Source organism: Colletotrichum lupini, chromosome 3 (genome assembly GCF_023278565.1).
Source record: "Colletotrichum lupini chromosome 3, complete sequence".
NCBI lineage: Eukaryota > Fungi > Ascomycota > Sordariomycetes > Glomerellales > Glomerellaceae > Colletotrichum > Colletotrichum lupini.
In genome coordinates, this window is record NC_064676.1 from 2906981 (window position 1) to 3997893 (window position 1090913).

General features: G+C 48.0%; 324 protein-coding genes and 6 non-coding genes across 330 annotated transcripts; 151 read left to right on the plus strand and 179 right to left on the minus strand.

The window, feature by feature from the left end:
* Nucleotides 1–402: 402 nt before the first annotated feature.
* On the plus strand, nt 403–5192 carry CLUP02_05639 (carboxylesterase; the record flags this gene model as incomplete). Its single annotated transcript, XM_049284645.1, has 14 exons — nt 403–503; nt 675–799; nt 996–1347; nt 1628–1721; nt 1869–2087; nt 2177–2353; nt 2410–2551; nt 2664–2737; nt 2924–3341; nt 3397–3994; nt 4532–4574; nt 4736–4859; nt 4946–5082; nt 5154–5192. The coding sequence occupies 14 exons, from the start codon at nt 403–405 to the stop codon at nt 5190–5192; spliced, it is 2643 nt and encodes an 880-aa protein (XP_049141788.1).
* Nucleotides 5193–5403: 211 nt separating this feature from the next.
* Nucleotides 5404–7107, minus strand: CLUP02_05640 (uncharacterized protein; the record flags this gene model as incomplete). Its single annotated transcript, XM_049284646.1, has 8 exons — nt 5404–5551; nt 5643–6062; nt 6140–6277; nt 6405–6621; nt 6682–6723; nt 6779–6869; nt 6959–7003; nt 7060–7107. The coding sequence occupies 8 exons, from the start codon at nt 7105–7107 to the stop codon at nt 5404–5406; spliced, it is 1149 nt and encodes a 382-aa protein (XP_049141789.1).
* A 1256-nt stretch (nt 7108–8363) lies between these two features.
* On the minus strand, nt 8364–9971 carry CLUP02_05641 (uncharacterized protein; the record flags this gene model as incomplete). The annotated part of the gene is made up of 8 exons (XM_049284647.1): nt 8364–8501; nt 8548–8861; nt 9046–9149; nt 9216–9253; nt 9355–9509; nt 9568–9757; nt 9839–9859; nt 9930–9971. The coding sequence occupies 8 exons, from the start codon at nt 9969–9971 to the stop codon at nt 8364–8366; spliced, it is 1002 nt and encodes a 333-aa protein (XP_049141790.1).
* Nucleotides 9972–11055: 1084 nt separating this feature from the next.
* CLUP02_05642 (uncharacterized protein) lies at nt 11056–11376 on the minus strand (the record flags this gene model as incomplete). Its single annotated transcript, XM_049284648.1, has 3 exons — nt 11056–11190; nt 11238–11264; nt 11335–11376. The coding sequence occupies 3 exons, from the start codon at nt 11374–11376 to the stop codon at nt 11056–11058; spliced, it is 204 nt and encodes a 67-aa protein (XP_049141791.1).
* Nucleotides 11377–12308: 932 nt separating this feature from the next.
* On the minus strand, nt 12309–13926 carry CLUP02_05643 (methyltransferase domain-containing protein; the record flags this gene model as incomplete). The annotated part of the gene is made up of 9 exons (XM_049284649.1): nt 12309–12462; nt 12515–12934; nt 13008–13145; nt 13232–13269; nt 13340–13494; nt 13548–13589; nt 13640–13730; nt 13795–13824; nt 13876–13926. 9 exons carry the CDS (start codon nt 13924–13926, stop codon nt 12309–12311), a joined length of 1119 nt encoding a protein of 372 aa, XP_049141792.1.
* A 672-nt stretch (nt 13927–14598) lies between these two features.
* CLUP02_05644 (UMTA) lies at nt 14599–16126 on the minus strand (the record flags this gene model as incomplete). Its single annotated transcript, XM_049284650.1, has 8 exons — nt 14599–14692; nt 14764–15183; nt 15285–15422; nt 15476–15513; nt 15579–15733; nt 15796–15837; nt 15897–16014; nt 16076–16126. The coding sequence occupies 8 exons, from the start codon at nt 16124–16126 to the stop codon at nt 14599–14601; spliced, it is 1056 nt and encodes a 351-aa protein (XP_049141793.1).
* Nucleotides 16127–16195: 69 nt separating this feature from the next.
* On the minus strand, nt 16196–16819 carry CLUP02_05645 (uncharacterized protein; the record flags this gene model as incomplete). Its single annotated transcript, XM_049284651.1, has 5 exons — nt 16196–16277; nt 16302–16478; nt 16543–16589; nt 16647–16684; nt 16756–16819. The coding sequence occupies 5 exons, from the start codon at nt 16817–16819 to the stop codon at nt 16196–16198; spliced, it is 408 nt and encodes a 135-aa protein (XP_049141794.1).
* Nucleotides 16820–16924: 105 nt separating this feature from the next.
* On the minus strand, nt 16925–18492 carry CLUP02_05646 (UMTA; the record flags this gene model as incomplete). Its single annotated transcript, XM_049284652.1, has 9 exons — nt 16925–17018; nt 17079–17498; nt 17562–17699; nt 17774–17811; nt 17892–18046; nt 18100–18141; nt 18195–18285; nt 18356–18388; nt 18445–18492. The coding sequence occupies 9 exons, from the start codon at nt 18490–18492 to the stop codon at nt 16925–16927; spliced, it is 1059 nt and encodes a 352-aa protein (XP_049141795.1).
* A 712-nt stretch (nt 18493–19204) lies between these two features.
* Nucleotides 19205–20100, minus strand: CLUP02_05647 (TAM domain methyltransferase; the record flags this gene model as incomplete). Its single annotated transcript, XM_049284653.1, has 3 exons — nt 19205–19628; nt 19687–19819; nt 19884–20100. The coding sequence occupies 3 exons, from the start codon at nt 20098–20100 to the stop codon at nt 19205–19207; spliced, it is 774 nt and encodes a 257-aa protein (XP_049141796.1).
* Nucleotides 20101–22209: 2109 nt separating this feature from the next.
* CLUP02_05648 (uncharacterized protein) lies at nt 22210–25221 on the minus strand (the record flags this gene model as incomplete). Its single annotated transcript, XM_049284654.1, has 4 exons — nt 22210–22842; nt 22916–23294; nt 24345–24367; nt 25201–25221. The coding sequence occupies 4 exons, from the start codon at nt 25219–25221 to the stop codon at nt 22210–22212; spliced, it is 1056 nt and encodes a 351-aa protein (XP_049141797.1).
* On the plus strand, nt 24982–26103 carry CLUP02_05649 (uncharacterized protein; the record flags this gene model as incomplete). Its single annotated transcript, XM_049284655.1, has 5 exons — nt 24982–25072; nt 25123–25187; nt 25574–25661; nt 25735–25960; nt 26013–26103. 5 exons carry the CDS (start codon nt 24982–24984, stop codon nt 26101–26103), a joined length of 561 nt encoding a protein of 186 aa, XP_049141798.1.
* Nucleotides 26104–26188: 85 nt separating this feature from the next.
* CLUP02_05650 (uncharacterized protein) lies at nt 26189–27674 on the minus strand (the record flags this gene model as incomplete). Its single annotated transcript, XM_049284656.1, has 2 exons — nt 26189–27552; nt 27605–27674. The coding sequence occupies 2 exons, from the start codon at nt 27672–27674 to the stop codon at nt 26189–26191; spliced, it is 1434 nt and encodes a 477-aa protein (XP_049141799.1).
* Nucleotides 27675–29711: 2037 nt separating this feature from the next.
* CLUP02_05651 (BOP1NT domain-containing protein) lies at nt 29712–32073 on the plus strand (the record flags this gene model as incomplete). The annotated part of the gene is made up of 2 exons (XM_049284657.1): nt 29712–30395; nt 30448–32073. 2 exons carry the CDS (start codon nt 29712–29714, stop codon nt 32071–32073), a joined length of 2310 nt encoding a protein of 769 aa, XP_049141800.1.
* A 5640-nt stretch (nt 32074–37713) lies between these two features.
* On the minus strand, nt 37714–38236 carry CLUP02_05652 (uncharacterized protein; the record flags this gene model as incomplete). The annotated part of the gene is made up of 2 exons (XM_049284658.1): nt 37714–37874; nt 38191–38236. The coding sequence occupies 2 exons, from the start codon at nt 38234–38236 to the stop codon at nt 37714–37716; spliced, it is 207 nt and encodes a 68-aa protein (XP_049141801.1).
* An 11358-nt stretch (nt 38237–49594) lies between these two features.
* Nucleotides 49595–50582, plus strand: CLUP02_05653 (uncharacterized protein; the record flags this gene model as incomplete). The annotated part of the gene is made up of 3 exons (XM_049284659.1): nt 49595–49748; nt 49865–50157; nt 50217–50582. The coding sequence occupies 3 exons, from the start codon at nt 49595–49597 to the stop codon at nt 50580–50582; spliced, it is 813 nt and encodes a 270-aa protein (XP_049141802.1).
* A 1384-nt stretch (nt 50583–51966) lies between these two features.
* Nucleotides 51967–53283, plus strand: CLUP02_05654 (short-chain dehydrogenase; the record flags this gene model as incomplete). Its single annotated transcript, XM_049284660.1, has 3 exons — nt 51967–52360; nt 52444–52739; nt 52804–53283. The coding sequence occupies 3 exons, from the start codon at nt 51967–51969 to the stop codon at nt 53281–53283; spliced, it is 1170 nt and encodes a 389-aa protein (XP_049141803.1).
* Nucleotides 53284–53402: 119 nt separating this feature from the next.
* On the plus strand, nt 53403–54227 carry CLUP02_05655 (uncharacterized protein; the record flags this gene model as incomplete). Its single annotated transcript, XM_049284661.1, has 4 exons — nt 53403–53504; nt 53570–53639; nt 53930–53997; nt 54063–54227. The coding sequence occupies 4 exons, from the start codon at nt 53403–53405 to the stop codon at nt 54225–54227; spliced, it is 405 nt and encodes a 134-aa protein (XP_049141804.1).
* Nucleotides 54228–54560: 333 nt separating this feature from the next.
* CLUP02_05656 (methyltransferase domain-containing protein) lies at nt 54561–56179 on the plus strand (the record flags this gene model as incomplete). Its single annotated transcript, XM_049284662.1, has 7 exons — nt 54561–54638; nt 54718–54805; nt 54888–54929; nt 54995–55155; nt 55390–55556; nt 55645–56079; nt 56113–56179. 7 exons carry the CDS (start codon nt 54561–54563, stop codon nt 56177–56179), a joined length of 1038 nt encoding a protein of 345 aa, XP_049141805.1.
* A 1045-nt stretch (nt 56180–57224) lies between these two features.
* CLUP02_05657 (uncharacterized protein) lies at nt 57225–59018 on the minus strand (the record flags this gene model as incomplete). Its single annotated transcript, XM_049284663.1, has 5 exons — nt 57225–57672; nt 57763–57890; nt 58068–58225; nt 58520–58610; nt 58761–59018. 5 exons carry the CDS (start codon nt 59016–59018, stop codon nt 57225–57227), a joined length of 1083 nt encoding a protein of 360 aa, XP_049141806.1.
* A 1513-nt stretch (nt 59019–60531) lies between these two features.
* Nucleotides 60532–62293, minus strand: CLUP02_05658 (uncharacterized protein; the record flags this gene model as incomplete). Its single annotated transcript, XM_049284664.1, has 3 exons — nt 60532–60579; nt 60641–62051; nt 62121–62293. The coding sequence occupies 3 exons, from the start codon at nt 62291–62293 to the stop codon at nt 60532–60534; spliced, it is 1632 nt and encodes a 543-aa protein (XP_049141807.1).
* A 140-nt stretch (nt 62294–62433) lies between these two features.
* Nucleotides 62434–63761, minus strand: CLUP02_05659 (uncharacterized protein; the record flags this gene model as incomplete). The annotated part of the gene is made up of 5 exons (XM_049284665.1): nt 62434–62851; nt 62890–62959; nt 63025–63166; nt 63247–63583; nt 63658–63761. The coding sequence occupies 5 exons, from the start codon at nt 63759–63761 to the stop codon at nt 62434–62436; spliced, it is 1071 nt and encodes a 356-aa protein (XP_049141808.1).
* Nucleotides 63762–64888: 1127 nt separating this feature from the next.
* CLUP02_05660 (uncharacterized protein) lies at nt 64889–65363 on the minus strand (the record flags this gene model as incomplete). Its single annotated transcript, XM_049284666.1, has 2 exons — nt 64889–65148; nt 65234–65363. 2 exons carry the CDS (start codon nt 65361–65363, stop codon nt 64889–64891), a joined length of 390 nt encoding a protein of 129 aa, XP_049141809.1.
* Nucleotides 65364–65601: 238 nt separating this feature from the next.
* Nucleotides 65602–66352, minus strand: CLUP02_05661 (uncharacterized protein; the record flags this gene model as incomplete). The annotated part of the gene is made up of 3 exons (XM_049284667.1): nt 65602–65950; nt 66038–66172; nt 66291–66352. 3 exons carry the CDS (start codon nt 66350–66352, stop codon nt 65602–65604), a joined length of 546 nt encoding a protein of 181 aa, XP_049141810.1.
* Nucleotides 66353–70008: 3656 nt separating this feature from the next.
* CLUP02_05662 (uncharacterized protein) lies at nt 70009–70844 on the minus strand (the record flags this gene model as incomplete). The annotated part of the gene is made up of 2 exons (XM_049284668.1): nt 70009–70581; nt 70788–70844. The coding sequence occupies 2 exons, from the start codon at nt 70842–70844 to the stop codon at nt 70009–70011; spliced, it is 630 nt and encodes a 209-aa protein (XP_049141811.1).
* Nucleotides 70845–72334: 1490 nt separating this feature from the next.
* Nucleotides 72335–73217, plus strand: CLUP02_05663 (fumarylacetoacetate hydrolase; the record flags this gene model as incomplete). The annotated part of the gene is made up of 3 exons (XM_049284669.1): nt 72335–72420; nt 72510–72721; nt 72790–73217. 3 exons carry the CDS (start codon nt 72335–72337, stop codon nt 73215–73217), a joined length of 726 nt encoding a protein of 241 aa, XP_049141812.1.
* Nucleotides 73218–73295: 78 nt separating this feature from the next.
* CLUP02_05664 (3-hydroxyanthranilate 3,4-dioxygenase) lies at nt 73296–74266 on the minus strand (the record flags this gene model as incomplete). Its single annotated transcript, XM_049284670.1, has 5 exons — nt 73296–73364; nt 73428–73455; nt 73532–73962; nt 74053–74128; nt 74235–74266. 5 exons carry the CDS (start codon nt 74264–74266, stop codon nt 73296–73298), a joined length of 636 nt encoding a protein of 211 aa, XP_049141813.1.
* A 1846-nt stretch (nt 74267–76112) lies between these two features.
* Nucleotides 76113–77328, plus strand: CLUP02_05665 (ctr copper transporter; the record flags this gene model as incomplete). Its single annotated transcript, XM_049284671.1, has 4 exons — nt 76113–76223; nt 76426–76609; nt 76947–77034; nt 77211–77328. 4 exons carry the CDS (start codon nt 76113–76115, stop codon nt 77326–77328), a joined length of 501 nt encoding a protein of 166 aa, XP_049141814.1.
* Nucleotides 77329–77894: 566 nt separating this feature from the next.
* On the minus strand, nt 77895–79826 carry CLUP02_05666 (NUDIX domain-containing protein; the record flags this gene model as incomplete). The annotated part of the gene is made up of 3 exons (XM_049284672.1): nt 77895–78640; nt 78719–78935; nt 79401–79826. The coding sequence occupies 3 exons, from the start codon at nt 79824–79826 to the stop codon at nt 77895–77897; spliced, it is 1389 nt and encodes a 462-aa protein (XP_049141815.1).
* Nucleotides 79827–80656: 830 nt separating this feature from the next.
* Nucleotides 80657–81442, plus strand: CLUP02_05667 (uncharacterized protein; the record flags this gene model as incomplete). The annotated part of the gene is made up of 3 exons (XM_049284673.1): nt 80657–80770; nt 80862–80914; nt 81187–81442. 3 exons carry the CDS (start codon nt 80657–80659, stop codon nt 81440–81442), a joined length of 423 nt encoding a protein of 140 aa, XP_049141816.1.
* Nucleotides 81334–82917, minus strand: CLUP02_05668 (uncharacterized protein; the record flags this gene model as incomplete). Its single annotated transcript, XM_049284674.1, has 1 exon — nt 81334–82917. One exon carries the CDS (start codon nt 82915–82917, stop codon nt 81334–81336), a length of 1584 nt encoding a protein of 527 aa, XP_049141817.1.
* An 868-nt stretch (nt 82918–83785) lies between these two features.
* Nucleotides 83786–87316, plus strand: CLUP02_05669 (glycolipid 2-alpha-mannosyltransferase; the record flags this gene model as incomplete). The annotated part of the gene is made up of 14 exons (XM_049284675.1): nt 83786–83983; nt 84039–84107; nt 84192–84273; nt 84314–84406; nt 84455–84501; nt 84577–84697; nt 84859–84971; nt 85063–85193; nt 85251–85342; nt 85383–85491; nt 85551–85714; nt 86012–86552; nt 86621–87059; nt 87182–87316. 14 exons carry the CDS (start codon nt 83786–83788, stop codon nt 87314–87316), a joined length of 2334 nt encoding a protein of 777 aa, XP_049141818.1.
* Nucleotides 87317–87869: 553 nt separating this feature from the next.
* On the minus strand, nt 87870–89140 carry CLUP02_05670 (EXS family protein; the record flags this gene model as incomplete). Its single annotated transcript, XM_049284676.1, has 2 exons — nt 87870–88999; nt 89050–89140. 2 exons carry the CDS (start codon nt 89138–89140, stop codon nt 87870–87872), a joined length of 1221 nt encoding a protein of 406 aa, XP_049141819.1.
* A 2411-nt stretch (nt 89141–91551) lies between these two features.
* Nucleotides 91552–94665, minus strand: CLUP02_05671 (uncharacterized protein; the record flags this gene model as incomplete). The annotated part of the gene is made up of 7 exons (XM_049284677.1): nt 91552–93228; nt 93283–93603; nt 93769–93946; nt 94002–94087; nt 94158–94226; nt 94311–94598; nt 94627–94665. The coding sequence occupies 7 exons, from the start codon at nt 94663–94665 to the stop codon at nt 91552–91554; spliced, it is 2658 nt and encodes an 885-aa protein (XP_049141820.1).
* A 135-nt stretch (nt 94666–94800) lies between these two features.
* CLUP02_05672 (calcium-transporting P-type ATPase) lies at nt 94801–104369 on the plus strand (the record flags this gene model as incomplete). Its single annotated transcript, XM_049284678.1, has 22 exons — nt 94801–94978; nt 95023–95151; nt 95274–95476; nt 95535–96708; nt 96766–98064; nt 98117–98651; nt 98824–98842; nt 98916–98999; nt 99023–100276; nt 100330–101536; nt 101595–101619; nt 101680–101716; nt 101804–101899; nt 102040–102422; nt 102478–102526; nt 102648–102690; nt 102792–103017; nt 103237–103414; nt 103463–103487; nt 103547–104003; nt 104056–104210; nt 104275–104369. The coding sequence occupies 22 exons, from the start codon at nt 94801–94803 to the stop codon at nt 104367–104369; spliced, it is 7851 nt and encodes a 2616-aa protein (XP_049141821.1).
* A 1533-nt stretch (nt 104370–105902) lies between these two features.
* CLUP02_05673 (uncharacterized protein) lies at nt 105903–106079 on the minus strand (the record flags this gene model as incomplete). The annotated part of the gene is made up of 1 exon (XM_049284679.1): nt 105903–106079. One exon carries the CDS (start codon nt 106077–106079, stop codon nt 105903–105905), a length of 177 nt encoding a protein of 58 aa, XP_049141822.1.
* A 405-nt stretch (nt 106080–106484) lies between these two features.
* On the plus strand, nt 106485–110198 carry CLUP02_05674 (uncharacterized protein; the record flags this gene model as incomplete). The annotated part of the gene is made up of 1 exon (XM_049284680.1): nt 106485–110198. One exon carries the CDS (start codon nt 106485–106487, stop codon nt 110196–110198), a length of 3714 nt encoding a protein of 1237 aa, XP_049141823.1.
* A 309-nt stretch (nt 110199–110507) lies between these two features.
* On the minus strand, nt 110508–111502 carry CLUP02_05675 (uncharacterized protein; the record flags this gene model as incomplete). Its single annotated transcript, XM_049284681.1, has 5 exons — nt 110508–110561; nt 110591–110665; nt 110736–110811; nt 111054–111177; nt 111382–111502. The coding sequence occupies 5 exons, from the start codon at nt 111500–111502 to the stop codon at nt 110508–110510; spliced, it is 450 nt and encodes a 149-aa protein (XP_049141824.1).
* Nucleotides 111503–111602: 100 nt separating this feature from the next.
* Nucleotides 111603–112388, plus strand: CLUP02_05676 (uncharacterized protein; the record flags this gene model as incomplete). Its single annotated transcript, XM_049284682.1, has 2 exons — nt 111603–112139; nt 112209–112388. 2 exons carry the CDS (start codon nt 111603–111605, stop codon nt 112386–112388), a joined length of 717 nt encoding a protein of 238 aa, XP_049141825.1.
* Nucleotides 112389–112570: 182 nt separating this feature from the next.
* Nucleotides 112571–114364, minus strand: CLUP02_05677 (U3 small nucleolar RNA-associated protein; the record flags this gene model as incomplete). The annotated part of the gene is made up of 1 exon (XM_049284683.1): nt 112571–114364. The coding sequence occupies one exon, from the start codon at nt 114362–114364 to the stop codon at nt 112571–112573; it is 1794 nt and encodes a 597-aa protein (XP_049141826.1).
* Nucleotides 114365–115079: 715 nt separating this feature from the next.
* Nucleotides 115080–115999, minus strand: CLUP02_05678 (uncharacterized protein; the record flags this gene model as incomplete). The annotated part of the gene is made up of 2 exons (XM_049284684.1): nt 115080–115585; nt 115831–115999. 2 exons carry the CDS (start codon nt 115997–115999, stop codon nt 115080–115082), a joined length of 675 nt encoding a protein of 224 aa, XP_049141827.1.
* An 831-nt stretch (nt 116000–116830) lies between these two features.
* CLUP02_tRNA082 lies at nt 116831–116919 on the plus strand. Its single transcript has one exon. It is a non-coding gene; the product is annotated as a tRNA-Asp (tRNA).
* A 479-nt stretch (nt 116920–117398) lies between these two features.
* On the plus strand, nt 117399–119955 carry CLUP02_05679 (indigoidine synthase A like protein; the record flags this gene model as incomplete). Its single annotated transcript, XM_049284685.1, has 4 exons — nt 117399–117806; nt 117902–118569; nt 118633–118926; nt 118980–119955. 4 exons carry the CDS (start codon nt 117399–117401, stop codon nt 119953–119955), a joined length of 2346 nt encoding a protein of 781 aa, XP_049141828.1.
* Nucleotides 119956–121723: 1768 nt separating this feature from the next.
* CLUP02_05680 (arsenite resistance protein Ars2) lies at nt 121724–124537 on the minus strand (the record flags this gene model as incomplete). Its single annotated transcript, XM_049284686.1, has 3 exons — nt 121724–122248; nt 122273–124290; nt 124414–124537. 3 exons carry the CDS (start codon nt 124535–124537, stop codon nt 121724–121726), a joined length of 2667 nt encoding a protein of 888 aa, XP_049141829.1.
* Nucleotides 124538–124617: 80 nt separating this feature from the next.
* Nucleotides 124618–126042, minus strand: CLUP02_05681 (uncharacterized protein; the record flags this gene model as incomplete). The annotated part of the gene is made up of 6 exons (XM_049284687.1): nt 124618–124707; nt 124767–125220; nt 125275–125415; nt 125524–125593; nt 125658–125952; nt 126034–126042. The coding sequence occupies 6 exons, from the start codon at nt 126040–126042 to the stop codon at nt 124618–124620; spliced, it is 1059 nt and encodes a 352-aa protein (XP_049141830.1).
* Nucleotides 126043–126165: 123 nt separating this feature from the next.
* On the plus strand, nt 126166–126906 carry CLUP02_05682 (TspO/MBR family protein; the record flags this gene model as incomplete). Its single annotated transcript, XM_049284688.1, has 3 exons — nt 126166–126277; nt 126342–126435; nt 126516–126906. The coding sequence occupies 3 exons, from the start codon at nt 126166–126168 to the stop codon at nt 126904–126906; spliced, it is 597 nt and encodes a 198-aa protein (XP_049141831.1).
* A 782-nt stretch (nt 126907–127688) lies between these two features.
* On the minus strand, nt 127689–128756 carry CLUP02_05683 (uncharacterized protein; the record flags this gene model as incomplete). The annotated part of the gene is made up of 2 exons (XM_049284689.1): nt 127689–128582; nt 128646–128756. The coding sequence occupies 2 exons, from the start codon at nt 128754–128756 to the stop codon at nt 127689–127691; spliced, it is 1005 nt and encodes a 334-aa protein (XP_049141832.1).
* A 1749-nt stretch (nt 128757–130505) lies between these two features.
* CLUP02_05684 (pre-mRNA-splicing ATP-dependent RNA helicase PRP28) lies at nt 130506–132698 on the minus strand (the record flags this gene model as incomplete). Its single annotated transcript, XM_049284690.1, has 1 exon — nt 130506–132698. One exon carries the CDS (start codon nt 132696–132698, stop codon nt 130506–130508), a length of 2193 nt encoding a protein of 730 aa, XP_049141833.1.
* A 32-nt stretch (nt 132699–132730) lies between these two features.
* CLUP02_05685 (uncharacterized protein) lies at nt 132731–133264 on the plus strand (the record flags this gene model as incomplete). Its single annotated transcript, XM_049284691.1, has 3 exons — nt 132731–132772; nt 132832–133090; nt 133155–133264. The coding sequence occupies 3 exons, from the start codon at nt 132731–132733 to the stop codon at nt 133262–133264; spliced, it is 411 nt and encodes a 136-aa protein (XP_049141834.1).
* Nucleotides 133265–133309: 45 nt separating this feature from the next.
* CLUP02_05686 (uncharacterized protein) lies at nt 133310–135009 on the plus strand (the record flags this gene model as incomplete). The annotated part of the gene is made up of 4 exons (XM_049284692.1): nt 133310–133695; nt 133793–133882; nt 133917–134088; nt 134182–135009. The coding sequence occupies 4 exons, from the start codon at nt 133310–133312 to the stop codon at nt 135007–135009; spliced, it is 1476 nt and encodes a 491-aa protein (XP_049141835.1).
* Nucleotides 135010–135925: 916 nt separating this feature from the next.
* Nucleotides 135926–136951, minus strand: CLUP02_05687 (14-3-3 family protein; the record flags this gene model as incomplete). Its single annotated transcript, XM_049284693.1, has 5 exons — nt 135926–136057; nt 136111–136181; nt 136232–136473; nt 136528–136834; nt 136891–136951. 5 exons carry the CDS (start codon nt 136949–136951, stop codon nt 135926–135928), a joined length of 813 nt encoding a protein of 270 aa, XP_049141836.1.
* A 45-nt stretch (nt 136952–136996) lies between these two features.
* Nucleotides 136997–138222, minus strand: CLUP02_05688 (uncharacterized protein; the record flags this gene model as incomplete). The annotated part of the gene is made up of 3 exons (XM_049284694.1): nt 136997–137624; nt 137758–138092; nt 138136–138222. The coding sequence occupies 3 exons, from the start codon at nt 138220–138222 to the stop codon at nt 136997–136999; spliced, it is 1050 nt and encodes a 349-aa protein (XP_049141837.1).
* A 211-nt stretch (nt 138223–138433) lies between these two features.
* Nucleotides 138434–139989, plus strand: CLUP02_05689 (uncharacterized protein; the record flags this gene model as incomplete). Its single annotated transcript, XM_049284695.1, has 8 exons — nt 138434–138714; nt 138740–138762; nt 138893–139079; nt 139149–139360; nt 139443–139512; nt 139571–139697; nt 139755–139778; nt 139852–139989. The coding sequence occupies 8 exons, from the start codon at nt 138434–138436 to the stop codon at nt 139987–139989; spliced, it is 1062 nt and encodes a 353-aa protein (XP_049141838.1).
* A 58-nt stretch (nt 139990–140047) lies between these two features.
* Nucleotides 140048–140637, plus strand: CLUP02_05690 (uncharacterized protein; the record flags this gene model as incomplete). Its single annotated transcript, XM_049284696.1, has 3 exons — nt 140048–140175; nt 140347–140478; nt 140598–140637. The coding sequence occupies 3 exons, from the start codon at nt 140048–140050 to the stop codon at nt 140635–140637; spliced, it is 300 nt and encodes a 99-aa protein (XP_049141839.1).
* Nucleotides 140638–141137: 500 nt separating this feature from the next.
* On the minus strand, nt 141138–143454 carry CLUP02_05691 (uncharacterized protein; the record flags this gene model as incomplete). The annotated part of the gene is made up of 2 exons (XM_049284697.1): nt 141138–141326; nt 141388–143454. The coding sequence occupies 2 exons, from the start codon at nt 143452–143454 to the stop codon at nt 141138–141140; spliced, it is 2256 nt and encodes a 751-aa protein (XP_049141840.1).
* An 820-nt stretch (nt 143455–144274) lies between these two features.
* Nucleotides 144275–145941, plus strand: CLUP02_05692 (uncharacterized protein; the record flags this gene model as incomplete). Its single annotated transcript, XM_049284698.1, has 4 exons — nt 144275–144344; nt 144417–144800; nt 144867–144877; nt 145249–145941. The coding sequence occupies 4 exons, from the start codon at nt 144275–144277 to the stop codon at nt 145939–145941; spliced, it is 1158 nt and encodes a 385-aa protein (XP_049141841.1).
* A 393-nt stretch (nt 145942–146334) lies between these two features.
* CLUP02_05693 (eukaryotic translation initiation factor 2 subunit gamma) lies at nt 146335–148481 on the minus strand (the record flags this gene model as incomplete). Its single annotated transcript, XM_049284699.1, has 5 exons — nt 146335–146365; nt 146428–147414; nt 147499–148091; nt 148158–148275; nt 148471–148481. The coding sequence occupies 5 exons, from the start codon at nt 148479–148481 to the stop codon at nt 146335–146337; spliced, it is 1740 nt and encodes a 579-aa protein (XP_049141842.1).
* Nucleotides 148482–151697: 3216 nt separating this feature from the next.
* Nucleotides 151698–153392, plus strand: CLUP02_05694 (uncharacterized protein; the record flags this gene model as incomplete). The annotated part of the gene is made up of 4 exons (XM_049284700.1): nt 151698–151710; nt 151774–152186; nt 152241–152433; nt 152488–153392. 4 exons carry the CDS (start codon nt 151698–151700, stop codon nt 153390–153392), a joined length of 1524 nt encoding a protein of 507 aa, XP_049141843.1.
* Nucleotides 153393–154048: 656 nt separating this feature from the next.
* CLUP02_tRNA083 lies at nt 154049–154115 on the plus strand. Its single transcript has one exon. It is a non-coding gene; the product is annotated as a tRNA-Lys (tRNA).
* Nucleotides 154116–154741: 626 nt separating this feature from the next.
* Nucleotides 154742–160468, minus strand: CLUP02_05695 (cyclophilin type peptidyl-prolyl cis-trans isomerase/CLD; the record flags this gene model as incomplete). Its single annotated transcript, XM_049284701.1, has 17 exons — nt 154742–154793; nt 154941–155023; nt 155116–156110; nt 156158–156262; nt 156312–156339; nt 156396–156401; nt 156464–156491; nt 156538–157551; nt 157627–157674; nt 157711–157729; nt 157819–157901; nt 157977–158069; nt 158128–158179; nt 158327–158435; nt 158509–158640; nt 158699–160384; nt 160442–160468. The coding sequence occupies 17 exons, from the start codon at nt 160466–160468 to the stop codon at nt 154742–154744; spliced, it is 4560 nt and encodes a 1519-aa protein (XP_049141844.1).
* Nucleotides 160469–160503: 35 nt separating this feature from the next.
* Nucleotides 160504–161999, plus strand: CLUP02_05696 (uncharacterized protein; the record flags this gene model as incomplete). The annotated part of the gene is made up of 5 exons (XM_049284702.1): nt 160504–160578; nt 160649–160711; nt 160836–160959; nt 161018–161768; nt 161825–161999. 5 exons carry the CDS (start codon nt 160504–160506, stop codon nt 161997–161999), a joined length of 1188 nt encoding a protein of 395 aa, XP_049141845.1.
* Nucleotides 162000–162845: 846 nt separating this feature from the next.
* CLUP02_05697 (3-deoxy-7-phosphoheptulonate synthase) lies at nt 162846–164152 on the plus strand (the record flags this gene model as incomplete). Its single annotated transcript, XM_049284703.1, has 4 exons — nt 162846–162890; nt 162924–162981; nt 163038–163940; nt 163995–164152. 4 exons carry the CDS (start codon nt 162846–162848, stop codon nt 164150–164152), a joined length of 1164 nt encoding a protein of 387 aa, XP_049141846.1.
* A 776-nt stretch (nt 164153–164928) lies between these two features.
* CLUP02_05698 (cytochrome c1) lies at nt 164929–166245 on the plus strand (the record flags this gene model as incomplete). Its single annotated transcript, XM_049284704.1, has 4 exons — nt 164929–164994; nt 165146–165300; nt 165443–165505; nt 165573–166245. 4 exons carry the CDS (start codon nt 164929–164931, stop codon nt 166243–166245), a joined length of 957 nt encoding a protein of 318 aa, XP_049141847.1.
* A 1550-nt stretch (nt 166246–167795) lies between these two features.
* Nucleotides 167796–168779, plus strand: CLUP02_05699 (uncharacterized protein; the record flags this gene model as incomplete). The annotated part of the gene is made up of 1 exon (XM_049284705.1): nt 167796–168779. One exon carries the CDS (start codon nt 167796–167798, stop codon nt 168777–168779), a length of 984 nt encoding a protein of 327 aa, XP_049141848.1.
* A 773-nt stretch (nt 168780–169552) lies between these two features.
* Nucleotides 169553–171037, minus strand: CLUP02_05700 (26S protease regulatory subunit 7; the record flags this gene model as incomplete). Its single annotated transcript, XM_049284706.1, has 4 exons — nt 169553–170662; nt 170715–170829; nt 170886–170977; nt 171035–171037. The coding sequence occupies 4 exons, from the start codon at nt 171035–171037 to the stop codon at nt 169553–169555; spliced, it is 1320 nt and encodes a 439-aa protein (XP_049141849.1).
* A 24-nt stretch (nt 171038–171061) lies between these two features.
* On the minus strand, nt 171062–171347 carry CLUP02_05701 (uncharacterized protein; the record flags this gene model as incomplete). Its single annotated transcript, XM_049284707.1, has 2 exons — nt 171062–171240; nt 171323–171347. The coding sequence occupies 2 exons, from the start codon at nt 171345–171347 to the stop codon at nt 171062–171064; spliced, it is 204 nt and encodes a 67-aa protein (XP_049141850.1).
* Nucleotides 171348–171569: 222 nt separating this feature from the next.
* CLUP02_05702 (T-complex protein 1 subunit delta) lies at nt 171570–173356 on the plus strand (the record flags this gene model as incomplete). The annotated part of the gene is made up of 4 exons (XM_049284708.1): nt 171570–171626; nt 171692–171743; nt 171807–172462; nt 172514–173356. The coding sequence occupies 4 exons, from the start codon at nt 171570–171572 to the stop codon at nt 173354–173356; spliced, it is 1608 nt and encodes a 535-aa protein (XP_049141851.1).
* An 846-nt stretch (nt 173357–174202) lies between these two features.
* On the minus strand, nt 174203–174939 carry CLUP02_05703 (uncharacterized protein; the record flags this gene model as incomplete). The annotated part of the gene is made up of 2 exons (XM_049284709.1): nt 174203–174278; nt 174503–174939. The coding sequence occupies 2 exons, from the start codon at nt 174937–174939 to the stop codon at nt 174203–174205; spliced, it is 513 nt and encodes a 170-aa protein (XP_049141852.1).
* Nucleotides 174940–175249: 310 nt separating this feature from the next.
* CLUP02_05704 (uncharacterized protein) lies at nt 175250–176607 on the plus strand (the record flags this gene model as incomplete). The annotated part of the gene is made up of 8 exons (XM_049284710.1): nt 175250–175260; nt 175318–175390; nt 175540–175572; nt 175639–175702; nt 175755–175856; nt 175916–176060; nt 176260–176457; nt 176523–176607. 8 exons carry the CDS (start codon nt 175250–175252, stop codon nt 176605–176607), a joined length of 711 nt encoding a protein of 236 aa, XP_049141853.1.
* A 152-nt stretch (nt 176608–176759) lies between these two features.
* Nucleotides 176760–189656, minus strand: CLUP02_05705 (uncharacterized protein; the record flags this gene model as incomplete). Its single annotated transcript, XM_049284711.1, has 1 exon — nt 176760–189656. The coding sequence occupies one exon, from the start codon at nt 189654–189656 to the stop codon at nt 176760–176762; it is 12897 nt and encodes a 4298-aa protein (XP_049141854.1).
* A 1294-nt stretch (nt 189657–190950) lies between these two features.
* Nucleotides 190951–192789, plus strand: CLUP02_05706 (uncharacterized protein; the record flags this gene model as incomplete). Its single annotated transcript, XM_049284712.1, has 4 exons — nt 190951–191710; nt 191776–192192; nt 192259–192347; nt 192442–192789. 4 exons carry the CDS (start codon nt 190951–190953, stop codon nt 192787–192789), a joined length of 1614 nt encoding a protein of 537 aa, XP_049141855.1.
* Nucleotides 192790–193557: 768 nt separating this feature from the next.
* On the minus strand, nt 193558–194697 carry CLUP02_05707 (alcohol dehydrogenase GroES-like domain-containing protein; the record flags this gene model as incomplete). Its single annotated transcript, XM_049284713.1, has 1 exon — nt 193558–194697. One exon carries the CDS (start codon nt 194695–194697, stop codon nt 193558–193560), a length of 1140 nt encoding a protein of 379 aa, XP_049141856.1.
* A 466-nt stretch (nt 194698–195163) lies between these two features.
* On the minus strand, nt 195164–195940 carry CLUP02_05708 (hard-surface induced protein 5; the record flags this gene model as incomplete). The annotated part of the gene is made up of 1 exon (XM_049284714.1): nt 195164–195940. One exon carries the CDS (start codon nt 195938–195940, stop codon nt 195164–195166), a length of 777 nt encoding a protein of 258 aa, XP_049141857.1.
* A 6258-nt stretch (nt 195941–202198) lies between these two features.
* Nucleotides 202199–211683, plus strand: CLUP02_05709 (uncharacterized protein; the record flags this gene model as incomplete). Its single annotated transcript, XM_049284715.1, has 2 exons — nt 202199–202215; nt 211242–211683. 2 exons carry the CDS (start codon nt 202199–202201, stop codon nt 211681–211683), a joined length of 459 nt encoding a protein of 152 aa, XP_049141858.1.
* Nucleotides 211684–211970: 287 nt separating this feature from the next.
* CLUP02_05710 (cytochrome P450) lies at nt 211971–214684 on the plus strand (the record flags this gene model as incomplete). Its single annotated transcript, XM_049284716.1, has 10 exons — nt 211971–212063; nt 212128–212193; nt 212281–212343; nt 212454–212510; nt 212546–212683; nt 212768–212981; nt 213048–213189; nt 213273–213475; nt 213540–213790; nt 213881–214684. 10 exons carry the CDS (start codon nt 211971–211973, stop codon nt 214682–214684), a joined length of 2031 nt encoding a protein of 676 aa, XP_049141859.1.
* Nucleotides 214685–215160: 476 nt separating this feature from the next.
* CLUP02_05711 (sphingolipid long chain base-responsive protein LSP1) lies at nt 215161–219038 on the minus strand (the record flags this gene model as incomplete). The annotated part of the gene is made up of 13 exons (XM_049284717.1): nt 215161–215939; nt 216090–216498; nt 216564–216600; nt 216649–216714; nt 216928–216995; nt 217051–217416; nt 217472–218000; nt 218056–218170; nt 218216–218306; nt 218436–218533; nt 218595–218648; nt 218717–218832; nt 218923–219038. 13 exons carry the CDS (start codon nt 219036–219038, stop codon nt 215161–215163), a joined length of 2844 nt encoding a protein of 947 aa, XP_049141860.1.
* An 845-nt stretch (nt 219039–219883) lies between these two features.
* CLUP02_05712 (uncharacterized protein) lies at nt 219884–220111 on the minus strand (the record flags this gene model as incomplete). The annotated part of the gene is made up of 1 exon (XM_049284718.1): nt 219884–220111. One exon carries the CDS (start codon nt 220109–220111, stop codon nt 219884–219886), a length of 228 nt encoding a protein of 75 aa, XP_049141861.1.
* Nucleotides 220112–222119: 2008 nt separating this feature from the next.
* CLUP02_05713 (ribophorin I) lies at nt 222120–223734 on the minus strand (the record flags this gene model as incomplete). The annotated part of the gene is made up of 3 exons (XM_049284719.1): nt 222120–222399; nt 222459–223319; nt 223379–223734. 3 exons carry the CDS (start codon nt 223732–223734, stop codon nt 222120–222122), a joined length of 1497 nt encoding a protein of 498 aa, XP_049141862.1.
* A 1392-nt stretch (nt 223735–225126) lies between these two features.
* On the plus strand, nt 225127–227728 carry CLUP02_05714 (hexokinase; the record flags this gene model as incomplete). The annotated part of the gene is made up of 9 exons (XM_049284720.1): nt 225127–225277; nt 225331–225632; nt 225744–225841; nt 225903–226038; nt 226089–226188; nt 226245–226270; nt 226330–226740; nt 226796–227250; nt 227305–227728. 9 exons carry the CDS (start codon nt 225127–225129, stop codon nt 227726–227728), a joined length of 2103 nt encoding a protein of 700 aa, XP_049141863.1.
* Nucleotides 227729–227914: 186 nt separating this feature from the next.
* Nucleotides 227915–229403, minus strand: CLUP02_05715 (arginine N-methyltransferase 2; the record flags this gene model as incomplete). Its single annotated transcript, XM_049284721.1, has 2 exons — nt 227915–227949; nt 228005–229403. 2 exons carry the CDS (start codon nt 229401–229403, stop codon nt 227915–227917), a joined length of 1434 nt encoding a protein of 477 aa, XP_049141864.1.
* A 1218-nt stretch (nt 229404–230621) lies between these two features.
* On the plus strand, nt 230622–233194 carry CLUP02_05716 (VTC domain-containing protein; the record flags this gene model as incomplete). The annotated part of the gene is made up of 3 exons (XM_049284722.1): nt 230622–231176; nt 231231–232847; nt 232913–233194. 3 exons carry the CDS (start codon nt 230622–230624, stop codon nt 233192–233194), a joined length of 2454 nt encoding a protein of 817 aa, XP_049141865.1.
* A 1873-nt stretch (nt 233195–235067) lies between these two features.
* CLUP02_05717 (uncharacterized protein) lies at nt 235068–236342 on the minus strand (the record flags this gene model as incomplete). Its single annotated transcript, XM_049284723.1, has 1 exon — nt 235068–236342. The coding sequence occupies one exon, from the start codon at nt 236340–236342 to the stop codon at nt 235068–235070; it is 1275 nt and encodes a 424-aa protein (XP_049141866.1).
* Nucleotides 236343–237231: 889 nt separating this feature from the next.
* CLUP02_05718 (uncharacterized protein) lies at nt 237232–237348 on the minus strand (the record flags this gene model as incomplete). The annotated part of the gene is made up of 1 exon (XM_049284724.1): nt 237232–237348. One exon carries the CDS (start codon nt 237346–237348, stop codon nt 237232–237234), a length of 117 nt encoding a protein of 38 aa, XP_049141867.1.
* Nucleotides 237349–237561: 213 nt separating this feature from the next.
* CLUP02_05719 (WW domain-containing protein) lies at nt 237562–243333 on the plus strand (the record flags this gene model as incomplete). The annotated part of the gene is made up of 11 exons (XM_049284725.1): nt 237562–237620; nt 237722–237746; nt 237822–237997; nt 238051–238581; nt 238635–238738; nt 239020–241597; nt 241649–242337; nt 242410–242911; nt 243060–243075; nt 243139–243182; nt 243231–243333. The coding sequence occupies 11 exons, from the start codon at nt 237562–237564 to the stop codon at nt 243331–243333; spliced, it is 4827 nt and encodes a 1608-aa protein (XP_049141868.1).
* Nucleotides 243334–243448: 115 nt separating this feature from the next.
* Nucleotides 243449–244394, minus strand: CLUP02_05720 (phosphomannomutase; the record flags this gene model as incomplete). The annotated part of the gene is made up of 2 exons (XM_049284726.1): nt 243449–244156; nt 244293–244394. 2 exons carry the CDS (start codon nt 244392–244394, stop codon nt 243449–243451), a joined length of 810 nt encoding a protein of 269 aa, XP_049141869.1.
* A 42-nt stretch (nt 244395–244436) lies between these two features.
* Nucleotides 244437–251230, minus strand: CLUP02_05721 (sodium/calcium exchanger protein; the record flags this gene model as incomplete). Its single annotated transcript, XM_049284727.1, has 19 exons — nt 244437–244755; nt 244862–244981; nt 245140–245268; nt 245331–245490; nt 245546–245570; nt 245636–245677; nt 245762–245795; nt 245819–245906; nt 245978–246700; nt 246759–246863; nt 246939–247015; nt 247056–247081; nt 247153–247359; nt 247594–247648; nt 247722–248033; nt 248094–250732; nt 250758–250915; nt 250971–251129; nt 251185–251230. The coding sequence occupies 19 exons, from the start codon at nt 251228–251230 to the stop codon at nt 244437–244439; spliced, it is 5424 nt and encodes a 1807-aa protein (XP_049141870.1).
* Nucleotides 251231–251454: 224 nt separating this feature from the next.
* CLUP02_05722 (barren protein) lies at nt 251455–254281 on the plus strand (the record flags this gene model as incomplete). The annotated part of the gene is made up of 4 exons (XM_049284728.1): nt 251455–251618; nt 251684–252302; nt 252353–253951; nt 254015–254281. The coding sequence occupies 4 exons, from the start codon at nt 251455–251457 to the stop codon at nt 254279–254281; spliced, it is 2649 nt and encodes an 882-aa protein (XP_049141871.1).
* Nucleotides 254282–255103: 822 nt separating this feature from the next.
* Nucleotides 255104–256364, plus strand: CLUP02_05723 (uncharacterized protein; the record flags this gene model as incomplete). Its single annotated transcript, XM_049284729.1, has 7 exons — nt 255104–255137; nt 255224–255422; nt 255630–255726; nt 255786–255798; nt 255875–255957; nt 256017–256197; nt 256288–256364. The coding sequence occupies 7 exons, from the start codon at nt 255104–255106 to the stop codon at nt 256362–256364; spliced, it is 684 nt and encodes a 227-aa protein (XP_049141872.1).
* A 363-nt stretch (nt 256365–256727) lies between these two features.
* CLUP02_05724 (uncharacterized protein) lies at nt 256728–257024 on the plus strand (the record flags this gene model as incomplete). Its single annotated transcript, XM_049284730.1, has 2 exons — nt 256728–256844; nt 256899–257024. The coding sequence occupies 2 exons, from the start codon at nt 256728–256730 to the stop codon at nt 257022–257024; spliced, it is 243 nt and encodes an 80-aa protein (XP_049141873.1).
* A 161-nt stretch (nt 257025–257185) lies between these two features.
* Nucleotides 257186–260888, minus strand: CLUP02_05725 (HMG box protein; the record flags this gene model as incomplete). The annotated part of the gene is made up of 16 exons (XM_049284731.1): nt 257186–257361; nt 257415–257501; nt 257560–258516; nt 258568–258801; nt 258861–258915; nt 258972–259148; nt 259200–259233; nt 259295–259382; nt 259450–259579; nt 259643–260030; nt 260080–260208; nt 260304–260349; nt 260414–260474; nt 260613–260693; nt 260728–260799; nt 260853–260888. 16 exons carry the CDS (start codon nt 260886–260888, stop codon nt 257186–257188), a joined length of 2751 nt encoding a protein of 916 aa, XP_049141874.1.
* Nucleotides 260889–261150: 262 nt separating this feature from the next.
* On the plus strand, nt 261151–262129 carry CLUP02_05726 (uncharacterized protein; the record flags this gene model as incomplete). Its single annotated transcript, XM_049284732.1, has 4 exons — nt 261151–261205; nt 261346–261518; nt 261573–261758; nt 261824–262129. 4 exons carry the CDS (start codon nt 261151–261153, stop codon nt 262127–262129), a joined length of 720 nt encoding a protein of 239 aa, XP_049141875.1.
* A 2127-nt stretch (nt 262130–264256) lies between these two features.
* Nucleotides 264257–265689, plus strand: CLUP02_05727 (uncharacterized protein; the record flags this gene model as incomplete). Its single annotated transcript, XM_049284733.1, has 8 exons — nt 264257–264287; nt 264315–264428; nt 264505–264632; nt 264699–264778; nt 264838–264914; nt 264979–265176; nt 265247–265352; nt 265410–265689. The coding sequence occupies 8 exons, from the start codon at nt 264257–264259 to the stop codon at nt 265687–265689; spliced, it is 1014 nt and encodes a 337-aa protein (XP_049141876.1).
* Nucleotides 265690–265923: 234 nt separating this feature from the next.
* CLUP02_tRNA100 lies at nt 265924–266013 on the minus strand. The gene has a single exon. It is a non-coding gene; the product is annotated as a tRNA-His (tRNA).
* Nucleotides 266014–266752: 739 nt separating this feature from the next.
* Nucleotides 266753–267243, plus strand: CLUP02_05728 (uncharacterized protein; the record flags this gene model as incomplete). Its single annotated transcript, XM_049284734.1, has 2 exons — nt 266753–266839; nt 267103–267243. The coding sequence occupies 2 exons, from the start codon at nt 266753–266755 to the stop codon at nt 267241–267243; spliced, it is 228 nt and encodes a 75-aa protein (XP_049141877.1).
* A 175-nt stretch (nt 267244–267418) lies between these two features.
* On the minus strand, nt 267419–268214 carry CLUP02_05729 (uncharacterized protein; the record flags this gene model as incomplete). Its single annotated transcript, XM_049284735.1, has 5 exons — nt 267419–267444; nt 267527–267694; nt 267746–267818; nt 267892–267976; nt 268045–268214. 5 exons carry the CDS (start codon nt 268212–268214, stop codon nt 267419–267421), a joined length of 522 nt encoding a protein of 173 aa, XP_049141878.1.
* Nucleotides 268215–268255: 41 nt separating this feature from the next.
* CLUP02_05730 (uncharacterized protein) lies at nt 268256–268721 on the plus strand (the record flags this gene model as incomplete). The annotated part of the gene is made up of 2 exons (XM_049284736.1): nt 268256–268284; nt 268490–268721. The coding sequence occupies 2 exons, from the start codon at nt 268256–268258 to the stop codon at nt 268719–268721; spliced, it is 261 nt and encodes an 86-aa protein (XP_049141879.1).
* Nucleotides 268722–268858: 137 nt separating this feature from the next.
* On the minus strand, nt 268859–269146 carry CLUP02_05731 (uncharacterized protein; the record flags this gene model as incomplete). The annotated part of the gene is made up of 3 exons (XM_049284737.1): nt 268859–268895; nt 268970–269044; nt 269112–269146. The coding sequence occupies 3 exons, from the start codon at nt 269144–269146 to the stop codon at nt 268859–268861; spliced, it is 147 nt and encodes a 48-aa protein (XP_049141880.1).
* Nucleotides 269147–269752: 606 nt separating this feature from the next.
* On the minus strand, nt 269753–270106 carry CLUP02_05732 (uncharacterized protein; the record flags this gene model as incomplete). The annotated part of the gene is made up of 2 exons (XM_049284738.1): nt 269753–270008; nt 270072–270106. The coding sequence occupies 2 exons, from the start codon at nt 270104–270106 to the stop codon at nt 269753–269755; spliced, it is 291 nt and encodes a 96-aa protein (XP_049141881.1).
* A 1500-nt stretch (nt 270107–271606) lies between these two features.
* Nucleotides 271607–271830, minus strand: CLUP02_05733 (uncharacterized protein; the record flags this gene model as incomplete). Its single annotated transcript, XM_049284739.1, has 2 exons — nt 271607–271639; nt 271696–271830. The coding sequence occupies 2 exons, from the start codon at nt 271828–271830 to the stop codon at nt 271607–271609; spliced, it is 168 nt and encodes a 55-aa protein (XP_049141882.1).
* A 26-nt stretch (nt 271831–271856) lies between these two features.
* Nucleotides 271857–276120, minus strand: CLUP02_05734 (hsp90-like protein; the record flags this gene model as incomplete). Its single annotated transcript, XM_049284740.1, has 5 exons — nt 271857–271915; nt 271999–272401; nt 272468–273970; nt 274039–275132; nt 275277–276120. The coding sequence occupies 5 exons, from the start codon at nt 276118–276120 to the stop codon at nt 271857–271859; spliced, it is 3903 nt and encodes a 1300-aa protein (XP_049141883.1).
* Nucleotides 276121–276295: 175 nt separating this feature from the next.
* Nucleotides 276296–277512, minus strand: CLUP02_05735 (uncharacterized protein; the record flags this gene model as incomplete). The annotated part of the gene is made up of 6 exons (XM_049284741.1): nt 276296–276343; nt 276393–276625; nt 276685–276737; nt 276785–277137; nt 277212–277280; nt 277372–277512. The coding sequence occupies 6 exons, from the start codon at nt 277510–277512 to the stop codon at nt 276296–276298; spliced, it is 897 nt and encodes a 298-aa protein (XP_049141884.1).
* Nucleotides 277513–277618: 106 nt separating this feature from the next.
* On the plus strand, nt 277619–281158 carry CLUP02_05736 (uncharacterized protein; the record flags this gene model as incomplete). Its single annotated transcript, XM_049284742.1, has 15 exons — nt 277619–277714; nt 277941–278002; nt 278081–278177; nt 278234–278313; nt 278441–278557; nt 278660–279002; nt 279047–279217; nt 279293–279364; nt 279433–279594; nt 279698–279744; nt 279916–280116; nt 280201–280267; nt 280340–280821; nt 280879–281029; nt 281072–281158. 15 exons carry the CDS (start codon nt 277619–277621, stop codon nt 281156–281158), a joined length of 2235 nt encoding a protein of 744 aa, XP_049141885.1.
* Nucleotides 281159–281212: 54 nt separating this feature from the next.
* CLUP02_05737 (uncharacterized protein) lies at nt 281213–284136 on the plus strand (the record flags this gene model as incomplete). Its single annotated transcript, XM_049284743.1, has 11 exons — nt 281213–281412; nt 281462–281517; nt 281626–281781; nt 281842–282269; nt 282407–282591; nt 282653–282766; nt 282837–282930; nt 283001–283183; nt 283386–283543; nt 283632–283808; nt 283863–284136. 11 exons carry the CDS (start codon nt 281213–281215, stop codon nt 284134–284136), a joined length of 2025 nt encoding a protein of 674 aa, XP_049141886.1.
* A 1988-nt stretch (nt 284137–286124) lies between these two features.
* CLUP02_05738 (uncharacterized protein) lies at nt 286125–290347 on the minus strand (the record flags this gene model as incomplete). Its single annotated transcript, XM_049284744.1, has 3 exons — nt 286125–287054; nt 287104–287688; nt 287741–290347. The coding sequence occupies 3 exons, from the start codon at nt 290345–290347 to the stop codon at nt 286125–286127; spliced, it is 4122 nt and encodes a 1373-aa protein (XP_049141887.1).
* Nucleotides 290348–294862: 4515 nt separating this feature from the next.
* Nucleotides 294863–298513, plus strand: CLUP02_05739 (PH domain-containing protein; the record flags this gene model as incomplete). Its single annotated transcript, XM_049284745.1, has 6 exons — nt 294863–294926; nt 295028–295161; nt 295244–295627; nt 295678–295744; nt 295797–297165; nt 297214–298513. 6 exons carry the CDS (start codon nt 294863–294865, stop codon nt 298511–298513), a joined length of 3318 nt encoding a protein of 1105 aa, XP_049141888.1.
* A 1607-nt stretch (nt 298514–300120) lies between these two features.
* CLUP02_05740 (uncharacterized protein) lies at nt 300121–300756 on the minus strand (the record flags this gene model as incomplete). The annotated part of the gene is made up of 1 exon (XM_049284746.1): nt 300121–300756. The coding sequence occupies one exon, from the start codon at nt 300754–300756 to the stop codon at nt 300121–300123; it is 636 nt and encodes a 211-aa protein (XP_049141889.1).
* Nucleotides 300757–301159: 403 nt separating this feature from the next.
* Nucleotides 301160–303380, plus strand: CLUP02_05741 (uncharacterized protein; the record flags this gene model as incomplete). Its single annotated transcript, XM_049284747.1, has 3 exons — nt 301160–301204; nt 301271–301829; nt 302950–303380. The coding sequence occupies 3 exons, from the start codon at nt 301160–301162 to the stop codon at nt 303378–303380; spliced, it is 1035 nt and encodes a 344-aa protein (XP_049141890.1).
* A 1108-nt stretch (nt 303381–304488) lies between these two features.
* CLUP02_05742 (PCI domain-containing protein) lies at nt 304489–305962 on the plus strand (the record flags this gene model as incomplete). The annotated part of the gene is made up of 2 exons (XM_049284748.1): nt 304489–305057; nt 305137–305962. 2 exons carry the CDS (start codon nt 304489–304491, stop codon nt 305960–305962), a joined length of 1395 nt encoding a protein of 464 aa, XP_049141891.1.
* A 1191-nt stretch (nt 305963–307153) lies between these two features.
* Nucleotides 307154–308231, minus strand: CLUP02_05743 (UMP-CMP kinase; the record flags this gene model as incomplete). Its single annotated transcript, XM_049284749.1, has 2 exons — nt 307154–307821; nt 307997–308231. 2 exons carry the CDS (start codon nt 308229–308231, stop codon nt 307154–307156), a joined length of 903 nt encoding a protein of 300 aa, XP_049141892.1.
* Nucleotides 308232–310831: 2600 nt separating this feature from the next.
* On the plus strand, nt 310832–312711 carry CLUP02_05744 (cystathionine gamma-synthase; the record flags this gene model as incomplete). Its single annotated transcript, XM_049284750.1, has 3 exons — nt 310832–311014; nt 311123–311872; nt 311932–312711. The coding sequence occupies 3 exons, from the start codon at nt 310832–310834 to the stop codon at nt 312709–312711; spliced, it is 1713 nt and encodes a 570-aa protein (XP_049141893.1).
* A 114-nt stretch (nt 312712–312825) lies between these two features.
* On the plus strand, nt 312826–313811 carry CLUP02_05745 (uncharacterized protein; the record flags this gene model as incomplete). Its single annotated transcript, XM_049284751.1, has 3 exons — nt 312826–312932; nt 313005–313429; nt 313747–313811. The coding sequence occupies 3 exons, from the start codon at nt 312826–312828 to the stop codon at nt 313809–313811; spliced, it is 597 nt and encodes a 198-aa protein (XP_049141894.1).
* A 287-nt stretch (nt 313812–314098) lies between these two features.
* Nucleotides 314099–315845, minus strand: CLUP02_05746 (uncharacterized protein; the record flags this gene model as incomplete). Its single annotated transcript, XM_049284752.1, has 10 exons — nt 314099–314153; nt 314237–314407; nt 314520–314768; nt 314835–314972; nt 315042–315079; nt 315168–315322; nt 315404–315445; nt 315517–315607; nt 315691–315720; nt 315801–315845. The coding sequence occupies 10 exons, from the start codon at nt 315843–315845 to the stop codon at nt 314099–314101; spliced, it is 1014 nt and encodes a 337-aa protein (XP_049141895.1).
* A 636-nt stretch (nt 315846–316481) lies between these two features.
* CLUP02_05747 (MCM2/3/5 family protein) lies at nt 316482–319683 on the minus strand (the record flags this gene model as incomplete). Its single annotated transcript, XM_049284753.1, has 3 exons — nt 316482–317063; nt 317115–319243; nt 319296–319683. 3 exons carry the CDS (start codon nt 319681–319683, stop codon nt 316482–316484), a joined length of 3099 nt encoding a protein of 1032 aa, XP_049141896.1.
* A 504-nt stretch (nt 319684–320187) lies between these two features.
* CLUP02_05748 (clathrin adaptor complex small chain) lies at nt 320188–320913 on the plus strand (the record flags this gene model as incomplete). The annotated part of the gene is made up of 3 exons (XM_049284754.1): nt 320188–320305; nt 320378–320606; nt 320673–320913. 3 exons carry the CDS (start codon nt 320188–320190, stop codon nt 320911–320913), a joined length of 588 nt encoding a protein of 195 aa, XP_049141897.1.
* A 186-nt stretch (nt 320914–321099) lies between these two features.
* On the minus strand, nt 321100–332467 carry CLUP02_05749 (yrdC protein; the record flags this gene model as incomplete). The annotated part of the gene is made up of 11 exons (XM_049284755.1): nt 321100–322640; nt 322832–322941; nt 323260–323392; nt 323454–323647; nt 323725–323773; nt 323836–324124; nt 324212–324392; nt 324472–324608; nt 324656–324746; nt 324817–324863; nt 332462–332467. The coding sequence occupies 11 exons, from the start codon at nt 332465–332467 to the stop codon at nt 321100–321102; spliced, it is 2778 nt and encodes a 925-aa protein (XP_049141898.1).
* A 5151-nt stretch (nt 332468–337618) lies between these two features.
* CLUP02_05750 (FMN-dependent dehydrogenase) lies at nt 337619–339096 on the plus strand (the record flags this gene model as incomplete). Its single annotated transcript, XM_049284756.1, has 3 exons — nt 337619–337650; nt 337782–338098; nt 338159–339096. The coding sequence occupies 3 exons, from the start codon at nt 337619–337621 to the stop codon at nt 339094–339096; spliced, it is 1287 nt and encodes a 428-aa protein (XP_049141899.1).
* Nucleotides 339097–340240: 1144 nt separating this feature from the next.
* On the plus strand, nt 340241–341419 carry CLUP02_05751 (uncharacterized protein; the record flags this gene model as incomplete). Its single annotated transcript, XM_049284757.1, has 4 exons — nt 340241–340356; nt 340410–340554; nt 340680–341207; nt 341276–341419. 4 exons carry the CDS (start codon nt 340241–340243, stop codon nt 341417–341419), a joined length of 933 nt encoding a protein of 310 aa, XP_049141900.1.
* A 1101-nt stretch (nt 341420–342520) lies between these two features.
* Nucleotides 342521–343914, minus strand: CLUP02_05752 (GDSL-like Lipase/Acylhydrolase; the record flags this gene model as incomplete). Its single annotated transcript, XM_049284758.1, has 2 exons — nt 342521–343672; nt 343747–343914. The coding sequence occupies 2 exons, from the start codon at nt 343912–343914 to the stop codon at nt 342521–342523; spliced, it is 1320 nt and encodes a 439-aa protein (XP_049141901.1).
* A 948-nt stretch (nt 343915–344862) lies between these two features.
* CLUP02_05753 (uncharacterized protein) lies at nt 344863–345501 on the minus strand (the record flags this gene model as incomplete). The annotated part of the gene is made up of 1 exon (XM_049284759.1): nt 344863–345501. One exon carries the CDS (start codon nt 345499–345501, stop codon nt 344863–344865), a length of 639 nt encoding a protein of 212 aa, XP_049141902.1.
* Nucleotides 345502–346131: 630 nt separating this feature from the next.
* Nucleotides 346132–346969, minus strand: CLUP02_05754 (uncharacterized protein; the record flags this gene model as incomplete). The annotated part of the gene is made up of 6 exons (XM_049284760.1): nt 346132–346264; nt 346315–346405; nt 346554–346566; nt 346701–346733; nt 346802–346843; nt 346907–346969. 6 exons carry the CDS (start codon nt 346967–346969, stop codon nt 346132–346134), a joined length of 375 nt encoding a protein of 124 aa, XP_049141903.1.
* Nucleotides 346970–350262: 3293 nt separating this feature from the next.
* CLUP02_05755 (patatin-like phospholipase) lies at nt 350263–355694 on the minus strand (the record flags this gene model as incomplete). The annotated part of the gene is made up of 16 exons (XM_049284761.1): nt 350263–350985; nt 351041–351857; nt 351927–352057; nt 352193–352268; nt 352337–352404; nt 352462–352780; nt 352843–353097; nt 353155–353185; nt 353244–353281; nt 353347–353513; nt 353584–353744; nt 353888–353907; nt 353952–354901; nt 354951–355298; nt 355371–355491; nt 355606–355694. The coding sequence occupies 16 exons, from the start codon at nt 355692–355694 to the stop codon at nt 350263–350265; spliced, it is 4314 nt and encodes a 1437-aa protein (XP_049141904.1).
* Nucleotides 355695–357074: 1380 nt separating this feature from the next.
* CLUP02_05756 (Mob1/phocein family protein) lies at nt 357075–359081 on the plus strand (the record flags this gene model as incomplete). Its single annotated transcript, XM_049284762.1, has 7 exons — nt 357075–357237; nt 357308–357820; nt 357870–357981; nt 358056–358563; nt 358627–358644; nt 358722–358937; nt 359043–359081. The coding sequence occupies 7 exons, from the start codon at nt 357075–357077 to the stop codon at nt 359079–359081; spliced, it is 1569 nt and encodes a 522-aa protein (XP_049141905.1).
* A 3138-nt stretch (nt 359082–362219) lies between these two features.
* Nucleotides 362220–366691, minus strand: CLUP02_05757 (uncharacterized protein; the record flags this gene model as incomplete). The annotated part of the gene is made up of 20 exons (XM_049284763.1): nt 362220–362536; nt 362599–362873; nt 362904–362998; nt 363062–363137; nt 363222–363330; nt 363361–363462; nt 363534–363780; nt 363838–363931; nt 364002–364095; nt 364140–364706; nt 364789–364931; nt 365002–365077; nt 365107–365159; nt 365228–365594; nt 365698–365833; nt 365873–365910; nt 365962–366144; nt 366230–366355; nt 366406–366461; nt 366516–366691. 20 exons carry the CDS (start codon nt 366689–366691, stop codon nt 362220–362222), a joined length of 3330 nt encoding a protein of 1109 aa, XP_049141906.1.
* Nucleotides 366692–367155: 464 nt separating this feature from the next.
* Nucleotides 367156–368179, plus strand: CLUP02_05758 (uncharacterized protein; the record flags this gene model as incomplete). The annotated part of the gene is made up of 2 exons (XM_049284764.1): nt 367156–367419; nt 367955–368179. 2 exons carry the CDS (start codon nt 367156–367158, stop codon nt 368177–368179), a joined length of 489 nt encoding a protein of 162 aa, XP_049141907.1.
* A 2489-nt stretch (nt 368180–370668) lies between these two features.
* CLUP02_05759 (bZIP transcription factor) lies at nt 370669–372551 on the plus strand (the record flags this gene model as incomplete). The annotated part of the gene is made up of 2 exons (XM_049284765.1): nt 370669–371456; nt 371507–372551. 2 exons carry the CDS (start codon nt 370669–370671, stop codon nt 372549–372551), a joined length of 1833 nt encoding a protein of 610 aa, XP_049141908.1.
* A 6571-nt stretch (nt 372552–379122) lies between these two features.
* CLUP02_05760 (uncharacterized protein) lies at nt 379123–381516 on the minus strand (the record flags this gene model as incomplete). Its single annotated transcript, XM_049284766.1, has 9 exons — nt 379123–379239; nt 379337–379526; nt 379683–379747; nt 379778–379864; nt 379959–380003; nt 380077–380135; nt 380220–380253; nt 380366–380630; nt 380792–381516. The coding sequence occupies 9 exons, from the start codon at nt 381514–381516 to the stop codon at nt 379123–379125; spliced, it is 1587 nt and encodes a 528-aa protein (XP_049141909.1).
* Nucleotides 381517–382751: 1235 nt separating this feature from the next.
* CLUP02_05761 (uncharacterized protein) lies at nt 382752–384398 on the minus strand (the record flags this gene model as incomplete). The annotated part of the gene is made up of 4 exons (XM_049284767.1): nt 382752–383284; nt 383407–383459; nt 383513–384275; nt 384347–384398. The coding sequence occupies 4 exons, from the start codon at nt 384396–384398 to the stop codon at nt 382752–382754; spliced, it is 1401 nt and encodes a 466-aa protein (XP_049141910.1).
* A 574-nt stretch (nt 384399–384972) lies between these two features.
* On the plus strand, nt 384973–386037 carry CLUP02_05762 (tho complex subunit 7; the record flags this gene model as incomplete). The annotated part of the gene is made up of 1 exon (XM_049284768.1): nt 384973–386037. The coding sequence occupies one exon, from the start codon at nt 384973–384975 to the stop codon at nt 386035–386037; it is 1065 nt and encodes a 354-aa protein (XP_049141911.1).
* Nucleotides 386038–386204: 167 nt separating this feature from the next.
* CLUP02_05764 (tubulin-specific chaperone Rbl2) lies at nt 386205–386695 on the minus strand (the record flags this gene model as incomplete). Its single annotated transcript, XM_049284769.1, has 2 exons — nt 386205–386402; nt 386516–386695. The coding sequence occupies 2 exons, from the start codon at nt 386693–386695 to the stop codon at nt 386205–386207; spliced, it is 378 nt and encodes a 125-aa protein (XP_049141912.1).
* Nucleotides 386696–386879: 184 nt separating this feature from the next.
* CLUP02_05765 (uncharacterized protein) lies at nt 386880–387209 on the plus strand (the record flags this gene model as incomplete). The annotated part of the gene is made up of 1 exon (XM_049284770.1): nt 386880–387209. One exon carries the CDS (start codon nt 386880–386882, stop codon nt 387207–387209), a length of 330 nt encoding a protein of 109 aa, XP_049141913.1.
* A 465-nt stretch (nt 387210–387674) lies between these two features.
* Nucleotides 387675–388733, minus strand: CLUP02_05766 (uncharacterized protein; the record flags this gene model as incomplete). The annotated part of the gene is made up of 3 exons (XM_049284771.1): nt 387675–388019; nt 388080–388502; nt 388722–388733. 3 exons carry the CDS (start codon nt 388731–388733, stop codon nt 387675–387677), a joined length of 780 nt encoding a protein of 259 aa, XP_049141914.1.
* Nucleotides 388734–389441: 708 nt separating this feature from the next.
* CLUP02_05767 (sphingoid long-chain base transporter RSB1) lies at nt 389442–390563 on the minus strand (the record flags this gene model as incomplete). The annotated part of the gene is made up of 2 exons (XM_049284772.1): nt 389442–390171; nt 390250–390563. 2 exons carry the CDS (start codon nt 390561–390563, stop codon nt 389442–389444), a joined length of 1044 nt encoding a protein of 347 aa, XP_049141915.1.
* Nucleotides 390564–391889: 1326 nt separating this feature from the next.
* On the minus strand, nt 391890–393690 carry CLUP02_05768 (TAM domain methyltransferase; the record flags this gene model as incomplete). Its single annotated transcript, XM_049284773.1, has 10 exons — nt 391890–391974; nt 392041–392211; nt 392428–392676; nt 392735–392872; nt 392929–392966; nt 393042–393196; nt 393260–393301; nt 393367–393493; nt 393572–393601; nt 393652–393690. 10 exons carry the CDS (start codon nt 393688–393690, stop codon nt 391890–391892), a joined length of 1074 nt encoding a protein of 357 aa, XP_049141916.1.
* A 1063-nt stretch (nt 393691–394753) lies between these two features.
* On the minus strand, nt 394754–399508 carry CLUP02_05769 (TAM domain methyltransferase; the record flags this gene model as incomplete). Its single annotated transcript, XM_049284774.1, has 27 exons — nt 394754–394829; nt 394884–394935; nt 395032–395221; nt 395340–395402; nt 395455–395629; nt 395707–395955; nt 396016–396186; nt 396238–396275; nt 396340–396494; nt 396560–396601; nt 396686–396824; nt 396892–396930; nt 396987–397093; nt 397227–397274; nt 397335–397390; nt 397447–397515; nt 397598–397688; nt 397810–397982; nt 398055–398225; nt 398289–398537; nt 398601–398738; nt 398812–398849; nt 398908–399062; nt 399130–399159; nt 399239–399329; nt 399383–399412; nt 399470–399508. 27 exons carry the CDS (start codon nt 399506–399508, stop codon nt 394754–394756), a joined length of 2874 nt encoding a protein of 957 aa, XP_049141917.1.
* A 1055-nt stretch (nt 399509–400563) lies between these two features.
* Nucleotides 400564–401107, minus strand: CLUP02_05770 (uncharacterized protein; the record flags this gene model as incomplete). Its single annotated transcript, XM_049284775.1, has 3 exons — nt 400564–400803; nt 400885–400921; nt 401007–401107. The coding sequence occupies 3 exons, from the start codon at nt 401105–401107 to the stop codon at nt 400564–400566; spliced, it is 378 nt and encodes a 125-aa protein (XP_049141918.1).
* CLUP02_tRNA099 lies at nt 400686–400766 on the minus strand. The gene has a single exon. It is a non-coding gene; the product is annotated as a tRNA-Gly (tRNA).
* Nucleotides 401108–401147: 40 nt separating the features above from the next.
* CLUP02_05771 (uncharacterized protein) lies at nt 401148–401361 on the minus strand (the record flags this gene model as incomplete). Its single annotated transcript, XM_049284776.1, has 2 exons — nt 401148–401252; nt 401305–401361. 2 exons carry the CDS (start codon nt 401359–401361, stop codon nt 401148–401150), a joined length of 162 nt encoding a protein of 53 aa, XP_049141919.1.
* Nucleotides 401362–401441: 80 nt separating this feature from the next.
* On the plus strand, nt 401442–405093 carry CLUP02_05772 (NF-X1 type zinc finger; the record flags this gene model as incomplete). Its single annotated transcript, XM_049284777.1, has 3 exons — nt 401442–402106; nt 402158–403816; nt 403887–405093. Coding segments are annotated over 3 exons (3531 nt in total), but the record flags the coding sequence as incomplete, so codon positions are not given.
* A 334-nt stretch (nt 405094–405427) lies between these two features.
* CLUP02_05773 (uncharacterized protein) lies at nt 405428–406589 on the plus strand (the record flags this gene model as incomplete). The annotated part of the gene is made up of 4 exons (XM_049284778.1): nt 405428–405641; nt 405673–406070; nt 406157–406362; nt 406478–406589. The coding sequence occupies 4 exons, from the start codon at nt 405428–405430 to the stop codon at nt 406587–406589; spliced, it is 930 nt and encodes a 309-aa protein (XP_049141921.1).
* Nucleotides 406590–406633: 44 nt separating this feature from the next.
* On the minus strand, nt 406634–408059 carry CLUP02_05774 (uncharacterized protein; the record flags this gene model as incomplete). Its single annotated transcript, XM_049284779.1, has 4 exons — nt 406634–406811; nt 407010–407648; nt 407742–407785; nt 407949–408059. The coding sequence occupies 4 exons, from the start codon at nt 408057–408059 to the stop codon at nt 406634–406636; spliced, it is 972 nt and encodes a 323-aa protein (XP_049141922.1).
* Nucleotides 408060–408147: 88 nt separating this feature from the next.
* CLUP02_05775 (uncharacterized protein) lies at nt 408148–409961 on the minus strand (the record flags this gene model as incomplete). The annotated part of the gene is made up of 9 exons (XM_049284780.1): nt 408148–408309; nt 408377–408420; nt 408473–408639; nt 408677–408790; nt 408887–409133; nt 409185–409265; nt 409338–409540; nt 409624–409708; nt 409880–409961. The coding sequence occupies 9 exons, from the start codon at nt 409959–409961 to the stop codon at nt 408148–408150; spliced, it is 1185 nt and encodes a 394-aa protein (XP_049141923.1).
* A 46-nt stretch (nt 409962–410007) lies between these two features.
* CLUP02_05776 (uncharacterized protein) lies at nt 410008–410755 on the plus strand (the record flags this gene model as incomplete). The annotated part of the gene is made up of 2 exons (XM_049284781.1): nt 410008–410019; nt 410096–410755. The coding sequence occupies 2 exons, from the start codon at nt 410008–410010 to the stop codon at nt 410753–410755; spliced, it is 672 nt and encodes a 223-aa protein (XP_049141924.1).
* Nucleotides 410756–413086: 2331 nt separating this feature from the next.
* On the minus strand, nt 413087–413299 carry CLUP02_05777 (uncharacterized protein; the record flags this gene model as incomplete). Its single annotated transcript, XM_049284782.1, has 1 exon — nt 413087–413299. The coding sequence occupies one exon, from the start codon at nt 413297–413299 to the stop codon at nt 413087–413089; it is 213 nt and encodes a 70-aa protein (XP_049141925.1).
* Nucleotides 413300–414019: 720 nt separating this feature from the next.
* CLUP02_05778 (LYAR-type C2HC zinc finger) lies at nt 414020–415832 on the plus strand (the record flags this gene model as incomplete). Its single annotated transcript, XM_049284783.1, has 3 exons — nt 414020–414040; nt 414493–414615; nt 414690–415832. The coding sequence occupies 3 exons, from the start codon at nt 414020–414022 to the stop codon at nt 415830–415832; spliced, it is 1287 nt and encodes a 428-aa protein (XP_049141926.1).
* Nucleotides 415833–416743: 911 nt separating this feature from the next.
* CLUP02_05779 (Pex2/Pex12 amino terminal region) lies at nt 416744–417946 on the minus strand (the record flags this gene model as incomplete). The annotated part of the gene is made up of 1 exon (XM_049284784.1): nt 416744–417946. One exon carries the CDS (start codon nt 417944–417946, stop codon nt 416744–416746), a length of 1203 nt encoding a protein of 400 aa, XP_049141927.1.
* A 1030-nt stretch (nt 417947–418976) lies between these two features.
* On the plus strand, nt 418977–422142 carry CLUP02_05780 (carbon-nitrogen hydrolase; the record flags this gene model as incomplete). Its single annotated transcript, XM_049284785.1, has 14 exons — nt 418977–419030; nt 419123–419200; nt 419270–419662; nt 419737–420246; nt 420306–420378; nt 420444–420919; nt 420986–421008; nt 421062–421075; nt 421135–421215; nt 421308–421435; nt 421487–421522; nt 421590–421833; nt 421894–421941; nt 422015–422142. The coding sequence occupies 14 exons, from the start codon at nt 418977–418979 to the stop codon at nt 422140–422142; spliced, it is 2286 nt and encodes a 761-aa protein (XP_049141928.1).
* A 243-nt stretch (nt 422143–422385) lies between these two features.
* CLUP02_05781 (uncharacterized protein) lies at nt 422386–422728 on the plus strand (the record flags this gene model as incomplete). Its single annotated transcript, XM_049284786.1, has 2 exons — nt 422386–422448; nt 422525–422728. The coding sequence occupies 2 exons, from the start codon at nt 422386–422388 to the stop codon at nt 422726–422728; spliced, it is 267 nt and encodes an 88-aa protein (XP_049141929.1).
* Nucleotides 422729–422955: 227 nt separating this feature from the next.
* Nucleotides 422956–423416, plus strand: CLUP02_05782 (uncharacterized protein; the record flags this gene model as incomplete). The annotated part of the gene is made up of 2 exons (XM_049284787.1): nt 422956–423021; nt 423204–423416. 2 exons carry the CDS (start codon nt 422956–422958, stop codon nt 423414–423416), a joined length of 279 nt encoding a protein of 92 aa, XP_049141930.1.
* A 143-nt stretch (nt 423417–423559) lies between these two features.
* On the plus strand, nt 423560–424791 carry CLUP02_05783 (uncharacterized protein; the record flags this gene model as incomplete). Its single annotated transcript, XM_049284788.1, has 2 exons — nt 423560–424237; nt 424321–424791. The coding sequence occupies 2 exons, from the start codon at nt 423560–423562 to the stop codon at nt 424789–424791; spliced, it is 1149 nt and encodes a 382-aa protein (XP_049141931.1).
* A 207-nt stretch (nt 424792–424998) lies between these two features.
* Nucleotides 424999–425425, plus strand: CLUP02_05784 (uncharacterized protein; the record flags this gene model as incomplete). The annotated part of the gene is made up of 3 exons (XM_049284789.1): nt 424999–425030; nt 425179–425227; nt 425330–425425. The coding sequence occupies 3 exons, from the start codon at nt 424999–425001 to the stop codon at nt 425423–425425; spliced, it is 177 nt and encodes a 58-aa protein (XP_049141932.1).
* A 2186-nt stretch (nt 425426–427611) lies between these two features.
* Nucleotides 427612–427808, plus strand: CLUP02_05785 (uncharacterized protein; the record flags this gene model as incomplete). Its single annotated transcript, XM_049284790.1, has 2 exons — nt 427612–427689; nt 427746–427808. 2 exons carry the CDS (start codon nt 427612–427614, stop codon nt 427806–427808), a joined length of 141 nt encoding a protein of 46 aa, XP_049141933.1.
* A 2601-nt stretch (nt 427809–430409) lies between these two features.
* CLUP02_05786 (uncharacterized protein) lies at nt 430410–430870 on the plus strand (the record flags this gene model as incomplete). The annotated part of the gene is made up of 2 exons (XM_049284791.1): nt 430410–430681; nt 430759–430870. Coding segments are annotated over 2 exons (384 nt in total), but the record flags the coding sequence as incomplete, so codon positions are not given.
* A 2611-nt stretch (nt 430871–433481) lies between these two features.
* Nucleotides 433482–437380, plus strand: CLUP02_05787 (WSC domain-containing protein; the record flags this gene model as incomplete). The annotated part of the gene is made up of 4 exons (XM_049284792.1): nt 433482–433621; nt 433681–433992; nt 434049–434185; nt 434244–437380. The coding sequence occupies 4 exons, from the start codon at nt 433482–433484 to the stop codon at nt 437378–437380; spliced, it is 3726 nt and encodes a 1241-aa protein (XP_049141935.1).
* Nucleotides 437381–439280: 1900 nt separating this feature from the next.
* Nucleotides 439281–440461, minus strand: CLUP02_05788 (uncharacterized protein; the record flags this gene model as incomplete). The annotated part of the gene is made up of 2 exons (XM_049284793.1): nt 439281–439821; nt 439905–440461. The coding sequence occupies 2 exons, from the start codon at nt 440459–440461 to the stop codon at nt 439281–439283; spliced, it is 1098 nt and encodes a 365-aa protein (XP_049141936.1).
* Nucleotides 440462–441735: 1274 nt separating this feature from the next.
* Nucleotides 441736–442156, minus strand: CLUP02_05789 (uncharacterized protein; the record flags this gene model as incomplete). The annotated part of the gene is made up of 2 exons (XM_049284794.1): nt 441736–441770; nt 441859–442156. The coding sequence occupies 2 exons, from the start codon at nt 442154–442156 to the stop codon at nt 441736–441738; spliced, it is 333 nt and encodes a 110-aa protein (XP_049141937.1).
* Nucleotides 442157–443503: 1347 nt separating this feature from the next.
* Nucleotides 443504–445564, minus strand: CLUP02_05790 (RNA polymerase I specific transcription initiation factor RRN3; the record flags this gene model as incomplete). The annotated part of the gene is made up of 1 exon (XM_049284795.1): nt 443504–445564. One exon carries the CDS (start codon nt 445562–445564, stop codon nt 443504–443506), a length of 2061 nt encoding a protein of 686 aa, XP_049141938.1.
* A 1266-nt stretch (nt 445565–446830) lies between these two features.
* CLUP02_05791 (histone-like transcription factor and archaeal histone) lies at nt 446831–447935 on the minus strand (the record flags this gene model as incomplete). Its single annotated transcript, XM_049284796.1, has 4 exons — nt 446831–447043; nt 447130–447257; nt 447334–447444; nt 447779–447935. 4 exons carry the CDS (start codon nt 447933–447935, stop codon nt 446831–446833), a joined length of 609 nt encoding a protein of 202 aa, XP_049141939.1.
* Nucleotides 447936–452386: 4451 nt separating this feature from the next.
* CLUP02_05792 (prefoldin subunit) lies at nt 452387–453375 on the minus strand (the record flags this gene model as incomplete). The annotated part of the gene is made up of 4 exons (XM_049284797.1): nt 452387–452451; nt 452544–452740; nt 453143–453233; nt 453342–453375. The coding sequence occupies 4 exons, from the start codon at nt 453373–453375 to the stop codon at nt 452387–452389; spliced, it is 387 nt and encodes a 128-aa protein (XP_049141940.1).
* Nucleotides 453376–453888: 513 nt separating this feature from the next.
* On the plus strand, nt 453889–454314 carry CLUP02_05793 (uncharacterized protein; the record flags this gene model as incomplete). Its single annotated transcript, XM_049284798.1, has 2 exons — nt 453889–453922; nt 454097–454314. 2 exons carry the CDS (start codon nt 453889–453891, stop codon nt 454312–454314), a joined length of 252 nt encoding a protein of 83 aa, XP_049141941.1.
* A 388-nt stretch (nt 454315–454702) lies between these two features.
* Nucleotides 454703–455237, minus strand: CLUP02_05794 (uncharacterized protein; the record flags this gene model as incomplete). Its single annotated transcript, XM_049284799.1, has 3 exons — nt 454703–454896; nt 455051–455174; nt 455235–455237. 3 exons carry the CDS (start codon nt 455235–455237, stop codon nt 454703–454705), a joined length of 321 nt encoding a protein of 106 aa, XP_049141942.1.
* A 601-nt stretch (nt 455238–455838) lies between these two features.
* On the plus strand, nt 455839–456677 carry CLUP02_05795 (DAD family protein; the record flags this gene model as incomplete). Its single annotated transcript, XM_049284800.1, has 4 exons — nt 455839–456180; nt 456349–456406; nt 456460–456523; nt 456611–456677. The coding sequence occupies 4 exons, from the start codon at nt 455839–455841 to the stop codon at nt 456675–456677; spliced, it is 531 nt and encodes a 176-aa protein (XP_049141943.1).
* A 342-nt stretch (nt 456678–457019) lies between these two features.
* CLUP02_05796 (GRASP55/65 family protein) lies at nt 457020–458188 on the minus strand (the record flags this gene model as incomplete). The annotated part of the gene is made up of 2 exons (XM_049284801.1): nt 457020–457949; nt 458024–458188. 2 exons carry the CDS (start codon nt 458186–458188, stop codon nt 457020–457022), a joined length of 1095 nt encoding a protein of 364 aa, XP_049141944.1.
* A 436-nt stretch (nt 458189–458624) lies between these two features.
* CLUP02_05797 (RNA cap guanine-N2 methyltransferase) lies at nt 458625–459444 on the plus strand (the record flags this gene model as incomplete). Its single annotated transcript, XM_049284802.1, has 2 exons — nt 458625–458707; nt 458772–459444. The coding sequence occupies 2 exons, from the start codon at nt 458625–458627 to the stop codon at nt 459442–459444; spliced, it is 756 nt and encodes a 251-aa protein (XP_049141945.1).
* Nucleotides 459445–459510: 66 nt separating this feature from the next.
* CLUP02_05798 (uncharacterized protein) lies at nt 459511–465430 on the minus strand (the record flags this gene model as incomplete). Its single annotated transcript, XM_049284803.1, has 6 exons — nt 459511–460827; nt 460883–462345; nt 462394–462638; nt 462694–465080; nt 465147–465274; nt 465331–465430. 6 exons carry the CDS (start codon nt 465428–465430, stop codon nt 459511–459513), a joined length of 5640 nt encoding a protein of 1879 aa, XP_049141946.1.
* A 1208-nt stretch (nt 465431–466638) lies between these two features.
* CLUP02_05799 (vacuolar fusion protein MON1) lies at nt 466639–468432 on the plus strand (the record flags this gene model as incomplete). The annotated part of the gene is made up of 1 exon (XM_049284804.1): nt 466639–468432. One exon carries the CDS (start codon nt 466639–466641, stop codon nt 468430–468432), a length of 1794 nt encoding a protein of 597 aa, XP_049141947.1.
* Nucleotides 468433–468616: 184 nt separating this feature from the next.
* On the minus strand, nt 468617–469888 carry CLUP02_05800 (uncharacterized protein; the record flags this gene model as incomplete). Its single annotated transcript, XM_049284805.1, has 1 exon — nt 468617–469888. One exon carries the CDS (start codon nt 469886–469888, stop codon nt 468617–468619), a length of 1272 nt encoding a protein of 423 aa, XP_049141948.1.
* Nucleotides 469889–470839: 951 nt separating this feature from the next.
* On the minus strand, nt 470840–474298 carry CLUP02_05801 (uncharacterized protein; the record flags this gene model as incomplete). The annotated part of the gene is made up of 4 exons (XM_049284806.1): nt 470840–473278; nt 473336–473823; nt 473907–474022; nt 474081–474298. 4 exons carry the CDS (start codon nt 474296–474298, stop codon nt 470840–470842), a joined length of 3261 nt encoding a protein of 1086 aa, XP_049141949.1.
* A 132-nt stretch (nt 474299–474430) lies between these two features.
* On the minus strand, nt 474431–476241 carry CLUP02_05802 (uncharacterized protein; the record flags this gene model as incomplete). The annotated part of the gene is made up of 8 exons (XM_049284807.1): nt 474431–474569; nt 474650–474721; nt 474780–474892; nt 474965–475043; nt 475114–475151; nt 475215–475800; nt 475878–475946; nt 475988–476241. The coding sequence occupies 8 exons, from the start codon at nt 476239–476241 to the stop codon at nt 474431–474433; spliced, it is 1350 nt and encodes a 449-aa protein (XP_049141950.1).
* Nucleotides 476242–477359: 1118 nt separating this feature from the next.
* On the plus strand, nt 477360–478953 carry CLUP02_05803 (protein disulfide-isomerase; the record flags this gene model as incomplete). The annotated part of the gene is made up of 2 exons (XM_049284808.1): nt 477360–477489; nt 477560–478953. 2 exons carry the CDS (start codon nt 477360–477362, stop codon nt 478951–478953), a joined length of 1524 nt encoding a protein of 507 aa, XP_049141951.1.
* A 2093-nt stretch (nt 478954–481046) lies between these two features.
* On the minus strand, nt 481047–481823 carry CLUP02_05804 (uncharacterized protein; the record flags this gene model as incomplete). Its single annotated transcript, XM_049284809.1, has 3 exons — nt 481047–481133; nt 481413–481518; nt 481675–481823. The coding sequence occupies 3 exons, from the start codon at nt 481821–481823 to the stop codon at nt 481047–481049; spliced, it is 342 nt and encodes a 113-aa protein (XP_049141952.1).
* A 35-nt stretch (nt 481824–481858) lies between these two features.
* On the minus strand, nt 481859–482251 carry CLUP02_05805 (uncharacterized protein; the record flags this gene model as incomplete). Its single annotated transcript, XM_049284810.1, has 1 exon — nt 481859–482251. One exon carries the CDS (start codon nt 482249–482251, stop codon nt 481859–481861), a length of 393 nt encoding a protein of 130 aa, XP_049141953.1.
* A 485-nt stretch (nt 482252–482736) lies between these two features.
* On the plus strand, nt 482737–483717 carry CLUP02_05806 (HIT zinc finger; the record flags this gene model as incomplete). Its single annotated transcript, XM_049284811.1, has 2 exons — nt 482737–483001; nt 483107–483717. 2 exons carry the CDS (start codon nt 482737–482739, stop codon nt 483715–483717), a joined length of 876 nt encoding a protein of 291 aa, XP_049141954.1.
* A 547-nt stretch (nt 483718–484264) lies between these two features.
* On the minus strand, nt 484265–484903 carry CLUP02_05807 (uncharacterized protein; the record flags this gene model as incomplete). The annotated part of the gene is made up of 2 exons (XM_049284812.1): nt 484265–484571; nt 484713–484903. 2 exons carry the CDS (start codon nt 484901–484903, stop codon nt 484265–484267), a joined length of 498 nt encoding a protein of 165 aa, XP_049141955.1.
* Nucleotides 484904–484989: 86 nt separating this feature from the next.
* On the minus strand, nt 484990–488137 carry CLUP02_05808 (uncharacterized protein; the record flags this gene model as incomplete). Its single annotated transcript, XM_049284813.1, has 13 exons — nt 484990–485205; nt 485281–485465; nt 485540–485942; nt 486000–486181; nt 486351–486457; nt 486584–486682; nt 486745–486962; nt 487093–487336; nt 487453–487520; nt 487583–487712; nt 487778–487824; nt 487907–488066; nt 488097–488137. The coding sequence occupies 13 exons, from the start codon at nt 488135–488137 to the stop codon at nt 484990–484992; spliced, it is 2100 nt and encodes a 699-aa protein (XP_049141956.1).
* Nucleotides 488138–488479: 342 nt separating this feature from the next.
* Nucleotides 488480–493226, minus strand: CLUP02_05809 (kelch domain-containing protein; the record flags this gene model as incomplete). The annotated part of the gene is made up of 10 exons (XM_049284814.1): nt 488480–488526; nt 488609–489873; nt 489922–490093; nt 490143–490433; nt 490501–490563; nt 490688–490943; nt 491002–491271; nt 491323–492819; nt 492977–493057; nt 493134–493226. 10 exons carry the CDS (start codon nt 493224–493226, stop codon nt 488480–488482), a joined length of 4035 nt encoding a protein of 1344 aa, XP_049141957.1.
* A 1372-nt stretch (nt 493227–494598) lies between these two features.
* Nucleotides 494599–496217, plus strand: CLUP02_05810 (diacylglycerol acyltransferase; the record flags this gene model as incomplete). The annotated part of the gene is made up of 2 exons (XM_049284815.1): nt 494599–494844; nt 494907–496217. 2 exons carry the CDS (start codon nt 494599–494601, stop codon nt 496215–496217), a joined length of 1557 nt encoding a protein of 518 aa, XP_049141958.1.
* A 639-nt stretch (nt 496218–496856) lies between these two features.
* Nucleotides 496857–498391, plus strand: CLUP02_05811 (apurinic endonuclease; the record flags this gene model as incomplete). The annotated part of the gene is made up of 3 exons (XM_049284816.1): nt 496857–497214; nt 497273–497884; nt 497952–498391. The coding sequence occupies 3 exons, from the start codon at nt 496857–496859 to the stop codon at nt 498389–498391; spliced, it is 1410 nt and encodes a 469-aa protein (XP_049141959.1).
* Nucleotides 498392–498523: 132 nt separating this feature from the next.
* CLUP02_05812 (uncharacterized protein) lies at nt 498524–498821 on the plus strand (the record flags this gene model as incomplete). The annotated part of the gene is made up of 2 exons (XM_049284817.1): nt 498524–498557; nt 498658–498821. 2 exons carry the CDS (start codon nt 498524–498526, stop codon nt 498819–498821), a joined length of 198 nt encoding a protein of 65 aa, XP_049141960.1.
* A 361-nt stretch (nt 498822–499182) lies between these two features.
* Nucleotides 499183–502936, minus strand: CLUP02_05813 (uncharacterized protein; the record flags this gene model as incomplete). The annotated part of the gene is made up of 2 exons (XM_049284818.1): nt 499183–501341; nt 501397–502936. The coding sequence occupies 2 exons, from the start codon at nt 502934–502936 to the stop codon at nt 499183–499185; spliced, it is 3699 nt and encodes a 1232-aa protein (XP_049141961.1).
* Nucleotides 502937–503491: 555 nt separating this feature from the next.
* Nucleotides 503492–504934, plus strand: CLUP02_05814 (uncharacterized protein; the record flags this gene model as incomplete). The annotated part of the gene is made up of 2 exons (XM_049284819.1): nt 503492–503587; nt 503645–504934. The coding sequence occupies 2 exons, from the start codon at nt 503492–503494 to the stop codon at nt 504932–504934; spliced, it is 1386 nt and encodes a 461-aa protein (XP_049141962.1).
* Nucleotides 504935–505664: 730 nt separating this feature from the next.
* CLUP02_05815 (uncharacterized protein) lies at nt 505665–506624 on the plus strand (the record flags this gene model as incomplete). The annotated part of the gene is made up of 1 exon (XM_049284820.1): nt 505665–506624. One exon carries the CDS (start codon nt 505665–505667, stop codon nt 506622–506624), a length of 960 nt encoding a protein of 319 aa, XP_049141963.1.
* A 40-nt stretch (nt 506625–506664) lies between these two features.
* Nucleotides 506665–507486, minus strand: CLUP02_05816 (uncharacterized protein; the record flags this gene model as incomplete). The annotated part of the gene is made up of 2 exons (XM_049284821.1): nt 506665–507287; nt 507351–507486. 2 exons carry the CDS (start codon nt 507484–507486, stop codon nt 506665–506667), a joined length of 759 nt encoding a protein of 252 aa, XP_049141964.1.
* A 68-nt stretch (nt 507487–507554) lies between these two features.
* Nucleotides 507555–508454, plus strand: CLUP02_05817 (uncharacterized protein; the record flags this gene model as incomplete). The annotated part of the gene is made up of 4 exons (XM_049284822.1): nt 507555–507567; nt 507645–507815; nt 507952–508375; nt 508442–508454. The coding sequence occupies 4 exons, from the start codon at nt 507555–507557 to the stop codon at nt 508452–508454; spliced, it is 621 nt and encodes a 206-aa protein (XP_049141965.1).
* Nucleotides 508455–529626: 21172 nt separating this feature from the next.
* CLUP02_05818 (TPR domain-containing protein) lies at nt 529627–530511 on the plus strand (the record flags this gene model as incomplete). Its single annotated transcript, XM_049284823.1, has 1 exon — nt 529627–530511. The coding sequence occupies one exon, from the start codon at nt 529627–529629 to the stop codon at nt 530509–530511; it is 885 nt and encodes a 294-aa protein (XP_049141966.1).
* Nucleotides 530512–530683: 172 nt separating this feature from the next.
* On the minus strand, nt 530684–531688 carry CLUP02_05819 (uncharacterized protein; the record flags this gene model as incomplete). The annotated part of the gene is made up of 5 exons (XM_049284824.1): nt 530684–530768; nt 530825–530862; nt 530901–531132; nt 531249–531552; nt 531631–531688. 5 exons carry the CDS (start codon nt 531686–531688, stop codon nt 530684–530686), a joined length of 717 nt encoding a protein of 238 aa, XP_049141967.1.
* Nucleotides 531689–532495: 807 nt separating this feature from the next.
* CLUP02_05820 (short chain dehydrogenase) lies at nt 532496–533357 on the plus strand (the record flags this gene model as incomplete). The annotated part of the gene is made up of 2 exons (XM_049284825.1): nt 532496–532526; nt 532633–533357. The coding sequence occupies 2 exons, from the start codon at nt 532496–532498 to the stop codon at nt 533355–533357; spliced, it is 756 nt and encodes a 251-aa protein (XP_049141968.1).
* Nucleotides 533358–533420: 63 nt separating this feature from the next.
* On the minus strand, nt 533421–534141 carry CLUP02_05821 (uncharacterized protein; the record flags this gene model as incomplete). The annotated part of the gene is made up of 4 exons (XM_049284826.1): nt 533421–533787; nt 533842–533868; nt 533923–533991; nt 534119–534141. The coding sequence occupies 4 exons, from the start codon at nt 534139–534141 to the stop codon at nt 533421–533423; spliced, it is 486 nt and encodes a 161-aa protein (XP_049141969.1).
* A 15692-nt stretch (nt 534142–549833) lies between these two features.
* Nucleotides 549834–550058, minus strand: CLUP02_05822 (uncharacterized protein; the record flags this gene model as incomplete). Its single annotated transcript, XM_049284827.1, has 1 exon — nt 549834–550058. The coding sequence occupies one exon, from the start codon at nt 550056–550058 to the stop codon at nt 549834–549836; it is 225 nt and encodes a 74-aa protein (XP_049141970.1).
* A 17790-nt stretch (nt 550059–567848) lies between these two features.
* On the plus strand, nt 567849–569223 carry CLUP02_05823 (uncharacterized protein; the record flags this gene model as incomplete). Its single annotated transcript, XM_049284828.1, has 4 exons — nt 567849–568057; nt 568149–568561; nt 568659–568865; nt 568922–569223. The coding sequence occupies 4 exons, from the start codon at nt 567849–567851 to the stop codon at nt 569221–569223; spliced, it is 1131 nt and encodes a 376-aa protein (XP_049141971.1).
* A 690-nt stretch (nt 569224–569913) lies between these two features.
* On the plus strand, nt 569914–571663 carry CLUP02_05824 (uncharacterized protein; the record flags this gene model as incomplete). The annotated part of the gene is made up of 6 exons (XM_049284829.1): nt 569914–570046; nt 570107–570170; nt 570242–570416; nt 570468–570540; nt 570626–571244; nt 571309–571663. 6 exons carry the CDS (start codon nt 569914–569916, stop codon nt 571661–571663), a joined length of 1419 nt encoding a protein of 472 aa, XP_049141972.1.
* A 270-nt stretch (nt 571664–571933) lies between these two features.
* On the minus strand, nt 571934–573379 carry CLUP02_05825 (flavin-containing superfamily Amine oxidase; the record flags this gene model as incomplete). Its single annotated transcript, XM_049284830.1, has 1 exon — nt 571934–573379. One exon carries the CDS (start codon nt 573377–573379, stop codon nt 571934–571936), a length of 1446 nt encoding a protein of 481 aa, XP_049141973.1.
* Nucleotides 573380–573466: 87 nt separating this feature from the next.
* On the plus strand, nt 573467–576977 carry CLUP02_05826 (uncharacterized protein; the record flags this gene model as incomplete). Its single annotated transcript, XM_049284831.1, has 14 exons — nt 573467–573783; nt 574171–574271; nt 574323–574383; nt 574523–574549; nt 574611–574733; nt 574939–574983; nt 575055–575079; nt 575136–575422; nt 575483–575609; nt 575777–576181; nt 576253–576361; nt 576453–576541; nt 576597–576683; nt 576765–576977. 14 exons carry the CDS (start codon nt 573467–573469, stop codon nt 576975–576977), a joined length of 2016 nt encoding a protein of 671 aa, XP_049141974.1.
* CLUP02_tRNA084 lies at nt 575251–575337 on the plus strand. The gene has a single exon. It is a non-coding gene; the product is annotated as a tRNA-Glu (tRNA).
* A 219-nt stretch (nt 576978–577196) lies between the features above and the next one.
* CLUP02_05827 (uncharacterized protein) lies at nt 577197–580256 on the minus strand (the record flags this gene model as incomplete). Its single annotated transcript, XM_049284832.1, has 12 exons — nt 577197–577293; nt 577366–577801; nt 577951–578027; nt 578061–578287; nt 578360–578548; nt 578610–578933; nt 579050–579101; nt 579174–579442; nt 579532–579757; nt 579833–579886; nt 579999–580168; nt 580245–580256. The coding sequence occupies 12 exons, from the start codon at nt 580254–580256 to the stop codon at nt 577197–577199; spliced, it is 2133 nt and encodes a 710-aa protein (XP_049141975.1).
* A 2675-nt stretch (nt 580257–582931) lies between these two features.
* CLUP02_05828 (uncharacterized protein) lies at nt 582932–583557 on the plus strand (the record flags this gene model as incomplete). Its single annotated transcript, XM_049284833.1, has 3 exons — nt 582932–583004; nt 583250–583400; nt 583446–583557. Coding segments are annotated over 3 exons (336 nt in total), but the record flags the coding sequence as incomplete, so codon positions are not given.
* A 916-nt stretch (nt 583558–584473) lies between these two features.
* Nucleotides 584474–585382, plus strand: CLUP02_05829 (CCAAT-binding transcription factor subunit B; the record flags this gene model as incomplete). Its single annotated transcript, XM_049284834.1, has 1 exon — nt 584474–585382. One exon carries the CDS (start codon nt 584474–584476, stop codon nt 585380–585382), a length of 909 nt encoding a protein of 302 aa, XP_049141977.1.
* A 164-nt stretch (nt 585383–585546) lies between these two features.
* CLUP02_05830 (uncharacterized protein) lies at nt 585547–585828 on the plus strand (the record flags this gene model as incomplete). Its single annotated transcript, XM_049284835.1, has 1 exon — nt 585547–585828. One exon carries the CDS (start codon nt 585547–585549, stop codon nt 585826–585828), a length of 282 nt encoding a protein of 93 aa, XP_049141978.1.
* Nucleotides 585829–586366: 538 nt separating this feature from the next.
* Nucleotides 586367–588493, plus strand: CLUP02_05831 (phosphotransferase enzyme family protein; the record flags this gene model as incomplete). Its single annotated transcript, XM_049284836.1, has 5 exons — nt 586367–586419; nt 586657–586747; nt 586868–587236; nt 587361–587980; nt 588070–588493. 5 exons carry the CDS (start codon nt 586367–586369, stop codon nt 588491–588493), a joined length of 1557 nt encoding a protein of 518 aa, XP_049141979.1.
* Nucleotides 588494–589203: 710 nt separating this feature from the next.
* CLUP02_05832 (uncharacterized protein) lies at nt 589204–590985 on the minus strand (the record flags this gene model as incomplete). Its single annotated transcript, XM_049284837.1, has 1 exon — nt 589204–590985. One exon carries the CDS (start codon nt 590983–590985, stop codon nt 589204–589206), a length of 1782 nt encoding a protein of 593 aa, XP_049141980.1.
* Nucleotides 590986–591422: 437 nt separating this feature from the next.
* On the plus strand, nt 591423–592148 carry CLUP02_05833 (uncharacterized protein; the record flags this gene model as incomplete). The annotated part of the gene is made up of 1 exon (XM_049284838.1): nt 591423–592148. One exon carries the CDS (start codon nt 591423–591425, stop codon nt 592146–592148), a length of 726 nt encoding a protein of 241 aa, XP_049141981.1.
* A 3170-nt stretch (nt 592149–595318) lies between these two features.
* Nucleotides 595319–595552, minus strand: CLUP02_05834 (uncharacterized protein; the record flags this gene model as incomplete). Its single annotated transcript, XM_049284839.1, has 1 exon — nt 595319–595552. A coding segment is annotated over one exon (234 nt), but the record flags the coding sequence as incomplete, so codon positions are not given.
* Nucleotides 595553–599612: 4060 nt separating this feature from the next.
* On the plus strand, nt 599613–600458 carry CLUP02_05835 (streptomycin biosynthesis protein StrI; the record flags this gene model as incomplete). The annotated part of the gene is made up of 1 exon (XM_049284840.1): nt 599613–600458. The coding sequence occupies one exon, from the start codon at nt 599613–599615 to the stop codon at nt 600456–600458; it is 846 nt and encodes a 281-aa protein (XP_049141983.1).
* Nucleotides 600459–602914: 2456 nt separating this feature from the next.
* CLUP02_05836 (GEgh16 protein) lies at nt 602915–605675 on the plus strand (the record flags this gene model as incomplete). Its single annotated transcript, XM_049284841.1, has 9 exons — nt 602915–602965; nt 603009–603131; nt 603185–603333; nt 603412–603517; nt 603582–603774; nt 603916–604020; nt 604183–604302; nt 604366–604716; nt 604807–605675. The coding sequence occupies 9 exons, from the start codon at nt 602915–602917 to the stop codon at nt 605673–605675; spliced, it is 2067 nt and encodes a 688-aa protein (XP_049141984.1).
* Nucleotides 605676–622696: 17021 nt separating this feature from the next.
* CLUP02_05837 (beta-lactamase) lies at nt 622697–623881 on the minus strand (the record flags this gene model as incomplete). The annotated part of the gene is made up of 1 exon (XM_049284842.1): nt 622697–623881. The coding sequence occupies one exon, from the start codon at nt 623879–623881 to the stop codon at nt 622697–622699; it is 1185 nt and encodes a 394-aa protein (XP_049141985.1).
* A 2141-nt stretch (nt 623882–626022) lies between these two features.
* Nucleotides 626023–628681, plus strand: CLUP02_05838 (multicopper oxidase; the record flags this gene model as incomplete). The annotated part of the gene is made up of 6 exons (XM_049284843.1): nt 626023–626853; nt 626948–627037; nt 627089–627886; nt 627946–628122; nt 628249–628441; nt 628497–628681. 6 exons carry the CDS (start codon nt 626023–626025, stop codon nt 628679–628681), a joined length of 2274 nt encoding a protein of 757 aa, XP_049141986.1.
* A 1201-nt stretch (nt 628682–629882) lies between these two features.
* Nucleotides 629883–632402, plus strand: CLUP02_05839 (PA domain-containing protein; the record flags this gene model as incomplete). Its single annotated transcript, XM_049284844.1, has 3 exons — nt 629883–630896; nt 630968–631534; nt 631608–632402. 3 exons carry the CDS (start codon nt 629883–629885, stop codon nt 632400–632402), a joined length of 2376 nt encoding a protein of 791 aa, XP_049141987.1.
* A 1171-nt stretch (nt 632403–633573) lies between these two features.
* On the plus strand, nt 633574–634446 carry CLUP02_05840 (uncharacterized protein; the record flags this gene model as incomplete). The annotated part of the gene is made up of 1 exon (XM_049284845.1): nt 633574–634446. One exon carries the CDS (start codon nt 633574–633576, stop codon nt 634444–634446), a length of 873 nt encoding a protein of 290 aa, XP_049141988.1.
* A 1082-nt stretch (nt 634447–635528) lies between these two features.
* On the minus strand, nt 635529–636772 carry CLUP02_05841 (uncharacterized protein; the record flags this gene model as incomplete). The annotated part of the gene is made up of 4 exons (XM_049284846.1): nt 635529–635843; nt 635915–636064; nt 636268–636498; nt 636686–636772. 4 exons carry the CDS (start codon nt 636770–636772, stop codon nt 635529–635531), a joined length of 783 nt encoding a protein of 260 aa, XP_049141989.1.
* A 4396-nt stretch (nt 636773–641168) lies between these two features.
* CLUP02_05842 (uncharacterized protein) lies at nt 641169–641381 on the plus strand (the record flags this gene model as incomplete). Its single annotated transcript, XM_049284847.1, has 1 exon — nt 641169–641381. A coding segment is annotated over one exon (213 nt), but the record flags the coding sequence as incomplete, so codon positions are not given.
* A 2656-nt stretch (nt 641382–644037) lies between these two features.
* On the minus strand, nt 644038–647013 carry CLUP02_05843 (uncharacterized protein; the record flags this gene model as incomplete). Its single annotated transcript, XM_049284848.1, has 9 exons — nt 644038–644374; nt 644435–644556; nt 644912–645150; nt 645488–645778; nt 645856–645986; nt 646051–646298; nt 646378–646601; nt 646696–646735; nt 646834–647013. 9 exons carry the CDS (start codon nt 647011–647013, stop codon nt 644038–644040), a joined length of 1812 nt encoding a protein of 603 aa, XP_049141991.1.
* Nucleotides 647014–647854: 841 nt separating this feature from the next.
* CLUP02_05844 (uncharacterized protein) lies at nt 647855–648686 on the plus strand (the record flags this gene model as incomplete). The annotated part of the gene is made up of 2 exons (XM_049284849.1): nt 647855–648265; nt 648333–648686. 2 exons carry the CDS (start codon nt 647855–647857, stop codon nt 648684–648686), a joined length of 765 nt encoding a protein of 254 aa, XP_049141992.1.
* Nucleotides 648687–648887: 201 nt separating this feature from the next.
* CLUP02_05845 (uncharacterized protein) lies at nt 648888–650570 on the minus strand (the record flags this gene model as incomplete). The annotated part of the gene is made up of 1 exon (XM_049284850.1): nt 648888–650570. One exon carries the CDS (start codon nt 650568–650570, stop codon nt 648888–648890), a length of 1683 nt encoding a protein of 560 aa, XP_049141993.1.
* A 9859-nt stretch (nt 650571–660429) lies between these two features.
* On the minus strand, nt 660430–662267 carry CLUP02_05846 (sugar transporter; the record flags this gene model as incomplete). The annotated part of the gene is made up of 4 exons (XM_049284851.1): nt 660430–660805; nt 660901–661177; nt 661307–662098; nt 662156–662267. 4 exons carry the CDS (start codon nt 662265–662267, stop codon nt 660430–660432), a joined length of 1557 nt encoding a protein of 518 aa, XP_049141994.1.
* Nucleotides 662268–663406: 1139 nt separating this feature from the next.
* CLUP02_05847 (beta-glucosidase) lies at nt 663407–666108 on the plus strand (the record flags this gene model as incomplete). Its single annotated transcript, XM_049284852.1, has 3 exons — nt 663407–663467; nt 663516–665410; nt 665473–666108. 3 exons carry the CDS (start codon nt 663407–663409, stop codon nt 666106–666108), a joined length of 2592 nt encoding a protein of 863 aa, XP_049141995.1.
* A 659-nt stretch (nt 666109–666767) lies between these two features.
* On the plus strand, nt 666768–669040 carry CLUP02_05848 (uncharacterized protein; the record flags this gene model as incomplete). Its single annotated transcript, XM_049284853.1, has 5 exons — nt 666768–667063; nt 667144–667706; nt 667800–667950; nt 668020–668788; nt 668849–669040. 5 exons carry the CDS (start codon nt 666768–666770, stop codon nt 669038–669040), a joined length of 1971 nt encoding a protein of 656 aa, XP_049141996.1.
* A 356-nt stretch (nt 669041–669396) lies between these two features.
* Nucleotides 669397–669496, minus strand: CLUP02_tRNA098. Its single transcript has one exon. It is a non-coding gene; the product is annotated as a tRNA-Ile (tRNA).
* A 719-nt stretch (nt 669497–670215) lies between these two features.
* On the minus strand, nt 670216–671645 carry CLUP02_05849 (extracellular serine-rich protein; the record flags this gene model as incomplete). Its single annotated transcript, XM_049284854.1, has 5 exons — nt 670216–670429; nt 670489–670994; nt 671050–671154; nt 671207–671398; nt 671457–671645. The coding sequence occupies 5 exons, from the start codon at nt 671643–671645 to the stop codon at nt 670216–670218; spliced, it is 1206 nt and encodes a 401-aa protein (XP_049141997.1).
* A 2084-nt stretch (nt 671646–673729) lies between these two features.
* On the plus strand, nt 673730–674301 carry CLUP02_05850 (uncharacterized protein; the record flags this gene model as incomplete). The annotated part of the gene is made up of 3 exons (XM_049284855.1): nt 673730–673870; nt 673992–674037; nt 674093–674301. The coding sequence occupies 3 exons, from the start codon at nt 673730–673732 to the stop codon at nt 674299–674301; spliced, it is 396 nt and encodes a 131-aa protein (XP_049141998.1).
* A 93-nt stretch (nt 674302–674394) lies between these two features.
* Nucleotides 674395–676434, plus strand: CLUP02_05851 (U2 snRNP auxilliary factor; the record flags this gene model as incomplete). Its single annotated transcript, XM_049284856.1, has 6 exons — nt 674395–674486; nt 674546–675647; nt 675701–675962; nt 676016–676227; nt 676280–676302; nt 676356–676434. 6 exons carry the CDS (start codon nt 674395–674397, stop codon nt 676432–676434), a joined length of 1770 nt encoding a protein of 589 aa, XP_049141999.1.
* A 1115-nt stretch (nt 676435–677549) lies between these two features.
* CLUP02_05852 (ribosomal S13/S15 domain-containing protein) lies at nt 677550–678319 on the plus strand (the record flags this gene model as incomplete). The annotated part of the gene is made up of 4 exons (XM_049284857.1): nt 677550–677751; nt 677841–677873; nt 678016–678062; nt 678146–678319. The coding sequence occupies 4 exons, from the start codon at nt 677550–677552 to the stop codon at nt 678317–678319; spliced, it is 456 nt and encodes a 151-aa protein (XP_049142000.1).
* A 481-nt stretch (nt 678320–678800) lies between these two features.
* Nucleotides 678801–679377, minus strand: CLUP02_05853 (dpy-30 domain-containing protein; the record flags this gene model as incomplete). The annotated part of the gene is made up of 3 exons (XM_049284858.1): nt 678801–678876; nt 678940–679181; nt 679240–679377. 3 exons carry the CDS (start codon nt 679375–679377, stop codon nt 678801–678803), a joined length of 456 nt encoding a protein of 151 aa, XP_049142001.1.
* Nucleotides 679378–679944: 567 nt separating this feature from the next.
* On the plus strand, nt 679945–685359 carry CLUP02_05854 (uncharacterized protein; the record flags this gene model as incomplete). Its single annotated transcript, XM_049284859.1, has 15 exons — nt 679945–680453; nt 680508–682471; nt 682530–682695; nt 682724–682820; nt 682894–683018; nt 683080–683132; nt 683220–683452; nt 683501–683544; nt 683615–683955; nt 684014–684047; nt 684109–684418; nt 684611–684682; nt 684766–684966; nt 685007–685109; nt 685166–685359. The coding sequence occupies 15 exons, from the start codon at nt 679945–679947 to the stop codon at nt 685357–685359; spliced, it is 4446 nt and encodes a 1481-aa protein (XP_049142002.1).
* Nucleotides 685360–685384: 25 nt separating this feature from the next.
* Nucleotides 685385–685926, plus strand: CLUP02_05855 (uncharacterized protein; the record flags this gene model as incomplete). The annotated part of the gene is made up of 4 exons (XM_049284860.1): nt 685385–685430; nt 685602–685672; nt 685719–685762; nt 685839–685926. The coding sequence occupies 4 exons, from the start codon at nt 685385–685387 to the stop codon at nt 685924–685926; spliced, it is 249 nt and encodes an 82-aa protein (XP_049142003.1).
* A 226-nt stretch (nt 685927–686152) lies between these two features.
* On the minus strand, nt 686153–686806 carry CLUP02_05856 (uncharacterized protein; the record flags this gene model as incomplete). Its single annotated transcript, XM_049284861.1, has 1 exon — nt 686153–686806. One exon carries the CDS (start codon nt 686804–686806, stop codon nt 686153–686155), a length of 654 nt encoding a protein of 217 aa, XP_049142004.1.
* Nucleotides 686807–691354: 4548 nt separating this feature from the next.
* On the minus strand, nt 691355–692425 carry CLUP02_05857 (uncharacterized protein; the record flags this gene model as incomplete). The annotated part of the gene is made up of 2 exons (XM_049284862.1): nt 691355–691724; nt 691791–692425. Coding segments are annotated over 2 exons (1005 nt in total), but the record flags the coding sequence as incomplete, so codon positions are not given.
* A 414-nt stretch (nt 692426–692839) lies between these two features.
* On the plus strand, nt 692840–694017 carry CLUP02_05858 (uncharacterized protein; the record flags this gene model as incomplete). Its single annotated transcript, XM_049284863.1, has 6 exons — nt 692840–692947; nt 693016–693222; nt 693267–693387; nt 693456–693572; nt 693647–693675; nt 693730–694017. 6 exons carry the CDS (start codon nt 692840–692842, stop codon nt 694015–694017), a joined length of 870 nt encoding a protein of 289 aa, XP_049142006.1.
* Nucleotides 694018–694048: 31 nt separating this feature from the next.
* CLUP02_05859 (uncharacterized protein) lies at nt 694049–695225 on the minus strand (the record flags this gene model as incomplete). Its single annotated transcript, XM_049284864.1, has 8 exons — nt 694049–694120; nt 694217–694309; nt 694425–694516; nt 694573–694639; nt 694720–694747; nt 694862–694936; nt 695051–695137; nt 695197–695225. 8 exons carry the CDS (start codon nt 695223–695225, stop codon nt 694049–694051), a joined length of 543 nt encoding a protein of 180 aa, XP_049142007.1.
* Nucleotides 695226–698656: 3431 nt separating this feature from the next.
* CLUP02_05860 (methyl-CpG binding domain-containing protein 4) lies at nt 698657–702611 on the minus strand (the record flags this gene model as incomplete). The annotated part of the gene is made up of 6 exons (XM_049284865.1): nt 698657–698938; nt 699022–699498; nt 699699–699772; nt 700839–701242; nt 701294–701663; nt 701735–702611. 6 exons carry the CDS (start codon nt 702609–702611, stop codon nt 698657–698659), a joined length of 2484 nt encoding a protein of 827 aa, XP_049142008.1.
* Nucleotides 702612–704800: 2189 nt separating this feature from the next.
* On the plus strand, nt 704801–706021 carry CLUP02_05861 (RNA recognition domain-containing protein; the record flags this gene model as incomplete). Its single annotated transcript, XM_049284866.1, has 8 exons — nt 704801–704880; nt 704944–705032; nt 705101–705233; nt 705316–705339; nt 705408–705464; nt 705529–705656; nt 705714–705803; nt 705864–706021. 8 exons carry the CDS (start codon nt 704801–704803, stop codon nt 706019–706021), a joined length of 759 nt encoding a protein of 252 aa, XP_049142009.1.
* A 495-nt stretch (nt 706022–706516) lies between these two features.
* CLUP02_05862 (uncharacterized protein) lies at nt 706517–708563 on the minus strand (the record flags this gene model as incomplete). The annotated part of the gene is made up of 3 exons (XM_049284867.1): nt 706517–707937; nt 708002–708040; nt 708110–708563. The coding sequence occupies 3 exons, from the start codon at nt 708561–708563 to the stop codon at nt 706517–706519; spliced, it is 1914 nt and encodes a 637-aa protein (XP_049142010.1).
* A 305-nt stretch (nt 708564–708868) lies between these two features.
* CLUP02_05863 (SURF4 family protein) lies at nt 708869–716844 on the minus strand (the record flags this gene model as incomplete). The annotated part of the gene is made up of 33 exons (XM_049284868.1): nt 708869–708926; nt 708987–709136; nt 709218–709295; nt 709327–709424; nt 709481–709642; nt 709730–709858; nt 709918–710411; nt 710471–710583; nt 710669–710890; nt 710914–710986; nt 711039–711361; nt 711418–711484; nt 711613–711676; nt 711764–711850; nt 711915–712003; nt 712061–712129; nt 712176–712228; nt 712417–712527; nt 712663–713082; nt 713141–713278; nt 713339–713376; nt 713425–713579; nt 713630–713671; nt 713731–713821; nt 713882–713911; nt 713968–714076; nt 714289–714390; nt 714461–714497; nt 714571–714734; nt 714808–714929; nt 714995–715331; nt 715388–716115; nt 716176–716844. 33 exons carry the CDS (start codon nt 716842–716844, stop codon nt 708869–708871), a joined length of 5622 nt encoding a protein of 1873 aa, XP_049142011.1.
* A 2155-nt stretch (nt 716845–718999) lies between these two features.
* Nucleotides 719000–721350, minus strand: CLUP02_05864 (cytochrome P450; the record flags this gene model as incomplete). The annotated part of the gene is made up of 5 exons (XM_049284869.1): nt 719000–719332; nt 719402–719716; nt 719821–720600; nt 720690–720869; nt 721282–721350. The coding sequence occupies 5 exons, from the start codon at nt 721348–721350 to the stop codon at nt 719000–719002; spliced, it is 1677 nt and encodes a 558-aa protein (XP_049142012.1).
* A 588-nt stretch (nt 721351–721938) lies between these two features.
* CLUP02_05865 (uncharacterized protein) lies at nt 721939–722469 on the minus strand (the record flags this gene model as incomplete). The annotated part of the gene is made up of 1 exon (XM_049284870.1): nt 721939–722469. The coding sequence occupies one exon, from the start codon at nt 722467–722469 to the stop codon at nt 721939–721941; it is 531 nt and encodes a 176-aa protein (XP_049142013.1).
* Nucleotides 722470–722824: 355 nt separating this feature from the next.
* Nucleotides 722825–723343, minus strand: CLUP02_05866 (uncharacterized protein; the record flags this gene model as incomplete). The annotated part of the gene is made up of 1 exon (XM_049284871.1): nt 722825–723343. The coding sequence occupies one exon, from the start codon at nt 723341–723343 to the stop codon at nt 722825–722827; it is 519 nt and encodes a 172-aa protein (XP_049142014.1).
* A 451-nt stretch (nt 723344–723794) lies between these two features.
* Nucleotides 723795–724931, plus strand: CLUP02_05867 (shikimate/quinate 5-dehydrogenase; the record flags this gene model as incomplete). Its single annotated transcript, XM_049284872.1, has 1 exon — nt 723795–724931. The coding sequence occupies one exon, from the start codon at nt 723795–723797 to the stop codon at nt 724929–724931; it is 1137 nt and encodes a 378-aa protein (XP_049142015.1).
* A 1288-nt stretch (nt 724932–726219) lies between these two features.
* On the minus strand, nt 726220–727964 carry CLUP02_05868 (NADH:flavin oxidoreductase/NADH oxidase; the record flags this gene model as incomplete). The annotated part of the gene is made up of 3 exons (XM_049284873.1): nt 726220–726837; nt 726910–727791; nt 727875–727964. 3 exons carry the CDS (start codon nt 727962–727964, stop codon nt 726220–726222), a joined length of 1590 nt encoding a protein of 529 aa, XP_049142016.1.
* Nucleotides 727965–729171: 1207 nt separating this feature from the next.
* CLUP02_05869 (5-methyltetrahydropteroyltriglutamate- homocysteine S-methyltransferase) lies at nt 729172–731659 on the minus strand (the record flags this gene model as incomplete). Its single annotated transcript, XM_049284874.1, has 3 exons — nt 729172–731145; nt 731254–731355; nt 731429–731659. 3 exons carry the CDS (start codon nt 731657–731659, stop codon nt 729172–729174), a joined length of 2307 nt encoding a protein of 768 aa, XP_049142017.1.
* A 2241-nt stretch (nt 731660–733900) lies between these two features.
* CLUP02_05870 (uncharacterized protein) lies at nt 733901–735566 on the plus strand (the record flags this gene model as incomplete). Its single annotated transcript, XM_049284875.1, has 8 exons — nt 733901–733956; nt 734050–734533; nt 734600–734746; nt 734804–734947; nt 735020–735092; nt 735162–735224; nt 735282–735314; nt 735391–735566. 8 exons carry the CDS (start codon nt 733901–733903, stop codon nt 735564–735566), a joined length of 1176 nt encoding a protein of 391 aa, XP_049142018.1.
* A 48-nt stretch (nt 735567–735614) lies between these two features.
* On the minus strand, nt 735615–736005 carry CLUP02_05871 (uncharacterized protein; the record flags this gene model as incomplete). The annotated part of the gene is made up of 2 exons (XM_049284876.1): nt 735615–735774; nt 735866–736005. The coding sequence occupies 2 exons, from the start codon at nt 736003–736005 to the stop codon at nt 735615–735617; spliced, it is 300 nt and encodes a 99-aa protein (XP_049142019.1).
* Nucleotides 736006–736206: 201 nt separating this feature from the next.
* Nucleotides 736207–737284, plus strand: CLUP02_05872 (uncharacterized protein; the record flags this gene model as incomplete). Its single annotated transcript, XM_049284877.1, has 2 exons — nt 736207–736262; nt 736321–737284. 2 exons carry the CDS (start codon nt 736207–736209, stop codon nt 737282–737284), a joined length of 1020 nt encoding a protein of 339 aa, XP_049142020.1.
* Nucleotides 737285–737414: 130 nt separating this feature from the next.
* CLUP02_05873 (uncharacterized protein) lies at nt 737415–738189 on the minus strand (the record flags this gene model as incomplete). Its single annotated transcript, XM_049284878.1, has 2 exons — nt 737415–737824; nt 737967–738189. 2 exons carry the CDS (start codon nt 738187–738189, stop codon nt 737415–737417), a joined length of 633 nt encoding a protein of 210 aa, XP_049142021.1.
* Nucleotides 738190–744484: 6295 nt separating this feature from the next.
* Nucleotides 744485–744803, minus strand: CLUP02_05874 (uncharacterized protein; the record flags this gene model as incomplete). The annotated part of the gene is made up of 2 exons (XM_049284879.1): nt 744485–744510; nt 744584–744803. 2 exons carry the CDS (start codon nt 744801–744803, stop codon nt 744485–744487), a joined length of 246 nt encoding a protein of 81 aa, XP_049142022.1.
* Nucleotides 744804–744846: 43 nt separating this feature from the next.
* Nucleotides 744847–745398, plus strand: CLUP02_05875 (uncharacterized protein; the record flags this gene model as incomplete). Its single annotated transcript, XM_049284880.1, has 2 exons — nt 744847–745282; nt 745346–745398. 2 exons carry the CDS (start codon nt 744847–744849, stop codon nt 745396–745398), a joined length of 489 nt encoding a protein of 162 aa, XP_049142023.1.
* An 85-nt stretch (nt 745399–745483) lies between these two features.
* Nucleotides 745484–745927, minus strand: CLUP02_05876 (uncharacterized protein; the record flags this gene model as incomplete). Its single annotated transcript, XM_049284881.1, has 2 exons — nt 745484–745576; nt 745655–745927. 2 exons carry the CDS (start codon nt 745925–745927, stop codon nt 745484–745486), a joined length of 366 nt encoding a protein of 121 aa, XP_049142024.1.
* A 111-nt stretch (nt 745928–746038) lies between these two features.
* On the plus strand, nt 746039–747056 carry CLUP02_05877 (uncharacterized protein; the record flags this gene model as incomplete). The annotated part of the gene is made up of 5 exons (XM_049284882.1): nt 746039–746121; nt 746187–746305; nt 746429–746532; nt 746585–746741; nt 746794–747056. The coding sequence occupies 5 exons, from the start codon at nt 746039–746041 to the stop codon at nt 747054–747056; spliced, it is 726 nt and encodes a 241-aa protein (XP_049142025.1).
* Nucleotides 747057–747983: 927 nt separating this feature from the next.
* CLUP02_05878 (uncharacterized protein) lies at nt 747984–749939 on the minus strand (the record flags this gene model as incomplete). Its single annotated transcript, XM_049284883.1, has 1 exon — nt 747984–749939. The coding sequence occupies one exon, from the start codon at nt 749937–749939 to the stop codon at nt 747984–747986; it is 1956 nt and encodes a 651-aa protein (XP_049142026.1).
* Nucleotides 749940–750274: 335 nt separating this feature from the next.
* Nucleotides 750275–752227, minus strand: CLUP02_05879 (uncharacterized protein; the record flags this gene model as incomplete). The annotated part of the gene is made up of 3 exons (XM_049284884.1): nt 750275–750897; nt 751208–751928; nt 752027–752227. Coding segments are annotated over 3 exons (1545 nt in total), but the record flags the coding sequence as incomplete, so codon positions are not given.
* Nucleotides 752228–752594: 367 nt separating this feature from the next.
* CLUP02_05880 (uncharacterized protein) lies at nt 752595–752727 on the minus strand (the record flags this gene model as incomplete). Its single annotated transcript, XM_049284885.1, has 2 exons — nt 752595–752599; nt 752640–752727. The coding sequence occupies 2 exons, from the start codon at nt 752725–752727 to the stop codon at nt 752595–752597; spliced, it is 93 nt and encodes a 30-aa protein (XP_049142028.1).
* A 2956-nt stretch (nt 752728–755683) lies between these two features.
* On the plus strand, nt 755684–757073 carry CLUP02_05881 (uncharacterized protein; the record flags this gene model as incomplete). Its single annotated transcript, XM_049284886.1, has 2 exons — nt 755684–756008; nt 756073–757073. The coding sequence occupies 2 exons, from the start codon at nt 755684–755686 to the stop codon at nt 757071–757073; spliced, it is 1326 nt and encodes a 441-aa protein (XP_049142029.1).
* A 7418-nt stretch (nt 757074–764491) lies between these two features.
* Nucleotides 764492–766784, plus strand: CLUP02_05882 (Ppx/GppA phosphatase; the record flags this gene model as incomplete). Its single annotated transcript, XM_049284887.1, has 3 exons — nt 764492–764598; nt 764941–766497; nt 766589–766784. The coding sequence occupies 3 exons, from the start codon at nt 764492–764494 to the stop codon at nt 766782–766784; spliced, it is 1860 nt and encodes a 619-aa protein (XP_049142030.1).
* Nucleotides 766785–768271: 1487 nt separating this feature from the next.
* Nucleotides 768272–770217, plus strand: CLUP02_05883 (uncharacterized protein; the record flags this gene model as incomplete). Its single annotated transcript, XM_049284888.1, has 2 exons — nt 768272–768329; nt 768389–770217. 2 exons carry the CDS (start codon nt 768272–768274, stop codon nt 770215–770217), a joined length of 1887 nt encoding a protein of 628 aa, XP_049142031.1.
* Nucleotides 770218–770304: 87 nt separating this feature from the next.
* Nucleotides 770305–771998, minus strand: CLUP02_05884 (major facilitator superfamily transporter; the record flags this gene model as incomplete). Its single annotated transcript, XM_049284889.1, has 3 exons — nt 770305–770911; nt 770964–771067; nt 771120–771998. 3 exons carry the CDS (start codon nt 771996–771998, stop codon nt 770305–770307), a joined length of 1590 nt encoding a protein of 529 aa, XP_049142032.1.
* A 573-nt stretch (nt 771999–772571) lies between these two features.
* On the minus strand, nt 772572–774047 carry CLUP02_05885 (membrane dipeptidase; the record flags this gene model as incomplete). The annotated part of the gene is made up of 5 exons (XM_049284890.1): nt 772572–773200; nt 773253–773373; nt 773426–773489; nt 773548–773776; nt 773840–774047. The coding sequence occupies 5 exons, from the start codon at nt 774045–774047 to the stop codon at nt 772572–772574; spliced, it is 1251 nt and encodes a 416-aa protein (XP_049142033.1).
* An 829-nt stretch (nt 774048–774876) lies between these two features.
* Nucleotides 774877–776842, minus strand: CLUP02_05886 (uncharacterized protein; the record flags this gene model as incomplete). Its single annotated transcript, XM_049284891.1, has 4 exons — nt 774877–775046; nt 775117–775606; nt 775663–776012; nt 776077–776842. The coding sequence occupies 4 exons, from the start codon at nt 776840–776842 to the stop codon at nt 774877–774879; spliced, it is 1776 nt and encodes a 591-aa protein (XP_049142034.1).
* Nucleotides 776843–778171: 1329 nt separating this feature from the next.
* Nucleotides 778172–779688, plus strand: CLUP02_05887 (uncharacterized protein; the record flags this gene model as incomplete). The annotated part of the gene is made up of 4 exons (XM_049284892.1): nt 778172–778661; nt 778714–779346; nt 779402–779530; nt 779615–779688. 4 exons carry the CDS (start codon nt 778172–778174, stop codon nt 779686–779688), a joined length of 1326 nt encoding a protein of 441 aa, XP_049142035.1.
* A 696-nt stretch (nt 779689–780384) lies between these two features.
* Nucleotides 780385–783018, plus strand: CLUP02_05888 (Rad17 cell cycle checkpoint protein; the record flags this gene model as incomplete). The annotated part of the gene is made up of 1 exon (XM_049284893.1): nt 780385–783018. The coding sequence occupies one exon, from the start codon at nt 780385–780387 to the stop codon at nt 783016–783018; it is 2634 nt and encodes an 877-aa protein (XP_049142036.1).
* Nucleotides 783019–791777: 8759 nt separating this feature from the next.
* On the minus strand, nt 791778–793554 carry CLUP02_05889 (protein phosphatase type 1 complex subunit Hex2/Reg1; the record flags this gene model as incomplete). The annotated part of the gene is made up of 2 exons (XM_049284894.1): nt 791778–792810; nt 792857–793554. 2 exons carry the CDS (start codon nt 793552–793554, stop codon nt 791778–791780), a joined length of 1731 nt encoding a protein of 576 aa, XP_049142037.1.
* A 3797-nt stretch (nt 793555–797351) lies between these two features.
* On the plus strand, nt 797352–804888 carry CLUP02_05890 (uncharacterized protein; the record flags this gene model as incomplete). Its single annotated transcript, XM_049284895.1, has 37 exons — nt 797352–797443; nt 797524–797648; nt 797680–797990; nt 798059–798228; nt 798301–798437; nt 798511–798558; nt 798618–798685; nt 798769–798816; nt 798900–798932; nt 799008–799116; nt 799197–799264; nt 799324–799863; nt 799952–800181; nt 800245–800341; nt 800392–800553; nt 800630–800760; nt 800795–800877; nt 801113–801243; nt 801328–801392; nt 801454–801516; nt 801596–801746; nt 801813–801895; nt 801951–802073; nt 802127–802246; nt 802316–802446; nt 802496–802511; nt 802558–802844; nt 802927–803106; nt 803151–803163; nt 803264–803388; nt 803435–803562; nt 803632–803667; nt 803744–803928; nt 803989–804054; nt 804171–804421; nt 804456–804720; nt 804795–804888. The coding sequence occupies 37 exons, from the start codon at nt 797352–797354 to the stop codon at nt 804886–804888; spliced, it is 4965 nt and encodes a 1654-aa protein (XP_049142038.1).
* Nucleotides 804889–804965: 77 nt separating this feature from the next.
* Nucleotides 804966–805922, minus strand: CLUP02_05891 (uncharacterized protein; the record flags this gene model as incomplete). Its single annotated transcript, XM_049284896.1, has 6 exons — nt 804966–805137; nt 805201–805274; nt 805424–805463; nt 805532–805647; nt 805753–805846; nt 805918–805922. 6 exons carry the CDS (start codon nt 805920–805922, stop codon nt 804966–804968), a joined length of 501 nt encoding a protein of 166 aa, XP_049142039.1.
* A 3344-nt stretch (nt 805923–809266) lies between these two features.
* CLUP02_05892 (uncharacterized protein) lies at nt 809267–809821 on the minus strand (the record flags this gene model as incomplete). Its single annotated transcript, XM_049284897.1, has 2 exons — nt 809267–809462; nt 809574–809821. The coding sequence occupies 2 exons, from the start codon at nt 809819–809821 to the stop codon at nt 809267–809269; spliced, it is 444 nt and encodes a 147-aa protein (XP_049142040.1).
* Nucleotides 809822–812616: 2795 nt separating this feature from the next.
* Nucleotides 812617–813021, minus strand: CLUP02_05893 (uncharacterized protein; the record flags this gene model as incomplete). The annotated part of the gene is made up of 1 exon (XM_049284898.1): nt 812617–813021. The coding sequence occupies one exon, from the start codon at nt 813019–813021 to the stop codon at nt 812617–812619; it is 405 nt and encodes a 134-aa protein (XP_049142041.1).
* Nucleotides 813022–813381: 360 nt separating this feature from the next.
* CLUP02_05894 (Met-10+ like-protein) lies at nt 813382–815333 on the minus strand (the record flags this gene model as incomplete). The annotated part of the gene is made up of 7 exons (XM_049284899.1): nt 813382–813538; nt 813605–813648; nt 813718–814631; nt 814680–814757; nt 814812–814913; nt 814973–815228; nt 815298–815333. The coding sequence occupies 7 exons, from the start codon at nt 815331–815333 to the stop codon at nt 813382–813384; spliced, it is 1587 nt and encodes a 528-aa protein (XP_049142042.1).
* Nucleotides 815334–815650: 317 nt separating this feature from the next.
* On the plus strand, nt 815651–816837 carry CLUP02_05895 (2OG-Fe(II)oxygenase superfamily protein; the record flags this gene model as incomplete). The annotated part of the gene is made up of 3 exons (XM_049284900.1): nt 815651–815821; nt 815888–816150; nt 816201–816837. 3 exons carry the CDS (start codon nt 815651–815653, stop codon nt 816835–816837), a joined length of 1071 nt encoding a protein of 356 aa, XP_049142043.1.
* A 37-nt stretch (nt 816838–816874) lies between these two features.
* CLUP02_05896 (Di-trans,poly-cis-decaprenylcistransferase) lies at nt 816875–817982 on the minus strand (the record flags this gene model as incomplete). Its single annotated transcript, XM_049284901.1, has 3 exons — nt 816875–817365; nt 817423–817834; nt 817899–817982. The coding sequence occupies 3 exons, from the start codon at nt 817980–817982 to the stop codon at nt 816875–816877; spliced, it is 987 nt and encodes a 328-aa protein (XP_049142044.1).
* A 13142-nt stretch (nt 817983–831124) lies between these two features.
* CLUP02_05897 (uncharacterized protein) lies at nt 831125–833248 on the minus strand (the record flags this gene model as incomplete). The annotated part of the gene is made up of 1 exon (XM_049284902.1): nt 831125–833248. The coding sequence occupies one exon, from the start codon at nt 833246–833248 to the stop codon at nt 831125–831127; it is 2124 nt and encodes a 707-aa protein (XP_049142045.1).
* Nucleotides 833249–834756: 1508 nt separating this feature from the next.
* CLUP02_05898 (uncharacterized protein) lies at nt 834757–837245 on the plus strand (the record flags this gene model as incomplete). The annotated part of the gene is made up of 3 exons (XM_049284903.1): nt 834757–834833; nt 835322–835567; nt 835637–837245. The coding sequence occupies 3 exons, from the start codon at nt 834757–834759 to the stop codon at nt 837243–837245; spliced, it is 1932 nt and encodes a 643-aa protein (XP_049142046.1).
* A 1203-nt stretch (nt 837246–838448) lies between these two features.
* On the minus strand, nt 838449–842066 carry CLUP02_05899 (choriogenin Hminor; the record flags this gene model as incomplete). Its single annotated transcript, XM_049284904.1, has 2 exons — nt 838449–841978; nt 842048–842066. The coding sequence occupies 2 exons, from the start codon at nt 842064–842066 to the stop codon at nt 838449–838451; spliced, it is 3549 nt and encodes a 1182-aa protein (XP_049142047.1).
* Nucleotides 842067–849802: 7736 nt separating this feature from the next.
* On the minus strand, nt 849803–851605 carry CLUP02_05900 (uncharacterized protein; the record flags this gene model as incomplete). The annotated part of the gene is made up of 6 exons (XM_049284905.1): nt 849803–850246; nt 850292–850711; nt 850784–850991; nt 851046–851306; nt 851379–851479; nt 851522–851605. The coding sequence occupies 6 exons, from the start codon at nt 851603–851605 to the stop codon at nt 849803–849805; spliced, it is 1518 nt and encodes a 505-aa protein (XP_049142048.1).
* A 973-nt stretch (nt 851606–852578) lies between these two features.
* CLUP02_05901 (exocyst complex component Sec10) lies at nt 852579–855187 on the plus strand (the record flags this gene model as incomplete). The annotated part of the gene is made up of 2 exons (XM_049284906.1): nt 852579–852774; nt 852831–855187. 2 exons carry the CDS (start codon nt 852579–852581, stop codon nt 855185–855187), a joined length of 2553 nt encoding a protein of 850 aa, XP_049142049.1.
* A 646-nt stretch (nt 855188–855833) lies between these two features.
* Nucleotides 855834–856912, minus strand: CLUP02_05902 (uncharacterized protein; the record flags this gene model as incomplete). Its single annotated transcript, XM_049284907.1, has 6 exons — nt 855834–856047; nt 856126–856179; nt 856241–856534; nt 856607–856636; nt 856711–856743; nt 856806–856912. The coding sequence occupies 6 exons, from the start codon at nt 856910–856912 to the stop codon at nt 855834–855836; spliced, it is 732 nt and encodes a 243-aa protein (XP_049142050.1).
* A 32-nt stretch (nt 856913–856944) lies between these two features.
* On the plus strand, nt 856945–858242 carry CLUP02_05903 (uncharacterized protein; the record flags this gene model as incomplete). Its single annotated transcript, XM_049284908.1, has 7 exons — nt 856945–856976; nt 857054–857130; nt 857263–857365; nt 857432–857609; nt 857665–857822; nt 857881–858023; nt 858076–858242. 7 exons carry the CDS (start codon nt 856945–856947, stop codon nt 858240–858242), a joined length of 858 nt encoding a protein of 285 aa, XP_049142051.1.
* Nucleotides 858243–858377: 135 nt separating this feature from the next.
* Nucleotides 858378–860556, plus strand: CLUP02_05904 (uncharacterized protein; the record flags this gene model as incomplete). The annotated part of the gene is made up of 12 exons (XM_049284909.1): nt 858378–858405; nt 858471–858555; nt 858648–858673; nt 858716–858758; nt 858818–859141; nt 859201–859302; nt 859431–859532; nt 859594–859805; nt 859850–859987; nt 860050–860228; nt 860296–860435; nt 860511–860556. 12 exons carry the CDS (start codon nt 858378–858380, stop codon nt 860554–860556), a joined length of 1425 nt encoding a protein of 474 aa, XP_049142052.1.
* A 238-nt stretch (nt 860557–860794) lies between these two features.
* Nucleotides 860795–860956, minus strand: CLUP02_05905 (uncharacterized protein; the record flags this gene model as incomplete). Its single annotated transcript, XM_049284910.1, has 1 exon — nt 860795–860956. One exon carries the CDS (start codon nt 860954–860956, stop codon nt 860795–860797), a length of 162 nt encoding a protein of 53 aa, XP_049142053.1.
* Nucleotides 860957–861282: 326 nt separating this feature from the next.
* CLUP02_05906 (uncharacterized protein) lies at nt 861283–863313 on the minus strand (the record flags this gene model as incomplete). Its single annotated transcript, XM_049284911.1, has 6 exons — nt 861283–861426; nt 861733–862000; nt 862076–862175; nt 862240–862548; nt 862615–863090; nt 863210–863313. 6 exons carry the CDS (start codon nt 863311–863313, stop codon nt 861283–861285), a joined length of 1401 nt encoding a protein of 466 aa, XP_049142054.1.
* Nucleotides 863314–865012: 1699 nt separating this feature from the next.
* CLUP02_05907 (L-lysine 2,3-aminomutase) lies at nt 865013–869115 on the plus strand (the record flags this gene model as incomplete). Its single annotated transcript, XM_049284912.1, has 19 exons — nt 865013–865279; nt 865349–865515; nt 865570–865731; nt 865787–866381; nt 866434–866761; nt 866834–866866; nt 866933–867025; nt 867076–867183; nt 867246–867374; nt 867440–867468; nt 867593–867684; nt 867749–867854; nt 867911–867992; nt 868119–868240; nt 868412–868453; nt 868527–868610; nt 868697–868782; nt 868839–868877; nt 868992–869115. The coding sequence occupies 19 exons, from the start codon at nt 865013–865015 to the stop codon at nt 869113–869115; spliced, it is 2688 nt and encodes an 895-aa protein (XP_049142055.1).
* Nucleotides 869116–872583: 3468 nt separating this feature from the next.
* CLUP02_05908 (uncharacterized protein) lies at nt 872584–873246 on the minus strand (the record flags this gene model as incomplete). Its single annotated transcript, XM_049284913.1, has 3 exons — nt 872584–872614; nt 872669–872859; nt 872908–873246. 3 exons carry the CDS (start codon nt 873244–873246, stop codon nt 872584–872586), a joined length of 561 nt encoding a protein of 186 aa, XP_049142056.1.
* Nucleotides 873247–873319: 73 nt separating this feature from the next.
* CLUP02_05909 (uncharacterized protein) lies at nt 873320–874407 on the minus strand (the record flags this gene model as incomplete). Its single annotated transcript, XM_049284914.1, has 6 exons — nt 873320–873393; nt 873460–873614; nt 873685–873775; nt 873842–873961; nt 874038–874293; nt 874324–874407. 6 exons carry the CDS (start codon nt 874405–874407, stop codon nt 873320–873322), a joined length of 780 nt encoding a protein of 259 aa, XP_049142057.1.
* A 917-nt stretch (nt 874408–875324) lies between these two features.
* On the minus strand, nt 875325–876724 carry CLUP02_05910 (uncharacterized protein; the record flags this gene model as incomplete). The annotated part of the gene is made up of 8 exons (XM_049284915.1): nt 875325–875425; nt 875504–875540; nt 875578–875646; nt 875702–876010; nt 876096–876191; nt 876243–876361; nt 876415–876638; nt 876699–876724. 8 exons carry the CDS (start codon nt 876722–876724, stop codon nt 875325–875327), a joined length of 981 nt encoding a protein of 326 aa, XP_049142058.1.
* Nucleotides 876725–877061: 337 nt separating this feature from the next.
* Nucleotides 877062–879919, plus strand: CLUP02_05911 (uncharacterized protein; the record flags this gene model as incomplete). Its single annotated transcript, XM_049284916.1, has 5 exons — nt 877062–877195; nt 877365–877701; nt 878146–878586; nt 879293–879535; nt 879878–879919. The coding sequence occupies 5 exons, from the start codon at nt 877062–877064 to the stop codon at nt 879917–879919; spliced, it is 1197 nt and encodes a 398-aa protein (XP_049142059.1).
* A 1349-nt stretch (nt 879920–881268) lies between these two features.
* Nucleotides 881269–883108, plus strand: CLUP02_05912 (mucin; the record flags this gene model as incomplete). Its single annotated transcript, XM_049284917.1, has 3 exons — nt 881269–881343; nt 881407–881526; nt 881582–883108. The coding sequence occupies 3 exons, from the start codon at nt 881269–881271 to the stop codon at nt 883106–883108; spliced, it is 1722 nt and encodes a 573-aa protein (XP_049142060.1).
* A 3640-nt stretch (nt 883109–886748) lies between these two features.
* CLUP02_05913 (mitochondrial protein cyt-4) lies at nt 886749–890068 on the plus strand (the record flags this gene model as incomplete). The annotated part of the gene is made up of 2 exons (XM_049284918.1): nt 886749–886889; nt 886967–890068. The coding sequence occupies 2 exons, from the start codon at nt 886749–886751 to the stop codon at nt 890066–890068; spliced, it is 3243 nt and encodes a 1080-aa protein (XP_049142061.1).
* A 455-nt stretch (nt 890069–890523) lies between these two features.
* CLUP02_05914 (rhomboid family protein) lies at nt 890524–892311 on the minus strand (the record flags this gene model as incomplete). Its single annotated transcript, XM_049284919.1, has 1 exon — nt 890524–892311. One exon carries the CDS (start codon nt 892309–892311, stop codon nt 890524–890526), a length of 1788 nt encoding a protein of 595 aa, XP_049142062.1.
* A 975-nt stretch (nt 892312–893286) lies between these two features.
* CLUP02_05915 (uncharacterized protein) lies at nt 893287–894063 on the plus strand (the record flags this gene model as incomplete). The annotated part of the gene is made up of 1 exon (XM_049284920.1): nt 893287–894063. One exon carries the CDS (start codon nt 893287–893289, stop codon nt 894061–894063), a length of 777 nt encoding a protein of 258 aa, XP_049142063.1.
* A 631-nt stretch (nt 894064–894694) lies between these two features.
* CLUP02_05916 (uncharacterized protein) lies at nt 894695–895993 on the minus strand (the record flags this gene model as incomplete). The annotated part of the gene is made up of 1 exon (XM_049284921.1): nt 894695–895993. One exon carries the CDS (start codon nt 895991–895993, stop codon nt 894695–894697), a length of 1299 nt encoding a protein of 432 aa, XP_049142064.1.
* A 1628-nt stretch (nt 895994–897621) lies between these two features.
* On the plus strand, nt 897622–898928 carry CLUP02_05917 (uncharacterized protein; the record flags this gene model as incomplete). The annotated part of the gene is made up of 5 exons (XM_049284922.1): nt 897622–897840; nt 897892–898200; nt 898269–898347; nt 898421–898592; nt 898655–898928. The coding sequence occupies 5 exons, from the start codon at nt 897622–897624 to the stop codon at nt 898926–898928; spliced, it is 1053 nt and encodes a 350-aa protein (XP_049142065.1).
* Nucleotides 898929–900335: 1407 nt separating this feature from the next.
* Nucleotides 900336–903048, plus strand: CLUP02_05918 (uncharacterized protein; the record flags this gene model as incomplete). The annotated part of the gene is made up of 8 exons (XM_049284923.1): nt 900336–900459; nt 900668–900879; nt 901321–901472; nt 901542–902261; nt 902376–902385; nt 902706–902782; nt 902849–902949; nt 903026–903048. The coding sequence occupies 8 exons, from the start codon at nt 900336–900338 to the stop codon at nt 903046–903048; spliced, it is 1419 nt and encodes a 472-aa protein (XP_049142066.1).
* Nucleotides 903049–903115: 67 nt separating this feature from the next.
* CLUP02_05919 (uncharacterized protein) lies at nt 903116–904360 on the minus strand (the record flags this gene model as incomplete). Its single annotated transcript, XM_049284924.1, has 1 exon — nt 903116–904360. One exon carries the CDS (start codon nt 904358–904360, stop codon nt 903116–903118), a length of 1245 nt encoding a protein of 414 aa, XP_049142067.1.
* A 1880-nt stretch (nt 904361–906240) lies between these two features.
* On the plus strand, nt 906241–908237 carry CLUP02_05920 (inosine-uridine preferring nucleoside hydrolase; the record flags this gene model as incomplete). The annotated part of the gene is made up of 6 exons (XM_049284925.1): nt 906241–906537; nt 906565–906640; nt 906668–906784; nt 906854–906956; nt 907018–907187; nt 907246–908237. 6 exons carry the CDS (start codon nt 906241–906243, stop codon nt 908235–908237), a joined length of 1755 nt encoding a protein of 584 aa, XP_049142068.1.
* Nucleotides 908238–908691: 454 nt separating this feature from the next.
* Nucleotides 908692–909149, minus strand: CLUP02_05921 (LSM domain-containing protein; the record flags this gene model as incomplete). Its single annotated transcript, XM_049284926.1, has 2 exons — nt 908692–909047; nt 909122–909149. The coding sequence occupies 2 exons, from the start codon at nt 909147–909149 to the stop codon at nt 908692–908694; spliced, it is 384 nt and encodes a 127-aa protein (XP_049142069.1).
* Nucleotides 909150–909586: 437 nt separating this feature from the next.
* CLUP02_05922 (uncharacterized protein) lies at nt 909587–911351 on the plus strand (the record flags this gene model as incomplete). Its single annotated transcript, XM_049284927.1, has 4 exons — nt 909587–909740; nt 909796–909816; nt 909888–910228; nt 910323–911351. The coding sequence occupies 4 exons, from the start codon at nt 909587–909589 to the stop codon at nt 911349–911351; spliced, it is 1545 nt and encodes a 514-aa protein (XP_049142070.1).
* A 365-nt stretch (nt 911352–911716) lies between these two features.
* On the plus strand, nt 911717–913646 carry CLUP02_05923 (uncharacterized protein; the record flags this gene model as incomplete). The annotated part of the gene is made up of 3 exons (XM_049284928.1): nt 911717–912388; nt 912521–912679; nt 912909–913646. The coding sequence occupies 3 exons, from the start codon at nt 911717–911719 to the stop codon at nt 913644–913646; spliced, it is 1569 nt and encodes a 522-aa protein (XP_049142071.1).
* A 1539-nt stretch (nt 913647–915185) lies between these two features.
* Nucleotides 915186–917507, minus strand: CLUP02_05924 (pre-mRNA splicing factor CLF1; the record flags this gene model as incomplete). Its single annotated transcript, XM_049284929.1, has 1 exon — nt 915186–917507. One exon carries the CDS (start codon nt 917505–917507, stop codon nt 915186–915188), a length of 2322 nt encoding a protein of 773 aa, XP_049142072.1.
* A 7250-nt stretch (nt 917508–924757) lies between these two features.
* On the minus strand, nt 924758–927490 carry CLUP02_05925 (TAP domain-containing protein; the record flags this gene model as incomplete). The annotated part of the gene is made up of 5 exons (XM_049284930.1): nt 924758–924793; nt 924848–926287; nt 926464–927000; nt 927091–927343; nt 927405–927490. The coding sequence occupies 5 exons, from the start codon at nt 927488–927490 to the stop codon at nt 924758–924760; spliced, it is 2352 nt and encodes a 783-aa protein (XP_049142073.1).
* A 1306-nt stretch (nt 927491–928796) lies between these two features.
* On the plus strand, nt 928797–932175 carry CLUP02_05926 (type III restriction enzyme; the record flags this gene model as incomplete). The annotated part of the gene is made up of 2 exons (XM_049284931.1): nt 928797–929000; nt 929059–932175. 2 exons carry the CDS (start codon nt 928797–928799, stop codon nt 932173–932175), a joined length of 3321 nt encoding a protein of 1106 aa, XP_049142074.1.
* A 2768-nt stretch (nt 932176–934943) lies between these two features.
* CLUP02_05927 (uncharacterized protein) lies at nt 934944–938677 on the minus strand (the record flags this gene model as incomplete). The annotated part of the gene is made up of 5 exons (XM_049284932.1): nt 934944–936398; nt 936612–937386; nt 937656–937806; nt 938268–938462; nt 938605–938677. The coding sequence occupies 5 exons, from the start codon at nt 938675–938677 to the stop codon at nt 934944–934946; spliced, it is 2649 nt and encodes an 882-aa protein (XP_049142075.1).
* A 35-nt stretch (nt 938678–938712) lies between these two features.
* CLUP02_05928 (uncharacterized protein) lies at nt 938713–942092 on the plus strand (the record flags this gene model as incomplete). The annotated part of the gene is made up of 15 exons (XM_049284933.1): nt 938713–938934; nt 939040–939098; nt 939169–939648; nt 939709–939759; nt 939847–939939; nt 940200–940236; nt 940309–940506; nt 940589–940665; nt 940750–940972; nt 941042–941116; nt 941150–941218; nt 941293–941367; nt 941428–941535; nt 941597–941740; nt 941859–942092. The coding sequence occupies 15 exons, from the start codon at nt 938713–938715 to the stop codon at nt 942090–942092; spliced, it is 2145 nt and encodes a 714-aa protein (XP_049142076.1).
* Nucleotides 942093–942655: 563 nt separating this feature from the next.
* On the minus strand, nt 942656–943948 carry CLUP02_05929 (uncharacterized protein; the record flags this gene model as incomplete). The annotated part of the gene is made up of 1 exon (XM_049284934.1): nt 942656–943948. One exon carries the CDS (start codon nt 943946–943948, stop codon nt 942656–942658), a length of 1293 nt encoding a protein of 430 aa, XP_049142077.1.
* A 1442-nt stretch (nt 943949–945390) lies between these two features.
* CLUP02_05930 (uncharacterized protein) lies at nt 945391–948609 on the plus strand (the record flags this gene model as incomplete). The annotated part of the gene is made up of 1 exon (XM_049284935.1): nt 945391–948609. One exon carries the CDS (start codon nt 945391–945393, stop codon nt 948607–948609), a length of 3219 nt encoding a protein of 1072 aa, XP_049142078.1.
* A 365-nt stretch (nt 948610–948974) lies between these two features.
* On the minus strand, nt 948975–951504 carry CLUP02_05931 (uncharacterized protein; the record flags this gene model as incomplete). Its single annotated transcript, XM_049284936.1, has 6 exons — nt 948975–949043; nt 949248–949934; nt 950044–950839; nt 950976–951037; nt 951119–951323; nt 951437–951504. 6 exons carry the CDS (start codon nt 951502–951504, stop codon nt 948975–948977), a joined length of 1887 nt encoding a protein of 628 aa, XP_049142079.1.
* A 62-nt stretch (nt 951505–951566) lies between these two features.
* CLUP02_05932 (dolichyl-phosphate-mannose-protein mannosyltransferase) lies at nt 951567–954062 on the minus strand (the record flags this gene model as incomplete). Its single annotated transcript, XM_049284937.1, has 3 exons — nt 951567–951994; nt 952050–953685; nt 953805–954062. The coding sequence occupies 3 exons, from the start codon at nt 954060–954062 to the stop codon at nt 951567–951569; spliced, it is 2322 nt and encodes a 773-aa protein (XP_049142080.1).
* A 1643-nt stretch (nt 954063–955705) lies between these two features.
* CLUP02_05933 (endoribonuclease L-PSP) lies at nt 955706–956470 on the plus strand (the record flags this gene model as incomplete). The annotated part of the gene is made up of 4 exons (XM_049284938.1): nt 955706–955862; nt 955944–955957; nt 956037–956240; nt 956354–956470. The coding sequence occupies 4 exons, from the start codon at nt 955706–955708 to the stop codon at nt 956468–956470; spliced, it is 492 nt and encodes a 163-aa protein (XP_049142081.1).
* A 641-nt stretch (nt 956471–957111) lies between these two features.
* Nucleotides 957112–957907, minus strand: CLUP02_05934 (ubiquinol-cytochrome C reductase; the record flags this gene model as incomplete). Its single annotated transcript, XM_049284939.1, has 4 exons — nt 957112–957171; nt 957259–957307; nt 957443–957508; nt 957783–957907. Coding segments are annotated over 4 exons (300 nt in total), but the record flags the coding sequence as incomplete, so codon positions are not given.
* A 414-nt stretch (nt 957908–958321) lies between these two features.
* On the minus strand, nt 958322–962080 carry CLUP02_05935 (calcium-translocating P-type ATPase; the record flags this gene model as incomplete). Its single annotated transcript, XM_049284940.1, has 4 exons — nt 958322–958799; nt 958852–959237; nt 959288–961128; nt 961186–962080. 4 exons carry the CDS (start codon nt 962078–962080, stop codon nt 958322–958324), a joined length of 3600 nt encoding a protein of 1199 aa, XP_049142083.1.
* Nucleotides 962081–964593: 2513 nt separating this feature from the next.
* CLUP02_05936 (uncharacterized protein) lies at nt 964594–965202 on the plus strand (the record flags this gene model as incomplete). The annotated part of the gene is made up of 1 exon (XM_049284941.1): nt 964594–965202. One exon carries the CDS (start codon nt 964594–964596, stop codon nt 965200–965202), a length of 609 nt encoding a protein of 202 aa, XP_049142084.1.
* Nucleotides 965203–965262: 60 nt separating this feature from the next.
* On the minus strand, nt 965263–967261 carry CLUP02_05937 (uncharacterized protein; the record flags this gene model as incomplete). The annotated part of the gene is made up of 11 exons (XM_049284942.1): nt 965263–965322; nt 965425–965671; nt 965761–965780; nt 965840–965952; nt 966008–966246; nt 966443–966555; nt 966727–966795; nt 966847–966889; nt 966938–966981; nt 967012–967164; nt 967250–967261. The coding sequence occupies 11 exons, from the start codon at nt 967259–967261 to the stop codon at nt 965263–965265; spliced, it is 1113 nt and encodes a 370-aa protein (XP_049142085.1).
* Nucleotides 967262–967619: 358 nt separating this feature from the next.
* Nucleotides 967620–972210, plus strand: CLUP02_05938 (vacuolar protein sorting/targeting protein PEP1; the record flags this gene model as incomplete). The annotated part of the gene is made up of 2 exons (XM_049284943.1): nt 967620–971512; nt 971574–972210. The coding sequence occupies 2 exons, from the start codon at nt 967620–967622 to the stop codon at nt 972208–972210; spliced, it is 4530 nt and encodes a 1509-aa protein (XP_049142086.1).
* Nucleotides 972211–973345: 1135 nt separating this feature from the next.
* Nucleotides 973346–973515, minus strand: CLUP02_05939 (uncharacterized protein; the record flags this gene model as incomplete). Its single annotated transcript, XM_049284944.1, has 2 exons — nt 973346–973424; nt 973487–973515. 2 exons carry the CDS (start codon nt 973513–973515, stop codon nt 973346–973348), a joined length of 108 nt encoding a protein of 35 aa, XP_049142087.1.
* Nucleotides 973516–973552: 37 nt separating this feature from the next.
* CLUP02_05940 (uncharacterized protein) lies at nt 973553–975931 on the minus strand (the record flags this gene model as incomplete). Its single annotated transcript, XM_049284945.1, has 11 exons — nt 973553–973908; nt 974002–974041; nt 974133–974264; nt 974324–974699; nt 974780–974874; nt 974920–975136; nt 975190–975506; nt 975568–975674; nt 975719–975766; nt 975847–975869; nt 975918–975931. The coding sequence occupies 11 exons, from the start codon at nt 975929–975931 to the stop codon at nt 973553–973555; spliced, it is 1725 nt and encodes a 574-aa protein (XP_049142088.1).
* Nucleotides 975932–976193: 262 nt separating this feature from the next.
* On the plus strand, nt 976194–976693 carry CLUP02_05941 (uncharacterized protein; the record flags this gene model as incomplete). The annotated part of the gene is made up of 2 exons (XM_049284946.1): nt 976194–976271; nt 976463–976693. 2 exons carry the CDS (start codon nt 976194–976196, stop codon nt 976691–976693), a joined length of 309 nt encoding a protein of 102 aa, XP_049142089.1.
* Nucleotides 976694–977484: 791 nt separating this feature from the next.
* Nucleotides 977485–979377, plus strand: CLUP02_05942 (beta-glucosidase; the record flags this gene model as incomplete). Its single annotated transcript, XM_049284947.1, has 2 exons — nt 977485–977650; nt 977783–979377. 2 exons carry the CDS (start codon nt 977485–977487, stop codon nt 979375–979377), a joined length of 1761 nt encoding a protein of 586 aa, XP_049142090.1.
* Nucleotides 979378–981113: 1736 nt separating this feature from the next.
* CLUP02_05943 (WD domain-containing protein) lies at nt 981114–983427 on the minus strand (the record flags this gene model as incomplete). Its single annotated transcript, XM_049284948.1, has 2 exons — nt 981114–982277; nt 982336–983427. 2 exons carry the CDS (start codon nt 983425–983427, stop codon nt 981114–981116), a joined length of 2256 nt encoding a protein of 751 aa, XP_049142091.1.
* Nucleotides 983428–984879: 1452 nt separating this feature from the next.
* Nucleotides 984880–987483, plus strand: CLUP02_05944 (uncharacterized protein; the record flags this gene model as incomplete). Its single annotated transcript, XM_049284949.1, has 11 exons — nt 984880–985009; nt 985234–985375; nt 985515–985736; nt 985828–986178; nt 986459–986540; nt 986610–986671; nt 986703–986748; nt 986816–987038; nt 987104–987157; nt 987222–987272; nt 987368–987483. 11 exons carry the CDS (start codon nt 984880–984882, stop codon nt 987481–987483), a joined length of 1479 nt encoding a protein of 492 aa, XP_049142092.1.
* A 1260-nt stretch (nt 987484–988743) lies between these two features.
* On the minus strand, nt 988744–989154 carry CLUP02_05945 (uncharacterized protein; the record flags this gene model as incomplete). Its single annotated transcript, XM_049284950.1, has 1 exon — nt 988744–989154. The coding sequence occupies one exon, from the start codon at nt 989152–989154 to the stop codon at nt 988744–988746; it is 411 nt and encodes a 136-aa protein (XP_049142093.1).
* Nucleotides 989155–990182: 1028 nt separating this feature from the next.
* On the minus strand, nt 990183–993922 carry CLUP02_05946 (chitin synthase 4; the record flags this gene model as incomplete). Its single annotated transcript, XM_049284951.1, has 2 exons — nt 990183–990616; nt 990670–993922. 2 exons carry the CDS (start codon nt 993920–993922, stop codon nt 990183–990185), a joined length of 3687 nt encoding a protein of 1228 aa, XP_049142094.1.
* Nucleotides 993923–1003502: 9580 nt separating this feature from the next.
* CLUP02_05947 (uncharacterized protein) lies at nt 1003503–1004060 on the minus strand (the record flags this gene model as incomplete). Its single annotated transcript, XM_049284952.1, has 1 exon — nt 1003503–1004060. One exon carries the CDS (start codon nt 1004058–1004060, stop codon nt 1003503–1003505), a length of 558 nt encoding a protein of 185 aa, XP_049142095.1.
* A 478-nt stretch (nt 1004061–1004538) lies between these two features.
* On the plus strand, nt 1004539–1006872 carry CLUP02_05948 (uncharacterized protein; the record flags this gene model as incomplete). The annotated part of the gene is made up of 2 exons (XM_049284953.1): nt 1004539–1006552; nt 1006619–1006872. 2 exons carry the CDS (start codon nt 1004539–1004541, stop codon nt 1006870–1006872), a joined length of 2268 nt encoding a protein of 755 aa, XP_049142096.1.
* Nucleotides 1006873–1009251: 2379 nt separating this feature from the next.
* Nucleotides 1009252–1010773, minus strand: CLUP02_05949 (uncharacterized protein; the record flags this gene model as incomplete). Its single annotated transcript, XM_049284954.1, has 4 exons — nt 1009252–1009424; nt 1009532–1009552; nt 1010167–1010428; nt 1010504–1010773. The coding sequence occupies 4 exons, from the start codon at nt 1010771–1010773 to the stop codon at nt 1009252–1009254; spliced, it is 726 nt and encodes a 241-aa protein (XP_049142097.1).
* A 368-nt stretch (nt 1010774–1011141) lies between these two features.
* On the plus strand, nt 1011142–1012531 carry CLUP02_05950 (uncharacterized protein; the record flags this gene model as incomplete). Its single annotated transcript, XM_049284955.1, has 5 exons — nt 1011142–1011775; nt 1011840–1011939; nt 1012031–1012136; nt 1012217–1012300; nt 1012358–1012531. 5 exons carry the CDS (start codon nt 1011142–1011144, stop codon nt 1012529–1012531), a joined length of 1098 nt encoding a protein of 365 aa, XP_049142098.1.
* A 7745-nt stretch (nt 1012532–1020276) lies between these two features.
* On the minus strand, nt 1020277–1021826 carry CLUP02_05951 (uncharacterized protein; the record flags this gene model as incomplete). The annotated part of the gene is made up of 4 exons (XM_049284956.1): nt 1020277–1020695; nt 1020744–1020760; nt 1020826–1021565; nt 1021623–1021826. The coding sequence occupies 4 exons, from the start codon at nt 1021824–1021826 to the stop codon at nt 1020277–1020279; spliced, it is 1380 nt and encodes a 459-aa protein (XP_049142099.1).
* Nucleotides 1021827–1022518: 692 nt separating this feature from the next.
* CLUP02_05952 (major facilitator superfamily transporter) lies at nt 1022519–1023890 on the plus strand (the record flags this gene model as incomplete). The annotated part of the gene is made up of 4 exons (XM_049284957.1): nt 1022519–1022819; nt 1022910–1023042; nt 1023120–1023327; nt 1023378–1023890. 4 exons carry the CDS (start codon nt 1022519–1022521, stop codon nt 1023888–1023890), a joined length of 1155 nt encoding a protein of 384 aa, XP_049142100.1.
* Nucleotides 1023891–1029840: 5950 nt separating this feature from the next.
* On the plus strand, nt 1029841–1029987 carry CLUP02_05953 (uncharacterized protein; the record flags this gene model as incomplete). Its single annotated transcript, XM_049284958.1, has 1 exon — nt 1029841–1029987. A coding segment is annotated over one exon (147 nt), but the record flags the coding sequence as incomplete, so codon positions are not given.
* A 3602-nt stretch (nt 1029988–1033589) lies between these two features.
* CLUP02_05954 (uncharacterized protein) lies at nt 1033590–1035431 on the minus strand (the record flags this gene model as incomplete). The annotated part of the gene is made up of 4 exons (XM_049284959.1): nt 1033590–1034417; nt 1034493–1034761; nt 1034825–1035073; nt 1035146–1035431. The coding sequence occupies 4 exons, from the start codon at nt 1035429–1035431 to the stop codon at nt 1033590–1033592; spliced, it is 1632 nt and encodes a 543-aa protein (XP_049142102.1).
* An 8319-nt stretch (nt 1035432–1043750) lies between these two features.
* CLUP02_05955 (uncharacterized protein) lies at nt 1043751–1043945 on the plus strand (the record flags this gene model as incomplete). The annotated part of the gene is made up of 1 exon (XM_049284960.1): nt 1043751–1043945. One exon carries the CDS (start codon nt 1043751–1043753, stop codon nt 1043943–1043945), a length of 195 nt encoding a protein of 64 aa, XP_049142103.1.
* Nucleotides 1043946–1044693: 748 nt separating this feature from the next.
* Nucleotides 1044694–1045770, plus strand: CLUP02_05956 (uncharacterized protein; the record flags this gene model as incomplete). Its single annotated transcript, XM_049284961.1, has 1 exon — nt 1044694–1045770. The coding sequence occupies one exon, from the start codon at nt 1044694–1044696 to the stop codon at nt 1045768–1045770; it is 1077 nt and encodes a 358-aa protein (XP_049142104.1).
* A 258-nt stretch (nt 1045771–1046028) lies between these two features.
* CLUP02_05957 (phytanoyl-CoA dioxygenase) lies at nt 1046029–1046905 on the minus strand (the record flags this gene model as incomplete). Its single annotated transcript, XM_049284962.1, has 3 exons — nt 1046029–1046379; nt 1046452–1046758; nt 1046856–1046905. The coding sequence occupies 3 exons, from the start codon at nt 1046903–1046905 to the stop codon at nt 1046029–1046031; spliced, it is 708 nt and encodes a 235-aa protein (XP_049142105.1).
* Nucleotides 1046906–1046941: 36 nt separating this feature from the next.
* On the minus strand, nt 1046942–1047628 carry CLUP02_05958 (phytanoyl-CoA dioxygenase; the record flags this gene model as incomplete). The annotated part of the gene is made up of 2 exons (XM_049284963.1): nt 1046942–1047379; nt 1047479–1047628. 2 exons carry the CDS (start codon nt 1047626–1047628, stop codon nt 1046942–1046944), a joined length of 588 nt encoding a protein of 195 aa, XP_049142106.1.
* Nucleotides 1047629–1049139: 1511 nt separating this feature from the next.
* On the minus strand, nt 1049140–1050745 carry CLUP02_05959 (methyltransferase CmcJ; the record flags this gene model as incomplete). Its single annotated transcript, XM_049284964.1, has 6 exons — nt 1049140–1049375; nt 1049490–1049731; nt 1049788–1050050; nt 1050167–1050224; nt 1050407–1050558; nt 1050623–1050745. The coding sequence occupies 6 exons, from the start codon at nt 1050743–1050745 to the stop codon at nt 1049140–1049142; spliced, it is 1074 nt and encodes a 357-aa protein (XP_049142107.1).
* Nucleotides 1050746–1051204: 459 nt separating this feature from the next.
* CLUP02_05960 (averantin oxidoreductase) lies at nt 1051205–1053018 on the plus strand (the record flags this gene model as incomplete). Its single annotated transcript, XM_049284965.1, has 5 exons — nt 1051205–1052115; nt 1052194–1052381; nt 1052439–1052521; nt 1052602–1052783; nt 1052856–1053018. The coding sequence occupies 5 exons, from the start codon at nt 1051205–1051207 to the stop codon at nt 1053016–1053018; spliced, it is 1527 nt and encodes a 508-aa protein (XP_049142108.1).
* Nucleotides 1053019–1053160: 142 nt separating this feature from the next.
* Nucleotides 1053161–1053862, minus strand: CLUP02_05961 (oxidoreductase; the record flags this gene model as incomplete). Its single annotated transcript, XM_049284966.1, has 1 exon — nt 1053161–1053862. The coding sequence occupies one exon, from the start codon at nt 1053860–1053862 to the stop codon at nt 1053161–1053163; it is 702 nt and encodes a 233-aa protein (XP_049142109.1).
* Nucleotides 1053863–1061879: 8017 nt separating this feature from the next.
* Nucleotides 1061880–1062627, minus strand: CLUP02_05962 (alcohol dehydrogenase GroES-like domain-containing protein; the record flags this gene model as incomplete). The annotated part of the gene is made up of 3 exons (XM_049284967.1): nt 1061880–1062182; nt 1062263–1062374; nt 1062434–1062627. 3 exons carry the CDS (start codon nt 1062625–1062627, stop codon nt 1061880–1061882), a joined length of 609 nt encoding a protein of 202 aa, XP_049142110.1.
* A 7580-nt stretch (nt 1062628–1070207) lies between these two features.
* CLUP02_05963 (enoyl reductase) lies at nt 1070208–1070603 on the minus strand (the record flags this gene model as incomplete). Its single annotated transcript, XM_049284968.1, has 1 exon — nt 1070208–1070603. The coding sequence occupies one exon, from the start codon at nt 1070601–1070603 to the stop codon at nt 1070208–1070210; it is 396 nt and encodes a 131-aa protein (XP_049142111.1).
* Nucleotides 1070604–1090913: the final 20310 nt, after the last annotated feature.

The following is a 1090913-nucleotide window of genomic DNA, read 5'->3' on the forward strand; positions in this document are numbered from 1 at the left end:
GAAGTTGCAGAATTTCCGAATGCGGATGGGCAAGATATATCGTCGTGGTTGCTTCAAGCCTTCAAGCCCTTCACAGTGGCCAACCACAGCGAGACGCCAAACACCCTCCGGGCGAAGGGTGATGCTATTTTTGGATTTCGTGGTTGAACACCACATGCTGAGTGGGTGCCTCCACGGCTAAACCCGCCATTCGGAGACCTTCGTCAAAAGGAGACAGCGGGCGCCATGTGTAAGACAGACAGCCTGATGCCATCTTATATTGCTCGAAGCAGTGTGGCAGATTCGTCTTACCAACGGTATCACGAGACAAGTCAGCTGGCTTCACTTTCTCACTTTACCTTTTCGAGGTGCCGGCTTACCTAACCCGGACGCGACTCGGCACCGAGTCGGAATACGACAAGAATGGACACCCGGGAGCTGAAGATGTCTCGCCAGCGCTATTTCTGGACCTTGCGAAGTTTTTCCATGGGCCATGAGTCCATGACTGCTGGAGACCTTCCCCAGTATTTCTTGCTTCATCTAAGCAACGGTCCCTTGAAAGATGCCCATATTTACCCCGACCGAATGCTACAGAATAAGGAGCAGTGACGCCAAAAAGCAGGGAGCGGTAAGAGCTCTGTGACAGCGGATAAGGATCAACAAGAAATTCTCGAGTCTTGATCCTTGGCACACAGAGGGGAACACGGCCAGCACTCGCGCAAGGATAGAAGCTCGTCGACGGGCTACGAGAACGCGGGAAGCCTCATCTATCAGATGAAGCGCCAAGCCGGCAGCACCCTGCGCAGAGGGAGGAACCGTAGTCCCCTACGCGTGCGTGGCCGTGTTCGTGCCAGGAGCTCTCTGTTACCGGTGCTGTTTGAGCCTGGAAAACTTCATCATGATTCCCTTGTCAGGATGAACTAAGTGGCCGTGAACTACTTGGACAAGTCGGCAACTGATCAGAAGATAGCAACGGGGTATTTTTGCGTCAGTTTTGCTCCGATGCGATCAAACAGATGACGATGCCCATGTCTCTCCCTCGGTGAACCACTGCCGTCCTGTTACCGAAAACAGCGAGACCCCAGCTCTCCGGCGGCCTGCTGTTGGACTGTTGGACAACGCTCCAGTGTTTCCAGTGGTCCCCTGGAGACTGGCGGGGGGTTCGCCGGGTCTCTATACAAGGACTTTCTGGCTTCCAGAACCCTCCTGGCCAGCTTTACCTGCGTGCCCTGCGTCAAGCCGGCCAACAGAGAACACAGGCCCTGGCGACGTCACTGCAGATGGGCCACTTGGCAGTGCGCTGACACAGCCCGTGCCCCCTATCAAGTTTGCAGCGCGCAGCCAGCATGGGGGCCCTGGCGTGGAATTGTAGATGGGAGATGGCAGTTGTGTAGTGCGTGAGGTGGGCAGTATCACCCCAGAAAACCCGCATTTCCCACCTCCCGGATCCCTTCTTCACTGAGGTGAGAGGAGTTGGGGTACCTGGCCGTAGCAGTTGGGTAGGCCAAGCCAAAGTGAACAAAGACACGCTCGGCGCCGCCAAGGTTCGACACATTCCATATTGTCGTTCTCAGCGATATCAATCGTCATTCCGAAAAGTGGCCCACCCCTTTCTCTTTGGAACCGATCAACACCCGTACATCTACAGCCTCTTCTCGTCCGAGACTGTCCGCAGGTCCATCTACGATCCCCTCAAGACTCATCTTCGGCGTCTTACCCGCGCCATCTCACTGCTGCAGAGAGTCTGTGAGACTGGCACGGATCCCTCCTCGGAAACGACATGCAGCAGCCGCTAGTCTAGCCTCATTCTCTCGCATTCACTCACTTGCAGTCTCGCTCCTCCTGCTGCTTTCCCCCGCTCGGCTTTGGGCTCTTGTCTCCCGAAGCAGAGCAGACGGCTTCCCACGGTGGCTCTCACGTGGGATCGCGCAGCGCCGCCGCAGCCCGCGGGACCATATGACCTCGAAACATGTTCACCCCTCCTTCGACCCGTCATGGAGACGAGGAAGTTCAACTGGCGGAGATACTCTGCGCCAGTTGCCATCGCCAGCATGATCCTAGCGGCCCTCTCCGTCGTCCTCTACTTCAACATTCGTGAATATCTCGCTGTTCGAGATGGAGTCCGATTTGATGTCTCTACTTTTCCCCAAAATTCCCTGGCGGTACGTCGCACAAGAGTACTGACGCTGCGTGACAGGCCAACTTGCCGAGGGTCACCGTCGATCTCGGCTACGCGAGGTATTCTGGGAATTCGCTCCCGAGCGGCGTGAACCAGTTTCTGGGAATGCGGTATGCGGCGCCTCCGATAGGAAATCTGAGATGGAGAGCACCTCAAGATCCTGAGCCGAAAGAGGGCACGACAGATGCCATCGATGTAAGGCACCGGGCCGTGTCGTTGGATCGAGTGCCACCTCGCTGACAGAACCTCAGTTTGGGCCCATTTGTCTCGGGACGGATGTGACTTATCCTACTTCAGGTCAAGACGAGGACTGCTTATACGCCAACGTCTGGTCGCCAACAAACACGACGGCTGACTCGAAGCTTCCTGTATGGTTATTCATTCAAGGCGGTGGTAAGGTCCCCTCCACTCATACGACATTGCTCCATTTAGAGATGAGAGTCGACTCGTGTTCATGCTCTTGTGTGTCATTCTCTTCTCGAGCTCTGATCTGACACTGCTTAAGGTTACACTTCAAATGCCAATCCCAATTGGAACGGCTCCCAAGTTGTAGATGTCTCGGGCAAAAAGGTTGTCTTTGTAAATTTCAACTACAGAGTTGGACTTTGGGGATTCCTGGCGAGTGACCGGGTTCGAAAAGACGGCGAGCTGAACGTGGGACTTTTGGACCAGCGATTGATGATGAAATGGGTTCAGACTCATATATCAAAGGTAAATTCTCATAATGTTTCATGCCATTTTCATTCGTACTCACACGCACTGCAGTTTGGCGGTGACCCAAACCATGTAGTCATCCACGGCCTCTCAGCCGGAGCAGGCTCGGTCGCCCTCCACCTCGCAGCTTACGGCGGACGCGACGACAAGCTCTTCATAGGCGCCATGTCCGAGTCGGTCTTCTTCCCCGCGCAGCCTCGTGTTCCGGAGCTTGAGTACCAGTTCAATCAGACGCTGGCTAAGGTAGGCTGTACAGATGACAAGGACCAGATGGGCTGTCTGCGCGGTAAAGACATCAAAGCGATCCAGGACGCCAATATCGCATCGCCATTTCCGGGGAGGGCGGCAAACCCGCACTTTTACTGGACTCCATGTATAGATGGCGATATTCTACAAGATTATCCGTACCGGCTCTATGACAAGGGTTCATTCATCAAAGTCCCCGTCCTCTTTGGGACAGGAAGTAACGGTTAGTCCCGTCATCCAATTGCAATCACGACCGAGGTACTCACATACTCCTTTAGAGGGATCCGTTTTCGCCGCCAACGTCGCAACCCAAGACGAATTCGTCTCCTTCATGACAGACAACTACCCCAAACTCACAAAGAACGAAACCGACCCGATGCTGCAAAAGTACCCGCTGTTGCCGCCACTCCCGAACCACAACGTCTGGTTCCCGTCCACCAGCCAAGCCTACGGCGAGACGACCTTCATTTGCCCCGCCAACACCATCATGAACGCCTACGCGGCCGCCAACCGCTCCGGGACGAGCTGGTCCTACCGCTTCAACGTCCAGGACAACGACAACACGGCCTCCGGCCTCGGTGTCCCGCACGTCTTTGAGGCGCCCGCCATCTTTGGCATCGACGCGTGTCCGACGCCCGACAGTTTCCGGACGTATAACAAACCCATTGTCTCGCTGATGATGAAGTACGTCATCTCATTTGTGCGCGATCTCAACCCCAATACGTATAAGCTCGCGGGTGCCCCAGACTGGGGTGACTGGGGACGGAATCAGTCGCGGTTCGTGTTTGAGTTGAATAAGAACCGGATGGAGAACGTCGATGATGGGCAGAGGGATCGGTGTAACTTTTGGAAGGGGATCGTGGAGGTCATGGAGCAGTGAGGGAGGGCCTTTTTCTCAGATATTAGAGCACCGCGGACCATGGATAATGAGGCGTTTGCATCTGGTGGGTTGGTTTCTTGGTTTTCCTGTGCATACGAGTAGATGGCATATCGGGTTGATACCAGCATTGGATGATACACATAATGTGTCTATTTCAGATTTCTTTCTACTGCATAATTGCAACATTGTTCTTAAATACGTGTCTTTTCCTCCACGGACTATTGATCTTCTTCACCACGTAATAGCTTCTTATTGCAATATAATGGACCTTAGTGAGAGAGTATATCAATGCCACTAGAGTCGTTTGACACTAAGTGGACGCAGTAGAAAACCAGCAGGGAACGACATCCCAAATGGGTAAAGTCAAGGGAAACTGCGCCGCAGATTCGGGCACAGAACGGGGCCAACCTGCATGTGCTTACGCTCAGCAAAACCACCGCCAGTAAACGAGGCCTGAACTGGACAGTTGCGTCACGGACATGGCAAGGTGCCGCCTTTCTCTCATGTGACTGATGTCGTCGACCTCAACGCAGTGGCGCGGCGCAAGGCAGCCGCCTCAACATTCGAAACGAGTCCGTACATTGTCGTGGGCTTTTCATCCCCCTTCCCGCCGCCCGCAGAAGAAAGCGAATCTTGTGAGATCATAGAGTCGGTTTTTTTGTTCGACTCTGCGCAAGCTTCTCCGTCTCATTTGTAGGATTCAGTTTCGCGCTAAAAAGACTGATAACCGGAAAAAGATGCCGTTGAAGGACACCCAAGCTGAGGTTACACGGAAGGATGAGGAAAAGTCGGAGCGTGAAGAGCAGGCTGTGTATGATGATGCGGACTGGGAGCATGTGGGGGCATCTATCGATGAGAAAGGTATGCCTATGCGTTCAACGTTTTTCAGATCAGTTGGGAGAAGCATTCCGAGTCTGGGAAAAGTCTATGAGTTGACGGCGCAGTAGAAACGGCTGAAGAGGAGCGTACCGAAGATGAGGAAGCCAGCCAGCCGGGTCAGGTAGCCTTCGAGAAACCGGAGCGCCGGTGGCAGGGACTTCGAAGACAGGAAGATGAGGCGAAAGGGAATGTTGTTTCTGAGCTTGTGAGTTTTCGTCTCCTTTCTGACATGACGGAAGAGGTAGTGAAGCTAATCGTGGCTTTTGTCTGTGGTAGCTTTTCTTCCTAGCTGGAATATTCCTATGGGCTGTCTGATGCCTCACTTATGAGTATTAGGGATGAATCGTGGCCTCTATAGCATGTCTCGGCGTTCGTCTTATTCGCTATGAAATGAAAATGAAGCAGGCGCTTATTTCCTTGGAGATGATGCACTACTTACATCCTTCCAACACGCATCATTTGCCTTCCCACCAGTGCCTTCACCAAATTCAACTCCAGCTGACCGCGTTGTTCCTAGTAGCTGTGTTCAAGTCGCCGCTGCCGGCTGTGGACTGTTCGCCGCTGCCGGTTCCGATGGGGAGGTGGCGGCCTCGGCGGGGGCGGCAGCTTCAGGCGAAACGGGGTCCGGAGGCACAGAATCTTCCTTCTCAGGCTTACGTCCAGTAATATAGAATCTGGTCAGAGACGGGTTAGTAACGGTCTATGACCCCCATGAGATTAAAACAGTGTGTGAAAGAGCCATGTGGGAATGAGGGTAGTGCTTACACAGGCCAGTAAGCGTGAATATTTTTATCCTTAATATCCTTCCGGACTTCCATGAGGAAGACCTCGACCTCGCTGCGAGACCAGTCGTGGCCGCGGGTCAACGCAGCCATGGAGAATCCTTCGAGACCCGTGAGCATGTTCTCGCAGTTCCAGATGCCGATTTCTTTCCACTTATGTTCCTTCGGCCACGAGTTGCTGGGCCACTTCGTCACCGTCATTTGGACGTCGGCGAAGCCAGCCTCCACCATGACATCTTTCAGCGGAGGAACTTTGGCAAAAGGGCGTCCAAATTTCTCTGAAGCCTCCTGGAGTAAGGCTGCCCATCTGAGCAGTGCAGAATCGGGTTTCAGCGTTCCATCGTCGGAGGTTGGGGCAAGGTCGATTTCTTGCAGTTCGACCCACCCACCTGGCTCGAGGTTACTTTGGGTTGTGTCTTGTTAGCTATCTATATTTCTCCAGGCAGTTTTATCGGAAAATGAGACAAGAATTGTCCTCACTCGTAGCACTTCTTCAGATAATTTGCCCAACTGCTGATGCCTGAAGTGATGACTCTGCTATGAATGTACTGGAAAGGTCGCGAGTACAACCACGGGTCTTCAGCATCGTCGACTTCGAATCGAACGTTGGGAGGTACACTGTAAGAACTCATCAGTCTCTGCTTTCGGGAAGTACATTGGGGTTGATCCGTACTAGGTAGGTAGTGTTGGAGACAAGTCAAAGGCAAGGACCTGTAAAGATATTTACGTCAGTTATAATTCGAACTTCCTTGTTCCCCGCTTGATTATGCAATTGTCTGTATGGAGCTGAGCTGAGGGAATGCTTGCCTCCGATTCTGGGTGCTCGTCTCCAAAGTCAAGAGCCCAGATACCGCTGCCGGTGCCCACATCGAGAACTCGCCCGACCTTGGCACCAGGTTGACAGGGTGGAGCAACACCGAGATTGTTGTCGGTGACAAGAAGCCACATTGAATGGGTCAAATCTGGACGCATCGTAAATGAGAAGAAACATCATGGGGAGGTATTCTTTGGCTCATACGTACCCAGTCTCTCCAGCTCTCTGTCGTCGTTGGGAATGATGTACGCTACTTTTGAGTCAAAGGTGCTGCGCAATCAAGTAAGTTACGTAAATGGACCTACTTCCATCTTTGTACCGGTGGTAGGTTCTGCCATTCTCCTGTCGATACTCGAGAATGGACTCCCGAAGGCTGGTGCTTGACGAAGCCACACTCTAAATCAACAAAACGGCGTTCAGCAAGATTTCTTGTAGGCTTAAGTGAAGGCAGCGAATCAAGCATACAACGAGGACCCTTAACTTACACTTCCAATTTCTGACTGTGAGTCTCCTTGAACTGAGTCCTCCGGCTTTGAGGAGTGTTAGGACTTGTCTAAAGAATGACTTCATGTTCGTGATGGCATACCTCTTCTTGATCGACGGCAAGCAAAACTGGTTCGTTGTCTTGGGACATGTTGCACGTTCTGAAGTCAACTATTTCCGAACTCAACGGGAAAGATTGCTGATGAGAGACTACAGAACACAGCGCGATATCGGATTGCCAATAAGCTATAAACTGTGATAATAATCGAAGTTGGCGCGGGGGGAAGCAACTGTTTTGTGGCGAGAACAGAAGAGCTTATGCGAACCCCTCTTCGTGGCCAGAGTACGCTGCGAAACCAACAGGCAAACACGCATATGCACCTCGGCGGTGCATTTCTCTCATTGCAGAAATTTGTGGACCTATAGGATTCGCGGTCGAATGAGATCTTGGGGGATTGAAGCGTTAATGACAGCTGGAGGCAGATATCTCCAACCGAAGGGTTGCGTTGGTGACCGGGATACTAGTTTCTGGGAACCCAGAATCGGAAAGAGATCCGTATCCGCGGCACAGGTGCTCATCCACATTTGCTGCCAAGGCGAAGACTCGGCAAACAACAATGACGGACCTTGTTTTCGTTCCACGATAAATTTAATGCGGTATAAGGCCATGTAGTCGCGGCACGCTGAGGGCTTGAGACATACCAGTGTTCAGTCCAGGTCAAGACGAGAACAGAGAACGCCATAGACCTGAATGCTTTCCCAAGAGCACAAGGGTGCTAACATGCGGTCACGAGATCTGCGCACCAGCACAGGGTGATAGCATAATAGGCTCTTGTGCGAAATGTGACCTTTTGCTTTTCATGTACTTGCCATTGACTTCTGAATCCGGCTTGCTATTCGTGGAGTACAAGGCATCACATCCCTGCGATGCCCCAGGATGGACCTAGACTAAGGCAACTAGAGCCTAGATCCCGTCCCGAATGCAAGATTTGCTCAACAACATGAGGCTTGGGAATCAAGATATCGAAGGAAAACGCTTTTGTGTATACATTATCTTCTTAAAAGAACAGCGACTTACATCTGTTGTTGAATAAGTTAAGTCACACACTATCATATTCAGCATTCTTCTCTTATCGGTACTTAAGTCTGCCTTCAGCACTATCCTTGTTTCCCAACTGGGAGTGAACCCTCCAGATCTACATATGGATTGGAGAATTCATCTCGAGTAACGAGACCGTCAATTTTTGATTGCAAGTTACGGGTCCCGCTTGCCGAATTCCTCGTTAAAAACGGACAGCCCTGTGGACGCAAGTCTGTGAAGTTGAAGGTGCGCATACTGGATGTAAGACCGTTCCTCTCGAATTCCTTATTTCCATCGACTTCACGGGCCTATCAGTGGAGCCTAAGTCAGAGTCGGAAGAAACAGAGGCCATAGTGGAAATCAGGCGCCGAGTACCCACCAACTAATATGGTTTGCGTCCGATGATGCAATACCTGGGTCGAGTCAACATCATAACGCATATCTGATTGCTGAGAATGCTTACGCTGGCCACCATGCATGGATGGTCCTATCCTGGATATTGTCCCGCACATCAACGAGAAAGTCTTCAACCTCGGTGGGCGTCCATTTTAGGGCGCGCGTCAAAGCCGCCATTGTGAAGCCTTCAAGGCCGCCAGAAACGTTCTCGCCATGCCACATACCAATTTCTTTACACTTTAGGTCTTTAGGCCAAGTGTTAGTAGGCCACTTGCATAGACTGAGCGACACATCCACAAATCCAACCTCCACAAGTAGGTCCTTCAGTGGCGGGATATCGACGTAGGGGCGGCCGAACTTCTCTGATGCCTCAAGTAGAAGACTACACCATCTCATCAAAGGATGCTCGGGTGTGAGGGTGCCATCGTCTGATCGCGGAAAGAGATCGAACTCTTGTAATTCAATCCATCCACCAGGTTCAAGATTACTATATTTCCCCTTGTCAATGTGTAACTCATGCTTGAGGTTATTTAATTTCCGGCACAGTTCACTGGTAAGCCTGAGGTGTATAGACTCACTCAAAACAGCGACGTAAATAGAGCTCCCAGTCACCAATACTGGATGTCATCACCCGGCTATGGATGTAGGAAAAGGGCCGCGACCAAGTCCAATCTTCCTCGGCATCGTCAACTTCAAATTTGACGTTCGGGGGCACGCTATGGGGAAGTTAATTTGCCAGGAACGATTTCTTGTAAGTCAAGCCTTTGTTGCAGTCAACTCACTAGATTGGAAGAGTTGGAGACAGGTCGATACCATATACCTGTGACGCAGTTTCAGTCAAACACTGTATATTCAAAACATGTGTAGTATCAAGGAATACAGAAGCTTTGAATACGTATTGGCGGCAGCCCACAATCTTACCTCAGATTCAGGATGCTCGTCACCAAAGTCGAGGACCCAGATGCCGGAGCCAGTTCCGACGTCAAGCACCCGACCGACTTGGGCACCCTCCATGCAAGGTGGGGCCATGCCAAGTTTGTCATCTAGAGCAAGAAGCCATAAGTGGTGCTGTAGATCTAAATCAAATGTTAGAGAAACGACTGAACAAGGGATGTGATCATTTGGAAATTTTACCAAGCCTGTCTAGTTCCTTTTCATCATTAGGTAGGTTGTATTCTATAGCCGGGTAAGAGAGAGTCTTCCAAGGAGGGACTGAAGCCTGGAAACACGTACTTCCATCTTTGTATCGGTGGTACGTCCTACCATTCTCGGTGCGATACTCAAGAAGTGATTTACGAAGACTGACGCTCGATGGGACTATGCTCTAGAGGATGAAGGAATGTGTCAGTTATTGGCAGCCCTCAAGTTTAGGGCAACACCCCCTGTAGCGCAGGCTTGAACTTACATGCATATCTGCTATACCTTCCTGTTTCCGCATCAATTAGCCCACGTCTGACAGAAGATTTGTCTTCGAATCGAAGCCATTTTTCCCTTACATCGTCCACATCAAGATCGGTAATAATGTTGTCATGAGCCATGGCGGCCGTGCGTATTGGCCCTTCTGATACTGCTGTAATTCTCTCTCCGGGTCTTGATTTCAAGTATTATTGACATGGTATGCCAAAAAAAATGTTAAGAGAATTAACAGTAGCGGGGGTGGAACGCGGGCCTTGCAACCCTTTTGTGTGAAGTCCAATCCCGACCATGCCAGTTCGCCTTTGGCGGACCCCTCTTGGTCGCCAGAGACTCCAACGGACAAGCATGCATATGCGCGTTACTCCTGCGGCACAGACAGCTGTGGACCTGAAGAACACGCAGCGCGTTGGAAGGTCACCAGGTGACGAGATTGAGCTTTGGACATGGGGGGAAACAATGTTTCTTGCGGGTGGATAGCAATGTCTGTCACTCCAACTGCCCAAGTCCTAGTCCACTCATCCTTGTTCTCGAAGGCTTTTGGACGGCTTTTGGGCGAACGCCGGCACTAACAATCCGTTATCTGTCAAGTCAAACGTGCCAACTACGCTGAGCTGTTCCCATTTACAGACTAAATGTACCAAGGTCGGGCTTCGAGAGAATGCCATCCCAAGGAAGATTACCCAATACGGCCCTTAAGACGCTGCCCAAGGTTACTGCCTCCGCCGGGACTTTCCGTTGGGGCATGATCAAATTGTGACCAACTTCCACTGCATTAAGTCATTCCCCTAAAGTTCCTCGAATTACAGATCTGCAGGGTTGATGATGTCGTCGTTCGGAGCCGTAATACTGGAGGACTGAAAGTTCCCCAACCCATGCTACGCTCCCGAGCCGCGCTAGGAAGGGCTGATTAGACTGAGGTTAAATGCAACCTTCGTACAACCACACAATCGAACTGCACATCTCGGAAGCCTCGGGTTTTATAATTGAATTCTTGACTACATAACTGAGATATATGGCATATTTGGGCTCACAAGGCCCAAGGTATCTAACGATGACCCAAACTACCCCCGATGAATCCTCTCACTATTGAGCACTCATACTTTCCTATGTGTGCTCTGCCTCAAGACGTAGCCGGAGATGACGGTTGGGCTGAGGGAGAAACAGGAGCCTTCGGGGACGCCGGAGTCGGGGGAGGAGGAATGTCATTCACATACTACCATCCTTGTATCGGTGATAGGTCCTGCCGTTTTCAAGACGGCAATCAAGAAGAGAATTGCAAAGACTGGTACTTAATGAGGCTACGCTCTGGAAGATGAGACGGTGTGTGAGATTTTGACCTTCCTCTTCAGTCTGGGGTGCTGCCTCTGACAGCACGAGTTTGAACTTACACTTCCCACTTCTGAATGAACATCATCCTATCATGTTTACAGTCAGTATACTTCTGAAGCAAAGTTGGTTGTATGACGGAAGACTAGAGCCACTTACATCGTCCACGTCAAGCACCGCGGCGTTATTGTCATGAGCCATGTTGGCCGTGTCGAAAGCTGCAGTCAATCTTACTGAACCACAGTACCGGGTCAAGTTTGTCAACAAGTAAGGTATGTCACAAAACTCGGAGAAAAAAAGGACTGAAGAGTAGCAGCGATGGGGGGTAGGACTGGGCTCTACAATCCCTTTTGTGCAAAGCACAAAACCGGCCTTGCCAATATGCCCCCGGCCAACCCGTCTTCTTCGCAAAAGGAACCAACGGGGAAACATGCATATGCGCACCGATGGCATTGCCACCGCGTTGCAAACAAATGTGGAACTGAAGAAGATGCGACCGAATAGGAAGGTCCAACTTCGGTCAAGGGGAAAATAGTGTCTCCCACTGAATGGATGGTAATGCTTGTCACATCTGACCTCGGCCGCTCCCATCCTTGTCTGCAAAGGCTCGAGGCAAACATCGAGACTGTTAGTCAACTAGCGTTCCCTTATCTATGCCGCTGGTGTCAACATTGTGCGGTTGCCAAGATGCCAGCTCCACGAACAATAGAGCCTGGCTTTCAACAATGGAAGCCCCGTTCGAAGAAGACCATTCGGCAAGTGAACGGCAACGTAAGCCATAAGCCATTTGGATAGAGAAATTACGGCGAGCGGAAGCTGTTTATTATTTATGTCTAAGCAAGTCACGAAATAACGTCTAGTTATTCCGTGATTGTTCTCTCAGCAAGACATTAAAGCAGGCATGCAGAATTAGAACCGAAGCCGCCCCTCCATCTCTAGTGCATGCCTTCATGGTTGCTAAGAGATTGAAACTTGCAGCTTGGTGCCGCTGTTTTTTGCCCGTATGATTCGTGGATTGCAAGTCGATCTATCCCTGCAAACCCCTGGGTAAGACGGACACTAAAGCGACTAGAGCCGCTAGATCCCGTCTCGAACGCAACCTCAGTCGACAACCGTGACTCCGAACAATGTCATCAAGATGAGCTCGGTGCTTGGGCCTGAGAGGAAGTAGAAGCAGGAGCCTCAGTTGCAGCTGGAGCTTCTGATGGAGCAGGAGTCTCTGAGGAAGCAGGAGCTGGGGCAGCTGAGGTTTCTTCCTTATTTGGCTTGCGTCCAATGATGGAGTAGCTAAATCGAGAGTCAGAATGAACCTGATAGCATAGAAATGAATGTGACCTACGTTGGAAGGTAACCGTGAATTCGCCGGTTGTTGACATCCTTCCGCACGTCAATGAGGAACACGTTAACCTCTTCAGCAGTCCACTCAAAGGCCCTGGTAAACGCTGCCATGGTGAAACCCTCGATGCCAGCTAGGCCGTTTTCTAGCTGGAGTCTGCCAAGTTGCTTATACTTGGGGTCTTTGGCCCAGTCGTTGAGCGGCCATTTGAATGCAGTGATAGCAACGTCAACGAATCCGGCAGCCTGCACCTTCTCTGGGAGGCCTTCGGGATCAATGTAAGGACGCCCAAGCTTGATCGTTGCCTCTTGCAGCAGCTTGCTCCATTTGGAAATCGCGTGGTCTGGGGTCAGCGTCCCGTCATCAGAGTCGCAGTATACAGCAATCTCCTGCAATTCGACCCAACCACCAGGTACGAGGTTGCTTTATTGACACACGGATTAGCTTATGCGGTAATCATATGCAGATCGCAACGTAGAAGGATGAATAGACTTACTCATAGCACCTGCGAAGATACAAATCCCAGTCGCTGATGCTGCCTGTCATAACACGGCTGTGGATATAATTGAAAGGCCTTGAATACGTCCATTCCTCTTCGACGTCATCCACCTCAAATCTGACATTTGGTGGCACGCTGAAAGAAATATGTGTTAGCCGATTTTTGCACAACACCTTAGTTCTATGAGCGACGCCTAAGAAAGGGACAAAGGAGTCGCATACTAGTCAGGAAGGGTTGGAGAGAGGTCAATACCCAGGACCTACGGGAAACAAAAGTCAGTCAAGTATGTTCGGAAACAACTGTTCTCAATGTTACGGGAATCTTGGTACCTCAGCGTCGGGGTGATCATCTGCATAGTTGATTGCCCAGATGCCACTGCCGGTACCGACGTCGAGGACTCGTCCAGCTTCAGCATCCAACTGCCCAGGCGGGGCCATTCCTGATGCGAAGTCCATTGAGATGGCCCAAAGCTCATCCTGCATATCTATGGTGAATGTTAATGAGGGTCTGTATAGTACATGAGCTAGTGGATTCTACCTAGCCTTTCCATTTCCCTTTCATCGTTGGGAATCGTGTATTCTCAGTCAAAGTTAGAAAAGCTCTTCAATAACAGGCCAGATTAAACGCACTGCCATCTTTGTACCGGTGGTATGTTCTGCCGTTCTCGACGCGGTAGTCCAGGATTGAGGCTCGGAGACTGGTGCTTGAAGAAGCAATGCTCTGTGTCAAGCATGTAAGTAAGACTCATGATACGTTCAAGAGTCGGAGTGTAGCTTGCACATACGCTTCCAATATCTGACCGAGCATCTTCATGCTAAACGAATTTAGAACAGAATCACAGTTCGGGAGGGCATGGTGGCCTTACCTGATCGTCTGCGACGATTTGGGGTGTTATGGTGGTGCTCGGTTCGGCCATCTTGGAGGATTAGAGCTTTGGCAAGTCTCGTGCCGATCTTGCTGTTTGCCTTTCCAATACTGACGATATCAGAGCACTACTCCGAATGTAAAGAATCCTAGGACAGGGTGATGAAGAAAACTGTTGAGGGGTCATTCATTGTTTTTGTGACAAAGACAGTCGATCTCGGCCCGCCACCCCTCTTCTGGGCCGGGGGTCGGCGAAGGAACCAACGAGCAAACATGCATATGCATCTCGACGGTGCAGTTTCCCCATTGCAGACAATTGCGGGGCAGAAGAGACTATGGTCGAATGAAGAGATAAAGAATGCGACATGGGCATGTAGGGACAACTTCCAACAGCATCCCGCGATCTAACCACTTGCCACTTCAGTCATTTAACCCCTGCAACCGCAAAATCTGGACTGCCCACTATCGGAAGCCGTCCCGTGTCCGCGGTGCGCCAAACCCTCACCCATGTCTTCGAATTCTTGATGCCTCGGTCGAATTTCCAGTCTCGGTCAAGGAATTACACAGCCAGGTCATCGATTTCCTTCGGATGATGAATGTTGATGTTGCCCAATAAATCCCCTCAGATTGGATTGGGATTCTCACCAATCTGCCCATCCCCCGAATCAGCTGTAGCCAAGCTTGATATTTTCCAGCGAGATCTTAGAGATACATGAAGATAGGTTCACTGAGTTGAAGACGGAGTTGCTGCTGCATTCTGATCTTCAGGCGGGGCTGGAGTGGCTTCTTTCAACGGCTTCCTGCCCACAAGAGTGTAGCTAAAGAGACAGAGTTATCAGTCTTAGAAAACATTCTTCATGAGAGTGATCCAAGATCAAGAGAAACTTACATAGGCATGTATGAGTGGATTGTCTTGTCCCTCATGTCCTTACGAACACCCACAAGAAAGACTTGAACCTCCTCCTTCGTCCAATTGTGAACTCGGGTCAAAGGTGCAAGAGCCATAGCTTCAGCGGCATCCACGAAGTTGTGGAAGTTCCATTCGCCGATTCTCTTGTAGTGGTCGTCTTTTGGCCAGGGGTTGGAGGGCCACTTGAAATCCTGTTGGACGACGTTCTCGAACCCAACATCGACCATTGCCTCCCTCATCTCGGGGATAGGAGCGAATCTGCGCCCAAACTTCTCTGCAGCTTCTCGGATGAGGGAAGTGAATTGGGCCAGAGGCTTCTCAGGGGGTAGAGTATCATCGTCAGCTTTGATGACAAAATCGCCTTCCTGAATCTCAAAATAGCCACCGGGGACGAGATGACTATCAGACAAACAAGTTTGTCAGCTCTGATCGTGAGGCCTCGCAACGAGAAATCGTCAAGACAATGAGCAATGTGAAGACCGTCGGAGATTCATACTTACTCGTAGGCTTTTTGAATGATCTTCTTCCAATCTGAGATAGACCCGTTCATGAATCGAAGGTGGACGTAGTCAAAGGGCCGAGAATATAGCCATTCCTCCTCGACATCGTCGACTTCAAATTTGACATTAGGAGGTACGCTTAAACGCATCGTTAGCAGCTTTGCGGGTTTCACTTGGGAGGGTTTACACACTCTCGTGGCTGAATAGGAGACAAATCGACGCCTAGCACCTATGTCTCAATGTCAGATACCTTGTCCTCTCCTTAACAAAACTCTGGTAGAAATCGGCACCAACCTCCGTCTCTGGGTGTTGGTCACCGTAGTCAATGGCCCACAGGCCAGTTCCGGTGCCAAGGTCAAGAACGCGACCGACTTTTGCACCTTCGTCACAAGGAGGAGCGAATCCCAATCTCTCATGAAATGTGAGGAGGCAAATCTCGTGTTGCATATCTGATATATTCAAGTTAGACGAATAGCAATTATACAAGAATATCCCAGGATTGAAGACTTACCCATCCTGTCACTCTCCCTGTCGTCATTGGGCCACGCATATTCTGATTTATGTTAGTAGATCATTGGTAACATGAATCTACAGCAGGGAGGATAAACTGACTCCCATCCTTGTATTTATGGTAGGATCTTCCATTCTCGATTCTGTACTCAAGGATAGAGTCCTTTACGCTAGTGGTTTCTGAGCGAATGCTCTCAAGATCCTGTTCGCTGTCGGAAATCTGGTTCGATGCTCATCAGTATTTGGTCACCAACTCGCACGATGTTTGCACAGATTCGTACTTCGTCCTCAGCGACCAGGTGAACCTCGGGGTCGTCCTGTGCGGCGGCCATGATGGCAGTGTTTCAAGGCTGTCCTTACGAGTATCTTTTGGTATAAGCGAATGCTCGGGTTTCCTGTGCCTAAAGACTCGCGAAGTGCAGACCAGTTTCGGAACCTCGCGAGGTGATGATGGTGCGAAGTTTTTGAACATGGCCAGATGAACTGACCCCTCATTGTCAAACCAACCTATGGGCTGCCAAACGCGGCTTGCCAACCGGTCGCCATCCACATTGTCTACGTGCAGCGCGCATGATGCAGGCGAGCGGCGACGTTGCCTCTTTGCAGACCGAAAAAACTGGAGATGCGGCAGGGAATAGGAGGAGGCTTCCCCCGCCGCGGGAGGCGGGCTTAACACCCGCCAGGCTAGTGTCTGTTTCTTAGCCGCACCAAACGACTAGAGGGTTCTCAAAACAGACAACAAACACACGTTTGCTCTGAAATGTAGCGATAGATCTCATCCTCTTGTCGGCCATCCTAGGTCAATATTCAACAGCGATAAGTCAATATGATTTCCTACCACTCAGTATCAACAAGCTTTGAGTCAATAGGCAATGGGGCACCCAGCATGACTGAGGGGAAATCGACTGAGTTTATTAAGCAACTATTCGAAGGCTTCAAATCAGTGTTGTCGGTGCCACACTTTCTGATAGGCCAGTCACAACTACCGTTGTATCATATAAGACATCTTCGAAGTTCAGAGCCATGTCATGTCATCTTCCCAGAGAGGCCGATATCTGAGCTGAAATCTGGCAATCCGTCTTGATTAAGCGATCAACCAGCATGATAAGGCCTTGTGAAGGCCTTGTGAATCACTGTGGTGAAGTTGAGACCTCAGCTGGAGTGGTCTCAGTAGCCGCCGGCTTAGTCGCCGCCTCCAATGGCTTCCTACCCACAAGCGTGTAGCTACAACGTTGTCAGAAAGAATTTCAGCACGGATGAGCACGAAAGCACATTTGGACTTACATGGGAAAGTAGGAGTGAACCTTCGGGTCCCGAAGGTCCTTCCGCACCTCGGCGGCGAACACCAGGACCTCCTCCTTGGTCCAGCCGTGCACCCGAGTCAACGGCGCTAAGGAGACAGTCTCAACTGCGCCACCAAAGTTGTGGTAATTCCACTCCCCGATCTTCTTGTACTTGGGGTCCTTGGCCCAAGGATTCGTAGGCCACTTGAAGACGGTCAGCTCCACGTCTTCGAACCCGACCTCTGTGAGGACGTCCTTCAGATCAGGAACATGGACCAGGGGCACACCCATCTCCACGTAAGCTTCGCGGATCAGGGCGCCGAATCTAGACAATGCCTTCTCGGGGGGCAGTGTTCCATCGTCGGCGGCTGGGGACATGTCTGACTCTTGTATCTCGTACCATCCGCCGGGCGCGAGGTGGCTTTATGTTTGGAAAGGGTGTCAGATATCCTTCGCGGAGTTGTACTTTAGTGATAAGACTTACTCGTAGGCCTTCTTGATCATCTTCTTCCAGTCGCTGATGCCGCCCGTGATGATTCGACTGTGAATGTAGTCGAATGGCTGTGAATAAAGCCACTCCTCCTCGATATCATCAATCTCGAATCTCACATTAGGCGGAACGCTGTGAGAGACGAACGATCAGTCTTCTGGGTGTCTTGTCATGGCCAACCGGTCTCTCATGCGGAATCAACATACTCTGACGGCTGTACAGGAGAAAGGTCCATGCCCAGCACCTAAAGGACAGGTGATCGTTAGCAACCTCTCGATCATTGCGTTTAAGGAGTAAGTGGCGTCACAAAAATTGAAGACTCACTTCGGCTTCAGGATGCAGATCCGCAAAATCGATCGCCCATAATCCAGTACCCGTGCCGAGATCGAGAACACGACCAACTTTTGCGCCAGGCTCACATGGAGGTGTTGTGCCGAGCTTTCCATCCCAAGTGAGATAGAAGATCTCATGCTGCATATCTGATAACCCCTGTCAGTGGGATAAAACACTGGCCGGTGATAGTCTATCTTACCAAGTCTATCGAGCTCTGTCTCATCATTGGGAACGAGGTATTCTATCGAGCTGGTCAGCCGCTGGATGCAGTCGGAGAGCGCCTGCTTTACCTACTGCCATCCTTGTACTTATGATAAGTTCGTCCATTTTCTTGGCGCCACTCGAGCATAGATGCCTTGATGCTCGTCGTCTCTGATTGAATACTCTGTCAAAAGAGCAGCATGAGTAAGGAGATCTAAGTAGTGAGAATACTGCGAGATTGGTGTTGTCCTTACCTGGAGATCGGCCTCGCTGTCGGTCACGTCAACCTGAACTTTGCATTAGTTGTCATCTACTTGGTGTTTAAAGTTGCAGTTACACGTACATGGTCTTCAGCAACAAGCTGGACCTCGTTATTCACGATAGAAGCCATGCTCGCAGGTGCTCGTTCGCGCAGTTAACAAGGTATCCAATCTTAATGTTTCTCCTTCAAACAGAAATATGGGCAACGTGAGAGCGTGAATCTTGACGAGACGCAAAAGGCGTTCGGGCAGCGGGGGAGGCACAGACTTGTCTATTTGTTGCGACCAAAACATTCGATTGTAACCCCCTCTTTCCGGCCCATGTTTCTGAGCAGGGCCAACAGAACGAAATGTGCATTGCATAATGCAAGTACGGCGGCCAAGTTGTCTCCATTTAGAAAGGAAAATGTGGGACGGAGAGGGGACCGTCGTTCGTTGCTTGGTATCGAGACGCCCAAACCCATGTTAGAGCCGTTGGATGCAACGCCCGACCTTCTGAATCTGTCCGGAGCCGAGGCGAAGGTCCGAGTTACCCCGGCTTCAGCCACACGATTGATTCGCTTTGTGTATTTGACGAGCCGTGCAAAGATTGAGTTCTGTTTCTTTTGTATTGAGAGAAGAGATGATGCCGAATAGAAATAGAAGTTGGGCTTTACGGCGTCTTCTTTGTCGTTCCCGCTTCCTAACCATGTCTTGCCCCAAGGTAGTGGCATGGTTCTCAGAATCTCTGTTCAATTCTCTATTCTTCCTTCGATTCTGGCTTCCGTCCAACAACAAAATACCTAAGTTGCTCAAGTCAGCATGCAAAGCGTGTTCGACAAGTGATCATGAAACAGAGATGGCTTACATGGGGACATAAGTATGGTAGTTCTTGTTAGCCAGGTCCTTCCGGACTTCAGCCAAAAAGACATTCACCTCCTCCCTAGTCCACTTGTGGGCGCGCGTCAGAGGCGCAGTAGAGATAGCCTCGAGACCGGCGTTGCTATTCTCAAAGCCCCATGCGCCCAGTTCCTTGAACGAAGGATCTTTGGGCCAGGTATTGATGGGCCACTTGTACCGGCTCAGCGTCACGTCCTTGAAGCCCACATCGACCATCAGTGTTTTCAAGGAAGACACCGAGACGTACTCTCGCCCAAAGATGGCCGCGGCCTCCTTGAGGAGGTTGCCGTACTTGGCCAAGGGGCAGTCGGCAGGAAATGTGCCGTCATCGGACTGGAACTCCATCTCTGGCTCCTGCAACTCTAGATAACCGCCAGGTTGGATGTGACTTACACTCATTAGTAGACAGCTATTGAGCAAAGGCCGGGAGTAAAAGTCGCGCTTACTTGAAACATTTAGTGAGGTAAGCCTTCCAGTCTGCGATGCTTGACGACATGAAGCGACTGTGAATGTAGTCGAACTGGGTGGTGTAGGTCCACTCCTCGTCAATGTCGTCGATTTCGAACTTGACATTCGTAGCTACGCTGGGAGACCCGGCCTCTTAGTCCTCTCTCCCGATAGCTTCACGAATTCAGAAACCTACATGTCTGGCTGCGTAGCAGATAAATCAACGCCGAGAACCTGTTCACAGTCAACACGCATTCAAATTTCATCACTTTTGAGCTTGCCTCGGCTTCGGGATGATCGTCGCCAAACTGAATAGCCCAGATTCCCGTGCCCGTACCAACATCCAATACTCTGTCAACCTTGACATCAGGCTGGCATGGAGGAGCTAGTCCGAGCCGACCACCGAGGGTCATGAGGCATATGTGATGTTGCATATCTAGCAGTGTCAGACAAGTAAGCCACATGCGTGAGATATCTCAAGGACTCTGTAGAGGTGACATACCCATTCTATCATTCTCTTGCTCATCATTGGGAATCACATATTCTCATTACCGATAGTCAGCACGGCTTTACAAGAGACATGGAGCGTGTTGCTCACTTCCGTCTTTGTAGCGATGATACGTTCGCCCATTTTCGAATCGATAGTCCAAGATTGAGCCACTGAGGCTGGTGCTCGAGGAAGCAATGCTTTCAATATCTGCTCGATTGTCTTCCAGAGCCTACGACTGCTATAAGCTCGAGAGAATGGAACCTGTCACATGGCCACAAACATACCTGTTCATCCGCAATAATTTTGATCTCGTGATCGACTTCAGCCATGATTACAAGTGTAGGTTGGGCGAGAATGACGTGCTGTAGTTTATGTACGGTGCGAAAGAGTCGACAATTTGAGCAGAGGCATGGGAACCGAGGAAGAGAGGAATCTGGTCAATTTTGTGGAAAAGCAACATGCCATCGCTAACAACCCCTCAATCAGACTCGAATCAAACCAACGAGAGAAATGCACACACAACGCATGCCACCGGCGAAGTTGACCCTTGGCAGCATCCTGGGTGGACCCGAAAGAGCTGCCGCCGAATGGAAAGTGAAGTCCTCAAGGCAGGGGTATCAAAAGCGATGTCCTTGTTCTGCATGGTCCTCACACTTGCTTCCACGGTGACTGACTCGATATGTGACTGACTGTCCATCCCTTTCCCTGAATGCGACTGGCACAACCAACATGAACCTCAATCTCTTCTTTAGTTTCTGCGAACAAGATGACAGCACACAGGTTACTAATCGGAAGGTCTAATACGTGTCGAGGACAGATCAACACCAAGAACCCGAGGCGGACCAAATGTCAGTATACGTCCAAAGAAACACTGTACATCGATAGGCGGAACTTACTTCGGCCTCCGGATGGTCATCGCCAAATTCGATAGCCCAGATACCAGTTCCCGTACCGAGATGAAGGACTCTTCCAACCTCAGCGCCTGCTTGGCAAGGGAGCGCAAGACCGATTCTGCCTTCCAGCGTCATGAGGCAGATGTGGTGCTGTAGATCTATCGGAACGCCATCAGATTCTAAATCCTAGGACAACAGTAATGTGACAACTCTCACCTAGTCTACCCATTTCCCTCTCGTCATTGGGGATATTGTACTCTTGCATTTCTATTAGATTCCCGTACAAACAAAGAATCAGAACTCCAGGTCAGATTGTGAACTCACTCCCATCTTTATACCGATGATAAGTTCGACCATTCTCGAAACAGTAGTCTAGAATCGAATCGGAAACGCTTGTGCCAGACGAGGCGACACTCTCAGAGGTAGTTAGCACATGCTAACCCACTCATAAAGGAGAATCTAAATGGTTTACTTCGACTTCTGTCTGGTCATTGTCTACAAACTAATTACATAATACTTGTCAGCCCACTGCCACGAGGAGGTACAAACGAGGTTTTCAAGGACACAGTACCCCATCATCGGCAGCGATGACAACTTCGTGTTATTTACATACACAAAAATCAAGTACGTGGACTGTCGACAACCCATTCTACGTATCAGTCGATCTCGATGTGGGCGGGTATGTTAGACGGAAGCCCCCGCCCCTCAGCGTGCCGTCCGGGAAGTGGATCTGCCTTGCGGATGGAACCGCGGATGAGCACCCGGCTCCGGCCCGATTCCCGCGGAGTCAACCAACTTGAGGCATTTCCAGTGAGCAGCTGTCCTGCCCCGTAGAGGTTTTGCAGGTACGGTTACAATAGTGCGTTCTCCGGGGATATGCTCAATGATGAAGCCGGAGTAAGTAGTCCATAGTCGACGTTGGTGAATACATGATGTCATGAGAGTTCTCATCAAGAAATATGGCGGTCGTCAGGAAGTCAAAGATCTGAATATGATTCATGAGGACTGACAAGGGATGATGCGCTTAAACCAAACACCCGTATTGTTACAGCCCTATGGAGGCCATCTAGACCTGGTCCGATTATACATGTATCTAGCTCCAACTCCTAGCTTAAACCAAACAAAAACAAAAGCTCACGTCACTCCTTTGGGAACAGCTCCGCCGAGATATCCTTATCCCTTCTCTGGTGATTTGTCCGGCTAGAGCTGCTACCAATGACCGTTGGCGCGTCGCCGTCCGTGTCGGGGTCGTATTCGGCATCATCCGCATGTTTCGCCTTCTTCAGCTTCAAGCTCGCTCCATCGTCCGAATTCGCACCCTCCTCGCTTGCCGAGTCGGCGTCGTCGTACGGGCTGACACCTGCGTGTCTCGAGCTCCAATCGGGGTCATCCTCTGGAAGTCGCTCGTGTTCGTGCTGCGGCTGCTTGATGAAAGAGTCGATGATGTAGTACTGCATGGCGTTCATAACGAGCGGGAAGAACATCATGACGAAGAAGATTTGCAGCTGCTCGTTGCCCTCGGTCCACCGCAAGGCCCAGTCACCGACGCGCGAGATCCAGGGCAGGAGGAGGAAGATGATGAGGACGCAGAACTTCATGCCAAACAGGCCACAGAAGTAAATGAAGGACTGCTTCAACCACCACCAGGCGTTGGGAGGTGTGCCATAGTTGCCGGACCGGATCGACTCCTCAGGCTTGCCCAGGGGTGTGTAGGCAACGAGGCCTGTCAGAACGCGGAGAAGTACGATGAGGATGGGGATACCGATGGTGGTCTGCATGACGCATATTAGTACGATGCCGGAGAGAGAGAGGAAGCGAGTGAAAGGAAGCGAGTGGGTTGCTTACATCAATAGCGAGATTGAGCAGGTAAAAGGAGCACGGGTTTGGTGTGTAGTCCTCGCCGCGTCTCATCAACCTCTGCGCGTTGGCCGTGGTTGCGGGGTCCAGTGTCACAGAAAAGCGGCCTGACGTCAACATTGACATGAAGATGTTGGCGATGTGGACGAGAACCGAGCCAAACACCTGCTTCGAAACATCGAAGAACCAGATCTTGACTGGACGTTGTGGCCGCTCTCTCCAGCGCTTGAAAACCAACGACAGCAAGGCAAGGCCGCCCAGGGCCGCCTGGACAATGAGGGCAAAGGAACCGAGCAGGCTGCACTCGCCATTACCACCTTCTTCGCCCTGTGTTGCAGCGTGGGTAGCCGTGGCCGCGGCGACAGCACTCGTGAAAGTCGCGACGGCGCCGTCGAGGGCTTCTGTCGGGGTCGCGATAGGGATCATTGTGTTTGCTGCTGCGTCGACTGCTGCTGTTGCTGTAGCTGCTACGAAGGCGGCGAATGAAGTAGGAACATCTTGGGCGGCAGTCGCTATCAGGTAGGGTGGCGGAGGGGCCATTGGCCTGGCCGGGTCGGGGTGTGTTGGAATGGGACTAGCAGAGGGAGGGACAGAGAGAAAAAGGGCGGTCTCGTGCGAATGACGGGGTGATGTTTGGTCGGAAGGGGGGCGATAAAGCGGCCGTCGGTATGTGGATGACGTTCTTTTGGGGTGGGAGGAGGGTCGATCGCTTTAGGTCGAACAACGGGTTTTTGGCTGACGGATTAGGAGCGAAGGCGAGACAAGCGCATGCAACCGCGTTGTGGATTTGGGGTACCGTAGGAAAAAGGAAGGAATTTGAAAATTGGAAACCGGCGACCAAAGGAAGAAGCAACACAAGTAATAAACCTCCGAAAAGTCTGGGCGAGGAGGGATGTTTAAGAGAAGAGGGAAGAAAGCAAAAAAATAAAGAGAAACACGGAGATAGAAAGAAGAGGAGCGGGCCAAGGTGTAGCGAGGAGCGGACAGGCAAAAACGGTGATCGTCGTCGGGGATTGATGGGCCAGAAGGGCGGGCTGTCACGAGGCGGAGTAAGAAAGTGACATGCAGCACAGACTTGGGGGAGCTTCAGCCTTCAGCTTAGGCAACTGCGGTAGGTGAAGGGTTGATATCTTGGCACCGTGGCGCCCTGATACCGAAGTAGGTATGAGCCACGGTCAGTGAGCGGTCTGGCGTTTGTGTCTGTTCGAGCGAGCACCTCAGGATGGTGATGATGATGATGATGATGATGAGCAGATCTATTGGTGGTAGCTATTGATGAGTAAAGGTACGATACCACGGATACATACAAAGAGTAAGGTAGGGAATTAGGTACTGTACGTACAATGAAATGGGAGAAAGGTAATGGCCGGGTCCTGACACAAGCTTACTTCTGATTGGGCTTAGCGTCTCCACATACCTTAACACACCTGGCTTTGCCGCCTTGGGGGATCCTCCATTAGTCACTTTCCCACGGCCCAGACTTGCCGTAAACTCGCCTGGAGCAATACTTCCTCTGTATTACGGAGCACCTACAGGCTACAGGCTAGGGGGGCGGATAGACGGAGTCAGGACAGGCACGAGGGGGGGCCACTAGCCAAGGCTTGTGTGTAATGTTGTTGGCTTCCACGGGTTTTACAGTTTGGAGCTTGGGGGCTCGGGTGGATCGAGGCGAGATTAGGAGATTTTAAAAAGGACGGAGAGACACCGCCGTCTGGATGGCACCGCCGGCGAAAGACATCACGAGATTTGTCCTTTGGCGTAAGGTACCTATCTACCTACCTAATGTAAGGTGAGGTAAGCTCAGGAGGCCGCGGCCAACGAGCGGACGACGGACCGGAGAAATCACCGCCGTTTAAGATCCACCACCCGACCTACCTACCTACCTCCTTAAACTAGGTACCACCATCACCACCTATTTGTTTCTACGGATCGTATCATGCAAAGGCCAAGAGGCCTTAAACCATCAATGTGGCTGCAGCGGCCAATATCCGTCCCAAAAACCATCTGCCCTGTCTGAAAAAGCCGTTGACCTGGGCAAGCCACAACAGGACAGAATGGGACACAAGTCTGCCAAACTCTCGACACTCTCCTGCACTAACAACCTAAATGCAGGCCGGCCTGGTGCCGAGAACCCCGATTTACGAGGTTCACAGGCGCTTGGCCCCATGCTCCCCCCATTTCCCCTGTCTCCGCAGACCACCGAGTCTACCCGCCGGAGCCATTGAATCGAAAGACGGCACCATCTCCGGTCCTCTTGGAAGTCAGGTACTTACTCCATAGACAATCTGCTCCATTTCGCGAAACGAAGCCCAAAAGGAAGATAGGGCAAAAGAAAAAAGGGATAGGAGGATCCGATACGAGGTCAAGAAACAAACCACAAATCCTAAACCCCAAACCCGTTCGAAAATGCGATACCGAAGACTTTGATGTGTAACTTAGTTGGATCCCGCTATTATTCGGTCTCACTCCATTTCGGACTCGTGCACGACTCATCGCCATCTATCAATAGAACCATCGTTCCTTTGTTGTCACCAGCTAACCATCCATCAAAGAAAAAGAATTGTCACAAAAAAGCCACTCCTCTGCTGTACTATACCTATGCTCCAGCCACAACCTCGCAATGTCTCGTGCTCCCAAATCATAAAGCCGCCGCTGACGGGCCAGGCGATTCTCTTCCCACAAATTTGGCTTTGCCCAGGCATCCAAACTCGTCCCGAGAAACTGGTTGCCCGGGGTTGCCCAGGGCAAACATAGCCCCCGTCTCACATCTCATCTGCATGGAAGCTGTCATGGAACGTTGACTTCAGGGGCGCGAGATTATCTCATCTGCTTGTTAGCTTTCCCGATGTACCACGGCATTGCGCATCAAAGCCACTCAGACAATGCATCTTCCAAGTCAAGTACTGCGCACTCGTTCTTCAGCTCGGGGTTGGAATGGGGACGTACGGGCACTAGTGTGAGGTTATCATGGAGTGGAATGTTTCAATCTTCGACTTTTTCGACCATGTTCTGGCCGCTGAATGTCAAAAGATTGTCTTTCTTTTCATGGTATAATTACGATAGGCGAGAGTCTAATATTGCCAAGTCCCCGTTCCAAACACGCTTTTTGCATCCTATGCGCCAAAATACCTCGCAGTAGCCAACATGTTGCCATCATAATACCTTTCATCCTGTAGTGAGCCCAGTGAACATAAAACCAATCTAAAAACAAAACAATCGAAAAAAAAGAAAGAAAAAAAAAAACCACCCCATTCTCGACCTTTAAGCTATCACCAGCTTGTCCAAAGCAACACGCGCAATCTCAATAATCTTCAGGCAGTGCCGATTCTCCTTGCTATCATCCTTGCCCTGCGGAACCATCAGGTGCTGATCCGTATGCAGCATCGGATGGGGTAGCCCGGCCGCGACCATCTCATCGAGCTTGTCATGCCGGTTATTCGACCGATCCTCCATCTGCTTGATGACGTCCTTCAGACCAAGGTGATGGTAGGGTACCGTAGATCCCGCCCCATCTGATCTCTGAAAATCGTGTCCGTAGATGTCGACTTTCAGCAAGCCTCTGACGGATAGCCTCCAGCTGTCGGGGTCCATCTCTCGGTTGTCAAACGTCTCTATCGCGCCGCAGTCGTTCTCCCGTCTACTAAGCTCGCCCCACAGCCCGCCGTACTCGGCGAAACGGAACGTGATATTCCTCTTCTCTTTCTTGGCCTGGGAGGCTTCGTTGTCGATGAGCTCGAGAATCTTGGCGTAGGCGTTGGCTGTGGACGGGAGGATGGCGCCCAGCATCATCATGTTTTGAAATGCCTGCATTAGAGGCGGCTTTGTTATATCTGTAAGACTGCAGGAAGGGCAGTGGATGACGTCGTGGGCCACACGAGCGGCGGACCTAGCTATGGCCATTGCAATCTTGACATCGTTTGGCAGTCTCGATAAGGCGTCCAGGGAGAGGAAGATTTGGGATAGACAGGAGCAAGTGGTGTTGTTGTATGCTTTCGGTGCCCCGTCCACCTCTTTGCCAGTTCCATCCTCATTTTTGGTGTTGCCAGATGTGGATGATTCCGGCGTGCTTGCGGCAGCCGTGTGAGATGATGTCTCTGATGCCGTAGGAGGGGAGAGACTAGGAGCCGTCTCGGGCACTTGCGCCGAGAGCAGTTCTGTAAGGCTTTTATTGATATCTTGAGGTAAATCCTCGTCAGCAGAGTCACTTTCGTCAAAGTTGATGCCACCTAACAGGTCAACACCCGCAACCCCAAACTGGAAGTCTCCATTAGGGAACCGCGGCTCGGTGTATGCCATGGTCAAGCTCGACAGCTCGGGCGGCAGCGTCGAAGGCGGCAAGCCTTCCAAGGGGGAGAGGAGGTCAAGGTAGTTCATGCTAGAGTAGTCTTGGGTGAAGAAGGCCGAGAAGTCGGTGTCTAATGTCGGTTGCGTCATGAGTGGCATCTGCGTCTGCTGGTCTTGGTTCTCGGGCTTGTCGGGGGAGGATTGTCCTTCAGCCTCCTCGACGTGTCTACGCTTCCTTGGCCGGCCCATCTGCTTCTGGGCCGAGTAGACACACCTAAGGCCCTCCCGCCGACATCTCGAGCAACCTTCAGGTTCCTTGGTGCAAGCCAGCTTTCGTGAACCTTGTATGGGTTGTTAGCATCTATTCAATTTGGGCTTGAGACCCTCACTTACGACACTCATCACACGCGCGATGCTTCACGACACCGGCCGCCGACTTGGACGGGCTACTACTCTGAGGCATGATTTGATATGGACAAATGTGATAGGGGACTAGAGAGGCGTTGTCGTGGTTGCCTGACAATACCGATGGTGGAATTGTTCTGATTACTCAGAACTTCCCAGAGTGCTGGGAGTGCGGCTTTCGGGAGGGTTATATGTAGGTGACGGAGAGTTCGTAAAAGTTGATATGCTAATAGGGCCGATGACTCTGAATGGCAAGGTAGTGACAAGCCCAGAGGCACGACGATGAAGCCCTGGCTGCCTTAGCTCGTGGCTTGCTCTCCAGCTGAATCCCGGAGTGTTTTTCTTGTTGCTCAAGGCTGCGGTATGCACGAGATGAAAGCATGCAGATGGTGACACCGACGGCCACGTTAGAAATGCAGACGTAGGTATTTGTGCGTGTGGTTCAGAGATCGGGATGAGAAAGACGGGGTGAGACACACGAGATGCGGTTAGGAAGCAAAAGGGCAAAGCTCTCCCGGCCCACGGCGTAATTGTTGTAGGTGAGGAGCAAGCCACGCAGCACAGCTTACCCGCGTTAGCTCCAGCCCGCCCCCTAAGACCAACGCAGTCGGGGGTGGTTGCTGTACGGGATCCATTCGTAGGGCAAGGTACATCCGCCCAGTAAAAGTAAGGTAGGTACACAGCAAAACACTGCTTGGCCGGCCTCGTCACCAGTCACTCCAAAGTCCTTTCTTTGAAGGATTCGGAGCGGCGTCAGCACCATGCCAACCTTGCATATGACGGAAGCCAAAGTTCAGCCATAAGTACTTTTGCTAGATATATAGCTTGGTTCACCGTTGAAGCTGTCTTCACTTCTCTGAGTTCATATCAGTGGTACCTCTCTAGCAACAACCGAGACGACCTATCGCTCGAACAGAATCAAGGCTGAGCCACCTCTCAAGGTTCCCTATCCTGCTCACGCCAAGACACTTATGGTGAATGAAAGTCTTTCTCAACTTGACAGAAAGACACCATGAGATATGCTCTCCTCAGATTGGTATGCGAAAGAATTGGGCTTCAACGCCTTTCTCGTGTGTTTGCAGGATGAGATCCCCCGGTGCTTGGACTACCCTGAGGTGCGCGTTCGACGGCACTGTTATTGGTCAAGAGTGCGTATTTCGTAAAGATTTGAGTCATCGGCGTAAGTGCCTTAGTATCAGTACCATGGATGCGGGCAGGGCACCGGCATCACGAGAATTCCTCCCTTGAAGCCGTTTCGGAGCAGCCCGAAGCGTCTTACCCATCACTGGCATGGTCGGGCGGGCTGACGATGGAACATGAGAATACTCACACATAAGTCCTCCATTGGGCATGGTGAGATCTCTCCGTTGCGTCCACGATCCATCAACGTGTGTAAGGAGACACTCGGCGTCGCTGCGCCTGCTTCAGCGCGCAGTAGGCGTCTAATTGTGCCAAGAAACCACCTCGTACCCGCTGCCAATGAGTCCAATGTTACGTTGTAGTGTCTTGAGCGCTGGAAGGTTGCGTGCGCTTAGCAAGACAATAGCTGAAGGACGCCCTGTAGGGTAACCCGTGCACTGCTGCATAGGGACAGCCCTTCCAACCTAAAGTAATAGCCGGAATGGCGCTAGGTATTTGCGATGGGCTGACAGCCACTGTGGCGCATGTGCCATTCTCCCGGCGGGTAAATATGCATTCTTCTCGAAACTCTCTGCATGTGCGGTAGTTTAAGGCCTGTGACGTTCGAATCGAAACGTTGAAACAACCAGTAAGATACTAGAGTTGGTCTCCTTGCATCGTTGTGTTCCAACGGGATGTGCGTGGGTGGAATTGGCGGTGTTGTTGTAGGGCAGATTTCGGGGCAGATTTTGGAGTCGCAGTTGGAGACGAACCGGAGCGATCCCTCCACTCTTCCGTCTCGCGTCTCGGTCGACCCCGCTAGGCGGTCTGGGAAACACTAGCATCGACCGACGGCAGAAAAAAAAAATTCCCAGAAGGCGTCCGCCCAAACCGCCTGCGCTTGCATCGCGAACCGAAAGCTCCAAAAATAGCCCTTGACAACCTCTTTTGGCTGACAATTTCTTCCACCACCACAATGGGTGCACGACAAGCGTTAGGCAAGCGGAAGGAGCCGCAGGCGGATGTATCTGCTCCTGTTGACGACGAGTTTGGCGCAACGTTGGAAGGTGTCTTGTCCGGGAGCGAAGATGATTCCGACTACGAAGAAACTTCCGAGTCTGAGGGCGAAGACAATGGCCTGAACGGCGAGGAGTCAGAGGACGAGGAAGACGATGAGGACATTCTCAGCGACGAAATACCATCCGATGCCGACGACGAAGACATTGCCTCCAAGCTCAAGTCAACAAACCTAGGCAAGGACGCTGGCGCTGTCGACAACGAAGAGGACGACAAGCCCAACTATCGCGTCGTGACTGGTGCCAACGGCGAAGAGCGCTACGAGTACGACGAAATTAACGCCGAGTACGACTCCGACGACAGTGACGCCCAGGAGCCCGTCAACACAATTGGCAACATCCCTCTTTCTTTCTACGATTCTTACCCTCACATCGGGTACGACATCAATGGCAAGAAGATTATGCGCCCGGCCGCCGGCGAGGCATTGGATGCCCTGCTCGAGACCATTGAGCTCCCCAAGGGCTGGACTGGCTTGACGGACCCCCAGACCGGCAAGCCCCTCAACCTGAGCCAGGATGAGCTGGAGCTTTTGCGCCGCGTACAGATGAACGAGGTTCCCGAAGAAGGCTATGATCCTTACCCCGTGAGTATCCACAGACTATGTGCGACATGCCTTCGAGACTAATGATACCCAGGAAATGGTCCACTGGTTCACAGCACACGAGGAGAAGATGCCCCTTAGCGCGGCGCCCGAACCGAAACGCCGTTTCGTCCCCTCCAAGCACGAGGCGAAGCGCATTGCCAAGCTCGTCAAGGCCATCAAGGACGGACACATCTTGCCGTACAAGTCGGCGGAAGAGAAGGAGAAGGAGGAAGCCGAGAAGGAAGAAGTCTACTACGACGTATGGGCGAACGAGGAGGAGCGCCCGCCGCACGTCATGGACATCCCGGCACCCAAGCTTCCTCCTCCAGGCTACGACCTCAGTTACAACCCTCCCCCCGAGTACCTCCCAACAGAAGCCGAGAGGGAAGAGTGGGAGAAGGCCGATCCCGAGGACAGAGAGAAGGAGTACATGCCCGCCAAGTTTGATTCGTTGCGCAAAGTCCCCGCCTACGGCGAGTTCGTCAAGGAGCGCTTTGAGCGCTGTCTGGATCTTTACCTCGCTCCTCGCGTGCGCAAGAACAGGCTCAACATCGACCCGGCGTCACTTCTTCCCAAGCTGCCCCGTCCCGAGGAGCTCAGGCCTTTCCCCACATCTTGCCAGACTGTCTTCCGCGGCCACGAGGGTCGCGTGCGGTCTTCTGCCATCAGCCCTAACGGCGAGTGGCTTGCAAGCGGTGGTGACGACGGTACTGTGCGCTTGTGGCATCTCCGTACCGGTCGCCAGGAGTGGATGGCCAAGCTCAGTCTCGATGAGGCTGTGAACGCTGTCCGCTGGCGTCCTAACAAGGAGACCTTCATCCTGGCCGCCGCTGCAGGTGAAGACCTCTTCTTTGCAGTTCCTCCCCGCGGTGCGGACGGCATTGACAAGGCCAGCCGTGACATTATCGACGCTGGTTTCGGTTACGCCACGCAGAACCCTCAACCCGCAGCTGCAGTCACCAAGGAGCACCCGGGCAAGTGGGCCAGACCCGGCTCTAAGCTGGAGGCTGCTGGCGTCCTGCTCAAGGCCACTGTCAGGTCCGTCATCAAAGTGATCAACTGGCACAGACGCGGAGACTTCCTCAGCACCGTCTCCCCCAACGGCCAGCGCAGCGCAGTTGCTATTCACACCCTCTCGAAGCATCTGACTCAGATTCCCTTCCGCAAGCTGCCCGGTCTCGCCCAGACGGCGCAGTTCCACCCGTCGCGGCCGCTCTTCTTTGTCGCGACCCAGCGCATGATCCGCTGCTACGACCTCCAGAGACAGGAACTCGTCAAGGTCATCCAGCCCGGCGCCCGCTGGATTTCGTCCTTTGACGTGCATTCTGGCGGTGACAACATCGTGGTGGGATCCTACGACAGACGCCTGCTGTGGCACGATCTCGACCTCTCCAACCGCCCGTACAAGACGATGCGCTTCCACTCGGAGGCCATCCGCGCCGTCAAGTACCACCGCAGTTTCCCCCTGTTCGCCGACGCCAGTGATGACGGCACGCTGCAAATCTTCCACGGCAAGGTCGTGACCGATCTCATGGAGAACCCGACCATTGTGCCGGTGAAGATGCTCAAGGGTCACAAGATTGTCAACAAGCTCGGTGTTCTGGACGTGGACTGGCATCCTACGGAGCCTTGGTGTGTGAGTGCCGGCGCTGACGGCACCTGTATCCTCTGGACCTGATGAGTGAGTTCATCCATGGTTAGGGGAGGATACTTGTAAGTTTTCACAAAAAGACAGCGAGGCGTTGGGAAGAACCAAAAAGAACCAAAAGAAGGATCCTTCAACAAAACTAGACAAGTTTGCTTTTTTTTTTTTCCAAAAATTTGTTTATGTTAGATAATTCGCCCCCGATTTACCTACAACGCAGGATGGTGTCATTAATGGATGTCGAATTTGTACAACCCATTTTTTCCGATATCGTGATTTTTAAAACACTCGCTGTGAACCTGGAGGGACGAAACTAGCCTCATCATATCCGTATTATGGAGAGACCTCGACCAAATATGCAAGATGGAATTTAGTCACTTGGCGACGGAAGACGATGCCGAAGGGGCCGAAAACCCCACGGCGCCAGCACAGGGTGTTTGGCTGCAAGTTTAAGGGCGATGATATTCTGCCAGCGCCTGCCGATATCCCGCCCCCAAGTGTGGCTGCGGCCGCTCCTGCCTCCGACCACGGAGCCCAGCTACCTATACCCACCTATTTACCTACCTACTTACTTACCTACCCACCTATAACTACTATTTTATTAACCTTACCGTTACTATTATTACTACTATTACTAATTAAAGCTATTTTTAACGTTAATATATTATAAAAAAAGAATAATTATAAAGTTAATAATCTTTTTATTTATTAATATATTATTAATTATAACGATTACGGTTACGTAAAGTACGATTACTTGTTTTATAACTAGCGCTTCTCTAGCCTACTTAAGGCTAGAATAGTACTTAACGAGGCTACTTACGAGGCTAGTTTTATAGTCCGAATTATTTAATATAAACCCTTTATTAAAATACTAATTAATATTACTTATTATTATACTTATAGCCCGCGTTATAATTAAAAATATTAATATTTTATAAAATTAACTTATTTAAATAAGTAGTACAAATCCTTAACCTCGTTTATAAACTATTATTAATAAATTATTATTAGCTTTTTAAATAGTAACTAGCTCTTTTATTTTATTATTAATAACTTTTATAATTACTATAACTACTTATTTAATAATACTAACGCTTTTATATATTACTATTACGCGTTATTACGTAATAAAAAGGACTAAATTATTAACTAATAAAATAAAAGTATTCGATCTATCTAAATCCTTTCGAGCCTCTAATTAAAAAATAGTAATTATAATAATATTATTAACCGTAATATACTTAATATACTAACTACTTACTATTATAATAAATTAGGTAATAAGTCCCTTATTAAATAGTTATTTAATTAATTATATAATTTTATAAAATATTAATACCGCTTTTAATATAATAACGCGGGCTATATTACGAGCTTATTTATTATACTTATTATTACGATTTCCCTACTTTAATAATATTTAAATATTTTATTAATAAATTCCATATATAAAACTAATTAATTTAATATATCACTATTTAATATTTATAGAGCTATAAATCCCCCCGACGGAGTAATCCGCCGGGGCCGTACCGTATATTACGTATTAGAGAAAACTGGGTATATTGCGCTCTATACTTAATTACTAATTAAAATAGTAGTTAACCGACTTAACCGTTATTTTCTTTTTATTAATAGCTCCTGACCTTCCCCCGCTCGTTTAGAGGGCGAGCTATATATAAGAGATTAGGCTATAAGTACTTAACTAACGAGACTATAATATAAGTATAAATATATTATAAGACTAAAGCTTATAGAGTCCTTTATAAGGGCTCTATTTTTTAAAAAGTTTTTTTATAATACGATCCGTATACTAGTTACTATATTATTAATATTTTATTACTAACTATATCCTAAATTTATTATAATTACTCCCCCCTTACGTAACTCTAGTCCCTAAAATTATTATATAATATCTTTTTTTAATATTAATAATAAAGCTATTAACGTTATTATTCGTAATAAATTTTATAAGGTATTAATAATATCCTTTCTTATTTAAAAATAAAGTATTATTCTTATTTTTTTATTTAATAAATACTTTATTATTATTATTTAGTAATAGCGCGCTAACTAGTTATTAAGTTAGTAATATATATTTATAATAAAATATTCTAACTATTATAATATATAAAAGCCTATTTAACCTCGTGGTTATTATTATTACTAAGTTATTAAGTATAATAAAAGATTTTCTTTTTATTACTAGTTACGTATTTACTTTTTTTTCTCTCTTTTTATTTAATAACCGTTTTATAAATTCTTTTTTATATAACTAAACTTTTTTTTTATAATATTCTAATTCCGTATCGTTTCTTAATTATAACTCTCTCGCTATACTATTATTAAGTATTTACTAAAATATTTACTATTTTATATATTTAGGATATACTTAATATAGAGTATAATCCTAAAAAAAGCTTTTATAGTCTCCGTAATAGTACTTTTTATATATACTACTTAGTTAGTATATATTATAATATTAATAAGCTCGTTTATATTACCGGCGCTTATATTATTAAGTATATTATTTATTAAATTAATAAAAAGAAGTATTTTATTATAAGTTATCGAGTCCTTACTAATCCGTTATTAAAATATTAGTTAATAATATTTCTTAAGTTCTCGAGGAACTATATAGCGCCGCTTAGTTTATTTAAAATATTCTTATAAAGTTTTATAATATTAAGGAATAAGGTAGCTTTAATTTTTATAAGCGCAGCTATATTTTTTATATTTTTAACTATATTATTAATATATAAAAAAAGGTTACTATTTATATTACTAACCTATTAATAAATAATAAAATAAAAAAGGTCTATTTTAAATAGGCTACTTTTTAAGAGCTTATTATTAATTATAAGTATTTAAACTTATCAATCTCGATTATAATAAGTCGTTAGTAATCGTTTAGCGAATTTTTTTTTATTAACTTAGATTTCTCTTCTTAGGCTAGTATCCTTAATATTAATAATAAAACTAAAATTATTTCTTATTTTAATTACTTCTAACTAGCTTATTTTTATAATAATAGCTATATAACTATTCTATAAAATAACCTTAATACTTTAACTTAGTATTATAAAAAGATTCCTAAGGGCGTTATTATTATATATATTTAAGAATTTCTTACTTTTTTTATTTTTTATAAACGCATTACTAAGTTCTTAATAAATAAAGTACTTATTTATATTATTATTATATATAGTACTATTTTTATTTTTTATAATCCTAAAACTCGGACTTTTATTAAAAAGCGTACTCTTATTATTAACTATATTCTTAATAATAATAACGAGCGGGACGGTTTTAGGTTTAAGTTTAATAAGTTTTAATATAAAAATATTAAATTTAAAAAGCTTAGTAACGATTTAAAAAAAAAAAATTAATATTATAATAAGCGTTATTATTTTAATGTTAATAACTTATTAACCCCTATTTATAACGCTCTTTTTAATATAAATAAGGGTACCCTAGCTCTTAGTTATATTATTTTAAATTTTAATAAAACTAGTATTATGCTCTTTTTATTTTAAGTAAAAGCTTTATAACGGCTTAATAAAGTTATTACTTATATTAAAATTAAAGCTACGGGTTATAATAAATAGTTTAACGTTAATAAGTTTTTTATAAATATTAATATTATTAAGGTCCCTTAGCTTAACTAAGATTACGAGAGCGTTACTTTGGATAACGTCCCCTATCCCCGACCTGTTATTAATAATAATAATATTACGCTTTTTATTTTATTTCTTATTTTACTTTTTATTATAACTCTTATTATACTTCTTATTATAGCTCCCGTTATACTTCTTATTATAGTTCTTATTATACTTTTTATTATAGTTTTTAATAATAACTAAGTAACGAACGCTCTATAAACTACTATTACTAATATATATAATATTTTACGTAACTTTGACTACCTCTCTTTTATTTATTATAATATTAATAAAGTTAACGGCCTTATTCTAAGTAGTTAGTTAAGTATACGTACAAAGCTTTTCCACTTTTTATTTACCGAGCGGACTATTATTATTAATTATTAAGTTTTAAAAATATATATTAAAGCCGCTATTATTATTATTAATATTATATAAGTTATTCTTCTTACGTAACTAAATCTTAGTAATCTTTTAGTAACGTATTACTAAGGGTTATAATATTAAGTCTTTTTTTTAAGAATTACGCTAAGCTAAATTAAAAGGGTTTTATAATATATTATTAATTAACTTATTTTTAGTAACTTTTTACTACGAACTTAACGTTTATTATCCTATTTTATATATACTTTTTTTTATAATATTTAAATTTATTAATTACTTTTATTAGCCCTTTAAAATATTTAATAAGCTTTTATATATTATACTTAATAAGCTACTTAGCTTATTTAATAAAATATTATAAGTTTTCTTTCTCATTTTATATTATAACGATTTGTTTAATTTTTTAAACGTCTTATTCGTTTTTTAACTCCAAGAGATTTACTATCTAATTATTAACTATTTAGTAATTTCTTTATAACTTAAGTTAAAAAACTAAAAAAATATTATATATTCTTTAATATTATTTTAATAAATATACTTAGTAAGCCTATTTCCCTACCCTTTTAGTTATTATTATTTTAATATATCTCGGCGTTAGTTTATTATTTTTAAATCGTATATTTTTATTAATAAGCCGACGACCTTTTTATAATTAAATTTTTTTAGGGTATATCTTTTATTATAGTAAGCTACTTAGCTTTTAAAAACTTATACTTACGCTTACGTAGCCTAGGCCCTAATTTTTTTAATTTTTTAGACCCTTTTCTAAACCCCCTAAACTATAACTTTATAATTAAATATATATTTAACGTACTTAGGGTAGCAGTTATATAATATTATATATAGGGATACTTTTATAATAAAGTATTAACTATTATTATATATAAACTCAGCCTTTTTTAACTATACTATTTACTTATTTAATAAGCCCTTAGTATAAATCTTTAAATATCTTTTTAATATTTAATAAGTTTATTCCGTTTAGCTATCCGTTTATAAATAATATATAGTAAATAGTTAGTAATATATTACCCGTTCCTTAGTAAACTCTTTTTAAAATACGCTTATAAAGAGCTTATTTTTATTTATAATAATACTTTTTAGCGTACTAAACTTATATTTAACCTCTTAGTATAAAATACTTATTATTTATACTATATTAAGTCCCCCCGACGGAGCAATCCGCCGGGGCCGTACCGTGTATTACGTATTGGGGAAAACTGGGTATATTGCGCTCTATACCTAACTACTAATTAAAACAGTCAACCGACTCGACCGTTGTCTTCCTTTTATCAACAGCTCCCAACCTTCCGCCGCCCGCCTATAGGGCGAGCTTCACCCACTCTAACGCGCACAGGACCTCCTAGTGCTAGCCCGCGTGGGCAGCTAGGTCCAGCATAATCTGTTCTTTTATATAGGTATTATCGTTACCCGGGGGGTCCCGTAGGAGCCGTCTAAGGCGCCGGCTTATCGCCCTAACCCTGTACACCTCCGGCCCGTCTATCGTGGCTATTATAGCCAGGCCGGCGTCGATGTGCCGGATCCTGGCATCCGTACCGGCCTAGCTGTCTACGGCGCCTATAATATTACCCAGCCGAATTCCGCACCGCCGGAAGGTACTTCGCTACTTCTTGGGCGTGCCCACGTTGGCCACGATGGCCACAGCGTCGAGCTGGCCGAAGAGGGCGCCCAGCCCGAGAGGGGCAGACTTGTCGACGGGCATCTTTGGGTTCTCGTCGAGGTGGTATTTTGACTGGCCAACCTCTTGACTAGTTGTCTGACTAGCTGTCCAGGTGGTGGTTTGTGTATTGATGGGTTTGTTTGGTGGATTTGTTTAGTGGATTTGTTTGGTAGATTTGTTTGGTTTGAATAGAGAGCAGCTTTGGGCGATGTTAGAAGCGATGAGGATAGAAAGAATCTTTGCGAGCTCTGGTACGAAGAGCAGTAGATATTAGCCCATTTGGCCCTTTCTCTAGAAACCTCTACGTTGCCATTAAAGTTTAGAACCTCTGCGGTTAAGGAAGGCCGCCTCTGACCATTGCGGCCGACTATAGCGGCCGACTATTGCGGCTAACTATTACGGCTAACCTCTGCCGTCGACCTTTCCGGCCGGCGCCGCCGCGTAACGAAGAGGGCAGCTTGCCCATCCCGAATCAAATGGCGGTTTTCGTATTAAAATCACTATATTACGTTAAGCGCGTGCTTAGGATATATTGCGCGTATTATATAGTTAAAAAGTATACTATATCGTGTGATTTCCCTTAAAAGCGTGATCCCGTTAAGGTCGATCTTTTGTGCCTATAAAGCCGGAAAAAAAAACCACCACATACTATATTAAGTATTTTAATAATAAGTAAGAACTTTACGAACTTTATTATATAATAAATAATAATTAAAATATTATTATATTCTATACTATTATTATAAGTACTTAGTAATAGCCCCGTAATAAAGTTTATAAATATTTTTTAAAATAAATATAAGGGTAGTAATAATAACTATAGCTACTTATATAGCTTATATCTTAGGGTTATAAGTTTTAAATAATATTTATAATTTTTAACGTATTCTTAAATATTTTATTAAATATTTTTTTAATAAAACTTCTTTTAAATTAGCTCGAGAGTTTTCGTAGCTCTTATATAACTTACTTTATAGTCGTCGTAATATTAATAAAAGATCTCTATTTAAAAAGACTTTATTTAAAGAATAATAAGTTTTTTTTTAAAAAATAGTATACCCTATTTATTAAATAAATAAATTTTTAGCTCGCTAGTTATAATACGAACTCTTATTAATTATAATATATAAAACTCGTCTTTAGCTTATAATTCTTTAATAAGCTTTTTAGTTTTTAATAAGAAATAAGAAGTAAATACTATTTTACCCCTTATAAGCTTTTTTATAACGGGGTATAGGATATATTATTTTAATATAATAATCTTAGCTTTATTTAACTCCTTTTTATCCTTACCGGACTATTAATAAGTATTTACTAATAACTCTCTTATTTTTTTATTTTAAGTTATTATAATAATAACTATTACTATTTTATTAATACGCCCTATAATACGTTATTAATATAGGGGAAAAAATTCCCTATCTTTAGAACTAGTTAATATTTAACTAGGATTATAAAAAGAGGCCTTAACTATTTAAACGTATACCTTAGTAATATTATTTTATCTTTTTAAGCTAATTATCCTTTATTAAACATTAAGTAGTAATTCGTTAATAAGATATAGCTTTTAAGTTAGTATAAAGAGGACGTTTTTATAAAATACTTCTTTTTTTATATAATCTAGCTTTTTAAATAAACTATTTACTAAGTTCGTTTTCTCTAGTTAGTATTCTAAGTTAAAGTTAAATATTAATAGTTTATATACTTACTTCGTAAGCTTTTTTTAAAAGTCCTATATTAGTATATTAATTACTGTTTTAAGTATTTAGTAATCCGTTAAAATTATAAACTTTTATAAAAGGCCCTAAAAGTAATAAGCCTAGTACTCTAGCCCTTTTATTATAATAAATAGTTCTTATTAACCTGTAGCTTATTATTACTTTATATCCGTAAGCTTTTATAATTAATTAATAATAGGTTACTATTCTTTATTAGCTTATTATAATAAAATTATTATAATAGTTTTAATTAAAGCGTCGGTTTTTATTTATATAATATATTATAAGTTTTAATACGTAAGTACGGTTACTAAGATAAAAGCGACCTTTAGCTAATTAAATACCTCGTTTACTTCTTTAGTTTATTAAAAATCCCTTGTTTACCCCTTTTTTATTTTTAATAATATTATTATTAATATAATAATACCTAAGTATTTAGTAATAAACTTCTAATAGAAGTTATAGAACCCTAGGAATACTTAAATATCCTTAATAGACTTTAGCGCCTTTTAATTAACGATCGTTCGTACTTATAATAAGTTAATTTCGATTTTTTTAATATAATAATATAATTTAAAAACTCGACCCTTTTTAAATAAAACGAGTATTTTAATAGTTTAATAAAAAGCCCGTATAACTATAAACGTTAAAGGACTTTTTTAATATCCTCTATATATTACTTTTTTATTATTAAATAGATTATTAAATCGTTTATATATATTATATAATAAGTATTTAGTAAGTTAGCGAGCGCTTAGTAAATATATACTTAGAACGTTATAGGTACGTTCGTTAGCTTAAAAAGTATAATAATATACTTAAAATAACTATATTAGCTCCGGAACGCTATTTTCTATCGGTCTTTTTTTTTAATTTAGATATAGTAATAAGTATTTTTAATATCTATTTTTAAGATCTATTTTACTTTATAAAGCTTATTTAAGAGCTTATTAATAAGTAGTAGTAAGTATCGATTTTTTATAATTATTTTATTTAGCCCGTAATAGTTTATATAGAAGTATAATATACTATCTTTTTTTAATATAAAAAGGATTAGTACCCTAGCCTTATTAATTAAAAATATAATATAACCGTTTACTAAGTTTTTAATAATATACGTATAAAGCTTATTAAATTATTTTTTATTTAATAAATAGATAAAACTATATAGTAATTTAGTACCTAGAACTAAGTTAATTAAGTATTTTATTTTATTATATAACTACGGTTCTTTTACTAATTACTTATTAAACGTCTCTATTTCTAATTAAAATTCTAATAATAAACCCCCTCGTAATTTAATCTTCGTTACTCCTATAATATTTCTTATAATAGTAATATATAATATATATACCCTTTTATAATTCTTAACGATATTACGAGCTATTACCTCTAGTTTAGTAACTAAAATAGGCTTATATAATTATATATTTATTATTATATTAATATAAATATCTTTTTAGCTTATTAATAATTATAATAATAAGAGGTTTATTATTTTTTTATCCTTATTAACTATAGTAAATAGTTATTAAATCTTTTTTAGCTACTTATAATAGTTAATAAAACAGAGCGTTAATTAATAAGCTTTCCCCTAGCCTATAGCTTTACTTTAAAAGTCCTTTAATAAAGGAGCTATAATAATAACTAAGGTTAACCCTAAGTAAGTTACGAGCTTAGTATTAATAATATTTATTTTAGAATATATATTTATATTAACCTTTATTAGCTTTTTAATAATATTTTATAAAACTATTACCCTACTTTTCGTAATTATTCTCCTTAATACTTTTTTAATACTTAGTATAAGTATATTAAGTATATTATTTATACTTACTCGTTTTTTAATAAGTTAACTTTTATAACTCTTAGCTTAATAATAACTTATTAAATAGTTATTAACGTTAGTTTTAATTAGGGGTACGTTAGCTTATTATTACCCCTACTTCTTAACTTATTTTTTTAATACTTACTAAATATATAGCTTATTTTATTATACGTAAAGTACTTAATATTATTATTACGACGCTTTTATAATAGCTCGGTACGAGTATTTTTATTATATAGCTTTTATAATATTACTTTTAATAAGTCCCTAAAGCCTAGCCCCTTAAAGCTCTCTTTACTTTTTTTTATAAAAGGGGGATATTTAACGTAGTTATTTTAATAATAAATATAGCCTTTTCTTATCGTCCTTTTATAATTAGTTACTACTTTTTTATTAATTTAATAATTATAGTTTATTAGCCTCATAAATTATATTATATACTCTCTTAATTAAAACTTTATAATAAATTAAATCGTTTTATAACTAAAATAATAGTTTAAAAAAGAACTAATATACTTCTATTTTTAAATTTTCTATATTTTCTATACTTAGGTTATAATAAATTACTAACTATTTAGTAAGGAACTAAGTAAAAATCTAGCCCTCTTTTAGCCTTTTTATCCTTAGCTTTTTATAATATTCCCGTTCTTAAGTCTTAGGGTTTACGTATTATTAATAAATAAACGCTAAGAAGTCGCCCTAAAAAAGGGGATCCTAGAAGCTCTTTTTATAATTATACTATTATATTTATAATAATAAAGATATTTTAAATAAGGCCTATTTAATATATTATTTTATAATACTTTTTACATAAAGTTTATTACTTATTTTTATAATAATAATCTAGTTTACTACCTAAGTACTCGTAAACTCTTTTTTAATTAGTTTATAATTATAAAAAGAAGGCTTTTTATATTTTTATTAACTTAGATACGTTACCGGCCGCTTAGTAAGCTATTAAATAAGCTCTTTATATCGACGCCGTTTTTAATTTCGATTTTTAATTATTATTTTTATTATTTTATAAAAGTAAGTTATTATTAGGCTTATAAAGTCTATTAAACTAGCTATTTTAGTACTATTTACGCTTTTATACGTACTTTAACTTCGTACGTTTAGTAATAAGTTATTAATAAACGCCCTATTTATAATAAATAGGGTCCTCGGGGTATTAACGGGGTAACTAGCCCGTAAGAGTAATTTATTATAAAAAATTAGGCTATAAGTACCTAACTAGCAAGGCTATAATATAAATATAAGTATATTATAAAACTAAAGCTTATAAAGTCTTTCGTAAAGGCTCTGCTTTTTAAAAAGTTCTTTTATAATACGATCCGTATATTAGTTATTAAATTATTAATATTTTATTACTAGCCGTATCCCGAATCTATTATATTATACCTATTTTAATATATATAAGACCTCTTAGTACTAGCTTACGTAGGCAGCTAGATCCCGTATTATATACTCCTTCTCATTAAGGGTTAAGAGGCCCCTTATATATTCCCTTACGTTTATAATATAGCCCGTATTAAAAGGATTTCTAGCTCTATAAAATATAATTTCTAAATTAGTATCGATATACTAGATTTTAATATCCGTACCGGCCCGGCTATTTATAGCGTTCGTATTATTACCTAACTAAATTCCGTATTATTAAAAAGTACTTTATTAATCCTTAGGCGTACTTATATTAGTTATAATAGCTATAGCGTCGAGCTAGCTAAGGGCGCCTAGCTTAAGAGGGGCAGACTTATTAATAAGCATCTTTAGCCTACTAATTACTAATTATATACTAAGAGTAGACTATTTAAATAGTAGTTTATATATTAATAAGTTTATTTAGTAGATTTATTTAGTAAATTTATTTAGTTTAAATAGAAAGTAGCTTTAGGTAATATTAAAAGCGATAAGGATAAAAAAAATCTTTACGAGCTCTAATATAGTAAAAGAGTAATAAATATTAGCCTATTTAGCCCTTTTTCTAAAAACCTCTACGTTACTATTAAAATTCAGAACCTCTATAATTAAGGGCCGCCTTTAATTATTACGGCTAACTATTATAGCTAACTATTATAATTAACCTTTATTATTAACTTTTCTAACCAGCGCTACTATATAAAGGGTAGCTTACCTATTCCGAATTATATAGTAGTTTTCGTATTAAAATTACTATATTATACTAAGCGCGTACTTAGGGTATATTATATATATTATATAATTAAAAAGTATACCGTATTATATAATTTCCCTTAAAAGCGTAATCTCGTTAAGGTCGATCTTTTGCGCTTATAAAGCCGGAAAAAAACTACTATATAGAGCTATAAATAATAATCATACTTTTTAAATCGTAAGCTACTTTTTATTTAATAAAAAAGAAGTTAATTATTATTAAGCTATTAATTAGCTATTAGTATTACTCCGGGCCTACGAAATTCCCCTTTTATAAATTACGTATATAAATCGCAAAATTACTCTACTTAATACCCTTAATAATAATACTTAATTTAAAATAGTACTATATATACTCTATTATTAATACGTTAACTTTAATATATTAACTAAGACCCGGTACTACTTTAGCCCGGTTATAAAAAACAAGATTAACGCTATTATATATAACCCTCGCTTTTAATAATTCTTTATAAATTAAAATAATCTGTTTTATAATAAATTAATAATTATATACCATAACTAATTATTTAAATTTAAAACTATTAAGTACCCTACGGTAATAGTTAATTATATTATTAATACTTAGCTTAAACTATAATATAAAAAAATCGTACTTATTTAAATTAACTAAATTAGGTACTTCGGTTACTTAACTATATTAATTATTAAATCCTTATATATAAGTATTAAAATACGAATCTATTATTATATAAGTAATTTTAAAGCCGTATTTAATAAATTAGTTATTTTTTAAATAGGTTAAGTAGTTATAATTAGTATTTACTAAACCCGTTACTAAGTTAAAATATTAAGTATTATTATAAAATTATTTTAAAAAAAGGTCCGTATATATATATATATATTACGATACCCTTAAGTACTTTTTATAAAAACTCCGTATACTAAGTAAATAACTAAATTTAAGTTTATATAAAAAGCCGTTAAGAGAGTATATACTTTATTTAATTCGAACTACTTATACGCTACTTTATTATTACGTTTTTTAATAATATACTAAGAATAGTACTTTAATATTACTAAAAGAGATCTATTTATATTAGTTTTAATAACGTTTAAAGCTTATTATTAATAATAATACTTTTATTCTCTTACTTAATCCCTTATAAATCCGAGGTAAGGGTTATTTATAAGGCTTTATAATAAGTATTATAATAATTAAAATAGGTACTAAGGCGCTTAAATTAAAAAAACTAATAATTAATTTAAATACTTTTTCTAAGTAAGAGCCCTTTATATTTAAATATAAAGAAGTTATTAAATATATAAAAGTAATACTTATATTAGTATAATTATTATTAATAATACCTCTAGTACTAAATAAGGCTACTTTTACTTAATAAGACCTCGAGATTATATATATTTTTAATACGTACGAGCCTAATATAAAAATATAGCGGGGGTATTAATAAGCTATTACTAATAAAATAATTAACGTAATTAATAATAATATAATTAATTTTATAAGGGCTCCTTAGTTATTAACGCTTATAAAGTTGTAATCCTAATTAACTAATAATCTTATATAGTTAAACGTATTATAAGATCTAGCTAATAAGGATTATATTTATAATATTAATTTTATAATAAAAAGCGAAATAAATAGACTTATTAATAAGTACGAGGCTAAAATAAAGAACGAGGTTAAAATAAAAGAAGTTACTAAATTACAAGCTATAGGCTATATAAAGTAATTAATAATTAATTAGGTAGTTAATTAAGTAGTTAATTAGGTAGTTAATTAAGTAGTTAACTAAGTAGTTAATTAAGTAGTTAATTAGGTAGTTAATTAAGTAGTTAATTAAGTAGTTAATTAAGTAGTTAATTAGGTAGTTAATTAAGTAGTTAATTAGGCTAATTTATTAATTACCATACTTTTTATTAAAATAATTTAATTAACTATAAGTTAATTAACGGCCTCTAATTAGCCTAACCTATTCGAATACTAACTACGCAGAGCCTAGCTTATATATATACCTAAGACCGGCGGTCGTATAGCGGCCGTAGCTACACTTAGTGGTCGAATAGCGGCAGCTAGTGGCAGAATATCATCGCCCAAGTTTAATTAGGCGTTGGCTCGTGCGTCCTCGCCGTCTCATTTCTCATTGACGGAAGTTCTGGTCCCTTTCTCCTTCGATGTTGGGGCCGCTCGCTCTCTTGTTGATGAAGAAGGGCCCTTGGCGGAATATGCGATGGGTAACGGGTTGTCCGCAAATTGGCAGAATTACAGTGCTCTTTTCAGGTTCTTCTTATCCAACTCTTCCCGCTCCTTCAATCTGAAACTTGCCATGCATCAAGAGGGCGTCACACCCGCGGGGGGCAAGTCGGTCATCTTAATCCCCAGCCGTTATTGACCCTCACTCCTCTCACAATTCTCACTCCTCGTCCTCTAGCTCCTCTCTGTTCCAGTCCCCTGGCGAATCCGAACCCACGTCATGCACAGACGCCATAGCCGAAGGGTTAGCTGGAGATCGCGTATCGTATGGTGCCACGGTGCTAGGTGGGATAATAGTGGTAGAGTGGTAAGGTTATTGTAAAGCGGTGGAACACCTGGCCCCGGTTCTCGACTTCCGGGAAGAGGCACGCACTCTTCTGTGTAGGGATACAAACACGGCATGAATGATAGTGGCCCAGAACCTGCAAGGCTCACAAAGGGCCAAGGTTTCTCTGCCGTCTCTTGCGTCGGATCGCCGCTGTCATCGAACCGAGAGGAGGCGGTTTAGGCCCTGAGATGCCTTTTGCATAACGACGTAGCTTGTATCCGTAGTATGAAGCCTTCAGGAACTTTTCGCCCCCTCAGCCTTCCTGCTTCAAGAACGGTTGACGTCCCATTCTTTTGGGATTTGGACTGTTTACCTTTTCTGTCTCGCCCGTCTTCTCTCATCTCTATTCGCCCACTTCATCCCTGGCAATCTACTCCAGGTGTGTGTGGCCCGTATGCTCATTTCCCTCGCGAGCACCCGACCCATCATCCCGCATCGAACGAAATCATCCTTTTCTTCTCTCTCGAATTTTCAAGGGCCGCCCGTTTCCACTTTGAACCCGGCTATTTTGACTATATCGTTTGGCTATTTTAACTATACACCACAGTTAACAGTCCCCACTTTTCTAACTAATTGGCCTAACTCACGAATTAGCCTAAGTTAATTAGGCTAATTTAATAGAAATCTACGATTCGAGCTAATTCGACGATTACCGTACTTTTTATTAAAATAATTTAATTATATAATTATCTAACTAAGTAGAATAATTAATCTAAAAGCTAGCCTCCTATTAGCCTACTTAAGTCGATAATTCCGATCGTTAAGACTATAGTAATTAATTATAAGTAATTAACGGCCGTACTAAGATCCCCCGGTTATAATCTATACTAGCTATTTAGATCGAGGGATTACTAGACTTATTTAGTAATAACCGTAGCATAGATCCCTCGTTATTCCTTATTAATAGTATTACTTATAGTTCTACTTCCTTAACTTTTTTTACCTCGCGGGCGACCTCTACCTCGCGGGCAACCTTAGCCTCGACCTCGGCCTCGCTTAGGCTCGGTAGTAGCCGCTACGTATAGATCTTAGTTAAGTTAATATTAAAGATCTACCGCAATTTACTAAAAGCCTAGTTCTAACTAACTAGCAGATTAACCCTTATCTAGTCGTTCTTAATATAAAGGATTCTTTACTCGAGTAGCCTAGGAGCCTTATTAACGATTAGTACTAATAGGAGATTATTATAACGGTAGTATAGTTATAGGGATATCGATTTTACTATTACGAGGCCGACCTCGTAGTACGACGACGAGGGAATTTAAGATCTAGCGTAGGGTATTATTAATAATAAAGTTATAGTTAAGGTACTAATAGCGGTTATAGTTAAGGTACGAGAGAGGCTTATTCTACTCGAGATACTAATAAATAGTATATAAATAAAAAAGGCCGTACTAAGTAATAAATTGCTTCGTATAAAGTAGGTCAGGTTCGGTCTTTTTTAGCCTTTCGTAAACTAAGTAGTACTACGTAATAATAAGTCTTAACGCTTTCCTCGAGTAGCGGGTACGTATATTACCTATCTAAGCTTTCTAACGGTTATTAATACTAAACTTAACGAGCTAACGAGAGCTCTGCTTAGCGAGATCGACCTTATAAGCTACTTTCTAGTTACTAATTATTTATTATATACGATCCGTAAAGAACTTTAGATCTATAGTTAAGTTAAAGAAGTAGCTCTTAATCTCTTTATAACTACTTTTTATTTAAGAAGTTACCCTAATACTAAGGTTATAATACTACTTAATTTAGTAGTTTACGAACTCCTTACGCTAGCTAAAGTAAGTCTCGAGAATATAAGTAATTAAGGGCTCTTATCGTTTAAACTTCTTAAGTATTAACTTCTAGGCCTTAGCAAAGTCCCCTTCTAAATTAGTATAAATTATAAACTTTTAGATTAAAAAAAAGCTAACGTAAGTATCCGGAATCTTACGGGGCCGGCTAACGGTAATTAGTTCTTCTAACAAAGCTCTTATTAATAATTTAGTAAAGACGGGGTCGATATAATTACTACTAATTACTTCGTTATTATTAATTACCTAAGAGCCGTTAGTATAAATCCACCGCTTTTTAACCTCGTAAGCAATATTCTTATTAATATACTATATATAGATCTATTACTACGTATCGGGCTAGACGGTAATAAGGGCTTTTTTTAGTACCTTTTTAAAGTTAGTAATAGCGACGATAAGCTTACGGGCGTTAATTTAAGTATAGAGGTCTTTTAATTAACCCAGAGCCCACTTATAAGCTTAGTAGTCTTCTGAGTTAATAAAGTAGAATACTATATTAAAAGTCGTGCCTATATTAGCCACCCTAGTTACGTTTATAAGCGGTATTTTAAAGCGGTTAGTTTTATAGGTATTATTTAGCGAAATAATATTTAGAAAGAGCTTTTATATAACCTCGTAATAAGGGTAGGTCTAAAAGAGGCCGGTAATATAGCCGTCGAGCTATTATATAAAGTACTTAATACTACGCTCTTAAAATAATATAATAAGGGCCTAAGTAGGAGTATACCCGCCGAGGCTCTATAGCCGTATCTTTTATATATCGTTCTTAATATCCTTATGCTTAAATAAGTAGTCTAGATACCTCTTAGATATTATAATAATAACCCTACGACTACCCGTAGTCGTAGTTTAAAAGGCCTAACTAATCTCCTTATTTTATTAAACTAAGCGCTTATAATAAGAAAAATAAGTAATAGGATCGGTAGAGGGCTCGTAATTATAATAGTTAACTCGCACTTCGAAATACTAACGGTCCCCTCTAGTCTTTAACTTAACGGCCTTAGCTACCTACTTATAGTCCTTCTTTTTTATAAATATTTCTTAGAAGTGCGCAGAGCTCGGTAGATTATAGTTACTTACGTCGTAATAGAGGTCGAATTAGGAAGGAACTCCGTTATAATAATTAAAAGCGCGGCACTTAACGATTACAAATCCTTAAGCTTTTATAAAAAAAGTAATATTTATAAAAAGATCTTCGTACGTATCGTAGCCGTTAGGATTTCTAATTAGTAATTTAAAAAGTATCGTAACGTTAGTAATAATAATAGTAGTAGTAGCGGCGTAGTAGTAATAATAGTAGTTTAGTTAAGATTAATTAGTCGTAAGTAAGTAAGCAGAAATCTACTAAGTTTAATTAATAATATATAATAGAAGTAGAAGTAGAAGTGGGCAGGTAGTAGAAAAATTTCTACTACTTACTGGCACTCGAGGCGGGCTATAGCGGCTAGTAGAAATTTTCTAACAGTGGCGTATAGTCAAAATAGCTAAACGATATAGTTAAAATAGCCGGGTTCTTCCACTTTTCCCGTACCTTTTATAAGAGAGATCCAGGAAACCCTGTTCCCGCTCTGTTGGATGCTTCAGGCGCGTGGGACTCTGAATTAATTAAACAAACTGCCTGCCCCGCGCAGGCGCAACGACGTTGCTAATCTTTTTCTGTTCCTCTGGTTTCCCGGTTCCCGGCTCTATTCTCCAAATCTTTCGCGATCTTCCTTTCCGCAGCGTCACATTCAGTTCTGTTCCATCGTCATGGTCTCCTCGACGTCGTACGCCGCGGCCGCGGTGCTGGCCCTGTTCGCGGCCTCCGGGACGGCCCAGAACTTCACCATTGCCAACGGCCAGATCTTCACGCCCGGGCTGGTCATCTTGGACGCGCCTCAGCCGGGGACCCCGTTGGGCGGAGGTTAGTAGACTTGCCAGACACCTTTCCCAAAACTTCAGATGAAGTCTCGCAAACAACATGAATTTTGACTTCCATCGGGCCACAAATGGTCAATACTAACACTGGTTTAACTATAGATAACCTCCATGTTGCGATTGACGTCTCGACGAACGGCAAGATGCCGCTGCCGCCGTATGCTTCGGATAGTCCGACCAAGATCTTCAATGTGACTATGTTTTTGTCAAGCTATGCTACCGGCCGCAACTTCACCATCTCCAACGGCACGGCGACGGCCAATAACGCCAGTTTGGGGGAGATTATGACACAGGAGCCCGGCAGCACGGTGAAGCACGTAAACTGGATATGGCCGGATTGTCTCGTCGGCAATGGTCAGCCCAGCTCCAGCTCCAGCGATCGCGGCGCATACAATGTAAGTCTGGCATTTCGAATAATCATCAGGTGTGACAGGACTAACCCCCCCCCCCCCAGATCTCCATCCGCCAAAACTTCCGCCTCAATGGTGAAGATCACTATACAATCTTCGACGTGCCCATCTCCGTCACGAACAGCATCGAACAAAAGGACAGCCGGCCCTCATGCGACGCCCTCAACAACCCGCTCCTCACCCCCGAGCAACTCAACGCCACGGCCGCCAACTCGATCGGCGTGCTCTTCGCGCCGGGCGACTCGACCACGATTGAAGTTAAATCGGGAAGCGGCAGCGACGACGGGCTCGGCGGGACGAAGCCTGAGGCGACGCCCGGTGACGGTCTCGGCGCGGGAGCGAGCTTGAGGTGGAGGGATGGGGCGTATTGGTTGTGTTTGGTGAGCATCGGCGCTGCGCTGGTGCTCTGATCGGAGGGAGAGGGAGGCTTTTTGCCAGTTTCGTTGTGGACGAGCTGGCTGGTTACACTTGTGCCCATTCATGATACCCCCAGACGCGGAAGCTGTATTAGTACATATTTCTTAATCGAATCCCCCCCGACGGGAGTCATAGTTCTTGTCCGTCGGCCGTCGGATGGTGCCGAAACCGATACTGATGGGTTGTATATATAACCTTAGCACCTTATTTTTGCGCACAGATATCTCAAACGGCCGACCATTTGATATCTTCTAGAAGTTGGCAGAAGTGAAAAACGATGATGGAGGGAAGCCAATTGAAGATAAGGTTAATTCTCTCCAACGAAAGTACGGATACACAAAAGTCTTCTCGTGTCGTAGAACTCAATGCAGAAACCAAAGATAGTTAAGCAAACACCAGCCGATCGCTAGCAACGGGTCTATTACGCAGTAGGAAACTCATTCCCGGGACCTTGGTGATTCCCCACTCCCACCGGGTCGGTGAGTACCCGGAGGTGAGCGTCCTAGCCATCCGGTGGGCCCCATGCCGCACGCGCGACGAACTGCTTTCTGGAAAAGGCAATACGCACGTCAGGCCAGGCGACGAGCCGTTACACTTACAACTTGCATGTGGCCAACCACCCGCGCTTGCAGTGCACACCTACGGTTTACCATTCGGCTCAGCCTTTTTCTTAGTAGGCGCTTGTGAGTTATGGCACGAGGAAATGTCGATCGCAAGCTCGCAACTCATGTTTCCACTACGGCCCCCCGGATTCCCCGCACTTTCTGGCCGCACTAGACCTCGGCTGCGCGTTGCATCTCCAATCTGGAAAAGGACGCCTGCACATGGTGTGGTTGTACGACTGAAGTGCGGCAAGCAATGATGGGACGGGGAAGGCGGACGGGGACTTGGATGGTCGCAGCTTCCTTTCCCACCTCACTCCCGCCAAGCATCAAGTCGGGTTGGGAGCTATCCTGCCTCTGTCACCCGGTGCGCGACGGTTAACCCTGGCCACCTTTTTCTTACTTATGACTGTTGAAACCCCCCTCGTCATTGAAACCCCCTCTAAGTACGGAGGGTTCGCATACTAATTGTGCGGTGGCGTCATGTTGAGACTGTCTTTCTTTTGACAATCCCTCCTGTCTTGGAAATCAGATACAACCCAAGCTCTAATTCAAGCTTCATTGCATCGCAACTCAAGGCTGTTGGTTGACGAATACTCACTCAACTCACCGGTGTTAGCAAAATCCCACCTCAGAACTACCTCTCAGTCTGTCGTTTGATTCATCAACGTTTTCGAGAAACGGAAGCCTGATCCCCCTGTGACACATCGCCAGCCTGTAAAGACAGACTTCCACGCCCCATCGCGAACCGCAGCAACAAAAGACAAGCCCGACGATGCCTCTACACCAGGGCTTCCTCCCACGCGAGGGCCTCACAGCCGACCCCATCTTCCGCCTCATCGCCAGGACCGCCCTGAACCCGTCCGTACTCCTCCCGCTCCTACTCCTCGCCCGCTACACCAAAAAGGGCGGCGACCTTGCCATCCTCCACCCCACGGCCTTTTCGCGCATCAAGTTCCTGGCGTACTGCGCCGTCACGCGCTGGGCGAGCAGCTGGCTCTCGCGGCGCGCCCTGAACAACTGGGTCGACGACCGGTACGACTGGCGCAGGGAGATTGTCCTCGTCACGGGCGGTGCTGGTGGGATTGGTGGGCATGTTGCGCGGTTGTTGGCCGAGCACGGTGCTACTGTCGTTGTGTTGGATATCCAGGACTTGACTTTCACTGCTGGTGAGTGATCCCTTCCTCTCAGTGGAGAAATCTGTGGTGATGCCCGTTTTCTGTAGGGTTCATCGTCTAACACCCGCCGACAGCTTCCAACGTGCACTATTTCAAGTGCGACATCACGTCGACTGAGAAACTCGGAGCCGTAGCCAACGAGATTCGTGCAAAGGTCGGCCACCCGACGGTGCTGATCAACAATGCCGGCGTAGCGCGTGGAAAGACGGTCCTCGACTCGACGGAACGGGATATCCGCTTTACCTTCGACGTCAACACGCTTGCGCACTACTGGACGACCAAGGAATTCCTCCCGCACATGGCGAAGATGAACCACGGCATGATTGTGACGGTTGCATCGTACGCAAGCTACCTCTGCGTTCCCAACATGGTAGGATGGATCCTCAGGGCTGATGTGGCTTGTTAATCTAACCAAGGTCACTGACACCGTCCAGGTCGACTACGGCGCGTCCAAAGCCGCCGCCATGGCGTTCCACGAGGGCATCACAGCAGAGCTCACCACCCGGTACAACGCCCCGCGGGTGCGCACGGTACTGGTCAACCAGGGCTTCACAAAGACTCCACTGTTCACCGGCTACGAGCAGGGCGTGGAGTTCATTGTCCCGGCGCTGGAGCCCGAGACTGTCGCCGACGCCGTGGTCAGGCAGGTGCTCACGGGCGAGAGCGGCCACGTCGTCCTGCCCGCGTACGGCAACGTGCTGACGGCGCTGCGGGCGTTCCCGTACTGGTACCAGCACCGCATCCGGGGCGAGGCGCAGAAGCTGATGAAGAACTTTTCGGGCCGGCAGGTGGTCAAGGACGTTGAGGGGTTCTACGAGAAGAGGGACAAGAAGGCCGAAGAGGCGCAAGAGAGGCCAGAGGAGAGCACGGTGTTGGTTGCGGAACCCATTCCCGAGCCGAATGGCATTGAATGAGAGGGATGACGAAGATAATTATTTTGCGGCAGGACGGACGAGATGGGCAGTACATATAAAGTTGACACACGTTGCTCTCGCCCCGAAAAGAAATGTAACTTTGTAACTACTTTAGTGAGATGGATGGTCCCGCCGCGGGTGCGTACATCCTTGCAGGGACATGGTGTCTCCCGTTACACGAGTCCACGAACGACACCTGCAGAGCCGCCAGCTGGTCGTGGGTTCCGAGCTAGAACTATGAACCGCGACTTCGCCTATCATAGGCGACCTGCACACTTCAATCCAGGACTATCTTCGCTCGGATCTGAATGAGCGATCTGTTTCGACGGCATGTATTGTTGTCTACATACGTGAAGGTCCGAATTCTATCATCGGGTGATCGGGGTTTAGTGATACACCGAACCAAACAAGGATCAACTGCTTTCGGTCGCAAATTTAGAAGAGAAAAACAGATACCACCTTACGATAACCGCCCTTCCTCTTTATTCTATGAATTCCATGGATGAAAGATGTCTCGGGACGGTTCCTATCGTTCAAAAAAGCCTCAAGACCAACGAACACATTGCCTCTGCCCAGGAGCAATAGCCCAAACCGTTGTTGTTGCGACAGACTGAGTCGTGCGTTATCACAAAAACACATCTTCAAGATGTCTTGCAGAGTTCGATCGCTCGCTCCGACGGGCCACTAAGCTGGCACCAATCAACCAACGTCCTTGTCTCTGGGCCTTGTCTTAGGTTGGGTAAAAGTGACAAGTGATCAACTGTCTCTGCGCGTTGTAGAAGCGAGCGAACAAACGGCCCGTGGCCAAGTTCCAACGGGTGACCATCCCTAGGCATATCGCATGCCAACATATGAAGACCAGATACGGAAAGTGGGAAAATCTGCAGGATGGGAGAACTAGACTCCTTATCGAAATCATCCCCCGACGCCTTCCCCGTCCATGAATCTCATTGCACCCCTGCTCATTCGTTCTTCAATGGGAGGTCCCACAAGTTGACTGGGCGGTTAACGGCTGCGCCGTACGGGAACATGAGTGGCATGTTCGAAATCTTGGGATTTTTCTCCGCCCTTTGACCGATCCGGCGTGGCCATCACAAAAAAAATCACCGAATACCAGCCCAACCCCTCTTTTTCGTGGAGTTTGTGTGTCTCTTTCTCATCGCATGTTTGCTCTCTCTCGCGGGATCCAGCAAACAAATCTCAAAAAGCAAGGGTTGACACCAACCAGACATCTTCGTTCTCGAGATCTGCCCCAGGGTTTCTTTTAGCAAACAAAGATGACGACTGAGAGGTATCCTGACGAGTTGATTGTGGGGGACGATACGGAAGATGAGAGCCAGTCAGAGGTTGGGAGTGTAAGCAATCGCGCGTCCACGTCGCCAACGTACAAACATGTACGGAGAAAAAATTGGCACCGCTGAACATCGAAAACAGGTTGCCTCGTCCAGCACAAGTCTGCGCGACTCCGTCCTCGACTACCGCCTCGAGAACGGTAGGACATACCACCGTTACAAAGACGGCAGTAAGTTTTCTTTTGTTTGTTGTATTGCCTTTGATGAAACCCATGCCTCTTGGCATCGAGACACGGTCTGACAATGACGCAGAATACACGAAGCCCAACGATGAGCGGGAAATGGACAGACTCGGTAACTTCCTTTCTGATGCTATTGTTCTTACCAGCTGGTCTTCAGCTAACAACGGGAAATTCCAGAGCTGGAGAATGAGTTGTGGCTGATTTCTCTCGACTTCGCTTCCGGCGTCGCCCCGCCCGCCCAGAAGGACTCAAAGTTCGTGTGTTCTCGTGCACTGGACGTCGGTACCGGTACCGGTAGCTGGGCCATCGACTTTGCAGATGATCATCCGGAGTCAGAGGTAAGGAGAAAAATCAGGATTTGCATTTCGACAAATCCGCAAGAAATGGCGACTGAACTGTGACCATCTAACGGTTTTGCTCGCAAGGTTATCGGATTCGACCTCTCACCGCCCCTGACCGATTAGTACGTTTGATATTTTCCTATTCGTAGGCTCATTCTTTTTGTTTCAAGCCCAAAATGTGTCATTTAAGAGCAGAAAGACACTTGCGTCCCCCGATGCCAACCCCCTCAGCAATTCATCGGTTCACTGATTGTTCTCAGCGTGCCCCCAAACCTCAAATTCGAGATTGATGACCTCGAGGAGGACTGGACGTGGTCCCGCCCTTTCAGCTACATCCACAGCAGAGTCATGACAGGCGCCGTCAACGACTGGGACATTTATCTCCGCAAGATATACAAGTGAGTTCTGGAAAAAAGGCTACTCATAGCAACAAAGAAGATTGTCAAATCATACCGACAAAAAGCCACAGCTAACACTCTTCAAAAGGAACCTCGAGCCAGGCGGCTGGGTTGAGCTGCAAGAGCTCGACGTCTTCGTCACCTCGGACGACGGCACCCTCACGGAGAAGCACGCGCTCTCGCAATGGAGCAAGCTCCTCCACGGCGCCTCGGAGAAGCTCGGCCGCCCCTACATTGACCCCAAGTCCCTGAACCTCAAGGCCGCCGGCTTCGTCGACGTGTCCATCACCACCTTCAAGTGGCCGCTCAACGAGTGGCCCAAGGACCCCAAGTACAAGCAGCTGGGCAGGATCCAGCTCGAGAACGGCACGACTGGGATGGAGGCTTTCACGATGGCGGCGTTTACGCGCGCGTACGAGTGGTCGCCCGAGGAGGTCAACGTCTTCCTCGTCGATGTCCGGAATGATCTTAGGAACAAGGCTATTCATGCTTATATGCCAGCGTATGTCTTAATCCCTCCTCTGTCAATCCACTGATATCCTAATACGTTATACAGGTACTGCATTATTGGTCGCAAACCGGAGAAGGGTGAGCTTGAGGCGAAGGAGGAGAGTACTGCTTAAGATTCGTTGAAGGGGATTTGATCACTCGAGGCTTCAACTTTCTGCATCGTATTCACAGTACAGCACAGACGATCAAGGGCAAAATCTTGTCGATGGCATTAGTGGACTGGCAATGAACAGCGAGTGAATCAAGTCGGACCACTTTGCATGATTTTATAGCACATTCATAAATACCTGGGGAGTCGCCTTAGCAGCATAAGCATCACTCTTATCTTATTTACCGGCGGAGAGTTACCTGCCTCTCATATCAAATAGCTACAGTAGAAGAAGAGTGCCCATGAGCATTGCGGTATGCATAGTTGTTACTTGAGTTTGCCAAGCATTCGCTCGGTTGATCCACACCTCTCACGCTGTACCGCCGTCCTGAATTGAAGCTGAAGATAGAACGATCGAGTAAGGTACTTTACTTGAGCCGAGTAATATCATCTCGTCAAAGACTCCCTTGTCCATCATAAACTCACTAATTCCGTATTAGAGTACCATAGAACGCGCCGGGCCGATTGACTGGTAGGTGAGCGAGGGTACTGGAGGTATCCGGCTAGATATGTGCGGATCTCGGTAAAATACGGCCTCTTGTTACCCTTCCTTGTGAACTCACAAGAGAGGAGACCAAACTCATCAGACCATCCGTGACCATCCCAAACACCTCGTCCTTCTTTATCCATACAATCATCTCAATAGTACAACTACTACAGCCCTCTAAAGGAGGTCCTGTCCTCCGATGGTAACATCACGCAGCTACTAATCGTTGATGGCGATACTGGCGAAATCAACTTCTGGTCTCAGGATCCCATTGAGAACGTCGATGAGAACTACTCGGGCTCTAGCGCCATCACCGTTCGGTCTGATTTATGACACAAAGCTGCGAAGCTAATTACCCCGGAATTACGTGTCTTGTTCTCTTTGGTATTAACGTCGTCCGGAGGATCGTCGATCCACGATATCCTTACTCCAATGGCTTCCTTCCAACGATAGAATACCTATGAATATCGTTAGCAAGCTCTCACCCAAAACCCCTACCCTAAAGCAGAAACCAGAAATGCACTCACACGAGCCCGTAAGCATGAATACTCTCATCCCTCATCTCGTTCCTGACACCCACCAAAAACGCATCGACGTCCTCCTTGGACCACCCAAACGCCCTCGTAAACGGCGCCATCGCAAACCCCTGCAGCCCAGCCACGATATTCTCCCCGCTCCACACCCCGAGCTCCTTCAGCCTCCTCCCTTCCTCCGTGTCCGCGGCAGGCCACCCGTTGGTCGGCCACTTGAACACGCGGACCTCGACGTCCACGAACCCGACCTCCGGATCACGCATCAGGTCGGCGAGCTTGGGGATCTCCTGGTAAGGACGGCCCAGCATCACCGAGGCGTCGTGTAGGAGCGCGCAGTACCGCGCCAGCGCCGAGGTTGTAGGGTCGAGGGTGCCGTCGTCGCATGAGGGGCCTACGTCGACTTCTTGGAGTTCTAGGTAGCCTCCCGGTGTGAGGTTGCTGTTGGGAGAGCGTAAGAGGGTCTGAGTTTGTAGCACAGTCCAAGAGAGTTGGGGGGAAGAACTCAACTTGTAACAATTCTTCAGATACTCCTTCCAGTCTGCTATGCTAGAAGTCATGAGGCGGCTGTGAATGTAGTCAAACGGTTCGTCAAACACCCACTCCTCCTCAATGTCGTCTACTTCAAAGTCGACGTTTGGCGGTAGGCTGGATTGAATCTATCAGCAGGCCCATAAAGCGAAATAAATAAAGGGTTAAGGTAGTTCTGAACTCACAAAGTAGGTTGATTAGGCGAAAGATCGATCCCAAGGACCTTTTTATTTGCCAACCATTCATCAGCAAACGACTCCTCACAACTGTCTGAAAAGGGTGTCAAACACCAGGAAAAAACTTACTTCGGCTTCGGGGTGTTCGTCGCCAAAGTCAATAGCCCATATCCCCGTCCCCGTTCCAACGTCGAGGACCCTGCCAGGGACTTCGGCCCCCTTCTGGCACGGCGGCGCGAGACCGAGCCTGTTGTCAAACGTGAGGAGGAAGACGTTATGTTGGAGGTCTGGCAATTCAGCTTCCCGTCAGTACCTGGATGTATGGAGACAAACGTAGGGTTGCCGCTTCGAACGTAAGAGGAAACTGCCGAGCGGAAGTGCTGTGCCTGTGTCTTGCAGCAGCAGCAGCAGCAATAGCAGCACCAACCAAATGTCGGCGGGAGAAGGGGACAGCAAGACTCACCTAACCTCTCCTGCTCAGCCTGGTCGTTTGGAAGAGTATATTCTGCAGAAAAGGCCGGTCAGAAACAACACCAACACCATCCATAACCCGACCCGGACCACTGCGGCCTCCCACTTACTGCCGTCCTTGTACCGATGATATGTCCTCCCGTTCTCCATACGGTACTCCAGTATAGATTCACTCAAACTCAGCCCGGATGAAGACAAGCCCTTCAGGAAAGAAAAGCAATGACACGGTCAGTTGAGTATTTCTTAAAGAAAAGTACAGAAGAAAAAACTGAAGTCAAGAGGCAGGGGTAGGCGGGGGCGATAAGGCTGAAGAGAGTGAGATTCTCAACAGACGAAAGGCTGGAAACTCACAGGGACGTCGTCGGAATGCCCATGTTCGCAAGTGGCGTGACCACATCCCTCTTCCTCGTCCTGACCATCGCCGTCGTCATCGTGAGAATGCTGTTGCTGCTGCTGCTGCTGCTGCTGCTGCCCCCTCGAAGGCTGACCAAAATCACGGTCCGGGTCAATCCCATAATCCGCCATCAACTTCGCTTTCAAGCTCAGAAACAGTTGATCATGCTTGGCCTGATCGATCTCTCCTACACCACGCTCTGGAGAGCGTGACATCTGCAGGGGGGGTAAGGAAAGGCTGGCAGAGCAGAACTTCAGAAGCAACGTCGGCAGCCTTAAGTTGTCGTCGTTATTTCTTCTCAAAAATAGTAAGGGACCAGAAACACTTTCGATCAAAGTACAGAACAGCGCCCAGACTCAATACACCAAAGAAGAAAAAAGAGCGAAAGGAATCGTGTCACAAATTCCAACCAACTCCTCTCTCTCTCTCCCTCCTCTTCCCCCATACCCGCATCCTTCAAAAGCCCGTCTGGCCCCCCCAAAAATGCCCAACCGAACAGAACCCCTCCTCGACCCAGGGCCCAGGCATCTTTACCCCCCAGGCAAACATACCAGGGCAAACATTTACGAGCACACCGAACTAGGCAGGGGGGGACAAGTTGGAGTTGGAGTTGGAGCAAGAAGGAACCAACAGCATATGCACGTCTGCAAATTGCAGCTGTCAAATCGGGAATGTGAAGCGGCGTTTTCTGCAGAGGGCCCGCTAATCTTTTTCCACTCTGGCCGCGCTATGGAACGACACGACCGGGGAGGGAGACGAGCCGGGGGGGTTGTATGCAGGCCGGGCCGGCCCCCGGGTTAGTGAGCGAAGGAAAGTCAACTCTCTTAGCAGTGGGTTGGTGGACAAGCGCTTGAGCGCAGAATAAGCGCTTCAATGACTATCTGAACCGAGCTGGCTTGATCAATCGAATACGTTGGATCATGGTCGCCTACCGGACTCATGAGTACTGGTGGCTGTCGTTGATGAAGCGTACACATAGATTGAGGCAAGCAGGTGGATGGATCTAGGCAATCCACCTCACTTCCATGACCATCACATGGCACTTCATCAATCTTTGTATCGGGAAGTTTTTGGTATTCATCCACCATGCTATCAGCGAAAAGCCCGATTGAAAGGCTTCTTCTAGCCAAGCACAACTACTTCAAGCCAGCTGGATCAGTGCTATTCACCTAACACCCAGCTTCGTCTCCTCAGCCGCCCACTCCCCTGTCATCTTCAACACTGCGACTTCCACGCAGAGTCATATCCTCCACACACAGCCCCAAACTCTAAATCATCCGAAACTGGATGACATGGCATCAAAGTACGTCGCCAGCCTGCGGCTCGTCCATCGCCAAGTAAGAAGAACCTTGCCATGTGGTTGGCCATTGCCACTCGAAGAAGATGCAAAAGAAAGGGCCAAACAGAGAATCTGAGAATGCCGCGCCAATGCGAGCCTTGTAAACATGAAGAATAAAAAAAGTCTGACAATTGAAAATCCAATCAAACAAAATCTTTGACCGTGGTCATTATACAGCTCCGATTTGCTCCTCGGTCATGGGTTGAAAAAACAGTGGCTCTTTGTATGCCCGAAACTCCAAAAGGCCCCCGAAAAACCGCATCTCTTTTTTGGGTGTTTCCAAACAAACGTCCAGTAGTTTTGCATGTAATAGGCAAGGATTAACCATCCAAGGCACACCTTTATCAGAAACTCAAAGTAACGCCGCCTCGAATGAACTTCTGACTGCATTAGTCTTTAAATAGAAGTCGCCCCCAGTGCAGGGAGCTGTTGGTGCTCTTGGGCAGGTGTGCATGTGCTCTTTTCCTTCTGTCGTTATTGTTGTCATTTCGCTCAGACGCCACTCCAGCCATCCTTTGTTGGCTGGTACGCCTTGTATCCTGGATAGGTGCCGCCGCTGCTTTGCGGAGGTCGCTGTTCGTCTTCGTCCTCGATATGTTGGTTGCCACCGCTCGGACCGCGGTTGTAGTTGTATTGTTGGGGACGACTGTAGCCAGAGCTGAAGTCAAAGCCGCCAGAGTCATGCAGATCCGGAGATACCATGCTTTGGTCGCCAGTGTAGCTGCGCTGAGGAGCAAGAGGGCGAGTCGACTCTGAAGAGGGTTGACGCGAGTTTGCTCCGTACTGGGGACGACCATAGTTCTCATTGAGGAACTGGCCTTGCTGATTCTTCTGGTCAAAGCCGTAGTCGTTTTGAGGCGCGGGGGATCGCCGGTAGTCGCTGGGAGGGGGTGGAGGGCCGCGGTAACCGCCGGCTTGAGGACCAGGAGAGCGGCGATATCCAGCCGGGGCGGGACTGGGTCCATCGCGAGGTGGTGCTGTGAAGCTTCGGGGTATCGGTGCCGGGCTGGGGCCGTTCCGGGGAGGACGGCCCATGCCGTAGCCTCCCTGCTCGTAGCTGTTGCCGAAGCCCTGATCGAAATCTTGCTGAGGACGGGGGTACGTCTGACCTCTCTGGGGTCCGTAGCCATTGTTGTTGAACTCTTGGTGAGGTGTACCTCTACCCTGCATCGCCATGCCTCCGGCAGCCATGGCCCCATTTCCATATCCTTGGTCTACACCGAAAGAAGACGCTGACTGTCCGTACGCTCCATCACTGTAGCCGTTGCCTGCCATTTCGTAGGGACCCGCAGGCTGATTGGCGTTGGTGAAGTAACCGCTGGGCCCGGCCTGAGAATTTTGGCCATACGGGCTCCTGTCACCCGGCATGGGGCTGTTCGGATGGGACATGGCGTTGGGTGCCATGAGAGGCATGTTCTGTCCGTTCGGGTTCGGTGATACAGCCGGTTTGTTCATCTGTTCGAGCTCCACCTCCTCCTCAAGTGCCACCTTTTTCGAGCCTGCACCCTCCCAACTGGGCATCGCGGGAAGTGAATCGGCGTCTGCCGGATTGGCACCTGATTTGCTGACTTCGAATTCAGCATACTGAGGCGGCGCCGCGGCCCCGGAAGCCACGGGTGCTGTTGAATTCGCCTGGTGTGCAGGCGCGGTGCTGGCATTGTTGTAAAAGGGAGCCATGGGCGCCTGGGATTTATATCCCTGATTGTTCGGTCCATACGAATTGTCGTCGAGGTGCTTGTGAGGTGTTCCCTTGGGGGTGTCGCAGCAACCGCAGCAGTTACCACAGCACTTCAAGCAGTAGCAACACTGACAGCAGCACGACAGACCGCAGCAAGCGCACCGGATGATGCACCATACGATAGAGAAAATGATCAGGCCTCCGAAGATCATGATCCCAATGACGGGCCACCTGCGCAAGTTAGTATGCCGGGATTCAAGTGAGGTCGTGGCCGAAACCTACTTGCAGAAATTAACGGACATGCAATTGTCCCAACTAGACAGCGCCGTCTTCACATCGTTGATCGAGTTTCCGGCGCTCTGTACTGTGTCTGTAATTCCGCGACTCTGAATGTCCGCGGCCATGCTCGACACCACTGATCCCCACACTCCTCCTCGGAGACTCCTCGCCATGGCGACATCGATCGAAGGCATTTTGAATGATTTTGTTTTGCTTTTCCTCCAACAAAGAACGTGATTCTCGGCGAATTACCCACAAAATTTGGGTACGTCGAGCTTGGTTGGTCGAGGGGGATTGATCTGCGGAATTAGAAGCGGACTATAGCTCCATCATCTCATGGGCTCGATGTTTCGTCGTTTAATCGGCTTGAACGGTGATCGGCGGACCGTTGGGGGATAAGGCGAGCCGCTTCGTGGTACAAGAGAACGTCGTCGTGCAGGTGTAACGGGCGGCCGGATTCGCACAAAACGATCTCACTTGAAGTCAAGATGGCAAAGGAAAGTAAGTGGTAGGCGTGAACAAAAAAGTCGAGCCTCGAGAGCCTCAGAGGATAAGAACCGAAATGAGTAGTGCCGCTGTACTGCCGGTAAATGAATGCAAGTCTTCTTCTGTCGTCACTGCCTATGGGAGGGCAAAGCGTTCGCCCCCTTGCGTGGGTGGGCTGGTGAACGGGTGGTAGGGGACGTTGTAGCGAATGGTAGCGACAAACGAGCAAAAAGCCCAGAGGCTTTCGTCTCAAAATGGCACTGAAACTGGGCGGTGCAAGTCAGCAAGCACGGCAAGATCCAACAGGATGACCCCGAAAAATAGGCGATCCGTGGCCAACAGATTGGGTGTCTTGGTCTTATTGCTTGGTGACGCTGCTGGGTGCGAGTATTGAGAAAAGGGGTGGGTCGCAATTCGTGTCCAAGCTGTCGAGAGACACGGTTATCCCAGGTAGAAGGGAGGCTGTAGCTGAGGGGTGGTCGTTTTCGTGAGACGTGTTGAGGATAAATAAATCCCAGAGTGGCGGCGAGAGAGGCGGAGTACCGGTATTCGTATGGCTTGCTTAAGGAATGACTTTTGAGCTGGAATTCTGCTCTTCTGCTTCGCGAAGAGAACGAACGAAAAAAGGTAAAAATGAGAGACACGAGGAGGACCGTCAAACAGCCTCGGGAATGGCCAAGGAGATGAGACGGAACGAAAAAGGAGCGAAACGGCACAGGACGCAGTCTGCCGGGTTGTCGGAGGAATATGCACCTCGGGAGGTTGTCAAGAAAGAGAGTGACAAGAGGCCGCCGTAGATGAGATGAAGAAGACGTGAGGATCTGTTTCCCTTGACCAAAAGGTCAGAAGAGCAGCAAAACGAGAGGAGGATTTGCAACGAGGTGTGGGAAAAGGAAGAAGGAAGGGGAAAAGATTGGCGTGACGCACACAGAGTTACTTTGCCGGGAAAGCCACGAGGGGGACGATCAAAAGTGGCAGTCAGGCAGCCCAGGTGGTCACTGGTAGTGGTGGAAAGGACCAAGGAGCAGCGGTAGAAACATCAGCACCTTTCCATTCTCCCTGTTTGACAGACTGAGCTGAGGTAAGGTACCTAAGAGAGAGCGAGCGCGACGGGACGCCGCGACCTGAGCACAGGGAGATTTCCAGAGGGAAATTCGAATTGCGATCGAGCGCCATGCCACACTCTAGCGGACTGAAGATCCCTGCTCAGACGAACTTGAGTGGGGGAAGCGGTTCCTGACTTCCCGTCCCCCCTTCTGCTTTGCTTTTTGCTGCGGCTTGTTCAGTCAAATCGCTGCAATGCTGCCATGCTGCGCTGCTGCTGCTTGGCCTCGCATTCTCTTTTCTGTCTGCCTGCCTGTCTGCAACGCCAACACCCAACGCCCGTGTCCACTTCCACCTCAACTCCAAAACGGCTGTCTGGCAAGTCCCCTTGTAATCGCGCAAGTGCCGCTTTTTCCCTCATGAAGTTCGTTCAGGGGCCGGTTCGGAGATGATTTTGGATTCGTCGACCCCAATCTTGATTGCGCCGATGAGCCGTCCCTGAAGTCCCCTCTCCCCCGGCCGATAAATCAAGATGCTAACTAAAGTAAGGTAAGCACATAAGGTATCAGTTAGCGAGTATTGACTTGCAGTATGTCTGGTCTGCCGTCGCCGCGCGTGCCCGCCACCCAACTGCACCAACCGTACGGAGCATTTCCGTATTGAAAACGAGACAACCTGGGGGCCGAGGGACCACCAGTTAGCAGCATGCAGAGTCAACAGGATGAAACATGGTGCTCTTCTCGTCCTCAGGCATACGTACAGCACATTACGACTTGGCATTGGCCAAAGCGTCTGGGTCGCAACCCCCGTGACAGTGGGCACCCCTTGCTGCCTTCCCTCGCGCTCGGTTATGACGGGAATACGTAAAAAGCCAATGGTTATTTCCAGCCACACCAGCGTTTTACTCAGCCACAACCACTCGCCACATTCAGCACCCATGTGATGTGCACAGTTGCATCAACTCGGCCGAGACGGCGGCAGAGCCCCGGGCCTTACCAGGACACTGCAGATTCGACAGTGGACAGGGCATCTCGGAGACGGGTTCTCCTTCTTGTCTCAGAAAGACCGCCGTCGCTGGCTTCGAGAACAATCCTTGGCCCCCAATCTCACCAGCTTGAAATGAACGTCAGGGTCGAGCTAACTGGCTAGAGGACCCCACGAAACGCCTGGAAGCGTGGAGGAGTAGCGATGGGACAGCGAGTAGGATCAGGAACGGACGCCACCGTGGTTCGAGAGACCGCTTGCGATAGCCCGAAATCTTACTCTCGCTGCTCCAAGTAGTCGATCTTCGTCAGAGGAGGCGCTCTATCCTGGGACGTCGAGAGTAGAAGCTCTGGGCAGTGGCACCGACACGCACGTCCCAAAGGAAGACCGTCTGGACGTCCAGAAGGATAATTGACTTCACGGCCGCAGCCCAGCACAACGCAGGGCTCGTCTGATGTAAGAGCTATGCTAGCAACTTGACCTGTGCGATGGTCAAGCCCAACGACCTTGCGTTGATCGTTCAGTCTTTGACTGACTTCGTGGATCATGGCAGATGTCGCGTTCCTAAGTATATTGACATATATTGAGGGACAGGTCCGTCAAGGGTAGAAATCTTTCACATGTCGTCACCAGTCTCGAAAATTTGATTGTGGCCATGAAAGCATCAACAATATTGAAGTTTACTATGGAGTCATAGTTCCAGAGCTTTCTCGATTCTTTCTCCAGGCCAGGCTCAACCCCGAATATCATCATCATCATACATATTGGCTGGCCCCCATATTCCTTCCCTCTTGGCCCCTATCATCGTAAAAGTCCTTCCAAAGAAAACCTGCCAACGCCTAATCGGGTTGTTTCGCAATCAAGGTATCATCTGTGTGTTCGCAAGTCGTCGTACTCATGACAGTCAAAGAAGTTTCATGCCTCTCCGCATCAACCCTTCCACGCCTTCGGAACCCAAGCCCCATTATCTTTCATCGTCATCATCCATCTACTTTCCGGGCGGCGGGCCAGCAGGCGGGGCGTAAGAATCCCGCTGGTAGGCGTTTTGCGGCTGCTGCAGGTGAATACCCTCGTTGTGACCGCCGTAGTATCCATCGTTTGGGTTGAACGTGGTGCCAGTGTACTGAGGTTGCTGCTGCGCGGGCCCGTAAGCAGGAGGCGGGTTCTGGTAGGCTCCGCCCTGCTGGGGGTAGCCTGTGTATCCTTGCTGCTGGCCATTGTACGGCTGGTTGTAGGCGTAGGTGCCCTGCTGATTGTGCTTGTTGTTGTTGCTCATCCATCCGGTGCCGTAGAAGGGCTGGACACCGCGCTTTCTGCGACGGCGGGAGTTCATGCAGCTACATCACAAAAACATCGGTTAGCCATGATGAACGAATGCAATGGAGGGTCGTGCCAAAAGACAGGAAATAGCACTGGGGGAGTACCCTAACAAGATGAGGATCAGAAGTGCGATGCCGACGACGACGGCGGCGAGGACCCAGCGGCCCCACCAGTACCATGCGCCGCGTTCATAGCATGCTCCGTTTCTGTAGACTTGACCGGAGCTGCAGTAGAATTGTCTGCGAGATTGACGTTAGCGTCCGGAGGGCATCGCCGGGGGGTGTTGATGTATGCAGGGTCTCGCAGATCCATTTCGGATGGCATGCAATGAGGGGAGGAAGGAAGGAGAAGGCTTACCTCTTGTCGAGTGAGTCGATGGGAAAGGGCAGAATGTGAACATTGCCTACAGCGTCCGCCATCTTGATGACTGTGATGTTGTCGCTGAACGGAAAGTTTCTTGTTCGTGACCCTCGACGTTGAAGGTATGGAAAAGGTTGGCCTCTCAGTGGTATACCAAACTTCTTATGCTATCGTTGGCGGACAGGGTTCTGGTGCGACGAATAAAGAAAAGACGAGATGTAAACGGCAGGAGGAGCTGTCCGGGGAGAAGCTTCGTCCGACTATTGTATTTCTTGTCCGTGCTTCAGAAGAACCCAGGAGCTCACTTCTGCGTGGCGTTTGCTATGCTTTTCGTTGGCGGGGAGGGAAGATGGCGAGTGATGTTCAATGACGTGATGGCTTTTGACGTCCTGTCAGAATGGGCGAGACCCGGTCTAGAGCTCTCGGTGGTGCAGTGCAGTGCAATGCACAAAAATTAAGGTGAGTTGTACCCGTAGAGAATAGGTAGCGTAGGTAGGTTTGGGTGGGAGGATTGCGGCCTATTTAGAGTGCAATGCGAGACAGTCCAAGGTTGAATTAATCAAATAAGAATTTGGATGGTTTCTGTTATGTATCCGTATCCGCAATGTAGGAAGGCAGCAGCGAAGCGCCAGAAGAGAGAGTCAAGACGTTTAGGTTTTTGATTAAGTACAAGGTTGATTGATGGAAAAGGCTCTTGAGAAAAAATCAGACGGGGGTACGAGGAAGAGGGGGAAAGAGGGATCCAAGTTATATTTCGCCCGACGGCGTGATGAAGAAAGCCAAGCAAACCGTCGCCAGACAAAAGCGACGTCTTGGAGGCTGGGCAGTCACTTGGCCCCAAAGCCATTGCGTGGCCTCCCTCCTCTGCCCAGACTTCGCACACTTGGTCCCCCGGCGAAGCTTCCAGTGATGCCCACACCTTCCTCAGAGCCTGGCCACTCACGATTCACCACCGTCACCAGTCATGAGGCACCTATAGGCTAACAGGCCTACCTTACTTACCTTGCCGTGCTTGCCTTACGGATGGACTCATCATGGGTGGTATGGAATTGGAATTAGGTACAATGATTGTACTTCCATTGTCAGCCCTCAGCAATGAAAGTCCTCTCCGACCACACTCTACCGCCGAGTCACCACCAGGCATCTCCAGTGATTCGAATGAATGGGGCCCCCGGACGGTTAGTTTTCCCTCCGTTCCCTCCGATGTTTTGTTTGGACGGGTTAGGTGCTTTTTCGTCTGAATCTACATATACTTACTTGTACGTATCTCTCGCGCGGACACTCACCAACTTCACCAAGAAGCTAACGGTCCTCCTCCAAGACACGAACCCATCAAAGCCCCATGCAAGGTACCAACTGGCCACCGTGGATCCTCTCCTCTTCCTCAGGCCATCAAGGGCCCAATACACTATAGTTCACCCAGTTCCAAACTATCCAATAACCCATCACGTCGCCCGGCAAGAGTTCTTGTCGAGTCATCCGGGCTCCGGCATCGAATGTGGCTGTGTTCGCCCTCTCGCCCTCTCGTCAGCCAGAGAGGCCCGGCCAACGCCCACTAGCCCACAAGGTGAATAACCGTGGTACCATGGACTTCGTGAACGAATCGCAAAAGCGCCTCACACCGTTTCGGTAAACGAACAAGACAAGAAGCAGAAGAACCTGAGCAAAAAAAGAAAGAATGGGGCTTCAAGGCGGCGCCTGACATCACCGGCACGAGCGAGGCTTGGCCGTCTCCATTCAATGATTGCGCGCCTCCCCTCATCCAACAGTGGTACATTTTGCCGCGGGCCCATCAACCGCATCCTCCTCCCAAGGGTTCCTCGTTCACCTGTGGCGATGCCGCGGTAGCGTGACCTCTCCAACTAAGATACCTGTGGTGAGGTTCAGTACATAGCCTTTCCCCCCAGCGAACCGCCGCTGGGAATTGGAATCATTGCTCACCAAAAAGCCTAACGTGCCTCAATAGCATGCGGCCTTCACGGCGGCCCTCTGAGAGTTGAGTTGTTGTTCACCACAACCAACACCATCCCCACCGAGCAAACTGGGCGGTGCACGCCTCGCGAGCTTATTCCAGCAAGTTTCCACAAAAACATTGTCCTATTTGTCATTTACTCGTTGTGTTTCTCTCGTTTATTCATTCTTAGCATGGCAATCATTTTGTCATCCATTTTGCAGTCGCCGCTGCCCTGGGCTCCCCTCAGTTTTTTCGCGGCACTGCGGTTTCTTCACTATTCGTTTGCGGTTTCTCTCTGGGATTTCCAAGGACCGGCCTCCCCGGCGGCGACATACCGGGGGTGGATCCGGGCAAGGGAAGCTGAGCTCACACCGCAGCAGACCGATATCTTTCGATCATGATCTACCTTGCCTGAGCTTGCGGTACATCGTGAACCACAGGGAGAAGCTAGAACAGACCTTTGCGTTCAGTTCCTCTGCTTTCAGCTGGCGTGTCTGCCCTCGCTCACCAGTCACCCCACGCGTGCCACTGCCAGACACAACTCTCAAGAACCCGGTCACCCGCGACTCGCGAACCCCGGATGTTCTGGAAGAAACGGGAGCTGCTTAGACAGCAGAGTTGAAGGCACTGCCGCACTGGCTGGCTACTGACGCTGAGGTGGTGCGGCCGCTCTCCCCTCCCCACCTCGCTCCGCCCAACGCCGGTGACCCCACTACCTTAAGGGACCTTACCATCCGGATCACCCTAATGCTGAGATCCACCTCGCCGCAAACAGCAGTCAGCTTCTCTCGAGCTTCTTCAACAATTTTCGTGAACTTGGCCGAGATGACGAGCAGCCTCCCTTCTCTTGAAACTTTCCCTTGGAATAAGGCAACAAATACACTGTAATCCCTCTGAACAAAAATAGACCAGCCGGCAAAGGACCAATGGTCCATCCCGCCATGTGGAATGCCTCACTGCCTGGTCTCATTATCTTGCGAGCAACTCGACCCGGGGCTCGATCGACTGCACTCCGCTGCTCATCGCCAAGACTGTTTCCAAAACATCTGGGCACAACTCTTTCTCGGTATGTCAGCCAGCTTGCCGCGCACTTGGGACTGCTCAAACCGCTCCGTCACCTGAAAATTTCCTCGAAACTCCGGCAACACAAACCCGGCCTAGGCGATCAACGGCCTGTTTTTTTTTAACTTCATCTCGACAGTGATTTTTGTAAAACGGCACATGTCTTTAGATATCTTCACTCTAAAAACTTCAGGAAAGACTTGTTGAGATTCGAGGTACGCACTTGACATCAAAAAAGTGTAGTCTCTCTACGGACATACGGACCCCTCAGCGCTGTTCACCGAGTGAGGGCATGATTCCGACAAGCGCTGTGAAACACAGCCGGTCGACGAATAAACGGAACCCCGGATTTGCCTCCGGACTCGGCCCTGGCCCTCACATTTTCCCCATGTAATCCCTGACCTTTTCCCCAATCCTTCAATAGCCAGATGAAGGATGAGGAACAAACATGCGTCGTGGCCTGATGGCAAAATCCCAAGTGACCGTTGCAGGTCTCAAAACAAAAATCGCAAAAATGGACATGCTCAGCGTCCCACTGAGAACCGCTCGTGACCCGTAAACACCGATTCGTCGTGACTTTTAGTATCCCTCATGCCGGACTTTGTCGAAAATGAAACCACACCGAGTCCACACCCCCAAACGCCGTACCGCCGCTTATGTTGAAAAAGGTATGCGTGTACTTGAAAAGAAACCCCTCGCTTACTTGGGGAATGTAAACCGGGACGTAATCTTCTCGGGCTCCTTCTTGCCAGACGTCGCTGTCGTCTGCTGCTGCCGCGCCGCGAGGTCGGCAATCTTCTCTCGGGCCTTCATGAGGCTGCTGTTGTCCTGCTGCTTGAGCTTCGCGCGGATCTCGTACAGTGCCATCAGGGTCGACGCGCGGTCCATATCATCTTCGGCCTGTTCATCACCCATCATGTAAGCTCTCTGTCCCGTTCCAAGTAGTGGTTGTTGTTGGTGCTGCAAGGTATTGGTGGTAGTGCTTCGTACATCAGAGTCCCTCTTGGGCGTGCCGGGGATGGAGCCCTGGGCCGAGTTGGAGCGCGACAAGGCGGGCGGGCTCATCATGATGCGACGGCCAAACTTGTCGACGCGGGCGGGCGAAGCGGTGCCTGTGCCTGTCCGCGAGGTCTGGGAACTGTGCGTGTGAACGCGGCGGAGTTCATCGGTGGGCCGCCTGGGCAGTCCGGGGGCGGCGGGGTTGGCGCTGGTCTTCTCAACCGTCTGGATGGCCTTGTTTGCGGTGACAAGAGCGGCTGCCGCGTTGGGTTCCTGTGTTGGAATGAGGTCATCAGCACTTCTGTAGATAGGGAAGATGGGTGAGTTGAGGAAAAGTTTATTGCGGATCTCCTTTCTTCCCATGAGCCCCTGCAGCCGCCGAAGCGCATCACATCGCAGAGGGAGTTACATGGGCGAGTCAGAGAATGCGACCGACGAGAATCAACAATTGTAGAGAGTAGGGAATAAGGGAAACAAACGGCTGCGTTGAGGCTGCTCAGGTCGGCAAGCATCTGCGCCAGCTGGAGGCTCTCCATGGCGACTTTTAGTATTGAGTCTGCGGATTCTCGTTGTTGGTGGTCTCGTGTCGTGTAGTGCGTAGAATGGAGAATGCTGCCAATTAACAATGCAGTGTTGATTAACGGGCTAGAAGTGGATGCAGGCAGTTAGCAGTGAATTTGGCCGAGAGGAGAGTGAAAGCGGGTGGATCTGGGCAGGGAATGGACATGGAGCATCATAGCATGGGGCATAAGGTAGAACCCACCGACGCCGTCATTCCAGGCCAAGGCTAAGGAGACTTTTTGACTCTTAAGGCCAGGTACCACTGGCCACAAGTGCCTGACAGTAAGGCTCTGTGTGTCGGGTCTGTGAGAGATGTCAGAGGGGGGGGAGAAGGGACAGAGCGGAGGGTGCGTGAGCTAGTGTTAAGGGCTGCGCGGTTGTGTGTTTGTGTGTGTGTGTGTATGTTTTTGCTAAGGTGTGATGATGAATAGGAAAAGGGTAATCACCGCGTAGTGATGTTGATAAACAAATCTGGCAGAAGTGATCAGGCTGCGTGAGGAAGGTGACTTGATGTAGGACGCATGCCACCTCGAAATGAGAGGTGTGAGGTGTGCCCTATAGCATGGGGTATGTGGTGACGATACGTATATCACAGTAGAGTACTCCGTACGGGAATATGGGGAAAGATCAAAGACATCAACGTCTACCCCGCCGGAGACAAGGTAAAGGAACAGTTCCAAGTGGCAGATGGTAGCAGGGAAGTGTCCTTATTGGGCCTTCCTTGGCCAGTCCATCGGGTCCGGTGCAATGGTCTGTCACTTTCAACTTTGTCTTCCCAGGTGAAGGTACCTAGGTCGGTAGGTACCTTGACTTTAGTCCAAGTCGATGATCAAATCCACGAAACCGAGCTGGAGGGAAGGAAGGAAGCGGGGTGAGAGACACAGGGCACCTTCCCCCACACTGGGCCATTTCAGCCACATTGAGCACCCCAGGCCCTTCCTTGTCCCCGCTGTCTCCTGGCCACTCATGCGACTGCTGGAACATCTGTCGCCTGCTCTTCCCAACCGGTTGGGCGGGAAGTGTCTCCCCCGAAGCTTCAAGTCGATCCCGTCCAATCGAGGCCAGCTTCAATCCAATCCAGTCAGTTCCCAGACTGCCAGATCTCGCGTGCATTGGACTGCTTTCTGCACAGGCCCTTCTTATAGGTATGCAAGCTTCAATGGTTGCCGCCGATTGACGCATCCGTCCTCCGAATCGCCTTGACCAGATTGGCAAGCCTCCGTGCTTAGTGCCGGCAGGTCTCCCGACGCACCCAACTTTCCAACCAGTATAAAATCTGACTAAGCATCCTCGAGTCTCCCAGGCCTGCGTTCCCCGGTTATTCGGAGAATCCGACACTGGCTCCGGCATCGCTTCGGCATCCTTTCCGAAGCTCGTTATCAACCTCACGCCTTCTCATAAATCAACAGACCTCAAATCTTGCAAAAACCTGTAACTCGAGGAGACGCGAATCACAACCGTCAAGATGTCCATGGTTTTCAGACGCTCAATGGCTACCGCCGCCTCATTGAAGAGGGCCGGTAAGGTCATGTGCATTGGCCGCAACTATGCGTGAGTGATTCGTCACCTGCCCCTCGACTCTCACAAACATGAGATGCAGGCACAGGGAACAGAAGAGAGGACTAACAACCAATCCGCAGCGATCATGTCAAGGAGCTCAACAACACCCGCCCTAAGCAGCCCTTCTTCTTCCTGAAGCCCACCTCCTCCATCCTCCTCCCTGGAGCCGGCCCAGTGCTGAGACCCAAGGGTGTCGACATGCACTATGAGGTCGAGCTCGCCCTCATCCTCGGCAAGCAGGTCAAGGATCTCAAGGCCGATGACCACAAGGGCGCCATCGACGCCATTGAGGGTTCGTCTCACTCACTTGGGGCACATTGTCCCCCTTCCTACCCTCACAACCACTGACACACAAGACAGCCTACGCCCTCGCCATTGACATGACGGCACGCAACAACCAAAACGAAGCCAAGAAGAAGGGTCTCCCCTGGTCTATCGCCAAGGGCTTCGACACCTTCCTGCCCATGAGCGACATTATCAAGAAATCCGCCATCCCCGACCCCCACGACATTGAGCTCTTCCTCAAGGTCAACGACGTTGTCAAGCAGGAAGGCTCCACCAACCTCATGCTCTTCCAGATCCCCCGCATCCTGAGCGACATCTCCAAGGTCATGACCCTCGAGGCCGGCGACATCGTCCTGACCGGAACCCCCGCTGGTGTCGGCCCGGCCGTGCCCGGTGACGTGATCCGCGCCGGTCTCCGTGTCGGCGGCAAGGAGCTGGCCGAGGCCAAGATCGAGGTTGCCGTTGAGGAGTCTCCTAGCTCGTACGAGTTTGCCGAGACGTAAGTGTCGCTCTGATGTTGAACTATGGGAGGTGACCTATCTAGAGAAGGGGGAGGATTTGAGCGATTTATCTGCAATGTTTTACAGAAAAGTCATGTTGGGTCTCATATAAAAAATGGGCCGAGGTGTGAACATCTCAGCCTGGATCATCTAGATCAATCATGATCACATGTACTTTTAAATCATATAGACCGTCTGCTCGCCTTCGCCTACAACAAATACCCAAACCTGAAAGATCACACTGCGTACGTCAGAAACAAAGTGCCTCTCTCTCACCCGCTCATCCACTCATCGAAATGTAACGCCGGCCGCTTCACTCCAGGTTAGGATCCTTAATCGACCCAGGCTTCGGCGCCGCCTCGGCGACAACGCCGCACTTCTTACACGTCCTCGCCCCCTCGTCGGCCTTGAACGCCTCGACAGCAGCCTTGATCTGCGTGCCGAGGTCGGTGCAGTGGAAGGCCGCCTCGTGGACGACCTCGCGGCAAGACTCGCAGTACCAGCGCATGCGATCGATGGAGCCTTCCGGTCGTCGCTGCTCGAGCACGACGCCGACCGTGTCGGCGAAGCGGACGGGGTTGTGCGGGGTGTTGCCGGGGAGCAGGAACATGTCGCCCTCGCGGATGATGACGTCCTTGAAGACGCCCTCGTCGACGACCTTGAGCATCATGGCGCCCTTGTACTGGTAGAACCATTCGGGGGTCTGGTTGATGTGGTAGTCTGTTCGGGCGTTGGGACCGCCGACGATCTAAGGCTCGGCGTCAGAAATGATGATGATGATGGTGGTGGGGGCGGGGGCGAGGGGTCAAGGGGATGAGTTTTGAGTTGTTGTGCTTACCATAACGGTGAAGTCCTCATTGTAGACGCAGTAGTTGTTGATTGGGGGTTTGAGAAGGTGAGAGTTCTCCTCTAGCCTAAGTGCGTGAGAGAGACGTTAACATCAATTGAGCCCCGTTGCGAATAGCCTCACAATCGCATGCTATGCAGAGCTGGGCAACGTAGGTAAAGTTGGAAACTCACCACTTGGGCAGGTTGACAGGGGGTCCAAGCATGATGGCTGCTTGTGGTGTCGTGAGTCACTTGAGCTTGTTTCGCGTTTTAATGAAAACTCTTCTTTGTAAAACTCTGGCGTCAACAATTCAACAATTGTGGGTTTCTGATGTTGAAATCGGGTGGTAAGGCTATGAGATGGTGTAGATAAGTTGATTTCATCCCCTCCTTCTCTTCCGTGGCGAATGAGATATTTAGGCTTTGGATGACTACAACATCTCATTGATGAGGCTGCATTTATCAGCCGCCAGAGCTCTCATTCCGGACGGGCCCGGCGGAGCCACTGGAGAGAGTTGCGGGCCGCCCACAGCGGCGGGTAAGGTAAATACCGACAATCTGTGAAGGTATTGAGATAATCCTCCATATAGTTACAGACAGATGTGAAATGAATATCAAGTCATCTTCATCGCTGACAAACACAACGTTGAAGGTCGGAATCACATCCTGTAGTCAGTCCTTGACGAGCTTCTAGGAAGTGATTCACCGGCACAGTTAGCCGTCGATAGGCAGTTAGTAATGATGGTCATAGACTGAAGACTCCGAGCGACCGAGAGCGAGCGGCGACAATGGCCTACGACCCCTCTCACTAAAAACAACCCCGCCATACCAACACGTCCCAGGCTCCGAGGACTCCATTGTGTCACCCCAGGTGCGATTTCCAATGAGAGAGAACATCAGAATGTCACTGGTAAGCCACCCGGCCAGTCCCAAGTGACGCCTGGCCTGGCACGTCCGAGGAGTGTGATGGGGAAGGAGGGGACCACCCGCCCCGCCCTACCCGTCTCATCCAGCGCCCACTTACCCGCCTCACGGGTTATCGATCTTACAATCCGCCTCCAGCAAGTCTCACAGCATCAGTGCAGGGCATCACCATCTTACAAAGCTGCATGCTCTAGCCCCTGCCTGCTTAAGCAACATTCTACGCAGGAGAGGTCCGGGCGTGTGCAGAATGGAAAGAGAAAAAGAGACATTTCAGACGAGTCAACGCCTTAGCCGCCGCGACGGTCTCTTACAGGCCTTTCCCAGCCAGCATCCCGCCTCAAGTCTCTCCTAACAGCCCCTCCGAGTCTCACGAGGACAAGCTATCTTACCTTAGCCCCAGCACGTCAGCTCCCCGCCGTTTGGTTTAGTTTTTGCTAAAGGATTCTTTGTTGTGCTCGTACACAGACAACCTGTTACTGACCACTTCCCTACACCGACACAGCAGCGGCAAGCGTGCTAAAGGTTCTGGAAGGTAAAGTGTTGGCTGGTTGGTGAGTAGAGAAGCAGCGCGAGAAGGGAACACCCCGTCTCAGAGGCTGGGAACCTGCGCACATTTGAGCGAGTTTCCATCTCATCCTCCCCAAGCCACGGGCCGCCACCCCTTCTTCAGCCTTAGTCGTGAACGTGCAGGATAGATAGCTTGTACATATTCTCCGGTAAAACATTACTTTGCATTTGCAACAAACGACAAAATCATTTCCCATCCTTCAGCAATTTTCACCGTTTTGTCGTCCCCGGCAGTCATCAACCGAATCGTTGCTAGCTCCCGCTCCGTACAGATACAAGATCGCTGAACACCATTGGAACCCCTACCGCCACGGTACCACCCCCGCGAAACCCGTACCCTTACCGTTATCCATTCTGGAACCGACATACCCCCGGTCCCGCATATCTCACTGAGGTGACTGACCGACTGACCGACCACGCACTGGGCAGACGCAACCTCTCCTTTTCAACAACAAATCACCCATCTTGAAACCGTACCAAACGAAGCACGCAATATCCCAATCTACGTGCTAGAAAATTCCACACCGAGCTTTCGACAACCAAGCCTTCCCTCGATAACCACCCCAAGTACCGATCAATATGGACCACGCGCACATGGATCACTCAAAGATGGACCACTCCGCCATGGACCACGGCGATATGGGAGGCCACGGAATGGGAGGCGGCATGGGCGACCGGTGCAGCATGAACGTACGTTTCTTCACATAGCCCGACATACCTGCGCATGCCATGTGCTCCCTCTACCACTTCCTCTTCGAACTCTCGCGGAATGCCCTCACGGCGGTCCCTCCACGAGCCGGCGATAGAGCTCCTCTACTCCTCAACTCGCTCCTATCGGAGCTCAATGTCAAGATGAAAGCACAGCTCAAAGCTAACCCGCGTTCTCTTCTAGATGCTCTTCACCTGGGACACCAAGAACCTCTGCATCGTCTTCCGCCAATGGCACGTCCGCTCCACCAGCGGCCTCGTCATCTCGCTCCTCCTCGTCGTCGCACTCGCCGCAGGCTACGAAGCCCTCCGCGCCGCATCCCGCCGTTACGAGAACTCTGTGAACAAGCGCGTTGACTCTCTCCCGAGTAAGCACCCTCTCTCCTCCCGGCAATCGCCATCGCACATACATAAACATAAACCTGTATCATACCCATCTTCTGTATACCAAACAATTACCTTTCGCCCATGATCCCCCACCCACATGCTTCCCATCTTGCACATACACATTACCTTGAAAGCTGCGCTCCCCAACCAAGCGCCCCTCTTCCCGACCGACGTAGAGGTGGACCTAGGGCGAGCGCATACATCCCCTCACTCCCCTTTGCATCAAACGTGATACCGAACACAAATGAGCTAAGAAGTCTTGTGTCTTTCGAGGCGTCGCTGGAACCGTTACTGAGACAACCCCCTTCCTATGGACAGGACGCGAACAGGCAGAGGCCAGCAGGAGCGCACACCTCGTCAAGGCCGCCCTCTACGCCGCCCAGAACTTTTACGCCTTTATGCTCATGTGAGTTTTGATTCCCTCTCCCATATGCTCTATGCCTTTCTAGGTTTGCGTGCCGTTTCGGATTCAGCTGGCTTTTTCTTTCGAGGGAGGAAACAGGCGAGTTCGGAAGATGCGCAAGTTAGAGAGAAGAAGGAAGTTCTGTACGATGCAAGGAAGAAGCGACTGACGAGAAACAGGCTCGTTTTCATGACATACAACGGCTGGGTCATGGTCGCCGTCGCTATCGGCGCCTTCGTGGGATACGCCGCATTCGGAAGCTCAACCTCCTCGACCAAGGACAATGCGTGCCATTAATAGGTTCCCCTTACGTTCGCACAAGGTCCCGGGTGGCCTCGACAAGCCATAGACATGCTTTTGTATCTTCCCTTGCACAATAGCTTCTTTTGGAAATATCAACGGTGGAGGGGCGTTCATCGATCTGTTTTGATTTTTATAGCATTAGCTTCCGACTCCCTACAGGCCGAAGACAGGCGGCGACGGGTGAGTCTGGCAAGAGAAGGAGACCCCCCTCGCATAAGGGGGACAGGACTCGGAATACACATGATATGCTCAAGCAAATATTCATTCATCGTGGCGGCTGCGGCTGCTCTAGCTGCAGCGGCAGACTCTATATATGTGATTTCTACATATTGATAGCGGGCGATGCGTATAAACACCCCAGAATCCTAATTCTCCGACACTATTTGTTTTTTTTATTCTGCCTTTGCTGGTTGCTCGGGCGGTTCTCAATATCGATTACACAGTATTAAAACACAGTATCAATGGATATTCCCACTATCTCGATAGACTTCTCCGACACTATACGCTCGAAGAAATGGGTGAATTCCATCTTCTGGATCTCAACCACCTACATGCTGAGCTCACATCTTCGCAGGCTCCGCCTTCTCCCCCCTCCCACCCTCCGCAGTTGTACTCGTACTCGTCGTCGTCGTCGTCTCATCCCTCTTCCTCTTCTTCTCCACCAAGCTCCCCTCCCTCTCCGCCTGCAGAATAATCTCCTCGTCGCCAAAGTGCTCGTTACACTCAAACTCGGGATTTTTCCCGTACGCGATGCGCGCGCAGTCGACGAGCATATGCGCCGTCAGTCCCCACACTTTGAACCGCCCGCCGCCCTCCTTATCCTTCTCCTCCTCCAGCTTCTCGGCGAGGTTGCTCTGCGGGTGATCCACGTCCATCGCGTTCCCCGGCGTCGTGACGCGCTGGTCGTCGACGGGGACGTAGAAGTTGTGTACGCGCCAGGGGTGTTCTTTCCACTGGATCCAGCTGCCGTCGTACCAGTGGCCCGGCGGGAGGACCTTGGATGACGAGGATGGGAGGTCGGCATCCTTGGACCGGAGGAAGTTCTGAAAGGGCGCGGAGAAGACGGCGGCGACTTCTTTGGCGTCCAGGCGCGGGATCATGCGCTCCTCGACGAGCGGGCTCGGATCGTCTTCGTCCGGGTCCTCGTCGGCGTGGAGAAAGGCGACGCAGGGGCGGACGACGAGTTCCGTGCGGGCGAGGTTGTAGGGGAGGTAGCAGAGGGGTTCGATCTTGAAGGGTTTCGGGATGCGGGCGTCGTCCATGGGCAGGCCGATTTCCTCCCACGCTTCTCTTCTTGCGATTTCGTCTGGCGAGGTGGTCAGCTATACAGCCCACACACTTGTTGACAGCGTGGGTGGTGGACCCCGTTGGTATTGTGACTTACACGGTGTTTCTTGCAGCGTATCCGCCTTGCCTCCCGGGAAGGCGGCGTGCCCGGAGAAGCTCCGCAGGCTGGCCGCGCGCATCGTGATGACGACGCGCAGGTCGCCTCTGCGGTCGGCGTAGAGTAGAATCAAAACGGCCGCTCGGCGGCTCACTGGGAGTCTGTCCCAGAGAGGGAATGCGGGCGGTACATATCGTCTCAGGCGGGCGATGGCCGCCTTGGAGCGCATTAGCATCCTATTTGCGCAGAGATACATGGCCGGCAGAGGTGTTTCATGTACTGAAACGATGGAATACAACAAAAGGAAAGGAAAGACAGAACAGCGAAGATTTGCAAGAGAGGACGGCGAGGGAGCGGGCGCGAGAGGAAGGAGAGGAAGGGCCAAGAGGGCACCAAGTCATGAGTTCATGGGGTGATACAGCGCTTGATATGCGGCGACATGATGATGGGCAGCAAGATAGAGCAGGAGGGGGGTAACAGGGCGTGAGAATATAGCTTCACTTTGGGGAAGCATGATACATGAATGGTGATAGGCTGAGGAACACATGAAAAAGAGCGAGATCGGGCATGACTGCAACGCTGCATCTAGGTCGCATCTTCCCCAACTCCAATCTATATGGGCATCTAAGGGGGAGTTCATGGGGAAGCAGACGGAGCGAAGAGAATCAAGAAAGTGACTAACCGCAGATACTGAGTTGAGGGGAGCCATGGCTCCAGCATCCCAGTAGCTCGTAACCTCTTCGTGGTCGTCGAGGATGAGGATACCCTCTGGGTTGGGGTTACCGTTGTCGTTGGTGTTCTTGTTGTCGTTCGTCTGGCTAGTAGCAGCAGTAGTGGTGGCGGCCGGATCCTTGGCGGCAGCGGCAGCGGCGAGCGTGGTCTTGATCTCGTGGACCTCCTGATCCGTCGGTGGCGTGGCCTCGTCTAGCTGCTGCTGATGCTGCAGGGCTGGCGACGCCGTCGCGGTGGTACTGGTGGTCGTTGTAGTAGTAGTAATTGAAGAAGCAGTATTACTGGTGTTGGTTCCCGTGGTTGCTGCAGCGTCTTCGGAGAAGGACGGAGGAGAGGTTGGGGCCGGCGAGGGGTCCGTCGCGGCCGCTTGGCTCATTTCTCGGTCTTATCTATCCGACGGGGGGTGGGGGAAGGAAGAAGAGGAGAGGAGGATGAGGGGGAGCAAGAGGTGCAGGTTTGCAACTCTATCTGCGCGCCTATGGATCGAATGGGATGAGGATGGAAGAGGGGAAGGTAAGGTAAAAAGAATCCCTAGGATGTTGTGAGGAGTATGTAAGCGTGTGCGTGTGATTGAGTGTGGACGGGAGCTCCGGTTAGAGGTCCGGACGAAGGATGACCGACACGAGGAAGCGAGGTCCAGGAAGAATGCGGCGTTCAAGCGTTCAGCGGTCGTGCGCGGGGAGTCAAGGGTAGAGGAGGAAGAGGAGGGGGGCGGCTGCGCGCGTTCTTGCCTAGAAGGTCACGGACGTGAGATGGGTTGGAGGAGGACGGATGACGGAGTTGCTGTGTGCTTATCCAAGGCAATCTAAGGTAAGGTCTTCCAGACTGTGTATGGAGTATGTAGGTATTGTGGTAGAAGTTGGAGAAAGGAGGAGGAAACCGAGGGCCCAGAACAGTCACCTTGTGCGAACGTGTGTCTTGGGGGAAAGTTGTTGGAAAAAGCGCCGAGCCGAATTGCGGGGGTGGGGTTAGTTAAGATATCCCGAAGAGCCAAGTAGCCGGGGCAGTATGGAAGTACAGAGTGAGTCAATAGCAAGTAGCAACAGCAGTCAGATCAACCATACTTTTGAGATCTCATTATGAGATGTCACTTCTGCCCTAAAGGCTTACTTATGGTCAACTCTCATTGGGTCGGCAAGCTAAGGCATCTTGTTTCCATGGGAAGCAAGTAGTTACCATAAGGTAAAGTATGTCACCGGGTACCTTATGACTCCCAGGTACGTCACCGCGGGTCTCTCACCTAAAGCTCGGCAGCCCGCGGCCCGGCGAACACGGAGGTCCCGCGGAGCTTGCCATAACCCGAACTTGTCATTGGCCCGGGTTGACGTCTTACATGGGAATGCGGGACCCTTTTCCGCTATTACTTATCGATTACTTTATTAGAGGTGGGGGAGCTGTTCACATCACACAGCTTCGGGCGCATTCAGACTTTGGCTTTGCATCCACCGGATTCGTCTGCATATTGTAGAAAGTAGAGATTATCTTCTTTCACTTCCTATAGATTGTTCTTGGTAGGAATGTCTATCTAAGGTAAAATATTCATCTGGACTTTTGCCAGGTTTCATGGATTGGCAGAGACGTAATACGTACACTGCCCAAACAACGACAAACGCTTCTTCGCTTTTCAGAAAGGATGATGGACAGGCAGGTAGACTAGTGAGTAGTCTAGGCGCCCTCCTTCCATGACAAACAAACAACGCTAAACACACAAACGCCGAGACATGACACCATCCCAGGACTTCTGACCTGAGCCAGCTGTTCCCTCCCTTGACGCGGACCAGATGGTTCGCATCTCAAGGCACCTTACCCAGCGTCCTAAGCAGCGCAGGCAGTCCGCACCCCGAAACGCCACGCCGGCGCCGTCCCATAATGCCCGGCTTGCACTACTCAAGTGTGCTACCCTCCGGTATCACCCGGATGCTCTGCCTTAGATTTTCTCTCCGCCGTTCATCCTTAGTCAGAACCATCGAGTTCGCTGTCCTCTTGAACTGAGCCGCCAAGCCCTGCATTGAACGCCGGCTACTCATCCTCTTCAGTCCGGGTCCAGCTTGTGTAGGTGAGTCGGGCACCGGCGTAGCTGTGGTACTGCGAGGCTCTGACGTCGGCGGCAGGTCGGTCGCTGTCGTGCCCTCCGAAACTACCCTCCTGTGCTCGCCGCTCCATCGGAATACGCGAGAAAGAGCGTCCGAGTACTTGACCCGTAGACGGTCGTCGTCCATCGAGTGTGCGTGCATATCCGGGTGAAGCGACCTCAATGACTGCTTTCCCATGGTAGAGCCCGTCCCAGGGCCCAGTGATGATGGTGACTGAGGGGTCGTGTTGATGCCCGTGGGTGGCCGCTTTCTACCAGACTGAAGCACCTTGGCCGCGAAACTCAGCCTATTCTTTGGTGGCCGAATAGAGCTCCGCCCGGACTCCATGCTGTCTCGGGAAGATCCCGCAGTCTTCTTCGCCGAGTTCGCAATCGATGTCGCCGTCGCGTGGTAGAGGTCCTTGGCCCCCACGTAACTGACTTCCATATGGTTATTTCGCCGTGCGGGAAGCGTCTCGAAGTGGTGCATACCAGGCGATCTCAAGCATCCAATCTCAGAGTCCCGACGTCGCGGGCTCGCTTCGTCAAAGTCTAATATCTCTACCCGAGGCGGCACCGGAGATGCAGGTATCCACGACGGGTGGTTCCTCCGTGAACTGGGACTGAAGTCCCATTCACTGCTATCAGGTTCCGAGTCGTCATCGTAGTCGTCGATCAAGCTCAAAGTTCGGGCTGGCTCCGAAGTTGATGCCGGTTTCTCCGAACTATGCTTCTCTGTGCTGTGAACACTGCTAGACTTGTCGGGTGTAGCTGGCATCAGCGTTTCCGAGACCAACGGTGAACGAGGTGGCCGGGGGGGCGTTGGAGTGAAGCCACTAAAATCAACATCCAGCCCAGTTATTTGCTTGATCTTTGCCGATGATCGATGAAGAGTACACGGGCTTGTAATTGGTGTAGAGAGACGCCGGACAGCCAATTTTCTGATTTCTGGTTCGGGTCGACGACTCTGAGGCGAGCAACTCCTATGTTCTGATCTTGGTGATACAGGCGATAAGGGAGTAGGGCTATGCTGAATCAAAATTGTGCTGATCTCATTCTCCAGTCTCTCGATTGTCTCGGATCCCTCAGTAGGTTCCAATCTCGAAGGGGACGGTGATGGTGTCGTCCTGGCACGACTTCGCGACCTCGAGGAATTTCTTGTAGTCGATTTTGTTTCGATGGATACAGCTGAAGTAACTGACATGGCCGACATGACAGAAAAGGCCGAAACTTGGCGATAAAATCCTGGGCGGAGAGGAGGTAGCGGCGGGAGAGGTTTCTTGTCGTAAGTGCCTCTCGGCTGCTGAGGAGGCAGCTCGCCTCCCGGCGGTATTGCAATCTCCAAACCAGGCGGAAGCTGGCTGGGAATGATTCGAGGCTCCATGATGGTGGACATCTCGAAAAAAGCGGCGGGTTTCGTCGATGTAGTGTGGTAAGAGGGAAAACGAAGCAGGAAAGTGTCGCCTAGGACGAAATCCGGGATTCTGGCGCAATATGTCCCATGCCACTGGTAGCCACCGGTTCAAATGACAAAGCTGATGACCGAGACACTCTGATCGGATGCGGCGAGACGATTTTCTAGAAGTGAACTCGAAGTTCTTTGTCGGGCTTGTTGACTGAATCGGGAATGGCTAGCTTCGAGGGAATGACTCTGTCGACAAAGGAGGCTTCTATGCAAAGTGCAGGCCAAGCAGTATCTATCAGCCTCTGTCAGGTAAGGCCGCTTCGGTTCCAGTCCAAAAAAATCCGCAGTCTCTAGAAACGTGCTCTTACCCACGAAATGATTTGGGCGAGAGCCAGATTTTAAAAGAGTTTGTTCTCGAGGGGCCCGGATCACTGTATCTATATTTGAAGCAGACAAAGCCCCCAGGCGCCCGCCGTCCAGATCGGATATTGCCATGCTGGACGTTGTTTGCCAACAATATTGAGCCACCTTTACGCCATCCAATGAACTCAATCAGTGGCCACACCCATCCTGTTACCTGCTTAAATCAGTTTGCTTGTTTGTTTGTGTTGTCCCATCGTAAAGGATGCCGGGATGCATCAAGAACTCCCCCGGTCATGTCCTTGCAAGTCGTTGGATCACAGGGCTGACGCAGTGGTTATCCTGCTCCCTGTGCCACCCCTGGCTTCCCACCTGATGAACCACTTGCTCCATATTCGTAGACGCGGGACGGTAGGATCATGAGTTTAATCGACTTTGACAGGCGCAGAACAAGGGTTCCTCGGTGCGTAACGTTGGGGTGTTATTGGAGGATCCCACCATGGATGCTTGGCTGTTATTCCAAGGCTCGGGTTGTACTAGCTTCATCAACCGCCAAAAGACACTCAGTCATTATAACCGCGAGCCAGTAAGATGGACAAAGAAGCCAAGAAAACTGTTGCGCCGCGTGCTGGGCGACAAACACGCTACTCTTCAATCTGGAGGAGCGCCTTCATATTGGACACCGGCAAGCCGTGTTGTCTAGAGTGGAGGTAAATCGCATGGCTGTAAGTGGCATGCATCACAGCAGAAAGCTGAGCGCTCCTATCTTCTTCACCAGCAAATCTCCATTAGCATTGTGCCGTAGAATCGAGTTTCCAAATGTGCGTTGACGACGTTGGTAAATAGGCAAGTTGCGCCCGCAGGCCTTCTTCAAACCTCTGACCCGACACCATGGCTCGAGCTAGGTGATCTCAATCGGCGGCATGGGTAGAGGAATCTCGGCCTCCCCCGCCGACCTCGCCGGCCTTTGCAATCAAATGAAGATGGGTCTGCCAAGATAACCCCGTGGGGCTTCCTTAGTGATGAGCCGCTTCTCCCGGGACGAGGGCGATCTTGGAGATCTTCCGCTGGCCTTCTGAGACACGGGGATTGAATAATCGTAACCCCGCTAGCACCATGAGTATGACTGAACCCTCCTCGGCACTCCGTACACGCTGATATAACTTAGGTATTGGAAAACCCTCCAGATCTTGGCCGTTGAAACATGGAAGAACCGTTTGAGGGGTTGGACCTTGAACGCATCCGGGACAAGAAATTGCACATGGCCTGACAAAACTTCTGATTTGGTAGGTGTTTCCGCGTCATGGAACCGCAAACGGAACGAGATATTGCGAACCCCTCGTTCAGCAGACCATGGGTGGGCCGCTGCTGCTCTGTGTGACGTTATCTTTGGAATCCGTCTCTGGTGCCGGTCTGGACCCCGAAGACCGGAGAGAGATAGACTTTTCTATGTTTGGAAGCTTTTCAACCAGTTTATTCCATTTCCGACGTTAAAAATATGACTGTCTGGTGTCTGGCCTCGAAGGGTCTTCATCACATGAGTAAAGTCGTCTGCGGGCTGTCGCCAACCAGTCTGGAAGTCTCAGTCAAACTCGGCGACGAGACAGTGCAAGCGCTGTCCGCGCTCCGAGAATGAATCTTTCACGAAAAAGGTCTTTGAGGCTCGGGGCGAGATCAATTGGCTGGTGCCATGAGAAGTGGCGCATCGATTCTCCCTGACTGGACGTGCTTCGTGACGGGCCGCGGCCCGGTAACTTTTCTTCGACGACGCACTAGATGGCAAGACAAGCAGCGGGGCGTACCCCAGAGCTCCCAATTAAGAAATCAGTCTTGATCAATGAAGTGCTGAAAACAAGCACAAATTCGTCCCAATTATGCAAAGACGAAGTTGAATGGGCATTTCCAAAGTGCTCAAGCCTAACCCACATCGGTCCATCCCTAGCTAGTCGGTCAGAACTCCCCAGAGCGGGCTTTGTGAGAGACCTAGACGAGAAGGTCTTCCTAAGCCAGAGAACATTTGTTCGGTATACCCAGAAGGGGCAAGAGACGGTGGATTGTCGGAAGTCGGACTTTGATGCCTGGACTGACATTGCAAGCCGCCCGCCGTCCTGCACTGCTCAGAAGGATGGCAGGAGGATCGGAACAAAATGCTGCTAGCACGACCTCCTTTTTCGATCCCATCATAAGCCTTTGGTCCTTATGCAAGTTCGTGCGAAAGGGCTGACATTCCGCCGCTAAGTCAAGCACTGGCCCGTCCCGGCAAGTGGGAGCCAATGCCGTCCCATTTTGCGTCTCGATGGCGTGCAGACCATCGCAGAGCTAGTCAAGGGGTTGTCCCCCCCCAAGCTGCTCTCCCTTCACAGCACCGCCAGTCTAGAAGGCGCCGGCCCCAAATCGAGCCCAGGACCTGATTTTACGTGTCTCTGGCGTACGTCAGCTCTATCAGTCGGCTTCTTTAGATCCAGCTCGAACAAGGAATAATTAGCACGTGTATGTGTTGTTGGAGGTCAATGCTGTAGGAGGTAGCAAGTTGTAGCCTGGCATTCCGTGTTGCACGGCGGTTTCGTCAATAGCGTAGTCGTATGTCTTATTCCTTCAGCCCAGCTACTCGAACTACTCGCTGGGAGTAAAACCTACTGAGCTCCATCTCAAAACTTTCTTTCTGCATTCCTCTTACATTTGTCTGTCTTTCTCGTGGTGCGTCTGTGAAAATAGGCTCATGTAGCCGTGCCCCCCATTGCGATGATCCGCCGATATCTGAGCCCGCGGCGACGGCCGTCGCGTTTCCGACTCCCCAGCTGGCTTTGGCTGCTTCTCGCGTTTGGTGTGATGGAGTCTGTACTTCATTGCAGAACCTTCAATGCGCCACGGCCAACCGTCGAGCAAGATCCGCCCTTCTACACGTCTTGTCGCGAACCAGATGTGACAGGCAAACGTGAGAATGGAGTTTTGGTGATGTTGGCGAAGAACTCGGAGCTTAAGGAAGCCAACCATACGGTTGCCTCGCTTGAGAAGCACTTCAACCGATGGTTCCACTACCCAATCGTCTTCCTCAACAACGAGCCATTCGACGACCGTTTTATCGAGGTGTTGAACAGTACGGCGAGCGGAGGGGCGACATTTGAAGTGATTCCGCAGGAAGACTGGACATATCCCGCGTGGGTCAACCAAACAGCCGCGAAGAGCAGTATCGTTGAGCAAGGGGCGCGGGGCACTATGCATGCAGGCCAGGAAGGTTACCACCATATGTGTCGTTTCTATTCAGGGTCAGTGACAATTCCCCAGCGTCCAGCTTAAGCTTCTTGGGGGCACGTACTGACTTTAAAACCTGCAGGAGTTTCTACCAGCTCGAAGCTCTGCGAAAGTACAAATGGTACTGGAGACTGGAACCCGATGTCGATTTCCTCTGCTCGATTACCTACGATCCGTTCGTGGAGATGGCTCGGCGGAAGAAGGTATACGGCTTTACAATCTCCTTATGGGAAGAATGGGACACGGTACCGTCACTCTTTCGACACACGGCCGAGTTCAAGGAGGCGTTCGATCTGGCGTCTTCGGCATTGTGGAAGGCCATGATGGAACCGTCATGGCTTCCGTATCCACTGCGGCCGCTGATGAGCCTGCTGCCGCACCGCGATCAATCTGGCGACGCCTGGAGCGGCTGCCACTATTGGAGCAACTTCGAGATAGCAAATCTCGACTTCTTCCGCGGAAAACAGTATCAGGCTTTCTTCAAGGCGCTCGATGATACGGGAGGCTTCTATTTTGAAAGGGTAAGTGGATTTCCAACGGTATTTTCAGTCAGTATTGTGTGGTGGGCAAAGGATCGGACTTGGAAAAGAAGGCTCGGAGATGAAGAAGTTGAGGGATGTCGTTGGAGAATTGGAATGACAAGGAAGCCAAGCTTCTGCCTTCCTTCTCCACCGTGAGCTTTGATGCTCCTTCTTCCAAGACTTGCCGAGTCGCATCTCGTCCAACCACGTTCTCTCCCCTGTGCCCGAACCCTTGGCAGCCTGAAGTCGATCACTAACCAGGATTTTGCGTTGCATTTAGTGGGGTGACGCCGCTGTACACTCACTGGCCGTCGGCATGCTTCTCGACGCGGACAAAGTGCATCATTTTGAGGATTTCGGATACAGGCACGACGAACTGTTTCAATGCCCGGCTAATGCGCCAGACGGACAATTGCCTGGGTCTCAGACGCTTGGGAATGCGTCGTCATACTCAACACCAATTGATGGAGGAATCGGGTGTCGATGTGAGTGTAACGGCAAGGTAAGGAGGAACCATAACGGATACTGCCTCAATAAGTTGAAGGAGCCGAACACTGCGCAGCGACCTTGGTTTTCTTGGACATTGTAACGTGAGTTGGAGCGGTTGGATAGACGCGCGCTGGAGGAGACACACAGAAGTATACCCATGTTTTGTTAGAATACATAGAAGAAGGATTCGTTGATACAGAAATCTAAGCCCAGGTCAAGATCTTATTCAGATCCGCTTCCGTCTAGACCAATAACTCCAGGCACCTATAGTCACACACGTACATTACAAGGTCTATCTCATCAAGGAAGCTGGCGTAGCTCCTAATCTTCATCAGAGTCATACTTGCCTTGGTAGTCCCCAAGCAAGATGTCGTCCACCGCAAGTCCCGACGTGTTGTTCCGCAGCCACTCTGTTTCAATCCGGAAGAAAATCCATACCCATCGTCTGAATACCTCGAGTGACTGCAGTAAGAAGATGGAACTCTCGAAGTCGGTAAACTTGTCCAAGTGTGCGTTCAGCTTGAGCGACCAGGTACACCGCAGCATCAAGTCCATCCCGATCACACCATAGTAGATGACAGGCTGCTGGAAAACAAGCCGCCGGCGAAGCCCGAACGGGTGCTCCGGATTGTTGCGCTCGCGTGCCGACGAGAATAGTGTCAGATCCCAATCCTTGGCAACATCCCAATACCACGAGTAAAGGGAGTTGACCAGCACTGCCACCAGCCATGCTCTGTTCAATCCAGGCGCTGGCTGATCAGCCGGAACGCTCCGCTGCAGTGCGCTGAAGATGATAACGGGGAAAGCCGTGGCGTATTTGGTGGCGTTGGCCAGATGCTGTCCGCCCCAACCGACTGACTCCTTGTAAGGCGCTCTCCGGACTCGAAAGTACTCGATGATGCACTGCCTGAATCGTATCGCGAAAGGCACTGCCATGATGAGCGGCACTATCACTGTTCCGCCGCAGTTTCGGTCCGGTCGCGCAGTCGAAGACCCTGACGGCGTGAAGAACATGCAAAGCACCACGTAAAGATCTCCCAGGATCTTGGAGTAGCTCGTCAATACGTCGGCGAGCAGGATATCTCCAAATTTCCCATCCTTTGCTTCTGCTATACCTCCGATACTCACGCGTCGCAGTGTAGCGAGAAACCGCGATCGCCCGCCTTGCGAAAAGTTGCGGATGGGCACAAAGAACAGGGCCGCAAGGGCGACCAGGTAGGTCATCGGTAACCAGTCATACTCGATGACAAGGGCGGGGTTTCGACGGGAGAAGATCCAGAACGTCGAAATCGAGAGAAGGAAGACCGTCGAAAGTACGGTCGCAAGGCGGTAAGTCGATAGGTGATGCGCCGGTTGTGTCGGAGAGGATCGCGAGGGATATCGAATCAGGGAGGGCACATCGATCTTGACTTTGTGCAGGTAGTGGAGGTTGACACCCCAGCCCCATACGGCTATGCCATAGTCAGCGTGTCATTTCAGTCTGCGCGCAGTCGCGACCTACCGAGAACAATAATGAATCCAATGCGATAGGGTAGGGGAAAGGTCAAGCTGAACGAGTCGAGCTGCGACTCAACCTTGGGATCACCGTCCATGGTTTTTGGTGGAAGGGGGAAGAGGCATCGAGTGAAGGAAAGGAAAGGCGAACTCTCTGGAGCCAAAATTCGAGTGCAAAGGAGTGACGAGAATACAAAGAAGATTCAGATGAATTAAAATCCGAGTCGCTCAAGACGTGGATCGCAAAGCCTCGAGGTCGACCTGGAAATGAAGATAGGTAGTTTGTCCCGTACTCTGTACAGTTCAGGAGGTAAATTGTCCTGTACGTCTTATCGTTATCAATCAGGCGGATGGTCTGTGCCTCAAGGGACCTTACCACCTTACGTACCCCTGACGGCGCTGCAATAACGTCTAGCATAATTCTTAGGTAACTGACTGGGTCAAGTGGCTTTCATGGTGATTCCAATTCAAACGCATTACCATAGGCTCGCGAAATGAGCATTGCCTAATCGTTTTAAGGATGTCTGGAGAGTTCAAAAGCTCTGCTTCACCTTTGTACCCAAGGTAAAACCTTGCAAGAGGTAAAGTCGAGGTCGAAAGCTGAGGCAAATGAGGTTTCCCTTATTAGCATGAAAGAAGACAATTTGAAGCCATCAGGCCCATGGCTTTGACACATGCGATGTGAATAGGGCCCTCATAAACATAGGTATTCTAATTCGTCTTCGATCGAAGAGGGCATTGAGGGCTCCACGTCGCTGCCGGACGCTGGGTGCCGGGCTTGGCGGGCTTTCTTTCGGATTTGAGTGTCATGTCACCAGCATTACTTGCAAATACACTGTGTGATTAAGATTGCCCGAAACTTGTCATTTGACTAGTAAACCAGCCCCTTGCAGTAAGAATGTTAGGGCGGCGTGGTTCAAGACTGTGTCAATTGATGCCAGCGGAGACGAGGTCCTTCGTGACTAATAAGCAGACATGTCAATGACAAAGTGATTTAGGAGACGCTATACTTTAGAGCTGTAACATCTGAGGGCATGTAGGCGCATGTGGCTTCAGTTCTGAGCTCATCACGGGTGTAGATGAGGAAGGCATTGTCGATGACCGCCATGTAGTACTGGCTACGTAGGAATAGCAAATCCTGGACGGTGAGCTATGTTTCCGTATAAGTGACGGCTTCCATGGACACTTTCTCTGAAGGCGCAGTGTTTTTCTTCTCCAGTAGGCTTTCGGTAAGGTACTGCCTAACTCCAAGCTTGATACTGCAGATTCGAGATGCAGGTGAGAATCGGTACACTAAGAAGGGTTTCTTACACCGGCCATTAGCCATCAATAGTCCGGTTCTTAGCATCCTCTCGTACTTCTATCAGGAAGGCCTCGTCCTCCTCGCGTGTCAAATCCAGCCAGTCGCTCCAGGTGGTCCTGTAGTACAGCGGATACGTTCCCCCCACCCCTTAACAAGGTAAGCATGCTTGCCAGATCTATATATTGAAGTTGCTGTTGGTAACATTTTCGACGGAGTTCTACGTTCGTATCACCAAGTTTCAAGGAATAGATGAAGATGACTAGTGGTGGCTGGCAACGTAAAGAATCTTTGAACTTTGATAGAACCAGTGATATAAGGGCGGATATATTAGAAAGTGACATGGAATGGCTCATTCACTCATGCTCATGCTATTCGAATCGTATTCCTTTTCCCTCCCAGGATACCGATACATTATTGAAGATGTGCTTGAAAATCTTGAAATTTGACAGACTTATGTTTCCAAATGGGGGTAATGGCACAAAGAGCTAGAAAGCCTTCATTTGCTAGCTTGCTGGAACAAGTGTTCACAAAGTGACCAACGCTGAGCAATTTCAATCCCTCTTACATGCGAAAGATGCGAATTGTGCAACATGAACCAATCATCACAATTATTGGTCCATCTGTAATCTTGCGATACTAGCGAGCACTTGTTCACAACATGGTGGCTCCGCTGATGAGGAAAGTTTGTATAGTTGTTTTCATAGATTACACGAGTCTGTAGTGAGGTATGTTTTAGGGCTAGAAGGGCGTGGCACAGAGACTATTGCATTCAAAATATCATTGCAGTCTATCAACCGCTCACTTGAGGTATCTAGATGATTGAAATGTCTAGCTTCATTGACAATGGGATCAGCTAACTAGGTACTGAGGTATCCTTACAGGCCCGTCATGGCCTCAATCAAAAACAAGCTATACTAGCAGTCCAACAGAAAAAAAAGCCAGTAGAAACCGACAATAAGCCACTCCAAACGACGAAGATGCGGCTCGGGTTCCCAAATCATGCTTTTCCCACCCTCCCAGGCCGCAACAGCATCTGGTATCTCTCCAGCCTCCCAATTTACTCCAAACGCCACTTGGCAGAGTGCCATTTCCAGGACCGACCCCAAAACGTAGTCCAACAGAGAGAAAGAACGGTTACTTTACATGCCAAGCCTCCAAAAGCTATGCATTAATCGAGTGGTCTTCGCCAAAGCAAGCAGCGAACGTCTATGCCTCCACCGCAACAGCCGGGGCGCTGACTGCTGCTAGCTCGGGCTGGTTGAGCTCCTCCTCCTCGGCGATCTCGCCGCCTGCTTCGCGTTCAGCCCAGGCTCCCCAGAGGCCACGCTTGGCTCGGACTTTGATAGGTGCGCCGAGTGTCTCGCCCTGCTCAACCTTGATCGCGTCCTTCGTGGCCAAGACCAGACATTCGAAAAACATCTTGGTGGCGTCAGCCTTCGTCGTTCTCCCCTCGGGAAGGAGGTCTTGGAAGACCACGGCAGTCTTCTTGCGCTTGTCGGCGTCGTGCTCGGCGTCGGGGCCAAAAATGTCTCTTAGCACGTGGACAGCGTGCTTGGTACCCATAGAAACCGGACCACTGTCCTGAGGGTGGACGGCAGGAGCTGTTGTCTCGTCAAAGTCGGGCATGGCGCTGCCTTCGCGCGAAACAGGTCGGCCGGTGTTGTCGTCGTCTCCTCCAAAAGCAATGCCCTCCTCATCAGCCGGGATCTCAAGAATAGTGCCATCGGCCGCTATGCTTTGGTTGCCCAACCCGGCATCTTCGACAGCAAACGCGTCATCCTCTTCGACATTCAGGCGAGGCGACTTGGATGTGGCGCCGTTGTCACTCTCCACATCAGCGATTCCGCTATCCCGCTTCCTCTTCAACTCGTTTGATCGGCTGACAGCCTCGAGGGAAAGCATTCCTCTCAGCTCAGGTGCCCAACCGGCACTGCGACCGTCAAGCATGATGTTGGAGACGAAGCCGCCACTCTTTTGCATCTCCATAAGAGCCAGAACGAAAGGATCTCTAGGCAAGAACGATTGAGCTCTGAGGATATTGGCGTGGTTGGCTTGTTGGTCTTTGATGTGAGTGCTTGAAAGCATCGTCTGCTCGTCAGGCAACAGAACCTTCCTCTTCTTGGCTCGTTGGGGATGACGAATGACTGTATGCTCCTCCTCCTCATCTGGCTCATAGAGATCTGTGTGCTGGATACGGGAGTACTCCTCCTCAACTTCTCTCGCGAACTCCGGGTCGATTTCCGACAGTGGTGATTCGGAGATACGACCACGAGGCATATCCAGAGGACCGCCAGCAAGACCGGGAACAACAGATTGATCGCCGAGAGGGAATTGGAAGTCGTCATCGCCCATTTGAATGTCACCCTCCTCGTCAGCGATACGGACGGTGTCGTCGCCAAAGTCAAGGTTCAGACCCAGTGAAGGCTCACGTTCGGTCTGGTCCTTGCCTCGCGGCATGATGTCGAGCTCGCTGAACATGTCGTCCTCGACTGAGCGAGCCAGAGGCGCGTCTCTTCCCATTTCGATGGTCGTATCCATGCGGGTGGGTCGCTCATCAATGTCCATGCCAAAGTCGAGTTCAAGATCGAGATCTTCCATAGGTGCAAGCTCCAGTTCGTCATCGAGGGTGTCCGCCTGGTTGAGGAATTGGCTGTTGTTGAAATCCTCTTGAAGGTTAATGTCGCGGTTGCTGACACGCCCCTTGCGACCGACTGGAGTAGCTGTGACATCGTCCATTTGCGACAAAAGCCAAGCGGCATCAGGAGGCGGCGGGAGATCCAGGTTGTCTAGTGGAGTAATCTTGTCAGGCAGCAGCAGCGCTTCGCGGTTGTTGACGTAGAGATTGGCGGCTGCCATGTCGTGATTGTCACTCGAGCGGAAGGCCTACACAAGTCAGTAAAACGCGTCAAATATCCAAGTAGAAGGCAAGAAGCGCACCATCTTGATCTTCATTGAAGCCTCATTGCAATCCTCGAGCAGATAACGGGCTTTGCGATTGTAGATTCTGACAACACCCAGCAGCAACTGGCCACTTAAACGAAGAGCCATCGGGGCCTGGCCAGGCGTAATGATAGCCTCTACACTGTCCGGCAGGTTGGACTGCAAAATGTGCGTCTTTGAAAGCTTGCGCTCAATGTTGGCCGACAGCCAAACGCGGGCCAACGGCCCGCTCTTCTGGAGAAGCGTCTCCGAATAGAACATGGCGGCGACAACGATTCGTGACGCGAGGGTGTTGATGCAAGAGGCAAGAAGCAAGAGCTACTCCTCGTTAGGTATATAGGCAGCGACGCGCGCCGGTGTTGGAGGGGTGGTTGCGGAAGCTCTCGTAAACACGAAAACGCGTTGTTATGGGAAATCGGGTCGCGTTGGGGATGTAGCGGTCGGGGCGAAGTCTAACACGCGCGGAGTACGAGGCGCGGTGACATGAAGCAAGTCGTGAGGATCGCGAAAGGCTGAAAAGTAAGTTGCAGCGATAGCAATAGTAGCAAGAGCGCGATGTGCAGCGATGAGGGAGATGGAGGAAATGAGCAGGACGGGGGGAGTCAAGGTGTGGTGGTCTTCTCTCTCTCGACGCCGTGCCGGTGGACGCAAATTGACGGGGCTGGGATTGGGCAGGGATTGGTCCGCGCAGAATTTGGTGGCACCAGCCACATCACGTGAGACCGTTGCTCCGCTCTTGGATCATCAACTTGCTGACCCGGCGACCATCCCGGAAGCAGCGGGTCATAGGTATCTGCCCGTCCTGTGACGGTGTGAAGAGTACATGGCAGGGATGCCAACTTCCCATGCCTTATCTAATCATTTTCAGGTACGAGGAGGAACGGAGCTTTACCAATAAGGAAGCTGTAAGTCGAAGCAGGCACCATGCATGGTGAATACCACTTGAGGTGTCAAGGTACCGCGGAACATGCAGCTCGAGTTGGGTTTCTAACAGGATATCCTTTTGCCTCGTTCATCTCACCCACAACGCATCGTTCATATGCGGTAAACACCTGAGCTGCAGCTACTACTGTAAGCTGAGCTGAGGAATCTCGAGGCGAGGAGTTCCTACTGCTAAAGGTCCGTTTGGAGATACACATGAGATGAAACCAAAATTGGGTAGTGTGAGCTCTCGAGATATCATTGGAGGCCCAGTGTCTCCAATTTGAATCCCCAACATGATCACCATGCTTTGGGACCTGGAGGCCCTGGCTAAATCTGGCGTGCAGCAAGTCAAATTGTCTTTCAAAGATGAATGTTGGTGTCACCTCGCGCTGCGATTTGAAGGCTCTAGAAACTCACTCGGTGCAACTGTCCTCGATGGTGAAAGGCCCCGTGCATTTTCTCTCCCATACAAACTTGAGCAAGGCAGGAGTAGTACGATAGGTACACTGGCATTGGCACCAAGTCGTCAAATTAGAACCGTTCGTTCCCTTGTATACCTACCTATGGCATGGATAACTTGACGTTGCAGCCATGAGACATGTAACTGATATCGTGCATGCCCATGTCTGGATTGCTTACGGCACTGGAGCAGCCATCCACGGGGATGTGCGGAGCGGCGACACTGATCCCGAGTCCTCGTTCCAGGGCCCCCTGTACAACAGCCACGGACCCGCCGTACTAAGCGTCGCGTTGGCACGCCGCACGCCCTGTCCCTGGTACCAGATTTGGCCATGCATCTGCTACCTATTCCAGCCGAAGGCACACGTTTTCTCATCTTTTACCACGACATCCGCTTGCCTTCACTCAGTCACCAGCTTCCACGAAACTATGTCTTCGGACCTAGCTCCCCGCAATTGATACCTTGGCGACGAAGGACCTTTAGTCCTCCCAAATCGAACGTACTCTGACTTCCGACGACATATCCTTTCGCTTGGGCGCATGCCTCCTTTTCGCTTCGTACACTGACAGATGATCGGCGCTGGGCGTTCTGCAACTATTCCAAGGCCGTGACCGAGGGATTTCTGCCTCGCCATACGCAGATATGCAGTGGCCGTGGCATAAAAGGAAGGGTTCCGACGATGGCGAAGCTTTATTGCCTCTGGCGGCCAAGATGCCGAGCATCAATGGTTTGACCATGGAACCTATGGAGACGGAATCATCGCGATCTAGGCCAGGCCACATTCGAACCACATCAGCGCAATCAAGAGTAATGGGCTCCCTTAACTTCCATATCCTCATTATCTAGCTAATCTCTGTCTGCATAGAGCACCGCCGACGAGTTCTCCTCGATGAGTTCCGCAGAAGCCGCCAGCCGCCTTCAAACGTCACTTACCCACGGTCTATCGCCAACCGAAGCCTTGACTCGACTCAGCGACTACGGTCCGAACGAGATCCCTCACGAACCCCCAGAACCGCTATGGCTTCGTTTCATCAAACAATTCCAAGAGCCGCTTATTTTATTGTTGCTCGTGTCGGCCGGAGCGTCCTTGTTTTTGGGCAACATGGATGATGCAGTCAGCATCACAGTCGCCGTGACCATCGTGGTCTCGGTCGGTTTTGTGCAAGAATACCGCTCAGAGAAGTCGATAGAGGCTCTTAGTCACTTGGTTCCGGCCCATGCCCATCTGGTCCGCTCAGCTATCAGCAAGACACCCGGCAGCGCCAAAACTCCGACTTGGCCGCCACAGGGACCTATGGACGGCACAGAGTCAGTTGGATCTACCACGCCTGGGGAAGAAATGCTGGAAGCAACCTCATCAAAGGTCATGGCCTCACAGCTTGTGCCGGGAGATTTGGTCTACTTCACCACGGGCGATCGTATTCCGGCGGATATTCGGGTCACCAAGGCAGCAGATCTCACGATTGATGAGTCAAATCTCACAGGAGAAAACGAGCCTGTGCGGATCACCGCAGAGACGAAGGCGCGGAGCCTCTTATCTCCTGCATATGGTGCAGACACGCTTCAGCTTCCGAGCCCATCTGCCTTGTCCGACAATCGTGATGCAGGTGGGAGTGGCGAGAATAACATCGCCTGGATGGGCACGCTGGTGAGGTCTGGTCACGGCCAAGGCATTGTTTTTGCAACGGGCGGACAAACCAACTTCGGAACAATTGCGACTAGCGTGTCTGGAACAGAGAGTCCTCGTTCGCCTCTCCAACTCTCCATGGACGACCTAGGCTCTCAGCTCAGCAAAGCCTCGTTCGTGGTCATTGGACTCATTTCGCTAGTCGGCTGGCTTCAAGGAAAGAAGCTGTTGGAAATCTTTACTATTTCGATTTCTCTTGCTGTTGCAGCTATTCCGGAAGGTCTGCCAATTATCGTAACCGTAACCCTGGCTCTGGGCGTTCATAGAATGGCTCGCCATAACGCCATCGTACGCAGAATGCCCAAGGTAGAGACTTTGGGTTCAGTAAATGTTGTTTGTACCGACAAGACAGGTGTGTGGTAGAAGGACTAGAGGGAGATTGAACCAGCTGGTTGCTGACATGCCGCAGGTACTCTTACCATGAACCACATGACAACCGCCAAAATGTGGTACTTTGGTGCTAACGATGCCATTGATGTCGAGTCCGATGATGAAGCGACGGAAACCAAGCCCGATCCTGCTACTCTACGTATTTTACGGATTGGTAACATTGCGAACAATGGTCGCTTAGCACAGCAGTATACTGAAAACGGTGCAGCTGCAAGAGCTGTGTTATCGTCAACTCAAGGAGCTGACTTCACTTCGACTTACACGCGCTGGTGTGGCCAACCTACGGACGTTGCCATGCTCGACTTGCTTGACAGATTCAAGGAACATGACGTTCGCGAGTCTATCGGCCCGCGTCTGACGGAGACCCCCTTCAGTTCTGAGCGGAAATGGATGGGTGTTACCATTGGAACTAACAATAAGGAGTTCGCCTACATGAAAGGATCCATCGACAGAATCCTCGAAGCTTGTGACACCTATCTTACTCGGGACGGCCGAGAGATTGTCCTTGACTCTACGCGTCGTGAAGAGGCCCTGCAAGCTGCTGAGACTATGGCGTCAAAGGGCCTCCGCGTACTTGCATTCGCCAGCGGCGCAGTTTCTAGATCTAGGGGCAGAACAGCACTTGCGCCGACTAGCCGAACCAACACTCCCCAACCCGTCGACGAAACCTACAGGGGCTTGACGTTTGCTGGTCTGGTCGGCATGAGCGATCCGCCAAGGCCAGGAGTTGGCAAGTCAATTAGGAGGCTTCTGCGTGGAGGTGTCAGAGTCGTCATGATAACAGGAGATGCCGAGACGACCGCCGTGGCGATTGGCAGGCAGCTTGGCATGCCGATTGCGAAGCCAATCGAATACGCCTCTAATCAAGCTGCAGTTCGGCCAGTCCTGAGGGGAGAGGACGTTGATAATATGTCAGAAGAGGAGCTCTCCCACGCCATTCAGCACACCACCATCTTTGCTCGCACGAATCCGGACCATAAGCTCAAGATCATTCGGGCTTTCCAGGCCAGAGGTGATATTGTCGCCATGACTGGAGACGGCGTCAATGACGCACCAGCACTGAAAAGAGCGGACATCGGCATCTCGATGGGCTTACACGGGACTGATGTGGCCAAGGAGGCTGCCGATATGATTCTCACGGATGACGATTTCTCAACGATCCTTAGAGCAATCGAAGAGGGCAAGGGAATCTTCAACAATATCCAGAACTTTTTGACATTCCAGCTGAGCACAAGCGCAGCCGGTTTGTCTCTGGTACTTATCTGCACAATACTCGGATTCAAATCGCCGCTGAATGCTATGCAGATCCTTTGGATCAGTAAGTCTTTTCACTTCTAGAGAAGGTTGTGCCCAGACTAACAATATCCCAGACATCATCATGGATGGCCCACCTGCTCAGTCTCTTGGCGTAGAATCCGTTGATGCCGATGTAATGAATCGGCCTCCTCGGAAGCGGAACGATGCGGTACTCACGAGGGCTCTGCTCTACAGGGTAATGACCTCGGCATTCATCATTATGGCGGGCACGATGCTCGTATATAGACGCGAGATGCTTGCCGATGGCGAGGTTAATCGCCGCGACACAACCATGACCTTTACTTGCTTTGTATTTTTTGACATGTTCAACGCAATGGCCTGCCGATCCGAATCAAAGTCAGTTCTGCGAGGCGAGGTTGGGCTCTTCTCAAACACCTTATTCAACTGGGCAGTCTCTCTCAGCATTGCAGGCCAGTTGCTTGTCATTTACTTCCCTTGGCTCCAGGAGGTTTTCCAGACAGAGGCTTTGAGCTTATTCGACCTGTTGGGGCTTTTGATGCTTTGCAGCACGGTGTTTTGGGCGGATGAGTTTAGAAAGTACTGGAAGTATGCCAGACGGCGCATGGGGGGCGGTTACAGTCAGGCAGTGTAGACTAAGACGCGGAAGTATCACTCATGCGAAGGTACGGGGGAATCGTACCAGTCAACGGCCTTAGCATATATATAAAACTCTGAATACGGTAAATAATTTTAACGGCCTTCTCAAAATTCAATTACAAAATCACTACCTGCTTTCGTCCGATGCTCTGGAATAGGACAGCTGTGCAGATCAGCCCAAAGTATGTTCCTCCCTTGCGCCCACACCTTAACCTCGCTTATCGGTGAACTAGGTTCACCGAACCTCCTACCTAGCACTTCGGGCCAGCTAACACCTTGACCTGGACCTCAACCCTCACGGCACAGACAACACCCCCCTACCTCTGCTGGCAGGCCAAGGTAGCTATGCACCCGTCAGCTAGCTCGCGCCAATGTCAACACTCACGAATGGCGTTTCCTCCCATCGCGCGGACAGCGACAATGCCGCCGACGGCGCACACAGCAGCGCTGCGGCCCGACCCAGCTGTAGCGGCACCAGCAGCATCTACGCAGCATCGAGCGTCGCCGAGGTGCATGCTGCCCTCGAAGCTCTCCACGCCCGCGAATCTACAATCACCAGCCGTCTCGACGCACTCCTAGGCTCCCAGGCCGACCTCGCCCGCGAATTAGGACGACTAGACCTGCTGCGCGCGGGGCTCGGTAGTCAGGTCATTGCTGCCCGGTCCGTTGGCAATGACATGCTCTCGACGGCCGCGGACACGGCGGGGCGGCTGAGCAATAAGGTGAAGGAGCTGGACTTGGAGAAGAGCCGGGTCGAGGATACACTCGAGGTTGTGAAGCAGGTCGTCGAGCTCAAGGCTTGTGTCCAGGGCGTCGTGGGCAGCATGGGTGCCCCGCAGGACTGGGAGGCGGCCGCGGCGTACCTTGCGCGGGCGGCGCAGGTGCCGGAAGATATCACCAAGGGCAAATTTGCGGCGTCGATTGTACCGTCCGTCGAGGTTCCCGACCCCCCGTGGGTGACGCTCGAGAACGCCAAGGAGAGTCTATGCGGGCTGTTCCTCAGGGAGTTCGAGAAGGCGACCAAGGAGGGAGACGGTGCCAAGGTGACGAGGTTCTTCAAGCTGTTCCCGCTCATTGGAAGAGGAGACGTTGGTCTGGACGTATATGGGCGGTATGTTTGCCAAGGCGTGGCCGGTACGGCGCGATCGGTATTGAAGGAGAGTCCCGGTGTCCAGGCGAGGAAAGAAGGCTTCTTCTATGCGAATGCTCTCACCAGATTGTTCGACCATATTGCACGCATTGTGGAAGGTCACGGAGGTCTTGTGGAGCTGCATTATGGATCTGGCAAGATGGTTCGTGTCATTGAGCGTTTGCAGCAGGAGGCCGACGTACAAGGAGGCATTGTCCTCGACTCGTGGAGCGATGAGCGAGACGTGGACAGGCGGCTCAAGGACGTCAAGAGCTACCCCTTTTCTTTCTTGGTGCAGAGCTTCCTCCCTCAACAGAGAGGCGGAACCCCGCGGGTCAACTCGCCTGCCATGGGCGCCGGCGCGAACCCGCGAGCTAGTGAGGATGAGGGCGTCAACATGAAGGAGGTCGATGGCCTTCTAAGTGAGATCGCAATCATGCTCGGCCGGTGGTCTCTATACTCCAAGTTCCTAGCAGGAAAGACTCGCGTAAGTTGATTGCCTCCCTACTACTACGAACACGTTACTAACGACTCCTTTAGGACCCATCTACACCCGACGACGCTCCCCTGTCCGTGCCGGAAGTTGTCGTCAAGTCCAACCTCAGGAAGAAGGTTTCGGACAAGCTTACATCCCCCTATAACATCATGATGACTTTCTTCTTCCGAAGATCAGTCGAAAAGGCGTTCCAACTGGACGAGTCGCCAGCGAGCAGCCTGTCTCTCAGTATGAACAAGCACATTGACACAAACCAAGCATTCATCATCTCTGCGGTTGACGACGTCATGTACGTCGTCAGTGCCGTTATCCAAAAGTCAATATCGACATCTCAAAGAGACGTCATCTCATCCGTCATTCCCACCATCGGTCGCGTCCTCGGCTCAGACTTTGTCGGCATGATTCAACGAAAGATGCGAGACGAGTCCTACCCCAAACCAATTGTGCAAGGAGGATTCCCGCCAGAAGACAGGATCATCCAGTTCATCGTCCTCATCAACAGTCTTGATACTGCCAATGAGTACCTCGGACGAATCATTACGACCAACGTCGGAAGCACAAACGACCCGCCAAAGGTAAATGGCGATGCTCATGAGGCATCACTTAGAGACACATTCCCTTTCGACAAGGACGTTGCTTTCGTGGCTTCTGCTCTCAACACACTGCAAAGCTCCTTCACCACGAAGACCACCGAGCTTCTCAACGAGGGACTCCAGGTTCTCTTCAAGCAGGTCGTTCAACCACGCCTTCGGCCTGTGCTCAGCGACACCTTCCGCGACGTGGACTACTCTTTGACGGAAGAAGAGCTAGCTGAGTTTGCTCAACAAAACGACGAGGACGAGGAGGAGATGCTAGACCAGGTGTCCCGTCGCTTTGAGCACGGCTGGGACCAACTCATGAAGCCTGTCGCGCGTCTCATGACGCCTCACACCTTTACGACGCTCCATGACCTGACGGCGCGGTACCTCTCGCGTGTGCTCGAACGCAGGGTCTGGGATGCCCGGGCAAACGCCTATGGTGTTATCCGCATGGAGCGCGACTTCTCTAGCATCGTCAGCACCGTGTCCAAGGGCAACTACGGCGTCAGAGAGCCGTTTGCGAGGGTCTCACAGATCTTGATGGTGGCCAACATGGAAGAGGAGGAGTGGGAGGAGATTTCTGCTCAGCCGGATGACGGGGAGGAGGATGGAATGATTTGGGTTCTGACCGAAGATGAGAGGCGGCGGGCGAGGCATCTTACGTCTAGGGAGCGTAGAGGATGAGTTTCCATCTCGAGGGAAAGAGAAGAGATGCACTCCTCCTTTCTCAGAGAATGAGGCTTTTGTGCAAAAGAAGTGATGGGCGGATTTGGAATACAGAAAAGCTGATGAGAAATGACCTCCTTTTCACTCCAGCAAAGCGGCATTTCACGATCAAGATGTTTGCTTGGGGGTGGGTATCCAAGATACAAAGAATATTATCGAGACTGTTACAAGCATCTGTGCTGTTTAAGGATCTGCTTGATTTAATGGTGAATAGCACGGGTCAAAGACGTATCGATCTATGGCCGCACCTGCCATCGAGTATGACAGCTCGAGGCCATTTCTTAACAACTCGACATTTTTGCCTCGTCACGTAATCCTGCCTCCTTCCTAGTAGGACCCCACCCGGCCTATACCTTCCCACACTCGAGGCTTCCATCACGATCCATACTCTACTTTGAGCAAGAGAAATCTTCTCTCAATCATCGCTACCTTCCACCTGCCATCCTCAAGTTCCCACATCTTCCATGTCACGGCCCCCCTGACCACACTATCAAAAAGCGAAGAGATGGTGGCGACATCGAAACTACGAGCAAATGTCTCAAGCAGTTGGTTTGCATGCCATGCGATGTCCTTGAACAAAACCCTGCCGTCATCTGTCGGTTGGCGTCTATTGATTGCGTTGACATCCATGACAAGGCTGACATGATGATGGGACTCATCAGTCTTGAGCACTTAACCTGTAGGGTTAATCGATGTCTTTTTCTTCGCGTTTCCATCCTTGAAGGGGTTAGGTTGGATCAAGGAGGCTACTCCAGCTCTGACAGCCGAGCTGATCTGGAGTATCTGCAGGATGAACATATCCACGGTCATACCGCGAAGCCTGTCCCCGAGGTGTAAGTACAGATCATCTCGACTACTTGAAGTCCATTCGAGCTGACTGAACCCCAGTATCTCGGAACTCAATTTCCCTTGGTCATATATGGCCGTCGTCTATCGAGTACGAGCGCGTGTCATTAACGGGTAAGATCGACTATAGCTATGCTTTTAGGTAAGGTACTGTGAAGGCAAGTATGTCAAAAATATCCGCCACTAATCCCTGGTTGATGATCTTCACTCAGGGTGAGACTGATCGTGCCGTTTCGGAGATCAGATTTCGGCGATGTGGCCTAAGAGGCAATTCAAAAGAGCTCCATCTTCGAATACTTAAGACGGTATCGTGCTGGCGGTGACTAAGAAGTGTCCTTGAGGAATACGCCTGCGAGGCAAACCCGCATCTTCGACAGAGACAGGTTTGTCGTGTACTCTGCGATCGCTCTGGTACATTACGAGCCGTCAAATTGCCCCTGTATTCACTCCTTATGGCCAAATTTTCACCTCCGAAGAACGAAACGTCGAACGTGTTAACAACTACACTGGTGGGAAGAACAGAAACGAGCGAGACCTCCAGACGAGCAAAACTTGTGGGAAAGGAATGAAAAGCAGGCCCAGGTATGTTGAGCCCTCATCGAGTTGATCTGTGAGCATATCCGTATCACTTCTGACTGTAGGTCGGATTCTTTCGACTCTGTCACAACATAACGTCTATGAATGAACGAGCAGGGCGGGCGGCACTGACTTCGTTTAGGTATCTCGTCGCTAAAAGCTAGTCACATTCCCGACCCCTCATAACCAATAGCCTGACATCGCCTTGTAACGCGGTCGCGGTAGCAGCAGAAAGCATTGCTTGAGGTCCAACCACCAAGCTTTGCAGTCTATGCAGAGAGCCGATATCATGTATAAATGGGTCCTCCATTTCTTGTCCACTGCCTTGCTATCACCATCTCTCACGCAACATAAAAGATGGCCACGGGCTCAATCTCAACTCTCCATTCTCAGGACTAATCAAGTGAGCTCAGTCGTTGGGAGAATGCTTGGCACACTGACAGGGTCCAAGTTCCGGCGTTTCAAGGGTCACCCGCGTAGAGACGGTTCGAAACTAGCCATCGATGACGACCGCCGCTCACCTGAAGACACTGAGGGTTCGGCAGCGTGGAACCGTTTGCGGGCCGCGACAAGAATACTCTACGATTGGTGGCGACCAACGACGGCGCGTCGTCGACTACCCCAGGATGGCCGTCGAATCACTTCAGGATCCTGAACAACTTCGAGCTCGGACCCAGGCTTCGATGCATCATCTGCTGCTCGATCGAGACGAACTATTCTGTGCGTCGGCGGAGTCTCGAAGCTGGCCACGACTTCGGACGGACCACCATCCGTCCAATTCACCCGAGTCAGAGAACCTACACTAGCATCTGGCAGATCGCAGCATGGTTCCAGAGGGCGTTTTTTGCAACAGAGACGCCGAGGGGACCGAAGAAGCAGAATGGTGGGACCCTGAGACTTTGCATTGCACCAAGTCTGGATGCATTCCATGACGCCCATTATCTGCCAAGATGGCCCGACGACGTATACCAACCATACATTCTAGACGACTTGTATTCGTAAAGAGATGCTGAGGCAGGCGGCGGCCACATGCCTCTTCGGCAGCGGGAATGCCGGCCTGAACAAAGACCCTCGGTCTCGGAGCGGTAAGGAGCCAGTAACGGCAGACTCCAGAGACGGGCGGCGAGCGGAAAAGGCGCGTGGCTGGCGCCATGACGCCAAATTCCACGCGCAGAAGGACTCGGACCTGCAAGCGACGAGTATTTTTCTCTTTCTCGATTCTTTGAGTGGTCGCAGGAGAGTATCCACGGTTTCCACTGTGAGTGGATTGTCCCATTGGAGTGGGCAAGATGCAAGACCACGACATCGACATGGTGTTAGTAGGTGGGTTTTGGACATGGATTCTCGTCGACCCTTGACATTCTGGGGTCCTTTTTCGGGTTCTTGAATATGCGGAGCTCCTACTTATGAAATGCGGGACGTTGACTGGGCGCAGAGATCGATGCGATGTAGACCTTCCTTTTGACAGTCATGCAACAGTCACCATTGGCTGGGAGGCATAGTATTACGGGGGTCAACTCCAAGCTTTGCCATCCGGGAGAAAAAAAATGCAATCCCTTTGGGTTTCTGAATCCCTTCGGCACATGTCTCGCGCGGACGGCTGAGTCTAGCAGCGGTCAAGAACGGGCGCTCGGGTCCGACTGTCGTCATGCAAACCAGCCCGGGTCGAGTTAGTCGTTTTTGGAGACATTCACGATTCCCAAGCTCCTCCAATCTCGAACGGTAAACCGGGGGCCGGAGGAGGAGGAACAGCAGCTGGCGCCAGAAGTGACTCCAGTGAGCCCGCCCCTCTCCGATCTGTGCCGTAATTCTCCTCTCCCACGCTTCACCCTTGGCCCGGCATCTGGCAGCTTGGTTTGGACGGAGATCATGCCAGGATCTGGTGACGGATTCGGGTTCCTTCAGGCGCCTTAGCGAGAGTTTCCGACGCCCAGGTTCAGCCCATGGCGCCCAGCCCGGAGCATCCAGCCTTCTGCAGACTGTGTGTGTGCTGTACGACAGTTTGCCAGGCCCGCATCCCCCGAGTCGGGTCTGCCCAATTGCCTGATATCTGAATCCTTGGATTATTACGGACACGCGAGCGCTGAGTCGTCGATGGGCCTGCTGAGTCGCTGACGCCGACGACCACTTGCAGAAATCGCAGCCATAAGGGGTACGGAATCCGCTCAATCCCCACCTGCTTTCGCTTGACCCTTGTGTTTATGTCAAGCGCGAACTCCATTTCAATGCGTTGGATGAGGCAGGAGACTACGGAGTAATATGCACATGCCAGCCTCAGAAACAGGACAGGACAGCGCAATTCAAGGCACAGCATGCAGCGAAGAGGAGCAGAAGTGAGGAGTCCACGACCAAGCGGCATATTTCGGGCGACTAAACAGCCACTTCCATTATTTGGAAGCTGCTTGCTTGCGCCGCTGCTGACTCATTTGGGGCATCACTGAGTCTGCGATGTTGGGTTTCGCGCGGGTTCGCTGAATATGGCACCCAAGGCAACGAAAAGAGCGGATATGGCTGGTGGATTTGAGATGTTGTTGTCTTGTTGTGTTGTCTTGCCGCCATTCGCTACGACGCTACAACAATGCAGCCGCCCGTGGGAAATCACCATGGCAATCCGACCGAGCCTTGAATGAATTTCACTTGTTGCTTTCTTCTCCGGCAATGCGGGTACGGGTAGCATTGACAATCACCTCGCTGGCGCCCACTTCGGTCACCAACCAATATGGATAGATTCCTTCTGTGGTTTCTCTGCCTCCCGCTCCCACTGTCTCAGTCTCGCTGTCAGCTCATCAGCCATGATCAGCCTTATCGTACGGATACTCCAGAAACAAACACGGCCACACCACCACCCTGAACTGGTAGACCAAGTTGGGAAAGGCATCCGGAGCAGCGGACTACCTAAAGAGTAATTTGAGGTTGTCCTGCAAAGAAAAGCTTCCTGCGCAGAGGCTCCTCCGGTTGGCTAGGCTTCCCCTGTAATAAGCTACGCTGGGCGTATCATGCCATGGGTCGCCCAACCTCTCGCATCGGCGCGTCAGAACCGCACCACAATCGTAGCCATAACATCTCATACATATCCCTCGCGTGACCCGCCCGCGCGGTTGGTGCTGCCCTCTTGTTTGGTGCTTCTGGCTTTCTTGCTTCTGCAGCGCCTACGCTTCCTTCTCCTACCCGTTTTCGTCACTTTTCTTGGTTCCTCTTTCTTTGGTCCCAAGCAACCTTTCCTCTCTGGGTGCTACCGTCCTTTTTATGGACTTGTTGATGGAGACTGCCTGCATTAGGGCCAGCCAGTGTTACCTTACTTTGTCTCTTCCCCGTCGAAACCGCTTTTTTAAAAACCCCGTTGTCCCTCCCCCGGACACCATCTGACGGGTTCGGTTTGAGTCTGGTGGGAACTGAGATTCAAACTCCCTTTTTCAACACTACCAACCGAATGGCCATTGGCGCTACTCTCACCTTCACAACTCTAGACGGACATGGCCGAGTCTGATCTCGTCCGTCCTTCAACGTCGCATTCCGGCGCCTCGGGCTTTCAGAGGAGGTTTCTTCTTTCAAGCCCGGGGCGGCCTCGAACCGCAACTGGTCTCAACGACCCCAAATTCAACACCCCCTCGCCTGCTGGTGGCTTGGCTATCCGAGTCTGCATCAGGTTTCAGCCGTCTTTGGATCTTACCTATGAGAGACAATACCAATCATCGTACGGATTCGAACCGACCGATCAACTATGTCAAGCACTTATACGTCGCTTAACCCACTGCTCTCATGAGCTTCTCACCCGCAGAGATTCAACCGCCCTCGAGCGGACTATCCCACAGATTGGGGAAGGAAAGCCGCTTCGATTTGAGTTAACCTACCAGATCTATCGCGGAGGCCCGGAACCATGGGCAACGAAAACGTTCAGTTCGTACCAGAAGTATCCCATGGATAAGCCGTTTGCCATGGAGATCGCTCGCTCGACAGACCGCATTATAGGCTCCTTTATGAAGCTTCACGACAAGTCTTTCAGATGGACGCAAGGGAGGACACGTGAGCGATCCTCTAGCGAGCTGGAAATTCTCAAACCTTTGAGCAACCCGGTCTCCCTCCTTCACATCCCCCAATCGCGTTTCATTGATGCTACCCAAGATTGGGAATTCGTCCCCGGCTACGAGATCACTCTATCCTTCCGGAGTCGATGCAAGTCACGCAGGCAAAGAGAATGGCAACGTACTATCACGCTGAAGAGCAAGCAGAGCTCCCCGCTAACCTTGTCCCATGGAGAAGATATGGCGTGGGTTTTGTCAACAGCGATGCAACGTGCCTTGGATGCTAGGAAGATGGCGTTTGATAGGCATCACCGCCAATCTCGTGACAGATTTGACTTCCTTGACGAGTCCCATCATTCTGAGCAAAACGCCGTTCATGTCGGATTCCAAATACGGAATCAACTTGGACTGGATCACAGGCACCTGCGCCGCGAGCTTGATAGCAACCTGCTCCTCTTCGAGCACCCTGAGGGTCTCGACTGCGACCAGTTCTTGAGCCAGCTCCAACATGCCTTTGAAGCGGTGCGAGATGATACTGACAAGGAACTGAACGAGATGGACGACCTCAGAGTCACAGTTTATGAACTGTCCGGGCGCGGCTGGAAAACCGAAAAGCCATTTGCTGTCTGCCTCGACTCAACTGCCTGCTATTCTCGGAGAACGGTCAAAGCCATCTTGGACAGAGTGCAGACCGGCGTTGCGGATATCCTCGGAGGCAACGATATAAGTATCACTCTGATGGTTCACAAGCGTGGCCACCTGGTTTTGGACAAGACCCTCGTGGCCCGTTCGCCGTACTACGCGACGGGACAGCGCCAAGACGAAGATCCTGAGACTGTGAAGGAGAATTTCCTGTCGAAACTCAAGAGCCGAATCCAATCCGACATTGCTTTGGTGGTGAAAGACACGTGCGCTCTCTACGACTCTCAGCCACAGAACATTCGCGTTGTCGAGCGGCCAGTTCCTGCAGCGAATGACCCTGCAGAGATGGAAGCTTTACCATCTAGTAGCCCGCTCCCGATCCCGACGCCTAATGGAGCCGTGCCGGACTCTTTCGATGGCAGCTTCACTGAGTCGTCCGAACCTTCGATCCTCGAAGATGAAACGCTTCAGAATAGCAGTGGGGTTGAAACGATGGCCGGAAGCGTCAATGACACCGTGGGGCCTTCGCAACAGCCTGAAACTCCAGCCAAAGCAATCGCTTCCAGAGATCAGCTCGACTGCAGCGGCAGCAGTTTGTCCTTCTCGATGACTGAAGACGGCGAAACTACATATCCATCCTCGTCGTCTACTCCAAGCCTTGCCGACGATAACATTGGCACGCCCCACGATAGCCTCTTGATCACGCCGACCTTTATGCGAACGCTCTCGGGAACCCCTCAACAATTTGACGCAGATCCGAACATTGCCGGTTCAGAAACCTCCGATAGCGACCTTGTCGACGACTCACTAGTAGGGCCGCCGACACCGACGATGCAGCGCTTCAACGGCCCACGACAGTTCAGCCTGCTGGGTAAAGGCAGCCGGTCTGTTTCCAGACAATCTCTGGTATCAACCGACTCTGGTTCCGAACAGCGGTCACTGACCGACTCGGAACCGTCGCCTTCGCCAGAATCAGAGGATGTGATTGTCCAGGTCGAAGAAGTTGCTGAGTCGGAGCCCAAGGTCCAGTCTGCTGCCGCCTGTTTGCCGGTATCGCCTGCCGCGGAGGTCGACGAGCCATCTGAAGAGCCTGCTCTAGAAGGTTGGCTCGAATACTGCTGCGAACCAGTCGATGCCGACGAACAGTCGGTCGCACCGGAGTCGGAAGCATTGCTTGAAGCCGAAGTACAGAATGCCGAGGAGTCGATAAGCCAACAACAGCCAGTGATCGTCATCACTCCAGACGTACCACGAGCTAGGCCTTCTACCCCTCCCCGATCCTTCGAAGGTTTCTTAGAGTACTCTATTGAAACCATCGTCGAAGAGGACGAGGACGACTCTGATGCTGAGTTCCATGACGCAGACTCTACATCTGCCTTCGCCATCATGTCGAGCCCTTCAAGCTTTGCAACGGCGACGGAGACTGGGCTGAACTCTCCCGTCAACTTCGACAATGGGCCACTCTCACCCCTTATTCTCGATTCTGCGACGGCGTCACCTAATCGGGTTGATTCAGCTTCGCCTTCCCTTGATCTCGAGAAGGGAGCTTTACCGCCTGCTGTTGAGGTGATGGAGTCAGGTTCTCTATTTGAGGATGTGCCATCCGCTCTGGCTTCGACTATCCAAGTCGATTCTTGTACGTCTTCCACTGACACGATCGAACCTACCACCGCCCCGCACATTCCCGAGGCAATCGAGCCCTTGCTACCCAAAGCAACTGAGGATTCTCCTCCCGAAGTTGCCGAGGACCCTTCTATTCCTGAAACACACGAGCCCGCTGTTCCCGACGTTCCTCCTACCCCCGAAGCCATTGAGCTGTCCGCGGTTCCCCTGGAACCTGTCGAGCCGACTCTTGATTCCTCCGAGCAGATTCACAGAGATTCACAACCTCCAGTCCTGACCGAGGCCCAGTCCGTCTCGGATGAAGCTCCTCGTACGCCGACATCGGACTCGGCGCCCTCGTTCAGCGACAAAGAGGAAACTCGTGAACCGTCTACTCCGCCGTTGATGACTGAAACTGAGGATTCGGACTACTCAGAACCTTCAGAGCCTACCGTACCATTCCCCGAATTCTCCAGCGATGCGACCGTTCACGACGAAACCATGTCTCTCTCGCACTGGTCGCCGCAGAGAAGATCATATCACTTTGACGACTCGAGCGACAGCTACTTCGGTCACATGCGCAAGATGTCGATCCCTCGGCCATTGTTTGCCCGTCCTAGCTCGAGTTACGCATCCTTCGGCGGATCATTCGGCCATAAACGTCAATTTTCATCACCGACTGCGGGGTTCTTCGGCCTCCAGGAACCGCGTCGTCTCGACATTGGTCTCCGTGGTGCTTTGGTCGGTATCAGAGCCCTACAGAGCCAGGGGAAGCTAGAACGACGGCCATCGCAAGTACTGTTGACACTCGACAACGATAAGGGCATGGTCCTTGTGCCTGGCAATAGTCGACGCAATAGCGAGAGCAGGGGAATTGGAGGTGCAGGAGTTTTGGGGCTGGGCAACGCTTTCGCGTTTTGAACGCATTGCCGGGACTGATAGAAGGATAAACGTCACAGGAGGATTCTTAAAAATATGATGATATGATGACTTGGGGGGAATTGGACGGCGGCACGGAGACTAGGTCCAGCGGCCACCCGGGCAGAAATCCGGTTGTTGGCATGAATTGGCGTTTGGGGTACTTTATTTTGATACAGCGGGTTTCAACGCAAGCGCGCAAGCGATGCATGGCGGGCTGTTTTGCCTGATCAAAAGCGCAGTTTACGTCGCTATTACTAGAATTAGGCAATCAAAAGCACGAAATCTAGAAACCGGTATGAACTACTCATTCTATATGCTCGTTTGTAACAGATCTGGTATATGTGCGTCCTCTGTGACATTGCTCTGATCCAGGTCAGCCTTGTTATCAAGACTTCTGTGTAACTTGAGCCGTTTGTGTCCCGAAAGTTGCGTTTACCGCCCTTGAGCGCTCGCCCGCCATACCGCCACTCACCAACAGTTGGAAATGCAATGGAGCAAAGCTCGAGGCTCGTGGCAAGGGTAGGTAAACGAACAAACTTGCATGGGATCTAAACCTCGAGTGCCTTGAACTGTTATCTCGGAGTCCATAACCACGGGATCTCCAGATTTATTTCTAAATGATAGTGTTTCAGAGCAGTGCTGCAATAGTGTAATCGTATCATACACAATTTTGTGGAATTTTTGTTTCTTATTCTTTCTTTACCCCTATGTAGGCAAAGAGGCGCAGATGGTTATCTCGGGGAAATGTTTGTCTCTTCCGAGGCTACTCTAAACTTGGCATGTCTTTCAGTCTGTCTTACATGGTACACCCCGAGCGCCTTACTGGACGAGTCAAACTTGCTCGGCTGTCTCTACACGACCACGCGGTACAGAGAATCCCATCCGCCATCGATCAGTACTTGAACGTCTCTTGACGTGTAAATGAACATGATTCCCCTGCTCGTCGTCTTTGCCTTGCACTGGATCTGGTTTGAGTTTGCTGTAATTAAATGTGACTGGGATCAAGGTTTGTGCTAAGACCAGAGACAATCTCATGCTGCGCCATTCAGGGTCCATGTACGTTCTAAAGTTGAGACGCAATACTCCATGGCTCTGAGTATTATCCTAAATACACGAGCGGAACAATAAACGCCTGCCCCTCAGTCGAGTGAGTCTTCGTTCCTCACTTCACCTTTTCTCCCACCTTTTGCGATCGCCATCCTTCCGCGGCGGGTTTGTGCGACCTTATCCCCCTTATTGAACCAGCACGGGTCAAACGGAGCGCCCGCATAAAACCGCTTTCGGGCATATCGGCATCGGCTCATGCTTCATTCTCGTACTCTTTTGAGTTGAGAATTTCTCATTTCCTCATCCGCTATTCACTTCTCTCAGATACGGCCTCATTCATTTTCCTGCAAACCGACAATGACTCGCAGAACCAAGAGCGCCGCCCGCAAGGCCCGGGAGAAGGCCGCAGCTGAGGAAGGAGGCGCCAAGCTGCAGAACTTGGAGAAGATGATGGGCGAGCTCACCATCAAGAAGGAGGAGGAGGAGAATGGCAATAATGGAGGCGAAGGAGGCGCCGATCTTCGCGACATTGAGGAGATGATGATCCAGTTGAACATCAAGAGGGAGGAGAATGCAGACGGCGGCAGCAACGACGACGGTCATGATCAGAAGGGTAATGATGTGATCTTGGATTGTGTTGAGCTGAAGGAGGCCTTGGATGACCTCAAGAACCCCAAGAACGTCGATCCTAATGAGGAGGAGAAGGCGAACGGCGAGAACAGCGCGCCAAGGATGAACAGGAAGCTGACCCAGAAGGAGCAGGCGAAGGTTCAGACGAACCTCGTCGCGCGCTGGGAGGAGTACTTTGGCAAGAGAGAGCTGGCCGACTGGCAGCGTCTCTGTGGTGATCTGGGTCTGGAAGCGGATCTGCCCACCAAGACCCAATGCCGAAAGGTGAGTTACCCTCAAGAAGCACTGCGTGATATATCGGCGGCTGACAATGTGAATCTCCTATGAACAAAGGCCCTGCAGACAGTCCACGTCAGCATCAAGCAGTTTCTCAGTGTTGAGAACCGACCGGGCGAGGTTGAGTTCTTCAAGAATCCCTCCCAGCTCGGACGGTATTGCCGCAAGAACCGCATGTTCATGTCCAGCAAGGAGCTCCCCAAGGGTGATCCGCTCCGCTCCTACGGCGCAAGATGAGATTTTAATGCTGGGAGGTTCTAATGCTATAATGAGAGATGAGTGAAAGGTCGACATGGCAAGAGCACAGAGGACAGCCCGTTTTTGATGCAGGAAGATGCAATTAAGACAGGCCCTCACGCCAGATAATTAACCTCAATACACAAACATGCCAACCGAATTTTCTTTTTTGGATACCCTTCTTAACTCCTAATCTCCCACATTCTAATCTTGCCCGTATCATTGCCGACCGCGAGAAGCTCGCTGCTCCGCCCAAACGCAACGCTCGTGATTCTGCCCAGGGGCGTCTGTTCCGTGGGCCAGTTCCTGTAGACGGTGCAGCTGGGGAGGTGAACCAGGCGCAGCGCGTCCTTGGACTCTGTGCTGCCGAATGCCATCAGCTGGCCGTCGGGGGAGAAGGTCAACACCGTGATGGGTGTGACGAGCTGCTCAAACGTGCGCGTCGGCTCGGGCCGCTGCTCGACGTCGACCTCGCCGACCTTGGACGACGTCTTGACGAGCGTGTGGCGATCGTAAATGTTGGTGATGCCGCTGCTGGAGCCGACGGCAACCCACCTGTCGTCGCCGAGGAGTTCGGGGCCCTGATGGCCACCCAGCGCGATGACGATGCCGCCCACGCAGCCATCGTCGTGCCATACAGCCAGGAACCGCTTCTCGGCCACGCTATACTCTCCGACGGAGCCGTCCCGACCGAGGATTGACATGCCTTCGCCGTTGCTCCACCAAACGAAATCGGCGATGCCGTGCCGGCTGTCCAACCGGGCGGCGGCGATCCACTGCCTCGACTCGGTGCTGATGATGTTGATGATGCCGCCGCCCTTGCGCGTCGACGCCACGAGACCCATGTACCGCCCGCAGGGGCTGAGCTTGAAGCGCTCCATGGTCTTGTGCTCGAGCCTGTGGCCCTGGATTTGCGACGTCTTTTGCACGTTGCCCGTCTGCAGGTCCCAGCTGTGGAAGAATTTGCGCCGGCCGGCGAAGAAAATTTGGTCGCCCGACGGATAGAGGAACTCTGCGCGGCGGACGTCGACGCCCTTGGCCTGCACTGAGGTAAGCATCGGGTTCGGCGTCGGGTGGGCCGTCGGGTTGAGGTGGTGCAGGTAGAGCACGGAGGAGACGCTCGAGGAGAGGAGGACGGGGTATCGCGGGTGGAAGGAGAGGTTGTTGACGGCTGCCTTGTGGGTGTCGGGGATCTCGCGCGTGCGCTGGATGTCAATGACTTCGGGGCGGAGGCGGGCTTTGCCGCCGTTGGCAGCGCCTTTGCCGGCGAGGCGGTGGACGTCGCGCATGAACTTCTCGAGGGGCGCCGCGGAGAGGTTCGTATCGCTGCCTTCTTCGTCGGAGCTAATAGAGGAGTCGGAGGCGGCGGCCGAGGAGCGTCTTCTCCTCTTTGCGGGCCTTCCCTCGGACGAAGGCTCTTGCGCCCATTTTGGCAGCGGGTTGAGGCGGACGAATTGCTGTCTCAGTCTTCTGCTGTACTCTGCGCCGCTGACCATGTCCTCGGCCTCGGTGATGCGCAGCTTTCGTAACCTCGTCGCGGCCGCTAGGGAAACGGTCAATCGCTCGTCATCACTGTCCTCCCACGCAGGCGCGTTCTCGTCAACGGCCGCTGGCTCTTGCTTGCTGCCCGCCTTTGCGCCGCCCTTTGCCGCGGGGACTCCGGTGTCGAGGAAGAAGAGATCGTGGTCAGCGACTTCCTCTAGTGTGGGCTCGTCGTCCGGCTTGGTGAGCTGGAGGTTCTGTTCTCTCTCGAGTCGTTCGCTATCGCCGAGAACATCGTTGCGGAAGAGCTGTTCGCGGAAATCGGCCTTGCCTCCCAGGACCAGCTTCTCGAGCTCCTCTTCGTCGGAATCCTTTTCGTCGAACACGGGCTTCGGTTTGCGTTGGCGGGGGACTTCCTCCTCAAATTCTGACTCCTCGGAGGAGGTGACCTCTTCCTCTTCGGAGAATTTCTCGAACGGCTGTTCTTTTGCCATTGTCGCCGGTCGGTGGTGATTTTCTTGTCTCGTTCGGTCGTGGGCGCACCAGCGGATCGAGGTGGGAATGGACGGGCGGCTTGCAGAGGACGTCCAGAATTTTTTTAATGGAGCTTTCAGCCTTGCATCTTCATGGAAGATTTGATTGGCGTAGTTGTACACGCTAGGAAACAAATCAACCAATGGTACTTGAGTGATGATAAGGCTCGATTGCGGGGCATTCAGGACCCCTCCTAACGAGACTCAAACTGGCAAGTGGGTGACAAAATAAGATGCTGGTCGACACTCGACCATAATACCTACTTACCTCTTGATTATTCCTGACTTTCCTATTCTTCTTGTTTTTATTCTTAAGGTTTCCACTATCTTTATCCTTCTTATTATCTTCATCGTTCTTACTACCTTTACTATTCTTATTATCCTTATTATTTTTACTATCCTCATTATTCTCACTGTCTTTATCATTTTTCTTATCTTTGTTTTCTATATATTTATGAGAGAATACTTTTAAGAAGAAGAATAAGAGAGCTAGGTACTATAATACCTATAGAGCGGCAAACGGTTGTGTCGCCTACTTGACTTGTAGTTTGTGATCTCAGTGTCTAGAGATATTATTTTGTTTCTCGCTTTTTAGTTATCCTCTACTTCTTCTGCTAATTTCCTCTTTTTGCTCGTCTTACTTTCTTGTCCTCGTCGGCACCAGGGCGTAGCTCTTTTAGTTATTCAGCTGATTCTGAGCGTCAGCCAGTTCCTCCGCTATATACTCCTCTCCTGATACGAGACTTAACAGACTCATGCTATCGTCGGCCAGTTCCTCCGCTATGTACTCCTCTCCTGATGCGAGACTTGACAGACTCATGCCATCGTCGGCCAGTTCCTCCGCTGTATACTCCTCTCCTGATGCGAGACTTAACAGACTTATGCCATCGTCAGCCAGTTCCTCCGCTGTATACTCCTCTCTTGATGCGAGACTTGACAGACTCATGCTATCGTCGGTCATGGCCTCCGTGACTGCACTCTGATCGTCGTCTTCGTCATCGTCATCGTCATCGTCATCGTCTTCGCCTTCATCGTCAGAGATGTCGCCGTCTGTGTCCTCCTTGTAATGAATTCTGCGACGAGTAGCCCGACGTTGCGTCTTGTTCTTGGGCCTTGATGAAGGCAGAGATGACTGCTCCTCGGCTCCGGTCTCCTCGATGGCCTTGGTCTCGTTGCCCAGATCTAATCTTTATAAGTATATCTTGCTATAGAGCTAAAAACTATTCGCCGGCCCTCTCAAGCTCTTACTCTTTAACCAAGGCCTATTCAGCACTGAATAGGCTAAAAACAATTGATAGAGTAATATATAATAATACGGAATGAGCTAAAGCATTCCTCTATAATATATAAATATATATCATTGTCTTCCTTTGTTCGCTATGAGAGTGGCAGATTTGGCCTAGGAGAGCGGTGGATGAATCTATTACCCGCGTGAGAGTCTATTGAGCTTATATCTAGATCTGGCCTAACTACCTCGTTTACTCTCTGAGCAGCCACACAGCCTATGGTAACGACACCGACGATGAAGATAGCATCGCGACTGCTACCAAGGGGCAAATCCATCGGGCAGCTTCTATAGAAGCACGACGAAGCCATTAGACTCCCTGGCCAGGTAGCTATCGATGGTCGGCCAGTGGTCGATAAAGTGGCTCAGGCAGATATAGTCTTTTCTATCGCCCTCGGTGATCAAGCCCGTGATGAGCCCACAGTCGACAGTGTTTGTGTGCGCTATGATAGGCTGATTGTAGTGTTTATGTAGTGACCGTGTATATACCGAGCCGGGTCCGTGGCAACTTTATCCCGCAAAGCAGAAAGCTATAAGGAGACGGAGGGTTTTAGTGTCTCGACCTGTCCCACAATGGAATGGCAGGACGGTGTCTTGTAATAGTATATGACTCTCAACCTCCCCGACGACGAAGAGAAAGACACCCTCGAGAAGGCCTGCTTCCTTGGCCCCGACGGGAGTAAGAGATCGGACTAGAAATCAGTATCCCCAAGTCTAAGTATATCTTAAGCTCTATTCTTAATACCATTATTATCGCTAAAACAATTGCTTTTCTTTACTCTATAATTATTCCATTGATAATATGTCTTGAGAAGCTAAGAAAGAGGGCAATAAGGGAGGCAATGAGAGAGGCAACGAGAGAGGCAATGAGAGAGGCAACGAGAGAGGCAATGAGAGAGGTAATGAGAGAGGTAATGAGAGAGGTAATGAGAGAGGTAATGAGAGAGGCAATGAGAGAGGCAATGAGAGAGGCAATGAGAGAGGTAATAGTAATAAGAAGAGATTGAGATATATCTCGGCCGGCATACTATTATGCCAAGCTTAGGGCTATGTCTGTTCTTGCGCTAAGAGATGGGTCATTCATATACTCTCAGCGGGCCTCAGCCGTCAACCAACTATCACTGGATGAAAACATCCACACATCCCCGATAGTCTAGTGGTGAGGATATCTGCTTGTCATTGAAAATTCAGCGATTCGCAGGGGACCGGGGTTCAATTCCCCGTCGAGGAGTATTCTTTTGGCCGGACTCATTATTTTATGAGTTATCGTGAAGAATGGGTGGTGTTTGTGAAGCTTTTGTCATGGTTATGAGTTGTGAGAGTGAGTATCGTGGGATCGCGAAATGCACCTACGCTAAGCCACAGGTAGCGTGGCGCGGTGGGGTTCTAGTATGGACCTTCCTTGTAAGTAAGGTAAGCACCACTGTATTTCGGAGGGCGTGCACCTCGGCTCTGGGTACTTGGCAGGGCGTCTTCTCATATCGCCGTATTCCGCTGCTCTTGAGAGCTAGACGTTCATCTTATATGTTGAGCACCCAGCGAGCCTAATTGAATCGTGTTCAGCTCTCAGTAGCAGTCTCGACTTTTATATCTTAATACGACAAGCTTGGCAGCCACTCTCTTTGTCGAAGAAGCAAAACATTGATCAGTTCATCCACAACAAACAACCAAGCAACCAGGGGCACGGCACATCGCCGTCGTCTATCAAACATGATTGTCCCACGCTCATCTTGCCGCTTGGCCAGACAAGCTCTCTCGCAGCTGCAGCTCTCGCGCCAAACCGTTGGGGCCAACCCAGCACGTCGTCACATGAGCGCCGCCGCATACCAATCAGGCGGACTGAAGAATCTCCTGCGTGTTTCTGAAGAGGTTGCCGATGCCGTTGCCACAAATAAGCCGGTTGTGGCTTTGGAGTCTACAATCTACACACACGGTGCGCTGGGCAATGATCTTGGCTTGGAAGACATTGTCCGTCAGGGCGGCGGTGTTCCTGCTGTGTGTGGTATCCTGAACGGCGAGCCTATCGTTGGAATGACGGAAGCTGAGGTTGCCTTCATGGTCGATTCTGGCACGGCGGGCAAGGTGTCGAGGAGAGATGTTGCTCACCTCGTTGGACTGGTAAGTCACTAGATAGCATTGCGCTATCATTCGTGTTGGTCCATTGACAGACGTCTTCTGCACACATTCCATGCCTCAGTTCTAACATATCTCAGGGAATCACTGGAAAGAAGGTCCATGGCGGCACCACCATTGCCGGAACCATGCTACTCTCAAGACTCGCAGGCATCCGCGTCTTCGGCACTGGCGGCCTAGGCGGCGTTCACCGCGGCGGCGAGAACTCCCTCGACGTCTCCGCAGACCTCACGGAGCTCGGCCGCACGCGCGTGGCCGTCGTGAGCTCAGGCTGCAAGGGTTTCCTCGACATACCGCGCACGCTCGAGTTCCTCGAGACGCACGGCGCCTTCGTCGCGACTTTCGCCGACGGCCGAACCGGCAACGTCGATTTCCCCGCCTTTTGGGCCCGCGAGAGCGGCACAAAGAGCCCCGCGGTCGTCCAGACCGAGCGCGAGGCCGCCGCCATGATCTTGGCGCAGGAAAGCCTAGGCATCGAGTCCGGCATGCTCTTCGCCAACCCGATCCCCGAGGAGTACGGCATCCCCCGCGCGGAGATGGACGCCGTCATCGAGACGGCGGTCACGGAGGCTATTGAGAAGGGCTTCACGGGCGCCAAGAACACGCCCTACGTCCTCGGCAGGATCAGGCAGCTGACGGAGGAGCGAAGCACGCTGGCCAACAAGGCGTTGGTGAGGTCCAACGTGGCGCGGGCTACCAAGATCTCGGTGGAGCTCTCGAAACTGCTGAACGAGGGCGTTTCGAAATCGTAAGTTTTCGATTTCGTTGTATATAGCTCAGCCGGGGACTCGGACTCTGACTGCGTAGATAGTTCTTCGAGCACGCATGTTTCTGGTTATGACATTCCCCCTAAAGCTACCGTCAAAGTGGAAGAACCCAAGTCCAGCAAGGCCGATGTGCTTGTGGCGGGCTCCGTAGCGATTGACCTGAGCTGCGACTACCATCCCCTAGGTGACAAGAAAGAGGTCGCGCCTCATATGCAAACCTCGAACCCTGCTTGTATCAACCAGTCCATCGGCGGCGTCGGTCACAACGTCGCTCTGGCAGCTCACAGAGTAAGCAAAGACACGACAGTACGCCTGTGTAGCTTGATCGGTGACGATGTGTAAGCCCGCTCCCCCCTTATACCTACAATTCCACACCTAACGAAGTGAAAAGCGCCGGCGCAACCGTCCTGTCCTCTCTCAAAGCTTCAGGCCTCGAGACAACCTACATCCGCCAGCTCACCTCCGAGTACCACGTCGCCAACCGCACGGCGCAGTACGTCGCCGTCAACGACGCCGAGAAGAACCTCGTCATGGCCATGGCCGACATGGGCATCTTCGCCAACCACTCCTTCCCAGACTACTGGAAGTCCGCCGTCGCCGGCGCCAAGCCGGCATGGCTCGTCGTCGACGGCAACTGGAGCCCCAAGGACGTCCGGGCGTGGATCGACGCCGGCCGCGAGCAAGGATGCAAGGTCGCCTTTGAGCCCGTCTCGACGGCCAAGTCCATCGGTCTCTTTCCCAAAGAGCACCCGCACCTCGGCGTCTTTCCCAGCCCCGGCATCGACATCGCGTCGCCCAATAATTTTGAGCTTAACGCCATGTATAGCGCGGCCAAGGAGAATGGCTTCTTTGATACGCCCGAGTGGTTCGAGGTCATTGACGCCTTCAACATGCGCGGTGCGCGAGACCGCTTCGTGGCTCTTACGTCCAAGGAGATGACTGACGCGGGCATCCCCGTGCAGACGGTTCACCTCCTGCCGTACATCCCTACCCTAGTCACAAAGCTGGGGTCCAAGGGTGTTCTCCTGACTACGATTCTGGGCAAGAACGATCCCAGACTCAAGGACAGAAACGAAGAGAAGTGGCTGCTTACGAGAGGCTACGTTGATCATCCCACCGTCGGCGGCGTCTATATGCGCCTGTTCCCGCCTGCTGAGAAGGTTGCCCTCGACGAGATTGTATCCGTCAATGGGGTTGGTGATACGTTCTTGGGAGTTCTCATTGCTGGCCTGTCAAAGGGGGGCAAGGTGGAGGACTTGATCGATGTCGCGCAAAAGGCGGCAGTCATGACGCTCAAGAGCCACGAGAGTGTGAGCCCTGACTTGGAAAGGCTGGATGGGGCCCTAAAGGCTTCTGTGAGGAGTTGAGAGCATCATGAAGTTACCCATGTAGAATAGAAAAGTTCGCGGCGTTCAGTGAGACTTGACCCTTTGACCTACTTCATGTATACCGAACATGTTGCGTGCTCTTGTGATGATATGTCAGCAGAGGCAAACTTGACTGTCGAACAGCTGGGTTGTAGGAGTCGAACCATATGCCTGAGAAACATCAGCGTCCCGGTTTGTTCATACTAATTAACCACTCAGCTGGATGGCCTCGGCAGCTTCGAAATGCGGGGTGCTCCGTCCTTTAAATCTGCAATCTATGTACCCTTTACTCTGCTCCTCTCGTAGTCTTGTAAGCCAGGAGTTGAGGATAAGATCGAAAGGCAAGGTTGGCGGGATGAGCTACTGATTAGAGGGGCTATAAAGGCCCCTGATACCTGGCCGCTAAGAACGCCCGCCTCAAGCACATAGTTCCCGGGGTTTGGGTCTAGTCGGACTGCATGTGAGAGTGATGCTGCTGCCTTCAAATCGACGTTCTTTCTTGGTGATATTGTTCATTCTTTATGTTGAACACATTCTCTCATCGCGTTCATCATTCCTCAGACAGCTAGCTCCCTTCGCCCTACGTATTCGGATTCGGATACGTTCACCAACGTGAAGCCAGAGGCGAACCTGGCTACACGCGACTATATTCTTCACTTCTGAGCTATGGAAAACAAAGAAGTGGTGGTTCTTATACCAGCCTAAGGAAGCGACAGTGCTGTCACCAAGTAGATATCAAGACCGTGTTTCTTACGATAGCTAAACACTAGATGTTATGTTGAGGAAAGAATCCTAAAACGAGTTTTAGCTACTGAGGGTAAAAGCCAATACTTGCCCCCGACTCTCAAGCTTGCAGACAAGTACCTAGCAGCAAACATGCCTGTCCAGGCCGGCAACGTTTGATGTCCCGGTATCAAACAGGTATACAGACACGAACAGTAAGAACGAGACATCATTTCTCATGTAAAGAATAGAGATTCACTTCAAATTTTCACTTGACGAGAGAAGAGCCCTGATCCGGCTATGAACATCATGAACGCGTCATATCGGAACGGGATTGTTTGAGCTAGTAGCATTCATATACAGCCATGGAAGTGAAGTAGTTTGTGAAAGAGAGTGATGACAACACGGCGTCTAGATCTCTTGACTATCTAGATCTGTATGAGAATTGCCCTGCACAGTCTCACAGCAAGAGATATTCAGTGCTAGCAAAGTTGAATAAGTCTCAAAAAATTGTTGCGCCCAGAGCAAATGGCGAAATTACATCCTCAAATACCAAGCCCTCAATGAAAGGGGCCTTTGTCAATCAGAGGCAACAATACAATGCCAGCAACAAACAAAAAGAGATCAAGAATAGCCTTGGCTGTGGGGAGACTTTGTGTGTGGACTCTTTACTGTACTTCTGCTTATTGACATAGACGGCACAATCTATAACAAAGGTCATGAGAGGGCATTTGAATCAGCATTGCTCAGTATGGGAGGATACTGACAAGACTTTGTTTGTCTGATGACCCAGGTCAAATAATTAAAACCCGTTTTCATTCGCAATCCCAACCTAACCCGAAATTTTGTTATTTTACAAAGTACAACTTGATGTGCCCGATGATTATGCAATGCCCATGTTGTAAGAAGCAAGCCCCCGGTAGAGCGTCATTCTCGGCGCCCGTGACCAGTCGTACGAGTCAAAATTTCTTAATAACAACCAATGGTTCTATCCCTCCTTGACCACTGTTTTGCGACGTTCCAAGCGATGGGAGTAGTTCTTGTCCTAATAATTCAGCTCTCCGCCGCCGCCGCCAGCGACGTGATCGAGATCCTCGTAGCTCTTGAGACTACGTCCCTGAGTGGCCTCCCGTGGGCCGACAGCCGCTCCACCGCCGGCAGCACCGTCTCCCCACTTGCCGGCGCCACCGCGGCCTCCTCCCCTCATACCACCGTCCCAACGGGGATTCGGGCGTCGGTCATAGGGACCGCTTCGGTAGTTTCCACGGCTACCGCTCATACCTCCGCGGCGAATGGGGCCAGAGCCTCCGCGGTCATCGCCACCAGCATTCCATCCGGACTGCATACCGGGATGTCCGCCACCGACGAACGGCGGGAACCCGCCGGGTGGCATGGGGAATCCAGGGATGGGCATCATGCCATTCATAGTAAAGTTCTGCAAGTTGAATCCACGAGGGGTTCCAGTTGCAGAAGAACCATTAGCCGGAGGGAAGTGACCGTTGGAATTAGCATCAGTCCTTGATGGAGCAATGTGAGATGGGTCCATGACATAGGCATTGATAAGGTGGAACTGTGGAGTTGGTTAGCAGCTGACGTCAAGTAGCTGGGAAAGTTGACTTGCCTCTTGCTCAATGGTTTCGAGCCATTCGTTGTGGCGCTTCTCGACGTGCTTGCGCCAGAAATGCTCTTCCTTGAACAACTTGGCACACTCGGGAACCTTGCATCTCCATTTGTGCTCGTCCTCCTGCTTGACGTATTTCAGCAGCTCGTCACTGACGGCATCCTCAACGGGGCGGCCTCCAAGCTTGCGCAGGTCTGCCGTTTCGGGCTCAAGGATTTGCATAATCTTGTCCTCGAAAGTCTTGACCCAGTTGTAGGCGCGAAGCAGCTGTTGTTCTGCCTTGCCGGTAGTACCGCGGAACTTCTTGTCCTCAGTCGCTTCGCCTTCCTCCTCGATCTCGCTGCGCTTCTTGCCAGGGAATGGCTCCCCATTGGCACTAGCACGCGCAACGGCCTTGGCGGAAGTACTGAGGGTGGTTCTCGGGCGACGCAGGTGACCGCCGGGGCACTTGCGAGTGAGCTCATGAATTGAATCGCTCTCAAAGACACAGAAGAAGCAAAAGTTGTAGACGCGTCTGAGATACTCAATCATGAGATCCAGCTGCTTCTTCTTGACCAGGAGGTCTTCGTCGTCAACGTCGTCCTCCTCAACAGCACCTTCATCTTCGTCATCGTCAATGGCACCATCCTCTCCGTCTTCCATGCCGTCATCAACGTCGAGGTCACGCTCCTTCTTGGCCTTCTTCTTAGGTGCAGTGACTGCGGGCTGAAGGCGGCCGCCGTTCTTAAGATCGTCGACACGTTCCTCAATCTTTAAGACGGCGTTGAAGTCAGAGCCGAAGTCTTCCTCAAACTTGTTGACAAGTCGTTGAACCAGGCCCAAGTCCTTCTCAACTCGCTCGGGTGCAGAGAAGAGATCCCAGAGAGCCTTCTTTCTGGGGTGACTGGGAGGATTGTGCACACCGACGTGGCAGACGAAATCGCCCCTGACTTCGTCCTTGACAGTCTTGCCGTTGACAGCATCAAGTGCCTTCTCAGCAGTCGACACGACTGCTGGCGACTTCAAAGGCATATCGCCATCCTCATCCTTGGGGTCGACGCGGTCAACGACTGCGGGGGCAACTTCTGATGAAGGGTGAAGCATAACCCAACCAATACGATGATACCGCTTGCTGGGGTTGGGATCTGACAGAGAAAGCCACTTGAAGCCGCCCTCTTCTTCGCCGAGATGCTCCTTGCAGAAAGTCTCGAGGTTTTGTCTGCTGACATGGGGCGCAATGGTCTTGATGAGAAGGGTGGGCTGGTAAAGGTTCTCGTCTCTGATGTCACCGCCGTTGGCTGGCACAAGGTCTCCCACGCCCAGGATCTCGTTGGCGGCGGTTGCTTCACCTTCCTCCTTCTCTACGAGGCCTCCAAGGCCATTAGTCTCGCTCTTGGGAATTCCCTCCAGCGAGAACTCGTCAAAGGTTCCGGACTCAAGATCTTGCTCCCATTGGCTGTAAGCGCCACGGCGGAATTCGTTAAGCTGGGCTCTGAAACCGTCACGAATTTCAGGGACGTATCGCTCGCGGAACCACTGCTCCTTCTTGTGCTCGCCAACGAAAGTGCGAGCCATCTTTGCTTGAAGTTCTTCCTTGTAGGCGTCATACGCGACCTGAATCTTGGCCTTCTCCTTTTCGCGCTCTTCTTGGGCTTCACGTGTGCCTCGGGCACGTTCCGGTTCACGGCGACGGCCAGTACGTTGGCGTTCCTTCTCCTCCTTGATCTTTTCGTTCATCCTCCACCATTCGCCAAAGTATGAGAAGCCGACTTGGTATGGGAGCTTGACGGGATCCGCAAGGGGGTTGACGGTCATCGGCGCAGAAGCGCTGCTGTCCTGTCCAGGGACGTAGCGATCAATGTTGGCTGGCGGTGACTGGATTCTCCTTTCCCGGCGGTCATCGCGATCTCTGCCACCAGCGTAGTCGTCGCGACCGCGACCCCTTGGCTCATATCGGTCGATAGCAGCTGGGGATCGTGAGCGCCGTCTGTCACGGTGCTGACGCTCATGGCCTGAAAGATTTGTCAGTAATTGACCAGGAAATCCTTGCTAGTTCAAGGCCCAGTATCGTGGGAGAAGCCTCGACAAGAAACGGCCGGAGCCATTGGATGAGATAAATCAGAGATCCTACGCACCAGGCGATCTACCGCGGTAGAATGTGTCAGCTCGCTCTTCCTTGACTCGCGTGTCGTCGCGACTGCTCCACGTCCTGTCACCCGGCGAGCGCGCAGAGTCTCGATGTGAAGAGTAGGAATCCATCGTGGATATGTCGCGCTGAGTCTAGTGTATAGGACGGTGAATGGCGTCTTTGTTGAGTTCAATTGACCTCTTCAGCCAGATTAAGTATCGCGTCGGCGTCGGGTAGCTGCGTGGTTGCTACTCATGTGATTTCGTTTCGCTTGCTCGATCGAAGGAAGGAAGGAGGAAGCCTGTTGATTGGCAACATGATTGCGGTTAGAGAAATCATTCTGCAGGCGGAATACGGGACGGCTTCTGAGGGAAACGGAAGAAGAGATAGAGAAAGAATTGAGAATTCGGGACGGAAGTAGCAGTAAAAAGTGGTGCAGCTGCCAGAGGGCAAAGATGAGTTGAAAACCGACTCGTCACTCTGACGATGACGGTGCAAACGGAAGAAGAAGAAAGACGGAATGCCAAGTGAGGCCTGCTGAGAATGATTGACAAACGAGGATGGTTGAACAGGCAGTTGGGCGGGAGTAAGAATGGATGGTCTGGGAGAGGGAAGACAGGAATAATGGGGATTGAATTGAGGTGATGGATGGACAATAGGTTGCGGATGAGTAAAGATAATGCAGAAAGAAAGGGAAGAACGAACTATTCCGATGGCGAGGGCGTATGCCTCGACGATAAGACGCGTGATGTTGTCGTGATCCAAAAGGTAGAGGGTTTTGGGATGCACGAAGGAGAGGTTGAAGATGGGAAGGCTGACCCGACTCCGTACTCAAAGGGCGACGAGACGATGGGAGCGAGACACGAACAAAGGGTCGGCTGGAGAGGTCCACCTTGGGCGAAACGGGCTTAGTGTTTCTTTCGGAGGATCCTCGGCAGCGTCGGCACTCTTAACTGCATACGTCCTCGTTTTCGCATATGTGCTTGCCAGATACGAGTCGTTGACTGATCTGCACCTTTTCTACAAGGGAAGTAAGTACCTTACCTTATGATGGATAAGATGCCGCAGTCAATCAAGTCCAAAAAGAGTCTTTTCGAGTTGACTATGCCTTCTCTACACAATGCATCCCGGGTACTGGCAAGCGCAGTAATCAGTGCCTTCCTCGAGACCTGCTAATGCTGTCGCAGCTGCCCCCAGCCGTGACAGGCGGGTCAATGTCCAGTGGAATTCAATTGCTGGAGAGCTGCAGACAACGGCGGTCGATCCCAGCGATCTCCAGAGCTTCACCCCTGTAGCGGCAGAAGCATGTCCATCTGAGGAACGGGGGTCCCCATCTGCCAAACTGCCACCTCAGCTGAGATAGAATGGGCGGATAGACAACGTGACAATTTTCACTGCTTTGACCCAATCGTCTTTCAAGAATTGACAAGCACCACATGCACCTTCTGATTCGTGAGTACGTCTGTCTTGCGCTTTCCCGTTCGTCAACATCGAAATTCGAAGTAGAAGTCGCCAGATTGAGGTGGTTCCTGACAGGAGACTTTCTCTACATTGCGTCATAGCTCTCCTGTAAGAGGATAGCTTCCTCGCATGTCGGACTGAGACCCGCCCCGAGGTTACTTCTCACCATCCGCATCGCATGTTCCAGACGAACCGTTGCATTTCACTTATAAACACACCACTCGCAATTATCGCGTCTAACACCTTTCTCACAATTCTAGTCAATTTCCCACCAACTACATAACCGAAATCGGCCACAATGACAACCTTCATCCCGGCCCTGACCTTACCCCACCAGGTCTTCGAGAATGCAGCCGCCTCGATCCTGCTCCCCATAGCTCTCGGCACGGCCGTCGGCTTCTCTTCGCGGCGTACGTTCCCCTTGAGGATACTTCACACCCTCAAAAAAAGGCGATACTAATAAAGCTCATGCAGCCAAGGATACTAAGAAGACCTATGCCGCCATCAAGAACCCTCCCGGCCGCCCTCCCGCGTGGGTGTTTGGTCCGGCATGGACTCTCCTTTACGGGTAAGCCTAACTTCCTCTCCCAAAACACTTCACCAACACGATGACGCTGTTCTCTGGTATCTAACAAACCCCCCTTCAAGACTGATGGGCTACTCCGCCTACCGTGCCTTCCACACGGGCCTCTCCCCAACCTCCACCCTCTCCCAAATCGCCGACACAAAACACGGCGCCACCCTCTACACGATCCAGCTCGGCCTCAACCTCATCTGGATGCCCCTCTTCTTCCTCCTCAAGCGCCCCGTCGCCGCCACCGTCGACATCCTCGCCCTCCTCGGCATAAACTCCTACCTCGCCTATCTCTGGGGCTCCGTCGACGCCGTCGCCGGCGCCTGCCTCGTCCCCTACCTCGGCTGGCTCTCCTTCGCGACCTACCTCTGCGCGGGAGCGGGCTACCTCAACGACTGGGACCTCAAGGGCGCCGAGGCGCGATACGAGGCCGAGCAGGCTGCCAAGGCTGGGAAGAAGCAGTAGTGTTGTGATTGTTACCGCTGTCGTGCGGGCGTGTGTGACTCGTGCAATGGTCTAGAGAAGGAAGATGACGAGGAGGAGTGGACTTGGTGGGCGTATCTGCGTGCTATGGCGTTCTAGTTGGTTATTGGCTGGCCTGTTCCTTACGTTGAGCGTTTACTAGGAAAATAAATTCGATATCCATCTTTATGAAAACATGTGCTCAACCTATGAATTGAAAACCGTTCAACGGGCAGACAATGTTTGAATAGCTTGTAATAGATGAAAGGCGTACAGTTGTCACAGGTCATACATAGCCGTATGAAAACTGACAAGAATATAGGACAGGAAGGACTGGTCGACGTGGGTCTCAGCAGCTGTCGAGTAAAGCATTTACGTTACTACCATCATCACAGCCAACAAGTCGCAAAGAATGCGTGGTACCTTGGTTAAGCCAGCAAGAGTAGTCTTCAAAGAGGAAGCCCCGGACGGTAGATGGCAACACATCAAATCGTATAGCCTTTGACTCAAGGTTGTATATAAAAGACTCAATAGTCTATGCTTACGTCTCTTCCCAACTTTTGGTAAAAACCCACATCCATCTAGCCGGGCCAATTCTGCCCAAAGTGTATGCACATGTATAAGTATATATACTGTTTCCGGAATCGTATCCCCTTGTACGCCTTCTAAATGCCAAATTGTATAAAACCACCTCCCCGTCTTCCTACCACAACAGCAGCCACAACCACCCAAGTCTAGGGATATCTCAAAAGGGTTTCGATACGTGTAAAGGGAAAAAATGACCTCTACTGCAGAGGGAAATGTCGCTTGAGGCCGTCAAAAACAATGAAAATGAAGGCCGAGCTGGGCGCCGAGCGAAGGCACGTAATGCCACAGCCCCGGTACAGACCCCTCAAGCCGTGTTGCCGCCAGACGGCCGCGCCTTCCTGCCAGAATGACCGGTTCAGCGCTGCGTCGCCGATAGCTGCCGTCTGCATGCGCGACTTGATCGTGTCGGCCGGGAAGAAGAGGAAGTTGTATGACACACCGCCCGAGGCGCCCGCCAGCGCCTGTTGCCACAGCGGTAGTGGCTTCCCAACCAAGGCGTCCTTCTCTACTTGCGTCTTGGCCGACCTGGCGTTGAGCACGTTGAACATCTTCGTAACCGTCTCCTTGCTGCCGAACCATGCAGCGCAGCCGCCCGACTCGCGGATCAGAGTACCCATCTGTCCATGCCAGAAGCCCCTGATGCCTTGGTGGCGGTAGATATCGCGGACGACAGACAGCGGGCGCAGCTGTTGTGGTGCCCCCAAGCCGTCGGCGCCGGCAGGGGCCTGGATCTTGCACTTGACGAGTTCAACGGGCGTCAGGACGTATGAAGTGAAGAAGCCGGAGAAGGCACCGGTGAACCACAGGGCTGAGAGTGACAGCTCCTGGCCTTGGGGCGTCCAGCCCGACTGGTATACGGCGGCGCGACCGATCCGTTCGAAGAAGAACAGACTGCTGTTCTCGAGCGCGGCTCCGACGAGCGGTGCGCTGATACCGCGGTATAGGCCGCGGAAGCCTTCAGCCTTGAAGGACTGGCGAAAACAGTCGATCGGGCCCTTGTAGCGGAGGGGCTGGTTGTCGGGTTGGGATTGGAGGCGGACCTTGACCGTGTCGAAGGGGTACTCGATGTATTTTCCGACAACGCCGGCGACCTGGTAGTAATTGGCTCGTCAGCGAAATTCGCTCAAGGCTTCATTTGCAAGCGGGCAACTTACCGATCCGTAGACGATGTCCTCCATAGCCTCCAGAGCCGCGGTACGGCTCTTCTTCAGCGACACGGGTGCGTCATGGTGGGGAACCTCCATCGCTACTGCGGCCGAGTCCATTGTGATGGTAATTGCGAGGTGCGATGGCTAGCTGATAGCTGCCTGAGCTACTCGGAGGTCGTCAAAGGTATGCGTCAGGTCGGACGAAGGATCGAGCACCTCCAGTTATCCCTCAAAGGTCGGTGTGACGAGAGGAGGGGGTTATTGTGCGTTTGAGCGAGTTGGTCGTTCGACGAAAAAGTACCAGCCAGGATACCGCGCAGCTCAACAGCTTTTTGGGTTGCGGCCGTGAAACTTCGAGACCACCAAGTACATCAAAGAGCAAAACAAGAAACAAGTTTGCTCAAAAAGGAGCAAGTGTAGGACGTCTGGTTGAATAGAAGGCTATTCAGCACTGTCCTCACTGCTCCCCCTCGTACTGAGTTGAATCAGGGAGGTGGGATGAACGTACAGGAAGACGGAGTACGGACGGGTACCGCGGGGCAAAAGCGAATGTAGCTGGGCAGTGTCCACGAGTGTGTCACCCAGCAAGCGCGCAACGCCCAAGAACTTTTTTTTCGGGGGTGGGTGGTATTCGATCAGAAAAATACCCACCGATACCGGGGAGGGTTTAGTTTAGTTTCCAAGTTGGGGATTCTTTGCACCAAGCTTGCGACCAATTCGAAGGGCTTGTTTGTGTCAGTGTCGATCCCGTTGGGTGAAATAATTCTCGCAACGTTGAAAAGCCCGCGCGCTAGAGAGAACGACAGAGAGGGAGCGCGGGAGGGAGGCAGCCCAAAGACTCAGAGCTCAGAAGAGGAGAGAGAGGGAATTAACAACGTGGTTGTCAAAACGGCCAGCTCATGACTTGAAGAGGCGCATGGCATGGGGTTTGTACTAGAACCACCATGTCAAAGAAACGGTGAAGGGCGGGCGCGCAGGTAGGAAGGAAGCGCGGAATTGCAAGTTGCTGGTGGAGTTTTGGGCGGCACCAGCAAGGCAAGGTCAGCATGGGAAGCGGTACATTCCCATCTTCCATGATTGAGGCAACTTGGATGTACCTATGGTACTATACCTTGAGCCAAGTCACCTTGGGTCGGGTTGCAGAAAATTCTCTTGTCCTCTTTCCCTTTCCCGCTTCTGAATAAGGTACCCTGCCTGGTCCTTTTCATCGGGCGCTGCTTCCAGCGTCTTGCAACGGGACACTAGGCGCACTTTCCAAGCCTAGAACATCCCTGGGGGTCCTGACATCAGACCGAGGGAGGAACATTGCGTAAAAGTGCTCTTCTTGGTGGGGTTAACTCTGAAGTGCCCTGTCACTCTGGTCGGCGGGAGCTAGGCAGTCGGGTGAGTTCTTGGAAACCCCGAACCGATGAAGGCGGGTGCTGAATCCTTCCCCGCTGTCGGTGTCAGGCACAGCAAGGAGCCCCGCCATCTGGGCAGGAACCAGGATCATACACAGTAGATATCGAGTCTCAATAGGCAAAAAGGTACTTGAGGTAACGAATCTGTTGGAACAGACATACAACGACAGACATGAATTTTAGGGATCAAATAAGGTCTCAGGACGTACATGAACACCCACAACGATCAGACACAGTTTTGTCCAAAAAAAAAAACAGTATGGGACGGTGTGGAGGGGCGACAGGAGAGACGGCACAAAAGTAGAGACGCTAACAGAACCGAGGCGCCGACGATAATGGCTCGGACATAAAATTTTTATCAGATCAGATTATCACGATAATCTATGAGGCCGGACCTAGTCCACTTTCATCTATTCAGTCTCTTTCCTCATCCACTCGCCATGCTACCGTCACCCATTACCCTACATTAGGCGCCCCACTGACCCCCCTTGCCTGACGACTGCTGCTCCTCTCCACCGGCCCTCTTGTGCCCTCGTGTGGGTTTCTGCTGCGCGGCCTCGTGCCGCCGAAGCTCCTCGGGCACACGCGAGATGGAGCTCTTGGAGAGCATCTGCTTCAAGTCGTAGAATAGGTCCGCATCCTCGTTGCCCAAGAATGTAATGGCAACACCACTCTTGCCCGCGCGACCCGTACGACCGATGCGATGCGTGTAGCTCTCGATGCTGGTCGCCATGTTGAAGTTGATGACGAGACTGACGTCGGGCACGTCGATACCTCTTCCTGCCAAATCTGTCGCCACGAGAACCTGCGTCTGCCCATTGCGAACCGATGCCAGCGCCGCCTCTCTCTGCTCCTGCGTCTTGCTTCCGTGTAGCGTGACTGCAGAGTAGCCCATCTGTTTGACGTCTCGCGCAACCGCGTCGCAATTGCGCTTGATGTTGACGAATACGATGATGGGCGGGGCAAATTCTCCAGCGGCAAGGATCTCCTGCAGCCGCTTCTTTTTCTTGTCCTCGCCGGACACCATCTCGACCCGTTGCTCGACCGTATCGACGGCCTCGCCAGCATTACCGATCGTGACGATGGCCGGGCGCCGCAGATACTTTCTCGCAATCTTTTCGACAGTCGGCGGCATGGTGGCCGTGTACATCATCGTCTGTCTGTACCTGTCCCTGGCACCGAGATAACTCTTCATCAAGGTCGCATTTTCCGCATCGTCCGTGTCGGGCTTCTCGTTGGTCACCGGCAGGGCATCGAGAATCTTGTTCACTGACTCCTCGAAACCGAGATCGATCATCCGATCTGCTTCGTCCATGATGACGTAGCAACATTGAGACAGAACAAGAACGCGTCTTTCGATGCAATCAACCAGACGACCGGGAGTCGCGACAATAATCTCGGCACCTTTGCCCAATGCATGCACCTGTTCCTCCATGGAGTGACCACCCACGATGCTGACTACGTTGAAGCCAAGCGGATCGGCGAATTTGTGCGCTTCCGTCTCAATTTGCTGGACCAATTCACGCGTGGGCGCCAGGATCAAGGCGTACGCTCCGTCGTTTTTGTTAATTTCCGTTAGAGGCGGTAGATCCGAGATGTAGACCAGCAACGGCAGAAGAAACGCTGCAGTTTTACCCGAACCAGTGACAGCCACACCGATGAGATCTCGAGCCTGCATCGCGATAGGAATGGCTGCTCTCTGAATGGGCGAAGGGTCCTTGTAGCCCACTCTGTCGACGATCTCCAGTAGCCTTCGCGGCAATCCTGACTCTTTCCAGCTGCGCATCGGGTTGGGGATGAGACCACCCTTTGTCGCAATGCCAAAGTCTTCCTTGAAGATTCTCCAGTCGCGTTCCCGCATGTCTTCGAGTGTCTTTTTCGACCAGTGCTTGCCCAGGCCTGACCGATCTGCGCGCTCCTTTGCCTTCTCTCGTGCTTTGTAGAAGTCCTCCATGAACTCCTTTGCCCGTTGCTTTCCGAATTCGCGGTCTCTCTCCTCAATCATCCTTGCCCTTCTCCTCGCAATCTCTTCGGCTTCTTCGGTGTACTCGCCAGACAGACTGCCGAATGTGTAGGATTTCAGGGTTGTCGAGTTGGACTCGTACATTGGGTCGTTTTCGAGCGTGGTATCTTCTTCCGCATCCCATTCGAACTTGAACTCCGTTGCCCTCTTGCGCTTCTTCTTCACCGAGAAGTTGGACTGTTTGTTCACCTCCGGTCCGAGATACCGGTTGCGCAGCAGGTCGGCCTCGATAGCTTCTGCAGTCTTCTTCTCCTTGCCGTCCTTCGTTGTCGTCTTTCGTTCTGGCTTTTCCCGCCCGCGGCCTCCGGCACCTCGACCGTCTCTGCCGTTTTCCGTGCCATTCATGGCCTTGGGACCAGTAGGAACTCTGCTGCCATATCCATTCTGCGCTCTGTTATCGCCCGTGCCATTCACTTCGGAAGCCCATTTCCTCTCCAGTTCTGCCTTCTTTTTCGCATCCTCCTCGGCTTTACGCTTGCGCTCTTCTTCCTCCTGTTTGGCCTTCTCTGCTGCCTGGCGCTCTCGTTCCTTCTTTGGGATGAATCGTAGCTTCGATGATGCTGCATCGGCGGCCTTCTTCTTTTTGAGAATCTCTTCGAGGTCCAAAGGGACCTTCTTCGATTGGTTGGTGCTCATTTTCAGGTTGTGTGTGGTACTGTGAGGGAAGGATGAGGGAAAGCTTGCTGGGTTCGGAGATCTTCGTTATGGCAGTACGTGTTGAGTAGGTGCCGAGAATGGTGGAAACCCCTTGATGCGACAAGGTCCACAGTTTCACTATCCGGGGTGGATGCAACAAGTGAAGGGATTGGAAGCAGTCCCTTGCAAAATCGTCGGCCGCTTGCAAGTTGAGTTGGGGCCTGGTGACTATGTATTTCAGAAGTTAAAGACGAATGATTTATCTCAGATACCTCGAGAGAAGGCTGCGATTTGCGCCACAAGTCAGAAGGCGCCACACAAATGCGACCCAATCAGATCGCAGAGCTTCCGGCAATTCTTTCCCAAGCTCTTAGCTCCCACCCCTGTCAGTAGTATGCACGTACAGGGGTGGATAAGGCTGGTCTTCTCCCAAATTTGTCCAATGTATCGATTGAGAGAGCATCTCCGAACGGAAACTGACGAAGAGAAATCGCCCGACGAAACCCTCCACTCCCGTTCACGACAACGACCTGGCAATGCCACAGCGCTTGCACCAGAGGACATAAAGAAGACAGATACTCCCCTCGAGCATCCCGAATCCATCCACACCAATGGCCGCCGCCGAGCAATACATCCAGCTGGCAAAGACGCTGCCGGCGCAGCTCCAGCGCTTCTTCGCCCGCTGGCCGCCCGTCGCCATCCTGCCTCACAACGCGGCGACGCCCAAGACGGGTTTCCAGGAGATCACCCCGAACCCTTTCAAGTCGCAGAAGCACGCCGTCACGGGCAAGTGGCACGACCCCGTCTACTCCATGCGCCGCCAGGCCGAGATCGTCAAGCTCGCGCGCCAGCACGGCGTCGAGGAACTGCTGCCCCATACGGTCAAGGGCACCGAGTACAGGATTGCGCACCGCGTCGAACACGGATTAAGGGTGAAGGGTACCGGTGTTGGGCAAAAGGTCAAGGGAAAGATTCACGAGAGGATGGTGCAGCCCAGGTATGTCTTTACATCCTACATTCGCAGTCGAGGAAACCTATCTGGGCTTTTCGACTGTTGGTCAAGTCGGAAAGAAATGCTAATCATACATCTGCAGAATGGAGAAGAGGAGAGCGGCTGTGTTGGCGATGCCGAAGCTCATCAAGGAGTGGAAGAAGGTAAGCATTCATAATCTCATCGGATACTTGTCTGGAAACGGTATACTGACAAACTTGCACTAGGTTGGAAAGAAGAACTGGACAAGATTCCCCAAATAAGCACTCTGTTCGCACTTTCCACTTGCGCTGCGTCAATACCATAGACGATGTACATATACCATGTATTATCATGTATAAGAAACGAACTTCAATCAACTCCCGCCGCCTTGAACCCCATATTTGGGGATTTCCCCACGTCCGGGCAACGGGAAAATATTGACCTTTCCACCACATGCTCAGAAACTGGTGCAGATTAACGAGAATCACTAGGAGAACTTGACTTGGAAAGACTAGCTGCTGGTCACGTCTTCAAAAGCCATCTCGGAGGTTCATTTTCGAGTCGACACTTCAACCACAAACCACTCACGTGATCCCCGCAGAAACAAGCTTCCCAAAAAAACTCCAATTCGCCAGGGAAATTTTCACTTACAATCCCAAAAAAACGACAGCCCGCAATCCAAGCGGCCCTGCCCGCCGCCGCCGTTCTTCTCACTTACCCTCTTGGCCCAAAATGACTTCTTCATCCGCGGCTCAGGGAACAGGGCACACGCACTACGCGATCCTGGGTATAAGTCGCAAACTCGTGCAGGAACAGTCACCTACGGCGGGGCCGCAGCAAATCATCAAACGGGCCTACCACCGCGCCCTCCTCCAAAACCACCCGGACAAATACCCACAATTCAAGAGTACTCCTCCCTCCGGTACAACCACCCGAGCAGTCTCTTCTTCTGCTACTGCCGCCACCTTTTCAATCGACCAAATCTCATCAGCTTACAAGGTCCTCTCGGACCCGAAGCAGAGGGCTGAATACGACCGCGCTCTAGACCTGGCACCAAATAATCAAGGTCTCCAGCGCGGCGACGGCGACGAGGAAAAAGCTTTTCAGACGGGCATCGAGGTCGTCGATCTTGACGACCTGGAAGTCGAGGAGCCTCCGTCAGACGATCCCGAGGCCGAGTGCTCTTGGTACCGTAGCTGCCGGTGCGGCAACCCGCGCGGTTTCTTTTTTACGGAGGCGGACCTGGAAGAGGCGGGTGAGAACGGGGAGCTGCTCGTCGGTTGTCAAGATTGTAGTCTTTGGATGAAGGTACATTTTGCTGTTGTCTCGGATGATTGATGAAATGAATTGGGAAGGATGTCTCTTCAGACGAACATAGAATCAAAACACGAAACAAAACTGAAAAGACGCCGTGATTACCAACCAATTGTAATGGGGCCATGTCCATCTTGTCGGCTCGTTCACTCTCATGTTTGAGAGTGTACAAGTGTCGACCGAATGGATCCCTTAGATGATCTTTGCGATGTGTGCCGCCCTCATGCCAAATTGTCTCGCCGCATCATGATGAGTACCTTCTTCTCAGCCAATCTCAACTCCGTGGCCGTTATCTTTCTATCACGCATATTAAGCGTTCAAGATCCTCTTCTCAAAAACATACCGTCCTCCAATGTCTGGCGTTTCTGTCTTTGGCAATCGTCTCTCCAGCCCACCCCATAAGTCTGACTTGTGCTTCAAGCTGTTTGTAGACTCATATCTAAGTTTCAGCCTGTATGACTGGGCTCTTGGCCTTCTATGGTCGAATTGACGTCTCAAAGTTGTCCATCTACATGCAAATATGTCGAGCCACTTCACCTTTGTCGACCCAAGTGTACTGGTATAGAACAATTTAGACAACATCCCACCATTACCAGGTCAGAACTACTGGCAGTGCCACGCAACTGTATCACACGATTTTTTCGAACTGTTTTGCCGGATGTGCTTCTTTGAAAGCAATTTTAGTCTTTTTTTGTTGTTGTCCAGACGGCCTTGCATTAGAGTCTAAAAAAGCAAACGTGGAATCAACCTCCAAAATGCTCTTCTTTAGCCCCCAGCCAGCCCCGTGCTAGGAAAAATCAACCCCTTCACAATTCTTGTGTATTGCCTAAACGATGCCGATTCGCAAAAACGAAATCTCCAGTCCACACTCCGTAGACACCAGTCCACCCAAATCCGGCGATGAACGCAGGTTGCAGAATGCTACGAGACCAATCACACCTTACTCAGCCTTGGGCTCCTCAGCGGCAGCAGCGGCCGGCGCCTCGGCGGAGGCACCCTCCTCCTTGGCGGCGGCGGGGGCCTCGGTGGTGCCTGACGCCGCGGGCTCAGCCTCAGAAGAGGTCCAGAGGGTCTATATTCGTTGTCAGCGGCTTTTCTTTTGCAGAGTTGGTCAGAGTCACTTACCAGGTTGTCACGGAGAAGCTGCATGATGAGGGTAGAATCCTTGTAAGACTCCTCGCTAAGGGTGTCAAGCTCTGTAGAGACGTTAGTGGATTGCACCTGCTTCGAGGATGACGATACGGACCGGCAATGGCATCATCGAAAGCCTGCTTGGCAAGGTGGCAAGCCTGGTCGGGGGCGTTCAGAATCTCGTAGTAGAAGACGGAGAAGTTCAGGGCGAGGCCGAGGCGAATGGGGTGGGTAGGGGGAAGCTCGGTCTGGGCAACCTCGGTGGCAGCCTTGTAGGCCTCGAGGGACTTGTCGGCAGAGTCCTTGCGGCGATCGCCAACGGCGAACTCGGCAAGGTAGCGGTGGTAGTCACCCTTCCTGCAGTGGTTGTCAACATATCGTCCCAACACCGAAATAGACGCGAATGCTTACATCTTGTGGTAGAAGACCTTGGACTCGCCAGACTTGGCAGAAGGGATGAGGTGGGCATCGAGGACATCGAGAATGTCGTCGCAGATCTTGGCAAGCTCGGCCTCGATCTTCTGGCGGTACTCCTTGATAAGGCCAACCTGGGAAGAGTTGCCCTTGGACTCCTCCTTCTGCTCGATGGAGGTGACGATTCTCCACGAGGCACGGCGGGCACCGATGACGTTCTTGTAGGCAACGGACAGGAGGTTGCGCTCCTCGACGGTGAGGTCACGGTCCTCGGAGGCGACGATCTTCATGTTCTCAACCATCTCTGGAAGCCCAATCATCAGTGTAATCCATCTTGTGCGATGAGAGATAGCCACGTACCCTCGTAGCGCTCAGCCTGCTCAGCAAGCTTGGCCAAGTACACAGCATCATCCTGACCCATTGTGGCGGTTGGTATCTGGAACGTTGGGATTGGTTAGCACGTGTGTCAGGAGATGAAGCCAAAATTGCGTTCTAAGTGTATTATGAATGTGAATTTTGGACTGGTTGGCAAATAGAAGCGCAAATTGAATTCGCAAGAGCGACGGGGTGAATTCAACGAGAGAAGAACGAGTTGCAGCGTATGCGCCTCGCTGACTTCATGACTTGGCTTCGGCCCCCCGCTCCTGGTGGGGTTTTGCGCCTGACCGATCAAGATAGGGCGCGCAGTGTCGGTGAAGCTCTCAATCGATGCAGAAAGATGGCCGGATGGCAGCTTCGTGAAGCGGTCGACGCAAATCGGTGACAGTCGGTTGTTGGGAATCGGTGGAAGGAGATTGCGGCGAGGGATGCGATGACGACAGAGGGGGCACGGGGGGATGGGGGGAGGGGACCACGTACCTTGGTGCGATGTTTTGAGGTTGGCGGGGATGTTCGAGTGGAACGATGGATAAGTTGTCAATGGAAGATTCCCGTGTCGAAACTCGAGTTGGATCGGAGCAGGGGAAGAGAGCGTGACGAAGGGTAAATAGAGGCGGGTGTGGGCGGTTTTGCAAAGGTAGTGCGAGAGTTTTGTGAAGTTGAGAAATGGATGAGACGAAAAGGTGATGGATGGAAATTGAGGAAGGGGCTCTGGGCTGCACAATACGTGAGGTGGCCCAGGCAAGACAAGGCAAGGCGACTGGACTGACTGGGGGGAAACACGCTGGGGCGGTAGGTAGACGTAAGGTAAGGTAGGCAGGAGGGGGGGGGGGGTGGCTGCTGCCGCACCGACTGGACTGGACGGGAGCCGACTTGAGTGGTTGACTTCCTGCCAGGTTCCATGGGCACTGGGCAGGGACACACTGGGCTGGTGAGCCACGCTCTGGCCAGTCACGGTCGAGGGGCGTCTCAACCAATCCCCATCTGCGGCGAGCTAGCCCTGGAATGGCCGGCTCACGTGAATCATCCCGGGGTAGCGTCAGGTATTGCGGCTGTGCTCTGCGGCTGAGAGAGGCACCCCTCCAGAGTGGCAGAGCCCCCAAAGTCTTTCCAAACGTACGCATAAAGCCTCCAGGGCTCTCCAGACTCTCCGTGCCTGCCTTAGGTACGCTACCAACCTGACTCTGCGACAGATAGTGGGGGGTACGCAGAGGTACATTCTCATACCTCTTTCCGCTCCTTTCTTTGGGCCCAATTCCCCGGGCTCTTTCCACAGGACACCGGGCCTCGCTCAATGCGGTCTTCCTCTCTCATTGCTTGTGGAAGGCCTTGAATCCAGGTACAAATATGATTAAGGCATACCCTATCTAACATGCCTCGCCACAAGTAGCCTGGTTTTGATCCAAGGCCTGCAAGAAGATAACTTCGTATACCAGTTCGCTGCCGCTGACCTTTACTTACCTATCCAGCTCCGACCTTGCTACACCCAGATCACGTCACCTTGTTTGTTGCTGCTTCGCTTTCCATGGCCAAACTCTACCACCAGACTCAGAGTTTTGATCTACTGGGTCATATGCATACTGCGTACTTGCTTTCAAATCATACAGCCTGCAAGTTGATGCGAGGCCAGACTCCTCCTGTCTTCTCTCATCCCACCTCGTCTCTTCTTTTCATGCAATCGCCGAGCGGCCACCGTGCCCCAATTCATCCTTTGAGTTCAGGCACTTGTTCCGTTGTTTGGTCACATTGGGTTGACTTGCCTGACCCCAAGGTCTTTGAAAGCAAAACATCTTACTTCACGTCAATGTAGGTTGCATGCTGCTGTTCGTAGCCGGGACCCCTTGAACCAAGAAGGTGTGTTTCCTCGGCTGCCGTTGCCTGACTTGGCAGAGGGGATGGCACGAGATTTGGGAAGAAAGAGGCTATCCTTTCCTCTTCCTCACTAGCAGTCTGAAGCCATGAAGCCATCTCAGGTTTTGCCCAGGCAGCACTTATACACACGGCGTATGGGTTCTCTGTGGTCTGCAGAGGGCAGACGTTCTCCTCTCCACTAAAATGGTACCTCGGGCTGCGAGACAAAGACGGAAGACGTCGCACCACGATGACTACACACCACCGGCACCCCATCGGTCGCCTTTGAAGCGACAGATCTCCCGCATTTCTCGTCCACAGTCCTGGGGACCATCCCAGTCGAAAAAGGAGATTCAGCCTTGCCGGAGATAACAACAAGGGCTGATAAGGCTGCGACCTACGGAGTACCTACGGGCTTACGGATATCTGGAGAATGCAACCCACTGTGGAATACTGGACCTACGAGAATCATCGGAATGGAGATATGCGAGTCCCATTCTATGCATAAGCCGTCTCGGAGCAACAACACCGGCAGACCGGGTAAAACACCACACGCCTAATCCGCAGCCCTTGGTAGGTGCTCAGAGATTCTTGCAGTTCAGTCCCAGCAAAAGGAGAGCGTCTAGCATAGTTAAACGGTGCCCAGAATACGGAGGCAAATTGTTGTGTTGCGTGTTGGTCAGGACGGGATTATGCGGATGCTCACAATAGCATCAAAGCTTCATCGACTGCTTGGCCCATCTTGAGTACTGCGTACAGCAAGCACATTGAGTCAGGACGATTTGGCCGCATGCAGGTGACCACCACTCAGTGGCCTGAGGAAAGCACACTCAGGCAACCTCAGCGCAGCTCTCCGGTTCAGTGAACCAAACCCGTCGAAGCCGAGAAATGCCGGCACGACCATGTTAACGAGATACCTCGCTCACGCCGGGTATGACGTATCACATCCTCGTACCCCCATAGTCGGGTGAAGAAGGACAGACCGGAGTAAGCAGAAGCTCCCTCCCCCGACCAAGAAAGTGACCAGGCACTCCGTAGTTTGACAGGATCAGATCATCCCCTCCTCGTCCAATAAGCTCCCAAGCAGCATAGCAGCGTAGCCCCCCCTTCCCCGAGCAGGAGCTATTCCAGGCATTACCAGCACCCAGATCCCCACAATCCAACCTATCACAAAACCCGTCCGACTTGCACCATCGTCATCGGCCGACTTGCTTCACTACAAAAACATAAACACCTCCAATTGGAATCCCCAAAACCCCTCGAGCACCCTCTAGATACTTCTTTCAAAATGATGCGCATCGCTGCTACCAAGGCCGCGGCCCGTCCCCTCACTCTCGCCTCGAGAGCTTGCTTCAGCACCACTGCTCGCACCATGAGCGAGGGCGACACTGGAGCTCCCTCCAAGTTCGGAGGCGGGTAAGTCTTTGCTCCTCCTTCTCTCTCTCTTGCAGCCCCCTTCCGCACGAACGCAGTCGTCCCCATGACGCATTGTCATTATCGACAGTTCGAAAAGCGAGGCTGCAATCGACAGCGAACAGATCCAAAGAATGGAAACGAGCACAAAGGCTGACAATTTGCCCAACACAGTGACGCCTTCCAGAAGCGCGAAAAGGCCAACGAGGACTACGCCATCCGCCAGCGCGAGAAGGAGAAGCTCCTCGAGCTCAAGAAGAAGCTCAGCGAGCAGCAGGCCCACCTCCAGCAGCTGTCTGACCACATGTTCGTCCATCACCTTTCATCCTTCCACGCATTTCCACCTTTTCCCCCTTCCAAACCCGCCCCATCCGCGTGCAATGACGTCGACTTTGTACATTTGCTAACAACGGCACCCAAAACAGTGACGAGATCACCAAAAACCAGGGTGGCGAGCACAACTAAATTCAAAATCATAAAGATGCAATTTCCCCCCCGCTTCACGGAGGAGGTCTTTTCAAAGCGATAATACCAAATGGAGAGGATTGGCTCAGGGAAAGCCGGACAAATGTACTAAATCTGAAAGGGGAAAGCAGAGACTGATGATGGTCCGCGTAAACGCGAGCAAACGTCTGAATTTTGAAGCTTTTCAATCTCATGTAAACCATTCAAGAAACAAACACCTGGTATTCACCCACAAGTTCTATGCTACTGTACAACGTACTCTTTGTGTTGCTCAATGCATTACCACCTTTGCGGTGCCGAATCCATCCAACTCAACTGTTGCTAAGCGACCCATCTCTGTTCAAGAAAGACCACCTCAAATTGAGCGATTAATGACAACCAACCCCCGAGATTCTGAGTTGTCTTTCATTGTTGCATGTCCCTTGTCTCTCGTAACCTATGCTGCCTAGCAAAAAAAACCAAACTCTGCACGAACCCTTTACCGTGTGTCCTGACCTTCATCAACGCCGGCCCATGTAAGATCGGTAAAAGCTCTCTGCAGCGTCGTTCTCCGGCGCTCCGTATTGGCTTCCCAGGTTATTGTTCGCCTTCTGCGCGGATGAGACCTTGGCCTGCAGAGATGCGGCGTTGGAGTCGATCCATTGGAGCTGGCCGAGATGACCATTGAGAACGCGAACAATCTGGCTCAACTGTAGATGAGAAGGTCAGCTTTGCAGGTGCAACATGTGGGGAAAAATCAATATCACTTACGGGATCCTCAGGCTTGGTGCCCTTGCTAAGAGTACCAGAAATGTCGTTGATCTCCTTAACCATCTTCGACAGGTCTCTACTCTTCTCGTCAAGGTTCTGTGTGAGCTTCTCGGCAAGCTTGTATGTCCGCTCGCGCTCCTGGTCGGGTCCGGCAAGGGTCTCGCCCTGTCCCATCTGGCGGGAGAACATCTCCTTGACGTCGGCCTCGTAACGGTTCAGCCAGTCCTCAAGTTCATCCTGCTGGCTCTCGACGGCTTGAAGTTGGCGCTCAATCTCGTGACTCGCCTTCTCAGCCTCGAAGGTGTTGAGGTAGAGCTTCTGAATCTTCTCGCCGTTGTCGACCAGGCCCAGATCCCAGTCGGCGACCTGGTTGGCGTAGTGCTTGAAGTCCTTCTGGTATTTGGACAAATCAGAAGCCCACCGTGTGATGATGTCGTCCATGGACTTGTTCTTCAGGCGAGGAAGCTGGGACGTGGGGCCAGTGGTGGAGGCAGCGAGGGTATTTGAGTTGCCGGTTGTGGCAGATGTGGTGGCGGGCGTAGTGCCATTCTGAGCTGATGTTCCAGCTGCCGGGGTAGCTGCTGGCTTAGCTCCGAAAAGACCACCAGCTGCAGCCGTTGTGCTGGGCGCGGCAGCTGATGTGGTTGTAGCGGCGGTAGTCGCAGTCGCCGCAGGGGTAGAAGCTGGCTGAGAGGTGCCAGCTGCAGGTGTAGCTCCAAAGAGTCCTCCGCTCGCAGGCTTGCTCGCAGGTGTAGCTGCGGCCGCACCACCAAACAGTGACGAAGGTGCCGCTGCGGTGGTGGGAGTAGAGGCTGAGGGTGCGGCAGGCTTCGCGCCGCCAAACAGACCTCCAGTACTTGCGCCAGCCTGTGTCGTGGCAGCTGCTGGCGTCGAAGATGTGTTGCCGCCAAACAGACCACCGGCGGGGGTCGCAGCTGGTGTTGAGGTTGTAGGAGTGGCAGGCTTTGCGCCGCCAAAGAGTCCACCGCCGGCAGCGGGAGCAGCGGCAGAAGTGGAAGCCGGCTGTGCTGAGGTAGCGGTGGCAGCGCCTTGGCCGAAAAGACCACCGGAGCTAGGAGCGGCGGTAGCAGCAGGTTTTGAGCCTCCGAATAGACCACCGGCCGCAGCAGGCTGCTGTGGTGTTTGACCGCCGAAAAGACCACCGGAACTGGCTGGCTGCGCTGTAGATGCAACCTGGGACTGAGCCGCACCACCAAAGAGGCCACCGCTGGCGGGAGGTTTGGCCGTCGAAGCAGCCGTAGCCGGTGCGGCGCCGGCCGCAGCAGATCCAGACGCCGCAGCAGCTCCAAACAAGCCTCCAGTAGCTGGCTTCTTGTCAGCAGGCGGAGCTCCGGCTGGTGTGGTAGATCCTCCTAGAGAGAACATAGGCTTTGCGGGAGTGGCCTGGGTTGCTGGAGCACCGGCGGGTGTGCTTGAGGCGGCCTTGTTACCAAACAGGCCTCCAGCTGCGGCAGGAGCGGGTGTGGTCGACGCGCCCGCTGCGGCATTCTGACCGAACAAGCCTCCAGTGGGAGCAGGACTGGCAGTGTTTCCACCGCCGAAGAGACCTCCAGCTGGCTTCGCCGCCGCACCTCCTCCGAAAAGACCTCCTGACGATGCGGCCGGTGTGCCGGTCGAGGCAGCGGCACCGCCACCAAAGAGCCCTCCAGTAGGCGTGGATGTGCTAGGTGTAGAAGCACCGGCTCCTCCAAACAAGCCGCCAGATGCGGGAGTCGAAGAAGCACCGGCAGCGGGCTTGGCGCCAAAGAGACCTCCTCCAGCCGATCCAGGCGTTCCTGCAGCAGCGGCCGGCGTGCCACCGCCAAAGAGTCCGCCTGCTGGTTTCTGTGCAGTGTTCTGTCCGAAGAGACCTCCGCCTGAAGCCGGTGTGCTGGCGGTCGATCCAGCTGCCGCTCCTCCAGATCCTAGGTTGCCGAAGGAAAAGCTGGGAGTGCCGCTGGAGGCAGCAGCGCCGCCGAAGAGACCTCCAGATGCGGGCGCAGAGGTTGCCGGGGTCGAGCCGCTGTTCGACGTCGGCGTAGCTGTGTTACCAAAGCTGAATGACATTGTGTAGAGGATTCGTGAATCGATTGGGGCCTGTCGAGATGAAGCCTAACGGAGTCTCGCAAGCTATGTGCGAGCTAGTGACAACAAGCTGATGTCTGGACAATCGTATTTCGTTCGGTTCAGTGTCGTCGCATTGAGGTGCGAATCGACCCCCTAAAGCTCTGTTGTTCGTCGATGAAGCAATCGTATCTGCCTCGTAGATATGCGCTGACTCGTTGCGACGTGTGGTTGCTACCGGCTGTTGGGGGGAGCTGCAACAGGTGTTGATGGTTGACAGCTTTTTTTTTGTGATGCTCCAGCCTTTCAGGCCTTGCCTCCACGCGACTGGCGCGCTGCACCTGCCCAAAGACCCAAGACCAGGGACAGGCTGCCTATCAAGTACTAGCGCGAAATTAACCGGGGTGTGCCCCACGTGATGCTTGGCGGGCGAGTCTAGAAGCTGCAAGAGGTGCTTGAGCCTTGATAGGTACCGTCTGCGAGCCTGCTTTTCTTATGCCACCCAGCCCAAGAGCCTGAAAGTCGCTTCCATTCTTTCTCGTCGTCTTTGTGTCAACAAGCCCTTGCCTAAGCTTGACTCCTTCCAAAGTTGCGGTTGCCCTCAAATCATCGATTTGGGGATATCGTTCTTGCTAGTTGCTACCTACTTATACCTATTCGGCCCACACAATTACGTATCCGCTAATCGACAGGCTCCCCCTCCACTGCCCACTCCTATTCTCTCCCACCATCGATAACTCCCTAAGCTGCCTCAGCTTGTTGTAACCTCAAGAAACATTGCCCTATTATTCCTACAGCTCTCAATTGGGCTCACAACGGAATCATGTCAGACGACGAGGCTCTTTCACCGCCGAAACGGTCTGGAACTAGCGACCCTGGCGCACACGATCTGGGTAAGCAACCCCCACCCCTTGTCAATGTCTCCCTTGATGATCGTGCAGCCGTTTTTGTCTAACAATCTGCAGCCAACGCCTCCGACTCAGAAGACCACTTCTCCGATGCGCAATCCGCTCCCCTCAGCCCCGGAACGTCTCCGATTCCCAAAACCCGCGTAGAGAAAGTCGACGATGAACCGTCGTACGGCGAGGTCCCCGGAACAGAGGCGTACCGCTCGAGGGAGGGTGATGCTGAGCCGGACGAGATTGCTATCCAGGAGAAGAACAGCAGCGAGGCGTCGTCGACGGCAGACAGTGCGCCCAAGTCGCCAGTCATTCCCAAGACTGTCGTCGAGGAGGCCCCGGGCGATTCAGGGCCGCACTCAGAGGAGTTTTTGGAGAAGCGCAAGGCAGATGCCCCAGCCGACTTGATTGTCAAGCCTGACGGCGAGACTGAAGAGGGTGGCAGTTCCGGTACGATGTAGAGATCCCTGAAATTCAAAGAGCATTTTGTCGTTGACCTGGCGTCATTCTTCGTAGATCCCCCCCCTGTATCACCTGCGCTATCAACACCAAGCTCGCCTCGTATAAAGCGGCAACCCTCCAAAACGGCACTCTCGTCTGCTCCGTCCAGCGCCGGCCTTGCGCCTCCTCCCGATGCAGCTGACAACGATGACGAGGAAGGAGAGGACGCTGAAGGCGGAGATGAGGATGATGATGACTTTGGTGACGATTTCGACGACTTTGAAGAGGGTGCTGAGGCCGACGGTGACTTTGACGACTTTGAAGATGGATTCCAAGAACCCGAGTTCCAAGCTCCAGCTCCGGCTCCAGCGCCCAGCTTACCACAAGTACCAGCACTGCCTTTCGTAAGCACATTGCTATTCCAAGTTCGTTTGACTGTTCTAACACCTCAATCCAGGATATACCAGACTTTGACGGCTTGGACGGCGAAGACGTCCTACAAGCCGTCGACCCATACCTCAACACCCTCTTTCCCCCAGAGAGCCTAGACGTCAGCTCCCCGCCACCGTTAACGAAAGAAAACCCCATCTTCATTACACCACGTAGTGCGTCACTGTGGTCGCAGCTGGTGGCACCTCCGCCGCTGGCTCCCCCAGATTGGATCCGCTCGCGAATCCGCCGTCTCTTTCTCGTCTCCCTAGGCGTGCCGGTCGACCTGGACGAGATCCTCCCGGCCTCCAAGCAAAAGAAGCTCGTGCTGCCTTCATTACAAGTCCCCTCCGGCTCCCCGCGGACATCATCAGATTCTCGATCCGTATCACGGTTGCGGGCCGAGGCAAACGCGTCGTCGACGTCTGTCGACTCAAAAGGTAAACCGACGGCGTCATCCAAGAGGAAGGGACCGCCGCCAGTGCCGGACCTGGACCTCGTATCGGCCAAGCAGCTCTGCACGACGACGGACGAGGCCCTGAACGGCATGACGGACGACGAGCTTAAGGCGCACGTGGATAGGCTAAAGGCGATGGAGGAAACGGCCAAGGAGGCATTAGAGTACTGGACCAAGAAGACGGACGAAAAGATAGGCGACAGAGAGGCTTTTGAAGGCGTGATAGAAAACCTGGTCAAGCATGCGCGCAAAGTCAGGAAATAGAAAACTAATAGAAAATTTAAAAGGGGCTCATTCGTCGTCCAGGCCTATCTATCAGCATACACCGTCTAGCTTTTCCTTGTACGTTGTGTTTTTCTTTCCCTCGAGAATTCTCCGCCATCAAATGGGACCCTGAATCTCTGGACCTTCAAATTTCGCGAATTTCGAGTGTCTCTCTCTTCTGGTCATTTTGAATTTACGCGGTAAGTTGGTAACCTTGTTCATGTGCATTCATTACCCGCCTGGTACTCAAAAACTTTGCCGGATCCGCGCGCCCCCGCCCCTCCCATTCGGCTCTCTACCAGACTGACTGATTGTTTTTTAGACTCCTGTGATGCTGAAGAATGGGCTTTTGAGACTTTGTGTTTTTTGATTTGATTTGGGTCGGTTGTCGATTTAAGACGAGCTGGGCTCGAGAGTGACACCACTGTAGAAACGTCAGCTTTCTTTTGCAACTTGATTGTATGAACATAGGAGGTATAGACTTACGCAGCGATGGTGGCCCAACCAATCAGACGCCAATGCTTCTCAATACGACGGGACAGAGCGACCTTCTCGCCAATGTTTGTGCAGGCAGGGGAGGTGAGGACGAGCTTGGCGGCATCGTTCTTGATAGCGGCAACCTTGGCACCGGTGGACGTGGAACCAATGTTGACCATGATGACCTCGTTCTTGGTGAGCTTGGCGACCTTGGCCTGCTTGCCGTCGGCGGTGCGGACACCGAGGAGGCGGCGCAGGAGGTAGAAGTTGACCTCGATCTCGCTGTAGATCTCGGGCAGGCGTCCCTTGAGACCCAGGACGAAACCGACGAGACGATCGGCTCTGCAGAGGGTGGGGTCGATGCGGGTACCGACACCGATGAGACCACCGGGAACGGCGTACTTGAGGTCGTTGAACTCGGAGTTGAGGGAGACGATTCTGCTGAAGATGGGAGTGCACTTGAGGGCACCCTTGTCATCTCTCGTGACGATACCGGGACGGATCTCGATCTCGTCGCCGAGCTTGAGGACACCGTGCAGAATGGAGCCACCAGCGACACCTCCCTTGAGGTCGTCAATCTCAGCACCGGGCTTGTTGACGTCGAAAGATCGAATGACGATCATGTGGGGGTCCTGGGTGAAGTCACGAGGGGGCACGGGGATGGTGTTGACGATGGCCTCGTTGACGGCGTCGATGTTGAACTTGAGCTGGGCAGAGATGGGGATGACGGGAGACTTTCCGGCAACGGTACCTCTGATGAACTTCAGGATGGACTGGTAGTGTTGCTGGGCGGCCTCCTCGCGCATAAGATCGACCTTGTTCTGGAGGATAATGATCTTATCCAGCTTCATAATCTCAATGGCAGCCAAGTGCTCAGAGGTCTGGGGCTGAGGGCAGGTTTCGTTGCCGGCAATGAGCAGCAGGGCGGCGTCCATGACGGCGGCACCTGACAACATGGTGCTCATGAGAATGTCGTGACCGGGGCAATCGACGAAGCTAAGTGGAGATATGGTATTAGCCACGAGTCCTTGCGATTCACAATTCCGGGGTAAGCTCTCTCTCTAAGCTTCAGCTACTTACGAAACGTGGCGCAATAATCTGTAGGTACCGCTGCAGCCCTCGCGCTCGCAAGGAGGGTCGACCTCCTTCTCACTCTTGTAACTCCTGAAGCATCCCGGCCGAGGGCACTCCTGGTTGTCGCACTGGTAGATCTTTGCGTTGGCGTAACCAAGCTTGATGGTAATGTTACGGATCAGCTCGTTCTTGAAACGAACGGTCTGGACGCCGGAGATGGCCTTGACGACGGTAGACTTTCCGTGGGCGACATGGCCGATGGTACCGATGTTGATTGTTGCTTGGCGAGCGATAATCTCGGGGGTGAGGGGGCTGAGGGTCTTGACGTCGAGGTCTTTGGGATCGGTTTGCGGGGGCAGAGCAGGGCGCTGAACTGTGGTGTCGGCGGTAACGGGGTTGGAGGACTTCTTGAGGGCGGGCTTGAGAGTCTTCTCCTCGTTGAGCTCGGTCTGCTCCTCGACAGACTCGCCAGAGTCGGACTCCGACTCGATGTCGTCGTACTTGTTATCGCCGTTGGCAGACATTGTCGCGACGGGGTGTGAGTGGATGGCGGGGTAAATTCGTCTAGGTTGACTTGTGACGGGTCGGGGGACGTCGGACTTTTTTCTCGAAGTTAGATCGTCTGATGAGTGAACAGGTGATTAGGTGTAGGTATTCGACGGTACCGGAGAGGGAGGATGGGGCCTCTTGTTCGTGGGTTTCGTGACGTCGAGGTTGATCCGTGAAATTTGCTTCCGATGAGTAACAACCTGGAATTTACCTCGCTGAGGGTCGATTCGAATTCTGTGGTCAAAGTCAACGCTAACCTGTTTGGGACTGATAAGCTGATAAGTGCCCCGCCTGGCCTTTGCCCACCCAACCCTGCTGCCCTCTGCTCTATTACCTTACCTTACTTAGCACGCCTAGTATCTTTCCTGCCTGGGGAAAGAACAGAGTTGGTGATAGCATCATGCAAAATGAGTCATACCTAAAACTTACATGTGCGACATGTCTTCTTGATATTCTGCAAAAATTTGCATGTTGGAAGGTCTATGCCATCTTGTAGGAGTACCACAAGTATTCTCAACCATGGGAAAGGAGGGCACGAGGTTCGTAATTACAACTAATAGACTGATTCTTGCAAAGTCAATAGAAAGCCGTTGCACTTATTGTCCCAATTTGGAGAGTGGGCTTGACATGGTCTAGCATCATCAAGAGTTGATGTTAATGTCCGTCATGCCAATTTAGATAGAGTTTGTGTGACGCTGCGAGAGATTCTGTGACCTCAGGTCTCAACAATTACCTTGGAATGACGATGTTATAGCAATGTGTATCTTGAATATTGCAATAGAGGAATTGTTGAGTATGCGCGAATACGAAATTCTTTTCCTTACAGACTACTAATAGTCATAATTGACTGTGGATAGGTTACTATGGCCACGGGAAACTATTAAGCCAGTACCTCATCGGTCAAAATGTTTGCTATGAAAGACAACTCTCCAGATCGTGTACCTTCAATAACCCCAAACTTTCAAGCTGGGGGGCCGGTCTACGTGACTCCTCGAGGAGTCCCATGCCCGGTCATACTCACAGTACCGACATCCATCCCGCATCCCGTCATCCGGGACTCGAGCTCCGCCGTACAAGACCGAGATTGCCGTTCTTTTGCCGCAAAGGAGCGAAATGCCCGGCGGTCCGTCACATCCACCAGGTCACGGCTCGTAGAAGTTGGGTAAAAATAGGCTGGGCAGGCATCACCTCAAAGTGCTTATCTGTAGGCAAAAGGTAACCCATCTCATTGTCACTGGTGATCTTATTGGACACATCTCCTAAAAATAGGTTTGGGAATGCGGGCTAAACTTGACTGCATTCTGTAGTCTTACTCTATCACACTCTGTGATGGAGGGTTAAAAGCATGGCAGCACGGATAACGTAGTCGACCCTTCTTGGTTCGCTTTGTGATTAGACGAGCAGCGGGATGGGAAAGTGACGGCACACGGGCCATGCCTTACTTACTGTAATTTTTCTTACTACTCTGTAATTATCCGTGTTGACCACCCACATGCACAACAAGGACGATCGCTGACGGGGCTGATGGCTCTCTCAAAAAGGTAACTCTTCGAAATGAATTCATCGAGAGGCAAGCATCTTCAGCCAGTTTTGCCTCTGCTTTGTTGCCACATCTGAGATTACACGGCAGTCCTTCTTTCAATTGCACGTCAAGGCTCAGCGAGCTCCTGATCCTGCTTGTGTCCCAGTACTTCGGTCAAGCTTACGGATCTACGGGTTCCTTCTGCGATTCTCGGTTACGCAAGCGAAAGATGGCCAACGTGAGATTTTGGGCCCGGTAACAGCGGACGAGGGGGCGAGGTTGCGAACAACACTGACTCCGTACACCTACCTATATCACAAATGAGCAACTTACAGCACAGCCTGCATGCTTCATCACTCTACGTATAACCCTCACCGAAGACTATGGGTGAGAGAGGCTGAGAGCAAACACACTTCCTCTAAAGGGAACAGGCAGTTGAAAGACCCCATCTTGAGCTTCATTAGCGCCCGCGGTCGTTGACCACGCCAGAAGGAAGTCAAAAATCAAGCTCATTGTCCGACTCCCTGGCAGTTCCAGGAACAAGAAGAAAAAAAGCAGGAACTAAGAGACTCGGGTGACTCGAGCACAAAAGAATACACCAAAAAAAAGGCCACGCCATGCCACCTCGCCATTAGCTACCGTGTTTGCTCAATCGCCCAATTCTCCATCTCCCCCGACTTCTGCTTACCGCCCAGCCTGCATGTGGCTGGAAGACCATCACGCACTTTTGGCCGTTGATTGGTCGCAGGCCGTTGCGCCAACGTGCAAGCATGCGGCATTCGGAGGCGGCTGCACCATCTGAGCCTATCACAACTGCAGCTGTCCGACAGGGGGGAGGCGGGCGGCAGCAAGGGTTCGAAGTTCAAATGTCGATTTTGGAGAGGAGTTGGCGCCGGTGGTTGATCAAAGACCCGTGGGCATGAGCAAGGGTGGCCGCAAGCCTCTCTCCTCTTTCCAAACTTCCGTCCAACCACATCTTTGTCCTGCCGTTGCTACTTCACCTGCCTCCTCTCAATTTGGATAGCCATGTCCAATCACCGGCCTTACGTGCATCGTCGAACCATGCGGATGCTACGACGTATGCCGCCAAGCTCCAGTGAGCCTTTGTCGAGGCGAGGAGGGCACGAGGGCCGGTAGAGAAGGGAGGAGTAGGTATCTGGTAGACTGGTCCTGTCTGTAAGCTGGAAGGGCCGGCCGGTCACTCTGCGAGATGGACGAGTGTGCATGCTCTCTCTCACTTACTCTATCTATCTCCCTCTCTTCCCCTCTCTTGAGGATGCCTATTTGGGGGTTGCTTCCAATATTCTATATTCGTCTGGATGTTGAGAAATGCGCGCAACTCTTGGCTTGACAAATCTCCTCTCAGTGCCTTGTTCTTCTCAGACTCCCATCTCTCCGCCTCTGAATCGGAAATCCGTCTCTAGTGTTCAACCGTTCTACAGACTCCCATCATATCCCGATATATCCAGTAACCGCCGGCTCATATAATAAGAAACTCGCCAGTATCAAAGTCTCCGCTCGGATCAGTGATCCGTGAGCTAGGAACAGACGACTTTTGAAGTGCAAAGTGAGTGAAAGAGTCTCGAAGCACCTGCCACCGAGCCAACCAAAGCTCGGCGCCACCTCGTCCACTCTCCTGGGCGTCTATTTCCATCACGACCGAATCGCCGACCTGCAACTTTGGCCTCTCACCTATCAGAGCCCTGCTCGACTTCGCGCCATCCTACCCTCCCACGCTACATGTAGGAATTCCCCCATTCCGCTTCGTCCCACTTACACCTTGCTGATCTGCCCGCCCCCATGCAGTCCAACCCAGGTCCTGCAGTGCGTGAGAGGGCCTCTGGCTTGGGTCCCTCATCTGTTCGAGGTTGCCGGCGCCAATTCAAAACTACCTGCTCCCCCGAGTGACCGAGTTGTTGGACCTCTAGTTCCTCCCTTCCGACAGCTGGTCTCTCCGAAATCTGATTCCCATCGTGCTTCATTCTTGCTTTGATCACCGAAATCTGTTGCATGTCCCGAAGTCGGTCTTCCTGTTGGCGACCCAAAGTCTAAGGGGTGCCTTTCCTATATACTAGACACGCTTCTCTTGCTGCCACCTTTTTCGTCGTCCGGAACACAGTCACATAGCACAGCCATGGCTTCCCAAGGTATGTCTGTTGTCTAGGTTTGGTGATTTACTTCAACACTGTATGCTTACACTTTCATGACAGAAGATAGAAGGCGGCCTGCCGCCCTCAACCTCGCCCCGGCCCGATCAGCATCCACAGACTCATCCTCCTCAGACTCATCACTCAAGCCTCCTCGCACGCCTCGCTTCGCGGAGGCAACATCAGTTCACTCACCCGTCGACGGCGTACGGTCACCGTTCGCAGACCCCGTCAGATCAGAAGTGCCTCAGTCCCAGCCTGGGGATATCGGGTTCGGTTACATCAACAACAGCGGCGGCAACCGCGAGTCCGTCGCCGTTCCCATGACTCCCAGATCACCGCTCAAGAGCGCCATGAGGGTGCCCGGAACACCAGCGAGGAAGATTGTCGAGAACCCGCTCAGCCCGACTTTCCGCGAGGAGGATATCTTGGAGAAGCGTGAAGCGGCGACCGACAAGGAGCAAGCACGCGACTTGGTATGTGTGCTCTGATCTGACAGGCTATACATAACGCTAACTTTGACTGTGTAGAAAATCAAGACTCGCGTCCGTATGGCAAAGTTCGCTCTTCGTGGGGTCAGCTTCAGTTGCAGTTTGATTATCATCTCTATGCTTGCCGCCTCTTTCCAAATCTTCAACGCTACCAAGCGTCTCCCTGCCCAAAGCGGTCTGCCATCATGGGCTGAAGGAACCGCCATCTGGCCCCAGGTCCTGGTTATCACTAGTGAGTCGAGGATTCATATCTCAAGTCTTTGCCGTTTTCTAACATCCTTCGCAGTGTCTTCCATCTCCCTCGCAGTCTGCATCGGCGTTCTCCTCGCTTACTGCCGCGGCGGCCACCAACGTGCCGAGAAGGTAGCAACCTATTACACCCTCTTCGCTATCGGCTGGTTCATCCTCTCCATGGTCATGTGGGCCATCGCCGCCGGCCTCTTCCAGTCGAGCCGCAGCAACGGCGGCGGCAAGGACATGTGGGGTTGGTCGTGCAAGGAGAACAAGCGCGCCGAGGTCTTTGGCGAAAAGGTCGACTACGCACTCATCTGCCGCCTCCAGAACTGGGCCCTCATCTGCATGGTCATCGAGATCGTCATCGACGTCATCTGCGTTCTGCTCTACAGTATCGTCTTCTACCGCTACTACACCAAGCGCCGCCTCCACAAGTCCATGGACATGCGCGATCGCGCCCGCTCCGACCTCTACCTCGCTCAGCTCCGCTCCCAGTCCGCCCCCAACACTCCCGGCCTCAAGTCCCCCGGCCTCTACTCCCAGTACGCTCTGTCCCCTCGCCACCCGGACAAGACGTTCGAGAGCCTGTCCCGCATCGAGGAGGCCGGCGCCTCCCCCTTCACCCCCGGCACCCGCTTCGTCGAGCCCGAGTCCAGCTTCGGCAAGCCCAAGCCTGCCTTCCAGCTCCAGGCGCCCCCGACAAAGGCGCGCGCGGCGACCAAGCCGGGACAGGAGGCGTACACGCCCACTTCGCCCGAGGGTCCCGGTCCGGCATTCCCCTTTCAGCAGCAGCAGCAGGCGCCGTCATTCCACCAGGAGCAGCCCCAGGCTCAGCAACACGCGCCCATGGCCGCGGACGAGCCCGTCTACGACGCAGTGCCCATCCCCGGCGCCTATGCCGACGCGCCTGTCAAGAGCCCACCGCCGCACCAATACTCCTTCGGCCAAGCAAGATAAGGACGACTAAAAAAAGACGAGCAAAAGTAGGGATGTTGGAAAGAAAGAAACGGTGTGATGATCATGAGGACGAGTGAAAGAACGTCAGAGCCTGCGTGTGTGCGTTCCAAAAAGGAACAACTTCTTTTTTATCCTTTTTTCTTTGTATTCAGCTGAGCTGGCTTTTTTTTTTTTTTTTTAACAACCACAAGACCCCCTACCACCCACTCACGCCTTTCTTCATCTCTCTCTTTTGACAGGATTCTACTTTTATATACCATTCTGGGCGTTGGGAAAGGAGGGAAATCTCAAAGAACAGGGTCAAAGACTTTGGACCTTTGTTGCAATTTTTGGGACAAGGGCGATATATTTACTTCGGTGGTTTATAGCAGTAATTTCAAACCCAAAACAAACTGTACAATTCGGAACCAGACTTGACTCTTTCCCTTGTCCTTCTATGTGACTGTTGTCTGTTCTTTCTTCGATCTCGCTCCGAGTCATTGGTGCAAGCCGCGGCGGACCCCCGGGCCCCATTTTACATACCAGGTCTTCCGTGCCCTCGGAGACCCTCATCCACCCCATCCACCACAAACCCCACGACAGAGATCCCACAAATCCAACCCGGTATGAACCACCTCGTCGCCATCCACGATCACCAATCTTTAAACAGCCTGCCCGGCTAGCTCAATCGGTAGAGCGTGAGACTCTTAATCTCAAGGTTGTGGGTTCGACCCGTAAGCGCCATTGCCTGTCCCAAAAGATCACAACATTCGAGTAGCACGACTAACACACACCAGCCACGTCGGGCTCAATTCCCGTCCGCGATTGACGCAACATATTTTTTTCCTTTTTTTCCTTATTTTTGACCTTGAAGCTCGTCTTTAGGGCTGTTGACTTTTTGATCCTCCTCGTTTTTGCTCGGATTAAATCCTAAAAGATACATATACACTTTTATGTAAGTGATGTGTTGTGATGTAGCGATGGGAACTAACGATGGTGGAGGAATGATGTATGACCTGTAGGCGCCTTTGTGGTAGAAACCAGAGACTCTTGGGTACCAAACTCCCCTCACACGAGATCATCACCTGGTGTTTCGCCCAACTTCTCACTATCACTCGCTCTCTCAGCCTTGCCTCAGCCTAAGAAGACAGCCGGGTAAGGTATCAGGATATTCACATTGGATCCTTGGACTGTAAAGAAACAAGTTCAAGGTCTGCGCTGCATTATCAGGCAAAACCGTTAATTACTGTGATAAAACGAAAAGACTTGTGAAATCACGACCTGGTACGTGAATTGCTGCCAGCTCTTATATATCCAGCCCAAGCTTTCTCTCTCAAAGTCAAGTAGAAAACTTCGTTCAAATCATGATCTCATAAATATCGTGAAGATGACAAAATATGCTGGTACCCGTATGATGCTTCCCTGGTGTGCTCCCTGTCAACATCTCTATCCAACTCCATGCTTCGTTCGTAAGTTAAAAAAGACAACTGAAATTCCTTCAAACACGACAATACCGGTTGCTGGCATTTCCCATCCTTGAGGGAAAAGAAGGAGAGATGCTTAAGTCACCCAATGAATTCCGTACACAGCAAAGGCTCCCACGGCTGCCCCGTAAGCCACACATTTTCCATGAGCACTCTCGCCTTGTAGACCTATTCAGAAAAAAAAGTCAGTTCACAGGTCACCAATCATGAAATCAGTGTTACAAGACAAAAATCTTAGCCAAGCTCGAGTTCGAACATACCTGCGTCATCCCATTCCTCTCCACACTCCGAAACCTCTCCAAAATCTGGCTCCTCTGCGGCCTCTCCAGCGCATGACACCCAGCTGTGAACATGGGAAACAAGAACCCCGTCTCCGCCGACCCGCCAGGCGCAATACCCTCCAAGCACGCCACGATCCTGCCTACCGGTCCCTGGACGTCTTCGTGGCCAGGCGGCTTACCCAGGATGCGCCTGTGTAGGTGCACAAGCCCAGCCCAGTGGAATGCCTCGTTCAATTGGACGATCTCCCCCCTATTATCCCGCCCTTCGATTTTGATGCCGGTGTCCTGGCCTAGGTTCTGGCTCGGGGTGTTGATGGTAGTAATATGCCTGCTCGGGCAGGACGGCTGCGCCATGCTGTTAAAAAGCTCCTGCTCCAACAACTGAGCCCGCTCGACACAAGCCGCATTCGGATACCAGGCGAGTTGCGGCGAGGAACCGCTTAGCGCGAATCGCTGCTCGTCGCAGCGGCGCGCCAGCTCCGCGATCTGGGCTAGGATCTGGACACAGCGCGTGGTGAAGCCCATGACGCAGTCAATCTCATCCTGGCTGTCGCCGGGATTGTGGACCGTATACTCAAGCAGCCAGAACCTCGAGGAATCCGCGTCGGGGACGCCACCACCGCTCAAGCTCCCCAGGACATCCAAGTACGCGAACCAGCTCCACAGGAAGGCACACGCGCTGTCCTCCCGTAGACCGTTCTCGGCGGTCCTGCGCAGGTCCGCCAGCCGCCTCCACATGAGCGTCCGGGCCAGGTTCAGGTGCCGCTGCCAGGGGATATCGAACCCGAACGCCGTGGGCGAGATGATCTCCAGCGAGGCGAGCATGATGGCGGTGGCGAGGCTCGTGTTTGAAATGATTTTGTCCTTGTCGTTGAGGGCCTGCCGCAGTGCTGGAAAGATGTCCTGCACCCAGATTGCTATCCTCATCTGTGGTTCCTTCTTTCCGAGAAGTCTTGACCTATGGGCGGCTGTGACTAGGTCGTCAGATCAAGACGATGGAGCAGACAGGAGATATAATTACCCGAGTAGGCCAGGAGTAAGCTGAGGAGGTGGTCGTTACCGACAGCCATCTGCGGCAGAATCGTGCGAAACGGGTTGGATTGGGGGTCGTCATAAGGCACGAGAACTATACCTGAGTCAGTAAGCTTGAAAGTCGGAAGAATAGAACCCCTTACCCCTGGCCGTATGGTTCAAAAAGTGATGCTGTCGTTTAGACATTAATTCATGACTGGAGACAATGAGATTACTTGGCTACCTACGAAGTACTGTTCATCAATGTCATCAGTGTCATTTAAATATCTACTTGGAGATCCAAAGTCTGACTTACAAGGATATTCATTGGGTTTTCTCGAAGCCTTCTATCAGTCAGCCTCGAACTGGTCAAAGATAGTAGAGACTCACTTGGCGGGGATGGGCTCAATGCTTCGCGGTATCCATATCGGAATAGGCTGGCCATAGTACCAGACCCTTGGCATCGTGCCATTAATGGTCCCGGATTGTTGGGAATAGGATCCACCACACATAGCTTGGAGGCAGTGCCTATAATGTCTAGTAGAAGATGCTGTTGAAGATATGGATCCCGCGTCATCATTCTGGGCAATGTCAGCATCTGGAATGCCAAGATCGAAGCCATAAAATGTAGCTTCTTCTGATACATTTTGCTTGCATTCAGAGTTGTACAGAGGCGGACCAGATGGATGAATTACTCCCTTGTTTGCACCATGCATAACGCGGGAAGAACTCGAGATTAGATAGTTCACAGATAGTCGACTATCTTCTGGAGACGCCGGTGAAGGAAGGCTCAAGACAGGCGATCTCGTCTCATCGTCAGGCTTGATCACCAACGAGACGGGCGTCAAGGGGGAACCGGTCGACGTTGAGATAGCACCCGAGGTTAGGAAAGACGTGGGAGAGCTTTGCCCGATTAGAGAGATTGGCGAAGATATGCGGCCGTACTGGCTCGATATATCCGGTTGACCTGTCTCAGCGAGGGATTTGGACCTCTTGTATAATCTTGACGAAGCGTTTGCAGTCGCGGGAACGATTCGACGGAGGCTTGATGTCGAGGAGTGGTCTCGTGCATTGTAGTTTGGTGCACTGCGCGGTGGAGCAAATAGGGCGCCATTCTGGTGCTGGATCAATCGGGAGGACGTATTCTGAAAACTCAAGTAGTCATCACAAGTCTCTAACTGCTCAAGCTTTCTTTTCCCTGCCTCGACGCCGACAGGAGCAGCGAGGACGCGTTTCGTTAAAGGCTTCGGATCCGAATTCTGAGTCGGGTTGCTAATGGTAAACGTATGATTGAACGGCGGTTGTTCAGTGCGGGAGGAGTCTTTAAATGGCTGAGTGATCCCCGTGAGTGTTCCCAAAGAAAGAGATCTCTTCGTTCGACGGCCCTCCCAATTTAGTCGTACACTATAATCGCAAGGCTCCCCAGTGCGTTGGCAACTGTGTACGTACGTTAGCCGTCCACCGATTGTAGTCTCTCACGCAGATAGTGTCCCAAAGCCAACATCACTTTTGTACAGATAAAACGAACTTGATACACGTTGGGTGTTCCTCACCACATTTCACTTTCCGGGCTTTGCACGGCCTGTGGGCGGGCATGTTAGTCATCTGAAGACGATAGTTAGACTGAAAGCAGGCCATATACATCAACGCTACAGAGCGTTGTGAACTTACCAACAACCATTTCGGCTTCGACGTTTCGGCTCCGGCGCCCCTGGCTTCTTCGGACGTGGCATACTGGACCAGAAACCTCGATCCTGGCAATGAGAAAGGGACGAGCCGAACCGAAAAGGGGCGGGGTCAAGGCAGGTTGATTGGCTAGTTCATGCTACGCGAACATGCAGCGCAGGTAGGGAATCCGGAGGCCTGCGTCTATGAAATTTCCATATGTGAGATGGTTGAGCGCACTGTCTTCACTATCAACGCTGAAGGTAAGTTGTAGACTACGTTTGAGACCGCTTGCGACAAGGCCGGGTCGCCCACTTCGTAGAACGGATGTGCGCGCCGTTGAACAAGAGGTACGCCCAAACGTCGTCTATAAGTACGGGGTGTCACTGGCGGGCGAGATCGGGCCCGAATTGGGTTGCGGTATGGCAGCGCCGATTGCGGGATCGTAAGCGGCCCAATGCTGGCCTTTTCGCGTCCACGTGAACAACATACAGCCTCACTTAGTTGAGTGGACTTGAGCTGATATGCAGCTGCATCGTGAGGCCCGTCTGTATCAGTTGCGAGGCTTGCGGGGATGCTGCATCATCGAATTGCTTTTTCCACTCCATTTCACTTATGCCCTTCTGTGGGGGTCTGTCGAGCAGTCTGGTCTCATGTCTTTCATTACTTGGCGTCTTTCGACGGAACGGGCTATACGATGTCGATGTTGAGGATCTTGATGTCCTCCTCTGGTCTCTCCTTATACGTCCGCGCGTTCTCGATCTTGTGGACAACGTCGAACCCTTGGGTTGCTCGCCCGAAAATGGTGTGCTTCCCGTCCAGCCAAGGCTGTTTGTGACTGTTAGGACTGCATTATATCTAAGTCACCGAGTTGGGTTGTACTCACCGTCTTTTCCGTTGTAATAAAGAACTGACTGCCATTGGTGTTTGGGCCTGCATTAGCCATGCTGACTGTGTATGGCTTGTCGTGCTTCAGACTGCTGAATTCATCTGCGAATTCCTTTCCCCATATACTCTCGCCACCCGTGCCGTCGCCGAGTGGATCTCCACCTTGGATCATGAACTTGCGAATCACACGATGGAAGATCGTATTGTTGTAGTAACCACTCTTTGAGTGGGTGACAAAGTTCTCAACAGCCTTGGGTGCCGCATCGGGGAAGAGACGAATGTGAATGTCACCATAGTTGGTGTGGATTACTGCGGCGGTTCCGGTCTCTGCTTTCTTGGCCTCTTCTGCCTTCTTCTGGCCAAGCATTGTAGGCTTCTCGTTCTGAACGTCTCGCACTGACTTTGAGATTTCTTCGTCATTGGTAAACAAGTAAAATCGCTGCTTGTTGACTCCTGTCGTTATCAAGATGGGGTCTCTGGACTCGGACTCCTGGAGCAGGGGATTGGCAGAAGCACCCATCTCGACTGTAGTAATGCCCTTCTTCTGCGGTTGACCTTGGTATATCGCCAGGTTGACGGCTCTGAAGTTCTCTTCTTTACCGTACACCTTGACGATCTGGTTGGTATAGGTATTCAGCACTTTAACGCCGGATATTGAGCCGTAAAGAATAAAGTTGCCAGACTCGTCAAAAATGACGTTCGCCTTATCTCTGTACGCTGTCGAGTCAATTTCTCGCTCGACCGCGAACCTGCGGCCGAACTCCACAGTTTCGAGTTTTTGCAGTGCCAAACCAGCATGCTGCATATCCTCAATCACTTGAAGAGATTCGTCATATGTTCGATACAGCTTTCCAGACGCAAAGTCAAAGATTCGGATTTTCCTGTCTGGCTGAGAGAAGGCGGCAAATTGCTTGCCTGTCGGTGAAATCGTGATAGATGTCGGCACTGCTTTCGCCTTCTTGAAGTCGAATAAATTTGTTGAAGCCTTGAATTCGAATACATTGTCCGGTTTCTCGTAGTCGCCGCTTGGTCGCCAGTACTCCAGCATGCCCTTGTCGTCCGCAGACAGCACGCAGTCGTAGGCACTATTGAAAGCCATGATTGAGACCGGACTTCTGTGTAGAGACTTGATTGTGTGAATCGGGTCTTGCCTCTCTCCCCTGCCATCGAAAATGTGGATTTTGGAGTTGGTTTCCTCGGACACCGCAAGGAGAGGTAGCGAAGCCCCTCGGTTGTGAACCCAGCAAAGACATCTCGGCACAAAGGTCAACTTCAGCATCGCCAGAAGATCAAACGTGATGACATCGAAGATTTTAACAGTCTTGTCTGCCCCGGCGGTTGCAAAGCTTCTCCCGTCCTGGCTGACGGAGACGGACCTGATCTCGTCCGCATGTGCCTTGAACTCCTTGACGAACTCTATCCCCTCAGCCACCTTTTTCCAGAATTTGACGACACCGTCGACAGATGAGGTAATAATGAAGTCCGTCAGAGGCGTCACTGTAACGAAAGACAGCTGCTCCTTGTGCATCAGAGACTTGGAGTACCGGGTTGACTTGGGCAGCGCAGCAATATAGAGCTTCTCGTGTGGAAGCACGCGACGCTTCTTCTTCTTTGGTGCTTCGGAGGGGAGCTGGGGACCCATATCGTCATCGGAGGAGCTGTCTAGCCACGCCGTTAGTCCAAGCTTTGTCGGAAAGAGTAGTGCTAGAACATAATTCTAGATCGCATCGTGTATGCTTACCGTCATCTTGGGCAACAAGGTCCGCATGACTTCGTTTGTTGGTTATGGCATCGTCGTCAGCCATGTTGTCGATGCTGGAGGTCAAAGGCACAGCGACGGCGAGTGTGGTGACCGTGAGTGCAGGTGCTCGTCTTGTGGTAAGGCTGAGATGGAAATCTAGGAAGCTTGTGGTAGTTTGCAGGAAGCTATGTCAATTGATCCAATCAGATGAGGGTACCGGGGAAGTGGCAGCCAACGTACAGCAGCCTTGCTGCCGGCACTGGACCCACTGTGAGCTGCTTCTTAGTTTGGCTTTAGCGGCCGGCAACACATGCCGCGGGCTGCGATGGGGCATCCAGGATTCCAGGTTAGGGGGCCTCCGTGGATCTTTTGGTGACACTGGAGGTGCGATCAGGTACGGGGCACCGCGCCGCCGGGATCCATCAGTGACCTCATGACGAAGCCTTCCGAAGGCACCGGACAGTTGCAACTTGCCGCGGTCCGTCAGCCTGACGATGCATCAGTTGGAACCCTGATTAGTCGGCAACGACTTTTTCTTCCAAAGGAAGATAAATAAATAACAAGTCACCCTTGTAGCGAATCTCACCTTCATAAAGTTTTCGTCTCAAGGCATCAACGACATACGACGACCCAATCCCTCGGATTTCTCTCCCTCCCGTTCCTCAACAATTCCTTTCCTTTGGGCCCGTCTCGTTGCGGAAGTGCCATCTCATCCCTTCTTTTACATCAAACTACCTTACACCAGAACTACAACTGTGGGACAAGCAACATCATTGTCAACATCGAGACAAACTAAGATGGCCAAGCATCAGTTACAGCGGCTGCAGTCGCCGTCCCGGACAGCGTCTCTGTTGCTGCACGTCACCGGCATCGTATCGTTCATCGCATCCTTCAACTTCCTGAATGGACTCACTCACGACATCTCCATGGGTTTCGGAGGAAACTACCAGCACCTCACCAATATCGGCCTGATTTTGTCGTTTGTGACATTTGTGATAGGGCTGCTGGCCGATATCACCCTCAGCCCTTCATTGTTTGCTGTAAAGAACGCCCTGTCGACCACGGCAGCACCGCTTGAGGTGCTCATCAGCATCTTGTACTGGGGAATCCGCTCCATTGATAAGCGATTGCTGATTCCCGAGGGATTCGAACTTCACTGGCTACCGGACGTTGGATTCCACCTGGTCCCTGCCGTGGTCCTGTCTCTGGACCTTATTCTGTTCAGCCCGCCATGGACGATTCGCGCATACTCAGCCATGGCCATTAGCATGATCTTCGCCTTCCTGTACTGGGGCTGGGTTGAGCTGTGCTTCAGCAGGAACGGATGGTAGATTAAAGGATTACCCTCTTCGACCCATTGTATAGCCCGCTAACTAGATGCAGGTACCCCTACCCTATTTTCGATGTCCTCAACACCGTACAGCGCGTGGGGTTGTTCACTTTCTCAGCCGCGCTGATGACCGCGAGTACCAGTCTCTTGAAGTGGGTGTATGGCCGATTTAACGGCTATGTGAAGATGGAGAAGGAGGCTTACAAGCCCCTGAAAAAGACGATCTAGACTTTGATGGAAGGTGGTGTGTTGTAGATTGATGCCAAGGGTTCGTGGGGTTCCAAGCGACACCGATGATGTTCGATACAGATTTTGAAGTTTTTGGAGCAATAGATTGGATATGGTTAGAGGATATGTCAAATTAGGGCGCCTTTGGAATAAAACCAAGGTACCATACCTTCCTACCATGTGCTCCAAATATTCGTCCCCGATAGGTTGAAGGAGAAGAAGCTACGTAGACATCCCACCTCAGGGCAAGTCAAAGTCGTCCAAGCACTGACTACAGTCTGCAATAGTAATGCCCGTTCTTCGGTGCTGTCGCGGGCATTTTCCAGGCGGTGAGACCCATCTTGTGGCGCCATTGAGGCCGGCTGGACAGGTCCACAGGGGGCAACCCTCACGTCACGGCCATAATTCAGCGAGAAAGATGTGGCAAGGATACCCCTCACTGTTGGCCCATTGGTTCACTGGTGGCAAGTTTGCTTGCGCTTGCATGAGGCGGGTGGCCCTGACTTGAGGTTACGCAGTAGGTTGGTGGTAGTGGTAGTCAAGGTGGTGTTCAACTTTTTTCTGGGTCCGTCTTCGGCGGGGTACTGCCGGCCGGGGTGGCACTGGGCAGGGGGACGAATGAGTCTTCGCCCATTTGTGCTCAGGTCTGATGTAAGGTATTGCAGTCCTCTCGAAGCTGCCCTCCTTTGGACACAGCAACCTACAAATCCAGAAGAGAAAAAAAGTCTATTTTGCACTTTCTTCACTTGTCAACTATTTCAGTCTTCCTTTCAATCGACTCGTTCAGCATTCACTAAGCATTCAGCGTCCAATTGCACCCTGCTTTTGAAGTTCCTCGCCGCCACCATGTCTGTAAGTCAGCTCTCGCGACCCCCCGGCCACCGCGCGCAAGTACAACACCTGTGACTCACCACTTATTTGCAGAGCTTCTTCATCGAGAACAAAAATGTTGGCAACAAGGCCGAGAGCGAAGATTGGAGAAGTACAAACTGCATCGATACTTTCTCAGTCGTCAAGTCAAGCTAATTGATGTCGTAGTTCGCGGCTACAACCCGCTGACGTCGCCCGATCTGCTCCAGCATGAGATTGCCCAAACCCCCAAGTCGAAGCAAACAGTGATCGAGGGCCGTGACGAGTCCGTCGCTATCGTCAATGGAACCGACAAGAAGGAGAGACTACTGGTCATCATTGGCCCTTGCTCCATCCACGACCCCAAAGCTGCTCTCGAGTACTGCGACATGTTGCTACAAGAGAAGGAGAAGCACAAGGACGAGCTCCTCATCGTGATGCGCTCCTACCTCGAGAAGCCCCGCACGACAGTCGGATGGAAGGGGTTGATCAACGACCCGGATATCGACAACAGCTTCAAGATCAACAAGGGTCTGCGCCTGTCGAGACAGCTCTTCGTCGACCTCACCGACAAGGGCATGCCCATTGCCAGCGAGATGCTCGATACCATTTCGCCCCAGTTCCTTGCCGATCTGCTGTCCGTCGGCGCTGTTGGCGCGAGAACCACCGAGAGTCAGCTGCACCGAGAGCTTGCGAGCGGTCTCAGTTTCCCCGTTGGATTCAAGAACGGCACTGACGGCTCGCTCGGCGTCTCCATTGATGCCATTGGCGCCGTCAGACACCCTCACCACTTCCTTTCTGTTACCAAGCCCGGTGTCGTGGCCGTCGTCGGTACCCTGGGCAACGAGGACTGCTTCACGATTCTCAGAGGTGGTACTCGTGGCACCAACTACGATGCCAAGAGCATTGCTGAGGCTAAGGCTGCCCTGGAGAAGGCCGGTCTTCCCCAAAGACTCATGGTCGATTGCTCCCACGGCAACTCTCTGAAGAACCACAAGAACCAGCCCAAGGTTGCTGCAGACCTCGCTGGCCAGATTGCCGGCGGCGAGACTGGCATCATGGGTGTCATGATTGAGAGCAACATCAACGAGGGTAAGTACCTGTCTAGATCATTGCATGTAATTGCAGATGCTAATTTTCCAATAGGCAACCAAAAGGTGCCGAAGGAGGGCAAAGAGGGCCTGAAGTACGGAGTCAGCATCACAGACGCATGCATCCACTGGGATGACACCATCTCTGTGCTCGACCAACTGGCCAACGCAGTGAAGCAGCGCCGCGAAGTCATCAGCAAGAATGGTGCTTGAGTAGCTAGTTTCGAACCTAATGATTTTGTGCAACGGTAGTGAGTTCTATGGGATACAGACTAGCCACAAGGCGTGGCTGTCGACTTAGCGAAGGGATAAAGTGTGCATATACCGATAGCTGCCCGCCGTAGATCGCGGGAGCTACATTCGGTTCGGCGAGGTTGAAAAGTTTTGTAGTTTTGTCGAATAAAACCCACCTGATACCCAACTCTTTTGCTACCTTTTCAACAACATTTCGGTATTTCTCATGATGGAGGAGCTGCCGAAGACTTCGGGCTCAATGCAGTTACTGGAAACGTTGCTCGAAGTTTATCGCCCTTCAGAATAAGTATGGTAGGGGGTTTGGGTTGAAATGACTATTTTATCGTCTAATGTCGTGTTGTGATGCATGTGACAGATCGCTGCAGTTGCATCCAAGTCAGGCCAATCATGGGGGCGACATTTCTCAGTCCGAGGGTTGGCAGACGCCAGCTGTTGGGTTCACTTGGGTGAGACGGGCGATCGGAAATACGTGTGGTCAATTGAGTGCAACCGGGCAACTACGGGTAAGAGGAAGGAAGCGAAAAGTCGCCGGAACGGAAGATGTCATTGACCGTGCCCATCAGCCAATCAGAGACGTCCCATACCTAAGGCACTCGAAAACTGCCTCAAGCGATTTTCTCCTACCTCGATTGCTGTACCATAGAAACGATCTCCGCCACGAGACGACCTCCCACCAATTGCCCCATCAATCTGTTCGCGGCTGTCTCTGTAGCTGCGGATACGGCTCGCCCATCATGTTGGCAAGGTCCTGCTTGCGCTCGGCGCGCACTTTCACAAATGGCGCTGTCACGATTTCAAAGGTACGCAGATGAACTGATCACGAGTCGAAATTCCCGAGGCAATCCGACCGACCGCCAACGAACACGCCCGAGCCCGGCCTCAATGGCCATCGAAGGACATCAATGGACATCAAGGACTCTGGGGCAAATTCGCTGACGATGATTGATACAGCGTGCCGCCTCTACTTCCAGCGGCGCTGGTGCCGAAGCTTCCTCTAGATTGAACCTCGCCGCCGTCACGTCGACGTCTCTCGCCTTGGGCTCCATGGCCTGGTACTACCACCTCTACGGACCTTCCGCCAACGCTGCCGCACCGGCTGAGGAGGGGTGAGTCTTTTGCCTATCCGTATGCGGTCGCCGAGGGACAATTGCGCGAATGCCGCCGAATCCCTTGGGTTGAGGCATAATCGACATTGAAACCGGGGCCGACCGACAGCAATCGATCATTGAGCTAAATTATCATCTTCAGTCTTCACCCTACCAACTACCCCTGGGTTCACGAGCAATGGTTCAAGACCTTTGATCACCAGGCGTAAGCAGAACACCACTTCGATTTTTTTCGGCCATCTGAGATGTATGACGCTTACATTGAATTGCAGTCTCCGCCGTGGTTTCCAGGTCTACCGCGAGGTTTGCGCCTCTTGCCACTCTCTCAGCCGTGTCCCCTACCGAACTCTCGTCGGTACCGTCTTGACCGTCGACGAGGCCAAGGCCATGGCCGAGGAGAACGAGTACCCCGGTGAGCCCAACGAGCAGGGTGACATCGAGATGCGCCCCGGCAAGCTCTCCGACTACATGCCCGACCCCTACAAGAACGAGGAGGCTGCCCGTTTCGCCAACAACGGTGCCCTTCCCCCCGACCTGAGCTTGATCGTCAAGGCCCGCCACGGTGGCTGCAACTACATCTTCAGCTTGTTGACCGGTTACCCCGAGGAGCCCCCTGCGGGCGCCGTCGTCGCTCCCGGCATGAACTTCAACCCCTACTTCCCCGGTACCGGTATCGCCATGGCCCGTGTCCTTTACGAGGACCTCGTCGAGTACGAGGACGGCACTCCCGCTTCCACCTCGCAGATGGCCAAGGACGTTGTCGAGTTCCTCAACTGGGCTGCTGAGCCCGAGATGGACGACCGCAAGCGCATGGGTATGAAGGTTCTCGTTGTTTCGGCCTCTCTCTGGGCCCTCAGCGTCTGGGTTAAGAAGTACAAGTGGGCCTGGCTCAAGTCGAGAAAGCTCGCGTACGACCCTCCCAAGGACACCAAGGTTCGCCACTAAATTAGCATGGCAACATTTCGGTTGTCTCTGTGTATGTTATACTAGGCTCTCTAAAACAGCTCCTTTGTTAGTGGAGGCGGCAGAGACGAGATTCATCGTTGGGAGCAATATGGGGAGCGATAGAGTGTAAATCAGATGGTCCTTTTTCAATACCTGACTCCTTGATAATGACAAGACAAGATTAGAATTTCATGCGCCAAACACATGCCCACGTTTCAAAGTGATGTTCCACGAAGCAAAGTACTACCACAACTTGATGATCAAGCTGCAGTCACGAAATGAAGTAGATGAGCCTGCTTCGTGCCATCAGTGGGAAACATCTCGTCAGACGCGGAGTCAAGGAGACAGAGCTGAGTATACTACCGGTCGATACGCGATGCAAACATCGGCTGTCGCAATCAACGGTGTCTTGAACATGCGTACCCTCGGCCATTGATTCGCCGAAACGCAGTTGCACCTTACTTATTTGTAGGTTGATAGAACAATGCGAGGTTGGTACATAGATGCATGTCCGTACCCATTTTCATAACTTTTTGTCTTTCCTTTTCAGATAATCAGAAAGTTGTTTCATCTCATGTTTTCCTCTCAGACCCCTAGCTCGCACACAAAGTTCTGTGACTTTGCAGGCATTTAAAGTGTCGTTTGTCGCCGATGGCCACCCAGTTTCTGAGCAACGACATTGACTGAGGAGTGAGTGGCCGGGGTTTGCGTCGACCTTGAGCAGGTAGTCAGGGGTTGTCAATTGGTGGAAGAGACGAATCTTGGTGGGTCTTTTGGAGGTGCTCCAGCAACGTGCTCCAGAGGCCGCGCGAGTTAAGAGGACCTTGGGCTGGAAGGAAACGATCGGTTTTCCAGCGGACGGCGCGCTTTCCGAACAGTTGGATCCAGCGCTGTGTCCGCTGAGATGACTGCGCTGACAGAACAGAAGCAGCCGAAGGTGGAGAGCACGACGCCGACCAATCCTCTGTTTCCTTCGTCGCCCGTTGGTGTCCACTTCACCTCATTAAACTGGGCAACTTCCGTCAGGCCTAAAAGCTCCGAGCCGGGGCCTGGCCATCAGTGCCACCTCAAAAACACCCTGCCATCCACTGCCAGTCCTGCCAGAGCCTGCTCACATGGACGTATGTGCCTGCAGCTAACTAGCAACACCACCACTACCACCACCACCTTCCCTTCCCCCCTCCTCCAACGAAGGAGCTGCCGAGTCAAGAAGAGCGAGCGGGAAAGAGCGTACTTCACTCGTCATCAAGTCCTCCCTCTTCTTGTGAGCTCTTTCACTCTCCATTTCTGACCAGAAGCAAGCCCTCAACGGTTTGGTTCGTCGCCTTCATAACCCTTCCATTCGGTTCCTCTTATTCACAAGAGAAATCTACGAGGAACCTTATCAGCGAACCTCGCCTTGCCCACCACGCATTCAACCACCACCAACGCCTAGTCACTCGCCCCCTTCCAACGACAAGAAAACCTCTTGCATCGATCAACGAGCTTCATACCTTACACGACTCACAACAAATCCTGCCTAAATCGAACCATACAAACCAGAAATCCAAATGCCATCCGTCGCCGAGGAGTATCCACGGCTGATGGCGATGGCGTCAGGCAGAAAGCGCAGACGAGACGTCAACGACGCCAACAGCAACGACCTGCATTTGCCAGGCCCCCTGTACGAGAAACTCGCCCAGTATCAGGCTGCAACGAACAACTGGAACGCTGACAGCGTTTTTGGAGGCAGGCCTATTCAGCAGCAGATTCAACAGCAGCAACAGCAGCAGCACCTGGGAGGTAACTTCCCTCGCTTCCCTTCCAGTAATAATGAAGGGTTGAGATATGAGTTTGGATTCTCCCACGACATCGCTGCCTCCGCTGAAGCATCACGCCAGAACATCGACTCGGTGCCTCGGAAAATAGCGCCGCTTCCTGTATCCAAGCGACAGCGCATGTTTGACGACGATGATGACAATGATAGTGGGGAGCTGAGTGGCTTGAATGGCGGCACTACATCACAACACGATTTGCAGCAAAGACGGGGTAGCAGGTCGTCTACAGAGTCTCGCCCTGCCTCCCATGCAGCACAGAACCAGGCGGATGCAGCTGGCAATAGACCCAGGACGCCCTCGTCCTTGGCACCCTGCCACATCTGCCATCGCCGCCCTACCAAGAAATCAGACCTCGACTCATTTGCAGACTGCCAAGGCTGTGGACAACGATCATGCTATGTCTGCGTCCGGGAATGCCAGGGCTGGGAAAAGGACGGACGACCAAGCAGCAACGGCGGCATAAAAAGCACGCAACAGAACCAAGGGCAAGACGGACTCGACCTCTCACGGTCATGTACGATGGATGATGTGGATGACGACAGGCAAAGGCAATCAAGAGAAGAGCAGGAGGCAAAGAGAACCGGCCGAGCCACTCGGCACAACGGCTGGACGGGCGGTGGTCATAGGCAGATGATCTGCAGTCGCTGTTGTATCGAGAAGGGTTCAGAGGGCGACATCGTTTGCCTAGGCTGCCTCTCACGCATGGAGTCAGTCTAAGGCGGCTGCAACGCCCTGCCGAAGGGCAATATTTCTTGTTTTCTTGTTTTCAATCATAGCGTTCAAGGAGGTTCTTTTTCGACAGTCAAAACGCCCACGGAAGACGGTTGAGCGTATGGCACTGCTAATGAAGGCATGCATATTCATTTGGTAATGGAGCAAATCTGGGCAATGCTGAGGCAGCATGGGACGTTGTTACTTTTCTTTTTGCCAATGGGAGGACCACCTGGGAGATGTTACCAGGGAACAGCGAGAGCAAGGGATGGGTTGAAAAATACTCGCGTCCCCTTATTCTCACTACGTTAGGTAGGCTGGAGAGGCGAGAGAGTGTGTGCCTCGTCTAGCTGTAGTTCAATGTAATTCTACGGCCAACAACACCACAAATTTTGCCAAATGAAGCCACCCCCTATGCTTCAGGGGTTGAGAATATCAGGCAGTGAGTGAGCCAGGGCTTGTAATGTTGCCTTGCAGTACGTTCCTCAAAGCACACCAACCTGCCACATGAAAAGTTACGTTAAGCGCTATCGTTCCTCTCTGCATACTTAGGTTGGGCAGGCAGACTCATCATGTCACTTGCAAATTGCGCTAATGTGAAACTGCGATTGGCACATGAAAAGCATGATCTATTTCTCCTTTCTCTCGGAAGGTATCACGCCCTCTAGAAGCCTTCCCCGATCCGAAGCCTGCCTATTCTTACAGCCTTTAAATAAAGGACATGACGAAACTCCGTGACCCCCTCTCCATTCCATCTCGTAGCCCCCGGGTTGCCCATCTTAGTTGTATTGCATGTAGCTGGCCGTCGAGTTGAACTTGAGGTTGGCCTTGATGACCTTGTCCACGGCGCTGAGGAAGTCCTTCTCCGTCGCCACCTTTCTCCGGGCGCGGATGGCGAACATACCGGCCTCCGTGCAGACACTGCGAAGCTCGGCACCTGTGGCGTTGGGGCACAGACGCGAGATGAGCTCCCACCGAATGTCACGCTCGACGGACATGCTCTTAGCGTGAATACGCAAAATGTTGGCGCGACCCTCGAGGTCGGGCAGGGAGAATTCGATCTTACGATCGATACGGCCGGGTCTCATCAGGGCGGGATCGAGAGTGGAAGGTCTGTTGGTCGCGAACATGACCTTGATATTGCCACGAGCGTCGAAACCGTCCAGCTGGGTAATGAGCTCCAGCATAGTTCTCTGAACCTCGTTGTCTCCACCGGCACCGTCATCGAAACGGGCACCACCAATGGCGTCGATTTCGTCAAAGAAGATAATGCAGGCCTTCTTCGTCCGCGCCATCTCGAAAAGCTCGCGCACCATTCTTGCACCCTCACCGACGTACTTCTGGACCAACTCACTGCCGATGACTCGGATGAAGGTGGCGTCTGTTCTGTTGGCGACAGCTCGAGCGCAAAGGGTCTTTCCGGTACCAGGGGGTCCGTACAGCAGCGCACCCTTCGGGGGGTCGATACCGAGGTTGACGAACCGCTCTGGCGACAAGAGGGGCATCTCGACGACTTCGCGCAACTTCTCGACCTGCTCCTTTGAACCACCAACATCTCCGTATGTAACATCGGGCTTCTCCTCGACCGTCATCATCGTAACACTGGCGTCGATCTTGGGCGGGAGCGGCAGAAGAATCTGGTACTTGTTCCTATCGACACCCACTCGCATGCCCTCTTCGATATCCGTAGGGCTCACTCTCTCGCCGAGCTGTACGACGAACTTGGCAATCTGCTTGACGTTGATGACATATTTGCTCTTAGAGTCGTCCTTCTCGTCGGGAATGATCTTTGTACACCGGGCGACCTGGAGAGGCTGTTCTTCCGACATGCGTTGTCGGTCTGCTGCTACATCCCAAAGGTGAGGAGGGGCAAGACCCGTATCGGATTCCTAGTCATGTCAGTCCGAGTTGCATCAGCCAAGGAGGGACAGATGTAGCTACCTTGACGCCAATCTTCTCATCTACACTCGTTTGCTTCTCCTTGATCTGTTGCTCGAGCTTCTTGATGGCAGCACCGTACGGGGCGGCACCGTAGGTCTTGAGCACTTGGATATCTCTGGGTATTGTTAGTCAACAATTCATCGTAGCTCGAAGTTGGTGGGGTGAACGGACTCATCGGTAAGCGGTGTGATCTTCTTCTCTTCAACCTCGTCGTCTGCGTAGGTCTTCTGGTATTTCTCCCAGTTCTGGCCGGTAGCGGAAGGCTAATGATGCCCGGGTTAACACTGCTATCGAGGGAAGTGGACACGCAGGGTCCATACCATGATGTAGGATGAGGACTGAACGTCCTACTGCCGAATATTATGGATGGGGTAGGTTCGTGGGAATCTTCGTTTTGGATAGTTCTTGGGAATGGGATCGCGGGGTTTCGAAGAGTGGTCGCGTTGGTCGTCAATCAGTATGGTACTGGGGGTTGGAATCGTGGGATGGAGGTGGTGATGGAAGACGGTTCCGTAATCCAGGTTGCCTTGAGCTCCAAAGCACGGGCCACAAATGCGAGGCTGCTGTGGAGCTAGGCCCGGTGTGGGCAAAATGCAAACAGAACTGACGGCCCGGCTTAGGTAGCAGGCACATAGGGTACCTTAAGGTACCGGGGCAGGAACAACCTGACGGCCGCTAAAAAATATCCCACCGCCGCTGGGGGGGTTGCTACCTGAGAGAAAGTGGGCGATCGCAAAAGAAGGCGACAGCGGGACAGGCCCACGACGATACCGATACCTTTGCACTCCGTGTTTAGCTTGTCTTTCCGACCCCGAGTTCTCGATAACAAGCACAACACAAATCAGTTCTGTCAAAATGGCCACTACTGCACCAGCCCAGGCCGGAGGAGGCTCTGGCAATGCTACTTTCAAGGTGCGAACTGCGCGCTCATAGTGAAGCTTCTAGAGGGGAGCTTATTGCTAACACTTCGCCTACAGGACAAGGAGAAGCCCGTCGCCGTCCGCTCCTCCAACATTGTTGCTGCTAGAGGTGAGCAAGATGAACAGACCTGCAAGCTTCCCAGATCATCAACTGACTCGACCTGACTGCTAGCCGTCGCCGATGCGATCCGAACCTCTCTGGGCCCCCGCGGCATGGACAAGATGATTCGAAGTGGAAAGGGCGAGACGATCATTACCAACGACGGCAACACAATGTTGAAGAGCATGTCTGTCATGCACCCGACAGCAAAGATGTTGGTCAACCTTTCGGCGGCACAGGACGTGGAGGCGGGAGACGGCACAACATCTGTGGTTGTCATTTGCGGCAGCTTGCTCGGTGCCGCCGATAGACTGCTGTCAAAAGGAATCCACCCCTCCGTCATCTCAGAGGCTTTCCAGAGAGCTGCTGCCGCAGCTGTCGAGGTTCTCCACGACATGTCACAACCCATTTCCCTCACCGACACAGCATCCCTGCTTCAGGCAGCCAACACATCTCTTTCCTCCAAGATTGTGTCGCAATACTCCAACATCCTCGGGCCCATGGCTGTCAACTCCGTTGTCAAGACCATCGACCTCAAGACGGCAGACAATGTCGACCTAAAGAACATCAGAATTGTCAAGAAGGTTGGCGGAACTATCGAGGACAGCGAGCTTTCGGATGGCTTGATCTTGACGCAGCCTGTTCTCAAGGGTGCTGGTGGTCCCGCAAGAATCGAGAAGGCCAGAATCGGTCTTATTCAATTCCAGCTTAGCCCTCCCAAGCCCGATGTAAGGCTACCCCTCAGATGCCCCCTTTTCCGCTGTTGCTGACCAATACAGATGGAAAACACCATCCAAGTGAACGACTACAGACAGATGGATAAGATCGTTAAGGAGGAGCGTCTTTACCTTCTCAACATGGTCAAGAAGATCAAGAAGGCCAAGTGCAACGTTCTCTTCATCCAGAAGTCCATTCTTCGCGATGCTGTCAACGACCTGTCCCTGCACTTCCTCGCCAAGCTTGGCATTCTTGCCGTGAAGGATATCGAGCGTGATGAGATCGAGTTCATCTGCAAGTCTACCGGCTGCAAGCCCATTGCTGATGTCGACTCATTTACAGAGGACAAGCTCGGATCAGCCGATCTCGTCGAGGAGGTTCAGTCCAACGGAGCTCGCATGGTTAAGGTGACCGGTGCCAAGGCCACTGGCAAGACTGTCTCCGTCGTTGTTCGCGGCGCCAACTCTCTCATTCTTGACGAGGCCGAGCGCAGTTTGCACGACGCCCACTGCGTTGTTCGTTGCTTGGTGAAGAAGAAGGCTTTGATCGCCGGTGGTGGTGCTGCTGAGATCGAGATCGCGTCTCAGCTCTCCAAGCGCGCGCGTGAATTGACGGGCACCGAGGCCATTTGCTGGAAGGCATTTGCCGACGCTCTAGAGGTTGTCCCCACCACTCTGGCCGAGAATGCCGGACTTAACAGCATCAAGGTCGTCACCGAGCTTCGTCATAGACATGAGCTCGGCGAGAAGAATGCAGGGGTCAGTATCAAGTCCGGCGGTGTCAACACCAACATTTCCAAGGAGAACGTCCTCCAGCCTCTGTTGGTAAGCACCAGCGCCATTGAGTTGGCAGCTGAGACGGTGAAGATGATTCTCAGAATAGACGACATCGCCCTTACCAGATAAGGAGGGGAATATGAGTCACGAAATCAAAAACAAAAAGTAAAAGGGGAAATCCAGGCTTGATGATCATGTACATTACGGCTACCTGGCTTGATTGCGGTGTAGACGTGGGTGGGCCTGGAATAGAGGCGTCAAAACTATTAGAAGCTGAGAAGCAATTGATCACACCAGATACCTTGATGACACCTCAACCTAATCTCATTTGCCTTTTCTAATAACATTCACTTTGAGCATGGAAATTACCCTGGCCAAACTTGCTTTACTCGATTCCCACTCGTTCTGGTACATCTAGAGTAAGGCACTAAGTCGTGAATCAGCCTATGCCTGTTTCCAGCCTTCAGCCGGCGATTTCTGGCTTCCCCTTATCAAATTCGCCCACCCCTCGCTATATAATAACCTAGTCAGTTTGTCCAACGTTCCTCCATCAGCTGCTCTTCTAAATACGGCAAACAGAGCGACCTCCTACCAACTTCAACTCCAAACACTCAATATATTCGATAGGGTGGATTGCTGAAATTTTGTATTTCACAATCATAAGCAATTGGTCTTCATCAGTAAAACACGTGTCATTCTTTTAGTCTAAAAGGGACATCCGGCGCCAGAGCCCTCTCAGTCAAGGAGTGGACAATGCTACTCAACGATGTTGAGAGCATAAAGAAGAACGACATGACCTTTCATCAGACAGAGAAGAAGAGAAATACAATAAGCACACGTCCTTCCAATCAGCCAAGTTGACATCTCCAGCTGGGGTTACCAACCATCGTCACCTGCCACTTTTTGACCCCTCCATATCACCAGCGTCAGCGCCTGAGCACCATAGATGTAATTGCTGGTTGGTTCGTACGTTCTTTACTTTCGCAGAGGCGTGAACTCGTCAGGAATATCGGCGGCAGAAGTGACGTTGGGGTCGGCTGCAATGGTGAAGCTAGATAGTGAAGAAGCAGTCAGCAACATCATTCTATGTTTGAAGGATTAAAAACGGAATAACAGATCATCTGTGTGTTGTTCAGAATGTAAGGGAAAAGATTCGTGGAAGCGCATACTAAACAGAGAGTTAGCGGTGTCTCTGTCATTGGTCTCTTGGGGTATAAATATCATACCAGTCTGTCAAGCTTGTCGGCCTCAAGACCAACAAGGTTATACTCGGACCCGTCAACAAGAACCAGAGTATCAGGCTCCTGGCTAGACTCGCACTTCTGCTCCTGCCCCTCACCTTCAGCGGCAGCACACGTCTCCTCGCCGGCCTCCTGAGGCGCCCTCTTCCTGTTCACAAAGCCGTAGCCGGCACCGGTAAAGAGGAACCCGCCAGAGCGCATGCAGACGGACGTGGCGCCGGCCGAGAGGATGGTGGCACGGCGGTTGCGGCAGTCGCCGCCGTCGTAGCCTCGGGTCTCGATGCGCCAGTTGGACGGAATGTAGCGGAAGAGGACGCTCTCGGCCGTGGCGCCGACGCAGCATCGGTTCGGGTCGATGGCTCTGCAGACGCGGAAGTTGCCGCCGCAGTTTTGGCCAAAGTGTTTCTGGATGTCGATGGCCGAGACCGAGACGGCGGCGGCGAGGGTGGTGATGAGTTTGAAGAAGTGCATTTTGAGGGTGGAAAGGGGGTGTTGGAGGTGGAAGTGGAAGTGGAAGTGATGACGGTTGGATGGGATGGTGATGTGGTGATTTGCTTGCTTGGTCTTGATGGTAGAGGATGAAGAGGATACCACGAGATCATAACTCGGAGCGGTGTGGACCTTTTATAGATTTTCAATACTCTATCAATGAGACTCATCTTGTGGAATCATTGTCTTCTTACTTAGCCATGCAGGCAGCAAATGCTTCGCTTGATTCCCTCACACTGTCTGGCCACATGGAGGAAGCAAATTAGAGACTCACATCCCATCGACTCTCAAGATGACCTGGCAGTAAGCCCTAGATGTCTTCTGCCTTTGATTATTTCGAATTTAACTTGATCTAAACAGGCAAATCTATGTCGTTGCGACTTGCAGCCCAGGCCCTAGATACCTGCGATACTCTGTAAGTTCCAAGTGGCACGTGAGTAAACTTGTCTTTCAGTAAGGTCTCGAGTTCCTCCTCAGCATTATCAAGGTTCCCAAATGCATAAGGGGTTGAGAGTAGAGAGGCATTTTAGGATATGGCATATAATGCTCCTCGGTGCTAGCGTTCTGCAGGGAAATGGATAGTTGTATGCCCGCCTCACGTCAGACAGACAAGATGTCTCACTTTTACGAAGAGGATAGTGATGATTAGCAATTTAGCCAGCTTTGATCAGTCCAACTCAGGATCCCTATGACCCACGTTATGTGTCTCTATATTGCCAAAAACGATTGAACCAAGAACTTGGCTGTAAGCCGTAGTCGTGCATTCGGAGAATAATGCAACATTGGTTGGAAGCTAGTCGCGGTCCCTCCCGTCGAACCATCCCTTTCGGGCGGCTGCGAGCGTTGTCTCACTGCCGCTCGATCTTGTCTTCCTATCGGAGTCGTCCCTTCATCCGAACGTTGCATCCCTACCTGATGGCTTGAGAAGGAAAACGATCAGCCACCTTGCCTCGCCAAGTCAATGTGACTGAGACTCCTGTGGCCTCCGTAATCATCTCAACCTCTAAAGGACGTAGCAAAAAAGCCCTCATGAAGCCAAAAGCAAGACAAAATGTGCTAGGCAACTCAAAAACTGTCCGCTCCATGGCTTGGCGGCTTCAGCTGTGCCCCGCGATACTTCTGACTTCCCGTTCTGGTAATATGTTCTAGTAGGACTTGACAGCTGCGGCAGGTCCGCCATCTTATAGCTGAACAAGCGCACCACTTTCCCCAATGATATTATATCAACGAGAAGAAAAACATAGTCGCTCGGATTTAAGGACCGCCTGCTTAAATACTTAATCTCTAGTTGTCAACTCCCAGAAGAAGGGTTGAAGTGGTCGGTGAGACGGCCAATCGAATTTCCACCCCGCGCATAGGGCTGATCGGTTCACTGCGATTTCAACCCACTCGGAGTGGTCATGGCCAAGATGGTTTCTTCTACTTCGAGTATGAAGAGCAAGATATCATTTCAACTTTCATTGCACAGCTGGTACCGTTTCTTCGAGCATTTTTCTTACCGTAGGCTGGTTCTTGAGTAATAGTATAATTAGGTCTGTGAAGTAGCGTTTGAGTGGCAGCCATAGGTTCTGCATCAAGTCAACGCCTTTCCGGCGTCAAGTTCTGAACATGAACGCGATTAACAAACTTGTAGAGAATATGGGGATATAAAATCACAGGGCAAATCGAAAATTATAACTTGAACTACGAGTTATAGAAACAGACTAGAGTACTGTTTACACCTCTAGTCGACATTCTCCCACAATACCATATATACCAGCATAATGAAATAAGAAAAGGTCCCTTAGAACCTATGCCTTCATTCACTCCAGGTCTGCTCCGAGATACGGCGACACCAGCGGCATCCCGCTCTCAAGCAGGGCCTCAATATACGCAGTAATAAGCGGGTCCAGGCCCTGTCGAGAAGCACGGACAAGCCATTCTTGCATGTCAATCTCATCAAACGCACCGCCGTAGACGGTCTCCATGTGTGTGCGGAATTGCGAGAAGGGGGTCTTGATGCCGCCTGAGTGGTGGCGGAAGTGGATGGACGACGATGCTGATGGTGATGAATCTACCGCGGTAGGCTCATCAGTTGATGAAGAGGTACCCTGTAGAGCCGCCAACTCGACGGCGGCGGCTGCAATTTGTCCCACGACATCGTCGAGCGGCGCAAAGTCTAGGAATCCTTCTGCGCGCCGGAGGCGAGGTACGCAGCGCATGGCGAGGGAGTAGCGCAGGATGCCGTTCATTGCGTCCGAGTTGGGCGCTTGGGGGCTCACGAGGGTACAGGATCTGTGGATTGCGATCTTAAGGTTGAAGGGGTCGGGTCTTGGTGGTCCGAGTGCTCCAACCTCAGTGCCGTGATCACGCTCTTTGAGATGAATGACCAGATTCTCCAGGAATACTTCGCCTGCCCACTTACTCGCCGTGTATCCGTCCGAACCGTCGACGGCTGGCGGGGGGGAATCTCGGAGAGAAGATGCGGCCCTGGGGGTTTCGGTTTTGCCTGCTAGGAGCAGGGTGCGCGGGCTCGAAAGGTAGAGAATTGGGATCCCTGTTTTGCGGGGTGAAGCTGATGCTAGGGAAAGGGAGGCGAGAGAGTGTAGAGACTCGAGGTTCGGGCGGCGGAGAGTGGCGAAGCGGTTCAGGCAATGGCCGTGGGCGGCTGCGTGGACGATGATGTGTACGGTTTTGGAGAGGTGTTCTCGTTCGGTGGAGGTTAGGCCGAGGGTTTTGGAGAGGAGGGTGCCTGTGTAATAGACTACCTCGGCGACGGAGGAAGAGGTGGAAGAAAGGAGTTGCTGGTGATCGGAGGGAACGGCGATGCAGTGGACTTTGCGGACGGATGGGTGATTAAGGAGGGCTGTGAGGATGTGGCCTCCTGGGAAAGAAGATGCTCCTGTCAGGAGGACTTCGATGCCGGCCTCCATCTTGTCCTTCTCCACAGCGGCGGCGGATGCGGCCATCGCCCCAATTGTCTCAATTTCCTCCCTCAACCATCCCGGAACAGCCGTCTCAGTATTCCAGTCTATCCGAACATCTTCCTCCGCCGCCGCAGAATCCTCAAAGACGGCACGCGTCATGGCGCGCAGCGTGGTAGCCTCGTACATCTGCTTCGTGCTGATTTCAACGCCCGTGGTCTCCTTGATTGCCTTTTGGAGCTTCATCAGCAGCAGCGAGTTACCGCCGCAGAGGAAGAAGTCGGATGACGGGGCGATACGCTTCTCGCCTAGGGAAGGGAGGACACGTTCCCAGAGGAGACGGAGCTCGCCTTGGCGAACGGTAAGTTTTTCTCCTTCGTTTTGCTTAGGTGCGTCTGTGTTTATTGCGTTGGAGTCGGACTCGAGAGGGCTAGACCTCATTCTCTTAGGTAGATGGAGACTGGCGATGGCCCTGCGGTCTAGTTTGCCGTTCGGTGTCGACGGCAGCGTCTTTAAGGTGTAGATTGCTGCGGGGATAAAGGCTTGCGGTAACCTCACACGAGAGAGGATTGATGAAGAGGAAGAGATTTCGTTGTCTTGCCAGGTGGTGGGGTCCCCATCTTCGGCGAGCGTGGCATGAGCTACGAGGATATCATCTTCACTAACACGCCCAGCATCAGCACCATCCAGGCGACGCCGAGATACCACGACAGACGCGAGAACACCCGCAGAAGCCTGGAGCACGGCGGTCTCAATCTCCTGCAGATCAACCCTCTGGCCGCGCAGCTTGATCTGCGTGTCGCCATCAAGTCGGCCTAGACAGAGGAGCGTCCCGTCGGAAAGGAGGCGGCCTTTATCGCCAGTGCGGTATACGGTGCTCTTGCCCATCCCCGGGACGTTTGTAAGGAAACGCGAGTGCGTGAGGTCTGGCCTGTCGAGGTATCCCAGCGCCACGCCGGCTCCGCTGATACAGATCTCGCCTGTTTGTCCTAGGGGTAGGGGCTGCGGGGTGGTGCTGGTGGTGATGGGGTCGACGATGATGACGGTATAATTCGGGAGGGTTTTGCCTACGGCAAAGGGTCTCCAGATGGCTGAGGGTGCGGAGGGGGATGCTATGCAGGAGGTTGACAACGGGTCGTTGCCGTTGTCGAGGGAGATAGGTTGAAAGGTTGCTGCTGCTGTGATCTCTGTTGGTCCGTAGCAATTCGTCAGTCGGAGACCTGGGATCCCGAGACGGCCGAGTTCAGTCAGCAGATGGGGTGGAATCTGTTCCCCGCCCGAGAAGGCCAACCTCCAGGCGGTCTTGTCATCGTCGTTGTCATGGGCTAAGACGTCGGCGGCGGCGTGGATCCAGGCGAGGTACTCGGTCGGCGTGGCGATGGTCATGGATATGGCCTCACGCTTCAAGAGCGCCGCTATGGCAACGGGATCGCGGCGGGAATCAGCGGGCGCAATGACCAGGCGGCCTCCGTTGGCGAGGGCGGAAAAGGTCTGGACGAGGGCCATATCGAAGCCCAGGGAGCTCTGTTGCAGGACGCAGTCGGTATGAGTCAGGGAGAAGGTTTGCGCTTTGAGGGCGATGTGGTTTGCGAAGTTGGGTTGAGTTAAGTGGACACCGTTAGGAGTGCCTGTTGAGCCGCTCGTGAAGAGGAGGAATGCCGGTGATATCTTGTCTGAGTCACCAAGGTCGCCATGAGCATTGAGGTTGTCTTGCATGTGGTCCACGTCTACTTTAAGGACTTGCATGTGCTGCTCTCCGACAAAGTCATCTACCAAGGCGTTTACACGCTTGTCAGTCTGACTGTGGAAGAGCACGAGCGCGGGCTTGCAAAGCCGGAGCATGTCTGCGTGACGGGAGGCGGGCAGGCTGACGTCGAGGGGAACGTAGACGGCTCCAACTTCGAGGATAGCGAGCATGGTAACGATACCATCAATCGACGGCTCGCATAAGACGGCGACATGGCGCGAGCGAACGCCGGCCTCCTTCAACCGATGTGCCAAGTGACTCGTCCGGTCGGCCAGTTGGGCATACGACACGCACTCAGCAGCGTCAGTGACGGCTATACGCTCGGGATGTAAGTGACAAATATCCCGCACACGACGAGACAAACACAGAGATGATCCGGCATCAACCCAATCAAACTTCATGTCGGGACCTCGGCCAACCTCGAGCGCGCGAAGCACACGCGGATCTGAATCATCGTACAAGCTCAACCGGTCCACAGCCGCCTCAGGATCACGAGCGACAGCCTCCAGCAACCTCAGATACACATCCATCAGAGACCGGCACGCCTCGGGCCCATACAGCGTGGCAGAGCACCAGATCTGCGCGAGACACCCGCCCCCAGGCATCTCAAAGAATCCTAGGCTCACGTCGTACGGGTTCTCGGCCTCTTTTGCGCCGTGCCAGGATAGTTCCATGCGGCTGTCGTCGGCGCCGAGGGGTAGGTCCCATATATTGATGCCGCCGCCCCCGGCTGTGCGGTAGTTGATGGCGGCTTGGAAGAGCGGATGGGCCTCTGTTGCGCGCGGGGCGGAGGCGAGGGATAAGATGCGGTCTAGGGGGGGCGTGCCGTGAGCGAAGACGGACATTGCTTTACGGGAGGCGGCGCGGGCTATAGAACTAAAGTCTGGACCAGAGGAAGTAGTTCCGGAAGAGGCTGTACCGGATGCTGCTATGGTGGCACGCAGGGGTAGCATATTGACGAAGCAGCCGAGCGTGTTGACGAAGCGCTCGTCGCGGCGGTTGGCGTCTACTATGCCGATGCAGATGTCTTTGGTGCCAGTGAGGCGTGCGAGGAGGACTTGGAGGAGGGCGAGGTGGACGTGGAAGGGGCTGATGCGTAAACGCTGGCTCAACGATTTCACGGCCTCGAGTTGTGCTGGGTCGAGCTCCTGATCCAGATTGTGAGCACTGCTCGGCTGCTGCTGCTGCTGTCTGACCAGAGACGACCTGTCAAGGCCGCGGGCCATGGGTAAAAGGGGAAGCGTATCGGGGAGTGAGGAGGCGAACTCGGCGCGCCAGAAGGCGAGGTCCTCGTCAAGGGGGCCTGTTTCTTCTTCACTGAGCTGGTGAAGCGAGTATTCGACGTACGAGAGGCCGCGATCGACAGGAGTGAGCGGTTGCATGCGGTATGCTCTGTCGACGTCTCGCCAGAAGAGAGCTACGCTCCAGCCGTCTAGGGTGATGTGGTGGTATCCCAGCACGAGATATCCGTACTCCTCTTCTTCATCATCCTTGAGACTCAGCAGTGAGACTTCCATTGTCACTCCGTGCTCAAGATCCCAAGCGCGCGTCTTCAAGCCCGCAAGCGTCTCTCGCAGCGCCGTGTCAATGCCGTCGCGGCCATCATACTCGGTGTGCGTGAGGCGGAGAATTAACTCAGACGGCGCCATGACGCCCTGCATTGGATGACCGTCTTCGAGGCGTGGGTAGTAGCAGGTGCGCAGACACTCGTGGTGAGCCGCGACGAGCCGGAGGGCGTGACGCAGCCGGGCGGCACTGATGCGGCGACGGCCCCGCAGCCGGTAGTAGAAGGCGTTATTGCAGGCGGCTGGATTGTCCGAGTGCTTGTGGACGAACCAAAAGCGGGATTGGGCGGCGGACATGGGGGCTTCTCTGATGATGACAGGGTCGGGGCGGACGACGGAGTCCGTCCTCTTCGGCTGATCCTGGCGTTCTTCTTCTCCTTCCTCCTCATCATCTGTGATCGCCGTTTTGGGGCTGTCTGAGCCAGATCCAGAGTGTTCGACGATGCTGCTGCTGCTGCTGCTTTCCGTCGAGACCAAGCTTGAGTCAAGCGGGATAGGGGTAGCGACATCAGGGGCTAGAGCTGCTTTGGGAGTCTGCTTGACAAGCTCTTTCGGAGCCTGGGTGCCTTTCTCGCGCTCCTTGACCTCCTTCTTCTCATCCGTCTTGGGAGGAAGCTCCTTGCGATCAGCCAACATCTTCTTAGCTGCTTTCGCTGAAACCTCCAACACCGTCTCACCGCCCAAAATTTTGACAATCGGCACCTCGGTATCAAGCTCTTTGAGAAACCACGTACGAATCTCTACCGCCACCAGCGAGTCGATGCCTAAGTCAACGATAGGCCTCTCGAGACCGTTGCTCTCGTGGACAGCGCCCTTGGAAAGCTGCAGCATCGTCTCGAGCTTGGCTCCGAACGCCGCAGCCACAGCCACCACGGCGTCATCCTCCGTCTCGGCGTGGGCCACTTGCTCGCGGACGCCAGCGCCGGCGCTGGAGCGGCTGTCGCCGTGTCGATTGTTTTGCTGCTGCTGAGAATCGGCTGATAGTGCGGTGTACGGCTTCAGGGCCATGAGCCGGGGATCTGACGTCCACACAGCCTTGTTAACCTGTCCGGCCTGCATCGGCGCGGTAGGCGGCGCAAGACCCATGGTAATGTCGTGCTCGAGACCCTCGCTAGTGCCGGAGGAGTCAACCCGACTTGTGCGCACAGCCATCGCAAACGCATCCTGCACATCCGTCTCGGATAACGGTGTAAGTCGAATACTCCGGAAGTGATCGGCCAGCTGCTTCTCCTTTTCAAAGCGCGTAATGTATCCCGTGTCCGCCACCCACCCGATATGCACCACAGACGCAGCCAAACCCCTGGCACGGCGGCCCGCGACGACGGCGTCCATGAAGATGTTACCGGCGTGGTAATTCGCCTGGGCAACGTTGCCGATGGTGCTCGCCGCCGACGACGTGACGATGAAGAAGTCTAGCTGTTCGGCACCCTCGTTGAAAACGGCATCGAGGTTCTCTGTTCCTACGACCTTGGCTGCTAGCGTCTCATTGAGCTGTCGTGGGGACATGTCCAGGAAGACGGCATCGTGGAGGACCATGGAGAGATTACATACTCCCGCAATGGGCGGCATCGTCGCACGGATGGTGGCGACTGCTGTCTCGACTTCCGCGCGCTGCGTAACGTCCACGGCGAGGGTGTGGACTGTCGCTCCCGCTCGGCCGGCCTCGGCTTGGAGATCTACGTTTGTCTGGGCGCGACGGGATGTGATTACGATGTTGCAGGCGCCGTGGCGGATCATCCAGCGGGTGAGAGAGAGGCCCAGGCCGCCGGAGCCGCCCATGATCAGGTAAGTTCGGTTTGGAAGGAGGAGCCCGTTCGGATGGATGTCAATCTCGGGGGGTTGTATTGTCAAGGAAAGTGATGGTTGTTGGTTCCAAGAGCAGAGGTATCGTTCGCGGGAGAGGGTGCTCGCGTTCATGCCGGCCAGGTCGGCGGCCATGATCATCTTTGTTGACTTGTGATAGCTTTCGTCTGTGGAGTCGGTAGCAACATCTACAGACTTGAGCAAGGCCTCGATGGTCTGGCTCTGACTATCGGCCTTGATCGCAGACTGCTGCGGTAAGAAGCCCCGCAGAAGTCCGCCGTCGAACGTGAATTTTTGGCAATTGGGCAGCAGAGATGCCTTCAAGTGCTCCCGAGCTTGATTGGTAGCTTTCTCCGACGTCTCCAAGCAGTCTACGAAGAAGTCGATTCTGTGTGACGGCAGACAATGCTTGGCCATACGTCTCGACATGTTCGCGTGGACACGAATCCAGCCTGCAGGAGTCTTCTCAACATCAGGATTGGAGGTGACGCAGTAGACCTTAACGTTGACATCCTGGAGCTCTGTCTTGAGCTCTGCCTCGAGATTACCAACCATGTCACGTTGCGGTTCGAAGAGCAGTACTTTGACAGTTGCACCGGCGTTGAATGCTCTTCCTGCCATGTGGTGAATAAGAGCACGACGAAGCAGCGCGTCAGCCGTGGCTCTGATGGACGCTGGCGTGTAACACGAGCTGCTGACCCGGACTACATCCCAGGGCTGTAGGGTCAGCTTCGACGCATTGGTAGAGCTAAGTGTCATCGCCCACTCGCCATCTACGCGCCCGTGGACGATGTAAACCGAAGACCCATCCTTATGAGATGGAACATGCAGCGCATAGTCGACGTCCATGCGCAAAGCTCCCTGGCCGTGGTCAACAAACCGCCGTAACTCCATCTTTCCATTCACACTTGCAACAGCCTGGACCGCAACGTCAGTTACTTCAACCATCTTGACAACGGGCCGATTGCGCGCGGCAAAACGGTCGTTGAGTGCCGTGGCAGGCATCACGCGCGGAATGCGAATTTCGCCGTTAACCAGAACCTCGCACTCGGGCTCTATAGACCACAGCGGGAGCGGAGTCCGCCCTTCAGTGTCCCGGATGTCAGCCATGTGTCTCAGTCGCAGGTGTGCTTCGACACAGCGCCGGGCATCTGCCGCGGATCCGGCGCCGTCTTCGAGCCCGAGAACTTGCACGCTGAGATGGGGGACTTCCTTGGGCATCACGCGCGTGATGCCGCGGATCATACTCGCGCGAAGAGGAGCAGAAGTGCCTGCAGCCGTCACCCACAGCAAGCATGAGGCGGAGAGAAAAAGATGCTGGAGACGGCGCAGACGCGGTTCCGACATGGGCAGGGTCGCGAATAGGGGCTCATCGGCGTCATGCAGGCACAAGACGTCAGCTCGGTTGAGGCTGACGTCGTCGAGATCAATGTCGTCGATGCTGGGAATAGCGCGCAAGCGAGAACGCCACCCCTTCGGCAGCAACCGAGTGATCTCGTCGATGACGCGGGTAGTGGCAAGTCGCTTTCCCCCGATAAGCAGCAGCGGAGAAGACGGCGGTGTAGGCAGATCTGCTGGCGTGACAGAGTCGAGCGGGCTACGGAGGCGAAGAACATCCCCATCAACGGCCTGGCTCACGATACACGACGTGACGTGCCGGCTCTCGTCGGGACTATCATGCAGCACCGTATCGGCGCCCGAGAACCCGGCGCGGCAGAGTAGGCGGTGCCACTCGAGCGTCGGCACGGTGGGACCGTACCGGCGGGACGGCTCCGTGCTCTGCCACCAACCCGGTAACCCGCCGAAGAGGAAGCCGACCATACTCTGCGTACCCGTGGTCTCGAGGAGGACGAGGTATCCGCCCGGCCGGAGTAAGCTGCGTGCGCGGGCGAGTGTGTCTGCGAGGCTTCTCGTGGCGTGGAGGACATTGGCCGCGATGACGACGTCGTAGCTGTGCGGCGCGAATCCCTGCGCAGCGATGTCCTGCTCTATATCGAGTGTGCGGTACGCCACGCGGTCAAAGGCAGCGAACTTCTCTGCGGCAGCGGCGAAGAATGCGGGCGAGACGTCGGTGAAGGTGTACGAGTCGTAGAGGTCATCGACGGCGTGTAAGACGCTCCAGGTTGTCCCACCAGTGCCAGCGCCGATCTCGAGCATGTTGCAGCGCGGGAATTTGAAGGCGATTTGCTTCATGAGCTGGCCAACGGCGCGATTGGTTGCCACCGAGGTGTTGTTGCGCATGTAGAACTGGTTGAGGAGGTCGTCTTGCTGCATTACTTGGAGCAGGAGATGGGAATCGCCTTGCACGACGCGGGCGAGCGCGCCGCCTACGGCGTGCATGAGACGGAATTCGACTGTGTCGCCGTGTTCGCGGTCTAGTGTAGCGATTTCCTCGGGTCCGTCTGTTAGCCATGCGGCTTGGACAAGCGGGTGTTTGCCCTGGTGGACTAGGTCGAGGTGGTGGGCAAAGGCCTCGAGCATGCGTCGATGGTGCCAATGCAGGCTGTCTGTCTCATTCTCTCCCTCCGCCTTGTTGGAAGAAGACGATGGTGGCACCTTGACTTGAGCTACAACTTGCCGGATATACCATAGAGTGAGTCGCTCCGTTGCCTCGTTGACCTGCAGCGTTCTTTCATCTTGAATGGGATCGCGCGGTAGAAGCGTAAGCCCCATAACCGAGACATCATGACCATGAGTCGTCCGGCAAAAGATATGTCGGTCCTGCGAGGCATCTAGCCCTCCAGCCGCCCGCGTGCGTAAGCCCTCGACCTGCGCAAAGGCCCGCACCGAAGCTTCGCCGTCGACGTACAAGCTGACATCGCCATCGAGTGTAGCACCCGTGAAATCGGTTACCCAGGCGTCCATGTGGCACGTAGTCGAAGATGTCATTGCGTTCGTGGTCGTGACGGACACGTTGGGGTCGATGAGCACGCGATCGATGTGCGACGGCAGCATCGCTCTCTTGAGCAACAGGCTCGCGGGGTGTGCGTGTGCGACGAACAAGGCTTGGAAAGCCACGTCCAAAATGACTGGATGTAGCACGTAGGAGCCGCTGCTTGGTCCCAGTGACGCAGCATCGGCATAGGTGTCGACGCTGGCATCGGCTGACCAGACTGCCGTGGCGGCCGCGTAGCCGAGGGCGCGCTCACAGCTCTTCATGGCCGCAAATCCGTCGTGGTAATCAAGGCCGATCTGGCCCAACATCTCGTGGATGGCTTCGCCGTCGACATGAACGGCGTTATCCGGAATCGGCTCCCGGCCTGGTAACACCGGACCCGATGCCAAAGTGGGGCCGATGCCGAAGTCGGCGGGGCCGAGAAGGATGACTAAGTTACCACTACAGGTGAGCATCATGGCGCCCGTCACCTCGTTCGGACACACGTAGTACGCAAACTTGGCACGCACAACCTGGGCAGCCTTGTTGTTCGGACTGTAGTCATCAGCCGCCGCCGGTAGCACCTGCACGGTAAATATCGTTTCGACTCCGTCCGTGTTATCAGGCACAACCACTGGCCGCAAAATGTCAACGTCCTCCACGGCCAGCAGAGCCACGGGCCGAGAACCGGCGATGTATTGCGCCGCCTGGGCTGCGATGGAGACGTACGCGGCGCCGGGCAACAGAACCTCGCGAAGCACCTCGTGCCCCTTCAACCAAGGGATCTCACGCAGACGCAGGACATTGCGCCACCGCAGCTCGTGATCGTTGTCATCGGGCATCCGTCGGCCCAAGAGCTCGTGTGCCGTGTCAGCGAGGGTACGGTACCGCGCCGAGATGCGCGACTCACGCCAGTATACCCGGTCGTGATCCCACGCGTAGCCGGGCAGATCCGCGAGTAATGACTTGGGTGTCATGATAGACGTATTACTCTCACTCCATATGCCCCGGAAACCATCAAAATCGACATGCGCCGGTCCAAGCAGGGACCAGACGGACCCGATGGCCTCTTGCACGACAGCTACATCGCTTGCTTTGCGCTTGAGGAGACTAGCATACGGCGGCGCGGCACCATAAGCCGCCTTGAGCGTCTGCTCGACGGGGCCCTTGAGAGCCGGATGTGGCCCCAGTTCGATGGCCAGGTCAAATGGTCCGCCGTGCCACACGGCCGACTCGAGCGCCTGTGAGAACTTAACCATCTGTACCATGTTGGCAACCCAATATGGACCCTTGAGCGCAGCAAGAAGCTCCGCCTCGCCGCCCCGTCGAACAAGGCGAGCGTCGCCTCGGACGCTGGAACTCCATACGCACGCCCCTCGCCCTCTTCCTTTCCCTGGCTTAACGGAAATGTCGCAAGCTAGGAGGGCCTGCAGATAAGCATCGGCACATGCAGTCATGTGATGCGAGTGATACGCCGTGTCGACCAGCAGCGGACGGGCAAAGATGTTGTCCCGCTCCAGCTGCTCCTTGGCCTCGGCCACGGCCTCTCGGTCTCCAGAGAGCGTGCAGCTTTGCGGTGCGTTGCTGGCGGCTACCACCAGGCGATCAACGAATGCCGGTTGGCGGCACAGCTCCGAGGCCGCTGAGAGCGAGAGGCCGACCGCCAGCATGCCGCCGCCAACCTTTGTGCCAGCGCGGGCTAGGTGAGCGTAAAAGCCGCGGTAGTAGGCGATTTGCATAGCGGCCTTGCGCGAGATGAGACCGGCGGCGTAGGTCGCTGCGATCTCACCTGAGGAGTGGCCTACAACGGCGTCGAGACAGATTCCTGACGCAGTCAAGATGTCAACTTGGGCGATTTGCAACGCTGTACAGAGCGGTTGCGCCAGCTCGGCCTCGCCTAGGCGCGATATGTCCGCATCCTTGCAAAGCTCCTCAATGAGAGACCAAGTCGGCGCGTGCCCGTGGCCCTGGGGCAAGCCCTGTTGTAGGACGGCTTCACATGCCTCGAGGCTGCGTCGGAAGACCGGAGATGCTGCCATGAGCCCGCGACCCATGGTGGCCCACTGCGCGCCTTGGCCTGTGAAGACGCCGAGAATGCCGGGAGCTTCGGCCGGGTTGATGAGGCGCGGGACGGAGCCGATGTCACCGCTCTTGGCCTTGCCGGCGTGACTGGCCACGAACCGAGCCATGGCATTCAGGATGTCTTGCCTGGTCGCGCCTGTGAAGAATGTCCGCACGCGGTGTACTGACCGATGTGTCTGCAGGATGCAACTCAGGTCTCTGAGGTCTAGCGAGTCCACGTGCGTCTCGGCGTAGTCCAAATACGCCTGTACGTTGCGTAATAATGCCGGCCCAGACTGCGCGGAGAAGAGGAGAGGACCGATAGTCCCATCTGAGAGCTGTTGTTTCTGTCCTTGGCCCTCTGCTACTTCTGGCAAAGCTTCAATGATGGCATGGGCATTAGTGCCTCCGAACCCGAAGCTGTTCACTGAGGCACGCATCGGAGTGCCCGCAGGCCTCGCCGGCCATGTCATGGCCTTGGTGGCGATCTCAAGCGCTCCAGGACCGTAGTACGGGGCGATCTTAGGGTTGAGCTGGTTGAAGAGCATGTTGGGCGGCACAGTCTGGTGCTTGAGCATGAGCAGCACCTTGATCACGCCCGCCAGGCCGGCACAGCCCTCCGTGTGACCGATGATGGTCTTGATACTTCCCACAATCAAAGTCTCCGGCTTGATTATCTCGGACTGCTCCGGTTGATGGTCCTGGCTATCTTGACCCTGACCTCGGAAAAAGACATCATACACTGCGCGGGCTTCAACCGGATCACCAGCCTGCGTACCCGTGCCGTGACACTCAAAGTACTGCGGCCGATCCGCCTCACGGAGCGGATCAAGCCCCGCACGGCGATACGTCCGCCGGATCAAATCCGTCTGGGCCGGCGCAAACGGCATCGTGATCCCGGGACTCTGGCCATCCGAGTTGACTCCTGTCGCACGAATGACACCCTGGACGGGGTCGCCATCGGCCAACGCTTTTGCAAGCGGCTTCAGCAACAGCGCGGCTACGCCCTCGCCGCGGCCGTAGCCGTTGGCGTCCACATCCCACATGCGGCACTGCGAGTCCGGCGAGAGCATCTGTAGCTTCGACTCGGCGATATACGGCCCGGGATCCATGATGAGATTCGTACCGCCCACGATGGCGGCGTCGCAGTCGCCCGCGCGTAACCCCTGCACTGCCTGGTGCAGCGCAACGAGCGAGCTCGAGCATGCCGTGTCAATGGTCACGGAGGGCCCCTTGAGGTCCAGCACGTACGAGACGCGATTGGCGATGATGCTAGGCGCGTGGGCACCCGTCGCGTTGTACTTGGGCATCGTCTCTGGGTCGCGCGCCTGGATGACGCCGTAGTCGTTGCTCATCGACCCGACGTGGACCGAGGTCTGGGACCCACGGAGGCGGTCGAGCGTGACGCCCGCGCTCTCGCACGCTTCGTAAGATACCTCGAGGAGCAATCGCTGCTGCGGGTCCATGCCGGAGGCTACCACGGGGCTGATACCGAAGAAGCCCGCGTCAAAGACGCGGGTGTCTTCCCCTAGGAGATAAGACAGGCCCCGGACGTCTGTAGACCCGTGTGTCTGTCCGTCGGTGTTGTGAAAACGTTCTAGGTTCAGACGCTTTGGGTCGAACTGTTTCCGTACGTCACGGGGCTCGCGGAGGAGCTCCCATAGCTTTGAGGGCGAGCTACAGCCGCCGGGGAAGCGGCAGGCTGAGCCGATGATGGCAATTGGCTCTTCTGGTAATGAGGCCATTATGTTAGACTAGTGTATATGGTCTTTGTTCTGCTGTGCGGTTAACACCTGTGGCCACATATACTAGGTTCATGGAACAGGTGAGTGGACGTACAATTTTGACTTTGAGATTGACTGTATTTCTAAGAGAGACGGGCCTCGTGGTGTAGTTGATACAACATGAAACGAGAGGTCAAAGGTGAGGGCAATCAGGAATGCATTAGCCTAGAACACTCCGTCTGGGCGCCAACAATGGTAGATGGTAAGTTGTTGCTGCCGTACCGAAGGTGTCTTGATGACCGCTCTGGACGGCCATTGAGAATGGCGCTTTATGCAGACAAGAAGCATCTGATGAACTCCTACTCGACTAGACTCGCTAGTTATGGCGAGAGGGACCATTCGATGCGTCCCGCTGTAGGAAGTTCGTCTCCGGACCAGGGGCTTTCAACAAACCGAAAGCATATCTCGTACCCATGCCGTTCTTGACTTGCCGTGCGGGTTGGGTCCGAACTTTGAAGCCAAAATGTCACTATACAAGAGTATACTAGACCGCTTCTCCCGATGCTGGCATTGCTGCCATGCGTCGTGGAACTTCTGCTCGTTTGCGATACTTACATCCTGGGCTCCATGGATGTCGGTCTGTCTCAAACTCAATAGCAAATGTCACCGTGTCGAACCAGACCGCTCATTGACTTGCTCCTTTGGGCCCGGTTACAGGGTGTTCATTTCTTCATATCGCATTTCAACACGGATGTATCAGAAACTCGGAAGCGTGATGCTTGGCTGAGGGTCAATATGGTACATATCTTCACTGTCAAGAGCACTTACACGAGTAGCAGAAGATGATTGGGGTCTAACAATACAGCGAGCTCATACTGAGTTACAATCTGATACTACCGTGGAGACATCGACATGGATACAGAACAACACTCCATGGGTGATTGGTATATGCCTCATTATCTAAAACTCTGTCAGTTGTGCATCTTTGTCTCCTCCGAGCGAGGCCTTGACGTTGAGAGAATCTTGCGCCACGACTCATCCTGGACACCGAACGAATTCAATTGAGATACTTGAGGACTATCCGACCATGGTTGTCAAGCAGGAATCAATACGGTTGCAGAAGTTGTGCCGGATCTTGCCATAATCACATAATTTCTCGTCGGTTCGCTCATGGCTGGGTGGGTATATTTTACCAGCCTCTACGTGTAATTTAGAGCATCTTCTTCTTCCAACTTACATCCAAGAGCCTTTCGGATGACCTTCAAACGTACTCGTCCCTTCGATATTCATTGTACCCCCTGTCACTTGGACGAACATGAACGCAACGCCATCGGCGCTGGAGACGGTAGCAAAGGCAGCATGGAGTGCCGTCCCAACTCTGGTGCAAGAGAAGCTATCTCAAGCTGCAGTTGGTAGTCCGGTCATCTTAGGCCTCTCGACCGTCCTCACCCTGTTCTTTACCTGGCTCATTAGCATCTCCATCTACCGCATCTGGTTTCATCCCCTCAGCAAGCACCCAGGACCACTCCTCTGCAAACTTACTAGCACCGTGTGGGCATACCACTTCACCAAAGGATCTATCCTTCAATGGGAAGCCAAACAGCACAAAAAGTATGGTCAGACGGTGCGTCTGGGTCCGAATCGCCTGAGCTTCATCGACCCCCGCGCCTGGAAGGACATTTACGGCCACAAGTTTGGCAACGCCAAGCCAAACGTCAAGAACCTCGACCGCGCCGTCAAGAACATGCCGAGCGGCCGTCTGCCCATGGCCCTCGAGCCCACCACGGCTGGGCACGCGACGCAGCGCAAGCAGTTCAACCCCGCCTTTGGCGAGCGGGCGTGGAAGGAACAGGAGCCTCTTGTGCAAAAGTACGTTGAGCAGCTCATGAGCCGGGTGAGTGCGGATATTGCCGCCAGTGCCGACGGCGAGACCGTAGTGGACATTGCTACGCTGTACAACTTCATGACGTTTGATGTCATGGGTGATTTGACCTTTGGCGAGGGTCTCGGCCAGCTCGAGACTGGAATCGAGTCCTCGTGGGTTCCGGCTGTATTCGTCATGTACAAGCTCTTGAGTTCGTCCTTCCTCTTCAACCCCTTTTTTGGCATATAAAGGCTAATATTTTGGGTGTCATTACAGACAAGAGATCTGTCATCAAGGCCTATCCCCTTGGTGGATTCTTGTTCGATCTCTTCGCGCCCAAGGGTATGCTGCAGGATTCCGCCAAGCACATGCAACATTGCAGCAATCTCGTCGCCAAGCGCTTAGAGAAGGGCAACGACGGGAGGCCGGACATTTTCGGCCATGTCCTCAAGCAGCCAGGGGAGACCATGTCCCGCACGCTCATGAACGCCAACGCCAACATGTTGATGGTGGCGGGGACGGAGACAACAGCCACTACCCTGACGACCGTGACGCACTTGCTTCTCCGCAACCCGGACAAGATGGAGAAACTCCTTCGTGAGATCCGTAATATTCCGGACAGGTTGAGCTTGAACAGCCAGGTTGTCCAGAGGATGCCTTACCTAAACGCTGTCATTGAGGAAGCTCTGAGATGTGAGCACTTTTCCGACATGATCTGTCCTTTCCCTTAGTAACGGGCAATTTCTGACTATACTTCAGTCTACCCAAGTGGCCAGGTTGGACTAGGAACGCAGCGAGAGATTGCGGCCGGAGGCAACCAGGTTTGCGATGATTTTCTTGCTGAAGAGGTATGTGCTTCGAGCCCCATCCTCCCCAGACCGCCAGATTCTATGCTGGTAACGTGGATACGAAGTACTCCAACTAACCTGAACATGCCCACAGACTGAAGTTGCCGTAGCCGCCTGGACAATGTCCAACTCAACTCTCCACTGGAAAGAACCTGCCAAGTTCGTCCCGGAGAGGTGGCTCCTCGCCGAAGTCGACTACGCCGCCTACCACAAGTACGACAATCGCGTCGCCTGGCTTGCTTTCGGAACGGGGCCCCGGACGTGCATCGGTAAGAACATTGCCCTGCATGAGATCCGTGGCGTCCTTGCCAGATTCCTGTACGACTTCGACCTGGCCTTGACGCCGGAGACGGAGGACTGGCTCCATATCAAGACGCACTCTATTTGGTCAAAGCCCAAGTTGCTGGCCCGCATCACCCCAGCCAAGATGAGTGATCTTTAGACTTTGAGGGAAGTTCAGCTCGGATTCGTAAAGACAGTGTTGACCGAGTCAAGAGTTGTGGGCAGTTTTCAGGTGGACAAAGACGAGGGTATTTGGTTGTCCCGGCATATGATGTGGAGTTGCGAGATGTTGAAGAAGGTGGGAAGTCTTTGAAGTCTATTTATGAAATGGTCAAAAAATTGACTTGTCAGATTTTCACATTAGGCGAGTTGCGTATGTATTTGTTGACTTTGTACTATGCCCACATACGGAGTACAAGCCCACTTGGACTACAAGGATTTAGCTGCCCAAGCAGTTGTCTGTTCTTTCGCTTTACATTTTTCGGCAACTGAAAGGTGTGAATATTGTGCTTCGGGGGTTCCGGAACGCTGTTCTAATTGGAAATCCTCGAAGCTACATGCCTCATATCATGTCAACTTTTGTCGTGATACATTTCGTACTTTGAACCAAAAACTTGAAAACGCCATATCTTAGGACGAGATTTGCCTATTGGATGATGGGATTCAACTTTCCGGGCAAACAAAAGTATCACAAACTTATTTGAAAAGACGCCGACGAGACTTGATTTCTCATGCATTGTCACCGTTGATTTTCAAATCAGACACACAGGCGGCGGTAGTTCTTCCGGCTCTTTCGGCATTTCGGCGGGGCTGCTCTCGGCCCCACATCCGGCAATCACGATTTGACCTCCACTTACACCTACAGCCTCAATCTGGGGAGCTTTACGGATACGTGTAGAATTACTCACTCAGCTCAACTAATCAAGACTTAGACCGCAATCTCGGCAACAGAATACACAAGCTTTTTGCCCTTGATCAACCCTCTCCGCACCTCCTGCATACCCTCGCCAACGCCCGCCAAACCCCCGCGGCGCACCTCCAACGGCTGCGGTACGACCAGACCCTCGTCCAGCAGCCGCTGCGCAAGAACATACCACGCCTCAGCGCAGACACGGTCGTCGACACGGGCATCCAGGTCGAAAGGCGGGGCCCAGGCCACATCGTGACCGAACTGCGTGTAGCAGCACACCCAATCCGGCTCGACGCTGCGGCGCGTGTGGCCGCGGAGGGGAAAGGGGTCCAGAGCCACGTATCGACCACCGGCGGGACCTAGGGCCTTGTAGCACGTCGACATGGAGTTCGAGTCCGAGATGCAGTCGAGAGCAAGCGTGAGAGCGCCCTGCGTGTAGTTCAGGACGTCGGCGCCGCAGCTGGGCGAGCGATAATCAAAGGTCGCCGCGGCGCCGAGTTCCATGGATCTTGCTGCTGAGGATGCCGAGCACGTTGTGATGGGGGTGAGACCCATCAGCTTGAGGACCTGGATCGCCATGGCCCCTGTGGCCGTGCCGCCTCCATAGACCAGCACATAGGATGCCGAGCTTGTGGTAGTTGATGCTGCTGCTGAATCCTTGTTGGAGCCGAGCTGCAGAGCGCCTTCTGTATTGTCTGGCATCGCCATCTTCATGTACTGGAAAAGGGACAGTCCGACGGTGGCCAAGGCGGCAGGCAGGGAAGCAGCGGTGGCAAGGTCCATGCTGGCTGGAATTCTCCAGGCCAGACGCGCGGGAACAACGGCATACTCGGCAAACGCACCGTTATCCCGCCGGAGAGGGTTGTTTCCAAAGATGCCGGCCATGATGCGGTCGCCCACATGCCAAGCCTCTGCGTCGACGTCGCTGCCTAGAGCTATTACAACACCAGAGAAATCAGTGCCGCTGGTTGCGCCGGGTGTGGGAGATAGGTCGGCAGACTTGCAGTCTACCTGGTTGATCGAGACGCATGCCACGCGTACGAGCAGCTCCGACCGGCCTGGTGAAGGTACTGAGGCATCTTCGGACACGTAGACATGTCCAGGCCCAGATACTTTGAGTGCCTTGTGGGTGGTGGGCAGAGATTCCGGGGCAGTCATGGTGCAATGAGAAGTATTCTAGAGGTCTGGTTGATGCTGTAGAATTCAGCGGCTTCAAATCACCAGATGTGAGGTGAGCGGGGATATTTATGGTCCGAAAATGGTTGCCATGCCTGGCGCCATGGGTTCACCGACATGATTCCTTCTTCAGTCATCGCAAGACTGAGAGTAGATCTCTACTCCACCAGAGAGTAGAGTCGAGTAGACTCTATTGTAAGAACAGTACTGGATGAGAGGTTCGAAATGCTGCAGATGAATTCCATGTAACCCTCTTCGTTTTATTGTCTGATTAAGGAATAAGAGCACGGAAGGAAATGTAAGTGTACATTTGCCAACTTCAGAGAAGTAGTGCGCCATTCAACTTCATTCTTTGGTTACGAGGTTAAAGTCGCGTTTTCATTATGAGCCAAAAAGAAAATCTGGTTTAATACGGAGAATGGGATCTTCTATTCTAACAGAAGCTCGTTTAAGTCGCGTTCAACCAGTCAAACTTTGGGTACAGAGCTGCCAACGCCTCTGGCATTTGATTGCCCACCATCACATTGCTTTCTTCGTCGTTCTCGCCCTTGTATACAATAACCAGGTTGTGGTAAAAGGTCATTGACACAATATGCTTATCAAAGTACGTCGCCTGGTACCCAGGAATCTCAAACTCCTTGTGATTCAGCCCGTCGAGTAGACTCTTGAAGAACCCCATGGACGATGTCGTCGCATTCAGGTCAGTGCTCGAACCACCAGTGACCTTCCAGTACGACGTCTCCAGGTCCTCCACAGCATAGATGCCACCGCTCCGCAACAGCGGGAACAGGATCTTGAACGAGGCAATGACGTGGTCGCAGCGATGGCTCCCGTCGTCGACAATGATGTCGAACCCGCCGCACTCATCATGCATTCTTTTCAGAAGAGCCGTGTCGTCTTGGCTGCCGCGATAGATGCGTATGCGGTCCTCTTGCAGCGCCGTCTTGTCGTAGTAGTCGAGGCTCACAATCTGCGCTTTGGGGAAGTACTCCTTCCACATGCGCAGCGATTCGCCACCGGCTTTAGGGTCCTCGAACCCGCCCACGCCAATTTCCAGGACGTTGATCTCGCGGTGCCGGAAGGGCCCAAAGTGAAAGTCGTAGTGCGGTGCGTATAGATGTCCGCCGACTTCCATGGTGGTGCCCTGGCGAGTGATGGCCACCTTGCCTTCTCTATGCTTGTCCGTGCCGTGCTTGACGGCGAGTTCAGTGAGAGGCTGGTCCATGATTGGAGATTTATGATCAGAGTATGAGTTTGCAATTTAGATGTGCAGCTCTATGGAGAGAAAGAATTCTTCAAAGTGTCAAAAGGTGTGGCAACCGTAACGACGTGGAAAAATTAGACGTGGTTGAAGTGCAATGTGTCACGAGATATGGATGTGGTTAATGCTGCCCACATAGAGTGGGCCCGCTTTTTGTGACGGTTATGAGCCCAGCTCTTAGTTAAGACCCCATACCACGATAACGCACTTATTAATACGATTCCTACGATCTCTTTAAAATAACCGACTTACTTATACCCACTTTAGCCTAAGCTAAATTAACTAGCTACGATAGTTAGATTAAATAGTTTAATATACTTTACGCTATAAGTAAGGGCATCGGGGTTTAGAAGTACGTTAACTTAGACGCTCTAAATTCCGACGCATTCCTTAACCCCTTTATAGCGCTTACTTTACCCTTAGAATTCGGATAATTAGTTACGACCCGTAATAAAGAAGAACTACGAGCTTACTAAGCCCGTTATAAAGTATTTAAGAACGACTAAAAAAACTAAGAAATCCTTTATTAATAGCTTCTAAATATAACTCCTAGTACGAACCTTTCGACTTCCTTAAGTATAAATAACTTATAGAACTAAGCCGGGTTTTTTTTTATAAAGCTAGCTATACTACTTATTTTATATAAATAAATCTATCTTTATACCGTACTTATAAAAAGGATTTATATACTCGAGAGTATTTAGAAATAATAAGAGCTTAATACTAAATATAAGTAACTTATAGCTTATAAACGTAATACTATTAATACGTATATTAAAGTCCTCGTTTAATAATTAGTAAAATTAGTTAACGCTATATTATATAAATACGTATTTTAAAAAGCTATTAAGAACGGCGTTAAGTTTAGTATATAGTAAATTATTAAATATTTAAAATAAGAATTTGCGCCCCCCGAATTAGTAATAAGGAATATAGTTCGAAAGGAATATTAATAAGCCCTTAATAAAACGAGGACCGGAATTAACCCCTAATACTAATATAAGGAGTAGTAGTCCGCTTATTTTTAAGCTAAAACGTATAATATTTTAAAAATTAGTAAAGAGATCGCCGTACTTAATTTCTTAATTATAATTAAGTCTAGACTTAACCCTATATAGGGCTAATGTATATATAAGACCTTTAGTAAATTAATAGCCTTTAGAACGCACACGAGGACCCTCGAGGAGATTACGTATATATTTAGCTTAGTAACTTAAGACGTATATGTCACGAAAGGGAACTTAAGGCAGGTCGGAACGCTGCTATATTAACCTAATTAACTAAAGACTTAACGTAAAGAGAGAAAAAACAGAACAGTAGGCAGAAGCTAGCGAGCTAGCCCTTTAGGCCCAGCGGTCTAGCTCGTTACGTAATTACTAAGAGCTTAGCCTCGTAGCCTAAGGCTGAGCCACGGGGCCCATAGGGGCCCTGATACCTACTACTATAATATTACCCCCCCCTCTATACTAAAGGGCGCTGTCCATAGTGCCGAAAAATAAACCTCTTAATTACCCCTTATTTTAGTAAATCTATAGCCGTAATTACTACTATCGTATTATTATCGTCCCTCGGTAGTAGCGAATTACTAGCTACGGCAGTTTTTATCTATATATTTAAGTTCCGTAGCGGACCTTTAGTAATTAAGTATTAATAATAGAACGCTTATAGCGCCGCTAGTATATACCTAAAGCTCTTTACGTCGTACTATATTAAATCTATATCGTATCCTTTTTAGTTTACTTAGTACTATAGCTTTCCCTTATATAAGCATAACTTAACTATTTTAGAGACCTCGTACTCTAGCTTATTATTATTATTAGTAATTAGTAGCGGCAGCTCTTAGTTCTACCTAAGTAATAAGTCGTTAGTAGCCTTCCTTAGCTTATTTAGGTAAAAAACTAGGTATACCCGGCTACGTACTAATAATTCTACGACCTATATACCCCCCTATTTAGTACTAATAATAGGCTATAGGCTAGCTTATAGCTATTATAGTTTATTTACGTTAGCGGACTTTTAATACGAAGTATTAATAAAGACCCGGTCTTTTATCTTTAGGTCGTCTAGGCGCTAATAGTAGTTAGTATATCTAGCACGTATAGCTTTAACGAGGTAATGCGGGATATTCTTATAAAGAATATAAAAAGTGAATATTCATATAGAAGTAAGAATATATGAATATAGGGGAAATAAGCGTATATAAAAGAGGTTTTTGTAATAAAGAGAGTAATATAGTTGAATTACTATATAAGAAGTTGCTTGCTTAACGAAAGGTCTAAGTAGGCAAATACACGCCTACATATAGGCATAAAAACCTCCTACTAGAATATTCCATTGCTTATTAATTATGATATAATTAATAAGCGTATACGTAAGTGAATGCGTAATCGTAGTACGTAATTCCGCCTCGAGTAAATTCCAGATTATTCAGTTACCTTCCAGTACTTTCCATTGCTCACGTAAGCTTATATAAGCAGTATTGCTTACATAATCAATACCTATAATAATCTACAGAAATCGTAGATTAATATGGTATATAGTTTGCTTACGTAATATTGATAATAAGGCGAATAATAAGGTAAACAAAGTTACCTTCGTAACAGTAAACCTATAGGATCTCGTAGGGGGCTAGCCCCTTGAGATAGAGCTTACATTAGTATTTAATAGATATAGAATTTACTTAAGAGCCTTACTTAATACGGGAACTAATAAGTACGGATTTATAAATAACTACGTAACCCCTTTATTATAACGGTTCTGCGTAGCCCTATTTCGTAAATTATAATACCTAATCCCTATTACTAAATTTAATAAAGAGTAATTAGATAATACTAACGTAGTATAGACCGCTAACTTATATATTAATTAACGGGTCCTTTTAAAGGCACCCCTCCTTTAGTTTAATACGGGCCGCTACGACCTAATCCTAGGGTAGAAGTAGTTTAAATACTACGGGGTAAACCCTAATATTTACTACTAACGTTTAATATAGCCTAAGGACCTACTATTATAAGAGATGCCCTCTATTATTATTAGGGATATCGAGGACTTATATACCCTAGAAGTTATTAACGTATAATACTAAATCGACGCCGACCGCTAGTAGGACTTATTTAAAATAGATATAACCTACTATAATTAAAAGCTCTAATAATAGCGGGCAAAGGGCATACTAATTAAGATATTACTACGCCTATTAAAAATAATAGCCCGTTAAATATAGCGATTAGATAAGGCTAAGGATGCGAGGAAGATAGAACGCGCCCTTAACGGCACTAGTATTACCCTTATAAAGAGGGCTAAGTAGTAAAAACTATACTTAGTAATAATATAAATAAATATTGCTTTTATTAGCGCTCCCGCTTTTAAAAAAAACCTAAGGTAGAACGACGTTAAAATAGGCTCTATATTACTTTATAAGCTTAATTATATTATAAAAGATAAGAAGGAGGAAGTAGACCCCTTATATAATAACGACTAAGTTACTCGTAACCTTATAGCGACGAACTTATTAAAATATTTGCGGCCTTAGACCGACGTTTTTAATAAGGCTACTAGCGACATACTAGCGCCTTATAGGCCGTATAATTATAAAATCGAGCTCTTAAATAGTAGTAGGGAGAAGCTAACTTACTACCCTTTATATAAGTAGTTAGTACCCGAGCTAGAGGCTATAAGGGCCTATTTACTAAAGTACTTATAAAAGGGATTTATCGAGCTAGGTAATACTCCTTTCGTATTACCGACGCTATTTATAAAGAAGTATAATAGTAGCCTGCGCTTTTACGTTAACTTTTATAAGCTTAATAAAGTTATAAAAAAAAACCGCTACTTATTACTACTTATTAATAAGACCCTCGCGCGGCTAGGTAGGGCGAAGGTATTTACTAAGCTAAATATTAAATAGGCCTTTTACTATATCTAACTTAACCTAGCCTCTAAGGACTTAACGACGTTTAGAACCCGCTACGGGGCGTATAAGTATAAAATAGTACTTTTTAAGCTTTATAACGGGCCTATTACGTATTAATAATATATAAATAAAATACTAATAGAGTACTTAGACGACTTTTATACGGTATATATAAATAATATTCTAATCTTCTCTAACGACCCCTTTTAGTACTAAGAGTACGTTATTAAAGTACTAAACCGCTTATAAAAAGTAAGCTTATAAGTAGATATTAAGAAGTACGAATTTAGCGTTATTTTTATAAAGTACTTAGGCTTCGTAGTTTTAATAAAAGGTATATAGCCGGACGAGGAGAAAGTCTTTATAGTTAGAGATTAAAAACTACCTATATTATTTAAAAGTATCTAGTCTTTCTTCGGGTTCTATAACTTCTATAGGAGGTTTATAAAGAATTACGGCTGCCTAGCTAGGCCCCTTACGAGGCTAATAGGTAAGGGAGTTCCTTTTAACTTTAGCGCCGGCTACGAGACGGCCTTTAAAGTTATAAAACTAGTACTAATATCGGCGCTTATCCTTTATTATTTTAAACTAAAGTTACTAACGTAGTTAAAAATAGATATTTTTAACTTAGTATACGCCGGGGCGCTATTATAATAATAAAAGGATAATAAGTTATAATACTTAGTAGCCTTTTATTTAAAAATAATAAGCGGCGCAGAGCTTAATTATACTATTTATAATAAAAAAATACTAGCGATAGTATTATACTTAGAGGAATAGCGCGCGGAGCTCGTAAGCTATAAATATAAGTTCGACGTTATTATAAACTATTAGTTACTACTATTCTTTATAACTAAGCGCTTATTTAACTTATAATAAGCCTATTAGGCTAGTACGCTAATAGACTTTAATTTTTAGATTTACTATTACCTAGGGAAGGAGAACGTACTAGCTAATGCCCTTTTGCGGAAGACGGAAGATATCCGTACTTAGTAAGTACTAAAAGAGGCTAATAGGACATAAGTCCTTATACTACTAGGACTACTATTTCCTAATATCGTAGTAGAGCTACGGGCGTTACTAGGCGCTATTATTAGCTAACTATAGCTTATAGTTAGCTTACTTTTATTAAAAAACGAGCTATAGGGGTACTTATTAATAAAGAAGATTTTAAAGCTTAATAGGGACCTTATTATAGCGTCTCTTATATTAATACGAGCGCTAGTAACCGAAGGATACGAGCGCTAGTTTATTTAAAACGACGGATTATTAGTAATAAATAGGAAACTCGTAGTACCTGAGGAGGAGAACCTCTATACTATAGTTATTCGCGAGGTCTATAAGTAAAAACTCCTTACCTACCCGGGGCGTAATAAGGTTATAAAAATAATTAAATAGCGGTATTACTAGCCGGGCCTAACGGTAGATATTTATTAATATATTTAGAACTATTATACTTATTACTAATTATAAAAGCCGCGCGATAAATCCTTAGGGGAGCTAAGACTACTATTAGTACCTAACTACCCGTAGTAGTATATCTCTACCGACTTTATAACTATCCTTACTAATTAGAAAGGATTTAATAATATATAAGTAGTAGTAGACCGCTTAGGTAAAAGGGCGATATCTATTCCTTATTATAAGATTATTATAGTAAAAAATATGAGCCGGATATTTTATAAGCGGGTGTTACCTATTTTCGGCCTATTAGAAACTATTACGTCGGACCGAGGCCCCTAATTTATCTCTAATTTTTAGGGGGAGCTCTATAAGATTTACGGGGTTAAGCTATAGCTATTAATAGCGGATTACTTATAAACGGACGGCTAAATAGAGGTACTAAACTAGTATATCTTATAGTAATTAAGACTACTAGTTAATTAATACTAGGATAACTAGAGCAATATGCTACCCGTAGTCGACTTTGCTTATATTACTTAGCTTAGTAAGACTACGGGGCTATTATTATACGAAGTAGAATTTAGTCGCTAGCTATAGCTTTCTTTTAACTAGTCTAAGCGAACTTACTAATTCGGCTTTATAAAAAAGAAGCTAAACCGTACCGACGCGTAGCGTATAGCTTAGGGAATATACGAGGCCTAGGAGATCGCTAGGGGTAATATAAAGGTCGCTTAAGCACGATATAAAAAGTATACTGTTACGAAGGTAACTTTGTTTACCTTATTATTCGCCTTATTATCAATATTACGTAAGCAAACTATATACCATATTAATCTACGATTTCTGTAGATTATTAAAGGTATTGATTATGTAAGCAATACTGCTTATATAAGCTTACGTGAGCAATGGAAAGTACTGGAAGGTAACTGAATAATCTGGAATTTACTCGAGGCGGAATTACGTACTACGATTACGCATTCACTTACGTATACGCTTATTAATTATATTATAATTAATAAGCAATGGAATATTCTAGTAGGAGGTTTTTATGCCTATATATAGGCGTGTATTTGCCTACTTAGACCTTTCGTTAAGCAAGCAACTTCTCATATAGTAATTTAACTATATTACTCTCTTTACTACAAAAACCTCTTTTATATACGCTTATTTCCCCTATATTCATATATTCTTGCTTCTATATGAATATTCACTTTTTATATTCTTTATAAGAATATCCCGCATTACCTCGTTAAAGCTATACGTACTAGATTTACTAAATTAATTACTAATCTTCTATCCTTTCTATACGTATCCCCTAGCTAGGAGTTTACTTTTATTAGGGGTTCTAGTTTTCCGAACCCGACTCTATCTTAGCAAGGCCCTCGGTAGCGTTAATAGCGGCCATAGTGGTCTTTAGCTTCTTAGGGTAGTCTTTAAAGATATATCTAGTATTATTATAAATAAAATAAGCGCTACTATCCTTAAGCTTTTAATATAGGGCTTTAGGGATCGTCTTATAAGTAGAGGTATAACCTCGGTCCTATTTAGTACCTCTAGTACTTTTATTATTTCCGCTACTTTTATTACTTTTACTCGAGGTCTAGCGAGTTTAGTTAGAAGCCTTAACTAGGTAGTCCTTTATAAAAGGGGGCTATATTGCGTTAGCTAGCTAGGTAACGTACTTAGTATATTTCTAAAAAGTAGCCGTATTATCTAAGTATTTTAATATAGCCTAGTTACGAAGATATATAAGTAGCTTATTATAAAAACGGCGCTTTTACTAAGATTCTAAAAGCTTATTAATACGCGCGAGCTTAGCGAACGTAGAGCGCTTTTAGTAAATATTTTTAAGCGTAATTATAAATATATTTAGCTTACGACTAGCGTCGTCTATAGCGGTCGGGCTAGTATAAGCTAACTTAAGCTCGTAAAGTAGCTACTCGGCCGTAATAATCTCGTTAAAGGTTAGTATTAGGTATATAAACTCCGTAATACTACCTCTAATCTTATTAATAATATACTTTAAGTAATACCTATCCGTACTATAGTTAGTATTTTCTAAGCACTTTATAATACGCTAGAGCTAGTAGTCGAACTTAAGGTTAGTATTATTACTTATAAAAATAGGTACGTTAGGTATTTTCTAAGAGCTATAAGTAACGGGATAGGACGAGGCTAGAGTAGTCTCGTAGCTACTCTACGTCTCTAAGCGTACTAGCTATTATTTTAGCGTACTAAGGGTAGCAGTATCCTAAATAGAGCTAGCCTAGGAGCCGTTCTTTAATTACTCTAGTCTTTTAATTATAGCTATATTATTAATATAGGCTCGGGTAAGGGCTTCTTTTATAATACGGAGCTCTATAATAGTAATACGTATAAGGTTAAGGTTCTTATAAGTTATCGCGTATAAGTGCTCCGTACTATTACTTAGCTAGTTAATAATAAAAGCTAGGACCTACTCTAATTAATACTAAGTAATACGTATCTTTAGCTACTATTCGATTTACTTAAATAAGGTCTTTCCGTCGTTTTTAAAGTATAGCTCCTAAATAAGGTCAAGGTTAATATACTACTTAGTATTCTTTTTAAAGAGGATATTGTTACGGATATAAATAAATAAAATAAGCTAGTTAACTACGTTATTAAGGTACGCTAAGCGATCGGCCTAAGTAATAAAGAATAAGAAGCGCTTTATTAACTAGTTAAATAGCGCAACTTTAGGGTCGATAACTAAGAGCTTAGTGCTTTTATTAGGGCTTACGACGCTCTATTAGGACTTATAAAAGTAGCGACTTTATTAAAAGCCGTTAGTACGAAAGGAGACCTGGCCTCCTTAGCTATATCCTCTAACTATTATATTTAGTAAAGGGGGTATATATTTAGGGGGTATTAATTATACTACTTATATATAATTAATTTAGTTAGCTATTACTTAGCTCTCTTATGCGCTTTTTTAATAGGGGTAGTTAGTTAGTATAATAAGTAGTTAATTAATTAAGATATTATCGTTCCGTTTCTAAAGAATAGTTAATTAAGTAACGTTAAGTAGTATTACGAAAGGGAACTTAAGGCAGGTTAGAACGCTACTATATTAACCTAATTAACTAAAGACTTAACATAAAAAGGGAAAAAACAGAACAGTGGGCAGAAGCTAGCGAGCTAGCCCTTTGGGCCCAGCGGTCTAGCTCGTTACGTGACTACTGGGAGCTCAGCCTCGCAGCCTGAGGCTGAGCCACGGGGCCCACAGGGGCCCTGATGCCCACTGCCGTGACATATATACTAAACGACCTTTAGGTTAAAGAGGGGCTTATTTTACTTTTACTAAACGCTCTAACTTAGTTAACGACGTAAATAATAAGGGTAATATTATATACTTTTATAATTACGTATACTTATAGCGCCCTACGGTATATTAAAAATTAAAATAAGTATTTATAAGCCGAAACGTTAGTAAGTTACTAATACGAATACTAAGGAGCTATATAGAGGAAGTCCTTGCCGCTATTAAATTAAGTAAATAGAAATTACTTTATAATAAGCTTAAGAAAGTTAGTTAGTTAAGGAACGATAGAACCCCTAAGAAACCTAGGTTTTTAAAAGGATCCTCTAACTAACTTATAGCGAGCTTATTAATAAACTAGGACGAGGGCTACGTAGTTACTATATTTATAAAGAGTTAGGACTTAGAAGTAAACGTAATCTTTAGTACCCCTATAAGTAATACTTACCCCTTTTTTTAAAGTATAGTAATAAATAGCTATAGAGTAATATATTTAGTTAACAATAAGAGCTTATTTAAACTTAAGAGTTACGTATTATTAAGTAATAAAGACTACGTTAAATTAGGAACTACTATACTACCTATTACTACACGTAGTACTCGTATTATAAAAAGCGTCTTAGACGGACCTAAGGGAAAGGGAACTTACGATTTAAAGCTCTAGAACGTCGCTTATATTAAGGGATTCTATATTAATATAGTTTTAAAGACTTTACTAAATAGAAGCGCACTTTAGTACTACGGTCTAGATTATACTTTATAATAGGGAACGCTTTATAAGAGTATTATTAAAAAGTAGCTTATTTAAAAAAATAATTTAATCTTTTTTAAATATAAGCTCCTCTAATCCTATCTTTCTTTTATAAACCTTAAGCGTATTTTATAGAGCCTAGTTAGTATTATATTATTAGTTAGCTATAGAAAATTCCGTTACTTATATTAACGTACTTATAAGAGGTCTAATAGCGCGCTCTTTTAGTACTTTAAAATAGGTTATCTCGGACCTAATACTCTTTATTAATTATTATATAAGACTCGAGGTATGCGTATTAAACCTTTATTATAAGTTAAGTATAAAGTATATATATTATTTAAAGCTAAAATAGTAGTTTTAAGAGGACTACCCTCGAGAAGAGCCTTATAGCTATAGTACTATATATACTAAGATCTCTTTTATTTCGAACTATCTCTTAGTAAATAATAATATATATTTATAGCTTCTAACGAATATAGTAAGTAGCTTAAGAAGTTCTTTTTAAAAATAAAAATAGAGGAGGAAGTGCTTTTTATATTATAGAGCCTTAAAGTAGCGATTTATTATTAAAAAGGGACTCCAATCTACTTTTTTAAAAATAATAATAAGACCGCTCTCCTAATTATAAATATTAAATATATATATAAGATATAGTATAGCAAGCTAAGAATCGGAATAGAACTTCTATTTTTATATATAAAAAAACCCGTAAGTAATGCTAAAAGAGTAAGTTAATTCGTAATTACTAAAGCTCGTAAGATACGCCTTTTTATAAACTTCTTTATGAATTTATAGGACGAAATAATACTAGCGGTAATTTTTATTTATAATATTACCTTACGAGAGGCTAATAAAGGAGATTTACTTATTATAATAAAAATTAACTAATAAAAGCGGTATTAACGCTAGTAATAAACGGGTTACTAAGTACGGGATTCTAAACCGGTTACCCCGTATCTTAGTAGCCTTTATATATATAGTTACTAAGTATACCCTCTTTATAAGAATCGTAAAAAGGGTATATATTAAAAGGAGTTTAAAGTACTTCCCCGCGGGTATATAGGATACTTAGTTAGATATATACTAAAAACGTATAACTTATATAAGGTCTAAGTACCCGCGCTTAAGTAAGTATTTATTATAAGGAATATTAGGTTTAATAAAGAAGTTTTTTATAATCCCGTATACGAGGAATAAGCTATCGTAAGCGAGTAAGTAAATCTAGTAATCTAAGAGATATAAAAACTCTTTAATATTAATAATAAGTTAATTAGAGCACTCGGGGAAGTAGATCTAGACTTCGGAAATACTAGTACTTAAGATAACTTTATAATCGAGGATAGTATTATTATTAGATTTTTAATTATTTAAGACGCTAAGTAACCGATAGACGTACTCTAAGGTGCGGTAAATAAGGCTAAAGAGGCTAATATAGTTTTATTATTATTATTAACCCCTAAAATAACCCCCTTACGCGAGCTCGGGGGTAGGGGTAAAAAAGGGGATATAATAATTAAGTTATAAATAGCTTTATATAGTCTATAGTCCTCCCTACGAGCGCTTATATATATTATAAAGGTTCTCGAGCTTTTAATTCCTAACGGCTCTTAGTAAAACGTTAGAGTACGCGGTAAATAAGGTACCGATCGCGAGGAAGTAATTCTTAATACTAAAGTTAATATTAGTAGGGAACCCTTATAATAAACCTCTACTATTATATAAGAATAGAGCTTATAAGAACTACTTTATTAAGTACTAAGTAAAGCTTTATTAAGTCCTAGATATTTAAACTGGGCCCGTAGACCTCTATAACGCTTTAATAGTAGTATCTTTATAACGCTCTTATATTTAAATATAAGAGATAGTAATTATTATAACCGTCTCTAGGACTGCTTTTTCTCTACCTTTATACCTAATTAGTAAAAAACTATAGAGGAAAGTAGTATAGGATATATAATACTTTATTAAGTAGTAAAAAGAGTAGTTTATAGGACCTATTTAAAGCGCTCTAGAGGAGTTTAGAAACTACGACTTACTAAAGTTAATTTTTAGAGCTTATTAAAAAAGTTTAGTAATATTAAATATCTCTTATTATAACTATAGAAGTTACTTAGGGATATTATGGATATAGAAATAAAAAAGCTAAGGGATATTAGTATATAAAAAGAGGTTAACTATAATCCTAAATAAGGGATCTTACTTTTATTAAAATAGGTATATACTTATAAGCACGACGTTAATAACGAGGTTAGCGAGGTAAAAGTATATATATATATAAAGGGGGATATATAACTACTTAACCTTTTATAAAATACGTACGCTTCGACGCTTACCACAAAGGCTTTTAGGCTTATAATAATAATAACTACCTAATTCGACCTTAAAATAGACTAGTATAATATTATTAACGTATTCCTTAACGCGCCTCTTAAGAGCGAGAAGCTAGTAATTATTAAACTCCTAGAGGGATATAAGGTTATTAATAAAATAAATAAACTCTAATACGCTTTATATAGCCTTTAAAACTTGCTAATTCTCTAGTTCTAAACTTTTACTTCTATACTCCGTAGTATAAATATAATATATAGCTACGAGGAGATCTATATTTACTAAACCGTAAATAGGAAAGTAATACTAATATTTTACGTCGATAACTTTATTATTTTATACTATTAAAACGACTAGAAAGCGGCTTAGGGGATTGTTAATAGTATAAAAAAATATATTAACTTTAAGGAGAATAGACCGATTAATTACTTCTTTAGAGTGCGGATTTTACGAGACCGTACTACTCGTAAGGTTTACTTTATTTATAACGTATATATTAAGCGAGTTACTAAGCGCTTTAACCTTATAGATTTATTATATCTAGCTACCCCTCTTCCTTAAAAAGAGTTTAAATTAAACGAGGGGTAGGTAATAAAAGAGGAAATAAAGAGCTATTAAGAGAAGGTCGGGAGTGTGCTTTATATAGCTATTATAATTAGACTAAACGTCGCTTTTATTTACTTATAATTATTACGGTTCTTAACTAACCTAAGCGTAACTTATATTAAAATAATTAACTATTATATTTAATATCTCTATATAATAAGATATCTTATGCTCTATTATAATAATATACTAAGTACGTAATTATTACTTCTAATTAGAAATACTAGCTTCATAAATAATAAAGTAATACGACGATTATTTTAGGGATATATAATATTCCTTTTTAACGGCCTAATTTAATAGAAATTAGTATACTAAGTAATAGTTATAATATTAATTACTAAAGCTAAGCTTCTTTACCTTAAGGAAACCGTAAAAGAAACTATAGCTCTAAAGCGCCTTTTCAAGGATATTGCCCTTAACTTAAGAGAAGTATAGTTAGTTAACTACGATAATTAGTAAATAATTCGACTTATCGTAAGGGAAGGAGAAAGAATAGCTATTCGATTTTATTATATCGATATATAGAATATATAATTAAAATAAGAGTACGCTAGAGGTAGCTTCGAAGTTACTTATATATTAATAGAAAATATATTAGTAAATAGACTTATTAAAAACTTTTTACGAGCTAAGTTCGAATATTTCCGTATACTTCTTAACTTTTACGATACGTAAAAAGCTATTATAAATAGCTAAAATAGTTAAAAATAATTAATTTAGGCTACGCTTAGAAAAACTTAATACCTAAAGGCAAACGATAGACGGAACCTAGAGTGCGGCCTAGAGGCTTAAAATAAATAAAATAAAAACTTTTTATAGCCCGAAGGCCTAAACTCCTAAAATAACCTTGCCTTATAGGGTATATATATATAAAAATAAGACCTAGGCTTAAACTTATTATTTAAACTCTTAATTTATAAAGTATACGATTATTAGGAATATAGCGTTACTAAGGAGGAGGGTTAGTATGCGTATTAAGAAACGCGTCTTATATATTTTAAAGTTTATAAAGCTAGGAGTAATAGGAGTAGCGGGGGGCATAAGAGCTAGAACGATTATTAAATTAATAACTTAGGGTATAAAAGCGGGCGGTATAATAAGAGGTTAGTTATAAATAATTATAATAAGCGCGAGAGAGGACTAGGGGTATATATTAAAAAAGTCTTTTATATAAAAGCCGATATAGTTCTTATATATCCTCTAGTTATTATATATTTAATAAATAATACTACGGAGCTTAGTAATATCTTATTAAAACTATAATTAGAAGTGCGCTTCTTAACGATAAAAAAGGATAATATATTTATAAGAGAGGGAGCGCTATTTATAATAGCCTTAATAAGGGCCTAGGCTATTAGCTATAAAACGACTAGTATATTAATATACCCTTTAACTAAACGGCCGTTAAAATAGCGCGCATACTAGCTACTACTTTTTATAAAATAACAACTATTATCCTTAATATTAATATACTAAAGGGCTATTTTAAAATAGGGTAAGTATTAGATCTCCCGTTCCTTAGGAGCCTCTCCCTTAAGCTTTTTAAGGACTAAGTATACGTTAAATAGGCCTAGAATAGTAAAAAGAACTATATTTATTACGAGGGGTACTTTAACTTCTTAGTATTCTCTTTTACTTCTGATTACCTTTTTAAAAAAAGCTAGCCTTGCGTTTTTTAAACCTTAGAATAATATTAAATATAAATTCCTAAGATAATAAGTATATAATATACCCTTTTTAAAAAGCTTATTATTTAAACTAGTCTTATTTTTATTCTTAGACTCCGAGGGGGGGATAAGTAAAAGCCTATTAGAGCTCTTATTATTATTATTTACTTTATTATTACTTTTATTACGGCTACTAAAGAGAGCCTCGAACTTAATAAAGTCCTTAGCGTCTCGATTAGTAGCTTTAATATTTTCTTAACTAGGGAGGGAGAGCTTAGTAACCGGGCTTTAATAAGTAAATAGGAGGTTATAAGGGGGGGTAACGACCTAGAGGGGCTCGTTAGTATTATTACCTATCTAAACTCTTAATAAACTATATAACGTATATATAAGAAGTATTATAGAAATTATATAAAACTTATTATTATTTCCGAATATATTAAATATTTATATTTAAAATAAAATTAATAAACGATTTAATAGCGTAGGCGCGCGCGCGTAATAAACGGGGGTATTTATAATAATTATAAGAGGTTAAAAAGAAGAAAAAAAAAATAACTAAGTAATACTACGAGAATTTAAATATATATAAGGCGGCTAGGTAGCCTTATCCTTAGTAATTTATATACTAAAAGTAGTAAAATACGCGCTATTCCGGGTTAAGATTCTATTTATTTTAAATAAAGGGATATATTTATAATAAACGCGGTTTAAAAAACGCATATCCCTTATACTTAATTTTCCTTTATTTATATTTAACTAAATTAGGCCTTTATAAGGGTATTTAGAGATTTTATCTTAGGTATAATAGCTCCTTAGTAGTAGTAATTAGGGGGTATATTACGTAATAGGGATAGTAATTGTACTTTATAAAGTGCCCGTTACGTACTAAATTACGTATCTATTTCAAATATTATATATATAGACCTTTTCTTTTTATCTATTTCTACTTTAATAATAAAGCCACTTTTACTATACTCCGTATGCCTATTGCTACGTACTATAACTCGTAATAGTTATAAGCCTAGCTCCTATCCGCTATTACTATAATAGTTAAGTACCGCATTATCTACAGGTTGTGCACCCGAAAAGCGAGAGGCGGCCGTTTGAGTCTCCGTATAGGCAGAGGTTTTTCTAACTAGTCTGCTACCTGTGGGGCTAAGGCTGCTATCTGCAGGGCTAAGGCGCAGTATAAACGCCTATTGTACGGATGACGGCTCTAGGCGTCTAGGGGGTGTGTCACGAGATATGGATGTGGTTAATGCTGCCCACATAGAGTGGGCCCGCTTTTTGTGACACAATGAGACAAGCAAATTGCAGACATCCTCGAAAGCTAGAACCAACATAACTGTTATAGAGGATATCATCTACATTCAGAACTTCGGAGCCAGAACCACCAAGGTGCAAAGCACACCTGCCATCACACTAGAAACTGAGAGTAGGCTATCCGTAAGTGTCAACAAACAAGATGTCTCATGCAGGTTGACTCCGCGTGTCCCACAAAGCAAAGCTTACACGGAGGTTTCCCACTACGGGCGGGTCCTCCTTGCCGGCACCGTTCAATCCGCCAGAGCGGTCAGTCCGGCGCCGAAGTCTCCATCGGGAAATATGGAAATCCCCTCTCTTCAGGACCCTGATGAGGGTCGCAGGAACTTGTCTCTATTGGAGCTTCTATTTGCAAGGGGATACAGGATAAGCCTAGAACAACCTTCGATACGGGGTGAAGCATTCTCAAAGTCTCCTGAAACTTAGACGGCTGAGCCCCTTCATCGCAGGAGGACCAGTGATCAACAAGAACGTCCTATGGGTGACCAGCATCGAGGCCCGGAACAAAGAGTTAAGTCCGCAAATACCACCGGCAGATGCCTGAATCTATATTCGAGAGATCGCCATTGGATGAACTGCTAAGGGGTCCTCTTTAGAGTTTCGGACCTGTCAACGTCAAAGGTAAGTAAAATGAATCGTGAAGAACAGCAATACTTCCCGTCGGACCGTCCCTCCTCAGCCGTTAGTAATCGCCAAGTTGCATCCCGTTCGGCATGATCCGCTTGTGTGGCCATGTTACATTCCGGTTCGTCCCCGGCAACATTCATGGCGATGCTGTCAAACTCGCCAACCAACCATTTCACCCTGTGTGGGGTGGGATTTTGACTTCAGCTGATGTTGATCACAATTGACAAAGTTTTCAAGGTTTAGGATTCAGATTGGATCACTTCTCTTCGTCGGATCTCGAGTAGAAATAACGAGAAAGACTTCGGCGAGGTATGGAGTACTTCGTATATACAACACAGATGAGAGTCACCAGTATTCGTAACCGCTGATTAAGGTATCCCCTGAGTCATGTTGTAGAAACTGGTAGTTGTACTTTCCACAAACATCTTACATGCATACTTCGAATACTTCAGAGATAAGGTTTAATACTGCGAGGATGATACTCCACTGACTGGTTCGCTCAATACGTATACGGGAACGACCACTCGAGAGCACGCGATTGCTAAGCTTTGACTTTGCATCGGCGACAGCTCACGTTCAACGGGTCTGAACCGGCCAAGAGAAAGTCTGACCTCTGTCATTTCAAAGTAAGAGCTGGAACGGTTCTATCTGAGCGGTGAAGAATGTTACGCCGGGCTATTGTCGCATCAAAGATGGCAACGGACGGGAAATTGGAAGCCCGATTCTCATTATGGCTTCCTTGGGAAAGCACCTCAAGCTGCCAGACCAAGCCTCAAAAACGAGGGTGCGATTCCCAATAGTGACAGAGTGTATACGTCTGCATCTTCTGCCATATCTGTTCCAGCACTGATCCTGGACCCTTCTCATCGCGACTTTGTAATAGCATGCAAAGATGGTATACTTCATAGCTTGTCTACTGTTGGTCACGGCATACGTTGTGTCTATTGTTATCTACAGGTTATTCTTCAGCCCTCTGGCTCGTTTTCCTGGGCCGAAATTGGCCGCTCTCACATTCGGCTACGAGTTCTATTACGACTTTTTCAAAGATGGGGGTGGTCGATACTGGGCTGAGATCAACCGCATGCATGATGTATCAGGTAAGTGACGAAGTGATTCGGAGTTACTTGTTCAACTCCAATATGTTAACTTATCTCTCTATACAGGCCCCACAGTGCGTATAAACCCATGGGAAGTGCACATTCGGGATCCAGAGTTCGCCGAAGCCTTCAAAATCTCGAGAAAGACGTCCCGGCCGTGGTGGTATTACCGGTCCAATGGTCCGCCGAACAGTGTCCTACAAGCCGGGTAAGTGAGACTGCCTTATGGACGTCTGTCGTCCTCATTCACGAGTATAAGCTGACCCCTTGTTCTTCCGTGCCTCTACTCAGCCCTCATGAGCTACATCGGATGCGCCGCGAGGCTATCCTGCCCGTGTTCGCCACCCCTCTGGTCATGTCTCGCGAACACTTATACGAGGCGCTGGTCCAAAGATTACTCGCGAGATTCCGCGCTGCCAAGGGCACCGGCGCCGTATTGACCTGTGAATCAATCCCCTTCCCTCCCAATTTCCCTATACCTCTACTTCCCCATCGTCAGAGGTCTTGCGTGTGTACCTGGTGACTTTGCTGACCCGCTGACCTGTCCATGATCTCTAGTGGGTCATGCTTTTCGATGCCTCGCCATCGATCTGACGTGCACCACGAACCTCGGCTACGACTTTGGGTTCGTCGACGTCGAGGACTTTGAAAATGACATGTTCAAGATTGCGAGGACTTTGGGTCGCATGAACATGATCAGCCGTCACATCGGACACTGGTTCTTTGCCGTAATGCGAGCACCTGCGCGCTGGGCCAAGCGCGCAGAGCCTGTCAGTCCTGGAATGATTCGTGTTCTACGATTCCGGAACGTAGGTGGTTTACTTCATCATCATCATCGGCGTCAGCATGAACAAAAAGCCTCCACGTGACTAACTGAAGTGTGTGGCTTCTCTGCTTAGATGATCGATCAGGCCGTCACAGATCAGTATCGCGCTGCAACGACCAATACAACAAATGTACGCGAAAAGACTGTTAGTAGCGCCGGCAGCGGTAATGATAGCTTCAAATCCACCGTCCAGCACATTCTCGCCTCAAATCTCCCAGCCCACGAAAAAGAGTTGACGCGCGTGGTAAACGAGGTCTGGCTCTGCATCAACGCGGGCATCGACACAGAAGGCCAAGCCATCGCCTTTGCGACCTTTATGCTCCTAAGCCACCCCAACGAGCTCGCACGGCTCCGCAAAGAGCTAGCAGGATGCGAAAAGAGACTCGGCAGACTCCCCACGTACCAAGAGCTCAAGGAGCTAAACTACCTACACGCAGTCGTCCAGGAGTCGTTCCGTCTAAACCACCCCATCGCTGGCCGCTTGCCCAGAACTGACCCGGACAATGAGATTCAGTACGGGGACGTGGTGATACCCCGGGGCGTCACCGTTTCCGTTTCCACGTACGATATCTACCTTGACGCCAACATCTTTCCGGATCCGCACAGATTCGAGCCCGGACGTTGGCTTGACCCGAGTGAGAGGAAGCGCCTTCGGAAGTACGTCAACAACTACGGCCGCGGGACCCGCAGCTGCGTGGGGATGGACGTGGCCAATATGGGCATCTATCTGACTCTGGGACGTATCTTCGCTCCGTCAGCTGGCTTCGAGCTAGCGTTGCATGATACGCTGTATGAGCGCGATGTCGCCTTTGATGCCGACTTTTTCGGGGCGTTTCCCAAGAGTGGTTCGAACCACATCAAGGCAATTGTAGTCTAGAGAAACATGATTTATGGGCTTGTGTTTGAGATAAGCAAGTGTCTTCTGGGGCAAAGTGTTAGATTTCTGCTCAACAAAATCAATCATGAGAATGACATTACCAAAGGCTCAAGTTCACAAGACTTCCTAGCGGGTAAAAGCTCAAAATGAGTAGATAGGGGGACCTTTTATCGGCTCGCCCTTTTCCTTGGTACGCTTTAAATATGTTCAATAGACTACCTCTGGGAAGTCTGATCCCTCTTTGCGCGGTGAAACTGGTTGATAATTGTGGGTTGGTTGTTGTGTGACCCATGAAATTGTCTTCGGAGTCTCCCCAGAAAAGGTACCAAATTGTGTTCCCGTAGATACTTGTTAGCCATATAATCATCGTTGCATGCTCAACCACATATCTTGAAAGACATGTCCGGCAGACAAATCCACCTGAGAGCCTCCAACCAACCCGAAGCCATTCGTACCCGCCAGATCATGGTATACCCTTATTCGTCATCCTCTCCCTCTTCCTCGTCACCATCATCATCCTGTTCATCCTCATCCTCATCCTCATCATCATCCTCTTCATCCTCATCCTCACTCCACCCGAAATAATGCGGATGAGCATACCCAGAATACAACGGCCGGCTCTCCATCCTCCTCGCCCGATCCTCCTCGCTCATCCTCCCCTCGACAAACCTCCACGTATCCATAACAACAACATACTCAACCGTATCCCCCTCCCCGTGATGAGCCCACGTCTGCCCGCCGAGTTTACTCGCCCCCGTCCAAGTCCACTCCACCAGCTCCGTCCCCTCGGCACTCAAATACCCTTCTTCCTCTTCCTCTCCATCCTCTCTCTCCCCTTCCCCCCCTCCCCTCCCATCATCCCTCCCAGCACCACCACCTCCAACGACCAACTTCCACCCCTTATTCCTCCCCACAATCCCCATCATCTCCTCCCTCTTCCCCACAAGCGTCTCATACTCGACCCTCAACTCCCTCAACCCCTTCGGCCCCCGGAACCCCCGCAACCAATCCTCCTTCATCCTCAAAGGCTCGTCGCTCTCCCAGTGCCACCAGTCCGAATACCGCACCGTGATCGTCAACACCTCGGGCCGGAACTTCGGCTGCGCAAACAGCGTCGCCAGGTTCCGCCCGTCTTCGAGCCAGTACATCTGCGTAAAGAAGCGCACCTTGGTCAGGTCGCGCGCATGTTGCTCCGTCAGGGCGGAGAAGAAATTCTCGCAGGCGTGGTTTCTCGTTCTTCCCTCCGGGCCGCGGTCTGCAGATTTTCATACACGAGATTAGTTTCCTTGACCATACAACTCAAACCACGTCAAATTCTCCGCAAAGACCTTCGTGCAGAGGCCAGACAGGGGCACAGGAGGAATGATAAAAAAGAAAGAAATAACGAAGAAGAAACAAAACATACCAAACCAAAAAGCCCACTCCAACTCCCTCAAGAACACCTTCTGCCCCTCCACATACGCCAGCTTACACGCCCTCAGCAAACTACTACTGCTCTTCCTAGGCCCCGTGAACCCAGGCCGATACCAGTACGAGTCCTTCGGGTACGCCGTATCCCCCTCCTCCTCCGAGACCTGCACCAGCGCCAGCGCAAAGATCTCGTTGCGGATCTCGCCCGGTAAAGTCCCAAAGAGCGGGCATTGGAGCTGGTTGTCGTACGTCGAGACGTCAATCGTCGTGGTTGAGTCCATGATTTCTTCTTCTTCTTCTTCTTCTTCTTCTTCTTCTTCCTTGGCGATACCTCGTAGAAACGAAAGAAAAGACTTCTTATGAAAAAGATGATAATTGGAGGTGATGGTTGCCAAAAAAGACCACTCGTGCGAGTGGTGGCGTACAGACGACCACACCACTTATAAACCTCGTCCCTCTCCAATGGGACCGTGTTGGGCGTCGCACAGAGCGGGGTCGGCTGCCTGCTGTTGCCTGCATCCTCACATACCAACGTACCTCAACTGATTTCTCACGAACGGCATTCATGTATTTGACCAGCCAAGCCGAGAATAATTCTCTTTTCCGTGGTTTCCTCAACACTGGGGAGTTGTTAGACAAACACTAGGCGCGATCTCTCCCAAAATTGCGGTGACGAGACATGAACAACGAGTTAGGACGAGGAACCAAAATTAGAAAAAACTAGAATATGGTCACTCTACAAAACACCTTCTCAACATCGAAAATGATTCGTTCAATTATCTTTATTCCATGAAAGCGCGGCCGTAAGAATGGTATTACATGCAAGCATTAACATCTCCAACTCCAGCCTGTCCGTCCTAATATCCTTCATACAAACTGGAAAGCATCGCACGACGAATCCCTGTACCGCTCTAGTGAGCAGCCACAGACTCGGTCTGCCTGGTTCCATTGCTCACAATGCTATCGGTGTCCTTCTCCGAAACCGCCTGGTGACCAGGGACCGAGCCAGCTACGATCTTAGCGTCCTCGTCGTGTACCGCGTCCTGGGTGCCCCGGGTGTTAGACACGGACTCGGACGGTGCAGCGTTGAAGTCGTCCTGCTCTGGGCGCCAGTCGCGCAGGTCATCCTCGGCGTCGTTGAGAATCTGTCGCGCCTGTTGAGCGTGGTGATATGTGGGACGCTCGTCGCCTGGTACGACAGGGGTATCATCGAGGAGGTGAAGAAGCCGTCGGCCGTGCTTGGCAAGGATGATTTGCTTCTCGGCCCTCTCAATAGTAGCTGCGAACTCGGCTTCGTACGCTTCCTTGAGCTTCTGGCGAGTCTGTCCTTCTTGTTAGCGAATGATCGGTGTGAGGCGAGAGGGGATGGTTTCGTACGATATTCGTCAGTTGGGCTTCGGCGACCAAATTCTCTGCCTCGGCGCGGACAAGCTCCTGCTCGAGGACTACGAGCCTCGCGCTCTGGGGCTCCTTCATCTTGAGCTTGGCAATCTCGTCGGCAATCTTATCCTTGCCATCGCGGCTCGGCTGCACACTCTTCTCCGTGTTGCGAATGTGCTTCAAAACACCGCGGGCATCGTCCAGGGAGTGAGCATACTGCTCCTCCTGCTCGCCAAGCTCGCTCAGGATGACGCCAACCTTGTCCGAGACGTCCGAGACGGCGGCGTCGTTGGTCTGCTCGCCCCACTCGGACAGCTGGGTGGCGATGGAGGTACGCTCGCGGCCGGCGGTCTCGTGGGCGTTGATGAGGTTGTTCTCGCTCTTGATGATCTTGTAGAGCTTGCGCGAGAGCTCGGGCTGGACATTGCCGCGGAGGGAGTTGAAGGAGAAGCCGGCGCGCTTGGAGGCGCCGTTGTTCTGGGAGCCGTTGCGGCGGTGGTTGGATCTGATGGAGAGTGATCGGTTCCTGTGAGCGTGTCAGTCGAGGGCTTCGAGCTTGGTGGGTATGGCTGTGTATAGACGTAGAAGGAGGCGTGATGGGGACCACTGAAGCGGAAATGCTCAAAGGCTTCGTGCTGATGGCGATGCCATGGCACTCGTCGCTATTTTGGGGGGAGAACCAGCGTCGCATTTTGGCTGATGTGGTGATGGGTGATGTTGTGTGAAGCGGATCTCACTTACATGATGACGGGGTTGTCTGGATTTCAGAGCAAAGTACCTCTGTTACCCAAGCTGTACCTTCTGATGATATCGCGAAGCTCAGAGGAATGAGCTACCAGGATGCGGTGGGAAGGAATAAACCTGGTCCCGGTGGAGTGTTATGTGTACGAGTAAGAAGCTGGGTCTGGGTATCTACGGGATCTTGGAAGCCAAGACTCAGGTGCGCCTGTCTGGTTCAAACAGTTGGGGCACGGCGCAGGAAAAGGGTGTTCGTCAAGAGGAAAGTTGCAGTGTAAGATGCGACAGCCGCGATGCGATGCGACAAGGGTCCTGCGTTGACTTTAAGAAGGGGTCTCTGGGGAGGAAAGGATGGGGGGAAGGAAAGCCTTTGCGACGGCACAGTCGGGATGAAGGAAAGGGCCGAGTGAGACACTCATGTCATAGTTTGGGCTTGCTGGCAGGCCGGCATTCCACATCACAGGAGAGAAACTAAACTCAAGAGAGTGAAAGTACGTTGGCAACAACCCGGGTAGCTCTCGTAGCTCGAAGCTCTAGTCTTCTTCGGGCCGGGGAGAGCGAGGCAGGCCACGACAGCTTCCCACCACTCTGGGCATGGGCCTTCATGGTAGCTCAAGTATCTTGTGGTGAGAGGACAATCCTTAAGAGATAGTAGCAATGAAGCACGTCGAGGATTGTAGTTTGGTGGGCGGTTTGTGCGGCTAGCTCACCTGTTTACTACAGTCTCGTACAATAGAACAAGCTCTCTCTCAGCTTTTGGAGGTGTGGTGATGATGATGCGAAGGATGACGAAGGGGGGTTGGAGGGGTCGCGCCAATGATGTCATGACCCGTCCGGGGACCCTAAGCGACAACTCGGGAAAATCGTCCCCCTCCCCTCCACCTTATGGTGGACAGCTCCCCCCTTCAACTAGCTTCCTCCGAATCGCATCATCGTGTGACAGACATTTCACAGAGGGACGTCTGTCACCAGGTGCTCATACACTTTTACAGGCACAATGCCTAATCAAGCCCATAAGGCTGAGGAATCAAATGCCACCAAACTCGGGCAACTTCCAGGTGCTCATCCCGTGTTCTGTTGCGCACGGCTGTGCAATGTGTGAGGCTCACAGACGGTGGAAGCCGCATGGGTTTGTCATGCGCACTTCTTCATTCGTGATAAAGCACTTGGTGGAAATTCATCCCTAGATGCGAGAAGAAGAAACTTCATTGCGTGAAGAATGCTTGTTGATCGAGCCGATATCATATAAACTTGTAAACTTTCGTAGCAATCATTACCGCCCAGTCCAGAAAAGACACATTAATCATACAGAAACTCCAGATCCCCAGAAGCCGAGGGATACCACACTCTCGTGATCACACGATCGAGCGCCTGTCCGAAGTCGCGTTTAGACAGCTTTCTCTCTAACCAAAAGAAACCAGACCAGTGCCTCCCATATTCGCTATCGCTGTTCGCAATATTCTTCCACCATGGCTCATAAGAATAAACCTTCTTTTTCTTTCATCCGTCTCATGTATTTGCCCGTTCTTCTTTCCCCCACTCTCTGAAACGTCCATGGGCCGTTCCCTCGTCTAAACTCCCCCCGCTTCGTGCCGCTCCCACATGCTTAGGATTGTTCAAGCAGCTTTTCTGGAGCATGATGCTGATGCCGACTTGACTGACTGGCTTGACTCATCGGTAGGTGCGGCTCGTCCTCTCGTAGACGACGGGTTCGACGTAGCTGACCCGCGGGCTGCTGGCGACGTACGACCTCCTCACGCTCGTGTAGCTCGCGCGCGGGGAGTGTCCGTGGTGGTGGTGGTGACCGTGGTGGTGATGGCCGTGGTGGTGGTGATGGTACCGGGTCGGTACGATCTCCTCTTGGTAGTAGTACTTCTTGCCTCCTGCTCCGAAGCACATTTTGTATGATGGATAGGTGAGTTGTAAGCTCGGTGGTTTGTGTGTATGTCGCAAGATTCTGGGCCCAGTCGGTGCTTTGCAGTGAGGTATTAGAGGAAGTAGGTGGTCGCTTGTTGGATAGGGTTGGCGGTGTTGATATTAGGTCGTCGTCAGCTAATCGGGTGACAAGCTGGGTAATACGAGGTAGAAGATCCCAAAGAAGATTCTATTTGCTTCAAGTGCTAAGGCTATGCATGCGCCGGACTGGAGATGGAACCGCGATGGTGGTGGGCGGACAGGCTGCCTTTTTATGATTTCCCATTTTCTTCTTCAACCCCCTTCAACCCACAAGTCAGTCAGGCTTGGACCTCTCCTCCAAGCAAGTGTGTTCACTAAAGCAAGGTAAAGTAGCAGTAGTCAGGGGTGGAGGGGCGAAGGGAAGACTCGAGCTTTCCAAGGATTATGCGGTCAGTCATCCATCCCTTCTATCCCATCCATCCAACCCATCCCACCATTACCTACGATTAAGTGCCCTTTTCAGACGGGGACCGCGGCGGCCCTCACCGAAACCCTGGCGAGCGCGAGTGCTGGTTGGTTGGATGACGGTGGAGGGGAAAGGATTCATAGTGTAAGAAAAGCGGCTTGGCTTTTTCGTCTGCTGCATTTTCTGGCTTCCTCGATTCTGCTTGTTGCTGGTGGGCAGTGTTCGTTGAATACGCCATACGGTTACTTTCTCTTCCAGGCTTTCCAGGCGTGGTCATGAGCAATGGGGGAGTGGGCGCAGCTGCCCTGGTTTCCGAACCCATGCTCAACCCGCGCCGGGGAACAATTACGAACAGACAGTTAGAGTTGGGGGACCTTGGATCTGGCCATCCTTGTTCAAGAACAAGCAGATATGACGGACGTAAGAAAAAGTTCGGGGCGTGTCTAGACCGCCTGTGGGAGCTGCGTTAATCGATTACCACGCCCAGAAAGCCAGGGTCTCCCCACCTCGCAGTTTGATCCGCGTGAGATGGCAAATGGGTCCCCTAAAAACCACCTCTCTACGCAGTAATACAGCTCAGCAAAAAAGGTAGGGCGGACGGTTCTAGCTAGGGAAGAAAAGTTGGTTCTTTCGTAAAGAGGCAGGGTGAAGGGGTCTAGAACATCTCATCGTCTTTTTTAGAGTTGCGGCCTGACAAGTCACAGAATCACATAGTGTAAGGCCTCAAAACGAAGTAGACCTTTTGCAATTATCTGCCTGTCAAATCAATTCCTCTGCCCAACACCCGGCTCTTGAATCCGGGAACACTCTCTAAAAGAAACGGTACAGGTATCATTGACCGTTACCGTTACAGTCAAAAACGCCAACCGTTCCTGCAAGAAAGCAAGGAATTGTCCAGTGTAGGGGAGGAAATCCGCCACGGAGAATAAAAACACCACCCGAATCCTGTCAAACAAGCTTACCCGGCGACCAACGATCTCGGGGGGCCATGGAATTATTTTTCCCTGGCCGCTACAAGTTCCCTACAGGCCACCGTCACCTCTTAGTTCCTATCGCGTATAAGAAAAAGACTGGACGGCAGTTCAATCGCGTCGAGATCAGATCTTACTGCTAGGTGTCCGGCCTACTCCACCCACACACCACCACACTCACCGCACTGCCCTCGACGTCAGCCTGCATCCCCTTTCCCGGGGACCGGTCTCGTCTTTTGGTTTTGACAGCAGGGATGCTCTTCTCGAAGGCTTCTGCTCAAGTGCCTACGGATGCACTAATTGATAGGAGGTGCTAACTTTAGCATCTGTGATCCTCCCTGCTAGGCTAGGAGGTATGATGACAAAAGTCAGAAGAAGGCGGGTTCACGTGGAGGAGTTTAATTGTCATAGGTGGACCAATTCGTCAGTCCAAATCGTGATTCTCTAAAGCCGTTTCGTTCCGCGTTCTGCTTTTTGGAAATGCCCATCTGATGTTACATGTACAATGCTATGAAAAGCCCACTCAATTCCCATCCTTCCGCCCCTTGCTGTCTAAGAGAGGTATCGTTTGCATCTACGCATTGGTCGAAATCTTGGGGTTCAGTCCTCCAACGAGCCATGCGGCGGCGAACAGGGAAATAAAGCTGACGAAGATGACAAGGGGCTTCCGCAGGGCGGAAGACACCGAGTACTCGTAGGAGACAATCACCTCCCGATCCCGGAACTCGTCAACAAGGTTGTTGGCCTTGATGGTGACCGAGGTGCGTCCAACGGTGTCGAGGTACGTCTTGTGGACACTGATGACAGAGTCGACAATGGAGGACTCGGGGATGCTAGTGTAGAACTTCACGTTCCTGTGACGTCTTTGTTAGAACCCGAATAGTAACACAGACTTCTCTCAAATTTCACTTACGTTGCTCCCTCTGGCAGGAGAATCTGCAGGTTGACCTTTGCGTACTCGATTCCCTCGGGCTGCTTAGGACCCTCGAGGAAGGGGACGTTGACAACGTACTTGCCAGCCTCGACGGTGCGGACAAAGTTCTTGGCGTCCGAGTTCCAGCCGATGGTGAAGGGGTACTTCCAGCCGCCAAAGATGGGGTAACGAGGCTTGATCTCCAGGAGCGCCTCGCGCTTGTTGCTGCGGAATCTCGAGGTAGAGACGTTGCCAATAGCATCGACAAAGTACGGGTCCGCACTTCCCACCTTGAGGGGGAACTTCATCTCCTTGAGAGCGTAGGTGTTGGGGTTGTAGTACGCCGCCTGCGCCCACTTGACGCGGTTGAAGAGCTTCGACAGGTTGGCGCCGCGGTGGTAGAGCTCGTATCTCTCCTCAAAAGCCACATTTCCTCCCCAGTGGCTGACCTCGACATCGCGATCGAGCTGGGCGACGTGGGTGACGGGCTTGGTGAACTCGAAGCGCACCTGGGCGGGGGAGACGGCACCGGCGGGCTTCTCATCAAAGGGACCGTAGGTGAGCTTAGCACCTTGCTTCTGGGGGAACTCCTTGATGTCGCCGCTGCCAGGCAGCTTGGTGTAGTCGGGGATGTTGGACGAGTGGGACTTGAGCTCGGTCTTCTGCTTCGAAGTGACGTAGGCCGAGGGCGCGTACACGGAGAAGTCGTAGGTGAGGAATTGTTGCTCCTCCTGGGCGATCGAGGCCGGCAGGGGCTTGTAGGCCTGGAGAAGGTAGTAGGAGATGCTCAGCGTCTGCTGGCCGCCGGCCTTCAAGGGCGTAGGGAGCTGGATCTTGTAGTACTGAGTCTCGCTGTTGCACCTGTTAGTTCACCCATGTGCACTATTGGGTGTGCGATGTGCCCAAGAGCCAAAACGTACCTCAGGGGATCATACTCGACCGCATCAACGGTGAATGGGCCAGCTTCGGGGTTCTTCCTATCCTTGGCCTCGAAGCCTCCAATGCGCGACATCTGCTCGGGGGTGAAGGGCAGGTAGTATGCATCTTGGGGCTGCTTATCAATGTTCTCAATCAGAACATTGATTGACTCCTTGACGTAGTTCTTCTCGAGGGAGACAATGTGGACAAGATTGGCGTTCTTGAAAACCTGGGGCGGCTTGAAGTTGGCGGGCAGGTTGACCTTTGACACCTTGTCAGCTGCAGTCGTCGAGTCGGAGCTTGCGACAATCGGGGAGAGCAGGCTCAGAAGCCCGGCGGCAATGGCGAAGGCTCTCATGATGTGGGTTGGTGGAGGGAATTGCTCATCGACAGAGCTCTCCCGACAATTGAGAATCAAGAATGGAGAAAAGCGGTTGTTGAGACGCAATTGGGGGCTTTCACTCCATTGCCCGAATTGATGATCTGGCTCCTGAGACAGCTACCCCAGCCAAAAAGCTTACGGATACGTTGCTTGACGACGTGCACGGGCCATAGATAGCTCCACTTCACTGGGGAGTGGCCGGGTCGGGGCTGGGTTAGTCCGAGACGGGCACGCGGCACTGGCGCGGCCTCGGTGGAGGTCAAGCCACACTTTACCAATGGCAGGTGCCACTGCGGGACAGCTTCAGCCACGCGCTTCGTCCACGTTTTATCTCCTCGCTTAGGTACTTGGATACTTCATCACACGGGGCTCCACATCTGTAAATTCGCCAATGATGACTGGCTCCTGGCATCTGGTGGGGTGGACAGCTACCGACTCTCTTTTCCTTAGCTGCCATTTGTCCCTCAACAAGACGTCACGCACCGCAACCTCCGGGCTTTGGGAACGATTGAGAACGGCGCTTCCGGTGCTCCCAGTCCGTTTCTCCCGGGATGCTGACTCTCCTGGCTTGAATTCAGGTGCTCGTAAGATGTGGTATGTGGGAACACACTCTTCCAGCATCTCCTTCACGTGAGATATGCCATCGGAGATAGGTTGGTAGACAGCTATGGTCAGTTCAGGTCAACCCTAGGGGTCCACCGCTAGCTGCCATCTACCTTGACCATCCCAGCTATGGCAAGACCGCTGCAAATCTCGTGGTAACCTTTGGACGAGCGAGACGCGGGCTGGCGGCTCTGGTCCGCGACCAGTGGGACAACAGAGAAAAAGGTACCAAGAAAACTAGTGTGCAGTGTTTGGAGTTTGAGCTGCCCTGGTACCTAAGGCTCGTACGGATATACCAGTAAGGAGATAGGTAGACAGACATTGGATGACCCATCGGAGATGTGCCTCAGCGGCTTCGGGGGACTCGACTCGTCGAAAGGAAGGGGGCCACAAAGTAAGGTAACCGTAGTGCAGCAGCGTGCAGTGGTGCTGAGTGAGTGATCTCCAGTCCTGACAAGGTCCAGTCCGCCCGAGTTTGACCTCCTACCTCACCTCCTTCCCTCTCGGTCAGGTGATCCACGCCCATTCACCTTTTCCCTCAACGTCACTTCCCTCACCCGACGCACTTCACCTCTGGCGAATTGACCGCCTACCACCACCCACCTAGCAACGAACACAACACCAAGCAGACTTATCGTGTGTTTTTGGCCTACATCCCTACGCAGCTTCCGACAGCTTTTATTTTGCTGCACCCATCATCACCTATAGCTCAATCGCTACCCCTCATCAACTTTTACCCCGCCATCCGTCAGAGCTTCGGTCAAAATGGTTGGTCTCGGTCCCAAGGTTCCGCCCAGTAGGAAGGGTAAGTTTTGCAGCTGCGATTCCCCCTTCATTTTACTCCTTCTCCCTACCTTTGGACTCCTGAAAATACCCAAGGGCGACACGATGGCCTTGTATGCAAAAATGAAATGGTGTGCCGCCTCACGTTGAGACTGAGACAGCTCTCGAGATGATATGGTCTTCAAGCTACTGCGCACTGTACGCCATTCCGCTGGTGTCGTCCCACCCTCCAAGTCATCCTCAACGCCTCACCCTCAAAACTTTCGTCCCGCTCGCACCATCACAATCACCACCATCCAATCCTGTCTCTCACCGACGGCTGGAACGGCCAATTGCCATTCGGAGATGACGCGCCACAAGGCTGGACCGCCATGCAGCACTTCCCGGTGGCCGGAGCTTCCCCAAGCCAGAGGGGTACCTTGCTCGTCAAGCAAAAGCAACTCTCTTGGGAAAAGCTCAAGCCATCCAGCGTTGCGGTGGAAGACCTTGTCTCACTTTGCCAGACATTCCCCCACCTTGATCCCCCAGCTTTCTTTCTCCGATGACTGCAACTATCTAGTTATAAAGAAGCTGGCAAGCGCTGCTTGTCTCCCCTCCAGACCTTTGTGTTGACCGCTACATCAATTGCTTGTTGTTATTTGCCCTTTGTCTCGAGAGCTTCGATTCTGGATCTTGTTTTCCTGAACACAATCATTTTGTGATACCCATCCACCAAACGTTGTCACGCTCAAGTGTGGCAAGACACCAAAATCTTACAGCCAGCTTCACACAACCGTCACGATGGTGGACAGAGCGATTGCTCCCGCTACAAGGGAGAGATCCTACCACCACACCGATATCTTTGTGCCATCACGTCAAAGCAAGAACACACATCTACAGATTCAACACATTCATGTCCGCTAACTATGTGTGAAAATCTAGGTTCCATGGCCGATGTGCCTAAGGATCTTCTGGCTGAGGTCAAGAAGCTCGAGGAGCAATTCACCGTTCCGACTGAGAAGCTCAAGCAGATCAGCGCGCACTTCATCACAGAACTGGACAAGGGTAAGTTGACACCTGTTGGAAATTGAAGTTTTTCATGGAACTGACTTGAAGCATAGGTCTGAGTGTCGAGGGCGGTAGTATCGTATGTTGAGACCTGAATATTTGTTGGCATTTGGAGCACCTTTCTAACTATGTCTACAGCCCATGAACCCGACCTGGGTCATGTCCTTCCCTGATGGCTACGAGACCGGCACTTACCTTGCCCTCGACATGGGCGGAACCAACCTCCGTGTCTGTGAGATCACCTTGACGGATCAGAAGTCTGAGTTCGACATCATTCAGTCAAAGTACCGCATGCCCGAGGAGCTCAAGACCGGCCAGTCAGAGGAGCTGTGGGAGTACATTGCCGACTGCCTAGCTCAGTTCATCCAGACTCACCATCCCGACCACCCTCAATCTCAGAAGATTCCTCTGGGTTTCACCTTCTCCTACCCTGCCACCCAGAACTACATCGATGAGGGCATCCTCCAGCGCTGGACCAAGGGTTTCGATATTGCCGGAGTTGAGGGTCACAACGTTGTCCCTTTCCTTGAGGCTGCTCTGGCGGCCAAGGTATGATAAGATTACTTGAGCACAGATGAAGCACTAGTAACTAACTCCCGCTTAGAACGTCCCTATCAAGCTGTCTGCTCTGATCAACGATACCACTGGCACCCTGATTGCCTCTGCCTACACCGACACTAAGATGAAGATTGGCTGTATCTTTGGCACTGGCTGCAACGCTGCTTACATGGAGGACTGCGGCTCCATCCCCAAGCTTGCTCACATGAACTTGCCTCCCAACACCCCCATGGCCATCAACTGCGAGTGGGGTGCTTTCGACAACGAGCACAAGGTCTTGCCTCGTACCCCCTACGACATCATCATCGACAAGGACTCTCCTCGTCCCGGCCAGCAGGCCTTTGAAAAGATGATTGCCGGTCTCTACTTGGGCGAGATCTTCCGCCTGGTCCTTGTTGACCTCCACGACAACAAGTCTGTGCACATCTTCGAGAACCAGGACATTGCCAAGCTCCGTAAGGCCTACACCTTGGATTCCTCGTTCCTGTCCGCCATTGAGGAGTAAGTTTTCTTCATCTTGAAGCTGCCCCAGATTAGTATGCTAACCCGATACAGCGACCCCTTCGAGAACCTTCAGGAGACTAGCGACCTCTTCCTCTCCAAGCTGAACCTCAAGGCCACCAGACCCGAGTTGGAGCTGGTCCGCCGCCTTGCTGAGCTCATTGGCACCCGTGCCGCCCGCCTCTCGGCTTGCGGTGTTGCTGCCATCTGCATGAAGAAGGGCTACGACAACTGCCACGTCGGTGCTGACGGTTCGGTCTTTAACAAGTACCCCCACTTCAAGGCCCGTGGCGCCCAGGCTCTGCGCGAGATTCTCGACTGGCCTGCTAAGACCAACCCTAAGGAGGAGGATCCTGTTGAGATTCTCGCAGCAGAGGACGGCAGTGGTGTTGGCGCCGCCCTGATTGCCGCCTTGACCCTTAAGAGAGTCCAGAACGGCAACATGGCTGGCATTCTCCACCCCGAGAACTTCACATAGTCGTCCCAAGACACGAGGACGGGTTGAAGAGGCAATGAGATTAAACAAAAAGCGAGGTCTTGTTAGATTGGGGGGTCTTTTTGATAGGAAGTCTTATCTGCATTGGCTCTACGGTTATGTCCACCAGACCTACTAGATAGCTCATACAAGCAGTATTCCTACCCCCATCCCAGCTTTTACTTATTTTCAGCCCATGAACGTGCATGTGGGCAAGCGGTACTCTATCACCTGTTAGTATTGTCGAGGCATCAGTACACCCAGAAGAAGAAAACTCACTATCCAAAGTCCAGTACCGGCGCACGACACCCTCCCACTCGCCGGCGCCAGCCTTTTCCAAACCCTTCATGTCGACGTCCATCTCGTCCCACTCGACGTCCAGACCGGCGTCGGCCATGTGCATCTCGACGACCTTGGTGTAGACGTCGTAGCATATCCTCCGGTCGGCGCCCAGACCGTTGAAGAAGCTGAAGCGCCCCTCGAAATCGAGCAGGCCGGGGATGTACTCCGTGAAGAATGTCTTCAGCTGGCCGTAGTCTTCGCCAAAGGTGTCAAAGTAGATTGCGTCGTAGACTTCGCCGGCCTCGAGGAGCTGGGGGACGATGTCTTGCCACCTGCCGCGGTGGATTTTGTAGGCTCCTGGTTGGGGGGATGAGGATTCCCATGACGCGCCGAAGGTGGAGGGGATCGAGTCGTCTGGGTTTGCGGTGGCTTTGGTGGTGTTGTCGATCGCGGCGAGGACTTCGGGGTGGGCTTCGATGATGTGGTGGCGGGCGGGGGATGTGGAGCGGAACATGCTGTCGATTATGCCCATGCCGAAGCCGATGTTGAGGATGCGTTTGCCTGATGTCGCAGAGGCATCGGCGTCAGAGGAGCCCTGTGGCGGTGGTGGGATGAGGGCGTCGACGCTCTTGCGCATGATTTCCGTCTCCCACGCCATCATGACGCCGTTGCCGGCCTCGTCGACGAGTTTGCCGGAGGAGTAGGTCAGGTTCGAGGCGAGGTACTCTTCCGAGTTGAGGGAAGGGTCCTGGACGGCGGGGGGTTGGAACGTTTTGGGTCCTTGCTGCTGTTCCTCTGAGACGGGTGCTGGTGCCTCGACGAGTTCTGGAGCTTCTTCCGCATCGTGTACGTCCTCAATGACAACGTCGTTGGCGTCTGCGGTCCCTCCGACGGCTGCCTCGACCTCATCCTCGTCCATCTCCGAGCCCCCCGAAGAAAGCGCCTCATACCCGTCCAACAAGCCAAACAGCATCTCTGCGCGCACGCCGGCCTCGACGCAGAGGTTATAGAGGCCCTTTTGGCCGAGGCGGAGGGCGAGACAGCCCGGTGTCTCGTTGTTGTTGTCGACGTCGTTCCAGATTGCGCCGGAGAGGAAGAGCTCGTGGACTGTTTCCTTTGCTTCTTCTACCTGGAAGTCTTCGCCTGCTTCGCCGTCATCCCCGTTTTGGGCTTCATTCTCGGTGGAAGGGGGGGCAGGTCCGCAAGCTCGAATGGCGGCGTGGAGGGGCGTCTCGCCGGTCGTCGGGTCCTGGCAGCTCGCTTGGCCGGGCTCCTGGAGAAGTTTCTTGAGGGCGGAGGTGTCGTGGCTCCAAGCGTGGAGGAGGATTTCGCGGGTTGCGTCGGGGCAGTCTGTCGTGATGCGGGCTTGCATCGAGTCGTCGATCGGTGTCGCCATGGTTGTATGTATATGGTGGTTTGGAGGGGTAAGTCGAGGGATGTTGACTCTGAGTGTGGGGGAGCTTCGTTCGTCTGGGGGGAGAGAAAACCTCGATCGGAAGGAAGGGGTTCGGCGAAAGACACGGCTTTTGCTCCGGTCGGTGTGCCGGAGTTGGTAGGGGTGTCTAGGTCCGTGGTGCGGTAGGATTCTTCGATATCGGCCGGGTGTCTAGTCCGTACAACTTTTTTTTTTGGCCTGCCGTGTCCGCGCCGGTGTGTATCCCCCGCCGACCCCGCCATCCGCCGAACGAGAAAAAAAAAGTCGTCCAGGTCGAGCCCTCCTGCGGGCTGCAGCAACAGCTGGGCCACCGTGTGACGTCTGCCGCACGTGCGCATCTGCTGCTCGCAATTGGCCAATTGACACCCCCGTGCCGCCCCCTGCGGCTAGCTCTGGGTACCAGCGGAAACTGGAGCCAGACACCCACTGGGACCACCAGACTACCTGGAGCTAAGCCGGGTTGGAGCCGCGCTTTACTGGGTCAGGACCGCTAAAGGACTCGAAAGTTGCGAGGGAGATACGATGGCAGGAGAGGACGGATGCGCCAGCTCCCACGTTTTTCGTTTCTCGTTCTTTACATGCCTCGTGAGATAGAACGCTTGAATCCCGAAGTTGAGTCTTGCAGATTCGGAAACAAATCTAGAAATGAAGGGAGTTAAGTAAGAAAACATAAGGTAGTATAAGAAGCTGAAGGACAGTCAGGTGCCCTAGAGCAGTGGAGGATTGGCCGTGCGGTGTCACTCAGTTAACGTGGTTGGCAACTGCAGCACATTGCAGGCAGTACCAAGGTAGCGGCCCCCCCGTCTGAGGGCCCCCTGTCCGAAGCTTGTCTCGTAACCATCGGCCGCCGCCTCGCATTCCATCGCCTTTTGTTTTGCCTGCAACACCCGACCGCGCGACAGGCGAAAGCTTCCCAAATCCTCTCATACTTTTCTCCAATATCTGCAACATTTCCGCCCAAGTCGGTTACACGGCGCAAAAGCTGCATAAGGTGAGACCTCTATCCGAATAAATCTCCTCAATTCGACTCCACATCGTCAACAAGCAAGCCCCCTCAAGAATTCCATTACCCAAAAGCCAAACTAATTCTGGGCGTTTCTTCGACTAAGCCTCCTTTGCTTTTTTCTGCCTGGCTATGCCCATACCGATGATGCCATTTCTCTCGAGACCCGAATCCTCATGCTAATTGTCTACGATACAAAGACGCAGGAACGAACTTGGCGACCGAGTCTAGCACCCAGCGAATCTCCCTGGCGCGCCCCTCCCGGCATCGTCGTCATGAAGTTCGGCGAGCAGCTCCGCTCGAGCATCATCCGCGAGTACCAATGGTACTACATCGACTACGACGCCCTCAAGGCCGACCTCAAGACCGCCACGGGCCCCGTCACACCCGCCGACAATAGCAATGGCAAGGGCAAGGGCGGCAAGCGCGAGTGGTCCGAGGAGGATGAGGGCCGCTTCGTCAAGAAGCTCGAGGCCGAGCTCGACAAGGTCCATACGAAGCAGCAGGTCAAGGCCATGGAGATCTCGAGGCGCATTGCCGTGAGCGAGCGCGAGGTCAAGGGCGTCGTCAATCGTCTCGTCGAGCGCGGCCCCCGCGAGGAGGGCCCTAGTGAGGAAGAGTTCATGCTGCTCGAGGAGGACTTGAGCGACATTATTGCCGATGTCCACGATCTTGCCAAGTTTGTCCAGCTCAACTATACTGGTTTTTACAAGATTATTAAGAAGCATGACGTGAGGCATTCCTTGCGACATTGCACGTTCGGGTGGATCACTGACGAGGCATAGAAAACAACTGGCTGGCACCTCAAGCCCGTCTTCGACACCCGACTCAAGGCGAAACCATTTTACAAGGAAAACTATGACGCTTCCGTAGTTCAGCTTTCCAAGTTGTACGATCTGGTCAGGACGAGAGGAAACCCAGTCAAGGGTGACAGCGCAGCCGGCGGCTCTCAGGGAAGCTTCGTTCGCAATACGACAAAGTACTGGGTCCACCCAGACAACGTGACGGAGCTGAAGCTCATCATCTTGAAGCACTTGCCCGTACTTGTCTTTAATGCAAGCAAGGAGTTTGAGATCCAGGACTCGGCCATCACGTCCATCTACTACGACAACCCGGAGACTTGGGATCTGTACGAGGGCCGTCTGAAGAAGACGGAGGGTGCCGAGGCCATTCGCCTGAGATGGTACGGTGGGATGCAGAGCGAGAACATCTTTGTCGAGCGCAAGACCCATCGCGAGGACTGGACCGGGGAGAAATCCGTCAAGGCGCGATTCTCGGTCAAGGAGAAGAACGTCAACGCCTACATGCGCGGTGAGCTGCTCCCCGCCGCTCTCTTCGAAAAGGCGCGTAAGGAGGGCAAGAAGCCCGAGAAGGCGATTGCCGAGGACGAGAGACTCGCAAAGGAGGTCCAGTACTCGACTCTCAAGAAGGGATACAAGCCGGTGTGCAGATCCTTCTACAATCGTACCGCCTTCCAGCTTCCCGCTGATGCTCGAGTCCGTATCTCGCTCGACACGGAGTTGACCATGGTCCGCGAGGACAACCTGGACGGCCGTAAGAGGTCCGGTGACAACTGGAGACGTATGGACATTGGTATCGACTATCCCTTTTCGCAACTGCCCCCCGAAGACATTGTGCGCTTCCCTTACGCCGTTCTCGAGGTCAAGCTTCAGACGCAGCTCGGCCAAGAACCTCCGGAATGGGTTCGCCAGCTCATTTCCAGCCATCTTGTGGAGGCCGTGCCCAAGTTCTCAAAGTTCATTCACGGAGTCGCTTGCCTCTTCCCCGACCGCATCAACCTGCTTCCATTCTGGATGCCGCAGATGGACGTGGATATCCGGAAGCCCGTTACGCACGACTTTGGAATCCACAGACCCAACCAGTCGGCAACTACCACTACATCAGATGATGACGAGGATGACGAGCTAGACTCTGATGACGAGGAGGGTCCCTTGGTAGCCAGCAATAATGGTGCCACTAACGGAGAGTCGAGTGGTCAGGGAGCTGCTAGGAACGGCGGGACCGCGCTCGATGTCGAAGGCCAGACCGTCGATACCATTGCCCCCGTCGACAACGAAGACTTTTTGTACGACTCGGACGAGGAGTACGACGCCGACGAGGCCCTCGAGGAAGCCAGACGGGTCGGAGGCTGGACTTACTACAAGGCGCTTGCCTCCACAAAGGCACAAGCATTTGGCGAGCGCGCCATCGACGTGCTCAAGTGGACCGTGCCGCATCCCCGTGGCTCTGTGATCCCCAGGCGTGAAGTACAGACGACGCTCTTCGGCTCGGGGGCGATTCAGACCAAGAGGTTCAAGGCCCCCAAGGGCAAGAAGATTTACGTGCCGGTCCGCGTGGAACCCAAGGTGTACTTTGCCGCCGAGAGAACCTTCCTCGGATGGGTGAGTCTCTCATATCCTCTTGACAAGAAATCCCCGAACAGCTGCTAACACAACCAAAACAATAGCTCGAATACTCCATCTACGTCGGCACCGTCGCCGTCACGCTCCTCAACTTTGGCTCCAAGCCCACGCCCATGTCCTTCATCGTGGCCGGCGTCTTCACCCTCCTCGCCATCATGTCGCTCTGCTACTCGGTCGTGATCTACCTGTACCGGAGCAACGCCATCCGCAACCGCAAGGCGGCCAAGTTTTACGACAAGTGGGGGCCTAGCGCGCTCTGCGCTTCCTTGTTCATTGCCGTCCTGCTTAACTTTGCGTTTGAGGGCAATGCAAGGGAGTATTGGTAAGTAAGGATTGTCTGGATGGTGTGCGTGCGTGTGTGGTGTCTAAAGTAGTTTTACCTTTTATCTTGGAAAAAGCGAATTGTGTTGTTTTCTTTTTGATGTATTGTGTATTGTAGCGGAATCGTATAAAGATGGTCTATTAGAAACTGGTAGGGTTGGTGTGTCTTATGCCCACCCTTCTTGATTGCGTTGTTTTGGTACGGAGCATGGTTTATTGCTTCTTGCGATGGCGACTACATATATTATAACGTATCCTACTTGAACATGTAGACATTCATTGAGCACAAGGCCCCTACTTGCACCCATTTGCTACCTGTGTCAAAATAAGTCCTTTTATCCGGTGTGCCATTGTCAGTCGATGTTGAGGGAAAACAAGACAGCTATCCCAGGCTACCTACTCAGGCAATACCGTGAAGTCCAGAATACGCCACAGCGAAACGCAATTCTTTTCTCTCGAACTTTTACTCTCCATATTTTCACGATAACTGCCTCAAGAATGCGAGAATCTGTGGCCCTGTGAGTCCATGATGTTCTCCTCCAGCTGAGAATCGGTACCTACCACACAAACATATGCTTTTGAAAGGCTATTTACTCGTTCAACGAATGGGTTTTCCAACTTCAATCTGCATCATTGACAATGTTAGTTGACTTGGTCTTATTGGGTAATTATTCACGAAGCGATCAAGTAGTGTCTTTTTCCTCGTGAAAAAAAGAAATTTGGACAGGTTGACAAGTCGTGTAGTTGATGCTGACCGCATTAAATCCCATGTCGCGGATCTTGGCCCTTCACTGCAATTTTAACCCCACTAGAAGGGACTGGACGTGGCCAGCATCCATCCAATGACACGACGGCAAGACTTTCGCCTTTCGTAGTTGGTAACAAACATTTACGTTTTTTCGATTCACTTCTCGTAATGCTTTTGTTTCTAAACTATAGGGTATCAAATCTTAAAATCGATACGACCAGATCTAAATGAGGTTCTCTGGAAGGTAATGCCATGAACTTTTTGAGGTCGGTTGAGATGAAGTAGAGCAAATACTTCAATAGGTGCTAACAAGTTCATTTGCCTTTGCTTTGATGTAATGAAGTCCGTTGATGTGCCTAGATATGCAGGCACTAGGCTGAGCTGACCCCTCACCGACTGCAGCGTTGAGGATCCTGACCAACGAATCGAGGTTTCACTGCAATTTTAACCCCCCCCCCCCAAGGGAATTGAATACCAGGCAGGGTAAGCAGGCTACCCACTTACCCTTATTGGTGGTGGAGATGATATAGGGGGCCTCTTCACAGCAAACCCCCTCCCCCCCCCCTATAGAGGGTTGGACAAGGGAAGACAACAAAAATTGGGATATATATACAGATTCGTACCAAGTCTGCCCGCTTTTCTACTACCTGTGCGGGCTTCCAATTTCTATTCGTAACATGACGAGAGTAACTTCCCAGCGTGGTTGAGAAGCCCAGGTATGCGTTCGACAAAGGACAGATGGAGAAGCTTGGAAATGGGCAAGCCTTTGCCATTGTTCGGGTTAGATATGTGGTAGTGTGAAGCTTAGAGAGTCACTCAACGAGGTCGAATGTTGCTGTTTAGTCTACTGCGATGTTGGCTCGTTTAGAAACACTGTTTGAAGTTGACTGGCCTGACAATATTGCATATTCACTTTCACTTTCAGATGAGCAATATCAGAATAATGGTGTCAACAGTTGTTGAAGCTATCTAACTACCCTAGTACCAAATACACTTCCAAGCCAAACCCAAGAAATTCAAAATATCTCAAACTCCAACATCATTGACCGTGAAGCTTCCATTACATCCAACCGTTTCCACCAAAAAGAAAACTTCCTTCTCGCGTAAGAAGCAGCAAACATCTGACTCTTCTACTCGATATCAACCTTGTGGATCTCAGTCCACTCCTTCTCAACCTTGGGCACAGTCACCACCAAAATTCCATCCTCCATCTTGGCCGTGATAGCCAGCGCGTCAATCTCCTCCCCTCTCTCCGAGGCAGCAGGAGCATTCTGACGCGTACGAGGCGGCAGCGGCACAGACCGGCTGAACATTCCGATCCTCCGCTCCCCGGACGCCAAAGTCGCCAGGAAGTCCTCGTCGCCGGGCCGGTACACCACGCCCGCGACGCGTAGCTCGCCCCTGTCGGCGTCCCAGTTCACGCCGACGTCCTCCTTCTTGGCGCCGGGGAGGGCAAAGTGCAGCACATAGGCGCGGTCCGTGGAGAAGATGTCGACGGGGGGCGTGAATGCCGAGTCCATGTCGGCGTTGTCGTTGTCGGCGGCCGCACCACCATCGCGGGTGCCGGCGGCGTTGTTGTTGAGGCCGCCGAAGCGGGTGGCCCAGTCGCGGACTTGTTGGGCAAAGGGGTGGTCGGCGAACTGGTTCAGCCACTCTTGCCAGTTTGCGAAATCAAAGGTGCCGGCTGGGTTGTGGCCGTAGGGCGGGGGAGGAGGTGGAGGCGGGTGCGGTGCGCCGAAGGGGGGCGGGGGACCGGGGGGAGGTGGTGGGCCCCGGTGGCCGTGGTGGCCGTGTCTGCTGTGGCGCGCGCCCCAGGGATCGGATCCGCCGCCGGGGGGTCCACCGCCGAAGCGACCTCCGCGACCTCCGCGGCCTGGACCGCCGCGGCGGCCGGGGCCATGGTGGTGGTGAGGGTGGGGATGGGGGTGACCTGCGTGCTCGGGGCCGTCTTCGTTGGGGCCGTCACGCATGGTATCGGGGGAGTCGTCCTTTTCCTTGTCGGAGAAGTCGCCCTCTTCGGGGGTATCGTCTGCGTTGCGCATGGTCTCGTCGACGACCTCGCCCTCGCCGTCGTTCATGTCGCCGCGCCGTCCGTGGTGACCTCTGCCGCCGCATCGACCGCCACCGCGGCGACGACCACCGAATCCACCGCGGAAATCACCCCAACCGCCGTAGGGGCCTCCCCAGCCGCCAGGGCCACCGGGGCCGCCGCCAAAAGGGTGTTCGGCACCGTGGAAGGGGAAGCCTGGGGGGAAGTTTGCCCAGGGACCGGGGCCAGTGGAGTGGTCTACACCGGCGCCGGCGCGCATATTGGGGTCGAGGGAGTGGATGAAGCTCCAGAGGCCTTGAGGGCCACCTGGGCGACCCCAAGGATTGTTATTACCGTTTGGACCTGCCCAAGACATGTTGATTGTTGTATGTGATTGTGTGATTGTTTGTGGGTGTGGGTTGATGAGGTTTGTGTAAGTGAGGAGTAGGATGGTGAGGATGGTGATGATTGTCGGAAAGCAATGAAGCTGAGGAGGGAAAGGAACGAAAGAGCATGATGACGATTAAGGAGTTCATTTATATATCAGGAGACGACGACGACAGGGCCATATCATTTACAAGGCAGGAGCATGCGTAGGCCTTTCGTCTGATACACTACTGGCAAAACGTGGAAGGCAAAAACACTTGCGAAAGCACCATGTCGAACCAGTCAGAGCCACACTCAATACACCTCTAGCCTCGAGCGGTCGAACAGGTCAGAATGGTTTCGAAGGGAAAGGACATGGGCACATGGGGGGAGGTACAACATCGCCACGCGTCGTCGTGGTAGGGCGATCGGCCCAAACAGCTCATTGGATCCCCGTCGGTGGGCGGTAGACTTCTACACCGAGCTCCGAACCAGACCAATTTGTTGATGGCGTAGTGCAAATGTCCGCGGCGGAGTGTAGATTCAGGCGTGGTCGGAGACCGAACAAGAAGGTTCCTTAGCTACGCCTTCATGACTCTAGACTGCTAGAGAAAAGCCGCGTATTGTTTGATTGCCTTGGAGAGAACGCCGCTATCGCCGCCATTTCTTTGACACGTCCCATGTCAGTTGTGTTACGCAGCCCGCGCGGGACCGAGCAAGAAAGCTTCAGCTGAGCAGCCTAGAGCCCGGGCCCGGGAATGGGCTGTTGGCAGCGGGATATGGTGAAGTGCGGGGTGGAGTGTGGCGTAACTCGGTCCCGCTGTGTCAGTTTGCGATGAGCTCGGGAGTTGGGAACTTGCGTGTGCCACACTTCAAGCACATGGGAATCGGGTGCAGCTTCAGATTGTGGATAGTGGGTGGTCACTGAGATGGTGCTTGATTCTTCGCCACTGGCAGCAGAGAGGACGCGCACGCCAAACTGAGGCCTCAATTCGTGGCTGGTGTTGTTGGTCCATGCAATGCGTGGAGCTGTCGTAAGGCTTGTAAGTTGTGTGAGTCAACATTCCCCTGGATGTGACTCGCTTTCGGAATAAGTTGCCGGGATATCGTTGAGGCAGTTATTGTTGTCCGAGTCCCATTTGTTGAAGGCGAAAGTTTCGATAATGAAAATCATATGAAAGTGCGAATGCAACGAAAGAGGGCGACGACGACAACCCCGAGCTCGGCCAATGACGGACGACCTGTTCGGAGGCAAACCAACGCGGGACGCCGCCGCTGTGCCTGAAAAGTGGAGATTTTCGGGCTTATGTAATTACCCGTCTAAGCTTGGGCCAAGACATCTCTAGATGGCCAGTGCTTCTCAATAGGTACGTATCTCAATCAGTGAAGGTGCCGGTTCCCTCCAGTCCCGCCTGTCTGTCACTTGGATGCTTCCTTTACTTTTACCAACATCCTCCTAACTTGGAGAGTTCAACACCAAATCTCCTAGGCGCCTCCATCAAGTGATGGTTCACGAGAGCTGCAGATGGGCGGGCACTACCAAGTTCAACCCCTATCTCGTCACTGCTTGTCTCGGCGCATCTCGACTCACCGGATCCCAGATGCCGCACTCGACAAATCACTCTTCATCACTCCCATCTCCCTCTATGCGCATTACGAGCTCAAGTGGCTCCGCTACCACGCTCTAGGCTCTCACGGCTCTCTAAGAATCTGGAAAGACTGGGAACTTCTTTCGAGCCAAGAGCTTCGCAGTCATGGGCAGGCGCTTGCAACTTCGAGATGAAGATTGCCCATTTGCTGCTGCACCATTCTCTAAGCGCCCACGATACACAGCCAATCATGAAGCTTCGCTACGCAGTAGAACAAGATGCCACCATGCAGGGCTCCATACATCGACGTTGTTCAGGCTCTTTGGCTCCTGGTCACTGGTCACTGGTCACCACTGCCTGGGACTGCAAACTCAACCACTTGTTTCTCTCGACACTCCTGGGCAGCTGGCTCACTCTCATCGTCGAGGAGGCCACCGAGGCGGCGACGAGGCCCATCTCGCCCATTCCCTGCAAATGCCATGCCAGCCCGGCCACGCCCTCCCGTGTGAGGTGGTGGTGTCTACAGTCTGTGTGCGGCGGTGCGGCCTGCCTATGCCTTGAGGAATATCCAAGTTTCCCACCCCTCTCTCTCTTCTCTGCCGCTGGCGAGCGCCTCCCCCCCTGGTTCCCGGTCCCATCCCATCCCCATCCTGGCCCCATGTCCCTACCTTATGCTGCCGCTTTGCACTTTGCCCAATGCTTCCCGCTGCCAGACCCAAACCCTACCTGGCGCTTGCTTGCTTCCCTCCTGCTCCTGTCGTCCTATCTGGCACGTTCTTATTCTTCGTCCTGGACGCGCTCTCCCCTCTGGTTGATAGTTCTCGGCTTCTGACCTTTTTTTTCTCTTGAAATACACACGTTTGGAAAATACACTGGTTTTGTTTCCGTGCCGCAGCCGTTTCATCCATCTAACGGGCCTAACAACCGGCCGGCCATATCTGCGACCTCTCCCGTGAGACTCGAACCTGGACCCCACCACCCCTCATCAGCAGCTGCGATCCTCTCAAGCATCCAACGATAGGCACGAAACCTCGACCTTCGACAGCTCCTATAAATAACTTTTTGCTCCCCCTGACCTGCAGACTTGAGCTCTCGCAGTGCGTCATTCGCATCCCGCATCAAGCATCCGCGTACCTGCGCAAGTCGGCCGGCCCCCAGATATCCGTACATATCTATCTTTGGCCAGATTCGACGATACCACATCGCCGCCCATCATGGAGCGCAGTCGCGGCCTTCCCGATGCCGAACTGTTCCTTCACAAGCCCGCCGAAGAAGACTGCGATAGCCCGACCGTTGAACCCTTGAGAATATTCAAACCTCAGAGTCCCAACCCCGCCAACGACCGCTTCAAGTACCCCGCGCCTCCGTCCGCCTCTGGCTCCTCCTCCTTCACATCGAAGCCGACCTTCCCTCTACCACCAGGCGCCTCGAGCTCAGCTGCTCCTCTGCCGTATCCCGACGAGGAGGATCTTCGACCTGGAAAACCTACCAAACCCACCATCACCGCCCCGAAGCGATTTGGCTCCGACTACAATGATACTACCCCGCGCTTCAATGCGACCAGCCCCGTAGAGACCAAGAGTCCTACCCTCGCCGAGCGACGCGGCACCGGTCCGAGGCCCTTGGGCGCCACATCTCCTCAGAGCCCGGCTGGCGACGACGGCGGCCTTTTCGCGAAGCCCCTGACGGCGCCGCAACCTCAGCGACCGGCTGCTTCGACTACAAACTACCCGTCTTACACCAAGAAGCCCTACTACCCGCCACCGGGTGGCGCATCCAGTTCTACGCCGCCCGCCCAGAGCCAGAGCCAGTACCAGGCCCGGCCACCACCTCAGAGTGCTCAGAGCGCTGATCATCTCGAGATGCCCGGCCAGAACAGCGTGAACAGGTTCGCCTCGACAGCTTCAACCTCCACAACCCGCGCCAGCCGAGGATCCCCACCCCCGCCAGAGACCCCAATCGTTGAACCAGGGGTCATCCCGGGCGGCGGTATCGAGGCGCGATATGCCGCCTCTGGCATCTCGGGCACAGCGACACTGACCAGCCTGCAGGCGCAACAGGCACAGAGCGCTGCAGCTTCCCAGAGATTGGCGCAGTATGGAGGAGCACCACCACCCGCGCGGCCATGGACTCCCACGGAGAACCCAGAGAACCAACCTCATGGTCCGCCCACAGTATACCAGGGCATGAACCCAGTTACGAGTCCTACGCAACCTACCTTCAGTCCTCCCCCTCAACAAGCAGAGAACCAAGGGGAACAGACGAACCTGCAAGTCAGCGTTCTGGAGCAGGATTATCAGCGACTAGGCTTGAACGATCCCCCGCCAGCCTACTCGAGTGTCACGCCTTCAGGCAACCCATCTTACCCAGCCGAGAAGCAACGGCCCACTCAGCAAAGGGCAGATTCAACGCCGTCCGTGTCCACGGCCTCTGCTGCTCAGTCGCCCCCGAAGAAGCCCGCGACTGTCGGCCCTGCAGCAGCCGGGCTCGCGTCACCTTCGTTGCAAGGCCACCCCGCCTTTGCCAACGACCCGAGGCCAGAGCAAAACGGACAGCCCTCGTCATCCCAAGCACAGAATGCCCCTGTCACGCAGACTGTACAAGCACCTCCTTCCTTCCAAGGCGCTGGCCCTTCTTCGCCGCCACCGCTACCCGAGGGCTGGATCGCCCACCTGGACCAGAACTCGGGACAGTACTATTATATTCATCTGGCTTCTCAGGCGACGCAATGGGAGTTCCCCAAGGGGCCCAATCCTATTACACACGAGGCAGCTCCCTTGTCTCCTACGGCGTCGACGTACGGCAACCCGCTCGCATCGCCCATGTTTGGCAAGCAGGCCATGGCCTCCCCAATGTTTCCCCCTCAGACACCGGGCTATGCTGAGAGCATCATGAGTGTTGCTGCGTCCCAAACGCCTACAACTGCTGGATTCTCTGGACCACCTCCAAGCGCCGGTGTTGACATGTACAGGATCCAGCCCACGAATGGTGTGTACTTTGGACCGTATCTCCGCTACTGCAACATGGACTTTGAAAAGGGGACATGGCTGGGTAGCATCATGATCGTGACGGACGCACCGCAGCCCCCGACCATTCACATTCACCCGAGCAACGACCTTTCACCTAACCCGCGACAGTTGGTGCCGCACAATATCTTCACTCATCAGCGCTGGACGTTTTACAAGTACGATATTGAGCTGCCCATGAGTGAGAGCGGGACCGAGAGATGGACGTACGCAGTCACTTCTCATCTGGGATGCACGAGATACGAGTTTGTCATTGCCGGTCGCCATGAGGTCGGCTGGAGGTTCATCGCTCACTCGAACAACGACTTTGCCGCCTCAACATCTCAGGCCGAGCGCTCCAAACTCGGTGGCGTGGGCTTCATGTGGAAGGACGTGCTTCAGAAGAACGTCGACTGCGGCGGCTTCCACGTTCAGCTCGGAATGGGCAACCAAATTTACGGTGACAGACTATGGAAAGAGGTGCCCCTACTGAAGCAGTGGTTGGCGATGAGCGGCAGAGACAACAGGAAGAACGCGCAATGGACCGCGCGCCACGAGGAGGACGTCTCGCACGCCTACTTCCATTACTATACCAGCCACTTTGACCAGCCTTACCTACGAGAGGCCTTTGCTCAGATTCCGCATGTTTTGCAGATTGACGACCATGACATGTAAGTGCAGTTTTGTACCTTGTGATGTGTGAAATAACTGACCCGGCCCAGTTTCGACGGCTACGGCTCGTATCCCGAGTACATGCAAGGGTCCCAAATGTTCAAAAACGTAGGTCGCATTGCCGTCGAGATGTACCTTCTCTTCCAGCATCACACCACGGTAGAGATCCTCCGCAACGTCAGTAACGACATGGACCTCTTCACAATCACCGGCCAAGGGTGGCACTTTGTCAAGTACCTCGGTCCAGCCGTCTGCGTCGTCGGACCAGACTGCCGCTCCGAGAGGAACCAAGCCCGCGTCATGGCCGGGCCGACCTACCAGGGCATATTCCCCAAGGTCGCGACGCTGCCTCCCAGCGTACAGCACTGCATCTGGATGGTCTCCGTGCCGCTGCTGTACCCGCGCCTCGAGGCGGTCGAGAGCTTGGCAGGCGCCGTCGCGACGGGCAAAAAGGTTGTCAATACCTCGTACAACATCCTCGGTAAGGTTACGAGCTCCGTGGCCGGCGTCGTTGGCGGTAAGGACGTTGTCGCGCAGGGATTCACGCAGGTGAAGAAGGCAGTCGGCAAGTCTGGTCTCATGGGCAACGTCCTGAACCAGTTTGGCGAGATTGACATTGCCGAGATCCTCAAGGACATGTGGACGCACGAGTCCAAGGACCTGGAGAGGACGTACTTTATCCGCACGCTCCAAGGCATCTCCCAGCAAAAGGGCATTCGCATGACTTTCTTGTCAGGAGGTGAGTTTCCGAATCCAACGACTCTTCCCTTTTTCTCATGTTTGTCCCAACCCACTAATAAATGCCACGTAGACGTCAACTGCGCAGGAGCAGGCCTGGTCCACGACCCAACCCACCCGAGCGACCACAAGACAATGTACCAAGTAATCACCTCCCCCATCGTAGCCCAACCCGCGAGCAACTACATCCTCAAGCTCCTCCACAACAACAAGAGCCTCTACGTGCCGCAAAACGGCCACAAGTCCAATCACGAGGTGTCCGATTCCAAGGAGGACATGATGGAGATTTTCCACACCGACGCCTCGGGCTCCGCGCGCGAGCTCAAGAAGCTCATGGGACGCAGGAACTACGTCGCCGTCGTGGCGTATGACCCAGAGACCGTCGCCGGTGGTCCTGGTGGTGTCGGCGGGTCGCAGTATGCGGGTAGCATCGTCAACGGAGGACAACAGCAGCAGCAGCAACAGGGGTTGCAAAAGTTGAGTTTGGCGGTGGATTTTGTCGTGCAGGGTGATGGTGCGTTTACGGCGCCGACAAAGTATGGGCCGGTGATTGTGCCCCATTTGGAGTTTGGGAGGTAAAGAAGAGGTGGGCGGGTGTGGACGGTGATGGTGATGGTGATGGTGATGGTGATGGTGATGGTGATGGTGATGGTGATGGTGATGGCGATGGCGTTGTCATTTTTTCTTGGATTTACTTTAATATCTCTCTGCCTTTCTCTATAGCAACCCCATCCCCAAGGTATACAGCGGTAGCTTGACGACCTGATGATATACTTCAAATCTACAACATTGATTCTCGCAGCTCGCACGCGACATTGTGACTTTTGCCATCATCTACTATTTTGAGTGATCATTGTACTTCATTTCCATTTGCTGCTCTACTGAAAATTCAAGTCTCGAAAGCGGACCTGTTATGGCCGCTCTCGGCATGTCGCAGGTCTGTTGTTCCCCAAGGCCACAGCCCACGACCACAAAGTCTAGAAAGCTGGCCCCATGACATCTCAACCCCATTTTCGTCGGCTTCATTCGCTGGTCAAGCTAGGTTCATTCATTCCGGCTTGCAAGTCCATTTGTAAGATTCCCTCTCAGAGCCTACTCCTCTCCGCCGCGGTTCACAAGTCAAACGTCTCCTTGAGGATGCGAATGGTATCCTCGGGGCCGGTAACAGAGTGACCAATAGTGCGCTCGTCGACGTAAATCTCGTAGTCGTTTCCGCCCTCGGCCGTCTTGTCGCCAAAGAAGTGAATCTGCTCGTACTTGACGCCGCCCTCCTTCTCCGCCTCCTTCTCGAGGTGCTGGAGGCAGTACGTCTTGTCCCAGCCGGTGGGGAAGACGTCGAACGAGATCTGGCCGCCGATGCTGAACGTCAGGCCCAGGTGGCCAAACTTCTCGCGGAGCTTGGCGACGAAGTCGCGGCGGACGTTGTGGATCTTGTCGTAGGCCTCGAAGGCCTGGCGCTCCTCGTTGGAGGCGTTGCGGCCGATGGGGGAGATGTTGACCATGCCGTTGCGGAACTCGATAAAGGTGCCGCGCTTGATGGGGATGTCGAGGTCGGCGATGTGGTGGAGGGCGAAGCGGACGAGCTCCTTGTACTGGTCCTCGCCAATGTACTTTATGAAGCTGTTGGAGGCGAGGGGCTGGCCGAGCTTGTAGGCCGTCAGGCCGTTCTCGGAGAAGCAGAAGTCGAAGAGGGTGGTGACGGGGGTGGTGGCGTTGCCGAGCTGCTCTTGCTGCTTGGAGTAGTCGGAGCCGCCGACGAAGCCGATGGCGCACTTTTGGCGGAGGCGGGCGAGGAGGTCGAGGATCTCGGGGGAGGCGGCCTGGAGGAGGGGGGGAAGGAGGTGTTAGCTTGGATGGGATTTCCTGGTGTAATGCGACGAGCAATTTCTCTGGGAAGGGGTAGAGCTGGGAGGAGACCGGAGGAATTTAAGATCTGAATTTAGAAGAGTAGCTTACCAGGCGAGCGGGAGTGAGGGTGCCGTCGACGTCAAAGAGGCAGATGGTGTTCTTCAGAGGGCGCTCCGTGAGGGGAGGGTAGCTGGGGAGAGAGGTAGCCATCGTGACGGTGTTTGTTCTTGTGAATGCTGGCACAATGCAGGTTCAATTTCGGTATTGCGTTTGGTGGTGAAGCTTTGAGGAAAGAAGCTTTGTCGTGAGAATTTCGCGCTTCGAGGGATGGGAGGAGGGATGGGGAAAAGTCCAATGGGAAAGTTGAGCAAAGGGAGGGCGGTCAATCGTGCAGGAAAGGAAGCTCTCCTTTTCGGGATGTGGCAGGCGCGGCGCGGGGTTGCTTTTTGGATGGCGGGGCAAGTGAGGTACTGTGGTGCACTGGTGCTTGTTGCGGTTCAAGGGTCCCCCTCTAATGGGTCTGGGTCTGGGCCTTGTGTAAGGTGTAGTACGGAGTGGGCAGTTAGGTGGGCTTTGAGCTGCAGGTGTGAAGAACCAAGAACATCGGGTTCGAATCAGTGCGATGTCGAACTTGATTTATAACTTTTCGTGAAGCTGTATCTTTCTTCAATGTTTACCACAAGCATTGGCAGGTATGATTTGACAAGGGATTCGCAATCGTCTGCTGACCGAACACAATCACATCTTCCAACTTGCCAGATCTCCTAATTGCCCATCTCTTGATGATCTGTCCTTGTCTACCTCATCAACTTCGCTATTATTACACCGAGCTGTGGACAGCTTGCCTCCGACCCCTATGTGCAAACGACAACGATACGAAGGCATTGGCATTGAAACGAGATGAGATACGCCATTCAAGTGATCACGTCTGAAACTCGCCCGCTGGATCATCTACGCCATGTATTGGGGCAGTGCTGAGATGACGAGTTGTTTTGTTTCCGCCAGGAACGTGGTAATACCGGGGGGGGAGATGTAGACATCGTGGCCTCTGCGAACCTGGAAGTTAGGTTCCCTGAGCAGATCACTATGAGGCGCAAGGAACGATAGATTGCAATTTACAGCGGACTAGGAGGGCACTAAGAATACGCTAGGCGACGGAGGATCGTGGGCTTGTGATGGGACCTGGAACGGGCTGGGAATACTGCCCCTTGCGGCGGCCCCCCGGCAGGGATGCGTGCTCCGGGGCTCGAGGGTGGAGCCGTCCCCGGCTCCGACTTGGTGACCTTCACCTTAGTACCTTGGGTGCCTTGACGTCGGTGCATATCGTGCATCAATTACACGACCAATCTACCATTACTCACTGGTTGCTAGAGGACAGATATCTCTCTTCAATGTTTCTAAGCTAACACGCAATCCGACAACTACGCGAAATAATCAACTACCACCCTTACCCAGTGACGATCATGCTGCGCCTCTGTTTCGAAACAGTCCGGCTAGCAGCAATAATATGTGAGTGAGTCACTCTCTCATCTTAGACGTTCGAGCCAGCGAAAGTCCTGGAGGTCAATCGTAAACACCTTCGGCACAAGTAGGACGTTTTTGACAATTTCCCTTGCAAGATGTTGCCGCCTCACTCAATCCATCTCTTGACCGGCTGATTCCCAAGAGTATCTTCTTCGCCACCGGTACCGCCCACAGGCTGCTGTGCCCGACGACCGAGTCCTATTTCATGGCCAGCATCAGTTGAATAAAGTAACTCAGAGTGAGGACGTCAATCGAAGGACCAAACTTACCTTGCCCAGAGGTCGTCGTCTCGCCGCTTCTAGTGATGTCGGTCTTGCCCTCACTACTATTAAAGACATCCTCATCTTCACGCAAACCCCCCTTCTCGAATCCGGTACCGTCACCGGCCTCTCGCTTGGTGTGAGAGCCGAATCCCTTCTTCTCAGCAGAAGAGTCGGATTCCCCTTCAGGGAGCGTCTCGCCCTCAGTGGTATCCCTCGCATTTGACCTCGAAACGGCCAGACCATCATCACGTTGGACTTTGGTCTGCTTCCCTTCACCTTGCCCTTCACCTTCACCTTGCCCTTCACCTTCACCTTCAACCTCACCAGTCCCCTCCCCAGCCTCCAACTTACCATCAGTCCCTCCCAACTTCCCCTCCTCCATCTTCTCACCATCACCGCCGCCAAACCTAGTAGCGAGGTCCTTCTCAATCTTAGCAAGATCCTTCTTTCCCTCCTCACCACCACCGCCGTGGTTATAAGCCGTGAAAGCCCTCTGCGCAACATCCCCAATCTCGGTGTAATCAGGTCCCTTGCCGCCAGCTTGATCCGCCTGGAATCCAGCAAAGGCCTTTTTGGCGGCTGACCCGACATCCGCCCATTCCTGGCCGTTCGTGGTAGTCGTTGTCGTTGCCTGAGGAATTGACGAATCCCGCTGCTGCTGTTGTTGATCCTTCTTGCCTTGGTCTTTGCCGGCGAGTTGATGGGCCAAGTCCGTGAGTTTGTCAAAGCCTCCCATGTTGGGTGTCTGAATTTCTCAACCTTTTTGGGTAGGTAGTGAGGTAGAAACTGGTAGGGCAAGTGAAATCCGAGTTGAGTGTGATTTGTTTTGCGTGGCTTGTTATAACCAAGGTTGGCATGAACTGGAATGACCTCACACCAGGAAGAGCCTTTGCTCGGTCATTCAAATCTCATTTTATACTTTGCCACTGCTCTTATCGTCTGTCAATGATCCAATATTGTCAGTCACCAAAGTGACGCGCCGTTCCCCCCTCGTGGAAGGGCATAAGTTGGCCAAAACACAAAAAGGTGTACGCAATGACATGTCTTGGCAACCACACTCAGACGTACATGTACTTGCACACACGGAGCTGTGCTGAGCTGAGCTGAGCTCTAGAAACAGAAAGGAGAGATCAACACCAGATGAAGCGTTTGCTTTAAGTCTTGGCATCGCAACGCTGCACATTGCGTAGTTGGCATTCCATAATGTTCGTCTCAATACGTTGGTTGGGGCACGTCACAACTTCGGTTACTGATGCCCTTTCGCTCACAAGGGGTCTGGTGGTGCACGTACGGAAAGGAAAACAGAAACACATCAGATGGTGATCGACGTCTGCAACGTAGGACCGTGCCTGAGTGCCTTCAACCTCGTTCGTAGAAATAGCTGTTCGCTAGATGAAACGGCAACCATCACCAACACATCACGAGACTTTGACACGTTAAAGAAGCCAATGAGATATCAAGCCAACCGAGATGCTTGTGTAAGAGGGACGTTAGCATCTGTGTTATTTATTTTTATAAACTAATGTATATGTAGATTCGTGTTTCCTCTTTTTGTAGTCAGGAGGTAAAGACCGTCTATAAGTGGGAAGACAGAGAGTTTTCGTTTATTCTTCTCGTCGCACGCTATGCTTGGGTATACTCATACGGCGCAATGCAATAACGCAATATTGATACAGTCTGTACGTGTGCCAGCAGTCAAAAGGGAGAAATGTACCGTTAGAAAGAAAGGGAATAGGACACGTCGGTCCACACTCCGGTCAGCTCGACAACAACGTTGACGATGGTGCTGATCATCCACAACACAATGAGACCGTAACCGATCTTCCGTGACATCACCCACTTGTTCATGGGTACGATGATGAGGAGGCCAAGCAGTGTGATGAGTAGCGTGATGGCCGAGATCATCAACGTGCCTCCAATTTGAATGTTGTACGAGTGGTACTTGAATGGCTTGTCTGGGTGTTTCTTATGTCGGTGGTTGGCGGCCTGGACCATCATGTAGACGCCGCCGATTCCTATACCGAGCAGGATATTGAGCATTGGCCCACCAAAGCACGCAGACCTAAAAGTAGTTAGCATGGCTGTCGTCGGTATGTGGATGGATAGGTAGGTGAAGACTTACAATGCCATGACGGGGAAACCGAGCCGGGCAACGGTGATATCGGCAATTAGATCGCCCACACTGTTGCCCGCTGCGAAGATGGTCAGGCCCAGGAGGGCTTCTGATATGCCGAAAATGACGCCGACTGCTTTCAAGACACCGACGACTTCTCCGGCGATGGTAGAAATCCAGGCGATGGCAATGATGAAACCCATGAAGCAAAGCAAGAAATGGTACTTTGGCTTTTTATCAGGACTAGTCGATAGGAGAAGGAAGCCGAGAAGAATTGTAGATCCTAGGAGTGTATACAGGATGAGTCTGACAAGGACCTTGTAGGGTTGTTGGAAGTCTTCCTTCATGTTTGCCCAGAGAATGATGACGGCGAACAAAGGCCCGGTGAAGAGCTGGATCGCGACGAGCCATCTGTTCCAATGTCCTGACTCGTCTACAGGAGCTAGACTGCTCTCCGAAGGCAACGGCTTGGCGGGTTTTATGGCTTGTGGGTGACTCGTAGGTATTTCGGTTGCCACACGCGCACCACTCGGAGAATCGATAGCAATAAGCGCTGGAGAGCCCTTGGGGGAGTGATCAAGTGACTGCCCACGAGAGTGCGACAGAGTAGCCCGTCTAAAGCGCTGCCACTCCGTCTCTCCCTCATTGTCTTCGTAGGCGTCGGCAGGCACTGGAGCGTCGCAGTGGGAGTGGTCTCGCATCATGGGATCCACGGCAGTCTCGTCGGATGAATCATCCGCACTCTCATTTTCGACAACCGGAAGTGTCAACACCAAGAGCAAGATGCTTGGTACAGATATAGCACTGACAAATCTGTCCCAGTGGCTTTTCTGCTTCCATCCTAGCAGAGTCGGGAACAATGTTGCCCAAAAGATGTGCGGCGGAGGCAGAATGGCGTATGGCCACCACCTTACAGGTTTGGGGTTGGCCATCTCATAAGGCGCAAATGGCACTTCGAGGCGAGCCGGTCCAGGCGGCGCAAAAAACTCGGTCGGTTCCGTCTGAGCAGCAGGCGTTAAAACAAGAGGCGATTCGGTGTAACCAGGGAAGGGCGATGCAGGGGAAGATCCGACGCTCATGCTGCCACGCCGACTTGGTATTTGGAGGGAAAGTTGACCAGGTGATGGCCGAGCCTCCAACGGTTCGCTCCCCCCACTGTCCTGTCTTTGTGGTACGGCGTCGACTGGAGGAGGTGCCAAGTTACCACCGATTTTGTAAGCTGGTGACAGACTTCGGTTTCTGCCCTCTTGGGCCTTTATCTGTTGGATCGGGTCTGCGGGTGTTGGGAAGCGCCACGGCGATGGCGAATGGTCACGACTGTTAATAGATCCGGGGATATCGCCAGAGGACAAGGCCCGATTCCTGTTCTGACCATATTCCTCAACGGCACCTATCGTGTATCTTCCTGAGTCGGATGGCGGCCCTCCCACTGTATTCGTTTCACTTTGTCCCCCGAGGTGGTTGACTGAGTAGGCCCGTCCATGCATCGGTCTCATCCTGTGGTTGCTTTCCTTCTGCAATTGAGCCAGAGCAGATCGGAATTCGAGAGCGCCGACTAGACTGGGACGAATAGGCGTGAGTGTGTTGCGCCTTCTGCCTCTAGGACGCAACACTCGCATGCTGCTGGCCATCTCTGCGACGACGTGCCGCCCATGATCGCTGTCTTCCGCCTCCTCGTCACTCTCTCCTTGACCATCAACTTCGATCCTAGGGCCAGCCTCCAATGCGTTGATGTCTCCAGCACTGGAAGCGGCTGCGGAGGTGACGTGCCGGTTCTCATCGTCGGGATCATCCCGGTATGGTTCCGGTGCCAGCTCGTCACTGAGATGCCCCACCGTCCCGTAGACATGACCTCGTGCGGCTGCTTCCCGGACCCGCCGCTGGCTCCGCCTTGTTGAGTACCAATGCCATGTGACAACGGTAACCACGTAGAAGATGTAGTAACAGACCATCGTTATGCATTCCCATAAATGCAGGTGGCCATCTGCCAGGAACACCATGGTGAAGCAGACAGCCACGATGAAGAAAGAGAGATCCCTGACGTACGTCTTCCTGCCAACTTTAAACTCGCGAACCAAAGCCATGGACCCGGCAACGACGGCGGTGATGAAGCTTGCAGCACCGATCAGCTCTCCAACAGCCATGCTGGCGCTATTGGAGCCCATGGCTGCAAAAGTACTGAAGACGTCGGGTGAGCCATTGCCAAAGGCGAGGAAGGTGACGCCAGCCAAACTCTCGCTGAGGCCGAGGATGGCAGAGATTGTGCTGAGATTAACGCTGAAGAAGTCGCTGGCGGCGATGCCAATAGTGGTGAAGAGCAAGCCGAGCCAGCAGACCAGGATAATGAAGGCCAACCACTGAGCCTTGCCAAGGTCGCAATAATACAGCGTCAGGTAGGAGAGGAGGCCAGCCTCGTCCTCGGCGCAGTGAGCCTTGACAAAGGCACACTGATCATCGGCGCGGTGGACATCTCGGCACTCGGTGAACTCGGATCGTTTGGCGAGGGGTGAGGATGAGAGTGAGAATGAGGCATCTTGCAGTTGGAGCTGTCGTTGGGTGGCCTTGGTCAAGATGGACCAGGATGCCAAAAGACATATTAAGAATACGGTCGCGTAGAAAGGCCGCAAGCGAAGGGCGCCCCCTCGGATCTTGGAGGACGTTGGCATGTCTGACGTCAAAAGCTGATTGTAATTGGCTCATCCGAAGCCATGGCAGAGACCGCGCTGTCGCGTTGGCGTGGCCGTGAAGCCGCTCGTTCCGCTGGACAAGGAGGAACAGATGTCTCTCAATGGAGTTTGCTATACAAAAAAGAGGGCTGCAGCGGGTTTGAGCTGAACAGCAAATGCAAGCGCTTCTCACCTTCATGTACGACTCATGGGGTTCTACCGTCCGAGGGAGGCAGCCCGGGAAAACCTGCCCAGCCTCCTTCAGGAACTATGAGCGACGCAAGCTTCTTGGCCACCACCAGGCTGGAAACCGCAGGCAATGCCCTGATTGCGCCAAGTATCTGCTCGTGTCTGCGTGGGAAACCCCCCTCCGACGTGGCTGTGCGTCAACGGAGCGGCAACTCCAAGAGAGGGGGGCTGCTTGCAACGGCAACTGCAAGAGAAGAGTTCCATAGTCCTCGGCAGATAGCGATCTTGCATCACGTGCCGATAACGAGGGGGCCGCGAAGGGCCGATCCAATCTGATGTTTGGACGAAACGGGATTTTCAGCTTCCCCGCCCCATCCGACCCGGAAGGATAGACTTGACACCTAATATTCGAGGCAGAAAACCTCTTTATTGTTGTTTCGCGTCGCCCAGGGACGTGCTTTTGGTGGGGAAAGTAAACACAAGGCTCGGCCACCCACTACAGCATTACAGCACACATGCAGCAAACAGTCAACAATTTGACGACAACCTCAGCGCCAACAACACGCACAGAAAAGATGCCTCGAGTGGCCCAAGTACCGCGCGCAAACAGCCGCGCAGGCAGTGTCAGAGCGACTTCCGGGTCGATGAACACATCGCCCTTCAAAAATTCACCAGTCAAGTACGTTTGCGACAGCAGCCCCCGTTTACCGACTTTGCATAGCAACGAAACTAAACAATGCGCAGAATCCCTCTCAACGATGATGCTGAAGAAAAGGCGCGACGTGCGCATTCTCGCCATGCATTTCATGAGCGCCAGCGCAACGAACTAAAGGCTGCTGCTGCGACTCCTCTGCGCAGGAATAATAACAGCTTAGAAGATATCGAAAATGACACACCAGGCTCGAACCCCAAGACACCGCACGCCCGTGGCAGCCGAGGTAGCAGACAGGTTGTCGACGACGATGACGATGAAGGCTTTGTAGTCAGCGGAAGCGCGGTCACGCCTATGAAACGAGTCCCGATTCTTGCCAACTTTGAGGAGTGGATGAAGATGGCCACAGATAACAAGATCAACGCAAACAACTCTTGGAACTTCGCCTTGATCGACTACTTCCACGATATGTCACTTCTCAAGGAAGGTGACGGAGTCAACTTCCAGAAAGCCAGCTGTACGCTGGATGGCTGTGTCAAGATTTACACAAGCAGAGTCGACAGTGTCGCAACCGAAACCGGCAAGCTATTGAGCGGTCTCGCGGACAGCAACAACAAGAAGAAGGGCAAGGAGGGTGACGAAGTGGAGGGTGAAGAGAGCGAGGAGGAAGTCGACGAAGACGGCAACGTCAGGAAGAAGCCGAAGCGCAAGGTATGTGCAAAACGCATGTTGGCTGTGATGGTAGGCTGACTTATGCGCAGACGCAACGATCCTCCGAGGCGACCCTAGCACCAAACTTTTCCTCGCTCCAACTCAAGAAGTTTGAGTTAGAATTCGCCGTGGACCCCCTTTTTAAGAAAACCTCCGCAGACTTCGACGAAGGTGGCGCCAAGGGCTTACTGTTGAACCACCTCATGATTGATGCCCAAGGACGCATTGTTTTCGACAGCAGTGACGAAGTTGGTGACGCACACACCTCAAAGACCCGAAAGAAGAATGAAGACGCCGACGATGAGGACGATGATAACACAGAGATGCAGGATGCTTCGGTAGCACCAGAGGAGCCCGAGCAGGAGGAGAACGTCGAGGATGTTGAAATCGACCTAGGAGCTCTCGGTGCCAAGTTCTTCTCCGATCTTGGTCGTCTCGACGAGCTTGATGTCTGTCCATCATTGAAGAACTTTGACCTCGGCGACCCGTCTGGTTCCATGGATATTCCTTTCCTCAGAGCCCCGGAAGATTGGAGAGGTGATCAAGACAAGGACAAGAACCCCGACCCGCTGGGTGACAACTCTGGCATGTTCATTGACGGCGACAACGCTGCTGGCTTCGACGACGACGATCTTGGACTGGGTGGCTTCGAGCTTGGCGCCGACGTGGCATTTGGTGAGGGTGGTGAGGCTTGGGCCAGGGAAGCCGCTCTTGAGCCCCAAATGCGGGTCTACGATGCTGGCCTAGGCGAGGAAGCTGGCGATGGTGACGGAGTCGAGATGATGGACCCAGACAATGGAGATTTCGTCGTATCCATGTCCCACGCTAAGAGTGCCGACAAGATGCACGAAGACATTCTCGGATATTTCGATCAAGCGCTGCAGAAGAACTGGTCAAGTGCTGAGCACTGGAGAATCCGAAAGATCAAGGACGTCAACAAGCCTGTCGGTCCTGCCAGGGTGCGCAAGGAGAAGGAGCCTTTTGAGATTGACTTCTCAGCGCCCCTCGATCAAGCCTTGGCCGACGTCTTGTACACCCAGGCATCAAGCAACTCTGCCGTCTCCATGCCCAAGAAGGACTGGAAGTCGAAATCTCGCAATTTATTGCCTGATGATAAGCACTTCAACTCAAAATCACTTCTCAACCTCTTCCTCAAGCCCAAGGCACGCCTCGGCAGGAGGCGAATCCTCGGAAACAGAGGCGGCATGTTTGGCAATGCCGGACAAGACAGGGACGTCCCAGAAGGAGAGATGGACGAGGCGTTCTGGGCAAACCAGAAGGCCCCCGTCAAGAGCGAGGACGAGCCGCTGCCGGAGGGAGACTACGACGCAAACTTCTTCCAAGACGATGCCTTGCCGTTTGCCGGTGGCTTGGATGACGACGACGACGAGTTTGCGGATGCCCGGGAGCACCTGTCGCCTGGCGCCGAAGGCGACGTCGGAGCTACGGAAGCTCTTGGCATGACGGCTTTGCTTGGCGGCGACGCAACCACCAATGTTCTGACCGGCGCTTTTGGCACGACTCTGGTCACGCAAACACGTCGCATGCGGCCGGATTATGTGCAGTTCGCACGTGTTGCCAAGAAGGTGGATGTGAGGCGCTTGAAGGAGGAGATCTGGAAGGGCATGGGTCTTGAGGGCCTGGACGCCGTAAGTCGAGTCTCTCGGTCACCCTTCCCATCAGGGATTGAATTATTGCTGACCCACCACCAGGATTCCACAAGACTTTCTTCACCTGATGCCCCAGCGCCACCGGTAGAGCCACCCGCCAAGGATACCGAACTCAAGTTCACCGAGGTCATGAACGGCCTGGGCTCGGTTTACCCCAAGGCCATGATGGAGGATATCTCCACGAGTTTCTGTTTCATCAGTCTACTGCATCTCGCCAACGAGAAGGGTCTCGTCATCGAGAAGACACCCGAGCTCACGGAGCTGAACATCCGCAAGGATTGGACAGCCGAGATCGTGGGAGGAGAATAAGGCAGCGACTGTACTCTTGTAACCCAAGGAGAGGAAGCAAAAAATGGAGGGATAAGGGTGTGGCGGAATCCTGTGTTTACACGTCGAGGCATCGGCGTTTCTGTGGTTTTTTGTTGAACGACGGCATGTTTGATTTTTCTGGCAAAGTGGGTTGGGTAAACCTTTACGTCTCATAATGAACACTGGGCGGAAACATTCCATTTTGAGAGCTTCGTTCTCTATACCTTCTTCTGTATCCGTACTTGAGGGCGCGGCTTGAGCTTGGGAAAAAGGAGGCTGTGTGACGACGGACGTAGACGTCTTATGTAATGGATCAAAGAGAACAATGCCAACGACTTCTCAACGAGGGACCTTTTCTTCCTACTTTACCTTGGTTATCTATTGCTTTTTCTCGTGTCAGTGCTTTTTTCTTTTTCCTCTTCAGAAACGACACGCCGGGCGGTGATATGCATAATTAAGGTAAGCATGATCATCTTTTTTATTCATCGTCTTAATTCCCCTTAGCTTGACCGTTGAAAACGAACGGACGGGAGCTAAGGAAGGCAAGGTAAGGCAAGGCCACGAACGGAGCAAGTCTCCGTTTTGAGGGTGAAGAAAAATGCTCGTGCCCGTTTTGGCGTGATTTTTCAGGGTCCCGCTCATCCCCCCCGTACTTGGTACGCTATGGTTTCGGATCCCAATAGTGAATGAAGACCCTGGATTTTTGGTTCCTGCGCCTGACTTGTTTTGGGGCTTCATGCAAATCTGAAGGGACGATGAGCAGCAGAACGGTCGGACGGGTTTGGGCGAGCGCAGTGGGCACCGTAGGGAGAAAATGATCAGATGGCAAGGGCGGATACAGCGCCGTTTAGTGTCTGTATGCGGACAGCGGCGATGGAAGATTTGGTCTCTATGGATAGAACAGACTGAATACTTGGCCGATAGTATGCGTTTGACACATAGCACCCGTCACGAGCAAGTTACCGAGCGGCAACAGACTCACGACAGTGGATGACGGATTCGCTGCAGGCGAGCAACCCGCACTATTTGTAAGAGTCTACGAACGCAGAATCTCCTTCCATACAGGATCGCTCATGGGTACCCTCCCTCTTGCAGAGACGACAATCATTTGGTTGGAGCGGCTCTCTTCTCACTCGAAGTTGTGACAGAAGAACGCTGCCTCGTGTTCGCTTCTAAGGCCTAGCCGCAAATACTATTTCTCCCGCCGATTCGCTAATAATATCGTCATCTTTAGCCGACGGCTTCGGCTGATTTAATAATTAACCTCGTGATTTGACTAAGACTCAGACGCAGCAAATGTGGTTGAATCTGACGCTTTGGAACGTATATGAATCTTTCAACAGACGAGCGGTGTCGTCAGACTTGTCGCATGGGACGTAACCATCACAAACATCAAGCGCTACTGTTACTCCCAGATGAGCCAACAAATCATCCGCATGACCTCGGTTCACTTGTCCTTTTTTAAGCTCATTGCTCAAACGAAAGGCCACTGTCTCGAAGCCAGAATCTCTTCTCGCGTATTCTTCATAGAATATACGTGATCAAGTGATGAGAAGTGAAATGTCTTTATAGACTGCTGATGTCGTCTATGAGAAGATATTGCTGGAAATCGCATAGTTGTGTTGAAACAACGAGCCAACCGGTTGCCAAATAACAGCCTGCCAAAACTGAACGCTGTTTTGTTTTCCTTTAAGAGGATCGGAGATGCAAACCTGCTCTTAACGATCCCACGCAGAAGCCCGCATCTAATTTGTGCATAAGACTCTGCTACGCAGCGCATTTTGATCTCACCTTACCTCGTTCACTCTTCCTGCTCGATTTCCGACGCTGGTTCGATCCAGTCGCTATCGATGAAAAACAAATTTACAAGATCATCACAACCACTCCACTCATCAAAACCCCATTGAGGATAGATTGTCAGGCAAAATGAAGCAAAATCAAGGAAAATCAAGACAGATTTCACGTTCGCTACCTAAACGCCTGAATCATCCTGCAACAATCACGAGACATTGCAACTTCCCATACTTTGAACCTGCTTCCAGATCAACAGACATCACCTTACTCGTGTCCCGATGAACGCTGAACGCGCACCCCAAGCAGGGGTAGTATCACTAGAGTCCAAGGCAGGGGCACCACCAGGCGGAGCAACAAACGGGTTTAGTTTCGTTTTCCGGTAAACAGGGGTCCTCTGAGCTCAGCAAAAAAAACAAGTGAGGCGCACGACTGTTAGGAGGGACATGGAGGGAAGAAACGAAAAAATAACGATAAAATAGGACCCCCAACCAACCAACACCGCCCGTCAGCCAACCAAATCCGCCAAGACCGGGGAGGGGACCCTCTTGGAAAAATCGAAAATCAGGCCAGGACCCCGAAATCCTGACAGAATTATGACGTTGACCGGTGCGCTCAGGGTACTTTGTGCCAACACCGCCAATGAGTGGTCAACATGAAGGTGCTCAACCATGCAGGCGCCCTCAGATTGGACCAAGACCCTTCATTTTGCCTACCTTACCTTACGCAGTGCTTTAGTGCCAACGGCCGCTCGGCGGAAAAGTATTGGCTTGTTCCTGAGCATCTTCCCCTCAGGAAAGGGTAACGCCCGTGATGATCCCGTCAGAAACGCGAGGCAGGACCGCGGAGGAAGGGTCCTATTGTGGTTGACGTCATAACCTCCCGGCCTTGCTCTGCTATGTTTTCCCTCTTGAACCCCTACATTCCGATTTCTCTCTTCATTTATCCATAAGTTCATCTTAATGAATTCGTTCAATTGAGACTGCATGTCGTTGTTCATACAGTTGATATAGTTTTTTGGTTCCTCGAGCGACCAGAGAGCTTTTGTATCATGCAGTACCCACCAACAACCTGTATCCAAAAGTTACCCATCGTCTGGCCACGCGACGCAGCTTACAACGCCATTTGGACGACAAACAAATGCCACGTCCAACGGGACAAAAAAAAAACGCCATGATTGTCCAGTTGCGCCACCTCGAACAAGATCTCCAAACGATGCCAATCCATGAGGGTATTCAAGTAATCAAACAGACCGACCTCAGCCAACCAGGCTAGACTTGAGCGAAACGCTGATGCCATCAACGACGACGAAACAAACAACCGAATAAAACAACAATCAAACGCACGAGACTGTACTCGGGGCCGACGTCAACAGTTTGTAAATCCATAGAGTGGATGGAGAACGATGATTGCCGGCCATATGTCAAAACTCGCATCCGCTTATTGAACACGACGGTTCACGATCTCGCCCGCCCGCACCAACGCACTCATGCCGTCGAGCTTCGGATCGCTCCTCTCCTGAATACCGAGCGACGTTGCAGAAGAAGCACCCGATGATGCTTGCGACACGTTCGATCCATCAGTCCCCGTTGATGAGGTGGACTGGAATCTCAATAAGGCAGGTGGTGATTGGTAACCTTGAAACCTCATTAGCCTCTGCGGAAAGCCTTGCTTGGTTTGACCGTGAGTACCATTCGTCGCTCCCATCGGAGCTTGAGGCTGCCCTGCATAGGGCAACTTTGAATCCTGGAGCGGTTGTGGTCCGGAAGGCGGCACCGTCGAGAACGGTGATGGTTGCAACTCGAAAGGAGGTCCCGGCAAGGTCTTGTTCGATAATAAGGCGTGAATCGGTAGCGAAGATTCACTAGGTGTTCGGGGATACGACAGTCCAGATCCAGAGGATGAAATGCTTCCCGCGGAAGAATATTCGTGCTTCAATGATGGCGGTGCGGAGGGACCAGGGTGTGTCGGAGGCGCGAAGCCCCCAAAGCCATTTGCCTCAGGAGACCTTGAAACCCCGTTCAGTCCTCGTCCATTGTTGAACACATCCGAGAGGGAAGGAAGATGCGGAAGTGTGACTGGCTCCGTTTTTGCTGGGGCTTCCGTCCATGTTGGGCGGTGGTTCCGAGTCTGCGAGGTACGGGGACTTGTGGAGTGCAAGCTCTCACGATCGAATTGTACACTGGCAGGAGAGTGTACCGAGTCATCATTGGGGGGATGATGATGATGGGAAATTGGGGTCGGCACGGCCGTCGAGTATTGCGATTCAGATACCGACACCACAGAACCCACACGCTGTTTGCGATTAGGAGGAGGTTCGCTTCCCTGGTGAGACTCTGTACCACTCCCCGTGCTACTGAGGCTCCCAGGTGTGGCACTTGCGCTTCCTCCGTTTTGCAGACGAACCCCCGAATCAAGCTTCTGACGTTTCGACGACTCTTTTGCTGGATCAGGGTCAGCTTGGCGGCCACTCGAAGCGACAAACCTCCACGCACCTTGATTTGCGGAGGCTTGCCGTGCCTTGAAATCTTGTAAGTACAGGTTGTATTTCCTATACTCTGTCGTCTTCTTATACTCAGCCAAGTCGTGGTTGTATTTCTCCTTGGCTTTCAATGCGGAAGTTTCGTATGGCTCCTTCTCGCCGGGAGTTAAGTTTTGCCAGTGCTCTCCCACAAGCTTGGCTATCTCGGTAAATGTCAAGTTCCGACCTTTGAGGTCATCACGCATCTCTGCGAGATTGATCAGATATGTTCCATCATCTCAAAGCAGGGTGGAATCCATAACATACTGTTTGAAAAAAGGACATAGGCCGAAGGAGGTCTCTCAGGGGCATTTTCATCAGGCTACGTTGGTTAGCTACGCCCAGGTACGAGTGTACATCTGCATGAGAGTTACAAACCTTGGGGTGACGCCTATACTTTCGTTTCGTGGCGACGGGTCCCTCCTTGACCTCGGGGCGGGGTTGATCAGGTCGTTGTGTCTCGGGCTTTGGCTCTTCTGCGCTTGCTCTTGTGGGCGAAACTAGTGATGCATCCGGGGCAAGGCCACGAGAGTTGGCGATGCGTCTCTGCAATTTCTGCCTTGTGTTAGGGCTTGTAGGGGTTGCGAATGGACGTCAAGCACTTACACGTCGGTGTCCTAACTTGACTCCAAGTGCGTCGCTGCAAAATTATCCTCGTTAGTCTCGAGTATGTGGCGTGGCAATAGCCATGGTTTACTCACAGGTCAGACTCAGTAATGTCCAAAATCGTCTCCCACGTATCGAATCCTTGCTCGAGAAAGATGTCTAGGTACTGCGAGATGCCTAGCTCTGCAAAGATTCCATCCAGTCCTTGCGCCATGGTTTATCTGAGTGGCGTATATCAAGTTACGTCAACTCGATGGTGCTGTTGTTACGGGACGGTAGGGCGATGGTTTGCGAACTTCTTCTACGTCGAAAGTGATCTCCAAAGAATTGGCTTTCACTGTTTGCCGCTTTTCGTGCAAATCCTTCTCGAAACCCAAACTCTTTCATTCAGTCGTCGACTCGATTCGCTACGTCTCGATTTCCGTCGCTCGAAGTCGAAACACTTCCTTTTGCGTTGCGGTCAACCAATAATCATCGAAGGCTTTCTTCTCAATCGAGTCGCGGCGGATGGGCAGCGACAGGCGGCGTCTGTATCGAATACTGAGTGTCGGTCGGCGATGATCGTTTTCTCGTCGTTTTCGATACTGAGCAAGTCGATCCAAGAGCGATGTTGTTGAAGTAATTCCGAAAATATTCGATTGCTGGGCGAATTCTACGTCTGCTTGGGGCGTTGAGGATAAGTAATTGCAGAAGAGGAAGGCGTGTGGCACGCATGGCGTGGATATACCAAGTTGGTGGCTGCCATATGGAGGACGGATCTCGATGACATTGAAGGAGACCGAGCTTTTGGGGTGTGGGACAACGGCAAGTACCAGACCAAGCAAAGAGGGGCTTCGGGATTCAGATGAAATGGGATGTGCGCTCTGGATAGAATACGTACTTTATGAGAATGCGTTTTTCTGAGCCGGCTCGGCGGTTCGCAGCCGCATGAACGACGGGGAAGACAACGGATAGATGGTCTGGTCTGGTAGAGGAAAGTAGCGCGCGTCTTTGGTGGGAGTGATGAAGACTGGACCAAGTTTGTTTGATCGAAGAAGGGGGTTAGGTTTGGGAGAAAGTGACCAAGCCGGCAAAGTCTTTTTTTTTTGTCGTCTTCCTTTGCACGGGTTGAGAATTGGGAACGGTGAAGAAGAACTGGGGGGATGACCGTCTACTAAGACGGAGAGGAGAAAACGAGTTTGGTGAGCCAAGGGGAGGAAGGCAAGGTAAGGTACGGATGGATGCCAGTATGGTACGGAGGAAGGGCGAGGTAAACGGTTCGAAGATTGAGAAGAACTAGCCCCGCGGTGATCGACGCGGATTAAGAGGTGAGGTCAGAGGTGTCAATAGGGAATCTCTCTCGAGGGTGGGTGTGTGTTGAATGGTCGACCGTAAGGTAAGGTAAGGTAAGGTAGTGAGTCTAGGTACGGATACTGGTAGCCTCAGACGTCGCCGCAGACTCGACTTGTGATCCGGGGTGGCATGTCCAATGGCCCCAAGCCCCAAGTAGAGAAGCTAGAGCAGCAGACTGATGGATAGCTCAAGGTACCCAGGACAAGCTCCCTGGCGTCTGATCGCAGAAACCGACTTTCGAGAAGTCGGCGATAGCAACAGTGAGCATCTGTTACTGGAAGCCCATCGCAAAGAAAAGCGGGATCAAGCACAAGGACAGACACATATGGAGCCCTTTTGGAAGACATGAAAAGACATGGGTTCTCAGCGAGTCAGGAACAGGAAACGGCCGCTTGAGATGGGCCTTCGGGATACATGCAAATCCTGTACCGGTACATGAAATCCGTACCTGGACCATGTCTCCATCCCTTCCATCTTTGCCTCACTCTCCCAGGACTACAGGGTAGAAAGTAAGGTACCCTAGATACGAAGTACCTTACGTAGGTACTTCAGTGCCTCTCTCTTTCCCCGTTAAGCCCAAGGCACCCACCAAACTTGAGGCCTCAGGCCGGGATCACACATGGGTACGGAACTGGAAAGAGTGCTAGTGGCCCTGGGCCACTGCCCACTGGCTGGTAGGTAAGGTAGAGAGAGACTAAGAAAGAGAGGGGGGGTGGGTGTTCATCCATCATGCATCCACTCAAAAATCACTCCCCTCGACAACCTGCATACACCTCCAGGCAAGGTACCTTACCTTCGCACCACACAGACATAGCAGACACGCTAGACTCTGATGCGCCAGCACCACTCTCTCTCTCTCATGAACGGAATCCGCTCCGTAACTCGACTGACTGCAAGTGCGGTAGCGGGAGCGGCATCATGACACGCCTCGCCTCGACAGAACATTCCCAAGCCGTACCTGCACACTATCTAGACTCTCACCACTTAGTAGAACACACGATACCAAAACAGCCACTATTGAAAAACCAGTGCTGACCCTAGATTCAAGACGGCATCTGCATCTGGATAGTACTCCAATTCGGCAACGGGCCCTTCGAGACCGTCGCGGGTCATGCCGCTGGCTCCTGGCCAGCATTCTTCTTCTTCTTCCTCTCCAAAAAGAGAGCGGGGACCGAACATCGTCATTTGGGTCGCGGAATACCGCCCGTCGAACATTCGGCCAGGAGAGTGAGAACCTCGCCCTCAATGCAAGCAGTAAACAGCCAATTGCTGCATTATCATTCGCATGCCAGAACTGCTTGGGACAATGGCCAAACAGCGCGAATTCGATTCTTGTTGACGGAACTGCGCCTGACCCTATAAACAGCCCTGCGATCAAGTCACTGTTCCATTGCCTGCTCTCCAATCAAGACCAGGCCGTCAAAGTGAATCTCGATGTCGATTCCACCTCCACGCTCATCAGTGTGTTTCTCAGACAAGCCAGCTCGCGCTTCTCGACGTGTCAGCGTTCGAGCAGCCAGTCAGACTGGCTTGAACCGCCAGAGATGGCTATTCACACGCCTCCGCGCGGGGAGACGGAGCATTGCACCAAGGATTGAAAGACACCTGAAATCGAAGAATTGCGCCGCGATCGAAAGCCGCTACCACCCCTGCTACACACGCTCACGCGGATGAATCTGGCCACCACGGGCCACGGTTGAGGAACACACCTCGTCCATAGGTAGTTGTCCCAAAGCACGGTGCGGGTGAGACAACAGACCGCGACCTAGGACGACGTAATAATTGCGTTGACGTCTCCGTTCACCTCGCAAATGTCCATCTGCACATTATGGAACAACCCTAGTGGTTATACGAATACCGGAAGGAAATGTCCACATAAACGACATGGCAATGTTTCGATGATCGATCATCCAGAAGTCGATCCAGGACGAGAAGCCGTTTCGTCACGGCCGTGGGCGCCAGAACACAGCGACCTTCGATCTACGATCCATTAGACCCAGAGCAAAGGCCATCAGGGGGGATCAGCATGGTGCCGGTGCGATGCGTCTTGCTGGTAGACAGATACGACAGACATATCACCGAATTTGCAGAAGAATCGCATTTTCGCAATGCGATTACTGATGACACAACATGCCGTGTAACTCTGAACCGACACAAGGGGCAACTTCGCCGTCGGCTGACCTAGCAAGCAACTGAATTGTCTCCCGTTTAACCGAAATGTCGTTATGTGGCGGAGGGGTAAACGACGAAAGCCATCGTCAGTCTGGAGATTGTGCATTCGGCTCGATATGGCATTTAGGTGACGGGTGGCAAAGTGAGGCTGAGAGCACATGTGCCTTCACTTCTGGGTTGTTACCGGCTCCACCGTCCATTAAGAGCGTTCTGGAACTCGGACCATCTGAATGAAGCTGGACAAACCGACGGCGAGCAGGATTGGCACGGCATCTAGGCGCATGCAGACAGACCCTTTTGACGGGGCACTGGAACGAGAGAAATGCATCAAACAATGCTTTGCGAGAGCTGGTCAGCACGGATTAGGATCATGGACCGGTCCAGCGTCGCCAGACTGAACCCGCCCATGGTGCCAACACGATCTAGGCCATTCCGCACCCCGTTAGTAGCACGCTGCAGCACCAAATACGCGAAAACGCGCCAGACCATCAGAAAACAACACCCATGGCCATATTCAAGCTTGTCGACGACGGAGCATTGACTGGATCGACGTGGTCCGTGTTGCGATGTTGAAAGGTGATAGAAGCTGGTAAATTGAGGGTTCTGAAGTAGCAGCACGAAGTACGGACTCAACGGAGTACGGATATCTTGTTTCAATATGCTAATACCCATGGCCAGCACTCGCACCGGCACGAATAATTATCTCACCTCTTCAAATTTCCATACGGAGAACACGACATGGCCATGGGCTCCCGCTGCGGAGGGCGTTGATCTATCCGTGTGCTCCAATGGACGACGGAGGGTTTCGCCGTGGAACGTGCTACCTACATGCCTAATGGCAGTGTTACAGAGCATCGACGCGCTAGTCACCTCCCGACCCAACCTTCGATATGGACGTCCCGCCGTGACGTAGATTTGATGCAGCACGAGGTTTGCGGAACCGACAACCTCGGACCAACTGGATCTTGTTGGATCCCTTCTACGTCGCCGAATGACGATAAGTTGCAACAAACTGTAAGGAGCTCATGGGCCAAAGTTTCATCGAAGATACGAATCTGAAGATTAGCGGGCAGCAAATGGGCTGACAGTAGCCACCGGCTGGTCTAGACACCGAGAGAACGGATACTGTGGGCGTGAGAGACTGGGAAGAGGTAGGAGAAGACAAGACAGTCTTGCGCGCGAAGGGGAAGGGAATCGTCGATGTTTGTGCATGGCCTGCAAGTCTGGTTGAGGGATATCGTCACTGGGCATTCGAGCATACGATCGCAGACGGCACATACGATCACCATGGGAAGCAAAGGCGACAGGGCTGATGCTGTTCTTGCGCGGGCATGCCCAGACACTGGGCTGCTGGCACGCTGGTTGGCGAGAGGGTCTAGACTTCTACTAGGTACAAGTGTATCTGTACAAGACTGTCCATACAAGCGTAACGTAGGCGCAGGCGCACAAAAGCATGACTTTGCAGTGAGCGAGCAAAGCAAGGAACGAGACGGGACTGGATTTGGCTGAACTCATCCAGGGCGGAACCGTAAGTTACGGAGGAGGGCACATGGATGGACAAAGGGATGGGATCATTTGAGGGTTGTGAGTGATGATGGGTGTGCGAACAAGGTTCCATTGACTGCGACACGGTGAATTCCAACATCTCGATCGCGAACGCCCATTTCCCAGTCATCGAGATTGAGCAAAATGCCACCAAGAGTGAGAGAGATTGGACCGCCGCCAGTGCGTCAGAAAGCACTGGGTTTGGGTATTTGGGATCCGATGTCATTGTTTTTTTACTGATCAGACACTGCAAAAGTCCGATCTGGATGGGATGGGGTTTTGGTTGGCATCTGGAAGTGTGCGGCGCCATCGAAAAAAAGAAAAAGAAAGAAGGAACACCCGGAAAAGCTAGTTGGGGGTTCTTTCCCAGCGCAGCGAGTGCCTGTAGGGGGTTTAGGAAGGGAATGTTGACAGTTTCTGGTGCGGTCCACCGCGCCCAAGTGGGGTTAGCGCCAGGACACTTCCTGCGAAGTAGGCGGTACCTCGAGACCTTTGGCTGTACAGCCACCTGCCGCATTCCATAAGGTGACGTGAGGTACCTACATCAGGTACAAATACTCGGGTAGCTTTGTGAAGACAACAGACTCAGTGCTGTACTTGCAACGGGGGAACCCAAGCTATGGCTCAGCATCCCATCCTTTCTTCACTCGCCCTGCTTGCCCCATGGTTATCTAATGTTATCGTGGTAGGGACGGAAAGTAAGGTAGAGGGATGACCTCACTTTCCCCAGTCATGTCTACGAAGAAGAAACAACAACAACAACTCGCGGGCGAGCTGTCAACCATCGAACCCGCCTTTCACGTCCGTCTACTGAATATCGGCAGGAGAGCCGGAATTGGAATTCCATCTACCGTAACAACATTGCAAATGGATGTCAAGATCCTCTCTGACTCACACGGGCCTCGAACAATATGTCTGTTCAAGGCCTGTCCGTGCCTTCCTACCTGCCTCCCATCGCAAGGTACCATCCCATTCGAAAGTGAAGCAAACCATGGCAGCCACAAGCACAAGTCTGGAAGAATTTCCCGCTACCAGCTGCCCAGTTCAATATAACACGACCCTCTGGCTTTCTGGCTGCATCGGCCCTGCTTTGATTCTGCAGTGGTAACCTGTCGGCAGGTTTCCAGGTTTTGCGTATGGAGGACGTTAGGAGGGGGGCAGCTTGCAGGCAACAGCACGCTTCGGATCAAATCAATCAACCTGGTTCCCGAAGCTTAGCTTGGCAACGATACTTTCTTGCCAACGGTGCGGCGGTGCACCCCCCAATATTGAATGGGCCACGGGTGGGATGAATCTGCATTCTGTAATGGAATCGGAATCAAAAGTCGACTTCCCATCATCACGAGGACGGAAATGGTATTCCCGGCTCAAGATCAAGGCACCGACAGTCATATTGACCATGTTCGATTTGGGGACAATCAGGCCGAAATTCCCGCGATAGTTTGACAACCCTTGCACTATTATTTCGCACCTGTGGCCCAGGTAGTACTATTGTAGTAACAACGCATCCGAAGATGCACGGGTCATTGCGATGAAGACATGATCGTGATACCACATTGCGACGCTACTTATTCGTTTCCCATACACTGGGCAACCTCGTCGCTGTGGTTAGCAAAAGTTGAGGCTGAACAGCGATGTTCAAGTGCACGAAGGGATCATCCAGCAAAAGTATTAGTGCCCAGAGGCGGATTCGAACCGCCGTCAACACGGATCGCTGTATAGAAGAACCACAACGTATCATCCTAACCAACTAGACGATCTGGGCCACCGGGTGACGTTGTGATTGGCAGAGAGTTCAATGTCTAAAAAGGGCGACGTGAAGAGACGGTGAGTTTCTCTAGTTCTCGTAGGCCCGTAACGGTCGTGATTAGGTAAGCCTTGGACACCGTGCGTCTTTCCCAGGTGAGTGTGAGGGGTTCGAGTGATGTTTCTGCCGCCTATCGACGACACGCCGTTGAATCTACGGACGTCTCGAGACCCTACACTACAAAATCCCATACATCCATCCCAGGAACATTCAATATCATCTATCCCCTGACACACGACACCGAATTATCGCCTTTCATTCGGCATTACCGAATTCCGGGTCATCTGGTACGCTGAGCCACCCAGAGAAGAACTGGTTCCCCAGGCCGGGAATCCACGCACGCTTGTCGCCCTACCTTGGCCAGAGCAAATCACTAACAAAGCTACAACAAAAGTATTATCGAGTATTCAACAGCGTATCGACGACTCGTCAACGGCAAAGCATCACGAGAAGGCGGCGCAAAAAAAGACGCCTAGTATCCGCATTTCCCACCATTACGACACGTATACCAGGGTACGGGAACGGGCAATCCACGATATCGACAAAGGGTTGGATCGGTGGAGGATTAAAAAAAGAGGGCGACCCCTCCCATTAAGACCCCAAATCCGGCCACTATCTTCTCCCCTTTTGTTTTTTCCAGGGCAGCTTTTTATTTTCTCACCCTTTTGATTCGCCCGCTCATCACCATCTTCCGAACATGGCCCCAACGTCCAAGGCGCCCGAGTCCGCCTCCCCGACAACGACCGGGCCCGATGGCGACTCGTCTGTGGATAACATTGCCCAGGTACGTGTGTGTTGTTAATGTTATCCCGTTGCCTACAATTCTGCAAGGCGGTTTGGTTTTGTCTTGGGACCCCGACACAGCAAGGGGCCTGGGGACACCTGAGCGGATCGCGCTGAAAGGCGCAGAGCCTTAGGCTTAACCGCGGTCCCAAAGGTGGTTTTTTGCCCGTCTTTCTCTGCCTCGGTCGGTTTACCATCTCCCCTGCGTTTCCCATCCTTCCCTTCTCCGTCTCTCTCTTTCGCAATCTCTCGTTCCGCCCCTAGATGCCTCACTCCGTCTCTCCTCCCCCAGTCACCTCGCTGAGTACTGCACCATCCGCCTTTGGCAAGCCCGTTGGCAGCTCCGCTGTCCTCCGCTCGTACATACGGAGCGGCTGGGAACTTGCCTGGTGGTGCACGCTGTGACTTGCTGCAGAGGAGAGGAGAGGAGGAGAGGGCATGGTGAGGGCAGAAGGGGGTGGCATCGGATGGGAAAACCCCCCTACCTAGACTGTTCCAGGGCTGACCACGTTCGGGGCACGTTCTAGGCCTACAAGGACCTGCTAAGGTACGCTCATTTGACGAGTATTTTTCCTTCCTGTTACTCTGCCCCCCCACTCTCGTCGTCTGCGAGCTCGAGTGTCAGCACCTCTTGTCCTCGCGCCCATGGTGTGAGGGAATGAGACGCCCCTCTCCCTGCTTCACTCACCACAATGTTGAGAATGGCATGTTTGCACCCTGAACGAGTCGGAGCTGCCTCCGAAGCTGCAACCCCCTAGGGAGAGCGTATCGCTTCGGATACCTACAATACGGTACTCAGCAGTCTGGCCCAGCTTTTCCCACGGATCCTGGTGTGGCACAACAGCGGTCGCGGCGCCTGTGCTCACATTCATTCGTTCGTGGGCAAGACATCACCAAACCTTTCCACCTGGTGCAAATTCCCCTTTTTTGCGAATGGCGTTCTCAGCCTTGGACTCTTCTTGAATTGGTGTCGGATTTTGCTCGATCCGGCATAGACTCGAAATCTAGCCAGATATTTTTCTTTCCCCGGCTCATAACCGCCGGCATTCTTACATTTTCGGCTCTGCGGGTTCCTGTTCTAGCGAAGAGGGCCATCCACGACCTAGCATTCCTCTGGTCGCTTTGCCCGCGATAACCTCTATGGGGGATGTCGCATTGAAGCGAGACACGCGATTTTATCGCTCGATCTGAGGCAGGGTGCTGGACGGGTTGTGGTCCGGCACTCTCCCATTCGCTATTCCAAAAACCCATGTGCGACGATGGCTTTCGGTTACCGCTTCCGCAGAAAGCCCATATCGTTGAAGTTCTAGACCCTCCCTTTGGCCTAGACTATCCGCTGGCACCGCGAGCCTAGGGACGAATACGGCCTTGAGCATCTTTCACCTCCAAGCCTAACGCCCACATCCAGTCTCAGCCCATGAGCACTTCGCGACGCCCGGGACCGTTGTCAGATCACGCCCAAATACTACTGCATCGCCAGACTTTAGGGGCTACTGCACTTCCCCTTGCTCCCCGCCGGGGTCTAGCCAAGCGGCAGGACCGAGAAGACGAATTCCCATGTTTCGTTACCCATTGAAATACGCCCTCGTGACCGCTGTCATACACGCCATTCTTTTGGGGAGAATTTGGGCTAACCGCAAATCGCTTACAGAGGCGAGCAGGCGGCCAGCGCACTGGAGGCCAACTTGACGAACCTCGAGGGTCGACTTGATGCACTGCTAGCCGCGTTCGAATCGGCTCAAGAGCCCAACGAGGACGGCACTGTGGCACCACCGCCCGGTCAAGATGCGAAGAAGCCGGACGACACGGTCCTCGCCAAAACCCCCAACTACGGAACCCAGAGCTCCGAGTCCAAGTCTCCCGAAGCGGCGAAGAAAGCCTAGATCCAGATCTACCTTTTTGACGATGCGGCGCCGCCGCCGTCGCCGGCTATTAGGCACTGGTCTGTGGCTGGGTACACACACATTCGACGGCCGCATCGTGAAAGGGTCAGTCAGCATTTAGTTGCGGTGTCACGAACTCACGGTGCCACGATGTTCTGGACCCGGGACCCATCCCTATTGCATTTGCATTGCATCGTATTCTTTGCCCTTTGCGGTTCCGCATGGAAGCGAATTCTGGGGTTTGCGACAAGACCAAAAGGTGGCGAAGAATGGGCGCCTGCATGCCCCAGGCACGACGATCCATGTTAGGGATCAGGGTTGCCCTCAACACGTGTATTAGCGGATTTTTCCCTCTTGCCCCCGACCTTGACCTATCATATACATTCTCACCGACCGCATCCCGTCGTATATCGCAATGCCCCCATTGATGTATCCGCGCACACGTGGTGACTTTTTCCTCTTTTTCTCTCGGGCTTCACATAGGAGAGGGAGAGGAAGGTACATGGCATGAACGTCCTTCTTCTTTCTCACAGTACGAATAGGGGATGGGAAGTTATCGAGATTGGGGCAAACCGGGGGGAGGCTAAGGCGAAACTGCGCGCAGCATTGCCGGATTTAGACGGCTTTTGCCACTCGCTTATTGCTATCTACATGTCCTAGGAACCACTCAACCTTTCTCTCCTTTTTCATCCTTTGAAGAGGGTCTAGAACTTGGTGATGCATGGATTAAAATGTGATTGAAATGTTTTTAATGTTGTGTCGGTGTGCCTACGGATATAGTGTGGTAGTGCGGTATAGTGTGTGTGTGTGATTGTCTAGACAGGAGCATAACCTCCTCCCTCACCTCCTTGCTTCCCTTGCACCCCCCGTCCCCGTATGCGTCTCACTCCAAGGGCCAGAAGGGACTCGGCCGACATGTATGGACGGACGTTCGAACCCCCCTTCCACGCGGAGGAAACCCCCCTCGCAATTCGCAGGGTTATCCGAACGGCGGGGGGAGGGGACTCCAACGGCCGTTCCTGACACGCAGATCATCGGTCAACGAATGAGAAGTGAGAGACGTGAAGCCGATTTGGGGGTGAATCGACAATGGACTCCCGATTCAAACGGTGTATAGTCCCAGCCTCCGGATCAAACGCTCCGTTGATGTTGTTGTTGTTTTTGGTGAGATCGTGATGGAGGAGAGAGAGAGAGAGAGAGAGAGCCCGGCCAGCAGAGTGACGATGGGTTTTGGGCTGGCACGGCTGGAGACGGTCTGTACGTAGATCCTTAGATGTGACGGCGGCTCTAACTTGTGCTGGTGTACCCATGCATATGTATTCGTATGTGTGTATTTTGGGTGCCCATTACCGTTCCCCGGCCCAATCGGGTGTGATAAGTGACATTGGGTATCAAGTTATGTTGCGGGTGGGTTTGCTTTCCTGATGTGCTTGTTTACTTTTCCTCCCCGTTGAGGAGGCTACTGGCTCCCTTTTGCCCCCTTGATGATGGTAATGGGACAGTTTTGATAGCTCTCGGCCGTAAATATATCATTGTACAGAAACAAGGATGTGAAGTGTAAAATTGGGTTGTCTGGGTAGAAAGACTAGAAGTGTTACAAGCCTTTCCCATGCTTTTCGTCTTCAATAGCGTCACGTTGTACTCCGTAGATTTAACCGTTTACCATACAAAGGGCTCTTATACTCGCGGATATTCTCGCAGCGGCGTCGGAATAAGGGTAGTGATGATAGCGGAGACGTCCATGGATCATCATGGATTGGGCGGTAAACGGCGGTAACGTTGATTGACGGGGGGGAGTAAGAGAAGGAAGGGAAAAAACCTAGTCAGCCTCGTTGAAGAACAATTGTTGACACCATCTACCGGCCCTGTAAAGAGATTTTTTTTCCCCCTTGTCTCATAATGCTGATGTCAATCTTGCATTCAAACGTCTTTTGCGGAGTGTGTTCATGTCACATCGTCCTGTTGGTAAAACTTTCAACGAAATTCGGGGCAGAAATTTTGCTCATGGTTGTTTGCAAGGAGTTCCCTTTTGACATTTGAGCCTTCTATCTTAGGTAGGCACACTGCGCGCAAGACATGAGATATAGAATGATGTGGAAAAGAAATACAATGACTTGGCCACGTGGAAAGTTCACCAGGGCCGAGATGGCTTCTCAAGAGTAGGAAGAATGCAAGAGATAGTCTTAGGGGGGATCGTACAAGAGGGCAAGTTAGATAACCCAAGATGTCATGATACCCCATCAAGAACAGAACAAACAGCCAGCTGCATATCTCCTTGAAGAAGAAATCATCACGTAGCCGTCTCACAAACTTCGAGTGTCACAGAGGGGAGCAATACAAGTCTGGGTATCCAGCCCGACCAAGTCGATCGGGCCTCTTTAATATCAAACGATGTAAAGTCTTCTGTCCCAACCCTATACCCAATAGACGCCCTTGTTGCTAGTACCTTGATCTCATTGATGATGAAAATTCCCAGATCCACCTCTCTTTGGCCCTGGCTATTGACCTTCTATGCTTATTCCCAAGGAGACCAATGTCGTGGCCAGAGTCATCGACCTCAACTACTGACGCCCCCAAGAAGAAGAAAGCACAAAGCATAGCCGTCTCATGTACTGGCTGTGTGGTAGGTGTGTTTCTCCTTGTCAAGCCTGAGCAATAAATGTAAAACTACAATGGGAAGGTTAACAAACGGTAGAGAAGGGCGACAGCGTTGACACCCTGCACTTTGCCCCTTTGCCCCTTTGATGATGATGAAAAAAGTCAAAAAAACGAAAACTCCCCAACGGCCTTCAGAGCCCAAATGTTGCCCTGCCTGGCCCTTCTGTATGCAAAGCCCATCTTGGAAATTCCTCCCGTGAATCAACCCACAAGCCTAGCTGCTCTCTCTATGTGGGCGAAAGTTGCTGCACACGAACCCACTATGTGAAATCTCGAAAGCTGCTTTGCTCTTCTATGTTGAGAAGCTTTCAGCCACTAAAAGGGGGGCGAACGGGCTGTATCGTATGTGATTTGGTGTATGTGTAAGAGTGTCGAGTGAAAGGTAGGATGGGGAAGCGACGATGTGCGTGTTGTATCCATCAATGATCTTGTATCTCTTGGGGTATTTCATCGAAAACGATGTCAGTCGAATGTGGTTTACTCGGGGTTCCACTTGCGTTTTTTCTGAGCCTGTCCCTGCACATCCCAGTTAGGAACTATGTGACCTCAGTAGTAGCTGCGCGCACGAACAAGAAACCAAGTTAGCTTGTAAGGCTGCGCGAGTCGGAAAGGCCTTTACGTGCCCTAGAGATGGGGTCTTCCTGGTCTGCCGTTGCCACTGCTGGGCTGGCTGGACTGGGTCCCATGATTGGTTCCTTTGAAGTGAAGGATCGGGTCTCCAGAGGCGGGCGAAGATGAGACTGAGGATGCTCGTTGGAGCTTGCCTTGACTCTCGACTGCTGAGCCATATCCCTCTCCCGATTCTTCTCCAGGAGCTGACCGCCGAGGGTCGCACACTTGAGAATGGTCTGGATCAGGTGGTTCTGCTGCAGAGGCTTCGACAAGTACTCGTCCATCTGTGCCTGGATGCATTTCTCGCGATCACCCATCATGGCGTGGGCCGTCAAAGCAATAATGGGAGTACGATGCGAGCCCAGGCTGCGCTCGTACTCACGAATCTTGCCTGTTGCCTCAAAACCGCCCTGTTGGGAGTGAGATTAGCTTGCTATCAAAGATGGTCAAGTGGTAATAGAAATTCCGGGACTCACCATGATTGGCATCTGAACATCCATGAGAATAACGTCAAACTTCTTCGCCTTGATGGCCTCAACAGCCTCGAGACCGTTGCCAACAACTGTAACCACGTGGTGGTACTTTTCGAGAATCTTAACAGCAAGTCTCTGGTTGACCCGGTTGTCTTCCGCGAGAAGAATCTCGAACGATTTGGTGTTGTCGGCCAGAGACGGGGTCGCGCGGTTCTCGAGAGCAGGAATCATGCCGTTGCCGAGATCCACAGCAGTGCAGGGTGTCGTCATGTATGATGTGATACCCAAGTCCAGGCATGACTTGAGGTTCACGTGAACGACAGGCGCCAGAAGAACGATGGGTAGGTACTTGAAGTCGTCCACGGATCTGAGCCTCCTGGCGGTATCGATGGAGTCGACAATAATGACATCGTACGGCATCGCCTGAGCGTCGCGAACGCTGGTGAGGATGGGGTTCTTCTCCGACTCGACAACAACGGGCTTGAGGCCAATCAAAGACAGCATTGTCTCGATCTGCTCTCCGTAGCCAGATTGCGACTTGTCGACAAAGAGAACCTCGTGACCCTTGTACGGCTTGATTTGCTTCTCGATGATCTCGACGCCGAGATCCGACAAGCGCACTCGACACGTAAAGTGGAACTCACTGCCTTGACCATGTTGGCTCTTAACCCACAAGTCGCCGCCCATGAGCTTAACAAGGCGCTTCGAGATTGACAGTCCGAGACCGGTTCCGCCAAACTTTCTTGTCATTGAGCCGTCGGCCTGTTGGAAAGTGTCGAAAATGAGGTCAAGCTTATCCGCGGCAATGCCAATACCTGTGTCCGTAACGATGAATTCGATAGCGTACTGGTCAGGACCGCATGCCCAAACAACAGGATCGGCCTTCTTAATAGTCAGACTGACTTCGCCGTGTTCCGTGAATTTGATGGCGTTTCCGACCAGGTTCAGAATAATCTGCCTAAGACGGAATGAATCTCCAATGACGTGATCCGGCACGGAGCTGTCGACACGGTAGGTGAGGTCGAGGAACTTCTCGTTTGCCTTGACTGCCAGTGTTTTGAGAGCATTGAATACCGTTCCTCGCAAAGTGTACGGGATCTCTTCTATAACCATCCTGCGTGCTTCAATCTTGGACAAATCTAGAATGTCGTCAATGATGGTGAGTAGACTGTTCGCCAGACTGTTAACAATATTCAACATCTCTCGCTGATATTGTGTCAAGTCCGTGTCTAGCGTCAGCTGCGTCATGCCGATAATACCGTTCATGGGTGTACGAATTTCGTGAGACATATTTGCCAGGAACTCGGATTTCGTTTTGTTGGCCAGCTCTGCCGCCTCACGAGCCTGTGTATTCCTCTGGATACTGTCCCGTAGATTGGACACCATCTGATTGATCTTTCGTTTGAGTTCGTCCATTTCGCCCGAAGCTTCCACTTCGACAAGTTTCGTGAAGTCTCCGTCTGTTGCCAAGTTCGTAATGTCTGAAAATGCACGCACTTGAGTTGTCTAATGAAGCAGTCAGTCGTCGGTTCTGTAACACAAAGACCCAATGTCGTAGACTGCTCCGCACTTACCAAATTACTAGCCATGGTATTCACATCAGTCGTGATCTCGCGCCAACGACCCTTCAAGCCGGCAGGATCTGCTTGCGCGCCCATCTTGCCGTCGACACCGACGTCTCTGGCCACTCTTTGCACTTCATTACAGAAATTGGAAAGCCTGTCAACCATGTTGTTTATCGTTTCTTTAAGGACGAGTATTTCTCCTTGGGCTTCAACCTCAATCTTCTGGCTCATGTCGCCATTGGCAATGGCTTGGGTGACGGTCGAGATACTGCGGACCTGTATCGTAAGATTTGAGGCCATGGTGTTGACATTTTCGGTGAGATCCTTCCATTTGCCTTCCACGTTGTCGACCTGGGCTTGTCCGCCGAGCGTGCCGTCAGTGCCGACTTCCCTGGCGACCTTGCTAACCTCAAAGGCGAAAGTGCCGAGGCGGTCCACCATGGTGTTGATAGTATTCTTCAGATCGAGAATTTCACCTCGGACGGGTACTCTTATCTTCTCCGTAAGGTCGCCGTTCGCCACAGCCGTTGTGACCTTGGCAATTGCGCGCACTTGTGTCGTTAAGTTCATGGCCATGCCGTTGACGTTCTCGGTGAGATCTCTCCAGGTTCCTTCGACATCATGAACAGTGGCTTGGCCACCAAGCCTGCCTTCCGTTCCTACCTCTCGGGCAATCTTGGTCACCTCGCGGGCAAATTGCTGGAGTTGCTTCACCATGGAGTTGATAGTAGACTTGAGATCAAAGATTTCTCCCCTGCAATCCGCTTGTACGTTTTGTGTAAGGTCGCCCTTGGCCACAGCAGTTGTTACCTTGATGATGTCTCGTACTTGTGTCGTTAAGTTGTTTGCCATTGCGTTGACGTTGACCGTTAGTTCATTCCACATGCCTTTGACTCCCTCGACGTCGGCTTGGCCACCAAGGATACCTTCAGTTCCTACATCGCGAGCTACTCGAGTGACTTCGGAGGCAAATGTTCTCAGTTGGTCTACCATGGTGTTGATCGTTTGTTGCAGTTGCAGGATTTCTCCTCTGGCGGGGCGTTCGATCTTCTTGGTCAGGTCACCGTGGGCGACAGCAGTGGTTACCGATGCGATTTCTCGCACTGCGGGTTGTTAGTAGGGTTCAAGATTGCGGTTTGCGCGTAGTTACTTGCCTTGATCTGTGAGATTTTGGGCCATAACGTTGACTGGAATAATTGGTTAGCAGAGAGACTCAATCAAAATCATGGGCCACAATCTAGGCGCACCATTGTCCGTCAACTCCTTCCAAGTACCGTCGACACCCTCGATGCGAGCCTGTCCGCCGAGCAAACCCTCGGTTCCGACCTCGCGGGCGACGCGGGAGACTTCGCTTGAGAAAACCTGTAGCTGATCCATCATAGTGTTGATTGTCCGTTTAAACGTGGTAATTTCAGGGTCCATTTCGACGGTGTTCATGCGGACCTTCTTGGAAAGGTCTCCGCGCGCAACGGCTGTGACGATCTCACCAATCTCTCGCAGGGCTTTCTGGAAGGCCTCGTTCGCCTTTTGGTGCTTCCATAGTTCCCGCTCCAGAGTCGCAACTCTCTCTTGTTCGATCTTGAAGAAAGCCTGTTCCTGGAGTTCCTTTTGCTCAAGGAGCTGGGCGGACACGCTGCTGATTTCCTGTCTTGCGCTAGAAATTCCTTTCTCCTGGTCAAGTACCTTCTCTTGCAAGCTCTCCAAGGCTTCGTCAGTCAGCGGGCTGTCTGCGAGGCTCGGATCGGCTGTGGCGGTACCTTCGCGTTGGAACTTGGTGGGCCCGGCGGCAACAGTGCGGCTGTTGGAGGATGATGGTGATGCGCCGTCGGAATCGTCGCCAAAGAGGGAACCGTGGACTTCGTTGGGCGTTTCCGGGAAAGCTACAGAGGCGTGGGCTCGACTCTCGAGCTTTTCGATTCTTTGGGCAAGCTTGGCAAGCTCGTTCTCGAGGCTTCGCTTGGCGGGGGTATCTCGACCTGGGAGCTCGATCCGCGCATCAACCTTGAAGGGAAGGGACATTGGCGTCGTGCCATCAGCGGCAAGGGATTGCACAATGGCCGCGGCAGCGGCCAATGCTGAGTCGTCGACCATGTTGAATTATTGTCTGTGGGTTGAATCTGCAAGCAGAGCAGAGAAGACGCTGCTTGTGATGTTGTGAGGCGGGGTTCGTGGGTGGTTGAAAATATGTAGGCCGAGGCTGGAGAGTTTGGACGGGAAACGGCGGGCGGGTATAGATCAAGAAGAGTTGTGGTCAACCAGCAGCATATTAGCTCAGTGAAGGCCTGGAACCAATGTGAATATCGAAAACCGGTAGCTGTTGGTCAGATGCCAAGTCGTTCAACACTCGCTCGAATCTCGTCGACCCGATGTGTCAAAGACGATGGTGCTCCTGTCTTTTTTTTCTTCTGCGGAGCGAAGGTGATTTGGGGGGAAGTTGGGAAGGGGAGGGAGTAAAGAAGAGGTGGTGTTGGTGGGTTGGCAATATGAAGCAAGAGGATGAGGAGAGAAAAAAAAAGCAACGAGGCGAGCAAATAGCGAGGAGACACGCCCCGAAAGTGGTCAGGCGGATAAGGTAGGACGAGTGAGCTACTAGAGGCTAGAGGTCGCAAAAGAGCAGAACAGAGCGAGAGTGAAGAACTACTACGAAGGAAGTACAGCGCTCTGGAGTATTCGTAGGTGAAGAGGAGATAAGGCGGAACATGAAGTACCTTGGACCGGGGGTTGGACGGATACCACAGCGGGTTAAGGAGGGCACGAGTAGGGACTGGGGTGGGATGGGACGGCGAGGGGGGATGCTTGGGAGCAGAGGTGGGGAGCAAGATTGGTCGACGAGGCGAACGGTGAATTGGTCGTAGGACGAATGGTCCTTCTGGCGCAACACTTGGTTTTTCCCTTCTCCCGCTCACTGCTGTTTCCCCTTTGCATGATTGGCGCTATTTGGTTAACATGTCGCTGGTTGGATACTGAACGTTCAGGGAGAGAGAGATTCATCGGCACCGTCTCCGTGTGTACATCGCCATCAGGTAGGTGGATTGATAGGCTGATAGGGTAGACACGTAGTCGGTACTCGGGATGCGCATCGAAAATCGTTGCATCAAGATGTAGATTCTACGCCTAGACGGTGAGCTGCAGTACGCCTGGGATCACCAAAGATGGAGGAGAGGCTCCCCCGTACTCGGTACCTCGTGGAGCAGGTACTTGAGAAATACATCTGAAGGCTTGAGGGTGCGAGATGGGGCAAAGAGACGGCGCTAGTATAAGTCGGTCCAGCCTTGCGTGTACTTTGTGCCGCCAGAGTTGCGGCAAGAGGTACATGCTGAGTCAAGTAAATCCCGGCAGCACCCAAGAGGTTCCCGGCGAATGAGACGGGCCTATGTGGGGCAGTTTTCCGTCAGGGGGGCCACGAAGGACTCTCTCGCGCAAAGCAATTCGCTCCTCCAGCCCGCGGCCGACATGGAATACGAATGGTGATCGGTCGACCATCTTTCCTAACCCAGCGCAAGCGTCGACGCCCCAAAGGGGATTGTCAGAGGTCGACGGTGTGCTTGTCCCAGGTCGTAGGCAATTTCAGTGATGAACATTGGCTTGAATGGCTGTTGTGCCCCTCCTCCTCCAAGCCCGGCTTGTCTTTCGCAACGTCAGTGGGAGGATGAACAAGTATCTCAAGGTACCTACACCTACCCAGGTCAAGGGATAGGTAAGGTAATGCCTCGTACGCTCCCCGTGGGCATTGGACATGCTCTCTCTATCCGTCCTTCTCTCACCTCTCATCTATCACTTGATTGATGGGCAACACTGCCTCGCTGCGTCTCATCGGTCTCTACGGAGTGACCATATTCCATTCGCCGTAATCAATAGCCAATGCCTGTGTGTCTGCCTTCTCGCCCAGTCCGTTCACACGTCTATCACAGACACTAGGAACCGTCGATGCACAAGACAGATTCAACAGCCCATCCGTGCATCTCAAAGTTCCGTGACCACCGCCTTTCCACCGTCCTTTCGCTCCCCTAGGCTCTGGGTACCTTACTGACAGGAATGATATGGGGGCCAGACTAACCGGAACTACCTTAGTCCAGACGGTCGGAATGAGTCTACTCCTCGTCTGGCGATTCTGCCGTTTGGAGTCCACGCATTCGGCCATGTCGACCGTTGCCGCCACCTGACCACCTAGCTGAGGCGGCTTGCCTGATATCTCATCTCGCAGTCTTCGTATCCCGTCAACCTCGAGCCGAAGGACTTCCGCATGTTTCACTACATGTATCTGTACGCAGTCAAGCAGTACCCGTGCCCAGCCTCCCATATCTGCTAGGCGAGAGACAAAAAAGAGCCGTATCGTAAGGGAGATACGTGCTAATGGCGTACCCGTTCTTCGTACACTACACTATCACACCCAACCACATACACACTGTAGAGGTCTGCAGGGATGCAGAAGTGCTAATTGCTACTCCCTCGACCCTGGTCTGTCAGCGCGTGTTCTCCTGTGGCCTACCTGCAAAGTAACGACAGACTTGGTGCCTATCCGTGGACTGTACGGATATAGTCCTGTGGCTTGTGGCTGTTTGGGCACTTACAGCAACGCTCCCGAGGCGGCCTAGCGCTGCGTGCTGGACGGATGTGACGGGCGTGACAGGCTAGAACCGTTTTCTTTCGCGATTGGTGTGGGGAAAACCAACGCATATGCCCACGGTGGAGAACCTGGTTGGATGGATGCTTGCTTGAAAGTTGAGGTGACTTTCTTCTCCTTCCACAAAAAAGTTGCGCCTCGGTTTTCACGGAATAGGGGTCTTAAGACTGAGCAGACAAAACACCACTTGGTGCTTCTCTCCAGACTTCCTGAGACCCTCTCCAAGGTTGACGTCGTCCCTCGTGCTGCCACACCACGAGGGTACCATGGGTATCCGTACGGTGTACGGAGTATCCAACGAGTTTTCGGAGCTGGAGCACCGGCGATTGGTAGCGACGATGGTCTCCGTGTGGAATCGCAGGGTAGTATTTCTCAGCTAGGTGACGGCGGGAGGCTCCTGGCCGCCCCCATCCACGATTTGACCCGACTCCCATGGCCACCAACAGCGTTGCTTTGCATTCCCTTCTCGTCTCCACAACGGTAACCTGCGGCGCTCGCTCCTCCTCGCCGTTGTCCCTCTGCAGCTGCTACGCTGTGCCGCACATGGTGGAGCGGCCAGCCGCTGTAAGCCTGTGTCCGAAGGCCAGTAATAGGGATGCCAACTAATACCAACAAACTTGAACGGCAACAGTTTCTTAGGTAAGGTATGCCTCCGCGGCCCGCTTCAGATCCAGGATCGGGTGCAGAGTGGGCAAGTCCACGGTTCAGAGAGTCGAGAGGAGTCGAGATTCGATAAATCCGGACAGGCCTAGCCGCCCGGCTGTCACATGGTGCATCAGGGAATGCCCGTGCTTGGTTTGCCTGCCCCAACCTCATCTCTCTCCTCTGCATTGTTCGCAAGCATAGGAAGTTGGGAACCAGTTCCAGATTCAGCAGCTGATATCGAGATCGAGATTCCCACGATGGAGAGGGCGAATATGCCCTTAGTCAAGCTTCTCTTTGTAAAGGGATAGGTAGTCTATTGTCACTTACTTGAGTGTCGTACTCTCGGATAGAAGCCAGCCGGGCAAATATAGTGCGTATCTGCAGGTAAAGTACAAATAGATGCGGATAATGGCACTCAGGTGTCGTGAGCTGGAGACGTCGATGAGGTGAGATGGACAGTGCCAGAGATAAGCACGCACGTGATACTTATCTGTCTTACCTTACCTACCTTCCATTCCTTCCTCTAGCTACCAAATGTGCCTCCTTCCTGCACCTGCGCTGGGCTCCTGCGGGAAAGAAGAGAAAAGAAAGAAAGTGCGAGCTAACTCACTGTGAAGCAAGTGCCAGGGGTCCAAGGTCAGGGGTCCGGTCGTCCCATCCCGATCCCAAATCTCTTCCCCCTCTTACACGGTGCACCTTCCTATCTTCCTCCGCCCAAACGAAAAAAGAAAGGAGCCACACACTTTCTTTGACTTCCCTCGACGTCTCTTGGAAAACTTGGGGGACTTGGGGACTTGGGGACTTCTCGAAAACATTGAGTGCTCGGCAAGTCGCCGTCCGTCGCCCCGCCCGTTACTTTAGTCTTTAGGTTGAGCTTGAAGTTTGCTCCGGTCACTGCCCAGGCGTGAGGTGTGCCAGTCTGCCAGCCTGCAGGGAGTCATGGATGCCCACTCCCCTCCCATTCTCAACGTCTGACTTTCACACTACGGTACTAACGCCCACGAACGACACCGTCTGAGAGGCAGCCACTGCGATCGTCAGGGTCCGCTCTCAAGGTTTCCACCCGTCAAGAACGACTGTCCGGGACGCCGTCCAAAGATCGACGCACAATGCCTTCTTCGTCCGTTTCAACATCTCGCGTCGCTCGTCCTTTCATTACAACCGTATCGCCGGGATGCCCTCCAGAGTTCGACCATCCCAGATCTCAGGCCTCCAATCCATGAGCCCATGCAGCCCATATTGCTCAACGTCCCTTACTACCGCGCCCCCGCGTGTGGCTCTTTCCCCGGAAACGGATCCTCAGGACACCGCCTGGTTGACAATCATCGAACAGTCCTCATCAGAAACCAAGACAGCCCGAGCTTCTCACTGCTTATGGCCCGTATTACTCTGTATCTTCTCACCCAGCACCGGCACGCCTCTGCCTCAAAACCATTTGTCCTACAGCCTAACATCCACAGCGGGACGAGTACGGATGCTGGGAGCCTGCCGCCTGCCGAGAAGCCCAAGCCATCGACGTCACTGTGGTCCACGAGGTCTTTAATCTGATTCGACCTCAAGCCACGCCGCCCTGCATCGAGAGCAATCGTTGACTCGCGAAAGCTACTTGCTCAGGGAATGCCCATTCTTGGTCTTAGCCTAGCGATCGCTTGTCCAAGAATACTTCTGGACAAACGAGGTCGATGCCAGTCTCAAACTCGCTGTCTCTCCGAAGATGTCGTCGATGAGTCGGTTGAGCCAGCCCGAAGACCTTCTTGGATAATTCCAGTTTAGAACTTCATCGACCATCCCACCTTTGCTCACCTCAAAACCCAACCGGCCACCCGGCAGTTTCCAAGAACTGTTCAGAACAGAGGCTGAGAATGGGTCTGGGCTTAACGCTGAACCCCTATTTTCCACGCACCTTTTGCCGCCATGCATGCTAACCAGATTGGGTTTACTGGCAGGAAACTCACCGAGAGCTTCTTCGTTGTGTCTTACGCCAAAGCCATACAAACAGCTGCTATAGCACGATTCAACAGGCTTTACCACCAAATCATGACGCTTCACAGGCCGCAGCCTAATGCAAGTAGCTTGGTTATTACACAGGCGCCAATGAGCCCGTTTTTCATCTTGTTTCTACCGCCTGACCGATGATATAAGTCACTGTGGGCGGTGTGCTAGCCGGACAGTTTCCGACTACACCAAGCAGACCAGACCGCTTTCACTATTCAATAACAGTGATTCTGATATTGATTGAGTTGACGTTGAGCTCCGAAGTTATTTCGTGAGTTAACCTTGCTAGCAGATACAATATACATTCGTAACAATGATTATCTGGATCATAGTGGTGGTTCCTGGAGACTGCGCTCCGAGCCCAATTGGGTACGTAATCGTTACCAACATGGTACGGAAAGGCCTGGGCTCAAAATCGATTGACAACTTTGGGTTGCGTTTGCGAAGAGCAATCTTTAGCTCGCGGTATTCCCAGGTCATTTCCCTCAGTGACCGTTGAGATTAAGAGGTCTACTCAAGCCATGCGCTTTCGTAACAAAGGTTGCTAGGTGTTTCCTGGCATCTTTACCTCAAGGTCTTGCGCCGGCCACATGGCAAGGCTCATGGAGCAGCCAAAGCATTGTCTTTGCCTTGCATGGCTGCTGGAAATGGAGACTGCGGTTGCACGATGCCGGGCCATGGGACTGTTCAGCGTATCATATTCCGAGCTCCCACGAAGGACCCTGCAGCAATAATTGACTCGTATCAGCGCCGTGGTCAACACGCACCCAACCGTGAGTCGCGACTTTCAAGGGGTACCATCTCCGCACTAACCGTCCGCCAAGCCGTGACCCGACCAGCAACACCATTGTTCTCGACAGAAACTTTCTTGCGAAGCATCAAGCCACACACAAGTCTCCGACAGTTGATTCAAAAAGAAGATCGAGTGGAACTCACCTGGAGACGGTCACAGACAACCTTGGACAACGGCGACTCCGTGAGCCACCAACGGGACCATTTCTTTCTTCCTATAGCGCTAAGGCTAGAATGACTTTTTTTCTGGACCACGGATGCGTTCGTCTCCCCCACTCGTCTCATCCGGTGAAAGGATGAAGTCTGGTACCCTTGAACGAGATCGGGGGGCTCGGCACACTTGCCACTGCAACCCGCATCCACCAATCTATGGACTGTACGCCAGTCACCGCTCCAAGCGTACGTTTTGTGTCGGCGACACGTCGCTTCGCCAGCAGACGTCCCATTAAATCGGTGTTTACCGATGAGAAGGAATGCAAAGCGTCCCATTGTCTTCTCATTGGTCTGTTGGTCCCCTCGTCGATGCGGTTATCCTGAAAGGGACCCGTTACGCTGGTCCAACCATAGTCCTGGTAAGGGTTCGTGCTGCGAGCTTCTCCAGAAGAATGTCACGCTTTCGAACTTCCGTTCCCACGACGGTGGATTGGATAACAGAGACACGGCGAAAGCCCAGGTCCAGCCGTCAAGGAAAGATGCAAATCCGCTTTACCCTCCCTCGGCAGAAACCGCGGCTGCCATTTCGACATGCCAGCGGTGATTCTCTCGGCCGGCTCTTGTCGGAGCTCACTCGGAGCTATTATGGCTTTGATACTCGCGGCCAGCCTCCGTCCCCGACCCGCCACTCCGTCCACATCCAGCAGCGCAGCTGATACCGCAGTAGTAATCTACGGATTTACGTGGATGTTGAAGTTTCAGGACACAGAACGTAATGCAACGTGGAAGATGTGTTACATGCTGCCTAATTTGGCGGATATCGGGAGACTCTGTCTTGACTCCTCTGTGGCTATCGATAAGTGGTGCTGGTCAAGCCTGTCTCTCACTGTCGAGAACTTCGCCCGAGTCAAGCTCTTGTTGGGAGCAGCAGCATCACCCATCAACGTCAGGGAACCGTTCTCCTTGCAAGCGTTACGGTTGCTAAGAGCACTCTATCCGTATACGGTCTAAGAGTGCGGACGAGGGTCCATTTCTACGGTACTCTTTCTGGGAGCAACCGCATTTCCCTCCGAACCTTGGGCTATGAGCAATGCTTGGGCGACGACAACTCCAACCTTCCACATGCCTTGAACACAACACCTGCGAGGCCCAAGCACAGGGGATCATCCTAGGAAAAGAATTCAACTGCACTCCACCCACAACTCCGACCGACAGCCAACGACCCAAGGTACGCACTCTTATGGTCTTCATGCAAATGCAAATCGCGCGCAATCGCAAGACAATCACGATCTTGCTCCACGCAACGTCATCGAAGAACGAGCTTAGAGTTGCCATGACACAACGGGCTGCCCGCTGGATTCGGAGAAAATATATATCTCTGACCTGGCGCGAGGTCCCTCTATATCTTTAACTTCGAGACCATACCAGGCGGACCCAACTTCCCCAGGATTACCCAAGACTCGACAAACCAGGCAGGAACCGTATACTGCCTAATAGAGCTCTCCGCAACCGCAGGCGTCCGGCCATCCCATGCTATCAACTTACTTTTCAACTCCAACCCCGAAACCCTGTACCAACCCAAAGGCGGACGATCGTAATAACCCCTTGATGGCACAGGTTGGAGTTCAGAACACGTTGAGCGGCATTTTGAGTTGGTGACGTGTGCTTTCTTCACATGCGTGCACGCGACCACGGTTCGGTTGAGAGAATTGAGCCAAGAGCAGAGGGGCTGGCGCATGAGCGCTTCGCGATGCCCTCAGCCGACTGAGGATACTGGGCCTTGGAATATGAAAGCTTTTTTGTTTCTTTTCCCTCTTTTTTGGCTTCCACCCCGCGTCAAGAATCAGGCCAGGGGCCTGTCTGATGGAACTGTCCCGGTTGACCCTCGCGGCGTTTGACTTGGGCATCGATGCACCGTAACCTACCCCCCACCCTCCCTTCTTTATGTAGGTCCTCTACCTCTCAGGGCCGTTCTCGACCGTTTCTCGAACCCCTCCGCGGACGGCCGTCTTGCGGAGTCGTCTGTTGCATGGGCTCCGGGCCGTTCCCCAAGCTTCGATGGCGCATACGGGAGAACGTGTGTGACGGTGGTCGAGACCCTTCCGCCTATCCCTCCGTCATTTCATGTGCGTATGACGACGTTTCTCGGCCCCGGGGAGCATCATTCGTGATGGAACGAACACACTGGAGGATTACTCTGGTATAAGTGTACCGATGTCTGTCCATGTTCGACCGTGCTGCTGGGATGGCATGATGGTGCTTCTGGGAGAGCAGTGCCAAGAGCCCTACAATGTCAGGGTCACAGTGAAGCTCTCATGAAGCTCCTTGTGAAGACCCCTCCTCCCCCCCCCCCCTTCCCTCGAGCTAAACTCGAGCTTTAACACCTAACACCTAAGGCCATTAAGCTTAGCAAAGAGGTATATCTACGCAGTAGGAACGTGATGAACGGAACGGATGTTTCATTCGTGATACCCTAGCAACGCTATACTCGATGTCTGATAATGGTTTGAAAGGCCCCGGCAGGCTCCTCTAACAAGCAGACCGCCGTCGCATCGCATAGTTGACAGGGTAGGTTGCGCCCCCAAGGGCGGGGTGCCACGGGGGGCCGTAGACGTCATTGAGGAACCTTTTTTGTTCTGGGATATTGGAAGTATGCAGTATAGCCCTCAGGAATGGCTCTGCTGTCCCGCTTCATGAGCGATGCCTTTGATTATACGAATTGGATTCCAAGGTATCAAAGATCATCTGCTGCTCGACATATAAACACCCTCAAGAGACTCGACTTCTCTCTGTAATACGACTCTCCTCGATGGTTCCGTTTGCTGCTCCATTGCCGTTTCTTTTTCTTCTTCCTGTTCCTCCTTTCCGTTTGGACAGGAGACAAGGTTCAGACCTGCAGGACACACACACACTCTCTTCTCTCTCCTGGAGTCCTGGCAGCCCAACCTCAACCTGATTGATGTCTTTGTCAGCTATTTCGATCGCCGTCGAATTGATGCAGAGAATGAGGCCGCGTTCTGCATGATGTGTGCCGCAGATCATGGACGGCAGACTGCAGACTGCAGAGCATCAAACTCATAGGGCAGGAACAATGGAGGAACTCGCCTTACATGGATGATGGGCATCTTAGCTAGCTCGCTGGTGGACGGATGTGAGCAAACTTCAAGTTGGATCAGACCGCCATGTACAACTACACAGAGTCGGATAAGTAACTTGGTAGATCTTGTTAAACAAGTAGAACAGCCTCAAAAGGTAGCATTGCACTCTCTATCACCAAGCCTATGATCCTGCACGTTTAAACAGAAGAGAAGTCTCGGATTAACCCGTCCCTCTCTGGAAACGACCGATCTCTCCGAGTCAAAAACGAGGCAAAGAAAGAAAGAATAAATAAATGAGTAAATAAATAAAACCCCTCATTCCTTTGAAAACCAAAAACCATAACAAAGGCGCCAGCGAGGTTAAGAACGTAGCTAAGGGGGGTATCTACATATAGCCCGTGATGCCGTTAAACCATTACCAAAATTTGCGTGCGCCCAAATCTGCGTGCGTTAAAAACAAGAATAGGCCGTTGGTTGCTGCTGCGTGTTTGCTCCTTTGCTCTTCGCCTCGTTCCTTCCACACTCGGGCATCAAATAACACACGCTCTTTCTCTGCTCTCTGCTCTCTGCTCTCTGCTCTCTGCTCTCTCCAGAATGGTATCGAAGTATGCCTGCCTGCTGCCCTTCCCCACCTAATTGCCCAGTAAACCAAACGAGATGAGCAAACAAAAACGAAGAGGTAAAAAAGCAGAAACAGAAACAAAAAAAGTCGAGAGCCAACGCCTCGCCATGTCCGCCCTGCTTTTACGGCCTCGCTGTGCCGCGTCCACCCCGCGCTGTCGATCATCTCATCGTCTGGGCAGGTTATTAGCCCGATAGGCTGACGCACCCCCCGTATTCCACCCCTGATTGACACTGTTCTTGACAATCAGCGCCGCAGCCGCAGCAGCTGCCTGGCGCTCCTTTTGACGGTGCCTCTCCCTGAGGTAGTTAGTTGCTTCGGGCCGCATGCGAAGAATGCGGAGGATCATATCATCGCTGGGGTCTGCCTGGGCCTCTTTGCGCTTCTCTTCTTTGGCTCTTCTCATTGTGCCTAGATTTCGGCTCATCATGATACTCTTGCCACGTCGGATAGTGCCCATACTAGCGAAAGCTCCAGGCCCGCCGCTAAAGGTTGGCCCAAATGTTGCTGGAGCCGAGAGTCGGTTTTCGTGCTTCTCCTGAAGAAGCATTTGCGTCGCGCGCTGGGCATTGGCAGCAGCCATGCGCTCAGACTCCCGAATCAGGGTATCCGTTGGCTCAAAGTAGAAGAAGTTCAAGGCTGCCAGCTCGTGCCACTTGGGCGACTTCAGGACGTTCTGCGGCACACCCAACTGCTCTCCAGAGTCATCCTTGGCATTGAAGAACTCAAAGAGAAGATTCAACCATTGATAGACAATGTCGATCTCCTTCTGTGCCAGGGGCCTCTGCGAAGAGGGCTTCTCGGACAGCGGGGGCACCAAAAGGCCTTCTATGGCCTGGAGGACTTCCTTCCATAGACGTGTCATGACCGCAAGCATCGTGGCGTCGGTTAGGGTCTGTTTCATAATGGCGAAGTTCTGGTCAAAGTAGTGGAACAGCGGTTGCAATGCTCCCTCGATGTCGCTTGCTGTGGTGACGAATGGCATGGTCGATGCCCTCTTCTTCCATAGACTGGTCACCTGCGAACCGATACCGCCACCTTTGACCAGTCTCCGCAAAGTTTCGAGAGAGATGGTGGCACTGATTTGAGCTCGGAGCTAGATCAGAGTTAGCAGCTGAATCCAAGTGCAACGAAATGAAGCGTACCTTATCCGTGATCTTGCGGACCATATCTCTCTCTGTTCTCTTCAAGTGGCGGAACGCCTTTCCAAAGTAGAATTGAATGTCGTCGCGCTCGCCTTCCATGCTCACACGCAGCAACACTCTACCTTGGGTGTCCAAATCCAGCCAGTATTCGCGAGGCAGGTAGTCACTAAAGTGAATGGGATCAACCTTGAGCGACGTACGACCAACAAAGTCATGTTCGCCAAAGGTATCGTAATCCCAAATAGTGGCGATGATGTTCAGCGGACTTGACACCGTGATGTCGACAGATTCGTCCCAGCGAGGGTTCAAATTCCGATACACAATGCGTGTCTTATAAAGACGCTTTTGGTACTCGTCTCCGAGGACTACGTACGGATCACTGAAACCACCCGGATCGCAAGCCTTCAGGTCTTCGGCTTCAACAATCTTGATTGTGAAGACGTACTTATTAGGTCGTCTTGGTTGTTGCTTGCCGAGGCGCTCAGCCTTTTGCAAAACCTCGGCGCAAGCGTCGACGTTCATCGACTTCTCTAGCTTGTCTAGAGCTTGCATGGCATGCTCGATATTGTTGAGCTTGACGAAAGACTAAGATTATGTTAGCGAGTTACGTGATGCAGGGTGGTAAATTGGTGCAAACCTCAGGATAGAATTGAAACGGCTCTGGAGCATCTTTGGTGTTCCAGGCATCTCGAGCATACTGAGCATACTGCATGAACTTTTCTTGTGTTGTTTGGTTCGCAGCTGCAGCCTCCTGCGCCGTTGGCCGGTCCATCTCCTTTCCAAATCGTTTCTCAAGCTCCTCGCAGTATTGGCCAATGCCAGCTGCGTAAGAACGAGCCAGTGCCGTCATGAATCTGGCGTGGTGGACGTCGCTGTCCCATTCTAACTGATAGACCTGTTCCATGGTTTGATGGAACATGGAAAATATATCCACAACGGAGGAGCTGTGTCGTTCGTTGTCCGAAGGAATGCCGTCGGGATTGTGAGTCTTGACTTGGAACGGATCTTCGGCAATTGCGTTGTCGACTAATTCGACCATGACACTCTCGGCATTGCGAACCCATCGCCAAACGAAGTCCACCAGAAGTTCCTCAATCTGGAACTCGAATGGCTTGTCGGGCAGCGCGGCGTGGTGTGTCCGGCGCATGTCAACTAGCTCTTTGTAGAGGTCAAATCCATCCTGCATGTTGATTTCTTCACCACTCTCTTTTGCAACTGCAATAGTGCGCTCAATGATGTGTTGCGCATCTCGTTCATAGCTGGGAAACATCACATCCACGAGGACCTGCCAGGGTTTGACGCCCATAATCTCCCCGATATTCTTGTACCGTTTTTGAATTTTGTTCGAAAGCTTGGTGACCGCCCGGCCGAGCTCAACAACGTGGGTGAACTGCCATTCAGAGGCATGATTGGGTAGTTTCTCGTGCACAAAAGCATTGTACGCGTCCGTGGCAGCACGTCTCATGCCGTCGGTGAGATGAGTAGCGAATTCCTGAGCCTGTTCAGGTTTGACGGAGAACGCAGGATCCGAGTGGATATGGTCCACCAACAACTCCATCACGGCCGCAATGTTGGGTGGTTTCGATGCGTAACAATTGAGCATTAGGTTGTAAAGATCTCGTAGTAGAAAGTCGTGGAGGCTGTGGAGTGTCTGCTGGTATACAGCGAAATCATGAATGGTCCAACGGCTTTGGTCAATGTCCAGCAAGCCCGCGTTATACTGGTGTAAGTGTGGCGGTTTCTTGACATCTTCACCCGTAGTCTTTACGTTGTTGATTGCAGCGAGAAGATCCTCGGCAGGAAGCTCTCCGTCGAGAAACTTCTTCCCAATCACCTCGACAAAAGCAATTAGTCTTGAAAATTGAGGAAGGCGCCAGTACACGCTAAGTTCCATGAGCAGGTCGCCAGACTGCTTCGAGATCGGAGTGAACTCTGCTGCCGGATCAGCGTGTAGTTGATCATACGTCATACAATCTTTCAGGATGGCCTTATAGAAAGCTCTCGAGTCGTTGGGTATGAACGTGTAGACGGCCTCCTCGAAGTCCTGGCTAGAGTCGTCGAGAGATAGAGAATCAAAGTTGATAGAGCTGTCGAAGTTCAGGAGGGAACCATCAGGGCTAGAGATTGCTTTGCTGATTTCCGAGTACGATTGTTCTGTCCCGAAGACTGACATGGGCCGTCCAGGAAGTGGCTTGTCCATCGTAGCCGTTGACGTCTTGGCCAACTCAGGGTTGACAGTCAAAATGTCGAGAATGATTTGAGACAGATGCGGCGCTTCAGCTCTCCTCCACTCTTGGAAGGCTTCCTCGACATCAAAGTCCTGACTCCTCAAAGCGCCAGGTGCACCTGAAGCCAACCTTTGCTGGTAGTTCTTCATGTCCTTGATCGCGTTTTCCTCCGTCCAGATGTATCGGCTAGCCTCGATGTCAGACTGTACTTCGGAGTTGGATCGACCAAATATGCGAGCCACGGTGAGGACTAGCGGCATGTCCTTGACGTCGGTGCTCGGAGGAACGACGATCTCGATGGTGTTGCCTTCGCCCTGAGCAGCGTCGAGAGACAAGTTCTGATCCCTAGTGAGTAGCTTGTTCTCCAAAGTATGCAATCGGCTCATCAACTCGGGCCTGTCTCTGTCGTGCCCCTGGTCCCGAAGAGTTTGCGCCACTAGCCTGATGAACATGGCCATATGTCTGTCCGCCGTTTCCTTCCACGAGTCGTCCGTCGCCGATGTTAGCTGGGCATACTTTTGGTTGGCCTTGGTCGCGGACGAGTAGAACATGAGAACGTAAGGCTCGAGCTTTCGGTCCTTCTCTACGGATTTTTGAAAGCCCTTCTCGGTGAATGCTGTGTATGCTTCGGCAAAGCTGCGCTTCAGAGCCGAGTCGTTGAAGCCTTGCATGGGTTCCTTTCCTGTCAGGACGTTCTTAAGTCTCTTCTCCAAGGGTTTCTGGAATCCATGGGGCAGCTTGATGCTGTTGGAACCTGACGAGACGAATTGACCGACCAGTTCGGTGACGCTCGTGTGGGATCTCTGGGCTGGTTTCGGGGCGGCAACATATTGCTTTCGCTTCTGTCTCGGTTGGAGGATGTGGTTGAGGTATGCAATTCGCAATGCAAAAGTATAGGCATCGTCATGGCTGACGACGGTGATGTTGCCCCTGGATGCTCCCCTCGGTCTCATGCTTAGCCGGTTGCTAGTTACTCGACGGCCCGGCATCCACGAGCTCCTAGAAGCGGATGACATGATCGCGGATCGTAACGGGTCCGGAGATGCGTGGGGTCGAAAGTCGGACGTGGGCGATAACGGGGCACAATTTATGAGAAAGCTGTCATTCTCGTACCAGCGCAGAATGACCAGCTAGGTGGTTTGTAGTGGTCGGCTGTAGATTTTGTTCGTAGACGTGACAGGTCGATCTAGGGCTGTCAGGAAGGTTCCAGCTGCGACAGCGGAGAAGTTATCGTCGGTAGGTCGGGGGGTTTGGAGGAAATGAAGGTTGCGGCGAAATGTGGTGGCCGTCGAGAGTTGGATGGTGGTGTTGATCTGCCAAGGACCCAATGTCTAGCAAGCACACTGCAGCCGCTTGGGGACCCTCAGAAGGTTTGGGGATGAATGTTTGGTGCAGCAGGTGACACACGTCATTGGCAGAAAAGGAGATGTGGTGACTGCCGGGACCCCTTGTACTTTTCAGGAAAAGGTGGCACGGTGGTACCTGCGGCCCTGTGCGGCGCTAAGCGGCCCTGGTATGGACAGCACGAGGGACGGGAGGGAGGCTAAGTTGGCGAATAGTATACCTCTAGCAACATTTCGTCGCTAATGAGGTACTTATCGCAGCAAGTAAGATGGGTGGCATTAGTTGGTGAACAGAGGTATTCTGATTTCATTAGTGCTGGGCGTATCGGGTATCGATGATGCCTAACCGGCGGAGACCCGTGGACGGGGCCGGACCACTGGTCACTGCAGTTCTGGCCTGACGATACGACACCTCAATCTAGAGAAATGCGAGCAAACGGATAATGCCAACAACTGGCATGCAATGGGTCTTGGTGTTTTGTTCCAAGCTCTGGGTCAGATTCTACCTTTGATTTTTCTTTGCGACAGAGCTGGAGACGAAACTTCATCAAGACCTCTCCCCAACAGATAATTGAAGAGATACACCACATGAGAATAGTCACCGACTTTCGATGTTTCGTTTCTTTCGTCAGGCCGTGTAAGGCTCCCTTGAAAGAAGCTCTCAGGCGGCAAGTCCACGTACGTGGGACCACACTCTGTACAAAGGGAGACATTCACGATACGAGATCTGTTGCCGCCATGCTTGGCTATTTCGCCTTCAATACGAAAACTTTCACCGTCTGGCATTAGTCTCGGATTCTCAGTCTGGCCTCCTGCAGATCGCCTTGAAATTCTATGTGAGTGAAGTTAAGCCTGAGACTATCAACACCAAAGGGAACTGCTCGCGTGTTGTGTCACTTGCGATAGCGTTATGTATTATCCGTACGGATACGACCATTTCCAAAGGGACCAACGGTATCAGCAAATCACATGCTTCCGCGTAATGTGTCTTGGCCGCCTCTATCGACCTTTCTCCTTGTTCTTTCAATTTTCTTTCTTCTCCACTGCATCCTCCGAACGGTCCAAGGGTATTTCCACGGCCATTGTCCAGCGAATCAGTAGTCCGTCCGGACCAAAGATGGAGCGTCCAGGACGCGCATATCTGGTCCGTCATGCGCAGCTCATCATTTCCCGGTCCTTATCATATTCTGTACGATACTCCACGGGCACTCATTGAGCGTTTTCCTTGACCCAAGTCACAATGCCTTTCTCGGTCAAATGTCTTACCTCCTAGTCACCGGCAGAAGCTCTGTGGCCATGTTCATTGGTAGGACCTATGCTGTGCAAAGGACTACACTGGCGTTCCAGCGGCCCAGTTGATTTGACACAGGTGCAATCGCAGTCTTATCATGATCAGGGCAAGAAGATCGACGATGCGTCGTGGCAGTCAAGCTGGCAGTGGCACTGAAAGCCGTAGATTCAGAACAGGTAGAAGGCTCGAGTCGCTATGTTCTCTGTGCCCAATGCCCGATTATTCGTCTCAATTTTGTCCGAGGGATGTTCCTTGTCTGCCGCTGGGACGCTGGGGATCGCATGGTCCATTGTTTATCTCATACACACGGACGAGCCCGGCCGCTGGAGCCGTAATAAGTCAGAAAGGCGAAATTGCCCAATACAGCGCCAACAAGCCGGAGGTGACAGGCCTGCATTGTAGAGTATTTGGCATTTGGTGATGTATGGGTTGCAAGTTCGATGCTGGCGTGCAAGACGTCGCCCGAGCTGTGGGATCGTATCCGTAGGAACAAAAAGCTTCTGACGGAGTGAACGGTGCGCCGTCACAGTCGGAAGGAGTCATGGTGGTAATAGGTATCAAGGCGCGTACGAGATGCTCTTAGCTTTGCACCGACTAAACAGCTACGCCGCGCAGGCCATGGCGGCCGGCGCCCGTTGATCGGTGACAGGCGCACTGCTTTCGTGAGAGAAAGTCTGAAACAGCTCTCCATCCTCTTTTACCTGAGAGTCTCGGAATCGGCTGGACTCTGCTTGGCTCATAGCAAAGGTAGTGAGGCGGAGACGCTTCCCGGGACTTTGGTAGGCATAAGGACAGCATGCCGAACCCAAGACTGAACCCGACTGGCTAGACGAAAAGTTCGATCAACGCAGAGACTTCGTTCGTATGATTCGAGAGCTTGTTGCATCTACTATGTAGTTCCTGGAGTGGAGGAGAGTGACGGCCGATTGGCTTTCAAGGCTTTTCAGAGGACTGGGAAGTCAGTCTCCGAGGGCCCCTCATCAGCTACCCCCTTTCTTGATGCAATGCAGGAGCATAATTGGCAACCTGCAGGTGGTGTCGTCGCAAGTTGACGAGTTGAATCCCGACTCTCTGGAATATTGGATAAGTAAACGGGTGAAAGCGCCATAATCAAGCGAACAGTTTGCAAGAGCCGCTTTGTCGGCGTGATGAACAGAATCCTTGCCCAGTGGCCAACAGACAGGGCCATATCTCCGCGTAGAAGAAGCTTGGGGGACGGAGACATGGCGTCCGAGAGGGTGTTCAAGATCTCGCGGCTTGCCGGGCTTTGCTTCGCTTCCCCAAGTTGGGAATCTGGGAGGGGCAAACACCTAGGCCCCTAGAGTGGAGAGGATTGGGGGGCACGAAAAGGAACGGCGGTACTGCGCGCCCAGTCAGCTTGTTGCTTGTTCGTGCTTGTCATGAAGACTTGGTAATTAGTGCCAAGGTGCCTTGCTACGGCCCAACAATGTGCGGGATGGGCAGGACCAGGTGGTGTGGTGATCCCATGCGCTTTGGTCAACTGTCGAAGATCTTGAACTGATGACCCCACCATAGACGTCTAAAAAAGTGAAAGAGGCCGCCGTTGTGCCTGGAATGAAGGAGAGACGCGGATGCTGTTCAGTGCCCCAAAGAGGACCTAGGAGGACACATGAAACCCGGAGGTGAGATGGTGGATGGCTGGCGGTGATGGTGTTGGTGTTGGTGCTGTTTTTGTACTCGACAAGGCTTTGGAAGGTTTGGTGTCCGTTGATGGTGAGGTGAGGTAGACCCTCGCGCTCCTGAATGCCATAGAGGTGATGCCGAGGGGGTAAAGCTCTTTGTGTGATAGATATTATTATCGTTGATGCAGCCCGATGCTTGGTATTCCATTGGAAAGGCTAGACGAAGAGAGTTCCACGGGTGGATAATCATGGGAATTTGAGGCCGGCGGGCAGGGGTCGGGATAAAAGTGAAATCGGCGCCAATCTCGTCTTCGCCAACCCTGGCGCCTGAAGACCAAGTGGGCTTGATTCAACGTCACAACGGGGGAAGGCACTTGGGGATTGAGGTGAGATGCACCTGCCCAGCCAGCGCTGGATGTACCTAATTGCGCATCGCAGCTTTCCAGTGGCAGCGGCGGCGCGTAGTGTACCTTACCCTTCGTGCTTCCCAGTCCAATTCAGACGAGGTGGCATGGTACCTTACCTTACTCCAGACCACTACAGTGACAAGCCCAGCCGGGCCAAGTCCAGCCCACATGCATCGTGTACATGTACCTGACTGGCGTGGGAAATCTCCGCGGCGGCACAAGTATCTTGAACCGAATGCGGGCCTTGACGACACTTTCAAGGAGGGGAGGGGGGGCACTGGGGGGCACATCAGCGGCAGCAGGCAAGCACCTCAGTAATAGCAACACAGTGACAGCGACCGACAAGCAACAGGCCTCTGAGGCAGACGTGCCGCAGCCCAGCAGCTGGTGGTTCTCCGTCGACATCGGATCGCAACATTCAACCTTTTGCATTTCCATGACTCTCTTATTCATTTCCCCCCGTCCATTCTACTCTACAACAACTACCACTACATCTCTGGTTTTTTACCTTTCATTCCTGTTTACCCCTCAAATACTCCCACCCTCGACGCCGCCGTTGCCTGCCGTTATCCCCGCAGCTTTTACTTTAACCCCTTCGTTCAGGCCCTCGTCGCCTCCCGCAGCCGCAGCGTCTCGAACCTGGCTACTCAGTCCACGCTTCCGTACCGCCTGCCCGTGGCTGTGGCTTGGCCTCTTTTTGTGTCGCCAAATGTTCACGTTCCTGGCTAACTTGCGACCCCGCGCTGCAAAGCCCGCCGACCACCAAAGAGGCGCTCCCTCTGCCTCTGCCTCACCTCCGACGTTCTACATCTTCATGCGCCGTTAATCCTAACTTCAACATCTCATCATGGGCATCGTTAGCAGCAAGCCCGATGACGGGGCTACCCTCTATCTTAGAGACCAGAATCGACGTGCGACCTCCCGCCCTCTGCTCCCTCTGTTCTGCTTGCCCTCTGCCTTGCCTGTTCATGCATGCAGCCTTGCGCATCCGCTTGCTAACTCTTCGTTGCAGTATCCATATCTTCTCTCGTCATCTCCAACCCGCGAAGGCGCTCTTCCGTTAACATCGTTCCTAATGCATTCCCCGCTACCAGAGTCTCGGCCTCTCGTCCGCTAGGCGACGGCAGTCCCATAGAATTCGTTCAGGTTCGTAGGCGCAAAGAACAGCACCGCACTTCCTCTGCTCTTTCTACTTCCTAGGGACATGCGCTGACCTTCATATTTGCAGGACACCGAAGTCGTAACAAGTCCCGGCGGCGTCCCGAATTTCATACTGAAGCTCAACCAAGACGATGAGCTAGTCTTCACCTTTACCTTCGTTATACGTCAAGGCCAACAGTTTGTCACCAACGGCGGCGCTGACGCTGTAGCAACGACCGACACTCAAATCAGCGGACTGACCTACGTCTATGCCTCTACACCCCGCGAAGTAGAGAACTTGGTGACCCGCGAGTTCCACGCAGACCCGAATCTACACAAGAATTCCAACGTTGAGTTGGTAGGCGACTTTGCGACTGGCGGCACTCCCTCCGTCTCTTTTGAATGGACCTGGAAATGGAAACCTCCAAAGAGCATTGAAGACAGGGGAGGTGGATGGAGGAATTCCTGCAGCGTATGCTCACTACAGACCATGAGCATGAAGCACTGCTGATCCCGTCATAGTTCGTCGAATACGACCCTCGCGCTCACTGCCTGCACACTCTGGCTAGTTTCTCATACTGGGTGTCGAGTAAGGCTTCGCTCGTCCTTCTTACCCGCGGCCCGCAGCTGACTTCTTCCAGACCCAGTCTCGCCGCTCAGCCACCCAAACTCGCCATCCCCTCCCTTCCTACTGACCGCCCCTCCTAAGATCCGTGTCGCCTCGTCCCAGTCTGTGGATTCTCGGATCAGTCATGCCGAGTTAGACGAGCCCTTGTCACCGTTGCCGGGCAATACATCATCGACCACCATCCTCCCTGTGCCACAATCTGCGTCGGAGCCGATCAAAGTAGATGTCGCATGCCCGAAACCCACCGACGATGTTCTTGTACCAGACGATGGACCTGTCTTCAGGGCGACGATTAAATCGTTGGAGCAAAAGACTGGCAACATGCGGACGCAGATGAAACGCGTGCTCAAGATGGCCAAACAAGCACACGAAGCACAGCAAGAGGCCAACAAGAACTTTTCCGAGTTCATCGATACTCTTCGGGAAGCCTCTTCAACAAATGCCAATGCTGTCCAGCCAGCCATCGAACACTACTTTGACAAGATTGCCCGGGAGATTCTCGCCTATGAGCGGACAAATACTGTCAACCTCAAGAGGATTGTGATCGATCCTTTGGACAAATTCTATACAGTGGATATCAAGCAAGCCGAGTCCAAGAAACGTGACTTTGAGGAGGAAAGCAAGGATTACTATGCTTACGTTTCAAGATATCTCGGACAGCGTCACGATTCTGTCAAGGCTAAGAAACTGGCAGAGAGTGATTCAAAGTACCAGACCAAGCGTCGCAACTTCGAGCTCAAGCGTTTCGACTATTCGAGTTTCATGCAAGACTTGCATGGCGGTCGCAAAGAACAGGAAGTTCTGTCCCACCTCACGCGATACGCTGACGCTCAAACGAAGAGCTTCCTCGAGGCGGCGAAAAAGATCGATACCCTTCTACCCCAGTTGGAGGCACTTTCAAGCGAAGTACAAGAGGCCGATAAGGAGTATCAGTACCAAAGGCGGGAGCGCGAAGAGAAGAGACGACTACTCGAGAAAAGCAACCAGCCGTACAATGAGCCCGATCCCATCCCTGTACCCGGTACAAGCAGTGGCCCGGTTGCGAGCTCAAATGGAACTGCGTATGTTTCCGACAGTGATCTAGGCCGTGCCGACAGCACAGGATCGCAGTTGAAGGTGGCAATGTCTTCGGGTTCGAATCCTTCCCTTTCAATGGCTTCTCCTGAGCTATCTCGATCCCCGGGCAGTCTCGGCAATTCTTCTGTTGGAAGTCCTGCTCAAGCCTCAAAGTTCAAAGGAATCCGTGATTTGGAGGAGAAAGACTATGGCCAATCGTCAGGCGCCAGCAGCACACAGCGTAAAGAAGGCCTGCTATGGTCCCTTAGTAAGGGCGGAAGCAATCATGTTGACCCGCGCAACCTGAACAAACAGGGTTGGCACAAGTAAGTTCACCTGGAACCCCCAAAGCATTTTGCATCCTGACAAAGCAGGTTCTGGATTGTTCTCGATCAGGGCAAGCTCTCGGAGTATAGCAACTGGAAACAAAGGCTTGATTTGCACAATGATCCAATCGACTTGAGAATGGCATCTGTTCGAGAAGCACGGAATGCTGAGCGTCGATTCTGTTTCGAAGTCATTACGCCTCAGTTCAAACGAGTCTACCAAGCAACGTCGGAAGAAGATATGAACAGTTGGATAACGTCTATCAACAATGCGTTGCAAAGTGCGGTCGAAGGTCGCATCATGAGAGACAAGTCGGCGCCGAGCGATTCAGGATACATCAAGAGAGACATTGGCTCGATACTCACCGGCAAGAGCCCCTCTGTTGGCCACAATAGCCACCACAGTCACGCAAATTCAAATAGCGCACCCGTACGCCGAATTACTGTGGGCGCTCGGCCCAGCACGCATCGATCAACCAGCTCGAGTTTCGACGAGAATCCTGACAAGCTGCTTCAATTGCTTCGCGACAACGACCAAGGAAATTGCTGGTGCGCTGATTGCGGGTCGGGTACAAAAGTCGAATGGGTTTCAATCAATTTGGCCATTATTCTATGCATTGAATGTAGTGGCATTCATCGCTCCCTCGGCACGCACATCAGCAAAGTGCGATCTCTCACCTTGGACATCAATTCCTTCACCTCTGATATTGTCGAGCTGTTACTTCTTGTTGGAAATAGAGTGTCCAACATGATTTGGGAAGCGAAGCTCGAGCCTGGCTTCAAGCCGACACCACAGGCAACCCGAGAGATGCGGTTGCGGTTCATTACGGCAAAGTACGTGGATAGGGCATACGTTGAGCCGATTTCAGCCACACTTTCGCGTTATCCAAACCCCGACGACACCTTGCTGGCAGCCATCAAGAAGAATGAGATCCAGCAGGTGATCTACGCCTTGGCTTTGAGGGCAAGTCCTAATGTCACGGACAGGTCTCGAGGAACGCACGCAGTTTTTCTGGCGCTGGCGGCCGCCGATCCTGCGTCACCTTCTCCCACTCCCGGGCAGCCCCCGGAGACGGACAGAACGGTGCCATTCCCAGTTGCAGAGATGCTGCTTCAAAATGGTGCAGAAGTTCCGTTGACGATGCCGGCCTTCCCCCTCAGCCGGAGTGCGCAATTGTATATTGAAGAGAAACGAGGGCGCAGCACGGGGTTTTCAAACGACAGCGTCGGGTCATTGCCCGGCAACCTGAGTCCCAACGAAAAGCTGCAGCGGGAGAGAGATGCCCGATTACAGAAGAGAGTAAGCGCGGGAGGACGTCTGGCCAAGAGCCCGATTCCGGAAAGGTAGCGACCTACCTGCTTCGAGCGGCTGGGACAACTCAACATGTGCCTTGCCTTTGCACTGCATGCGAGGCATAGATCTTCTCTTGAAGTTCACTTATCGACAGACGATTATGATGACTCCGGGGGTGACGATGGATGAAATCATGTTGGCACTGGCAAGAAGACGAAGAGGAAATGGCTGGCATGCTTTGACACTGTCATTACGAGAAGCCATATTGGTTTTGAAGGGTCTGGTGGTCCTTTTTCTTTTCCTACCGGGCGGGCGAGAGAGGCTATCTGTTTTCATTGCCGGACATGAGGAGCCCAGAGTCACGGGACGATGTTGTCACATATAGCATGTGTACAGAGTGCTCTTTTCCATGACAGACGCCAGCGCAGGGCCGATCAGGTACACACCATTGTAGTAGTCCTCGATTGGAGAAGGCCAAAGGTTGGAGAGTGCAGAGACGGCCGTTGTGCGTGCGTGCTTGTCAGTGTGTGTATGGATAGTAATAGTAATGAAATGATGAATACAAAGTAAGATAGTAACATTTTATTTCGGCTGTCTCGTATGCCATAGACCGAGCGAATGTGGCGGTTGAGGCGAAACTCTTGTTGCCACTGGCAGTCAGACAGAAAAGGAGAAAAAAAAGAGAAGGAAAATCGTAAATGAGTCGTTTGGTGGCAGGTGAAGCACTCACGTGTGGGTTTGACGTGGGATGAATCACACCTGCGGTCCGTAGTATACTTAGCCACAGCAAGCGACGGGACGCACACCTATTCTTACAGAGTGACCTACAAGACTGGGTAGAAGGGGTGTGGGGAACGTCACTCTTAGATGCTGGGAAGGGCACATGATGGGAATGTCTCAATTTGGAGACTCGAGACGGAGGATGGATGGGTGTCTGCGTCAAGCTCGTTCGCCATACCCGCTGTCAAGACCGAAGTTCGACAAGGTGTGGTGAGGAGTCCATGAGCATAGTATGGGAAATCTCGATCGTAAATAGTAAGGAAAGCAACCTTAGGGGCAATAGCGGCTATGTGATTCATGAACACCTTAGCTACCTTACTTTACCTTCATCATCTGGTTGTGGTTGAGTGGGCCCCCCTTCCGAGGCCAACATCGCGATAGTGTGCAGGTGAGGTTTGCAGAGGGAAGAAGAACGGCTCACATGAGACCTGCTTCTTTCCGCCACATGGTTCGTGATAGAGGCGGAGGCTGGAGGGAAGTGGGAGAGGAGCTATTATCAGTCGCACGCGGGCGCGGTTCTTGCTTCCGCTTCATGGGGCTGACGGCATTCATATGGAAGGGGATGGGAGTCATTTCCCTTTTCGAGAAAACGGAATTTTGAAATGTTTTGCCATTCAACCTCGTTCATCATCGTTGCTCTCGTATCACTCATCGTTGCGGAAGCACCATTGCCATCGTCTTTTCAACTCTGCGCGACCCAGTGTATAACGACTTCTACCTTGCCTTGAGGTAAGGTACCTTACCTTACACCATCTCTCTACCTCACCTTATCTATCGTATCTGTGCACGTATCTGCCAGATCTGCATACGACCTGCGACAGTCGAAAAAAACGAAAAGGAAAGAAAAAGGAACTGAGCAGGGAAAGCGGCTTTGGTTTACCTCATTTTTGAGAGAGCAAGAGAAGAAGAGCTCGCAGGAAACAGCCGATGACTGCATGTCTAGGCTGCAGCGCACCCAACTGCTGCACCACTGCAGTCATTCGATCCTCGAGGACCCACTTGCTCTGGCACGGTCGTCCTCGATCCGAGAAAACGAAGGGAAGGAAGGCCCTGTCAACAGCTAACCTCCACTGCCTGCCTGCCTGCCTGCCTCCAGCAAGCAGTCCAGCTGTGTCAGTGTGAGGTAAGGTGACTCTGGGGCGGTGTTCACAGTCCAGCCCAGTTACCTTCCCGGTGACGGGTCCAGCAAGCCCCAGCCAGCCCTGCCCAGCCCAGCGGACGGGACCCTCCCCAGGACCAGGACACAGGACAGCCGTGGACAGGACAAGCAGGACCACCACCTCACCAGCACCGGGACACAGGGACAACCTGACGGGACCCGGCAGCTTGTACAGGGCCATTGCCAGGGGCGTTTGGTTGGTTCTTCCACTTTTTTGGTCTGGCTTGGCCGTAGCTTGAGCACCACTGCACTTGCACCTGCACCAAGCTACCACCTCCCTTTCCCCCTCTCCACTTTGGGGGAACTGACTTCCCGGATCGTCCAATACGCAGGCCGCAGTACGCAGTAGCTCCTCCATTTTCCAGGCTGCACTCCACGCTCACTCCTCGGGGCTTGCCTTTCCAGGCTTTTGCTGAGCAGCTGGTTTATTAATGCGAAGAGCCTCGCCATCCATCACATCTCTCCCTTAGGCAACACTTCCAACATCCAATCTTCCCATCCCCAATCCGTTACAACTTTCACAATCACCCACGTTACACCTTATCCTCAGAACTTTTATCTGCACAAATCATTTTGGCCGTACAGAGGTTTCCCGTACGTACTAGCTTTACCATAACCAAAGATCGACACATACCTGGTACCCATTAATTCACCGACGACGTAACCATTCCTTACCTCACCTTGCTTTACCCGCCTGCTGCCTCGGAGAATCCCACTTGCGAGCGAATCCCGCAAGACTCGTAACACTACCAATCGAGGCCATGGCTCCTCCTCAACCCGAAAAGAGCCAATTGAAACGAACTAGAGTAAGTCGTCTACTGATCTGCCCGGCCTTCTGGTGTGCAATCCTAAGTCGTCTTTCCCTTCCAAAGGGTTCTCTGCCAGAAACCGAACTGGATGCGAAGAAGCCCCGCCGCTCCGACAGGCAATCACCCGAACCCGAGCACAAGACGCCAGTCTCTAAGAAGCATCAGCTTCCCTCCCCAGTCACAAGGTCCGGCGACTCGGATGAGGTCTACAAGGAGCCCACCGCCACACCCCCGGAAGGACGTCCTAGCCAGGTGAACCACCGCGATAAGGACGACGCGTCGCAAGCCGTTAATAACATCTCCTCGCCGCCGCAGGAGGCTACCCAGGCTTTCTCGCAGTATGCCCACGAGACCAAGGAGGCCCTTTCGGACGAGGTCGAGGATGAGGTGAAGGAGGGCGTATGGGGATACTTGTTCCCTCTCGATACCAAATATGGCAAAGTTGTCGTCATGAAGAGGCGAGCCGCTTGCCCTCTGCCTGACGCTATTGAGGCGAAAGAGTCAACGAATAAGGATCAGAATGGAAAGTCGTCCCTGCAGAAGGAAGAAGAGGCGTACGAGCGCACAAAGGTCAAGGGAGTTGCATCGGGCGGATACTTGATTGGCCGTCATCCAGAGTGCGGTAAGCCTGTCGTCCGTCTCCGGGCGTAGCCATGGTGTCGCTGACAACTCGCAGACATCGTCGTGGACGATCCTATCATTTCCAACAGGCATTGCTTAATCTTCACTGAAAACAAGGGCGGTGACACTGTTGCGATTCTGGAGGATTTGTCTAGTAACGGAACTTTCGTCAACGAAGCAATCGTAGGACGCAACAAGCGGAGAGAGCTCCAGGAGCAAGACGAAATCGCTGTTATTGACAAGGCTCGTTTTATCTTCCGGTACCCCAAGAGTCGGCAATCTAGTGCATTTCTGAGTCAGTACACTCTCCTTGAGAAGTTGGGCAAGGGTCACTTTGCCGAGGTGTTTTTGTGTGTCGAGAAGTCTACCGGCCAACGGTACGCCGTCAAGATCTTCACCAAAACGCCCGGCATGGAGGAGAGATCCAAGCAGGAGGGCTTGCAGCAGGAGATTGCTGTTCTCATGGGCGTCAGCCATCCCAACGTTCTTTGCTTGAAGGACACGTTCAATGAACGTAACGCCGTTTATCTGGTCCTCGAGCTGGCTCCTGAAGGCGAGCTGTTCAACTTCATTGTGATGAGGCAGAAAGTGAGCGAGGATGAGACGCGTAAGCTCTTCAAGCAGCTCTTCCAGGGCATCAAATATCTTGTGAGTCTCACATCATGGTAATTCTGAGTCGAGCGCTGACTAGTGGCAGCACGATCGCAACATTGTTCACAGAGATATCAAACCTGAGAACATCTTGATGGTCGACAAGGAACTCAATGTCAAGCTGGCTGATTTCGGCTTGGCAAAGATTATTGGCGAAGAGTCCTTCACGACCACATTGTGCGGCACGCCCAGTTATGTGGCTCCGGAGATTCTCGCCGAGGGCAGGCACAGAAAGTACACGAAAGCTGTAGACATTTGGTCGCTAGGTGTCGTGTTATACATCTGCTTGTGTGGCTTCCCGCCCTTCTCGGACGAGCTCTATTCTAAGGAATTCCCCTACACGCTGTCGCAGCAGATCAAAAGCGGTAGGTTCGACTACCCGTCACCGTACTGGGATTCTGTTGGCGACCCTGCTCGTAAGTGGCTCGAAAGTCCAAATTTTCTGCACAGAGACTAATGCCTCAAACCAGTTGACCTGATTGATTCTATGCTTGTCGTCGACCCCGAACGTCGGTTCACTGTGGACCAGTGTCTCAACCATCCATGGATGACTCAGAACCAGCCTGGTGTCAATGATAGTACTGATGGCCTTGTTGGCGGCATTCAGAGCTTGGGCGTCCATCGACGGGGCGTGACCAGAGAACGTACTCTCTTGAGCACATTGAACTCAGTCCAGGTGGCAACCAGAGCGCCTGTGGGAGACAGCAAGAAGCCCGTCAATATTTACGCTAAGAACACGAAGAAGATTCAGCCAAAAGAGGCTGACCCCCACTCGCAGAGAGCTGTGGGCGAGTTCGTGGAGATGGGGGGCAAGGGCGACGAGCCGCTCTTTGGGGCCGATGGAGAGAGCATTTACTCAAAGAACGACATTGCTAGCGCCGAGAAGAATGATGGGAAGTAATGTTGTGTAATGTTTCTTGTGGGTTCTTTGGGAGCATGGATTATGAGATGTGTCTGGGGACAGCATCGGCGATGTTTTGGGTTCTTGGCTTTCCTGGTGCCATGCAGGCATATACTATGTTTGCGACACCACCAGCCATTGTTTTCAGTAGTGTCTCGGGCTTGGAGAGAAGGGTTGTGCAGTAAAGCATTGGACGACCTATACAGATACGCAGGCACGGATGGGCAAAAGTTTGGAGTTTGACGTTGTCTTTGATTGAAACAACGGCCCAATATAATAATAAGCTTGAACAACATGCAAAACTTGTCTATAAAGATACGTTCTGTCGATGACATGCGCGGTAGGTTGACCAGCTCCCATCATTTGTAGGGGAGGTACCTTAAATTGATAAGTTGTATATCGGTCAAGGAGCCAAGACTCAGCGATATTACCCACCGATGTATCGGCCCCGAGAGGATACGAGGCGGCCAGGCTGCTGCGGGTCACACCGGCGGTCCAGATGGACGGGGGTGGGGCCGAACCAACGACATGTCTTCATTGGGCCCTCAACTCTTTTTCTGCCATTTGTGTTTCTTTTCTACTTTCCAAGCAAGATGAAAATATCGATTCCAGAATGTCCTGCTTGAAAATATCATTGCCTCGATTTTCTTGCGAATTACAGCATGCCATAGTGAACGATTTGATGTAGATGCGCATTTGGTGTAACGCCCGACGTTGAACGCTGGCACCCCGCTTCATTCACCGCCTTCGCCTAGGGCCCCATTTGCGGTTTTTCGCACAACTGCGAAAGTGGCAGAAAAAATTGCTTACCACCACCCCTCCATCAACGACGACGTAGAACGAGTCGGCCTTCGCAAATCGAAGCAGTTGGACTCACCGCACGACAGACCGACCCCCTGTCTCCGTTTTGTCAAACGACACGCCCCCTCTCTCTGTCTTTCTCACACTTTCGGCCGTCTGGTTTTTCCCGGGTTTAGAACCTCCTCTTTTTGGTTTTTCTCTCCAACCCCCCGATCAACCGCATAAACCACCGACCTCGAAACCCACCCACCCCCTCTCTTCGTCGTCGACCCTCCCAAAAATACCGAACACCACATCGGAAACAATCATGGCGGCGGGAGCGAAGCAACAACAGGCGCAGCCGCAGCTGCTGTTCGTCGATGGTTCCTTCCAGGAGCTGGCCCGCGAGATGGCCGAGTACCTCCACATCGCCGATGAGATTAAGCCCCTCGTCGAGAACGAGGCCAAGAAGGAGGAGGTCCTGAGCAAGCTGGTGGCTAAGTCGGCGGCGCTGTCTTCGGTGCCCGAGAAGGAGTTCACGGCCGCCTCGAACCTGATGGTCCACCTCGTCCTGCAGTCCGAGGAGCCCAAGAAGCACCTGCCCACCCTGTGCAGCGCCTTCAGCAAGCCCATCGCCTCGAGCCCCGTCAACGGCGTCGGCCTGAGCCTCAACGCCCTCAGCACCGTCTTCAACCTCATCGCGCCCGAGAACCCGATCCGCTTCAACGTCTTCATGGCCATCCTGCGCTTCCTCAAGTCGCACGCCATGTACGATGCCGTCCAGCCCTACCTGAAGCACCTCCCCAGCTGGTTCGAGGAGTGGGCCACCGGCGAGGAGTTTCAGAGACAGATGTACGAGGAGATTGCCGAGGTTGCCAAGGAGGCTGGCAAGGAAGAGTGAGTTTTTTTACGATATCCCGAGACTTTTGGGATGAGAACATCAGATGTGCTGACGGCATGTGCCCCACCTTGATAGGGAGAGCTACGAGTACATTCTCAAGGCCCTGCGCACCTTTGACGCCGATGACAAGGAGGAGATTGGCTCCGAGGACGCCCAGAGGCTATCCCTCCGCGCGGTCCGCGACGCCCTCCTGTCCAACACACACTACCTCTTCACGGACATCCGCAGCATACCCTCGGTCCAGAACCTCTCCGAAACCCACCCCATCTACTCCCAGCTCCTCGACGTCTTCGCCGAGCAGGACCTCGAGGACTACAACGACTTCAACGACGAGCACTCTGGCTTCGTCGAGAAGGAGGACCTCGACCACGACAAGCTCCACCGCAAGATCCGCCTCCTGACCTTCGCCTCCCTCGCCGCCCAGACGACCTCGCGCCGCATCGAGTACGCCGCCGTCGCAAAGGCCCTCCAGGTCCCCGCCGAGGAGGTCGAGATGTGGGCCATTGACGTGATCCGCGCCGGCCTCGTCGAGGGCAAGCTCTCCCAGCAGGACCAGGTCTTCCTCGTCCATAAGGTCACCTACCGCGTCTTTGGCACGCGGCAATGGCAGGAGCTCGCCACCCGTCTTGACTCGTGGAAGGGCACGTTCACGAACCTGCACGACGTCATCCGCAAGGAGCAGGCCAACGCCAAGGCGCAGAAGGAGCGCGAGGCGCAGGAGGCGGAGCGCAAGCAGCAGGGCGGCGGCGAGGGCGGTCGCGAGGGCGGCCGTCAGCAGAGGGGCCAGGGACGTCGCGATAACAACCAGCAGCGCGAGCCCAGAGAGCCAAGGGAACCCCGTGAGCCTAGGGAGCCCAGAGAGCCGCGCGAGCCCAAGGAGCGGACGGAGGACGACGACTAAGCGGGAGGCATGAATCCTGGTCTGTTGATGAGGAACTTGCCTTTTTGCTTAAGTTGACTTTTCTCGCCTCGCGATATCCACACAGCTCAAGGGGATGCAAAGCGGGACGAGGGGGAAAACGATGGGCCGAAACGAACACCAAACATTACGGCGAAAGAGGAATCAAAAGGTTTCAGGGAGGCCAAGGGGGAGAGAGGAAACTTCGTTCGTGTTTATTGTAATTACGGCGAGGAGAGAGAAGAGTTAGGTGTCCCTGGGACCGTATATGGGACCCGCGCGGATTTCCATACCTTAGAGCTGGGACAACGCTTTTTTTTTTGTTTTCATGGAACAGTGATGGAAAAAAGGGATGGATTCCGAGTTTTCGACGCTGTGGCACATGACTTGCTTTGCTGCCGGCATCGCGGGAAGAAGAAAAGCAAAAAGGTCTTTTTTTTTTTAAACACTTATTTAGGGGGGTCCCCGAATGAATCCGGCGTAACGAAGAGATTTACGATACAGACGTCTTTTTAGCCTTGCTTGTCCTTGACACTATACTGCTCCTTTTGTTGTTAGTGACCGGCCGCCTGATCGAAAAGCAACTGCCAACTATGTACAAAGCTCTTGATATGTCCGCGGCTGAACATGGCTTTTATACGACACACCTAGTAGGCATGCCATGCTGGCATTACAACCATCATAAGGTTCGCGGTAGAGGGGTGCCTGGGCCAATAATTCATATTTGATACTCGAGTCTTTTTATTTGTCTTTTTCGAGGATTTGGTTGAGAAACTCAATAGTACATGTCTAGATATACAATAGACAAACAACAAAAGAGAAAAAAAGAATCTTTTTTCGACTCCGGAACTTCTTATACAAGCACACACACACATGGCGAAAGGCCCTTCTTCTAGGAGTCCAAGCCAAAAAAAAAAAAGTGCTGACCCTTCTCTACCGCACCCCTCTCTAGACTAATTTTGCAGTTTGCCTCTTTTTTTTTTTCTTCATCTCGGAGTCTGGTGTTCACTTTCAGCCCTGCAACGCAGAGAAGACGAAATCTCTAACCATGGCAGGCCGTGAGGGAAGCTAGGAGAAACGCAGGCCAAACTGTTTAGCCAGCATAGGTGCACGTAGTCCCCCACCATTCGATCTAAGCTGTAACCCGCAACTCTGTTGCAGAGCGCCAAGTCGGTTCCTCCTCAACCCCCAAACTCAGATGCCCAAACGCTTGGAGAGCTCGGAGCGCGTCTTGCTGTACACGTCCTGCGGCGAAGGCGTAGCATCGAGCTTGACGACGCGGCCCTCCTTTTCAAAGTAATCCACGACGGGCATGCTCGTCTCGACAAAGGTGCGGAAGCGCTTGCGGATGCTCTCGGCGTTATCGTCAGCGCGACCGCTCGTCTTGCCGCGCTCGAGCAGGCGGCTCTCCATGACGTCCTCGGGGCAGTCGTAGAAGAGCACCAGCTTGGCGGGGCAGACGGCCTCTTCGAACTTGACGGCCTGGTCCATCTTGCGGGGGAAGCCGTCGATGAGGAAGCGGGCCTTGCTGCCCGGGTTGTTCTTGATCGTCTCCGTCATGGCGTTCTCGAGCAGCTGGACGGTGACTTCCATGGGCACGATGAGGCCGTCCTTGATGTAGTCCTTGATGAGCTGGCCGAACTGGGAGCCGGGGCGGTCTTGCTCTGCGCGGAGGAGGTCGCCGGCCGAGAGGTGGGTGAAGCCGTAGTCGGAGACGAGGCGGGCGCACTGGGTTCCCTTGCCGGCGCCGGGGCCGCCGAGGACGAAGAGGACGGTCACGTCGGCGGGGGAGAAGGTCGGGGTCGACTTTGTTGGGGCGGGAAGGCTTTGCTTTGCCTCGGGAGCGGGGAGGGAGGCCATCTCTGTAGGTGTTTTTGTCAGTTGAGCCTCTGTCTCGTGATTGCACAGCTTGATCAAGCTACTGAAAGAATTGGAACATCGTTTCTGTGCTCATCCTGTGGACGAAAGCGACAAGATCATGCTTGGGGCCTAGAAAGCTGCTTTGGGGGGTATCAGGGTTAGACAAAGATAGCTTACCTGCTCTTTGATCTACGAGGAGCTTGTAAGCAAAGCTACCGGCACCGACAACAACGAGGAAGGGCCAGAACTTGACGCCCGAGTACTTCTTCGGGGTTTCAGAGGAGTAGAAGCGACGCGCCGGGAGTCGCTGTTGAAGACGAAGAGAAGAGCGAGAAGTGGAAGTGAGGATATTAGAAGAGCGGATTGGGGAAGAGGAAGCTCGGGAGAGCAGACGGGGCGCAAAGGAGTGCATGATGACGGGGCTATAAGATGGCGAGGTAGGCGCGGGTTTGGCGGGCGGCAAGCGGCTAGTTCGGGGGGGTGAGAATGAATAAGGTATGGAGGCTTGTCAATGCAAAGTGACGAGGGCGGCGGCTACACCAAGGACAACGAGAGAGAGGGGGAAAAAGAGTGACAACGTGTGGTGGTGGTTGGTGGATGGTGGTTTCGAAACCTGTCCTGCGTTCACGCACTGCTGTTAGGGTCAGCTAAGGTAGGGAAGTGTTGGCGTGGCACAATTTTGGACGGTCCCGTCACCTCCTGAGAGTGGGGCAGATTTCAGGGCAATTGGGGATTGGGATTGGTATTCTGGCACCTGGGCTTCCAGACCGCCCGACCTCATGACCCCTGACCACACTGACGTATGTCCACTTGGCAGCAGTACTGGGGTTCTGGCGCTGTCACGTGGGTGTATCGTTGAACATTGTTGAGATAAGCTTTCGTCCGTTTGTTGAAGCCGTCTTATTCTTACATATCTTTGGAAGCCAAGGGACGTCCGTTCTTCCCGTGCGCTTCTTCCGTGGCTGGGACCAATCGCTGACGTCTACTTCCTACACGGCGAAGGTGCTGCGTCCGGTAGACTGAGTCTCTGAACTTATTTGAAGACTAAGATATCTTCTCGCCTTTACTGTCCCTCCACGGGAGCTTGCCAAACTTACAGCTATTCAACAGACCGTCTCACTTGGCTACATTCCGTACTTTGGCTCATTCATGGGACTTTGTTTCAATCATGCCACATTAACAATTACTCCCTGAATATATCACAGTCGTTAATTACAAGGTGCTATCAGACTAGGGCTCCCTGATCACATGGTTGAGCGAGGAAAGTAGTTATGCTGCATGAGTTTGTCATGAGTCTGGTTTGGTGGTCATCCCAGCTACCGGGTCGTCTCCTGACGGAGGCCTCGCCCGCAGGATCCGATTACAGCTTTGCCAACACAAGCGCGGACTCGGGCGGATAAAAGTTGCGGGTGACAAACTCCACCGGCGTGACTTGGGTTGTGGGCGAAAACCCGACAACAAACGTTTATACCGCGTCGTGCCTGCGAGGCCTCCATCAGCATAATTGACAAACAATGTGAGTGCTTGGCTGTCTCATGCTCGTCATGCTGGCTTGAGTTTGCCGGGCTTCAAAATGCTACAGCGCAGCCCAATCTGCGATGCCGGTCATGCAAAGCTCGAGTAAGTCAACATCTTACACGGCTGCAAATGCGGTCCGGCGGGACGATCTTGGCTCGAACCCGCGACCTTTGTACGGAGAGTGGGGGGGGGGGGGGGACAAGCTATCCATGGCATTATGTAGGACCGTGAGCCAACATATGTTCTTTGCCAGAATCATACCGCTCGGCCATCGACTACAACGGACGATGCTTGTTGACAGCTCACTCGTCTTTAGTGCCTATAAGGAAGTGGGCAGGTATCAGATGAGTGTCCATCAAGGTGCGTATTGAACAGTGAGGGGGAAGGTGAGGTCACCTGCCCAAGACGAAGACTTGTAGAGGCCAGATCGTATTCATCTATGAATATTGACCTCATATTTACTTATCGCCGTACGCGAGTACACCATACATGCTGGGTGAAAGGATATAACACTTATCCAAGTAATGTGACATGCCCATGCTTCAACAATTCGTGTTAGTATGCACTGGAAGCTCTGATGAACGACTCTTCTGGAGGTATAAGAGAAGCCCTTAGCACTACGTGTCATAACATACCGACGCAATAGCGGATCTTCGTGTACCTAGCCTACTTACTCAAGCTGTGGTGAAACTTAAGAATTGATAAGAGGGAATGATAGTGTCCCAAGTATTGGACACGTGCTTTGTAAGAAATTGCAGACCGAAAGAGCTTGCGATATGACACTGAGTGAGTGAAATCTGAACCTATGAGGCATTGAACAATATCGTTCGATATGCCGCAATCGATATATTGTTGTCGCCAACGGCATCGTTGACGGAAGCACACTCAAAGCTCGTGGCTCAAGGCTCATGCCACATCATTGGTTGCCTACATCTCACGTAAATCCAACGCATCGTGTATGCCACATCACTCAACCAAATCAAATAAGGATTGACCAAGCTTGCCTATTAAGGCAAGTCCCATCTCCATATCATTGGAATCCACGAAATGCTTATCCTGCCAGAAACCTTAGAGAAAATAAGCACAAGGGAGCCGCGGAGAATCTCAGATCGCAATTGGAGAACTACGAAGGATCGAACTTGCAGGATCATGTTCAGCTCGAAATCGGCATAGGGCTTACATGCGAATCGCCCGAGAAGCTGAGAGGCTGATAGCTCCGAGTGGCTGTACCGCGAAAGAGTAAGACAAGTTTTGGCGAAGAGCGAGTTCCACTTTGTCTTAGCTGCCCCTCACGAAGCTCTCCAGCTCCTCCTTGGGGCCACGCTAGACGCGGGGTCTTATTGATAAAGACGTCGGGATCCTCAAATGGTCCAACGGTCGTGAGCCCGCGGAGATATCAAATTATCAGGTTCCAAGACTTTATCATTTACACCCAGCCCGTCGTTTCTTTACAAAAGAATTTATCAAATATCCACCCTAAAATAAGCTTCAACAATGCCCGTACTCAAGCCCAATGCTGAATTCGGGCACTGCGTACCACCGGAGACGCAGTATGGTATAACCACCTACGCGCCAGGATGGGAAAATGCAATCAAGTTTCGAGAGGGAGACCGAGCCACTATGGCTCGCGTTGTTCACATATACCCGAGATTTGGGCCATTCGGGCCCGTCTCCAAGGTCCGTCTTGTTCATTCTAGAGACCCCCTGAATCGACAACACCAATCTAGGACCCTTTTGTAAGGAAAGCACCATATTGGAGAACTCAGCTGACAGAACCAAAAAAAGGCGCTCATGGCCATCTGCGCAAAGATCAAAACCCCTGAAGGCCACGGAGCACTCTTCTTCACCTCACCGGCCTCCTTCGCCACCGTGCGCGCCCACGCTCTTCACCCTCACCGAAAGCAGCACATCCTGACTGATGAGGACCTGAGCTACCGATGCGTAGATGTCGGCGATGTGCGTCTTTACCTAGTCACTTATCCCATGCCCAAGACCCCTGGCGTCATTGGCGCCTGGCAGAACCCAGGCATAGGCGTCTCGATCCGTCTGGCGGAGAAGCTCCTGGAGGACATTGAGTCCTTGAAAGAGGTTGACTTCGAAGGTGCGGGAGATTCGCCGCCGTCGACAAAGTATCTACCCGAGGGCGAGGCGCACGGTAAGCTGAGGGAACGCATCACTGGACTCATTCACCGGGCCGCGATCGATCCGGACCAGGTGAAAGCTGAGGCCAGAGACGTGTTTTTGTACCCCACGGGTATGGCCGCCATCTTCGCCGCCCATAGGACTCTGCTTGAGTATCGCCCTGGCAGCGTCGTGATTCTCGGGATTGCCTTCCACAGTACCGTTCACTATCTCCAAGACTCCTCGCCGCAGGGCTATAAGCACTTTGGCCCTGTCGACAAGAAGGGCGTCGACGAGTTTGAGTCTTGGCTTGACGCAGAAGCGGCCTCTGGCAGGGACGTGAGCTATGTCATCGCCGAGTTTCCCAATAACCCTCTACTAGCCAGCACTGATATCAACCGTATCAGAAAGCTTGTAAGTGACCAAATCATCAGATATCAGGGGTTGATGTACCTAGTTAACACCTCTTATAGTCCCAAAAGCACAACTTCGTCCTCGTGCTCGACGATACAGTCGGTTCCTTCAGCAACATCGACATCCTGCCCCAGTCTGACATTCTCATCTCCTCGCTCACAAAATCCTTCTCGGGCTACGCAAACGTCATGGGCGGCAGCATCGTCCTCAACCCGCTCTCATCACACTACTCCGCCATCCACCCCCTCTGGTCCAAAACCCATCATAACGAGCTCTTCATCGGCGACGCCGAGGTCCTCCTCTCCAATTCGGAAGACTACCTCCCGCGCACCGCGATCCTGAACCGCAACGCTGCCGCCATGGCCGCTCATCTCCACGCCGAAGCCTCCAAGAACCCTGGATCAGGAGTCGTGAAAGTCCTCTATCCCTCCGTCCTTCCCGACTACGAAACCTATAAGTCCTTCCTCCGTAAACCGACACCAGAACTCCCTGAACCAGGCGCGGGCTGTCTACTGAGCGTCGACTTTGACTCCGTCGAGGCCGCGCGCGCCTTTTACGACCGCCTGGCGTTTTACCCCGGTCCCCATCTCGGCGCGCACCGTACTCTTTGCCTAGCGTATAACACGCTCGCGTTCGGAAAGGACCCCGAAGAGGCGGCGTTCCATCGGTCGTACGGGATTTTGGAGGAGACGGTGCGTATCTCTGCTGGGTTGGAGGATGTCCAGGACCTTCTTGATACACTGGATGATGCGTTGGCTGTTGCGAGGGAGGTTAAGGCAAAGTTGGCGGAGGGACCTACGACCGTGGAGGCTGCTGCTGGTCTTGGTGTTTCTGCCTAGCAGTTTGTCTTGTATAGCTGGGCTGATTTCGCAGCGGAACAGAACTCTCTATCAATAAAGCACATTAAAATTCTACCCTATATTTGTGGTCCATGGGATCAGCGTTTCTGTGGAATGTCTGGCACACTGCCGCCTAGCCAGACTCTCATCAACGTTAGGGTAGAAGACCCGGGCTGTCTAGGCGGACCAGGAGACCTACACCTATCTTTCAGTGAAAGAAAGTGTTGAAATTTATCATTACAGTTGCAACAGTCCGATTAGTGTTTGGGAAGAATCTCTCGTCGTTATACAAGTCTAGGTTGCTGTCAGCTGGATCTGCTTTCTTCGCTCGCCGTCTTTTACACAGCTTTTTACTTTCTCTGGTGGGCTCTGCGTGTAACAAATGCCGAGAAGGCTCACCCCAAGACTATTGGGCGCGGAGAAGCCAAGCAGACACGAATCGAATCCATAGAAGGCTCAGCCTGCTGGGTGCTCAGCTTTTGGGAAACTATCGTGAACTACGCTGATATGGTTGGAGTTTGTGCAGAGCTTGGGAGAGCCATAGAGCCGCTCATTCCACTGTCAACCCGGATGTTCTCAACTTTTTGTAGGCTTCCAGTACAGCGATGCTATCTGGCAGTTCACACGCAACGTCTAGTGGCCCTGTCCGAGACGGCGGATAGCAGAACGAATGGCCCCAGGAACGGCGTTTGTCGACTAGGAACTAAGACCTTCTGGCGTACTGAGTCTACTTTATGTACGAACTGCTCTAGAACTGTCCATGTGCGTACTCGAAAGGCCAATAAACCCTTCGAGTACTTCGGTATATATTAAGAAAAAGGCCTTGAGAAAACCTCTTTCTTAGTTTTAAATTAAGTCAAAGATGTTGGGTCGTTGATACTGGTTTCGTGGTATTCGGCAGAACACTCAATGGGGATGAGAAGTGACGAGAAAGTATCCGTTTGCATTGGCTAAGAATATACATCATCAAAAGAACATCATTATTTCCGGCGTTATAAAGATGAACGTAATGTTTCATGTCTCATAGAACAATAGCCAAGATGCACGTAGGTCTTACCAATCGACGAGAGTCTGCACCTCAACACTCGCTCGAAATTTGAAAGAGTCTATTAAGATGTGCTTTGGATCCAGTCTAATTCCCTGCATGCTCATACAGGCTCAGCACCTGGCTATGATTTGAGTAGGTCTTTGCACAGCCCATACCTCTTTTGTGAATTTGCATTGCTATTCGTAAGTTGCGTGTATATTCGCTATGTCGAAATTCTGCTCCTCTCTCCATATGCCCATGTCCCTAGCTGAACTTCATCAGTAAGCCTTGCTGTACATTCAAAGTAGCCATCTATGCACAGTAGCCGTCTATCTATGCGGCGAGAACCCCTGCCCAGCACTAAGCAGAAGTTGCGGCCTCTTCCTTCTCGGCCTTCCGGCCAATAACTGAGTAGCTGGCACCAGGGCAATTAGCACAAACGTAGACTTTGGAAGGCTTGTGGCGGGAATAGAAAAAAAGACAGGAATCGATACTAACATGGGAAAGTAGGCGTGATAGCTTCTATTCTTCAAATCTTTGCGGACATCGACGAGAAAAGCGTTGACTTCGTCGCGGGTCCAGCAGTGGACACGGGTGAGAAGCGCCATACACACGGCTTCGAGAGCGCTGGAGAAGTTCTCGTAGCACCAGAGGCCGAGTTTTTTGTATCTATGACAAGGAAGTGTCAGCCCAAGTATATTTTCAGACCTGGAAAGATGACAAAACGTGTTCTCTCCGATGGAACGGTTTATTAGGAGAGAAGTGAAAGAAAGCGCCACACTTTTCATCTTTGGGCCAGCCGTTCATAGGCCACTTGAAAATCCTTAGCTCGACGTCGACAAATCCAGCCTCAACAACAAGACTTTTAAGGGTAGATACGTCGACGAACACACGGCCCATCTTTTCGGACCCAGAACGGATGAGGTTGACGTACTCGTGTATCGAAGAGTCTTTGGGAAGGGTATTGTCGTCAGATACGGGGTCGACTTGATTTTCGAGAAGTTCAAGGTACCCGCCTGGTGCAATGTTGCTAAGGACAAGGCCAGTCAGTCGTCCGATTCGTGAAGTGAGCGGATATTGTTAAAGAATGACAGACTCGTAGCATTTTTTAAGGTATTCTTTCCAGTTTGAAATGCTGACGTTCATAAAGCGGCTGTGGATGTAGTTGAATGGTTCCGAGTACGTCCACTCTTCTTCGATATCGTCTATCTCGAATCTCACATTGGGAGGCACACTTGACTCATTTAGATCAGTTCCGACGAAACTGGATGAGTTACTCGCTTGATACGCAAATCTGACTTACAATTCCTGCTGAGGAGCAGAGAGATCGATGCCCAGAATCTGGAAACGTAATGATAGTATGTTAGAAGCGCGGATCGTCATGTCAAGCAAGTTCAGGGGCTGCAGAGGAGAAGGGCCGCAAAGCTACCTCAGATTCAGGATGCAAGTCTCCGAAATCAACGGCCCAGACCCCGGTCCCAGTCCCGACATCGAGAACGCGGCCCACTTTAGAGTCCGGTTTGCAGGGAGGGGCGAGGCCGAGTTTGCCATCGAGAGTGTAGATGAAGATCTCATGTTGTTGATCTATTCTTCGTAATCAGGGAATCGGTCAATCAGAGTATGTGCTGCCTCCAGTCAGAGCGCATCAGAAAAGCAGGCGCATACCTAATCTGTCACTCTCTCTGGCGTCGTTAGGGAAGATGTATTCTGCCTTTGGTCTCAATTATTCAGATCAATTACATGATTTGACTCTTGAAACAGAGGGAGATGCATCGTACTGCCGTCCTTGTATCGATGATAGGTTCTGCCATTCTCGATGCGGTAGCCGAGGATAGATGCGGTGATGCTTGTGCTCGAGGACGCGATGCTCTGATGGTATGTTAGAGACAGTACAACACCATGCCACCGCACAGAGCTGATGGTAACAGGTTAAAGAATACAGGTTGGCCTACCTCGAGATCCGACACATCGTGTTCAGAAGCCTAGTACGAAAAGAGAAAGGTGAGTATCGAGCTCACAAATTTTTGATAGCCACTAATAGTTTGTAGGACAGAATACAGACCTCATCTCCTGGCACGATCACAACCTCGTGGGTGATCTCAGCCATATTTGGTAGCGTACGACTGCTTATGAGCTGATTCGTGTTGCTCGAGCCTCAGTCGATGTCTGGTATCTTCGACTAGGTTTCAATGCAACTCTCCACAACAGAGTCGAGGTCTGGCTCACATCAGTGTAATATGATCAAATAAGTCGAACGATAGAACGAGGAGAAGCGCCCCTTTTACCTTCGAATATACGGGCAATGAACCCCTCTTCCAAGACGGACGGATGAAACCATATACCCGCGATACCAACCAACATGCATATGCGTGTCAACGGCTCGGTTACCTTTTCTGCTCATTTGCAAGGATTCAACTGTGGAGATATTTCCAGAATTGCTTTAATTGCAGGAGACCTGCGATCAAGTCGTGCTTTCTCAGAAAGCCGTGGACTTTGCAGATTGGTTATGCTTTACATCTCAACAGTCGCTCAAATTCGTAAGATCTGCTACAACGTGCTTTGGCTTCATTATATATTTCTCTGCAAGTAGTCCTGCAGCTTGTCAAATGGATGAGAACACTAAAAACCAACGCCAAACTTTCCCTTCCTCACCGGGCCCAACGTATCAGAAGCCCACACATTCCACATAATCTCATCTACAAGGGCGTCACACCATTTTTCTATTCCTCCCAAAAATGCTCTCTTACACCATCGCAGTCACTCTCCTGACAGTTCTCCTAGCGCCTTCGCCGCTAACCATAATAAGACCCTCCATCTCCAACGTCCGCATCGTCTCGTTGAAGTCGCTCTGCTCAATCGGCATGCTAGCCGACTCGCTGAGCCTCCGTGCAACCTCGGCCCACTTGACGGTCTGTCCATTGCTGGTCAGCTCGTCGAGTAGGTGGAGCACGGCGTTCTTGATCTCCTCCTTCTTGCGGCGATCGGCAGCGCTCGTGCCCTCCGTCAGGAGACTCATGTCGATGCGACCCTGGGAGTCGGTGGCAGCAGTCTTCAAGGCAGAGCGAATGAGGCGGGCGGCTTCCATGACGTCCTCGCGAACAACTGTTGTAGAAAGACGCATCTTGGCGTGAGCCTCAGACAGACGAATCATGGACTCAAGTTGACGAGTAGTAGCAGTGATACGCTTCTCCGCAGCGCGGACATCCTGGCCGAGCTTGCGCATCTCAAGGTATTGGTTGACCAACTCTTGAGCGGCATCTTGGGCGATGGTAGGCTGTATTTGCGAGCGAGCGTAGGAGATGTAGGTGGTGAGGAACTCAACAGGCTGAATACAGGTCAGAAACTGTTAAAACGATGGGAGCTAACGGGCACTTACGAGAATATCATCCTTCTGCTGGGCAGACTCCGGGTTATCTTCCAGGTACAAGGAAAGCAGATGGCGAGCAAGACGAGCATCGCTCTTCTCATCTGCGCGATCGAGAATGAGGTAGACCAAATCGAAACGAGAGAGCAGAGTGGGAGGCAGGTCGATGTTCTGAGGTACGGGCAGGTCAGGGTTGTAACGACTGCCAATCGGGTTGGCAGAAGCCAGAATACTCGTTCGGGCGTTCAAGGTGGTGATGATGCCGGCCTTGGCAACGGATACCGTCTGTTGTTCCATCACTTCGTGGAGAACAGAACGAGTTGATTCCGACATCTTGTCAAACTCGTCGATGCAGCAAACACCGCCGTCAGATAAGACCAGGGCACCAGACTCAAGAACAAGCTGGCGAGTCTCGGGATCTCTAGTGACGTACGCAGTGAGACCAACAGCCGAGGAGCCCTTTCCGCTGGTGTACACACCGCGAGGAGCAATCTTGTGCACGTAGGAGAGAATCTGGGACTTGGACGTCGAAGGGTCACCGCAGAGCAAGACGTTGATATCGCCTCTGTATCTGGGGCTGCCACCCTTGGTGAAAGTCTTGTTGGTGCCACCGAATAGTTGCAGCAAAATTCCCTTCTTCACGTCGTCCATCTCGTAGATAGATGGGGCGAGTGAGCGAGAAAGAAGATCGTAGATGTCTGGCCTGGCAGCGGTCTCCTTAATCTTCTCTTCCTCCTCTGGGCTGATCTTCTTGGTTTCTTCCATGTTGGGGTCGTTGCCAGACTCTTCTTCTTCACCTTCAAGGCCGAGGGTCGAAGTGTCGACTCCCATCCTCTTCTTGTCCACCTTTTGAACATGCAACACATCGACATATGTTTTGTAGATACTCTTGATGGTTCTTTGGCGAGGATTCACACGCACAGGGTTGACGCGGAAAATACCCGTAAGCTCAACACGGTCACCAGCTTTGCAGAAGTCCACCAACTCGTTGTACACACAAACCGAGACTGAGTGGGGCGTCTGTCCGGCAGGAACCGCATCGGGGGTCTCCTGAAGCTTGATCACCTGCTTGTCGTCGAAGACACAACGGTTGTGGATAATCTGCATGGAGTTCTTGGATGCGCAGCGAGTACGCGGGCACTCAGTAGGCTCGCGGATTTTGCCTCTATCGAGACCAACGTTGACCGAGTGATTGCAAACACTGCAACGGAAGAACGCATCCTTCATGTCTGGGATGACTGGCGTGGTGCGGATGACAAGACCCTTGATGGTGATGAGTCTGTCCATATCTGAGGGGTTCAGGTCTCGGAGATTGGTCGTCTTGTCCAGTCCGAAAGGTCGGACCATGTAAAGCAAGCCAGAAACCTCGTCTTCCTTGGAAGGGAGGTCCATAGTAGGTCGCGGTGTCGGGGCATCAGAGCCAGCATGGTCTGAGCTCGGGAAGGCAATCTCGGAGCTGGGTGCAGTGTTGCTCCGCCTAGCCGCATCGCCAGCACTGCTCTGAGAGGCACGTTGTCTTTGGTCTTCAGCTCTTGCCAGCTCTACCATCATGTCGCTCACTGACTGATCCATGATGGGGACGATTTCTTGCGGGTAGGCTTGGAGGTGGTACCAGAGCTTGCGTGTCGGGGGGTAGGTGTTCAGATCGGCGACGTTGAGATGGAGCCTGGCGGTACCGAGAAGAAGCATGTTTTCCAAAGCCTCCCAGTAGGGCTTGGACTCAGCGTCAGGGGCATTCTGAACCTCTGGTTCGGTCCAGCCCTCCCTGTACAGCTGGTATTTCCGTGTGAAGTGCCTGAGGAAATCTTTGAAGGCTGCGAAGGTGTCGTCGACTGAAACCGTGGTACCCCAAATGGCACTCTCTCCTTGCCCACCAAGACGATCTGCCTCTGACGTGTTTGGGTCTGGGTTGCTGAATGAAAGTGCATCGGAGCCCGGGGCGTCTGTGGTTACTCTGCCTTGAGGATCCAAGACAATGCGGCGGCGGGGTGTTCTGATGCCTTCTGAGTTGATGTCACCTCTGCGGGAGCGAGATGCTCTATCAGAGACAAAAAGGCCACTGCTTTCGCTGCGCAAGTCTGACTGAGGTGCCCGCATCGGTCCCGGGCTGGAGCTGGCTTCGTATCGGATTGGTGACGATTCTGGGCATACAAGTCAATACTTTGCACGCACATACACCAATGAAGTGCTGACCTCTCATCATACCGCTCGCACGCGGTGTCCTATCTCCATCACCGGTGGATTGGGTGTCAATGTCTTGACGCAGCGGTGAGCTGGGAGCAGGCCCAGCGGCGGTGCTCTGGCTGTTGCTCATGTTGCGCAAAGGAGACGAAACATCGCCATTGGCAGGTGCATTGCGACGACCATTGGCAGACTGTGCCGGAGAGGATTCATAGAACAGAGGGCTGGATGCAAGCTGGGACCGGCGGGTTGTACGAGGGGTCTCTGCAGGGCGTTGTTGCGCCTCTTCGTCTGCCGGCGCGGGAGTGCTGCGATCAGCGTCCGGGTTGTTTCTCGTAGAACGGCGGGGAGTTCCACCGGCCGTCGAGCTTCTCGTCGACCTTTTCGAAGGGGAAGACATTTTGTTGTTTTTGACGTTCGTAGTCTTGCGGTTGTTGGTCGAACGGGGGGAAAGTGGGATGCGGGATGCGACTGAAAGAATATGTGCGTTGCTGGGGAGAGGGGAGGTGTGGAGAGGCGTCGTTCAGGAGCAACTAAAAGGTGGGCTGCATTGCAATCTCGAAAAAGCACTTTACGCGCTCACCCAGTCTGAACGCGTCCCGAAAAGGAGTTTCGCGTTTTCCACTTTACGCGCTGTGGAAGCACTGGCCTGTGCGTTCCATCTACCGCCCATGTCGCTGGGGCCACCTTTCTGATGGGGGCTCAAGGCTTGGTGGATTCCCACATCCCTGCTATCCGGCCATCGGCGAAACCACCCACCGACTTGCACCGATTCTGGGATGCTGAGGTGGTCAATTGCATCCCGCCAGAGCTCCCTACCAGGCACCGTTGACTAAAGTGACATTACCCAGCAACCCACCAACAAGCGCAATCCGGCGCAACAACACCCTAAATAACCGTCAAGATGGCTCCTGGAATGTCCCTTTTCTCCGTCAACGCGATCCTGATCCTCAGCATTGAGGACGGATCGCGGTTATTCTCCAAGTACTACAGCGCACCCCACCAAGGCACACAGAAGGACGGTATGCGCTGGCTTTCCCCCCTCCGACGCAGAGCTCTGGAGCTCCATGGCTGACGTGACCGATCCACGATAGGCCAGACGAACCCATACCCTGATGTCAAGTCGCAAAAAGCCTTTGAGAAGGGTCTCCTGGAGAAGACGGCCAAGCAGACCGGCGATATCATCCTCTACGACAACCGGATCGTTCTGTACAAGATGGAGTCGGACGTTATGATGTACGTTGTCGGAGGCGTTGACGAGAACGAGGTTCTTCTTTACAACGTTATTCTGGCCCTGAGAGATTCCCTGCACCTCCTCTTCAAGTAAGCCATCCCCCTTTGTGTTTCCTGGGAGCTGCAGGTAGCTGGTGGTTCTAACAGCTCTATTAGGCAATCTGTCGACAAGCGCACAATCGTCGAGAACTACGACCTCGTCTCCCTCGCTATCGACGAGATCGTTGACGACGGCATCATCCTCGAGACCGACCCCACCATTATCGTCCAAAGAGTCAGCAAGGCGCCGGCGCAAGACGTTGACCTCCGCCGCATTGACCTCAGTGAACAAGGTGTCAACAACCTGGCCCAGCTGGGTAAGTCGAAACTGGCGGACTGGCTGCGGCAAGGTTTGTAAGGGGTCGTTCATGGTGTAAGGGAGAGAGAGGATGGAGATATAAACCAGGGATGGTTGTGCAAATGGGAGTTTTATGGTGGCTTCTAAAGGGAACGCATCATTAAAAGTATAGTCCCTCGAAAGGGGGACGTCATGACGAATGCCTCGAATTTATGCTTGATTCTATTTTTTGTCCAAGAAACCCATCTATGCTCGGATTTCGGAGGCCGCCTTGCGGAGCCTGTTCATTACCGCCTCTGCAATGTCATTCCTGTCGTCGATGCCGTCCACGAAGATGACGCTGGCACCTCTTCTATCCAGATCCCTCAGAGCCGAGAACAGCCCCTGAGCAATCCCCTTAATGTCGTCGCCCAGATCTATGTCGAGGATCGTCGCCATGGGCTTGTCCTCTGCGTCCTGAAGCTCGCCCTCCTGCACCTCGTACGCCGCTTCGTCCCTCGCATTCGCCGCCGTAGCCCCGTCAACATGAACCTTGGAGACTTGCAACGCGCCATGGTGCAGACCACCCGCAATCTTCCACCGCCTCGTGCGAATGATACCAATCTTGAGCGGACCCAGCCCGGCGCCATTCGTCGTCGTCACGTCGCCATTCTGCTGGATCAGCGCCTTCTGCAGGTCCTCGGCAATGATACCCTCAGCACCAGCCTCGCAAGCCCACTCGTACAACACGACCTTTGCCTTGGGGCTGTAATGCTTATACTTCATCCCCGGCGCCCGCGGCGTCGCCTTGCCCATCTCGCTCTCGTCCTTATACGCCTTGACGACGCCCTCCCAGCCGGGACAAGCCCGCAGCTCCTCCATGCCCACGCCGCCGGGCCTCAGCACGACGGGCGGGTCGCACAGGCCGTCAACGACGGTGCTCTCCACGCCGACCTGGCACGCCCCGCCGTCCAGGATGAGCTCGATGCGCTCTTCCAGGTCGTGCAAGACGTGCTGCGCCGTCGTGGGCGACGGTTTCGTGGACGCATTGGCCGAGGGCGCGGCCAGGGGCACGCCGGCGAGCTTGATGAGCGTCAGCGCCAGCGGCGAGGACGGCATCCGGACGCCAAAGCTGGCCAACCCCGCCGTGACTTCGGGCGCGAGCTTGCTCGGTTCCGGATTCCTCAGCAAGATCGTCAGGGGTCCGGGCCAGAACTTTTCAATGAGCGGCTTGTAGATTTCCGGGATCGGGTCCTTTGCTGCGTCACCGTTTGTCTGCTTCTCGGACCGCAGCAGGCTCCGCAACATGTCCAGATCGCAGACGTGCGATATCAGAGGGTTGTCTGATGGCCGACCCTTGGCTGAGTAGATGCCCTTGACGGCGCCGCTTCTCGTGGCGTCGGCCCCGAGGCCGTAGACGGTTTCGGTTGGAAATGCCACGGGCGTGTCCTTGCTGCGCAGATATTCTGCGGCATCTCGTAGGGCGGCTAATGATGCGCCAGAGGCTGAGTTGGCGATTTCCCAGCTGCTTAACCTCTCAGGTCCCTCCGCATCTCTGAAATCCCCTAGGCCTTGGGCCTCGACTTTTACTACTTGGGTCTCCATTGTGATTTTGTCGTTGTGTTGTGATGAAGTCAATCGCCGGTAGTTGTGGCTAAAAGTCGTAATCTGACGACTTATACGGCGTATGAGGGACGGTGCAAAAAGATACGTGCGTTGAGTTTGCATAAAATTCAGGGGTGGGAAGAAAATAAAGTTGACGGAAGAGGGTCTGCTAAGATGGCTTTCTCCGATATCACAAGAAGAATCTAGATCGTCGTCGTATGAGATTAATTGGGTATCAACAAAGGGTCTTCATGCAGATCAAGTGGATGAGAGGAACGGGATGGTCAAAGTTGAGTCATATGCGGAAAAAATTCTCTGGATGAGGCTAAAGGAGTGAAGTGTGTGTGGCCGTTGGGCCTGCGCTTTAGCGGCGATATTTCCGAGTTTAGGGAACCGGTGGTCGGGTCTTGCCCGTCAGTAGCAGTGACATCTGCCGCTGAGGTCACTTCTGCCGATCGGCTTTCAGTGGGGCCAGTGATGTGATTATGGTGGGGGTTGAGTCTGCTTCAGGCACTCGCCACGTGCAGACTAGCCGCGGCTGACTTCGAGAAATTCCATGTAAGAAGTTTAAGGTACCTAGAATACTCTGTAACAGCTTCGGCTTGGAAGTTGTGGTTATGACCTCCTTTTGCCTGCTATTTAGAGGTATTTTGCAGGCTGCATGCGCCGAAGAGTGATCGGGAGATTTGGTGTCCTTCACTTCCCTTTTTACTCTCAAGATGTCATTTGTGTAACATAGTATAGTTGTATCAGCTAGTTACGAAATCGACTTTGGGAGTAGACCATGAGGTAGTTCGAGCATCCTTGCTAACCTTTGATCACAGCAATTGTGTCCAGTCAGCGTCCTCGATTCTCCCATTTTCCGTTCCTATATGATGGCCGCATCGATGTGGGACTCTGTCTACCACGGAATACAACCTCCAAATTATCGTCTGGCTAACCGGATTAAGCCCCGCTGCTAATTGTGCAGACTTGACGCAAGCACGCAAGGAGATATGCAGCCCTTCATCTCCTACACGGCGTTTTTCGCGGTAAACAAGACGTGAGCCTGCGTTCTCCTTGAGCAGCCCCAGCCCAAGTCCAGACCGGACGAGTAACTTGCATAGTCGTCGCGGCAAGATAGGCATATGCCGTGGGACGCAGCGTGATGTCTGTATCTGTCCTAGACCAAGCCTTTCCGTTGCTAGCACCAGGGCCAAATTCGTGCGCGCTTGAACACAGACATGGTCGCCTCATACCATCGCCTGACTTTCTTCCGTCCATCGTATATAGGCCACTAGCCGGTACTGAGGCTGTGTGTTTCTCTTTTGCAAGTTGACGGAAACCATCAGACAAGCTCAGCGTTCCCGTCATCGACAACGGGTTTTGCGCTAGACCATCTCAAAATCAAGATGTCACCGCTCTCCGCTAGCACGGAGCCGTCCGCGTCCGTTCCCTTTCCTTCCACTTCTGTATCTCGTAGCATACGAATAAAGACTGCGGTATCGAGATCTGGCCCGTCGATCATGCTAATGTTGCCAGCGGTATCGTTGAGGTTCTGCAGGTTTGGCGGGAAGGAGGAAAGGAAGGACGAAAGATAGTGATTATGCAGGAGTGCCTGGTGACGAGTCGCGTATGCCAGTTCTGTTTCGGAAAGACGAGCGCGGAGGGCCGGAGACGAGAGGTAGTGGAGAGCATGTTTATCGATCTACAGGATCAGAGCAGACAGTTAGCCACGTTCGGTGCCAATGAACATGCGCCGAATTCGGTTGGAGAGCAGCGAAGATTTGGGTACCTTTGCGATACGAGCACGAAGGAAGCTTCTGACGAGGAACTTGAAGCGCTCAAGCTCCGTCTGAATGACGATGAGAGCGAAGTTGGTCTTGGGGTCCATGTCACCCGTCATGTCTTCGACCTTTTCGATCTGGTGCTTGATGCGATCGTTGACGCGCTCAAAGAGACCGCCGGTAGGCCATCTGACGCACCGCATGTCAGCACGACAAAAAATTGAGACTCAATTATTCGGAAAACGCCGAGAGGCAGGGGGTCACACACTCTAGAAGTTCTGGGGCGGTTCGCTCTGCCACCCAAGCGCGCGTCAGGGCCTGTAAGTCGCGTGTCTCGGAGGGAATAGAGTACGAGACTGGGTCGACCTCGCGTAGGATATCGTCAATGTCCATTATATGTGACTTCTATAAGTGTGTGGGCTGGAACGGGTGCTATAACATGGCGAGATCACATTCGGCGGCGCGGTGTTGGTGACGCGAGTTCGAGGTCGAAACTGGGACGCGGGATTCTTGGGGGAGAGAGAATCGCGGGGTGCTAATTGACTTCCATGGTGGGGTCCTCCTGGAGGTGGAGCCACAGAGCTAGGCGCAGGGTGCTCGGATAAGAGGGTACGCGTGGATGCAGTGACGAGAAGCCAGGGTCAAGGTATCTACGGCAGACTGCAAGAGGCACTCCGCTAAACTACTTTTTTTATATATTAAAATAGAAATCGTATTTTATAGTTACCCTACTACTTAGGATAGGGTCTAGACTAGTATAATAACTTATAAATAGGGGTTATAAAGATTTATAGCTTAAGAAATATTTTAATTTCGTAATATATTAAACCGTATAGTAATATATAAAATTACGTAATATCGTACCTTAATATAAAAAAATTTCTTTTTTTTATAACTTTATTATAAAAATAACTACTACTTTTTACTCTCTTATAAATAAAAATTACTTTTTATTTAAATTATTAAACTAATAGCTCGCTTATAAATATTATAATATAAATTTATAATAATTTTTAGTTTTTATATAAGACGTTACTAAACTAATTAACTTTACGATATTTCTTTATAAAGCTATTTTAAAATAACTAATTAATAATAATATTTATATAAGCTCTATATTTTTTATATAATAAGAACGTATAAATATATAAGCCTCGATATTAATAAAATCTCTTTTTATGGGTTTAAAAGAGCGGGAATAAAATACTTAATAAATAAAAAAGGAGCTAAAGTAATTATTAATAATTAATATCTTTATTATATTATATAATATATTCTTTTTTAAAAACGAACTTAACGGTTTCTAAATAACGATTTATTACAGCAGTAGGCATTAGGGCCCTATGGGCCCTATAGCTTAGCTTTAGGCTACGAGGCTAAGCTCTTAGTAATTACATAACGAGCTAGACCGCTAGGCCTAAAGGGCTAGCTTACTAGCTTCTACTTATTATTCTATTTTTTCCCTCTTTATATTAAGTCTTTAGTTAATTAAGTTAATATAATGGCGTTCCGACCTATTTTAAGTTCCTTTTCGTAATACTACTTAACGTTACTTAATTAACTATTTTTTAAAAATAGAACGATAATATTTTAATTAATTAATTATTAACTACTTTTATTAAAAAAGTATATAAGAGAGCTAAGTAATAGCTAACTAAATTAATTATATATAAATAGCGTAATTAATACTCTTTAAATATATACCCCCTTTATTAAATATAATAGTTAGAGAATATAGTTAGGGAGGCTAGGTCTCCCTTTATACTAACGGTTTTTAATAAAATTATTATTTTTATAAGTCCTAATAAAGCGTCGTAGGCCTTAATAAAGGCGCTAAGCTCTTAGTTATTAACTTTAAAGTTACGTTATTTAATTAGTTAATAAAGCGCTTTTTACCCTCTATTACCTAGGCTAATTACTTAGCGTACTTTAGTAACGTAGCTAACTAGCTTACTTTACTTATTTATATTTATAACGATATCCTTTTTAAAAAGAATATTAAGTAATATATCGACCTCGACTTTATTTAAGAGCTATATTTTAAAAATAATAAGAAGACCTTATTTAAGTAGATCGAATAGTAGCTAAAAATATATATTACTTAGTACTAATTAAAGTAAGTCTTAGCTTTTATTATTAACTAGCTAAGTAATAGTACTAAGTACTTATATACGATAATTTATAAGAACTTCGATTTTATATATATTACTACTATAGAGCTCCGTATTATAAAAAAAAGCCCTTATCCGAGCTTATATTAGTAACGTAGCTATAACTCAAAGGCTAAAGTAATTAGAGAACGGCTCTTAGGCTAGTTTTATTTAAAATATTATTATTCTTAGTATATTAGAGTAATAGCTAATATACTTAGAGACGTAAGGTAGCTACGAGATTACTTTAGCCTCGTTCTATTTTATTACCTATAGCTCTTAGAAAATACTTAATATACTTATTTTTATAAGTAATAATATTAGCTTTAAGTTTAATTACTAGCTTTAGCGTATTACGAAGCGCTTAGAAAATACTAATTATAATACGAATAGGTACTACTTAGAGTATATTATTAATAAAATTAGAAGTAGCGCTATAGAATTTATATATTTAATACTAATTTTTAACGAGATTACTATAGCTAAGTAGCTATTTTATAAGCTTAAGTTAGTTTATATTAGCCTAATTACTATAAATAACGCTAGCTATAAGCTAGACGTACTTATAATTATACTTAAAAATGTTCATTAAAAGCGCTTTATATTTACTAAGCTTACGTATATTAATAAGTTTTTAAAGTCTTAATAAAAGTGCCGTTTTTATAATAAGCTACTTATATATTTTCGTAACTAGGCTATGTCGAAGTACTTAGATAATATAGCTACTTTTTAGAAATATACTAAGTACGTTACTTAGTTAGCTAATATAATATAGCCCCCTTTTATAAAAGACTACCCGGTTAAGGCTTTTAATTAAACTTATTAAACTTTAAGTAAAAATAATAAAAGTAATAGAAGTAGCGGAAATAATAGAAGTACTAGGGGTATTAAATAGGACCGAGGTTATACCTCTATTTATAAAACGATCCCTAAAGCCCTATATTAAAAACTTAAGGATAGTAGTACTTATTTTATTTATAATAATATTAAATATATTTCTAAAGACTACCCTAAGAAACTAAAAATTATTATAACTACTATTAATATTACTACGGGCCTTATTAAAATAAAGTCGGGTTTAGAAAACTAGAACCCCTAATAAAAATAAACTCTTAGCTAGGGGATATATATAAAAAAAAATAGAAAATTAGTAATTAATTTAATAAACTTATAAGATCTTATAAGGGGCTAGTCCCTTAAAATAGAGCTTATATTAGTATTTAATATATATAAAATTTATTTAAAAGCCGTATTTAATATAAGAGCTAATAAGTACGGATTTATAAATAACTACGTAACCCCTTTATTATAGCAGTTCTGTGCGGCCCTATTTTATAAATTATTATATTTAATTTTTATTATTAGGTTTAATAAAGAGCGATTAGATAATACTAACGTAGTATAGACCGCTAACTTATATATTAATTAATAGGTCTTTTTAAAAGTACCCCTCTTTTAGCTTAATACGGGCCGCTACGACCTAATCCTAGGGCAGAAGTAGTTTAAATACTACGGGGTAAACCCTAATATTCGCTACTAATAGTTAATATAGCCTAAGGACTTATTACTATAAGAGACGCCCTTTATTATTATTAAGGATATTAAGGACCTATATACCCCGGAAGTTATTAACGTATAATATTAAATTAACGCCGATTATTAATAAGACCTATTTAAGATAAATATAACCTATTATAACTAAAAACTTTAGTAATAGCGGGCGAAGGGTATATTAATTAGGATATTATTATACTTATTAAAAACGACGGCCTACTAGATATAATAGTTAAATAAGGCTAAGAATGCGAGGAAAATAAAACGCGCCCTTAATAATATTAGTATTACCCCTATAAAGAGGGCTAAATAATAAAAACTATACTTAGTAATAATATAAATAAATATTACTTTTATTAGCGCTCCTAATTTTAAAAAGAACTTAAGGCGGAATGACGTTAAAATAGGTTTTATATTACTTTATAAGCTTAATTATATTATAAAAAATAAGAAGGAGGAAGTAAACCCCTTATATAATAACGACTAGGTTACTTACGACCTTATAATAACGAACTTATTAAAATATTTATAACTTTAAACTAACGTTTTTAATAAGGTAGCTAGCGATATATTAGTACTTTATAGGCCGTATAATTATAAAATCGAGCTCTTAAATAATAATAAAGAGAAGCTAACTTATTACTTTTTATATAAATAGTTAGTACCGGAGCTAGAGGCTATAAGAGCTTATTTATTAAAATACTTATAAAAGGGATTTATTAACCTAAGTAATACTCTTTTTGCGTCGCTAATATTATTTATAAAAAAGTATAATAGTAGTTTATACTTTTATATTAACTTTTATAAGCTTAATAAGGTTATAAAAAAAGACTATTACTTATTATTACTTATTAACGAGACCCTCGCGTAGCTAAGTAGGGTAAAAGTATTTATTAAACTAAATATTAAGTAGGCCTTTTACCGTATTTACTTCGACTTAGTTTCTAAGGAATTAACGACGTTTAGAACCTATTACGGGGTATATAAATATAAAGTAGTACCCTTTGGGCTTTATAATAAGCTTATTACGTATTAATAATATATAAACGAAATATTAATAAAGTACTTAAATAACTTTTATATAGCGTATATAAATAATATCCTAATTTTTTTAAACGACCCCCTTTAGTACTAAGAGTACGTTATTTAAATACTAAACTATTTATAAAAAATAGGTTTATAAGTAGATATTAAGAAGTACGAATTTAATATTATTTTTATAAAGTACTTAGGCTTCGTAGTTTTTATAAAAAGTATATAGCTTAATAAAAAAAAAGTTTTTATAGTTAAAAACTAAAAGCTATTTATATTACTTAAGGGTATCTAGTCTTTCCTCGGGTTTTATAACTTTTATAAAAGATTTATAAAGGACTACGGCTACTTAGCTAGGCCCCTTACGAGGCTAATAAATAAGGGAGTTTTTTTTAATTTTAATACTAACTATAAGACGGCTTTTAAAGCTATAAAACTAGCGTTAATGTTAATATTTATTTTTTATTATTTTAAATTAAAACTACTAACGCGGCTAAAAACTAATCTTTTTAACTTAATATACGCTAAAGCGCTATTATAACAATAAGAGGATAATAAGTTATAATACTTAGTGGCCTTTTATTTAAAAATAATAAGCGGTATAGAGCTTAATTATATTATTTATAATAAAGAAATATTAGTAATAGTACTATATTTAGAGGAATAGCGCGCGGAGCTTATAAACTATAAGTATAAGTTCGATATTATTATAAATTATTAACTATTACTATTTTTTATAACTAAGTACCTACTTAACTTATAATAAGCCCGCTAGGCTAGTACGCTAGCGGACTTTAATTTTTAAATTTATTACTACTTAGGGAAAGAGAACGTACTAATTAATACCCTCTTATAAAAAATAGAGGATATCCGTACTTAGTAAGTATTAAAAGAGGTTAATAAGACTTAAGTTTTTTTATTACTAAGATTATTATTCTTTAATATTATAACGGAGCTATAGGTATTATTAAGCGCCGTAATTAGTTAATTATAGTTTATAATTAGCTCGCTCTTATTAAAAAACGAGCTCTAGGGGTACTTATTAATAAAAAAGATTTTAAAGCTTAATAAAGACTTTATTATAGCGTCCCTTATACTAATATAAATACTAATAACTAAAGGGCGCGAGTATTAATTTATTTAAAATAACGGATTATTAATAATAAATAGGAAGCTCGTAATACTTAAAAAAGAGAACTTTTATATTATAATTATCTATAAAGTTTATAAACAAAAGCTCTTTATTTATTTAAAGCGTAATAAGGTTATAAAAATAATTAAATAGTAATATTATTAACCGGGCCTAATAGCGAATACTTATTAATACGTATAGAACTATTATACTTATTACTAATTATAAAAGCTACGTAATAAGCCTCTAGGGGAGCTAAGGCTATTTCTAATACCTAACTACCTATAATAATATATTTTTACTAATTTTATAACTATCCCTACTAATTAAAAAGGATTTAATAATATTTAAATAGTAATAAATTACTTAAGTAAGAGGGTAATATTTATTTTTTATTATAAAATTATTATAATAAAGGATATAAGCTAGATATTTTACGAACGGGTATTACCTATTTTTAGTTTATTAAAGACTATTATATTAAACCGAGGCCCTTAATTTATTTTTAACTTTTAGGGAGAGCTTTATAAGATTTACGGGGTTAAGTTATAGCTATTAACAGCTAACTACTCCTAGATAAATAGCTAAATAGAGGTACTAAAATAGTATATTTTATAGTAATTAAGATTACTAGTTAACTAATATTAAGATAATTAGAGTAATATACTACTCGTAGTTAACTTTACTTATACTACCTAGCTTAGTAAGATTATAGGGTTATTATTATATAAAATAGAATTTAGTCGTTAGCTATAGCTCTTTTTTAATTAGTTTAGGTAAACTTACTAATTCGGCTTTATAAAAAAGAAGCTAAACTATATTAATACGCAGCGTATAGCCTAGGGAATATATAAGGCCTAGGAGATTACTAAGGGTAATATAAAAGTTATTTAAGTACAATATAAAAGGTATATTAACTATTATTAGTACCCGGACGACTTAAAGCTAGGGAACTAGGTCTTTATTAATACTTTATATTAGAAGTTTACTAATATAAATAAACTATAATAGTTATAGGCCGGGCTATAGCCTATTATTAGTACTAAATAGGGGGGTATATAAATTATAAAACTATTAATAAATAGCTAGGTATACCCGGGTTTTTACTTAAATAAGCTAAAAAAAGCTACTAACAACTTACTACCTAAGTAGAACTAAGACTTATTATTACTAATTACTAATAATAATAGCGAACCGGAGTACGAGGTTTGAGAGGTTATTAAATTATATTTATATAAAGGAAAACTATAGTACTAAGTAGATTAAAAGGGATATAATATAGATTTAATTTAGTATAACGTAGAGAGCTTTAGGTATATATTAGTAACGCTCTAAGTATTCTATTATTAATACTTAATTATTAAGGGCCCGCTATAAAACGTAAATATATAAATAAAAGCTATTATAGTTAGTAATTCGCTACTACTAAGGGACGATAATAATATAATAGTAGTAATTATAGCTATAGATTTATTAAAATAAGGGGTAATTTAGAGGTTTATTTTTAATATTCTAAATAGCGCCCTTTAATATAGAGGGGGGGGTAATATTATAATAGTAAGTATTAGGGCCCTATAGGCCTTATAGCTTAGCCTTAGGCTACGAGGCTAAGCTCTTAATAATTACGTAACGAGCTAGACCGCTAGGCCTAAAGGGCTAGCTTATTAGCTTCTATTTACTATTCTATTTTTTCCCTCTTTACGTTAAGTCTTTAGTTAATTAGGTTAATATAATAGCGTTCCGACCTACCTTAAGTCCCCTTTCGTAATAGATTTATATTAATATTTAAGTTATTAAGAAGTTTATTAAGAAAATTTAGTTTAATCGCTTCTTAACGTTTACTTTATATTAAGATATAATACGATTTATTATTTTATATTTTATAATAAATTAATAAATTCTTTTAATAGAGTAAATAGTATTTCTAATTAATATAAAGAATTCTTATAATATTTTAAAGTATTATAAAATAGCATACGAAGCTATAAATTTAAAAAGATTCTTTTTTAAAGCTACGATTTTATATAAAAAAGATAATTACTAACTTTTTATTATTTTTTAAATTAAAATTAAGTTACTAATTATTAAACCTTAGTTAATAAAAAAGGGAAAAGGTTATATAAAGCTAATTATAACTAAAACTTTAGGTAAAACGACGTATAAAAATATTCTAAAAATATAGCTTTTAATAAGTATTAATATTAAATTAATAATAAAAATTAAGGAGGAATTGTTAGTTAAATAAGAAAAGAAGATTATTAAAAAGAAAGTAAAAGCTAAGAAAAAGGTTAAAAACGATAAAAACGATAAGAAAAACGAGATTATAATAATTTAATAAAAAGATAAAGTTTATAATAATAAATAACTTAGTATATTATAAAGATAGAAACGAGCATTCTTATTAATAAATAGTTTAAAGTAAATTATAATTATATTTATAATTCCTCTTCGTCCTTAGTATTACTCGTAATTACGACGCTATTTAATATTCTAAAATTAATTCTAGAGTTTTCTAATTTCTATTTAACTTATATAATACCGTCCTATAGTTTACTAAGTAAAATAACTTTTAGTTAAAGCTTATTATATATATATTATTTTAAATAAATACGAAGATATTAATACGCTTTAAAATAAAAATAATTAGCCTCGCTAAACTTCGTACTTTTAGTTAATATAGTTAGAGAGCCCTTAATAATTAAGGTATAAATTTATAAAGTAGCTTAAGGAAGATATATGTTTAGATTATTATTATTTTAAATAGCGTTTAATAGTTATTAAATTTAGTTTTAGTTAATTAGTTATATAAAGTCTTATACGGTTCGTAACGTAGGTTAATAATATAGTTATTATAGTTAACTAAAAATAACGTAAGGGCGACCTTTTTAACAACGAATTCGATAAGAGTTCTAAATTTATATAAAGTTAATAAAATTAGAACGAATTAGTAATATATACGTAAATAGAAGTATAATCTAGTTAAAGAGTATATTTATATAAAATAGCCCTTAGAACTTAAGTAATTAGAAGTATTTTTATAAATATAAGTATATTTATATATACTAAGATATATATTACTTACTTATTAATATATTAATCTACTTTAATAAAGACGATTTTACTAACTCTTAATTTTAATATTATGGATACTTTTACTAAAGATTTAGTAATTACGGAATATAATTAGACTTTTTATTATTAAACGGTATTATAAAAGGTAGTAATAAATACTAAATATAAGAACGGTTTTTTTTTTTAGTTTAAACGAACTCGTAATAACGTAAATCCCCGTTATTAAATAATAGTAAGATATTATATAAGTATATTCTAGGACGTATAAATAAAAACCCTTATATAAAACTATATAATAAATTATAAATAAGTATTAATACTAATATAGATCTTAAATCTAAATAATAAAAGCTTATTATACGTATTTAAAGACTAAATATAATTTAGTTTAAGAGTTATAAACCTTTTATAACGGTACCTTATTTTACTTAACCGATTTTAAACTTATTATAAAAAGGTTTTGCGATATATAAAGTAAAGTTTATTTTAGTTAATAATATAAGCTTATTAGCGAACTTATATATAAAAATATTCTCTATTATACTTTTTAATATAGTAAGTAACCTCTAGTATATTAAAAAAGAACTTTTTTAATCGTTATTATATAATTATAAACTATTTTAGTATTTATTGTTATTAAAACTAATTTTATTAATAAAGTATTAATAATCCTATAACTATAATTATAAATCTTTTAAATTAGAGTTAAAAAAGGATATCTTTATTATTTAAGTATTATTAAAAAAATAATTCTTAAATACGAATTAATAGATCCTTAAAAAAGACCGTACGCTCTTCTTATTATAAGTCCTATTTTATAAGTTAATATTTAAAAGTTCGCTTTATAATTCTAATATTAAAAACTATAAAAATATATATATAGTGGTTTTTTTTCCGGCTTTATAGGTACAAAAGATCGACCTTAACGGGATTACGCTTTTAAGGGAAATTATACGATATAGTATACTTTTTAACTATATAATACGCGCAATATATCCTAAGCACGTGCTTAACGTAATATAGTAATTTTAATATAAAAACCGCTATTTAATTTAGGATAGGTAAGCTACCGCGGCAGCGCCGGCCAGAAAGGTTAATAACAAAGGTTAGCTATAATAATTAGCCGTAATAATCGGCCGCTATAGTCGGCCGTAATAATTAGAGGCGGCCCTTAACCATAGAGGTTCTAAACTTTAATAGCGACGTAGAGGTTTCTAAAGAAAGGGCTAAATAGGCTAATATCTACTACTTTTTAGAGCTCGTAAAGATTTTTTCTATCTTTATCGCTTCTAATATCGCCCAAAGCTACTCTCTATTTAAACTAAACAAATCTACTAAATAAATTTACTAAATAAATTTACTAAACAAATTTACTAAATAAACTTATTAATATATAAACTACTACTTAGATAGCTAGTTAAATAACTAGTTAAGAGGTTAGCTAGTTAAAATACTACTTCGATAAGAACCTAAAGATGCCCGTCGATAAGTCTGCCCCTCTCGGGCTGGGCGCCCTCTTTAGCTAGCTCGACGCTATAGCTATCGTAGCTAACGTAAGTACGCCTAAGAAGTAGCGAAGTACCTTTTAATAGTACGGAATTCGGCTAGGTAATATTATAAGTATTATAAATAGCCGGGCTAGTACGGATATTAAGATTTAGTATATTAACGCTAGCCTAGCTATAATAACTATAATAAACGGGCCGGAGGTATATAAAGTTAGGGTAATAAGCCGGCGCCTTAGATAGCTCCTATAGGACCCCCCGGGTAATAATAATACTTATATAAAAGAACAGATTATACTAGACCTAGCTACTTACGCGGGCTAGTACTAGGAGGTCCTGTGTGCGTTAGAGTGGGTAAAGCTCGCCCTATAAGCGGCTAGAACTTAGGAGGACTTTATGCGGCAAAAGGTTAGGAGCTGTTGATAAAAGGAAGATAACGGTCGAGTCGGTTAACTACTATTTTAATTAGTAGTTAGGTATAGAGCGTAATATACCCAGTTTTCCTTAATACGTAATACACGGTACGGCCCCGGCGGATTGCTCCGTCGGGGGGATAAAAATATATATAATAATTATATTATAAGTTTAATTACTCTTTAACTTTATAATAATTATCGTTCGATATAGTAAAAGATTAATACGTAGTCGTACTATTCTAAGAAAATAGTAATATATAAAATAAAAAACTAAAAAAGAAATTTTAAATAAGGGGTAAATATTTATATATAATTATAGTAATATATAGGGATATCCTTTTATTTATAAGGTTTTATAAGTATATATATAAAAATATAGATATTTATAAGGATCTATAATATTAAAAAGGATAGAAAAGTATATAATAATAATATATAATAAATAAAAGTTCTATAATTTTATTAAAAACGTTAAACTTTAAGAAGAGCCTTTATATAGTTAATTATAGCTTTTTATAAACTAAACTAGGCGTATATACTCTAGCTTATAATTAATAAGTACCCTACGACTCCGTAAGGGCCTTATTACCTAGGTATTAAGCCTAACCGTACTATATCCTAATATATACTTATATAAACTCCTATACTATACTATATAAGAATATCGAATTAATTACTCCTTACTTAGAGTTTATATAAGTTAGTAATACTCTTTATAATTTTATATATTATTATATATACCCTCTTCGTTATTTTTAGCTTACTTAGCTACTTATTTAAGGGCTTTTATTATTATATAGAGGTATATAATAAGGATAATACTTAGAGATTTAAATAGAGCGTTAATACGGACTTTATTATAACTTTTATAATTATAACTATACTTAACGACCTTAATAAGCGTATCACGAGCTAATATAAACCGTTAGTAAATTATAAATAAATATAAAGTAGTATAAGGTAATATATAAGTAATAATAAGAGGCATAATAAGTATATACTTATATATAATAAATATATAGTTATAACTAAAGTAGCCCTTATTTATAAAAGTAACGTAATTAATAAAAATACTTTTATTAGCCTTATAATAAATATATAACTCGGTACTAGTCTTAGTATTATTATATATAGTTATTTAAATAGTATCGGTAGCTTAAGTACGAGTTATAGTAATATCTAAGGGTATATAACGGCTATTCTTAATAATCTTAGGGTTAAGCTTAATTTAATACTGGGGCTAAATTATACGAGTTAGTATAGTAATATTAAATAGTATAGGGTAGTATATACTAACCTATATAATACTAAGGTTATAGATTTAATAAAAAGTTTTTAAAAAAGAAAATAAAGAGCTTATAAATAATATAAGAATTTGTATAATAAAAAAGCTATTATATAGAAGTATATATATTAATAAAGAGGTAAGAGGTTATTTTATAAAATATAAGGTCGTTAAGGTACTACGTAAGTTAGTATATAAGGATTATTAAGAGCTATATACCCTTAATATAAGCCAGAACGCTATATTAAGTACTTATTATAAGTATTATATAGTATATACGATTATTAAAAAAGGGAGTATCTTATACGAAATTATTAATATATATACGTAAATAGTTAATATTAAAGAAAAAAGTAAATAAAAAGAATTAAATTATAAATAGGTATATACGCGTAATTATATTTATAATTGCGCGTATATTAGCTTAAGAAGAAGTATAATTACTAATTAGTAAAAATTATACTAGTAATTATATATAAAATTGCCTAATTATACTTAATTAATATTTCTAATTAGTAAATTGCGAATATTATATTTATAATTACGTATATAATTAGGTAATAATAATAAAAATAAAATAGAAAAGGGTATAAAATATAATAAGGTAAAATATAGTTATTAATAAGTAACTATAGGGGCGTAGGCGGATTACTTACTTTATTTAAAGAATATTAGGTTAGTTAAGAGGAAAGGGAAATTAATTAATAATAAAAATTAGTAGGGAGGATATACCCCCTAGCTACTTTATTTTTACTAAGTAGTATAACTGCCCTTACGTAATTACTACTACTTATAGTTATAAGTAATTCCTTATAATAATATACGGGATTTATTATAATATTTATTTATATATATAAAAAAGTCGCGCTATTAATACTTAAAATTTACGGTGGCCGTAGGTTTATTAAAAAGAACGGTTTTAGCGGAGTGCCTCTTGTAGTCTGCCGTAGTATCTTTCTATCTAGTTGCTCCTGTCATTCTCATTACCTTTCGTACACAGCTGCTTTCTGACCGACATCTATATTCTTAGAGACCAGGAATACTGTTCATCTGCCTCTAAATTGCTTGCAGATAATTCTATTTGGTGATCTTGAGACGATTAGTTTGGTGGTTGCTTTGCAGCTGCCGTGTTGCCGATTACATGAACGCCCCAACGGACAACGCTCACTTCCTATTGTTACCATGACGAGTAACATGGGAGCTTCGTGCCGAGGCTCCCAGCCGGGGAGCTTACGGATCTGACACTCTTCCGAGTATTTCAAGACGCCAATGCCACCCCCGCAATCCCTCGATCTCCCCAAGTTCATCTCTAGAGTTGTTGAGATAATACGATACACGACTGTCAATGAGAATACAATTACAATTTTACCGCGACGGACACTGTCTATAATATCTAAACAGATTTTCTAGATTTCTTTTAAATCTTTACGAGCCCTTCCCTTCTCACAATGGCAGACTCAGGCGATGGCGATGAACGGACCCCTTACTCGGCCTACGCCGTCAGCATCTATCAAAACGGCATTATGGCAGGCCAATTGCCAATCGTAACGACGGATCCCAACGGCCTACAGGCCCAGGCCAAGAAGGCCATGGGCCCAGAGTCCTTCAACTACGTCTTCGGAGGCGCTGGCGAGCTATCGACTATGGACGCGAACCGTCTAGCCTTTCGCCAGTGGAAGATTGTGCCTCGCTTCCTGAGACCTAGCAATCCTCGGGATTTGAGAACAGAGTTATTTGGCGTGACTTATGGTACGTTGCGGATGCCAACCCAATTTTGAAATGAGACATTGCTCTAAGACAACAGCTTAGAGTCTCCCCTTTTGATGGCCCCTATCGGGGTTCAGAGCATCTTCCATGAGGACAAGGAGACGGGTCTGGCAGCCGCCTGCGCCGAGTTGCAAGTGCCGTACACGTTAAGCACGGCGGCGACCTCGACCATTGAGGAGGTCGCCAAAGTTTGTGGCGACCAGCACCGCTGGTTCCAGTTATACTGGCCCATGGATGATGACATTACGGGGTCGATTCTCAGACGCGCCAGGGCCAACGGGTACAAGGTCCTCGTCGTGACTCTCGACACCGTGACTTTGGCTTGGCGGCCGGCCGATCTCGACCAGGCATATCTGCCCTTCATCACAGGTACGGGCAACTCGGTCGGCTTCAGCGATCCCGTCTTCCGCAAGAAGTTTTCCGAGCAGAACGACGGCGACCAGGTAGAGGACAACATCATCAGCGCCTCGCGGTACTGGATCAGCCAGGCCTTCCCCGGCGATCACCATTCTTGGAAGGATCTGGCGCTCCTGAAGAAGAACTGGGACGGGCCCATCGTTCTTAAGGGCGTGCTGAGCGTCGAGGACGCCAAGCTCGCCGTGGAGCACGGCATGTCGGGCATCATCGTCAGTAACCACGGCGGCCGACAGCTCGACGGCGGGGTCGCCTCGCTCGAGGTGCTCCCGGAGATTGTTGAAGCCGTGGGCGACAAGCTCACGGTTATGTTCGATTCCGGGATCCGAACTGGGGCGGACATTGTCAAGGCGATCGCTCTGGGGGCTAAGGCCGTCTTCGTTGGCAGACCTGCCATCTATGGCCTGGGCATTGCGGGTAAAGAGGGCGCGAAGGCTGTCATTGCTGGGCTGCTTGCTGATCTGGACTTGACAATGGGACTCTCCGGCTTCAAGAGTCTCTCCGAGCTCAAACTTTCCATCCTTCGGCAGGTTCGGTACGGTGGGGACATGAAAGCCAACCTGTAGTATTACCGATTGTGTTCGCCCTCGAGATGTAGGGTCTAGCAGGACGGCAAGCCGTTGTGCCGAGAGTTCTGTGTTGTCGCTTTCGCAATCAAGCTGAAGGAATACAAGCTTATTTTCTTTTCGGAAAAATAGTGTCGATCGTAGCCCCATTCCCTTGGTCTCATCACACCTTCTCCGCGGGCCTTATTGAGATTTGACCCAGCGTGGAGTCGTGGACTAACAAGCAATAAGCATATTGCGGGCCATATTTTCCCCCGCACCCTAGGTACCAGTCCCGGAATGCTCGCCATCCGGGCGTGCTTGCAGCTCGGGAACGAGGAGAGCCACCGAGCTAACGTTCGGCTCCTGTCGACTGTCTTGGGCCGAGACAGGCCAAGACTATCAGATCGCAAGTGCCAATGTCCAGCGCGTCAAAACATGCCATTGAGGTCTTTGCTATTCATTCCTCACGTGGTTTGGAATCCTTCTCGCTGCAATTCGACCAACCCAGGCCTTTCTCTACCTAGCGAGAAGTCCTTCCTCTCAGCGCGCTAAGATCAAATGCAGCCGGGCTGGACTAACACTGAGCTGTTCTTCGCAAGTCAATTACAGTCGATTGTTGGGCCTTCCGGGTATCCCACCTCACAGCCACGACAAGGCTGCTGCTGGTGCCCGCCTGCAAAAGAGTTCACAGGCCTTTGCCGCACTTCTTCTCTTCCATGACGAGATCATCATCTCCTTCTGGGGAATGTTTGTGATCTTCCGAGGTGCTACCACGGGCTAGCGCGCATTCGTTCCAGTTTATCCTTTCCAATAGCTCCATGGGAAATGGCCCATCCGAGGGAGCGGGATTTAGAGTGCAGTAAGCATATTCTTGCGGGAAGCCGGTTTGTCTCTGAGTAATCTCGTTGCAAAAGAGTCTCATCACAAGGCGTCATGTTGTTGACAAGATGGGGTGATCATTTAGGGGTATCTGATATATAAGACGGCAGCAGGGCGGGCGATGTAAGAGAGATGAAGGAAGAAGCCACAGTAGATACAACCATCTCACCAACAGTCCTTCCTTACCAAAACTAACCAACCCTTTCTCGTGAATCTATTATACATAAGCACATAATCACTCAATACCCCTCCTACAATCTCAATCTAATACAGTCCTATCACAATGCGTACCTCATCCATCATCCTCGCGGCCGCGTCCGCCGCCTCCGTCCTGGGCGCTCCCCTCGAGAAGAAGGCCAACTACGACCCCCTCCCCGGTGGTGATATCACCATCTTGAAGTAAGTCACAGGAGTACCAAGTTTTGAATCCAGATCTAACAAAGGTTTGATAGCTATGCTCTTACCCTCGAGTACCTCGAGCGCAAGTTCTACGAGGAGGGCTTGAAGAACTACACCGAGGCCGACTTCTGCAAGTACGCCGGTGAGGTCGGCGAGAAGTTCTACAAGAACCTCAAGACCATCTACGAGGACGAGAAGGTAAGGCTCCATCCCTAACACACTACACAACACCCAAAAGGGTAGTCCCTAAACCAAAAACCCCCGTCGACTTGGAACGCTGGCCATAACCACCCCCAAACTAACAATCCTCCCCAAAACACCAGACCCACGTCGACTTCCTCAAGGGTGCCCTCGGCACCTCCGCCATCCCCGAGCCTACCTTTGACTTCCCCGTCGACGACGCCGACTCCTTCCTCGCCCTCGCCTCCGTCCTCGAGGGCGTCGGCGTGTCCGCCTACCTCGGCGCCGCCGCCGTCATCGCAGACAAGACCTACGTCCCCGTCGCCGGCTCCATCCTGACCGTCGAGGCCCGCCACTCCTCCTACATCCGCGCCGCCCTCCGCCAGAAGCCCTTCCCCACCCCCTTCGACACCCCTCTCGACTTCAACCAGGTCTACTCCCTCGCCGCCCAGTTCGTCACCGGCTTCGCGCCCGGCACGCCCGCCCTGCCCTTCAAGGCCTTCCCCAAGTTGACCGTCTCCCCCACGCCCAGCTCCCACGGCGCTCTGTTCGAGGGTGCTTACAAGGCTGCTGTCGATGCGCAGACTGTCCCCGCCGGAGCTACCGTTTACGCTGTCTTCTACTCCGGACTTGACACCTACTACGCCGAGGTTGCCGTCAGCGGCAACGACGTAAGTGCCAGCCTCTCTGACACTGTCTCTAAATGTATGAATTTTGTGCTAACCATGTCTTCCTGCAGTACATCGTCGAGCAGCTCCCCGAGGGTCCCGCTGGCCAGGTGTACTGCGTTCTCAGCACCGCTAACGGCAACAGCACCAAGGTCTCTGACGAGAACACTGTTGCCGGTGTCGCCATCCTCGAGATTGAGGAGGCCGACTGGTAAACAAATTACTGTCCTTGTACCCAAAAAATTGGTTCGTGACAAAACGGTTGCATGAAGCAGTCTAGAGCACCCTTGATGAATATCTGATATCGAATACGGCTTTTATTATTATCTTAAATCTTCTTTGTACATATTGGAAAATTAGCTCGAACTGCGGAAACCGCTCTGATAATTAATGCAATATTGTAACTCAACTTGTCTCTGGAGTCTTTGTTTTGATATGGAGTGATAAAACCACGTTTCAGGTATGACGGGGCATCTCTAGCAAAATTGGTGGTCCTGTCCATGCTGTGGAGGTCGTGAGTTGACTTCATACTTATGAGTGATAGTAAAGTGTACCCAAGGTAGAAATGGTACATAGGTCAATCGAACTAGATCGTTTCCCCCAACTTACCCAAAAGTTGGAAACCTGTCCATACCCAGAGACTGTCACAAAAAGAAGAAGGCACATCCTCGTACCTCCTTCCCCCAACAGTAAACTTCAGCTCACCTGATCCCTGACCTTCCCGTCACTTGGACAGACACCCCTATGGTAGGTATGTAACCCGTCCCAACCTCGTTTTCCGTCACCAACACCGCAGCGCCCGTCTAGGCCGGCGTGGTCAGGTCAAGCTGTGTGCGAGGTGGTCGAGTGATGAAGTTAAAACAAATGCTTCCATGAAGTCAGAGTTCGGGTCGACTGAGGGGCGTGAGATATATGGTCAGTTACCCACCCCCCCCCCCCCCCCCTTTCTTCTTCACTCCTTCTACTGATTGCTGGGTATTTGAAATTTACTCTTTAGTGGCGGAGGTGTTGATGGATGCATTCGGAATGAAGATTCTCCTTCCGAGACTCATATTTTTTTACTGATTCTACAGCCCTTGCTACCCGTGATAGGAAGGCCTCTCTTGGGCAAGCTACAAGTACGTGTTTTATCACCAGCCAATTACGCATGCGACCCAATCATCAAGTTGCACGTACACAGCCAACCGTCTGACGAATCCTCCTCGGCAAACCTGACTTTTGCTTCTACATTTGGATTCGCTTATATATGGTCTCTATCTGACTCACTTACATCACCTCATCTCACCACCGAGCAGTCAGACCACGATATTCCTCCCCTAATTCATCCCAGAAACCCCGTTCTTGAACTTCTCAAAAATAGAGAGATCAATCCCAGCAGCCATGGCCTCATACCCGGCCGGGTTCAAATGCAAATGATCCCCCGTATCATACTCGGCCCTCAACTTCTCCGGCGCCGCGGGGTCCCTCACAACCGCGTCAAAGTCAATCACGGCATCGTACCGCCCGCTGCTCCGAATCCACTCATTCACCCTCTGCCGCGCCGCCTCCCTCGTCGGGTCAGAGTAAGGCTGCCCGTCGCCCGTGAGCGGCGTGATGGTCGCACCAAACACCGCGATGCCGAACCGGTGAAGCCGCGTGACCATCTGGTCATACGCCGCCACGAGCCGGTCGCCCACGGCCTCCTGCGCGGCGGTGGTGTTGGTCGCGGTGCCAATGTCGTTGACGCCGATGAAGACGATGGCGTACTTGATACCCGACTGCGCGATGACGTCCCTGTCGATGCGGCCTAGACCGTTGGGACCCAGGCCGTCGGCCAGGACTCGGTTGCCGCCCGCGGCCTCGTTGACGATGGCGATGGCGCTGGTGGATGACTCGTTCTGCATGCGCGCGAGGAGGCGGTCGGGCCAGCGGTTGTTCGCGTTGGTCGTCGAGCCGCGCCCGTCGCTGATGGAGTCGCCCACGATGGCGACGGCTGAGGCGCCCTTGGGAAGCCAGCCCTCGAGGGCGCTGATGAGGTACCAGTGATCCGTCGTCGTCGCGGTGGCGTTGCCGGCGGTGGTAGCGAGGTCCTGGTCCGCGACGTGGTTCCCGCTCTTGAGGAAGGACGTGGTGCGGCTGCCCGGGTGGCCGGTGATGCTGTTGGTCGTCTGGCCGTCGGCGAGATAGATCGTGATGGAGACGATGGACTGCGCCTCGACGGCGAGGTCGATCGGATCCGAGAAGACGACGGCGCCGTTGGGCACGACGAAGCCGCCGCTGCCCGAGAAGGTGACGACTAGGAGGGAGTCGGCGTCGACGCCGCTCGTGCCGGCTGTGTTGTTCGCCGTCCGGGCGATGGTTACGGCCGTGATGGGGAGGTCTGAGCCGCCAAAGGCGTTGCTGATTTGCAGGCGGAGAGTCGAGGTCGCGAGAGAGACTTTGACGGTTTGGCGGAGGGTCGCGTCGTGGAAGACTCGGCCTGTCTCGTTCTGGGCGGGAGAATTAGGGGGACGGTCCTGATAAAAGCCATTGCGCTGTGAGGACGAGGAGAAAGAAAACTCACAAATGGCGCTGGGGGTAAGTTAGCCGGCTCGACCAGCTGAGGCATTGTTCCCCAGACGGTGACCCATTCCCTCTCATCTCCTCGCGCAGGATGCTGAGGGCGTGCTTCTGCCAGAGGGGAGAGGAAGAGCAAGGCGGCGAAGGCCGTCTTGAGGGAGGCGATCATCATCGTGGTGAGCTACAGAGAAACGAGTGCTGGCTGCCAGATCCACTGCTCCTAGGCCCGAATCAAAAAGGGGGCCATCGTGAGCTTTATAAAGGGTACTCGAACACGGAATTCGGTGCTTTCATTAAGTCGCCTGCCCCTCAATATGACATGGTTCTCCAATTGGGAATTTCCATTGCAACGTTGGCTATGTGGGCATCCGGCAACGCGGAACCTGATGAACGCTGGATAATGGCAAGAAATGGGTTCAACCCGGTTGAAGTTCAGGCTAAATTGAAAATGCCGTGGGGAAAATTGGGGATCCGAGTTGAAAGTGGGTGCTGCGGGAGATGAGACTGAGCAGTTCGTCCCATGCGATGCGACGCCGTCTCTCCACGTCCCGCACTGGAGCCGGGTCCGCTGCCTTCCCCGCATGGGTACACTCCATCGGTACTGCCATGGCCTGGGGAAGATCTTGGGGTCGGTGACGACCTGGGTAGGTGGGGAGGGGTTTAGGTTAATGAGACTTTGGTCACGGGAGATAATGCAACGATGACGAGGATGGGAGCGTAGATCAATGATTGGCATTCCAATTGTACACCCAATGTGCATCTGTGTACAAGAAGAGGGGCGAGCGGCTCAAGTCCTCCAGAAAAAACGACCGTGGTTCATCCAAACAATTCCGACGTCAAATCGACCAAACGCTAAACGAACAAGTAGCGAGCGACATTGAACAACATCCATCGACCAAAGATTCAATCATCAAAGAGAAGTGCCGAGCCATGTTGATGGCGAATGAGAGAAGGAACCGAAGTAAAGCCAAGATCGACCGTTTGCCATCTCTTCCATTGCCCCGACTTCCTCAAGGCCTCGGCATGGCACGAGGATAGGGGAGAACGGAAGGGAATCTGAAAATGCAAGGTATTTGGCAAGCCGTAACGGACAAGAAGGAAAGCTGAACAGACCAGCACACTAGATGTCCAAGTGAAGTGCCGCGGGGGCAGGACCGGCAGCAACATCGGCCCAGTCACCGGCGCAAGTGATGAAAGCTTCGGAAGAATGGTTGGCCATGCCATACTCGTTCTCAAAGCTATCTGTAGCTCTGCTCACACGCGAGTGCGAGATGTGGACCTTCATGCTGTCTTTGGACGAGCTGTCCTTGATGTCGAAGCCACCAGGGCACGGCTGACCCCAAAGCCACTGATAGGTGCTTACGTTCCCAAGGGGTAACTGCGTATCAAGGAGGTTCATGTTGTCCATGGTCAAGGCGGAACCAGGGACGATTGGGGCTGTAGCCATCGCTATAGTAGCGAGCGAGTTGAGGACAGTGTCTTCAGAGCCGGTTGTCTCCGAGGAAGTCCTGGAGGCAGTGACCTCGTGATGAGAGATCATGTCGAAGCCCCCATCGACTTCAACATCCGAGGTGTATGTTGGTTCGGAGCCTGACATATTGCGGGCCACTCGACGGTCAGCGATGGATGAGGAAGGCTCGTTGGAGACCTTGTACTGCGGGCTACGATGTTCTGAGTAGTTGCCCACAGCAGGATGGCGCAGAGTGGTGTTATGGGACTCGGGATGTGAGTGCTTGGTGTCTTCTTGGTGTGCCATCATGATGATATTGGGAAGGGCGAAGAGGAAGAGAGGTGTCGTGTGTGTATGAGCTCAGCGATCAAGCGACGTAAGCTGGTGGTGGATGGACCGAACGACACTGTTACAGAGACGACGTCAGACTTTGTCAAGTGGCCAAGTGCAGAAGACAAGCGTTGCTCACCACAGGTCCGGCGGGACTGGAATAGGCCCTGAAATGGCACAGCAGAGAAGAGGAGAAGAGAAGTGATGATGTTCGACTGGTCAGTGTCCAGCGACGAGAAGGGCCTTTCGCTACTTTCGTTCTCAGAAGTAGCGTGCCGTCCGTTTTTCCAGGATAGCAGAGGACAAGATCTCTTGCAACTGAAGTCCAAGAACAAGAAGATAGGTTACAAAGTTGGTGTACAAACTGATTTGTTATACTGGGGAAGGAACGGGAGAAGGGTAGGAAAGTTGGTGGGCGAAGTGAGAGAGATTTATACCAGAAAGCGTCTGACTGGTGACTGGGGATGGTTAGTTGTGACCCGTCGGGCTTTGGGTAGTGTGGACGTCGATGGACGGAGAGAACGAATCGGCCAGTCTTTTCCCTCCTTTTTTTCCCCATTCCCTTTTTTTCTCTCTCTTACTCCCCCTCGGACCCTTCAGTCACTCATCTCAGGTACATCGATCCCAGCGCCACTTAGCTGCGCCGACGGTGCAGCTCGCTGCATGATGCTGCAGCGGCATGTAGGCGTGGAAGCCGGGTAGGGTGAGGAAGCGAGGTGAATGGGAGTTTGACGGGGGATTTCTTTAGGTTACCTTAGACGAGTAAACGTTTGGAGTTGGGGGCGGCTGGACCTCCCAGCAACCAAGAAGACTGGGAAGGGTGGTAGGAAGTGGTAGGGTGGGAGGAGAGGAAGAGGAAGAGGATCGGAGTCGGACTGATGCACTGCAATGGGAGGTGTGGGGTAGTCTACTGCTGTGAGGTACTTTTTGAATCAAAACTACCTTATCCGTACCGTCTGAAGAAACAGCGTAAGGTACGGCTATACTTGGAAACTTCGGACTTTTTCTTTCCCTCTTTTTTGGCAACTTACTGCCCCAGTCTTTCTCGATTTGCGTGGGTTGTCACCTGACGTCCATCAATTGCGTACTGAGGTACTGGCAACTGCATGCTATATGCGCCTACCTAATTTCCTCCCCGGGCAAAGTAGAAAAAAACGTATCTGTGCATGTTTCCCGACTCGAAGGAAGTCAAATTTGGCCTCAGGCTTGGGCTACCGCTGGCGCCATGGCGTTATTGCTGCGCATGCCAATGCCATCCCAAGTCTACCTTACGCAACACCTGCTCTGACACATTGAACTTGTCTCCTCCTTCTACCTTACCCTGTTCATGAGCTTTTTTGCTCGCCTCGTTTTTCGCATTTGGCTAGTAGCCCGAGAACAGTACCTCAACATCTATACCAGCTCTTGTTTTCGCGCTTTGACGCCCGCATTTTCGGAGCAGATACATGTTGATGTTTGTCGTCGCGTTCTAGCTTCTTTCGAGACCGACCATTGAGTTACCCCGCGTAGTTGCTGGGACTGGGCTCGTCGTGAGACATGACAGATGACATCCCTGGCCGCCGTCAACATCAAACCTCGACATGGTTCTTGCTCTCGCGGTCCAGAATCACAATGGACCATCTGAGCGATGCAAAACGGGAAACCCAACGAACCGTTGTCAACCCGTCCGCCCTGTTCTCGAATCCGGCTTAGACGCAAGCCACACGATGTGCAAGTATACCTACGGACACGGATACCTACTCTCTTACACAAACGTCTTCAACGCCTCTTGAGTCTTTCACGGGAATCAATGCCAAGCCCCGCCAGCTCGCTGCTGGTGATTTATCCCGAGGCGATGTCGCAAGCAACCTGGCTTGCCTGGAAACAAGCATAATGTGCCTCCCCCACCTTGAACTAATAATGCTTTGCAGCGCACTGCCCACGCTGGGTCTGCTACCAGTGGTCAATTGGCTTGCACCATCTCGCCGCAGTGGCCATGTGCTCTCGAAAGATCGTCAAAATGACGGTCATGTAGCTAAGCTTTCTCACCGAAGAGATGAGCCATGCCTCCCATGCGGAAGGAAATCGGACAACATCAAGAGCATCCCGTCCTTTTGGTCACTCACAAGCCAGTCCCGAGCATGGCACCATCAACTTTTCGGTGCAAGGGACGCGCGAATCGATACGTTCCCTTTCGACAATCTCCCGCCGCTGTGTCACACAGCCCGCCGGCCATCTGCAACATGATTGCACACGACGTTGCCCTACAGCCTGTCGTTTGGACCATTATCCAATTCCATCTTCAAATCACATAGGCACGCACGCCATTACCTTCCGCCGGCTTCAAGGCCAGATAGGAGCTCCCCGGTCCAATCACTCGCTCTCAACGAGTACAAGATTACCGAGCAAGATCGTAACGGCATTGCCTAAGCTTGTTGGTGTGGCGCGGTTACTCGCGGCCTGGGATTCCCCAGATGCTCGGGCCAGCAGCGTCATTGGATCGACACCGAAACTCTGTTTAGCGAAGCAGTGACATCTTTGTTCCGCGCGGAATCTGCCCCTGAGGTGCTCTTGGGTACGTGCCGGCGGCCAGCCAGCCGATTTAGGACCTCTCATGTCCCGCGACGACTTATCAGGCCATCCGAGTAACCTATCTTCGTCGGAACTTGGGCTGTGACTCAACTCTGCACCTGGCTCCGATTTCTTGGCGCTCTGCCATCTGATGTCTTGCAGTCTGGCTGTCACCGCACAGGGCCCGACGTCGGGCATGGACTCCGATCAGCATCCTGCCAACATACTGGTCCTGCATTGCATCAGCAGCAGTGCCAGCACACACAATGGCAACCTTTCAGCTGTCTTTGATGGATGTACCTCTAAAGAGACAAGGTCCGTCGACGTCACGACACTAAACCCGAGCGCCAGACGTTTGCGCCGGCCTGTATCAGCAGTATCCGGGCAGCCAACCATTGTGCTGAATATTTCCCCCGTTCCCCGCAGTCGGTCTTGCCGGCAGCGTGCCTATGGGGAGCAGGACCGGTGCAGGAAGAGCATGCAAGCTTACACACCACGAACCACACGAAAAGCCAGGCTATATCAGTCTGCTATATGCACAATAGCACCCAAGGCCCAAGGGAGTATTGTTGAGTAAACAGGAGCCCCCGAGAGAAGCACGGGGCCCATCGCCGGCCGCTACAGGAAAGAGATCTTCGAGGTGCCCCTTCTCACATGACGGCAAAGAGGCCGGGCAGCACCGAACGGCAGCTTTGAGACGCCGAGCCACAATTCTCGGGCGCGAGTCCTGGATTCTGTCCCGTTTAGCGATTTGTAAAGCAGGACACATGCAGGACTCCTGAGGGAGTCCTATACGTTGCAACACTGTATTTGGCGTTTGGGCGACCACCTTGTCGGCTTGTCCAGCTGCTCTCAAAGTGACGCCTCCAGAGACGGGGCAACGTGTCTGACCCGGCCCCTTGAATTCGATATGCTTTCAAGCAGCCCGGAATACTTCCCCGAACTCCTTGGCATGCAACGATAGCCACGGCGGCATGAGGGTTGAGGAACGTCGATCGTCAACCACCAACCAGCCCCCTGCGAAGAGCCAACGCCCTGCTCGAGAAGGAGGAGGTCCACGCACTATCTGCGTTCCTGTGACCTCTGCGCGAAATATTTTCATATCCTTGCTGCCTGTCTCGAGAGCTGTGGTGCCGATTCATCCAGGGAAAACGGCGCCAAGAACGTTAGGATCCCCGAATCTGTTACTACTGCCCATCGCCGCCAGCCCTGCCACCAATCCTAGCGTTGGTTTTCATGTGCCCCATCCACGACCTTCGAGAAGACTTCTAGCGTGCCGGTCTCTTCTGCGCCGGACCCTTGCCGGCCAGGGCCCGCCCAAGACATGCAGCAGGCTGTCACTTACTTCCTCCTTCACTGGCCATCCTGCCACCCCTTGATCCCAATTGCTCACGCTCTCGTACCTGTATCTGCTTGCTGACCCTATGGTGTGTGGCCGTGGCATGCATGACGACTTGTACGGGGAACCTCCGCCTAGCCATCCGGACCATTGGCAAGGCTCACAAGCGTCCAAGGGGGACAACTGCGACTCTGATGAGGGATAAACGAGCATGCAAACACCTGCATGGCGAGGGCGCGCGGCAAGGCGTTCACGGTCCCGCTCCCTGCTCATGCTTGTTGCTTTTTCATGTAGGTTCATCAGGTGCACACCCGTCGGTCTCCAGATTTGGCATCATGTAGTTAGGGTATGGATATAGCAACAAGAAAAAAAAGGCTCTCGTGAATCTGGGTCATCAGACTCGTCACTGGACGCGTCTCTTCGTCATACAAAGCTATGAACACCTATCGCTCCTCCCCTCATCCCGGCCGAGCTGAACCTCCTGCGTCTCCTACACCTTGCGGCGCCCACCTCCGACGTCTGACCGACAGCCCAAAGAGGCAAGCTTCGAGAACATCTTGCCCTCGATCACTACCGATGCGCATTCCGCATGCCCTCGACAACACCGTATCGTTTGTCGAAGCTTGCACGTCCGCCCCACCACGGCCAACCAGAACATGCTTGTATCTGTACATAAGCCCGCCCCCAACTGCAAAACGCCTTGCGCAGAGAGGGTAAGCTTGCGTGCGTCTTCACTCAACGTGGGCGTTGCATGCTCCAGGATCATATCGGATTATTCAAATCGTAGCTGTAGCCCCCTTGTCATTTCCTGTGACCAGCCGCGATCCACACTCTGCCTGCGGGCGACGCTGTCAATGTGCGGCCCCGAGACTGCTAGCTCTCCGTTCCTTGCTATTATTGTCCATCGATGCCGCCGCCGCCGTTGAGCCCTTTCTCCTGAGCCCGCCCGCCTTCAACCTTCGGACGGTTTGATAGGACCTATCTAGCTCGTTTTCAACCGCGCAACGGATGCGAAGCGCGGCAACGGCAGGCCACACGCTCCGCTCCCCTCTCGATATCCAATAGTCCAGCGTTTCTCTAGTCGGCGTCTCGAGCAGGCGCACAAAGTCGCCAGCGGTCACTTCTGGGACTAACGTCATGGACGCGCCTGGCACTTGTTCGTCGACGAGGAAGCGCCGGATGCCTGCTGGAAGGAGGCGTAACGTGTCCAGCTGGCGCAGCCGGTGCCTGAGCTCTAGCCCAACCATACGAGCTAGGAATGCTGTAATGGACGTTGTGCTATTACGCGTCTCCATGAGGGATGGGCCATGCATATCGCTCTGCAAGAACGGAATAAGGTAAGGCCGAGCCTGGCTGACGATGAAGTGGTTTACGTTGAACAGCTCGGCAATCCTCAAAAGGGGTGACTCGCGGTCCGAATAAGATACGTGAGTCCAGTGGTGGAAGTCGATTGTGTTTGCGGGTGCCCATGGTACGATGTTGCCATGGGCATCTTTGCAGAGAACCGTGGTTTCCCGGTGACCATACAATGTTGCAGTGGAAGCATTCGAGGCGACCGCGGCAGTCCAGATAAGCTTGTATATGTCAGTATGCTGCCGCTTCCTTTTGAAGAACAGAATAAGTACTCACCACGTTGGGTGCTGTCAGGTAGTTGAGCAGCGTTGGAACACCGCCTTGATCGGCGGTTGCAACGGTGATATTCAACACCCTCTTGCTCCGATTATACGCTTCCTCGAAAGTTAGGTCACCCACGTTGGCTCGCACGCAGTCCTCTAGCACTTTGACGTCAAGGAAATAGCCTTCTCGAGTGAATCTCTTTAGCCTCCGCAAAAGAGTATTCCATCTCGTTGCGTAGGACTGCTCCTTTTGTGGGCCCTTTTCAGACTTGGATTTCCCAGAAAAAGCAGACAGGTCGATACCCTCTCCCTTGAGGACGTTGGGGAGCTCCTCTTCGGTGTGAATGGCCACCAATGCGGCAATGAGAGCGCCCGTCGCGGTTCCGGTGATGATCCGCGGCAGGAGACCTCGAAGAAATAACGCCTTCACGACACCAAGATGACATACTCCGAATATGGCACCGCCTTGCAGGACGAGCGTACTCCTACCGAAAGCCTGCCTTGTATCATGGATAAAATCCAGCTTCATCTGGTTTGTCAGTCCGACAGGTGCTCCATAAGGATCAGACCCAGGCGTCGTCGGCAAGTGGGTGATATCCTCGACCGCTTCAGCAATCTGCGTAATGTATTCCTCTATTAGATACTTGGTGCCAGCGAAGGACCGGTTGTAAAGCGTCGGGGCAGTGATGTTGCCCAAGTTGCGAATCAGGCCGGAACGAAGGAGGTTGACCAGTTGGTTCAGGTTCCCATCTTCTCTCGCGGTGATGAGGGAGTTGAGGCGCTCGTTGATTAGGCGGTAATCGTAGTACTTGGACGTTGGATTATTCCTCCTGTTGATAAAGCCTTTTAGCATGTGTTTGTGAGACACTAACACGATTTGGATGGGGGTCTTTTCTCACCACAAGTCCAGTCCAAGCAGGTTATCTAGATGCAGGGCCGCCTCTTCCCAGTCTTCGAAGGCTTCGGCATGGCGAAGTAGTTCGAGCCATAGTTCGATGGGGGTCTTGCGTGTGTACCAATCGCGGAGTTTCTGTTGATGGGCGCATTCGAGGTCAGCCGCAGCACATGCTAATCAAGCTAAGGTATCCGTTGCGAACAAGCTCGTGTCAAACGAGCAGAGCAAGTGCAACGGATACCCTGGGGAGAACTACAAGACCATACGTACCCGTTGCCAGAATTGCGTCACATCTACGGCCACTTGCCAGAGCGCAACGACTACTCCCATGGTTGCGCGACGGCGACTGTGGTGGTGAAGACCATGCAGGATCCCAAGCTGGCGGGGGGAAGCAATGCTGATGAGGATAGTGACGAGTGATATTGGGTGTTCATGGCAATTATGGCATTATGGGCGGGTGGCGTGAGGCGAGCGTCGTGTCTCTGATCAGGATGGTGCTTGCATTCCAGTTCCTAGGGAGAGGGCTGGACGGGTAAGACAGGTTGGGAGGATGGGTTGTAGATCAAGCAGAAGGATAGATATACAGAGATAAAGAGAGAGTGAGAGAAGGACGGTGAGTTTGCGACGTCGAGCCTGGGTGTTGCGGGTGAGCTTTCGCAGATTCTGACAAGATTGATCGAGATCCAAGGGCCGTAGTAGTACCAAGTGGTAGAAGAAGAAGCGCGCGTGCGGTCGAACGAACGAGCGGGCGAGCGGATGGTGGACGCTAAGATGGAGAGGGAGAGGGATGCGAGAGTAAGGTAGAATCGTGTCTTCGAACGGCCCGGCGGCTGCGGGAGAGGAGGGACGATGAGTTGACTCGAAGCCCGTGAGTTCGTTCTATGCCAAATTGGAGAAGGAAAGGTACTTGTTGACTCGACCCGAACCACCGTGCCGATGACAGCCAGACAGCTGTGAGGTTTCGGTGCGGATAGGTAAGGTAGGTAGGCACGTAGGTCACAGGTGTCTGTGGTTTGGCTCGGCCCACGGCAATAAAAGGGTTACGGACATTACCTCTCTTATGTTTTGCGGCCTGCTGCACGGAGGGCAAGGTAGCAGGCAGGGTCCGGATCTGCCGCCGAATTCCCACAGCAACTTCCATTTGCAATGTTTCCCTTTTGGTGCTGCCGGATGATCTGGGGCAGGCTGCAGCAGCTTCCTTCCCCTCATCCCCCCAGGATTATCTCCTCCACAGTGAGTGGTTGCTGTATTTGCCCAGTGTAACTGTGGGATAATGTCATGGTTCATGTTGACCACGAGACCCCAAAGGTACCCCACACACCTGCGCTGCCGCTGCTTCCCGAGCTGCTGTACATAAAGCTGGGGGTGGGCAGGCAAGCTCTGTCAGCTCCTTGGCTAGGTATGCGTGCCGCCCGCCCCAGTACCCCAATGCCTCATCCCTGGCGGAGAGCTTCGACATGTGATAATGGCTTGCAATTTGGCAGTGCAAGGGAGCTGGGCATGCTCCACGGCCCTTCACGTCATCCGCCCGAGGTAATTGTATTTCGGGTGAGCACCGAGAGATGTTCACATTTTCGAGAAAAAAAAAATCCTATCAGAGCAGGTTGCAGGCTGTAGAGTCCGCTAAATCATTGAGCCACAGTAAATGACGGATGTGCCACTTGCGCAGCTCCCAACAAAGTCAAATTGGCTACCAACGGTCCGGTCTGAGAGCCATGACAAAGATTTAGCTCAAACGCTGCACGTGTCGTGCCACTTGTTCGCGCAAGTCTCAGTACAGCCAACACTCGGAGGACAATTGTCACGAAGCGACTCTCATGTACTGATTAGGTTCATTCGGGATATCGAGACACATTGAAAACGATCATCTTCCGCACGGCAAGTATAAATTTGGATGTAGTAATAGTAGTCGCCGCTCTCGGCGCGCAGCTTGCATAGAGGAAAATGCCGTGGTATAGTACAAACTTTGATCCTCTCCACCGAGCCTGAATCTGCAGTCAAGCATATTTTCTCGTTCTCAACGCCTCACTCCGAATCGTCATCGTCGACAACGTGACGGCGCCTTCCTCTGCCACTTGGCTCCATGTTGTCATCATCATCTCCATCAGCGTCTTCGTCATCCGAAACCCGACGCTTCTTGGATCGTGGTGCCTCGTCAAGGAGCTCCTCATCGTCATCGTCATGTTCAACCTCGCTGACCTCGTCATCACTAGCCACGATGAAGTCGTCCTCCATGTCGTATTCGTCTTCTCTGCGGGCGCCAGAAGGCAGATCATCGTCAGAGTCATACTCGGGACGTCTTCTTTTTTGCTTCGGCGCGCCAGGCATGCCTCTCTTGCGCGAACCACCGCCACGTCGTCCACCCTCAAGGTCGCCAATGGAGAGGCCTCCACTGCGACCGAATCCGCCGCGGGTAGCATCCATACGTGCGGTCTGAGTCTCGCGACGTCTTTGCATCTTCATGCGCTCTTTCTCAGCCTGCTCCGCTTGCCTCTTGCGCAGCTCGGGATCCTGAATGGTGTTGATGATCATGTCCTTCTCCTGAGGCTTTTGCGATATCGACGCCATGCGCTCGGCGAGTGCAGCGAGCGCATCGTCCGCCACTTCCTTTCCGGGCCGTACAATGTATTGATCGGTGACATGCCCAACAAACATGAGGAAGTTGCTGGTCAACTCCGCCGCAGCAGCATAGTAGTGTCCATCCTGAAGCTCAGAGTATGGTTCGTTAGGTCCGGGGGCTAGTGCCTTGGTAGAGACTTCAAAATGTTCGTCTCCGACCGTCATAGTCACAGAACCGTCGCTCCATCTGTGAATCATGGTGTTGCTCTGCAGCTTGTTTCCTTGTCGTCGAACGCGGATGTCGGCCTTGGGTACGTCGGCTTTCGCGTTTTCAATATCGTGCTCGGTAGGCTCGAAAGTCTCGGGATCGTAGATCGTGGGAATGATCTTCATGAACTTGGGGACGCGTAGAGACCGTAACTGGGAATTGTTAGGGCACGTTAGGTGCATCGAACTTCCCGTGACTTACTCTCTGGTCTTTCGACTTGGGAGTGCGATGACGTTGCATTTCAACGGCCTCGATGACCTTTGTCTCATAATCGGTCGGCAAAGGGGCCTCGTCATCTCTACCGTAGCCATCACCCTCATCACGGTCGGATGCGTCTTCGCGTACGCTACCGGCGCGACTTCTGTCTTCCTGAAGATCGTCTGCTGGCTCGTCGCCGAAGAGGTCCTCCTCCTCATCCTCGGGAAGCTCGTTCAATTCTTCGGAATCCGACATGATGGCGTTGATTCGTGCGATAGGCGATGTAGTGTGTTCGGTATTGGAAATTTGGCGGCCAATTGAGCGTGTGTGGTTGACACAGAGGTAGGTGACCTAGCTTCTTTCCTCTTGCGCGCGGAAGAAGATGCAGCGTGAGGCTTGAAAGATCCCTGTCCAATTTCTGACCCACCTGGAGGTCAGTTCAAGCCTGAGTGAGGCTGAAGCACCGCCACACGTGCTTGAAGCCACTTTGTACGTGTAAAACTGCCGAGCGGGGACTTCGGCACATGCTCCAGCTACAGTGGACCTTGTTCAGGGGACTCAGTGGAGGTAATTTGTAAGATCTCCAACTCGTCTTGTTTCTCCTATTATTGAGGAAATTGCAGAGTACAAGTTGTGCGACTGCTTTCTCAGGGCTCACCTCCCCAACCTCTTATGCGCCACACGAGGCTGAGAAACGTCCCTTCCAACGCCTCTAGCGTGAGCCCAATGGCGATGGAGCAAGACCATTCGGACCCAATTGCTGTGGGGATCGGGCCCGTGCACTCGCTTAATGTGACACTTCGAGTCTAGCGCTTCTTATGCCGCTACTCCTCGTGGATGCAGGAGCGAACGTAGTCTGAAGAAGCTCACCTTCAATCGCCCCTTTTCAGCTTAACCCTCTCTCCTTGCTCGATATCCGATCATTTTCGATTATCAAACGGACTGAACTCGAATCAGCAGAGCTGAAACTCGATAGTCCCAGCCTCTTAAGTCTTCCCAGGAGGTGCGCCGGTCGACCCAACTTTATAACCCCCTCCGATTCCCCCTCACCGCGGTACCTCCTCCTACCATGTCGAACCTCTTTTCAGGAATGTGAGTTGCCTTTCATTGTCCATTCTGTTCCTTTTCCATTTTGCGAATTGCTTCTTCTGCTCTCCCTTACCCCCACTGTTCTCTGCATGATGGAAAGACCGAGAACCCAGCGGGCGATCTACGGTGGCTGCACAGCAGACAGCTGTGAAGTTTGGTTCCTCGGCTAGTGCCGCGGCAGCCCATACTTTGGTACATGCAACACGGCCCGGCCATCACCCGCCGAGACATGGGGTGCATTATCACACATGAAGGCATTGCCAAAACATCCGAGATCAAGAGGCGAACCAGCCCTGGGGATTCAAGCAGCACAGTTGGGGAACTTCTGATGGCTACTTGTTCTTTTGATGAGGAGGGGCTATCGGATAACCTACCTCGGCTGTGTGTGACATTGCTGCCATGGCCAAATGCCAGGCTTGGGATCATCCATCACAGCAGAAACATGTGAGGCATCAGCGGAGACTGAATGCTCAGGTTACCTTCGGCCTCAGTATCATCCTTTGCCAATTTTTCAGCTCGGCTGCAGAATGCACCTTCAACTTCGAAAGGAAGAGAGAGACAGGTGGCAGCAAGGACCCAACCACGCTCGAAACCGCCAACATTGAGACAGCAAACACAGCACGCATGCAATGGAGACAAAGGAGGCTATAGCCATGAGATCTCGTCGACAACTGGAATGTCATGATTTTCTGTCGACATATCGTACCGAAGTCATTTGCCCAACAGTCAAGTGAGCTGAGCTGAGCTGGAAGCCGTTCAACGTACGCATGTTTTGTTTGAGGGGGTCCTAAAGGGATCTCGAAAAGGAAGAAAATCGATTGCTTCTTGGACCAGGACGGAAGCCTCGCGTTACTTCATCGCCTCTACGACAAAGAAGTCACTGCAAGATGTATCTGAGTCCTTCACTGCTCCACTATCCCCGGATCGTCGTCTTTCTTAGACTGGGTCTCACGCACATGATCTATCTGACATGGCCATTTCCATCGGCAACGGGCCCTCAAGGGCAGGATATCATTGTTGTCACTCAAGCGGGGCAATATGAGCCTACTTGCCAGGAGCCACGACACTTCAAAAATCAAAAACAAGCCTGAACTCTTTTCCTTCCAAGAAATCTCATCAAACACAAACACTCGTCAAACAACCACACTCCCAAAACATCTTCTCAGAACACCAGCTCTGCCTTGTGGCCTAGTTGGCACAGGTCTCAGACAGACATCCCTTCCATTACCAAAAGAAGCCCTCAGAAGTCCCTGATGCTGTGTCTCACTCAGCAAGAAACAACATGGCTGGTGCAAACCCTTATGGCCTGGTTCCCTCGGGTACCTGGTCTGGTGGTTGGGTTCATTATCCTGCTGGACATTTTTCTATGCTTTGCAGTGCTTCTATCAGTCGTGAGATACCATCGACTAATCAGACTCCGATGAATAGCAACGCCCGCTTCCGGGGCCAAGCCGCCAAACCGCCGGGCTCGAACAAGTCTCCAACGTCCTCAACCGCTGGTCAGCCTACGTCACCGACCGTTTCTCAGGGAAGCCAGTCATCCACCAACTTGGCTCCGAAAGTCCCGCCTCTGCCCAACTCTCCTTCGCTCGCCCACTCCATTGGCATGGACGACCAGGGTGGCTTGTCCGACGGCGACGGCCTTCTCGGCTCCTACCATCTGCCACGGCCTATGCCCATCTGGCTGAACTCCAACTATGGCAAGCATATCGTCAAGGGCAACTTTATGACTCTGAGTGCGAGACCCAAGACGGTCGAACAGGGCGAGTGGATCGCGCATCAAGGTACGTAGCCACTTTTACTCCTACACCTCTGGTTACTGATTCTTCGCAGTGGTTGAGCACTACCGCAACCTCTGGAACTTCGTTCGTGTTCTCCACGAGAAGGAGGAAGATGGCTCGACGATCTGCAACGGCACTACGTGTCCCAGGATGTCCGCCGGAGCGTAAGGTTCGCCGACACTTCTTCCTGTCACAAGCTAATAATTCTCAGGAACCACTCATTCACTTGGCTTAACAGCCGTCGGGAACCTGTCGAGCTTCCTGCCGCCGAATACATGACTCTTATGCAGAGATGGATCTCAGGCAAGATTGACGACACCAACATCTTCCCGACCGACCCCTCGGGCGTCTCGTATGCGCACAACGCAAACATCACCACCACGCCCCTCTCACAGCTCACAAACCCTGGTGAGCCCGACTGGATCGGCAAGCGATCAGGTTTCCCGCAGAATTTCATTGACGTCTGCCAAACCATCTTCCGCCAGATGTTCCGCGTCTACTCTCACCTCTACTGGGCTCATTTCACAGAGCCTTTCTACCACCTCAACCTCGAGAAGTCCCTCAACAGTTGCTTCAGCCACTTCATCCTCACCGCCACTGCTCTCGACATGCTCAAGCCTCATGAGCTCGAGCCCATGCAGCCGCTAATCGACCTTTGGGCTGCCAACGGCACCTTTCCACCCGAGTCCAAGGCTTACGAGTATGCCAATCTCCGCGCTGGCGAGCGCCTGATGCAACTTGCCGGCGTTTGATAGACTTCCTTCGGAGACGAGTCAGGCACGGCAGCTAGAGGCATCGAACCTCCACAGATGATGGCCGGCTTCACTGTGTCTTTCGGCTATTCCTAAGTTCTGGAAAGCTTGAGTCTTTTGGGACTTTTTGGACTCATCTGGTTAGGGGGTAGCCAACGCTCTTACCACCGGAATCTTTGCTCGTCAAGGCTGGAAAAGAAGCAAATGGGGCCTCCAGAGCCAAACACGACAACAATAAGGAAACGCATTTTTCACACGTACGCACGCATTGCATTTGCAGCAGTCCCGGGGAGAAAAGAGAAAGAAACGGGCTGCATGTTGGAGTTTTCGGATTTGCTATGAGGCCAGGCAAGGTCTTGAGACACCCCGTAAGAGAGGCGGCCAAATCGTCTCACAGGGGAGCGGCCATGAGGAGGGAAGAGGAATTATTCGTAGACGACGATTCCATACATAAATCACACTTGACTTGACAGAAGGATACTTGCCTGCTTTGCTCCATTGAGCCTGACTGACCGAGTGATGTTTGGATGGCTAGCTACTTGATCTCAGATCGGGCCTTCCGTGAATTAAATAGACGTATTCGAAAGCATGACTGCAAATGGCGCATCCACATCACACTGTTGACTCCTTGAGCCTCCATGGAGTAGTGAGTCTGTCTCCATGAGTGTGTGGACCTCTCACATGTAAGTACGTAAAGAGCCTTAATGAGAGTCGTCCTAAGTATCATTGAAATCTACTTCACGCCCGACGAAGAGACTTCTGGCTCATCCGTCGGCATCCACATGGATTTAAAGGATTATACATGAAGAATGTATCAACCAGAGCATGCCTCCTCTTCGCGAAGCGTCTAGTCACTAGACCTAAAGAATTTCTCAATCTGTATAAAATCCCATCCAGAGCAGTCGGGATATTAGTATGTCTAGATCACCTTCAGGTCCCCTCCCCCCATGTTAGGACTCCAAGAGGCGGCTTGCGTAGGTACTACCTCCGGGATCCTTCATGAGTTTCAATTTTTTTTCTTCCTCGTCCCTGTGATGTCCTCTCAAGTAGAGGGCCAAGGGCAAAATTTACTGAGATTTAATTTGAGGTCAATCGAGCGGTAGACTACTAATTAGAGGCGTAAGCAGTCTGGCCCGTTTGGGAGACTGAATGATCCATGTGTGCCTACTCACGGCTCCATCATATGAGGCTCTTCGAAAATAGAAAGCCGAAGAAACTCGATGACGATATCGAAGAAGCTTAGCGTAGGATATCTGACATTTTCTTTCTATCGTGCTCGAGAGTCAAAGCTGAGAGAATCCACAAGCTTACATGCCCATCTACTTCAATCCGATGTCTCTTCAGAAAGACTGAAGCTTACAGATAATCCTACTTTCTACATGGCAGTCGAGTCCTTTTCGTAGAGCTTGACTCGTGAGACAATCAGACGTCTGTTTGTCAACTGCGGGGAAGAAAGACCAGTGTGGATGGACAGAATGTGACGGAACCTACATATCAGCATCAGACGATGATACCGTTTTCACGACGGTAACCCAAACGAGTCATCTCACTACTAAGCAAGCCTCTTCTCCTCCTCCAACAGGATATCTCGGGACTGAGAAGCGTTTGGTGGGAATTACTCTTGCCCCCATCGGCCAAACCTCCTGCTAAGAATGTGTTGCCAATCATTTTAGATGGCAAAGCTATCCTCAAAGTTCAAACCGATGGTACAAGTCCACGATGGACCTGAGGTGGCTTTCTCCTCCAGTCTTCCATCTGTACACCTCATTTGAAGAATTTGGGCTTCGGCATTACTTCCTTTCTGAGCTTCGGAAAAAGGTACAGTGGAAGTGAAGAGGGAATTTGGAAGGTATTCAAGCTTTGTTCTGAGAGGGATAGATATCCTGGCTTCGACACGATGTGCACGCTATCACGATGTAGATTCCAGGAAGCATTTGATCTATGAGATTCATATCGTTCTTTTTTCAATTATGCAGTACTACGCACAAAATAGCCGATGCTGGTATCTATTTCTCCAAGGCTATCCCGCCGTACCTCCGTGAACTCGAACCAAAGCCCCAACCCAGCACATAGTACAGGTTACTGAGAACATACCGGAAAGCCAACTACACTTTCTCTCTCGGTTCCGGATCCGCGTCCCGCCAGATTGACGGTCCGTATCAACGAGTTACTCCATGTCATATTTAGAGAGTTTATGGGATTGAAAAGTCTGAAGTTCGGACGACATATATATAGAGAGAGTGCTCCGGACGTCTGATCTCTATCCGCACACAGACGACGAGCTTACGCAGACAGAATTCTATTAGATGACATCCGAGTATACAAAACTCTCGGGAACGAAGAAAACCTAGAAAGCTTTGACATAGTCTGTTCTCACGTCGGCAAAGAGGATGCTTCGATGTTGGTGTAGCAGAGTAGTACCGCCACATGCCCAACAGCAGCCAAATCGAAAGCGATGACTCATATCCAGATCCCTCATATTCTATGAACAACCATGCAATTTTACAACTGAGGGCGAAACGGAGACTCCAATAGCTGACAAGTTTTACAACCAAGCTCAGTGTCTCTGGCTTAAGCAGAGACAGAGACCACATAGTCCTCCCACACAGATCATGGAATCAAGAGGTTATACACACCCATCTCAACCTCCAACAAGCTCCCCCATGATAGAATAGAAAATCCTGACACAACGACACAAAACCTCGCCATGTGCTTTAACCCCCTTCCCCCAGAAACCCCCAAACTAATTAAAAATACCTAACACGGCACTTCAATCAACCGGAGGTCTAGCCAAACCACAACGCACAGAGCTTCTCTTCCTCTCGCGCGCGCCGACCCGATACTGGCACCTGCTGTGCTTCGAACCTTCTCCCGCTCCTTCTAGTTCACGTCAAGGAGGTGTTTCCAACTTCCATGGCCCCGACGGGAATTTCGTCATTGTTCAGGCAAAGTCCGGGATCTACTGGGCTTACTAGCGTCCCCCTTCTGTTGACATTATTAACCCTTGCACGTCAATGGGCGCCATTTGGAATCATCAATTTCTTGGTATTCACATCCCGCGCGGTACTGATACTGCGAGTTGGCCAACGCCAGTCTACTAGACGCGAGAGTGATACTGAATACTTCCGTACACATTCTCAAACCTTCTCGATTCCCTTCTTCCAAGTTCGAAAGAAGAGTCATCGTAATGCAGCTCAGCAACAGTATCCGCATCTACGTATTCACGGCTGTCACCGCCGCCGCCAAGCACCGAACTTCCGTATCCCTTTAATTTTAGAAGACTCCATCGACCGCCTCACCCGGTGGCCCGAGAGACAGGCAGAGAGACGCAAAGAGGGAACAAATCGTTGCCCGTGACTGTCCCAGAGTCTCAGTCGTATGACTGACCTAGTGGAGATTATCCCGTGTCTCTGCAGCTCAAGAGATATTACACAGTGAATCAAAGGGAACGACAGCCCGGAAACCTAGTTACCCGCCGCGTGCGGCGTGCGGCGCAAGCTTGCGTGTATGCAACAGGCATCCTGTAGCTCCGTTTCAGAATATCCGTCAAACGTACAGATGAGTGGCCCCCCCTCAAGAGCCAGCGAAACTCACCCGAAAGTACTGTGAAATGAACCAATTCTGTTTTTAGTCTTTCAATGTCCCAAATGTCAATCACCTCCCACCCCCGGCGGCGGTACAAGCAAGGGGTCCGAATCCGGATATGCAGGAAGCGAAAAGGAGCGGGAAGGGGACGCTTCACCGCCAACCTGGGATGAAGGCGTCTGCCAGGCACGACTGGACGAAAAAAGTGGGACGAAAGAAGCAACCATGCCCAACCCTTCGGGCAGGGAGCGATGAGTCAACATCTCGAACTTCCGCAGAACCAACAGGAGCTTCGGGGCTGGAGGGGACGAGGAAGATGATGGAAGTGGCTGGGTAAAGTCAACCGAGCTGAGAGTTTGTTCCAACTTTACTCCCGGGTTGGCTCATTGTCGCTCATCTGGACTTGAACCCTAAGACGAGATCCCAGTTCCCTGTTTCGCGCACACAAGCAAGCAAGCAGACCAGTGCGCAAGGTTGGGGAAACCTGGGTTTTGCTTAGTGATGGACAATAGGCAAAAATTCGGTGACGGAGTCTTGCGACCGACTCTGCAACGGACAGACGGAGAGTCTTGACGATCGTACAAACTGAAGGAGGGTCCGAGGTGCCAGTGAACGATTCGGCCTGTCGCAGCACAGGATCTTGATCGCTTGGATCCGTTTGGGGGCCACCTCGATAACGCATGCGCTGCGGGTTTCTGCGATGCGCCATAAACTTTCCGCTTGCGTGTGGAGGTTAGTTGAGAAGTGACAGAGTGAGGTGGTTGAAGGAGTGCGATAGGCATTGCTGCTGCAGCCTGCGGGACCCTTTCTTCAAGAACATCGTGACAACTGATAGGATGACCTTCTGACTGCGTCTGGCGCCCAGAGCGCAGAGTTTTCATTTCCAAAGAGTCATTGCTCTGGAGACGAAGTTTTTGCTTCTGAAGATTTCCATATACAAAGCGGGATGATAGCCGTACGTGGGATGGTGGCCTGCACGGCCTCTGTTCACCGCCATGGAGGCGTCCCGAATTTGTGGACGGGGAGAGATTCCGGCAGCTCTCTCGAATCCACCAGTCTCAAGTCACTTGTTTGCAACACGGCGGGAACCCTGGGCGTGTGCATGAAAGGGAATCTGGAACCGAATGATCCAAGCTCCGGAGGTTGAAATGCCAGGATACAGCTCTATCAAAGCTTCTGGTATAGGGCAGTACCTTGCGCATCAACTCTGGCGATTTTTCTTCTGGCGCAGAACGAAAGAAACAGCGAGGATGAAAGACAGCCGATGGCCCAGGATTCTGGAATGACGTCGGGAGAGTGAAACGGAAGCTGTGGACCGCGGCATCGCATCATGGCAAGCGACGGGGGTCGGATCCGTCGCTTAATGCTTCATCTCCGACTTTGAAGCTGGAAGGGCAAGGGAGAAACTCTGACGGTAGCTCCGGAGTGGATCCCGGGGATGAGAAGCTTAAGCTGCCGGTTGGGGCTCACCGACAAAGAATAAAACTGGTGGCAGAGATGGATGTGTCTATGACTCAAATTGAAGAGATTTCGCGAGAAGGACGACCAGTTGTTCCATACTCTTCGATCATCGAAGAGGACGCGTAGGTTCTTGGTCATTAATTTGCTAGTCCGCGACACTGGCCGCTATGTTGAACTGGGAACCCATTGCTCTCAATGCGAAGTGAGACCGGGGATCCTCACCGGGATGCTAATTCGGAGAGGCAGTCTTGGATCTAAGCCAGAAATCCAGGGAACAGGGGTGCTCTGAAGCGTAAATGCCCCGCTGGGGTCAGCCCTGTCAGGAAACCGTCCCAAGAGTGGCTGTATGAGATATTCCTTCTCGTCGGCAGCCGTAGACCTGGTACAAAATTGAATCAAGTTTCTCGGTTAAGAAAAAAAAGTTCCTGGTATCATTGTATATGGCTGCGGTCAACCCTTTCCAGGATGTTTGCTGAAAGCCTGGTCAATGGTGGCTGGCCCACATGGCTTCACTTGTAAGCCACAATCGCCAGATGAAGCCTTATCCAAGTGCTTGGGTAAAGGGCAAACGACTTGAAAATGACCACGCTTGCCGTAAGACGACTTCCTTGCCTGCCGAAGCACCCTTTGGCACACCAAGAGGAGGGATACGATGGAAGAGGCTCTTCTGAGTCTTAGGATAGAGGAGCAAATGATCTCGATCCGATAGGCTGGGTCGGGCAAAAACATACGTTTGGGTACGATTCCGATGTCAGCCGCGCCGGCTTCCAAGAATAAGAACTTGGCAGGAGAGAAGGGCGAGGCGGTGGGCATTCTGGGAAATGAAGGGCTGTGGTCGTGGCCGGGGAACAAGATGACGACTAAGTGAGACTCTTGTTCATGCAAGGCGCATGAGAAGCACGATGAGGCAACGCGATCAATGTTGAAGAGACAGGGGAGCTTTCCGTGTGGACAATCCGAGTCGAAAGTGACAGGCGCGATGCGGGCGTCGGGCGTATTGGGATGAGATGCCGTCGAAGAGAGGTGTGCCGCACACCGTACGCAGCACATCCAATGGCGGGTTTGGCGGTCTGAAGCTGTAAGTCGTATACCTGGAGTCGTTCAGACGATGAAGGGGTCGTCGGCCGAAGTTGGCCAGGTCTAGGCCATAGGTTGGGCTCCGTCGTCAGGAACGCGTGAGAGGTAACGAGGGGAGACGGCGTATGAGAAGTCGGCGCTCGGCTCCAGCTCCCATGGTCGCTGACCTCGGCGTGGACTTGGGTTGACTAGAGTCGAAGTACCTCAGGCGCGGCGGAGGCATGGTCAGGTATCCGCGGCTGTCGTGTGGGTGATGTTCTCATCGAGTGGTTTCTCTCCCAGTAACCACTGACAGAGAGCCGAGCTGACCTGACAATAGGGGACCGATCTGGCCAAGGGCCGTTCAAGTTTTGGTTGGTGAGGTAGTCGTACGCAGTAGAGTGGACTTGGGATTCACAGCAATCGAGAGTGAACAGTGGATGTCGCAAGTTTCGTTCGCGTCTTGGTAGCGGAATCCGCTCGCCTCACTTGGACGATTGGTTCATGACGGGGACGGCGTCGGTCCATTAACGGGTCGTTTAAGTGTATGCTCCACTTTTCAAACGGCGCCATCGCGTTTCCCATTGTCGCCAGGTGCCCACCCGACCTCTTCCCACCTTCCATTCTTTCCAGGCGTGCACAGGCATGGCAGGTTCCTTCCTTCCGGCTTTCGCGGTGGCCGAGTTTTTCCAGAAGGTGAGGAGACGACGCCGACGACAACGACGGCGGGGGATCCACTTGCCGGGTTGGGATGGGAAACGCAGCTACGGAGGAATTTCTTAGCTCAGCCGACCTTGGTAAGTATCCAGGTATCCGTACATTAGGTAAGGCCGGTAAAGTAGGAAGAGGAAAGAGAGCAAGCACACCTCCATTCGCTACACCATACGGATTCAATGCGAGGATGTGGGAGTGCAGCATCTCGCCTTTGCATATTCACCAGATTGTGGTCCCCCGGGGTCCATCAGTGGAGTCGCGCATGATTCACGTCGCCGATGCATCTCCGTGACGTCGCGACTCCTTGAGCACCTCGCTGGTCTTGATCCGGTCGTCTGGCGCGCTTCAGGACGCGAAACGCGTGTGATGAATCACTGGCGGGGGATTGAGGAGCAAACACATACTGCGTACACACAATGGCCTCGTCTACTCCAGACCACTTCCTCCTCTGGGACACCTCACCAAGTGACGAGAGATGAAGACGTACCTTATTGACGGATGTTCCTCCAATATCGTAGAGCGGGCCTCGAGGTACCTTCCTCACCTTGCCTACCTACCTCCTCGTTCCATTCATACCTGCTCTGGGCACGAGGCCCGAAACAAGCACCGTGGCACACCGACAAAGCAGAATGAGGGTCTTCAAGTTGGTGATGGGCCGCTGTGTATGCGGCCATGAAGCACAGTGGAGCTGGTGGCTCACGCGTCTCTTCAGGCTGAGTGGCTGGCCGGTGTTGGACGTTGTTGCTTGGGCATCACCGGCTGGCGTTGGAGAGGTTTCCCGGATGTTGTTTTCCCAGCCACCGACTTTTTGATCCCCTGCTCCTTTGTCCTGGTTGTATCAAACTTGCCCCTCTATCCGTATGGCCTTTCTGCGCCTGTGTGCCTCCCGATGTCAGAATTGACTTTCGTCCGTCGGTCGATGCGCCCGAAATATAGGCGATGGGTGGCTTTCCGTATTCCAGGGATGTGGCTGAGAATTTCGTCTGAGGGTACGAGCATCATCCCGACTTCACAACGGACGGGGTTGGCCAATTGCGCATTGTGTCTCGCGGGCTCGGGAGAACAAACGGGGCATTCTAGTTGAGACAAGGAAGTTGGTTAGGAACAAGAGAGAAAAATTCTACGGCTACGGTATTTCGGCCAAGGATGGCAGAGTGATCGATCGGATCGGAAGGGGGCTATTGTCTTCCTGCTGGATCTCTCGTGTCATTTTTTTGGTGGTTGAGGCTTGAACAGGTGAGTCGCGACCCGGACCAGATGATCTGGAGAATATTGGACGATACGACTCTGAATGGGGACTCGTCATGCTCTATCTCTGAGCCCAAAGGTAGGTACTGATATCGTCGCCAATATTAGATTAGGTCAGATTCCCTGGCTCGGTGTGGCTCCTTTCGATTAGGTTGTGCTTCGCCTTGTCATGGTTTGCCTCGTTATCTGATTTGGCTGCAATGACACTGGCGTGCCTGCACTACTGGGGAGAGCTGAACATGACAGTCGATAGCATCATCCTCATGGGATCTGATACGGAACGGGAGGAAGGGTTTCCATTTCCATCCACGCTTCACAGTCAATCCCCCAGTGTACCGCCTTTGCCTCGTAGCCAGTGTCCAGACCCGTGTGATCACCCCACTGAGAGCCGAGCAATAGGAACGCGGAGACGAGAAACAGTGGCTTGCTAGTGGATGCAGGAGGGCTGCGACGGGCTTCATAGGTCACGTCTCGGGGGGTAAGTTTGGGGGGTTATTCTTGGGCCCTTTGGGTATCAATAACATGAGAGTAAGTGAGCCTATCGCGCGAGAGACAGCGGCCGTCGATGCCCAACCTGTTGGAGCTGCCCTCTCCGCGAGTCCGCTCTCGTCCAGTCTGAACCAGTGGATGCGGGAGGCAAGGAGCGAGAACCGCCAGGGCCGTCATGTTGTTCGCAAGGGTCCTTTGGGGTGTACCGTGTGCTCACCACTGAAAGGACTCATCTCACCTCTTGACTTTGTATCTTTCCTTCCGTTTTTGGTTATCACCATGGCTTCGCCCATCAAGGTACGAAGGTACGTCATCCTTGGCCGTTTTGCCATTTGTTAGAGCGCTAAATGAGGGTAGGAATTGTGGTGCCTGAGGAGATAGCAAGATGTGGAAGGAGTCCACTCACCTCCCCACGTTGACCGTTTACCCTCAACGACATCTCGGGCACAACGGTATCCTCCCCTCTCCCTTGTCCAACGGTCGATTTATTCCGTATCCTTCCGTTCAGGCTTCAGCCCTCCGTCCACTGCCGTCCTACGCCACCTTCTCTGCTTCTCTCGGTGCTTCCTTAGCCACTGAACAATGATTTGCCGAACGGACAATGGCCCAAGCTGCAAGCCCAACCCCCACCGTCTGCGAGCCGTGACCGCCATTCCATTTTCGCTCATCAAGTTTCCCTTCCCTCAGGTCCCTCCAATCCGTCTGCTTCTTTTTTAGGAAAAAAAACTACTTCTTTTTGTTTTCTGCCTTCTATTGGGCGGTTCCGGCTTGCGGCCGAGCCGTAAACCCCTCCACCGGGCCTTTCATTGTCGTCTCCCTCTCCCTTGACAAGACCTGCCCGCCGCTCGCCTGTCTTCCGGCAAGATCCCCGTCCACCCAGACCCGGCGCATCGAGGTCACGACCCAAAAGGCCCAGAACTCTGAATCTCTTGTCATCCTGCTCACCTCTGACCTCATTCGCCGGCCGGACGCCGTCGTTCCCCCCAGCGGTCCTACACTGACAGACGCATACCCGGCCACACTTCCCAACTCCCCCCCCAATGGCCCCAGTCAGTGAGCCACTGGGCCGAGAGAGCGCACAGAGAATCCAGTCGGAGCACATCGGCTGGACGTGGGGTTGGGTTTCGCTTTGGCTCTGAGCAATCGTCCACCTTTCGACTTCGATTCCGTGACCCTCTCTTCTCTGTATTGGCTAGTATCTTGCCCTTTTCTGCCCGCCCTGAGCGCGCGCGCCGCGTTCCTATCAATCCCCAGACTCTTTGCAATTCGCAAGCCCCAGGTCTTCTTTTAAACCAGTCCCTCTCGGCCTCTAGGTACATTGCCCCTAGTTTAGTACACCGAACAATACCTTAGCCCGTCTAGCCTGTCGCCTTCTCTTGAGTCTTGGGCACCGAGAGAAGGCAGTAGACACTGGCAAGCAAGTCTATCAAGTTTGATAGAGTCCGTGAGGTGAGAAGGAGAGTTCGAGGCGGTCTAAAGCCAAACGGAACCCCTGCTCAATGCTCCCTCACTCTGTCCGCGCCCCACGTCTCGTCCGTGTCTTGTTCCAAGGAAGCATTCTACGGCGCCGTCTGTCCGTCGCAATAGTAAGTGGCGCCCGTCCGTTTGCCGTTCTCAGGGCTCTCTCGGTTTCGCCAGATTTGGATCAAATCATCGCCACAAGACATTATGAAAAGACACTGGCTACGGATGAACTTCCGAATAGTATTAACAAGCCAATGCGAGAAGGTTTACTATTACCGCACACAGAATTACAAGACGAATATGGGCTAGCAGGTATTCACCGTGAAGCCCCGAAAGTATCTTACCTAAAGGGAACAGGGACAAGAGGACTTATCTCGCCTTGGCATCATGATCTCGCTCTCTCTCTCCCTCTTCCCCTCGGCTCACTCTTCTATCTTGCTCGTCCTATAATCGCCGAAGAGTATGGCCGCTCCCACTCGCCAGAAAACTTGCCTGGTTCTCTCTTGCTGACTGGGCCCGTTGACCACACACCCACCCCGTCCCTATCCTCGGCCACCCTCCACAAACAAGTGACCACACACCCACCAATGCGCATCGCATCCCACCCGCAACGGGCTGCTCTTTCCTACCGTAGTCCAAGGTATCCGTAGATTCTAGGTAGGTACGAGTGCTTCCTTCCTTCCTCTGCCTCTCCAGCTCCACTCTGCTGTCTCCGTCTCGTTCCCCTCCCGTCCTTGCTGTTCTCGCGCCGTCCGTACCGTCCGTACCTTACCGTACCATACCGTGGTGACCCTCTTCCTCCGTAAGCTCCCATAGGTAGCCAGTCTGAGGTGAAATCCCGATTCCCTCAGTCTCTTGTTCTTTCCCCACTGCCCTCCCAACCCTGGACTGGGATCTCGACCCGGGCCAGCCTGACCTTCCACACTACCCGCGACCTTACATTGCCTTACTGCGACTCTCCTCCTTCCCCCCCGTCCCATGTCCACCGTATCCTTCTCGAAGCCAAGCAAAGTACCTCACCCCCGGCCACCGTTTCTAACCAGGTACCTCATCCCGGGAATCGCGCAGAAGTGCCGCCTTTGCTGTTGAAAATACAAAACCTTCCCTCTTCCTCCTCCAGCTCTACCTTGCCCGCCCACCAAGAAAACGAGATCACACACCACACACACACACACACCATTACTGCGTACTCACACGCACACATTCATACAGACACTATCCGCACTCGCTCGCCCATCCAGCGTCAACCGTACATACCTACATACATATACATACTTTCGGCACCCCATCCTTCAGACGGTTTCCCTATCGTTGCAACACACATTTGTTTATTATTTTCCCATCATCCCTCTTCCCCACGTCGTCTCACTCTCGACGCAGCTCATTTACGCCGCTTCATCGACTCGACTCACACACATACTCAAGGCTTTTCCCCCGCCCTGTGTATCTGACCAGACCAGCTACTTTTTCACCTCGCTACAAGATCTGGAGTGCATCGCAGCGCCGTAACACTCGAACAAAAAGAAATAACCGATTCCCCGAAAGCCTGTGAGTGTGTTTCTCCCCTTCAGAGCCGTTGTTCTACCTCCTCGTCCTGCACGCACTGCCCTTTAAAACTTTCCGACCACCATCCACCCGCACATCCTCTCATCCCATCCCCACCAACCTCTCTTATCACTCATCCCGCTCGACCACCTCCGCCCTCTGCTTTTTCCCTTACTTTCTTGCCCTCAACTCAACCCGCGTACGTTTTGCTTGGCCCTCCGAACGAGTCTCGCACAAAAAGTTCGCTTCTCGCCTCTGACTGCAAGTTTCCGCTGCGCAATACATGCATCTTTGCCGCTCAATACACAGCAGCCCAAGCGCATACTCCTCCATACCCTCGTCTGCAATTCTCAGAGTGCGCAGCACCCGTCTCCACATCTCACTCACACCCAAAAATAAACCCTGGGCCACCAACCGTCCTCACCGCTGCGCTGCACTCGACTAACACGCCCTCGCAAGATTAGAAAAATAGGCACCATCGCCATCACAGCACAACATCGCAGTCCACACTCGACTGCTGGTTTCACATAACCAGAAATGGTCTCAACGTACCAGATGCCGTCCTTCTACAGACCGACACCTTTGACTGTAGACACAACACAAGCGCAAAAGTACTACGAAGAGGAGGACCACAGCATCCTCGACGAAACTATCTTGGATCACAGCGCACTCGACTCGGGCCTGGAAATGTCGCCTCCCATGGTTGATAGCAGAAGAGATTCCTTCGCCGTTGGCGGCTCTCTCTTCTCACCAAAGACGGAGGACTGGCAGTCAGTCGATATGCAATCCGTGCCATCCAACAACCCTTTCATCGAGCAGCAACACAACAACAACCCCTTCATGCGCCTGGATCATGCTCAGCCTTCCCCTTTCGCCCCTCAAGGCAACGGATGGTCTCTGAGCAATACTTCTGGCTCTTGCACTCCCCTCCAGCAATTCGATGGCATGCCGGCTGAATACGACAATGGCGCTCCCATGTTCCAAAGGCCCGTCCCGGGCCAGACGCCCTTCACCAACCCCACCGGTCAAATCAATATGTTCGCACCCATCGGATCAGGCAACCAGTCCATACCAACTTCACCACAGAAGGGATGGATCGGCCAGGCGGAATCTATGGCCAAGAAGATGCGCCCTGGTAGCCCTACCATCCGCTCACACAACGACATGCGAAGGGGTGACGGCATCCGCAAGAAGAACGCTCGCTTCGATATCCCGGCCGAGCGCAATCTCAGCAACATCGATCACCTCATCGCTCAGTCCACCGATGAGCAAGAGATCAAGGAGCTCAAGCAGCAAAAGCGACTGCTGAGGAATCGCCAGGCAGCGTACGTGCACACTCACTTCCTTTCAATTCCACTTACTAACATTGCAACAGCCTTGACTCTCGCCAGAGAAAGAAGCAACACACCGAGCGGCTTGAAGATGAGAAGAAGCAATTCACCGCTGTGCTCACCGATCTGGAGGAAGAGATGGCCGACATGAGGAAACAGATGGAGCAGCTTTTGAGAGAGAAGCAGTTCAACCAGGAGTACATCGAGTCACTCACCATGGAGAAGGAGGAGATGATCCGCTCCCACACGATCGAAACCGGCGAACTCCGGAAGAAGGTCAGCGTCCTCACCGACCACGTCCAGCGTCTCGAGAGCGCCGCCATGACTGCTCCTGCCAACAACAACTATGTATCTGGCTACGACGACATGGACGGCATGACCATGCCGGGCAGCTGGGACAACGTCAACTTCCTCGGCGAGTACCCCATGGAGCAGGAAGTCAAGCAGGAACTCCAGGTGGTTCCGAACAAGAAGGCTGATGTTTCCTTCCCCGTCGATTCCGAGAAGTCTTCCTCCCAGGGTGGTATTCTCTTCATGCTCTTCCTCGTCGGTGCCTTTGTTCTGTCCAGCCGCTCTACCCCTGCCATTCCCCGGGTCTCCGAGGACGTCCGCGCTGAAGCTGCCACCCTCCTCGAGAACGTATTCAAGGATGCCGGCGTAAACGGTGCATCCAACACCCTGAACGCTCTCGCTCCTCAGCCTTCCGGCGGCTCGTGGGTCGACAACTCGGCCATGCCTATGAGTGACACCTCAATGGGCGGTGTCGCGCCTTCGATGCTCGGCCAGCTTGGCGACTCTCTCACCCAGCCTACCGATGAACAAGCAAATGAGCAACTCTTTGGACTCTCGGCTGCTCAGTACAACGGCGTCAGCTCGCAGGATTTCCTCAACAACGCCCCCGAGCGCACCACCAGCCAAGGACGCAAGAACCTTGCCGATGCCCTCTCAGCGATGCGGACCAACAAGCAATCCGCAGCCGACGTCTACACTAGATCACTACTTTGGGATCAGATCCCCAGCGAAGTCGTCAGAAACTTTGCCAAAATGGTGTCCGAAAGCAACAGCGCGAAAGCGGGCGCTAACGAATAACGAAGACCAAAAAAATTACGATCCCATGATCACATCAACGAATCTCAACTCTTAGCTCAAAATATCATTCTACCAAACATCTTTTTTCCTTTCAGCCGAAGCTCATCATACACTTCTACCGCTCCCGCGGACAAAACCCCAGACATTGTTGCTCACGCACCAAACAATCCTCTTTTCACCGCCAAATGATCGAAGCTCTTCGGACATACTTACTTTCCAACCGCTTTATTTTTGTGATTTTCATTTTGGGACGCCATTTCCCTCCGGTATCTAGCAAGCGAGCGAGCATTCTGGATTTAGTCTGATATCTCTGTATTTCACATATCTAGTTTGGTATCTATTGCTCTTTTCAGGCAAGGAGGGACGGGGGAGAAGAGCATAGGAACACGGGACGGCCAAGCTTTTCCAACGTTTGTACAATGGGGGCAACGGGGTTGGCTTGGAAATGGAGGGGTGGTCACATGGAATCTTGGGTTACCGGAGGAGAGCAGGCCTCACACAACGAGGGACGTCATCTCACAGGAGACGGAGGAAAGGAGAGGGAGGTGGTGTTTGGTTGGGAATCATGTTGCTTTTGTTCTTTTGTCTGATTTTCCTTTTGTTTTATTTCCTTTTATTTCCTTTTTTTGGCCTTGACTGGAAAGATGGACAGCACCGCACGAAGTTGCAGATTGTTGACGAGAAACGAGAAAGCGTCTCGCGACGAAACGTGGAAACGGAAATGAGTCGAAACGAATCTCATGATCAATGACAATCAAACGAAACGAAATTTTTACCACGTCACTACTTCTACGAAAGCCTTTTTTTCTTTTGATATTTTCTGCACATCTCATTGCGACATAAACCGACACTAGTACCGGCACACACGCGCACAAACACCAGGACAGACAGTAGGAGAGAGAGAGAGAGCATTTGGATATTCGGGTAATGAGCAGTCAAACAGCCTGCCGTTGGCCCCCATCTTCTTCATGTTTTTGCCCCCTCGCCTTTCCTTTGGCGTGGGGGAGATCATTCTATTCATGTAGCTACTTGCAAATCTCCAACAAAGATACCAAGGATTCTCCATTGCCTTACTCACCATTCCTTGAAAACATGCCTATCTATGCTTTTACCATGTTGTGACGCGCAGTAGCCGACCATGGGAACAGATGACACTTGCAGGTTCCTTGCTACTTGTGAACCCCCCGGCTCCAGGTGAGGTAGAAGTCAAAGACTAGCAAGGAGTCATCGTCCCTCGTGCGTCGCTGATCGGTTGATCCGATCCGCGAGGAGCGCAGGAAACCTTTTTGACGCATGGGGAGGGAAGGGATTCTCGGTCAACGTTTGGGGGAGGAGGAAACTGGCTAGGCAACACCCAATGCGGACCAAGCCTAGAGGCTGAGTACCTAGTATAGTAGTGTAAGTTCCTAGGTACATAGGTGGGTTCCCTGCCGAGGGGGGGCGATGGCGGGTTACCGTGCCATATAACAACGGTTCTACTAAGATGATCAACGTTTTTGGGTCACTCCTCGGTCTGGGTGGCTCGTTAGGTATTCGGGGTAGAGTTCGTTGAGGGGATGGGAATGGAGGGGCGAAGTTACGAAAGCAAACAAGCCAACGCCGGTCCGGAAACTTGGAATGAGGGCCGAGGATAGAAGCGTGACGACCTAGATATGGACGGCGAGGAGGACGAGCAAGGGAAGGGCGGGGCAACGGGAACGAACGAACGAAACGAAACGATGTACACGGGGAAATCATGTTGAACGCAGAGGCGGATGAGGCCATCTATTGGTTCTCGTTTTGGGAGTGTACGTGATAAGATGGGCATTGTAAGGTCCGATGGGGTTGTGGCTTGGGCGATGCGAGGTGTGGAGAGTGGAGGGTGAGAGGGAGGGTACACGATCGTTCCCGGTTTCCGAAGTGTGCGTGTGAAGTGTGACTTGATTCCGTTGGTCAGTGGTAGGTCTTTTTTTTGGTCTTGGAACGACTCTCGGGATCGTTAGTGTTGAAGAATATTGACCAGTGAGATGCGAGAGAAGTGGGTGAGTGACCAGAATTTCATCATGGTAATTTTCCTGCCTACCAGCAAGGTTTCGTTTCCACTTTCGGGATGATCCATTCTTGAAATCCGGGAATAGTGCGAGACGTCCCCCTTCTGCTTGGGGCAAAGCAAGAGTAGTATGTGAGGATCGGGGTGGTAATGGAGGGAGACATGCGGGCGTTAGCGTTGGTCGCATGAGGAGGGCACGACGATGGACGGGGAGGGATTTTGGAGATGTGGGATTGGTTGATAATGCAGCTTATTCTGCTCGGGGCGGCGCGTGAGAGCTGGGTGCAAACGAAGGGGGGGTTGACTGGGATGGACGGGCTGAGATATTCTGCTAGTGACATGCAGGTTCAAAGAGACGGACTTTTTCGCGGGCTTTGGTTAGAATCTACCTCTCCGTACCTAAGGTGAGTTGAGGGCCGGCTGAAGATGTGTGTGTAAGTCTGGAGGCGGAGGCGGAGGCGGAGGCGGGGATAAATCTGGGTGGCTGGGAAAGGGGAGAGCTTGGGTGAGCATAGAGAGAGAGAGAGCTTGGAGCTTGGAGCAAGTGAATTGCATTAGGTTGAGAATTTAGACCCGAGAGCTTTTGGAGAAGAATGGTATTGTTTCCGGCTGAAGAAGTATACCTAGACTACAGAGTAGCGCCGCCGAACTGCCTTGTTTCGCGCGGTGGTACAGACGCTGCGGAAAGATGTGCCGTGAATGAGAGAGGCAAGCCACACTTGTACGCGCAACGCTAGAGTAGTCAGTCGGGCGGTGCGAGTGGGAAGGATGCAGATGGTGGTGGTGGTGGTGGTGCTTTTTGCCAGGATTTCTTTTCTTCCTGCAGGTTTTCTTGGAGACTTTACGCCAAGAGTAGCTTGTCTTTTTCCGATGAGCTCACTTGTATCATGGAAGGGGACTTGGGTGAGAGGGAAGGAGAGGTGAGGTGAGATAAGGTCAGGCACTCCGAAGAAGGGACAACTGAGATTCTCCCGTATTAATTGGCATTGTGACATGTCCCATGTGGTGGTCATGATGGTGGTGAAATGTCAACGAGTCGCACCAGGTCCGTCTAGGCGTCCTCCAAAATAGGAACGTAAGACGACAGGCAGACACATAACAGGCCTAGAAACAGAAACCCTCTGTTCCTCGCGTGGGCTTTTCCATTGAACTCATCACCTCCATCGTGCGCAGAGGCACACCAGAACAGGGGAGGAAACACCACCCACCCACCCAACCTGTCGTCGCTCGTATGCGTGTCTCAGACACTCTCGAGGCCGCATGCTTGAGCTCGCGCTCACGGGAGCCAAGATGTGTTGCAGTTGCCCAGTGGGTAGGCAGGCAGGGCACGGGGGAAGCAGTGGTGGGAGCCCGTCACGGGTTTGAGCTGATGACTGGACATTGCGGTTCTTCTTTCCACTGGGTTTGTTGATTGAGAGGTCATCTATCTGTCTCTCATTCCACGGATGTCTCTATTCCCGTATGCACGCCGACCTCCTTGTCCTGCATGAGTTCGCATGATGCTTCCTAAACCCAGCTGCAGGCAGCGAGAGCCACCGCCGCCGCTACCGCCGCTGCTGTTGCAGTGCGTGATACAGAGAACCATGCGAGGAGGGCGTGTAAGTCGCAAATTGTGAGTACCCATGTATACGTGCAACAGAGAAGGAGGAAACGTCAGAAGAATGCCGTGAGGTGATGAGTGAAAAGGTCCATGTTAGTCTCACCGTACTTTCCTCGGAGGCAAGAGATGCTAAGGCAAGGTCAGGATCTAGGTCAAGGACCGGTGAATACATTAGTCTCAAGGTGTGGATGGAGGCGAAACGGTTATTCTCACTGCGATTTCCCGCATCTTACTGGCCTTGTCTTCACCTTTAGAAGATTGCACTTGTGCTGTTAGGTGCAGAAACGGTCTGGTGGCGATGGGGGTTTCTTCCGATCTTTCGCTATTGTCCGCTCGGCTTCTTCCTTACTGCTATCGCATCGCGGGAGCAGGTGAGCAGAAGATGATGAAAGAGGGAACATCATGCAAGCCATGAGTTAGCCTTGCGTCGCCGCGATGCGCAAAGTTCGGATGGGAGGAGAAAGTGAAGACGGAAGCAGCAGTTCGTCTCTTTTCTTGCAGGAGAACATCCTCTCCCCTCCAACTTCCCCCCTTTCCCGACACCGCGTCTCGAAGCGGAACTAAGGTGAAGCCAAGGTGAGTCTTGCGATGTAATCTAGAAGGTCCGGTCGATGGGATTGCTGACGTTGCACCTTTTCATTGGGCCGTTGCACCTACTTAGCACCTAGCTCTTTATGAGTGTAGCTCCCAAGAGAAATTTCTCTCTTCCCGCTTTTGCTGCAAACGGGCTTGACGAGATGAACTGCTGCTCCGTGACTCCCTCAATCTTTGCGGAGAATTTGGGAAAAAAGGAAGATGGACCCGATCGATCTTCACCCATGCAGAATTCATGCAAGAAGAACGCGCGCGGCACGTGTGAGTTTGTCGGATCTGGATTGCGCGGAGATGGAGAGGAGATGTGCATGGCAAATCACCCCCCATGCCATTCCCACTCCCCACTAAGGCACGTTCTACTGCGGTCTCCAAGATTCTTCTGTTCGATTTCAGGTGTGAGTTTCCGAAAGAACGGGGAGGAAGTCAATGACGATGCATGCTTGCCTCGCGTCTTCGCTTCTCTTGCGCGCTTGAGCCAAGGTGAGATACAAGCGCTGCCACCGTTTCGCTGGGCTTGGTCTGTACTTTGAGAAAAGCGGAATCGATAGACGGTGAATACGGATACAGACGGTCGTACGTTTATTTGGTCGTTCTGTCTTTGATGGTTGCTCAGGCGGTTCTTGGTATAGACGGTCATACCTACCTCCGCAACTCACCAGATCTTGACAGAGGACCCTCAAGTAATCTTTTCCATGGTCCCATTATCAGACACCGCCCATAGATTCAGAAAAGACCGGGGGAAGTTCAAAGACATGTCTCATCGGCTCCTGGTGACTCACTACAAACAATATGTTTCTCGAGGACGAAACGCGGTGTAACCCTGTAGCGATACCCTTCGTATGGCTCTCCACACAGGTACCCCTGAGGTAAAGGGGGACCCGCAGGAACAAACACAAAGGCGAGAAAGAAGTAAGAGGCGGATGAGCGGCTGAGGGCGAGGAGGTAGCTTGAGTGAGGTAGGGTATCGTGGTAGTTCATCGTGGAACTCCATGACGTTTGTTTGAGCTTGTTCACAGTGGCAGCGCCAAAAGAGTTAAGAAGAGTAGAAGGAGAGAAAGAACGAGAGGGGTTTGACGTTACGATGCTACGATTTTGCAACGTCTGCGTATCACCCCGCCCTGACAGCCCCGCGCTCTCTATATGCTGCTGCTGGAAGAAGCAGGTTCGTGGCGCCTTGGGGAACCCAAACGAGACTCAGACAAAATTGAGATGTTGGTTCGGCCCGGCGAAAGGCACGGTGTGCTTTTCCCTCCCGTGTAGTTACCCGGGTCGGGTGCACCCGTTCTCCGTGCCCTGTGGCCCCGTCTACCCGGCTTCCGTCATCAGTCATCAGTCACATTACCCGCAAGATAGACGGTCGATGGGATCTCATTAAATAGAATGCATCGCTTTTTTTCTTGAAATATGAATCCCTGTGGTGATAATGCGGGGTACGTAGAGCAGTAAAATAATAAAGCAAGAGGACAGTATCAGCCTTTGCGACGGCAGCCGGGAACTTGCTATAGGCATCAACATGGCCACAAGCTCCGTGTCTCGCATACAGAATCCAGGTGCTTAACCTGCAAGTCCATCCCAACGAATACTGAAGACGAAGCAAAGGCTTCACGAGAGGACCAGAACAGCTTGTGTCCCCCCCCCCCCCCCCCCCCCCCCCCCCCCCCCCCCCCCCCCCCCCCACCCCCCCCCCCCCCCCCCCCCCCCCCCCCCCCCGCCCCCCCCCCCCCCCCCCCCCCCCCCCCCCACGCCGCCCCCCCCCCCCCCCCCCCCACCCCTTTCCCTGCCTCGGCGGGAGCCAGCTTCTCTGCTTTCCCCACACTCGCGAGACCAAAAGGTTTCGCCCGTCCGACGGCGCACAGCGTAGAGCACGCCGACAAATCGCCGTTTCCCACATGGAGTACCTGTGTCTATTTGTCGCCGTACGCACCTTGTCCCGCCTGATGAGATCGCCGTGGTACTCCTCTCCCGCTAGATGAGGGCGCTCAGGGGAGGGGTAAGGGGACAAAAACATGAACTCAGCAAGGGAAAGGCTGACAAAAGAGCCATGTTTTGTGTCCCCGTTCCTCTCTCCCCCTCCTCTCGACACCGTCGCTGTGCTTCGGACACATAATCAGGATGGCCCAAGGAACGGCCGAAGCCTCGTGTTACGATCTCGCATGTTGGGCGAAACCGCGACAGGAAAAGACAGGGAGAGAGAAAGTGTAACCGCCGGGTAGAAGCTGAGCGGGAGTGCCGAACCGGAATCGGAACGTGCCACCCGTTTCGAGTATGTGATGCCGTGTCACCGGTGGTTCAGTCATTTCATGCACACACTGGGCCCCTCTGTTCCGTGACTTGCTGCCTCCTTATCTCTACTTCTTCTTCTTGTCGCCGGCATCTGGGTCGTACTTTTCCTTCCAGATCCTATTGAGTTTGCGGGTGGTTAGCCTTTGGGTATCACAGAGGAATTCTGGCCACACGGGGTGGTGCTAGATTGTGTGGGTAATGGCGTCAGGAACGCAAAGATAGGGGGAGAAAGAACAGGCGAGCAAGTGAACTGGCAGGCAGGCAAAAATTAATCGCGACGAATCGCAGCCTCGGGAAGCAGCATCGAGTCTTCGCGGGCGCTCTGGGGAACGCGGCGTAGCGCAGGAGGGCTTGCAGCGGCAGGTAACCGCGTGCAGCTCCGGGAAAGCTGACGGTCATCCAAGTTTGGATGACAGGGCGAGCTCCCACATTTTGGAGGGAAGGCAGAGTAAAACAATGCCTTGGGAGCCTATCAATGCCGCAGCGCGCAAGTCATCCGCGACGAGGGAGCTGCAGCTTCCCCCCCTCCCCAGTGATGCATGCGCCGAATCCAACTCTGGGGAAAAGCCCCCTCAACGAACCAGTGGATAAGAAAGAAAGGAATGAACAAACAGGCTCGACTTACCATGAATTGCCTAGTGTTTTGTTGCCGTTCTTTTCAGCCAACCGGTAGTAACGGGCTGCTGCAAACTGGACATGTTGTCAGCCTCATGTGATGACATTGAGCATGCGTCCTGCGCGGGTTCCTGTTTGCGGCCGTCTTTTAGGGTCGCCGTATTGATGCCCAACCTGGACCGACGCAGGTTGCTGGCAACCCAAGTAGGACGTCGACCAGTATCAGCGTGCTCTCTCACGCATCTCATGACATGTGTGGTCTCGCTGAGTGCAGGCCACACAATACCTGAGGCTGCTGAAGCTGATGCTGGCTGCCCCTAAAGACCAAGTTCTGGACCTCACGTCGCAGGACCCGGTAGACGCAATGCCGCTCGAAATGATGGGTGATATGTGACCAAACGTACCTTGTCCTTTTTGCATCCGAAGCCTTCTACATAGCACCAGGCTACCTCGTTCATAGCATCTGAGACGAGCAAGGCGGATTAGCGCACCGCTACACATTCATTGGGCCTCAACGCCTCGGAGTGCATCATCATGGCAGACTCACCAGTATCTCCGAGGTTCGCCGCAGTCTCATAGTACTATGACGACGAGATGTCAGTTCTAGACCTTCGAGGCGTATCCACCTTGGGCTTTCAAAGGCATTCCTTGCCCCCCTCTCCCATCCTCTGGTCTGTGGACGGGATAACTCACCTGCTTTGCCGCTATTGGGTCCTTGGCTGTGCCCCAGCCGTGTCGAAAGGAATTCGCCAACTCGAATATGGCCAGAACGAGCTCGCCCTTGGCAGCACCACCCTTTTTAAGCCCTGCCTTCAACGCCATCTGCTCGACGGTTGCCGCATTCGACGCCGCCGCCGAGAGATACTTGATGGCCCCTTCTGGATCTGGTTCGCAACCCCATCCGTGCCTATCAAACCCTGTCAGCAAATCCGTCCAAATAGCCCAAGTATCGTGGCACCTGTAATGTCATGCTCCAAAGGCCCTTCCAGTCCCCACGATGCAACATGATCGCCCGGCGAGCCGTGGCGCGCCCCGCGCCATGATCCCGTCTTATAGGTACGGGAAAAGTGCCGAGTAGTAGCCGAAACCAGTCCACATGCAAGGCAGAAGGCAACTCACCTCAAAGAGAGACCGTATAGGAACTGGCTCAGGGTGTTATTAGCCCCTTTCGGATCAGCCAAGCGGGCAAACATGGCCGTCGAGTTCTCGAAGTCTCCCGCCTCGTGCAGCCGGATAGCCTCCTGAATATCCTCGTCAATGGCCGGAGATGAGACCGCCGCGCCCTGCGTCCTGCCTCTCGTCATATCCCCTCCACCGCCCGCGGCGTTCGCCAACGGCGTCGCGGGCCTGCTCTTATTCGCCGAAGCCAGCATGGTCGCGCGCTTCTCCCACTGCAGCTCGTCCCCCTCGCCGCCCTCGGCCGTGGTCACAATGTCGGGTAGGTTCTGCGGGACGTTTTCTGACGAGGCCGGCGAGCGGCTGAGGTGCAGCCGCTCCGATAGCCGTCTCCCAATCTTGCCATTGTTGTTCGAGTGGGAGTTGGAGGTCGAGCTCGCCTGCGAGGAAGCGGACGCGCTGCGCGAGCGGCTGTTGCCGAAGAAGACGTCGAGGCTGCGCCGGGGCTTCTGGCCGCTGCCGCCGTCGTTGCCGTTCGGGTTCAGGTAGTGTTCCTTGCCGTCGTCGAAGCCCGGGGGCCCGCTCGGGGGGTGGATGACCTCTTGGGTGTGTGTGTCTGATCGAATGAACTTGAACTCGGGGGCCGCCAGCCTGTCTACTGCATCCTTGCTGCTGTGCTCGCCGTTGTCGAGTTTCTCCTTCTTCTTGAGAACGTCGCGTATGCCCATGATGACGTCGGGAAAGAATTAGTGCTGATCCAGCATGTATGCTCGAAGCTCATGGACTAGGTAGGTCAGGTCTAGAAATAGGAGGGCCGGGAAATTAGAAATAGCGACAAGAAGAAAGAAGGTGTCTTTGGCAAAGAGCAATTGTTCAATTATCCATGAGTCAAAATCCAACAACGACCTATGTTCAACGCAGGACAGGCAGTGTTGTCAGACTTGGTGCTATTCTCAGCTTCGGGAAAGGATGAAGAGAGTGTGTAGTCCAAGGGGCTGAGCAGATGGCGGTGCTGTTCAAAGACGCGAATCCTCCCACAAGGCAGCGGCAGCAGCCTCGGATCAGCAAGCCCCCCGATCCGACCACGATATGGCTGCCAAATGACGGGTCTCCATTAGCGCCTCGCAATAAGCTCCCCTAGCCCGCTGTCCGAGGGGGACAAAGGAGGGCTGATCAGAAGACAACATGTGGACAGTGGCGCCGACTGCTCCGACTGGAAATGGGGGCGAAAAAGGGCCAAGAGGGGTCTCTGGGCAGTGGGAACTTGAAGCTTGTGTGGTGTGTCAGCGCAAGGAATTGTCATCGAATGACGGCTGATTTCAGGAGTCCACAGAGGAGAGGAATGGCGGGGTAAAATTCTAATGGAAATTTTAATTGATATAGTTGAGACACCCGCGAACAGTTGGGCCGGCCCGCACGCGGAAATGATGCTTGGCCCAATGTCACTCTTCCACATAGGGAATTCTACCCCAATATCAAATACTGATGAAACCAATAGTAGACAATGAATTCTATGTTTTTTTAGAATCAAGTTTTTCGAGACTCAAGGAGACATCAAACATCGACAGGACATAGAATCTTGAAATATCGTTCTGTTTTACCTCGGCGCATACCATGTATTACATTTTTGCTTCTGCTTTTCGTGTTCCATAATGTATATTTCTATCCATATCTGCTACTTCTTTTCGGTCTTCTTTTTCTTCTTGTTCATAATCGTTATCATGATTATCTATTCTTTTCTGCTTTGTGCTTGGTATCTTGGCATCAATGCTCTGTTTCTGCATTTCCTTTGTGGGTATAGTTTGTGGTTTTCTTCCCCAATCGTTTTCGTAACCTTGAAGTATGTCCGCCGTCAAATGGCTCGAGGCCTTTCTTGGTCTGGACCCCTTCAAGGACTGGATAGCAAGCATGTTAGTAGTGAAAAGAGACCTTTCGGCCTCGGCAAGGTGGCATCAGATCACAATCAGAAAGAGATATAATCTTTCTGAACCTTGAAGTCAGTATCATCACCAGCACCATCGGTGATAAACTCCTCCACTTCGTCTGAGTCCACGTCGTCGCTGTCGACCGGCTCGTCATCGCTCGACAAATCCTCCATCTCGTCGCCGTCCGCCCGTTTTCGAAGGACGCTTGCCCTCTCGCGGTGAAGGAGCTTGCAGCCCCTGGTTTTACACTTGCCCGTGTTGCTGAAGTCGGGGCACTCGAAGACGTGTCGCTCTTCGCATTCGTCTCCCTTGTCGCAGTAGCCGTACATCCCAAAGGAACGGCAGACCAGAGCACCTGAGGATACACTAGAATGAGCATAGGGACAAGTAGAGTTGGCACAATTGCCCTTGACGAAGTGAACGCAAGTCGGAATGCGCTGGGGCGTCAAGTCATGGGACAGATCGCAAGAATCCCCACTGGCGCAGGTTCCCTTGTGCAGCATCTCACGGCAAATGGCAACTTTCGTAGCATCGTGCTTGTATCGACAAGATGGTCCCTTGGCACATGAACCTAAAATGAAATGATGGTGGTTAGTGGAGTCCGGTATATCATACCCACTTGAGCAAGAAATCATCCAAATCTGTCGGATCGGATATTGCGTGGGCAATCGAATAAGATTGTGAGTAAAATACCAGTCAGCGAAAACATGCTGCAAGGCACGTCGACCTTTTTGACGCCAGTTTGGCTGGGGAAGCGACTCAAGTTAGCAATTGTCGGCCAGGAGGGAAGGGTTCATACCGTTGAGCTTTGAGCACACCGTCACGGTAAAGATTACCGGTCTTGCTTCGATGAAATTTGACACCCCCAACGAAGGCGACTTTGGGGGTAGCGTGGACTGGGTGTAGATCTCCTGTACGATTGTAAGTTTGCTCCGCTGTGCAAGGCTGTAGTAGTAACGCACCCGACACCTTGATGAGCTTGCTGCCGCTGTTCGCAACACGGAAGCGAATGCCTTGAATCTCTATCTCGTGATTACCTGTCGCTGTCGGGTTAGTAGGAGTATGCGGTGCGCTTGCATTGCCGCTGTAGCGTTGGAAATGGCTGGCGAGCTGTTGTTGCTCGCGCGCGTCCTGCTGGCGAATCTTCTGTTGGCGCGACGCCTCAATGGCCTTAACGTGTGCTTCATTGGTCTTGTCATAAACGGCCGAGTTGATCAGCGACCTCTGACCGCGGGTGTTCGTCGAGATCCAAGCGCCTGAGGAAGTGGTCGAGACAGAACCCTCAGCCGGAGACGACGCATCGGAAGGAGGTGTTTGGGCTCCATCTTTGTTTACCACCAAGGACCGATGCCGAAAACCTGTCGGGCCTCCTCGGGTGGAGGGGTACGGCTGGACTCGATGCTTGTGAGGGAAGGCGCCATGTCGGTGAGTGTTGTCTGTGATGTGTAAGCGCAGGATGATTTTATCGGTCTCAAGATTAAACATACGACGATGATAGGAAGCCTGGCTGCTTGGGACCGATTGAACGCCAGCTTGCTGGGCCTTGTGAAGGTTGATCTTGCCTGTTTGCCACTACGTTAGAGAATACGCGCTCTTGTCACATGTGTCTGGTTACAGAAAAAGCACTACGTACCCGCAAGCTGGCCGATTCTGGCCAGCAGTTCTTGTTCTTCCTGAGATGGCATGTCCTAGTGTTGCAGAGTTGTACTTTCTTTTTGTTGTGGTGTTTCTGAGTTTTGCAACCAAAGAAATGCTGTTGCGCCTGAGGGAGTTGGTGTGTTTTTGCGAAGATGAGATCACCGAATGTTGGGAAGGTAGACGCTTTGACAGTGCGATCGGAGTTTCCTTGTCTTGGGCAGGTAGAGGGGACAGTGACCCACTTCACAGCGCTTAAGGCTTGAGAGGTAGCTGACCAATCTGCGCTAAGCAAGGCATGTGTGGCTGCTGGCCTGCTACTGCAAGGCTGTGAAAGAAGAAAGGTGCACGACCTGGAGCTTCTTTTCCTCTACAGCTGCTCCTTTTGAGTTCAGTCCTGCATTTTCATCATCGTCAACTGTGGTATCCGATTTGTCGCTCACATCAATCGCACTATCTTGCAACACTCAGCTCAGAAGAACTACGGCTTTATTGTTCTTGAGCTGATTGGCAGGACCAGCGAGGAATCGACCTCCTACAGCACAGCCCCAGGGTCGAAGCTCATCTAGCTTTTACAATTCGACAAGCGACACAGTACAGCTTTCCTTAGTTCAATCCCGCGAAATGGCGTCAACTTGGGGTCTTCTGGATGATAAGGAGGAGCAGGAGTTGCACAAAACGCGACTGGTCAACATCGAGGAGAAGCCCTTCAAGCGCATCACCAAGCGGCTCACATCCATCTCGACGATTGTAAATGCCCACTCGAAACAGCAACCTACCCCTCCGCCCGAGGGCGCAAACGGCGACAATGACGTCGATACTGAAGTGAAGGAGGAGACGAAGACCGCTCAAACCCTGCGAGAGATTGATCAGATCAAAGACGACCTCACCCTCGACTTCGCCGCATTCGATAGCAGTATTGCCCGCCTGCAATTCCTCCTCGATGCGAATGTACGCGAGCGCGAACGCTACAAAGCTGACCAGCAACGCATTCTCGAGGAATGCCAAAACGTCCGAGACAACAACGCGCGGCTGCGCGAACAGCTGGATGGCGCCAGGGCGACGCTTGCCCAACGTAAGGAGTATGACAAGCTCGCCAACGCGCTCATGGCTAAGGGCCTGCGGCCGCGCGGGGAGCAGGAGTCGAACCTGAAGAAGCTCGAGGAGGAGATTCGCGACCTGGAGAAGGAAAGTGAGACCTATGCGGTGACGTGGCGGGAGCGACGCGATCAGTTCAGCAAAATTATGGATGAAGGCATGCAACTGCGCAGACAGATCCGCGACGAGAAGGAGGAGGTCGAGAGACGGGAGGGCATGAACGAAGACGGCGAGGAGGACGGCGACGCTTCTAGAGGGGGCAACACGCCTCGGCACGTCTCTAGCGGCAACGTCACGCCGCACCCAGACAGCGGTGCCGTGCCGAGACCGGCGTCGGCGCACGAGGGTCAGTCGGAGGATCAATCTGAGGGTCTCAAGCCTCGAGCGAGTGGCCTGGGCGGCTTTTCGCGATCTGGCAGCGCCGTCCCGAGTCAGAATGGCACTCCTCAGCCTCAAGATGATGATGAGGGCGAGATTGAAGAGGGAGAGGACGTTGAGATGGATGACCGCCATGATACCCAACTTACTTCGGGAGGCGATACGCCTCAAATCACAGTGGACGCACCGGAGAGCATGGAGGTGGACAGCTAAACAAATCAAGTGCTTCGGAGGATCCTAGAATAGTCCCTCAATTGAGATACCCATTAAATTAGGTAGCTGTCTTGCCTCTGACGCTCGCCTGTCCTTGACACAACGCAATCCCGAACCTCTTCTCATCTTTGATATCAGAACGCAGGGAAAAAGAAATAATCATAACTCTAAGCAGAGACGTCGTCTTTGAGATACGTCTTCTCCTCCTTGCCCTTTGCGAGCGCAAGTCTCGCCGTCTCCAGCTCCTCAGGCGACGCACCGCCGCTCTCAGCCAGAGCAATCTGCTCCTCCAGCTTGACGGTCGCGTCCTCGACGCGGGTTCTCAGCTCGGGGAACACCTTTTGCGTCTCCTCCACCGCGAGTTTCTAGTCCCCCCAAAGTCAGTCAGCCGGGGTGTTACACGCAAAAACGAATCACTGATACTTTGGAGGAGCGAGAACTCCAGCGGTGATGGTAAGTGACGGATGGGAAAACCTACCAGCTGCTTGAGCATGTACTCCCGGTTTCCGTCCTCATCGGGCTTGCCTTCCTTGATCTCATTCTCCAGAGTCGTGACCTTGCCTCTTTGCTGGATGAGTTCCTTCTCGTACGAGATCTCCTCCTTGAGGAGTCTGGTGACGGAGAGGGTCGCGACGGTGAGCTGGGAGGGGGGCGCCATGGTTGTCTGTTGGTGAGGTGGTGCTGAAGAAGTTTTGAGTAGCGGCGGGGTGAAAGATTCAAGTTTGTAGTTATATCCGATGAATGGGGTTCAGTCTTCTGCGGTGGTGATGCGTGAGAATGGGGTCTTTCGGTGAAGTAAGGTAAGTCGAAGTGTAGTCAGTCTTGTAATTACATACCTTCCTATGCTTCGGCTGATTGCTTTCCTGCTTTTGTTTACTACACGGGATCCCGGCTGTTCCTGTTGCTTGGCTGGCTACGTCAAGGTGCACTCAGGCTGGTGCCTTGGAAAGGGTTTTGGTGGGGGTTTCACGGCGGGGTGCATCCCGGCAACCTTACCTCATCTCCGCAACCCATTTTGGGGAACTCGTCTTCTTTTGGCGACCATTCGTGGGCATCTATCTCTCAAGGCACCGCGGATATCGCTCACCTTTTTGATGGATGCCTACTGCTCTCTGCATGCCGGTTCAGCTAGTCTCTTAGGGTGCAGGACATTACGCTCATATATTGTGTGAGAGATATTGTGCCCTCTGCATTCAGTTACCTAACCTAGGCAACAACCTCTATGCCACTCAAATTATTGCCCGTTCAGAAATACACGTGTTAATGAAATTGGTGTTCAGTTGAGTAAAGTAATACATGAATCCCCACGTGTTAGAGTAAAGTTGAGACGACAATCGTACAATGGCCTTGCTGGGTTTGATAGCCGCGTATGAAGAAGCCCATGCGTTGAATGCATTTGGAGATGATCTTGATGTCTTTGCGCTGACAATCTTACCTATAACGAACCTTCAACCAAACTTGTATCTAATTAAATTAAAGATTGCAACAAGCACGGCACAAGCGCCATCACATATCATCTACTTTGGTCTTCAGACTGGCTATATTTAGCGCTGGTTTACTGGAGCTGAATAACATGAGTTCATTCATCATCACTCATAGCTGCAGTATGCCACCGCAGCGAAACAAAACTGTGTAGTCTAAGCCGATAATGCCTCCGACCCCTTCTTCGCAGCAAGCTCAACAGCATCAGCCGTCTCAGACAGAACAGAAAGGAACGGCGAGTGCGAAGACTTCAACTTCAGCTTGGTCGCCTCGGGTCCCAGGAGCTGCTGCATCTGCTCCTGCGCAAAGTACGGAATCGCCTGGTCGTCCTCGCAGCCGACGTACATGCAGGTAATGTCATGCCAGGGCTCGTACGTCATTGTCTCCTCGAACGAGACGGTCGTATGATGCTTCAACAAGTTCTTTGCCTTTTCCCTTGCCTCTGCAGGAACGTCTCCGTAGAGGGGATCGTCGGCGGTCACGAAATGGATCCGGCCGTCCTAACGTAGGTTGTCAGCTCGTCGAGACTCTCGAAGGAAGCCGGGAAGAAGGTTCCTTACCTCTACTCTCGTCCACGGGGGATACACGTTGCCCGTCATGCTCAAGATGCTCTGCCCTTTCTGCCCCACGAACGCAGCGAGGTACATGAGTGTAATTACGCCGCCAGGCTTGCCCTCCGCGGCTCTCTGTTTGATCCCAAACCCTTTTGCGCCTTCGGCCGCCGCGAGACCGCCGTATGAATGAGCGACCAGGACGATCTGCCGACCTTGTTCGGCGAGCTCTTGCAGCACGGCAGCGGTGGCGGCCGCGTCGTCGTATAAGCCCTTGTTCGGCGGCTCAGAGCCGACGGAGTGATGCCTCACGCCGCGGGTCTCCCAGCCTCTTGTGTGTAGCTCGTCGCGGAGGTCTCGGAAGTGCTCTGGCGAGTGCCATGCTCCCGGGGTGAGTACGATGACGGGCTTGCTGGACATTGTGAGAGGATGCTATGGTTTGGTCTAGACTTTTCTATGCAAACAGAGGAAAGCAAGTCTGAGTAGATTACGAAAGAGATGAAAGTTCATGTTTCTACGGGCTCCATTGCGCAATGGCAATTAGCATTTTATATGGATTCCGTGTCTATTTAGTCAGAGTGATATTGCCTTGGCGGGTGAGGCGTCCCGATGTGGATCTCGGTCATCTTTCAACGTGTAAGCACTATTGACGATCTTGGGCATCGCGTTTCGAGACCAATCATGTTAGCGCCCAAAGTCCCAGTAAGTGTGGACTTTGTGGTCTGAGTAAAGTCGTCCTGTCAGACCTGCCCCCTCCCGCATGCGTGTTGATCGAGTTGCAGAATAAGACGACGGATACACTTTCTGTATGGAGGAATTGACCCCAGTTGCCGAGGTATGTGCGAGCCGAGAAGTCGAGACCCCATTGTCAATACTACCGTGTCTGGAGAGCTTACTAGAGCTCTATCATGTTTATAAGCTTGTACAGTTGATGGCTTACATAATTGTCGAATCTCGTTCAAAAGACTTGATGATACGTGGAAAATGTTTATAAAATGTACTGAATTACTAATTGTAGCAATGACTAACTACTTTATTGTTGACATGCCGAGTGAAGATTTCCGGCTCTCACTTCGTAGACACTAACCTACTGAGACACAGTGTGCAATCTAGTTGCAGTTCCGCCATTTATGTTGGACACTGCGATTACACCATTCTCCTACGTGAGCTACTAAGACTTCCTGCTAGTTTGCGGATCATTTGATTCATAATTAAGGCATGCGGTAAATGCTGCAAGTTTCCATTATAAGCGGGAAGTCTTAGAAATTCAAAAGCAGAGTGAAAATATGTAAACTGTAAATTCGACTAGGTTCCTTAATCGTGAACCAGATATTATCAACGCACGCTACTTTTAAAACGGGGGTATCATCTTCAAACACGCTCAAACCTCGACAACCTCTGCTCCTCCTCGTGATGCCTCTGGTACACCTTGCTGAGCTCCTCCAAATCCCTCTCGTGATCGCCGTTCCCACCAGTACTCCCAACACCATCAATACCGACAAACGGCTCAGACTCGATCCTCGAAACCATCTTCCCATCCTTTAGAAACAACGCTGGGTGGCACCCCACGATCGCCAAGAGCGCGTACCCGATGAGAAACCCCTCGAGACCGAGAAACAGTCCCTCTCCGCCTCCCCTCGCCAGCGGGCCCCGAAAGCCCTCTGCGTACTCGGCGACCCTGAAACACATCCTGCCGAACAAGACGACCATGGCGGACGGCACCGCGCCGGCGAAGATGCGGAAGCGGCCCGTCAGAGGTACGTAGCCCACGTCTCGGTGGAAGGTGGTGTAGCCGTATTGGTGGTAGGACCGGGCTGCGCGGAGGAGGATGAAGGCGAGGGACAAGCCCGCGGCGACTAGGGTCGCGAACTGGACGGCCAGCCCAGCCAAGACGATTTTCGCGCCCACGTCGTTGGGTGCGTACGAGTCCTGGGGTGAGAGGGTGTACGGCACGTTTTGGAAGCCGATGCCGAGGCCTACTATTTGTAGGAGGAGGGCAAGGCCGTCTAGCGGGAGGAGAATGGTAGTGTAGAGTTCTGGCTTGATGAAGGAGTGTTCTGTGCCTAGTATCCGGACCATTGGTGCGAGGCAGACGTAGATACTGCAAAACAGAGAATCAGAATCAGAATCAGAATTCTTGTAGAGACTGGCACGGTTCCACAGAAGAACTTAGACGTACCTTGAAGTTACAAAGATGGGGGCAATGGTGAGCAGAGCCTTGCTCTGCAGGAGAGGGTACACAGCCCACGGATCGCTCCAGCCGGCCATGCGGTCCACCCAGCCGAGCAACTCGAGCACGCAGGCGAGGGTCACGATGACGGAGAAGGGTGTTGTTGCGTGTCGTTGTGTTGAGCGGGCGGCGACGGCGCCGTTGACGACGAGGCAGAGGGCCGAGACGGTGGCGAAGACGGCGCTGCCTGTTAGTGCTGGGCGGTAGCCGTACGGGCTGTCGGAGACGTCGCACGTCGCGAGCGTGCAGGGTGATGAAGTCATGCCGGTCGGTGTGATGTTGTTGGTGATGATGCGTCGGTGTAAGTGATTTTGGTGTCAAGATGAGATCGAGACGGGCATCAAGTTAGACTCTTTAGAGCGAGTGTCACACTCGTTCGAGGTCGATGAGTATTAGAGGATGGGAGGTGCAGCAACAACACCCACCTACATCGTTGATGGCGGTACCACCGTGGTTATATGCTGCAGCAAGCATCGTGGTCATGAGCTCCAAATACACAGGTTCCGATAGTATAACATTACAATCTCCCAACGATCCTCCAAGATCTACCAGATAGTCGGTAAGGTAGGCAAGGCTTGTTGGTGACAGGTGTAGTAGTTTCCATAGTGTGGCCGTGTCTGCATCCTGCCTACCGCCAAAAGGTTCTAAGTTTAGAAACGGCGGTAGAAGTTTGGCGGGTGCTCTGCTTATTTTCGGGTGGGGAAACAGCAGGAAGTGGCAGTGCCGCAGCGAACTTCGCCGGGCCTTTTCACCGCAGCACCGCACGGAAAAGCGGAGATACGCCGGGGGGATGAGAAGCCAGCACGCTGGGCCAAATCGCTAGAGCTTCTACCTTTCTAGGCACCCGTAACCCCGGGGACTGGGTTGGCTGAGCCGGGGGACCGGTTCCCAGTGTCGGTTCACAAAGCGCTTCCTAGCCCAATATTTGTTCTAGCTTCATCTTGCGTCTCCTCCTTTCTCCTCTTTCACGAATGCTTGAAATGACATGCTCCTTTAAGCTTTCAAGAAACTAACACTAACGCCAAGTTACTTTGCTTTTCCGAGGGGATTCGAACGGCTGCCTACCTTAACTTGACAGGGCCTCCGCAGGCACCGTCGGGAGATGGACCAGGGCATCATCTCAGTCGTGTTGGTGGCAGTCCACTGCGGTGCATCTAAATTACCCTTGGCGCGCTTGTCCTCCAACATCCTGCCGCCTCAGCCCCCCATCCGGATGCAAGCACTACATTGGCTTCAATATTCTTTCTGTCAAGATTGCCAACTTGGCATTGCCTTTGGCCTTGTTGGTATTATTACCGCGCGGTCATGAATCGGAATTCCTACTATTGGTTCTCATAGCCGCTGGTTCCCGATCAACGTCAGGCCAACAGGTTGTTTCGCCTCGAAAGCTGCGGGGCAGATTGTTGGTATGAATCTCGCTGTATGTTTTACGTCAATCGATTCATTCATAACGGCTGCGAGAGATCCAAATCGTTTCACGTGGGGGTAGCCTGTAGGACAGAAGCATATTCTCAATAACCAAGAGGTTCCTTTTACCTAGGACTACAGAAATCCGCCAGCAGCCGAGAGCCACTGACTTCGCATCATCATTACGCTCCGTCCTCTGCCTCCGTCTCCTCCTGAGGAACCGGCGGGGTCTTTTCCTTCTCCGGCTTGCGACCAGTGATGCAGTAACTATTTCTTTAGTCAGTACGGTGAGGCGAGAGAAAATGAGGAAAACTTAAAGACGAAAGCACTAACACCGGGCAGTATGAATGGTAGCTCTTGTTCTTGAGGTCATTTCGAACGTCAATCAGGAAGACGTTGACCTCATCGCGTGTCCACCCCAGCACGCGAGTAAAAGCCGCCATGCATGTGGCTTCAAGTGCAGAACCAAAGTTCTCCAGGGTCCACGCCCCGAGCTTCTTGTACCTATTTGTTTCCGTTAGCCATTATTCGTTTTCTTCTTCTTTTCTTCTTCTTTTCTTCTTCTTTTCTTCTTCTTTTCTTCTTCTTTTCTTCTTCTTTTCTTCTTCTTTTCTTCTTCTTTTCTTCTTCTTTTCTTCTTCTTTTCTTCTTCTTTTCTTCTTCTTTTTTGCCCGCCCATTGCTTGATAAGGGGAAGCGCCAGTCTCTGCTCGTAGCTTACCTCTCATCCTTCGGCCAGGAGTTGTGAGGCCACTTGTACATGCGGAGCTCGACGTCAACGAAACCAGCCTCGAGCATTTTCGTCTTCATGGGAGGTGCCGAAACAAAAACGCGACCCGTCCTTTCAGAAGCTTCATTCAAAAGTTTGACCCATTTGATGACCGCGGCGTCTTCGGGCAAGAGGCCATCGTCGGATTTGGCCATGAGCTCGGCTTCGTGGAGTTCGAGATATCCCCCAGGCGCCAGGTTACTGTTTCCATCAGCACGTGAGTCGCAATAGGAGGAAGGCATTTGTTAAAAAAACTCACTCATAGCATTGCTTGATATACTTATCCCAGTCGTCAATAGCTGCGCTCATAAATCTGCTGTGAATGTAATCGAAAGGCTGCGTGTAAGTCCAATCTTCCTCGAGATCGTCAATCTCGAACTTGACATTCGGAGGCACACTGGAATAGCGTGTTAGCACTCGCCATGGATATTATAGCAGATGGGCTCTTCGTACAAGTCAGCCCGTACAGGCGTGAGGTCAACGCCGTATACCTGGACATGAAGTCAGTGTCAAGCTCTTGGACCTCCAGCGAAATACGCTGAGACAAAAGTGAGGATTTCACGCACCTCTGATTCAGGATGTAAGTCACCAAAGTCCATGGCCCAGCTACCAGTTCCACATCCAAGGTCAAGCACTCGTCCGACCTTTGAGCCCACATCATTTGGCGGCGCCACACCGAGTCTGCCATCCAGCGTGTAAACAGTGATTTCATGCTGAAAGTCTAGATCGACTGGTCAGACGAAGAATTTCCTACAACGCAGTTGGTGGGTTTGCCACAGCGTACCTAGTCTTTCCCACTCTGTTTCATCGTTGGGCATGACATATTCTGTTTAGAAAAAGAAGGTCAGTGGTTTCTCGGTGTCTCACACTGCTAAACGATTTTGGACTCACTGCCGTCCTTGTAATGATGATACGTCCGGCCGTTTTCAACTCGGTATTCGAGAATGGAGGCACTGAGGCTGGTAGTCGAAGATGCCACGCTCTGAAACAATTGAATCGCATTAGTTGAATACCAAACCTCAGCAGGTGTACATCATGCTTGATAAGCTGGTCTGCATAGAGACTGAGCTGGTGCGACGGCCGCGATTCAACTCACCTCCAGTTCGGATTCACTGTGATCGGTGTCCTGTCGATATGTGAGCAATCTATTTTATGCTATGACAGTAACACAAATACCTCTGCATCAATCACGACTTCATGATCGATCTCGGCCATGATTGCGTCTTAATCGTGGGTCAACTCTGGCTGATGGACAGATAGTTTAGTTTGTCTCCTCTATATCTTGCTGGCTCTTGGGTACGTCAATGAAGCAAGAAACCCCAACCCGAGATCAATACTTAATCTCATACCAAGGAAAACGATTTGAGAGAAGAGCCGACAGAGGAACTGATGGGGATTTCGCTTCTTTTTGTGACAAGGCACAGCCAATTGTGCAACCCCTCTTTCCTTGGCCAGATGAGATGCAGCCAACAGCCAACAGCCAACAGCCAACAGCCAACAGCCAACAGCCAACAGCCAACAGCCAACAGCCAACGACCCACGGAACAGTTGCCTCTTTCCCCTGTCTTCAAGGCCACAATGTGGATCACGTAGAAAAAGGAAGCGAATAAAAACAACGATACGCGCCAAAGTGTTGTGACTGCTCAGAAAGGACGCATGCATTCCGAGCCCCCCCGGAAACCTTGCCAGTGAGAAACCCCGTATTGCATCCCGTTTGGACTCTCGCCTATGCACCCACCCAGGCATGCTATCTTCTTGGGAAACCCTCTCCGGTCAGACCGGTTTAATGGATAGCCAACGATTTTGGTATTCCTTGCTCGGCTTTCTATGTGCGCGCGTGATATGCCAGGTCGTGATGCATGGAGATAGCGACAGGTCTGGGCCCCCGATCTGCCCCTCCTATTCCATTGTGCTGTTGAGTTTGCTAAGTTCTGGATCCATCTCATCGATCCGGCGGTTTCGATTGTGAGAGTCCTTAATGGTCTGTAGTTGTGTCCCGTCTTGTGAAGTTTCTTGCGTGCTATACACATGGACAGGATACGCTCTTCTTTCCACGCGCCACCTGATTTACTGCTCACTGCTGGCTCTGAGAGCAAGCCTACTCCATTGGGCACCTCAAACTTAATAAACTCTTCAGTCATAATCTAAGTCGACTAAGGACATCGGAACGTGTTCGACTGACCGAGGAGGACCATGTCAATACTGACCACGCCATTCACACGCCTTATGTATCGAACAACGTACCGCTCAAGCGTAGTATCCTGGCTTGAAGCAGAAATCAGATCCAGTAGACGCGGAGCTGGTGGAAGCCGCAAACGCGGTTCATTAACATCATGACGATGTGTGCCTTCTCACTCACCCATGTATCAAGAAAACAGGGCTAACCAGCCTCTCCAAACAGAGATTACTGGCAAGGGTCGACAAACATGAGTTCTAATGACAATATATCACTCTTTTGACCTGATTGAATGAGTCAAAAACCTGCATTGGGTCTCGTTGGTTTCTTTGCCGCGCAGTTGACGCTTGGGATGTCACCGATTCATCATGTTTCCCAACACTTCTCTTGCGCCCAAATAGAGTCGTTTCGCATGTCTTGCCGCGAAGAGCCAATTGAGGCTTCCCCTCTTGCATCACTGAGGAGAGAGATTAGACTGACGCTTCTTTCGAGAGACATGCAGAAATTGGTAGTTGGACTGCTTGGCCGGATAACCAATGTTCCGACCTTAGGATCGACTATGTACACATTCTGCATTCTTCATCATGCCTGACGATCTAGACGGGAACCTCAAGCACTTCGAGGTCGCCAGTGACATGCTTTGAATTGGAAAAACCTAATACCAGTCTCTTCTTTGTATGAACGACACATTCTGATCCTCTGGCAAAAGGCTGATCTGCGCTACAACGGCCTGCGGCCAGCAATACAATAACTACCCACGATCATTAGCAAGATGCGACATCAGAATCTCCACGGTACAGCACATACACAGGGCAGTAAGCATGATAATTCGTGTTCTTCAGGTCCTTCCTGACATCGATGAGAAGCACGTTAACCTCGTTTCGGTTCCAGCCGAGTACGCGAGTGAACGGCGCCATGCACAACGCTTCGAGGGCAGTGCCGAAATTTTCCTGGGTCCAGTACCCGAGCCTCTTATACCTGTTTGTCAATTAGCATGTATGGCTCTTGGCCTACGGTTGTCTCCGATGAAGAACCACATAAAACGCTATAAGTACCTGTCTTCCTTGGGCCACTCGTTGTGAGGCCACTTGTACATACGTAGTTCGACATCGACGAAGCCAGCCGCAATCATCTTAGCTTTTAGAGAGCTTGGCTCAATGAACTTACGACCCGTCTTCTCACAGGCTTCGTTCAGCATGTGTACGTATCTTATTATGGCGGCATCTTCGGGGAGAGTGTCGTCGTCAGATTTCGGCATCGAATCAGCTTCCTGGAGCTCTAGCCATCCACCGGGAGTAAGATTGCTGTAGTTGTTAGAATACTAGTTGTAAAGGGGAGGCTCAAAATATAGCCCATGTTCTCACTCATAACATTGCTTGATAAATCGTTCCCAATCTTCTATGCTTGCCGTCAAGAATCGACTGTGGATGTATTCGAACGGCTCTGAATATGTCCAATCTTCTTCAACGTCATCGACCTCGAATCTGACGTTTGTTGGTACGCTAGAGTTGAACGTTTCACTAGTCAGTATGGCTCTTGAAAACACAATTCAGTGCCATGAATTACGGTGAGAAGGTTGGGCTTACAATTCTGCTTTCACAGGCGAGAGGTCGACGCCCAGCACCTACAGAGAGACTTAGTCTCCTTCGATTCCTTGCGGTGAGAGAAACGGCAATGCTACGACTCACATCAGACTCGGGGTGTAAGTCGCCAAAATCCATGGCCCAACTCCCGGTCCCGGTCCCCACGTCAAGAACTCGACCGACCTCGACGTCATCCTCACATGGCGGGGCTATTCCGAGTTTGTCGTCAAAGGTATAGATGCAAATATCGTGCTGAAAGTCTGTACAAAGGGGATCAAATTCTTAGTTTGTTATCTCGTTAATTTCGTAGACTTGTAGCGCATACCTAGCCTCTCGCTCTCCGTCTCGTCATTTGGCATGTTGTATTCTACAGTGAGAGGTATTTGTTAGTGGTTTGAGCTGTCATACTTCAAACACTTGGTTCTTTGCGAGAGAATTGGGAGCTACTCACTGCCGTCCTTATATCGATGATACGTCCGGCCATTCTCGACTCGATTTTGAAAGATGGACGCAGTGAGGCTGTGGGTTGATAATGCTACGTTCTGCCATTTTTCATTAACATCAGCCATACACCATAGCAGGAACAAGCTCTTTCTGAATGAACCGTAGTATCCCAAAATCTCATTATAGTGAGTGCGGGGTCATCAAGTAACTCACCTCGAACTGCGATGTGAGATTGCTGAGGTTGTCAGTCTCCTACCGACACGTCAGGACATCTGCCACATAGGCCTAGCTTGAGTTCATCAATGTACCTCAGCTACAATCTTAACTTCACGGTCAATTTCAGCCATGATGATGAAATTCCGTTGGGGCCCTGGACTAGCTATCTTTGGATGCGGGGGCTTATCCAGTCCGCGATCTCACTTCTCGAGGGGGAGAGAGGGACAGGGAGAATTGACAGCCAAGTTCGTGACGAAAAAGCACTACTACAGCGAGCCCGAGTACACGGTTTTCAGAAAACGATTGCAAGGGGGAAAGAGACAAAAACCAACAGGAAGCGCACGTCTTTTTGTGAGGTGACACGAGAAACGGCGCATCTTCTGGACACACACACACATACCCCTGTCCGTCCCGGGAAACCAACAAAGACACAAACCAACCCGCATATGCGAGTTCGCGGCGATGTTGCCTTATTCCCACACTTTTCTGCACTGGACTGTGGAGCACGTAGAGTCTTTTGCACGAATGAGATTGATGAGAAGTATCGCAAACACAAGCGCGACGGGCTCGGAGTACCAAATATGGGCAGAGGTGCGGAACGCGAGCTTGCGCTCCCAGTTCCTTGGGACCCATGTCAATTTAGATATTTAGTCGCCGCCCCCAATTAGTCTAGACTCTCTTCCAAGCATCTAGATTGTCGCACAATGGTCTTTCAGCTGCTGCGACATATATGAAAACGTTACGGCCTGCTGGAAAGGTAGCCCCTCCCCCTCCCTTGAGTCTCCAGCTTGTCTCTATTTAAATGCTTTCAAGGATTCGTCAATGAGAACGACATCACACTATACCAACGACGCGCTTTCCGAGCCCATTAATCTTCTTGAGCAGTCGTTGCAGCATTTGGAGGAGATGTGGGACTCTTGGGACTCTTGGGGCTCTTTGCACTCTTCGGACTTGCAGCTCCAGCAGTCGCAGGTGTGGCGGGACTCGTTGAACTTGTAGCCGCGACAGCTTCAGGAGACGGAACCTGGGGAGGAGGCGCTATTGGCTCCTCAGCCTCCTTCTCAGGTTTGCGACCGACGACGCAGTAGCTACCAAGACATTATCAGCATCGTGGGAATAATGTCTACCAGCCTGAAGGTGGCAGGTTGGGATGTACTCACATGCGGAAGTACGCGTGATAGTTTGTGTTCTTCACATCGTTGCGCACATTGATGAGAAATACTTCAACCTCCTCACGTGTCCACTCAAGGACGCGCGTGAAAAGGGCCATGCAGAGACCCTGAAGAGCGCTGCCAAAGTTGTCCTGGGTCCAGAGGCCGAGCTTCTTGTACCTGTACACTACTATTTAGCACGAGAACCAGGAAGAAACGGAGGATCCGCTGCGATTTGCTTACCTGGGCTCCTTTGCCCATGGATTAATGGGCCACTTGAACATCTGGACAGAGACGTCGGTAAACCCAACCTCGGTCATGATGTGCGATAGACCAGGGATGTCGACGTAGTCGCACCCGGCCTTTGTTGCGCCTTCTTGAAGGAGTTTGACGTACTCGGCTAAGGCGCAGTCTTTGGGGAAGGTATTGTCGTCAGACTGGGGGTTGATATCTGCATCTTGAACTTCGAACCATCCGCCAGGGTTGAGATTGCTATCTTGAGTAGTCAGATGTCCGTTTCAATTCGTAAGTCACGCAAAGAGAAGGATGCCTTACTCGTAGGCAGACTTGAAGAACTTCCTCCAGTCGGTGATAGCTCCCGTCATGAATCGACTATGGATGTAATCAAACGGTTGCGAATAGGTCCAGTCCTCGTCAACATCATCAATCTCAAACCTTACATTGGGTGGCGTGCTATTGAAAGCGAAACACATTAGCATTCTCACAAGGGTCCTCTAGCATGTCGCCGAGTGATGATTTCTCTCACAATTCTGGTTGGATGGGCGAAAGATCAACTCCATAGACCTAATGATGGCTTGAAGTGAGAAATGAGCCAAAGCCAAGGCGCAGACAGTTCCCTTACCTCGGACTCGGGATGAAGTTCGCCAAAGTCGATAGCCCAGATGCCGGTACCAGTGCCCACGTCAAGGACACGCCCGACGCGTGCTTCTTTATCACACGACGGTGCCTGCCCCAGCCTGCCGCCAATGGTGTAAAGGAAAATCTCATGTTGCATGTCTAATCATTCTGAGCCAAACACACTTTAGCATAGGTATAGGAGGGGTGCTCAAACCTAGCCTGTCACTTTCCGATTCATCGTTCGGAAGAACGTATTCTTGTTACAATGGAGTCGTCAGAGAAAGATGCTTCCCAACAGTAATTGAGTCTAGTAAAAGCAGACAAGGGAAACTCACTGCCATCCTTGTATCGATGGTAGGTCCTTCCGTTCTCGATTCGATAATCTAGAATCGAACTACTGATGCTCGTGCTCGATGTGGCGATGCTCTATAAGAGGATTAGATGCTGAGATGTGCGGGCGGTATTGTATCCTGACTAACTTCGATTTCAGAACGGTCATCATCTGTTTGCTATTGCTATATGTTAGTTTTCTACACCAAATTGAAGACAAATTGTCCAGATCGTACCCCGTCTTCGGCGTCAATGACTTGTTGTGGCTGATGCATTTCTGAAGATGTTTGCGTGGAGCTGCGGGTCGATAATCGCGGCTTGCTTCAGGACTCTGATCTCTCAAACGTCCCAACTTCTTTCAAACCTGATGGCAATTGTTAAACTAGACCTAAGTCAATCTAGAAGTTGAGATGATACTGGAGCAACGGTAAACTTTTAGAAAAGAAACATCCGGGGGGTTTGTATTTTGTGACGAGACCAGCGGCCTGGGCCTCGCTTCGACCCCTCTTCTTCTTGATCATAAATCCCAACCAACAGAGCAAACATGCATATGCATGGCGACGGCAAAGTTGCCTCTTTGCCCACTTACAGGGTACACATGTGGAGATACCCGCATCTTCAGCGAATGAGGACGATATCATACGAGACAACCATGAAGGGATTGTGGCAGAGGATTTCGGAGTCCTCATCCGCTTCCGGCGCGGCCAAGAGGAAGAGATTCGTAGGCCCAGTCTCGGTTCAGATTGATCTTTGTCACCATGCAAGTTTTCCATGCATCGAGACGCAAACTCGGCAAAGTCATAATACAGAATGAACTAATAAACTGATTAGACAGTTGCTGGCTGGTTATTATGTGTCCCAATGGGACGTAGATGGGATCTCCCGTCCCTTATTATGCTAAGCAGATGGTCATGAGAGCCGCCATGAAGTCAGATGACAAGAGCCGTTCAAATGGATTTCTCACAGAGATCTCCGAAGATAGTCGCTTTTGGCTCTTAAAATAACTCCTCCAACAAGTAGCATGCGTACGAATCGCGAGCGCGCAAATTTGGTTTCGCTGTCCAATACATCAGTTTGCTCTAGAGTACACACTTTTTATAGCGCTTAAGAATTCCTCTCCAGCAACAAACTCGTTTGTACATAATCTACGAAGAACCATGGGTATTCGTACTTAAAGCAAGGGAATGTCTCCAGAGATGTGGTTGGCCACGAGCAGCTGGTGTTTTTGAGAGACCTTTATAAGCCGTCGTCCACATACTGCTGGATCTTTTCTCGGGGCATTCTGCTTTCAACCGAAACAAGAATCGTACACTCTATCTCAGTCACTCATTTACTTGAAGATTCGACAAAAGAAAGGGCCAAAATCTGCACGAAGCTGCGTGATGAGCTGTTCCTTGACAAGACAAAAGATAGATAATGGTGGGGGTCGGCCGCTCAAAATCCAAAAAGACATGCGTCGAGGGGGAATCGAACCCCCGGCTCCCCGACGCTGCTGGATGGCAACGGAGAATTTTACCACTAAACCATCGACGCGGTTGAAATATGCTGGGTCTGGCAAATTCATCAAGGGCTCCGCTAGCGCAGTCGCTCGAGGGGTGTCACAGAGCGACGACATACAGAAAGACAAGACAATCTAGATCTGTGAGCCCACTCTGAGAAGTCTAGAGAACCACCGTGTCTTGAGAGGCCTACATTTGACAAGTGAGCATTCAGACAAGTATTAACTCAATTTCGACGTGTGAAGTGCAAGGTGCAAGGTGCAGAGGTACGCACCGTATCCACTGAGGCCATTTGCCCTGCAACGAAATAAGATCTTCAACCAGCGTGAAGATAGCGGTGCATATCCCAAAGCGGTCTAAAGCTGCACGAAACATGACTGCAGTCTGCAAAATACAATCAATCATTGAGTCAAACTCAGATTTGTCTTAGCTGGCGGCAGAGCCGAGCCGCAGGAACGATTGATGGTGACTCATAGTGACTGGCCCGGGCTTTGCCTACGGTCCGGTAGGTGGTGACCTCCTGCTTGTTTTGTCAGCCTTACAGCGGACGAAGAGTGGCAGTCTCGCCACACCTGTCGGCTCCAAGCCCGGAAGGGACCTTCTCCCAAAATTTTAGCGGGTCCACTCATCCGAACGCTTAAGTCCGCCCCAGCGACTTCACTCGAACGGAGTCTTGCCCTTTCTCTGCTGCGGATTCTCTTTTAAAGTCGCCTCCCCAGGTCCGGGTACCGAGTGGAAGTGGGATCCTAGATCTTTGTTCACTTTCATTCCTTTCAAGTTCTCCTTTTCTTGCGAGAGCGCGAGGCCTCTTGATTCACTTTCGTTGCCTAATCTGGCAGCACCTGTTCGAAGACGCTGTATTTCAAAAAGCGCAATCACAATTTCATCAACTCCTCATCATATCATCACCCTACTTAGATTATCAGACATGTCGGACGCTGGTGCAACGCAGACCCAAACCCAGACGCAGACTCAAGCGGGCTCGTCAGCCGGAGGAGGTTCTCAGCCAAGCCGTCGAGGCAGATCAGGGAGAGGGAGAGGAGAAGGAGGCAACGGCCGTGGCGGTCGGCGAGGTGGCGGCAGGAATGCCATTCATCAGCCCCGGAACCAAGCACAGCCAGCACCGGCTCCCGAAGCCTCAACAGAAAATGCACCCGAATCAGAGCCAGCGAGCTCGGGGAGGAGGGGCCGTGGCCGCGGCGGTAATCGGGGCGGCCGGCGAGGTGGAGCGGTCCGCGGTGCTTCGGTATCAGGAACTCAGCGAACATTTGGAGGCAGCCTTACGACTGCCGCGGATCCAAATGCGTCGGATGCACAGGGGCTGAGTGCGGATGCCCCGGACTTCGTTCCTGGGCAGCCTGTTGTCCACAGAGGGTATGTTCATTCTCACCAAGTCCTGAAACTTGGGCTGACTGTTATCACCAGAAAACAACCTGCGCCGAAGCAAAAGAAGCCTCAGTATCCACTGGCACCAAAATCTGTAGCCGCAGATTTACCCACGCGCATCCATGAGGACATCAGCAATGGCCAGTACGAGTGTGTCATTTGCTCCAGTGAAGTATTGCGGCCATCTCGCGTATGGTCCTGCGGGCTATGCTGGACGGTGCTACATTTGTCTTGCGTCAAGAAGTGGTTCACGAGTCAACTGAAGAAGGACGACGACACGCGCTCTTGGCGCTGCCCCGGCTGCAATTCTAGTTTGACTGAGGAGCCGAGTGCTTACCACTGTTGGTGCGGGAAGGACATCAACCCTCGAAATGTTCCCGGTCTTCCTCCTCACTCTTGCGGACAGACTTGCTCAAAGCCTAGAGCAACATGCCCGCATCCATGCCCTCTCGAATGCCACGCCGGCCCATGCCCGCCATGCACCCTCATGGGCCCAACACAGTCTTGCTTCTGTGGCAAACACGAAGTGACGAAGCGTTGCACCGAGACAGACTATGGAAACGGATGGAGTTGCAAAGAGATTTGCGGAGACTTGCTACCTTGCGGCGAGCACTTCTGCGCTACTCCTTGCCACTCTGGCCTGTGTGGTAGCTGCGAGATTCCTGTACAGGCAAGATGCTACTGTGGCAAAGAGCACAAGGAGATTCCCTGCGATCGCCGCGACGACCTTCAGATGTCATTTAACTATGGCCAAGTTTCCAGCTCGGATTCCGAGGATGTTTCTGAGGATAGCTGGTTCGACGGCTCATTCGACTGCGGAGCGACTTGTGGGAGGAAATACGACTGTGGCTTGCACGATTGTGAGAAGACCTGTCATGCGCAGGACGAAGTGCCGGCACACTGCCCGTCGGCTCCAGATGTTATTGTCCACTGCCCCTGTGGCAAGACACCGTTGGAAGAGCTTCTCGAACAACCAAGACAGTCTTGTCAGGACAAGATCCCTCACTGCAAGAAGACATGCGACAAGATTCTTTCTTGCGGCCACCAATGCATGGACACGTGCCATACAGGTCCTTGTAACACATGCTTCCAGAAGCAGGATATTTCTTGTCGATGCACCCGCATTGTGAGCAAGACCCTCTGCCATCAGGGAGAGATTGCGACTCCAATGTGTTTCAAGGTCTGCCAGGCCCAGCTCAACTGCAGTCGTCACAAGTGTGGAGAGCGCTGCTGTCCTGGGGAGAAGAAGGCAATGGAGAGACAGGCCGCCAAGAGGAAGCATAGACAGCAGCAGGCTCCGGACGAGGTTGAGGCGGAACACATCTGCCTCCGCGTCTGCGGCAGGACACTGAAGTGTGGAACTCACCAGTGTTCGCAAATCTGCCATGCTGGGCCCTGCCCAAGCTGTCTCGAAGCCGTCTTCGAGGAGATCAGCTGTGCCTGCGGCAGGACCGTCTTGCAACCTCCACAGCCGTGCGGGACCAGGCCTCCTGAATGCCGATTCGACTGTAGAAGAGCACCTCCTTGCGGTCACCCCACGGTGAAGCATAACTGCCATCCCGACGATGTCGATTGTCCCAAGTGTCCTTTCTTGGTAGAGAAAGCGTGCATCTGCGGCAAGCAGAGGATGAAGAACCGGCCTTGCTGGCTGGAGGAGGCTCGCTGTGGTCTGCCGTGTGGTAAGAAGCTCAAGTGCGGGTAAGTGACATTAACTCCAATATAGCAGTCATCGCATGTGCTAACTAGATGGAAGAACTCACACATGTAGGAAGGAGTGTCACCGTCCTGGCGAATGCGAAGACGCTGATATCCCTGGCTCTCATTGCGCCCAATCCTGCGGCAAGACTCGCAAATCCTGTGACCACTCCTGCCAGGACTCATGCCACGCCCCCTATCCATGCAAGGAAGACCGGCCATGCCAGAGCAAGACCTTTGTCACTTGTGATTGTCAGCACCGCAAGAAGGAGGTGAAGTGTATGGCTACCAAGACCAACCCAACTCCGGATCGCGACATCCTGAAGTGCGACGACGAGTGCCTCCGCCTCCAGCGCAACCAGCGCCTTGCTGTCGCCCTCAATGTCGATCCGGATCACAACGACGACCACATTCCCTACTCGGACACGACGCTCAAGCTCTTCCGTGAGCTTTCTCATACCTGGGCCCAGAACCAGGAGCGCGAGTTCCGCGTCTTCGCATCGGAAGCCTCTGAGAAGCGTCTGCGCTTCAAGCCTATGCCCTCGTTCCAGCGCGCCTTCTTGCACGCTCTTGCCGAGGATTTCGGCTTCGACTCGGAGAGTCAGGACCCAGAGCCGCACCGTCACGTCTCCATCTTCAAGACACCGCGCTTCGTCGCCGCACCGAAGAAGACACTGGCTCAGTGCGTCAAGATTCGCACCGACGCAGCCAAAACAGCAGCAGCCGCAGCTGCAGCATCGTCTTCGGCGGCCGCCGCAGCGTCGGCACCAGAGCCCTTCAACGCCCTACTCCTCTCGGCTCCGCGCTTCGGCCTGACCATTGACGAGGTCGAGTCCGCCCTCGCCAACCATCTCAAGGCCTACAACACCCTTTCCTTCACTACCGCCTTCCTCCCGTCAGAGGAAATCCTCATCCGAGCGGTCCCCGTCACCTCCTGGGGCACTACCCCCTCGGCCATCGAGTCCTCTCTCGCGTCCCTGAAACCCCTCGTCGCGCGGACCGTAACCAAGGACGGCATCGCCGCAGCCGTGACAATGGTCCACGCCGACGCGAACCTCAACGTCCTCCGCCGCGAGGGAACGTCGGCAAACGGCAGCAGCGGCGGTTGGAACGCCGTCGTCGGCCGCGCCGCGGCACAGCGTAGGACCATTGCGCCCAAGCCCGCCGCCGACGCGCGTCCCGCCAGCGGCTTCGTCAGCTTCTCCAAGCTGGCGCGTAAGAAGGTCGTCGAGGACTCTGTCGCCGATGACTGGGAGGCGGCCGCCGAGAGCGATGAGTGAGGCGCGCCGCGGCGCCTCACAAGCTTCTCTTGCTTCGGCCAAGGAAGTTGTTAGCTTCTTGACTCTCTCGATCTTGAATGCAAGCAAGGAGGTGCCCTGGCGTGGCGGAGCTTGCAGCGTTGCTCGCCTTGCTTCTCCACACCTCCTTTGTGGTGTTGGCGATGTATCTACACAATGGGGAAGTCGATGACGGAAAGGCCAAGATTTGTTACGAGGTATAGACGGATGGGATGGGAGGTCCCAACAACAGGATGATATAGTATTATTGAAAAGAAAAACGTGAAATACAGAAAAATGGAATATCAGAACTCAAGCGGAAAGATATGGCATCAAAATGAAGAGCATCGTGATATCAGAGCAGGGCGTGGTGCAATTATCACCATTTACAACAACGGAGCATCCCCTCCCCTCCTCTGCATTCGTCCATCGTGACAAGCCAAGAAAGATCCTTTCTCTCCTCCATTCCCTTCCCCCCATGACCCCCGCAACATCTCACGTCTCTCACATTAAAGTAAAGAGCAAGCGCCAACCGTCCAGCTCTCTGCCACGTCAGAGAAACACATGCATAAAACCCACAAGCTCTATGCGCGAGCGACGGGGAAAACGGGATAGACGAACAAGCCCGGCCCCGGGACCCCAAGCATCCCCAACCCGGGTACGTCCTATCCTGTCCCCGTACGTTGCCCCCAAATTCCAACAAAGTCTGGCTCGTCGCCGGCAGGAAAAGGTGCCATGGGCATATCCCCGCTTGGGACTGGCCATCTACTCCGTACTTGTCCGGTGCGGATGGACGGGGGGCAAGGTTGACCCCGGCTCCGGACGATCGTGATAACCTCCTGCCGTCGAGCATCATTCCGCCAGATCGACGCGCCCACTTCCGCGGCGAACCAGTTTTGAGTATTGATTGTCAGATGCCTGACGGCAGATTGACAGGAAGGAGATGGGACGGAATGAAGTTCAAGGCCTGTCATTGTACTGTGTAGATAGAACCCACTGCTGCTCATGGGGACCAAGGTTGTCTGCTGAACAGTAATTACATCGCCTGGCATCCCTTGTTCTCAAGCCCCTGTTAACGGTGAGAGACATGGCCATACCCCGTTCAGGTCAGCATGTCACCGGCGCCTCACTTCATATCTCACATTTTGACTGGTTTTGCATGGCTGCTCGTACTCATTGCTTCATTATGTTTATGTTGCGTCTAAGATATGCTGTCGCATCCCGGTCCGTCATGGGGAGCGGGGGGTATCATTCTTTGAAGGACCAAAAAAGGTGTGTTGAGAGAGGAAGATCACCCGCCGCCACGTACTGTTTTCTCCGTTCCATGCCTTCTTTTTGCTGCCGCAGTGTATCCAGGTGATCGGCACCTTCACAGGTCGCGATAAAGGGGTGGGCATTACATCAACTCATTATCCTTCATGGATGGACTCCTGCAGTGGAGCCGGCGAGACACGCCAGTGAAGACGGACTGGCGGTCCGCCTCTGCCTCCAGTATGTGAGCCACGTGCTGTTGGAACCGTTTCTCGGTTAGCAAGTGGTCCTTCTAGAGGCGCTGCTTCTCCTCCTTGCTTGTCACGCCGGCGACATTGCCAAGAAAGTCCGAGATGGCTTCGAAGTAACCCTCTTCCAAAACACTCGAGTTGTGGTCGCCTGCGGGCAAGGGCTTCCAAATTTTAGAGGGCGCGGCAGAGAGTTCGTAAAGTTGGCGCATGTGACGGGGTCTAAGACATGTGTTAGTCTACAAGAGGCAACATGTGAGACACGCGAAAAAAGCCGGTGTAGAGAAAACCAATATCAGACTCTATGTCGTAAAAATTCAAATCAAGCGTCCCGAAGGACTCATATTTTGTGGGTGGTGACTTGCGATCATCATATGGTGTAGGAGAAGAAGCAGGAAGAAAGGGTTGCATGACACTTACGGTACGATTTCGTCCTGGAGACCAGAGAGAAACAGGATCGGCACGGATGTGATGCTAGAGATGATTGATTCGCTTGGCCAGACTTGGTGGCAGAGAAGCGTCAAGTACTTTGCTGGTGGCAACACAGAAGGGATAAGCTTGCGCATGGAGAGGAAGGTGTTCTCCAAGATCAGACCAGCAATATCCCCATCCTTTTGGTTCTTCGACACCAGCTTGATGCTGACAGCGCCGCCCAAGCTCTGTCCGTAAACAATCAGCTTATGGTTGCTCGTCTCTGCGCGAGATCGGAGGTAGTTGAGGGCGGTTTGGGCGTCTAGGAAGAGGCCGGATTCGTCAGGTTCTCCTGTTGATAGGCCGTAGCCGCGGTACTCGAGCATAAAAACGTTGCAGCCGATAAAGTTGATAAGCATGCGGGCGATTGGCAAGCGGTGGCCAATGTTACCCGCGTTACCGTGGAACATCAGGATGGTGACATTGGAGTTCTTCCCATCGCGCGGGCCGCGGATGTAGAAAGCCGACAGCTTCTCGCCATCGTTTGTGGGGATGACGAGTTCTTCGAAATCCTTGATGCCATACTGTGAGGGTCTTGGGACATCGGTTCGAGAGTTTGCGGGCATATGCGAGGGGTAGATGAGAGCTCTGGAGCGGCACAGCACAATCAGTCAGTCGGTCGGTTCGCTGAGGGTGGGATGAGGAAGCGTCACATGGACATTTGGGGGTGGAGGGACCTACTTTTGCTTGAAGTAGAGGAGGCTAGTCAAGACAGCTGCGATACCCTAGGTAAGAGAAGACGAGTTAGCATGCAGCACTAGCGAGGCGAGGCAATCGAGGCACGACCTCGGGCTCAGGCCCAAGAGGAGGGGTTGCAGACAGGAAGGTTAAAATATCGGTGTGAGAAGATGGGTAGCCCGTAGGACGAGGAGGCGGGAATGGCCATACCGTCGAGGCTATGGCTGGTAGCCGCATGTACGCGCCAACAGTACTGAGCATAGACGCCGTCTGCTCGAGGTAACTGTTGGAGGACGGCGATGCTGAATTGGAAGAGGACATTGCTCGAAAGAGTCGCGAGCAAGGCGAGAGGGAAAAAGGCGGAGGAAAGATTATATTCGTATTTGCTGCTGGACCGTTCGGCGAGTCCTCAGAAAGGAATGGGCCTGTTTGATGGGGAAGGTAAGGCCCGAAGCGAAGAGGGAGAAGCGGTGCAGAGTCCAGGAGAGAGCGGAGTAGCCTTGCCTTGGCCCTTGGTCGCGAAGGCGGTGGAGGCCGATGCTAGCGGGGCATAGGTACCTCGGTAGGCAGACTAGAGTGTAGCGGGTACCGAATACGTGTTAGGCGTAGTCGATTGTTGGCATGAGGCGACTACGGACCTGGACCTGGTACTGGGACCGTCCGGGGCTCTCTTTCTGGACAACTGAGGTGTGGGCAGGATGGACGGACGGACGAACGAACAAGGGGTCGTGCACGAAGCGGAGGTGGTGGGTGTTTGGTGGTGAACCCTGGCTGGGGGAAAGAGAAAAAGAGGTTGCTAGCCGGAACGAAAGCGAGGATCGGAGAGCTGATTTGTGTATTCGTCGAATGGTCAAATGTGTCAGTATCCACAAAAGTGTCGTTTGTGAGGTGTCGCTGGCCTCTAGGTGTGTATGTGTGTGTGGAGGCGATTAAGGTACTGTATATGCGCAGGAAGGTCGATATCCAGCTGTGCTGTGGAGGATGGCATCGACGACGCGAGAGGTAGGATTGGAGGTGGTGGTATCCGTAGTCGTGATGGTGGTGCGGTTTGTCTTTAGCAAGGCCGCATGATGCAGGTCAGGAGGGAGTTGTGCTGGGGCGGGATCTGGCAGCCGTGCGGCCGGGATGGATGGCCGATGGCTGTCTACTGAAGAAATGTGGCTGCGGACGGTTCAATGCCGCTGTTCTGTGGAATCCCCGTCGTGTCCAGTCTTTGGTGGTGAATCGTGGGATGATATTGGGGGCAGGAGGGGGCTAAGAAGTTGCGGCGGGTCTCCTGAGGCTTGTTGATGCCGCAGGTGACCTGATTTGGTGGTAGGCCGCAGGGCTGCTTTCGGAGGTGCACGGCAAACAAGGGTCGCAAGTTACGACTTGCCAAAGGCTTGCCGGATGGAGCTCAGTGGCGGAGGTAATCAATGTGAGAATGGGGAGAGAGTCAAGAGATACGATATGCGATGCGATGCGATGCGATGCGATGCGATGCGATGCGATCGGTAATGATGGTGGGTAGTTCAAACTTGATAGGTACTGCGAAGGTGCTAGCAAACGAAACGAAGCGCCGAGTCCGATGTCACTTCCACATCCGCTATTCGTTTCTACTTTGAGTTACGTCCGAGAAGATGATGGCTTTAATATCCGTCCTTAGGTCGGTCAAAGAGGCAGTGACGGAAGCATAAAACTGAGCGTGAATTGAGCTCCCTGATAGGTTATGAGATGAAAACGTGTTCGCGGTCGTGTGTGGTTTCATTATGTTTATTTGTAAAACGCGACTAGCATGAAGCAATAAACACCACTCGATCTCCCTGCATGAAGCTTCATCAACAGCCGTCTACCTACACCTCTTCAAGCTTTGGGAGGTGTAGCTGTAAGGTACCTTGGAACTTACACAGTAGGATAAAGTAGCTCAGGGGGGCGATCAATGCGAATGTCACCGCTTTCTGGCGTCGAACTATTACTCCGTACACTACTAGCTGGCGACGGGAAGCAATCCTACATTACATAAGTAGCTTGCGCGCGTGACCTGTCGGACTGATCCTCCTGCTATGGAAGATGAAAGTATAAATGGATTTTTTGGAGTGAAGACGAAGTTGCCCTGCTAATCTCGGACCTCCAGGTGCGCCGTGGGATGACCTAGCGGGAACCGGTGATTGGGTAAAGCCCGGGAAGAAAAGGGGAAGCAGCGACGGTGATGGGAGCTTCCCGATGAAAAACGACCGGCGGCATTCGTGGCTTGAAGTGGACTCTGTTAACATCCACCCTTCACCACCTCATGCTAGGCACTGTCAGTCTACCTTACGTATACCAACATCCTGTACATTCACAGCCCACAGCTCATTGCACATTGTCATTCATGACAGCGGGGGAGCGTGTCTTTCATTCCAGAGCAGTTGAGGACCCCGAGCTGCCCGGATGTGCCAGTCACCGGACACCCAGATTCCATACCAGAATCAAGAAAGACAGGTGAGACTCCCCCGACTTATATTGGGCTACCTCAAGGTACGGGTGGATACCGAATACCGACGACTATGTATGGGTTTCAGTGGTCCTGTCTTGGCCCCATCCAAGGTTCGACTTTGACCTCTGAGCTTCAGTTGGAGCTTGGCGTCCTTCCGGCGGGCTTCGGACTTCTTGAGCCCTTGGTGTTGAGTACCGTCTATCCATTCGGAGTACTGGCGTGGAACGACTTGATATGGTTCTTGGCGAATGGAAAGGCTCTCTGCGACTGCAGCGTTGGACCTGGGCTTTCCCTTTCTTTTCCGCCTCACATTACATGCAGAGCAAGCAGATATGCCATTCAAAAGCTCTGCAAGTCATTCCAACATCCACACCTCGGCCCCTCTACGGATACAGTACCACGATCACGTCGGAACCCACGATTCAATGACTTGCATCACTTTACTGCCCAGAGACGCCGGGGGCCAGGAGCGTGCGCAGAAGACCGCCCCAACGCAAAGGGAAAAGCAAAAGCAACGACGAAGGATCTCCGGCAAGCGGCAAGCGATCCATTTATTTGGTAAAGATCAGGCGCTACAACGTATTACAACCAGCAAAAGTCACGGAGCTTCCCCAAGGTGCAAGATCATGAAAAGCTACTGCCTACACAAGCCGTCGTTCATGCAGCAGCGGAAGCTACAAGCACACAGCCGCCGATGCCATTGACCAACTTGTAACCAGCGTTGGTCGTTGAATCCTCCGTCAACTTAGACGCGCGCTTTGGAGGGCGCTGAAAATGCATCTCGTTTGGGCAAATTGGCGATGCACTGCAACTGGGGGCCCGTCATGCAGCCCGCTAATCAACGTACCAGAGGGCGATGTGACGGCCCTGTGGAAAATGCTAGGTCAAGGCCCAACGCGGCGGCAGCAGCCGTTCCGTTGTTCTGGGACTGTCGTCGTCATCTCCTTTGATTCGCGGCAGCATCCAATGCCTTCTAGACGGATAGGGGCACTCGTCGTTTGGTGACTTTGGTCTCGTCCGACCCCCGGCCTTGCCTGGTCTTGCATGATGCTGCTTGTCTGCAGGAGTCAGAACAGCAGCAAGACGCCAGGTTGAAGGGGTTTCCGTGGCCGTGCTGGATACCCCTGGTCATGGAAGAAGATGCAGAAGCTCTTCACTCTACGAATATGCCCAGAATAGAAGCAGAGCCAGAAGCACCAACTCTTCTCTTGGACTTCTCGGCCCCTGAGTCGTCGTCTGCTAAGCAAGGTTCTCATCACCTCCCGTGAAACCGCGGCAGGGCGGGAACGGGGAGAGTGAAAGACAGGCCATCTCTGGCGACCCGAGACTACGCTACCGCCCGAGATCAACAGCCCCGCCATGTCGGTTCCAGGTTCCCTTACTGGCGATGTCTACCGCAGTATACGAATACTTCAAAGCCCACACCCATGCGAAGCCGCGCACTTCCTAGTTCACGATATAAGGCCGAACGGCGATGCATGGCGTACTACGTGTCACTGCGAGATGAGGGAGGTAGTGATGGTGCCTGCGTAGGTTCAGGGCAGAAGCAGCTAGAGTCCCGTTGTTAGTAGATTTGCGGCGATACGGTGAACCCACAGGCTAAGTAAGCCCTTAGCTTTGCATATCCACGTTCCTATTTCCACCTGGTCTCGCCTTATGAAGAAATGGGGGGCGGTCTACGGCTGCAGAATCTGAAGAGACTTTCCAGCGACATCGCAGCATTGAAATGGGACTTTACGGGGTGCCTACGGCCCTACACAACCACCATCAGGGAGTTAGGGTGAAGGACAGCAGTTCGCAGTGAACACCTCCAGAATACAGATTCGCCCAGCGTCTGTCGTCTCGCAGAAGACTGGAATGAGGCGGACGGATGTAACCACCCCCACCGTTCCGGACTTATTGATCATGATTGGGTTGCTGGACATGATCTGCTATCAGAGTCCAAGCCAATGACAGAGGCGCATCAGCTGAGTTTGGGATCCAATGGGCCACTCGAGACCATTGAATATGCTGAATGACCTTGGTTCCCCTGGGATACCGCCTGTCAACGGTGGAGGGGATGGGCGTGTGATTAGAAACAATATGTCAAGCTGCCCAACCTGACAGACCATCAGTCTCCGAGAGATGCACTCCAGTCCAGTCTCCAGTCCCCAAGTCCCCACGCGCAAAAGAATCTGAGGAGGGGCCCAAATCCGAAAGGGACGAAAGGGCAGGGTGGTGGGAGAAGGAAGAAGGGAAAAAAAGTAAAGAAAAAGTTCACTGCGAAAAGTTTCGGCCGATTCCACTTGCGTTAGGTAGAATTTGCAGTGCAGCCAGCTCTCTCTCAACCACCTACGCTTATCTCTATCTTACCTGATAATTTTTTTCTTCTCCCAACTTCATCCGTAGACCCAAAGAATCCAGCTGTTCGGCGCGCGCAAAGCTTTCTTTCGGTTCGGACGATAGAGAGATCAAAGTAATCTCAGCATTTAATCCAATAATTCACAGCACGGCCGCCATCTGCCATTTGAGTAACTTTTGGACCAAAAGTCTCTGCGCCATTGCCCCTCGATTCGGCACGCCACCATCCATCAGCTCGCCCATCCTCTCTGCCCGCCAAAACAAAAAAACAAAATCCCATAACCACCACAACACAACACTCCCGCGCGAACCAACTCTGGGCCCCCAGTTCAGCTCAAACCTTCTCAAATTGAACTCACTCAGCGGAGGTTCAGGAATTTTGCAGTCACTAGTCGCTTCTTGCGCTCTTGCCGCTCCATTGCTACGGACCGTTTCTGGATCAGTTGCTTCCTTCTCGGGAACAGACAAAATTGTGTTGCGTTCCTGCTGCCCGTCCCTCGTCACACTTTTTCCCTTCTCGCTGTCACTCACACTCACACGCTCTACATCTCTCTCAGTCCGAGTCTGCCATCGGTCTCTCTTTATTACTTTTCCAACACAAACCTGAAGCGCGAAACACCACACTTCGCCCCTCCATTCCCCCTGCCACCCCTGCCGGCCAAACGCCCCCTTGGACCCCTCCAAATAAGGGATTCCAACATTGGAGATCGACGGCACAGCTGCGTATTTGAGACGCGAAACCAACACGGAGAGGAGCCCCTGACATCTCAAAGCTGAACTCTGAAGTTTGAACCTTTTGGTCTCCTTCTCAGTGCTCACTCACTTCCCCGACCAAGCCGAGAGACTGAGAGACCCCATCATCTCGCCATTTGTCTCTCTATTCTCGTTCTCATTCCCCAGCTCACTCACTCCACAAACACACACTCACGACCCCTCGTGGCGCCTCCAAGCACCTCATCTCACTCTCACTCTCACTCATACCAACACCCACCTCTCGGGCTGTATCTATCAAACCCGCTACACTAGTTTCTCGCACAGCCGCGACGGACTGCCAACGTCTCACCACTCCGCTTTTCAAAGCTCTCAGACTCTTGGACTCTCTTTCCCCAAATCCTCCCGAAAAAAGAGTCCCATCTTGGTCTCCTTCTGCCCTGTCCCCTCTCTCCTGGTTACAAGGCACGTCCCGGCTTGCATTGCAGTCCACTTCTCGACGATCCCCCGAACCCATCAGCCCGGCCAGTAAGGCGACGTCCTTGCTTCTGCATCCTGCCAATCCACAAACCGACATACCTACACCACCGTCCAGAACCGCCAACCAAAGAGAAACTGACGCTCGCACTCGTCGCCTCCCATATCGTCGACCCCCCATTTCACCTCCGTCAAAAACCGCGACCCAGTCAGAGCCGTTCTCTGCCCAACCCTCGCGCCCAATAGACACTCCCATCGCAAGACCAACACATCATCATACAGCGTTGCTCCCTTCACCATGGTGTCCTTTTCGTGTGAGGTAAGCCGTCGCCGCCCTCTTTCTCCCGTTCCGTGTCTCTCTCTTCCTTCCATTTCCCTTTCCCATGATCCCATCTTCCAGGGTCCCCCTTTACTCTCATTCCGTACATACCTGCCCTCCCCCCCCCCCCCCCTTCCGAAGATCCCCATGTCGTCTTATTATAAACTCGGGGGCCTGACATCACATCCTCACACCACACCTACCACACCTACCACACATGGCAAGACATCGCAGACACACACCCCTCCAACTACAGAAACAAACCCCCCTCCACTTCCCCTTTGGATGCTGTCTTTAATAGCCAGTGTCTCGTCCCGTCCCTCCCTCGCCTCCCAGACCAAATCCATACAATACCTACCATACACCCCTCTCTAAACACAACAAAATCCAATAACCTCTCGAATACTTGCTGCGCAACATAACTGACCTGTCTCCTTCTTCCTCCACCGCAGAACTGTGGTGATGTTATGACCAAGAAGAAGCTCGATCCCCACAGAAACCGTTGTCGAGGCGCCACTTACACCTGCATCGATTGCATGGTCTACTTTCCTGGAACTGAATATCGCAGCCACACGGTTAGTAGCATCAGCTCCCACTGGCTATTGTAGTCACTTGTATGAACCATGGCACTGACTCGGGCGGCGAATAGAGTTGTATGAGCGAGGCCCAGAAATACCAAGGTGCTCTCTACAAGGAAAAGAACAACAACAAGAAGAGCAAGACGAACAACAACCAGGCGTTTGCCCCTCAGCACGACATGGCTCAACACGCATACGTTGAGGACGTTCCCGATGCCGAGTTCGAAACTTTCCCCTACGAGGCCAGCGACAATGCCAACTCCCCCGCCGACCTTCTCCCCGAAGCGCCAACACCTCCCTCGGCTGCCGAGGGTCACGTCAACGTCTTCGACTTTCTCGACCCCTCAGCGACGCCGAATGCGTCTGCCCTAGGTGCCAAGGAGCCGAACGAGGAGACACAGCTGGTGCGCTACGAGTACGAGGCCGAGGCCTATCTGGACGACGAGGGAGCAATGGTCGATGAGGACCCGCGCGCCCTCGTACAGTACGGCACTGGCGCCATTCCCCAAGGCTTCGAGACTCCGGCTTCTAAGCACGAACGGAGAAGGAAGGATGGAAGCGAAAAGAAGGATAAGAAGCGCAAGCGTCTCCATGTCGACACTGATCAAATGATGGTCGACGCACCTCCCACAACCTTGGCTCACTCTGGTCTAACCGGCGGTCTGAACCGCATGATGTCGCGCCCTGTTTTCCCTCCTTCGCCAGACTACTCCGGAGGCGACGTTGCCGATCCGTCACCGGCCAGCCCGCTCAAGAAGACCAAGTCTTCCAAGCACAAGAAGGAGGGCGGCATTGGCAGCAACCTCATGGGTCTCTTGAACATGAACGGCACCAAGTCCAAGACCAAGAAGCGCAAGGTCTCCTCATCCACCAAGAAGCACTCCTCATCCAGCCGCCACCGATCAGACGGCGAGAAAGCTCCCAAGTTGATCGAGTACCGCCCCGGTTCCCGCGACAGTAAGAAAGGCGAGGACGGAGACGACGAGGGCCAGATGGTGGTCTACCGCCCGCGCGCCGACCTGTTCCTGTCTTTTATCAACAAGGGCCCCGAGAGCGAGCGCGGCTGCAGCATGAACAAAGCCCTCAAGCGCTTTCACCGCGAGCGCAGTTCCTCCGGGGACGGCCTCGGCAAGCTTTCGGAAGAGAAGGAGCTTTGGCGCTCGCTGCGCATGAGGCGTAACGACCGCGGCGAGATTGTACTTTTTCAGGCCTGAATCTGATGGTCGATGTGTACACAATCATGCTGTTCTTTTCGAGGGGTTAGCCGCTCTACGGCTCGGACGGGATATCCAAGGGGTAAACTCATAAAGGACAACGGAGTTATCGAGCGTCATTTTTGTTACTTTTTTCGTGTTTCTTTTATCTTACTTCTTGTTTCATATTCCCATGCTAGGCAACTCTGGCACATGATACCTACAAGATGGATCGGAAACCATCAATGGCCCTGGATGGGGAAACGGGGCCAAGGGAGAAAGGCAAGGGGGTTTTGGCCGTGAAATATCGGATATTACTCTACACTTTTTTTTTTTTTTTGGGTCGATGCGTCGGTCTCCTTTATCTGATTCCCGCTTCTTCTGAAATACCGATATCGTCGCACTCTTCGTTTAACCCACACCCACGTGCTCTTAGCTGGTCTTCGAGCCTTTCACCGAGCCATTTGGGCGCGCACAAAACGATTGAGGCTTTGATTAGGCAAATTCGAAAGTTATTTTCTTCTTCTTTTCGTCTAGTTTTCTCTCTGGCTGTGTTGAAGGAGATTTAATGATGATGGGGGAGAAGAAGAGAGGGAAGGAGGGGAGAGTCGAAGTTGGCGTGGCATCAGTTCTTTGGTATATATATTTATATCTTTGTTCATCTTCTTTGCCTTCGTACACAAGTTTGGGAATCGCAAAATGTTGTAACCATTGTGGTTGTTCGTCAGAGATACCCCCCCCCCCCTCTCGAGCCGTGCATCCATTATCAATAGAATTTCGTAGGTATACAAATGCCACAACGCCCCTCCTCACTCCATCAAATTGATGTCGGCCGGGAAAGTGCTATGTAACCAAACTTTGCAACATGATGATCATATCTACAAAGCATCACCCCTGACATCACAATCACATCGTAGCCCATCGTCTCGAAGTCAAGCAATCCGCAACGGTAAAATATGCTGCACCATAGCCTCCCGTCTACACAGCGGACACTCTGGCTTCTCACGCACCCAGTCCCCGATACACGTCCAGCAAAACACGTGTCCGCACTGCGTGGCGGACGGGTCCTTGAGCTCCTCGAGGCAGAGTGTGCATTTCCGCTGCGCGGCGCCGGAAATGTAGGCCATTGTCTTTTCGTCGCTTAAATCGAAGCGCGCCCCGGGTTCGCCGGAGGCGTCTGCTGAGGGGATCACGGGCGTGTGCGTGACGGCCGAGATGTCGACTTTGCTGCCGCCTGCGCCGTTGCCGCCCGGTGTTCCTGTTTCCGTGAGGAGGAGCCCCGTGTTTGCGGCGTAGGCGTTTGCGTCGAGGGAGACGTCGAGCAAGGAACCGTTGGACCGCGTGCGTGCTGCGGCGGCGGCCGCCGCGGCATCGGAGATTGTGGAGCGGATGTGCAGGTAGGATTGCACGGCGAGCTGGGCGACGAGGAGGACGCCGAGGACCTCGTAGCCCGCGCGGTCGGGGGAGTCGGGGACGCGGCGGGTGAAGACGTAGCGGAGGCCGAGGACGCGTTTGGCGAGCTCGTAGTAGGTGCCCGTGAAGTAGAAGATTGCGAGGGTCGCCGCGTGGATGGGCGCCGCGGAGGTTAGGGAGGGGAGGTTCGTGGCGAGGTAGGCCTTTATTGCGTCTTTTCTGGATGTCTTGTGTTTTGTTGAGGAGGAGGATGATTTTGGAGAGGTTGACGGCTCGAGGAGGGTTCGGAGGCGGGCGCGGAGGGTGGGGAGGGCGCGGCCTGCGATGTAGGGGAGGAGGACTGATGTCGCGATGTAGGATGCGCGGCGGGCCAGGGTCGGTAGGGCGCCGGAGGGGTCGTCGGTGTCGTTATCGGCGGCGCCGACGTGGAGCTGGACGAGGTCGCAGTATTCCTCGCCGAGGGTGCGGTTCCCGGGGAGGGTGGTGAGGCCGAGGTAGAGGGTGTCTGCGAGGAGCCTGTGGAGGGCGGTGGCCGAGTGGGCGGAGCGGGCGCCGAGGAGGAGGCGGTGGAGGGAGGTAAGGGTGTTTGAGAGGTGGCCTTTGTAGTAGGCGTCTTTCTGGTGGGCGCGGATGATGTCTGGGGCGGAGGCGTAGGGGTAGGGAGAGGAGGGGAGGGTCGATGGCGAGGAGGAGGATGGTTGTGATGGTGATGGGGAGGTCATTTTGGAGAGGTGTTGTGCATTTGCGCTGCGTGCGCGCGGTTGAGATGTGTCGTGAATCCAATTGTTGTGTTGCGTGGTTTCGAAGGGGAGGTTTCGTTTGCGCTTTTAGTGAGGTGAGGTCAGAGTCGCAAAGGCGTTTGTTCGTTGAGGGTATCGCGGAGTTGGTAAAAGTACCTTGGTGAGGTCGTGAGGTTTAGGTACAGCCGGGCCCGTGGTTGGGATGTTTTTTGAGCCGAGGCGATTGGGGTGCCGGGGCAGGTTTGGAGGAGAGGAGAGCTCGGCCGATTGTCAGCGGCGTCTGTCACTGGTCAGCATGTGTGGCAGCCAACGCAGCGGCGCCGGAGTGTCAGTGCTTGGGTTCCACGGCCGGGGGTACTGGCAGGGGTTCGATGTAGATACCCTGCCGCCCTACGTATCTTCCTCTTCTTGTCTTTCATGTGAGACGTATGAACAGCTTTAGATGACTTTGACGGTGACTTTTTCTTGAGCAAGTCAATTGATTAACTATTTATCATAATTTGAGGTTTTCATGAAATTCGCACGAGACAAGAGAACAAAGTTGTCGTATTGGTGACAAGGTCTGGAGAGAAGTTACTCCACGATAGATAAGCGGCGTTAGGGCGGCCGGGTACCCGGTGCCGTGGTGCTAACATCCGATAGCGCACGAGGGGTTCAACGCTTCCCGCTCAAAGCTCATGTTCGTCTCCAGCCGACCTAAGCTTCCACCTATCCGAGACTTCTCCGAGTAAGTCGGTTGAGAAGGGCATTGAGGTCTTTTCAACATCAGGGACAAGACTGTGAGCACTTTTAAAACTTCTCGAAGGCTTTTCCCCACAAACAGAGGCTCAGTGAATTCATCCGACCTTTAGATGACTCATCTCATACCCCGCGGTGATTTACTCTTATACTGACTACCGCCAAGTTCGTGCGGGTGCACTAAAGGTAAGATATCATGCGTCACAAAGTCTCTTGTCAACTTCAAGGCGACAACTAACACATCGTTGTGTCCAGATAACTCGAGCTGGTCAGCATGGGACATCTCATCACTGTTGCGACTTGTTCGCTGAACCAGTGGGCATTGGACGTAAGGGTTCCGCAACTAACATAGATGAAGTGCCATTCATACGACCCCTCATCTATGTTCAGGAGGCAGATGCTAAATGGGATCACATATAGTGGGAAGGAAATGCCGCTCGAATTATTGAGAGTATCCAAAAGGCAAAGGCAGCTGGAGCTCGCCTGCGTGTCGGTCCTGTAAGTATTGTGAAGCTCCAACTACGATGCAGCATTGCAAGGATGCGCTAGAGTCTAACACCACCGCAGGAACTGGAGATATGCGGCTACGGATGTCTCGACCACCTCCTCGAGCAGGACCTCTACCTGCACTGTTTCGAGATGCTTCGTCGCATCCTGCTCGACGAGACATGTCACGGCATCCTCCTCGACATCGGTATGCCCGTGCAGCACCGCAACCAGCGCTTCAACTGCCGGGTGCTCTGCCTCGACGGCAAGATTCTCATGATCAGGCCCAAGATGTGGCTCGCTAACGATGGTAACTACCGCGAGATGCGCCACTTCACGCCCTGGATGCATCCCAGACAGACGGAGCAGTACCATCTGCCCCGGATCCTCCAGGATATCCAGGGGTCTACCCACGTCATCTTTGGCGACGCCGTGGTTTCCACTCCCGATACGTGCTTTGGAGCAGAGACCTGTGTAAGTTCATCAGAGGCCACGACGGTTGATTGGCTCGGTATCCATGGAAAATGAGCTGACATGCTCGCCCACAGGAAGAGCTCTTCACGCCCAACGCCCCACACATCGCAATGAGCCTCGACGGCGTGGAGATCATCACCAACTCCAGCGGCTCACACTTCACCCTGCAGAAGCTCGACACTCGTCTCCAGCTCATCATGGAAGCCACGCGCAAGTGCGGCGGCGTCTACCTTTACGCCAATCAACAGGGTTGCGACGGCGACAGGCTGTACTACGACGGCTCCGCCATGATCTTGGTCAACGGAGACGTCGTGGCTCAGGGGTCGCAATTCAGCCTGAATGATGTTGAGGTCGTCACGGCCACTGTCGATCTTGAAGAAGTTCGCGCCTACCGTTCGGCCATCTCTCGCGGTTTCCAGGCTGCGCGATCTGATGCCAAGTATCAGCGGATCCAGACTGCTTTTGAGCTCAGCTCCGAGGACGAGGACGCGGATATCATGATCACCCCTTCGCCCCCTATCAAGCCCAAGTATTACTCGGTTGAGGAAGAGATTGCTCTATGTGCTGGCTGCTACCTCTGGGATGTGAGTTGGGCCAAGTACTCCTTTTCTATATGCCCGGCTGACCCAACTCCCCCTATTAGTATCTCCGCAGATCCGGAACTGCAGGTTACTTGGTACCCCTGAGTGGAGGAATCGACTCTTGCGCCACAGCGAGTACGCCTTTCTCTCCCTTCGCCAGTCACCCCTGAAATCAGTCGCCACTGACACCCCTTTCACAGCAATCGTCTTCTCCATGTGTCGCATCGTAATGAAGGCCGTAGAGGAGGGTAACGCCCAGGTAATCGAGGACGTCAAGCGCCTGGCAAAGTACGACGGCGAAGGCGTGCTCCCCAAGACGCCCCAGGCCCTCTGCAACCAAATCTTCTCAACCATCTACATGGGCATGAAAACGCAGAGCTCCGTCGAGACGCGTCAGCGCGCCAGGGACCTCGCCGAAGCCATTGGCAGCTACCACATCAACCTCGACATTGACGACGTCTACAACGCCCAAAAGAGCCTCGCCGTCACGGCGCTCAACTTTGAGCCGAGGTTCAAGGTCGAGGGCGGGACGAACCAGGAGAATCTGACGCTTCAGTGTATCCAGGCGAGAATCCGCATGGTGACCGCGTACGAGTTTGGGCAGCTTCTTCCCACGGCCCGCGGACGACCTGGCGGTGGAGGTCTGCTTGTTTTGGGCAGTGCAAATGTCGGAGAGGTGCGTTTGCTTTGCTTTGATACCCACGTACATCTCCGCTTTGCTGTCATCTAACAACTGCCACAGTCCCTCAGAGGCTACTTTACCAAGTCAGTGATCCAAATTTGACGACAGGGAGTGACTCATGCTAACTAGTTTCTAGATATGATTGTTCCAGTAAGCTTTCATCCCGCTACGTTCTATTCATGGGAACTAGTACCCCACATCACTTTAAGAGGAGTCTGGACTAGTCCGTCTGCGTGTTATTCGACAGAACCGATATCCTATCTCCTGCCTACATCCTGGTATTATTGCCAGTACTAGCAAGAGAGCAAGGACTGCATGACGACTCTACAGCATCGGAGGAAGTCTACCTTAACTCCATGCCTGACTGACACTCAAAATCTAGGTGCGGATATCAACCCGATTGGCTCCATCGACAAAGCCGACCTCAAACGCTTCATCGCGTGGGCCGAAAAGGACTTCAACATCCCGTGTCTCCACGACTTCCTAACGGCGGTCCCGACCGCAGAGCTTGTACGTGATATACCCGCTAGCCCCTCAAGCCCCGCCCGCTGAACGCGCAAGAGCTGCGGCTCAACTCATGCGCCAGCATCCTCCCTTGTCTTGACAAGAAAAAGACTTTGCGGGGACAAACAGCCTGACTTACGTGATCACAATCGCATTGTAGGAACCCATCTCAGAGACCTATGTACAGAGCGACGAGGTGGACATGGGCATGACCTATCAAGAGCTGACCATCATGGGCCGCCTCCGCAAGGTGAACAAGCTGGGCCCGTACGGCATGTTCCAACGCCTTGTCCACGACTGGAGCGTCGACCGCAAGCGTGGTCCCGATGATGATGCTCCCGCGTACGAGCCTAGCCAGACGGCCGATAAGGTCAAGAAGTTTTTCCACTTTTACGCCATCAATAGTGAGTTGTTCCTGCCTTGTGAGACGATCGCTGTTAGGTTGTTCTAACTTTGGTGAACAGGACACAAGATGACGACGCTTACACCGGCTCTTCACTGCAATGACTACTGTATGGCAGCACATCGCAACCCAGTTTCTTTCTTTTCCCCCGGTTTAGTAAGTCACTGACTGGTCGATAATAGCACCCGACGACAATAGGTTCGACCTCCGACCCTTCTTGTATCCCCCCTTCTGGAAGAGCTGGAGTTTCAAAAAGATTGATGCGGAGCTTGCAAAGATTGAGAAGCGGAGGGCAAAGACCAAGGCATAAGTGTATTCGTAGTCTGTAGTCCCGTAGTCCGTAGCCCCCCCTGCCTTGAGGTAGAGAATGATGGAGGCATAGTCCGCATGGTTCCGCATGGAGAAGGAGGGGCCCTGTAATTCTTATGGGTCCTCGCACTCGACCCACAGCGTAGGGCTAGCGTTCCGGCGATCGAGGTGGAAACAGATTCCTTAAGGGAGAGAAGAATTGCGCTAGAAACAAGATGCTGGGTCCATACCACCCATAGACTTCATGGATCCCGCGGTATCGTCGGACCCCGAATCTAACAAAATTCCCCGAACACTGTATCACAGAGTATAATGACCAGAAGGACGCGTGTAATGAGGCTCCCTATTCGTTGTTTGGACTCTCCTACGGACCACCTCTGTAGAGCTTGTTCGTTACGGGCCACGGCTCCCACATGCCGGCTGCTGGCTCCCCCCTTCCCGCCCCTCCACAGTCTACCCCACATTTCCCGACTACAAGCCTCCGGCAGGGCGCCGGCTGTCCATCCGACTATTACCTCACTTCGGATCCGGAAAGTCCATCACTGCCCAAACATATCAAGTGCGATGTGGCCAATCAGCGGTTCTGAGATGGTAATTCTCTCCAGGTGGGGTGGGTGGCTCCGGGAGGAACCCATGTCAACATGTACTCCATATACACGGCGGGATTGAATAATAGGCTCTCGAGTACGCGGTAACGCTCTCACGATGCGAGATTTCTTGCACAGTCCAGCCCTCCTGCCAAGACTTCTAAGGGGCAGGGTGACGTTTGTTCCCGTCCCCATCTCCCCGTCCTCCCTTCGAAAGCGTGGTTGTGATGGCTAAGCATGTGAGCTTATTGGCCAACACGGTCATGGCTCCGTCTGAACATGTCCTGCGGTGTGTAAGTTAAGGTAGTCAGTGAGGTCGATTTAGGATGTGGACCATAGCTATGTGCGTATGCTTCTCTGTGAAGGGGAGGAGAAACATGGAGATCTGCAAACGTCAGGAAAGGGCAGTGTTTTTTTTTCTTTTTCGCTTCCTATGTGGCGGGAGTTCATCCGGAACATGGCAAGGTTCTCATAGTCCACTTTGGAGGAGTGGATGAACTTTTGCTTCGACGGCAGCGGAATTGTAGTGGCGATGTACGTGACGACGACGGGTGACGACTGGGCGAACAACGCAGAAGCAAGCATCGCCAAAGTGGGAGACAACGGAAAAGGAGAGAGAGGCCTCTTGAACGAGATGGAAGTATATAAGGATCGTCGAATCACCCTCGACGAGAGAAGAGAAGAATGAGACATCAGCAATCCAAGCATTGAGAAGCTATCACACAGATCTTTCCCAAACCCATACTCTCTTTCACAGTCTCACGACTCTTACTCACTCACTTATACAACGAAACCACCACTCTTTCCCCCCAAAGACAACAACAACGAACAATGCATCCCGCCGTCCTCCTCGTCCTCACCTCCGCCCTCCTCGGCACCGCCCACCCAGGCCACCACGAAGAAACCCACCCCTCCCTCCTCGCCTCCCGCCACGCCCACCACGGCCTCGCCCGCCGCGGCCTCGAAGCCTGCTCCTCGTCAAAGGTCTACCGCGACCTCCAGGCCCGCGCCCTCGTCCGCCGCGCCGACGCCATCGCCTACCACCGCGCCATCCGCAAGCGCGCCACCGACAGCGCGGGCGTAGGCCACAACCTCACCTCCTCGCACGTCGGCATCGACACCTCCACCGCGTCCGCGGACCTCTTTGGCTCCAACCACACCTGCATTCTCGACCCGGAGGGCGAGATTGGCCCCTTTTGGGTAAAGGGGGAGCACCTGCGCTCCGACCTGCGCGACGACCAGGAGGGCGTGGATGTCGTTCTCGACGGGCAGTTTATCGATGTCGAGACGTGCGAGCCGATTACGGATTTGTACTGGGATCTGTGGAACTGCAATGCTACGGGCGTCTACTCTGGCGTGCAGAGTTCCATGAACGGCGATGTGAATGACGCGAGTAACCTGGATAAGGCGTTCCTTCGCGGTATTCAGAAGACGGACGCCGATGGTGTGGTGCAGTTTACGACCAAGTTCCCCGGTCACTATGATGGCCGCGCGACGCATCACCACATGGTTAGTTCTCTCTCCAGAGAGCAAAATCCTTAACCTCTTTTCCCCAACCAGAGGGCATCTCATACTAACACACGCAAAACCAGGTCGCTTTCCTCGACGCGACAGTCCTCCCGAACAACACCCTCTCCTCCTCCCACGCAGCCCACATCGGCCAGCTCTTCTGGGACCAGGACCTCATCACCGAGGTCGAGTCCCTCTACCCCTACACCCTCAACACCGTCGACGTGACCCTCAACGCCGACGACCACGTCGTCACGAGCCAGCTCGGCTCCAACGCCGACTCGGACCCCTTCTTCGACTACGCCTACCTGGGCGACGACGTCGCCGACGGACTCTTCGGCTGGATCACGATCGGCGTCAACCGCTCTGCTTCCTACGAGACCAGCTACGATTTCGAGTTGACCGAGGCGGGTGGTGTCGCGGTCGAGGGCGAGTCGGATGGTGGACTGAGTGGTGACATGCCCAGCGGTGGAATGCCTAGCGGTACTGGTGCTTTCAGCGGTGGTGCGCCGGCTGCTACTTCCACTGCTGCTGCCACTGCTGCGTGCGCATAAGTGGTGGAAAGTTGTGAGGCTTTCGGAAAAGGGGCAATGGGATGCTTTCCTTAGAGGAGAAAATTTCCTGCTGGTTGGATATTACACCATTTTCCTGCCTTCTCTAGATCTTCTATATTTCTTATCTGATGTCAGATTTCCTCAAAGTTGTTAGATGTAGTCCGTGAGTCTCTTCATGGCCAAAGTGTTCATGTTAAAAAAGCAAATATGTCGAATCCCGGTTGCCATTTTGATAAATGGTAATTCCACGAAAGCACCTCATTCTTAGTATATGTACTCGACTCGATTGGCTGCTAGGACTGACATTATAGAGATCCAACTCTTTCACTCTTTAATCTAATAATCCAATATCGCAAAAGTTTGTCCATGTCAGATACCTGCACATAGTTTCGAAACCGAAGAGTCAAACAGTACGCTCTTTACAATGATACTTGTCGTCCACTGAAGCAACTCAAACTAGAATAATCAAGACATGGTAATTAGACAGACTTAAGATCCTGACATATGCTAACCATATGAAATTTGTCAAGATTCCCAGGCTACGCGAGAGAAACCCTTTGGCCATGCGCGCTGGGATCACGTATCCGAGCACAATGTGTTACCCGTACAACTCATTGAAATCAATATCGATTGATATTTCAGTATGACCTCTATACGACTACTTCTCACAAACTACACTGAAAGAAGGAAAACGGCCAGTGTTGTTGCAAAGATATTGCCGCCTCGACTATACGGAATATATTGAGATGAAACTTCTGTCGACTTCGCAACCCGATAACTCAAAGCACCAAAGTACAGTAATATTGTCAAAATAGTCACAAGACGTCGAAAGAGAATTGCGGGTGTCATCCGTTCCACAATCCTCCCGAGCAAAGTCAGTGGAGACACAAGACATTGCTGCGCTGACGATTGTTTCTGTGTTCAATTCCCGCCGGGATTTTTTTGCTTCTTGCACCATCTAGCGATGAAAATCTTTGACTAACCCATCTTACCTATTTTATCTATGCAAAGGCAAGGGAGGAATTAGTCCCGAGGCAAGCTCCCAGTCCCACGCTGGTTCCGAATAGAAAGGGAGGAAAGAATCTGTAGCGGGACGAGGGGTAACCAGTGTCGGAGAAAACACTTCCAGATGGCTTGCGCCAGCCTCAAGGCAATTTTGATACTCTGTGTCTCGGTAGAGGGATTCCGCGGCAAGTCGAGCAAGTCGACATTGAGAAAGTCGTAGCTGGGCGAGTCCAGCTATCACATTCTCCACATAGCGAGAGAAAATCTACCAGAGCGCAGGGTTGTCCGTCCAGTTGCAGTATCTTCCCTGCCAAGTCCAAATGTCTCAGCAAAAAGCAAAAATGTCGACGAATGAGCAGACGATGAATCGAAGTCCTCTCCTCAAGAAATCGGCACTAGTAAAACCTCGATAATCGACGATTGGCCCTGGTCGAGTTGTCTCAGAAATCCGGAAAAGAAAAGTCGAGATCGGCAAGCGGACCATGCTCGAATTGGGTCTGGGAGATGCTCCAAGCAGAAATGTCTCACACAGCTTCCGAGAAAAAGAGCCCTGCACACGAAATAACCTTTTCCCAATCGTGGGCCCTTGCAGTTTCCTAGAGGCAAGGGGACTCCGCGTTTCCACTCTGAAGACGACGTTGTTGATCTTTCTTTGAAAACGCGGGCCTGTTCCCTTTACCTTTTTCGCTCGCGTCGTTTTCGGTAGTAGCTAGCAGATTGAGATCGAGACCATCGCTGGGGCCTTTCGAACGTAGCAGATCTGCAACGGCTGCGGGTGAAAAAAATAAAGAAGGATTTAATCGCAGCAACCTGAAATGGGCCCGCCAACGTCAAAGCCCGCCCGCCGCCTACTGCAGGTAACGTAGCTCCGGGCAGCTGCTTTGCCTGACGGTATTACAAAACCACCTTGAAATCCTCTTCGATGCATCCTCTTGAAAGAGCCGAATTAAAAGATAGTTTCCACTCAGCAGCGGACTTGCGTAAGTAGCTCTCGGGGCCTTTCTTGTCAATATCGAAATAGGCCACCAGCACATCTGTGTAACTCGGCCGTGGTCATCGGGACCAATTCCTCCTCCGCGGATGTGACGGCGCCCAAACTGACGAGATCGGTAGGGCTGCGGGTTGTTCAACGGTGCAATAAGGGTTTTTTGTTGAAAGGTAATAACCTGCAGACGCGGCTGTCGGGCATCGCGTTCCAGTCTTTCGTAGCCGTCACAGCCGGCAAGACATCGGGGCTCGAAAAGATGGCTGACACATATTGCCTGACTGAGCTTCCCGCGACATGATCCGTTTTTGTCTCAGGCTGGCGTCTTGGACTCGTTTTGTGTCGTTGAAGACGGCTATTTTAAAGTCGCGGTCAAGCACCTTGTACCATGGTGACACTTGGAATCCTGTTTGTCGGACAAGGCGGTGGGAGTTGGTCAACCGACGATATTCTTCTCTTGTCGCACACGTACGATCTGCGTGATCACCGGGGATATCATGCGCTCTTTAAGTTCGACGAACACGTGCCAAGCAGTGCATCCAAATATCATCGTGGCGCATTCCAGTAACTGCTCCCATGTATTCCCGCACGCAACTCGAAGCTTCTCCAGCACCTGAAGCCAGCACAGAGCCCACAGCCTGATGCCACAAAGCTTGGTATCACCAAGAGACCTCATGCCGAGAGAAATGGCTTCTGCTTGTGCTTCTTGGCAAAGATGCCAGCGCAGTGCAGATCGATGCAGAGCAGGCTGTCGTGGCCCATAGAGATCCCCTGCGTAGAATGCCCAATAAGAGTCCATTGAAGATGTGCAAATGATTGGCAATGTGGAAATGAGAATCCAGACCATTAGGACGCCAGTGCAGGTCCGTGATCACATCACTTCTCGAGGCTCAATCAAGCAAGAGACCGTGGGCGAGATCTCAGCTTCAGGACCGCTCGGGCGGCGCGGGTGACACCTAGCAAGCGGACCATTCTTCGGACGAACTCTTCAATTCGCGAGATTATGGATGAGAACTGGCTTGTTTAACTCCGCAGTCTGTGCGAGAGGTCGAGTTCGGATGGGCCAAAAGCCGATTGTTGCCAAGAGGCCTGCACATCTGTCAGAGTATGCGACCTACACTGCACACTTCATCGCTGCTGTCGATCTTGAGCCTTGATATTTTGCCAGTGGCAAGAGTTTCTCATGTGGTGAAAAACAAACAGCGTTGTCAAGGCTGAAGATGCGAGTGAGTAGTGTGGAGAGCTGAGAGGAGGAAACAGACTATTGTTTGGGCTAGCGGTGCCAACAGTTCTAGAGTACAACTTTGCGGATAGAGCCACTAGTCAGGGGTCAAAGGGAGGAGCTGATAGATCCCGCTCCCAAATTCCACGAGTCTGATTAGACTCTTTTGGAACGTCCAGCCGACCTTAATTCAAAGATAAGGCATCGGCGTAGTAAGGCGGGGTTCCACGTAGGCCTAATGTTAAAATGTCGGGGGACGTCGGCCATGGCCGTCTCATATCCCAACGCTAGATGCATTGTGGAAGCAAAAGTTGACCCAAGAGGAATTTTCTCCCATGGTGTTCAATATTTGGCGGTAATCGCTAGGAGGCAGCACGTCAGCATCGGCAAGCATTAGTTCCCAAAATGGAAGTCACGGCCGTTGACCGGCAGGTAAAGAAAGCCAAAGATGGCCCAGAACATAGAGAAAAGAACGCAACTTGATGTCCAAGTGTCTTGAGCGACGACATCTCAAGCCCTCGATCATCGATGTGAACCAGCAAGGGTGGCGCTGGCCACTTTCAACGCCGCCGAGTGCTTTCCCAAACCACTGGGACTCGGCTGTTGATTGAGCTGCTCTCCAGGCAATAACCACATAAGGTACCTAGTGTCCATGACCTTGACTGATTCAAGCCGGCCGTGAAGAAACTTGAGTATTGGCGGTAGTTGGTGTAAGGCTAGACAAGTTCAGAGACATTAACGAGCGGTGGAGAAACCTCTCCAGGTTTGCTTGGACGAATCTCTCCGATCCATGTCAACAACGTCAGAGATGACAGTCTGTATATTGAAAGCGCGCTGGTTGTGTTACTTGATTCCGTCATGAAGACTGCACATTTTCGATCTTGGTTGCTCGCCAAAGTCTTTGGCCAGCTCTGTGTAGTTGGGCCAAAGCTCCCACTTGCATCGTGGCAAAGAGGCCATTCAAGACCCCGCGATCTTTGAGAATGTGGTATGTATACGAGGTTCTGAGGTCACATCGCCATGCATTACATGCATACGTGCAGCTGCGATGATTGTCAGCTCCTGTGCATCTGACAGAAAGGCCGGCTTGGCATTGGTTGGCTTGGCCGCCACATCAGATTGCAACCTCAGGAACAGGCCCAAGCATCCACTGCAGTCATTTTCGAGAGAAGGCTCTTGAGCCATGTAGAAAGGCATGAGGCGTTTGTATCATCGACGGAAGAGAAAAAGGGAAGGCGGCACAGGAAGTGGCTTGCGACTTGTCGGGGCTGTCGAGGCTGGCCTCGCCCAGCGCTGCTGGTTTGGCTGACGCTATTGAGCCGAGCCAAGTAGCTAGTTGACTCAAATAGAGTTAATCAGCGTTTGGGACATTTCCCGGCAACTGAGTCGTTGGACTCATTTGTGGGTGAGTGGCGGACGAGTAACCGCGGGGCGGTTCAGTCGAGATTTTCGTCAAGCTTTAGTTACTTCGTGGCTTCATCGATGTCGGCTGGTTGTTTCGTGGCTCTTCGCAAGTACATTCAGTCTAACGTACATGCTTTTCTGTTACGGTAAATCAGCGTAGAGAGGACTGCATCGTGGAGTCTTTCGATTTGTAAACGCTTCCGCAACTGTTGACCCCAAGATCGGTCGCAATCTTTTGCCGTGACTAAGAACGTACCTTATCGATCAAGTGCCAAGTTTCCGACCGATAAGGTTGTCTCGGCGAGCAGTATCCTAATGCAAATCTTCTAGGTGGTGGTCAGCATTTGTCAATAATGACACCTGCGTGGTCTCAGCTATTCCGGAGTGTGGGCGCCTCGAGGACAGCAAATGATGTCGGAAATTGTACGGATCACAAAGCCCCGACCAGGTGCGAGTTGATCACATACGAACTGGGCAATCTGGGCCTGCAGCGCTAAAGTGGAGAAACTTTGGGAGAGTTGGCCAGGTCTAAGTACCTTGTTATCGAAGAAAGTTAATTCTTTCTGAGTCACAAGTACAAGAATACAGTTTTAATAAAACAGTATAGTGCCCACCCAGCACTTGAATTGAGATGCTTTTTCAAGCTTGCCATGAGAGAAAGATGACTGTACTGCTGACTGCCTGCCATCGAGGTCCGCAAGTGGCGCTGTGGCTTCAACCGTGATGGCTTCGCCCGTGATGGGCGAAAAGTCTGATTATGAGTCCCTTGAAAGCCTCTCGAGTTGGCCAGGTCGAATCAAGAACTGTCCCTCCAGCCGTAGCTGAGAGCAGGGAATTCTGCCTAGAGCGGGGGAAAGAGATCTCCAGGCGTTTGTGAGGAGCCTGGGGAGCGCCTTGTCGTATGCTGGATCGAAACTTGAAAAGAAACTTGCTGCAATGTGTTGCACGAACTGCAGGCCGTTACACACTTCCCACGCCGGGTTTCAAGGCTGAACTGAATAGTGGGATGTGATATCGAACGGTGTGGATATCTCCAAAGGTTTAGCTTTAGGTTTAGTTGTCTGCATCCGACTACGCCGTACGTCTTTACGTTTGATATCAACGGACGAGGCTCGTTACCGTGTCGTTGGTAACGTGGTCCAGTTCGAGTTTATTCTTGTGTTTGTGGACGGTGTGGCTACCGGAGGATTCGGAGAATGGGACGGATACACACTAGGCGTTTCTGTGTTAGGCCTCAGGATGTACCTTACTGCCATTCCGCTGACGGAAGGAAGGTGAGGACGGAAAGGTCCATCCGTACCTCCCTCAGATAGGTAGCTTCCAGGTTGTTACTTTCCATCGTTTAGAATAGGTACTTGGCGGCGGCACTCGCTTTTGGGCAAGAAGGCAGTTGCCAGCATCAGATTAACGTGGAAACATCGGATGTTCAACAGCAGGAAGGCGGCACAGGATTACGGCTCTGAACTGGAAGCAGCAACTCAATCTCACGCCTTCCTCTATCCACCCCCTTTTCGCCCAGGGGCATTCAATCCCACGTTACCCACTTAACCTAATCTGGATTAAGGTGACCAGAACGACAGGGTACCAGGGCATCGAAGATGCAGAAATGTACTTAGGGAGGTACCTTTCAAGTGTGGAGTTGCAGGGGTCCCTCCTTCCGTGAATCCGCACCACAGTCCACGGGGTCCACGGGTCAGGGGACCTGGTTGCCGCCGGTCGAAATGCCAGTCAAAGGGAAAAGTCAAGTCATCTTGACTCGTCCAATCTACTGCAAGTCAGCAACTAACATCTCGTATCGTCCGATGGCAAGAAACTGACACAAAAAGCACTGGCCATCGACTGTCTAACTCGCATCGCAATGGCTTAATGGGTCTCGGTTATTAGACACTTTCTGGGCGGGGGGTTTTCTCCCGGCTATCTCAAGCCAAGAGAGCGGTTGCTGGGCTTCGGACGAGAACTACGGCCGACTGCTCGAATCAATGGAGAAGGAAAAGCCTCGCTCCCTCCTTTGACACTTCTTGGCAGCAAACCAAGTTCCCAAGCATCCGGTACCACAGCGGTAATTCTTGCTGGCCTTTGTTCTCACAGCCCACAATGACATTGATGTCTGGTCAACCACGGCAGAGCTCCACCGACGCAACGCCTCGGGTCCCATTCTAGATGAAAATCCTTTGTCATTGAAACGGGTGCTATCGTGCTCCAAATTTGGATGCGGCTCGTAAATCACAACGTCGCAGACGAGGAGTTCGAGTTTTAGATCTTCCATCTCTAGGATACCGAGCCCAGAATAACAAGCAACATCAAAGGCGTGGGATCGTCACCAGCACTACTTCTCAGCCGCGTTCGAGATGGCTTGCGGTGCGGCTCATGTAGTGCTTCAGGAAACAAGCTTGGCCAGGGCAATAATTACTCGGGTGTCGTGGTTCCAGACCCTTCACTGACCATTTTTGATCTATTCTTCGTGAGTTTGGAGTTCCACGACCGAATGTTTGACGTGTAACTGTTGCCCTGTAATTCTGTATCGAGATCATGGACCGGCATGGTGTTGGGATCAAGAGGATCTGCTCATGGGACCGCGGCGAATGTCGGAGTTTTCTTCACCGAAGATCCCACCTTGAGGCAATGGATACCACAAGCAAACACAAATAACACCCTACATCCTGGATGAGTAAGGATATCCTCGGGTCTTGGTGCCAACCAGACCTAAAGTCTCTTACTCGTATTCCAGCCACAAAACTGTGTAAGAAAGAACCTTGCATCTACAACGGCGACAGCGTCTTCGTATCTCGTTCTCGTCGCTGCCTGGGTAAGGTACTTGGTAAGAATACAACGGCTAAGAATGGCAATAACATCAGTTCCCTGCTCCTTGCCCCCTTGCCGGAAAGAGAGATGGCCAAGTGCTGACTGGGGTGGCCCCTGCATGATCAGACCCCACATCATCCCAAGGTACCGCGGGTACGAACCCCTCTGGCGCTAGTCTGCTCGACGACCCTGATCCCAAAGCGCGCATCTTGGAGAAAACACAACACACACATCTTCCCGTCACTTGCCAGTTGAACGAATTGCAACAAAGTCAGCGCACGCACCCTTCAGTCTGGTCTTTTCTGCCCATCTCCTTGCGTCTGGTGCTTAATCTCCACATATCCAAGGTTGTCATTTGGGCCAAGAACTGGTCTGGGAGCCCGGCGTTTTCTGCCTCTCGTCTGGCCATACAACCGTCCCTTAGTCCGAAGCCACGAAGCCTCCTACTCTGGGCTTTAGAACGCCCCTCTCCCATATTGCCCCCTTCTTGCCGTCTCGCACACACAAGGCGCTTCGCTCCTTCACACCTAAGTGGAGGAGACGGACAATATTATCTGCCACAGACATAGCTATGGAAATAGCGAGAGCGGCACCACTGGAATGGTCCAGGGCGGCTAACGGTCTCTTACCCAGGCGTATTGAGTCGAGAGGTTATTCACGGCTAGCGTCTAGTTCTTTCTCATTGTTTCTCGCCTCGTGTGTATCGTCTTCAGCCCTCAAGCCAGGTTCGCGACCTGACAATGTCCCAATTCTCTCTTCCACCCCTTACGAGTAACCTCGGTCTTCTCCCATCATCCCAGCCTGGCACCAAGAAGTCAGCTCCCGGCCCACCAGGTAGGCTAATCCCACACTACATGCTGCAAGTGCACAGCTTACGCCCATCTGGCTTCCCCGGTTAGCCTTACTGATACTCTTGTGTACTAGCCCTCCATGTGAGTACGGCAACCCCTAGTCCCCTTCTTGGACTCTGTTCCGTTGCAACCTTCCGGGAACCCCTGGCCCACGAGGGGGGTATCGCCTCTCTCTCGAGGTGGTAGAAGTCGCCGGGAGCCTAGTCGGGTCTATCGCGTACCCGTTTCCCTAGGGCTCCTTCGTGTTGGGCCACTCGCTGCCACATGAGATTGCCCATGCCGTGAATCGAAATTCATATATACCTTCATGATTCCCGGCTTCATCATGACCCTCTTTCCTCTTCACCCTTCACCTCTTCTATACACTCCTTAGTATCAACATCTTGTGTTGGTTTCTGCCTCTTGGCACACACTTGTCACCATGAGGACCACACAGTTGTCTTTCGTTGTTCTTTCTGCGTCTTCTCTCGCTAATGCACTCGCTTATCCACCTGGCATTTACAAACGCGCGGCGCCTCCCGCAACTCTCCCTCACGGCTACACCTACAAGGGCTGTTATGTGTATGATAACCCGTGAGAAAGGCTTCTGAACAAAACTCAAAGTGCTGACCAAACAATAGCGATGTCGGCCGAACAATCTCTGATGCCACCACGGCAAATGGGCAGATGAGCAACGATGCCTGCACAACGTACTGCTACAACAAGGGTTTCTCCTACGCTGGTACCGAGTACTACAATGAATGCTACTGCGGTAATGCCTTGGCCAAGGACGGTGTTCTCGCCAACGAGGCCGACTGCTCAACGCCATGCAGCGGAAACGCTACTCAGCCCTGTGGAGGCCCCAACCGACTGTCGTTATATCAGACGTCCCTCATTTTGGGCCCCTCTGTCAACCCCGGTGTTGGCGACTGGAGCAGCATTGGGTGCTACTCGTGAGTTGAATACTGCCTCGACGACTTCAAGACCACACAATTGACAAGACCAATAGAGAGGGAACCACTGGCCGTGCTCTTACGTACGGAATCGGAAGCATTCCTGGTGGCGAGATGACCGTTGCCAAGTGCACTGCTGCTTGCGCTAATGCTAACTTCATCCTCGCTGGTGTCGAATACTCTGGCGAATGCTGTAAGTTCTCCTTGCGCTTGTGATTCTCATAGTAAATCGTTAACACTTTTGCTACCAGTCTGTGGCAGCACCATCTCCAACGGCGGTGCCCCTGCCGTCGATGGCTGCAACATGCTCTGCAACGGCAACTCTTCTGAGTATTGTGGTGGCCCCAACCGTTTGAATGTCTACGACTTCCAGCACCAGTACAAGCCTCTTCCCACCTCAACATCTACCCCTGCGCCAACAGGTGCTTCGACCTCCAGCTCAAGCACCAGCACTTCCTCGAGCACTGCTGTTTCCTCTTCCAGCAGCGTCATTTCCTCGTCCAGCAGCGCAGTCTCCTCGTCCAGCAGCGCAGTCTCCTCGTCCAGCAGCGCAGTCTCCTCGTCCAGCAGCGCAGTCTCCTCGTCCAGCAGCGCAGTCTCCTCGTCCAGCAGCGCAGTCTCCTCGTCCAGCAGCGCAGTCTCCTCGTCCAGCAGCGTGGTTTCCTCATCTAGCAGTGTTGTATCTTCTTCCAGCACTGTTGTCTCTTCCAGTTCTTCCTCCAGCAGCTCCGCGACCCCCACCCCGACTGGCCCCAGTCAACCCGCGACTGTCGGTGTTTGGAAGTGGTATGGCTGCCAGACTGAAGCTACCAACGCCCGTGCTCTCAGCGCGAAGACAACCGCTTCTGACGACATGACTTTGGAGAAGTGTGCTGCTTTCTGCGATGGAAACACCTTCTTCGGTGTCGAATACTCTCGCGAGTGCTGGTGTGGTAACTCGTTTGCCACTGGCTCAGTCGCTGCTCCGTCTAGCCAGTGCTCCATGAAGTGCATGGGCAACCAGTTCCAGTACTGCGGAGAGGGCAATCGCCTTTCTGTCTACACCATTGGAAGCGCAACTCAGTCTTCGTCCTCATCCTCGTCAGCTTCATCTTCAACTGTCAGTGGCTCAGTGACTGGTGCCGCTTCATCTACCAGCTCTACAGCAGCTCCCGCTGCCACTGGGTTCCCCACTGGCTGGACTAACCAGGGCTGCTGGGTCGACAACCTGAAAGGCCGCATTCTTCCCAACCAGCTTCAAGACGACCCGGCAATGACCCTCGCTTCCTGCGCCAAGGCCTGTTCCGATGCCGGTTACACTGTCGCTGGTGCCGAGTATCACACTCAGTGCTTCTGCGGTAACGCCATCTACAACGGCGGTGCTGTGGCATCTGACCCGACATCCTGCAACACTGCCTGTGGAGGTAAGGCCTCCGAAATGTGCGGTGGCGGTAATCGTATGACCATCATCTCCAAGGGCACTCCTCAGACAGACGCTCCGCCCGTTCCCCAGAGAAGCGGCTTCAACGGAAGCTGGACCTACCAGGGCTGTGTTCAGGACAATGTCGGAGCTCAGCCTAACCCGCGTACCTTCTACTGGCAGAACCTGTTTCCCGGTACCATGACGGCCGGTATGTGCTTGGACAGGTGCGCCGAGTACGGATACATGGCAGCCGGACTCGAGTATGGTGAGGAATGCTACTGTGGTGACCCTGCCAATATCGTCACCCAGAAGGCCGCCTTTGTCGACGACTCTGAGTGCAACATTGTTTGCCCTGGAAACCGCAGCTCCATCTGCGGTGGTGGTGCTCGCCTCTCGACCTACTTCTGGACTGGCACTACGCCTCTCTACTCATGGAACTTCGGTACCGATGCTGCCAGTGCCGGTGTCTACGAGAACCTTATTGGCGGTGTGACCATTCCCCTGATGACGATGGAGACCATCACCGGCAAAGTTTCCTTCCTCGAGAAGTTCGGCACTGGCCCGCCCAACTCTACCGGCGCTTACGAGCTCGACCTTTCCCTCGTCCCGGATATCAGCAAAGCCTGGAGAGAGATGCACGTCAAGACCGACATCTTCTGCTCTGCCGGCATCACCCTTCCTGACAAGGCTGGTCGCCAGCTCAACATTGGTGGATGGTCTGGTGATTCTACCTACGGCGTCCGCCTGTACTGGCCCGATGGCAAGCCTGGAACCCCTGGCACCAATGACTGGCAGGAGGACGTTACCAACCTCCGCCTGCAGGATGGCCGCTGGTATCCCTCTGCTATGATCATGGCCAACGGTTCCATCTTCGTCATCGGTGGTGAGGAGGGATCCAACGGCCGCGCTGTGCCCACCATCGAGCTTCTACCCAGTACTGGCACTAAGCCCTTGTACATGGATTGGCTCGCGCGCACTGATCCCAACAACCTGTATCCCTTCGTTGCCGTTCTCCCCAGTAAGGACATCTTCGTTGCGTACTGGAACGAGGCTAGAATTCTTGACCACGTCACCTTCAACACCAAGACGATTCTCCCCAACATCCCTGGTGCTGTCAACAACCCCAAGGGCGGTCGCACTTATCCTCTTGAGGGAACTGGTATTCTTCTTCCCCAGCACGCTCCCTACACTGACCCGCTTGGCGTACTCATCTGCGGTGGTTCTACCGAGGGTCCTGCTACTGCCATGGACAACTGCGTTTCCATCGAGCCCGAAGGCACCAACCCTAAGTGGGTGATTGAGCGTATGCCCTCGCGTCGTGTCATGTCCTGCATTGCCCCCCTTCCTGATGGAACTTACCTCATCAACAACGGTGCTCAGCACGGTGTTGCTGGGTTCGGTCTCGCCAACGACCCCAACCTCAATGCTCTTCTGTACGACCCCTCGAAGAAGATTGGCCAGCGCATCACAGTCATGGCCAACACCACCATTGCCCGCCTTTACCACTCTGAGTCCATCACTCTTCTTGACGGTCGCGTTCTCGTCAGTGGTTCTGACCCCGAAGATGGCGTCAACCCCCAGGAGTACCGTGTCGAGGTCTTCAAGCCTCCTTACCTCACCTCCGGCAAGACTCGCCCTACCTTCACCATCGCCAACACGGACTGGACCTACGGCCAGCAGATCTCTGTCAGCCTTGGTCACGCCCCCCTTAACGGCGACATCACGGTCTCCCTCCTCGGTGCCGTGGGATCGACGCACGGTAACTCAATGGGTGCTCGCACTCTCTTCCCCGCTGTCACCTGCGGGCCTACCACCTGCACCGTCACAGCACCTCCCAACGCCGGTATCGCCCCTCCGGGCTGGTACCAGTTCTTCGTCCTCGACGGCGGCATTCCCGCTGTCGGTGTCTATGTCCGCATCGGTGGCGATCCCGCCAGCCTGGGCAACTGGCCCCAAGTCTCCGGCTTCAAGGTGCCTGGTGTCTAAAAGCCACATCTTTCCAACACTCAAAGCGTCATTTATTCCCAACTAGACTTGAGCTTTGTGTCCCAGGAGCTCTTTTCATTTTACCTGACTATTTTCACAAGCGATATCCCAAACTTTCTCTTCTTCTCTCCTTCTCTCGGGCATCTTCTTTCTTTTAGACCTAGGGATAAAAACACGTGTCTGATCACATACAGACATACACACACACAGTCACTATGGCGAAATATGATTTGGGAGTTTATTTTCGTTATTCAAAGGGAATACAGATACTCATGACGATGTCCATCAAGGACTTGGGTAAATCTCCTACAACGACGAGGCCACACTTGGCATTTCTGCAGACTAGTTTTAGTATATAATTATAATCATTTAAAATTCACCATCGTGTGGCACCCCGTTGGATGTGATGTGCTCTCGTGACTTTGTTCCCAGGCTACAAAGTGCGTAAATTGTGGCATCCATCAAATGCAACCTTGATAGAAGTTCTGTAAGGAATGAGCTGCTATTGAGGCTGAATCTGGCCCGAATCTTGCAAGCTAGGCATTGAGTTAGACCCCTCCAACTCCTGTTAGGCTAGTCTGAGGACTTAGTGCTACGTTATTGTGGTCAAACGGGGCGTTTATCGGAGCAACAACTCACCGCTACTCACCGCACTAGAAAAAGAGCTGAACGACCAAATTCCGAAAAGTGTCTCCGTCCTGCATACTATAGCGAGTTACATGGGGAGATAATAATACACTCACCATCTCTAGACCGAGTCTCGATTCGCTTTCCTACATGCATGTCTTCGGATCTGACAAAGATTCCCATGTACGTAGTATGATTCCGTCAACAAGAATTGTGGAAACGGATACTCCATAAGAGGGCCCCCCGTCTTCCTTTCTCCACCCAATGGATTTCCCCCCGGTTTCCTTCCCTGTGTCTGCATTCGAGGTCACAGCGGTGAATGGAGAAGGGAAACAATGATTCCAAAAGATGACAAAAAATTCCCAAAGCAGGGATCGACGTATTACATACATGGCTCGTACATCCGTACATCCAGCCAGCTAGCCAAGTTTCGTCTTCGCTGTTTCCAGACGGTCTGAGACAATGTGGAGATATTCCGGTTTTTGACGTACCGTTTGGAATACACTACTTGGTAAAGTCGGTAGACGCGTCTGAGAGCTGGGCGAGGAGTTCGGTGTGAGGAGGCGGAAGACAGGGAGAGGTACGGATACATTGTGTAAGGTGCAGAGAGGAAGATTCCACATGCATTGCATACATCTCCACCTTCTCACATGAGGAGCAGTCAGCCCGCCTGCCCGCCCAATCATGGTGAAGCTTGGCAAGCGCCCAGTCGACAAACCGTTTGACTTCACTTCGTCTCTTACATTTTTTGGACTAAATGATCTTAGAGAACCGACGGTTACCAGAGGGTATAGGTCAGGGACCTGTATCTTTTTTTTTTCTTCCCTCAGGGGTCAGTCAGAGTCAACATGCAAATGAGGCCACTTTGCCCCTGCTGGCCAGCTCCGTACCAGACGATGGGTAGGTGTACTTATACGAGGCTCTGGATATGTGTAAAGTAAACTTGAGCTTCTCTCTTGAACGAATTGAAGGCTTGCTCAATTGATATGTAGTCTTTGTGAAGTCCCCTGCTTTCTAGGGGACCATGGTTCTCTGTGCAGTTGATATGTATCTCGTCCATGATCTGTCTTCAGTCTAGAGATGCAAAATATGCGGCCTAAATCCCCTTCTCTCCCTTTTGTAAAAGTCGTGAAACCGTCGTAAATTCATCAGTCGCCTCGGCGCAGTAGACGATATGCAATCCACACCTCGCAGCACTCTCAAGAAAGCCTTCCCACTCCCGCAGTCAAAATGCCAGGTCACGGGGGTGAATGCCTCCTCTCAACCCTCACCTTCAAGCCGTAATCTGCTGCGCACCATACACCATACCCCCAGCATGCACACCAGCCCCCTCGTCAACATCCATCTCCCACTCCAGCTCCGGAACGCCCACCCGCTCCATAACCCTCGCCACCACACTCTCAAACGCATCCCGCTCAATGATGGCCCCAAAGTGAATACAATCCACCACCCCGCTAAACTCCCTCTTGAGCGCCTCAATCACGTTTCCGCGCATCAGCGCCGCGGCCCCGTACCGCGCCGCGAGCTCGAACCACGCCTGCACGGGTGTGAGCTCGATGTCGCCCGGGTTCAGCGTCTTGGCGAGGGCCAGCAGGGACTTCAGAGATAGAGAGGATCCCGCGCCGGTGTCGGCTTGCCATGTGTGCGAGACGGCGGAGGCCTCGCCGCGGCGGATGGTGCGGTAGACGCGGGCGGGGGCGGAGGACATGCAGAGGGTCGAGGCCATCATTGTGTGGCCCGAGGCGGCCTTGCAGGTGTCGCCGTGGGCTGGGAATTGGCGGGGGTGGAAGTGGTTCCAGCAGATGTGTTCCATGCTGTGTGTAAAGAGAGGTTAGTTAGTAAAATTACAGCGACGACGATTGCTGGAGGGGGGAGGATGGCTTTTGTGGCAACATACGCGAGAATGAGGTTGATGGCAATGAGCTCCTGTTCCGCAGACAGCTGATCTGCTGACGGCGGCTGGGACTGGGTATATGTGATCGCGGCCGACGGCGACGAGATCTGGAAGCACGGCGTGCCGAGGGCGTCGTCCTTGCGCATCGTGACTGTGACCTCGCCCATGTTGACGTCCGCAAAGAGGTCGACCGGCGGGTACGGGTCGTAGTCCAGCGTCTGAGGTTGATATGCCACCACCTGGGATTCTTCGCCCGGGGGAGCAGCCGCCGAGTACTGTGCTTGTTGGTCCTCTGACTGCTGGGAAAGTTGTCGTTGTGCCGGGGCGGCAGGTAATTGCTGCTGCTGCTGTTGCTGCTGGACCACCGCCGGCGCCATCGACACTTCTTCCGGCACCGCCACGGGCTCCTGCGACCCGCAGATCCGCACTTCGCTGACGACGACGCTCTCGCCCTTTGCGCCTTCAGGAGGTACCGCGAATCCTCTTGCGGTGAGGGCGCCCCTCATGTTCTCGTTCTCGAGGCGGAAGCCGAGGACCTCCTTCTCGGCGGCGGCGATCATATCCCTAAACTTGCAGACGTCGAGCTCGAGCTGCTTGATGTAGTTGGCCTTGCGGGTGCGGTGCTGGACCTGGGCCTTGCGGACCTGCTGGCGGCGAAGCTTGGCCTTCTCTTTGGCCTTTTCTGCGGACGTGAGGCCGGGTGTTGTTGATTCTGCTGGAGTTGGGGGTTGGACTATATTAGTTCTCTAGTCTGGTCTGGAGTTGCATGGTTTTTCTCAAGTGATGGGTTTCCCACGTGGGAGAAAGAAATAGGGAGGGAAAGAGTATATAAGCATATGAGAATGGGAGCCAAGGCGGGAGCTTGGACGTAGACATGAGGAATCTGGGAATGTAGATGATCGTAAAGGTGGCATGGGTATTTCGTAGATGGGTACAGGTGTGGATGTAAGTGAAGTGAGGGTGGTTAAGGTACGGGTAGGATAGTCTCCGAACAGGGAATGGATGATTCCAGGAGCCAAGCCTCGTCTAGACGTGATTCGCGGGGGTCCATGACCAGCGGTGTGTGCCGCATCGGGCAACCGTCGAGCCGGGAGACGTTGGAATCAAGTCGGGAAGGAGAGATGCCAGGACACCAGCTCTCATCCCCCGGCATTGCTCGTGCGGCTTTTCCAGAAACCAACATGGGAAACGTGGTTCATTGGGTAATGGCCCATGGGCATGGCTAGTTTGGTAGGGCAGGCCGAGCAAGCAAGCAAGCAAGCAGCGGTTGTGGTCGGTTCGCGGATCCCCCCAATCCACCACACCAACTTCGGACTTCTTAGCGGCGGGAAGGGGTCTAACGCCACAAGAGGGTTCGGGTGTGATGTGGGTAGCATGATGATGAGGAATCATGAGGAATCCGGCATGGGGTTGACATAGCATAACTCACAAAGCCCATCCCCATCCCTATTCCCATCCAACCATCCACCACTTCTGGATCATGGATTGTCGGCTTCTGGTCCCCTTCATCCCCATGTATTTCTCTCTGAGACATCCATGGACATTGATTATGGGGAAGGTGACCGGTTCCACACAAGGTCACTGAAACCACCAACATGATGGATGCGATTCACCAGGACCCTGGCGGTGCACTCGTCGATCGGGGACGGGGACGGGCGGGCGAACGGGCGGGCCACGATGTTACAGGGAAGGACAGGTATGGAGTATCAAAAAACAAGCAACGAAGGTGTGTGGAATCATGAAGGCCGAGAAAGGGAGGTGGATATGTGAATCAAAAACGGGCGGGAGGAGAATAGGAAAATAAAAATAAGAAATGGGACGAGCGCATGTGGAATCAAAGATAAGACGGGATGAAGGGAAAGACAACTCCTGACACTTGTCATCGCAACTTTGCAACACACAAAATTTTACAAAACCGAACATCATCAGGATGAAGAAAACAACACAAATTACTCACGAGAACCCTGCAGTTCCTGATCTCCTCCTCCCGACACCTGCTGCGATTGGTGATCCAACGGCGACGACGACGATTGATGATGGTAAGGCGGCCCCTCGTTCACGAACTGCACCCTCCCGGCCCTTTCGCTCTCCTTCTCTTCTCTCCAGTACTCCTCGAAGCCGGCTCGACTGTCGCCGCTCGTTGACCTGTCATATTGCTGCCGTTGCTGCTGCTGGCCTTGGTGTTGGCTGAGGTGCTGCCCCTCCCCCGCCCTCACCGAGGCCTCGTGCTGCAGCCGCACCTGATTGTCCGCCATTACCGCGACACGCCGTGAAGAATTGCAATTGAGATGAGCTGGGCGCTGCAACTTCACCGCCGACGATGGGAGGTGTGTGGTGTCGGTCGGCGTTCTTTGGTGGATTGGTGAGATGTGAGTGAGTGAGTGCGTGAGGTGAGTTGAGTGATGAGATGAGAGGTGAGATGAGCGGGGTGACGTTTGGCGTCGATGACTTCCGATTGATCGATCGCTCACCAAAAAAAGTGTCGTCACGTTTTTTCCCTCTCTCGTTTGCAGATAATTAGGTGGAAATGTTCCCACCGGTTCGGAGCGGAGTTTCGAAACTTTGGGAAGGGGCAGCCCGTGAGGGGATTTCGTCCGCCTTAAAGATGGGCGAATTCCAAATTCCCATGGGCGCCTTTTTCTTTTCTTCTGCCCGCCTTCGGGGGGGAGAGGAGACCCTCATTCTCCTCCTCTCCATCAGCGCACCTCCGCAAGAGCAGGAAAAAAGGGCCCAGGGAATGGAGATAAAGAGAGTGTCAGAGCCAGCTAAACTTCCTCGCTGTTGGCAGGGACCGCCAGAGCGCCGCAGCGTACGGAGTACAGCACTACCTACCTACACAGCACAGGAAACCGCCCCTCCTCCCAGGGATTCTCAGGGATTCTGGGGCTTGTTCGTCCGTCTGCCGGGCGGCACAGTGGCATGCCAAGGGACCCAACCGACAGGCCTGAGGGGAGAGGGAAGCGAGGTGAGGGACGGCGCTTATCCAATTGAGGGACAAGTGGCCGATCACCTCACGTGCCTGGCGCCTAACACCGTACCATTTTACCGTGGGGGAGAGAGGCAGTGTCACCTCATCTGCAATCTCGAAAGAATCTAAGAATTTGAGTTACCTTGATAAGATCTTACTAAGGTACTGCACATCCATCCATCCCTTTGCGTCTTTTTAAATTAGATTCAAATTGGTGCAACGATTTGTCACTGATGAGGGAGGGCAGCGAAAAACGAAAGGAATGGTAGCGGCTGAAAAGCTGAAGCGCTGAGAAACAAGTCTTGACAATGATTTGGTTTTCATTATACTGGCAGCGACCTTGTTGCGGGTTGACGAAAGCTAGGTATCTCTTTCTCATCTTTCTCACATCCACTATTCGTAGAGCGGTTCAGAAGTTTTGCTGCATCAACATCTTCTACATGGTCTGCTTCCAGAAATCTTTCCACCACTTTCCAACATCTCAAATCTCTTCGTCGTCTCCTTCACCCCCAAACGCCTTGCGGGAATCATGTAATCAATGCCAAATTGGCCCAAATTCGCTTTTACTTTTTTGTGACCACCCAACGCCGTATGAATGCATTTGATCTGCCCCGCCTCTCTCACGGAACCCGCTTCAGTCGTCGTCTTCGTCCTCGCTGGCGGTAGCAGTGTCTTCCTCAACGTCTGTCTCCGGAACGTTCTCCTCGTCGTCGTCTTCGCTGTCACTGTCGGCCGTCATATTAAGACCCGGGATAGCCTGGTAGTGCACGTAATCGTTCTGGACCCACCGCTTGCTCACGGGCAGCTGGTAAGGGTCGAACGGGAAATAGGGGTCAAGCTGGTATGCTTCCTCGTCTTGCGCTCCCGAGCCCGTATCTCGGAGTGCGCCGCCTGTGCCGTAGGTGTCTGATACAAACTGTGACAGTCTGATCCGCTTGTTCTCCTCGACACGCGGGAAGATGTACATGAGACCGAGCTTGTGTGATAGTGTCGCAAACTCCTCGACAATAGCCGGTGCGCAGATCTTGAGAGGATTCATCTTGCAGTATACGCTGGCAGAGAGCTCTTCTCTCATCCCTTGCATCCATTCCAGCTCGTGACCAAGATACGATGCGGGGTCCTCTGGGTCGACAAATTCTGGTGTGGACACGATCAAGTCGCGCCAGCGGAAGCAGAACATGTACAGCGCGGCCTGTACTTGTGCGTAGTAGATCTGATGTCTTCTCAGATCTGGTCCTCGGGCGTCCGCGTCGTGCTTGAGGCGGTAGATTTGCATCTGCTTGAGCAACAGCGCAAAGACTGTGCGCACCAAGTCAGACGGCACGTGGGCGCCTCGCGCCATGAATCCGGCAAGGTATGTTGCCGCTGCTTGACGAACAAAGCTCGGTCGGTTTTGCGAACCAAAAATGTGCATCAAACTGCCGACAAAGGTGTCGCGCAGGCGAGCTGACATTTGGCCAAAGTGGAAAAGGAGGAACTGGGTATGACGGGACTTGTACGTTGGCAGCACGATTTTTCCAAATGATTGAACGAGCAAGGCATATCGCTCCCATGCTTGATCCGAATCGGGATTTTCGAAGAGGGGTGTGTAGTGGGCAAACAGCGTATCGAGGATAGCATCCAGCTTTTCAACGTTGCCCTTGACCACGCGAATCTTTTCTTCGTTGTCATCAAAGTCGGAATCATCGCTGTCAACGGACTCGTCATCGCTGTCCTCGTCCGAAGCCTCCTCATCGCCCTCCCATGAGCCGGTATCCAATGACTTGCTGAGCGCGTAGGCAACTGATGCCGTAAGGTCGTCGTCGAGGTCGTCGAGATCCGTCTGCATCTGGACATCAATCTTAACCAGTCGTGACAGCAGCACGTCGACAATTTCGAGGTCCAAATCTCCCGCATATTCCTTCAACCTCAGAAGGTTGTTGACGTAGGCAACCAACATTTTTTTCGGGTCGTCATCAAAGGGAAACTTGGTTTCGAGGAGGCCGCGGAGAACAGGTGTGGCGGCGGGGAACATTTGAAGAATGTACTGAAGGCCGGTGTGTAGCCTTTCGCGCATCGTTGCTCGGCTGACGGTGGGAAAATCGGCGACGCTCCACTCTGACTGTCTAGAGTGAGAGAACTTTTCGACGATCATGGACAAGACATGCGTCAGATAGGATCCCTGGGCGCTGACGAGAGCGGCCAGGAACTGGATGTACACCTTGAAGAAGTCCTCGTCGCGGCCCAACCACGAGACCTGCAAGACAGTCTTCACGAGGCCATTGCAAGCCTTGTTCTTCAGCAGCGGCACGCAGCTGGTCAGCGCCAGAACGTAGCCCTTGAGCTCTTGGGGCTTGAGCGTATCCTCATCTTCTCCGGCGACGGGTGGCAGGTATCGCTGCTTGTCGTTGGCGAAAATCTCCTTGAGCATGTCGTAGTCCTCGTCCTCGCCCATGAGGTGCTCCTCCAGTGCCTTCCTCACTTCCGAGTTGACCTCGTCCATTGAGCGACTGCCAAACTCGAAGACGCGGTTTTTCATTTCGTTGATGAGGACTTTCCGCCTCTTTGTCGGGCTCGAGGGCGGGTCATCGAACTCGATTTCGTCAGCTTTCCTCCGGCCGAGGACTGTCGTTTGACGCAAGATGCTTTTTATGGGCGTCGCCGTTCTCGGTGGTGGACCAGACCGGTGTCTGGAGATGGGGGTGAAAGGACGCATGAGAATGGGTTGTTTGTGGTGGCCGAGGCTCTGTGCTCTCGCCTTCGTCTTCCCTCTCTTTCTTCCGGCGGCTCAGGCTCGAGGTCAGATCTTCACAGTGGTCGGCGGTTGGCAATTCTCATTGAAGGGTCACCGTGTGGCGCGAGGATCTGCAGGGAAAGTCGTTATGCATGTCTCGCTCTCTTGCGACAATGTGGAATCGTTTCGAATTAATGTCCTCGAAAGAACGTGTTGGTTTCTGGACGTTGTTATGTCGGCCGACCGAAATTATTTCGTGGTACGGTGGCGGGTGGTTGCCTGGTAAAGTTTCTAGTTCGGCGTGAGCTGCCGCCGACGCTTTTTTTCGTCGAGTGGGCTGCCCGCCGTTCTGTTTGGCTGCGAAGGGGGGAAAATTTTGAGACTGGAGGGGCTGCGCACGTGCCTCGTTCAACATGGACTTGGGCTGGTGGGCTGCCCCCAGGCTCAGTCTTTCAGAGCACTCAAGACCCCTGGAATTCGTCTGGACCGTGCACTCTCGGTAATGGAACAATGACGGGAGCTTGGTGGAATCTAAGTGGCGGCCAAGATACTGGGGAACCTTGAAGCCTATGACGACGTCCTTTGAGCTTCTAATTGGATATCTATTTCAACATACCTTGGATGCCTACTTTACACACCTCACGGTATGAAGAAGTTGGATGATCAAGGCAGCCAGCAGCTATAGCCTGACCGCGCTGCACAAGATCAAACATTAGATGACAATGGAGCCCATGTGCCTCGTTCGTTTGCGCGACGGAAGTGGAATAACAAGCTATCTGAAGTGCTGTAGCTACCAGTGCTTTGGAGATACGGCCCGGGTCCGTTTCCAAAAGCTTCGATGCTTGCTGAACTGCTCTCTGCCGATGCTTCAAAACCACTGATTGGTTGAGCATGGCTTACTGAATCGCAACGCCATTGGGGGGAATCTATCAAATAGACAATTGAGTCAAAGAAAAGACGAACCCCCTCCACTCCACACTTTTGGGTTAACCGTTCCGCTCCCCTTCCCATAACTGACTCCTGAGGCCCTCATATACAACCATGTGCCCCGTTTCCATCCATGGCCAGGTAGTCTGAGACCCCCTGCCTCCGTACTTATACAGACTTGAACAAATGTCCAGGCGTCCTTCATTCGTCGGGCTTGGTCGCCGTCAAGTCGCAACTAGTACATATATGTCGAGATGGGGAAAAAAAAAGATAAAATCGCCCTTTCAAAACACTATCCAGCCGTCTCAGGTGTGAATCACATTACTGGTAGCCGTCGGCACCGCCGGTACCATTGTACCCTGTCTGCGCGCCGTACATGTAGCCCTGAGCGTCGGCGGTGCCATCTCCTTGCTGGCCTCCGAGGACGCTGTTTTGTGGCTCGGCTTGGAAACTTCCTGCTCCGGTTGGCGGGTTGGCGCCGTAGCCACTGCTGCCTGGACGGTGGGAGGTTTCTCCCCTGTTGGACTGGGATTGCTGCTGGAATCGTCAGTTGAGCTCATTAGTCCTGTTTAGAAGTTGATGACGGCAGAGTTCTGAGCCGAAATATAGACTATACATACTTCTCTGTATTTCGAGAGGTAGATCTTGAGGGCCTCTGCGTAATTCTCGAACCCCAAAGAAGTCATGGCGAATAGAATGTCTTCTCCGTTAACCGTCTTTCTCTTCTCCTGATGACACTTCTCCGAGGCTGTGATAGGTCAGATATCTCTTCAGTCTCGTTGCCCCTAAACTCGGGGAGAGCAGCGGTTAGGAATTGCACTTACCCTCACTCGTGATGAACGAGATGAACTCGCTGACGCATTCCTGCATGCATTCTTTCGCTTCCTTGGCGATCTTTGCGTTTTCAGGGAGCGCATTCTTCATGATGCGGGCGACTGGAGCAAAGTTTCGTATATTAGCGTCAAGTTCATCGTACTTCTCACCGCCGGAAGCACCTGTTATTTCTGGCGACTTTGGTGACGATTCGTGAGACATTGATCCCTTCTAGCCCTGCGCTGCCGTCTTTGGTGATGTTTTGGTTGACTATTTCGCAACCAACGTCAAAGAACAGCGAGTGGAAGCGGAGAGCAAGCAAGCAGACCGGCCAATCCAGTTCACAGACCATAGTCATAGCAACCGCAAGCAAACACAAAGCCTCAGGTCAAGCATCGTCGTCGTCGTAGTCGTCGCCGGCTTCTTGATTTCGTTGGGGAAGGGGATGTGGCTTACCATTGGCTATGGGCAACCAGCGGTCCTGCTCCTTGACCTCGAACTCATAGGTGAGTCCACCGGACTGTGGGTCTTGAGCCTCGTTCATTTGTTCCTCTTCCGGTGATTGTACACCTTGGTCGACATCCTTGGGAGGAGATTGGGGGGAGTCCGACATATTTGGCTACCTGCAGCGGCTGCTGGCGTTCTTGTAATTTGCTTGGGCTCTTGCAGCTCGCACACACGACGGGCTTAGGATGATGTGTTCCCTGACACGTTGCAGGTCCGTAGGGCTTGCAAGTCTGGCGGCTTAGCTGCAGAAAGTGTGCGTCAATCCTGTCCTGGACAGGATTACTTTTACTCGCGATCCCCTGGCAGGCCCTGTCTTGACTTCAGGCTATGACGGATCTTCCTGGGGTGGCCTGTATGCTGCCTTGCCCGAGTTGAGTTTGGCGACAGAGACTTGAAAAAAAGCGGGATGAGGGTGGCTGCGTTTGCGGGTCCCACAGGAATGGCCAACGTCTAGTCCAAGGAGAGGGTAGCGTCGAACTGGCAAAGACGTTTCTCGATCGCCCTGCTGCAGCTGTGGATATGCGCAGTCCTCCGGGTTGGTGCTCGAAGCTCGGCGCGGGTTTGACCTGTAAGGCGGAAGGTAGATGGGGTTTGCGAGTCGCGATGGGGGTGGGTGAAGTTGGGTCGAATCAGGTATCCCCAAGGCGAAGAGAGGTAAGGTACTTGTGTGAGCTTTTCGGGGCGGAGGTGCGGAGCGCTGCGTCGAAGAGGCGCGTGGGCAGCCGGTCCGTTGCTGGTACAGTACGGATTTTCGCGTGTCGTTGAGACTTTTGGCGGAGCTTTGGGCGCGCAAAGAGTCGACCTATGGTTACACACCGGTCGACCGGACGGGAGAGCCGTGATAGGGGAATCAAAAGGTAACAGCTGCAAAAGCGCGTCAGAGAAAAGCTTCGCTTGACCCGAACAGGACGGAGAGTGAGAGAGAGGGACGGGAAACGGGGCGTGAGAGGAGTGGGAAGAGGCCGAGCAGTGAAGGACCTAAGCACTCAACGCGCGCGTTGTGTGTGGTTGTGTGTGCGTGTGGTGTGTGTGGTTGGGGGGAAACATGGGAGAGGGGCCAGCAAGTGCCGTCGACAAGGGGTTGTAGAATTCTTTTCCTTACATGAATTTGGGGTGTCTGAGTTGTTTGATCGAGGTCGCAGTAGACCCTAACAATGCGCCTTGAATGGAGGATACACCTGTACTTGTTGATGGCTGCAAGAACGTGGGGTTGGTGCAGAAGGGAGAAATGGAGGGAAAGTGGGCAATGAAGGTGCGGTCAACAAGAGGCCGGCGCATTAAACACAATAACAAGGCCAAAGTCCCTCAAAGTCGCGCTGCCCACCAGCCGTTTTATCGATAACGTGATGAGTACTTCTGAGATATATTCGTTCAACACCACCTTTGCAAGTACCTGTCAGCTCCATGTCGTCCTCCAAGGTTTAGCGCGGTACCTGGATCCCCCATCCATCTGATCCTCTTCCCTAACACCACGCGGCTGAGGGGATGCGCTGCGAACCTGGAAGCTGCGACTGCTTTTCGCATACTCCATTTTATTTACGGTTTACCGAGCTCACGCGCTCGGATGTCAGTTTGGGCGTCTGTCAGTCTGACGACATCTTCGACCCTGCAAAACCCCCCGTCAGACCACGAGGCATCCGAGATCAAAGATCAAAACTACCCTCCGGAAGCTAAGAATCCGTCGTCTGCCAGCACCACCACGGGATCGACGAAAGGTACAAGAAAGGCAGCTCATACTTACCTCTCCCATCCCTTCCGATACTCCTGCCTAGCAAAATTTGATGTGTCATTGCATGCATTCATGCTGTATCAACACGGACGCTGGTCATCCTGCCCGTCCTCCCGTATATGAGCGGTGTACGGATGGGCTGCGCAAAGCCACTTCACTAAGCTCAGAGGAGGGTAGCAAGCACAGCTACCTTGCCTTCCACCGGCCCATGGCGGACGCCAAGCGGGTGCATGAAGCACAACCGACATAACGGGACGGAAGTATGATGTGAGCTTCTGTTCTTGCAAGTCTGCTGATGATACCTTTGATCTTGAGGTGGGGAAACCAAAGACGTCCGCTCAAGAGCATCGGTAAGCTCTATCGCGCGGGCCCATGCCCATCGCCCTCAACAGGTGTCATCAAAAGAAAGATGCAGCTGGCGCAATACGATAGTTACTTATACCGATGTGGATTCATCGACCGTGCGACTTGTGGCAGTTTGGGTAGCTCATCCGTTGCGACAAGACCGAGTGGGAGGGCGAGGGCGCCGGCTGATTTGACAATGGCACCGTCTGGAGTAAACAAGCCGTCGAACCTGTCAGCTGTCTTTCTCAACATCGCCCCCAACCAGACCGTGTCAGGCACGAGAAGGCTGACGGCAGCCAAAGCAAGCGCCCTGGATGACGACCGCTTGGGCCGAAACGTGCACCTTGGTTGGCTCGTACAGCTACTTTCCTCTTCGGGCGCGATAACTGAAGAGGGGCCTCTTGAATGGGCCGTTTGAGATACACGCAAACAAGGCTGCGCAACATGACGTCCAATGATGTTTCTTTCGCTTCGCAAGAGACGAGAGAGAGCCCGGTTGACGTTGGTTGCCCTGGGTACACCAGCCAGACGTGCGACTCAACTACCACCTTTAGGAGGAAGAAAGTCGCGGAGAAATTCTTCCAATCTGTCTCAAGGAGGCGCCGGTCACCAATCGGCGGCCCATCGCCTTACAGTACGCCCGACCCTGCATGCAGCGCTGCAACAGACAACCGCCAACTCAGCCAGTCACCCTCATCGAAGTTGGGCTCCTCTGCTCTGTCGGGAGCCAATAACCCTTTATTTGGATTGGGCTCGGATTGGACGATGCCTGCCGCAACAAAAATGAAGGACGACCACCAAAAACTCCTGCGATGCAGTGATGCGCTGACCTTCCACTCTTGTTTTCCACGACCCTAGTCCGGATGATGCGGTTCCTACCCCTCCTTTTCCCACTCATCATGGCGAGAGGGGTACGCAGTATGTATACCGTATCAGCATCCGTTCGCACTTCGGCCTTCCCTCGCCGTTGCGGGTGATTTCATGTCACAGGCGAAAGGGTTGCATGTGTTGGCTGCACTGCTTCTCACCCCAGAGCTGGTGACAACTCAGAGCCACATTTTGTGTCGACCCTGGTCTCTTACAGCAGCGCCGAGGGGTACCGGTCTGGTCTCTCTGCGTGAGCCATCAAGCTGTTTAACTGCCCGACGCCAGCATCGGGGAATCGGGCAATGTCGTCGCTGTGTCAATTTCGATTGTCAAGTCCTGCGCCCTGTCTACAACTCAATATGAACATTCCTCGACATCATCCGAGGCCTGGGTACGGCCATGCATTACTAGGTCCAGGCGGTCGTCAATAACCCACTGCTTGTGTCCGCGACCATGTCCGTATTTGGTAGTCCATGATGTTGCCAACCCACTTACTGAATGCGATTTCGTACTTGTACCTACAGGATGCATGCGACTATGAGGAAACTCCATGGAAGAGCGAGGCGGATCTAGACCACTGGTTGCCTCCCGCATCTACTTAGCCCGCGGCTGACCACGGATCAGGGCCAAATCGTGCCGCTCGTTGGGCATTAGCTCGACCAAGCATGATATCACGGCTGTAAGAACCCTCAGAACGGGAACATCAGTCGATCACCGCAGACCTCACGTTTCATCACTTGGCACTTTACGAATCGGATGACCGCCCTCTGCCCATTAGACAGATAGGCTCCATATACGCACACGCGGTACAGCTTCTGACGTCTGGCCAGGCTCCGACCTGTCGCCGGTCACCATGGGCCGGTCCGCCTCCGCTCCGCGGTGCCTTCTCTCCCGAGTGGCAGACAAATTTCAAGTGTTTAGCGTCATTCTTTCGAAAGAAACGATGTGAGCTAATAGGTAGGCATTGGTCTCGTAGCCCCGGAAAAAGGAGGCTTTCAGACGCGAGCGAACGGCCGTCAGGTTGTCAGAGGCCACACGCAGCACACCTTTTCGTCACTAGGCCGCATGACAGGCAGCCAGTAAGCACGCCTCGCCAGTTGGGTCGATCTCAGCCAGCCATCTTGAATCGCCAGATGTGCCAATGATCTTTTCTCAGTGGTCTGCCAGTCTGACGACCTTTGCAAGTACGATCTTGTTGGGCACTGAAACGCGGTTACCGCCGTTATCTCTATTGCTTCTGAATGTCTCACAAGTCTACGACGTCGAACAACGCATTGCTGCCACTGCGTGGTCTTCATGTCTCTATTTTCCTGAGGCTGAGATGTATTGCTGGGTTGGCTTCCTCCCCTCATCGTAGCATCAACCCATGGGTATATTCGATGCCGCCTCATTTTGGACGCCTTTGATGTTCGCATAACGATTTTGCTGTCCCTTGTGCTCTTCTCAGTAGAGGCCGCAACTAGAACGCCTGACCAAGAACACACGACGAAAAAGCTGTCTTTTGTTCCCCGTCCAAATCACCCGTTCCGTCGATCTATGTGCACCGAGCAGACCGAAAGGCCGTCGTCATCAGTCTGTTGCACAAAGACTATCGAAGTCAACGTCGCAGACCAAAATTATGGTGATCCAAACCCAATGTTCCTAAATCTCAGTTCTGGACAACCTGAACATTGTTCTTCTTCTATAATTCCACATTCGTCAGTAATCGTTTACAACCCAGTGACCTCATAGTAGGGGGGAAGTAAAAGGAGCAACGTCTCTTGCATCCAACACGAACCTTCCACTTCTCCAGCTCGTCCTGTTTAGCCTTGTACTGCTTGACGAGGTCCTCCAGGACCTTCTTCAGACCTTCCGAGTTGGTCGTCAGGGCGGGCATGACGTCCTTGACCGTCTGCTCCATGAGGACCCCGTTGATGAGGCGGAAGCACTTCCGGTCCTCGGATAGCGGTTGCAGGGTCTCTAGGACGAGCCTGTGTAAAACGAGTCAAGGTTAGAATAAGAATAGTTCATTTTCCATGGGAAGCGGTGTGCCGGGGAGAGAGGGAACGAGGGGGAAGGCGGGAGGGGGGGGGGGGTTCATCAAGGGTTCGTCATTTGAGTTTCTGAAGGAATGAAGAGTGAAGAGCGGTGTGATGAGGGCGAACAGTTGGTGGAGGGCCATGCCGGAGTGAGTTCCGGTTTGAGAACGAGAAAGGGAGAGAAAATCCATCATGTGCCTATACCACCCCTTTCCTTGGACGACGCAGGGTTCACGATCTCATCCAGGGCATGGGTGACGGCCTTTCTCTGTCTCTCAATATTGCGAAGGCGCCGTGAGGGAATAAGATGAAGTGAAGATAAGGAAGACTCGGAATAGGAAGAGAAAGACGCACTTGTGTTCTTCGGCTTCTTGCTCTACATCGCCAATCTTTTGCGCAATCTGTTGCAGGGTGTTCTTGTAGACGCCATACTGCGTTTGCAGGTCTAGGAAAAAGCAGGTTAGCAATGAAAACCATGGCGGGGTTATTCTTCCAAGAGTAACATCTCCTTTCCCCCCTCGGCGGTCGAGGAATGGTGAGTGAGTCAACTAACCTTGCTGCTTCTTCTGGCTCACTTGGGCCGCCATCGTGAAGTCAAGTCTGTGAGAGATGGATGGCCGGGGTTGATGAGACCTCGTCGAATAAAGTAAGGTAAGTACAATGCAAGGCTATGAATCTCACAGTGAGGGAGCGAACGGACAAGCCTGAGGTAATCGACCCTCCCCTCCACCACCGTGCGCGAGCAGTGACCAACTGTGGGATGGAAGTTCTAGAAGGGTATTCGATGTGGCCCGAGCTTTTGCCGCGCTCTCTCCGGTGACTGACTGACTGAGACCACCCCGAAAATGCACAAAGCCCGGCGCGCCGTCTGCTGCCCCACCGAACCGAAGTGGTCTTATCCAATCCCTAGCAGGCCAATTCCCAATCTTCTATCGCATAGGTAGGAAACTCACCGGGAATTTCCTCTGGCGCATCTACAATCGTGATCACAAAGCAAACACCGACGACGAACAAACTCTTCCTCCCACGACAGTTTGACAACCCTTCCCTTGACTTGACCTTTCTCAATTCCGTAAACAACCCACGAAGCCGAATCAAAAATGCATCCTCACCTGCACACCAAGGACAACTTCGGTAAGTCACCAACATATGCATCCGTCATGATTTCCATCCGCGCCACTCCTCCTCCCTCTCGCCTTTGGGTCATTCAACCCCCGTCGCATTGCCACATGCTCCCCCCTTTACCCCCTGGATATCGTACCAACCACGAGAAGCATCCATACTAACCGCTTTCCTCCTGCGAAACAGAGTGCGAAGACATCATGGTCGCCCTCGAAGAGTGCCACGCAAAGGGCTTCATGTTCAAGTCCCTCGGTGGCTGCAACGACGCAAAGGACAAGGTCAGCGAGTGCCTCCGCGGCGCGCGCGCAAGGCGCACCGAGGCCAACCGGGCTGCTGCGAGGGCCAAGAGGGAGGAGCGCGAGAACCGGATAAAGGAGCTCAACAAGTCGCTCGGTCTCGATTAGACTGCGGAGCCAAATCACAGAAGCAGACGACCGACAAACGACCGAATCGTTTTTCTGACCTAGACGACCGGTGGACAGGTCGGTAACAAGGGGGAAAAAACACGAATTGTATTATACTACGAACACTCGCAACTACATTGATTTTTGGCGACGGCATCTGGGTCGGGACGGAATACTAAAAATAACATGAGCGATCTAATGGTTTGGGGCATCCTATGAGGGAGCAAGAGATTGTACCATAGATTATACTCGATCGATGTTCTCACGTCAGCAGAGACAAAAAAGAAATACGGCAAAATTCTTGGATAATTTATATTCCTACAAAACAACACCCATACTCTTCTCATCCTTCAACAATCCTACAACTCCTCCCAAACACTCGTTCCCTTCACAAGGTGCGACGGAACTCGTTGCCAAAGGTGAAGAGACCAAAGACAGACAGCACACTGAGGAGGATCGGCACGGGCTTGCGGAGGCGGATGGCGCGGGGGATGGCGGAGCCACCGAGGACCGCCGAGGCGAGCAGACTCAGCTCGACGCCGTAGGGCTCGCGGTTCTGGATGCGGTAGCCGCCGAGGCCGTCTGCGTAAGTTCGGGTTAGCTCACTCATGTTGCCAACCTACTGAAGCTACTTATGCGACAACGCGGGGCAGGGGATGGATGCTGTGAAGCGGATGGAGGGGGATCGTTGAGAGATGTAGGAAAGGGGATGATGGCGCGGTGGAATTATGCGTACAGAGAAGACCGACGCTAACTCCGGCGACGATGGACGGGACGGACTTTGTCCGGGCATAGCCGGCGATGCCGCCTCCGGCCGTCAATACGGCCAGGGCGAAGGAGGGGACGGAGAGGTCAGAGGACTGCGTATGTTGTCTTTTGTTAGCTTTATGTTCTTATGCAAAGGAGACAAGTCATCGTACCATTTTGGAGTGATTTGTTGGTGAGAAATTACTGGGAATACAAATTCAATCGATGTCGGATTGCGATTGAGATGAATTGAAGTGAGAATTAGTAAGATAGTTCCTTGGTGAGCAGAGGTGAGGAAGTTCCGTTGTTTGCTTGCTTCGGTGCCTCGGGAAGTCAAAGCTTCGGCCTCCTACCCACTCAAAAAAGGAACAGCTTCTGGGAAAGCTGCTGGATGATCTCATCCATCGACGGGACCCTGACTAATCACGACATTTCCCAGGGGCACGCCGCAGCGGGAGTCGTCAGGGACCACCACTGGACTGCTACCCCAGATTCGTGGCTTGGCAACGCTCTTGCTCATGGGTACAAGGCCACACCAGCCACATCTATCACCTGACGGCCTGTGGCTTCAAGCTTTCGTGTCCTCCAGAGCTCCCCCCCCCAGCTCTCAATTGTACTGGTGACCGCAGTACGTACGCAGCAATCGAGACAATCTGGAAGGAGACATTTCCTCAACTCTTCGGTTCACCACCCACCCGAACCCCGAATTTCCTCTCAAAGTACCGCCAAACTCCCCCCTCCCATCCCCCCCGATTTCGACGATCAAAATCCCCAATAATGGCGCCCAAGCGAACCGCCTCCTCCCAAAAAGCAGCACCTGCTACTGCCGCTCCCGCAGTCCACCACCCCGAGCCGCCCACCTCGCCCGCGGGACCGACCGCCGCCGCCGCGATCCCGGGCACGATGACCTCGCAGCCCAAGGCCGTACCCATCACCATGACCCCCAAGAGCACCGGCAGCGGCAGCGGCGCCCAGAACTGGGACCAGGTCCTGGCCAACATTTACAACCACTACGTCAAGAGCACGCCGCAGCGCACCAAGCTGATTGACGTCTTCATGGCCTTCTTGGTCGTTGTTGGCGCGCTGCAGTTCTTGTACTGCGTGGTTGCTGGAAACTACGTATGTCTTTTCATATATTTTACCCTCTCAATTGGTTGGAGGCTTCTTGCCTCTTGGAAATCACAGATGGGGATTATTTGTACAGTTATGGCTTGAGGAAGGAACCTTGGTGGATTATCATATGGAAACCTACGGAAGAACAATTGCTAACGTCATGATGCGAAATAGCCCTTCAACGCCTTCCTCTCCGGTTTCTCTGCCACCGTCGGCCAATTCGTCCTCACTGGTAAGACAAAATCGTAGTAGCACACTTGACAATGGCTAACTTTAGTCGTCTAGCATCCTTGCGCATCCAGACCACCGAGGCCAACAAGTCCGACTTCCCCTCCGTATCACCTGAGAGGTATGCCAGTTTCCTTCTCCCTCTCCTCAGTCGCAAAAAACCACGAACGGAAGTCAACGACTACAGAGACTAACACTACAATGACAGAGCTTTTGCCGACTACGTCGCGTGCAGTCTGATTCTGCACTTCTTCTGCGTCAACTTCATAAACTAAGAGCACGTACCAGATGAAAGGAACAGGAGACAAGTTTTTTTATCTTCAGTCAGGACAAGAAAAGGGGGTGTCCGTCCTCAAGGCCAAAGACTGAGGTTCGAAATAGGGTGGATAGACCAATTGGTGATGAAGCATCAACGCAACAATATCACAATCGCATGAGCATGCGGAACGAACAAAGCAATGTACATTATTTGAGCAGGCGTTGCATCACAGCACGGTAGATGTCAGAGAAGAAAAAAAAGAGTGCAATTCTGGGAATCATCATCACAGTACTCCAAACTTCGAGATCTATAATCCTGACACCCACCCACCAGCCTCAGCTTCCCAACCCCTTCTCTATCACTCAGCACCCTCGGCCGCAGGCTGATCCCTCGGTGGTCCTGTCGAACCAGCTCTAGGCGGCGGCGGCGGTCCCCCCATCTTCGGAGGCGGCGCAACAGGGGTACCCCTCCCGCTGGGCGCATTATCCGCCTCCCTGCTCTTCTTCTCCTCCTCCTTGAAGTAGTCGTCCATAAAGTTATTGTTCCCGCCGTGATGCCTCTCCTTCTTCTTCCTCGTCGTCGCCGTGCCCGCAGGAGGCGGCGGCGCCGCGGCACCCGCGTCCATCATTTGCGCGGGGACCAAGAAGTCACCCCCTGTCGGAGGAGGAGGAGGTGCGCCGAGACCAGGCGTGGCGGGCGAGAAAAGATTCTGCTGCACCTCGCCTACGGGGCCCGCGTTCCCGTACAGCGCGGCGGCCGGGTCGGCCTTCTCCCCGCCAGCGTCGAACATCATCTCGCCCGGCGCGTCGACGGGCTCGTTCAGCGGCGCAGGTAACCTGTGCAGCGCACCGTAGCCTAGCACGCACCCGAGCGCGCCTTCGCCACCCCACTCGCGCGTCGGCTGGATCGTCACCTCGCGCGTGACGTCGTACTCGTTGTTGTACACGTACAGGCGCAGCGGGCGACCGATATGGTCCTCGACGAGCTCGCTTAGCCCGCCCTCGCCGTGGAGGGCGCCCTCGGGGCTGCCGAGGATGTAGTCGCCGTAGGGGAGGAGGCCCGCGCCGTCGGCGGGGGAGTTTGCGGCCACGTCGAGGACGTGCCAGATGTTGGCGGCGACGGCGAGGGGGGTCCACTGCAGGGAGAGGCCGAGGGAGGCGGTGTCGTGGGGGACGAGGGCGTGGATCTCGCGAGTGCGTTGGCCCTTTGCGGACCAGAGGCCTAGGGAGACGGAGCCGCCTGCGCAGTTGCGGACTTCTTGGGCGAAGAGGCTTGGGTCGGGGTTGTCCTGGTGTGGAGGGGCGGCTTGTTAGTATTTTGTGTCTGAGACGGGATGTATACTAGGTCACGAAGATTACGTACGATGGGCCGGCCATTGATACCGATGATGAAGTCAAACCAAGGCTCAACGTTGAGTTCGAGATTCGTGTTGCGAAGCACCTGGAAACCGAAGGAGCCCTGGTTATTCTGCTGGGTTGGTTGCTGCCCGTCCAGGCGGGACATGAAGCGGTTCAGCGCATTGAACATGGTGATGCGCTCGACGCTCGAGCTGAGTTATCTTCTTGTGTCGTGTCGTGTTTGTTGAGAACGGGAATTTCGGTATGTAAGCTCGAGATCGGTAAGTATTGAGGTCTGTGGTGGCTATTCACTCGGTGTTTGTCGTTGCGAGCATTCCATTCGTTCCTACTTGGAACAAGCTGTCATCCAAGGTCCCCTATCAGCCTTGCAGGTGGTCCAAGCTTCTTCCCACACTAGTGGGGTCACCAAGTGGGACCTGACTTTTTAGCTTCCTGTTGCCTCAGCCTCGTTCATTTCATTTTCCATCACTTGGCGACTTTCTCTTATAAGTCTCAACATGTGATATTGTCTCGATGGGTCTGATCAACTAGACTCTTAATCCATAGAATTCTTCCTGTTAACAAAGGGAACTGGGATTACCTCACACTTATGCATCACCACCAAAATGAAGGCGGCCACCAGACTCCCCCTAACGGATGAGTGCCATCACTACAAGTCCAAAGCAGAAGTGCCTTGGGATCTTCAAAAGTAAGCCAAGCCCTCTCCTTTCGATCAAAGGTAGCATCGCAACAGAAGCTAACAAAACATCTAGATACTTTTCCCAGCGCTACTCCCTCTTCTCCTGGTACGACGAGGGCGTCTACCTCACAGATAGCGCCTGGTTCGGCGTGACCCCCGAACCCGTCGCAAACCAAGTCGCAAACGAAATGTACCACACCGACGCCTCAAAACGCGTCCTCGTCGACATCTTCGGTGGCGCCGGCGGCAACACCATCGCCTTCGCCCTCTCGGCCCGCTGGGACCGCGTCATCTCCATCGAGCGCGACGCCGCCACCCTGGCGTGCGCCCAGCACAACGCAGAGCTGTACGAGGTCGCGGAGTACATCACCTGGATCCACGGGGACTGCTTCGACTACCTCCGCAAGCTGAGGGAGAGCCCCGAGGAGCTGAGCGAGGAGTTGAGGGTGGACATGGCCGAGACGGTGGTCTTTGCTTCGCCGCCTTGGGGTGGACCGGGGTACCGGACCGCCGAGGTGTTTGATCTGAGCAAGATGGAACCGTATAATCTGGACGACCTGCACGAGGCCTGCAAACCCATGGATCATGCGCTGTATCTCCCTCGAACAAGTGATCTGAGACAGGTGGCGAAATTAGCCCCGGAGGGGGAGAAGCTTGAAGTAGTGCAGTATTGCATGGAAGGGGCGAGCAAGGCAATGGTGGCATTCATACCGGGAACGTTGAGTACAACACAATCAAAACCGTAATGAACATTTCTTCTTGTTCTAGCTCTTTCACCAAGGGCCACACTCTAACACAAGCAAAACCTGCTTTTACAACGCCTTGACAACGCTACGTTCATCGAACAAATCCTTCAATACCCCCTGAACACAAAACTCACGGTCTAGTGGCGCCATCGCGTACGTCGACTCGAAAGCGTAGATACTGAGCTGCCCAAAGAACGGCCGTAGGATCTTGCCCACGAGCTCGTCCTTTCTATCAATGCTCACTTCATCATTGATGCCGCCAGGTCCAAGCAGTGGTCGTCTATGGGAGCTGCTCGTGGCCAAGTGCGCCGCAGGGTTGCTACCCAGCGAAGAGCTGACACCCATAGTGCCAAGCTCCTCTGCAAGCTCATCGACAAGTGCAACAGGCTGGTAGTTGCTGGATCGATACACAGCGTCAATGGTGTCCGTGACGAAGAGCCACTCATGAAGCTGGAAGTCATCCGGCGCAACGCAAATGAGCAGGTCTAGCAACTTGCAGGCTTGTAGGATAGAGATGTTGTTGTAGGTATCAGATGCGGTGCTGTGATCGGCAGCCACGACAGACGCGATGGCTGCATGAAGTTCGGCGTTGATAATCGGCCATAGCATAGCCAGGTGGATAGCACTGGTCTTCAGCACAAGTGCGCGGACAAGCATGAAGATCTCCGCTCTTGTTGTAGAGGAAGGCGAGGACGTCGCCGTGGCGCCGAGAAGCTCCACTACTTTGTCAGTGATGATGGGAAGCTCTGTGACAAATGCGTCCTCCGTAGCTGCGAGGACTAGCGACGCAGTGCGACGAAGGTTGAGCTGCGTCTTCCGATCTGCCTCCAATCGAGCGGAAGTGGCACCAACACCAAACACGATGCCGGCCGTGGTGGGCGGAGTCATGCGGGTCAGCAGCTCAGGCATACGTTCCTTGTCACTGACGGTCCATTGTCTAAGCAACGGCAACCAGTCGCTTCGGACGAGCTCAATGCTTGAGCTGAAGAACCGAGCATCGTTGAACGCGTCTCCAACGTCCTTCTTCCACGTCTTTTGGTTATTGGGTAGCCTGGACAGTTCTTGTAGTAAGACAAGTGTGTTCTTGGACACAGTATCAGGGAATGCCTTCGCTCTGAAGGCTGGATTGATGACATTTGTTGAAATTGTACCGGCTGCGGACAGCACACGGTCCGTTTCGACTAAAATCTTGGGAAGGTTCGGCACGATTGAGGCCAAGATTGCGACCACATCCTCGGCTCTATCGAGGACACTAACCAGCGCAATCGTGGGGGCGCGGCGAACACCGTCGCGGTTCTTTTCTGACTTGTCGTTTGGGGCGGTATCTGAGAACGTCAGGGGCTTGGTTGTGAAGATCGCCGTTAGGAGCCGGAGGAATAGATCCTGTCCTATTTGTTAGTATGTTCTCTATAGCATGTGTTAAGATAATAATGCTTACCCCAAGCTCGCGTCTCATCTTCCGCTGCTCCCCGAAATTGGTGTTGTCGACCTTTTCGCCCAGGATAGCCGCGAACTCCAACAGACTTGGTAGTGTCTGTCTGTGTGGGAAAGGATTTGTGAGCAGATCACGCAGGAACGCCATGCAGTCGAGCCAAATCTCGTCCATTGCGTCGTCCTCCAGCGAACGGGCATATTCAACCAAGAATGTGACGAGGTCAATGTCTTGGAGAGATGTTGTCAACGTTGATTTTCTTGAAGCGTCCAATGCCCCGGGGTTCGTTCTGCTGTAAATAGCATTGAAGATGGCAGGGATAGTGTGCTTTGGTCGTGAACCATCCAACGCTGGTAAGAGGTTGAATACTTCGGATTGCGGTACAGGTGTTGTGATATTAATAGAGCCCCGCCAGATTTCGATGACTGTCTCGAGACACTCCAAGGTCTCTGCTGTGAAAAGGTGCTCTAGCAGTCGTCTTGCCCGGTTTCTCATTCGAAGAGATGTGTAGTTGAAAGACGAAACAGATGTCAAGTCCTGAGCATTGATATCGCCCCCTTGGCCCCAGGACCAAATTGTGAAGCAAATGCGAACAGCATCTGCGAACGCAAGGTGCACCGTGAGTCTATCATTTGCGGTGGCACTCCGCGCTTGTGGGGCATCCGAGGTGAAGACACCGGATACCATGGTGCCAAAGAATCCCGATGGCTGCTGATCCGGACCCTTCACAACTTGCGTTCTGGCCTCTTCAATCAGAAGTCGCTCGTGTGCCCGGGCCAGTACTTGCTCCAAAGCGTTGAGTAACGAGATCAGTGTAGACTCTGGCGCATTCCGGTCATCCTTCTTTGAATTGCCGTTATCTCGGAATATGGATTGTAAGTCACTGAAAGTGTTGGAGACTTGTCTACATAAAGTCTCCACAAGAGGAATGAGAACCTGGAAGATGGTATCGGAGTAGAACGGTAAGCATTCCGTCAAGAAGCTGACCCAACTGTCGAGAACACTGCGACTGCTGGGAGAGCTTAAGCCAGCCTGGAGACACTTGAGCAAGTTGGGAGGCGGTGACGTCGGCTTGGCCTCTGACTGTGTCGATACTCTAAGGCTCTTGCTCGGTTCAAGACTCAGCTTTCTCTTCTCTGATGACGGAGAAGCAGGTACATCGGAAATGATGATGTCTCGGAGTTTCAGTGCATCGAACACGACGTCCAGCAGAAGAACCTGAACATAGGGGTCGGGTCCAGCGAGCGACTGGAGGAGACGCTCGATGAGAACATTCTCGAGATGGAGGCTTCCCAGGGGTTCCGCGTAGGGGTTCAGGAGAATTTGGTGCATGACGGTCAAGGCATAGCGATGAAGTTGAGTTGCTCGGACTCGGATGGTTTCGTCTGCAGGTTCGTTGTTGCCAGCGATGCACCGTAGACAAACGTGGATGAATACCTCTTGCATTGAAATGTCACCTTCATGACCAGCTGTTACGGGTTAGCATCAGGTACCTTCAGTCAGGATTTCCTACTTACTCATCTGCGCGACATCCGGATGCCCGCCATCCACGGTAATCGTTGTAGAAGCCAAAACAGCCCAGATCACGTCTGGCGCCCATCGGAAAACATTCGACAGAGTTCTCAGGTAGTAAAGGCAAAGATCCAGATCGTCTTCAGCCGTGAACGTCGTTGAATTGGTCGAAGTTGATGCCGATCCAATTTCGTTACTCGCTCTAAGGGATTTTAACGCAGAAAACTTCCTCACGAAAAGCAAGAAGAGTCTATCGTCGTCAGTAAACACTCTGGGTCAATGCCTCTAAAGACGGGCAAACCTACTTATCGATACCAACCAAACTATTCAGCCATCCCTTGACAGTCATGAACAACTGGGTTCGTTCATCCAAAAGGGCATCGAGCATGAGAAAGAGAGGTCGCGTCAACATGACATCGTAGTTCTCTGACCCAGCCAGCCGGATCTGTGGAGGCTTCTCGGTCATGGGTGTTTTTGAACCTCGCCTTTCAGCACTGGAATCCTGCAACGTATGAGACCAAAGCACGCTGAACCTGCGGCCAGCATCGGCGGGACGTGATGCGAAGGACCCCTGAACGTCATTCTCGATAATGAGGCTGGCCAAGGCAGCCTCTATATCTCGATTATGTGATGTGAGAGCAGTCTGAAGCTGCCACAATGATCTAACAGTCTCGACGTGGTACTTTGGTTCTGAAGCTGACAGAAACTCCCAAGCTTGTTGGACGAGTGGCGTGACAAGTTCGGTTAGGTTTGGCACCTCTATGCGCTCTGCAGAGTAAAGATGGGCGGAGAGGTACAGAATTGAGTTGAAGGAGGTGAAAGATAATGTGCTTGTGTGATTCAAACGCTCGTGAAGACAAGAGAGGAGGGACGTCGTGTCAAGCTGGTACGTAGTCGGCACTTTGAGTATTAGGGCGGTCAGAATCCTCCCTTTGGCGCCTAGTTCGGACCCTGCTTCGGGGTTCTTCAATCCTTCGCAGACCAGCAAGCCAGACTTTTGCAACAGCAATTCTCCAACCTCGATAGGCGAGAGTGGAACATGGACGGCATCGAGATTTCCTTGCTCGTCGATGTAGAATGCCTTGATTCGTTTCAAAAGTTCGACGGCAGGAAGTGAGGCCAGAACACCGGCCTCCATTGTCCTCTTGGACTTGCTGCCATCTGAAGACGGGAAGGCTCGATCCGGAATAAGGTCCAACACAGCTAGAGCAATGTGCAATGCCTCGTCAGCAGTCTTTTGCGACGACTTTATGGGAGAGTTCTGCTGTCTTTCTCTCGTGTCCTCTAGCATGCAGATAATCGAGAGAGCTGTAAGAGGCGCATGGATAGTGATCATTTCCTCCTCGCGGACATTGAAGTTTGCCAGGATGAAATTGACCAAATCCAACTTGTCGAGCCGTTCTTTTTCTGCAGAGTTTCCTGGTCCTATAGCCTGCGCTAAGAGACTGACAATCTCGCCGTAAATCAGACCGCTCTCGACGCCATCGAAGAACACGCTGGCGCTGCGGAAGACTTCGTTGAAGTCAGCTTTGCTGGGTGCATGGTCTCTGTACTGCCGGACGCTGTTGACAATCGGAAGGAAAACCTCAGGAACTACCAGCCCGCCAATTTCCCATCGATCCATGAGCGACAAGCATATTCTGTAAGGTCTCGCTCTCTCTGCTGGGCTCGAATCGCGGTCGACATTGATCATGCTCAACAGCGCCCTGGTTAAAGGCTGGAGCCCATGATCTTCAAAGTAACTCGTCTTAGACGCAAAGTAGGAGTTATGATGGTCCGTGGAAGATGGAGACTCGATACCGCTCTCACTTTCCCCGGGTCCAGGGTCCGGGCCTAGGAACCATGCCCAAAGCCTTCGGTTGAGACTCATATCTCTCCGGATGACAACACCAGCCGCCGCACGCAAAAGAAGCTCCAAGTCGCCTGGTTTGACATTCGTCTGCAACACCTTGGAGTGCAAGGGAAGGTGGGTGACCAAGAGATCTAGGAATCCTCGCTGAATGAGGAGTTGCTCGTCTGCAAGCCCAGCAGCAAAGCAACGTAAAAGCAATCCAGGTTCTGGAGAGGTGACCATTTGTGCGAGTTTTGCAGAATGCTCGTCTTCCTGGACGCCATTCTTGCCTGGTTTCCCTGGTAAAGAGGTTTCGCCTAATTTGGGCAGGTTCCTCACAAGGTATGCTAGCGCCCCAGCTCTCCGACTTGATCCTGTGATAGAGGCCAAGAAGAAGCATTGCCAGAAAAAGTCATCTCCTGATGAATGTGGTCCATCCAATTCGTCGCTGCCTGCGGGTCGGATCGCGGTCTTGAAGCTCTCCATCAATCGCAACGTTCGTTCAAAGTCCTCGCTAGTTTCGTCCTCGAGGCCAGGTAAAAGGGCCAGAACAACTGATTTCATGGCTGGCCGCAGAGATCGGGGGTCTATGTCTAAAAAGTGGCGTTCAAGAATGTCGAGAAAGGGGGATCGGACGGATAGAGAGGCAAACGAAAGAGTCGACGCCAGGCCAGGGAAGTACAATGGTAAATCCTTGGATAGTCCATCAGTGCCTATGGTTGCGAATATGTAGCTGTAGACTTCGAGTGCTTTTTGGTGCACGCCGGACGGGAGGGAGGGGTTGAGACATTGCGACAGGCGTTTCGCGACGATGGCTTTCGAAGGGATGGTCGTGACCGACGGGTGTCGGGCTTGCAGTGCCTGATGAGTACGATCAGTCTCTCGTCGTTTTGGACATCGGTTCGCCATCGTGAAAAAGACTCTTACCTTGAGGAGGCGATTCAGGAAGGAAATGTAGTCAGCCCATTCCTGTAAGGCCGTTTCAAACAGAGTAAGGGCCCTTTCAACACCAGAGGCGTATTTGCGGTAATGCTTGTCCTTGGTCGGTGCTTCCTCTGTCACATTGAATCAATACATAAAGTCTTCCCAAATTCAAAGACAAATCGCTTACCAGCTCCGAGCTGGTTTCTCCATTGACGAGGAAGAGGAGACTCGCGGCCTGAGCTCTCTGGGGAGACAGACCGACGGCCAGAGCCAGGCTCAAGGGCCATGATTGCTGAGAATGGGCGTTGATTGAACGAGTGAGTACATCAGTCTGTTCTTATGGTCTTGTAAGGACGGTATCGCATCGCTGCCTAGCCTTGGAGAATCAAGCTGGCGTCGGTAGTCGTCGCATGCAGTGATCGTGAACAGGGTTTAAAGAGCCCAGTGTCGCTTGAGCTCGAAAGGCTACCATGTCTCCTTCCAGACGACAGGTGTACAGTGGGGTGGCACCCTGACAGCTCCCAAGCTTCCCATTGGGCAGACTAGTTTAGCGACCGTTCTCGCCTGGCGAGGCTGGCACAACACTCTCCATCAACGCCGAGATAGGACAAAGCGCAACGTCATTGAGCATTGGATTTGGGGTGCACCTGGAAATTGTGGGCTGTATGCATTCTGTCGCTTTTCCACCTTGATTGGACACTCCACCACTGAGCCTCACGATATGAGACACATCTTTCAGCACTAGAGACAAAATACTTGATGGAAATTGGTGTATTGTGCCCGGTCATGTCAATTACTAGATAGTGTGCATGCATAATGGTCTGGACAACAGTTTGGTTCAGTCCATGCCTTCCTTGACTTGGGTCTTAACCATTCTTGAGATTCCCATGCATTTTTACTCAGTGCACACACAACCTCTTGCAGCAAACAGCATTACTTTTATCTAGATAATCAGCTGCCAGTGTATTGCATCTGCTGAAGTAAGCTGTCAAAGTCCGGAATGTTTTCTCCGGCAAGGGAGTTTCCGCTCGGCCATGGGATTTGCAAATTCCCATGTTGCTCCCTGCTCTGGGGGCATTTGGCCTAGCTCCAGTCCCAGGTCAGGCGAGCAAGTGGGCCGAGACAGGCTCTGATTAGCGGACCGTTCCCACTAAGGCACTTTACGAAGAGGCTGCCGCACCACTAGATCTCGGCGGCCCCTCCTACGCATCATCAGCAGGTCTGCGCTAACTTGGGACGATTTTCGTCCTTATCCCATCGGGTTCCTCTTTCGCTCCTCTTCCCGTGCCGTCTTTAAACCTCACGTTCTCAACTTACCAGCCTACCTTTACCCTAGGTGAGGTCTCGAATGCCAGTCATGGCCTCTTGAACCTGGTTGACGACCCAAATTCCAGATAAAGTCAAGAATCTACTCTACCTCTAGGTAGTCTGCAACATCGCCGCGCTTCTTTCCACTTCCCGACCACCTAGCTGAAATGCTCCCGCCATCGCAATCATGGGCGAGGACCACGAAAACGGCCCCAGCGAGGAGCAACCTCCCCCTCTGCCTCCACGGCCGTCGATGGAATCGAATGACTCGATAGATTCGAGAATGGCCATGGCAGCCGCGACTACCGCCATTACACCTCTCGATATCCAGACCCTGTCTTTCCCAGATGGTTCGCGCGGCACTTTCTCGACCACAGGCAGCAGGGCCGTTTCAACCCCAGTACAGTCCTCGAGCGGACAAGCTACTCCAACGAGGACGCTGGGTGAGGGCGAAGATTCTATGAGTATCGCCAGCTTCTCCCCGACCCTGCGGCCGCCCAACGACATCGCAAGCCTATTGATGGGGGAGTTCAATAAGAGAAGTCCGGCATGGAACCTCCTCAGGTCGCAATCGGCAACTGTGCCACCCTTCGAAACCTTAAGGATGGATAACATAACCCGTAATCTGGCTGGGTTCGAGCACGAGTTCGACGACCTACCCGACGAGGCCGACACGAGTTTCAAAGACGAAGATCGAGTCACCATGTGGAAGGCAAAGTTGAAGCACTACATGATCCTTTCATCGGCGGGCAAACCCATCTACAGTCGTCACGGAGACCTGGGGCTGATCAACTCGTCCATGGGTGTCATTCAAACCCTCATATCTTTTTATGAAGGGGCTAAGAACCCCTTGTCCGGCTTCACCGCTGGAACTACGCGATTTGTTGTTGCAACGCAAGGGCCCCTCTACTTCGTGGCCATCAGTCGGCTCGGCGAAAGTGACTCACAGCTACGAGCGCAACTCGAGGCTCTGTACATGCAGATCCTGTCGACACTGACCTTGCCCACGCTGAAAAACATCTTTGTCCATCGACCATCGTCCGATCTTCGAAAACCACTCGAAGGAACTGAGCCCCTGATTTCGTCCCTTGCCGATAATTTCACGAAAGGCTCCCCGTCAGCACTGCTTGGCGCCTTGGAATGTCTCAAGCTGCGCAAGTCCCAGAGACATGCCATCAACAATGCCTTCCTCAAGCAGAGGACAGACAAGCTTCTGTACGGCTTGATTGTAGCCGGTGGTAAACTGGTCAGTGTTATTCGTCCGCGTCGCCACTCTCTGCACCCAAGCGACCTCCAACTCATTTTCAATATGCTATTCGAATCGGGTGGCATCAAAGCCGGCGGCGGAGAAAATTGGATTCCCCTGTGCTTGCCGGCCTTCAACAATCGCGGCTACCTGTACATGTACGTCAGCTTCTTCGACGGTGTCGACGGCGAGCAAGCCACGGGGCAAGAGGCGCCGGTACACAAGGATGAAGAACTCGCCATCATCCTCATCAGCCCGGACAAGGAGTCCTTCTTTGAGCTCAAGCAAATGCGTGATAACGTCGCGGCTTCTCTGGCCAAGTCGGGCCATCTCTCACTTATACAGACCGCCGCGCGTGCCGGACGGCCAAAAACCACAGACATTGCTCCGGGTGGTCAGATATCGCACTTCCTCTACAAGTCCCGTGCGAACGTGCAGTTCAGCATGTCCGCCCTCGACCCCGTATTCTCCTCCCTGATGGCCCGTCGCCGCCTCATGGGCCTATATCATCAACTGCACGCTGCCGTCCACGCGAAACACTCCCATATGCGTGTTCTACATTCCGTCTCCGAGGATGCTACTTCTTTAGCCTGGATCACACCAATATTCGAATTTTACTGCGTAGCCGGCCCCAACGTGAGCCGTGCCGTACTTACCCAAGGCGCCAACAAAGTTATCCAGTGGGCCCGTCGCGAGGAGGAACGGGTCTTCATTATTGGCGGAGGCGTATTCTGATCCAGAGAGAAACGAGTTGACCCCTTGAATATTTGGGTACGGCTCATGCGCTTGGACTGATTAGCTATTAGCTATTAGGAATTACAGGAGCTGACCCTCAGTGGCCATGCTGACTGAGAGAGAAAGATTCTCTCGACAAGCTACTTGGGTATCAATACAAAGATGACTCTGCAGTCAAAGCCATCTATATCGTGGTCCACCACGCCTCTGGGATCTTTGTGAGCCGAACAGTCGCCAGCGTCGAACGTGATTCACACTCCGCCACCGCTGTGATATCAGCCTCGATTCGATCCATGCCCTTCCTGTCCGAGTCCGCTTCCAACTTTTTTCCACAAGAGCCGCTCGATGACTCCCTGCCCATGACAGCAGCAGCAGCAGCAGCAGCAGAACCCAACTCTCTATCCTCTTGCCACTCCGCCAGCTCAACCGCAAACCCCAACTCATCGCCACAGATCCGACACCTCGCCCTCCCCTTCCCCTTCCCCTTCCTGTCCTCCTTCTCCCTGCCCTTCCCGCCGAATAGCCGACGCAGCAAATCGACCGACCGCGCCGCGAACCCGGCCATCTTCCTCCTCCGGCGTCCACGCTTCTGGCGACACCCACCGCTCTGGTGGCACCACGGCACCTTGGGCAGCACCAGGAGCTCCTCCTTCTCAGCCTCTTTCTTTTCCTTCTTCGCCTTCTTCTCTTCTTTGCTCTTCTTCGGCTCGGGCGGGAACACGCCAACGGGATCAATCGGCGTCGGAGGCGAACGCCGAGGGGCCTCGGGTTGAAGAAAGATACCGGGAGCGTCGTGGCCTCCATTCCTGCTGCCCCCTCGTCGCCCATTCATCCATCGAGAGTCGGCACCCCACGGACTACCAGACAACAACGCCGCGGAGTCTCTCTTCTTCCTCTCCTTGTTCATCTTCTTCTGCTGCTTCTCCACCTCCTTCTGCCGAATCTCCTTGTCCTTCTTACGCTTCTCCATCTCCATCTCCTCGGCCTTCTTCTTCTCCTCCTCGGAGGGCGCGGTACTGCTCTCCCCCTCCTCATCAAACTCCCTCACCAACTTGCGGACCGTCATCATCACCTCGGTCCGCCCTTCACCACCACCGCCCGACTCGGACGAGTAAACCGACGACAATGACTGCGGTGACACAGACAAAGACGTCTTGTCATCGAGAGAGTCATCCGCGTCGGCAATATCGGCCATGACGCTATCCTTGCGCTCCACGGCGTCATCCACATCCACGCCATTGCCGGCGCGACGATCCTTGACGATGTACTTTGGTTTATATTCCAGGTGGAAGAGTTGGTCCCCGTCAAGACAAGTATGGTGCCCCGCCGCGGAAGACGAACGCGACGACGAGAGGTGTTGAGCCGGATGCTCGAAGAAGGAAGGATGTTGGATGACCAGCGGGAGACGGTCCAGAGGTGACCTGAGGTCCTTCATCTCTGACAGGGAGGAGATCATTGTCGGGCTTTTTTTTGGGATTGTTTTGTTGGAGTCAGAGAAGGGGAATGATAATGTCAATGGAACGGTTTTTCTGGGCTACGCTCCGAGTCCGGTCGGCGAGGCTTGATGGAGCTTGGTAGTGATATTTCCCGTAGAACCGTCGGAGGAGCTGATGTTTAAGGCTGATTCAGCTACAGCTGGATGTTGATGTAGCTATATGTGGAGCCGAGGAAGCTGTCGATAGGAGTTGGATAGTAAAGCCGATGATGAAGCTATTGACGAAGTTACCGATATGCCCGATGGCGAGGCTGATGTAGCTACAGGTATAGCTAGGTGTAGCTATTGGCGAAACGAATGGCAATGCGTAGCGAATGTTCAAGTCTAGAGACGACTTTTCGATATGTATCACGATAGTTTCTAACGAGTGTCGGTTGAACGAGCGGTATGGTGGAGGACGTTAACGAATGTGCGATGGTCGCGTGGACAGTATGTACCGAGGAAACCTTGACATCGATAGATTCCCGTGGGGATAGCTCGGTTTTGTGATGGCCGGGTATGAAGCCATGAGAACCTTCATGGTCAATCAGCCCCTCCGTCATGTATCCCGAACATAGCCGTACATGATACGGTAAGGTTAGCATCATGATGCAAGCCCTCCAATTCTCGCTTAGCGCCTCCTAATCACAACGAAATGTGTTAAATCATATCGCATTTTATTGATTCTGTGAACCTGACCCTGATCTGGTCAAGCCACTTCACGATATCTCGTTCTCAACAAACCCGCCATCACCTATTACGTCCCAACCAACCGCACGTATCATCTACTCTAGCCCGGGTCCATCACTTCGCTCATACCCCTCCAAAAACAGCTATAAGTCTTTTTCCCAAAGAGTTCATGTTCTTTAGAATCAAAAGCAAGAAACGCACCCAATGACGATAATAATGACTCCAACATTTTCTCCTTGACAGTTAAGAAATGAATTCGCTTTCGTTTCGCCGGCCCTTGACACAAATGGAGACAGCTTGTCGGACCCATCTCTTCATCTTCCTTCGTACTTGCTTCGAATGACCCGGGGTGGCCGTGGCCCATTTACTATGTACAACTGTCGCGTCAGGGTTCTTCGAGCCGGCCAGACCGGTTGGTTGGGGTCGCCTGGCAATGTGCTTGTTTGCACGCTCTCGAAGGTTAAAACATGATTTGGTGATGCGAAGTCTGAGATTCGACAGCTTTTTCTTGAGGATCCTCGGCCGGAAAAAAGTCAAATCAGAGCTGAAGCTCCGAGAATCGCTGAGGTCAAATCCATCAGTGGACGCACTCAACCTATAGAGGTTCGTGTCAACTGGGTGCGCCAGAGGGATGTCACGTTCATGCAGGTGCCCATCTCTGGAGTACCTTGCTGTTGGAGAGACACGGGCCGGTAGATTTTCCCCATCACTTGGTGTGAGCTGTACATATCGTCTTCCTTTTCGCCGGTAAGCCATGCTGCCTTGACGTTCCTCATGGAGCACTGGGGTGAAAAAGTCCTTGGCCTGGTGAACTGGTAAGTCGGCAAGTATGCTCTGTTTGACACTGGAGCGACGTCTGACTGTGCCGGTCTGGTCTTCCGGGATTGTTTCCACATCCAAGGCCAGTCGAGACGCTTTGAGTCGAAGTTTTCGCTTCGATGGGCTTGGAACCACAGTCACCTTCATTTTCGGACTCGGTGCATCATGATCCGCCGGTTTGTGCTCTCTTTTGGGTTGAATGACTTCGAGCTCAATGCTAGCTCGGAAAGACTCATGGTCTTCCACATCGGAATGTGCAGTAATTCTAGGACTCGACCGTGGAGTTGCAAGGATTTCGAGCTGAAAGGGTGAAAACTTGACTGGAAATCGCAAATCGTCCCCAAATGCCCCTGACACTCGCCTCAGTTGAGCTTGCGCTTCCTTGGGGAGGGAGGGCAATGCCTTCATCAAGTGCGGGACACTGCTGCTTGTACTCAAGAAACGGTTCGTAGGACTTGGCGTCGAGGAAAGGAGAAGATTGTCCGCTTTGGAGGCTGGTGGCGCTGTATGACTTCGGAGACTTGCTGTGCTGATTCGAGCAAGCGCTCGGTTTCTGCGATGGCCTCTGAAGAAAGGCCTCCACTGAAGGTCAGGATGGGTTGCGCCATTTGCGGCAGACTCATTCACCATATTTTCCCCCTCCAGGGGGTGATGATGCTCCATTTCAGCTTTGAGATCTTTCGGCTCATCTACATCGACCTCGTGAAGTCCAGTCGAGTCTTCATCCTTGCTCATGAACGGTGACTTGGCAATACGCTCGAATGACGAGACCAATGCCGCAAGGTCGGATAGGCCAGGTTCAACCGAATGGCGTAAACTCGAGCGGAGAAGCGCCGCGAGGCCACTGTGGGACGGAGCTCTTCTGGATAGCCAATCTCGATTCAACAGCTCTAGTTGCAACGTACTGGGTTCGTTGGGGTCTGGGACGATTTCGTCCGCACTCTTGAAATGGGATTCAGACAGTGCCTCCGTTGCATGTTCCACGGCGGGATGGGAAGCATCAGCGTCCGCTTTCGTTGTGTGGCCTTCATTCCCTTGCTCATGGCCTCGAGACGGATTAGCATAGCCTTCCGCATTTTCTTCATCGTCGATTTCGTTACGTCCGATGTTTTGAGGCTTTGGAGTCGTTTGAGATCGCTGGAAAGCCGCAGTATCGACGGTCTGTGAACAAGGTACAAACATGTTCAAATCGTTATCAACGTCGACAGGACGAGAAGCCGATGTCCCATCAACTTCGAACGGAAATTGTTCCAGCGTCGGAGGGGCGGTTCTAGAGCTCAAGCGCTGTGAAGGTAACGTTTCGATGTCATTGGCAGGTTTCTTGTCCAAGGCTCGACAGTCATCACCGGACGAATCGCTAGAGTCCTTCACAGATATGTCGATGACAGCATCCAGACGAGCCTTCGTTTCGTCTCGAAGCACTAAGGCTCTGATAAGGCTCGATGCTCGCTGAGGAATCGGAGCTAAAGGCAGCGCCAAGGTAGAATCCCGAGGATCTGTTTGGTGTTCCGGGGTTTCAAAAGCTTCGGTGTAGTCGTAGTAGAAAGATCCTGCGGGGCGAATTGTGCGTGACAGATTGGGTTCCGAGTTTGAGGGTGATCTGTAGTACATCTCAATGACCGAAGTCAGGCTTGAGGATCTCGCACTATGATCCGTGGATGGTCGTCGTGGTCTGCTCGCAAGCTCGTTACTCCGCGGGTTATGGTACCCACGATACCCAAGAGCGGATCCAGTGGGCGACACGAAAGAGCTGGAATGCGGTAGAGACGGCATGGATTGGTTGATGCCGCCGCGAAACGCATCGGGAGGGCCAAATCGTTGCGGTTGTGGAAAGGTTGGCTTATACGAGCCATGCACAGTCCTCTGATAAATAATGAGCTCCTGTTACGCTACGCTTTGTGGAGGGCCATGAGTGCTTACATATGAGATTCGATCTATTTCGACCATCCTACTGTAGTCAACAAGTCCATTCTCCGTAAGAGCCGGCGAAGATGGCCGAACTCCAGGGCGTTTCAGTCGAGTTGGGTAGGGAAACGGGGAGCGTGGTCGTTGCAAGATGCCGCTGCTCGAATGGCTTTGGAGAGTACCAGATGACTTGTTACTGGACAATTTCCGAGAACCACATGTGGTCAGGGAGTACGAACGCTGGTACAGCCCATCGATTTTGGGGGAAAATGAGCTGGAGAAGGAGGACGGAGGGCCTTCTGAGTCATACATGGAGATGATTTCTGAATTGGTGTCTCTGTCCGAGCTGTTCCATCGGCGGCCGGCTCCAGAGATGGTACGATGGCTGGCACGAGACTCAGATCTGAAGATTGTGTTAACATCGAGTCCGGTCCGTGATCTTGCGCATTGGTGTGTTGTAGCCGCTGGAGCTATCGGCTTGATGCTGAAGATGCCTATGTCGCCTGTTTCCGTTGTGGTCTTGAGCATGCTCTCAAGAGGACCGGGCGACGGAAGTAAACTAGCATTCTCGTTCACGCTTCTCAACGGTCGACGTGGCAGACCATATCCAATGGGTGGTCGAGCGTGGGACTTGTAGCTGCTGCGAAGCGAGCCATGGCTGGCGGAACGACGTTGAGCGTGAATGTTCTCCATTCGGAGAGACTTTGACCAGGTCGTGGCACGGGTAGATGGTAAAATGAAGTATCTCTACTTAACAGACACAGCAAAATCGTCGGTCACTGAAAGAGAGATCCTAAAGAGTCGACATGAAGCTATGTTGAGGCCGGCAGGCTGGCATGTTTGGGCATCGTGTCGAGCAAACATTTTTGGCAGAGTCGGCAGCGGAATGGACGTCAGTTGACCTTGACTCCTTTGCGAAGTCAAAATAGGAAGGGACGACGATGCCGTCAACGCAGGTATGCTCATCTGGTTCGCCATCGCAAGAGAGCACCTACCTCGCGATGATTTGAACCCACAAGGAAGGCACTCCTCCAAGTACGTCCCTCATCTTGTCTTATAGGGAGCCTCCTTCCTCAGTCTTATTTGTATGGAGGAGGAGAAGGCCTTTGCTTAAGACTGCAACGTGAAAAGTCGCGTTCTCAGAGGATTCGGCTCAAATTTAGACAGGATCGTGGCTAGCGAGATGAGATGTTGAAAGGGAAGGCGATTCAGCCTGCTATTCGCGTCCATCTGGAACCATAGACCGTCTCTTGCCAGTCCTGCAAGCAAACCTACCTTCTAGTTGAGGCCGGCAAAAGTAAGAAGACAGAACTAAACCTAGAAGCTTACATTAGATATTCATCGTCATGTGCCATCCGTGCACAATGTGTACTGCGTAGATGAAGTTTGAAGTATCCAGGCCTGAGGACGACAGAGAAACGACCATACATGCTTTGGACTGTCTATTTGTAGATTGTACGCATCTAAACACATGAAAATCGAAGGGGTGATGAACAGTTGAGTCGCTGAACCTGGCAATTTTGAGGGCACGATGACTTGATTAAGGTAGGCTTGCCCTGTAGTGGCACTTGCCTGTTTAGGTAATCATCTTGAGGATCAGTAGGTTCATGTGGTGAGTAATTTCCTGGGCGAAATTCGACAGACCGATGCGAATAGAACACTATGCTCATGTTCTTTGCTGGGTAAGGTAGATGAATGACATCTGTCCTTTTCGCTTTTCAGCCTCATTGATCGTTGAACGAATCAGTGACGCGACAAATACTTCGCGAGACAATATACGGAAATTGGAATACGATGCCGACGACGGCGCTCCAGCCAGCATGTGTCTTGTCTAACCATTTACTTAGCACAAACCATGAGACGGATTCTTAAAGCTTCTTCGACAAAACCCCACTCGCGGCGGAGCGGCCGGGTCGGAGGCAAAGATGAGATGGAGAGTTTGGGGCGACACGGAGCATGTCAGCCGCTGCGTTGTTCGGGACACGGTTCCACTTTGTAGGCAGCGAAGCAAAGGGGCAGGACGGAGTAGCATTCTGGGAGTTCTTCCGTAGAGGCGAAATAACGAAATGCGTTTGCCGATGTGAGTGTTCCTGTTCGAGTTCATGGGCTTCCAAGTGCCTATCTTTTCTTCTGAATAGATATGCCGTTGCTTAAAAGGGTTGCCGTGGTTGCCGGCAACGCCTGACTCAAACCCCACAGCAAGTCCAGATGCAGCATCGCAGGTGCGATTATGGTTTGCGTCGATAATTTCCATGTTGGACCCTGGAAATGAGGCTGGGAGGTTTGACCACGGTATCCAGTAGAGCAGCGTGTGTCGTGAGCAATAATGGGTGGCTGGAGCTTCTCGCAGCAGCCACCTCCACTCTTTTGTCGGACTGCGAGTCGAAGCACCAAATAAGAAGCTGCCGAAACTGGCCAGATCTGGTTTAGTGATCCGCTCCACGGTAGCATTGCCGATGGATCTCGAGCCGGCAGGGCAGCTTGGCGGGTGGTGGAGACGTTAGAATCCCACGACCAGATCCAATGGCAAGAGGGTGATCCTTGTGCTGGAACGGACAAGCTTGCAACCCCAAATACACCGAAGAGCTTGTTGTAACTTGTACGCGGCAAAACGTGGAAATGTGTCCTTTGGGACGTTAGGAAACCTTGCCGCCCTCCAAGACATACGGACCCCATTGTTGGCTGTGTCTGCGTTGCATTCCTTTCGCCGTAGAGGAACGATCAAGAGACACAAACGGGAAAGGAATGAGACCACCACCACCACCACATACTTCCGTCGCAATTGAACCAACCCGAGCCTGGCGCGCACTGAGCTGGTCCGGGCTGGAACTGGGAGGACATGGGATGGAGGTCGTAGAGAAGACGTGTCTGGCCTGCCTCAAGGTCCATGGTGCCTGTGCCATCGCCAGTGCTTGTGCCATGTTGAAAGCCATTCCTCCATCAACGATGTCCTATCTGTCTCAGACCCGCCCAGGCATAAGGTGGAACGCAAGGAAAGGGGGGCTGTCATAGACAATGGCCTCCGAGCGCATTTGCCCCCCGGCTTCTTTTTACGTCCTTGAGGCTCTCAGCCTCGGAAGACTGCTGACAATCGGATCGTGGAGCTCTAGCAACTTCTTCATGCACTGGCGGAGACTTGAGAGGGGACTTTGGTGTAGGCAGAAATAAGCGTAATGCCAATGTAGAAGGCCCAGGTACATAACGATGGCAAACTGAGCTTACGGGTACTCTCCACGGCAAAAAGGATAGCCGTTCCTACCTTAGCTCAGCTTCACTTTCAAACCGCCGCTGGTCAGCCTGGCTTGATTATCAATTCACCGTAAGTTGGTGTTCCTAGCGGTCGAACGGTGGGGGGAGTGCCTGGAAGGGAGGGGAGTGAAAGCGAGTTTGCCCCTCACAACCACAAGGTACCTTGGGAGGCACGGGCTCGCCTGTGGATTGGGGTAAGTATACTCTTGGCCGGCTAATGTACTTCTCCTGCATGATTACGGTTGAAAAGACTTACAGGAACTTAGCCCAAAAAGAGGAGAGGGGCGTTCCCCCATCCACTCATCCACCACAGACACTGCAGCCGCCTGAGTGAATGCATGAGCTGACGGGCGGTTCCTGGAAAAAGGGACACCTGTTCTCAATTGCCCTTTAGAAATCCGGAATCTTTCTCCAGAACCTCTTCCACCCTCTACTTAAGACCAAAGCCTTCCCCATTCACTCCGGTCTGAAGGTAGACTTGACAGCCTCGCCTTCTCCACGAGTGTACTTTTTTCTTTCTTTCTTCACTGTTCATTCTTCAGATCAAAGAAAGGTAAGCTTCCTCTCAACATTCTACTCACTCCCCAAGCTATCACCAAGCTTCATCGAGCGCATGAGGTAGCAACAGACGGTCGCCACCACCGCAAAATCTACACAGCTCTGCCTCTTCTGAAGCTGGACAGAGGCCCCAATCCTTCTTTCTACGATTCGTCCACCATCAAGACTCTCCGCAATAGCATCACCAATCGCTCGTACCAAAGCTAACATTTCTCCTACTCGCAAGATCAAGATGTTCTGCAAGCGTGTTGCCCTTGGCCTTTTGGCCGCCGCCGCTGCGGTTTCCGCCTCCGATGTTGCCCAGTTGAAGAAGGATGACTTCGCCGACTTCATCAAGACCAACGACCTCGTCCTCGCTGAGTGTGAGTCCCCCCCCCCCCCAAATTGCCTAGCTACCCTCGAGTCGAATAAATACTGATCGTGGACGTCCAGTCTTCGCTCCCTGGTGCGGTCACTGCAAGGCTCTCGCTCCCGAGTACGAGGAGGCTGCCACCTCCCTTAAGGAGAAGAACATTAAGCTCGTCAAGGTCGACTGCACTGAGGAGTCCGATCTCTGCCAGGAGTACGGCGTTGAGGGCTACCCCACCCTCAAGGTCTTCCGCGGCCCCGACAACGTATCTCCCTACTCTGGCCAGCGCAAGGCTGCTGCCATCACCTCCTACATGGTGAAGCAGTCCCTGCCCGCCGTCTCCATCCTCACCAAGGACACCCTTGAGGAGTTCAAGACCGCCGACAAGGTCGTTCTCGTCGCCTACATCGACGCCGCTGACAAGGCCTCCAACGAGACCTTCACCAAGGTCGCCGAGAAGCTCCGCGACACCTACCTCTTCGGTGGCGTCAACGACGCCGCTGTTGCTGAGGCTGAGGGCATCAAGGCCCCTGCCATCGTCCTCTACAAGTCTTTCGATGAGGGCAAGGCCACCTTCACTGAGAAGTTCGACGCTGAGGCCATTGAGACCTTTGCCCAGACCGCCGCCACTCCCTTGATCGGTGAGGTCGGCCCCGAGACCTACTCCGGCTACATGTCCGCTGGCCTTCCCCTCGCCTACATCTTCGCCGAGACCCCCGAGGAGCGTGAGGAGCTTGGCGCTGCCCTGAAGCCCATCGCTGAGAAGTACCGCGGCAAGATCAACTTCGCTACCATCGACGCCAAGGCGTTCGGTGCTCACGCCGGCAACCTCAACCTCGCCACCGACAAGTTCCCCTCCTTCGCCATCCAGGAGACCGTCAAGAACCAGAAGTTCCCCTTTGACCAGGAGAAGAAGATCACTCACGATGAGATCGCCAAGTTCGTTGAGGAGTTCTCTTCCGGCAAGATGGAGCCCAGCATCAAGTCCGAGCCCATCCCTGAGTCCAACGACGGCCCCGTCACTGTCGTTGTCGCCAAGAACTACGAGCAGGTTGTCCTTGATGACAAGAAGGATGTCCTGATTGAGTTCTACGCCCCCTGGTGTGGTCACTGCAAGGCTCTGGCCCCCAAGTACGAGGAGCTTGGTGAGCTGTACCAGAAGTCTGAGTTCAAGGACAAGGTCGTCATCGCCAAGGTTGACGCTACTGCCAACGACGTTCCCGATGAGATCCAGGGCTTCCCCACCATCAAGCTCTACCCCGCAGGCAACAAGGATGCTGCCGTCACCTACTCCGGCTCCCGCTCCATTGAGGACCTGATCGAGTTCGTCAAGGAGAACGGCAAGTACAAGGCCGAGGTCTCTGTCAAGGAGGAGGGCGCCGAGGAGAGCCAGGCCGCCCCTGCTGCCACCGAGAAGGAGGCTGAGAAGGCCAAGGAGACCGAGAAGGCCAAGGAGGATGCTCACGACGAGTTGTAAAAAGAATTCTGGGTTCACTATGAAATGACACTTTGGGACGTCCCATGGGATAGGGACTATATACCTCTTGCGCGTTAGGTCGACTCTTTGCATTATGGTCTGCGGGTAAATTAACGTTATGAAATTCGAGCACATGTCTAAACTTTTTATTTCCACTGCGTGAATCGTGACCTGAAGCCTTGGTGACTCTACTTGGCTTTTGACGGTTCCATGAATTAATCTATTGTCTGTTGACTTGGCCTGGGGAACCACAGAGCAACACGACCTAAGGACCGTGAGGCGCGCATTGCACCGACCTTACAATGGCTAAAAGGTAGTCTTATACCAAGAATTCCGCCCTACTCCCTGGATGTCCTGGTTTACAGGCTCCTCAGCATAGCCTTCTTTTGCGCCGCAACTTCCGATACTATTTTGCCCTTGGCCTTCACAGGAATGTCTCATTCCAGCAAGACTCGATCATTCTCGTTCATTACACACAGAAGTCCCCTTCTGGAAGATTTGCCTTATCAATGGCTGCAGTAAGATTGACATCCCTTGACAATTGAGGTGATAGCCGTCACCAAGAGGCAATGGTTCAAATTTCCAGCGAAAAGTCACTCGCTCCACCGAGCTTCCTCGCCCTTTGCTCGGCAGTGTGTTGAGGCGTGGTATCGGCCATAGATTGACAAGAGTCAGGTTGTGCGAAATGGAGACTTTGAGCCGTAGTGAACATACTACTACCAGAGGTTCTCCGTATGCCAGTCTTTTGTGCTGATCGTGGCGAAGCATTATAGAAGCTTCGGGAAGAAGGGAAAGGATGTGTGCCTTGGAGGGTTGTAGTAGCGTTTTCGCCACGCCTTTTTGCCTTTCTTGAAGACGAGCCACTTTGGAGCCATATGTTCTGGATGCGAAGCGGTACCGGCTCTTGAGGTGTCGTACACATACTCTGGTCGTTTCATAACGTCAATCTGTAGCTCATTGAATCGATGTGTTAGCCTGCAAGTATCTTATTGTGATGCGCATATGCTCTCTGTATATCTGCGTTTAGATGATCCGGGGCCACACAGGAAGCTTTTCTTACCCTCTTAGCTTTTGACTCTGGTATGCTTACAAGTTTAGAGCAGTTAATCACACTCGTTACCGTCCATTTGGTTTGCTGCGGACGTACGCACTCGAGATCATAGAGTGAGGCAGAGGGATACGGTAAATTAGATTATCAGGTATTCTCTGCGTGAGCTTTCGTTAAGGTGCTTCAAGTCGTATTCGCTTCGCCCAATTTTTCCATGAGAAACCCAGACAACATGAAAGTCAAGATATGGATACGAGAGAGCAGGGCAGAAAGGAGTGGAACTGCAGGTCTTGTGCTTCAAGCTGCGCCAGCCCGTCACGATTCAAGTGTCGGGTTGCTCACGAATACCAATCCACATTAACATTCGAATGGCGGAAGTTCAATGAGAGATGGCAGGGTGAGTGTTCAATACTGTTCGTCATTATTGGAACATCAAGATCGATTTCAAAGAAGAAGGAAGAATGGAAGACAATTGCTCATCGTATTTGTTTGAGGGAGGGCACCTGAACACACTGGGCCAGAGCCTTTTATCCGAAGGCGGTAGGCTTGAAGTCGAGATGAGCTATTAACATCATGGAAAGGTCGCTCCTTGACATGGCCATTCTCAGATTCTCGGCTGCCGTCAGCTCGGGTGGCTGTCTCGATTGTGCCTTGAGCTTGAGCGAGCGGCTTGGTGAACACTACCCGACTGTAAAGAGAAGTCACTCTCAGGGGACACGTTTAGACACGTACTTGCAGAAACTCCCACGCCTTACAAGCATATTGTTACAGTCTTTGATATACACGAGCTCCTCGATCTCGATCTCCACGGCATGTTTCGTAAAGCATACCACTGAATCGAAGGAACCTCACGCAGGAAAGAGTAAGAAATCGGACGTTGTTTGGAATATCCCGGTCGTGACCATTGTGCTGTGCTGCTTTTTTTGTGCTGACTTCGCCTCGAAAAACCTCACCGTTCCATTACCACGGCGTCCCCCTCTGCATCTCGCGTCCTCGTTACACTCACGTCCTCCTTGTCCCCCTTTTTAACGCTGCGATATCTCGTTTACTTCCTCTTGCGCTCGATGGCGTCCATCTTCTCTTCCAATACCTCGACGTACTTGGTCACGCGCTGGACGGCGGCCTGGAGTGCCTGGAGTAATCCAGTCTGGTTAGCTCATTGATTGTGGAATCATGCAGGGTCTGCAGTAGCGATGATTGGCATTGTTGGGACATTGTGAGAGCAGGAGAAGCGAGGATGATCGCGCCGCGTTGTAGCGAGACCACACCGGGGAGCGTTCCGGTGCAGCGCACAAGACGGTCAATGACGCCACAACCAGCACTGCTAAGGATGTAGGAGAGGACAGGTTGATTGATGCGAAAAGCCTCGAGGGGTAGGCAAGAAGGTAGATAGTGAGATGTAATGACGCACGTAAATGTCCTCTGTCAGGAGCTCGTTGGAGGTCTTGTATTCTTGGAGGATGTAGGAGTAGACACCGGCGCCGGCGAGGGAGCTGCCGAGGAAGAAACCGAACAGACTATTTGAGGTTTGATTCGTTAGCAAAGATATCATCATCTCTCTCCATATGGTCATGAAGTGGTGGCCGGCATCCTAAAACCCTCACGAGACCTAATTGGCCTCGTGGACGAGATGCAGGACAGCTGCCTCCGGAGCAGAGAAGCTCAAGACATACCCTCCACGGAAAGCACCGACGGGTTTCCGGGCCGGCAGGGGCGCGGCGACGGCGTCGCGCAGGGGAGATGAGGTCTGGAAGTTGCGGGCGGCGCGGAGAGGGAGGCCGGAGGCGCGGGGGAGGGCGCGGGTGACGATGCGGGAGGCCATTGTGGTTTTCGGGTGATGTCGTGCGTGGAGCTCGGTTAAAGAGGGAGGATGGTTGCTCTGTCGGCGGGAGTAATGGAAGGCGACCCGGTCGAAATTGGACGCCGTGTGTGGAAATGAGGAGGGGAGGCAGCTCGGTCGGCTTGCGCGTTGGTGATGTTGTGTTTTGTGGTGGTGGTGGTAGAAGTGATGGGGTTTGGAGATGGCGTAGACCAGGTTCGATGAGGTCGGTCGGGTCGGTGCTCTGGGGGCGAGGTGCGGTTAACTTGGGCGGGAACGTGGAAGCTCTGTCCCAGCCGTGTTACGTCGTTTACCTCTCTACGGCGGCGCTGCGGCGCTGCACGGCTGCAGTGAGGTACTTCAGTCAGGTACCGCCTCCGCCTGCGCCGGACCAGCGAGAGCACAGAGGGCGGGATTAGCCGGGACGCCATTGAGAGTATCCTATTGGCCAGAATGGCGCGGTCGACCAGCCGGCTTTTGCTGGGGATTGTCTGGGACTCTGGGGAGTGGCTTCATGATCCACTGAAGGGGGTTCGGGAATGCGGCTCATGGGCGCATTCGGCACTTGTCGGCTTCTGAGCGTATGAAAACTTGTCACGGCGTTAGAATCCTTTTCAAAGTTGATCGAATGATTAACTTGTTATTCATTGTGAACCTGAGTGTCAATTGCTCGAATATAAATAATGTATTAGTTACCGAGGTCTCAACCTACAACCTGGGGAAGCTCTCCGCTAGGTGCTCGTCTGTAACCAACACATTCCCATTGGCCAATAATTAGCCACTCAACGTCGTCTCTTCTGATTCGCTACAAAAAAAGTTCAAGCGCAGAGACTCCAGAACCCAGAGAGCTCCAAGTCAAACCACCACACTCCTCCACCCTCTCCAAAAACCCTGCCGTAACATCTCCAACCTCGAAATGAATAATTTTGGTGTCTACGAGCTCGCCAGCAGCAAAGTCACAAACGCCCCGGGATGGGCTTACGTTCCCGATACAGGCCTTAACCCGGCCGCCGCCGCCCTCCAGCCCGCGAACCGTAAGCGCGCCGCTCGAAGCAAGGCGAACCCAACCGCCTCAGACCTCACCGTCCGCCAAGAAGCCAAGATCCGCAAGGAACTCGAGCAGCTGGACCGCGACGGTGGTCGTGATGCCTCGATACCCATCCCGGCCAAGGCCTCGAGAGGTACGTCTGTCCCCATCACCCCATGCCTCCCAATACGCTGTAGGAGGCGGACGCAGTGAAGCGCAAAGCGACAGCCAAACTAACGACGATTTAACGGAATCACAGGCCAGAACAAGAGCACGCCAGCAATTCGCAAAATCCTCCAGTCCCAAAAGACCTTCCACAACCACTGCGACGACCACCTCGCCCTCCTCTCGCACGCCGGAAACACGCCCGCGCCGCACCCGAACCAGCACACAGCCAAACCGGCCAACAAACCGCCCCATCCGAACCAGCACACCAAGCGTAACGCCGCCAAGCGCTCCAAGACATCGACGCCAAAGACGCCAGCGGAACCGGAAGACGTCGAGATGACGCCCGCGCCGGCAGCAGAAGCGCAAGAGGACTCGGCGACGGCGACAGACCCGGTGCTGAAGCCCTACGATAAACCGGGACCGGCGCCGCATCCTGGCGACGATGATCCGCTGCTCGTGTCGCGGGTGCCTGCGATGCCGACGGACGAGGAGCTCAAGTGGCTGCTTTCGCGGCCGATGCTGAGTTTCTGGGACGCGAGGGCCGAGTGGGGCGACGACGATACGCGGTACCCCGAGCGGAGTTTCTGCGAGGTGTGCGGGTATTGGGGCCGGGTGAAGTGTATGAAGTGCGGGACGAGGGTTTGCGCTTTGGATTGTCTTGAGACGCATCGGGAGGAGTGTTTTACGAGGTACGGCATTTGAGAGCATCAAGGACTTGTTGGCTGTTTTAGCAAAGCTTGCTGGTGCATATGCCGCTGTCGTTGACACCTTGCGATTATATTTTGGATATGGGATAAGCATGGACGGTGAACGGTTAGGCGTTATGATACCCCCCTTTTGTCAAGTTTGTTTTACAAGGATGGAAAAAGATGATTTGAATTGGATGGCTTTGATCGCCAACGGGTCTGGATTCATGACAAACGTCCCCTATGAGGAATTTGTACAGATGCGAATGTGTTTTTTTACAAGCGCGTTGCATATATATACTTTGAAGATGTTGCCCTTGAAAAGGGGCAGACAAACTCCGATCCCAGAACCCTTTTCATCAAAATCATGAAGCCACGGCACAGAAGATGCCCGCAGCAAGAAAGAAAAAACGAGGCATATCAACTGATATGAACAGCCTCTGTGAGAAGAAAGTAAGGAGAAAAGAGAGAGAGAGAGATAACACATCAGACACGACCAAAACATCCCCTCATCCACCGCCCAGAACAACGCAAAAGCTGAAGCGCACATTCGAAGTTTTCTTTCACAAGTCGTCCATGCTGAACGAGTTCTTGAGCGTAAACTCCACGTCGCCGACCGTCGCGCCGCCGGCGCACACTGCGCGGAGGCTGCCGGTCGGGCACTTGTCGCGAGCGGCGCGGACGCACTGCTCCCACTTTGTCTTTGAGATGGTGATCTGCGCGCCCTCGACGGTGGTCTTGAGGCTGAAGCGGGCGGAGCCGGCTTGGCCGACGGTGGTGGAGGGGTTTCCGTGGCAGGCGTTGACGGAGCCCGAAATACCGCCGCAGATGGCGAGTTCTGCCGCATTTTGGTCATGGAAGACGATGTGACTGAGCGTGGTGTTAGTCAAAAAAGTTTCTTTCGTAGTTTGAAGTTGATGGGTGAAAGGTGCTTGATGTGTTTTCGGTGGAAGAGAGGAGAGGATATAGTGGAAAGGGTTCTTGTGTAAGTCAGATTGGAAGGAAACGTACGCGTTGCGGTCGACGCAGGTGGCTTCCACCATGGCGGCCGGGTTCACGGGCTCCTGCATGCGCATGCTGAGGACCTCAAAGTGCTGCTGGGGCACGGTGAAGCGGGGCCAGTTGTGTCTTCCGGCCGGGGCGGCGAGGGCCGCTGTGGCTGTGAGGAGGAGGACAAAGGTCTGGATGAGCGTGGAGAACATGGTTGCGGTTGTTGCGAGTAGGTAGTTTGATAGGATGAGTGAGAGAGGGGTTTGGTGTAAGTGAAATCTGGAGGTTTTGATCGCTTTCAGTCGTGGATATGGGATGACTGGAAGAAGAGTTTCGTTTCGGAGAGTTCGTTCTTTTGAGGGATGAGTAGATCAATGCGTTGTAGGTTGAGAGTGATCTTTGGGGTAGTATTGGCAAGTCGATCGTGAGATATCTCGGGTGAGTTCGGTTTGTAAGTTTTGGTGTGTTTGGTCGTCGAGACGAGGTTTGGTTTAGAACGGAGCAAAGAGGGCTTCTTGGAAGAAAGAATGGAACAGATCACAGATCATCAAAGGTTGAAGAAAAAGAAGGAAAGTGACTGTCAACAGACTGTCTGGATTGTTTCTTTCGAAAAGAATGTGGAAAGAGAAACAAGTTTCGAACAACTCAAGCTGAAGGAGGAGGAGAAGTAGGAAAAGAGTAGGGAGGACGAGCAAGCCACTAAGTAGGTTTCGCAAGCCGCCATATTCACAACCCAGAAATCCTTCTTCTCCCGCGCGCACTTTGGGCAGTGAGCTATTACTAGGTTGCATCCGCAAGGTATTACTTCTGTAAACTTCCTCACTTTCACTTGCACCACCCCCCTGGACCCTGGGACCCCAGTCTTTTGCAAATCCAAGAGCCGGCTTCCCCATGTCGCAATGAAGAGCGAGGGTCCAGGGGGGGAGGGGTGGCGCGAAACTTGGCTGACTGTATCCGCAAGAGAATGGTCTTGAACTTGGTAACCGCCTCTGGATGTACGCAGTATGGAGCTCTGAGCCCCATTTCAATATGGATCCCTGATTTCTCCTTCCCATTTTCGAAAGGCAGGAAGAAAAGGGACGCCGGCTGCGGGACGCGGAACCAGACGTTTGTCACGTTTGTGCGGTTGCGTACGTCGCTTGCGTTGCGAGGATTGCGTTGCGTGCTTTCGTCTCTCCATAGCCACAGGTTCTCCTCTTGCCTGGTGCCGGCCCGGTGAGGTGGGTGAAACTGGGAGGAACTTTCCACTACCTAAAGAGACTCGCGCCGGGATCGCTTCTGTGCCTTTGCAGATATGGTCCGCCTTACCGCCTGCTTGAATACTTGCTCACCAGAGTTGAGACTCGAGACTCGGGACTCGCTCAAGCGGACGTTGTATGTGGGAGTTCCCTCGACCTCGGTCGGTGTAGCACAGCTTCGAGCCCGACACGTTCTGGTACCTGAAGGCTGACGGGGGCCCTGACGCTGTCGTCTGAAGAGGGGGTTCTTCCCTACTAACCTTAGTATCATTAGAGTAGGTGTCACTAAAAGCAAAGCCTGTGTTTAGAGTCTGCCAAGAGCAGAATGGCTGTGTGAACGGATGAAACCAATGCCTCTTTTTCTTCTCTCCTGGCCATGCAATTTCTTAGTCAGTCGGCCTCTACTATGGCGCTCTCTTACTCCCATGAGAGTGGTGTGGCTCGATGTCCAGGACATGGGGCGTCGTTCCCGCCCTCGGATCGCCGGTTCGCTGTTTAGGACCGCCGCTGGGCGCATGAGATTCGATACTGGGCGAGTTTGCAAGGGTAACACCACATAGGTATCAACTCCAAAGTGCGGGAGAAAGGGAGAGAGGGGAGCGTTCCATCGGATAAAGCCAAGCATCGTCATTCCATCATGCCCTGCCAGCCAACTATGGGACGGTGATGGACGCAGCCCAAGGGATGATCGGACACTGGCCTGCAGCATAGAATGCGGAAGCACAGAAGGTAAGGTGGTAGCCAAAGTCCCCCCTGAAGAGCAGAAAAAAACCAAAAGGATGGGATCTCTTGAAGGAACAAGTTTCGGTGATCACTTGGCCGTCCAATCGACACGGCGGCGGTCATCCGGAGTCGCAAGGTGAAACGGGGCCAGCGGCGGCCCAGCACTCAAAGTAGGCCGCCAGCCACGCCCCCCTTCCCTCCAAAGCGGCAGGCGGCCTTGGCTCATTCGTGCGGTAGCGGTTGTCGGTAGGTACTCGAGCACTCTCTCGCAAACTGCTGCAACCCGCGAGTAACGGTAGTCCTTTTCGGCCTAGGCGATAGGTGCCCATTTTAAGCCTTCTGAAACTCGACGGGTGGGGACCCCTATCCCGGTATTCCCGCGTCTCTCCACGCCTAGCACGACTTTGGGGGGGGAGGGATGGGCTGCGAATACCACCTACCACAGTCGTGCAGTTGCCCCGGACTCGCCTCCCCTTTCTGGAGTGCATCTTTGGTGGTGAACGATGGACGATAGGCTGAGAATAACTATTCCGTCTGCAGAAAGAGAGCTTGAAAAGCGCTTGTTTGCAGTTCTGCAGGATGGAGAAGGCAACGGACGCTGGGTGTTCGGTGATGATGCGTTTGCATGCACTTGCACCGCAAAAGGCCAGCCGGAGCTTAAGCTCAGCCAGAGGTCGGGTGTTGCTTGCTTCTCTTTTCGTCTCAACTATCTTGATAAGCTGCTGCCGGTCAATAGGATGCGCAGCGATATAGAAGATCCCCGAGAATAGCCACAGAGTGCAATTCATTTCTAACCGCACCCGCTGCTGCTACTGCTGGTACTAAGGTGAATAGTGGTCTTGGGTCTTTGGTTCTTCATGCTATTGCACTATTGGTCAGTCATCTGTGTATCTCGTTGTTTATCAGATACTCTGGCGAGTTTGCCCAGACTTTGGGTCCGTTAACCATATTTTTCTGTCCTTCCTTCTTCGGACTCCTCGAAATCTCCAGTCCAGGTCCTTTTCTCAGATGCCGAGTAAGCGAGGCTCCGCGTCTTCCCTTGGCTCTGGCGATCCCCGAGCTGATGATGACATTTCGACGATGCATTCTGCTCGACGGGCCTAAATTCGCGGATAGATATCTGACATACCCGCCGCGCTATCCCATGACCTGTCTTGAATCGCCAACTTCCACTGAACGAATGCGATAGGTGTTATTCGTGTCCGTACGTAGAGTCAGCATTGATGAAGCCGTAGTTCATGATCAACAGCCCACTTCAAAAGGTCCCCCTGACCCCATCGATCGGCTGTCCGCCTTGCCTGGCCTGCTCTTTCTCCATGTTTCGTCCTTATTGTCCCCCCCTGGCCCGACCTTTGTGGCCAAAGGGGGATCCCATGCTAAGCCTGTCCCAGCATGGGACCGTGGTGGCTTGACTCTTTGGACGAACCCACCAGCAAAACTTTACTTGACAACTTGACATATCAGTCGTAAATGAATAAGAGCCATTTTCGTAAATTGCGTACGAGCTGAGTGTATAATCCCGCTTGCCCTTTTTCTGCGCAGGGGAAATGCGCGAGGGAAAAAGTTTCCTAGAATAACTATCCGTTCCTGGGAAACAAAATCAACCGCAAAAAGCTGTGCACCGCCAGGAACGAGCCCTACCGTCTATCGTCGGCGGCCCGTCACTTAGTCAGTTGACGAGGGTGCGGATAGTGATTCGATATTAACATGCGCTCATCGCCTCATTAAAAGTCATGACTTGTTTGCTTCCTTTTTTCCCTGCCCAAGAGATCCGTACATACTTTTTCTTGTCTAATTGTTTGCGAGTATACGGTGTACCACGGTCAATTAGCAATAGCCGCAATTTGTCATTATCTCGAACTCATCTCGTTTGACTGCAAAAGTCCTGTGTCACTCCTAACCTTATCATATCGAGAACCCAAACTCAGCCTTGCTTTTTTCGCTTGCTCTGCCCACAGACACCGCACACTCCAAAGTCACCGGGGTTGAGATACTCGCTTTCCTGGCACGCGGCGCCCTCGCAGCGCCAGGCGTTCGGTACGCTTGCCGGGTCCAGCACGTGGGAGCAGACGGCGCACGTTATCGACAGGGCAGAGTTGGCAAACGAGCAGACTCCACAGATGGACCCGGTCTCACTCTCTCGTCCATCTTCGGCCGTTGTCGCTGCGGCCGCAGCTCTATTAGACTTTGACGCTGTCATCGTCGCTGACTCCGTTGCCGTTGCCGTCACCCTCTGTCTCTCGGCCGATGGCGACGCCGCGGATGGTGCGCTGGGCGGCGAGATCGGATGACGGGTTGCTATTGACCGGGGGTCGTCTCGCGCTTCTCTCTTGATTGTGGGGGTTGCACTCGCGATATCTAAAATTGGCGCCTCCTGATCGTCATCCGGCTCCTCCTTGACCTTGACTCGCGAAGGAGCTTCTCGCTCTGGTCTCCGGATCGTCGGTGCTTCCTTGTGTGATGACTCTGCTACTCGATTCGGTGGCGGCACACTTGAAGCTTCAGCTTCGTCCACGGGCTCGCGCTTGAACTTGAGATGCGTCTGTCGCCATTGCTTCACCGACGCCTGTAACTCTTGTAGCTCGTTCTGGGCATCCTGGTCATCGGAGTTCTCGTCTTCGCAGACCTTGATCATGCCCCTGCCTTTGCCGTCCTTGATCACCTTACCATCGATGTCGACAGCGTCTTCGTTCTTGATGTCCGCCGGATCGTCCTCGTACTCGCTTTCGCCGCTATCCTCATCCTTAACCTCGTTTTTGATGTCTTCTTCGGGCTCCTTTTTCGGCTGGTCGAATCGTGCGAGCGCCGCTGCGGCTCGCAGTTCACGTCCACGAGCACTCCCAGCCACGCGAGGTTTCGCTAGCGTGCGCTTGCCGCCTTCCAATTTGACCTTTGTCTCCTCATCAGCGCCCAGAGCGGTGCCGTTGGCACCAAATTTCTTGAGGATTCGGCGCTCCTTTTGCTCCTTGTAGGAAAGCTTTGGCTTGATCTTCCTCTTGCGTCCACGGGAGCGATATGTGCCGCCACACAGGTGCTCCGGAAGCGGTTCAGAGGGAAGCGCGACGTTGTGTTGGAATTGTCCCGTCCCCAGCAGGGCACCACGACCCCAGATGCCTTCGCCAGAGTACCCTCGCTGCCAAAGCCCTCGCATCTGCTCGGCGTAATTGTTCCTGACTGCCCAGAATGCTCTAGAATGATTCATTTGCTTGCAGTGTGCCAGCCTATGTCCCGTCAGCTATGGATCATCGGGGACACTGCAGCAAACTTACTCGTGCATCATCACCATCTGAACGTACTCAAATGGTAGCCATCGTCCTGATTGCGACTTGAGCACTAGTTGAATGATTTCACCGGCGTTGAAATTCCTGCCCACGAACTCTCTGTTGAACTCATACTGCTCTAGAGACATCACCGAAAGGTGGTGCTCTTTCATGATCGGTACTAAATCTGATCAGCCAGACCCATCTCTATAGCAAGAAGAGCCACTTACAACATTGTGCGGCGATCCTTTCGAGAAAATCTTGGGCAATCTTTTCATCGCGGCCTTTCAGAGGCTTGATGAAGATGATCCGGTCGTTTGGTTGCGAACGTTTCGCATTCAGCCGCTGGATGCCGATCGGCATATTGGCACTAACAAGGATTCGGGACTGAAATGCCAAAGGTAAAAGCCGTGGAATCGTTTGCTTTCTTGACCAATCTTTCCGTAAAGTTTCAAGTCTTTGTTGGGTATCAATGATATCTGGAGTGGAATATTCGATGGAAAGAAGTGATGCGTCTAAGACTGGACCGGGACGTGACGAGGGGCAAAAGACGGTAGAGCGGGAGTGACGCGCAGTCACGTGCCCCACTTTCCCAGTATTCGGTGACATCTTTCTCGCCGCCTTCCAGGCTGCAAAGAGATGGCTGCCTACCTGATTTACACAGGATCAAGTAAGCGTAAAGTTTTTGCCATGAGAAATTGACATATTCAGCGTTTTCATGTCCCTATACTATTTGCATCTTCCTGCTGAAGTGATCATCGTCTTCTGGCGCCACCGGCGGCAGCAGCATCGCCTCTCTCCGCAAGAGATACAACCTCACTAATACCAGCAGCCTCCTGCTCCTCCTCCAACGCCGTGATCTCCTCTCTGCAATCCCACCACTTCTCCTCACTGAGCTCAAAGGCCTTGGCCTTGATCTCCTTGATGGCGAGCGTCTCCGGCTGGATGTTCTTCCAGCGAAGGTTGGTCATGAGAATCTCCTGCCACTCGTTCGTGGTGCGCACGAAGAAGTCACGTCTTGTCTCGAAGGGCTGTTATGTGTAAGTTAGCATGGTTGCAATTCCGAAGATAGGCGCTGGTAAGGCTTACTCTTGGGTGCGGGAGACCGTCATCGACGGTTTCGGCCGCCTCGGTATCGTCATCCTCTGTCGCGCTCGTAGGAGCAGTCGAGGAGGTTGCGTTGGTCGTTTCGGAACCGGCAACAGAGGCCTCATCACCCTGCTTCTTCTTGCGCTTGCTCGGCGTGTAGAATGGCTTCTTGTCCTCCTCTTCCATCTCGATGTCGCCTTCTTCATCCTCCTCATCGTCATCATCTTCATCGTCATCTTCATCGTCATCATCGTCTTCGTCCTCGGACTCCTGAAATGCTATTAGTGAAAAGACCCCGTCTCCAAGAGTTATCTGACTTACGATCCAGTCATCGACAGGCCTGTTGAAAATTTCTTTACAGCCGTCCATTTTGCCAAGATCCACTGCGTACAAGTCGTCAAACGTGAACTCGCGGTCCTTGGCCTCGAAAGTGCCGCCATAGATGTAGAGCACATCATCCTGCACAGCCAACTGAGCATTAAACCGTTGGTGCGGCAGCTCCATCGTGATCGGCATTTCTCTCATAGGGGTTGCGTCCTCATCGGGCTCCTCCTCCTTCTTCTCAATTTCCATGTCGTCGGCATCCTCCAAAGACTTGCCAGTCTCCAAGGCAGCCAGCTGACGAAGGAGCTCCTCCTCTCGATCCTGGGCACGAGCACGACGGCCTCCACGCTGCTCAGCCGGGTTGGCCTTCTTTTGCTGACGGGCCTTGCGAAGGGCAAGCGGGAAGAAGCGGTTCCTCTCAATGTTCCACGCAAAAAGCTCCCGGAAGAACTCGCTGTCCATGCCCTCTTCGCTATCCTCAACATCGTGCACGCCTCCAAAAAGGATTCCACGACCCTTGTGCCATGCCATGGTGGCGCCTGCGCGCTTGGGGCTGGGAGCATTGGCAGGCTTCTTGCGCCGTTCCCAGCGAACGACTGGAGGCGCTGTCGGGGGCGATCCGTCAGGCGGCAAAGACATCCTCAGGAAGAAACAGTCATCGTGAACCATTGGCTTCAAGATGTTCTTCTGTCCTTGGCTTGAACCCCTGGCCTGCTTGTTGGCCGCTACGGTAGCCTTCACTCTTGAATAACCTCCATAGAGAACGGCACCTTGCTCGTGAGGAAGAAACGTGAAAGAAGACCGGGCATCAGGCTTCAACTGTGCAGGGGGCAGAGTCGGGCTGTGCCAGGAGAAGTTTTGGGTATCAAAGATCCACACATCGGCAAGATACTTGGTCTGGTTTGAGGTATCCTGGAAGCCACCAAATAAGATGATAAACTGCTTCCAGTATGTCATGCGGTGACCACTCCTGGCGGGGGGCGTCTTGCCCTTGCACTCAATCTTTGTCCATTCTCTCGTGGCAGGCTCCAACCGCCAGAAGTCTGAGTAGTGATGGAACGTCCCTTGCTTTGGCGACGAGAACTCTCCGCCGAACAAGTAGACATGATTGGGGTTTGAGGCCCTCGTCCACGCGTGTCCAGAGCGCGGCAAGGGTGCGTTCGGGGACGTCACGCACCTCCACTCATCACGGTTGATGTAGTAGATGTGCAGGTCGTTGAAGAAGTGAGCGAGCGAGCCATTGAAGTACTCGCCACCAAAGAGCAGCAAGTTGTTGCTGTCACAGGGCGAGGCCATAATGGTGGAAGCAGAACGGGCCTTGGGAGGTCCCTCGCACACGGTCTCCGTGACTTTGAGGAATTGCTCCTGCTGCTTCTTGTACTCCTCAAGCACTTGCTCGAGGTCAACATCCTCGGCATCGCTCCCCTCAAGTTTTGCAGTCTTGGTCTTTGCCTTCTTCTCGCCCTTGTTGGCCTGCTTCTGCTTCTTTGCAGCCTACTCCATGTCAAAGTTAGGCACAGTGTCTCTGCTTGCTCTTGGGAGCCCTTGAAGACGAGGCAGTGGAACACGTACTAGCTTAGCTGCCTTCTCGTCACTTTTCCCCTTCTTAGCCTTGGCCATTGTGAAAGACTTGGGTAGAGGGCCGTGAGACGTGCGGACAGATCAGTTCAGATATTGACGTTTGTGACGTCGGCGGGGTGAATGGTGGGATGATGATGGTGGGGTTCACTTCCTTGGGGAAAATTTGAGTCCAGTCATGGAGGGGCAATTTGCATTGGTCGATACAGTCATCATCTCTCCGCATCTACTGTGCCTTTGCGCATTTTGGGCGCAATGAACAGTGCGGATTGATATATCGAGCCTGCAAGTATTCGAAGCCACAGGTCCGGGTTCGACGCCATGAGGTCAATTGATCATTCACAACGATTCTCTTACAACAGAAGACCGATCCATGCATGTTGAATCTTGATGCGGCATGCATGTTGCCGGCTCAGTGGTAGGTTTAAATGTCGCGTGCTTCCCCTGCCGTTCACCCGATCCCTCGACAATTGACTTGGCACGGGCCGGAAGCTGACTGGTCGCTGTCTCTTTGGAGTCTCTGCCCTTCAAGATGGCATTGACAGCTGGTGATTTTCACATGTTTGAGCTGGTCCAGCCCCACTGAGGCTTTTCGCCAGTGTTGAGGATGGCAAAGGAGCTCTGGCCAAGGTCCCAGGGAGGCGTCCGTGAACATGCGAGGTACCTCGTCGTGTTTGCTTCCTTCCGTGCTTCCTTATCCCATAGCTTTGTCTTAGTTAGGTAGGCAAGTCTCAGACCAACAACTCAACGACGCTATGTTCGAGACAGTCGCGTCGATCGTTTCCGAGCATCTAATGCAAGCCCAGGAAGCCTTGTTGTATCTTCCGTGAAAGGTGAATCGTTTCTATGACGGCCTCCAATTCTCATGAATTGAATGGAAACCGCGCCAGTCGATCGGGATCCGATTCTCGTAAGAAGAATAAGGCCATTCTTAAAGCTTGATAATCACATGCAAATTAGGGATTGGGTGGTGATGAGAAGAAGGGATGGAGCCTGACCAGGGTGCTTATCGACATATCGTGGGTTGTGCATATCTCGCATATTATGTATGTTTATGCACAATTTATGCACAAAAGACAGCTTCTTCTGTGCTCAGGGGGGCTGTCGTAGACTGCAGCCGCTTGCCGGTATGCGGACGGGATCCAATCCGTAACGTCATCGTCATTGGCGGCAGCTCCGGGGTGCTAGCTGCTGATGCTCCCACGCACACCCACGTCCCTCTCTCTCATCCGCACCCAGCGTAGGTAATGCATCCAACCTGCCCTCGTTTCGCAACATCAGGCTAGCTGCCACCAAACAACCTTTGAGCTCTCCCTTTGTGCATTCCTTCGCCCGCTCCCTCATAGACTTCGGACCCTGTGCGCCAAAAAGTTTCCGATCATCTCTGCTCAAACCACCGCCCTTACTGAATCAAGCCGTGGGTCTACGATTAGCAAAGGAGGTCTGCTCCGAGCTCCCAGCCTACGCCCACGCCGCACGCCTGTCCGAGGTCCGGCCCTGCCGCCATCCGACGCCGACGCAACCATGTCTAACTTTGGGGACGGGACCAAGGTGGCTGTCATTTCAGGTAAGAGAAAACCTGCTTTATAAACGCCTTTGGTCTCCGCATCTGCTCTTTGTACACGTTCCCACCGAGAGCTGGACCTGGGTTGCCGATATCGACAGACGAGCCGCCATCATTCAACATCCGCCATCATGCCTCGCAAGAAGGGTTCCGCAGCTCGTTCCAAGTCGCCAACCAAGAGGCAACCTGTCAAGAAATTCAGCAACCCTCAGCTCGCGTCGCAGGCAGCTGAGTCTGGGAACAGCAAGATTAACGTTGTAGCAGAAGCTCCAGAGCTTGGGCCACCAGCGTCCTCAACCAACGACAAGCAGACTCCTGATGATACCGAAAGACCTGCCGCTGAGAGAAAGGAGTCCAGTCACGAGTACAGCGCCACTGTAAGTCAATATGGATTGAATTAGCTGCTGTGCCATCTTATTGACCATGCTCTCTCCAACAGGGCCTAGACGATTCCCCGAAAAGCCCAAGCAGAGGCCATCGACGATCCCCATCCTCGGCGAGAAGCAACGGCAGTAAGGCCGAGGAGAACGACAGCAATGGCAATGCTGTTGACCCTGAAAAGAGCTTTGGTAGCGAGGGCACCGCCGATGAGACTCTCGTCGATGGATTTGATGTTGACAGATCAGAGTCAACAAGCATTAAGGGAATGAGCGACGACAACTACCCACGCCTCACTCTCGCAGCACAAGGCCGAAGGAACAGCCATCGCTTCGGATTGAAGGCTGCAGGCATCCGCTTCGCACCTCTTCAGGTCCCCTTTCAGCGCCGTCTCCAGACCGGAGCCGTTCTGTTTCACGGCCTATCCATTCTGACCTTCGTCTCAATCTTCTTTTTCCTCGCGGCAATCCCTTTTACCTGGCCTCTCTTGGTCCCTTACCTCATTCACCTGTCACTCTCTGGCGTTGCCTCCAATGGCAACTTGAAGCTACGGTCGGAATGGCTACGATCGCTTCCCATTTGGAAATTCTTCGCTGATTACTATCCTGCTGAGCTCCATAAGACTCACGATCTTCCACCGACAAGGAAGTACATTTTCGGCTACCACCCTCATGGAATCATCTCACACGGTGCTTTCGCGGCATTCGCAACCAATGCCCTCGGATTCGCCCAGAAGTTCCCCGGGATCACCAACTCATTGTTGACACTCGACAACAACTTCCGAATCCCCTTTTACCGCGACTACATCCTGTTCATGGGCGTTCGATCTGTGTCTAAGGAGTCGATCTGGAACACGCTGAGCAAGGGCGGCGCCAATGGCGAGGGAATGGGACGTGCAGTCACCATTGTTGTGGGTGGTGCCAGGGAGTCACTCGAGGCTCAGCCCGGGACTCTCAGACTGATCCTGAAGGGACGCAAGGGCTTTATCAAAATGGCGCTGCGGACCGGAGCTGACCTCGTGCCCGTGCTGGGTTTTGGCGAGAATGACCTCTACGACCAACTCAGCCCGAAAACCCATCCTTGGGTGCACAACTTCCAGATGTTTGTGCTTCGCGTCTTTAAGTTTACTCTCCCTGCTCTTCATGGCCGGGGAATTCTTAACTACGATGTCGGTATGATGCCGTATCGCAGACCGCTCAACATTGTGGTTGGCAAGCCTATCAAGGTCACCACGTCACCCACAGCACAACCTACCCAGGAAGATATTGACCGGCTGCATGACCTGTACATGACCGAACTTCAGAAGATTTGGGATACTTACAAAGACCAGTTCGTACCTGAGCGCAAGGCCGAGCTTCAGTTCATTGCTTGAAGTAGCATAGCACAGCTGCGAGCAGCAGTATATCCTTTTTCTTGCAAATTTTCTTTGAGTTTGGTACTCCGTCCTTGTCTTACTCACGTCAAAATACGGTAGCGGCGGTTGAATTTGGCGCCTGGAGGGTATTCGGGTTGAAAAGGGGTAAGCAAAGTACACTATACATCGGAATGGCTAGGTGCAGTTTTAGCAAACACTACGGTATTCAATTGAAAGTCTGATTAAATTCATACTGGTTCTCATTTAATATACTGGGACGATGGAAATGTTCGTGAATGACCTCGGTCAAACTGGGAGATTTCATTCAAGTAAGGCAAAGCGTCAAGTACCTTATGGAGTACAGCAGCCAGGTCGAGCACAGACTCTACCCGTACAGCTGCATTACCTTGTTACCTACGGAGTACTTAATTGCCCATCAAAGTCACCTGACATCGCGCATGTATGACGCGGATCTCGACGCGTGCCAATCACTGGCCCGCCGACGACGAGTCTTTGCTTTTTTGGAAGACCCGATTCCTACTTCTCCATCTGCCCCCTCTTTCTTTCAGTCTCTCGAGAATTGGTCCTTTTAGATACGCATCTTGTCGCGAAGATCATTCACCTCAGCGCGAATTGAGAAGAAGAGAAACCAAAAACATGCCTCCCCGCACCTCTGCACGCAGAAAGGCGCAAGCAGTCGTCGAGACCAAGGTCGAAGAGACGACCACCACGAAGACGAACGGCGCTAAGACCACAACAGTCGCTGCAACGAAGACGAAAACCGTAGCCGCCGCCAAGCAAGCACCAGCAAAGCGCAAGGTGTCCTCAGAAGACGAACACGAGGCCTGCGGAAGCTGCGCTGAAGAAGAGGAAGAGAAGCCCGCGAAAAAGAGAAAGACCACAGTAGCGAAGGGCAAGGCGAAGAAGGAGGACGATATGCCATTGACAGACAGGACAGCAGTGTCTTCGCTGAAGAGAGCGATGTACATTGGTGCCCACGTTAGCGGCGCTGGCGGTCAGTATTCGCGACGCCTCCTTATCCTCAATCCTTTGCGCTGACAGTCTTACCACAGGTGTACAAAACTCGATCCAGAATGCCGTCAATATCGGTGCCAATGCTTTTGCTCTCTTCCTCAAGTCGCAAAGGAAGTGGGAGAGTCCTCCCCTGGCAGCCGATGCCAGAGACCAATTCGTATCCCTCGCAAAGGAAAATAATTACGATGCCGCCGCACACGTCCTTCCCCACGGCTCATACCTCGTCAACCTTGCCCAAGTGGATGCCGATAAGGCGAAGCAGGCATACAAGAGCTTCATAGATGACCTTCAGCGGTGCGAGCAGTTGGGCATAAAGCTGTACAACTTCCACCCGGGCAACACTGGAGGGGAGGCTCGCGAGGAGGCGTGCGGGCGCATCGCGGCGCAGCTCAACACCGCGCACAAGGCGACGAAGAAAGTGATTACAGTGTTGGAGAACATGGCAGGCACTGGCAATGTCATTGGTACAAAGTTTGAGGACTTGAAGCAAATCATTGACAAGGTCGAGGACAAGGAGCGAGTCGGTGTGTGCATTGACACTTGCCATGCCTTTGCGGCAGGATACGACTTGCGGACGCCGGAAAAGTTCCATGAGACGATGAAGGAGTTTGACGAAGTCGTTGGTAATAAGTACCTCAAGGCGTTCCACCGTAAGTCTCAACTGCCCTGGTCCAGATCACTCGGTACTGTAAGAACGTCATTACTGACACCACAAAGTCAACGACAGCAAGGCACCCTTCGCCTCCCACCGCGACCTCCACGCCAACATCGGCACAGGCTTCCTCGGTCTCCGCGCCTTTCACAGCCTCGTCAACCACGAGCCCTTTCAGAATCTCCCCATGGTCCTTGAGACGCCCATCGACCGCAAGGACGCAAACGGTAAGACCGTCGAGGACAAGAAGGTCTGGGCGGACGAGATCAAGCTCCTGGAGAGCATGATCGGCATGGACGCCGAGAGCGACGAGTTCAAGGCGCTCGAGGTGGAGCTGCAGAAGAGGGGCGCAGGCGAAAGGGACAAGATACAGGATCAGGTCGACCGCAAGGCTGAAAAGGATGCCAAGAAGGGGACCAAAGGGGCCAAGGGGGCCGCGAAGAAGGGCGCGGCGGCTGGGAAGGGTAGGAAGAAGAAGGTCGAGACTGACGATGAGAGCGAGTAAGAGGACTGGACTGGGTTCGATGTCTGGATTGTGTATTAATATGTATATTATTACCTTATGAGCGACTGGATGCTTGGCGTGTAAAATCCAATTATAAGCCCGGAACAATAGCTAAGAGGCAATCTAGCCACAATGCCTTATTCCATGGCCCTGGGATCTATGTACAGTCTGTTCGAGGTATCTAAGAAGTTCTGCAATCAGGCGGGCTCGTCGACCTCGGCCTCGTGATGTAACCTGTCCTACCCATCTCTCGTCTGATGAATCAGGCACCAAACACTTGACTTATCCATGGAACCCTCAGGCTCGAGGAGGCCTTTCATCCGATCACGACAACATGCAGGTCCCCCAAACTTCATTCCAGTCACCAGCCAGCAGGCGCCTGTTTAGGTCGATGGGTCAGGTCAAACTGGCTGGGTGGTGGAGTGGTTAAAGGTCGACATCAATGTTCTACGCCAACTAGCCTACTCGACGACAGGCTCAGCGCATACGAGGGATACCCGAATTCGAATCCCAGCATGAGCACCAAGAGATGTAGCCCCCAGTTCAGCACCGGGGGGTGAACTCTTTTTTTGGTTTGTTTGTGTACATAACATGTATTAGATAGACGCTATTGTGATAGGATTCTTTTACGACCCGAGTCTAGGAGAACAGAAAGGCAAAAAAGAGACCGCACCAGTGGTATAAGTAGTTCGACGTAAACAATCTCCTTCCTCCTGTAGAGAGCCTGGAACGCCCACCTGCCGCTCCCCTCCGTCAAACCGTACGCAAGATAGGCATGTCAATACTCTTCCTCACCTCCTGCCCTTGGCAAAAGCCTCGACCTTACCGACAAGACTCTTCAACCCAACACCCCTTTCGCAGTTACCCTCCAACCATGCCTCCATCTTCTCCCTGACGCTACGCATGCTCTTGAGGACTGGCATGCGAGCGCCCTCCTCCGCGGCGACAAATGACCCCGGGTTAAGCAACAAATCGAAACACTCCGACCAGATCTCCGTCTGCCAGTACCGCTTGAGGCTCTCGCGGACGCGGTACTTGCGCCCGCCTGCCCCGATCCCGCCCTGGTCACAGCGAACCGTGTCAATGTACTTGCCAAACAGCAGGCAGTGGACAATGCCCGCGAGGCCGTGGTAATCAATCTGCCACGTCCACGGCCGACCCTCGCGCATCTCGGCACAGTCTTGCGCGCTCGTCTTCCAGTCCGCGATGAAACCCACGTCGGGCGCAAAGTTGCGCATGTCGATGCCGCGACCGAAATCAATGAGGGTCACGCCCCGCGCGTCCCAGCCGCCTGCGCCGGTAGCGCTATATTGCGTTGATAGAGGCTGGTCGTTGCCGCCGTGGTCGAGACGGAGGAGGCAGTTATCGACTTTGAGGTCGCCATGGAGGACGCCGTGGGCATGTAGGGCCTCGACGGTGCGGAACAGTTCAACGGTGAAGAACATGGCTAGCTGCTCATCCATGACGGCAGACGGCTCGGCGCGGAAGAAGTTGACAACGTCGAGGACGCTGCCGTGGGGGTGATAGGGAAGGAAGAGGAAGCCCTCGTCCTGGTAGAGGTGGAACTCATGGGCGTAAGAAACAGAGGCGGCTGCGCGGTGCTGAGGGCCTAGACGTGTGTGTGCTAGACGCATCATGTGGAATTCCCAGGGTGTTGGGGGAAGTTCCATCTTGAGTGCTTCCAGGGGGCTGCGATGGTTGACGGCAAATGCGCCCTTGCCCATGGCCACGACCCCGTTCTCGTCCTCGTCCTCTTGGTCTGCGTCCGGGTTCTCAACCAGATATACCGGGGCAAAAGCGCCTGCACCGAGCTCTTTCCTGATGGTATATTCTGTCGCAATGTCGGGGAACTCGATTGTGACCATGGCACAAGCATTGCTAACTCTGTCTCCACCCTTGGCTGCCTTCGTCATGGCCTTAGCGAATTTGCGGATCTCATTGCCTTTTTCGTACTTCTCGTGGCTATGGTCGTAGAATCCAGGGTATGAGTTAAGAGAAGGATGCATATTGGCGAGGATCTCATTCCTCACGGCTTCATCTACTGGGTTGCATTGCAACTCCTTGATGATCGGTCCCTTGGGAGGTGCTGGCTTTGGCGGAGCAGACTTTGCCTTGCCGAGGAGGGGCTGGGCAATCTTGATAGGTCGAACTTCGCTCAGGACTTCCCTCAATGGGCTGCTACCCGGCTCTTCCATGTCAGAGTCCTCCTCATGGATAGTGGACTCATATTCCTCACGTGACGGAGTCTCGTACCTCGCCTTCCGTTCTGTAAACGCAAGAGAAGATTCGGTTCTCTCCGTAATCGGAGTCATGAAGGGGAGACGGTTATTGGCCATCTCGACCGGATCCCTAAACGGTCGTGTCCTGGGCTCATAATCCTCTGGGGGTATCGGAACGAAAATCGTCTTCGTTCTTGGCGGGTAATCCTCATCATCTTCCTCCTCTTCTTCGGCCTCCTGCTCATCGCCTGATTCTCTGCCATCCTGGGAGGCAGTCTGCTCATCTGGTAGAGGACCGGTACGCTCAGCGTAGTCCGGATTCATCAAGTCGGAAGCTTGGGTATCGTCTACACCGGCTTGGGTCGCGTCCTCGTCAAGAACAGGGACGTGCTTGCGCGTGGAGAAGTCAGACCATTCACTGATACTCTTGACATCCGAGCCATCTTCGTCAGCTTCTTCGACGGCGTTGTCGTTTTCAATCAGGCGAGTAGTCATGGTGTTCTCAACCTCAGTGTAGTCGCCATCTGTCTCGTAGTCGTCGTCCTCGTCACTATCTTCCTCTTCGTCTTCTTCCTCCTCTTCCTCTTCCTCCAGAGGATTAGACTGAATGGGTTGGTTGAAAATCTCGTAGATCTCATCCGTAGCAGCACGAGTATGGAGCGTCATCGTTGGCTCAGCCGTGTTCCTCTTCTTCAACTTCGGCCTAGACGGTGAGTCTAGATTTGCTTTGACTATCAAATTGTCAGCTTGAACACGACATAACTTGTGGAAATGGAAGCCGCTTACTGATTTGAGTCTCGTTCACCTCCATCGTCTTCTTTTTCTTGCTCTTGCCCCCCTTTTTCTTGACTATGGCTCCGTTCTCATCCATTACTACGGTTTCTGTGTGAACAACCATCTTCTCCCGTACTAGATGGCTGAGATCGTCAACCAAGGAAGGCTCAACGCTCATCATCTCGGAAGGGATCTCTTCAGTTAGTGATACGTCATCCCAGGAGACATCCAGCCAGCCTCGGTTCATGGCCCAAACTTCCTCAAAACCAAGCTCTGAGCCAGGTTCTTCAGGAGTGGGATAGAGGGCCTCGAGGCTAACAAAAATGCGCTCCTTCTTCCCGCTTACGGGGTTCACTACTGTTTGATTCTTTGATGGCACGAGTGTAATATGGGACTTGGACATTTGCGCTCGTGATGATCGTGATTGGGCTTTGGGTTGCACTTTTGCTTGCAACTGAGACTGAAATACATGAAACGCCATAAAGCCAAACATTAGTCCTATAATCATCAACATCCAGGCATTGGGAAGTTCAAGTAAATTGGTGCTTACCGTATCCTTGAAGATAGCCATCTTCCGAGCAGTGCTCTTCTTCCCGCCAGCCTTCAATGTCTCCCCTGCCCACGGCTTGGGCTCCATTACGTTCTCCTTCTTCCGGTCGCCCAGGGAGCCGATTGAATCCCATCCCTTCGAGCTTGGTCCACGCGACGACAACGCAGGAGGCGCGGAGTCGGCATCCGAGAAGATGGACATCTTAGCCTTGCCAGGCTTCGCCGCCGTTGTGCTCACGCCCTGGCTGGGTCGAGGGGCCTGGGGGTCCGCAGCTACAGCGGCCGCAGCGCGGGCGGCAGCAAAGGGGTCAATCTTTGCAGCCAAAGCGGGCCGCACGGTGGGGAGTGCTGGCGATGAGGGCTCGTTGTCGGCCTCGGGCTGGTGGGCAAGTCTCTCCTCGAACTCCTTGAACTTGCGAATCAGGCGCTGTACTGGTCTTGCCTCGCGCTCGATGCCGAGCTTGTACACCTCCTCTGCTTGACTCCATCTGCCAGCGCCCTCGAGCCAGGCGGCGTATTCTTCGTAGAAAAGGGCAAGTGACTCTCCGATGCTGTGTCGCGACAGGAAGAGGAAGGTTTCTCGCGGCGAGTCGGCGAAGAATTGGATGTACAGAATCCAGATCTTGAGGTATCTGGGATCGTTCTTGTATTGTGATGAACCAATGAATGTCTTAGTTGCGCGCTCGAGGAGCGTGTGAAGCTGAGATTGTGGTGTTGCTTGCGCCGAGGGGTATGCGTCCAGGGTCCATCGCACGTAACGGTCGTAAATGTCTAGAGGATCGTCCGACTCGGAGATGTTTTGGAGTTCCTCTTCGTACTCGATTCGAATGCAATCGTTGACATTTTTGGTGTCTGAGGGTGTCGGTGTGTTCAGCTTCTGCAGAGGCGAGGGCGAGAACAGCTGAGCCAGCTTTTTGGCGGAGCGACCACTTGGCAGCGCCTGGATGTTTTCTTTCTGTGCTTCAATAACGTCGAAGTTGATGAGATCGTCGGAGGCTGCCATGGTTAGTATCGTCGCGGCAAGTTGCCGTCGCGTCTCCGAGTGATGTGGTGCTGGAGTACTGCGTCTAGGTTGTCGATGTTCAAGTTCGAAATGGGGCAGCGTTAGAAAAGGATGCCCAGTGTTGTGGTGTTGATTATTGATAACGATAACAGATCGGCCATGTGGGTCGTGTGGCACGTTGCTGAGACAACGGTGGGCTTCACTTCGCATATGTAATCGCTTGCTCTTCACCGAGCTCGGTGTGCCCTCATCGTCAGTTATCCAAACGGTACTTACCAGATTAGGAAGTAGCAGTACTCCTCCATTTATTCCGCTGTGCTACTTCCATGTAATACTCCCACGTCATCCATCTCGACACAAAGGAAAAATCTCATCATGTAACAAAGCTTGAACCGTTTTGCGAATTTAATAATGACAAAAGATTTTAGCGTCAAAAAAACCTCGGCCCTCCGTTTGGCCTCTTCTAGCGCTCGGTCCGTCTGATCTTAGTGGCCGGTTCTGCCCTTGTGCCCCTATCTTGTCCAGCCTCTTCGAATATGGAAGTAAAAAGTCAGAATGACGCCACCCCATTCACTCCCTTCTTGCCGACTTGATGTCACAGATTCGAGTTCGCTCATCGCAATACAGCCGGTTTCTGCATGCTTCTCACATGTTGAACCGCCAATACACTTCGCACCTAGCTCTTAAAGAGCTGTGAACGCGTTGTAGAGGAGCATCATCATGGAAATCTCAACGCTGGCGACTTCGGGGTCAATGCTGATGCCGAAGAAACGCCTGCTGGACCTTCCCAACGAGCTCATCCGTTGCATCGTCGACTCCGTCGCTCTTTTGAGGAGAGACAGATACGATGGTGCTAGAGATACCCGGACCTTGTCGAATCTTTCACAAACTTGTCAAATATTTCACCTTCTCTGCAACTCTCAACTCTTTTCTAATATCAACCTGGATGAATCCAAAGACGCCGCTGGTCTTCTCATCCGGTCCCTCATCGAAACACCTGAACTTGGGGTTCATGTGCAACATTTGACATTACGCGTAATATGGGAGTCAGCCGAGCAATGTGAGAGGGGATTGCGGAAACGGCTTACACCAACTCAAAGCAATGCGACAGGTCATCCGGGGACCTTACCCAATTTGCGGCACTTGGAACTGGAAGACCCTGCGGTGTACTTCATGAACATTCCCGAGGTTCCTCGTATATTCACTGGCCTGCTTGCCCTGCCTCCTCTCACTTCGATTCTTACGCGATACGACAACGATAGATGGGGAGGTCTCGCCCAAGTCGCCGCGGCTGGACCCTTTGCTTTGGAGCATATTCGTTTCCACGAAACTGCCATCCGCGGACCCGATTTATGCCGACTACTCCAGCTGTGCCCCGGTCTTCGAGTTCTCGAAATCGAGATTGACTATCACTTTTTCGCTCCTTGTTTCCAGCAAACCACACACCCGGGGATCACCACTCACCTATCGACGACGCTTTCAACACTCTGCCCGCGTTTGCAGAGACTTACGCTGTTACATGGGGACCTCTCAGCTCTTCGGACCCCCGATGAACCATGTCTTACATGTCTCACAGATTTGGAAGATCTGACTGTGTTGGAGACCGAATTACCAACCATCTTTAGAAGTTCCGAAGACATGGCAAACGCAGACATCACTGCGCGTCTGCCGCCCAAGCTCACGCAATTGACTCTCCATGACATTTGGTACTCGGACCCAAGATACTGCCTGTACTCTTTAGCCCCAGGCTCTCGTCCTTGGATTCATGAGAGGTTAGATGCTAGCACTGAACCTCTGACTGTGATGCTGCTTCGTCTGGCATCATCATGCTTGGCCGGTCAACTACCTGGCCTCCGAAAGGTAGCCGTTAAGACTCCAACATACGAACACGACAGAGGCAATACTTCTGATGAAATTTCGAAAGCGTTTGCGAAGACTGGAGTTTTATTCGAGCTTATTTCCGCTCACTCAACATTTCCATGTCCATTAACGCGATAGCATCAGAGAATGGGACAAGTTTTTATGAGAATATGTTTTGGCATAATTTCAGTGCTTACTTAGCTATAATTAGTAATTGAGTGAAATTTAGGTTTTGTTGAATACGACCGTTATTTCCACAACGTAAGTCTAGTGCTTTAAATCAGTGCTCTATGGTTCAATACTACTGTAGCCTACCTAAGTAACTCCCAGCCTGTACGAGGGTTCATCATGACTTTAGGGATTTCTCTTCCCCCACTCATGGTAGGTTTGGTTTGGCCGTAAGTGAGACATTTCTTTCAACAGAAAACATTCCCTAGAAATCTTGTCTTTGTTATTATTATAGAAAAACATAATGTATGGAGACGTGCACATGATTTTACTTGGGTTGCAGCAGTTTAGGGAAAGATTGAGGAAGGTAGAGCAAGTAAAACAAAAGTCTCAGAAGACGCCGCCTGAACTTGCAGACACCAAAACCATTCAAATTGAGGTACATGTGTCGTGGCTGCACTCAAAAAGCTCTGAACCGACTGCCGGGGCATTCCCGATCCGCACAGCGGGGTTCTTGCATCACGTCATACGGGCCGGACAATAACCTCTTCGACTATGCCTCTACTAAGTACATTACACTTCTAGTAATCAAACCAACGTCTTATCGACTCAAATAAGGCAGCAATTCGTACTTACCTCGAACGTCGAGAACCAGCTGCTCGGAAAAAACTTAGAACTTTTTACCCCTGACACTCTCACGATGCGTGTCGAAAAGTTCCTCCTATCGCCCCCGAGCCTGGAAGAGTTAGTCGAGCGACTCAAAGCTCCCTTGGACGCCAACTACAAGCACGCATCAGTGGCTGTGGTCAATTGTCCCGACCTGCGAAAAGCACCTTTTCACTTGGCGACCGAAGGCCTCTCAGGGGAGGAAAAAATTGCAGATGTTGGCGGCCAGCCGAACCTCTTTCCTAGCCCCCGGCTTGACAGCATCTGGTCCATACCAGAGATTGGCAAGAATATGGAAATGAGCCCTGAGAAGGGCAGCTTGATCGGTGCCGGCGCCGGTCCTTTCCACGTCATCGGGCAGAACAGCGAGCTTGCGCCGAATCTTAGCTGGCAAGGGGGTCTTGACAAGGTCGATAACAAAAGTCAAGTCATCCAGATCAAACGCACCACCGGAGAAGTCAGCGTTGGAACGAGCCCTTCCGTGGACTGCGGTCTCATGGTCAACTTGTACGGCTCCTTGGGCGAGCCAGGACCGGTCCTCAAGATTACAGCAAAGGGCCGCAAGGGTTCTGAAAAGAGCTTTACCGAGTGTATCCGGAAAGGGCTGAATGCTGCATATGGCAACGAAAGAACTATCAGTCTCGGCGGAGCCTTTGTTGTGAAGGCAGGGAAGGCAACTTACCACATCATGCCTGATTTCCCTGCTGAGAGCGATCTGCCTTTTAAGGATAGAAAGGAAGTTGAGAAATGGTTGACCTTTCATGATTTCGATTCGCCCGTTGTGGGACTATGCGTATTGCACTCTGCGGATCCGGGCAACAAGATGGGCTTGAGGATTGAGCATACGCACGCGTTTTCTCCACTGGGAAAGAATGCTGGAGGTCACTATCATTACGAAGCCGAAGGAGAGGAAGACATTATTGAATATGAAGGATACTTCAATACTGCAAGGGCGATATACAGGATAGATAGCCCCGCGAATGTGAAAGGGTGAAGAATGATAGTATCAACATCACGATGACCTGCCCTATCCTTCAGTACCAGAGATCCTCATCCTCAGACTCTTCGTCAGGAATATTAAGGCTCTCTTTGAATTCCTTTGTCCACTGTTGGAGTGGCTTTTCACCGACTCGAAGCTCGTCGTAAAATGACTTCAGCGGTTCCGGAAGTTGTTTCGAGTCGAGCAAACCGTCGTCGTCAACATATTCCTCCATGTAGGCGATCATGGCCATGGCGAAGGAGCCCATTGTCTTGCCCGAGTCACGAGCATAGAGTCGCAGGTAAGCCTCTAACAGTATGTGAGATCTGGGTACGACAATGGAGGTGTCGGTAGATTTGAAAGCACCAGATCCGCGACCCGGTCGCCAGGGTGGAAGCACATCTCGGTTATGAGCAAGAGCAAATGTCGCTGATTGCTTGTCTTCGAAAGCTAAGAGGGAATCGTCAAAGTCTGGTAGAAACCATAGTGTTTCTGACTGTAGGTATAACCCTATGGTGAGCTCCGAGGATTTGATGTGCACATGAAATGCAGGCGGTGGTGTTCGGCGCTCAGGCGAGCTCGCAAAGCATAGTTCCACGGATGGGCATTGCTCGATTTCGGGTAATTCTGAAATAGCATCGGCGCCTACCGAAAGCATTTTATCTTGGACGACAAAATCTATAGACTTTCTGTTTGTTAGCCTTGGTATTCAAGACACCAATGCAAATGCTCGGAACGAACCTACCCCTATGATTGAAGGCACGCCGTGGACATTAAGCAGATAGTGTCCCCAGAGTACGCAGGGAGTTTTTGATGCGTTGAGGGCCGAGAAAACCGACTCTACAAAGTCTTCTGAAGTTCGAAACATTCCGAGCATTTTTGATCATTGAACAGTGCCTGCGAGTCCAGTTTGTTCTTTCGAAATTGGTGATGTGTGATGAGATCATGGCCATTCAACGTATGACCTGAACAGCATGTGTAGGTAAATATTTTTAGTGGTCAAGCAAGTTGGTTGGGTCTTGGAATTTAACCCAGGCCGCTGTATTTACCGCGGACGTGTGGAGACGCTGCCTGCTGAAGAAGATGGCCAGGCGGCTGGGCAACCTCTCACAGCCAACTTGTCATCTACAACCCACACACTCCGCCTTCGAAGTCACGCTAACACAGCAAGTATTACGCTTCCTTCGTTTCCGCTCTTCATTTGGGGTACAACATGGACGCAGCGCATCGCTTTACTTATTTCGGAGCTTTACTTATTTCGGAGCTTTGCCCCCAGAATTACGACTGCAGATATAGACGGAAGCGCTTTCGGTGCCATCCGTTTGGGCTGTGAATCGTAAAGCAACCGCAACCAACAACGCCAACAAGAGCCATCTGCCCCTCATCATGAACCATGTTGGTCCGGCTCCCTATCTAGCAGGCCTCGCTTGCAAGGAGTCGCGGCGGCTAATGGAACAATCATACGCCAAGCCCATACATAGACCAACGTACTCGGCGGCAAGTAGTGCGATTCATTGGATCGACCTGCAAAAAACGGTCGTCTCACTCGGGGACTACCGGTCAGCGGGGGCTTTGTCGGATGCGTTCACTTTCGAAGACTTGGCAAGATTCCGCCATGTCGTTCTACAGTCATCACGGTTCTCTGATTTATTCGCAGACAGTGCTTTCCACCTTCCCAAATTAGACAACATTGAATGGACCAACACCAGAAATAATCAACCATTTGTGCCTGATCATGGTTATCTAGACATAAGCTGCCATCAGACGTGCTCTAAGCTACATGCCTATAGTTTTACAACCAGCAAGCAGTAACTTGACAAGTGGCAACTGAGTGGAGATAATTGAGATGATTGATACTATTTAACACTGGAGACAAGTGGGCTTGAGCGGGTGCAAGCTTGAAAGGAGCCGAATCTTGATGGTTGAATACTCATATTGGGGAACCTATGTTATTTAGTAGTAGTACCTCAGGTCTGTTTGTTTGTTTGTTTGTGCTATTTTACGCCGTGGTGTCCTCAAGTGAGGTAAAAGGCGATTATATTATATTAAAATTATAAAACGGTGTGCCGTGCCCTATAGAGCTTATATAATACCCTCTTATAAAATAGTATAATATATAATCTAAAATTAACCCTTTTATTTATATATAGCCCCCTATACTATTTTATAACTTAGGGTAAATATACTTAGTAAGGTTCGAGTATTATATTAGTAATATAATAAACTAATTAAGTAGTGTTCTATATATTTATAAAAAGACCGTTATTATATTATAATAAGTATTATTACTTAAGGTAAAGAGTTTAGCTCCTTTAGTAAGTAGAGGGAGAGTAGTATAGTATAAAATATAAAGTAATAAAATAAGGGGGGGAAGTATATAATATATATTATAATATAAGGTAATATATTATATTATATAGTAAAGTAAAGTATTAATATAACGTAAATAAAGAGTAATATTATTATTAACGCTATTATAAGTAGATATAAGCTTTATAAAGCCGATAGGGTATATAGCTTATTACGTATCCCGGTTAAACGAGCCGTATTAACGTACTCGCTTTATAAAATTAATATTTACTAGGGGAGCTAACGGCTATATTAATAAACTTATTATAATAAGGGGGTTTAGCTTAAAAGGGTCTGCTCTAAATAGCTAGTTAGGATATAAACTATATAATATATCTTATTACGTTAGTTTATTAATATAAGGGCTAAGGGGGGTACCCTAATACCTTTATTATAACTATATTATTTAGTAATAAATACGGGTTTAGTATTATTATAACTAATTCCGCGCGCGCTAACCTAATTTTAATAAATATTAGTTTATTTTAAGTAGATATTAGTAAAGAACCGGGAGCTTTATAATAATATAATATAAATAGATTAGTTTTTATTAAGTTAATACTAAACGAAGTTAGCTTAAGTAAATTATAGCGTACTCCTATATAAGATTAGATAGTAATAATAAATATAATCGGGTACTTTCTCTTTTTTATATAAGTAGCGGAGGTTAGTATTATTATAGTTATATAAGTAGTAGTATATAACGTAATCCCTATAACTAGACCTAGCTAAGAAGAGCTAATAAAGCTAGCGTTACGTAAGTAATTTTAGCTCGGGGCTCGCTATATTATTAATAAATAAGGCGAGGGCTTTATAGGAGTTTAGTTAATAATCTTTTTACTAGCCCCGGAGTATAGTTAGCTATTTTTCTTAAGTATAATATTTAATATAAGTAGTAACTAGGGGGCGTATAAGTAGGTTAGAAGGACTTATAATAATGCTTTTTTTAGCTAACTAGTCCGCTATTTCGTTCTTTATAATACTTTTATAGCTAGGTATTTAGTAAGAAATAACGGGGACCTTAGCGTTCTTAATAAGCTTTTTAAACTTAAAAATAGCTTATTAAGAAGATAAGGGGGGGGTACTATTTAGGTACTTAATAGCGGCCTAGTTATTTAAATAGATTATAATAATTATAATAAACTTATTTCTAAGCCTTAGCGCTATATAAAGACTTATAATAGCCCTTCTTATTTTAATATTAAAAACCTTAGCCTAGGGGAAGCGGTAATATTTAAAATAAATTAGTTACGGTCCTTAATAAATAGTATACCTAAAGCCCGTAGCTTCTAAAGTTATTTATAACCTATTTATATAAGTTATAATATATATAATAAAGAGAGATTCGTACTATTTATAATAGCTTTATATCTTTTTTATTTTAATTACTTCTTAAATACTATTAGAATTATTTATAATTAAGAAGTTACGGAGTAATAAGGCTAGTTACGGGGGACGTTTAACTTAACTAGTTACTTAAATAAGCGTAGTTAAGTAAGAGGGGTTCCCGCGGTTATATAATAACTTATAATTACGGATTTTTTAAACTAAGAAATAAGAGTAGTTTAGTATAAAAAGCTTAATAGCATAGCGGTTTTTAAAAAAGTTTAAAAAAAGCTTTATTAGTAATATATTTATTTTACGTAATAGCGCTATAACTAATATAGTTTACTATATTAAAAAAGAGCCCCTTAAGGTAATATTAATAAGGGTTTAGAAGGTTTTAATAACTAACTTTAACTTATATTAGACTTTTAATTAAGTACGTATTTCGGAGTTAACCCTAATTTTAAAAGTAGGTCGGGTCGGGCCGGGGTACTATAGCTTAGCGCCGTATAGGGCCTTAAAAATAATAATAATATAGATTATTTTACGTATAGTAGCTAGGGGCATATTATTAAAAACTTTATTAAGGCCTTTAATATAACTAGCTATAAACCTAGTCTTATTTTAATAATTAGTAATATAGTTATAAAAAAGTAGCTTCTTATTAAAAGTAATACTTAATTACTTTATAATACCCTTTTTATAAGGTCTAATCTCCTTATTATTATAGTAAATAGGGGGGGGGGCGATATTTCTAGCTCTTAATAAGGTCCACTTTATAAAATAAAGGACTTTAGTCTTCTTAAAATTAAACTAAATAATATTATCCTTATCCTAAGTAATAGTATTATTTAAAATTTATTATACTTAAGAAGTAGCCTTAGTAAGGTCTTTTTTAATACTTAATATTATATAATTATTAATATAGCCGAATTTAAAGGACTCTAGGCTAATTTAATAAATCTATTTAGTATATAATAAAAAGAGGATAAGTAAGATCGGTAACCCTTATAATAAATTATAAAAGAGGGGGGATATAAGAGTTTAGTATTTTTTATAGCGGACTAAGGCTTAGTACGACTAGTTAAGGTACTATACTTAAGTAATAATATTCTTAAGCTAACCCTATACTTAGAGCTAATTATATAACTAGTTATATAGTACTAAGTCGAAGGCTTTTTTAATATTTATTATAATAATAATAGTAACTAACTTCTTATTAAAAGTAGCTTATATGTTATAAACTATTACTCTAACTATATCCGTAGCTAATTATTTAAGTAATACCCTAGCTATTTATAAGTTAAGTACGCCTCGGGTAATAATAATATAAGATATCTTTTTAATTATAAAGCGCTTTAGCCCCTTACCTAGGGTTATTAAAAGTAAGATTAGGCGCTAGCTTTTATAAATACGTATATCCTAGTTAAGCTTTAGTATTATTATTACTTTAGCGTTTTACTAAGCCTTAAGGTAGTATTTAAGTACGAGATAGGCTTAGTAAAAATAACGGACGTAGTTATTAATATACGGCTAGTAGGCCCGTAGTATTAAAACCGTAATATTATTTATACTAAGGGTAGTATTTCCTATACTAAGTACTATATTATTTATTTTATTATAAGAGATTAGGCTATAAGCACTTAATTAGCGGGGCTATAATATAAGTATAGGTATATTATAAGACTAAAGCTTATAAAGTCTTTTATAAAAGCTTTACTTCTTAAAAAGTTCTTTTATAATAAGATCTATATACCGGTTACTAAGTTATTAGCGTCTTATTACTAGCCGTATTTTAAATTTATTATAATTACTCCCCCCTTATATAACTTTAGTCTCTAAAGTTATTATATAATATCTTTTTTTAATATTAATAATAAAGTTATTAATATCGTTATTTATAATAAATTCCGTAAAGCGTTAATAATATCCTTTTTTATTTAAGAATAAGGTATTACTCTTATCTTTTTATTTAACAAATACTTTATTATTATTATTTAATAATAGCGCGCCGACTAGTTACTAAGTTAGTAATATATATTCGTAATAAAGTATTTTAATTATTATAATATATAAGAGCCCGCCTAACCTCGTAGTTATTATTATTATTAAGCTATTAAGTATAATAAAAGATTTTTCTTTTATTACTAGTCGCGTATTTACTTTTTTTTATTTTTTTTTATTTAGTAACCGTTCTACGAATTCTTTCTTATATAACTATACTTTTTTTTTTTACGATATTCTAATTCCGTATCGTTTCCTAATTACGACTCTCTTATTATATTATTACTAAGTATTTACTAAAATATTTACTATTTTGCGTATTTAGGATATACTTAATATAGAATATAATTTTAAAAAGGGCTTTTATAATTTTTATAGCGGTGCTCCTTATATACGCTACTTAGTTAGCCTATATTACGATATTAACGAGCTCGTTTATATTACTAGCGCTTATATTACTAAGTATATTATTTATTAAATTAATAAGAAAAAGTGTTTTACTATAAGTCGTCGAGTCCTCGCTAATTTATTATTAAAATATTAGTTAACGATGTTTTTTAAGTTCTTAAGGAGCTATATAGCGCTACTTAGTTTACTTAAAATACTTTTATAGAGTTTTATAATATTAAAAAATAGGGTAATTTTAACTCCTATAAGCGCGGCCGCGTTCTTTATACTTTTAACTATATTATTAATATATAAGAAAAGGTTACTACTTATATTACTAACCTATTAATAAGTAATAAGGTAAAGAAGGTCTATTTTAAATAGGCTACTCTTTAGGAGCTCGCTACTAACTACGAGTATCTAAACTTATTAATCTCGATTATAGTAAGTCGTTAGTAATTATTTAGCGAATTCTTTTTTATTAACTTAGATTTCTTTTCTTAGGCTAGTATTTTTAATATTAATAATAAGACTAAGATTATCTCTTATTTTAATTACTTTTAACTAGCTTATTTTTATAATAATAGCCGTATAACCGCTTTATAAAATAACCTTAACGCTCTAGCTTAGTACTATAAAAAGACTCCTAAGGGCGTTATTATTATATATATTTAAGAGTTTTTTATTTCCTTACTTTTTATAAACGCGTTACTAAGTTCTTAATAAATAAGGTACTTATTTATATTATTATTATATATAATACTACCCCTATTTCCTACGGTCTTAAGACTCGGACTCTTATTAAGAAACGTGCTCTTATTACTAATTATATTTTTAATAATAATAACGAGCGGGACGACTTTAGGTTTAAGTTTAATAAGTCTTAATACGAGGATACTAAATTTAAAAAGCTCGGTAGTAACTTAGAGAATTCTCTTTTTTAATATTATAATAAGTACTATTACTTTAATATTAATAACTTACTAACCCCTACTTATAATACTCTTTTTAATATAAATAAGGGTACCCTAGCCCTTAGTTATATTATTTTAGATCTTAATAAGGCTAATATTACGCTCCTCTCGCTCTAAGTAAAAGCTTTATAATAGCTTAACAAGGCTATTACTTATATTAAAGTTAAAGCTACGGGTCGTAATAAGTAGTTCGACGTTAATAAGTTCTTTATAAATATTAATATTATTAAGGTCCCTTAGCTCGATTAAGATTATAAGAGCGTTACTTTAAATAATATCCTCTATCCCCGACTTATTATTAATAATAATAGCGTTATGGCCCCTATTTCGCCTCCTACTCTATTTTTTATTATAGCTCTTATTATACCTCTTATTATAGCTCCCGTTATACCTCTTATTATAACCTCTAATAATAACTAAGTAACGAACGCTCTACGAACTACTATTATTAATATATATAATACTCTACGTAATTTTAACTACCTCCCTCTTACTTATTATAATATTAATAAAGTTAACGGCCTTATTTTAAATAATTAGCTAAGTACGTATATAAAGCCTCCCCGCTTCTCGCTTACTAAGCGAACTATTATTACTAATTATTAAGCTTTAAAAATATACGCTAGAGCTACTATTATTATTATTAATATTATATAAGTTACTCCCCTTACGTAATTAGATTTTAGTAATTTCTTAGTAACGTATTACTAAGGGTTATAATATTATATTTTTTTTTAAGGATTGTACTAAGCTAAATAAAAAGGGTTTTATAATATATTATTAATTAACTTATTTTTAGTAACTTTTTATTACGAACTTAACGTTTATTATCCTATTTTATATATACCCTTTTTTTATAGTATTCGAATTTATTAACTACTTCTACTACCCTTTTAAAATACTTAATAAGCTCTTACGTATTATACTTAGTAAGTTACTTAGGTTATTTAATAAGATATCGTAAGTTTCCTCCCTCGCTTTATATTACGACGATTTTTTTAATTTCTTAAACGTCTTACTTATCCTCTAACTCTAAGAGATTTACTATTTAGTTACTAATCGTTCGGTAATTTCCCTATAGCTTAAGCTAAGAAACTAAGAAAATATTATATATTCTCTAATATTATTTTAATAAGTATACTTAGTAAGCTTATTTCCCTACCCTTTTAGTTATTATTATTTTAATATATCTCGGCGCTAATTTATTATTTTTAAATTATATATTCTTTATTAATAGGCTAACGACCTTTTTATAATTAAACTCCTTTAGGGTATATCTTTTATTATAATAAGCTACTTAGCTCTTAGAAGCTTATACTTATATTCGCATAGCCTAGGCCCTAATTTCCCTAATTTTCTAAACCCTTTTCTAAACCCCTTAAACTATAGCTTTATAATTAAATATATATTTAACGTACTTAAAGTAGTAGTTATATAGTACTATATATAGGGATACTTTTATAATAAAATATTAGCTATTATTATATATAAACTTAGCCTCTTTTAACTACGCTACTTATTTATTTAGTAAGCCCTTAGTATAAATCCTTAAATACTTTTTTAATATTTAATAAGTTCGCTCTATTTAGCCGTCCGTTTATAAATAATACGTAGTAAATAGTTAGTAATATATTACCCGTTCCTTAATAAACTCTTTTTAAAATATACTTATAAAAAGCTTATTTCTATTTATAATAATACTTTTAGGCGTACTGAATTTATATTCGACCTCTTAGTATAGGATACTTACTATTTATATTATATTAAGTATTTTAATAATAAGTAAGAACTTTATAAACTTTATTATATAATAAATAATAACTAAGATATTATTATACTCTACGCCGTTATTACGAGCGCTTAATAATAGCCCTATAATAAAGTTTATAAATATTTTTTAAAATAAATATAAAAGTAGTAATAATAACTATAGCTACTCGTACGGCTTATATCTTAGGGTTATAACTCCTAAATAATACTTATAGTTTTTAACATATTTTTAAATATCTTATTAAATATTTTTTTAATAGAACTTTTTTTAAATTAGCTCGAGAGTTTTCGTAGCTCCTATATAACCTACTTTATAATTATTATAGTATTAATAAAAGATCTCTATTTAAAAAGACTTTATTTAAAAAATAATAAGTCTTTTTTTAAAAAATAGTATACTTTATTTATTAAGTAAATATGCTCTTAGCTCGCTAGCCGTAGCGCGAACTTTTATTAATTATAATATATAAAACTCGTTTTTAGCTTATAATCCTCTAACGAGCTCTTTAATCTCTAGTAAGAAATAAGAAACGAATGCCGTTTTACCCCTTATAAGCTTTTTTATAACGGGGCGTAGGATATACTATTTTAGTATAATAACCTTAGCTCTATCTAACTCCTCTTTATTTTTACTAAACTATTAACGAGCGTTTATTAATAACTCTCTTATTTTTTTATTTTAAGTTATTATAATAATAATTATTATTATTTTATTAATACGCCCTATAATACGTTATTAATATAGGGGAGAGGATTCCCTATCTTTAGAGCTAGTTAATATTTAGCTAGAATTATAAAAAGAGGCCTTAATTACTTAAACGTATGCCTTAGTAGTATTATTTTATTTTTTTAGGCTAATTATCCTTTATTAAATATTAAGTAGTAGTTTACTAATAAGATATAGCTTTTAAGCTAGTATAGGGAGAACGTCTTTATAAAGTACTTCCCTTTTTATATAATTTAGCTTTTTAAATAAACCGTCCGCTAGGTTCGTTTTCTTTAACTAGTATTCTAAGTTGAAGTTAAATATTAATAGTTTATATACTTATTTCGTAAGCTTTTTTTAAAAGTCCTGCGCTAGTGCGCTAATTATTTTTTTAAATACTTAGTAGTTTATTAAAATTATAAACTTTTATAAAAGGCTTTAAAAATAGTAAGCCTAGTGCTCTAGCCCTTTTATTATAATAAGTAGTTCTTATTAATCCGTAGCTTATTATTACTCCGTATTTATAAGCTTTTATAATTAATAAGTAACGGGTCGCTATTTTTTATTAGCTTATTATAATAAGATTATTACGATAGTTTTAATTAAAGCGTCGGTTTTTACTTATATAATACGTTATAAGTTCTAGTACGTAAGTATAGTTACCGAGGTAAAAGCGACTTTTAACTAATTAAACGCCTCGTTTACTTCCTTAGTCTATTAAAAGTCCCTTATTTACCCCTTTTTTATTTTTAATAATATTATTATCGGTATAACGATACCCGAGTATTTAATAATAAACTTCTAATAGAAGTTATAAAACCTTAAGAATACTTAGATATCCCTAATAGACTCTAGCGCTTTTTAATTAGTAATCGTTCGTACTTATAACGAGTTAATTTCGATTTTTTTTAATATAATAATATAACTTAGGAACTTAACCCTTTTTTAATAAAACGAGTATTTTAATAGTTTAATAAAAAGCCTGTATAAACGTAGACGTTAGAGGACCTTTTTAATATCCTCTATATACTACTCCTTTATTATTAAGTAGATTATTAAATTATTTATATATATTATATAGTAAGTATTTAGTAAGTCGGCGAGCGCTCGGTAAATATATACTTAGAACGTTACGAGTACGTTCGTTAGCCCGAAAAGTATAATAGTATACTTAAAATAACCGTATTGGTTTTAAAACGCTATTTTTTATTAGTCTTTTTTTTTTAATTTAGATATAGTAATAAGTATTTTTAATATCTATTTTTAAAATTTATTTCGCTTTGTAAAGCTTATTTAAGAGCTTGTTAATAAGCGGTAATAAGTATTAATTTTTTATAATTACTTTATTTAGCCCGCGGTAGTTTATATAGAAGTATAATATACTATCTTTTTTTAGTATAAAGAGGATTAGTACCCTAGCCTTACTAACTAAAAGTATAATATAACTATTTACTAAGTTCTTAATAATATACGCGCGAAGCTTATTAAGTTATTTTTTATTTAATAAATAAATAGGATTATATAGTAGTTTAGTACCCGGAACTAAGTTAATAAAGTATTTTACCCCGCTATATGTTACGGCAGTGGGCACTAGGGCCCTGTGGGCCCTATGGCTTAGCCTTAGGCTGCGAGGCTAAGCTCCTAGTAGTCACGTGACGAGCTAGACCGCTGGGCCCAAAGGGCCAGCCTACTAGCTTCTACCTACTATTCTATTTTTTCTCTTTTTATATTAAGTCTTTAGTTAATTAGGTTAATATAGTAGCGTTTTAACTTACCTCGAGTTCCTTTTTATAATACTACTTAACGTTACTTAATTAACTATTCTTTAGAAACGGAACGATAATATTTTAATTAATTAACTACTAGCTACCCCTACTAAAAAAGCGTATAAGAGAGCCGAACGATAGCTAGCTAAATTAATTATATATAAGTAACGTAATTAATACTTCCTAAATATATACCCCTTTTATTAAATATAATAGTTAGAGAATATAATTAGGGAGGCTAGGTCTCCCTTTATACTAACGGCTTCTAATAAAGTCGCCGCTTCTACGAGTCCTAATAAAGCGTTATAAGCCCTAATAAAAGCGCTAAGCTCCCGGTTATTAACCTAGAGGTTATGCTATTTAACTAGCTAGTAAAGCGCTTCTTACCCTCTACTACCTAGGCTAATTACTTAGCGTACTTTAATAACATAGCTAACTAGCTTACCTTACCTATTTATATCTATAATAATATCCTTTTTAAAAAGAATACTAAGTAATATATTAACCTCGACCTTATCTAAGAGCTATATTTTAAAAACGATAAAAAGACCCTACTTAAGTAGATTAAATAGTAGCTAAAGATGCGTATTACTTAGTATTAATTAGAGCAGGTCTTAGCGTTTACTATTGGCTAGCTAAGTAATAGTACTAAGTATTTATATATAATAACTTATAAAAACCTCGACCTTATACGTATTATTATTATAAAGCTCTATATTATAAAAAAAGCCTTTACTTAAGCCTATATTAGTAATATAGTTATAGCTAAAAGGCTAGAGTAATTAGAGAACGGCTCCTAGGCTAGCTTTATTTAAAATATTACTATTTTTAGTATCCTAAAGTAGTAGCTAGTATACTTAGAGACGTAGGGTAGCTACGAGACTACTCTAGCCTCGTCCTATCTTATTACCCATAGCTTTTAAAAAATACCTAACGTACCTACTTTTATAAGTAATAATACTAGCTTTAAGTTCGACTACTAACTCTAGTATATTATAAAGCGCTTAGAGAACGCTAATTATAATACGGATAAGTACTACTTAGAGTATATTATTAATAAAATTAAAAGTAGCGCTACGAAGTTTATATACCTATTATTAACCTTTAATAAGATTACTATAGCTAAGTAACTACTCTACGAGCTTAAGTCGGCTTATATTAGCCCGATTACTATAAATAATACTAATTATAAGCTAGACGTACTTACGATTATACTTAAAAACGTTTACTAAAAGTGCTCTATATTTACTAAGCTTATGCGTATTAATAAGCTTTTAGAGTCTTAGTAAAAGCGCCGTTTTTATAATAAGCTACTTATATATTTTTATAACTAGGCTATATCGAAGTACTTAAATAATACGGCTACTTTCTAAAAGTATACTAAGTATATTACTTAGCTAGCTAACGTAATATAGCCCCCTTTTATAAAGGACCGCGCGGTTAAGGCTTTTAGCTAGACTTACTAAACCTTAAGTAGAAGTAATAAAAATAATAAAAATAGCGGAAATAATAGAGGTACTAAAGGTACTAAATAGGACTAAAGTCGTACCTCTACTCACAAGACGATCCCTAAAGCCCTATATTAAAAGCTTAAAAATAATAATACTTATTTCGTTTATAATAATACTAGATATATCTCTAAGGACTACTTTAAGAAGCTAAAGACTACTATAGCCGCTATTAACGCTACCGCAGGCCCTATTAAAATAGAGTTAGGTTTAAAAAACTAAACCCCCTAGTAAAAATAAACTCCTAGCTAGGGGATACGTATAAAAAGGATAGAAAATTAGTAATTAATTTAGTAAACTTATAAAATCTCGTAGGGGGTTAGCCCCTTAAAATAGAGCTTATATTAGTATTTAATAAATATAAAATTTACCTAAGAGCCTTACTTAATATAGGAGCTAATAAGTACGGATTTATAAATAACTACGTAACCCCTTTATTATAATAGTTCTGCGCGGCCCTATTTTATAAATTACTATACTTAATCCCTACTACCGGGTTTAATAAAGAGTAATTAGATAATATTAATATAATATAGACCACTAACCTATATATTAATTAACGGGTCCTTTTAAAAGCACCCCTCTTTTAGCTTAATACGGGCTATTACGACTTAATCCTAGGGCGGAAGTAGTTTGAATACTACGGGGTAAACCCTAATATTCGCTACTAATAGCTAATATAGCCTAAGGACCTACTACTATAAAAAACGCCCTCTATTATCGTTAGGGATATTAAGGACCTATGTGCCCCGGAAGTTATTAACGTATAATACTAAATTAATATTAACTACTAATAAGACCTATTTAAGATAAATATAACCCGCTATAACTAAAAGCTCTAGTAGTAGCGAGTAAAGGGCACGCCGATTAAAATATTACTACGCCCGCTAAAAACGATAGCCCGTTAAATATAGTAGTTAAATAAGGCTAAGGATATAAAAAAAATAGAACGCGCCCTTAACAATATTATTATTACCCTTATAAAGAGGGTTAGACGGTAAAAACTATACTTAGTAGCGTTATAAATAGATATTACCTTTATTAGCGCTCCCGTATTTAAAAAGAACTTAAGGCGGAACGATATTAAAATAAGCTTTATATTATTTTATAAGCTAGACCGTATTATAAAGGATAAAAAAGAGGAGGCAGACCCCTTATATAATAACAACTAGGTTACTTATAACTTTATAATAACTAACTTACTAGAGTACCTACGGCCCTAGACCGACGTTTTTAATAAAGTAATTAGTAATATACTTATACTTTATAAGCCGTATAATTATAAAATCGAGCTCTTAGATAGTAATAAAAAGAAGCTAACTTATTACTCTCTATATAAGTAGTCGGTGCCGGAGCTAGAGGCTATAAGAGCCTATTTATTAGAGTACTTATAAAAGGGATTTATCGAGCTAAGTAATGCTCTTTTTATATTACTGACGCTATTTATAAAAAAGTATAATAGTAGTCTACGCTTTTATATTAACTTTTATAAACTAAATAAGGTTATAAAAAAAGACCGCTACTTATTACTACTTATTAATAAAACCCTCGTATAGCTAGGCAGGGCAAAGGTATTTACTAAACTAGATATTAAATAGGCTTTTTACTACATTTACCTCGACCTAGCCTCTAAGGACTTAATAACGTTTAAAACCCGCTACGGGGTATATAAGTATAAAGTAGTACCCTTTGGGCTCTATAATAGGCCTATTACGTACTAATAATATATAAATAAAATACTAATAAAGTACCTAAATAACTTCTATACGGCGTATATAAATAATATTCTAATCTTCTTAAATAACCCCCTTTAGTACTAGGAGCACGTTACTAAAGTACTAAACTACTTATAAAAAGTAGGCTTATAAGTAGATATTAAGAAGTATAAATTTAATATTACTTTTATAAAGTACCTAGGCTTCGTAGTTTTTATAAAAAGTATATAGCTTAATAAGGAGAAAGTCTTTATAGTTAGAGACTAGAAGCTACTTATATTATTTAAAAGTATTTAGTCTTTCCTCGGGTTTTATAACTTTTATAAGAGATTTATAAAGGATTACGGCTACCTAACTAGGCCCTTTATAAGACTAATAAGTAAGGGAGTTCTTTTTAATTTTAGTACCGATTACGAGACGGCCTTTAAAGCTATAAAGCTAGTACTAACGTCGGCACTAATCCTCTACTACTTTAAGCTAAAGCTATTAACGTAGCTAAAAACTAACGTTTTTAACTTAGTATATACCGGAGCGCTATTATAATAATAAGAGGATAACGGGTTATAGTACTTAATAACCTTTTATTTAAAAATAATAAGCGGCGCAAAGCTTAATTATACTATTTATAATAAAGAAATACTAATAATAATACTATATTTAAAAAAATAGCGCGCGGAGCTTATAAACTACGAATATAAGTTTGATATTATTATAAATTATTAACTACTACTATTCTTTATAACTAAGCGCTTACTTAACTTATAATAAGCTTACTAAGCTAGTACGCTAGCGGACTTTAATTTTTAAATCTACTACTACCCGGGGAAAAAGAACGTACTAACTAACGCCCTATTATAGAAAATAGAGGATATCCGTACTTAGTAAGTACTAAAAGAGGTTAATAAGACCTAAGTCCTCTTATTACTAAGACTACTATCCCTTAATATCGTAATAGAGCTACGGGCGTTATTAAGTACTATAATTAGCTCGCTCTTACTAAAAAACGAGCTTTAGGGGTATTTATTAATAAAGAAGATTTTAAAGCTTAATAAAGACCTTATTATAGCGTCCCTTATATTAATACGAGCGCTAATAGCTAAAGGGCGCGAGCGCTAATTTATTTAAAACGACGGATTATTAATAATAAATAAGAAGCTCGTAGTACCCGAAGAAGAGAACCTTTATATTATAGTTATTTATAAGGTTTATAAATAGAAGCTCTTTATTTACCTAGGGCATAATAAGGTTATAAAAATAATTAAGTAGCGATATTACTAGCCGGGCTTAATAATAAATACTTATTAATACGTATAGAACTATTATACTTATTACTAATTATAAAAGCCGTATAATAAGCCCCCGGGGGAGCTAAAGCTACTTTTAATACCTGACTACCCGTAGTAGTATATTTTTACTAACTTTATAACTATCCTTACTAATTAAAAAAGATTTAATAATATTTAAGTAATAATAAACTACCTAGGTAAGAGGGCAATATTTATTCCTTATTATAAAACTATTATAACGAAAAATATGAGCCGAATATTTTACGAACGGGTACTACTTATCTTCGGCCTACTAGAGATTATTATATTAGACTAAGGCCCTTAATTTATTTCTAACTTCTAAGGAGAACTTTATAAGATCTATAGGGTTAAGTTATAGTTATTAATAGCTAATTACCCCTAAATAGATAGCTAAATAGAGGTACTAAATTAGTATATCTTATAGTAATTAAGATTACTAATTAACTAATACTAAGATAACTAGAGCGATATACTACCCGTAGTCGACTTTACTTATATTACCTAGCTTAGTAAGACTATAAGGCTATTATTATATAAAGTAGAATTCGGTCATTAGCTACGGCTCTTTTTTAACTAGTCTAAACGAACCTACTAATTTAGTTTTATAAAAAAAAAACTAAACCGTACCGACGCATAGCGTATAGCCTAGGGGATATATAAGGCCTAGGAGACTACTAGGGGTAATATAAAGGTCGCTTAAGTATAATATAAAAAGTATACTAACTACCACTAGCGCCCGGACGACTTAAAGCTAAGAGACTAAGTCTTTATTAATACCTCGTATTAGAAGTTCGCTAATACGAATAAACTATAATAGCCGTAGGCCGGGCTATAGCTTATTATTAGTACTAAATAGGGGGGTATATAAATTATAAAACTATTAATAAATAGCTAGGTATACCCGGTTTTTTACCTAAATAAGCTAAAAAAGGCCGCTAATAACTTACTACCTAGGTAAAACTAAGACCTATTACTACTAATTACTAATGATAATAGTAAACTAGAGTACGAGGTCTCGGAGGTTATTAAATTACGCTTATATAAAGGAAAACTATAGTATTAAGCGGATTAAAAAGGGTATAATACGGATCTGACTTAGTACGATATAAAGAGCTTTAAATATACGCTAGCGGCGCTCTAAGCGTTTTATTACTAATACCTAATTACTAAGGGCCCGCTATAAAACCTAAATATATAAATAAAAGCCGCCGTAGCTAATAATTCGCTATTACTAAATAAGGACGATAATATAATAGCGGTAATTATAATTATAAATTCGTTAAAATAAGGGGTAATTTAGAGGTTTATTTTTTTAGCGCTATAGATAGCGCCCTCTAGTATAGAAGGGGGGGTAATATTATAGTAATAGGTATTAGGGCCCTATGGGCCCTGTAGCTTAGCCTTAAGCTACGAGGCTAAGCTCCTAGTAGTTACGTAACGAGCTAGACCACTAGGCCCAAAGGGCTAGCCTACTAGCTTTTGCCTACTATTCTATTTTTTCTCTCTTTACGTTAAGTCTTTAGTTAATTAGGTTAATATAGCAGCGTTCCGACCTGCCTCGAGTTCCCTTTTGTAATACTATATAACTACGGTCCCTTTACTAATTACTTATTAAATATCTCTATCTCTAATTAAAGTTCTAGTAATAAACCCCCTTATAGTTTAGTCTCCGTTACCCCTACGATACTTCTTATAATAATAATATATAATATATATACCCTCTTGCGATTTTTAATAATATTACGAGCTATTACTTTTAGTTTAGTAACCGAAATAGGCTTATATAATTATATATTCGTTATTATATTAATACGAATGCCCTCTTAGCTTATTAATAGTTATGATAATAAGAGGTTTATTATTTTTTTATCCTTATTAATTATAATAAATAGTCGCTAAATCTTCTTTAGCTACTTATAATAATTAATAAAGAAGAGCGTTAATTAGTAAGCTTTTCCCTAGCCTACGGCTTTACTTTAAAAGTCCTTTAATAAAAGAGCTATAATAATAGCCGGGGTTAACCCTAAGTAAGTTACGAGCCTAGTACTAATAATATCTATCTCGGAGTATATATTTATATTAACTTTTATTAGCCTTTTAGTAATACTTTATAGAACTATTACCCTACCCTTCGTAATTATTCTTATTAATACCTTTTTAATACTTAGCGTAAATATATTAAGTATATTACTTATACTTACTTATTTTTTAATAAGTTAACTTTTATAACTCTTAGCTTAGTAATAACCCGTTAAATAGTTATTAATATTAGCTTTAATTAGGGGTACGTTAACTTATCGTCGCCCTAACTTTTTAACTTATTTTTTTAGTACTTATTAGATATATAGCTTATTTTATTATACATAAAGTATTTAATATTATTACTACGACGCTTTTATAATAGCTCGGCGTAAGTACTTTTATTATATAGCTTTTATAATATTACTCTTAGTAAGTCCTTAGAGCCTAGCCCCTTAGAGCTCTCTCTACTCTTTTTTTTATAAAAAGGGGATATTTAACGCAATTATTTTAATAATAAATATAGCCTCTTTTTACTATTTTTTATAACTAGTCGCCGCCCTTTTACTAATTTAATAATTATAATTTATTAGTTTCGTAAGTTATATTACGTACTCTTTTAATTAAGACCTTATAATAAATTAGATCGTTTTATAACTAAGATAGTAATTTAAAAAAAAACTAATATACTTCTATTTTCGAATTTTTTATATTTTTTATATTTAAGTTATAATAAATTGCTAACTACTTAGTAAGGAACTAAATAGAGGTCTGGCCTTTTTTTAGCCTCTTCGTCCTTAGCTCTCTACGGTATTCCCGTTCTTAAGTCTTAAGGTTTACGTATTATTAGTAAATAAACGCTAAGAAGTCGCCCTAGGAAAGGGGATCCTAGAGGCTTTTCTTATAATTACGCTATTATATTTATAATAATAAGGATATCTTAAATAGGGCTTATTTAATATACTATTTTATAATACTTTTTATACAAAGCTTATTACTTATTTTTATAATAATAATCTAGTTTACTACTTAGGTACTCGTAAACTCTTTTTTAATTAATTTATAGTTATAAAAAGGAGGCTTTTTATATTCTCGTTAACTTAGACACGTCGCTAGCCGCTTAGTAAGTTATTAAACGAGCTCCTTATATTAATACCGTTCTTAGTTTCGATTTTTAATTATTATTTTTATTATTTTATAGAAGTAGGTTATTATTAGGCCTATAGGGTTTATTAAACTAGCTATTTTAGTATTACTTACGCCTTTATACGCACCTTAACCTCGTATATTTAGTAATTAGTTATTAATAAACGCCCTATTTATAATAAATAAGGTCTTCGGGGTATTAATAAAGTAACTAGCCCGTGAGGGTAATCTACCCTAATTATTTTTTTTATCTAGCTCTTTTATAAATATTAATATTTAAATAAGACTCGCCCTATAATAAGCTCGTTCTCCCGGATAGAATAGGGTTAAATAGTCGATTCTAAATAGCTATAACTCGTTAGTACTAATAGCTTTTTATTAATAGCTAGGTATTATTTTATTAACGTTCCGTTCGTTTCTATAATTTATTATTATTTATATTAATTATTTTATAAAAATAAAAGCTTTAGAATTATAAAAGAATTAGGCTATAAATACTTAACTAGCGGGGTTATAATATAAATATAAGTATATTATAAAACTAAAGCTTATAAAGTCCTTTATAAGGGCTCTACTTTTTAAAAAGTTCTTTTATAATAAGATCCGTATACTAGTTATTAAGTTATTGGCATCCTATTGCCGGCCGCATCCCGAATTTATTATATTTATATTAATAAATAATAAGATTTTAAAGTAATAACTATTAAGGGCGTATTATAGGGTTAAGATATACGTCGTCCTTTATAGTTATACGCTCTAAGAGCTTTTTTTAAAAAAGCATTACCTTTTTAATAAGTTCGGTAACTATATTTTTACTATTTTATAAAAAAGGGAATTAGACCTAAGGCCTAGGCCAGTTTTAATTTATAATTTAGTATATATTTAAATCCTTTTTAATAAAGGAGACTATTTTAGTTTATATAGCGGCCTTAGCCCTTTATATAGTATTATTACGTTATTAATTAGCTATAGTTATAATAAGAAATTAGGGGTCGGTTACGTATATTATTTTAAAGCGTTTATTAGCCTTAGTATACGATTCGTTTTATTACTTCGTCCCCCTACCCCTTATATAATACGGGGTAAAAAAAGAAGTATAAGTATACTAAAGTACGTTATTAAAGCTCTTTATAACTAAATCGAGGTCTTATATAATATTATATATAGTATATAATACTTAGGTTAGCTCCCTAACCCTCTTTATAAACTATAATATATTTTTTAGTTTAATCCTTTACTTATTCTTTCTTAGCTAATACGTATTACCTAAGTTAATAAGAAGGGGGATAGTTATAATAAGGGTATTATAGTTTAATTTAATATATATATAATTAGTAATCCAAGTCCGGGCTAGGGGGACGTTAGAAATAGCTAAGTTAAGTACGTTACTCGCTTTATAAGTAGGGACCCTTATAGGGTTTAGTATAATAAGGTAGTAGCTATTTATTTAGTTAGTAAGGTAGTTCCTAGGGGTATATAAGGGGGTCCCTAGCTATTAATTAGTATAACAGGAGTTTAGATCCCTTATAATAAATAGCTTTTATAGGGGGGTTTAGTAATTAAGTATTATTAATATATACTTTTTATTAAGGGCGTAGTAAATATTAAGGATATAATACCTTAAGATACGTATTTTAAATAAGTTTTAATAAGGGAGTTTTATAATATTAAACGTTACTAAGTACGGGAGGGTTTAGCGGATGTATATAAGGACCCGGGGTTTATTAATAATCGTAGCTTAGCTTTAAATTAGCGAGTATAGGGCGAAGCTAAAGTAAGATTTAGTAATATTTTATAATTTACTTACATTATATTATAATGTTTATAATAATAAGATATTTACTTATTTAAATTTAGTAATAATAAGGGTATAATTATACTTATAGCCGTTTTTTTATATATTAGTTTATAATACTTTAATTTTAATACGTATTAAATATACTAATTACGAGTAATTATAGAGCGCTTATATAAGGCGCTCTTATATTTACTCTTACTCTTCTTTTTTAGGGTAAGCTCCTCGTATTTTAAACTATTTTTAAGGGGGAGTTTAGAGCCCTATTTTTTAAAAGGGGGGTAGTTATTACTTTTTAAAATAGAATTTATAATACTATCTAACTTTATAATAATTAAGTAGGTTTATTTTTATTTATTTAAGTAGTTTTTAGTATTATATATAGCTATATTAATAATTATAGACCCCTAAATAATATTTTTAATAAGTCTTTTTATTTTAATATTTATAATCTTATTTTAGAGCTAGGTACCTAGGAACTTTATAAGGTCTAACTTAGGAATAGGGCTTAGGGAGAGGTTAAGCTTCGTAGCTTATATATAAAGTTCTTTACTTACTTTATATAAGAGTTTTTTTTATTAAGAGGTTTAGTAAATAATAGTACCGTTTTTTTTTAAGAGTATATAAGGTAGCTCGTATAGTTATTTATATATAGCCCCTAATAATTTATATACTAAGGGACGATTATAATATAGTTATTATTATATTTTAGCTTTTTATAATAATAATAGCATTAAGTTCTAATATAGTTCTTAGAGCTATACTAATTTAAATAAACTTAGTACTATTTAAAAAGGGGTCGGTAAGTAAATAGCTAGGCTATTACTAATTTAAAAATACTAAAAGGCCTTTTTATTAGTTTTAAAAAAGATATAATATAAATTATATAGGGGCCGTTCGTTAAGCTAGAGGTTTAGTAATAGAGGGGGGTTATTTTTATTATTACTTTAACCTCGTCCTAAATATACGTATTAAAGTCGAGGGGTTACTCGTTAAGGCCGGGGATCCGAGTTTTAATACTTTTAATAATATAAATAAACTAAATCTCGGATCTTTTAATAATAGTTATATTAAAAAGTTTAAATAGCTAAGTATAATAACTAAGTATAGCCTATTATACTCTTAAGGTCTTTAGGGTAAGTACGTAATTAATTAGAACCCTAGTTATTAAGCTAATATTTTCGCCCTTAAGTAAATAGTTTTTAATAATTCTTTTATAAATAAACCGTACTTTTATTTAGTAATAGGGATTCTTAGGGTTAAAATAAATAAAAATATAAGTATTAAGGGAGGGAAGTACGTTTTTAGCTCCCTTTTATAAGTCGCTCGTTATACTTAAAGCTCGAGCTATAAGCCCCTAGGGCTAATAATTAATAAAATATTAAGTATAATAATTAGAGCTCTAAGAGAGTACTTTAATAAAAAAAAAGGCCTATTATAATTTTATAATCCGGCTTATATTAAGAAGTTCTAATAAGTAATAATTAAAGTTTTTTAAAAAGAGCCTCGAGCTTAATAATATAATAGTTTATAATAGTAGTATATTTAGAGTTTTTTAATAATTAAAAAGACTTTTAAATAGCTATAAGAATAATATCCCTTATAAAATAAAGGCTAAAGAGATAGGTCCTAATTTTATTAATAATCGTAATTTTATTAAAATACGCTCTGTAATTAGGGGGGGTTAGGTTATTATTATTAGTTTAAGCTAAGTTATAATAATAAATGCGTTTAGCTTAGGTCTCGTAGTTAGGACTTTTATAATCTTAGGGGTTATAAGCGTTATTTTAATAAAGTCTAGAATACGGCGTTTTTTAATTAGGGACCGAAGTAATATAAACTAAATAATTATAATAAAGCTTAAGAAGGTATTAAAAATATTTAAAGAGGGCGGTAGCTATAGTAATATATAATAGCCGTTACCTAAGCTAGTTATAGTTAGTATAGGAAAAAGGGGGGTAGAATAAGCCTTATTAAGGAGGTTAGTATAGTAGAGTGGCCCGCACTAATAGTGCGTGCTAAGAAAAAGTATATAGGAGGAAGGTTTTGACCTCAGGTCTGTGAAACTTTAGCGATAAGAGACGCGAGAACCTTTGGCGTCCCAGTATGTCTTTGAAGTCGGCAATCTCCGCAATTGCCCCCTTGCCTCTTTAGGCCACGGAATATTTTCCTCTGTCAGGGGCCGCTCAAACCTTCAATGTCAACACATCACTCGCAAAAACAACCAACCTACTAGCGTGCTAAGATGTTCACTGTTCGACATGCAATCGGGAAAGGCCTCGGGGTCTTTGCCTCGAGACCAATTCTCACAGGCCAAAGAATCCTCACAGACCAAGCTCTACTCACAATCACATCCTCAGATAGCAACTCGATCCTGCGACAAGCCCAACTTCTCTCAACAACTGGCCGGGACTCATTACTCTCATTATCAACCAATCCCAGCAAGTCAAGCGTCTTCAGCTGGCTAGAGTCAATATGGCGAAGCAAGTCTGCTCCACAAGACACAGTGTCTAACCACACCATTCTCAATATCTTTCGGAACAACAACTTCAACATTGGCAACCAGACCCAAGCGCTCTTTCCTCAAGTTGCGCGCTTGAACCACTCATGTGTTCCTAACGCGCAAGGAAACTTCAACAAGGACTTGAACGCATTCACCATTCACGCTACCAGAAACATTGAGCAGGAAGAAGAAATCACAATCTCCTACCTCGACGAACATCTGGGCCTGCGGCAATCCCGACAGACCGCGTTGCATGATGGGTACGGCTTCACTTGTGGATGCTCTGCCTGCAGTCCGACGACCTCGTCAGAAGCCGGCGAGGTGCGCCGGGCGGAGATTCAGCGCAAGCTGGAGCTCTTCGCCGAAGCTGCTTCTGAGGATCCGGAGGACGAGTTCATGATGATGCTTGCGCTCTTGGACGCTCACGAGGCGGAGGCTATCCGCGGACGGGAAGTCTCGACGATGTATATCGCTACCGCTCGCAAAGCGTTTGACTTGGGAAAGCGAGAGGAAGGACGCGAGCTGGCGTTGAAGGGCCTGCAGCTCGAGAAGGAGGCTGTGGGTGATGACAGCCCTTTCTATGCTGCTACTCTGGAAGCAGTACAAGCGCTGGGGGTTGAGATTTGAGTCTGGGACAACGAAGTAGTTATGGTCGACTAAAGGCAGCAGATCTTTATTTCCGAAGTTCTGCGTCTCGAGATACCCAACAACATTGATCGTCTTACGTTCGGTGCATCATTATGCACTCTGGTCTTGAATAATTATCTACAAACTCGGAAACTCATTTTGAACCTCAGAATCAGTTGCCATCGACCACTGGCCTGAAGGCTCCGTCAAGACCTGACTTTTCGACCAGTTGTATGGGCGACGCCTCCAGCTCTCTGCTTATTCACACGAGGCTGGTATTCTATTGAAGGTTTTCAAAATCGAGTAGCTTCACACCTTCTGCCATAACGAGAAAATTGCATTGATTCGCTTCTTCGTGTACGAGTCGTAGAGGCGAAGAGCTAATTCACCGAGACGCCAAAGTCTTTGCGATGGTATGAAGCAACTCGGTCAATGGCTTCAGCCCAGTCCTCGTACTGGCGGAAAGAGTATTCAGTGATGGAATACCTGCGAGATATAGGACCACCGTTACAGGCTGGGATATAGGCAAGCTCAACTCTGGTTTCAACAGCAGTAAAAGGGACTCTTGCCCAGAAGCTGAAGTTGGTTATACCCCTAATCCTGAAGTGCAAAGCTACCGAGCTGTAGCTTGTGAGCTCGAACACCACAAGGACCAATTTTTTTCTTTCTTCCTTCCCATATATCGTTTTTTCCCTTCCAGTTTGGGTACCAACTGATGCATACGTTCTTGGAGCTACCTGACGTAAAGGTGAGGGTCAAAGTTGTCGGGGTTCAGTCTCGAGGTTGTCACGGCCATCTTATAGCCTTTGTCGCATTCGCATACTTGCCGCCTTTCGGGATTTGGCCCACATGGCTCATCAAGGTCTGTAACAGTAGTGGCTGTCCACATCGTGGTGCCTGATATCTCCCGAAAATGTTGTGTGAGACATCTTCCCGCAGTCACCAAACGCCCCAGATTCTTATCATAAGCAAGAGCAAGATTGTTTGTAGTTGTGCTGACTAGGAGGCGCTGAAGATGTGTTTCTGACCTCCATTGGGCAACTAAATGAGAGAGTAAACACATGCAGTGACATGCTTAGAAGCTCGTGCGTCCGGGGCACTACCTTATCCGCCCATCACTAGGTATGAACAGGTGGCTAGAGCTTGAACTGAAGGTGGCCTTTCTTCTAGTCGCCATCTTAGTTTCTAACTTCGTTAGTGGTGTGTAATCGCTTGAATTCGAAGTGTTTTTGCCAACGGTTCGTAGCTCCCCCGCAAACGCCAATTCACGGAGTGCGACAGTTCCAATAGAGGTTATCTCCTATTTCCGGCCGTCATCTTTCTCTGAAACGTACGTCATGCAAGACCTACAGACAGAGTTACACCAAAATTAGCGCTGTTTCTGTGTTTCCACGATGTACAAATCCCCCGCAATTGGGGGGGGGGGGCTTTCCTCCACAAAGGCATCGCACGCTCACCAAAAATTGGCCGTCTTCACAAGAATTTTTTTGTCTCAATGTAATTACAGAATTACATCAAGATCCATCTTCGTAAGCCATAGAGAGAATCCCATTCGGAGAATGCTATAGAAACCTGCCCTGCTTAGAAACATATCCGAGCCTGAAAAGTATCCGCTTCCTTGGCATAAGCTGCATATCTCTATGTGCCGCACTAGGAGCATGCTGAATCACCATCCCCCAAAACATAAGCGCCACCAACTTACGATTGGTGCATAACGTTGATACTTCGGAGTCGAATCAGCCTGTGCGCCTGTCTTTAGATTTCTAATTCCGGACTTTATGGCTTTAACGCGCGCGGGACGGAGGAACAAAGATACCTCGCCGATCCCGAGAAATGCATTCGGGAGAGGTCCAACGGTTCTGTTTGACATGGGTCTATAAGTACGACTGAAAAGTATTCATCACTGAAACCCATAACAGAGGGCAAGCACCGCACATCGTTGTTCTTACTCGCAGTAATCCACACACCAACATAGTATCTCAATATGTCTTCCAAGAAGATCATCCTCATCACTGGTAAGTTCCCACCCTGGATCACTAACGAAGAGGCAAGAGTCTTTGGTCATCGAATAGAGAAGACATGCGTCAACCACCGATCAGAATGAGAGTTAACGATGTTCAGGTGCAAACCAGGGCATTGGCTTCGACAGCGCCTGGGCCTTGGTCTCGGCATCCCCTGATAACCACGTCGTCGTCGGCTCCAGGAGCGCGGAGCGGGGCGCCAAGGCTGTGGAGGATCTCCAGGCCCGGAAGCCGGCCGGCACCGTGAGCCTCTTGCAGCTCGACATCACTTCCGACGACTCCATTAAGGCTGGAGTTGAAAAGCTGACCGCCGAATTTGGCGTCCTTGACGTCCTGGTTAACAACGCCGGCATCGTCATCATGCAACCCAAGGATCGCCGCTCCGAGCTGATTGACACCTTCAACACCAACGCAGCTAGCGCATTGCTCCTCACCGAGGCCCTGATACCGCTACTCAAGAAATCTAAGGACGCGCGAATCATCAATGTAACGAGTGGTCTCGGTTCTCTTCACGAGCGTACGACTCCAGGCGGTGCCTTTTACGACGTTCCCGCCGATGCCTACCGCATCTCCAAGGCGGCCCTGAATATGGCGACGGCCCATATGTTGTGGGCCTACAAGAGCTGGGGCGCGAAAGTTTGGGCCTTCTGTCCTGGCTGGGTCATCACCAATCTGTCGGGTGAAGACGACAGGCAGAACAGGATCGATGGAGGCGCCGAGAGTTCGGAAACCAGCGCGCAGGGCATTCTTGAGATTGTTGAGGGGAAGAGAGATGGTGAGGTTGGCAAGTTTCTCCAGAGGAATGGGAAACAGTTCCAGTGGTGATCAGTCCAGTATTATTAAGTGGGTATCAAAGTATTTGAACGCTAGGATCTCGGGGCTTCCAGCTCATCGCTTGATCGATATCTCTGTGGTCCGCATGATCCCTTGTCCTTTATCATCCTGGAGGATCATATCCTCGCTTCCAGACCCCCTGCTGCCGTCTTTTCCGTATGGGCTTTGATGCAGGTTATCTACAGCACTGCGCTGTACCTCAGAGGATCCAGCAAAAGTACGACCATGCATCTCGTATTCAACTTGACTGTCGTGAACTCTGTAGCCCTGGCGGCGTTTCGACGTATTCGTCCCGGTCCGTCTTCGATTCTCGTATAATTCGCCGTGATAGCGGTCGCTCGACGAAATCTTGAGGGCATGGCCGACAAGAGGCTTCAAAGATGGTGCGCAAGCCGCGATAATTCCGAGGTTGAGTTGTAAGCTGTCACAATCAAGTGTAAGTCAAAGCAGATGATAATTCGAGAAGTAAACTCACAATTCCCAGAATTGAATACTTTGGTAACTTCGGAATTGTCAGTTGGGAACACTTGCGAGGTGATAGCAGTACACGACTTACAAAGTCTTGTCCATGTCTTTCCCGTACGCTATTTGGTAGACTGACTTGATGACACCCATAGCTACCGCACTATAGACACTTAGTAAAGAAAATAACACCTCAATCGGGGTTCAACATACAAGTAACCGAGACTGAGAACAATGATAAGATAAATCCGTGTCCTCAGTTTCATCTGCAACGTCCAAATGATGCTTACAGGAAGCGTAGCGAAGTATACATCGGTAAAGATGTTGAAGACAGTGTTGATCAAGCCAAATTTGATGAAGAGAGTGATTGGATAACATTTGGGTTCCAAACTCTTGTCCCAATATCCTTCCAGTGGTTAGCAATAGAAAAAGAACTGTTAGTATCCCTATTATAGGGTAGTTAGTTCGAACCGTAGTTAACAAAGAGATTAATTAAACTATATAAATATTTGCGTAGTAAGTATAAAAAGGAGGTTTTAACTATAAGTTAAGCTAGCTACGATAATTATAAATAGGGCCCCTAATTAGCCCCTACGTAGTTAGCTATATACCGTAGTTAAATTAGACTTTTAATTTAATATTAACTTTCTCTTTTTTTTATTAATTTAACCGCTACGGTTAGAAATATAATTCGACCTCGGGCCCGTTTATTAAGTTATCTCCTTTTCCCCCTTTTCTTTACTCTTTTTATATAACCTATCCCTCTATTCGTATAATAACTTTTCTATTACTTATAAATTACTCTAATCCCTTATTTAGTACTACTTTGATAAAAGCGTTTACGAGGTTATTTTTATTATTAATCTAACGGATCTCGAGTATCTCGCGCCTTTTGTACAATTACCTAAGGGCTATAATACTAATTATAAGCCTCTTTTCTTTTATTATTCCTAATTTAATAAGGCATTTATATAACGAGTAAGATTAATATAAATAACCGTTAGAATAAGTAAAAGGTTAATTTAATTAGTAATCTTCCTTAGCGTTATTAAAATCGTATAAAAGAGGTTAACGCTATTAACTATATTATAAACCTCTAACGCTAATATACTTCTTATTACTTACTTACTTTTAATTAATAAGTAATAGATTATATTATTATATATAATAAATTCGCTCTCGCTTATACTCTCGTTAACTAGGATAATAATATACCTTAATTACGAAATAAGGTCGTTATTATTTATAAATAACTTATTAACGAAGACGTAGAGCTTATTAGTTATAAGGTCGATTAGGTAATAAATAAGACCTCGATCGAGATTCGTTTATTATTACTTAAGCTATTTATTAAGTACCTCGACGTCTCGTTTAGTTAGATTTATAACTTATATTACCTTAGCGTAGTTAAAAGTCGCCTTAGGCTAATAAATACTCGTAATATATACCCCTCGCACGAGCTTAGCCTTATACCGCTTTTTAACGTTAGTTATATTTAAATTAATAAGGTTAATCTTCTCGCCCTACCCCTTTTATTAAAAAACGACGTTTTCCCTTTTAATTATAAGAATCCCGCTGTTAAATACTAGGGGGGTATTTATTATAAAGACCTCTTTTAGCTTCGCTATAAAGCCCGCTTTTTAAAGCTCCTTATCCTCCTTTTTTATAAAATTAATATTAAATAGGCTTAATATATCGTTAGTTTATATTTTAATAATCTTAAATTAGTTACCTTCGTACTCCGTAACTAATAAGCACGGGTCGTACGTAAAAATAACTATTAATAATTAATTAATATAAAAATCGTAATAAGTAGCCCACTAATAAGTACCCGATTCTACGAGCCTATATAGTAGCTTAAGTACTTTAATAATCGTACTTTTTAAGTACTTACTAGCTATTTCTTTTAGTAAATAGGCTAGGATTTTCTTTATAAGCCCTGTAGCCGATTAGATATATACCTAAGTAATATTACGGCTCTAAATCTCGTATCCCTTTTTTCGTAGCGATGCTATTAGTACTATTATTAATTATTAGTTATAGCGCTATATAGTAAGCGATTATATAAATAGCGTCGCCTTTTTAACGTCGCCGTACCCCTAAATTACGTATTTAGACTTCTCGTATAGCTAGGGTATTCCTTTCCCTTTAATCTTACGAACTATTCGTAATTTAAATATACGGAGGTTTATATATTTTTCTAAGTTATATAAAATAAATCGATAGACCCCTCGATTATAAAGAGTATTTATTTTAATAAGATCTAATCCCTTATATAGCTTTTTAAAAATTATAATTACGCCTTCTTTACGTAATTTAACTACTAGCTCGAAATTGGCTTTCTTTTTTATTATATAAAAAGTATTAATTACCTCGTTACTAGTAATAAATTGCCGCGTTAGGGCTTACCGTTATAGTCTTTTATAACGTCTCGCTAATAATATTAATACCCTTTTAGTAATTTCCTTTTCCTTATTATTTATTAATACTACTACGACGATTTTGTTAAAGATAATTTCCTATACCTCTACTGCGGGTTATATAGTTTCCCTTAGCTCTTCTTTTTTTTATAAATTAAAAATTACCTCGTTAAGATCTATATAGTACGGTCTAATTATTATAATTAAAACTTCGAGAGGCTAGTTACGATCTCTTATAACTATATAAGAGCGCTCGTTAACGGAAATTAACTTATATAGCCCAGCCTATTATTAAGTAATTTCGCGCTATATTTATATATCCGAATTTAGTAATATATTTAGATTATCCCCTATATTAGGCCTATTATACATAGTAATTACCTTATTAACTTATTTTTTTATACTTACCTCGCGCAATGCCCGTATTACTTTTTTAACTACTCGGGCTCGTTAGCTTATACTTAGTAATAGTAGCGAGGCTAAGGTCGTTCTTAAATATACTCTAAATACTAATAGCGTTAGTATAAGTCCGTTAGGCCCTATAGTATCGTTATAGTATTTAAGTACTATCTAAAGGCATTCGTCGTTAATAAAATCCGGATTTTCTTTTTTAATAATTTTAAACGCCCTTTTTAACTACTAGTATACCCTTTTTACTTTTTTAATACTATAGTACGCTTTAATAAGTACGACTTTTAGCTATATACTATAAGCCGTCGTATTATCCCTAAATTCTACTAACTTAAAGCTAGTACTAGCGTCGGTTCTAATATTATCTAGCGGTCCCTAATATATATCGATCTAGCTTTTTCGTAGGGCTATTTATACTATTTTTACTTATAAATCCTAGAAAAATTGCCCTACTTAAAAAGATATAGCTACGTTAATTATATATAGTACTAGCTAACTATTTAAATAGAAAATATTAACGACGATTTCCTAATTAAAATTAAGCTTATTACGCAATTTAAACTTAAATCTACGTAGGCTCTGCGCATTTATTTAGTATTAATAATATACTTTCGTTAACTACTCTAGCGCCCCTATTTTGATATTATTATTACCTAATTATTTTAATAAGTTATATAGCCTCGTAACTAACGGGTACCCAAATCTTTAATATAGTCTTCTAAGCTTACTTTCCGTTAGGTAATTAATTAACTTCGTATTATTAATAAGCTTTATAAACGTATACCCTTATTATCGTTCGACTATCTCGAAGTACTTATTACTAAAGATTTTATTTCTTATATTATCAAATATAATACTTAGTCGATTTATATCTTTTAGATATAAGAAAAATGGGGTATTAACGGGTAAAATATAAAAAGTTATCGTTCCGAAATATATTTTTATTTCTATTATACTTAGGGCGACGATTTCCTTACTTAGGCCGAAACTAATCCTCGTAATACCTACTATTAACGTATTAAGTATTATTATATAATGGATTCGGGATGCGGCCGGTAATAAGACGCTAATAACTTAGCGACCAGTATACGGATCTTATTATAAAAGAACTTTTTAAAAAGCAAAGCCCTTATAAAGGACTTTATAAGCTTTAGTTTTATAATATACTTATACTTATATTATAGCCTTACTAGTTAAGTACTTATAGCCTAATCTCTTATAATTTTAAAACTTCTACTTTTATAAAATAATTAATATAAATAATAATAAATTACAAAAACGAACGGAACGTTAATAAAACGACGCTTAGTTATTAATAAAAAGCTATTAATATTAACGAGCTATAACTATCCGGAGTTAATTACTTAACCTTATTCTATCCGGGAGAACGAGCTTATTATAGGGCGAGTCCTACTTAAATACTAGCGTTTATAAAAGAGCTAAATAAAAAAGATAATTAGGGTAGATTATTTTTATAAATTAGTTACTTTATTAATACCCTAAAGACCTTATTTATTATAAACGGGGCGTTTATTAATAACTAATTACTAAATATACGAGGTTAAGGCGTATATAAAAGCGTAAGTAGTACTAAGATAATTAGTTTAGTAAACCCTATAGGCCTAATAATAACCTACTTTTATAAGATAATAAAAATAATAGTTAAAAATTAAAACTAAGAACGGCGTTAATATAAGGAGCTTATTTAATAGCTTACCGAGCGGCTAGCGATGCGTCTAGGTCGATAAGAATATAAAAAGCCTCTTTTTTATAACTATAAACTAATTAGAGAAGAGTCTATGAGTATCTAAGTAGTAGACTAAATTATTACTATAGAGGTAGGTAATAAGCTTTATATAAAAAGCACTATAAAATAGTATATCGAATAGGCCTTATTTAAAATATCCCTATTACTATAAATATAATAATATAATTATAAAAAGAGCCTCTAAAATCCCCTTTCTTAGGGCAACTTCTTAACGTTTATTTATTAATAATACGTAGACCCCGAGACTTAAGAACGGGAATACTATAAAGAGCTAAGGACGAAGAGGCTAAAAGAGGGCTAGACCCCTACTTAGTTCTTTACTAAGTAATTAGTAATCTATTATAACCTAGGTATAGAAAATATAGAGAATTCGAAAGTAGAGGTATACTAGTTCTTTTTTAAATTACTATTTTAGTTATAGGACGATCTAATTCGTTATAAGGTCTTAATTAAGAGAGTACGTAATATAGCTTATAAAGCTAATAAATTATAATTATTAAATTAGTAAAAGGGTAGTAACTAGTTATAAAAGGACGGTAAGAAGAGGCTATATCCGTTATTAAAATAACTATATCGAATATCCCCCTTTTATAAAGAAAAGAATAAGGAGAGCTTTAAGGGGCTAAGCTTTAGGGACTTACTAAGAATAATATTATAAAAGTTATATAATAAGAGTGCTCGCACCGAGCTATTATAAAAGCGTTATAGTAATAATATTAAGTACTTTACGTATAATAAAATAGGCTATATATTTAGTAAGTATTAGAAAAATAAGTCGGGAAGTAGGGGTAATAATAAGCCGACGTACTCCTAATTAAAGTTAATGTTAATAACTATTTAATAAGTTATTACTAAGCCGAGAGTTATAGAAGTCGACTCGTTAAAAAACGAGTAAGTATAAGTAATATACTTAATACGCTTATACTAAGTATTAAGAAGGTACTAATAAGAATAATTACGAAGAGTAGGGTAATAGTTCTACGAAGTATTATTAAAAAGCTAGTAAAAGTTAATATAAATATATACTCCGAAATAGATATTATTAGTACTAAGCTCGTAACTTACTTAGGGTTAACCCCGGCTATTACTATAGCTCCCTCGTTAAGGGACTTTTAAAATAAAGCCGTAAGCTAGGGGAAAGCTTATTAATTAACGCTCTTCCTTATTAACTACTATAAATAGCTAAAGAAGATTTAGTAACTATTTACTATAATTAATAAAAATAAAAAAATAGTAAACCTCTTATTATTACGATTATTAATAAACTAAGAGGGCATTTATATTAATATAATAACGAATATATAGTTATATAAGCCTATCTCGGTCGCCGAACTAAAGGTAATAGTTCGTAATATCGTTAAGAATCGTAAGAAGGTATATATATTATATATTACTATTATAAGAAGTATTATAAGAGTAACGGAGACTAAATTACGAGGGGGTTTATTATTAGAACTTTAATTAGAAATAGAGACGTTTAACGAGTAATTAATAAAAAGACCGTAGTTATATAGCGGGGTAAAATACTTTATTAACTTAGTTCTAAGTACTAAACTACTATATAGTCCTATTTATCCATTAAGTAAGAAATAACTTAATAAGCTTTATATATATATTATTAAGAACCTAGCGAATAGTCGTATTATACCTTCGGTTAATAAGGCTAGGGTACCGATCCTCTTCGTATTAAAAAAGGATAGTACGCTACGCCTTTATATAAACTACTACGGGCTAAATAAGGTAACTATAAAGAATTAATACTTATTACTACTTATCGGCGAGCTCTTAAATAAGCTTTATAGAGCGAAATAGATTTTAAAAATAGATATTAAAAATACTTATTACTATATTTAAATTAAAAAAGAAGACCGATAAAAAATAGCGTTCCGGAGCCGATACGGTTACTTTAAGTATACTATTATACTTTTTAAACTAACGAACGCACCCGCAACGTTCTAAGCGTATATTTACCGAGCGCTCGCCAACTTACTAAATACTTATTATATAATATATATAAACGATTTAATAATCTATTTAATAATAAAGGAGTAGTATATAGAGGATATTAAAAAGGTCCTCTAACGTCTACGTTTATATAGGCTTTTTACTAAATTATTAAAGTGCTCGTTTTATTAAAAAAGGGTTAAGTTCTTAAGTTATGTTATTATATTAAAAAGAATTAAGATTAACTCGTCGTAAGTGCGAACGATTATTAATTAAAAGGCGCTAGAGTTTATTAAGAATATCTAAGTATTCTTAGGGTTCTATAATTTTTATTAGAAGTTTATTATTAAATACTTAAGTATCGTTATACTAATAATAGTATTATTAAAAATAAAAAAGGGGTAGATAAGGGACTTCTAGTAGACTAAGGAAGTAGACGAGGTATTTAATTAGCTAAAGGTCGCTTTTACCTCGGTAACCGTACTTATATATTAGAACTTATAACGTATTATATAAGTAAAGACTAACGCTTTAGTTAAAGCTATTATAATAATTTTGTTATAATAAGTTAATAAAAAATAATAACCCGTTACTTATTAATTACGGAAGCTTATAGATATAGAGTAGTAATAAGCTATAGGTTAATAAGAACTACTTATTATAATAAAAGGGCTAGAGTACTAGGCTTATTATTTTTAAGGCCTTTTATAAAAGTTTATAGTCCTAACGGATTACTAAGTACTTAAGGGAGTAATCGGCGTACCGGTGCGGGACCTTTAGGAAAGGCTCGCGAAGTAAGTATATAAATTATTAATATTTAACTTTAATTTAGAATACTAGCTAAGAAAAACGAACCTAGTAGACGGTCTATTTAAAAAGCTAAATTATATAAAAGAGGAAGTGCTTTATAAAGACGTCCTCCCTACGCTAGCTTAGAAGCTACGTTTTATTAGCGAACTACTACTTAACGTTTAATAAAGGATAATTAGCTTAAAAAGATAAAATAATATTACTAAGGTATACGTTTAAATAGTTAAGGCCTCTTTTTATAATCCTAATTAAATATCGGCTAGCTCTAGGGACGGGGAATCCTCTCTCTTATATTAATAACGTATTATAGGGCGTATTAATAAAATAGTAATAGTTACTACTATAATAACTTAAAATAAAAAAGTAAGAGAGTTATTAATAAATACTCGTTAATAGTTTAGTAAAAATAAAAAGGAGTCGGATAGAGCTAGGGTTATTATATTAAAATAATATATCCTACGCCCCGTTATAAAAGAGCTTATAAAAAGTAAAACGGTATTTACTTTTTACTTTTTATTAAAAATTAAAGAGCTTATTAAAGGACTATAAGTTAAAAACGAGTTTTATATATTATAATTAATAAGAGTTCGTATTATGGCTAGCGAGCTAAGAATATATTTACTTAATAAATAGGGTATACTATTTTTTAAAAAAAGACTTATTATTTTTTAAATAAAGTCTCTTTAAATAGAAATCCTTTATTAATATTATAATAATTATAGGGTAGGTTATATAGGAGCTACGAAAACTCTCGAGCTAATTTAAAAGAAGTTTTATTAAGAAAATATTTAATAAGATATTTAAAAATACGTTAAGAATTATAAGTATTATTTAGGAGTTATAACCCTAAGATATAAGCCGTACGGGTAGCTATAATTATTATTACTACCCTTATACTTATTTTAAAAAATATTTATAAACTTTATTATAGGGCTATTACTAAGCGCTCGTAATAACGGCGCAAAGTATAATAATATCGTAATTATTATTTATTATATAATAAAGTTTACGAAGTTCTTACTTATTATTAAGATATTTAACGTAGTATAAATAGTAAGTATCTTATACTAAGAGGTCGAATATAAGTTCGGTATACCTAAAGGTATTATTATAAATAGAGATAAGCTTTTTATAAGCGTATTTTAAAAAGAGTTTATTAAGGAATAGGTAATATATTATTAACTATTTACTATATACTATTTATAAATAAATAGCTAAATAGAGCGAACTTATTAAATATTAAAAAAGTATTTAAAGATTTACGCCGAGGGCTCGCTAAATAAATAAGTAGCGTAGCTAAAAGAGGCCGAGTTTATATATAATAATAGTTAATATTTTATTATAAAAGTATCCCTATATATAATATCATATAGCTACTACCCTAAGTATATTAAATATATATTTAATTATAAGGCTATAATCTAGGGGGTTTAGAAAAGGGTTTAAAAAATTAAAGAAATTAAGGCCTAGGCTACGCGAGCATAGGCATAAGCTTTTAAAAACTAAATAGCTTATTATAATAAAAAATATACCCTAAAGGAGTTTAATTATAGAGAGGTCGTTAGCTTATTAATAAAGAATATGCGATTTAAAAATAATAAACTAGCGCTAAGATATATTAAAGTAGTAATAACTAAAAAAGTAGGGAAATAGGCTTATTAAGTATATTTACTAAAGTAGTATTAAAGAATATATCATATTTTCCTAATTTCTTAGCTTAAGCTATAGGGAAATTACTAAATAGTTAGTAACTAAATAGTAAATCTCCCGGAGTTAGAGGACGAGTAAAACGTTTAAAAAGTTAAAGAAATCGTTACGATATAAAATAAAAGAAAAAACTTATAATATCTCGTTAAATAAGCTAAGTAGCTTACTAAGTATAATATATAAGAGCTTATTAAGTATCTTAAAGGGGTAGTGGAAATAGTTAACAAATTCGAATACTATAAAAAAAGGGTATATATAAAATAGGATAATAAACGTTAAGTTCGTAATAAAAGGTCGCTAAAAATAAGTTAATTAATAATATACTATAGAACCCTTTTTATTTAACCTAGCGTAATTTTTAAAAAAAAGATATAGTATTATAACTTTTAGTAATACGTTACTAAGAGATTATTAAGATCTAGCTACGTAGGGGGAGTAATTTATATAATATTAATAATAGTAGTAATAGCTCTAGCGTATACTTTTAAAGCTTAATAGTTAGTAATAATAGTCCGCTCGGTAAATAAGAAGCGGGGAGGCTTTATATACGTACTTAGCTAATTACTTAGAGTAAGGCTATTAACCTTATTAATATTATAATAAATAAGAGGGAGGCGGTTAAAGTTACGTAGAGTATTATATATATTAATAATAGTAGTTTATAGAGCGTTCGCTACTTAGTTACTATTAAAGGCTATAATAAGAGGTATAACGGGAGCTATAATAAGAAGTATAATAGGAGCTATAATAAGAGGTATAACGGGAGCTATAATAAGAAGTATAACGGGAGCTATAATAAGAAATAAAGTAAGAAGTAAAGTAGGGGCCGTAACGCTATTATTATTAATAATAAGTCGGGGACGGGGGACGTTATCCGAAGTAACGCTCTTATAGTCTTAGTTAAACTAAAGGACCTTAGTAATATTAATATTCGTAAGGAACTTAATAACGTCGAACTACTTATTATAACCCGTAGCTTTAATTTTAATAAAAGTAATAGCTTTATTAAGCTATTATAAAGCCTTTACTTAGAGCGGGAGGAGCGTAATATTAGTTTTATTAAGATTTAAAATAATATAACTAAGGGCTAGGGTACCCTCGTTTATATTAAAAAGAGCGTTATAAGTAGGGGTTAGTAAATCATTAATATTAAAGTAGTAGCGCTTATTATAATATTAAAAAAGAGAATTTTTTAAGTCGTTACTAAGCTTTTTAAATTTAGTATCCTCGTACTAAGACTTATTAAACTTAAACTTAAAGTCGTCCTGTTCGTTATTATTATTAAGAATATAGTTAATAATAAGAGTACGCTTTTTAATAAGAGTCCGAGTCTCGGGACTATAAAAAATAGGGGTAGCGCTATATATAATAATAATATAAATAAGTACTTTATTTATTAAGAACTTAGCGACGCGTTTATAAAAAATAAGGAAAATAAGAAACTCTTAAATATATATAATAATAACGCCCTTAGGAGTCTTTTTATAATACTAAGCTAGAGCGTTAAGATTATTTTATAAAGCGGTTATATAGCTATTATTACGAAAATAAGCCGGTTAAAAACGACTAAAATAAGAAATAATCTTAGTCTTATTATTAATATTAAAGATATTAGCTTAAGAAGAGAAATCTAAGTTAATAAGAAGAAAATTCGCTAAACGATTACTAACGACTTATTATAATTAAGATTAATAAGTTTAAATACTTATAGTTAGTAGCGAGCTCCTAGAGAGTAGCCTATTTAAAATAGACCTTTTTTACCTTACTACCCGCTAACGGGTTAGTAATATAAATAGCTATTTTTTCTTATATACTAGTAATATAACTAAAAATATAAAGAACGTAGCTACGCTTATAAAAATTAAGGCTACCCTACTCCTTAGTATTATAAAACTTTATAAGGGTATTTTAAATAAACTAAGTAGCGCTATATAGCTCCTTGGGAACTTAAAAAACATCGTTAGCTAATATTTTAATAACGGATTAGCGAGGACTTAACGATTTATAATAAAATACTTCTTCTTATTAATTTAATAAATAATATACTTAGCGATATAAGCGCTAGTAATATAAATAAGCTCGTTAATATTATAATATAGACTAGCTAAGTAGCGTATATAGGGAGTATTACTACGGAGACTATAAAAGCCCTTTTTAGGATTATATTCTATATTAAGTATATCCTAAATACGCGAAATAATAAATATTTTGGTAAATATTTAGCGATAGTATAGCGAGAGAGTTATAATTAAAAAACGATATAAAATTAGAATATTATAAAAAAAAAAGTATAGTTATATAAGAAAGAATTTATAAAACGGTTACTAAATAAAAAGAGAGAAGAAAAAGTAAATACGCAACTAATAACGGACGAAAAATCTTTTATTATAATTAATAGCTTAGTAATAATAATAACTGCGAGGTTAGGTAGGCTCTTATATATTATAATAGTTAAAATACTTTACTACGAATATATATTACTAACTTAATAACTAGTCGGCGCGCTATTACTAAATAATAATAATAAAGTATTTGTTAAATAAAGAGATAGGAGTAATACCTTATTCTTAAGTAAGAAAGGATATTATTAACGCTTTACGGAATTTATTACGAATAACGACGTTAATAGTTTTATTATTAGTATTAAAAAAAGATATTACGTAATAACTTTAGGGACTAAAGTTACGTAAGGGGGGAGTAATTATAATAAATTTAAAATATAGTTAGTAATAAAATACTAATAACTTAGTAACCGGTATACGGATCTTATTATAAAAGAACTTTTTAAAAAATAGAGCCCTTACGAAGGACTCTATAAGCTTTAGTCTTATAATATACTTATACTTATATTATAGCCTCGCTAGTTAAGTGCTTATAGCCTAATCTCTTATATATTAGCGCGATCTTTTATAACGCCTAGAATTACCCTTTTCCTCTAGTTAACTATTATAATACCCTAGTATTTAAAATAATCCTATAAAAAGCGTCTAGGCCGTACCTTTCGCTTATATAAAATACCTATACGAGCTTAGTATTCAAGGGATCTAAGTAATATAAAAAGGACCCTTATAGTTACCCCTAGATTTACTTAGTACTATATTCCTTTTCTTTAAATATTAAAAAAGACAGCGTCTTCTCCTTAATTATTAAAAAAATAAGCTTTAGCCCTATTAAATTCGCCCTTTTAGCCGCCTCTATATCCGTCGTTTAAGGGACCTTCCCTTACTATCCATAAATAAAAGCCTACTTATTAAGAGCTTTTACTACTCTCTATTCGTTTAGCCTTATATATTTTCTAAAGGCTAACGGGGTAAAAAAAGAGTAGTTAATATCGTCGATTTCGTTATAATCTAATTTATTAATATAAGAGGTAAGATCTTCCTTATTTTCTAAATCTCTTATAAGGGGTATATACTTTAAGCTATTACTTTAACTACTATTACTAGGTTCCGTACCCCTAGATCTACCCTTATATATAATAAAAAATTAATTAAACTAACGAGGGCTAGTTTTACCGTTTACTACCCTCGACTTTTTATACTATTTATATAATTTAATACGCTCTTCCTCAGAGTAGTTACTTAACTAATATCTATCTTTTTTATAAATATAATATTACTTTTTCTATTACCCTATTTATAAATTAAATCTTTACTTATTCGACGAGTCTAGGCCTCCTTATTAGTAATTACTATATCTAGCCTCTTTTCCTTTCTTATTATACGTTTAATTAACTTAATATTATTAATAAGGGCCGTCGTATACCTAGAGGTAAGTTTAGTACGGTATTCTTACCTTAATATTAAAACTAGATCTTAGCTTCGAGTAGAGCGTCTCGTAGTTTTTAAGTACTTAGTATAATATTATTTTTACTTTTAATATATACTAAATTATAATATAGAGATATCTGACTTTTTACTCGTTTATCCTCTTATTTAGCTAGGTTTTCGCTAGCTTATCGATTCGATCGATAAGCTCTTCGAGGATCTTTACTCGCAATTTACCCTCTATTATCCTAGTTATAAATATAAAAAAAATCGCTCGTAGCTTAAATAAGAGCTCTAGGTTCCTATTATAAGTCTCGAAGTAGCTTCGGATTACGTTAATTATACTAAAAAAGTCGTTTCGATCGAGATTATATACCGCTTTATAATAATAATTAGAGGCTTTGCTTATAAGTATAATATTAATTACTAAATAATACTAATATTCCCTAATTCCGACTTTTTTATAATAATTATAAAATATCGTTAGGGTTTTTTATAAGACCTTATACTTCCCCCTAGAGTATAATTTCTCTTTTAAGAAGATCTTTTTAAAGTCTATAAATTACTTCGTATTTACTATTAGATTTTTAATATTTATATACGATCCTTACGTCGCTACGTATTATTAGTAACTTCGGGTCGTCTACTTCTTTTCTTATTAGCCGATCGTTACCGAATTTCGCATTAATAGCGGTAACGAGTTATAAATTAAAATAGGTAGAATTATTAATTATCGTACTTTTAGTACTATATTTTACCCCGGTATATCCTTTTATAACAATAGATTTCTATTAGTAATTATAGGGAAGAAATCTAGGTCGTTTACTTTTTTTTTAAATTTATTAAAGCGATTATACGCTCTATTAACCTATACCTAGTTCTATAGCACGAATTCCTTTTTTATAATTATTGCTATTAGTATTTTATATAGTTCTTACGATTATAATTACGCTAATAATACCCCTCGCCCGTAGAAGAATTTATTAACTACTTTTGCAATTCTTAAGCTTATACTTACGAACTATTTATTTAGCTAATAGCTAAGGTCGTTTACGATCTCGTAAAATAGGGGTTACCCCTATAGCCCCTTTTTTTTATAAACCTTAGTTAAATAGATTAATACCGCGTTAATTTACTTACTATTAGGCTAATTTATAATTCTATATATCTATATCCCCTAATAATCCGGGTTAATATTTACCTATTTATAAGGGATTAAGATTCTATCTAAAATCGGGTTTCGTCTTTTTTTTCCTTACCCTAACTCGCTAAGGGTCGTACTCTAGCTTATACCCGTATTAGCGGTTATTAGCGTATTTAATTTTGATAAGGATATATCTAATCCGCGCGCTAATTATAATAAATCCGTACTTTTACTACCTAACGAATTTATTAAAGTTTAAGAGATTCTTACTTCTTCTTACCGTCTTACTATTACTCTTATTTTTACTATTTTTAATAATTACTACTACCTTTTTAAATCGTTAGCTATTATACTTACTAAGATCCTCCTTTTCGTCTAGTATAAAAGGGTAGGTTTTAGTAGTTCTTTTTAATAATAATAATAGTAGACGTTTATATTATTATAAAAAGATATAATAATTAGTCTCGGGATCTTTATTAATTACTAATTTCTACTATCCCGTATATTTCTAGCCTCCTAAGCCTCGTACTCTCTATAATTTCTAAATAGCTTTCTTAGTTAATTTCTTAAAATTAGTAATCTCGCGCCGGGAGCTAGTATAAAAAAAGAAGCCCTTTAGTAGTTTTCTAAAGGATTCTTTTCTTTTCTCCTTAGATCCTCGTTTTTTTAGCCTTTTTTTAAGTTAATAATAACTCTAGCGGGAGGTTATAAGACTACTTTAGGGTAGCCGCCTTTTTCTTAAGTTAATATCCGAGATCCGTAATACTCTTAATTTAATATTATTAAGACCTCTAAATCCCTTCTTCCCTCGTTAAACCGTCCCTTATATTATATTCTTAAGTAATACTCGGGAGGTAGTTAAGGGAGCTATAAAGAGGTTATTTAAATTATAAGCTTAAGGTTATATTTATAAGATTTTTATAATAATAGACTTTTCTATATACTATAAATCTCTTAGCTTAATAACTCCTATAGGGTTACTTTTATTACTAAATAAAAATATTTACGTTTAGAAATCCTATTTTTTAATCGCGCGGTGCTCTTTTATATTATATTATTAAGCTCGTTCGTTACGCTAATTAATTAAGTAAGTAGTCGTTACGTAGGTATTTCTTTTTACTAATTTAACTAGTTAATCTTTAATTATAGGCCGGCTATAGAAAAGTCGTTTAGTAAAAAAGCTACTTAGGGCAATAATAAAAGGCTAGTTACTTAAGTAGTTCCGTTAATTAACGTAGTTTAACGTAATAAACGTCGACCTCTCGTAAGTAATAAAGGGCTATAATTACTTAATTCCGTACGGTATTTAAAAATCGCCCCCTTTTTTATCTACTTTTATAAAGTTAATTAGTACGAATCTCTTATCCCGTATAGTATTAAAAAGTCGTCTTTTCTACGTAGCGAGATACCTTACTAATTTATAATAATAGAATTTAATTACTAATTAGTATTAGTATCCTTATTATAGGGTAATTAGTTTAAACCGTAGTTAACGAAGAGATTAATTAAACTATATAAATATCTACGTAGTAGGTATAAAAAGGAGGTTCTAACCGTAGGTTAGGCTGGCTATAATAATCGTAAATAGGGCCCCCAATTGGCCCCTGCGCAGTCGGCTGTATGCCGCGGTCGAATTGGACTTCTAATCTAACAAGAACGTCATCCAGGCCATGAAACTATAAGCAGACACAAATACTGATCGCAGTTAGAAAGGAATCATACGTAACCTCTAAGGTCTAATCATTCACAGCTCAAGGTAGTCAGTAAGGTACTTACCGATTAATGCCCAAAGACATCTCGAGTACCAGATACCATTACTGAGCCGGAGGAGAGAAAGGCCAATCGATACTTTCAGCAATGCCAAACCAGCGATGGAAGATATGATTGACTGGAAGAAGCTTGACTTTCTTATGATGACCATATTCTCGGCAGGGATGGTGAGTGTGTGCTTCCCAAGACCGTAAAAGGATTGCACTGAAAAGATTGTCATGCCTGCCATGGCACATAACTTCCAAAATCAATATTTCTCAGCCCTTAGGATCCAAAATCGAACATAAGCAGACGTACCACAGATGCAATGGCGACGTAGTCGTCTCTCCCCATAAGCTTGACGACGGCGGCACGGGTGTACACGCGGAGGCCAATGAAAAGCAGAGCAAGGGCGTGGAAGCCGCCAGTTACACCGACAATCATGGCGGTATTGCTCTCCTTAGCCCAATCCGGGTCAAGGGACGTGGTAGGTGGAGGAGCTGAAGACATTATAGCCGGTTATAGCTGAACAAGACGTACATTGAGACCAGGCAGATGAGAAACGAATACATAGATGATAGAGATATTGTGCCCGCATAGAAGAGCGAGTCATGGGTTCATATTCTGAATATTTACATGCAGCATGTTACAAAAAGTCTGCCATCTGTGAACGCAGGAAGCAAAGCAGGATCCAAAAGCGTGCCACGGCCGTCTCACACCAAGCATTGGTGCGCGAAGTTGGAACTGAACGGATGTGTTAATAGGTGTGCGACACAGGGAAGAAGCTCACAGAGGCCAACTGCTATTAGGGTCTAAAAGAGGAATTACTAAAATCTACCCTTCCCTCGAGGTATACTACTAGCGCTCTATATATACCTAAGCTACTTTTTTATTACTTAGTCCCCCTCTTTATACCCCCCTAAGCTATCCTTTAATTAATAAGGCCTAATTAGTAAGGCTTAATAGGGTACTCCCTCCTCTAGGCTTCGTTCTAAAGCCCGCTTATAGTTTATATATACTATATTAATCCCTTACTTAAGAAGTCCTTAGATATATAGTACGATAGTAAGTATAAGTAGCGCCCGTTAGCCCGAGTATAGACCTTTTATTTTAAATAATAGCCCTATAATTCTATATTTAGGTTGCTCCTACTTATAGGCCGTCCTTATAACTACTAGTACTTAGGCAGTCGTCGCCCCACTTTTATTTACTAATATTAACCCCTTTTTAAGCTATTTATAAGAGATTAGGCTATGAGTACTTAACTAGCGAGGCTATAATATAGGTATAGGTATATTATAAAACTAAAGCTTATAGAGTCCTTCGTAAAGGCTCTACTTTTTAAAAAGTTTTTTTATAATAAGATCCGTATACTAGTTACTAAGTTATCGGTATCCTATTACTAACTATATCTTAAATTTATTATAATTACTCCCCCCTTATATAACTTTAGTCCTTAAAGTTATTACGTAATATCTTTTTTTAATACTAATAATAAAGCTATTAACGTCGTTATTTATAATAGATTCCGTAAGGCGTTAATAATATCCTTTCTTACTTAGGAATAAAGTATTACTCCTATCTCTTTATTTAACGAATACCTTATTATTATTATTTAGTAATAGCGCGCCGACTAGTTACTAAGTTAGTAATATATATTCGTAATAAAGTATTCTAATTATCGTAATATATAAGAGCCTGCCTAACCTCGTAGTTATTATTATTACTAAGCTATTAATTATAATAAAAGATTTTTTATCCGTTACTAATCGCGTGTTTACTTTTTCTTTCCTCTTTCTATTTAGTAACCGTTCTACGAATTCTTTCCTATATAACTATACTTTTTTTCTTACGATATTCTAATTCCGTATCGTTTCTTAATTACGACTCTCTTACTATACTATTACTAAGTATCTACCGAAATATCTACTATTTTGCGTATTTAGGATATACTTAATATAGAGTATAATCTTAAAAAGGGCTTCTGTAGTCTCTGTAATAGTACTCCTTATATACGCTACTTAACTAGTTTATATCGTAATATTAACGAGCTTATTTATATTACCGGCGCTTACGTTACTAAGTATATTATTCATTAGATTAATAAGAAGAAGTGTTCTGCCGTAAGTCGTCGAGTCCTTACTAATCTATTACTAAAATATTAGCTAACGATATCTCTTAAGTTCTTAAGGAGCTATATAGCGCCGCTTAGTTTACTTAGAATACCCTTATAAAGTTTTATAATATTAAGGAATAGGGTAGCCTTAACTCCTATAAACGCGGCCGCGTTCTTTATACTTTTAGTTATATTATTAATATATAAGAGAAAGTAGTTACTTATATTACTAACTTATTAATAAGTAATAAAGTAAAGAAGGTCTACTTTAAATAGGCTACTCTCTAAGAGCTCGCTACTAACTACGAGTATTTAAACTTATTAATCTTAATTATAGTAAGTCGTTAGTAATCGTTCGGCGAATTTTCTTCTTACTAACTTAGATTTCTCTTCTTAAGCTAGTATCCTTAATATTAATAATAAGACTAAGATTATCTCCTACCTTAGTCGCCTCTAGCTAGCTTATTTTTATAATAATAGCCGTATAACCGCTTTATAAAATAACCTTAACGCTCTAGCTTAGTACTATAAAGAGACTCCTAAGGGCGTTATTATTATATATATTTAAGAGTTTCTTATTTTTTTTATTTTTTATAAACGTATTACTAAGTTCTTAATAAATAAGGTACTTATTTATATTATTATTATATATAATACTACCCCTTTTTCCTATAGTCCCGAGACTCGGACTCTTATTAAAAAGCGTACTCTTATTACTAACTATATTTTTAATAATAACGACGAGCGGGACGACTTTAAGTTTAAGTTTAATAAGTCCTAGTACGAGGATACTAAATTTAAAAAGCTTAGTAATAACTTAGAGAATTCTTTTTTTTAGTATTATAATAAGCGCTACTACTTTAATATTAATAACTCGCTAACCCCTACTTATAACGCTCTCTTTAGTATAGATAAGGGTGCCCTAGCCCTTAGTTATATTACTCTAAATTTTAATAAGGTTAGTATTATACTCCTTTCGCTCTAAATAAAAGCTTTATAACAGCTCGACGAGGCTATTACTTATATTAAAATTAAAGCCGCGGGTCGTAATAAGTAGTTCGATATTACTAAGTTTTTTATAAATATTAATATTACTAAGGTCCCTTAGCTTAACTAGGACTACGAGAGCGTCGCTTTAGATAACGTCCCCCGTCCCCGACCTATTATTAATAATAATAACGTTACGGCCCCTACTTTACCTCTTACTCTACTTCTTATTATAGCTCCCGTTATACTTCTTATTATAGCTCTTATTATACTTCTTATTATAGCTCCTATTATACCTCTTATTATAGCTCTCGTTATACTTCTTATTATAGCTTCTAATGGTAACTAGGTAGTAAACGCTTTGCGAATTACTATTATTAATATATATAATACTCTGCGCGACTTTAACTACCTCCCTCTTACTTATCGTAGTATTAATAAGGTTAACGGCTTTATTTTAAATAATTAGCTAAGTATGCGCACGAAGCCTCCCCGCTTTTTACTTACTAAGCGGACTACTATTACTAATTATTAAGTTTTAAAAATATATACTAAAGCCGCTACTACTACTATTAATATTACGTAAGTTATTCCCCTTGCGTAGCTAGATCTTAGTAATCTCTTAGCGACGTATTACTAAGGGTTATAATACTATATCTTTTTCTTAAGAATTGCGCTAGGCTAAATAAAAAGGGTTCTATAATATATTATTAATTAACTTATTTTCGGCAACTTTTTACTACGAACTTAACGTTTATTATCTTATTTTATATATACCCTTTTTTTATAACATTCGAATTTATTAACTACTTCCGCTACCCCTTTAAAATACTTAATAAGCTCTTACGTATTATACTTAGTAAGCTACTTAGCCTATTTAACGAGATATCGTAAGTTTCTTCCCTCGCTTTATATTATAACGATTTTTTTAACTTCCTAAACGTCTTACTTATCCTCTAACTCTAAGAGATTTACTATTTAGTTACTAATCGTTCGGTAATTTCCCTATAGCTTAAGCTAAGAAACTAAGAAAATATTATATATTTTTTAATATTACTTTAGTAAATATACTTAGTAAGCCTATTTCCCTACCCTTTTAGCTATTATTACTTTAATATATCTTAGTACTAGTTTATTATTTTTAAATCGTATATTCTTTATTAATAAGCTAACGACCTCTTTATAATTAAACTCTTTTAGGGTATATCTTTTATTATAATAAGCTACTTAGTTTTTAAAAGCTTATGCTTATGCTCGCGTAGCCTAAGCCCTAATCTCCCTAATTTTCTAAACCCTTTCCTAAACCCCCTAGACTATAGCTTTATAATTAAGTATATATTTAACGTACCTAGGGTAGTAGCTATATAATACTATATACGGGGATACTTTTATAATAAAGTATTAATTATTATTATATACAAACTCGGCCTCTTCTAACTACGCTACTTACCTATTTAGCGAGCCCTTAGTATAAATCCTTAGATACTTTTTTAATATTTAATAAGTTCGCTCCGTTTAGCTATTTATTTATAAATAATACGCAGTAAATAGTTAGTAACGTATCGCCCGTTCCTCAGTAAACTCTTTTTAAAATACGCTTATAAAGAGCTTATCTTTATCTATAATAATACCTTTAGGCATATTAAACTTATATTTAACCTCCTAATATAAGATACTTACTATTTATACTATATTAAGTATTTTAATAGTAAGTAAGAACTTTACGAACTTTATTATATAATAAATAATAATTACGATACTATTATACTCTGCGCCGTTATTATAAGCGCTTAGTAATAGCCCCGTAATAAAATTTATAAATATTTCTTAAAATAGGTATAAGAGTAGTAATAATAATTATAACTACCCGTACGGCTTATATCTTAGGGTTATAATTCCTAAATAATACTCATAATTCTTAACGTATTCTTAGATATCTCGTTAAATATCTTCTTAATAAAACTTCTTTTAAATTAGCTCGAGAGTTTTCGTAGCTCCTATATAACCTACTTTATAATTATTATAGTATTAATAAAGGATCTCTATTTAAAGAGACTCTACTTAAAGAATAACGAGTCTTTTTTTAAAAAATAGTATACTCTATTTATTAAATAAATATACTCTTAGCTCGCTAGCCGTAGTACGAACTCTTACTAATTATAATATATAGAACTCGTTTTTAGCTTATAGTCCTTTAACGAGCTCCTTAGTTTTTAATAAAAAATAAGAAGTAAATACCGTTTTACCCCTTATAAGCTCTTTTATAACGGGGCGTAAGATATACTATTTTAATATAATAACCCTAGCTCTATCTAACTCTTTTTTATCCTTACCAAACCGTTAACGAGCGTTTACTAATAACTCTCTTACTTTCTTACCTTAAGTTATTATAATAATAACTATTACTATTTTATTAATACGCCCTATAATACGCTATTAATATTAGGGAGAGGATTCCCTATCCCTAGAGCTAGTTAATATCTAGCCGGGATTACGAAAGGAGGCCTTAATTATTTAAACGTATACCTTAGTAATATTATTTTATCCTTTTAAGCTAATTATCCTTTACTAAACGTCGGGTAGTAGTTTATTAATAAGACGTAGCTTCTAAATTAATATAAAGAGGACGTCTTTATAAAGCACTTCCCCTTCTATATAGTCTAGCTTTCTAAATAAACCGTCCGCCGGGTTCGTTTTCTTTAGCTAGTATTCTAAGTTAAAGTTAAATATTAATAGTTTATATACTTACCTCGCGAGCCTTTTTTAAAAGTCCCGTGCTAGTGCGCCGATTACTTTTTTAAATACTTAGTAATCCGTTAAGATTATAAACTTTTATAAAAGGCCCTAGAGGTAATAAGCCTAGTGCTCTAGCCCTTTTATTATAATAAGTAGTTCTTATTAGCCCGTAGCCTATTACTACTCCGTATCTATAAACTTCCGTAATTAATAAATAACGGGTTGCTATTTTTTATTAACCTATTACGATAAGATTACTACGATAGCTTTAACTAAAGCGTCGGTTTCTACCCGTATAATACGTTATAAGTTCTAGTACGTAAGTATAGTTACCGAAGTAAAAGCGACTTTTAGCTAATTAAACGCCTCGTCTACTTCCTTAGTCTACTAAAAGTCCCTTATTTACCCCTTTTCTATTTTTAGTAATACTATTATCGGTATAATAATACCTAAGTATTTAGTAATAAACTTCTGATAGAAGTTATAGAACCCCAGGAACACTTAGATATCCCTAATAGACTCTAACGCCTTCTAGTTAATAATCGTTCGCACTTATAACAAGTTAATCTCGATTCCTTTTAGTATAATAATATAACCTAAGAACTCGACCCTTTTTTAATAAAACAAGTACTTTAATAGTGTAGTAAAAAGCCTATATAAATATAAACGTTAGAGGACCTTTTTAATATCCTCCGTATACTACTCTTTTATTATTAAGTAGATTATTAGATCGTTTATATATACTATATAGTAAGTATTTAGTAGGTCGGCGAGCGCTTAGTAAATATATACTTAGAACGTTGCGGGTACGTTCGTTAGCCCGAAAGGTATAATAGTATACTCGAAGTAACCGTATTAGCTCTAGAATGCTATTTTCTATCGGTTTTCTTTTTTAATTTAAATATAATAATAAGCATCCCTAATGTCTATTTTTAAGATTTATTTCGCTTTATAAAGCCTATTTAGGAGCTTACCAATGAGTAGTAATAAGTATTAATTTTTTATAATTACTTTATTTAGCCCGTAGTAGTTTATATAAAGGTATAGCGTACCGTCCTTTTTTAATATAAAGAGGATTAGTACCCCAGCCTTATTAACTAAAAATATAATACAACCGTTCGCTAAATTCTTAATAATATACGCACAAAGCTTATTAAGTTATTTTTTACTTAATAAATAGATAGGACTATATAGTAGTTTAGTACCCGGAACTAAGTTAATAGAGTGTTTTACCCCGTTATATAACTACGGTCTCTTTATTAACTACTCGTCGAACGTCTTTATTTCTAATTAAAGTTTTAATAGTAGACCTCTTTATAGTTTAGTCTCCGTTACCCCCGCGATACTTCTTATAATAATAATATATAATATATACGCCCTCTTATAATTCTTAATAATATTATAAGCTATTACCTCTAGTTCGGTAACCGAGATAGGCTTATATAACTATATATTCGTTACTATATTAATACGAATACCCTCCTAGCCTATTAATAGTTATAATAATAAGAGGTTTATTATTCTTTTATCCTTATTAACTACGGCGAATAGTTACCAAATCTTCTTTAGCTACTTATAATAGTTAATAAAGAAGAGCGTTAATTAATAAGCTTTCCCTTAGCCTACGGCTTTACCCTAAAAGTCCCTTAACGAGGGAGCTATAGTAATAGCCGGGGTTAACCCTAAGTAAGTTACGAGCCTAGTACTAATAATATTTATTTTAGAGTATATATTTATATTAACTTCTATTAGCCTTTTAATAATACCTCGTAGAACTATCGCCCTACCCTTCGTAATTATTCCTATCGGTACCCTCTTAATACTTAGTATAAGTATATTAAGTATATTACTTATGCTTACTCGTTTTTTAATAAGTTAACCTCTATAACTCTTAGCTCGGTAGTAACCCGTTAAATAGTTACTAACGTTAGCTTTAATTAAAAGTACGTCGGCTTATCGTCGCCCCTACTTCCTAACTTATTTTTTTAATACTTACTAAATATATAGCCTATTTTATTATACGTAAAGTACTTAATATTATTACTACGACGCTTTTATAATAACTTAGCGCGAGTACTTTTATTATACGGCTTTTATAATATTACTCCCGGTAAGTCCCTAGAGCCTAGCCCCTTAGAGCTCTCTTTACTCTTTTTTTTATAAAAAGGGGATATTCGACGCGGTTATTTTAATAATAAATATAGCCTTTTCTTACTATCCTTTTATAACTAGTTACCGCCCTTTTACTAATTTAATAACTATAGTCTATTAGCCTCGTAAGCTATATTACGTACTCTCTTAATTAAGACTTTATAACGAATTAAATCGTCCTATAGCTAAGATAGTAATCTAAAGAAGAACTAATATACCTCTACTTTCGAATTTTCTATATCTTTTATACCTAGGTTATAATAAATCGCTAACTACTTAGTAAGGAACTAGGTAAGGGTCTGGCCCTCTTTTAGCCTCTTTATTCTTAGCTCTTTATAGTATTCCCGTTCCTAAGTCTTAGGGTCTACGTATTATTAATAAATAAACGCTAAAAAGTCGCCCTAAGAGAGGGGATCCTAGAGGCTCTTTTTATAATTATATTATTACGTTTATAACGATAGGGATATCTTAAATAGGGCCTATTTAATATACTATTTTATAATACTTTTTGCGCAAAGCTTATTACCTACTTTTATAATAATAATCTAGTTTATTATTTAAGTACTCGTAAACTCTTTTCTAATCGGTTTATAGTTATAAAAAGGAGGCTTTTCGTATTCTCGTTAACTTAGACGTATTACTAGCCGCTCGGTAAGCTATTAAACGAGCTCTTCGTATTAACGCCGTTCTTAGTTTCAATCTTTAACTATTATTTTTATTATTTTATAAAAGTAAGTTATTATTAAGCCTATAGGGTTTATTAAACTAGCTATTTTAGTACTACTCGCGCCTTTATATACGCCTTAACCTCGTACGTCCGGTAATTAGTTATTAATAAACGCCCTATTTATAATAAATAAGGTCTTCGGGGTGTTAACGGGGTAACTAGCCTATAAAAGTAATTTATTCCGATTATCTTCTTTATCTAGCTCTTTTATAAACGCTAGTATTTAAATAGGACTCGCCCTATAATAAGCTCGTTCTCCTAGATAGAATAGGGTTAAGTAATTAACTCTAAATAGCTATAGCTCGTCGGTACTAATAGCTCTTTACTAATAACTAAGCATCGTTTTATTAACGTTCCGTTCGTTTTTATAATCTATTATTACTTATACTAATTACTCTATAAAAATAAAAGCTTTAGAATTATAAGAGATTAGGCTATAAGTATTTAACTAGCGAGGCTATAATATAAATATAAGTATATTATAAAACTAAAGCTTATAAAGTCCTTTATAAGGGCTCTGCTTTTTAAAAAGTTTTTTTATAATAAGATCCGTATACTGGTCGCTAAGTTATCGGCGTCCTATCGCCGGCCGCATCCCGAATCCATTATATTATTATAATTCCGAATTCCTTTTTTTTTTTTTTTATAGTTATCCTTTTTATATATAATCTCTTGTTTTTATTAGCGTTTACGCTACTCCCTCGTTATATAAATATTATAATTAATAAATATCTCTTAGATCTTTATTCTTATATACTCCCCGTGCCTAAGTAAGTCTCTTTTAGAGTCGTTCCGTAATTATTATTAACTCGTTTTAATATAACTATAGCCCCTAATTATAGTATTACTATTATTAATAACGGAACGGTCGTTAGTACTATAAGTATACTTAGTAGCGGCCGCGGTAGCAGTCCGTTTAAAAAGCCCGATATCCCCTTTACTTACCTTAACCTCGTATATATATTACTATTTATATACTACTTATATTAACTATTATAAACTCTTATTAAAAAAAAGAAAAAAGTAAATACTAAAAAGATCGGGGTTAGCTAAGTACGCCCGCTCCCCTACCCCGCTTACGTTATATATAAGGCGCTTAATTTAAAAACTAAGTATTATAATTAGCTAGGTTAATAATTTATAGCCCCTAGTTCGCTCTTTTATTTAATACTTCTTTAAAATTTAGCGTATATTATATTAAGTATGCCGCGCAGAACTATTTTTATAAAAATATAATAAGCGCTTAGTGTTATTATTACTCTATTACTTTTTTTAAATATTATATTAATAATGTCTTAGGTCCCTAAGTCCGCGGAATCTATAGTACGAACCCTTTAGAGTACCGTACTCGCTTTTAATAATAACGTTTATAATTTAGAGGTTTATTACTCCGTTATCGCTTTATTATTATTACTACTTAGGTCGTTAATATTACTCTATAGCTTTAATAAACTTACCGAATTACTATTAATAATATATAGAGGGTACTTAAGCGCGCTAATAAAGAGGCCCGCTTAACCCCTATTATTAATAGCGACGATAATAAGGTAGTTATAAGCTCCTCCTATACTACGTCTTCGTCCTATAATAATACTATAATCGCACTACTTTATACTATTTATAACAAAGTGCGCCGCTCTAATAATATTCTAGCTAGTATATAGTCGCCCCGCCTGCGCTCCGTATTCGTAGCTAATTATTTATAAATTTACTAATAATAGGGAGATTATTTTTTTTATAACGACCCCTAGGATAATAGCTAGGGCAGCCCTTTTATATATAAGGGCAGTCCCTTTATAAATAAGGGTAGTCCTTTTATATATTATAAGGATTAAAGAAACGGTTAGTAATTAGCGCGTTTATGCTACTTAGTTATAACTATATAGCCCCCTTTTTTTATTATTAATAACTAGTTCGCTATATTATTAAGCTCTTTAAGAGCTAGGGCGCGCTACTTAATTAAAACTCGTTTTTTATATATACTAATTAACGCTACGTTTTTAATATACTTAGCTAGCTCTTACGTATCTTTATTACTACTATATCCCTTTTACTAAATTAGGTATTATCGCCTCCTCTTTAGCCCTTTATATTATATAATATTTTTTACTTCGTAAAATAGCTCCCTATCTATATCCCTAATAAGTAAGGGCTTTTAAAGGGCTTCTTCGTAGTATCGATACGGCTTAAATAAGGATATATAAAATATATCGTATATTTTATACTACGTTAGTATATTTAATTAGTAAGCAACCCCCGCCGTTCTAATTATTAATTTAACTTCGAATAGGCCTAGATACTTATTAACTAATTTCTAATTAGGACGCTACCTCTTAATATTCTTTTTTAATAATAGTACTTAGTTACTTATTTTATATAATATATCTATTTTAGCTTTATTAGCTTATTATTTATATATCTCGCGTACTTTTTATATAAGGGGTCGTAGAGCTTCTTAGTTAGCTCGTAGTTAAGCCGCACGCTCCTTAGCTAAGATATTTTATATACTATCTCGAGTCCTTATTAAAATCAATATAAAGTACGTAAATAAGAACCTAAGTAGGGCCTTAATAAGCGCTTTATAGATTACTAAGTACTAGGCGTTATTATATATAAACTTAGCTAAGTAAAGACGCTATACTTAATTTAATTAGTCCTAGGTATAGAAATAGTAAAAGTACTACTCTAAGTATTAGTTCTACCGTTTTATTTAACTATCTGTTTATAAGTAAAATATAGTACTAAGACGCCTTTTTATTATTAAAAAGTAATAGAGATAAGTTTAAAACTTACTTATAAATAACGACCCCCTATTAGAGACGATCCTTTTAGGTATTCTAAACTTAGTAAAAATCTTTACGAATAGGAGGTTTATAAATCCCTAGGCTATAAGGGTCGTCCTCGTAGTAATATAAACGTTATACTTCGTAAATTAGTTTATTATAACGAGTATTATATCGTAAGGGCGCCTCCCGATTAGTATAGTTAATATAAGTAAGCCCGTAATAAAATCTAGCGATATTTTTTACTATAGCTTAACTAGGGTAAGTAGGGGGCATAGTAAGCTATACGGCTTATAATAACGAGGCTTCGTCCGCTAGTATATTATATAAGTATTAATATAACTTTTTATATCCTTACTCACTCTATCTTAGTAATAGTAGTATTTTAGTAACGCTATTATCCGCTTTATACTATAATATCCTACCGTAGGCGTATTATAATATACTTTAATAACCTCCCTCCTTAGCTCTTTATATAATAATATATAAATATAGCTACTATAGTATAGTAGCCCTCTAAAGTCGTATACCTAGCTTTATCGTTATTTTTTCTTAACTAAGCGAGGCCGTTAGTTCCTCTTAGTTTACTACTTATCCCTTATAAAAGCGTCCTCTTATTAAATAGCTTATAATTAACTTATTATTAATAACCCCTCCTTATTAAATACTATTTTAAGTACTTTTATTATATCGGAGTTTTATAGAACGAGTAGCTCGTAATCTATAGTTTTAATAATAAGCTTAAGTAGCTCTTTAAGTACTATATTATAATTCTAATACCCTAAGCTCGTAGCCTTATTATACCTCTCGAAGTACTCCTTAGAGTTCCCTCGAGCTAAAGCTCCTAACCTCCTTTACTTATTTTTTTATATTACTACTAGTTCTATTTTTAAAATACTTATTATCCTTTTTACTTAAGAGCCGCTCCCGCGGCTTATTTTTATATATTTTATTATTATAACTCTAAGGGGCTCTTATATATTTCTAACGTTATAAAGGTCTTTTTTTATTTTTAATAGTAGCTCCTCTGCTCCGTTATTATTACTACCTTTATTATAATTAAGTCTTTATAATAGTCTATCCGCTAGGTTCTTTATACCTAGCTTAAACCTAATTTTAATATTAAACGCTACGAGTTTATTTAATTAGCGTAGCTATCTCCTATTTAATTTCTTTTTTATATTTAAGAATTATAAGTTAAAATAATCTATAAATACTACGACCTAATCTTAGCTATAAATAAGGTAGTATCGCTAGTTCTTTAATACGTTTATAATAGCTAGTAGCTCCGCGTCTCTTATACTATAGCAGCTCTCTATATCCGTTAATTTCCTTAACTTATAAATAATTAGGTACTAATTACCCTTAAATAATTACGTAATTACTAAGCTAATAGCTCGAGCCGAAGTATTTATTTATAACTATATAGGTAGGGTAGGGTCGAAATATCGTAGTATTAGCGCGTTAATAAATACTACTAATAGCTTCTTAAATAACTTTACGGCTAGTATTAGTAGCTCTAATTATCCTAGTTTTACCTTCCTTAATAAGTCTATTAAAAGTGCCGTTATCTTAGCATAGTTATTAATAAATCTATAATAAAACCCCGTAAATCTAAGGAACGTCTATATATTTTTAATACTCCTTAAAAGTAGCTAATTCGCTATAGCTTTAGTGTGCGCGGGTTCTATTTCTATACCTTTATTAAGTACGATATACCCTAAGAATCCTATATATAATATATAGAACTCGTATTTACTACCGTTTAAATATAGGTTCTATTACTATAATCTTTATAACACGCTACGTACGTACTCTTTATACGCTACGTAGTTGTTATTATATATTAGGATATTGTCTAGGTATATAATATAAATAGTATCGACTAGGCCGCTTAGAACATTATTAATATATACTTAGAAAGTCGCGGGCGCGTTAGTTAGCTTAAAAAGTATAACTAGGTACTTAAACTACCCGTATTTAATACAAAAAGCCGTCTTTTACTTATCGCCCTCGGCTATATATATATAATAATACGCATTCTTAAAGTCTAGTTTTATAAAAATAGAGGTATTAAATAGTCTATTTAATATTTTTTTAATTAATAATAGCGGCGTTCTATCTTTTTATATAATTTTATTAATTACTTTATAATTAACGCAAAGTCGCAGCTCTCCTCCTTTCTTAAGTATAAAGAAAATAGGTACTCTTACTAGGCTTATAGAGGGGCGTATTTAGCCCCTAGCCTCTACTTTTATTAAATAATTATATAAAATCTCGAGCTTATAGTTCGATAATAAGTAAATAGGTCCTTAGGGGATAAGCGCCGCGTTATTTAGCTTAATATAGTAGTTATATAGTACTCTATTTAGTAACGAAATAGCCTTCTCTTCTAAGAATAAGTTATTAAAATCCTAATAACGTAGCTTCTAATCCTTAGCTACGCTCGCTAATACTACGTCGCTATTTATAACTAGGTTAATTATAATATACGCGAGTATTATTAAAACTAAGTCGTCTAATAGCCCCTTCTTTAGGGTATTTAAGCGGATATATTATTTATAAATTAAATACTATTACTTTTTTTATTTCTAACTAATTAATAAGTCGATATCCTCTAGCTAAGGGAAACTAAGGATAAGCGTAGGTACTATAATATTAGTTATTACGAAATAATATAGCTATATCTCCGTTACGTAGTTATTATTAGTAATTTAAAGCTATAAGTAGTAGCTTCTTAGCGTCTCTATCTATTTACCCTTAACGTTTATTAGCTATAGTAATAAGTAAATTTATAAATTAGCGTTAAAGCTATCGAATAGCCTAATACTAACTACGTTCCCTTTTACTCCTAAATTAATAAGAGCGCTTAGCTTTTTTTATATATAGTTTAGGTATATATAAGTCGGGACGTCTAAGCGCCGCCCTTATTAATTACTAGCTACTCTTTTTATTAAAATAGTATTTAAGCTCGTTATTAGTCCGCGCTACTTAGCTAGGGCGAGGTCTAATTAATAACTAGTAGCCTTATACCCTTTTTAGTTATATTTATAATATATAACGCTTAAGTAGCTATTAATAAAGTGCCCGGTTTTATTATAATTATAATATTACTAATACTACTCTCGTAGTTATAAATAATCCCTTATAATATAGCTAGTCTTTTTATAATTATAATACGTAGTATTCTTACTAAATAAGTTACGGCGTGTTCTTTATATATTTAATTTATTAACGCCCCGGTATTTTCTTATTAACTCGTTCGAGTTTAAGTTAGAATATTACCTAGGGGACGTTCGTAAGCTCCTTACTAATAGCGAGGATTATTTAATATATCTTATTAATAATATTAATTATAAATAAGTCTATAGAAGTTCTATTTATAATACTATTACGAAGTATAGTTCGGGCTATAACTTATTTATTAATATAGAGATCCTCTATTTTTCTATTAGGATATATTCTAATTCTATTTTAAGCTTATTAATACGGCTAACGAACTCGTCGACTTTCTCTTTTTAACTTTACGAAGTACTATTTAGTTATATACTTACTACTATTCCTTAGCTAGCGGGATTAGATAGGTTATTTTATAAAAAGGTCTCTAGTTCCTTTTATATAACCTAGTCTATTATAAAACCGGGGGTCCTTTAGTAGTTAAAAATATAGTATATTTAGGAGGTTTTTACGCTATTACTTAGGTAGTTAACTATATATACTACTTTATCGTAGTCTATTCTTATTTATTAAGCCTATAAGTCGAAGTAATAATAATAGTTAAAAAGGAAGCTCTATAGATCCCGTGCCGATTTACTAATATATAATAAGTTAGGGAGGGATAATAGTCTAAATATAAATATTCCGCTTACGGTACTTACTTAAGTTAAGAGGGAGTTAGTAAATAGGGGCTTAGGTAGTACGAACTCGTTACTTTATTATTACTTAAGTAGCGCTTTAAGTACGGCTTTACTTATTAAACTATCCTTAGTTTAGGGGTTTACGTTTTTATTTATATTAAAGCTAACGTCCGAGGCTATTATAACTAAAACTATAGCTCTTAGTATAAGGGCCGGGCTATTTAAAAAGCTCTATAAGCGTTCTAAATCTACTTATCTTCTATATAAGCGCTCTTTATACGTTATAATAAGGATTTCTTTTTTTAATTATCGTTCTTATTTTTATAGTTTTATTAACTTATTACTTATTATTCGGTTTAGGTATTAGTGAGTAAGGGTAGGAGGTTTACTATTTTATTTAAAATTCGTTAATACTCCTAGTAATACGGTCCTTTTACGTTACTACTATGTTAATAATCTTATTATACTTCGTTCTTATATTATTTACTAAAGAAGAGGCGACCCTAAGGGGTTTAATAAAAAAAAGTCGTCTTTTTTTTATTATTATAGCGCTAACTACGCTCTCTTATTATATCTCGTTTTTATTAATATTTTAAGCTTCTAGCTTAGTCCCTTTTATAAATAAAGATTTTAAACTATTAATAAGTATATAATATAAAAAAGAAGCTTATAAAGGCTAATTATTATTAAAGTTTAAAAGAGGAATTACTAAAATCTACCCTTCCCTCGAGGTATACTACTAGCGCTCTATATATGCCTAAGCTACTCCTTTGTTACTTAGTCCCCCTTTTTATGCCCCCCTAAGCTATCCCTTAACCGACGAGGCCTGACCGGCGAGGCCTGACAGGATGCGAGTTGCTCGTTCAGTCACGTTCCATTCGCTTTAGGTGTCAAGTGGGTTTGAAGTCCACCTGCCTCTTCAGAGTGTGGAATTTTCGTAAGCATGGCTCTGGTGTGGCAAGCTCACTCCTGCAGCTGTCTTCATCGAGAATCAGGTATCCGGTGGGATGGAACCTGCACTGTTTTCAGTCAACTGCTTAGCTGCGGCACAGAAAGGTGTGCCGCCCCCCAGCCATCCAAGTTCTCCGGATATTTCGTTTTCCTTGAATGAGTAAGGCGTGTAAGATTCTGGTGGATTGAGTCAAGTTGCGATAGAAATGGTGAGTGAGGTTAGAAACTCTAAGAGTTATTCACTTATTTTTCTCACGGCGTTCTCTTCAAGTTCGCTAACAGCACACTTTGGTGAATTTATCTCCGAGCAACATATCATTAAAGAAGTCCGATCTAACTTGAAAATAAATTCAAAGTGGTGCTCGTTACCGATGTGTTCTTCGTCAACTTGCTGGGGTCAGTGGAGCTTTGGCTGCGAGACGGTGGCGAGGTTATGTCCAAAAACTAATCGCTCAGGCTGGGCTGTGAGGATTCATTTCCTTCACCAAGTATTACAGCCTTGGCTGCATGTATATCTGCCTACACCATATTATGTCGCCAGGTCTTTTGAAAATCCACCCAGGCCGGCCCATGTCAGTCGTCGGCCTCCCGGTCAACAAGAAGTACGATACCATTTCCCTATGCGATGTACGATTGTCCGAAAGATCAGGGGAGCTCAACTTGGCATAAACATGATTCAAGGCGAGAGACGCAATTTCTCCACTGTTAAAAGTCTCTTTGAGGTAAATGAACCGCGTTAGATGATCTTTTCCCCAGTGATCGCGGGTAAAGGCCTTCATGTGAGTGATTCTCTAGCAAAAGCGGGATGTTAGTCGAGCCAGGGCATTGGAGGCTTGGGGGCCAAGGGTTAACCAATGAAAGGAGCCTAATCATTCGTCGACAGCCTTCAACCGCAGCCGCAACCGCAGGCATATCCGATCCTGGCACACTAGATCCATGCTTAGTGGTGTGATACGGGCCGTTGTAGGGCATGTTCCCCGAACTCCCCTAGTGTGTCCGTTGGAACTAACATCTAATGTTGACAGTCTGTGGAGCCCCTGCATGGGTTGGAACGCTGGAGCTAATATGATGTGACATTCTGACAAGCGGGGGCGGGGCCTTGGTTGCAAATTGCAGACTTACAAGTTGCAATACATCTTCGAAGCTTCCTTAGTTCAGCGGCCCCTGCTATGGACTGGTTGCATATTCAAAACTTTGAGAGCCTATGCTTCAGCCTCCAACGCCTTCTTCTTACACTCAAACTGAGTCAAGTGCATGTGGGCCGTGGGGAGAGTAAAAGTAATGGCGTGCCCGACTTCTTGCATGAGGTGAGATTGGTATTCCGGAGTTAGGAACATTTATTGGAGGCGAGAGAGGTTGACGGAAAGGCCTACACAAGGTGAGAATCTCTATAGATTTAAGCGTAGAGACCAGCTATATTCACGTGCAGCTTTTCCGGCTAAAGAGCTCCAAGGAAGTAAAGTCACCTCGGAATGTTGCCCTTTATTCTCTTCTGCAATTCCAAGTTCCATCCTTCAGACGGCTCGTTGATCGAGTGTCGACCTCAGACCCCACCATATCAAGAAGCGGGCTCAAACCCAAGAGGCAGGGGTCAGTAACGAGGACGACTTGCCTAGTTCAGATATCAACACCGAAGTGCCGAGAAAACGAGCCTTTCCGTAGGCCTTCCAACATCCACATGCAAGTTGTTGACCAACACATGAGTAACTCTACGAATCTGGTCAATGGTGGCGATGAACACGCTCGCCAAGTCGACTGGTATCAATATGTTGAAATTACATTCGGCAGTGATGGGAATGCTTCACCGGTGGGAGCATGTCTCGGTGTATATAGAAGCGCCCACATTCTCGAATGCCACGTTTCTCTGTTCCTTTTGCTCACCTACCTCGCTCCGCTGCCCTTGCAGATCCCTTCCCCTCCCCCCCCCCCCCCTCAAGCGGAAGCTTGCGTCTGGAACCCCCTTTCATCAAAAGCAGACTTTAGCCGATTACGATGCTTCCCGTCAAGATCACAGCCGTCCTGAGCTTGACGGTCGTCGCTTGTGGCGCCCCCCTCGACACCCCTCCCGAGGCTCGTGACGCCGGAGATGTGCTCGCAGACCTGCAAGCCCAAGCCATGGAGAGTTTGAAGGCGGCTGAAGCCAATGGGACCATTTCCAAGCGTGGGTGCAACCTCTTCAACGCCAGCGTTCGCAGGGATTGGTAGGTCGTGTCTTGCCTCATAATTCTTTCGAGGCCCTTTTATGAGACGGAGTGGCTAGCCCTAGCACACACATCTAACATCTTGGCTCAGGGCTGCTTTCTCTACCACGGAGCGCAAGGAGTACATCAGTGCCGTCCAGTGCATGTTGGCGTCTCCTTCCAAGTCCGACCCATCCTTCGCACCAGGAGCCCGCAACCGATATGACGACTTCGTTGCCGTCCATATCAACCAGACTCGGACCATTCATGGTACAGGCAATTTCTTGACATGGCATAGGTACTTTACCTGGGCGTATGAGAATGCTCTAAAGACCGAGTGTGGTTATAAGGGGGCTCAGCCCTACTGGAATTGGTTCGCTCACACCGATGATCCGCGCAAGTCACCAGTCTACGATGGGAGTGATACCAGTCTAAGTGGTGATGGCGCCTACGTTGCTCACAATGGCAGCGTGAGTGCTTCGCCATATGGCGAGATTGCAATAACGTCTGGCAATGGCGGCGGTTGTGTAACTAGCGGTCCTCTCGTGAAGTAAGCGGCATCCTTAACTCCATGAAAGCCATCATCTAATAGGATATAGCATGACTGTCAACCTTGGTCCAGTATCTCCCGGCATGGATGGCTTGGACCCCAATCCCAATGGCCCCATGGAGTACAACCCACGTTGCCTGCGCCGCGACTTGAGCTCATACGCAGCGTCTACTTGGTTGACGACCCCTAACCTACTTAACGTCACCGTTGGCCAAGCTTCTAAGAATATCTCAACATTCCAGAATGAGCTCCAGGGTCGCTTCTGGGATGGATTCTTGGGTATGTTTAACGAGTTCCTAAGATAGCAATAGTTGAGACTAACATTTCGAATGCAGGCATGCACGCTTCAGGCCATTTCGTCGCAAATGGAGATGCTAGTGATCTCTACTCCTCCCCGACCGATCCGACCTTCTTCCTCCATCATGCCATGGTCGACCGCGTTTACTGGATTTGGCAAGCCCTCCACCTCTGGGAGGCTTTTGAAATTGCTGGGACTATCACAATTCTCAACCTGCCACCGAGCCGTGACGCCACGAAGGAGGACATAGTTGAGATGGGCGTTTTGGCGCAAGATCGCCCTATCAAAGAGCTGCTGAACACTGTTGACGACACTCCGTTCTGCTACATCTATCTATGAAAGCATAAGGAATAACCATTCAAACTTTTGAGGAGTGCACGTGCATCTAGCGGGCATGTGGTTCAGAGTGATGAGGGTTTTGATGTAAAAAGTTCTTTCATTACAGATCTCAATTCGTGTGACTGAGCCAGAATTTGCGCTTGCGTATAAGCATGCTAAGGTTGCCTGTACTGTTGCTCGTGAAGCCGTGTTGAAGTATCCTGGTAGTTTACTTGGGAAACATTAGACGCAACTTGATCCAAATTCTGAAGAATCTCTCACTTTTCAATTGACCATCTGCCAACCTATGACTCTCTTGTCCGCTAATGGAGCCAAAGGAGACCCAATCTGACTAGGGCTATGGCGTGACGAGCTATCGGAAAGATTTCGGAAAATCACCCTTGCCTAGCAGCAATGTGGTCAGCATTATCATCTTCGAGTTTCCACTTTCTTGCCTGAACTGTGTAGCATTGGAAAGTGAATGGAAGACTTCTATGCGGCTCTCGAGGGCCTTGAGGCTACTTTTTCGCGGAATCGCATCCACTTCGCGCGTTGTACCATCAAGACCTGCCATAGCGCAATGCCGTTATCGCGCAAAGAATTTGGCCTGGGTAGGGGTTGAGAGGCTTTTAAAAACAGAAAGAACAAGCCTTGAAGATGTCTTCCTGAGTTATTAGCTCAAAACGTATCATTTTCCTCTGATCTCTTAACATGTCTGAAGTCAACCCTCGGGCGCTGAAGCCCAAAAGCAGGGTTCACGATGTTTTTCGCGGAACGATATTCCAAGCTGTCTTGCTGGGTCTCATCAGCTTCACTCAACCCGGAATATGGACGGCAATGAACAGTAAGCTGGCCAAATGCGTTACTCTTACTGCGGTATGTGACTGCTGATCAATCTCTTAAGATTTGGGCGCTGGTGGTCAAGCTGAGCCATACGTCATCAATGCTGTGAACGTCATCACATTCGTGTAAGTTACTCTCACTTAGTCTCAGTCTTTCCAGATCCATAGATATCGTGTCTGTGTTGCTAATGACTTAGTATCATGATTGTGCTGTCACCGCTGGCGAGCATGGTCGGGAACTTGGTTGGCATGAAGTGGATTGTCGTCATCGGAACTCTGGGCTATGTCCCGTACTCCGCTGCGCTCTATTGTAACTCGATTTGGGGGACGCAGTGGTTTCTGATCTTTGGTGCTGTTACGTGTGGAATTTCAGTAGGTTCTCTCTCATCACAGCGGCAGTCATAGGTCTCTGACTTGAAGTAGGCATCGGCACTTTGGCCTGGTGAAGCCGCAATAGCTGTGGGCTATCCCGAAGTTGCTCGTCGTGGTGTCTGTAGTACGTATTTCCAGAGCCATGTAACCCCATCTCCGGACATTCGCAGCCCTCAAAGGAGTACCATCATTGCTAATCTCTCGCACAGTCAGCATTTGGATGGCTCTTGGGAAGCTCGGTTCCATCATCGCCACCGCGATTCAACTTGCCATCAACAAAGACAGCGACACAACCGGTGCCATCTCACCTTCGACTTACCTGGTTCTCGTTGCAATTCAATGCTTAGGTTTACCACTTTCACTATTGTTGGCCCCGCCCGACAAGCTGATCCGCAAAGACGGGAAGAAGCCCATCTTTGCCAACTCTCAGCGCACATTCAAGACGCAATTTAGGGGCTTCCTCGCGCAGTTCAAACGGAGGGAGGTCTTGCTTCTCATCCCGGCCTTCATCACCGCGCAGTGGGGCGTCACGTACCAAGGCAACTACATGGCTGCATACTTCACCGTTCGCGCTCGTACTCTTGCGGGTTTCATCATTGCTGTTGTCGGTGCGATATCAAATGTTCTTGCAGGGTGGTGGCTTGATTCTAAGCACCTGAAGAGAACTACCCAAGCACGTTGGAGTTGGTATTTCTTATTGGCTCTCTTCACACTAGTTTGGATCTGGAACCTGGTCGTCCAGGAGAGATGGGCAAGAAAGAGTCCTGGCGAAATCGACTGGGTCAGTGAGAGCTTTGGCGAAGGGGTTGCAATCTTCATCCTTTACCGGTAAGAGTTCTCCTCAGCGACCTCCAAAGCAACCATGGCGGCGAATACTAACAAGCGGTCTTAGAATTGCCTATGAGACTGTCGGCGTATGGCTCTACTGGACTCTCGGGACCTTTGATGTTGAAGCGGACACCATTGCATTGTCGATGGGTGTCCTTCGCTCTGGGGAATCGTTGGGGTCAGCTCTGGCGTATGCCGTTGGCTCTGTCCGCAGCGCCTCTTTGATGACGAACTTGGTCATATCTGTAGTCGTATTCTACGTGGGAGCGCCAGCGACGACATGGGCTGCCCTCCTTGTTAAGGATAGACTCCCAGGTGAAGTATCTGACCGAGACAACGACGCAGATATCTCGGACGTGAACATAACCGAGCAATCTGACGCGGAGCAGATACGAATCAACTCCGCGTCAAAATCATGATCTGGACTCCGAAATCTAGATCGTCCTGTCGACCAGAGCCTATGGAGGTTTACAGTTGACTCCTGTATCATAGCTAGGGCGATGGAATAGCAAACACGCTTGTCATCTCAGTGATTCTAGCAAGGTCTATCAGGGATTGAGAGTGGCGCAGAGTGGATCCTGAGATAATTATTCTATGTAGGCTGGGAGCTAAAGCCTTCAGCCATGGCTCTAATATGCACACTTAAAGCTTCCAGTCTCCTTCGCCATGCTAGCAAGAGTGTATTTCCATCACAGACCAAGATCCTTCTTCAGGCCTGGCAGAACCGTCCCCTCGTTGAATGACCAAACCAGCGCGCTGTTATGACCAGAGAAAGTCGCGCCAGCCCAGTACGTGTTACGCGCGCCCTCCAGAGCAAGCAACTTGCCATAGAACCCTCCCTTGATCTCCTCAGTCGAGACGCGGACGTTGTAGGGCTTGTGGTCCGAAACATAGGGGAACGTGACCGTCTGGGCCGCGTCCTTGGGCACGGCGCCGACAGCAGCCAGCGTAGCCAGGTTCTTGACGAGGACAGCCTTGGCATCCGCCTCGGTGTAGTTCGTATCCTGGAAGCCGACGGCAACGAGAAAGTCATTGGGAGACCCGGCCGTGTTGAAGCCGTTCGTGCCGGGGATGACGGGCTGGTTGAAGGGGGTCTGGACGCCGACGTTGGTGAGGCTGGTGTTGAGGCCCGGGATCGTGGCGACGCCGGCCCAGTAGCCGAGGGCGGAGAACTTGGAGAAGAGGGCGTGCTCGTCCGAGCTGAGGTCGTACTTTGCCACGTTCTCCAGGATAGGGGGGATGGCGATGAGAAGCTTGCGGGCGCGGATGAGCTTTTTGGGTTGGCCTGGCTGCTGTACGAGGACGGTGACGCCCGAGGTGGTGGCCTTGTCGATCTTGACGTCGCGCTTCACTTTAAGGACGTCGGAGTTGAGAAGGACGCTGTCGCCGAGCTCCGCGGCGGCGGCGTCGTACAGGGCCCTGGTGTCGCCGTTGCCGGAGAGGATGAACTCGCCAAAAAGACTCTGAAGCAGACCGGGTCCGAGGCCCTTGATGCCGTACAGCGCCGGGATCGTGGAGATGTCTCCGGTCCACCAGTTGAACTGGGCGATGACGGTCAGGAGCGCCGTGAAGTTGTACTTTTGAGCGAGCTCCGCAAAGGGGAGCGTAAGTTCCTCCGGCACAGGGTCGGGAACGAGGAAGCCCTGGTCGATCCAGGGGTACTTGGCCAACACGTTGGTCGAGTAGGCCTGCGCGGCGGCCTGGAGTGCCTGCTGCTGCGCGGCCGAGGCCGAGGCGTTTTGCGCAGGGATAGGGAACCCGAGCGAGAAGTCGTAGCTTTTTGAGGCGCCGGCAGTGGCGCTGGTGAGAGGGTTGGCCTTGATGGTTGAGACGTTGAGGCGGGAGAAGTAGTTGCTGACAATCTCCCTGTTCTCGAGGAGGACAACGCCGACGTTGGCCGGAATCTTGGTCTGCGGGTTGATATAGGTCTCAGCGTGGCCGCCAATCTGCGACTTCTTCTCGATGACGGCGATCTTGGCGCCGGCGTCCTTGAGCTGGATCGCGGCGTGGATGCCGGCGCTGCCGCCGCCGATGATGGCAACGTCGACGTCGATCTTTGCCTCGGCGCAGGGCTTCGCTGCAGCTTGGGACAGCAGGAGAGCCCAGGCGGGCGAGGCGAGCTGGTTGAACTTCATGATGTGAAAGGGAACTAGGACAAGGAGTGACTGTAGTTGAACTAAGTGGTATTAGCAAGCGCACGCCGTATTAGAGATTAGCTGGCTATGCGGCATGTAGAGGAAGGAAGTCAAGAAGAACAGGATCTTAGCATATTCCTCGGGACAAACTGTTGTATTTATCAATTTACTCCTACCAGAACATTGTCCAGGGCCATGAACCTTCCCAGAGAACCTTTGCCGGTGCGGCCGGACGACCCGGACGTCGAAATGGCGGGCGTTTACGAGTGCCGAACCAGGCAAAGTTCCGCATCCTTCACAGCCCCCGGTTGCCGTGTAAGTGTCATGACACCCGAAGTGACCACTGATGGTAGCCACGGGCGCACTAGCTTTCAAGGGTTGAGAGCAGAATGCCGGACTGCAGAGTGAACGAGATTAGTATTAATCTAGAAGGAAACTTTGACCTTGACAGCTAACGGTGCAAATGGCTTGCCCGGGCTCCACCAAGTCCGTTTAAGCTTTGACTAGCGGTATTGACGCAAGGTTGTCAATATAGCCTCAATGGCATGCTACAATTTTCGTAAACGGAGTCCGAGCTGTCATGTTGACTTGGCGTGTGCTCGCCGCGCGCGTACCCGAGTACTGGCTGTTCTGTTCGGGTATCGTTTATAAAGTATCGCGAGGTTTGACGCCCTTCTCGTGGCGATGGTTCATTGTTGCTATAGACGGTTTACCAAGTTTGTCATCGCAACACCCGGTGTTTTCAATATTTAATCATTCGGCTGTAAAGACATGCTGTGAACCATCTTGAGTCTTGTCTGTCTTCCAATTCAACTGAAACTCAATACTTCACTCAGAACAAATCAAGCAACTGATCAATCAACGGAGTTAATCGACTTCCACGATTTCGCCAGTCGACCAGACCGACACATCTTTGAAAGATGATTCTGTTGCATTGAGTGAGTGCTATCATTGATTAACCTCGTCTACATCTTCTTTCAACAATTTGTCATCTTATTTGGAAGGTGCGTAGGACATGACACAGCTGAGACCGAGAGTTTGAGAGTTTTGCAGCAACTTAGAGTGTTTTCTAAATTCTCAACAGCGAAGTCTATTTCGACAATGGTTTTTGCTTCCATCCTCAGTTGGCACACACGTGAGTAGTTGTCTCTGGTACTTTCAAAGTTACAGGTGATTTGTATGAAGATTTTATTGATAGCCCACTATCGGTCTGTGGAGGAACACATCATAGGTCATGTCTGAAAGTTGAACATGTGCATCATAACCCCGAAGATCTAGTCGCAAATATTGAGTATAATGTGAGTCAGAAGCACAGTCTTCACATGTCGGATTGGAAGTCCAATTCGACCGCGGCGTACGGCCGACTGCGCAGGGGCCAATTAGGGGCCCTATTTACGATTATCGTAGCCAGCCCAACCTACGGTTGGAACCTCCTTTTTACACCTACGCAGAAATTCATATAGTTCAATTGATCTCTTCGTCAACCCACGGTTCGAACCAATTACCCTGTAATAGGGATACCAACATCACATAACTGATCGAGTCGATAGTCTATACAGTGGCTGTATTTTCACATTCAAACTTTTCAACTACTTCACGAATGCGTAACCTGTTCTCTCTAGGTACTTTGGTCTAGGATAAACTAACCAAGTCCATTATGAATAAGAGGTCAAAGGCTCAACCAACCCGCAAACGGGGCAGTCACCCGCTTTTGACCGGAAACCCGCAGGCATCTAGCTAGTCGGATGGCACAAAGAGGAGCCATACAACCACTCCGAATCCACGCATACATCTCCACATCCAACGGGGCCTTCTCCAGTCAATTCGCTCACCATACTTATTGTTCTATTCGTTCAAAACCTTCATCAACATCCGATATGGTGTAGTGGCCAACATGATGCCCTCTCATTTCCGTGAGAGGTTAGGCATAGCCCCGAGTTCGATTCTCGGTTTCGGAAATCTTTTGCGGTCGGCTCCTTTTTTGCCCATACAACTACCTCATTTACTGACTGATAATCTTGGCTTGGAATCGACGCCGAAGCGGTAAGAGTAGATTGTCAATTTTGCAGATCGCCGGGAACTTGAATAGAAAAGCAAGCCAAGTGACCGATCGACGGTGCTCGTAAAGTCATTGGAACAGGCTGGGTACCGGGAAACCCAGTCGCCTATCGGCGTGAAGCCCGGGCCCGCTGTAGAAAATCAGAACTTGGCAGCGGCAGCCCGGTCGCCGGTCCTTGATTCGTAAAGAAAACCTGGCAAACAAAAGCTTGTATGATGAAAGAGTACGACTTTACGATCACGAGATGGCGGCAATCCCTAAAAGCTTAGTCGACTTCGTCCAACTAAACGTCTCAATGTCCATCTGCGATCCGGAACCTGTCACCATCACAGTAGTAGGCGTTCAAGGTGGATAACGGAGAAATGGACCGAGACCAAGGCACCCGGAGGCTTGGAACAAGATATAGCCAGCCACCGTGGTATCCCGTGATATCGTCTGGCAGCCATTCACCGGGGGCAGAATGGTCCCTCGCAAGCGCCGCAGACATTCGTAAACCATCCACGAAAGCAAGCTTCGCCGGCGCATCCGGTAAAGATGAACGGCAGCGTCAACCCTCACGTGCACCGAGCCGCGAAATGACCAAAGAAAATCGTGACTACAGGTTTCATGAACACCTTGAAATTCGACGCGTCGACGCACTCGTTCGCCAGCCAGTTGATGATCGCGCCAGTCTTACTTGGGGACGCCCCGCGTCATTCACAGTTCAAGCGCCAGGAACAAGAGACATCCATCCACTACAGCCGGTTCGTTAGCGCAGTGGACGAGTAAACTGTAAGAAAGGGGGGGGGGGGGGGGGATCGTGGCGTGGTGCTAGCTTTTGAGGATAGAGTGGTTTGAGATGCGCCGAATAGGAAAGCAGAAGTCGAGAAAACGGTCCTCATTCGTCGCGAGAGAGCTGCGGGAGATCCCTTCTTGCGACCGGGGTGGAGGGGTAGCTGATTGCAGAATCGGGAAATGGAACAAATAGTACGGGCGCGTAGGCGTTGACTGTGTAACGGTGCTACTGATTTTGAGCCGCGTCTGGCGAAATTTTGAGAGTAATCATGAGTTCCAATATCCGTACTATTCATGTCATTCAGAGCCTGCGAAGGCCGAAAGAGACTGTAGCCTGGTGACAAAATAAGATGGGCCATATGTCGATCGCACGACGTGCGGGAGCGCCCTGGGACGGGATTGCGCAATAGACGTAACAAGATAGAATTCAGTAGACATCAGACGTCCTCCGTGCGAGAACGTCTGTGTCCTGTGCTCCTGCGCTTTGGAAGCAAGACACGGATTCTCTCCCAAACTGATTGACAAACGCTGTTTTCTCGACTTTTGTCCGAGAACGTGCGGAAAGGATATGCTGCCCGCCCTCTCCCAGAGTACGGATACACGTTTCTGTCCTTCGGTCACGAACGTGAGATGTTGACCACCCCAGCTTCAGCTATGGGGGCGGATGTCTCTTCTGCCGGATCAATGGGAACAACTCGGTTGGCGGATCGTGTTGCTGCTGGGCGATGGCCTAATTGGGCGCTTCAGGCAGAAAGCCAGAACTGAACCCAACGTAAACATACGACTGAAGCTGGCAAGGCGACTAGGAGAAGTTAGGTAGTATGTATCTGTACGAAAGTACGGATACCTGGGTCGCATAACCGCCAACGTGATGGGTGAGCATTGAGAAGTGAGCCATGTCAAAGCTCGGTTCCAGTTAGAGTCTAGACCGCAGTGACCGCACGGCTTCGTGAAAAGGGGTCCGAAGCGCCTCTGATTCCTGTATCAGTTCGTGACTGCTCCAGATGGATCAGCATGGGGCGAGGATGAAGCAACACATGGAGTGCAAGGAGATGTGCCTCCAGAACGTTGGTCTAGATAGCTGTAACATCAAGGAGGCTCGGCGTTCCCAGACCGAGGGTGGCCCTCGTCCGAGATGCTGTCAGCCTGTCACGCCAGATCGAGCATTGATAGACGTTGATAGTAAATGCCGGGCGACGGGAGTGGCAGATTAGCGTAGGCAGCGTGCGGTGTGTCCCTCAGCCCTGGTCTTTTGCCCTCAGACTGGCTCAATGTCTGTGTACCCTGGAAGAGGCGTGACGCTTTCTCGCCCACTCGAATCGTGCAAGAGAGACAGCTGACCATTAAGCAGCTGCAGAAATGATGTGTTTCCAACCACTCAAATAATCCGTTCGAGGGGGATTCTGGTCCAATCATTGTCGCGTCACGACGTTCGCCCGCTACTCGATGCGTGCGAGGACGAGGCGGAGGCTCTCCGTCTAGGGACAGAGGGTTGAGATCTGTTGCGACGCTCCAACTTTCGGCTCTCAGCCCACGAGGGATCACCAGCGCGGGCGGATTCACTTCGGCCGCTTGCTGGAGCTGCGCACCTGACCTCGCGCATCATTCCAAGCACGGGGCAGACATGAGGAGTGAGCAGATGTCTGCCTATCAGGCTATATCCGTACTGCTATATTCGTGCTCCGTACTCTGTAGTCTGTCCAGCTGCCACAGACTAGGTACAGTCTCTCAGACTCACTCCCCGCGTTATTGTCAACTTGCAGCCGCTGCTTGAGCGAATGCAACGACCGATGCGCCCGGGCAACCCCACTGCGACTGTCAGCGCGTCAGACATCAAGCCTTTGATACCCAGGCTGCATGTCCTTGCTGCAGTCAGAGTTCTGTAAGTAGCTATCTCCGAGCGGCCGGATGCAGGTTTCGTGACTCCGAGTCACTCGGGACGGAGACCTCGCACTGGATGCGGTACGAAAACACGGGCTAAACCGCGTATGCTGTGTTGTGTATCTGTATGGCAGTCCGTTGTCGGCAAGCTTTGATATTGGTGTCTTTTCGATAGTCGTGCTTGCGATATGTTGCTTTTTCATCCATGCTATTGCCTACTTTGTTCCAAAGCCTTGGGAACTGAAGCAAGTTGTCGGTATCCATACGAATACTGTAGAGCTGTGAATGGGTGCACCACTTTCCGCCTTCTGAGCTTCTATGAGCGCCACCCCAAAGTTCCCCCGCTCGAGTTGCTCGAGGAGGGTGGGAGCCTGTGAGGAACGCGAGGAGTCCGTGAGAGGCAGCGCAGGATGCAGGTACGTACCTGCAGAGCACAGCGGCTCGTCAGGGAAGCGCTGCTTCAGAAATCCAGAGCCGTAAAAATATTTCGTCAGAAAATTATGCGGTGTGTGTCACGTGGGGCCGAAGTGGCTGAAGGTGGGCCCTCGCAATATCTCGTTGTGCTGCCCCAAGCCGTGAAAAGAAGAAAGGTGTGTGATGCGGCGCGGACGGAGCTGGGACAGGAAACCCGGAGACACAGAGTCGCGTCACAGTTGCAGGGGACCATCCCAGCCCGCACCAATACCGTGTAGTCCAGCCCAACCGATCGACAGTGTGAGCTCCAGCCTTCGAGCCCATCCCCTGGCGAGCTACCAACCAGCGCAAACCGTCAGTCCGCATCAGGACCACCAGCAGTGTCGGTAGGTATTTCGTACCAGCAGCTGGTGATCTTGCCGTGGTCTATGAAACCCGGAAACAGTGATTCGGAATTCTACCCGGTCGTTTGAAATGAGAGTACCGTAACCGGCCTGTGATAATTAAGCGCTGGCAAGAATACTCAGGTTGAGGCTTCTTACCCTGAATATGCTACCAGACATTGGAAACAATATCACATCCGGCAGCAGTACCCTTGGGGATTTCAATTCGAATGGACCGAGTCGTCAGGACGTCTCGTTCCCAGCCTCCCCGTCGCTCGTCAACCTGGCCTTCTTTTGCCCCTCACCGTTCCAAAGCCAACAGCCGAGGGAGGCTAGCAGAGTAGTTGGCGGCACTGGGCAGAGCAGAACAGCCGTCACCGCCTCTTCCTTTTTTTTTCTTGCTCTCCGCTCAAGTGCCCCTTGCTCGCACTGTCCGTGTCCCACTCCCGCACCCATCGCGGCGAGGAAAATGAGGCAGCCTGGCAGTGTCGAAGGCGGAAGACAGAAGATGCGCAGCCCGAGTGAATCGTGGGTCACTAAATTTAGGCCTTGCTAGGTGCCAGCTCACAAGCTGTCGATCGGCTTCATTCCTCGGAGTGTTGGATGATGGATCAGGTTTTCGCTTCAGTGCCGACGCTGACCGGCTGGTTTGTTGCGTCACCCATACCGTACGCGCATACCGCAGCCGTGCTATGAAACGACGGCTGAGAAAATGGGAAGACACGGATGAGAGGCGTGGTGAGGTAGCCCAAGGTACAGTGCAGTAGGGTCCGCCTCAATAGCTCTAGAACTTGGAGCTTCGGGAGAATAACGAGTGCAGTCTGTCTATCTGTAGCGCTGCACCGCATATCGCGTGTCGTGTTGGAGCTGGAGCTTGGGTCAGCATGGATCAAAAGTGGTCATCCTGCCGGGAGGTCGGGATGGGCATTGAGACAGCGGTACGATGAGTCCCTCCTCGTCTCATGTTTTCTGTCGTCGCTGGCGTGTGCAGCCTTGCTTTAAGAGAGGGAAGTGCTGAAGTAACGTGGCAGATGGAGACTTTGCCCCATGCGGAAAAGTCGAGAGTTAGAGGACCAGGGCAGAAAATCAAAGAGGTTGACAGGCAGACGCTGAGCGCTCGGAGGAACCTAGAGGGAAAAGAAAGGCCGCCATGAACGGAAGAGGGCGACGAGCCACGTTCGGGAATGTAAACTTCTTTCTAGCAGACACTATCAAAATCACAGGGGAAGATGCTAACTTGTTGATAACAATTGAGATGTTCGGCACGAAATTTGTCAACTAGAGGGACCTCCGTCCTCAGTAACAACACTGGTACCTTCCTAGGACAATGGGAGGTAGTACTTCTGCACCTGACTTTCTTGCACATGAATTCGAAAAAAAAAAAAAAAAAAAAAACCAAGGCCAGGAAATCCGACAAGCAGTGAAGGAGCGACGGGAGAATGGGAAAATGACTGGTTGCCTTACTGGAAAGACCCACTTCTTCCCACAGATCCATCCAGAGCGCACCCCTCCTTCCTCTCTGTCGGAGAAAAAGAGGTGTGAGCATAGCAGACCCAGCTCAGAATCACGTCATGACAGCAAATCAGAAGCGAAGCCAGCGACGCCAGCCACACCCAGTGCCCCACCCGGACCCGTTTATTCAGCCAGTAAGAGATGTTAAAGGGTTAATGGTCCCCGCCCCTCAAATCATGGACCAGAATTCTCCCTCGTCTTCCACCTCCTCCTCCGCCCCAACCAATCAATCCTTCCCGACCCACCCAAACGTGACAAGGTGCGAAGGCAGAAAAAAAGAGAGAGGACGGGAGAACGAGACAGAGGGTGAGCAAACAGCAAGAGAGCGAGCGAGTCGAATCATTCAATCAGCTTTCGTCCCTCAACAGCACTTGGAAACAGACACCAGGGTCGCCCAAGCTGGTGTCATTCCATTGGACCCTCGACCATCATATCAATCGGTCGCCAATCATCAGCTAAGCCTATCCGCTCCGCATTTTGGCGTTCTATCAATCTTGAAACCAGGGCGCGTTGTGCGGACGACATCTTAGCAAAGCTGCAAAGAGACGCGCGCGAAGAATCGCCAAAGAGCAGACGTGAAGAAAAGCAGAAAAGGTCTGCAAGTGACAGTGAGGGGGAAACATAGCGCGACAGGCAGGCAGGCAAACAGGCAAGCCGTCAGCGGCAACGCAACGCATCACCGAGCACAACGCCCGCGCGCACCTTTTCTTTCCTGCCTCCTTCTACACACCTCACGGTCACTTACACACACCGCCAGAAAACGGTGGTGGGAAGGCAACCCAAGAATAAGACAGACAACGCAGATTTCGACGACTCAGATCGAGAAAGGAAGAAAAGCAGTGACGCAACATTGCCCTGCCCGGCCCTGCCTATCGACTCTGCCACTTTTATTGCCAGCCCAACTTCCTGTCTGGCGTGGTGCATTCGCACTGGCGACGACGTCCTGAGAAAGTGGAAAGAAAATAATTACACCTCAACGCGGGAGGGGGCGTGTGTGCGTACCTTCCATTGCTGTAGGTTGGACCACCACCACCACCACCACCACTTCGGAGTACCACGGTGCGGCTTTACCCAAGACTTCACTTCCTCACTTCCCGCCCTTACCCTCTCCCAGTCCGCCCGTGTCTGCTTTGCTCCTTCCTTCCCTCACTGCGACGTCAACGTCAGCAAACCATACCCCCTTCCCACTTCCCACTTCCCACCCCCCTACCCCGCTTCTGCCTGGCTGCCTTGCCCTTCTCACCTTCCTCGCCCTGGCCTTTTTCCCTTTCCTTTCCCCTCCTTCCGTCTTTCCTACCGCAGTTTCTGTTAAACACACCCCCTCTTTCTCTTCGCAGCCTTAGGCCCACCTGATCCCAGCAAGAGGGAAAAAAAAAGGTGACCCATCTTCCGCCGACGCCACACACTCACACTCGTGTCTTCAGGATCCACGCACCTTTTGCTTGGTTTTTTTTCCCTCTCGACCCTCTCGACCCTCCGAAACAGGCGTACAAAGTGCCAAAGAGCCCCGGTTCCCCAAAAGGAAAAGCTCCAGCGAATCCAACGAGCCAAAAGCCAGAAAAAACCCGCCCTCCCACAAAACCCAGCAAATCAGCTCGGTTTTTTCTTGCGACCACTCACGTCCCTCCCTCAACTCTCCAAACGTCTCCCCCGACCTGACACCACCACTCACATTTCACCACTCACCACTCACCCAACAGTCGTGAATTGTTCGCGACTTGGAATCCCCCCAGAGAGGTCCTATCATCGTCGACTTTGATCTTCTCGCTATCCTGCGACCAAGCATCTTGTCTATTGGCCCAACACCAGTAGCAATATCAACTGCTCGCTCATCAGGTGACTGAAGCAACCTGCGGAAAAGAGCATCTTTTCCCCGTCTCTGCCTGTTTGACCGCAGCGCTCCGGACCGCACGCATCGCATCGCATCAGCGCAGCGCACCGCGACCACAGCAAAAGGCCACTCAGCCCAACCGCGTCGCACTTTCGCCCTCCCGCCAAACATTCTATCGCGCAACGCGTCATAGCTTCTTCGGAGGCGATTTCAAGCTCATATCGTGACACTCGAGTCAAAAGCCTATCAGAAAGCTTCGTCTCGACTTAGACCAGGAGCCAATCCCCGAGAATTTCACCCCCAAAGCCAAAAATTCAGCCAACCAGGTACGTTTCGCATGCCACTCGACTCAAGTCCTTTGGCGCCCCTCCTGTCCAGCCTTGTACGCGCGCTTCCTTGTCCCTGACGACGGCCGCCATCTTCCTTCCCTATCCCGCCTGGTCATTTCTATTTTGTACGCTATCCGAGTTTGGCTCCTCTGTCAAATTCGGCGCTTCATATCTCGGGCTACCTATCTATCTGGCATTGCCAAGTGGAAGAGGGAGAAAACTTGACGAATTCTTGGAACAGAACCAGTACGGATACTCTTCTGGCTGTTGTCTCTTCTTTTCTCCCAATTCCTCACACACACGATTTGTGTGCACCTGTTGTTCTTTGAAACCGGGACGGACAACACATGCTTACTGACTTGAGTAGGGCGCATAACATTCACACCTCCTTCGCGGCACATCGCTTTCATCGGCGATTACACCCAGATCTCCAACTTTCGTGGTACGTTTATTGTACGTTCTTCATTATCACATTGTCCTCAGCATCTCCAGCACTCGTACTCTTCCCGTGCTCTCCGGGGGTGTAACCACCCATCCCTCGGTGCTCCCCCCTCCCCTTCACTATGTACACGTCAATTTGTCTCTTTCCTGTCATCTGCGGGCCTTCGCGTCACCCTTAGGGGAGAGGGTCTTCACTACCTCATCCTCTGACGTTCCGCTGTCTCGACTGTTGTGCTTCGCATCAAGTCTTCTACGACTTCTCGAAGCACCCCTTCGGCGGCATATCGACGCAGCAGCAGGACCAGCAGCGCATTGGAAAGGTTTCTCATGCCTGCCACTACCACCACATCGAGGTGCACTCACTCCAAGTGGAATGGACGTTGTTGCGAAGCGCTCAGTGAGCTTAGCTTGTGGCAGCGACACACGACAGCGCCCTGTACAGGCACCCCTTCCCCTCCACCGGTGCAAGCACGGGCTCTGTCAACGCAGCTCGGACTGTCTTTTGGCTCTGCGCCGCCACCATAACCGCATCAAGGGGAAGTGTCGCGGCGTAGGTTGGCATGGTGGGCCTTGTCTCTGCATATTCCGTCATGCATGCGAGGTCTGCCAGCGCATCAAGTGGTGGCCCGAGACGCCAGGAGAGAAACATGAACCCCACCCCATCTGCTTGTCTTTGTCGCATCATCCCGAGCTCTGGCTTATATACAGGAAAACTAACATTCTTGGTTGGACAGATCTAACGACGCGAAGTGGAAAAGGATTAAACGGTCTCTAATTTCTGGAGAACTCAAGGCACCGACCGACCTGTTTCGTCCAAAAGAACAAGGACAAGCCGACTCTTGCCCTACCCGCTCCCGCTGTGCAGCCGGTAGACCAGCGCCCTTGATCGGCTAGAAGCAACAGAACCGACGCCGCCTCGCCTCCGCCTTGTACGGTAGCAGCCTCGACATACCTGCCCGCCTCTGTCGAACCCACACACTCTCGCCGCTCTCACGTGGCTGTCATTCTGACCCCAGGCTCAGCCACCCACCTCGTCCGCCCCGCGACTACATCAGCCCGCATATGCCGTGGTCGGCCACTTGCGTCGCGCACCACTGCCAGCTCATCCACGCATCACCAATAGATTGAGCCCCTCCGCTCCCAATACACTGGAAAAAGGACCCTAGGGCACCGCCGGCTCCCAATCCGTGTGCCCAACTCAACCCAAGCAGACGGGCCGTCCCAGTCATTTTAAAGCTCACTCCTCACGAGAAAGGCAGCTTTCGTCGCAACTCATTCGTCACTCGCGACCCATAGCCGTGATACCCTTTTTCCCCCCCTTCCCACGGTCACGTTTTTCTCAACCGCGCCAAAGCTGCTGTCAAGCTACACCACTTAGCTGGCTTCTTATTGGTTCCGATACCCTACGCGACGAAGACAACTGCCTTCATTGCATAGCTTGATCATCCCTCGAACAAGCTTGACCCCAGTATGATGGAATACGCACAATATCCTCAACAACCTCAAAACGCCCACTCTGGATACACCAACTCCACCGCAGGAAACAACATCACCTCTCCTCACGGCGTACAGACGTCACCTATCCTGTCTCAACAGCAATCACCCTCTCAACAACAGGGACACAACATGTACCAGCCACAGTACAACGTCCCCCAGCAGGGAATGCATTATGGCATGCCTCAAATCCAAGCCGCCGCCATGGCGGCAACTGCAGCTGCGTCGGGATCCAACTACCCTTACATGCAGTCGGACCCCAGTTTGCCCCAAACCTCGCCGCGAATGGGCGGAGCGAAGAAGGAGAGTCGCGATCCTAGATCACCCACCCAGATGAACAACGTTTCGCAGCTACCGGGCCAGAGACGCCTCAGTCAAGTCACCAGCCCCGGAGTACCTACGGCGCAGGGTATGATGAATCACGTCGGCGCGCGACCTGGTGTTGCGCCGCCGCAAATGGCTCAGGCTCAAGCTATGCCTCACCCGCAATCACCCGAGATGCCCGCCGGTGGTGTCGAGGAATCGCCCCTCTACGTCAATGCTAAGCAGTTCCATCGCATCCTCAAGCGTCGTGTCGCGCGCCAAAAGTTGGAGGAGCAGCTGCGTCTGACGTCCAAGGGCCGCAAGCCATACCTTCACGAGTCAAGGCACAACCATGCTATGCGCCGGCCTCGCGGACCTGGAGGCCGTTTCCTCACTGCTGAGGAGGTTGCCGCCATCGAGCGCGAGAAGGGTGGTGGCTCTGGCGAGGGTCCCGAGGACGTTGTCGAGTCCAAAGCCGGCTCCAAGAGGAAATCGGAAGCCGACGACTCCAGCTCGAACAAGAAGGCCAAGAAAGCATCCGAGACTCCTGAAGAGGACGAGGAGGAGGATGACGAGTCTTGATTCGCAGCCATACTATTCGTTCATGTTTTGTCGCGCATTTCGATCACGAAGTCACGACCGTCTGCAGAGACGACTTGTAGCCATCTCCACTCTTTCGAATTGGGGTTACAAAGGAGAGGAGGGAGCTTGTACGGGATGTGTCTATAGGGGCTGGAGTTTTCCAGATGTCTTTATACGCAGCATGCGGGCCGGTACACAGGACTCTCGTTGCTCTCTGGCTGCCAGGTCTAGCCGATGCCACTTCGGTCGTCATTGGCTTTTTTTTTTATCGCGCCTCTTTTTTTTCGCTTTCACGGCTAATACACATTATCGACTGGCAACAGCATGGCGCCCGTTTAGACGGGTGGCCGCAAGGGAAATGGGAGGGAAGAATGCATGGACGACTCGAAACGACGGATACCCCTCTTGTGTTTACTCGATTACCCCCTTCTCCTTGTTGTTTTTGATTTGACTTCGCTTCGTGTTACAATTCTTTTCATGGACGAGGGATTCTTCTTCTTGGGGAATGGTCGGTAGTGTGGGAATTGGGCAGATGGTCTGGCTACCAACGGCTTCCTTTTTTTAATTTTATATTTCGTGATTCAGCAGGGAGTTGAAACGAAGAGAAAAGAAAAACCCAAAACGAAAAGCCGCCAGCCAGTGGTGTGCCGCGAGTTTGATGCACGGGAACAAGAGAATGATTGAAGATGATATCTACGCTTATATTTATCTGCCTCACCACTTCTTACTTGCTGGATTGATGGAGATAGACTGGGTTTCCTGGCAAAATCCGTCGCCGGATTCGTATGTATGGAGAGAAACACGGATTTAACGACCTTTTTTATTACTTTTTGAGCAATTTATACCTTTTAGTCTTTTTACTGCAAATGCGTACCATTGAGGGTGACCAGGAGGATGTTATCCACGATTTAAACCAACACTCTATGTGAAGGAGGGATTCGGAGCTAGGATGGGCTTCTTTCCAATGTACCCACAAGATGGATCATGCAGCACAGGAACGAGGCTTATGGGCCAGCAGATGAAGGGGCCGTGGCGACGTATCCTCGATCAGGGCCATGCATGAAGGAACGGAATGGCTGGCTTCAATAGTTCAGATTGGATCTCTGGCTCGGTCGGGTGCGGCTATCGAGGCCCGCCTCCACCTCCGCATTCTGCTGCATCCCAAGGACCATCTGTGAAGGAGACCCTGGGCTAAGTCGGGTGCAGGTTCCCCAAGTGCGTCCGTCTCCCCCGCTCTGGAGACTGGACAGTCCTAAAGCTAAGACAGCTCTGAGGCTCCTTAAGCCGGTGGACCTCGGCATCTTTGTGCTGGTTGGGGGCAGCTTTGGGGGAGTCAATCAGATTGCTCTCTCGGCCGCCCACCTTGTATGGACTTTTGGATAGCATTCCAGGCCCCGGCTCACCCCCGCGTGCCCGCTAAAACGTCACTGGGGGACGAACCGAGGCTGGCAAAGGTCCGAACCAGAGATGCGCCGGCCAGCCTAGGTGGGTGGTACCTTAATATTGTACCCCGAAATTCACCTCTCTACGACCGAGAACTTTGACGGCATCGGCGGACATGCAACGACCTCGACTGACTACATATCTTCATCGGCAGCCGGTTTAATCCGACAAGTATTCCTACGAAGTGAGAATCTGTACTATTTAAGCCAATTGCGACTACAATCCGCGATACTCGACTGGAAATCAGCAGCGGACACGACCCTTGAGCTCAGAACCCAGTCTTTCCGCACTCCAAGGACGGCACAGCACAAGATGGCAGGACGCGTGCGACACCCAATCGACCAGCAGGCGCTGGATCGATATATCGAGAAGAATGTGCCGCAGATCAAGACGCCACTGGAAATTAAACAGGTACGTCTACGGCCCGCCTTCCGTACCAGCATTGCCTCTTCAATGCCTTGTTCTTTTCTTTGCCCGTGGTTAGAAGGAACGTTCCTTTCCTCGATTAACATTGGCCTTTTCCCACACATTACAGTTTGGCTTTGGCCAGTCGAACCCGACATACCAACTCACCGACGCGACGAACAAGCGCTTCGTGATGCGCAAGAAGCCCCCCGGAAAGCTTCTCTCCAAGGCCGCGCACAAGGTCGAGCGGGAGCACCGCATAATCCACGCCCTCGAGCCCACCGACGTACCGGTCCCCAAGGCCTACTGCCTCTGCGAGGACGAGTCGGTCGTCGGCACCGCGTTTTACATCATGGAGTTTCTCGACGGGCGCATCCTCGAGGACGCGGCCATGCCCGAGGTCGCCTCACCCGAGGAGCGCAAGGCGCTGTGGAAGGCGGCGACGCTGACGCTGGCGAAGCTACACCGGGTCGCGCCCGAGGACGTCGGCCTGCAGACGTTTGGCAAGAAGAGCGGGTTCTACGATCGGCAGATTCAGACGTGGACTACGATTTGCAAGAGCCAGGCGGCGGCGGTGGATCTGGAGACGGGGGAAAAGGTTGGGGATTTGCCGCATTTTGGGGAGATGGTTGCGTTTTTTAGCGACAAGAGTCGGCAGCCCAAGGACCGGGGCACGTTGATTCATGGGGATTACAAGATTGATAATCTCGTTTTTCACAAGACGGAGCCGAGGGTGATTGGTATTCTGGAGTATGTCTTCCCTGCCCCCCGTTCTTCTTTCTCGTTCTCTTCTTCCCCAATCAAGTTATGAACTTGTCTCAAGGCTGACAATAATTTAGCTGGGAAATGTCCACCGTAGGCCATCCCCTCTCCGACCTCTGCAACTTCCTCCACCCTTACTTCACCGCCTCGCGCGCGGGAAGCGGTCTCTACGCCAACGACGGCTTCCTCCCCGGCGCTACCCCGGGTCTGCCGACGATCGAGGAGATTGTCGGGTGGTACACGGCCGAGGCGGCGCAGGCCCCCGCCGGTTCGCCCGTGGGCGGCGGGTGGACGCCCGCGGCGGAGCTGTCGTGGGGCGCGGCGTTTAGCCTGTTCCGGCTGGCGGGCGTGTGTCAGGGCATCGCGGCGAGGGCGGCGCAGGGGCAGGCGAGCAGTGAGCAGGCGAAGAGGTTTGCTGTTACGAGGGGCCCGTTGGCGGAGTTTGCTTGGGAGCTTGTTGGGAGGAGTCAGGCTGAGAGTGGGGGGAAGGCGAAGTTGTGAGGTGGGATGGGTTGGTGTATGTAGCCAGCGTTTGGGTAGATGCGAATCATGTAAGAGATTGGGTGATGCTGTGACATGGTGTTTTCTCCGCAAGTGCTTTGGGTATATTGTGCTTGATGACATGTCGTAAGGCAGGGTGAGTCAATAAGCCATATGACAAGAAGGTCTCAAGACGTGGAGTTCATAGACTATTATTACTATTACTGATACTGATCTTCAACGTTTCTAGATGTGACCAAGGGAAATCCAAGGACATTGCCCCGGATTATGTCAACACTAGAGTTTCTAGTTCGATACCCCTTTTCTGTATAGCGTCTACCGACATCCTTGGATCATTAACACTGATGCGCCCATCATTCTTGTTCTTGAACACGAAGGGCGGCAAAAAGGGATCGATTGACGCCACCTCTTCCCAGTCAAGAGGCAATGAACCGAGCCTCACATCAGTCTTCATAAGCTCACGCGTCTCGGTGTTGATGAAATACGGCATCGCCCAACCTTTGGTGACGGGAAGCGCATCTTTCCACGGCGGCTTTAGAGGTGGCTTCAAGGCCTCGCCGAGCATTAGCCCATGAACGAAACACGGCCCAACGACCTCGTATCGGCCGGGATCTCCAGGCCGTAGAATCATTGGGAAGTCGCATCCAAGAATCACAGCAACTTGATCGCCTAGTTCTAGAGGTTAACCTCACACGATCGAAAGTGATTGGCTACCTTGGAGGTAAGTCTTGAGATGGAGGGGACTCGCCTTCTTGCAGGCCTCTCGCAGAGACACCCATGTACCCTTCCGTAGTACCAAAGAGACATTCGTTCGCGAAGAAGCAATCTTTGAATGCCCGCGCTACCTCGCCATCAAGTTTGTCTTTAGATAATGCCGATGTCAACAGCTCGCGAAGCCGTCGGATGGATGGAAGCGGATTATCCCCCAGAGCTCTGTCGCTGGTCCTACCGCGCACAAGGACTTCGACATATGCATCCATAGAAAGTCCTCCCGAGACGTACTTGTCGTTTTGTGGATCTTTCGGTGCCCAATCTCGGACCACTTCCATGAGTTGTACGAATGTGCCGTTCAAGTCATCGCTAACACGACTGATGATGGCCACGCGTCTCCCGGTGACTTGTAGATGGTCAGCCGGCTCGATGAGCTTCACCACAGCACTGGAGCGCGCAGAAGCATAAAATCTTCGAATGCTCAAGTACCCTATGTTGGCACCTTCTACTGGTTGCTCCAGGTTTGGTACCCACGATGGGCACCCCTCGGGACGCGTCGCTGTGCCGCAATTATTGATCATGTTCAATTTCTGGTAGACGTCATGTTCAGCTAAGACGAGCTGTGCAAATGTCTTCCAAGGAGGGAAAGAATAGTCCACCTCGATCTTGGCTACGATTCTGGGATCCATTAAGCCCAAAATTCCGTACACCTTGTCTCGAGGGTCTGAGCATTGCTGATTCCGCGTCCAGAGTAACAGGTGCTCACACGAAGCGAGCGGCGGTGCCATCAAGCCTCGTGCATATGGGAAGAGACGACGCCTAATATCATCTGGCAGCAGACTTGACTTCTGTCGGAGCACCAGTAATGCCTTGCGTACATCGACCCAGGCGATAGCGTCTCGGCCGCATTGAAGCACCACACGGTCGCACAAGAGAGCTTCCTGCAGAACCCAGACACGCTCGAACCATGGTCGATGGAGTAGCGAAGATATGGATTTCCAAGTCCTGTCCTTCCAGGGCAGAGGAACGTCGTCTCGCCACCAATCAAGCTGCTCGGCGTTGGGGGCATCTCCCCACCGATGAGAAATCACATATTCCACCTGTTTACTGAAATACTCCAAGTTCTCCAGCGCATGTTTGCTGTCCTCAAACTCGGAGCCCAACCAGATTATCACCTTTTCGGAAAGTTGGTAAATCTGGCTCATCCGCTTGACTTGTCGCCCACGCTCTTCAACGTTGGCTTGGTTGATGCAGATGGCATCGATCCACAATGTGCGCGGTTGATCCGCGTATCTAAGATGTCTCAGGGCAGTAGCTAGATTTTTGCGGATCCTTAACCAGGCTGGCGTGTTGTGAGTACTGGCTGGGTCGGTAATGTGAATGAATTCTTCGTCATTGGCAGTTCCCCAGGAATAGGATAAGGCCTCATATGGAGGTACGTGCCACGCAAAGATGTCGCTCACAGAATGCTCTGGCATGGCGTATGCTTTCGAATCATATTCGGGATCTGGGTGTTTCCAAGAATTAGGGATTCCTGAGTGGCGTGGGCTCATGAACAGGTATCGCCCATCCAAAGTTTGATCCACCGTCCAGCCATCTGGAAGAGTTTTCTGCAATTCGCTCACAGGCAGCCTTTCGTCCTTGAAAGGTTCCTTTGGCTCGAGAAGTGGATAATGAAGAATGTTGCAGCGCAACTCGTCGCGGTAGCTGCCTGGCTGCAAGATGACCAGCCTCAAGTCACTTATTGTAGCTTGGAGTTCGGTGTAGACATATGAAGCCATTGCAGGCCACCTTATCAAATCCAGATATATTTGAAGGTCGCTTCTGGCAAAAGAAAAATCAAAGAACAAAGACCTGCTTGATTGAGTGAAACAACATGGAACTGGCAGTCCCCTCAGACAAACAACGGACCAGACGATATGTGAGTTTGATGTACTCTACAAGGCTGAGGATGGAGCCGCGGCCTGACATTACGAACATGCGAAAATTCAATATTACTGCGTAATAAAGCAGGGTACTTTAGCCGGTTACACAGAGCGGGCACCAATATGCTTTAAGCAGCATGTCATCTGTTGGGTCCCATGGCCTGATCAGTCGGCAGGCTGCATCAGTTATCGGGGCACAGCAGAAGGCTTCCTATATTGAAACTCCCACTGCCTAACAATACTCGGGGTTGAAGTGTCATCACCAATCACTTGCAAACTATGAATAATTCGACATGAAAGGGGTAGACGACACCGATTCGCAGAGATTGACGGCTTCGGCGCGAAGAGCATTGAGCTCAGCCGTCCATCGCAAGCCTCGGTTTCTCATCATTGGAGCCGGCCGGCGCGGAACCGCCTACGCTTCTGCAGTACGACGAGAGAGGCTGCCAGCCATCATTGCGGCGGTTGCAGAACCTGTACAATCGACACGGATTTCGTTTGGCAAGAAACATGTTTGGGATGACGGGGCACCACGAGAGGACCAGAGTTTCGACTCGTGGCAGGACTTTCTCGACTATGAGAGTAAGCGACGGCGAGCCGAAGCTTCTGGAGAGAAAGTCTATGCGGGTATTGATGGTATCATTGTCTGCACTCAGGACCAAACACACAAAGAGATCCTGCAAGCCTTTGGACCACTCAAACTTCACGTCTTGAGCGAGGAGCCGATTGCAACATCTCTACAGGACTGCCAGGATATATACGTCAGCCTCGGCGGTGCAACACCGGAAACAATTTTTTCAACCGGTCATGTTCTACGATACAGCCCTCACAACATGCTTTTGAGGAAACTTCTCTTAGAAGACAGGGTGATCGGGGAGGTTATATCTGTGGAGCATACAGAGCCAGTTGGCTGGTTCCATTTTTCACATTCGTACGTGCGAGGCAACTGGCAAAAGGAGTCAGTTGCGGCGCCAACACTCCTTTACAAGGCTTGCCATGTGTTAGTATCCCTATTATAGGGTAGTTAATTCGAACCGTAGTTAACGAAGAGATTAATTAAACTATATAAATATTTATGTAGTAGGTATAAAAAAGAGGTTCTAATTATAGGTTAGGCTAGCTACGATAATTATAAATAGGGCCCTTAATTAGCCCCTATATAATTAGCTATATACTATAGTTAAATTAGATTTTTAATTTAATATTAACTTTTTTTATTTTTTATTAATTTAACTATTATAGTTAAAAATATAATTCGACCTCGGGCCCGTTTATTAAGTCGTCTCTTTTTTCCCCTTTTCTTTACTCTTTTTATATAACCTATCCCTTTATTTATATAATAACTTTTTTATTACTTATAAATTACTCTAATCCTTTATTTAGTACTACTTTTATAAAAGCGTTTACGAGGTTATTTTTATTATTAATTTAACGGATTTTAAGTATCTCGCGCTTTTTATATAATTACCTAAGAGCTATAATATTAATTATAAGCCTTTTTCTTTTTGTTATTCCTAATTTAACGAGGTATTTATATAGTAAATAAAAATTAATATAAGTAACTATTAAAATAAATAGAAGGCTAATTCGATTAGTAATTTTTTTTAGCGTTATTAAAATTATATAAAAGAGGTTAACGCCGTTAACTATATTATAAACCTCTAATACTAATATACTTCTTATTACCCACTTATTTTTAGTTAATAAGTAGTAAATTATATTACTATATATAGTAAATTCGCTCTTACTTATACTCTTATTAACTAAGATAATAATATACTTTAATTACGAAGTAAGGTCGTTATTATTCGTAAATAACTTATTAATAAAGACGTAGAGCTTATTAATTATAAGGTTAATTAGGTAATAAACGAGACCTCGATCGAGATTTATTTATTACTACTTAAGCTATTTATTAAGTACCTCGATATTTTATTTAGTTAAATTTATAGCCTACGCTACCTTAGCGTAGTTAAAAGTCGCTTTAAGTTAATAAATACTTATAATATATACCCCTCGTATAAGCTTAGCCTTATATTACTTTTTAATATTAATTACGTTTAGATTAATAAAGTTAATCTTCTCGCCCTACCCCTTTTATTAAAAAACGATAGTTTCCCTTTTAATTATAAGAATCCTATTATTAAATACTAGGGAGGTATTTATTATAAAGACCTCTTTTAGCTTTATTACGAAGCCCGCTTTTTAAAGCTCTTTATTCTCTTTTTTTATAAAATTAATATTAAATAAGCCTAATATATTATTAGTTTATATTCCGACGATTTTAAATTAGTTATTTTTATACTCCGTAATTAATAAGTATAGGTCGTATATAAAAGTAACTATTAATAATTAATTAATATAAAAATCGTAGTATATAGCCTACTAATAAGTACCCGATTCTACGAGCCTATATAATAGCTTAAGTATTTTAATAATCGTACTTTTTAGGTACTTACTAACTATTTCTTTTAATAAATAGGCTAGGATTTTCTTTATAAGCCCTATAACTGATTAAGTATAGGCCTAAGTAATATTACGGCTCTAAATCTCGTATCCCTTTTTCTATAGTAATACTATTAGTATTATTATTAATTGTTAGTTATAGCGCTATATAGTAGGCAATTATATAAGTAGCGTTGCTTTTTTAACGTTACTATACCCTTAAATTACGTATCTAGACTTCTTATATAACTAAAATATTCTTTTTTTTTTAATTTTACGAACTATTCGTAATTTAAATATATAGAGGTTTATATATTCTTTTAGGTCGTATAAGATAAATTAATAGACCCCTCGATTACGAAGAGTATTTATTTTAATAAGATTTAATCCTTTATACGGCTTTTTAATAGTTATAATTATACCTTCTTTACGTAGTTTAACTACTAGCTCGAAATCGGCTTTTTCTTTTATTATATAAAAAGTATTAATTATCTCGTTATTAATAATAAATTATTATATTAGGGCTTACTATTATAGTCTTTTATAACGTCTCGCTAGTAGTATTAGTACCCTTTTAGTAATTTCCTTTTCCTCGTTATTTATTAGTACTATTATAACGATTTTATTAAAGATAATTTCTTATACCTCTATTGCGGGTTATATAGTTTCCCCTAGCTCTTCTTTTTTTTATAAATTAAAAATTACCTCGTTAAGATCTATATAGTACGGTTTAACTACTATAATTAATACTTCGAATAGTTAGTTATGATCTCTTCCTAACTATATAAAAGCGCTTGTTAACGGAAATTAATTTATATAGCCTAGCTTATTATTAAGTAATTTCGTACTATATTTATATATCCGAATTTAGTAATATATTTAAATTACCCCTTATGTCGGGCTTATTATGCATAGTAATTACCTCGTTAACTTACTTTTTTATACTTATCTCGCGTAGTACTTATATTACTTTTTTAACTACTTAGGCTCGTTAGCTTATACTTAGTAATAATAGCGAGGCTAAGGTCGTTCTTAAATATATTTTAAATATTAATAACGTTAGTATAAGTCCGTTAGGCCCTATAATATCGTTATAGTATTTAAGTACTATTTAAAGGCATTTATTATTAATAAAATCCGGATTTTCCTTTTTAATAATTCTAAATACCCTTTTTAACTACTAATATACCCTTTTTACTTTTTTAATATTATAGTACGCTTTAATAGGTATAACTTTTAGCTATATATTATAAGCTATTATATTATCCCTAAATTTTATTAACTTAAAGCTAGTACTAGCGTCGGTTTTAATACTATCTAGCGGTCCTTAGTATATATTAATCTAGCTTTTTCGTAGGGCTACTTATATTATTTTTATTTATAAATCCCGGAGGAATTGCCCTATTTAGAAAGATATAACTACGTTAATTATATATAGTACTAGCTAACTATTTAAATAGAAGATATTAACGACGATTTCTTAGTTAAAATTAAGCTTATTATATAATTTAAATTTAAATTTATATAGGCTCTGCGTATTTATTTAATATTAATAATATACTTTTATTAACTACTTTAGCGCCCCTATTTTAATATTATTATTATTTAATTACTTTAAGAGGTTATATAGCCTCGTAACTAATAAGTACCCGAATTTCTAATATAGTTTTCTAAGCTCACTTTTTATTAAGTAATTAATTAACTTCGTATTATTAGTAAGCTTTATAAACGCATACCTTTATTATTATTTAACTATTTTAAAGTGCTTATTACTAGAGATTTTATTCCTTATATTATTAAATATAATACTTAGTCGATTTATATTTTTTAAATATAAGAGAAATGGGGTATTAATAAGTAAAATATAGAAAGTTATTGTTCTAAAGTATATTTCTATTTTTATTATACTTAGGGTAACGATTTCCTTACTTAGGCCGAAACTAATCCTCGTAATACCCGCTATTAACGTATTAAGCGTTATTAATATAATTTTCTATAGCACTTAGAATTACCCTTTTTTTTAATTAACTATTATAATACCTTATTATTTAAAATAATCCTATAGAAATTATCTGGGCCGTACCTTTTGCTCGTATAGAATACTTATATAAGCTTAGTATTTAAAAGATTTAAGTAGTATAAAAAGGACCCCTTTAGCTACCCTTAGATTTACTTAATACTATATTCTTTTTTTTTAAATATTAAGAGAGATAGCGTCTTCTATTTAATTATTAAGAAAATAGGCTTTAGCCCTATTAAATTTGCCCTTTTAGCTACCTCCGTATTTATTATCTAAGGGACCTTTTTTTATTATTTATAAATAAAAGCCTACTTATTAAGAGCTTTTATTACTCTCTATTTATTTAGCTTTATATATTTTCTAAAGGCTAATAGAGTAAAAAAAGAGTAGTTAATATTATCGATTTCGTTATAATTTAATTTGTTAGTATAGGGGGTAAGATCTTCTTTATTTTTTAAATCTTTTATAGGGGGTATATATTTTAAGCTACTACTTTAGCTACTATTACTAAGTTCTATGCCCCCGGATTTACCTTTATATATAATAAGGAATTAGTTAAACTAACGAGGGCTAGTTTTATTATTTATTACTCTTAACTTTTTATATTATTTATATAATTTAGTACGCTCTTCCTTAGAGTGGTTACTTAACTAATTTTTTTTTTTTTATAAATATAGTATTACCTTTTTTATTACCTTATTTATAAGTTAAATCTCTACTTATTTAAAGAATCTAGGCCTCCTTACTAATAATTACCGTATCTAGCTTTTTTTCCTTTTTTATTATATATTCGATTAACTTAATATTATTAATAAGGGCCGTCGTATATTTAGAAATAGGTTTAGCGCAGTATTTTTATTTTAATATTAAAGCTAAATCTTAGCCTCGAGTAGAGCGTCTCGTAGTTTTTAAGTAACTAGTATAGGGTTATTTTTATTTTTAGTATATACTAAACTATAGTATAAAGATATTTAACTTTTTACTTATTTATCCCCTTATTTAGCTAGGTTTTTACTAGCTTATTAATTCAATTAATAAGCTTTTTAAGGATCTTTATTTATAATTTACTTTTTATTATTCTAACTATAAATATAAAAGAAATCGCTCGTAACTTAAATAGGAGCTTTAGGTTTTTATTATAGGTCTCGAAGCGGCTTCGGATTATATTAATTATACTAAGAAAGTCGTTTCGATCGAGATTACGCACCGCTTTATAATAATAATTAAAAGCTTTATTTATAAGTACGATATTAATTACTAAATAATATTAGTATTCCCTAATTCTAACTTTTTCGTAATAATTATAAAATATTATTAAGGTTTTTTATAAGACCTTATACTTCCCCTTAGAGTATAATATCTCTTTTAGGAAGATCTTTTTAAGGTCTATAAATTGCTTCGTATTTATTATTAGATTTTTAGTATTTATATACGATCCCTACGTTACTACGTACTATTAATAATTTTAGGTTATTTATTTCTTTTTTTATTAGCTAATTAGCGCTAAATTTCGTATTAGTAGTAGTAACGAGTTATAAATTAAAATAGGTAGAATTATTAATTATCGTACTTTTAGTATTATATTTTACTCCGGTATATCTTTTTATAACAATAGATCTTTATTAGTGATTATAGGGAAGAAATCTAGGTTATTTACCTTTTTTTTAAATTCGTTAAAGCGATTATACGCTTTATCGACCTATGCTTAGTTCTATAGTACGAATTCCTCTTTTATAATTATTATTATTAATATTTCGTATAGCTTTTATAATTATAATTGCGTTAATAATATCCTTTACCTATAAAGGAACTTATTAATTATTTTTATAATTTTTAAGCTTACGCCTATAAACTATTCGTTTAGCTAGTAGCTAAGGTCGTTTACGATTTTATAAAATAGAGGTTACTTCTATAGCCCCTTTTTTTTATAGACCTTAGTTAAATAAATTAATATTATATTAATTTACTTACTATTAGGCTAATCCGTAATTCTATATATTTACGTCCCTTAATAATCCGGGTTAATATTTACTTACTTATAAGGGATTAGGATTCTATTTAAGATCGGGTTTTATCCTCTTTTTTTTTACCTTAACTTGCTAAGGGTTATACTCTAGCTTATACCCGTATTAATAGTTATTAATATATTTAATTTTAATAAGGATATATTTAATCTACGCACTAGTCGTAATAAATCCGTACTTTTACTACTTAACGAATTTATTAAGGTTTAAGAGATTTTTATTCTTTCTTACTATTTTATTATTACTCTCGTTTTTATTATTTTTAATAATTACTATTACCTTTTTAAAACGCTAGCTATTATACTTATTAAGATCCTTCCTTTTATTTAGTATAATAAGGTAGGTTTTAATAGTTCCTTTTTATAATAATAATAATAAACGTTTATATTATTATAGAAAGATATAGTAATTAGTCTCGGGATCTTTATTAATTACCGATTTCTACTATCCTATATACTTCTAGCTTCTTAAGCCTCGTACTCTTTATAATCTTTAAATAGCTTCTTTTTTTAACCTACTTCTTTTAAAGTAGTATTTTATAAAAATAATTAAAAATAGACGCTAGGCGGCTCGTAAAAAAGCTATATAGGCTATTAAGAACTATATAAGCCGTTAAGTATAGTTAATAAAGTTAAGCCCTCTTTTTTATAAAATCGTAGATTTTAAAGACTTATTAAAAATGCTTACTTATCGCTCGTATATAGTAAGGTTAAATACTTTAAAGATTTTATTTTTTATAGCCTCTTAGTACCCTATTTTATATTTTTTAAGTAGTTTTTTTCGTAACTTAATTACGGTTAGGTAATTATTACTTATTAATAATCCTTTTTATTACTTAGTTAATTTTTTAAAATTAGTAATTTCGCGCCGGGAGCTAATATAAAAAGAAGCCCTTTAGCGGCCCTCTAAAGGATTTTTTTATTTCTTTTAGATCCTCGTTTTTTTAGCATTTTTTTAGGCTAATAATAACTTTAATAAGAGGTTATAAGACTATTTTAGGGTAGCCGTTTTCTTTTTAAATTAATTTCCGAGATCCGTAATATTCTTAACTTAATATTATTAAGACCTCTAAATTCCCTCCTCTTTTATTAAACCGTTTTTTATATTATATTTTTAAATAATACCCGGGGGGTAGTTAAGGGAGCTACGAAGAGGTTATTTAAATTATAAACTTAAGGTTATACTTATAAAATCCTTATAATAATAGATTTTTATATATATTATAAATCTCTTAGTTTAATAATTCTTATAAAGTTATTTTTATTATTAAGTAAAAATATTTATATTTAGAGATCCCTTTTTTTAATTATATAGTACTCTTTTATATTATATTATTAAGCTCGTTCATTGCACTAATTAATTAGGTAAGTAGTTATTACGTAAGTATTTCTTTTTATTAATTTAACTAGTTAATTTCTAATTATAAGCCGGTTATAGAAAAGTTATTTAGTAAAAAAGCTACTTAGAGTAATAATAAAAGGCTAGTTATTTAAGTAGTTCTATTAATTAACATAGTTTAACGTAATAAACGTCGACCTTTCGTAAGTAATAAAGGGCTATAATTATTCGATTTTATATAGTATTTAAGAATCGCCTCTTTTTTTATTTATTTTTATAAGGTTAATTAATACGAATCTCTTATCCCGTACAGTATTAAGAGGTCGTTTTTTTTATATAATAAGATACCTTACTAATTTATAATAGTAAAATTTAACTACTAATTAGTATTAGTATCCCTATTATAAAGTAGTTAGTTTGAACCGTAGTTAATAAAGAGATTAATTAAACTATATAAATATTTACGTAATAAGTATAAAAAAGAGGTTCTAACCGTAAGTTAGGCTGGCTATAATAATCGTAAATAGGGCCCTTAATTAGCCCCTGCGCAGTCGGCTGTATGCCGTGGTCGAATTGGACTTCTAATCCGATATTATAATATCGACTTTCTACTGTGGCTGCTCAGCTACAGAACGGATTCTGGTCAACCGGCCCATATGCCCAGCCTGATTTCCTTAGTTGGCAACCCATTACTCTTTACCCAGCGTCGAAAGCCCAAGGCAGCGGGAAACGCCACGAACTGCTTCTCTTGTCCTCACGAGCAGAGCTGTGATTGGAGTGCCAAGAAACTGTACCTCGAAAAGCTCTATGACAAGGGAGAACGAGATTGGCCTATTTGTGTTGTTGTTCCTGACATAGAAGATATCACTGCTACATTGGGGACAGATCATGGACGTGCCGTCTTGGAAGAGGTTCTCTCTACAGACTACGACGCCTCTACACCAAGGGACATCATCGAGTCCAAACAGTGGTACGGTCGTTGTGTCTGGGAGTCAGATAATGATGTTCTTGACGATCAAATTGTCACTCTGACCTGGGATGACGACTCAGGCGCTGTGGGCAACGAGGAATTCCCCGACCGCGGTCCGAAGACGGCGATTTTCCATATGGCGGCGTTCACCGAAGCCCAGTCCAAGCGGCGAGGCAAGATCTCGGGCACCCATGGAGAGATGCAGTACGACAGTAACGAGATCCGAGTCTATACCTTTGATCGATTTCGGGACCCGGGGGCAGCCAAAGTCTTCATCCCGCCAACAGCTTCTGGCGGTCATGAAGGTGGCGATGGCGGTCTGATGAACAACTTCTCTCGGGCTGTGGAGGCTGTCATTAATGGTGAGCTCAGCGTGGAGCAGGCGCAAGCGAGACATGTTGGCTGTACGTTGAAGGAAGCATTCATGAGCCATGCCATGGTCTTTGCTGCGGAAGAAGCCCGACTCGGAAGAAAGATTGTGGATTGGCAAGATTGGTGGGCAAAATTGGAAAAGAATCTCCTTGGCCGGTGAACGTGCTTGAGCCGAACAGAATAATGTCCACCCCTGGACAAATGCCGGCTTGCCATCAAGTTGACTTCATGTATGAAAGCCCAGTAAATTAGTATCCTTCGGCCACAACGCATGATGGAAACTTATATCTTCACTAGGCTAGCGACTGAAGGATTCCTTCCTTACCTTGCAACTAGCCAGCAGGTGCTAGAATGGCATACCTCTAGTGATCTGGTTTTGATATTACCGTCGGAGAATTATAAAGCATGGCGTAAAAAGCCCAAAAAAATACAACAATGTATCGCGGCGACCACTGAGCAATTCTAGGTGCTTGCTGCTTCTCGTGTTGCAAGTTAAAACCGAGTTGAGATAATCAACTCACCTGTTACTTACTTAGTACGTCACGCATTGCTGCTCTCTGCTGTCAAATACAAATTATTACACATTCGACGGGGCTGGGCTCGCAGAATGTTTTACTCTCAGAGAACGCTCTACTCCCTTTCGCCGATAAGATTATAACTGTCATTGAATAAATAAAGCTGAAGAAGTTCGACTACCTGAAGGTCCTCCTTCCACGACGCTTGATTATGATTAAATAATTGAAAGAACTCATGTTTGTCAGGAATAAGTATTTGAAGTAGGTCTCTGCCCCGACACCTTTACTCGGTTTATCGACGAGTATAGGGTTTCCTACCTCAGATCAGAAATAGTCAAGGTAGCTCAAGCCTATCCTCGTGTGGCTAATCGTGTCTCTGGCAACTTGAGTGGACAATGGCATGTGCCAAAAGGGGAATAAACTTCATCTCATCGGGCAATTCGTACATAAATCCTTCTTTCTCTGGTTAGAAATGGCGAGCACCAAAGTTGTTTCTGGTCCGTGGATAATTCGGGCCACGATCATCCATGTACGGGACCTCGGCGACACCTGCAAGCTGGAAGCGTGACTGCATTGACTCTCGACTTTCTTTGCTCAGAGCGAATCCCACAATAGGCATGCGAAGCTTGTAAAACGCATTTCCTCCTTACCATTGTTTGATGCGCAGGATGCTGCCACCATTTCTACACAGTATGACAGTTTGAAGCAGTGGCACCAGACGTAGTGAGGTTCAACAGTCTCATCAGTGAGTGGCATGTTCATCTCTCAATAAGCTTGATAAAGTCTACAGTCAGCTTCGGTGCGAAGTCCTCTAAATTTTGAGCAGTTCACGTATGCCAAGAGAAATGAGCCGTTGGCCCGAAGGAGATGAGAGGACTGAAGCAAGGTAGGAGGGATCTCGAGGAGTGCACTTAATAACAGCCCGCATCGACCACGTGCTGCACTAATAGCAAGGAGACGCCAGTATGCAGGAGCGACAGGAATTATGGAGTCACAAGTTAGACGAAAGTCCTCATATCTCACACAGAAAGCATCCCCAGAGTCTTTCATGGCGCAGTCCACATAAGATAGTTGGGTGTGGAAACCCTCTCATTTTCAAGGGGAAGAAAGCGAGAGTTTTTGGCAGTCCAACGAGAGGAACGCTGCGTAGGTATTTTAGGTCTTTGAGTGTGCCGGCCTGTGGTATTTAAACCTCTACCCCAGTCAGAGCCGTTGAACTCTGTCTCCCCACCAAGTCAGTCATCAATTGGCAAGACAGCGGGACATTCCCTTCCTTAATCGTTGGATGGGTCAAACAGTGGCCGGGTGCTTGTTTCAAAGTCGTGCGATGACGACGGTTGTGGGTGGTAGTGGTGCTGGACCTAGCGTTTCCCTTTTGCCCGGGCAACCCTGAAGCGGCCATGATATGCGAGTTCGCTTCGCTGGTAACTTGGTAAGGCTTAGTAAGTTACTGCTTGCGAAGGACAAAATGCCCTGGAAGTTGGAACGGACCTCTCTGACATGCTCCAACAAGAGTGACACTAGGCCGATTAACTCTCCCCACCTCAATATGGCAGCTCCCGCTTCAATTTATTGCTTGCCCCTAATTCAACTCTGTTGCTGTGCCTGAATTCCGAAGCACGTCTCGAAGCCCGGAAACTAGAGGAAATCCCTTGAGGATCGTCCTCTTCGGCCTGGTCTCCGGGGCTGACAAAGCTTGTGCAGAGTAGTGTCGGGGGAGACTTCCCGACGCCAATCCCGGATCTACAGGGCGCCCAACATCAGCTAGCTTCTCGACTCCCACCAAGGTTGCAACGACAAGAGAAGGGAGAAGTGGTCCGGCAGCCGAACATATTTGTTCCCGAAGACAAGAATATCGTGGAGCATCATCAAGTCTAAATACCCCCTCAGTCAACATCTCGAACGCTCAAGCCTGAAGCGTCGCCGCAAGAAAACCTGTCATTGGACTCCCGTGCGTTACGAATTCGTCTCAGAGTGCGGGCCCGTCTGAACTTTTCTTTCTTTCGGGCGGGAACGAAAAGCTGCCATCGGAGGTTCGCCGCCGCGACACCTTCTGGACCGCCATGATGGAGAGAAGAAAAGGGGGGGGGGGGGGGGGACGATGGAGAAGGACGGATCCAGACTGTGCTTCAACTTTTCTCCATTGCGACTGGTAATGATCCCTCTCCTTCTCATCCACTCTCTCGTGGGCGCAGCGTTATAACCCATCATGGCCCATCTTCAAAAGCCTGAAACGCGGTTGCAGCCCCGTCTTCGTCTGGACTCCCAGCTCAACATCTGCCCATAATCGATGCATCCCCGGCCGACATGACGGGATGGTCGCCCCCCTTGTCGCTCTCGTTGCCCTATCCGCCCCTTGACCAGTCACTAGGCGTGGCTAGCAAGGACGCAGACATTGGGCGACACAGCCATGCCCCCACGGAGAAGACTCGGTCTTGGTCCTTGTCTTCGAATGGGCGACCTCGAGACTTCAGCGCAGCCTCCAAGAGTCTCCATTAACCCCCTTCCAACTCCACAGAGGTCTCCATGAGTCTATAACCCGCGTAACGCCCCCGTCCCCACCTGACATCTCCACCCACGCGACGGCATCCGTTCCAGAAGATCGTCGGAGCCGCGGAGGGGATCTGTGCTAGCCCGGGGTCCCTCGCCTGCCTTACCCAGCCTGCCCAGAACCTTTGAGGAAACACGGGCAGGAAGAGCCGCAGTCTGCAGAAAGACTGGATAGTTTAGGCACAAGGCACAGGCACAACGTTCACGGTTCCTGAAAGTCTGTTGCTCTCATGCCCATGTGGTCCATTCTGGGGGGCTCTTCCACTCCCTCCTACCCCCGGTCCTGTCGCTTCTTCTCTCCCACCTGGCTCTCACTCTTGCCCATCGGCTCAACACCAGCTGAGCAGCGCTTGCACAAACATGCTCTCATCTTTTCCAACAAGCCCCATCGCCCATCCTCCCATCCTCAACGTCTGTGACCCCTTGTCGAAACAAGCTCTACCCTTGAAGTAACTCCTCTTGTCATCGCCAAAGGGGGTAAGACCAAAAAGAGGAAATAGGAAGCAGGCATGTATAAAACTTAATAGGCCTCGCACATCGGGTAAAACGCAGGATTCCCTGTGCTCTTCCCGTTTGGATCGCTCGCTCACACTTTCCTTGAGTTCGATCTCTTCTTGGTTTTTCCTTCCCTTCTCTTCCTTTTCACACTCCCAGCCGGTCTGTTCTTTTCTTGAGAGAGGCCATAACCAAACCTCTTTCGTTTCTTTCCCTTCCATCAACGCGGTGCTGGACACATTGTTTTTTAACTTCCTTTCGCTACTAATCCAATTTTGACTTGTGTTTACCCTTTCTTTTCGGTCCACCTGTCTCCTCTCACAGCCATGTCTTCTCCCATGATGAGAGCGTTGGCCGCTGCCGCCATGTTGGCGATGGCCCAGGCCCAAGGTGTCATTCTTGCCGCGCAAGGCCCCAACGGCCCTGCTAGTCCAGGTCTTCTAGGTATGCACTTTTATGATACGAGATGCGCAAATTCTAGGACGAATCGTTGACAAATGCTTCCAGTCGATGCAAACAAGGCAGATGCAAACATCATCAACCAGAAGGAGATTGTGGACAATGTCGTCAACGAGTGCGGCCGAACCATCCTCGCGGGCAACATCGATATCGGCGAGACCACAGAGGCTCAGCTGGGCAACAACACCGTCACGAAGGTCACAAAGGGGTCTAACGTCGACGTCACCATCGCCCAAGTCAGCGCGGACGGCGCCGGACCGTACAGCTGCGATCTTGACTTGACTAGCAACGCCAACGGTGCCACGGGTCAGACGAAGCTTCAGGTGCAAGAGGCAGGAGCCCAGAGCGGACAGATCAAGCTCAAGGTCACGATGCCAGATGACTTGGCTTGCGTAGGAGGTACGTCAACTCCATATTCCTCTATGGCCGTCGCCATAGGAATCTCCGCCGCGCTTCAAGTTTGCCGATGACTAACAAACTTGCTGATAGCCTCCACCGGTGATGTCTGCACCGTCCGCTGCTTCAACGATAACGCAAAGGGTCCCTTTGGCGGCTGCTTCGCTGTTCAGCAGACGGACACGAAGCCCAAGCAGAACACCCCTGCCAACATTCCCACCGCCCAGACCCTTGACGGTGTCCTGAAGCAGGTCCAGCAGAACATTGTCGACCTCCCTGCCGCCGTCAAGTCGAACCAGGAAGCCAAGACTCAGGACGATCAGGGTGTTACCGCCATCAAGGAGCTCCTCGGCAACAATGCCACTCAGCAGGCTGCCGGCCCTGCCGGCTCCGGCGCCAACACTGGCAACAACAATAACAACAACGGAAACAACAACGGAAACAACAACAATGGCAATGCTAACGCCGGCAATGGTAACGGAAGACAGAAGGGCAAGGGCAACCGCAATGGCAACAACAACGCCAACAACGGCGGTGCTGCGGCCGGCGGCAACAACGCCAACGCTGGCAACAACAACGCCAACGCTGGCAACAACAACGCCAACGCTGGCAACAACAACGCCAACGCTGGCAACAACAACGCCAACGCCGGAAACACCAATGCCAATACCGGAAACACCAATGCCAACACGGGCAACAACGGAGGCAACGGACGGACCCGGGGCAAGAACAACAACGGCGGTGCCAACACCAACGCCCAGAACGGCGGCAACAATGGTAATGCCAATGCCAATGCCAATGCCAACGGAAACAACAACGCACTGCCTCTGGCAACTGTTGGAAAGGGCAACGGTAACCGCCAGAACCAGCAGAACGGCAACAACAACAAGCGTGACGAAACACCAGATGCCGTGCTCCGCACGCGCTGGGCCAGGAGGAACCTTCGCCGCCGCGCCGCCTAATTGTTACGCAAGGTGGAGGGGGTGGAGTGGACCGAGGGTGGCAGCGAGCCGCCCCGCAGGATACTTCCTCCCCCTTGGTTTGAGCTTCATGTTGTATGAGCAGGCCTTTCTTGGAAGCTGTTTCCCATTTCTACGTCGATGGAACGTTCACCATTAAAGACGGAAGAGGAGATGATATCTTAGTTGTTAGTTAGCGAAAATTTATATTGAGCCGTGTAAAGTTGATAAAATGGTAGAAATTTGTCGGTTATCTACTTCTCGAACACCGTAATTCTTCAGCTTCTTTGCCCTTAATCACTGTCCGATGTGTTTGTCCCTAGTCAGCCACATTTTACTTACAGATGGCATGAGTTTTGACTTATTGGTGGACAATCCTACTCATCAACTCTGGAGACCACTCATGCATTCACTAAGAAGGTCAATCCAATTCCTTATCCCCGGTCTCACTCACGGCTCATCTCATGCATCACTGCTGATTGAGGCCAAAGCCAGGACAGAGATAGAGGATAAGCGAACAAAAGGTCCGAATTGAACGTCTGACAGACCGATCAACGTTGATAGGGCAAGCAAGGGTACTTACGTAGACCAGAGGATTCCCCTCCTCTCTTCGAAATAAGGCTTGAGATAGTTATCCTAGTTATTTCCGGGCATCAAAATCACCTTCAGATCTTCCCTCTTCCTCGCGTGTGAATCTGAAGTGCAGGTCAACTCGCTTGATCTAGACAGTTACGGACAAGAGGTTTCCATTTGACCTGCAGAGCGTGCTGCCATCTAGCAAACGGCTAGTAATTATCTGCATCGCCTAAGACGTTCCCTAACGTGCCTCCTTAACTTTTTATACCTTCATTTTCTAAGAAAAGCACTGTCGGATTAGAAGTCTAATTCGACCGTAGCATACAGCCGACTGCGCAGGGGCTAATTAGGGGCCCTATTTACGATTATCGTAGCTAGCCTAACCTATAGTTAAAACCTCCTTTTTATATTTATTATATAAATATTTATATAGTTTAATTAATCTCTTTATTAACTACGGTTTAAACTAACTACTTTATAATAGGGATATTAATACTAATTAGTAATTAAATTCTATTATTATAAATTAGTAAGGTATTTTATTATATAAAAGAGACGACTTTTTAATACTATATAAAATAAGAGATTTATATTAATTAACCTTATAAAAGTAAACGAAAAAGGAGGCGATTCTCGAATACCGTACGGAATTAAGTAATTATAGCCTTTTATTACTTATAAAAGGTCGACGTTTATTATATTAAACTATATTAATTAATAGAACTACTTAAGTAACTAGCTTTTTATCGTCGCCCTAAATAGCTTTTTTATTAAACGACTTTTTTATAGCCGGCTTATAATTAAAAATTAACTAGTTAAATTAATAAAAAGAAATACTTACGTAATAACTACTTATTTAATTAATTAGTATAACGAACGAGCTTAATAATATAATATAAAAGAGTACTACGTAATTAAAAGAGGGGATTTTTAAATATAAATATTCTTATTTAGTAATAAAAATAACTTTATAAGAGTTATTAAGCTAAGAGATCTATAGTATATAAAAAAGTTTATTATTATGAGGATTTTATAAGTACAATTTTAAGCTTATAATTTAAATAACCTTTTTATAGCTCCCTTAACTACTCCCCGGGTATTACTTAAAAATATAATATAAGGGACGGTTTAATAAAAAAAGAGGGAATTTAGAGGTTTTAATAATATCGAGTTAAGAGTATTACGGATCTTAAAAATTAACTTAAAAAAAAGGCGGCTATTTTAAAATAGTCCTATAACTTCTTATTAAAGTTATTATTAGCCTAAGAAAAAGTTAAAAAAACGAGGATTTAAAGGGAAATTTCTTTTTTTAAAGGGCTATTAAAGGGCTTTTTTTTATATTAGTTCCCGGCGCGAGATTACTAATTTTAAAAAATTAACTAAGTAATAAAAAAGATCGCTAGTACGTAATAATTACTTAACTATAATTAAGCTATAAAAAAGACTACTTAAAAAATATAAAATAAAGTATTAAAAGGCTATAAAAAATAAAATCTCTAAAGTATTTAACCTTATTACGTATGAGTAATAAGTAAGTATTTTTAATGAGTTTTTAAAATTTATAATTTTATAAAAAAGAGGGCTTAATTATATTAATTATACTTAACGGCCTATACGGTTTTTAATAGCTTATATAGCTCTTTTACGAGCTATTTAATATCTATTTTTAACTATTTTTATAAAATACTACCCTAAAAAAAGTAAGTTAAAAAAAGAAGCTATTTAAAGATTATAAAGAGTACGAGGCTTAAGAAGCTAGAAGTATATAGGATAATAAAAATCGGTAACTAATAAAGATCCTAAGATTAATTATTATATTTTCTTATAATAATATAAACGTTTATTATTATTATTATAAAAAAGAATTATTAAAACCTACTTTTTTATATTAAATAAAAAGGAGGATCTTAGTAAGTATAATAACTAGCGATTTAAAAAGGTAATAATAATTATTAAAAATAATAAAAACGAGAGTAATAGCGGGACGGTAAGAAGAAGCGGAAATTTCTTAAACCTTAATAAATTCGTTAAATAATAAAAGTACGGATTTATTATAATTAGTACGCAGATTAAATATATTTTTATTAAAATTAAATATATTAGCGATTATTAATACGGGTATAAGCTAAAGTACGACCCTTAATAAGTTAGAAAAAAAAAAAAGGACGAAACCTAATTTTAAATAGAATCCTAATCCTTTATAAATAAGTAAATATTGACTTAAATTATTAGGGGACGTAAATATATAAAATCGTAAATTAGCCTAATAGTAAGTAAATTAATATAATATTAATCTATTTAATTAAGGTTTATAAAAAAAAGGAGCTACAGGGGTAACCCCTATTTTATAAAATCGTAAACGACTTTAGTTATTAACTAAATAAATAGTTCGTAAGTATAAGCTTAGGAATTATAAAAGTAGTTAATAAATTCTTTTATAAGCGAGGGGTATTATTAACGTAATTATAATTATAAGAGCTATACGAAATATTAATAATAATAATTATAAAAGAAGAATTCGTATTATAAAACTAAGTATAGGTTAATAGAGTATATAATCGTTTTAACGAATTTAGAAAAAGGGTAAATAACTTAGATTTCTTTTTTATAATTACTAACGGAAATCTATTATTATAAAAGAATATACCGGGGTAAAATATAGTATTAGAAGTACGATAATTAATAATTCTACCTATTTTAATTTATAACTCGTTATTATTATTAATACGAAATTCGGTACTAATTAGTTAATAAGAAAGGAGGTAGATGACCCGAAGTTATTAATAGTACGTAGCGACGTAGGGATCGTATATAAATACTAAAAATCTAGTAATAAATATAAGGTAATTTATAGACCTTAAAAAAATCTTTTTAAAAAAGAAATTATACTCTAAAGGGAAGTATAAGGTCTTATAAAAAACCTTAATAATATTTTATAATTATTATAAAAAAGTCGGAATTAGGGAATACTAATACTATTTAGTAATTAATATCGTACTTATAAATAAAGCTTTTAATTATTATTATAAAGCGGTACGTAATTTTAATTAAAACGACTTTCTTAGTATAATTAACGTAATCCGAAGCCGCTTTAAGACTTATAATAAAAACCTAAAGCTCTTATTTAAGCTATAAGCGATTTTTTTTATATTTATAACTAGGATAATAAAGGGTAAATTACGAGTAGAGATCCTTAAAGAGCTTATTAATTAAATTAATAAGCTAGCGAAAACCTAGCTAAATAAGGAGATAAATAAGTAGAAAATCGGATATTTTTATACCGTAGTTTAGTATATATTAAAAATAAAAATAACTTTATACTAAGTACCTAAAGACTATAAAACGCACTATTTAAAGCTAAGATCTAGTTTTAATATTAAAATAAGAATATTATACTAAACTTACCTCTAAGTATATAACGGCCCTTATTAATAATATTAAGTTAATTAAACGTATAATAAAGAAAAAAAAGAGGCTAAATATAGTAATCGCTAGTAAAGAGGCCTAGATTCGTTAAATAAGTAGAGATTTAATTTATAAATAAGGTAATAAAAAAGGTAATATTATATTTATAAAAAGGATAAATATTAGTTAAGTAACTACTCCGAGGAAGAGCGTACTAAATTATATAAATAATATAAAAAGTTAAGGATAGTAAATAGTAAAACTAGCCCTTGTTAGTTTAATTAATTCCTTATTATATATAAAAATAGATCCGGGGGTACGGAACTTAGTAATAGTAACTAAAGTAGCGGCTTAAAATATATACCCTTTATAAGAGATTTAGAAAATAAAAAAGACTTTACTTCTTATATTAACGAATTAGATTATAACGAAATTAACGATATTAATTATTCTTTTTTTACCCCGTTAGCTTTTAGAGGATATACGAGGCTAAATAAATAGAGGGTAGTAAAAGCTCTTAATAAGTAGGTTTTTATTTATAAATAATAAGGGAAGGTCCCTTAGATAATAAATACGGAGGCGGCTAAAAGGGCGAATTTAATAGGGCCGAAGCCTATTTTTTTAATAATTAAAGAGAAGACATTATCTCTCTTAATATTTTAAAAAAAAGAATATGGTACTAAGTAAATCTAGGGGTAGTTAAAGAGGTCTTTTTTATACTACTTAAATCCCTCGAATACTAAGCTCGTATAAGTATTTTATATAAGTAAAAAGTACGGCCTAGATAATTTCTATAAGATTATCTTAAATACTAGGGTATTATAATAGTTAATTAAAGAAAAAGGGCAATTCTAAGTATTATAAACAATCGCGCTAATAACGCTTAATATATTAATAGTAAGTATTATAAAGATTAATTTCGGCCTAGGTAAAGAAATCGTCGCCCTAAGTATAATAAAAATAAAGACGTACTTCGGAACGATAACTTTTTATATTTTACTTATTAATACCCCATTTCTCTTATATTTAAAAAATATAAATCGACTAAGTATTATATTTAATAATACGAAGAATAGAATCTTTAGTAATAAGTATTTTAAAATAGTTAAACGATAATAGGGGTATACGTTTATAAAGCTTATTAATAATACGAAGTTAATTAATTACTTAACGGAAAGTAAGCTTAGAAGATTATACTAGAGATTTAAGTACCCGTTAGTTACGAGGCTATATAACCTCTTAAAATAATCAAATAATAATAATATTAAAATAGGGGCGCTAGAGTAGTTAACGAAAGTATATTATTAATACTAAATAAATACGCAGAGCCTACGTAAATTTAAGTTTAAATTACGTAATAAGCTTAACTTTAACTAGGAAATCGTTATTAATATCTTTTATTTAAATAGTTAGTTAGTACTATATATAATCGACGTAGCTATATTTTTCTAAGTAAAATAATTCCTCTAAGATCTATAAGTAAAAATAGTATAAGTAGCTTTATAAAAAAGCTAGATCGATATATACTAAGGACCGCTAGACGGTATTAAAACCGACGCTAATACTAGCTTTAAGTTAGCTAAATTTAGGGATAATACGACGGCCTACGGTGTATAGCTAAAAGTCGTACCCGTTAAAGCGTATTATAATATTAAAAAAGTAAAAAGGGTATATTAATAATTAAAAAGGGCATTTAGGATTATTAAAAAAGAAAATCCGGATTTTATTAATAACGAATATTTCTAAATAGTACTTAAATACTATAACAATATTATAAGGCCTAACAGACTTATATTAACGCTATTAATATATAGAGTATATTTAAAAACGACCTTAGCCTCGCTATTATTACTAAGTATAAGCTAACGAGCCTAAGTAATTAAAAAAATAATAGGAGTACTACGCGAGGTAAGTATAAAAAGGTAAGTTAATAAAATAATTATTATACGTAATAAGCCCGATATAAAAGATAATTTTAATATATTACTAAATTCGGATATACGAATATAATACGAAATTACTTAATAATAGGCTAGGCTATATAAGTTAATTTTTATTAACGAGCGCTCTTATATAGTTATAAGAAATCGTAACTAGCTATTTAAAATATTAATTACGGTAGTTAAACTGTACTATATAGATCTTAACGAGGTAATTTCTAACTTATAAAAAGAAAAAGAGCTAGGGGAAACTATATAACCCGCAGTAGAGGTATAGGAAATTATTCTTAATAAAATCGTCGTAATAGTACTAATAAACGACGAGGAAGAGGAAATTACTAAAAGGGTACTAATATTATTAATAAAACGTTATAAAAGACTATAACAGTAAGCCCTAACGTAGTAATTTATTATTAATAATAAGGTAATTAATACTTTTTATATAGTAAAAAAGAAAGCCGATTTCGAGCTAGTAGTTATACTACGTAAAGAAGGCGTAATTATAATTATTAAAAAGCTATATAAGGGATTAGATCTTATCGAAGTAGATACTTTTCGTAATCGAGGGGTCTATCGATTTATCCTATATAACTTAGAAAAATATATAAACCTCTGTATATTTAAATTATAAATAGTTCGTAAAATTAAAAAGAAAGGAATACCCTAGCTATACGAAAAGTCTAAATATATAATTTAGGGGTATAGTAACGTTAAAAAGGCGACGCTACTTATATAATCGCTTACTATATAGCGCTATAACTAACGATTAATAATAGTACTAATAGTATTATTATAAAAAAAGGGATACGAGATTTAGAGCCGTAATATTACCTAGGCCTATACCTAATTAGCTATAGGGCTTATAAAGAAAATCCTAGCCTATTTACTAAAGGAAATGGCTAGTAAGTACTTAGAAAGCACGATTATTAAAGTGCTTAAGCTATTATATAGGCTCGTAAAATCGGGCACCTATTAATAAGCTACTTATTACGATTTTTATATTAATTAACTATTAATAATTACCTCTACGTACAACCCGTACTTATTAGTCGCAGAGTATAAAAGCGACTAATTTAGGATCGGTAGAATATAAACTGATAATATATTAAGCTTATTTAATATTAATTTTATAAAAAAAGAGGATAAGGAGCTTTAAAAAGCGGGCTTTATAACAAAGCTAAAAAAGGTCTTTATAATAAATACCCCCTTAGTATTTAACGACGGGATTTTTATAATTAAAAAAAAACCCGTCGTTTTTTAGTAAAAGGGGTAGGATAAGAAAATTAACTTTATTAATTTAAATATAATTAATATTGAGAAGTAGTATAAAGCTAAGCTTACGCAAGGGGTATATATTATAAGTATTTATTAACCCAAGGCGACTTTTAATTATATTAAAATAATATAAGCTATAAATCTAATTAAATAAAACGTCGAGGTACTTAATAAGCGGCTTAAGTAGTAATAAACAAATCTCGATCGAGGTCTCGTTTATTATTTAATTAACTTTATAACTAATAAGCTCTACGTCTTTATTAATAGGTTATTTATAAATAATAACGACCTTATTTCGTAATTAGGGTATATTATTATCTTAGTTAATAAGAGTATAGGTAAGAGCGAATTTATTATATACGGTAATATAATCTATTACTTATTAACTAAAAATAAGTAAGTAATAAAAAGTATACTAATATTAGAAGTTTATAATATAGTTAATAGTATTAACCTCTTTTATATAATTTTAACGACGCTAAAGAAGATTATTAATTAAATTAGCCTTTTACCTATTTTAATACTTATTTATACCGATTCTTACTCGCTATATAAATACCTTATTAAATTAGGAAAAAAAAAAAAAGAGGCTTATAATTAATATTACAGCCCTTAGGTAATTATATAAAAAGCGCGAGATACTCGAGATTTATTAAATTAATAATAAAAATAACCTCGCAAACGCTTTTATAAAAATAGTACTAAATAAGGGATTAGAATAATTTATAAGTAGTAAAAAAGTTACTATATAAATAAAAAAATAAGTTATATAAAAAGAGTAAAAAAAAGGGGGAAAAGGAGACGACTTAGTAAACGGGCCCGAGGTCGAATTATATTTCTAATTATAATAGTTAAATTAATAAAAGAAAGAGAAAGTTAATATCGGATTAAAAGTCTAATTTAATTATAGTATATAACTAACTATATAAGGGCTAATTAGGGGCCCTATTTATAATTATTATAGCTAGCCTAACCTATAGTTAAAACCTCCTTTTTATACTTATTACGTAAATATTTATATAGTTCAATTAATCTCTTCGTTAACTACGGTTCGAACTAACTACCCTATAATAGGGATACTAATAGATTTTGTCTTTTCAAAGGCAGTCTGGGCCAAGCTGGCAAGCTGTTGGAGCCTCTCGGTAGTTACAAGATCTATGTCGGACTCTGCTGAGCGGGAAACTGGACTAGCCAAACCGAGCGCGCTAGCTTGCAGGGCAAGAAGGCCCAGATCCAAGAGACGCATATCGAAAAATGGCGATCGATGCGATCAAGGAACTTGACAAGTAAATCAGCAAGAATCCTGCCTGGCTATACAGTAGAGAGAGGAGAAAGGAAAGTGCAGTGAGACGCGGACACCCGTAAAGATATGTGCGAGTCCGACATGACTGCCCACGATGAATTCGCTAATGCAGCCAAGGGTCAGAAGGGAACCCCGGGGCCGAGTCTATGGGCCATTGGTGACATTGCTTCCATTTTGACATGCAGTGGTGGGTTTTTTCGCCCTAGATATGCAATGAAATAAGCAGTAATGCAGGCGTGTAGCATTGCCACAGCACTTAGTGCCCAGCAAATATCTTCGGCAACGAACCGCTGGGATATCACAGATACGGCCAGCCATACCCCACAGGGGTCCGGGGTCCGGACCCCAGATATGTTCGTGCAATTTTGGCATGGGAGCATGTCGACAACTAGTCAGTCGGTGTGCCTCGCTACGAAGCAATTTATCCGGTTCGAAGCATGTAGCCGTGGGCCGGAGTAGCTCGTTTTGCCGAGGATATCGAGAAAGACAACAGATTGGCCGAGCCGACGACAAAACCCGACCTTGAAGTAAGTATACCCCTTTATCCTGTTTAAACAACTAAAAGGCAATGCAATGTACGAAGTCTATGTGCCGTACCTAAGTAACTTAACATTCACTTGGGTAGTTACATAAGATAGCTACAGATAGTGGAATTAGGCATGGGGCTTTTTAGATTACAAAGTGAGTCGGGGTAATAAGTAGACTTTAGCTGTTAAATGGAATGATATAATTGCTAATACTGAAATTAGAGCGATGCTATGAGGGAGCAGATCGATTTAAAAAGTTGTTTATTAGCGAAGTTTAGTTTTAGAATTAGTATTATAATAGCGCGGCTAGAGTTCTAAACTTATACTTTCTTAAAATTATAGTCTTTAGTAGCTAGCTTCTAATAGCATTCGTATATAAATTTATTAAATTAGAAGTCTAATTTAATCGCGGCATATAGCCGACTGCGTAGGGGCTAATTAGGGGCCCTATTTACGATTATCGTAGCCAGCCTAACCTACGGTTAGAACCTCCTTTCTATACCTACGTAGATATTTATATAGTCTAATTAATCTCTTTGTTAACTACGGTTCGAACTAACTACCTTATAATAGGGATACTAATACTAATTAGTAATTAAACTCTACTATCGTAAATTAGTAAAGTATCTCGCTATATAAAAGAGACGACTTTTTAATACCGTACGGGATAAGAGATTTATATTAATTAACCTTACGGAAATAGATAAAAAAAGAGGCGATTCTTAAATACCGCACGGAATCGAGTAATCGTAGCCCTTTACTATTTATAAGAAGTTAACGTTTATTATATTAAACTACGTTAATTAACGGAATTACTTAAGTAACTAGCTTTTTATTATCGCCCTAAATAGCTTTTTTACTAAACGACTTTTTTATAGCCGGCCCGTAATTAAAGATTAACTAGTTAAATTAGTAAAAGAAATACCTACGTAACGACTACTTACTTAATTAATTAATATAACGAACGAGCTTAATAATACGATATAAAAAAGTACTATATAATTAAAAAAGGGGATCTCTAAATATAAATATTCTTATTTAGTAATAAAAGTAACTTTATAAGAGTTATTAAGCTAAGAGATTTATAATATATAAAAAAGTCTATTATTACGAGGATCTTATAAATACGACCTTAAGTTTATAATCTAAACGACCTCTTCGTAGCTCCTTTAACTACCCCCTAAGTATTACTTAAAAGTATAATATAAAAGACGGTTTAATAAAAGAGGAGGGGATTTAGAGGTCTTAATAATATTAAATTAAGAATATTACGGATTTTAAAAATTAATTTAAAAAAAAAGTAACTATTTTAAAATAGTTTTATAACCTCTTATTAAAGTTATTATTAGCTTAAAAAAAGGTTAAAAAGACGAGGATTTAAGGAGAAAAAAAAAGAATCCTTTAGAGAGCTATTAAAAGGCTTCTTTTTATATTAGCTCCTAGCGCGAGATTACTAATTTTAAAGAATTAACTAAGTAATAAAAAGGATCGCTAGTACGTAATAATTACCTAATTATAATTAAGTTATAAAAAAGACTATTTAAAAAATATAAAATAGGGTACCGAGAGGTTATAAAAAATAAAATCTCTAAAGTATCTAACCTTATTACGTATAAATAATAAGTAAGTATTTTTAATAAGTCCTTGAAATCTATAATTTTATAAGAAAGAGGGCTTAACTTTATTAACTATACTTAACGGCTTATACGGTTTTTAATAGCTTATATAGCTTTTTTACGAGCTACTCGGCGTTTATTTTTAACTATTTTTATAAAATACTACCCTAAAGGAGATAAGTTAAAAAAAGAAGCTATTTAGAGATTATAAAAAGTACGAGGCTTAAGAAGCTAGAAATATATAAGATAATAAAAATTAGTAATTAATAAAAATCTTAAAACTAATTATTATATTTTCTTATAATAATATAAACGTTTATTATTATTATTATAAAAAGGAATTATTGAAACCTACCTTTTTATATTAAATAAAAAAGAGGATTTTAGTAAGTACGATAGTTAGCGATTTAAAAGGGTAGTAATAATTATTAAAAATAATAAAAACGAGAGTAATAGCGAGACGGTAAAAAAAAGCAGAAGTTTCTCAAGCCTTAATAAATTCGTTAAATAATAAAAGTATAGATTTATTATAATTAGCGCGCGGATTAAATTTATTCTTATTAAAATTAAATACGCTAGTGATTATTAATATAGGTATAAGCTAAAGTACGACCCTTAGCAAGTTAAAGTAAAAAAAAAGAGGACGAAACCCGATCCTAAATAGAATCCTAATCCCTTATAAATAGGTAAATATTAACCCGGATTATTAGGGGACGTAGATATATAGAATTACGGATTAGCCTAATAGTAAGTAAATTAATATAGTATTAATTTATTTAATTAAGGTCTATAAGAAAAAGGGGCTATAGGGGTAACCCCTATTTTATAAAATTATAAATAACCTTAGCTATTAGTTAGATAAATAGTTCGCGAGCGTAAGCTTAGGAATTGTAAAAGTAGTTAATAGATTCTTTTACGGGCGAGGGGTATTATTAATATAATTATAATTATAAGAGCTATATAAAATACTAATAGTAATAAGTATAAAAGAAGAATTCGTATTATAGAACTAGGTATAAGTTAATAAAGCGTATAATCGCTTTAACGAATTTAAAAAAAGGGTAAATAACTTAGATTTCTTTTTTATAATTATTAATAGAAATTTGTTATTATAAAAGGATATACTAGGGTAAAATATAGTACTAGAAGTATAATAATTAATAATTTTACTTATTTCGATTTATAACTCGTTATTATTATTAATACGAAATTTAGTACCGATTAGTTAATAAAAAAGGAGGTAGATAACCCGAAGTTATTAATAATACGTAGCGACGCAGGGATCGTATATAAATATTAAAAGTTTAGTAATAAATATAAAGTAATTTATAAACCTTAAAAAGATCTTTTTAAAAGAGAAATTATATTCTAAGGGGAAGTATAAGGTTTTATAAAAAACCCTAACGATATTTTATAATTATTATAAAAAAGTCAGAATTAGGGAATATTAATACTATTTAATAATTAATATTATACTTATAAGTAAAGCCTTTAATTATTATTATAAAGCGGTACGTAATCTTAATTAAAATAACTTTCTTAGTATAATTAACGTAATCCAAAGCCGCTTTAAGACTTACGATAAGAACCTAGAGCTCTTATCTAAGCTATAAGTAATTTTTTTTATATTTATAACTAAGATAATAAAGGGTAAATTACGAGTAAAGATTTTTAAAAAGCTTATTGATTAAATTAATAAGTTAATAAAAGCCTAGCTAAATAAGGGGATAAATAAGTAGAAAGTTAAATATTTTTATATTATAGTCTAGCGTATACTAAAAGTAAAAATAACCCTATATTAAGCACCCGAAAACTACGAAACGCTCTACTTAAAGCTAAGATTTAGCTTTAATATTAAAATAAGAATATTATATTAAACCTACCTCTAAGTATATAACGGCCCTTATTAATAATATTAGGTCGATTAAACGTATAATAAGAAAAGAAAAGAGGCTAGATATAATAATCGCTAATAAAGAGGCCTAGATTTATTAAATAAGTAGAGATTTAATTTATAAATAGAGTAATAAAAAAGGTAATATTATATTTATAGAAAGGATAAATATTAGTTAAGTAACTATTCCGAAGAAGAGCGTACTAAATTATATAAATAGTATAAAAAGTTAAGGGTAATAAATAATAAAACTAGCCCTCGTTAATTTAACTAATTCCTTATTATATATAAAAATAGATCTAGGGGTATAGAACTTAGTAATAATAATTAAAATAGTAGCCTAAAGTATATACCCCTTATAAGAGATTCGGAAAATAAAAGAGATCTTACCTCCTATATTAATAAATTAGATTATAACGAAATTAATAATATTAACTATTCTTTTTTTACTCCGTTAGCTTTTAGAAAATATACGAGGCTAAATAAATAGAGAGTAATAAAAGCTCTTAATAAATAGGCTTTTATTTACGGATAGTAAGGGAAGGTCCCTTAAATAACGGATATAAAAGTAGTTAAAAAAGTAAATTTAATAGGGCCGAAGCCTATTCTCTTAACGATTAAAGAGAAAATACTATCTCTCTTAATATTTAAAAAAAAAGAATACAATACTAAGTAAATCTAAGGGTAGCTAAAGGGGTCCTTTTTATATTACTTAGATCTTTTAAATACTAAGCTTATATAAGTATTTTACGCGAGCAAAAGGTACGGCTTAAATAATTTCTATAGGATTATCCTAAATACTAAGGTATTATAATAGTTAACTAAAAGAAAAGGGTAATTCTAAGCGCTATAAAAGATCGCGCTAATAACGCTTAATATATTAATAACGGGTATTACGAGGATTAGTTTTAGCCTAGGTAAGGAAATCGTCGCCCTAAGTATAATAGAAATAGAGACGTATTTTAGAATAATAACTTTTTATATTTTACTTATTAATACCCTATTTCTCCTATATTTAAAAAATATAGATCGATTAAGTACTATATTCAATAATATAAAAAATAAAATCTTTAGTAATAAGTATTTTAAAATGATTAAATAATAATAGGGGTATACGTTTATAAAGCTTATTAATAATACGAAATTAATTAATTACTTAATAAAAAGTAAGCTTAGAAAACTATATTAGAGATTTAAGTACCCGTTAGTTACGAGGCTATATAACTTCCTAAAGTAATTAAGTAATAATAATATTAAAATAGGGGCGCTAGAGTAGTTAATAAAAGTATATTATTAATACTAAATAAATATATAGAGCCTACGCAAATTTAAGTTTAAATTACGTAATAAGCTTAATTTTAACTAAGAAATCGTCGTTAATATCTTTTATTTAAATAGTCGGCTAGTACTATATATAATCGACGTAGCTATATCTTTTTAAATAGGGTAATTCTTCCGGGATTTATAAATAAAAATAGTATAGGTAGCTTTATAAAAAAGCTAAATCGATATATATTAAAAACCGCTAGACGGTATTAAAACCGACGCTAGTACTAGCTTTAAGTTAGTAGAATTTGGGGATAATATAACGGCTTATAGTATATAACTAAAAGTCGTACCTATTAAAGCGCACTATAGTATTAAAAAAGTAAAAAGGGTATATTAATAATTAAAAAGGGTATTTAGAATTATTAAAGAGGAAAATCCGGATTTTATTAACGACGAATATTTCTAAATAGTACTTAAATATTATAATAATATTATAAGGCCTAACGGACTTATACTAACGCTATTAGTATTTAGAATATATTTAAAAACAACCTTAGCCTCGCTACCGTCGCTAAGTATAAGCTAACGAGCCTAAGTAATTAAAAAAGTAATATAAGTACTACGCGAGGTAAGTATAAGAAAGTAAGTTAACGAGGTAATTATTATACGTAATAGGCCCGATATAAGAGGTAATTTAAATATATTATTAAATTCGGATATACGAGTATAGTACGAAATTACTTAATAATAGGCTAGGCTATATAAGTTAATTTTTATTAATAAGCGTTTTTATATAGTTATAAAAGATCGTAACTAATTACTTAAAGTATTAATTATAGTAATTAGACCGTATTATATAGATCTTAACGAGGTAATTTTTAACTTATAAAAAGAAAAAGAGCTAGGGGAAACTATATAACCCGTAATAGAGGTATAAGAAATTATCCTTAATAAAATCGTTATAATAGTACTAATAGATAATAAGGAAGAGGAAATTATTAAAAGGGTATTAATACTATTAGTAAGACGTTATAGAAGACTACGACGGTAAGCCTTAACGCAGTAATTTACTATTCATAACGAGGTAATTAATACTTTTTATATAATAAAAGAAAAAGCCGATTTTAAGCTAGCGGTTAAACTACGTAAAAAAAGTATAATTATAACTATTAAAAAGCCGTATAAGGGATTAAATCTTATTAAAGTAAACACTTTTTATAATCGAGGGGTCTATTAATTTATCCTATATAACTTAGAGAAATATATAAACCTCTATATATTTAAATTATAAATAGTTCGTAAAATTAAAAAGAAAGGAATACCCTAGCCGTATAAGAAGTCTAAATACGTAATTTAGGGGTACGGTAACGTTAAAAAGGCAATACTACTTATATAATCGCTTACTATATAGCACTATAGCTAATAATTAATAATAGTATTAATAGTATTATTATAAAAAAAGGGATATGAGATTTAGAGCTATAATATTATTTAAGCCTATATTTAATTAGTTATAGGGCTTATAAAGAAAATCCTAGCCTATTTACCAAAGGAAATAGCTAGTAAGTACTTAGAAAGTACGATTATTAAAATACTTAAGCTACTATATAGGCTCGCAAAATCGGGCACCTATTAATAAGCTATATACTACGACTTTTATATTAATTAACTATTAATAATTACCTCTACGTACGACCCGTACTTATTAATTACGGAGTACGAAAGTAACTAATTTAGGATTATTAAAATATAAACCGATAATATATTAGACTTATTTAATATTAATTTTATAAAAAAAAAGGATAAAGAGCTTTAAAAAGCGAGCTTCGTAACGAAGCTAAAAAAGGTCTTTATAATAAATACCCCCTTAGTATTTAATAATAAGATTTTTATAATTTAAAAAAAAACCGTTATTTTTTAATAAAAGGGGTAGGGTAAGAAAATTAACTTTATTAATTTAAATATAACTAACGTTAAAAAGTAATATAAAGCTAAGCTCGCGCGAGGAGTATATATTATAAGTATTTATTAACCCGAGGTAATTTTTAATTATATTAAAGTAGTATAAGTTATAGATCTAACTAAATAAGACGTTAAAGTATTTAATAAGTAGTTTAAGTAATAATAAATAAATCTTAATCGAGGTCTCGTTTATTACCTAATCGACCTTACGATTAGTAAGCTTTACGTCTTTATTAATAAGTTATTTATAAATAATAACGACCTTACTTTATAATTAAGGTATATTATTATCCTAGTTAATAAGAGTATAAGTAAGAGCGAATTTATTATATATAGTAATATAATTTACTACTCGTTAATTAAAAATAAGTAAGTAATAAGAAATATATTAGCGTCAGAGGTCTATAGTATAATTAACGGTATTAACCTCTTTTATATAATTTTAATAACGCTAAAGAAAATTACCGATTAAATTAGCCTTTTACTTATTTTAATAGTTATTTATACCGATTCTTATTTACTATACGAATACTTTATTAAATTAAAAACGATAAAGGAAAAGAGGTTTTTAATTAATATTATAACCCTTAAGTAATTATATAAAAGGCGCAAGATATTTAAAATCCGTTAAATTAATAATAAAAATAACCTCGTAGACGCTTTTATAAAAGTAGTACTAAATAAGGGATTAGAATAATTCGTAAGTAGTAGAAAAGTTATTATATAAATAGAGGGATAGGTTATATAAAAAAAGTAAAAAAAAGGAGGAAAAAGAGACGACTTAATAAACGGGCCCGAGGTCGAATTATACCTCTAACTATAGTAGTTAAATTAATGAAAGAAAGAGAAAGTTAGTATTAAATTAGAAATCTAATTTAATTATAGTATATAGCTAACTATATAGGGGCCAATTAGGGGCCCTATTTACGATTATCGTAAATAGCCTAACTTATAATTAGAACCTCTTTTTTATACTTATTACGTAGATATTTATATAGTTTAATTAATCTCTTCGTTAACTACGGTTCGAACTAACTACCCTATAATAGGGATACTAATAAAATTGTTGTAAATTGGTATTTTGACGTTTAGTCGCTTTCGAGACCACTTTGAGGCAGAGTTCAATGCATTGAACCCATGGCCATGAATGAGCCATTTGCGTTTAGTGTCTAATATAGCGAGTTTCCTCAGCTACTGCGACTATGGATGACGATGTTATTCACGAATCACCCCTATCCAAACGCAACACAAAAGCCTTTAGGCTTGAGCGTTAGAAGTTCCTACGGGAACGGCCAGTGCCTTGTAAATCTCAGCAACGTAGGCATAAACAGCCTCGTTGCCTGCAGAACCAAGCGACATCTTGTTCATCGCGTAGGCAATGGTGATTCGACGATCAAGATCATTGATGAGCATCGATCCACCCCAGCCGCCCCAGAAGCAGATCTTCCCTTCTGGGAACCAAGAGTCCACCGGCGTGTTGCCATTGCCCCTGAGACCCATGCCGATTCCGTAGCGAACGGGGAATCCCATGCACAGATCGGGACCGTACGTCTGCTCGTTGTAGATAAGGTCGATCGTCTTCTGAGACAAAAGTCTCTTACTCTCATCACCAATCGTAAGGTACCTGGACCAAATCGTTGCCAAAGCCTTGCTGTTGCCGTGGCCGTTTGCTGCGGCAATCTCAGCCTTCTTCCACGGCTCAGTGTTTGCGAAGCTAGGATCCGGGAACGGATGGAGCATCTTGTGCTTCAGAGAGTCGGGGTCCTCGTCTTGTTCAGGCATAATGTGGGCTGGAGGGGCCGGCGGGGGAATCAGCTCTGCAACGCGAGGCCAATCTTTCTCCTTTGCTCCGATTTGCATATCGGCACCAAGGGGCCCTGCGATCCTTTGAGAGACGAACTCCGTGAGAGTCAGTCCCGTCTTTCGGCGCACCAGCTCTCCGATCAAGTAGCCGTAGGTCCAGGCGTGATATCCAGACTTCGTTCCGGGCTCCCAGCGGGCCGGCTGCTTTTCGAGCCTGGAAATGACCTCCTCATATGAGTCGGACATCTCTTGGAGGGTAATGGGGTCTTCGAACGCCGCCACACCCGAGCTGTGGGACAGAAGATGGCGGACCTCGACATTCTCCTTGCCGTTGGCTGCGAACTCGGGCCAGTATTTTGAGACTTTGTCATAGGGCGAAATCTCGCCCTCGTTGATGAGAATGAGGCCTGCGAGCGCGCAAATGGTTTTTGTTGTGGAGAAAACGTTTACGATGGTGTCCTCCTTCCAGGGGCGGGTGCGATTGGCGTCAGCGTAACCTCCCCACAAGTTAACGACGTCCTCGCCGTCGATGGTGACAGTGAGACATGCACCCAGCTCGACTCCAGATCCCAAGAGTTCACTGAACTTATCGCGAACACCCTGGAACTTGGCCTCACATGTTCCGTGTGTCTCGGCCATTTTCGTATTATGATATCACTAATTTCGATGTTGATAAGTAGGGTGCGTTGGGTATCATCAAGAAAGTCCGAAAAGTCAAGTGAAGTAGTTTGAGAGTGTGCGATCTAAAGAGGCGGAATGAGCGAGAACGGACTTATGTATGAGGAATATTACTCATGGCCACATTGCGGAGTTGGTTGCCGTTGCCATTGATAGAAACCTCATGAGTGATCGACAAGTCGTCGCGAACTGCGGAGGATCCTGCGGGAACATGGAGCGGACTTGTTGAGCATTCGGTCTCCCACTTGCCCCTCCTTAGCGACGTTTCATTCCGTACGGGCCCGTGGATGATGGTTGGCGAATTCCCTTTGGGACCGTGGGGATCGGATGACGGACCATGCTCAATTGATGTTCTGCGTCCGGTCCTGCTCCAACGACTGTGACGAGTGTATCCATGTCAACCAACTAAGTCCATGTTAGGCATTACGCCCGATGCAACACCCTCTGAAGAATCCGTCCAGAATTTGGTTAGGGCCGATGTCTGTACGAAAGTTCCTACGGCATTGTCCAACAAGCACAGGGCTGCAAGCCTGTGGGGGTGGTTTCTTTATCATGTTTCTCAGGTACAGGCTGTCAATTGAACTCTTGTGCTCAATAATCAGCTTCTTAGTAAGGCAACACTTTGGTTGTGAAGCGACTGAATAGTACCTTAACTGGCAAGTATAAACTAAGAGTTGACAACAGTTGCCAGATCGGTTCAACTTGGTGCACTCTCCAACAACAATCAGGCAGCCTACCTAGTAAGTGATGTGGAGTGATGGGCTTCTGCAACACCAGCTTCCATGTGTTCTGTTTTTGGCCTCGACTTGATGGAAGAGCGAAATTAAATAGTGAGAGAGCAGTGCTGGAGTAGATGGCATCATAAGGCTCACTTAGACCTACACTATTCTCAAGCCTTCTCAGCACCCGATTTCATGAGTACGGATGTATCAGATCTAATAACCTCGACGTAAAGAGTCTATGTCAATTGCCCGTTACCAATCAATTCTGGGGGGATGCGCCAGATGATAATTAAGAACATAGCTCAACTCAGCAGGCTCCTGGCTTGGCTGGAGTTTATGCACTTAAACCAGTAACAAGCGATTCAATCCCGGCATACACAGTGGACAGCAGTTCGCCGATCACTCCTGTCAATCAGGAGACCATCGCCGCCGAGACGATTGAAGCTGCGGGGGTCACACCCTGATACTTCTTGGTCATACGGAGAAAGTCTATCCCAGACTCGCAGTGTGATCGAAGATTTCTCATGATTCACACAACCACGACAGTAGGTTTTGGAGGAATGGCCAACAGGCGAACACCGTGTGATTGAAACACCTATTCCGATGCACCGGAACTCGAGACGGGATGATTCTGGGCGTTGTATTGAGAGGCTCTTTAGCGAACGATAGTGGTCAGACTTTCCCGAACACGGGCCCCTGAACCAACCGGAAACTTGGCACCTCGAAACCACCCCTCTATCAGACGCATATTTTCAACTGCAAAGTCTTCGTAGAGAGGCGGAGTGTCTCTTCAAAGACTGGAAGACAGGTTAATTGGGAATGCACATGAAAACATCACTCGTTTGGCAAGACGACGCAGTCGACGCAAGTCGATCAACGAACTATGGTTAGAATCTTTGTAAATGTCTAATTGGCTGAAAGTTTCCGCATAGTTTGGATCGCAGTTTCGCGTTTCATAGCGTCAAAATTTCCAGAGGTCCGGAAGAGCTAAAGAAAAGTTGCAACTACCGAGCTGCTAAGCGCCGGGGCCTATCTCTTGTCTTTTCGCGAACGATTTATCCAGGAGTCCATCACCCCGTTTCGCCGAATATCTCGCCGATCGGATACAAGCAAAAAGAGAGGATCCCCGTTGCATCTTAGTGGTGGCTTTTTCCTTTATCCCGGCCGTTTGCCCCTTTTACCACGTGGTTCTTCGTTTTCTCGTGTTTCTTATCAAGCCACGCAGCGAAGGTTGTATGGCGAACATCAATTGCTAGAAACCCGGGGCGTCTTGCTGTTGGTTCTGTTTGTTTTCTCTCTTTCTGATAGCGAACCCAGGTTCGTTGTGTACATTTTTTGAGCCGTCATATTTGTATACCTTCCCTCATTTGCGCAGCAACCATGAGCTCCGGCCTGGTCCCGCGGGACGGGACGCGCGACGAGCAAGACCCCATGCTAGGTGTCAGATCGTCGTCGGAGACTGACGTGGAGGATCGCCTGCTTCCCGACTCAGCCGACTACAGCGAGAAGAGCCACTACCGACGCCATGCGGGCCACAAGAAGACGTTTCGATGGATCATGGTACTCACTTGCGTGTCCATCCTGACGCTCATTCCTTTCATTTTCGCCCAATTCTTCAACGTACAAACCAAGGACCGGCCGGCGGAACCGGCCCACGATGAGGACAACCATGAGGAAAGCCCGCCGCCGCCGCCGCCGCCACCACCACCGCCAGCGGACCCAGTGCCGGAACTGACGACGACGATAACGCCAGTAACGACTTCTTCTCTTGTCCCTACGCAAACACCGCAAGTGATTTTGACGCCTGATCAGCAGTTCAATCTGCAGACAGGATTCCAGGTGTCGAATGTGACGTCGATGCGGGAGTATGTGTTCAACATCACGCGGCAGCAGCACTCACCCGACGGCTTTGAGAAGTCAATGATCCTCGTCAACGGACAATCTCCCGGCCCTCTCATTGAGGCAAACACGGGAGACACCATCCGTGTCACGGTGCACAACCAGATGTTGAAGGAGAGTACCACGATCCACTGGCACGGCATTGACCAGAGAAGGTCGGTCTGGATGGACGGTGTCTTTGGCGTCAGCCAGTGTGCCATTCCTGCCGGCGAGAGCTTTACTTACGAATTCAATGTCACCGACCAGCGGGGCACGTTCTGGTGGCACGCTCATGTTTCAGTGCAGGTCACTGACGGACTCTTTGGGCCATTGGTAAGGTTTCTTCCATACTGATTCATGAGACATCGCTGGTGAAGCCCTGGCTTGTGAGCGCTTGACGATACTAATATGCTCTTCTGCAATGTAGATCATCCACGATCCGGATGAAAAGATCCCCCCTGTGGATGATGACAAGATTGTGATGGTCGGAGATCTCTTTCATGAATATGGAGGCACTGTGAGTTGACTCAGCCTCTATTACTCTCATTCGGTTCTCACAGATTTCTAGCTCCTGACGCAGTACCTAAGCGCCAATCCACCTTGGGCCCCTAAGAAGCCCGGTAGAGAGCCTCCTCCTGACAACGTCATCATCAATGGCAAGAACACATTCAACTGCTCCAGCATTGAAGGCCATGACACAAACCAGGCCAAGTCAGGCGAGGACCATAGCGGCCACAACATGGAGAACATGGGAAGCCACAACACCCCGAGAGATGGTGCGCCTCCCCCCAAGTGCACGTGGGGTTCCCTCTTCAATACACGGGTCAAGAGTGGCTCAATAGCTCGTTTGCGTCTCATCAACCACGGCACATCAACTCCCATCTTTGTCACGGTTGACGACCACCCTCTGCAAATCGTCGAGATTGACGGCGTCGAGGTCGCTCCAATCGCCACATCCCGCGTGTACATGAACCCCGGTCAACGCTACTCAGTCCTCGTCCACGCCAACCAGACTGCCGGAAACTACCTGATTCGTGCCGACGCCGCGGTGCGGTGCTTCCACATGTCCCACAAGAACCATAAGGCGGGCATGATGCACGGCACACCTTTCGGGGCCACCGCCATCCTATCGTATGACGAGACGGACCTTGGCGTCCCGCCGATTGGCAAGGCGTGGGATCTCAACGCCAACTCGAACCCTGGCGTAGGCAATGAGCCATGGGGAGACAGGTGCGAGGATTTGCCGCACAACCTTCCAAAGCCTGTCAGGAGCAGGCCGGCCTACGACGTTGGCGACAGGAACTACCATTACTTCACGTTCAAGCAGGAGCGCGTCAACGACGTCGTTCGTACACACGTCAATGATGTGAGTTGGAAGAACTTCTTGAGTGATCTGCTGAATGATACCCTGCTGACAACGATTAGACTCTGTATACACCTTTGACCGACGATGCCTCGCTGTGGAAGGTCATGCAGCAGGACATCACACCAGAGAACCTGAACTCGCCTCAGCCGAAACTAGACTTCGGAAAGGATCAATTCGTCTTGGTATCCCGAGACGACAAAGCTGCTCAAATCGTAGTCAACTCTGACGCAATGATGGTACACCCTTGGCATCTGCAGTAAGTTGCTTCACAACCATCAACTCTGAACCCATGACTGACCGTTTATCTAGTGGTACTTAATCACAAACTTATCTCTACTCTCCGCCAACGTGCTAATCTATAGATAGGCCAGAACTTCCAAGTCGTTGGTTGGGGCAATGGCCTTTTCGGAGCCAGCAAGACTACATGGAACTTTGACAACCCGATGCGCCGTGACACGATCACAATCCCAGGATACTCACACCTGGTAATCCGCATAACAGCAGACAACCCGGGTGTTTGGGCGTTCCATTGCCATTATCTGTGGCACGCTGAAGGTCGGTCATCCACTTACTTTCCCAGGGCTCAGAATATGAACTAACATTGCCGCAGCTGGTATGTTCGTCTCCATTGCTCAGCGAATGGGCGAGCTCGCGAGCATGCTGGGCACATTGGACACCAACGGTGATGCCGGTGCCATCAAGAAGAAATTCTGCCCCATGGCCAAGGCACAAGCTGGTGCTCCTCTCGCACAGCCCGTTAAGACTGGGGCACCTAAACCGCCTCGGACCCTTTGATGTATGTAAGTTAGATTGGTTGTGATAAGAGCTGTTGATAGAAGTAAATTTTTGAGTACACATTTAGACACTGGATGTACTGGACCCGATACACTTGTGCAGCTACTGAGGTCTTGAAAGGCTATCGTCCAGCGCAACGATGATTTTATAAATTCAAGATAGCTTCATTAAATGGCAGCCCCGTCGTAGGTCGTCGGCGCCGGCAGAGCCGCATGGTATTTGCCATTTGTGACCAATCAGTAACCGTTCCGACAGTCATCAAAAACGTAAATCCAGAAGAGGAAGGCCATTGAGAGTGAGCACTTTTCAATTTATCAGATATGATGGCATTTGATTAGCGAAAAGCTACCGGAAGAAGTTGACCTGAACTTTACTGAGTGGACATGTGTGTTAAAGTCACCAAAAACACGACAGAATAACCGCCGCTAGTGAAATCCCGCTCGTCATTGGATTGATCGTGAAGCAAAAGGACTCCCCCGCATCTAGAAATCACGTATGCCTACGGAACCTATGCATTGACTCCAGGCTGCAGTGCCCGTCCTACCACCTGGAGCTCTGCGGTCTTGTACCAAGCACCGAGATTCGGGTGTGACAATGGACCGGTTTCTGCGGGATGCTACATGGCAATTTCCCAGCCGGGGTGGGCAACGTTATGCTAAACTTTCTTGGTTGATTAGCGCAAATCTTCAACAGTCGGCAACGTCGGACGAACATTAGTTCCTAGGATTAAGGTTGCCTGGCACTCTATTTGAGTGTTGGTAGACTGCCGCAAGTTGCGGAGTCTCTAGCCAATCAGAACAACAATGAACCACTGGGTTACATTATCTCAAGCTTTCTTATCCCGGCCCTAAGGTCGCAAAGGGTAGGTCGTTAACGGATACACGTGCAGACGAACGGTGTTCCTGGGACTGGTCACTGCATGTCGGCTTCGCTTATTTGCGAGATCGCCAGGTACGAGAAGTTTACTGGTGCAGATTGCGAGACCCTCAAGGGCTAGATCCCGCCGATATGGTGCCACGGTATTGTTCATTCCGCCCCTGACATGGGGGAGCAATCCACCGTCCGTGGAAGCTATGTCACATTGGAGTATATAGAGCTGTCCGGTTGGCATGTGGAATGCAACGACGTCTTGTCTCCAGCGTCAAGATTCCCTTCATACGCCAAGGACTCAATTCCAGATTGAGTTGACAACACCGCAGTAATGGCAAAGACTTCTCTCACCCTCCTCTTGGGCACCCTCTTCGCGGGGGCCGCCTATGGTGCTGAGCTTCGCAAGACATACATCGTCCAGATGAAGCACACTGGGGCCTCCGGTCTCCGACGCAGAGATCTGTTCGACTCTTCCCTCATCTCCGTTTCCGCCGATCCTGCCAACGTGCTCTACCACTATGAGAACACGGTCAACGGATACGCCGCCAAGATCACAGATGGCCAAGCTGACGCCCTGAGAGACCGGGACGACGTCCTGTCTGTCACTCTTGACAAGGCCTACCGCCTTCACACCAGCAGAACCCCGAACTTTCTAGGCATCGACGATGCCTCGCTCCTTGGGCGCGGGCTCGACGTCGGCAGCTACCTGGACGAGAGAGACGACTACAACGGCACCAGCCCAGAGTCCAACCTCATCGTTGGCATCTTCGACACGGGCGTCTGGCCCGAGAACCCCAGCTACAAGGATGACGGCATGCCACCCATCCCTGCCAACTGGAAGGGCGAGTGCGAAATCAGCGAGGACTTCCCGGCCACCAGCTGCAACAAGAAGCTCGTTGGCGCGAGGGCCTTTTACAAGGGGTATGTCGCCGCCGTTACCAACGAGACCGGCTCCTTCAACTGGACCGGAGAGTACCAATCCCCCCGAGACGACGACGGACATGGTACGCACACTTCGTCCACCTCAGCTGGAGCCGCCGTGCCGAACGCTAGCCTTTTCGGCCAGGCCTCCGGTACAGCTCGCGGTATGGCCGAGCACGCCCGTGTCGCCATGTACAAGGTCTGCTGGAAGGAGGGCTGCTTCAACTCTGACATCCTCGCGGCTATGGATAAGGCCATTGAGGATGGCGTCAACGTCATGTCTCTTTCTCTCGGCTCCGATCAGCCCTCCTTCAGCGAGGATGATGGTTCAGCACTCGGTGCGTTCGCTGCCGTCCAGAAGGGTATCTTCGTCGCCATGTCTGCCGGCAACTCTGGTCCGGGAGCAGGCACTGTTGCCAACCTTGTAAGTATCTCTCGCCTCAACTCTCCTTTCTCGCTTTGCTCCATTGGTGTGGTATTTTAACACTCTCGTAGGCCCCTTGGGCTCTGACCGTCGCCGCAAGCACGCTTGACCGTGACTTCCCTGCTCATGTTACCCTTGGCAACGGCAAGAACTACACCGGCTTCTCTCTCTACAGCAACGGTTCCGTCACGGATATCACGCCTCTTCAGGCTGGCGAGGTCCTCCCCCTCGTCCACGCGAGCCAGGCGGGCAAGGGCAATGTCACCAACGCCAACCTTTGCCTAGCAGACAGCCTTGACCCCGCCAAGGTTTCTGGCAAGGTCGTCGTCTGCGTGCGCGGAAACAACGGCAGAACCGAGAAGGGCGGCGTCGTAAAGGCCGCCGGTGGTCGCGGTATGGTCCTCGTGAATGCACCCGCTAACGGTGATGAGCTGATTGCCGACGCCCATATCCTGCCTGCCCTGCACCTCACTGCCTCAGACGGAGCCGAGGTGGAGGCCTACGCAAAGACCGGCAACGGCACGGCTATTTTGGACTTTGAGGGCACTAGACTCGGAGTCCCGGCTCCGCTTATGGCAGCTTTCAGCTCGCGCGGCCCGAACTACATCGTCCCGCAGCTCCTGAAGCCGGATATCACGGTACGTTACGAGCAACAACATCAAGTTGAGAGAGAGGCTGTGTAAGATTGTCAATAGACTAACACAATGACAGGGACCTGGTGTTTCCATCCTGGCAGCCTGGGCCGGCACTGGACCTACCGGTCTTGATATTGATACCCGCAAGGTCGACCAGAACGTCATCTCAGGTACGAGCATGTCGTGCCCTCACCTGAGCGGTCTTGCAACCTGGATCATGGCTCGCCGTCCGGAATGGAGCCCGGCCGCCATCCGCTCAGCCATGATGACAACCGCCTACACCAACACCAAGGGTGCCAAGACCCCCCTGCTGGACTCCTCCGACTCCAAGGCCGCGACTCCTTTCCTCTACGGAAACGGCCACGTGGACCCCGTCGCCGCCCTGAACCCGGGTCTCGTTTACGACATCGCACCCACTGACTACCTCCCTTGGCTCTGCGCCGTCAACTCGACCGTCGCCTTCACGACCGCCATCACCAGGAGCAACTTCACCTGCGCGTCCAACCAGACCTACAGCGTCTACGACCTCAACTACCCGTCCTTCTCTGCCCTGTACGATAGCGCTGCTGCTTCCGGCGGATCCTACACCGCCACCTTCAAGCGCACCGTGACCAACGTCGGAGGTGCCGGCACGTACAAGGCCGACATTTCTCTCAACGACGCTGACTTGGTCAAGGCCTCTGTGACGCCCGAGACTCTCACTTTTGAGGCGGCTGGAGAGAAGAAGACGTTCGAGCTGACTGTCACGATGAGCTCCCCGCCTACCGCCGACGCTACTTCCTGGGGCAGACTCGTGTGGTCTGACGGAACCCACGTTGTGGGCAGCGCGCTGTCGTTTGTGTGGGGCATTCCGGCTCCAGATGCCGCTTAATGCCCGTGGACGTGAGACATTGTTGTCGCGCCGTTGCAGAACGTTCGTCGAAGGTTTTTTAGCTTTCTTTGTTTGTATGTTTTCTTTAATATGGAGGAAGTAGTCTTGTGGGCGGTTGAGTTATCTTTTCGAGTTGTGGGCCTTTGGGAAAAGCGAGAAAAGCGAGAAGATTGCTCGCGGGGCTTTGTAGAGCCGCAATCAGGCACAATGCCTGTAGCTAAACTCAATTCATTTTGTTAATCTCAAACCAAAACTCCTTCGTTATTGACGTAATCTGGTATTCAACACATTGTGATTTCTTTTGCTCTAGGCTGGTAATGGAATTCCGCCAAACCGCCAGGCACACGAGCCAAAGTCCCGTATCTTGGCCAAATCAAGTGTGGCCGTGTTGCTTGGTAGGGTCAGCACTAGACCATGTACGCCTTGGCGCTAGCGATAATTGAAGGATCAACTACAGTACTGTGAAGGCTGTCAACGGAGTGAAGGATTCGCGGGATCAGCTTTAGACAAATGACGGATGGGCAAAAGGAACGAACCGTCAAGGGTAAGATGGACATATCGAACGCCCGATACGAGCACCGACTTACACGCTAACTGCGCGTGGCTTGCGACCCCTGTGTGGGCTTACTGGTGATGCAATCGCAACCAATAAAACAGCTCTGCCTTACTCACTCTCTTGATATCGTGACCAAGCTTTGCGATAAAAAAGCCAAAAACGAGTTATTTAACACTAAACTAGGTACTTTGGCCTTTAGATGATGGCGCCAGAGACTCTTCGCCGAGTCTCTGGTTTGAAATTGCATCTTTGTTCGAAAACCCGCAAACACGGCGGTCTTGTCCACTCATAATCACTCCGCTTCTCAATTAAGTTTTCTTGACACGGAAAATCGGAAAGGTTGTCTTCGTAAACTTCAGCAACCCATCCCGGGTAACCCTGGCCCCAGTTTCCACCCCCGGTGCGGCCGTGCCGCAGCCCGGTGGTGACATGTCATGTAAATGACGATCAGCCCCCTTGGGCAACTTGGGGTGCCTGGACGATCTATATTTACTTTCCGAAGGACAACATTCCCACGTTTTGGGGTCCTTTATCTGAACTTGTGTTCCCGACGGCATGTTACACTCTCTCTGAAAACTGAAAGACAAACCACATCACACATCAAAAAAATTGGCAATGCACGTCTCACTCAGCCGCTCGCTGCAGCTGTTGACATTTTTTACGGGTTTCAGCTCTGCGGCGACGATAACAACGACGCCCACGACCTCCGTGGAGGTTGACCTTATCTTCCCGCGCAATGGCAGCACCTACAAGCCCGTCTGGCCTTTTCCCTTCGTCTTCGCCGTTCAAAACGCCTCAAAGCTCTGGCCAGAGTCTGACGAAAAGAACTTTTACAACTTTTGGGTGAAGTGGGATCTCACGGGGTACACCGATATCAACGATGCGGATACGGGGCAGCTCTTCAGCTCGGGCGTCTGGCAAACCGAGGCCAAGAACAAAACCGCTGATACATATACCATCATCGACGCTTCCCGGAGAGACCTGGTCAACGCGACGCAGCGGGAGTTCCGCCTACGATACACGGCGACCATGTTCAGCGCTTGTCCAAAGAACGTTACTGGCGAGGGCCCGTCGTCAAAAGTCTACGACGTCTCGTACAACGGCACCGCCTTCTTCACAACCGACCCCAACGGACAGATTCCTTCTCTTGTCGACACGACTTCCTGCCCCGACTTTGTAGGCAGTTTCCAAATCACAGGCAACAGTCACGACTATGGCGATATCTGCCCCGTGGTATCGGACAAGGAGCCCGCGTCTGAGGCCTGTAAAATCAAGATGGACGCGGCTCTGGAGACGCAGGTCAAGGCGGCGATGCTCACTCGTGCAAATTGCCAGAACGGGACCTGGCCCGACCCTGAGGGGAAGCTTTCAGCGTTATCTTGCAATGCGGTCAAGACCAGCGATGCGAGTGCCAAGTTGCTCGGCGGCCTTGTCACCAAGTCCTCGGCGCTCGTGTTGATCTTGGCCGCGTCTTGGGCAATAGTCTGAGGGTCCGGCGTTGCCCCGCACACACTTACACATTCTATCTGGGCTGAAATGCCGTCATCAAATGTGGCGGCTTTTCAGCTTGGCAACAGCGTTGTTTTTAGCCAACCTTTGGCATTTCTAAAATTCAAATTCTCTTTTCATTTTGTACATATTGGAATAGCGGTAGGGTTAAGATATACCATCCTAGACAGTGGGAGTTTTGGAGTTGTTTGTACACGAGCTGAGCCTTTCACCGGCGGTGGTGGTATTATTTGTCTTCGCGGTTCAGTAGAGTCAACTTCCCTTCATCATGTACATATAAGTCCGCCTTTTTTTCAAGAGAGGGTTCAGTTAGAGTCTACCTTATTTAGGTACACATTATTCAAAGGCTATGCCAAGTCCTTCTTCAGTTGAAACTGCACAAATTTCCATAGGAGCTCCGCAGACATGTTGCATCCTCTCTCGCCCGACTGAACAACAGATATTCCATCTTGATTCATGCCTGTTTGTTGGAAGTGGTATTCATGATTCTCCTCAGGTGGGCAATAGTCGCGAGGCCTTTCTGAACTGAAAATATCGTCATTGGTTAGTTTCGATGGCGTCTACTTAAATCTGAAAAGTTGTGAAAACAAGATGTTTATGTATTTTTGAGATCTTCTTAAATAGTCTATCGTAAGTCCAATCTGATGCTAAAGTAGGTGGGCTGTCAAGCTCACGTTAAGAGCATTTATTCTAGTCTGGCGTACCAAGTTATGTCAAGCGACACCAAGAACCTCATGTTTGACCGCGTGCACGATTGGGTTGACGCGACAACACAGCCTAACTTTCAAGCCATGACATCATCAATAGAGTGATTATTCGATAGGCTTCTGCTGAGTCCGCCACCTTGATAGATGATGTTCTCCCCACATGTGAATGTTGCGTACCCTGGAACGAGATGAACGGAATTCAAAAATAGCATTTGTTGATGTCCCTGAGTCGCCTGGTGATTTGAGAAGTTGATTATGATACCTAATGCTACGCGCGTCGCGCAAATAAACTCCCTGAAGTAGGGAAAGTTTCTAGATATCAATCTTTTCTCCGACCAACTCTTCACTAAGCGCTCAGATCTTGTCAGCATACTCCAGGTTCCTGGCAAATCCAGCGCACTGCTCGTCATCAAGCTCGCAGTCAATCATATAAAGGCCCTTCGACTCAAGGCTCGAAAGGTCCATGCTCGGTAACTCGGGATCCACGGCAGAGATGACCGAGGAATCGGCGCCTTGATCTAGTGTCTTGGCGGGAGTCTCGAAGCCAAGCCTCTTCAACCTCTTGAGTGCCTTCTTAATCTCCTCCGATTTGGCGTGGCGATTGATGTTTGTGGTGACTGCGCCGGGATGGATAGCGTAGGATCTGATGCCATATTTGGCTTCCAGCGTCTGAGTAAGTGATGTGACATCGAGTATAGCATGTTGGCCGTCTTGGACTGGCCATATGACAGGAAACCAACGTAAGACTTTTCGGACCATTCTTGACCCGTCAAGAAGCTGGCCTTCTGAAGATTAGAAGTTCTTCTTCGGGAAGCTCCCCTGGAATCTTGCTGAAGTTGATGTCTGAGAAACGAACCGGCGAGGATTGGTGTCCGTAGGTGTTGGTATCCCTATTACAGGGTAGTTAGTTCGAACCGTAGTTAACAAAGAGATCAATTGGACTATATAAATATTTGCGTAGGTATAAAAAGGAGGTTCTAACTATAGGTTAGGCTAGCTACGATAATCGTAAATAGGGCCCCCAATTGGCCCCTGCGCAGTCGGCTGTATGCCGCGGTCGAATTAGACTTCTAATCCGATAGTAGGAGCTGACGTTGATAATTCTGGTAGGTTTGGAAGATGTCTCTCCTGCCTTGATAATCTTTGACAGGATGAGGTTCGTGAAGAGGAAGTGGCCGACGTGATTGGTGGCAAACGTCATTTCGATGCTATCTTCGGAAAGCTGAAAATCCGGGAGGGCTATGACACCCGCGTTATTGATGAGAATGTCAACGACAGGGATGATACTCTTGAATGAAATCAGCAGCGGCAGCGTGTACTGATGCTATAGAAGATAGGTCCATGATCAGTGCATCATATTGAACTCCTGGGTTCCAAGCTTTCAAGATGCTGACTGAGGCTTGTACCTTTTCGGGGGATCAGCTGGTCAGAGTGAGGCATTCCGAACGCTGCGAAGCAAACGCAGAAGCAGTAGCCAGACCAAGGCTCTCCGGCGAGACGCTGGTGATAACGATTATCTTACCGGTGACGCTTTCAGAGAACGCCACGAAAATTTCTGTGGCTGAGGTCAGCTCGTCCAAGGCTGCTTTGGAAGGCATAGTGTCAATATTGGAATTGATGTTGACGAATAAATCTGAGGTAGAACGTCAACTCGGTGAGTTGATTAACAACTTGAAAATTCTGTTTTTGGAGAAAGGCTTTCCACTTATGTAACTCGAAGGTGACTCTCTGATACCATCCTGGGATCGGAGGCTAAATCCAACCCCTCATATCGAAATGGGGACACCCTAGGTATCCAAGGAACTACAACACGGCGAAGCAACGCATGTCAAAGTGATACAATTGGCCAACTCCGCGATGCCTGATATTCCTGAGGTCTGCACGTAACTCCAGTTCATCTTTTCTTAGATCGGGAAGTCGGGTCTAGACCTACTCCGGTAGTGAGAAGGAGTGACGAACTACCTGCCAAGGCGAATCAAATTGAGTCTGAGTGGTCCAACGTTCCACGCCATATCTGACAAGGGCGTCAGCACTCCACACGGGCACTATCATGACGTGACCCAGCAGAGCTATAGATTTGGAAAGGGTGTAAGCACCCACATTGTTATTTCGGAGATGCAATTTACTAACCGGAGCGACCTGTGATTCGCATTTCAACACAACGCATCGTACACGTATTCTTAACGAGAACTGGGCAGTGAGGAGAGAAACAATATCCCCTGAGTGGGTAGTCCTTTCGATTTGGTCAGTCTCTAGGTTTCGTCCTGATAATGAGTGAATTTATCTCTTTACCATGTGTAGTATTTCTTCGGGTACCTTAGCCGACACTTTGTTCTAATCAGACTTAAATTCACTTACACTCAACTTGTGTTTGTGTTCAAACAAGGCAGAGAAGCACGTATAATCAGGACATCATCAATCAATAACCTCGCCTCAAAGTGGCGAGGTCAAGCATGTGATTCATTTAGCGCTTCAGGCAGTGGTTCTTCACGCATTCTCAAAAAGATGTTCAAGTCACTCAAGCTGCTCAGCAAGTCTTTGATCAGGCTAATATTGCTAAGGGATTGATCCAGTCAGCAGCGTATAAGACGCCTTGAGGTATATATCATTTCTAGTTGCGGCTTTGTTAACGACGAACGCTAACTCCAAGGGTTGTGGTCAATACCTTAGTTATGACTGTCGATGTTTCTGTCAATCTGGAGACTTCATATTATACATAAAGCATTGAGTTAATAGGTAGTGTTGGATTACGAGGCAGAAAAGGGGCCCTATTAGGTAGTTAGGTAGGGGTGGTAGGTAGGCAGTCTGGGCCCGTGTAGACGGACCCTTCTACCTACCTATACCTACTAAGGGACCGCGGGCTCTGCCCACGATCTTTCCCTCCTATATATACGTAATAGACCTATACTAACCTATTAACCTAGTTACGACCAAAAGGTCTAACCTACTTACGTATATACTAATATTAATTAGTAATTAAATTATATATATATTTCTATTATAAATTAGTAAGGATATAATTATAAAAAAAATAGCCTCGAATTACTTTGTTAATTATTTTAACTTATTAACTTAGTTCTATCTATTTAACTAACGATAAGTAGCTTAGTTTATACTACCTTAAGTCTCCTTTATTATTATTAACTAATAACTAATTAATTAGTTATAGGCCGTTAAGAGCGCACTTTATTATATATAATCTTTTTTATTAAAGCTATTATTATAAAAAGATTAACTACTTTATTATTATTATTAACCTCGCTTCTATTATTAATATTATTTTTATTAGCTTTATTATTATTACTAACTTCTCTTTAATTAAGCTACTTATAAAGGAATTTATTTTAAATATATTATGGCTAAGCGCTACTTTAAATTAATAATAAGTAAAAAAAGATTAATTACTAAGAAATTAATCTAATAATCGCTAATATACTAGCGCTTAATAATAATAAAATTTTTAGAATTATAAATATGTTAATAGCGAAGTATTCTCTTGCTAATAGCGAAGTATTTTAAAATACTAAAAAAAAAAAAAGATCTTAATAATAGTAATAATAGGAATCTATTTTATATTATTAATAAATCTACCTCCTTTTAGCCTAACGGAAGCTCCGAGACTAGATTAATAAAAATAAAATATAAAAAGCGTTAAAAAGAATTACTAATTAGTAACTAACGGAATCCTTTATTTATTATTAAAAGTACGGTTATAAAAGGCCTTTTTTCTTTTTTTATAACCTTTTACTAACTTTAATAACCTTCTATTTATATACTTCGTTAAGAAAGTAGAATTTTCTAATTAATAATAATAGCCCGCTTACTATTATTAAAACGATCGTTATAACTAACTTACTACTCTTTTTAACTTAACTAGTATTATACTATAATTATAATATAATAATTACCTCTTATAATAATCTTCTATTATATAACTTATTTTATAAATATATTATAATAACTACTAACCCTAATAATAAATAAAAAGGGTTTAATAATTAATTAATATTATTTCTAGTCTACTTATACTCTTAAATTATAAAACTATACTTAATTTTAATTCGTTAATAAGACTACGTTAACCTAACTTAATAAAGCTTATTTAATATTATACTTACCTTTATAAATAATAAAAAACTTAATACTTTCGTCCTTTATATAATAAGATATTATTATTAAAACGGCCTAACGAGCGAGGAGTTATAAAAGGACTTTAAAACCGACTTCTAAAGCTAAGAAATAGGGGACTTTTTAAAAATAAAAAATATAATTCTTAAGAAGCTAAGAGGCTTTTTTATAAATAATAATATTAACTTAATAATTAAAAATCGTAATTAAATAATAAAAAAGATCGCTAGTACCCTTAATACTTAATACTTCTTTATTTAAATTTTTAAAAAAATCCTAACTTATTATAGCCGTATTAAATATTTTAATATATTATATTACGATCCTTACTTTTTTTATTTATTATTTTTATAATTAGTAAATATTAACGATCTTATTTAATAAGTTAGAGAAATAGTAAGGGAATCTATATAACACTAACTTACTTAATTCTAATAATTAAAATTCCGACCTTAGTTTTATTATTAACTAACTAACTTACCGCCTCTTTAAAAAAAAAAAAAAAAAAGAACTAAAAAATAAAATTATTATTACTTGATAATAAAATCCATCCTATTAGATACTACACTTTAATATAAAAACTAAAAATAATATTATACCCAATACTTACTAATTAATTAACTTTATTAAGCTCTATAATAATAAAAATAAGTATAGTAATAAGAAATATAATATTTTTAATAAGAAGCTTTGGATTTTTAAAGTACTATACTAATGGGTAAGAATTAGTAAATAATACTATTCTAGTACTTTCCTAAATATACTTAAAAAAAGGGTATTAACCTTTTACTTTAACTAACTTAGTAATACCTCTAACCCGCTTAGTTTTAACGTACTATACTAAAAAACCTAAGAATACTTCGAGCCGCTTATAAACTATTAAAACTACTTCGCTAAGCTTTATAACCTCTATTAATACTCTATAATTTATAAGAACCTAAGTAAGTTAAATTAATAAATTTTATAAGCGCTAATTAACTATATTATAATCTTTTACGAAGTACTAGTTACCTAAAAATCTATTTTTAATATAGGTAACTAACTCCTTTATTACGTAAATAATATATTAAAATATAAACTTATTATACTTAACTTAGTACTTACGTTTACTAATATTTATTATTAACTTAGTACTTTAATTAATATTATAAAGAGAGAGCATAACTATAATAAATAATAATAGTATTTCTAAAATAGTACTTATAATAAAGAGGTCCCTACTACTTACTAAACCGACCGTACTTATAATAGCTCTAATAAAAAACCCCGATTTAATAAATAAATTAACGCGGCCGCGGTATTATTAATAAAAAGTATTTTATTTATTATAAAACCGGCTATTAATTAACTAAGTACTTAGAAAAAAAGCGACGTTAAGTATATAAAAAGTATAAAAATAATAAAAAAATAAATAAAAGATCTATACTAAGCTTATACTTATAGTTCCTTACTTTTTATAAAAGAACTACCCCTATTAATAATAATAATAATAATAATACTATAATTTAATACTTTAATAGCCTCGACTTTAATTATAAAAATAATTACGAGGACGAAGTCTAGATCTTAATAATATACCTCATAACTATTATTAATAATAAAACCCTTATAAACATCCTCGCTACCTAAGTAATAGAGCATAACCTTATTAATACTACCTCTATTAATAAGTTAACTAAGCTTATAAAACTAGCAACTTCTTTTTTATTAAATAAGAAGTACTCGTTAAGGGACTTTTAAAGTATTATACTTAATATTAGTACTATAAAACTTTTAATTACGGGCTACCCTTAACTTTTTATATTATAATAATAATAACTTAAAGTTACTCTTAATACTTCTAAAGTTAGTAAAATAAGTATTTAATTTAGTAATAACGAACTTATAAAGTTATTAAGATCTATAGTTATTAATACCCTATTTAATAATATTATTTTTTATATTTTACTAATTAATACTCCTTTTTTATATTACTTAAGGGATATAGATAAGCTAAGAGTATATTTTAATAATATTAATAACTTATTAATTAAGAGAGATATTATAATACTTATTATTTATAAATACGGATACCCTTAGCTTTTACTCCTCGATAATAAGAAAGCTATTACTAACTACTTAATAAAGGGTAAATTATACTATTTATATTAGTACTTCGGCTACTTTGTAGTTCCTTATTTCTTAAAGCTATTTTAATAGTTTAGTAATAATATAAAGATCGTAGCCCTCGAGAAGCTTATAAAGATTTATTAATAATACTAACTTAACGCTACTACCCCTAACTAATTTAAATTTATTTTATAAATAATTACGATTTTAATTATAAGATTATAATTAACGTAATATACTTAATAAATTATAAGAGTATTAACTAACTAGTACTTTACGTCGTTAATATTATTACTTCTTTTTAAGTAGTAAGGTTCTTCATAAATATAACTACGAAGTATATATAAAAAGCTCTTTAGTTATATTAAATCGACGTTTACCTCGGTCCGCTAAACTAAATTATTATAAATATTAATAAGAACTTTAATACCGCAAAGTTTAAATCTTTTACTAAATTTAAATTTATTAAAATTAAAAAAGTACTTATTAAAACTTATAATAATATTAATAAGGCTAAAAGATATTACGTAGTACTTAAAAGGGTATATAATATTATTTAAAATAAATACTTATTAATAAGCATAGAGGCTATACTTTAGGCTATAATTAAAATAGTTAACGATATAGTTAACTTAAATAGCCTCGTTCTTATACTCTTTATTTTTAAAGCTTTTTTACGTACTTTTAATAAATCTCTACTATTATTAAATATTACTTAACGTATAGAGGTAGTTAGGAAAATAATAAGGGAAGTCCGTAGACTTTATATTAGTAAGGAAGTAAGTGAGGTACTAGCTATTTAAAATAAACTAAATATCTCCTATATTATTAATCTATTATTATAATTAAATATTAAAGTCTAGCGAGAAAGTAAGAGATAAAAAGGCCTATTTAAGCTCGTTTTAATAAATAGTACTACTTACGTAATAAAATTACTTTATAGCTTAATAAGCTTCTAGGTTATTATAATTAAACCCTAATACTTAAAAAAAGTCGACCCCGAGCTACTAGCTATAATAATAAAGTACGTCGACCGCTTATTAATCGTTATAATATTACGACTTAATATATATGACTAAGACTAGGGCCCGCCCCGCAGGCTTATAATAGCTATAATATACTATATATATAAAAATACGAGAATATAGGGTAACTCTTATAAAATAAAAGAACTATAAATGAGTTATATATAAATAAGAAATAGTAATTATATAATAAGGTAATTATTATAATTACTCTAAATAATCGCTTATTAATATTTACTAAGTAAGTACTTAATAAATAAGAGTAATTATTAATAAAAGATATATTTATAAGCAGACTTATATATAATATAAACTTAAGCCGGGCTTAAAAATAAACTTTTATAGCTTTTTTAATAATTAACTTAGTATTAAATCTTATAATCGCTTTTAGCTATTTTTATTAAGAACCCTTTTTAATAAAACTACGATTAATTACTAAAGCTTTATTTATTTTATAACTTATATGTCACGGCAGTGGGCATCAGGGCCCCTGTGGGCCCCGTGGCTCAGCCTCAGGCTGCGAGGCTGAGCTCCCGGTGGTCACGTGACGAGCCGGACCGCTGGGCCCAAAGGGCCAGCTCGCCAGCTTCTGCCCACTGTTCTGTTTTTTTCCTTCTTTACGTTAAGTCTTCAAGTCAATTAGGTCAATACAGCAGCGTTCCGACCTGCCTCGAGATCCCTTTCGTGACATATAAATATAGTTTTAGAGAAGCTATTTATAACTATAATACTACTTACTTAGTACTCGTAGCCTTAACTTTTATTAATATACTTATTACGACTAGCTAGCTATAATATATAGTTAACTAATTAACTAATAATAACGCCGCTATAAATAAAGTCCTTAATAAAATCGTTATTATAATTAATAACGACCCTCTATTATAAAATAAGAAGATTAAAAAAATATTAATATAGCGCGGCTATAATAATATTTCTATAACTACGGCCTATTTTATATTTAAAAAAGAAGTAAATCTTAAACTAATTACTAAGCTTTATAATAAGGGTATTATTATTACCTTAAGAGTACTTTTTATAAAATTTATTAATAAGGAGTTTTTAAAATTAGTAAAAAGAGGGGTAATTAAATTTATTTAACTTAGCCCTAAATATAAGAATATAAGGATATTTAAGTCTCGATTTATTAATAAAATCAAGAACCTAGGACTTAACCCTATTAAAAAGTCTTACTTAGTTATATAAGGGTATAATAACGAGGGGAAGAAGGAGATCCTCACATAGTTACCGATAATTTAAAGAACTAGTTAACGTCTAATTCTCGCCCTGGCCCCGACCCTGATCCGAGAAGGCCACGTCGTCTGGCTGCGAGATATCACCCAAGCATACACACGCAATAGACCTATACTGACCTATTGACCTAGTCGCGACCGAAAGGTCTGACCTGCCTACGTGTATACCAACAGGTAGTATGCATGCGTAAGTCTAATTATTGAACATAAAACCTAAGCCAAATCTCAAGCTTCTTGCAGTGGCTCTTGTCCAGATAAAGCGTGATAGTATACACACGCGTGGAAAGCTGAGTTCCTAACGTCTTTCCGCACCTGCATCGGCAGCATTTCGACTTCCTCTGGAGTCCATCACAGCCCTCTCGTCAGAGGACCCATAGTAATAGCTTGCAGTCCATCATACAGGACCACCTGAGAATACAAACCAATGGTTCTCAAGTTGTCATCTTTGGGCCACCTACCCAAAGGCACCTTTTTGATATTGTGAACTTTCGTCACGAATCCACCAGCTCTGAGACGTTCCGAGTTGGTCTCTGATGCGTAGAGCTCGGAGCCGAACTTGCTGAGACCTTCTTCGATGAGATTTGTCATTCTGGACGGGGCGTAGTCAGGCGTCGTCGTGTCGTCATCGCAAGCAAATCTCCATCTCAGCTCTTGCAGCTTGATCCAGCCGCCCGGTTTCAACACTCTGCTATAGTGAGCACTGTTCGCCCTACTATCTGTTTCCATAATCTGTGTAAAAACTCACCTGTATGCTTGACGCAAAAGCCTAGGCCAGTCCTTGATGAAAGGCGCCATGTGCCGCGGGTGAATAAAACCAATCGAGTTATCCGGGTACAACCACTCCGCCTCAGCATCATCGACCAAGAACTTGACATTTGGCGGCACAAAGCCGCGTTGGATAGGGCTCAAATCAATTCCGATTACGTGTGCTTCCGGATAGTTGTCACCCACTTGTACATCTGGTCTGCCAATACCGTTTCGAAATTAATAGACAAGTCTCTTTACACACTGTCGATAGCCCAGATGCTAGTACCGGTACCAATGTCATACCTTTGGGGGGTTATGAAGAGGCGCGCTATGCAGATCCCCATCGCAGATGTGAACTACCAAAGCGTGCTTCGTATCCTCGCGATCTTGCTCGGATTCATCATTTGGCCATAGGCAACGGCCTTGCTTGAACTTGTGGTAGCGGCGCTTTTCTTCCCCATTCATAGTCACGAACGCTTGAAAATAGCGAAGTCGTGGTATTGGACCTGCTATCGCCACCGCTTTCGTAGCCATCAGTGGATGGGTCCGGATCCTCTACAGCCACAGTTAGGGCGGCAGGAGCTGGTGACGACGCAGCAGCCAGCGATGCCGGTGCTACTGGTACTGCTGGTGCAGCAGCATTCTCATTATCTGCAGTCGTCGGTGAAACTCTAAGGACTGCTTCTAAAGCGATTGCCTCGCCGGCAAGCTCTTCTGCCACACATTTTTGTCGTTCGATAACTTCGATTGGGTCATCCTACTGGGGCTCACATCAGAGCAAGGATCACGGCCAATGCCCTGCATCCAGGGGGCATGGGGATGAGGGGATGAGATCGAACCCACCAGACCAAATGGAGTTCGTCGGGCTTACGTTGTAATTGAGCACTTCGCCTTACACGTGAGAAGATTTCTTTCAGAAACCAGACTTGCTATGCAAACTTTCACCAAAAATGTCGATTGAAGCTGATTGAAGCTGAGTGCGACGATAATTATGGAGCTGGTTTCCCGCTTGCACCTTGAGTATCTATAATCACTCTCCCTTTGCTCAAACTTTCATGCCCACTGTCACCGTCATCGTTTGCGACATCAATACTTGGCTCAGAATCACGTTCACTCAGTCGAGTAAAAGGACGCTCGTCCTCGGCACCGCCGCCGCCGAGCCCCTTTCGCATCGCCCCAGTACCAGAGCCTCCTAGATAACTGCTTCCCTTTGCCGTGCTGGGCTTCGTACGGTCGTTGAGTATGTATTGTCCGCCTGAGTTCTGGCCACTCCGTTTGATTGAAGATTTCAGTCGGCCGTTCAGCGCGAGGTTGAGGATCGGTTTCAGGCATGGGAGACAGGCTAGTTCTCGGCAAATGACGTATCAGCTGAATCCCATTGTAAAGTTTCTGGGCTGACCGTGAGACGAGAGGACCTACCGCAGATAATAGCCGTGTTGGCTTCGACATTAGTCCAGATAATGGTGTCGATGAAATTCCAGGTAATGTCCGGTGATGTGAGGTCGACTGAAAGAATCACATTTAACCGGGCCATAGAGACTACGGTAACGCTGTTCAACTTCGTCAGCAGCTGTTGCTTCCCCTGAAGATATCGCAGACTGCTAATTTACTCACAAAGTGCCGAGCGCAAAAATACCTGCAAGGGCAAACTTCTGTGCTTTGTGCAGCTGTAGCTTCCACACATAGGGGATAGGTAATAACACAACTAGTGCATCCGTTATAATATTGGGAATAGAGTTTCCCTTGAAGAACATCTTGACATCTACACCGCATGTGTATTGATCAGACGACAGGGGGTTGACTGTGTCGTAGCGTGCCCAGAAGGCATGAACAGGGAGACATTGGAAGATCGTGACGAGAATCTGCGAGCTTTGTTAGTGAAGTTCCCCAGAGATCTTCAAAAACCTAGACTGCATTCGGAGTCGCAGTCTTTCAACATACAACAGCAATAAACCAAGCTAAGACGATGCCGGCCAAAGCCCAGATGTAATATCTGATGCTTTTACGGGCATTGAATATTCGCCAGTAGAGCGCCAATGTCGACCACTTGACTGTTGATAACGTCACTGTGTACGCTACTTCTGATACGAAAAGACCAATTGCCCACGCTCTTGTCGCCGAGGTTGGCGCTACCCAAATGTGTTCACCGGTACCATTCGGTATCACTACAAAAGAGTCAGATTACCAGTATTGAAATGTAGTAGAACTCGGGCTCTTGATAATTGAACTGCGATTTCGAACTTCATGGAGTTGACTTACTGTATCCTATGCTTATAAAAACGTGCACAGCTGCTGCGGTCTGAAATTGAATTGTCAGCGAACATGCATTGCCTTCGTGCACTTTTATCGTAAAATAGAAATCAAAAATTCAAAAAGGCACGGATTTTCGTTGCATACCAAGGAAACAGTTATCAGCCAGTCCTCCAACCAAAGCTTGTTGGATTGTATTCGTCGGGCAAGAAACCGAAGCGCAACTGCGATGGCTGCGAGTGCCCACGTGCAACTGAGAGCACCAATGATGCTAGCAACTCTGGACTCGCTGAGATCTATGCCATCCGGAACTGGCAGAGAGGCCATCTTGCCTCCAGCTCTGTGAAGAATTCCGTGCCTGGGCTGGAAAAGAAAGAACAGACATCTGTCAGATTAGACTTTCAGACATTTTTTTGGGTGCCCGAACCAGACAATGGCCATGTTTATGTGTGACCAGCCGGAAACCGAGACTTGCCGTTCCATGCTGGCCAATGACTCGGTTCGATTCATAACAGTAAGATGCAACAGAACTAGGCTCTTGGCCCTGGTTCTTGCGCCCGGAAACTGGGGCCGCCAGGTACAAAATCGAGATTGATTTCTCCACGATCCGGGCATAACCTGGGACCACCGATTACCTATTACACTATCCGTTGGAACATCAACCCACCGGTCCACATAACGACTGGTCGGCATTCGTCTTACTCGTCAAGTATCACCAATTGGACTTGGAGGGAATTGTGACAAGGACCCTAAGAGTTGGCCGTAGTGCGAAAAAAATGGCATGTTTTGGGCCGCCCTGGGAATGTCACTGTAGCTTGCTTGAGTCGTGCGATATCCACTTCAAGTCACCAACCAACACAATCAAGCTAACTTACCAGGTGCCCTAGCTCAATTCCCACGAAATAGGGCCCGTCTGGACGTAAATGCGCCCCAATATCGCCGGTCTCTGGTTCATATCCCGCCTACTAAAGAAACAGGGTTTGAACACCTTCCAAATTCAATTCCCGGTCCAATGAAATAATAAGTAACATGGTGTTCCCCTGATCAAGGTCTCTTGCCCGATTAAGCTTCCTCATCTCAGTCCTCTCTCTCACTCACCATCAAGTTCAGCCGGACCCTCTTCAAACTAAATCAACTTCTTGAGACCGCAACCATCATCGACGACGCAATGAGTTCTCGTACGCCTCCCACTTTCCTTCTGGTACCGGGCGCCTGGCATCGCCCATGGTCTTTTGACCTCTTGCGCGATGACCTCCACGGCCGGGGGTTCAGTACTGAAACAGTTACACTGGCCGGCGTGGGTAGCACCGATGTGAACGTGGGATTGGAACAAGACACGGCAGCCGTCCGCACCGAGCTACAGAAGCTCATCGACGACGGACGTGAGGTTGTCGTGGTTGCGCATTCCTATGGCGGTGTCCCTACTGCGAACGCGGTAGAGGGTTTTAACTACAAAGATCGAGTTGCGCAGAGCAAGACTGGCGGCGTTCTCATGGTCGTGTACATGACGTCTTTTGCCATTGGTGCCGGGTCAGCTCTTTCCGACGGCGCGGGCTCAGTGCCCTGGTGGGACGTCAAGGTGGGACAACATTCACATGCAGGTTCCGGAAAGTCAGAGACACTAGCTCATCACTCTCACCTCTTAGGACGGCTTTATCTCACCTCTCGATCCGATCTCCGTATTCTATGCCGATGTCGAGCCCGCTCTCGCTGCCGAGGCCGTCGAGGCCCTACGTCCTCAGCCTTTCAAGACCTTTCAAGACAAATCCAGCTTCGAACCTTGGAACGAAGGATTTGAGATGGGTTACATCTTTGCTGAGAATGACCAAGCCATACCGCTTGATCTGCAGATCATGATGGCTTCTCAATTTTCTCCCAGCTCTTTCACGGCTAGCCTTTCGGCGAGCCACTCACCGTTCCTCAGTATGCCTAAGGACCTTGGGGATGCTCTGCAGCAAGCGGCTAAAACTGCTGTCGCAAAGACAGAGGGCTTGAGATAGGTAGTTTAGATAGTACATCTTGCAAGTCAAAAGTGAGTAGTGATGCATGCAAGTAGCCGATGACTTCATGTGGACTATGAGTTAGATGCCGGGAAGACTGTCTTATCGATGCTACCAGACAGCAGGTATTCATTCGGCAAGTCAACTTCACTACTTCCCAAGTTGAAGATGCAAAAGAAGTCAAATTTGCCCTCGGCCAAATTACAGCGCCAGATAAGCCTCGATTTTACACGTGAATGGCATGGAACCCCATACGTTCCTAGGTTCCTGACAGATCCGAGCCTTGAGTAATGCCTTCATGTTGCTTGTAAGGTACTGGGCAGTTGCTTGTGCCATCTCACTTTCATCATCATCTCCCCAGTTGCCGCTGTACCACAACTGTCTACAATCAGAGGTAGAGAATGCAGTCCATGGCTGCTTGCGTCCGTCCCTTCCGCCGGTGCTTGGAATACCACAGGTGAGATAGACATCAGTGTGGTTTTGTCCCAAGGCTATTCTAAGCCGCAGGCTCGTTCTATATGGCGCGTCCTTAGGAATTAAGAACTTTCTGTTCAGACTATCCCAACGATCTGGGGGGAAGCCCTCCACGACTTGCAATTTGAGATGCTCTTCGTGATTCTGTAATATCTGTAGATATACATCTACTCTCCTGGTGACGGATTCTTGTATCTGCCTCTGAATAGACGGTGTCACTCTAGAGATCACGCAGGCGTCTTCCTCTACCACCATAGTTCTTCGGGCGTCATCCAATTCCACACGCGTATGTCGATACTTTGCTGCCATAGGCAGTACCCTCGAGAATAGGTTCGGGCCCACTTTCCGAAGAAAAACATTGAATATCTCTGGGTTCTTGCAATTTGGCGAAGCCGCGTAGTCAAGCTTCATCCCTAGGCAGTTGATCTCCGGAACCTCGAAAAACCGTCGCCGGCCGAATCGGATCCCGCGATTGGTCATGGAAAACTCTCGTCCGTCCAGCAACGTCCCTCTAATACGCGAGATACTGTTGGATTCAGAAAATGCTTCTGGAGACTTGGCGAGCATGTCGCAGAAATGAAGGTCTGAAAGATCTTGCGGCATGTTTTCTTCCCCTTTAAATCTTGTCGTTGATTCAGGGCGCAGCGGCGCGTGGCAGAATATGGAAATGTCGTTTGAACGCCGGATGATCTCCTCCTGCAGACGAAGGAATGCCCTATCGCCCTCGCCATATAGCATCGGCATGTTGACGTCAAAGATTCCAATGAGACAGTAGGCAATATCCTCAACCCTCGTTGTAGTCCGTCTCGATGCCCATGACATCCTACGCGCCACCGGCTTCGACTCAAGGAGTGTGCAGTCCCCTAGTACGTCCGCGTCCACCCGCGTGATGCTAGAGATGGCGGCCCTGAAGTCTGATCTGTGTCCTCGGAAGTTCCACTTCGCGTCGTAAAATCGGAGAACCCTTGGCGCAATGAGTTCCTGGAGACACCAGCCGCGGGTGAACCATCTGCAGTCCTTCAACGCATCGTCGGTAGACTCACCGTCGTCACCGGCAGCTGGCCAGTCTGAGAGGAAGGCGTAGCATACTTCGGCATCACGATACCAGCCGAACATGGAGTTGATCGCCTCGCCAAGCTCGGCGCTACTTGTCTTGTCAATGCAGCAGGTATCGATCCATGCGTACGCCATGCCGTTGGCCTTGGCTTCGCGGCATGTTGCGACGATCTTCTCATAGCCAGACTTCCGCGATGCCTTGTGATCTGGCGTTTCACTAATTTGCGTGAATTCCTGGAAGCTGATCTCCTCATTTTCGCCCCATGTATGCGAGAGAATAGCATAAGCTGGCGCTAAACTGGCGGTAAAGAGCCTCGACCGGAGAGTCTCCGTATCGATGAGCCGGATGGACATGCTGCGTGGTGAACCTGCTACCTGGAATTCTTGGTGACCTGCAAGTCCGCTTCAGATATCGTGCTCGTCGTGGAGCTCCCTGCCAAAGAGCAGCAGAGCGGACTGAAAAGTAGGCGGAACACGTACGATAATCAAGGGCGAGGATATTCTGCCAGCAGCTCCCGCTATTCTGCCACTAAGTGTGGCTACGGCCGCTACACGACCGCCGGTCTCGGGTATATACGTAAACTAGGCTCTACGTAATTAGTATTTAAATAGATTAGACTAATTAAAGGCCGTTAATTAACTTATAGTTAATTAAATTATTTTAATAAAAAGTATAGTAATTAACGAATTAGCCTAATTCGACGTAATTAACGAAGTAGCTTAATTAATTACTTAATTAACTACTTAATTAATTATTAATTATTTTATATAGCTTATAGCCCGTAATTTAATAACTTCCTTTACTTTAGCTTCGTACTCTATTTTAGCCTCGTACTTATTAACGAGTTTATTTGTTTTATTTTTTATTATAGGATTAATATTATAAGTATAATCCTCGTTAGTTAGATTTTATAATACGTTTAATTATATAAAATTATTAATTAATTAGGATCGCGACTTTATAAGCGTTAGTAGCTAATAAGCCCTTATAAAATTAATTATATTATTATTAACTACGTTAGTTACTTTATTAATAATAGCTTTTTAATACTTCTATTATATTTTTATATTAAGCTCGTATATATTAAAATTCGTATAATTTTAAGGCTTTATTAAGTAGAAGTAGCCTTACTTAGTACTAAAAATATTATTAATAATAGCGGCGCTAATATAAGTATTACTTTTGCGCGTTTAGTAGCTTCTTTGTACTTAAATATAAAGGGCTCTTATTTAGAGGAGGTACTTTAATTAATAACTAGCTTTTTTAACTTATTTATTATAATTATTATAATACTTATTATAAAGCCCTATAAGTAACCCTCACCTCGGATTTATAAGGGATTAAGTAGGGGGATAGAAGTATTATTTTTAATAATAAGCTCTAAGCGTCGCTAAAACTAATATAAATAGATCTTTTTTAATAATATTAAAGTACCGTCCTTAATATATTACTAAAGGACGTAGCGGTAAAGTAGCTTATAAGTAGTTCGAATTAAGTAGTATATATACTTTTTTAATAGCTTCTTTAATAAACTTAAATTTAACTATTTACTTAATATATTAAGTTCTTATAAGAGTTACTTAAGGGTATTATAATATATATATAAATATACTTTTTTTTAAAATAATCCCGTAATAATACTTGATACTTTAACCTAGCGACGGGTCTAATAAGCGCTAATTATAGCCGCTTAACCTATTTAAAAAATAATTAATTTATTAAATATAGTTTTAAAGTTACCCGTATAATAATAAACTCGTACTTTAATATTTATATATAAGGATTTAATAATTAACGTAGTTAGGTAACTAAAGTACCTAATTTAGTTAACTTAAATAAGTATAAGTTTCTTATATTATAACTTAAGCTAAGTATTAATAATATAATTAACTACTACTATAAAGTACTTAGTAATTTAAAATTTAAATAATTAGTTATAGTATATAGTTATTAATTAGTCTAGCACGTATAGCTTTAACGAGGTAATGCGGGATATTCTTATAAAGAATATAAAAAGTGAATATTCATATAGAAGCAAGAATATATGAATATAGGGGATATAAGCGTATATAAAAGAGGTTTTTGTAGTAAAGAGAGTAATATAGTTAAATTACTATATGAGAAGTTGCTTGCTTAACGAAAGGTCTAGGTAGGCAAATACACGCCTATATATAGGCATAAAAACCTCTTACTAGAATATTCCATTGCTTATTAATTATGATATAATTAATAAGCGTATACGTAAGTGAATGCGTAATCGTAGTACGTAATTCCGCCTCGAGTAAATTCCAGATTATTCAGTTACCTTCCAGTACTTTCCATTGCTCACGTAAGCTTATATAAGCAGTATTGCTTACATAATCAATACCTATAATAATCTACAGAAATCGTAGATTAATATGGTATATAGTTTGCTTACGTAATATTGATAATAAGGCGAATAATAAGGTAAACAAAGTTACCTTCGTAACAATTAGCTATAAAGGAGATTATTTTAATTTATAAGAAATTATTAAAAATAAGGGTTACGTATAACTATATTAGTCTCGTCCCTCGTAGCCGGGCTAAAGTAACGCCGGGTCCGGGCTAGTATATTAAAGTTAATATATTAATAATAGAGTACGTATAGTACTACTTTAAATTAAGTATTATTATTAAGGGTATTAAGTAAAATAATCTCGTAATCCGTATACGTAACTTATAAAAAGGGAATTTTATAGGCCCGGAGTAATATTAATAACTAGTTAATAACCTAACTATAGTTAGCTTCTTTTTTACTAAATAGAAAGTAGCTCGTAACTTAGAAAGTATAACTATTATTAATTACTTTATAAATATTAAATAATAGTATATTAAATTAGTTAGTTTTATATATAGAATTTATTAATAGATGTTACGAAGGTAACTTTGTTTACCTTATTATTCGCCTTATTATCAATATTACGTAAGCAAACTATATACCATATTAATCTACGATTTCTGTAGATTATTATAGGTATTGATTATGTAAGCAATACTGCTTATATAAGCTTACGTGAGCAGTGGAAAGTACTGGAAGATAACTGAATAATCTGGAATTTACTCGAGGCGGAATTACGTACTACGATTACGCATTCACTTACGTATATGCTTATTAATTATATCATAATTAATAAGCAATGGAATATTCTAGTAGGAGGTTTTTATGCCTATATGTAGGCGTGTATTTGCCTACCTAGACCTTTCGTTAAGCAAGCAACTTCTCATATAGTAATTCAACTATATTACTCTCTTTATTACAAAAACCTCTTTTATATACGCTTATTTCCCCTATATTCATATATTCTTGCTTCTATATGAATATTCACTTTTCATATTCTATATAAGAATATCCCGCATTACCTCGTTAAAGCTATACGTGCTAGAGGTTATGAGCCCAGTTATTATATAACTGAGGTTTTATTTACTTAAGTGAATATTATTCACTTATCCGAGCTCTTCTATTTTTATTTACCTATATCATACCTATTATCATTTAGGTATATGCCTTTATCCGGTATATGCATATTCATATATTGAGATATCTTACTCCGCCCAAAATCACTTTTTCGAATTCGAAAATTCGAAATCGACCTTTATATTTAATAAAGGATTTATATATATAAAAAGGCAGACGAAGTGTAAGTCCTTTTTATACTATATACTTACTTTTATTAAATATCTATTTATAAGAAAAAGAAGTCAAAATAGACTTTTTCTTATATATATTTTTAGACTTAAAATAAGTCTATTTTCAAGCTTAAAAACAAGCTTGAATTCTAAGCTTAAAGTAAGCTTATTTATACTAGGAACAATACTAGTATATATTTATATTATATATATTCTAAAATATATATAATGGCGGATATTATCAAGGCAATTACAGGCTGCCTTATGCCTGAAAATCAACGCCTAAAAGGTAGTCAAAATTGGACTACTTGGCTTTCTACTCTTCATATTTATCTTCGACTTTTGAAATTAAATACCTATTTCGAAGTTGAAAACGAATATGAAAATATTACTGAAGAGCAAAAAACCCAATCCTTATTATTAATAAGGCAAAATATTCAACCTGAGCCTCTTTCACTTATTTTTGATCAAATTGATCCAAAAGAGGCTCTTAATACCCTTAAAGCATCCTATGAGGGTACAGGACCAGTTCTACGTCAACAATTATACCTCGAATTCCACGCTATTAGATTGGAGCATTTTAATAGCTTAAATGAGTTTATTAGCTCATTTAAAAGCTATATTTCCAAATTAAAAAGCGTAGGAGCTATTATTGAGGATATAGACCAAAAAACGGTCTTTATATCAGCCCTAACTAATATCTTTCCGATTTGGGCTGATCGTCAAAGGTCTAATTTAAGACTTAAAGAGCCCCCTACTTTAGAGGCTCTTATTACGGATATATTAGACGAAAATAGGAGAGAAATCGATACTCCTATGTCTAGTAATACTATTAAGAGTAATAAATACTCTCGAAATAAGTATAATAAGTCTAAGACTTATTATAAGCAAAATACCAACCCAAATACCAACCCAAATAAGCCCTCAAATTACCCAAATAAGCCCTCAAATAAGCCCTCATATCAACCCAAACCAAACCAACCCCGAAACCAGCCCCGAAACCAACCAAACCAGCCCAATCTTTTTACGAAAAACCAACGCCCACATGGAGATTTGAACCCTCAGCCCTTACAATCAAGGAATTATATGGTTAGTGGTTCCGACCACTATACCATAGACCCACTTGATGAAAATTATCAACCTTTTCTCCCTCATATATTACCCAACTCGACTCCAAATGATAATTTGGGCCTTTCGGGAGAAAATACCAATAATTCGGCTAATATGGGCACAAATACAACTGAAAGGTGGTTGTATGATACGGGTTCAACAGTCCATATTACTAATAGTATGGATTTATTCGAAAATTTCGATAATAGGGACAATTTACCCCCTATTCGAACCGGAGCTGGCCCAGTTTACCCACAGGGTATTGGGGACTTAATTTTACCTATCTATTTACGGGGTAAAATTATACCTATAAGGTTAAAAAATACCTTATATATTCCAGAATTCCCACTTAATATCTTTTCAGGTATATTACACTACAAAAATGGTGGATATATTGAAAAGAATTATTTAGTGGATTCTGAGGGCAATGTATTTGCTTATTTGGATTTCAAAAGGCATGGATTTTTCCTTAATATTGCTTGGAAAAATCGAAGGCCTACTACAGGGTACCAACAAAACGATTTGGACCCTAAAAATCAGTATTTGGATCTAAAAAATATTTTAGAATCCATTCAAAATTCTCTTCATAATATTACTATTAATAATAGTAATATAGAGAAAAATACTGATTATTTATCTGAAAATTCAGATAATCAGGCCTATTCAATCACCCAGGAATGGCACGAAAAATTAGGTCATCCTTCTTACCCTTATTTATTAAAAACTGCGAAAATAACTAAGGGAATTCCTTTAGACAAATTAAAGGAAAAAGACCTAAATTGCCCGAGCTGTACTACAGCTAAGTTAACTAGGCAACAGCCTAAAATTAACTATAATCGGGCATTATTTCCACTAGAAAGGGTCTGTATTGATACAGTTAAAATTACCCCTACTACTATTAGTGGAAATAATTACGCTATTCCGTTTACGGATGATTTTACTGGTTTTCGAGATGTTGAATTCTCAAAAACCAAAGAGAATATAATTAATATTCTCAAAAACAAACTGGAATTTTATTTTAACCAGTTTAATTCCTACCCTAAGTATATACGCTTAGATAATGGTACGGAATTCAATATAGGGGAATTATTACCCTATATTAACGAAAAAGGCATTATTTTAGAGCCTTCCACGCCCTATACGCCCGAGCAAAATGGTATAGCCGAAAGGACTAATAGGGCCCTTATCGAAAAGGCTAGAACTATTTTATTAGCAGAGAAATTACCCCTATATTTATGGGACGTAATTTTGAAAGAATTAACTAAATTAGTTAATTTTACCGCTAATATACGCCTTGAAAAGACCCCTATCGAGGCTTTTCTCGATTATTTCTTCCCAAAAAGAAATAATAAGCCGGATTTATCTAATCTAAGAAAAATCGGCTCTAGGGTACTTATTTATTACCCTACTCAAAAGCGAGTCACTTCGAATAAAATGTATACCTATACTCAAAATGGTATATATTTAGGAAAAGAAGGTAATAATATATATGTTATATATTGCCCTTCTAATCCTTTTCGATCTCGATTATTACGGACTTCGCATATTCGATTTATTCAAAATAATAGAATAGAGGGGGTAGAAAGCGTAAATCCTCCTTTATATTCTAAAATTTTTGATAAAATCGAAGATATTCAGGAAATACCTTCTAAAATAGAGGTATTAATTCCCAAATTATCTGAGGAAGAAAAATCTAAATATAAAGATTTTACTCAGAGTATTACCCTACCTCCAGAGCCTAATACACTAAAACAGGCTCTAAATAGCTCAGAAAAATCAGAATGGTTAAAAGCTATATATTCTGAGCTAGAGGTTATTATTAAAAAGGGTACTTTATTAGCTATAGACCCAAATAAGGTCTATAAAGCTAATAAAAATCCACTATCTACTAGATGGGTCTTTAAACGAAAAATCAATATTAATACTGGTAATATTGATAAATATAAGGCCCGATTAGTAGTTAGAGGCTTCGAACAACAGTATGGAGTCGATTATTTCCAAACTTTTGCTTCTGGAAGTAATCCTACTACCTATAGGGTACTTATAGCCCTATCTGCCCCTTTAAACTGGCATATACACCAAATTGACGTTATTGGTGCCTTTTTAAATGGGGATTTATTAGAAGAGGTATATATAGACCCTTCTAATATACCTTTAACTGAATTTTTTGAAAAATACCCTAATTTAAATACTATAAATTGGGATAAATCAAAAAATCAGTTATTACAGCTTTTAAAAGCCTTATATGGGCTCAAACAAAGCCCTAGACAATGGCAACTAAAGCTGAAGTCTATTTTTAATAAAATAGGCTTTTTACCTCTAAAATCCGATGAGGCTACCTATTTCAACCAGGATTTCAAAAATCCTGCTTTTATTGTTACCCACGTCGATGATTTCCTTATATTTAATAAAAATATTAAATATATAGAGGAAATTAAGGGTAAAATATCGAAATATATCGATATTAAAGACCTAGGCGAAGCCTCGAATTTCCTAGGCGTCAAAATTACTAGAAATCGGTCTAATAAGACTATTTCTCTCTCTCAAAGTCATTATATTAAGGAAATTCTTAATAATAATGATTTTTCCAAAGCTAAAATCACTAATATACCTATAAATCCGGGTATATTAAATAGTGATTTAGGGAACGAAAAAGATGACTATTTACCTTCAAAAGAGCTATTAAAGACCTACCAGCACCTAGTAGGATCTTTAATGTACGCTATGGTTGTGACTAGGGCTGATTTAGCTTTTTCAGTCTCTTTCGTCTCCCAATACCTCCATAAGCCCACTATTTACCTACTTAAGGTAGTAAAAGGTATTTATAGATACCTTAGTGGCACTATTCACTATAATATTACCTATAATGGTAATATTGGGCCTGTAGAATTAGTAGGCTATACTGATTCTAACTGGGCCGGGTGTAAAAGTACTAGAAAATCAACTTCTGGGTACTTATTTACACTAAATGGAGGTCCGATTAGCTGGAAGTCTAAAAAACAGTCTACTATAGCACTTTCTACTACAGAGGCTGAATTTAATGGACTTCAGGAAGCTATTCGGGAAGCTATTTGGCTTCAGAATTTATTATCGGAAATAGGTTATCAAGTTAAACCTATTACTATTAAAACCGATAATAATGGGGCATTATCTCTTGCTTATAATCCTGAATATCACCAAAGGACTAAGCATACTGCCCTATATTATTATTATACTCGACAGGAAGTAGAAAAAGGGAATATTAAAGTAGAATATCTCCCTTCTACTATAATGCCTGCCGATGGGTTAACAAAACCCTTACCTCGGGTTAAACATAAGGAATTCGTTAAGCTAATAGGCTTAAACGATCCTAATAACCCTATTTAACCTATATTATACCCCTAATATAGGTATTTATTTTCCTTATATTTTTATGAATACTTTAAGGAAAATACTCTAGGGTACCAAAAGATTGTTCTAGGGTACCAAAAAACTATTCTAGGGTACTAGAAATCTACTCTAGGGTACTTGGTTAGCTATTTCAACATAGCTAATAAGGCAAAAGAGGGAGTGTTACGAAGGTAACTTTGTTTACCTTATTATTCGCCTTATTATCAATATTACGTAAGCAAACTATATACCATATTAATCTACGATTTCTGTAGATTATTATAGGTATTGATTATGTAAGCAATACTGCTTATATAAGCTTACGTGAGCAGTGGAAAGTACTGGAAGATAACTGAATAATCTGGAATTTACTCGAGGCGGAATTACGTACTACGATTACGCATTCACTTACGTATATGCTTATTAATTATATCATAATTAATAAGCAATGGAATATTCTAGTAGGAGGTTTTTATGCCTATATGTAGGCGTGTATTTGCCTACCTAGACCTTTCGTTAAGCAAGCAACTTCTCATATAGTAATTCAACTATATTACTCTCTTTATTACAAAAACCTCTTTTATATACGCTTATTTCCCCTATATTCATATATTCTTGCTTCTATATGAATATTCACTTTTCATATTCTATATAAGAATATCCCGCATTACCTCGTTAAAGCTATACGTGCTAGAATAGAATATCTAGATATTATTGAAGTAGGGAAATTGCGGTAGTAAGTACGATAAATAAGCTTATAATATAGCCCGCGTCGTTATGTTAAAAATAGTACTAGTACTTTATTAAATCGTATAATTAGTTAAATAACTACTTAATAAGGGTATTACTACCTAATTCGTTATAGCAGTAAATAGTTAATATATTAAGTATATTACGGGTAATAATACTATGATAATTATTACTTTTTAATTATAAGCTCGAAAGGATTTAAATAGGTTAAATACCCTTATTTTATTAGTTAATAATTTAGTTTTTTTTATTACGTAGTAGCGCGCGGTAGTAATACGTAAAAGCGTTAGTATTACTAAATAAGTAGTTATAGTAGTTATAGAAGTTATTAATAATAGAACAAAAGAGCTAATTATTATTTAAAAAGCTAGTAGCGATTTATTAATAGTAGTTTATAAATAAAGTCGAGGATTTATAACGCTTATTTAAATAAGTTAACTTTATAAAATATTACTATTTTTAATTATAACGCGGGTTATAAATATAATAATAAATAATAGTAATTAGCGCCCTAGCAGAGGGCTTATATTAAATAATTTAGACTACGAAGTTAGCTTTATAAGTAGCCTCGTTAAATACTACTCTAGCTTTAAGTAAGCTAGAGAAGCGCTAGTTATAAAGTAAGTAATTATACTTTATATAATTATAATTATTATAATCGATAGTATATTAGTAAATAAAAGGATCGTTAACTTCGTAATTATTCTCTTTTTATAGTATATTAATATTAAGAATAGTTTTAATTAATGGCAGTAGCGACGGCGAGGTTAACGAAGTAGTGGTTATAGGTAGGTAGGTAGGTAAGTGGGTGGGTAGGTAGGTAAGTGGGTAGGTAGGTAGGTAAGTGGGTAGGTATGGGCAGCTGGGCTCCGTGGTCGGAGGTAGGGCCTGCCGCAGCCACACTTGGTGGCAGAATAGCGGGAGCTGCTGGCAGAATATCCTCGCCCATAATCAACGGTTATGCTGCTTGGGCCGGGTGCTTGACTTTGAGGACCCAGCTGAGTGTCGTGAATCCTAGTCATGCAGGTAACATGCATGGTGCACCAATAGCGTCGCTTGTCACGCTGCATCCAAGCCAATAGTCACTTACCATAATTGGCACGATAGCTTGTGTGTTCTCCATTATTTCTGACTGTCACAGCTACTTGGTCTCTACTCTTCAACAGGGTTGATATCAGAACATGGGCCGGGAACCCAACATCGAACTTGCATCAGGAACCAATTTCAGGGGATAACACTCATTAGATGCATTACATAGTACTATTACTATACTAAATGCGACATGGGTATTCACTTTGAAGTTTCAACGCTCCTTGCTTTGCGAATTGCAATGCCTCAAACTCTGTGTTCAGCATCGCTCTGGTACTGTCTCTTATCCTCATCATCTCCATGAGTGACCAAAGCCTCAGTCTTCTCACTCACAGCAGCCGCAGGAGGCACCGCAGCATCATCACCGTCAAAGATGACAGCCATTTGCTCCAGAGTGTGTCCGCGAGTCTCGGGGTAGGCGAAGAAGACGGTGATCCAAAGGAGAGCGAGCATCACGATGAATACAATGTAGTACTTCCAGTGAATAGCCTCCAGTGCAATGGGGTTCACAAAAGTGTTGATGAAGATAGCGATGACGGTTGAGCACCAGGTGACGGTGAGACCTCGGGATCGGAGGCTGAACTGCCAAATCTCGCAAGGGTAGGCCGTGAGGAAGGGAGTCCTAGTGTCATGTAAGTGAGTGTTCTCTTGACAAGACCGCCCAATTCTCGCGAGTTCGAGATTGGCTCTATATGGGCTCAGAAGACATAAACTTACATGGCGATGTCGTATCCAGCAAAGAAGATGAACAAGAATGGGATGACCGAGGATCCGATGGCCGATGACTGGGTCGTGGCGAAAGAACCACTGAGGCCAGTAATGATGATGAAGCTCACCAACATGACGCTGGCAGAAGTCAAGAACAGGAAACGGCGACCCAGCTTGTCGACGCTGGTGGCGGCAGCGATTGCCCACAGCAGGTTCCAGACGTTCAGGCAAGCCGAAATCAAGGTCTGGTTCGTGACTGATGTGACTCCAATCGAGTTTAGGATGACTAGACAGATGTTAGCAAAGCCAGATGGACACAACCTATAGAAAGGTGTCTTTAGGGTAAAATATCGTACGAGCTAGGCAGATGTTAGCTATCGAGACAAGGAATGCGATGCTATCGATCAAAACTCACGGAGATAGTATGACACGACGCCATTACCAGCCCATTGGGCGTAGATACCGAGAGTAACAGAGATAAAGAGGCGATGACGGTTTCCTGGTGTCTTGATCATATCCATATACGAAGCGCTGGAAGAAGCCTCCTTTTCTGCGGTAATGGTGGCCTGGATCTCAACAACTTGGTAGGTTACCAAGGGATCGTTTCTGTTACCACCTGCGTGGTGAGTGGCCAGAATCTCGGTGGCCTCCTCGACGCGTCCAACACTAATCAGCCAACGAGGACTCTCAGGCGATAAGAGGAAGCCGGGCAAGGCAACGAAGGGAAGGACAATCTGGAGAACGACGGGAATACGCCAGCACCAGTCCGAGGCAATGTCACGGCAGGCAAAAGTGACCCAACCGCAGAGCGTACCGCCAAAGTACCAGCCGACCATGAATAGGGCATTGGCGATGGATCGTTGCTTCGGGTGGGCGATCTCGTTAATCAAGAGAGGAGCCGAGTTTCCGAGCCACGAGGCGGCGATACCGATGAAGAGACGGGAGTAGGTGAAGGTCGCTTCGTTTTGGGCTGCCGTTTGCATGACGACACCGAGAATCAGGAATAAGTATCCGACGTAGATGCCAGGCTTGCGACCCCAACGGTTGGAGCATATGGCGGCGATGGGGAAGGCGATACCGTTTCCGAGCCAGTAGATACCTGTGATCCAACCAAGGTATGCGCCGGAGGGGTTGTGCGTAAAGGCGTTCCATCGAGGAAGGGCAAGGAGACCGCCCATGATGGATCCATCGTAACCATTGGCAGAAGCTGGGAAGTCAAAGTTAGCTACAACAGGTCACTGTTTGTTGAGCCGAGTTTACACACAGAACAACACCATAGACAAGGTGATGAAATTGAGCTTCCGCAAGTGGGCGTGCTTCCACCAAGGGAGGTCATCGCCTGGGATCACGGCCAGGTCCTCAACAGGTTTACCCATGTTGACGTTGGGTTATCAGGGTCGCAAGAGAGGCTGGCAAAAGGATTAGGGACAGAAGTTTCCGGATCCAAAGAGGAACTCTCAAAGATGTTGTCGTCAAGTTGTCTGGACTCTTTAGAGCCTGCGAGCGCCGTGAAGCAGGGTCACACCACACAGTCCAGGGGGGAAGAAGGCAAGGTCTATATACAATCGATGCTCCCTTCACAAGTGACAACAGAGGAAACAAGTCGGAATTTGGCTTGCGGTTTGCGTACAAAAAAAACCAAGGAGGTGGAGCATGGCATCCTGATGCCCCGGTCGTCGCGTGTTCGTCCGGAACGCAGATTTGGGTCGGATGGGGGATTGGGGAGGGGCCAGAACTCTCCAGTGTTACGCCCCATGGAGAAAACGCTTCCAATGCAGGCCGTCGCGGGGGCCCATACGACCCACTTGACAAACATTGGTAAAAGTGGTTTACGAAGTAGTCGTAAGGTTGTAAGGTTGATCTTGAGAAAGGAGGACACGGGGGCGGAGAATTGAGTCAGTTCATGCTTTGATGACGGGAATAGTCAGAGTTGAGGTCTTCAAGAGTCAGGAGACTAAGGGGGCTAACACTGAGGCGGAGAAATATGTTCTTGGCTGGCGTTGGCTTTTCCATAGCTGAATCTGCTTAGACCAAATACTGCCCTGTGCCTCACCCCACTAAGCCGTGGCAGTTGAGGCCGGCTTTCAGACCATTTTTTCTATTTCTCCGCCTTCGAAACCGTTTCCCCATCGTGACCAGATTTCCGGCGCGTCGGCTCACCATCCACGCGACTCTGAAGCAGTAAAGTGGACAGTAAAGACCCAGAATACTCATTGATTCAAGTGTGACTACGTCATGGCCTTCGGAATGCGATTCTTTATGCCCGACGTGTGGATCAGAACCCCGCGGTTGAGGGGAGACACAGAGACCATGCTGGAGACTTGGGGCTCCCCGCGTTGGCTCTGGACTCTCGGAATAAAGAGAAGCGCCCGTCGATCGGCTCGATTTCTCTCTTGATCAATTGCTGGTGTCTATTCTGTTCTTTTTCAGACGAATTTCGGATCTTGTTGTTGGAATTTGTCTCTTCGCCGTCTGAACTGTTTCCCTACACCAGCTTCCTGTCACACGTTTCATCATGGACGTCGAAGCACTTCTTGAACAGCTCACGCTGGAGGAGAAGATCTCACTCACGGCTGGTCAGTTACCAAAAACTATCACTCGTACTCAATTCTAACTAGAAAAAGGCGTTGGCTGGTGGCACACGGCAACAGTCGAGCGCTTGGGAATCAAGCCGATCCGTCTCTCTGACGGCCCCAACGGCGTTCGCGGTACACATTTCTTCGACAGCACCCCTTCCGCGTGCCTTCCGTGCGGAACTGCCATCGGCGCAACATTCGATGTCGAGCTGGTCCAAAGGCTCGGCCGACTGCTGTCAGATGAAGCCCACGCAAAGGGCGCCCACGTCCTGCTTGGCCCTACAATCAACACCCAGCGTGGGCCCCTGGGCGGACGTGGTTTCGAGTCCTACTCCGAGGATCCGGTACTATCTGGCATCCTCGCCGGCAACTACGTTAATGGAGTCCAAGAGTCAGGCGTTTCAGCCACGCTGAAGCACTTTGTGTGCAACGATCTCGAAAGCGAGCGTATGGCTGTCAACGCCATTGTGACCGACCGTGCCATGCGCGAAATCTACCTGCTTCCCTTCATGATCGCCATTGAGATGGGCAAGCCCCGCGCGATCATGACCGCCTACAACCAGGTCAACGGTGTCCATGCGGCGGAGAACAAGAAGATTTTGCAGGACATCCTGCGCGACGAGTGGAAATGGGACGGACTGGTCATGAGCGACTGGTTCGGAACCTACAGCACATCTGAGGCCATCAAGGCAGGCCTCGACCTCGAGATGCCGGGCCCTAGCAGATGGCGCGCCGGAGCTCTCTCCCACGCCATCATGTCTAACAAGGTTAAGCGATCAGAGCTCGACTCGGCGGTGCGAAACGTCCTGAAGCTGGTCAAGCAAGGCCTCGAGAACACCTCAATCCCACCCAACGCCCCGGAAACCGAGGCGAACACACCAGAGCACATTGCGCTCCTACGCGAAGCAGCCGCCAAGTCCTTGGTACTCCTGAAGAATGAGAGAAGCATCCTTCCTTTTGACAAGAACAAGAAGATCGCCGTCATCGGGCCCAACGCGAACATCGCGACCTACTGCGGCGGTGGTAGCGCCGGACTCAGAGCCTATAACACCGTCACTCCTCTGGAGGGCGTCAAGTCCCTCGGAAGCGACGTCGTTTTCTCGCAAGGTGCCTACGGTCATCAGTCTCTGCCTCTACTTGGCAAGGCTCTCAGAACACCAAACGGAAAGCAAAGGGGTTTCGTGCTCCGCATCTACAACGACCCCCCACCCAAGGACACCGCCAGCTCAGCCGACAGTCGGACACCCCTTGAGGAGCGCGTCCTCGACGATGCCAACATCTGGTTCGTCGACTACGAGAACGCCGACCTCAACCCCATCTGGTGGGCCGAGACTGAGGGCACGCTCGTCCCCGAGCGATCAGGAGAGTGGGACTTTGGCCTTTCAGTTCATGGCACCGGTGAACTCTTCATCGACGGCAAACTGGTCGTCTCCAACGTGGAGAACCAGCGCCTGGGCAGCAGTTTTCTCGGCTGCGGAACAGTCGAGGAGACGGGCACCATGCACCTGGATGCTGGACGAAGCTACCGCGTCTTGGTGCGCTTCGGCTGCTCGGCCACCAGCAAGGTCAAGGCCTCCGGCACCGTTGACTTTGGCCAGGGCGGCGTACGCTTCAGCGGCTGCCCTAAGCTCGAGCCTGCTACCGCGATCCAAGAGGCCGTGGAGGTCGCCAAGAGCGTCGACCAGGTCGTTGTGTGCACCGGTCTGAGCGGCGAATGGGAGTCTGAAGGATTCGATCGGACGACGATGGCTCTGCCTCCTGGCACCGACGAGCTTGTTGCTGCTGTGCTGGCGGCGAACCCTAACACGGCTGTTGTCGTTCAGAGCGGTACGCCGGTCTCCATGCCTTGGATCGACCAGGCCGGTGCCGTCCTGCATGCTTGGTTTGGTGGCAACGAGTCTGGTAACGGCATTGCGGATGTACTCTTTGGAGAGGTCAACCCGGTAAGTTATCTCAGGTACTATCGGAGAGCGTGAAGTTACCCTACTAACAAGCTACATCGCAGGCCGGAAAGCTTCCCCTTACAATGCCGCGCCGAGTACAAGACAACCCCGCAGCACTAAGCTTCCGCTCAGATAATGGCCGTTGCTTGTATAGTGAAGATGTTTACGTCGGCTACCGCTGGTATGACACGCTCGACATTGAGCCCCTGTTCCCCTTCGGACATGGCCTTTCCTACACGACATTCGAGGTTTCCGATCTCGAGGTGTCTGATGCGTCGGCCCAGACGAATGGCCACGCCAATGGCAACAACACAATCACGGTTCAAGAGGCGGATAGCCTCACCGTCCGCGTCAATATTGCCAACACTGGCTCTCGTGCCGGCTCTGAGGTCGTTCAGGTCTACGTCACACCGGCGGCGCGCACGCCATTAACCAGCACAACTCGCGATACCATAACCCGTCCCAAGAAGGAGATGAAGGGCTTCGCAAAGGTCACGCTGGAAGCTGGAGCCAGCGCCACGGCAGAGATCTCTTTGGATGTTCTGCGTGCGACGAGCTACTGGAGCGAGATGGAAGACTGTTGGCGTAGCGATGCCGGTTCTTACGGCATTCTCGTGGGAACCAGCAGCCGTGGAGAGTTCCTCGAGAAGACAGTCAAGGTGGAGAAGTCGAGGACATGGAAGGGATTGCGGGCGTAGACGAATAGACTTAGATATGCATTTGTACATAAGTGGATGGGATATTAGACATCGTGCGTTGAGACGATGATTAGAAACGCCTCATAACGCATGTTCTGCTCATGAGAGCACATTTCAATGTTGAATATAACTGGTGACGATCAAAGCAGTTGGCAGGGGGATGTGCCTTCTGAGTAATCTTGGTGATTTGCAGATTTCTTCGTAGGACTTCACGTTAAAGGTTCCACTCGAGAACCTCCGTATGCTAATTTGAGTCGTGCCATCCCACTTGACGGATCTAATCTCAGAGATTGTCGGCCTTTCGCCGCGATCACCCATCAACAAACTTCGGGCGTTGCCCGAGTCATCCCTGGTGGTAAAACATCTTCCGATCACGCGCAAAGCTGCCATCCCATGTCTAACCCCATTCGAGAGTGGGAAATCCGCTGGGGACCCCGGGATTTATCGGCCGGGGCCACAACGCGCCTCCATCAAGTCCCATTTACCATGAATTAGCGTTGGGATCAAATAACACTAAAAGGGAGCATGTCAACCCCCTTTCATCCCATTTCTCCGCATTCTTCACATTTCTCCCCCTCATTTTCCCTCTCCACGTTTTCCAGAAATCCCGGCAGGATGGGTGCGGCACCACCATCCCTATCGGTCCGAATTCCACCAGCATGCGCCGTCGCTCGAGCACTCAGGCTGCGTCCGTCAGCGTCTCGCCAACTGCGATTCGAAGGGCTGCTAGCAAAACGCCAGATGAGACTACAGGCTTATCGTCGACGGCAGCGGTGAGATCGAGCATCGCCAGCAGAGCGTGCGACGCTTGTCGTGCTCGGAGAAGAAAATGCCACTTTGACGGGTCTTCGCCCCATGCTGAGGGGCCGTCTCCGACGCAGTGTCGTGATTGCTGCAGACTCGGCATACCATGCAGCTTCCTGGTGCCCACGAGGCCGCGGGGACCTAAACGAAGGTATGAAGATCCGGGGTAGCAGGGGGTTTTCGTTCTGTGTGTAAATTCTACTCAGAGTCACTCACTTACTGGCTTGGCAGGAAACGTCTCCCATCAATGTCTGATAGGAGCGAGAGTGAGCTTCCCAATGAAGCGGAGACTCATCATGTAGAGACTGTCGAGCAGCAATCTCAACAAGTTCCTGAGCCTGCAGTGAGCATTGAGCCTGTCCTCGTCTTGTCAGGTCAGACTCCTCCATCAAGACCTTCACAAGCCAGGTCTCCCTATGGCCCTCCTCATTCTGCCCTTCATGGCCCATCTCCGCGTGCCGCAGCCCCGGCCCAGACGGAATCCCCCTCGGTAGCCGGCGTTGGGTTCCCAACAGATGAGTTGTGCTCAAGAGCACTTATACACATCTTGATGGCAGATTACCTCGACTTGGTCTACCCGCTGGTGCCTGTGGTCCATCGGCCCAGTTTCCGTCATGATCTGGCCACAAATCGGGACATAACCGATCCGGACTTCTTTGCTGTCCTCATGAGTTTAGCCGCGCTCACTGTCGGGTTGTTGCCGTCGCGCTTCCGCGACTATAGGGCAGTTGACCCCGAAGCTGCGATGCGCTTTGAAAATAGAACTGCAATGATCAATTGTTGCGCGGAGATATGTACTCGACAACGGACTGCAAACTACTGGGACCACATTAACCATCGGAAATGGGCGGTGTGTTATGTCCTTTCCGTCGCCTGCTTTCAAACAGGTCAGGTCAACCGGAGCCGGATGTTCGATGTGGAGTACTTGCAAGTTTCGCGACTTCTTGGGCTGCATCGCATTTCCGAGTATGAGGGTCTCAACTGCATCGAGACCCAGTTACGGAAGAAGGCTTTCTGGATGCTCTTCTATGGCTACGCGTAAGCCAAAGTCTCATCCCTAGTATACCACTTCGATCATGAAAGACTAACGACTACCAGGCATACCAGAGTTCAAGCAGGACGCTGGGAACGGCTGACATACTTTGGGCCTGGTGAGCTACGCGAGGTCAACTACGACGCTCTCATGCCCCTCGACATCGACGATGAACATATCTTCAGAGACAGGATCCTAGACCCCGTCTCTCCAATGGCATCGCATGGAACACCATCCGCACATGCGCAGGAACCCCGAGCCATGTTCACACTCACCAGCGGCTTCATCATCCATTCCCGGGTATTCCACAAGGGTCTCCAAGAAGCCATAGCCACATTGGGCTGCGAATGTGAGCTCCGTCGCACCCCCGCCGCCCGTCTCGCACGCATGCGCGATCTTCTCCAAGAGATGAGATACATGCTCGACGACGTTCCGGGTCCCATGCGGCAATGGGCTTCCAACGATAGGGGTACCGATGCGGCCCCCAGCACGCCGCGATTTGACGATGAAAGAGGTACAGCTGCCGCGTCGAGCTATGGCAGCCCGGCAGACTATAGCCGTGTTCCGGAGGCCGGATCCTACTCACAAGTGCTCCAGGGCCAAGCCGAGATCATGAGAGCAAACATCCATGTCACGCATCTGTGGTTGCAGAGCTTGCTGCTAGAACAAGTCGACGGTGTCACTCAAGAGAGCGCGATTGCCAACCCCTCGACAACTGGACGTGAGGAAGTGTCGACCGCCCTGAAAGCGAACTGGGCTGAGCGTGAGGACATTTGCCGTCAAATGCTGCACTTGCTACACAGTATTCCATATGTTCACCTGGAACCAAACGGACTCTACCTGGTATGCTCAACGCTCGATCCCAGCTTGTGCAAAGTTCAGTCTCTAATCACATCTCTCCAGGCGTACAAGGTCCGCGATGTGGCTGTAACACTACTCAACTGTCCGTTCGAAGCCCATGAACGGCCTGCCCGTCGTGCGGTGGAGTACATGCGGGACTTCACTCGCGCATTATCACGGCTCGATCGAAGTGAAATTGTGAACACGAATAGTCTTAAAAGCTGGATCGACATAGACCGGGAGCCTGCAATTTGACAGGGTGGTCTACAGCATTTCGGCATCGACAAGTCAAAATGATGACTGTGTCGGATTATGGAACGCTGCCACGAATTACCAATGAGGGTCGCATATAAACGGCATTTATCCTGTTTCAAAGCAGAATCGTATCGAAGTGATCAGATCATATGTGGTGATGTTATGCGTCACTGGTAGTTGGCTTCCTCAAGCGACAGTACCTTAGCGGCTTACAGTGTTGCGTGGTGCATCGCGACACCTTCAACGCAGCAAAACAGGCCCAAAACTTGCCGGCACGGTTCCTTGAGGCCAAAAGTAAATAGTCCACTCACAAGGAGTGAGTATGTCTTGAATAAAGGCAAAACAATCAAAAGATTTGAACCCGGAGAGGTTCGAACTCTCGACTTTGAAGAAGCATACTGTCGTGGTGATCACGAAGTATAAGCATCACACTCTAACCAACTGAGTTACGGGTCCTGGGTTGCGCCGGAAACCGCTCGGTTGCGGGTCTATCTTGCGTGTCTCCCTGTTTCCCCCGTGTTTGCTCGAGTCTCCGGGCGCCCAGGTGGAAGCAATGTTTGTTGTGGTGGGCGGTTTGCCAGCTTGGCGCCACAGCTTTGCTCGGAATAAAGGCGCGAGAGTATGCTCGAAACAAATCATACAATGAAAGTGGAAAGTTTCTGAGTGCAATCGAGGACTTGGGTTGAAAGCCTGGGAAGTACGAAACTTTGAAGGGAATTTTTCCTTTTCCCCAAGTTTTTCCCGAAGAGACCAAGTGGGCTCTGCCACCAATGAAATGGCTTGATCTAAGTCCCTGGCCCCTCTGGATTGAGCTATCTGAATCGCCATGTCAATAAGCCACAACTTGGCAACCTCGGCTTCTTTATACGTTGTCGAACTGCGCTTCCAGACCCGTTGGGACTTCGTCACTTGAATCACAATGACTGTGGACTAAGAAGACTAAAATTTGGGAAGAAACATTGGGTTCGTGGTCTGGATATCGTTCATCCTCGATAGACGCTATTCAAACCATTTAGTACGAAAATGGAGAGCTGGCTGATTAAACAAGGGCCAGGGCTCATCCTTCCAACGAATACAAGACATATATCAAGTCATCATACCACCAACGCCTTACTGAGCGAGCTTACCGCTCATCATTTTCTACCAACTTCCCGGCCCTCCTACTCTTCCACTGATCACTCCTTTATCGATGGTCGATATTCACTTTCCTGCTCTGCGAATGAGAAACGTGGCATGTATCTGGGTGGCGGAGAATTACCCAAGTCCCTCGCCGTTGGCAGCTCGACTGGCGCAGCGGCGGGTGCAGGAGGGGCCGCAGCAGGAGTCGCCGCCTGGTTATCTGGGGCTTCGACGACGACGCTAGGAGCTACAGACGAGATCCGGTGATCGCTGGGACCGGCCTAGGTTAGCAAAATACCAAAACAGCAGCAAGATCTGAAGATACTTACTGGTAGGTCTGCATGCCGTTAACAGGATGTGTGAATCCGGTAGGTTGGGGGCTCAGTTGAGGGGAGAACTGGGCCGTCGGAGTGGCGTGGTCACGGTAGGGGCCGCTGAAGTTGCTGTAGTGACTATTTCTCCATCCTTGAGTTGATGGACTCTTGGGTTGCATCGAGTAATTGAGCTCCGCCACCACGGGCTGGGATGGAGCAGTGGGAGGTGCCTGGTATGCGGTAGAGGTTCTCTTATACGCGCGGTTGATGCCGCCTCGTCGGCCGCACAGGTATACCAATAGGCCTCCCAGGAAGAGGAAAGCTAGAGAGCCGATCACGATACCGGCAATTTGGCCGCCGCTCACACTGTGGTGGTAGTTGTTGATGACGGCGCCGTTGTTGGAGCCGCCGCTAGTTGCCTTTGGTGCATCTGATTCAGTCGGGAAGGGTTCACCAGGGAGAATCTGGGTGGTCAGTGGGAGGGCTGCCTCGAGCTGTTTGTCGAGGGTCTGGGTCGAGTTCTGAGACTTTGTGAGTATACGTGAATCTTTTGGCAGTCTTGTTGGTGTGCCTTACCTCGTTGATTACACCGATCATCTTCTCTTTGTAGCATGAACCAGGAGCACCACAGTAGTAGAAGATCGGAAGGGTGTCGTTGACGCGAACTCTGTATCGTGGCATCTGAATCATGTTATTCTCCATGGCCCGCCTGATTCCCATGGGCCATACTGACATCATTCGTGATGGCCTTGACCGACTGGTTTCCGCTGTAGAAGCCCTCGCGGCCAATGTCGATGTACTCGTATGGCGTGCAAGGAAATCCAAACTCGGCGCGGATAACCGAGTGAGCATCGGGATAGAAGATCCATTCGATGGTATCGCCGACGTTGGCTTCCGTCTTCGCGGGTGAAAATGCAAATCCAGACTACCAAGAGCTCAGCTAATTTGAAGCGGTTTTTTTGGGGGGGGATCCAGTCACTTACCGCTCCGACGGCAATAGTATGCGTTTGCGCAGCGGCAGCAGAAGCCGTTGCGGAGACTACCACTGGTGTCCCAGTAGTCGTGGAGCTAGATGTTGTAGAGGTGAGGAAAGGCGAGATAGTTATTGTCGGCAGCACCTGAGCATTCACCAGGCCCGCTAGAGCGGCTACTCCCAACGTGAAATACCGCATTTTATCAGGAAGCTATGTTGTTCAATCACAGGATTGAGATTGGGACCAAGCAATGGTAACGGGAATGATACCAGAAGAGAGGACAGCTCGAAGGAAGAGGGGGGATGTAACGTGTGAAGGCCCAATGGCAATACTTATTGCGGCAAACATCCCCATGTACATGCCGGGCCGGGCTGACGATGGGGCTGGAGCGGAGGACTCGGGCCCGATGGCTGAGACCATCAGTCTGCATCCTGCTCGAGAAGTCCGCCCAAAGCATGCATGAAAGACCCGTTGGTTTGGTGCCCACATGGCAGAGGCTGCTTTACAGCTCTCGGTTTGACTATGCCCCAGGCCCGGTAACCGGAAGAAAGGAAAGTGGCGGATATCTATGCAGCAATGAGTCTTGAATAATGGTCGCGCCTTCAAAACAGCCTTTATTGAATGTCGATCGACGAGACGAGTCTTCAGAGCAAGGGGCTCCCTCACCACGCCCTTCTATCGTCGCTACCGGACTGAGAGGAAACAGAGAGGAGACAAAGACTCGCAAGGATATTGAGACGTTTGCCATCGTGAGGCACACGTGCGAAGTGCCGAATATGGCATAGCCATGAGTAAAAATGTAACGTGCGATTTTCTTGTGATACTTGAAGTATTCAGACCAACACGGCAGATAAATCATTTGACGAAACCCAGAGAAATGCTCGATTTCAGGATGTGATACGGGGCAGATGGCCGAGCTGGATTGGCTTGAGCCAGTGTCATAGACGATCATCCGCAAAGGACAGCTATCGCTAGAAGAAAGGATGAATGAGGCGAACTGTCGTAAAAGACCACTTGAAGAACATGGAGGTCATTTATCACACTATGGGAGCCGGCGGCTTCATACATGTTTGCTGCCCTAGCCCAGACTCTGAATGCGCTCGACCGGCTCTCACCTGGGCAATGTTTGGTGGCGTTTGTCCTACAGGGAGAGCCGTTTGGGAAAGCAGAACCACGCATAAGTGAGGTCCCTCGCCGAGCTACTTGCTGTGAGTCTGGTCTAGTGACTTATGTGGTAGGACGCAATAAGCTGGACTAGACGAAGAAGGTCTGAAACTTTGCACTATGAATAGATATCTGAAAAGAGGCTGCTGGAGTGGCTGCGCTGCTCACCTTTATAACATCCACATACCAATATCCCTTGACTGTCGATCAAACTCAGTGCAGTGCCTATCTCAAAGACTACCAGTCAAACGGCTTTGCTGCGGTGATATAGCAAGATTTATCCTGGAAAGAGACCGAAGACACAACTGACGTACCGATTAAGACGAGTTGTGTCCGGACAATGCAGGCGCTAAGACATTGTCAGGGTCCTAGTGTTGCACTAGCGGCGAGCATCGGGCTCTGGGGAACACATCCAGGGCTGAGAACGAGACAATGTTTGGAAGAACAGCTGGCCATCCTCCCTTGGTTTCGGATTCTCTTTGAGCGGGTGTCTTCCATAGACACTAACACGATGTCCAAGGTGAAAGCCGCGAGCCGAGGTGCGGGACAACCAGACTCAAAATCAGAAGTGGTGGCTTGTGATGTTTGAAATTGCTGACTGCATGGCTGAGCCGTGTTATGAAGCCTGGAAGCAGACACCAAGCTGAAGAACAAACTTTTGACTGAGTCTATACTTGAGGAGTGTCGAGATGGAGAACTCGCATGGTTGGGGTCATCTCACTGTGAGAAACCCTAGTCACGCTGGGCTCGGCACGGTGAAGCATATTTCCAAAAGAGCTTCCCGATTTCAACAAACCATGTCCGTGACTGATAGCAAATTCGATACCAAAGCCATGCCTTAGTTTCTGGCTCCTTGACATAGAAGCTGTTGGAGGCAAAGCGCGTAAGGACTCTGCTTGGGCGAGAGCACAGCTGCCGCACAGACCAGCTCCCTGACGCGCAGCGGCTGACGGTATTCCGAGACTCTTTGGTACGCGCAACTTGGGTGCGTAGGGACCGGAGGTAGCAAAGTTTGAGATCAGTCGCATGCGCAGTGAATCTTCGAGAAGAAATTTGAAGGTAATGCAATGGTTAAATGGTGGTTGCTTCTTCATTAACTCTTACACCAGGCGTGGGCAATGAGAGCGGAAGAAGCGAGTCAGGAGGTTGGTGAGCAGGCTTCCCATGAAGAGAAGCAGACGTCGAAGAAAAACGATCGAGTGGATTCGCTCTCAGGAGTCGATTTCCATCAGGAGTTGATAGCGACTGATAAGATCCAGGTCATCTGCGGAGATGAATCTCGGAAGTAGATGCAGTATGCGCGGAGCGGTGTCTGGAAAAGGAGATATTTTGAAACGTACTGAGACCAATAGTCTAATCCTCTGAGAATATCCAGGCCAGATCATGTTACATCCTGAAGATCAAAATCGACGAATAGAAATCACCAGTGTCCGAGGCTGTTGATACTGGATAGTATCTGCTGACTAACGCACTTCGACCAGGGATCACCTTAGCGCGGAAGGAAGCACCTCAAGCGGGCCCAGAGGTCTGGACAGATCCACTTCGATCAAAGCTCTTGGCCAATCATAGTACAGTTTCAGAGCTTGACCTCTTCAGGGAAAAAAGTTCCAGCCTCGCGCCTGTGGACTGGACGACTGCGCCTCTGCCTCACGCGGCAATCTTCAACTCCATCGCCAATTGCCTTCTCTAGCCTGGGTTGACCATCATTTACGATTAGCCTTATCACGCCACGTGCAATCGCAATCATGAACGGCGACGGCTATTCTCGTGGTAAGTCTGCACGATGTCTAACAGACCTGTCTGTACCGGTGCCTCTGTGTCTAACAAACGCCTTTTGGGGGAAAAGGTCGAGGAAAGGGATCTCGCGACTATCCGGTAAGTGCCCATCAGTCATGATGAAGTACCTGCACCCAAAGCTGACGCTTGATACAGAGAGAGCGCGATGATAGACGCGGTGGCGATAGAGACAGACACCGAGACCGAAGACGTTCCCGTTCCCCCTACGACCGAAGCTCCAGACGTCGCGAGGATGAGGACAGTTACGCGACAAGTCGCAGCCATCGTGAGCGTGAGCGTGAGGATAGATACTCTGGGCGCGAGAGGCGCGGTGGAGATCGAGAGTGGGATCGCGACCGCGGATCCTCCAGACGCGATGCCAGAAGAGACGACGACGATCGCCCGCGGAGAGATCGCGACCCGTACGACGACCGACGCCGAGGCGGACGAGACAGAAATGAGGATGCCGGATTTGGCCGCCGTGAACAACAACAGCAACGCCAACGCAGCGCGACGCCACCTCCCAAGAAGAGAGAGCCTACACCTGATCTGACAAACATCACATCAGTATTGGAGCGCAAGCGACGTTTGACTCAGTGGGATATCAAACCCCCCGGCTATGAGAATGTCACTGCTGAACAAGCCAAGCTGTCAGGCATGTTCCCTCTGCCCGGGGCTCCTCGCCAGCAACCCATGGATCCCAGCAAGCTTCAAGCCATCATGAACCAGCCAGGTGGCCAAGTTAATAGCGCTGCGCTGAAGCCGAGCAACTCGCGCCAGGCCAAGCGTCTGCTCATCAACAACCTTCCCCCATCCACGACCGAAGAAACCCTCCAGAACTTCTTCAACTTGCAGCTGAACGGCCTTAACATCATTGAGAGCACCGACCCCTGCACCAGTTGCCAAGTTTCGAAGGACAACTCCTTCGCCGTAGTTGAGTTCAGAAACGCTTCCGAGGCCACCGTAGCCCTCGCTCTCGATGGCATCTCGATGGAGGCCGACGATGCCACGAATGGCGCCGCCGGTAGCCAAGGCCTTGTGATTCGTCGCCCGAAGGATTACATCGTTCCCGCGGTGGTTGACGACGTCCCATATGAGCCGGGTGTCGTTTCCAACACGGTGATCGATACCCCTAACAAGATTAGCGTTGTGAACATGCCTCCTTACCTGTCAGACGAGCAAGTATCGGAGCTTTTGGTGTCGTTTGGCGAGCTCAAGGCGTTTGTGCTTCTTCGTGATAGAAGCACAGAAGAGTCTCGGGTAAGCTGAGTCGCATTTGGCCATCATACGTACCATACTAACTATCCTTGCAGGGAATTGCTTTCTGCGAGTACGTTGATCCAGCAGCTACGGACGTCGCCATTCAAGGCCTCAACGGTATGGATCTTGGAGACAAGAAGCTCAAGGTTCAGAAGGCCAGTGTCGGTGTAACTCAAGTTGCTGGGGTGGAAATGGGAGTTGCAGCTATGTCTATGCTGGCTGGAACGACCTCAACTGACTCTGAGGAAACCCGTGTTCTGCAACTTCTGAACATGGTTACTCCAGAGGAGTTGATGGACCCTGACGATTATGAGGGTAGGCGTCAACATCTAGTTCTGGTCTTGTGCACACATACTGACAGTCTGCAGAAATCAAAGAGGACGTTCAGGAAGAGTGTGCAAAGTTTGGTAACGTGCTGGATATCAAGATTCCTCGTCCCGTGGGAGGCAGCAGACAATCTGCTGGTGTTGGCAAGATTTTCGTCAAGTTCGAGACCAAGGAGTCATCCAAGAAAGCGCTCCAAGCACTCGCAGGACGCAAGTTTGCGGATCGTACTGTTGTTACCACCTACTTCCCCGAGGTAAGAAGAGCCCCAGGATGGCATTGCGAGACAATTACTGACTCTGCTGCAGGAAAACTTCGAAGTCGGTGCCTGGTAACCATTTTCACATTGGGCACAAGGAACAGCGAGATAACATCACCAAAAAGGCAAGGCTCGGCGGAAAAGGGAAATTCAGGCCGATCATATTCTGACAGCCTTGTAACCATTGAAAATGCTGTATCATAATTCCGCGATGCGGGCCGCAGGCGACAGGGACGGGAGCACCCACCAAGTCGCAAAATTGCAGATGACTTGTGGCGGCTTCAAGCCGGCGCGGTGGAGGAAAATTAGGGGTGTTCTATAAAAACTTCCTGACTGAAAACCATGGTTAAAGGCGTTGATTATACCTGCGTAGTTGTATTTGCATCAATGGAACACTTCTATATGTTTGGTAGGTGTCGAAGTTCAGAGGTTGTGTTATTTTCGACTCCAAAACGTCTAGGCCTACAACAATCTTCAGTCACTTCGAGTCACAGGAGTTGGAACCATTCTTTTGCTCATGTTTTGCTTTGCTATCTATCCAGGGGTTACGCGTCATCAAGGTTGACTCTGTGTGTATGATTTTCTGCTGCGCTTCACTTGAGGCGTAAATGAAGACCAGAATCTGTTCCAAGTGTAGACCTTTACAGCTTGTTAGCTTTCCGTTCAGAATTCGAATGATTGAAATTGAGAGAGAAAAGGTGCAGTATCAGAAGTCCTGTTCATTCATTAAGCCCGAAGACTTTAAAATAAGAGGTACCAGAAAAAAGTAATAATGGAGGATCATCATTTGATGCATAGGGGATAAACGAGGAGCATACGTGAGCGATTCTTACCTGGGGGGAAGGATGTAGAGAGGCACCGCGAAGCAGCACTCAGCGGCGATGTATCTGATCTGTCCATCTCTCAAAGAGTTGAGGTTGAGGGAGCAAGAAGAAAAATCTTGAGCTCACGAAGCTTGAGGTAAGCAAAAGAGTGCACGGACCAAGGTGAGGCTGCTTGGCCCCGTAAATCCGGCCCAGTAGCGGGTCCTCCAAAATTTTCCAGACCAAGCCCAGACGGGACAAGGATGGTAGGCTGCGAGCTCGTCGTTGAAGCCAGCTGGGCCCAGCAGGAGGAAGGAGCACTGCACTCAAGCAGCTGCCCTAATTAAGCGAGGTTCTCCCGCCCGCACAATCCACCCCGTCCACGCCGACCGGCAGCCCGCTCAAACATATCGCAATTGATCGTGAACTTTTTTCCCTTCCCTTTTCAAATCCGACCAGCGACCGACCGACTGACCCCCTCGACTCCAGCCGACAACACCACAAACCACCGTCAAAATGGGCCGTCTTCACTCCAAGGGAAAGGGTATCTCCGCCTCGGCGATTCCCTACAGCCGCAACCCCCCTTCGTGGCTCAAGACCACCCCCGAGCAGGTCGTTGACCAGATCTGCAAGCTGGCCAAGAAGGGCGCTACCCCTTCCCAGATCGGTGTCATTCTCCGTGACTCCCACGGCGTTGCCCAGGTCCGCGTTGTCACCGGTATGTCGAAATCGAAATCTCCCAAAGTCTCTGCAGGAGAATCACAAAAGAAGGAGAATTCCGCAACTGACTATTTTCGCTCACTACAGGCAACCGTATCCTTCGCATCCTTAAGTCCAGCGGTACGATCCCAGTTATATGAACACACCAAGCGGCGACTTCGATGTCGAAAGATTATCAAAACTGTCCGCGAGGAGCAATCCTCTTTACTGCATTTAATGCGCCTCTGCTTGGTCTAGGCTGACAGAGAGATATGATGAACAGGCCTCGCCCCCGATATCCCTGAGGACCTTTACATGCTCATCAAGAAGGTAAGCCGTTTGCGCCGGAGACGGTTGTCTCTATCTGTTCGGAGGAAAACGCGGGTGAATAGCTAACCAATTGGGTGATACAGGCTGTTGCCGTCCGCAAGCACCTTGAGCGCAACCGCAAGGACAAGGACTCCAAGTTCCGCCTCATTCTCATCGAGTCCCGTATCCACCGTCTCGCCCGCTACTACAAGACCGTCGGTGTCCTCCCCCCTACCTGGAGATACGAGTCCGCCACCGCCTCCACCATCGTCTCTTAAGCGCTCCTTAACCGCTATCACGAACGAATGGATTGGTCGTCGCATGACGCGGTGGATTCTGGTCATGGAGTTGGGGTATTAGGAAGGTGCATTTAGAGCTCTGATGCCAGCTCTCTAGGCCCGGTGGCCGCGCGGGGATTTCTCACGCCGCGGAGGAGGAGTAAAAGTTTCCCTGCATGTCACTCGAAAGAAGTAGACACAAACCAAACAAAATGAGGAAATTCTTCCAAGGCAACACCAACGTCTATGAGTGTTTAAAGGGCTACTACGAGGAATCAAAAGTTTTATGAACTGGGTATCATTCATATCTTCATGACCTTGAAGCATAATGCCCAAAGTAGCTATTGCAAAGACTTTTCTGCTTCCTAAACGCCTAGCTTCATGCCAACCAAATCAAGAGCCCATTGTCCCAAATGATTATGCCATCCAAGCCTGTATATCGCCTTGTGGTATGATAGCATAAGAAAGCTCGCCCAGCAGCTCAGGCAGAAGGCTCGTTCCTACGACGGGACTCCTCGAGAAGGAAGTTGCCCAAGACGTGAAGAGGATTAGCAGGCCTAGAACACAGCGCGATTAGCCTTCGTACCATAGGTTATGACCATAGTAGGAGCAGTCCTTACTGGTTCTTGCTGATAATCTTCATGCCCTCGAGCAGAGCAGCGGTGACGTGGTTGTTGATGTACATGCGGGCATTGTCGCCGTGCTCTACCGCGCGGTTGGGAAAGTTCGTCGCATTGGTGTCGGGATGAACTGAGCCAGCACGAGAGCTAGCCTCACCATTGACATTGCGGTTGGGAGTACCGGTTCGGCCAGGAGCAGGACTGGGGGCGCTCGGGGCGGCCTGCGGGATCGGGACGGGGGACTGTAATATTGAGATTAGCGAAGCCTGAGACGAGCGCATGATATTCTCAAGATCATACTGAAGCAGGTTCGCCAGCATCAGCCATAGGGATGTCGAGGCTAGCAGCATCGGCCATCATGGTAGCAGGCGCAGGAGCAAACGTAGAATCTGCAGGCGCAGTGGCTTCCTGGGTAACAGGCTCTGCCGGGTTGGACATTGTGAAGGATGGAAGATGCGATAAAGACGATTGGTTGATTTTGTGCTATGGCGCAAACTCCCGATTGGAACAAGAGCAGGTGTCGAAGGCAAGATTCGTTAACCAGTAAGGATAGGTACTTGCGATTTGTTGGTTATCGGAAGTTGTGAAGTTTGCGACGGCAAAGGCAAGGTGCGCAAAGACGAAGTTTTCAAAGCAACAAGACACACCAAGGCGACGAACGCTTGGAGTGAATCGATTGGAGAAAGAACGATCGTTCCGGGGCTCCAATAGTATTTTGAGGTCGAGGAAGTTGTCAATTGATTGCGGGGGAAGTTGCGACAGTCGGGAGGGTCTGATGAGGAAGCTGTGGTTGTGGTGGGCCAGAAGAATCAGAGCTCATTTACGCGGGGTCACCTGATCTCGCGTTCAAAGGCGCTTTCCCTCCTACGGCAGCCTGTTTCCCTTCGCGTCTCCATTGCACATGACGCCACCAAGGCAAACCCCATTGATGATCTTTACAAACTACGCTGGTTGACCTCATCAAGAGCCGTCTCTCTACGATGTCACTATTGATCAATTCGCACTATGGACGCCTTCGTACAGCGGCTCCCACGCCCGAGATCACAGCCTTCTTCAAGATCTCCAACGAGACCCTCGCCGCTCGGTGAGAGGCCCGCAAAGAAGGCCAAGGTCGAAATTCAGGACAGCGATTGTGACGATGAAGACAATATCAAGTCCGAAACCGATGAGGCTGATACCTCAGGCCTGACAGTCAATGATGTATCTGACGCAGACGACGACGTTAAGCACCACACACGGCAGACTGACATCGAGAGCACTTTGCCACCCATCCAGTTGGACAAAGAGGCGATCGAGGAATATGAATTGATGAGGAGCTCTCAAGTCAGCGCCCCTGAAGACGAAACAGCCGTCGCGCCTGAACGAAAGTGGGTAAGGGGCAAGAGCTCCATCTACGTGGATGCGTTCAACCTCGCCTTGGATACTGTCTTGGCAGATGAATCCCATTTGTTTGACGCCAAGGAGTGTAACGTATTCGAGCAATGGAAATCGTTGGGCTACGAAGCCCAGTACCTGTGAGTTTGTCCTAATTCCATCGCATTGCTCTTCTGGACTGATGGCTTGCGTAGATATGTGCGCTTGTTCTTGCGCAAGACTTCCGCTTGGCACCGTCAAGACCGGCTGGGATACTACAGTGATGTTTCGGATCCTGAAGCTGCCATTGCGTCTCTGCAGAAAGTCAGAGATCTTCCCGAGCCTGATGCTCCCGCATGCAGCAATCCTGTCGAAGGCATTGACCTGGAAGAGTTTAGTTTAGACGGCACTTTCACATTTGCCGATGCTTCTGAGGAACACATCACGACCATCGAAGAGGCGTCTTCATTGCTAAGCCTAGACGAACTAAAGGATCTTGCTAAAGAGGCCAAATTCCAGGGACGTAACAAAGCCGACTTGGTGAAAGCGCTGTGCCGAACAGGCTATCAGCAGACCGGGCTCTTTGCTCATGGGCTACAACGGTCTGGCAGCGGCGAGTCCCAGACTGCTCGAGGTCTAATGCGAGATCGCCACGATACTCCACCGCTTCTCAGCAGGCAAGACTCGAACCAGACGCAACACTTTCTAGAAAAGATCAGGATCATCACAGGCCCTTGCATCAGGCTATCGCCACTGACATATAAACTCTTCGAGAGGGTGCACCTGGTCTTCTACCGGTCGACAGAATGGACTGAGAAGTCTCTGACGGCCATTATTCTTGCTAGCATCGCACGCCGGAATTACCCAGAGTACATTGTCTGCCGAAGTACGAACATTTTTGCTTCTCGAAGACATGTTCTCGAGTTCGAGTCAGCAGTTCGAGTCGAAGCCGAGGTCGATCAGATCCTGGAGTTCAATGGCTCGCCGGGTGAGGCAGGTCTTCGCAAGGTTGTGGATGTCTTTGATCGTGTCTACCCTCGGTGGAAAACACTTTTAAGAGAGGAGCAAGACAAGGAAAAGCGATTATACGAAGAAGGTGAAGGCGCCTACTTGAGAAGGTTTACCCCTGTTCATTCCTACACGCGCATTGTCCACAAGGCAGCATATGTGTTTGGGAAGTTAAAGGATTACGAACGCGAACACTCTATTCTCACTGAACTTCTCTACCAGCACCTGTTCCATCCTGCTAGGCGAGGCAGTTGGTATCAACGAAAGGCTCTCTTAGAGGAACACTACATGTATGCACTAGATGCCAACGCAGTGTCTCCCGATCCCGATATTCAGAAGAAGCATTGGAAACGAATTGCAGCGACGACTTGCGAGACAGCGCTAGAGGACAATGAGTGCCATCTGATTTACCATTACGATTTGCAGAAGCGTCTGCTCAAGCTCGAGAAACAGCTCCGCATCCCACGACGACTTCAGCACGATTTTGGCCACGTTCGTCTCCAAAAGCCACTAGAGCATACTGTTGAGGGCATCCAGGTGATCAAAGAAGACCGCCAAGGCAGAAATGGCCGACAAGCAAGTACGAAGACGATTTGGGTCGATGAACTAGAGGAAGGTGGCGAATGCAGTGTCGAAGAGATGTGCCTGAGTTGGTACCGAAGCAAGGGCTATAAAGGATACCACGCCGAGGGAGGCATCGTTCGCACACTTTTCGCCTATCTTTTCTACGACATTCTGTTCCTCTACATCCCAAATGTATTTCAGACAGCTTATCAGACTTGCCCCTTGGACCTCCATACGGATTCGTTCTATCCGACGCGGCTGTCCGAGATTAATCACCGACTAGTCGAGATAGGTAACGGCGGTGCGGAAACCATCATCCGCAAGGTCGATGCCAGAGAGCGCGAACGACGAACTTGTGTTATCGGCCTCAATTGGGACTACGACGTTGAGGATCTTGTGGAGCTGGTCGGGTGCTTCGATGGTAGCGCACTGGCCGCTCTCTGCAAGGTGATGGCACAGGAGTACCGACAGCGGGGCGGAGGTCTGCCCGACTTGATCCTCTGGCGGACGGAGCCGAAAAAGGAATGTATGTTCGCCGAGGTCAAAAGCGCCAATGACCGGCTCAGTGACACTCAGAGACTATGGATCCACGTTCTCACGGGTGCAGGTGTGAAGGTTGTCCTTTGTAACGCCGTGGCCAAGGAAGTCAAAACTGTTGACTGAAGACGCCTTCGGAGTTCTCGAGGATCCCTCCATGTCGAAGGATATTTTGATTCGCTCTTATGGGTATCCTTCCAGGATATGGCGTGGTGTTACAGGGAGTGGAGATTGCTCTGAAAGCTCAGCGCTTCCCGAACCCGGGAGATATGGCAATATCTTCGACCACACTGGGTGCCAGTCCATGAGCAAAACATGCCAGCTTCGAGGTCAAGGTTACTCGAAATTGGAAATGGCTCGCGGTGCCTGGTTCCTATGCGCCGGATCAGCCGAGCTCATCTCAAGGGCGGGGAGCCGAAGTACGACATATGGCGAGGCCAAAAATAGGATTTTGATCTTCAGCGATCCGCAATCACTTTGAACCCATGGAAGCAAAGAACGACGAAAGAAGATTATGAAACGGCCGAGTTGCCACTAATAGCTGCACCTAAGCTGTGTCCTGATCACCGGTCAAGGAACTACAGCACCTCGAACAACCAATCGCTTATCCATGATTGGTGATTTACAGTCCTGTTTCAATCTGATCATTTGACAAACTGTCGAAAGACTTGGCTCCAGTTTCAGCATTACCAGGGTTTTCAAGTCGTGGCGCCGGGGGGAGGCTAAATCTGGTATCAGAATTCGAGACATCCAGTCACAGGCGACAACCGGCAGGCAGGGCTCGTTTTAGGTCGGAGATTTTTATGAATCACATGCAGCCAATCACGCAAAATCGTCAAACGTCGGTACTTTGGTTGACGAGGTTGAACGGAACCCTGCGTTGCACTGGGTCATCGGAGGCCAGACAGGCAATGAAATCTCACATTCTCACCGAGATTGGAAGACGCAGCACCACAGGCACCCTTTCCCAAGGCTTGCAGCAGTCTCGATCTTTGCCCCTCCTCGCGCTACTGATGTCGCATCTTTGGGGGTGGAGGTCGTCACACTCGCGGTTGGTCTGGCGTCTCGTTTACTGCGTGCGTGTGCTAATGTGGTCCAGACATGCGTCCTAAACATGCTGCTAATGTACGGGACGACGACTCCGTACGTAGTGCCATTTCATGTCTCTATGATTTATCGACCTTCTTCACCGCCAGATGACAGAAGTCGATAGCAACCAACCAACATGGAATTCACTGTTCCCAGCAACGGAACATTACCGGCATCTTCCCTCGAGAGAGCGCAAACCCCCATCCCAATTTTTCCGTCTCTGCTCATTGCTGAACCTCAGTGCTGAACCACCCATGCCCATTTTCGAAGCAGAAGGCCAGAAGGTTCCAGCTCTGTGGGAGCAGCTTGACTTGCGACCGAGCTCTTTGCGACGAGTGACTCTGCGTCAAGGGTCAAAAAACCAAAAGTCACAGACGCTTCGCCTGGCCCTGCCCACCATGATCCCCACACCAGCACGCCGGCGCTTAAACCTCGACCAATCCGCTGCCTCCCCGCCGACCGTTGGTGATGGTCCTGACGACACCGCGGAGCCCCTGTCATTCCCGCCCTCGAACCAATCAAGACCCCGGCCATTCTGAGGACAGGCGCTTAGCAAAGTGAGGTGACTGGGGGTCCTCCACGGCTTCGCTCCGTACGCGACCACCCACCCCCATGCAGTGCCCGGGATGCTGGGTCGTACCATGGCCGGATCTGGCAAGGCGCCTCAGGCCGCTTTTGCTGGTCCTTTTCTCGACTTCTTTCTGACTGGACGTTTCGCCTGCTTGGTACTTTTCTTTGGCTTGACGACACGCCCTTGACTGTGTCTGAGCTGTTGACTCTGTCCCTTGGCGGTCTCCGAAACGCAGTGCTCCTTGGATCTCAACCGCGAACCTGCAAGAGATGTTATCTGGGACAAAAGCCAACTAAAAGAAAGGAAACAAAATCACACACGCAACATGCACACCTCGGGGAGTGCATGTGCGTATCTGTATGAGTGTGAGGCAATCATGGACCTCATCAGCCGTGGTCTATCCCCCAAAAGGCGACGAAAAGGTTAAGCGGACCACGGAGGAGGGGAGGGGGCCGTAAGGAACGAATTTGGGAAGACATGGGTGCGCCTTTCTACACTTCAGTCATCACCGCATTGCCCATCACGACTGCAACACCAAGCCACGACTAGCAGCGGGAGGAGGATGATGACGCCCCGGCGCCAGCAACATCAGCAGCGGCGGTGGCAGGAGCAGCATCTATAGTGCTGTAATGTGATGCCCGCTCTCCGGCCGGGACTTGACGCATCACCGCCGAACCATCACCCCCCATTCCAACCCCATCTAGCCTACCTTCTGCCGGGTGGTTGCCCCCCTCCCCTCCGGTTCGATTGCACCGCTTTCCAATGTTTTCCCTCATATTGGATCACTGAAGATCGACGGCTATTACATCGATCCGTCATCGCATCCCCCTGCTTGGCGTGGTTTCCCATCTGATGGGGAGGGGTATACAACTCGGCTGTTCAAGAGAGAGCGTACCAAACCCAAAGTGTGACGGGCTTGTATGGGTATGATGAGGTGAAGGGCAGGATAAGGCGGACGGGATGGCATCCCCCATCTCCTCAGCGGAAACCGAGGCGGGGGAAAAGAAGGGTACAGCGGCCAGCCAGCTGAAATTGAAGACAAACTACGGTCAGATGGTCAATTATGACGCCCAGTCACACGATTGAGAGCAAATATTCGATGAGTGGATCTCCGAGAACGTGGTCACGGCTCTTTACTTGGAATCACCATACGTGGGTTCGACGCCATGTCCGCGAGGAACTGGAGCAAGATCGTGGAACAAGATATCCTTACCTCTGAAGATCATAAGAAATCTACCCGTTTCCTCGTCGACTCCACCCGGCCGGCCATCGCGGCCTCTTCTCCCCCTCCCCGCTAAAGCGCGGGACCATAACAAACCCACGATGCTGGCGGCCGCTGATGCGGCCGCGCTGCACGAAGATGCCCACGGTGCAACGATAAACAAATAAACACAGACGCATACACAATGATTCGTCACAATTGCTCTTGTGGTGCGAGAGTTGTCATCGAGAGACGCAATTTAGTAAGGTTAAGATATACACAGGATGCTGATATTAGGCTACCTGGCTCGCTGTATAGTAGGTATCTTGCCCACCCCAGGGAGATCTCCTTCATCGTCTTCCAAAAATTCCAAGACGCATTCAACCTTTCTCCCCCATTCAGATAATCAAGTCCGCCCACCCAAATAGTTTCTGGTATCGAACATGAGCATCGTAGAGACGCCAAAGAACTCCGTTTGGCCCGGTCCCAATCGAGGACCGGTAGATGATTCGAAACAAAAGACCAACCATTTCCCTTCTCTCTTTCGCAACATATTCCTTGAGATGAACCAATCAGTGATTTCACCCTCATGTTTGCCTCCATATCATGGTATGCGCCAGCTTGTGTGCGCCAAGTTACTTCCGTTAAGTCATATCGTGGTTAAGTCCCTGCGTGGGAAGAGCCTGCTTCATCACATGTCTTGCTTCTCTTTTTTGTGGCGCTAGGCCTAGGACGTCAAATGGTACTGCGTTTTTGCTGAAGGTAACGTTGTTGAGGCGATGGTGATGGTGATGGTGAAGGTAGGTGGAACAAAAAAGAAGATAGATCGGGATATGTAGTGCCGATGTTGTGTTAGGTTAAAGTGGATGCGTTTGCTTTGGTCCAGTTGTTCATTCCACCTTCCTCCTCTTCCCCTTTGGCGCGGGGTTCATCCTCGGCGTGTAAGTTACTGTCCGCGTGACCACCTCGCGGATGTGACGCACGCTAGTTCTCGAGGGCTTCTTTGAATCATTCAACCTCTTGGCCTTGAGTGCTGCGTCCCAATCGAATACTGAGTGAACCGATCTGGCGCTGAAGGGTGACCGTGCGCTCATTGGTGAGTCCAGGTGCGATACTGCTGGAGAGGGCGGGATCTTGAGGCTCGGAAAAGAATTCGCACCGGTGGGAGGTGCTGACATTGGCAGATGTGTGAATGGGCTTGGCGGGATGGCCGGTGCCGTAGCCGGAGCTTTATGCTCGTGTTCACACTTGCAAGAGATATCGGTCTGCTCGCTGGTGGCGGTGGAAGGCAAAGAGTCCGGCGTGGACTCGGGAGTAGTCTCGCCAGAGGTTGATGGCTTGAAAGCAGCCGGTGAGTTGAGAGACATGGCCTTGAGGAAATCCGTGTAGGCGGTTGGCGGGCTAATGGGTGTCTTGATGGGAAGGTCCTTGCAAGACATGGGTCTGGCAGAGAGCGGAGTCGAAGCCGAGAACATATTTTCCGAGGGGAAAGTGCTGGTGACGGGCGTGGCCAGCTGGGCTAACTTGGGTCTGTTGACGGGCATGATGGCTTGAGGCGGAAGGAGAGGCGGGAGAAGAGTGAGGTAGTAGCGAATGTGTGCGTGGAGAGAGATGTCCAGTCAACTAAATGACTCTGACGTGGTGAGAGAGGAGGAAGTCAGGCTGCCTACGAGCTGCAGAGACAAGTCGCCTGGGGAGAGAAGGGAGAGAGAAGACCGGTAGTTGCGAGGGTGGGTGGACGTTATATTATTTCGAAGAGAATGCGGTGGGCGCTTGTGTATGTGTGCAGTCGTAGTGTAAGTGAGCCGGAAAGAGGACTGCAGTGCGAGGTCAAGCTCTGACGGCGGCAAGGAGAATGGAAGGTTTTAGGAAGCTGATGTGCTCCCGGAAGTCTGGTCTGGGGTTGCTGGGGGCTTGAACAGGTGGGCAATAACAAGCCAGTGCTATTCGCCAGGAATGGGTTTCGAGTTTGGGCGGGAAGACAAGCAGGCAGACAAAATGTCAGTCTTTCCAGGTCGGCAGGCTGGACAAGGGAGGGGCAGAGTTGTGAGAGGGGTGAAGAAGGGGGCGTCTGGTGATGAGATGCCGCGGACGAGGGGGAGGGGTGGATGGCCTGAAGAGAAACAAACAACAGAGAGGATGTAGAGCCTGCACCAAAAGGCTGCGGTAGCGCGTGAAGGATTCTGTGAGGTGAAGAGGAGTCGTGATGTGTTGGTGACAGCGGATACAGATGGTCCAACGAGAGGAAAGCAGTGGCGCGCGGCGGGAGCGTCGAGGAGAGCGGTTGACACGAACAAGAGCGAGAGCGTGGTGGTGGGGAGGACGGGACAGTAATCGAGAGGAGCGGACGCGGGAGTCGAGAGAGACTGAGGTTGACCGGGGTCTCTCTAAAGCGGCAGGGAAGCAGTGGGTGGATGAGCTGGGATTGGTCGCGGAGCTTCAATAGACGACGGTCTGATTCGTTGCGCGGGCGCGTGTGGTGTGTGGTGTTCACTGCCTTAGTGCGTGCTGAGCCTGCTGCAGGAGACAGCGAAACAGAGAGACTGGACAGAGACGGGAACGGGGCCTGTCAGGGCAGTGAAAGAGCCAAAGCGGACAAGGGGTCGATGAACTGCTGCCGCAGCAATTAATTTGCCTCTATTGGCGTCCCTTCTTTGGACGAACCGGCTCGTTGCACGCCAAAAGAAAGCGGGCAAATTTTGTTCTGGGTTGTGGCCTACACAGCGGTTGGCCTTCGTCCCGTGCTTTGCTGCGGTGCCCGAAGCTGCCGTTGGCTGTGATGGAATAAGGTAGACTGGCTGGTCTTTTTTTTTTTGTTCCGGTTGTTTGCGTCTAAAGACGACAAGCCAATGGGAGTGGCTTGGTTTGAGGAAGCGGTTGGCGTTCGGCGGATGGCTGGGATCACCGTTTGTCCCGTCGCGCGATCGTGGATGCCTCGTGGCCTCTCGCCCGGTAAATGTGATGAATGTGTGATTATTGGATGAGCCTTGGTCCAAGGTATTAGTCGGGTGTCGGGTAGCAAGTCAGCTAAGGCAGGCTCAGGTAGTGGCGTAGTGCAATGACGATGTTGCTTTGTACGGATGTCTCGTCGATTGGGATTGGTTGGCTATCAAAGAACCCGGCTATTTTGACTGTATCGTTTGGCTATTTTGACTATACGCCACTGTCAGAAAATTTCTGCCAGCCGCTACAGCCCGCCTCGAGTACCAGCAAGTGGTAGAAATTTTTCTACTACTTGCCCACTTCTACTTCTACTTCTACTACGTACCGTTAATTGAACTTAGTAGATTTCTACCCACCTACTTACGACCGATTAATCTTAACTAAACTACTATTACTACTACCGCGCCGCTACTGCCGCTACCGCCGCCGCTACTATTACTAACGTCGCAATACCTCTCGAATCGCTAGTTAGAAATCCTAACGGCTACGATACGTACAAAGATCTTCTCGTAAATATTACTTCTTTTATAAAAGCTTAAGGATTCGTAATTATTAAGTGCCGCGCTTCTAACTATTATAATAGAGTTCTTTCTTAATTCGACCTTTATTATAATATAAGTAGCTATAATTTACCGAGCTCTGCGTATCTCCGAGAGATATTTATAAAAAAGAAGGACTATAAATAAGTAGCTAAGGCCGTTAAGTTAAAGACTAAAAAGGACCGTTAGTACTTTAAAGTACAAGTTAACTATTATAACTACGAGCCCTCTACCGATCCTATTACCTATCCTTCTTACCGCAAGCGCTTAGCTTAATAAAATAAGGAGATTAGTTAGGCCTTCTGAACTACGACTACGAGTAGTCGTAGGGTTATTACTATAATATTTAAGAAGTATCTAGACTACTTATTTAAGTATAAGGATATTAAGAACGATATATAAAAGATATAGCTATAGAGCCTTAGTAAGTATACTCTTACCTAGGCCTTTATTATATTATTCTAAGAGCGTAGTATTAAGTACTTCGTATAATAGCTCGACGGCTATATTACCGGCCTCCTCTAGACCTACCCTTATTACGAGGTTATATAAAAGCTCTTTTTAAATATTATTTCGCTAGATAATACTTATAAAACTAACCGCTTTAAGATACCGCTTATAAACGTAACTAGGGTAGCTAATATAGGTACGACTTTTAATATAGTATTCTGCCTTATTAACTTAGAAAACTACTAAGCCTATAAATAGGCTCTAGGTTAATTAGAAGACCTCTATGCTTAAATTAACGCCCGCAAGCCCATCGTCGCTATTACTAACTTCGAAAAGGCGTTAAAAAAAGCCCTTATTACTATCTAGCCCGATACGTAGTAGTAGATTTATATATAGTATATTAATAAGAATATCGCTTACGAGGTTAAAAAGCAGTGGATTTACGCCGACGGCTCTTAGGTAATTAATAATAACGAAGTAATTAGCAGTAATTATATTAACCCCGTCTTTACTAAATTATTAATAAGAGCTTTATTAAAAGAACTAATTGCCGTCGGCCGGCCCCGTAAGATTCCGGATACTTATATTAGCTTTTTTTTAGTTTAGAAGTCTATAATTTACGCTAATTTAAAAGGGGACTTTACCGAGGCCTAGAAGTTAATATTTAAAAAGTTCGAACGATAAGAGCCCTTAATTACTTATATTCTTAAGACTTACCTTAGCTAGCATAAGGAGTTCGTAAACTACTAGATTAAATAGTACTATAACCTCGGTATTAAGGTAACCTCTCGGATAGAAAGTAGTTATAAAGAGATTAAGAGCTACTTTTTTAACTTAACTATAGATTTAAAGTTCCTTGCGGATCGTATATAATAGATAATTAGTAACTAAAAAGTAACTTACGAGGTCGATCTTACTAAGTAGAGCTCTCGTTAGCTCGTCGAGTTTAGTATTAATAACTACTAAAAAGCTTAAATAGGTAATATACGTACCCGCTATTTAAAGAAAGCGTTAAGACTTATTACTACGTAATACCGCCTAGTTTACGGAAGGCTAAAAAAGACCGAACCCGACCTACTTTATATAAAGCAATTTATTACTTAGTATAGCCTCCTTTATTTATATATTATTCGTTAGTATCTCGAGCAAAATAAGCCTCTCTCGTACCTTAACTATAACTATTATTAGTACCTTAGCTATAACTTTATTATTAATAATACCCTATACTAAATCTTAAATCCCCTCGTCGTTATACCGCGAGGTCGGCCTCGTAATAGTAAAGTCGATATCCCTATAGCTATACTACCGTTATAATAATCTCCCGTTAGTACTAATCGTTAATAAGGCTCTTAAGCTACTTAAATAAGGAATCCTTTATATTAAGAATAATTAGATAAGGGTTAATCTACTAGCTAATTAGAACTAAGCTTTTAATAAATTATAGTAAATCTTTAATATTAACTTAACTAAGATCTATACGTAGTAGCTACTACCGAGCCTAAGCGAGGCTAAAGTCGAGGCCGAGGTCGAGGCTAAGGTCGCCCGCGAGGTAGAGGTCGCTCGCGAGGTAGAGGAAGTTAAAGAAATAGAACTACGAGTAATATTATTAACGAGGAGTAACGAGGGATCTACGCTATAGTTATTACTAAGTAAGTCTAGTAATCCCTCGATCTAAATAATTAATATAAATTACGACTAGGGGATCTTAGTACGGCCGTTAATTACTTATAGTTAATTATTATAGTCTTAACGATCGGAATTATCGACTTAAGTAAGCTAATAGGAGGCTAGCTTTTAGATTAGTTATTCCGCTTAGTTAGATAATTATATAATTAAATTATTTTAACGAAAAGTACGGTAATCGTCGAATTAGCTCGAATCGTAGATTTTTATTAAATTGGCCTAATTGACTTGGGCCAATTCGTAAGCTGGGCTAATTGGTTGGAAAAGTGGGGACTGTTAACTGTGGCGTATAGTTAAAATAGCCAAACGATACAGTCAAAATAGCCGGGTTCCTATCAAAGGTAACCGGCACCTATAACTTGTAGTCGTCCAGTAAATAGGTATCTAGTATCGTCCCAAAAGCGGAGGCTACAAAGACTCGCAGCACTGGGTGGAGGTGATGCGCCGTGTAAGTGGAGAGAGGAATGCAAAGCCAGCTCAGGCGGTGGATGGTAGGAGAGGCAACAGGGACAGAGACAGAATGCCGTAGAGAAGCAAAGACAAGCGATCGTAAAGCGCGAGTAACTCGAATGCGAAGCTACCTGAGCTAGCAAGAATCAAGAAGGCAGTGACCCGGCGTGGGGAGGCCTCGATTTCTGGTCTGAAAGGCTGATACAGAGGCGTGATTGGCTCTTGGAGGAGGCTCGCGGTGAGGTGTCGTGCAGTTGCGGGCTGTCCGTCGCTGGGTCCAACGGGGCTGCTTATGGGCGCTAGCAGAGAAGCACTGTAGCCAGTCAAAGAGGTGGAATTGCAGTGGGAAGACAAGAGTCGGCCGGGGCAGCCGTCCGGAGGGTGTTCCGCGGTTGAGCTGGCTATTCTTAGTGCTGTGTGTCTATGACTGGTGATTGGACGCTGGCCGAGGGCGCTTTCTCACCTGTAAATCCCCACGTCGTCCACCAGATCTTGCAGATGAGTCTTCTGCCGGGAAGATGTGTCGAGAACCGGTCCCGATAGTGATGAGTGGCGAGGCGGAGCAAGAATCTCGTTGGATGGCCCGGAAGATTCGAGGCTAACAAAGACGGGACACAAGAAAAGACGTCTCGGTCCGATGACGATGAAGCCGGGGTGGGCAAGAGAGGAATCGAGAGGCAAAGACGAGAAACAGACGTCGTCAAGCGTCGTCAGACCTCGTGATGACAGCGGGGCCGAGAGAAGGCGCCGGAGCTGATTGATGCCGCAGTGAATACGGACGGGAGTGACAGCTGAACAGGGGAAGCAGGATGCAACCAGTGGATGATGAGTGCACCTGATGATCTGAGATGAGGTGGATGTCAAGGTGAAGATGCCTCGGTCTGTGGTCTGAGGCAAGAGACCTGGACCCGAGAGGAGGACAAGAATTTCGCAATGAGGAAGGAAACAAGGGTGTGAGCCGAGTGTGATTGCCTTGTTGGTTCTGGTGTTGGTGTTGGTTGGTGTTGGAAGGAAGGAAGGAAAGCGCTTGGCTCTCGACTTCTTGATTTGGGGGGCTTTCGAGTGATGAGAAGGGAAAGGGAAGGAAGAGCTGAATGATCACGAGCTTCCTTCTTTTTTTTCAGCATCACTGTCGACCGGATTGAGCCACCGTTTTATCCAGCGGGCAGTCCATCCATACGAGTTTCTTGTCTAAGGTACTCGGCCTCACGATCCATCTTTCAAGCGCCTGCCTCCATTCGCGACCTGCTTGACATCGACTTGGTCGCCCAAAGTCAAGACGAAAACAAAAACAAATAATTGAAATCCGTTTTTTGAAGTTCAATTCCTGCTTCACTCCGCGCGCGGCACCGTTCGGCGTCTCGACTCTCGACACTCCCTCGATCGATTTGAGCCTATCTTTCCATCTCTTCTCAAGCGCTCTCCATCAAAGGACCACCATACGTCCTATTTCCAGCCACATGGCCCAGCAACCAGATCTCGCCAGATCCCAGAGCGCGCGCCATATGAAGCATGCCGGCCATTGGACCTGGCTGCCACCACGCCGTTGGCCGTCAGCGACCCGGAGAATTGCAGACCCATGCACGCAATTTACCCCCAAGCATCAACTGTGAGGAGCGGGTACGTGGCCGGCCATCTCTTCTACCTGCCTCCGATACACTTGGGGGGGGGCTCTGCTCCGGCCCCAGTCCGTACCCGGCTGTCATACAGCGCGCGCCTCCAGCCAGTACAACGTTGGGCCGCGGCCCGGTCATCGACCCTCAACCACCACCGTCTCCGTGTCAAGACATCATGGACCGGGTCACCTCTCCCAACCTCCCAGACCCCGATTCCGTCTGCCATCCTACTCGCCGACCATTTTGTCCACTTCATCATCTGCCGACTCTAGACTCCCTGTTTGTGGATGGTCTAGATTCTTAATTCTGGTGATAAGCGCCAGTCCGTGGCCTGTTCTATTCGCTGGCTCAAAGGAGATCGAATCCTTCGCGCCTGTTTCCTGCAAGCTCCCTGGCATCCCATTTGCCAGATCCACGCCAGCTTGCGCGCCGCAAACTTTTGGAGTCAGTTTTTTATCTCGCCGCCCATGCTCAGTATGCAGCCACACAATCTCGTCAACTGCTGCCCTGAGGCACATTCAACTCGTGTTGGTCCACGCAAGCGGTGTGTTATGTTAGTGCGTCTATGGCGTCTTGCGAATCCTTCCGTTGGGCTTCGATGATAGACGCGACGTGGAGGATCCAAACAGGTTGAATCTTGATCTTGAAAGACCAATTGCTCTCTGACTTGTCGCTCCTGTGTGCCCTGGGTCGTCCATCTCAGGGCCCTCGGCCTGGAGGATCGCGCTTAATGTGTTATGCAATCGATCGAAAGAGACTGTTCACTTGCCTTGTAAGACTGCGTAGACGCCCCTGAAGACGACGATCAAGCTCTTCTCTTGCCACGCCCTCGGCGTTGCTAGTAATCCGTTCATTTGCCGCGCGATACTTCAGCATCGAAGATTCCAGACAGCAGAGTCAGAGATTGAATCAGGTTTTCTAGTTCCTTCAAAAGCCAATGATTCCTCTGATATCCTCGAAGGCACGTTGATCGAGGTACGTCCTCGCGCACCAGAGTCTACCTTAGTCGCCATCTCCTACGTCGCGACGCTCATCAAACAGATCAGAGCAGCATTCGCGCCTCAGATGCAATAACAAGCGTCACGGGATTGGCTGGCCTTGTTCCTCAATAGGACGTGATGCCATCGTGAGCCGCTGGCCTGTTTTGCTGGCCGGGGCTATTCAATCTCAGTGCTATCTATGTATGGCATTGAACGGACTCATCAGTATTGCGGAGGATTCCCCTTACCTAGCGAGGCAGCCAGGCTCAAGAGAGAGAGAAAAAAGAGTTCACCTTGGCAGGCCACATTTCTTGGTGCACATGCTGGGAATCGAACTCGAACTCGTAGCCTGTCGTCGAGTAGGCTATGAGCGTGATATTGTTGACCTTGGGCCATTCCACCATCCAGCCAGTTTATTCTCATAGCGACCTCGGTCGCTCCTGAGACACAAGCGGTGCGAGTAAGCGGTGCGAAAGAGACGTGGCTAGGGACTAGCTACACCCCCGAGCTTGCGACCAAGGTGACTGTAATACTTCTGGCCGAGATCTTGTGGATTCTACTTTGATTGAGCGCGAGTTCAGTATTTGCTTGGACTTAGGGGCTTTGTTTGATTCATATTCGTGATGTGTACGCATATATAAACGTCGACCTATATGTCCAAGAGCAATGAACCGAAGCAGCAAGCCACCGCAAGATCCCTCCCTGTAAACTTCAGTCTCACCGTAAGACATGGGAATCGCCCATAATGGTTAGTTATAAGAATAAACCGCGTGTCAGTTCCGTCACATAAATTTACACTCTTCCCGCCTTCCTTCTTCAACCGCCTGTTGTTACGTGTCAGAATACGCCCCGAAGTGCATCTAGAGCCAGGCAGTATATAGTCTGCGGAGACTAAATCATGCTTCCTAGACTAGATAATAATGAAGACCGAAGATTACCTCAAAGGCCTTGATCTGCCAGGATCAACAAACTCCGGGCCCATGGTGGTCAACGGAATCTGCTGATTTGGTGCCCTGATTGAGGAGTGTCTTTCCGTTCCCTACGATGCCTGTTTTATATGAGCGACGAAGTCTGGCACTGGTTATTGGCGAATCACCTCTGCCAGACTGAGAGCAGGATGAACCTACCGCAGGACCCCTTGCATTTTGGAACTGGCCAAGGTGCCTTCTAGCCAGTATCGCACGAAAAATGGCCTCTCTTCGTACGCTACCGCCCTGGGGCGTGGACATTAGTCGTTCAGCTCCACTGAGCTCAGTCTTTGAAGAACGTCCACAAACACGGGCGAGGAATAATCTCACTCATTCTCGCGGACCTTCTTTAATGAAATTTAGGGGGTGTGGTCTAATCACGGGATGGGTCTTTCTCCTGAATGCTGAATGAATATGAAGAACCCGGAAGTAGCAGGTTTAGGTGTCTACCATCATGCCATTTTCTGGCGTCGTTGTGAACGGAGGATTGATACACGTGTCTTTTGCGCGACGCGAGGCCGAGTGCTGACATTCCCGCTTTCGATGCAGTAACGTTGTAACTGGGAAACGGTAAAATCTTCGTTTAGAACATCCTTAGGCGTTCACATGTGTGGTTCAGCACTAGATTGTGATGGAGCTAAGGCTCGCATGAGGTTGTCGTGAGATGTGAGGCCTCGTCAAACACCATAATATCTTGGTCATTAAGCTGCAAGCTACTTTTGGTATCTCTGTGATGTCTTCGTGATCGTGGAATATCTACTTCATCTTGTGAGATGGCTTTCGAGACCTTTCATCGTGGAGACACCAAAAACACTTTACATCAAAGCAGGTATAATGGGGGCACATAAACGGCATTGGTATCGATCTCGTTCACCATCCTCGCCACTATTTTCGTTCTAACCTACTGGAGCCTTTTCATCTTGATCTCGCGGGTCAGTATCTCCTTACACTTCACCATTGATTTCCTACAAAACGTCTTCGCCGACGATGCAGAGGTCAAACCCTCCCAGCAGCGACTCCTATCCCCACCAATACGTCTTCGTGAGGTGAGATACTTTCCTGGGTGGGATCCATCAACATTGGCCTTGACATTATACGCGCACAACAGCCCTCCATGCGCCTCCTCGACGCCGATGCTACGTCAGTAGGCGGCGGCCCCTTGAATGGCACCCTTGTGATTTCTCGGCTACGCGTTGTCGCGACTGTGGGCAATGTTCAGGGTGCTGTCGTCTAGTCTACAGGCTGTTGTGAAGTTGGCGGCGTGACGATAGTCCTCGGTCTTCCATTGGATGGTGTTGACATTGAGTAGCCATTAGAGGCCGTGTCGGAGCTCACATAGGCGGCGGCTAGTATGCAGAAGTCTGGATATATTAGTAATATGGCTCCAAGGAAGCCGTTGTGGGATTGATTAGGTGCATTATATCTTCACTTACAGGATCTAATTATGCGTTGTCGGTGTTATGGGTATGAAGGTGCATCGGTTCTCGTCTGGGGGACGCGAGGCGCAGGCTACTATTTGAGCCGGGGAGGTGTGATTAATATGGAAGGAACGAGGCGCACTTATACCGTGCGTGGGTGAGAGTATTGTTCAACATTCTGGCACACCTGACGATTCCATACAACCTCCAGGCAGGGCGCATGCTTTACATCCAGGTTGAGGTCGCTCCTACCTCAACCAAGCCCAATCGATCCCTATGGTCGAGCGGTATAACGCCCTGGTCCGTTAGTAACAGAACTTGGTATGAAATCTCGAGAAGTCAACGAATGGAGGGTTTCGTAGGGGCTCAGTTCGATTTACGGACTGAGCACCTGAGCTTTTGCTTTTTTTTGTCCCTTTTAACATGTTCTACTAAATTCAAGTGTCGATAACTTCTTATGTCACTGTGTAGAGTAGCTTATACCGTTCCACGATATTAGTGTATATATTAGCAGGGCATCCTGTAGGCCGAGGCAAAACGTATTGTTTTGCATTTTGCTGTTTCTGTACCTGAGATTGTAGGATAAGGAGGAAGTAGGCGGCCATCCACATCTCCGAAGTGGAAGGAGATAGGTGGTATGGGCCGGGCAAGGAAGTACCGCATACCCAGCCCATGCCACCTTCCATCTGACTAACATTACCTCCCTATCTTGATCGCTTAATACTCTGATATATATAAACTACATGTATTACCCTAGTGTGAATTTACTCAGGTCGTATTAAATCTTCGCTTCAGTTCAAAAGGGAACTTAAGGAGGGGGGGGGGCAAAAACAACAGGAGCCACCGAGGGTTAAGAGCCGGAGCCCAGGAATAATCCGAAGCATCACGGACTAGGCAGTCAAGACTTCACGACCTTCACCCCTCGGTCATTAGATACTTTTTGCTACGATGAGAAGGCAAAAGACCTCCTATGAGGCATACCTTGAGGGTTTGCTGGTGCCTCCCACTCTGGCAGGAGCGATGTCGTGCGGCCGTGTGCTTGTCCGCAAGCCGACCACCCAGAGCCCATTTACTATTACGTGTTCGTTACGAGGTATTATTTTCCCTGAGAGATCATTCGCGTTATGCCTTCTCGGCTTTGAGATGGAAGGGTACTATAGAGGTAAGTCCCTTCTGGCCGTGTTGCTTCACATACTTGGTGATGGCTTTAATAGAATTAAGTCTCTGCTAATTCGCTCTTCGATAGAAGTCTCATCCACCCGTTAACTCGTTCGCAGTCCCTGGCGGCTTAGCATGAGTTCTCAGAGTACTTGGCCAAGGCCTAAAACCACATATGAATCCAAAGCCAGAGACGAGTTATAAAAGCAGCACCTCGCAACACCCAGATTTTCCTGTAGCATATTCAGAAGGAGATAATTAGAACACGAAGGAGCGTTGAGATGTACCAGTAACGTCTTTTTGTATAATCGAGGCTTTAGGGAGGGGGTCAAGAGCATGTACTTTACTTACCTTAGTATGTAGCTCATGAAGAGACACCTGCTTCCAGATCTAGGGCAGTGGAATCGAAGGTGATACTCCACTATTCAATGTCTCAGGCTGCCTACCTAGTAGGATCAGAAGACTCGGGACAGGGTGTTTTCACTGCTTAAGTAGGTACGTCCTGCTGCCAGGTACGTTGGGTAAGGTGGTGATAATGCACTTGGATCCTATCTCGATGTATTGTTTCTGTACCGGGTCACTGCCAATTAGAACGTCTCCAAGCTATTACGACAAACATTTCCGCCAACCATGGAAAAATGCCTTCTGGTAATCAACTTTAGCTAATGAAGTGCTTTCCAGGGCAGATGGTAGGCCCTCGTACTCAGGGAAAAGCTCGACGTCAAGCTGCTGTCTATGTTGGAGTGTATCGTTAAGCCATACAAGATCATTCCGTCTTTATCGTAGAAGGAGTTGACGAGCGAGATCTAAAAAGACGTGCTTCCATTCACGCCTATTCTATACAAGTGAGTACCCTCTGGTATAAAAGCGCTCAGGTATTTCGATTTTGACCCAATAAGAAATCAAGCGGGCGTGTCGTCCTGCATCTTCAACCGATACCGGTCACGAGAAGGAACAGCGATCGAGAGCTATGCAACCACGCTGCTGTGATACGTGTCAGATCTTACTGAATTAGCTGAATCATATAGACGTAAATAGCACAAAGAACTCCAGGCTAGATCCGTCATGCATCCCAATGCCCCCCTCTTATCCCTGGTGCCCCGCCGCCTGCCTAGGTACTCGACATGTGTATCCTGCCCAACCGTGGTTCATAATGCTCGTTAGAAATCATAGTTGCCGATCACAAATATTATACCCGTAGCTCAACTGCAATCTTATCATCCTTACCCACGACTTCCTCCTCGCCTCCTTTACGTCTGCGACTCAGCTCGCTCTCGGCAATAGACCGGATCAGCTGTATCGCCAATTCGGTACCTCTGGAGACGGACGCCTCGGATGCGTCGGACGGGACGTGGAGGAACGTCACTCTGCGGTGCTTCTGTGCCTTCCACAGATGCGCTAGGCTGGAAAAGTAGATGAAGTCGCAGAGGTAGTGTCCCGCGTCTTCGGATATACGGAGATCGGATCCTTCCTGCGCAAGAGATTAGCACTCGTCTCCCAGTGCCCACCTCACCCCTGGACTGCACCAATTCGCAGTCGTGGACGGAGACTTACCGGGCTATGATCCTTCCACCGCTCCAACACATCAGCCAGATCCAATCCCGTCTCAATCTCAGACGGCATGCCGTACCACACCCAATTCTCGCCCTCCTCCCTTCGCCGATCCTCGTCCTCGAGCTTCTTCCCGTCCACGTCAGGGAAAGCGTAGCCGTCCCGGTGACCGCGGCGCTCAATCGAGTAGAACAGCCGCGGTCCCGCCATGCCGATGTGTACGGTCGCGTCTATGCGCGGATGAACTGCCGGGTCCCATAGCTGGGGTACCAGGCGGCGGACGTTTTGGTAGTTTACGCGAATGGCTTCCGGGTGGACGAGGATGCGGACGGGTGGGAGGGGCCGAGAGGAGGACGAAGTGGAGGGGGAGGTTGAAGAGTGGTGATCTTTTGGGTTCTTGGCGCGGAGGGGCGGGAGGTATGCTGGTAGAGAGTGGGCGATTTCCCAGGAGGGATTTACGGGGTATTGGGCTTTGAAAGGCTGCGATGGAGGGATTGTTAGCTGAGAAGGTACTACTTTCGTGAAATGAGGATGCTTGTTCTCGCAGAGCCATGCGCGTCTTCCGTCGTCGGTTGTGATGCGATGGACAGTAGTTACGGCGTGGCGGGCATGGCGGGGTAGGAAAGGAGGGGCAGTCGGGGAATGGAACGGGAGCCGGGTGGAGATGTAGAAAAACGTACGCCGAAGCCAGTGACGAGCACCGTGAACTCGTCTTGTGAATCAATTTGTGACCCCATCGCGAAATAGTCTGAACCTCCGACAAGATGTCGTGGAAGTGAGGATGATGCGAGAAGAAGAAGAAGAAGTACGTCGACGAAACGAAGGTGGCTTCCAGAACAAAACCACGCGATCGCTCAAGACGTGGGGAAGGAGGGGGGAGGTACGATCCAGTCTCGCGATTGCCTTTTGTACCCTCCACTTTCACGGGCAATCCTAGGTCCCCTCCCCCATTCCTGCCGGGCTCTCCCCCTCCACTGCTCTGATGCGGGTGACATCCGCTCCGGTGCTGGATGCGCTGTGAGAGGGTGGTGGGGTCTCAGCGCTAAGGCACCCGGTGCAGAAGCCGTACAGGGCCCGCGCTCGCCTGCAGCAACCTCAGCAAGGGCGATGCGGGGCACCTTACACCTCACCTGTGGGCGTCTCCCAGTTTCACCGAGGTACGCCTGCCTTTTTGGACGACGTGCCAACCACATGAGATGTTTTGACATTCACTTCTGATCCTCATGATGTTCTGACTTCATGTACAGAGTCCCCGAACTCGCCGTGGATATCCACCGGCCACGTCGGCGAATCGAGGTAGATGAAAAACGTGGCATCCTCTCAGGTGCGCGTTCAGGCAACGTGTGGTTGCAACGACGTGTAAGACAAGATTTTGGCTTCGCAAGGCGATCGGGAAAATTCAGCAATGTCATGCCACGAAGAGGACCGCCTGGGGCACAAACATAAATCTTGATTGGCTGACAGCCAGACTGACACAGCTGAAAAAAGGTAACTCAACGGTGAGGAGCTGGGATGGTGGCGTAAACATTGGATGTTGCACAAGTCATGACTGGAGTAGTATTCAGAAACTTCATTAGAGCCCGTTGGGCCTGGAATCTAATGCCCATAGCCACTATGATATACTGAAAAGGCCCGTCTTCTGGCGGGCATGTATGGTCGCAATCCTATGCTGTAAGCGTTGCACCCTCTGCGGTGCGGGTATCAAGCCAAATATCATCATTTCCAGCCCACGGCTGAACCCCATCATGAGATCCTCGACGAAAATAATCAAAAGACGCCTCATCTCGAAGCTAATCGCGGCTCGTCAAGAATCTTCAAACCTCCCGTATCATCATATCCCACGCGCTCTTCATCCACAGCCCTTCGCATCTCATCTCGAAGAACTGTCTTCTCGCCCGTGACAGGATCCCATTCCCATCCTTCACGCATCCACATCCATCGGAGACACGCCCGAAGCTCCTTGTCATCGGGTCGCACTCTCATCCACTCGGGTTGAAAATTGGGCGCTACGCCTTTGCCGTTCCAGTCGTCGGCCCGTCCCAAAAGCTCATCCCGACAGAAAATTCGCCAGCTGTCCAAGGCGTATTTGCCTTGCGTGAAATGACCCATTTCCCAGGCATCGTCGGCATCTTCCGTCGTAGGAAGCTCAGTCAAGCATTGCTCAGAATCGCTGTCGGGTCGAAGTGCGCTCGCCTCAATATCTCTCTTGTCGTAATTCTTCACTCTGTAAACAATCCCCCTTGTCGGGGGAGTTTCGAGCCAAACTCGAGCATACCTCTGTATCGCTGCTGTTCGCATAACTGAAAGCCCCAGATGGCGAATCATGCTCATGATGGTCGGTGTCGCCTCTGGATCCGCCAAGGCCTCGGGTGTTGGGAAGCGTTCCTTGACCTTATAAAACGTTGGGATGGCCAGCGTCCCAGCTGTTTTGACAAGGAAGGTCACTACCACAAGCAGCCAAAACGGCTCGTGAGCAAACTCTTCTTGAATGAGACCAAACTTTGGTGCCGTCAGTCGCGGAAAGGGGACCGTTGATACAAGACCAGCGCCGCGTTTCGACTTAGGAGACTGTTTGGCTGGTGATGGCAGATTGAAGAAGGGAGATTTGACGGCCGTCTTCCGCCTCGGCGATGGGCCGGAAAGACCTAATTCTCCGACTTGATCCGGCTCAAGTCCTCGGGGGACAATAATTCGGACGAGTTCATCGGAGACGGACTGCTGGGCGGGGATGGCCAGGATGGTGCCTCTGCCCGAAGATCCCTGGCTGTCTGCGGGCCGCTGGCTTTTAAATCGCCGGCATCGTCACCATTCGCTCCGCTAGCCGCACAAGCGGCGTTCTGGGCCTCGCTGATCGATTCCTTCGGAGAATTCCCGGTGGTGTCATTCGGGGCCTCATTCTCAAGAGACTGTTTGCGAGGCGTGATATTAGGTGTGGCAATTCCGTTACGGAGGACTGCCGGTGTGTAGGCTCGAGCTTCGTCGGAAGCGAGCGGTGATGGAAATGAAGATGAAGATGGCTGTTCTGGCTGGATGCGTGGCGATTGTTCGGCCGCGGGTGGCGCGAAATAGTGGGATGTGGATGATTTGGATGCGACTTTGCGTCGCTTGACTCGTTGGTTGTTGGGTTGGGCATCCTCATCTTCGGTCTCCTCCTCATCGTCCCGTCCGCGCCTGGAGACGCCCTCTCGCTTGATCACTCGCTCTCGTTTGATGACAGCAGGTTGGGGAGCAGCAACGGTGCCTGATCGATGAACCCGCAGAAGCGTGGCTAATTTTTTGATGGACTGGTCAGTCGCTGCCCAACCCTGACGCAGCTTGTCGGCGGCTAGCGTGGCTTCTTTCACCCGCGGGACGAAGGCTAGGAGATCTTGTGCATCGAGAGGGGATCTAGCCGGGCTCTGCTCCTTCAATGAGGCCGCACTCTCGAGCATCAGGTTCCAATCCTCGTATCCGCTGAACAGACCGACGTCGTAGATGGCCAGCTTCTCGTCCCAGGGGGTGCCGGGTGCAGCAAGGACATCAAGCAAGAATGGCTTGTCGATTTCGGGAACGTCGAATCCGACGAAGACGTCGTCTGCTAGTGCATGCGCCATTGCTGATGATGTGGATGGACTGACGCAGACGAATGAACCGGATATTGTGATGTGAGGTTTGTGTGTAGGTGTGAAAGTTTGGGTGAGTGGGCGAGTGGTGTGAGTGATAGATCGAGTGATGGAGTGAGAAGAAATGGGGGTTTTTCGAGGTTGCGAGATGTATTTTGGGAAGGAAGTGAATTGTTCCGGAGAAAGGTCTGAGATAGAGGGCAGTGGACTAAAGTTGAGGAAGAAGCACCTGAGGTTGACTTGAGAGTCCGGGGGCCGACGTCAATGGTGATCTAAAGGGGTTGATTTTCTTCAGTTGCCTTTGAAGTGAGGCCTAGGGACCGTTGAGGACGCCATTTTGTGTGTGCTGCGGGTGGTCAATAGCATTCAACTGCAGCGTCAAAGGACAAAACAATTGATTGCGGCAGGTGCAGGGGAAGAAACGCGGCAAGGCAGGTGCGAAGGAGGGGTGACTATTCCGTCTGTCGTTAAGGAATACCTTTGCAACAGCAACGGCGCTGATGAGGTGAAGTCAGGTCTGTTTTCAGGAGAGCGTTTCTACAACGCAGAACAAAAACCTGCTGGAGGTGTGGTTGTTTAGCCTCATGCGGATCCCCTGGCGTGCCAGGTCCCCTTTTTTCCCTTTCAGCGTCATAGCCTGGCACCCGGGAGGCTTGGTTGGCTTTGACGCTGAGTCTACTCCGTACCTCAGGTAGGAAAATAGAAACACCAACCGGCCGCTGGCTGAAGGCGAATGGATTGAAACAATTGGGCTGCCGATGAAAGAAAGGGGAGCTCATAAAACGGCGGCATCCGCGTGAAAGCCATGGACTTGAATGCTTGATGACGGTCTTATTGTCTGGATTTATCCAGATCGCTGACCAACAACACCCGACCTCATATACATAGAGTGACATACTACCTTACCTTACCTTAGGTACCTTATCTTAGGTACTATGTGGTAGGTACCTGGGTGCCGTGGTGCTGGGCATAACATGAAGGGGAGTGTTCGTGGCCTGTCATTGCTGCAGAGGGCCTTGGTGATAAACCAGGTCGGCCCAGCTTATTGGAGATCGCCCACCACAATCAGGCACGGATACATGGCTCAGCCAAGACGCCTAGCAATGCTAGCAGCAATTGTCCAAGTTCCAAGTCCCCCTTCTCGAACAGTTGGTTGTCCACAGGGGTGCCTCACCCAGAGCCTCCTCGCTTTCCCCAGATTTTGCGATAGCAGAGATAACCTGGTTGGCAGGCTGTTATCGCATTGATCAAGTTACGCAATCTGGGACCCAGTCTTGTGACTTGTACAAAGGTCCACTCATCGACCTTTTTTGCTGGAGTGACTGGTTTACTTGGAATGGGCGACGGCGATCCTCAGGAACCAGTGCATGAGAATCGTCTGCTCGAGCGTGTTCCATGGTGAGCGTAAGTATTCGCATTGATTACAGTAAGTGTATGGCGTGCTCAACCTCCGGTAGCTTTTCCAAACGGTGCCCAGCGGTGCGGTGTCAAGGTGTCTCCTCGGAGTGGTGGTGGTGGTGGTAGGTACTGGTACCCAAGGTGTTGCTTTGGACGAATCCAACGTCCGTCTCTAAGGTATTTTGACTTCCTGTACTCCGTAAGTTCTCGGGGAATGCAGAGGTGCCTCAAACTGGGCAAGTCCAGTCGAGGCCGGCAACCATTCCCGCTGGAAACATCAAGACGTTAGCATGAGGCACCTACACCACCAAGCTTGCCAGCATACCAGCAAATGGCATTCCAATCTTTTGAGGTGCCTGGCCACCATCAGCGGAGACATTATCGAGATGGCAAAAGTGCGCGAGTTTTCCTCCAGATTTACTCAATTACCCTAGTGACATCGAGGGTGGCAGTGACATGAGCCAGCCAAAGTCTATCCGGCGAGTGTTGTTTTAGTGAGCGGAGACCGAGATAGGCGTTCGGTGCCCCGGGTGCGCCTTTCGTCTTTCGCACTCTGCGTGTCTGCTCGCCGGGTGCCACGTCTGCGGAAAGCCGAAGCGGGTACGTACCCAGTACCTACGGTGTGCAGTGTGCCGTTCCCCAGCGCAACCTATCTGCGTGCAGGTGTGGCCTGCCGTGCCTGCTGCACTGTCCCAGTACAAAGTGTCTTGGTGCGTCCACTCCTTCCATGACGGGGAACGCATGATGAGTGGTCCACCGCGTGACGGTCTGTGGGGCCAACCATGTCACGTGGACGCATTCGCCCAATCCTTGCCTCCCGCCAGCCGGTCGCCTCATTTACTGCCTACTCCCCATTTTCGCTGTTCCTAAGAACTTCCAGATCCTATCCCAACATCCGTCCATCCCTCACCACACACCCCCCCAGCGCGTCCTTGTCCTTTTCACGAGCGTTCACCAACCCGAATCGAACACTCTCAGCGTCATCCGAGCATCGAGAGATGAGTAGTCGCGGCGGTAAATTAGCCCCAGAAGTCAACCGGTAAGTCCGATTTCTTCCAGTCGCGAATCTGCCTACTTGCTAGGCTGGTATATCTTTGCATCTTTTCCCTGCCTTGGCCGCACACGACTTCCGGCCGCCGGCCAAGGTCACCCCACGGCCCATGCCGACCACCTCCGTCCGGCCTCGCCTACTACCTACCTCGATCCTACTATTCCGTGCTCCGTTCGATTGATATCTACCTACCCTGGTCGGCGTGCTACTTGATGGGAGAGACATGGCTGACTGGTTGTCGTACAGAGCTCTGTTCGTGAAGAACTTGAGGTAAGCCTTACCAATCCTTCGACAATGACCCACGCGACGGCCAGCATCAATGACTGACACCGACATAGCTACAACGTAACTCCAGAGGAGTTGTTCGACCTGTTCGGAAAATTCGGCCCAATTCGGTACGCACCTCCCGTCGATGACAAACACCGCCTTCCTCGACATCATTACTGACCCCTACTACAGACAGGTCCGTCAGGGCATTGCAAGCGGCACCAAGGGTACCGCCTTCGTTGTCTATGAAGACGTAATGGATGCGAAGCAAGCTTGCGACAAGCTAAACGGCTTCAACTTCCAGAACCGATACCTCATCGGTATGTCTTTGTCGATCATCTTCAACAATTGTGGATCCATACTAACTCGATGACTAGTTCTGTATCACCAGCCAGAGAAGATGCTCAAGTCAAAAGAGGACCTCGAGGCTCGCCAGGCTCGTTTAGCGCAGCTCAAGACACAGCACGGTATCGATTGACAATCCGACGGGTCTGCGGCACGCCTCCAGACACCTACCTCGTCTGCAGGCCCGTCTATTTCTTCATCTAAACGAACCACTTCTCCGGATCAGAAGACGATCCTCAGAAAGGGCAAGCCGACCATCACCGGGCGCGCACCCAGAACCGGTGTACGATTCGCCGACGGAGTGCTCCCCAACTCGCTCCGGGCCCAGACTTGCGCTTGAGGTGGTGGGTCGTTGTAAAACATGACCCGCCAAAAATTTCAAGCCTTGTTCTGGTCGGGGGTTCTTACGGTGCAGAGACGCGCAACTTTTCTTGTTCGCTGGTTTTGGCTTGGCAAACGCCCGAAAACTCACTCAACCTCTCCTGGAGAGTATCACGACCTGATATGAATCTTGTGCGATGGCAGGGGCGATTAGGGGACAGGAAACCGGATTGAGCCGTCCGTGGACGAAGACAGTCAAACAACTCGACGGTCCTTGGCGGTGTTGTTTTATATCATTTTTTCTTTCCTTTTTGCTGATTTGGGAAACGGAGGGGGGCGTATCACCTTTGCTTGTGGATCACCATCCTTCGACACTCTTCACACACTACAAGTTGCTATCAGAGAATGCATGACAACCGAGGCGCCGGCCTCGTGTTCCTCCTCCCCTTGTGTCCTGGCACCAATGGACTACACGAGCTGACTTTCGCTGATGTCGTAGTCAATATCTAGGGTCCTATGTGCGTATGCTTTCTAACGTTGTGACCACCCATTCCATGAGTTGCCCAGCCTCACTGCTGGACATGTCATCATTGGCTGTCAGACACGTTTCAACCACCTGCTTGTACAGCTTTCCGGTCTTGCTACCCAATCCTGGAACCAAGACTGGCAAAATGACCCTATCCCTCCACTTCTCCGCCGAGTAATGCGGCTTGTAGTATGTTTGCAGCACCTTCCACAGCCCAATCTCCAACAGCACTAGGCCCAGGCTGTACACATCATAGCTCTTGCAGTACTGCTTCCTCCCGAGGCCAGTGCCCAGCGAACGCGGATCTCTGTGGAGGTCGAGGATGCTGGGGTTCCGCGGATTGACGCTCATCTCGGCGTCAAAGTCTGGGCGTGAGGCATCGAAGCCGGCAAGGTACGGTGATCCGATATCTGGAACGACGGCGGCGGAGACGGTGGTGGCGCGGGTCGCTGCGAGGGAGGCGGCGGAGGGGAAGAAGAGGATGTTTGCGCTGCAGAGGGACTTGTGGAGCCAGTCTAGGGAGTGGAGGGACCAGAGGGCGCAGGCGAGGGTTGATGCGAGGGTTATGCGGTCGTCTAGGTCTGGAGTTTTGAGGTCTGTGGAGGAGATTAGGGTGTGGAGGGTTGAGTGGGATGTTGCTGGTTGTGGCTGTGGTGACTCTGCTGCTGCTGCTGCTACGGTGTCGGTGGTGGCCTTGGTCTTGGGGTTGGTCTTTGTGGGCAGGGAGTCCGAAGGTAAAGATGGTTGAGCGAGCATGGGACAGCGGTAGACGAGGCCGTAGCGGGCGTTGTTCGTGTCGTCGGTATAGCCTACGCAGTCTATCGTGTGTAGGTCCGGGTGGTTGGAGGAGGCCGAGTGCATCATGCGGGCGAGGTCGTCGAGGCGGCGGAGGTGGAGGAAGCGTTCGTCGGGCGAGGAGGGGTCGTATTCGACCCATTCTACGAGGACTGGGCCGTGGGTTGTGTGTGTTGCGTGGGTGCGGGTTGTGTTTGTTGTTGATGTTAGGGAGAGGAGGTTCAGGGAGGATGAGGAGGGTGATGAGGCTTGTTTTGCGGTGGAGGAGTTGCGGCGTTTGGTACCGGCTCCGGGGGTGGGGGATGTTGGTAACGGCGGCGAGAGTAACGGCGTCGTCGTTGGCGGGGACGAGCTGAGATCGAGGTCCGTACGGGGGATGCGGAAGGCGAAGGTCGGGCGGAAGGAGGCCTGGGGTTCGGCGTCGAGGTTGATGCGTAGCTTTTTGAGGTTGGCGGAGGCGGTGAGCTGCGGGTAGGAGTCTGCGGAGGAGGACTCGAGGAGGGCGAGCTGGGCTACGTCGCGGCGGGCCGAGTCGAGGAGGGAGTGGCGCCAGGAGCGGTGGAGGGAGGGGAGGAGGCGGGGTGGGAAGAGTTGTTCTAGGCCGTCGTTGAAGTCTGGTGTTTTGGGTGTTAGTTGGGAGTGAGTGTGGCGTGGATAGTGTAGATATTAGGAGCTCACATTTCAAGTCCGTCAGTAGGTTTGTGAACTTTTCCTTGTCTTTCGTCACACATTGATCAGCGACCTGGAAACATGCACACGACAAGACATTAATAGAGATAAACATACCAGCAATAACCCACTTCGCCCTCCTCGAGATCTCCCTCCTCCAATCCCTCTTCTTCCCCTCCCCTCCCTTCTCACCATCACCATTACTCGTCCCGATCTTCCCCCGCTCACTACCATCCTCCACAAACCCATACCTCTCCCTCAACCTCCCAAAGTCCGTAACAGTAGCGTGCAACTCCCTCATGATCCCCTCCGCCAACCCAGCCATCCGCGGATCGCCCGCCTCGCGACTGAACCCGTTCAGGTGCGCCTCCAGCCGGCCCTCGGCGACGCCCCACCCGCGGCCCCAGACGACGAGGCGCATCTCCTCGATGCGCACTTTACACAGCAGCCGCTGCGAGTCGGCGTCGAGATTGGCGGCCGCGGAGAAGTAGCCGTAGGCCTTGACGCAGCCGTCAAAGAGCTGGCCTAGGAAACCTACCACGCCTATTGCTGTGCCTATTGCCTCGGCCATGTTTGCGAGGGAACAGGAAGTTGTTGGAAATTTTCCCTGGGTTTTCCCTCCGTTAGATGTTGGGTAATAGTTCTCTGCTTTTTTTCTGGGTGGAGGGGTTGGTTTGTGTCTTTTTTTTCTTTTGGTGCTAGGTGATCTTTCCTGAGTTTTTGAATGTTAAAGAAAGGACTTTGGGTGTCGTCTCTGAGGTAGGTTATTTCCGAATTCCTGCATACGATTGTTGAAGTCGAAATCGTCGTACTACGTTGAGAATGGGCCAACGATCTCTCAACGTGGGAACACGGAGAGGAGGGGTCAGAGTGAGGTTACACCGCTTTCTTCAACGACGGGACGGTATCGAGGTATCCCACGGCGTGGTCCAATCTGGAGCTGAAATGAGCAAAATCCAAGGCAAACCGAGTGAGTCCTAAATTTCAGCTGGACCCATCCAAACCGAGGCTTGACAAACAAGGATTTGGATGGTCATGAAAAACAAATGAGGATAGTTGAAAAGGAACAAGGTAAGCAACGGGAACATATGAAGCCAGTCCTTCGACATCCTGCATACGGGTTCCTAGAGGGGTCGTTGAAGACCTGCATATGATCCACATCAAATCTCACCCAATCGCAAAGAGTCTACCCGAACGGTTGTGTTCCCCTCATTGTTGTAGCCACCCTTTGATGCAAGTCACTTCGACCGAGTAGCCAATTCCAGCCCCCTTCTTCGCCTTAGTGCCGGAGCTTGGCGGACGCCTTCGACCAGGATTAGGGGTCAACAATCCACAAGTTCTCAAGCTTCAGCTGGTAGACTATCTGACAGACCTTCAGCAAGACATTGAGCAGTAAGCACGAGGTGAAAGCGGATGCAGAGACTTGTATGAACTTGAATATATCTTCTCCATTTCCTAAGCGCGCTGCTTAAACTGTCCTTTTCCCACTATTGAATCCTTTCTGTGTCTACCCATCATATATGCGGCGATGGGATCCCGTTGACCCAACGCCCAAAAAATGCAACTGCAGTGCGGGAACAAGGTTGCAAGCCTTTTGAATGCCGTTCGTAATGCCAAGAAAGCGACTAGATGATATTGATCGTCTTCTGTCTTTCTTTTCCCCAAATGTATGAGATCAGCCCTTCCGAAACTGGGCTTTTGTGTTTTTCCTCCTCAGGAGTTCTTCTCCTAGTAGACCTTCTTCTTCTCGTCGATGGAGAACTGTCCAGGTCCAGCGTTGACGAGCAGCAGAAGACCGCCGACAATAGAGAGGATCTGGAAGAAATCGTACTTGGCGAAATCCTTGTGGGGGTGGTGCTCGTGGAGCTACAAATCATTAGCATACACACGTAGGGCATTGGAAGTTGGCGTTTGGAAAAGCTTACAGTCCAGAAGTTGTTCACAAGGATGTTGAAAATGCTGAGAATCAGGACCAGGAGAGTGGCGCTGAACTTGGCCTTGAAACCGACAACAACCATGACGCAAGCAACGAAGCCAACCAGGGAGGTGATGATGCGCCAGACGGACCAGGAGCCGCTGAAGACGAAGCCGACGAAAAGGAAGATGAGCAGAACACGGCCAGCAAGCTGGAAGTACATCTTGCGGTCCTTCTCGTCAAGCTGGGGCAAACCAGCAAAAGCCTTGGTCTTGCGAACCCACGAATCGGAGAGGACCATGAGAAGACCACCAATGACTGACAGGTTGCGAAGGAAGAAGTTAAGGTCGAAGATCAGGCCGTATCCCAGAGCCTGCGTGACGACGACGCCCATAAGGCCGGCGACCGCGTAGTCGGAGTACTTGCGGATAATGACGAGAGTGGAGCATGCGACCATGGCGAGAACGTTAACGATGAGGAACAGGTGGGTGATGCCCGAGGGAACTGTACAAGGTTAGCATATCCAATTATTGGCGCAGATATTGTTAGCATTGCAGACATACTGTGGCGGTAATCGTGAAGGTACAGGAGCTGGTCGCTCCATTGCGTAATGATTCTAAGAGCATCTTCGAGGAAGGTGACGACGATCAGGAAGCGACCAATGGCGGGCAGGTAACTATCGAGCAATGTTAGCCAACATGGCTCACGCGATGGCGAGCGATCCGACAGCTCCCTGTCAAGATGCCGAGGTTCCTACTCACGGCTTGATTGGCTCGCTGAGAGTGTCCAACATGTCTTCAATCTTGCTTGTCTGTTGACGGATCATATCCAAGGGACTGGACTCGGAGCTGTCACCACTGGGACCGCCGAAAGAGGCGGAGGGGCCACCGGCACCCAAGCCGTAGGAAGGGCCTCTCTGTTGAGCCATCGTGGGGAGCGGGAGATCGACGGAGGGAGTGAGGTCGTGGGAGAGGTAGACGTGGCTGTTGCACAAAAAGGTACAGACAGACCAGCTGTTCGATCTGGCGACTCTATTTCTTTCGAGTCGTCGTTGTGGTCGTCGAAAATGACGGAGTTTGCTGGTGGAGAGACGAGGGTCTAAACCGTGAGGCGAAAAAAAAGAGGGTTGACCGCAGTTGAGATCCGAGGGCTGGCCTTGACCTTGACGTTTCGGCAAAGGTAATTGGGGGTGGGAGGGTTTGCGACGAAGGAGAAAGACAGAGAGGTAGAGGAAAGGATTGACAAAGGTAGACCGTTGGCGCTCTTGGGAGAAGAGTTGTCGTGGCAGAGCCGTAAGCTGTGGAGGGTCTTTGGTTTGGTGTGTCGAAAAAGAAGGGGAGCGACTTTTGAGTGTCGAAGGGAACGAAATGGAGAAACCGGAGGGCAAGCTGGCCTGAATGGCGTGGATGACTTCAGATTTGGTACAATGTGTCCTTTCGAGCCTCCCGCGATGGCTGCTCAGTGCTCAGAGGTCCGAGGTACCCACTTTTTAGACCAGAGCACCCAGAACGGGTAGGTCGCTGGGATGTACCTGCACCTCTCTTCGGTACATGGATATTTGCCGTGCTCGCCCGCTCCTGGGCAGGTACTCAAGAGGGGAAGAAGTACCGGTCACACACATCTCACACACAGTTGAGAGCCTCCGTCTCCAGCGGCACCAGCAGTAACCTCCACTATATTTGCACCTTATTAACAGCCACCTCACCTTCAAGCTTCAATGTGCCCGCCCACGAGTTTACGGTTCGAGGTACGTATCCGCAGGCGGTGGACTGCAACCATCCGTTTGAGCCACTGAGGCCTTGCCGCTTGCCCGTTCTAAACTACCTATACTGCGTGTGGGCGGTTGGCCCCTGCACGGCTTTGTCCCTGAATTCGGCACGAACGCCTAAGTCTTTTTTTTCCCTCTTTTCTCTGAGTACCTGGGTAGCTCCAGCTTCAACCCGCTTTTAGCCTCCGTGTGTTTTACATTGGTTGCGAGCGTGGATTCCGTTCATGGTGAATACGAACCCTCAACTTCCTGCAAAGAGTGAGTGGTGGCTTCATATCTTGATACTGCACGAGACACAATACAGACCGAAGAGCTCTCAGGCAAGGGACTTGAAGGTGGGGAGTTGTCAACTTTTACCTTGCTTGAAGCTCTGAGCTTCCATCACCTGATTGGCAGGCCATCCCTTGCCTCACTTGCAACCTTCCTTTACTGGTTGGTGGCTTCTCGCGGAAAGCTGTTATCAACGATCACAGCTTAGAGCCTTAGGTGCATGTTCTCACCAATTGCCCTCTTCATCTCCATGCCAGTGTCCGTATACTTGTTAATATTCGAACTACAATCGAGCCGGAGGTTCGTCGGATCTTTCGGTTAGAAGAGGGCGCGCATCTTAATGGCATAGTGAGGCGAGTCAGTCAAGCATGAATCTTAAACCACGCCCGGGCTTCGTTTCTCAGCAGAACACATGACCTGGCCAGTTTGCAATTGAGAAATGATGGGCAGAAGATACTGCGAGGTATTTACACGCGGAATGAGATGTTCTGAGAACAAGGCGGACTGAAAGGCACGGGGAACCATCCAAACAGCTCACCCACTTCTGATGGGTGAGTGCCATTCGCACAAATCCTGCCGAAACTGAACGAAACTGCAAGTCATGAGAACCTCCATCAAAACTCAACCTCCCTCATTCACCGCCGGCTTCCTTCCCCATACAGAATACCTAATTTCAGTCAGTGAATCCCCTCGGAGCTTCAGAGCCGTCAAACTCACACTGAAAAGTAAGCGTGAATATTTCGATCATTGATGTCCTTCCGCACATCGACGAGAAACACGAGGACCGCCTCTCTCGACCACCCGTGGATCCGCGTGAAGGGCGCCATGATGAAGCCCTCCATACCTGCAGTCAAGTTCTCGTTCTGCCAGACGCCGAGCTCCTTGTACTTGTGATGCCGCGGCCAGGAGTTGGTCGGCCACTTGTACCTCTCTAGGACGACGTCGCGGAACCCGATCTCGACCATCATGTCTTTGAGCTCCGGTATGTCCTGGTACGGACGGCCCAGCTTCCCCATGGCTTCGCCTAGGAGTCTCAGGGACTTGGTGAAGGCGAGATCGTCGGTGAGGGTTCCGTCGTCCGAGGTTGGGATTAGGTCCATCTCGTTCAGCTCGAGGTAGCCGCCGGGTGCGAGGTTACTGAAGGCGTTAGTTGACTGGTCTGATCTCCTGACTATACGGACACTGTTCCGCTCACTCGTAACAGTTTTGCAGATATTTCTTCCAGTCTGCGAGACTGGATGTCATTAGACGACTATGAATGTAGTCGAACGGCCTCGAAAACGTCCATGGTTCTTCGATATCGTCAATCTCGAATTTCACATTCGGGGGTACGCTGAGATGGTCAATTCATAATCACAGCTTCACCTAACGGCGTAGATCAGGGAACACTCACAACTCCGGTTGAGCAGCTGAAAGATCGATGCCCAGAACCTGGAATGCGTCAGTTGGTGTTTTGATCAAAGACTGTTTTGGGCTTACTTCAGCTTCCGGGTGTTCATCGCCAAACTCGATAGCCCACAATCCGGTTCCAGTACCGACGTCCAGAACTCGATTGACGGGAAAATCTGGGTCATTTGGCGGTGCGGTACCCAGGCGGTTGTCGAAGGTAAGGAGCCACAGGTTGTGCTGCAAGTCTACCTACGTGAGAAGCCGCTCTGGACGTTTCACAGCGATGAAGACTCACCCAGTCTGTCGTTCTCTCTCTCATCGTTAGGATAGCTATATTCTAGACGTCCGTCAGAAGCCTGTACACTGTAAGGTGTCTCGGTGGAGCAAAGCTCTTACTCCCATCTTTGTACCGATGATATGTCCTGCCGTTCTCCTTCCTATAGTCGAGAATAGAGGCGCTTACACTCGTCGTTGACGATGCGGTACCCTACATTATCGATCATCAGCATGTCTGCCAAATATTTGAGGCAGTGCCAAATCTTCGTACTCCGTAATCCGATGTGGCATCATCGGCAGCCTGCAGATTCTCATATCAGTATATCTACACTGCGAACAACAGGTTGGACTCATCACCTCCTCTGCAGCCAGTACCGCTTCATTCTCGGTATGGTCTTGAGGCGACTGAGGCTGAGCGGGACTCGATGACGCAGGGCTCCTTCTGGGCGAAGGCATGACAACGATTCTGTGAAGGTTTCAGGTTTGCTCTCCGCTCACTCAAGCAGTCTTCATGCCCAGGAATAAAGTTTGATTTATTTAGTAAAGACAGCCAAACCACAACAGAGAAACTCCGTAGCTTTCAAATACCCCTCTTTATTTTCACCTCAAGACTATTCGTATCAATGCGACAGCGAGAAGTCGGTGACCAACAACCCGTAAGCGACAGCGAATCCTTACCCCGGATGCCACTGTCGCAGTGCCCGACTCCATGACTCGAGACCCTGTCCTTGGACGGCCCTACCAATCCGCTCACTGGACGATACGAACCAAGTGGGTTTTCTTCAGACGGATCAGCGAGAATAGATAGATGTTGGTCCTAGATTTACGACCAACTGCCGGTTTACCTCACGTGTCTAAGGTATGCAGACACCAAGGAAGAGAAACTGCTACCGGATTGGCGGTCATTTCATAGGCCGAAGACCTTGCTTTACTTCACGAGAACCCTAGGGTAATGGATACTTTGTTTATTGTAGTAGATATTGATGAAAAAGACCATTTCACCGCCCGGTGTCGGAAGCCACGTCTCACGAAAACTCAAGCCCCGGAGCCGCTCCGCCCTCCGAACGGTATAGTGGATCTCAACCGACCCGGAGCGACGTCTTCCGGCATGCCCGAGTCTAGCCCTGAAGCTCATCAGGATGCACGACATTATCCTCGCGCCGCGCTCCACCGGCCTTGCCATGCGTGACACTCCACATGGGCCTGTAGCTGTGGAACTTGGACGGTTGAGTCGTGTCCTCCGGGTGGTGACCCTTGCCTGCGTGAACCACGACTTTGAGACCCGGGAGGTTCTCCGTCTGGACAACTTCTCCTGGCACCTGTCCCGCAATTTGGTTAGCAACGAGGCACGACCTTGGGCTTTTCGTGGGAGCGCAAGACTTACAGCAACAACAACCCATTTCAAGTGCTGCTCGAGATACTGCTGAACATGATTGGACTCGAGATTCCTTAGATCCGACCACAAGTCATCGCTGCTCACAGCGCGGAACAACAGCTCCAAGGTGATCGGAATCTGCGCCTTGGCCTTGACTCCCCTTTTCTGCTGACTCTGGCAGTTCTGGCAGTCCACCCCGTTCCTGTTGCCAGCAGTCCAGTAATTGGTTGAGAAGGTGTGGATGCTGCCAATGTGACTAGGCGACCCTCTGTATTTGGAAGGCTCGCTGGGAATATCTCCTTTGAGGAAGAAATGGACGGCATAGCTCTTTCCATTCAAGGCGAATCTTGAGGAATAGTAGTCAGCAGATGTCAAAATGTAAGGAGGGGCTGAATAGCATACCGGTCGTACTGGACGTTGATGAGGTAATCATTCGTCCGTCCTTCCAGATTAGGGTTCTTGTTGAGATGCTTTCGAAGACCGCCATACTTCTCGTTGATGGCTTTCTTCAAATCATCAACGGGGACGTTGAGGTTGTCGTACGTATAGCCGTAGCTCGTGATGTCCTTCACGACGTTCGACGTAACGAGGGTGGCGTTTGTATCAGAATGGAAAGGGTGCAGAGGACCATCTGCTGTCTCATCTTTGGTTGGAGATCCTCCATCAAACCAATGTTCCGGGTTGAGCTTCTGGAAAATGGCCAGTTGCCGGTCAACGTTACAATGGTGCAGCCAGAAGATAGGATCGAATGCGGCAACCGTGAGGTCAGACATGTGGCCCATACCTGGGCTAAGATCTGCTCCACCGGTCCAGACGTGGATACAGTTGTGGAGGAACTCGAGAGACGACCAGCCGGTAGCGGGAGGGGGGTTGAGATCATTGTCGGCGTATTCAGTAGTAGCAAAAGTGGCATAGTTTGCGAAGTACCCCGGAGTCAAAAGGCGATGGACCTGATCTTGGAGAGAACCCTTCATATCAGGATCCAATCTCGACCCCTCCATCTTGACCCATTGAGGTGTTTCGAGAGCATTAGCAACGGAGCTGTTGTTCTCGACGCCTAAAGCTTCTTTCGGTGTCGGAGTCTTTTGGTTGGTGATCCCATAACGGCTAGTGCCTGAGCACTCAGAGAACTACACAAAATCAGCTCGATACTCCAAGGGTGGACTAAATTCTGAAAGGCATCGACTTACCGCATCATCGTTCAGAATTGCCCACTTGCCAAACGCCATGGAATTGCCCATGACAGGTGTAGTCCCCTTGAACTTACTGATGACGGAAGTTGAGAACTTGTACAAAGGGTTCGGTACCGACTGTAGAGCACCTCCTGGAGAAATAATATTGACGTTGGGCTGGGACACGATCTCGGGTACTCCACAGGACTGAATATACTCCTGAGGCGCGGCCCAGTCCCAGTAAGGCATGCGCCAACGCTGAGCCTCCAAGGCCCAGACTTCTCGCACGACCTTGTCCGCAATGGTCGGGAGAATCTGCTCTTGCATGATACCACTGAGCAACTGCTCGAAGAGAGCGAGGTAGGCTCGGTGCCAGGTAGGGAAGATGAGAGATCCATGGGGGCAGTAGAACTCTGGCGTGCCATTGATGGGTATCTTCTGATTCGGGTCGGGAGCTGGGTCGGTGTCCCAAGACTGAGCTGGAAGACCGTGAATTCCAGCTACCTGATAATAAGAGAGCTTATCGTCTGGGTCCATAGCCTGAAAGATGTTCATGGCCTGGATGAACAGTGACACCTTAATGGCGTTTTCAGTGTTGTTGCGCCAGGCCGTGATCTCCTCCCGCTGAGGAATTGGCCCGCCAGTTGGCACAGGGAGACCCTTGATGGGATACGTTCCGGATGCCATGATGGTTGAGATTCAGCTGAGAGCTGTCTTGACGTCTTGATTCGAAGGCAAAATTTGAAGAAGAAGAATAAGATGTCGATGTTTGATGCTCAAGACGTATGATACCGGGTGAGAAAGGCGAATTTATAACCTCGCTCTGGACTCGAGTACTGTCGAGGATCAATGTTGCTCGTTACCCCTCACGATGTTGCATTCGTCATCTGAGATAGTCCTCTTTTGCTGAGGTACAATCATTGTCAACTCACCGCTCCCATGTGCTAGCAAAAGAGACATATCTCGCGGACTCGAACATATGGCATTGGCATTCTTTTGTGGTAAAGACGATAATGCAAGAAGAACGAGATCTTCAGAATAAGGTATCGAATGGCAGGTGACCGCCAGTCAAGTTTACGGCTGAAGTGACGAGGAAAAGGTTGGCCGGCTTTGGAACAGTCAAGAGTCCTAGAAGATGTGGCCTCGAATAGGCGTCGTGAAATGAGAAACGAGTGGCGGCCAGTGGCCATTCCTTGACCCTGTTCTCGGCTATTGAGGACTCAGACTCTGACGAACACATACAGCTTTAACTCCTCAACCCTTTCCTCTTCCCTTGATGATCATCTCTATTGTGGGTGAGCTATGTGTTCTGGCCGTGCAAAGGCGGACGGAGGAATTCGAGACTTGATTGAGCGTGGTTCAACACGATAACGTGAATTCCGTGCGCTTGTCCCAGAGTTGACCTGTGTATCAACAAACTAGAGGAGAGTTTACTCGCACTTATCGGGAATTTCAACTGCCGGCCGTAAAGGTGAAGGGGAGGAGGGGTAAAGGGGAATGCAAGTCCCTTTCTGCCAGAGAAGTGAGACTCGTCTCACTTCAGCTCAGCCACTCGTGGAAGAAACGGGCGACGTTCAAGAAATGAGTTCATTCCAGCGTATGGAAGACCTGGGAACCAGCTATTCCTCCAGCTTGAAGCTCTTTTCGGATCCGGGGCGGGCCGTTCTGTCGCATGCGTCGCGTTGCGGGGTACCGGCAGCGGCTGAAGCAAGCCAAGCACTGATGGCGCGCAGACCGCTTCTCGAAGTGAGCTTTAATTGGTGGTAGACAGCATCGACAACTCTATCATATAAGTCTTAGGCATTTCGACCTTTTGACCATTGGTTGTCTGGGCCTACATGTTCACTGAATGCATGCAGACTGTTGATCGCACTCCTTCGAAGCGGCCGCGTGATTGTGATGAGATCAAGTTCAAGGTCTCCAGCAAAGTCCACGAAATGTTTTTGGGCAGGAGATTGCTGCCCATAGACCTGGCAACTTCACAGCTTAATATAGTTAGAATAAATGGCAGTCTACTATCAAGTAATTGGTACAGTGTCTTTGAGACGGTACGGTAGATATCTTGTATCAATTGGGCGTATCCTTAAGGTTGAACGATGTCGTTCTGATAAGACTATTCATGTTGGGAGCGAGCTTCACTAGCATGCACCAACTCCCGGCATGTGATGTTTCGCTGGCGCAAAGTAACGGAATTCAAATATTTCACTGAGACGCGGCGATGAGGGTAACCGTGACCAGTTTTGGCCCTCAGGCTTCAGACTTCAGATCTTCCTTATCACCTTGATGATATTCTCTGTCCAAGGGCAAAGCCCATTGGTGTCTTAAGTACTCCATGGCTTCCGGAGTATTGCATCTTGTAGATTACTCAGGCATGGAAGAAAGAGGTGGCAGTATTCAATTACAATTTATCGACTTTCAGCCGTGTTGTATACCTCTGGGCGTGCTTCTTCCGGACTATATGCCAGGGCTATGAGTTCTCTCCAGGGTGAAGGTCTTTATAAACAATGCGGTGCGAACTCCTGAAAGTCCCAGACGAATGCGTTTGGTCCATGAGAGGGCTCCGGCACAATATCTGGCCTTTTTCTAAGAAGGCAGAGAAACGTAAGGTAAGTGGAAACAACTTGTAGCTACTGAGATCATCTGTCACATATTACGTTGGAAAGACCCGAAAGAAGGAAAGTAGTTTGCTAGTTGACCTGGTCTATATCTGAGTTTAACCGACCCAAAACAGCCTCCAAACCAAACACCATGTCTTGGGCCTTCAACAAGCTAAAAGGAAAAAGCAAGGCTTCCAAATGCCACACACAAAATCACGCACCCATCAACCATCCTTCGCCCCCGCTTACTCTGCAGCCTTAACCGCCGGCGTCAAGTGCACCATCAGTGGCGGCTTGTTGTAGAGAAGGTAGACGTCGTGGTCGATCCAATTTTTGCTCTGAGCAGCCAGCTGGAGGTCAAAGTTCCACATGACCTTGGCGAGAATCATCTTCATCTCCGCGTAGGCGAGGTTCATGCCCAGGCAGTTGCGGGGCCCGATGTGGAAGGGCTTGAGGGCCTCGAGGTGGTCGTCGGCGAAGGCCGGGTCTCCGAGCCAGCGCTCCGGGTGGAATTCAAAAGGCTTAGAGAATATCTTTTCGTTGTGGTAGAGGGCCCAATGAGCGACGCCGATTGTGGTCTGGAGGGGAGATGTGGGTGTTAAATTGGTTGAAGAGGGGAAAGGGGGAGGGTGCTTCTGGGAACTCACATTTCCAGGGATCCATTGTCCAAGAATCTCTTGTCCAGAGGGCGGCGTGATACGCGGCAGAGCGACGGGAACGGGAGGGTAAGACCGCAGAGTCTCCTCGAGGACGGCGTGGAGGTACTCGAGCTTGGCGGTGCTGAGGAGGTCAATCTCATCTTCGTTCTGGAACGAGGTCCTGATCTCCTTTTGCAGCTTAGCCAGCTTGTCCGGGTTGGTGAGAAGGAGGTAGGTGCAGCCAGACAGGGCTGTCGCTGTTGTCTCGGAGCCGGCGACGATGAGAACATTTGCGTTCTCGTACATCTCTGGCATGTTCATTGGCTAGAAGATGTCGTGTCAGCTTTCGAGAACCGAACAAGGTGGAATCGCTTGCTCGTCTGTGCCAAGGTATGTATCCAGAGACAATTAATGGAGTATGCACTCACCTGAGCTCCCTTCTTCAGCATGGTTTCCGCAAAGTCAGGCCTCGATGTGCCGAGAGATACTCTCTGGTCGACCTTTTCACGGACGAACAGCCTGTGAGACATGCCTTTCTTCATGACTTCCTTGGGGATAAAGGCCTTGAGGATAGGTTCAAGGACCTTGAATCCCCTGGCAATGTTGACATAACATATCATCTTGATGTTGGTGAAAATCAGCTTGACCCAGGGGTGGTAGTCAGACTTGTCAAGGCATCCGAAAGACTGTCCAAAAGCGAGATCACCAATAATGTCAAAGGTGGTGTAGTTGTACCACGCCACGACATCAACAGGGCCCTTGCTGCAGATACCGTGGAGTCGCTCGATCAGGAGGTCAATGTAGCTCTTGATGATAGGCTGCTGCTCCTGCATGCTCTTGGCGGAGAAGCCGTTCGACAGGATGCGGCGGTAGCGGGAGTGGTCCTCGCGGTTGGCCGAGATGATGTCCATGTGGTTCTTGTCGGTGAAGTCCGGGTCTTTGGCGTTCTCTTCGGTCTTGCCCTTGCGGTGGCCCATAATCTCCTTCATCGCGTCTGGGTGCTGGAAGGAGAGCTCGTTAGGCGAGACGCGGATGATCTCGGCGTCGTAGTACTGATGGAGAGCGAGAATCTCCTTGTGCGTCTGGCCGCGGGCGCCCATCAACGCGTAGGGGATACGGGTAGCGGCCCATAATTTGGGGCCTGGGTATTTGCAGAGAGGGTGGAATGTTACGTTGTAGATGATTTGAAGGAGGAGGCCGATGACAACCTGAGACTGTTAGGAACCTGCTCAACTCTGTGGTGGTAGAGGAAAAGATAGGCTATGAGATTAGCATGCTCAAGGATATGTCGACTTACGAGTGAGATTACTACTAGAGGCCATAGGATAAAAGGCGAGAGCCTGGAGCTCCCGGGTTGAATATCTGACAGCATCTTGGGTGTGCTGTTTCTATGTTGTGTGTCTAGAAGAGAAGAGACGTCGGCACGCAACCTGCCGAGAACGAATCGGTTTTCGCCGCTGCTTTCTATAGGAGATTTCTGCAAGAATAGTAGTAGAGTATGGTGATAGAGTCTTCTCAAGGTCTCAAACACGGAGGGCAGTGGGGATTCTTATATGCCACTCGGACCGTCTTCATCGATATGGACTCCAAAGTATGGGAGTACGACATGACAGTATGGCCCTCAAATCCCTACAGATTACAACGTCACAATGTTTACTATACACTTACCGGTCATTGGCAGTGCATGGTATCCGCAGGCCAGGCCGTTGGCAGGCAAAACTTCAAACAAGGCGCAGGTTCTTTCTTTTTCCCCCTTCCCCCTCCCTCCCCACGCGGAGCCGTCAAGAGACCGTCTTGCATAATGCAACGAGACGCTCAATGTACAATGGTCAATGGGCAACCTCCGCGCCTGTCAGTACGCGAGAGGGCCATCTTCGCTACGCACTCACACGAATGCGAGGCAGGCTAATATCAGCGCCAGCGACCACGGCCCGCCGCGCGTCATAGTTCCCCGGCATGGGTGATCGACTAGTGCCCATCTACAATCTACCACTAGGAAGCCAACCTTACTCGTCGGAACTTATTATTCGTCCACTCTTTTTGAGGACGAGAAGAGGCTTGGAAGGCCATGTCGTTCCCGCCAGGGAACCTGTCGGCAGTCGACGTGTTGCAGGGAGGGGCGGGTGAGAAACGGGTATGCCTGATCCTTCCCGCATCGTGTTACTGTTGCCCCCCATGGTTTTACGATGAGTGTCATGACAAGTCGTCTCTTTCTGAAGAGGGCAGTTCGGCTCCGAGACTCGTAAACTCTATGACACTGACAATTCTGGGGCACTGGGGCTCAAGTTGAGTTACTGGAGTCAATGGTCTGTGGGCCACCAAGTTCATCTTGGCACGGGGATCTGGACCGGCAGCGTTTGCCGGGGTATGAAGTCAGTCTAAGATGTTAGTCGACCGTCCAAGAACTTTTCGAGGCACTGACAGGTTTTTTTTCTCATGACAATTTGACATACAGCGACACGGATATGCACGACGTTGCCATGCTTCGACGTTGGACGTTGCACCGCAGTAGTGTTTCCATTGTTTCCAAGAGTGCAGAGATTGTCTCAGAAGCGACACCACGCACGCGCAGTCCCGCCAATGCACCTCTGCGCTCTCTGGTTCGAACGGGCAGATGAGCGGGCATATGGCGTTGTCCCGGGCCCCGAGAAGCGGCATCCCTGCTGCTCGCCCGTTTTCGCTCTTCGTCCATTGTCCGCGTCTTGGCCCGCCTCAAGTCCGCAACGGGCGGGGATGAACTTGTAAACCATGGCACGGTGACACAGAAGGCGGATATCTTCTCTGGAATTTTGGTGGGGTTGGGGGCCAAAAACCTGCCGAAGACCTCGCGGTCCCCCGACTTTTTCTTGAACCTTGGTCTCTGGAAGTCCGCCGTTTCTCTTTGCTGCGCCGCCGGACGGACGGCGAGGGCACGGCTGCTTTTGCTTACTGTTACGGCGCCGGCTTTTGGATGCCTTCTCCGGAGCGATTGTACTGTCAGATATCATCAGAAGGCGGACGGCGGATGTGACAAACGCTAATCTGCTGACAATTTCATTCCCCCGAACCGGTGGAGGATAGCTATATCTCCGTACCATCGGCGGAGTGTTAGGCAAAGGCAGCTTTTTCTGACACTTTGCGAGATGGTGTGGTGGTCGCGTATTGTCCCCCCCTCATCAACGTGAGGGTGTGGGAGGGTTGAATGGGCAGTAATTAGCGGTCCGATCATTGGGCTCAACACAGGGACGTTCGTTTCATCTGCCAAAGAACTCTCAAAGCGGCCGAACTACACTTCGGTGTTCTAGTATGAGATTTTGCTTCGTCTAACATACTTGACGCCGAGGAACTTCGTACATTCCTGACTCGAAGTCTCAATGTAACAGAAGGCACCTGGCCCATTGAATAGAGAATGCCCAAGTCACATTTGATTTCTTCCGTTGAAGCCAGCATATCCTAATGCAACCTGACTGCTGCCGGAATAAACACAGCCATCTTTGCTGAGCTCTCAAACAACCTGGCAATATCCTGCCGAAGAGCTCCTTTATTCCTTCTCTTGGGCAGGAACTCGTGAGCAACGCGCGAGGGAAGGGGGTCTGCGATAACCGATACGATGCAAGATGTCAATGCCAGCCAGCCTAAGCCTGTCAACTGATCGTCCATCTTGCATCGGCCCTGGCGCAAGTCGGTTCCGAATGATACCCCCACCTGCCGGCACGGCGAAGCAAGTGCGGCTTGAAGCCAGCTTGATTCGATGAGATATAGAATGACCTGACTATGACGATGCCCTACATACAGCGAAGTGTTGTCCTCTTCTGTCAAGAGCTCGGCGTAGTTTATAGGCTTGGCAGCTCCCTGTTCTGTTACTCGAAAGACGGCCTGATCGGAAACCGTTGTTGTGTAACTCACATGCACTCCTGTGGCTTTTTGCCTCATCGGGTGGCTTGCATGATGGAGAGTTCGACAGCAAGACATCAAGAAACGCCTAAGTGACTATTCTCGAGATGCAAAGACGAGGGAATGATTAGGTCGGATGGTTTGTCCGATGGTGCTTATTTTCACAGACTTTTTGCATTGAACGTGATGCTGCAACTTGCGGGCAGAAGCGGCTTACCTTATTCATTCGAACCGGCAAGTCATCCCGAAAGGGGGCCACGCCGAGGCGCCGAGGCGAGGCATCCGAGATCGGGCCACGGAGACAGGGGACCGATCGGGATCCCCACAGTACAAAACTATCGGAGCGTCACCGGCTTACTTCCGTCCGCACCGAGACTCGTACCACTTCACCCAAGGCCTTTTCAGTTCTTTCTTTCTAACAGGAAAAGTTCAGAGGTTTCGTTTGAACAGAGGACCATCAGAAAGAGCTACTCTCTTCTCGAATTCTCAAGCCATCACTCATTGACAGTCCATCGCATCCGCAACCAACATGGCCTTCACAGTCCTATCAGACAACAACGTGAAGCAGCTCTTCCAGGGCTTCGGCCCAGAAGACGTGGCCCTCATGTCCGACGTCCTCACCGACGCATTCCTCTCCTACTCCGTCGGCCCCGAAGCGCAGTACCAGCCCCACCGCGCCGCGGTCGTCAGGCCCGACGGCACCACCGGCCTCTTCATGCCGGCCACGATGGAAGGCGGCATGTCCGTCAAGATCGTGGGCCTCCCGCCGCCCAACTCTGCGACCACCGACCTCCGCTGCGTCCTCACGATCTGCGACGGCACCGGAAAAGCTGTAGGGATCATCAACGCCGAGGAACTCACGGCGTTCCGCACCTCGCTCGGCTCTATCCTGCTGTACAGGTACCGCCAGGCGACGGCAAGCATCGTAGTCTTTGGCGCCGGTAAGCAGGCGCTGTGGCATCTCCGACTAGCACTCGTCCTCCGCGGGCAGGACATCAAGACCATCACCATCGTGAACCGCTCAAAGGAGCGCCCGGCGAAGCTCATCCAGCGGCTCCAGGCCATGAGCAAGGCCAGCGGAGTGGGCAACACCGACTCGGTGACCTTCACCGTCGTCGAAGCGACACCGGACAGCGCGCCAGGCAACGCCGAGCTGCGATCCGCCGTCGAGGAAAGCGACGTCATCTTCTGCACCACGCCGTCCACGCAGCGCATTTTCCCGGCCGAGTGGTTGACCTCGGAGCGCGGCCCGGCCAAGACGCGGTACATCTCGGCCATCGGATCGTACAAGCTCAACATGAAGGAGCTCGACCCGGATTTCCTCCGCGCTGTCGTTGACACGTCCCTCGGAGCCTTCACCTCTACGGAAGGCGGGGCCGAGAAGGACGGCGTCATCTTCGTGGACAGTCGCGAGGCGTGTTTATTGGAGGCTGGCGAGCTGGTGGAGGCCAAGATCCCCGCTGAGAAGATTGTCGAGGTGGGTGAGTTTACTGATAAGCTTCGCAATGCGGATGAGGGTGAGGCGGGGTTGCTGCGGGAGTGGCTTGAGAAAGGGTTGATTGTGTACAAGAGTGTCGGTATTGGCATCATGGACTTGTCTCTGGGCAAGGTCATTCTCGAGTTGGCGGCGAAGCACAAGGTTGGCACGATATTGCCAGAGTTCTAAGTTGTTTTCAGATATCAAATATAATAGATAGAGTCTCAAATACTCCGTAGTGCACTTCAAGTTCCGCTACTATAATCGTGGTGGTGAGCTCCAGTCTCCAACTACCTGACCCCCTCCGTGACGTTAGGTACGTTCTTGCCATGTTTTGCTCATCTCGTCCAGGCTATCAATGGGCTCTCCTACCAAGGAGTCAAGATAATGAGAAGCCAGAGGTGTGTGCCAAGTAACTATACAAGAAAAAGCCTTTTGGTCAACTAGCGAACGTAAAAGCCAGCCACAACTTATTGGAGACATTGCTTCTTCAACTGCCGGGCATAAGGAAGGTACCAGAGTCCTCCATACAACGCCTTAGACTATCACATAATGTTGAGTCCAGATCGGAACCACCGACGGCTCAGATACCGAGAGTGCCACAATCGCGTCTGCGATGTGACCATCCACGAATGGGCCTCCTGATTATTGTTGATTCCCCTGGTGACCAAAGGGGGAAAGCCTCTTATATAATATACCTGGTTGTTCACTTAGCTACACCCTCTCCTCTCTATTAGGCATAAGCGGTTCTCGTCAACGTATTCGTTCATGAATCGTGTAGGCGAGATGAGTAAACACTAAGGATAGATGTTGAAATTAGAGAGCTATAAGAATAAATAAGATATATTTTTACTAAATATCTTTATCAAACACGGACAATCATTATTCACGTATTCTTAACCGAACAAAGGCAATATAATAACCCGTGAAAGAAGATGAACGTACTGTATGAAATCTTGATGAAAAGAGGTTCTTATGCCAGATACAGTCACTTTATCAACAGAGATGACATTTTCGTCGCCATTAGCCGTCGGAACAAGGTCGTCTCAAAATGCCCGCCACTCTGATCAAGTAGATCAAATCAACTCCGACTTCTTAATACTCTAACAAGATTCTATCCACGTGTCGAATCTCCCTCGCACGGGTAATCTGTTTATCAACCGCTAGGATAAAAATGTCAGAGGGAGATGGGCCCAAGATTCATCAGACGTGTCAAAGTCAAGCCGGTGGAAACATGTACATTACTCAAAATCTATTCCAGGACTCTGAAAAGTCTAGCCATCTTTGACGCTCAGCATCCATCTACTGGATGCTTCTCTTTCCACCTCGAGGCGGTGATCTATCTGTCTGTCTTCATCTGGGTTCTACGCAGACTACTATCGCTTCATCTTCGTCTCTTTTCTCCACCCACTTGCATCATCACCACCATCTCCTTTTCGTATCAGAGCCTCGCGCCCTCCTTCTTCCGACCATGTAGTCAATGCTTCCTCCGCGGCGCCCGGTGGTACTGATTCGCCCACTTGATCCTCACCCCAATCTCGTCCGCAATCTTGTACACGAAATTCGGCTCCCGCAAAAACTGCCTCGCCACAAACACCGCGTCCGCCTGCGTCACCTGCCCATGCTCCTCGTCAACCTCCAACGTCGCCGCGTTGCCCTGATCAACACCATTATGCCCATTCGCCTCCGCAGAACCAGAGCCCCGGGCCTGCACGATGCTCCGCGCCATCTCGCCACTCGAAATCATGCCCACGGCGCCGATGAACAGCTTCTTACCCTCCGCGGCCAGCGCCTCGCGGATCTTGCCCGCGATGCTGACCTGGTAATACGGCGAGATCTCAATCTTTTGCGCCTCGTTGTTGCCGCCGGAGGAGACGTCCAGCAAGTCGACGCCGGCTTCGGGGAGGAGCTTGGCGAGCTTGATGGAGTCCTCTACCACCCACGAGGGCTTGCCGTCGTACTCCATCCATTCTGTCGCCGAGATGCGCAGGAAGAGCGGCATGCCGGATGGGATGACGTCGCGGACGGCCTTGATGACTTCAAAGAGGATGCGGGTGCGGTTCTCGAAGCTGCCACCGTACTTGTCGGTGCGTTGCTGGAGTTATGTTAGGATTTTCTGTGCCGCATTGTATCATTATGGGAGGGTCAAGAGGGGGTCAGAACTTACGTTGGTCAGAGGAGAGAGGAACTGCGTAATCAGGTAGCCGTGTGCGCCGTGAATCTCAATGACATCGACACCCGCCTCGACAGCCCTCTTAGCAGACTCAGCAAAGGCTGTCACCACACCCTGAATTTCCTCAAGAGTCAACTCCCGCGGCGTAGCCCATCCTTCGGTAAACGGAATCGAGCTCGGCGCAACACAGTCATCGGGCCACCCGCCCTCGCTCTCCAGCGCAAGAGCTTTGCCCTTGGTCTCCGTAATCCACGGCGCCAACGTGCTCGCCTTGCGACCGGCGTGAGCAAGCTGAATACCCACAGCCTGGTTCTGCGAGTGAATAAAATCAACCACGCGCTTCAGCGGCGCGACCTGGGAGTCCTGCCACAGACCGACGTCCTCGGGGGAGATGCGGCCGCGGGCCTCGACACCCGTGGCCTCGATGATGGTCAGCGCCGCGCCGTGCAGGGCGAACTGGCCCAGGTGGACGAGGTGGTAGTCCGTCATGTGGCCATTGTCGGCGGAGTACTGGCACATGGGCGAGACCCAGATGCGGTTGTTGAGGGTCAGGTCGCGGATCTGGAGGGGTTGGAAGAGCGTCGGGGCGGCGGGGGCGTCGACGGGGGTGCCGGCGGGGGGCTCCTGGGCCGGGGTGTAAAACGGCACGCCTGGGGCGGCCTTGTTGGCGGTGCCGGTCATGGTTGTCGTCCGGGGGGTTAATGTTCTTTTGCCTGCGTAGAGGAGACCAGAGACGAGGGTGATTATGCGGGGATAAGGTGCCGTGTTTTGCGGCGTTTTCTGGCGATGCTTCGTTTGAAGCGGAGGGGGTGGGACGTTTGGCCAGTGGTTTCGAGTTGATGAACTGTTGACAGGCAAGCGGGCAGGAAGATAGATCTGAGAAGGGTCGTCAAGGGGTTTTGTCTACAAGGCTAAAAGCGCCGGATCGAACCCCGGGAACCTATATTCCGTGTCGTCACAGCAGTCGAGTGAGACTTGTCCTGATTTGTAAAGCTGTCGATGCGGGTAGTGGGCAGGGTAAGGTCGGTTGGTAACAAACACCTCGGCATCTAGAAGGCGATATGGAGCATGGCGAGCAACAAATCAAACGGCTATTGGATCGAAACCTCTATCTCTAGGCTCAATGCTCCAGGACAGTGGGGGTGTCTATCGAAGCAACACGTTTAGCAACAAAGTCGATTTATCAGCGCGGTCTAAAGTGCGTCCATTTCAAAGCCTGCGGTGCTTCCTACCTTATCCGACGAAACGCCCTATCAAGACGCCCTAAAGCCCACCTTCTGAACGGCGATTGAAATCTAGTAGGTAAATTGCTCTTTCCTCAATGAAGCCATCTTATGCTTGCTGAGTAATTGCAGAATGCCATGCGTCAGTCCTGTTGCACTCTGCAGGTCCTTACCTCGCTCCTTCCTGTTGAACGGGAATAAGTTTGAATTGAAAACGGCCTCTGTTCGGAGTGGGTCCACCCCGAGTGGCGTCATTCCGACTTGCCCCCCCCCCGCCTTCCTCTCCGTGGCACCGAATCGGCAGCCGTCCAACACCACCCCAATGGTCCAACCTACCTACCCCTCTATTCCTCTCCCTTTACCGGTCCTCGCCAAGTTGCGAACCGAGTTTCTGGTTAATGAAGCGCCGTTTCTTTCTCGAAGCCTTCTGTAAAGACTAGCTCACCCGGCAGCGGGGGTTTCAACTTTGCAAAGTGTCACTATTGACTAGGACATGCGACCGAGCACGGCACCCCAGGTCGCATCCGAATGCTTATGCCTGTAGGTAAAACCGACGTCCCTTGCTCATGTCACCCACCAACCGGTCAACGACCCCAAACTCTGTAGCACAGTGTTCATCCGTTGGAATGGCTTCAATTGTACCACATTCCTTCTGCTGTCTTACTCAATCACTAAATACGAGAGTGCGTTGCGACGAGACTAAGTGTTTGAACCTTGCAATTTCATGTATTCATGAACATACTACATTAGACCATGGCCCGTTAAGGGGCTCTTTGAGTCTATATCCGTTCAGGACCCATCCCTGAAAGCGGTATCTGTTGAATTCCTTACTTTTCCCTGAGTCCCAAACCCGCTTGCAAAACGCCGTGGAGATGTGTTGAAAAAAGAACGCCTATGTTGAATTTGCCCTAACCTTCCCCTGTTTTTCCGGTCATCCCCGCGGGTATTGCCACGTCATTGTCTGTTGAAAAGACTTATCGATCCCACCCAACACCTAAATCACACTCATGTACACCGCATCAATTGCCCAAACTTAGTTGGAGTACTTCTGGCGGAAGTACTTGGCAGCGTTGACCATGTTGACCAAAGCGGCCTTGGTCTCAGCCCACTGGCGGGTCTTCAGACCGCAGTCGGGGTTGATCCAGAGCTGCTCAGGGCGAAGACCGTTGTTAAGCATCTCCTCGATGCGGGTCTTGATCTCCTCCTCTGAGGGAACACGGGGGGAGTGGATGTCGTAGACACCAGGTCCGATGTGGCGGGGGTAGGCCTTGTCCTCGAAGACACGGAGGAGCTTGGCGTCAGACTTGCTGTTCTCGATGGACAGGACATCGGCATCCAGCGCGGCAATGGCGTGGAAGAAGTCCTGGAACTCGGAGTAGCAGAAGTGGGAGTGGATCTGGGTGGAGTCCTCGACACCGGCGGTTGACAGCTTGAAGGAGTCGACGGCCCACTTGAGGTAAGCCTCACGCTCGGAGCCGGTGCGGAGGGGAAGACCCTCACGGAGGGCGGGCTCATCGACCTGGATGACGTAGATGCCAGCGGCCTCGAGGTCGACAACCTCGTCGCGGAGAGCCAGAGCAAGCTGCTGGGCCTGAACGGACTGGTGAACGTCGTCACGGGGGAAAGACCAGCGCAAGCAGGTGATGGGGCCGGTAAGCATGCCCTTCATGGGGCGAGCAGAGTTGGCAGCAGCGTACTTGGACTCCTTGACGGTCATGGGCTCGTTGTTGCGGCGAGAGATATCACCGACAACGATGGGGGGACGGACGCAGCGAGAGCCGTAAGACTGAACCCAGGCGTGGGTGGTGAAGACGTAACCGTCCATGCGCTCACCGAAGTACTGAACCATGTCGTTACGCTCGGGCTCACCGTGGACGAGGACATCCAAGTCAAGCTCGTTCTGGATCTTGATGGTCTCCTCAATCTCCTTCTCGATGAACTTCTCGTACTCCTGGGCAGTGATCTCGCCCTTGGTGAACTTGTTGCGCTGGATACGGATCTCCTTGGTCTGGGGGAAAGAGCCGATGGTGGTGGTTGGGAAGAGGGGAAGCTTCAGGTGCTTACGCTGAGCCTCAATACGGGTAGGGAACTCAGACTTGCGGTTGTGCATGGCCTCAGTGACCTCAGACTGGCGCTTCTTGACGTTGGGATCGTTGGTGCGGGCAGAGGTGGCGCGGGACTGGATGTCCTTGGCGTTCTCATCGAGCTTGGCCTGGACAGAGGCAGCATCGGTGATGGCCTTGGCAATGGTGGCAACCTCAGAGGCCTTCTCGGAGGCGAAGGAGAACCAGCGGTAGACCTCCTCGGGGAGCTTCTTCTCGGAGGCAAGGGTGTGGGGGGTGTGGAGGAGGGAGCTGGAGGTGGAGACGATGACACGGTCCTCGCCGACCTTGGCGATGGCCTGCTTGACGGTGTCAATGGCACGCTGGAAGTTGGTCTTCCAGATGTTACGGCCGTCGACAACACCGGCAGAGAAGATCTGCTTGGGGCCGAGCTTCTCGAGAACGGGGCCGAGCTGCTCAGGGTTGCGGACAAGGTCGACGTGGAGACCGTAGACGTTGCTGATGGCGGGGAGAACATCGAAGTTGTGGACGATGTCACCGAAGTAGGTGGCCAGAACAAGGTTGGGGAGGCCAGCACCGACAAGCTGCTCGTAGGCGGGCTTGAAGGCGTCCTTGGACTTCTGGGGAAGGTCGTAGACCAGAATGGGCTCGTCAATCTGAACGGTTTCGGCACCGGCAGCCTTGAGCTGCTTCAGGAGCTCGACGTAGACGGGGACGAGCTTGTCGAGGAGGGAGATGGGGTCAACGGACTGGCCACGGTCGGGCTTGCCGAGGTGGAGGAAGGAGACGGGTCCGAGAAGGACGGGGCGGGTGGTGATGCCAGCGGCCTTGGCCTCGTTGAACTCGCGAACGGGCTTGGGGTCGGAAGCGAGCTTGAAGGTCTGGCCATCCTGAAGGGTAGGCTTAACGTAGTGGTAGTTGGAGTCAAACCACTTGACCATTTCCTGTTGATGGACCCATTAGCACATGGTCCAAGCTTTTTTGGATTTTTTTTCTGTGTCGGTTTTTGCCAACAGCTCAATTGTTTGAGCGGGGGCGGGGGCGGGGCTTACCAGAGAGGGAACGTCGATGCCATCCTTCTGGTGGCCACGGCCCATGGCGAAGTACTCGTCAATGGGCTCGAGCTTGGTCTCGGCATAACGGGGAGGGACAGCCTGTTTGTTTCGTAAGCTTGTGATTCTATGTGGTATTGGTCATGGATGGGGGTGGGGGGCGTGAGTCACGTACGTTGAAGAGCTGAATGTGGTCGAGGACGTGGTCGTAGTGAGCAAAGTCGTTGCTGGGGATGATGTCGACACCGGCATCCTTCTGAATCTGCCAGTGAGCAAGACGAAGTCTCTTGCCCTCGGCGAGGAGCTCATCGCGGGAGAGCTTGCCGCCCCAGTAGGCCTCGTTGGCCTTCTTGAGGTCACGGTTCACACCCATGCGGGGGAAACCAAGGACCGATGACTGAACCATCTTGAATGCTGTTGCTTGTCTGTGCAAAGTATTCAAATGTGACTGAAATGTGCGTTGTGTAAAATTACCTCGCCGACAAGAAGCAAGGTAAGGAAGAAAGAATTTGGAAGACAGGTCGGTTGAGGAGGGGAGGAGGAAGAAGGGAAGAGTGAAACGGATGGGAAGAAGGCGGAGGAGGGGTTAATAGAAGTAGTCGGACGGACAGGCGAGGAGGGTGAGAAAAAAAAAAAAAAAAACTCTACCAGGTAGGTGGCCGAGTCGGTCGGTGAATTGGGCGATTGCGTGCGAAGGTACGGCGGAAGATGAGGAGGGGAGCAACAGCACAGCAATGGAAGCTCAGTGGCTGGGGTGACGGGTCCCGGGTCCAGTCAATTGAGAGCGAAGTCGGCTTTGGATCTTCTGTTTCCCTTTGGTTCCCTTTGGGATTTCCCTTTTCCCTTTTCCCACCATACGGAGACCTTACGGAGACATAAGGTACATACACTACGGATACCCTACGATCAGCCATTGACCCGGTGATTTTGTCTCTATCTGCTTGATTTACGAATTTTCTGCTTATGCCTCTCCCTCGATTTCCTTCCTTCCTAAGTTCCTAAGCTCCTCCCTCCTCTTCCTAGTACGGTCAATGGTGGTATCATGGTCGTTCCTACCTACCCCTCCATTGCGTATGCCTGGTGCTTGCCCAGGAAAGAAAAAAAAATGAGGCGAGAATTCTTTTCCCACCATGGTCCCTTAGCGTTAAGGTGGGGTAGTTTTGGAAGGGAAGGAGGGGTTGTCGCAGATTGCCCTTGAGATACTGCCCTCTGACACGCCCTGAGAATGCAGCGTGGCGTGAAGCTGGAGACTCGATTGGGGAAAGGTCTTTGGACGCATCCACCCAAGCAAGAAACATTTCTGGGCTGCTGATGGCGGGGTACAACAATTGAACAATGTCACTACCCTACCGTGAGCTATCAGTAGCTATCGTTTTTAACTGGGAGTTCCCGGCGGAAACACACGAGCCACCCATTGTTCTCTGTTAGTGCCCCTCAGTTCCACACCTGAGAGGCAACGTACACAGTAAGATGGACCCGAGTTGTCACCGTCACTTTGCGTTGCGTTGAATGATTATCATCTTCTTCTGCCTTCCATTTTGCAAGCTGACGTGCCGTGCCTCCCTCGCTTGTTCACCCACTGCGTCGGTGTGCCTGAGGATAATGGCCCGAATGGTCTAGAATCTGAGACTACTGGCTGTACGTGCCTGTTGATGCATGACACGACAACTCCAACATTGCCTAAGGTAAGGTAGGCGCTTTAGGGCAGGGCAAAAGGCAACTTGAGATTGTCCATGTGCATGACAAGTTTGGCAAATGTGAGAATAGGTAGCAACCCAAAGTCAAAACAACAGACGGGAACCTGCGAGCAAAGGAAACTCAAGAAGGAGGGGCAGACGTTTCCCTATTGGCTGAATGCTACTTGAGTGCGGCAGGAACGCAGGGGACCTGCCTCGATATGGAAGGGCGGTGTGGGAAGTCGGGGAATGCACCTCCAGCCTGCGTGCCTGCCTATCTGTCGTGAGAAGTTGAGAATATTCGTAGGTACGTATAGGAATTCGAGCCTGAGGGAAAGAACGTTTTCTCATCTTCTTACCTTACAAGTGACGCCTTGGGCTTATCGTGCTCGATGCTGCCCGCGGCACGTGCGCGCTCGACGCTTTGCCTCAGGTACGAAAGTAATCCACTCGAGCTTGCCTGGTCCCATTTCTGTCGCTAGCTTCTCTTTTCATTCGCTCAATCCACCGCCTTACTGGAGCCGCCGCACCCTTTTTTCTTCCCCTTGCTTGAAGCTGCTTGTCGGAGACGTGCTAGGGTGACCTTACTCAAGCGTGTTGAGCTCTGCGCGCTTCAGGAACCTCCGCCTCGGATTCCATGGACATCCTCACCTCACCGTTGTTGACGACCCCTTCTTGACTCTCGCGGCTTCACTAGCTGCGCTGAGTTGTCACCTTGTCTTGCTCTGTTGAGAAACTGATGCAGGTTGCATTCCTGAGTTGTCTGCTTCTGTCAATCAATGTCTCACCCTCACGCGTCAATTGTCTCCCTCGATTGGACGAGCCTTTCCTCCTTCAACTGAGGCCATGACGGCAATTGCAGGTCAAACGTCGAGACCGCCTCGAAGCCGTTCTAGCTCTCTCATTGTTTCTTTTTCCTCGACAACGGTAGCCAATAGTGAATCAGCCGCCACTCGTCACCGCTTCTTATAATGGCCTCCCTCGATGCACCAAGATTCAAGACAGACTATGCCAGTCTGGACCAACAGTCATGTCGCTCGCTTGATAGTCGTGGAAGCAGTTGAAGCTTCCGACGTCGACTCTTTCGTGATCACCAACACTGCTCATCCGCTAACATCAGAGCGGCGTGGGGCCTTCACACGGCCGCCATAAACGCATTTTTCGATTCTGGGGCAGTCCGCAATGGCGTGATCGGCGGCAAAAAAAGATCCAGGATCCCGTCAGTCAGTCTGGGACCTCTGGGTGACTGGCACGAATGGCACCGACTGCCAACTGGGTCTACGGCCTGCCTCTACATACACAGTAGACTCTTTTCACTGGAGCAGGTTGGAGCACACTGGAGTAGGAGACTGGAAGCATGGAGCACGCAGAAAAATCCGCGCAAAACCTTCCCAGCAAACAACCCTGGCTCCCGGTTCTTCCTCTTGTTACGGGTCGGGGTCTCATTCTCGAATCTCGAGTTCTCAAACCCCTACCGCCAACCCCACCTCTCCATACCCGTACATCGGAGCCAGCACGCGCCGATATTGCAGGTTGAGAATGACCGGGCTTTTCAATGGGCACCGCCTCCAACGCTGCCGCCCGGCCCGGCCACAATATGCCCTGTGCTCGACCAAGCAAGCCTCCTTGGCCCCCTTACCAAGGGCAGCGGGCTCAAGGAGACTTTTTAGACTCTTTTTCGCGGGTCGCCTAGCGTCGAATCCGGCCGAGACCCAGTTTCAAGTCTCCGACTCTGCACCTCGTATTATACGGGCCTTCACTTTTTCCATAACCTCTTCCAGACTCTCAACTCCACGACTGAAACCAAACGTCCCATGGTAGCGATATAGGTGCCCGGACCTTAGCATCCCGTCTTTCTCCTCCATGAGCAGCAGGATTTTCCCGCCCGCGTTGCACTGCCTCGACGATCCAAGCAGCATCAGACGGACACTTGGGTCTTGGAATGCAACAACGCGGCGGCGCAGTCATCTTTTGATTCCTCGGGCTTGGAATGCCGTCAATGCCAGCTACGAGAGCTAGTGCTTTAGAGCATTGAAGTGTCCCCCTCCGCAATGACGCTGGCTGGCGATGCCTTCAGCCATGATCACTAGCCGAGTTCAACAGGTTTAGGCAATCGCGATGAGCCTGCCAGAGCGAGTATTCCCCGCGCGACAGTCCGGGATAGTGGGTGGCACCGAAACATGATCCTTCTTGTGGGCTTGTCTAGCTTGTTTACTGGCCACAACTGACAAGGAAACGACGATTCAAGACGCCTCATGTTTTCATCCGACACAAGACGCTCATCCCAAGGCATCAGTTGAACTGCCTTTTTTTGCCGTGTATATAAAAAAAGGACGACGCCACCAAAAATAGGAGATCAAGAAACCATCGTTGCACTGTCTGAGGGTAGATTGAGAGATTATCGAGCACCTTGACTTACCAAAAAAATCTCGCCAAACCTTTGATTGCAACTCCGAGCCAGGTGGGAGCAGGAGATCGCCTGCACAGACGAGACAGTTCATGACAGGGCTCGGCGGGAACGTCAAGAACTGCATCCAAGCACCGCACCCCGGTCCTATATCAGCCACGGCTAAGATGCCCCAAGCTTCCGCTACAGCCGTGTCCCACGAGAACACAGCCAACAACCCTGTCGCCTGAGGCAGTTGAGGGAGCACTTCGCGCGGCACGACTCCCACACCAATGCACTCAGTGCGTTTGACAATGACGTTTGAAACCAACACCCCTACCATCCCAAGCAGCATCATCTCGTCTTTGACGTGAATCGCTGCCCCATATCAGCGTTCTGTTAAGCTGAGGATGCAGCAAGAGTCCCAGCAACTCCCGGCAAGCCCCAGCAAAGCCCCGGCTGAGCACCAAGCCAGCCACACCCTTATACCCTCCTTTCTGAAACTGGCTTAACATCGATTATCACGTATAAGCTTATTCATACACTGCACTTGGCAGACGACACAGGGGCCATGGTGTTAGGGAAGCTCGTGTGTGACCGTGTAGTTCCCCATATCTGCGGCGCCTCTACCCTGCCAAAGTTGCATCCAGACTTGGAGCAATTGATAATGAAGAGCGTCCTCAGATCCATCTAGGACTAGTTCTGGTGTGCTCTCTCTTTTCTCTTCTCAAGCTCTCTGGGAGAGTGAAAGTAACAAACGAAGTCAACGGCCTTTCATTATTCGTGTGCTCTGGGTTTTCTGGATTCTTCAAATTCTTTAGTACTTTCATCTACTTTACTTTCTCATCCAGAGCTGGCTCTTACACCAAGTGCTGGAACACTATCTTCACAATGGCACCCATGACTAGACCACAGGGCATCTTCCACAGACCATCAGCGTCTAATATGTACGTCTCCTGCAATACGTCAATGTCCCTCAACCTGATCTAATCTTCTCTTTCACAGATCATCACACGAAGATGATAACCTAGCGCGCGTATTCGTCGGTCGAGGCGAGAAGATGAAGGAGTTCCGTATCAACAAGCAGAAGCTCAGCAACGCTGCCCCTTTCTTCGAGGATCAGCTGGACGCTACACCAGCCGGCGTCAAGGTGACGCCGAACCAGACACCAGTGCCGGTATGGTTACCGCAACAAAAGTCGACTATCCGCCTTCCCAACGAATCCGCCTCCATGTTCGAGCTCTTCGTAGTATGGCTGCATCAAAGAGATGGCTTCCGCAGACACCTCGACGAGATGATCACTCTCGTCAGTGATGCCCCTGGCGTACCGTGCCAACGACTTCACTGGGCTCTGGTTCGCCTTCACATCTTCGCTGCTCGGCTCGATCTGCATCACCTGCAAGACCTTGCGATTGATGCCTTGCAAGACATCTACCTCCGCTGCGACTGGGATGTCACACCTCGCTTCGTCCAATACGTCTACGGCCAGTGCGATGCCGAGTCTTCGATGCGAATTCGGAGGTGGACCGTAGCGATGGTGGCCTGGTCCGTTGCTGGAGGTTCGTCATCGATCGTGAAGGACGATGGCGGGCTCGAAAGGTTTCAGGAAATGTTTGAGCGCTTCCCCGACTTCGCAACCGAGTTCACCTCGCACCTGCGCAAGATGAAGTCGAGCAAGCTGGACACACGCATCAAGAACCCTCAACTGCGCATCCCGGCTAACAAGCTTCGTAACGAAGAGCGCCAGTTCGGTTTCCGGCAATGTTCGTTCCACAGCCATCGGGCTGCCGTCGGCGAGCGTAGATGTCCTCACACCACGGCCAGCAGGGAGCTGGATAACTTTCTACTTGTGCCGTTGGTGATGGAGGTCGCCCCAGAACCAAGCCGTGGCCATTCCCGTCGCGACATGCGGATGCCACAACCACCTTTCCGCCGAGAACGGATGCCTTACACCGCACAGGTGTTTTAGAGGGACTGTGAACATCGCCAACCTCCACGGGTGGAGGGTGCCCGTCTAATTCGGCGGAAAACCAAACTTATCAAGACACACACCAAAATTCTAATTCTTCAACTCGTCATTCGAAATCACCTCTTCCTCCTCACAGGTCCTCGGACTCGGTCCTTCTAGGGACCGGGCATCCATGAGCCATAAAGACACCAAAGCCGTCTTTCGGCTTCGATGCCTGACGGAAAGCGACGCGACTGCGTCCCGCGTCGGCAAGCTCGAAAACGAAACTACCGCTGCCGTCGCACTGGCCGAGGTCGATGGACTGCGTTCCAGGCTTGACCAGGACGGTGCCCAGAAGATTCTGCTTCTGTCGTATGGAATCGTCCCCTTCGTAGCTGGGGACGCGGAAGACGCGCATCGTGGTGGCGCCCTCGCGCTGGATCAGCTCCCAGCTCTCCGAGTCCTCGGGCATGGTGAAGAGGAGGCGGCACTCTGTCGATTCCTGTTGTCCCTGGACGCCGCCAAAGGTGACGAGTTGTGCGACTCTGTTCGCCTTGTTTCCTATGAAAGAGAACCGTTTGAGTACATTCATTCATTCATTCAGAATCTCCTATGTCAGGGAAACTATACACCAGAGAGGCATAGTTGCCAACCCAAAAAAGACAAGAAATTTCAAAAAAGCACAAAAAAAAAAAAGTCCTACCTGACGCGTCAATATCTTGGTTGACGTAGAAAAAGGCGGACGGATCCTCCTGTTCGAAGGGTTGATCTTGCAAAAGCCAGGTCAAGGAGGTCGGGGCATCGACGCGCGCGCATTCCGTCATTGCGTCGTGCTGTTGCTGTTTGCCGAAGAAGCTCGCTCTGCCGAACGCGGTTCCGGAGAGGGAGAGGACGAGCATGGAGACGATGATGCTGGGACGAGCCATATTTTTTGAATGTACATATTCAACTACCCAGTAGGGGGGGGGATGAATATCCTGGATTACTTTTTTCCAAATAAAAAGAAGACACTAGATGTCTTTTTGCTGGACTTTTTTTTCTTTCGATTCCCTATTTTAAGCTGTGACTGTTTCCGACGAGCCGGTAATAAAAAGTTAAGCCGGTGTACCGAGTAGGTGAGAGTGTGTCGGTTGGTTGGATGATCGGCGGTGATCTGAAGAAGGGATCCAGGTTATCCGTGGAGGTGGGATGTAAGTCGAGCACACACTATCCGAGCACCAGTGGAAACACACCCGTCGTCGTCGTTATGTCGTGTTATGGAAGGGAGCACAAGAGCAGTTCAAGAGGATGACGAGAAGGATAAGAATAAAGCCGAGATCCAGGTTCAAGAGGGCGGGAGGAAGGGGAAGGAGGGGAACGGGTGGTGCGGTCTGACACGATATTATACTCTGGACGTACCCGATCCCGACTTTGACTTTTGTGCTCTGATCTGGGTTAGGTACCATGTAGGCAGCCGGGCGTTCTTGGTGGTGGTGGTGGTGGTGGTGTGGTACAGGGGTTAGTTAGAAAGGGAAGCTTCTTGGTGCTGCTCAGAACCCTCTGGTTGCAAAAAAAAAGCTTGGTCTCGCTCTTGTTTTTCTGCTTGTCCGGGTCATCAGACCTCTGAGGTACGAAGTACTCCGTACACACTGGACTCTACGGTGTTTAAAGTGTCAAAGTTAGCGAGGTATTATACGTTTCTCTTCCCCCTTCCCCCCCCCCATTCCCGAGCGGGCTTGTGACACCCGGGTCTGGCGCCGCTTTGGGCTTCTCTTTGGTTTGCGTTTTGGTGCTTTCCCCCGCGACGGCGCTGACGCTGATAGAGCGAGTTTTAGCGACTTTGCTTTCGATTGGGTTTCTGTCTCTTGTATCCGCGTGTCTGTCTCCTTTGCTGTGTATCCCCCTGTATTGGTTCCCGTACCTCCCAGGCGCAAGCTCAGGTTCCACCGTCCGTCATCAGCATCCCTTGCAGTTTTCCCCCCTCCCTTCCCCCCGATGACCCCCCTCCTTTCTTATTTTCTTTCTGTAAGGTACGTAAGGGGCGATGATGCAGATGATGATGGGGTTACTGAATACCTAGTGAATTCCCCCCCGTTCCCGGAACATGTGTGTTCGATATCCCTTACCTAGGTAGGAAAGAAACGAACGAGGCGTGGTTCGGTTCGTGCCAAAGGGGGGGGGGGGGGGGGGGGGGGGGAAAGGCAAGGGGGAAAAAGGGAATTGGGGGAGCCTTTTGCGGGACAAAATGAAAAAAGTGCAGGGCGCGGGGGGGAGGGGGGGGGGGGGGTGGGGGAGGGGGGGGGGGGGGGGGGGGACGGGGCGAAGAGCCAAGGGGAAAAAGTGACATTGGACTGACCTTATTGCGGTACAATGTCAGAATGTTAAGGCCCGGCGAGCAAGGGGGTGCCCGGGGGAGTCGGGGGACGGAGAGGCGCGGGTGCACAGCTTTTTAGGCAGACGACACTTTTTGTTTTAGTGCGGTGTAAGGCAGACCTTTGGATCGAGAGGTATTACCTAGGTATTAGCCCGCGATTGTTACCTGCCGGGATTGGAGCTGTACGGATAGAGTGGTTTCTTCGGATTCACGCCCAGCTTGCTCGGCGCTGGCCGATTCCAGTTTCTTGTTCTCGATTTCCTGTTTAGGACAAGGTTTTTTGGCTCGTTCGGACCGCGGGTTGTGTCAAGTTCGTGGAAGGTTCGTGGTATTACTGCCAGTGTTTGGTTTGGTTTTGGTTTTGGTTTTGGTTTTGGTTTTGGTTTTACACCGGTGGGACTATGAAATGTCTCTGACAGACATTGGACGACTTTGTATTCGATTTAGGAACTTTAATACACATCGGTCGTCGTACCGGAAGAGATAAATCTGTCGGCGGATGCGGTGGTGCATTTATGGGTACCTTGAATCACCCCCGGATGAAGGCAACATTATCAGGCAAGGGACGACCAAAAAGCTAGGCTGACTGACGATCGAAGGAGAAAGCAGCACGAGAGGAACACAGGAAGGGCGAGGATATTCTGCCAGCAGCTCCCGCTATTCTGCCACTAAGTATAGCTGCGGCCGCTACACGACCGCCGGTCTTAGGTATATACATAAGCTAGGCTCTACGTAGTTAATATTTAAATAAATTAAACTAATTAGAGGCCGTTAATTAACTTATAATTGATTAAATTATCTTAATAAAAAGTATAGTAATTAACGAATTAGCTTAATTCGATATAATTAATAAAGTAGCTTAATTAACTACTTAATTAACTACTTAATTAATTATTAATTACTTTATATAACTTATAGCCCGTAATTTAATAACTTCTTTTACTTTAGCCTCGTACTCTATTTTAACCTCGTACTTATTAATAAGTCTATTTATTTTACTTTTTATTATAAGATTAATATTATAAATATAATCCTTATTAACTAGATTTTATAATATATTTAATTATATAAGATTACTAATTAATTAAGATTATAACTTTATAAATAGTAATAACTAAAGAGCCCTTATAAAATTAATTATATTATTATTAACTACGTTAATTATTTTATTAATAATAGCCCGCTAGTACCTCTATTATATTTTTATATTAAGCTTATATATATTAAAATCGTATATAATCTTAAGGCCTCGTTAAATAAAAATAGCCCTACTTAGTACTAAAAGTATTATTAATAATAGTAGTGCTAATACGAGTATTATTTTTACGTATTTAGTAGCTTCTTTATATTTAAATATAAAGGGCTCTTATTTAAAAGAGGTATTTTAATTAATAATTAGCTTTTTTAACTTACTTATTATAATTATTATAATACCTATTATAGAGCCCTATAAGTAACCCTTATCTCGGATTTATAAAAAATTAAATAAAAAAATAGAAATACTATTATTAATAATAAGCTCTAAGCGTTACTAAAACTAATATAAATAGATCTCTTTTAGTAATATTAAAGTACCGTCCTTAATATATTATTAAAAAACGTAATAATAAAATAGCTTATAAGTAGTTCGAATTAAGTAATATACGCACTTTTTTAATAGCTTTTTTAATAAACCTAAATTTAGCTATCTATTTAATATACTAAGTTCTTATAAAAGTTATTTAAAGGTATTATAATATATATATAAATATACTTTTTTTAAAAATAATCTTATAATAATACTTAATACTTTAGCTTAATAATAGGTTTAGTAAGCGTTAATTATAATTACTTAACTTATTTAAAAAATAACCAATTTATTAAATACGGCTTTAAAGTCGCCCGTATAGTAATAAACTCGTATTTTAATACTCGTATATAAAGATTTAATAATTAACGTAGTTAAGTAACCGAAATACTTAATTTAGTTAACTTAAATAAGTACGAGTTTCTTATATTACGGCTTAAGCTAAGTATTAATAATATAATTAATTACTATTATAAAGTACTTAGTAATTTAAAATTTAAATAATTAGTTATAATATATAGTTATTAATTAGCTATAGAGAAGATTACTTTAATTTATAAAAAATTATTAAAAGTAAGGGTTATATATAACTACGCTAATCTCGTCCTTCGTAACTAGGCTAAAGTAATACTAAGTCTAGGCTAATATATTAAAGTTAATATATTAATAATAAAGTACGTATAATACTACTTTTAATTAAGTATTATTATTAAGGGTATTAAGTAAAGTAATCTTACGATCCGTATACGTAACTTATAAAAAAGGAATTTTATAAGCCTAGAGTAATATTAATAACTAGTTAATAACCTAATTATAGTTAGCTTCCTTCTTATTAAATAAAAAATAGCTCGTAATTTAAAAAGCATAACTATTATTAATTATTTTATAAATATTAAATAATAGTATATTAAATCGGTTAGTTTTATATATAAAATCTATTAATAGAATATCTAAATATTATTAAAATAAAAAAATCGTAATAATAAGTACGATAAATAAGCTCGTAATATAGCCCGCGTCGTTATATTAAAAGTAGTATTAGTACTTCGTTAAATCGCATAATTAATTAAATAACTACTTAATAGGGGTCCTACTACTTAATTTATTACAATAGTAAGTAGTTAATATATTAAGTATATTATAGGTAATAATATTACTATAATTACTACTTTTTAATTATAAGCTTAAAAAGATTTAAATAAGTTAAATACCCTTATTTTATTAATTAATAATTTAGTCCTTTTTATTATATAATAGCGCGTAATAATAATCTATAAAAGCGTTAGTATTATTAAATAAGTAGTTATAATAATTATAAAAGTTATTAATAACGGGATAAAAAAGCTAATTACTATTTAAAAAGCTAATAGCGATTTATTAATAATAGTTTATAAACGAGGTTAAGGACTTATAATACTTATTTAAATAAGTTAATTTTATAAAATATTACTATTTTTAATTATAACGCGGGCTATAAGTATAATAATAAATAATAATAATTAATACTTTAATAAAGGGCTTATATTAAATAATTCGGACTACGAAGCTAGCTTTATAAATAGCCTTATTAAGTACTACTCTAGTTTTAAATAAGCTAAAAAAGCGCTAGTTATAAAATAAGTAGTCGTATTTTATATAATTATAATTATTATAATTAATAGTATATTAATAAATAAAGGGATCGTTAACTTCGTAATTATTCTCTTCTTATAGTATATTAACGTTAAGAATAGCTTTAATTAATAGTAGTAGTAACGGCGAGGTTAATAAAGTAGTAGTTATAAGTAGGTAGGTAGGTAAGTAAGTAGGTGGGTATAGGCAGCTGGGCTCCGTGGTCGGAGGTAGGGCCTGCCGCAGCCACACTTGGTGGCAGAATAGCGGGAGCTGCTGGCAGAATATCCTCGCCCCACAGGAATTAGGAAGACGCAGAGAGAGGCTCAGCCCTGGAGCCATTCCGAGCCAAGAAAATCGTCTTCTTGTTCCTTTTGCACAGCGAAAGCTCCAGGGCCCCCCATCAGCCCCTAATCCCAGCTTCGACGCGTGCAGACAAGGGCAGAGCCTGAATTTGAATTAAGGTGCCAAATTAGGGTAGCTCGTGGGATATCTCTTCTTGGGGAGAGAGTCTTGGCTTTCGGCGGATCAATACCGTCATGACGGATCCTACCCGTCCTCCCTGCCCCTACGTTCGTTTCCCTTTTGTGTTTCCCTCGGGACTGGGTGACTGTCAGCGCAGGGTTCTGGCTTGAATGCGCGGACGGCGCACTTACACGCGCGCGCGCGCCGGGCTGCGCGCACGCGACAGACCCGAGCTGTAGGTTGGATGAACCCACACGTCTTCCCATCCTCCTGGGGTCGGGGATCTTGGGTGCGCCCATCCTCTTGAGCACTCGACAAGGGCTACAGACGTGTTGATGCATGAACCATTTACGAATTTATCGGGGGAAGCTTCACAGAGTCAATCGAATTATCAAAGACTGGAAGACGCATCGCAACGTCTCGCAGATCAGTCGGCTCCTCACGCAGTAAGCACTTTGACGAACGGAGAAGATGCGCCTGCGCTAGTCCCCTATCTCCGTCTGCCGTCTGCGTACATTGACCCCGCCGGGCCCTTCGCGTCTCTCCTCTCTCATCCCCCATCGTCCTCCGCCGGCGCAGAGGCTTTCCGTCCGGACGAAGATAGGACCGCCCAAGTTGGGACCTTACGTCGCGTGCCGTATGGATTCACCTTATTCTGCGAAATTGCCTGGATCTGAACGGACGCTGGTTCGCTTGCAAACGCAGAGTCCCCTTACCTAGCTGAAAAGGCCCTATTAGTATCCATCCGTAGAAAGAGGTCTTCCCCAACTTTTTTGGGAGGCCTTTTTCGGGCATTGGGAAATGAGCTTTTCGTTGGCCTTATGGGGCTAGACGGTGGGCATTTCTCAGTGGTAAATACGAGCATAGCGTGCGAAAGTAGGGACGATCTTTCTTCTTCACTTCTTTAGCCCTTGGAGTTAGGGTAGTTTACGCGGGATGGCGGATTCCTTCATTCCATGTCAGAGTGGACAGGCAGAGAGAGTTGTGGAACTCCCCGAGCTAAAATAGCACGGAGATCATTTTATCTTCGTATTCCCTGGACCTGAAGCCCCCCCGTCTCTCTTCCGGCCCATGTCCCAATTATGCCCCTCGTCTGAAGGCGGGTATTCTTAAGAACTGGGTGTTTTTTCCCAAAGGTCGTGAGATTTTGGGTGCAAGAATGTTTGACGCCGCGATGTTTACGACGGGATATCTTGGAGGCTAGGTTACCTCATCGGCCAGCATTCTATGGAACCAGCGCATGCGCAAGTGCTAGGGAGCGTTTGCGCCTGAGTGGTTCGGAATGTATGCCCCGCCAGTCTAACGTCCTGTTTTCAAGCGCAACTCTTCCATTCCGGAGCAGGCCTCGGATAATGCGAGTCTTTGGATTGGATGAAGGAAGAGCAAGTAGCAGACAGACCAGACAGATGCGCGACGGAACATAGTCTCGGAACGCCAATGACATCTTTCTCTTCGCCCGACTGCTGCGCCGAGCCGCGACTCGATCCAAACCCAGGGAGATCCGTCAGGTAGCAACAGGGGATCGGAAGAGAGACAAAGTCCATTGTTGCCGGTATGAACGCACTGCATACCTAGTCACCGGCCGATATGTCCGTCTTCCGTTCCCCAATCCTCTGCCTCCTGGAGTGGTCCACGCCGCCGCCGTCAGCAGCACCAGAGCCGGGCGTACCACTTGGGGGACAACGTTGCTGGGCCTCTCCGGTGGCATCCGGGGAGTGGAGTCAAGAAAAGGACTTGAGCATGGAAAGTGTGATTTGGAGAAGCGGCGCAGTCTCTTGCAAGAGATCCGCTTGGCTGCGGCCGGGACATTGTGACGCTGGCACCGATCGAGAGAGACAGACGGCATGTAAACCCGCCCGACGAAAGCATCTTTGGGGATCCGATAAGCAATGCAACGACCTGCCCTGTCAGAATTTAGCAAGAAGAGTAGAAATCATGCAGCTCTCGGTTAGTCTCACGCGTGCGGCTAGTTGGCTGGGTACATCGAACCATGACACTAAAGCTCTGCAGATCTCGACACCATGTGCCAATGCAAAGTCTGGGGAAAGAGGAAGAGCTCTAGCGCGCTCTCTGACCATCTCTCAAGACCAGGCAGCACGTAATAATCACATCCTTGACTTGATCGTGGCGGCCAAGTGACCAAATGGACAGATCGAGCAAACACAACTTAAAGCAACTGGGGCCAAAAGAAGCAAGCCGTGCTCTGAGAAAAGCATGCCATCGCTCATTTACACATTTCACGAGCGAGGATCGAGTCCGTCGCCGGTGCGTATGAGCTAGCGCCCGAGACGGTGCGTTTCTTCTTGTTCCCCCGGAGCTGCCAATGCCAGCCTGGCGGACCTGTCGGTCTCGAAGCTTAAAAGCCTATGAGAGGGGGGGGGGGGAACCCCATCACCGACGCCATTTCCCATTGTAGACGTTTGTCAGGCGTGTTTGGACGCGCGCGCGCGCGGGGGGCACTGCAGATAGATACCTTGAAGCTCTTAAAAGGAGTAGCAAAATGTCGGAGGGTACTTGGGCCGTCAGGACCATTTGGGACCCGAGCCTCGGACGCCGGGGCGCTCGCGTGGTCCGGATCGTTCGGGTCCCGTGTTGTCAGCGCAGGCGGTGTATTCCTTTCCACGCGGTACACTCGCGACCTCTGAAAGTAGTGGTTCAAATTCTTCATCTTCCATAGACTGCGGCCATGTTAATAGTGAGCAGCGATATCATTACATGAGTATTTCCATAGCGCACTCCCTCGTTCCTACGAAATCCCTCCAGCCCAGGATTGTACGCAATGAAACCAAGGGCCTTATTGAAGCAAGCCGAGACGAAGGGGGAGGAGGCCTTTGGAGGCAGCCACGCAGCTAGCCCGAACACGTGGAGGAGCTATAGGAACGGCCCTTTCAGAGTTTGGCGACATTCCAACAACTTTCCTCCACGAGGGAAGGGGAAGACACTACTTTTTCCCAATGCGAAAGCGAAGGCGATGAGATGATTGCCACCAGATTTTCCGCGACCAACGCGCGCTTTCTGCAAGGCATAGCCTCGAAAAACCCCAAAGGTAAGAGAGACTCGTTGAAAAGTATCGAAGGAAAATAAAGGGTCGCCGGAGATCCGAATGCGTTCGTTTCCCTTTCACATTCCCCGGGACATCGGGACGCCGGGACATGCCTAAAGCACGCAGGGGACCGGGCAGCTCTCACGATGAACCATTGGGGAATTCCAGCACGGGACACCCGGCCGAGACGCAGTGAAGCAAGCACCTTCTCCTTTGCAAGATTTGCCACGGTCAATTCCCGACGTTGAAGGAACGCAAATGACCGTCCTCTTCCTCGTGTAGAACCACACCGTTTCTCAATCCGCATTCCTCAACCGACCATCGAAATCTCACAAGAATCCGATATCAAATTTCATGTACAGCTCCCAATTCGCGTCCCAATATCAAATCTCCTCCATTCGAGTGAGTGCCTCTCACGATACCTTCGGAAATCGGCTCAGTATGTATCATCAAGCCCCCCTAAAACGAAACATCGGCATCTCATCACCGAGCACCCGCACCATATCCCGTACCTCAATCCGAACGCACATTCCCCGACTCACGCATGCTCCAGGTACCGCCCAGACACGAACGGCACGTGAATCTCGGCTGGATAATTCGGCCCCGAGAGGCATTCCCGAAACTTTGGCCAAAATCCTTCCACCCCGCCAGTCATGATGTCCGTCTCCTCTCACCAACAAACCTCCTCATCAAATTGCAAGGCGACAGACACCATTCCGTCCATCGCTTGTCTCCCTCCTCCCTCTACTTCTGAACTCATTCTCTACTGTCTTCAAATCACAAGGTATAGAGGCCAAGAATATCTCCACCTTCCAGTCCTTCAGACAGCCAAACAGCGCAATGGACTTCTTACGGATCCAACATTGCGTTCGTCAAAATGTCTGGCTGCTTTCAGTCACTCCAGGGGCGTCGCCCACTTCACGTAGCGTCAATCCATCACTCCTCTGGCGTCTTGGCTCGAGGTGAGGGGCAAGACATCTCGTATTTCCCCCGCATAGAGTCAGTTTCGAAAACGTCTCCATGTCGTATAGGAAGCTATTCGAGATCATGAGTCAAAGATACCCCAAAGCAAGGCAGCTTCGGTAAGAACTCGCGTCACCTGACGTCAGACACAATACTTTGGAAAGAGAGTAATGCCTCACATCCATTTGTCTAGAAACGACTGTTTTGTCTTCCTCTTCACCGAGCTTTTTTTTTTTATTACTTTTCTGTTCCAATTGAATGCCTCATCTTCGAGGTGAGCTTCTCACCCAAGCAACGCCCCGGAACCCCATACGAGACCCGGTCGTCGATACGTACATAAAATATCCGACGTCCTTGCCGAATGTCGTTTCATCATGTCCATCGTCAATAAGAAGCCGTGCTGCGGAGAACCGACAGCTGTGAACAAAGACAAAGGAGATGTCATCCACATCGCAAACCATCTCAAGTAAAGTGGCCATTAAGTAGTCCTCCAAGCCAGGAAGGGTATCTTCCTCTCGATATGTGAAGCAAATGTGTCCGTAAGAAGTGAAGTAAGGAAATATCGGGGCCATCATCAAAGCGTGCTGTCGTCTATGTACCAGTCGAAGGATATGTCCTTGCAGGAGTATCTCCACAGGGGTATCGAGCAGATAACTCGCATGGACTCATAAGTCGTGAGAGTAACGGGCGTAGCAACATGTACAAAGAAAATGTTTCACTAGAAAGGTGATTCAGACCGGCGGCGATTGCTGTCTCGGCGTCTAAAGTTGCGAAGGCGTTCGTCAATGTAAGCCAAGCGGTCAGCCAGCTTACGAGGAGGAGCAGAGCCACCATCCCCGCTGGCTTGTTGCTGGATCGTAGCAAACGGGCGAATAGTGTCATGATCAAACTCTTCTGGCTGTGTGAAACGATTCGGGAAAGAAAAGCTAGTCTTGGTTCCAGGGAACGGTGATCCGAGCCTCGCAGGAGGTGCGGTTGGCGCAGCCAAAAAGGGATCAGGCAGGTTGGGAAGCCTGGACGCAGGTATCTGCATTGGGGCTGTGAAGAGCCCACTGAGACTTGTACGAGGTACAAAAAGGTCGTCGTGTGAGTTCCTATCCGTGGAACTAAATTCGACTTCTGGTTTAACCGGTGTCTTGGGTAGGGTCTCAGAAGGCATCGGCTCAGTCCAGAGGTCGGAAACAAGACTAGGTCGTTTGGTCTTGCGCGGTTCATGAGATGCTTGTCTGGGTCGTCCAACTCGCTTTTGCGTGTTCGATCGACTTCTGGTCAGACGCGCCGGCGACTGCAACGTGCGCCTGTGGCCAAGACTTTGGTTCTGTCTTTGAGGTACTGAAGAGACAGCAGCAGCCAGCGCACCAGTTGAGCTGGGCCCGTAGCTGTTGGCCATGAAAGGTGTCCCCAGTCGTGGGCGGTCTTCGAGAGGAGCATCCACCTTAGAAAACTCCATGGGGAATAGTGGGAACGGCTCAGTCATTGATTCTTGAGCAGGAGGTTCGGGTTCCGACTTGGTAAGTTGCGCCAGAGGACCCAGTGGTTGCATGGCTTCTGAAGTGCTCAGAGTAAGCGACATGGACATATCGTGAGCTGAGAAGACGGACGGGGACCGGGCCGGTGTGGATCTTCGGTTCCAGAAACGCGCCGCCGTTCTGCCGAAAGGTGTCGGGCTGTTGGCGAGAAACTTGCTGGTGCGGGCCGATGATGAAGCGGCTTTGAGCTTGCACAAATCTCTCAAGTGAGCTCGGGTGGAAGCGCAAGTGTGCGGCCACTGGAGAAAGGTGCAGGTCTCGATAGTAGGAGTGCTGCTTCCGCTCTTGGGGTTGAGAGACTTTCTTCCACCCTTGGGACCTCTCCAGCTTCGCTTCGCTTCCCTCGCAACGCGAAGACAAACCCCGTGAGGCGGCACGCCACTTTTAGCGGTACGGAACGGCGTGACCTTGGGGTCCTGTAAATAAGTAAGGTAGGTAGCCCAGAGGTGGTCACTCATTGCCTTCGTCCACGGGGCCTTTCTCCTCTTTGCCTTTGGTTTGGATGAGGATGAGGGTTCGGTAGGTTCTTCAACTGCGTCGAAGAATGAGTGTTTGACGTGATCCGACGCGTCAGTCTCTGGGCTGATGCACTGCAGGTCTTCTGATGCTAGGGAGAAGCGACTGAAGAGGGAAGCGCTGGTTTGCGTGGACCGTGCGGTAGATGGCCGGCTGGACTCGCACTCCGGGGTAGACTCGCCGCTACTGAAGGCAGAGTCGATGGACCAGTTGGGATACCGTCTAGGGGATAGTGAGGGAGCGGCGCCAGGTGCTGGCGTCTTGGGTGGAGAAAAACGCCTTCCGCGAAGTTTATGTAAGGCGAGCTCGTTCAAGTCATTGAGATTGTGAATAACCGGGTACGTCATGCTGGAAAATCGTGTTTGCGTGTCCGGACCAGCCGACTCGGGCTCTTCGATGCTGGGAATCGGAACGTCGGCGGCAGCAACTGACGCGAGGAAGTGCGTCGTTGGAGCGTTCAAGTTGGATGCGACGCGCCTTTTCAGTCTCAATCGCGGACGCGGCGGCGATGGAGGCTGAAGCTCCTCGTCCATAGCGGAAGGCTCCGGTGTTTTGGGGTTTTGCTGATCCGGGTCATGGAAACGAAAGCCTTTGGGCAGCGTCGCCGCTCCGGAATGTTGAGCGTTCATGTTGGCGGAGTTAAGGAGGCGAGGAATGTCGCGACCTCTTGGAAAAATGCTAGCGGCAGGTAGGCTTCGCGATTTCTAAGCCGTTTGGTGAACGTCTCTCCGAGAACAAAGGCGACGTGGTCCTCCGATTGTTCTTGTGGCGGCAGATTTGAGACAAAGTGGTATTTGAGCGCGTGGTAACGTCCCTGAGCCTCAAAGGGCTTCGATTGACCTCAACGGCTGTCGCACAGAATGGGCGCGATTTTTAGTGTGCAACACAAAATATGTCCAATACACTACCGAGGTCGTGTACTGCTCAACCAATGTAGATCCTGTAGCTGGTATGGAGCGCTCAGTCAATTGCAATCAGGTATGCGACGGCCTCGGCTGGATTCGAGGATCGTGCGATTCAACAGCGCTTTCTCGTCAAAACATTGGTCGAATGGAATAGAGAAAAAGAAAACGTTGTCTTGGTAATCGTGGTCAATGTCGTCGCAAGTGTCGCCTCGTGTTATGATATTCGTGGATGGATCGTCTGGACGTCCGGGAATCGTCGTCGCAATACTGTAGATAGGTAGGGTCAAGGAAATAGGTCGTCGCGACGAGCCAGACGGACGTGATAATTCTTCGTCTTGTTTACTGGTGAATGGCTCGTGATTAGGTATGGGCTTATCGGGGGAAAATCGAAAGCGCGCAACCCCCACCACCGGAGGACGGCTGGTGTTTGCGAAAAGGAACGACTGTGGTTGAAGAGAAAGGTGGGAGGAGGAAGTTCGGACAGGCTTGGGCTGAGGCGGACCGGTGTGGTATGTATGGCAAGGTCCAGCGATGGTGGGCGGGGTGGAGAAGAAAGAGCGGGTGGCGCGAACCTTGCTCGAGGAGCCGGGACAGGGCGGGAGAACAGAGAACACCTCTGGTCCTGGCAGGATAGGTACGAATGGGAAGAGACCTGTGCCTGCGCCTGAGCCTGCGCCTGAGCCTGTGCTCGTGCCTGAGGGTTGCAGTGAAAAAGGTCGACAGGCCCTCGAACACCGAAAAGTACCTCACCAAGCCAAAGTTGAGGTGAACCAAACTTCACACACTGCTCGCTTGAACCCCCGTGCAGTCCTGCAGTTGCAGTCGGTGCAGCAGCAGAGCGTGGTGACCGGGGGAGGGCGTCCAAGGTCCACGGGTTGCAGTCGCACAGCGGTTGAGCACGCTAGAATCCCCCACCTAGGCTAAACCCAAGGGAACCTAGTCAAGCCGTCCAAGGCGAGTGACAGTGGAGCGTTTGTGACTGACGGACACACCAGTAGCGGCTCGAGACAGGTCCAGAAGCTCGCCAGCGCATGTGGCAGAGTGGAGTCTAGGGTGAGCGTAGTCTCGTTTTGCGCCGAGAGACCCTGAGGATGCAATGTGCGGTGAGATGCGCAAGGTAGGAAGCGCCTTGTTGAAGGAGGAGACTGAGGATCGCCTGCCCCGTCTGCCACTGGAACTGGGCCCGGTTGAAGTCGTGGCTTGTAAGTTGTCCAAACCCGATCTCTCTTCTTCGCAAGGAATCCTGGAGAAGAAGCTACTTTGAAGTTTGAGTGAAATGGGTGGCGGCGTGTGAAATGGGGTTTGGCGACTGCAGTAGTCGTATGTACTCCAGATACACTGTGTCGTTCGTTTGGTGTAGTTATTCGATGGACACGACAGGAGTGCAGGTACGGCGAATGATGGAGCAGCGAACGACGAGGGTGCAGAGTCCGAAAGGAGCGATGGAAGCAAAGCAAAGCAATAGCTTCGGGCTCCCGTTGGTTGATTCGTTCGTTCGCCAGCTGCAAAGCAAGGTACGCCGCGCGTGAAGTCTGGGAAGCGCGCCGGACTAGGTGTTGGGTTGGTCAAGACAAGCAGCCGATGCAGGCCACCGTAGTAGGTATGCTTGGTGACGGAGAACTCAATAACACCAACGAGACGACTGGTCTTTCTTGGGTGTCGGACGTTGCAGAGGATGTAGCAGATGCCGCGAAGGAAAAGCTCAAGCCACGACTAGTAGGGCTCAATCGTAGACGGGCTGATGCAACGGACGAGACGACAGTCGAATGAACAAAGCAGATTAGGAGTCCGGATAGACAATGGCAAGCCTCAAAGAGACTCACAGAGACGGTCGAGACGATCAGGCCGCTCGGTTTGTGGGGCAGTGAGACAAGAAACCAGACGATGCTGCCGAAGCTGGATGTGCGTGCAGCAGCTTCGTGCTCGCTATCTCGTCTTGGGTAGGGCGCGTTTGCCCTGCGTCTGCGGTGCTTGTTGGTGCGAACTTGCGGATGGTGGTTCTCCTGGCCACAGCCTTTGCGGCGGTTTGCGCTCGGTCGTCTGCGACCGGGGCAGGGAAAGAAGGGAGGCTGGTTTCTGCGTCTGCAGCCAGCAGGCTTGATTAATGTCTGCCGGGAGTGTCGTTCTTGGGACGAACAGAGCCTCGAAGTGCAGCGATTGAGCGTTGAGCAAGCCACAAAGTGGATAACGAGTGTTGGGGATGGTCGAAGATGAAGACTGGATGATGGCCAATGAACGAGAAAGCGTCCTCAAAAGAGTGCCAGTTGGCTCGAATGCGGCACCGATGACGGAGAAGAGTGTAAGACGTGACGAAAGTCGGATAAGTGAGCGAACACACGGCCTGGTCGTGTTGTTGAAGTAATATTCTTAGATGGGCTGTCAACCTTTGTTGAGCCGGTAATTAGGAGTTTGAGTACGGAGTACGGATAGTAGGTGAGCACGAGGTGAAGCGTTGGATTTGGCCGGTGAAAATCAAGGTGAGTGTGACGGGCGGGAAGCGACTCATTGGCATCACAAATTGACAATTGTGGGCGGTGACGTCCGTCCAACCCAAGTTGAGAGAGAGAGAAGCGGCGGCGCATGGGTGGGGGGGAGGCAGTGCGTGGAGTGTTCCAAGAAAAAAGAGACGACGGATGAAACTGATTTGAGTGCGATCCGTGCGAGAGCTGTGGGAACTTTCACGACTTGGAGTGCTGAGAGGAAGGGGAGAAAAAAATCAGACATCCGATGGCCGATGGTCGACGGTGGCCCAGATGTGAACTTGTGAAGTGCGGAAGCGACGCGTTCAAGACGCGGCTGAACGCGTCTTTTCGCGTTGAGTGGGTCAACTCACTCGCCAAAGTGGATACTCGCCTGGTATATCTGAATTCTCATTGGTCAGTCAGACCCACCAGGGCACCATCTGCCGGGCCTGCTCGATGTGCTCTTGGCAGTTATGGTTGGTACTTGCCTCTTGGTCCACCACCACCTGGAAGGAGAAGGCACCTCCTCGTCTGTTCCTCCCCCCGATCGGTCTTTCCTTGCTCCATCATCCATGAACGGGAATCTGCCAGCTGAAGTCCCAGAGTCTGGACCTGCCGCACCACAAAGTGCATGAAGATGCGATGCCAGGATCACCGAGCAGAAAGCGGCTGTGCGGGAGGAGCGGGGAACAGAACACGAACAGACGAGAGTTCCCAGCTTTGCTCACTTCCATGCTACCTAATTACAACTTTCCAAGGGCCACCAACTACCGCCAACTCTTGACCCATTGACTGAATCATGAATAAGGGGCCCGATCTCTCCTCCGTACTCCGTCGCTCTTCGCCGTCGGCTCTGACTCCCATCCTTTGTGCCAGGGGCAATCGTTAGCTGGGAGCTACTCGGGAAAGACTTTTCATTCCATGACTTTTTCACCAATGTCCAAGCTGCAATACGACGGACGATTACAGATACCTGAGGCAAACGAATCCTGGCCGAGACTAACATCAGCTTGCACACGCTCTTACAACGGCGCCGGCATAGAAGCAGAGGCTGGGGAACAGGCTCTCTCCCAAGTCTATTGTACCCAAATCCATGTACGATGCTGGGTAGGGGTGGCCACTGATGGATGATACGAACAAGTCCCGCGGCTGGCGCGAAACACACGAATAGCATCACCGTATGCTGCGTCGCGTTGTGTGTTGTGTTTTGTTGTACTGTGCTGCTATACTTCTGCCCCTAAAGCTTGCAATCGCTACACTTGGCCCTCGAGCCAATCGAAGCACAACATGGCGCGTTCGACAGCTGCGAATGCCTGCCTGGCCCTGCACGACGATGGGGTTTGGGATGCGGTGAGCCCGTCTAGGTAAGGTTCTTAGGGGCGGCAAGAGTATCAGTACGGGTATCTATGGCCTGGTCGATACTCTCCAACACTCTTATCATACATACCTATGGGCAGGGCATGGTCAACTGCAAGCAAGGCTTCTTCTAGTGCGCCGAGTATCATGGGCTCTGCACCCTTCATGAGCTCAAAACCATGGGCCACCAATCTCTGGCCGGAGAAATGACAGGAGGCCCGCCCCGGGATCAGCGAGTCTACTGCGACGCTGCAGCTGAACGCTTCGGGATCCGCAGAGGTGCGTTATTGCAAGAACGGCGTGCTTTTCATGCAGTGTCCATGTTTTCTCTCTCGTCCTATGTCTGGGGACACAGGCTTTCGAAGACACTACGGCAAGACAAGATGAGCTCATATACCTTGATCACCAGTGTTCGAGTTCACCGCAGCTCAGAATCTTGACTTTCATCCGAGTTCTGTGTGCAGTAGGTGGTGCACCGCGGCATGCACAGAAAAGGTCAGGCTAAAGTCGTTCCCGTCCAGACGATCAAACCGTCCGAGTCAAACGAAACGGCCACCCCAGAGGGAACTGAACAACTGTCAACGGCTTCGGTGCAACGTCAAACCTAGAGGCCAGAAGACCTTGGGCTTTGCGCTGGCCCAATCAAAACATAGTCTACCAGACAGTCTTGGCACTCTGCGTGGCACCGGTTCGGTTGTCCGCTGCGAGATCCAAGCAGCACGAACCCGGGGATGCTGTGTTGTGGTGCGCCAAATCCCCTGGTCTAGGCCGACGTCGCGAGCATTGCGATTATTCAACGACGTGATCAGACGGAAACATTCAGTGTAAGCTTGGCCACCAATGCACAACGGGTTGTGCCTGGGCCGTGTCTTCACTACTATCTGCCATCCGAAATCACGCTTCGGTGCCCGTGATGATGAAACAGGTACGGCTAAGTCGCCAGGCTGTCTCATTGACCCTCAAGACTATGTAGGTAGTGATTCCTGGTCGTGAGACGAACCGACAAGGGGCAACACTTGAGATCAGCAGCAGTAGGAAAACCAAGCCATGAAAGTTCGCGGCCTATTCTATTTCAGCCTCAAAGCTGGTCAGGCGGCAGCCATTATTCACTTAAACTCGACTACAGACCTCACTACCGCCACAGAGAAATCGCGTTTCTCGTCGCATGTTCCTGTTAGCGTGCGCCGAACGCGAATCCCACGATACTCTGTGTTCATCGCTCGATAAAGGACATGTCGAACCAGTACCTCTCTGCAACCTGCGATTGCCAGAGTTCTCACTTATTCGGCATCTTATAAATTCCATGACGCTCAGAAAGGGACAGAAGATCCAGGGGCATTGCGAGACTGCTGAAGAACGTCGGTAAAGATGGCATCTCGGACTAGCAGCCTGTCGAGCGCGCTATCGCCAATCCTATCCCTTTAATAGCTGTCGATCTACGCCATGCCATTCCGAGAACGACTGAGAAACGCCACATTTCTGGCTCGTTCAGCCAGGCGCGAAGCTTTCCATTCCACTCGTTTCGCCCTCGATAGCTGGCTGGGCGTTTTTCCCTTGAGAGAGTCGCCTCTTCCGCCTCCTCATCAGCGAGATGGTTTCCTCAATTTTTCTCATCACGGCAGCAGCTCCAACTGCATCGATCAGCCCATCATGCTCGGCTCGACATCTTTATCCCAGCTCATGAAGCTCGTGGGGCCGATGCTCCTTATTCTCTGGTCAGTATGGTACTTGGGAATATCACGGCAGCATGTACAGACAATCACCCGCAAGTTCCGCAATCAAAGGGAGCTATTTACCAAAGATTTCCTCGAGCACGAAGTTGACGGACGCTTCGACGGCGCGGCTATCCAAGGCCTGTGTGCCAGCAAGAAATGGACAAAGGGATTGATGATGGGCTGCGATGCAGCACCAGGAGGGATTGGTGAAGTGCGGAATGCCCACTTGCACTGCATTCGCTTTGCGATCGAGGCAGGAGGTAAGCATGTCCCTTGGATAGAATGCGGGTTTCTGGATGATGATTTCATACTAATTGATGCCAGCGGAGTTGATCCTACCCGAGATCATACCTCGTTCAGAAGACGACATCAAGAACATTAATGGACGGCCCGCCGTGCCTCTCGACTACTACTTCGACGCAGCCCACCTCAACCACGTTCTCCAGACGTATTGTCCCCAGATGAGAGTACACGGGTCGATGAACGACCTGTACGACGTGCCGGAAGTTTTCGAGGCCCTCCAGTTTAGTATCGCGGATACGAACAGCAACTGGGTCAACGGCACCGTCCTAGCCGAGCCCTCGGACTGGAACAAGCAATTCCACGACTTCATCAACGAGAAGTCACCCCCCGCAGAAAGGGTATACCCCTTCCGCACCCATCTCAAACATACCCTGTGGACGTGGCCGACGGCACGTGACAAAGCGCCCGTGGCCTCTTCGTTCGGACGCATGCTTCGCATCCGCCCGGATGCCCGGCGCCTCGCGGCCTCGGCGCTCTTCAGCCTCGAGTCCCGCTTCCAACTTAATCTCGACCCACGGACGCGGTACCACCCGTCGAGCTTCGTGGGCGTCCATCTACGCACCGAAGAGGACGTCAACGAGAGGTTCCCGGACTACACGACGCAGGCAGCCAACTACCTGCACTACCTCTCCGAGTCGGAGTCGAGCGTCGCGTTCCTGGCCTCGGGCGCCACCGAGACCAACATCACGGCGTTTGTCAACCGTGCCGAGGACTTCAACGTCACGGTCGTCACCAAGACGAATATCTTAGACGACGAGGAGCAGGAGGCGCTGGAGGCGCTGACGTGGGACCAGCGTGGACTGGTCGACTACGAGATCATGCTGCGCGCCGGCATGGTGGCGGGCGTCAGCGCGAGCAGCTTCGCGTGGAACCTTGCGCTGCGGCGGTCGTACGCCTTTGGGCAGGGTCCCATTGGCGTGCCGCTTGAGCCTGGCGAGACGATTTCGTGGAAGGACGAGTATACCACGCTGTATGGACGGCACGAGAACGCGTACGCCATGAGGGCGACGGTATGGCCGTGAGGTGTTGACGGACAAGGGAGGGGAAAGCATTAATGATAAGTGCGTTTTGGCGGGACGTGAAGGGGACCAATGGAAACGAGGATTTAAACAAACAATAAGGCGGCAGTTCGCGAATATCTAAACAAAGATGTCTGGACGCTTATGGGTAGTGGTGGTCTACGGGCGTTTCTGTCATTTACCCCATCTACAATGCAAGGGATATCATATCAGTCTCATGTCAGATGTCGTCTTGGGATGTGTGTGCACATGCCTACAAGCCCGCTACACTGTGATGTTCTTCGTCTCAAATCACGCCGTTGGTTCCTTCTCGCAGCCCGATATCATATGGTCCTTACAGCTCTTCATTCATATTCGGCGAACGACTGCTTTTGTAAGTTGTCAAGAGGTCGTTATTGTCAAGTCTGATCAATCGTTGGATGGCATCATTAGGTGTTGGTTCACCTGCATATCCGGCTTTAGTGTGGTGAGCTTCACCTACCCAGGCTTTTTTTTTTTTCAACCCGACGTTGGCCGAGCCATCTCGATTTCCCGTCCGGTGCATCCAAACTGCAAATGACGAGTCGCTTCGGGTCCGGGTTTGAACCCCTCGTTTCGGTCAAATACTTGTCCTTCTCATGCCGATGATTGCATAGTACGGTAAGGATAAATGTCGACTGCTAGATAGCATGAGCAGGGTCTGCTTGAAAAGGGAGAGGGAAATGACGGCTGCTAGAGTTCAGGTTGTCCAGGCAAACGTATTGGCTTGTTCAGTTCACTCATTGACTCGTGTGAAGGGACACGGCAATGTTTGTGTAACCATACTTGCCATGGTATGAAGCAGAGCAGACAAGCCGCCCCCGTGCCAATCATTCGCGAGGGACCCCGCCACGCTACCTCACATCACCTATTACCCCTCGTTCGACGTTCGTCAAGCGAGCCGTCAATGACTGACAGGTGAAAAAGACAGGCAAGGAAACGGCAGGCAAGCGGCGACCACGGCTGCTGACCCGCATGAAGCGACGCATCCAACTGCAGCAGAGGTGCGTCCCTCTTGCGTAGCCCAGTGCTCCAGACCCCCGTCATGTCAGTCAAGGCAGTGGTAACCCCCGCCGTCACGCGACTACGTGACCCGCCTCACGCTTCTCGGCTCTGGGGCCAGGACCGTTCTAGATGTCTGAAATATCATGATGGGGGAGCACGAATTGGGCCATTAGTGAAAGAAAATATGATCCGGTTCCAGTTGCGTTGGTTGTTGGTTCGTATTTTGCGTAAACCTGGTTGAGGATATGTCGTGAGATGGATGAGGCAGGTGGGGGAGGGGGAGAAAGATGAGGGGTGAAGTCAAAATGGGACGAAATGGTTTCTACTACTGTGTATTAGTTGCGCAGCGTGCCCAGGGGGATCTTCTCGCGGATGTAGGCTCAGCGTTGCTAGCTCTGTGTAGACCCAGAGCTTGGTATCCATCTCAAGGAGATCCATGGATCCTTGCGGGCTTTTCTTTTCTTTTTTTTTTTTTTGCTGCTGAGAAGGCACAGAGTGAGTGAAGTTGCTTTCTGGATCGTCCCCTTGCGTTTGCTCATCTTCACGTGGCCGCCTCAAACTAACGTAGCACTGTAAGTAGCTGTCGTGAGCTGCATGATACGGACCAGGTATGAATATTACGCATTACTACACAGTAGGTTAGTCTAGAGACACGGGCTGCGTCTTTTGGTCAGACTCGCAGCTGAGGTTTTCCAGGTTTCCGGGGCTCCAATTCCAATACGCATGCCACTCACTCACTCACCTCACTGAATGAGAGAGAGTGAGAGACGGGAAGTGAGAGAAATGTGCCGCTGCCCATGGCAATAAATCCACACGCGCAACACGCTCCGTTTTCGTAAAGTACACATCGCTGCCTTCCCCGTCGTTCTCTACGGCAGACTGCAAGAGGCACTCTGCCAAAACCGTTCTTTCTAATAGACCTACGGCTACCGTAAATTTTAGGTATTAATAGCGCGACTTTCTCGTACGTATAAATGAATATTATAATAAATCCTATATATTATTATAAGGAATTACTTACGACTATAGGTAGTAGTAGTTATATAAGGGCAGTTATGCCGCTTAGCAAAAGTGGGGTAGCTAGGGGGCATATCCTCCTTACTAATTTCTATTACTAATTAATTTCCCTTTCCTCTTAACTAACCTAATATTCCTTAAGTAAGGTAAGTAATCCGCTTAAGCCCCTATAGTTACTTATTAGCAATTATATTTTGCTTTATTACATTTTATACCTTTTTTTATTTTACTTTTATTACTATTACCTAATTATATACGTAATTATAAGTATAATATTCGCGATTTATTAATTAGAAATATTAATTAGGTATAATTAGGTAATTTTATGCGCAATTACTAGTATAATTTTTACTAATTAGTAATTATGCTTTTTTTTGGGCTAATATACGCGCAATTATAAGTATAATTACGTATACATACCTATTTATAATTTAATTCTTTTTATTTACTTTTTTCTTTAGTATTAACTATTTACGTATATATATTAATAATTTCGTATAAGATACTCCCTTTTTTAATAATCGCGTACGCCGTATAATACTTATAATAAGTACTTAATATAGCGTTCTAACCCGTATTAAAAATATATAGCTCTTAACGGTCCCCGTATACTAACCTACGTAGTACCCTAACGACCTTACGTCTTATAAAATAACTTCTTACCTCCTTATTAATACGTATATTTCTATATAATAGCTTCTTTATTATACAGATTCTTATATTATTTATAAGCTCTTTATTTTCTTTTTTAAAGACTTTTTATTAGATCTATAACTTTAGTATTATATAAGTTAGTATATACTACCCTATATTATTTAATATTACTATACTAACCCGTATAATCTAGCCCTAGTATTAGATTAAGCTTAACCCTAAGATTACTAAGAATAGCCGTTATATACCCCCAGATATTACTATAACTCGTACTTAGGCTACCGATATTATTTAAATAACCGTATATAATAATACTAAGACTAGTACTAAGTCGTACGCCCGTTATAAAGCTAATAAAGGCATTTTTATTAATTATATTACTTTTATAAGTAAGGGCTACTCTAATTATAACTATATATTTACTATATACGAGTATATACTCGTTATGCCTCCCGTTATTACTCGTATATTACCCTATATTACCTTATATTTATTTATAGTTTACTAACGGTTCGTACTAACTTATAATACGCTTATTAAAATTATTAAGTACGGTCGTAACTATAAGGGCCGTAGTAAAGTCCGTATCGGCGCTCTATTTAAGTCTTTAAGTACTATCCCCGCTATATACTTCTATATAATAATAAAAGCTTTTAAATAGGTAACTAAGTAGGCTAAAAATAATAAAGAGGGTATATATAATAGTATATAAGATTATAAAGAGCGTTACTAACTTATATAAACTCTAAATAAAGAGTAATTAATTTAATATTCTTATATAGCATAGTATAAGAATTTATATAGGTATATATTAAGATATAATACGGTTAGGCTTAATACCTAGGTAGTAAGGCCCCTACGGAGTCGTAGGGTACTTACTAATTATAAACTAGAGTATATACGCTTAGTTTAGCCCGTAAAAGGCCGTAACTAACCGTATAAAAGCTCTCCCTAAAGTTTAACGTTTTTAATAAAATTATAGAACTTTTATTTATTATATATTATTGTTATATACTTTTCTATCCTTTTTAGCGTTATAAATCCCCGTAAGCGTCTATATTTCTGTATATATACTTATAAAACCTTATAAGTAAAAGGATACCCCTATATATCGCTATAATTATATATAAATATTTACCCCTTATTTAAAATTTCTTTTTTAGTTTCTTATTTTATATATTACTACTTTTTTAGAATAGTACGACCGCGTATTAATCTTTTATTATATCGAACGATAATTATTATAAAGTTAGAGAGTAATTAGACTTATAATATAATTATTATATATATCTTTACAGTTTCTAATACTCGAATTATAAAGCGAACTTTTAAATGTTAACTTATAAAATAGGACTTATAACGAGAAGAGCGTACGGTCTTTTTTAAAGATTTATTAATTCGTATCTAAGAATTATTTTTCTAATAATACTTAAATAATAAAGATATCCTTTTTTAACTCTAGTCTAAAGGATTTATAATTACAGTTATAAGATTATTAACACTTCGTTAATAGAATTAGCTTTAGTAATAATAAATACTAAAATAGCTTATAATTATATAATAACGATTAGAAAAGTTTTTTTTTAATATACTAAAAGTTACTTACCGTATTAAAGGGTACGGTAGAGAGTATTTTTATATATAAGTTCGCTAATAAGCTTATATTATTAACCGAGATAAACTATACCTTATATATCGCAAAACCTTTCTATAATAAGTTTAAGATCGGTTAAGTAAAATAAGGTACCGTTATAAAGGGTTTACGACTCCTGGACTAAATTATATTTAGTTTTTAAATACGTACGATAAGCTTTTACTATTTAGATTTAAGATCTATACTAATATTAATACTTATTCGCGGTTTATTATATAATTCTATATAGGGGTTTCTATTTATATATCCCGGAATATACTTATATAATATCTTACTATTATTTAATAACGGGGATTTACGCTATTACGAGTTCGTTTAGACCGAGGGAAAAAAACCGTTCTTATATTTAGTATTTATTACTACTTTTTATAATACTATTTAATAATAAAAAGTCTAATTATATTCCGTAATTACTAAATCTTTAGCAAAAGTATCTATAACGTTAAAATTAAGAGTTAATAGAATTGTCTTTATTAAAATAAATTAGTATATTAGTAAGTAAGTAATATATATCTTAGTATATATAAGTATACTTACGTTTATAGGAATACTTCTAACTACTTAAGTTCTAAGGGCTATTCTATATAAATATACTCTTTAACTAGATTATACTTCTATTTACGTATATATTACTAATTCGTTCTGATTTTATTAACTTCGTATAAATTTAGAACTCTTATCGAATTCGTTATTAAAAAGGTCGCCCTTATGTTATTTCTAATTAGCTATAGTAACTATATTATTAACCTATATTACGAACCGTATAAAACTTTATATAGCCGATTAACTAAGACCAAGTTCAATAACTATTAAACGCTATTTAGAATAATAATAATCTAGACGCATATCTTCTTTAAGCTACCTTATAGATTTATACTTTAATTATTAAGGGCTCCCTAATTATATTAGCTAAAAGTACGAAGTTTAGCAAGGCTAATTATCCTTATTTTAAAGCGTATTAATATTTTCGTATTTATTTAAAGTAGTATATATATAATAAGCTCTAACTAGAAGTTACTTTACTTAGTAAACTATAGGGCGGTATTATATAAGTTAAGTAGAGATTAGAAAACTTTAGAATTAATTTTAAAATATTAAATAGCTTTGTAATTACGAGTAATACTAAGGACAAAGAGGAATTATAAATATAATTATAGTTTATTTTAAACTATTTATTAATAAGAATGCTCGTTTCTGTCCTTGTAGTATACTAAGTTATTTATTATTATAAACTTTATCTTCTTATTAAACTATTATAATCTCGTCTTTCTTATCGTTTTTATCCTTTTTAACTTTTTTTTTAGCCTTTACCTCTTTTTTAACGATCTTCTTTTCTTACTTAACTAATAATTCTTCCTTAATCTTTATCGTTAGTTTAATATTAATACTTATTAAAAGCCGTGTTTTTAGAATATTTTTATACGTCGTTTTACCTAAAGTTTTAGTTATAATTAGCTTTATATAACCTTTTCCCTTTTTTACTAGCTAAGGTTTAATAACTAATAACTTAATTTTAGTTTAAAAATAATAAAAAGTTAGTAATTATCTTTTTTATATAAGATCGTAGCTTTAAAAAGAAATCTCTCTAAACTTATAGCTTCGTACGCTACTTTATAATATTCTAAAATATCGCAAGGATTTTTTATATTAATTAAAAATACTATCCACTTTATTAAAAAAATTTACTAGTTTATTATAAAATATAAAATAATAAATCGTATTATATTTTAATATAAAATAAACGTTAAGAAGCGATTAAACTAAACTTTCTTAATAAACTTCTTAATAACTTAGACGTTAATATAAGTCGTTACTTAGAAACCGTTAAGTTCGTTTTTAAAAAAGGATACGTTATATAATATAATAGAGATATTAATTATTAGTAATTACTTTAGCTCTTTTTTTATTTACTAAATACTTCGTTCCCGCTCTTTTAAGCCCGTAAGAAGAGATTTTATTAATATCGAGGCTTATACGTTTATACGTTCTTATTATATAAAAAGGGTAGAGCTTATATAAATATTATTATTAATTAGTCGTTTTAAAATAGCTTTATAAAGAGGTATCGTAAGGTCGATTAGTTTAGTAACGTCTTATATAGAGATTAGAAGTTATTATAAATCTATATTATAATATCTATAAGCGAGTTATTAGTTTAATAACTTAAGTAAAAAGTGATTTTTATTTATAAAAAGGTAAAAAGTAGTAGTTATTTCTATAATAAAGTTATAAAGAGAAGAAAAACTTTTATATTAGGGTATAATATTATGCGATTTTATATACTACTATACGGTTTAATATATTACGAAATTAAAGTATTTCTTAAGCCGTAAATCTCTATAACCCCTATTTATAGGTTATTATACTAATCTAGACCCTATCTTGGGTAGTGGGGTGACCGTAAAATACGATTTCTACTTTGACATATAAAAAAAGTGTTTTGGCAGAGTGCCTCTTGCAGTCTGCCGTAGTTCTCCCCCCTCACATGCGCCTCTCTCCTCTTCCAATCCTTCCTCTCACTCAGTCACTCTTACCTTCACTCTTATTACTCACTCATCCTCAGCCCACTCTCCCCGAATTCCAGCAGACTGACGACCTACCTTACCGTACGGACGCACTGAACCACTCTCAGCTCTCTGTCTCTCCGTGTCTCGCCTTCCGTCACTCAGCCAGCCGTTCGCATCTTTTGGTACTTTTGCAAACTTACCTACCTGCTACATTATATAATCCTTCTCGCCCCGGCCCGGCACTCCTCTCTCTCCCCCCCACAGACAAGAACCGAGAAAAAAGCGTTCGAATCCTTTCAGATACATACTCTGTACTCCGTACACACACCTATCGTACCGAGAAAGAAAAAAGCAATAAAGGCAAATGTTGGTTGCCGACATCCGCGGAAATCCCTCTGCACAGCGCCTACTTTGAGCAAAGATACCACCCAACCATCCGCTCTCTTTTCTCTTACTCTACGTTACCTTACCTCACTCACTCTACCCTTTTCCGCCCCCAGCTCCCCTCCCCCTCCCCCTCCCCTCCGATCAAAAGACTATCGGCTTCGCGCCTCCCGCTGCCGGCCATGGCTACCAGCGCTGACATCATCACGCTTGACAACTTTGAGGAGCTGCTGCCAAGATGGGACCCCGCAGGCTCCAATCACCTATATGCGATTGTTGATATGGGCAGGTCAGTACCTAAGCTTTTTTGTTTCCCTCTTCGGTGCAACTATCCGCACAGATTCGTTCATGTCGAGAATTTCTTTTTCCTTCTGTTTCTGCCGGATCGCCCTCCGGGATTGCCTCGCCGATGTGCAAAATCTGGGGAAAGCCTGTCTTGTCTGTCTCTGCCTGTGCTTCTGAGTCTCCATTCTCAAAGAGCACATGTCCCTTTCTCCTTGATACCATGGCGGCGGGCAACGTCAGCCGGACCACGTCTTTAGTTCCCGCTTCTCCTAAAAATAAATGCACCATGACAAGAACAAACCACCGGTCTCAAATACTGACCCGAGCCACCGGCCCCACCGAATAGCAACGGCATCCGCTTCTCCATCTCGGACCTCACTCCTCCCCAAACCCGCCTCCTCCGGCCCATCTACCGCGAACGCGCCGGCATCTCCCTCTTTGACGCCCTCAACTCCGCCTCCACCGCCGCCTCTGAGCCCCTCACCTTCCCCCCAGAAACAATCACCCAGGTCGCAAAGACCCTAGCCCGCTTCCGTCGCATCGCCGTCTCCTATGGCGTTCCGCCCGCCCACTTCTCCGTACTCGCCACGGAGGCCATGCGCCGCGCCGCAAACGCCCGCGACATGCTGACAGCCATCCGCGAGGCCGCCGACATTGGCGTCCATGTCTTGGCCCCCGAGGTCGAGACTCTCTTCGGCGCCGTCATGGGATCGCGGTCTGCCTTCGTCGACGTTGCCCGCGGCGGCCTGTTCCTTGACCTCGGCGGTGGCTCCGTGCAGATGACCTGGGTGGACACGCGGCTGCCAGACTACGAGGTCGCTGCCGCCAAGGCGGGTGAGAGCATGCCGTTCGGCGCCGCGAGGCTGATTCGCATCCTCGAGGGGCAGTCGGAGGAAGTACGCATCCAGGAGAAGCAGAAACTCAACGCGAGCATGCAGGGCGCCTTTGCAAAGTTGTGCGACAAGTTCCCCGCGCTCGCGCAAGCAAAGGCGGATCACGAGGCCGCCCATTCCTCCTCCACCACCGCCACCACGAACGGCAGCAGCGTGGTACCCGGCGGCATCGACGCCTACCTCTGCGGCGGCGGCTTCCGCGGCTACGGCTGCATGCTCCAGCACAACGACCCGATCCAGCCGTACCCGATCCCCTCGGTGGGCACCTACACCGTCACGGGCGACTTCTTCAAGCAGACGGACAAGATGCGGCGCGTCAACCGCGAGCACGAGGGCAAGATCTACGGCATGTCGAAGCGCAGGCGGCAGCAGTTCCCCGCCATCATCGAGGTCGTCGAGGCCTTCATCCGCACGGTACCGCACCTGCGCACCGTCACCTTCTGCGGCGGCTCCAACCGCGACGGCGCGCTGCTGATGAAGCTGCCCAAGAGCGTGCGGGAGAGCAACCCGCTCGAGGCGCTCGCCGGCTTCCCCATCCAGGGCCACGAGGAGAGCGAGGGGGCGGGAAGCGGCGGGGACTTGGCCGTTGCGCAGGCGATCTTGAGGACGCTGTACGGCGCCGTGCCGAAGAATGTGGACGTCTCGCGGACGCCGACGGTCTTCTCGCTGGGCCTGGGGCCGCTTTTTGCGAGGCAGGTTTGGATTCACCAGGGCGAGGACGACGATGCGAATGCGTCGTATGCGCTCCACGAGGCTGTTACGCGGGACCCTAGCGCGCCTGGGCTGACGCACCTCGCGAGAGCGGTGCTTGGCCTGACGGTGTGCGCGCGGTGGGGGTCGAACTTGGGCCCGATTGATGCGCAGCTGTACGGGAACCTGAGGGGTCTCGTCGCGGAGGCGAAGCTGGAGAGCGTGTTCTGGGCAGAGTATCTTGGTGCTGTGGCGGCTGTCATGGTTGATCTCGTGCCCGCGTGGCCTACGAGTGTCGAGGAGCTTGAGTCGACTTTGAGGTATGTGTTTTACGACCCCCCTCGGTATCGGGAAGTGTCGAGAGCTACGGACTCTGTTTGCGGAAAACAAATAACTGACAACAGTACACAGATTCGAGGCTACGCAGACGTCGGACCCCGAGAAAAAGAGGGCGAGCATCGATCTGACCGTCCACGTTGCACCCGGCGCTGCGGTCGGCATCGATCCCGCGGACGTCATGGGTCGGTTGGCGAACGTTGGCAAGAAGCGCAAGGACGGGACGAAGCCGGACAAGAAGGTTTCGGTCAAGATCGTGGAAATGAAGTAGTATTTAATAGTGTTGCTTTTCCGTTGTTTTGGGTTGTTTTTTGACGAGTCGATGAATCTTATGAAAGGATACCCCCCTCAACTTGGCCGTTGACTTCACCTCGCTCCTGGCAACTGATATCGCTCCCGTTCAAGGTCTTGTTAATAGCACCGTTTGTCTCACGTCGATGATGGGACTTCTACTTCAAGATCTCAGAGCATGATGAGTTCTCCGTATGTGACCACGAAGTTTCGTTTCTAGACTGGTGTAGTAAAAAGGGGGATAACGAAACATCCGCTCTTTTTGAGGAGAGCCCGATTGTTTTGACTTAGCCACCCGTTCTAATTTTGTTGATCAGCCCTGGTTTTTCTCCTGATTAAATGCTAGTGATTTCACAATGGCTTCTACGGTATCTGTGTAACGCCGGCGGTTGTAGTGGTGCCGTACGCCTGGCTGGCAGTAGCACGCAATCATTTTGGCCACACAGCCCATCCAGCTTGGTTGCAGTCATAAAGAAGAGTGCCATAAATACAAGTGTTTCTGGTCGAGTTCTATGTTTCCTTCCTTTGAGAAATGTTCCAAGCATTTGGAGCAGCTGTTCATGAACTCGTTCCTTTGTTACCAGTGATTCAGTGCACCTTTTAACCTCAACCCCCAACATTCTCATTCAAGTCGAGGCTGGGTTGTTTTTGATGATATGTATCGGCGTCGAGCGTCTGTTCCATTCACCAAAGTCGCTAGAAGAGATTTCCACACCTTAAGAGCAGGCCTCTTCGTTATCGCATAGAACGCTTCAACCATGCACAAATTTCTCTTCTCTCTACGGCATCATCTTCAATGGTACCCAACCCCTCTCTCAGGACGGAACTGCTCCGCCACCAAATCGAAACCAAACCTCACCCCAAAGCTTCGACTGAAAGACTGCCCGAACCTCGCCCTCCACCGCCCACAGCGGTAGTACAGAGTAGACCAGTACACCCAAAACCACGACCGAGGGCGGTGGCAGTAGTGCAGCCCGTGCCGCCGTGGTGGATTGACGCAGACGGGGATGTGATCATGATAGACATACTGAACGTGGAAATGCGCAGTAGCTGGGTGTTTGACATGGACGGCGATGTCATAATGGGAGGATGCGGGGGGATGGGGTGGGAAGCGCGGCGGCCCCCGCCCGTGCTAGTTCCGGTGCCGGTTGTGGTGGTGCCGGACAAGACGGGGAAGCCGGGGTGTCCACTTCCACCGCGACCCGCTCCGCGGCCGTATGCAGAGGTTCGGCACAGCCTTGCGATTCCATGTAACTGACGGCGAAGCGCCCTCCAACTCAACGGCGCGAAGAGGACCAATGAGCAGTGGCAATAATATCTGAAATGAAGAACATGACTGGGCAGTACCATTTCACCACACCTGCTGCCTAGCAGGTACCCTACCTTAGATAGTCCCCCCTCACTTGTGTAGAGCAACCAAATCTCCAGCCTTCACACATCTCGCGAGAAGCAGATGATTTGGACATCATGGCGGGTCCGGGCCAGCTCTCTCTATCCGGGGTTCAGGATGCTATCCATCACCTAGGTAATATGAGTTGCCCTTTTCTACATGGCACATTGGCTAACTTTTTGCGTGACCTATAGACAAAAACGAACCGGGTGCGCGCCCGCTCCTCCAGGACCCAGCAAGACAAATACGATTGTTCACCCTCTGGCCAGGGACACAAGAGAGTCCGATCCAAGGGGTATTCAGTGTGGCTACTCTCGACGACGGGCCTGATTATCAGTGTATATCATACGTTTGGGGCGATGCCTCGGATACAAAGGACATCACAGTGGACGGGAAAGACTTCAAAATCACGACATCTCTTTTCTCGGTCCTATGGCGCATCAGATCCGAGCAAGAATACCTTGCTGTGTGGGCCGACGCGTTATGCATCAATCAGGACGATCACGAAGAGAAGCGCGTGCAGGTCGACATGATGTTCGATATCTACAGCAAATGCAGTAATTGCTTTCTCTGGTTGGGAGAGGTTAATCTCTTGGATGGGGAACTGAGCTTGGACATTGCTCGCTACGGCTTAGACTTCATCGAATATCTAGATGACAGAGAAAGAGAAGACAACGGCTTTTCGACGGCTGAAGGGTTGGTGAAATTGCATCTGGCCTTTCGAAGTCTGGTTAAATGTCAGTGGTGGCGGCGAATATGGACAGTCCAAGAGTGCGTCGCTCCTCACACGGCAATGTTTCTCTGGGGCCCCCTCACGATCTCTCGGTCGCCTCTGATACAGTTCCGTGAAAACTTTCCGAACGTGACATCAGCAAGACGTAGATGGACAGCTTACAATTACAAGGGTAATAAGCGCGATTTCGAGGCAATGTTCACGGTAATGTTGATAGTACAACCGCTCTCGATGTTGAGAACACAAATCAAATCAAGGCCACAGGCACTGATGGGTGGTGTAGCTAGTCTTAGCTTCCTTTGGATGACCTGCGACCACCAAGCTTTAGACCCACGCGACAAGATCTTCGCTCTACTACCGTTCATTACAGCAGCATTGACGAACACGAATTCAAGCAACTACAATATCGACTGCGTTCAGGTATACAGCCGCGTCACGGTCGATCTTATCCAATTTTGTCGGTCATTACTCCCACTCATGGGACGCCGGCAGAGCGAGATGCCGTTGGAAGAACCATCTTGGGTTCTGGATTGGCGTCGCCAAGAGGTGGCACAACACAGAGAGTCAAGTCCATTTATACAGACTGTCGGCTTAAGCTCCCAATTCAATGCCTCATGCGGCATTCCTAAACTACACTACCAAAACCTCATTTCGGGCGACGGGCGGCGCCTCAGATTACGTGGATATTTCGTCGGTACGCTTGTGAGAACAATCATGTCACCAGCCGAAGTCTCCTCGGGCCCTGGCCACCGCTTTGATTATTCTCACACCCTCCGAAATCTCATCAAGACATGGAAACGGCACGTGGAAGAAGATGCTTTCAGTGAGTTCCGAAGGCTGGATAGGCCATTGTTTACAAAAGCAGCCATCGCAGAGTTTTCTGAGATGTGGAATGGCATGGAGAAAGCTAGGGAGTATCTGCTCGATCTATCAGCGCCCGAAGAGTTTGGCATGAAGAAGAAAGTAACGATGCTAATGTGGCTGCAATCCAGAGTCATGAACATCTTTCTCACGTGTGGAGGTCGCTTTGGCGTCGGAACACACAACACGAAAGAGGGAGACGAGGTCTGGATCCTCTGCTCAGGATTCATGCCGCTCGTTTTACGACCAATCAAAAATAACAGTGAGCAGGGGAACAACAATGGCGACGTTGACGATTCAGCCACCTTCGCTCTATCAGGGAGGTATGACAGATATCGTCTAGTGAGTGAATGCTATGTGCAGGGGGTAATGCATGGCGAGCTCTCAATCGGATCAAATCACTGTTTACGGACTATCGACTTATGTTAAGCTGATGTTGTCACTTTACTAAACTCGCGAGAGTTGGGATCGTTCATAACTGTACCTCAGTCTATTTCATCAAATCTAGTGTTTTTCTCATAGGGAGAGCGGGACTCTTACATAGCACGTGTTTCTCGAGGTGCCACAGATATCAATACACGTACTAGAATATGTTAGTGAAGGCTCAGGTTCAACAAAGGGGTGCCAACGAACCTTGAAGTACTTGTTCTGCAAGTCTGTCTCGTCCAGGAGCCCACGCTCGTACGCCTGCTGCTCATTCTCCTCCGACGTCGCGTGTTCCGCCCGCCTAGACCGATTTCGAACCCACAATAGACACCAGAGGCCACACAGGCATGCAATCTGCATACCAACGCAGAAGATCATCATCGCGACGCCCAGGGGGTACCGAGGTGCCTGTTCCGCCTTGAAGAAGAAGGGGCCGACAAAGTTTCCAAGACAGTACCCAATCAGGAGCATCGCATTCGTCGTGATCTTCTTGGTGTGGCCCGCGGTGTTGGCCGTGGCGACAGACATGGACAGCGTCCAGGTCGCCGTGTAGGCGAAGGAGATCCAGAGACAGGCGAGGCGGCCATAGGGGTTGGATTGATCAATGAGCCAGAGGCCGAGGATACCAGCAAGGAAGGGGGCGAGACAGGTAAGCATGATGGCTATGCGAGCGTTTGGGTAGTAGGAAGCGAAGAAGCTGCGTTACGTTAGCTGGGAAACAGGAAGCTGAAGATTTACGGCTTGCTCACCATGCCAGGGGACACAGAATGAGCTGGACCGCTCCCGAAGGCATCTGGATGAGAGTAGTCTGAAGCGTCGAGAAGCCCATGCCCCTGATTACAAGACCTTGGAACTATCGTTGTGTCAGTTTACAGTCTCCAAGGTAATATCTGACCACAACTCACCGTCGTCAATCCGCCATTGGGAGTGTTACTCGCCACAGCAAACAAAAACAGAAGCCATGTCTTCAAGTCCATCATGGCCTCCCTGAACTGGGGCCACTTGAACTTCTTGTTCTCGACTCCCGTACCGTTCGCCTTGACGCGACTAATAACCATCGCTTTCTCCTTCTCTGATAGAAACTTCGTCGTCAATGGCGAGCCAGGAAGAAAGATGAGCATGAGAATCCCCCACGCCACCGTAATGGCGCCCCAAAACAGAAATAGAATCCGCCAGCTCGCGATAGACCCTTGCACATGCCCAATTCCGAACGTCACGATACCGGCCGTGATGTACCCCAGACCCGCAGATCCGATCCAGATGCCCATACGAACAGGTTGCTCCTTTCTCGAATAGTACATAGAGAAAAGCAACATCGTACCCGGGTTGATCGAAGCCTCGAACGCACCCAGAGATGTCCTCGTCGCCGCGAGCCCAGCAAAATTATGCGACGCGGCGTGGCACATGAGCACGGCGCCCCACAACACCACGGTGGCCGACATGAAGGTGTTTATGGGCAGTTTCTGCAGCAGCACGTTTGTAGGGAACTCCCAGAAGAGGTAGCCCAGGTACAGCAGCGCGCCGGCCCAGGAGAACTCGGAACCGGTGAGGCCAATGTCCTCGCGGATGCCAAAGACGGCGGTGTAGCTCAGTGTCGTGCGGTCGATGGACTGCAGGGCGTAGGTGATGCAAAGGAGCGGCATGAGGCGAAAGTCGAGGCGTCGGAGGAGCGCGGAGCTCTCTTCCGGGTCGATTACTTCACCTTCGGCTGCGTCGAGGAGGTCGAGGGGCTTTGTTGGCTCGGAGGCCATGAGCTCCTCTTTGGGAGCCATTTCCGTCTTCATGATTCGCTGAGTCGGATCTTGGGAGAGAGAAGAGAGGGTGTTTCGGCCGCTGCACTGCAGGTCGCCAGACTGCATCTACATCTAAAGAACATCTAGCTATATAGGATCATCGGCGACGTGAGTGCCGGATCTACAAACATGTTGTTAACGATTCGGTATGCCTCCGAGACGCAGCAGATAAGAGCCGGTGGCACCACTGGGGGGGTGTTATTGCTTCCCGCGGAAAAGTCTTATCACGGTTGAAGTCATCCGCGGCCATCACTCGTGTAGATGCTACCCCGCGCATAACGTTGCAACGGCCAGCCGTGATTCCGAACATGGGCTGACTACACTTTCATACACCATTTTCTGAAGGCGTCTAGACAGCCAAGCTATCAAGGCAGGATAGGGCATCAGTCACCAGGATTCGGCTTCGGTGGGATATTTTCGCTCAAAGTCGGGGCGATATGATGAACCGTGAACATTACATGAATCATTCGCATCACCCTTCCAGTGTCCTTGTGAAGCAACAGTCATGCAATTTCTCGATTTAAGAGAATTCTCTCATGAATTTTTTTTGGGAGGTTCTCAGTTCTATTTGTCGTCCAGATACAAACCCTCATCCGGAGGCGGAACACCATACCAGTCCAAGCCCAGCTTATCTTCAGGATCAGGATCCGGCATCTGGTAGTACCCATCATACCTCCACCAAGTCCGATCTTCCCACACATCCTCAACCGGCAAGACCCCTTCAGCCTTCATCTCATCCCTAACCTTCTCAACACCACGCCACACTCTCAAGATATTCTCACCAGCGACCTTAGCAAGCTGCTCCTCAGTTGCACCCCTGTCAAGAATAGCCTTGAGAAGTCTCGGGTAGCACTTGACGTCCTCCAAGCCGGGAATGACAGATGCGATACCGTCAAAGTCGGAGCCGAGACCGACATGGTCCCAGCCGATGCGCTCAGCAATGTAGAATAAGTGGTCGAGAACCATGTCCATCTTGGCGTCCCTCCTACGTGTGGTGACATGCTCTGGAACAAAGGTCACCATCACGATGCCACCGTTGGCTGGAACCATGTCTAGGATGTGGTCCGGGACGTTGCGGGGACAGTCAAAGACGCCCTTGACGTTGGAGTGGGAGAACATGATTGGTGCGCGGGTCTGCTCGAGGACTTGCTTGGCGCAGTCTTCTGAGACGTGGGAGATGTCTACAATCATTCCTGCGAAGGGCTGGTGAGCGGGCTGCTTGTTTGACCGAACTGTCTTGCTCACCTAATCTGTTCATCTCGATCAATGCTGCACGTCCCAGCTTAGAGAGTCCGCCGTGCACAGCGCCGACTTTTGATGTTGAGCTATCGGCGAATGCATTGTTGCAGACATGAGTGAGAGTGCACTAGCAAAATCAGTACCAAAACTACCAGCATCTCTAAGCATTTCCAACTTACATATCTGACGCCCAGGCGGTAAAATGCTCTGATAATACCAATACTGTTGCCAGCCATGTGCAATCTACCAATCTGGTCAGTCTCTCGTGAGCCTCTCTCAACTCCTCAAATTGAACACGCACCCTTCAATACCGATGGAGCAAGCTATCCTCTCAGACTCGTAAATCTTCTTCACATCATTTGGCCCATTCACCAATTCAAACGTCTCCGGGTACGACTCAACAAGCCGAAGCGTCATATCAATCTGCTCGATGGCGTCGCGCGCCATGTCCGAGTACTCTGCTGTCGAAAAGTTCTCCGCGGACCTGAGACAAGGGACGCAAATGGACCAGAATTGGCCTCCGACGGCACCTTTATGTCGTGTAAGTCATGTAGATCTACGGGGGTAAAACGAGACAGGATCTAGCAACTCACCCTCTCTCAGTCGGGGGATATCCGTCATTCCCCTCTCAAATCCATTTGCGAAATCGAATTTCGGATTGTTGTGAATCTTGCCGTGAAAGCATGCCCGCGGTTGCTGAGGCAGGTCATTGTGGCCGTCGATGAGCGGCGTCCTGAGAAGAACACGCTTAACTCGCTCGTCAATGTCAAGCTTCTGATAGGGATGGTCTGACGATGCCATTGTGTTAATGCCAGGTTTGTTGGTCAATTAGGAATTGTTGCCAACCCCAACACGCGATTGATCTGATGAGAGGATTCGATAAGGTACTAGTAGTTGAGGAACAAGTTATGCGCGGAGCTCATTAAGGTGACGTTCATATTAGTTTAGTCTGGGTGCCTGCGTTTCCTCGGTCAACTATTGCTAGAGACTCAGAGTGTGGGTTTGCCGCGCAAAAGGAAGGGACCCATAGATATGACCCCGACGTCTGATTTGGCCGCCATACCATCACGGGGAGTCATGTTTGAATGCTCGGATAATAAGACCCAGGGTATTCCTTGACCCCGCTGGTTCGAGCCTAGATAAGAGCTAAGATCGTCTTATCTTGTCTTACTAGTACGGATACACCAACCAATCTCAAGGATGCTGGCTTCCCAGGTTCCAGAGTTTCGGGTCCTCGCATGATGGTATCCACACGGGAGCTCTCGAGTCTCGATGGATAAGTGTAAATTAAACAAAGTGACGAAGTTTTCTTAAGACTTCTCTTCCCGCAGACGCTCCGGTGGTGATTAAGTTCAATGCAGATTGGGGACTTGGGAGTATAATGTTCGAAGATTGTTAATGGCCAATAAGTACTAAAAAGCTATGAGTCCATGATGTACAACGTTCTCTCCACTATCCTTGCCGTTCTCAAATAGAACAGCGTTTAGTTGCATTTGCTAACGATATGGGTATCCTTCAAACACAATCGTATGATCATAAATGACGCTAGAAATCGACCTCGACAGGAAATTTCACCGTAAACTCCAGATTCCAACTTCGAGAGATGGACAGAAAAACACTCGCTCACACACTAATAGCCAGTCATAATTTCATCTTCGTCACACTGCCCAGACGCACCACGTTTTGCGCTGACCTGCTTCTTGGGAGCCGGCCGGCGTTTCAAGACCCTCATCTCGGGATCTACAACAAGCACCTTGAGACGCTGGTCAATTGCATCCACTCCAGCAGCGATTCTTTGATCTACGCATTCCACTATTAGCACCACTTCACGCTTTGGAAAAAAGCATTCTCAGGAGAGGGCAAAACTTACGGAAAGTGTCGCGGAGTTCCAAAATGCCGTCAAACGCTTTCGTGAGACCAACCTGCTGGGTTTCACCAGCAGGCCAATGACCCTTGACGCTGTCGAGTGACAGCAGCTTCAGCGCCGCGGAGGTCCGGAAGAGACTCGCGTAGAACACCGCCACGGCATTCAAGAGAGGCTCTGCGTTGCCGTGCCACGGCTTAACGTTTCTGAGAAGGTCGCGGTAGATGAACATGAGCTGCCACAGCGCAGCCCACACCGCGGGCCTCTCGTGGTTGTCCATCTTGGACTTGGTGGGCTTGAGATACCTATCGAGGTCGGCGAGGATGTCTCGCTCGGACGACTCGATGACGGACTTCGCGATACCACGGATTTCCGCCTGGGCGGGGAGAGAAAGCTCGGAAAGCCTGATCTCGCCTGAGCGGATGAAGAAGAGGGTTGGCGAGCGGTAAATTTTGCACATGGCATGAAGCGTGTGCACCTTTTGGAGCAACTCGGTCTGAGATTGGTGAGACACTGTACGAGGCGTATGAGACACCGAAGGGGCAGGCTTACCTTGGGACGTTTTGCCGTGCTGTAGGGATTGCAGTGACTGGGCTTGCCGTACTGTTTGATGAAATGCTCCAGACGACCCTCGAAGGTCCTGTGGTCCTCAGAAGAGACATATTGGGAAGCCCAGTCCACCAGGCCGTCCTGGGTCAGGGCACGGTTCTCTGGATTCCTGGTGAATGTACAGCCGCCATGGTTGGAGGCAGCGCATGTGTAGTTTCTGAGAGTGACCTCGAGACCCGGCCTAGAACTGTCTGGCTCGAGAAGAATTCGTCCTTCAAAGACGGGACCTAGGAATTGCGGACTCGCCGTTCTCAGAGTGTTGTTGACAATATGGTCGAGTTTCAAGCCAGCGACTACATACGTTTAGCAGCCCACTCCGACGTAGTCTTTGAGCTGAGACTCTCTGGGTAAACTCACAGCGCCTGGGAGAAAGCTCTTTGGCTACACTCGTCAAGTCTCCGCGAATGCAAGAGAACTCTGTGGTCTGCTGTCCAAGCTTCTTGCAAGTTTCACAAGGGTTGATAGCCGAGCATGTCACCTTTTGCACTCTGCATCGGATACATGCGCCAGCGTCTCTGACTTTGTTCACCTTGTCAACATTTTTGACGACGCGATGTCTGCTGTTGGGTGATCTCTTGATGGGCCGTGCTGGAAGGTCGAGAGTAGGCGGTCTTGGGAGGCTCTGCTTGGCATCGTAAACAGGAATAGTCAAACGATCATCCAACCCACGGAGGGCGTTGAGATCAATGGAGGAGCCTGTGTCTCGAAATCGGCCCCCAGGAGAGGAAGGGGAGGTAGAAAAGATGGAGGTAAATTCATCAGTAGTGACGAGTGGCTCTGGTGTGTGAACGGAAGAGGTGTCCGTCATTGAACGGGAACCTCCTGAGGGTGGGTAGGCCAGCAACATCTCTATGGGTGTGTCGTCTTCCATGGAGAGCCCGGACGAGCTGGAAGTTTCCTCGAAGCGTTCAGCCCACATCGCTTCCGCGAAGTAGGTGTCGAGCGGCTCTTGTTCATTTCCGGAGGGCTTCAGACCGCTCCGGCCCACCCTGGGTGTGTTTGGAAAAGAAGCGGTGTTGTTGTTACCCAACCCCCTTGTGCCCAAGTAGGAGTCCAAGAAGATTCGGACACCACTCAGATCCTCGTTTTCGGTCATGTTAGCGGATTTGAATGGATGAGGCATGCAGAAAGCGCAATTTGAGGACCCAGTATTTGTGTCAAGGGTTAGGATTGTGAGCTGTAATGTGATCCTAGGGTGGGTGTAGTTTGCAAGATCGTGAGGGGTTTGGCCACTCAATCTCATTCAGTTTATAGACAGTATCCCGCTGAGGCTCAAGGAACCGGCGCATCACGACGTGGGCGTCTTAGAATCTCGGTGACAACTGTACACGCCATTGGCCAATTCATCCTGCGCCCCATTAAAAGTTATACCAATCAGACGCCCATGTCTGACCGAGAATTGCAAGTGTTCATGCGAAGCATAGCATGCGAAGACCTGTCGATGGGCTCACTGGGCGGCACCGTTACATAAGCAGGAAACTCCAGCTGAAGGTGTCCATCGAGTGTCAGACTGTGAGATTGCCTGTCTGGAGCATGGGTGAGATTCATGGCCATCCTTGAGGATGACCCTGGCCTCGACACCTTTTTGCTTTTGCTTCGACAAGCTGCCGTGGAACCTAGATAGGAGGTCATGTCAAGGTCTGGAATACGACTGCGTGTTGTACAAGGGAACTATGGGTGTATTTATATTGCTTCGACAGGCGGCATCTCAGAGACACGGGCGTCTTTGCAAGGAAGCATGCCACGCCCGTGTCACCTTCCGCGGCACCATCTACGCATTTCCGCGTCTGTCGAGAGCTTCGCGATACCACACAAGGCTTGTTACCTTGAACTATCAAGGCTACAAGAAGTTGGGTGTTACTATTTCATAGTAGCGTTCTTGTCATCTAGCAGTTGGAAGCTGGTCTTTGCACTTCATTGATGGTAATGATAATAACGACTAATTATGAGACCATTATTTGTTGAGACTCTCAGCAGGGGTTGAAGAGTGACGATGAAAACAGCGACTTGGAAACTTCCTAAAGATTTAGCATAAGTCTTGCACATATTGTTAAGCAAGCCGAGATACGGAAGAAAGAGGCAGCGCCGGGAGGGGCCCTCGAAAGAAATGCCTTTGCTGGCGTTCCGTCCCCGGACGACCGATAATTAGCGGGGCAGCCGGCCGGGAATGGCGGGGTTGAGAAGTTGAAGGTGCCAGTGTCCAGCGGCTTGGGCGTGGGCGCGGTGGGCACTTTAAAGTGCGCCGAGGTGGGACGGTCCCTGCAAAAAGAGGACGTGCCCGCACTTCCCTGCATACAATGGCCCCACTCAGTCAAACCCATCAAACGTCACTTTCCCAACGCTTCCCGGAGGGTCGCGCCATGTCTTTAACGGCAATTTGCATCTGCAGCTCTGTCGCAATACTTCTCCCTCCTCCAACAATGGGAACTTCTTGAAGGTCTCACTTGCAAAAATGGCGCCCAGTCTTCTCTCTTACGTTCCAATCGTCAACCTCTTCGTCTCAGACGGCGAAAAGGCGCAAACCATCAACATCCCCCCTGTCGAAGTTCACGATGTCGAGACTGACCACGACCGGCGAGCGAGATGCCTCAAGCACCTGCTGAGGGCCAACCATGTCAACCACTCCATAATCTACCACAACCTCCAGTTCGACAACCACACGGCACACGTTCTTTCGTCTGCGTATCTGCTAGGTGCGAACGACCGCCAGCTCCAAAATATCTACGAAGCCGAGGCGAAGGAGCTCGAGCCATGGAAGGAGTCTCCCGCCGAGGTCACCGACGATGACTGGAGAGACCTCCTTGGCGACAAGACATACCAGAGGGCATATGTCGATTTCTTCGAAGACTCTTTGGCAAACAACTCCTACGAGTGGAAGAAGGTCGTCGACGAGTTCATGTTTACTGGCGACGAGCCTTTGGTCCATGGGCTTATTGGTGGTCGTGCGTATTGCACAGAGGAATGACGAAGTACATTTGCTGACCCCTCATGTAGTTGGCCACCCCCTCATCCACCTCGGATACGCTTACGAGATGAACTCCAAGGAGATCGCGATCGAGGCCCTGGCATTGGCTGCCACGCAATATAATTTCTTCCACCAATACCTCGACGAAAAGAAATACACGAAGCCGTCACCATCTAGCTCAAAGTCGACGTTCGAGCTGATTCACAAAGTCGCAGATGACAAGCGACTCGATGGATTGTTCAAGGAACCATCCTTGGGCAATCTCGACGTCTTGTTTGCAAAGCATGAAGACGTTGTCCTGGAATACTGGAATGCCTGGACCATCACAGACCCGGTGAAGCAGTTCGAAGAGTCACAAGAGCTTGCCGTTGCGCTCCTCGTCGCAACCATACCCCGCGGCACCCACGGATACAACTTCTTCACAGTGCATCTCCTCACAACGAGCCACGCCGTCCGAATTCTCCTCCCGGTCATTCCGGCCAAGTTTCACATAAGCTTAGTAAGGGAGTGGTGGTTGCTAGTACTCGGTGTCTATATTTCCCTGTTGCGGCCAAAGATCGACCCCGACAATGTAGAGACGGACTTGAAGCAACGTCACTGGGGACATGTTGAGCATGAGGCTTTGAACTCTCAATGGGCCACCGACGCTCACTATGTTAAAGGTCAGTACCATTATTGCACTCAAGTCTTAGCATGCAAGAACTGACAGCTTCTCAGCGATTCGCGCCATAAAAGAGGCCTCTAGGACCTGGGGTGACGTACATGAGCGGTACCTGGCGTCTGCTCTGACGTTTGTTGACAACTTCCGTGGTTGGACCTTTGGAGCAGCTGACTTGCAGTCTGGGGGTTACTATTGAAGCAAACATGTTCTTGGGAACAAATTTGTCCTGATGCGTGGCACATAACGGGGAACAAGCTGGATTCACTTAGCTTGGACTGTCTTTAATCTAGCTCTACTGTACAACATGTGGGTACATAGCATGGAAATGACTTTGAATGTGTAATGAAATTGTCAATATGTCATATCCTTCAACTCAGACTTGTTGTGTGTCTATCTACTTTTCCTCCTCGGTTGACGCCGTCGTGTGGGAGCATCATTGTTCGTAGGCGAGGGTCTCGCTCCATTCAGTGAGGCATCCAGTCTCGGTTCCTGAGGCCTTCCTCACTCACTATAATTATATTTCCAAAGATTAGCTAGTTCTGTCATCGGTTGAAGGATGGTGGTCAGGAAGCTTGAGTGATGTATAATCCTCATTCTAGCCATATCGAATTCGCCGAAACGTGTCTGCCTTTTGCTTTTCGTATCCTAAGCCCAGGTGAGAGTATGGATATGAGCTTTGAGGTGTAAGCCTGCCACTAAAGTTGGCAGGCATGGCTCCCGCCAGGTACCGACAAGACCAGGTGATTTAGCGACAAGTCAGTGTCCACCCGCTGTAAAGCGCATCAAAGTGGGGGCCAGATCCAGATTGGCGAGGCTCCGAAATGACGAGGATGCAGCTGTGCTTTAGCCGCCCACCAAAAGGTAGGCAGAGAGGTAGGTAAGTGCATGCTTGGTCATTCCTTCTTGCAGATTGTTCACAGCCTGCCCACGCCTTCAACAACTCCGAATTGCCAGGCAAAAAAATCAGACGCGTCGGTCGGCCTGCAAACCTGCAGAGAACATGCGCTCATGTTGAGCTTCTTTACCACTATCTCGCCCAATGGCTCCGCCAGCCAAACGAAGAAGGCGCAATGTCGTCGAGTCGGACGATGAGGAAGACCTACCCAAGACGAATACGCTCACGAATTTCCTCCTTTCCTCACCCTCCAAATCAGATACGCGAGGCACGACTGCATCTCCCAGCCCAACTAAACCACAGAGTCGTATACCCGATAAGCGTCGAACCACCGCGGCGCCAGCTATACTCCAATCACGCAATGGTCCAGCGAACAAGAACACAAAGAGCCCGAGTACTAGCCCTGAGAAGGCGAAGGGCAAACCGACCAAGCGCGTCAAGGTGGAAGAGAAGGGCCGCAATGGGAACCTCATGACATTGTTCTCCAAGCAGGCATCAAAATCCAGCGCAAGGCCAGCTGCTTCGTCGAGGACGGTACCTCTCGACGACATAATAAGCGACCCGATATCCGAGGACGATGATGTTGCAGAGCAGAAAGCTAGCACCTCTAGCATTGTCGGGCAGAATGCACGAAAACGCTTTCGAGATAATACTCCTGTCTCGTCATCAGCAGGTCTGGCATCAAGCCAGAGGTTTCTCAAGCCTCCGCGCCCGAATAAACCGGCTGCTCTCGACGACGACTTGCGACCTTGGTCGGAACGCTTCGGGCCCATAAACTTGGACGAGCTGGCGGTACACAAGAGGAAGGTCTCGGACGTGAGGAAGTGGTTGGAAGATGTTCTTGCCGGACGAATGCGACAGCGGCTTCTGATTCTCAAAGGTGCTGCGGGTTCAGGAAAGACCACCACCATGCGACTTCTGGCTAGGGACATGGGCTACGAGCTCCTGGAGTGGAGGAATCCAACTGGTGCACTTGGCGCACATCTTGGGTACACATCAGCTTCCGCGCAGTTCCAGGAATTTCTGGGCAGAGGCGGGAAGTTTGGCCAGCTGGATACTGATCTGATGACCGAGGCACCACGTCCTGCAAGCACGAAATCCGACTTGTCAGGGAAGATCATCCTCGTGGAAGAGTTTCCCAACACTTTTTCAAGGTCTTCGACAGCCTTGACCTCCTTTCGAAACACCCTCGTGGAGTACTTGGCGTCGAACATGCCCTCGCTCTCAAATTACGGGCGGCGATCTGCCAATGAGCCCATCACGCCTGTCGTCTTGGTCATCTCAGAGACACTACTGACCACAACGTCAGCCTCGGCAGATAGCTTCACTGCCCACCGACTGCTTGGCCCCGAGATCTTGCGGCACCCTGGGACACGGGTCATCGAGTTCAATGCCGTTGCGCCTACCCTGCTCGCGAAAGCCCTGGAGTTGACCGTGATGAAAGAAGCACGCAAATCCGGGAGGAAGCGCACTCCAGGACCTCAAGTGCTGAAACGCCTGGGCGAGATAGGGGATATCCGCAGTGCAATCTCTTCTCTGGAATTCATGTGTTTGAAGGGTGATCAAGACGCGGATTGGGGAGCCAAGGTTGCCTTGAGCAAGCAGTCCAAGGGCGCCAAGGCGGGCATCTCTCTTACAAAAGGAGAAGAAGATACCTTGGAGCTCATTTCTCAGCGCGAGGCGAGTCTTGGTATTTTTCACGCGGTTGGAAAAGTGGTCTACAACAAGAGGGAGGAAGCGCCCTCAACGACGAACCCAGCTGAACGCTTACCGAGCTACCTCGCGCATCACTCCCGCCCGAAGCCATCGGAGGTATCGGTTGATACGTTGGTGGATGAAACCGGTACAGATACACAGACCTTCATCTCTGCTCTTCACGAGAACTACATGTTCTCCTGCGAGAATGTACCCCCCTTCGACGCGTCGACACCCCTGGATTACGTCAACGGATGTATAGAATACCTATCCGAGAGCGACTTGCTCCTCCCGTCATGGGACTCCTTCTTCGGCGGCAGAGGCACCTCGAGCTTTGGCAAGGACTCGGGAAGCCATGTCCTTCGGCAGGATGAGATTGCCTTCCACGTCGCCGTTCGTGGTTTGCTCTTCTCGTTACCGTCGCCCGTCAAGCGCAAAGCCTCGACCGGTGCAAAGGGTGCGGATGCCTTCAAGATGTTCTACCCGACGAGTCTCAAGCTGTGGCGGACAAAGGAGGAGTTTGAAGGCCTTGTTGACGTCTGGTCGACGAAGCTCATGAAGGGAGAAGAGAGCGCGCCGCGGAAGAGTCTTACGGAGGGCGCCAGCGCGTTTCGACGGCCCAAGCAGGCGGATATGGGTAGCTGGATGGCTAATCACCAGTCGAAGCCCAAGTCAACCCGGGAAACTTTGTCAAAGACGGACGGGAGCGCGACATCGGCACCGTTGCTTTCTCTCGGCAGCTCGGCTCGTAGGGAGATGCTACTCGAGCGCCTGCCGTACATGGCCTCCATTGTCCGCGGACGCAAGTCGACGCTGCACTCATTCAAGCTTAAGGATCTTGAAAAGGTTGTGTCGTTCCAGGGCATTGGTCCGCAGACGGGAGACGATGATGAAGCTGAGGCTGAGGACGCGCAGGAGATTGATGGTGTGATGACGGGTGACGCGTGGGCTACTGATAAGCCTTCGGAGGAGGCTTCACCTCGAAAGAAGGGGTCTGCGTTCCGGCATAAGGGCGACGGGTCTGTGGCTGGGTTGGCGGTGCAGAATTTGGTCATTAGTGATGACGATATTGAGGATGATTAACGGTTGTCTGTGCGAGGTGGAGGAAGAGAGATGGTTCTAGATTTGTACAAATACGCTCCGGGGACAAAGAGTGTTTCTGGCTGGGCTGGCGAGGAGTTCTTTTGGGTGTGGAAAAACGGGGTTGTGTTTGATGTTCTAAAAGGATGAGGGTTCGAAGTAGGAGTGAACACTATGGAGAACGGTTTCTCTGTAAAGGAGTATATAAAGGTTGAACCATGTCTTTATCATCACGTTCTCGCCTATGCAATGTTGTGGTCGAGAGACTGGTCCTTCGTGAGTCTAGCATTTGTGTTGTACTTGTTGTTGAGCGTTGCCTGGCGCTCAATCCCATTTGGTGACTCTCTCACAATGTGTGCTTGGTGTTCCCCAAACCACCGCCAGGCTCTTGTTCAGGAATTCTATTTGCCAAATTGGGTGCTGTCTAAACCGATATTGAGAGGTGGAACCGTGGTGCCTAGTTATTTCCTCATAAAAAGGCCACTGTTGACTGCTCTTTTGGTGAAGCGAGGCAAGCCAGTGTCATTTTGTGCACATTTTTGTACAAAGTTGTCCCTGTTTTGAAGCAGGATGAAATGTCTGTTTAATGGGTTTTCAGCCAAGGGAACAGGTCTATATCGATACCTCGGCATCTCCCACCTATATTATACCTTCATCCCTTCACTTAGCTTCGCTCGTTGGTAGTATTCAGGCTGGAATACGTAGAAAAAGAGGACAGATTCGGGAAGAGATAAGCTGGGGAACATGTCTGAGTGCAATGCATTGAATGTTGTTTACCGCTAGTTCTAAGGCAATGGAATCCAGCGAGTTTTCAGAGACTTATGTTGCCTCTGCCAACAACCAGCCCAATGGCCTGTGGGAGTAAGAAGTACAAGTTCTGCTATAAATGGCATTTTATAAGTGCTACTAGATAACGTAAATAGCCAAGGCAGAAGGAGCCAGTTGCCGACGATCAGACTAAGGAAGATGCTCTTTTGAGTTGGACTCGCCCCATGACGGTGATGGTGTATCTGTTTCTTGTGAAGCCGTCGTTATTTGTGACTGCATTCGGACTTGTGAGTCAAGAACGAGTTAATCCTGTTCAAAAGCTCGCCTCTCTGCTTATAATGATCCCCTCAGTTCATGATTGGTAGGCGTGCTCATGTGAACACCAGTGCTCCAGATTCTTCGATATTCAACTTGGATTTCCTCAGTTATACTACCGCCAAAATGTGTCAATACATAGCCGGTTCCAACTGTTGGCGCTCGGAAAGCGTCTCGATAACATGAGGATGTTCGCATAAGGAAGAGAAAGCGGTTCTCATGTAAGAACGACGTCTTGATGGGCATGCCGTGTACATCCTCCTGATCCCTTCCTCTGGATTATACCCGCCTGTGCCGCGCATGGAGGAGGACATGGCTATTCTTGAAGCACCGCTGGTTATGAGGTTTGGAGTGATGAACACCACTCCATTGTCTTGTCTGATTCAGAAGGAAACTACTCACGTTGCATCTTGTACTCGGTTGAACAGTGTACGCCTGTATTTGGTCCTCAAACTGAGGTATCGAAGATTGGAATGCCAGCACTGGCAGTTTCAATATCGCGATAACGGCCGCAATGTGTCAAATCCACTACCGACCGCATTCTCGGTTCTTGTAGATCCAGAGACGTGCATTTCGCGAAGCGATTATGGTCAGAGCTCTCAGTTGCATGTGGCTACTACTCAACGGGCGCCTTCCAACCACGTTTGATGAAACTTGGTTGTGAGCCCTGCTCCAATCCCACGTTATTGCATGTATAAAACAAACATGTTCCCAGAGAGTTGTCCTCTAAAATCTCCTTCTTCTCTATTTCCCCTCAAATGGCCACTTGTACTGTGCCACGAAATTGGCCTCATCGGGAAGAAGTCGTAAGATATGGCTTTTCCAGCTCATCAATGATGATCTTCTTGACTATTTTGTCAGACTACCCTGGTGCCTGTTTTCTTCAGTTTATTACAACTAGAATACTCTGGTAAACGTGATAGGCTAGAATCGGACAGGCTGTTTGGTATGAAGACACGAGAGTCGCTAACCGTTGACTACACTGTTTGATCTCCAGCATGCTTCTCAACGAAAAGTTTCAAACGATAAAGGGTGGAAGAACCATAGGTTTCTGCGTCTGTTGCGCCTCGTAATACCAAAGACTCGACTGCCTAATGTAGCTCTTGCTCCTTCATATATGAATATCAGCACACGACATCTTTAGATCCAACACGATGATAAGCCGGGTTTTCCTCGCAACGCGTCTCGAATGGCGTTTACCCCGGACCCGGAGTATTCATGTGTTTTCAGCACTAATAATATATTTTTCGAAGCACTGTTGAGTTTCCAGTCTTGAGATATCGTCCTCGAGCTCTACTACAAAGTACATAAGGGCCTTGTGGTATTTGGAAATTCCAATATGTCCTAGTCAACCCAGGAGTTGGCCCCAAGTACTCCCTGTATTATGTGAGGGCTAGCTTGCGTGATGGCCGAAAAAATGTAGCCAGATCCTTCTGTTCTCATATCTGAGGGATTGAAAGTCATTTTCAAGTAACCGCGCCCGCATCTGTGTCCTGTGGATCGGTAAGTGACTATGGATGGAGTCTACCAAGCACAATGAGAGCCTTACAATATCTGATTGTTCGACTCAATTATTAGTTTCCAGTTGTTTGAACAAGACAAGAGCGAGTGGTTGAAGCAACCACTCTCTTCAATTCTGGTCACCGAGGAGCCTACCGTTTAAACCCTGTTACCAACGTTGAATATCCCTGGTAATGAACGTACAAGCAATAGTACTAATTACAATGGCGTTGAATACCAAAATGTCGTGACAATAATCCCACTATATACTGTGGCAGGCACATTCAAGGCCAAGTAGATAGCCTCAACAGGGACGGGCCATTAGCTTGAGTTGCTGCTTGAGCACCACACACAATCTCTTCAACCAATTGCCCTAGTTTCTTGTTCACATTCTGACGCAGTCTAAATAAGGATCCGGACGAAGGTTTAGATTGCTGCCTGGCCAGACGTGTCCAAAATCAAGAGTAGATAGTTGCCATCTCACCAACACAAACACTCCCTGTATGTGAAGACTCAAGCCTGGAACGTCAAAGTCTTGAACATCGAAGTTCGACATCACATATTACCATTTTGCTCACAAATTTCCTGGTAGAAAGTAGCATCATTGAGTTCTAGACTTGGACCCCCAAGGCGCTATGAAATCGGTCTTATCGTCTCCATCTCCAATGGAGAGCATTACCTCCTTGGCCTCGTCAACCCTAGTGAGGCTCCATCATCCTTAGCTGCGGCTACTTATCAAGTAGCCCTCCATCTCATAAATGCTCTGCATACCGGGTGATTGATGCGACGGTTCCGCTCGCGCGGCGGCAGGAGCGTTAGTTAGCCTCGAGTCAGTAGTGCTACATATACCAACCTCTGTATCAAGATTGCAGGGTTCCCTCAACTCTCAATCGCATGTGAGAAGAGCCTACTCGAAACTGTCGGTGTCACTAACAATTTTCTATCAAAGGCAAGTACGACACGACAACCACTTTGTAAGCCATGACTTGGGAACACATGCGAGCGTCTAGTCAGTCACCAAACCTCACACGCCGTCGAATGTTACAGAATGGGAATCTCCTACCCACTTCCAGGTTGCGCCCTTTCTCCCAAGGTCGAACTCCGTCGGCATCAATGCATACAGCTATGCAAGCACCACTAGATACCACCGCCTTATCACCGCCTAGAGGGCGTTGTTTCACACAGACATTACTGACGGATAAACACTCAAGATTGATGATCAACAAAAACACGCCTGTCGTCAATCTTGACTCCTCGAGTCTCTCTGCTCAGGGCAGAAAATCAAGTTCACGCAGATTCCATCATCATCCCTTATAATTACGAAAGACCGTCACAAATTCACGCCACACACCCCTTTCACCCCTCGTGTTTGGTTGCACAGAAACACGGTCACAGACGTCGCTGGACAAACGGGTGGAACACGCGGTTAGCCACCAAAAGCCCAAACCCAGATCAATGTCTCACTGATCCCACCCACCCCCAAACTTCTTCCCATCTCCACGTTCTCTCCGCCTCTCCCCGTGGAGAAGCGCCAAGCAAGGGAGTGGGAGACATTTGCAAGCTCAGACATAGGGCATGGTAACGTAGCGTATCCGTGAGATAAGGGCCCCCAAGCTTTGAGGGGCGTCAAGCCATGTCTTCATCCAGAGCCCATCCTCACGCCCCATTTCCCCAAGATATGAAGTAAACAATCCAGATCATTCTCCACAACCAGGGAAACAAGGTGTCTCTTGATGCCCACACGCCCGACGCCGATGCCATCGAGACCAAACCAAGTCTTGGAACCTTGCGGCTCCCTCCTACTAGGTCATCCAACTTCGAACAGCACACCATCCGTCCCGACAGAGTGTGTACGACGCACAGAACGGGCACGCTTGTCTTCTCAGTACTCTCATTGGCCAATGGCTCACCTCGTCCAATCCCCATTGTCCAAGATAAAGCTACGGGCGTATGTGTTACACACTCGAATTCCCCAGAAGGACCATGATAGGTAACAGAAACCACCACCACCACCACACAAGCACACGCCATCCTGTCGTCTCAACCACACCCTCAGACTCCTTCCAGGTCTCCCTCCTGGCTCTAGATGTGAGAAACTTTCCCCTAGCTGCTTTGCTAGACCTACACATATCTGAATCGCCCAGGTGTACTTGGAATCGCCCAGAGTTATAAACAGCAACTTCTCACACACACCCCTTTCCACCAAGGAATTCTCCAAGCCCTTCCAGAGCCGCCTAGCCGCCATGGAACCGTAGCACGGCCCCATGGGGGCCCCCACGCCTGGCTGCGCCATTGACTATCTCTCCAATGTAGGTGAACATACCCTCCATTGCTCGTCCGTCGGCCTCCAGCCCTTCTGCGTCAGCGCACATATCTCGGATCCGTCTATCCGTAGCTGATACGCAACTATCTCATTCACTCGCTTGGCTCGCTATACTTGCGTCCTTTCCATCGATAATTCAAACTAGCTCCGTGCCTCGTTACACCAACATACGTCTTCTTGATGCATCTCGCCAGCGGGATAAGACTAACACTGCACACGGCGCGAGTACGCACCCCGTTTTCCGGCTCAGCCACTTACCACCATGCGGTCCGGCAGACGGCCTTTTTTTCCAACCACGCTTCGCTGACTAAACTCGGCACCGCGGAGGGTGATCAGCACGGGGGTGGTAAGTAGTCAATTGAGTTGCCCAGTCCGAGCCCTCTTCCTCGGCATCCATTCACCGAGGGAAGGGTATCTCAGGGCACCACAGTAAGATAGGACCACGATACTCAATGCGCCGTAAGAAGGGCGTACGAGAAGCCTCTTCCAGGCCTCCACCTATCTAGACACTTAAGTGTACCTACCACAATCACCTCTTCTGGAACTCCCGAGATCGTCGCTGCAACATGTACGTAAGCAGCAGCAGCATATGCGGCATGTAAGTAAAAAAAAACCCACGACCAAAAAGCGGGTTTCTCTCCGGCCTCGAAGGGGGTGATCGACACGGGTCCAACTTGACAAGCGGAACCACTGCCAATGCGAGTTGGGTAATTCGCCCTCTTCTTCCTCGATTTCCAGGTTCCGTTTTTTCTTTTGCCACCTCCACCTCCGCACGAAGCTCATCCTCTCCCACCAGAAACAGAAACACGTCTCCAGACAATAACTCCAGTCCTATCCCCTGCTTGTTCCCCCTGTTACGTGTGTGCATTCTGACCTTGCAGTCCCCCCTGCGCTCCAGGACCCTGATTTTCAGTGGGGGGTGTCGGTGGGTGGGTGCCAAAACTCCGCGTCCTCCCGATTACCGTTCCGTTTCGGTATCATGCTCTCATCGTGCATATCATCGCCAACTTGCCACATGGATCCTCGCTTTTTCCTCCATTCACCTCGCCACGGCCTGCCGCGAGCCTGCCCGGTGACCTTGAGTGTGAGAGTACCACTGCGGATCGCTGCTCCGCGTTGGTCCCTCGAATATCGGTGCAACCCGCAACCTAAAATCGTTCAAAAATCACCGAGGTAAAAAAGAAAAGAAGACAAGAGAGGGTAGATGGAATCATCCGATCAATGTAGCATTGGCTACCTCCCCTGCCCCCATTCCCCCCCCTCTCTCTCTCTCTCCAGGATTCTCCGCGCGTAATCTGAGATGGACCCTTACTCAAACACCCCGATTCATGAGATAAGACGTGAACTCTCCCGTTTCCCACTTTACACACTTCAGCACAAAACTGAACGGAAACCGAAAAGTGAAAAAAGAAGGGCGCGGAAAAGGCTAGATAGACGCGGAGTATAGTGACACGCATATCGTCAGATAAGCCTGCCTGAACACGACGATTCAGGGCGCTGCATGTTCCCCCAAAGTCCAAAGGGGGAAAATCAACGGAAGCTGGGGCAAACACCGGAAAAGAAAATCAAAGAAAAAGGCAAAGTGTATGCCAATGTCGTACGTAAAACACTGATAGCAACCAAAAAAAAGCCCACAAACTGTGGTAAAAACGCCCCGGACGACGAGATGGCGCAAGGTAACTTTGAGCCACGTATTGGACCCTGAACATCTTTTTCTGCTTACAGAAAACCTATCTTACTGCACGCGGGAAGGGTAAAAAAGCCACAAACTTGTAAATAAGAAAAATAAACATGTGGTATCGATGTTTAGGCCCGTACCGTGACTGCCTTCCTCAAGCCCCCCCTCCCCGGTCAGCGCGCAGAGAATGGCGTTTACATCATCAGCCACCAATATCACGCTTCCCACACCTCTCTCGTCACCGTCACCACCACCATCACCACCATTAACCTAGTAAGCAACACTTGTAACACCCCCGGAAGGAGCCGATGAATCTTTGAGTTCCAACGTAAGCAGCCTAAACGGATCAGATATCACAACACGTCTGTAGATTTCTCTCAAATATCAGAAGATGCGGTAAAATTAGCAGATGGCCATCACACCCCGATATCTATAGAAGTGTGGACTGAAGAGAGAGGGATCCCCGCAGGGGTTCAAGGGAGCCTCATCATCCAGACCCCGTCAGCCGCATTCCAACACCTCACCCAGGCAAACCCACTTCGGCCTTATGCTTCCCCCTCCCCAAGGCTCAGGCACACCTGGGTCCTCAGCTAGCCATCTAGCTCACCTTCTCCCCGTCCTCCCCGTCTCCCCGTCCCGTCCGTAGAGGTCCTCAGGGTTTCCCGCGCGGTCCATCACCCGGCCGGCCGCGGGAAGCCAAATACATACCAAGACAAATGACCCCAGATACATAAACGAGTAGCCGAGGAGGTCCAGAGTATACGGTAGAGAGAAAGCTAGAGCGACAAAAAGCCCACGAGTATATCCGTAAATACGAATAACCTAGAAGCACGTCATCCCGGAACAAAAGAAAGAAAATCCAATATACCTATTCTCTCCCATCTAGATTCGAATCAAACAAACACACCCTCGCACAACACCCCAGCAGCAAGAGGCGTTAATGTTCCTTGCCTCCATGGCGGTCAAGCCCAATACCTAGCTGCCAATCCATCCCATTCCCATCCCTTGCTTCCCAGAGATGGTCATGGGAAAAAGCAAATATACTGAGACATTGGAGAGACTGGGAGACATTTGGCGGAATGATATACGTAAACCACGAGGTCAACGGCTGGGACAGGTATACAAATGAACAAGCACAAGTACAATCACTCTCGTGGTCATGATGTGAGTATGCAGGAAATCATCACGGGAGACGAGAACAAATGTTGTTAAATCGTGTAAATTTTGGCACCTTTGCCATGGCGAGTTCATTTGCTCGAGCCTTTTCCCACCTTTCTATATACATTGGATCCAGGTCTCATCCATGTGTGTTCCGTTCCCCTCGGCGATACGCAATTGTACGCCACTTTCCCACTGCCTCATCCCTTGATACCCATGGGGGGTTTTGCTTGCCGCAAGCCGAAGCCGCCAAGAATGCTCGACATCTCCACGCAAGGCACGCCGAGCCCGATATGGACAAGACCTGCATCGCGGGAGTCGACGTCAAGTTCGCAGCTACACCGCGGCCCCCGAGTTTCCACCTCTTCCCACGGCGCAAGTTATGAGTGCCAGAAACAAGCCAAACCCGACTGCACCACACTCTGATGAGACCCAGCCAACTCTTATTGTGAAACGAGCCATTTTCTTTTGTTTCCCGTCCATCTTTCCCCCATTGCGCCATTGCTGAAACCCCATACCTGGACCCAATTCGCGTGCCAGGCCTTGTTGGTGAAGACCAACTGGTACCCAAGATTTCCCCAAGAATGATTGTTACAAGCATATTCCGTGTATCGTCATTAAACCCCCACGCAACATTCCTTGTTGCCATGATAGTGAGAGCATTGACTATTCCATTACCATGATTCGCAGGCCTAAGCGCCGGTATCCCACCATGTGCCATTCCTCATGGGGCTCGCGACCAAATGTGATGGAGCCGTCGACGCGCTGCATGATGATGCTCCCCGCGTGTGATGATGTGATTTAGACCAAAGTCGTCCTTGGGCCATCTGCGTTGGCCTAATTACATCCTCGTGGATGCTTCAAGAGATGAAATCCCACAAACTTCTCGCAGATGCATGAGGATAGATGCATCCGCTTTTCCCCGTATCGTACACCGACTACCAAGAACGACGTGCCGATTGAGTTTCGCTGGAGTCGAGCAAGAAAAACCCGAGCTCCCAACCATCTTGACTGAGCTCTTTACTTCCTCCAGCCCACGTTCCAAATGACATGAGCAATATCCCGGGCTGTATTAACTGTATCAATGACCCGGCCGATGATTCCTTCGTTGGAAGATGATTCCCCCTCTTCATATGGCATGAACATACCTGACGAGGTCCGACGCATGCCAGCTGGTTCGGCGTTCAGACTGTTGGTGGACGATGACCGTTGTAAGCCCGTAGACTTGTCGTCGGGTTTTGTCGGTGACTGCCAACCCATGGAAACGGCCTCCTCCTCTTCATCGTCATCGTCATCAAAGAAAAACTTGCCGGAGCCCTTGGAGGGTCGGAGAGTTTCTTGAGAAGAGGATGGTGACATAATGGGGCTTCTATACGATGTGCTGTGCTTCATTGCTGTTTCTTGTGGCTCGGGAGTATCTTCGCGATACTTGAGAGTGGTTGATGGCAACATCGCAATCGTCTTGCCCTCAGCAGCTGCGGAAGCCTTGGACGACTTCCTTCTGAGCAAGGGTGCCTTCTTCTTTGTTCGTGATCTCTTCATCATGATAGCTCCTTCGTCAGAATCGCTGTTGTCGTAGCGCTCGGTGTCGGCGTCATCATCGTCATCGTCGCCCTTGATATCAACTGCGATACACTGAGACACCTGCTCGTTGAAATGAATGTGCTTCTTTTCACTGCACGGCGAGATGATGCCGGATGATGTACTTGACGGGCACAGATTGGAGCTCTCACGGCTCAGCCTCCTCGATGAAAATGGAAACGTGACGTAGTCTGTAGTGGCTCGCTCCAGTGTTGGTCGAGCAAGACGTCTGCGTCCGTCCTTTTCTTGAGCCTGGACTGCCGCGGCAGCTTGCTTTAGCAGAGAGGACGCGGATAATGACCTCTGCAGCATGACTTCCGACATACTCCTCTTCTTGAGGATTGGCTTTTTGTTTACAAACGAGTTGTTCTTAGTAAGCCTAGCGCTGTTGGGGTCGGTAGTGATGGGGTTCAAAGTGTTTGGACCTGTCTGCAAGGGTCCATAAAGCCAGGTGACATCACAGTCCTTGAGCCTGCGAAGAGTTAGTTTGGACTGGTTTGCGCTTCCACGGCACCTACCAGTTCAGGGTCTCGGGGGAGACGGTTTTCAGGTGGTTCTTCGCCTTCATCCAGGTCCTCCAAGATGCGTTTTCTAAGCGAGCCGCGTTGCTGTATTCAGATCTTCGGGACACAATGAACTTCCATGATGACCAAATATCCTCCTCTTTCCAATTGTGCGAGAGATAGTCAACGTGACGCGAGGGTTGTGCTCGGACAGCGGTATCGTCCTCAGCGTGTTCTACATCCAAAATGAACTCTGGAGTGTTGGGCCTCGACGTGTTTCCTTCGGTGTCGTTGTCGACGGGTGAGACAGTGTACGAGTCTCCAGTCCGGGGACTTGTTGGTGCTTCAAGGTCTTCAACCTGGTCAAAGTAGCCAGACTCTCCATAGTGGGGGATGACAAAGTGGTCGTTGGCGTGCACCGCAAGTTCCAACGTGTCGTCGCAGTCGGATGCAATGGAGACATTGCTGGCTGGTGTTGAGGAGCAAGAGAGGTCGGTAGACTCGGCGTGAATGGTCCTGGGAGATGAGGGGGCAGAAGACGGTGCTGAGTCGGGATACACCTTGGCGTCCGCAAAAACGTCGCTGATATGGCTAGGGGCGGGAGCAGAGTGGAAGCTCGCTTGTTTTGTGACGAACTTTGGTTGTGAGTGCGAACGTCGCAGGTTAGACGAGGAGAAGTAGGTATTCTCCTCTGAAGATAAAACGACTGCCATCGTAGAGGTGTTTGGGCGAATTGAGGAACGTTAGTTCCTGATCGCCGCTAATTCAGTACAGAGGCGAGAAAGATCGATCATAAGTATCCAAGTAGAAGCTGAGGTCGTCGGATGTGGTGTTGGTGTTGTTATTGTTGTTGTAGATGGGTGAGAAGGAGGTGATAGCAGCAGGTCGTAGATCGTGGACCAAAGAGTCGGTAATCGGGGCGACGGCTACGCAGGACGGAGAGGGGGCTGTTTTGTCCGGGAGGATGACGGTCCCTTTTTCTTATTCCTCCCACACCAGGCCGTTGGTTGTACCGTGCAGGTTTTTGGTGGCTCAGGACCTAGCGCGGTGGCGTCCCAAGAAACAAAGGCGGTGACTGGAGCGATGCGCGGGGGATTCGCCAGTGGAAAAGGCGGAGGAGTCGTGGATCAGGTAGGGCGAAACGGAAGAGCAAAACTGGCTGGCGCTGGCTTGGACTGAGGGTACACACGCGTGAGGGTCAGTGACGACGGTTTCGAGAAGAGACGATGGCTGAAGTAGATGATGTCGCTGCAAGTTTGGAAACACAAACGAGAAGGTGAATACCAGGCGAGTCGCGGACGGCAGCGGGAGGAAGCGGGAGGGAGGTGGTTTGTATATTTGCTCGAGTCTCGAGTCGGGTAGGTGGAGAGTGAGGACAAGAAGAACACCCGAGGTGTGAAGGGAAGAAGGGATGGGTGGACGGATGGAAAAGGGTAGGTAAATGTAATCCGTGGTGTATGGAGAATTTGGGCTGCTGGATAGCCAGAGGCAGGGTAGGGGAAGAGAAAAAAAAGGTAAAAAAGTAAAATACTGGGTAGGGAAGCGGATCGAGAAACTGGAACGACAACCGGCACGTTCGAGCCCCAGAGGCTGATTGCAGGTCTCGTTCTTTTGCCCGCCCCAGTGGAGTCTCTCAGTGGATTAGGAGGAGAGAGAGGGAAAAAGGTAGGAGAAAGAGTGGGAGTCCATAGGTACGGACACCACTCACGCAGACGTACGCCAGGTCAGGGCAGGATATGGACCGGGGAGGGGGGCGTGAAGACGAGGAGGTAGGTACCAGTATCCGTATTGTACGCTAGAGGCGCAGACGTACTGGAAAGATGGAAGATGAGGGGGGGGGGGTCCAAGTCAATGAGGAGGGGGTCAGAATGCAGAAAGGCAGAGCGAGGAGGGAGAAGAGAGGAATCTGAGAGTGAGGGGCGTGGGAGACGACGCTCCGGGGTGTGTGGCAGACACAGTTTTTTTTGCCTTTGCGTCTGGTTATTCGGGAAAGGCCTCGATGGTGCAAGCAAGGGTGATGGTGGGCAAGGAGTCCAAGGGGTGGCAGGGGCAGTCCTCGTCTGTGTGGAGAAGTAGTGAGGACTGGACCCGGGCTTGAAGGCAAGCAGTCACTGTTAAGACTCGGAGATGGAGAGAGAGCGGATAACAAGTAAAGTGATGGCTGATCGAGAGAGGTGAATGAAGGCTTCACCAGATGGTATTGGACCTCACTCTGCTAAACCATATGAACCGACAGACATACATACACCGGGAAACTGGGGAAAGTGACGAAGAGATGGGCAGCAGGAACCTGAGGAGAAACATCTGGAGACTTGCGAGATGCTCTGGGGCCCGGGGATGAACAATGTGGATGGGACTGCGACGTGGACGTGGACTGGGGAGGAGGGATCAGGGCACTACCATTAGCAGCAAGAAAGCAACAAGCAAAACAGGTGAATGTGCGGTGCAGTTGCGATGCGAAAAGAGGTACTTTGCCATAGTCCGGCACGCCACCGAGTACTTCACGTACAAGGTAGTTCCTTACAAATAGATGGACCTAGCGATACGTACTCTTGTATCCCGTCAAGTGCCTACCTACTGTGGTCTATCTCGGAATACCGGTATGTAGGAGCAAGTGGGACAACGACTCTCTCTCTCTCAGTCTTGTAGCCACTTAGCAAGGACGAGATACATGGAAGTGGATGGGTAGCAGTGAATGGACGTACGCACGCAGGCTTTAGGTCAGGTAGGCAGAGTGGCCGGAGTGACGGATGCAAGTACAGAGTGAATATACCGGTATATATTGGGGCCGTAGAGGAGGCAGGTATGTATAATACCGAGGAAATTCAGGGCAATGGAAAGTACAGAAGCTGTGCGAGAAAGAGAGAGAGAGAGAGAGAGAGAGACAGCAAGAGAGAGGTAGAGAGGCGCAGGTGTACAGTAACAAGGTAGGGGCGCAACGCAGCGCAACGCTATGCTGCGCTGCGCAAGCGTTTATCAGACCCCTGCAAGCCAATGCACACACCAGAGATGCAAGTGTGGCAGCTTGCAGCCAGACCGACAACTGGGGTGAAAGTGGGAGGGTATCGGGGTAGAGAGATCCAAGGTGCAGGAGACAGCGAGCAATAAACACACCGGTACCTACCTCAATGTCTATTCGTCAGGGCTTGTCCAGCAATGCGATGATGCTGGTGATGGTGATGCTGGTGGTGATGATGATGATGATAATGAAGGGAGGGGAAACTTGGCTACGGAAAGGGGCCGTGAGGGGGATGCATAATGTCTAAATATCTGTGTCTCTTGGATCAAAACTCCTACATCCAAATTCAGGCATGTATAATTGAATGAGAACAAGACACAAAACGGCGAGGCGGCGAATGCGGCGTCCAGCAAGTGCTCGACTGATTGGCTAACAGGACCCGGAAAAGGTCATCGAAGCAGAGATGGAATCCGCAAGGAGCCAACTAGGCGATGTGAGTAGATGCGGAGGCGGGAAGATGGGGGGCTTCCTCATTACAGATACACAGGATGTTCAAGGGCACACTCCAAAGGCGGAATAGAGAGACATAGGCCTCAAGTTGGATTCACCCTCCCCGGGACACAAGGGATAGACAGAGCTCAAAGCCTCAAGCACGGACTGATAGCGAGCAGCGATTGAGCACCCCTCCACGCCGTCTGTAGCGGCGACCGGGATAATAAACAAGAGACATGGAGGATGATCCGGGGCAAAGCAGGATAAAGCCGTTCGAGGGATATGGACCAACGTCACTCAGGTAGTAAACCATGGTCCAGAGACGACGACGGTCTCAGCAGGGACAAAAGCCCTCGCAAGAACGAATCCATCCCGGCCACGGATGCGCGGGTACGACAACCAGGTAAATCGAAGACCTACGTAATAAATGAATGCGTGCCAGTGTCTAGTGAACGAGGCCACCGGAACGGACTTGAGAATGAGCGTGGACTGTCCTTTACCGCAAGGAGGTGAGAGACTGTGTGGTGGACACTCGTCCAACACTGTAGCCAGACAGATGAGCATACGAAATGCGTCCGGCAGGTAAGGCGGCCGTGGCGGTCCTGGGGAAGTGGAGGTTGTATTAATCCCGGAATGTCACGATACATTGGACGAAGAGAAAGCGAGACAGGCTCGTCGCGGATGTTGTGCCAATGAGAGCATGACTGTGTTGGCGCATTCGCATCCGACAGTGCCAGCATAAAACATTACTGGCGCAAGTGACGAGACGACACATACCTACCCAGCCAAGGGTACTAAATGGGGTACCCAAGAATCGATGGGTGAAGGAATGACGGTCAGAGGAGTGATATACCCAGTGATCTTCGGGTTTCTGGGTCTCTGATGGTCTCTGATCTTTAGCCATATTCAGGTCATGAACGCCCGTCTCACTTTTGTACTCCTGGCACAAAGACGTCAACGTGGGGACGTTTGTCGTTTTGTCGAACCATGTTGGATACATCGACTTTTGTGTGTGCATAACACAAATTCGGTTTCTCGAGGGAACAAACGCAATTGCAAATGCCAATAGCTGTCTGCATGGCCCCAGGCGATTGTGACCGATGGCAACGGTTTGCAGGTTACAACGGCGGATACCAGCGTGTATCTCTGCAGTAAGGAGTACAGAGGCATTTGATTCGAATTTCTCTTGGCTGGAATGCACTAGGTCTTGACGAGGCCTGAGCACAGTGAGACCTCGTGATGAAGCCAAAAACCGCTACAGTGACGATGGCGCAAGTGGGATAATGGCAATGGCAATATCCAGTGACCTGGGCCAAGTTGTGATCCTCGGATGGTCGGACGCCTCAATGTCTGAGGGTTCGAGCAGGGCCAGCTCCCCAGCCCCAAGCCCCGAACCAGTCCGAGTCTGGCCCAGGGCTGGCTAGGCAAGCCTCAAGCGAGGGAAGCAATGGGCCTTCTTGGCTGCCTTTCGGCAGGCTCGAAATTGACAAGGCGACTGTGGTCCCAAACGACAGGGGGACCTTCGGCTGGACCCTAGGCGTGAGGGCGAATGGAGTCGAAAATTATTTTCGCAAAGAATTTTCCCCCATCTGTCGCGCTCTCGCCCCGGTCAGATCCCACGTTGCTGCACCCACTGACGGCGGAATCCCCGCCCTCACCCTCGAAACCTCTCCGAAGGGCGGGGCCAAGATGGTTGATGTCCTTACTACGTATGTCTCGCCCGTATGATTCTCGTTTTCCGTACAAGTCCGCGTAACAATCTTCAGGGTCCGTGCCGATCCCGGGAGAATCAAGTCGCCGCCGTCGTTACCGGGAGGGATGGCCGCTCAGGCCGAAAGACCATCTGGCCCAAGATGGGGATTCCAAGACAGGCCTGGAATGGATGCTCTGGCGACAACAGGCGAGTAGGAAAAGGAACGACCGACGAGGCCGAGAGGTGATATCAAAGGTGACAAATATGGTGCGAGGAAACCCCAAGGGTTTTATGATGCGCTAGTATTAGACATAGGGCGCGTTTGCAGGAATACTTCTCTTCCTCCCTTTCGCTCTTGAAGTTTGGCCCCAGGATTATGGATGCAGTTTGTAAAGCTCGGATACCTATGCAAGTCGGGGGTTTTCTCGTGCTGATCCCGCCTGGAGGTTCCAGTCAGCGGCAGAGATGTTGGATACGAATGACATTAGCTGACATCGATCGTGGATCATTGCCCCAGGCAAGTAGAGCAAGACAGAGTGCCTATGCTCGGCATGCAGCGTTTTCGAAGGCATGGTGTTGGATTAGAATTGAATTAGAATAGAAGATGCAACTCTGCCCTGATGTCGAGCAAGGAGCAGGCGAAGATCCAAATCCAGAGCCTCCTTCTTGCGCTGTGTGTCTTTCGGACAGGCCGTCCAAGGTATGAGGGGTACGTACAGGGTCTTAGTAAGGCGAGGGCAAGCTGAACGTACAGGATCACGTGGGGGCGTGTATCGGAACCAGAAAAACCAAAGTGTCCCGCAATTTCACCGGATGATGGAGGCCCTGGCCGTGGCTGGCCACAGATGGAGACTTGCGCATGACCGGAACCTTTCCCCGGGCTGACGGTCTGGTCACTCGGCTCTGTAATTTAGCGTGCCATGGACTTGGACATTGCGGGGCAAGCTGTACCTCGCTAACAATTACGCGCAGGGCCCCTTTCTTTCTTTCCCAGGGAGATGGCAACAGCCAACATTGAACAGGGCCAGCGGCGACGCACATTGACAATGTCGTCAACTCGCGTGGGCAAGACCCCATCGACGCCACAGGTCGTACCTGGCTTTTCGGGGGACTTGCAACTGCTAACACAAAGTACTCTGTAGCCAACAAGGAAGGCATCATGTCAAGGTAGGCAATCGCTCAGTGCTCGAAAACAACCACACACCTTCAAGTTTCCATCTTCACCGTCCATCCATCCGCTTCGGAACGACCGCCGAGTAGCTGCATCACCTCGAGTCTCGTTGCATAAGGTAGCCAGGCGACTACACTCGGTGGTACATCACAGCCGAATGTCCGCAGGTTCAATGCGTCTCTCCTCTGGGCTCCGTACGTTCCCCCACGGAGACCCCATCAATAGGCTCCACGGTTTCTGGGGCCTCGGAAGTTTGGCTGTCTCGCTTCGTTTCTTCTCCTAACCTTACGCCATCAGCATCTCCCAGCTCACAAGAACGCAATGCACCTCTGCTGTATTCTTACGCATTGTCGGGTCCGGCCCTTCAGGCATGCCAGGGCGTTTACTTAGCATCTTCTGCTCACTGGAGCCGCCCTGCTTATCTTTCCCTTGTCACGGCTCAGCTGGTCGTGGCCTTTCGATCTGACACCACCACAGCATGGAAGGAAAGACAACACCCACACAGCCAGTATGGTGATATCATATGGTCCTCAGTGTTGGGTTGTGGCATCATTGCTTTCAGAATCGGCGACCAAGTGAATGCTCCTCGCCATAAACCACAGTCATCTCGATGCTCTATCTCGATTCCTCGGTCCTACTGTATGCACTACGCCTTGTGCACTATGAGCACGCCCGGTCCTAGCTTCGAGCCCTGCAGTGAGGGGAGCGTACGGAACTGCGTTTTGGCATGCTCTTTTGCCGCGATGGCAGGCCACCAGGCGAGGAAGCATGGCCTTCCTAGCCATTGACGTGTAGTCGTGCGTCAGCTATCCCTCCAAGCTCACTGATCGCCAGCTCCAGCTTCATCGGGCCCTGACCGCCAATGTGAATTCGTTGGCTGCCAATATCAGACGTTCGCCATGTACGATGGTAACAGGTAGCGCCAACTTCAGGCTTCCCCTCGCCGACCGTCAACATCGATCGACATTTTGTTGGGGACTCAGCGGCTGGTCCACCCCCTGGTGGCTGGCTATTCAAACTTCAGGGTCCATGTCTCCAACCAAACAAAGTTACTAACAACTGGGGAACATCTGAAAAGGCAACAAAAGCAACCATAGCAGCGACCTCTGCACATATCAGACAAACTCTGTCGACCTACGACTTGGAAGCTTGGTTAATGTAACCCGGATTTCCCCCCAGTTCCCAGTACGTCAGATCCGCCGGCCACTATGCTGATAGTAGTCGCTTCGACCTAGATCGTTATCACAGGCGGAACGCTCCATGGTTACGCCAAAGTCTTTACCCCGCCTGGCCTGGCGTTAACTTTCGTCACAAGAATGGCGAGACTGAGATCCAGCCTCTTTGGATTTCGTTCCTTTTGTGGAGGGACCTTACGCAAGAGGGAACTGCAACTAGACGTTAGCTGCGCAACATCCAACGCACCACTGCACTCTGCTTTTCCTTCCGGCCGCTAGGGAGCGCAGTGATTGCTAGGCAATCCCCTTGGCGCGAACTGGTTTACCTCGCTCACCTTCAACAAGCCCAATCATTGGCCATGAAATTGCATTCTTTTCGCTCTTTTCTTACGCATACCTCGCCCCTCCCGCGGCCGTTGTGGAGCTGAAGTAGGTAGTAGTACGGAATACGGACAGCGGCCAGAGGCAAAGAGCGAGGGCCATGCGGCAAGATTGACCCTTGGAAAGTCGCGACTCTATACACAGTACCTACTAGGACTACAAGGCGTGGGTTTAACGTTGCTTAAGCTACGTGCAATTGGCTTGCTCCAACCACGGTTCCTAAGGTCCTATGAAATGATATCGACCTGGACGCATCATAATAAGAGACTCTCGGTTCAGCGAGTTGGTGCTTTGTGCTGCTGCGGACGACAACACACGCCCTACCTTGGCTTCCCCAGTTTTCAACAAAGTCTACAATCATGTAGGCAGCGAGCCTATCTGTGTCTCTGGCTGTGTCTAGTGGCACTCCAGGATTTGGGCACACGCAAACACATGGATGAACACTCTGGGGTATACGCAAAGTCAACTTGGTCAGTGCCACCAACAGCCATTCCCCTTGAGCCTAGGAAAGGCATGTCATGCACGGAAGGTGTAAGTTGTGAGCACCACGGAGCACGGCGCGAGGAGGAGACCAGACTGAAGCCAAAAGCAGGGTCATTGCAGACAATGCACTAGCTGCTAACCAATAGGGGACGGTATTTCATTGGATTGCAACTCCAACAAGACCTGAATCACGCCGAGTTAGGCTGAGGTTAGAGTCAGAAGAGATGTCTCATGAAACGTAGGCTATTCTTGTCGTAGCATCTCGCGTGTCACTGTTACGGCCACGGAACCTACTGGCGAGAACGAATTGACGCATCCAGAGTCTGAAAGAAATAGTGGGCGAATGGGAAAGACGCCATTTCGACGCGGTTGAAAGCAATGGCCCCTGATTATCTCTCAGTGGAGGGATCGGACTCCACAGGGAAGAGATGGGGAGAGTTGAGCCGGCTTGGCTTGGCTTTGAAGATCCCCCGCGGACAGCAAATCACACACCAAGAATCCATGCCTCGTTCACCCTCGAGGGTCTCGACAACTACGAACTGACGGGCTCGGTTTACAGATATTAGATATTTTACCAGTCGCACAGTAGTAGTGCTATAGGATGCCAAATCTGATAGCTGGAGGAGACTATCCGCGGCTCTTCGGCATCAACCAGACACGCCAGTCCATTCGTCGGGTTGAACGGGCTTCTCAATTTCCAGTATCCTTAGGCTTTTCCCTAGCTAATCACTCTCCTTCGACGCGTCCGTTTGTAGCCATGCAGCTCAGTATCGCTCTCATGAAAGTGGTCGTTGCAGTTCCTGGAGCGCCAACCGGTGGAGCTTCGCCTTGGAGTTCCTTGGATTTGCTTCTCTCGCCCCGTCGTTCTCTTTCTCTCAGTGTCTCGCAGGATAGGATAGGCTGCCTTCCAACAATATGCTGCACACTGAAGATACCGATGGGAGGCCTGTATGGAGCAGCAACTATTTGGCGCCTGTTTCTCGCTGGACGAACTACTCATTACCGCCCTGAACAGCGGGCGGAGCTCCTTCAAACTCGGTCGGAAAACACGGTAGCCCTTCAGAGCAGGGACGGTGCCAGCTACAGTAGTCTACTAAGACGCTCTGGCAGATCGGTCTAGACCACGAGTCGCTCAGACAGAAGAGACCCTGGCTGTCTGTTCCCTCGTTTCTCCGAATGCCTATCCATTCATTTCCTACGATGCGATGAAATGCGCGGGCTGGAGAGCGACTACGTTGAACCTGCCATGCTGTGAATCCGGGCATACATGTCTTGACAGCCAGTGCATCATCTGCCACAGGTATGGCGAATCTTATGTGAGTAACACTAACACGCAAGTTGCCAATACGTTGACGATTACAGTTTGACTTCTTCCCCTTGTCCTTGGTCTGTCTACGCACACACCCGACCCGGCATCGTCCGACACTTGTCTTCCTCATCCTCCCCATCTGTCAACTTCTCCGGTTTCTTCCTCCACCATCTGAAGCAACCCCACACTCCGCACCAGAAGCATTGCCCGTCGGCCAAACACGAACCTTTGGAGCAGAGGCCATTCGATGGCGGTTGCTTGTCGTGCGCATCAAACCCACGAGGCTCTCCTCTCTTTCTCTCCGCAAACTTACAGAAGAAGCAAGACCGGCTGCAGATTCGTACAGCTTACTACTCTGTTTGGCCTGTTTTGCCTGGTCGTTGTCCTGCCTTGGCCTGGCTTGCCATGCTATACCTTGCTAGACACTCTCTTCTCCGTGCCTCGCCGGCTACGGCTTGAGTCGTCCAATCGAAGGCGCATGTTTCAAACCGTGCCTCATTCAAGGCCTTGCCCAGGCGCTCGAAAGAATGCAGCGCTGCAGGTCGACGCGACGGAGGACAGAGCTCACAACATCCTGACCACACACAGCTGTATATTCCGCTGTGACACATGAGGCTTCTTCTCTTTACTGAGAACCGGCCTGTAGGCATCCTAACAACGTGTGCCTTGACTGCATATGCAGATTTGCGGACAGCCTCTGTTCAAAACCTTGGAACGGAGTAAACCATTCTACGATGCATGACCGGGACAATGGGATAGTCAGCTATTCAGCCAGTCATTTTGCGTCCTCATCGCAAAGCTATTTTGTCTCTCGGGCATTCAAAGCGACGCCAATATCTTGCACCGTCACCTCATCAGCCCCGCCCAGCCAGTGGCAGCGCCAGGTAATCGAAGCTATGCGACCTTGCAGTTGGACGCAAGCCACACTAGCTCATATTCCCATACTAAAGACGCAATGGCGGGATGCTGCCGGAGACTCGAAGGCGAACCTAGCAACGGAGAAAACCATCCGCCACCATTTTCCTTATCAACCGGCTGATATGCATAGTTGCTGTTTAGTAAGAGTCAGGTCGCCAACCTCGTCCCGGCTGGGAAAGTATGGCAACAGTGGGGTGTGTGGGTGCCAGAGACGAGATAAGGACGACAACAAACGGCTGCAAGATGTCAGAACCAGGAAGTACCTAAGTGCCGTTCGCAATCTTTTTTATGCTGTCCCATGCTGTTAGCCATCTCGAACAGTCAACGGTCCATGCCGTACGACTGCCAGCCACCTCTCGCACAGAAGACGTCTCAGCAGTGCCCGTCTGCTGGGACCTCAATCCAGTAAACGACTTTCAACTTTCTCATTGGGACGGAAACACAATTCTCCCCCATCGATCAAGTAGCAATGATCACGTCGCCAGCAACGAGGAAAAGCAGCTACTGTGTACTTGAGAAACCTGAGCTTGTTCAGCATTCCTCTCTTGTACGATCCGGGGCGACAGGGCCCGCGCCGACCCTCCAAGCCGCACCGCCCAAGGTCCGGGCGCGGCCGTCGTGCGGTGGACACAGTGAATAGACCCGGATTCTACCGCTAAGCCGCACTGGCGAGAGAGTTCGCTTCGTCGAAACTTTCTTCAGGGTGTAGGGCACATGAGAGTTAGGACCCTGATCGGCGCAAGTGCAGTAACTCGGTCGAGTGTCTACCGTATAATGCCTCACCACAGCTCAGTGGGTTTGAATTACCCAAGAGTCCAAACTTCATCCGAGTCGAGGCATTGATGCTGGGAGTTTTGACAAGGTGCTTACTTGACCGCGACGGAACAGCTCCGCGTGGCAGACGGAGCGCAGTCATTGTCACAGAGAGGCTGAACGAATGCGAACATTGTGAAGGCCATGCCAAGTCCTCCAACAAGTCTAGGCCTGGCAAGGGCCAAAGTACGAATTGGTGTTGACCGGCATCGTGCCAAAGCCGGCCTTACCTCCCGCACCGGACAGCAGACCGAGGACCTAGTTCCGGAAGACTCAAAGAACAGCGGATCACCATCCTATGAGGTGGTTCTCATTCGTATCATCAGTTGTCCATTCGCCCGGCAAAAGGGTCACATAGAAGAAAGAGCAAGCCGACGAGGTTTATCTTATTGCGCTTGCCGAACTGAACTCCGCAAGGTGACTGATGCAGTACAGACAACGGAAAGCTCTCGCGTCATTGACTCCTCTATTTGTTCCATTTCGATGTCCGTCGTGTTATCAAATGGTTGTAGCAAAGACAGTCCGTGGGAAGATACAGCTCTGCAACAGGTTGGTGCAGTCAGAAGGGCCAAGTGAATCCTGAGACGACATGCAGCTTGGAACTGACGCCGCTCGTTGGCCAAGGCGTCCTGCACGTCTTCGACAACGGTTGAGTGGTGGTTCATGAGTTTGGCCTAGCACACCTAGGTGCGCGCTTCCCAAAGATCTAGGTCTTCTATATTGTGACTCGTCACATTGAGGCACTTTCGATGCGGTGCTTCTCAAGTTGTTGACTTGACAGAATGCTACCCACGATGCAGAGAATCCTGGTAAACGTACAAGGGCTGTCACCCCTGCCCGCAACCCCCATCTCGTCGGGGAGGACAGCCTCTTGCATCCAGAGTCTGCAACGAGATGCCTCTCTGTGTGTGGAATGCCCCCCACTCCCACGCTACCTCCAGTCTACAGACGCCCATCTGGATGACTGTTCACCCAATCGAAGTCTAGATCTGTCGGCGATGGTGTTTCTATCGTTGAAAAACACGAACAAGCCACGCCACTACTCCTGCGCCCCCTTCGTTGCAAGTCGTTCACAGGTCAGCACTGTGGCTCGATTCAATCATTCTATGGATCTCGGTGGGGGTGCACTTCCGCTCTCGTCACTTATAGCCTCGCGAGGTCTTTCGGAATGCCTAGGATCTCTGGAACCACGCAACCTGCGCGGCCGCCAACAACACCAAGCTGTGAACTGACGTCTGCAAACAATCAAATCAGGCAGCTGGAGGTGAAAAGCTCGGAGGGCCCTCGGCTTCTTACGTGCGCGGGTGGGGTTGGTTGTCCTCCTCCTTGGAGGCCTTGTTGCCTCTTTGTGTTTTCAGCAACATGTCCGGGAGAACGAGAACGTAGGCGCCGCAGCCCTGGGGCAGCTCCGTCTGCAGACACATGTCACAGTCCTGGGGTCCCTCATGTGTATCAATATCGTTATCGTGAAGATCACAAATATCCCGAAACCAACAACACCCCCCACGAAGACTGACGATCCGGCATGCGTATCTTTCAGCCCGAAGACGCGAGATACGGGCTGCCTCGCTTAAGCACTCTGGTGGGCGAAGGAGGTTCACCTCAAACGTCCTGAGTATTGGTGTCAATCCGAAGCCATGATAACTGGCTGACGCACACATCGGCCACACGTCGTCGCCCACCTCATACCTATCGCAACATTTTGATGATTCGGCGACTTGGTGAGATTTCCACGGGCTATGCGACAACGTTGGACTCCTGCCCCTTCTCCACCTGGCAAAGTTGATGCAAGTTGACTCCGCCGAATCTTTTCACGTCACTTTGGGTACGGGGAAGATCTGCACTCCCGCCCTTTCCCCGGCTGCAAGCTGACACGCCCCGTAATATCCTCATCTGGTAACCCGATATCAGTCGCCCAGGGAAACCTCATCGCTGTTGGCTGCCTGGCTGGTTGCCGGCGAAAGAGGCTTCCATAGTACACCACTACCTCCTACCTGTTTGGACCAAGGCCGAGCCCCTTCTGCCGCACACCCGAGAAGTATCTGCGGTGTGACGGCCTCGACCGTGTTCGGGAGATGGCCGGGACCCCTCCCGCCCAGAAACCTAGTCTATAGCGTAAATACGTACGGGCTATCCAGCCTTGGTGATTAACTCGCAGGGCGTTCATCTGGTCCCAGAGGAGAGAGAATCCTGCGCTGCAACGAGAGTGCACGTCACGATACCTCAAAGGTTGTCGACAGACTGCGGTCTGTCTGCAAGCTCCGAGGCTGAAGTCGGCTTATCTTTGGGATATTACGCCATATCATCCGCATCCACTCGTGCCGGCCGAGAGAGAAGATTACGATGGTCCTTGGGGCATGCTACCTGGACAAAGCGGGCCAGTGACGATTGGCTGGAGCTCATCACATTGAAGTGTAACTTACTGAAATGTGACGCTCAGTAGGCCTCATTCGCGGCTGACACTAAGAAAGTTATCGCAGACGCCTACAATTTCGCCATCCAGGAGGGAGCGCGTTTGCGGTAGGTGGGGAGGCAGGCCTCCTAAGCCCGCTGGCCCGAAAAGAGGTTCGGGAGGCCAACTACCAGGGTTGCCTATGGACGGGAGCTACCTAGGCTTCTGGACGGAGGAGAGCCGATTGAATGACCGGAGGCGGACCGTAAACTCTCGGACGGGCCGGTGGAAAGACCCCATACGAGAGCCGAGTCTTTCCGTTCGAGTGAGCATTCCCCAAGCGGGCTATTCGCAGTCGTCAAACAACGACAATGCTTTGCTTGCTGACTGCAGTGCGTGCCGCCGCTGAAGCTCAAAGCTCAAAGCTCAACCGGAACTGCTGATGCTGCTTCCCCGCGTTTCTTTACTTCAGCTTGCATCCGTCAGGTTTGCGCAGCCTGGAACCGGGCGGTTCAAAACATCTGGAACTTGCACACACACACACCCTCTCGTCTCCTCTCTATCCAGGTATTGCATCTCGGACTGTGCGCCGTACTCGCACGCAGGAATCTTGCTCCGGGCATACCCGTCTCATCGTTCGTTCCCTATCCGATGGGCCGTGGTGGTGGTAAGCGGAAATTCAGTCGCACGCCCCAACGCTGGCCCGAGCAATCCCGACCCAATACGTCTTTCGGTCTTCTTCTCTTCCCCATTCTTCCCCAGACGTTGGGGGAATCTTACGTGTTTGAGATCTGTTCTCACTGGAACCAATAAGATACTTTCTGGGGTCGGTGATATACCACAAAGTCAAGCAGGGACAGGGGTTCCTGAGGTTCCCCCTTCCGGATGCCTGTTTGTCGCCGACTTGGGGTGGCGCGACGACGCGGGGTTGAGCCTTTGAGGGTGAGCTTACATACTTTTACCTGCAGACGTGCAGATACCAAGAAGAAACGCCTGATACTTCTGTACGGCGCAAGAACTAAACGGTTTTTTTTTGCCACGTTTCCGCAAGAGAAGAAAGTCTATAGATGACAAGACACAAAACTATGTGAGTTGCAAAACGCGGGGAAAAGGGAAGCTTTCATCGTATAATTCGACAAGGGCTTATTGAATGCGTGTACCTACTTCATACGACGAGCCAGTAAAAAAGAAAAAAAAGAAGAGAAAAACGAACGAGTTCAGGTTCGAGCCAAGACCTGAGCTGCGGAAGCTCTCTTCATTTGATGTCGAGCTTCTTTTCCTCTCTTCTCCGCGGGGAACCTTCGCATAGGTAGGTATACACGTTACACATCTTTCATTCAGGGACGTGGGCAGAATTTATGTTTTTTGGCGTTCACTGACCCAGGCCGTTCGCGACGCCTCGCAAAGGGTGAGCAAGCTCGCATTCCAACTCAGAAGTTCCGTATGAGGAGGCTTGGCCGGGAGATGATGGGTTTTGCCTCGCGGCGTGCGGCTCGGTCTAGGTCCAAGAGCTATGCGCACCTCGACGCAAACGCCGATGTGATATGAGCCTTGATAACTCCTACGTGCATACCCCAGCCCCCGTTGGTGATCACAGGCCCAAATTTGTCTCTACGTTGAACACGGCGTCTTGAAGGCAGGTCAGCAGCAGCATGACAGTACAGCATCATGGAGTTACCCCTGCCAAGGTGCCGTTGCTTCCCCGCGCCACCGGCAATGAATCCAGACTTCCGCGGTGGCCGGCATCCGGGGTAGGGGAGGAAGATGGGATTATCGTCGCCAGTAGCTTCTCAACAAGGAACGCGGAGTGTGTTGAGTACTATATATCGTATTGGACACAGAGTTTCCGGTACAGGAATTGGACTCAACTCGACCAGGGAAAGGCCTTGCTGAACTACAACTGGATTCTACAAGTCTGAACTAGGGCTAGCCAGGTACAACCGGCAGCGCGGATGACCGGACAGGTCGGGGGGAAGCTATGGGCAATTGTTTACCTAATTCATTTCCTTTAGACGATGAGAAGGATGAAAAAAGAGTCAAAGGGGTGTGTGTATGATGTATATGATTATCTGTGCTGTTCCTGGGTTGCAGCAGGGCATGGGCCATTTTCCCACGATCTTGCAACAGATGATGGGTAAAGGGCGTACGTGCGCTTTTGCTTAACAAACCGGGGAACCGGGGAAGGGGTGCCGGTGTTGTAGGTAAGGTAAGGTAAGGTATCGGTATGTTGTTCGTAATGCCGGGACAGAGGACGTGCCTCGCGGGGCAGAGCAGGGCGGCCGGGTGCGGTTGAAGACGGGCTTATTGGGTTTTGTCAACCTTTTGGGACCGTCTCTACCTACCGCTATGAGGCTCTGTCTTTCTGTCTCCGGTCTGGAGGAGGAGGAGGAGGGAAAGGAGGAGGGGAAACCAGACGTCATGTTTACTTTTCCCCCGCCTCCTCCTACCTACTCTCAGGGCACGGAGAGTAGACCGAGCAAGACGTGATGAAAAGTTGGGATCGTTTTGGGTTATGCGAGGGGTGTGGTCTAGAACTACCCAGGTCAACAGGTTACGGAGCTTTCACCGGAGGACTTCCGATAAGGTGGGAGAAGCTAGGCAACTGCGGGATAGAGGAGGGAGGGGGTATAGATAGATGATTATGTTTTTGATAAAGCTTTTACGGGTGTAGCACGTTTTTCTCTTGGTTCATGATCGGGGCGATGAAAGGAGGATTCGGAGGTTGGGGCAGGGTGCAAAGGCAGAGGGCAAAACGAAAGCAGGACTGAGAGCGAAAAGATGTCATTTGCGTCAGGAATAGCGAGCTGACAAGTGACGGGACGTTTATCGCGAGGACTTTTGATCAGTCAGTCAATGAGTACGGCCGGCCAGCCAGGCCGGCCATGTCGTCTTTGGGATGGGGGTTAGCAGGTAGGTTAGTTAGTTTCCACACACACTCACACACACCCGAGCCTCCATGAGGCTCGCTGGATAAAGTATTTGCCAGATAGTGTGATAGCGCACCCAGATGGTGGGATGCATGAGGCGAACGAGGCGTGTGCTGAATCGGCTTGCTCCTCGTTCTCGGCGGCTCTGTCGCGGATCACGACGCTTATCTGTGCCTGCCGCAAGCGAAGGGCGGCTCTGGCGGGCGTGTTTGTCGAATTCGACGGCCCACATCTCTGCCAGGCGAAGGATGGATACCTAGATAGCATCGTGATGTGGTGGGTAGCACGGGAAGGGGTTGGCTGTCTCAAGCCTCAGGGTACGGACAAGCCTCAGGTGTATTCCCGGCCGATGGAGAGGAGATTTTTCTTCCTTCCCTCTGCGACGGGCTTCGTCCGGGCTTGAACATTTCACTAAGCATACCCAAGCAGCTCGGAACCTAGCCCAGTAGCATCCAGTGGAAGCTCGTGAAAATGGCGCCTCCGCCTCCGGGTTCGTTTCTCTTTCGCCCCCCGTTTGCGGAGCTTTTCCCACGAGAGCCGGAGTTTTTCACGGTGGTACGGCGGCCGAATTTCAAAGGAAAAGGGCGCAATGGGACGCACGCATTGGAGGGGCGGGCCGCCGCCCCCGTTTTATTTTCGTGGTCCGTCGAGGGGGCCGTCGACCAGTCAGTGATCAGTTGTTTTGCTCCTTTATCCCCATCGCTGGTTCGTTGTTCTCGAGGGGAAAGGAGGGCCGATACGGATATCACAACGGAGGTTCGCCGTGAACGTGTTGTGTGTATCCATAGGACTGGCGAGGTTCTAGGCGCTAAGCTAATCACACCACGAGTACGCCCGTTTGAGGGTGTACGAACTATAGAAATGTAAGACACGTACACACACATACGAATACAGAGAGAAACGGAGAGAAACAGCGGATGCTAGGCTCAAGTTAATCAGATTTCAGTCTTAGTCTAAGAGTAGATCGTCGATCAAGGCGCTGAGGCATTGATGTTTCGTTCTATGCGTGGTTTTATTCATGTACCTTGCGCCGGCGCGCGTTTGGTTTACACGCTGGGCTTGGTTTGGGGGATGAGACCAACTTCAGTTGTGGTTCTTCTATCCCCCCGCCCGCTCCCAGTACTCCTCCACTAACCACGAATAAAGAGACTCGGACTTCACTTGGTTGACGCAGACGGAGGCGGGTTTCTTGGCTTTTACGTGATTGAGCCGCTGCGGCGCCCCAGAGACTGGGGAATGGAGACAGAAGCGGAGTTCTTGCCTTTTTCCCCGTGGGAAAACAAAATTGAGCGCGAGATGATCAGGTGGTTTTTAGTGACCTACAGATAGCTATCGGGTTCTGAACATCTGCTTCGATTTCGGATTACCCAATTCGTTGGTTTGTGAGTGTGATGTGGTGTACACAGTATACTAAGACTTGATCTACAATACTTGCTGCAAGAGTCAGATCAGCAAAACCAACCAACTGTGTCAATCTGACAGGGCAATTCTCTTCGGGGATTTTTACCACGTATCTCTCCATAGTAGAGGAGGGTCTATCCATAGAGGAACTAGCTACATGGAGTTGTTACTTGTCGACTTTATCGATCGATGCCAGGATTCAAGAGGCTCTGCAGAGATAGTCTCGTAATTTGTGTAGACACACGCCCTGTCTCCATAACAACCGAACTGGGTCGAACTAACAATCCAGGGCGATATTGAAGTTGAATTTCATTTTCCGAGCTCAAGATGTGTCATTCAGCCGTTTACGCACATCATCATGCCCAACACCCATAGTCCCGAAACTCGCCTCGCATGACGGCAGGTGAAATAGCGGGGAGGGGAGGGCGCCTCTCCTGCGAGAGCTGGCGCAGACGGAGCTCCCATTTCTAGGCACAGCTCTTCACTTTGTGTAACCATGTCTATACGTTGGTCAATTGGAACCTTTCATGGCGCTCCGGAATGTCACTTGTCCAGGTTATCTGGGCCAATACGTGCGTCTAAGGTATCCTTGTATGGCGTAAGAGTTGGCGAAGGCACGAAGGGTATCTATACCTGTACTGTAAGGGATCTTTGGAGGGGGAGTATGCTGAACCTCACACAACATCCACACCCATACATCTACATGCACATGTGCTTCGCTGGCGTTGCTGACCCCAGGGAATACTGCAACGTCGCGGCATGCGTTCTACGGGCGTACAACGTACAGCATGCACGCCATGCCTCGTACCCATGCCCCATTTTCCCAGTCTTTTTTACATATGTTTACACGCAGAGACGAACGCCGTCTCTCTATTCCCTATCTCCCAGAGACCCTACCCCATATCATGCATACGATGGGAGTACCCACAGTATCTATGCAAACCGATATAGACATTGCGACGAGAAATTATACGGTTGGATGAGAGCTCGAACACTGGGGGCCCGTGGAGAGAGAAACCGCTCAATGATGAGCGCGATAGGGAGTGTGGGTTTTCCCGGACTAGATGACGTTCTCACAACTCGACGGGAATCTTGGTTCGGGAAATAGCAACATCATTTTGGCTTCTGAGTAATACCTATCGCCCGAGCCAGGAATGGTTCCCTGCCTTCCCCTTCCGCCTGCTCCCCGAGAGGCTGGCTGGGGGTAAGGGGGGGCACTCTGGGCCCATCAACGGCGCGGCGCCGCGGCAGGGCGCGGGTCCGCTGCCGCTGCGACGGGATTTAGTACATAGTGATAGATGCGTGATGTAGATGCTCAAGGCTTGGATGTGGTGTATACTGAGGACGTTGTTCATGATGTTTGGCGGGAATTGGAGGGATTGACGGGATATTGGATTCGCGGTGCGCAAAACACACCACCAACAGCCCATTGAGACACATCCCCGGATTGTCGCAAAGTCGACAAGAGGAAGCACACACGCACAAGACATGCACATACACATACAGCTTTGACAGGTTGCAGGAGGTGGTTGAAGGTGGTGGCGGCGGGATGGGACAACCACAGAGGTGCCGAGTCCCTTCGCGTTCTAGGCCCTGCCATGCTCTCCTCTGGGCGCCGCCCCCGCTTCACCGGAGCAAACCCCCTCATCATCATCTACATGTCATGGTGCAGCCGCTGCGACGCCTGAAAACCAGGCGAAAAGAAGGGCAGACGATGAAGACGCGTTTCGTGTGGATGTAGCTGTACCAAGCCCTGACTTGATGAAGAAGAAGAAGAAGAAGAAGAAGAAGGGGGGCGATACGGGGCGGGGGACGAACGGGATGCTGCACCTTGACCTTCGGCTGGGCGGGACTGGGGTCGTCTCGAAGATGGGGTCGCACGGCGTCGCGCGGCGTCGCGAGATGGAGGCTCGGTCTAGGTGAGGTAGGGGCTGTCCCTTCGACGGTTCGACCACGCCGAACCCTTGGACTGGGCGGGATTGCGCTGGCGGTATCACATGCTGGACGTTGTGGTGGTTTCCGGCGTTCGACGACAACGACAACCCACCACTACCACCAGGGTTCATAGATGAAGGGGGATGGGGCGCGCATATGCACAACTGGGATGAATGCAAGTAGTCATGATTGCATGTATATCGAGGAGCAGATATAGGAATGTGCGATTGGAGATCGGTATTGGTCGGTATCGAAGCTGTAGTCGCCGCGACACAGAGGGTCGAGACGAGGTGGACCTGCCTCATCCTCCTCCTCCTCCTCCGCCATCTCCTGTTGTTCTTTCTTTTCTCTTCACGTCGCAGACTCCTCACTCTCCGCATTTAATGAAGGATGGCCAAGGTATCCCGTCACGACACCGTCAGGTGGCCGTACGTTATCTCTGTTGACCAGCCCCCTCTCATGCACGACGGCCGATCAGGTAAGTCCTTCATCTAGGTACACCAGATATACGAGAGGCGCCGGGGAAGCTCTTTGCTGAGAGCTTTGTCAGCCTTACACCGGCTGCAAGTTGGGCGAAGCGAGGCGGGGTTGGTAAAGGCCTGGACGGCGTGGATGGGATATCGGTCACGGTCGTGGAGGATGGTGAGGCTTCCCGTGTGGCGTGAATGGAAGAGGTGTCCCCCGGGTTAAGGTGTCACTGAGAAGTTGTGTCACCAAGCCGGCATCGACATGTCCATCTCGGTGACAGTGACATCGAACTATGCCTGCGGGGACGGCGATTCTGTAAACCGAGCGGGCGAATCTCAGCTTTCCTTCGCGAAGGCGACCTCAGGAGGAATACGGAAGCTCGCGCAAAACATGCGCTTCTTCGGAGCAACGTCCCGCACGTTGTAAATGGTCATTTCCCCTTGCTTATCCGCGTCTCCAAGCTTGAACCTGACGCCGATCTCGGCGTATATACGTTCGAGGATGTCATTCAGGGGTACCTCGTCGTCGCTCTTGAGGGCGAAGCAGTGGACGTGAACCATGGGTAGCTTCGCAGACGTGTGAGGTTCGAAGAGCTCCTCGTGTCCGCTGTAGATGCCCTTGTAGTGGTTCACAAATGTGTAAGCCGAAGCTGGTAGGTTCATGACGAAGTGCGAGATTGTAGGAGGGATTGGGATGTGCTTCGGCTGAGGAGGGGGGTTCTGGGGTTTGCTTCTCGATTGCTTGGGCTTGATGACAGCGCCCTCTCCCTTCTTAGAAGCGTCGTAGACTTGGTGAACGGCCTCCTGGATGAATTTGCGGCCGTCCATGTTGTATGGACGGACATACTGCTGGACCTTGTTCTTCTGGACAGCTGCGTTCAAGTACTTGTAGCTTTCGGGGTTCATGTCGTTGGCGAAGACGAAAACACCCTTCCTTCCTGCCGGCACGGCGAACGGTCCAATACCCGCCATAACATCGGCGACAACTTCTCCCGGTTTGAACATGCCGATGAGCCTAGTGTGTTCGGGCTCGAGCTTGCTGTTCCAGTACACCTTGGAATAGTCGAATTGGAAGACGCAATCGTTCTCCTTGACTTCGACGTTCATATCCTCGGGTCCACAGAGAACCTCGTAGGCAAAGGTTCTGAACACAGAGTTGCCGCCGACATCATCCACCTTGTTGATAACGGTGGTGATTTTGGGGTTCTTGTCGAGGATAACCTCTGCGATGATCTTTTTATAAGGGAGGTACTGTTCCTTGAGGTTGAGGTGCGCTATGAGGGTCAGTGGCTGGTTTCACGGCTTCACTTCGGGCGACGTACCAACATGTCCAGCCGTATTGAACCCGACTGGGATCTCTACGTGAAGTTCCTCAGGCAAGATGGATGTCATCACATCAACTTCGTCAGGGGTTAGCAAAGTCACATTTTTTGTTCGGTACAAACCGCACTCACGGTAGCTCCAGTAGTCATAGTCGAGCTGCAGCTCGTAAGGAACCACATCCAGCTCTCCAGTCTTGATACCCTCCTGGAAGACAGGACCCCATGTCGTCGGTGCTGAGTTCTGGGTCAGTCACAGGCTCAAGACATGTAGCAAGCATAAGCGGGGTACACACTATCAGCTTTCACGCCAGGTCGCAACAAAAGGCATTTCAAATTTGATGACTTGGGATCAGTTCTGCATGAATCCAGACGGTCAAGTCTAAGAAGCTCATTTCCCTTTTCCAGCTGTTTGCGGTACTTTGAGATGTTGCGGGGGTCTTTGACCGTGGCGGCAGCGAGTTCCAACTTTTTAGAAAAGAGAGAACGGTCGAGAATTGTAGCCGCGCGGGCAAGAGGCGCGCGGAGGCTAATCATATCGGAATTCGAGTTCTTCACGATGATATTAGTACAATATTCAAAGTACTAAGGCTGGTCGGCCGTGCAGGGGTCTCGACTTACCGCCATGTTGATGAGTCGATAGTCGGGCACAGTCATGGAGGGGCAAGGCTGAGGGAAAACCTCCGTCTAGGGCTGAGGGGCAGGGGTCCCAGATGTGGCGTGTTGGCGAGGCTGAGGATTGGCGGGTGCGGGAGTGGGGTCTGGACGCCACAGGGTGATGTCACTGGAGCTTCGTGATCTAAGCGTCATTGATGATTGGTCGACAGGCATGTCTGAGAGGAATGTGAGGGACTGGTCACATCAGCTTTCGTATTAGTTGTAAAGTTTGTGTCTTCTTAAGATTCATTTGCAGAGTTAAGAGTCTTTCAGACTGGGATCCCGGCTGCTGCTTATTGGTTAGAGCCATCATTTACATGTGGCTACTGCTCAACGGGCGCCGGTTCATCCAAGCTCGCCCTCAACTTACACGGCACTTCTCATTGCCTGGAAGCCCTTCATATATCATGTCGAAGAAGCGAACTCTAGACTCCTTCTTCGCGCCATCTGTGAAGAAGCCGCGTAAGGAAGATGAGTCAAGCGAAACCGTATGTCTCGTTGCGGCTCAAACACATTTATAGAATTCACCACTAACAGAGATTCATGAGTATCAGGTCGGCCAGTCCACTCACGCCAATTATCCCATACCTATCTCAGAGCTTCCCACAAGCATCAGTAAAGAGCTCACGTCGCTCCCTGCCCGCCCAGGCAAAGACATGAATGACCAACCAGACCTCGACCTGGTGTACTTTGAGCCTTACATTCCGTCGTACATGGCTAAAGATCTCTTTGAGTTTCTTCGTTCCGAATTGCCATTCTATCGAGTGGAGTATGATATTAAGAGAGGCGGCTTCCAAACTCACATTCGCACGCCACGGTAAGCAGAAGGTTTATGTTTGGAGGTATGAAACCAACTCACATGGATAGGTACACCACAGTATTTGGCTTGGACGACACATCCCGATTCGACGACGATGGCTCCGTCATAGACAGGAAGTCCGGCTTCAAAGTCGTTGACAAACTGTACCAGAGATACCCACCGCGGCCAATCCCCAAATGTCTAGATGACCTCCGTCGCTCAGCCGAGACGGCCACAGACTGCAAGTTCAACTTCTGTCTCGTCAACTATTATGCTTCAGGCACGGATAGCATCTCCTTCCACAGCGACGATGAGAGGTTTCTTGGTCCGGATCCCGCCATCGCCTCCTTCTCCCTCGGCGCGAGGAGGGATTTCCTCATGAAGCACAAGCCGATACCTCCAGACAATGAGCATCCGGATAGGCCGCAGCCCAAACAAATCAAGTTGCCATTAGCCAGCGGTGACATGATCCTCATGCGCGGACGCACTCAGTCGAATTGGCTTCACTCGATACCCAAGCGAACGGGCAAGAATGCGGAGGATGGCGGGAGAATCAACATCACATTCAGGCGAGCGATGGTGAAGGAAGGAACTGATAATTACTACAACTACAACGTCGGAACCGGACCTGTCTATCGGTGGGACAAAACGATGCGGGAAATGCGGGTATCTTCCGCCAAAGACCAGCTCAAGGGAACGTCATGACATCTTTCATGGGGGTATACGCAACCCAAACGCCTCTCTATTTGCCTTTGCGGAACTGTGCGCTGGAAAAGTTGAGCAGCGCTCTTAAAAAGACTTGATATCCGACACCCTGGTTATCCGGCAAGCAGAAGATCTCTGTGAGGCGAATGGGCCAAGGCGGGTAGCCATCGAGGTCGACGTAAGGACCGAAGGAAATGAGCAGATCGGGTTCCGGCATGATTCCCTCCGACAGCTCCGCATCGATCAGATCTGTGCTGATGTCACGGGGGTGGAGCTTGCCCTTTTGTGACATCTCGGTCAAGGTGCGAGTGAGATCAACCATGGACGCCCGCCCATCCTCGGCGGAGATGAAGAGAACCTTGAGGTGACGTGGGTCGTTGCGCGCGAAATCTCCATGGGCTGGGGACTCGAGGACGTCGTCGGCGTGCGGCATGGCCACGGTCAAAGCTGGCTGGTGTCTACCGAAGTAGGATCGCGACTTCTGGATAATCGATTGTTGCAGGTGAGGAAGGTAGTGCTTAAGAAGACCTGGGGGAGGAAAAGTCAGCAGGGTGATGGGATATACACGTAGAATCAGCAGCTTACCTGTCCGCTCGTACACCGTCAAGACGGGAATCTTGGCGCAGACGCACCATACGGCAATCTCGGCCGCTTCAGCGACCAATCTCTCCAACTCAGCCCCGTGTCTTCCACTTGGTTCGCGCTTTAAAATGACGCTGAGATGTTTCGGCTTCTTCTTTAGACCAACAACATCCCGCTCGATATATTCCGGGGTTCGGTGGTGGTAGAACATGATGGAGGATATGTGGTAGCACACGAGATGCCATGCTTGTCGTATCCGAATGTACAAAGAGAAAATGGCGTGGAGAACTGTGTAAATCGCAAGGTGTACCTTCGAGCGAAGGGCGCGTCTCAGGCCGAACCTGCCCTTGGGAGGAATATCATCGTCGCGCCATTGTCGTCGTGCGTCTTGGGGTGGGCCGTCTGGGAGGTAGCTCTGGAGGGGTAGAGCTGTCAGCTAACGGTCAAGCTTTGGAAAACTTGCGAGTAGCTCAACGTACCTCGAGCAGTTGCTCCTTTTCTTCATCCTTGAGGTCCACGACATCGTCGGTCCTGTAGACCTTGCGGACCCTCGTGCTGGGCATGCTGGTGATTCTTGGTGGTGTCTCTCGGCGCGATCAGTCGGGAAGCGCGGTTGTGGGCGTGTAGCTGCAAGGCGGGATGCTTGGGAAATCTGTTGAGCGGAGGGAGGGAAAAGGCCAATGTAGAAGTTGGCGCGAAACTAGCTATGCGCTGAGTGGGATATATGAATAGGTTTACGTCGTACGCGGCGTGCGCTCGCAGTTTGCCATTCGTTTCTTGGCAGGATGACGACGGCTTTGGGCGAAGGAAACTTGTCGAAGTTTGGTCTTGTCGCCCAGAGTCAGTTCGGTTCGGCGGCTGCCATGGATTCCCACCTCAGAGAGTACAGACATGCAACGCGGTAATACGACATTGGCACATTGGTTGGGCTGGTGGATTCCTAGTGGATGCTGCGCCGCTACGTCCAGCAAAGCTGCCCGTGGCTGAGGGCTCAGCTGAGGTGTTCTTTCCCCGATTTTTCTCCTCCGTGGTGCACATGGCAGGGCGAGAAAAGATACGTATCCCGTCCAAATTGGGCAAGGTCCAGGAACTCCAGCCACCCGGTGGCAGCGGCCGGTACAAGCTCCGGTAGACCCATAAAAGTTGGGCACACTTTCGGGACGCCGGGGCCGTTTTTGAACGGGCATCCCGGTGCCATCGCTGTCTCCTCGAAATGGGTTTCTCGACTCAATGAACGTGTAAAAATGCTGTGGAAGATGATCCAGAAATCCAGAATAACGACACTGGCCACTGCTAAAGGATCCCAGACCGCTATTAGCTTCACCTCGTAAGGCGCTGAGAAGGGGAATACCCTTTTCAAGGGAAGGGCACTTTGATGAATTTTTACAAAAGAACTAGCCTTGCTGTTAGCCTAGCCTTGCGCAAAGCATTGCATCTTTATATAATCCCCCGTTAGATTGTTTAGAGAATAAGCCGTTCTAAAGAATAGTTCTGCTTTCCTCTTAGGATCTCTCGTCCTCTCCTAATTTACTCTAGTTCTGGTTCGTTTATTTCTTAAATTTCTAATCGCTATAACAGGATATTAATTATCATATCTCTCAGTGGTTTCGCAGTATACATTCCGGAATATATAAAAGAGGAAGATATAAAAGGGCTAGCGATAAAAAAAAAAGAGGATAATAATATAAGTAATATTTAAGAAAGTATAATAAAATATAGAAGTATAAAGCGTTAAATAGTAAGGTCTCGAGTGTTTGTATATTCTAACCTATTTTAAGTAGTTTAGAGGACGAATGTACTATTGATATAAATATCAAAGAGGGTATAGTAGAGATATAGAGAGTTAGGATAAGGATAGTAAAGACGAAGCCGTAAAGGCTATATCGGATTAGAAGTCTAATTCAACTGCGGCGTACGGCTAACTACGTAGGGGCTAATTAAGGGCCCTATTTACGATTATTATAGCTAGCCTAACTTATAATTAGAACCTCTTTTTTATACCTACGTAGATATTTATATAGTTTAATTAATCTTTTCGTTAACTACGGTTCGAACTAACTACCCTATAATAAGGATACTAATACTAATTAGTAATTAAATTTTATTATTATAAATTAGTAACGTATTTTACTATATAAAAGAGACGACCTCTTAATACTATATAAAATAGGAGATTTATATTAATTAACCTTATAGAAATAAATAAAAAAAGAGGTAATTCTTAAATATTATATGAAATTAAGTAATCGTAGCCCTTTATTATTTATAAAAGGTCGACGTTTATTATATTAAACTACGTTAATTAATAAAACTACTTAAATAACTAGCTTTTTACTATCGCTATAAGTAGCTTTTTTATTAAATAACTTTTCTATAGCCGGCCTATAATTAGAAATTAATTAGTTAAATTAGTAAAAAGAAATACTTATATAACGACTACTTATTTAATTAATTAGTATAACGAACGAGCTTAATAATATAATATAAAAAAGTACTACGCAATTAAAAAAGGGGATTTCTAAATATAAATATTCTTATTTAGTAACGAAAGTAACCTTATAAGAATTATTAAGCTAAGAGATTTATAATATATAAAAAAGTTTATTATTATAAAAATTTTATAAATATAACCTTAAGCCCGTAATTTAAACAACCTCTTTGTAGCTCCTTTAACTACCTCCTAAGTATTACTTAAGAATAAAGTATAGGGGACGGTTTAATAAGGGAGGAGGGGATTTAGAGGTCTTAATAATATTAAGTTAAAAATATTGTAAATCTTAGAAATTAACTTAAAAAAAAAGTAGCTATTTTAAAATAGTTCTATAACTTCTTATTAGAGTTATTATTAATTTAAAAAATATTAAAAAGACGAGGATTTAAAAAAAAAAAATATCCTTTAAAAAGCTACTAAAGAGCTTTTTTTTATATTAACTCTTAGTACGAAATTATTAATTTTAAAAAATTAACTAAGTAATAGAAGGGATCGCTAATAAATAATAATTACTTAACTATAATTAAATTATAAAAAAGACTACTTAAAAAATATAAAATAAGGTATTAAAAAGTTATAAAAAATAAGATCTTTAAAATATCTAACTTTACTACGTACGAGTAATAAATAAGTATTTTAATAAGTTTTTAAAATTTATAATTTTATAAAAAAGAGGGCTTAACTTTATTAACTATACTTAACGGCCTATCCGGTTTTTAATAACTTATATAGCTTTTTTATAAGCTACTTAGTATTTATTTTTAACTATTTTTATAGAATATTACTTTAAAAGAGGTAGGTTAAAAAAAAAGTTATTTAGAGATTATAAAGAGTACGAGGCTTAGGAAATTAAAAGTATACGGGATAATGAAAATTAATAATTAATAAAGATCCCGAGACTAATTACTATATTTTTTTATAATAATATAAACGTTTATTACTATTATTATTAAAAAGAACTACTAAAACCTATTTTTTTATATTAAATAAAAAAGAGGATCTTAGTAAGTATAATAGCTAGTAATTTAGAAAGGTAATAGTAATTACTAAAAATAATAAAAACGAGAGTAATAATAAAATAGCGAGAGGAAGTAGGAATCTCTTAGACCCCGATAAATTCGTTAAGTAATAAAAGTACGGATTTATTATAACTAGCGCGTAGATTAAATATATCTTTATTAAAATTAAATATGCTAACGATTATTAATATAAGTATAAACTAAAGTATAACCCTTAGCGAGTTAAAGTAAAGAAAAAGAGGACGAAACCTAATTTTAAATAAAATCCTAATCCTTTATAAGTAAGTAAATATTAACCCGGATTATTAGGGGACGTAAATATATAAAATCGTAAATTAGCCTAACGGTAAGTAAATTAACGTAGTATTAATCTATTTAACTAAGGTTTATAAGAAAAAGGGGTTATAGGGGTAACCCCTATTTTATAAAATCGTAAACGACCTTAGCTATTAACTAAATAAATAATTCGTAAGCATAAGCCTAGGAATTATAAAAGTAGTTAATAAATTCTTTTATAAGCAAGGGGTATTATTAGCGTAATTATAATTATAAGAGCTATATAAAATACTAATAATAATAATTATAAAAAAGGAATTCGTATTATAAAACTAAGTATAAGTCGATAGAGTATATAATCGCTTTAACGAATTTAAAAAAAAGGTAAACGACTTAGATTTCCTCCCTATAATTACTAACGGAAATTTATTATTATAAAAGGATATACCGGGGCAAAATATAGTATTAGAAATATAATAATCGATAATTCTATTTATTTTGATTTATAACTCGTTATTATTACTAATATAAAATTCGGCGCTAATTAGTTAATAAAAAAAAATAAACGACCTAAAGTTATTAATAATACGTAGCGACGTAGGGATCGTATATAAATACCGAAAATTTAATAATAAATACGAAGTAATTTATAAACTTTAAAAAGATCTTTTTAAAAAAGAAATTATACTTTAGGGGGAAGTATAAGGTTTTATAAAAAACCTTAACGATATTTTACGATTATTATAAAAAAGTTAAAATTAGGGAATACTAATATTATTTAGTAATTAATATTATACTCGTAAGTAAAGCCTCTAATTACTATTATAAAGCGGTATATAATCTCGATCAAAACGACTTTTTTAATATAATTAATATAATCCGAAGCCGCTTTAAAACTTATAATAAGAACTTAGAGCTCCTATTTAAACTACGAGCGATTTCTTTCGTATTTATAACTAGGATAATAAAAAGTAAATTACGAGTAAAGATCCTTAAAGAGCTTATTAATTAAATTAATAAGCTAATAAAAACCTAGCTAAATAAGGAGATAAATAAGTAAAAAGTTAAATATTTTTATACTATAGTCTAGTATATATTAAAAATAAAAATAACCCTATACTAAGTACTTAAAAATTACGAGACGCTCTACTCGAGGCTAAGATCTAGTTTTAATATTAAAGCGAGAATACCGTACTAAACCTATTTTTAAATATATAACGGCCCTTATTAGTAATATTAAGTTAATCGAACGTATAAAAAAAAAAAAAAAGAGGCTAAATATAGTAATTACTAATAAAGAGGCCTAGATTTGTTAAATAAATAGAAATTTAACTTATAAGTAGGGTAATAAAAGAGGTAATATTATATTTATAAAAAAGATAGATATTAATTAAGTAATTACTTTGAGAAAGAGCGTACTAAATTATATAAATAATATAAAAAGTTAAAAGTAGTAAATAATAAAACTAGCCCTCGTCGGTTTAATTAATTCTTTATTATATATAAGGGTAAATCTAAGGGTACGGAACTTAGTAATAGTAATTAAAGTAGCGGCCTAAAGTATATACCCCCTATAAAAGATTTAAAAAATAAAAAAGATCTTACCCCTTATACTAACGAATTAAATTATAATAAAATCGATAATATTAATTACTCTTTTTTTACCCCGTTAGCCTTTAGAAAATATACGAAGCTAAACGAATAAAGGGTAGTAAAAGTTTTTAATAAGTAGGCTTTTATTTATAAATAATAAAAGAAGGTCCCTTAGATAACGGATACGGAGGCGGCTAAAAAGGTAAATTTAATAGGGCCAAAGCTTATTTTTTTAATAATTAAAAAGAAGACGCTATTTTTTTTAATATTTAAAGAAAAAGAATATAGTACTAAGTAAATCTAGGGGTAGCTAGAGGGGTCCTGTTTATATTACTTAGATCCCTTAAATACTAAGCTTATATAAGTATTTTATATAAGTAAAAAGTACGGCCTAGACGATTTCTATAGGATTATCTTAGATATTAAGGTATTATAATAGTTAACTAAAAAAAAAGGGTAATTTTAAGTACTATAAAAGATCGTATTAATAACGCTTAATATATTAATAGTAAATATTATAAAAATTAGTTTCAGCCTAAGTAAGGAAATCGTTACCCTAGGTATAATAGAAATAAAGACGTATTTCGGAACGATAACTTTTTATATTTTACTTATTAATACCCTATTTCTCTTATATTTAAAAAATATAAATCGACTAAGTATTATATTTAATAATATAAAGAACAGAATCTTTAGTAATAAGTATTTTAAAATAGTTAAACGATAATAGGGGTATGCGTTTATAAAGCTTATTAATAATACGAAGTTAATTAATTACTTAACGCAAAATAAGCTTAGAAAACTATATTAAAAATTTAAGTACTCGTCGGTTACGAGGCTATATAACTTTTTAAAATAATTAAGTAATAATAATATTAAAATAGGGGCGCTAGAGTAATTAACGAAAGTATATTACTAATACTAAATAAATGCGCAGAGCCTACGTAGATTTAAGTTTAAATTATATAATAAGCTTAATTTTAATTAAGAAATCGTTATTAATATTTTCTATATAAATAGTTAGCTAGTATTATATATAATTAACGTAGCTATATTTTTCTAAGTAGGGTAATTCCTCTAGGATTTATAAATAAAAATAGTATAAGTAGGTTTATAAAAAAGCTAGATCGATATATACTAAGGACCGCTAAATAGTATTAAAACCGACGCTAATACTAGTTTTAAATTAATAAAATTTAGGGATAATGCGACGGCTTATAGTATATAACTAAAAATCGTACTTATTAAAGCGTACTATAGTATTAAAAAGGTAGAGAGGGTATATTAATAATTAAAAAGTGCGTTTAAAATTATTAAAAAGGAAAATCCGAATTCTATTAATAATAAATACTTTTAAATAGTACTTAAATACTATAATAATACTATAGGGCCTAACGGACTTATACTAATACTATTAATATTTAGAGCATATTTAAAAACGACCTTAGCCTCGCTACCGTTATTAAGTATAAGCTAACGAGCCTAAGTAATTAAAAAAGTAATATAAGTACTGCGCGAGGTAAGTATAAAAAAGTAAATTAATAAAGTAATTATTACGCGCAATAGGCCTAATATAGAGGATAATTTAAATATATTATTAAATTTAGATATATAAGTATAGTACGAAATTATTTAATAATAAGCTAGGCTATATAAGTTAATTTTTATTAACGAGCGCTCTTATATAATCGCAAGAGATCGTAACTAGCTACTTAAAATATTAATTATAGTAGTTAGACCGTACTATATAAATCCTAACGAAGTAATTTTTAACTTATAAAAAAAAGAAGAGCTAGGGGAAACTATATAACCTATAATAAAAGTATAAGAAATTATCCTCAATAAAATCGTCGTAATAGTACTAATAAACGACGAAGAAAAGGAAATTACTAAAAGGGTACTAATATTATTAGCGAGATATTATAAAAAACTATAATAGTAAGCCCTAACGTAGTAATTTATTACTAATAACGAGGTAATTAATACCTTTTATATAGTAAAAAAGAAAGCCGATTTCGAGCTAATAGTTAAACTACGTAAAAAAGGCGTAATTATAATTATTAAAAAGCTATATAAGAGATTAAATCTTATTAAAATAAATACTCTTTGCGATCGAGGGGTCTATCGATTTATCTTATATAACCTAGAAAAACATATAAACCTCTATATATTTAAATTATAAATAGTTCGTAAGATTAAAAAGAAAAGAATACCCTAACTATACGAGAAGTCTAAATACGTAATTTAAGGGTATAGTAACGTTAAAAAAGCGACGCTACTTATATAATTACTTACTATATAGTACTATAACTAACGATTAATAATAATACTAATAGTATTACTATAGAAAAAAGAATATAAGATTTAGAGCCGTAACATTACCTAGGCCTATACTTAATTAGTTATAGGGCTTATAAAGAAAATCCTAGCCCATTTACTAAAAAAAATAGCTAATAAGTACTTAGAAAGTACGATTATTAAAGTGCTTAAGCTACTATATAAGCTTATAGAATTAAGCACTTATTAATAAGCTACTTATTACGATTTTTATATTAATTAATTATTAATAATTATTTTTACGTACAACCTATATTTATTAATTACGGAGTATAAAAGTAACTAATTTAGGATTGTTAGAATATAAACTAACGATATATTAAGCCTATCCGATATTAACTTTATAAAAAAGGAGAATAAAGAGCTTTAAAAAGCGGGCTTTATAATAAAGCTAAAAGAGGTCCTTATAATAAATACTCCCTTAGTATTTAACGGTAGGATTTTTATAATTAAAAAAAAAACCGTTATTTTTTAATAAAAGGGGTAAGGCGAGAAGATTAACCTTATTAATTTAAATATAACTAATATTAAGAAGTAATATAAGGCTAAGCTCGCGCAAGGGGTATATATTATAAATATTTATTAACTTAAGGTAATTTTTAATTACGCTAGGGTAGCATAAGTTATAAATCTAACTAAATAAAATATTAAAATATTTAATAAGTAGCTTAAATAGTAATAAACGAATCTCGATCGAGGTCTCGTTTATTACCTAATCGACCTTATAATTAATAAGCTCTACGTCTTTATTAATAAGTTATTTATAAATAATAATAACCTTATTTCGTAATTAGGGTATATTATTATCTTAGTTAATAAGAGTATAGATAAGAGCGAATTTATTATATATAGTAATATAATCTATTACTTATTAACTAAAAATAAGTAAGTAATAAGAAGTATATTAGTATTAGAGGTTTATAATATAGTTAATAATATTAACCTCTCCTATATAATTTTAATAATACTAAAGAAGATTACTAATTAAATTAGCTTTTTACCTATTCTAATAGTTATTTATACCGATTCTTACTTATTATATAAATACCTCGTTAAATTAAGAAAAAAAAAAAAAAGAGGCTTATAATTAATATTATAGCCCTTAGGTAATTATATAAAAAGCGCGAGATACTTAAGATCTATTAGATTAATAATAAAAATAACCTCGTAAACGCTTTTATAAAAGTAGTATTAAATAAGGGATTAGAGTAATTCGTAAGTAACGGAAAAGTTATTATATAAATAAAGGGATAGGTTATATAAAAAGAATAAAGAAAAGGGGGAAAAGGAGACGACTTAATAAACGGGCCTAAGGTCGAATTATATTTCTAACTATAATAATTAAATTAATAAAAAAAAGAGAAAGTTAGTATTAAATTAAAAGTCTAATTTAACTGCGGCATATAGCTAACTACGTAGGGGCTAATTAGGGGCCCTATTTATAATTATTATAGCTAGCCTAACTTATAGTTAGAACCTCTTTTTTATACCTACGTAGATATTTATATAATTTAATTAATCTCTTTGTTAATTACGGTTCGAACTAACTACCCTATAATAGGGATACTAATAGGCCAGCTGGTTCTTCGGTTCCTTTTTACTTATCTTATTGCTCTAGTTATGAATAACTACGACTAAGAACCTCCAGATTGCCTAGAGATGTTACGACCCAACAGCCCATGCTTGAAACGCAGCAATACGCTACGATGTGATGTTACAAGCAGATGGGTCTGGAATATCGTAAAAGTAGAGGCCCAAAATCCTAAAGATGATTGGCCGAATAGAGACATCCCTTCAAGCTATGTTGGATGATTATAGCACAACTGCAGAAGGCCACATTGATGCTTATCATTTTAGATGACTGAATGGTCTGCAAGTACCCAAACGGAAGCCAAAGGTAGAGGGCGGAGACAAGCCAACCCAGTTAAGACGAACTCGGTGACAGCTGTACGATTATCGCATAGATGGGCGAGCTTGCTAGAAAGATTGTTTCTGAATAGATGCAGACGTTACGGTGAACGCAGACTTTGGCTTATATTTCTGCAGGCAAGACATCGTCTAAGCCTTTCAAAAGATAAAGGAAAGAACCTCAAGAGTATCAATGTGTTTGTCGGCCATCACTGGCCGGTCCACATGGGGTTCATGGCATTGACTTTCGGTGCCGGTGATCTCGTCTCTTGAATCTCAATCGGATCGGGCGATACTTGCTGCGTCAGTTGGTATAGGTGCAGTGGGAGAAGTGGATAAAGGCTAGTTTCACCGCCAAAGTTGTTTCACATCTATTCAGGAAGAGTGGTTGAACGGCAACACAAGATCCAGATTCCAAGCCAGGTCAACAAGCGTCACTCTCGCGAACTCCATGACTCCGAGGTAGCCTTTGCCGAGACACTAGGGGAGACTGAACATCGATAACACTGCATGTCTTGGACGAATGGCTCGATGCAAGTTGCGAGTACCTGGCATAGCAGGCACGGTCGAGACTGCTTACAGCGCCTGTTAAGAAACGCTAGCCATAGGTGGTCCATATGAGATCGAAAGGTCAAGGCCTCGCGGGCTCTTCTAAAATGCATTCATCTGAACAGACTTCCGAGTGAATATAGATGAGTTTGTGTCCCCTGGAGAATAATGATCCGAACCACAAGGACCAAGACAATCCCAACAAACCTCGAGAAAGCCATCATATTAGTGGCATTGAGGACAGTTGGAACATGACAGGCATCGCGAGAGTGACGTCTGACTCGATTCTCAACCACTCTGACTAGGACTCTGTAGGAGGAATCTGTCTGAAGAAGACCAAGGTCGGGGATTGACACAGAATTCCGGGAGACTGGAGATCTCCTTCCCTCAAGCGTATTTCAGAGCCCCCGTAGACTCAAGCCGCGATTATTGGCTTGTGAAGGTCAGTACTTACGCGTGTGAGGCGGACGTCAACTTGGATGGTTCGTAGAAGAGAGCCAGTTGGCGCGGTGGCCAGTTGAAAGTCTTCAAAGTCAAAAGAGCCCCTAGGGCAACGTACAGCACTTCGAATAACTCGATATTGAAGCAGAAGTCTCTCCTCTTCGACATACCTTCGACTAATACAAGGGCGCACTTGATAAAAACCCGCTCGACATGCGGTCGGCGAAGCTTTAGCTTTCTAGGGTGTGCCTGCATTGACTTTTGACCTTATGGCCAGTGAGGTTAGCCACATGATCAAAGTCACAGCAAGGTTTGGTCATTACCGCCGAAACTTTGCGTAACAAATGGCCCGTAACAACCGTGTTGGCGATCAAGCGGCTGCCTGCCCTCATCCAGAGGACCGTCCGTAATCCTTCTTAACAACTTCCACTCTGTTGACCTGAGTCTCTGGAAAGGACATTGATCTATGAGATGAAGGTGATTGAAAAGACTGATATCTGTCCGGCTTTGCGTGATCGTTCTGCCGCGCGGGCCCGGCGATACGGTCGGTTCCATACTCAACGCCTGCTTCGATGACTTTTCAAAATGGCAATACATTCTTGGAGCGTATGGTGTCAAGGCCGGGCGGAGTCTTAGAGTCTAACACGTTAGCATCTTTAGTCTTCGTCTCTGCCCAAGGCTCAGGTATATTCTTAAAGGAATACACGGAAAGGGGATAAGAGCCACAGTGTTAGCAACGAAGATAGCAAGAGAGATAGCGATAATAATAAGAGAAGAAATGACTATAACAATAGTAAGAAAACTAGCAATGACGATAGTAATAGAAATAGTAATAAAGGTAATAAGAGACGTAGCGATAATGAAGGAGAGAAAAGTGGTAACGTAGATATATAGTTGCGACATGGCTTTATAAATCGACATCCTGCTACTTAATACCTAGTTATCGACAAGTCTGCTCAGACACATCCTTCGTGCTGCGCGAGAATTCGGACGACTAAGTAATCGCTACCGCGGTGCCATCACTCGACGGAAGGGTCCTGGTGGAGCCAATAGAGGAGGCGAGTCTTGCTAAGCTCATTACGCAACGGCAACTGCTATGTATTATTGCTAGAATGAAGCTAGACCCAGCTCCAAGAGACATCTAGAGGATTCGTCCAGTCTTTGGTTGACAACGAGCGTGGTGGACACCAAGTAACGGGCCAGAAGGTGCACACGAAGTCGATTCCTTCTCTGAACCCGACGCCGAGGGCAACGAACCGGATCAATGAGATCTCACGACTTGGAAGCACTTACTGGACTCGGCAGGTCGGCCGTTGGTGATACACTCGAACACCCATCCCCACCATCCCATCAATCCTTGATGTGTTCTTGTGCCGGTGAGTTCAATGAAGTAAGCACGTAAGCAGTTGGGCTATGCAGCAATTTGTGCTATCCACAAGCAAGCTGCTGCATAATTGCATAGAACACGTTGGCATAACATTGTGAAATCCCGACTTCTGTTTGTCACACTTTCCCCCAGGCCACAAGCAACCATAGTCTGGTTGGTACCCAGACTCCATAGACCGCAATCGACCAGCCGGTCAACAAGGTAAACCAAAAGACAGTGGACCTCAGAAGTGGCAGTAAGCCAATGGTTGTCGTCGTCGAGCCTCACCGTCTGTTCGTGGTGGATGTTTTCACGTAACTCACCGGAAAGTTGACCCAGACAATCAGGTGGCTGTCTCTGGCCCAACAAGCTCATTGGACATGTCTGCAGGCAATTTCCGCATGTATCCACACGGTCTAAGGTTTCTCCCCGCCCGAAATGACTCGTGTCCTCACACATTCTGCCGCCTCGCCCCGTCCGCGCCTCGCAACACCGCCCAACAGACTGCTATATAAACTCAGCCTGGCTTTCTCGTTTCCTCTGTTTCTTCTTTTCTCTTTAGCTCTCTTTGGTAAGAATTTATCACCCCCTACACTGCTGCCTCCATTTGCTAACCAACTTTGCAGCCTTTTGGCTTAGATCAAGTGTAGTATCTGTTCTTTTCAGTTTAATCTCTGAAAGGTCTCTAAGGAGACCAATCGTGATTATTCCTATTTTTGTACCTCGAGAAAAGCCCTCTGTGCTTGCACACGGCTTCTCTCACAGTGTCCCTGGTATTACACTGCCTCCAGGCGACGCGAACCCCTTTTTTCAATATGTGCTCTGGCTTGCCCAGTGTCATGTGGAAGAAAGATATCGCCAAGTGAGTTGTACGACTGGAACGGCCAGGTCAGTCACAACAAACTGGTCAAATTTCATTCCATTCGGCTTGGGTTTCGACGTAGTGTGGGATTTTCATTGTGCGCACCGGAATTCCGAAGGAGGCGCCTCGGTGATATCGGCGCTCGGCGCTAGACCTGCACCCCACACGCTGTCTCGGTTGCACAGGCCACAAGACCCACTTCCCACGCGCGGCCCGCTCACGCTACACCAATTTTAGATCAACACTGCACGTGACACTGGACTCCAGCAAGACCTCAATTGACGTCACCGACCATAGGTAGGGTCGAACGTCAACAACGATGCAATGCCGCCAGGTGACCATCAATCGGTTCATCCTTTGGTGCAAGGATCATCCACTGCTGTAACGACATTCAAAGATGAATGCTTGGACTCGTGAAGACTCGATCGCTCTGCCGTTTGGGTGGCCTTCTCAAATGGCACGAATGCCGCCTCCACAATGACACCTTTTGCTCAGGCATGATACGGCCCTCATCCACGATTGATTCTCAAGCGGATCCAACAGGGTGTCTGAGACTATAAATTCGAAGGCACCACGCTCACAACAAGCAGACGGAAAACGATGTCAAGCGAAGTCTGGCAATTTTGATCATTGAGTCTGGGAACCCATACGCTCAACATCCCTTGGCTTTCTCGACCTTCATCTGACCTCTTACCAATCACCCAATCCTTTCTATTACCCGGATCATCCCGTAGTCAGCGGCCCAAGTTCCTCAACACTGTAATACCAGACAAGCGAGTGTATCATTCTTTGAACGCCAAACCCAGCCAATTTTACGCATTCTTGAGTTTGCGTGTTCCTTGAGATGAACATCACAAACCTATTCACGCAACTGAAAACGTCTTCTCATCCCATCCATACGCCCTCGCGAGCCGCCGAGAGTACACCAGCGTCATGTACCCTTCAATCTGAGACTTGTGAGGTCGGTGAATGGTGAACGGCCTCTTCACTGCCATACTATCGGGTGGCATGAAAGTGAAAACCGAGCCGTACTTGGGCAGGACCGAAAACCCGAGCTCGGCCATGGCGCCTTCAAAGGCCGTCCAGTTCACCGCACCTCGGGACTCTGACTTCTTGAAGAGGGCGTTGAAAACCTCGGCAGTCGCCGGTGAGACTTCAAAAGTCTGTTTTTCAATGACCGGCTCTGTAGTCGACACATTTGCCTCAGGACCGACCTCAAAGGCAGATACATAGGCCGGACGAGTCTTTTCCTTCTGCCTCCGCTGCTCTACCAAAGTTTCTCGCGGCTCGGGAGCAGGCACCGGAAGTGGCGTCCACTCCTTTTGGCCTTGGCCGATCTTGACCTTGTACTGTTCATACTGATTCTCAAGGTCGGAGAAGCATTCGAAAACAAGATCTTCGTAAAGCACACCAAGCTTGGCACCGGCATTGTCAATCATAAACTGGTTAAGGTTCTCTAGAGCTTCGGCGGTCATTCCCGGCTCTAGAAGGTTGTCGATGGGGACGGCAAAGTCCCTGAGATCAATGCCTGTCTTGAGCTCGTTCAATTCTTTCTCCAGCTCTTGGGACCTGGAGACGAACAATTGCCCCTTTTTGCGGGATGGAGCCGGCGTCGAGATTGTACTGGTCACATCTTGCATGAAGGCGACTGTGGTGGCCAGATCACAAAGAGACTCGAACTCGCTCTCGGCCAGTTTCTCTCGCTCTTCGGGATGAGCTTGGTGAAGATCACCCAACTTCTTCAGCCATTCGACGGCCTTGGCTGCAGTGGTATCAGGATGGCAAAGACGCAGCATATAGTGAAGTTGAGGGTCGCTTCGCGTCAAGTCGCCTGGATTGACTTTGAGCGTTACGCGCGCGTTTCCAACGCTGTCATACACATTAGACATCCGCTTGTACCACTTGCTGCCCGAATGCGACTGAATATGCCGCTTGAATAAGGCCTGGGCGGAGACGTAAGCGAGCTGGGCGGCGTTGGCTATCTCCTGTAGCAGGATAGTCCGGTGGGCTTTGTCTTGGTTCAAGCTTTCGAAACGCTCAAGAAGCTGATGCATGTAATTCCACAGGACAGCCGCCTTGACGGCGTTATGGACAGCGTCGAAGACGCTGGCACTGACATACTTGTCGGAAACCACCGGCAAACGACGACCTTTCTCGTCTGGGAGGATCTCTGGCCGGCTGCAGAACCAGAAACTGACGTCGTGTGCAAGAACAGCCGGTTCTGAGCAGAGCTCTATGCGTTCCTTGAACAAAGCCGCCTGATCGCAGGCAGCGTCGACGAGGTCGGCTAGAGAAAGCTTGGCGGGGGATTGTGAGATGCTCAATTTTGAGAATGCCGCAGTGGTTATCTCCTCTGGCTTCTTAGGGCGCTGGGCGTCACTCCGCGTCTTCGAGCCCTGATCCAAGATATCGTCAATGAGGATGTTGAGTGACCGCAGCAAGGTGACTTGACGTTTTAAGATCAGCTGGCCGATACCACTTGGTGGCACAAGTCCCGCTCTGATGGCCGGGACGAGCCCGCCCAACGATTTCTCGTCTTTTTCGGGCAGATAAATACTGCAACCGTACCATTCCCCGTCGGAAAACAGCATGTACCAGTCCTTTTCAGATGCAGGCGGACGAAGACCTTGCGTCCGCATGCTCTCCTGAATGATATCAGCATCACCCTTACCACCGTTAAGCCCGTAACAGTACTGCTCCATAGGCGTTTTCTCGATGCGGTGCTCTAGCATGCTCAGAAAATGTTCGGGCAGTTCAGTCAAGTCGCGCAAATTCCATTCGGGAAAGATCTTGTAGTTATCGCCCAGGGTAGTGTCCCCCGAGTGTCTGAGCAAGACACCCTCCATTGCTCCGGCCTTCACACACTTCGCACGCTGGCCTGCACCAAAACCTCCCCAGATTTTATCGATGACAGCGCCATGTCTCTTGTACTTTCGAGCAAGATCATTGTGCAGGTCCGTGGCCTCGTTGTCTCGTTGTCGTTGCATGTTAGGCACTCAATAGTATGACTGAGAAGATATCTGGACTTGGCAGCATTCGCAGTACGAAGTCACTTTTCCGTCGACAACTGATGCGATGCCTAAATCTTCCACGAGTTCTTTGCTTCTGATCAGTGCCCAACTGGCGACCAACTGGAGGTTCTCCCATTATCGGAAAAAACACATATTCCCCTTCACTAGATAGGTGCCCTCACACTTCGTACCCCACATCCCCATGCCTTCTTTGATGTACCGATCTGTGTATAATCAGGACAGCTCTGGGCTAGTGTAGGATTCTTCGACTTTATCTGCCTGGAAGACAGGACATTCTTATCTTGAAAAAGTCCACCTCATTAAAGACCAACGACGATTAATGATTATGAGAAATTTCAGACGTGGCCCCTATCCACGGTGCACACTGATTCATTGGTGCAAAAACCTATTACCGCGGACTCCAGGCTTCTCCCCAACTCTCTACCACTCAAAGATGGAAATGACGGCAATTCTTAAGATCCTTATCGCAAAGCTAGTTCTCAAAATGAGCATAAAATGGGGCTCGATGGCATCAAGAGTCGAGGACATGGGCTGTTCAACATCGAATGATACTAGGTTTCGGGAGGAGCCCAATGATCAACTGACATCGAACAAGCCCAACCCATTCCAAGTTAGTACTGCACGAAGTACAACCTGGCCGTTGATTACCCAAATGTCTCAAAAAGGGCATATTTTTCGGGGCGAGGGGCATGAAATCAAGTTCAAGCCCTTCTGTTCAGCCTTAAACCTTGCGGTTGTGATAGGTTTCTCATGAAGAGGAGAAAAAAGGTTCAGAATCCTTCGGGTGGTTTAAGATGACCGCATACCCACTCCCCTCCAATGAGGAAGCACACCATCGACCAAGGACCAGCCCACAGCCCTGTATCCGTAACGGTTGGAAATCCCACAGGGCTGTTAGCTTCCGTTCCTCGTCCACACTTCGGAGCCGGAGCTGTCCATTAAAACCTACCGACGAGGGTTTCTGGTCACCGAGTCGGCGACGTTATGGAGTTCGCTGGGGACAGCCTGGGATCGCGGACGGCCGGGGGGGCTGCCCCTCCCCCTCCATCTTCTTCCCCCCTCCGCGCGCGGCAACTTGCACGTTGAACGTGTCACACAGACACCCAGCGATCTGACACCCACGCGGGGCGGCGTAGTTATCCGATCAACGTTTGCCGACCTTACCTTAGCTGGTAGTTCTAGACTTTTGCCAGACCACGTCTTTCAACGGCGGCGCAGTCAGGAACCATGTGCGACACAGCCACGGCCCCCAAAAGGCTTCGAGGCTTTCGATAGGATAGTTTCTACAATTGTCCAGCCAGCGCTTAGAAAGTTGTGAACTCATCGATGTCGTTGACCGATGTTATGTAATGATTATGATTCCGTGATCTAGCCGTCATCGATTCACGATTCACTGCTGCCTGGCTCAACCCCCCGGACCCAGGGCGGCTTTTGATTGACTTTGACAACCAAACAACCCCCCCATGTTGCACCCAGCCAAGGGGTCTGAACTCCTGGCACCCATGCGTGCCATGCCGCCAACTCGTGCTAACGGGTGGCGGTGCGCATTTCCCGATGTTTCCAATTCCTCGATTTCCTTCTGGTCGAAGTTCTCCTCACATTGTTTTTGACTTCATAGCTCGGAGATAACGCCCCACGTTTTATCCTCCACGAACTCCCCCTTCCTGACAAGTTCCCATTCTGTCAACTTGCCTGACAAGACCAACTCTCAACTTGTTGACTTGCAGAAGGATTCATCCTACCTTCTTCTTCTTCTTCTTCTCTTCTTCTTTTTTTTTCTGCCCATTCCTTTAAGAGATAGACCAGGGTTACTACGGATGATGTAAAAGCGTTTTTAGGCAGCAATAATACATCGTTCCTTCGTTTCCTTTGAGCGCTTACAAAGTTACAACAAAGAAAGAGAAAGAGGAAGTATAGCAGCATCAAATCTTGTGTAATAACCGCTACTGCTGCCCGCCAAGTGTTCCAGTTCTAGAAATGCGAGAGACTACAACTCGGCGACCTCGCATCTGTACAAAAACATTATAGCGGGAAACACACAGTCTCCGAGACCCGAGTACCCGGAAACCCCAATAATCCCTTCCCAGAAGGCACTTTTGTCTTCTCGCTTTCTCAGCCTCTTACTTACAACAAAGGCCCAAACCAAACTCCGGCCCTGATGCCCTCTCTCGGTCCCCAGATTCTCACCTTTGCGCTCGAGAACTGGCCTCACAACGCCGGGCCTACTACCAGGGCTAGTAAGCCCAAAGTCCGGACGGGATGCGTCACATGCAAGTAAGTCAACTCACGCACATCGAATCGGATTCTCATCTCCTCTCATCGTACTGACACAATCTCGCCCAGACGGCGCAGGATAAAATGCGACGAGACAAAGCCGTCATGTCAAAACTGTCTCAAGCGACGGGTGGAATGTGAGGGGTACAAACCCAAATCGCCAAACGCTTCCTCCCCTCCCGGCGCAGCCTCAAAACAGCTCATCGCAACCACCAGCCCCAACGGCAGCTCCACCTCCTCCTCCCCCTTCCCCGTCGAGCCGAGCTACCAGAGCCTCGTCTTCACGACGCAGCTCCAAAAGGACCACTTTGACCAATGGCTCTCCTTCGCCGCAGACACCCTCGTCTTCCCCTCCCAGCTCATCACCGAGACCATCCCGCAGATAGCCCGCTCCGACCTGGCCGTCCGCAACGCCGCCTTCGCCATCGGCGCCGCCGCACTCGGCAGCGGCACCCGAGAGGAGCGTCTCACGGGTAAAGGCCCCTACTTCGCCGACGCGCTCGAGTACTACAACCGCGCGCTGCAGCTGACCGTCAAATCTCCGCCCACGGAGGAGACCTTCCCCAGCGTCCTCATGACGTGCCTCCTCTTCGTCATGTTCGAGGCCCTCCACGGCGACAGGAGGTCCGCGCTAACGCACCTCAACCACGGGTACAACATCCTCGACCAGTACGAGAAGCGCCGCTCAAAAAAGACGAAGACGACGAAGGAGGCATCCCGTCGTGATCCCTTGGTCGACGCCATCGCCACAAACTTCCAGCGCCTGACGCTGCAGTCCTGGAGCCACAACGGCGACCACCCAAAGGAGACGGAGAAGCAGGTGCCCTGGTGCTGTCGCGGCCAAGGTACCTCGCGCTACGCCGTCGACGAGATGCCCGACACCTTCGACTCGCTCGACGAGGCGCACCGCTGGTGGGAGGTCACCCAGCACCACGTAATCCACCACGCGCCCCTCATCATCGGCTTCCGCGTCGAGGGCACGGGCAATAAAGCGCCGTCCTTCCCGCCCAACGTCAGCCTGCCCATCAACCCGGAGCAAGTGAAAGCGCACGATCGCTACGTCCAAGCCTGGCGCGCGCGCTTCTCGCCCCTCCTCGAAGCAGCGCAGGAGAAGAGGAAGAATCAGGAGAAGAAAGAAGGAGAAGAAGCAAAGTGCGATACGAGAGAGTACCTCAAGGTCCTGGGCCTGCGCATCCACTCCACCTACCTCTCGATCCCGATCCGGACGGCAAACTACTGCGACACGGACGAGCTCGCGGCCATGACGCCCAGCTTCCGGCTCTACGTCGACCTGAGCAAGGAGTTCCTCGAGCTCCAGCAGCGCCTACTCAGCGCCTCGGGCGAGATGTTCACAATGGACAGCAACAGCCCGACGTGGCCCCTCGGCGCGGCGACGATGCTCTGCATGGACGAGACGGTGCGGGCCGACGCGATGAGGCTGTTCCGGGAGTACCCGCGCCGCGACGGGCTGTGGGACACGCAGACATGGCTGAGCATGCTGGAGAGCTACAAGGAGGCGAACCAGACTATTGTCAAGCAGGTCGGCGAGCGGGAGTCGCAGCACATGTTTGATGTCGAGGTTGTGTATGAGGATAAGTCTGTCGTGTGGATTAAGCAGGTGGAGGATCCTACCAGCGTGAGCCCGGATGACTTGAAGTATAGGATTAATCTCCCTTGAGGGGGGTTCATAAATGAGTTAAATGAATGTTGTGGCAGCCGGATGTTCATTGGTCTCGATGTGTCTCCCGTATTGCATCGAGTGAGTAATCTGTGACTTCAGGAGATGCGTTCGCTCCGTCTTGAACCACTCCATCTCGACTCAAGGAAATAAGTGAAAGTAGGTAGACGTCAAAGCCGTGAAGCTCTTAAAGGTTTGATTCTTCGTATGGGATACAGCAGGAATGGTTCTCCTGAGATAACGGGAGTGAGGCATTCTGCCTTCACGCAGAAACTGTCGATCCAGTAGTAAATGGGTTTCCTATCACAACGAAGAGGACATAAGCCGACTCTACTCACATGACGAACCTCCCTTCTCTCCACTTCCAACGCGGCGCTGTTCCAACCAGAACACTCAGAAGATGATTCCGCTGGTTGAAGAGAGATGGAGGTCTCACAAAGAAATGGAAGAATTTCTTAACAACCAACAATCGGCTCAATAACCACGGGCGTATATCACTCTCATTCGGCCTCTCCTTCATACGTTGCTGGTGCTACTAGAACAAAAGCCTCCAGCGGCAATGGTAAGATTCTATATTAAGGACCTGTCTACATGGCAGCAATACGTCAAGAAGCGTTAGAGCTGCTCAGCCGTCATTGCCAGTTGACTGCCATCATACTTCACGTCCACATGTCCCACCGATGCTGCCGGAATCTCACATATTTCGCAGTGCAAAGCTTCAGGACGTGACTTGGTCAAAAGACTCTGTATTCATAAACCTCCTCCACGCCTCTATCCACTGAGGCAGATATCATTATCGATCTATGGAAAAAGGAGGGTTGCCATCATCTTGTTGAGGCCGCTAATCTCCAAATGTGAAAGACTCTTTTTCAGGGGGGTGTCATATCCATGAAGCAACCAACGCAAACTACATAAAACTGCTTTTTTTTCTGATGCTGAAAGCCTCGAGGCAGTCAGCCAACCAAATCTCCCCTTAATGGACGTAATCGTAAATGCCGCTGTGTTCTCCTTTTCTTTTTATGCAGAGTCAAATCAACAAGCACCCGTAATAGCTTGGTGGAAATGCAGGTATCGACCGTGCGTGAAGGCCAAGAAAATCTTGCCTAACCAAACGCGTACGCACACAGTATTATGAGGGTATAAATACAGGTCTCTCATCCCATATAACGAGGACGAAAGACCTTATCGCAAGTAGTAAGTCGCTTAGAAGAACTTGCCCTTCTTCTTCTTGGTTGTCTTCTTATCCTCGCCTCCGCCTCCGAGAATGTCGTCAAAGGTCATGGTAGACGTGGCGGGATCGTGAGTGTGGTCAACAGACATGTTACGCAGGTTTGTGGCAGAGGGCGAGCGCGGCATAACCATGCTCAGAGGACGGGAGCCGGCCGAGCTGCTTCGTGCGCTACCGACGCGCGAGTTGCGGTCGCCAGGCAGGCCCTCATCGAACGGAACGGGCTCGAGGCCGAAGATTATGCTGGAACGGTGCGCGGCGTTGCGGCTGCCAAGCTGACGTCCGCCTGGCGAAGCATTACGCGGCCGGAGATGGGACTGTGGAGACCCAGGTGTGGGTGGGGTGCCACTTGTTCCGAGGGCCGGGGGGCTGCCGACAATGCCATCCGGACCAGGGAAAACTGGCCGGGGCGGTTCCAGAGGAGACATGCCAGCGTCTTGTGGGGGTGGGGCGTCCGCGCCGGACAGCCCTTCCCACTCCTTGGCCGCGAGCCAGCAGTGGCTGCGGTGGTAGACAGCCTCGACACTGAACAACACACTGTCGGCCGAGAGCTCGACATAGCCATTGCCGCCAGAAACTTCGTACCACATCTTGCGGACCTGGCGAGCATCTTCAACCCAAGGGAGGTTACCCATAGGCGGCTCACAGAGGAAGTACTCAACGCCCTCGTTGAACTTGAGGTTGGGCGCGTCGACCACGAGCATGGGCAGCGACTGGATGACGACGTAGAGGAAGAGCCAGTAGCCGATGCGCTGATCGGCGAGGTCTGCCGCATTCTTTCCCTTGGCCTCATGCTGCTCAAACTCCTTGAACTCCATGAGGAAGGGAATGTTAACGCTGTTGGCGTCCCAATTGTACGCTTTCTGAATGACCAGCGTCAACTCGTGTTCCTTAATCTTTCTGTCAAACTTGGCCTGCTCCTTGGCTGACAAGTTGTCGTAAGTAGCAAGAATGGACGTCATTGTGGGCAACTTGGGAACATCGAAAGGAATCGGCGGTAGTACGGGAGGCGTAGAGTTGTCGAACTCGGTGAGCATCTTGCGCAGGTTGATAATTGAGAGGGGATCCGTTGACTTGGCAGAACCTTCATCGGTATTTCCATCCATCACTCTGGTGGTGATGTTTTCACGATCGACCAAAAGATCGTAAAGAGCGGTCATGTCGGAGTAAAGCGCCTTCAACACCAAACGGTTGAGACCGCTCTCAGAGAACGGGTTCTTCTTGCTGCTAGCCTTCGGGGGCCAGGCACCAAAGTTGGTCTTGTAGTAGCCCATGACGAACTGCTTCATCTTATTGAAGTATTTCTCCCATACCTTGAAGCGGACAGCCTTGAGCCCGGGGTCTGACGTAGAGCTGGCGATACCTGCGAACAATGAGGGAAACTCGAAGCGCTCCAGTCTGATGTTGACATTGTGTTGGCGGTTGACGAGATCTAGATGTGCGCGCTCCAGTCTTTGTCTGGTGTACAGTGATACCTGCTCGAACAGAGGAGAGCTCAGGTCGAGAATGGCAGTGTACTTGCCGACGGCGTGCGCAAAAGCCTCGTTGTATAAGTCCATTGACTTCATGCTCTCACCCAGAATCAACGACTCGAGCGTCTTCTCGCGGCTGTGACGAACATCTGCAAGCGATAATTGTTCCATAAAGAAACCGAAGCTCAAGTCGACGGCCTCGCCAAAAGACTGCCCGTCCGCGTTAGTGAAGCCATACTCCTTCAGCAACTTGGAGATCTGCAGGAAGGCGGCAAAGGTGGTGGGGTGCGCCTTGGTGGCCACCAGAGGCTGGCCGGTCAAGAACGCAAAGAGGTTGCGAATTGCAATTGCGCGGTCGACTTCGGCACGAAGCTGGGGTCCCGGCGCGGCGAGGCCGTTTCCGGGTTGCGTGTACTGTGGGGGCGTTGCCGGCAGATACAACTTCAATTCGCCTTCGCCGGGGCTGTCTGGGTCCTCTGCAGGAGGAGAGCCGGACCCGGAAATGGTTGCCCGGACAAGCGCATCATCGACGGACAGACTACCACCAAAACTCCTACCCCGGCTCCGTCCCGATGACGAAGACATTTCAGCTTGAATAAGCTCGTTGAAGATGACTGAGTTGATGATAGAGAAGCTCGGAACCTTGAACGAAGGTCCGGCATTACTGCTTCTGGGTTGAAGGTAAACGTAGACATTGCCGTTTTCGTTCCACAACTCCGGGACCTGCAGGTAAATCAGTCTCTCCGTCCGATGTGATGGGGCACGCGGCAAGAAGCTTACCTTTTCAGCATTCAGCAAGAATGAAGTGTTGTACTCGCCAGGCGTATCAGGCGACAAGACCCACGCCTGTGAGTTCTTTATAGCCGCGGAAACGTCGTGAGAGTTTGACCTTGATCTTCCGCCACCTGGCAGCCAAGATCTGCGCAAGCGTCCACGTCTCTCGTCGCGGGTCGGGCTGTGGCTCTCGTTCGACCCGGTGTGATGTGAGCTTCCGGTGTCGGTTCTGGCTCCGGGTGGGTGTGCAGAGGTGCTTCTGCCCCGTGCATCTGGTGAAGGCGCGCGAACGCCCAGCATGGGGAATGCGGATTTGCGATTCTCGAGGAAGGAGCTGCTTCGCTTCCTAGGCTCGGTGGCATTTTCTTTCTTGAGTTTCGCCGGCGAGGTTGCCTCTGGGTGGGAGACGGCTCTTGGCGAAGGAGCATCGTTGTTGTGTGATACTGCAGGAGGCGTTGGCAAGTTCTTCTCCTTGCGCAGCTTGGCGGGAATTGGCGGAGGCGCCTCAGAAGGCGGCAACGGTGCGGCCATCATATTTGGTGTTGTAGGTGTTGGAGGTTGAGGAGGAGAGACCAGAGGCTGATCGGCAGCGGGGGATGATATTGTTGAAGAGTCTAGAGGTGCGGGGGCGATTTTTCTAGGAATAGGAGGCGGTGCATCAGAGGGAGCAGCCGGAGGAGGTGGGTCGAGGGATTCAGATGCAGTAGGAGCAATTCCCAGACCCAGGCCGGAGCTCGTCACAGGTCTCACGGTGGGATGCTCAGCCGTGTGGTAAGAAGGTGCGCTGTCGGAGGGAGACGAGGCGGGAGGAGTATCGTCGGGCAGCGGCTTGCGGTGAATCGGTAATTGGTGTTGTTGCTGCAGCTGAGGCTGGGCAGGCGGTGATTGAGTCTGAGGTTGATCTGTGGGTTGGATGATGAGCGAGGGAAACAGTGCAGACAGACGGTTGCCCCAAGACCGGGACTTTCTGTTGTTGGGAGGTCGAGTGGGAGCGAGCACTGGCTCGGAGGGCTTCTCCTTCTCTTCAAGCGTCACGTTAAGAGTTCCGGCATTGATTTTCGCAGCTGTCGTTGGTGAGTTGACGGTAGTATCGGTCTGTGATCGTTTCGGGGATGCGGGACGCTGCGGGCGGGAGGACGTGTAACCGTTGGCGTTGACGACGGCGGCGTCTCCGTGGGTAGCTTGGTCGTGTACAGGCTCGGATACGCTGTGATGCCTTTCGCGACGTGATTTGGGCGAGACGGGGTTGGTGAGGTTGACTTGTGAAGAAGAGAAGGAGAAATGGCTTAAAGAAGACTTAAGAGAGGCGCGAGAGACCGACAACTTACTCGACGTCATGCTGGGCATAATGAGTAGCCGAGCCGTCTTTCAGTCTTGCTAAGTCTAGTCCTTGTCTGGATCTGGCGTGAATGTCACCTCGCTGCGGCGCAAGTAGGAGAAACGTATGGTGGTAGTACAGCAAGGTAGGAGCTGAAGGAGCGATCTCGCAACCAACAACTAGCTAGTCTTTTTTTCTTCTCTCCCGTTTCTTTGCGCAAGCAGCAGGAATGGAAACAAACAGTTCAGTCCAGGCCAGAAATAGCAAAGCAGACTTCCAGGTAGCAGGAGGAAACGGCGGGCGGAGGCGGCTATTATGAATACAAACAAAGGGCGGGAGGACAAGCCAAGAGACGGCGACTGCGGGACTGAGACCTAGTTCCTTGTGAGAGACGTAGAGAGAAGAGTGGGAATATGGAATGGAATGGCGTGCACGAGCCCATCCATGTACGAGCCACCTAGACCATGAACATTGCTCGGGGTCTAGTGTAAGAGGTAAGACACAAGACACCGGATCCCTGGAAAGAAAGTTTCTGGGATGGTGCGGATACACTGAGTGAGCGAGTTAAGGTCGTCAAGGTCGGTATTGCAAGACAGGACGGGACCAGGAAGAGAGACACGACGAGGATGAGGGCGAGAAGAGGGGACGACGGGCTCGGGTTGACGAGGGGAGGGGTGTCGAGAGAGTGGAGGTTTACCTGGTGCTGGTCAAGTCAGGTCAGGTTAGATCCAGTTGTCTGTCTGTACGGATATGTCTGCCCGTGTGAGGCTTTGCTCGGGATGGCGCGTTGTGCTGTGCAAGTGCTGCGCTTTTTCCTCAGCCGTTGTTGCTGGCGGTGGATGGGAAACGGGGCCGTTACGTGTTTAGCAGAGCTGGTTGAAAGTGAAGAGTACGTAAGTTGGTGAGGTGAGGAAAACAGAACAAGAGCGCAAGGCCAAAGCTAGGAGAGAAAACGGTGCTGGTAGGGACAGGGTACGTAAGGCATTCTGATTTGTGAGGTACCTTACCTTATTCATACGGAGCAAGGCAGTTGGAAGGTACCTTCTTCAAGTCCCTCTTTCTTCTCTTTCCTTCTCTTTTTTCTGGGGGAGTCTGATCATGGGCGACGGATGTGGATGGCACATCCCGTACTCCGTACCGCGCAAGGTACCTTACACTACCTACCTTATTCCTACAGCACGGCGGTAAGGGAAGCCCCGACCAGTGCCTCTTTCTCCTTCTCTCTCTTCTGCTGTGCCACTTCCATTCACTTTCAGAGTTCCTTCCAGGTTGGTGATTTTTGTGATGGGTCCCGGGCGGTAAATCCGCAGCAGCAACGTTGGCAGTTCTTCGTCCCTTTGGAGCACTGTGCATGCGGCAGGACCCACTTGGCTCACCTCACATCCTCCGTTCATCCCTCCTCCAAAACGGTACGTACTTCCATCTTGTACCTTTGTACCTTCATCCCTCCTTCCCTCCCTCCTTGAGTCCAGGTCCCTCCTTCCATTTCACGGTACACGTATTGAGGGCCCCCAAGACCAGCCTTTGCGTGGCGTTCTTGGTGTGTGAGGTAGGGAGACGGTCACTCATCCGACTGAGGGATGACGTTTTTGAGGACTAGGGTGGAGACAGCAGACTTGGACGGCTGGAAAGAATGCACACCAAAATAAAAAGTCACCACTCACATGAGGTCGGGTGGTCTCTAAGAAATACATCGTAAAGTACCTTGGACGGTAAGGTAGGGTAAAAGGGGCCGCAAGCAGTTACGACGGGTCAACGGCGGAAAGCCATGTAACAGTAATCGCAATTTCGATCGACAGATCTGGGGCCGGCGGGCAAAGAGGACGTGTCGCCGTTTGAGGCTGGGCTTGCTCCAAATGAGAATTAACGACAGACTCAGGAGTCAGGACTCTCTCATCCAGAACTTTTCAGGACTCTCTGAATGAAGGGGGAACGTCTGCTCCATCTCATCAAGCCCCATGTCCCTCACTTCCTCCAGCTCGGCTCAGCTCAGGCTCATCTCATCTCAATTCACCAAGCTGCAAACCTGCAAACCTGCAAAGCCCAGGGCAGGCTCATTCTTGCATTAGCCCAGCATGGGCTAGCCTGGGGTGGTCCCTCAACTCCCGGAACTGCGAGCTGGGCGCCGGCATCGACGGTGGTCGTGGAGGTAGCGCCATGCAATTACGATGGGCCCGTTGATTTTTTTTGATCTTCTTCGCCCCTCGCGCATCATCACTCATCTTGCCCGGTTCCATCTCTTTGGCGGAGAAAGCCCTTGCCTTTCCACTTCGTATACGGAGGAGCACACCTGTGATTGTGTGCGAGAATTGAAAACTCTCCCTTTATTCAGGTGAGAGTGTGGGTGCGACCGAATCTGTACCACCTGGTGTGTGAAACTGGGCAGTTCGTATGGGACAACTGGACTGTGCTGCATTGAATTCGCACCTACATATCTGTACGGGATCCAGTAGTATAAGTTGAGGCGATACCGAAACCGGGTCGGGCCACATGAGCGCTGCGTTTCTTTGTACTTGCTGTGTACGAATAGTGTCAATAGTTGTATTTGTGTATGTGTGCGTCTTGTGATGCATACTCTTCGGGGGTTTCTTTCCTTCCTGCAGATTCCAGACTCTCCAAAGTCAAGAGGTCGAGGTCCGGTGCTACGCTGGCCCAGCTCAGGGTTGCGGCCAGACCTGCGATTGGACCCGACCCCGAGAAACCGGAAACACGGGGTCCTGCCAGTGCCCTTTCCCAGGCGTCGCGTACCGTTGCAATGAATAGCCCGGACTGCCGAATGGACGCGTGCTTTGCGGCGTGCGAAACGGAGCCTATTTCCTCATACTTTGTGTGTCTGTTGTTCTGGCTTCTGTTTCGCTATTCTCATGCTTCAATGTATCGCAAACTCTCGGAGAATAGGCAGAACGATAGACGTTGGCTGTGTTCATGTTGTTGGTATTCCTAGCCTTTCTCCCACAACCTTGCTTATTCTTAGTTGCTGCTGGTGACGGGGCATGTACTTGAAACTTTCCCCTCAATCCAAATGTTAATGCCACTGGGCTCGGATGACCCCCGGACAGCGGCTCTCTTGGCTTATTGGACCCAAGCAAATGGCTCATTGGCGTCTGCAAGCCTACAGATAGGTACCTGAATCACCATTAGCCGTCTGCCATGTATGATGTTGGAGAGAGTCAGGGGAGGGGAAGATCAAGAAACAACCAAACCGTGTCAACCAAGGTTGTGATTTGCTTGATTGGAAGGGAAAGTGCTGTAAAGCCGAGCATGCCAGGCCGAAGATCAGACAGACATTTCTTCTCCCTCTGGAACATCATGTACTCCAGATCTCACCACAGCAAGCTGACTGTCTCTCTGTTGACTGAAGTCTATTAGACGGTCTGGTTGGCAGGGCAGGGCAGGGCAGGCAAGCTAGTGGTAAGGCGCGCCGCGGGGTTGTCTCTTCCCAGCTGAGGTCAAATTGAACACGGTCATTTATTCCATGTCTAAGGATAAATGAATGGGTGAATTGGAAATCGAAAAGCAGCTATGTGACTCGTGAGTCGATTTGGAAGTTGGAACTGTCACTTTGCATCTGACGCTTTCTCTTCTAAGCCTGACGTACTCTGTACATTTGAGCGGGAAGGCATAGAGGTCAGCTCGGGTCCTGCCACGTCTGACGTTGATGGTTCCTTCCGTCTCATCAACGCAGATACGTACAATTGGCTTTCGTCCTTTTCTCATCCTTCCTTCCCAGGTTCCCAGCACTGAAGTTCTGCCTAGAAAGGAACATGTTCGCCATCCAACACTTAAGGTACTTTCCCACCTTCATCCAATGTCGGCACCTGCACTCCTGGTGGCGTGATGGGAATTAAACAAACATCGCGCCTGGCTGAAGGACAGCTCGTTCAGCGTCTTTCGTCATCCGGTTTCTCACATGATCTTCGAGGCTTTCTTCTTGATGTATTATGCTGCATACACAACACCCTTTACGTACTTTGACACCAACCATTGGACGACGTGGTGCCGATCTTGTTCTGCCGTCTGATCCTGCTGACCTGGATCTCGTCTCTCAGCATTGTGATTACGCCCTCTCGATCATCGCATCTGTTTGCAGCTCAGTTCCTGCAGCAACGTGCACTTTTCACCCTCCCTTTGGCCACGGATCATCCTGCTTTTTTTTTTTTCCCTCGTGCGCCATTCGCTAGCATCCGGCGCAACTTTACGTTGGTGCATCTATCTAACCAACCATTCTTGACTGACAGCAACAATAGTACGGAGTAAAAACCACAACCACAACAGCAGCGTGAACCGAACAGGCCGGGCCCGGTCAATTTGCCGGACGGGTTTCACTCATCACCGACCCCCTTGATCAAGCCATCGAACACGAAAGCCGTCGAGGCCAGCAGGTGGCCCGACAAAGAGGGAGACTGTAGGTATACGCGGCGTCCCGTCAGACCTCGTGCGCAACAGTGCACCTACCACAAGTCAACCTACTTACTCGATCCGGACACAAGGTTTTGGCCTTCCCAGCAGGACGGCCCAGGAAGGGAAACCGAACTGTAGCACTCTACGGACATACGTACAAAGTGCACAAAGATGGCTTCGTCCTACCCACAAAACAAAACCCAACAGCCAACAACCACCCTGAGAAACAATCACAAGAAGCTTTGGGTAAAAATAGCTTCGCGGCGCCTCCCTTCCCCAGTTGCGCCCCGTCCCACGCATCATCTCATCCACAGTCCACACCCATTCCATTCCAGTGGTCCACTCCAGCCCGAGGTCGCGGCACATCAACCCGCTTTCGGTTCATCCTCCCACCTGCCCGCCGCGCTTGCCCGCCTCGTCCCTCATGGCCGGACCTAGCACAGCCACCTTTGCACACTTCTTGGGATTCGAGAAAGGCACAAAGAGAAGCAAAGCGAAGAGGACGACCGGCCCGTTCAGATCTCGCCATTTGGCAACGTGCTCTCACCAGCTGACGGCTAGCTAGGCCGTTCCGAGAGGCCGAGACAGAACAACGCACACCTCACCGTCTACGAGCCTAGTCTGCCAGTCCACGCCTTTTTTTTTTCAATGTCGATCTAGAAATACGTCTTTGCGACTTGTTCTAGCGCCGATCCCGGCATTCTTGGGATTCCGAGCCACCCCTTTCGTCCTACATTACGGATATTTTGGGTCCATTTTCGCTCCCTAATGCTCCCCGCGACGGCGGTCAACTCCTCTGCTGCCCGTCATCGCGTCCTACCTACGTTTTGAGAACGAATCTCGCAGGCAGCTGACGTCTGGTGCTCATACTAGGCAAATCAACGAGTCGTGCCTCAAAAAAGTACCACAACACGGTGAGGCGTGTCGGCCGCATTTGATGAGGCTCCGGGCATGAGCCCCCAAATCCGACTTGACATCCGATCACTTCATCTCCAAATCTTTCAATGCGGCACCGCATTTCTGGATCCTCACCTCACTCTGCAAAAGTGGATGGGAACAAGGGGTGACCCTTTTCATTTTTCGCACTCAAAAGGGGTGGCTCCTGTTTTTTCAGGGACCGCGTTGTGGTGCTGGCCGTGGAACCCGGAACCATTCCAATCTTGGATCAACATTGCAGTGCCATCCCCACACTCCGGCGCGACTCGGCCAACGTCGTCCCCGCCGTCGGAGCTCGGGTCCTGCGAGAGAGAGGCAGAATGCTACTCTAGTCACCGGCCGCGCTGACGACTCCGGTTGCGTCGTCTTCGCAGGGCTGAGCCGATCCGCACGGTCTGGCTTTCGCCATGTTTACAATGGACCTCGACAGATTTTTCTTTCTGTCGTCTCGCTAAGTCACCCTTGGGGAGTGGCCCAAGTACGTTGCATTGGCATGTCGTTAAGGGAAACTTGCGCAATCGTCTATGTACTGCAGTCAAGGGGTCCGCCCGCTCGAGGCCGTGCCTTCTCCGGTGGGGATGGTACCCCTCCGTTGAAGCTTTCCGGCACCGAGACTTGTCTTATACAGTCTGGAGACATACCCAACTCGGCTGATGGCGATTGATAGCTAGCCACGTCAGTCAACCCCCGTACATAGTAAACTGCAGCCCGATTGCGGCTCAGGCCACACGAGAAGCCATCGTTAGAGTTCCTACTCAGGTGGGTATCGAGCTTGGCGAGGTTGACCATGTTTACATTCCGCGGCTTAGCACTATAAACGGCCCACGGGGTTGCGAAACCTAGAGAGGCTTAAGCATGACGTGACAAGCCTTGACCCCAGCGAAGTCCGCTTCATGACTGTCACGACTATCCGTGGATGAATTATTGAAGTGCTGCCAGAGTCTCATAGGTTCACCTCTCAGGGTGGGCGTGGGCTACTTGCCTGCACTGTACCCTCTGCCAATTCCATGGTTGCGAGACTGAATGGCCATACCCAGCGTCTAAGGCACATGCTTTCCTCTTTTGCAATCTGACTTATACCAATGTTACCCTGAAGCTCAACCAAGGCTTCCTTGAAACGCGTCTCTCTCTACAGACAGTCCGTGAGTACACAGCTAATGACTATACAGTGGGGTCGGTTTTGAATTCAGGAGCATGATGTACACGGACTTTCTATAACACAGCCCAGAAGTAGTCTGTTGGTCTCTGTTTGCGAGGGGATATGGATGGGAGAGGATCCTTGCCTTCAGTCATGGAGGCATGAGTGAGTTATTGTCCTCAAAATTCAGTATACGTCAATAAACGCGAATTGCAACAACAGCTGCTGTCTCTCTGTAGGATGTCGACAAGCCAAGAGTGTCCTTTTAATGAGATGAAGTATGTCTGGGGTAAGACGATGCCTCTGGGTTTTCAAGATTCATCTTAATAACATTACAATGAGTTTGTCATCGCCTTGGCCAGGGGGTGATGCTGACGTGGCGATGCGTACGGCAGAAGTAGTAAGAGCGGATTATCAGGGACAGGTACTGGATATTAGCCATATATACATTCACATGTGTTACCTAGGAAGCGTACATTGTATGTCACCTTCAGGGAGCTTTGAATGAGTTGATGTTACTGCCCGGTCTAACACAGATGTCGTACTCCAGTCCGCGCAATGGAAGCTACGTATACTGTAATTGTGGTCTTGACAAGTCTCCTACGAGTTCTTGTAGTGTGACATCTTTTTATTTGAGGAAGTCTAAGTTTATAGGAAAGAACCCGAAGTAGGTAAAGCAATTAGATGGCTCGATGTCAAACACGCACTAGAGCTTGAGGAACACCGCCACGAGAGAACTAAGCTTCCGTCATCATACGAAGGGATATAAATATGGTATGATTGTGTGAAAAAAGTTGATTGAGCAGGCAATAATGTCTGCGGCTGTCATCCGAGGCCAAATAGATCAGGAGTCCCGCGAGAAAGCAGCAAAGTACCCTGAAACCACCAGGTCGTTTTGATCCGAGGGAAGAAGCCATATTCAACCAAACTCAGACAAACACACTCTCTGAACGCGCTAGAGCGCTTATTCTGAACCTAATATACAGAGGAAAGCGAAGCTAAGTGGCTAGGGGCAAAATGTAGGTTGTATTGACGCTCGTTTGTAAGGGCTATGTGAAGACACGATGAGAACTCCCTATCTCTGCAAAAGATCATCGAACAACTAATGGATGGCACGGTTAGAGTGAACCAAACTCGACTCAGTGATGGATGGGCGGTTTTGTATTCCTCCAAAGTCGCCAGATGACGAATTTTAAAGCTGATCAAGTGACAGAACGAGGACTATGATTACACACCCAAGGAAGGATAATTGAGAGACAACATATTTGAGCATGCAGCTCAATCTTCAATTCATGTCTCGATTCCTTTCCCTCTCGCCTTCCAACTCTCCTCAGAGTACGCCTGGAAACACTTCTCGCACTCGCCACAGTTACCGCACCCCTTGAGCTGCCACTCGCCTCCAAACACATTGAACTCTCGCGCGCCGGAACCATGGATCGAGGAGTCTAGGGGCAAAGACTTCAGCGCGGCCGCGTAATCCGGGCCAGCAGGAAACCCGATATCCTCGTCGCTGTGAATCCTCTTCCTGAGCCTGCTAGCCGTACAATCCACGTCGACCCCGCGCTTCTCGCCCACGGCTATGAGGCGCTGGAAGTAAAGATTGTTGGGCGGCTCGTGGTTGGAGCAACGCGCCCGGCCGCACCGATCTCGTCGGACCACGTCATCCTTGATGAAAAGTGCCTTCAATTTTGGGAATCTGTCCGAGTTGAGAAGGCCGATGAGGAGATCCTCTGTCTTTTCTGTGTCACTTTGCTCAGCCGAGTTACCTTAGAAGAGAACCTCCATCGACGCGGGGAGGCGGGAGATAATCCACTCTAGCGCTGCTTCGGCGGGCGTTTGCCATAGGTCTGGTATCGCGTACATATCGTAGCTGTCTGCCTGCTTGAGAAAGTCGGCGTTGTCGAGCCAGACTGGCCGGAGGCGTGGAAATGTGTTGAGTTCGAGCAAATGGAGGTGATACAGGTCACAGCCGGATTTGCGAGCAGTTTCCATCCCCCACGCTCCGTAGAGCATGATACTCTCAAGAGATTCAGCCTGGGCGTTGCGTGCATTGAGCAGGAATCTGTCGATCTCGTGCCAGCAATCCTGATCACCTCTAACGTTGCCGCGGAGGCGGAGGGTTTTGAGGGAGCGAGGGGCGTTGAGGAGGGCTGAGCAGAACCCGGGACTCAAAAACTCTCCGCTGTCGATGAACAGGTGCTGTACGCTTCAGCAGCCGCGTGTGAGGCCGCGGGCTAAATCATTGATACGATCGCCATCCCGATCGTAGACGCCGAGGAAGTAGACGGTATCGATGCTGGGGAGCCTAAGTACACTTGCTAGGAGATCGGGGCGATGATTGACCTTACGGTCGTAGTCTAGCCAAGTTCCGGAGCGCACTCCGATGGAGACCTCGCGAAGAGCGCGTAGCCCTGGTGCCCAGGATCCGGCAAGGTGACTCATTTCGATGAGCGAAGTGAGCCATTTGAGGCTGTCATCTCTAAACCAGATGCGTTAGAACGTAGCTTTGTGCAGATCCTAGGTTCAGGCTCACCTGGTGCCCTCGTCGCGCAGAATGTATTTCACACTACTCAGGTGAGGGCATATAGCCATAAGTAAGATCTTGAGGATGCCATCGTAACCCTCGTCGAGTTGTTGGTCGACCACACACGTATCGTCGAAACCCGGATGAAATATATCTTTGAAAAGCCGCATGTACTCCGCCCGCTCCTTATCTTCCAGCGTCCACTCCAACGGCTGCGCATCTTCGTCAAAACGTTCTCGCGGCCAAAGCCAGTCTTCCCAAAACCTTCGGCTACCCCATATCTCGAGTGAGCGTATGTGTCATGTGATCCAAGGGTCCTTGTGCATGACAACATTTCGCAACAATGTGGGTATAGTCGCCGGCTGGAGGTCTGAGATGACGCCGTACTTATCATGGGTTTCTCTGTGACGGCGAAGAACTCCGGCTGAACACTTGGCGATCTTCTTTCAGGCACAGGCAAAGTTCAGGTGAGAAGCGACGTCTACATGCTCGATGATGTCTATGAGGAGCTCTGTTGGCAGGAGACTAAGGCGGTCTGTCTCCTCGGCTGGCTTGCGTTCCACGGTCATGGCGACTAGAGAGTGAAGGCAAATTACATATGTGAAATAAGGAAGCTAAAAGATGATGCTGTCGAAGTTAAGGATGTGAAGATGTCGTAAGAGACCTATATGTCTATGCGATGAGACTGAGGGCGAACTATTAGATAGGGTCCCACCTGCTGCCTATGTCTGCCCGTTGCTTTCTTGACAGGCAGGTAGAGAGCAACGTTGCGCGGAGGAAAAGCCCATCTGTATCTTGGTAGTTGCCTCTGAGCCTCCCGAAGACGGGAGTGAGGTGTACAGGGATGATGGAAATTTCAATCTAGCAAAGGGTCTTGTATCAAGCCATCTTGAGACGGCGATTGTTAGACAGTACCTAGTCGGCAGTGAGTTTTTGGAGTATCACAAGGTACTTCAAGGCCCCAATTGAGTATATAGAAGCCTCCCACAGAGTCGTGAGGGCTGGAGCAATCAAATCAGAGGTTTACCAGCTTGCCATTGATTGAGGTCCTGCGTTAAAGAGGGCATCAGCTCCCCAGGATATCGAGAGTTGACGTTCATACTAGGTATGTTTTCTCTGCCTCGGGATACATCCGTAGATGTGCCTAGCAAGCCGGTGGGAGGAACTAGCCTGGGCAGTCTCGTTGCATTGCTCGTTTGAATATCTACATAGTAAAGAAAGGACCCTTGATAATCACCATTTTTGGTGGTGACTTCCATCACGTGACATCGTCGAGATCAAGTACACACAGACCAACAAAGGCGGGGCAGTGACTTGCAGTGGTCTAAGCTCAAACAAGGGACAGACAGTTCGTCACTCGCTGGGAGCAGCAACGCGGATACCCGTGCTCCCGAAACACAACCTCGACCGCGATACCACACATTGAGCGACAGGCTGCCGACGACAATTCGATTACACAATACCAAGACTCAAGAGCCATGTAGCAAATTGCCATTCGATTGAATCTGCACAAGTATATTCGCTTCCTGCCCGACCGCCAACATGGAACGGGCCCCTTCTGGGGCCAAGTCCCTCTTCCCTCAAGGGCCCAGCTTCACCCTCGAGGACTTCTCGAACCAGGACTTCGTGGTCCGCGAATTCGTCGACACTCTTGCCGAGAATGCCGTGCCTGCGAACCGCCGATCAGGTCCATCGCAACCCGCCTTTGACCCCAAGCCACTCATTCGCACATTTGAGAGTACGGCAGCTTCGTTCCCTTCGTCTCGTGCCTTCCTCACTAACCCCTCTCTGCAGATGCGCTGTCGCAGCTTGGATCGTTGTCCGAAGAACTCCAGGAGAAGGAATCGGAACTCCAGTCCAATGTACGAAGGGCCGAAGCCCAGCATGATCAAACACTCGATACCCTCGGTCGAAAGCTCGACCAGTCCATGGCCTCCTTCGAAGCACTCGATCTATCATTAAACCAATCCGCGACAAACGGCGACAGAAGTGCGAGACAAGAAGCAGGCGGTAATATTGCTGTGCAGATTGGAGAGAAGCTTGAAGAGCTGGACAGAAAACGGAGGCGAGCCCAGGATGCCAACTTCCTCATCCAATGCTGGATTGAGGTTAGCGAGACGGGCCAGCTCACGTCATTAGAGGAGATCCAGAGACAGGGAGGAGCCGAGAACAAGGTCCGATGCGCAGTAATCTCCCGACAGCTCATGCGAATCAGTCAGCGGCTAGACCCGACCTCTTGGGGTCAGACGAATGGTACAAACGGGTTCCGAGGAAACGGCGTTACGAACGGCGTCACGGGAACAAATCGCGTGCACAACACGAGAGAACTACTCGAGAAGTTCTCCGAGTCTTTGGAGCAGGAGCTTCTCAAGCAGTTCAACAGCAGTTACCGACGCCAAAACTTCGACGACATGATGGAGTGCTCCAAGGTCCTGTACGACTTCAACGGTGGCTCCAGCGTCATCGCGACCTTTGTAAATCAGCACCAGTTCTTCATCGACAGAGACCAATTGATTTCGGATGAAGTTATGTTGGACGGCGACACATGGGAACAGATTGCAGATCCCGATTCTGAACCACCTGGCGTCGAAGCCAGCCTGCAATCTCTCGTTGACGAGGTCAAACTCGTCATGCAGGAGGAATCCTTCATCATCAAGCGCGCCTTCCCTTTTTACGAGACTGTTTTGATCAAATTCATTCAGCGAGTGTTCCAACAGTCTGTTCAACAAAGGCTCGAGATGGTGCTGGACAAGGCCAACGAAATCTCTTCCTTGGCGTTCCTCAGATCACTGCACTCATCGAGGACATACATCAGTTCTTTGATCGAAGACCTCAAATCACACGGCCTTACCGAACATCCGGAACCGGCTTCCCCCCAAATCTCCCAGACACTGGACCAGCAGATGGAGGAACTTTTCGTTCCCTACCTTGTTGGTAATTCATACATTGACCGAGAGAGGAAGAGTCTTGAGGAAACGTACAACTCGTTGCTCTTCAAATTCACAACATACCACTCCAAGAGAAAGAAGGCACCGACTGGCTTCATGGCCTCACTTGCACAACAGAGTTCACAAATGCTATCGTCGGCCAAGGATGCATATCTCGAGCGCCTCGACTCCTCTGAGTTAACAGCCACTCAGAAGGCTATGATGCTTCGTGTCGCAGGAATACAAGACAACAATGACAACAAAAACGACGTTGAGGTGTCAGAAGAAGACGGCATTCTGAGCATAGCGAATGCCAAGAGAATGATGAAGTGGCTCGCGGAATCCGTCCGAAGAACCCTAGAACTTGGCTCTCCCGCCGATACACCAAAGGACGTCAACGTTCTCCTAAACCTTTTGCTCACAACAATGGGTCGCGTCTATGTGGAGACGGCTTTGGACGCCGCGCTCGACCAGGCGACTTCTCAGGAAAATATCAAGTCGGAACCAGACTTGAGCTACCTCCCTTCAATCCGTCCCGCGGTGACCATCACTAGTATTATGGAACGCTTCATTACTACTGTGCTGATCAAGCTGGCCGAATCCAACACGACAGTCCGCCGCAGCATGTCCACGCAGACAAAATCCGCCATTGACGGCATTGAGCGCAAGACGAACGCCGTGATGCGCAGCTCCATCGATGTCGTTACCAACTGGGTCACGCGCTCTCTTTCCAGTCAGAAGAAGTTTGACTTCCGTCCTCGCGACGCAGATCTGGATTCACTTCAGACGCCCACCTGTTTACAAATGAGCCAGTTTCTCTCCCGCGTCTCCAAGCACGCCGCCCAGGCTGTGGACGGCCAGAACTTGGAGGTCTGGAGCTCCGAGGTCGCACTCGCCGTCCTGGCTCTGCTCTTTGACCACTTCAAAAAGTTCCAGGTCAATGCTACGGGTGGACTCATGGTCGCGCAGGATCTGTCCAAGTACTCTTCCACTCTCAAGGAGTGGTCGCTCGCACCGGACGTAGAAACCTCGGCCGAGCTTCTCACTGATATTGGCTCCCTCTTCATTGTCGGACCCGAGGCGCTAAGGGAGAAGTCTCGCACGCTCGCGGCGGGCCCCTCTGGCCAGGGCAAGAAGCTTACCAAGGCCGACTTCAAGGCATTTGTGCAACGTCGCGACGATGCTAGTAGCGTTGGCATCCAAAGTGTATTGGCTGGGCTTTGAGAAATAGGGGGTTTAGTGGTCAAGGTTTGGGAAAAGGGGCATTGCCGGGGTAGTTGGGGAGATTGACGCATGTGCTGTCTTATTAATGATCGAATATGATACCAGGTTTCAATGTGCACAAGCCCTGCTGAACGATCTTGACTTGTTGTCACCGACCGCCGGTCCGAGGTCACGTACCTACAGACTCGGGAACGCGAGCGCAAGAATCGCCGACTATGGAAAAGGCAGCGAGATCTCGCAAGCGCGCGCGCCATGACAACCTGCCCGATCTTACGGAGATACCCGTTAGTCAAGCTAAGGAATTGACAAATAATTCTCCGTTGTTAGCTTGGGGCCAGGAAGAGTCTAAGAGCACCTTTAGTCGAGCTAAGTGCTCACAAGTTTGGATTTAGGCAGGTGCTTTTTTGTAAAAGAAAAAAAAAAATCTTCCTGTTCGTTCACTGACCAATATGCTGCCATTAGGCCGGCAGTCTAGCGTCGTCTCGAGACTTGGACGGCGTCGTCGCACTTGCGACTTTTAAGCTTTGCGCGCCCACACGGACAGGAGTCTACGGCCGTAAGCGCCAACGGTGTGGCGCCGTTTACTTGGGCCGTTTGGTTTCACAACGGTCTTTTTGATGATGTTATATCGTCGAACATGTGGTGTCTATTTGTTGCCGTCGATTAGGGGTGGTGATGGTTTCTCTGAGGATATCGCAGGGGGGAGAGTTTGGGGTTTGTACTGCATTTGAGGAAATTTGTATCCCAAAGCCGGAAGAGGCATTGTCTGCCTTGCATTCGCTATGAGAACCAGGGATAGTTCACAAAAGCCAGTCGCCATCAGGGACCATGCAATGCAATGGGGGGTTGTTTGCATAGTACTGGTGGTCGTTTGTGGGGGGCTCGTAAGGCTTCCCCCCGGGCCGAGGCTAGGTGGTTAATATCCCGGGCCAGAGTACGTTTCAGGGGAAGAAGGGGATCTTTGAACTCTGACAACGTCAAGTAGACGCTCACTGAGCTATGTTCAGTTGTCTCAAATCTTAAAGTCCTCTACAGTGCCGCTTATAGTGCCACGATGCAGCTTGTCGTAGGATTCGACTGAGTCCTAAGCGTAGACAACCCACGAGGACCTCCAGTAGACTGATAGTATCTTTCTTCATGGTGACTTCGTGGCGAAGTTGAGTTCCATAGCCTGGAAATAAACTTCCATAGCTCATCATCCACCTGCATTGACTACTGAGTTGATAATTTGCCCAATACAGGCTTTGCGTGACCGTCAGCCCGGTTCTCCTGGTACTTGGAGCCTGTGAACTCAAGGGCGATCGACATTCGCAGACGGTCGACGGGCAGCTAGTCGTTGTAGCAGTACTGTGGTGCATCTCACAGGTGTGTATAGGGATTGGAAGCCGATGCTTACTCTGAGATCCGTCGTCTAAGTACATCTGAAAGTGGCAGTCCGACTGGCGCAGCCTAAATCCTTTGCAATTGCTCCGTCAGAGTGTCGGTGTCTCCAATTACCACGTCGAAGGTAGCGCTCTACCTACTGCTGAATCACCGTGTCATAGGTCATGACTGCGCTTGAGGACACTGTTGGCGAGTTTAAGGAGTAGCATTCGGTTATAGTGAAGGTTTGACTGACAGTACTCTGGTATAAGAGTTTGAGAATCTACCCCAACGATCCGAGGTTCTGGTTTGATGATTACAGTAGAGGAACTCTTTTGGAACCCGAAGAATCCGATTTAGCATCCTGAGAATCTGGGTTGAGGAATATAAAGGGAATGTGGAAGCGCAATTTCGGGGCGCGAAAGAAGTAAGTAGTTTAGTTGTAGGGGAGCCGTTTCAGGGTATGGGAAAGCTAAAGAGGTGCCTGGATACTCGTTTGGCAAGTGTCATTCTCAGCCTGAGGAGGTCTTTGAAGGGGGCTAGCGGAGAGTCGGGCAGGCCTTACTCGAGCAGGAACCCATGTATGACCTAGTGAAAGCTCCGTATTCGTATATTATATGAGATACCTCCTCGGGCTGCTGACGAAACATGTGAAATATGTTGAAGAAGTAGCTAAACAAGGCCGAAGCATGGCTCTAGTGTGTTTGAATCAGGGCAGAATGCTAAGAGTCAGAGAGGCAACTGCCTTTCAGGCGGTTGGGTGAGCGGTCATCAAAGCATTGCCATAAAGTACACAAATGTCCAGTACCACGAAAGGTACATACGGCACTGCTTACACCCGAGACTACCTAGCGACTATATGCAGCGGATATAATGCCAAAGGAGTACCGGTATTGTGAAAGCCCGGGCTATGCGGATAGAAGGAGGCGTTCTACGTAGTTCCCAGGTGCTACGTGGTAGTGTAAATGCAGCGTTGGCCAACTTCTATAACGACGAGAAACGACTGGAGGCTACGATGCACAAGAAGTCAACTTCAGATAGGTCGTGGTCCGAAAGCCCTGTTTATTTAACTCGGAGGCTTCTTACCTCCTGAGGTTGAATGTTCACAAACGAAGCCAAACATCCCACGGGCTTTACCCAGGGACTCGGGACCATGTGTAACACACCCAGAACATATTCGAGAACCAGAGTCTCGGAATTTTTGCGAAAGGGAAAGAGCTTCGGGAGGGAACGTGATCCTTGCTGTCGCCCAGCAGACCGGTTTAGCGGAGAAGTGACCCCTGTGAAGAAGATCCTTCACTGTTTCCTTTTCATTTAGCTTCACTGATAAGAGTCGTGTCCAAGGGACATAAGGGTGCTGGGGAGGGGACAGTTCAATTATGGCATTTCCAGCTCTTCTCCTATCCTGTCGAGAGAATCGGGGGTACGGCCAGCGTTGAGGAGGGCGCCGTGACAAGGCTCGCCGAGCCGACAAGTGCCATGAATGTGACAGGCGGCATGACAGGGGTGGTAACGCACACCTCCAGATTCTAATGATGACTTTGCAGAAGATCCAGCTGGTGCTCCTCATGTGTATTGGATGGTTGAGTTCGAACCCCTCATTTTGGCCGCCTTGGGTGGTGGCGGAACACAGGCACACAACAGAGAGCACTTCAGGGGGCATGCCTCCAACGCGCGTGCTAAGATACCATAAGTGACGAGCATCGTGATTACTTTCTTTCATGTACCCCGAGGAGAGGAACAGGATTTCGGTCGTATTGCGCTAGCATTGTCGCCTGCCGGATAGGTTGGTTTGAACTTAGGACGTAATTGGCATCCATCTCGGGGAATGCAGACCAATATAGCTGCGTTCCTTTGTGCGAGTAGCATCCTCCACATACATCCCGGCGACTCATAAAAGATCTTTTCTGACAGAGACAAGTAAACGGAAGGAAACAGTCCAACAAGGCGGAGAAACATGTTTCGGCAAAGGCACTCGAGCATGGCAATGGCCCTTCCTACACATTGTTGCAGAGCCTCTAGCCGTGATTGGTGACGGAGGAGGCATACTATATGTAGCTATCCTCACACGCGAATGTGTCCATAAACAGCTACCCAGTGAAACATCCGTGTATAAATGCCGCGGTTCGTAGCGACCTGAACGTGGCAGCTGAGCGACCCCCACAGGGCTTTCTCGGGCCTTGTTTGTCTCCTCCCTCGGTCAAGATGGGTTTGGTCTAGCTGTCGACCACCCTTGAACGCTATTACAACACTCTCGAACTTCTCCAGGGCCCTTACGGCCGAAACAATGACCATGATCTCCGGGGCTAGACTACAGAAGTCGCGCTACGATGCTCGAGATGTCACGTCGGCGCCCGCCCGCCGACCTGATCTGATGTCTCTGGCCTGCAGGACGCAGTCTGACGGTGAGCACGTAGTGAGACCAAGAAAACGTGTCCCATCTTCGTGGACGGGAGAGCACACCGAGGACCCTCCGAGATCTTCCCCGGGCCTTTGTGGTGCTCACATCTCAATATTCACAATAGGGGCTTCGACCAGGTCTTCCCGATCCGTTAACCTCTGCGTCACCGTCTCGGCTCTTCTGCCCCCCTTGTAAGTTTACACCTCAAATCAGACATTCATCTCGCCTTGGCACGCGAGATAAGCAACAGGTATTTGTCCACTTTCCAAAGGGGGGGCCAGAGGGCGGAATCCAGCATGTCTTCGGGCTTGGACACCCGGTCTCCATATCGAAGCGGATTCGGTATAGCAAAGTGGCGCTCTCCCTTACACAATTATCCCAAATAGAATCAGAAATGTCATGACGGAGCGTCAGAGTCAAAAACGTCGACCGCTGTTTAAGGTTTTGACTAGTTTCTCGATCGTGACATTTCTGATCCAGAATAACAAAGACAGTCGATCACGTCGTTTCCCCCTCCCCGAAAACTTGGGCTAACGGGCCGCGCCGAAACCACCGCCCTGGCAGGATCAAGAAATCGAGCCGGTGCAAAGCCCTGGGATTGCTTTTCTTTCCATTCCAACGGGTGTGGCTTGGCCGTTTGCAGAGGAACCGCGTCTCGCGGATCTGGTCTCGTCCGAACGCCTCGCGCCCCTGTGTTCCTTTCGTCAATCCCAATCTCGAGCCAGGCCCCCCCCTATGTATCATCCCACCGAGGGCTCTTTTTTGGTGCAAGACATACCTACAACAATGACTCGGACCGCTCACCGAACTTCCTATTCCAAGCCGGCCCAGTGTTATCTCAATGGAACATCAACTGTGGCCAGTAGCCTTCTCGGCGGTCCACTTCGTTGTGATGTAAGCGACGAAGTGCAAATTCTGCCTTCATACGGGGGCCTATCGATGGTACGAATATATGACCTTTGTCTCGCCCATTGATCCCCCACAAGTTGCCACGTCGTACAATGTCACACAGCGTCCGGAGAACGGATGGGTCGTATGTCCCACCTCGCAAGCTCGCGGCGCAGCGGGCATGGGAATAAGCGCCCGAACGGGAACATAGCAGTGACGATCTGCTTTCTTTTTGGGAAAAATGCCCAGGAATGGCAACGGCAGATAGGAGTCGGCGTTGACGTCTTCGAAACCTATCTGTTCTTTCATTGTCAAAGGCTGCCGACTCCGGCATGGACTCCTCAAGTCAACAACGGAAAACCCCGTGTCCGCGACTGGGTTCACTCACTAGTCTGCCACCCCTGGGTCTTCCCATGCCCTCACAAAATCCTTCTTTCCCACCCTATTCACCTCAAAGGCGGGACACATTTTCCGCGACTGGCCGAATCTTTTCGATAGTCTTACTCAAACCCCGGTTGTTGGTGAAGCGTACCTTAGTCTTACTTTAGTCTATATCTGTAGTCGCGTTAACTTCCCTTTGGATAACTTTCAGTGGTTGTGAGTCTGATTTTACCGGATTTCTTGATGCGGACCTCGTCTCGCGGTCTCCATGGCAGACCACGACTGGTCAAGGCTCGTTCCAAGAGCCATGGCGACGGGACTCCCCAACGGCTCCTAGTTGGACCTCGAGCTACAGTTTCGGTTTTAGTTGGACTCACAAGTGATTTGCGCAGTAGGACGTTCTATACTGTAATGGAATCCACCCGTTCCACTGGAAATCTTACCCTTTGTATCGACCAGCAGCCTCAACCACCTACAGCCAATTCGACTCCTCGCCGCACTCATCCACGACGCTCACAAAGTCCCTAATGATAGTTTTCAAGTTGTCAAACTGTGAAAAGACGGGGTAAGCTGGCTTATACCCGGTCTTGGCCCGTCGAGCCCCGTTGGTTGTACAATGTCTCCTTGCCTTGGAAGGCGTGGCGGATATTCCGGACACTTTCCCCGTGGGATTGTAGATACGCACGTCTGATAACTTGCATATTCAGATCTTCGACCCATGTATGCGAAATGGTCATCACGGTAAGTATGTCAAGAAAGGCACTGTGCCGTTGCCGGCCGGGTAAGTCGATGACAAGCAGGGGAGGCCGCCATGCTTGGGCCTAATGTACTATCAAGCCATTGCGCGAACATGATTCGAGGACACATTCCTATGGTGTGAAAGTTTGGCTAAACCCCTTGGGTCAAATAAGGTAGGTAAGTATATGACATCAAGGTTACTAAGGGAGTAAAACATGAAAGCGTCCAAAAACAGTTCAAGTTGCGGTGTATGCCATTCCGTTGGCTCTGACCAGCTTCACTCTTCTGTTATCATACGATCTCGTAACCGCTTTGCGTTGGGCGGTCATCGTCCTGCAACCTTTGGTCCGATCCTGCAAGTCATTTTCGACGAGGGCTGCATGAGGCGCTCCTTGAGCCAGATAGTCAACGCCGTCGTCAGCCAACCACGTTGGAACAGTGCCTCACCGGGATAGCCAAGACTGCCGGTCTACCCAGTCATCCTCCATCGTCAGTCTGAGGGGATCCTTGCCGACCCCAGTTATAAATAAGAAAGGAGTTTTCGGCCCTCGTGCTCGTGGTCGGATGTTTGGTGTTAACAATTTTTTTCGAATCACACCTTTGCCAACCATTTCCAGCTACGTTTCGTACACAACCACCGGACAAAGCAGCAACTCGCAAGCGCCATTGCGAGGACTATCGCAAGAAAGACAATCATCAAGCGAGGGCGGCTGCCCTCACCGTCCCCTAGGACAGCCTGACTGGCTGGGTTGCCGACCAAGGTTGCCAGACTCACAACAGCATAGCAGCAGCCGATGTATGTGCCACTGTCTTGCGGGTCGCAGAGTCGTCCGAGACATGTAGCAGCCGTCGACACAAAGCTACCGGTACCGAATCCAAGACAAAAGGCCACGGCATAGAGCGTAGGCGCGGACGTGTCTCCGAACGCTAGCCACAACACAAGCATGACCGCTTCTGTGAATATTGTCATGAGTATAGTCACATTGAAGGGGCCTATTTTATCGGTGAAATATCCAGGAACAATCCTGCCGAAGGAAGACCCCCTGAGAAAGCATAAGCTGAAGAACCAAGCGCCGGCCCTGAGATTCCACGGCGATCAAGGGGGGTGGTGAACTTACACACTGAAGACAAGGATCAAGTAGAATACATCGCCGAGCTTGACTATTCTGGCATACGTGGGCAGGAGACCCCACGCTACGAACAGCACCAACTCGAAGCCTGCCATCACATTGCATTAGGGCTACTGATACTTGATGAAGTTGGTGTGGTACAACTGCCATACCGCATACGCTGAAGGTGAAGAGGACAAACTTCCAACGCCTGAAGCAGGCAAAGTCCCACATCTTTCCTTTGCGAGCCTTGAGTACTCTGGGCCTCGTCAAGGCGCACCCGAGGGATAAAAAGGCGCAAATTATGGCAAAGTGGATGAGGCTTGCCGTCGTCCACTCGAAGTTCTTCGTGGTGAACCGAAGCACCACGGAGAAGATCACCCCACCCAGTCCTCCACCCATGGTGCAAATGCCCATGGCCAGTCCCTTCTTGTCGTCGAACCAATGATTAATAACGGCTAGCGCAGTGGTGGTCAAAGCCGCTACGTCCGTAACGTTAGGATAATTCTTGACAGTTACGCTTTGCCCGAGATGGACAAAGAACCTACCTGCACTTATACCGGCAGCACAGAAGCAGACCATGAATTGCCAGTATTGACTGCTGAAGGCGACGCCTAGGAAGGCCGCGCTGTACACAATTGTTGCGGGGGTCACGAGCCATCGGGGCCCGAACGTGTCGAACAGGATGCCAAAGGGGCCGCAGAGTAGAACAGATAGAAACCCAAAGATGGATATAATCCAGGATATGTCCGTGTTAGACCACGGAGCAAGCTGATTTTCCTTCCAATACACCTGAAAGATGCCCACGGTCGTCATTAGACCGAACGTCGGGATCATAAACGCCGTTGATCCTACAAGAACGGACCAAGCCCTCCATCCACCGTCTACGGGCTCTCTTGATAGCACCTTGACCTGGTCGTTAGAGGCATGATGTACCGTCGAAGGCTGCTGAGTCTGGGGCAACGTCGGGCGTCGGGTTATGGCAACGGGGCTGGAGTGAGAAACGGGTCGCAGCGACGGCAATCTGCTCAAAGGGACGTAAGTCAGGTCAGTCAGGTCCGCTAGAAGAAACAAGGAGGAGAGCTGAGGGGTCCATGAACATGCCCTATGCCTGTTTTATGGCGGAGTGACGGCATGCCACACGCCCTGGAGCGTGTGGTTTCCTCGACATCCGTGTTTGGACCGGCCGCTACCTGAGACACTGATGCTGTACGCTGATCGAGCTGACTTGGTCTAGACACGGCCATGGCTGTGGTAGGTACTTGATAATATCTGATGGTTCTTTTCTGTTTTTTCCCCTCCTGTTCTTCAGAGAGAGACGACAACAGTAGATACACCAGTCTGGCACATAAGCTTCATGAGGGTTGGATCAAGGGTAACGGGCTTCTTTAACACTATGTTCAGCCGTGCCATCTCTTTCTTTGTAAGCTGTAAACCAACACAGCTACGGGCAATCCCCGGACACTTTCCACCTGATTTCACTCAGGCCAAGCTTGGGAATGCAATTTGCTGTTGGCGTAAGTCCGGCAACTCCAAGGTTAGATCAGCGGGAAGCCCAGGCAAGGGCCCACACCTGGTCCAACCGAACGTTTGTTGTAGTTTAAAAGTATCACAGGAGACCTAGCCTTGACTCGTTGAGAGAGGTAGTTGGTATATCCCATGCAATGTAACTGGACTCATGCTGTTAGACAAAGACCAGTATCATAGCATGGTGTACTTGGCCAGGACATTCGTTTCGAGTGCATGATATACGGAAGTCGGTGTGCAACAACAGCAGCTCAGCCGGCACTGCATTGTCTTGGGTTTGTGGAGAGTTTCTAGGGCGCCAACCGCTGGCTCTCGAGGGATTTTTCTCGGAGGTGAGATGCTAGACAAAGGACTAGCATGTGTGACCAGACACTCGGTAGCTAATAGGAAGTCAGCGTTTGACGATGAGGGAGAGTGGACCAAGCCAGGATATATGCAAATGCAGCTCGATTTGGATATTGCGCAGATGAATGCGTGTATAGGCGTGATTTCATGGGCATATCACTTGCGCGAGACGTGGCAATAATGCAAGGTTGTGGTGGTACCTCTCGCCTCAAGCGCCGCGGGGAAGAGTAGTAAGGGGTTGCCGCCATCATGCCTCGAGCTACTGTGACTGAACGCACAGCTAGACTGCCACCCTGCGTAGCAACTTCCTAGTCATCGGAAGTAAAGCCGTTAGTAAAAGATACCCCGAGTTATGGCGAAGTAGAGGAAGGTTACACAAGACGAGGTTGTGTTGCGCTTTCCGAGAAGTCATAGCAAACAGTCTGCTTACTCCTGGGTACAGTACCTACCTTCCGAGTCGCCTTTAGTTGGCTGAACAGGAAGTTCATCAAAAGAAGGAGGACCTGGCCGTGACTTTCCGTTGAGCTGGTAGATACCCATTCTGTTGAAGGAAAATTCTCCGTGTAACCTGTTTGCTGAAGGCTGATCTTGGTGTTTGCCTTCCGCCCCCTGCCACACTGTTGGTTGTTCACCAACGGTTATGGACGGCGGTGGATCGAAACGCCCTCTGTTCTTTCCAATCTGGCCATATGTCGAGACAGTTCTTGCAGGAGTGAAATATGCCAACACCTCCACTACCTCGCCCTCCTTCGTCCCGTCCTGCATCGGGATATCCCGCAGAGATTTCTTATCTGATGATTACAACACCTTTTTCCATCTGTCAGTTCCGACTCGCTGCATCGAACTTCCACCAACGCACTATTAGACAACCTCTCGTGCTGACCGTAGTCATACGACAAGACGCTGGCAGTGATAACCCGCATATTGGCCAAGCCTAGGTCATTTCAACCGTCTCGTTACGGCTTGCTGTTAGGCAAGGCCGAGGATTTTCGCAAAGCCCACGAAACGGCGACCGTTCCCTGGAGCTTTGGCTGCCCAACGTGCCCCCAAGACTAGGAAAACTTTAGCACAATAATGTTGTCGTTTAGTGTACCGGTTCGGGCAGCGGCTCGTTTTATCCAGGCAACACAGCGTGGCCAAGGAGCTCGCTGGATTGCCACTCCATCTCGTTTGCAGACAGCTCAAGCCGCGGCCTCTGAAACGGTTATCGAAGAACCAATGTACCACGATCATGTTGAAGACGTATCAACATCAGACCGAGGCAGACGAGACGAGTTCTGGCGCAGGATCCCATGGTGGCAAGATATATCCACAGAGGACTTCCTGAGTTATCGTTGGAGCGTAAGTTGACAGGTCTCTCCCTTCTCAATTGAGTTTCCTATTGCATTCTGACACCGCCCCCATGTTCAGAGTAGAAACATGGTCGAAAGACTTCCGAAGCTGCGAGGCTTTCTTGATGCGACCTTGCCCGAATACATCCCTGTCCGTGGTTCCAGCAGTGAAATGGAGCCTCGGAACGAGCTTGTCAACGACGTCCTCGCAGGAATCAAGAAGGCAACCATGTCTGTTCGGCTTACGTGGGTTGAATATTAGTCGATATCAGGCGGAGGTGCTAATTCGAGTTGCCACAGCCCGTATGTTCTCAGTCGTATCGACTGGACTGACCCTCGCAACGATCCCATCTTTCGCCAGTTCATCCCGACTCAGTCATCGATGGTACCGGATCATCCGCGGCTGACACTTGATTCTCTGCACGAAGAGGCCGATTCACCAGTCCCTGGCCTGGTCCATCGGTACCCAGATAAGGCTTTGTTTCTCCGTAAGCTCTATCAAGAGACATATGCCAAGCGAGACCCTCCTTGATGTATTGGCTAACATCAATCTCTCCGAAGCCGTGTCCGTCTGTCCGACATACTGCATGTTTTGCACTCGCTCCTACGCAGTAGGTGCCAACACCGAAACCGTCGACAAGCATTCGTTCAAGCCCATCCTTGCCAGATGGGAGAAGGTGTTCCAGTACATCGAGAATACACCGGATCTGCAGGACATTGTAGTCTCTGGAGGCGACTCGTACTACTTGGCGCCTCACCAAATCGAACTGATTGGTGACAGACTGATCTCGATGCCCAACATACGTCGCTTCCGGTTTGCCTCAAAGGGACTTGCCGTTTGCCCGACTCGCATTCTTGATCCCAGTGATACTTGGGTAGATGCCCTTGTCTCGGTGTCCAACAAGGCAAGGAGGGCTGGCAAGGCGGTGGCGCTGCACACCCACTTCAACCACCCCAATGAGATCTCCTGGGTCAGTGAGGAAGCTAGCCAGAAGCTCTTCGAAGCCGGGGTTGTGGTACGAAACCAGACCGTGCTACTCCGCGGGGTCAACGATGATGCAGGCACCATGTCAATGCTCATCCGCAAGTTAGCGAATAATAACATACTCCCGGTAAGGTAACCCCCTCCCTGAGATGCCTGCTGTACAGGACTGACGGGACTAGTACTATGTCTATCAGTGTGATATGGTCAAGATGGTGGAGCACTTGCGAACGCCTCTGCAAACGATTCTCGACTTGGAGTCCAAGATCAGGGGTTCGATTGCTGGTTTCGTGATGCCGCAGTTTGTAGTGGATCTCCCTGGAGGCGGTGGCAAGCGCTTGGCAAGCACTCATAGATCATACGACCGCAAGACGGGTATATCAACGTATGTGGCACCTGCAGTGACGGGCCGTGACAAGGAAAACAAGGTGTACGAGTACTACGACCCTGTCGACTCTCTTCCCGAGACCCAACCAACCGATTTTCTGGATGGGGCGTCCCGACACATTGGTTGAGTCCGGTCCAGACTCTGCGAGTCGGCTCAATATAACTTCCGAAACTATGGACATGACGGTCATCTAGAGTATCTATCAGCTCTGATACGACATCTTATGAGTGGGAAAGAGGTGGCCTACGCGGGATACGGATGAGGGCCCTTGTCCACAGCTTGGCGGGATTGAGGCGTTCCTTTCCTTGTTCATACAACGTATCAAATCCCGGCACCACACCCAATGGCCGTTCTGGTCTTGAACTGCATGGCTGGTGACTGCCGCTGTTGGTTGTGGTTACAAAGAAGCCGGCGATTGGTTGCAGACCGCGTATAGGCTTATGTAAGGCCAGTGTGATCACCGTGTGTGACGAGAGACGGATGTTGATGGCCGGGCAGTACTATAATGGCCATGGAGAGGTGAAAAGTTTTCCTGATGGGAGAGGTTTCAACCATCTCATACATCTATATATATAAAGAGCAGAGTGCCCAGAGCTGATCTGATAGTCTCATGTTGTGAAACGTTGATATCGTTCCATACGGAAGATTTGCTACCGTGTAGAAAGGAACGGCCCGGTACGATGACAGTCATATCATGCGCTCCTGAAGGACGATCTGAACTGAGCCGGATACAGTGTCTGGAGAGAGAAGGGCAAGATTGATGTTTGCTTGTCAGGGGTCTCACACCCTCTCAGTCTAAGCTGTTGTTTGGCGGCTGAAGGCTGCCAAGGTGAGATTTCCTAATAGGACGTCAAGCATATGCTGTTGGTTTGTCCTGCAGCCTCATTGCCATGATGGGCAATCGGTGTGATGAAAGAGGGGTAAAGTGTTGCGACTTCATATCAGATGGGTAGAAGAGCAGGAAAGACGGGTACGGCAGCCTGGAAACTATCTCTCTTTTGTTCAGAGATATTTCTCAAGGAAGGGAGCAGCGGAAGAGACAACAGTCATGTTCGAGGAGTAGTACTATGTAACTACTTTAGTGTACCGCGACTTTCTCATGTCTTGAGGCCTTCTACTACACCTCTGCAGAATGAGGCTGTCTTTCAATATCCTAGTAGACACGTTCGATTTGTTTGCTGCTTGCGTATAGCCAACGAAACAGCCTACTGGCATGTCACACCCTCTCCTGCTGCATTCCAAACACACAAGAACAGCCCCCACAGTGACAGACTGAGAGACATACCAAGACAACGTCAACGAATGACGTGCAGCTCCTCTTCCATCCTACAAGGGCGCAGAATCAGATTCAAAGTGAACGGAGTGATAATGCAATTTCGTTGGTAGGCCGGGTTGTCCTACGGATAGTAACGTCTAGTCGCGGCGCGTGGATTGCCACCCCCCCCCCCCCCCCTCCCCCAAACTCGCACCCGTGGACAGTGAAGGAGCCTGGAGGAGGGAAATACGAAATGAGGTTTCTCTCTCGGGACTTTTCTCACTCACCTGACGTTTATTTCCGTCTTCTCGTTTCCCAGAAGATTGGTTTCCATGGTTCGCCAACGGTCCCCCCCCCCCCCCTCCCAAACAAAAGATTTGTGTTCCATGTCTGATGTAACATTCCCGGAGGCTATGAGAAAAGGCGGGGGTGTTAGCTGAGATGAGGTTAAGATTGGCTTTTCTCCGTCTTCACTCATCGTGTTCTTTTTACCTTTAGCGACGTTGCATTGGCATAGTTCCGGAAGCCCCCAGCTCTATTCATAGTGGCGATGGGCACGGTAGAGGGCCACTGCACAAAGTACTGTGCTCGTGGGATGGAGTTTGGCACGAACATGCACGCCACCGTTCTAGGACTTTAGCATTGTGAGCACAATCGAGCGCAGCGAATATTATTTTCTCGCCGATTTGCCGAGAACCACGGTCGTTGTATCTTTTGTTAGTTTCTAGACTTCTCTCTGGCTGCAATAATTTAGGCGGGAACTCGGCCGTTGAGCGAAATGGACCAGTCGCATGCATCTTAGAAGACGAAGAAGGCAATATCGGCGCGTGGCGGCGAGCTAAGAAAGAGGAGGGAAGCAGAAAAGATCCCGAACGTTTTCGTTGGAGAGTGGCAGTGGCTTTGACAACGGGGAAGACAACAAGCCACATTGAAACTTGACTCAGTTTCGTCGATAACTTCACCTCCTCCTCAGACTCCCCCAGGTGACTACATATTCAACCCATCTGACCACCGGACACTTTTTTTTGACTTCGATGTTCCGAATCCACAGGAAAGGGGACCAATTGCCTTTTTCGAACGAATGATGCCCCTTTTAGGAACGGAGAGAAGCTTAGTTTGAAAAAGGGCGAGGATATCCTGCCAGCAGCTCCCGCTATTCTGCCACCAAGTGTGGCTGCGGCCGCCACACAACCGCCAGTCTCGGGCACATACATAAGCTAGGCTCTGCGTAGTTAGCATTTAAATAAATTAGACCAATCAAAGGCCATTAATTAACTTATAATTAATTAAATTATTTTAGCAAAAAGTACGGCAATCGACGAATTAGCCTAATTCGACGTAATTAACGAAATAGCCTAATTAACTACTTAATTAACTACCTAATTAACTATTAATTACTCCGTATAGCCCATAGCCTATAATTTAGTAACTTCCTCTACTTTAGCCTCGTACTCTACTTTAGCCTCGTACTTATTAATAAGTCTATCTATCTCGCCTTTTATTATAAGATTAATATTATAAGCGCAATCCTCGTTAGTTAAATCCTATAATATATTTAACTACGTAAAATTACTAATTAATTAAGATCGTAACTTTATAAATATTAGTGGCTAAGGAGCCTTTATAAGATTAATCGTATCGCTATTAACTACGTTAATTACCTCGTTAGTAATAGCCCGCTAGTACCTCTACTATATCTCTATACTAAGCTCGTATATATTAAAATCGTATATAATCTTAAGGCCTTATTAAGTAGAAGTAGCCCTGCCTAGCGCTAGAGGTACTATTAATAATAATAATACTAATACGGGTACTACTTTTATACGTTTAGTAGCTTCCTTATACTTAAATATAGAGGGCTCTCGTCTAAAAAAGGTACTTCAATCGATAGCTAGCTTTTTTAACTTACCTATTATAATTATTATAATACCTACTATAGAGCCCTATAAGCGACCCTTACCTCGGACTTATAAAGGATCGAGTAGGGGGATAGAAGTACTATTACTAATAATAAGCTCTAAGCGTCGTTAGAACTAATATAAATAAATCTCTTTTAGTAATATTAAGGTACCGTCCTTAATATACTACTAAAAAACGTAATAATAAAGCAGCCCATAAGTAGTTCGAATTAAGTAGTATACGCACTCTTTTAATAGCTTTTTTAATAAACCTAAATTTAGCTATTTACTTAGCGTACTAAGTTCTTATAAAAGTCGCTTAAAGGTATTATAATATATATATAGACGTACTTTTTTCTAAAATAACCCCGTAATAGTACTTAATACCTTAGTTTAGTAACGGGTCTAGTAAGTACTAATTATAGCTACTTAACCTACTTAGAAAATAACTAATTTATTAAATACGGCTTTAAAGTTACTTATATAGTAATAAACTCGTACTTTAATACTCGCGTATAAGGATTCGATAATTAACGTAGTTAGGTAACCGAAGTACCTAATTCGGTTAACCTAAGTAAGTACGAGTTTCTTATACTACGGCTTAAGCTAGGTATTAATAACATAATTAACTACTACTACAAGGTACTTAGTAATTTAAAATTCGAATAATCGGTCGTAGTATATAGCTATTTGTTACGAAGGTAACTTTGTTTACCTTATTATTCGCCTTATTATCAATATTACGTAAGCAAACTATATACCATATTAATCTACGATTTCTGTAGATTATTATAGGTATTGATTATGTAAGCAATACTGCTTATATAAGCTTACGTGAGCAATGGAAAGTACTGGAAGGTAACTAAATAATCTGGAATTTACTCGAGGCGGAATTACGTACTACGATTACGCATTCACTTACGTATACGCTTATTAATTATATCATAATTAATAAGCAATGGAATATTCTAGTAGGAGGTTTTTATGCCTATATGTAGGCGTGTATTTGCCTACCTAGACCTTTCGTTAAGCAAGCAACTTCTTATATAGTAATTCAACTATATTACTCTCTTTACTACAAAAACCTCTTTTATATACGCTTATATCCCCTATATTCATATATTCTTGCTTCTATATGAATATTCACTTTTTATATTCTTTATAAGAATATCCCGCATTACCTCGTTAAAGCTATACGTGCTAGACTATTAATTAGCTATAGAAGAGATTACCCTAATTTATAAGGAATTATTAAAAATAAGGGTTATATATAACTATATTAGTCTCGTCCCTCGTGGCCGGGCCGAAGTAATACTAGGTCCGGGCTAATATGTTAAGGTTAACATATTAATAGCAGAGTACGTATAGTACTACTTTAAATTAGGTATTATTATCGAGGGTATTAAGTAGAGCAATCTCGCGATCCGTATACGTAACTTATAAAAAGGGAATTTCGTAAGCCTAGAGTAATATTAATAGCTAGTTAATAGCCTAATAGTAGTTAGCTTCCTTCTTACTAAACAAAAAGCAGCTCGCAACTTAAAAAGCATAACTATTATTAGTTACTCTGTAAATATTAAATAATAGTATATTAAATCGGTTAGTTTTATATATAGAATTTATTAATAAAACATCCGGGTATTATTAAAATAAGGAAATCGCAGTAGTAAGTATAATAAATAAGCTCGTAATATAGCCCGCGTTATCGCGTTAAAAATAGTATTAATACTTTATTAAATCGCGTAATTAGTTAAATAACTACTTAATAAGGGTCCTACTACCTAATTCGTTATAGTAATAAGCAGCTAATATATTAAATATATCGCGGGCGATAATACCACTATAATCGCTACTTTCTAACCATAAGCTCAAAAGGATTTAAATAGGTCGAATGCCCTTATTCTATTAGTTACCGATTTAGTCCTTTTTATTACGTAGTAGCGCATAGTAATAATATATAAAAGCGTTAATATTATTAAATAAGTAGTTATAGTAGTTATAAAAGTCGCTAACGACGGGACAAAAGAGCTAATTACTACTTAAAAAACTAATAGCGATTTATTAATAATAGTTTATAAACGAGGTCGAGGATTTATAACGCTTATTTAAATAGGTTAACTCTACGAGGCATTACTATTTTTAATCGTAACGCGGGCTATAACTATAATAATAAGTAATAGTAGTTAGCGCCCTAGTAGAGGGCTTATATTAAATAATTTAGACTACAAAGCTAGCCTCGTAAGTAGCCTCGTTAAGTACTATTTTAATATTAAATAGGGCAGGGAATTGCTAGCTATAAAGTAAGTAGTTATACTCTATATAGCCGTAATCGTTATAATTAGCTATATATTAATAAATAAAAAGATCGTTAACTTCGTAATTATTCTCTTCTTATGGCATATTAACGTTAGGAATAGTTTTAATTAGCGGTAGCGGTAGCGGCAGCGACGGCAAGGTCGACGAAGTAGTGGTTATAGGTAGGTAGGTAGGTGGGTAGGTAGGTAGGTAGGTAGGTAAGTGGGTGGGTATGGGCAGCTGGCCTCCGGGCTCGGAGGTAGGGCCTGCTGCAGCCACACTTGGGGGCGGGATAGCAGGAGCTGCTGGCAGAATATCCTCGCCCTTGAAGAAAAAGGCTGAAGCTGCGCTCAAGCCCTCGTACGACCAGACATCACAATGACTCGCCATTGATTGCTTTCTTTCCCAAAAGGAACGGGAGAGTACGGAGTACAATATTCGTAAAGAGAATAGAGATATGTGCGACTCAAGCGCTAATTACTTCCGTGTACATGTCTTATTCCGCGTCGAGGCAGCATGGCAAAGAACTTCGTGTGGAATGGCGACAATCTCGTATCACGCGGATTTTCACTCGTACGGACGAACCCACAGGACAAACTTCGAGGGAGCAGCTCACGTTGAAAATGAGAGTAGGCGGTGAAGAATAGGCCCGTTGCGCAGTTGCTTTTCCGTCAGAGTCGCGAAACGTGCCGCATGCGCGTAGCAGGTGCGAAAAAGCAAAGAAACACACGTTTATAGGCAGGGAAGAAGCCGCGTAGAAAGAAGCAGTTTGCTAGGTTTCGAAAGGCCCGCCGGTACAGACTGTTAGACAGGCGCACACACCAAGGGAGCCCCCCTTCCCTCGGCCACCCTGGGACCAGTAAAGTAGGATATCATTCAAGTTGTGCCGAAGACCCTGCTTGAAGAACCCTGCTTTGCCAGCGAGGGCATGTTTGCTTGTTTTTTCGGGCTTCGTCGACAAGCGAGGCATGCGGTGAGGCCCTCCCCTCGGGCATACCGTCGGTGCGGGAGACCCGAAGTTGGAGAAAATAGCGGAACGGGTGGGCAACGAGGGGGGAAGGGGAATCGTTTCTCTTCGAATCGAGTGCCAATCGATCAGATGAGTTGACATGATCATCAGTGGGTATTCTGGAAGATGCCGAACCTGCGGTGTGGACATTGCGAATCTCTGTCAGTTCTTCTGTCGTTGTATCAACACTTGATGAACAGACAGGCTTCGATCACGAAAGCGGTCAAGCGTTGCTTTCGTCGCCAAGGTCCAGACTCGCCTCTCGTTCCTCCTTCACGCTAAGAATTTCTGCAGGGACTGATGGAGGCCAGCCATGGAGAGATGAGGCTCCGTTCGATGATGACCTGCGAACAACCTAGTAACCCAAATTATCGACAATTAGATGCTGAAACGGAGAACCCAGGAAGCGAATAGGTCCCGCGATTCTCTGGGGGTCTAGCGCTGTGGAGGAGCCTGGGAGGAAGAACAGAGCTAGGATGAGGACAGCAATGGGGCACCATCGGGTCTTTCGGCTCCCTCTTGCGCGCGGAAACATGGGCGAGGAATAAAGCGATGTTTTGATTTTTATTGTGTGTGTTTCGTGATCACGGACGAAGCGACAACGTGTTTGTCAAAGGATGGACCCGAGAGACGACATATGGAGAAAGCATATGATTCCGTACTCGTACGGGGGCCATGGCTGCAGGCAAGGGAAGAAAAAGACTTCCAGAAACGGGAAGAAAAAGGAGTCAAATTGATGATGCACAGGGTGTCGTTGACTCGTTCTCGGCCGAGGGGCCCCGCCAATCTTCACAATCCGAGTCGTGCGTGGCCTTTGTGAGCCCCGGGGCCGGGTTGTAAATTGGTGTTTCAACGAAGAGAAAACCTGCTCGACATTTGCTGTAAGAAACCCTCCAAATTTAGCTCTCGACAACCCTGAACCTTCTCTGTTCATCTTCAACTGCTAGGATCGTGGAAAGCACAGTAGGGTTTTACACCGATGACGATGATGTGCAAAGATTGACGATACTCGAGATAAGTCTTGTTTCCAGACTGCTGGAACGCGAGGAGATGCTCGTAGCTGCATAAAAGCGAATCACGGGCCTCCACTATTTCGGGGATCGGCGTCGTAATGGGCGTGGAGTTCTTCTTTGTCTCCCTGATTGCGAAGGGTTCGCGGTTCAAAGTTGCATACCAGTGGGCTCCAGCAACTTTATGCTATCCCATTTGGTATATTCCCACTTTCACCTTATGCGTGGGGCTTTTCAACGGTTCATCCGGTTTGCTGCTGAGCCTGCTGGCCATGTCCTGTTTGGGATGAGCCAGAGCCATAAGATCTGCGATATAGCTATCCTATTTCGTCTCAAAAAGCCCCTTGAGTCAATACTCAACGGCGGGACGAAAGGCAGAAAAGGCAAAAAAAGAAGGGACGATTCATGAGCCAGAATGGAGGCGTTCTGTTGACGGGAAAAGTGGAATCGGGGGATCGCACAGGCGGAAGAGCCAAGCGACTCACGGATGGGGTTGCACCGGCAATGCAAACTATCGTACGAATAGAGCCTGTCGAAGGTCCCCCCGTATGATTGCTTGTTCAAGGCAAGACTGGCGTCGTCATGACCTCTCTCGAGTCTCTGCCACCGTTGCTGAAGTGCCGAATTCCGTCGGATGGTGGAATGAGGGGCGCACATCCTTTTGGCGCGTATTGCATCTTGCAAGTTTTGTATCCCTCCAGACTCTAGTTCTCTATTCCTCTGTACCCGTATGGCTCCTCCCCTCGTGGAGTTGTGCCCGGCGTGTCGGTGCGACTGTGACCTCAGAGCCCCAAAATGAGGTGCCGATCGGTACGCAGGAGAGAAAGGGAAGGTTTCATTGCGTCCGTATTTACCGGAGGAACCCTCCCCAGGGAGTAGGGTTGCTTTCTTGCTTAGTTGCTCCCCTTTTTTCTTTACGGACCTCGTCACATCACTCCATATCATGCGGGCTCTATAACGGCAACGCGCAATGCCTACTGGCACATTCGCGTCGAGCATGAATTCCGTAAGCGCTCATAGCTGACAATCACTTAATGTCCTTAGGACATAATATACCTGAGCGGCGGCCGTTGGCCCGTCGGGCGTTGCTGATGAAAAGGCAAGCATCTGGAAGCTGACTACGACATTTGTGACCAAACACGGCAAGGGGGCACAGCCATTCAACGGCTCGTAGTGTGGGGGCCGCGATAATCGAGAGAGAAGGCTAGAAGTCTAGATTCAAGCAGCCACGCAGCCTTGTTGGAGGGAAAGCCACGAGAATGCCCTCTGCTGACGGTTCATCTCGGACACTCGAGAGCTTGCCTTCATACGTCCGTAGCCTCATGCAGTGTGCAGTGCGGCTGGTCTTGGCTTTTCCCCTAAGGTCCTCCTCATCTTTACTAGCTCAAGCGTCCAACGTCGCGCAAGGCTTGCCTCGAATAAATTACAGGCTTTCTGCTGTGTGTTTTTTTCTCCGGTTTCGTAATCTCACGACAGGGAAAGAGATGCGAGAGTGGAAGAAGGAAAAAGCAAAAACTTTCTGTGCTTCCCGAAGTTCGAGCTAGTCGTAAAGGGGCTGAGGTTCAGGTTCTGATCAGTGCTCCCGCTACGCAAACCAAGGTTGTCCCCTCCGCGACGTCGGTGAAACCGTGAAACAAAAATACACAATGCTTTTCTCTTATTCCATATTTCTTTGCTGTCCCGTGGAGCTTTGCCTTTAGGTGTTCATGCTGATAAGGCTCTGTCGACTGACTAAACGACCTTGTCCAATGATCGCCCGTCAGCAGGGAAACAACAGGGCCGCCGATGGTGGCATAATCCCGTTCTCGAGACTCCCGACATTTCTCGTGAATGTAACTTTCCAGCGAGTCTATCTGTACCGTGTTGACAGGGTTACAATATGCCCCATCAAAGAAAGAGAGTTCCTAGGATGAATGCGAGAGAAGACCGTCTGAACTTAACGTCGCGGAAGAGGTAGATAGGAAAAGGTTTGGCTGGACTCCGCGACACGGCATTGGGGCTGAACATGGGACGATGTGAAATTCGGGGGTGGATGATGATGTTCAGGCACACAAGCAGGGGGGCAGAGTGACGAGGTAGCACAGACTCACAAGATGGATGTGTGGTTTGGTTTTGCTTCCGTTACTCGACACAGACCGAGACTACCACAGTAGAGTGTGTTCCTGCAAGAGTGAGATGGAGGGCTGGCAATCTGCGGGCGCCGCATCCATGTGCAACCACACCATAAAACAAAGTCTCGGGGTAAGGAGATGAAGCTGTCACGCTGTCTATCACAGTACAATAGTATGAGTGTGAAAGCTTGACGAACCGACGGTCTTGACTGCTTCGGGACACGGGACGGCGAGACATGCAGAGGAGCGGAAATGTTGTGCTACAGCCCGAACGTATGACAAACCGACGCAGCCCTCCCTCTCGAGGCATTTTACTTTCTTGGACTGGCGGCCGTCTCGACAAGCTGCAGAACCGCTGAAGATTTTCCGGTTGCTGCTAAAATTGCGTTTGGTGTGCTTCGCGAAGCGCTTGTGAAATTCGCTACATGCAGCTCTTGTAAGCTCATTTGCTGTGCTGGCCTTGTCTCGTCAACCAAGAGACGGGCGTTCCGGGTCAGCAGCAACCATTGGGATACGAGATATATGATGTAGGTCACACCTCAAATCTCTCTGTGTCTGTCTGGCCGAAGTCCTCGATGTGTGCTATTGACACCTAAATACAGGATGACCCTTCCTAGGCCCTCCGAGTTGGCAATGCTTCATGTTTCCTTTATTGCAAAGTCATGCCCGAATGTGTTGGTGATCAACATTATCACTACCATTCTCGAGAGTTTCACCCCGGTCCCTTAGAGCGACCCTCTTTTTGGACTCTTGAGCTCTCAGACTCTGGAGCCCTGCTGGTGGATTGAGCCATACTTTTTCTTACCTTACCTTTACGCTACCACTCTATTCGCCGTTCGGCTGCATGTTCCCCTGCTCCCTGGTTCCCTCTTCACCCAGTGGATCCGGAACCAACAGGAAGAGGAAGACCCTCTTCACGCATCCCAGGCACAGGCACAAGGCCCCCATCAGCTGGCAGGGACTCCCGGACTTTGTGAGGTCAGCTCAATACCAGATCCGGCAGTATCTCGTTGGACCTTGGTGACTTGGTGCCTCACAGCGGAGTACAAAGTGTAGCAACCATGACTGCGCTGCTGGGGATTAGCCAGCAGGATCCAAGGCGATTGGGGGAAAGTTTGTGGATGTCATCGACGACCTCCTCGTCCAGGTCCTGGGCAGAGCAAGAAGAGCGGGCAAGTGGACGAATGAAGGCCTTTGCTGGCATTGCTCTCGCTGCCCCGGCGCGCGTACCTGGCGTGATGGGTGCGCTGCCGTGGGACCCATCGCGATTGTCACCATCGACTGGTAGGTATGGACCAGGGGAGATGGAGGAGGACAAGTTATGCCAGCACCGCCCTCGTCCCTGGGCGGCGGCAACGATGGATAAGGACATGGGGAGCGTTGCCAGCGTGGACCAGCATGAGCTCATAAGTTTCCTTGACGACACGGATACGGACGCGGACGAGTTTATCCTTTGCTCGTCTAATAACTCGTCTCCTTCTTCTGTTCCCATTGCGCACTTTCCGATCGACGAGAACGAGATCGACAGAGATCTTTCATCAACAAGAACCACCAGAAGCACCAGCACCGACATTATTTCCAATAGTATCCGTAATAATACTTCGTTTTACTCTTCCGCACGCTCGAGCTTTTCGTCATCGACAACGACAACAGCAACAAATTTGACTTTTACAACGACATCGGCATCGACAGCCACCACGACAACGGCGACAATGGCGCCAACGACCATTACCAACAGCTTCCTCGGCATTGGGGGAGGTGACAATAACGCCGCTAAGAGCAATGGCAAGAAGACAGCAGTAGCAACAGCGGAGACGGCGGCCGGTGGACGGACCAGCGAAGATAGCGTGGACCGGTCTCACGGCCTCTGGAACTATTTGCATCACGGACTCGACGGGTACAGCTCGCCCGATCTGCGTTTGCTCCAGCACAACCAGCAGCAACAGCAACAGAGCCAGCAACAGCATAAACAGTCCCCTTCGTCATCGTCATATCATAACCTCTACTTGCGGCCCGACTCGTCGAGGAGCCACCAGCACTTTCACTTTCCCCGGACGAGCTCCGAGTCGGGTTCCCGCTCTGGCACTGGCTCTACCGCGACCGCGACCGCCAACTCGACGACGTGGACACTGAGGAGCGGCAAAAGTCACGAGAAGAGCAACAGCAGCGGCAGCAAGAAGACCACGGCGACGACGGTGTCTGCCGCAAACTCGGCGACGATGGCTGTGAAGCCGACAAAGGTCAATACCACCGGATCAGCAACAATTACTGTGCCGCCTCCGCCGGTGTCGCCTTCATCGTCAGGGCCCTTTGGGGCGCAGATGACGAAGCAAGAATTCGAGGCGTTGCCGGAAGCTATTCAGCGAAAGGTGAGCAAAGACATTTTATTTGTGTGATCTTGTTTTCCCCCTTTGTGGACCTGATTTACCCCCAACCGAGACTTCGCTTTGTCTACTCTGGTGCTCTCTATTTCTGATTCTTTCGTTTCTAATTGTCCGCCTTTGCACTTTGTCTCCTTCTCTTTACGGCTCCTCGCTCGAGCACTTTTCTATCAACCCCAAATATCTGCTATTCCCATGTGCCGTCCCAATGGGCAGCATTCCTTTATTCGCAAGTGCCGAGTCTCTCGTTGCTTTACTTAGCGCAGCCAGCTCGCCAGCCCCCCTCCCCCCCAGCCGAGGAAGTTTGAGCCGAGAGACACGCCATCTTTTCAAATTTGAGGACGGAACTACGGCGCCCGTTTTTGTTTTATTCCACTTCATTTTGTTTCTTTCTCGTCCTCGGCCCTGTTCTGCTCTGCACGGGCGTATTTCCCGTGGCCATTTGGCCCAGCCCTGGGCAGAAATAGAGGCACAGACTGCAGTAGGGAGAGTTGTCAGGGACACGGATGAAAGTGCGCTCGGCCGGTCGTAAGGAGACGAGGACGAGGCGAGGCGCCTTCTCTCCGCCTTCTTTTCGGGTTCCTGAGCGTTCGAATCGAGGGAGTGAAATGAGATGAGGATGAGGATGAGAGACGAGAGTTTTGTCTGCCCGTCTGACCTCACACTCATCACCGCTCGCTCTTCTGCTGGCTAGCTGGCTGGAAAGGTCCAGGCCGACCCTGGACAGAGCTATTCGTCTCCTCCAATGAGTCTCCGACCCAAGTCCAGGGTACCTTCACCTCGCCAACCACAGCCGCCTGAGTTCCGCCGTATAGCTGCAGCGGGGACTCGCGGCTGGGGGGCCGTTCAGGTACCCATCGATGCAGGTTGGCTCGCCGAGTCGTTGCCCAACTGCAGCATCGGCGCCGCGGAGAGGATACACTTACAGCGAGTGAGAGTGAGTGAGGAGAGCGAGAGTGAGAGTGAACTGTCCACTGAGACATGCACCCGAGAAAAGAACAGCCTGCTTCGGGCCCTCTCCCCCGGGAGGCAGCTCACAATCATCACCTTTCCGTCCAACCAACACCCAGCACATCTCGTTCTTCAATCTCTCTCTGCCCCCAACTCGCATCTTCGTCCCCACACCCTCATGCACTCGGCTCCCAATATCACCTTCATTCGCTCGGGGGGGGGGGGGGGCGGCCAGTCAGCATTGGCGTCAGGCACAAGGCATAGGCGCGGGTGGCACAAGGATCCCTCTTCTGTCCATATCTGCGTTCATGCTCATGCATATGCATAGCTGCCAACCGCTGAAGAGAGCGTTCTCCCCTTCCGCACATAGCTGAAGATGAGGGGATTGGGGGCGCAGGCCACGATGCAGACCGACGCGGCGGCAGTCGTTCACGAACTCGCATATGACGAATCGCATCGTGTTGTTGAGTGTATTGTCATCACAACATCAACAACACCATCGTCAACAACAAGACCAGGTCGTCCAATCTCATCATCTCATCACTCGTTGCTCGTCAAGTCTGGTCTTTACACCGTCGGGTCTCATTCGGCTTGCCTTCCCCCCATACGTGCTGCACAGTTCGATATTGCACTATCAGCACAACATGAGGCGTGTCTCTCTCATGTCTCTCTCTCACTCTTACACTCACTCTCGCTTTCACACACACAACGTACCCCGGCCCGCCAGTTCAGCCATGAACAGTTCCCGTGCCGTTGTGCAACCCAAGCCCGAACGACATGTCTCACTCGAGTGCAGAAACTGGGCCCAACCATCCGTCATGTCTCTCCCCATTCCCTCGTTCGTCCACTCAGTCCAAACCCCCGATCCTCCTCGGACTCCCTCCTCACCCATCATTACTCATATTTGCAACGGCGGGCCTATCTTTTTTGGTCGGCAGCACATCCCAATTCCCACATTCTATGGAACCCACCCGGGCCACCAAGTGGTGCCGCTGGCTGAACGGACAAGCGAGCTAAGCCGCAAATGCTCTTGGTGAACTTGGTGCGGCGTGGACTCTAGAGCTATTCCCGCATGGCGTGTGCCGTCCGTGTCTGCGTCGTCTTGTCTGTCGTCTCTCCTTGAGAATAGTCACTATGCACGCACGGCACATGCATCCGCACTGACGCTGAGCATGGTGCTGATGCACTGACCTGACTTGACATGCATCACGGACTCTCTCACGCTCTCTCCCTCACTTTCCCTCACTCACTCTCCCACGCAAGTCAAGAAACTACCGCCATAGCTCCCTCCTACGTACTTGTCTTTGCCTTCCGGTCTTCTCCCCCCCTGGCACCCAGCCGCCCCTCCTGTCTCAATTGACGGTTTGGAGCTTTGCGTCCAAAGTCATGGGTCGGCTCCCGGGCTATTCCTAGATTGCCTGTAGAAGCAATCCCAATCCCAGAACCCCGAGCTTGTCCCTTGAAGGCCGGGGGGCTGAATTGAGTTCGAGCGTCGCTGATCTCGATGTATTGGGATGGCGTTCAAAGTTGATTCGAGCAAGTGCTCCTCTCTCTCTCAAAGTATCTCTGCCTATGGGTACTGCAGCTTGATGACTGCGGTATCGCACCCGCTCCAGGCCAGCCAATGTCCATTCCAAAGTAATTCCTTCCTATGTCTGCGTGTCTCTGTACCTTCGTACATCCTGTCCTCAGTACGGCACGGCAGCTGCTCCATCCGTCATGCACCTCAGCAGATGCAATGCAGGTCCCGCTCACAAGCACCACCGCAACACGACGCAACACGACACAGGTGCGGTGCAGTGCGGACGAGCACAGTCTCTGGCTCCAGTCCCATACTCCATACTCTACTTTTAGTAGTGCAAGTGGAGGAAACACGACGTCTCCCTCCCTCTACTCGTTCCTGCATTAAGACACTACATACCCTCCTTGTTTCTCAATTCCATTCTTGCCCCCATCTACATTCCCGACCACGCCTTTGTATCTTTCTTTTCTTCCTCATCTCACTCACAACTCTTACTAAATCCTTCTTCAGTACTTTAGTTCCCTCGAACGTCTTCACTTTGCCAGTCTTGCTCCGGCCCCTACTCCGCCATCCACACATATCGACATCTACTTTGATCGTCCAGACACCGCACCCACACCAAAGACATTAAAGCAGCGCCGTAAAGAACGTCAAGCCAGACTTGCATCCGACCAAGTGTCCGACCGTGTCAAGAGACGGCCTTCTCGACGTGCCAACTTCCGCGCCTCGACGAGCTCCTCCGTCTACGTACGGCTGCCCGACAAGATTCGGAAGAGGCACTTGACTACCGAAGAGCAGATTGTTGCTTCTCGAAACCGGAGACACGACATCATCCTTGACCCGGCTGATGAGGCCATCTACAAAGTTCGAAGACGAGCCTCTAGCCTAATTGTTCAAGACGAGTTGTGGAGTCCGACTCTATCGGTGAGACCTTCGACGATGGAGTCTCGGCGGCCGAGCCAAGATACGAGGAAACAAATGCCCAAGTCGGAAGAGAAGAAGTCCCCTGAAGCTCAGAAGAAGCGGGACTCCTTTTACGACAGCTTCCGTTGGTTGGAGGAGGATGACGACCTAGACCTGCGTTTACATCTCGACGATTACCACGCCAATTTGCGAGAGGATCTACCAGCCAACTCGAAACAGCGCAGGCCGTCGTTTCGTAGGCACCTGTCCATATCAAAGATACCGTTCGGCCGCAACTCGCTCTCCACCAACCGCCCCGGTACGACACCCGCCGGCGCAAGCCATCCCACGACCCCATTGTTTTCGAGTTCTCCAGTCAGCCCTCAGACAAGCTCTCCGGGACACGGCCGGCGAAGATCACGGGCGCTGTCTCTGATTTCACCAAAGCATAGTCCCCAGGACACTGTAGCTGCCTTTGATCCGGAGGCTGCACACTACCAAGATCCGGAGGCCCGGCTGAAGCTGCGAGTATATCTGGCCTCCCCTCAAAAGTTTGACGAAGCCATCGAGTTCGGGTTTCCTTCAAAAGAAGCCATGATCACCACCAAGCCTAGCAAGGACGTCAAGCCATTGAAACATCGACAATCTAGGGCAGCGTTGGTGGACGAGTCAGAAAATCTCCGCACCTTTCTCGCCGACGATCGGTCGTCGATCTTCAGCGATGATGGATCCCTTGATTCGGATTCTCCCAAGACACCCCATACAGTGGAGATGACGGCGCTTCGGCCGCCGCCCATCAAGAATGATCAGCTTCATTCACCCAAACCATCAACGGAATACGCACGGATGCCGGCAGAGGCGAGAGAAATGACACTGCGCATGACCCTCACCCGACCCGACCTCCGAGCCCACGAAGATCAAATGTACGGCTGGCAACAGAAGCCATTACCGCCCAGGAAATCCCAATCGAACGGCCTACGAGACGAATTTCCGACGTCGACGTACGTCCGAGATGCGTCGTCAAAGGAGAGCATAGAACGTCAGTTCGCGGCCATGGACCAGGAAAACGCTCAGGTCAACGACCGAGGCGTCATGAAGCGCTTTTGGAATAAGGTCCGCCGAGGACCGGCATAGCGCTCACCATTCCTTTCGACCATGCTCGGACCCGATGCTCTCGAATCGCAAATCTTACCAAACGCCCGTTAGACACAGGCAGCAAGATTGCAAACAACAACACCTGCATAATGAACTTAGAAAACAGCACTGTTTCTTATACCCCCATTCAATCTGTATACTGCCGAAATTCCATAGTGTCTATTATTTCCTATCTCAACAAAATTCTTCCAAAGCGACCTTTTCTGGGGTAATTGTATTAGAGCTGGGAGTCACTGTTAGAAGAAGCATATGGGGGCCGGGGGGAAGGGGTAATGTGGTAGTCGGAGAGGAATCAGGGCCTTTAACCGCCCTTTCCGCCTGTCACATTTGACTCAGTAGTACGGATACGTTGGAGGAGAGAAAGGTCTAGAGAGATGGCAGATCTTTTACCTAAAAAGGGGTGGAAAGCAAGGAGTTGCATAGGGTAGCATCGTCAAGTGGGAGAAGGGAGGAGGCACTCACGCGCAAAGCGTCAACAGAATAGGCCAAATCAAATAAAAAAAAGAAATCATAAAGAATCGACGTCCTCTCAAACTCTCCAGTGATTCCCCATGTGGTGGGTGCATGGCCACGAGGGAGTGATGGGCTGCATTGGTGACATGCACCTTGTGTCACAGAAAGGGAGGGGATGCAGTGTTACCTACTGTGAGCACGGCACGCATGAAGGGGGGACTAGGTGCCAAGTGTCAGTCACTCTGACGGGCATGATAGGCACTCAACCGGCACAGTGGACGAGTCTCGAACCAGATTGATGGATCGTCTAAATCATGACTACGAAGTGAAGGTTGGTACACTATCGAGTAGAGTAGGAAACGTAGTACCTAAGGAATACGGATTATGTGAACAGTCAACGTGGCTCTGAGCCTCTGACAAGAGTCTGACTTGACCCAGGAACCTGGTTGATAGCCAACTAGCTTTTAAGCCCTACTAACGGTCGGACCCCCTCCTTCCCTTCCTTCGTCGGATGTTCCGAGGTTTGGATTACAGTAATATGGTGGTTGTTATAGGGACATTTGAAACGAAACAGGCGGTTACTGCGTAGGCTGGCGTAGCAGGGAATAGTGGTGATATGGATTGCATGTTTTGGAACGGAGTGCCGAGGTCTGGATTTTCCTTGATAACAGGGTACCTGAAGTTCATTACCAGACGTAGTGATACGCAGGATAAGGCAAGCAGCCCATTTTCACTTTGGAACATTGATTCCAGAACTTTGAAGGGGCCCCGGAGACTTGGAACGGGATTGAACTTTGACGGAAGAGTTTAGACGTCTTGGCACTTTGAAGTTGTCAGTGTGGTTGGGTCATGATGGGATGAACCCTGGGGTCACTTTGTTGTCATGGCGAGCCGCTCGGATCTTTTTTTTCTGTCTTGTCCTTCCCTGGTTCTTCCTCTCTAGTCTGGTCCCTTGCTTCAATCATTGCTACAAACATTCGTTGGAAAACCGTTTACGGGAGAGAGGGGGCGGGGGCAATTTTTTTTCACACTACGTTAGTGCCGTCCTTGATGTTGGATACCGTGGTACGGATAGATGGACGATGTGCGTGATGGGGGTTTGTGCTTTCGTACCGCGTATATGGAAAGGCTGGTCAGAGGGAGGGGGAGAGGGAAGCGGCAGGCAGAGAGAGGGGACTGTGCGCAAAGGGATGGTATCATTGGTATGGCTATGGTGTTGTCGTTGGGTCTCTAGCACGCGCGGGATGGCATGATGTCAAAGTCTTCCCTACCTACTCCGTACTCCGTACTCTCTGGAAATCAACGATGGCGTGTTTGCGTTTTCCAAGGAGGGGAAAGGGTGGCTTCGGGAAGGTTGTGTTCCGTTGAGACCTCTTTCACCCTTTCCCGCCTTGAGTGAAATTTCCCGCGGGGGAATACCATTTGGGTGATCAGCCACGGAGCCACAGAGTCAGCCCGCCCACTGGTTCTTGTAAAGTTGGGATTGGCGCGGGAGGTGGAGGCTTGAAACCCGTTCGTGGTGGGCGTTTGTGTTAGGCCCCCCTACTAGGTATGTTGTCTTGTCTCGGCACTTTTCTTCACATCTTGGGCTCTGTTTCCTTATTTGGGAAAGTAGCGGGAGGGGGGAGATTGGGTGAGCTCCATGACCAAAGCTAGAAATACCGCTTGATAAACTCATAATCTTGATTATTAGTTCAGAGACGCTTTTGGCACTAGAAGACGTTTTTGAAGGGGATTAGATGTTCAGGCTTCATCTCGTGGTTAGGAAGGTGCAAGCCGATGGGGGAAGCCATTCCTTGCAAACTATGTGCAAGCGCGTCGAATGGTTCAGATGAAGAAGAAAGCAAGGAAGAAAGCGAGGGCCCTGCTGAACGGATACCTACGTGCCCGGTACGTAGAGATTGGGTGAAAATAACGTTGCTTTTTGCTGCAGCTTTTGAGACGAGAGCTCGGGCCGAGGATTGAGGAAGGAAGTCATAGCGTACTACCTAAGGTAGATAGGTACCTTATGAGGGATGGATTTTGGACGAAATTTGAATGTCCAGCTTGGACAACCGAAATACATGCTTATTGTATGTGTAAATCATATGAGCCAGCCACGTGCGCCTCTCCGACGATTCTCCGGTTTTTGTTTCTTGCTGGCTTCATGTGTTTCGGGGTTCGTGGGTGGGTGGGGGGTTGAGATTTGGAAATCGAAACAGGCGAGGATTTGAGTAATGTGGAGTTTTGCGGGTTGAAACATTGTTCGATGAAAGGGACTTTCGGAGGATGATCTCACTGCTGTGTACAAGTTTCTAGGATGTAAACCTACCTACCCTGCGTGTGGGCGAGACGGATGGAAATAGACGGCGAGAAGGAAATGGTGAGCTGCATGTACTCTGTAGGGCCCCGTTTCTAAGCATTTGTGTCAGGACCAAGACCAATGTTGATCTCGCGGGTGGACGGCAATCCCTAGATTCTTCGATGAGTCAGAGAGACAAAGACTGAATTGTGTAAATCTACGGTCGCTGCATGAGTTTGTCGTTGAAAAGACAATAGGGCAAACATGGCAAGGCAACACAAGTATGCCGCCTCGCTCCGGATGAAATGACCGGAGGAGAAAGTGCCGATGTGGGGCATCCCGGTACCGGCGCCGGAAGACAGCCATCGGCGGGATCCACTACTCATTTGGGCATACCGTTTATGAAGGGATCCACTGACCATGCCGAATGTCCTCTGCCAACAGCTCCAAAACCGCTGTCACTATCGATGAAGGGCATAAACTCACTATTCCCCACAAGACGATATCCTTTACTGATCTATGCCCACGAGACGGTGCGTTGCGCCACAGACATCTAGTGCTTTACTTGTCCATGTTTGTTCAAGTTGAACTTCCAGGTTCTCTATGATCCAAAGCGTCGTTAATGTGTTGATAATACTCATAGTTCATGCTAGGGTTACTTACCTTACTTTAATTTACTCTTCAAAGCTAAATGAAGACCAAGTTGAAGGTGCCTTCTCTATGTGCTATGAGATATCGGTCACGTGATAGCGCGAAAGTGGATCGAAAAGTGGACACCTCGTGGCGCGGACCAGAAATTTTGGGTGAGCCGCCGCAACAGAACGTCGTGGCGAGGGACGTCGCTCAACACTATGCCCTCACAGCATTGCCATAATATTGCCCGCAATGTTGCGAAACTCGGGCAGACCATATGTGTGCTGGAGATGTCTTTCATCTAGGCCGTCATCATCATCAGTCGCCAGCGGCTTGCCATCCACCTTAACACTCCAGCAGCTGGGGACAGGCTCATCCACAGAGTCCAGAAGGGTACGTCTTACTCATGATGAGGGCTTCCTCATGAAATGTTTCTCGGGATCTTTCAGTCTCACTGAACCCATCTACAGTCATATGCGGGTAGAAGGTCCTACTACAGCGGCAATCAGGGCGGTAATCATCGCGGGAACTATGACCACCAGGGCGGAAACGCTCGTGGTGGAAACTATGGCAATGGCAGAGGTGGGTATCGCAAGCCTACGACCACAGCCACGAAAGAAGAATTGAAATACATTCGCCAAAAGTCGGACATCAGAATGCGGCTCCGAGAATGGGAGAGCGCAAATTACTCACCCTCAAAGCGTCTGCTTCAAGACCTGCCCGCGCAGGACACGCCGCTGCTGAACTACCTCACCAGACCTGACCTGCTCCCTGGCGCTTTGGGACTCATGAATGGTCGAGAGGGAGAGCTGCACGACAAGACCAACACAAACCGCGACTTGTCCAAGAGCGATGAACTCCAGGACCTGCGAGGATCTACGTTCGCTCTCAAACCCGGTGACCTGGTCGAGACAAGATACAACAGCGGCCGCTTGCCCATCCTGGCGGTCTGTATTGGCCGCCACAACAATTCACAGTACTTTTACATGAGCACCGGTGAACTCGTCCCAGAGCGCAATATTGTCACCCTCTTCATCCTCAAAAACTTTATCGATCCGTACAGACTCAAGCCCCTTGCCGATATTTTGCCTGCGGAACCCGAAACGGAGGAGCGGCGCAACGCGCTGTTTCACAACCATACGCCGGCCGCTCTCAGGACCGCCGCCGATTTGCAGAGAGACTTGATCAAATTCTACCAGGACTCCGTCTCGTTCTACCAGTCCCAGCTCACCCTGGACCTCGCGAGCAAACACTTGGCCACGGACGAGCGGCAGTACCTCAGCCTCGAGGAGATCGCGGATAAGCTTCTGCCTCAGCACGTAAAGGCGGGTGACATGTTCCTCCCTCATCAGCTGTATGCTGTGCATACCGCCCTGAACCGCGATGGATGGGGGTTCCGCCCGCTCAATATGAAGTGGCATAGGCGCAACTACATCTACGAGGTCAGGTCCATATCCGACCTCAAACTTTTGAACAAGGTTGAGAACCAGGTCCGCGAACTGGTGGAGGGCGCCGCGCTGCGCGAAAACCCGGCGCAATCCCTCTCCCTCCTCCGCCAGAATAGTCTCGGTTCTTTTATCCTCAAGGCCCGTGGGGTCATCCAGGCGAGCCGGCTGAGGCGAGAGTGGACGCCCCATGGCATGATCGGACCCAGCAACGACGAGGTGGCAAATCTCGCGACATGGAGCAAGCAGGATCTCGAATACATCCGCTTCATGGAGCTGTGGGCGTGCCATCGCATTGTGCCGAAGCCATCACAGCTCGAGAGTCTGGGCTCCACCATTCTCAAGCTGACGGACTGCTACAAGGATTCTGAGTGGGTGGCGCACTGGACAGCCTTCACTTTCCTTCAGGAGATTGGCTGGATTCCACCCTGGGATATTCCAGCTCGTTACGAGTACAAGCTCGCGGGCACTACGGTCCAGCGAGGCGCCACCATGGAGACACCCCTCGTGGACGTCAACGAATCACTCCGACCTGATATCGCTGAGGGTCACAGGCGAGACTGGGGAAAGACGACAATCTTTTGTGTGGACCCTGAGCAGACGGCCGATGTGGATGACGGCTTCTCTGTCGAGGCGGCCGAGAAGCCGGGGGAATATTGGATTCACATTCACATTGCCGACCCCGCCTCCCGTATCGACCCCAAGTCCGCGCTCGCTCGTCAACTTGAGAAAGCGCCATCGAGTTTGTACATGCCTGGGTACAACCAAAAGATGCTGCCGCGGGAGCTCGAGCAGGAGTTCTCGCTAAACCCCGGCCGACCGTCTTTGACGTTCAGCGCCAGAGTCAACGAGATAGGAAACATCCTAGATTACAAGGTCGAACCAGGCACTGTGCAAAATATCTTGCACATCCCCAAGCATGAAGTCACCGGTATCCTGCCCGGTCTTGAAACACAGACCGTCAGCAAGACCTTTGCCGTGGGCAAGCCGCCCCCGCCGCCCAAGCCTGTGAAGCGTATCACTACTGCTGCGGATTTGTCCCCGGAAGATAGGGATGACCTACTCCTCATCAATCGCCTGTGCAAAGCCCTTAAGCACCGCCGCGTGGAGAAGGGACAGCTGCCGCCTTTCGAGACCAGGTTCGACTCCCCCAAGGTGTCTCTCAACCATATCATCGTCAAAGGCGACGCCGATGACCTGACCAGGTCGATGGCGTGGCAGGGTGATCCGTTCATCGAGTTCAACACGTCCACGTACAGCAAGGCCGACCGCCTCGTCGAGACTCTCATGCACACGGCTGGCGAGGTCGCCGCAAAGTGGTGCCAGGCCCGCGCCATCCCCGTCCCCTACAGCACCCAGCCGGACGCGGTCACAAACGCAAAGGGTCTCGCCGCCTACCGCCGTGAGCACATCGACCCCCTGTCGGCGGAAGGCAAACCCATCCCCGCGGAGCACATCCACCGGCTCCTCGTCTACGTCGGCAACTCGGAGCTCTCGGTCAGCCCGGCGCCCTTTTACGCCGTCGGCGTCGACGCTTACGCAAAGTCGACCAGTCCCATCCGCCGCTTCAACGACCTCGTCGTCCACTGGCAGATCCACGCCGCCCTCGCCCACGAGCGCAAGACGGGCCGCTCCCTCGTCGGTGAGGAGCTCTTATCCGACGAGAATGCCGCCGCCATCCTTCCCTGGACGCACCGCTCCCTCTCCGACGCGCTGCCGATGCTCCACGCCCTCCAGCGCCAGATCAAGCAGGTCGACAACAAGAACGCCCCGACGCACTGGGTGGCGCAGGCACTACTGCGCGCGTGGCGCTTCGGCGAGGCGCCGCTGCCAAAGACGTTCAAATTCGTCGTTGATGCTGTCTACGCGTTTGGACTGAGGGGCCGGCTGAGCACCTTCTACAACCTGGGCGCCTCGGTGGACCTGATTAGGCTGGAGGGCTATAGTAGGCTCGCGGACGTGCAGGCTGACGATGTGATTGATGTTGAGATTGCCGACATCAATGTCGTGACGATGCAGATTTGGTGTCAGCCCGTGGGACGACGACGGGTCGACAAGAAGAAGGCAGCTAAGAAGGATGCTACGCCTGCTCGGGATGCGGCGGCGGCTACTCCTATGCCTGCTTGATTGCCTCGGGCAGCACAACCTTGTAAACCCTGTAACATCACCTAGAGAGGACTCTCCTCTTGTAAGAAGGACAAAAACGACTGTACAACATGGCGTGGACTTGACTTAGTTTTGTAAGATAGTATGACGCTGGGAATCATCAACACACTGGACCGACATATGGGGTCGGGAAACAGGCCATCGAAAATAGAATTAGGTTGGCTACCTGCATAATATTGTCATGATCTCAACACAAAAATCTAGTCCCATTTCAGACCCCGAGAAGAACGTTCCCTCCACTCTTCTGCGAGCGCGATGCAAATTTTCAAAATTCGAATATCCCAACAAAGGGGGTGATAAAAGGGGTCAACCATCTAATATCCCAGGAGTTCTACAAAGGACTGTAACTATACACAATTCACCCTCCCATTCCTCCTCGGAGAGCAAAACATCTAGACGTATCTCCTGACTCTCTCTTAAGCCTCGACATCATTCCCGCCGTCACCCTGTCCATCGCGAGGCGGCGCATCAGCAACAAGATCACCCCTCGCCTTCTTCTTGTCCAACCCATCCGCCCTCGCCCCCTCCGCCTTGCGTCCCGTCACGAACTCAATCCCGACCAACCCGGCCAGCATGCCAAACAGATGCGACGTCAGATCAATCGTCTGCTTGCCCCGCCTGAAAAACGCATAGATATGGAAACCCAAAATCAGCGCAATGAACCCCAACCCTTGGGGCCCATTCATCGGATCCGGCGGGAAGCCCAGCACCTTGAACGAATCGAACCGGTGCATCCAAAAGTACGCCGTCGCGACGCCAAACACGGCGCCCGACGCACCCACAGTCGAGACGGTCAACAAGCCGCGGAGCGTAAACGCCGTCAAGCTGCCCAGGAACCCGACGGCGCCGGAGGCGAGGTAAATCGCCAGGAAGTTCGCCCGCCCGACCTCGTCGTGCAAAGCGGTGCCCATGAACCACAGCCCCACCATGTTCGTCGCCAGATGGCCGAGGGAACTGTGTGAGAAATTCGCCGTAATCATCGTCACGGCCCGCGGCATGCCGTGCACGAGCACGAAATACCGGTTCAGGAACCGCCACAGCGGCGGCACGCGCCACGCGACCGAGACGAGGACGTTGAGCGCGATCAGCGCGCCCACCGTTGCCGTCGAGGCGCTCACCTCGGGGAACAGGCGGTCGGCGTCGCGGGGCGGGGTGTACACCGCCGCGAACGCCGACAGCGAAGCCACGAGCAACAAGACGACGGCCGCGGAGGGGAGGATGCGCTCGGCGAACGTGAGAGGGGGCGGAGCGGCGAGGTCCGAGGCGGCGCCTTGTTCCGTCCACTTCGCCATGCGCGGCGTCATGGGCGGGCGCTTGATGGGGATGGAGAGCGTGCCCGGGTTGTACTCGATGCCCTTTGCCTCGGCCTCGGCGATGAGCCGGGCCTCTTCCTCGGCGGCTTTGGCTTGGTTCTTTGCGCGGATGGCGTCGAAGGCGCTGTAGCCGTATACGGGATCCGGTTTGACGACGGGCGTTTCTTTGCGGAGAGACGGTGTTTTAGAACCGGCGGTCGACGAGGCAGCATCACCCTCGTCGGCACTGCTCTCCTCCTCCGCGAGGTCCTTCTCCAGCGCGGCAAGCTCGTCCTCGGCCCGGAGTCCCGCGTTGAGGACCTCGTCGACGGGCGTCTTCTCGCGGAGGTACGCCAGCGCGGCGTCGCGCTGCTGCGCGGTGAAGGCGGCGGTGTTGATGGCGAAGGCGGGGTCCTCGAGGGTGCCGGCGACGCGGCGGCCGTGCATGATGCGCAGCAGCCGGTTCGCGGCGGCGGGCTTGAGGGAGGCGCCGAAGACGGCTCTGACTTCTGCCGCCGAGAGGTCCTTGTTCTCTTCCCTGAACCGCAGGCCGTGTTTGTCCTTGTAGTCGAGCGGGAGGTCTACGTATTCGCGGAGCAGGGGTTCGTTCTTGTAGTCGGTTTTGGGTGGTGATGATGATGATGCGGAGGAGGAGGAAGCCCATCTTTGTGTTGATTTACCGGCCGTTGTGGCGGCGAGGCTGAGCGACGGCCATTGTCTTCGGCGGAGGGGCGAGGGGCCCGATATGTACGTCCGGGTAGCGGCGGGCGTCTGCCAGGAGGTGATGGTGCATATTGAAAGAAGTCGTGACGCGGGCGAACAGCTCGTCGTACTCGGCGCGGAACGGCACGCGGCGCGCAGGCCGAGGTGTAGGAACGATCTCGAGGAAACGAGGCCGAATGAGGCGTTCATGGCTTCCTAGAGCCGCCCTGGGTGGGCGACGCAACCGTCTCTTTTTGCTCGTTTCGCGGGAGCGCACCAAAAAGCTAGAGACTCATGAATGCGCCGGCTGCTTGTCGACGAAGAGGTTTCCCTTTAGCAAATGCTGTAGGCGTATGCCACCTCTCGTAATGTGAGTGCTGTCGTCGCACGTTTGTCGCTGGTTCGTGGAGGTAGTGGCGGTGGTCGTTCGTCGTCGTCGCGCGCGGGCGGCGTTGTCGCAGTGGCTCAATCTCAAAGACGCAATCGAAGCCCGTAAATTATTTGGTACCTGTTCCGACCACGGGGATCGGGACCGCGGCAGCCGGCGAAGGGCAGCTTCCGGCCCATCCCCGGGGCTTTGGTAAGCACGCAGAAACTAAGGCACGTAATCGATAACGAGGCGAGCGGATAACTCCGTCGGCGGTAAGACCTAATGGAAGGTACGGAGTACCTTACTTACCTACCTGTGCACTCCCCCCTTTCGTCATTTTCCATCAAGGTATCCGTACCTGACCGCCCCCTGCTCATTCCCCACCGCCGGAACCTTCTACTGCACCTTCCACCACCTTCCCACCCCGCGCTCAGCTTCGGAAGGAAGCTACCTCACCTCTCCAGCTGGCAGAAAACCTGCGGTGACGTTGCACGGCATCTACCTGGGAGGACGTCTCTTTCTTCCATAAACACCAAGCCCACACATCGTCATCGTCCCCCCTCCGTCCATCCTTCTGTCCAATCCCCCACTCGTGAATAGCGTCGTTTCTCATTCGCTTTCACCTTCTTCCCGTCTCTTCCACTGCCCAAGAACTTCATCTACCTTTCCTGTTCACACACCGATACCTTCAGTCTCTTTCTCAACGAGACCAAACACCCAAGTCGCAAACTCGCCAGCAAACAACCGAATACCAAACCTCGCCAAAACCAAATTGCTCAACCTTCCCGACCCGCCAAACCAACACACCGCCCAAAATGTCAGCAGACACCCGCCCAATATCCCCAACCCAATTCGCCTCCGCCCTCCGCGACCTCTCCCTCCCAACCCTCCACCTCAAAGCCCTCGAGATCCGCAACTCCATCCTCCACCTCGAATACTCAAACGCCCAGCTCGCCCCCTACGCGGCAGGCGACGCCACCACCCTCGACTCGGCAACCGACGCCTCGGCGGGGCACGGCCCGGACCCGACCTGCGTCGAAGCCATCCGCGAAAACGACGTCGTCATCGCCCGCATGCGCGAGCGCGTCCAGATTATCCGCGACGAGGTCGAGGGCAGGGGACACTCGTGGAACGAGTTCAAGAGTAAAGAGGAGGTCGAGGAGGAGGAGGCGGGCCAGGGGGCGGCGGATCGGAGGGGGATCACGAGCGAGTCGGTCGCCGGCGCGAACGGTGTTAATGGGAATGGGATCCCAGCGACTAACGGGCTTGGTGCGGCGGCTGCGGAGGAGGATAGGATTGCCTCTGGACGTCAGGGTGCGCCGGCGACCAACGGTGGTGGTGGTGGTGGTGGTGGCTCGTCGACTACTGCGGCGAGCTCGTCACACCCTGCTTGGATGGACGGTACATTCCAGATGGGCACGATACGCAACGGTGTCATCACGATGGATGGTCCCGCCCCGCAATCCACCCAATCTACTCAGCAAGCAAACGGCACAGGTGGACGCCTAACAGACGATGAACTGCGGCGGGCCATGGAGGAGCGCATGAGAGGTCTCGGCGATGACGACGAGGACGGCGGAATGCATCTGTAGGAGCACGATAGAAGAGGCTGGATGGCATACGAGGTTCGCAGTTATATGGGGCGTTGGTCACCGTCGATGGAGTTGAATCAAACGAAAAGGAAAACGGATCAGATCATTCAACGTTGGGGCACACAAGATTTCGGACAGAGCAATAATACCCGTCATGTTCCTAGTGCTACTTGCCAGTAATGCCATGACAAAGGGAAAATAAGAAAGGAAAGAAAAAGGGGCGTAAAAGCAAAGAAGTAAAGGCTTCATCGCATCTTGGTGTGCGGCCAAATGTGTTAAATGTAGAAACGAAGAGATGAAATGAAGAAATATCAAACAAGCCATGGATCTCGTCCTCTTTTGAACAAAACCAACCCAAAGACCCCAGACCCTATTTTTTGAAAACACCCCATTGCCCGCCGTATGCTTGCTTTCTTGCTTTTGTGGCAGCACACCTCTAAACGCCTCAATGCCGAATCCCATTTCCGAAAAATGCAAATGCTCCTTCCCATGAACGCTATGCCCCTCTCTGGGAGTAAATAATGCAGTAGATAACCCTCGTCAAACGATGACGGGGAATTCCAGAGACAACTAGAGAAAGTGTGTTCTGGTCGGCTGTCTGTTCGACCTAGTTCGTGGCAGGTGTCCAACATCATGATACCGTTGTGGTAGCGGTGACAGTGGTAGGTGTGTTCTCATCCGCGGTGCGGTTGATGATAGGGTTGGCAGACGCTTTGGGCGTGACGTCAGAGTTGTCCTTAGATGCAACATCTGGCTTCGTGCCGTTGGGACGTGCCTTTAATGCCTGCCTGGAGTTGGAGCGGGAGCTCTTAATGGTCTCCAGCTTGGGCCGTCGGGGAGGACTCGACTTTCCCAACGAATCCCATGTGCGGTGCTGGACAAAGTCGTCCTCGTCTGAAGAGGTCTCCTCGGGCGTCATGGGAACACGTCGAGCACGGGCGATGCGCCGACGTTCCACCAGCTCGCCGTCTGAAGATACTTCGGAATCTAGCGAAAGGCTGCGGCTACGGTTAGACATTCCCCTGCTCGATACCGTTGTCCGCCGTGACCGCCTGCCGATAAGTGAGTCGATCAACTCCGATTCCGAAGGTGTCTCCTCCAAGGGCAGCTTCTCTCCCTGTTGCCGCAATTTCTTCTTCAACGCCTTTTCACGGACCAGCCTGTCCAAAGGAGTGTCCTCAGACGCCATAGTTCTCCTGCTTCCAACTGTGCTGGTGCTCTGGGTTCTGGCGACGGGGATGCGGCCCTCCATAAGCTTGGCAGGGGGCGGCGGCTGTAGCATCCACTTGAGAGCGTCCGGACGGGAGGGCTTGCTTCCTACTATCGGCGGGTGGTACTCGTTGACGGGCGGGTTCCTCGGTGTACGGTAAAAGTTCTCGCGGTCCTCATCGGTGATGGGCTTCTCCAGCCCCAACTTCTCCTCCATGTAGCGTCCGGCCGTGTTTCCGGCCTTTGCGATGTTGTCCATCAGCTTGTGACCCATGCCGGTGAAGTTGTGACCCCAAAGCTCCTCATCCTCTCGTTGGTACAGCTCTCTATTCCAACCCTCGCCGGACAGCTTTCGACCAGCCGTTGAGGCACTTATTGTCGGAGTCGCAGGGCTAGTACTCTCGGCAACGGTGCTCGCTCCGCCAAAACTGGCGGCTGTGCTCGTCCGGCCTGCACTCGCCAGACCTCTCTGGCTCGAATTCTTGTTGGTTGACTTTTTGGGTAGGTGTGGTCCTGCTGCCATCTCTTCGGCCCAAAATGGGTTTGTGTGAAAGGGGTCCGGATGACGGTACAGTCCAGGTTGCTCCATCTCTATTTTCCTCTTCACCTCCCTATCCTCCTTGGCCTTCTTCTTGGCCTTTCGGAAAGCCTTCATCTCGTTACATGGTGTACATGCGAGGTAGTAGAAAATCGCCGACTGGATGGCGACTGGTAATGACATGTTTGCGGTATAGCCGTAACCCCGGCGTGGGGAGAGGGTCTGGAGTGTATTCGGTGCCCGGTGTTTCTAGTACACATGGAAGGCAAAGGATATATTCGGGGAGTGTTCGAAGAGGTAGGTGGTGTGTGTGTGTGTGTGTGTGTGTTGATTGTGGGTGTCGAGGGGGGTGATATAGACGGGGTGTCGACTTGATGGATCGAGTGGTTCGCGGGGAGGAAATAAGTGTCCAAGTGGGAGAAAAGTGACAGGGACCACGAGGAGGAAAGGTGGTCCAAACAGGCCAAGCGGATGTTCAAGGTAGCCAGGATAAGGTGAGGTACGGGAACGGGACGGTAAGGTAGGATACGGCGCCTTTGAACCTAAGATGAGTTGCTCAGGGAAGGGGAAGGACCGCGTGCCAGCGCCAGAGGGAGCTTGGGAAGTCTAAAGCGCCATTGAAGTGAATCACCGGCGCAGAGCCCAAGACACAGTTTCGGTACGGGGGCGCGAAATGCTTTAAAAGCGGCTCGGCCTGTGCGACCCCTCGAGGTACTGGGAGTATCGACGTTTGGTGTTGGGAGGACGGAGGACAGAGTGAGGTTTCAAGGTTGAGTGATGTCCTGGGCGGGTGCTATTCTCGAAGGGGGTGCGTGTAAGAGGAAGAAGCACAGGCGCAGGCGTGACAGCAACCGGTGCAGTCTGCAGTCCAATCCAGCTGGCAGGAACTAAAAAAGAAACTTGCAATGCACCTCAGTAGGCGAGTAAAGGCAGAGGTTGCAGAGTACCTTGGGCCTTGGGGTGAGATAATAGGACCGTAGCGCAAGACGGCGATCGGAGTGGCGGATGAAGATGGATGGACGGGCGGGCTCGGACGGAACTGTTTAGAAAGTAGGGAGGACCAGATGATTGAGGTTGAAGATGAGGGTGGCTCGGAGGCTTGGGTCGCGTGGGCGAAAAGACGTTGGCCTATGGCGGTATATTCCTCTCGAGAGTGTGTATAGGGTGCTGGTTGTCTCTCTGTCTCTTGCTATTGCGCTACCACATGGAAGGATGACGATGGATTCGATTGGCGGTATCGGGCGGGTTTGGGATGAGGAATTGAGACACGGACACACTGGACATTCAAGAGGGAGAAGAGGGGGAAGGGGGGAAAAGACAAGAAAGAGAGCGGAAAGAAGTGAGGGAAAATTGGACGGGTGAATTGAAGGCGAAATGGAGTTGAAGTGAGTGAGGTGCTTACGGAGTAGAGAGACGACGTTTCGAAAAAGGGAGGCGCAAGGTAAGGACGACAAGGTAAGTAGCGTCTACTGCGTACTTTCACACTCGCCCAGTCTCTCCTCTCTACGGGTGGGCAGGTCCCTCCTCCTCGGCCTCCCTCTCCCTCCTTCTTTCCCATCGGGCAATCAATGAAGGGGGGAGTGGGTGGAGGTACCAGTCGCATGGAGACCGAGAGTCCAAGGTACAGTGTACTAGTTTAGAGGCGTGGACTGGGGGGAAATTGTGGGTTTCTCGACGGCAACCGGGGGAAGCGATTTGAGAGAGGGACACGGGGGGCATGGGGGCCTGGCAAGCCTGCGAAAGAAGGGTAAGGGGAGAGGAAGAGGAAGCCACGAAGCGAAGACAAGTACTGTGAACTCCGTACCTGGTGCATGTACCTCTACCTCTACCTCATACACCCCCTCCCTCTGTCTGCGTCCCTCTGTCCTCTTCTTCCCTATTCTTCTTCGTCTTCTCCTCATCTTCCTCTTTTGAGTCCACCTCCGATATCCAAATTGATCGGATCCGACAGTTCGGATCTCTTAAACTCTACTGACCTATCTGTCACCCTTCTCCCTGCTATTTGGAACATTGGATACGCGTCGGAAAATGTATCAACCATATCTCATTCCAACGCCTGAGTCGTTGGCTTGATTGCAGAGCGCATCTTCATCAGACACTTTACGAACGTCCACTTTACGCCAGATGATCGCAAGAAATTGCGCTCCACGGCCTGCGGACGGGTCCTGGACACCGTGACACCCCCGACTATGGATCGAGCACGCACGCAGCCCGGCCTACCAGATATGGCTCAATCTGAGTTGGGCATGGCAATCATTGCAATCAATGGTGTGAAGTTGGACCTGTCTGAGGCGCCTGGGCGGACCCGTCGTCGTCTCCATGCATCTAAATGCGCCTCCATTCCACAACACTCACAACACTGCGAACCGTCGTCGTCGTCTGCTGTACACGTACACACTACGGTTACACAGTTCCAAGCTGCGTCTCGTCCTGCAAAGGCTGCAATTGAACAGACCAGAACGAGAACAAGGTACTTAGTACGCCTTCCCCCTCCGGAAACGCCAAGTACCCAGGAAACGCCAATCCGGGGCAGCTCTGTGCCTCGTGCCTGCGTCTGGCTGCTGTGCGCTGTTTGGTTCATCCATCGCCCGCTGTCCCACATGATGCAAGTCGAATCAAAATGCGAATCGAGTGTGCCTGTTTGCTGCGCATGGTTACCCGACCTCGCGTCACTGGCGGCCAAGTCAAAGGTCAAGACGGACAACCTTGGAAGTCGGACAGACAAAGGTGCCGCTGCCCCACGGAGCGCATTGCATTGCACCGCAACGATTCCTCGTCCAACGTGCTCTGTTTCCCACCGCCTCTCGCCCGAATCCTCCAATTCTGAGTCTGTCTGTCAGTCAGACTGTCTCTGTCCAAGACGCGCGTGGACCGAGGTAGACTTGCCAACGCAACGCACCACCTCAAGCCTGCCAGTCCCATCTTGGCCGATGATCCGTCTTGTCGCGCGCCTTCAACGTCTGCAACTGGCTTGTTCCTCATTCCTCTTGATAAATCGCCCTCCACGAGCACTGCAAACAACCAGCAAAGGCCCGTTCATATCGGGGCGGCGCAAGGAAAGGACGGAAGATGTCAATCGGCCAAGACTTTCACTTGTTTTACGCATTACGCTATCTGAGGTGGGAGAGCCGATGTACCCGGTACCTACCTAGGTCGGATCATTCGCTCCCTCTATGCCACTATCATCTATGGACCCTGTTAAGCTCCCCTCCCTCTCCACGACAACCCGACCCCTCAAGGAATGGGAGAGTGCTAGGCTCGGGGAACCAGATTGACCAGTGTTCGAACTTGAATACCATGCACATGCACCACACACCACGACTATGAACCCATTTACCGCAACCCTCCCTCCGACAAACCAATTGCCCAATGCCGCGCAAGTCTTGCCAGCCCGACCCTACGCCGTACCACCACGGCCTACAGGCTATGGGGGCCCGGAAGCGGGACGGAGCTCCATGAATCTGCAACTCGGCCAATCTGCGCCGCGTCGCGCCTTTGGTCATGACGGATTGGTTCCTAGAGGGTGATTTCTTCTCCATGGCGCCCATCGCGCGAGCAATCAGTTCATGATCCATATGTCATCATTTACCACCGACTTCAACTTAGTCATGGACAATTGACCCGGAAGCGTCGAAGTGTCCGGCCTTAATTTCACTTTTCTGCTCAGCTCAGTAACCCGGACCCCGAACCATCAACCGGACTGCCACAACACGATATCCCGTAAAACGAAATTGTTCAATCTTGTTCTCCCATTTCCACCAGAAAAGTCCGACAAGACGGCCTCCGCCGCCCAACAACGCCGCGGACGCCGCATCCCCTAAACTGGCAACTTGCGACTGGCACCTCGTCCAGCCAGCACCGTTGATGTCTCAAGCCCCCCTCCTACGACCAATCCGCAATGATCACTGGTTGTTCTCAACTTGACCATGGCGTACGGCCACGGGCGGCGGTCTAAACCCTCTCTGCTAAGCCTCCGAGGGGAGTAGGGAGTCGGCGTCCCTAGCGCACGTTTGCCTGCGCACGCTGCCTTCTGTATCTTTCTGTCAAGTCTTGTCTCACTCGCTGCACCATTGTGAGGCAGGCTACACCACAAAACGCCTCAGCGTTTCGCGCGCTAGGTGAGGTTTTACCTCGACGGCTCTCACCTCCTTTCCTTGCGCGCGCGCCGTCGCCGCCGTCGGCTCCGCCTGTAGCACTCCCTGATCCATGGGCAGTGCCAATGATCCGATAGATTTCTCAACTCTCAATGCCATTTGCAACTCAAGCTTTGGCCGGCTCCCTTTGAGGTTTTGGGCATTACTGATGATCCGCTTTTGATCTGATTGACAGGTCTGGTGGACCGCCAATGGTCGATTACTTCATGTCTGCCACGCTTTCTAGCCTAACCTACGTAGTAACTACATACCTAACCTAACCGTCAGTGTCGGTGGTTACTACCAATGCATTTCGTCGAGGGTCCCTTGCTGAGAGGGATAGTATCGAACAACTGCGCCTATCGATAATCATGCTCCGTTGTCCCCCTCTCATGTTCCACCTCACTCGACTCAGCCCCTCCAGCTCCTACCACTGCGGATACTCTCCTCGCGTACCCGGTTTCTACGGGTGCAACGAGTTGCACGGCAGCTGGACCCTTGATTTGCTTTCAATGCGTACGCAAACGCGCAACGAACGCTCGGTAGCTTCTTTTTGATCGACCGCCCGTCCGCCACAATACTACGGTATGATACACCCGAGTTCTCTTATAGGATAGAGGGAAATCTCCACTGTTTTGATCGCCTGCGGATGCGCAAGCGTGGCCGCAGGGAGTAGATCCCGCCAGAGATGTGAGTATTCCCGCGGATGAACTGCCACTGTCAGTGCTGCAAAACCACCAGGTAAATGTTACCCGTGCTCCCCTCCACAATGGGCAACCGGACATGGATACGTTCCCATGCCACTTCACCGACGTCGGGAACTATCATGTGGAAGAACGACAACCATCTCCTCGAAAAAGTCAAATCAACCTTTCGAGGCGGCCCTCCAAATGGCTAGCTAGCAACCAAGGCAAGAAGACCCCCACCAGCATAAACGTGAGTAACTTTCGTGTTCTCTCGTAGGGAAAGGCTTTCGAATAGACTCCCTTGATTATCGGATCTTGTCCAAGAGGGTGTGAAGAGGTTCGATTCGATCCCAACACGTTAACAATACCAACTGATATTTCCTCGTCTGGATCACATACGGCACGCACCAAGGTCGGCTAGGGAAACATGACATTTTACCAGCACCTCCGCCGAAGAAACAGATCCTCCTCTTAGAGATTTCGTAAAGACGCCAGCCCAATCCGTCTCGGCTTGACTTATTTAAACCTATGGTCCATAACACATCAGGACGGAGAAACGCACACAGCCAACGAAACGGGCCATTGTAAGCAACACGGATCTCGCCGCACACAAGTCGTAAACGTCAACTGGGCCGGAATCTGCATCGCACGATCCTCTGCCCTCTACTCTTCTCGCACACTTTGATCCGAGCAACTCTCCATACCCGGGCTGTACTCGCAGCGTATTCTGACAGGAGACCGTAAGAGACATCAGCGCCTCCTCCCGTTCTCCCCATCGCTTCGTCACTCCGTTTCTCTCCCTCTCGACGGGATCCAACAAACCTCTCTTCCCATCGTCCACTTGTAGCCATGAACAAAACATGTGAAAACTGCATGTCTCACCTCTGCGTGTCGTCTTGTCCCGCAGAGCAGGTCACCCCCACGAGCATACCTGTACCAAGGTCTCAACTACACTGCACTACCCGATATTAGTAGCTCAAAGTCCTTGGAAAGTTCAGAGTCTATCCGTCAACCCGTGATGCCGCGATGTCCCCTTCCCACCGCCTCGGGAACAACATCCCGCTTCAAACTAACCGGCTGGCCACATGGGGCGCTCTTGATCATCACGTTATCTAGAACACGCATCTCACTTGCCAGCATCCTACCTACTCAAGCGAATGCATGTCTAGAACCCGGATCGCAGCTAAACCCATCCCTCGCACCCCCCACCCCCCTCCTCTTCCTCCTTCTCCTCCACCAGATACATCGTAAGCCACAGAGCGGTCAAGGCCCCAAAACCCCAAAACCCAACTCCACGAACCCGACAAAACTCAGGTGCACCACCACCCGAGATCTGTCGACCGTTCGTTCCCCCTTCACCATTCTGAAAAAAGTACCAGACAAACCAAAATCACCCTCTCCCATCCCTCCGCCAACCCCAGCGAAAGATACGCCGTACCTTGTGTCGCGGGAGCGGGCGGTGGGTATCGTCAGCCAGCGGGGAATACACGGAAAGCCCGCCCGACTCCAACTTCTCTTCTCACATGCCCCCAACCAACCAACACCCCCGGCCACGATCAACCCTCCTAGCTTCGATCAAAGGACGATCCAACTACTACAACGCATAAAGGCTCCTCTTAGCGGGCAGAGATCGTGACGAAATAGCGAGGTGGGGGGGCGCCAGCATGTGCACTGCAAAAAAATAAAAATAACAATAAACGTGGAGAAATAACATGATGCACATTACCATGTCATCACTTGATCCAGCACCATCCCGGTAACATGACAACAAAACAAGTCATAGACAAGTCACGACTGCCTGGGAAACGGACGTGGTCTTTTTTTTTTTTTACTGGTGGGAAAGAAGACCCATTGAAAAGTTATCTGGCGGGAACCTGTGCTGAAAAAAGCACACAACGACTGTAGGGGCATGGCCATTTCCCATGTGATCCAACCAATCTGCCCTAAAGGAAAGGTTTCATATTTTGTTGGTTCCTCTTCCCGCTCAAGACCCATTCTCTCTTTTGTTCAACTTCCTCGTATACATCGTGATCCTGCGTCACTCTCTCCTTCGTTTCCCCCCCCCTCCATCAATAGCTGGCTGGTCTCGAGGCCGAAAAGGAAGAAGAAGAAAAAAGAAAAGCATGTGCAAATCACTCAGCCCGCTGGCCAATGTAATCCCCCAACTCCAAGATCTCATGCCGTGGCCGAGATCGTTTTTGTTTGCGTGTATGCGATAGCAAAGCCATGTCGCCTTTACTCGATGAGGCCGCCGTCTCGCGGAAGCGTGATCGAACCAATGCTGGCGTCTTCTTCATGGCGTCAAAAGGATTGCATGTGTGTGAGAGAGAGTTTTTTGAGGTGTGCCGCACTCCAGGAAGAAGTATTGTACAGTTAAAATAACAAGTGACATCCAGACGGCGCGAGGACGACGGTGTAGTTGAGAAGAGCGCATCTGGGGAGGGCGGAATATCCTGGAGAATGACAATCGTAGGTGTAGTGACCGCTTAGACATCCCACTCCTCCTCCTCGGTGCTGAGGGCGGAGAAGGATCCAAAGTTGGACGTGACGGGCTTTGCAGCCTTGCCATTGGAGGCAGGCTTCTGAACGGCCTGGGCGATGGGGCGAGCCGGAGCCGGGGCGGCGGCGGCGGCAGCGGCAGGCTTGGCAGCCTCGGGGGAAGGGGAGCGGTTCTCCTTCTTGGACTTCTTGGACTTGGCGGGAACAGTGTTCCACTCGTCCTCCTCCTTGAGGCGCTGGATCTGCTCCTCCTCAGAGGGAAGGGAAGAGATCCAGTTGTTGGAGGTCTGGGCGGGAGCGGCAGCAGAGGTGCCGTTCTGAGCCGGAGCATCGAAGGTGTCGAGAGGCTGAACAGCGGCGGAGGTGCCGTTGGTAGCAGAGGCACCGTTAGGGGAGCCGGCGGTCCAGGCGGACTTGTTGCCGTTGACGCTGGCCATGAACTGGGAGCCATCCTTGGCGGGGATGCCGGCGGCCTCGCGAGCGGTACGGCGCTGCTTCTCCAGCTTGACCTTGCGCTCCTTCTCCTCCTCCTCACGGGCGGCTCTCTTGGCCTCAACCTTTTGGCGGTTCTGGCGCTGCTTCTTGGTCTCAGCCTGCTCGGGGGCCTTCTGCTTCTTGGCCTTGGGCTTCTCCTTATCGGTGCCGGTCAGGCGGAGGACGGAGGGGCCGGATGCGGTGGGCTCAAGCATGTCATTGACGCCGCTGGGGTCGGCAGGGGTGACCTCGGGGGAAGCGGCAGGGGAGCTCTCCTCCTCTTCCTCAACAGCCTCGACGGCGGGGGCAGAGGAAGCGGCGGGCTCCTCCTCCTCCTCCTCGGTGACCTCGACAGGCTTCTTCTCGGCAGCACGCGATTGCTTGACGGACTTGGTCTTCTTCTTCTTGGCATCAGCAGCAGACTTGCCATCAAACTTCTTGCCCTCCTTGACACTGGCCATCCTCTTGGCGAAATCGGCATTATCAGCTTCCTCCTTAGGGTCATTGCTCAGCCATGTGCTAGAGGGATCGACTGCGCTCGTGGAAGCCTTCTCCTCGGGCTTTTGTGAAGCAAAGGCAGCCTTTCGCTGCTTCTTTGCGTTGGTGTTCTTCTTGGGCTCAACATATGCCTTGGCAGTCTTGGCAATCTGCGCAGGCTTCTTGTTGCCAGAGTAGTTGTAGATCAAGCCACCAGCGACGAGGAAGCAGACAAGGTAACCGCCCACGGTCTGGGTGTTGAGAAAGTCGGAGACTGTCATTGTTGCGATTGTGGATGGCGCAGAAACGCTACCAGATGGGTATTAAGGGGTATGGTAGATTATGCAACGTGGTGCAGTTGAGAACAGCAAAGACCACGGTTTGTCGGATCAAGGGCCGCAAGAGCTCAGGGTGCCGTTGAGGGTCACGGTGTATCTTCGATGCCTCACTGATGGAGAAGTTGTGGAGAGAGAGAGATTCGGATGACTGGATAATGGACAAGTTAGCAATGGAGTCCAATTTGTGCTGAGCTCTGCACACGGGAGCAGATGATCCGAGATGTCTGGGGCAAGCGCCGATCGGAGAACATACAGGTGGAAGGTGCGCAAGGGGAGAGATGTGGGCGCAACAATGGATGGGTTGCTTGAGGATGAAAGGCAAGGTGAGAGCGGTGATGCTCGGGGGGTTGGTGGGTTTGTTGAGGGGGAGAAACAACAAGAATTGGGTCAAAGTGAAGAAGGAAGAAGGGCGATTGAGGAGGCGTTTCGACCACGCGGTTGAAAGACGGCTTGGATGTCGTGTTCAGATGCAGGTAGCTTGGCAAGGAGAGACAGGCCGAAAAAAAAAGTTACCAGGTGGCTTCTCAGCAAACTGTGCCTGCGGTACTGCCAGTGGTCCAGGGCAGGTCCAAGGTGTAGAGGCTAGAGCCAGTAGCAAATGGGGGTTTTTGGCTGAGGCAAGCGCCCGGGGTTCATGCCACGGATGCAAAAGCCGACCTAGGGAATAGGTTGGACCGCTGGAGAGGTCCCACGGGTAACCTGCTGCTACTGCTGCGGCTGCTCGGTGTTGCTATGTGCTCCAGGTATCCAATCTGTAAGGTGCTGCATCAAACCCTGACCTGCGTCGGGCCCGAGTCTCCAGGAGTGGGAATTGCGTATGAGGATTGGTGTCCTCTTTTGCCGCAGGTCCCCAGGGATGTGTTTCTGGCTGGCCGAGCTCAGATGAAGCAGCAAGATGAAAGGCAAGACGAGGGAGTGTGTGATGTGAGATGCGAGGAAGAAGAACAATTGAGGAGAAAATTGCACTTACTTGCTGTATGGCTGCTCTTCTCAGCGATCTGATGTTTCTTTCCTCGAGTTAAGCAAGGGAGGTAGGTGAGGTAAGGGTAGGTAATGGAGGTAGATGAGGTTATCTCCAGGGTGCTGTTAGGTAATTTCCTGGATCTCCAAAGTGACAGCTTCGCGTTTCCACGGGGTTGAGGGACGTGGACCCGCCTTTTCTTTTGGGGCTCGGCTGTCAGCACGGACTCGGGAGAACTTGAAAATTGGGGACAGGTCACGTGTTTGGGAGGCAACGACTGATGGAAGACAAGGGAGCAATCACCAACCTGGAAGGTGTCACTCACACGTGACTGTGATGGCTTCCCTCCATAAGAACTCTCCGTGATTGGGCGAAACGATGTCAAGGTCACAGTGCTTGCTGTCAGGGCATCAAGTCAATTGACAACCGCCAAACAATGTCATTGGAGACTTGTCGGACTCGGAGGTTACCTTGATATCCCGCGGGCCCGGCCTGTTAAACCGAAAAGCAAAAATTGTAGAATTAAAAATAGGTTTTTTGCAGACAGCTTTCCTTGGGTAGGTTCACGTGAGTAAGGTACCCTCATCCAAGTAAACTTCCCGAGGCCCTTCCGTTTCCCACGTCTCATCTAATGTTTGCAAGGTCCAGAGTTGCAACTTGCCGCATGTCAGATTCCTTTCCCTTGGCTTTCCCGATAAGAGCTGGGGGCAGCTTACCCGCCTACCTTACCTCAGGTGCCCAATGCCCCCAAAATCCCCCAAAGTCCCCCAAAGTCCCTATTTTCCAAGGTTTCCCGCAGCGACCTGCCTCAAGCTTATCGACAACAGCTGGATCTCGGTGGCTCAAAACGGCTTAGCGTGTCATGTCTCTCTCCATCATTTGCACCGCAACAACCACAACCCCACCATCGATCCCCCTCGAGGGCGGCGCATTTGACGCTTCCAACGATGAGGGGTTCGGCCGCTCGGTCGCCCGCCCGTCTCAACTATGCCAACTTCTCAATGCGACACCGACGCCCTTCCTATTGACACAAAAAGGACCCGGCGAGAAGGCAGGAACGACGGAGTCACACCGTCAAGGCCACATCACATCTCCCGGGGCGCCGGGTTGCTTATTTCAAGGCATCTACACCGGAGACAGGCGGAGACCGGACACCTCCGTTCAAGCTTAGCTCACGTGCCCGCAGATGTCCGCTTCCCCCCACCACTCCCCCATCAACATTTGGTTTCCTATATCACTACTGTTTTCCCCAGCTTTCTTAAGTGATTTAATCAACTGTGTAATTTGAGACGAAGTCATTCTCGTCTTCATTGAACACTTTTCAACCCAATTTCAAGAGATTTCTTCTGAATCAAACATCGCAGCCATGGCCCCCAAGAACCGCGTCATTATCGATTCCGACCCAGGTGAGATATAAATGAGCGAACCCCCCAAAAGTACTGCGATGTGCAAGTAGGCTTACACATCTCTGCCAGGCATTGACGATGTCATGGCCATGCTCCTGGCCCTTTCGGCCTCCCCTGAGGAGCTCGAGGTCATGATGATCTCAGTTACCTACGGCAACGTGCCTCTCCAGAGGTGAGTTTAATGCTGCGCAAGAAAACATTAGAAACCCTTGGTCTAATCGTTTACGATGAAGCTGCCTGAAGAACGTCGTTGCCCTCTTCCACGTCTTGGAAAAGGAGATTGCATGGCGCAAGGAGAATGGAAAGCCCGAGGGCTTCGAGTCCCTCAAGGCCTACAAGCCCATCGTATCAGTCGGTGCCGAGCACGCTCTGGAAGACGACGAGCTGGCCGCCGACTACTTCCGTAAGACACACTCCTCGGTTCAACCTCTCCCAGCTTCCATCTCCTGACTCTCCTCCAGACGGACTCGACGGCCTTCACGGCGTCCACGAGAAGCACCCCCACCTCTCCCCGGACGACCGCTGGCAGTCCCTCTTCCACACCGAGAAGAACGTGGACCACGACCCCTCGCCCTTTAACCAGTACTTCACCCCGGCCAAGCAGGTCGCCCACAAGGAGATCCTGCGCATCCTCAAGGAGAACGAGCCCAACACCATCTCCATCTGCGTCGTCGGCCCCATGACCAACGTCGCCCTCGCCGCCGCCGAGGACCCGGAAACCTTCCTCCGCGTCAAGGAGCTCTGCGTCATGGGCGGCGCCGTCCACGTCGAGGGCAACATCACCCCGCACGGCGAGTTCAACACCGTCGCCGACGCCGTCGCCGCCGCGCGCGTCTTCGCCCTGACCTCCCCGACCCCGCGCTCCACTATGCCGCCCATCTCGGACAAGAAGTCGTCCCTGCCCCCTTACCCGGCCAGGCTGTCCAAGAAGCTCAAGCTGACGCTGTTTCCCCTCGACATCACGACTCCGCACCTGCTCCGCAAGAACTACTTCACCGAGACCATCAAGCCCATTGTGGCGTCCGGAAGCCCCCTCGGCCAGTGGGTCAACCACTTCATGTCAAAGTGCTTTGACAAGATCATCGAGATGGAGGGCGACGGACAGGAGCCCGGTCTCTCCTTGCACGACCCCTTGACGGTCTGGTACCTTCTGACGCAGTCCGACCCCAAGTGGAAGGCCACCGCGGAGCCGGAGGACATCCGCATCGAGACCACGGGCCAGTGGACGCGCGGTATGCACGTCATTGACCGGAGACTCCGCGTCAAGTACAACGAGGCCGCCCTCGAGGCCAGCGAGACGGGCGATGCCGTCGACGTCCTGACCCTGGCCGAGGTCCCCGGCGACACTGGCGGCTGGCTCAGCACCAGCAGGGGCAACAGGGTCAACAGGATGGTTGAGTCCCCCGGCGAGGACTTGTTTGCCCCAGACCTGATGAAGAGAGTTTTCGGATAAAGATAAGGAGACAAGGGACGTATATTTTCAGCCACCACCTTCTCTATGTGTGTGGGCGTGAGGGCTCTTTTGTTGTTGATGTCTCGTGTCAGCACAAACATGGTTTTGAGACTGTAGCAGCATAGAGGAGAGATCTGGATAGAAGAAGAAAGGCAGGCGCATACCCCGTAGGAAAACCCAATATCATTCTATAGCAACCCCCAAATATGTGCAAACGCCGTTGTTCTTTGTGTGTGTAGGTGTGTGATCATGCGCATGTGCATATGTGCATGAAATGCGCGCACGCCTGTCTGCCTGCCTGCCTGTCTCAATGGCAGCAGTGCAATCTCATGTCCTTCCCAACATTCGGGTATCCCGCTCGTAATCAAACATCCCGTGACTCGGTGTGTCACTCTCATTCTCGAGAACCATCTCTCTGCTCTTGTTTTGCTTTTCCTGTATGTATGCGTGGCTTTCATACGTGCTTGGTTCCTCCAATAGCAGAACCCTTGACTTGGGTCCAGTCAATGCTCTCGTCTAGCGCCTCGTCTACCAGGCCGATCGTGCAGACATTGTCGCCTCGGACGAGATAGAGGCCGAGGGGCACTTCGACAGAGGGTTCGCCACTCTCGGGGGTTTGGATGACTCGCTCTTGGGCACTGCTGAGGACCTGGGGCGCAAGATGTGTGTTAGCTAGGCGCAGCTCAGAAGACTCGAGAGAGAGTTGTGAAGAGGGGAGGGGAAGGGGTATTACGAGGTTCGTGGACTGGTCCGCAGCTTCCAATGTGCCCACCAAGATTCGTGAGTCCGACGTCACAATGAGGACTTTCTCTGTTAGGGAGAGGATGGTCAGTATGTCATCGGGGAAAGCAGCACTCAAGGTTGGTGGTTTGGGGGGGATGTACTGTTGAGGTAGCCTCCGAGGGTTGCCATAGCTGCGGAGATGTCGAGGTCTGAAGGTGTAGAAGACTCTAGATGGAGATGAGGTAGGTATTCGTGTGGAGAATTGGATCGTCGGCTGCTTGGATTTATTTGACCAGAGGGTGCTCGGAACTGTCGCCAGTGGTATTATCGCAGTGTTGGATCCAGAAGTTTGGCTGGTGAAATTCGGGAATTCTGAGAAGAGGGACCTTGGAGCTCTCAAGCTAGCCCACTTTGGGCCAAGGTAAGCACGACAAGGTCTGGTCTGTGCACTCCCGGCCGTTCGTCCTTTCCTTTCAACAAGCCGTTAGATGTCACTCGAGCTCTCAGCTGGCACCAAAGCCATCGCAGCTCATTGCTACAAGTCAGCCCAACATGGGTGATCGAATTGTTTCCTTGCCACCTGCAATAATGGAAACCCATAATAGGTCGCCTTCTCCCACTCAATGATGGTCCAGAAACACACCGTTGGCGCCAGTGCCGAGCAGGCGCTCACTCAGCCCTCACAAGTCAAGGCAATTCGCCATGGTACCGAGATTGCTGGCCTCAAAAGGGGATGGCTGCCAAGATCCCAGGCTGAAATATCAAGCTCGGTAGACTGCTGTGCCGCATGAACCTACTCGGCCTGCCATACTCACTGGGCGACGAACCCCGGCAGCGACATCACCTGCTCAATCGGGTGTGGCACTGGGCTGAATTTCGTTTTTGCGCTCTTAAAGACTCTGTGATTGCCTCTTCACCGCTGTGTAGTGGAAACTTTCAATCATGTCTCCAGACGAAAGATATATCTCACTATTCGCAGAGGCGACGGTCCGATTCTCTTTTCTCCCGAGTCAGGATGTATAGCAGCATCACCGCGTTTCCTCGATATGAACGTATCTGCTCAAGATGACAGTCCTAGCCAGGGCAAGAAGTACACGCTCAACCAGACTCAAGAGAGAGCGGTACGGCGCTTACTATTTCTGTGCGCATTGGTCTTTGATGCACTCACAGTGACGCTCGTCGTCTTTCTATGCGTCGGCGCATGGAATAAGTCGAGTGGTTTGAGATCGTCAAAAGGTCTAAATAACAGAGAGGCTCACCTCGCTACTGTGAGTCGCACTCGAGGTCGGGAGGACCACCCTCTCTTCCACACCCTCTCTTTCACTCCCGTCTCCATATGCCTGTACTGACAATGGATGACAGTGGTCGGCGGCATATGTCCGGCGATGGCCAGCCGACGAGACCACGGTGGTCTTCAGTTGGCACCTAAGCAGCTACTGCTACTCGCACCTAGGGCGAGAGGCATGTATCCGCCGGGCTCCCGGTGCCCCCTTCGACCTCGATGACATTATGGACGACGTCGCTCTTGCAATAAGAGGGGGTTCGACTTATTCGTCAAGCAGGGGCACTTTCCCGGCTCTGGAATCGCAAGGCATTGACCTCGGGACGGCGTCCAAAGTCACTTCGTCCAAGAACGCGTTCATCGCCTACATCATTTTCATGGTGGCTGTAGCGTGCCTCTGGTCATGGCACTTCTTCGTCAGCACGGTTCCGGGCGCACCCAACTGTGATCGATTCCTGGCCGTGTCGTTTACTTTAGCGGGGGCGGCGCTGCTCGTCGCCTCGGCCAACACAACCCGTGCGGCCCTTGAGGCGGACGGCATCCTCGCCCAATATGAGAGCGTCTTCAAGTACCACAGCGCCGGTACTTCGACACTCGTCGTCACGTGGATCGCCTCGGCAAGTCATTTCCTCGCGGTTACGATGTATACGGTTGCAGCGGCCATTGGCAAACGACTACGGAAGCCAGACCGATACCCGCCAGAGTCGGAGCCGTCAGACATGGGGCGGACTAATGACGCACGCAGAGCGAGGGAGGCGGAAGTGCCAGCGCAAGTCGACAGAGATCATTCTTATATGAGGCGTCTCGAGGCTTTCATGCGCGTGCGCGGTCAGAGACGAAGATCAGAACTAAACTCCTTTCGCATGAACCGCAATAGCGGAGAATACCGGAGGACAGATGCGAATGGCGATATCTGGTTGCCGGTTTACTCGAGGGCCGATCCGATCGCGACGCGTGCACCGGTAAAGCCAAACGTTGTGACCGGTCCGTCTATTGGAATACCGGATGCCAGCGCGGCTACCGGTGGTCAATCTCGCACGGGCAATGTGGTCGATGAGCCAGCGCCGGCCTATGAGCGGTATCAAACTGCATCATCTCGCCGCCCGTGAAGTACTCTGTAGGTAGATGGTATTCAAGGGTTCCGGATAGCGGTGTGTTTTTATGTAATATACGATGAGAAGATCTTTGTTATACCCATGTTAGTGTACATTGCTGGAATTCGATATTACACAGTCTACTCAGCTGCATCACAAGTGCGTAATTAGTCAAAAAGTCATGCCGTGGCGGGAGCGGTCCAATTCAAACGGACGGGGCCGCTGAACCGGCACCAGCTGCACTAAGTTCCACCCCGCCAGGGTCGCGAGCCAAAAATCCTAGCGCGACAACTCCGAGTCCAGCACATCTTAAATCTGACCTCACCCAACCAACTCGTCCCCAAACTTCCTTGACCCAACCACACCTCCCGCTGCCCACGATGTCGTCTCACGACACACCAACCATCTACGCAGAACTCCTCACAAACATCCGTCAGCTCTCCATCGCAGTGACCCTCTCCTCACCAGCAGGAGGACAAACAAGAGCCCTCATCGCCCCCAACGGCGAGACGCTGCACATCCACCACGCAGGCACAGAAACCTCATTCCCGCTGCCCGGGAGAGTTCTCGCCCAGGCAGGAGCTCCCACAGCCTTACCCACACCACCACCGTCAGCATCATCATCAGCCTCGCAAACGCTATCATGGCGTCTCCCGCTAGCAGACTCCCCAGCGGCGCGCAGCGGCGGTACCAGCCTCGCAGATGACCCCGTCCCCTGGACGGCGCGGGACCTCCTCCCCGGCTCGGCCGTCGCGTGCAGACGCTGCGCCGCGGTCGTCGTGCCCGGCGGGAAAGCGGGGGAGTGGAAAGGCCTGCCGAGCGAGAACTGGGCGGAGATGATGGACTTCTGGCACTGTCATAAGCCTAGCACGGATCGCGAGGATGAGCACGAGCACGGCGGCGTGAACGGAGAGGGCAAGGAGAAGGATGACCACGAGCATCTGACTAGGCGCGGGTACGGAGCCAACTCGTCCATTGCCGCGCAGCCTGGCGTCGGCATGGTAGATTTGACGTCGTTTCTGTTTTGCGAGGCTGATTGTGTTGGTCTCAAGGTAAGCGGCTATCTTTCTCTCTCTCTCTCTCTCTTCATCTCTCTTTTGTCACTCGCATCTTCAACACATCATGTTGGGATTCGTCTATTCGATACATATAACCGTGTATCCCCAAAACACGGGGGCATCAAGAAGGAGGCCATGTCGGCAGCAACACGCTACCAACTCAGTGATCTGGTCACCGATACTCCGCCCCTATATGAACTATCCAAAACGTACGCCGTCGTCCCTGCCCTTGCGCAGGGGGTGCTTTCAAAAGTGCAAGACTCCGAAGCCTCTACACCCCCTCGTGTGTGTAAGATGGTTTCTGGGTCTTGAACTTGGGTTCGCAAAAGACGGTTGGCCCTCTTGCTTTCACTGGGGTTGTCCAGAGCCTCGGAGACACCGGGATAAACAGCGAGGGACATTGAACGAATACCTTATCCATTTCGCGTATACAGTCACGATCCGTTCCGTATACTCTTCTTCTTCTTCGTCTTCACTCTTCTCTCCTTACTTACACTTCTTCTCTCCACTCCAGTTCTCTCTCCCATCATCAGCTGCCGCACCCCCGGCATCCTCCAGCTCAGAAGTCCTAGCTGGAGGAGGAGCAGGAGACTCCGACTCTGATTCTGCGTCTGATCCCACAGAACCACCCCCTCGGATGCTCAACATCGCCTGCTCCGCCTGCGCCTCCCACCTAGGCTTCTTCAACGTAGCCATCTCCTCCGTCGTTCTGCTAAAATGGCAAGTGTCATGCCAGACAAGCATATCACACCCCACAGCCGCGGCTGAGGCGACAGCACTGCCCACCAGCACAGACTGCCTAGCCGCGACCCTCATCGCGACCCTCTCCCGCTCAGGCTCCTCCAAATCAGTCGTCGTCCCGGCCTTCCAATCCACCCAGAACCTGGCTTCTTCTCCCTCCGGCGATGGCGGCGACGCCGTACCGCCTGCCCTGCACCTCTGGATCCTCAACAGCAACATCACCTACGCCTCCTCTTCTTTCCCCTCTTCTTCTTCTTCTTCTTCTCCTCACCAACGCGCAAAACGCGCAGCCATGAAACTGCTATACAAAGAAATCTCCCAAGCCGAAGCAGACGACATGCTCGAGTCCATGACGTCCGACGTGCAAGAGGTCAACCTCCCTCTTCCGGCCATCGTCGCCGCAGCGGAGGGGTTGAAGCAGAGTAGTCGGTTATTACCACCGAGTGAGCGGGTGTTTAAAGGGTGGAATGTGGGCTTGTTGGACAAGTGGGAGCCAGCCAGCCTTTCGTAGACACGGTGGTGAGCTCGTGATGATGTAGAGCTCGGGGCAGGGAGTCGAGCCGAGGGCAGAGGTGTGGGGGTATGGCCGTTGGAACTTGAGAGTGAGGTACTCGAGAGAGGGAGCCAGAGAGAGAAACGGAAATTGAAGCTACGAACAAACATGGCACAAATGATACCTCATCCAATTACGAGATTTTGGCCACGAAACCTCCGCCCAGAGTCTAGACTCTCTTACATAGCTTAACTAATAACATAACTCAAACCGAGGCCACCCCTCCGTATAACGATCATACGTCCTGTCAAAGGAGGCTGTATGAGGTTCGCATCGCAAGCCTCACCAGGCCCCCGATGCCATCATCTATGCTATTCAATAACCAAGATCCAATCAAACCGCATGGTTCATTCATTACCACCGTCCGCCTGCCTTAGCCAACGTATCGCATTTTACCAAGTGGCCGTTGGCAAGCAAAGCACATCCTCATCTCACGATACACAACAGGCAAAAGGGGAACATCAGTGTTCGTAACTTGGCAAGCCATCAATTGGTGCAACAGCCTACAAGTTGCAATGTGAATAATACAATAAATCCTCCGCGCCGCCATTTTTTCCCTTCATCTTTTTCATAAAAAAAAAGATAAAAACAGGTTATATCGACAACATTCCTCCCCCCCGCCGCCCTCCATTGCTCCTTAATTCTCCCCTTTTCCATTTCCCATTCATCAGCCATCAATCCCCTCTGTATGGGAAAGGGGAAACATGTGAAATGGCGACAGCTGGAGAACAGAAAAAGAAGAGACAACTGCCACTGCCAAAATTTCACCAAGTTGCCCTCCTGGTTTGACAACCCTTCAACACCATGGAAATGCCTCCCCCAACCCCCTTTGGATATGGTAAACAAAAAATTGATAATTACATATTCAACCCAGACAGCGTGGCATGCGCGTTGTGTTGTTGGTGTTTGAGTTCTCTGCGATATTGGTATCACGGAAATGACTGACTGCGAAGGGAACGACCTGTCCCGGGTCTCGCTCTAAAAGAGGAATGTACAGAAGAGATGATGCTGAGAATGGAAAAGGAAAAGGAGATAGATTTGAGAGAACGAAAGACAGCGTGAGATAACGGAAAACCATGTTCACGAGCGGATGAAGATAATTACGCCGCCCGGGAGACATGCCATGTCTGCGGTCGTATGAGGTGTTTTGGAGTAATGAAAATAGTGTGCGCGTCGGATAGTGAGATGGATCGAGAGTGAGTTTGCGCGGGATAGTACGTGGGTGTGCGTGTTTGTGAGTGTGTAGCGAGAGAGATTTGGTGATAAGTGTGAGGGATGTAACGAGTGGACTTTTGAGTGCTCTAAGCCGTCTATGCTGGAATGCAGAGGCCCCCGCCGAAAACGATGCTCCGGAAAAGACCTGGGTATAAAAAAGGACGGATCATGATTTTGAGTGTCGTGAAGCGCCATGGACGTGAGCGGAGCTCGCAGGTGTCGCACAATGGCCATTAGTGTCTCATCACCGCCATGGCTTCAAGGCATTTTTGTCGATTGAACCTAGAGACGATTTTGTTTGTTGATCCCGCCAAGGTTCAACCAGCTCATGTCTGAAGAGGTGGCTGCCAGGGCGAGGGGCGGCTGTTGGCTAACACCGTTGGGAGCACTGGTCTGCGTTTGCCTTTGCGGGAGGCTTGGGGCTAGTGACGTAGGGTAAAGGCTCTCGGCATAAACACTGCTTGGAGCGCGGTCCGCTCCCCAGGGCCTTGAGGGGCCGGTAGGATCCCATGTGTCCCGAACACTCTCGGGGATACCGCTCGAGTACCCTGAAGATGCGTTCGACGTGGGTCTTCGGGGGGATTCGATCTTGCCAGAGACTCCATCGCGGAAGGGAATCTGGTTCGAGTAGTTTGACACCGTCGGGCTGCCAGAGACGACACGGCTCAGTTCTGGCCGACCATCGTGCTGAATAGGCGGAACAGTGGACAAGTCCTGGGTAATTAGGTGCAGAGGAGGGACGGTAGCGGAGTCTTGCGTGATGCGGTTTTTGGGTGTGTTGGAGTAGTGAGAGGTCTCGGAATCGACGGTTGTACGCTTAGAGTTGCCGAATCCGAGAATGTTGAGCGCGCTGCCGCCGGACCAGTAACGGTTCCAGCCAGAGCTTCTGCGCGTCTCGCCAGCACGACCAACCGGAGCTCCTCGCGGCGTAGGGCGAGGCTCGACCACGTCGGCGGCGAACGAAACACCCTTTTCATCGCGGGAAGGGGGTGCGAGGCCTGGTGCCTCATTCATCTGGGGAAGGGGCTTACCGATGGTGCTCTTGAAGAAGCTGTTGGATGTATCACGCTTGCTTCCACTGCGAGCAACACCGGCAGACTTGGGTGCATTGCCATTGACCTTGCCCATCAAAATCGCCATTGAGGAGAATGATCCGGCCGAGTCTTGTTGCTGATGACCACGGAAGTGAGGAGCAGAGTTGAAATCGTCGTTGCCGTATCCAAGTCCAGCCTTCTCATCGGGGAAGCCCCTAGGGCTCATGCCCCTCGGGTCCTGGCCGCCCTCCACGTTTTGCTGGTTCTTTCCACGACGCTTTCGGATGCAGAAGAGGATCAGGCCGAGGAGAATCATGATACCGGTAATGGTACCAAGGACAATGCCAAGTATAGCGTTAGCACTGACTGCGGCGGGGGCCCCAGCAGCAGCAGCTGTCTCGGTGCTGGCAGATGAAGATGCAGAGGCGGAGAGAGTCGCGGCGGCAGACGCAGAGGCAGAGGCTGACGCCGACGCAGGAAGTGTAGAGATGGAGCTGGAGCTCGTTGCGGTTGAGCTCGCAGTGGTGCTGCTCGTCGATTCGCTTGTAGCGAGAACCTCCTGCTCGTTCAACTTTTGGGCAGCATCTTCCCAGCTGTTTTGGCGCGCGTTGAAGATGCAGAGAACATCGTCGACGGCACCTGATCCTCCTGAAAAAACGACGGTTCCATCAGAACCCTGAGCAACAGCGTAGTTGGATCGCGTGCCTGTAGGCGCCAGGGTGCTGTTGTAAGCGGGCCAGTCGCTCAGGGTCAAAGATGCGCGCTTCTCAATCCCGCCCTCCACGCTGCGCGTCTTCGCCTTCGAGACTGCCTGGGAGTTGGTCACAGGTGCGCCCGCCGCGTCGATGAGGACCATGCGCTTGACCACGTTTGGCGCAACGGAAAGGTCAAATGTGTACAAACTCTTGCTTCCGTCGTCTCCGTTCATGATAATTGCGCGAATTGCAGTCGTGTCCTTCAGCAAGGGTTCCCCGAGGGTGGCACCCGAGTCGGTCCATTTCGTATCGGGGTTGAAGAGCATAACCTTGCTGTTTGTCGTGCTGCCTCCAATGACAACTGCTTGTGTGTCGGACCATGTCAGAACAATGGGATTTACGACAGGCGGTGCTGATGATTCGTAGGCTCGGGTGCTGTAAGGCGCGGATGCTCCGACAACAAAAGTCTGTGTCGAAGGACCAGAGTAACCATCCTGACTGCCACCGTACATGATAATCTGGTCAGTTCCAGGGAGGTATGTTGCTCCGTGGAGAAGACGGTCCTGCGTGACGTGGTCCTGTGGTGAGATGGACTCCCATTTTCCTGTCGCGTAGGTGAACTTTTGAAGTCCATGATAATCTGTTGACGTGCCCTTGCCTCCTACAACGTACAAGCCGGCCTTGCTAGCATCGGTGGGGTTGGAGCCGACGCAGACAGCACCTGTCACTGCCTCACCTTGCGCCAAGGTCTTCCATTGGGCTCCTTCTTCGAGCGAAAGCGACTGGAAAGCACCGGAGGAATATGTGTAAAGAACGTTGTTGTAAATGACCGAACAGATGTTGTCCAAAGCGACTTTGGGCTCGGGGAGCTTCATCGTGATCGTGCCCTGTGCTGTGTTTTTTATGACTAGTGAATGTTGTCGTCGAGGTAAACTGGGTTTCGGGGTTGAGTGGGTAGATTGCGTGTAGTCTACAGCATATCGTTAAAATGCCTGTAGAATTGTTGGGTTTTGATGCGGTTCCTCACAATGAAAAAAAAGATGGTCCGACGCAGACGGTGAGATGACTGCTGGCAGATGGTCTACTCAGCAACGGTCCAATAATCCACACGCAACAGCCAGCGCCCTCGAGGCTTCCAAACGGTCGAAATATCGAAGTGAGTCCGGTCGGCTGATCCTCAGCTCGCGCGACGGGAAGGCGAAGATGAAAATTGAGCGGAGATCCTAAGGGAGGAAGAGACTGAGCCGTCGAGGTCGAGGTGGACGGGAAGTGGTTCCCTTGTCTCGGAGTTTGATCTGCAGAACAAAGTTTCTGGTGTTTCTCGACAGACGGCTAGTTCCAGACAAACAAGAAGGCCAGGACAAAAAGGTCGGACGGTTGGGTAGAAGGGAAACAAGAAGCTGTTAGTTCTCCCGAGTCCTGAAGGCCTTGGTGTCGCAGGTTTTGGGTGTGGCCAAGCGGGTGGCTCGTAGTCGTTGGTCGGATTCGTTTGTGTGTGTGTGCGAGTGTGTCGTGGATGTCGTATCGCTCTCGGGCTATTACTGCAGCTCGTGTCGGTCGGGTCGGGAATTTCGGTGGAAGAGGGATAAGATGGGCAAATTGCCGCGTCTAGGAATCGAAGAGGATATTGCAATGAGCGACTCTGTGTTGTTTCTGTTCTTTCGATCTCGCGAGATTCAACGTTCCAGACGATGAGTAGCAATTCCACCTCGAAAGAGCGAAAAATGCACACACGGCACCAGAAGGAGAGAAGGAGGAGAGGAAAACGGAGACCAAGGGAGAGACCAGCAGAGCCAGAGAGGAAGAGAGGCGAATGGAAAAGAGTGGCACCCTCGCTCACCCTCGTCCGACTCTCTCTCTCAGAGCAGTCGAGCGCAGCACCAGCAGCAGTAGCAGCACCAGCACCCGCAACCCGCAGCAGGAGTCGACCAGGTACAGCCCAAGTTGCAGGCGAAGGAAACACGAGGCAGGGATTTGGGGAATCGTGACCGGGGGTTGCCAGGAACGTCCTGGTCCCTGGTCCGGGGTGGCTTGGACTGACGACGGACGAATCAGACGGTATTGGAACCACCTAATGGAGGACAGACCAGGGGGTTCCTGGACATCCACGGGCACCAGCGCCAAAGTAGAGGACGAGCCAAGAATACTTGGACAGGTGGTGAGACACTGCGGTGCCGCCCAGGTACAGGCCGACGACGCAGCTACCCTTGAGGCTGGATCCTAGTGCCCTTTTTTTGCGGTCCAGCGCGAGATTGGGAAAAGGGGGTGCCGGGTGACGAGCCTATCAGCAAGCCCAATTTCATCGTTCCTGGACACAGGTGGAGGGTGGCCCTGGGTGAGAAGGGGGCTTTGACGCCAGTCGGGTGGTACTCTACTACTCTCAGTCAGAAAGTCTCGTCCTCTTTTAAGACACATGGACCGGTAGCAGCCAAACGGTTGAACGGCCAGCAGTCAATCACTACGTTGACAACGGGCGGACCTCGTCCAGCCTACTCTCGCTCTAGTCCTGAACTGTGACTAGTGCTGGGCCTTGAGTATGCTCGTTGCTGAGTGTGCTGATGCGAGCCTGTGTTGTGCAGGTGTAAAAGCAAGTAGAGAGGCACGCCGCGCGCGCGTCGGTGAGTGTAAAGCAAGGAGAGAAAGGTCAGCCGTTGCAACTTGTAACTGCCAGTCAATCATCCGCAGTCAGTCGTCTGTCTCTCTTCGTTTTCTTCTTCCTCGGCCTCGTGCCGGATGTTCAAACTTCAAAGCTGCTCGTCACTCGTGGGCTTGTGGTCCGTGGTCCGTGGTCCGTCCGGGGTTCGACAGACTTTGACTTTGCGTCCAAGGATTGAGTGGGAGGGAGGACGGACGGGCACTGGCAGTGACGGACAGATCACACCAGACGACGGCTGACTGACAGCGGTCCGTTCGTTGCTTCGTTGGTTGGCTTGGCTCCTTCAGATTGATATCTCTCATGCCATGTGCCTGTTCTCCCGTTACTTGTCTAGACGAGGCATCAGCCCATCCCTTGGAGGAGTCGAAGGCCCCAATGATGCCAGATGGGCCCAATCAAGATCTTTCCCCTTCTAATAGACCATTCGATTGACGACAAGCACTGTCAGATCCGAGAGCCCCCAAATGGGTCGAGGGGCCGCCAGGTGGACGCCTACTCCCGGTTCTCGGCCTTCAATAATAATATTGAGACGCCTGCGGCCCTGCTACGGCACGGCGAGATGGAGCCTTCAAACAAATGGGGGCTGGAGGGCCACCGGGAAAGAGACCAGCAGCAAAAAAGAAAAGAGTGACTTGGATAAGAGGCCCGTAGCAGACTGTCAGTGGGCAGAAAGTTCGAGATTTTGGACAAAACTGACCGACTGCCTGGCGTCATACGGCAGTCTCTGTCTGCACAACCTTCATCAAATTGAATGAGTAATCCGCCGTCCGGTGGATGGATGGGCCGGGAAAGCTGGGGAAACTTGAAAGTCAAACGGGAGAGCACCGGCAGCGCAAATTGGGAGCAATCAAAAAACGGCATGTCGTCCGCTGTTGGATCTTTTGGGGCCCGTGGACGAGGGAGATTGACGCGGTGACTACCCGGGTCATCCAGATTGAGGTCTAGCGTGGCACCACGCACCGCATCCGAGCAGGTCCGGCGTCCAGGACGAGAGAATAACTTGGAAAAAAGAGTCTAGATAGCCACACGTTGATGTTGCGTCTTACCGTTTTGCACCTCGTGGGACAGTCCACCGAGATTGGGGGAGTCGAAAAACGCAGTGCAAGACCGAAAAGAGGGCGATAACATGAGCAAACGGGCATGGTCGCCAAGCCGCCTTCAAGGAGAGTAGGAGAGGGAATCCTCAGTTCCCATTCCCACTGCTACCGATGGCCGGGGGGAGGCCAGCAAGCCGCGGTAGGTGAATGCTCGTCAGGGTAGGGCCTGGATGGCCAGGCCTCTGGTCTTTTCCGTTGCTGCACTGGGCAAACGTGGGCGTTTCCATGCCCCGTCTTGGCTGGCTTGGCATCTTTTTGACTCTGTCATGCTCGAGATGGAGTTGAGATTGATGAGGTATTCGAGACTACCAGATTGTCCGCGAAAGAGAGAGATGGATGGATAAGGTAGGTAGGTAAGGTGGAAGAAGGTGAGTAAGTACCTCAGGTACCTAAGGTACCCACGTACAGCACAGTACGTACAGCAAGGTACGTACAGAGAAACGGCTGCGGGTGACGGATGCAAAGTACGTACTGCCTGTCCAATGGCATTCTGGCTGAAACGCGCTAGGCAAGTCAGCCCCTGCAGCAACCGACGATGCCCCTGAGCCACCATGACCAAAAACCGTCAAGTTCCCACCAGCTGACGATGCAACCGCAGCCAGTTCATTGGGGGGACCAAAATGTCGACCCTTTCCATTCTGGTTGAGGTGATGAAATGCCACCACTCACTTGCTCGCTCAGCACCCTGCCTGAACTTCGAGCACCTGCTTGCGGTGTGCCTTCTCAGCTTATCAGATGCAGACTGCAGCGCTGAGGTGAGGCTTGACGCCTGTAATTGTGTCTTCCAGGGGGCAATTCTGGTATGGGGGGCATGGGGGACCTGCTCTCAAGTAGAGTGCCTGTGTCCTTTTTAAGAACATTTCTCGATATATCCATCCCCGTGTGCATGTCCGCATATCCAATGAACCCCATCCACCTGCATCGGTCACATTCTAGTACACATGGTAAGCCGTTATTGTAATTTATATCTGTATCTGTTCGGGAAGGCACGAGGCATTTGAGAGAAAAAGGAAAGGCGAGGACGGCACACTGGCCGGATTCGCTCGAGCCCTTCTTATTCGCTTCGATGCACCATCCTCATCCCTTACTTACATCTAGATTCCATGGAGGTAGGTCCGCGGCCCACCGTCGAGCCGGCACGGCATTATCGGGAGGAGGAAAAGTCTCGAATCGCGTTGGGTTGGGCTCCAACGCCACGCAGCAGAGTGCCATAGACTCGGGCGCCCGAGCATCTGGAGTCATCCGCTGTTCGCACTCTCGATCAGAGGCAAGACTTCATCTTGATCAAAGCGGGAGTCGCATAAAGACAGAGAGTCCACACAGCTTGGGGCAATGACATCAACCCTTCTTGTGCGTAGCTATGCGTCAACGAGATGTAGGTTCACAATCCTCCCAAACATCAAGATCTTCGTTTCTGTAATTCCCCTCTGTGACTCCTTCCCCCTCCCCTATTTTCGCCGGCCCCATCTCTTCTCGTACCCGACCACGATCCTCGCCCATTCCACTGTACGCGACACAAGACGATGTCTGGTCTCTGTGGAACGTTCGAGGAAGGAGCCTAGCAGGAAGGACTAAGAATGTTCAATGAGGGGCCAACCGGGCGCCCGACTACCGAGTAAGGTAGGTCTTCGCCGCATCAGGTCCAGAAGAACTGAATAAATACCAAAATTCAGCTTCCTTAAACCTTTGAAGGATGAAGCTGCCCTCCTCGGGTCATCCCCACCCAAGCACCTCCTGGTTTAGCGAGGACGCGTATCGTAGAGAATGGCTGAGCAAGGGGGCGTTGTTAAACTCATCAATCTCGAATCCACGGCTCCCCTCCTGCTCTCTCAGAAAAATCTCATCAACTTCCAACGGTTTTGCCGGTCCATCCATCCCTCAATCACCCAAGGAACGTGCCTGCGTGCCTGTCAGTACGCAGCTCCCCATCTCAGGCTTTTCCGAATCGTCCGTACCCGCGGGCGCTTGCTCCCGGGAACATCCAAACTCGAACTTGCTTGTTAGTGCCAGCAGTTGTCACCAAGCATCCGAGCACGCTGACGGCTGCTGCAAAGAATGACAAGACAAGACAAGACAAGACAAGCCAGCCCTTCCTTCCGGCAACGATGAACCGGTCTGAAGTCTTCTAAACAGTCGATCCGATGAACGACCCCTCCTCCTCTCATCTCGTCTCTTGTCACTCATCATGCCAAAACCCCGCACAGAAGTTCGCTTCTCGTATTACCTACCTTACCGCATAAATCATCTCAAGTCTTGTCGTTTACGTGCTCCTTCTACCGCAGTAAATGACCTATCCCGTTCAACCCTTTCTTCCCGCCCGGCAAATACTCTAAAATCCTTGAATCAGGCTTTTTGCCTTTCTTCCTTGGTTCGGCGTGGAGACCCGGGCGATGCTTTGCAACAATGCAAGACATTGTGCGCCAAACTACGCATACCAGTGACAACCGAAGATGCCGACAAAAATCATAATAATAAGACATCTTATCATCCTTCTTCTCAACGGCCAACGTCTCGGCCGGCGCTATCGCAGAACTAGGCTTTCCCATATCCAGTGTATTCATAGGTAATCGCGAGGCGCCAAAAGAGTGTGAACGATTTCGACCTCCCGGGCGGCTGCGCAAAAATAGTCTCCCCATCACGAATTGCATGCACGCTGAGCTAATCTATCCAAATGAGCCTCTCTCCAAGCGCTACACATCCCACCGTGGTACGTCTGCGATTCTACCGTGGTAATTACGAAGCACCCAGGCAGCCACACAAACAGCACGACAGGACCACCCTTTCTAAAGTTGTGGTGTGGAAAGTGATCACCCGGCACGCTGCATGACATCGAATCGGATACTCTCCTTTCCTCCTCCCCAAGGTAGGTAGGTATTCTGCAATGCTCTTAACTGCGTACAGTACTTCACCTGTCCTTAGTCATCCCCGTCAACTCTGCAGCGGGAAACGGGCGAATGCACATCATCATTCAGAAAGCAGCCTCTTCCCAGCATGAACACGCCCCCCAATCAATCAAATCAATCAATCGTCTCTTTCTGCATCGCCACAGACCCCAAGACACGAGGATCGAATTGTGATTCGCGCACGCCCAGCACTTCTGTCCATCCACTCGCTCTCTCGTCGGTGGACCGAAATACGAACGACCTTGGGCATGTGATCTTCGCGCCGACCGAAAAAGATGCCATCGGCACTGCGTAAGCGCCCGAGATTTGGACATTGGGATCACATCTACGAACCGATTCATCAAGCCACACACAACGGTGCTACTCCGGACGCACACACTCATTGAAAGTCTCACTCCATATCCGTACACTCACTCCTTCGGATCCGATTCGTTCTTATCCACCCCAAAAAGATGAACATGAATGTCACTCGCTGCCATCACTGGCGAACGCAACTGGAACTAATCACCAAAATCTTCCTGCCCTTGACCTTTCCTTGCCGCTCTTCATTAAACTCAAAAAAAAAGGCAGAATGTCTCTTCCTCGTCACCTCCGTCATCTCGTGACCGTCATTATAGCCAGCGCGCGCCTGCGGGAATTCCCACTCGGCCCTTTATCGACTCATACCCCGTCGCTCCTATTGGTTTACTCAGAAGATGCCTTCTTTTGATCATTAGTCTTTCAGCCTTGTAATTAAATATGCATTTTCTTGGTGTATGGTCTATGCTGAATCTGTCATTTGCGAAATGTCACCATAGCCCAGGGAATCCATCAATGACGTTTGTCTTTGATGTCGTGTGCCTAGGTGATTCCTTTCTTTACTCCACGTTTAGTCTTCGACTGGCAAAGTGAATCCAAGTTGCAGATCGCGTCGCTCTCGAATCGTCAATGTCAGCACGGTTACTGCAACTAGGCGATTTGCTGAACGATTTAGGTAGGCGAGCAATCTCAATGGTATTTCTCAAGTTCCACCACCCTACGACTGTAATGGCAATCATCTCCTTGAACTCCAAAACAAAAAGCCGCTGCCTCTATGATGCGCTTCGCTTCTTCTTTCGCGGCCAAGTGTATATTGGTACGAATGCCGTTCGGGAACGTCCCCAAAATCCATCGCCAAGCCGATCTCTGGATTTTTCCCATCTAGTTCCACCTCGCGCCTGGGGTAAATGACGATTCCTCCTTTCCTCCGAGCATGGACGATTGTCCAGGACCCCTTCCCAATATTGTTCGCCATTTCAACAAGAGTGTGGAGTTTTATCCTCTCTTCCCCCTTCCTTTTCGGTTTTCTCTATTCAATATTTCGCCCCGTGTGGGCCAGACGGCCGATGTCGTACACAACTAGTACGGCCCCATCGTGATCTTGCCTAATCCATCCATGTCCTCCGGGCCCCTCAAGGCCCCCAGAACGACGGGGACGAGCAAAGCATTTTCTAAACGCTGGCAAAGGCATCTGGTGGTAATTGAGACTACGCGAGGCTTAGTATTGGTTTTCGAATGTTCCAGGTTTCGGGGTTTCTTACCTTTTTCTCGTGGAAGACTGCCAAGGCTCTGGTGAAATCCCATGCGACATCGGACAGGCACATTTCCGAGTAGGTGGGTGTCATTGTCGTCTGCTTCGATAGCTCGACGATCATGGCCTGTCGCTGTTCTTGCTCCTGAGCAGACGGAGCCGGTGCTTGGGCTTCGGCAACAAAGACGTTCGGAAGGGGATTGAAGGCTCTGAGGGAAATCATGTCGCTGACGACGCGGATCGGGTTGGTGTTGGGGCGTCCGGGTCCCAGAACGAATGTGCGCGAGAAGCTTCTCAGTCCTGTCTTGCCAGCTTTGTCGCACTCTTCGAATTGACCATGTACTGAGATGATCATGCCGTCCACGCCGCTTTGGGTTTGGCCAGAAGGGTCGGCAAGACCAGGCAGGAGATGGCAGTCCATGATGTATTTGCTGATGTCCGTCTTGATGTCTGGGTGCTGTGTCTTCGGGAGGTCGTTCCACAGATTCCAGATCGCCTCCCTGCCTGTGATCAGCCTGGCAGCTCGAGCGGCCGGCGTCGTAATCTTCATCAGATTGCGAGACTGCTTGATGTAGGATGACCAGGGCATCGGCTGCGGCTGGTTCTCGTCTCGAATGGCGCGCGTGTCGACCGCGAGAGAAAATTGGCTATTGTCGTCGTAGTACTTGGCAAGGAGAGCAGTGCGGTCGGTGTCGAAACCAAGGAAGAATTCCAACAGGAAGGCTTCTCCAATGCCGTTGGCGTCCCGGAAGTCGGGCCCACGTTGAGGGATCGGTTTCGGGCGGCCAGCTGCCTTGAGTTCCGCAATTCGTTCCGGTGTCAATTGCTCACCGTTCAGAACTTGCAACTTTGGGAAGAAGTGCAACAGCTCGAGCACGACTTTGGGGTCCGCGATCGGAATCGGATTGCCCGTCAGATACAGAGTCTCAAGCTTCTTGAGCTTCGATCTCCATCTTGACAGGCCTGCGATGTTGTCGATCTGGTTCCCGCTAAGATCAAGATTCTTGAGATCAGGGAAGGTATCCGCCATCTCTTCGACTTGCGCGACTGTATCAATGTTGTTGTTGGCCAAGCTGATGCTGTGAATTGCATCAATCTTTTCCTGTGCTGTTTTGAACAGTTCGTCGCAGATTCTCATCATGACCTTGAAGAGCTTCTCAGCTCTATCCTTGGATTCCAGCATTCCCATTTGGATCAAGCCTTCATCTTTGTTCAGAGCGTCAAGTCGCAGAAGCTTGTTCTCCATATCGTATCTGAGTGACATGATGCCTTGGAGTTTTTGCTTTGTTTCCTGTGCGGCAGCAGATGCCTCATTTGCTTTGGCCATGGATCCGTCACTATCGGTGATCTCCAGCTGAGTACCGGCAAATGTAAACGAGTTGACCTTCAGGATTTCTTCCGCATCTTCCTTGCTTGCCGCAACGCTGACCAAATCCCCCTTCAGACTTGACTATTGAATGTTAGCGATTTTCGTAGCTTATAAACTTCACCCCAATCAGGAGGGGGCATAAGCAGCCGGTATGAGCTATTTGTTTCTCGTTTCGCGGAGTAACTGGCGTTTCAACGAGGCTGGATCATTCGGCGTCCCTATGTAGTTCCCCCAAGCCTCACAGCAACGCGACATACCTTCTTGATGTGCACCGTTTTATTGCGACCGGACAGAGTTGTGGCTTTCCGCTCCAGAAACATGATCAGATCCCGCAGTCCACCGTCGTTGTTGCTCGCAGCTTTGCTCTCCTTCAAACCCTTGACACTGAGCCAGACGAGACCAGGTCCCTGTCCTTTCCTTCTCGATACCAGGTCATTTCCATCGCCAGTGTCCAAGTGTCGAGCAATCGCCTGGTGTACTTTCGAGCCGGGTTTAGTGGGCGGACCGTTGGATCTCGCCGATCGTTGAGGTCTCGAATTGTTGGAATCGTCCGACGGTCCTCTGTTGACGTTGTTTGAACGGCGAGTGCTGCTGGCTCCAGCGCCGCTTCCCATGTCGAGATCTCCATCCCTGTCGGTTTGGGTTCTGCCACCTTTGCGCTTCTGGATTCCACCGCCGCGCGAGGTTTTGGCACCCAATGTGGAGTTGCGACCCTCGCGTGCTGGTCCCGATGGAGTGCCGCGAGGAGCTCTTGGAGGCGCCATCTTTGGAGTGGTGCAACGAATAAGATGTAGCTAGAGGTGATTGTAGGTCGAGGACGTTCGTGGGTAGAGAATGTTCGTAGGTTGTTTTCGCTTGTTTTTTTTTTTCGCTGAAGGGTACACGTTTGAGCGAGAGCGAGATGACAGCGCGCTTCCAGAGAAGTCAAATAAAGCCTGTCGAATCCTCAAAGGTTTCTCTGAATTAGTGTCAAGCGAAAGACGGTTGTGTTTCGCTGTGTCGCGGACAGCTTCAGAAGACAAAGGCCGGATGGGCCAAGGCGCAGACTCGTGGGCCGCCGTAAATAGAGTATGTAAAATCGGTATCGCTTTGAGCCCTCGACAGAGAAGAATGTAAGAAAGCCGTCGATGCGGATCTCTGCAAAGAATGCGCGGTTTTAGGGGTGGTGTCGCAGGTTATGGGTGAGTGATGAGGTGACGGAGAAAGCAGTGAAGAAATTCGTCGGTCGCGAAGAGCAGTGACGTTTGGGTCAGCCCCACTACAGACCTCCTCCACCAGGTACATAGGCAGGAACGCTCCGGTCGCATGCGACCTCCCTCAAATCGGACTAGCCGATTTACGTTTTGGCCAGCCACGCGCCTCACTCTTTATAGTTTACCTCCTTACATAATCATTGGAAGGCAGGCACCTACCTAGGCAAGCAGGATGTCAAGGCAGTCATTGGATGTCGATTTCTTTCCCACGGCTGCCTATTTGGTCTCCCTTATGAAGCTATGGTAAGGTACGGCTTCGCAAAGGAACGGTCAACAAGTGAGACCTTGGGAAAGCTCCTTTCAGGAAGTAGACGAACATGCCTACCTGGTTTTCCTTGTTTGGTCACCCATGTGTCAGCTACCCACCGCCGATGATTGGCACAGCAGTATTGCGAATAAGCGAGAGGAAGCCTTTGATGAGTCTACGGCAATCATAAAGACAAAGGTTCATGGGAGTAAAATGAATGACGCCCGAGTATCACTTCGTTGAAGCTTTACCTGGGAGGGAATAAGTACAAAGCATTGTGAATTGGTCTCAGGGGAGGGAGGGCACCAAAGTGCCTCAGGTACCTCGTCCTCTGCCCCGGAGTCTACACATAAACTGATAATGACCCCCCCTAGTTGAGGTGGGAGTCCCGTGCACTTCACCTGAAAGTAACGGAAAAATACATACTCCAGGAACCCGAAGACTATCTATAATCCGAATCCTAGCCAATGACCCGAACCCTGGCCGATCCTAACCTCTAACCCTAACCGTATTAGGCTAAAGCCGTGCACGGGACTCCCACCTCAACTACCTACCTAGGGGGGGTCATTACTACGGTATCAGGCCAAAGTTTAACCCCCTTGTCAGGTATCTTCGCCCATGCTTCTCGAGATTACATCAGCAGCATTACTTTCGAGATTCTTGTGCACGTCGAACAAAATTTTGGCCATTGAGAGTCACTGCTCTACCCTGGTCAGACCCACACTACCTGGTAGGGAGTTTAAACATACCCCTAAGGACCAAGTAGGTATCAACTTATCGGATCACTCCTGGGGCGCCTGAGACCCTGGGGAGCTTGAGTTCTCAACTCTATTTGCAATTACATAAGCAAACTTGATCATGTGACTCAGATACGCTTTCGCGCGACGACGCGTCTACGGCGGAAAGTGATGTACTAGGCGTAAAGAGGTTGCCACCGCGCCTTTGATTACTGGGTCGACTATCTCACGAACATCCTCGCCAAAGTCCCAAGCATCGTGAGATCGCCGTTTCACAAATAGACCGCACTATGATCGCATCTCAAAGGTGATTCAGTGACTGATTGATTGAGTACCAATCATTCTTCCGCGAAATGGTTTCAGACGAATACGATGACGATCTCGCAGACGAGGATTTGGTCGAGGCACTCAGTCAGAGCCAAGTCATACCTGCGAGCTCGGGCATCAATGTACAGAATGGCAGAACTTCGTCTGTTGCCCAAGCCCTGGCACCATCTTATAGCCGGGCCAACGCTGGACGTCAGGCGCAACCATCTGGTCATAATATAGGACCAAGAGTAAGTTGGCTTGCTTATTGACTTTCACGAGAAAAGCATGTGCTAACAAGCACCTCAGAACACGGCAAAGACAGTGGTTCAGCCTCTCGGGACCGAGTTGGATGATTTGCCTTCAGACGCATTCTCCTCTTCACCGGAGCCTGTTGCACCACTCGCCAGAAACGGACTAACACGCACTTCATCATCAAACTTTCGCCAGACAACTTTACTAGGCGGCAGAGTGGCAGATGATGCCTCAACTCAGGCGCAGCAGCCAGGCTTTGGTCGTGTCTACCGAGGAGACAAGCCAGTGGAGGCCCCTTCTCAACACGCCATAAATCGTGAGGCCATGAAGACATGGATATATCCCACCAACCTAGGAGCCACGAGAGATTACCAGTTCAGTATCGTCAAAAACGGTCTGTTCAACAATACACTCGTCGCGCTACCTACAGGTCTCGGCAAAACGTTTATTGCTGCAACGGTGATGCTCAACTACTACCGTTGGACAAAGGACGCAAAGATCGTGTTTGTTGCGCCTACGAAACCTCTCGTAGCTCAACAAGTCGACGCTTGCTTCAATATTGTGGGCATACCCCGGTCAGAGACTACTCTTCTCACTGGCGACACGGCGCCCACTCTCAGGGTAGACGAGTGGGCGTCAAAGCGGGTGTTTTTCATGACGCCGCAAACTCTTCAAAACGACATTTCACACGGCTACGCAGATCCGAAATCCATTGTACTCTTGGTAATTGATGAGGCTCATCGAGCAACGGGCGAGTACGCGTACGCAAAAGTGGTGAAGAGGATACGCCAATACAATCCATACTTCCGTCTACTTGCCTTAACAGCAACACCAGGGTCCAAGGTCGAGACTGTGCAAGAGATTATAGACAATCTCGGAATATCCCACATCGAGATCCGCACAGAGGATTCGATTGATATTCGTCAATACGTTCATTCGAGGAATGTCGAGCAAGTAGTACTCGACCCCTCGGATGAGATGTGCGAGATCAAGGAGCTATTCACGAAAGCCCTGAAACCGCTGATGGATAAGCTGACCCAGCAAAACATCTACTACGGAAGAGATCCAATGGCGATTACGACATATGGTCTGGTGAAGCAGCAACAAGATTGGTTCGCCAACGTCGGCAGAAGAGCCAACCCTGGGGTACAGTTCATGATGAGGGCTATCTTCAGTATCTTGCAAAGCTTGGCTCACGCGATCAAACTACTCAACTTTCATGGCATCAGGCCTTTTTACGAAAACCTCAAAGAATTTCGAAGCGAGATTGAGGACAAGGGAGAAAAGGGCTCCAAATACAAGAAGCAAATTGTTAACGACTCGAGCTTCCAGGAGATGATGACCAGGGTGGAAAAGTGGCTTCGCCTAGACGGCTTCGTCGGGCACCCAAAGCTTGCCGCTCTCCAGGACACCGTCCTAAATCATTTCATGGATGCCGGTGCGACTTCCACTCGAATTATAGTGTTCAGCGAGTACAGAGACAGTGCCGAAGATATCGTCAAGGTACTGAATGTGCACAAACCGCTGATCAAAGCCACTGTCTTCGTGGGACAAGCCGACTCGAAGCGATCCGCAGGCATGAAGCAGGCCGAACAAATTGCGACAATACAAAAGTTTAAAGATGGCGAATACAACGTCCTGGTCGCAACGTCCATCGGAGAAGAGGGACTGGACATTGGCCAAGTCGATTTGATTGTTTGCTACGACGCCTCGTCCTCGCCTATTCGTATGTTACAACGAATGGGTAGAACGGGCCGAAAGAGGGCTGGAAATATCGTGCTACTATTGATGAGGGGCAAGGAAGAGGATGCCTTTGCCAGGTCGAAAGACAACTATGCGGAGATGCAAAAGTTGATCTGCGAAGGGAGCAAGTTTAACTTCCGTCACGACCTTTCCACTCGCATCGTACCTCGGGAGATCCGCCCGGAGGTGGACATGCAGCATATTGAGATCCCCATCGAGAATACGCAGAACCCGTCGCTCCCAGAGCCCAAGAAGGGAAGAGCGAGGAAGAAACTGCCGCCCAAGAAGTTCCACATGCCCGACGGTGTCGAGATGGGCTTCGTGAAGGCGTCTGCCATCGGCAAACCCGGTGCGGCGCCCAAAAGAGGCCGCCCCAAAAAGCAAGAGCAAGAGCAACAGCCGACGGAGGCTGACTTCATCACCGACGTGCCCTCGCTCGATTCGGTCATGCTCACAGAAGCGCAACTGGTCGAGTTGGATAAGGTGTACCGGTCGCTACCTGCCAGTCGGACAAAGATTGAAGAAACAGAGATGCCGGAGCTGACGTCGTACCCCTTGCTCCAGCGCCGACTTCGACCGGTCAGCAAGGTTCAGCACAGCCAGCGTACCAAAAGGTACGTTAAGTTATGTCAGAAGTTTGCCAAGAATCAAGATGAGAGAAATCGTTGGGTGCGCCGTTTCGGGGAGGAAGACACGACCCGGTACGAGGAGATTCCCGTGCCATCGTTTGCGAGCGATACAGAAGATGGAGCGTCGGGTCCTGGGCCTCTGGGGCAAGCCACGACGGCAGTGTCGTCCGACGAAGACGAGCCTATTGAGGAGTCACCGCCAAAGAAACGTCGATCGACCGGGACCACAAAGCGCGCCGCAGCATTCGCATCCGCTTCAGCCCTAGTCGACGACGAGATGGATGAGACCATGGACGAGGAATCGCCTCCCCGCCGCCCGCCAAAGAAGACCGCAGGAAGAGGACGAGGCAGGAAGGCTTCAAAGAGAGTCGCCCGCGGCATCAACAGCGACGAACTAGGCGACGCCTGCGACAGGGACAGCGACGCGATGGAGACGGACGGCTCAGACAGCGGAGGCGACCTGCTCGACTTTGTCGTCTCGGACGACCACCCCGTCTCCAGTATCCAGCCGACGTCATCGACGCTCGCGACGAGTCCCATCGTGATCTCTTCCGCAAGGCCACAGCCCAAAGGAGTTGCTCGGCCGTTTTATGTACCGACTGAGTTTCCAGGGACGCAGGAGTCTGTGGATTCGTTGCCGGACCTTGATGGCGTGCTGATGAGCAGCAAGGGGAAGAAGATACTGGGTTTCGTGGATCCAGAGGATGATGGGTCTGAAGTGGATGCTACTCCGCGAGCGCAGGGCGGTGGACGGCTGCAGAGGAGGCGGCCGGTGTTTGACAGTGATAGCGACGAGTGATGTGGTCATTAGGTCACTTGAGAGTTCTTCATGCTCGGAGTACGGATCATAATGTATCAAAGACGGTAAGGGGACATCACTAGCTCAAGGACACAAGCACAAGGGACGGATAACGATTGAATGAAGATATATTGATCTCGCTCTGACCTACCTCGGTCCTCTGCAGACCATAATACCACCTCTACACCCCTCATACATCCTATACCCAACCCTGCAATCCAACGTCTGAACAACGACGCTCGCGTAACTTTCCTAACGATACCAAGTCAGTAAAGCAATCCCTTGAGAAGCAAGCCGAATGCAAAATAAGACAAATTTGGACCAGTAAATGTCAGAAACCCGATTTAAAAGCACAACGTTCCCACCTCACCCCCCGCCGCCCCCTACCCCCCCGACAAGAACCCAAGGACAGCACGTGACGATGCAATCTTCCCCAGGCCCCAATAACGCCGGAGTTTCAAGATAGGAGGTTCTCACGAGAGGCGAAGCCGAGGAGCCAAAACCAGAAAAAAAGTACCCAGGAAAGAGGAAAGTCAAGGGAATCCAAAGTCCGAAAAAGAGAAATAGAGGAAAAGGAAAGAATACTGAGGGAAAAAAAACCACGACTCTCCCAACCCGAACGAAACACTCCACGCTGCCCGACCATCCCCTTTCCTACAAACACCCGACAGCACGACCACTTCTCCCCAAAAGGCGCAGAGCTCCCAGTGGAGAGTGCGCCTCAAAGGTTTGGAATAAGGAGGGTGTGCTTTTGGTCGGGGAGTATTTGGTTCCGGCGGGCAGCGCTTGCATGGAGGCGAGTTCAAGATCGAAAGATTCGCGTCGTGGTCTTCCTGTTCTTCCTTCTCCTTTCCCGTCTTCCTCTCTTCCTTCTTTCGTCTCCCCCTTCTTCTTCCCCACCCCGGTATCCCTCCTCATGATTTTGTTTGGAATGCTCGGGGCGTCTCAGACGGCTCTTCCTATGAGTATAAAAGGTTTTGATGGATTCATCATATCATGGTCGTGTTCCCTCTCTCCCCAAGCTTGGTTGCTTTGGGGGGAAGGAGATATTTCGAAAGAAATAGGGAATGGGAATGGAGCTTACCTTTTTCCCTGTTAGACTTCGGTAAACTGCATAGTCTGCATGATAGTCTAAAAAAAGGAGAAAAGAAAAAGTCTCGCTCGCGTCGAGGTCGGTGCTGAGCTGTCGGGCCGGCGACGGTACCACGAGGTTGAGGTAAGGTGAAGGTTGAGGTTGTTGGAAAGAAAATTTCGCAGCCGCGTTTTTGGGGGGGGAAGAAAATGGAAGGTGACGAGGTGGGGCACGGGGACGGGAGCTCTTGAACGGCGGCAGCAGCTGCCAGTGGAGAGCTGGAGCGAGGACCGCACAGGGAAAGGTCGGCTTACCTAAGGCAGCAACATGCTCCAGAAGCGACCACTTTCACCCCGGAACTACCTTATGCTCGCGACAGTATACACACTCTCGGAAGCCAGGGTAGTAGGGCCCTCATACTAAAGGCGACCTTCGCACCATTTCATGTATGCATAGTGCTCCCGGGAGAGCTTGAGTGCTGTTACGTCATTCGACACATGGACTATATCCAGAGTCCCCCCGACCCGGACGGAATTCGGCCCAACGGGCAACGGTCACGGGCACAAACGGCTACAATGCTGACAAGAGCACACCTACCTACCTACGCTACATTTCACTGCATTCAAAAAGTCACAATCAAAGCTGAACCTAGCACCGATGTCTCACACAATAAGTAATGAGATTCGATCCTATCTACTTTTTGGGGGAAATGGGGGGGTATCTATCTAACTGCCTAATGTTCCTCCAAAATGTCCTTCAAAAATGTCCCTCCAAACAACCAAGCATCAAACCCCGTGCAAGGGAAAGATTGACTCGAAATACCCTTTTCCAAAATAACTCAGCCGGACAAAAGAGCCCTTCCTCGTGTTCAGATTGCAGATCCATCCTCAGATCCCTCCTTCGTAGTCAATGTCTCCCAGCCGATCCCCGAGGCGAGGCCAAATATACCACAACCGGCTCTTTCCCCCGTATGCCCGCCCCTCTGACGTTGAGGAAAGTAGGTGAGACAACACTTGGCTTCGCCGCAAAGACTCATAGCTACTCCCACAACCACCACGTCATTCATGTCCCTCTCCCCGCGGAGGCCCGAATTAGTTTCGGGACACTGCGTTTCCAAGTCTCACTCCCCAAGGTAGAGCTGCTGTGCCTTTGCTCCATGTTTTTGCCGTTGTTATTGGTGTTTGGTGTTGGTGTCTTTTTTTCTGTGCCTCTGAGAACCCAGAGCAAACTATCCATCAGCGAACACGAGACTACCTAATGGTAGTCAAGTCAGTGTGTCATCTCAGGGCATTGCTCAACGGGCACTCGGAGACGGTTTTGTTTTTGTGGCTTCAAAAATGCCATATCAAATTGAGCGAGATATGTCTCTAGACCCTCATCCTCAAATCGTGGAGTTTCAAACCATAGACTCTCAAGTCTGGCTACCCATCCACCACGTATCCCACTACACCAAACCATCTTCTCTATCGTCAATCTCATGTGAATCAAAAATGAGAAACAAGACAAGTCCTGGAGCAAGCAGCGTAGATGTGCGAGATCAATAATACAAAGTACGCAAAAGAGGAAAAGTCGAACGTCCGACTTCCTCGAACCTCTTGTGAGGCCCATCCCATCCAGTCATCAAATCATTAGCTGGCCCCGTGCCAGATCAACGTTTTTGTCACAAGTTTCCAACGCACCAAGCCCTAGTACACATTTACTGGCTTTGAAAATTTTGGTAATCCAAGTTCCAGTCGATGGATTGGAAAGGATCCTGTGACGCTTGCGAGTAACCCAAGCCAGCACTTGGCACTTCGCCGAAGAGTGGCTCGTACATCTTGGTCACGTTGTTGGCAGGGAACAGCTGGAAGTCGTTGCCGCAGAATTCATTTCCACCACCGGTGTAGTTGTCCTCAAAACCCTCGTCAACCTCGGCCAATGAGTTGAGCGTAAAGAGCATTGCGTTGCCCTGACCAATAGGAGAGATGTGTGGTGCAGTTTGGGCAGGAACAATCTGAGGCTGGCAAGCAGGAACAGGCTGGTAGATAGGGAAAGCCATGTCCAGCTCCTTCTGAGCGAAGACGGCTCTGTCTGGGGTGGGGATCTGGGCGTGTGCGCCGTAGATATCCTCGTTCACCGTGAAGTCGGGGCCGTCCTGGTAAATGTATGGCCCAGTCGAGATTTCGGTGGCAGGGGTGTTGTGGTCGGAAGGAGACAGGGACATCTCCAAATCCATCTGTCCATCGAACCCACCCTGACCAACCATTTGGTCAAACTCCTCGTCCGAGATGTAGGAAGGGAACTCCATGCCGTCAATGTGGGAAGCAAAGTCGCCAACAGGACCGATGGGGTGCATTGGAGCGAGGAGAGGGTCGTTGAAGTTGAACTGCTGAGCCTGGTCCAAAGGAGCAGGCGGGGTAGCGGCGCTGCTCGTAGAGGGAGTGGGCATTTGGTTGAGAAGAGGGGTGGATTGGGCGACACTGCCGGCAACGCTCGAGGGCTTCTTGCCGTTGGTCTTGGTGCGAACGTATTGCCAGCCATGGGCTTTCTCCATGTGCTGTTTGCAGTTGGACTCCCGCTTAGACTTGTATGGGCAGGGCTTGTACAAGCACTCGTACATGGGCGGGGCCGACGAGTGCTTGTCGTTGTGGTGGCGATCCATCTCCTTCTCGGTCGGCCAGCCATAGTTGTGATATTTGCATGAAGTGACGGGGCACTTCCAAGGACGAGAGTGAGTCTTCTCGTGCTTGGTCAGGTCACAAGGACGCTTGAACTCCTTGTTGCAGCCAGGCTCACGGCACTTCTTGGGGGCAAGCTCCTCAGGGCTGGCGTTCTTCTTGCGGCGAGCCATGGACCGCATAATCTCCTCGTCATCCTCCAACTGCTGGCTCAATGAGCGCTTCATCTGAATGGGGCTCTTGGGGTCATCCAAATCGACCTCCAAGCCGGTGGCCATTGAAATGGCCTTACCATCCTTGCGAATACGGATGAGCTCGGCAGGGCGGCCGTTGTCAGCGATGCCTCCGAAGAGCTTGATCTCGTCGGTCCTACGGAACAAATTAGTCGAGTGAGGGATCAATTGGGAGCGAATATCGTACGGGTCGACGTCCATCTCAGCGGCGTCTGATCCAGTCTCCTTGGCGGCAGCAAGTTGTCCTGCGTACTGGCGAATCTGTTCCACGAGATCGATGAAGTATCCGTTAGTGTAAGGGCGGTCGTTTGGTCGAGTCTGTTCTCGGTCGCTTAGGTATTCCACGGTTGCTTGAATGCAGTGGATCGACGTCAGGCAGAAATCGAGGTACAAGGCGGCGGTCTTGGTCCTCTCCTTCATCAACGATCGATAAGTAATTGCCCAAACTCCAGTTTCAGTTAGTGAATGACTTACGGGTGCCATGAAAATAAGGGTCTTTTCGAGATCTCTCAGGCAGATGATCTCCTTCTCCCTAATGCGTCTGGGGATGTCAAGAACAATCGGCTCAAAGTCCTTGAGAGCAGGCTTGGCCCGGAGTGGGCGGAGGACGTGCTCGTGAATGCGGTTGACAGCCTTGGAGCTAAGGGCGGGAAGCTTCTCCATGGTGGCAGAAGAAGTGTTGGCAGCGGACCTTGTGATGGCGGATGCCTTCTTTGATGCGGTGGTTGCAGGCTCTGTCTCGGTGGTGGGGGCGACAGAGGTTCCGAGTCCGCTGTCTGATTCATGATGTCTCGAGGAACGGCGGGTTCTGGGACGCAGAATGCGACGTTCCGTCTCCTTTGACTTTTCCTTTGCCATGGCGGGGTCGACAACGGGCAGGTTGAGGAAGCCTCTGGGAACGGGAAGACTATCGTCGCGGAAAGACTTGGTCTTGGGGGAGACCAGGTTGATGTTGGCAAGGGACTTGTCAATGTCGTCGACGATCAAGGCCATGCGGCGGCAGTGGGCGTCGACAACGTCGTCCAGGTTGGTCTGGGAGCGTCGAAGGCTTGGAGGGGCAGCAGTCAAGGCATCATCCATAGAAGAGGTAGGACTGGTGGGAGAGTGGAAGGTAGCGCCCTTGCGGAGGCTGTTGGTCTTAAGAGTGAGGCCAGTGCCGGCAGGAGACTCCGGGCGAGTCACCGGAGTCCTGCGTCGAGGGTTGACGGAGACGGACATGGTGACGGTGATGACACGGGTGTCCAGAACTCTGTCGGCTAGGTTGTGTTAGATCTCTTGAGGGTTCATGGAGTTGTAGGGCTGAATAGGACACGGAGTGTGAGTCACGACCAGGACCTCACTGGTAGGTCTGATGTAGTAGTCCTAGCCTCTTGAGCAAGCCCAAGGTTTAGGATTGGCCAATGTGATGAGGTGGCGGGAAATGTTTGAGACGGATATCGTGTGGACAAAGTGGATGAAGAGGGGGAGAGAGAGAGAGAGAGAGAGGAAGAGGAAGAATAGGACGAGACGGGGCCTTACGTCGAGATGAAAGATGGTATCGAAGGCGATAACGTCGATGGTATGGGGAGATGGCAACGGAAGGCCAGACGAGGCGAAAGGCGAGCAGAGCAGGCGAGTAGTGGATTTAAGGCGAGGCCGTTGAAGTCTGCCTGATTTTGAGGGGTCCTGTCTGCGGGTATAGGAGCAAGACAATGTAGTATGATGCGCCTTTTCGTCCCAGCTGTCGTACGCGTCGGCGTATGCACACGAGGATGGAAGAAAGCAGACGTAGATAGTCTGAGCTGCTTGCCGTGGGCGATATTCTTTGAGGATGATGTGTATCCGGGAGGAAGAGCAAGAGACGAGGAAGAAGCGGACTGGAGTGCGGCGGCCTCAGTGGGACAAGACGGGATTGGGTTTGGTGTCGAGGAAGCGGCTTGGATATCCTAGAAATCGAGGAGAGCAACAAAAAAAAAAAGAGGAAGAGAAGCAGGAGGAGGAAGAGGATTCGGTCGAGGATTGAGGGTGGGTGGAAGGAGAGAGAAGAGGCGCGTGGTGGTCGTGAGCGAGGAAGAGGCGGTTGTTGGTGTACCGGGGGTCGAAGGTCATCGAGGTTTGATTAGAAAAGCAGCCCAGCACTGAGCACCTTACGCAGTAGAGTGAGAGAAAGTCCAGCAGCCAGACGAGCACCGGTGGAGAGAGAGAGAGAGAGCGCCGCTGCGCTGAACGGGAGCGACAATTGAGCGGACCAGAACTCTGAAGAGAGCGTCCGGGGCGAAAGGCTGCTGCCTAATCGACTAGCCAATGGGAGAGCGTCGCCGTGGCCCAGTGGAGGCGGAGTCTGGGCTTTGCGGATCAGGAAGGATCCAACCCCCGGTCACCAAAAAAGATACGTACCGAGGGTGCCCTCCAGCCTTGAACCCCACCACCACCACCTTACCTGTACCATAGTAGGTATGTACCTACCTACCCTACCTTAGGTACGTACTGTCCTCTATTCTGCCATCTTCCACCACAGTCCCATCCTCGGTCTCCTCGGTCTCAACCTCCCAGAGTCCCATCGACTCGCCTTTTCACCAGCAATCATTCGTCCAACATGGAAATGAAGATTTCTCGCCAGTATTTTCCGTTAAGCCCACCCGCCGGCAACAAGCCAAAACTCCACTCGTTCCAAACAATGTTGGCTGCACCTCATTCCGGGCCACCTGAACATTGGAAAGACCCGCTGTTAGGGTCACCGCAGCTATGCTGCCCGCTGCTCAAACTGCACGGCGGTGGACAACCCCATGAGCACAGCCCCCCCGAATCAAGCATCAAAGTACACGATTAGCACCGACTACCTCTCATCACCTCGCATCACTTCCTTCGAAGCAATGATACCATCACCAATACTCTGCCCCATTAAGAGACACCCAGCCGCCAGAGTAACGGCAACCCGGAACACCAGATGCTAGCTGTCCTCGCTACCCTGGGTCACTGGGTGTCAGAAATGAACACCTTGCACTGCAACTTGACGTCTCAATTCCTATGCTACCAATGACGCTGCTGTCAGCAAAACAATGGAACCTCAACCAGCCTGTGGCCCCGACTCCGACTCCGTGTCTGTTGTTCTAGTTGTTGTTGCTGCTGCTGCTGCTTGTCACATCTACTGCTGTTTGTCACTTGCGGTCCAGCTTGGGAGTTCAAGCACAGCTCACCATGGTGCATTGCACCCATCCAACTTCCATACCGCCGCGCACCTCACAGGAGGCAGACGAATTCTCTCGTCCCTGAATGCTCCATTCGAGGGGCGGGAAACGCAAACCCATTGCCAACCCCAAATAGTACAAAGTACTCCGTACAACCCGTCAGAACGATGTATCGGATTGACGGCTGCCTTCTCCAGCTCGCAAATCTTGATGGGTCCCGAGAAGCGGGAAACGCAAGGGTCTGGTCCGGTACTGTATTCGAAAGCAGGGTGCGCCAGCCGGACGGGCGCCAGAACATCTCCCTCTGCACAGAGTCACTTCACAAATGGAGACGGCAGCAAGGCGTGACCACAGATGGGGGCGTATCGCAAGGTTCGATCAAGTTTCAACATGCACCGCTGAAGATGGGCTGAAGTGGGCTATTGGGCATCCTCATCTCTCGCCGTTGTCCACAGGTGACAGTGCCTCCCTACGCATTACTTCGTACTCTGTACGGACTACGGATACACTCGAAACCTCTAGGGAACGACTTGGCTGTCCAGCCTCACCAGCGCCCTTGAGTCGGGACGCTTTCGTCCAGATCAACATACGAGTGACCAGAAACGCATCTGCACAGCCAAGCTCGCCAGTCACCAGTGACATCTATTCTCACGATACCGCATTGCACAGCATTACTCCGTACCATGTCATCATACCTACACAGCACAGCACAGCACAGCACAGCACAGCACAGCATAGCATAGCATAGCTCGCTATCTACCTACCACCTTATTATGGCCCTCTCTCCTGCACACCTGTTGCACCGGTCGTGGCTTTGAGGCCGCTAACGGTAGGGCGGCAAGCTAAGAGTCCTCATGAGAACCAAGACATGAGCAAGACTGGACAAGACTCATAGTCTCATGCACGGTACCTTTTTTACACTCGGAAACTGGGTCAGGGATTAGACTTAATTTGGCCTCGCTCTGAGTCTCTCTCGCTTACCCCCGTCAAAATCAGCCCATCAGAACCAAAGTCCCAAAGCTAACCCGCTCATCAATCTCCACCCGCCAGCCCGATCCATGACTTCCCACTGGGTCGTTTCATTCTCCGCCAACCTGGGACCATTCCCAAGCGAACTGTTGGCTGTCTTACATACTCCAAATTCCGCTCTTCTGTCACTCAGAGTCTCAAAGGGCCCTCAGCCTCCTCCGCAGGCCCTCAAGGTCGCAGCAATGCCATGCTGCCATCCACTGTGATGCGTACCTACGTCTTTGCGATAGGCCTTCTCAACGACCAGCAGATCAGGGCTCCCCTTGCGTTTGCCAAAAACGGCAGACGGGGTCCAGTTTGATTCGAGACCAACACCAACCCTCTCTCATTATGTCACCTCTCAACGCGGAAATTGACCAATGACGCCCTTGGCGCCCGTCCGGATACCATTTCTCGCGCGTTGCTGATATCACCAGTCTCCATCAACTCGTGGTCCGTGATATGTGGAGTTTATTGAAAACGGTCCACTGCGGACCAACTGCCATGGCCTCTGCTTACTGTTGGGGGCCGATCAAGCCAGCGCATCCACAGACCAGGAGAGAAGAAAACGCTGGAGCAGGCAAAAAGCTTTGCTTCAACTTCCGGTCAAGGTCGGCATTTTCGTCCGGCCTGTCACTAGAGACCACGGGACAGGCAGGGGTCGGAATGGCCAGCGGGCGCTCTGATTCTCTATCCCACCCACCAAGATTACACACCCAGTCTGATTAGCCAAGCAAAGCCCACCAGTCTGGTCTGGGTCGGCCGAATGACGTTCGGTACAGAGCACGCGGTACCAGGGTTACAGTTTGAAGGTTGAGAATTCTGAGCCATTGACAGCTCGTAACCCGCAGCTTCGCACGAGCGACCGTTCGCATTTCACCTAATCGGGGTTCAGGGACAGTCGGAGTCTGGAAATCTAGGGCACGAACAGCAATAACATGGACCTGCATGTCTTGACTCGTCCGTCAGTCGTCACCTAGCTTGCGTTGATTGAAGCTTGGCGTGTTGCTCTGACGGTGCTGGATTGCGCGGTTGCGCATATCACCAACGAATCCGTACCCAGGGATTCGTACTCAGTCGTGTATGCTTGTTTGCTGCACAGGACTTTGGCGCAGGGAAAGTCGCATGACGGATGCGCGTCTGCTCGCAGGAACACATTCAAACGAACCTTGGTCAACCAATTGCTCACCACCACTATCACTCGCACTCGCACAACCCTCCCGGTTCCTCTCCACACATAGGGCTGGCGTGGCTGTCCACCTGTCCCAGTAACTTTAACGCAAGCCAATCCAAGCTGTATACCGACAGACGAAAGAAGCAAGAAACTCAAAGCAAGCAAGCTTTTTGACTCAAAATCGGTTCCCGGCTCACCGTCCACACTATGACTTACCCCGAACGCAGGAGAGAGGCGGCGTCACATCGTCCTGTGTACCTACTCAATAACTTAGCCGCCTCGTCACTTACACGTTACATGACCGTTCCTGAACACGCCGAATCCCGTACTTCGTATCGTATTCCGGGGCCCTAAAAAGAACGCAAGAGTTAGGACTCGTTAGGAACCCCCCTCATTCCAACGGGTATCGGTTCATCCGCAAAGCCTATGCCGCCATCCCATTGGCTCAAGAAGCCCGTCGTGTATCGACGACACGTAGGCGGTCACGAATCAGCGATCCCGACCCCAACTGTCTGCCCGTCGGTCAGCCCTATGGGTGTCCCTCCGTCACCAATCAGCTTTGCGGAAATAGAGCAGCCTATCACCAAACTCCGCTTCGCCGATTAATTGCGGCCACCTCTTTTTTTTCTTCCTAGGACTTTCGACCGCGTCGTAACAAGGCATCAGCATTTCTGCTTCTTTGTTTGGCCAATACGATACGTACCGGTTACTCGCTTCTTTGAACCGATGCAGTTCTACACCAGACAGGCACACCCGTTTCCTGAGACCATGTTCGTTCCACCTGACGCACAATAGACAAGCCAGTCATTGATTGGACTAACACAGAGGCCACGAATCTGTATCAACATGAAAAGAAAGAGGGTTGTGACATTGTTGTTGTTTATTCTCTCTGCCTTGAGCTTGTTTCCTTCCGCTAGACCCTTTGAAAGTTTACTCGTCCCCAAGTTATGCACGTCAGATTCCCAATGGGCTCCCAAATTGAACCTTCTCTCGGCGGCCCTCAGACATGGTACACTAAGGTATGATTGCTTTGGGAGGCGATGGCCGGCTGGGACAAGGATGGCCAGATCGCTGGAAACATGACCTACTCTATTTCTCTACTTTGCAACCAGAGGAATGCTTCCCCTCCCCCTCTTCACCAGCCACGCGGCTGAAGCTCACCGTTACTCCTAATTGGGGACCCTCCGCCACAGCATCTCAACCTCATCCATCAGCTCCTCCAGTGGCAACTCGGGGGTACATTTCGCTTCTGTGATGCGTGACTCCGAGCTGCTGACTACTGCGCGGTGGTCTCCCTGTTGCTGATCCCGGCTGCTCCGTTGTTCTCCTGTTTGATGGGTGGCGTTCACTTGTAGAGGACGGCCTACGCTCGCCGAACTACGGGTTAGCCCTCCGGACATATCGGCCGTCCCCTCTACCGCACGGGGGGACGTCTGTTGTTTGCTTTTCTTCTTCTTGATTTTCAGGGGCGCCGGGAGGAGGTGGAAAGTAGGTCCACGGACGTATGAGGGTATTGGCTCGGGCTGCGTGGGAAGGGGCGATGTAAGACCACTTGGTCTCTTTTGCACTTGATGTTGCTGTTGCTGCTGTCGTTGTCCATCGTGACTTACCGGGATCCGCTGCTCTTGAGGTCGCTGGTGAAGATGTGCTTGCTGGGCACCTTGCTGCTCTCCTCGACGATGCTGCTGCTGCTGGCTGGCTTCCTCCCCGCGAGCGTCGTGAAATCGCTTATTGAACCACGGCGACGTCGGAGATCTACCACCCCTTGAACTATGTTCAACTGCACCAGCAACACCTCCTCCGCCACTTCTGCCGTCAGCGTTCCCCCCATCTCTCCTCGTGCCGTTCCCCTCGTGACCACCAGTCGGCTGGCCAGGAGCGCCGGAGTCTTGATATCGACGCGCATTATCCCCCCGCCGCGGGGCCTTCTGCCCCCGATTTCGATCTCCTGAAGCACCTGGAACACCGTAAGTATCATTCATACCATTATTCCCCCCCAACTCCGGACGCCTCTGCTGCTGATACCGCGTCCTCGCCAGCGTCGGCGTCGACGGAGGGACGGCCTGCATCGCCGCAACGGCCTTGTCCTGGACGCAACGGGGGCACTTTCCCCCGACGGGACTCATGCAGCGTTTCCTTCCGCGGCAGACGCCGGACTCTTCGTGGGCTTGCGGCGGTGGCGGCGTGGAGGGGGTGGAGGGGCAGGGGAGGCAGGGACAGAGGAGGAACATCCACGGGGAGCAGGGGTTGCGGGTTCGTCGTGCTCTTCTGGCGTTGTTGGCGCTGCTGGTGTTGAGCTGATGATGATGATGGTTGTGGGCAGAGTCGACGGAGGAGGAGGTGAAGCTGGAGTCGTGTGGGTTGAGCTTGCGCGCCTGTTGCGTCTTGTAGTCTGCGCAGTCTATGTCTTCGAAGACGCTGTGGTGGCAGTCTGTGTAGATTATTTGCTTTTCCCAGCACATCTTTCTCGTTCGGCTTCTGGGGCACGAAACCGCCCCCGGTGATATCTCGAAATTTGACGTACCTCTACCGTATGTCATATAGACCTCTGTCTTAATTGATCTCGGGGAGTTGGGTCGCTTTAGTTTTGAGGGTTTAGCCCCTGGAGGCTGGAAACGGGGTTTTGGGTTTCGATTCTTGGCTGGTTGATACGACTGGCTTCTTGAGAGACTCTCTATCTCTCGGTCTGTCTCTCTTCTTGCCTGGGAGAGAGAGGTTTCGACTTGAGCCTTTTGTATCGACGAGGAGAGGTATTTCGGGCTGTGGACAAGGGGGGCGGGACAATACAATGCCTCGTGTTTTTTATTCATGTTATTCTTCCCTGCTAGGTACACAGTTTGAAGGTGGCTTTTATGAGGACTTTGTCTTGGAACCAATGCTGCAGTTTTCTTATTCGTGATGCTCGACAACCAGGTTGTTTACTTGCCCTAAAATTCGGCAGACATGGATTGGTTCCTTCTGGATAGACAGAGGCACTCGTAATGATCCCGAGCTAGACGGCGGCATCTTTCTCACATCACCTTGTTTCTAACGCTGGCCCATCTGGTGAAGACGAGCAAGCGGTCCCGCTCGTCCTCAGTGGTTTTTGTTTCTTTGAGGGTAATCAACATACGAAGGAGATAAGGCAGATACGTCGAGGTAGCCAACTGGCTGGGCGTCGTCGTCGAGGACAATCAAGTCAGTGCGGTCTACATCCAATTGTCGAAACAAGGGATATCTTCATCCGAAAACTTTTCTTGTTCTGTTTCTGGAAACTCTGCTCCGTTCAAGAAGGGTTCTCGGACAAGGATGTCCGGGCGTTGATGTTTGCTAGGATTCAATGTTTTCCCTCCCTTTCCATGACTATGAGGATTATTATTGAGAAATCCAGAAGACCTCTTTTCTCCTGAAGAACTGAATGTTTCAAAACTGTTAGCTCTTCAAAGACAGGCATCAAAATCATACTGAATCGAACTAGAATCAACAACATCATTGTCATGTTCGTTGCATGCTGTTCCAGGCCCTCGAATCAACGGCCAATGATGTTTTACAGGTCCCCATTTAGGAACAAGGAAAAGTCAAAGAATACCATGAGGAAGCCTCCTTTTCTTTGACATGACAGCCTCTGGTACTTCTTCCTCCCCTTGCCTGACGAGCAAGGGGCCAGTCAAAGGCTACTTCTTTATAGGGCAGATACCATTCTTTCGAGCATCAGGTAGCGGCCAAAAGGAGAGAAAGTGGCCCTTCCTTAAGTTCCATCTAGGTCAAAAAGGAGTCAGCCCAGCTCCATCTTGCATTTGTCGACTAGTCCATTGCTTCCTTCTTCGACTTCTCTCCTACTTCTTATCTAGATTTCCATTTCCTTTGGGCGCGGAAAAGCAATCGCTAGGGAGAATAATTTTAAGTTTTCGAATCTCGAGGAACAATGGGCTTCACATGGCCATCCCTAGGACGCTGGACGTCCAACAGAAGAAGACCCTCGAGATCATCCCGCGAACCATACCGTCACCGCCCTACGACGTCGACGACCAAGACGTCGGAGTGTTACTCTCCCACCACCGATCAAACCCACGAAGACGAAGATAGAGAATCCAAGCGCAACTGTCCACAGGACACATACAGCTACGACGCATCCGATTCTTCCGTATACGGCGGCGCCCAGTCACCCACACACCGTCCCTCGGCCCCTCCGGCCCAGGGCGTCAGGGAGACGGAGTTGTTGCTCAGAGGTGAGTCCCCCGCGGCGCTCATCGAGCTCATCCGGCGGACGGAAGACGCTGAACGGCGGGTGAGGCCAAGTCAGAAGTCCAAGTACCTCGGCGCAGACGACGACGCGCTACACGTTCGGTTCGGAACCACGACGACGGTCTACGGGCGTGGGGGGGGAGGAACCGCTCGATACGACGATGGCTGGGTTCTCTCTGCCGCCGAAGAGGACCGTCGCCGGGACGAGGCGGCGGTTCGGGAGGAGTATGACGACGACTTCGATGAGCAGGAGTTTGGGGATTGGAGGGACGGTGGATGTGAGTGCGAGTGCGGGCGCGGCGGACGTGATGAAGAGGATGAGAAGCTTGAAGAGGAGTGCGATGAAGCGGAAGAGGTAATTCGCCACGATCACAGCCGGCGCGGGTCATGGGCTGGTGACGAGTCTTCACGTCCGTGTGGTCACGAGGCAGAAGAAGGTGCTAATGCTCAACGTCACAGGTCGGAGGCGCAAAAGAAGGAGATGGGAGAGGATATGCCTGCGTTCGAAGTGTGTGGTGTGGTAATGAGAGACGGACTGCGGTTGCATCCGACGAACGGCGCGGCCTCGGGCTCTTTGACGACGGTCCAGGGGCCTGGAAGATCCTTGACGGCGGGGGAGGAGGGATTGGAGATGACTTTGGTCGACTACTCCAGCGATGAGACATCCACCGCGGAAGAAGACCCCTCTGACGGCGAGGGCAGTGAGCCTCATCTGCCGTCGCTGTACTTTGAGGATTTGAGAAGTATGGTCGAAGAGGCGGCGGTTCCGGGCCCCTTGATCTCGGGGGCGGATGTCGTCGATGGGACTGGTGATGAACAGACGAACGAGGCAGAATCGAACTCCACGCCGGATGCGGAGGTGTTGTTTGATTTCTCTGAGTATTCCAAGGGACATGAGCGTTCGATTGGGGATATGCTGGGCTCCTTCTCTAGAGAATTTGAAGGGTGGCAGGCCGATGCTGATGAAGAGGAGAACCTCCCTCCGACTCCTGCTCATGAGATTATTCGTCCCGTCGCCGGACTGGGTTGGTATGACGACAATGAGAGATCGAGGTACTCTGATGTTTATCCCCAGGCTTTGGTCACGAGCATTACTAGGGCAAATGCAGAGTCCAACGCGGCATCAGAGAGTCCGCTGACGTTCCCCCTCCGCAAAGACTCGTTGGAACATAGCCCCAGAGCCCTCACCTTTTCCGAGATATCCTACGCGGCCGAGGAAGGAGACGGGTTCACGACAACGAAAGCTGGTGAATTCGATAGCACACCCATGAGGACAGTCTTTGAGAATACGAGCCAGTTCTTCAAGCCAACCACTGTGGAAGACGAACACTGGATATCAAAGCCAAAGTCACCTGCATCCCCGCGACGCTCTTCCTCCGTCTACTCCTCAGACTCCTCGGAAAACGCAGGCTCTCTCTCCCCCACCTCTAAAGCATCCCCAACCTCCCCGAGCGAGGGCGAAGAAGACGAAGAAGAGATAGATGGCCTCCTCGACATCTACGCAACCACATCCCACCCCGACCACGGATCCCCCCTCTCTCCCACAACCGACAAAGACCTACTTCCCCCTTACCACCCTTCCTCACCATCCGCCCTCATCCCTCTCACCACAATCGCTCGCGGCCTCTCCCTCCCCCAAGCAACCCCCTATAGCACCCTCCAAACCCACCTTGCCCGCAACGCAAACATCCTCCGCTACCTCGTCCTCCACTGCATCCCCTCCCCCTCCATAAACCCCCTCGAACCCCAAACCGACCTCGTCGAACCCACCCTGCCCCTACCCCTAACCCCCGGATCAGGAGACTACGCTCGAAACTTCCCCTCCCACCCGCGCAGGCGCGAGTACACACGCCTCCTACAAGCCATCCGCTCCGTACAGTGGTCAGCAGACGCCATCAACGACATGCTGGCCGTGGTAGACTTTCACTCCCCTCTCCCGTCCCCTTCGTCTCCATCATTCTCGACGGACCCTTCGCACAGACGAACCTCCACGGCCCTACCCGCCTTTCGAAAACTCCGCGCCGCGGACGCAGAGCGGCGGGGGTACCTTACCTCCACGCAGCTTCACGCGCTAAGCATGCACGGTATCTCGCTCCTCGACGTGCTGCAGATGAACGACGTCCCGCGGGTCGTAAGCTCTGGGTTAGGCGGGCGCCTCGTTGCTGCTGCGGCGTCTGGGGCGTTGGGTGTCGCGAGGGAGTGTAATCTGCTCGACGAGGAGGGGGCGTTGCTGGAGTTGCTTGCTGATCCGGAGGAGGGGTTTGGCTCGAGGTTGAGAACTCGGGACCAGGGCAGACGTAGTGGAAGGGGGAGCGGATTGAGGTGTTGTATTGGTGTTGATGATGAAGGTGAGACAGGCGACGAAGAGAACGGGGCAGATAGCGACGACCAGATGAACGATGATGAGGATGAGGGGCATGGAGAGGGAACGTACATCGACGGCCTTGTAGACGAGGTGGGAACAGGGAATGTCGTTGATGATGATGGGGCGTACCTCGTTAGCCCCTTATCTCCCGAAGCATTCACCGCAGACCAGACCTGGGAGGACCAGGATGGTGTAGCCTCAGCACCGACGACATCTCAACCCTCCGAGGACCTCATGACCTTCTCTGACGATGACGAGGAAGAAGATGAGGATGACATCTACGGTCTACCTACAGACTGTACTTTTGAACAATCGGAAGCGGAGCTCCACGTGAAGCCGCTGAATATACCCAAAAGGAAACCCGCACTCAAGAGGTCCCATCACGTTCGAGAAATCCAGGCCTCTGACGAAGAGACAAAGACGGCTGTTCTGGTCAATAAAGAGACAGGCGAGGACCCCGAGTTGCGACGGTTCTTCACCGAGATTGGGGCGATGCCTGTAGTTGCTGGCACGTCGGACGTTATCATTGAGTGAGGTTAGGACGGACCAACAAGAAATTGACGAAAATTTGTCACATCCCGTACCGAGAAATTCAAGCGAAATATCATCTTTAAGCCCACAGGAAAGGAAGGAGGGATACGAATATAAACACAGGTGGAACATTTGTTGGTTTGGCGATAATACCTACCTACCCTATCTTAGAATGAAAATATGAAAATAGGAATACTCTGAATATACAACAGGACCAGAGGTATATACCCCGCCTCAATCCCAATCCCGTCACCAGCAACAGCAGGCGTCTCTCTAGGTCGGGAGGTCAGGACAAACTGGCTGGGTGGTGGAAATGGTTAAAGGTCGACAGTCAATTTATACGCCAAGCAGCCTACTCGACGACAGGCTTAGCGAGAGTTTCCGAGTTCGAATCCCAGCTTGAGCACCAAGAGATGTAGCCACACCGGTGGTGAACTCTTTTTCTTTAATCAGTCTTTGAGAACACTTCATTTGATATGTGTAAAATAGTCGGACCAGAAAACCAACAGGAGGGGACATGAGCGTAACTGATTTTTGTACGTCACAAGATATGATACATCTACAGAAAATAACACATCCAACGGGTATCTTTTTCTCCTTCTCTATCTTTCTCACCATCCTCTCTATCCTTTACTTCATACGTGAGCCCATCCATTATACACAAGCACCTGCCCCTCATTTATCAAACAATCAACCCCCTTCTCGCTCCTCATCTTTTGATCACCACCACCGCGAGCCTCCCACTCCTTCAACCTCTTCCTCACAACCCACTCCTTGACCCTCTCGCTCGTCAACACCCGCCTCACCCGTCCCTCCCAAACCCCAACCACAATCCTCCACACAGAAAGCCAACAACCCCTGCCACCACCCGGATTCACAGCCTCGTACGCAGCAGGCGAATACCCGACCCTCACCCTCGGATTCACAAACACCCCCAACTGCTCCGACAACGGGTTGTCCACATGAACGAGACAACACTCGCTCGCCTCGAGATGCGCCTCCTCAGCCAACGAATCGTCCACCCCGCGGAACGCAAGCCTCTCGATACCCCCAGCCGCGCCCCGCCGATTCGCCAAAAACGGCGCCGCCGGCATCGCCACGATCCCGTTCCAGCAGCTCCGCACGGGCACGGCGTCCGAGTAGGCCATCATGGCGGCGCGGCTCGCCTCGGAGCGGAAGTACGGCCACCGCTGCATCAGCGTCGCTTGGCCCGCCGAGTCGCGCAGCGCAAAGGTGTCGTAGTACGAGGGCGGGTGGGCGAAGTCGAGGGAGCAGGCTGCGGCGTAGATGCCGCCGTTGGTGTCGAGCAGCGCGAGGACGTCTTCGGTCTAGAGTTTTCCATGTTAGCTCCCCCGCTCTTGCCTTTGAGGCGATTCACATGCGCAGTGCTACCGCCCGCTGCCCATATTCAAAAAGGAAGAGAGACGCAAGTCTTACCGTAAACACAACATCGTTCAAAAAGAGCACCGTATCAAACATCTCCCCCTCCTCCCCCAACTTCCACAAATCCCGCAACGTCAAATTCCTCAACCTCGCAAGAAACGGTATCCTCCTCGTCTCCCTCTTCCCCCTCGGCGTCGTAATCCACCCTTCCCTCTCCTCCCCCTCCGCAGGAACATCCTCGACCTCCTGCGCATGCGTCCTCTCGTCAAGCACCACATTCCTCCTGACCCCCCTCTTCTCCAACACCCCGTCCAGCTCCCTCAGCGCCGCCTTGGTATCGTCCCAGCTCCCGCTCTCGTACACCGACACATAGACATTCTCGCGCCCAAGCGCCTCGACGAGGTCTAGCACAGCCTTGTTCCAGTGTGTCCGGATCACGGAGGCGTCGTTGTAGTGCATTCCTGCAATGTAGATGCGCTCCGCGCGCCGCGGGCGGGAGGGGTCGTGGCGCGGGGCCGAGGTGACGCGGCGCTGGTAGCGGAGGGCGTCGAGGAGGACGTAGAGGGTCACGATGAGGGCGAGGTTGCGGAAGGGGCGGGAGCGGAGGAGGCGGCGGGCGCTCAGGCGGATGCCGTTGAGGAGGCCCATGGCTTTTTCTTTCTTTCGGGGTGAGCTCGGCGGCGGCGTTGCGCTCGAGCTTAACCGTCGGTGGTCGTTGGTTCGGGTCGTGGTTCGAGCGGAGGGCGAATCGGCGTCGGAAGACGAGGCCGAAGGACGAGAGGATGTACACGATAAATTCAGTGAGCAAAGACCGAAAATGCGAGATGTATCGTGGACGCCATTGAACCAGCTTCAACGATATAAGAGAAAGAGAAAAAGGGAATCCTCCGGATGTAGGAAGCCGATCTCCCTCCTTCCTGCACTGGCCAAGACGGGCGAGCGAGAGTCTTGTATTATCATCCGTAAGATAATACGTAAGGCAACACCTGGAGGCCGCGGGGACCTCTAGGTGCTCAGTAATACGAAGTAGCTTTTCCGCAGGGATCAGCTAAGGGTCCCGTCACTATGTACTGTCACTAATTACTGCAGTTGGTTTTGCCCGGTGTCATTGGGCCCCGGCAGGGCTGACAGGGTCCGTTTTGGAAGCCTGGAGAAGACGGGGAGCCACGCGATTGGTCGCTGCGACACAGCTCACCCCTGCAAAGGACGATGACCGACACGACCTCAAGCATGAGGGAACATTGACCAAGGCATAGCATGACTTGAATGATGCTTTCCTCTGATTATGCATAGGAATGCCATCAATAGGTATCTGTACCTCGGGAACATCACAGCTTCACATGAAGAAAGGTCCTCTGGAGTATATCTTTGGACTCAAGAAAACTACTAATACACTCGACGTCCCCAATCAACCCCATTTTAATCCTCTGCTGGACTCTATGGTCACTGTGTTCCCTTGACCTGTTCACTCTGGGTCGTTGGATGTGAGAGCCCGTCTGACTTCTGGGGCAACATCTTCTAAAAAGGTATCTGTATCATCAATCCCGCGTTGGGTCTTGATGTGAACGGCTTGCCATCTATTTGGCAAAGTGCAGGTCGTATCCGAGCCACTTGCGACGGACAACCTCCTCAACCGTGAGGCCAGGGTATCCGTACGTCAAGGGCAGGAAGAAGTACCAGCCGGCGAGGGCAATGAGAAGGATGACGCCACAAGCGATCCAGGCGCCAGCGAGACTCTGACCAGCGAATCGCTCGCGGGCCGAAATGTGTCTCTTAGGTCCCTCGGCCTTCTTGTTGCCCTTGATGACTTCGTAGCCCTCCTCGGGAGCGGGCTCGGCGGTGAAGATGAACTCCAACAAAGCACCAGCAACCAAGCAGGAAGCCAAATGCGCCGGCAGATAGTGGTGAAGGAAGAGTTGACGGCCCATCAGATAGAAGGGGAAGTAGTGAGTAGCCCAGGCAAGGAAGAAGAAGCCGGTCGAGTTGTACAGACGCGAACGGGTACCTGCTGATGATTAGCGACGGTGTCCTAGACAGAAAAGGATACGCACGGTACTTACGGTGGTCAAGAGCGTCAATGCCTCGTCTAAGTGACACCTGGTCCGCGCCGATGATACCGGCAAAGACTGCCAAAAGACTGCTGGCGAGCCACCAGCCGATGGGGTTACCAAGGAAGTAGATCTGCTGGCGGGTGTCGTTCTGAGTCCAGAAGCTGACACCGCGGAGCAGGAAGGGCCACTGGTAGGGGTGGCTGGCGTACGGGTGGCTGCTGGTCAACTGGTTGTTGTGCCAGAACATGGAGCGCTGAAGCTCGAACCACTTGCGGAAGAAGGGCAGGGTCTTAACCTCCTTCTCCGGCTTCTCCCGTCTCTTAGAGTCGAGGGGGATCGCGGGAAGGTCCTCAACAAACCAGATATTGGAGCTCGGCGCCAACTGCTTGTTGCCGTTGATTTCCTGCTGCTTGTGGCCCCATTCGGGCAGAGGGGTGGTGTGCGTCCACATGGCAACCTTGCTGGGGTTGTGGATGAACTTGAAGTGACTCGAGATACTCTTGAACTCCTGACCAGGCTTGCCGTTCTCGACGCGGATCTCAAAGAGGGTGTCGTTGAGACGGTCGCCGTACGCATCAGCCAAAGGCACCGTAGTGAACTCCTGGTTCGTAGGGTAGTAGGGCGAGGCGACGTCGTGGGACAGCAGCATGGTATCGGTACCCAAGTGCCTGAGGCGCACAACATCGTTGTTCTTGACGGCCTTGCCTGTCTTCTGGTCGTCAACCAAGGGGATGATCTGCCAGTAGTTGTTGGTGTCGTTGTAAGGGTAGCCGGTAACCTGCTGGCCCTGACTGGAAACACGGCCGTCATCGTAGCGCAGAGGGTAGTGGTCGTCGTGGCTGTGCAGATAGGTCTTGGTCTCCTTGTGGCGGATGCTGATGGTGTCGTAGTACTCCACGGTCAAGGAGTTGGCCAACATGACATTGTCGCTCAGCGTCTCCTGGAACTCAGGAGTCATGAAGTCGTCGCCAGGACCGGATCGGGTCAGGACGGCGAAATGGACCTGGAACCAGAAGAGGTAGAAGAGGAAGGGCATGATGATCAGGCCAAAGGCGCGAGCAGCAAAGTGCTTGCCAAAGTCGGGAAGACTCAAGGCACCGCCGGGTCTCTTGATGTCCAACAGGCCCCAGAGATCGATAATCACAGCGGAGCCAATGGTGACGAAGGCGAAGAGTCCAACGTACTTTGTCGAGATATCGGCAGACAGGGCGAATCCGGTGAGGATCAGCCACTTCCACCACTTGCGCGAGAAGGGCTCGTGGCGCAGCTTGTAGAACTTGATATAGCACAACAAGCTGCAGGCCATGGCGAAGACGAGGGTAGCATCGAGAAGAATCAGACGCGTCTGTCCAATGTGAGCGTTGTCGAGCAAGACAAGACCGGCGGCCAAAAGGCAGGCGGGCAAGCTGTAGCCAGACTCCCACATGATGAGGTAGGTGACGGAGACGGTCAATGCGCCGAGAATGGCGGGCAGAGCTCGGAAGGCGACATAGGGCACCTTGTTGGAGATGTAAGAGTCGCCAATATTCTCGAAGTGGAAGTGTCCGTCATAGCCAACGAGCCATCCCATAAAGGCAAAGAGGAGCTTTCCGAACGGAGGGTGGACATCGAAGAAGTAGGTTCTCTCGAGGTAGTAAGAGGCAAACTGTGGTAAAGGGAAGTTTTCGTTAGCTATCATGTGTTCTGGTGATTCTAATTCTGCATTGGGGTTTCCTCTCTTCTCTTTTCTTCTTTCCTCCATTGGGAGATGAGTATCCGACGTACCTTGCCAAAGTGAACTTCGTCAAAGACGACCTCATTGGGATGGCTAATGCCCCAGAAACGGGTGACGAAGGCGAGAATGGTGGTGATGAGAAGTCCGACGCCGTACTCGGGCTGGGAGACGGAGCGCTTGGTCTTCGCACCGGCCTTGTTCAACGACTCGACGACGGCGTCAGCTGCACCGGCAGCGGGCGTGGTAGGCCGCTTCGCATTGTTGCGCTGGCGAACGCTGCCCTGCGGGGTGGCAGTCGTCGACGCCATGATGGGGGGTGTGGACGTGGGGGATTCGATGAAGGAGCTGCTCGGCGATGGAAAAGGTTTGTCAGTCCAAGCCTTGAGGCTGAAAAGTTTTGGGTTCCAGATGTTTGCGAGCTGGAAATATTTGATCCCTCGGGGGGCAGGCAGGTTCACCACAGAAGAAGGACAGATAGCTCCAACTGGAGGGACCCTAGGGGATTGGATTGGATCCAATCGATGAGTGGTACGTATCGCACTAGGTACGGTACTTTGGAGCTGTAAGGGAGCGAGCTCAGGGGCTTGTAGCTAACTTACACGCTATGAGGAAAAGTGGAGCGCGTCAGCCCTCACGTCACGTTTGGTCAAAAGTTGAAGAGAAGGAAGGGAACGCAATATAAAAAGGTGACGCGTTAAGGAATGACTTGAAGAAGAAGAAGGCGAAAAAGTTGCCTAGGGAAGAGAAAAAGAAAGGGCCCGAATTGACTTCTCACGATAACGGAGAAGAAGATTGAGAGACGGCAGAAAAAGGGACAAGGAAGATTAATTGTCTTCCCCGGGAACTTGAGCGGAAAAACTTGGGAGACCCCCTGACGACGTGCAGACTGCAGACTGACACTGAACCTTCCCGAAGACCAGATGGCCCTATCCGTAGGTAGTATCCGTAGTCTCAGAGGCTAAAGTACCTTAGGGGACGGAATAAATTTTGGGGCAGGGATTGATGTCTTTCTCCAGGGATCACAAAGAGGACTGGACACTTGGCCAAAGTGACAGAGCTATCAATAAAATCATCTAGGCATTCACGCACTCATTCTGGTTTCTTACTGGGCATTCAATTCATTCCATTGGATGGAGCTGCGCTAACAATTTCGGAGTAGTGTTCCAAGGGCGGCTTGGGGAGACTACGGAGTACAAGTGGACTCCTTAGAATCGGTAGAGAGCAAGGGCAGCTCCAGCCCACCTCACCTCATCTCACCTCTTCCCACCTTCCGCCGCGATAAGATAAGTATCCCATGATGCTTCGTGGAGCCTCTGAATCTCCGACACAAAATCACTTTAAGAGATACATTGTACGCGTAGGCAGAACAAGCTGCTCCCCAGGAACAAGTATCGTCTGGTATGACAGGAACTATTCAAAATCTTCGAAATCTTTCCCAGCCAGTGGCCAATGCCATAATTCCTGGCCCAGGTATCTGAATGTACAGATGCTAGATACCTAGTCGAAATACAACTTCGAGAATATGCCAGCGGCGGATACACCACAGATAGATATCCAATAACAAGATCCCACAGGCATGGTATTCAACAAAGCTTACAGGCAATCATGCAATGTCATGTCGACTTGTCAATCCAGGGCGCTGGAAAGCCACAACCTGCAACTGGCCGCGCCGACGCACGCCGACGAACCCACCCCTCCATCCGCGCACCGGGCCCAGCGCCGAAGAACGGAGGGCGTGCCGCACCACACATGCCACCAACGGCACCCCGCCCGAAGCCCGCCCATCCAATCGTGAAGCTCCAACTTTATATGTAGACCCTCAATTCGCCGCAGTCCGCCCTACCTTTACCTGTGTACTCCGTAGTGCTACGTCTCTGCTTTGCTCCAATTGCCCAATTGCTCATAACCCCGCGATAGATAGTTCTCTCGTCCTTTTCCCCTTCCCTTCCCAATGTCCTCACTCCTCAGATCCGTCACAAGACTTTCATCCCGCGCCGCCGTCCGCTCAACACCACGCATCATCACAAGATTCCATATTCAGCCCTTTAGCGTCAACACAGCAAAGATGTCTGAGCAATCCATCGTCTTCACTAAGAACGCCCCGGCCGGTGAGTATTCTCTCAGTCTCATCCTATTCACCTCAAACTGGTGACTCCAAGTAACACTAGCTAACAAACCAACTCGAATAGCTCTTGGCCCCTACGTATGGAAACACCACACTCTCCCATCATGGGACTCTTTTGAAGAAAAAGTCTAATCTAACCATCATCAACCCCCAACAGTCCCAGGCCATCAAGACCCCCACCGCCATCTACTGCTCCGGCCAGATCCCCCTCACCCCCGAGGGCACCTTCGTCGAGGGCTCCATCGCCGACAAGACCAAGCAGTGCATCTCCAACCTCAAGGCCGTCCTCGTTGAGGCCGGCTCCTCCATTGAGAAGGTCGTCAAGGTCAACATCTTCCTCGCTGACATGGGCGACTTTGCCGTAAGTTCCCTCCACCACTCCTACCCTCCCCCATTTTTCCCTGCCCCTTAAAATTTTCTGTGCTGTTTCTCTTGGTTTATCCATCTTGATCCGCCCCTAACAATCACGAACAGGAGATGAACGGCGAGTACGAGAAGTGGTTCACCCACAAGCCCGCCCGCAGCTGCGTCGCCGTCAAGACTCTGCCCAAGAACGTTGACGTTGAGATTGAGTGCATTGCCCTTCCTTGAATGGCAAGATGTACCTTTCCGGGAGAAAGCTCGGCCCGTGAAGGAAGTGAGCAGTCTCTATAGATCATAATGAATACAAAAAACAAGTGAAACATCCATCTAGACGTGTTTAGCTCAAGTGACCGCCCAAGGTACCCAATGGAGTGTACAAGAGCACGAGACTTGTAGAATTGCCCATATGATTGCTTAAAGTATGGTTCTGTATGTAGGTTCTCCCTTGCAGTACCTATACGTGATCCGTGGACCGTGATATCTTCACACGCTGGATGAACCTCCTACCGGAAAAGCAGCTTCGTAGCTACATAAACCACCCTGAACCTCAGCTGCAATACAGAACCTCTCAGGAGAGCTCATCCCAATCAAACCTCAACACCTGCCAGGATTAATAGCCTGCAATCCGCTTAACCCTCCTAGATCCTCCTCACGTCATCCCTCACAAAAAGCAAAAAGGAGAGCCTCGAATGCAAGTAATATGCAGAAAGGTAGCTTGATGTTCTACACGCCCTTCCGTCTATCGGTACAAAATACACGCCCACCTAGGACTTCCCCCTCCTCCACCAAGCCAAAGCTGTGAAAAGAGGGAAAAAAGGCCCCTCGTTCACTCTATTTCGGTCTCCCAGTACAGTCGTAGATTTCGTCGTCTATTCCTCGTCGTCATCGGCAGCCTCAACGTACTTGTGGCGGATGTCCTTCCATTGGCGCTACATGTTTCAATCTCTTGTCAGCGAACAGTCCCAGCCTACCATATAGTGACCCTGCACCTAAATTGTGCCCATTGAAGTACTTACGCCGCGGTTAAGGTAGTCCCAGTACTTGTTCATCGCGCCGTTGAAGCCCCTAGAGCGCAAATGTCAGCCCACATGTAATTCCCTCTCAACTACCCCGATACCTCCGGACCCATCGGCCTCTTCTCTCCCCGAGGCATCGCCGAAGGCGCCAGCAAGACGGATTATCGCAGGGGAGTGATCTCACATTTCGAAAGCGAAGCCCGTCGCAAAGACAAAGCCAAGCATGGAGAAGTTGTTCTTGAAGATAGCGCTGTACCACCACTAGTTAGCACATACGTCCCTTCGTCTACTCATTCAGGTCCCAGATCCAATTCGCGCAAGCATTCAAGCTGAGTATATTCGGTCTCGGTCGTCGGTGAAAGCTGCAGGAAGCAGAGAGAGGGAAAGACTTGCGTGTAGAAGGGGCGAGCGGCGGCCTAGAGAGAAACAAAAAAAAGTGAGCGATTAGCCAATTGTGGTAGCGCGACAGGTGCCCGCAGGCCGTTGCACATACCATTGTGAATTATCGTCTGTCAAGTTCGCACGTCTCGTGTAGTGACAAGTGGTGCTTCGTTGCGGTCGGCGAGGCGATGGATCGTTCGGGGGGAGAGTGGGTTGAATCGGATGGGGTTGGGAGTCTTGACGAAATTCGCGATGTTCCGGGAAGCACTTAGCTTTGCCGAAATACATGGGCTCTGATTGGCTCTGCGATCCACCTTCCCTTTAACCATCAAAGGCTGGATGACTAAGGATCGAATGTCGCAGCTGTCAACACCAGCCACATTCGCCAAACGCCACAGGTCTCCTTCCACGCTGCGATTCACTTGCAAGTTGCGGCTTTGTTGTACATCTACCTTGAGCACTCATATGACGTTCCGGTGCGACAAATTTGACGCTCATTTTGTTTGCCCCTTAACTGTTTTTATGGTACTGTTAAGTTGATACGACACAAATTTGAAGTAGGTCGTCCAAACACGTTTGGCAGTGATAAACGACCAGTCGCGGAAGCTCGATCAAAAGAGTTGTTGTTACTAATTACTACTATTACATGATTACGAGCCTGCTGTTGCTAAATTCTTGATTCTTAACCCTCCTTGATAGGCGAAACGCTGTGATCATGGCCGCCAATCTTCGCCTTGGCATGGACCTTCACATTGTGCATCCGCTGGCGGAACGGCATGTGCTCCTGCGCTCTGCGGCCTCTGAGTCCAGTGTGTGTCCGCAGAGGAGGTTCGAGACCGCCAGTAAACTTGCGATGCTCCTCGAGACGCTTCTCCGAAATCGTATCAGGCGCCCACTTCTTGCGGATGAACCATGGCAGACATGAAGCCACCCACGCGTCGGGAATGAGACGGATGAAAGCTCCCCAAGGAAGAGAGATGGCGCCGAGGCCGATAGAGAGACCCCATTCTTTGCCATTTAGAGCATGGATCTGGAATGCCTCACCTCCCTTGAAAATGATGAGAACCTGACCACCAATCATGATCAGGTTGATTCCGATGAAGAAGTAGTTCTTGGTGATGTTCTCGAAAATGTTGAACCTGTTATCTAGGCGGCGATTGCTAGTAGAGAGTTAGCTGATCATTCATAACTTTTTCACCATAAATTACGTACTTCAGTTCGTTGAAAATCTGCAACCAAACAAATGTGTTGAAAACGAGGGTATTCAGACTCTTGGTATCATCTTCGGATGTGCCATAGCCCAAAAGGCTGCGTCCAGCAAAGTTCAAGACAAAGGTGATCACGAGCTGCAAAATTGCTTGTCCCATAATCATCTTGGCCATCCTCAGCGTGATAAGTGAAGCAGACTTTCGGTCAGGCTTGCGGTCCAGGACACTGCGAGTCGGCGGGTCCGTGGCAAGCGCGAGCGCGGCAAATGTGTCCATGATCAAGTTGACCCAGAGCAGTTGGACGGCGTTGAGAACCGATTCCTGTGTAGGGCTGGCGACTGCAGAGACAAATGTCAAAACAACAGCGGTAACGTTCACGGTCAGTTGGAACTTTGACTTATTAGCGGATTCCGTCGAATCACTTCACTCATGCAACTTACCTGTAAGAACTTCTTTACAGAGTCATTCACAGCTCTTCCCCACATCAGCGCCTTGACGATTGAAGCAAAGTTGTCATCCATCAGAATGATACCAGATGCTTCTTTCGCAACTTCGGTGCCAGCAATGCCCATGGAAAATCCAATATCTGACAGCTTCAGTGCGGGTGCGTCATTCGTGCCATCTCCAGTCACAGCAACAGTCTCACCAAGATCTTTGAGAGTTCGGACAAGAATTCTCTTGTCTTCTGGACTGGAACGCGCAAGAACTTGTAGTTTGGGAACAATGTCCTTGAGCTCTTCCTCAGTCTTCCTGCGGAAAGTCGGACCTTCCATGGCAATGCCACCATCTTCGGGGTGATAGATGCCACATTCATTGGCGATTGCTCTTGCCGTCAAGATGTTGTCTCCAGTGACCATGCGGACCACTACACCGGCGCGATTGCAGTCCTTGATAGCATCGATGACGGAAGGTCTCAAGGGATCTTTGATACCGTAAATCGCAATGAGGGTCATGTCTTGGTGAATCTTGTCAAAATCTGCACTCCTCGAGTCCTCCTCGGAGACGGCTTCCTTTGGTGGCCAGGAGTCGAAGTCTCGGAAGGAAGAGCCAATTGTGCGAAGGGTTTGGCCAGCGTACGAGTCAATTGTTTGCGCGAACATATCCTTGTCCTCCGAAGTCAAGTCGACCACGTTGAGCTCGGAACCACTTGGGTTGTCCAACACCTTGGTGCATTTTCCGAGGAGAATCTCAGAGGCTCCCTTGACGTAAGCCCTGTATTTACCGTTCGAGAGTTTGACAACAGTAGCCATGTACTTGACTGCCGAATCGAAGGGGACAACTTGAACCACGTTTGCGTTTGATCGCTCCTCTTCGACAGGTCCGGCTCCTAGTTGATCCCGGCTGAAAGTGAGAAGGGCAACTTCAGTCTTGGACCCGATGAAAGTGTGCTCTCCTTCTTGGTCTCCCTCGAACGCAGTGGAGTTGACAGCATTGCCTTGAATGAGGAGTTGCTTTGTCTCGGAGCTCAGGTCTTTGGCAAAATCTCCAGCTGAAACATTGCGAACCGAGTTGACGTGGGTTTCGTCGGAAGGCGACGTACTGTTCTTGGGCTTCTCTTCTCTTGAGGACTCAAGAGGAGCATCGGTACCGCCAAAACTGATACTCTTACCTAGGGTCGTGGCAACAACTGACATCTTGTTTTGCGTGAGGGTTCCCGTCTTGTCTGAGCAAATGGTGGTTGCGTTGCCCATTGTCTCGCAAGCCTTGAGAACTCTCACCAAATTATTGTCTTTCATCATACGTGATGTTGCAAAAGATAGCGCTAAAGTAACAGCTAGAGGCAGTCCCTCGGGAACAGCCACAACGACAACGGTAACAGAGACGATGAAGAGCTTTAGGAATTGCTGACCCTTCTGCTCAGGAGTACCATTGTTTGTGGGAAGTCCAACGCAGAACTTGATGAAAAGGACAACGAACAACAGCAAAGCTGCGGCAAAACCAGCTTTCGCAATCCAATCTGCAAGAATGTTGAGCTTTCTCTGCAATGGGGTATCTTCTTGCTCGGTTCTGAGAGACATGGTGATACGGCCATATGAAGAATTGACGCCAACTGCAGTGGCCAAGAAAGTACCAGTGCCTTCTTGAATCTTGCTGCCGGAGATGATGAAGGGGTCCATTTTCTCGATATCAGGATGATCGACATTGTCTTTTGCCATCTTGTCAAGAGCCTCGTAGACTTCGTCGGCGCCGACCTTTTTGAGCAGATCAGACTCGCCTGTAGCCGATGACTCGTCGCACTTGACCCCATGACCTTCAATGAAGATGCCGTCAACTGGTACCACTAAAGAACTATGCGTTAGCCAGGGACCGACCAGATGTCTCAACGATAAACACTTACTGTCGCCTGTTGAGAGATGAACGACATCGCCAACCACAATGTCGTAGACAGATATTTCCACCGACTTGCCAGAACGGATGACCTTGACAGTGCGATCGTCATTCTTTTTGTTGAGAGTGTTGAACTTTTGCTGCATTCGCCAATCGTTGATCGAGCCAACCATGACAACGATAACAATGGCAACCATAATGGCAACACCCTCAACCCACTCGACTCGAGCTTCGCCCGGTGCATGACTTTGTCCAAAAGTCTCGTATAAGCCAAGCGCAAGAGAGACAATGGCGGCAATCGACAACAAAATCAACACCTTGTCGTTGTAGGCGATCCACACCATCTGTAGAAATGACTTTTGCTTCTTGTCAGGTAGCTTGTTATCTCGAAACGCATGCTTACGGTCCGAAAAGCCACCGGTGTACTCGCTTGGTGGAGGTGGGATGGGGATATCATTCTTCGCTTTTGGGTCCGGCTGGGGGACTGTGTTTCCAGCTGCTCCGTACTTGGGCACGCCTTTGAGGGCCACCTCTTCAAACGAAACGGCGTGATCCAATTTGTCTTCATCAACACCCAAGCCGGTCTTGCGGTTGGTTTGCAGACCCTTCTCTAGACCAGCAAGGCCCCCGAGAGCGTAAAAGGCGTTGTGACTTTTTGGGTTCAAGAGCTTGCTCAAATGACCCGGGGCGAAAGCGAATTTGTTGTTATCTTTCGTGTTAAACATGTCTTCGGTGCCGCGATCAGGAGTCAGAGCATCTGTCGTATCCAGTGAGAACTTGCGGGATCCATGGTGGTTCTCATTCTTGGCTGTCTTGGTCTCGATATCAAGTGGTTGTTGCTGACTCTTTTCGTCCTGATCCGAGACATTGACGCCTTTCTCGGCATCTTTGTTGGTGGCCGCCATATTGACAATGAGGACTAAGCGATATGGCGAGAGGTCTTCGAATTGATACAGTATCCAGATGCTTGAGTTGATTTCTGCCGGGTATTATTCTAGAATTGTCTCTCGAAACAAGGTGTGTTGGGCCAAGCAGGGTGTTGATGTTTGACCAGTAATGAAAAGGTAGTCGAGGCGACGAATAGATTTCGCCAGCACCGGTGAATGTGAGGTACGGAAGGTGTGAATGTTGTCGCGCTTGCTTAATGAGTCGAATGGAGTGCAGAAGCTCTGAAGGTCACCAGTAGCGTACCAAAGTCAACAGAAGGCGCGGTGATGCTTTTGGGAGGCCTCCTCTGAGACGTGAGGGAAGGAGCAACCACCACAGAAGTGCACAGCGATTTGGGGAGAGATGAAGAGGGAGCAACAAGATAAACAGAAGAAAGAGGAGCGGGAGATGATGGTATTGTCTACCGTACTCCCTACGGACAGAGAGATGAATGCACGTTCAGTCCCTCCAGTCTGCCTTGCCCACTAGGTCAGTACAACATCCTTGGCAAGACCCAAGTTGTACCTGGTTATACTCAAGCAACCACAGCATCATCATCAATTTCACCTGCCGCAACATCTTTCACAAAAGCCCGACGCCTACCTTTTACCCTGCATAAACCGCGGCACCCCGGAGATCAAGCAAGCTGTACCAATCATCGGACGAACAATGACGATGGAAAGCTGCTGTTGACCACCAAAAGGCTCGGAGGAAGCTGACCATGGAACGGTCAATGCCAAGAACGAGCGTGCAGGGCTCTGACGATTGTCGCGAGCGCATTCGCTGGCTGCTCTTTCAAGTGGTTTCTGGTTTGATGAGAGCGAGACCAATATGTCGCCTAAGTCTTGGCGAACGCGGACTGAGTCCAGAAAGCTTGACTGGTCGAAAGAAGCTTGTGTTTTCTTGGCCAAGTCACCTGTACAGACTAATATGGACCGTTATTTTTGGTACGGAGTGTTGCTGAGAGAATTCCCCTTAATATCGATTCTCCCTCTCATTTCGTCAGCGAGTGTCGCAAAGCGCAGTGCATTGCAGTTCAGAAAGTTACCTTGCCTCCCTCAACTGAATTTGGCGGTAAGCGTTTCTTGATTCTGAATGGTCTGAAGTTTGGCTCTCCCCAATGAGGAGGGAGGGCGCGCCATGTGCCACTCCCTCTCAGCCATGGTTGTATGTCTACATCATGCTGCCCGATGAGGGAAGCGCCATTCATCCACGCCTTTATGCCGGCGGGAGCGTTGAGAGGTGGCTTGATGGGAATCACACAGTCGGCAGGGCAAGCAGTGCTGACACTTTGCGTCTAGATAGCGGTTGATAACAAATGCTAAAGGTCAGAAGCCACCGCCTCAGACTCAGAAAGCGGGTGCAACCCGAATGGAGGATAATCTGGTTGAAACGGGTGATGAGGAAGCTGACTTACAATGGCCAGACGGGACGGCTTGGTGCGCTGTCGCCCACATTCCACCCTGTCAATGATTACAATTGCCAAGACCTGATTGTTTTGAGACAGCACAGAGCACAGCTGGACAGGCAAACCGAAGTGTAAAAAACCTGGCAGCACAGGGGTCGGTTTTCGCTAACATGGGATGGCATAGAAAGCACCGTACTTCCCGTCTTCTCCCTCAGATCTTCCTCACCGAAAGAAACGCCGGCTTTCTGCAGGTCTGACCAGTCCAAAAGATGCGACACACGTGGCGTCATCCTGACCAAATCAGTCAACTACCTACCTACGCCAGCCCTCTCGATGCGGGAGAATGTGAGGGAATCTGTGTATGGTCGCCCGACCGGTGCCTATCTCCCTCTCACCTCCTCTTCCTTGCTCGCATCCAATGGCAGATCTCCGACGGGACTAGGTATCGGTATTCTTAGTGTATTCGTAGGGATGGAAGATGGCAACGTGTGTGAGGCGCTGTCCTTGCTGGTTACCTTCTCGTCTGGTGTTCCTGGATCCGTCAGAGTGGATCATGTGCTTTGAACCAATCAGCGTGTTGTTTGTTAAAAGAAGGTTCAGACCCCAGAATGGTCAGTGCGCGACGCAGGAGGGGTTGTTTCGACCTCACCTTCCACGCTCGCTTTCTCTCCCACCAGTCAATTCAAACCCGACGTGAAAGCTGTCGACCGTAGCTTCGCATCGAAACCTGGCTTTCGGCCGGCCCTGTATTCGATCTCTGCTCGATCCGCAGAGGTAGATCATCACGTTGCCCTGACGTCTGCAGCTCCCCCGGCCTTCCGCGAAACGGCCAGGCTGCACGCACATACCCCGCCATCCCCCTGTGCCGACCTCAAGCTGCCAGCTGCCGCATCGCATAAGTGCTAGGCCATCACCGAACGCTTTGGGCCGCCGGTGAGCACTCGCCCCAAGCCTGCCTGAACGGCACAGCCTTGCGACGAACATACGAAGCTCTCGTTTGGAGCAGTTGCTCAAACACGACCAGACAGCTTGTAGCTTCTTGCTGCGATCAGCTCTGCTGAGCTGTCAGAGTTTCTCGACATCATGCCCTCCGAACCTACCAAGCCCTCTAATGCGGGTATCATCACGGATGATGCCGGCGAACGCCAGATACCCGAGTCGAAGCGAGCAGACGGCAGCGTCCGCAAAGCCATCAAAGTGCGCCCCGGCTACCGCCCTCCTGAAGATGTCGAAGTCTACAAGAACCGCACTGCCGCTGGGTTCCGCGATCGCGCGACAAGAGGTGGAATTCCCGGAGCGACAGGCCTGAAGGAAGAGAAGCCCGACGCCTCCTCTGCCGCGAGTAATAAGAATGCAAAGCGTCGAGAAGCGCGAAAGAAAGCCAAAGCCTCCGGCGAGGAGGAAGGAGACGATACGAAGCAGATCGGTGGCGACGGTAACGCTGCTAAGGCCGAAGAGGTTGACCCTGAAGTCGAGAGAGAAAAGAAGGCTCGGAATCTTAGAAAGAAGCTGAAGCAGGCAAAGGACCTCAAGGATAAGAAGGAAGGCGGGGGGACGCTTCTGCCAGAGCAGATCGCCAAGGTCATCAAAATCAACGAGCTTATTCGCGAACTGGATGCTTTGGGTTTCGATGCCGAAGGAGAGCCCAAAACTGCCAATGGGGCCGACGGGGAGTCCAATGCGAAGGATTAATCAGCTTATCAGTGCTTCTGGCGTCTTTTTACCTCGACACCAGCTCTGCCATGCGATCAATCAGGGCACAAGGCAGGCCGCCATCATCTTTGCACTATGCACACCGCTCACGTCGAATGGCTGCCTCACTACGATGTGCACTTACCCTAAGAAAACTCTCAAATAGGGCTTTCGAAACGGCCGGCAGCCACAGAGCGGTTATAGGATCAGTTGGTCTTCAACAAGCTCGATACAAGAGATTGCCTGGTTCGGGGGTTGCATGATGCACGGTCTCAAGATAATCGACCACCCCCGATCCTCTTGTGACGATGGCGGATCCGATCTTACATTTCTCTGTACGGGCTTTCTAAAAGTCAAAGAATGTGCAATTTGGGAGATGGAAGCAGGGCATAACTTCGTCTGGCCATTGGCATAAAGGTGCTTTCCAACATGTAACGCGAGACGATGGTGGATCAGCAAATGGACAAAGCTGATTTGAGAGTTGTGGAATATGAGGTAGTTGCCTATATAAACCCCCGCTGCTTCCAAGAAAAGAAAACTCTCTACTGCATCACGCACAAATCAAGTTTCCATGGCACCTGGACGTGATTGTTGTCTAGGAAGTGGTAACACCAACAAGCCAACACACACGCCTGACCACCATCTGCATGATCCAATGCTGATGCAGGTAACGGGAACCCAACCGCATTGATCTTGCGGGGCAAAACGTCTCAGCCATCTCGCATAGAGGCTCCAGGTTGCATTGCCTACCTGCATTGATGGGGCCAGATCTCCTGCCCAAGTGTTTCGTATCAGAGGCTCGTACGGAGTAGGTCAAGCCTCTTTGCCTTCTTCTTCATCCCGGGGCCGATCCTGATCACCCCGGTCATCTTTCCCGGAGGCCGATCGGAGCCCAGCCCATGGCTTCTAGGTAGAGAGGGATCTGTTCCGGATCGTATCCGGCTTGCGCCGTGGGGTTCGGCCGGGGGTTCATCTTTGTAATTTATTCCGGGAGAAGTGGAGTTTGCAGGTGCTCGGTTCCACCAGGAGAGATGCAATGTAAGCCTTCAATACTGACAAGTACCCGAGGGCATTTACTTGAATAGAAATGTTCTCGAAACGAGAACAAATAAGTACCTTAATGAGTTAGACTATTTTCAATAATCTCTTGGGCCTACCTTAGGGTGATGAGATGTTGTGCATGATCCGGACTCGACTAAGAGTGAGGCTGGGTGTGACTAGTAATCAAGATGCTGCTAACTTTGTTTTGTTCTCGATGCACCCGCAGAATTTGTGAAATTTACGTTGAAGATATGGATAGATGCGAGAAAAGAAAGCCCCGATATTGACGACGAGCGGGTAGGTGGATCCCGGCTAGTCTCTGAAGGTGCTTAGAAGATGCTATTGTATACTGTGTATGATTTAATTGAGATTCGCCATTCGATAATATCTCCAGACGAGACAAATTTGCTACCTTAGTAATTATGGCTTTCTATCACCAACCTAGGAGAAATGGAAACATTCCTCGCGTCGATAATAACATACGTGGGAACGGAGGCGACAGATTTTGGTCTCAGAATCTCCCATGAGGCTTACCACCGCATTTACGGATAGCTTCAAGCAAGGTATTCGAAAGAGAGTTGCAAATTAGTCCCGTTCATGAACTTCAGCTGTCGCCTTGAAGACTTCATTCGGCAGTAGAAGATTACTGGCTCGGGGTTTCTGTAATCAGACATATGAAATAGTTGTAGATCACGCTTGGGACGCATTCATCTTTTGGCCAACGGCAGAGTATCGATGCTGTTGACAGTGGGTAGTACAAACACATACCATCCTCCGGATGAGCCGGAAATAAGGATACCAGTAGCTAGACACTTGAATTGAAAGTCCAATTAGGCAACTGATGAAGCCACCGATGAAGTCGCTATCCGATGTATCGATTAGCACGATTCGACGCTGAAGTAATGCCGATATCTCTGTCTTCTGGCAGTGGTGGATGGGAAGCATTCTATATAAAGGCACAAGGCAGGGGTGGCGGGGCGAGGCAGCCGGGCGCGGCCAGGGAGACAGCTGTCGGCATCGCACCGGGAGCACCCTGACTGCCTGATTGGGGGGACCCGGGGGCCGAGCGACACTCTTTGATGCGCTGGTGTGGCGTCAAAGCTAGGGTGGAGCTGAAGCTTAGCCACCCGACTCGCGTGCTGCGAAACATACCTCCTACGCTGACGTTTCCCTCCGGACATGTGTTTGACTTCGACGACTTTCCAACCGACACGTTAATCACCCAAGTCAATTACCGCTGGGCTGGCCCGTACGATCCCTCCTGCTGTCTTCCCGCGTCCGTCTCGGGACGAATCTTATTGCTTTTGGGCGACCCTTACTCCCTCTGACAACCTGTTCTTTTTGATGATCACCAATATCCAGACGAAGCTCCGAACATGAGGCTAAGGGGCCAGGCTGCCGCCCCGTGGCGCATCCTGCTGTCTGTCTTAACCTTGACAGCAGCTGTCCAAGCAAAGGACGAGCCGACAATCAAGGTTACCACAATCAAGCATCCTCCCATCAACCTGAATTACTTCGAAGACTCCGACTCTATCCTCTACCACGATGTCTCCGAACGAAACATTTATCGGTCCGACGATGCGGGCGTGTCGTGGAACAAGGTCTCAGACGTTCCTGGCGAAAAGGCCTACATGCTCACGATGCACGAATTCGACAAGAGCCGCGCCTACGTAATAACCGAAGGCAAAGAACACTGGAAGACCTCGGACAAAGGCAAATCATGGCAAAAGTGGGAGAGTGTCGCCGGCACCAGTGCCTTCCGCGAGGACATTCTCCATTTCCACGCCGGCGACCCAGATCGCATCATCTTCAACGGCATGGACTGCGCCGGCATTTTTTGCGAAGAAGTCTCCATGTACACAACGGATGGCTTCAAGTCCAAGGCGAAGCCCCTCAGGTTCAACACTGCGGGATGCTGGTGGGCCAAGTCTTCGGATCTCTTCACAACTGGCAAGGACGACCTCGATAAGCAGCGGATTCTCTGCATTGTCCGCGACAGCTTCTCGCCTTTCAAGGAGGACCAGCGGCTCTTTGCGTCGGACAATTACTACGAAAAGATTGACAACAAGATTCAAGAATTTGAGCCGAACATGGATACAACCAGAGGTGTGCAGGGTGTCGTCAACTTGGCCGTGGTCAAGAAGTACTTGATGGTTGCCACTTCATCCCTAAACACGGATGAAATGGCCCTCTTCGTCACAGACGACACCATCAAGTGGCATCGCGCCATGTTCCCCACCGACCATGGGCACAAGATCAACCAGGAGGCTTACACCGTCTTGGAAAGCACCAACTACAGTATCCAGATTGACGTCATGAACACAAGACCTTCGAACCCAATGGGTGTCATGTTCACAAGTAACTCCAACGGCACTTTCTTCATTGAGAACCTTGAGCACACAAACCGCAATTCCCGTGGTCACGTCGACTTTGAGAAGATCACAGGTGTGCAGGGCATCTTCATCGTCAACACTGTGAAGAACTATGAAGAGGTTGAGAAGGACCCCAGAAAGGAGAAGCAAATTGTCACCAAGATCACATTCGATGATGGTCGAAACTTCCACGGCCTGAAGGCGGGTGACGATGAGCTGCAGCTGCATTCTGTCACTGATCTCGACAACGTTGGTAGGGTGTTTTCCAGCCCCGCCCCTGGTCTTGTTCTCGGAATTGGAAACAAGGGCAAGGCTTTGACCAAGTTTGGCGAAGGAGACGTTTACGTGTCCGACGATGCGGGTGTCACTTGGAAGAAGGCTCTCGATGGCCCTCACAAGTACGAGTTTGGTGACCAGGGCTCCATCCTGGTAGCCGTCAAGGACTCCAACAAGGAAGATGTGGGAGAAATTCAATACTCCTTGGATCACGGCGAGAATTGGAAGAAAGCCTCGCTCCCGGATGACCTGAAGATCAAGCCCGAGCTGATCACAACAACACAAGACTCGACCAGTCTCAAGTTCATTCTCGTTGGCCGGACCGGTGGCGATAATGCCAAGTACCATATCATTGCGATTGACTTTGAGGGCCTGCACGAGCGAACATGTAAGGACGACGACCTGGAGGACTGGCACGCCCGCCCCGATGCCGATGGCAAGCCTACCTGCCTGATGGGCCACAAGCAGACGTACCGCCGCCGCAAGAAGACGGCCGACTGTTTCATGAAGCAGGAGTTCAAGGACCCCGTTCCCGTCACCGAAGACTGCGAGTGTACGGATGCGGACTTTGAGTGCGACTACAACTTTGTCAAGGATGGTGACAACTGTAAGAAGGTTGGCCCCATCGTCGCGCCTGACAATGCTTGCAAGAATGCCAAGCCGGACGACACGTTTAAGGGCTCATCAGGCTGGCGCAAGATCCCAGGAAACACTTGTAAGCGTAAGAGCGGCGCGCAAAAGGATGATGAAGTTGAGCGAAAGTGCTCCGACATTGGCGGCACTCCCAGTGCGCCTGCTGATGGCAAGATCAAAGCGGTTCAGCACGTCTTCAAGACAGACCTGAAGGACTTTGAAAAGATTTACTTGGAGAGGGGCGACTCGAGCACTGAGGCTGACGAGACCATTCTCGTCCGACCGGTCGAGTACGCCGGCAACAGCATGCGAGCCGACAAGCAGATTTGGCGAACAAAAGACCACGGCAAGACATGGGACAAGATTCTTGAAGACGAGGAAGTGCGCGGCATCTACCCCCACTACTACTTCAAGGACGCCGTGTTCTTTACCACCGACTCCAAGAAGGTCCTGTACACGATCGATCGCGCCGAGCATTTCCACTCTTTTGAGGCGCCCACGAAGCCCGGAACGAGCAACCCTCTCTCCTTCCACCCCGACAAGAAGGACTGGCTCATCTGGATAGGCGAGAAGTGCGAGAAGATTGATGGCAAGGACCAGTGCTTCAAGGAGGCGTCGATCTCCAGGGATCGCGGTGATAATTGGAAGACGGCCATGCGCTACGTTCAGAAGTGCGAGTTCACCGGTCACTCGGCCTACAAGTTCCGCGATATGCGCCAAGTTGTTTGCCTTGCCCACAAGCGCGAGGACAATGAGAAGGACAACCCAAAGGTCATCGTCTCCAGCAAGGACTTCTTCGATGAGGACAAGCAATTCCATCAGTCAGATGTGAAGGACTTTGCCACCATGGCCGAGTTCATCGTCGTTGCCGCAGAAGACAAAGAAAAGAATGGTCTCCGTGCTCTTGCCAGCTTAGACGGCGTCAGCTATGCTGAAGCACACTTCCCCGTCAACTTCAAGCCGGGCCACCAGAATGCCTACACAGTACTAGACAGCTCCACGCATGCTGTGAACTTGTTCGTGGCCACCGAGACTACGGAGGGGCGCCGGCAGGGAAGCATCATCAAGAGCAACTCGAACGGAACGTCGTACGTCATGAGCGCACAGGCTGTCAACTGCAATGATGAATACTATGTGGATTTCGAGAAGGTCACCGGCCTCGAGGGTGTCGCACTTATCAACACCGTCGCTAACAAGGACAAGAAGAACGAGCCGAAGAAGGTCCAAACCCAAATCTCTCACAACGACGGCTCGCAGTGGACTTTCCTTCCTCCGCCAAAAGCTGACATTGATGGCAAATCTTACTCATGCAGTAGCAGTGAGGGCGATGAGAAGTGTGCGCTGCATCTTCATCATTATACCGAGCGAGCGGATAAGAAGAAGACCTTCTCCGCTGCTACCGCGGTTGGACTCATGTTTGGCTACGGCAACGTGGGCCCGAATCTGGGCTCTGTCAAGGACGCCGATACCTTCATGACGACTGATGCCGGCATTACCTGGAAGAACGTCAAGAAGGGTGCTTGGACCTGGCAGTACGGTGACCAAGGATCCATTGTTGTCCTTGTTCAGCGGGCCAGCCGCGAGAACCCAGTCAAGACGAAGACTATTCAGTACACCACGGATGAGGGCAAGACCTGGAAACCGTTCGACTTCACCGACAAAGAAGTCACTGTCTTGGATATCTCAACTCTCCGCTCTGGAGCCTCGCGAAACTTCCTCATCTGGTGCAAGGACGATGGTGGCGAGATGTTCTCTGTCAACGTTGACTTTACGGGCTTGAGCGACCGCCCCTGCAAGAGCGACGAGAACGGTGACTCTGACTACTACCTGTGGTCGCCCAAGCACCCATCGCAGCCCGATGACTGCCTCTTTGGACACGTTTCAAAGTACCTGCGCAAGAAAGACGAAGCGAACTGCTACAATGACCTCAAGGTCCAGCATCTCTACCAGCTCCAGAACTGCACTTGCACCAGGGCCGACTATGAATGGTAAGCACATCCCCACACCTCTTAGTATTCGCACGCACTATGGCTAACAACTGATTCACAGCGACTACAACTTTGAGTTGGATGGCCACAAACAGTGCAGTCTTGTTGAGGGCAAATCTCCCATGTCGGCTGAGCAGTGGTGCAAGGAAAACCCCGATGCTGTTGAATACTACGAGCCCACCGGCTATCGTAGAATTCCGCTCACCACCTGCGATGGAGGCCAAGAATTCGACAAGCAGGCCAACGTCCACGCCTGTGCCGGTAAGGAAGAGGAGTTTGAGAGGCGGCGCAGAACGTCTGGCATTGCAATCTTCTTTGCGGTTGTCATCCCCATCGGACTCGCAGGAGCCATTGGCTGGTGGGTATACCAGAACTGGAACGACAAGTTTGGTCAGATCCGGCTGGGCGAGTCGTCGAACCTGGACAACGACGCGCCGTGGATCAAGTACCCGGTCATTGCCCTGTCGGCGGTGGTTGCCGTCGCGGCGGCCCTGCCGCTCGTCGCCTCGGCGCTGTGGAGGCGCGCCACCTCTGCTTACGAGAGTGTGAGCGGTGGAAGCAGGGGCAGCTGGCTCAACGGGCGGGGCAACCGCAGGTTCACCACGAGGGACAGTTTCGCGCGGGGCAGAGGAGATTACGACATTGTCGACGACGACGAAGGCGAGCTCCTTGGTGACGATAGTGACGAGGACGTATGAATGGGTTTCTTATGATTGGGGGAAGGGAGAGCAATGGGCTGCTCGCGGAAGCCTCTTTTACTAAGAAGTAAACGCGGCACCTAAGCGTATCTGTGACACTATTGTTTACTGTTTGATTTTGGAGTGGATGGGGCTATCAAGTAGGGCGGGGAATTAGGCAAAGGCTGAAAGAGAACATTGGTAGACCGAAATCTTTCCTTAGAATGTGTATTTTCTAGGCATGGCGTTGATTTTCAAGCCCGTTTTGGTTCTCACTTTGACGATTGACATGCGTTTGCTGGAGTTATGCGCATCGTGACCTTCAAACAATGTTTACATACGGAGTATACGCACTAGCTATGGAGTATGAAAGTGGACGTTGTTCTGAATCTACTTTGACCTTGACAGCGGGCAGACAGCGACGCGGAAGTGCCGAAATGATCGGCAACCGACTCGTGCGAGCTCCAAGATGGGCTACGGAAGCCTTCAGATTGTTCGTCTACGATACCTAGGCGAAGAGCGCCCAAGACTGGGAGCCCGGAAGTCGGAAAGAGCGGATATTTCCGGCTGCCCCGGGCCGGGGGGGGACTCGAGCCCGTCAACGGTCAAGGACAGGAACCGAGAGCTTGCCCCCTTTTTTCTGGTGCCTGGTGCCAACATCTCTCTCTGCTCTATTCGTAGAGGCCAGGGGCCTTGCGTGGTGGAGATCGTGAGTCGCGACCGAGTCGTGGGCTGGGCTTGCGGAGTAATAAGATGAAGTTGTGTCTTTTGGCGGTCTGGGTCTGGTTTGCTTAGGGTTCTATGTGATCCATCTCGAAAGCGAGATGTTCAACGGGGTATTATCCTTACGTATCCGTTGAAGTCTAGAGCAACTGAAGCTTACGGGGTACATACTAAGTAAAGCACAGAGTCGAAAGAAAAGGGGGGGGGGGGGGGGGGGGGTGATCTCTCATGGGCTGGACTAGGTGATTTGCATACGGAAAGAAAGAGGTCAAGCTTTTGGGATCTTTGACATTGATCTGCTAGGCCACAATTTTGATAGGTAGAACTCCGTGTTCATCAATTAATGTTGCTACAAATCTCGCGGCCATGTGGGAAGATGTAGCACGGTCAAACGAACAAGACCGTAGTGGAAGGGGATGAGCAAAACATTTACTCAAAAGGGGTTCCAGTCCAGGTCAAGTCTGGCAACTTCATCTCTTGACTCCTTCTCCCGGTACCATTTCGACTTGGCGCTGAGAGTCGATGGCTCTGATGGGAAATTCGGAAGATTTTGGTGAGATTAGACAGTCTTCACTATGCCAGCTTGGGGAAATAGATCTGCATAATGTTTCCTCGGGTTGGTTGAATGGGTTGTCAAGGTTCACCAGACACGTTGATCGCTGGCAGCTTGCACGTTGCACGCATTGTGCAGAGACCGGGATGTTGCGTTTGTCGGCCATTGACCAACTTGCCAGCATTTTGCTTCTTTGGCGAGTCTTAGGCCTCCCGGGGGTGAATACGAGAGGGTGGTGGGGATCGCGAGCCTCCGCCCGAAAAGAGTCTGGTTCAGCTCGGCATTTTCTCTGGGGGGATGAGGCGGAGATGGGCGAGTGGGAGAGGATTCAGCGCAGAAGGGGGCCAAGGCTTGAGAGTTGAGCAGAAGCTGGCCAAGCTGGAAAGCAAAAGCGAAAAAAAGGGGTTGCGGGAAATGGGATCCACAACTGACGACGGGGGGTGCTTTTTTGTGCAGTGATTTGCCCTTCACAATTAAGCGTGATTAAACATTTTAGACTTGTGCAGGAGTGCTACCTTACCTGACCACGTGCTGACGTAGGTACAATACCGTCATTACTTGAGGCTTGCCCACGGTCTGTCAGATTGTTCATGTTCCTTGGCCGTTGCGGCAAAAGGCTCTTCTTTATTTTCAGATTTTGGCAGTTTCCGTTTATATCAGAAGGAACAGAAGGAGGCTGCGCACGTGCCTGAGGACCGTCCAAGTCATTGAGGCGCTCGCTCGCGTGCGGTGGAGAGTGTTTGTGCGCTGGCTGAGCTTCTAGATGGCGTTCCTGGGCTTGAAAAGATTGTAGATTCGTCTCAACGGCCATCGACGATTCGACATAGATATCCGCAGTGTATAAAACGCAATGTGCACTTTGTAGCCTCGTTGAAGATCCCGCATCCCGAGATGCGCTCCCAAGTCTGTGTTGCCGTACGGATGCAGGTGGAGAGAACCGTTCGATGATAACAAGCCCCCCGGCCGTTGGAGATCCACCCCGCATAGCAAGAAACTTGGAACAACCAAAGATAGACTGCGGCAGACAGAAAGCAGTTGTTCGTAGATTAGTTGCGAGGTGAACGGTGTGTTTCGACTACCTTTCTCTGGTGAGGCGTTTTTTAGTGCTTCAGATAGTCTAGTGACTTGAGAGTCTAGTTCGAGTCTCGCGCGCCAGTCTACAGTATCTGGGTGGTCGGTGATCCAGGTCGCCTGAAAAGTAGACCGTCGGGTTATTTTCTGCCTCCGGACGGGCCTTGCATCTGGCAGATGCAGGTACGAATCATCGGGCCAAACTATGCCTGATTGGAGAAGTATGCACACCTCAAGGCTCACTTGCATACCACCTCGAGCATTTCATGACCGCTATCTCTCTCGGTGACGCGCCGTCGATTTTCTCTAGCAGACCATAAGATTGCTTCTCCGAGAAGCTGTGATTTCAAGAAACGAAGGGTGCAGATGATCCATCAAGAGACATCAAATTTGCCGCCGAAGCGCGCCGGGCGATCAGCCACGAACACGAGGTCCAGAATCCATGGGATGGCAGGGTGCATTAACATCCGCAAGAAGTCGGGATTGGCTGACAGCCTGATGTATGCGTACGTTGTATTCCGTAGTGGATGGTTCATCGGAATTGTCGCGCTTGGAGATTGAAGAAGACGATGGATTGACCAAGCCAGACGAAACGGCGTTCTCGGCCACTCGAAGAGTCGAATCTCATTTCATTTTTCTTTCCTAATTCGTACGGATCATCATCATCGCAATCAGCGTAGGGCGGAAGAGTTGTACGGAAGTTAGGAGGCCCGGGCGACGGTTTGTGGTTTCTTCGACCGCTCATGCAGGAGCGGCGGGAACCCTTGTTGGAAGGGCCCCCCTTCTTGACGATACGAAGATGAACTGTCATCAAGATTATTAGCCTGATACCAATGAGAGGGCAAGAGACTCGAGACTTAGCATTGACCTTGCTGCTCGAATGGACAGCGCCAGGTCTGAGGTCACCGGTGCAAGGAAACAACGGGCGGCGCGACGGTGAGGTGTACAAACTAGTGTAAGTACCGTGTGACTGACGGTGAGGTGTGTTCCTGGATTACTGGATGGACCGGGGGCTAGCGTAAACAGTAAACAAGCTTGGCATGGGCGCAAAAAAAGAAGGTTCCCTGGCTGGGAAAGGAGGAGCCTGGAGAGTCAAGACTCGCGAGTGGGAGGTTCATCTCATTTTCTGGGTCTGCTGCTTGGGAAGTGTCCAATGTCGCTTAGCTAATTTCCCGGACGCACCACTCGCTCCTCCCCCCTTCTCAAGTTGCTCCTCCAGCTGGGAGGCAACTGCAGCTTACAAGGTCCAACTCGCTCCTTCCCCCCCGCCGCACCCGCCGATCCCTCCCCAATCAGCCATCTCAGTGGACTTTGCACCTCGGGTACCTTGCAGCTCCGCCTCTGTTAGCTTCTACAATGCAGTACGTACACAATAACTTACCTTACGGTCTGCATCGTTCCTGCACATCCAAAACCCGTTTTATACTATTGTGTGAGTGTACTCTCCGTACGGAGTAGGTGGGAAGGTGAGAAAGAGAGACATTATGGTGTGGTATTCACCTCGTGCTCACCGTCGAACTGTTCCTTCTTCGTTGCTTCTTCTGGCCCTCCGCCACTGGTTGATGCAAGACTCAAGAGAGCCCAGCCCAGGCTGGATTCTTTCTCAAACCGCGCACTCTCAGTCACTAATAAACGTCGAGCCCAATTTCACTACACCATGTCTCTCAATCCCCTCCAAGCCCAGACTCTCTCTCAGTCTCTCTGGCACTTCCAGGCTCCGTCGACGGTGGATTCGGTTGGACCGTTGGCCAAGTCCCCTTGACCACGCTTTTACTCGCTCATTTGCTGTCGTGTCCGCCTCTGGATTGGATCTGCTTGGCCTTCCCGCCTTGCGGTCTTCCAAGAGCCCAAAACGACAACCCCCCAACTATGCTTAACCGGGATGGCCATTTCGCCTCCCTTTTCCTTGCGCTGTCAGTCTGACAGTCATTCATGACGAACCGTGGCCAAGGTGCTTCTGGTCATCTCATTGACTCGACTACAAGCCCAGTCAAGATTGCCAACCCGTATCCTTTCTTCAACCCCCTGACCGAAGCCCTCTCTCCGGATGGCAACGTCTCCGTTGTGATCCTCAACCGACAGAGTCTCTTTGCTTTTCCCGAATCCCATAGTCCCGATAATCCCCAGACACTCCACCAGAAGTCTGGGACTCTCTGAAGCTGAGATTCGTTTCTGGCTCCTACACAGTGGTACCTCTCCACCTCCTTGCCCCTCAGCTTTTCTGTTGTGACTTGCTGCCGAGGACAGGGGCTTGTTTGCTGTCGAGTTGCTGCTTGTATCCGTAAGGAGCACAAGAAACCCCTCAGTTTGAGTTGAGGTAGTGTTGCTCTTACACATTGCCCAATGCTTCTTTATCCCGCAGCCATCAACAGTTCGTGGTCACCAACCAACGGCTCCCCGACTTTCATAGTAAACATAGTGTCACCAGCATCATGGAATACACAAGACGAATACACACACAGAGTCCCTCCAGTCCCCCCTCCTCCTATGCCAAACTGCCAAACTAATGGCCCGATGCCATCCAACGTAAGGTCATTGGACGCTAGCCTGCCCGCACTTTGGCCCATTCATCCATCTGGAAGTGGGCACACACACACGCACACCGTTCGCGCACACACCCCGGCCCAGGGCCCCCAGGGACATGCTAGACTTCTCATGGTCGTACCCATGAAAGTACGGATACTAGCCTTCTACCTAATCTAACCACCATCACAATAATAACATCCCGGTCCCGCCAGTTTTCTTTCCTCCTCTTTCTCTTTCCCTTTGCCTTTCCTTACGAAAACACCGTCAAATGAGTTGATGCCGTCAACGTAGTTTCGTCGTCCCTTTCGTCTCTACACGCGCAAACCTTCACTACCGCTTCACTCTTTTAGCGGGCACTCGCTTCCCAAAGTCGAATAATACTCAATTCCCCTACTCAAGAAAAAAAGGCAACTTAATTCACCATGAAGGGCTCCATCCTCGCAGTCGCTGCCGCGACCGTCACCGGTGTCACCGCCGCTGCCCACCGTCACGCCCACGCCGACCTCTTCAAGAGAGGTGCTGACCAGGCCTCCGTCTGTGTTCCCGGCTGCACCACCATCTACACCACCATCTACGGCGAGCCTACGCGTATGTATCTCTCTCACTTCCACCCCCATTTACTATCCGAAACCATTCTTGCTCTATAGCCCTATAGAGTCTTGGAATGCGGAGGTGAATAAAGCTGGTATCGATCTTCTGTGCTGACTTGATGATCAACAGTGGTTCCTAACCCTCCCAGCAAGCCCAGCAGCAAGTCTGTCGCCAGCGCCCTTCCCTCGGCGCCTGCGACCACCAAGGCCGCGGAGAAGCCCACGTCCACCGCGAAGCCCGTGGTGCCCGTCCCGACTCCGGTCCCTGAGCTCTGCCCTACCCCGGGTACCTACACCTTCCCGGCCACGACCATCACCGTGAACCAGACCACCACCGTCTGCGCTCCCGAGACCACCAAGGTCCCTGCCGGTGTTCACACTATCGGTGGTGTCACCACCGTCGTTGTCGAGGCCACCACCGTCGTCTGCCCGTACGCCACCGAGAAGACCAACAGTGGTGTTGTCACCAGCGTCATCGAGACCACCACCTACGTCTGCCCTACCCCTGGCACTTACACCATCGCTCCCACCACCACGACCGTGACCGCCCCGACCACCTGCGTCTACCCCGTCGTCACCGAGATCGTCCCCGGCACCTACGTTCGCCCTCCCGTCGTGACCACCATCACCGAGACCAGCGTCGTCGTTGTCTGCCCCTTCACCAGCCAGAACCCTGTGCCCACCAGCAGCTCCGTCCCCGTCGTCGTTCCTGCTCCCGCGCCCACCACTGAGGCCCCCAAGCCTGCGCCTACCACCGAGGCTGCCAAGCCCACCACTCAGGCTCCCGCTCCCGTTCCCACGACCTCCGCTGTCGCTACCCCCGAGCCTGTTCCCACCACGGCCAAGACTTCCTCTGCTGCCGCTCCTTCCTCCTCTGCCCCCGCCACCGGCGGTGGCCTCGGAGGCAACAACGGCGACCACTGGGCCATCACCTACACTCCCTTCTCTGAGGATGCCTCTGGATCCTGCAAGACCGCCGACCAGGTCGATGCCGACATCTCCACCATCAAGAACTCCGGCTTCCGCACCGTCCGTGTCTACTCCACCGACTGCAGCACCCTCGAGAACGTCGGCGCCGCCTGCAAGAAGTACGGCCTCCAGATGATAATTGGTATCTTCGTCAAGGAGTCTTGCGACCCCAACTCCGCCGACATCAAGAACCAGGTTGACGCCATCACCGCCTGGAAGCAGTGGGGCATGGTCGAGCTCGTCGTCATTGGTAACGAGTGCATCTTCCAGGGCCGCTGCTCCGCCAGCTCCCTGAAGCAGCTCATCGTCTCCACCAAGGCCGCTATCACCGCTGCTGGCTACTCTGGTCCCTACACCACCGCCGAGACCGTCGGCGTCTGGCAGCAGTCTGATGTCATCTCCGAGATCTGCGACGTTATCGACGTCGTCGGAGGTCAGATCCACCCCTACTTCAACGCCGAGACCGCTGCCACCGACGCCGGTACCTTTGTCAAGGGCCAGATTGAGCTCCTCGAGAGCTCCCAGATCTGCGGCACCAAGCCTGCCTACAACCTCGAGTGCGGATGGCCTTCCGGCGGTAACTGCAACGGTAAGGCCTGCCCCGGTACCTCTGAGCAGGCCACCGCCATCGCCTCCATCAAGGAGCTCGCTGGTGGAAAGACCGTCTTCTTCTCTTTCCACAACGACGAGTGGAAGGACCCCGGCACCTGCGGTTGCGAGCGCACCTGGGGCTGCGGTGACCTCTTCTCCGCTTAAAGAGAATTAGCATCACGAGACCAGGAAACAAGAAAGGGAAATGGTGAACAACAAATGGATAGCCCCCCCAATTATTTTCTAATTCAACGTTCGGCATTTGAACATACAAAAGAGATTAATCCCTCTTCCTTCCGACGTTGCTTTGAGGTGTACCCATGAATCCAGATAAAAAGACAAAGAAAACCCCCCTTCTTTTCCACCGAAGACGATTTGCAACGTTTCCCTTTCAAGTGTACAATGACAATTGGATACCCCAGACAGTAGTGGACTTGGAGTGATCCTTCCTCCTTGCGGTTTCGAAATCTACATCTATATATATTGCCCTTAGCTTAATCGTCTCTGTATATATATGTATATGTAAGCTCTGCTTCGATTTGCGTATGGGAGGACAGGCCAAGTCTCCTAACACGTGTTTGTATAAATCAAATACCTTGATATATCTCGGAAGCGCCATCGTTAATGTAGTGCCCAAGACTGGACTTGCACTCGCCCAAACACAAATTCACGCCTACCTAGGCGTCATTCGTATCTCCAAGGTCTCCCGCAACTGATTTAGAGTCCAAGACACAAAGTTCACAATTGCACCTCTCCATCACACACAACTCCATCTCCCTGCCTTGCTTTGAGGGGAGTGTCAACTATCAGTACCAAATGTTCAAAGAGCAAAAAGGCAAAAGAGAAACAGACAAAAGTGCAAAGATACCATCTCTAACATGACGTTCAGTTGAACCCCCGCTCCCAATCTTGATCTCATCTTCTCTCGTCCGAACTGTTGGTCCGTGAAGTGGAACTCTAGCTGGGACGTTTCGCGTGCCTCACGTGCCCACATAACGTCCAAGAAGGAGAAACGAGATGAGGTGAAGAAAGGAAGACAAAAAACACACAAGCATATAGAGCCATAACGCACATACGAACGAGAGCAAGGTCATGAGAAGTGGTATTTCGTCAACGTCTTTATCGGGATATCTTCTGGCCCTCCCCGTCGCCTTCCCCATGGATTAATCCTAAATCCCCTCTTCCCCTCCCTGGCCTTTTCATGGAACCCATCTTCTAGTTAACAGACCGAGCCATAAAAACACTAACTCCCCAGAGAATGAAGCCAAAATGCTGAAAGATCCCAGGCACCGAGGTTTTGGTCCATCATGTTGAGAAAAGATGTAATGTGTATCCGCGTGTCCCGCCCTGCCAAAAACTAATGCAACCAGAAAACCAATGTCGGTTTCTACGCACCCAAGTAAAATACTGACACGTCCCTAGTAAGGATATCGCGGACAGGAAGAAGAACCGAGAAAGCCTGCAGACACCAACCGATGCCTTGCGTCCTTTACCTTCCCCACCGTCCCTCCGTAAAGTCGTTAAGAAACCCTCCATGCAGTATGAACAGTGAATACGCTGTGCTGAATGTCAAAATATGAAGAAAGGAAATGAAGATGATGCTTGTAGAAGTCTCGGACCCTGGAAATGTTTTCCTAACCGTCTTCTCCCAAGGCCAGCGCACCAAGGCACGGGCACTGTCTATAGGTCGAACACACACACACACACACACATATCAAGTGTGAGCAAGTCGAAGGCTCGAAAGCCAAGGTAGAGCTCGCGGGTTAACGCCAAATCGACCAAGTTTGCCATGACACGCCGGCCGAAACAACGCAAAACGCCGACGGCTAGGAGATTAATGCATCCCTGACGCAGCCAACGTTGATAGATGTAGCTGACGACAACGGGGGTATCATGCCCTTTCAGAAAGGCTCCAAGTCATCAAAGAGGTCGTACCCCCTTTCCCGCTGAGCTGGCAGTTTCGTCTGAACCATATCTGCATCAGATAGTATTCCGCTCTGGCTGGGCCTCCACCAAGGATCCATGGCTGCCGCTTGATGTGCGTACTCAAAATCGGAACTAGACGCTAAGTCGCAACGCTCCAGTTGAACCAGCCCTCCACGAGTACGATCCATGCAGAGAATATTGAGGTCCTGGCCGTCGTTGGTGAACTCGACACCTCCAATCTCCCCAAAGATATCAAATGTCTGCTTGTGGGCTAGACTTTGAATGTCGATGATGTTGACATAGTCGGCTTCCTCGGCTGCTACGAGAACTCGAGGGCCGCTGCCGGTGGGAGAGAACCTCAAGCTGCGGACACCTGCCATCTCGGAGCGAATCGTGGTGAGTGGTTTGCTGGTACCGTCTGAGTTGGTCCACATTCGAGCGTCCCAGAGTTTCACACTCATGTCCTGGAAACCGGTTGCAACGGTCCAGCCATTGTCTGACCAGTCGCACGCGAACCCAAAGTCACGGTGGCCTCCCAACTCTTGCAATATTTCACCGGTATCCGCGTTTGCAATCAGGACGTTGTAATTATCACCAACCATTACGCGCAAACGACGATCAGCGGACAGAGCGGAGCAGTTGATGGGACAGCCGTATTGTGTATCCAGAACGAACTTCTCGGTGGCCACATCCATGACACGGAAGCCTTGGTCGTTGGACGCAAAGGCGGCCAGCGGTGAGGATGAGTTCCTGGAAGCATGGATCTGCAGATGGTTGGTTATGCCACTTACGTGGCTGGTGATTTGTCCTTCGGTGTACTTCTTATCCTGGCTGTAAATGTTTCGCATGCAGTACTCTCCGTTGAAAGTACCCGCAATCAAGATGCCGCAGTTGGCGTCCAAAGTTGAAATCTGGACGCCAATCATGTCGTTGAGGTCCATGGCCACTTCGCTCTCTCCCGATACGGGGTTGATCCGGTGAACGGCTCGCTGACCCGGATAGAAGGCATGGCTGCGCCCAGCACATGCTAGGATATTGCGCAGCTGGAAATGGGCCAAGTGAACGTTTTGACGGATGTCCATGCGACGAAACCTGAAGAAATCTTCGGTATTTCGTATAATCCTGTCTGGCAGATGGGGCTATGATGATCGTGTCAGCTACAGTCCTGGGTTGGTTTTGTTTCATGAGGCGACTTACCGCCCATATGTCGGAATCTGTCCTGTTTGTGTAGTTCTTGTAGTCGAGGCACCTCCGCTCTCGAGCATTCTTGCGTGTCACCCCCAAGGCTTCCCAGTCGATGCCCTGCGCGTCGTATGCATCGCCCTCCAAATCCGAGTATCGCACGCGCGTGACATCCCGCGAGACCTGTGCATTGATTTGACGAATTCCAGGACTAGGTCCTCGGGACTGAAATCCGTTACGCCAGGCCCAGCCCTTGAGAAAATCGGTCAGACCAGGATTTTCCGGGCCGAGGGTGCTTGGATTGGGATTGCTGAGGGCCGGCGGACCTGCATTTTCCCATGCTATTTCGTCCTCGTTGGCAACCACTGTTTGAAATTGTTGGAGCTGCTCGGCTACAGGTGGATAGAAAACATCATCGTCGTCGTCGTCGTCATCCATGGCTCCAGAATGGAGCATGGGATGGAAAGGAGTCGTATCAAGCGGGGTGGGATGATGGGCTCCTATCGGATCAAGAAATGCATGACCAGCTGCAATCGATACGTTCCAGTAGTTAATCATGTGAGCAGGCGGCCCCGTGGACGTGTGCTGCTCTTGTGGCGAATGTACGGGTTGCTCAAAGTGATGATTCCCTGAGAACGACTGAGGGGGGTCCATCTCGGCCTCGTTGTCGGGTATGGGAGACAGAAGGCTGGTGACTGTCATGACATGATCCAAGGGAGCACCTCCATCGCTGTCGCTCATGTCTAGGTCGTCATCCTCACCCTCCGCATCGTCGTCGTCGTCGTCGTCGTCGTCATCCTCGTAGTCTTCGTAATCGTCGTAGTCGTCGTGTATAAATGAGCCAGGCTCGTGGTAGTAGGATGAGGGTATCACGGGGAACGTTTGGCTGTAAGAAGAGTACGCTGGTTGCCCATGTGTCGGAGGGTCGTGAGGCTGTTGTTGCTGCTGCTGGTTGGGTTCGCGGTGGAGGTGGTATTGTGATTGTTGGTCGGAGTAAGTATCGGCTGGAGGCGGGGCGGACCCGAGGGCTTGGTGATGGTTTGAGGAAACGGATGTCGCCTGGGCCTGAGAAGGCTGGGATGCCGTTTCTGAGGTTCTCGGTCGCATTGTGATCTCTTCAGGTGAATGCCGTAGCCAGTGAGGGCCGGTCGAAGGACATCGAGGGTTGCTGCACAAGGGAGAGAAACACCCGTGGTCGGGTCGGATAGATGCGTCCTCTTTTGTGGTTGCTGTTGCGGCTGCGAATGGAAGATGACGATTGTCTCCCTCCAAAGCCGACACCTCTGTGGACAAGACAGCAGTTGGTGTTGCCAGTCAGACGTCCGACTTATTGAGCAAGGCCCGTCTCTTGGGTCTTCTCCTTCCAGACCAAACACAATTAGTCCCAACGGGCGCCGACGCACAAAGGGTGTGCAACGTCTCTATTGAAGGCGGTAACAGTAGACAGCTGAGCTCGAGAAAGTGATGGCAGACGCCAGTGGGCAAGAGAAGCAGCGTGTGAGCGACGTGCAAAGATTCAGAGTGGTCGTTGCGGAGGTTGTCGGCGGTGGTATGAGGGAGCGATGTGGAAAGATGAGGGCGCTGACGGCAGCCGTTTGGTGCGGATGCTGGCTGGGAATGCGGTCAGGCGGAGAGGCGGCGAGATCGAGTCCACCTCAGCAGTGGTGTTGTAGCAGGGCGGGAGCGGGACTGGGAACCGAGCGGGATATCTTTTGGCTGGGATTCCAATGGAAGCGACAAGGGAGGTCAACTCCGACGGGCAGTGGGCAAGGCGCTCCTCAAGGTACTGCGTAAGGTAAGGTACCTTTACTGTAGGTATATGACTGTGTATGGGAGCGCCAGATGGGTGGGTGTTGGCGGCGCAGCTCTTGTGTTGATAGAAGCAGCCCGTAGCAAAGGAAAAGGATAATACCGGTAGACAATCCAAAATAAAACAAACAAGGCGCGCCAGCCAGATGGAACTGTGGAAGGCAGCATCTCACCTAAGGTATCTGGGTAGATACTTCCTCAGCCGGGCCCAGCACAGCAGTAACAGCAGCACCACCAGCACCACAAAGGTGCGGTAAGGTACAGTGGGGACCCATTAGTGTCCATACAGCGCACAGTATCCCGCAAAATCAGGGATTTTCAACAGTAAAAATAAGCATTAAGTATAATAAAAAAAAAAAAAAACATAATATAATATATTAAGTAATAATTTATTATATAAAAAAGTTATATTAGGTTTTATATTAAATTCGCTATAATATTAAATCTTCGTTAAAATATAATAGGATGAATTTTACTTATAGTGGATTATAGGGCGTTAAGAGTGCGAATAATACTGTGTTTATTAGTACGTTTTTAAAAAATTCGGGTACTAGTTTTTTAACTATTAATTAAGTAATAGAGAAAATTACTAAAATTTTATAAAAATAATTTTTATATTATTTCAATAGTAAAATATTTTTGAGAATTTTCTTAGTTATAATTATTACTTAAATAGTAGAGATATTACTTATATTAGTATAATGAAGTTAGTGGGTTTACGCTGACGCACTGGGAGGTGTATTGAAACTAATGGGTCCTCACTGTAGGTACCGCTGCGAGTCCCGAGGCGGCGAGTTGGTTGAGTCGCAACTGAACCCCCTTGGGGTAGGCACCACGGCACCACCTTCCACGACGCTTACCTCAAGGCATGTCAAGTCTGGTACTTTCTCATCACGGATAGATACCTTGTCTCACATACATCATGCACCATACCAAAAGTACTCGCGGTTAAATCAAAGTCGATAATCCTTCGGCCTTTCATCCTCGGGGTGCTGTGACAGGGTCTGATCCCTCAGCTGGGCTGCTTTGCTACCGCCTTCGGATGCCAACTTTTACCTTCCAATCCATTAGCAAGCACAAGTTCAATTGCAGATGCTGCATGAGGAGAACCACCCACACACTTCACGGCCAAAACTTGGCACATTTACTGCGTACCTACATTTACGGAGTACAATGTGCGGACCTTCTCTGTCCCGACCATTCAGAGTACAAAGTATGGCGGCTATTGTTCGCCAGATCCCATGTGGTTTGCTACCTCAATGGCTTCATTCCTGAGCCGAAATCCACGGAGCTGGAATTGAATTGTCAACAATAGCTTAGCCACAGCAGTCAAGTGGCATTCAAGGGAACCACAAGCGAGAGACACTGTAGTGTGATTGAACCAGGTTGCTGAAGCCCTTCGTACAAATAGAGGAGCAAAGGAGCAATGGCGAGCGATATCTCCACACACCGGTGCCGGGGGTGCACACCCACTCTCACCAGCCAACCTCGCAGGCTTGTCCTGCCGACGTGGACCCTAGGCCTAGTCCCAGTTCCAGTCTGGTCTTTTGGAGGTCAGTCGGTCTCGAGCTGTGCGGCATGTCTTCGCCTTCACCTCTTGCTTCTTTGTAAAATCACGAGGGAGCGAACCGCTGAGAAAAAGGGGGCGCTCGGTCTGGAAAGCGCCTAAGCATGAGCTGCCTCGCAGTGTGCGACGAGCGATGCTATGGGACGCCACCTCCCAATATCATATGCATGGCTGACTCTGACGGGAGAATGGTGTTCGTGTGTGCTAGGCTGGCTGGCACAAATGGGCTACTGGCTCGCTCCTTGGGAGTCGGGACTGCCCTGCACCTTTTGCTGCGAATACAGGCTGGACACGAATGAGACGAAGGAAAGTACCGCTCTGCCGCTTTGGAGTCTGGACGGGAGCTCCCACCTGGCCAGCCAAAGCCGCACGCTCCCGTTCTGCCACCTGAGGTCGCACAAGAAGGGTGCCTTGCTGGCTTGCTTCCCAAAAGACTATCTTGCAAGAGGCAAGTCGCCGCAAGTAGAAGGCAGCGGGGGCGAGTGCTTTCACTTTCATGCCGAATAACACGGATATCCCACCCGATGAAGGCAAAGATGGAGATGCTCTTCTCTCGTTCCAGCTCCCCCCCCCCCCCCCCCCCCCCCCCCCCCCCCCCCCCCCCCCCCCCCCCCCCCCCCCCCCCTCCCCCCTCCACCCTCCCCCTCCCCCCCCCACCCCCACCACCCCTCCCGGCGTAGCCCCCCCCCACCCCCCCCCCCCCCGCCACCCCCCCCCCCCCCCCTCCACACACACACATCAACTCACTGCACATGTTTTGAGCCATTCTCCCTCGTGGGCCTCAAGGGCCTGCATAGTTGCATTGCTCCCTCAGCTTCGCGGCTTGCCTGACGTCACGGCCGAGGTGCCGTTGTGACGGGTCAGCAATGGCATCCAACGGCTTCGATTCAAACTGACTCTCACACTGCACTAGTTGGTCATGAGCAGACGCAAAGAAGCCACCCACATCGACAATGGCGTCCCGACTTCATTTTAGTGCGCGAATAAACCTTTGACCTGCCGCAAGCCTCCTCGACACCGCAGATCCTACCCCGAGATCCAATCAACCACCCGTCGCAATCCGATGGCCCATCTTTGCCATTTCAAAAATAATCTTAATCCCGCGCTTCTCGTGTTCAGCTTCTGAGCCTCCCTCCTCCGGCTTACCAGGCATCCTACCTAGGCCGCTATCTGGCCTTGCTCACCTCGTACGATCACCTCGGGTCAGTCATATTCGACGTTGACGAAATTCGCATCTTCCAAGCTGCCCGGAGGGCTCGCCCGGTCTCCAATATGTGCGATGTGATCTGTCACCCGGGGTTCGTCTCTGGCCCTTGGGGCTCGGGTCTGGGCATACCGGGATGTTAGCCCACTCATGTAAGTCGTTGAAATAGGAAAACGGCCAATTCACCGACTGCCACCTGGCAGCTACGGCAATGAGCAAAGGTCTCGGTCCCTACGGAGTACAGTCTGCAACTTCTTGTCGGCGGTCGGTCTCCTGACTCCCCGCTCACTTCCACGTTCTTAGCTACAACCAGGTGTGCAGGGCATCGATGGGGTACTATAGAACTAACAGCTGGCGCTGCTCAGACTTCTCGTAAGTTGCAACGTTCTGAGTCGTCTAACCCCATCGACTGGACATGTTCTTTGCCCAGGCACACCTATAAAAGCTGACATAACTCTTGAATCCAGCATCCTACCCAACATCTGACCCGGCTGCGACCTCATCAGGATTCATCAAGCCGCATCGACCTACCGAAAGAGCCCGACTGCATCCGGATCCTCAATCTTCCCTGCCAGCCCGTTGACCATCGGAGCCCACCCCCAAGGGCCCCAGCCACGCGCGCGTGACAAGAGGACCGTTGGGGCATGATAAGTCACATTCGACAGCATGCGCTCCTCGAGTTTCAACCTCCCACTGCTAACCCATTTCCTCCATGACTCCGGTCCTCAGCTCCGCACTTCGTTTCTTTTTCCAGCGCTCGACATTGCCCGTTGTCTCTGCCTGCCTGGTCCCTTGCCTGATGTGTAAGTAGTAACTTGAGGGACAGCACTGAGCAGGGGAGGGAGGGCGATTGCCGCTTCTCCCACATATTTGGTGCTTACATGCGAGCGCACAAGGCCTGTCAGCTCCAGTCAAATCGCTTTCGGTCAGCACGCAGGATATTCCAGCAAGTACGTGCGTGCGACTGACCGGGGCCGGAAGGTTTGGACAAATCAAGACCGCCAGAGAACAAGATCCTGTCGTTGCCGTTGGCCGACCCCGTTGAAGACGCATTCTGTACCCGTATCCATATCCTCAGATGATGCACTTTGGCAACTGGAGGTCTGGAAACCTTGCCAATGACATGAATCGACATGGTCGCTTGTCTTGCCTACGAGCCGTTTCCTCGCCGATTTCATCTGACCATGTCGAAAGAGAACTTGAACTTGTCATCGGCTCGCACTCGTCTCTTGCCCTGGCCTCTGAGCTTCTGGAGTCTGAATAAGTCGAGTGGCGGGTATTCCGGACTGGGGGGAATTCAGAGCCAGGTCACACCTGGACAACAGACACAACAAGCTACCACCCAAACTCGTGGCCCTGCGCCTCGGGTAGAAGCATACAACCATCCCACAACCACACTGGATATGAGGTGGAAAAAGAAATATTCAACAGTGATGAAGTCTGAAAAGGGGGGGGGGGGGGTTCCAGTCCTCCCAGTCCCTCCCGATCCCACCGGCGAAGCTTGGCGGGCCAAAGGCCGTGCGTAAAATCGTCAATCAACGAGCAAAATCCGCACCGTTGCCGCGAATAACGAACGCACCAAGGTACGACATTTGCAGAGAAGCGAACGAGAATGCGAGCGGCTAAGGAAAGAAGGGGACATTCGCAGACTGTAAAATGCAAAGGGGCCACGAGGAAAACTGGGCAAGGACCAATGTCTCGGCTACCTGCAGCTATTGTGCCCTTCTCAATAAGCCTCTCTCTCTAGTCACCCTTCCATTCATTATGAAGCGTTGTTGCCCGCCACCCCCGTCCGAAGTCTGTGTGGTGTTTAGAACATCCCTTTCTTTCTCGGGGTTGATCATCATACCCTTTTCTCATTCCAGACTTCCAGTCCGTCCGTCCGTTCCCGTCCCCTTCTCCACAATCTCACCGGTTTACTGGGATTTCTCCCACACCTGGTCGTGCTGGTCCAACTAGCCATAAGATCCGTCCCGCGTTTTTTTTTTAATTCATTTCCAACCTCCCCCCTTAACCCCTGCCCATCCCGTGGCTTCCATGTGCGATGGGATGCGAAAAATGTGTTTAGTGAACATTGGTTGTTGCTCACGTTGGACGGTCGAAACGTAATCGTCCACACTGGTTCCCAGTCAACGGGATCAAAAGTCGGGGAGTTCATACAACTCGTCTGCATTACAGTGCCATCATAAAGGAACCAACATGAGAAAGAGCGAGAAACGAGAAAGGAGAAAAGAACATTTACCCTCTTCCTCATTTTCTCTCCCTTCCTCTTTTCTGTGTATGTGTACAGTGTACAGTGTGGGCTGCCTCCCTTTCAAACCTCCTCGCACACACAAATATCTCATAATCGCCAAATCACAGCCCGCTGCGAGGTGACACGGCATTTACGCCCGATATTGCTTCTTTTCCAACATTGTGTGTGTGTGTGGGAGTAGTGTATACGGCAGACAATATGCGTGCGTAGGTTGTATAGTGTGTATGGGTCTATCTATTCCCCCTTCCAATAATCCAAGAAAATCCTTTCTCCCCAAAGAAACGCCCAAAGTATTGGCGTTTGCTCTCTCTCGGCCGAGTCATCTCAGACAATTGTCACAAATACCCAAGGGTAACGGTGATAATGGAAGGAGGGGGGAGGGTAAGTGATGACTCGCAAACCCTGCCTTCTTTCCTCTTTTCTGGTAATGCTTGCTTGCATGGTTGGATGGATGGACTGTGTTGATATTGGCAATGTCGACCGGGGCAGACTAGATTGGCGTTCGGTACTGTCTGTGGCTCATGATTCGCGATACTGATGCCGTGCGCGAACCGACGCGATCGGCTCACGGATAGAAGTAAACCCAAGGACAGGTGAACATGCTCCCTGCGAGACGTCTTCCGTCTCGCGTACTGGGCAGCGGCGGCCTCCGAGAAACTCGGAAATATCCATATTCACCCAGTCTTCATAACGAGGAAAAGCCCGAGGCGAGGCTTCGCGCCTTCATCAAGGAGATGGACAAACGGCACGATACTCCGGAAACAAAAATCAAGCTTCAAGTTGCGGCAATAAATAACAGCGTCAATACAGTTCAGCTCCACCCCGGCTTCTCTCTCTCCTTTATTACAAGTTGGCCGAGCCATTTCAATTACACGCAATGCTCATTCATCCCTCCCCTTTTTGGTTCATCATCAGAAAAAAAGTGAAAAGAGGCCTCATGTGATGTGCGCCTTTTCGTAAAAGTCCCCAGTTAAGTATATCCTCATGCTTTGAAACAAAAAACGCCCGGCCGTGTGTGATTTTGCTTTTTATGCGTCAGAGTAGTACTCATCTTGATACTGGTGGCCCAGCGGCGCCGACCAGGTGTTGCCACCTCCGACAACGTTCTCCTTGGAACCCCAGTAGTTGTTGCGCGTCCGGCGTTCGCGCTCAAATTCGGCCCATCTCTTCATCGTGATCTTGCTGCTGTCAAACTCGCCCTCATACTCGAGACCGGCCTTCTTTGTCTTCTCGCCTGCCGTCTTTCGGGTATCTCCCCAGGAGAAGTCGTCAAACTTCCAGAACGCGTACGTGGGAAGGACAAAGTTCCAAAGGGGCAGCGAGCAGAGGTAGATAAGCATCCACACGACGTACGACCAGGAGTGAGCGGTCAAGACGATGAGCACAGCGGGAAGTCCAAGAATCAGACCAAGCAGAACTAAGGGGATGATCTGCGGAGGCGAATTGACAATGGAGATGATGACTGGAATAGTTGTCAGCTGGGTACCAAATAGAATAGGCATTTTGAATACTCACCGACGTAGAAAGTAAACGCAATAGCGGCGGGCAGGACAAGAGTTCCCATGAGCTCGATGAAGATGACAAACTGCATACTGAAGCAGAAGGTACCGCAAAGGTCACGAACCAAGACCAGTTCCATCAGGTTGTGAATTGTCGAGTTGATCCATCGTCGACGCTGCGAAAGCAAAACGGCAAAGGTGTCGGGCACCGTGGTCTTGCAAACGGCCTGGGGCACGAACACCTGCTTACGCTTGGGGAAGGTCCGGAGCATGAGAGTTGTTAGGTATCGATCCTCACCGAGCAGAAGCAAGTTCTTCTTGTGCAGGGTGTCAACCACGTTCTCAGAGTAGTGCTCAACAATATCCGGGTTGGCCAAGATGGGCACCCAGTAGTCCTGGGCTCCTTTGGGTGCCTTGATGCGGTACATGCAGAAGCAACCGGGCAAACAGGTGACACCGCCAAAGACGGACTCGAATGACTTGGACAAGTGGTGAGAGATGAAGTACTCAAAGACCTGAATGGCGGAAACCCAGCTGTCACGCTTGTTGGCAATCTTCGTCTCACCGCAAAGACCCATGATTTCGGGATCCTTGACCATGGCAGAAACCATGTGCGTCAGACTGTCGGGGAAGACCTTGGTGTCGGCGTCGACCATGAGAACGATTTCGTAGAAGTCGGGTGATATACCCGTGACCTTCCATAGACCGTTGAACATTTCGTACTCGAGCTCTGTCATGCGCTCATCGAACATGACCTTCTGAAGGAAAGACATGAGAATGATCTGACTGTCGCGCTTACCACGGTTGCCTGGCTTGGACTTGGTCGCCTCATCGGGTGTACCACACTTGACAACGAGAAGAACGGGAACTCTTTGCTGCTTCTCGAGCGGGATCGCAGATTCGTTGCCGTAGTCGTAGAAACCGGAGTAGATCTTGGCCATGTTGTGTCGCTTGGAGCCGCTTGCAACCGCAACGTAGGAGAAGGGTTCGACTTCCTCGGGAAGAATGGTGTGGTCCTTCATCATAGCCAAGCAGTAGTCAGGAGTAGACATGGACTCGCCCTTACCCTTGATGATACCGTCACAAATAATGACGATAACCTTGTGGCTGTTGGGGTAGTCGGTCATGGCGATAGAGTCGAGAGTGGTTCGAATACCAAGGTGACCTTCAGAGTAGGCGGTAACAAGGCACATAGTGTGGGCAAGAGGGTAACCAAAGGGCATCCAGTCGGCAGGCGGCTGAGGCACAACGGCTTCGTGAATGAAGCCAGCAGGCCCAGGACCTTCGGTTGAGGGCACGTTGCTGGTGTAGGGATCTGACCGAAGGAAGCTGGTGCGACTGTCGTTGCCCTGGCGATACATGGCGTTGGAGTGCATCATGTTGCTGCCAGCACCTGAACTGGCCATGGTAGTAGGCATCCTGCGTCCACCAGCCTGCGGTGCGGCACCAGCTCCATAGACAGCAGAGAACCGAGAAGTTGTGGGCAGGAAGGTACTCTGACGTTTGCTCGTCCGATCAGAAGAGCCATTCACACTGCTTCCGATATCGCCAGGTAGTCTGGGAGGTGCGCGGTAGATATCCTCAGACCAGTCCTCAATCTGTTGATTACGCTTGCGCTTGTCCTTGGTCTGAGATGTTTTGGCGGCGGCGTACGTTCTGCTGATGAACCATTGGAAGAAGACGGCGAGTACAAATCTCGTCAACACGACAGCGAGAATCAGAACCAAAGAGACGTAGAGAACGACCTTGGACGCAATGCAACCAACAGTGTCAGTATCGACTGATCCGACCTTGATAATCTCCTCGAAGCATTCGGCAATCTGCTTGTCGCCCGACGCCTGGAAAGCTCTGGTGACGTCGCGTCCACGAATGGCCTTGTTCACAGCCGTAGTCTTGTCCTTGAGCTCGTTGAAACGAGCTGGCACCTTGACCTGGCTAGTATTGAACCAGTTGAGCAAGTCGAGATCGAGGACAGTGCCAGAGTACACAATCAAGTTTCGGGAGCTGTTCTTGATGTCGTTCCACGTGAAGTAGACATCGGCGGTACCGTCCAAGTCCAAGTAAAAGGTATCGCGACTCTTCTGCGTCGTATGGCAAGAGTAGCCAAGGTAGTAAGGAATTGTCAGGTTGGGCTTGGACGAGCCGTCCTGGTTGAAGACGGTGCAAGGGAAGTACCACGCCAGGTCACCGTTGCTGTTTGTCGGGACATCAGAGTTGTCGGCCAGGGTAATGAGGTTCTTGCATCTGCCGTTGACGTTTTGGAACAAGAAACTGCCGTCCTTTCCGCCGTTCTTCTCGGGCAGGTCGTACAAGACGTTGGCGCCGTGAGTCCTATTGATCATGGGCACGCCATCGGCGGGAGGGTGACGGGAGCGCGTCAAATCGTAGGCCGTTCCGTGGAAGATCATGTATCCACTGTCCACATCATTGACCTGGAGGCGCGGCGGCGGGGTTCCGCACACTACCTGAGTGAAACCGAAAGTCAAGAAACCGACAAATCCCATGATGAGCAAGATGATGCTGATCAAGCCAATCTTCTCTCTCCAAGCTCTCTGCTGCTCCTTTGAGGCCATACCACAGCATTTCAGCATAAAGTTTGGACACCAAAAGGTGATGATGGCGCAGTAGACGTTCCAGAAGCTCGGCGGGCGGATCTGCTCGACCTGCTTATTCGTGTGCCGCTTTCCCTTGCCATCCTTGGTGAGCTTCCCCGACTTGTGGCGACTCAAGCGCTTAGCCTTTGTTTTCGAGTGTCCTTTCTTTTCCTCGCCGCTGTTCTGTCTGCTGTTAACTCCTCGTGGTGGTGAGGCATCCGAGAAGTTATCGTTCGTTTGCGAGCGCCCAGAGACATCGGTCGTCCCTTCCATATCCTCGACTATCGGATCGTTTCCGGTCGCCGAGGGCAGAACGTTCATATTGGCGGCATGTTTACGGTAGTAGTAATTGGGATGGTCCTTGTCTATTCTGTGTCGCTCGGGTCGAATCAGACTTCTCTTTCTCGTGAAAGCCTGGTCGCCGGTCGAGGGTCCTGGAGCCGGCGAGTCGTGGGTCGGGGATAGAGGCTGGTTCTCTGTATTGATATTAGGAGTTGAGATCGTCTCGGGGAAAGAGGTCGCTGATTGCCCACGTTGGTGCTGAGGTCGCCCTCCTACGGGATAGTAGCCGCCAGTCTCGACATCGTCCGGACGGTTCCGTCGCGACGGCGAGTTTCTGTAGGCACTCCTATTCTCGAAGGGAGAGGTCGCTGCAGGCCTTTCGGGGAGAGACATGGTCCTGTGTGAAGATGCAGGTTAGTCTTTGATTCTGAAATGAAGTTGGAGCCAGCTCTGAGCGGCAGCAAAGAAGTTGTTCAACCAGGGAGACTTCACCCTTCCCAAAGAGGCGCCTGAGGTCTGTCGCGAGTTGAAAACGGGCGACAAAACGAGTCGAGCTCGGTTTCTTTTCGTAACAGGGAGGGAGGAGAGTGGAGTAAACGCAAATACTGAGGAAATACAGATATGCGGTGTTGAGTGGGATGGGAAGCAAATGTGAAGGATCAAGAAACCACAACAGCAACAGCGAAAAGACGGCAGCCAGTTGCAGGTAGTTGGCGTCGGCGGGAGGTCATACTCACAGGAGTTGTTATTGGGAGGAAAGCACCTCCAGGCAAGAATTGTGGATGTCTGGGCCTGGGCACCCCTGCCAATAGCGGGGGGTTGTTCCTTGGGAGACGGCGAATCAATGGGGAAGCCGTCCCTATTTTCGACCCGGCTTTTCTCTGTTTCTGCGCCAGCAGGTCGGGGGTGACAGCTGGACAACGAGGCCAAGCAAGGAAGTTGCCAGCAAAGAGTCTAAAGCGCTCCTTGGTCTGCAAAGCACGGAGTGACTGCGATTTGCTTGCTTCCCTGTTGCCTTGCGCAGTGCCGACGGGTAACTCAAAGCAAGAAAAGCTGAGATGGTTGGTGGTTGTGTGGGCGATCCCAGTTTTGCCTTTATAATGGTGGTCGAGACCTCAACAAGCGATGAACGGTCCAAAAGGTGGCGGTTGCTGCGTTTCCTTCTGTCCTTCTTTTCTTGGACCTGATCCTACTTGGTTTCTTGTCCTTTCTTGTCGCGTCTATTCTCCTGTCTGGTTGATGCGTGCTTGTCCGGTCTTTCTGTTGCTTTTGTGGTCCTAAGCAATTTGACGCACGGCTTATGTGCGCCAACTCAGCACCTTGCACAATTACTTGGGACCAGGGGTGGTTGGTGGTGAGTCGTGCGAAGCAATAGCGATGGAACAATTCGAGACGACTGTCCGCTATGCAGGTATCGAATTGGATGGATTGGAGGGACGAAAAGAGCGGATGGAAGTTTCGTCGCAAATGCGGCGGTATAGATAGATGGTTTCAGATGGCAACCGACACGACTATTGAGCAGCAGCAGCAATTGCAACAACGTCGATCTTCTTTCCTGTGGTCCAAGAGCTGACCGACTGGTTCGATGGTTGGAAAAGCCCAAGATGATTGACCGACTGGCCGCGCGACGGTACGGACAGGCGGATTTCGGAGTGCAGGCAAGTGCGCACCACCTGTTGAGAGAGAGCGCGATGGATGATGGGAGCGAACGAGCGAGGAGGCCGGGGCAATAGATGCGATGTTGCGCACAGTCCGTCTTGAATTGCCTCTTTCGTCAGCCAAACCGGGGTGACAACGATCGAAATGGACGGAGTTTGTCGTCAGTATGGCAGTTGCAGCAGTTGTACCTATCGTCACAGGTGCGACTAAGAGTGCTCAGCAAAAGGCAGGGTAGCCAAATTGAATCGCTGGGAAATGAGGCCGGAATCTCGGTTCTGCAGAAGCAAGACGAGCGGAAACGAAAGTAGGTAGTCAGTCGTACTCCAAATGTCGACTGATTTCGAAAGCCAAGAACGAGGGGGGTTGGTGCGAAAGGTAAGGTCAGCGAAAGGTGGAAAAGGAACAAGACTGAGCGTCGAGCGAGTGATAGAATGCTCGGGAGGGACGACGGCCGACGACGAGTCACAACACAATTTGCTTCCCAAGGCTACGAGACTCGTTCCCGTAGGCTCGAGGCGTCTTGAAGGAAGGGATGGGCAATGAGGGACGATCAGCGTGGACGGTTGGCACCAAAGAATTACTCTGGGACAGCCCAGACCAGTCCAGCAGGAAAGGGGAAATCAGAAGAGAGTCCGGTGAAGCAGACCGTCTTAGTCCAAGGACCGTCGGTACTTTGCCCATCCATAGAAATCACGCTTGGAACGAGGTATCGTCCTTGATCGCGCCGGCTGTCCCATTGCGTTCCAAACCGCCACATAGCCCAGCACCCTCGCCTCACTCAAATCTCGTATTATTGATTTTTTTTTCTGGACGGCTGGCTCGCGTTGCTACGTTGCTGTCTGGCGTGGCTGGGTGTCCTTTACCAATGCTACTGCTAAAGTACTCCCTACTTTAGATATATCGACGTGATCCCTCTACTGAGCTGCCCTGAATGAACCTGCCACCATTGGGCGGATTTATTGATCGCAGGAGACATCTAGTATCCTCCTAGTTGGCATCACGAACCCCACGAGGTTGCGCACGGCTCGGCCACAGATTGTCATCCAGTCGACGGGGAAAGGGCAAAGATTGAGTTTGGCTTAAGTTGACATGATCAATACCTCAGCCGAGGGACAGGGGTTTTTGGGTGGTGGGACCGGAGCACCAATTTCTCGCCCACGGGGTACATCGGAAGTACCGTCGAAGTACTCGGACCTCGGCCTCGCAAGTTAGCCCACGTACCTCAAGCATCCATACATAGTACGTGCGCAGTAGAGGACATAACAAGCCAAACATTGACGACAGAGGCGCCAGTCAGCCATTCCTCTGGCACGCAAACGACTGATGCTCAAAAATCATTTGGCAGCTCCGACTCAGTGTTCTCGTTCCATGCTCCTTCATGTTGTTGCGACGGCCCAACGGCGCCGGCCTTTCCCACAACGAAAGAATCGTTGCGCTCTTGATCCCATAGCCCACCTACTTTGCAATTCGTCATAGAAGATTGCCCGGGGTGGCGGATGAAATGCGGACTCCATACGAACTGATGGGCACTCCCACCCACTCAAAAACGATGTATTGCCTGGATACGCGCTTGAATCCGCACCTCTCTATCCACACCAGGTAGTCTAAAAACCCAGATCAGCATGCAGGACAAGGGTTGCTATTTTCAAGCTCAAGCCCCTGTTGCCCAGTCGACCAGCCGGCCAGCCGCCCCCAAAGTAGCTCGGAAATGTTCACCAGACCCGAAAGAGAGTTTGTCTTTGCTTACCTGCATTTCAGAGCTTGGCTCTACGTTGTGTGCCTGCGCCTGCGCCTCGCCCGAACTCCGCCCAAGCCGGTTCTGATGGCGGAGGGGACCGAGAACAACTCCGTAGACGGTACAACCGGAAGAAGTTTTACCAACATGAAAAATTGGTTGAATTCCCCTACATCTTCTTAGTCAGCCCATAAGACAAGTTGATCACCTCGTGTTCTAAGGCTTCATTGCCGTTGGTCGCTCCCAGCGCCCGTGTTAGAGGCGTCGCCCTCCCCGGCCGGCAACGAAACTTGTGATATCCAAAACAGTATATAGAGAATATCAGGGCTTCCGAGCCGTGTTGGTATTGACATACCTGATTGCTGCTCTCTTGAGAGACGGAAAGATCACATATCAACCCTATGCTGAGCGTTCAATCAAACCTGTCTCTCCAGTCGCAATTGCATACGGATATCCTTCTGTCATTGGCAGTCGAGCGTTGCCTGAGCTGCCGTTCGAGGCCCCAGAGTTTGTGCTTGATATCTAAACCTAGCCGTGAGCCGATCGCGTACGGATAACACGGCTACGAATTATTGTGTTTTTTTCCATGATTCAAAGTGGCTCTGATACGATCCGAGGAATGCTTCCCTCCACTGAAATATGGGAATTCCACCTTTGCATTTGCCGCTGTCCTGTCGGTCCGGTTGGTATTCGTTGTCGTAACTTATTACTATTAGATAAGGATACGAGAGCGCCACGTCGAGGAACTCCATCGTCTGCATACCACACTCCTATCGGCTCGTTTCCAGCATCTGCTGCCCTTGCAGCTGCCACCGTGCTGTGTATCCGTAGTTATCAAGATAGATACCCTTGGCCAAGAACAGCGGCAACGCGATAATCAGGAACCTGATCCGCGGCCCCGGCGCTGTTTGGGTTTTCGCTTCCGTGCCGCCTCCACTGGGAACGAGAAACTTAGTTTGGAGCCTCCCTCGGAATGGAGCTCTGCATCGTTATCGTCAAATCCACACATACTAACTTAGCCCGCGCACATTGCTGTTTCTGCGTCCCACTGCCTTCTACCTTACTTCTCCCGGAGTAACGGCCAAATGTCCCATGTTCGTATGGAGCTTTGGGTATCCATATCCTTTAGTATATGCACGGGCTGATGTCAGTGTGACAATTCTGCGAATCGTGGGGTTTGGTTTCGGTGTTGAATCCGCACCCAGTAATCACCCAGGATCTGTATAGATGTGCGTCTGTATCTAGGGTTGATTGCTTGGCTTGGGAACTGACAGTTTGCAGATTGCTCCTGGGTTGGCGTCGTGGAGCTTCACCAGCCGAACAAGAATTCTTGGACACCTTGTGTGTGTCTGTTGACCATATGGTGATAGAGACGTGCAGAATAAGCTGTGCGTGGCGAAATCAGATGAAAATGCGTCTGGTGTTCATCCCAATATTGAACTTCTTGCAACCTCGCAAGGCTCTCTGGCTTGTCTGTCTCATCTCCAAACATCAACCTTGGCATGCATTCCAGATATTGTTGATGTTGTGCAGTGCCTATCCGTTCCCTCTTTCGTTACACCGGCTCCTGGGGCGTCTCAAGACTGTGGTGACCAGTGCTCTGGACAGGATGGATTGACTTGCTTCAACGGCGTTCCGCACAGTGGCCAGCTTATTGTTGTGCTCCGTCAATTCCGTAAGGCTGCTGTCAGGCCAGTATTATCCTTGACCAAAGATGTTCGGCACTGGTGAGGGCTGTTGAGCTAGCGATCTCAACCTATCTGTACAAAGTAGCCAAATGTACGGACATGCAACTTGGGTCTTTTTGGCCGGCTTGGCAAGCCAGTGGCACCCGGCAGACCAGACGCCTGTAACTATAGATGCTTGGGCGTGAGAGCGAAAGAAAGAAAAACAGATGTTTCTGAGCCAGAGTGCATATCGGGCACTGAGGCGAGACCAAACTTGGTGAAGGCCAACTGATTCATCCTGGCGCCAGAATCACCCAACCAAATTGGCATCGCTGATGTTAATGAGATTTGCACCAGGCACCAAAGGCAGAAGCCGGCCCTACAGTTAGTCATGCTCTATTCACAGCCGCCGTATTATTAGCCTGTTGTTTGATCACAATATTTTCGGCTACGGTCTGACTACAAACCAACTGAGATCACGAGATTCTCGTTCCTCTTGACACTGTCATGACGGTAGTCAGGTCACTGGCCTTCACGTCGTCATTTTGACCACAGCGCACGAAAACTTTCGGGCGCTTTCATTCGGCAAAGAAGGCTCGCCAATCGATGGACATTTCGCAGAACCAGCTCCAAGGTTCCGGGGTCCTTAATTTCCAAATCGAATCTGCCTACCTACGGATACAGGCTACAGGCGCCATGCGGGGAATAAAGAAACCGACTGTGATTGGTGCTACAAGCTGCAGTGGCTGCGTTGCACGTCGTGGTTGTCAAATCCGCGATGTCCGCCGTGGTGGCCGCTGCCTTTTCATGTTGGACCCACGGACAACGGGGCTCCTTGGATCGACATGACCGACCCCGGACTGAAGCAAAAGTGTTCCCAAGTGGCAATGTTGTACACTAGCGAAAGCGTGCGACTCCGAATATGACAGCTTTCGAGGTTGCGAGACTGTGCGATCAGCATTAGATGTTGAGAAAATTGCGTGTTGAACACTGCGTATACGAAGTAGTGGTGAAGCGCCTTTGGATGTTTGAAAAGTTGAATAGGGGCTGTTCAGCTTCGGGGGAAGCATTGGGCTCGGTCGACTTGGCAATGCACAACAGTGGATTTGCGGTGCTGATCGAAGGTAACCTATTTTGCCTGTACGAGGGGCGCGGTCAGCCGGCCATCCATGCCCTGCATGCGATTTCGCGATAGCGACAGCATCGTGCGGGATGATGCCTCACATGATGAGCAAAAACCGCACCACCCGCTTTTCCTGGTGGAATCCATCCCAGACCTTTTCCGAGTGGCTTTGGTCAATTCATTTTCGGTAAGGTGTAGCTGATGTGTAGAAGCGGCAAAGAACTGGGAAGAGGCGTGTCTGGCGGCGGATTCAACGGCGCTTCTGAGTTCATACTCGCAGCCATTCTGACCGTTACTTGCGTCAGCCTGGTTTGCGTGCTTGTTGGAGTTCTTTTTGTTCCCTTCTCGTTGGACTAGCGGTTGTCCCTGGTTCGGAAGCTTCCCCTTTCCAGACCTATTCAATAGCAGCTGCAGGGTCGTCGTCTGGCGCGGCCTTTACCCAACACCCAGAACTCTCGCCGATTCCGCCGTCAGACCCATGCTAGGACGCTCGACCGCTGGGGCTGCCCACTTTGTAGAACCCACATGAATATTCCTGGAACAGCGGAGACTTGGAGACGCCCAAAATTGGACGACTATGCGCTGTGCACTATCAGATGCCGAACAGGTGCATCTACCATATATTTTCCTCCTGAATGCAAAAGACAGTTGTAAATAAGTTACGAGGCTGCCTGCTCGTTGAGAACCGCGTGCGCACAGAAAAGTTTCGAAACGAACACGGGAAATGCGGGATGCGCAAAGACTCCGTCGTATCGAGCCTTGTCGCGAGCGAGGCAGATCTCTGGCGTGAGTACCTTGGTTACAAGAGCTAACCATTCCTAGTTGTACTCGGAGGTTGGCAGCGGGTTCTCGAACGAACTTCACTGCCATTCTCTGGCGGGGATCATATTGGTTCCGTTCTTCTGGCAGGCCTTTGGCTGGTGGAGGCTACCCTGAAGTCCCTTCTTTTGGTCTTCCTTTAACACAGGGTCGTGCGGCGGGGAAGGTGACGGATCCTGGTCTCCAATGCCCGTCACACGGTCACAGTAGGTGAGGACAGGGATCTCGGAGACAAGAATCTTTGCAAGCCTCAGGGTGGTGTTTGCGTGTCTCGCACGTTTGGATATCCCAGCGGATGCTTGGTCGAGGCAGATGTGCCGATGCGAATAGGGGGCTAGGCGAGGTCGTTAATGACAATGAGGCGAAGAGAAGGCCCAGGCTGGGCACCCCTCCGGATCAAGGTGAAACGAACGATTTCATTGCTTCATTAGCTACGCGCGTCGAGCCGAGAAAGAAAAAAGGGATGCGTTGAGATGGAGCCTGGATTACGTGCTGTGAGTTGGAGGAGCCGGCATCAGTTTTCGGGTGTTACTTCGAGCAGAGGTTGCAGGAGGCTGGAGGCGAAAGGATGGGACTTTTCTGTTCCACGCTCTCAGCGAAAAGAATCGGTCTGCATGTTCTGAATTCCCGTGTCTCCGAAGGCTTAACAACAAGCGGTATGCTCACTGGGACATGAGCGACTTGCGTACCGGTTCTGTGGAGAGGCGGTGACCGGAGGTGACATGAAAGTGTAGCAGCGTTGCAAGACAGGTTTGACAGAGGCGAGATAGTGGCCAAGTTGGTCTGGGGTCGGGGGGGAAACCCTTGGCATTGATGTTGATGGAGTTCCGGTCGGATCTACTGTCTGTGTGCCGAAACCTGAAAGATGAACGTGGATCCGAACTGGCGAGGTCTCTGAAGGAAGTCGACGATGCAGATGGGAGCCGCGGGGTTTCCAGTTGGTGACACCGTGCCCTAGGTACCTTCCGGTCGGTCCTTCCCAAGAGAAAAAGAGGAATACACCGGAAGGAAGCCAAAGCTTTGCAATTGCTTGCATGGAGAGCGGGTGCCTTCTGCTTTCTTTTCCCAATGCACGGTACGTATCCGTACCTTCTAATTTGGTGAGGTACCTGACCGTTCTTTCCGTTCTCTTCGTCCTGCCGCTGCAGACCGTACTATGCATCTGCAGTAGCTGCACGTTGGACACGGGCACAAGCCGCACAACACGGGGCAGGTTGCATCGGTCCATCTGGTCGGTCGAGGAAGGTGCGACGAGACTTTGGTCCAGAGAAGATGACTGCCACTCCGTCCGTAACTGCCCTGAGGTTCAGACATCTGGAAGTACCATGGCGCCGACCTGTCCATACAATCTGTACCTTGCCCTCTGGCTACCTTCCTTGGGCAATATGTTGTCACCTGACGTGACCACCATCATGGGTTCATGATGGAAGTCACCAACCACCTTGCTTCGTACCTTACCATCACATCGATTGCATCAGAGCCGCGTCTTTCTGGAGGCTGGGCAGTTGACCGCCCACGAGCCATCGAGCGGTAGGTAGGTATGAGAAGCTGGTGGGTCGAAATCCCGTGTATGGCGGGCAAATGTTTGTGTTGGAATCTGAAATAAGGGCAATTGGATTTCCACATCAGGCTGGAGGCTCGTGTCCGCACCAGAAGCCGTCAATGTTGCTCCCTCACAGCCACTAGACGCGATGCAAATCTTGTCTTCGGCAATGGAAGCACGAGGGATTCTCAAGCATTGGGAATTCGACCGCCACTCCATTTACACCATTCGTGTCATTGTACCTGACCGCGGGGCACATCACTTGACGTTCCCGCAAACCACGGGCATGAGTGCGGTCGTTGTAATTGCTCCCGAAGCCACAGGGTCGTCTTTTGTTTCTTTTCGCCTGCGCAATCTGAGGAACCGGAAGTATTCACTCTCGACAAGGCTACTAAGATTCATCTGGGCTGCCAACTCTAATTTGGCCCAGCTTCGACCCCAGTTCCAGCTCCAGCTCTAGCTCCAGCTGTGGCTTCTGAAGCTTGGCATTATCGTGGCTCTCTTTCATTGTCTGCCTAGCCCCTCGTCCTTTTCTTCTCCTCGCTTCGCCTTGCGTGACGTTGCTTTTCGCTTCTCTCTATTGACTCCGTACATAGTACATACGGATTGACATATTTCCCTTCATCTCGGATGCCCATCTCAATTATCCTTTCCTTTTACACCCTAAGATACCTCAGCACCCGGTCCTGCTGGGTTTCTACTCTTCCAACACAGTTGCCCTTCCTCATTCCTGCGCAGCATCCCTTTGGCCGCCCTTACCGACCGCCCTGGACCCTGCTCTGCTCCAACCTATCCAAGTACTTCGTGCATGAGGTATTAGCCCTGGGAGGCGATTCGGCGGCGAGGTAGAAGTGCGGCGTGCCCTGTGCTGACTCTCTCACATTGTGCCCGTCCGAGGTTACTGCACGAATTGTTGGTCCCGGGCTAAGAAGACCCAAAGCTGAACTACATTATTCATGCCTCTGCGCCATCCCATTGTCCGTTCTATTGTCATTGTCTGAATTTCGGGCATCGTTCATCTGCTGCCATCTCTTTTTCTCCAACTCATCCGACTTTCCATCCGTGCTTGTTCAGACTCAAGATCATCAACAAACATCAACAAACATCAGCAAACAAACCGATACTTCTCACAGAACTTCAAACGGCGTGACGTAGGCGACGTTAAGTTTCCGACCTAGAAGAGCTTTCAATACTAAGACTACCACTGCGTAGTTCTGGGACACATTGCCTCATTCTGTACGTATTCTTCATTTCTTTCTCTCGCCTCTTCCCTTCTCAGACCCAACCTTGCCCTACTCTGGACCGTATCTATGAGGTGCTATTCCTGTCCTCCCCCCTTCGTGTTCCCGTACAATTCTGGGCTGGTCAATACCTAGACGGCCTGGTTTGTCAGTCAGCCCTCCTCCCTCTTTCACAACCAGCCAAGGCTAGGCCTCCTTTGGCGCAAGTGTCCTTCTGGTTCTTGCTCGCTCCGAGGCGCTACAGAAGCAGGCGCACCCCCTAGCAAGGCACCATTCACCATTGCCCACACATCCCACGCCAGTCCAACCTGAGCAAGGCCCTGGTCTACAAGTATTGCAGTACTGTACGAAACTACTAGATTGCCTTGTGTATATCCCTCCTTGGTGTGGGTGGGTGAGTGGGTTGAGTGGGTGAGAGAGAGCGGGTATGGTGGGCTGGTGCTTGTGGGATCCGCGCTGGGCTGTCTCTCGCAGTCTGAGGTGCCCTCTCTCTCTGTGCCCGGCGCTGGTGCGGCCATTGCATCCTGGTGCTTGGTGCTGCCCTTTTGGCCACTCTGGGCGACTTCTTTCCGGGAACTCAGGTGGGAGGGATCCTCTAAGTCTGAGGTGCCCCTCTGCTCCGTACTCCTTTGCTTCGGCCTGCTGCCTCCGCCTCTTCCTCTCGTCTTCCAGGTTCCCCCGTCTTTGACTTACATAACAAGTCAAGCATGCCACGCACCACGCATTGCGCTGCCAAGGGCCCATTTCCAAACCCTCAACTCCATGCCTACCAGTATTCAACTTGATCAATAACTCATACACGCCGGTGGTTTGGCATTTTCTCCCCTGGAGCTGCTCCCACTAATCTGCTTTCTCTTCTCCTTGTCTTCAGTTTCTAGTTTGTCCATCTACGCAACGTCTTAGTCGGTTCCCCGCGCATCTTTGTCATTCGTTCCTATCCGGCACGCCGAGGAAGAAACACAACCAGCCCACATTCAACGACGGCTTCCTTTCCCCTTGCCTCCCTCACAACGAAGAAACACCTTGCACGACTACCAAGGCCAAAATCTTGTCTCCTTCCTTGTCCATGTCCTAGAACAAGCCTTTGGTATCAACAAAAAAAGAAGCGCTGTGTAGGGCTTACACAACAACCATAATATAGTTGGACCAAATCTGCCTCACATCGACATTCCTGCGACAAGAAAACATTCAGACACCCTGCTGTCCAGCTTTCGGCGATTCAATGGCAGCCACGACGGCTCCGACACCGCCCGTCATGACTCCGACTGCAAGCCCGAACCATCTTCGAAAACACATTTCCCCCGATCGTATTACTTTGGGCGACGACGCCGGCCGCAAATCGGTGTCGGCAAGAATTCGGGACGCTCCCGCTTCTCCTGTCAGGGTGAACTTTCAAGCCGAGAACTGGGCCCAGCCATCCAATGCCAACATCGAGCTGGCACAACCCTACCAAGCAGAGTTTTCTACAGTTGATCGTTCCCGAGAATACAACGCCCCTACCCCTCCTTCGCATACCTCGGGCTACGACCAGGCTGAACGACAAATGCAAAGCCATGACAGAAATAAGCTGCCTCCTCTCAAAACGTCGAACTCCTACACTGCCGAACCCGATTACTTGAGTCCAGCCAGCTCTCTCACCCCCCACCAAAATGGCCATGATCAGGGCTACAGGCCGAAGCGGGGGACCCATGGATCAGACAGCTTCAGTGCTCACAGCGCAAGAGCTCAAGATGCCAATCGCCATAGTCGGGAATCGAACACCACCACTTCGAGCAACGCCCAACAGCAGGCATCGGCGCAGTCCTCTGCGACGACAAGCGCGAGCTCCGTCTCTGGCATCAACGAGTCATCCGAATACAAAGACGAGTCTCCCGAGAGCTCGATAATGGAGGGCAACATGCCAGAGAACAACTCTGTCCCCATGTTTCAGTACTACCACCATCAGGAGTTTCCTCCTCAGCGTGTCTCTAGTGTTCCTCAGGAGCTTGACGCTCGTCGTTCCTCTTCGAACCCCAGCCTCAACGCTGATGGAACCCCCGTCAACCGTCATCTGACGCCTACCGGTTTCACCAGAAGGACCTCCATGCCCCGACCTTCGTCGGCCTACTCTGCCATCTCGGATTATGCCCCCAGAGGGCGATCCCCAAATCTGATGCCTGGAGGATCACATATGCGGACACCATCAGGCACTCGCAGGTCCCCGGAAACGAGACCAGCATCATACGCGGAGCTACTGAACGTGCCGTACCCTCAGCCAGCACCTGCCCCGATCAGCTTTGATAACAACCAGTTGCGCAATGCCGTTGGTAACAATGCATCTCTCCTCGGAGCTCAAAAAACACTGGAGATGTATCGTCAAAACGTCAAGAAGACAAACGACTTTTCTATCCAATACTCTTTTGCCGTTTTCCTCATCTCTACCGCTCAAGAGCAAGGCCTGGACCCTAGCGAGCCAGCACCTCGCAAGGCAAACTCTAGCCCAAAGAATTCCGCATCATCAACTCCCTACGACCTCCTGCGAGAGGCAAAGGGTATACTCCAGAAGCTGGCCAGCGGTGGATACCCCTTTGCTCAATACTACCTCGCAGATGGATACGCCTCTGGTCTGTTTAGCAAAGGAAAGGAGGACTATAACCAAGCGTTCTCCCTCTTCGTTCTCGCCGCAAAGCATGGTCATGCTGAGTCCGCTTACCGCACGGCGCTATGCTACGAGTTTGGTTGGGGTTGCCGCAAAGATCCTGCTAAGGCTGTCCAGTTCCTCCGCATGTCTGCGTCGAAGCGTCACCCTGGCGCAATGTCCCGACTCGGCAAGGCTTGTCTCTCGGGTGATTTGGGAGAGAAGCGGTACCGCGAGGGTATCAAATGGATGAAGCTCGCAGCAGAGGCTGCCGATGCTGTCTACAGCGCAGCTCCGTATCAGCTGGCCTGCTTGTACGAGACGGGTTACGGTGACGACATCTTCAAGGACGAGGTCTACGCAGCAGAGCTTTTCACCGCCGCCGCAGAACTTGGCCACCCAGAGGCCAACTTCCGCATGGGTGAGGCATATGAACATGGGAAGCTCAGCTGCCCCCGCGATCCAGCACTAAGCGTGCACTTCTACACTGGTGCTGCTGAGCGAGGACATGCCGGTGCTATGATGGGCCTTTGTGCATGGTATATGGTCGGTGCGGAACCGATCTTGGAAAAGGACGAAGAAGAAGCTTACGAGTGGGCTCGCCGTTCAGCCGAGATGGGTAAGTTGAGAGACTTCTGCAAAATATCGATTGAATGAGGCAATAAGGCTAATCACACCTATGCAGGTTTCGTCAAGGCCCAGTACGCTGTGGGCTACTTCACAGAGATGGGCATCGGCTGCCGGCGTGATATCTTGGAGGCCAATGTCTGGTATGTCAAGGCTGCAGACGCAGGCGATGAGCGCGCGAAACAGCGATTGGCAATTATCCAGGCAGCTGTCAGCGGCGGCACCCCGATGGAAGTCGCCCCTCCCCGTAGTGGAAAGATCAAGAAGGGCGGCGAAGAGAAGGATAAGGACAAGGATTGCATTGTGATGTGAGGAGTCACACTCAAGGAGCCGTATCGACGGGATCACACCAAAACGCACCGGCGTTGGACAGGAGGTCAAGAAAATTCAACTTCACTAATAATGACGAGGAGGGGCGCCTCTATTTCCGGAGAATGTTCAAGGGCAGACTTTTGCCGACGTTACTCGACGGTTGGATAACGGACAAGAGCCGTTTCAATTGGCATATCACCGGTTTTCTTCGTTTTCTCGCACCCATGGGCATCTACAAAAGAGGATTGGAACTATGGGCGGGTGTTGACGGGATGCAGTGAGGGGAGTCGCTGCGCGTTGAAGAAAGGGGCAAAGCATGTCTGTCTTGACGACCCAAAGACTATTCATCTTCCCGTCTCCCACCAATTTTCGGTCTATTCGTTTTGTTTCTGGTCTTTTTTCTTCATCCAAGGCGGGGGCTTTCATGAAACTGCATTTGCATCGCATGAGAATCCGGGCACAAACGGGTGCTTCATGATCTAATCATGGTCGGAATTTCTAGCCTGGGAATTCCATTGAACAAGGCGTTTGGAGAGGGGGGAAACACATTGCGATTCAAGACAGACAAGAGTTGCGCGGGTGTGTACACGCCTGGCTGAGCCTTCAGAGGAGCCTGTACATACGAGATACCATAATCCCCTGTCTCGGACAGGCGTTTTTGAGCTTTGTAATCTTGTGTTTGATGAGTGACTTGCGAGAATCAGACGATGGCGTTCACAGCGGTGGTGGCTGTCTGGTTTCTGGTTGATCCCGGCTCTTTGGGTTGTTTAGGCCACTGAGTGCCTCGTTCATCAATTTTCGAGATAGGTTTCCCTTGAGAGGTCCCTCTCAACTTGCGTTACGTGTTCGTCTGTACTCGGCCGAACCTCCCTAGTTTTTTTCCCTCGCGGTGATTCAGAATCCGGTCCAGCGTCAGAGGCTCCCCCATTGTGGATCATCGCCGTTGCGTATACACACGAAAGACGTGTGTCTTCCAATGCCTCAAGTTTTGGCGTGTGACGTGCCAAGACTAAGCTTGATTCCAAGTAGGCCCGATGAGGCGTTGATGAGAAATTCCCCACCCTCCTCCAGTCTTGGTTTCTGGTTTCCCCTTCTCAAGCTTGACATCCCATATAGGTGAAATGTATGGGGATGAGGCGCCCGGGTTTGGGTTTGAGAGACGTTGAACTTGTGGTCTTTGCTTTTCGCCTTGCGGCGATACTGCCGCCGCGCCGCGTGTCATTGAGGTTGCAGGCGACAGGCGTGTAAGAGATTTTGAGAAAGCTCGGGGCGCACACTTTTCTTTGTTTGACTCGTCAGACTCGTCAGCGTTTTCTCCCTGTTGACATGGCGTCCCTTTCTTCGGATTGTGGGAGGAAACGGATAAATTGAGGGCGCGCGGCTTTTGTGACTTGGTTGGGGGACGGGAAAATATGTTCTGCGACATTTTTTAGGGCTGAGATCTTTGTTCTTTCAAACAAAGTGGCTTTCCGTGGTGTGTCGTTTGTTTCTGAGATGTTTTGGTCTGGTTTGCCTTCTATGGTGGTCTGTGTAGCGAGTCTCTTGCGAACACGGTGTTTGGTAGCTTGCCGGGTGGTGTGTAATTGTAACGGGTTATGTATTGTTGCTCTCCTACATCTGTATCTGTTGCAAAGCTCACGGATATTGCCCTGCATTCATTCATCGCCAGGAAGTCCTGCATCAGGCAGTTCTCGGCGGAAGTACATTGCTTAGGATACTGCGTCTGAACCTGAAAGAAGTGATAGTTGTTGATTAGGTCCGGGAAAGCATCATCGTGTGAGCTGTTCAGAGTAGCGCCGTGTCTTTCCGGAGGGTAGACGATTTACCCTTGAGGAGACTTCTTCATTACGTTGATATGACAAACCTTCCAATGGTAGTTGTCATCTCGTTGGGTGCGAGTGCACTTCAATCGCAACAACTACCTCTTTCCTAACCACGACGATGATCTAGGTCACGGTCTGTCAGCTTCTGAGATGTCACGGCAGCAATTGTTATTGCCAACTAAGACAAATGATCTCAGCGTGAAGACCGCGTCTGCTTATTTCTCATCTATTTTTGCTTGGTATAGAATGCCTGCAGCCTGTTCTCCCTAGGAATTCGGAGGCACGGGTGTTATCAACGTCGCAATAAAGTGTCCAACCTCTAGTTATCATGTCAGAGAAGAACATCCAAGAACCGTTGCATAAAGACGAAATTGGAAGATTCTAAGTGTACTCCATGGGGAAGCTGCATTTGAGAGAACCTTCTCCTTCTATCCCAACAGACGGATCACTGACGAAACATTTGTTTCCCAACAATAGCTGATGTGCAATATAGATGCCTCAAGATCAACCAATGGCCCACATGATACTTGAGACTGTTCTGACTGGATACTATATCTCACTGCTTGACGTAAAACGACCTTAGATACTCTTCCGCCGCGGCCTCTCCTGAGGCGAGCCCCTGTTCTTTTGCCCACTCCTGGTACTCTGGCGTTTTGAAAAACTCCTTATAGTCAACACCTCCCTCTTGATCTACCCAGCTGAACTTGCCGTGTTCGTCTAAGAAGTTTCCTATTGGCAATCATCAGCAATAGTCAATTTGGTGCTGGGACTGCTCGAGGAGTGGTGAACAGAGGAGACACGTAGGAGTTTCAACGCCGCGACCACTGCAAACTTACCGTAAATTGGATGCTTCGTGTCTACACAGATCTTTATCAGCCACCCTCAATATCCTAATTCCAGTTTTGCTCACCTGTAAATTGAGATATGGAAGTAGACTTTCTCACGGAATGCTCTGAACCCCAGTCCATCAACTGTGACCAGTCGGCACAGGTACGTTCGACACCGTCCCAGTTAATGACCGAGTGGAAATCGTGGAGAGTCCAATGAAGTAGAACGGGGGTCAAATCTGCCTGGCATTTCACGGACTCCATGATATGATGGAGACAGTGTCCTGAGGCAAAGTCGGAATCAGCTACAAGTTCTCTCACATATTTGTACATCAATGCCGCCGGGATCCAGTCCGGACTCAAGCACGCATTCTTCTAGGACTTCAACTGACCAATATGGCTCTTCTGAGTTGCATCCTCCTTCTCCGTGGTATTGGGAGTGTAATAGTACTCTCTATGCGCAACCTGGTATAAATAGTTCTACAACGGAGTAAGACTTTAGCATTCGAAACGTCGCCGGGAGAATGGACATCGAGGCTTACGATGCAGTGTAAGTTATGCACCATAGCAAGGCCCCCAAGACTTCAATACAGTCAGCCGGATCGTACTGCCAACAAAAACGTTATTCTTGTATGACTACTTACTAGCCGCCTTCTCCATCGTTGAAAGGTATCGCATCTGCCTCCATGCCAAGTCGGTGTACCTCGGATTCCGGGATTCGGTTGGCAAACGCTGCGATTGATTAGTGAACCGGTGTCGAGGCGCCACATCAACCGACACAAAGGGCTTGCCTGAAAGTAATGCAGACCAATTTGCATCTACCTCTGGGCTCGGGTTGCCCAAAAGTGGGTGGTCATGACCTGGCGTCACTGGATTTACGGGCTGTGGGTTGAACTCAACCTTGTCCTGGAAAGAGAGACGGTCTAGTCAGTGAAAGAAACAACAATAACTCAAGAATTGCTCCGAAGTTGTTCAACATACCCATACATGTACCGTGTCTGGTGTAGTGAGTCGAGGGCAGAATGGCTTGTAGATGACTTCACGGGCATAGTAAAGTACTGCCCACGTATAAATTGCTAGGATGAGGAGTGAAGCAAGTATTTGGAGTGCTCTCCTTGACTTTGATGTGCCTCTACAGGAGTTCCATTTTCTCTGATCCAAGGGGTATTCTTCGTGGTCGTCGTCGGTCTTCACGTCCTCGAAACCGTCGTCAGAGACCGGCTTATACTTGACTGCAGGTGTTGTAGACATGTCTTGTGTGGTCGTTGTTTCACAAGCGCGCTGCAGGCAGCATTAACGATAGTCGGTACGGAATAGGTGAGTTCGTCAAAAGAAAGTACGAGTGACCGCGCTGCCACGGAAGGGGAGACATTGTCAATCTGGAGGAGGCCGGCCGGCCATATCTGATGGTTTGTACAGACTGCTCACGAATCTCTGCGTGGGCAGTAATACTTGGTGAATCTTTTGCTTTCTAAAACTACTCTAAGAGAGCCCCTTGGTGTAGAATTAGCAGTAGGCGAAAAAGACTCCCACCGGATGCGAGACGCTATGCCACAAAGGTGAGAGGCCCGGAAGATAGAGTTCATCAGATATCAGGTGGCTAGGAAGACCGTCACATCATGATCCTGGGGCGGGAAGTATCCTCACGCCAAGGCTTGTTGTCAGCAGATGGAACGTCAATCTTGTACCCTAGTATCATGAACACACCCCAAGAATTAATTCTGCCTCCTCTGTGCCGTTACTCCGATCTCCAAGCCTGGGTGTGGGTTTGGTGGATGCTGGTATTACCAGAAGGTAACGGTGAACCCTCCTTCGATAACCGGTCTAGACCGACTGCCTGGGCAGTCTTCGTCCTGCCACCTTTGCCTGACTTGACTGACGCCGGCCTCTTCGTCCTTGAGGCACCCTTCAGAGTCTCCTGTCTCAGTCAACCTCAGACTCGAGAGTACCTAGACGTGCTATTTGCTGCCACACCTAGACTTGCACACTTTAGGAATCTTCACACCATGTCGTCTCTTTCTGAAGATGCGAAGCCCTTCTTACCGAGCGAAAATGGCGATTCCAGTTTCGACTTAGCCCCGGCTGAGAGATCGAGACTGCGGCAAGACCGATCGACTGAGTCCCGCTGGCGAAGGAGACTCTGGGTCAGCCATGTTATCTTCTTGGGATTCAACGTTGCGTTCCTCATCTACAACATCAGTGATGTTGGGAAGCACATCGGGCCAGAGGCCGCAGTGCTCGAAAGAGCCTACTGTGAGACAAATTCCCTTCGCCTAGTATCATGGTCATGCAATGATACTGATATCGAATGTCGTAGCACCGGCACAGATGGCTATTCGTTATACAGTCAAGGAGGAAGCCCCTATGTTGCCCGACAACGTGCTCACCGGTCCGCCCGGCCCTGAGGCTGACAAGGCGTGGGAATAACTTGAGAAACGTGAGTTCAACGCCACAGCTCAGCATTCGCTACATCAGATCCTAAAATTTCCATGAAGCATTCATGCTCAGGTTCTCCGAAGATGAGATGAACAGAATGCAAAAGACCTCGCTCGCCCTCAAAGACGGAAGCGGGTATATCGGTTATTTGGAGTCTTTCCACATGTTGCATTGTGTTGTAAGTGGCGTCTTCCTTGATTTACCATTCCCGAGAATAAATTCACCGTCTTCGCTGTCACGTCACTGACTTGCCAACAGAAGAGTGCTTGGAAGTCCCAATACATGGATCACTATGGCAGTGGACATTCGACCAAGCCCGGTCATCTAGCTCATTGTCTCAACGTACTTATCCAAGGTATCATATGCAACGCAGACACATCGATCGGAACATATCATTAGAAAGAAGGGGGGACTATCAAGGGTAAGGAGATAATGGACATTGAGGCTAACAGGACCGGACATCGCCAATGCACCGACTTTAGCAAGCTTCAAGCTTGGGCTACCAAGCGAACTCTTGACTTTGATGTCCACGATACTGACAAGTTTCTGCGTACCTTGAAGCCGGAGCACTAGGGTCTAGTAAATAGCATCGTTATTAATACTTAGTATCGGATTAGAAGTCTAATTTGACCGCGGTATACAGCCGACTGCGCAGGGGCCAATTAGGGGCCCTATTTACGATTATCGTAGCTAGCCTAACTTATAGTTAGAACCTCTTTTTTATACTTACTACGCAGATATTTATATAATTTAATTAATCTCTTCGTTAACTACGGTTTAAATTAACTACCCTATAATAAAAATACTAATACTAATTAATAATTAAATTCCACTATTATAAATCGGTAAAATATCTCGCTATATAAAAAAAACGACTTCTTAATACTATATAGGATAAGAGATTTATATTAATTAACCTTATAAAAGTAAATAAAAAAAGAAATAATTCTTAAATACTATATAAAATTAAGTAATTATAGCCCTTTATTACTTATAAAAGGTTAACGTTTACTACGTTAAACTATATTAATTAATAAAACCGCTTAAATAACTAGCCTTTTACTATCGCCCCGAATAGCTTTTTTATTAAATAACTTTTTTATAACCGGCCCGTAATTAAAAATTAATTAGTTAAATTAGTAAAAAGAAATACTTACGTAACGACTACTTACCTAATTAATTAGCATAACGAACGAGCTTAATAATATAATATAAAAAAGCACTATATAATTAAAAAAAAAAATCTCTAAACGTAAATATTCTTATTTAATAATAAAAATAACCCTATAAAAACTATTAAATTAAGAGATTTATAGTATATAAAAAAATCTATTATTACGAAAATTTTATAAGTACGACCTTAAGCTTATAATTTAAATAACTTCTTTATAGCTCCCTTAACTACTTCCTAAATATTATTTAAAAATATAATATAAAAGACGGTTTAATAAAGGAAAAGAGGATTTAAAAATCTTAATAATATCGAGTTAAGAATATTATAGATCTTAGAGATTAACTTAAAAAAAAAGTAGCTACCCTAAAGTAATCCTATAACCTCTTATTAAAATTATTATTAACTTAAAAAAAGGTTAAAAAAACGAGAATTTAAAAAAAAAAAAAAATCCTCTAAAGAGCTACTAAAAAGCTTCTTTTTATACTAATTCTTAGTATAAAATTACTAATTTTAAAAAATTAACTAAATAATAAAAAGGATCGCTAATAAACGATAATTACCTAATTATAATTAAACTATAAAAAAAACTACTCAAAAAATATAAAATAAAATACTAAAAAGCCGTAAAAAACAAAATCTTTAAAATATCTAACCCCACTGCGTATAAGTAATAAATAAGCATTTTTAATAAGTCATTAAAATCTATAATTTTGTAAAAAAGAGGGCTTAACTTCGTTAACTATACTTAATAGCTTATACGGTTCTTAATAGCCTATATAGCTCCTTTATAAGCTATATAACGTCTATTTTTAACTATTCTTATAAAATACTACCCTAAAAAAAGTAAGTTAAAAAAAAAACTATTTAAAAGTTATAAAGAGTATAAGGCTTAAGAGGCTAAAAATATATAAAATAGCGAAAATTAGTAACTAATAAAAATCTTAAGACTAATTATTATATTTTTTTATAGTAATATAAACGTCTACCGCTATTATTATAAAAGAAAATTACTAAAACCTACCCTTTTATACTAAATAAAAAAAAGGATCTTAGTAAATACGATAGCTAGCGATCTAAAAGGGTAGTAATAATTACTAAAAAAAGTAAAAATAAGAATAATAGCGAGATAGTAAGAGGAAGTAGGAATCTCTTAGACTTTAATAAATTCGTTAAGTAATAAAAATACGGATTTACTATACCTAATGCGCAAATTAAATATATCCCTATTAAAATTAAATATATTAGTAATTATTAATATAAGTATAAGCTAAAGCACGACCCTTAGTAAGGTAAGGTAAAAGAAATAAAAATAAAACCCAATCCTAAATAAAATCCTAATCCCTTATAAATAAGTAAATATTAACCCGGACTATTAAGGAATATAAATATATAGAATTACAAATTAGCCTAATAGTAAGTAAATTAATATAGTATTAATCTATTTAACTAAGGTTTATAAAAAAAAGGGGCTATAAGAATAACCCCTATTTTATAAAATCGTAAATAACTTTAGCTATTAGCTAAATAAATAGTTCGTAAGCGTAAGCTTAAAAATCGTAAAAGTAGTTAATAAATTCCTCTATAGGTAAGGGGTATTATTAGCGCAATTATAATTATAAAAGCTATATAAAATACTAATAGCAATAATTATAAAAAAAGAATTCGTATTATAAAACTAGGTATAGGTTAATAAAGCGTATAATCGCTTTAATAAATTTTAAAAAATAGTAAACGACCCAGATTTCCTCTCTATAATTACTAACAAAAATCTATTATTATAAAAAAATATACTAAAATAAAATATAATACTAAAAGTATAATAATTAATAATTCTGTTTATTTCGATCTATAACTTGTTAACGTTACTAACGTAAAATTCAGTACTAATCGGTTAATAAAAAAAGAGGTAAATAACTTAAAATTATTAATAATACGTAGTAACGTAAGAATTATATATAAATACTAATAATCTAGTAGTAAATACGAAGTAATTTACAAACCTTAAAAAAATCTTCTTAAAAAAGAAATTATATTCTAAGGGGAAGTATAAGGTCTTATAAAAAACCCTAATAATATTTTATAATTACTATAAAAAAGTTAGAATTAGGGAATATTAGTACTATTTAGTAATTAATATTATACTCGTAAATAAAGCCTCTAATTATTACTACGAAGCAGTACGTAATTTTAATTAAAACGACTTTTTTGGTATAATTAATATAATTTAAAGCCGCTTCGAGACCTACGATAAAAACCTAGAGCTCCTATCTAAGCTATAAGTAATTTTTTTTATATTTATAGCTAAGATAATAAAGAGCAAATTATAAATAAAAATCCTTAAAAAGCTTATTAATTAAATTAATAAGCTAGTAAAAACCTAGCTAAATAAGAAGATAAATAAGTAAAAAGTTAAATATCTTTATACCGCAGTTTAACGTATATTAAAAATAAAAATAACCCTATATTAAGTACTTAAAAATTATAAAACGCTCTATTTAAAGCTAAGATCTAGCTTTAATATTAAAATAAAAATACTGCGCTAAACTTATTTCTAAGCGTATAACGGCCCTTACTAATAATATTAAGTTAATTAAATATAAAAAAAAAAAAAAAGAGGCTAAATATAATAATCGCTAGTAAAGAGGCCTAGATTTGTTAAATAAATAAAAATTTAACTTACGGGCAGGGTAATAAAAAAGGTAATATTATATTTATAAAAAAAATAAATATTAGTTAAGTAACTACTCTAAAAAAGAGCGTATTAAATTATATAAATAGTATAAAAAGTCGAGGGTAGTAAACGGTAAAACTAGCCTTTATTAGTTTAATTAATTCCTTATTATATAAAAAAAAAAATCCGGGGGTACAGAACTTAGTAACGGTAGCTAAAATAATAGCTTAAAGTATATACCCCCTATAAGAAATTTAAAAAATAAAAAAGATCTTACCCCCTATATTAATAAATTAAATTATAATAAAATTAATAATATTAACTACTCTTTTTTCGCCCCGTTAACTTTTAAAAAATATACGAGGCTAAATAAATAGAGGGTAGTAAAAGCTCTTAATAAGTAGGCTTTTATTTATAAATAGTAAAAAAAAGTCCTTTAAATAATAAATATAAAAATAGCTAAAAAAGTAAATCTAATAGGGCTAAAGCCTATTCTCTTAATAATTAAAAAAAAAACGCTATTTTTTTTAATATTTAAAGAAAAAAAATATAGTACTAAGTATATTTAAGGGTAGCTAAAGGGGTCTTTTTTATATTACCTAGATCCCTTAAATACTAAGCTCGTATAAGTATTTTATATAAGTAAAAAGTACGGCCTAAACGATTTTTATAGGATTATCCTAAATACTAAGGTATTATAATAATTAATTAGAAAAAAAGGGTAATTCTAAGCGCTATAAAACTCGCGCTAGTAATACTTAATACGTTAATAGCGGGTATTATAAAAATTAGTTTCGGCTTAAGTAAAAAAATCATTACCCTAAGTATAATAAAAATAGAGACGCACTTTAGAATAGTAACTTTTTATATTTTACTTATTAATACCCTATTTCTCTTATATTTAAAAAACATAAATTAACTAAGTATTATATTTAATAATACGAAAAATAAAATCTCTAGTAGTAAGCACTTTAAAATAATCGAACGATAATAAGGGTATACGTTTATAAAGCTTACTAATAACACGAAATTAATTAATTATTTAATAAAAAGTAAGCTTAAAAGACTATACTAAAAATTCGGGTACCCGTTAGTTATAAGGCTATATAACCTCCTAAAGTAATTAAATAATAATAATATTAAAATAGGGGCGCTAAAGTAGTTAATAAAAGTATATTACTAATATTAAATAAATATATAAAGCCTATATAAATTCAAATTCAAATTATATAATAAGCTTAACTTTAACTAAAAAATCGTTATTAATATTTTCTATTTAAATAGTCGGCTAGTACTATATATAATTAATATAGCTATATCTTTTTAAATAGGGTAATTTCTCTAGGATTTATAAATAAAAATAGTATAAGTAGCCCTATAAAAAAGCTAAATCGATATATACTAAGGACCGCTAAACGGTATTAAAACTAACGCTAGTACTAGCTTTAAATTAATAGAATTTAAGGATAATATAACGGCCTATAGTATATAACTAAAAGTCGTACTTATTAAAGCATACTATAGTATTAAAAAAGTAAAAAGAGCATATTAGTAGTTAAAAAGGGCGTTTAAAATTATTAAAAAAAAAATCTAAATTTTATTAATAATAAATACCTCTAAATAGTACTTAAATATTATAATAATACTATAGGGCCTAATAGACTTATACTAACGCTATTAATATTTAGAGTATATTTAAGAATAACCTTAACTTTGCTACCGTTACTAAGCATAAGCTAACGAGCCTAAGTAATTAAAAAAGTAATATAAGCACTATATAAAGTAAGCGTAAAAAGGTAAGTTAATAAAGTAATTACTACGTATAATAAGCCTAATATAAGAAATAATCTAAATATATTACTAAATTTAAATATATAAGTATAATACGAAATTACTTAATAATAGGCTAAGCTATATAAGTTAATTTCTATTAACGAGCGCTCTTATATAATTATAAAAAATCGTAATTAGCTATTCGAAATATTAATTATAGTAGTTAGACCGTACTATATAAATCCTAACGAGGTAATTTCTAACTTATAAAAAAAAGAAAAGCTAAAAAAAACTATATAACCTATAACAGAGGCATAAAAAATTATCCTTAATAAAATCGTTATAACAATACTAATAAACGATAAAAAAAAAGAAATTACTAAAAGGGTACTAATATTACTAGCAAAACGTCGTAAAAAACTACGATAGTAAACCCTAACGTAATAATTTATTACTAACAACGAGGTAATTAACACCTTTTATATAGTAAAAAAAAGCTGATTTCGAGCTAGCGGTTAAACTATATAAAGAAAACGTAATTATAACTATTAGAAAACTATATAAAGGATTAAATCTTATTAAAGCAGATACTCTTCGTAATTAAGAGGTCTATTAATTTATCCTATATAACCTAAAAAAATATATAAACCTCTACATATTTAAATTATAAATAGTTTATAAAATTAAAAAAAAAAATACCCTAGCTATACAAAAAGTCTAGATACGTAATTTAGGGGTACGATAATATTAAAAAAGCAACGCTACTTATATAATCGCCTACTATATAGCGCTATAATTAATAATTAATAATAATACTAATAGCATTGCTATAAAAAGAAAGATATAAAATTTAGAGCTATAATATTACCTAGGCCTATACCTAATCGGCTACAGGGCTTATAAGGAAAATCCTAGCCTATTTATTAAAAGAAATAACTAATAAGTACCTAAAAAGCACGATTATTAAAATACTTAAGCTACTATATAGGCTCGTAGAATCGGGCACCTATTAATAAACTACTTATTACGATTTTTATATTAATTAATTATTAATAATTATTTTTACGTACGACCCGTACTTACTAATCGCGGAGTATAAAAACGACTAATTTAAGATCGTTAAAATATAAACCGATAATATATTAGGCCTATTTAATATTAACTTTATAAAAAAATAAAATAAAGAGCTTTAAAAAGCGGGCTTTATAATAAAGCTAAAAAAAATCCTTATAATAAATACCCCCTTAGTATTTAATAATAGGATTTTTATAATTAAAAAAGAAACCGTCGTCTTTTAATAAAAGGGGTAGAATAAAAAAATTAACTTTATTAATCTAAACGTAATTAATATTAAAAAGTAGTATAAAACTAAGCTCGCGCGAGGGGTATATATTATAAGTATTTATTAGCCCGAGGTAACTTTTAATTATATTAAAGTAGCGTAGGCTATAGATCTAACTAAACAAAACGTTAAAATACTTAATAAGTAGCTTAAATAATAATAAATAAATCTTAATCGAAGTCTTATTTACTACCTAATTAACTTTATAACTAGTAAGCTCTACGTCTTTATTAATAAGTTATTTACGAATAATAACAACCTTACTTTATAATTAAAATATATTATTATCCTAGTTAATAAGAGTATAAGTAAGAGCGAATTTACTATATATAGTAATATAATCCACTACTCATTAATTAAAAATAAGTAAATAATAAGAAGTATATTAGCGTTAGAAGTATATAGTATAATTAATAGCGTTAACCTCTCTTATATAATTTTAATAACGCTAAAAAAAATTACTAATTAAATTAGCCTTCTACCTATTTTAATAGTTATTTATATTAATTCTTATTTACTATATAAATATTTTATTAAATTAAGAACGATAAAAAAAAGAGGTTTATAATTAATATTATAACTTTTAAGTAATTATATAAAAAGCGCGAGATACTTAAGATTTATTAGATTAATAATAAAAATAACTTTATAAACGCTTTTATAAAAGTAATACTAAATAAGGGATTAAAGTAATTTATAAGTAATAAAAAAACTACTATATAAATAAAAAGATAAGTTATATAAAAAGAATAAAGAAAAGGGAGAAAGGGAGAAAGGGAGACGACTTAGTAAACGGGCCCGAGGTTAAATTATACCTTTAACTATAGCGGTTAAATTAATAAAAGAAAAAGAAAGTTAGTATTAAATTAAAAGTCTAATTTAAAAGCGGTATATAGCTAACTACGTAGGGGCTAATTAGGGGCCCTATTTATAATTATTATAGCTAGCCTAACCTATAGTTAGAACCTCCTTTTTATACTTACTATGCAGATATTTATATAGTTTAATTAATCTCTTTATTAACTACGGTTTGAACTAACTACCCTGTAATAGGGATACTAACACTTGGAGACACGAGCGAAAAGACGTTCAAAGATCTTCGTTCATGGCCACATCTCCATTGACTCTTAGGAATAAATGTAACTAGCTTCTAAATACAAGCCTGAACAGTTATCAGCCCTGGATAATGAGATCGTTGCGACATCTTCCATAAACCGCAGTCAATGTAACTTATGAATTAGATACGCTGACCAAAATACAACAATGCTAGATAGCCAAAAGATCCAGGCCACACTATCCTCGACCCCGAGAACCTTTAGAACTGCCAAGATAACTGCGCAAACTAAAGTTAAGCCAATCTAAGGGAGGGATATCGCCATGTTATGCAGTCCTAGGATCCATGCAACCTCGCTGTCCTGCGTTCCAACGAATAGCTCAGAGATCTCTGCGCTAATCAAGGCAAATGGAGCCCACATCGTTACGGCAGCCGTGGATCCCATCATGGCGACAACGATGGCCGCCGTGGTTCCGCTGCGTGCGACAAAGGTGAGATGCATACAGTATCCCAAGAAGCACTGCGATGCAAACCAGACTCTGGGGAGGTTGCGAGAGAAGGCCGGCTTGTAGCGGTCAAGTATCTGAAGCGAAATACTCGCAGCGAATGCTCCTAATGCGAAAGCAAAAGAGGCAAAGAAACCAAAGTCCTTTGCACTTTCGATGAGTTCTAGATCTGGTTCCCCAAACTGCCTTTGCCTTTGCTCGAGTTTGTCAGAAAGGGCTGAGAGATGTTAGTATTGGAAGTACTTCAACAGTTCTGGTCTTCTACCTGTCTCATAAGCGAACCTGAATCAAGTCCACGAGTTAGTCACTGGGCGCAAAAGTTTTTATAGGAGTCGGACGCTGCTTACGTTGACGTGTAGTATAAAACAGGAAACCATCCTGCCCACGCCCAGAATTGGATCTCGCAAACCCGGCGGCTGCGTGGAGGGATTTGTTTCCACCGCTTGGCTAGCCCTGTCGGTGAGATGATGGACCATGAATGTTGCGCAAAAGAGGGCTGGCGGTCACGCAAAGGTGCGACGTTCTGGTCAGTAATGAAATAGCACGTGAGACCGACTGTCGTGAAGGTACAAGCTGCAACCACAACGGCGAGTAACTTGAAACGGTCATCGCTGTTTACATCAGTCGAGGACCACTGAGCATCCACAAAGCCAACAGAAGAGAGCACCACGTTTCCTAGCACGTTCCATCGCATGGCCCAGGAGGCTGCGACAGACTGTTGACTGGGAGGGGTGTTATCTACTATCAGAGCCCTGACGCCGACTGCGTATGCCTGCAGTGCAAAAGTAGTGACAACGACTGAGAAGACTGCAAGAATCTGCGTCGGTAGGTGCGCCGAGCTGGCGGAACGATCAACACTGGAACTCCATGCCCAAGCTGTGAGTTCCTCTGAGTACGCCAATGCTAGCAGAAAGATAGTTGCGCATAGCGAACCTCCTACGATGAATGGCTTCCTTCTACCCCAGGCGTGTTGTGAATCGTCGCTGAACACACCGAGAATAGGCTGCGCAAAGGCGCCAGATATAGGACCGGTGACCCATACCAAGGATATAATGGATTTGGGAATGCCTAGTGAGATCAAGTAGGGCTTTGAGCTATTCGTCAGTCACTCAGCTGGGGTTGGGTTGGAGGGGAAAAGACTGACAGTGCCGCTCGAAGTCAAAAGAAACCAACACACTTGAAGGCCTAGACTAGGAGACGTGAGCAGGAGCAAGCCTGAAAGCTTGAGCAAGGTGTGCTTCTGGGGAATTTCTTCCCCAAGCTCTGCTAGTTCTAGGTCCTCTGTGCTAGACGCAGATCCGGGAGAGTAGAGAGCCCCTGAGGTCGGTTCGCCTGTGACACGAGGCATTTCCTGTATGAACAGGATGAGGTGAGTGACGCTGCCTCCTGTTCCACATTAATCGGAGATACTTGCAAGAGCTCAAGGTTGATTTGTTATAGTAGAAGATGTAAGCATGACCTGCTGTCGCCGAGTCCTCGCCGGAGACCGCTGTCTTTTTCCGGCGTGGAAGAGCCATGCGCTTCCTAGCCCTGGTCAATTACGGATAGATACTTTGCTGCGGAACACTCCGGCGGCAACGGCGTCATGAGTCGGATGCACATGCTGGTTGCCCCTGGAGTGTGTAGCGTGTAACTTCTCACTTTCCTCAGTCCTTCTTTCATGTCCACGTATTACGCATATTACCCATGCGAGCGGGTACCTTGTAAACTCTGTTTATCAACCGAGTTCCTTGGCCCGTTCTTGCCGACGAGCCACCCTTGTCAGGATCAGCACAGTGCCTGATGAATGGAGCTGGACATAAGATTGGAATTCTATGATGAATGATATTGCTGATATGGCTTGATTGGTAAAGGGAGCGGGCACTTGTGTATCGAATAAACGCTGGTCAGTGGTGCCAACGATCTTCTCGAGTTCCAAGGCATGTATCCGCCAACTTTGCCCTCCATCAAGAACAACGCTTACATGGCACATTACTCCGAACCAACACACGACTGCTACCGCTGACGATATCGCCAAAGCTAGACTCTTGACATCTCAGTATGTCAGATGGTCACGCATCGGTAAGCTGGTCTTCTCTACCACGAAAAGACCAGCTATTCCTACTTTTCATGATACGATTCAGTGAACCAGTCGTCAGGGTTTCTATCGGAGCGTACATCTACTACCAACTTAAATCACTTGATCCATCATTATCCAGTGCTGAAGTGATTACACAATCCGCATATCTTCAGACGGCTTATACTATTGCGCAAGCTATCTCATCTTTGCTATGGGGCGTGGTATCGGATTCTCCCAGAGGGGGAAGGAAGCTAGTTGTGCTAACGAGTTTGTCTGGATCATGTAAGTCAACACTGTAGTGATATCACATATGTGTTGCGAAAGATCCATCTAATTTCTGATGTCAACTGACTTTCTAAATGTCATGCACAGTCATAAGTTGTGCGCTGTTTGGTTTCATCACTAGCTTCAAGCAGGCCGTCTTCCTTCGAGTTTTTGAGGGGATAACCAATGGGAATGTCGCTATGGTGAGAACGATGGTCTCCGAAGTTGTTCAGGAGAAACGGTAAGTTGTTTCCCATTATGGATGATCGAAAATATAGGATTATAAACAACCAAGACTGACCGACATACTCAAAATAGTTTCCAAGCCAGGGCTTTTGCACTATTACCAATTGCTACTCGAATGGCCATAATTATCAGCCCACTCGTGGCAGGTTGGACTGTTCAGCTTGAAACAACAGGCCAAGACGACAGTTTTGTGAGGAGACACCCATATGCACTGCCTGCCTTACTGAACGCCGGCTTCTTGCTTCTTCTCCTAATTGCTGCATTTCTGTTTCTTGAAGAGGTATGTTGTCATCAATAAATGCTCAGTTTCGACTTATTGCTTCGCTTTAGACTGACGAAGGGCAGACATCAAAATCTCTAAGAGGTCGATTCGACCCTGGAATCGCTTTCTCCAAGAACTTGCTGTCAATATTCCGCTTGGTTCCATTCAGAAAGGCAGATGACGCTCAGTACTCACGTATAAACTCAGAAGAAGAGGATGGAGAAGAGATGGGTTTCTTGAAGGAGACTGACGGGAATGATCACTCTGGCGCTTCCACACCCCCAGGGGTTCCCGTTACACCAAGTGAAAAGAACTTGAAGCTCCCTACACGTCGCATTTTCACCACTAACATGCTCCTGGTTCTATTGGCAACTCTTCTTTATGAACTCCATCTTAACAGCGTCAGCGTTGCCATGGCCAATATGCTAGTCGATCCGGTTTCCACCAAAGAAGCCGAACTGTCAAGAGTTCTGCCATTCCGCTTCGGGGGCGGCGCCGGATTTAGGCCGAAGTCTCTTGCCTGGTACTCAACTGTGTTTGGTAAGATCTTAAATACCTCACTTTGTTCATTGATAATGTGAACATTCCTCCATATGAAGAGCTATTGGCTAACATAACGCAATATAAGTCAAAGCACCCACTTTTAGGCACCCCCCCCTTTTGGGCACCCTAATAAAACATAGTATCTAAATATTAATACTAACTATAATTAATTAATTAACTACCTTCTACTACTATAATAATATAATCAAAATTCTCCCTAGGTAATTCGACCCTTATGAGTTAATTAGGACTAACTAAACGGTTACTAAAGTCCTCCTAAGCTTTTTATACGTTCTAAATATCCGCAAACTTAGTATTTAAGTCTAAATATATAGTCTTCTTTTTCTTAGGCCTTATATACTTAATCCTAGCCTTAAGAACTCGAACTTAGTACTAAGATATAGCTAATTAATAGGCCTGCTCCCTAAAAGCTTTTTTTATTTTTTAGAATAATAGTCGTTGAGTATTATTATTTAAACTAAGCTCTATAAATAGCTTTAAGTAATCGTAGAGCTCGCTAGCCTTTTTAGGAGTTAACTAGTTAATAATAAAGGTTATTAATACTTAGTTAAGTAGTTTATTAGTATTACTAGTCGTTTACCTAGCTTTTATACCCCTTTTAAATAGTATAACTTATATAAGTAGGACTATTAGGTTAAGAAGTAGCTTAGCTATATTAAATAGTTATAGTCTAGTTACTTTCTACCTACTTCGTATATTTAACGACGTTAAACTAGCTAAACGAGTAAGCTAGTAATAGCTTAAAAAGTACCGCTTTTTAATAATAGTAGAATTATTTACTATATCCTCCTTATTAAGCTCCTTTTTATATATAGACTTAATAAGCCTAAAAATAGCTATATCTAATAGCTAGAGGATATAAGAAGCGTATAATAATAAGAATAATAAGTAAACGTTATTTTTATAATACTCCTATATAAATTCTATTATTATATAACTCCTATACTTATTTAATATTAATAATTAAGGCTAGTTTAGCTTACTAAGCCCTTTAATAAGGGGGGTCTTAGTTTATAATAAGAACACTTCTTTTAGCTAGTAAAGGGTAGTCTCGTTAGTCGTCTAGCTATTATTTATTACTATAAACTTTTAATTATTATAAGTAGTAAGTTAAAAAGGGAACTACTACTATTAAACCGACTTTCTTTTATAAATAACTAGTAGTTTAATAGCTCTATTATTAATAAAGATATACTTAATAATCGTTACTTAAGTATGCGAACTAGGCTCTTTATTTTATATTATTATAGCTTTTATTATGCCTAAGACCAGCCTATTAGCTCCCTTGCCCTATATTATACTAGTCTTATTTATATTATACCTATTAGCCTATTTAATATTACTAATTTCTAGTATATTAAGTAATTTAAATTATTATTTAATTATATTAGTAGTAGCTTTATTAACGTAGTACGAATTAATTAAACGACTTCTCTAGACCTTTATTAATAAATTCCTTTTAATAAAAGCGTTAATTTATCTCTTATTAAGTAGTTTATTATCCCCCTAGGACTTTAGAACTCGCTTAGCAAATTCTTTAACTTATTTATAAGTTAATATAATACCTAGGTAATATTATATATAAATTTACTAAGCTAGTTAATCTTTTTATTATAAAAAAAGCCTCTAAAGCTCTGCGAATGCCCTTACTCTCATTTAGTAGCCTCTTTTTTAACTTTAAAGTATTATCCTAAGAACCCCGAACTTAATTAAGGCCCTTTTAATAAAGAGACCGTTTTTAATAATATTAAGTACTTATTAAAGCTTATTTTCGGTATACGATACTATTACCTATTAATTAGTAAGTGTACTAAAAAGGAATGCATTTAGACGATTTTTATAATTGTTATGTTGAATTAAAATAATAGGTAGGGTTTTAATATAGTGGCTGGGAGGGATTTTTGGGGGTGCCCAAAAGGGGGGGGTGCCTAAAAGTGGGTGCTTTGACTTAGGGATTGTCGGTATTCCTATGCAGATTTTTGTTTACCCTTGGCTTAATTAGCACCTTGGCTGTTTGAGACTCTGGTAACTATTCTATCTCGGATTCCCCTTGCTTTACTTTGCATACCTATATGTTACTATTATTCTATCTTTTACACCGCCTCTATCCGAAAAGACTAGTGTGGCTATATGGGCGTTTTTAGTAGTAATTTAAACCTTAATATCTCTCATAATAAGTATTATAACGCCCTCGTAGCTACTACTAGCGAATTTCTCCTCGCCTTATCTATTGGCACTGGGAAGGACTTATAATATTACGTTCTTTACGTCGATAGCGGTTCGAGCTACTAGTTTAGCCATAGCTAGAAATATATACGCTTTTAGGTCGATACACAACTTAACTAGGATCATATTCTAGTTTAGTAGCGCTATGTCGCTTATAGCTATGTCGGATTAGAAGTCTAATTCGACCGCGGTATATAGCCGACTGCGCAGGGGCCAATTAGGGGCCCTATTTACGATTATCGTAGCTAGCCCAACTTACGGTTAGAACCTCCTTTTTATACCTACGTAAATATCTAGATAGTTTAATTAATCTTTTCGTTAACTACGGTTCGAACTAAATACCCTATAATAGGGATACTAATACTAATTAGTAATTAAATTTTATTATTATAGATTAGTAAGGTATCTCGCTACGCAAAAGAGACGACTTCTTAATACCGCACGGGATAGGAGATTCGTACTAATTAACCTTATGGAAGTAGACGAAAAAGGAGGCGATTTTCGAATATTATACGGAATTGAGTAATCGTAGCCCTTTATTATTTACGAGAGGTCGACGTTTATTATATTAAACTACGCTAGTTAACGGAACCGCTTAGGTAATTAGTATTTTACTATCGCTTTAAGTAGCCTTTTTTATTAAATAACTTCCCTGCGGCCGGCCCGCGATTAGAAATTAACTAGCTAAATTAGTAAAAGGAATTCCCCGTACGACGACTACTTACCTAATTAACTAGCGCAACGAACGGGCTTAATAGTACGGTATAAAAGAGTATTACGTAATTAAAAAAGGGGATCTCTAAACGTAGACATTCTTACTTAGCGACGAAAGTAACCCTATAGGAGTTATTAAGCTAAGAGATCTATAGTATATAGAAAAGTCTATTACTACGGGGATCTTATAAGTACGCCCTTAAGCCCGCGATCTAGACGACCTCCTCGTAGCTCCCTTAACTACCCCCCGGGTATTACTTAGGAATATAGTATAGGGGACGGTTTAATAAGGGAGGAGGGGATTTAGAGGTCTTAATAGTATCGAGTTAAGAGTATTACGGATCTCGGAGATTAACTTAGGAAGAAGGCGGCTACCCTAAAGTAGTCCTGCGACCTCCTGCTAGAGTTATTATTAGCTTAAGAAAAGGCTAAAAAGACGAGGATCTAAGGGAAAAGAAAAGAATCCTCTAGAGGGCCGCTAAAAGGCTTCTTTTTATACTAGCTTACGGCGCAAGATTACTAATTTTAAGAAATTAGTAACTAGTAAAGATCCCGAGACTAATTATTATATCTTATTACGGTAATATAAACGTCTACTACTATTATTATTAAAAGGAACTACTAGAACCTACCTTTTTATATTAGATAAAAAGGAGGATCTTAGTAGGTACGATAGCTAGCGATTTAGAAGGGTAGTAGTAATCGCTAAAAATAGTAAAAACGAGAGTAGTAATAAGACGGCAAGAGGAAGCGGGAATTTCTTAGACCCTAATAAATTCGTTAAGTAGCGAAAGTACGGATTTATTATAACTAGCGCGCGGATTAGATATATCTTTATTAAAATTAAATACGCTAGCGACTACTAATATAAGTATAAGCTAGAGCACGACCCTTAGCGAGTTAGGGTAAAAAAGAAGAGGACGAAACCCGATCCTAAATAGAATCCTAATCCTTTATAAGTAGGTAAATATTAACCTAGACTATTAGGGGACGTGGATATATAGAATCGTAGATTAGCCTAATAGCGAGTAAATTAACGCGGTATTAATCTATTTAACTAAGGTTTATAAGAAAAAGGGGCTATAGGGGCAACCCCTATTCTACGAGATCGCAAACGACCTTAGCTATTAACTAGACGAATAGTTCGTAAGCGTAAGCCTAGGAATTACAAAAGCGGTTAATAGATTTTTCTATAGGCAAGGGGTACTACTAGCGCAATTATAATTGCGAGAACCTTACGAAATCCTAGTAGCGACGATTATAGAAAAAGAATTCGTAATATAGACCTAGGTATAAGTCGATAGGGCGTATAATCGCTTTAATAAATTTAGAAAAAGGGTAAACGACCTAGATTTCCTTCTTATAATTACTAACGGCAATCTATCGTCGTAAAAGGATATATAAAGGTAAAATATAATACTAAAAGTACGATAATCGACAATTCCGCCTATTTCGATCTATAGCTCGTCGCCGCTACTAATACGAAATTCGGTACTAATCGGTTAATAAAAAAGAAGGTAAACTACCTAAAGTTACTAATAATACGCAGCGACGTAGGGATCGTATATAGATACCGAAAATCTAGTAATAAATACGAGGCAGTTTATAGACCTTAAAAAGATCTTCTTAAAAGAGAAATTATACTCTGGGGGGAAGTATGAGGTCTTATAAGAAACCCTAACGATGTTTTACGATTATTACGAAAAAGTCGGAATTAGGGAATACTAGTACTATTTAGTAGTTAATATCGTACTCGTAAGCAAAGCCTTTAATTACTACTACGAAGCGGTACGTAATCTCGATCGAAACGACTTTTTTAATATAATTAACGCAATCCGAAGCCGCTTCGAGACCTATAATAGGAACCTAAAGCTCCTATCTAAGCTACGAGCGATTTCTTTTATATTTATAACTAGGATAATAGAGGGTAAATCGTAAATAGAAATCCTCGAAGAGCTTATCGATCGAATTAATAAGTTAATAAAAACCTAGCTAAATAAGGGGACTAACGAGCGGAAAGTTAGATATCTTTATACCATAGTCTAGCGCGTTTTAGAAATAAAAATAACTCTATACTAAGTACCCAAAGACTACGAGACGCTCTACTCGAGGCTAAGATCTAGTTTTAATATTAAGGCGAGAATGCCGTACTAAACCTACCTCTAGGTATACGACGGCCCTTATTAGTAATATTAAGTTAACCGAACGTATAATAAGAAAGGAAAGGAAGCTAGGTACGGCAATTACTAGTAGGGAATCCTAGATTCGTTAAATAAGTAGAGATTTAACTCGCGAGCAGGGTAACGGAAGAAATAGTATTATATTTATAAAAAGGATAAATATTAATTAAGTAACTACTCCGAGGAAGAGCGTACTAAATTATACGAATAATATAGAAAATCGAGGGTAGTAGATAGTAAAACTAGCCTTTATCGATTTAACTAATTCCTCGTTATATATAAGGGCAGATCCGGGGGCACGGAACCTAGCGAAAGTAGCTAATTTAGCGGCCTAAAGTACTCGCACCCTATAGGAGATTCGGAAGATAAGGAAGATCTTACCCCCTATATTAACGAATTAGATTATGACAAAGTCGACGATATTAACTACTCTTTTTTCGCCCCGTTAGCCTCGGGAGGATATACGAGGCTAAACGAATAAAAGGTAGTAGAAGCCCTTAATAAGTAGGCTTTTATCTACGGATAGTAAGGGAAGGTCCCTTAGATAACGGATACGGAGGTAGGTAAAAGGACGAATTTAATAGCGCAGAATTCTACTCTCTTAATATCTAAAAAAAAGAAATAGGGTGCTAAGCAATTCTAGGGGTAGCTAGAGGGGTCCTTTTTATACTATTTAGATTACTCGAATACTAAGCTCGTATAAGTATTCCACGCGAACGAAAGGTACGGCCTAGATAATTTCTATAAGATTATCCTAAATACTAGGGCATCGTAATAGTTAATAAGAGGAAAAGGGTAATTCTAGGCGCTATAGAAAATTGCGCTAGTAATACTTAATATATCGATAGCGGGCATTGCGAGGATTAGCTTCGGCCTAAATAAAGAAATCGTTACCCTAAGTACGGTAGAAATAGAGACGTACTTCGGAACAATAACTTTCTATATCCTACCCGTTAATACCCCATTTTTCCTATATCTAAAAAATATAGATTAACTAAGTATTATATTTAATAATACGAGGAATAGAATTTCTAGCCGCAAGCACTTCGAAATAGTCGAACGACGATAGGGGTACGCGTTTATAAGGCTTACTAATAATACGAAGTTAATTAATTACCTAACGGAAAGTGAGCTTAGACGATTATATTAGAGATTTAGCTACCCGTCGGTCGCGAGGCTATATAACCTCCTAAAGTATTTAGGTAATAATAATATCGAAATAGGGGCGCTAAAGTAGTTAACGAAAGTATGTTACTAATACTAAATAAATGCGCAGAGCCTACGTAGATTTAAATTTAAATTGCGTAATAAGCTTAATTTTAATTAGGAAATCGTCGTCGATATCTTCTACTTAAATAGTCGACCGGTCCTATATATAATCGACGAGGCTATATTATTCTAAGTAGGGTAATTCCTATGGGATCTATAAGTAAAAATAGTATGGGTAGCTCTACGAAAAAGCTAGATTGATATATACTAGGGACCGCTAGATAGTATTAGAACCGACGCTAGTACTAGTTTTAAATTAGTAGAATTTAAGGAAAATGCGACGGCTTACGGTATATAGTTAAAAGTCGTGCCCGTCGAAGCGTACTATAGTATTAAAAAGGTAGAAAGGGCGCACTAGTAGTTAAAAAGAGCGTTTAAAATTATTAAAAAGGAAAATCCCGATTTCGATAACGACGAATGCCTCTAGACGGTACTTAAATACTATAACGATACTATAGGGCCTAACGGGCTTATACTGACACTTTTAGTATTTAGAGTATATCTAAGAACGACCTTAGCCTCGCTACCGTCGCTAGACATAAGCTAGCGAGCTTAAGTAGTTAAAAAAGTAATACGGGCACTGCGCGAGGTAAGTATAAAAAGGTAAGTTAATAAGGTAATTACTGCGCGCAATAGGCCCGATATAGGGGTTAATTTAGATATGCTCCTAAATTCGGATATACGAGTATAGCGCGAAATTACTTAATAATAGGCTAGGCTATATAAATTAATTTCCGTTAACGAGCGTTCTTACGTAGTTACGAGAGATCGCGACTAGTTACTTAAAGTATTAATTACGGTAGTTAGACTATATTATATAGATCTTATCGAGGTAATTTCTAGCTTATAAAAAGAAGAAGAGCTAGGGGAAGCTATATAACCCGCGGTAGAGGTATAGGAAATTATCCTTAACGAAATCGTCGTAGTAGTACTAATAGACGACGAGGAAGAGGAAATTGCTAAAAGGGTACTAATACGTCGCGGGAGACTACGACGGTAAATACTAACGCGGTAATTTATTATTAGCGACGAGGTAATTAATACTTTTTATATAGTAAAAAAAAAAGCCGATTTCGAGCTAGTAGTTAAACTACGTAAGGAAGGCGTAATTATAACTACTAAAAAGCCGTATAAGGGATTAGATCTTATCGAAGTAGATACTCTGCGTAATCGAGGGGTCTATCGATTTATCCTTTACGATTTAGAAAAGTATATAAACCTCTATATATTTAAATTGCGAATAGTTTATAAAATTAAAGGAAAAGGAATACCCTAACTGTACGAGAAGTCTAGATACGTAATTTAGGGGTACGGTAACGTTAAAAAGGCGACGCTACTTATATAATCGCCCACTATATAGCGCTATAGCTAACGATTAATAATAGTACTAATAGTATCGCTATAGAAGAAGGGATACGAGATTTGGAGCCGTGATATTATTTAGGTATATACCTAATCGGCTATAGGGCTTATAAAGAAAATCCTAGCCTATTTACCGAAGGAAATGGCTAGTAAGTACTTAGAAGGCACGATTATTAAAGTGCTTAAGCTACTATATAGGCTCGTAGAATCGGGCACCTATTAGTAGGCTACTTACTACGATTTTTATATTAATTAACTATTAATAGTTACCTCTACGTACGACCCGTGCTTACTAATCGCGGAGTACGAAGGTAACTAATTTAGGATCGTCGGAATATAGACCGACGATATATTGGGCCTATTTAATATTAACTTTATAAAAAAGGAGGATAAGGAGCTTTAGAAAGCGGGCTTCGTAGCGAAGCTAAAAGAGGTCCTTATAATAAATACCCCCTTAGTATTTAACGGCGGGATTCTTATAATCGAAGGGGAAACCGTCGTCTTTTAGTAAAAGGGGTAGGGCGAGAAGATTAACCTCGTCAACCCGAACGTAACTAATATTAAGAAGCGGTATAAGGCTAAGCTTGTGCGAGGGGTATATATTACGAGTATTTATTAGCCCGAGGTAACTTTTAACTATACTAAGGTAGCGTAGGCTATAGATCTAACTAAACGAGACGTCGAGGTACTTAATAAGCGGCTTAAGTAGTAGTAGATAAATCTCGATCGAGGTCTCGTTTACTACCTAATCGACCTTATAATTAGTAAGCTCTACGTCTTCGTTAATAGGTTATTTATAAATAATAACGACCTCACTTCGTAATTGGGGTATATTATTATCCTAGTTAACGAGAGTATAGGCGAGAGCGAATTTACTATATACGGTAATATAATCTATTACTCGTTAATTAAAAATAAGTGGGTAATAAGAAGTATACTAGCGTCGGAGGTCTACGGTATAGTTAACGGCGTTAACCTCTTTTATACGATTTTAATAACGCTAAGGAAGATTACCGATCGAATTAGCTTTTTACTTATTTTAACGGTTATCTATACCGATTCTTACTCGCTATACGAATACCTCGTTAAATTAGGAACGACGAAGGAAAAGAGGCTTATAATAGATATTATAGCCCTTAAGTAATTATATAAAAGGCGCGAGATACTCGAGATCCGTTAGATTAATAGTAAAGATAACCTCGCAGACGCTTTTATAAAAGTAGTACTAAATAAGGGATTAGAGTAATTCGTAAGTAGTAAAAAAGTTATTATATAAATAGAGGGATAGGTTATATAAAAAGAATAGAGAAAAGGGGGAAAAGGAGACGACTTAGTAGACGGGCCCGAGGTCGAATTATACCTCTAACCGTAGCGGTTAAATCGATAAAAAAAAGAGAAAGTTAGTATTAGATTAAAAGTCTAATTCGACCGCGGTATATAGCCGACTGCGCAGGGGCTAATTAGGGGCCCTATTTACGATTATTATAGCTAGCCTAACTTACGGTTAGAACCTCCTTTTTATACCTACGCAGATATTTAGATAGTTTAATTAATCTCTTCGTTAACTACGGTTCGAACTAAATACCCTATAATAGGGATACTAATAAGCTATTATTATTACCCGGTTTGTGAGAGAAGGAAATGGCCATGAAATCAAGCTTCTGGGAGAGAACTAAGGCGAACTAAAACTAGTAATGGACTCGAAAGACTCAATCACACTACAAAAGTTATTTTTTTTTTGCCTATACTTGTACTCGACCATTGATAAGGACCATGGATATTCTGTTCTTTGATTCCCAGAAAAGAATAAGCAGATGGACAAAGAAGACAAAGATGTTGTGCTAGGCCAATTGAATAGTTGGGTCAGCATGTTCTTGACACGGAAGCTTAGAAACTTCTTTTGACTACCCATCTGTAATTAAGAACAATCTGTCACACACTGCATAACTAATGAGGTTCTACTTATTAATTCATGTTTTGCACGAACTTCTCCCCTGCCGTCTGATTGCTTGCAGCCTCAAGCGTCTTGTATACGTCCTCAATCTCTTCCTTGTAATCCTTCTCGACCTCCCTCCGAAGCACCAATTGCTTGACAGTCAGCTTGATAGGTTTTTCCTTGCTGGCCAAGAATACAGTCTGTCTCGGAATGGCCACTGCTTTCGCAGAAATTTCATTGTGTCCCACAATAGTCTTCTCATAAATATCATCAAGAAGCTCTTCGTGGTTCCTCTCAAGCAGATCCTCCTTCACTTCTATCAAGACGTATGGTGCAATGCGCCCTGCACCGCCAACCATGACGTGCTTGACTCCAGGGTACCTGGCGACTTTGGTCTCGATGTCCTGAGCGTGGAATTTGGCCATCCAAATCAGCTTCGTCCAATCATCAGTTCTGGCCACCGATTCCCATCGGGTACTGCCGTCGCTGTCTTTGACCAGACGCCACAACTCCTTCGTATCGATCGTCTCAACGTCCTTGAACATCTTGTAGTTCCAGAAGGCACACTGATAGATAGATGGTCCACCGTCAGGTGGCCTGTCAATGAACATCTGGTACACATCAGAGTCATCTCCGTCACCCAGAGCTTCACCAGAGCCCTCTAGCTTGACCAAACGAACATGGTGCTCAGGGATGAACTGGAAGCTATACCACAGCTTCCTGTCGATGGGATGCAGGGAAAAGCGACCGCCAGACTCTGTGGCTCCCATGACAGAATTGAGCCTGGTGTGTTCGCACAGCGCGTCTCCGACAACGCGATCGAGAGCAGACCCCAGATAAGTGATGAACTCAAGCGACTTCAGTGATTCCCGGGCCTCTTAGCTATTGTATAGGTCAACGATGGTGAAAGGAAATCCCATCAGGCCATCAACCTTGTTGAGACGCAGAAGCTTCTGGAAAATAGCTGGCGGAAGCCCGACCACATCCGGAGGGGGTTGGATAACACAGGTGCCAGAGAAAACGGCAAACATGTTGATTAGGACAAGGCCAGGCTGCAGCCTCATTGGGATTGCCAAGATCAGGGAACGGCCATAGAAAGAATCTGTAGATATCCCCCTGGGCCAGTGACGGCGAGCCAAGCCGGCAGATGAACATCCAGCCGCCCAGAAGCCATTGTTCATGAAAATTGGCTTAGGCGCACCTGTTGTGTTCACTGGTTAGTGTCCGTTGATACCAACCGTGTAAACTCCCTGCGTTTCCATACCTGTGGTGCCTCCAGTATGGATGATGAGAATCTCATCGTCCTTCGCCTGCTCGTAAGTCTTCTCATAGGCGTAGGGCTCGGTTCCTTGAGCAGAAAGACACCATTCGAGGCTTTGGAACTGCTCAACATGGATACCAGATGCTGCAAGCTCAGGCTCGGGGCTGAATGCACCTCCCTCGGAATACAGCCAAATCTTGCAGTTTGATGACTCTAGCAGCGCATCAAGTCCATCCTTCATGAAACGACCATCTGGAACAAGCAGCTAATCAATGTGAGCATAAATGTGATTTGACTTAGGATGGTCATTGTATACCTTGCGACCTGTCTTGACTGATGCTGCGAACAGGAACGCATATCGGACGTCACTGGGACCAGAATACGCAACAGTATCGTTGTTCACAGACTTTCCAAAGGTCTTGTCAAGCCAGTGTGCAGTCTTGTTGATGCCATCGGCGTATTGTTGCCAAGTCAACGAACGATAACCCTCTGTCTCCCAGTCAGGCCCGCCAGCGAATCGCACAAGTGCATGATGAGGTTGCCATTTGGCATTCTCGTCAATCCTGCGGACGAATAGCTCCATTCCTGGAGTATTGGTATTAGAACTCATCTTGGTGAATGTGGCAATTGGCAGGTGTTTCGACTGTGTCTGACAAACAAAAAGCGTCAAGGCGAACTGGATCGATACGAGAACAAATTAATACCTTTCTATCGGATTAGAAGTCCAATTCGACCGCAGTATACAGCCGACTACGCAGGGGCCAATTAGGGGCCCTATTTACGATTATCATAGCCAGCCTAACCTACGGTTAAAACCTCCTTTTTATACTTATTACGTAGATATTTATATAATTTAATTAATCTCTTCATTAACTACGGTTCGAACTAACTACTTTATAATAGGGATATTAATACTAATTAGTAATTAAATTCTATTATTATAAATTAGTAAAGTATCTCGTTATATAAAAAAGACGACCTCTTAATATTATATAGGATAAGAGATTCGTACTAATTAACTTTATAAAAATAAATAAAAAAAGAGGTAATTCTTAAATACTATACGGAATTAAATAATTATAGCCCTTTATTACTTATAAGAGGTCGACGTTTATTATGTTAAACTACGTTAATTAACGGAATTACTTAAGTAACTAGCCTTTTATTATTACCCTAAGTAGCTTTTTTATTAAACGACTTTTTTATAACTAGCCTATAATTAAAAATTAACTAGTTAAATTAGTAAAAAGAAATACTTATATAATAACTACTTACTTAATTAATTAATATAATAAACGAGCTTAATAATATAATATAAAAGAGTATTACGTAATTAAAAAAGGGGATTTTTAAATATAAATATTTTTATTTAGTAATAAAAGTAACCTTATAAGAGTTATTAAGCTAAGAGATTTATAATATATAAAAAAGTTTATTACTATAAGGATTTTATAAGTATAATTTTAAGCTTATAATTTAAATAACCTTTTTATAACTCTCTTAATTACTTCCTAAATATTACTTAAGAATATAATATAAAGGACGGTTTAATAAGGGAGGAGGGGATTTAAAAGTCCTAATAGTATTAAGTTAAAAATATTATAAATTTTAAAAATTAATTTAAAAAGAAGGCGGCTACTTTAAAGTAGTTTTATAACCTCTTATTTAAGTTATTATTAGCTTAAAAAAAGGTTAAAAAGATGAGGATCTAAGGGGAAAAGATTTTTTTTTTTTTTTAAAAACTAATAAAAAGCTTTTTTTTATATTAGCTCCCGGTACGAGATTATTAATTTTAAAAGATTAACTAAGTAATAAAAAGGATTATTAATAAGTAATAATTACTTAATTATAATTAAGCTATAAAAAAGACTACTTAAAAGATATAAAATAGGGTACTAAGAGGCTATAAAAAATAAAGTCTTTAAAATATTTAACCCTATTACGTATAAGTAATAAGTAAGTATTTTTAATAAGTTTTTAAAATCTACGATTTTATAAAAAAGAGGGCTTAACTTTATTAACTATACTTAACGGCCTATACGGTTTTTAATAACCTATATAGCTCTTTTATAAGCTACTTAGTATTTATTTTTAACTATTTTTATAAAATATTACCCTAAAAGAGGTAGGTTAAAGAAGGAAGCTATTTAGAAATTATAAAAAGTACGAAGTTTAAGAGGCTAGAAGTATACGGGATAGCGGAAATTAATAACTAGTAAAAATCCCGAGACTAATTACTATATTTTCTTATAATAATATAAATATTTATTACTATTATTATTAAAAAGAACTACTAAAACCTACCTTTTTATATTAAATAAAAAAAAGGATTTTAATAAGTACGATAGTTAGTAATTTAAAAAAGTAGTAGTAATTATTAAAAATAATAAAAACGAGAGTAGTAGCGAGATAATAAGAAAAAGCGGGAATCTCTTAGACCTTAATAAATTCGTTAAGTAGTAAAAATACGAATTTATTATAATTAGTGCGTAGATTAAATATATCCTTATTAAAATTAAATACGCTAATAATTACTAATATAGGCATAAGCTAAAGCATAACTCTTAATAAGTTAGGGTAAAAAAAAAGAGAACAAAACCTAATTCTAAATAAAATCCTAATCCCTTATAAATAAGTAAATATTAACCTAGATTATTAGGGGACGTAAATATATAGAATTACGGATTAGCTTAATAATAAGTAAATTAACGCGGTATTAATTTATTTAACTAAGGTTTATAAAAAAAGGGGTTATAAGAGTAACCCCTATTTTACGAAATTATAAACGACCTTAATTATTAATTAAATAAATAGTTCGCGAGCATAAGCCTAAAAATTATAAAAATAATTAATAAATTCTTTTATAAATAAGGGGTATTATTAACGTAATTATAATCGTAAGAGTTATATGAAATACTAATAACGATAATTATAAAAAAGGAATTCGTATTATAGAACTAAGTATAAGTTAATAGAGCGTATAATCGCTTTAATAAATTTAAAAAAAAAGTAAATGACTAAGATTTCCTCTTTATAATTACTAACGGAAATTTATTATTATAAAAGGATATACCGGGGCAAAATATAGTACTAAAAGTATAATAATTAATAATTCTACCTATTTTAATCTATAACTTATTACTATTACTAATATAAAATTCGGTACTAATTAGCTAATAAAAAAAGAAATAAACGACCTAAAGTTATTAATAATACGTAGCGACGCAAGGATCGTATATAAATACCAAAAATCTAATAACAAATATAAAATAATTTATAAACCTTAAAAAAGTCTTTTTAAAAAAGAAATTATACTTTAGGGGGAAGTATAAGGTTTTATAAAAAACCCTAACGATATTTTATAATTATTATAAAAAAGTCGGAATTAGGGAATACTAGTACTATTTAGTAATTTATATCGTATTTATAAGCAAAGCCTTTAATTACTATTACGAAGTAGTACGTAATTTTAATTAAAACGACTTTCTTAGTATAATTAATATAATCCGAAGCCGCTTCGAGACTTATAATAAGAACTTAGAGCTCTTATTTAAGTTATAAGTAATTTTTTATATATTTATAGCTAGGATAATAGAGGGTAAATCGTAAATAGAAATTCTTAAAAAGCTTATTGATCGAATTAATAAGCTAGTAAAAACCTAGCTAAATAAGGGGATAAATAAATAAAAAGTCGGATATTTTTATACCGTAGTTTAGTATATACTAAAAATAAAAATAACCCTATACTAAGTACCTAAAAACTACGAAATACTCTATTTAAAGCTAAGATTTAGTTTTAATATTAAAGTAAAAATACCGCGCTAAACCTATTTCTAAGTATACAACGGCCCTTATTAATAATATTAAGTTAATTAAATATATAATAAAAAAAGAAAAGAGGCTAGATATAATAATTACTAATAAAGAGGCCTAGATTCGTTAAATAAATAGATATTTAACTTATAAATAGGGTAATAAAAAAGGTAATATTATATTTATAAAAAAGATGAATATTAGTTAAGTAATTATTTTAAAAAAGAGCGTACTAAATCGTATAAATAATATAAAAAATTAAGGATAATAATTAATAAAACTAGCCCTTATTAATTTAATTAATTCCTCGTTATATATAAAAGTAGATCTAGGGGTATAGAACTTAGTAATAGTAATTAAAATAGCGGCTTAAAATATATACCCCCTATAAGAGGGTTAAAAAATTAAAAAAGATCTTACTTCTTATATTAATAAATTAGATTATAATAAAATCGACGATATTAACTACTTTCTTTTTACCCCGTTAGCCTCTAGAGGATATATAAAGCTAAATAAATAAAGGGTAATAAAAGCTCTTAATAAGTAAGCTTTTATTTATAAATAATAAAAAAAGGTCCCTTAAATAATAAATATAAAGGTAGCTAAAAGGGCGAATTTAATAGGGCCGAAGCCTATTTTCTTAATAATTAAAAAGAAAACGCTATTTTTTTTAATATTTAAAAAAAAAAGAATATAATATTAAGTAAATCTAGGGGTAACTAGAGGGGTCCTTTTTATATTACTTAGATCCCTTAAATACTAAGCTCGTATAAGTATTTTATATAAATAAAAAATATAGCCTAAATAATTTCTATAAAATTATCCTAGATATTAGGGTATTATAATAATTAATTAAAAGAAAAAGATAATTCTAAGTATTATAAAAGATTATATTAGTAATGCTTAATATGTTAATAATAAGTATTATAAGGATTAGTTTCGGCCTAAGTAAGGAAATCGTCGCCCTAGGTATAGTAAAAATAAAGACGTACTTCAAAATAATAACTTTTTATATTTTACTTATTAATACCCCATTTCTCTTATATTTAAAAAATATAGATTAACTAAGTATTATATTTAATAATATAAAAAATAGAATCTCTAGTAATAAGTATTTTAAAATAGTTAAATAATAATAAGGGTATATATTTATAAAGCTTACTAATAATATAAAGTCGATTAATTACTTAATAGAAAGTAAGCTTAGAAAATTATACTAGAGATTTAGGTACTTATTAGTTACGAGGCTATATAACTTTTTAAAGTAATTAAGTAATAATAATATTAAAATAGGGGCGCTAGAGTAGTTAATAAAAGTATATTACTAATACTAAATAAATATATAGAGCCTACGTAAATTTAAGTTTAAATTACGTAATAAGCTTAACTTTAATTAAGAAATCGTCGTTAATATTTTTTATTTAAATAGTTAATTAATACTATATATAATTAACGTAGCTATATCCTTCTAAATAAGATAATTCCTCCGGGATTTATAAGTAAAAATAGTATAAGTAGTTTTATAAAAAAGCTAAATCGATATATACTAGGGACTGCTAAACGGTATTAAAACTAACGCTAGTACTAGCTTTAAATTAATAGAATTTAAGGATAATACGACGGCCTATAGTATATAGCTGAAAGTTATACTTATTAAAGCGTACTATAGTATTAAAAAAGTAAAAAAGGCACACTAGTAGTTAAAAAGGGCGTTTAGAATTATTAAAAAAGAAAATCCGGATTCTATCAATAACGAATACCTCTAAATAATACTTAAATATTATAATAATATTATAGGGCCTAACGGACTTATATTAACGCTATGAATATTTAGAATATATTTAAAAACGACCTTAGCCTCGCTATTATTACTAAGTATAAGCTAACGAGCCTAAGTAGTTAAAAAAGTAATATAAGTACTATATAAAGTAAGTATAAAAAAGTAAGTTAATAAAGTAATTACTATACGTAATAAGCCCGATGTAGGGGGTAATTTAAATATATTACTAAATTTAGATATATAAATATAGCGCGAAATTACCTAATAATAGGCTAGGCTATATAAGTTAATTTTTATTAACGAGCGCTCTTATATAGTTATAAAAGATCGTAACTAACTACTTAAAATATTAATTATAATAATTAAACCGTACTATATAGATCTTAACGAGGTAATTTCTAACTTATAAAAAAAAAAGAGCTAAAGGAAACTATATAACCCGCAGTAGAGGTATAAGAAATTATCCTTAATAAAATCGTTATAATAATATTAATAGATAATAAGGAAGAGGAAATTATTAAAAGGGTACTAATACTATTAATAAAACGTTATAAAAAACTACGACGGTAAGCCCTAACGTGGCAATTTATTACTAACGACGAGGTAATTAATACTTTTTATATAGTAAAGAAAAAAGCTAATTTCGAGCTAATAATTAAACTACGTAAAAAAAGCGTAATTATAACTATTAAAAAGCTATATAAGGGATTAGATCTTATTAAAATAAATACTCTTTATAATCGAGGGGTTTATTAATTTATCCTATACAACTTAAAAAAATATATAAACCTCTATATATTTAAATTATAAATAGTTTATAAAATTAAAGGGAAAGGAATACCCTAGCTATATAAGAAGTTTAAATACGTAATTTAGGGGTATAATAATAGTAAAAAGGCAACGCTATTTATATAATTACTTATTATATAGTACTATAGTTAACGATTAATAATAATACTAATAGTATTATTATAGAAAAAGAGATACGAGATTTAGAGCCGTAATATTATCTAAGCCTATACTTAATTAGCTATAGGGCTTATAAAGAAAATCCTAGCCTATTTATTAAAAAAAAATAGCTAGTAAGTACTTAAAAAGTACGATTATTAAAGTGCTTAAGCTACTATATAAGCTCGTAGAATCGGGTACTTATTAATAAGCTATATATTACGATTTTTATATTAATTAATTATTAATAGTTATTTCTATATACGACCCGTGCTTATTAGTTATAGAATATAAAGATAACTAATTTAAAATCGTTAAAATATAAACTAATAATATATTAAGCCTATTTAATATTAACTTTATAAAAAAAGAGGATAAAGAGCTTTAAAAAGCGGGCTTTATAATAAAGCTAAAAGAGGTCTTTATAATAAATACCCCCTTAATATTTAATAATAAGATTCTTATAATTAAAAAGGAAACCGTTATTTTTTAATAAAAGAAGTAAAATAAGAAGATTAACCTCGTTAATCTAAATATAACTAATATTAAAAAATAATATAAAGCTAAGCTTATATAAGGGGTATATATTATAAGTATTTATTAGCTTAAGACGACTTTTAATTATATTAAAATAGCGTAAACTATAGATCTAACTAAATAAAACGTTAAGGTATTTAATAAGCGGCTTAAGTAGTAATAAATAAATCTTAATTAAGGTCTCGTTTACTACCTAATTAACCTTATAATTAGTAAGCTCTACGTCTTTATTAATAAGTTATTTATAAATAATAACGACTTTATTTCGTAATTAGGGTATATTATTATCCTAGCTAACGAGAGTATAAGCGAGAGCGAATTTACTATATACAATAATATAATCTACTACTTATTAACTAAAAATAAATAAGTAATAAGAAGTATATTAGTATTAGAGGTTTATAATATAATTAACGGCATTAACCTCTCTTATATAATTTTAATAACGCTAAGGAAGATTACTAATTAAATTAGCCTTTTACTTATTCTAATGGTTATTTATACCGACTTTTACTCGCTATATAAATACCTTATTAAATTAAGAAAAAAAAAAAAAAAGAGGCTTATAATTAATATTATAGCCCTTAGGTAATTATATAAAAGGCGTAAAATACTTAAAATCCGTTAGATTAATAATAAAAATAACCTCGTAAACGCTTTTATAAAAATAATACTAAATAAGGGATTAGAGTAATTTGTAAGTAATAAAAAAGTTATTATATAAATAAAGAAATAGGTTATATAAAAAAAGTAAAGAAAAGGGGGAAAAAGAGACGACTTAATAAACGAGCCCGAGGTCGAATTATACCTCTAATTATAATAATTAAATTAAAAAAAAAAGAGAAAATTAGTATTAAATTAGAAATTTAATTTAACCGCGGTATATAGCTAACTACGTAGGGGCTAATTAGGGGCCCTATTTATAATTATTATAGCTAGCCTAACTTATAGTTAGAACCTCCTTTTTATACCTACTATATAGATATTTATATAGTTTAATTAATCTCTTCGTTAACTACGGTTCGAACTAACTACTTTATAATAGGGATACTAACACTTTTAAACAAGGTGCTCTTTTAATTCAAACCTACTGTGCATTTGAAATACACTCACATCAGGTTAGAGCCACTGAGGTCTGGTCCCGGCCATTCCGAGACAAATATCATGTGGCAGGGGCGTTCGTCTAATTCTCACTGCTCAGGCAGTGGAACTTTGTGAATTTCGGCATCAAAGATGTCAGATGATGAGAACTGATTCAAAGACCAGAACACAGAACGGAATCGTTCATCCGAGGCTCCTAGCTAGGCGGTATTGGCCCCATAGAATTGGGTTTGTTCCGTTCGGTTCACCGCACTCTTCGTGGGATCCTCTCCGAAGCTTCGAGGACGCACGCTACGGGGATATTATCTCTCAGCTCTGGATCTCGGATATGTCTCCCGACTTCATTGAAGGAGGTGAGTTTTGATAGTGGGGCCAGAGGCAGTGGACCAGCTGTTGTAAAAGGGCCGGTCATACTTACAGACACGTAGAACTCGGCCAAATACACTGTAGCCACATATCTGACAGTCGCCCTTCAGAAAGCATAGCAAGGGAATACTTTCGCATATTCAGGCTGGGCTGTGACCAGGGTGAATGCCACCTTTAGGGGACCCCTTGCTGCAAAGAAAGCGGGTCTACGCCAGCGCTTATACCCAAACAAACAAATCAAATATGAGGTTCATATTTGATTATTTGGCTGATTTCTCGCGCCATATTTGATTGTTTGATAAATTTGACAAATATTTGATTGATTTGAGTGATAAGTTATCATAGAGTGAAGATGAAATACTAGACGAGCAAATGGTATAGTGGATGCGGCGCCGTACGCGCCGAATTTTTTGGGGCGACTCCACTTTAATTCCGGAGGTCCGGTGTTCGAATCCGGGTCCGGGCGGCCCCTTTTTTCCGTATTTTCTCGGTATATTATTGGTATATTCGGGTCCACCCTTAGATTCTAGATTTGATCAAATATATCAAATATACGGGCTAGAATATTTGATTGTTTGACTCGCTGAAATTCCTATATTTGACTGTTTGTTTGACTTATTTGTTTGATTGATTTGAATGGGTATGTGCGCTGGTCTACGCGTGCTCTTGATGACGCGGTGAAGCGTCTCAGTACGGTTTATGATATATTTGAGTTTAGGTAGGTCAAGGGCAGGAGCCCGAGATACTCGGGACGTGGCTAGAGACTTCCAACGAGCGTTGCCGATGCTAGTGTTCGTATTGGCACCCCAGTCCTCCGTACTAGATGATGCAAACTGTCATGGGCAGAAAAACTGGACCTTGGTGAGTGGATCAACCCCAGGTCGATCCTGCGGCCGAATTGTTGGTGGTTCTACTAATCTATTAGCTTTCACGTTGGCATAAACCTACGGGTACAGAGCACACCTACATGTGAAGCCAAGACGCTGCTGATCAGTAGGCGAATTTGTCTCCAAGAGAATCGACAGACTTTACGATTTGTTACAGATATCAAACTTAAGCAGGCCTATTTCAACTCCTCAGATCGAATCCTACCATGAGCGGAGGCTGATGTCTTACTTGGGGATAGTGTCACCACATGGGGGAAACTGAAATGTGCTGAGCTCTAAACCCTAGCCCCAAGAATTCAGTTGAGGCAACTTTGCACACTGTGTTCCCCGGAAAAAAGAGTAGACAAAGATGCAATAGGTACCGATTACGAGAAGCAACACTCAACCCAAGTTTGTATCGAGTCTATCAACGACACGCCAACCCTGACGACGCTTCCATAATGTCTTCTACGCCGCAAGCACCCCCTCATCCCCGAGACTGGAAGGCTGGAGTGGACGAATATCTTACTCAAAACGGGGTCTCATATGATACAGCAATACCTCTCAACACTGGTACATCATGCTACATCTGGCGACTCGAAGGACTGGTCGATGCGGAGGCCTCAGCCAATGGTCATCAGACAGGCCAGCCAGTCATAATGAAGTGCGCCGACAGCACTCCCAAATACCGGAACTTCCCAGTCTCACCGGAACGACTTCAGTTTGAAGTCAAAGCTCTGAGATCCAAACCAGTGGAAGAAGCTTGCCATCAGGAGCCATCAGTCCAAGTCCCGCGAGTGCTCCGAGAAACAAAGAACGGTTTCATCATGAGCAATGTCGGTGAGACTGATCTGAGGACGGCCTACAAGACGTACGAGTTTCTGGATGCGCCGGGAATTGGTGCGCGACTGGGTCGATGGCTGGGTAGCCTGCATGTTGCTGGTATCAACCTGGGCCCCGACGGATGGAGCTCTCATCATAATGAGTTGGACAAGTTCTATGTACCTGGTGGTCTGGCGGAAAAGGCTATTAAAGACGCCATGAACGACGAAGAGTCGGAAAAGGTGCTGACAGCAATGCGCGCACCCGCTCCTATCCACACGCTGACGCCTTGGGACTTTCGGCCTATGAACATTGTGGTACGTGTTCCCGATGGCAAGGGAATGGCCTCGGATCTTGCGGTCGTGGACTGGGAGTTATGTCACTACGGTGATCCTTCTAACGATGTTCGCATGTGGTTTGCTGAAGTTGTCATACTGGAGGCAAAGTTTGGCAATAGGGGCCTGCTCTCGTCGTTTTTGTCGGCATATAAGCAACGGGTTGGTAGTGCTGTCGTAGACGAATCATTCGTGTCCAGAGTTGCTTTGAGTGCCGGCATTTATATGCTGTGGCTTATTCCCATCAACCCTCGAGTTTGGGATTGCACCGAGGAGGATGTGGAATCTTGGAAGAGAACAAGCCTAGAATATATCAGGGCAGGCGCAAATGAAGATGTCGCCTGGCTGAGACAATGCTGCTTGGGGCCTTTGTTGGCATGATGGAGTGTAGATCGGATATATGAGAGATAAAAGATTTCTGAAGATCACATATTTCTACTCTTCAGTGTGCATTTCGATGTGAGGTTGATAATGAAGTCAAGAAAATAAAAATCTTTCAAGATCTTTGGAATGCTTGATTTTTTACAATGCTCAAAAAACTCATGCTTTCTAGAACAAATCAGGAACTATATTTCTCTCTACCTAGGCCTTTGCATCACGTTATTCCATGAAGAGACAATATCGACTAGCATGTTTAGTCTAAGATTTCCCGTTCGTCTTGCTGGGAAGCCATGCAATATCTGCCGATGCCCTCGACTTTCCAAAATCCGCGCCTGGGTAATTATACGCAGTGTACGCTTGCGCCCGCTTTCCATCTCGCACTGGAACGCGGAATCCCAAAAGCCCCAGCTGTCTGTCAGATAATTTTGCCTTGGTCTCCGCATTCATGAGCTCCGGGTAGTTCTCCATGGCCTGCAAAAAGAAGCGGCAGAATGCTGACAAAATGATAGGTCGCGTCGTGTCCGACGTGTTCACGCCAGTCGAGTGCCAGGTTCGGCTATCCAAGAGCACACATGTTCCAGCGGGAGCTGCCGCCGGAACGGATCCGCCCTAGTAATGATGAATAAGATATCTAGCAAATTTTGGGCAACCTATGAGGCAAACAAAATGACAATGACTTACAACTTGATTAATAACAGGCGGCGCGACATTCTTGTTGTGAGACCCGGGATACATACGGGTGGCGCCTCTCTCTTCCGTAACATCCACCAAATACCACATAGCATTCAAAAGGTAAGCGTGATCGATTGTCTCGGGGGTGAGTCCCATCTGATCACGATGCATATAGATACCAGACTTTGCAGGTCGAGCAATGTTGGCGCCCATAGAGTGGAGCTTGAACGCATTACCTAGGAACCAGGGCATAATTGCATCGATAAGAGGATGATTCAAGAGATCCAGAAACTCATCGCCTTTGTTGGGAAGACTCCTGTATGAATTTATCAGTTGGCTGTGTCCAATACGACTCAGAAGAAGCCAAAGCAATCTTGCAAAATGAAAGGCACAAAAGTTCAATGTTAGCTTACCAGACTCGTTGATTCGGTTGATCGTCAGCATGCACATGGGAACCGTCCATGTGAGCTACACCGGCCAATCGTTCGCCAGCTGCTTGTTATTCAACAGCAGCCTTGAGAATCTCAACCTGATCCGCCGAAAGAGCATTCTTCACCATTGCGTATCCCCATTTCTGAAGATCGCGTTTAATCTGCTCAGCGTCCTCAGTGGGTTTTGGCAGATCTTGAGGATCCAGCTTATCCGCGTTGACAACAGACTGGGGACGTCCGCCCAGAGCAAAGCACATTGGGAAGCTCCCACGACACGGAGGCTTTGCGCGCTTGCCAAAGGCGTGAACTGCGTGCATGCGGCCTTCAATGACATCGAGGATGTACTCCGGCATAATATTTACCGTGACTCCAGGCTGAACATCATCTGGGATGTTATCGAGCAGTGCTGCACTCGTTGATGTGGAATCAATGAAGATAGGGGGACTCAAGTACTCTGATCCGTCCCCGAGCTTGAGCTCAACGAGAGTACCAAGTCCATCAAAGTCCTAGATATTATAATAAGCTATGGCCTAAATACTGTGGCTACAGGAAAAATGAAGACCATCATCACTGAGTTACAATTACTATGAAATGATCCAACATACTGCCAGTCTTTTCTCGATGTATGCACGAACTCGAGAAACATTCTGCTGAAACACCCTTAGAGGGTCATCTCTGGTTACATCGTAAGGCTTGCCTTCGAAGACAAGCCCAGAGATGAGGGAGCCAGCCGGTGGCGGAAGAGTCGATGCCATGTTGGGTCGTTGAGCAGCAATAATCGAGGTGAAAGTTTTGAAACTGGGGAAGGTTGGAGCCTTGGAGACTTCTGATGGTGCTCACAGTCTCGCGATGAGCAATGGATAATACTCAGGAGGTTCAGCTCAAACCTACTATGTACTGCATCGATATATTCTGTGTTATCCGCACTGTATATGCACACATAGACCCCACCTTCGGCATCGTAAAAGGTGCCGTAGCCGGCTTGGGTTCATGACTTTGCTCACAATGTCGCAGTGAAAGACCCCCGTTTTTGCCCAGGCTGTATTACGTGGCTTTCTGACGAGAAGTTACATTTTCGGTTCAAGTGGTGAACTTTTTTGTGCTGGAAAGATGATGCATGACCTTGCTTGTTGATGTTCACCGCTTCACCCGCCGGTCTAGATTTGAAAGTCCTCTCCACCTCCGATCAAAGTTCTACTTGCGAAGATTAGTGATAGGAAATTCTTAAAGTCTAATTTTATGTGCGTATGCGGGTCTGATTAATAGCGAGGTAGAATGACTACCTCGGTAATACCTATCGTTTGGGTAAATAGGAGTGTCGATAGAGTTAGGCGAAATTATGCTTATTCGTACAACGAACTTGAGTTGAAATAGACTTTGCAGGCGTGCCTCGTAACGTCGGATTCGTGTTTTAGTCCCTTACTGCGTAGTATCCGTACTAGTCAGTTATATCGGGTTAGCGCCAAGCGGTCGACGTTGCCGACCATCCATGTCTCGGCCGGGTATCGAAGGGCTTAGTGAACACTTATCCCCCACAATCAATCCGGTCTCCCGGAGCCAAGCGCTCTGTCCTCTTGAGTCATGAGCTTCAGTAGCAAGTCCGGTTCGGGCCATTGTACGGATACTCTCGACTACGGATACATGTGTAATGACAACCGGGGTCCATTGACGCGCCGCTCTCGGCCGGTCGCCGGTGATTCAGGCAAGGAGGTTACCATTCAGAAATTTGCACCGGGGTTTTCTTCTTAGTTCTGATAGCTCACGATTCACATTCGACATGTAAGATGCTTCCGGTCACCGTGAATCCCGCGGATACGGGACTTTCTTCCGGCCGGCACTCCGTGTCTGAAAGCTCACAAGGACGCAGGTGAGAGCACGGCCCTCTAACATAAGATTACAGAATTTCCTGGGAAGAGCGGTTCATGAAGATTTGCCGACTACATTTGCGGAGCTTGACGGCATTCGCCGCACGTCATTTGTACTCCGTACAGTAGAATCATACCCCAAGACGGAGTACCCGATTAGATGCTGACAGTTCCACCACGTCGGGACGAGAATAAAGTTCAGGGTCCCAGCTGACGTGTTTGTAGCTGTACCTCGACTAGGAAACTAGGGATCTAACGTTTGAGACCCTGGTTGCATTCAGTGGAGAGCTCCATGCCTCATGCCAAGTATTCTTATTTCTGAGCTATGACACTACCGAGCGCAGGAGCGCATTCGTTCTCCAGACAAAGCGAGGCACACGCTTACAATTCGCGCCGTCAAGTTAGAAGTACATTGGCCTTGCATCAGCGGTGGGGGCTGGGACAGCCTTCGGCTCAGGCGGTGTAACCCACTTCTTCCACGGCTGAAGTCGACTTTCTTCTGGGAATGGACCATTAGGACCAGGCCCATCCTTCTGATACGGCGCGGGCTCCAGTACAATGAATCTTGCCTCAACACTGTACCGCGTTGGGCAGCCGGGCCGAGCCGCTCCATTTCGAAATGCAGCATGGGGTACAACTATGTGCGGAGCTCATTAGTTAAGGTTTCTTGTCCATTGGTCGACTAGGCCAGTCTCGGTCACCACTTGGCGGGCGGTGATATGCTCGCGCCAATTGATGATCGGCAACTTACTGTTGAAAAAGCCACCTGGCGGGTGGGTGTCGTACTGTGTCATGATAACAATCTCGTCAGGGGTCTGGTTGCTCATCCAGTACCATCTGTGGGCAGGATTCCAGGAAAAGTAGGCAACTTCCTTGGCTGCTTCGTGGGTGATGCGGTCAACCGAGACAACATCGGCGAGATCGATGTTAGTCCTTGGATCGCACACGGCGAAGGGAATGTCCTCGGCATGATTGAACATCGGGCGCCAAATACTAAACAAAAATGTCAATCACAGCGAAGCCGAGGAAGAGTTTTGGTCGCTGCATACTTGATAATTCTCGCCCGACTCTGGCCTGAGAGAACGCGTTGCCGTTCTTCCTCGGTCAAGAACAGCGATATTCTGCTCCAAGAACTGGCCACGGTATTATCTGCAGCCATAATTCGAATTAGCGGTAGAAACGAACAATGTGCCGACGAAATAATGAAGATTCTCTTACTGTCGGATTGGAAGTCCAATTCGACCGCGGCATACAGCCGACTGCGCAGGGGCCAATTGGGGGCCCTATTTACGATTATCGTAGCCAGCCCAACCTACGGTTGGAACCTCCTTTTTACACCTACTACGCAGATATTCATATAGTTCAATTGATCTCTTCGTCAACTACGGTTCGAACCAACTACCCTGTAATAGGGATACCAACACTTACCCAAGTGGGCGAAAGGAAGGTGTCCCGTGCGGCCTCCTTGCGAACGTGCATCTCGAAACTGATTTTAGGTCAAGTGTGATTAGCAAGTACGATATTGCCACCTAATGAAGGCTTCTGTAATTCAAACTAGAGTAGTCACTAACATTGGCATTGATGGGGAAAATCTCATCTGTACCAAATCGAGATTTTCTGCAAATCATCAGCGTCTTCTTTGGTTGCGCAGCTATGGTGCAAACGTACAAAAATTGAGCCATCTCTTCCAAGTAAGGTTTACAGTCATCCGCTCCAGTCATTTTCGAGAGCTCTTTGGACTTGTTCTCGAGGAAACAGAAGCCGTTCTCCTCAATAGTAGGCTTGAAATCTGGCAGCGTTCGTATGTCGGTCAGATTAAGCTTGAATTGCACACTCGTCAACATCGTCGGTCTTTTTTTCCAACAAAATCTGCCTGAAGCTTACTTCCATGTCCTTCATGACGAAATTCGACTTGGGGAACGACTGCCCGTCAGGGCCATCCCAAGAGTACGGCTTCGCCGTTTTGTGGAGATCAGTTCTCTCGAAGAAAGCAGTGACTGCTGCCATGATTGTCAATGATAACTGGAAGGATAAAATGCGGAAGCGATTGCGTGTTACAGGAGTTTGTCCAAAGATGGGATCATCAGTGCCATCTTCAATGAGAGGCGTCACGGAGCATACTTATGCCCACTTTAGTACCGAGCTTGTCATAGTCTGGTACGAGGCAAGCAGTGGCGTGAAAGCACAATATGATATGACTAGACAACTGTCCCAGGTGCAGGGGATAGGGGTTGAGCGGGGAACCAAGGCCGGGCAGATTTGTGCGCTTTTTGCTGCCGTCTTAACGTCAGGTCCCAGCCCCTGCCCTCCGTCACCTCAAAACGCCGGCCCGCCTCAACCGACGGAGTCTCGCGATATATGAACTCGACTCGGGTGAGACTTCTTCGGCCGAAGAGCCGAAGCATTACACCGGGGCCATCAGATTTTCATCATATTCTTGTTGTACAAAGGAGTCTTTCTTTCAAGATGTTATCATTTTTATCATCAGCCGGGCTGTTTTGCCTTGTGATTACGTCGTGGCTCGTGATAGTCACGATATTGCGCGCCGTTTACAACCTCATTTTCCATCCACTGGCAAGATACCCAGGCCCGCGACTGGCAGCTATCACCCGACTGGTTCATGTGTACCACTTCGTGAATGGCGATGCTGTCGGCTGGCTCGATAAGCTCCACGCAGAATACGGCGACGTTGTGCGCGTCGAGCCTGGCCGTCTCAGTTACATCACACCTCAGGCTTGGAAGGACATATATGGACATGCGACGGCCACTCGTAAAGTTAACTCGAAAGAGAGGAAAAACAGCAAGAATCTCTTCTCTAACGGGAGTTACTCGATTTCGTCAGCTCACGGTCCCGAGCACCAGCGCCTACGCAAAATCTTCAGCAATGCGTTCAGCGACCGCGCCATCACGAAGCAAGAACCTATGCTGGCGCTTTACGCACAGCAAATGGTCGATCTAGTTTGTCGGAAGATCTCTAGCGAGAAAAACTCTCCTGGAGCTGCTGTCATGGATGCAGTCCAGCTCTTCAATTTCGCCACGTTCGATATCATGGCAGATCTTGCATTCGGCGAAGCACTTGGCTGCCTCGAGAACGGTGGATCAAATGCTTGGGTCGACGCTGTCCAGGTGAATTTCAAGCGGATGATCGTCAAGGCAAGATTGAGGCCTTACCCGGTAATCTCATATTTGTGGCATCTTTTCCAGCCGGAACAAGATAAGAAGGCTGCTGCTGTGCACGTTCAGAGCTCGCATGAGCGTGTCACGAAGAGGTTGGCCAAGGGCGCTGATGCCAGGAATGACATCTGGGGGCTCGTTCTCAAGGCCGAGGGTCCGAACGCGCTGACTCGTACTGAAATGAACAACAACGCCAACAACTTGTGAGTTGCTCCTGGTACCTATCTGAAGCTACGCATGTTAGTAACTGACACACGCGGTTTGCCTTTTCCTACTTCTAGCATGATAGTTGGCACTGAGACATCAGCGACAGCGCTGAGCGCTCTCACATATCTTTTGCTGAAGTCTCCGAGAAAGCTTGAACGACTAGTTAGAGAAGTGAGATCTGTTGGCGACTCGAACCAGCTGAAAGGCGATGTTCTCAAAGACTTGCCGTATCTTCAGGCGTGCCTCACCGAATGCCTCAGATGTGCGAAGAGTTTCCAGTCTCCCATTAACATGAAACACAACTGACGGTTCATCGTAGTACACCCTCCTGTCCCGACGGGTGGTATGCGTGTCATTGGTGAAGGGGGCAACACCATCCTCGGTCATCTTCTCCCCGAAGACGTTAGTATCACCTTCTTCAGTATCATCTCATGGCCCTTTTGATGAGGGCCCGTTCCATGGCTAATTGAACCACCTTCTAGACTAAAATGTCGATCGCGACCTGGACCGCCTTCCGCATCCCTCGGTACTGGAAAGATGGCAACGAGTTCATCCCCGAAAGATGGATTCCAGGTGAGCGTGGGTACGATGAGTACCACACATACGACCAACATAGTGTGTTCCAGGTATTTGGGACCGGTCCGCGCGCTTGTATTGGCAAGAAGTAAGTTTTCCGAACGTTTTTCGAAGGCCAATGCCATCGCATCGATATAAATTCGCTGACCTGTTGGATCAGTCTTGCATTGCAGGAAATGCGTCTCTTGTACGCCACCTTTTTGTTCCATTTCGACATGGAATTATGTCCTGAAAGTGACCGATGGATGGAAGATCAGAAGTGTTGGACTTTGTGGTTCAAAGATAACCTTCAGATTTGGGTTTCCCAGAGGAAAGAAACGTGAGGTCACATTTAGAAAAAGCAGTTCAGTGGTCACGTAACTAGCTGGAAGTGACGTTGATTCAGCAGTTTTGCTCAAGTGAGAGGTATGAGGTAAAACGTATCGCTAAATACATGTAGAAACGGGTTCATCTGATTAAGGCAAACTAGTGCATGATATCCTTTTTACCAAGGTGTCGAATGTGGTTCGTCATCTTGATAATATCCTCTCTTTTCTGAGGAATGTGATGTCCTCCTTCAAAGTTGATAACATGAGCGGCCTTCGAGGAGTAATGCGTTGCAAGAGTGTTTCTCGCCTGCCCTAAGTTGCAGTCCTGACTGCCGTGAAGATGCAATGTAGGCACCGAAATCTTGGCAATGTCACCGCCCTCTGACTTGCTGCGGATATAATCTGTCGCGACATCACTATAAGCGCAACAGACCAACACTCCAAACTCCAATCGCGGGAGCCACGGCACCAATCCCACCTCCTGCTCCCACAGCAAGACTGTACTTGCTAGCCCGCCCTGCGAGAAGCCCAAGACACCAACAATTTTGACGTGCTCGTTCTCCAGCTGCCAGTCCTGTACTGCCATTTTGATGGCTTCGTTGAACACGGCAACTTCACCTTCGGTGTCGGTTGCGCCCTTGCGAAACCAAGAGAAAAACGACTTCATTCCGGCAAAGAAGGGAAGAACATCTGGGCCGGGGACGGCAACGTGGGGTGCGGTGGCAAACACGAACTCGAAATCCTCTTTGAGAGCTGCACGGAAACCCGCGAGTTGGAAACGGAATATGTCGGGTGAAGCACCGCCACCATGAATGCAGAGGATGGCCCGCGTTGGCGATCTTTTCAGTGATGTGACCATTGCGGCTGTGGATGGACGGGTATTTCTCTGCGTATGGGTAGAGAAATAAGACGGAGATGAAAATCTTGCCTCAAAATGTATAAGATTTGTGAAAAGAACGAAGTGAGTGAGTCTGGTGTGCAAGGTTTTTTGGTGCTGGAAGTATGAGTGGCTCCGAGGACAGGTGAGGAGAGCAATGTTCGGGAGATATTTATGTGCCTCGACGAGTTTATCGCATCAGATGAAAGAAAGCACAAGCCCACGGAGGCTTTGAACAAGGTACTTCGGCCGATTTCAGTGGGTCAAGGTAGATTTGAGGAAGAGAGCACTGTATGACTTTCTCCCCGGGCCTTGTCGTATCATGCTTGCTCGACTTGATGACTTTGGCCCGCGGACCTTGAGCAGTCGGCTAGAATGTTCTCATGTTGGTTGCTACTTTTCTTGAGAGAGGTTGGCAGGATTTTGGCTCCTTCCACTGAGCATGTCTCCTTAGTTGTCTGAATATCAAATCAAGCATTCATGCGTACAACTACTTTCTCTCCAGAGAGTACTATCGGATTAGAAGTCTAATTTAACCGCGGCGTACGGCCGACTGCGCAGGGGCCAATTAGGGGCCCTATTTATAATTATTATAACTAGCCTAACCTACGGTTAGAACCTCCTTTTTATACTTACGCAGATATTTATATAATTTAATTAATCTCTTCGTTAACTATAGTTCGAACTAACTACCCTATAATAAGGATATTAATACTAATTAGTAATTAAATTTTATTATTATAAATTAGTAAAGTATCTCGCTATATAGAAAAAACGACTTTTTAATACTATATAAAATAAGAAATTCGTACTAATTAACCTTATAAAAGTAAATAAAAAAGGAAGTAATTCTTAAATACTATATAAAATTAAATAATTATAGCCCTTTACTATTTATAAAAAGTTAACGTTTATTATATTAAACTACGTTAATTAATAAAACCGCTTAAATAACTAGCCTTTTACTATTACCCCGAGTAGCTTTTTTACTAAATAACTTTTCTATAGCCGGCTTATAATTAAAAATTAATTAATTAAATTAGTAAAAAGAAATACTTACGTAACGACTATTTACTTAATTAATTAATATAACGAACGAGCTTAATAATATAATATAAAAAAGTACTGCGTAATTAAAAAAAGGGATCTTTAAATATAAATATTTTTACTTAATAATAAAAATAACCCTATAAAAGTTATTAAGCTAAGAGATTTATAATATATAAAAAGATTTATTATTATAAGGATTTTATAAATACGACCTTAAGCCCGTAATTTAAATAACCTCTATATAGCTCTTTTAATTACTCCCTAAGTATTACTTAAGAATAAAATATAAAAAACGGTTTAATAAAAAAAGAGAGAATTTAGAGGTTTTAATAATATCGAGTTAAGAATATTATAGATCTTAGAGATTAATTTAAAAAAAAAGTAACTACCCTAAAAAAGTTTTACGACCTCTTATTAAAGTTATTATTAACTTAAAAAAAGGCTAAAAAAATAAAAGTTTAAAAGAAAAAAAAGAAATCTTCTAAAAGGCCGCTAAAAAACTTTTTTTTATATTAACTCCTAATATAAGATTATTAATTTTAAGAAATTAACTAAGTAATAAAAAGGATTATTAATAAGTAATAATTACCTAATTATAATTAAGTTATAAAAAAGACTATTTAAAAGATATAAAATAGGGTACTAAGAGGCTATAAAAAATAAGATTTTTAAAGTATTTAACCTCATTACGTATAAGTAATAAATAAGTATTTTTAATAAGTCCTTAAAATCTATAATTTTATAAAAAAGAGGGCTTAATTTTATTAATTATACTTAACGGCTTATACGGTTTTTAATAGCTTATATAGCTCTTTTACGAGCTATTTAATATCTATTTTTAACTATTTTTATAGAATACTACCCTAAAAGAGGTAAGTTAAAAAAGGAAGTTAATTAGAAATTATAAAGAATATAAGGCTTAAGAAGCTAGAAATATATAAAATAATAAAAATCGGTAATTAATAAAAATCCTAAGATTAATTATTATATATTCTTATAGTAATATAAACGTTTATTATTACTATTATAAAAAGGAACTATTAAAACTTACTCTTTTATATTAAATAAAAAAAAGATCTTAATAAGTATAATAGTTAGTAATTTAGAAGGGTAGTAGTAATTATTAAAATAATGAAAATAAAAATAGTAACGAAATAGTAAAAAGAAGTAAGAATCTCCTAAACTTTAATAAATTCGTTAAGTAATAAAAGTATAAATTTATTATAACTAGTATATAGATTAAATATATCCTTATTAAAATTAAATACGTTAATAATTACTAATATAGGCATAAGCTAGAGCACGACCCTTAGTAAGTTAAGATATAAAAAAAAAGGACAAAACCCAATCTTAAATAAAATCCTAATCCTTTATAAATAAATAAATATTAACCCGGATTATTAAGGGACGTAAATATATAAAATCGTAAATTAGCTTAATAATAAATAAATTAACGTAGTATTAATCTATTTAACTAAGGTTTATAAAAAAAAGGGGCTATAGGGGTAACCCCTATTTTATAAAATTGCAAACGACCTTAGTTATTAACTAAATAAATAATTCGTAAATATAAGCTTAAGTATTATAGAAGTAGTTAATAAATTCCTTTATAAATAAGGGGTATTATTAGCGTAATTATAATTATAAGAGCTATATAAAATACTAATAATAATAATTATAAAAAAGGAATTCGTATTATAAAACTAACTATAGGTCGATAGAGCGTATAATCGCTTTAATAAATTTAAAAAAAGGGTAAATAACTTAGATTTCCTCCCTATAATTATTAATAAAAATCTATTATTATAAAAAGATATACTGAGGTAAAATATAATACTAGAAGTATAATAATTAATAATTCTATTTATTTCGATCTATAACTTATTACTATTATTAATATAAAATTTAGTACTAATTAGCTAATAAAAAAAGAGGTAAATAACCTAAAATTATTAATAATACGTAGCGACGCAAGGATCGTATATAAATACTAAAGATTTAATAATAAATATAAAATAATTTATAGACCTTAAGAAGATCTTTTTAAAAAAGAAATTATACTCTAAGGAGAAGTATAAGGTCTTATAAAAAACCCTAATAATATTTTATAATTATTATAAAAAAGTTAGAATTAGGGAATACTAGTACTATTTAGTAATTAATATCGTACTTATAAACAAAGCCTTTAATTACTATTACGAAGTAGTACGTAATTTTAATTAAAACGACTTTTTTAATATAATTAACGTAATTTAAAGCCGCTTCGAGACTTATAATAAAAACCTAAAGCTCTTATCTAAACTACGAGCGATTTCTTTTATATTTATAACTAGGATAATAAAAAGTAAATCGTAAGTAGAGATTTTTAAAAAGCTTATTAATTAAATCAATAAGCTAATAAAAACCTAGCTAAATAAGGGGATAAATAAGCGAAAAGTTAAGTATTTTTATACTATAGTTTAGCGTATACTAGAGGTAAAAATAACCTTATACTAAGTACCTAAAGGTTATGAGACGCTCTATTTAAAACTAAGATCTAGCTTTAATATTAAAATAAAAATACTATACTAAACCCACCTCTAAGCGTATAACGGCCCTTATTAGTAATATTAAGTTAATTAAATATATAATAAAAAAAGAAAAAAGGCTAAATATAATAATTACTAATAAAGAGGCCTAGATTTGTTAAATAAATAAAGATTTAACTCATGAGTAAAGTAATAAAAAAGGTAATATTATATTTATAAGAAAAATAGATATTAATTAAATAACTACTCTAAAAAAAAGCGTATTAAATCGTATAAATAATATAAAAAGTTAAGGATAATAAATAGTAAAACTAGCCCTTATTAATTTAACTAATTCCTTATTATATATAAAAAAAGATCTAGGGGTATAAAACTTAGTAATAGTAGCTAAAGTAGTAGCTTAAAATATATACCCTCTATAAGAAATTTAAAAAATAAAAAAGATCTTACCCCCTATACTAACGAATTAAATTATAATAAAATTAATAATATTAACTACTCTTTTTTTACCCCATTAGCTTCTAGAGGATATACGAAGCTAAATAAATAGAGGGTAATAAAAGCTCTTAATAAGTAGGCTTTTATTTATAAATAGTAAAGAAAGGTCCCTTAAATAACGGATATAAAGGTAGCTAAAAGGGTAAATCTAATAGGGCTAAAGCCTATTCTCTTAATAATTAAAAAGAAAATACTATTTCTTTTAATATTTAAAAAAAAAAGAATATAATACTAAGTAAATCTAGGGGTAGCTAGAAGGGTCCTTTTTATACTACTTAGATCCCTCGAATACTAAGCTTATATAAGTATTTTACGTAAGTAAAAAGTACGGCCTAGACGATTTTTATAAGATTATCCTAAATACTAAGGCATCGTAATAGTTAATTAAAAAAAAGGGTAATTCTAAGTACTATAAAAGATCGCATTAGTAATACTTAATATATTAATAATAAGTATTATAAAAATTAGTTTCGGCCTAAGTAAAGAAATCGTTACCCTAAGTATAATAAAAATAGAGACGTACTTTAGAATAATAACTTTTTATATTTTACTTATTAATACCTTATTTTTCTTATATTTAAAAAATATAAATTAACTAAGTATTATATTTAATAATATAAGGAATAGAATCTCTAGTAGTAAGTACTTCGAAATAGTTAAATAATAATAAGAGTATACGTTTATAAAGCTTATTAATAATATAAAGTTAATTAATTACTTAATAGAAATAAGCTTAGAAGATTATATTAAAGATTTAAGTACCCGTCGGTTACGAGGCTATATAACTTCTTAAAGTAATTAAGTAATAATAATATTAAAATAGGGGCGCTAGAGTAGTTAATAAAAGTATATTATTAATACTAAATAAATACGCAGAGCCTATGCAAATTTAAGTTTAAATTATATAATAAGCTTAACTTTAACTAAGAAATCGTCGTTAATATTTTTTATATAAATAATCGGCTAGTATTATATATAATTAACGTAGTTATATCTTTCTAAGTAGGGTAATTCCTCTAGGATTTATAAATAAAAATAGTATAAGTAGCCCTATAAAAAAGCTAAATTAATATATATTAGGGACCGCTAAATAATATTAGAACCGACGCTAATACTAGCTTTAAATTGGTAAAATTTAAAGATAATATAATAGCTTATAATATATAATTAAAAATCGTATTTATTAAAGCGTACTATAGTATTAAAAAGGTAGAGAGGGTATACTAATAATTAAAAAAAGCGTTTAGAATTATTAAAAAAGAAAATCTAGATTTTATTAATAATAAATACTTCTAAATAGTATTTAAATACTATAACGATACTATAGGGCCTAACGGACTTATACTAATGTTATTAGTATTTAGAGTATATTTAAAAACGACCTTAGCCTTATTACCGTCGCTAAGTATAAGCTAACGAGCCTAAGTAATTAAAAAAGTAATATAAGTACTATATAAAGTAAATATAAAAAGGTAAGTTAACGAGGTAATTACTATACGTAATAAGCTTAATATAAAGGATAATTTAAATATATTACTAAATTCGGATATATAAGTATAATATAAAATTACTTAATAATAAGCTAGGCTATATAAATTAATTTCCGTTAACGAGCGCTCTTATATAGTTATAAGAAATTATAACTAGCTATTTAAAGTATTAATTATAGTAGTTAAACCGTATTATATAAATCCTAACGAGGTAATTTCTAACTTATAAAAAAAGAAAAAGCTAAGGGAAACTATATAACCCGCGGTAGAGGTATAAGAAATTATCCTTAATAAAATCGTTATAATAATATTAATAAATAATAAAGAAGAGGAAATTATTAAAAGGGTACTAATATTATTAATAAAACGTCGCAAAAAACTATAATAATAAGCCCTAACGTAGTAATTTATTACTAATAATAAAATAATTAATACCTTTTATATAATAAAAGAGAAAGCCGATTTTAAATTAGTAGTTAAACTACGTAAAAAAAGTATAATTATAATTATTAAAAAGCTATATAAAGGATTAGATCTTATTAAAATAAACAATCTTTATAATCGAGGGGTCTATTGATTTATTTTATATAACTTAAAAAAATATATAAACCTCTATATATTTAAATTATAAATAGTTTATAAAATTGAAAAAAAAAGAATACCTTAGCCGTATAAAAAGTTTAAATACGTAATTTAGGGGTACGGTAACGTTAAAAAGGTAACACTACTTATATAATTACCTACTATATAGCGCTATAATTAATAATTAATAATAGTACTAATAGTATTACTATAAAAAAAGGGATACGAGATTTAGAGCTATAATATTACCTAGGCCTATACCTAATTAGCTATAGGGCTTATAAAGAAAATCCTAGCCTATTTACTAAAGGAAATAGTTAATAAGTACTTAAAAAGTATAATTATTAAAGTGCTTAAACTACTATATAAGCTCGTAAAATCGGGCACTTATTAATAAGCTACTTATTATAATTTTTATATTAATTAACTATTAATAATTACTTCTACGTACGACCCGTATTTACTAGTTATGGAGTATAAGAGTAACTAATTTAGGATTATTAAAATATAAACTAACGATATATTAAGCCTATTTAATATTAACTTTATAAAAAAGGAAAATAAGGAGCTTTAAAAAGCGGGCTTCGTAATAAAACTAAAAGAGGTTTTTATAATAAATACCCCCTTAGTATTTAATAATAAGATTTTTATAATTAAAAAAGAAACCGTCGTTTTTTAATAAAAGGAGTAGAGTAAGAAAATTAACTTTATTAATCCAAATATAACTAACGTTAAGAAGTAATATAAAGCTAAGCTTGCGCGAGGGGTATATATTATAAGTATTTATTAACCTAAAATAATTTTTAATTATATTAAAATAGCATAAGCTATAAATCTAACTAAACGAGACGTTAAAGTACTTAATAAGTAGCTTAAATAGTAATAAATAAATCTTAATTAAGGTCTTATTTATTACCTAATTAACTTTATAATTAATAAGCTCTATGTTTTTATTAATAAGTTATTTATAAATAATAACGATCTTACTTCGTAATTAGGGTATATTATTATCCTAGTTAATGAGAGTATAAGTAAGAGCGAATTTACTATATATAGTAATATAATTTATTATTTATTAATTAAAAATAAATAGGTAATAAGAAGTATACTAGCGTTAGAGGTTTATAATATAGTTAATAGCGTTAACCTCTCTTATATAATTTTAATAACACTAAAAGAAATTACTAATTAAATTAGCTTTCTATTTATTTTAATAGTTATTTATACCGATTCTTACTTATTATATAAATACTTTATTAAATTAAAAATAATAAAAGAAAAGAGGCTTATAATTAATATTATAGCCCTTAGGTAATTATATAAAAGGCGTAAAATACTTAAAATCCGTTAGATTAATAATAAAAATAACCTCGTAAACGCTTTTATAAAAGTAGTATTAAATAAGGAATTAAAGTAATTTATAAATAATAGAAAAGTTATTATATAAATAAAGGAATAGGTTATATAAAAAAAGTAAAGAAAAAGAGGAAAAAGAGACGATTTAATAAACGGGCCTAAGGTCGAATTATATCTCTAACTATAGTAATTAAATTAATAAAAAAAAAAAGTTAATATTAAATTAGAAATTTAATTTAACTACGGTATATAGCTAACTATATAGGGGCTAATTACGGGCCCTATTTATAATTATTATAACTAGCCTAACTTATAATTAGAACCTCTTTTTTATACTTACGTAAATATTTATATAGTTTAATTAATCTCTTTGTTAACTACGGTTCGAACTAACTACCCTATAATAGGGATATTAATAAGTACCTTGTTTCGGACCATTTCTATCCCCGCCAGAATTACCTCGAATCCACTATCTAAAACACGAAGCGGATGATGTTATAAGCTTCCTTCGTTAATCAACTTCTCTACAGTTTCCCAAACAGAGATCCCAAAGACGCGCAGTTCTTCCGACGGATCGCTCTTGTAGGGCTCAGGCCAGGTGCATCCTTCCCCAAAGATTCGAGGGCCGACTGTAAAATCCGCGGTGACAACTTTTCGAGTCGCAGCATGCTGTTGCCAAGGGTCAAGAGACACGTACTTGCCGCCGCCTCGTCCGATAGCAGCGTAGCAAAAGGCGGTAGACTCGACGGTCGTGATGCAGTCCAAGGCATATTTCAAGTTCCCTTTCGTGTATGTTTTCTGAACGTGAAAAACAATCAGTCAGTGATTGGTTGCCTTACGATTACGCAACATGCAAACTTCGGATTTCAGCAACTCACAATCTTTTTCGCCAGCTCTTTATCATTGCGATCGAAAACTTCTACTGCCTGGTTTCTTTTCGCTAGGTCGAAATTCTTCGGGGAACAAATAGCAATCGGATCGAGACCGGAACTGCTCACGATGACTATGTCAGATGTTTCCTCAAAGATATGGTGGACGATTTGACTTACAGTTTCAGCATTTGCATGGCAATTGTCGCAGTTGCTGTACTGGCCCCATAGACCAATACATAGGCAGGCTTCGCAGCTCCTTGACCGGGCAGAGGCAAGCCAAGCAGCTTCATGGCGATTCCGGCGGTGCTCACTCCCACAGGTAGAGATGCAGCTGCTTCAGTGCTCCAAGACTCTGGAACCTTTGTCCACATCTGTCACGAGTTATGGCACGCAGCAATGGGCATACGGAGTGTAGTAAAAGTAGCTTAACTATTAAAATAGAAATAGACAAAAGGAAAAGGTCTATATACACGATATCTAAAATAGACACGTAATTTGATACGTAATAAGTACTTTATAAGGTACGATTACTATCCTTATTACGTAATATACCCCTTAATTACTATTATTAAGGAGCTATTATACTTAAGATAGAATCTTTGAATACCCTTATAAAGGCTTAATTTAATTAAATATAAATAAAAGAAAAATAAGTATAAGGAATACGCGTCTTTTAAACTACGTTTATTATAAATATATCCTTTTATTAAAATAAATAGAATCCTAACCCGGAATAGCGCATATTCTATTATTTTTAGTATATAAATTACTAAGGGTAAGGCTACTTAACTACTTTATATATATCTAAATTCTTATAATATTACTTAGTTATTATTTTTTTTCCTTTTTTTAACCTCTTATAATTATTATAAATACCCCCGTTTATTACGCGCGTACTTATACTATTAAATTATTTACTAATTTTATTTTAAATATAAATATTTAATATATTTAAAAATAATAATAAGTTTTACGTAATTTCTATAATACTTTTTATATACGTATTATATAGTTTATTAAGAGTTTAGATAAGTAATAATATTAACGAGCCTTTTTAAATTATTACCCCCCCTATAACCTTTTATTTACTTATTAAAACCTGGTTACTAAGCTCTCCTTTTTTAATTAAAAAGATATTAAAGTTATTAATTAAAACGCCGAAGACTTTATTAAGTTCGAAGCTCTTTTTAGTAGTTATAATAAGGGTAATAATAAAATAAATAATAATAATAAGAGCTTTAATAAGTTTTTATTTATCCCCCCCTCGGAGTTTAAAAATAAAAATAAGATTAGTTTAAATAATAAGCCCTTTAAAAAAGGTATATTATATATTTATTATTTCAAAAGTTTATATTTAATATTATTCTAAGGTTTAAAAAACGTAAAACTAGCTTTTTTTTAAAAAGGTAATAAAAAATAAAAAAAAATACTAAGAGGCTAAGGTACCCCCCGTAATAAATATAGTTTTTTTTTATTATTTTAAGCCTTATTAATATATACTTAGTTTTTAAGAAGCTTAAGAGAGAGGTTTTTAAAGAATAGGAGATTTAATACTTATTTTATTTTAAAATAGCTTTTTAATATACTAACCCTAAGGATAGTAATTATTATTTTATAAAAAGTAGTAACTAGTATATACGCTATTTTAATAGCCGTTTAGCTAAAGGGTATATTAATATACTAATCGTTTTATAATTAATAACCTAGGCCCTTACTAAGGTTATTATAAATAATACTCTCTTTTTTATAAATATATTATCCTTTTTTATTATTAAAAAGTATACTTTTAATCATAATTTTAATAAAATATTACTAAGTTTTATAATATTATTTATTAAATATATAATAACTAGAGGATATATAAGAACTATATCGGCTTTTATATAAAAGACTTCCTTAATATACGCCCCCGGTCCTCTCTTATATTTATTATAATTATTTATAACTAACTTCTTATTACGCTACCCGCTTTTATATTTTAAGTTATTAATTTAATAATTATTCTAGTTCTTATACCCCTTATTACCCCTATTACTCTTAGTTTTATAAACTTTAAAATATATAAAACGCGTTTTTTAATACGTATACTAACCCTCTTTTTTAATAATACTATATTCTTAATAATTACGTACTTTATAAACTAGGAGTTTAAATAATAAGTATAAGCTTAGGTCTTATTTTTATATATATATACTTTATAAAATAAGGTTATTTTAAGAGTTTAGGCCTTTAAGTTATAAAAGGTTTTTATTTTATTTATTTTAAGCCTTTAGGCTATACTCTAAGTTCTATTTATTATTTACTTTTAAGTATTAAGTTTTTTTAAATATAGCTTAAATTAATTATTTTTAATTATTTTAGCTATTTATAATAGCTTTTTATATATTATAAAAGTTAAGAAGTATATAAAAATATTCAAACTTAGCTTATAAAAGGTTTTTAATAAGTTTAGTTATTAATATATCTTTTATTAATATATAAGTAACCTCGAAGTTACTTTTAGCGTACTCTTATTTTAGCTATATATTTTATATATTAATATAGTAAAGTTAAGTAACTATTTTTTTTCTTTTTTTTATAACGAGTTAAATCGTTTATTAATTATTATAATTAATTAACTATACTTTTCTTAAATTAAAAGTAATATTTTTAAAAAGGTATTTTAAAACTGTAATCTCTTTTATAATTCTTTTAAAATAAAAAGCTTAGTTTTAATAATTAACGTCGTAACCGTTACTTAGTATACTAATTTCTATTAAATTAAGCTACTAAAAAGGAATATTATATATTTTTAAAATAATCGTCGTATTATTTTATTATTTATAAAGCTAATATTTCTAATTAAAAATAATAATTGCGTACTTAGTATATTATTATAATAAAGCGTAAGATATTTCGTTATATAAAAATATTAAATATAATAATTAATTACTTTAATATAGGTTACGCTTAGGTTAGTTAAGAAGTATAATAATTATAAATAAATAAAGGCAACGTTTAGTCTAATTATAATAACTATATAAAGCATATTCCTAACCTTTTCTTAATAACTCTTTATTTCTTTTTTTATTACTTACCCTTTATTTAATTTAAACTCTTTTAAAAAAAGAGGGGTAGCTAGATATAATAAATCTATAAGGTTAAAGCGCTTAATAACTTATTTAATATATATATTATAAATAAAATAAACCTTATAAGTAGTACGGTTTTATAAAATCCATACTCTAAAAAAGTAATTAATTAGTCTATTCTTTTTAAAATTAATATATTTTTTTATATTATTAACGATCCCCTAAACTACTTTTTAATTATTTTAATAATATAAAATAATAAAATCGTTAATATAAAATACTAATATTACTTTCTTATTTATAGTTTAGTAAATATAAATCTCCTCGTAGTTATATATTATATTTATATTACGAAGTATAGAAGTAAAAGTTTAAAACTAGAGAATTAGCGAGTCTTAAAAGCTATATAAAGCATATTAAAGCTTATTTATTTTATTAATAACCTTATATCTCTCTAAGAGTTTAATAATTATTAACTTATTATTTTTAAAAAGCGCGTTAAAGAATGCGTTAATAGTATTATATTAGTCTATTTTAAGGTTAAATTAGGTAGTTATTATTATTATAAGCCTAAAGGCTTTTATAATAAGTATTAAAGCGTACGTATTTTATAAGAGGTTAAGTAGTTATATATCCCTTTTTATATATATACGTACTTTTATCTTACTAACTTCGTTATTAACGTCGTATTTATAAATATATACTTATTTTAATAAAAATAAGATTTTTTATTTAGGATTACAGTTAACCTTTTTTTTTATATTAATATCCCTTAGCTTTTTTATTTTTATATTTATAATATCCTTAAATAGCTTTTATAATTATAATAAGAAATATTTAATATTACTAAACTTCTTTAATAAGCTTTAGAAATTAATTTTAATAAGTTATAGTTTTTAAACTCCTTTAGAGCGCTTTAAATAGGTCTTATAAACTACTCTTTTTATTACTTAATAAAGTATTATATATCCTATACTACTTTCTTTTATAGCTTTTTATTAATTAAATATAAAAATAAAAAAAAGTAGTCTTAGAAATAGTTATAATAATTACTATTTCTTATATTTAAATATAAGAACGTTATAAAAATACTATTATTAAAACGTTATAGAAGTCTATAGGCCCGGTTTAAATATTTAAAACTTAATAAAGCTTTACTTAGTATTTAATAAAATAGTTTTTATAAGCTCTATTCTTATATAATAATAAAGGTTTATTATAAGAGTTCCTTATTAATATTAATTTTAATATTAAGAATTATTTTTTTATAATTAGTACCTCGTTTATTATATATTTTAGCGTTTTATTGAGAGCTATCAAGAATTAAAAGCTTAAGAACTTTTATAATATATATAAGCGCTTATAAAGAGGATTATAAATTACGTAAAGCCGTTTATAACTTAGTTATTATATCCCCTTTTTTACTCCTACCCCTAAGCTTATATAAGGGGGTTATTTTAGGGGTTAATAATAATAATAAGACTATATTAGCCTCTTTAGCCTTATTTATTATACTTTAAAATACGTTTATCGGTTACTTAGTATCCTAAGTAATTAAAAATTTAATAATAATACTATCCTTAACTATAGAATTATTTTAAATATTAATATTTTTAAAATCTAGATCTATTTCCCTAAGTACTCGAACTAACTTATTATTAATATTAAAAAGTTCTTATATTTTTTAAATTACTAAATTTACTTATTTATTTATAATAGCTTACTTTTTATATATAGGATTATAAAAGACTTTTTTATTAAACTTAATATTTTTTATAATAAATACCTACTTAAGCGCGGGTACTTAGACCCTATATGAGGTATATATTTTTAATATATATCTAACTAAGTATTTTATATATTTATAAAAAAGTACTTTAAACTCTTTTTAATATATACCCTTTTTATAATTTTTATAAAAAGGGTATACTTAATAACTATATTTATAGAGGTTACGAAGATACGGGGTAATTAGTTTAGAATCCCGTACTTAGTAACCCGTTTATTATTAATATTAATACCGCTTTTACTAATTAATTTTTATTATAATAAGTAAATCTCTTTTATTAGCCTCCCATAGGGTAATATTATAAATAAAAATTATTATTAGTACTATTTCGTTTTATAAATTTATAAGGAGGTTCGTAAAAAGGTATATCTTATAAACTTTAATAATTACGAATTAACTTACTTTTTTAGTATTACCTATAGGTTCTTTTATATATAAAACTAAAAGTTCTATTTCGATTCTTAGCTCGTTATACTACGTTTTATATACGTATTTAACGTTTATAATTAAAAAAGCGGTCTTATTATTATTTTTAAAGAAGTAAATTAAAGTCCCTTTTTAATAACGAATTACTACCTCGAGGCTTTATAATACGAAAAGCACTTCCTCTTCTATTTTAATCCTTAAAAAGAACCCCCTAAGCTATTTATTATATTCGTTAGAAATTATAAATATATATTATTATTTACTAAGAAATAGTTCGAAATAGAAGAGATTTTAATATATATAGTATTATAGCCATAAAGCTCTTTTTGAAAATAGTCCTTTTAAAACTACTATTTTAGTATTAAATAATATATATACTTTATACTTAATTTATAATAGAGGTTTAATACGCATACTTTAAGTTTTATATAATAATTAATAAAAAGTATTAAGTCTAAGATAACTTATTTTAAAGTACTAAAAGAGCGCGCTATTAAACCTCTTATAAGTATATTAATATAAATAATAGAATTTTCTATAACTAATTAATAATATAATACTAACTAAGCTCTATAAAATACGCTTAAAGTTTATAAAAAAAGGATAGGATTAGAGGAGCTTATATTTAAAAAAAACTAAATTATTCTTTTAAATAAGCTACTTTTTAATAATATTTTTATAAAGCGTTTTTTATTATAAAATATAATCTAAACTATAATATTAAAATATATTTCTATTTAATAAAATCTCTAATACTATATTAATATAGAATTCCTTAATATAAGCAACGTTCTAGAGCTTTAAATTATAAGTTCCCTTTTCCTTAGGTCCGTCTAAGACGCCCTTTATAATATAAGTACTACGTACGATAATAAGTAATATAATAATTCTTAATTTAACATAGTCTTTATTACTTAATAATATATAACTCTTAAGTTTAAATAAGCTCTTATTACTAACCAAATATATTATTTTATAATTATTTATTATTATATTTTAAAAAAAGAGGTAAGCGCTATTTATAAGGGTATTAAAAATTACGTTTACTTCTAAGTCCTAATTTTTTATAAATATAGTAACTACATAGCCCTCGTCTTAGTTTATTAATAAGCTTACTATAAGTTAGTTAGAGGATTTTTTCAAAAACCTAGGTTTCTTAGGGATTTTATTATTCCTTAGTTAACTAGCTTTTTTAAGCTTATTATAAAGTAATTTCTATTTATTTAATTTAATAATAATAAGGACTTTTTTTATATAGCTCTTTAGTGTTTATATTAATAACTTATTAGCGTTTTAGCTTATAAATACCTATTTTAATTTTTAATATACTATAGGGCGCTATAAGTATATATAATTATAAAAATATATAATATTACTTTTATTATTTACGTCGTTAACTAAGTTAAAATGTTTAGTAAAAGTAGAATAAGCCCCTCCTTAACCTAAAAGTCGTTTAGTATATATATCCTAAATTACTAAGTTAAATATATACGTAATCTCCTCGAGGGTCCTTATATACGTTCTAAAAGCTATTAATTTACTAAAGGTTTTATATATATATTAGCCCTATATAAAGTTAAGTCTAAACTTAACTATAACTAAAAAGTTAAGTATAATAATCTCTTTATTAATTTTTAAAATATCGTACGTTTTAGCTTAGAAATAAGTAAATTACTACTTTTTATATTAGTATTAAGGGTTAATTCTAATCCTCGCTTTATTAAGGGCTTATTAATATTCCTTTTAAACCGCATTCTTTATTACTAATTCGGGGGGCGTAAATTCCTATTTTAAATATCTAATAATTCGCTATATACTAAACTTAATACCGTTCTTAATAGCTTTTTAAAATACGTATTTATATAATATAATATTAACTAATTTTACTAATTACTAAGTAAAGACTTTAATATATATATTAATAATATTATATTTATAAGCTATAAGTTACTTATATTTAATATCGAGCTCTTATTATTTTTAAATACTCTCGAGCGTATAAATCCTTTTTATAAGTATAATATAAAAATAAATTTATTTACATAAAGTAAGTAATATAACTAGTTTTATAAAAGAAAACCCGGCTTAGTTTTATAAGTTACTTATACTTAAAGAAGTCGAAAAGTTTATATTAAGAAATATATTTAAAAACTACTAATAAAGGATTTTTTAGTTTTTTTAGTTATTTTTAAACGCTTTATAATAGGCTTAATAAGCTTATAATTCTTTTTTATTATAAATCGTAACTAATTATTTAAATTCTAAGGGCGAAGTAAGTATTATAAAGGGGTTAAAAAATATATTAAAATTTAGAGCGTTTAAGTTAATATATTTTTAAACCCCGACGCCCTTATTTATAATACGAAGTACGTTAAACTATTTAATTTAATTATTATAGTTTATTAATTTAGCTTAAGCTAAAATAAGTATAAATAAGTTAATTATTTCAAAAAAATTATAAAAGTCGTATTAATAAGTACGTTATTATGATATAAGGTCTTAATTAAAAGCTAAGCTTATAATTATTATAAGTTATAATATATAGTAATAAGTATACGGAGTATAATAAAAATAGCTTAATTATTAAAATAAAAATAAATAAAAAGAAAAGGTCTATATATACGATATCTAAGATAGATACGTGATTTAGCACGTGACGGGCACTTTATGAGGTGCGATTACTATCCCTGTTACGTGACAACATCTTACCACGGGTCACAGCATACTCGCAGAATGCACCGCGCTCAGGCGTGGTTCCGTATATCTCGTTCTGGGCACCAAAGACCCTATCGCCAACCGAGATATTGTCAACCTCATCTCCCACGGCGACCACGGTGCCTGCAAAATCTGCACCTAGGATGCCGAACTTTGTCGCAAAGGCTCCCCTCATCTTGGTATCACTCGGATTGAGGCCAACGGCCTCAACGCGAACCATGACTTGATCCGCTGGGATCTTGGGACATGGTGCCTCGTCCCAGATGACGACCTCGTCCTTGCCATTTACAACGATGGCCTTCTGAGTCGTCGGAGGGACAAAATTTTGATGAGAAAGACTGCCCATGCTGAACTCTGTCGATGGTGACTTGGAAAATCAGCCCGGAATACCTTGTTTACCTTATCCTCTGTAGCTGCTTCATACCTGTTAAACCACGTCTCCTCACTTACCTACAAGAGAGCACTCTCCATCGACGTTCTTCAAACAGTCTTGGTTCATTCACCCACTCATCCACTCTATCCGAACTTGTAATCTTCGATCAACACAACTTCTACAATATCCCTGAATCGGCAATCCCGCTGTATCTCGCAAGAATACTCGGGTCTTTATAAGGGAGTACGTAACTAGTGGGACTCAAATTCGCTACTCGGACAGACTTATACAGCCGTACGGATAGACAATCTCGCAAATCTGGGAAAAGCATAACCGGCTGTACTACACATATGTGGACTCGGGGACCTGTGGGGATCGTAATATGTATTAGCGCTTTCTGTACCCTTTAGTTAGTAGGCTGTATCTATAGGACAACGGCTCAAGGAGTTATGGATCCCAATGTGGTCTCTGTGGTCCAAATTCAAACTTTGTTTTGACTTTCCTAAAGTGAGTATTCAACACGCGGTTACCTCTTCGTCGGGCATATTCACGTTACTACGGATACTTCGTAGATGCATCGATCTGATCCCTCCCTTGTTTGTCTAATTTTCAAGGGCGAGGATATTCTGCCAGCAGCTCCCGCTATTCTACCACTAAGTATAGCTACGGCCGCTATACGACTGCCAGTCTCGGGCACACATATAGGCTAGGTATAAGAGATTAGGCTATAAGTACTTAACTAGCGAGGTTATAATATAAGTATAAGTATATTATAAGACTAAAGCTTATAGAGTCCTTTATAAGGGCTTTACTTCTTAAAAAGTTCTTTTATAATACGATCTATATATTAATTACTAAGTTATTAATATCTTATTACTAACTATATTTTAAATTTATTATAATTACTCCCCCCTTATATAACTTTAGTCCCTAAAGTTATTACGTAATATCTTTTTTTAATATTAATAATAAATCTATTAACGTCGTTATTTATAATAAATTCTATAAGGCGTTAATAATATCCTTTTTTATTTAAAAATAAGGTATTATTTTTATTTCCTTATTTAACGGATACCTTATTATTATTATTTAATAATAGCGCGCTAATTAGTTACTAAGTTAGTAATATATATTTATAATAAAATATTTTAACCGTCATAATATATAAGAGCTTATTTAACCTCGTAGTTATTATTATTATTAAGCTATTAAGTATAGTAAAAAAAAAATTTCCTATTACTAATTACGTATTTATTTTTTCTTCCCTCCTTCTATTTAATAACCGTTTTACAAATTCTTTTTTATATAATTATACTTTTCTTTTTATAATATTCTAATTCTATATTATTTCTTAATTATAACTCTTTTACTATACTATTACTAAGTATTTATTAAAATGTCTACTATTTTATATATTTAAGATATACTTAATATAAAGTATAATCCTAAGAAGGGCTTTTGTAGTTTTTATAATAGTACTCTTTATATACGCTACTTAGCTAGCTTATATTATAATATTAACGAGCTTATCTATATTACTACCTATATTACTAACCCGTTAGTAAGTAATAAGGCAAAAAAGGTCTATTTTAAATAGGCTATTTTTTAAGAGCTTATTACTAACTACGAGTATCTAAACTTATTAATTTTAATTATAGTAAGTCGTTAGTAATTATTTAGTAAATTTTCTTTTTATTAACTTAGATTTCTCTTTTTAGGCTAATATTTTTAATATTAATAATAAAACTAAGATTATCTTTTGTTTTAGTTATTTTTAGCTAGCTTATTTTTATAATAATAGCTATATAACTACTTTACGAAGTAATCTCGATACTCTAGCTTAGTATTATAAAAAGATTCTTAAGGGCGTTATTATTATACGTATTTAAGAGTTTTTTACTTTCCCTATTTTTTATAAACGCGTTACTAAGCTTTTAATAAATAAAGTACTTATTTATATTATTATTATATATAATACTACTCTTATTTCTTATAGTCCTAAGACTTAGACTTTTATCAAAAAGCGTACTCTTATTATTAACTATATTTTTAATAATAATAATAAGCGGGACGACTTTAAGTTTAAGTTTAATAAGTTTTAATACGAGGATACTAAATCTAAAGAGCTTAATAATAACTTAGAAAATTCTCTTTTTTAGCGTCGTAATAAGTATTACTATTTTAACGTTAATAACTTATTAACTCTTATTTATAACGCTCTTTTTAATATAAATAAGGGTACCCTAGCCCTTAGTTATATTATTTTAAATTTTAATAAAACTAATATTATACTCTTTTTACTCTAAGTAAAGGCTTTATAATAGCTTAATAAGGCTACTATTTATATTAAAATTAAAACTATAAGTTATAATAAATAGTTCAATATTAATAAGTTTTTTATAAATATTAATATTACTAAGGTCCCTTAGCTTAATTAGGATTATAAGAGCGTTATTTTAAATAACGTCCCCTATCCTTAACTTATTATTAATAATAATAACATTATACCCCCTATTTTGCTTTTTATTTTACTTTTTATTATAGCTCCCGTTATACCTCTTATTATAGCTCCTATTATACCTCTTATTATAGCCTCTAATAGCGATTTCTTTATAACTTAAGCTAGGAAACTAGGAAAACATTATGTATTTTTTAATACTACTCTAATAGATATACTTAGTAAGCCTATTTCCCTATTCTTTTAGTTATTATTATTTTAATATATTTTAGCACTAGTTTATTATTTTTAAATTATATATTCTTTATTAATAGGCTAATAACCTCTTTATAATTAAACTCTTTTAAAGTATATCTTTTATTATAATAAGCTATTTAGTTTTTAAAAGCTTATACCTACGCTTGCGTAGCTTAGGCCCTAATTCTTTTAATTTTCTAAACCTTTTTCTAAACCCCCTAGACTATAGCTTTATAATTAAGTATATATTTAACGTACTTAGGGTAGTAATTATATAGTACTATATATAGGGATATTTTTACAATAGAGTATTAGCTATTATTATATATAAACTCGGCCTTTTTTAGCTACGTTACTTATTTATTTAATAAGCCCTTAGTATAAATCCTTGGATACTTTTTTAATATTTAATAAGTTCGCTCTATTTAACCGTTTATTTATAAGTAATACGTAGTAAATAGTTAGTAATATATTACCCGTTCCTTAGCAAACTCTTTTTAAAATGCGCTTATAAAAAGCTTAGTTTTATTTATAATAGTATTTTTAAGCATACTAAACTTATATTTAACTTCTTAATATAAGATACTTATTATTCATATTACGTTAAGTATTTTAACAATAAGTAAGAACTTTATAAACTTTATTATATAATAAATAATAACTAAGATACTATCGTACTCTATATTATTATTACGAGCGCTTAGTAATAGCCCTATAATAAAGTTTATAAATATTTTTTAAAATAAATATAAGGGTAGTAATAATAACTATAACTACCTATACGGCTTATATTTTAAGGTTATAATTCTTAAATAATACTTATAATTCTTAACGTATTTTTAAATATCTTATTAGATATTTCTTTAATAGAACTTCTTTTAAATTAGTTTAAAAGTTTTCGTAGTTTTTAAATAACTTACTTTATAATCGTTATAATATTAATAAAGGATTTCTATTTAAGAAGACTTTATTTAAAAAATAACGAGTTATTTTTTAAAAGATAGTATACCCTATTTATTAAGTAAATATACTCTTAGCTCGCTAACCGTAGTACGAACTTTTACTAATTATAATATATAAAACTCGTTTTTAGTTTATAGTTTTTTAATAAGCTTTTTAGTTTTTAATAAAAAATAAGAAATAAATGCCGTTTTACTTTTTATAAGCTCTTTTATAATAGGGCATAAAATATACTATTTTAATATAATAACCTTAACTCTATTTAACTTCTCTTTATTCTTATCAGATTATTAACGAGCGTTTATTAATAACTGTTTTATTTTTTTATTTTAAGTTATTATAATAATAACTATTATTATTTTATTAATATACCTTATAATATATTATTAATATAGGGGAGAGAATTCCCCGTTTTTAAAACTAATTAATATTTAGCTAGGATTATAAAAGCAGGCCTTAATTACTTAAATATATACTTTAATAGTATTATTTTATTTTTTTAAGCTAATTATGTTTTATTAAACGTTAGGTAGTAGTTTATTAATAAGACGTAGCTTTTAGGCTAGTATAAAAAGGACGTTTTTATAAAGTATTTCCCTTTTTATATAATCTAGCTTTTTAAATAGACCGTTTATTAGGTTTATTTTCTTTAGCTAGTATTTTAAATTAAAATTTAATATTAATAATTTATATACTTACCTCGCGAGCTTTTTTTAAAGGTCTTATATTAGTGCGCCGATTATATTTTTAAATACTTAGTAGTTCGTTAAAATTATAAACTTTTATAAAAGGCTTTAAAAATAATAAGCCTAGTACTCTAGCCTTTTTATTATAATAAGTAGTTTTTATTAGCCCGTAACCTATTACTACTCTATATTTATAAGCTTTTATAACTAATAAGTAATAAGTTACTATTTTTTATTAGCTTATTATAATAAGATTATTATAATAGTTTTAACCGAAGCGTTAGTTTTTATTTATATAATACGTTATAGGTTTTAGTACGTAAATACGGTTATTAAGATAAAAGTAACTTTTAGTTAATTAAATACCTCGTTTATTTTCTTAGTTTATTAAAAGTCCTTTATTTACTCCTTTTCTATTTTTAATAATACTATTATTAATATAACAATACTTAAATATTTAATAATAAACTTTTAATAAAAGTTATAAAACCTTAAGAACACTTAGGTATCCCTAATAAACTCTAATACTTTTTAATTAATAATCGTTCGTACTTATAACGAGTTAATTTTAATTTTTTTTAGTATAATAATATAACTTAGGAACTCGACCCTTTTTTAATAAAATAAGTACTTTAATAGTTTAGTAAAAAGCTTATATAAACGTAAATATCGGAGGACCTTTTTAATATCCTTTATATATTACTCTTTTATTATTAAGTAGATTATTAAATCGTTTATATATATTATATAATAAGTATTTAGTAAGTTAACGAGCGCTTAGTAAATATATATTTAGAACGTTATAAGTACGTTTATTAGTTTAAAAAGTATAATAATATATTTAAAATAACCGTATTAGCTCCGGAATACTATTTTTTATTAGTTTTCTTTTTTAATTTAGATATAGTAGTAAGTATTCTTAATATTTATTTTTAAAATCTATTTTATTTTATAAAGCCTATTTAGGAGCTTATTAATGAGTACTAGTAAATATTGATGTTTTATAATTACTTTATTTAGCTTATAGTAATTTATATAAAGGCATAGCATATTATTTTTTTTTAATATAAAAAGGATTAGTACCCTAGCTTTACTAACTAAAAGTATAATATAACCGCTTACTAAGTTCTTAATAATATATATATAAAGCTTATTAAGTTATTTCTTACTTAACGGATAAATAGGACTATATAGTAGTTTAATACTTAGAATTAGGTTAATAAAATGTTTTATCCCGCTATATAATTACGGTCCTTTTATTAACTACTTATTAAACGTCTCTATTTTTAATTAAAGTTTTAGTAGTAGACCCCCTTATAGTTTAGTTTTTATTACTCTTATAATACTTTTTATAATAATAATATATAATATATATACTCTCTTACGATTTTTAATAATATTACGAGTTATTACTTTTAGTTTAGTAACCGAGATAGGCTCGTATAACTATATATTTATTATTATATTAATACAAATACCTTTTTAGTTTATTAATAATTACGATAATAAGAGGTCTACTATTCCTTTATCCTTATTAATTACGGTAAATAGTTATTAAATTTTTTTTAATTATTTATAGTAGTTAATAAAAAAGAGCGTTAATTAATAAGCTTTTCTTTAGCTTATAGCTTTATTTTAAAAGTCCCTTAATAAGGGAGCTATAGTAATAGCCGGGGTTAACTTTAAATAAGTTACGAGCCTAGTGCTAATAATATTTATTTTAAAATATATATTTATATTAACTTTTATTAACTTTTTAATAATACCTTATAGAACTATTACCCTACCCTTCGTAATTACTTTTATTAATACCCTCTTAATACTTAGTATAAGCGTATTAGGTATATTACTTATATTTACTCGTTTTTTAATAAGTTGACCTTTATAACTCTCGGCTTAATAATAACTTATTAAATAGTTACTAACGTTAGTTTTAATTAGGGGTACGTTAGCTTATTATTACCCTTATTTCTTAACTTATTCTTTTAGTACTTACTAAATATATAGCTTATTTTATTATATATAAAGTATTTAATATTATTATTATAATACTTTTATAACAGCTTAGCGCGAGTATTCTTATTATATAGCTTTTATAATATTACTCTTAGTAAGTTTTTAAAACTTAGCCCCTTAGAACTCTTTTTACTCTTTTTTTTATAAAAGGGGGATATTTAACGCGGTTACTTTAATAACAAATATAGCTTTCTTTTATTATCTTTTTATAACTAGTTACTACCCTTTTACTAATTTAACGATTATAATTAATTAGCCTCGTAAGCTATATTATATACTTTCTTAATTAAGACCTTATAATAAATTAAATCGTTTTATAATTAAGATAGTAATTTAAAAAAGAACTAGTATATTTTTATTTTTAAATTTTTATATCTTTTATACCTAAGTTATAATAAATTACTAATTATTTAGTAAGGAACTAAGTAGGGGTCTAGCCCTTTTTTAGCCTCTTTATCCTTAACTTTTTATAATTTTCTCGTTCCTAAGTCTCGGGGTTTATATATTATTAGTAAATAAATACTAAGAAGTTACTTTAAGAGAGGGGATTTTAAAGGCTTTTTTTATAATTATATTATTACGTTTATAATAATAAGGATATTTTAAATAGGGCCTATTTAATATATTATTTTATAATACTTTTTATATAAAGCTTATTACTTACTTTTATAATAATAATTTAGTTTATTATTTAAGTACTCGTAAACTCTTTTTTAATTAGTTTATAGTTATAAAAAAGAGGCTTTTTATATTCTCGTTAACTTAAATACGTTACTAGCCGCTTAGTAAGCTATTAAACGAGCTTTTTATATCAATACTATTTTTAATTTCGATTTTTGATTATTATTTTTATTATTTTATAGAAATAGGTTATTATTAAGCTTATAGGGTTTACTAAACTAGTTATTTTAGTACTACTCGCGCTTTTATATATATTTTAACTTCGTATATTTAGCGATTAATTACTAATAAATACCCCGTTTATAATAAATAAGGTCTTTAGGGTATTAATGAGGTAACTAGCCCGTAAGAGTAATCTATCCTAATTATTTTTTTTATTTAGCTCTTTTATAAACGTTAGTATTTAAATAGAACTTACCCTATAATAAGCTCGTTTTCTTAAATAGAATAGGGTTAAATAATTAATTTTAAATAGTTATAACTCGTTAGTACTAATAGCTCTTTATTAATAACTAGGCGTCGTTTTATTAATATTCCGTTCGTTTTTATAATTTATTATTACTTATATTAATTATTTTATAAAAATAAAAGCTTTAAAGTTATAAAGAATTAAGCTATAAATACTTAACTAGTAAAGCTATAATATAAATATAAATATATTATAAAATTAAAGCTTATAAAGTCTTTTATAAGGGCTTTACTTCTTAAAAAGTTCTTTTATAATACGATCTATATACTAATTACTAAGTTATCGGCGTTTTATTACTAGCCGTATCCTAAATCTATTATACTAAGCTTCACGTAGTTAATATTTAAATAGATTAGACTAATTAGAGGCCGTTAATTAACTTATAGTTAATTAAATTATTTTAATAAAAAGTACGGTAATTAACGAATTAGCCTAATTCGACGTAATTAACGAAGTAGCCTAATTAACTACTTAATTAACTACCTAATTAATACGTAAAAGCGTTAGTATTATTAAATAGGTAGTTATAGTAGTTACTTTAGTACGTATAGCTTTAACGAAGTAATGCGGGATATTCTTATAAAGAATATAAAAAGTAAATATTTATATAGAAGCAAGAATATATAAATATAAGAGAAATAAGCGTATATAAAAGAGGTTTTTATAATAAAAAGAGTAATATAATTAAATTATTATATAAGAAGTTACTTACTTAACAAAAGGTCTAAGTAGGTAAATATACGCCTATATATAAGTATAAAAACCTCCTATTAGAATATTCTATTACTTATTAATTATAATATAATTAATAAGCGTATATATAAATAAATACGTAATCGTAGTACGTAATTCCGCCTTAAGAAAATTCTAGTTTATTTAGTTACTTTCTAGTGCTTTCCATTGCTTACGTAAGCTTATATAAGCAGTATTGCTTACATAATCAATACCTATAATAATCTATAGAAATCGTAGATTAATATAGTATATAGTTTGCTTACGTAATATTAATAATAAGGCGAATAATAAGGTAAATAAAGTTACCTTCGTAATACTCCCTCTTTTACCTTATTAGCTATATTAAAATAGCTAACTAAGTACCCTAGAGTAGATTTCTAGTACCCTAGAGCAAGTTTTTGGTACCCTAGAGTATTTTCCTTAAAATATTTATAAACATATAAGGAAAATAAATACTTATCTTAGGGGTATAATATAGGTTAAATAGGGTTATTAGGATCGTTTAAGCTTATTAGCTTAACGAATTCTTTATATTTAACCCGAGGTAAGGGTTTTATTAACCTATCGGTAGGTATTATAATAGAAAAGAGATATTCTATTTTGATATTCCCTTTTTTACTTCTTATTAAGTATAATAATAATATAGGGTAGTATACTTAGTCCTTTAGTAATATTTAGGATTATAAGCAAGAGATAATGCCCTATTATTATCGGTTTTAATATTAATAGGTTTAATTTAATAACCTATTTTTAATAATAAATTCTAAAGCTAAATGGCTTCCTAAATAGCTTCTTAAAGTCTATTCAATTTAGCCTTTATAATAAAAAGTACTATACTAGACTGTTTTTTAGACTTCTAGCTAATCGGACCTCTATTTAGTATAAATAAGTACCTAGAAGTTAATTTTTTAGTACTTTTATACCCGGCTTAGTTAGAATTAGTATAGCTTATTAATTTTATAGGCCTAATATTATTATTATAAGTAATATTATAATAAATAATATTACTAAGGTATTTATAAATACCTTTTATTACTTTATAATAGATTCGGGATACGGCTAGTAATAAGACGCTAATAGCTTAGTAACTAGTATACGGATCGTATTATAAAAGAACTTTTTAAGAAATAGAGCTTTTATAAAGGACTTTATAAGCTTTAGTTTTATAATATACTTATACTTATATTATAACCTCGCTAGTTAAGTATTTATAGCTTAATTCTTTATAATTCTAAAGCTTTTATTTTTATAAAATAACTAATATAAGTAATAATAAATTATAAAAACGAACGGAACGTTAATAAAACGATGCTTAGTTATTAATAAAAAGCTATTAATATTAACGAGCTATAGTTATTTAAAGTCGATTACTTAACCCTATTTTATTTAAAAAAAAACGAGCTTATTATAAAATAAGTCTTATTTAAATACTAATATTTATAAAAGAGCTAAATAAAAAAAATAATTAGGGTAAATTACTTTTATAAGTTAGTTATTTTATTAATATTTTAAAGACTTTATTTATTATAAACGGGGCGTTTATTAATAACTAATTATTAAATATATAAAGTTAAAGTGTATATAAAGGCGTAGGTAGTATTAAAATAGCTAGTTTAGTAAACTCTATAAGCTTAATAATAACCTATTTTTATAAAATAATAAAAATAATAGTTAAATATTAAAACTAAGAATAGTATTAAGACGAAAAGCTTATTTAATAGCTTACCGAGCGGCTAGTAATGCGTTTAAGTTAATAAGAATATAAAAAGCCTCTTTTTTATAACTATAAATTAATTAAAGAAAAGTTTATAAGTACTTAAGTAATAAACTAGATTATTATTATAAAAGTAAGTAATAAGCTTTATATAAAAAGTATTATAAAATAGTATATTAAATAGGCCCTATTTAAAATATCCTTATTATTATAAATATAATAATATAATTATAAAAAGAGCTTCTAAAATCCCCTTTCCTAGGGCGACTTTTTAATATTTATTTATTAATAATACGTAAACCCCGAGACTTAGGAATAGGAATATTATAGAGAGCTAAAAATAAAGAGGCTAAAAGAGGGCTAGACTTTTACTTAGTTCCTTACTAAGTAGTTAGGAATCTATTATAACTTAAGTATAAAAAATATAAAGAATTTAAAAATAAAAGTATATTAGTTCTTTTTTAGATTATTATTTTAACTATAGGACGATTTAATTTATTATAAGGTTTTAATTAAGAGAGTATATAATATAGTTTACGAGGCTAATAAATTATAGTTATTAAATTAGTAAAAGGGTAGTAACTAGTTATAAAAGGATAGTAAAAAGAGGTTATATTTATTATTAAAATAACTATATTAAATATCCCCCTTTTATAAAAAAAAGAATAGGGAGAGCTCTAAGGGGCTAAGCTCTAGGGACTTACTAAAAATAATATTATAAAAGCTATATAATAAGAATATTCGCGCCGAGCTATTATAAAAGCATTATAATAATAATATTAAATACTTTATATATAATAAAATAAGCTATATATTTAGTAAGTATTAAAAGAATAAGTTAAGAAGTAGGGGTAATAATAAGCCGACGTACCCCTAATTAAAGCTAATATTAGTAATTATTTAATAAGTTATTACTAAGCTAAGAATTATAGAGGTCGACTTATTAAAAAATAAATAAATATAAGTAATATACTTAATATACTTATACTAAGTATTAAGAGAGTATTAATAAAAATAATTATAAAGGGTAGGGTAATAGTTTTATAAAATATTATTAAAAAGCTAGTAGAAGTTAATATAGATATATATTTTAAAATAAATATTATTAATACTAGGCTTATAACTTACTTAGGGTTAACCCTAGCTATTATTATAGCTCCCTTATTAAGGGACTTTTAAAATAAAACTATAAGCTAGGGGAAAGCCTATTAATTAACGCTCTTTTTTATTAACTATTATAAGTAGCTAAGGAAGATTTAGTAATTATTTATTATAGTTAATAAGAATAAAAAAATAATAAACCTCTTATTATTATAATTATTAATAAGCTAAGAAGGTATTTATATTAATATAATAACGAATATATAATTATATAAGCTTATTTTAGTTATTAAACTAGAGGTAGTAGCTTATAATATTATTAAAAATTATAAAAGGGCGTATATATTATATATTATTATTATAAAAAGTATTACGGGAGTAATAAAAACTAAACTATAAGGGGGTTTATTACTAAAACTTTAATTAGAAATAAAGATATTTAATAAGTAATTAATAAAAAGACCGTAATTATATAATAGGGTAAAATACTTTATTAACTTAGTTCTAGGTACTAAACTACTATATAATCCTATTTATTTATTAAATAAGAAATAACTTAATAAACTTTATATATATATTACTAAGAACCTAGCGAATAGTTATATTATACTTTTAATTAATAAGGCTAAGGTACCGATCCTCTTTATATTAAAAAAGGACGGTATACTATACTTCTATATAAACTACTATAAGCTAAATAAAGTAATTATAAAAAATTAATACTTACTATTACTTATTAATAAGCTCTTAAATAAGCTTTATAAAATAAAATAAATTTTAAAAATAAATATTAAGGATACTTATTACTATATTTAAATTAAAAACAAAGACTAATAAAAAATAGCGTTCTAGAGCTAATATAGTTATTTTAAGTATATTATTATACTTTTTAAGCTAATAAACGTACCCATAACTTTCTAAGTATATATTTATTAAGCGCTTACCGACTTACTAAATACTTATTATATAATATATATAAACGATCTAATAATCTATTTAATAATAAAAAAGTAATATATAAAGAATATTAAAAAGGTCCTCTAATATTTTTATTTATATAGGCTTTTTATTAAACTATTAAAATACTCGTTTTATTAAAAAAGGGTCGAGTTCTTAAGTTATATTATTATATTAAAAAGAATTAAAATTAACTTATTATAAGTGCGAACGATCGCTAATTAGAAGGCGCTAGAGTTTATTAAGAATATCTAAGTATTCCTAGGGTTCTATAACTTCTATTAGAAGTTTATTACTAAATACTTAGGTATAATTATATTAATAATAATATTATTAAAAATAGAAAAGGGGTAGATAAAGGACTTTTAATAAACTAAAAAAGTAAACGAGGTATTTAATTAACTAAAGGTCGCTTTTATTTTAGTAATTATATTTACGTATTAGAACTTATAACGTATTATATAAATAGAAACTAACGCTTTAATTAAAGCTATTATAATAATTTTATTATAATAAGCTAATAGAAAATAGTAACCCGTTACTTATTAATTATAAAAGCTTATAAATACGGAGTAATAATAGGCTATAAGCTAATAAGAACTGCTTATTATAATAAAAGGGCTAAAGTACTAAGCTTATTATTTCTAAGGTTTTTTATAAAAGTTTATAGTTCTAATAGATTATTAAGTACTTAAGGGAGTAATTAGTATATTAGTACGGGACCTTTAGAAAAGGCTCGTAAAGTAAGTATATAAATTATTAATATTCAACTTTAACTTAGAATACTAATTAAGAAAAATAAACTTAATAGACGGTTTATTTAAAAAGCTAGATTATATAGAGGGGGAAGTGTTTTATAAAGACGTCCTCTTTATACTAGCTTAAAAACTACGTCTTATTAATAAACTACTACCTAATATTTAATAAAGGATAATTAGTTTAAAAAAATAAAATAATATTATTAAAGTATATATTTAAGTAGTTAAGGCCTCTTTTTATAATCCTAATTAAATATTAGCTAGTTTTAAGGACGGGGAATCCTCTCTTTTATATTAATAATATATTATAGGGCGTATTAATAAAATAATAATAGTTATTATTATAATAACTCGAGGTAAAAAAGTAAAAGAGTTATTAATAAACGCTTATTAATAGTCCGGTAGGAATAAAAAAGAGTTAAATAGAGCTAGGGTTATTATATTAAAATAGTATATTTTATGCCCTATTATAAAGGAGCTTATAAGGGGTAAAATAGTATTTATTTTTTATTTTTTATTAAAAACTAAGGAGCTCGTTAAAAGACTATAAGCTAAAAATAAGTTTTATATATTATAATTAATAAAAGTTTGTATTATAATTAACAAGCTAAGAGTATATTTATTTAATAAATAAGGTATATTATTTTTTAAAAGAAGATTTGTTATTCTTTAAGTAAAATCTCTTTAAATAGAGATTTTTTATTAATATTATAATAATTATAGGGTAGGTTATATAGGAGCTATAAAAACTCTTAAGCTAATTTAGAGGAAGTTTTATTAGGAAAATATTTAATAAAATATTTAAGAATATATTAAGAACTATAAGTATTATTTAAAAATAATAACCTTAAGATATAAGCCGTATAGGTAGCTATAGTTACTATTACTACTCTTATATTTATTCTAAGAAATATTTATAGACTTTATTATAAGGCTATTACTAAGCGCTTATAATAATAATATAAAGTATAATAATATCTTAGTTATTATTTATTATATAATAAAGTTTATAAAGTTCTTATTTATTATTAAAATACTTAACGTAATATAAATAATAAGTATTTTATATTAAGAAGTTAAATATAAGTTTAGTATATTTAAAAGTATTATTATAGATAGAAATAAGCTCTTTATAAGTGTATTTTAAAAAGAGTTTATTAAAAAATAAATAATACGTTATTAATTATTTATTACGTATTATTTATAAATAGATAGTTAAATAGAGTGAACTTATTAAATATTAAAAAAGTATTTAAGGATCTATACTAAGGGCTCGTTAAATAAGTAAATAATATAGTTAAAAGAGGCTAAGTTTATATATAATAATAGTTAATATTTTATTATAAAAGTATCCTTATATATAGTACTATACGGCTACTACCCTAAGTACGTTGAATATATACTTAATTATAAGGCTATAATCTAAAGGGTTTAAGAAAGGGTTTAAAAGATTAGGGAGATTAGGGCCTAGACTACGTAAGCATAAGTATAAGCCTTTAAAAGCTAAGTAGCTTATTATAATAAAAAGTATACCCTAAAGGAGTTTAATTATAAAAAAGTCGTCGGCTTATTAATAAAGAATATATAATTTAAAAATAATAAACTAGTATTAAAATATATTAAAATAGTAATAGCTAAAAGAGTAAGGAAATAGGCTTACTAAGTATATTTATTAAAGTAAAATTAGAAAATATATAATATTTTCTTAGTTTCTTAGCTTAAGTTATAAAGAAATTACTAAACGGTTAATAACTAGATAATAAATCTCCCGGAGTTAGAAAATAAATAAAATATTTAAGAAGTTAAAGAAATTATTATAATATAAAGCGAGGGAGGAAATTTATAATATCTTATTAAATAAGCTAAGTAGCTTATTAAGTATAATACGTAAGAGCTTATTAAGTATTTTAAAAGGGTAGTAGAAGTAGTTAATAGATTTAAATATTATAAAAAAAGAGTATATATAAAATAGGATAATAAACGTTAAGTTCGTAGCGAAAGGTTATTAAGAATAAGTTAATTAATAATATATTATAAAACCCTTTTTATTTAGCTTAGCGCAATTTTTAAAAAAAAGATATAATATTATAACCCTTAGTAATACGTTATTAAGAAATTACTAAGATTTAGCTATATAAGGGGAGTAACTTATATAATATTAATAATAATAGTAGCGGCTTTAGTATATATTTTTAAAGCTTAATAACTAGTAATAATAGTCCGCTTAATAAGTAAGAAGCGGGGAGGCTTTATATATATACTTGGCTAATTATTTAAAATAAAGTTATTAATTTTATTAATATTACGATAAGTAAAAAGGAGGCGGTTAAAGTTATATAGAGTATTATATATATTAATAATAGCGGTTTATAAAGTATTCACTACTTAGTTATTATTAAAGGCTATAATAAGAGGTATAATAGGAGCTATAATAAGAGGTATAATAAGAAGTATAACGGGAGCTATAATAAGAGGTATAACGGGAGCTATAATAAGAGGTATAATAAGAGTTATAATAAGAGGTAGAATAAGAGGTAAAGTAGGGGGTATAACGCTATTATTATTAATAATAAATTAGGGATAAGGGACGTTATTTAAAATAACGCTCTTATAATCCTAGTTAAGCTAAGGGACCTTAGTAATATTAATATTTATAAAGAACTTATTAACGTTAAACTATTTATTATAATTTATAGCTTTAATTTTAATATAAATAATAGTTTTATTAAGTTATTATAGAGCTTTTATTTAAAGTAAAAGGAGCATAATACTGGCCTTATTAAAATTTAAAATAATATAACTAAGGGCTAGGGTACCCTTATTTATATTAAAAAGAGCGTTATGGGTAGGGGTTAGTAAGTTATTAATATTAAAGCAGTAGTACTTATTATAATATTAAAAAGGAGAATTTTTTAAATTATTACTGAGCTCTTTAGATTTAGTATCCTTATATTAGGACTTATTAAACTTAAATTTAAAGTCGTCCCGCTTATTATTATTATTAAGAATATAGTTAGTAATAAAAGTACGCTTTTTAATAAGAATCCGAGTCTTAGGATTATAAAAAATAGGGGTAGTATTATATATAGTAATAATATAAATAAGTACTTTATTTATTAAGAACTTAGTAACGTATTTATAAAAAGTAGGGAAAGTAGGAAACTTTTAGATATACGTAATAATAACGCCCTTAGGAGTCTCTTTATAATACTAAGTTAGAGTATTAAGGTTATTTTATAAAATAGTTATACGGCTATTATTATAAAAGTAAGCTAGTTAGAAATAACTAAAATAAAAAATGATTTTAGTTTTATTATTAATATTAAGGATATTAGCCTAAGAAAAGAAATCTAAGTTAATAAAAAGAAAATTCGCTAAATGATCGCTAACGACTTATTATATTTAAGATTAATAAGTTTAAATATTTATAATTAGTGGCGAGCTCTTAAAGAGTAGTTTATTTAAAATAGACCTTTTTTATTTTATTACTTATTAATAAGTTAGTAATATAAGTAGTGACTTTTTTTTATACGCTAGTAATATAGCTAAAAGTATAGAGAACGCGGCTACGTTTATAAGAGTTAAGGCTACTTTATTCCTTAGTATTATAAAACTTTATAAGGGTATTCTAAGTAAACTAAGTAGTATTATATAGCTCCTTAAGAACTTAAGAGATATCGTTAGCTAATATTTTAATAATAAATTAGTAAGGACTTAACAATTTATAATAAAATACTTCTTTTTATTAATTTAATAAATAATATACTTAGTAACGTAAGTGCTAGTAATATAAACGAGCTTATTAATATTATAATATAAGCTAGCTAAGTAGCGTATATAAAGAGTACTATTATAAAGACTATAGAAGCCCTTTTTAAAATTATACTCTATATTAAATATATCCTAGATATATAGAATAGTAGATATTTTAGTAAATACTTAGTAATAATATAATAAGAGAGTTATAATTAAAAAACGATATAGAATTAGAATATTATAAGAAAAGAAATATAGTTATATAAGAAAGAATTTATAAAACGGTTACTAAATAAAAAGAGGGAAGAAAAAGTAAATACGTAATTAGTAATAAGAGAAAAATATTTTATTATACTTAATAACTTAATAATAATAATAACTATGAGGTTAGGTAGGCTCTTATATATTATAATAGTTAGAATATTTTATTATAAATATATATTACTAACTTAGTAACTAATTAGTGCGTTATTACTAAATAATAATAATAAGGTATTTATTAAATAAAAAGATAGGAATAATACCTTATTCCTAAGTAAAAAAGGATATTATTAACGCCTTATAAAATCTATTATAAATAACGATATTAATAGCTTTATTATGAATATTAAAAAAAGATATTATATAATAATTTTAGGGACTAAAGTTATATAAAAGGGGAGTAATTATAATAAATTTAGGATATAGTTAGTAATAAAATACTAATAACTTAGTAACTAGTATACGGATCGTATTATAAAAGAACTTTTTAAGAAATAGAGCCCTTATAAAAGACTTTATAAGCTTTAGTTTTATAATATACTTATACTTATATTATAGCCTCGCTAGTTAAGTACTTATAGCTTAATTTTTTATATACTTTAAATAAGTAAATAGTAGGCTTATAGAAGTATTAAGAAACGAAAGAGACTAAAAAAGCTAAATTAGCCCTAGTTATAACTATAGCATATATTAAAAATCTTATTAAGTATTAGTAGGTCTTTAATAGCTCTTTTAAAAGTAAATAGTCGTCTTTTTTATTCCCTAAATTACTATTTAATATACTTAGATTTATAAGTATATTAGTGATTTTAGTTTCGGAAAAATTATTAGTATTAAGAATTTTCTTAATATAATGACTTTAAGAGAGAGAAATAGTCTTATTAAACCGATCTCTAGTAATTTTAATACCTAGGAAATTCGAGGCTTTACCTAGGTCTTTAATATCGATATATTTCGATATTTTACCCTTAATTTCCTTTATATATTTAATATTTTTATTAAATATAAGGAAATCGTCGATATGGGTAATAATAAAAGTAGGATTTTTCAAATCCTAGTTAAAATAGGTAGCCTCGTCGTGTTACGGTAATGTGTATTAGGGTCCCTGTGGGCCCCGTGGCTTAGCCTTAGGCTACGAGGCTGAGCTCTTAATAATTACGTAACGAGCTAGACCGCTAGGCCTAAAGGGCTAGCTCGCTAGCTTTTACTTATTATTCTAATTTTTCCCTCTTTATATTAAGTTTTTAATTAATTAGGTTAATATAGTAGCGTTCTAACTTACTTCGAGTTTTTTTTTATAATACTACTTAATATTATTTAATTAACTATTTTCTAGAGATAGAATAATAATATCTTAATTAATTAATTATTTACTATCCTAACTAGCTATTTTTACTAAAAAAGCGTATAAGAGAGCTAAGTAATAGCTAACTAAATTAATCGTATATAAGTAATATAATTAATACTCCCTAAATATATACCCCTTTTATTAAATATAATAATTAGAGGATATAGCTAGGGAAGCTAGGTCTTTTTTTATATTAACGGCTTTTAATTAAGTTACCGCTTTTATAAGTCTTAATAAAGCGTCGTAAGCCCTAATAAAGGTACTAAGCTCCTAGTTATTAACCTTAAGGTTATATTATTTAATTAGTTAATAAAGTACTTTTTACTTTTTATTACTTAGGCCGATTACTTAGTATACTTTGATAATATAGCTAATTAGCTTACCTTACTTATTTATATCTATAATAATATCCTTTTTAAAGAAAATACTAAATAATATATCGACCGCGATTTTATTTAAGAGCTATATTTTAAAAATAATAAAAAGACCTTATTTAAGTAGATTAAATAGTAATTAAAAATATATATTATTTAATACTAATTAGAGCAGGTCCTAGCTTTTATTATTAGCTAGCTAAGTAATAATACTAAGTATTTATATATAATAACTTATAAAAACCTCGACTTTATATATACTATTATTATAAAGCTCTATATTATAAAAAAAGCCCTTACCCGAGCTTATATTAATAATATAATTATAGCTAAAAGATTAGAGTAATTAAAAAACGGCTCTTAGGCTAGCTTTATTTAAAATACCGCTACCCTTAATATATTAGAATAATAGCTAATATACTTAGAAACGTAAGGTAGCTACGAGACTATTTTAACCTCGTCCTATCCCGTTACTTACGGCTCTTAAAAAATACCTAACGTACTTATTTTTATAAATAATAATACTAGCCTTAAGTTCGATTATTAACTTTAGTATATTATAAAGCGCTTAGAAAATATTAATTATGATACGGATAGGTACTATTTAGAGTATATTATTAATAAAATTAGAAGTAGTATTATAGAGTTTATATACTTAATACTAACCTCTAACGAGATTACTTTAGCTAAATAGCTATTTTATAAGCTTAAGTTAGCTTATATTAGCCTAACTATTATAAATAACGCTAATTATAAATTAAACGTATTTATAATTATATTTAAAAACGTTTATTAAAAGCGCTTTATATTTACTAAGCTTATGCGTATTAATAAGCTTTTAAAGTCTTAATAAAAGTGCCGTTTTTATAATAAGCTATTTATATATTTTTATAACTAAGCTATATTAAAATACTTAAATAATACGGCTACTTTTTAAAAATATACTAAGTACGTTACTTAGCTAATTAACGTAATATAGCCCCTTTTTATAAAAGACTACCCGGTTAAGGCTTTTAACTAGGCTCGTTAAACTTTAAATAAAAGTAATAAAAATAGCGGAAATAATAAAAGTATTAAATAGGACCGAGGTCGTACTTCTACTTATAAAACGATCCCTAAAACTTTATATTAAAAACTTAAGGATAGTAGCGCTTATTTCGTTTATAATAATACTAAATATATTTCTAAGGACTATTTTAAAAAGCTAAAGATTATTATAGTAGTTATTAACGCTACTAAGGGCCTTATTAAAATAAAATCGGGTTTAGAAAACTAAAACCTTTAATAAAAATAAACTCCTAGCTAAGGGATATATATAAAAAAGATAGAAAATTAGTAATTAATTTAGTAAACTTATAAGATCTCGTAGGGGGCTAGCCCCTTAAAATAGAGCTTATATTAGTATTTAATAAATATAGAATTTACTTAAGAGCCTTATTTAATATAGGAGTTAATAAGTACGGATTTATAAATAATTATATAACCCCTTTATTATAATAGTTTTATATAGCCCTATTTTATAAATTATAATAACTAATCCTTATTACTAGATTTAATAAAGAATAATTAAACAATACTAATATAATATAAACTATTAACTTATATATTAATTAATAGGTCTTTTTAAAAACACCCCTCTTTTAGCTTAATACGGGCTACTATAACCTAATCTTAAAATAAAAGTAGTTCGAATACTACGGGGTAAACCCTAATATTCGCTATTAATATTTAATATAGCCTAAGGACTTACTATTATAAAAAATACCCTCTAT